The sequence below is a fragment of the Homo sapiens genome, chromosome 7 (assembly GCF_000001405.40).
Source record: "Homo sapiens chromosome 7, GRCh38.p14 Primary Assembly".
In the NCBI taxonomy this organism is placed as follows: Eukaryota; Metazoa; Chordata; class Mammalia; order Primates; family Hominidae; genus Homo; species Homo sapiens.
In genome coordinates this window covers 119,913,376-120,946,007 of record NC_000007.14, presented here as the reverse complement: position 1 = coordinate 120,946,007, position 1,032,632 = coordinate 119,913,376, and the positions used below count along the sequence as shown (strand labels likewise).

The 1,032,632-nt window shown below is 35.6% G+C and overlaps 2 protein-coding genes, 2 long non-coding RNA genes and 2 pseudogenes across 10 annotated transcripts, besides 27 other annotated features; 3 read left to right on the top strand and 3 right to left on the bottom strand.

The window, feature by feature from the left end:
• On the bottom strand, nt 43,868-89,173 carry LOC124901733 (uncharacterized). Its single transcript, XR_007060491.1, has 2 exons — nt 88,800-89,173; nt 43,868-45,286 (listed from the first exon to the last, which is right to left on the bottom strand). It is a non-coding gene; the product is annotated as an uncharacterized LOC124901733 (long non-coding RNA).
• Nucleotides 77,773-77,897: a silencer, noted in NCBI's record as "fragment chr7:120508165-120508289 (GRCh37/hg19 assembly coordinates)". NCBI's record gives its function as "represses an EF-1alpha promoter that drives an FKBP-Casp9 reporter gene in an ReSE screen in phorbol 12-myristate 13-acetate-treated (for megakaryocytic differentiation) K562 erythroleukemia cells {active_cell/tissue: K562(+PMA)}" and the evidence as "EXISTENCE:reporter gene assay evidence [ECO:0000049][PMID:32094911]".
• TSPAN12 (tetraspanin 12) lies at nt 87,673-158,688 on the top strand. 5 transcript variants are annotated; one of them, XM_005250239.4, is made up of 9 exons: nt 87,673-87,774; nt 88,020-88,188; nt 89,175-89,310; nt 105,899-105,981; nt 107,096-107,231; nt 130,205-130,279; nt 135,438-135,545; nt 139,316-139,459; nt 157,111-158,688. In XM_005250239.4, exons 3-9 carry the CDS (start codon nt 89,245-89,247, stop codon nt 157,414-157,416), a joined length of 918 nt encoding a protein of 305 aa, XP_005250296.1. In that variant the 5' UTR covers nt 87,673-87,774; nt 88,020-88,188; nt 89,175-89,244; the 3' UTR covers nt 157,417-158,688. The 5 variants fall into 5 exon arrangements, with proteins under 5 accessions (XP_005250296.1, XP_047276051.1, XP_047276052.1 ...); XM_047420095.1 differs by having other exon boundaries at nt 87,673-87,804; XM_047420096.1 differs by lacking the exon at nt 130,205-130,279.
• Nucleotides 88,210-88,509: a silencer, noted in NCBI's record as "silent region_18573". NCBI's record gives its function as "represses an Ori minimal core promoter by ATAC-STARR-seq in GM12878 lymphoblastoid cells {active_cell/tissue: GM12878}" and the evidence as "EXISTENCE:reporter gene assay evidence [ECO:0000049][PMID:35858748]".
• Nucleotides 88,702-88,921: a silencer, noted in NCBI's record as "fragment chr7:120497141-120497360 (GRCh37/hg19 assembly coordinates)". NCBI's record gives its function as "represses an EF-1alpha promoter that drives an FKBP-Casp9 reporter gene in an ReSE screen in HepG2 liver carcinoma cells {active_cell/tissue: HepG2}" and the evidence as "EXISTENCE:reporter gene assay evidence [ECO:0000049][PMID:32094911]".
• Nucleotides 139,905-139,954: a silencer, noted in NCBI's record as "silent region_18572". NCBI's record gives its function as "represses an Ori minimal core promoter by ATAC-STARR-seq in GM12878 lymphoblastoid cells {active_cell/tissue: GM12878}" and the evidence as "EXISTENCE:reporter gene assay evidence [ECO:0000049][PMID:35858748]".
• Nucleotides 153,639-153,933: an enhancer, noted in NCBI's record as "tiled region #15278; K562 Activating DNase unmatched - State 12:CtcfO". NCBI's record gives its function as "activates a minimal TATA promoter and a strong SV40 promoter by Sharpr-MPRA in K562 cells {active_cell/tissue: K562}" and the evidence as "EXISTENCE:reporter gene assay evidence [ECO:0000049][PMID:27701403]".
• Nucleotides 162,990-163,507: an enhancer, noted in NCBI's record as "NANOG hESC enhancer chr7:120422555-120423072 (GRCh37/hg19 assembly coordinates)". NCBI's record gives its function as "activates a minimal SCP1, AML or CMV promoter by ChIP-STARR-seq in naive and primed H9 embryonic stem cells {active_cell/tissue: H9 hESC(naive and primed)}" and the evidence as "EXISTENCE:reporter gene assay evidence [ECO:0000049][PMID:30033119]".
• On the bottom strand, nt 195,671-673,100 carry KCND2 (potassium voltage-gated channel subfamily D member 2). 2 transcript variants are annotated; one of them, XM_047420346.1, is made up of 7 exons: nt 672,942-673,100; nt 670,261-672,762; nt 212,943-213,105; nt 204,379-204,474; nt 203,406-203,498; nt 199,981-200,228; nt 195,671-198,327 (listed from the first exon to the last, which is right to left on the bottom strand). In XM_047420346.1, exons 2-7 carry the CDS (start codon nt 671,373-671,375, stop codon nt 198,150-198,152), a joined length of 1,893 nt encoding a protein of 630 aa, XP_047276302.1. In that variant the 5' UTR covers nt 671,376-672,762; nt 672,942-673,100; the 3' UTR covers nt 195,671-198,149. The 2 variants fall into 2 exon arrangements, with proteins under 2 accessions (XP_047276302.1, NP_036413.1); NM_012281.3 differs by lacking the exon at nt 672,942-673,100 and having other exon boundaries at nt 670,261-672,833.
• On the bottom strand, nt 273,033-273,137 carry RNU6-581P (RNA, U6 small nuclear 581, pseudogene; annotated as a pseudogene).
• Nucleotides 422,744-423,555: an enhancer, noted in NCBI's record as "OCT4-NANOG-H3K27ac hESC enhancer chr7:120162507-120163318 (GRCh37/hg19 assembly coordinates)". NCBI's record gives its function as "activates a minimal SCP1, AML or CMV promoter by ChIP-STARR-seq in naive and primed H9 embryonic stem cells {active_cell/tissue: H9 hESC(naive and primed)}" and the evidence as "EXISTENCE:reporter gene assay evidence [ECO:0000049][PMID:30033119]".
• Nucleotides 423,556-424,367: an enhancer, noted in NCBI's record as "OCT4-NANOG-H3K27ac hESC enhancer chr7:120161695-120162506 (GRCh37/hg19 assembly coordinates)". NCBI's record gives its function as "activates a minimal SCP1, AML or CMV promoter by ChIP-STARR-seq in naive and primed H9 embryonic stem cells {active_cell/tissue: H9 hESC(naive and primed)}" and the evidence as "EXISTENCE:reporter gene assay evidence [ECO:0000049][PMID:30033119]".
• Nucleotides 443,403-444,024: an enhancer, noted in NCBI's record as "OCT4-NANOG hESC enhancer chr7:120142038-120142659 (GRCh37/hg19 assembly coordinates)". NCBI's record gives its function as "activates a minimal SCP1, AML or CMV promoter by ChIP-STARR-seq in primed H9 embryonic stem cells {active_cell/tissue: H9 hESC(primed)}" and the evidence as "EXISTENCE:reporter gene assay evidence [ECO:0000049][PMID:30033119]".
• Nucleotides 549,934-549,993: an enhancer, noted in NCBI's record as "active region_26554". NCBI's record gives its function as "activates an Ori minimal core promoter by ATAC-STARR-seq in GM12878 lymphoblastoid cells {active_cell/tissue: GM12878}" and the evidence as "EXISTENCE:reporter gene assay evidence [ECO:0000049][PMID:35858748]".
• Nucleotides 550,054-550,143: an enhancer, noted in NCBI's record as "active region_26553". NCBI's record gives its function as "activates an Ori minimal core promoter by ATAC-STARR-seq in GM12878 lymphoblastoid cells {active_cell/tissue: GM12878}" and the evidence as "EXISTENCE:reporter gene assay evidence [ECO:0000049][PMID:35858748]".
• Nucleotides 579,232-579,401: an enhancer, noted in NCBI's record as "active region_26552". NCBI's record gives its function as "activates an Ori minimal core promoter by ATAC-STARR-seq in GM12878 lymphoblastoid cells {active_cell/tissue: GM12878}" and the evidence as "EXISTENCE:reporter gene assay evidence [ECO:0000049][PMID:35858748]".
• Nucleotides 630,560-630,679: an enhancer, noted in NCBI's record as "active region_26551". NCBI's record gives its function as "activates an Ori minimal core promoter by ATAC-STARR-seq in GM12878 lymphoblastoid cells {active_cell/tissue: GM12878}" and the evidence as "EXISTENCE:reporter gene assay evidence [ECO:0000049][PMID:35858748]".
• Nucleotides 672,068-672,137: an enhancer, noted in NCBI's record as "active region_26550". NCBI's record gives its function as "activates an Ori minimal core promoter by ATAC-STARR-seq in GM12878 lymphoblastoid cells {active_cell/tissue: GM12878}" and the evidence as "EXISTENCE:reporter gene assay evidence [ECO:0000049][PMID:35858748]".
• Nucleotides 672,578-672,727: a silencer, noted in NCBI's record as "silent region_18571". NCBI's record gives its function as "represses an Ori minimal core promoter by ATAC-STARR-seq in GM12878 lymphoblastoid cells {active_cell/tissue: GM12878}" and the evidence as "EXISTENCE:reporter gene assay evidence [ECO:0000049][PMID:35858748]".
• Nucleotides 673,647-673,746: a silencer, noted in NCBI's record as "silent region_18570". NCBI's record gives its function as "represses an Ori minimal core promoter by ATAC-STARR-seq in GM12878 lymphoblastoid cells {active_cell/tissue: GM12878}" and the evidence as "EXISTENCE:reporter gene assay evidence [ECO:0000049][PMID:35858748]".
• Nucleotides 688,371-689,049: an enhancer, noted in NCBI's record as "OCT4-NANOG-H3K27ac hESC enhancer chr7:119897013-119897691 (GRCh37/hg19 assembly coordinates)". NCBI's record gives its function as "activates a minimal SCP1, AML or CMV promoter by ChIP-STARR-seq in primed H9 embryonic stem cells {active_cell/tissue: H9 hESC(primed)}" and the evidence as "EXISTENCE:reporter gene assay evidence [ECO:0000049][PMID:30033119]".
• Nucleotides 689,050-689,729: an enhancer, noted in NCBI's record as "OCT4-NANOG-H3K27ac hESC enhancer chr7:119896333-119897012 (GRCh37/hg19 assembly coordinates)". NCBI's record gives its function as "activates a minimal SCP1, AML or CMV promoter by ChIP-STARR-seq in primed H9 embryonic stem cells {active_cell/tissue: H9 hESC(primed)}" and the evidence as "EXISTENCE:reporter gene assay evidence [ECO:0000049][PMID:30033119]".
• LOC105375477 (uncharacterized) lies at nt 718,890-729,448 on the top strand. Of its 2 annotated transcripts, XR_927915.1 has the most exons (3): nt 718,890-718,929; nt 719,519-719,646; nt 728,941-729,448. It is a non-coding gene; the product is annotated as an uncharacterized LOC105375477 (long non-coding RNA). The 2 variants fall into 2 exon arrangements; XR_927914.1 differs by lacking the exon at nt 728,941-729,448 and having other exon boundaries at nt 719,519-719,715.
• Nucleotides 755,451-756,066: an enhancer, noted in NCBI's record as "OCT4-NANOG hESC enhancer chr7:119829996-119830611 (GRCh37/hg19 assembly coordinates)". NCBI's record gives its function as "activates a minimal SCP1, AML or CMV promoter by ChIP-STARR-seq in naive H9 embryonic stem cells {active_cell/tissue: H9 hESC(naive)}" and the evidence as "EXISTENCE:reporter gene assay evidence [ECO:0000049][PMID:30033119]".
• Nucleotides 777,890-778,509: an enhancer, noted in NCBI's record as "NANOG-H3K27ac hESC enhancer chr7:119807553-119808172 (GRCh37/hg19 assembly coordinates)". NCBI's record gives its function as "activates a minimal SCP1, AML or CMV promoter by ChIP-STARR-seq in naive H9 embryonic stem cells {active_cell/tissue: H9 hESC(naive)}" and the evidence as "EXISTENCE:reporter gene assay evidence [ECO:0000049][PMID:30033119]".
• Nucleotides 876,313-876,514: a silencer, noted in NCBI's record as "fragment chr7:119709548-119709749 (GRCh37/hg19 assembly coordinates)". NCBI's record gives its function as "represses an EF-1alpha promoter that drives an FKBP-Casp9 reporter gene in an ReSE screen in K562 erythroleukemia cells {active_cell/tissue: K562}" and the evidence as "EXISTENCE:reporter gene assay evidence [ECO:0000049][PMID:32094911]".
• Nucleotides 884,997-885,046: an enhancer, noted in NCBI's record as "active region_26549". NCBI's record gives its function as "activates an Ori minimal core promoter by ATAC-STARR-seq in GM12878 lymphoblastoid cells {active_cell/tissue: GM12878}" and the evidence as "EXISTENCE:reporter gene assay evidence [ECO:0000049][PMID:35858748]".
• Nucleotides 930,589-931,267: an enhancer, noted in NCBI's record as "OCT4-NANOG-H3K27ac-H3K4me1 hESC enhancer chr7:119654795-119655473 (GRCh37/hg19 assembly coordinates)". NCBI's record gives its function as "activates a minimal SCP1, AML or CMV promoter by ChIP-STARR-seq in naive H9 embryonic stem cells {active_cell/tissue: H9 hESC(naive)}" and the evidence as "EXISTENCE:reporter gene assay evidence [ECO:0000049][PMID:30033119]".
• Nucleotides 931,268-931,946: an enhancer, noted in NCBI's record as "OCT4-NANOG-H3K27ac-H3K4me1 hESC enhancer chr7:119654116-119654794 (GRCh37/hg19 assembly coordinates)". NCBI's record gives its function as "activates a minimal SCP1, AML or CMV promoter by ChIP-STARR-seq in naive H9 embryonic stem cells {active_cell/tissue: H9 hESC(naive)}" and the evidence as "EXISTENCE:reporter gene assay evidence [ECO:0000049][PMID:30033119]".
• Nucleotides 936,425-936,926: an enhancer, noted in NCBI's record as "NANOG hESC enhancer chr7:119649136-119649637 (GRCh37/hg19 assembly coordinates)". NCBI's record gives its function as "activates a minimal SCP1, AML or CMV promoter by ChIP-STARR-seq in naive and primed H9 embryonic stem cells {active_cell/tissue: H9 hESC(naive and primed)}" and the evidence as "EXISTENCE:reporter gene assay evidence [ECO:0000049][PMID:30033119]".
• On the top strand, nt 939,907-940,032 carry RNU1-29P (RNA, U1 small nuclear 29, pseudogene; annotated as a pseudogene).
• Nucleotides 994,497-994,640: a silencer, noted in NCBI's record as "fragment chr7:119591422-119591565 (GRCh37/hg19 assembly coordinates)". NCBI's record gives its function as "represses an EF-1alpha promoter that drives an FKBP-Casp9 reporter gene in an ReSE screen in phorbol 12-myristate 13-acetate-treated (for megakaryocytic differentiation) K562 erythroleukemia cells {active_cell/tissue: K562(+PMA)}" and the evidence as "EXISTENCE:reporter gene assay evidence [ECO:0000049][PMID:32094911]".
• Nucleotides 1,001,119-1,001,413: a silencer, noted in NCBI's record as "tiled region #12085; HepG2 Repressive non-DNase unmatched - State 24:Quies". NCBI's record gives its function as "represses a minimal TATA promoter and a strong SV40 promoter by Sharpr-MPRA in HepG2 cells {active_cell/tissue: HepG2}" and the evidence as "EXISTENCE:reporter gene assay evidence [ECO:0000049][PMID:27701403]".

Sequence of the window (1,032,632 nt, the reverse complement as noted above, 5' to 3'; positions counted from 1 at the left end):
GGGTGTGGAATCCAAATTCAGACTCCACACAAGGTGCAGAGACCCTTTAAACAAGACAGTAAAAATTGGTCTGGTCTGGCAAAAGATGAGGGGCCCCCCAGAGAGGCAAATACAATAATATATAATAATATCCTTTAGGGATGTTCCTCGTCCTAGGACACAAAGAGGAGCAACTGTTGATGGTGAGCTCACATTGAAACATTGCAAAACACTGAAAGAAAAGAAGACGTGAATAAATTGTTGCAGATAGAATAAAAAGGAATTCTACAAATGTGAGTACTGGAAGTCATGACTGATGAAATTAACCCAGGATGTAGAACAAACAAGAAAAATAAAAATAAAAAATGTAACAATTGGAGAATCAATTTGAAATTTCCAATACCTGATTCAGAGGAGTTCCAGAAGGAGAGAATAGGAAAAAAAGTGGAGGCACACATGAGTACATATTCTAGGATGACATTTAGATGAAGTTTCTGAGTAGGTAAAAGTAATCTATGATGATAGAAATAGGAGAGTGGCCACCTCTAGGAAAAGTAGAGTGATTAACTCATCTTCGAGCCCTTGGCTGATAGGGATTGTTTCTTATGCACTGCTCTGTTACAAGCTTGCAGAAGACACTGAGTTCATATTTGTTGCATGAATAAGGAATGTAGGATTGGGTGGTTACGGGCTTTTTAATCATACCTGAGTTTGACTCCTGTCTCTGTTATTTACTCATATGACCTGAGCCAAGTTACTCAAAGTCCCTAAATTGTTTTTTCATTCATGAAATGAGAGTAAGAAAGGACACTTGCATTGTAGGATTGTGACAAGTCTCAAAGGAGACAGTGTTTAAGAGTACCTAGCGCAGTGTCCAGCACATAAATGTAATCAGGAAAAACATTATTTGTAGAATTGACAGTACAGAGATAAATGATCTGGTAAGTGCCATGCCAAGGGCACTGCAGTCGAAGCAGTCACCCCAGAGAAGGCAAATAAAGGGATGTATTGTCGTTAGAGGATTTAAAAACAATAATAAAACTGACTTTTACAGCCTGCTTTTTATTACCACCATGTGCCAGCAATTCTAAACAATGTCAGTGATGAAATATTTCTCCTGGAAAAAACATTCTGATAGTCTAAGGTCTAAACATTAGCTTCAGTTTTGGTGAAATTTTAATAAGTGAGACATTACGTAAATAGTTGATTAGAAATAAAAGACAAGATACACTTGAGTTCTTTCAGTTGTATATGATCACTTGGAGTTTTTATTTGTATTTTAAATTTAAAATAGTGAAACTGAACTGCTAGGTGTAGTATTTTTGGATTTTTTTGTTTACTAAATGCAAATTTTAGTTTAAATGTGAAACACATTACTGAATTGAATATTTTGAAAATGGAAATGTATTATTTTAGGATTGTTATTCTACTTGTTTTTTATTTAATTGCTATAACATTTTAATGTAGTGACTCATTAGTGTAACAGGCCATTGTTTCTTTCCAAAAAAATGCTTAAATCTAATTAAAAAGATTAATCATTACTTTTTTCTTCAATGCTATTAATTGTTAATTATTCACTACAAGGATGATTATATGATGAAGTTTGAGAAAAAGAAAATTTGCCTTTTCTGAATTTATTTTGTTCATTATCATTATTCATTTAATTTCATGATTATTTCTGAAAAATAATATTTTATAGAGGAGGGGCATATTAAAATTAAATGATTCAGGTGCAGGATATGCTAGGTAAGTATATTTAAATACTTCTTACAGGATAAATATATTTATACACAATGGCATAATTGTCTGTAACTATTTCCCCAGGTTTGATTTTGAAAGACTTAGGCTCTCTAGCATTCATTTTTGTGAGTCTGGTAATGTAAATATAAATTACCAAGCATCTTCTCTTTGTAACACAATATGAAAATATTTCAGTGACTATAAGGATTTTTTACACTGCTGGAAATGCTCCAGAGATTTTCCTTGTCTTCTCTCCAGTATCACACAGGTACTCTATGATACTGACAAGAAGTGGTGTTTGGAAAATTTTAGCTTTTTTCTTATTTTGATTTTTTACCTTGTCTTCAATGAATCCAAATAAGTAGAGTCTTAGGAATACTTATTTTGCTAGTAGGGTAAAAAGTATTTTTCTAAAGTAGGTTAAAGTATTCTTACCATTGAGGAAATAGAGTCTAGAAGTATGACAATATAGTGCTTTTTTACACTCTGTCCATGAATATCTTATGAGACTTACTACATTGTAGTCTACAGCCTGCATTTCCAACTAATTTGGAATTTTTCAAGGGCAGAGACCATGTTTTATTCATCTGTTGATCCACAGATCTGGCAGGTAATATGAGTTCAATAAAGATGTGATGAATTATTGAATGAACGAATGCATGAGTATTAAGCACTAGTTCATAAGATTCCAAGTTCAGAATAGAGAGGGCAACATAAAGTTGTCATGATTGTTAACCATTAAGCTCTGTGAAGAAAATGGGATTCCAATTGTCATCCAAGTAGCTGGACTGGAATGCTGAGAAGAATATTCTAAATAGAATTCTTTGAAGAATTCTCAAATACAGAAGTAGGTCAACCCCCTTCACAGTGATTTTTAATTAGGCTAACCTAAAAGGATAGGCAGAGGGAAAATGAAAGTAATATGGTAATTCATGAAGCTCTTTATTTTTTAAAAAACTCTTTGAAGTTGTAAATATTAACATAGCCTAATAAATAAGACATCTAGGGAATTTGAGAAATAATATTACTACAGTCTATTTCAGTAAATGCTTACTGAACAACAAATACCAATAATACAAAACATGACCAAGACACAGTCCCTGTTCTTGCAGAACATATAACATTTTAGGACAAATAGATGGTTCAGGAAATGATTTAAACATAATGTAATAGATGCTATGATATGGTGAAATTTTGAGGAAGGGACTAGATGATTCATCAAGAGGAATTTACATAAATTTTATTGAGATATGGTAGAGTTTTTTTAATGGATAATGACCATATTGATTTAGCAAAGGGAAAAAGTGATAGAGACCAATATAAAGATGCAATACATAAAATATCTACAGGTCAGACTTTGTAGTCATTAAATACCATGTTTTTGATTACTAACTATATGTTAATATGCGGTATGCACAGGGATGCTAATCAGAATATTTACACTGGTACAACCCTAACCAGTTGTTAAAATGTTGAGATGCTTCTAAATAGCAGCTGCTCTGAGCCACTGCAGTGTCTCATATCACCCTGTCTGCGCTGACCCTTCCTATGAGACTTTCTGGGCCTCTCATTATGTAGCTCCCATGGAGTTAAAACATGGCACCCCAGAACTTTGCATCAATAAGGCCAGCCTCTGCTATATGATTTGCTAATTATTTTGGATATCATTCCTGGATACATTATGAAGTGAAACATACATTATGTCACAACACTGTGTGACATATGATAGTACTTTTGAAAAAAAAAGGTATATGTGGATAGATAGATACATGAGACATATTTATAATTTAGGCTTCATCTACATTTTAGAAGTTAACAATAGTTATTTCTGAATGATGGTGGAATTTTAGGTGATTGTATTTTATCTACTTCTATATTTTTCAAACTTTAAAATTGTTTTATAATCAGAAATATATTGTACGCACACAAACACGAAATGAAAGCAATGGGATTGACAACCTATGTGGTGTTTTGTGTCTTGAAATTTTTTTAAGTTCTAAAAAAATTGGTCCAATATTTTGCAACTATTCTTAAAACTATTTTATTCTCAAAAGACTTTCATGCTGGGTTAATATTGCTGTCAGGGTCCAGATGGTGTCCAAGTGTCAAAATAGGAAGCCAAGTCATTAAGCAAATGAAGCATTTAGGATTCTGAGTCCTATTACCGGCCTTGGGTCAGACGCATAAAGGTCAGGGATCTGGGGGAAGCAGATACACAAATAGGAAATGAGGTTAAAAACATGTGGAGGAAAGAATTAGTTGCCAAGACAAATCCTGGAACATGGGGCAACATTCAGAATGCTAGGTTAAGGTCATCTGAGGTAGCAGAAATAGCGTAATTCAGGTTTTGGAATTAAGTAATTGTAGAGACAGGAGTCTGTTTTGGATGCCAGGTGAAGTCCTGTTTGTTGCACATAATCACCCTGGGATGATTGTGTGATGATGGCAGGAGAAGATGTTACTAAGAGGATAGCACCATCAGTGTTTTGGTATCATTTGAGTAGCTTAGTCATCTAGTTCAACATGTGAGGGTGTGTTTTCAGAACTAAATTGATGGAGTAAACAAGTAATTCTGTGTGCCATCCAGGTATAGCTTATAAGTGGATCCATGGGAACAGATAACATTGTTTGATGCCTAGGGCTTTGATTTGTAATGAAACCGAATTACAGATAGAACTGCTAACCTATAGATCAGTGGTTCTCAACCAGGAGTGATTTTGCCCTTCAGTGGATATTTGGCAATGTCTGGAGACATTTTAGTTGTCATAACTTGGGGAAGTACTACTGGCATCTTGTAAGTAGAGGCCAGAGATGCTGCCAAAATGTCTTACAATACACAGTACAGCCACCTGCAACAAATAATTATCAGGACCCAGAATGTCAATAATAATGAGATTAAGAAACTCTGCTGCAGATTGATATTATAGCTGAAGAATACTCAACATTCTTGGGTTAGTGTTCCGTGCCTATCAGTCACATTGTCATTTCCTTAATCAATGTTGGTTTGAGAAAATTGTACAGTAGAGGGCAGTGATAAACAAATTTTTGTGTTATATTATCATTTGTCCTCCATAGATTTTTTTTCCCTTTTTCTACTTCTCCAATTTCTAAAACAAAAATAATAGTAGATGCAAAACAATAAAACAAAATAATTTTGTATGTTTTAGGAAAAAACACATTTTATGCAAAGATGTATTAAAGATTTTAAAATACAAGTTCCACAGATACAGGAACCATGACTTTTTTACCTTCTTAAGGTATATCCTGAGTACTGATATCTCCGATGTTTTACTGTTTTTTTTGAAAGAAAAAAAACCAATTGTATATAAATATTGAGAAAGTAAAATATATCACCTAATACTAATGTATAGTTGATCATAGTTTTATTAGTAGCCTGTTCTAGTATTTTATTATCTTTATTTTTGTACTGCTGAGCCCAATACTCTTTACTATAATCATATGTTCTTTTGTAGTTGATTTTGTGAAAGTCAGAGGCATTTATTCTCCTTATATTAGTACTCTGTGTGCTTAAAGAACTTTTAAAGTGCATACTTAGTCTTTTTTCCAACTTATAAACTCATCAGAAAAAACAAAAAGTCAAAGGTAGTTTGATAGGCCATTTTAAAAAATTCAGTACTATTACCCTTACTCTTGGTTTATAAAAATATTATATTTATAGTAACAAATATCATGGTAAAAGACCAGTAATCTGAAATACTTATATTCTAAGTGGTCATTTAATTGTCCCCCCAATTTTATTATAAAATTAAGAATTGACAGATGATAGATATTTTTTCAGAGTAGTACATGAATGTAGTAACAAAGTAATAGTGTAAAAGAGCTTGTGGTAAAATGCAGCAGACTCCTGCCCTATTCGTCCTCATCTCCCTTCCGTTCCCTGGAGGTAATTACTATTTCTGTTTTACATTCTTCTGACAGTTGCCTTCAGAAGTCAAAATTATATGTTTATAACGTTCTTAATTTGTTAATTGTAGATGAGATACATTGCTTCTTCTATGATTTGTTATTTTATTGGTTACAATTTTAATGTTAATTATGTATGTATAATCCTACTACTAACTCTAACACAACACTAACTCCATGATTTTGAGACAGGCTCTCTTGACTCCTCCTCAGAAGATAAAGTTATTAGAGCGCCTAACTTTTGTCCTATCTTTATCTCCTCCCATTCAATTTTCTACCTCCTTTAACTATCCTTTTACATTGTCATGTTTGCTAATATGTTCTGCTCTGTAACAAGATTACCCTGGAGTCTTTATTGGGATGTCTATAGGATAACTCTAAAAGGTTAGAAATAAGTAACATTTATATCACTATGACTATATAATTTTTTTAATACTAAGGCAAAGAACCATTTCTTCTGGGGGTTTAATATTACAACTGTGGGGCAATTGAAGAAAAATGTTTTCAACACCGTTTTATGACACTCCATCACATGCTCAAAATCATGCCACTTTTTACTTTGTTTTATATTGGGACCATTAATTATTACTCATTTTCCCTCTGTTTTTGTAGTTTGTAATTTCTCTGTTTTTCTTTTGTTACATCCTCAGCTACCTTGTAATTCTCAATCATGCCATCTACTCCATTGTCTCCAAGAAAAAAAAATAAGTAATTGGTGTTGAATTTTGTCAGATGCTTTATCTAAATTTCATATATCGCATATGATTTTTCTCCTTTATTCGGATTAGGTGGTAAATTTTATTGATTGATTTTTGATGACTAAACCAATTTTGCGTTTCTGGGGGTAAACCCCACTTGGTTATACTATAGCAATACTTTTTATATACTAATGGATTTGAATTGCCAATATTTTGAGAATTTTTTGTGTCTGTGCTCATGAGGATTATTGATTATTGGCTGGTAGTTTTCTTTTCTAGTCTTTGCCTTCTCTGATTTAGGTATCAGTTATGTTGTCCTCAAGTGTGAAGGCTGTGAAGAATTAAAGATCAGGTGTTTGCTTTTAACATTGTGCTGGATAAGTTAAAAAATAACGGTGGAAAACTAAACTATTTTCTCAATGCATTCCCCAAATTTTTGTCTGACTGTGACAAAAAAAAATAATAATGTGTTGCAACCAGTAAACTTCAAACTAGATCCTATCGGTTGTAGGATTGTAGCATCAGAAAAATTCACAGCCCTACCATATCTCTTGTGTGAACACAATGCTTTTTTTTTCCATGAAAGTTTAGGACATGAAGAACAGAAATGTGGTCCTGTGAGAGGTTTTGGACAACTCAGAGACCCCAAATCTTCAAATATTTCTGAGCTTACACTGCCATAAAAATAAAAACACCTCTTTTTTTTTTTTTTTTTTTTTTTTTTTTAGAGAAGGCCAAATACAAAGTCAAACTTAAGATGAAAAGGTTAATGCACCCACATATGCAAGATTTTCTAACTTATATCAGCAAATAATAGGGAGAATGGAATTGTAAATGCATTGTGAAGATGCTCAACTAAGACAAGAGAAACAAGTTTAGGTTGGGCTGAATTTTTCCACGTGGGGGCATATGCCAGTGAATCTGGTTCTTGTAGGCTTAAGCAGTTGGAAGCAGTTCTGTTTGACTAGTTGACTAAATAAGTATTTAACGGTGGCCTGTATTTAATGGATTGAGGTGCCAAAAATTCCTTGGAGAGATGAACCCAAGACTTAGGGAGATAGGAAGCTTGGAATGAATTTATAAAATACTCTTCTTTCACCCTCCTCCTAATCACATCTGCTGAGTATGTCTGAAGACTTTCCCTTTATCAAGACACTGGGAAATGTATTTTGAGCACATCAGTAACTTTAAAAAATGTTCTAGGGGAACAACATTCTTTGTAGGCTAAGGAAGCTGGTAGAAGATGCTGCAGTTGGTATGAACTCTTTGATTGCAGCAGGGATGCTAGGATCCAAGATAGCATGGGCCAAATAGCCACATTTAACTACCGGGGCGAAGTGGGCTTAGTCCTCTTAATATCTCCATGGCCTGAGTGGTAATCTGAATGATCTGACCTTCAGTAATGTTCAGGGATTGATGGCTGAATGTTAATCAGGTTCATATAAATTAGTAGATGGACAACACACTAAGGCTGTCTTTATTCTCTCTAACCAAAAACTCGAGGTCTGGGGAGAACAGGATCTTAATTGGAACCACCATATTAGAATCTGAGACCTGAATTAGTTTATACATCTAGATTCCCTTTAATGATGGGGAGATTGATGCACTTGAAAAGGGACCTTGCATCATTGTAAGGCCATGCCATTAATTTTTTTTTCTAGCCTTCTCCAAAGACACAATTTACACTTAGGTGAAATATACCTACCTTTTCTGAGACTATTGGATACTGCTCTTAACTAATTGTTGCTTCCTGAGTACAAAGAATTCTACAGTTCACAGATGAATGTAGGTAGTTCTAGGATTCATGTGAGTAATGTAGTTTTCAAGGAACTCTGCCTCATAGTACACCTACTACTCCTCTGAACTCAGTCTTTGATAATTCATCAGTTCCTTAATGTAATGTTGAAATAGCTATTCACATACTGCGCAATTGGGAGAATCTCTGCTTTGAAACAATACTAGGAAAGGGCCAGTGGAAATTACTTTATCCTTCGAGCACTATCCAATTCTCAAGTGATAACACATTTCAGGAATACCAGAGAGATCAGTGCCACCATTAAACCTTGAAGACATCTGTCTAGTCCACACTGGACAAATCTACCATAATCTGTCTGTATGATTGTAGCAGTGTGCTACCTGGCCTTCCTGCCTCCCTCTTCCCCTTCCTCTTTACTATCCATTCTCTACATGAGTAGCACATAGTTATCCTCCTAAAAGGTATGTCAAATGACCTTTCTCCTCTCCTCACAACCCTCCAATGGTTTACCGTTTAAGTCACAGCAAAAGCCACGGTCCTTACAATGGCCCACAAGGCCCCAAATGACCTGACTTCCTGTCATCTCTCTGTTGTCATTTTCTTCTACTCCACCTCATTCACTGCACTATAGCCATGACAACCTCCTGACTCTTCCTTGAACACACCAGGCAGGTGTCTACCTAAGGACCTTTCTGTCAGCTGTTTCCTCCAGATATGTCTGCATGACTTGCTTCCTCCACTACAACTCTGTTGATATCAGTCAAATTACGTCCTTCTAAGTAAGATTTTCTCTAGCAACCCTATTTAAAATTTCAACATCCCCCCAATTCCTTGCCCAACCAAGTACTCCTGCTCTTTTCTTTATTACAGTCACTTAATGATGAGGAGACGTACTGAGAAATGAATTGTTAGGCGATTTTGTCATTGTGTGAACATCAGAATGTACTTATGCAAACATAGTTGATATAGCCTACTACACACTCAGGCTGTTCAGTATGTAGCCTATTGCTTCTATAGCATGTTACTGAACTGCATACTATAGGAAATTGTAATACAAATAACTAAGCAATAGGAATTTTTAGCTCCATTGTAACTATGAGACCACCATCGCATATGTGGTCTGTCATTGACCAAAATGCCATTATGTGGTCCATGATTTTATATATATATATATAATTTATTTGTAAGATAATAAGATTATATATGGTAAACATATTCATATATTTTATGTATAGAAAAATATACATATAAGATACAGATCTTATTTATATATAGCTATATCTTATACAACATATAAGATTAGACATATATCTTATTGATTTGTATTTTTGTCTTTTGCTCACTAGAATGTGAACTCCATGAGGACAGGGATTTTTATTTTATTAACTGTTGTACATAATTACTGAGAAGTGTATCTGGCATATATTAATAGCTCCATAATTATTTATTATGGAATAACGAGAAGCTTAGTGGTTCTGATATTTGTTCCATTGCCATTGAGCATAAGACATCTTTGCAAGAATGAAAGCAGACTTTCAAAGTTAAATTGTATGGTGATGCAAATTGCTACTATTGTTTCAGATGTGGTCTATTTATAGGAGCAAGTCAGCCCATACTCTGGGACCTGGTATGCAACTATTTATCTATGAAATGTTATTTTTTTTCTATATCCCAATAAGCCAGAACAGTGAAAAAAGGTGTCTTTCATCTAGAAGGGACAGCAGTGCACCTTTACTATCTTGCTTCCGCTCCATGCCATAGTTTAATCCCTCAGGACCTTGATCATTTCAGCGTTTTACTGGACATTACGCTGGCTCACTATATGGTAAAATAATGCTTCCAGGAGTGGATATAAAGAAGTTACAGATGTGAGTCTTTGTATATCAGACAACTTTGGTGAATTCTATCAGAGTTTCTGGCATCTGTTTATTTTTCCAAACTGCCTGAGATTTAACTGACATCACTTAGGCACAATCAGAGGGATGCCTTGTACCCTTGTCACACAGTGGGCTTCTTCCACTTTGTATCATGCAGTTCTGACCTCCAGCCTGTGCTTCATGTCTCCTACCTCCTGCTTCTGCTACATGATCACATCTATGCATGCACACCCTGCAGAAAAGTTAACACACTGTAGGGAAAATCTTTGACCACTGGAGAGTGGCAACCAATGAGTTTCTCCACCTCCCAGCCTACCCAGTGATTATCCAGAAATGTGCTCTAGATATACACTTCTTGAGGACAAGCAGTAGTACTAAAGAGTGGCCAGGTCAAAACGTCATCCTCTTATATTATCTGTGCCTTCTTCCCTCACACCCTTTTATTTTTTCACCTGTACTCTCTTGGATTTTATTGCCGAATAGTATAATTTCAAATAAGCCATAGGCTCCGTCATGGACTACTCCATCATGATTCCTGACACTTTCTTCTGCAGTAAAGTCAGATAAAAGGTGCATCATTGGGCTAGGCTGTAGCCATAAGAACTGAACAGAATGGAAGCAATGCTAATTATAAGAATTGTAGAGTGGGGCTGCTCTGCCTATGGGGTAGCCATTCTTTTGTTTCTTTACTTCTCTAGTAAATTTGCTTTCACTTAAAGAAAAGAAGAATTGTAGAGTGGGATGACCTGAGATAAGGAACTAGGCATACCAATTCATGGTTATGGTTTAATGATTTGACTAAATGATCTGGGACTTGGGAAAGGCAACGTTAGAGGATTGGTAACGAGGACTTTGGGGGAAATGATATGTATTAGACCCAATGTATGAGAATATTTGTGTCTCATATGAATGTTTACAAAAATACCTCCACAGAAAAATAGGCTTTCTTTAATCAGGTGAGCAAGATGCCCAACTCTGTGGATGTTGTCAGTTACTTTTCCTATTCAACCCTGAGGCTTGCTCAATGGACGTGTGGCAAGGGCAGAAGTTTTGCTTGAGCTCAACAGGAATTTTTCGTCATCCAGATTGACTTGGTAGCGTGATTACTATGTACCAGAAATAATAGCAACAGCAACTAATTATGCCCAGCTTGTGAATATGTTGGACATCTTCCAAGTTAGAAGGAGCAATTATATTTTCTTTAGTGGGATAAAGTCAGTTTTGATTCACTTTCCCTGCCACCATCTATGGATTGACTAAATATCTAATCACAGTCATTGTATCTGACTCAATAATTTATTTCACAGTGAAATAAATAAAGCAATGAGGTAATATTTATAGGATTCACAAGTCTTACCTTATAATAATCTCAAAAGAGTCTGCACTATGAATTGGTAGAATTTTCAAACTTAGATTTAGTGCCACTTGGGAGACACCTTATATGGTTGGTGTATTGTCTTATAGGATGCACTGTATATTTATATCTATATATTTGGAACTAGGAACCAATATATAGAACTGCTTGTCTAGTACCCAGAATGTATTGAGTCCTAGAATGTAAGAATTCAAATGAGAGTGATGTGCTTCCCAAATATTTGATTTCCAATCCTGTGATTTTGCTGGTTTAGATATAGCAATTTATAAGACCTGAATTGTTTCCTTTTTTGTTAGAGGGTGAACTTGCTTTCATTATATGAGGAATAGTGGCATTATGTTGCATTATGTTAAGTTGTTTTTGTTGATGAGTTTTCAGAAGTTTCAGTTTGATAAAGGTATGTGTTAGTGCTGAGAAGCTAATGCAGTGGGCTGTGGTGAGTATTTGTCGTATTTTTGAGCTGTTATGAAATACAGTCTCTAGGTTTGGGGAGTTCTTTATCTTACAGGAACAAAGGCCAGGTAGATTATTGCTTTCCCAGATTTCTTTAAAGCATGCCTTAATTCTTTCAGGCTGCAATAACACAACACCACAGAGTGAGTAATTTATAAACAACAGACATTTATTTCTTACAGTTCTGGAGACTAGAAAGTCCAAGACCAAAGCACTAGTAAATCCTCATAGGGTATAAAGGGCAAACCAGATCCTTTAGTCCTCTTTATAAAGGCAATAATCCCCTCATAAGGGCTTCACCCTCATGACCTAATCACCTCTTAAAGACCCCACCTCTTAATGCTATTGCACTGGGGATTTGATTTTAGTATATGAGTTTGTGAGTGGGGTGGGGCACAAACATTGAGACTATGGCACAGCATGTGACCTCAGCTCTCCCAATCAGATGGACTCACAGGAGACTGAATCAGAAACTGATGAGGAAGCTGGCATCATGAGAAATTCATTCTAAGAGTGGCAGCGTTCACATCCAGAGCAGAGCTGATGGTACAAGTTGCAATTTCCATATTTAGCAGTGATAACTGTGTGTTCAGTTCAGTGCTGTGTTTTTTTAATGTGGCTCTTGGCTGTGGAGCTTCTAAGCCTAGTTTATGAGTCCTGCTGGAGGGTTAATGAGCTTCCTGATGTCTTCTGATAAAATGTATAAACTGCCTGAATTGATTAAACATAGAATCTATTTGTTTTAACCAAAAAACTATTGAAAACAATTTTCTTTTTCATGTTATTTGATTATTCTTTCTTCAAATTCTTGAGTTCAATACATAGTTCATTTATTTTTATTCATTCTTAAGTAATTATGTATGTTTTGTTGTCATTAGTATATATTCCAAATATTCTAAAATTTTGGTTTTGACATTATTTCACTCTATGATTGCTTAACTAGAATTTTGAATTTCTAGGTAGTTGTGAAGATTTTTCTGTATATTTTTTGAATTCTAATTTTATTGCCTGTGATCAGGTAATGTGTTCTGTGCTGTTTCTATAATTTAGAGTTTATTCAGTTCTGTGGCTTAACATATGGTCAATTTTCCTAAAAGCTTAAAGTAATTTTTGGAAAGTTACTTTATATATATTTTGAGGATACTGTATTCAATGTCTACCTAAAAGTCTTACAATGTTGTTACTTGGGGCCTTTACATCCTAACTTATTTTTATCTCTTATTTAATCTATCATACTCTGAGCTAGGTATTATTGTTTTTCTGTATCTATTTTTACTTTCTGCAGCTTAGCCATTTTGAATTTTGAAGCTGTTATTTGATGCATAAAGATCTTTGAGAGAGATCTTTGTGGCTTACATTATCATTTTAAAGTATTCACTTTTTTCTTTAATGCCTTTTGCTTTGATTTCATAACTGCCTGATACTAATTTTACAAACTCAACATTTTTCATGATTAGTATTTTTTTTTTTGCCCTTTACCCTTGAGTCCTTTTATTTTTAAATATGTCTCTTGTATCTGATTGTATATTGTATCTGTATATTGTATATTGTAACTTATTTTTCAAGGTCAGTATTTTTTGCCCTTTACCTTCAATCTCCCTAGAGATCATTTTATTTTAAATATGTCTCTTGTATCTGATCGCATATTGTATATTATATCTCTATGTTGTATATTGTAACTGATTTTATAGCCAATCTAATAGATTAATGTATTAGATTTCACTTATGATATGACAATTACATTGAGATTTAGTTCTAACTTCATACCATTTTCTGTTTTTGATGTTTCATTTGTTTTCTATAATTTGCCAAGAAATAAATATTTAGAGCACAATTTCAAGAAGCATAAATTATTTAAGGATTTTTTTCTCCCTTGTCGTCAGTTGCAGCAATTACTGTTTAACATAAACTCTGTCTTTCCCTTCTAAATTAAGGACAACTCTTGCCATGAAACTTTCTTAGTGTCAAATCCCCACAATCATGTACAGTCTCCCTAGATTCCTAACTCCAGCTTTTGTTTCAGCATTTTGGACACTTTTTGTTAACGATGATATATCAAATATAATACATCATTTTCTCTTGTGAGGGTTCCTAACTAATTTCTCTTCATAGGAGAAACTGATTTCTTTCTCACTCGCATTTACAGTGCTTTCTACTTTAAAGCCAAGCAGTATAATCTGGTAGGAAAAGAGTTGATGGCAACCTCTATGTCTTCACAACTTTTAGAGCTATCTTCTCTGGCCCCCTTTTTTTAAGTTCTTTGTTCAAATGGAAAGTTCTTTTTTCATCTCTCTCTCATTCCTTTAAAACTTAGAGCTTTAAAGTCAATGTTCATTGAATTATTTAAGAAAATCTTTCAACCCCCATTAAAAACTGACCACTTGCATAAACTTACATCTAATAAAACTGACCTCCTATCTTCCCTTTCTATTCTACATTGCAAACACACACTCATGTTCAATTTGGCTTTTAGGATGGTGATTAGTATCATTAATATTAGTAGCTATTACATTCCTTTCTCAAAAGTAGGCACCAGTGTTATTCATTTTTACTGTAAACTTTTAGAGGTAGCTATGTCAATAAATGAAATTTGATGATAAATATTGAATACTATGGCCCTTTACCACAAACATGTGGTATTTTACTTTAAACTATGTGTGCATTCTCAACTGAAGAAGTAAATTATGGATGGTAACATATATTTCAAGATCAGAATCTTTAATTTATTTGATTCATCAACAGGAAAATGCAATTTCCGTATGTCTTCCAACTTGACTGTTAGCCCAGATTTAAACAAATACACACCTTCTTCTCTTTCAGTTATTTTTTTCTGCAGCTGAATTAGTCATAATTTCCTTTTTGTTGTTTCTTTTTTTTTTGCAGTCTGCAAATACATCATCAGCAATTAACCATTTACTTTCTGTTTTCTCAAAATTTATTTAAATGAGTTTACACTTTATCTACTGTTAGCACAAAATAAATCTTTAAAACTGATTAACCTTTAAGTTAAAAAGATCAGTTTTTAACTTAACGTTTTATTAGTGTATATTGTAAAAAAATACATGTTTTAAAGGCCCATCTTTGCATTGTCTTGTATAAACTAAAATATAATGTAATTTTGAAAGGGTGCTTTTGGATCATTCAAATATTAAAATATCTCTGAAGACTGATTCCTATCAAAAGTTTTTAGTTAAGTATAGTTTATTGCTTTTAATGCTATGAAAATATTAGAGATACATTTTGACTTTATCTTTAAACTTTATATATTGCCATGTCTTCAAAATATACTCAGCTTTATTTAACACTTTTGTTGGTGCAGTTGTTAGCAGCACATGCTTAGGAGTTGGACAACATAAGAGTAAATGTTTTATCCGTAACTCACTGACTGTATTTAACTGTTCCTTGCCTCAGTTTCCTCACTTCTAAGTGGGGATAGTAACAATTCCTACTTCATAGGGTTGTTGTAAAGATTAAAAGAGTAGATATATGTAAAGTTTGTAGAAGAGGGCCTGACTTTTGGAAGCATTATAATGAAGAGTGGTTAAAGTCATGGGCACTGGAGTTGGGTCTGGGTACCAGTGCCAGTTCTACCACATACATACATTTGGGAACTGGAGAGTAATTTATTTGGTCTCTTCTGTAGGCTCCTGTCTTCTCCATCTGGTAAGGATGATAATACATATTATGTGTGGTAGAGCACATAAGATGAAAGACTTAATATCTGCCATGTGGTAAGCACTCAATTAATAGTTCCCAGATATTTCCAATATATTTTAGAAAGCCTTTTAAACATTTTTTACGGCAACTAAAGAGTAAGGTTTAATGTTAAGGTGAGGAGAGGCAAGAAAATAACAAAAAGGAAAGTAGTTTATAGTCAATGGCACTTTCAGGGCAATAAAGGAATATCGCTTCCTTAAATATCAGTCTGTGGGGTAGACAGCAATAAAAATCACTTTGATTTGAATTAACACAGCACTGTTCACTTTTTTCTTACTTTAAATCCCATTTGGTCCTAATGTCCTCATTTATCCACAGAATAATTCCATTATGATTTTGATACCCAGAGCTGTGTTCTTGCAGGGTTGGCAAGTGTTTGTGTGGGAAGGCCCTCCTTCCAAAAGTAGCTTCACCAAAACAAGCCACCATTCAATGCATTGTTCCTGATAAAAATGCCTGTTATTTGGGAGTTGTCAGAAATCAGTATGTTTTGTGAATTGGTTTATTATCTCTTAACAATTAAATGAGGAGTAGGGCATAAAGTTTTAATGAGGAACAGAATGAAGAGTATCTCAAAAACTCAGTTGATTTTCTAGGCCCTGAGAAACTCAGATAGTAACAATGATTGAAAAGTGTTAGATGTACTTTTCTTTACATTTAAAACCCCAAATTAATTACTGTTTTTGTAAATACTTATATTTTGAAAACACAGTAGGAATAAAAATAATTGACCACAGTTTGAAAATTATTGTACAATTTTGCAATTTATAGGTCAAGAAATCATAACTTTAAAAGAGTTCCTGTTTCATGATGGCTAAAAATAAACTTTTGGGGAAAAAACGCACCCAAATTCAGGACTAGAGGTCAGTACAAAGAGGAACATGACTTACAGAAATTACATTAAATTAAAGTTCTATCCAAAAAAGTGAGAGGAATGACTTCTATTCAAATTTATACTATATATGTATTAGGAAGGATCTTATGGTTATGACTAATTCAGAGCCTTAGATTTCTTCTCTATAAACTGGAGCACTTGTCTGTCAAGTGTATTCTCAGTCTTCTTCTAGTACCTTGGTCAAAGCACAGCAGTCTCCATAGCATGTATTTAGGCATTTCTTTCTCAAGTTCTTTCTGCTAATTTAACACTGACCCTGTGCCATAGATGTGAGTCACTGTCATAGTAACACTTATGCTCTGAACATTGAATGTTCCTCATCTACTGTTATTGCTCTGGCCTCCTCTACTATTTTAATAATGATTTTAATATGCATTATGTATCTATTGTTTCACAATATGTTAAATCTCAATAGTTAATTTCAAGCTTAATAGCACTGTGCTAGTCAGTGTAATCCTTTTCATAGTCAATTGGAGTTGTATATAATCCCCTTCTCTTGGATGAAGTATGTGTGGGTATAAGAAAAAAAATATTAACTTTATTGAAATGTATATTGTCTGGTTAACCACAATAATGGAAGTTTTAATTTTTAGATCCTGCTCTTCTACACAAGTTTTCTTAAAAATTATCACTTATTGGGGTCATAGATTGTGGCTCTTCAATCCAGATTTACTCTACAGAACAAGCCTTATGTGGAGGGTATTATTATTTGCTTTTGTAAAAAGTAAGTTTTTTGATACTCTTATTGATTCAAGCATGAGTTTTCCTTGATAAGATGCAATTTTACCTAACAATGAAATGATTAATGGCACATAGCTTTATGAGTCAAGGTATTTGTACAAGAATGTGGAAAAGTGGTAATTTTATAACTGATTTGATCAGAGTGTCATGATTGAATTCTTTAAGGACAGGTATTTATATAAAGAATATGGTACTATCTTTAGAACAAAACATAATTTATGTTTTTTGTTTGTTTTTTAAATTCTGTAAAACAAAAACAATGAAAGATAGATTACGTAAATGAACCATGTTGGTTTTGGATTTGCAATATCATTAGATAGATACTAAATTTTAAAACCTTACTAAACAGTAATGAATGACCAAAATTAGTTCTAAATGTATATTTTAGCATAACTGTACAATAGCTACTATAAATTAATTGATTCATATAATTAATTTTATTTGCTAAAATTCCTGTTAAAATCTTTGAATACACAATAAAGTACAGCAAAACAAATTCTTTTTAAGGAATAGCTTCCTGCTTTAAAGTTGGAATCCTTAGAAGATATTATTAAACTATATATCAGTGACTCAGTTAAATTCACGGGAGATAACATTTCCCATTAAAAATTCCTGAAACAGCTCATTGGGCAAGCTATATAAGTTTATTTCTGGCAATTGCTAGTAAACTATTCTGGAAGTTCATAGAATTAAATATTGAAAATGCAATCCCTGACTGTATTTTGGATATAAATCACACCTACCAAGTTCGACTAAGAAACTAAGGTGTAGTGAGGAGTCACATTGAGCTTGTGTATATCTCTCTTGTTCTTGTAATTCACAAAATCCAGCTGTAAAATGTGAGTCTGTCATTTTATTTTCCATGATGACTCAGTGAAGACTTGGGAGGATCATGAGATCCTCAGAACAGCAGAGGGGACATTAGGCTGCGGACCAGGTGTGAAATGTAAAATCCCCTACTGTCTTAGTTTCATTTCTTTCTCCTAACTTCCTCATTGCTGTCCAGGGTTGTGGAAACTGTTTTCATCCTAGATCTGTTTTTTATTCAAAGACTTGTTTTAGGAAAAGGTTGTAAACTGATTCTGTGTGTCTAGCCTTTGGGAGACTGGCTTATCCCTACTCTGAAGTTTTTCTGTCACTAAATGATTCTTCCATTTTCTGTGGACACCAACTGAGTGTCTTCTACAATTCAGTACTATTCTAACACTACCTAGAGTTAGTGTCAGCCTCCACAGGTTTAAAGGCTCATTCCCACAAAATTGCCCTTACTTCAGATGCCAGTTGCAAGTCTTGGGTCCCCAGACTACCTGCACTTTTGTTCAACTTGGTGACAACTTGAAGGGTTCCCACATCCCTCCCCAAGATTTGATAATTCACTAGAACTCCTCAGAGAACTCAGAAAAACACTATCTATGTTTGCCATCTTAATACAATGAATGCAACTCAGGAGCAGCCAAATGGAAGAGACGCAGAGGGCAGGAAATGAGGGTTAAGTGGGGTATGGAGCTTCCATGCCCTCCTGACACCTTGATATGTTCACCAACCTGGAAACTCTCCATACCCGATTATTTAAGGTTTTTTTGTTTGTTTGTTTTTTATGCAGGTTTCATTTTGTAGGCATGACTAATTGAAGCTTTAGCCACTGATGACTGAACTCAATCTCCAGCCTCTCTTCCCTCCCAGAGGGCTGGAGGAGAGTTTAGAAAGTTCTAACTCTAACCACCTTGTTGGTTTTTCTGGTGATCAGCCCCCATCGTGAAGCAATCTAGGGACTGCTAAGTCACCTAATTAACATAACTCAGGTGGAGTTAAAAAGGTGCTTGTCATAAATAACAAAAGGTACTCCTCCTACTCAAGAAATTCCAAGCATTTTAGTAGCTCTGTGCCAGCAATCAGAGACAAACCAAATACATTTTTTTATTATACCATACCTATCCATCTCAGATCTTATTAGACCCCATAAAAAGTTTACGATGTCCTTATGAACCAGTTTAAATGAGCTCCCATTGGCCAAATTTGTGAGAGATAAATGACAAAGAAGCAAAAACTCTTTCTTAAGTATAATGTCAACCATTAACAAATGTTGAAGGAATGATGGTGTTTGAAAAAATCATCACTTGGGAGCAATCATATTAATAATCAGTTCAGACAGGAATGATTAGCTGATTCTAGAACAAGTGGGTAAAAATGTGATGAGGAACAGGATATTTATGTAGTATCAAAGTATCTCCTCCAAAATATTTATTAAATACAAGGGAAACATAGCAGTTTTACAAGTACTTGTCTAACACTGAAACCCAAGTGATTAATGTTTAACATCAACAAAAATAAGGCAAACCAATATCATGTGCCCCTAATATGATGCTCTGGAAGAACCCAACATTACTACTGTAGCATTCTACAGAAATGTAGTATTCTGTAACAATCTATAGAAAAATGTGTAACCTGAATCTAATCATAGGGGAATATCAGACAAACCCAAATTAGGGGATATTCTACAAAATAATTGACCTATAGTCTTCAAAATTGTAAGCCAAAAAAAAAAAGAGAATAATTTCAAACTAAAGGAGACCAAAGGACATGACATATGATCTTTGATTACAATGTTGACCAGATTTTTCTTTAAAAACATTATTAGAACAATTGAGAAAAAAATATAGTCTTTAAATTAGATAATATTACTGAATCATTGTTAATTTCTTGATTCTTGTATCAAACTGTAGACATGTAAGAGAATGATTTTTTTCTTAGGGATTATGCGCAGAAGTATTTGGAGCAGAGAGAATCATGGCTGTTAACTACACATTTTTTTTTGAACAATTACAGAAATTTGTTTTTATGAACAATTTTTTTCTAAACAGTTTTTTATTATCTACATATATATCAAAATGTTATCAAATATCAATAATTGGAGAATCTGCGTGAAGAATAAATGTGAAATTATTTCAAATATAACATTAGACAAGAAAAGTTTGGCTGTCCTTTTATTCAAGGCAGAGGAAATCTACTGTAGAGCTAAGGAAGCTTCAGCGTCAGAGCCCCACATTGACTTGAATCTCTTAATAAGGTTCTGGAAAGGACTCTAGTGTTGATATGGAGTGTTAGTCCTAGGGTTGCTGTAATAAATTACCAGAAACATGATGATTTAAAACAACAGAAATTTCTTCCCAGTTCAGGGGGCCAGAGGTCCGAGATCAAGAAGTCACAGAGCTGCACTCTCCCTGGAGGCTCTAGGGGAGAACACTGCCTTGCCTCTTCTGGCTTCTGGTGGCGGTAGGCATTCCTTATGTCTGTGTCACTTCGTCTTCAGATGGCCTTCTCTGAGTCTATGTCCTCTCTCATAAGGATGTTTATCTTCTCTCATAAAGACGCCTGCCTTCTCTTTTCTTAAAAGGATGCTTGTCAGTGGACTCAGGGTCCACCTCGGCAATTCAGAATGGTTTCCTCTTAAGATCCTTAACTAAATTGCATCTGCAAAGACTCTACCCAAATAAGGTCACATTTATGGGACTGGGGGCCAGGACATAGGCATATCTTTTGGGGGGCCACCTTTCAACCCACCACCACATGTGGTTTTATGATTTTTGTAAAATTTGCAATGAAATGTTTTCACTTGGTTAAAACCTCTTTCTTTCCACTTCAGCATTCTCTCTGTTACACTTATCCTTTGGTTGGGTGGCTTTGGAGTTCTGAGCAAGTTGAGGATCTGATGGGAATTCGAGTAAGACATACCTTTTATGTGAATCTAGGAAGATATATTTATGTAGTTTGTAGGGCTGGCTTCTAGGAATACTTTCGTGCCTGCTGTACTGACTCACACTGTTCTGACACAAAGGTGCAGGGTCATACCCATACCATCCTATAGATGTGTGCTATAGCAATGAGCACTGGAAGTAGATGGATCAAACAGAGGGGTCAGGGGCAGGGGAGGTTTGAGGGACACATTTTAAATAGATGAAACAAGAAGTATGTGGAAACTTCTTACAATTATGTGATGTATAAAATTATGAGCAGGCTGGTTGTGGTGGCTCACACCTGTAATCCCAGCAATTTGGGAGGTAGAGGTAAGCAGATCACTTGAGCCCAGGAGTTCAGGACCAGCTTGGGCAATATGGCAAAACCCGGTTTCTACTAAAATTACAGAAAAATTCGCCAGATGTGGTGACATGCATCTGTGGTCCCAACTACTTGGGAGGCTGAGGTGGGAGGATCACCTGAGCCCAGGAAGTCGAGGCTGCAGCGATCCGTGGATCGTGCCACTGCACTCCAGCCTGAGTGACAGGAGTGAGACCCTGCCTCAAAAAACAAAAAAGCAAAAGATTCGGTTCTCATCAATGCCTTGTCAAAAATAGTCTCCCTTATTAGCAATATACTTGCTGGTGAAATATGTAGAATTATAAATGCATAATGTATACTTTTTTCAATATGGAGATTCAGCAAAATTATATTGATCAGAATTCTTATTTGTGAGTCACCAAAGTTTTGTAGTACTATAAGCAATTAATGTAACTGTGAAGTCACACATCTTATGTTTTCAAATATATTAGATTGTATCTTAGCCTGTTTGCTGTAAAATGAACTGAAGAAGTCTGGCTGTTACAACCAAAATATGTAAATTGCTACTGACTCAGTGAAATGACCTGAAGAAATACTAGTTCAGTAAAAAAACTCTTATCAACGTCCATCAATAAGCCAATGTGTGTAGTATTAATTTACACAATTATATACCTCAGTACAGTACTGTCAGTTTAAAAATGGCTTTTTCTTTAATTTCACCTTAGTTTTCTTCTTTCCTTTTTTTTTTTTTTGAGTCAGTGAGACAGGGTCTCACCCTGTCACCCAAGCTGGAGTGCAGTGGCGTGATCATGGCTCACTGCAGCCACAATCTCCTGGGCTCAGGTGATCCTCTGGCCTCAGCCTCCCTAGTTGCTGGAACTACAGGCATACGCCACCACACCCAGCTAGCTTTTTTATTCTTAGTAGAAACAGGGTTTCACCATGTTGCCTGCATTGGTCTCAAACTCCTGGCCTCAAGCAGTCCCCCACCTTGGCCTCCCAAAGTGCTAGGATTACAGGCGTGAGCCACTGCATCCGGCTTCTTTTATTGAAAACTATTGATCTCATCAAAATTCGAGTATGATTTTCAGGAAGCATCCCAGTTGAAGCAAAACAAAAAAAGCAAGTAAACTTAAAGAAGAATGGAAGACACTTCAAAATGTCAGAAATCCTTATTATATCACAGTAAAAATTCTGATTGCCTAAATTATGAAGATAAGAAAAAGGGTTCAGGTGCCATGGTTCATGCCTGTAATTCCAACACTTTGGGAGGATGAGGCATAAGGATTGCTTGAAGCCAGGAGCTCAAGACCAGCCTGAGCAACATAGTGATACCCCGTCACAACATTTTTTTTTTTTTTTTTTTTTTAGAAATTAGCTAGAAATGGTGATGTGCACCTATAGTCCCAGCTACTCAGGAGACTGAGGCAGGAAGATGGCTTGAGCTTGAGCCCAGGAGCTCGAGGCTGCAATGAGCTATCATGGCACCACTGAACTCCAGCCTGGGCAACAGAACGAGACTTTTTCTTTTTTTTTTTTTTTTTAAGGATCAGAATATCCAAGAAACTTTGAAAAATAAAAATGTAACAACATAGAAAATTATGAAAATCGTAAATTTTTAAATAGGAAATGAAAAAATATTGATTTGAGGAATAGTGAAGAAAGATACAATTTATATGAACATAAGTAACAAACTGGTTAATGAGTATTGTCAATGTACAAGAACATTTAAGATTGGAACTATGCAAGAAAATGTCACCTGCCTTGAAATCACACAGCTCATAGATGAAATCAGAAACATGGTAGAGGTTTACTCAAGTTTTTAAACAATCCTAAACATTTATGCGATGCTAAGTAAAGAATTGTGAAGCTGCAAGATGCTTACCTATACTATTAGTACAAAAAACCCCCACAATATTGTCCATTTGAGAAAAGAATGAGTTATCTTCCTAACCTCTCAATAGAAATCAATATTACAAAATCATCCTTATATGAAAAGTACACCAAAAGCATATAGCCAAAAGCATAGCGAAAAAAGTAATTCAGAGATGGGTCAGACTAATCAGTACAAATATTAGCCCATATTTCTAGGTGTTTAAATATTTGTGTGTTTGCCACTTAAAAAAAGTAAACTTGTGGTTGCTTTTTCATTTGGAATAAATAGTGACTTTTGCATTTGTATACTTGCATTATGTTTCTTAGAGGGGACCTCAAAACTATGCATGCTTTATTCAGTGTCCACCACTACTGGTCTGAGGTATTGAATAGACACTGAAATTTGAATATGAGTAAATGTTAGTAACTCTGTTTTAACATATGCAGTTATCTTTATTTTATAGATTCAGGATTTAGTCTCTCAAAAGAGCCCCTAGCACTGTGATTTAAAAAAGCATAGTTTTTTGAATTAAAATGGTGTTCAAATATCTCAGATTCTCCTATTGTGGTTGATTATTCAAAAGATGTCTTTCTATCAAACAATTAAAAGGTACTTGTTTTTTTAAAATGAAACACCAATTGGTGAAAATTTTTTAAAAACCCTGAGTTTAAACTTTTTTTCTGAATGTGTAGGTGTGTCTGTAACCAGAAAGAGAATGACTATATGTATGTATTTCTAGGTTGTTAAAATATATATGAATTAAGCTGTTTTGAACAAGAACTGTATTTTCCAGTATAGCCTTAGGCTCACAGAAAGTAAATTTAACTTCTGGTTTGATAAGAATAGGCCACAGGCCAAGTAATAAATAAGTGGCTTAATTACCACAAGTTTTTTTTTAGGTAGCACTTTTAAATCATGCCTAATAGCAAAAATCCTGGTTGTAAAACAATAAAAATTATGGTGAGGAGGTTTTCAAACCAACCTTGCCCTACTCTGCCCTGACCCTCTTTAATTTTCACAACATTGTGAATATACTTAATGCCATTAAATTGTACATTTAAAAATGGTTAAAATGATAAACTTTAGGTTATGTATATTTTACCAGAAAAAATGCAAATGATATGTAAATATTTCATTTTCAGAAGCTTGCTAGAGTTTTTTTTCTACTTCTTTCTTTATTATTTGGAAAAAACAACAGCTTTTCATATGTCAACACCACAGATCTTGCATGATAAATGTGCTTCGTAACATAAAATCTATATTTTCCATGAATTTAAACTGTAATCCTAGGAAGGCCAGTCAAGGAACCTTAGTCTGTGGCCACCTCCTTGTTCCTTCCTCCTTGTAGCCAAGTCTTTATCCGAACTTTGACTCTGTGGTCCTATTCTTCTCAATGTTTTGTCTCCTTCACTTTTACAGCACCAAAGTTTGCTTCTGTGTTTTGTTTATTTGTTTATTTTTAAAAAAAGAAATGCAGCCTCTTTGTTGCATTCATAGTCTGAAAAAGAGAATCACATGATCATGTTTACTCTCTACCCACGACAGCTTCTCTAATCAGCAGTCATTAGAAGTTGTTGGGCCAGGTCTTCTGTGGTCAGGCATTGATCTTTACATGCCCCAATGTGGTTCGGTTGGGTTTCTGGGGGCATGTGACACAAAGCATGGCAACATGCATGCAAAAACTGGTTCTGGCTATTCCATTTAGCATTAAACGACTGCTTGGAAGGGTTAATGTAGCATTTTTTAACATTTTGCTATGGACATATGACATGCATTGACTATTTCTATCAGCCAAACTAGAATTAAAGCTATTGCTACACACACACTTAGGTAGCACACATTGTGAAATAATGCACTCAATGCAACAGTAAATCAAAATTGGTTAGGTTGGAAGGCAGAGTAGTCTATGATATTGGCTTCAGATTTCTAACCAAACTAAAGGCTTAAAGAATAGTGGCAGATTATGGCCTATTGCATATTTGTGAGATCTCATCTGTTATAATTACTGTATCTTATTCATAATATATTTCATCACCATCAATTGAAAGCATACTTTATCTAAAATGACCAGATAATATCACCGCCACCAAGATTCTGGACCACAGCCAATCTTCTGGCATTTCAGTGATCCTTGATGCAACCCAACACTACTGTGAACAGGATGTTGAAGCAGCTGTTGCAGTAAAGTAAAAGGGGGCATTTGCGATCACTGGGCAGAAGAAACACATAGCAAATTGTACCACCCAATTTTAAGTATGCAGTTATGCCTTCAACAAAACATAATCTTTGTGTTAAAAAGTTTATTGTAGCAGCTAAGGTAGTCTTGGAAATATAGTAGTCTTTTCCCAAGAAGAAGTTCTCCTTTGGCAAAACTTGATAATTTGTTAATTTATTTATGTATGTATCTGTGTTAATTGTTCAATTTGGAATTCTAGTATATGTGACTTTTCAAATCACTCTTGTTGATTGCTAAAGAAGAAAGAACTAGGGTTAGGAATAGAAAAGGGAAGTAAATAAAATAGCAAGAAAAAATACTTTAATTTGCAGTTAAGATTTGGAAAAGATAAGCCATGTTTAAAGGAAGAAAACTTAGTCCCTAGAAGTGACATGAATGAGCTTTCTCATGTACCAAAGAAGTTGATGAACACGAACTAGGGATATAAGGGCATGGATACAGGAAGGAAGGAATTGGCATGTAGATGTCAGCATGTCTACGTCATCAAATCAGAAAGACATTAAGCATTTGGATAAAGAAAAAACAAAAAGTTGGAATGTGAGATGGCAAATTTATTAAACAATAAATGATACTGACCTATTTTCTCTTCCTATCTACTAAACTAAATTCTGGCTTTATCTAGTGTATTTTTCCACCCATACTGGTTCCCAAATAATGTCCTGTCTTGCTTGATTGGTCTTTGAGGCTTTCATGATGCATATTAGAAGAAGGAATATGGGCAGAAAGAGAACAATTTGCATACTAGCAGGGTTTAAGGACTAAAACTTTCATGAAAGTTTATCAGATACAGTTTGAAGAGAGAGGCACAGAAGTTACCATATGAGAGAGAAGCTGATGAAAGAGAAAAGGAGGATTTTAAGTATTGCAGTAGATATATGTCTTCTTCATGGACTTTTAAAAGTCCATATGAACTTAAATTATTTAAAAATAGCTTTATTGGTGGTTTTGTCTGGCTGCATGGCTAAGCTGACCCTGGACCTCATGGACTCAGACTCTATAAACATTGCATTGACTTTTACCTAATCCTCAACTTGATGCAACAGCTGTGCATGCATCTTTTTGAGACTGCAGTGAAGAGAGGGAGCCTAATAGTTTCTTTTCTGCTTTGTGTAGTGAACATAAAAGTATAAAAGCTTTAATTGGTTAATTTTTTATTTCAATTACTCCATTTTATTTTTCTTCACTATACCTTTTCTCACATAGGAATTTTTAAACATATGACCTCTATAGTTAGGAAACTACTAGTATAGTTTCAAAAATTTTATTTTTCATAACTTTATACTGCCCACCTCAACTACAGTTTCCTCTCTCCTCCCACATCTGCATAGGTTTCAGATGCACAGACACATCAAACTACAAATAGCCAGACAATATGCATACACTGTTACAGCCCTTCACTATCCCAGTCACCCCCACTCCCCATCTCCATTTCTGTCTCTCTATCATACCCACACGCACACACACACACACACTCACACACTTTATTTGTTGTCACAGCTAAAAAGGTGACAGAAAGATAAATAATGCATTTTCCTTGGTCAAAGCCAAACAGTTGATGGCAATTCTTTAAGCCTCATGGTTTTAGCCATTTTGAGAAGGATCCTGCCGTTTTAAAAATAGTTAATAAAGGCCAAGATGTCCTGTAAAATGCAACTTCAATATTTCCCCAGCCTGAGGTGAGTAAATTTGATAACAGATCTAGCTAAAGTTAAAGAGCCTAGCTTCTTATGGCCATATTTATGTCTAATTGGACCTCAAATATAAAGACTTTCCATACCATAAAATGCTACAGGGGAACCACAGCATTGAATTAACATTATTAAAACCCTGCTGGAGAAGGAACTATTTGTGGGGGTGCCTGATTATGTCCAGCATAGGGTTATTTGCAGGTTGGTTCTCCAACAGCAACATTTCATATAGAGCAGCTTTCCCATTTGCTCGTTGGTCTTGCCAGAGGTAGCATAACCTGCGCAAGTTACCTGGATCTGCACCCATGTTCTATGACTGGAGTGTGTGTTTCAAAAAGATAAATATAAAGGACAGCTATAGAGTTTGTCCTTTCCATTATTCCTAAACCTAAAGTGAGCCTCTCTCAAGTTTCCTTGGGGCTTTAGATAATGGGTAGTAAAGTTTCTCCAAATTTGGTCTCTGATGTACTATGTGAACACACAATTTTCTGTCAGAAATTTCTTCTCCCTTCAATTCTTGTATGCAACTGAACCTTTCTGAGGATGAGGAGACCAATCGAAAAATACTAAAGAAACCTGTTCACTCAATTATTTGCTTTTCTACAAAAGTGAACTAGTCAACCAAGGTGAACTCTTCACTCCCTCTGACAGGAGCCCTTCTTTGCACTCCAATCCCTAATTCTCCATGGAAAGTCTCATAGAAGTTCCTATCAATAAGTTTCCCTGAGAAATGTTCCACAAGTTCAGTTCAATTTACTTTTCAGCCCACCTTTTCAAAAATACAATCTTTTGTCTCAGCCCTAATTGTAATAAAAAAATCTCTTGTAGGAAGATGATTGTCTACTTTCAGGATTAGGAACGCATGAAGGGCCGGGTGCGGTGGCTCACGCCTGTAATCCCAGCACTTTGGGAGGCCAAGGCGGGCCGATCAGATCACCTGAGGTCAAGAGTTCGAGAGCAGCCTGGCTAACCTGGTGAAACCCTGTTTCTACTAAAAATACAAAAAATTAGCTTGGCGTGATGGTGCGCATCTGTTATCCCAGCTACTCGGGAGGCTGAAGCAGGAGAATTGCTTGAACCCAGGAGGCGGAGATTGCAGTGAGTGAAGATTGCACCATTGTACTCCACCTTGGGCAACAACAGTGAAACTCCCTCTAAAAAAAAAAAAAAAAAGAAGAAGAAAAGAAAAGAAAAAAGTACATGAAGTAGCTTTAGATAGAGTTTTAGTTCTTGGTTTTCATCCTTGGACAGAGGCAGGGAACTGACTCCTATGTTGGCCTAAGGTATCATTCAGGCAGCATTATAGCTTTGGAACCTTTGGTGAGGGAGAGATAGTGTCACAAATGATTCTCTTCCTCCTTCTTGAGAGTATGTTGTTCAAACCTTCAACAGAACACTGGTAAGGTGGGAGACACCTTCATCCAGCTAAACTGGATGCATTATCTCTCATTCTTCGGTCACTCCTCCAGTGAGAGTGTGTCTGAATGGCTTTGCTTCCCAAGGCACCTCCACCTCTGCGTCACCCTTCCCATTTCCCTTCATTTCCAATTTCCTGTGGTATATGATATTTCTGAGAAGAAAAATAGATGCCACCAGGACATTCAATTATGACTTCCATACCTCCATCCAGCAGAGAGCCATGCCACTTAGAAGAACATACTGTTTTATTACATTTAATTTTGCTAGCTTATTTCACCATTTTCCACCACTTGCAACGATCTGAGACCATAACATTGTGCTTGAGTGGGGTTTGAATGTGAGGGCTAAATCTGAAGTATTGTATTTACAATATGAGCATCGTCCCTTCACAACCCGTGTTGAGGGGAATACCTCCAGGCTTCACTACTGTATTAGGATTTACGTAGCATTGAGAGACTGAGATGTTCCACAGACTCCATATACTTAAATGAGCTGCATGTTACTCAGATCTAATTTTCAGATGCTGCTAAATAAGAGACCCTTCTCTGTAATTAACGAGGTGTTAGTAAGTCACTCATTCATTCACTTACATCTATGCTATTTACACTATGTGGTTGTTGAACATAAAACAGTTACACAGTATAGAATATCTATATCAGATAACATTCCCAGCTGTCTCTTGAAGATTTATTTCCTCATATTGTATATATCATGTTCTTTTCTCAATTAAAAGATTGTTGCTAAATAGAAATAGGTAAATATAGGCTTAAAAAGTCATAAAATAAGAATTAACATTTAAAAAAATTTATTTTTAGAGAAATTAAAATTTGATGAATAAGCTCAATTTCTATAAGAAATTGCGTTTTATCACATATCCTAGATTTTGGTGTAGTTCCCTTTGAATCAATTTGCTAATGTAAAGACAGATTCATGATAATTAATTAGATCTATATTTATTTGTAATAAATGATGAAACTTTCTAGCATCATGACTGGAAATAAATAATGGATACATCTATATGCTAAGGATATTTTCTTTTATTTATCCAAGTTAATTCATTCATACATTGCTTAAGAACATTATCAGAAAAGAAACAGATTAATATATTTCTACGTACTATTTTAAATAACATCACTGTGAGAGGTCATTAACATATTTTAAAGCATGCTTTGGTAGAAAAATGTTATGTAGGACAGGATTTGATATTATCTGCTCTGTATTTTTATGGATTGAGGCCCAGGTTGGCAACGGGCCTCACATAGTCAGTTTAGGAAGGAGAGAAGGGGAGTCAAAAATTTCAGAAATCTAATGAATGTCTGTTCTTAACGGCTTCATTTCATGCTGCCTTCTCTTTTCAAGTAATGCCACTATTTTCCAAACAGGTTTATAAAACAAGTCCTTTTTTGTAGCAATGATTTGTATTTTATATAGTTTCTCCTGAAATATTAAAATTTTATGTCATTGAAATTAATACGCTTAATTTAAGTACAATTTTAAATTAATTCCCTTATTTTAAAAATGATGAGAAAACTCTGCTTGCTCTTTCCAGTTCAAAAAATATTATTTAAATGAATTAGCAAAACTTGAACCATTTTGCTACTTCTGGCAAAAGATTTATTTCCCATGTACATCAGATAATGAAAACTGAACAAATGCTAACAGCTGCCAACCTATCCATTCAACTTTCTGCTTACGTCACACAAAGCATACATTTTTAAGAGGCAGACATATGGGCCTTATATCATGTTTATGTAGACATTTGTGGATGAAATGCCAGAAAATATTCTGCCCCAAACTATAGTTACATCTTGTACCTTAGGGAAATCCATAAAAATTAATGCATCAGGTTTTTATAGAGTTAATACATTTGATTCAACTGCAATATGTTTTGTAGTTACTAGAAAACATTTTTCTTTTTCTTGGTAATGTTTACTTTTTATTGCCTTATAACTTACATACAGTGCAAATCATTGCTTTTGTGTTTCAAAAAATACACCACAATCAACTGGCCCATCATTTCTCAAAACTTGCTTATGCCCCTTTTGTCATCATCTGCCCTCTCCATACACAGCCCCTGGCATACCCAACCTATGACTGATTTGTTTTCTCTTCAGTTTTATGACATTTTCAGGATATCATAAAAATGGAATCAGACATGATACAACTTTTTGAGTCAAATTATTTTTACTTAGCAAAATGAATTTGAGATTCATTAGTGTTTTTGTGTATATCAGGAGTGTATTTATTTTAATAGCTGAGAAATATTCTACTGATGGATGTACCACAGTTTATTAACCCATTCATCAGCTGAAGGTCATATAGGTTTTTTCCAACTTTTGGCAATTATACATAAAACTTCTAGAAATATTTGGTAGAGTATTCATTTTGCAGGGGCAGGATTGCTGGGACTGGAACTGTTTGATTATATGTTAACTGTATGATTAAGTACATAAAAATCTGTCAACATGTTTTCCAAAATGGTTGTATCATTTTGTGTTCTCTCCAGCAATACATGAGAGTTCCAGTTGCTTCCATTCTGGCCAACACCTGATACTGTTATTTTAAATTTTTAGCCATGCTAAGAAGTGGACAGTATCTCATCGTGAATTTAATTGGCATTTTCCTAATGACAATGATGTTGACAACCATTCCATGAGCTTATTTGTCATCTCCATATCTTTTCAATGAAGTGTATGTCAAATCTTTGGCACTGAAAAAATAGATTACTTTTTATTATTGAGACTTGTAAGTTTTTAGTATATTTTTGATAGAAGTTATTTGTTATATATGTGTTTTGCAAATATTTTCTCCCACTTTGCAGCTTTTGTCAGTCTTTTGAGTTCTCTTTCATAGAGCAGGTAGTTTTAAATTGCATAAATTTAAATTCAACATTTTTGTCTTTATGTATAGTGCTTTGATGTCATATCTAAGAAATCTTTACCTTATCCAAGATCACAAAGGTTTTCTTCTATGTTTTCTTGTAGGTTTTACCTTTCAAGTTTTTCGATTGGCTGTCATAACTTTTTTATAAGACATGAGGAATGAGCCAAGTTTCATTTTCTTACATATTGATGTCAAGTTGTTCCAGCTCTGTTTGTTGAACGACTACCTTTTCTCCATCAATTTATTTGTCACTTTTGTAGATCTATTTTTGGGCTCTCAATTTTATTCCATTAACATATATGTCTATCCGTTCACCAATATCTCACTGTTTTGATTACTTAAATTCAGGCAATTAGTGTCTTCCAGCTGTTTGTTTTTCCAAAACTCTTTGGTGATTCTGGTTCCTTTGTCTTTCCATGTAAGTTGTAAAATCAGCTTATCAGTTTCTACAAATATAAATCTGCTGGGATTTTAATTAGAACTGCATTGAAGCTATAAAGCAGTACAAGAGAAAATTGGCATCTTGAAAATACTGAGTCTTCTAAACCATGAACATGGTATATCTCTCCATTTATTAGGGTCTTTGATTTCTGTCATCATCATTTTACTATTTTTGTCTAATGGATCTTGAACACCTTTTGTTAGAAAGTGCATTATGTTCTGTGACACTATTGTAAAGGTACTTTTAATTTTTTAAAAAATTCAATTTCCAATTGTTTGTTGATTGTATATAGACATACAATTTACTTTGTATCCTATATTCTTGCTAAACTCACTTATTAGTTATAGGAGAATTATTTTTTCTTGTGGTAGATTTTTTGGGGATTTTCTACATAGACAGTCCTATAAATCAGGCAAATAAAGACAGTTTTATTTCCTCCTTTTCAAATTACCTTAATCTTTTTTCTCATTGAAATGAATAGGACCTCCAATACAATATTTAATAGGAGTAAGATTATTCTTGCCTTGCTCCTAATATTAGAGGACAGCATTTAATTTTTCACCATTAAGAATTATATTAACTGAAGCTTTTTTGTAGGTGCCTTTGGTAAGCTTAATGAGGTTTTCTGTATTTTTAGTTTTTTTAGAATTCTTATTAATGTGGAATTTTTATCAAATATTTTTTCTGCATTGAATATGATTAACATATAGTTTTTCTTCTTCAGTCTATTTATTGATAATATGTATTCCACTGTTTGATTTTCAAATTTTGAACCAGCCTTGCTTCTTAGGTAAACCCAACTTGGTTATTAAGTATTATCACTTATTTCTATTGTTGAATACAAATTATGAGTTTTGAATATATATTCATGAGGAATATTGATTTGATGTTTTCTTTGTCATGATATCTTTAGCTAGACTTAGTGTAATAATGTTAACCTCATAAAATAAGTTGGAAAATTGTTCTCCTATTTTCTGAGAGAGCTTGCGTAGATTTGGTGTGTGTGGTTTTTTTTCCTTAAATGTTTTGTAGAATTCAGCAGTGATGCCATCTGAGCTTACAGTTTTCTTTACTGGAAGGTTTTAAACTAAAAATTCAATTTCTTCCATATATGTAGGACTATTCAGGTTATCTATTTCTTCTTGAGTGAATTTTGAAAGTTCTTTTTAAAATAATACATTTACTTCACCTAAGTTATTGCATTTATGAGCATTGCATTGTTCATAATGCTTTTTTTTTTGAGACGGAGTCTTGCTCAGTCACCCAGGCTGGAGTGCAGTGGCGCAATCTTGGCACACTGCAAGCTCCACCTCCTGGGTTCATGCCATTCTCCTGCCTCAGCCTCCCGAGTAGCTGGGACTACAGGTGCCCACCAGCACACCCGGCTAATTTCTTTTGTATTTTAGTAGAGATGGGGTTTCACCATGTTAGCCAGGATGGTCTTGATCTCCTGACCTCGTGATCCACCCGCCTCAGCCTCCCAAAGTGCTGGGATTACAGGCATGAGCCACTGCACCCAGCCCATAATGCTTCTTTATAATACGTTTTGTGTCTGTAAAATCTGTAATGATTCTTCTTTTATTGTTCTTGATATTGATAAATTGTGTGTGTGTGTGTGTGTGTATGTGTGTGTGTGTTGGTCAGTCCTACCAGAGGTTATAAATCATATTGATCTTCACAAAAACTTTGTTGGTTACATTGATTTTATTCAATTATTTTTCTGTTTATGTATTTCCACTCTATTTTTTGTATTCTTTTTCCACATACTTTGGTTTAAACTTGTTCTAATTTTAAGAGTTTTCTGAGGTTTTTGCTTAGATCCTAAATTTGCGACTTTTCTTCTTTCATAATGTATGGATTAATGCTGTAAATTTCCCTTTAAGCACAGCTGTAACAGCATCCCGCAAATTTTGATATGTTATATTTTTATGTTCAATCAATTTACAGTATTTTTTTAATTTCCCTTGTGACTTCTTTGATGTATTGGTTATTTAAAGGTGTGTTGTTTAATTTCCACATATTTGTTTTCCAGTTTAATTATTTCTGTTACTTATTTCTAGTTTAATTGTTACAGTAAGAATTGTATGATTTGCTTCTTTTTTTTTGTTTTGTTTTGTTTTTGAGATGGAGTCTCACTGTCTCCTGGGCTGAAGTGTAGTGTCACGATCCGGGCTCACTGCAAGCTCCGCCTCCCGGGTTCACGCCATTCTCCTGCCTTAGCCTCCTAAGTAGCTGGGACTTACAGGCGCCCACCACCATGCCCGGCTAATTTTTTTTTTTTTTTTTTTTTTTTTTTTTGTATTTTTAGTAGAGACGGTGTTTCACCGTGTTAGCCAGGATGGTCTTGAACTCCTGACCTCGTGATCCACCCGCCTGGGCCTCCCAAAGTGCTGGGATTACAGGTGTGAGCCACTGTGCCCAGCTGATTTTGCTTTTTTAAATCTGTTATTTTTTCACCCAGAAGATTCAATCTTTTGGGAAATGTTTTATCTGTAAAATATGAGCTTCATGTAACCTGAAACTCTGATGTTAAGTGCATACACATTTAAGTACTTAACATACACATCAGTGTATAGGTATGACCCCATTATCAGGAGGTAATGTTGCTATTTATCTCTGGTAAAATTATTTGTCAAAAGTCTACTTTGTGTTAAAGTAATATAACCATTGATCCTAGTTATATTTGTATACTTAAGGAGGGTTTTTTAATAGCATATGGATGTATGTTGTTTTTGTTTAATCCAGTCTCTGATTTTTTGTATATATACCATTATATTTAATGCATTAACTGAAATAGTTGAAATCTACCACTTTATTATTTGTTTTGCTTGTCCTCTATTTTAGAGCCTCTTTCTATTTTCTTGCCTTCTGTTGGATTATTTTACTATTGTTTGGTATTTCATTTTAATTTATACATTAGATTTTTAGGTATATTTGCATTATTTTTTACTGGTTCCTTTAGGTATTATACTATAGATACTTCCATTTTATAATATAATTAGAGTCAACATTGCACTATTTTAAGTAAAATGTAAAAGCTTTGCTACTGTATCAATCTTTTTATTTCACTCCAAGACCTTTATGCTGTAACTGTCATATATATTATGCCTACATACACAGAAAACTCCATCAAAGAATGTTATAATTTTTGCTTTCAATATTTACTATATTTTAAAGAAGTTAAGTGAAAAAAAATACTGTTTTTTTCTATTTAACCACATATTTACCATTTTTCTTACTCTTCCTTCATTCCTCAATATCCAAGTTTCTTCTGGTATCATTTCTCTTCAGCTGGAAGAATTTCATCTGGTATTCCTTTAGAACAAGTCTGCTAAATAAAATTATCAATTTTCTTTCATATGAAAATTTCTATATTTTCCCTCCTGATGGATATTTTCCTTGGATAAAGAATTTTTTGCTGACAGCTTTTTTCTTTCAGCATCTTCAAGACCTTCTTCTACTGTTTCCCAGCTTCCATGGTTTCTGAAGAGAAATTAATTGATTACTGTTTCTCTATCAAGAGAAAAGAAACAAAGGTGAAGGACTCACCACCCACCCAATTTGGATTGCTTTAGCAATTTCTGGCTCACCTCCACAATCTGTCTTGCTTTGCAGAGTCCTCAGGTAGTATTTTGTCCAGCGTTTTAAGTTGTCATCAGGAGGAGTTGCCTATACTGGGTTTTTGCAGCCACAGCAGAAGTGAAATATAGTTTCATTTTTTCTTACTGTATTCAGAAACTTCAAAGCATTTAGAATGAGGATGAATTCATTGGAATGGGAATGCTATAACAATTCACTCCAGTGGAAGCATTATAGCAAAGGTCTTTTGGAGATATGCTCCTAACAAAGTAATATATTCTATAGTGAAGGAATAGGTGGCCATTTCCTGTCTAATATCTTTGTCACCTAGAAATTATTTACCTCTGTGGCTTAGGCCAAAATTATGATTTACATCCACTTGAAACACAGTTGTCCTCATATTACATAATATAGCCTGTATATATAAAGTATTAAAATATGTCCATGCTTGCTCATTAAAAGACAAACTCTATGATAGAAATCAGAAGACTTTTAGGTAGCAAAAAACAGAATGTTAATGGCAAAGTGATCAGAGAAGCATAAAATGGAAGATGTATAATGTGTTCTTTTTTGAAGAGCAGCTGACTGACACTAAAATAAATCATCACCATGGGAGGCAGAGGTTTACCTATATGTGTATAACACAAATATGGGGTTGGGACTATGTCTTCTAAGTTATATGGTACTCCATGTCATCTAGCGTAGTGCCTTGTGCATGATGATTTCAATAATTTTTTTTCTAAATCATATGCCAATATGTGTATATATGTGTACAAACAGCAAGAACCCAAGAACTAAACAGTGTACTCTGTTATATTTTACTCCACTTTATTTCCAACATTAATAAGTCACAGATTTTTGAACTTACTTGTTATTTTTATGTCTTCCTTCCATTTTAATTCTCTGTCTCCTATTTCTGCAGACGTACAATATGTCTGGAAACAAGTGATTTATTTTATTATCTTAATTTAAATACCTTTAAAACACCTCCTGATGAGTTGATAATTTGGGGACTATTCTTTCACAATGAAAGGAAAATAAAATTAAAAGAATGATGGACAAAATAATTTATAAATGAAAAAGAGTTACAAAAAACTAAGATGCTTTGTGATATTTAGGACATGTAATACGTGTTTTGAACATAAAGTTGGTATTTAGTTATCATTAGTAGAAAATAAACTTTCCACTACATTAATATTGAACAAATATTTAAAGAGGAGAAATCAAATAATGAACTTACATGGTATACCATGTACTTAATCTGACCTTGTTTTAGACCAATTGATCATTAAGGGAAATACTGATAGGCCAACTAGCTATAGGTGAATTGACTTAGAGCTGTGGGTTCCAAGGAGCTGAAATGAATATTAGGAATTTTTATTATACAAGATAGTTATTAGGCTGATATTATTTCAAAGGATTTATTGCATAGAAATAAGTAAACATAAAATAGTTCATAAATATTTGCACATGAGAATATTTATTGAAACTTTTTAATGGTCAAAAACTATTAAAAATTTGAATGTCATTAATAGAGGAATGGGTAAACACATTTTAATTAATCCACATAACACAGTTAGTCAAAAGTGTGAATTCTGTTTATATCTATTGACCCAGAAGGATGCATGTGATGTATTATTAAAGAAAAAAAACAAATTGCATATTTATATTACTTAACTTTTGCAAAATAGTAAACAAACAAAAACTGTGTGTTGGGGGGAGTGGGGGAAAAACGAGAGAGAATATGTGTGTATGCATTTGTTGGTACAACTACATGGAAATGCAGGTTATTTCTGTTGGGTTGGGGGAAGGGTATTTAAAATGAGAGCTAGTATATCTTTTTTTCAAAATCCTCATATAAGTTTTTGCCTTTTTCAGTTGTTAAAACCAGCAGGTGATAGTGTGATAATTTATAAAACTTGAATGAAGTTAAGTTTTAAAGTTGTTGTCTGAGGAAATCTCAGTTTACTTGTCACTCTATATCTAGCTGTTCTCCCTGCAGCAAATTTTTGGTCAGTCAAGCAAAACTCCTTAGGTAATTGTCTGCCTTTGATAATTTCAAGACTTCCCTACCTAGAGGTATGCTATGAAGCAGATGTCTTCTCAAATTCTTTTTGATTCTGTGCATATACTTATATGTATATGAACATTTATTTATTCATGTTATATGAAACTATGTGGCCCAGTTTAGCCTCAGATATTTCCCCCATATAAAACTGCTTGTCTCTGTAGAACTGAGAGTGTTTTAGAAGGGAGACTTCAGTAGATGACAAATGATCAAGAAATTCCAATCTAGTAAATTTCCATGAATGCCGATATTTACAAATTGAATAGCCCTTATTCTTCATACATATACGTAGAAATACCAGAAACATATATGTGCAAATGGTGGTAGAAATAAAGAGGATGGGAGAAAACGATGAAGCTATTTGGCATTTTAAAATATTTTTTCCTAATATGGAAAACTCTATTTATAACTATTCATTTGCTTTTTTATTCTATTCTGCTCTCTCAGTTCATTTTACATAATATTTCCTTTCTGTCTCAGAATTTCTGAAGTACCCTAAGCACCCTCCTTACACAAAAAATAGGGTACATTTATAGTTAGAGTAATGAATGTCTTCTCTTTCCTTTTCTCTTATGAGAGGAATGAGAACATGAGGCACTAGAGATAATTTTTCATAACACTTTTAATTAACTTGAATGTCGAGTGAAATTGAAGCATTCTACCAGGAAAACTGAAGCAGCATTATTCCCTTTCCCATCACATCAGGTGACCATAGCTCCACAACAACAATCAAGTCTGGCATACATTTCAACCATTTGTCTTCTGAAGCTGGGTTTGGCAAGGCAAAGATCAGACCTTTGCATTTCATAAAATTCCTGGTATGGTGTCTGTATTCTATACAGCCATATTCAATAATTCAATAAATATGTTTCAGAAATACCTCCATGTAAATATTTTCTGTAAATAACCCAAGAAGATAGTAAACAAATAATTGCTACTTGAGTCCCAGCTGACAAAGAGAAAATAAAGGTATTCCCTTTTATATCTTTTGATTTTCAGGTAATCCCTCTGCTTTCCTTTAAATTTACAGGTACAAATATTCTTTTTCCTGTATGTAAATGTGGGCTTTCCATTTATAGGGAGAAATGTGGTCACTTTAATCAGCGGGAATTGAAGAATGCAGCTTAGTATATAAGAAATCAATTTAGAATGATCTGCTTATATAAATCGGTAACCCATATAACTTGATAATTTATAGGATGGTTTGATGAGAGACTGTAATCCTGTGGTACAGGTACTGGGAATTGGTTAAGAGTATGGGCATTGCAGTTGAACTCCTTGGACAGTCATCTCTGCTTACTTCATTATGAGCTAGGGATGTTGAGTTTGTTTCTCAAACTCAACTTCATCATTCTTAGATACAGTACGTATTTCATAGAATTGTGAAGAAGATTACATAAAGGGTGCTTGGAAAGTGCTTAGCACAGTGCCTGGCACACAGTCAGCGATCTATATATGTTAGCTCTTAATGCTATTATGTATGTTCAGGACCATTTCTTGCATTCACTGAACTGGAAAATTTGTACTATTTCTATATGCTTTCATTTTCTTTTTTTTTTCATTTAAATGTTATTGCTAAAATATGCTCAGGTTTTGCACTGCACATGGGTAGCTCTACATGGTGCGAATGTAGTATGCTATATCAGAAGTCAGACAACTTAAATTCTAGTTGTAGTTCTGCTGCCAACACTGGGATCTGGCACAATTCTTTTTCCTTTCCTGAGTCTTAATTTTTCAGCTTCTTTTTTATTTTTTTAAATTATACTTTAAGTTCTAGGGTACATGTGCACAACGTGCAGGTTTGTTACATAGCTATAGATGTGCCATGTTGGTTTGCTGCACCTGTCAACTCGTCACTTAACATTAGATATTTCTCCTGATGCTATCCCTCCTCCAGCCACCCACCCCAAGACAGGCCCCAGTGTATGATGTTCCCCGACCTGTGTCCAGGTGTTCTCATTGTTTAGTTCCCACCTATGAGTGAGAACATGCAGTGTTTGGTTTTCTGTCCTTGTGATAGTTTGCTCAGAATGATGGTTCCAGCTTCATCCATGTCCCTGCAAAGAACATTAACTCATCCTTTTTATGGCTTTATAGTATTCCATGGTGTGTATGTGCCACATTTTCTTAATCCAGTCTATCATTGATAGACACTTGGATTGGTTCCAAGTCTTTGCTATTGTGAGTAGTGCCGCAATAAACATACGTGTGCATGTGTCTTTATAGTAGCATGATTTATAATCCTTGGGGTATATACCCAGTAATGGGATTGCTGGGTCAAATGGTATTTCTAGTTCTAGATCCTTGAGGAATCGCGACAGTGTCTTCCACAATGGTTGAACTAGTTTACACTCCCACCAACTGTATAAAAGTGTTCCCATTTCTCCACCTCCTCTCCAGCATCTGTTGTTTCCTGACTTTTTAATGATCACCATTCTAACTGGTGTGAGATGGTATCTCATTGTGGTTTTGATTTGCATTTCTCTGATGACCAGTGCTGATGAGCATTTTTTCATGTGTCTGAGGCTGCATAAATGTCTTCTTTTGAGAAGTGTGTCTGTTCATATCCTTCGCCCACTTTTTGATGGGGTTGTTTGTTTTTTTCTTGTAAATTTTTTAAAGTTCTTTGTAGATTCTGGATATTAGCCCTTTGTCAGATGAGTAGATTGCAAAACTTTTCTCCCGTTCTGTAGGTTGCCTGTTCACTCTGATGGTAGTTTCTTTTGCTGTGCAGAGCTCTTTAGTTTAATTAGATCCCATTTGTCAATTCTGGCTTTTGTTGCCATTGCTTTTGGTGTTTTAGTCTTGAAGCCCTTGCCCATGCCTATGTCCTGAATGGTATTGCCTAGGTTTTCTTCTAGGGTTTTTATGGTTTTAGGTCTAACATTTAAGTCTTTAATCCATCTTGAATTAATTTTTGTATAAGGTATAAGGAAGGGATCCAGTTTCAGCTTTCTATATATGGATAGCCAGTTTTCCCAGCACCATTTATTAAATAGGGAATCCTTTCCCCATTTCTTCTTTTTGTCAGGATTGTCAAAGATCAGATGGTTGTAGATGTGTGTTGTTATTTCTGAGGCCTCTATTCTGTTCCATTGGTCTATATCTCTGTTTTGGTACCAGTACCATGCTGTTTTGGTTACTGTAGCCTTGTAGTATAGTTTGAACTCAGGTGGCATGATGCCTCCAGCTTTGTTCTTTTTGCTTAGGTATTGACTTGGCAATACAAGCTCTTTTTTGGTTCCATATGAAATTTAAAGTAGTTTTTTCCAATTCTGTTAAGAAATTCACTGGCAGCTTGATGGGGATGGCATTGAATCTATAAATTACCTTGGGAAGTATGGCCATTTTCATATTGATTCTCCCTATCCATGACCATGGAATATTCTTCCATTTGTTTGTGTCCTCCTTTATATCTTCGAGCAGTGGTTTGCAGTCTCCTTAAAGAGGTCATTCACATCCCTTGTAAGTTGGATTCCTAGGTATTTTATTCTCTTTGTAGCAATTCTGAATGGGGGTTTACTCATGATTTGGTTGTTTGTCTGTTATTGGTGTATAGGAATGCTTGTGATTTTTGCACATTGATTTCATATCCTGAGACTTTGCTGAAGTTGCTTATCAGCTTAAGGAGATTTTTGGGCTGAGATGATGGGGTTTTCTAAATATACAATCATGTCATCTGCAAACAGGGACAATTTGACTTCCTCTTTTCTTAATTGAATACCGTTTATTTCTTTCTCCTGCCTGATTGCCCTGGCCAGAACTTCCAACACTATGTTGAATAGCAGTGGTGACAGAGGGCATCCCTGTCTTGTGCCAGTTTTCAAAGGGAATGATTCCAGTTTTTGCCCATTCAGTATGATATTGGCTGTGGGTTTGTCATAAATAGCTCTTATTATTTTGAGATACGTTCCATCAGTACTTAGTTTATTGAAAGTTTTTAGCATGAAGGGCTGTTGAATTTTGTCAAAGGCCTTTTCTGCATCTATTGAGATAATCATGTCGTTTCTGTCATTGATTCTGTTTATGTGATGGATTACGTTTATTGATTTGCATATGTTGAACCAGACTTGCATCCCAGGGATGAAGCCTACTTGATCATGGTGGATAAGCTTTTTGATGTGCTGCTGGATTCAGTTTGCTGGTATTTTATTGAGGATTTTTGCATCGATGTTCATGAGGGATATTGGTCTAAAATTCTCTTTCTTTGTTGTGTCTCTGCCAGGCTTTGGTATCAGGATGATGCTGGCCTCATAAAATGAGTTAGGGAGGATTCCCTCTTTTTCTATTGATTGGAATAGTTTCAGAAGGAATGGTACCAGTTCCTCCTTGTACCTCTGGTAGAATTCGGCTGTGAAGCCATCTGGTCCTGGACTTTTTTTGGTTGGTAGGCTCTCAATTATTGCCTCAATTTCAGAACCTGTTTTTGGTCTATTCAGAGATTCAGCTTCTTCCTGGTTTAGTCTTGGGATGGTGTATGTGTCCAGGAATTTATCCATTTCTTCTAGATTTTCTAGTTTATTTGCATAGAGGTGTTTATAGTATTCTCTGGTGGTAGTTTGTATTTTTGTGGGATCAGTGGTGATAGCCCCTTTATCATTTTTAAATTGCATCTATTTGATTCTTCTCTCTTTTCTTCTTTATTAGTCTTGATAGCGGTCTATCAGTTTTGTTGATCTTTTCAAAAAACCAGCTCCTGGATTCATTGATTTTTTTAAAGGATTTGTCTCTATCTCCTTCAGTTCTTCTCTGATTTTAGTTATTTCTTGCCTTCTGCTGGCTTTTGAATTTATTTGCTCTTGCTTCTCTAGTTCTTTTAATTATGATGTTAGGGTGTCGATTTCAAATGTTTCCTGCTTTCTCTTGTGGGCATTTAGTGCTATAAATTTCCCTCTACACACTGCTTTAAATGTGTCCCAGAGATTGTGGGACACATTTGTGTCTTTGTTCTCATTGGTTTCAAAGAACATCTTTATTTCTGCCTTCATTTTGTTATTTACCCAGTAGTCATTCAGGAGCAGGTTGTTCAGTTTCCATGTAGTTGTGCAGTTTTGAGTGAGTTTCTTAATCCTAAGTTCTAATTTGATTGCCCTGTGGTCTGAGAGGCAGTTTGTTGTGATTTCTGTTCTTTTACATTTGCTGAGGAGTGCTTTACTTCCAAATATGTGGTCAATTTTGGAATAAGTGTGATGTGGTGCTGAGAAGAATGTATATGCTGTTGACTTGGGGTGGAGAGTTCTCTAGATGTCTATTAGGTCCTCTTGGTGCAGAGCTGAGTTCAAGTCCTGGATATCCTTGTTAACCTTCTGTCTCGTTGATCTGTCTAATATTGACATTGGGGTGTTAAAGTCTCCCATTATTATTGTGTGGGAGTCTAAGTCTCTTTGTAGGTCTCTAAGACTTGCTTTATGAATCTGGGTGCTCCTGTTTTGAGTGCATATATATTTAGGATAGTTAGCTCTTCTTGTTGAATTGATCCCTTTACCATTATATAATGGCCTTCTTTGTCTCTTTCGATCTTTGTTGGTTTAAAGTCTATTTTATCAGAGACTAGGATTGCAACCCCTGCTTTTTTTTTTGCTTTCCATTTGCTTGGTAGATCTTCCTCCATCCCTTTATTTTGAGCCTATGTGTGTTTCTGCATGTGAGGTGGGTCTCCTGAATACAGCACACTGATGGGTCTTGACTCTATCCAATTTGCCAGTCTGTGTCTTGTAATTGGGGCATTTAGCCCATTTACATTTAAGGTTAATATTGTTATGTGTGAATTTGATCCTGACATTATGATGTTAGCTGGTTATTTTGCCCATTAGTTGATGCAGTTTCTTCCTAGCATCGATGGTCTTTACAATTTGGCATGTTTTTGCAGTGGCTGGTACCGGTTTTTCCTTTCCATGTTTAGTGCTTCCTTCAGGAGCTCTTGTAAGGCAGGCCTATTGGTGGTGAGAAAATCTCTCAGCATTTGCTTGTCTGTAAAGGATTTCATTTCTCCTTCACTTAGGAAGCTTAGTTTGGTTGGATATGAAATTCTGGGTTGAAAATTCTTTTCTTTAAGAATGTTGAATATTGGCCCCCACTCTCTTCTGGCTTGTAGAGATTCTGCAAAAGATCTGCTGTTAGTCTGATGGGCTTCCCTTTGTGGGTAACTTGACCTTTTCTCTGGCCGCCCTTAACATTTTTTCCTTCATTTCAACCTTGTTGAATCTGACAATTATGTGTCTTGGGGTTACTCTTCTCGAGGAGTATCTTTGTGGTGTTCTCTGTATTTCCTGAATTTGAATGTTGGACTGCCTTGCTAGGTTGGGGAAGTTCTCCTGGGTAATATCCTGAAGAGTGTTTTCCAACTTGGTTCCATTCTCCCCGTCACTTTCAGATACACCAATCAAAAGTAGATTTGGTCTTTTTGCATAGTCCCATATTTCTTGGAGGCTTTGTTTGTTTCTTTTTACTCTTTTTTCTCTAAACTTTTCTTCTCAATTTATTTCATTCATTTGATCTTCAATCACTGATACCCTTTCTTCCGCTTGAACGAATCGGCTGCTGAAGTTTGTGCATGCGTCACGTATTTCCCATGCCATTCTCCATCAGGTCATTTAAGGTCTTCTCTACACTGTTTATTCTAGTTAGCCATTTATCTAATCTTTTTTCAAGGTTTTTAGCTTCCTTGTGATGGGTTTGAACATCCTCCTTTAGCTCAGAGAAGTTTGTTATTACCGACCTTCTGAAGGCTCCTTCTGTCAACTCGTCAAAGTCATTCTCCATCCAGCTTTGTTTCATCGCTGACGAAGAGCTGCAGTCCTTTGGAAGATAAGAGGCACTCTGGTTTTTAGAATTTTCAGCTTTTCTGCTCTTGTTTCTCCTTGTCTTTGTGGTTTTATCTACCTTTGGTCTTTGATGTCGGTGACCTACAGATGGGGTTTTGGTGTTGATGTCCTTTTTGTTGATGTTGATGGTATTCCTTTCAGGTCCCTCAGCTGCAGGTCTGTTGGAGTTTGCTGGAGGTCCACTCCAGACCCTGTTTGCCTGGGTATCACCAGCGGAGGCTGCAGAACAGCAAATATTGCAGAACAGCAAATATTGCTGCCTGATCCTTCCTCTGGAAGCTTCGTTTCAGAGGGATACCTGCCTGTATGAGGTGTCAGTCAGCCCCTACTGGGAGGGGTCTCCCAGTTAGGCTACACGGGGTCAGGAGGAGGCAGTCTGCCCATTCTCAGAGCTCAAATGCCATGCTGGGAGAACCACTGCTCTCTTCAGAGCTGTCAGACAGGGACGTTTAATTCTGCAAAAGTTTCTGCTGCCTTTTGTTCAGCTATGCCCTGCCCTCAGAGGTGGAATCAACAGAGGTAGCAGGCCTTGCTGAGCTGTGGTGTCCTCCACCCAGTTTGGGCTTCCCTGGCTGCTTTGTTTACCTACTCAAGCCTCAGCAATGGCGGACGCCCCTCCCCCTGCCAGGCTGCTGCCTCACAGGTTGATCTCAGACTGCTGTGCTAGCAGTGAGCAAGGCTCTGCCAGCATAGGACCCTCCGACTCAGACATGGGATATAATCTCCTGGTGTGCCATTTGCTTAAACCATTGGAAAAGCAGTATTTAGGTGGGAATGTCCCATTTTTCCAGGTACGGTATGTCACAGCTTCCCTTGGCTAGGAAAGGGAAATCCCCGACCCCTTGCACTTCCCAGGTGCGGTGATGCCCCCCCCGCTTTGGCTTGCCCTCCATGGGCTGCACCCACTGTCCAACCGGTCCCAATGAGATGAACCATGTACCTCAGCTGGAAATGCAGAAATCACCTGTCTTCCGTGTCAATCATGCTGGGAGCTGGAGACCGGAGCTGTTCCTATCTGGCCATCTTGGAACGGACCACCTATGCTTTCATTTCCTGTGTCCTGCAAATAAATTTAAGAAAAGTTATTTAAGACCAAAATAAGTTTAACAGATATATAGCTAATTCTCAGACTAATTACACCAAGGGAAATTGTGACCCTGAGGTAAACATAATGGAAAACACTCTTCAGAAAATACTCTTCAGAACTGCTCTGGTTCTTGGGAAGTGGCCTATTTCTATGAAATAGGCACTGCATCTAAGAATGGTGAAGCTGAGTTTAGAGAAACTAACTTATCAACATCCCTAACTCATAATGAAGTAAGCAGAGACGAGTGTCCAAGGAGTTCAACTGCAATGCCCATACTCTTAACCAATTCCCAGTACCTGTACCACAGGATTACAGTCCCTCAACAAGTCATGGCATTGAAGGAAGATAATCCAGAGAGGGCTACCCTTGCAGCTTTGGGGGCCAAAAATGCAATTCCAGGTGATTTTAACCATCTGCAAGTTCTTGAGACTGCCACTAAGAGGAGTGAGGAAATGTTTATAAAGTTTTATTTTATTTTATTTTATATTTACCTCTGGCTATAATAGCTGGTTTTTGTGAGCCAGGGGAAAATGAAGGAGAGGTACCAAGGTCATAGGAAAGAATGGAGTGAGTGAGGGGAAAACCTTATGAAGTTTATATTATTGTAAGCAGATTCACTTTTTTCTTTTAATGCACAAGATCTTAAAGAAAAAGAAGAAAAAGAACCAACACCTATTAATCAGCATTACCAAGCAGTCAGCTATGTGCTTTATGTACCTTATTTCACTTAAAACTTGCATTAATCCTACAGCGATGCTCAGTCAGGATAAGGTAGGTTATCCTGTAGAAGCCAATCTCAGTAGCTTAAAATAGAAGATTTACAGATACAGGTGATTCTCATAGGCACTTGTCCTTCACTGGTGGCACAGCCTTGCAGGTCTATATGATATCAACACATGCTTCCAAAATTGTTCGAGAAAAGAGACATTTCTGTAAAGTTTCACAATGCCAATTAATGCCTCTTTCCAGAAATGACATATTACTTCCACTTATACCTCATTGCCCAAAACAAGTTATGGCATCATGCATAAACTCAATGGGGAAGAGAATAACATTCCTTCGTTTTGGCTCAAGGCATGAGAGCCAGAAATACTGGTGAGCAGCACGATGTCTATCACAAAATGTGGCTTCCTACTTTGAAGGTGAAGAATATCAGATTGAGAGAAACATTTAACAACTTGGGCAAAATCACACTGCTCATTAATGCCATATTGGAATGCAAAGACCCCAAATTTATGTTCTTTCCATTGCATCATGTCACTTCACATATATTTTCTTTCATATTTGTATTAATGTAACACACAAAGCAGGTACATTCCCTGCTTCAATCAATGCAGAAGTGAGCATAATAGCTTATTTCATAGCCAGATAAACAGAAGTGTACCAGTTATTGTAAGAACCACTAATATTATAATTATGTACTTTGAAATGAGTCATTCTTATTCACTATTGATAGTGAGATAAGATACTTTCAATTTTGTTGTATTGGTTGTATTTTTTATTTTTTTATTTTTTTGTTTTCTAAAGGACTTTGCAGTCATGCCTCCTGAACCAACCTCTGTTGAGCACTTACAGCATAGTAAAACTCACGGCAGGCAGTTCAAAGGAAGTACCCCAATTAGGCTAAGAACATTTTCCAGAGTCAAGGAAGCCTGCACATTTAGAGCATGGTCTATGGATCAGTGAAGACAGTAGTTCAAAGGGACTAGTCAGTTTAGTAAAATAAGTACCCTGGTTACGCATTAAATTTGCCTCTGTAAATAAAGTACAGTGAGTTTCCCTTTGATCTTATGAAGATAGTTCAGTATGCTATACATAGCACAGAGATGAAAGTAGATGAGGCTGCTTAGAATGAAATACGCCACCAAGTGATATAAAGCTTTCAAACGCTTCTGAGCAGAAGCAGAAATAATCTTACAAGTAATGTCCTTGCTTTGCAATATTTTCATTGGGCATTTGGCATTAATTTCAGGTTATTTTTTATCATGAGTAAACAATGTTTGCTGCAGGAAATGTTATAAAAATGAGGTGTAAATATGATCAATGATTTATGATAGGCTGCCTCTATCTGTTTTCATTTCTTTAAAATTCTATCTATCTTTCATATTATTTCATCAAGAATCCCTTGTCAATCTCCTCTCTGGCCAAGACATTAATTTTTTTTAATTTAATAAAAATACCTCTATATCCATATATTTTCTCTTTCACTAGCTGGCTGGCATGACTTGTCTTACTATTGATAGAGGGTGGTGCATTAAAAAATGGAAAATAAGGGGAAGTATGATTACTATATTTTCTATTTCAGTGGCCCACTGCTAGCTTCTGGTAGCTTTCTTCTGATGCATATCCTTCCTCAAATGTCAAGTGTTATCCTAGTTTTGAATAAATCCAGGCCAAGGTTTTTGCTAGTAGTTAGCTTTTATTCTGGGGACTAGCATTTTAATAGAGGATTTGAATCCTAAGGAATGGATTCCTGTTGGAGGAACTTTTAACACAGATAATACGTGGAGGGTCAGAAGTAGGTGGGATAGTGTGCACCAACTGCCTCCCACTGCCATTCATTTCACCTGTTTGGAAAGCTGACCCTGGTTTAGGGATACAGATAGTATGTAAAATAATTCTTACTCCTCCTTTGTAGCAGTATAATTTTATAGTCTGTGTTAAAAGTTTATTGAAAAAAAACCCATTTTTTAAAAACCCCAAATTATTTACTTTTAGTATTTACATGATTGCATTTTCCTTTGACAAATCTTGAAAAGTACCTATTTTTTTAATTGGATCATTATCATAGCAATGTTTTCCATTTTTTGTTTAGAACTTATTTTTAATAAATTATGTTCATACTTGACAATATGCTTCCTGAGGTTTAAAATACATTTATATGTTTTTAAAATCAGGAGAAAATTATACATGGATAAATGCAGAACTATATTTCTGTATCTGCAAGCCAGATATGGTAGGCAGAATGATGGCCACCCAAGTATCCCTGTTCTAATTCCTGGCATCTGTTACCATACATGAATAAAGGGACTTTGAAGATGGGAGTTAATCTTGAGGACCTTGAGATCCAGAGATTATTCTGGATTATCCAGGTAGGCCCAATCTAATGTCATGAATCCTTCAAAGAACCTTCTGGATAAAGAGAGAATCAAGGGAAGAATGTCACAGAGATGGAAGAAGGCGCCACAATACAACACATAGAGACTGCCTCTACCAACTGAAAAAGACAAAACAATGGATCATCCCTAGAGTAGTCCTGCCGACATCTTTATTTTAAACCAGTGAGACCTGTTAGCTTTCTGACCTCCAGATTTTTAAGATGATGCATTTGTATTGTTTTAAGCCACTGAATTTGTGGTAGTTTGTTACAGCTACAACAGAAAAACAATACATGGGCCTACCACCCCAAATGTACCTGATCTTGAAAGCTAAGCTGGGTCAGGCCTGGTTAGTATTTGGATGGAAGTCCAAAAAAGGCTCTTGAGACTCAGAAAAATAATACAGATTTTGATTACGAATGGGGTTTGAACTCATGCAGCACACAATATACTGGGTATTAACTTTAACTAGAAAAAAATAAATGTGTAGGAATACAATTTAATAACAATTTGGAAAAATAAAGCTACCTACATAATTTCATTTAATGACTTTTTGTGTATAGGAGTTTTTATTCAAAATGAAAAGAGCTTTATTGATTTTTCTAATTATATGCATATCATATGAACACTGATTCACACAGAAAGAAACAAACAGAGTTTGTTTTTGACTTTCTATGTCAAAATCTTATTAAGCCATTTGAAACATTAGTATCTTGAGAGATCTGCCATTAACATTTTGATGACCTGATGGAAACTGAAAACATTCTGTTCTCATTCCCAGTTGATATTTCAGTGAGTTTAGACCACTAGATTGGTAATAATTTTCTGTCAGGATTTTGATATTATTGTTTCATTTTTCTTTTGGTTATACTGTCTCCCTTCCATGTTATAGTATTTTCTTGGATAATCTCTATGTAATGTTTCCAGATAAAATGGATACATTTTATATGGAAATAAAATGCCTGTTTGAATTTAAGTTTCAGATAAATATGTACTTTTTTTTTAGAGTAAATAGGTCTCAAATAAGTATGACATCTACTTATACAAAAAAAATCATTGTTTATTCAAAATTCAAATTTGATCATCCTGTATTTTTATTTGCTAAATCTGGCAATGTTACCAGTATGATTTGGTTACCTTAAGACTGGGAGACTAAAAGTATAGTTGGAAACTCTGAGCACATACAGGTTTGCTGATATTGACCTCTACAGTAGAGTGTGCTGCACAAATTTTTCAGAAATCCTTCACAATACAATCTTCACAACAGAATCTTTAGTCTTCTCTCTTAAGCTGGACAGATTCTTCAGAGAAGAATCTCCTAGTGGCCTACGTGGGATTCTAGAGTCAGCATTCTGAGAGCCCAGTGAGGAAAGGATGCTGGAAGACTGGGGTGGGAGCCTCTATATTTGACACTTAATTTATTAAAAATAAGTTCTAAACAAAAAATGGAAAACATTGCTATGATAATGTTTTGCTAATAGTTAGCTTTTATTCTGGGGACTAGCATTTTAATAGAGGATTTGAATCCAAAGGAATGGATTCCTGTTGGAGGAACTTTTAACACAGATAATACGTGGAGGGTCAGAAGTAGGTGGGATAGTGTGCACCAACTTACCTCTATATTTGACAGCTACCCCTTGTGGCTTTGCAGGGTACAGCCACTTTCCCAGCTGCTTTCATGGGCTGGTGTTGAGTGTCTGCAGCTTTTCCAGGCACAAGGTGCAAGCTTTCAGTAGGTCTACCATTCTGGGGTCTGGAGGACAGTGGCCCTCTTCTCACAGCTCCACTAAGAAGTGCCCCAATAGGGACTCTGTGTGGGGGCTCTGACCCCACCTTTCCCTTCTGCATTGCCCTAGCAGAGGTTCTCCATGAGGGCCCCGCCTCTGCAGCAAACTTCTGCCTGCGAATCTAGGCATTTCCATACATCTTCTGAAATCTAGGCAGGGGTTCCCGAACCCCAGTTCTTGACTTCTGTGCACTGGCAGATACAGCACCATATAGAAGCTTCCAAGGCTTGGGGCTTGCACCCTCTGAAGCCACAGCCTGAACTCTATGTTGGCCTCGTTCACCCATGGCTGGAGCTGCTGGGACATAGGGCACCAAGTCACTAGGCTGTACACAGCATAGGAATGCTGGGCCTGGCCCATGAAACCATTTTGTCCTCCTAGGCCTCTGGACCAGTGATTGGAGGGGCTGCTGTAAAGACCTCTGACATGCCCTGGAGACATTTTCTCCATTGTCTTGGGGATTAACATTCGGCTCCTCATTACTTATGCAAATTTCTGCAGCTGGCTTGAATTTCTCCTCAGCAAATAGAATTTTCTTTTCTATTACATTTTCAGGCTGCAAATTTCCAAACTTTTGTGCTCTGTTTCCCTTATAAAACTGAATGCCTTTAACAGCACCCAAGTCCCATCTTGCATGCTTTGCTGCTTAGAAATTTTTTTCCGCCAGACACCCTAAATCATCTCTCTCAAATTCAAAGTTCCACAAATCTCTAGGGCAGGGACAAAATCCCACCAGTCTCTTCGCAAAAATATAACAAGAGTCACCTTTGCTGTAGTACCCAACAAGTTCCCCATTTCCATCCAAGGCCACCTCAGCCTGGACTTTATTGTCCATATTGCTATCAGCATTTTGGGCAAAGCCATTCAACAAGTCCCTAGGAAGTTCCAAAATTTCCCACATTTTCCTTTCTTATTTTGAGCCCTCCAAACTGTTCCAGCCTCTGCTTGTTACTTAGTTCCAAAGTTGCTTCCACATTTTTGGGTATCTTTTCAGCAGCACCCCATTCTCGGTACCAATTTACTGTATTAGTTCATTTTCATGCTGCTGATAAAGACATATCTGAGACTGGGCAATTTACAAAAGAAAGAGGTTTAATGGATTTAAAGTTCCACGTGGCTGAAGAGGCCTCACAATCATGGCGGAAGATGAAAGGCATGTCTCACATGGTGGCAGACAAGAGAAGAGAGCTTGTGCAGGGAAACTCTCCTTTTTAAAACCATCAGGTCATGTGAGACATTCACTATCATAAGAACAGCACGAGAAAGACCTATCAACACCATGATTCAATTATGTCCCATCGGGTACCTCCCACAACACGTGGGATTTCAAGATGAGATTTTGGTGGGGACACAGTGAAACCATATCATATGACATCATCAAAAGTAAGACAGAAATGTCATTGGCTTGGAAGAAAATCTTAGATCCTTCCTTAGAAACGTTTCAGCCTTGATGCTGTTGATGGAACAGAGGACATTATATGCAGAACAACATGAGTATCAATGACACTGGGCCAAAAAGTGACCTAGTATAGTTAAACTTTGAGTGTAAAATACTATAGTTGACCCTTGAACAACATGAATTTGAACTACATGGGTCTACTTATTTGTGTATTTTTTAAATAAACACATTGGAAAATTTTTGGAGATTTGTAACAATTTGTAAAAAAAAAAAACATGCAAACTGTTTAGTCTAGAAATCTAGAAAATATTCAGAAAAAGTTATGTATGTCATAAATGCATCAAATACATGTAGACACAGGTCTATTTTTATCACTTACTCCCATAAAATATGCACAGCTCTATCATAAATAGTTAAAATTTATCAAAACTTACACACATCCCTTACAGATCATACATACATGGTACCATTTGCAGTCAAGAGAAATGAAAAAAAAAAAGTCAAGATGCAGTATTAAATCGTAACTTCATAAAATTAACTGTAGGCATACTGTAATGTTATAATAATTTCATAGCCATCTCCTGTTGCTATGGCAGTGATCTCCAGTTTTGGTAGTATCTGCTTAAAATGCCATGTGATGCTAATCATCTCCATGTGAGCCATTCATCTCTCCAGCAAACTGCACATCACATTAAAAAATTGTCCCTCACAGTTCTTGTGCATTTTCATCATGTTTTGTGCAATATTATAAATCTTTAATGACACCATGGGACCCATATTAAGTGCTGCTAGTGATGCTGGAAGTGCTCCCAAGAAAAAGAGAAAAGGATGACATTACAAAAAACGTTGAATTGCTTGATATGTACTTTAGATTGAGGTCTGCAGATGCCATTTCTTGCTATTTCAAGATAAACAAATCCATTGTAAGGAATATTGTAAAAAAAGGAAACAGAAATTCATAAAGTAGTCACTGCAGCTATGTCAGCAGGCACGAAAATCATGCATTTTTTGAAAAATACCTTTTTATCTTGCATTGAAAATGCAGCTCTTATGTGGGTCCAGGATTTCTATAGGAAAGGCATACCTATAGACTCTAATATGATTCGAGAAAAAGCAAAGTCATTATATGACCACTTGAAGCAAAAAGAAGGTGAAAGATCTAAAGCTGGAGAATTTAGTGCCAGCAAAGGATGGTTTGATGCTTTTAATAAAAATGTCAAGATAACAGAAGCAGCTTCTGCTGACCAAGAGGCAATACATGAGTTTCCAGACACTATTAAGAAAATGATTAAGGGGAAAATATATCTGCCTGAAGAGGTTTTAATGAAGATGAAAGTGTGCCCTAGTCTAGAAAAAAACATGTCACTAAGGACGTTTATTAGTAAGCAAGTGAAGTGAGCACCAAGATTTAAGGCAGGAACAGGCTAACTCTACTGTTTTGCACAAAGGTAGTCAAGTTTATAATCCAGACTACTTTTATATATAAAGCTGCTAACCCCTGAGCCTTGAAGGGAAAAGATAAACACCAGCTGCTAGTCTTTTGGTTGTACAACAAGAAGGCCTGGACAACAAGAACCTTTTTTTCTGGATTGGTTCCACCAATGCTTTGTCTCTGAAATCAGGAAGTACCTTGCCAGTGAGGGGGTGCTTTTAAAGTTCTTATGATATTGGACAATAACCCTGGTGACCGAGAAATCCATGAGTTAAACACTGAAGACATCAATGTGATATGCTTGTCCCCAAACACATATAATTTAGCCTTAGTCCAGATTAGAGAGTCATAAGGACCTTTAAGGCCCATTACAAGGACTATTCTATGGAAAGGATTGTCAGTGCTATGGAAGAGACCCCAATAAAGAGAACGTCTTGAACATCCGGAAGGATTACATCACTGAGGATGCCATCATCGTTACAGAAAAAGCTGTGAAAGCCATCAAGCCCCAAACCATAATTTCTTGCTGGAGGAAACTGTGTCTAGATGTTCTGCATGACTTCATAAGATTTATGACAGATCGAATTAAGGAAATCATGAAAGAGATTGTGGATATGGCCAAAAAAAAAAAAAAAAAAAGGTGAGAAGTGCAAGATTTTAAGATACAGATCCTGGAAAAATTCAAAAGCTAATAGACACCACACCATAGGAGTTAACAGAAGATGAATTGAAGGAGATAAGTGTTTCTAAACCAGTGCCAGATGACGAGGAAGAAATTGTAGAAGAAACCATGCTAGAAAACAAGACAATCTGGGAGAAGTTTCAGTGATTCAAGACAGCCTTGACTTCTTTCTAAGACATGGGCCCTTCTATGATATGGGCACTGAAACTAAAGCAAATGGTGGAAGAAGGATTGGTACCATATAGAAATATTTTTAAAGAAATGAAAAAGCAAAAAAGTCAGACAAGAATGAAAATGTATTTCCAAAAGTTATACTAAGTTTGCCTGCCTCTCCTGTTTCTTTTCCACCTCCTCCATCTCTTCTGCCTCTGCCACTCCTGTCTGTGCAAGACCAAGTCTTCCCCTTCCTTCTCACCCTACTCAATGTGAAGATGATAAGGATGGAGACCTCTTGATGATCCAGTTCCACACAGTGAATAAAAATATATGTTTTCTTCCTTATGATTTTCTTAACATTTTTTCTCTAGCTTACTGTATTGTAAGTATACATTATATAATACATATAACATACAAAATATGTGTTAATTTACTGTTCATGTTATCAGTAAGGTCTCCAGTCAACAGTAGGCTATTAGTACTTAAGGTTTTGAGGAGTCAAAAGTTATATACAGATTTTTTGACTTTGCGAGATGTTGTTCAAAGGTCAATTGTATTGGGAATGTCTTATATGGTTTATTTTCCTTTTAATGTAAATACAAGAAAGACATGTATTGGAAATCTTTGCCTAAATAAGTCTAAGGAGGCGCTTTTAGTAAGCATAAAATAAAAATACTGAGACTTAAGAGACCTTCATCTTTAAGAAGGTCATTGCATAACAGTGTCAGTTTTATTTTAACAGATGGCACTGTCAGGCCTCTGAGCCTAAGCTAAGCCATCATACCCCTGTGACCTGCACTTACACATCCAGATGGCCAGTTCCTGCCATAACTGATGACATTGCACCACAAAAGAAGTGAAAATGGCCTGTTCCTGCCTTAACTGATGACATTGTCTTGTGAAATTCCTTCTCCTGGCTCATCCTGGCTCAAAAGCTCCCCTACTGAGCACCTTGTGACCCCCACTCTGCCCACCAGAGGACAACCCCCCTTTGACTGTAATTTTCCTTTATCTACCCAAATCCTATAAAACGGCCCCACCCTTATCTCTGTTTGCTGACTCTCTTTTTGGACTCAGCCCGCCTGCACCCAGGTGATTAAAAGCTTTATTGCTCACACAAAGCCTGTTTGGTGGTCTCTTCACACGGACGCGCATGAAATTTGGTGCCATGACTCGGATTGGGGGACCTTCCTTGGGAGATCAATCCCCTGTCCTCCTGCTCTTTGCTCCGTGAGAAAGGTCCACCTACGACCTCAAGTCCTCAGACCGACCAGCCCAAGAAACATCTCACCAATTTCAAATCCAGTAAGCAGCCTCTTTTTACTCTCTTCTCCAGCCTCCCTCACTATCCCTCAGCCTCTTTCTCCTTTCAATCTTGGCACCACACTTCAATCTCTCCCTTCTCTTAATTTCAATTTCTTTCATTTTCTGGTAGAGACAAAGGAGACACATTTTATCCATGGACCTAAAACTCCGGCACTGGTCACGGACTAGGGAAGGCAGCCTTCCCTTGGTGTTTAATCATTGCAGGGATGCCTCTCTGATTATTCGCCCAGGTTTCAGAGGTGTCAGACCACGCAGGGACGCCTGCCTTGGTCTTTCACCCTTAGCAGCAAGTCCCGCTTTTCTGGGGGAGGGGCAAGTACCCCAACCCCTTCTCTCCATGTCTCTACCCCTTCTCCACCTTTCTAGGGGGCAAGAAACCCCCAACCCCTTCTCTTTCACCCTTAGTGGCAAGTCCCACTTTTCTGGGGGAGGGGCAAGTACCCCAACCTCGTATCTCTGCATCCCGATCCCTTATTTCCACACTCCAACCTCTTATATCTCTGCGCCCCGATCCCTTATTTCCGCGTCCCAACCTCTTATATCTCTTCACCCTGATCCCTTATTTCCGTGCCCTGACTTCTTATCTCTGCGCTCTGACCCCTTTCCCGCTTTTCTGAAAAGTAAGAACCCCTGAACTGCTTCCCTCTGGGTCTCTACTCTCCCTTTTCTTTAAACTTGCCTCCTTCACTATAGGCAACCTTCCACCCTCCATTCCTCCTTCTTCTCCCTTAGCCTGTGTTCTTAAGAACATAAAACCTCTTCAACTCTCACCTGACCTAAAACCTAAATGACTTATTTTCTTCTACAATGCTGCTTGACCCCAATACAAACCCGACAGTAGTTCTAAATGGCCAGAAAATGGCACTTTTGATTTCTCCATCCTACAAGACCTAAATAATTTCTGTCAAAAAATAGGCAAATGGTCTGAGGTGCCTGACATCCAGGCATTCTTTCACACATCAGTCCCTCCCTAGTCTCTGTGCCCAGTGCAACTGGTCCCAAATCTTCCTTCTTTCCCTCCTGCCTGTCCCCTCAGACCCAATGCCAAGCGTCACTGAGTCTTTCCAATCTTCCTTTTCTACAGACCCATCTGACCTCTCCCCTCCTCCCCAGACTGCTCCTCGCCAGGCAGAGCTAGGTCCCAATTCTTCCTCAGCCTCCGCTCCACCCTATAATCTTTTTATCACCTTCCCTCCTCACACCTGGTCCAGTTTACAGTTTCATTCCGTGAGTAGCCCTCCCCCACCTGCCCAGCAATTTCCTCTTAAAAAGGTGGCTGAAGCTAAAGGCATAGTCAATGTTAATGCTCCTTTTTCTTTATGAGATCTCTCCCAAATCAGAAAGCATTTAGGCTCTTTCATCAAATATGAAAAACCCAGCCCAGTTCATGGCTTGTTCGGCAGCAACCCTGAGACGCTTTACAGCCCTAGACCCTAAAAGGTCAAAAGGCCGTCTTATTCTCAATATACATTTTATTACCCAGTCCGCTCCTGACATTAAATAAAACTCCAAAAATTAAACTCCAGCCCTCAAACCCCACAACAGGACTTAATTAACCTTGCCTTCAAGGTGTACAATAATAGAGTAGAGGCAGCCAAGTAGCAACATATTTCTGAGTTGCAATTCTTTGCCTCCACTGTGAGACAAACCCCAGCCACATCTCCAGCACACAAGAATTCCAAACACCTGAACCGCAGCTGCCGAAGTTTCCTCCAGAACCTCCTCCCCCAGGAGCTTGCTACAGGTGCTGGAAATCTGGCCACTAGGCCCAGGAATGCCCACAGCCCAGGATTCCTCCTAAGCCGTGTCCCATCTGTGCAGGACCCCAATGAAAACTGGACTGTTCAACTCACCTGGCAGCCACTTCCAGAGCCCCTAGAACTCTGGCCCAAGGCTCTCTGACTGACTCCTTCCCAGATCTTCTCTGCTTAGCAACTGAAGACTGACACTGCCTGATCACCTCAGAAGCCTACAGGACCATCACAGACACTCTAAGTAACTCTCACAGTAGAAAGTAAGTCCATCCCCTTCTTAATATGGAGGCTACTCACTCCACATTACCTTATTTTCAAGGGCCTATCTCCCTTGCTTCCATAACTGTTGTGCGTATTGACGGCCAGGCTTCTAAACCTCTTAAAACTCCCCAACTCTGGTGCCAACTTAGACAATACTCTTTTAAGCACTCCTTTTTAGTTATCCCCACCTGCCCGGTTCCCTTATTAGGCCGAGACACTTTAACTAAATTATCTGCTTCCCTGACTGTTCCTAGGCTACAGCCACACCTCATTGCCGCCTTTTCCCCCAGTTCAAAGCTTCCTTCACATCCTCCCCTTGTATCTCCCCACCTTAACCCACAAGTATAAGACACCTCTACTCCCTCCTTAGCAACCGATCATGCACCCCTTACCATCCCATTAAAACCTAATCACTCTTAACCCGCTCAATGCCAATATCCCATCCCACAGCACACTTTAAAAGGATTAAAGTCTGTTATCGCTCGCCTGTTACAGCATGACCTTTTAAAGCCTATAAACTCTTCCTACCATTCCCCCATTTTACCTGTCCTAAAACCAGACAAGGCTTACAGGTTAGTTCAGAATCTGCGCCTTATCAACCAAATTGTTTTGCCTATCCACCCCATAGTGCCAAATCCGTATACTCTCCTATCCTCAATACCTCCCTCTACAACCCATTATTCTGTTCTAGATCTCAAACATGCTTTCCTTACTGCACCCTTCATCCCAGCCTCTCTTCGCTTTCACTTAGACTAACCCTGACACCCATTAGGCTCAGCAAATTACCTAGGCTGTACTGCCACAAGGCTTCGCAGATAGCCCCCATTACTTCAGTCAAGCCCAAATTTCATCCTCATCTGTTACGTATCTTGGCATAATTCTCATAAAAACACACGTGCTCTCCCTGCTGATCATGTCTGATTAATCTCCCAAACCTCAATCCCTTACAAAACAACAACTCCTTTCCTTCCTAAGCATAGTTAGTGTGGTCAGAATTGTTACACAAGAGCCAGGACAGCACCCTGTAGCCTTTCTCTCCAAACAACTTGACCTTACTGTTTTAGCCTAGCCCTCATGTCTGCATGCAGCAGCTGCCGCTGCTTTAATATTTTAGAGGCCCTAAAAATCACAAACCATGCTCAACTCACTCGCTACATTTCTCATAACTTCCAAAATCTATTTTCTTCCTCATACCTGACGCATATACTTTCTGCTCCCCGGCTCCTTCAGCTGTACTCACTCTTTGTTAAGTCCCACAATTACCATTGTTCCTGGTCCGGACTTCAATCTGGCCTCCCACATTATTCTAGATACCACACCTGACCCTTATGACTGTATCTGATCCACCTGACATTCACCCCATTTCCCCATATTTCTTTCTTTCCGGTTCTTGACCCTGATCACGCTTGATTTATTGATGGCAGTTCCACCAGGCCTAATTGCCACACAGCAGCAAAGGCAGGCTATGCTATAGTACAAGACACTAGCCTGCCTCTTAGAACCTCTCATTTCCTTTCCATCATGGAAATCTATCCTCAAGGAAATAACTTCTCAGTGTTCCATCTGCTATTCTACTACCCCTCAGGGATTATTCAGGCCCCCTCCCTTCCCTACACATCAAGCTCGAGGATTTGCCCCCACCCAGGACTGGCAAATTAGCTTTACTCAACATGGCCCGAGTCAGATAACTAAAATACCTCTTAGTCTAGGTAGACACTTTCACTGGATAGGTAGAGGCCTTTCCTACAGGGTCTGAGAAGGCCACCACAGTCTTTTCTTCCCTTCTGTCAGACATAATTCCTCAGTTTAGCCTTCCCACCTCTATACAGTCTGATAACAGACCAGCCTTTATGAGTCAAATCAGCCAAGCAGTTTTTCAGGCTCTTAGTATTCAGTGAAACCTTTATATCCCTTACGGTCCTCTGTCTTCAAGAAAAGTCGAACGGACTAAAGGTCTTTTAAAAACACACCTCACCAAGCTCAGCCACCAATTTAAAAAGGACTGGACAATACTTTTACCACTTTCCCTTCTCAGAAGTCAGACCTGTCCTCAGAATGCTACAAGGTACAGCCCATTTGAGCTCCTGTATAGACGCTCCTTTTTATTAGGCCCCAGTCTCATTCCAGACACCAGATCAACTTAGACTGTGCCCAAAAAAACTTGTCATCCCTACTATCTTCTATCTAGTCATACTCCTATTCACCGTTCTCAACTACTCATACATGCCCTGCTCTTGTTTACACTGCCAGTTTACACTGTTTCTCCAAGCCATCACAGCTGATATCTCCTGGTTCTATCCCCAAACTGCCACTCTAAACTCTTGAAGTAAATAAATGAACTTTGCTAGCAGGACTATGCTGAATCTCCTTAGGCGCTCTCTAATCAGATGTCCTAGGTCCTCCCAATTCTTAGACCTTTTATACCGGTTTTTCTCCTTCTCTTATTCCATTTAGTTTTTCAATATATACAGAACCATATCTAGGCCATCAGCAGTAATTCTACACGACAAATGTTTCTTCTAACAACCCCACAACATCACCCCTTACCACAAAATCTTCCTTCAGCTTAATCTCTCCCACTCTAGGTTCCCATGCCGCCCCTAATCCCACTCGAAGCAGCCCTGAGAAACATCGCCTATTATCTCTCCATACCACCCCCAAAAATTTTCACCATCCCAACACTTTACCACTATTTTGTTTTATTTTTCTTATTAATATAAGAAGACAGGAATGTCAGGCCTCTGAGCCCAAGCTAAGCCATCATATCCCCTGTGACCTGCAAGTACACATCCAGATGGCCGGTTCCTGCCTTAACTGATGACATTCCACCACAAAAGAAGTGAAAATGGCCTGTTCCTGCCTTAACTGATGACATAAGCTCCCCTACTGAGCACCTTGTGACCCCCACTCTGCCCACCAGAGGACAACCCCCCTTTGACTGTAATTTTCCTTTATCTACCCAAATCCTATAAAACGGCCCCACCCTTATCTCTGTTCACTGACTCTGTTTTTGGACTCAGGCCGCCTGCACCCAGGTGATTAAAAGCTTTATTGCTCACACAAAGCCTGTTTAGTGGTCTCTTCACATGGATGCGCATGAAAGGCACCTTGCTATGTTGCCCAGGTTGGCCTCAAACTACTGGGCTCATGTGATCCTCCTGCCTTTTCCTCCCAAGTTGCTGGGGCTACAGGTGCATGCCAAGGTACCTGACTCCAGTGCCATGTTTTAGTTAGCAGTATTTTTCATTTATTAATGGAACATAATTAATTCTTCATCATACAATTAAAAGGAAGTCAGGGTAAATGAAATACAGTATTGTTAATGGAACATTAAAGTTGCTGTTAAGTCTTGTAAAAATATAGTGTGTCTAATTACCCCTTCCTCAAACCTATTTGATCAAGAAATTGTTTTTATGTAACATAGTTTAATCCTTAGAACTAGTGTTCAGTGGAACTTCATTTGGGAGACACAATGTTATATAAAACATTGATTTTTGTTATTATAACATTAGGATCTCATAGTGGGTTCAAATGTCATAAGTAAATTGTTGTTGAATGGAAATGAGAACACAGATCTCATCTCTTATTATCATCCAATTTTTAAATCTATTTTCCTTGTTTCCTTTTTCAAAGAATTGCTAGTAAAGCAACAGGTAGGAACCATTCAGGAATTAAACCCATGCTGTGGAATTCTATGTATCAACAGGAGTTCAATAAATACAACATTTGGAGTTTCTGCTATCAGGAACAGAAATAATATAGATAAATTATATGAAAGATACCTTTTAAAAGCCATTCTAGTAAGAAACATGTGAAATATTTCATGAATTCTCCTTCATGGTAGAAACACAGTCTAAAAATAACTGATTAAAATGTGCACAGAAGGAGGAGGTAGGAAAGAACTAAGACGCATGCTTAGAGTGCAAATGAGATAATTAGTTCTTAGATGATCAGTAGTTGATAATATTTTCACTCTATTCAGACATATTCCCTATATTATAACTTTCAATATTTATAATAGAAGTACTAAGTATGAGTTTTTTGGCGGAGTTATGGGGAGCGTCCTTCATGAATTTGGAATTGAAGGAATTTAGATTGATATATACATAATGGATCAAAGCAGAGACATGCAAAGACTGTTTAGAGAGGCCAGATAGCTTCCAGGCTCACAAAACTTGACACCAATCTGGATTAATGTATTAACAGAACTTAAAAAAACTGCAAATGAGGAAAGGGATTGGACTGCAATAGAAGCATGGAAAGTTGAGAATCACAGAGACGTAAAACAGCAGTCTCATCCTGACTCCATTGTGGGTAGAAGCACTTCTGATCCAGATGCACAACTCTTTCCTGACCCTTTGGCATATATATCCTTTATGTAAAGATGAATGTTGCTAGGACTTAGGAGGCATTTATCCTTCATTCCTTCTGTGAAAGGATTCCGTAAGAGAAATAGTCCTAACTCTTAATCCTTCCCACAAGAGAGTAAATGTCTTATCTAATAAGTGAAATTTGTGAAAGAAAAATGACATTCTTTGCTCTCTCTCATATTATCTGTTTCTCTCTTCTCTCCCTCTCTCTCTCTCTCACCACCCCGTTCCGGAAAGCAGTCTCTTAGCACAGGTGGGATGCTACATGCATTTTGGTCCTCTACCGCCCTGTGGTCAGGGGCATGGTTAGGGACATAACTGGGTTTGAAGAGTTGTATCATAACAAGGTTAGTAATCTAACCTATTGAAGAAATATTTTCAAGTTCATTTAGTTGCATTGTTAAAGCTGTGTCTCTAACCTAGCCTTAATCAATAATAAAGCTGACACTTTGAGCGCCATCTGTTTAACTCCATATTTGCCTTTTAGTTGGTACCAAACTTGGCAGGGAAGGAAGGGCTGCTGTCTATTAGTGTCCTCCAAATTCTGGCAGATATATCAGATTATTTCATGCTGAGGTCATTAATTATCCAAATAATATACATAACTCCTCTTATTCTGATTCCATACTCACCAGGCAGCTTTCAGATAATAACTTGCCACTTTTTGAGGCTTGTTTATAGGAAAATTTTGTGTACATCAAAATATTTTTAAGTGCCTGTCCTCCTTAGCAGTTATATTTTTCCTTATAAATGAATACATTGGCATTTTGTTTTGATACTTTTCTTTTGTGAGTCTGGTTAATATGCATCTGCCCTTTAGAGATAGATCTATCACTTGAATGACCTTGAAATTTATGATCAAAATAGACAAAACTCCAAAAGAGTTCAGATTACAATCCAAAATGCATTTAATATTAGGAAGAGTTGTATGATTTGATTAAAGTGAGAAAAGGTAGGATTGCCTTACACTCAAATGTCTTTACCCCTAGGTGTGAATACATCTACTTATCTTAAGAACTAAGGAAAACAAAATCCAATTAAGAGATATGGCCACCTAGGTGGAAGTTATAGATTCTAACCTGACTTGAAAATTAGATAATAATGTAACTCATTTTTAATGGATATGAGCCACATGAAATGTTTCTCTTTCATTTTTGAAGTCCTATTAACAGTGTGTTATAATTTATAGGAGCTGATACGTTCCATCCATATCAGAGACAGGATCCAGTCTCATTGCTCAACTATCCTCTGATCATTGAAAAGCTGAGAAGGCAGCTCCAAAAATTATGTAGGGATATAACCCCCAAAATGTTGTGAGATGGTATGTTTCCTTTGTGGAAAAGCATTTTTTATATCTGGGGAGACTTAGAATTAATAGTAGATATGTTTAAGGCAACCACAATGTGATATTACTATTTTTACATTAATTAACATGCATGTATTTGCTATAATAAGCATCCATAATGATTAAAGACTTTGTTAGAATAACAGATCAAGCTTGTAACACCATTTTAAAATGTCTAATTGAGAGTTGATTTAGAAATGTGTATGTAGACTGAATACAATTAAGTATAAATGTGATATTTGATTATTTAAGGAAAATTAAAAGAAACCATTTAAAAGTTTTATTTATTAATTTTATAAGTATTACTTAATACTTGAGAAAGTTTATTAGATAAATGTAAGTATGTGTAGAAAGAAATTGAGTATATAAAGGTATTAATGTAGTTTAAAATGTTAAAATGAGTTTAATTAACAAGGTTTATAACTGGTTCTAGATAGTTACTAAGGGCTTCCTTTAAAGAGATTGAAAATTTGCTAGCTTTGTAAATGGAGTAATAAGGCTTTTAAAATGAACTGAAAACCATAAAAAGAAGTAATCATTTTAAATTATGACATGAATAAATTGAATAAAGAAACTAACATAATCTGTTAATAATTTTTTACGACATAAAAATTAGTCTGGTAGAAACAAAACTCTCATTTAATAGGAATCACTTTTAGCATACAGACAAATCAAGTTTCTGATGTTAAAAAATTGAGGTAGGTTTCTATATCAGACCACGGGAATTCATCAAGATAATGCTAACCCAGGATGACTGGGGAGGCAGACAACTGACCTTTAACATACCACATTCTAATAGCATTATTAGCAATTCCTTCCATTTTAGAATTAATATAATTTGTGGCCGGGTGCGGTGGCTCACACCTATAACCCCAGCACTTTGGGAGGCTGAGGCTGGTGGATCCTCTGAAGTTGGGAGTTCAAGACAAGCCTGACCAACATGGAGAAACCCTGTCTCTACTAAAAATGCAAAATTAGCCGAGCGTGGTGGCACATGCCTGTAATCCCAGCTATTTGGGAGATTGAGAAAGGAGAATCGCTTGAATCCCGGAGGCGGAGGTTGCGGTGAGTGAGATCGCGCCACTGCACTCTAGCCTGGGCAACAAGAGCGAAACTCTGTCTCAAAAACAAAAAAATTAATATAACTTGTTTATTGCCTCATTAAAATACATTATCTTTTTAATAACTGAATATTTAAAAATACAACATATCATCAAGATTAAAGCACACAAATCCCAGCACTTCGGGAGGCCGAGGCGGGTGGATCACGAGGTCAGGAGATCAAGACCACAGTGAAACCCCGTCTCTACTAAAAATACAAAAAATTAGCTGGGCGCAGTGGCAGGCGCCTGTAGTCCCAGCTACTCGGGAGGCTGAGGCAGGAGAATGGCGTGAACCCAGAAAGCGGAGCTTGCAGTGAGCCAAGATCGCGCCACTGCACTCCAGCCTCGGCTACAGAGGGAGACTCCGTCTCAAAAAAAAAAAAAAAAAAAAAAAGATTAAAGCACACACTTTAAGTGATAATCATAGGTTCTTATGATAAGCAAGTCAGTTCTACTAATAATGAAGACAGGATTGTAACTTTAATAATGTAATTTACTTAATGATTTTTTCATGAGTTTGCACTTCAAAATGGCTTTTGTCCCTTCTCCAGAATTTATTGTGATGACTGAATAGATCACTAGTTATCAGTGACAAGGGGGTTGGGGAACCAGAGAGACTTTGGTTTGAATCCCAATTCAACCTTGTACTAGATCTGAGAACTTGGGCAAGATATGTAACCTCTTACTTTTCTAATTGGGGATGATAATACTTATACTATAGGGTTGTGGTGAAGCTTAGAAGTATTATATGAAAAGAATTGTTACATAATGACCTATAAATAATAGATGTGATTCTTAATGGTAGTGTGAAAATAAGGTTGTTTGTGTTGTTAGGTGAGAAAGGGTTAGTTTCTGCAGAAGGGTCAGCATGGGTGTGTGGATGAAAGACTAGCTGCCTTGACAACATGCTGCTGCAGTGAATCATGGCTGGCAGCCAAATGGAGGCTCCAAAGACCCTTCTGCAAAGTTAGCCAATGGTCTACATAATGTAAATAATACCCTGCCAGAACTCTAAGTCATAGAGTTGGAGTTCTGGCCTCATGCAATCTCCCAGAGATTGCATACCCTACACCCCTAAGTGACACAATTGTCTATATAGATTTTGGGCTGTCTGTTTAATTCCTTAGGATCTCCTTCTTTCACTAGCCATATTTTCAAGTGTTTCCTTTTTTCATATAGCCAGTGGATGCTTGTGCCCCCCAGTCCTTATGACTATTTGAGGCAAAGCATCAGACTTTGAATCTCCTCTCTGGAAACTCTAAAAACATTATCTTCTACTTACTGTCCCAGTTGATGAAATTCTGAAAGTGACATTTTATATCAGACCCCAACTCTAAACAACATTCAAAGAATCAAATAGAATGACCTGGAAGAGAGAGAGAGAGCAAAGATCAAAGATGCTGACAAGATCTGGATGCAAAAAGGGTGAGGTTTTTTTTTTTTTGAACTATATAAATGCGGAAAGATATCTCCTGCACTTACAGCCTTACTGAAATTCACTATTTTTCAGTGAAGTCTTTGTACATCTAAACACACCTTTTAAATGGAATAACAGAGATAGAATCTAATGAATAAGAGAAGAAAACTGACACCAATTCCATGCAGTAAAAGAACACTGAAATCAAATACTTGACCATCATCCCAAATACACTTTGTAGATATCTTCTGTTTGGTGTACCAGAAGTCAAAAATTTCCAGCTGATCAACTGTTCCGTCGAACTTTTCCCAATCTGGCCTACAGTTAACTGAATCTTTTAGGGATAAAACATATGTTGATTGACTAACTTTATACTTCTTATGATGTAGATTTTGATTGAGGAAAGACTACTGGTTTTTATTATATTATTTTAAAGAAGTCAATTTTTTAAGTCCAACAATATGTTGAGAGAGTGCCTATAGGACATTGCTAGATACTAAGGAGATGAACAACGGGGCTGCCTTTGAGCAGGTTATCATCTAGTGAGGACTATACAAACAAATAACTGTGATATACAATGTACATGCTGAAAGAAGTTCACATAGGGTGTTATGGGAGCATCACTGAGGGGCACTTAATTTAGCTTGGGGCTGTAAAGAGTTTTCTTTTAGGCCTATTGTTGTAGAAATGCCACTGAGTTGTCAGTAGGAAGCTGGATTTGTGGTGCAGCAATTTTAGACTGAGTAAAGGTTATTAATGGAACTCTAGGGAATAGTCACAACTATGGAAAAAATCAAATATCTCTGAGAAGCATTTGTCACTTGTGTAAATAATGTACCATTCCTTATAATTAATTTCAGGTATACATGAATATACAATTTAAATGTAAATATTACTTAGGGTGGCTTTAGAATTAATAAAAAAAATTGATGAATTGGCTCAGGAAAATACACAGAGGAAGCAAAGTCTCAGAAGATTATAGTTTCTAATCTCAGTTGTATGGCGCCTTTGACTAATACAATATATAAAATTAGTAAAAAAAATCCAATAAATTAATAAAACATATGAAAACAATGAAAAACTAGTCATAAAATTAACATAAAAGGATCAGATGTTTCCATTTAACTTACTTTTTTAATTATGTTTTTGATATAATCAGACCTATTTAACATTTTATTGTGGTTTTCTAATTATGACAGGATATGTTTTTAGTAGTAAATTTTGAAAAGTGCAGAAAATTATGGATGAAACAATAAAATTACTTACCATATTACCTCTCTCCTGCTCTCCCCCTCCCATAGTCTCTTACCATTTTGATAGTGTCTACAATATATAGAAAACGTGTGTGTGTATGTGTGTGTGTGTGTGTGTGCGTGTCTGTGTGCGTGTGTTTTCTGGTCTGTTTTAAGTTGGGGGACATGAAAAGTATTTATCTAGCCACTATTCCTTTAGATATAGGGCAGCAGCATAGTTCAGTAAAAAGAACTCAAAACTCTTAACTAGAACTGGCCAGATCCATTTTCTAGTTATCTGAAATGAGGTAGATTTTTTAACTTCTGAGCTGGTTCAACTGGTTTAAATTTCCAGCTCTATAGTTTATTGGCATGCAACCTTGGGCAAATTTGTTTGCCATCAGGAACCTCAGTTTTCTTACCTGTCGAATGAGCTCAATAATATCTATTGCACATGGTACTTAGGAGAATTAAATGAGATAGTACATGTGAAATAAGTAAAAGTTGTTTACCGGAAAAAAATATAACAGCTGAGGTAAACAATAGCTGTGGAATGGGGCCTACTTTAGGTAAGGTCAGTGTGCATGATATCTTGAAGGAAGCTTTGAAAATTAGAAGGAAATAGTCATGAGAAGGTCAGCAGCTAGAGTATTTCAGGCAAAAAGCACAGCATATCAAAAACCCAGGGCAGAAAAGAGATTGATACAGTTGAGAAATCAAGAATAAACTAGTGAGGTTCTAGTACAGTGATTGAGGGGAAGATGTTAGAGGTATATATAGGGAAAATTTCATGCAGGGTGAACCATAGTGAGTAGTTTGCAATTTATTCTAAATACAGTGAAAAGATGCTTCACTGCTTAAGTACATACATTACCTGATTTTATTTGTATTTTATAAATATTGCTGTACTTTTTTTTATGGAGAATGAACTAATCAGAGCAGATATGGATGCAGCAAAGGCTGTGGAAGTAGTCCAGTGGTGGGGTGGCAGTTTTCTTGTCTAGGCTGGTGGCAATGGAGACAGAGAATGAAATGGATTTGAAGCATGTTTTGTAGTAGAATTGATAGAATTTTCCATTAGCGTGAACACAGTATAGAAATAAGTAAAGAAGAATCAGGGATAAAATCTAGGTTTCTGGTTGAAAGAATGGTTTGAATGAAAGGAGATGCTGTTCCTGACTTACTGAAAAGTTGTGTGATATTCTAGCCAGGAAAGCTTCATCTTGTGCACATTCAGCTTGAGATCTCCTATAGTTGGTTGGATACAGAGTCTCAAGTTCCCAGTAGAGGGATTCCAGGCTAGAGACGTGTGTTCAGGAATCATCAGGATATACAGTAAATGTATTTTAAAGCTTGGGAACTAATTGAGATTGTACAAGCGAAGGGAGAGACTGTGGAAAGTAAAGGAAGGGAAATAGCTAGAAGGGATAAAACGGCTCAGAAAATGCAGCTGCTCCCCATTCCATCATCTCCCAGTGCCCTACAGGGAGAAAGAGCTCTTGAAATTAATCCTGAGTTAATTTGGGGGAGTAGGGAGGGAACAGCAAAGACATATATGAAAGCCTTAAATAGAAGCAGCTGCTGACTCTTCTGGGTAGTAATTCGATAACTATTTAGCTTCAATTGCATAATTTTGTTGAGTACATGAAATAGTTTATAATATTCTTATGCTCAACTGTGTATACTTCTACGTCTTACCAATTTTTTAAAAAACTTCATGGGTGGATTTACAGAAGGGTATTTTCAGGTAGAATTGAAATGTTTTTAGAGTATAAAAAACTTGGATTTGCCATACGCTTCAGTTTGAGTTAGCATAATGAGCAAATACTACTATTAAAATTTAAAAGCACTATATATCTGTTAATGATGAATGATCATTTCTATTTGTTCTTTACACATTGCTGTTAAATAAAGTGAAATTATATTGGCAGTTTACATATATTATGTCTGTGATAGTGATTTTTGGTTGGTATTTATTGGAAAGCAATAATTTAATAAGCCAATGATAGTTTTAAATGGTCATTTTGTAAACTAAAAATCTTTTCTTCATTCCACTTATTTAGCCTGTAAGCTTGGGAACTTTTTTTTCTTTCTTTTTTCCTAGGCATGAAAGAGATGAAAATCTAAAACATCCCTGTTTTGGTTCACACTGAAGTTACTAAGTTAAAAAACAAGTTCAGCAAGTTTTAAAGAAAAGACCTGTTCGTTAAGTAGAAGACAAATATTTTCCTCAGTGCTGAGTGGAAAAGGGAAAGTTTCATATGACACATCAATGTTCCATCACTTCTCACCTGAAGCCCTTTTAACTCAGAGAAGAGAGAGACAACAAAGTAACTAATATGAAATGAGGAGAATTTATGTCAGCAAAACATTTTTTCTTTTCACAAAATGCGGAAAGAAGAGACAGTGCTATTTTATTCAGCACCTCTGTATTTTTTAATGTAAAATATAAACTCATGCAATTATTTTGAATATGTTTTTGACTAGGATGAAACAGTTATGGATGATAACTAAACTGAAGATGCTAAATTTAATAAGAAAACCAGGAAAGGAGGTACGTGCTTGTAGCCAGCTCCATTGTGTGTCTGTGGTGGAGATGGAGTTGGTTTTTCATCTCCTGGGCATCATTTCAGGCCTAGGTGGTGGTTGGTGCACCCAAAGGTTTTATTTACCTCCTAGAAGATGTATGATGTCTGAGCACATTAAACTGAAATGAGGCTTTGGGATGAGGCTCTAGAGCAGTGTGATTTTTCTCAACAGTGGTCTTTGTTTCAGGGGATTCAATGTGAAAGGGGAGAGTAAAGCTATTCAATGTTAGAGCTGTGAAAGGAATTATTAGTGAGAAAGGTTGATCTCTGCTAGTTGCGGTACCTTCAACCCAGATCCAAAGGAAGTTTGCCCCAGGAAACTAAATGAATAATTTACATCCAAAATTTGTACAGGAAAATTCTGGGATCCTCAGCCTCTCTGCTCATTAACTATTTAAAGAACTGCTGTGCTGGTTAGAGGAGGACAAGCTTACACATTATACATCCTTCTTCTTTTACTGAGGGAGGTGGAAAAGACCATGGAAGAAAGAAGACAAAATGCCCTGATTTGCCTACATCACCAGAGAAAAGGAGGCCAATGGAGGGAATGGAAGTTGAGTCACTATTTTTGCACCTGTGTCTGTAAAACAAACTTTAATGATGCCTAGAGACTGAATGAGATAGGCTGGGCCTTGCCAAAGAAAAGAAAGGTATGAAAAAACTTGCAGTTTAAAAACAATCAACCAACAAATAATCAAAAACCCATGGTTATTCAATAACCCGATTCATCCCTGAAAACATATTCTCTCATGCTGGTGAAACTGAAATACATATTCTATTCAAGGGTTATATTAAAACATATTTGATACCATTATGGTCCAGGCACCAACAATTTTAGGTTGGATGTTCCAAGTTATTGGAACAGATACTGGAAGACACAGGGTGTCCCAACATTAATGCTTTATTTTCTAGATAGCACAAAGATTTTGAAAGAGTGGACAGAGTAACCAGGGAGTCAGTGGACCCAGAGCAGCAGCTATTTACCAAGAATTCAGAATTCAATATTTCAAAGACTTTTATGGCCAGATCAATCCTTCCCAGATGAATATAAGCTCTAGTAAAATTAGATAGCAGTTCCCAAATGTTTTCTCCTTCTTGAAAACTTGAATCAATGGTGTGCATAGTATTTTTTATGTTTTAGTTCAATCAATGTATCTCAGCATGCATCCTGGGTAATTTATCAGGTATTTATTTTACTAAACATTAATTTTGATAGTAGAAGAGATTTTAGAGCCACTATTTTCTTTACATCTCAGATCTATAATCAAAATTGACTTACTATCAAATGGATTTTAGAGGTACATTTCAAAATGCCATTTATGTATTGAAACAACATTTTAATGTAGATATGCATTTAAAATATCTCAGGATCCTTCTACATAAATATTTGGGAAGAACTCATTTAGCATAGCCTTTCCAAGCAGTTTTAAAAAAGACAATCAAAATAGCCTATAAACTTAGCTGATAATAAATTTTTAAAAATTATTAATGAGGAAGATTGACCTTTTTTTCCATGTTGCAAACAAGTTGGAAGGAAATCCAGTTGGATGCTGATATGGTTTGGCTCTGTGTCCTCACCCAAATCTCATATCCAATTGTAATTCTCAATTTTCATCGAGGGATTTGGTGGGAGGTTCTTGGATAATGGAGGCAGATTTCCCCCTTGTTGTTCTCATGATAGTGAGTGAGTTCTTCCAAGATCTAATGGTTTAAAAGTATGTGGCACCTCCGCCTTTGCTCTTTCTCTCCCTGCCACCATGTGAAAAAGGTGCTTGCCTCCCCTTTGCCCTTCTGCCATGATTGTCAGTTTCCTGAGGACTCCCAGTCATACTTCCTGTTAAGCCTGTGGAACTATGAGTCAATTAAACCTCTTTTCTTCATAAATTACCCAATCTTAGGTAGTTCTTTATAGAAGTGTGAGAACAGACTAATACCGATGCATTGTTTCCTGAATTGATCTCATTTATCATTCTCTCCAGCATGTCCAGATGGAGCAGATGTCCCAACCATCCCAAATCAAGCGTACACATATGTTGCTTTTCAGCACCAAAGTGAAGTTTGTTTCTTCCCTCGTGCAACCCTCTTGGGGATCAAAGGCCACATTTTCCATGGGGCAGCAAGAACTTCTGATCCTGGGATATAAGACTGAATCAGTCCAACTGGATAGCCCAAAGTTTTCTTGGTTACAGAAGGAAGAGAAAAAATTGTTAGGGAACTTGAAGAATTTTCTCTTTTGGAGAATTACAGGCAGAATTTAGTCCTCTCTCATATGTTTTTTTCTCAGAGATAGGAAGATGATTTAACAAAACAACTTCCAATGCCAGATAGGTAGGTAGGTAAGTAGGTCAAGTAGCAAGATAGCTAGAGAGATAATTTTTTAAAATCAGGCTTGGACACCAATGAGTGATATGAATGCAAAACAATCTTTGTGTTCCTGATTCTCTTCCTTCCAGTCATCTCATTAACTCTTCTTTTTCTCATGCCTCCTTTCTTTATTTAAATCTCCTCTCCTTTCCTCCCTTCTCCTCCCTTACTTTCGCCTTTCCTCCACTCTCCTTTTCTTCTCTTTCTTTCCTTCTCAGTATCTGTTCTTCTCCCCACTCCTCTCTTCCTCCTTTCTCCTTTTCTTCTCCTTTCTCCCCCCCCCCCCATTTATTCTCTAAATCCAGTCACACAATGTTTCCTTAATCCCCTCTCTCCTTGATAATGTTTCAATATATATAACCATGCACAGTGTTTGAATTTGTTTGGGATAGGAGGTAAGGGTGTGTAGGAAAGATTTTATGATGTGGGTATTGTGAAAGACTTAAACCATTAAAATATTCAGCTTTCCTATAGTTAAGATCTTTAGAAAAAAGTACATAAAAGGGTACAGATTAAACTAAATTTGTCTTAGTGTTGCTAACTAATTAAACTAAGCGAATACCCATGATTTGTTTTATCATTTTTACTTGAAGAAAATTTATCAAATGGAAGATAATTACAGCAGAAGCCTAATTAGACGCTAACAGACCATACTCTTCTGTTCCGATGCATTAATGATCTCTTTTGTGTTATAATTGTTATATTCATCAGGGCGTGTTAAGTGTTTCTTTTGCAGTATTCATGTGGAGAATGCAAAGTGCAAAGTGAGGAATGTGACTCTTAAGAATGAGCCAGCTATTTGAAATGAGTTTGGTATTTCTAGTTGAATTCATCGCAGTTTCATTATCTGCATTACAAAAATTTCTAAAACATTTGACACTACTGTTAGTTTTAGCAGAAAACATGTCTTTTGAAAAATCACACCTTTCACTCAGTCTTTTCAATTGAGAATTGCAATACTTGTATGGAGTTATTATTGATTTACTGACACAGTCATTGTTTTGTGATGACTATCAAGTCATGTAAGTCATGAAATATTGTTATTTTTATTCTGCAAATGAAAGAATATAGGTTAAATGCATCGAGATTTATGGGCTTGAATCCAAGTTAACAAAGGAAATTAGTAGCTACCAATTAGCACCTGCAATGAAGGTTCAATGTACAAAATAATTATATGACTACGTATGAATGTGGATTCATAATACAATTGTATGTTTTAATCACAACTGTCTTCAAATTTGAAAAACCAAAAAAATAAAAATAAAGAAAGCAAATCTAACACTTATTAATCTAGATACACCCAGAGGAAACTTGAGTATCTGATTTTTATAACACACGGACTATTTCCAAAGCTCTCTTAGAAACAGGAGTTTGATTTTATTATTATTTTTTGACCAAACAACATATATAAACTAATATTATAAACCTAACTTTGACCCCTAAAAATTGAGATGTACTTTGTCATTTTCATAACACTGAACTACTGTTATCAATAAGATTAAAGGACATTCCCCATATTAGCACTTAGTGTTTAGATTTAAGAAAAGGCTGTAAGGTCATGGATATTTTACCTCTGAAAAAATGTCTATGATACTGTAAAATTACACAAAAAATTATCTTTCCCACCTAGAAGGGATAGAATTTTAAATATGTGATCTAATTTCTCAAAATTGAAACTATAATAATAAAATTAAATAAGTTAATAGAATGTTTGAAATGAAAAGCTCTTTATCCCTGTGGATGGAGAGCTATTAAACACTCTAGGTTTCCTGGCTCAGGAAAAACCCGATTAGAACCTTAGTTTTCTTCCCAGTTTACTGGTCATTTCGCTGACTATAGACTTGAAGTAGCTCAGATACAAAATTAGACTTGGAAATAAAATGATCTGCTAAAAGTTAAACTTTCTTGAAATATTTTCTCAGTCTTTTTTCAAAAAGTTAGCTCAATAATTCTTTAATGACCAGAAGCCACTTATCTTAGAACCTTAAGTACACAAAACATAGATGACTAAACACACACCCACACAATATTTTTACTTTAAATCCTTATGCAAAAACAGACATCACAGAATCCTTACACTAAAGCTCATTAATTTTTCAAGACTCTCATTAGAGTGTATTTCTTCTGACTTTGAGTTCTATTCTATCATCTTGGTTCTCCTGATTTTCTGTCCAAGGTAGATTATAAAATCTGTTCCTTTGCTTTTGGCAAGAAAGAGAGCAGGGGATAGGGAAGGGGAGAGCTATGTAGCTTGCAGCAAGCACACCTATGATCAGCAAAAATAATAAATCAGCAAAATCTTGAGAGTGAGGATACAAAAAATTATATTATAAATTTACTTACTAGAGAAGCTTATAAGCCACTCACGTTCATCAGCTCTGAGATTAATACTGAGAAAACAGTTTAATGTATTCACTGTTAAAATTCAGGCACATTTAGGCAAAACAAAAACAAAGTCACAAAACCATGCTAATATCCACAGGTTCATGTAGGCAGGGGCTGGGAAAATACCCCAGCTCTAGGGCTTGAGGGACATGTCAGAAAGGTCAAAGCAGACCCTGGCTTGCTTCTTGCAGGTTTTAGTGTCCAAAGTATCTAAGGAAATTCAACACTGAGAGTGTGTGTGTGTGTGTGTGTGTGTGTGTGTTGAAGGGTGGTCATAGTTGTGGGGGCAGATGGTAGACAACATTCAAAAATTGTCACTAAGCAAGTGGTAACACTATAGCGGTTTAAAGCTCCCTTCTCAACAGGTTCCTGCAAAGTAAGAAGACAACTAAATTATAGGGAGCAAGGTCTACCCTCTAGAGGGAAATATTAAGAATAGTAATGAGGCTTAGCCAAGCAGATGGAATTTGGGAAAGATTTTTGATTCCAAATAGGATTCTAAACTGCAGTGTTAGGCAGGGAAAGTAGAGGCAGGAACCCATAATTAGTGTTTGGCCGATAGTGTAGGGCAAATAGGGCAGGCAAGCCATAACTGGGAGACAAAGAGATTCTAGGAAGGCCTGGCAGCAAGTGGGCTTGTCCTTCCCGTTATACTGTCCACAGCATCAGGATTGTTTCAGGGGTTCAGCATGCAGAAGAGGGGCATCAGGAACTTAGCAAGTGTCTGCTAAGAAAGATAAGGGCTGGCATTATTAACTTAGATGAAGCAGGCATGGGCAATGTTTTTCCTTTATTTCTTCCCTTCCCTTCCCATCTCTTCCATTTCCCTTTCCCTCCCTCCCTCCCTTCCTTCCCTCTTCCTTCTTTTCTTTCTCTCTCTTTTTCTTTCTAGTTATTACTTCATCCTCTGTAGTCATTTCTTAGACCATTACAACTTTGCTCCCATTCACTTCTTTTGTACTGTTATTGGCAAATATATTTTACATGTATTATGCTTTTATACGTTATAAGCCTAACAATTTTCTCTCTTGCTCTCTCTTAGTATATAGATATAATTTTATGCAGTTGCTTTTAAATCAACTGAGAGAAGAAAAGAGAAAAATATGTATTGAAATTATCATTTAGAGTCACGCAATATTACGTTTATTGGTGCTCTTTGTGTGAATTTGAATTACTTTCTGTTATCATCTTCAGCCTGAAGAATTCCTTTTGTATTTCTTATAAGGAGGGCCTGCTAGCAACAAATTCTTTCAATTTTTTGTTTGTCTGGGAAACTCTACTTTGCCTTCATTTTTGAAAGATAGCATTACTGGATATATAATTTTTGGTTCACTATTTTTTACTTTGAGCCCTTTGAATATATTATCCCACTGTCTTCTGGCCTCTCTTGTTTCTTCAGAGAAGTCAGTTGTTAAGCCTATTGGGGTTTCCTTGTAAAGAACATGCCATTTTCCTCTTTTGACTTTCAAGATTTCCTTCATGTTTAGACATTTAGGATTTTTCTATGCTGTGTCTGTTTGTGAGTATCTTTGCACTTATCCTATGTGCTTTCTGGAAATGCACTAGGACATTCTGGACATGTATTTTATTATTTTCTAATAAATATGGGAAGTTTGCAGTCATCATGATTTCTAATATTTTTTCATCTTTCTCTCTCTCCTGTCCTCCTGGCACTTTCGTTATGTGTATGATAGTGCACTTAATGGTGTTCCAATATTTTTCTGAGGTGCTGTTAGTTTTTCTTCATTCTTTTCTCCCCTCTGTTCTTCAGCTATATAATCTCAACTGATCTACCTTAAAGTTTGCTAATTCTTTTGCCAATTCAAATCTGCTGTTGAGTCTGTCCAGTGAATTTTTCAATTTAACTTCTTGTACTTTTTTATTCCAGAATTTTGTTCTGTTTTGCAATGTTTAAATCTCTGTATAGAGATTTTCTATTTGATATGACATTGCCATCACACATTCCTTGACTTCTTTACTCATGCTTTCTTTTGACCTGTGAACATATTGATGAGGGCTACTTTGAAATGTTTTTCTGTTCGATCTAACAGCAGGTCACTGTCACAGGCAGTTTCTGTTGTCTGTTTTAGGTCTTTTATGAGTCATACTTTCTTATTTTTTGTCAGGCCTCGAAATTTTTTATTGGAAACTGCACATTTTAGATAATATATTTTTAGCAACTCTAGATATTGGTCCTCTTTTCCCCTTTGGGGCTAATTATTATTTGTTTATTTTTTTTTTTTTTTTTAGTAACTGGCCATATTATTTTTGTGAAATCTATTTTCTCCTATACTGTGAAGCCTCTGAGGTTGCTCTGTAGGGAAGCACAGCACTGTTTTTTTTTCACAGTCACCCTGGGATGACAATGGTCCTAATAGGAGGCTCTTCTATTCTTTTCCTGACTACAGTCAGCTGTTAAACTCTACTAACTAACTTGGTGCTGTGGCATGCACCTGTAGTTTCAGCTACTAAGGAGGCCAGGATTTCAAGGCCTATGAAGTGCACTATGATTGTGCCTGTGAATAAATAAAAAATAAATGAAAGTTTCCTGCTGATTGTTGTATCATTTTCAACAATGCCTCTGACATATATTCCTCTACAAATTAATCCAATCAAAATGTAGCTTCTTCAAAGGAATAGTTTCTGAGGTCAGTGTTTGATATTTGTTCTGACTGCAGAATGACTCTGCCCAGCTGTCTAAAACCCCGATTCTGTCTTCATTCATGGATCTAATGAAGGTACAGCCTAGACCATATGGTTTAGGCTGTACCTTCATTAGATTTAGGAGTGCCTTTTATCACAACCATCACTGTTTTTGAGAGCAGCCTTAGGCTCTAACTTCCTGTTTCCTGGTAAGCAGGTATATGCAAACCTACCCAGAAAGGCCAAGGAAGTTGGAAAGCTGAAGAAAGGCTGACAAATCCAGTTTCTCAGCAAGAAATATTTAATAGGGACTTATGAACCAAAGAAATGTCTCGGGCAGCTTCAAGAAGATTGATCCTGTGTCCAGCCCTCTACAAAGTTGTTTTCTTTTTTTGTTTTTTGTTTTTTGTTTTTTGACATGGAGTTTCACTCTGTCACCCAAGCTGGAGTACAGTGGCATGATCTCGGCTCACTGCAACCTCCACCTCCTGGGTTCAAGCGATTCTCCTGCCTCAGCCTCCTGAGTAGCTGGGATTACAGGCACCCGCCATCACGCCTGGCTAATTTTTGTATTTTTAGTAGAGACGGGGTTTCACCATGTTGACCAGGCTGTTCTCGAACTCCCAACCTCAAAATGATCCTCCGGCCTCGGCCTCCCCAAGTGCTGGGATTACAGGAGTGAGCCACCGCGCCCTGCCTAGAAAGTATCCTGTATATAGCAAGCTTTTAGGGAAAAGGCATGTGCAGGGGTCACACTTCAGACTTTCTTGCTGAAACTTGTGACCACTGGGGAAATTAGAAAGCATCTCTGTGAGGGGCTATCTATGCTACAAACATCGTTTAAACATTTTGCTGTAGAATACGTTGGTATACAGGAGTCAAATATCTGTCATCATGGTTGTTTAATTCAAGATGGTGTCACTCTTTCCATGCAACTGGCTGTTTTCCTATACTTGTCCATGCTTTGTTGCAAATAAAATCAGTTCCTCTGGAAAGAGATTAGAAGCTATCTGTTTTATGTCTTACTTCTACCCCCAGGCAAAATCTCTGAGACAGAGCTCTGGAGATGGGGATGAGGACAGTGGTAAACTTCTCTTAATGATACTCATACTCTAGGAGCTGAGATGAGTCAGGGAGGCAATAGCCTGAGGTCCTCTTGGCTTGCCTCTCTTAGCATGAATCCTTTGGTCAATCTCATGCACTGGGCAAGGGTGACTGGGGCAAAGGTGACTGGGCAAGGGTGACTAGGACCCAGTATTCACCCTGTACCACACTCAGGGACTGGATGAGTCTGAAAGAGGAAGAGAAAGGTGATAAGATGTCACTGGCATGACGTAAGAGAATATGGTACTGAGAAGAAAAAAAAGTATGCTTTGTTTTGTTTTTTAATTACTTCTAGTTTGTGGTAGGTATCTAAGCCACTGGATATTTATCAAAGGAGGTTGCTTTTTAAAGAAGAAATATGTTGGGGAAATGCAGCAGTTTAAGCACAGACAGTCTCAGGAATTCTCCTGCCCTCCCAAATCTTGTCTTTACACCTTCTGACATTTGTGAAACTACTTTTAAGCCCAGTGATGACAAGGCTTCTTATGAGCTTCTTATGAGATCTTTAGCCTTGCCAAAGTAGATGTAGTGTTTGCTATGTATATTTCTCTCTCAGTTAAATCTCTTTCTATAACCTATTATACTCTTAAAAATATAGTATAATTTCCTGAGTATGCAGTTTTGCTCTATGACTGTGTCACATGAGCTTCTAGGGTCAGTCTGGAAGGACACCACTACTAGTGCTCGGAACTGCTGGGCTTGGAGGGTTCAGTTCTGGGGCTGGCCCAGACTAGGAAAGATGGTCACTTATGATGGCTTGGGGGAGTCAATAAATACTGTGACTAAAGACAGGAATAAAGCTTGTTGTTAAGGCAATGGCCTAGTGTCAAATCCAAAGATCAAATGAAGGTGAAAAAGAAGCAAATAACAATGATAGAGGCAGGGAAACAAGGATTTGAAAAATATTCAAGCATGAAGAACTGGTTGCAAAAGTGCTTCGGTGTTGTGGAGTGTCTGTTTTCTTCAAGTTTGTAATGGAGTGTGGAAGTGAGGACAGTGGCTTAAAATAGATGTATATTATACAGGCTTTGAGAGTGATCATTGGATCCTCCAAGTGAATGAACTGGACCTTGGGGTAGGGCACGGTAGACATGAGGAGGTACTTTAATGCTTTTGGACAAATTTAAGTTCCTTATTGTATTAAGCCGTTCTTGCCTTGCTAAAAATAAATATCTGAGACTGCATAATTTGTAAGAAAAGAGGTTTAATTTGCTCTCAGTTCTGCAGGCTATACAGGAAGCAAAACACCAGCATCTGTTTCTGGAGCGGCCTCAGGAAGCTTACAATCATGACAGAAGCCGAAGGAGTAGTAGGCATCTCACACGGTGAAAGCAGGAGCAAGGAGGTGGGGTGGCACCACATACTTTAAAATGACCAGATCTTGTGTGAACTCAGAGCAAGAGCTCCCTTATCACCAAGGGGATGGCCCAAGCCATTCTTGAGGGATCCATCCCCATGATCCAAACACATCCTACCAGAGCCTACCTCCAACACTGGGGATTACGGTTCAACATGAGACTTAACAGAAACATACATTCAAACTATATATCACTTATATTTCCCCTGTATTTCTATATCTTTGTGCCTCACATCTATTTAGCTGCTAGGTCCTTTGAAATAGCTCTGTATTTCTTTGTAGAAATTGATATTTCTCAAAATATGTGCAATTGAGTATTAGGTCTATTCACTATTAATAAGAACTCTCTCTGTCTTTTTTTCTGTCTCTCTCTCACACACACAGGCACAAATACACACAGAGATACACAGAGATTACTTGATCGAATGTATTTAGGAAGTGCTGGGTTATACGAAGTGAAAGAAATTCCTTTCTTATAGGAGTTCTCAGAATCTCTACTACGCTAGAGTTTGCAAAAGTTCTAAGGGGCAAATATAATAGTTAGCATTTCCTAAATGCATTTGCCTATAGAATGCTCAAAAGTTTAGTGCTCCACAGAATCTTCTTTGTTAAATACTGCCAAATAATTGTCTCACTACTGTTATCCCTGTCTCAAGTTTACCCTACATATGGTTATCAGAATAATCTTCCTAATAATTGCACAACCATTTATTTCTAGGCACTTGTTTGGTGCTATCAGCTATCACAAGACTCTGGAGCCACAACACCCCGCACTGAATTTTGGCTTGACCTTTACTAACTGCATGATCTGTTTTGTTTTTCTCATATACAATATGGGCTTTTTTGAGGATTAAATTATTAATATATGTATAGCTCTTAGAATACTTTCTGGCATATAGTAAGCACTGTAACAGTGGCTTTTTTCTTTCTTTCTTTCTTTTGTTGTTGTTTTAAGTAAAAAGCACCAGAATTTCTTGCAGGGAGAGAAGTATGTGAAAGATGAGATCTCTGAGGCCTAGACTGAAAGAAGACAGTAAAACAAAAAAGATAGCTATGTTGTCTGCCTGAGAAGTTACCAGGAATTTAGAATTGGGGTGTAAACAATGAGTGAGATCAGAGAAGAGGCAGCCACTCAACATGGGAACTGCAGGGAAAGACTACAAGGAAGAAATAAGTAGGACTAGAGAATTTCTGATATTTGGTTTTGAGTTGTATACAGTGCTGCTACAGCAATACTTTCAGATTCTTTGTGACTTCACTCAAAGGCAGCTATGAACATAGACTTTTGGACAGGGAAGAAATCTTTTCTTGAAGACTGTTCACCCTTTAGAGAAAAGAACAGCATGTATGAGTTGGAAAGATGATCCATAAATGGATTCAGAACTGGAGAAAAAGTGTTTCCTCCTTCTCTCCCCATCTCTAGAATCCCCAGAGGGATTGCAAGGGGAAAACATTTTCACCCACTCCTTGTGGGAAAGAGGCTGGCCTATTCTATTTAAACCTTAAAGGGCAGTGTGACCCCAGCTAAATTTAGGCTCATAATTACATATTACTCATGACCACTTTCGGTGGTAGGTATACAGATAAGGAAACTGAGGCTTGTGGACATGAGATCATTTGCTCATAATCCCATTACTAACATTTGGTAAAGCCAGCATTTAAATCCAGGTCTGACTTCAAACTCCTGCTGTTGTTTGTTTATGTCATTTTTCTGCTCATATCAACATGTTTCAGGATTGTCATTGCCTCTGAATAAACTGCAAACTCCTCAGGACAGCCTTTAAGATCTTCCTTAATCTGGAAACCTCTAACTTTTAAAATCTTAACATTACCACTTTTAAAAGTAGGGTCTAGAGAAGTTTCTCTGGGATGGTGTTTTTTGCTTTTGAATCTTGCTTTTCTAGGGACCTAAGTTCATCTCCCTGGATCAACTTCACCGAGTGTTGGCAGAGACTGGCTAATTTGTCTTGACATGGACTGGGGTCTTTCCTTACTTGCGTGACACTTTTCATGTTTTTTGCTGACCGATTCCTGTGCCACTGAGTTTTCTTACCATTTGCTGGGATTCTGTGATATTGCCATCTGTCTTCCTGCCATAATTTCCACCTAGTGCTTGCCAACACATTCCCTTCATACTTGGTTCTGCTTGACTGCCTGAATTTACATTGCCTTTTGATGGGTCTTCACTCAAATTCCAGTCACACCCTAATTGATTGGTCTAGTTTTTAGGTTCTGGCCATCCATGCCTGTTCCCATAACTGAATAAGGCACGTTTGTAAAAACTTGGATGTCTAGCAAATGTGATAAATTCATGGGATAGTTGGGAACACTGGTCTGAATAGAAGGAAAGTTGTGGAGAAAAGGAAAAAGGGGAAATGATTTATGATGTCATTTGCATATGTGCAAGCTAGTGACAATAAAAGGAAGAAAAGATCAAGAAAGAGAGCCCACTTGAGCAACATGATTTTGGTAGCTATATTCTCAGTTTTTATGTCTCACCCGAGGAAGAGCTGTTGAGACCTAGTTAATTAAGTCAACATATGGTCAGCCTTGCAGCCCAAGCTGGCTGCTGCCATTTTTTAAGCCAAAGTGAGAACCAGCTCATCTCCATTTCGGCAGAATTGGTAAGATTCTTCTCTATGAACCAGTGACTCGTAAAACACCACCAATATAAAACTCACAACAAAATGTATAATTTAATTTCTAGCAGTCATTTTGGAAAAATATGTATGTTTCTTAAATCAAACATACTATATCCCAAGTATTTTCTCTAGTCAGTTATAGGGAATAATATTGCTGATAAAGCCAAGAAATAGATGAAAATTATAGAAATATGTATAGTCAATAAACTAACTGTATGAGTTATTTATGGGTGTCTTATGTTGCTGACATGATATATCTTCCTTTATTGCTGTGAGTAGTAATCAATCAGTTAACATTGCTTTCTACAAAAGAAAACTAACCATACAAAGATAATAGAACATAACGGCAATTGCTAGAAATAATAATTCTTTGCAGCGAAAACAAATGCATTGAGAAGAAATGCATTCTTCTAGAAGAAACCAAGGACACTAACTTTTTTTCTTTTTCATCAGTCAATCATTTCTACATTCAAACCATGAAATTTGAAATGAGAATTTACAACATCTCCAGTTTTCCATACATGGTTATTGCTAGTATACATACACACAAATAATAATCAAATGGTTGTTTTACACGTGGTAGGATGAGGACACTTGTGAGTTCGGATTAGCCAGCTAGAAATAATTTTAAAAACAAAAGATTTTATCTAGTGTCACAAACAAGTGTTTTATTTAGTACAGCATTGGAGTAAGCTGGAAGTTTTAAAACACACCAAGAAAATGAAAAGAGCAGCAGGCGAAGACAAATATCTAATATTCTTGGTAACTATTTGATTATCTTTCCCCAGTTGTATTGTGGGTGTGACAAAAAGCTGATGTAGTGGAATAACAGTATAATTCCTGAGGGATCTTTCTGAGAAAAGTAGAAATTGGCAGCTGTTTGTAAATAGACGTGTATTCCTTCCTTTTCCTTACATTTTGTTTCAAATAACTGAAAATTAAGAGAAGAGTTCTTTGTTATTGTTGTTGTTGTTGCTGTTTGAGAGAGAGAGAGAGAGAGAGAGGGTCTTGCTCTGTTGCTAAGGCTGGAGTGCAGCAATGCAATAATGACTCACTGCAGCCTCGACTTGCTGGGCTGAAGAGCTCCTCCCATCTCAGACTCTTGAGTAGCTGGGACTACAGGTGGGCACACAGCATCTGGATAATTGTTTTTATGTTTTGTAGAGATGGGATTTGCTATGTTTCCCAGGCTGGTCTCCAACTCCTGGCCCAGCCTCCCAAAGAGCTGGGGTTTCAGACATGAGCCACCAAGTCTGGACAAAAGATCTCTTATATTCTATAAATTTTGCTTTCTGAAGAGGAAGCATGCTAATGAAGTTATAAATTTTTGAGAGCCAAAATTATGGTAGAACTCTTGGTATCTCCTAGCACAGTTCTGAGTTTGTAGTAACAATTCAATAAATATTTATTAAATCTGTGGGTGAAGTGAGTCCAAATTTCTAAACTTTGCATGAAGGTCAGGTTTCAATAAAGTTTAAGAGAAAAGTTTTCTAGGATTTCATAGGAGGGTACTGATTTGGGCACTTCTTTAAAGAATTACCTGGTGTGTAAATGCAAATGACGATGCTGAAAGTAAGCTTATGGCATGGGATGGAAATGATGTGATACGAGTTTTCTCAGGGTCCTTTGCTATTGCCATGAGGTTCCTGCTTCAGTGGTTCTTTCAATAACTAAGAAACTTTGCTAAGTAGTGCCCCAAAATGGTTGGCTGAGAGCTGGGTTGTCCTAGCAGTGAACAGGAGAGAGGATGGTACTATGCCTTCCTTTCTCTATCCCTCAGTTCAAATAAAAATCTGACTGTGTTCAGTTATCTACCTTCCTCTCTTTGGCCCTGTGCTTTAGAGAAGGGCTGTCCCAGGCACAGGTAATACATCTTGATTGGTTTAAAACCTGGCCAGTCATGGTGGCTCACACCTGTAATCCTAGCACTTTGGGAGGCTGAGGTGGGTGGATCACCTTAGGACAGGAGTTTGAGACCAGCCTGGGCAACATGGTGAAACTCTGTCTCTACAAAGACAAAATTAGCACGACGTGGTGGTGCATACCTGTAGTCCCAGCTTCTCGAGAGGCTAAGGCATGAGAATCACTTGAACTCGGGAGGCAGAGGTTAAGTGAGCAGAGATGGAGCCACTACACTCAAGCCTGGGTGACAGAGTGAGACTCTGTCTCAAACAAAACAAAACAAAACAAAACAAAACAAAACAAAACAAACCAGTTATGGTAGAACCATAGTTCTTGTGAATAATTGGTAGATATATGAGTATGTGACCAGGTTCTAGCCAATCAATCAAAGGGATAATCTGCTGCAGAACTCCTGGGAGAGGTTTGCTAGATCCTAAGAGAAACTCATAGGAGAAAATACCTTCTTCCTTTGGAAGTAATGGTAACTGAAAATGATGCTTGAATTTGCACAGCCATCTTGTGACCATAAGAGGAGGTACCTGAGTATAGTATGATTACTCATTGTGTGTGTCAGGAGAGTAAGGAGGAAAAAGAACTGATTCCTTGATATCACTACTGGGCAGATGAATCGCTATTCCTGGACTCATTGTTATGTGAAACATATTTGTTTTTGTGGCTCTTTGAGTGCATTTGCTAGTTTGCATAGGGAGGCCAGATTCAACTAATACAAATGTAGGGTTTGCAATTCAATTTGAATTTCAGGTAGACATTGAATAATTTTTTAGTATATGTATGTCCAGTGCAATATTTGTCCCATGCAACATTTGGGACATGCCTATACCAAAAAATAAAAAATTGTTGTTTATCTGAAATTTAAATCTAATGAGGTGTCTTGTATTTTATCTGGCAATCCTAAGCTTACAGTAGAAAGCAGTCTACTTAATTCAGTAATGAAAGGATTTTCTCAGGTCTTATTAGGTCTGTATACTCTTTTAGAAGTGAGGTGAAAGTAGATTTACCAGTCATAGTTTAAGTACACATATTTGAATTTCAGCTTCATATTCTCGAAAACTAACTTTAAAAAGTTCGAAAATTTTCCTCTTAAGTCTTGTCCAACCAGATTTGAAATTTTATTGTAATGCAGATAAACAGTGGAAAGAATCAGACAGATCTTAGAATCTCAGCTTCTTTATTTACTACCTGTGTGGGTCTGGCAAAAATCAGCTATCTGAATTGATTTCAAGTATCTCAACATATAGTTATGAGGAATTAATAAGATAAATTGTGAGAAGCACCTATTATGTCAGACACATGTAATTTGTTCAAAACACATTAGGTGTCTATCCCATATTAATTGTAAAGTACTGGCTTAGGAGTACTTGTGAGGGTCTTGTACTAAGAAGGAATAGCAACTCATACATCCAAACTCCTGTGTTATCCTTTTTCTCTCCACAACTTTAGCAGAATGAATAGAATAAGATATGAACAAACAAGCTGCCATACGGAGTGAGGAACTTGTATTCTCTTACATATAGCTGAGTTTTACTCCTGACACTGGGACTGACATGTATGTGATTCCTTGTAAATGCTTATTTTATTACTTTTTGATGTCATTATTATTGTTATTATTATTATATAATAAGAAAGGATAGTTTTGCCTTTTCTTGGAGGGTAAGAACTTGTCTTAGTATCTTCAGCATGAGGCACAGTAGATACCACCACTGAAATGATACTTATTGGAGAACACCTGGCCACAGAATTGGGTTCCTGACTAATGGGTAGTAAATAGACCATACAATTTTCCTAATATGTTATTACATATTCAAATTTTTATGTGCATATTATGATATTTCTATCCTCCTTTTGTTCACACACACAAAAAAACAGATCTCACAGAGAAAAATATAGAACCCTCAGAATGACAGCTGCGATGTGAAGTCTTACTGTGCTTCCACAATTCTGGGAAAGAGAAGAATTGGAGAGGGAGGGAAGAACAGCTGCCTTCAAGTAGTTGAAGGGCTGTCATATGGGAGGAAGGCTTGCTCATGCCATGGACTCCAAGGGCGGAACTAAGGTTGAAGGGTAGAAGTTAAAAGGTGGTATGGTCAAGTTTAAGCAATAAAAACTGCCCATTACTGCAATGTCTCAAATGTGGTGAGGTCTCCTCTACTGAAATGTTGATTCACTGTCTCTGATGACCATTTATCAGGAATATTAGAGCAGTAACTACAGCTCTGTTTTCTTCTTAACTTGTAAAATGGGGATAATAATCCCAATTTATCGACTCACAGGAGAGGGATTTGATCCAACGAAATCTAAAGAGACCCTTTTGCTAGTTTTTAGGCAGCTGTAAAGCCCTCGTTGCAGGGTTTTCAAATTTTGCTGCAAACTAGAATTACCTTGGGAGCTTGGAAAACCCTGTGTGTCTAGGCCTCACCTGCAGAGACTCCGATTTAAGTGGTATCAGGCATGCCAGAGAATTAGGGTTGTTTCAAAGCTCTCCAAGTGATTCTCGTGTACAACAATTTCGAGAACCATTAAACTAGAGTACTAAGAGCCATTATTCTGGATTTTACTTTGGAATCTAGGTTGGACTACAGATGTGACGTTGAGCAACTACTTTATCTTGGATCTGTATTTCTTGTTTACCAGGAAGAAGAGGACATGCATACTTCTAAAGTAACTTCCTCTAGTATTTTATTACTTTAAGGCAGTTGACCCTTAAAGGTATACGAATTAAGGAAAGGGCACTTAACTACCTTCTAGGAGTAGAAGAGGATCTCTGCTTTGACACATGGGAATTGTTGGCACTCTTTTTCTCAGTTTTAATAGCAGTCATGGACTCCTTTCAATGCGGGGATGTTTATACCTCTCCGGGGAATGTATGGCACCAACAGCATTTGGATGGCTGGTTGTTTCAGCAGTCCTTTGCTTAAAATAGGCATGCACCCTAATTTGAGAAGAAACTGGCAGAGGATAAAAGTGGGTTTCTTTGCTCTTCCCCAGTATTCTAGAAGCTGCTTCATTATCAGAGTTGGAGTCATCTGATGGATAACTGGACATGTTTCTTGGTGTTTTTTTTGTGTATGGCTATACTTCTTTATACTCTTTTGGGTTGCTGTCTTACATACTGCTTAGTGACTTGCTTACCAATAATTTTCCTAGCCTAACCCAGGACAACCATGTTGTCTTTTGGTCTTGACTTTTCCATATGAGACTGCATGTCTTATTGTCACTCCAGTCATGCAGCAACTAACTCTAGACAGGCAGTCATGGACATAGGATTCCATTTTTTTTTTTTTTTTTTTTTCTGCAAGGAAATCCAAGGACTCCAGTTATTAGGTCAAAGATGTTGCTCGTATTCCAGGTAATTCATATTTGCTGGTGAAGTTTTATTTGCCATGCAGTGCCCACAAAAGTAATCCTAGAAATGAGCAGTACTGTGAGGCATAGCACAACACATCCACATTTTATGTGGAGGATATGATCCAGTGGCATTTTATTTAGTGTGAAACTTCTGTCTTCTAAAAGGGAAGATTCTTTTGGAAGGATGGTCTCCTGCTGTGTAATACTTCATGAATTTCTAGTTTAAAAAAATTAGATTTTCCAAAGATCCACTACTATGTACACATTTCAAAATAAATCACCCAGTTAACTCAAAACAATCTTATCGTGAGAAATTTTGGAAAGCTTGAGTTACTTCTAAGAGTTAAAAATGTTCTTTCCTCCTCTTCTGCATGTCAGACTGCACATGATTACTCTGATGTTTCCGTAAATGCTATTAGTGCACTATGAAAGTGGGAAAGAACTTAAAAAAAAAAAAATCCGGGAGGGCAACAAAGCAATAAGAAGGATCATAGGGCACCATGTTAATAACAAATCACAGGAGGTGGCTCCATAAAGGTTGTGAAAACTAGTTTCTCATTGCAGGAATTGGGTTGGGCCACCCCTTCACCCCCCTTCTCAAACACAAATATTATCATATAATAAAAGCCTGCTTCTCTATGCTTATAACCCAGCCTCCATTCCTTCGACGCCACCATTTTAAAGGGATTTACTGCACGGACTTCTCCCAAGTTCCTAGGCATTATCTTCTGGACCCTATCCTGCAGAGGTGAAGCGTCCCTTTGGGGACTCTCGCTGGGTGAGAGGGACAAGAAACACCCACTAGGACCCAACCCCGGCAGCCAGCGGCTCGAGCATGCGCTGAGAGTTTGTGCAGCTGGCCCTGGCTGCCGCCGCTGCCTCGTCCGGACTCGGAGAGGACTTGGGAGGGACAGCGGCGCTGGGAGGTGGCTTAGCAGAGACTTTCCAGCAACTGCTGCCCAGGACTTTTTTTTTTTTTTTTCTTTTTCCCAGGAGGCGGCGACGGCGGCGGCGGGGGGAGAGGAAGAGAAAGAAGCGTCTCCAGCTGAAGCCAATGCAGCCCTCCGGCTCTCCGCGAAGAAGTTCCCTGCCCCGATGAGCCCCCGCCGTGCGTCCCCGACTATCCCCAGGCGGGCGTGGGGCACCGGGCCCAGCGCCGACGGTAAGTGGCCACGCGTCTGTCGCCTTTCCTGCCCGCTGTCCCGCCAGCCCGCCGGCGGCTGCCCTCCGCGCTGTGTGCTAAACTACTTAAGGGCTGGCTCTGGGGCTCCCTGCCGCCGGCGCTTCCCCTCGCGCCCTGCCGGGGGCGCGCGGACGCGATGGCTGGGTCGGTGGCCGCGCTCGCTTTGTGCTCCGCGGGCGGCTTTGAGCGAGGGGTCGCGGGAGCGTCCCGGGCGGGGGAAGCGGGGTTTGAATGACTAACCCGGCGTCTGCACAGCTGCATCGGCCCTAATTCCCCGGCGCCCCCCGCCCCCCGCCCACTGTCCCAGGCTAATCCATCATTCTGGGGCCGAAAACATCATTTCTCACGTTCTCCCAGAGAAACCCTAGTAGCCGGGCGGAATCTCAACTCCGCGCTGCCCCCTCGCCCCCGCCCCCGCCCCCGCCCCGCCGCCCCAGTCCCTTGCATTCACACCCGAGCTGCGGGACGGGGTAGAGGGGTGCGGAGTTGGAGTGCCCAGGAACTGTCCTAACTAGAAGGGCGCTCATTCTCTCGGGCTTGCCGGTGGCGCCTCTGACGTGTCCGGGGTAGGGGGCAGTGTGGTTTCTCACCTTCAGGACAGTGCCGAGCACAGCTGTCCTCGAGGAGGGGCGTGGAGTGAGGGAGGTTTTCAAGAGCGTCTCATCAGAATGCACAGGGCTCCGCCGCGTGTCCCCTGAGAACGCGAGTTTACTGTGCGACTTCATTCATCCGGATAGTTGCTCTTTTCTTTTCCCAGCAGGTGTTATCTGAAGCCGGTTTGGAACTTTTGGGAGTTTAGTTACCATTATGATTTTAACAAATGATTTTTGATGAGGCGATGTCTCGAATGCACTGGGCCTCGGGACCCTCTGGACCCTGCTGAGGGCGGGTGGAGGAGGGACGGGCAGGCTGTGGGAAGCGTGATGGTGAGATGTCCCGTGTTCTCTCTCCCCCGCCCCCTGCAGATCGCTGCCGTTTTGCCCTTGGGAGTAGGATGTGGTGAAAGGATGGGGCTTCTCCCTTACGGGGCTCACAATGGCCAGAGAAGATTCCGTGAAGTGTCTGCGCTGCCTGCTCTACGCCCTCAATCTGCTCTTTTGGGTAAGTAAGTTTCACTGCACCAACAGGTGGGAACGGCTGGCTCTGGTTTTCTGCAGCCACCGGATAATGCGCCAAAGGGCATGGCTAAGCATTAATTAATTACATGGGATAACACCCTTTATTTTTCAGAGAAGTAAAATTTGACCTTCTTAAAATGCCTTTGATCTAGCTCAAGTTCCATTTGTAATTAGAACAAAGAAATCCACCCCTGGATACTACTGGCAGTAAAATTAGACTTGAAGTTAATCTAGGGATATAAATAAATGCACGTGCTTCTACTCATAGATAAGAAAATTATGACATACTACTTAGGGAACTGCTTGTTTGCGGGAATTTTAGATAATTGTGCAAGCCATAAATTGTTTCTTTACATCTCTGTCGCCTGTAAAATCTAGTTGGGCCAAGTCTTAATATATTTTTTGTGGGCGGGGACGAGGGGGAGGTGGTGGTGGAATTCACACCCAGATAACCTATCACAGAAAGGCTGAGTAGATTTGTCTAGGGGATTCCATACGGTCTGAAGGGTGATTTTTATGTAACTAATTCTAAGTTGGCAAAGTTTAAGGAATTGTGTGTATGCTTTTGGAAAATCCCATAACCATTTAAGGAAATAAAATACATAAAATGTAACAAGCTCATGGAAATCTTTATGCCCTATGAGTTAATGACTTTTTATGCTTTAAATCTTAATAAAGTATGATTAATAATCGTATTATTACTTATAAAACTTAGGAAAATGTAACAATTTAAACAGTAAATGTTGCTTCAGGAGGCTGCCATTCTTAAGCAAATTGTTCTTTCCATTTTTTTGTGTTCTATTAATAATTTTATTCAAAATTTTCTGTTACAAATTTTATTGTGCAATTTATTTATGTGGCTGACTGGCTGGCGTGCTGACTGGCTGGCATTGCCCAGCCTTTTTTTCATAGGGCTATTACATGTGGTCTCTAGAAGATGACATTTAGGTTGAACTGCACCTTATAGATGGCCCCATTTTAAAGGATAAATTAAGTCTTACTTCAGTGAGTAATCTGAAAATATCTAAAATGGCAGCATTCCTTTTCTCAACATTAAAGCATTAATTTCTCAAAATTAAAGCATTGGGTAGTTAAATTCACCATTTGGAAATGTAAAATCACAAGTTGATCTTATTGTAGTTTATACTTCTTAAAAGCTTGATTTTTAAGTGAATCATTAAATTACCTGGATCATTAAAAGTTATTAAGAGTTTAAACTCCATTTCTTTAAGATGTATGATAATTATCACTCCTGTTTACTAGTTTTTCACTTTTCTACATTGTGCTTTTTAATTATAGAATCATCACATTCCACTTCTAAAAGGAGCTTTAAAGATGGCCTGGTTGAACGTCCTTCCTTTGTGAGTGAGGAAATTAAGTGCAGATTAAGTGACTTGCCAAAGATCAGATAGTCCAATGGTGGCAGTGCCAGGAACAGAATTCAGCTTTCTTGCCCCTAGACAGTGTCTTTCACTTGACCCTTACTGAGTTTTGAACCTTAGAATTACTAAGATTGTTGTTGTTGTTGTTTAATAAAGAATAAAGCTTTGAAAAATTTGTTAATACTTTACATTGTGTGGGAAAAAAGAACCAAATCATTCAACAAAAATATCACTCCTCTTGGAAATGAAATTTGCATAAAAGCACCTATTCCTGAAACTCTTCCAGGGCTCTTTGTGTCCCCAGAGAATGTAAACGTTATTTCTTTGTTGTTACCCTGTACTTAAACCTTCTAACTTTCTATGTTTGTGTGTGGTGTGTGTGTGTGAGTGTGTTCTGGTTTATTGACTTATTTAGATTGCTTCCCTATTTCTCCAGCCCTCCTCTTCTCCCAATATCACCTACGCTTCAACAAAATAATCCAGGTTAAGCATCTTGTATACGTTTTTCTTTATTTTGTTTCATACAAAGATAGATTTACTCATACCTGTCCACAACAGATACACAATGCTATACATGTAAATTCTTGATTTTTTTGCTGTTAAATTAGTTTCTCATTTGGGTTAGAGTCATAGGAGTGGAATTGCTATGTAAAAAAGTATGTGATAACAACAACAAAAACAAAAGTAGCCAACCTATCTAACTAACATACAAAATAGCTAACGCTTCTTACTATGTTTGCCAGGCACATTTAGTGTCTGTTTCCTAGCCTGTAAAATAGGAATCATAGTTCCCTATCTTTTAGAGTTGTGAGGAGGATTAGAGTTAACATATATACAGCGCTGAGAACAGTGGCACATAATAAGTGCTATCTCTGCAATAGCAGTATTGCAGTTATTACTATAACTACTACAATGATGATGATGTTCTAGCAGATTACCAGGAGGTGGATTGCTACTATCATTATGGTACTAATCATAGTAATTGTTACTGTTATGATTAATACTGCTACTATTGCTACCACTACTGCAATTCCTTTGACCCAACAATCTTGTTCTGGGTATCTGTTCCCTAGAAATAAAAGCAGTAATTACCCCATTATATGTACAAAAATATTTGTTGCCATCTTGTTGGTAATATGGCACTTCTAAATCTTTGCCAATCTGAAACATTTAAAGTATTATCTCATTGTTACTTTATTTTGTACCTACCCTACTACCAGTGAGCAGGAGCATCATTTTATGTATATTTTTCATATACATCATTTCATTTCATATTCATTAACTATTTCATATTTATCATTTAGGTTTGCCCTATATTTTAAGTGTTAATTTCATTTATGTTATCTGTTTCTATACAATAGTTAAACAAACTTTTCTATATTCTGTGTAATATAACTTTCTTTTCTTTTCTTTTTTTTTTTTTTTTGGGACGGAGTCTCACTCTGTCACCAGGCTGCAGTCCAGTGGCGCAATCTCAGCTCACTGCAACCTCCACCTCCCGGGTTCAGGCGATTCTCCTGCCTCAGCCTCCTGAGTAGCTGGGACTACAGGTGTGCACCACCATGCCCAGCTAATTTTTGTATTTTTTAGTAGAGATGGGGTTTCATCATATTGGCCAGGCTAGTCTCGAACTCCTGACCTCATGATCCACCCACCTCGGCCTCTCAAAGTGCTGGGATTACAGGTGTGAGCCACTGTGCCCGGCCTGTAATATAATTTTCTACAGGATTTTATATGTATAAATACGAATATATTATGTATAAAAATAAATATAAATATATGTCTAAATATAAATATGTGTGTGTATATATATATATATATATATATCTGCATTTCTTGACTTGGTTAAGGTTTGTTTTTAAAAATGTTCTTTAAGATTATTTTATCCAATTAAAAATATCTGTTGAGGCTGGGTGCAGTGGCTCACACCTGTAATGCAAGCACTTTGGGAGGCCAAGGCAGGTGGTTAATGAGGTCAAGAGATTGAGACCATACTGGCCAACATGGTGAAACCCTGTCTCTACTAAAAATACAAAAATTAGCCGGGTGTCGTGGCGTGCACCTGTAATTCCAGCTGCTCAGGAGGCTGAGGTAGGAGAATCACTTGAACCTGGGAGGCAGAGGTTGCAGTTAGCAGAGATTGCCCCACTGCACTACAGGCTGGTGACAGAGTGAGACTCTGTCTCAAATTAAAAAAAAAAAAAAAAATCTGCTGGGATTTTTGTTAGAATAGTATGAAATGTATAATAGGCTAATTTTAGGGAAACTGATTTTACTTCTTCAGTGTTAAGGCAATGTTTGCAGATCCTATCATTACCAAGTCAGAAGGTGTTTTCAGCCTGTGCTGGAGACATTCCTGGCCATTGTTAACATTACTCTCATCTAGTTCTCATAATAGACCCATAAAATAGTTTTCTTTCTTAGTCTCTCTCTCTCTCTCTCTTTTTTTTAGATAAAGAAACTGGTACTCAGTAGTTCAATAACTTGCTAGTAAGTAGCAGAACAGGAATTGAAAGTCCAGTTTTGTTTTTTATCCAAGTGTAGTAGAAGTTAAATTGCTGGAAACAGTGATGGATTTATTTGCATGAGAGAAGTCAAGTAAACATCCTCAGAAGGAAGGGATTAGCTGTCCACCTGCTCATTCCAAGTTCTCTAGAACAGTGCTTCTAAAACCTCAGAGTGCATGCACACCTGGAGATCTTGTTAAAATGCAGATTTGGATTTAGTATGTTGTGCGTTCTATCTGAGAGTGCATTTCTAACAAGCTCCTCTGTGATGCCAATGTTGCTGGTCTGAGTGCCACACCCTGAGGAGCAAGGCTTTAATACTAGCTTTTAGTTCTCATGGGAATTACAAGTAGAACAAACCAGTGTGGCATATGAACCCCACTTCTTAAACCAGACTTTACATTCTGACTATGGAGAGGGAGATTGTTCCTCCCTCTGGGTCTGCAAGATTGACAACCTTGTCCCCATTACCCATGAGGTGAAAAGCTATAGGCTTTTACTCTCCACTGGCATTTTAAGTAGTCTTAGTTTTTTTAAATCTATTTTTACTATATTGGTACCTTCTTACCTTTTCTACCCCACTAGGATTTTAGGGAAAAAAAAATAAATCTTAATCACAAAAACATTGGGAACCCATTCAATTTTGTTTTCCTGTTCTGAGAGTCAAAAATCAAACTGAGAGTTTTTTTTTTAAGTTAAAAAGTATATCTTGAGTACTTTTTAAAAAATGTAAGGCATAGATGTGTTTTTAAGTGTAAGCTATAAATGCGTCTAAGAAGAAACAATCCATAGCACATTCAAGATCACACATGCTCTGCATTCTCTTTATTGTATGGATCCAGTCACCTTGATTTGCCATCTGTAGAGTGTCTTTTCCACATCATGAAGAAGCCAGATTCTAGTACTATTGTACTGGGGTCGGCACAAAAGTATTGGGCCTTCTAGGTTTGTCATGAGTATTGTGGGTCTGTGATGGGAAGGAGCACATAGGAGATGGTGTGGGTAGGTGAACTGCCTGAGGGTTCTTTTGAGACCATGATTCACCTTCTCTCCATGGTGGAGTAAGGACGTGGGTTACCTTTCCTTCAAATTTATACGCTTTTATTACTAGTAAAATTTAAATGGCATATTATTTAAAGAAATGAGAGCTTTCTACCATTTTAAAGACAGTTTCTGTAGCTTTTTGGTCATTTGTATTTCTTAGATGGTAATTTTCTATTATTGCAAATATAGATAAATATGGTTCTCCTTGAAAATTTCTGACATTGGTGAACATTTAAAATTCATCAAATATGTGTTTGTTTCTAATTTTCTAAATGTATAATATAAACTCCCATATCTCACCATTATATAAGAACCATTGTTTTTTACTTACCGTTACTAAAGATAATAGCAATAGAGAAGAACTACCCTGATTAAATATGAAAAGTAACTTATAAAAGAAAGTCTAAAAAAGTAGACAGGAAATTTAGTTTATGCTTTTGAGATATATGCGTGGCAGATGAAATGACAGGAGGCTCAATGCTCTCTTTCTTTTTCTCTGGCCATCCGTAGTGAACCTTAAGTGTTTGATCCACACAGAATCTGAAGAGTTAGATCCTTGGCAAGTAGAAGTTTGAATTCACAGGAAGGACATTTATGAATCATATTAAAATACTACATTTTAAATTGGTGTCCCCAACTTTACGCTATGAATGGTATTCAAGTATTTTTGAACTCTTCCTAAGGAATAGTGGAAAGCCCTCCAACAAATATTTGTGGTCTTTTAAAATAAATTTTCACCATAAAAAATTCCTTTAGTCAGCCGGACGCGGTGTCTCATGCCTGTAATCCCAGCACTTTGGGAGGCCCAGGCAGGTGGATCACCTGAGGTCAGGAGTTCGAGACCAGGCTGACCAAAATGGCGAAACCCTGTCTCTACTAAAAATACAAAAATAAGCTGGGTGTGGTGGCATGCATCTGTAATCCTAGCTACTGGGGGGACTGAGGCAGGAGAACTGCTTGAACCTGGGAGGGGGAGATTGCAGTGAGCCAAGATCGTGTCACTGCACTCCAGTCTGGGCAACAAAGTGAGACTCTATTTCAAAAAAAAAAAAAAATCTTTTAGTCTCAGAGCAAAGCTGATCGACCTTTTTATATATACATTGTGGCTCAGCTGAGCAAAGACTTGAGCCGCTGCATGCTTCTTAAGGAATGTTTTTTGAGAAGTACATGGAAGATTCTTCATAGCACATTCTGCTGCATACTGAGCAATAGGCTCCTCCCTCATTGACTCCACTCAGGGAATAATCCTGAGCTGGGACACTGGGGAAGTGGAGTTTACTGCAGTTAGACTGCACAGAAACTATCATGTAGAATGAGGCATTTTACTCTTCTTCTACTTATAGTGACTTTAGGGTGATCATATACTTTATCATGGCAACTAGGACAATGTGGAGACTGAAGAAAAGGGGATGTTTCTGCTAAGAATTATGCCCAAACAACAGAGGCTTATAGTGGGTCTCTTCTGGTCAGATCAGGATGCATGGTCACCCTATCTATAGGAAAACATGGTGGTCTAGAAAAACTATCGGTCAGAACAGCTCCAGGGTGATACTGATTTATTCAGCTCTAATTAATTGATGTTCATTCTGAAATGATACCCACCAGTAATCTCCAGACTGTATTTCAGCCATCATTTACATTGCCTATTCTTTCACAGCTTTAGCAAATAGTGTTACCTGTTTGCTCTCTTTCCTTCTGCCCTTCCCCTGGTAGAGGGAAGCTGAGAAGGCACAGACTCACAAAAAGGCAAAAGGGAGCAGGCCTGGCAACATGAAACACACGTGTGACTCACCTCGTGTGACCAGCCTCCAAATAATCAAGGCTTGATCTTACTTTTACATTTTAACAAATAGCAATTTAAAGGCTAAGTATGGTGGCTCATGCCTGTAACCTCAGCACTTGGGAGGCCAAGGCAGGAGGATCAGTTGAGCCCAGGAGTTCCAGGTGCAATGAGCTATGATCATGCCTAGGAGACAGAAAAAAACACCAGAAAAATTTAAATTCTTTTTTAAAAGAAGGAAAGCTTCTGGTCCAATTTTCCCATTTTCAAGATTAGCCAATAAAAATTATGAAAGTTTGAATTATTTGTCGAAGTCCTTTTCTATACAGACAAAGCTGTAACTAAGATTCAGGTCTTTTATGTTCCTCTCTTTGCTAACAGGTTTGACATGAAAAGTTTAGGTATGTGGTTTTAGACAGCTGTCATCCTTGAACAGAAATTATTTGTGTCACTGTCATCTTATGTGGGACTATATGTTACAGATGGCAGACAGTTTAAAGATAGAAAGGACTGTTTCTTGACCGTGACCTTACTATTTTATGGAAATTATAGGTACACATTTCATAATACACTTAGGAAATGCGCATACACATACAATTCTGATTCAGAAAACAACTTGATTCAAGACTTGTTTTTATATAATTAGATGCAAGCAAAAGCAGACCATGTCCTCAACACTGCAAATTTTATGTTTCCAAATATTTGTTGAAAGCTAGCACTTTCTAAGTATTTTGCAAGAGACATTGTGACAAATGTCCTGCCAAATAATATATTAAATGTATTTCTATCAAGTAACACTTTGTTTAGTTTTAAAATATCTCCTTGAGCTTCAGGTAACATGTTGCAATACTGGAGAAAGCAAAAGGAGCTATAAAACCTAGCTGCCTGTGATAACTATAATGTTCCTAATAATTTAGCCAATGTGAGTGGCATTTGAAGGATTATTTTCATAGTTACTTTGGAAAATTAGCAGAAAATAACATGTTTAGCAAGGAGTCCTGAATTCCTCACATAAGTTGTGCTTCTAGGTTTAATATCAGGTTTAGTTATTGAGTTGACCTAGTCTCGTTTTAGTTCAGTTTCTTGCTATAGGCATGCACTATATTTGTTTTTATTGTTATCATTTTCTCAAGCCCAGTGAGTAAAGCCTCACTTGTTGAGGATGAAACTGTTCTCAGACATTTAATGTTGCTGGAATCAATTCCTTGAGAAAAAGCCATTTTATTCCCAGGGTTGCTTGTTTACTATAGAGTAAGGCTTGGTGTTATTATTTATTTTGACTAATGTTCTGTGCACAGCTGCAATGTTTGGGTATACTCCTGTGAAAAAAAACATTGGGACAGAGTATAGTGCAAAGTTTTAGTTTAAAGTACTTTTGAGAACACTTTAGCCAGCTTCTAATCTGATATATAAATCTTTGACTTTGTTTTTCAGAAACCATCTTTCTTCTGGAAAACTTCCAGTGATAGAAAGCTCGGTTCTTATTAAAACATCTTCTAATTTGTTTAAAAATCTCTAACAGCTTATCTAGCAGGATGAAACCATCTCCCTTTAATTTAATTATTTTCTCATTCACTCACCTAACCTATATTAGGCACCACTACTGAGCCTGGTACTTTTCTGTGTGATGGGGAGATAGGCCATGTTCTGTGCCCTCTACTGGGATGAGATGGAGGGACAGAAACAAGAACAATAGGATAACTGCTTTATGAGGTATTTGCAAAGAGCATTAAGAGGGAAAAGATCTGTAGGTAAGGCGGGAGTTGGGAGAGAATCTTTACACTGGACTTGATGTTCAAGCTGGGCTTGAAGGAAAAGTAGATGTTGCTCAGCACATGAGAACAGGAAAGCTGGGGCAGGATGGTATTCCAGGCAGAAGGCACTGCAGGAGTGAAGATGTATAGGCACTGGGAGGTGTGCATGGTGCATTTTGGAGATGTGCAAGCAGTTTTGTTGTTTTCCATATATAGAATGTGTCTAGGAAAGAGCTGGCAGGAAGCACGGTTTAAGAAAAAGTTTAAGGGGTAGCTGAAGAGGGCCTGGTGTGCCCTGCTCAAGAGTTTAAACTTTGTTCTCTCAGAGGCAGTTGAGGGAAGACGAAATAAATGGTAGTTGAAGAAGAACCATAAAGGGTAGCTATAAGCAGAAGAACTTGATCTATGTTCTATAAAAGTAACCGAAGGGTGAATTGGAGGTGAAATCTGTGAGCTGAAGAGTTCTATTATAAAGTAATTATAGTTGGATAGCAAAAGAGGATGAAGGCCTGAACTAGCCAGTTGTGGCAGAAAAGGGGGAGGAATTCACCCGACGCCTTGCCAGAACAATTTGAAGGACTTGAGACTAATTAGATATAGAGCTGAGGAAAAGGGAGAGGTTCAGCTTCCCTGCCAAGTCTCTAGTTTACATGATTGAAGGATTGATTATACCATTTACAGGAAAAACAGTGGGAGGGACATACAGGTTTTGGAGGAATGGAGGTAAGTTTAGTGTTAGAGATGTTGAAATTGACCGTGATAGTATGATAGATAGTTATATCCCAGAGTTTCCTTTCTTGTCCATCTGGTAGACCTTCAAACAGCTGAAGATTCCATTTCTGAATTGATTTAGGAATAGTCTAATCTTTCAGACTGACTGAGAAAGATTAAGAGAAAACCCTTAAGTCTAAAGTGACTTGCAGTAATTATAGGTTATGTATATGAGAGTCTCACTCTGGTTTTTTGTTTTTTTTTTTTTTGTCATATAGCTCTTCTATGAAGTAGGACTTATTTTTATATCATTTTACAGGTGAGAAAACTGAGGCATAGGAAAGTTCAAGCTGAATGTCATATAGCTAAAAGGCAGTAGAGCTGGAATTCCTAGCTGAAATTCAAAATTCAGTGGCTTCTCATTGTCATGATGGTGAAGCTGATATACCTTGAAATGGCTTCCAAGACTCCATGCAGTCTCACCCCTGCCTGCTTTTTCCTTCTCACCATGTGCCAATTTTGCTTACCATGTCATGTTGCCTTCCCTCGTGGGGCCTTTGTTCTTTCTGACCAGAAGGTTATTTTCAACCCTCCTTTTCCTGAGTAACTTGATAATTATCCTTTAGATCTTAGCTCTCTTAGAGAAGTTCCTTTGACCCCGTGGAATGGGTCAGGCCCTCCCAAAGGAATTTGTACAGAAACTTGTACTATGTCTTCTCAGCGCTTGTTACAGTTCTGTTACATATTTATATCCCTGATAAGTTGATTAACCTGTGTCCTCTTCACTTAGTTAATTGCACCACAGAGGCAGTGTCTGTTACTGTTCATCAGTGTATCCCTAACACATAGCACAGTGCCTGGCAAAGAGTGGGTGACCAATATATGATTTTTGAATGGAAGAATGACTTCAAAGCCCAGGCTTTTAATCATCCTGCCATATAAGAAATGTCTTGGAATACACCACTTAAAAGATATACACTTTTTTTGTTGTTAAAAATGGAAGACCTATATGTAGTAACTAAACTGATAATGAATTGTACACTATGAAGAATGAAATAATGTTTTGACACGACTAAAAGCTGTGTTACTGAAAACTGGCTAAACAGCCTATAAAGCCAGTATAGAACAGAGAAACCAACAGCAGTCATTACTTTGAAGAGTGATAAAGAGAGGAGTTTTTTATAACTGTAAAATAATTTTAGATAATGAAATAAAATACCACATGATATGGTTTGGATTTGTGTCCCTGCCAAATCTCATGTTGAATGTTGGCTGAGAGGCCTGGTGTGAGGTGACTGGATCATGGGGACGGATTTCCCCCTTGCTGTTCTCATGGTAGAGAGTGAGTTCTCAAGAGATCTGGTTATTTAAAAGTGTGTAGCACCTCCCCCTTCTCTCTCTTACTCCTCCTCTGGCCAGGTAAGATGTGCCTGCTTCCCCTTCCACCATGTTTGAAAGTTTCCTGAGGCCTCCCCAGCCATGCTTCCTGTACATCCTGTGGAACCATAAGCCAATTAAACCTCTGCTCTTTATAAATTACCCAGTTTCAGGTATTACTTTATGGCAATGCTAGAATGGGCTAATACAGAAAATTGGTATCAGGAATGGAGCATTGCTATAAACATACCTGAATATGTGAAAGTGGCTTTGTAACTCAGTAACAGGCAGAAATTTGAACAGTTTGAAAGGCTCAGAAGACAGAAAGATGAGGGAAAGTTTGGAACTTTCTAGAGACTAGTTAAATTGTTGTGATAAAAATGCTGATAGTAATATTGACAAATGAAGTCCAGACTGATGTGGTCTGAGATGAAGATGAGGAACTTACTGAGAACTGGAATAAAGGTCACTCTTGCTATGCTTTAGCAAAGAGACTTGTGGCATTGTTCCCCTGCTTTAGGTATCTGTGGAACTTTGAACTTGAGAGTGATGATTTAGGGTAATCTGGCAGAACAAATTTCTAAGCAGGAAAGTGTTTAAGATTTGGCCTGGTTGATTCTAAAATGTATGGTCATATATGTAAGTAAAGAGATGTTCTAAAACTGGAACTTATATTTAGAAGGAAAGCAGATCATAAAAGTTTAGAAAATTTGCAGCTTGACCATGTGGTAGAAAAGATAAACTAATTTTCCGGAAAGGAATTCAAACTGGCTGCAGAAATTTGCATAAGCAAAGGGGAGCTGAATATTAATATTCAAGACAATGAGGAAAATGCCTCAAAGGCATTTCAGAGACCTTCATAGCAGACCCTCCCATCACAGGCCCGAAAGCCTAGGAGGAAAGAATGGTTTCATGGACTGGGCCCAGGGCCCTGCTGCCCTGCAGAACCTTGGGACACTACTCCCTATGATCCAGCTGCTTCAGCTCCAGCTGTGGCTTAAAGGGGCCCAGGTACATCTCAGGCCACTTTTCCAGAAGATGCAAGCCATTAGCCTAGGCAGCTTCCATGTGGTGTTAAGCCTGTGGGTGCACAGAGGGCAACAGTTAAGACTTGGGAGCCTCTGACTCAATTTCAGAGGATGTATGCAAATGCCTGGATATCCAGGCAAAAGTCTGCTGCAGGGACAGAGCCCTCATGGAGAATCTCTACTAGAGCAGTGCCGAAGGGAAATGTGGGGTTTGAGCCCCCACAAAGAGTCCCCACTAAGGCACTGCCTAGTGGAGCAGTGTGAAGAGGGCCACTCTCCTCCAGACCACAGAATGATAGACCCACTGACGACTTGCATCATGTGCCTGGAGAAGCTTCAGGCACTCAATGGCAGCCTGTGAAAGAAAGCAACCACAGGGACTGTACCCTGCGGAACCACAGGGATAGAGCTGCCCAAAGCCTTGGGGGCCCACCCCTTGCATCAGTTTTGCCTGGATGTGAGACATGGCGTTAAAGGAGATTATTTTGGAGCTTTAAGATTTAATGACTGCCCTGCTGGGTTTGGGACTTGCATGGGGCCTGTAGCCCCTTTGTTTTGGCCAGTTTCTTCCTTTTGGAATGGTACTGTTTAGTGAATGCCTGTACCTCCATTGTATATTGGAAGTAACTAACTGGTTTTGATTTTACAGTCTCATAGGCAGAAGGGACTTGACTTGTCTCAAGTGGGACTTTGGACTGTGGACTTTTGAGTTAATGCTGGAATCAAAGTAAGACTTTGGGGGACTGTTGGAAAGGCATGATGGTATTTTGGAATGTGAAAAGGACATGAGATTTGGGAGGGGCCAGGGGTTGAATGATATGGTTTGGATTAGTGTCCCCACCGAAATCTCATGTCGAATTGTGATCCTCAGTGTTGTGGAAGTGACCTGGTGGGAGGTGATTGGATCATGGAGACGGACTTTCCCCTTGCTGTTCTTCTGGTAGTGAGTGAGTTCTCAAGAGGTCTGGTTGTTTGAAAATGTGTAGCACCTTCCTCTGCTCTCTCTTTCTCCTGCTCTGGCCATGTAAGATGTGCCTGCTTCCCCTCCCACCATGATTGAAAGTTTCCTGAGGCCTCCCCAGCCATGTTTCCTGTACAGCCTGAGGAACCATGAGCCAACTAAACCTCTTTTCTTCATAAATTACCCAGTTTCAGGTATTTATAACAGTGTGAGAATGGACTAATACACCACATTAATAGACTTTTCTGTCCCGGAGATACTTACAAGGTTTTAAGGACCCACATATAGCCAAGTAGAGGGAGAACATGTGCCCACAGATTTCATCAAAGAGCCAACAGTCTTCTGCTAGCTCTGTGTGTTTTAATATGTTCTGCTGTCAATTAGGTATGCCAAGGCCAACAGACCAGGAGATGGCTGCCATTGAGAAGACAGTTTATTATATTCGTAAATCCCAAGACATGGAGTACACATCTCATTATGGGGGGCCAAGAGGGGAAACACTAGGGTCAGTCACAAGGCACAAAGAGAGATGGGAACTGTGGGCAAGTGCTTATACCATGGTTCCTATGGGAAGGTATAGGTGAGGCAGGTAAGTGGGTTTAGGATTGGCCAGTTTGAACAATTGGCCTTGGGGTGATTAGGGCAGGTGTGTAGTGGCCCCTAAGTGGGAGAGCCCCATAAGGGAGGTACTTAGGAGTTTGGATTCTGGATTGCATGGTTTGTATTTGAAAAGTGCACCCCTGGGAGAACATCTCCTCTTGAGGATGGAACAAGCAACGAGGGAGGCAGCAGGCCAAGGCAAGGTGACTCAGGCACATTTTTAGGTTCTCCAGAGCAGGATGTGTCTGGCATATATATGCAGAACAGATGTTAATGCATCAAAAGAAGCTAGAAACATGGCTAATTCACTGCGACTGACTCACTTATAACTTTTATGAGTTTTACAATCTGTTCACTTCTAACAGACATGAGAATAATAATAACTGGCCTAATTCTACTCTTGAATGTGGTCCCAGGGTTCTTAACCTAACTTATAGGCCATTGACTCCTTTGACAGTCTTATAATTTTCAGAATATTAAACTGTATTCTAATTTGTGGATTAAAATACAGATTAATAGTAATATTAATTAACAGTGATTAATTACTAATAGTAATTAATTACTATAATCTGAATTTTATTTCAGATCCATTATTTCAGAAAGGGTTTTTAAATGGTGATGCTCTAGAATGCGTCCTACAAATATTAGCAGAAATTCTTCTATAAAAGATTAATATAATTAATATAATATTACTATTAATCTGTATTTTAATCCACAAAACAAAATGTATTGGCTTACAAAGGAAATTAATTATATCGAAATACATTTGTATTTACAGGTCAAGAACCACTGAGCTCCCATTCACCAAAGAAAATAGTTCAGACATTTAAACTGAACCTGACTTCTGCAGGAGACCCACTGCCCATCTTTCTAAAAAGGAATTCTACATGCTGTGTAGGGTAGTGTTTTTACCCTCTGTGAAACATACCATGCCTGTTTCTCAACTTGGGAGACAGTGACTAACCCTGGCACGTCGAAGCCCAACAGCTTGAATTTGAATCCCAGCTCTTACCTCTCAGGATCTGAGAGACCTTCAGCAGGGTATTTCCCTTTTCTGTGCTTCAGGGCACTTTTTTTTTTTTTTTTTTAACAGTTTGTAATTGTCTTCTTTGTGTAATTATTGCCTGTGTTCCCCAAGAGGTTCCAAGAAGGCCTGGATCTTATTTCTCTTATTTATTGTCAGTCTCTGAATCTTGCCCAGTCCAAGGCACATAGTAATTGTTGGGTAAATATTTGTAATGAATGATGGAAGTGTGAATTCACTAGCTGATTTTCCAAGCAGATAGCCATAATTTACTGTTCAAAGCTGTAGAGCTCTACACAGTCTGTTTACCTTGGAGCTTTCATGCAGAAAGCACGTTTCATGGCCACCAGCTGAGTTAGCGCAGACTCATTTCTACCTTCTGTATATTCATTGTATCAGCATTTAAAGCTAAAGCTGTAGCAAGTAATGGTAAGTGATGTTCATTACAATGCCAGAAATTATTAAAAATCAGGGTAAGTCGAATTTCCCTACATTGTACTTAAGAAGATAAATACACATTTCAAAAAGATTTCCATCAAAATAGGAAAGACATTCAGAACTTAGGGGTTAATAATATGCAGCTTTTAGGAAAGCTTCCCAGGAAGACTTCTTCTTAATAATGAAAAAATTTAAAACATGTACCAAAGTAGAAAAACACAGTGTAATTAATCCCCAATTATTCATTACCCAGTTTCAACAATTATCAACATGCCCTTCTCTACTTCCCACCTAACTTCTACCGGTCATGGTTAATTATTAAACCATATCCCAGTCATCATTATGTTTCGGTTTTTTTCTTACAAATATAGATATCAATATATTTCATTTAAAATTACTTCAGTATATAAGTCTAGAAAATAAAGACCTTTTAAAAAATAATATATTCTCATACCTAAAATAATCAAAGTAGTTTCTTAATATTTCCAAACATTCATTCAGGGTTAAACTTTCCTCAGTTGTATCATAAATGTTTCTATGTAGTTGATTTGTTTGAATCGGGATCCAAACCAGGTCAATGTATTGCACTGGGTCATGTCTTAAATCTATTTTAACCTATAAGAGTTTCTCCTTCTCTCCTTTTTGTTTTAACTTTCCAATTTTTTTTTTCAATTCAAGAAAGCAGGTCATTTGTCCTGTAAAATTTCTCATATGCTTGATTTTGCTAATTGCTTCCCGTGGTGGCATTTAACATGTTTAAATCTATTTCATGTATTTTTGTATTGACTGATAGTGCAGGAGGATTGATTTGATTCAAGTTTGACCTTCTGGTGAAAATACTTCATAGGAATTTCTGTGTGCTTCTGACCGTACCATGTTGGGAGACACATTATGTGTAATTGTCTCTTTTTGTGACACTAGGAGTGACCAGTGTGGTCTGGATCATCTGCCTACTTTCTCTATTCTGACTTCCCACCAGCCTTTCATTTAATGCAGTGGTTCTCAGCCCTGTCTGCCTGTTAGAATCTGTGAAGTTGCTACACATTTCTGATGCCCAAGCCCTACTCCCTAGAATTAGTCCAGGATAAACCTGTGTTCAGTAATTTTTTTGAGCCTTAAATGATTCAAATGTACAGACAGGATTGAGAACCAATGACCTGATAAAATTGCAGCCATTGAGGATCTTTTTTCTAGAGATCCATTATTTGAGAAAAGGTTGTTAAATGGTGATGCTCTAGAATGCTTCCTGCAAATATTACAGAAATTCTTCCATAAAAAGTTTAATCAAGTCCTTTGTTCTTCCTTTAGTTTGTACAGGAAAAGTAGGATAAAGAGAAATGATAGATTCTTGTCAGTTTTCTGAATAATGAGTTGAGTATTCAACTTTCTACAAAGACCAGAGAATTTTGTTCATTATGAGTTTATATACTTTAGCACATATATGTGTATGAGTTTATATACTTTAGCGCTTTATGAATCAAAGGATTACATTTAATGTTATTACTATTACTATCATTTTAATGCTTAAATTATTTGAATTTTAGCCAATAGAAGTCGTTTTAAATTAACTTGTGACTTTTTTTGACAATATTTAATTGTTCAGTAATAGTATTTAATTGCTTCCTTGCCTTTAAGAATGACAATGTGTTTTAGACACATCTTATATGTTTGATAATTTATTTGTTCTGTGGCCTCCTTATCTTGTGCAGTTTCTGTCCTGAACCTGGGATCAGCCACTTAATAGTTTTGTTTTCTGTATCCCATTTGGGTGGTATTCCATTTGGTGCCTAGGACATGATTACAAAATGGAATGGCAGTTATTTATAGTAATAGTAAATTTCAAGATGCAGCAAATGGTAATTGGGAAAGATATTATGTAACAAAATCCTTAATTTTCCTATTATTAATCCTGCAGTGAATGTTACGTAAATCTTTGGTAACCGGTTTGTACTTTTTTCTCCCCAGTTAATGTCCATCAGTGTGTTGGCAGTTTCTGCTTGGATGAGGGACTACCTAAATAATGTTCTCACTTTAACTGCAGAAACGAGGTATACTTTATAATTATTGATTGAATTCTTTCTTGCTGATTTTAAGTAACTTTGCCCTCAGCTATTTATATGGTAGTGCTCTTCCTTGATCTTTTGGAAAAGTTTTTCCTGCCCATAGCAACCTTTGTCACAGACACTTGCATCCTCCAGAATTCTCCTTAAGGTGCGCCTCTGGTCCTAGCAGGGGATCAGGTGGCAGCATGTTTATACAGACATTTCTGGGTATGGTAATAGCAGTTGCCTGTCCTCCTGATTGTGCATCAGCCATGTCATAGGTGCGTGTAAAGAACCAGCATAGTTACTTTTCCCTAAGAAAATTACCGTCAGCTTCCTCTTACCTTCATATTCTTGGGTTAATGAAAACCATACACCACAATGATTTTTTTTTCTCAAATTTCAAGGGTTAATCTACTAACATCACAGGGGACAAATTACTTTTTACTCCATCATCTCTGAATGGAGATTGTATTATATGACATCTGAATTGTGGTAAGGATTAAATGAAAACCATTTTTTTCAAGTCCTTAACACAGGGAAAGTTAGCTTAATAATGGTTAATTTTTATCATTAATACTGGTTTCGGTTAATGAATTTTTCATCGTGTTCTAGCAAAAATCATTTCTACCTATTCCTTTCTTTAAATGTAGATTGATTTTCCTTTGCATAGCAGTCTTTTACATTTTGGGGGAGGATCAATTGTCAGGGAGAAGAAACGTAGTGCACATGGGATCAAAAATTAGAGAAGAGGAAGGAGATTCCTCCCAGCTGGGAAATAGCAAAGGCTCCCATGTGATTTACTTAGGCTAAGGCTTCGGAGATAATAATAGATGGACCTTTTATCAAGGTCCTGTATATTATATGTTAAATGAGTTGGGGTAGGAAAGCTACCACTTGTATTAAAAAAAACAAACACTGCAAAACCAAAAATAAAGCAACCGAGCAAATAAACATAAAAACAATAGCACAGTGATTTTGAAAATAACAATGCAGTCACTAGTTTTGAGGCATCATGATTGAAAGAATTATTAACACAAATCACAGTTGTGTCTTCTGCTATGTCTTGGGTGCATTTTGATTATATTTTCTTTCTAATACATTATTTTTCTTCTTTCAGGGTAGAGGAAGCAGTCATTTTGACTTACTTTCCTGTGGTTCATCCGGTCATGATTGCTGTTTGCTGTTTCCTTATCATTGTGGGGATGTTAGGATATTGTGGAACGGTGAAAAGAAATCTGTTGCTTCTTGCATGGGTATGATGTTATATTTTCTCTTTATTATAGTTAAAAAGATTAACCAGTAATATATTATTTTTTAATCAGTTCACAAGATTAGGGAGCAGTGATAGCAGTAACAACATCCTGTAAGAAGGGACGCTTTCGTTTCACAAGAGATTATTTGAATACACATATTTGCTGTACCGGATGAGGTATGGAAATATATATAAGCAATTTAATTATTTCACTCCAGCTACGTGTTGACATTTTCATTTGAAAGTATGAGTTCTTTCTAGTGTCCTTGTAGTTATTAGCACTCAAAAAGGCCCCTTGGGACTGGAACTGAGAAGCCATAAAGGAACTGTTTCTTTCTCTTCTATTTTTAAACAAATCCACCCTGTAAGCTCCTATGGAAATTCAGGTTGTGAGGTAGCAGACGTATGTAATGGTCCTGTCACTGCCTTTATATAGTTTAGAGAACATAAGCGAGTCTCAGTTTCTATAATCTTGGTTGTTGTTTTTTTAACTCTGAGAGTTGCACTAGGTACTTTTTAAATTAGTTTCACCATTCAAATTCTGTGACTAGTCTTTTAATTCAAAAGTAGGCAAACATTTTTAACATTAAAAAATTGAGTTGATTAAAATACTGTTTATATAGATATTTTTAGAAGAGCACTTAATGTGCAAAATATATACTAGTGGCACCAGGTAATGAGATTACTAACATATAGTTGCAGACATATAAGGCTGAAAAATTAATTCATTGAGTATACGCTTTTTTTATAGTAGGTCTCAGCCCTGGCTGTGTATTAATTTCATATAAAGAACTTAAACAATTTGAGTGGTGTGCTGGTAAGCTGGATCACTGGGCAGAAAAAAAGCTCAGATTTGTAGCATTTGGGGATTTCCGTGGGGTAAATTCTCCCAGCATGGTCAATTTTAAGTTACCAACATGAAATCACTGAATGTGGAACTGGGGACAGATGAGTACAAATTGGCTCAAGGAGCCAGCTCCCACACACTCGTGCTTGACTGGCTCCCATGCCAAGTCAATTAAAACAGAATCTTAGTGTGAAGTTGAACTAAAGCTTTGAATTTCACAGTATAACCTGTGTTAATGTATTACTTAGCTTCTTGGAGGGTAACTGTTCAGGTCGAATATTGAAAAACACAAAATGCTATAGAAAATAAAGCACACTCAGGCCGGGCAAGGTGGCTCACGCCTGTAATCCCAGCACTTTGGGAGGCCGAGGCAGGCAGATCACGAGGTCAAGAAATCAAGACCATCCTGGCTAACACGGTGAAACCCTGTCTCTACTAAAAATACAAAAAAATTAGCCGGGCATGTTGGCGGGCACCTGTAGTCCCAGCTACTCGGGAGGCTGAGGCAGGAGAATGGTGTGAACCCGGGAGGCGGAGGTTGCAGTGAGCCGAGATCACGTCACTGCACTCCAGCCTGGGCGACAGAGCAAGACTCCATCTCAAAAAAAAAAAAAATAAATAAATGAATAAAATAAACCACACTCAGAGATGGGGAAACATGCCTACTGCTTTATTTCTCTTCATATAGGTATATAGTGAAAGGGAGAATGGTGGAAATTTGGGATCTTATTTTGCAATTTTAGATATTTGGGCAATAATTTAAACATAAACAAAAGGACTTACTTTACATGAACCTTCTATAATTTGAGTAGAGTATAACATATTTCAAGTTTTAAATAAAGAGTCTCAGAATTCTTTTTTAAAACGCAGTCTTACAATGATGTCTCTCTTGCATAACCAATTAAGGTCTGACTGCCATTTCCTCCCTCCTCCCAACTTTTACTCTGCACAGTCCCTATGCAGTGGGATGCTGGAGGGAGGCAGGGCAAGTAGGGTCAGGTATTTCATGGAACCACAAAGGCTTTGGAAACACATTTTGAAAACTCTTTATGCATTCCCTTAGGCTGCTTAGATGCTAGTAATGCAAATTGACAAACAACAAAGTAATGTGGCCTGCTACTTGAAGTAGAGCAAATCTTAAACTTGTGAATGAGAGTCTAGTTTGTAATACTGGCAAGAGCATTATAATGCAAAAGTGGCAGGGATGACTGAGGTTCTAAAGGCCACTAATTTACTCATTCATTCATTCTCCAAATACTTACTGATCATGTATACCACCAATTTTTGCTATCAGACCTGTCTTTATGAGATAAGACCTCTAATAGGGTTTGCACTGGGTGCTATTGAGGCCAGAGAGGAAGAACTCTGAGCTCAGCCCGAAGGGTTCAGTGCCACCCTCTGGGAAGATGATGAGCATAGATTGATTTTGCTTTTTTCCATCTCTACTTTGCTTTTTGGATGTACTCTTTTTTACAAAGCATCTTTTTATGCATTGCTGTTCCATGTGTCCCTAGGTGACATCTACATCTTGGTTCCTCCTTCCTGTTGATTGCCTTTGGCTGTTCGTTCTCCATTCCCTTTGGGGTGCCTCTCCTCTCATGGCAGGCTTCTAGTCCTTACTCTGTCTAGACCTAACACAGCTTCCTTCTTGCTAAAGAATGATCTGTGGTCTCAACTACCATGTATCTATCACTCACAACCAATTTGCATCTGGTCTGTTTCTCAGGCTCTCCTCTCTGGCTTCCTCCCCACATCCCACTCCTCTAAATAGCTGCCTATTCCTCTCAGTTCAGATTCTACAGTCATGGGAAGTTGTCCTCTCTTTTCTGTCCTCCTCTGGGATGCCCAAGTTCAGGCTTTCCTAACTTCCTGCTCAGACAGGTGCAGAGACTCCCTATTGGGTAATGAAGTATGTACCAACACCTCAAATGTACACCAAGCCCTTCTACAATGGAGACTTGATCTGCCATTTTTTGCTTTTTTATCTACTTCATTATTCTCTGGTTCTGTATTTTCTGACCCCTGAACAAACTTTCTTGCTCCGTTCTTCTCTACATTTATTCTTGCTGTCTTCTTAGCCAGAAATTTCTTCTCAGTACTTTCATTTAAATATTACTAGCCCATGAAGACTTATCTGAAATGCTACCTCTTCAAATGATAATTATGACACTGATGATAATTGAAGTAGTTAACATTTCTTGAGTACTTACAGTGCCAGACACTGTAGAGTTTTACCTGAATTTTTTTTAAATGAAGAGTTCTTGTACATGAGTTAATCAATTTTATCCTCTCTGCTGAGTATAAAATTGGACTAAAACTTTGAATTACCCTTATTATTCACTTAATATAGATGAGGAAATGAGGCATAGAGAGATTAAGTGAGTTGCCTAAGTCTACACAGCTAGTAAAGAGAGGATCTAATATTCAGGCCATGGCAGTCTAGTTCCAATATTTGTAACAATTTTGCCATTTTACTCTATAATAGCTGATTTTTTTCCTAAGTGTTTACAAATGTGTCCTGTAATGTATAAAACATTTTCATTTTAAACCTGACGACAATTATCTGAGATAGGTAATTATTAAATGAGGTTCAGAGAGGTCAGTAATATGCCACAAGTCATTCGGCAATAAGGCTGGGAGCTTGGATTCAGACCTCGGCGTTCCTGATTGCAAAGCCCATTCTCACTGGGCCTTTACTGATGTCTCTAATAGACTTTTCCCAACTTTTGAAGCCTAGTGTATTTCTCTTATTATAAACTTCCTTTTCTTTTTAATAATCAGCCCAGACTACCAGACTACAAACAACTTCAGTAATATGAACCATTCACCTTGCTCATTGCTTTAATAAGTGTTTATTAAATCATTGAATAACAGACAGTGAATTAGAATAGTGAAAGTAGGAATGACCAGCACATCAGATTAAAGATGTTGCCTGGAAGGCAGTGATGAGAGTGAGATTTTAACAGAGGAATTTGACTGTTAGAAAAGGTTAGATTACAAGGGGAATGGCTCATGGAGGGGTGGGCGGTAAAATAGTGCAGAATGCGACATGATGTAAGGTCTTGGGCAAATATTTGCAAAGTAACTTACAGTATTTTTTGTGTGCCCTTTAACCTTTTATCCTAATTAAAAACAATTTTTTAAGGAAGTTTCTTACTTTTATTTTGGATGTAAATATTTAAACAAGCAGAATACATTCATCCAACTTGTCCATTTCCCTGTATTCAAAGTCTTGTTTTACTTTTAAGAGCTGTAAAACAGATTAGTGTGAGAAAGCTATTTTTCAAAAGACAATTGGTATCTCAGAGAGCTGCCATATCTCTTGAATGATTATATATATATAAAAAAGAGCTGGCAACTGGGCTGTTTTGCTGTTCAAGCAAAAGTAAAAATGCCATTATTCAACAGACTGATCAAGAAAAAGTAAATGAGCCTTCCTCAAAACAGGTCTTTATAACCAGCCTCCCTGCAGCCCTCATCAAAAAGCAACAGAAAACCTCTACAAGCTAAGAGGCCACCTATTGGAAAACATTTCTGAGAAACCTTGGTCATGAATTTCATCCTTCTTTTGAATGATAGATTTATAGATGTAAGTTGTTAAAGCACCCTAATTTAAGGTTCCCAAATAAAATAGAAGATGCCCAATTAAATTTGATTTCAGATAAACAATAAATAATGTTTTAGTATGAGTATATCCCATGCAATGTTTAGAATATACATATACTAAAACATTATTCATTGAAATTTAAATTTAAATGGACATAGGTATTTTTATTTGCTTTATCTGGCAAACGTACTCATTAGATTTGTTCTTAGCAAGTGTGAAACTGTCATAGAACAGAAATTTTTATGTATTTATATGAGGGGTTTAAGAATAATTAAATTCTAATTATAATGGGAAAACAAGCCAAAAATGACTAAGAAAAGAAACTGGAATATGCCATGCCTTTCACGGTAATTTCAGTAGTAGAAATTCCTTCTCCCATTAACAGAGAAAGTGAAGCTAAATTGAAATTGGTTTTAAGCCTTAGATGGTTACTTCCCAAGGCTTTAGCTGTAGACGAAATGAAATTCATTTGTTATTGCAGTTCTACCTTGCTATTAACATAGGCATTAGGAAAGCAGTGCCAGCTCAGGGGGAATGTAAACAGATTGAACAGACATGTTTATGATGTTGACAACAGCTGAATGTCACCATCAGGAGATCATCATTTGTCAGGATGTGATGCAAATATATGCTCAACTGCCAGCAAACCACAAGCAGTCAAGTGCTTGTCAGAAATTAAGTTGGATGTACCTTACGTATTTAATACAAATGAATCATTTTAAAAGGAGAAGTGCTTTTTTTTCCAATTTTATTTTTCCAGAGACTTTGAATATAACTATTGATTGTGTGCTTGCACTTTTAAAACTTTCTTTAAATATAGAGTGATTGAACCAGATCTGAATGTTTTCCTTAGTGGAAATCAAATGAAATTTTAATGGCCTTGGAGAAATTTCCCCTTGTTTTTTTTTTGTTTGTTTGTTTGTTTGTTGTTTAAAATCATAATGCAAATCAGAATATATTTAAGTAGTAATTGATTTTCTAAAAAGTCTCTGTTTAAGGCCTTCTCTTACATAGTCATGAATTTTATGATTATATAGCTAGTCATAAGTCCTTAAGTTAAAATTAACCTATTAAGTTGTATGTCTTTATTATTTTGTTTATATTTTTGGTTGATAGCCTAAACTTTATTTCTAAATGAAGATTCATCATATTATTTACCGTATGTTCAGTATCTGCCCAATATTTTACCTTTGTTTTCTCAAAATATACTCACAGCAACTCTATTAGACTAATTTTACAAATGAGGAAAAGTAGAATCCCCAAAGATACACAGCTGGTAGTTGTTAGCATTCAAATGCAGCCTGTGCTGAAAGACCATGCAGGTTTCACTACACCACAGTACTGTTATAAGGCATTTAACTAATTACTGGCATTGTTTCTAGAAGACTTTAACTATGCTTCATTTATCACTCCAAGGCATTCGGTAGTCATTTAATTTCTAAAAATATGGTCTTTTGGTATGCTTATTATAAAATGAACTTTAAAATTTCTACTGTAGTTATCATTTTTGCTTATCTTGTCAAAGAATCAAGCAGTTTCTCCTTTCCTTTTTACCTTCCTCACCTCTCATTCCTCTTTCCTTTCCTTTTGCCCTCCTTAATTGTGTATTGAGTACCCATCCATGATAGTTACTTGAGAGAACAAAGATGAAAGGGGTGAATAGAAAGAAAATTACAAAGCAAAATATAACATTAAATTTATAAATAATTGCTGTGGGAACCCAGAATCAGGAGCAAATGGAGATTTCCAGAATGTTTCACAGGGGAGTCTTTATTTGAACTGGATGTTGAAAAATACATAAGGGTTTGCCGGTGGAGACGAGGAAGGAAGAAGATTTACAGCAACATGAAGAGTGTGTATAAACACTGAGGAGTGAAGGGACAGGGTAAGCTTAGGCAAAACTTAGAAAGTCAGAGTGGCTGTGGTGTTGGTGCACAGTGAGAAGAAAATGAAGTTAAGTCCAATTGTGAAGGTCTTTATCAAAAAGTTAGATGTTATTCTTTGGGCTGTAAAGAACCAATGCGTGTTTCCAGCTTGTGATGAAATGATAATTCACATTTAAGCGGGAGACAATAGAAAGCCCTGTTAGTGATTACATTATCATCCCCAGAAGCCATGGATAAGGGTATGAACTAAGTAAGACTTAGGGACTGGAGGAAGGTGGCTGAAATCAGTAAACCTTGCTGAGGTAGAATTATGGATAAAGCATTACATGATAGTAATGTTTGTATTGCTTGACATCAGGAAATGAAAAATTATTCAGCATTTGTACTTTTTTATATAATAGAAACATATCTACTCAATACATGTACTTTATTTGACTTGTTAGCTAGAATTCTTTAGAAGTTATAATTTAAAATTTTTTATTTGTAATTATCAATAATAATTGTATATATTTATGGGGTACAATTTGATGTTTCAATGATGTATGTATACACGGTGGGATTCTTAGATGAAGCTAATTAACATATCCACTGCATCCACTTATTTTTTGTGGTGAGAACATTTAAAGTTTACTATTTTAGCAATTTTGAAATATACAACTTATCATTATTAAATATACACTTATACATCACTCTATAGTCACCATGCTATGCAATAGGTCACTAAAAGTTATTTCTACTATCTAACTGAAACTTTGTACCCATTAATCATCCTTTCACCCTCCTCCTCTTCACCCTACCAGCCTCTAGTAACCACCATTCTACTCTCTATTCCTCTGAGATCAACACTTTTTAGGTTCCACATATAACTGAGATCATGTGGTATCTGTCTTTCTGTGCTGGCTTATTTCACTTAACATAATGTCCTCCAGGTTCATCCATGTTACCACAAGTAACAGAATTTCCTTGTTTTTTTAGGGCTGTATAGTATTCTGTTGTATATATGGACTACATTTTCTTTATCCATTCATCTATTGATGGACACTTAGGTTGCTTTTATGTCTTGACTATTGTGAATAATGCTGGAATGAACATGAGAATACAGATATCTCTGTGGCATTCCTATTCATTTCGTTTGGATGTACACTCAGAAGTGAGATTGCTGGATCATATGGTAATTCAATTTATAATTTTTTGAAAACCTCCATACTGCTCTCCATAATGGCTGTACTAATTTATATTTACTCAAACAGTGTACCAGGATTTTTTTCCCCCACAGCCTTGCCAACATTTGTTATCTTTTGTCTTTTTGATAGTAAACATTCTAAGAGCTACAAGTTGATATTTCATTGTGGTTTGAATTTGTGTTTTCCTAACAGTGATGTTGAGCATTTTTTTTCATCTCTTTGTCTTCTGTTGGGTATTTGCATGTCATCTTTTAAGAAATGTCTGTTCAGGTCCTTTGCTTATTTTTTAATTGGGTTATTTACTTTCTTGCTATTGAGTTGTTTGAGTCCATTTTATGTTTTGGATATTAGTCCCTTAACAGATACATGGTTTGCAAATATTTTCTCCTAATCAATGGGTTTCACTCTTCTAATTGTTTCTTTTGCTATGCAGAAGCTTGGTAGTTTAATATTTTCTCATGTGTCTATTTCTGCTTTTTTTCTGTCTGTGACTTTGGGGTCATATTAAAAAATCATTGCTCAGATCGGTGTCCTGGAGTTCTTCTCATGCATTGTCTTCTACTAGTTTTACAGTTTCAGGTCTTACATTTAAATCTTTAAAACATTTTTGTTGTTTTTTTGCTTATGCTGTGAAATAAGAGTAATTTTATTCTTCTGCATATGGATATCCAGTTGTTCCCCTTTATTGAAGATACTTTCCATTTCCCATTGTGTGTTATTGGCATCTTTGTCAAAAAATCAATTGGCTGTAAATGTGTCAGTTTACTTCTTTCTGGGCTTTTTGTCCTTTTCCATTGGTTGATATCTGTTTTTAGGCTACTACCATGCTGTTTTGATTACTATAACTTTATAATATATTTTGAAATCAGGTAGTGTGATACCTGCAGCTTTGTTGTTTTTGCTCAGGGTTACTTTGGCTATTTGGGGAATTTGTAGTACCATAGGAATTTTAGGATTTTTTTTCCTGTTTCTGTAAAAAAATGACATTGGAGTTTTGATTGGGATTGCATTGAATTTGTAGGTCACTTTGGATAGTATGGACATTTTAACAATATTAATTCTTCTAATCCATAAACATGGGATATCTTTCTATTTGTTTGTGTCATCTTCAATTTCTTTCATCAGTATTTTATAATTTTCAGCATATCGATCTTTTAACTCCTCAGTTAAATTTACTTGTAAGTATTTTATGGCTTCTGATGCCCCATGAAAGTATGTCAGCAGATGTCTTCAAAAGTAAATGTTGTGTCAGAGACAGGGGCCAGGAAAACTGTGTGATATTCATGGCCTTAGTGTTGGGTCTTTATGAGAGGATTTTGGCTGTTCATTGGAACTTTGTCTTTCTTCAGGGTTTGAAATATGAATGATTCAAGTTTTTGTATGGTGTACTATGTCACCGTAAGCATTTTAAACCTTATTATAGATTGTTTTTAGATATATACATTTGAGATAATTTTAGTTAAATATAAGCCAAATATTTCCATATCCATTGATTTGGTGACTGTCCTGAGTTTGTGCAAAGTTCAAAGTCAGGTATTTTTCTGGCAGCACATGCTATTGAAATGTTCATTCCACCTGTGAATACTGGTCACCAATTCAGCGAATGCTTCCTTGAGGAGAGTTCAGCAATTGTGCTGTGTTTTCACTTTCTCATTTACTTCCACATGTCTCTCTACTAACTTCCTTTGGCAAACATAAACCAGAAAACATTCATTTAAAAGGAGATGACTGAGGAAACAGTATCCTAAATGTAAAGAGAGTTAAAACAAGAGGGCGGATAACGTTTGTAAAAGTTGAGAGAATTAAGTCATTTAAGCCAGTGAGGAAAGCAGCTTTTAGATGGAATATTTAGAAAAAAAAAAAAATCATGGTTAGTATTTGCTTTATGTGCAATGTCTAATGAAGTTGTTGGCTAAATAAGATTATGAATTAAAGAAAGCTTTTTCTTGAAACTATATAAATTTTAAAAACTCACATTTTTAGAATTGTAATCCATGTGTCTTTTCCTTTTTTCAGAGAAAAGGTAATAGGCTCAGGTTACATGCTCAGGCTAAGATAAATTTTCTCAGCTTAGATGACAGAAACAATAACTTAAATTGTATTTAAAATGTTTTAACACTGTAGTTGTATCACTTTGTATTTCTGTTAAGCAGCGCATTTGAATTATTCTAAAATAAGTGGTTATTCCTGAATTTTCTTTATACAGCCGTTATTTTAGTTATAAAACTTTAAACTTTAGAAACAACAAATTTCCTTAAAATAATGACATTTTAGAAACATAATCTTTAAGAAGAATATGAATACAATTCTAAAGATTTAATGAAATAACAGAATTTTATTAAATGATAGCAACTTAAAAATAATTTCTAATTAAGTAGAATATGAATCATTGCTGTGTCTTTTCCAGTAAACAAGCATTTAAAATATTTTACAGTTTCACATTCTGTATAGGGCTTGCACAGTTGAGTTGAAGCACAGACTGAGAACTTCTAATGAGACAATTAGGGTTTTTTACCTTTTATTATGAAAGTACTTTCATTCCGAAAGTTCTCTCTTTGTGTTTTTAAAGGTACTGTAAAAAAAAAAAAAAAAAAAAAAGGAGAAAGAAAAAAACACTAAGGAACAATCGTTGTCTTCTATTAAGAACATTTAACAAAGGGACCTGAGGAAGTATTTGAGCTGAGATGTGATGGAGAAGGGCAAGGGGCAGTGAGTGGTTGGTGGACAGTGGGCCAGAGGAGAAAGGCGCTTTGGAGGACCCAAAGGCTGGTGGAAGGAACAATTGTGATAACACTGGAAAGCTCACAGTGGGCTTGGAGAAGGGCACATGTATGTCTTAGGGTATATGTGTATCAGATATGTCTGAGACTTGGCTGAGTGAGCTGGTGCCAAATTGAATGTCATGCATACTCTGTGATCTGAAGTTTTGTGAGCAGAAGCACGATCTGTTCTATCTTTTGCTATGTATCCCTGGTAGGAGTGTCTATTCCCTAATCCTGGACCTTCTGCTCATTCACCTGGGAGAAATGGATACCTGGTCTTGTTACTCTTGGCTAAGTAAGGGAGAATTACGTTTTGATAACCTTTTTTAATGATAGAAGAGAGAATGGAGGACATGCTTTAATTCTGACAATATGCCTTTATTGATGAGCGAATAAAGGTACTCATGTGGGGAAGTCCATCTAATGTTTTAGATTTTTTCCAGATGTCATTATAAGTAAAATTCTATTAATCTAGATGTCTTTAGTTCAGATTTGATACTAAAAATATACTGACTAAGCTAAATTAGGCATCTAGACACTGGGTGCTGGGCTAAGGTGAGTTTAGGGAAACAAGCCAGCACAAAGAGGACCTTGCTGAGGGTTACAACATTAGTTCTTTGGAACGCTGCAGCGATTTTTCAGCCTCAGGGAAAAGACTTTTCTTAAACAACTAGTGTCAGTGGACTGTGGTAGAACTGCTTAGACAAACTTGGAGAACAAATTTTTACGAATAAACTTTTCAAGAATGTTAAAAACATTTACTTAGAGATAATGGATATGCTTTCCTCACGTCATCATTGGTTTGTTTATAAAAGCAGGTCTTTACTTTTCAACATCGTTATATTCAAATATTCATTGTAACAAAAGTGCATTTCTTTACAATTATTCTGTAATTTGTAGTTAATTCAAACTTCCTTCTATCATTTAGACTGAATTACTGATGTTTTGGCAACTTCGCTGATTTAATAATTTTATCGTTGTTTATACATCATTTTTCTTCTCTGAACATTGAGCATGACTGTGAATCAGAGTGTAACATTCACAAATAATTATGTTCTTATGCTTTTTTTCTGTGGGAATAAAAATATTTATGGTTTAGGAACAAAGTGTATGTGCATGAATATATTTATCAATGAAAAGAACAAGCTGTTTACTTGTAATACATATTTATATATGTGGATTTGTAAAATTTAAACGAAACTATTTCCTTTAATACCCTTTTTTAACAAATAGGGTTTGTGGTCATTCTGGAGAATATACAAAAATAAAGTATTTATCTTGTTTGAAAGCAAAAAAAAATGTGATTTAGAAGGAGATACTTTTGCAGACATAGAGTTATAGATAAGCTAAAAAGTTGTTGACAGCTATTATAGTACGAGTTTTCTTTCGCCTAATCTAACGTCTTTTAAAACTTCTCATTTCCTAACTTGTTGTCTTATGAAAGTGTTTTCATAAAGATGCTGACTATTGGTGGGGTGTAATGGCTCACGCCTATAATCTCAGCATTTTGGGAGGCCGAGGCAGGTGGATCACTTGTGGTCAAGAGTTCGAGACCAGCCTGGCCAACGTGGTAAAACCTCATCTCTACTAAAAATACAAAAATTAGCCGGGCATGGTGGTGCATGTCTGTAGTCCCAGCCACTTGGGAGGCTGAGGCAGGAGAATCACTTGAACCTGGGATGGGGAGGTTGCAGTGAGCCGAGATCATGCCACAGCACTGCAGCCTGGGTGAAAGAATGAGACTCTGTCTCCAAAAAAAATTTAATAAAAATAAAGATGCTGACTATAGTGAACTCATTCCCCTCTTTTGTTTGGGAAGTATCTGGACACATTTGGTTAGGTCTGAGGGAGAGGCACGATAAGGGTCAGAATCGTGTGTGGTATTATTTTGGCTGTGTTGCTTGAGATATTGCTAAGGCTCCTTCCTGTTTGCATGTTCATGTATGGGTTTTGGTAATGGGGACCCCTGTCTCACATTCTTAGGAATGGCCCAATAATCTGTATAGATACCCTCTTCAGAAACCAGTAACAGCCTGTAAATCTTTTGAGATAGGGCTGAGCTTGCACACTTTAGCTGACTTAGCTTACCAGGCAATAGACACCATGTACATGGTGACTTCTCTAGTGTGCTCCGATGTTTTATTGACTGACCCTTAATGCCTTGATGTACATCATTGACCCTGGGAACTTGTAGCCTTCTGCTAGACTGGCACATCCTGGCATAACACATTTCTCTGTCTAGTAGTTTGAACATCACATGAAGCAAACCCTTACTAATTTGAATTTCACCAACATCTTTAATAAGAAATTAGCTCAGCAATTATTAATGTAAATGAAATTGAAAAGGGGAGTAAATTAAGATACAATTTTAGAAAAAATATTCAATATTTATTCAAGTACAAGCATGCACAAAGGACCATAAATTTTTAATCTGAGCTTAAATTTCTGCATGTCCTGAGTAGTTATTGATACTGGTGGGCTTGGGACGGTCTCTAAGACAAGACTATTTCTTTAACCATTGGTCTATAGTTCTAATTTATTTTTCCTAAATCAGGCTGACCTGATTCTTTGACTTTTTTAAAAAAATTGTAGAGAGATATTGACGTGGTGAATGATTGACCTTCAGAAATTACCAAGTGTGTGTCTGCTATAGCTAAAACAGAGGCTCTGTGTGTATATGTGTTTTCAGCAGCAAGTACTCTTGAGGTTGTTAGTATTTTAGTCCCCATGGATTCTTAATAGAAGGATGGCTGTTCCATTATCTTGTACAAATATTTGGCAATGGAATTCCCTTATTTACTAACTGTAAGTAACATAATATTTTTAAACCTCCAATCACCGGGAAAGGAAAAATAAACAACTGCCATAAAGATACTTAGCACAGAAAGTTTGCAGAGTTTAGTATTTGACAGGATAGAGACTGGAGTTTATCATTTATCATTTAGTGAATGTAGGCCTTTCATCAAACTTTTTGTTTATTAAAAGTATTGGCTATGTAGCATGTAGATAGGAGTCAAAAGGCACCATGTTTTAAAAATATTAAAATGTCCAGTAAAGTGTGTTATATTTTGAAATAACTTTTAGTTGGGGGGAGATGAATCACAGGTTGTATCAATTTTACAAGATAAGCAAATCTGACTTTTGTGGTTTTAAATCATGTTGAATGTTACTCATGAAAAAACCGTCTGAGTTTTTAGTTATAAATTCAGAGAACAGTAAGTTAAAATAACTTTTATGTTGTTTATACTTTTTACTTTTCTTTCAGTGTAGCAGATTCTTATTGAGGGGGATTCTGTGATACTTGGTGAATTATCTGCTTGCTTGCACACAAAAAAAACCTTATGTAAAAGTGTTCAAGGAAAACATTACAATTCTTTTAATGTAAAAATTCTTTTGCAGTGGCATTTATATAGAAAAACAGTTTGGAAAACAATTGCCTTTTCTATTTGTGGTGAGGTAGATACAGAGTTTTTTGTTTTCTTTAGATAATGTATATCATAGAGTCCTCTCTTTGTAAAGTTGAAAGGAATGAGGGTGTTAAGTTTTACATGTAGAGAGTATATTTTCTCTAAACATGCTCTTAGTAATTGAAAGTATCTTTTCCTATGTTTTTCAACTGCTTTTACCAAGTTTAATACTTTCCAAAATATAGGCACTCAATAAATTGATTGACTTTGTTAGAGAAGATTGCTTTTTTGTCTTCATTAGATGAATAAAAGTTAGAAATGAAAATTTTAAAAAGTCAAGTTTCCCCAAAGTGAAAATCATTGGAAATATTTAATACAAAAGCAAATATTGTCTTTTTAGAAAGTTTGTTAATACCCATTATTAACAGTAAAGAAGTAAAGACGTAAAAAGAAAAAATTTACTTTTTCATTCATTGAGAGGCAATAGAATACAAACAAACAAAATTCAGACTATCATTGAATGAAATTGACAATAACAGAATTCTAGGTTCTATGATTTTGTGATTGAACTGAACGAACATGGAAAATAGTTCAACTCACACTGATTTGAGCAAACAGTATGGATAGGTTTTTGTTTTTTTTTTGAAATGGAGTCTCGCTCTATCACCAGGCTAGAGTGCAATGGTACCATCTTGGCTCACTGCAACCTCCGCCTCCCAGGTTCAATCGATTCTCCTGCCTCAGCCTCTCGAGTTGCTGGGACTATAGGGGTGTGCCATCATGCCCAGCTAATTTTTTTTTTTTTTTTGCATTTTTAGTAGAGATGGGGTTTCACCATGTTGGCCAGGATGGTCTTGATCTCTTGACCTTGTGATCTGCCCACTTTGGCCTCCCAAATGTATAGTTTTAATGGGCAATATTGCAGAAGAAATTCATATTTCAAAGCAGGGTCTAGCCTGGGTATACATTTTTTATATTTTTGTTATACCATTTCTATTTTGAATTACTGAGGATACATTTAGGGAAAGGAAGACTGTACCTGAGCAGTTAGAATATTTCCAATCTCCACTCACCTCCTTTACCTCGCATAACCCTGAAGTATAATTGCACCACTTACAATTTTCTATGTAAAACATATTTAAAGTCCTTCAGCTACCAAGACTTTTCTCTTTGGTGTCAAGGCCTCCAGAGGGCTATTGTTTGTTTTAATTTTGTTTTTACTTTTATCAGTGTGCTCCAAGCACATAATTTAGAGAGCTAATTTAGTTCCAAAAAGCTTATGATGAAACATTGCAGTCATTTATCCTGGCATTTTCCACACCCATGAGGCAATTGCTTTCAATTTTGTTTGAGCAGATTCCTTTGGAATTTACTTCCGTATCTCTAAATCATATATTTATGTAACTCTTCTTTTAGTTTTTAGTTTTGGGCACTATCCATTGGCTTCCCCTTATGGAAGATGAAGAACTGGCACCCTTTCCTGCTGTGCCTCACCCACCATACTTCCTATCTCACCTCAACCCAGACATTTCATAATTTTGGTTAGATTGGTGTTTACATGAGTGTGACCATGTAAATGCTGTTTACAGCTGGGTCTGATAAAGTACTAGGTTTACATTTTCTTTCTGGAATGATCTGTTGTTTTTCTTGAAATTCATCAATTTCTTTGTTTTGTTGTTTTGTGTATTTATGTTTAATTCAACTCTGAATTACTTCCTTCTGGTGTAAGTTTTTTCTTTATATAGTCAAATATATTGGGCATTTCATCGAATATATATATATATATATCAGAACATTCTAGACCTGCTCCAGCCTAGGCCTCCTGAAGCTATTGCTTCAGGTAGTAAAAGGATATCATGGGATATCCCTTTACTACCGTTCTGGAATTTCCTTTGCCTCCCTTTTATTTTAGACCCTCTGTTTCCTGGATTCCAAGTCATTGTCCTTCTCTGTTTAGTCTCTCATTTTAGGAAGCATGTCTTCCAGTAATTTCCGGAAAAAGCATTCATAGGAAAATTTTTAAAGCCTATATGCCTGGAAATGGCTTTATAAACCCTCATGCATTAATTCTGATGGCTGTACAATTCCAGATTGGAAATAACTTTTTTCCTCAGAATTTTGAAGACACTCGTTTGCTGTCCTTTAGAAGTCCACTGCTAATTTGGTTTGATTTGAGTCTTGAACCTTTGTAGGAAAGGTATGTAAATTTGACCTTCAATTCTGTGTTTCTAGTACTGTACTTTGTCATCTACTATACCTGCTGTCCCCAATCCTGACTCTCTATTTTAGTGTCTCCACTTCCTCAAGCATCTCTATTGGTGAAGGTAGGGTAGTCACCCTGCTGCATAGGATGAGAGAGGGGCCTGTGTTTGGGGGAGGTCTAACTTCTTCCTAAGTGGGGTTTTCAACAAGTCCTTCTCTCTTTATCCCCACCTCAGGGCTGCCAATACCTGAGTATTTTGGGGACTCCGTGATGTGAATCAGGTTTTCCCACTATTGCTTTAGCATTCAGCTTTTGGGGGACTGCTGAGGAATTTGCCACTCTGCTCTCTGCTTTGCACTTTTCCAAAATATACTTGCTGTTATCTCTTTTTCCTTTTTTCAGTTTTCCCTGGGATTATGCAGTTTTCCCTGGGATTATGCCTTTTAAAATATCCCTTTACTATTGTTTTAGTGAAGTTTCAAGGGGAAGAAGGGATAAGGGCAAGTGTTGAATCTGCTTTCTTTAGGGGGAAATCCTAGGGGGTGGTGGTATCAGGGAAGCAGATCATTTTTATAAATAAATGTTTCTTTAAGAAAAGGGCCTTCCTTGAGATTTTACTATTTTGTCTGTGTACATATAGTGATGTTAAATAACTTTAAAAGTGGGGGGAATTAATCCTCTTTGTTTCTACGAGGGGATGCATTTACCCACACATCCCCAAGGGCTTAAATAGGAAGGTGGGTGTCAAGCCCTTCCTTTCCTCCTCAGATACTTCCAGTGGACAAAGGGACTAGTAACATGTCATTCTGGTCATTCTGTGACCAACCTCAGTTTGTTTAAGATAACAGACAAATTGATTTCACTACTTTTAAAAAAGAAGTTGTGTTCCCCACCCTCCACACCCATCCTGCTTTAGTTTTGTAATAAAGATGTTTTGGAAAATACCAAAAACAGTCTCACTGGACAGGGATTTTACTAAAAGTTCATGTCATAGCCTTTGGGATTAGACACCCTTTTGTGGGGGTGACACTGATAGTCTCAGGAGGATGAGCAATTTTATACACCGTCATTCTCATCCTCTAATCCTAATTACCTCTACTCAAGAAACATATATTAAGTGTCTGCTATGTGCCAGGTAGAGTGGTAAGTATTTAAAACACACTGATACCTCTTGTTCATGTGGAGTTTGTGTTCTAGTAGAAATTATGATATGGTTAATAATGGCTACTTTTTAGGAAGTGCTTACAAGGAAGCAGCACTTTACCTTATGGAATCTTTTGCACAGCATTGCAAGGTAATTTTAACATTCTCACTTTACAAATGAAGAAACTGAGGTGTAGTGGTTTGCCCAAGACTAGCCAATGGATATGTCAAGTAGCCAAAATCTGAAGCCAGGTCTATTTTTTATTTCAAAGCCTATGTTCTTCCATTTTTACAGCTTTTTTTTTTTTTAAGTCAACAAGACAATTTCACGTACATTGTTTTATTTAATCTTCTATTACCTAAAATATGAAGGCACTCATCTTTGAACCGAAAGTTATTTATTCTCAGCTTCAGTGACTTGGTGAAAAAAATCTCTGATTGATTACATCATTTAGGGGGTGTATCCTATTATCAGAATGCTGTGTTAGATGCAATTTTTTTTCATGAATGTAGGTTTAGGAATAAAACTTATTTGTGGAAAACAAGTTTTAGTTGGTCTATAGTAGGGGAAATTAGATATTTTCAGGAACTCTGTATTGAACAATTTTTCAAAGCAAGTAAAATACTTTATAATGGAAATAATGACATTCTAATTTCCCATATAGACACACATTTATTCATTCTTCATTCATTTAAAATGTTTAGATGGTAGTAACTTGAGATGGGGAGAGTCTGCACGTTATTCCCTTTCTTTCACTTGTAAATTGTGTTAAATGTTTAAAGGCATACTGGATTATTATAGCATAATCTACAGAAAAGACACTGGTAAAAGAGAGGCAATATTTAAAATAGAAATGTGTAGGCAGAAATCAAGGGGAGTCAAATGTTAATAAGACACTCAAGGTTCAAATTAGAGAAACCCAAGGGAATACTGAAATTGGTCTTAGTTGGTAAACTACTCATTATTTCCACTGACATTCCACCCAATACCTGCTGTGTGACAGGTGCTGCTTGGGCACTGGGGATAAAATAATGTTTAAGAACAAGATCCTTGCCAGCCAGAACTGATGATCTAGCAGTGGAGGGAGCACTGTGACTTATGAGTAGGACAGCCAAGTGGTTTATAAGCCAAAGTCTCTGAGACCTGAAATACAGCAGACAAGGAAACCCCGACACACAGAGGGAGGGAGAAAAGTGAGAAAATAAAGAATAGGAGGTAAAATACTGGAAAACAGTGATGAGGAAGACACTGTGGCACACTGCAGAGAATGAAGGCTATGTACGGAAAGAGAGGACAAGTCATTATGGATGGTGTTTCACAAACTAGTACAGAATAGCATTTTTTATAACGCTTTCCATTTTCCAAAGCATTTTCCCATGTATCAAATCTACGTTGATGGCAACTGTAAAAGGGGGTTCTTTTTTTTATCTTTATCAGGCAGATAAGCAAACTGACACAAGGACAGTTAAATGGTTTGCTAAAGGTCACACAATATGTTTCAGAGCTGGTTTTGAACTTAAATCTAACTCCAAATTCAGAGCACTTTTCATCATTCCAGAAAGAAAACCCACTAGGAGAAGAGAGGGTGAGTTGCTTTGCAAACTAGACTGGTACAGACCATCTCATCAAACCATATGCATTGGGAAAGCAAGAAACATGAGGAACACTTGCTGCCACCATCAGGGGAGATACATACCTGTTCCCAGTAATGTTGAAGACAATAGGTGTCTGTGTAGTGACATTGATAGGGATGTACACTTCATATCACAACACAGCTCAGCAGGAACTGTTGTTTAATTCTGGGCTAATTTTGTTTTATTGAAATTAAGATTAGCATCATGCTTTATAGATGCTTCAAATCTAGCTCTTAAACTAAATAGCAGCTGAGTGATTCTCAGTGCAATAATCAGTATGAGAATGACTTTATCAAGGACTCAGATCTCACTACAAAAGAAAATTTAGGGGTAGATGCAGATGGTCTCTTTATCCTGTATTAAGGATGAATTTGACATTTAATGTTTTCCTTGGAATTAGAAGACTAGATGTTTCAGGCTACAGCAATAACAACAAAGAAAAGACAGCTGACCGTGAAGCTGCAACATCATTTTAAAAATATTTTATTTGAATCAAATTTTAAATTTAATTTATTCCAAGAAAGTGTTATAATGTTGGTGAAACTTGTCTTTTCAACCTCAAAGTCAAACAAATCAGTGTTCCTGAGTGTTAGTGGAATAAAGAAAAAAAATTATTTTGTATGGGATAACTGGCATCATGTGAAACCATTGGAAATCTGAAAGATACAGTCATTTTGGAGTTTTCCCAGAGTTAAGGGTGTCTAGCTCATAGGAAACTTAGCCCCTCCCCACCAATCATGGGCTACATTTGCAAACTGATTAATGACTTCAGGAGGCAGAAAATGAGAGAATATTCAAGTACGATTTAAAAGGTTATAAAACCGGTCAAGAAATTTACATGGTTATCCTCAAGGCAAAGTCAGGGCATTTCCTGTTTTCTTTATAATCATCATCCATGTCCATGTTTTATTGATAAACATATCTTGCCTTTTCAGGGATGCTTTGGTTTTCATTGTAGCCAGATATCAAATATGAAACAAATTTAGGTTAAGAATCTGAGAGAGCAAAAAATGTCTCATAGTTTAATTTTTCTCTGGAGTCTCACTGTCTCTAAGGGTCTTTTCTTATCAAAGATTAGAAAAGTGATCCAGTATGTAGTTACTGAACATTTGGTCTCTTTGTAACATAAGATACAAATATAATATTTTTTATGTCTAGAAATCTCTTAAGTAAAGCATTAAAGAAAGGTCGGATAAAAATTGGCTTGAAGTACTATGCTCACGAAATTTCTTCTAATCATACTTTTAAGGCTGAAATCTTTAAAGTAAGGCCTAGAAATAACAATACTTTGAAATGATATCTGAGTATATTAAAGCTGACCATGAGTACTGTGTATGCCAAAAATAAAAGTAGCTTACAAAATGAGAGCCCCTTAACAAAATACTACTTTATCCTTTGAACCAACACTTATTTTGAAGCTGTGTTATTGTCTGAGAGATTATGCAGTTATATATTCTTTATTTTTTATATGAAAGAAATATGAAGGAAGCAGATTAAAACTAATAGTAATGATTTATATTTTTAAATCATAGGAGGTATGTTATGGTAGTAAAAATCAGCCCCATTTTCTATATCTTATACTCCACTCCCCCTTTAATTAGCAAATATTATGAACAAAGAAACTTTAAGTTTGAATGCTAATGGCTCACAATCCTAATTCAGTCCACTTTTTCCATTTTCTTGCCTTCATTCTACTTGTGCAATCTTTTATTAGATTCATCACACCTTGCTTTTCTACAGGTCATTTTTTCACAAAATTGCCAGAATTATGTTTTTATAATGTACATTAGATCACGCCACCTGCTAATGGATTTGCATTACCCATAGAATAAAATCCAAAATCCTTTCCATGGCTCAGTATGATCTGTTTCTTGGCACATCATAACGTCTACTTGCATACCCTGTACCCCATCCCACTCTTTCTGTGTGCCAGTTACCATTGAGTTTTTAACTAGCTAGCTCACCATGTAAGGCCACATCACACTTGGTATTTCCTCTTCCTGGATTGCTTTTTTCTGAAGTCTTAACAGCATTGCTTCTTTCTTGTCTGTGCTGACTCATTTTAAAGATCACCTTTATCAAAAGACCTTCCCTGATCACCCAGTCCAAGGTAGCTCCCAGTCCTACTCACTATCATACCTTTCTGCTTTGTTTGCATTTATTCTTTTACTTAACAAATACTCGTTGAACACCTATTATGTGATGAGGAATGCAAGAATGTACCTGCCCTTAGTGGAGCTTTCAGTCCAGTGAAGGAGGATATTCACAAATCGTCACTACCTGGTACTCCCACCCTGACCTCCCACTGTAAATAGAATGGAATATTCATAATTGCAAAGAAGTTTTATTCCTGCTAAAATTAGTAGGATGATTTTCAGAGAGCTCGTTCTTTCTCATATTTTTGCTGCTTGCCTCTGTAAAATTACCACCACAACTGGGCAAGGTATGACACAGGAACACAGCTACAGTGATCCAGTCCTCTCAAATTCATTATGCACATTCTTGTGGAAGTCACATTATCTGCTGTTTGTGTTAATTTTCTTGTTTGTAAAATGAGGTAGCCTTATCTGTTTCACAGGATTCTTGAGTGAATTAATTGTGAAAGTACTTGATAAACAGCACTATCCAAAAGTTGCTGTTTTTTTCTAATCATAATAATGGTTTTCAATTCCACCCTCGGCTATGTGGGCTTCAAATAATCTACACTTTTTTTTTGAGACAGGTTCTCTCTCTGTCCCCGAGGCTGAAGTGCTGTGACATGATCATTGCTCACTACAGCCTCAATCTCCTGGGCTCAAGTGATCCTCCCACCTCAGCCTCCCAAAGTGTTAGGATTACAAACACATACCACCATGCCTGGCTAATTTTCTTTTCTTCTTCTTTTTTTCTTTTTGTAGATATGGGGTCTCATTATATTTTCCAGGCTGGTCTCGAATTCCTGGACTCAAGTGACCCTCCCACCTCCCAAAACCCAAACGTTGAGATTACAGGCCTGAGCCACCACGCTTAGCCAAATCTACATTTCTGATACTTAGATAAACATTTTTATGTTAATCAAATAAAATTAGATTTTTTATCTTCCCACAGAGCTGTTTACCCCTGACAATTTATCTGCTTTGGTGAAATACATCATTCTCCTCCATTCTAAATTCAATGAGTCTAATGCCTTGTCAATTTTCTTTTCCTGTGCCTTTTAAAATGATTCTTTTCTGCCTATTTTCAAGGCTACCATCTAAGTTCAGCTGCTCGCTTCATGCCTCCTCTTGTGCTGCCTTCTAAGGCATCTTCACCATCCCCCTCAGCCTTCCTTTTTCCAAATCATTGAGAACTTTGCCTTTATTTTATCAGTTTATAATGTCATTCCCCTATTCAGAACCTTTGAAAGATGCTACCTTAATGCCTACATGATGGATTTAAAATTCACTAGTGTATTATTTAAAGTTCACCATAATCTGGCTTCAGTGCATCTTTCACCTTTGATCTCTTCTCATTCCTCTTTCTGACCACCCCACTCCAGCTAGATGGATCTGTTTCCTGTTCCCCGATTCTTTGCTTGACTTTGCAGCTGACTCTGCACACTTGTTCATGGCTTTTATTTGCCTGGTATTCTCTCTTCTCTTCTTTGTTCCAATCCTCTTCACCTTTTGGAACACTGCATATTTCTCTATTTCATAGGAATCTTGAATTTTTATCTCCATTTCTGTTTTTGACACCATATTCAACTTTGTGTTTTTTTTTGCCTGCGCATGCCTTATCAGAATTTTGATATTCTTTTATATATCCCAAGTGCCTTCCCCATAATAGAAACTTACTATAGAAAGTGTCAACAGTAGTTGAGATTTTGTTCTATGTTGTGCTTTTTCCAAGAATGCAAAGGAAACCCCCCAACCCCCATTGCCTAGAAGAATGAGTTAAAATCTGCTCATGGTGCAGAGCATTGAACTTGTTGACTTCACCTCGTCCACTTTGAAAGGAATTAGGTCCCCTTTCTTGGAGAACTTGATTAAAGTTTATCAAACTAGAACATGTAAATTCTTATTTATCCTAATGAAACTAGTGGCATTTATAAAAGATTTTTCTCAGGAGACGGCTAATAAATTAGGGCTCACTGAGATGAATATTAAATGTTATCTGCAGATATTTCTAAATTTGCTGATAATTTCCCCATCTGCTTCTGAGGGGCTTCATGAAAACTTGCCTCTGTTTTCTTGGTCACTAGGTAAACATAATACCAAGTCTGTCTTTGAGGAGCCTATTTTATTCTGATACTATAACAGCATACTTTTCTGTTTTTCTACAGTACTTTGGAAGTTTGCTTGTCATTTTCTGTGTAGAACTGGCTTGTGGCGTTTGGACATATGAACAGGAACTTATGGTGAGTTCAAAATAGATATAATCACAATCTAAAACAACAGTTCAGCCTTTTAAATTAGATACTTGTGTTAGTTCATTTTCACTCCGCTATGAAAGAACTGCCCAAGACTGGGTAATTTGTAAATTAACTCACAGTTCAGCATGGCTGGGGAGGCCTCAGGAAACTTACAATCATGGCAGAAGGTGAAGAGGAAGCAAGACACCTTCTTCACATGGTGGGAGGAAGGAGAAGTGTTGATCGAAGGGGGAAGAGCCCCTTATAAAACCATCAGATCTCTTGGGAACTCACCCACTATCAAAAGAACAGCGTGAGGGAAACTGCCCCATGATTCAATTACCTCCACCTAGTCTGTCCCTTGATATGTGGGGATAGGGGGATTACGACTCAAGATGAGATTTGGGTGGGGACACAAAGCCTAACCATATCAATACTTTAGAGTAATTTAGGTACATGATTATTAATTTGAATGTTTATGCTACATGATAACAGTTAATAATCCCAATACTTCTGAAAACTAGCATTTTCTTTTCTGTGTCTAAAGCACATTTCCAAACCATAATTTGTAAAATTTTATTTGGTATACTCTGTATATGTCTTTAATTCCACAGGCTGCTTAAACATGGGTATCATAGACTAAATATAGTATATGTTCTAAAATAATTTTACCAATTTTGAAGTTAATAATAGAAAAGATTCACATTCACAAATGATTGGTTTGAAAATTCTTGAACACCTACATAAAGTCTTATAAAATGCTGACTGCAATAGTGAACAGATGACTAGGAAGCCTACATCTCCTGTTTGCGACAGGCAGAATCATTTTCCACCTTAAGTAAGAGGTGTATTTGAAGAGTTGCTGTGTGTTTGGCACGATCTAGAAACACTCTCACAGTTCCACACTTGGCTACTTGAAAATAGCTATTCATCATTTTTTTATCTTTTATTTCAGCAGTTGAAATGGTTGGGACAACTTTTATAGCTAGCATAAACGAGCATAACATTTCTCAGTCTTAAGATTTTTACTAGTCATGTTTGGCTTACCACTTGCACTTCACCCTTGCACTCACTGGGTATTATTACTTATTAACATTTGCTTACTTCATTGAGGGAAATTAGTGCATTTACTGCTAGTGATGTGATGTCGAACACTTTTGCATGTCTGTGAATGCTGGTTGTTTTCATGGAGGGAGGCCAGACTTTTTCCCCACAAACTTTGTAGAGTAATTCTGTTTTAGTAAAATGGTGATTTTCCATATGTAGTTCTTGGGCCATCTGCAGTAGGAGCCACCCAGGATGATTCTTAAAAATATGCGTTATTGGGCTCCAGCCCAGATGTGCTCAATCAGAATGGAGGGGAAGGCAGGGAGGAACGGGCAAGGACTGGGCATTTGCATCTGTGACAAGTTCCCTGGTGCATCTTCAACATTTTAAAGTGTAGTAAGTCTCCAGAAGAGAGAAAGATTATATTGTCTTTGTTTCAGAGCGAAGAGAGTCATTTGGCAATTGAACAGTAAAATAGAAGTCATTTCTGGTGCTGATGTAGTCTTCAAAGATTCTTTGGTGAATCTACTATTGTGCTTCGAGACTGTTTTGAATACTAAGTAGTAACCACAGACTAGTGGCTACTCTGCACACTCCAATTTACATGTCAGTGGTGCTTTGGCACACTCACACATATGTATCTCTGTGAAGACACTCATGCTTCCAATGTACAACGGCACTAAGTAAGTAGAGAGAGTTCCTGAAAAGGTGAAAAGTTAGCTCAGATTCTAACTAGTTTAATACAAAGTTAAGAGCTTTTAACAACATGAAATCTCCCATTAATATAGGAATTTGTTTGCTGTCTTTGAAAATCATATTTTCTCCCTGTCTCTGGTAACTTTATTAGGGGAGTGATAAAGTACTTGACTCCAGGGAATCGGTTTCTGTGGTTTACTGGTCAAGAGATTGTCTCTCTTATTTTTTTCTGTTTTCAAATGATAAATGTGTCTCCTTGACATTTAAGCCATAGAGAGTACATCTTATCATTAGTTCTGGATCCTGTTACCTCAGCTTTTTATTGTCTGCTGTTTGGTAATTAAAAGGGTTTTAGCAATTTGTTTACTTTCTTGTGGATTTTAAACATGGGCATTAGAGTATATATGCCATACCAATATTTGGTAAATCTTCTAAGATACAGCAAGTTCAAAATGAATTAACTTAACATGTTTGAAATGAAATGTTTTGATTTTAAAGTAATTCTAAGAAATATGAGGAAATTGAAATGAATGTATTCTTGTTTAGACACTTTCTTCTATTCTGTTAAGAGGCCATCTGCAAATAGCTCCTGAGTCCTGCAGTGCTAAATAGGTGCCCACTGCCATTCCAGTTGAGGGCACACATCACTGTTTTGCTTTCATAAATCTTTCCCATTACATCACCAGGATGGAGCAAGGGCTGTTTAAAAGTGAAGTGTAAAAGCAGTTCTTTAAAAAAAGTTTGTCAGGTTTTTTATTGCTTTTGCACTAATAGCAGTGTGAATGAAAAGTACCATTAAAGTTTATTATCTGCCAAATTTTGCAGAACCCAGCCTTTACATAGAATGGGCTTTGTGCTTTTAGCTGTTCCATGCAAGGAACCAATCAACCTGTGTGTTACTTTATGACCAGACCTCAGTATTTGTGCCAGAACCTCAATGGTCTCCTCTGTTTTCTTCCACATTTGGTCTCAGATTGATAGTGGTCACAATAAGGAAACAACCTGTATTTATTTTAGAAGGTAAAGTTTAAAAAAATTGATATATTAACTAAATCAAGTAACTTGACATCAGATAATGTGTTTTCTCATTATTTCTGGTTTTTTTTGTACTGCTCATCTTCTATTCATTATTCCTTCTCTAGATAAAATCTGTCAGTGATAAGAGTTTCAGATTGTACATTTCTAGATAATTTATTTCACTTCCATTTATTTTATGCCCAAAAGGTTATGAGATAATATTAATTTATGGTGAGTAGCTTGAACTTTGACTAGTTCCCTGAACCTTGTTGAAGGCATATGAACACAAAGTACACCCGTTTAGCCCATTATTTGGGGGAAAAAAATGTGTGCCCAAGTGTTTGGATGTTTTATTGTGTATTTCCAAGTAATCAAAAAAAAAGTTAACAAAGAAAAAAACGAAGATTTTCTGTGGTCAGGAATTTTGAAACTGCTTCTATCGATATGACTATCTTAAAAAATAAGATTTCATAATAATCCTAATCTCTAGTTCTGTTGGAGCCTTATTTGCTCATGTCTCCCTTTTTTCCTTTTTGGTTCTCTATCTTTGTGTTATTTGTTGAATGTCAAGCTTGCTTTACTAAGCCCAGTCTATATTACTTCATAGATCAGATGGGAATGTCCATCCAGTTTCCCAGAGTTGCCTTAATACTGTGTGTGTAATGAGATTTGCATTTGTATACCTCAATTTCTCATGGCCCTGCAGTAAAATCATAGCTTGATATACTGACCAGATTTCTGGCCAGTAATGACTGTTGTATTGTATTGTATTACAACAATGACTGTGGTACTGTATACCTAAAGCTCTGTCATGATTAAATACTCTGTAATAGACATGGTGCTAGGTGATTGGAGAATAGAAGCACAAAAATGCTTTACTTTAAAAACTGTTCTTTCTTTTTAAATTATTTTTAATTTTTTTATTTCAATAGGTTTTTGGGGAACAGGTGGTAGTTGATTACATTAATAAGTTCTTTAGTGGTGATTTCTGAGATTTTCGTGCATCCATCACCTGAGCAGTGTACACTGTACCCAATGTGTAGTCTTTTATCCCTCGTCCCCCTCCCATCCTTCCTCCCGAGTCCCCAAAGTCCATTGTATTATTCTTATGGCTTTGTGTCTTATAGCTTAGCTCCCACATACGAGTGAGAAAATACGATGCTTAGTTTTCCATTCCTGAGTTACTTCACTTAGAATATTGGTCTGCAATTCCATCCAGGTTGCTGTGAATGCCATTATTTTTTCCTTTTTATGGCTGAATAGTATTCCATGGTATATATATTTTCTTTTCTTTTTTTTTTTTTTGAGACCGAGTCTCGCTCTGTCACCCAGGCTGGAGTGCAGTGGCGTGATCTCGGCTCACTGCAACCTTCGCCCTCCGGGTTCACACCATTCTCCTGCCTCAGCCTCCCAAGTAGCTGGGACTACAGGCACCCGCCACTACACCGGCTAATTTTTTTTTGTATTTTTAGTAGAGACGGGGTTTCACTGTGTTAGCCAGGATGGTCTCGATCTCCTGACCTCGTGATCCGCCCGTCTTGGCCTCCCAAAGTGCTGGGATTACAGGTGTGAGCCACCATGCCCAGCTGATATATACATTTTCTTTATCCACTCATTGATTGATGGGCTTGGGCTGGTTCCACATTTTTACAATTGCGAAATGTGCTGCTATAAACATGAGTGTGCAAGTATCTTTTTCATATAATGACTTCTTTTCCTCTGGGTAGATAACTAGTAGTGGGATTGCTGGATCAAATGGTAGATCCACTTTTAGTTCTTTAAGGAATCTCCACACTGTTTTCCATAGTGGTTGTGCTAGTTTACATTCCCACCAACAGTGTAAAAGTGGAGAACTGTTCTTTCTAAAATTCTAACATACCTCTTAATTACAACTTTTGAAAAAGTGTTGATAAAATTATCCCAGAGTGAGGCTTGAGTTGAGCCAAATTCTTTCCCTTCTTAATTCTTTCCTCTTTGTTTTAGTACTATTATCTGCAGTTGCTTCAAAGAGCAACAACTTCATAGCATTTTGAAATCAAATGAAGGACATTTCTCTGCAGAGGTTATTTGTTATGTGAAAGTCTTCAGTATGTCTGTGGGATGTACAGTTAATTACTTGTTGGTGATTTCCTTGAGCATTAAAGTGATTTCTCATTTTTTTCCTTAGTACAAAATACCTCTTCATTTATCACAAAAATCTATACATTGAGATTGTCCAATAACTACATTGAATACTCTGAGCTAAATTTAGGCCATGAGCAAATATAAATTTAAAATAGTATTTGTCAATTAGAAGACATTCCGAGTATGCGTGTGTACGTGTGTGTGTGTGTGTGTGTGTGTGTGTGTGAATCTGTGTCTGTGTGTGAGCTACAGCTGTTGATATTTTGCTTTTTATCACCAGGTTCCAGTACAATGGTCAGATATGGTCACTTTGAAAGCCAGGATGACAAATTATGGATTACCTAGATATCGGTGGCTTACTCATGCTTGGAATTTTTTTCAGAGAGAGGTAAGTGCTACAATTTCTGAGGTAGAGAGAGTGAAGTAAGTGGTGCACCTTCAAACCAGATGTTTAAAGCTTTAGCTTTGGTAATTTCCTCTGTGCTGAAAAATTAAGCCTGTGATTCAGTAACCTCTGGTGCAATTATTTCTTGAAAAATATCTTAGGTAACTTCATGGCCTGCTTTTCTTCCCATGTATACCATTTCCCCTTTATTTCACATGGTTCACATATATTTAAGAACATCTGAAAAGCCATTTTGCTAAATTATTGTGAAGTTTTCTTTTTATGAGAGTTAACTTGATAAATATCCAAGTTCCAGACAAATAGATTTTTTCATGACTTTTAGAGCTCTCAATATTTTAAACATAATTTTAGTTTTAAAAAAAATGATTGTTCTCATTTGGGACTTTGAAGTCAGTATATCATTAATGGCATGATCTGTTCAGAAAGACCTTGGTTAAAATCATAGCTGTGCTGCTTGCTATTAAGTGAGCTTCTATAATTTACATAACTCCCTTAAGTCCTGGTTTTCTCACCTTTAAAATAGTGATAATAAAAATACCTCTCTCTTCAGGTTGTTAAGAAGATTAAATGATGCGATTTCATTTAGCCTATGGTTATTAACAATAACATTACAAAGTATAGGTGCGTTTAGCATTTCTTACCTAACCGCCATGTAGCACTGCACCCAACCATCTTCTCAAGTGGGGACTGTATTCAGATGTTTAAAATTTGGTGACTTGGAGTTAACCATTGATCTTGCTTCAAACCAAGCTCTTCTTCCAAGCAGTTTCCTTGTGATTGAAGTGACATTCCCAGATGGATAAGTATTTCAGTTTCCTTTAATTTATCTTAGTGCTAGGCCGCAAAGCATTTGAGAATTAGTGTCTTACGTGATAGATAGCAAGATCTCTGCTCACTTACTTTGTCCTGGATATGGGCAGAGGTTCAAGTCCAGGACAATCTCCAAATCTGGCTGTGTACAACTGTTGAGATGGTAAAAATTATCATTGTAACACAGATTTCCTGTTTATTTAAGTGCTTCCTAACTTTGTTTATTTATTGTATATTTGTGCTAAAAACAACACAAAGAGAAAATAAGCATTAGGAAATTTATAGTAAGTTATGTCAGCTACTGTCCTGAGTAGATGCTGCCCAGAGCTCGTTATTTTCTGGAATTTGTGATGTAGACAGTGATAATCCAGGTTAAAAAACAAAGTGAGTTTTTTTCTGATGGAAGCTGCACCTAGATGGACAATGTACAAGTACTGCAAATGATAGCACACTTATTTTTAGATTTGTTACATGGTAAGTTTCCTCCTCCATTATCATAAGACTATTTTATGTAAATGGAGATGGTGAAGACTTCTGAGAACCTGAGGTTTTTAAAATCCCTTATATCCCTTATATTAGTTTGCAATGACTGCTTGCGGATGGCCATCTTCTCCCTGTGTCTTCACTATGTCTTCCATATATATATTAAATATATATATATATTTAAATACCCTCTCCTAATAAGTACATCAGTCATACTGGATTAGGGCCCACCCTAATGACCTTATTTTAACTCAACAATCTCTATAAACTCTATCTCCAAATACAGTCACATTCTAAGGTACTGGGAGGTAGAATTTCAACATATGCATTTGGGTGGGGGACCCAATTCTAGAATAACCTGTATTGCAGAAAGCAACTTTATCAGGTGCCAGTCTCCTTTGCTCCTCATTCAGTGCAATTCTATGCACATACCGCAACTTAGCGGACTCTCACTTAAGCCCCAGTGACGTTTGTTTAATACGTTTTTAGAATACTAACTTTAAAAAATGTGTTTATTTATTTATTTTAACATAGTAGTTGGAGCATAGGCTTTGGAATAGACTGTGCCACACTCTGGCCTGTAACTTTAGCAAGCTACTTGACTGTCAAAGGCCTCAGTTTACTCATATGTAAAATGGATGGTATTTTCTAGAGCTTGACACATTAGCAAGAGTAGTACTATCTCACAATATGATATTAAAGTAGACAGGAAAATGACAAGGAGATGTAGACCACAGTAATATGTTGGTATGATGTTGGGCTTACTTAAAGGAGTTTTCAGAAAAAGTTTCAGAATAAATTCATTATCTTCTGTTGAAGAAGGACAATTATATACAAATGCTTTCTAAAATAAAAGTAAGTTCAGCACTGAGCATCGTATACTTATAATGAGAAAGAACATTATATACTTATATTTGAGAAAGTCATTTATGTAGAATATCTTATTTCCTGACAAAGCCATATAAATAGGCTGTTCCTTGCTGGATGGAGCTAGAGAGTTCCAAGAACTGTTCTGTCATCAACACAGAAAGGACTCATGTCATTAGCAAAGGAGACAAATGGATTTTCTTTGAGTGCAAGAATTTAAAAAGATGGACTTGGAAAGTTAACCTTTCCTTGTTTATGATTTTTATGAAGTGAAGTCTTTATACTACATATATTATTTAAGGATATTTAATGTCTTATGTAAAATATGTGACATCAAATTATTGACTAAATTTGTGATGTTTATAGTATACTCATGACTTTGAGAGCAAGTTTAAAAAGGAAAAATATATATAAAGTATTTTTTAAGTTTCTCAAAATTTCAGTATTACCCATAGCTTTCAGTAATTCGTCATTTATAATACTCTTAAGATGATTTTTTTTTCTGTTTAAAAATCAGACATTTAGGCCAGTGTAACAACGCAAAATACTTTGTGGTATTTTCATTGTTTCCTTTTGCATGAGAAGTTCGGAATTCTTCAAAGTTAATTTTAGTTAAATTTTGAAATGGTGGGGGATTGTGATATTTTATGATGCAATGTCAAACCTGGACATAGATTGATCTGTTGGACTGCATAATTTGCATAGCCAGTCACTCTTGGCAAAGTTCTCAGTGACTGCCCATAGTCCTTGTTTCTGGCTAGAGGGGAAAGAGCAACCTCCTTCTCCACTCAAGGACAGAAAATTATTCATCATAGTTAATTGTTCTGAATCTAATCTATAGAGGTCCTTAAGCAGTGTTTCCAAACCTTGATCAGAGACAGTTTTTGCTAATCTTTGGAGAAATAAGATAAAAAAGTAAAAATGTCAGTATAGTTTTTCTTAAATCCAATTTTATTCAAGCTAAAGGCACACACACCATTTCTTCTGAGATTATGGTAATAGAATATGAACATTTATTTCAAGAATCTTACTCAGTTGAATAAACACCAGTTGGCCAGACCTATGTTTATTTCTTAAAGTTTTTGGATATTTTACTAGCTAAGGAATCGATGTCTGCTAACTTTTTGTGATGTGGGCTTTGGTCAACACATGTTTTTACAAAGATTACAGAAACTTTTAATATAATATTTGAATATGTTGGGCAATAGAAAAATTTGATTAACTGGCCTTTGGTGGTTAGAGGTTTAATGATTAAAGTGTCACCTACTTGGGTTTGTTAGTGTGTATGTTCAATCTGTTGCTATGTATAGTCACTTGTAGATGAGCTTACAGTTAGGGAGTGAGTCTCAGTCATGCCTGATTTGTTTTTATGTGTTATGGGCATTATTACTCAGAATACTTCCATTATGCAATCGTTAGCCATGGTGTTCCTTTACTACATTTCTATCATCAACATAGACTGTACATATATCATTAGGTGATGACAGATATAGCTCTGGGTACAAAAATTTTAAAAAACTGATGTTTAATCTCCTATAAGTTAAGAAAATATTTTTGTGGTTTCTGAGGCTGACTAGTGATTTTTTTTGCAGTTTAAGTGCTGTGGAGTAGTATATTTCACTGACTGGTTGGAAATGACAGAGATGGACTGGCCCCCAGATTCCTGCTGTGTTAGAGAATTCCCAGGATGTTCCAAACAGGCCCACCAGGAAGATCTCAGTGACCTTTATCAAGAGGTGAGGCCATATATGGTTAATTTATTATGGATAAATGTTTTCTTAGGAATAACTTTAAAGAATCAACAATATGCCAATGAAATTTTCCTTCTCTGTCTAAATGTAAAAGGCCTTAAAATTTTTCTCTAATATGGGGAGAAGCAGAAGAAAGCTAAAAAACAATATAAAAATCTAAACATTAATCACATTTTAATAAAGGGAAGTGGGAAAGACCAGGTTTTGTAATTAATTGGATTTTGAACTGTTTTGTTTTGAATCAAGTTCCTACTGCTTGGGGATCCTTTGAAACAGACACAGGCAGAGTATGTAGCTAACACTGGATGTGCAAGAAGCAGAGGGTTTGGAGTTCCTGGACAGAATACGTATTTTAAGAGCCTCCACATAGACCACCAACACATAGAAGGGGAAAAAAAAGAACCTCTCCAAAGAAAATGCTACCATGCTACTCTCCAGCTCCCCCTGCTGGCTAATGATTAGTGATGTCAGTTTTAGTTCACTGATTAAGTTTTATGCTCAGTGGCGGTAAAGTCAATCCTCATGTGGCCAGGAAATTTACATACTTGTGTTTTCTGGGAGAATTGATCAGAATAATCAATTACTCCATTTTAGCAGAAGTTTTCCTATTCATTCATTTTTACTGATTATTTTCAGACTTTGTTAGCAGTAAAATTCTATTTTCAGATTAAAATCTAAGACTGCACTGTCCTCTACAGCAGCCAAATAGCTACGTGTGGCCATTTGAATTAAAATTAATTAAAATTAAAATATCTGTTCCTCTGTTGCACTAGCTACATCTCAAGTGCTCAACTGCCACTTGTGACTAGTGGCCCCTGTCCTGGACAATGCAGATGTAAGACATTTCTATCATCACATAAAGTTTTGTTAGGCAGTCTTTATCTAGAATGGAAATGTAAAATGTGAATCAGATAGAAAGGAAACTGCTTAGGCTAAGGGGTTGGGATCATTCCCCACATACACCTCTTGTCAAGTACCTGGTATCACAAGGCACTGCTCACACTATTCATAATATAACTCATGTATATATAGTAGGGCTATAAAGAATGAAAATTTAAAACAAAGCAACAGGATTTATAACACCTGCATTTTGATATATTTCAAGGTGGTTATCTTAGGAGGTTATGCTTTTTATTCCTAAGAATACTACCATTCAAAACATCTTTTAGACTCTCTGCCAAAGGCAGTTGTTGAGATGGGCAGTCAATTTATATTGTAAATTAATTAATTTGGATGTTGTAATTAATTAAAAGAATGCTGTACTACCTATACAAGTGATCCATTATATTCATAGATATGAGTAACTCTGGGCTGTTACTCATATCTCAGAAGACAAGAATATGTCACCATTTAAGGATATCCAAAATAAAGTGCTTTGGGCTCTGAAGGCATGCCCCAAAGGAGAGTGCCAAGTATTTTTTAGGAGTTTAAAAATTGTTATAATTTCCTAGAGCTGCCATAACAAAGTCCCACAAACTGAGTGGCTCTGACAACGTAAATTTATTGTCACAGTGTTCTGGAGGCTAACTCCAAGATTAAGGTGTCAGCAGGGTTGATTCCTTCTGAGGGCCATGAGGAGAAATCTATTTCATGCTTCTCCCCTAGCTTCTGGTGGTGTGCTGACAATTTTCCTGGTTCCTCGTCTTTTAGAAAAATCACCCTGATCTGTTTCATCTTCACATGGTGTTTTCCTTGTCTGTGTGTCTCCAAATTTTCCCATTTTATAAGAACAACAGTCATATTGGACAAGGGGCCCACTGTCCTCCAGTCGGACCTCATCTTAGTTACATCTGCAACAATCCTATGTTCCAATAAGATCACATTCTGAGGTACTAAGCTCTTTAACATACGAATTTTGGGAGGACATAATCCAACCAATCACAAGAATTATTCAAACAGTTGAATAATTCAGGCTTTTTATTTTAAAAGATGATCAGAATACTTTTTGTCATGCTCACACTGCTGAGAAGCATTATGTTTGGATGTTATTGTTTTATACATACTTTGTTTAGAAACATTTGGCTTTGAATGAAAAGGAATATACAAAATATAGTTTATTGAACAGAAAGTTGTTGTAGGTTAGTGTCTGTAGGTTCTTCAGTGATTATGGCACTGAACCTAGTTCTTTTGTTTTGGGTGAAAGCTGAATATTGGCTAGTGTCTGTAGTAGGAATCATCAACTAATAAATGCGGCAAACTCCTGCTTATTCCATAAAACGGAAAACAGTACTAATATTTCTGAGGTAGTATTACATATAAACATATTATGGATATTCAAATATACTATAACTTACTATTAGACATTAAAAGAACAGATGGCTACAGTATAGTTAGAAGTATAGATGTGTAAATTGAAACCTACCAAATTTCCTAGTGTGAATTGTCCATTTGTTAGTTTTTACTGGTAGCGAGTCAATATGGACAATTATTGGGCCACAACATTATGGTATAATTTGTATCTGCTTTAGTGATTAATACTGATGATATGATTATAACTACTATTGATCATGAGATCAACTTACCGGATCTTCCCATAAAGTCTGAATATGGACTAATTCTCTTCAGTTTTGCTTTATTTAGCTGAAGACTGTTCCACATTAAACATTTAATATAATTTTATTGTTGTAAAACTGCAATTCATCCTCACTGCTTTTCTTAGATTGTTTTCACTAATAATACTACTTTATAAAGGGATGCTTTACTTTTAGGATATCTATAATTGCTTGCTCCATGAATTTTGAAATTGAAACAAGCCATACTATTGTGCATGTGCAAGTTGATAGCCCAGATTATTTTGAAATTTGTTCATATTTTTATCTGAAGAATTTTAATAGCAAGCTGGCATTGTCAGCCATGAGATGTTCTTTAGACACAGACTTCCAGCTAAGATGGGGGCTTATTATATCAGAGTAACCTGCTTTTGCATTTTACAACTAATAACATATGCTGATATTGGTAATTATACAGTATGCAATTATATGTATAGTTGATTTACAAAAGAGGATCATTTAGTAGTTTTATGGCATAAGTACAATTAAATCCATAATTAAAAATAAGACATAATTCTACTTTGCCCTGGAGAACATATGTTTCCTAATTACGGTGTGTCCAGAGATCATTCAGTAGGAAGATGAGGGTTCCAAAAGGAGAAATAAGTGAGGAACAGCTGGAGGTATTTGGGATGTTTATTCAGAAGTTGAGAGCACTGAAGGGAGATAGTTGAGATGTGTTCAAATATTTCAAAGTTCATAATTCAGAACAGGAACTAGACTTACACGTTGTTGCTCCAAGGGCCAGAAGTTACAGGAAGGAAATTTTGAATCAATAGAAGGAAGACCTTGCTCATCAAAATCCATCCAATTGTGAGACAGGTTATCTTGTAAAATAATGAGTGTCTCATCACTAAAAATATTGAAGTCAAGGTCAGATAACCATGTCATTGGTAGTGTAGAATGGGTTTTTAAATTAAGAATGAATCCAGACTAGATGAACCGCAAGGTCTCTCTTATCTTTCATATTCTGTAAGCTCAGAGATAAAAACTGGCTTTTTTCCTGCAATCATTCTTCAGTAGTCTGAAGTCAAGGAAATAAATCATTCTCAACCATCTGGTAGCCTGCATGGTCCCTGACCCAATAATATTTTATGACGCATTTGGAAACCTGTGAAAAATGACAGCAGAAATATAGCGACAATTGCACATTTAGAAACATTCAGGAGCCTTGTTAGGTTTGGCACACAGCTCTTCAAATATCCATAATAAGCTACAAACTTGTATTAAAGTATAGGTTTAAAAATCTATAATGAAAATACCTCTGACCCTCAGTTTGGATCTATCACATTCACTCATTCAAAATGATGATACGATAACCAATATTCATTCAGAATATTTTGTGATTGCCTACTGGGTTCCATTTGCTCTTCTAAATGCTAGGGATATAGTAGAGAGTGTTGCAGACAAAAATCTCTTCTCCTATGTAATTTATATTCTAGTTACGGATACATACGTTTAACAAGAAAAAAAAACAGCAATAGAAAATAATTTCAGGTGGTGGTAAGCACTTTGAAGACTCTGAACAGGGTAATGTGCTGGAGCTTTGTTGGTGAGGGAGTTACTTAAGATAGATTGTTAGGAATAGGCCCTCTTAGGAGGTGATATGTGAACTGAGACCAGTTGACAAAAAGTAAGCACCCATGCTGGGGAACAGTGTTTTGGGCCGAGGAAACTGCAAGTATAAAGGCCCACCCTTGGGTGGTCTGGGCCCGTGATTACTGACAGCCCACTCCCCTGTTCTTTGGAATCACCTGTGTAACCACACTCTAAATGCGAGGTGTAAGACTTGGCCTTGGCAAAATATCAGACTCAGAGTTTAAGTTGGCAAAGCACAAGCCTATGGTATCTCTTGTCTTCTCTCACCTGCTGAGTTTTTCATCATATCAGTTACTGAAGTGCAGTGTCTTGACTTGATCTGGAGAAGAGAAGCATAAATAAAAGACATAAAAGACAGCAGTTAGAAAATAAGTCTTTATAGAGCTGGGACACTCAACCTCTTGCCCATGGACCAGGGCTCTTCTTGGATGGACTTCAAGGAAAAAATGATACTGCAAAAATTGTTTTCAATATTTTATATCCATTTTTTTTCCAGGAAATAAGAGCCATAGCTTTCCTCAACTCTTCTTGGGGTTCCATATGTAAGAGAATAAGAAAACACAGTTGTAAAGAATAGTTGCAGCACTTACTGTCTCAGATAGGAAACTTAGCATAAGTAGCCCCTCAAAAAGGCTGAAATGCCATTTTACTCCTCTGTGTGCTACCTCAAGAAAAATAAATGGAAGTAAACAGGCTCACAATAGGCCCTGCTTCAAATGGACTGACTCAAAATGTAAAACAAAGAGGGACAGAACGTCAACTAAAATATACCTCCAGAGACACATTTCTTTGTCTAGTAGTTAGAAGAAAGACTACTGTTCAAATATATTGGCTGCTTCTTCAGAAAAGTAGTATTCCCACAGATTTATGTAAGGGCTGGACACAGACATGTCCTCCACACTTGTGTGCCTTTGGGACACTTTTCCTTTAGACCCTCAGACTTTCTGTGTTCCATGTGTTGGGTTACAGTTTTAAATATTCTTAATAATTTCCACTTTGACAAACCCATTTATGCCTCTTTAGAAGTTTATTTATTTCTTCTCCCAATGCTAGAAAACATTGACAAATAGAGGAAATTGGGAACAACAGGGGGTGTGATTTTGAAGGGATGTGACGTTTTTCTCCGAGTCTTGGCTTACAGGAAAAAGAACCCCATGATGACAAATGTGTATGGGTTACCAGTGCTCACAGAAGGTAAACAGACTTGTAGAGGTGCTCCTACAGGTTAAAAGTGAGGGTAGCTCATGTTGCTAAAGAAAAAAAAAATCATTTAATGACACTTGTTAAAGACAAGATAAGGAGCCGGTTACAGTGATTCACGCCTGTATTCCCAACACTTTGGGAGGCTGGGGCGGGTGGATCACTTGTGGTCAGGAGTTCTAGACCAGCCCAACATGATGAAGCCCTAACTCTACTAAAAATACAAAAATTAGCTGGACGCTGTGGTGCATGTGTGTAGTCCCAGCTACTTGGGAGGCTGAGGCAGGAGAATCACTTAAACCTGGGAGGTGAAGGAGAATCACTTAAACCTGGGAGGTGAACCTAGGCGGTGAAGGTTGCAGTGAGCCTAGATTGTGCCACTGCACTCCAGCCTGGGCAACAGAGTGAGACTCTGTCTCAAAAAAAAAAAACAAAAAAAAACGATAAGGAAAACTTTATTTCAGCAGGGATTATTGGGATAGGAATAAGGCCACTGCAGTGTGGTCTTGCAGTGGGGGAGACAGATTAGGCTCAATTCAGAATACAACACGGGCAAGTGGGAATTTATAGTCAAGGAACAGGTTGGGGGTCAGAGGATGGAAAATCATTAAGAGGAAACATAGTGGTGAGGGATGGGATTCTATCAAACCTTACCTAACAAGATTCGTACTGAAGGCAGGCCAGGGTGATCAGACGTCAGCTGGACGATGGGTGGATAAGGAAGAAGCCAGTTAGATATCAAGGATGATCAAGTATGAAGAATGGGGAATCTCACCATTCTTACCAGCTTACCAAGATTCTTGCTAAAATTGGACAATGCAGAGACAAACACCAAGTCCAAACGTCAAGGTTCGGTTGAAAAAGAACTCAGTGGAGCCTGAACAGAGTTTGGTCATGGAGAGAAACTGTATCAGTGGTAAACCATGTGGGATGGGCTGTTTGAGGGTTTTATTCTCTCCGTTGAGTGTTGTATGATGTTTGAGTTCATGAATTCACACTCTGAGCCCTCATCCTGATTAGAAATACTGCTCTCACCTGTCTCCTCTATACTCTGCTGTCCTTGGCAAATGATATTTGTTTTATAACCAATATTATTTTTTCTGGGCAATATTTTAGTTCTCAACACTTTTTGTTAACACTCCTTTCCTGCTAACATCTTTGACCAATTAGAAAGATGAGCCAATACAGTATGTCTGTTTGTTTTGACTGATAGAAATAACTTTTGCTTTGTAATTTTCATATACAACATTCTATTATAATAAATATTTAATATAATAAATATATTAAATATTTATTAATATTTAATTAATAGTAATATATCATATTAATTATTAAATTATTAAATATTAATATAATTAATATATTAAAATAAATATAATAAATATTTAATATATTTATTATATATAATTTAATTAAATTATATGTATAAATTAAATTATATATATAAATAAATGAAATATAATAAATATTTAATATAATATAATAATTATATAATTAAATTATATATATTTAATTATATATTTTTATATATTTAATTATATATAAGTATATATAATAATTATATTTAATTATATATATAATTATATATAATTATATTATTACATATAATTATATAAATAATTATATTTAATTATATATATAATTATATATAATTATATATAATTAATTATATATAATTAATTAATTAAAAATAATTATATATAATTATAAAAATAATTATGTAATTAAATTATATATAAATTAAATTATATATAAATAAATTAAATATTATAATAAATATTTAATATAATAAATATATTAAAAATAAATGTTTCCTCATCACTCCTGAGCCGTAAGTGGAGATCTGACAGAGTGTTGTGGGAATAAAAGGCCATGGTTGGGAGTGGACTTGGCCTTCTGGCAAGCTCCACCTAGTTATAAGGTCAACTATTTTTTTTCCCAGACAACCCAGCTCTCTGGTTATTAGTAGGATTCTACTTCAGACCAAGTAAATTGCCACACTTGAAACAAAAAATTAGGGGCAAGTATTAAAAGAGAAGGCTAAGGCAGGGAGTGAGAAGTCATAGCTTAGACCTCCAGCTAGGTACTGGCTAGTTACACCAACATAGAAGTTGGTCAAGTCTGCATAGAACAGATTCCCCACATCAGTGGCTAAAAGAAAAGGTAGGAATTAGAAAATATTTAAGTGGGGCACCAAAAAAAGGAGGTTGATACAGAGCAGGCAATCCTTAATTGCTATTGTCTTTATGATTGAGATAACCAATGGGAACACATAGTAGTGGTAGTAACTCTTTGGGCTTCTAATCTTAAAGAATAAGTAGCTGTAAGCCACGTGCAGAAAATATTAGGGTGGCACAGGGTCGAAAAAGGGCATTCCCAGCCAAGAAATAATGGGGCAAAGTTAGAGCTGGAAGCAAGAGAGCACAGCTGGAGCACAGGGTGTGAGAAGGGCCACATTTACAGGGATACCGAAGGCAGGGATTGGATTCTGAAGACTCCTGTATGTCCTGATAATATGTGGGCATTTTTTACTGAAGTCTGCGAATAGTTGCCAAATAAAAAGGGAAACATATTCACAAATTTGAGGCATTACTATAAAAAGACGGTTTAGGACAATGTAGTCATAGGATTCTGATTTTTTAATAATGAAACTTTGTTCTCAGATAAACATCCGTAAACCCTCCTGCTCAGATAGTCAACGGTAGGCAGTTTGCAGTTTGCAGGTTCAGTGGTTATTTAGATGGAATATCCCCAAGAATTTCCATTCTCAGGGTTCTTTTATATAAAGTCAAAGATGCTCCCTCCTGTCTCTCTACTGACTTCATTATCTCCTCTGCAAGTAGCTGCTGATGAGATCTGGTTGACTGTGACTTGCGGTGGTATCTGTTTTATCATTCAAAGCCCTGCAGGATCAATTTGGGCTTGGTAGGGGGGAAGATCCCTTTTTATCTTCAGGCTTTGCTTGATCGAATCAGGACTTGAACTATTTTGCCAGTTTTGTTTCAGGTATACAAATGCATTCTTCTTTTCTTTCACTCTGTTTCTCGACATCATTCAATTGTGAGTTTCCTGTTCTCTATTCTGTCTATTCAATCAAACAATGTTTCCTTTTGGACTCTATTAGTAGAGACTTGCAAATTTTGCCCTTAAAATTTATGGATGTGAAAGCCATGATAATATTTTGACCTGAAAAAGTACCTTACGAAATAACAATTTTAGATTTAAGCTTAAACATCATGCTATTGGCATTGTAGAGAATGAGTTGAGGTGGGGAAATTAAGCTGAAGATTGGGTCTTAAGGCAGGGAAATTAAGGTAGGAAACTAACAGATAAATCATGTGATGGTAGGGGCTGGAATTCAGGTTGTGGCATTTAATATGGAGAGGAAGGAATGAATGTGAAAGATATGTCAGAGGCAGAATGAACAGGACTGGGTTATAAATTGGCTGTGGGGAGTGAACGACAGGGAAGTTGCAAGCATTCTTGACTCTGATTTGGACTCTGACAGTGAGGAAGCCATTTACTGAAGGGAGTGGTTAGAGTTGAGTAGTTCCATTTTGGAAATACTGGATTTAAGGTTCTTGTCAGGTATTCCATGTGCAGAAACCCAGGAGGCAATATGAGCTTCGGAGGCAGAACTCAGCTAGAGATATGGATTTTGTGTGTGTACTAATTAAAGAAAGTGCTAACTCAAAATACAATGGCTTGGATAAGCTGGGAGTTTATCTCTCTTTCATAGACCAATGACCTAGTCTATGCTGCCAGGCAGCTCTGCTGCACAAGTTCATCCAGGGGCCAGAATGATGAGACAACTTTGCCTTTTAAATATCTTGTCTTCCAAAGTTGGTCCTGTTTTTCTCCAGTTCCAGTCATGGAGAGAAAGAGAATGAGAAAGAGAACTCCCAATGCATGAAGGCCTACACTTAACACCACTGTTCAGATTTTATTGGCAGGAACTCACATGGCTTTGCTTAGCTGCAAGGGAGGCTGGGAAATGTGGTCAGGCTAGGAAGCTATATTCTTTTTTTTGAGATGAAATCTGGCTCTGTCGCCCAGGCTGGAGTGCAGGGGCGCCATCTCGGCTCACTGCAAGCTCCGCCTCTCAGGTTCACGCCATTCTCCTGCCTCAGCCTCCTGAGCAGCTGGGACTACAGGCGCCTGCCACCACACCTGGCTAATTTTTTTTGTATTTTTAGTAGAGACGGGGTTTCACCATGTTAGCCAGGATGGTCTCTGTCTCCTGACCTCGTGATCCGCCTGCCTCGGCCTCCCAAAGTGCTGGGATTACAGGCGTGAGCTACCGTGCCCAGCCAGAAGCTATGTTCTTATATAAACACTAATTACTGTGGATCAAGTGGAGGACAGACTGGGTGGGTGAGTGGGTGGATGGACTAAGTTTACACGGGTGTCATCAGTGTACATGAGGCAATGAAGGTATGGAGGGAAATAAGACCACACAAGGAAATGATGCAATGTATGCAGCCAGGGACAGAACTCTGTGACCTGCCAACACTTAAGGGCAGAGATACTAAAATTTTGAGATGGTGACTACATGGTAAAGAGCAAGCTGAGTGTAGAGATTTTTTTCTTCTACATCCCAATTCCCTTATCTCTACTAAGATATTAATAGTACCCACATCACTGTAATATACAAAGATAAATTGAGATACGACATGAGAAACTGTTAGTATACCACTTACCACAGTGGTAGCCGATGACAACAATAACAACAATTTTTTAAGGTATTTACTGAAGTAAGTAGAAAATTTATTGATCTATGATTAGATTTTTGACTAACTAAATTGTCCTTAGTTTTGCTTGAAATGACAGTGAAGTGTGTATTTTCTGGTTATGTGCGTTTGTGCTGCTGAAGGTAGATTTTCAGGTCAAAGTTTTTGGGACTTGGTCCAGTTTTTCACTTTGCTTGTTTTAACACCCTCTAACTTCTTATAGATGCAAATTTAAGGTGCCCAAATGGGCCCCCAAGAGAGAAAATATTTGCAGGAGGGGTTTGTGAATAAACTCTGCTCCTTCAGGCTGCTGGAACTGGCCTCACTAGTGAGCAAGAAGCCTTCCAGGTTTTCTGACTCTAGCCTCTTTGTAAATACATTTTTTTTGGTAAAAATGAAAAATGATCAGTAAATGCAGTCTTTTACATTTCGTTATTCTACCTATGTAATAGGGATATTGCGAGGGTTAAATGAGATATGAGGACCTTTCGTATATCAAGAAATAATAAGATGACTTTTTTCTACTGCATTTTCTATGCACAGATTTAGTTATCTTTCTGTTCTCCTAAGAGAGAGCTAAAGAACAGAAAGTCTTGTAGTGAATTTTATTGCTTGCTGCTTTTTTTAAAGGAAGCATTATTTCCCTGCAGAGCTTAAGATTATCAGTGGAGAACTTTTGGTCTAACCTGTTTAAATCTTGTGAGCTCATTAACTGCTGTCATTTACTTCAATTCTAGAAGAAAGAGGGTTGAAGACTGTATATTTTCATCTGATAATCAATATAGCTATTTCAAATGAGAGTTATGTTTATTTACAAAAATATTAATATTGGCATGTATTGGCACCTAGATTTTATTTACACTTTATCTTCATAAGCACATTAAAAGGCTGCCCGACTTTTTGATGTGGCCTGTGAATATTGAGTACTGAAAAGCCATGGGTGTTCTTCCAATTTTAGAAACTCATTTTGGAGATAGATCAGAGAATAATTTCAAGTGTATAATTTCCTCAAGTGAAATGAGGCATCCTGACATGGCTTCAAATAGATTCCAGGAAATGTAGGGGATTTGTGATTTTTCTCTGATAAAGGTAGTGTTATTATTTACAGCTAATAGTTGACCAGAATTTTAATATTGTAGCAAGTAAAGTAGGTTAGCCAACATGTCTTATTCATACCTTTGCATTATCTGAAGTTATTAACATGGGGCTAACCTAGCTTTATTTAGGAAGAAAACATTTTCAAGTAAAATTAATTCAGTGTTTTATTTTGAGAAAAGCAAATAAGTACACTTCAGTTCTTTCCTATTCTGAATAAAATACTCTTTATGAAATGAAATGCAGTTTTGAATTTTATCATTTGCCTCCTCTTTTTACTCTACAGAAATGTTTGTTTATGCAGCTAGATATCTATAAATAGTATAATAAATACATATAAACACATCTATGTTTTTTATCTAGACTTAATGTCTTACTTTTCAAGACAAGTTTACACTGAAAAATGTAAACCTTATGCATAATTATTTGACTGGCTCAAAATATGCTCAGGGTTATGTTCAGGTTGAATTACTTCAATAAGAGTGATTCAGAACAGACAGAAAACCCTGGAGCTATTTCAATGAAGAATTTACAGAGTGACTGAGGAGGTCAATCATCTTATACAGACAAATCTGGAAAAATACTGTCCTCTCAAGAAGAGAGCTATTCTTTGGAAAGTTGGTTCTTAAATTTAAGTACTTGTGAAAATGATTCACTGATATTCAGCATGACACCTGTGTTAGGCAATTCTTCCATTGCTAGAAATAAATACTTGAGACTGGGTAATTTATAAGAAAATAAGTTCTGCAGGCTGTACAGGAAAGGCAAGTGATAATGGTATCTGCCCCTGGGAAGGCCTCAAGGAGCTTTGACACATGGCAAAAAGCAAAGCGGCAGCAGGCACATCACATGGCCAAAGCAGGAACCGGAGAGAGAGATGGGGGGTGGTGCTACACACTTTTAAAGAAACAGATCTTGGGAGAACTCCGTTATCACCAAGAGGATGGCCATTCATGAGGAAACTACCCCCATGATCTAAACACCTCCCACCAGGCCTTACTTCCAACACTGTGGATTACATTTCAACATGAGACTTGGGTGGGGACAAATGTACTAATTATATCAACGCCTGTCTGCTGCAAGTTTCTACATGCCTAATGAGTCAGCAAAGAAACATTTAATTGCATGTACTATAGAGAAATTTGTGCTTTTACTTATATAATTACACTCTGTATCTTTTAAAATTGAATTTATTAAAGGATATAGGGCAGCATACAACAAAAATACAGTAAATTAATAATAAAATATAAACAGAATTGGAAAGTCAAAGTTAAAGGAAAGAGTAAGCAGAGGTGCTTAACATGAAGACAGACAGTTACTGTGGTTGAGTGTCCTGTTTGCCTCTCAGCTTTCTGACAGCTCAGGTGAAAAGGAGGTACAATCATCACCATAATTCTAATGTTAGGAGAGCAAACATTCTAACCTCAAAGGGAGCAAAATTCTAAATATTTTATCAAGTGGGATTTTATATCTACTACTTTATCGAGAAAAAATATCTTCAATATCATTTTTCACAAATTTTATAGAGCAGTTTCTTATGGTGTTTTCCAATACATGTCATTAAATACACCTTGGTGGAAAATAATATGCAAGGGCATAAGTTAATATATTGCAAGTTGGCATATTTTGGTGACCTGGTTTGACGGATGGACATACAGTACTGAGATGTCAACTGATTTCATTTCTTTTAGACAACTTGTAGTTGACACCTCTTTTGGAGATACTCTTGATAGAGAAGCATAAAATATATAGTTTAATGAATTCTGATGACAAATTTGAGGACTGAAGTTCTGCCTTGTTTGAGGAGTTACCTGTATGCTTTTTAAACAAAATGAGGAAATGATCACCTGATATTTTGCTATATAAATGGAGGAGTCTAACTAGGTAGGACCTTTGCTTGGAACAAAGCATACTTGCCTACCTGAGTGTGAAGATAATCTTAAGGGACCAGTGATCTGGAAGGACACCAAGTCCCAACTATGTGATGTGTCAATACAATTGCATGTCTACATTTCTGGGCAACCGAAAAAGCTGTTTTGTCATTGGAATCCAAAGTCATTTTCAATAACCTTGATTGTCTTAATATGTCATTGCATTTTATAGTTTTTTAAAGTTACAAATCAATGTCATTTTCAAAGAAACATTGACAGAATCAACACAGTCTAGAAAAGGATCAGCAGAATGATTAAGTGTACATATTTGGAAAACTTGAAAACTAGGACTATTTAGCCTAGAGAGGAGAATAATTAAAGAGAAAGGGATAATTGATTCTTCAGCTATGACTGTCTACCTTATGGAAAAGGGAAGGGTTGAGAGCAGAGTTAGAACCAGTGCATCCTTACAAAGAAGGCAGGTTCCAACAAGGGAGTGCTTGTTAAAAATTAGTGTTGTTCCGGTGTGGACAGGGCTGTCTAGTGAGGCGAGGAGTCCCTCTCATTAGAACTGCAATTTCATTCATTGTTTTTTTATTCCCCTGTGAGTCATACTTTGTTTCTTTGCATGTCTTATAACTGTTTTTCTTTAAGAGAACAGGACATTTTAAATAATATAATGTGACAGCTCTGAAAATCAGACTTTTCCACCTCTCCAGCGTTTGCTGTGTTTATTTGTCGGTTCGATGGCATTTTCTAAACTAATTCTGTAAAGGCTGTATTCTTTGTCACATGTGGTCATTGAAGTTTCTACTCAGTTAGCTTAGTGGTCAGTTAATGAATGAACAGAGATTTCCTTAGATGCCTAGAACCAGTGAGTCTCCCGGCCTTTACCAAGGGTGCACAGAGCTTCAAGGTCAGCCAGAGGAGAGATCTCAGGATTTTGCAGGTCTTTCCTGGGACTATGCACAGCCCCTGAACCTAAGCACAGCCCTATTCATGTGTGTAACTTTCGAGATCTCCACGAATATGTCAGAGCTTGTCAAGCCCCCATGTGCACAACTGTTACCAACTGCCTCAGGCAGCCTCAGAGATCAATAGTTACCTCTAACTGTCGTTGGTAACCTCCTGGGGAGGGAGGGACCGGAGGCTGTTCCCTAGTCGAGCTTCAAGTTCAGGTCAAATAAAGACATCCTCCTGAGTGGGGTCTTCCAGGCCAGACCAGCCATACAGTAGCAATCCTCCGGGAGAGGCGCCTTGAAGGAGCTGCAACCCCATTCTGCGCCCTCTGGTGGCGGCTAGGCTGCCAGTTCTCACCAGGATTGCAGGCTCTTGGCTTTCTAGTCAGCTGAGGGGAGCAGGGATGGGAATAGGGCAAATGATAATTCCATAGCACTTGCTGTTCCTAAGAGATTCAGCAGCTTTTCGTGAATAAACGCTCCTCAGATTGCCGCAAGACTTTGGTTAATTTCCAGAATTCTAGAAAAATTGAGGTTAACAGGTTTTTTACCAGTGTTTTCATTGATTATATGAGTAGAGATTCTTTGGAGGTCCTTCCCATGCCAGTTTTGCTATGTCACTCTACAAGTGCTTTTTTGCCATGTTTTTAAAAGATAATAAGTTGAATTCATGACTTCCAAGGACCCCTCCCATTCTAGAGTGTTCAGTATTAATAGGTCTCATTCCCCAGCCATCCTAGGTGATAGAATTTACTGTACCATTTTAAAAATAAATGTGATTGTTTAAGATAAACTGAAATAGACTTTAAACAGTGCCAAGATATGAAACATGATAAACTGTACTTAATTATCAACCTCTGCCTTGTTTTATTCACAGATTTGAAAAGGAAACATTACTTTTCTGGCACAGTTTCTTAGCTTAAAATGAATTAGTCTAAAGAGGTAGGAGATCTTAAGCCAATATAGATACAATTTAAGCCCCAGAGACTATTGAAAGGGTAAAAATCAAGTAATTGACTGACAGCATTTCACAGAGTTGAATCATCGGCATATATATTTATTGAATGGCTTACTTTTTTGAATAACTAATACATTGTTATTAACTATAGTCACCACGTTGTATTGTAAACCTCTTGAACTTATTCCTCCTAACTGAAATTTTGTATCCTTGAATGGTTTACCTCTAAATCTTTTTTTTTTTTGAGACAAGGTCTCCCTCTGTTGCCCAGGCTGGAGTCCAGTGGGGCGATCTCAGCTCACTGCAACCTCTGCCTCCCGGGTTCAAGCAATTCTCATGTCTCAGCCTCCCGAGTAGCTGGGATTTCAGGCATGCACCACCATGCCCAGCTAATTTTTGTATTTTTAGTAGAGACAGTGTTTCACCATGATGGCCAGACTGGTCTCAAACTCTAAACCTCAAGTGATCTGCCCGCCTTGGCCTCCCAACGTGCTGGGATTACAGGCATGAGCCCCCACACCCAGCCAGTTTGCCTCTAATTCTGAAATCTATTATAATTATTATTACTAAAATATTAATATATTCATGCTAATTATTCACTAAAAGTCCATTTTTGTACTAAGTACCGAGCACATAGGTAAGGAATCAGCTAAACATGATCCAAGGCTGTTTTATATCAATTTCTTCAAAGATAGATGTGAGAAAATAGTGCCACATTATTTGGTAATGATGTTAAATGAAGTTGCCATGCAAATTAATTTTCCAGATGTCTGAAGCCAAACCTTTTTAACTTAACAAATTTTGAGGTGACTCTTCCCGAACTATGTAAAATATTTCTCTGCTTCATCAGGAAGCTAATGATCTAATGTCTCAGGAGCAAGTAATCATTTTGGACAGTTATCTCATTGTCCTGTAAAACAGTAGCAGCCACCTTGCTCTGTGCAGAAGTACTCACTGGTGACATAATGCTGTGCTTCTGGTGTTTTCATACTCTTTCATGAAGTGTTGTGCCTCGTACTTTTCCATTAATATCTGCTAATCATAGATTTTCCATCTATTTTTAATTTGATCTTTCTACTTTCTAATCTGTGAACTGACACATCAGACAAGAGATTGTACCTACTGGGTTCTTAACATGTATGAGGCACTATTCTAAGTGTTAAAATGTGTCTGTGCATTTAATCCTCCCAACATCTCAGACAGGTAAGCACTATTATCATCTATGTTTTTAGACAAGAAAACTGAAGCACAGAGAGATTAAGTAACTTGCCCCAAATGACATAGCAGTTCATGATCTTAACCATTATACTATACCGTTGAAGTGGCATCGTTCCTCTGGGGTAATACCCAAGGTTAGTTGTCTTAGGCCAAGGAAATCAAGGATGCGAACACACAAGGAGTGAGGTTAAGAGTGGAGGTTTAATAGGCACAAGAAAGAGAAGAACTCTCTCCTGCAGAGAGGGTTCCCGAGTGGGTTTTCCGGTCCACAGCAAAATGCAATAGGTTTTAAAGATGAGCTTGAGGAGGCGGAGTCTGATTTACACAGGGCACGAAAGATTGGTCAGATCAGGTGTACCATTCGCATAGTGCATGAAAATCTGGCCACCCCCCACCCTAATCTTTTATTGTGCAGATGGTCCTCTACTTGGCTGGCACCATATTACCTGTTTCTTTACTGTATACACAAAGACAAGGGACGATGGACCCTCCATGTTGAACATACGTGGCCCCCAGGTAGCCCTTTTCTGTTGGCACAGCTGCTGGCATTCACCTGTGCAAGCTTCCAGCTTGCTTGTCTATGTCTACAGCTCAATTTTTCAGGCAGTTCTATTAATGATTTTGGAGCTGCTTTTTGTTAAAAGGGAAATTCCACCGAGGACTCTTTTACCCTCACTATCTGCCTAAATAATTTCTATCTCCTGTATCACTGTGTCATATAAAGATGCTTATTAAAACAACACATAAACCTAAGAGTGAATGAGCTCTTATAGAATACTTGAGTGGAACTCTTTGTAAAATACTTAAATTTTGGTGAGTTGTCTTTGTGATGTCTATGTTAGTTTCCCACAGAATGTATGTCTATGTCTGTGTTTGTGCAAATTTCTTGTGTTTGTATCAAATAGGTTAAGGCGGCCAGAGAAGCGACTTTACCAAACCGGTGTTAAGTATTATTAAATCGTAAACATTGTGTGCCAGATCTGGCCTAATGCCTTTTTATGTGTTTGAAGTTTCACTGAAACCCAGCCACATTCATTCATTCACTTACCATCTATGGCTGCTTTCTTGTGACAGTGGCAGGGATGAGTAGTTGCCATAGAGACCATATGGCCCACAGAGCCCAAAATATTTACTATCTGTCTCTCTAAAAAAAGAAAACAAGTTTGTCAACCCCTGCTTTAGATGTTGGGTTTTATGTCAGTGGGCCTCAATTTCAGGTTTTGAGAAAGACAAAAGAAGGGGTTGGCTCATTGGAATCAGCTGGACAGGCTTTTCAAAAGCTACACACCTCCCTCTCTCCTTCTTCTCATCAGCTTTCCCTGAGAACCACTGTCTTAAACTTTATGATCCCAGTTAGTCTGATTTCATTAACTGATACAGATTGTTTGCTTTCATTAACTATTTTTGGCCTTCTGTAACATATCTAAAGTAATGTTGACCATGTATTTCTTTTACAGGGTTGTGGGAAGAAAATGTATTCCTTTTTGAGAGGAACCAAACAACTGCAGGTGCTGAGGTTTCTGGGAATCTCCATTGGGGTGACACAAATCCTGGCCATGATTCTCACCATTACTCTGCTCTGGGCTCTGTATTATGATAGAAGGGAGCCGGGGACAGACCAAATGATGTCCTTGAAGAATGACAACTCTCAGCACCTGTCATGTCCCTCAGTAGAACTGTTGAAACCAAGCCTGTCAAGAATCTTTGAACACACATCCATGGCAAACAGCTTTAATACACACTTTGAGATGGAGGAGTTATAAAAAGAAATGTCACAGAAGAAAACCACAAACTTGTTTTACTGGACTTGTGAATTTTTGAGTACATACTATGTGTTTCAGAAATATGTAGAAATAAAAATGTTGCCATAAAATAACACCTAAGCATATACTATTCTATGCTTTAAAATGAGGATGGAAAAGTTTCATGTCATAAGTCACCACCTGGACAATAATTGATGCCCTTAAAATGCTGAAGACAGATGTCATACCCACTGTGTAGCCTGTGTATGACTTTTACTGAACACAGTTATGTTTTGAGGCAGCATGGTTTGATTAGCATTTCCGCATCCATGCAAACGAGTCACATATGGTGGGACTGGAGCCATAGTAAAGGTTGATTTACTTCTACCAACTAGTATATAAAGTACTAATTAAATGCTAACATAGGAAGTTAGAAAATACTAATAACTTTTATTACTCAGCGATCTATTCTTCTGATGCTAAATAAATTATATATCAGAAAACTTTCAATATTGGTGACTACCTAAATGTGATTTTTGCTGGTTACTAAAATATTCTTACCACTTAAAAGAGCAAGCTAACACATTGTCTTAAGCTGATCAGGGATTTTTTGTATATAAGTCTGTGTTAAATCTGTATAATTCAGTCGATTTCAGTTCTGATAATGTTAAGAATAACCATTATGAAAAGGAAAATTTGTCCTGTATAGCATCATTATTTTTAGCCTTTCCTGTTAATAAAGCTTTACTATTCTGTCCTGGGCTTATATTACACATATAACTGTTATTTAAATACTTAACCACTAATTTTGAAAATTACCAGTGTGATACATAGGAATCATTATTCAGAATGTAGTCTGGTCTTTAGGAAGTATTAATAAGAAAATTTGCACATAACTTAGTTGATTCAGAAAGGACTTGTATGCTGTTTTTCTCCCAAATGAAGACTCTTTTTGACACTAAACACTTTTTAAAAAGCTTATCTTTGCCTTCTCCAAACAAGAAGCAATAGTCTCCAAGTCAATATAAATTCTACAGAAAATAGTGTTCTTTTTCTCCAGAAAAATGCTTGTGAGAATCATTAAAACATGTGACAATTTAGAGATTCTTTGTTTTATTTCACTGATTAATATACTGTGGCAAATTACACAGATTATTAAATTTTTTTACAAGAGTATAGTATATTTATTTGAAATGGGAAAAGTGCATTTTACTGTATTTTGTGTATTTTGTTTATTTCTCAGAATATGGAAAGAAAATTAAAATGTGTCAATAAATATTTTCTAGAGAGTAATGATTTGTCTCTGCCTACTTTTTAATACATTACAAGCACTTATGCCACTTGAGAAGATTGTCAAGGGGAGAAAAACATGAGAAAGAATGATTGCATAAAGTATTAATATTGATTTCCAAACTCCGGAATGGACCTATAAGAATATGTATTTTCACTGAGAAGAGTCAAAAAGATGCCCATTTTTCACTTTTGCTTTTTACCTAAATGTTAAATAATATACTTGTTTGAGATAATATAAAAATATGCCCATTTGTGTTCATCTTTTCAATGTTTGCATATCACAGTTTTATAACTTATTAATTTTTAAGAGACTATGAGTCTCTTAGTTAATTTCAAATTCTCTTCAAATGAGTTAAGGAATATAATCCTTGAAATTGACTGCCATGTTTAAAATCTTCCATAGATTTTAATGAAAACTGAGTACATTACTTGTTCAATCAGAGCCAAAAGCATCCCTTTTAATAACTTCCTCAATACCCCAAATCCCTGTAATTTCACCTAAAATACCCACGTAACTGAGATAGCTATGTATGAGTTTTGTTTGAATTATTTGTATAATGGTCAAATTTAGCTGCTGCTTTTTTTGATATGTCTTACAGTCACAGCAAGAGCAAGCATATAATATGTTGGGCTCAGTAAAATAAAAAGTCCTCAAATTATAAAAGTTGCTTTCTACATTTTTAGACCTCAGATATTTTGATGTATTACCTGATACACTACCCTCTAGAATGGTCAACATAAATTTAGACAATCGTTTTGTATATAATACACTTGCTTAATGGGAATGAATGACATTTATAGCAGTAGCTCACAAAGCCTCTTATGGTAGCAGTGCACCTGGAATAATAAAACTGCAAGGGAGTTAAAAAAGTATATTTAATGCAGTAGAGCTGAGGGAGTTCACTATTTGGGTACATTGCAAACAAAACTGTTAACTGTTTCTTTGGGAATTTTTAAAAGCTTTCTTTGGTTAAAAAAAAAAATCACCATTTTTTAAAAGTAGAAATTTAAGAAGATTATTTTTAGACTGGTTAAAAGTCCATTCAAAGTGCCCTGGAGACTCAGAGATGGCAACAAGAGATGATGTCTGTCCTTAAACACTGTAGAATCTGGGTTAGAGACACTTGTGCTAACCACAGGAAAAATAAATAAGGGAATATGCAGTGAGTGGGGCCCTTCTTAAGAATAAGAGATGGAGTAGAGTGGAATTAAGGCAGCTATGCCAAGGAGATGGCGTTCAAGCTGGATCAGAAGGAGCAGTGGAGTCTAGCTGGCTCATGGAAAATATTCCATGAGCCATGAGTTTGAGGTTAAAAAGTATACATTATTTTGGAGTTATGACTTATGGTTCAATGTGGTTAGATCATAGAATGATTGAAGAGATGCCATGGGACAGGAAATGAATGAAATTTGAGTTTGGGTGCTTTGTTCTGTAGGCCCAAAGTAAAGTCACCGAAGCAATTTCAGAAAGAGAAATGATGAATATTTCATTAATTTAACTGGATTAGCCAAGTGAGAAAGAGGGGACCAGGAGACAGTTATACTTATTTTGCAACTCCTGGGTGGGTGGGCCACCATTGACCACAGCCTAGGTAAGTGGAGCACTTGAGAGTTGTACACACTGCAGGCCCTGGCAGGAGACTGAATAGATTGCTGTTGTTGTGGTCCTGGAGAGGGATAAGGATCCTCACCAGGACAATGGAAGTCAAAAAACAGAGTGCATAAAACAGATCACAACAGGGTGAATCCACAAAAATTGGCAGTAGCTAGACCTCAGGGAGTGTGGGACAAGAAGTAAAAGTACTGAAATTTCTGGATTTTGTGCCTGGCAAATTGGCAATGGCATTAACCTAGATGGAAGACTGGAGGGGAACGAGTATGAGAGGGTAATTAATTTGGTCTGAGACACAGAGTTGGAGATGCCTGCAGGACATGCAGATGGAGATGTCTACAGGCAGCTGTAAATTTCAGTCTGGAGCTCAGGAGAATTCACTGTCAAGCCTGAGAATTTTTATGCATTGCTTTCCCATCTCAGGAAGCCTGACAGAAAATGGGCTGGGAACCAAATCTTATATGAGGAGAATCTTAAATAGATTGCCACAGAAGCTTCCTTTTGTCTGAATTCCCTCTCCTGTGGATGAGTCAAGGGAGGTAAAGAAAGAAGAAATCACTATACTACTGAATCTTCTCTGGCAAAGAAGCTGCCCCTTTTTTAAAACACTGCCAACTGCTATGTTGCTTCACCCAACCCCCTTCCTATTGTCATCCTGAGATTTACAAGCAGATTCGTCTCCCCTGTGAACTGAGTTCTCATTTCCTCACATCCTAGAAACATATATAGGAGAATCTTTGGTATCATCTTGATCTTGAAAGCTTTTCTTTTTCTATTTTTATGTGTTAATTGCAATCACTCTTTACCTCATACTTTCAGGGGTGCGTACTAGGTACCAGGCACATGTAGGAGGTGCTTTACACTTATTTTCTCTGTTCTTCACAACTCATTTGCAATTTGCAGGCACCCCACTTTATTTTACAAATGAACAAGAGGGACTCCAAGAGACTGAATACATTTACTTAGCTAATATGTGGCAGAGCTATACTTCCACTTTCCCCATTTTGTGGCATGGTATCTTCACCAGCCTGTGGTGAAGCTCAGATGATTCTTTACCTAGAAAAGCCAAATTCTCCTACATGTAAATCAATATCACCAGGCCAAATCAAAATGATGCTCTTGTCTAACCTCATTCCTACTATTATTTCCCAAGAACAAGTATAAATTATCTAAAATATCTTGTACACACACATACACACACAGGCAAATTAAGTTCTGTTTTTTTTGAGACAGAGTCTCACACTGTCACCCAGGCTGAAGTCAGTGGTGCAACCTCGGCTCACTGCAACCCCTGCCTCCCAGGTTCAAGCGATTCTCCTGCCTCAGCCTCCCAAATGTCTGGGATTACAGCTGTGCATCACCACGCCTGGCTAATATTTTGTATTTTTAGTAGAGATGGGGTTTCACTATGTTGACCAGGCTGGCCTTGAACTCCTGACCTCATGATCCGCCCACCTCAGCCTCCCGAAGTGCTGGGATTACAGGCATGAGTCACCATGCCCAGCCCAAATTAAGTTCTTTAATCAACTTTATTGAGATTTTATATACATATATATATAAAAACATACTATATATATATACACACACACATACACACACACACACCCCTAATAAATATACCCCTTTCAAGTATATAGTTAATTAGTTTTGGCAACTATATATACTCATGTAACCACAACAACAATCGAGATCTAGAACATTTTCATCGTGTCAAAAAGTTTCCTCTTGCCCATCTGTGATAAATCCTGCATTCCCCTCTCCTAGCCCCAGGCAACACTGATCTGTTAACTATCACTCAGATTAATTCTTGTGAAACTTTATTCTTATCTTGCTGCTTCCTTACTCGAACACTTCCAGAGGTTCCTTGTTGTAAGAAAGGCAGAGCTTCCCAACTCATTCATGTATATGTTATTTATAAGACACGCTAGGATACGTGAAGCTCAGGGGCCACTGGCCACCCTAGGCCTTGCCTGGCTACCATGAGGACTACAAGGAAGCAATAGCTCAATTCAAAATTTTGGCTGCTATATTAGAGATTTCAAAATACCGTGGCTTAAACAAAATAGAAGTGAAATTTTAGCTCATAAAATGCATATGTGAGTAACCCGAACTATGGCTGCCTGAAGGTGTCTGGGACTCGGGATCCTTCTCTCTGGCTACTCTACAACGCTGAGGTGTTTGCTTTGCTCACATGGACCCAAGCAGCAGCCTACTTCCACATTTCACACAATAGGCCAGACAATGGGAAAGTTAAAGGGAAGGAAGCATACCTCTTCCCTTTAAGGACCTACTCAGAAGCACACACCACTTTCATTGACACCACACAGCTACAAGGAAGGGTCGTAAATGCTTTTTGTTCCGAACACTCATGCATCAGGTTAAACCAGGAATTTCAATAACCACACAGAAAGAATGGGTAATGAGTACTGCTGTCAACTAGCAAATCTCTGCCACACTCCTCAGTACCTGCAGAATAAAGTCTTCCACTACCTGATTATTTTTCCAAATCTATCTCCCTTAATACTTTCCCAAATATCACTAGAAACCAGCCAGCGGGACCAATCCTAGTCCACTCATTGCCTCTAACATCCCATATATCCTGTATCTCTTTGATTTTGCTCTCACCATGGTTCTTCGCTGGCATAACCTCATCTCCACAATTTCAGCTTGTACTCAACTTTGAAGTCCCAGCTCAGCAGCCACCTATTACATAAAGTTTCTCCTGACTACTCTAGTCCACAACAATTCATTCTTCTTGGAGCTCAGCATTAGTTACCATAACATCTAGTTTGATGTTTGTATTTTCAATTTATATATATATAGTCAGGCCTCTGAGCCTAAGCTAAGCCATCATATCCCCTGTGACCTGCATGTACACATCCAGATGGCCGGTTCCTGCCTTAACTGATGACATTCCACCACAAAAGAAGTGAAAATGGCCTGTTCCTGCCTTAACTGATGACATTATCTTGTGAAATTCCTTCTCCTGGCTCATCCTGGCTCAAAAGCTCCCCTGCTGAGCACCTTGTGACCCCCATTCCTGCCCGCCAGAGAAAAACCCCCTTTTTCCTTTACCTACCCAAATCCTATAAAACGGCCCCACCCCTATCTCCCTTAGCTGACTCTCTTTTCGGACTCAGCTCGCCTGTACCCAGGTGAAATAAACAGCCTTGTTGCTCACACAAAGCCTATTTGGTGGTCTCTTCACACAGACGCGCATGAAATTTGGTGCCGTGAATCGGGTCAGGGGACCTCCCTTGGGAGATCAATTCCCTGTCCTCCTGCTCTTTGCTCCATGAAAAAGATCCACCTACGACCTCGGGTCCTCAGACCCACCAACCCAAGGAACATCTCACCAATTGTAAATCGGGTAAGCAGCCTCTTCTTACTCTCTTCTCCAACTTCTGTCACTATCCCTCAACCACTTTCTCCTTTCAATCTTGGCTCCACCCTTCAATCTCTCCCTTCTCTTCATTTCAGTTCCTTTCCTTTTCTGATAGAGACAGGAGACGCATTTTATCCGTGGACCCAAAACTCCGGCGCCAGTCATGGACTCAGGAAGACAGTCTTACCTTGGTGTTTAATCACGGGGGGACGCCTGCCTGATTATTCACCCACATTTCAGAGGTGTCTGACCATGCGGGGACGCCTGCCTTGGTCCTTCACCCTTAGTGGCAAGTACCGCTTTTCTGTGGGGCAAGAATCCCCCAACCTCTTCTCTCCGTGTCTGTACCCCTTCTCCACTTTTCTAGGGGGCAAGAACCCCCCAACCCCTTCTCCTTCACCCTTAGCGGCAAGTACTGCTTTTCTAGGGGGCAAGCACCCCCCAACTCCTTCTCTCCGTGTCTCTACCCCTTCTCTGCTTTTCTGGGGGCAAGAACCCCCCAATCCTTTATTTCCAAGTCCTGACCTCTTATCTCTGTGCCCTGATTCCTTATTTCCATGCCCCGACCTCTTATCTCTGCACCCCAACCCCTTATTTCCATGCCCCAACCCCTTTCCCACTTTTCTAGGGGGCAAGAACCACCCCCCCGACCCCTTCTTTCCATGTCTCTACTCTCTCTTTTCTCTAGGCTTGCCTCCTTCACTAGGGGCAAGATTCCGCCCTCCATTCTCCCTTCTTCTCCCTTAGCCTGTGTTCTTAAAAACCTAAAACCTCCTCAACTCACACCTGACCTAAAGCCTAAATGCCTTATTTTCTCCTGCAATGCTGCTTGACCCCAATACAAACTCGACAGTGGTTCCAAATAGCCAGAAAACAGCACTTTCAATTTTTCCATCCTACAAGATCTAAATAATTCTTGTCGTAAAATGGGCAAATGGTCTGAGGTGCCTGACGTCCAGGCATTCTTTTACACATTGGTCCCTCGCTAGTCTCTGTTCCCAATGCAACTCATCCCAGATCTTCCATCTTTCCCTCCTGCCTGTCCCCTCAGTCCCAACCCTAAGTGTTGCTGAGTTTTTCTAATCTTCCTTTTCTACAGACCCACCTGACCTCTCCCCTCCTTGCCAGGCTGAGCTAAGTCCCGAATCTTCCTCAGCCTCTGCTCTTCCACCCTATAATCCTTTTATCACCTCCCCTCCTCACACTCCGTCCGGCTTACAGTTTCGTTCCTCGACTAGCCCTCCCCCACCTGCCCAGCAATTTCCTCTTAAAAAGGTGGCTGGGGCTAAAGGCATAGTGAAGGTTAATGCCCCTTTTTCTTTATCGGACCTCTCCCAAATCAGTTAGTGTTTAGACTCTTTTTCATCAAATATGAAAAACCCAGCCCAGTTCATGGCTCGTTTGGCAGCAACTGAGACGCTTTACGGCCCTAGACCCTAAAAGGTCAAAAGGCCGTCTTATTCTCAATATACATTTTATTACCCAATCCGCTCCTGACTTTAAATAAAGCTCCAAAAATTAAATTCCAGCCCTCAAACCCCACAATAGGACTTAATTAACCTCACCTTCAAGGTGTACAATAATAGAAAATGTTGCAATTCCTTGCCTCCACTATGAGACAAACCCCAGCCACATCTCCCACACACAAGAACTTCCAAACGCCTGAACCGCAGCAGCCAGGCATTCCTCCAGAACCTCCTCTCCCAGGAGCTTGCTACAAGTGTGGGAAATCTGGCCACCGGGCCAAGGAATGCCCAGAGCCCGGGATTCCTCCTAAGCCGCCTCCCATCTGTGTAGGACCCCACTGAAAATCGGACTGTTCAACTCACCTGGCAGCCACTCCCAGAGCCCCTGGAACTCTGGCCCAAGGCTCTCTGACTGACTCCTTCCCAGATCTTCTCGGTTTAGCAGCTGAAGACTGACACTGCCCGATCGCCTCGGAAGCCCCCTAGACCATCATGGACACCGAGATTCAGGTAACTCTCACAGTAGAAGGTAAGTCCGTCCCCTTCTTAATCAATATGGAAGCTACCCACTCCACATTACCTTCTTTTCAAGGGCCTGTTTCCCTTGCCTCCATAACTGTTGTAGGTACTGACAGCCAGGCTTCTAAACCTCTTAAAACTCCCCAACTCTGGTGCCAACTCAGACAATACTCTTTTAAGCACTCCTTTTTAGTTATCCCCACCTGCCCAGTTCCCTTGTTAGGCCAAGACACTTTAACTAAATTATCTGCTTCCCTGACTATTCCAGGGCTACAGCCACACCTCATTGCCGCCTTTTCCCCCAGTTCAAAACCTCCTTAACATTCTCCCCTTGTATCTCCCCACCTTAACCTACCAGGATAAGACACCTCTACTCCCTCCTTAGCGACCGATCATGCACCCCTTACCATCCCATCAAAACCTAATCACCCTAACCTCGCTCAATGCCAATATCCCATCCCACAGCACACTTTAAAAGGATTAAAGTCTGTTATCACTCACCTGTTACAGCATGGCCTTTTAAAGCCTATAAACTCTCCTTACAATTCCCCCATTTTACCTGTCCTAAAACTAGATAAGACTTACAGGTTAGTTCAGGATCTGCGCCTTATCAACCAAATTGTGTTGCCTATCCACCCCATGGTGCCAAACCCATATACTTTCCTATCCTCAATACCTCCCTCCACAATCCATTCTTCTGTTCTGGATCTCAAACATGCTTTCTTTATTATTCCTTTACACCCTTCATCCCAGCCTCTCTTCGCTTTCACTTGGACTGACCCTGACACCCATCAGGCTCAGCAAATTACCTGGGCTGTACTGCCACAAGGCTTCACAGACAGCCCCCATTACTTCAGTCAAGCCCAGATTTCTTCCTCATCTGTTACCTATCTTGGCATAATTCTCGTAAAAACACATGTGCTCTCCCTGCTGATCGTGTCCGACTAATCTCCCAAACCTCAATCCCTTCTACAAAAAAACAACTCCTTTCCTTCCTAGGCATAGTTAGTGTGGTTGGAATTCTTACACAAGAGCTGGGACCGCACCCTGTAGCGTTTCTGTCCAAACAACTTGACCTTACTGTTTTAGCCTAGTCCTCATGTCTGCGTGCAGCGGCTGCTGCTGCTTTAATACTTTCAGAGGCTCTAAAAATCACAAACTATGCTCAACTCACTCTCTACAGTTCTCATAACTTCCAAAATCTATTTTCTTCCTCATACCTGACGCATATACTTTCTGCTTCTCAGCTCCTTCAGCTATACTCACTCTTTGTTGAGCCTCCCACAATTGCCATTGTTCCTGGCACAGACGTCAGTCCGGCCTCCCACATTATTCCGGATACCACACCTAACCCTCATGACTGTATCCCTCTGATCCACCTGACATTCACTCCATTTCCCCATATTTCCTTCTTTCCTGTTCCTCACCCTGATCACATTTAGTTTATTGATGGCAGTTCCACCAGGCCTAATCGCCACTAACCAGCAAAGGCAGGCTATGCTATAGTATCTTCCACATCTGTCATTGAGGCTACTGCTCTGCCCCGCTCCACTACCTCTCAGCAAGCCGAATTAGTTGCCTTAACTCAAGCCCTCACTCTTGCAAAAGCACTACGCGTCAATATTTATACTGACTCTAAATAGGCCTTTCATATTCTGCACCACCATGCTGTTATATAAGCTGACAGAGGTTTCCTCACTAATGATGAAGTCCTCCATCATTAATGCCTCTTTAATAAAAACTCTGCTCAAGGCCGCTTTACTTCCAAAGGAAGCTGGAGTCATTCACTGCAAAGACCATCAAAAGGTGTCAGATCCCATTGCTCTAGGCAACGCTTATGCTGATAAGGTGGCTAGACAAGCAGCTAGCTTTCCAATTTCTGTCCCTCAAGGCCAGTTTTTCTCCTTCACATCAGTCCCTCCCACCTACTCCCCCGCTGAAACTTCCACCTATCAATCTCTTCCCATACAAGGCAAATGGTTCTTAGACCAAGGAAAATATCTCCTTCCAGCCTCACAGGCCCATTCTATTCTGTCGTCTTTTCCTAACCTCTTCCACGTAAGTTATAAGCCGCTAGCCCGTCTCTTAGAACCTCTCATTTCCTTTCCATCCTGGAAATCTGTCCTCAAAGAAATCACTTCTCAGTGTTCCATCTGCTATTCTACTACTCCTCAGGGATTATTCAGGCCCCCTCCCTTTCCTACACAATCAAGCTCGAGGATTTGCCCCTGCCCAGGACTGGCAAATTGACTTTACTCAACATGCCCTGAGTCAGAAAACTAAAATACCTCTTAGTCTAGGTAGACACTTTCACTGGATGGGTAGAGGCCTTTCCTACAGGGTCTGAGAAGGCCACCGTGGTTATTTCTTCCCTTCTGTTAGACATAATTGCTTGGTTTGGCCTTCCCACCTCTATACAGTCCGATAGCAGACCGGCCTTTATTAGTCAAATCAGCCAAACATTTTTTCAGGCTCTTGGTATTCAGTGAAACCTTTATATCCCTTATGGTCCTCAGTCTTCAGAAAAGGTAGAATGGACTAATGGTCTTTTAAAAACACACCTCACCAAGCTCAGCCACCAACTTAAAAAGGACTAGACAATACTTTTACCACTTTCCCTTCTCAGAATTCAGGCCTGTCCTCAGAATGCTACAATGTACAGCCCATTTGAGCTCCTGTATGGACGCTCCTTTTTATTAAGCCCCAGTCTCACCAGACCAACTTGGACTGTGCCCCCAAAAACTTGTCATCCCTACTATCTTCTGTCTAGTCATACTCCTATTCACTGTTCTCAACTACTCATACATGCCCTGCTCCTGTTTACACTGCCGGTTTACACTGTTTCTCCAAGCCATCACAGCTGATATCTCCTGGTGCTATCCCCAAACTGCCACTCTAAACTCTTAAAGTAAATAAATAATCTTTGCTGGCAGGACTATGCTGAATCTCCTTAGGCACTCTCTAATTAGATGTCCTGGGTCCTCCCAATTCTTAGACCTTTAATACCTGTTTTTCTCTTTCTCTTATTCCGTTTAGTTTTTCAATTCATACAGAACCGTATCCAGGCCATCACCAATAATTCTAAATGACAAATGTTTCTTCTAACAACCCCACAATATCACCTCTTACCACAAAATCTTCCTTCAGCTTAATCTCTCTCACTCTAAATTCCCATGCCACCCCTAATCCCGCTCAAAGCAGCCCTGAGAAACATCGCCCATTATCTCTCCATACCACCCCCAAAAATTTTCGCCATCCCAACACTTTACCACTATTTCATTTTATTTTTCTTATTAATATAAGAAGACAGGAATGTCAGGCCTCTGAGCCTAAGCTAAGCCATCATATCCCCTGTGACCTGCATGTACACATCCAGATGGCCAGTTCCTGCCTTAACTGATGACATTCCACCACGAAAGAAGTGAAAATGGCCTGTTCCTGCCTTAACTGATGACATTGTCTTGTGAAATTCCTTCTCCTGGCTCATCCTGGCTCAAAAGCTCCCCTGCTGAGCACCTTGTGACCCCCATTCCTGCCCACCAGAGAACAACCCCCCTTTTTCCTTTACCTACCCAAATCCTATAAAACAGCCCCACCCTTATCTCTGTTCACTGACTCTCTTTTCGGACTCAGCCCGCCTGCACCCAGGTGAAATAAACAGCCTTGTTGCTCACACAAAGCCTGTTTGGTGGTCTCTTCACATGGACACACATGAAATATATATATATATGTGTGTGTGTGTGTGTGTGTATATATATATATATATATATATATATATTTTTTTTTTTTTTTTTTCTGAGACAGAGTCTCACTCTGTCACCCAGGCTGGAGTGCACTGGCATTATCTTGGCTCACTGCAGCCTCTGCCCACCACCCCCGGGCTCGAGCAATCATCCCACCTCAGCCTTCTGAGTAGCTGGGACCTTAGGCGCGTGCCACCACATCAGCAAATTTTTTATATTATTGGTAGAGACAGGGTTTCACCATGTTGCCCAGGCTGGTCTCAAACTCTTGAGCCCAAGCAATCCTCCTGCCCCAGCTTTCCAAAGTGCTGGGATTACAGGCATGAGCCACCATGCCAGGCTACACAGGGGCTCACCGTGTTGCCCAGGCTGGTCTTGAACTCCTGAGCTCCAGCAATCCACCCACTTCCTTCTCCCAAAGTACTTGAGTACAGGCGTGAGCCACTGGGGCCCAGCCTTTTTTTTTTTTTTTTCTTTGCTTGTCTGTCTGGTCTTTCTTGGGAACAAACATCATGCTATTTTTTTCCCACTCAGCATTTTGCATAGGCCTAGGCAATACATCTTATGTATCAGTTGCATATCTATTCATTGTGTATATAAATTAATATATGCATGAATTATGAGACAGTTAAATGAAGTAAAAGCCATTGCCTAAAATGATTCCAACAAGGAGAAACAGCTGTAAAGGAGGCCATCTGTTCTTCTTGACTGGGACAGAGGACACTGGGTTAGCATGGGCTAAGTACTCATTTAGCTGTAAATGGTTGTAGATTGCATCTGCAGAATGCATTTAAAGCTTAGTCAAATCTTATAAATGTCTGAGTGAACTATCAGATTGTACTTTTAGTCTAACAGTATAATAGTGTCCTAGATTTATAAAATGCTTTCACACCTAACCCTAAATCCTTTAGCTTTTAAATATACAAATTTCTTTGACTGGTAGTGTACAAAGTAAAAGCTGAGTGCACATCTCTGAAAAAAAGTCCCTGGAGAGTGAGAAATTGGAGCAGATCACCACTAACTTTGCAATTTCTACACAATTCTAGAAAGTAACTTAAAAAAAAGTGGCATTCCAAAACTTCTGTTCAAGTGTACCAAACAGTGCTTTATTTACTCTTCTTATAATCTTAATGAGGTGAGTTTTTTAGCCAAGATAAAGTGCCCATGAAAAGAGATGAGAAACATGCCCCAAATTACATAGCAAGTAAGTGATATTGTTGGGATTTGAACAAGTTTTGTTAAAATTCCAAGTCTGTACTCAAATATTTTATAAGAGAGCTACAATATTAACTGATGTCCAAAATAATTCTTAATTTTATGGTTATGACGTATTGTTATTTTAATATATTTCTGCCTTTTGCTAACTAGTATTTATGAATTTTTGTGTGTATATTCAACAGTTATATTCATTTGTTTTGTGTCTGAACACATTTATTTTTGAAAAATATTATATCAAGGACAATCTAGAATTGTCATATGTTTATTTTTTATCTTATTTTATTCTAAGAATTTGGCAAGTATATATATCTCATCTTTAATTCTCTAAGATAAAAAATATCTTAAATCTATTTATCTCCATCAACATTAAGAGAAGCAAAATAGGACTTCTACTTCCAACCAAGATAAAATAACAAGGAACAGATTTACCCTCCTGCTTGAAATAAACAAACAAACAAAGAACAAACATTAACATACTTGAAACAATAATTTTTAAAATATCGGCCGTCAGGGAATAAAGGACAGTGACTTTTAATTAATTAACTAGTAACAAATGAGGTGAGTCTTATTGCTTCCCCAGCTTGTTGCTTTGAGAGAGTTTCCAGGATGTGGTGAAGGGAGGGAGAACCTAGGTACAGCCCAGGTGCATAAATAAAGAACAGCATGCATAAATAAAGAACTCCACAGATGTGGAGTTTCCTCTTTGAGTATTCGCAGGGTACTGATTAGCACATCCAAGAGGATTAGAGAAAGAACTACTGGTACCACAGAGGGCTGGGAATAGTGCCTGTTGTCACTAGCCAGACTGGAAAATGTCATAATTCACAAGGCACTGGATGGAGTACTCAGAAAAGTCCCATCTCAGTAATGGGAAATAATTAACCTTAGAATAAATGTTACTGACATCTAACAAATTATGAAAACGAGACCTTAGATTTTGTTTCCACATAATTTAACTGTATTCAGAAAAAAGCTCAAGAATATTTATAGAAATACATATATATTCAGCACCCAACAAAGAAAAAATTCACGTTTGACATCCCATCAAAGATTATCAGACCTTCCAAAAATTAGGAAAATGTGATCCATAATGAGAAGAAAATAATCAATCGAAATAGACCCATAACTGGCACAAATGTTAAAATTTGCAGACAAGAACATTAAGAAGAGTAATTATAGAGGTTTTCTATGTATTCAAAACATTAAGTAGAAATGGGAAAGATAATTTTTAAAATACTCAGACTTTTAAAAATGAAAACTACAATGTGTGACATTAAAATATGCTGGATAGAATTAAAAGCAGATTAGCCACTGCAGAAGGAAAGGTTAAGAAACTTCACTGACATAGCAACATAAATTATACAAAAGAAAAGACACAGAGAGAAAAAGGAAAACAATAAAAAGAGAATCATTGAGCTATGACAACCTCAAGTGGTCTAATATAGAAGTAATTGGAGTCTTCAAGGGAGAGGAGCATAGCAAAGATTAAAGAAAGAATGCTAGAAAACATTTCAAAATTGATATAAAAGATCCAAGAATATAAAAAGACACAAGTACACCAAGGCAAAATATAATCAATTTGCTCAAAACCAGTGATACATAGAAAGTCTTTAAAGCCTTCAGAGAAAAAAATCATGTGATATGCAGAGGAACAAACGTGGGATGACAGCCAATTTCTTGACAAAAACAGTATGCAGGATAACATCTTACACTGAAAGAAAAAAAGGTCAACCTAGAATTCTCTACTGTGTGAAAATATATTTTAAATAAAAATAATTAAAAAAACTTTTTCAGACACACAAAAACTAAAAAAAAATCACCTGCAGATCATACTACAAGAAATATTAATAGAAATCTATGGAAAATGATGGCAGTTGGAAATATGGATTTACTAAGTGGGATGAAGAGAAGTGGAAATGGTAACTAGATGTGTAAAGATATAGGACAATTTTCTTATTACATAAGGCAAGAAAAGGAAATTAAGGCCATCCAAACTGTCTGTTTTTGCAGACAGCATGATCCCCTATGTAGAAAACCCAAAGGAAACTGCAAAAGCACTACTAGAACTAATAAGTGATTTTTGGCAAGGTACAAAAATGCAAAGCCAATAAGCCGAAATAAGCTTTTATACATTATCAATAAACAACCATAAATTGAAATTATATAAAATGATACCGTTTAGACTAATATCAAAAATATAAAATAAAATGAGGTATTTCTGGGTTAAAAAAAAGACATGCAGGATCCTGCACTTGGAAAGCTATAAAACACTGTTGACAGAAATTAAGGAAGACCTAAGTAAATGGAGATATACAGCATGTCCATGAACCAAAACACTTAATATTGTTAAGATGATAATTTGCCCCAAATTGATCTTTAGGTTCAATGTAATTCCAATCAAAATCTCTGCATGTGTTTTTGTAGAAATTGACAAGCTAATTCCAAAATTCATATGAAAATGTCAAAGATCTAACATAGTAAAATAAAGAAGTGGAAAATTAAAAAAAATAAAGAAGTGGAAAATTAAAAAAAATAAAGGGATAATACTAATGAATTTCCAAACTTGTGATGCTATCAAGAATGTGATACCGGTACTGGTGTCAAGATAGATAAATGAAACAGTATAGGGGGTACAAAAATAAACTCTTACATACATGAACAACTGATTTCTGACAACTATACAAACACAATTCTTTGGTTAAACAATAATCTTTTCAACAAATAGTGCCAGAACTATTAGAAATCCACAAATAAAAAATGTTTTTTTAAAAACGACTGTAATCTACACATTACAACATGAACAAAAGTAATTGAAACAAATCACATACACAAATGTAGAACTAAAACAATAATTATTTTAGAAGAAAATGTATTAGAAAATCTTTTTGACCTCAGCTTAGGCAAACGTTTCTTAAACATGATACTAAAGCACAATCCATAAAATAAGAAATTGGTAAATAGTTTATCAAAATTTTAAAAACAGTGCTCATTAGAAGGTTCCATGAAGAAAATCTTAAAAGTCATTGACTAGAGGAAAATATTTATAAGACACATATCTGAAAAAGATCTGATTACAGATCATATCCAGAATATATGAAGAACTCTCCAACTTCAATAATACCAAAACAAATTCCAATTAAAATAGGTAAAATATTTGAAGAGACACTTCACATTGAAGATACACGAATGGAAAATAGACCTATAAAAATGCTCAGCGTCATTATTTATTAGGTAAATATAAGTTAAAACCACAATATACCACTATACACTTACTAGAAAGGCTAAAATTTAAAAGTCTGACAATACCAAGTGTTAGTGAAGTTGTGAAGAAACTGAATTCTCATATACTATTGCTATGGACATAAAATAGCCAAGCCACTTTAAAAACAGTTTGACAATTTCTTAAATTGTTTTTAATATATGCCTAAAATATTACTCAGCTAACTTATGCCTAAGTATTTACCGAAGAGAAAACAAGGTGTATTTCCATAGATGGCTTATACATAGTGTTTATGACAATTTTATTAGCAATAGCCAAAAAAATTGGCAACAACCTAAATTCCATGAACAAATGAATGGATAAAGAAATTGTGTCATATTTATATAATAGACTATTACTCAATACTAAAAGGGAGTAGACTATTGATATACGCAACAACATGGATAAATTTCGAAGTAGTTATGCTGATTGAAAAAAGTTTGGCAACAAAAAGGAATGACCCATTGTGGGAAAAATAAAAAAGAATTATACTGAGTGAAAGTAGCTAACCAATAAATAGTACATACTGCATGATTCTATTTATGTAAAACTCTAGAAAATTCAAATTAATCTATAGTAACTAAAACAGATCACTGGTTGGCTCCGGGAGGATTTGGGGGTTGATGTTTATATTCACTATTTTGATTGTAGTAGTGGTTTCGTGGGTGTATACATATGTCACAATTTATCAAATTATAGACATTAAATTTGTGCATTTTGTACGTCAATAAAGCTTTAAAAAATGGGAGACCTTATTATTATTAAAAGAAGATTTAACAAAGTAGGCCAATACGTAATGATATTTGATTAATCTACTAGGAAAGATAGAAAGCATTTATTACTTACGGACAAGAGAAAGTTCTCTCTGTTTTGTAATTCATTGTTCACAAGCTTGTCAAAGGGCAGGGTTCTTTAGGTAGAACAGTTAAAGGAAAAATAATAGATGCATTTTTCAGAATTCAGAATTAAGCTTTGGGCTATTACCTTTTATATATTATGAACTAAGTGTGGGAGAATTTAACTGCCCTGTGTTGTTAAGTTCTCCTCACAAGCATTACTTAAAAATCTCTTTCTTTCTGGAAAGTTATGTTCTGGCAAAATTTGAAGAAAATTACTGTGGTGAAGGCTGTGCTATTATTCTGCTTGAGGTTTAATATGAACCAATCTGACAATGAGATGTCTAATGATGATTCCTAATTCCATTCTATTTTCCCCTTTTAATTCAATAAATTCATCTTCTTATTTTCTCTTGCCAAATTTGAGACCAATTTAATACAATTCAGTAAGATCTGTTGAACATCTTGTATGTAGAATAAGTTGGGCTGGACAACATACAGATCAGAAGAAACATGTAAAATATAATCCTGGCCTCAAGGAAGTCACAGTTTAGTTGGAGAGACCAAGCAAATGAACGTGGAGTATTTAAGTAGTGCCCAGTACAGTTTCTGGCACAGTGATGATAATCATTAATGAATGAATTAAATTAAACAACACTGAAAAATAGTATAAGGGTAAATGCAAAAGTATGTGTTGACAGATTCGGGATTTCAGAGAAAGCAAAGCATCAAAGCAGGCTGAAGTTCTGGCAGATCACGGGAAGATCACACTTGAGATGGGGCAGATTTTGATGAGAAAAGATGATAAGGGCATTGTAGTTCATGGTAATTATAAATAAATCAAAGAGATGGACATTAGTACAGTGTGTTCACTGCAGGGAGAAGCCCATTATGACTGTCAGAGATAACAGCACATGCGTAATTTGGAGCAGAACAGAGGGCCTTATGGGAATTTTGGACTTTATTCTGAGGACATGGAGAACTACACAAGGGTTTTTTATCAGCAGAGCCATATTTTTGAATCTAGACTTGCATAGCATGCAAAAAGGCTGACAAATATACTGCAAAGCCATGGAGATCTGAATATAGAAATATAGGAAATGGGTAATTATAACTTGAAGTATTATGCTTGCAGCATGGTTGAGAAGAAAAAAATCAACTATGGAAAGTAGAAAACAATGAGATTCACAGATTATGAAAAAGAAGAAATAAAATTTGACCTCCTGATTTAAAAGTCGAAGACTCTGGAGGATACAATCCCAATGTCAGAAGAGAAAAGTGGGAGACAGACTATTGTAAAGATTTTGGTTTGGATTCAAGTTTGAGATTATCTTGGCAAAATCAGAATGATACAGGTTTTTTTTTTTTAATTTTATTTTAATTTAAGGCTCAGATTAGGGATGAGTGTTTCTAGGGTGGTGGGTTTACATCCTTGAAAACAACTGGGTTGTCTTTTGTCAACTCAGCAGTGCTCCTGTCTGTTCCCTCCTTCTCCTTTGTCTCATAGGAAAGAAGCCTGGAACGAATTCCTCAGAATTTCTTTCTTGCATAGTTTCAGGGTAGATTATTTCAAGGTGAGGCAGTTTCATGATGTTCAGAGGGTGCAGTCCTTACATCCCTTGGCAACTGTTGTCTGACTTCTCATTGGTGGCCTTACCACACCCCTGTGGGCTCTCACTGTTAGATTTCCAGCCACTTTCTGGAATAATTTGGGCTTCCTCCAGCCTTATAAATGTGTACCTTTTTTTTCTTTTCTTTTCTTTTTTTTTTGAGATGGAATCTCACTCTGTTGCCCAGGCTGGAGTGCAATGGTGCGATCTTGGCTCACTGCAACTTCCATCTCCTGGGTTCAAGCGATTCTCCTGCCTCAGCCTCCTAAGTAGCTAGGACTACAGGTATGCGCCACCATGCCCAGATAATTTTTGTATTTTTAGTAGAGACAGGGTTTCACTATGTTGGCCAGGCTGATCTAGAACTCCTGACCTCATGATCCGCCTGCCTCAAGCTCCCAAAGTGCTGGGATTACAGGTATGAGCCACCGTGCCCGGCCTAATGCGTACATTTCTAACTTCCTGTATTAAATCTCTTTCTCCTCAAAATTCCTAGACTGGAGTCCACTTTCCTCATAAATTCTAGACAAAAATATGTATCATGTAAAGAGAATATGAGCAATGGCTGACATTGGCGATGTGTGTCGGTGGGAGGGGCAATGGAGAAGAAACAGAGCCAGTAAAAGTCACAGAAAAAAAAGATCAGAAAATTAAGAAAGAAAAATGAGCACATCCTTTAAGAGAAGCCAAATGAGGTAAAACTGTGAGGCAAGAGAGGGATTTTTCAGGTAAAGGGACAAAACAGAGAAAGGGAAACTGCACACTGAGAAGGTGTAATATTTGTTAAGGTGAATGATGATTTGTACAAATTCAGCTTTAGTGTAATGGTCTTTCTTTCTTTCTTTCTTTCTTTCTTTCTTTCTTTCTTTCTTTCTTTCTTTCTTTCTTTCTTTCTTTTCTTTTTGAGACAGAGTCTTACTCTGTCAGTCAGGCTGGAGTGCAGTGGCACGATCTTGGCTCACTGCAACCTCTGCCTTCCGGGCTCAGGCAATTCTCCTGAGTAGCCTCCCAAGTAGCTGGGATTACAGGTGTGTGCCACCATGCGTGGCTAATTTTTTTTTTTTTTCATTTTTAGTAGAGGCGGGGGTTTCACCTTGTTGGCGAACCTGGTCTTGAACTCCTGACCCGAGGTAATCCCACCCTCCTCGGCCTCCCAAAGTGCTGGGATTACAGGTGTGAGCCACCACACCTGGCTTGTATTTCTACACATTTAATTCCAAGTGCAATTAGAAGGATGTTACCAAAATCCTGGACAAACATAATGTTCAGTGGGATAAGGCGATCCAGATCTTTGGAACTTGGTTATGACAAAGAGCCAGAGAGTTGCCAAAGCTCCTGCGTTAATATAGGGAATCCACAGTACTGTTTCTGCCACATGAAGCAAATTGCTTCTATGGTCTCAAGTAATAGTCTAGAGGAAAAGCATTTGCCAGATTTAATAATGGCATACTAGGTTTCCAGTAAGAAATCACATCTTGAGCAACCATGCAAGTAGCAACACTACCTGATTACATTTATGATATTGCACATAATTCTGTAAAAGCCATCTGTTTTTTTCCATAGGCCACATAGGTGATTTAAACAAGGAGGTGGCAGAAATCTTTACCCCTTAGTCTTTCAAATTTGATTGTGGCAGTAATCTCTGGAATATTGTTTGTGACTTTCTATTTTCAAAAAAGGGACTATTCCAGCCACTTTCATCTGATCTTCCTACCTTATAGCCCTTACTTCATAAAACAAGGAGCTGAAGTAGGTATACTTCCTATTGTTGAATGTACAGTTTGCATTCAGAAACTGAATAGTTAGCTAAGCACGAGGGGGTTCACAGAGCCACTCATTCAACTGTGAGATGGATTCTGATTGTTGTATTCCTTCTTCTGCATTGCAACAAAGAATTTCTGCCTTCTCAACTTTATTTAATGTAGGTCATTGGCCTCCGTAAGCCCCCACCCTGACTACTGGACCACACTGACATATAGGATCTGTGGGAATTTGTAAGCTCTGAACAAGTGCAATAATCTCTGAAGAATCTGAGTATTTCTCTTTCTCCAGTGTACAGTCACACTACTGTTACCAAACTGAACTGGGTTTCACTCACTCAGCACTTGCATAAGGCCAAACATACACATTGAAGTTTGTAACAGGTGAAAGGAGGGTGTTTATTTGCAGGGCACCAAGCAAGGGCAATCTAGCAGCTCCTGCTTAATACCTGACCTCACCGATGGCTTGCAAGCACAGGTTTTTAAAGGCAGGGGTCAATTTCAGGAAAGCTAAAGTTACAGGCAAAATTCAAAATCAATACATGTAAGTTATACAGTGGTTGGGACTAAAAAGGTGGGATATCTTGAAGCAGGTGCTTCCAGGTCATAGATAGATTGAAAGATTTTCTGATTTGCAACTAGTTAAGGAAGAAAAGCTTTGTTTAAAAATTTGGGATCAGCAGAAAGATACGTTAGGTATGGCTCATGGGTGTGACTACCTCCAAGCCCCTTAGGAAGAAACTTAGAAAGAACAGCAGTTGGAGTTCAGTCGGCAATTCCTTCTTATCTGAGGTCTACGTACCAATGGATCCATTTAGTGTGGGCCCAGGTTTCTGAAACACAACTCGGGACATATGTGAACATGTTATTCTTAGTTTCTTCAGGGAACCAAACATCTTGTGACTCTAACTTCCTTGGCTATTGTTTACAGCTACTATCACCTTTTTATTTATCAAGTTGCTCGTTTACTTCTCAGAGCTCGCTAGGTGCCTAAAATTTCTCTCAAAGCAACTCAAGATTTTCCTTTATTTCCGTGCTTGGGAGAGGCCTGGAAGGCACCTAAGTGGGGTCCTTGCTCTGTGCCTTAGAGGGAACTCAAGAGAGAAATTTTATACAAACTTCTTGTGTTAGTGTAACAGTGGGAAGTCTTGATGGTATCTGGTCCTCCTTTTATTGAAGGGACTTATGTTTGTGAAATGACTCAAGTCTGGGAACTTAGTGAGAAGTTGTGATTCTCCATTGTCTTGCTTGGAGTTAAGACTCTGTTAACAAAAATGAAAGTTCTAATTTTTTTCATATGTTATAGATGGTACAGATATCTATATTTGTTCTAGGAATACCAAAATCAATTAGCTGCTCTCAGTGGTATCTGTGGATAAAATGGTTTTGGCTGGTGCTCTAGTCTTGTTGCCCATTTTGGTAATTACCAACTGTCCCTTAAGATTGGGAATCAGAGAGGCCGTGTCAAGGGGATTATTTTCAAACACCTTCACTGATTTGAAGACACTGAACTTTTCCAGGATGTTGGTTCTTTATTTACCAATATATTTCTTAATGCATTGGTAGAGGTAGTATTCCCTGGGGATTCTTTTGGAACAGAGTTAGTGGGTGGGTGAGTGGTTAACCATAATAAGAAATATATAAATTGGTTTCTGTCTTGGATCCTGAGACAGAGTTCCTATAAGCTTTGTAAACGGGGCAGTAGGAGAATATTTTGTTCTAATATTTGGTCTTTGATCATGGCTCCTGGCACACAGCTAGTAAAACCCTTGGGATTTTGGGATTTCCAAAGATTGGAGTGATAGCTGGGAGCTCCTGGATAGCTTTAGGGTGGGGCCTGGTTGCCAGGGGAACCAACCCTGTGATCAGAGAGTTCGAATTTTCAGTCTCATCTACTCCCAACCTCCAGGCAGGGGAGCAGGGATGAAGGTTGAGATAATCACCAATGGCCAATGATTTAATCAATCCTGTCTACATTAAAGCCTTTATTTGTTCCAAGAGCTTCTGGATTGGTAACATGTTGAGGTCCCTGGAGAGTGTTCCCCAGAGAGGGCATGGAAACTCTGTGTCCCTTCCCCATACCTTGCTTAATGCGTCTTCCACCTGGCCGTTCATCTGTATCCTTTGTAATAGCCTTAATAATGAATAGATAAGTGTAAATAAAGTGTTTCACCCTGAGTTCTGTGTGCCATTCTAGCAAATTAATTAAACCCAGGGAGGCAGTTTTGGGAACACCCAATTTGTAGCCAACTATAGGTGGGCAGAAGCACAAATCATACCCTGTGGTTTCTGATTGGCATCTGAAGTGGGGATAGTCTTGTGGGACTGAGACTTTAATCTGTGGGATCTGATGCTAACTCCAGGTAGACAGCATCAGAATTTAAATGGTAGAACGCCCAGTTGGTGTCCACTACAGAACTGCTTTGTTGTGTGTGGGGAGAAGTTTCCATAAAATATGGGAACCAGAGGTGAAGTGTTCTGCAGTGTGTGAGAGTAGGAAAACAATTTGCTTTTTTTCATCACTTACATGATAAATTTACTCTAGACACATGATAAATTCACTCTAAACATATGATAAATTCACCCCAAATTCTTGTTTCTCTAAACCTTAAAATTCCTTCATCCACAATGTACCAAAGATGTACTGGCATCTCAACTTTATTTAATTTGCATACATATATGTATAGAACAAATATTAGAACACAAATGTAACAGTGTAACATACAAATTTCAGGATAATGTTTGTGTATAGAGAGGAAGAAGGGAACTAGAATCAGGGAAGCTTTGTTTGTATTTGTAATTCTTCATTTTTTAAGAAAAATTGAAATATCCAAAACATGGCAAAATATTACCATTTGTTGGATCTTAGTGGTGTGAACACAAATGTTTATTTATTCTTTTTACTTTTCAGTATTTTCAAAATATTTAATATTATAATGTTTAAAAACTGAAACAATTGAGATGAAGCTAACAGTTGTAACTAAATATGTTTGATCACATTACAAAAAAATGCTGAATATAGAAAAGGTGATTTTTACAATGAGGGCCCTTACATTAATAACCAGAATATTATAAGGAGCTCAAACTGCTCACTAGGAAAAAATGATCTAATTTAAAAATTGGCAAAAGATATAGACATTTCTCAAAAACATAGAAGTAACCAACAGATATGTGAAAACATGCTCAACATCACTAGTCATGAGAGAAATGCAAATTAAAACTACAATGAGATATCATCTCACCTCAGATAAAATGGCTTTTATCCAAAAGACAGGCAATTCAGATTCCACAGCTACCCCCTGAGATTTTCTGTGACTTTAAGATTAAAAAACAAAACTTGGCTGGGCTCAGTGGCTCACACCTATAATCCCAGCACTTTGGGAGGCCGAGGTGGGTGGATTACCTGAGGTCAGGAGTTCAAGACCAGTCTGTCCAACATGGTGAAACCCCATCTCTACTGAAAATACAAACATTAGCTGGGTGTGGTGGTGGGCACCTGTAATCCCAGCTACTCGGGAGGCTGAGGCAGGAGAATTGCTTAAACCTGGGAGACAGAGGTTGCAGTGAGCCGAGATCATGCCACTGCACTCCAGCCTGGCGACAGAGTGAGACTCCATTTCAAAACAAAACAAAACAAAACACCCCACAAAAAACAACTCATGCCAACAATTATTAAAAAGGAGAAAGAATAGCTCTTAATATTCACTTAGAAAAGTAAAATACAAGAATGGATGGGAGAGGAGGCAGAGCAAGATGGCCAAATAGAAACCTTCAGTGATTGTCCTCCCAATAAGAACAACAAATTGAACAACTACTCACACAACAAAACACCTCCATAGGAACGAAAAATCAGGTGCGCAATCACAGTGCCTGGTTTTAACCTTATAATAAAGAAAGAGGCAGTGAAGAGGTAGGAAAAACAGTCTTGAATCGCATACACCAGCCTTTCCCCATTCCCTGGCAGTGGCCGTGTGGCACACAGAGAGAATCTGTGTATTTAGGGGAGGGGTAACTCAGTGATTGTCAGATTTTGTGTTGGAACTCAGAGCTGCCCTATCACAGCAAAAAGCACACACAGGGCTGAACTCAGCTGGCACCCATGGACGGAACAGGGAGACCAGCTTTAGTGATAGGAAAATCATCCATCCCAGTTGTCTGAAGCTGAGTTCCAGCAAGGTTCATCACCACAGGCTAAAATACTCTGGGGTTCTATGTAAACTTGAAAGGTAATCTAGACCACAAGGATTGTAATTCCTGGGCAAGTCCTGGTGCTATGCTGGGCTTGAAGCTAGTGGACTTAATGTACACACAACCTACTGAGACATCAGCTGAGGTGTCCAAGAGTGCTTGCATCACTCTTCCCCCAACCCCAGGAAATGCAGCTTGCAGCTCCAGGACTGACTCCTTCTCTCTTCTTGAGGACAGGAGAAGGGAGAGTGAAGAGGACTTTGTCTTGCATCTTGAATACCAGCTCAGCCACAGTAGAGTAGGGCACTGGACAGAGTCTTGAGGCCTCCATTCCAGGCCCTACCTTCTGGAAAATATTCCCAGACACATCATGAGCCAGAAGGGAACCTGCAGTCTTAAAGGGAAGGACCTGTCCTGGCAGGATTCATCACTTGCTGACTAAAGACCCCTTGGGCCCTGAATAGTGGGCAGTGGTCACCAGGCAGTATTGACCTTGGGCCTTGGTTGTGAGTCAGAGCCAAGCTGGCTTCAGGTGTGACCCAGCACATTCCCAGCTGTGGTGGCTATGGGAAGCGACTCCTTCTGCCTGAGGAAAGGAGAGGGAAGGGTAAAGGGGACTTTGCCTTGCAGCTTGGGTACTGGCTTGGCCACAGTGGGGTAGAGCACCAAGTGGGCTCTTGGGGTCCCCTATTCCAGGCCTTGGCTCTGGAAGGCATTTCCAGACTTTCCCTGGGCCAGAAGGAAGCCCACTGCCCTGAAGGGAGAGACTCAAGACTAGCAGCATTCACCACAGCTGACTGAAGAGCCTTGGGCCTTGAGTGAACATTGGTCCAGGATCTTAGCTCCTTTCCACATGGGCCACCTCACCATGGAAGCCACATTCTTTTTATAATCTAATCCTGAAGTGCCATCCCACTACCACTGCCAGATTCAATTAGAATTGAGTCATTCAATGTAACCTGCACACAAGCAAAGGGAAATTAAACTCCATTTCTTAGAAGAAGGATTTTCAAATAATTTGTGGACATATCTTTAAAACTTTGCTTGCCCAAATTCTCAGTTTTTGCAAGAGAAACCACATAAAATAATTTTTTTTCAGCTCGTTTACATCCTGGTAAAACTGACGAAAATGGATAAAAGCTTTCCTTCTGCTTCTCATCCTTTACTGATAGTTCTTCCTATTTTCTTTGCTGCCCCCTCCTCCTCTGCATGCCTTACAATGTTGGAGGTTTCTAGCTGCTCAGGGACTCTTCTTTATGGACACTCTCACCTTACAACTTCATCCAATAGCATGCTTTGTATACCATCTCTGTTCTCATAATTCTTGTATTTCTATCTTCAGTCCTGACCTATCCTTGCAATTCCAGTTTTATATATCCAGCCTCTCTTTAACATTGTCACATAGATCACGTGAATTTAAAATGAGCCACAGCTATAACAGAACTCTAGATTCTCCCTGCTTCTCTCCCAGCTTTCTCTAAGTAAATCTACCCACTTGTTTATGTTTTGTTGTAGTTTTGTTTTGTTTTTTGAGACAGAGTCTCTCTCTGTTGCCCAGGCTGGAGTGCAGTGGTGTGGTCTTGGCTCACTGCAATCTCTGCCTCCCGTGTTCAAGCGATTCTTCAGCCTCAGCCTTCCGAGTACCTGGGACTACAGGCATGTGTCACCACGCCCAGCTAATTTTTGTATTTTTAGTAGAGATGGGGTTTCGCCATTTTGGCCAGGCTAGTCTCAAACTCCTGACCTCAGGTGATCCGCCCGCCTCGGCCTCCTAGAGTGCTGGGATTACAGGCATGAGTCACCGCGCCCGGGCTACCCACTTGTTTAAACTGTTCCTTATCTTGTTTCTAATCCCTGGACAAGTCCTGTCAACATGTCTTTCTACCAAAGAATCTACCTGAATCTACCAAACTTTCTTCTCCATGGCTGCCAGTCCAGTTCAACCTTCCTCTATTTCCCACCTAGATCACTGTAATAGCCTCCTAATAGGTTTGCTTTGTAAGTCTTCTCTGGCCCCTGTAAGTATTCTCCATTACAGCCATGGGAGCATTTTGAAAACGAAATCAGTTCAGGTCACTTCTCCACTTAAAACTCCTTATTGCTTTTTATTTCATTTAGAATAATACATCTAAACTATTTGCTCTGACTTAGAATTTTTTACATATTCTTGTTCCTGCCCATTTGTCAGCCACACTGATCTTCACCATACGTGGTACTTAGTTAAGGTAGCACAAACTTTGTGTGCATGTGTATCTACGTTTGTGTGTACCTGTGTGTTTATGTGCATGCCATGTGGATAGATGTGTTAGTATGTGTCTGGGAATGTGTCTTGAGTATATATATTTGTGTGCACGTGTGCCTGGATGTGTGTATCTGGTGTGTTCCCATGTAGACAGGGCCATCCTGATTGATAGGCAGATCAGACAGAATGGGCAGAATAGACAGCTCCCTTGCAAGTACTCATGGACCACAGATCATCTTCTCTCTTTATATTTCTCTAGAGATTCATTAAGTTTAAGTGGTCTCTTGTCGATTGCAAATATCCTGGGAGTTGCATCGTCATCTGTATCTTCCTGTGAGTATTATAATTACATTGTCTTCCTCTAGTACTTACAACAAACCAGAGATAAGAAAGAGTGAAAAGCTCTCAGAACAGGAAATTGGGAGATACTTGGGTTCTCAGAGGGTGGCTTACTGGCTGAGGTGACATCTCCTGGATTATCTTCCTGGATCACAGGAATTTCCCCTTCTCTATGGGACTGGGCAACGGTGTGGAATGAAAAAGATAGTTGTTCCTAAATTTTGCTGAATGCCTGACATGCCTGGTACAGTTCTGTGCTTCAGAGGTTTCCTGATGCTCTTTAGATTTGAGGTCATTGATCCTTTTATTTAGAACAGTGAAAAGGCAAACTTGTTTCCAGTAGACACAGTCACTCCTCGGTGAGCACAAGCAGAGGACAGCAAGGGAGCATATTCAGTGACTATTTCATGCACTGTCACACATAGCCAGCCATGGGACCCTCCAGAGAGGTGCCTGCCTGCATGTGCCTTGGAAGAAGTGGCCCACCTCCCGTCAGGGCCCCTTCCTTCTCCACCCCTCTGACTCTGCCCTCTATTTTTCAGGTTTCATTCCTTATATTTCTCTTCTCTTTCCTGCAACTTCAGCAGTTCCTTTTCTAGCTATTAGATCTTTCTTACCAACATGTGAACATACCAATTTATATCTCATAAGTTGAGAAAATAAAAAAAAAATCTACCTCTTTCACCCCAGATTTCCCTTTAGAAATCTCCCCATCTCTGAGTTGCATTTCAGAGCCTGGCAGCTCAAGAATGTTTTCTACACTTGGTGTCTCTAATCTAGTTTAGGTTTCGTGCTCAACACATCACATCAGGTGCTTTTGCTTGGTTGAATGATGACCAATTTGGTGCCAAACCTTCAAACACTATTAGTTCATATCTTACGTGTCAAATCCTCAAACACTTAGCTCAGATCTTATGAGACATTTCCTCAGCATGCAATAAATTGGCCCTTCCCTTCTTGAAATCCCTCAACAATCTCTTGGCTTCCTCCCACCTCTCTGGCCATTCTTTTTCAGACTTATTTGTGGCTCTTCCCAGATCATTCCAGGGATCCTTCTCTTATTCTACACTTTATTCCATTCCCTTGGATTTAAATTCCTCCTCTGTGCTGCTGATTCCCAAATGAATAGCTCTGGAATCCTGTTCTGTGCAGTGTTCTCTTATATCTAGCTGCTTATTTAAAGATGAAAGGGAGAAATCCCTGGAGTGGTTAAGCTTTCAGGCTTTGGAGTCAGAGTCAGAAACATAGAGTTCAATACCAATTTTGTAACGTATTTGCTGTGTGACCCTACATAAGTTATGTGACCTTTCAGTGCCTCTGTTTCTTTATTTCTAAATTGGCATATCCTTTATAGGGCTTTTCTGATAATAAATGAATTAATATATTTAAAGCACTTAAAAACTATGCTTGCCATACAGTGAACATTTAATAAGTATTTACTAATTCTTTTTTAAAAATTATTATCATTTATACCCTCTTCTTAGATGATTCATAGACATATATTCAAATCAGAACTTCTGATTATCTCAGCAAATGACACTTTCTTCTCAGCTGCTTAAATCAGAAATTGACAGCTTCCCTAGATACTTCTCACACTGATACCAATCATTATCAAGTCTTTTTTACTTTAACTCCTATTATCTCATAGACCACCCTAAATCAGCCATACCTTGACTCTCCCTTAGGTTACTGTAATGGTTTCCAAATCAGTCTTCCTTCTCCCTCTTGTGCCCTTTTCCAAACTCATTCTTCAATACATAGCAACTAGAGTGACCTTTTTAAAGCATACATTGGATCATGTTACTCCTCTGCTCAAAATTCTTCATGGTTTCCCATTGGACAGAGAACAAATTCTCATATCGTTGAGTGGAAGAGTCTGTGAGTTCATGCACGGCCTCGTCCCTGCCCACCTTCCAACCTGTAGTCAGTCCTCCCCTCACTCACAGTGGTTCAAGGCTTTCAAATGTTGCAAGACCTTTTCTACCTTGTGGATTATAATTTTGCCTCTAGAATATGCCTGGAATGTTTTCATCCCCTTTTTGGATAATTTTCACCCCTTCTTGGGGTTTTCAATAAATGACATTCCTCTAAGACAATTTTTCTGAACCTTAAATTTTAACCGAGGAATGCTCTGTTATCCCTTTTGTAATACCTCATTATTTACCATTATGGCACTTACCAAAATTTGCAATCCATGTGTTTATTTGCTTAATGATAGTCTTCCTGACTAGAAGCAAACACTGTAATGACAGGGATCATATTTGTCTTGTTAATTGTTTCATCCCAAGTGTCTGGCAGAGCATCTGGCACACAGAAGATGCTTAATCAATATTTGTTGAATTAATAAAGTGAATAAATCAGCTGGGACCAATATAAAATAGTTAATAGTCATTTCAATGATTAAATATAATTAGTCCTGTAATTAAGACATATATAAGTCACGAGATGTTTCTAAACTTTTTGTGTTTAAGTGATGAAATCTAGAATTGTGTGTTGTAGACAACTTCAATACTATTAAATTGTATTGTTAACACAATGGAAGACTATGTTAGAGGGGAAAGTACATGGACTTGCAGTCAGATCTGAATTTGAATCCTTATCTACCAGTGGTATGGCCTAGGGCAAGTTGCTTAACTTTCCTGAGCTTCTGTCCCTTTCTTAGAAAATGGTCATCCTAGCACCAGTTTATATGGTTGTTGCAGTGAATTAAAATAAAGTAAATGGCTCATGTTGGTTGCTTAATGAATAAATGTTAGCTGTCATTTGCACTGAATAAAACCTCTCTTTTGGCACTTAACTATGAAAAGAAAAGACATAGGAATCAAGAATAATTGATAAACTTTTGATCTATTTATCACATCCAATTTTTTTTTTTTTTTTTTTTTTTTTTTTTAAGATGGAGTTTCACTCTTGTTGTTGCCCAGGCTGGAGTGCAATGGTGCGATCTTGGCTCACTGCAACCTCTGCCTCCTGGATTCAAGCAATTCTCCTGCCTCAGACTCCCAAGTAGGTGGGATTACAGGTGTGCACCAGCACGCTTGGCTAATTTTTGTATTTTTAGTAGAGACGGGTTTTCATCATGTTGGCCAGGCTGGTCTTGAACTCCTGACCTCAGGTGATCCACCCACCTCAGCCTCCCAAAGTGCTGGGATTACAGGCATGAGCCACCATGCCCAGCCCATATTCAAAACTTTTATGGCCCCCAAATCATATAAAGGCCTGAAATAATAGGCAAGAGAGTAGAAAAATTTAAAACCCATGGATTTTATTAAAATCAAACAGATTGGTTCTTTTATAATTTTATTTTTAAATTTCTGATATAATCCATAAGTTCACAATCAAATAGATTGGTTCTTAACATTACGAAAGCAAATGTACATGTGCTTCCCAGATCTGGACTGTTATTTACTTGGCTGACTGTTCCCTTTTCAGTTCTCACATCTTTTCCTAGAGGCTTTTCCTTCACCACCATGTTAAGCATCCCTATACCACCATTTTGTTGCTGATCTGAGCACCCTACATGTTTTTCCCTTGAATACATCTTGCTCTGAACTTAGGTTGTTTAATTATAATTTTACCTATTTGGGGTCCAAGTCAACAAATAGACTACAAATAACACCATGGGCAGGATCTTGTTTATGTTCCATTCCCAGCACCGAGCATAGTACCTAGAGTGTACAATGTGCTCACAAAGAACATGAATAAATAGAATAGCTACATTGCCTGAGTGTCATTAAGCCCCTTTGGCATATTGTTTTAGCCATAGCTGAAGCAAAACACAAGGGTCATTCCTTTGTTTTTAGAAAATATCTTGAAATTTATGTAATTTTCAGCTGCAGGCATTATGCTGTCCATCAAGGGAACTTATAATACCTTTCTTAAGTTGTATCTCATACTGTTTAATATGTAGGATACACTTAGCATTCCCATTGTGTGAAGGGATTTTTGTCTGCTTCCTTTTGGCGTGTCCCCTGTTCTCTACATAGTATCGTATACAATGATTAACATGAACCAGAGGATATGGGCATGTGTATACACCTGCGATCTTTATAAATTATAAAACCCAAAGAAAAGGGCTTAGCCACTTGAAAAGTAGGAAGGATAATAGGGTAGAAGCTCACAGATACATTTTTGTAAAGAAGAATTTGAATTTCTTGGTGTGCTTTTTAATTTCATGAGGATACAATTGAAGAATGGTTTGCTTTTAATAAACCCACTGCCAGCTATATTTACCTTAAAGTTTAAAACAAATTTACCGAAAAAATTGATTAAATGTTATGAAAATTTATTAAGGATCTGAAAGAGCACAGATGCTTAATAAATTTTCAAATTAACAAACAAGGAGTTTTTCTTTTTTATGTGTGCATCAAAATCACTGCTATTTCTTTCTTGTAGTAGCTAATGCAGGTTCAGGCATTCTAAACCATTTAAGTTTAGGAAAAAGATAATGCCTTTAGTAATCATAAGAATGCTACTTATGATACCTCTGGAAATAATCATTTGAAAGCCTAAACACTGCTATGTTATTATTTTCTACAATTGACAAAGGAAAAAAATCAGGAGGGATAATGATTATGGCAAGAAAAAGTCTTCTTTCAGATTTCACTAAAATTCTAGTTTCCTCAGGCAGCAAAATAAATAAAACTCCACATTGCACCTGCCTTGATTTGTGTGCAGTGTGTGTGTGTGTGTGTGTGTGTGTTCATGTGTTCACCCTTTCCTTCAATGGTTTTTTTCCTGATTTTTATCTGAAACATGAAAGAGATTTGATAATAAAACATGTATGTAAACTACATGGTAATCTATGATTAAGAATATAAATGTATGTACAAGAAATTTATTATATTACTTTATGTATTTCTATTATGAGGAATGCACTGGAAGCCTCAGTTAGCTGATTTATTTGGCTTTCTATTATATTGTTTAAAAACCTTAGTTGAGATGGTGCTTTTATGATAAACTTTGAGCATTGAATATATTTTTCTCTTAGTTATGAGAAGAAATGGAGAAGTGCATCTAATGATAAATAAGCCACAGTCATTCATTAGTTCATTTGTATTTAAATCTAGACAGCAGTCAGCAATAATTACAGAAAAAACATTTCATTAGAATCAGTGATACTCAGATACAGACACTTAGGCATTTATGTCTCACCCTGTCACCCAGGCTGCAATGGCGTGATCTCGGCTCACTGAAACCTCTGCCTCCCGGGTTCAAACGATTCTCCTGCCTCAGCCTCCCAAATAGCTGGGATTACAAGTGCCCGCCACCACGGCCAGCTAATTTTTGTATTTTTAGTAGAGACGGGGTTTCACCATGTTGGCCAGGCTGGTCTCGATCTCCTGAGCTCAAATGACCTGCTCGCCTCGGCCTCCTAAAGTGCTGGGATTACAGGCGTGAGCCACCACGCCTGGCCCCTAATCTTAGTCTCTTAAGGTAAATTTATTATAATCATTTTGATATTCAGCCTAAGTTTAGGTTGAAACACCTATTATAATATAAGGATATAGATGATGAGAGAAATGTCTTGAATTAATTAATAAGATAGCCAAAGAAACTGGCATGACATTGAATTCTTCTGGTTTTCCAAACTTTGTTTCTTCCAAATGATATATGGTTTCAAGTTCTTCTAGTCACTCATAAATCCATTTCTCTCACTAATCTCTCATTAGTCGGCTCCTGCACATTTGTATGAATAAATTCATTTCATTTTAGATATTAGTAGAGCTGTCTGATACACACACACACTCACTCACACACATACACACACAAAACAGGGATGGGTTCTGAGAAACACGTCATTAGGCAATTTTGTCCTTGTGAGAACATCACAGAGTGTACATACACAAACCTGGATGGTATAGCCTACTACACACCTAGGCTTTATGGTAAAGCCTATTGCTCCTAGGCTACAAACCTGAACAGCATGTTACTGTACTGAATACTGTAGGCAATTGTAACCCAATGGTGAGTATTTGTGAATCTAAGCATAGAAAAGGTACAGTAAAAATCCAGTATTATAATCTGTTGGGACCACCCTCATATATGCAGTACATCATTGACTGAAATATTGCTATGTGGCCCATGACTGTATGTATTTGTGTTCGTATGTATGTATGCCTTGTTTTCATAGTGTAGTGTGATTTTGTATTAGGGTCTATCTGCTGTGTATTAGCAGTTTGGAAAAAACCAAAAATTATATTTTTATCCTTCTGTATGACAAATTGGGGAACTTTTATTATTTTATAATAAAATTTGTATAATTTTAGAAAATTATAATTTATCTTATAAAATCTGTTATATTAAATTTATACAATTTATCATCAGAATTTGACAATACTAAGCTATATATGACATTAATTTCCCATACATGTCTTTTAAATCATGATTGCCTCTTAATTTCTCATGTTAAGAAAGTTTTGGATACAATATTAATATTTACAATGAATAACACATTTACCATTTGAGAAGTAGAAAGGGAAAGATTGAAGTGGAAAGTAAAGAGATATTATTAATAGGCCAGTGTTATTTTGGAACATAAAACAAGCAAACGATGAAGCCCAAATAAGAAGTTTTATGGGAAGTACTTATATCCCAAGTACCATTTTAAAAGGTACATTAAATTTTCTACAGTTCTGAATAAATCAAATGTCTATGTTTACACCTTTATTGGAGGTTTTATTTTATTAGGAACAAATAAAAATTTTCAATGACCTTCAGAAAAATTTTAGAAATGTTTCTGAGGATGGATTGCAACAACAGGATTGAAAAAAATCCAATCGTATTTTTAATTATATTATATTAACTTGGAATACTGAATTATGCACTTATTTTGCCTATCTGAATCTCTCTGCACTTTATTTTGTATGTGGTATTAAATGCCAATAGGCACTTTGCTCCTATCCTCCGAAATTTTTGCCAGCAAGAATTTAGGAAGATACAAAAGATAAAGGATGAGAATTGTGGTTATTGATATTAATTCCAAAATATTTCTGTTTTATGATCAGCCTCCAGGACTTGGACTGTGCACCAACTAGATGCTGAAGGCTATAACTGCAGCCCTAATAAACAACTTTGAAAATTGTGGCAGACCTTATTAAAAAAGGGGAGCAGGAGCCACGGTAGCTCAGGCTGGTTGCCCTGGCACTCAGGGAGGTGAGGCTACACGTTAGAGGCCAACCTGGTCACCATTGGTTAAAAAAAGGGGAGCAAGTGAGATATAATAGATGCTCTAACACATAATTATCTCTGTTACTAGAAAATTAACTAAATGTGTATGCTTTACTGATATGGAGTTGTTGGAAAAATATTTGTCAATTAGGACACTAATATATTTCCTAGCCAGGTCCCATTTTATTTTAATTTACCAATAGTCAATTAGGAAGCAGTTATTATCAGAACACAACAAGATGATAAAATGGGTTGGACCAAAGAAAATGGGAAGAAAAAATGATCATCCTTGATAATGACCACAATCACCAGAGCACAGGTATGCCCAGGCCTCCCTCTGTGTCCCACCCCCATTTCTTTTAATTTATCTGTTAGCCTAGAAGAAGAAATAACATCAATAATTCTATGCAATAGAACTCTGTCATAGAAATACATAACTTAATTTAAAATTTTATATTATCTAAATTAGGAAAACCCACACTCATAATTTTTCAGTGTTAAAGTTTTCTCATCAGGAAATGTGGCTAATAATTACTGAATGGATTGATACATGTGAAGTCATTAGCACAGTGCTTGGCCTATATTTAATATCCAGTAAAGTTAACAGTCATTATTGTTATCTTTCCATGGTGGTTGTAATCATCATTATTTAGTACTCACTGTTAATCTATTGAAGAAAGTGTAAAATGAAAAGAGTGCATTAGGATTTTACTTCTGTGGGTTTACATTTTTTTTTTTTACCAGATTGATTGGCGATAAATTAATGCATGTCCAGAATGATTGCTGTGTAAAATTATGATGCACATGACATTTTTACTTTCAAAATTGTTATATCCTCTGTAATGAAATCTTCTGCCTCTCCAAGAAGGTGTCTCTGATTGGGAAATTTAACAAACCCCTCTACCCAATTCAGTGTCCACTCAGCCTTGGCTCTTTCAACTCCCTTTCACATGTCTTGGAGAAATAGCTTATTCTGTTAATTTTAGGGTTCTGTTCTTCATCTTGCAGGCATTGTAGGAGATGTCTGAGCAGTATTGGTATATGACTATTAAAAACTGGTAACAGGTTAAGAGAATTTTTGGTGCTGAAATTTGTAGCTCTAACCAAGGAATTAATTTGATCTAAATTGAACTTTAAAATTCTGGTTTTTCTTTTTTCTTTTTTTAAGACGGAGTCTCCCCCTGTCACCCAGGCTGGAATGCAGTGGCACAATCTCAGCTCATTGCAACCTCCACCTCCCGAGTTCAAGCAATTCTCCTGCCTCAGACTCCTGAGTAGCTGAGATTACAGGCATGCACCAGGACACCTGGCTATTTTTTTTTTTTCTTTTTTTAGTAGAGATGGGGTTTCACCAGTTGATGAGGCTGGTCTTGGACTCCTGACCTCAAGTGATCCACCCCCCTCAGCCTCCCAAAGTGCTAGGATTACAGGCATGAGTCACTGCGTCAGGCCAAAATTCTGTATTTTCAATTAGAGTCAAAGCCCAAGGATGTCTCTACCATCTTGTAGCCCTTGCCAATAGCCTACTCTTGTCTTCCAGGGTTCCTCCAAATCTCTCTCCAAATATTTGTTATCTACTCATTCAATACCCTTCTTCAACCATCCTCTTGCTTTGGAATTGACATGAACCAACTAGGCCCGCCTTATTGGTGAGTGCCCCTGATTACAGACTTACCTTTCTGTTGTCCCAATTACTCAGATATTTCAATAGGATTCATCAGATAATAGAATTTGAGGTGTGGTGTTCAGATTCACAGACGCATTGTGTATCAGTCCTCCTGCAAAACTATTTTAATAGCTTTCTTCACATTCTCTGAAATTATAGTTGAAAAGGTAGAGTGGATACTTGAGAAAGTTTATTTCCTTTTAACTTTAATGTAATGCATAAACATGAAGCTCTTCTTCCTTTGGGTTTTGTTTTACCTTTATTGTTTCCTGTTCTTTCTCTGGGCAGGTAGGAATTCATTTGCCCTGCCTGCCAGCCCCCATAGAGACAGAACCATTGCCTAGTGAAAGAAGATTTTAATGACGTGATGAAAATATTTTAGAAAGCACCTTGAAGATTAGTATTTTTATGTAACTTCTGTTGGAGAGATGTCTTCAGGAGACTGAAGTAGAAGAGCGACTGTCAAAATGGAAAGGTGAAGATTTGAAGTGTAAGATAATGAATAGTAGTGTAAAGAAGAGAGTTGAGATATTTTCCACTAGATAATTCCTTAAAAAGGATTTGATCTGGTTTCTTAATCTGTATTTCTCTATCACCATGTCTGGCCCATCATCTGTATTTAATAAACTGGATTATATGTAGAATGAATATTAGTTATGTAACCTAAAGGATTTCCATAGAAAAGCTAGAGAAAAAAGTAATTAGGGAAAGGCAAAGATCTGCTACAATAATAATTAATGCTTGAAGATAAAGGAGAAAAAAGGCAGGGCAGGCAGTAAAGAGAAAGATTAAAGGTATGCTATGTATTTAATATTATTTTCAACTAAAAATATTTTGTAAAATTATATTTTATAATTATCTTAAGCAAACTTGCTGTTCAAAGCTAGTAATTCCTTAGAAGTAAAAAATCAAACTCTGTAAAGAATATTTTAGTATCCTAATACAACCAGCTGAAGTAGATAAGACTTAAACCTTCGTAGGTACAATTTAAACCTTCATTAAAAAAATACTGTGTGCCTACACAATTGTGTTGAAAATTCAGATGTTTACACAGTGCAGAGTAATAACCATTCTTGTACCAGTGAGTTAATAAAACAAACACCTTAATGACACTGTAGGGAAGAGAAGATGCCTTTCTTATGAAACTCTAAGGAGTTATCAATTTACTTTCAAGAACCCTTTTTTATTCTTTTGAGCAATGTTACTGGCAGACACATTATAGCTCCCAAGAGGCTATTTCTAAGCCAACATTGTGACTAAGTTGAAGGAATAGGGAGGCATATTGAACTTTTTAATGCAAGATTGATACCTAATAAATCAAAGGCTATAAATGAAAATAATTAACAAGAAAAGATAGAGACTATCCACCAAGAGGACCATATATATCACCAGTTAAAATCAGTCTTTCTACTAAATAATTTCCTTTGTGTCTTTTTCCTTCTTCTATAAACTCTTAACATTTTCTTGCTTTTTAGCCCTTTCAAGATATTAAGAGAAACCATTAGTGGTTGCATATTAAAAATGAATGAAAATCTATGTATATGTGTATGAACAAATTTATATCTACATATACACATACATGCACACAAATGGCTAGGCAAATAAATCACCCCGCTTTCCTAGGTAGAATAAAGCCTTTGATTAAGAATTTATTTAAGTTCTGACCAAAACCATTACCCCTGAGCTTCTCTGCTTAATGCAAGTAGTGGTGTTTAAGAAGTATATAAGGTTCAGGGACTGGCTTTCCTTAATTGATACTATCTTTTCTGTTAAAGTCCCTGCCTTAATTCCCATTACTAGCAAAAGCTACTGTCTCCACCCATTCAGATGAGATTTAAGCATTACTTTCAATTGCTGTGTCCTTTGAGTTGTATGTCTCACAAGGTCCTCCAACATGTGTATTATGAGTGTGGCATATCCTAATTTTGGGAAAGGAATGAAATCTAAGAAAATAGGGCAACAGTCAACATTTTGTCCTGTTCAAGCATGCACATGTTTTATTTAAGTATTCTCCAAAGGTCTATTTTTTTCCAGCATAATGCAGATATTATGCTATCCTTTGAAATAAGATATATGAATTTCAAACAAAATTGTCAAAAACAATGACCTTAGTTACTCCATATGGTACACAGAAATAATTACATTTCACTTACAATACAGATGCACTTAACACAGTCATCAATAGTCATTCACCACCAACACGGTATATTTTTAAATCACCTAAAACATCAAAAAGTTTTTTTTCTTTTCCAAAAGCCTAATAAAATTAATAATTTTGGGTAAGTGATAAATCAAAAGAGGAGGCAGAATTGTCAATTGAAATAACCTAACTGCATTTTCTTGTATGTAATATTAAGAACATGAAAATAGAACTTCTCATTGGGAATCAAAAGACATAGTAATTCTGATTATGGTTTCCTTAGTCTACTTTTTAGAAGGTTTTCAATAAATGCCATCAGATAAGTTTCACTAGACATTGCTCTAGAAGCATAAACTGACATGAGGCAGGTGTTAATATAATTGTTAATATTTGTACTGCTGGAAAATTAGTAACTTTTTAAAAGATGTACTAGGAATGAAGCCAGTTCTTCCCAAGAGATAGTTGAGTTTATCTTACTTTCACTCAGCAAATGTTTATTAAGATCTAATATGTGCATAGCACTGTTCTAGAAACTATTCTAGAAATGGGAAGCAAGAATTTCTGGCTTTACTAGAAAATGGTTGGATTAATCCCTTTTTATGATTAAATATCATAAGCATTTAAAAATCTCATCTCTGACAGAGGGATAATTATTAGCTCTTTCCATGTACAGAAGCTAAGCTTTATTCCTTACAGTGGTGGCTTGGAATGAATAAAAACTTTGCATTTGACATTAAACTTTTTTACACTGTCATGTGCAGACATGTCTGCTGAAATATTTTAAGGGTGAAAAGTTATAAAGACTTTTCACTTAAATGTACAGAGATCAACTTTGCATCATCAAACTCCTGTTCTCCTGATTTATTGGAGAAAATTGTACCTTGCAATACACAGGAACCTTTCTGAGATAAATTTGTGCTGCCTTCCTGAATGGCGTAGAAAGCATGCTTTCATCAAATATTGCTAAATAAAGCACTCCAGTGTATCTCTACATTTCAATCCACATTAGTTATTCTCAAAATGTATTCAAGATCTAAAGCAAAATAAATAATGCATCAAGTAAGATTCTGAGATGATTGATCCTGTGATATTAGTCCCAGTCAATTCTGTTCATAAAATACATAGTGATATATCCAGTATCTGGGCTTTTCCATAAACAACAAAGACGTTAGAGATAATTTATATGGGTCAACTCCTTTTTTTCTAGTTTTCGACAAGGGGATTGATGACAAGCTACTTACAAGATAATTTTTTTTGGAAATACAAAAGTAGGAAAGTCACTTGAACTACAGTAAACAGTAGTCTTGTTGATGATGATAAACCCAATAGAGAGGTGCTATAGAAATACAAGAACAGATAATGCACTGTGTCACAGGAATACAGTGGACCAAAAAATATTACTGAAAAACATTTATGGCACAATAGTTTTGGATTAAAAAGTTACCTAAAACCTGGCCACACCAGAAGTTTTTCTACGAATGTGGCTCTTACCGTATCTATAAGGATCTGGAAAGTACAACAACAAAAAAATCCTGATTCCTGATACAACAGTTGTACAACAAATTATTGCAGTTGTAACAGTATCTAGGTGCAAAGTTAAACGATAATGAATACTGAACTATCTGAACACTTTAGATTTACTAATGAGCATCCCCATGAGAAATACTGCAGGTCTAAAAGGAGTTTATTTGCACAGCCCACCATGGAACATGAACACTCAGCTTGTTGTAAGTGCACAGAAATTACCCCTTTCTACAATTATAGTTTATCATGCCTATTCTGAAGACAACATAAGGAAACTGAGATCACTGCTTCAAAGAATTCTAGCATGCATTATGATGGTTTCCTTCAGTCAATACAAATATGTTGTGTGAGTTTTTTTTTCATATGTAATAATCTTCATCATAGCCAATGTTCATGGTTTTAACAGGAAAAAATTTTATCAAAATGTTTTCCATATTTTTTTTGTTTTGCATTCAACTGGAACATTATGTTCAACGATTTATGTTATTTATTTTATTAAAAAAGAGTTCTGATCATAAGAAGCATCAGTAGGCGGCATTTCATTGTGCTCATTCACAAAGTCAAAGGGCCACAGAATATTACTCTGTATAACAGGTCAAACTGTCTAGAAATGCCATTTGGTGGTTTTATTCACATCCTTAAGATTGGAAGCTTTGTGTTTCACTACCAACCTTCTTTCTTTGCTGCATTAATCTGCAGAATATTTATTGTTTCTTCTTTCTTCTATGTTGAGATTCTTTTCACAGCCAGGGCTCGAATTCTCTTAGACCTTATTCCAATTGTCTTACAAAGCAGAAACTCTGACAATATTTCCTCCTGAGTACTCAGGGGATTCTGGCCTATCGTCTCCTTCTGGTGTGGTTACTGGAGGTGTTGGGATGCTTATTATTGCTGTAGTCACATAAGGTTGTTCACAGTTTAGTTTAACACACTCTTCCATTTTGGCATTTAAACTGGATCGGCTGATAGAAAAAAAAATATTTAGGAAAGTAAGTTGTTTACTTAAAATGTTTTTCATACAACTGAAGAATATGTGTTGTAATGCTTATAAAAATATTTTAATTGTCTAAGGAAAGTTATTATAATTAAAAATATGAAACACCAAATCTTAATCTATGTTAAAGATGAACATAGTAATTAACATTAAATAAATTTCTAAAAGACAGTTTGACTTGGTTCCATCAAGTATTTATCAAACTAAATGTATTATAAAAAAATGTAAGAAAGAAAGAGCTTCAAGTAAGATTTGGACAGCCTGGGCTGAGCAAAGAAGTTTTATTTAAGACAGACCTCTGAGAGGTTTGAGAAACCACTATGAAAGAGCCATATCACATTGATTTCTTAATTCCTTTGACCACAGAATATTTTTATTTTCATGTCTTTTTGGGATATATAATGCCCTCAAACCTCTGAACTTAATGATGATCACATATTACAGAAATAAAAAAATTATCTATTACTATCTAACACTTCAAGCTCCCAAATGGTATTATTGGATGAATTGTATACTCTATGTGGGGAAGGGGATAAAAGGGAAATGAGAGAGAAGGATATACACAGAAGCTTGAAACTGATTATTTTATTTTCATGGAAAACATAATTAAGATGTTTATGTCCTAAGATTTTCTTGCTAGATAATTTTCCATTGTCGACTTCACTTTATAAAGGATATAAAACTGCAAAGCTAAAATATCTTGAAGATAGAAGTCTTATGGCTCCTAATTTTAATTTTCTAGTCCCAGAGACATCCAATTTATGTAAATCAACATCACCTGAATTCAGAATCTCATCCAGATTTCAACAAAGACTTCTGAATGCCAACAAAGAAGAGGACTGAATTTACAGACTCTCACTCTAACAATATATGCTGTTCAATTTGAAAACAGAATAAAATTATTTTGGCAGAAACTGATTTTTAATGACATATATTGTTTAAATGTACAACTTTTTATTTTTACACATTTGTGGTAAAAACAGTGAATAAGGAAAAGCAAAGGAAATATATCAATATGGAAGTTTTACTTAATTTGTTCATAAACTAACCAGAGGCAAACAATTTTAGTACTTCACTTATTTTTTGTATTATGTTGATTTTGTGTTTGATATGGCCAAAAATACCTTTCTGATCAAAATTATATATTGATAGAAATGACTTATGTAGGCAAAGTTTTCATTTTTACTGTTACAGACAGTGTGTTTGTATATTTTTACATGCTGTTCAATAATTTTTAGCCATGTTGATCTCAATTTCATTTGACTCTTTTAGTAGTGTCCACCATCATTTCAGACTATTGAATATATAAGAGACTCCTGAGTATAAAAGTCCTTGCCCAAATAAGAAAAGGTTGTGGAACAGAAGAGAGAAAAACACATTTGTGTGCACTCAATCATCTCTTCTTCTTTCGACTCTTTTAATACTGATATAACCACTATTTTTAACCCTTAATGGATATGCAAGCAGAACCATTTTCCTACTTGTTACGCTACCATTTTTGTCTCTTCCTGAACCATAGGAGCTAGGGATTTAGATGCCATGTAAGTGACAACATGAGTGCAGAAGACACACCCTGGGAACCAGCACAGGTGTGTAGACAACACAGATTAATCTCAGGTACCTGTTAGACAGAGGTGTTCTCTCCACACATCTGATCTGAATCGTGCTGAGTTCTTGTATACTACCTTGATGGCTTCCTGATACATTGGCATTTGGGATGCGAAAAGTTTTTTTGTGTCGTCGTGAACAGCAGGTGCTGGTGACTCCTTGTTGTGAAGACAGTGAAGGACTGTGACTTGAAGGACGATTAACAGTTGCAACTTCCATGCAGCTTTCTTCAAAGACTTGTTCGTCCACAAACTCGTGATTCTGTTCCACAGTTGTAAGTAAATGAAGAAACAGAGAAGCACATTTTTAAAAACGAAATACATAGCTTTATTTTTAAAGCTCAAATCTGCCCAAGTATAGTTAGACTTGATACAATGGTTAAATAAAACCATTTTCATAAAGATTGACATCAAAACCACTTCTTTTTGGCATTTATGTGGAACTATCTCTGTAGTTAAACCTAGAGATTGACATCTGTAGGCTGATTTAGTGTCCCTTTATAGACTAACTTTATCTTGAAATATCATTTATTTATTTAAACATAAAATCTGGAAGGTATATGATAAGGAAAAAAAAAACCTAAAAAATGCATATAGATAAAACCCACAGGGAAATTAGAAATTCCCACTGACTTTATTTTTTAAAAAGGTTGAAGTTATGGAAAATAGATTATTTTAATAGGATGCCCCAAGTTAGATTGTCTGTTATATATTAGCAAATCTTTTCACATGGGAGTGAAAACATTTCTAAATTAGAAAATGAGACCCCTAAGACACTATCCATTTCTTTATATGTTCCTCTAAAAATGCCCAGTACAGAAAAATATGACTTATTCGTTACATAAGTAAAATATAATTGTCTGCCGAATGTGTCACTCTGTGTTCGACCCAGAAGGGATTAGCATTGAACTTTTGTGGCCTTTTTTGTAATCTTCGTAATACATCACTGGCATCACTGGCTGTACTCATGATCTCTGTATGCATTTGGGGTTTTTCCGTCACTATTTCCTAACTTCCAGCCCAGTAGCAAATAGCAATAGGCATCATTTCGCATATCGTATTTTATAGAAACATGGTATCAATTTTGCTTTTAAAATGTTTGACAAAAAACCTCCTGAAATGCCTATGGAAGAATTTCACCTCAGAAATATAAAGGAAAACATTTTTGGTCTGAACTACTAGAGAATGACCTCAATTACTATTTTGTTTTTCTTTGCATGGGTGGGGATAGTCTTATAATGGAAGGCTTTGCACATACCAAATTCCACTTAACCATCTCTCATCCTAAAATATGAGTAAAACAATTGAAGCAAGACACTGGCTAATAAGAAATAGATTATGTTTTAGCTACTCGTTTTGTCATTTCTTTGCTGAGACAAGCATTTTGAAATAAATGAAATTTAACATTCTACTCTTTAAAGTCTAGAGAATAATATAATCAGACAAGACAGAATTTCAAAGAAATATTTGAAATTAATATTTCAAATATTAAATTTCAAAGAAAAAATGGTGCACAAAAGATTCACAATCTGTTTCCTTCTCTTACAATGCATGGTTTCACATACCTAAGTTATAATGCATGAGATTCTAATTTGTCTCATCAGTGATTGAAAGTGCAGGAGTCATTCTGTTATTAGTTACTACATACTTTTGTAGGTAGCATAATTTATATTAGTTGGTGTTAGTGATTTTTGATTTTAAAAAAAGCCCTCAAAAAAGGAAAATACAGGGAACAGAAAAGATAGGAATAAAAATATTTTATTTATTTATTTATTTATTGAGACAGAGTCTAGCTCTTTTTGCCCAGGCTGGAGTGCAGTGACACTATCTTAGCTCACTGCAACCTCTGCCTCCTGGGTTCAAGCAATTCTCCTGCCTCAGCCTCCCGAGTAGCTGGGAATACAGGCTCCCGCCACCATGTCTGGCTAATTTTTTTGTATTTTTAGTAGAGACGAGGTTTCACCATGTTGGTCAGGCTGGACTTGAACTCCTGACCTCAGTTGACCCGCCCACCTTGGCCTTCCAAAGTGCTGGGATTACAGACGTGAGCCACTGCGCCTGGCCAACATTTTATTATTAATGTATCATTTAACTTTCAAATTTATCCTACTAGGTTACAGACCTGTCCATATCTTTATTTAAAAATGCAAGTATAATCATGTTACTACCTTGTTTAAAACATTTAAATGATTTCCATGAACTAAAGATCAAAATTGTCCACATGGCTGCAAAGCCTAACATTATCTGGACACTGCCTTTCCCTTCAGCTCCTCTTTTGCCATGCTACACTCTCTTCTTCTGACCACTCTTAAATTATTTCACTTCCTCCTAGGCTGAGTTCTTTCCTTCTTCAGGTACTTGTATCACCTGTTAGCCCCTTCATTGCTCTGCCTAGCTAACTCCTAGTCACCCTGCAGGTCTCCACTCAAGTTCCTCCAGGAAGCCTTGCCTGACCTGTCCCCTCATGGCTCTGCCCTCTTTACTCTCTTGACTGTGGCACCGTTGTTGCTTTCCATGTTCGCTGCTCTTTTCCAGTAACAGCCCTGTCTGGGATTTTGTTTTATAAACAGAGGCTAAATGGTAGCAGAGGCCACACCTCATTTCATGGCGTTTCTTGGGTCTGGCTCACTCTTGGGCACATAATAGGCAAGTAGTAAATATTTGCTGAATGACTCTATTGGTAAATAAGTACATGAACAGGCAATACTTTGGAACTGAGAATACAAATCATGTGTCACCCGAGAGTGAGTGAGCTGACATGATCCAAATATGGTGAAGATTTTGTTCTGCTCTGTGATTATCATAGATTATGACTCCTATTTACAAACTGGTTAAGAAATTGGTAGATTTGCCAATGAGGAGGTCCAAACAAGAGCTTGTAAGTGGAGAAATACAGACTCACTCCTTAGCACCCAAGGGCATACCAGTGATTACATGAGTCATTTTTCTAATGAGAATAGTTTCTATTATCTATCTCTATTCATTATGGTTGTGAATGAAACAAATGCTTATATTCCATTGTTCTCTGTTTTTTGTTATTGCTATTGCTATTCTCTTGATCTAGATGCTAGGGACCCTCGAGCACCATTAATTTTTTTCTGTCTAATTCGCATTTTAAGAATCACAGAAAATGATATTGTGTAGGATTTACTATTGGAAGACCACTCTTCATCTGCATTAACTGACTTCTTAGACTAGAGTTAAGACAGCAGCTAAGAATAAAACATTTTAAATAAGTTTCTAAAATACTTTCCAAATTGAAATGTCATTACATCTTTCAAAGTAATTTCAAATATTGTGGGGTTTTGGTTTGTTTGTTTTTTAGCATGTTTTCCAGTAATGCAGACAGTGAAATCACACTCGGAAGCATTAAGTATGCACAAAAGCAAATGGAATTACTGTCAGAGAGCAAGGGAAGGCAGTCATGCTGTCTCCTTACCGTGGTTTTTTCCAGGCAGTGAAGCAGGTGGTGGTGCTGGGTTTCAAAGCTGGAGCCGGATTTGCTAACAAAAGCCTGCTCATCCTCTGAGGACTGTTAACAAAGAGAAGACAGAAGAGCTTTCTATTTTATTTGCAAACAACTCGAACCTCGGCTACATATTTCCACAGAGAGATCTGCTCTATTAACTGGCAACATTTTATTTTTTTCTAACTAGAAAGGAACAAATGTGCAGTTCCTGTTAAGTTGGATGATCGGCATTTACAATTTCATCAAATGAATGGTCTGGTCTTTTAGACATGCCTCCTTGAATTGAAATTTGAAATCTCTTTTACTCATTCAACTAGCAACTATGTTTGTAAGATGGGAATCTGTTATGTTTTGATGATCAAATTTAGCATAGTGCTTAGAAAATTTTGAAACCACGATCATGTGCACGTAAATAAAAGCTATTTTGTAAGTAAAGATTGGAGTCCTAAATATTAAAGGAAAATTCTGGAGTAAAAATAAATTTTCTCAAATTGTAGTTTATGCCATATGATCTTCCTAACACTGAATAGTATTCCCTCTTCGTTATGAAGTAAAACAAGACATCATGTTAGCCACCCACCCCAACCCCTGACCCAAATGAACGTTAAGGAAGATAAATTTGAAATGAAAAAGAATTAGGCATTTGAATTATTAAGCATTTTTTTTTACCTTTACCATGTTAATAAGAGACAGTGTAGAAATATTGCCCAATGATGAATAGGCATCATGATTCACTGGCAGTATTTCATAGTGAAGTTTCTAACCTTCTACAGCCAACAAGGATGTACAGGGTGAAGTTATTAAAAAAACACAAACAAACACACTTTTGTTGTTTGGATAGCCATTGTCATAATTAGCCATAATAAAATTATAGGAAAGTAGAACTAAATCAATATTAAACCAAGAAATTGAACATTAAAAAAAGAGATGTAATTGATTGTACCTGCAGCTGATTACTGAGTAAACCATTCCGTTTGCTCTGCATGTAAGCATTTGCGCTTCCGCTTTTGGCTGCCCGGATCCTGGCCAGTCTAGCTTTCTATAGGAGAAAAAATAAACATCCCATTAACATTTATAAATCGTTTCCTTAAAACAGTGAATGAACCCTTGTATAATCCTATTGTCAGCCTACATATTTTTAAAAGTAAGCCAGCTTTTCAAATGCAACTATTGAAAATTACCTCTCTACCTTTTTAAGTGCTTTATTTCAGTTAATATTTATCAGTAAAATCAATGAACTACCTTGGAGCTGGCTTATGCCTTTAAGAATTATAATTAAGTCTTTACAATAAGATCAAGTTATTTCATTATTGTTTCTTTCAATTCTGTCAAAATAAAAATAGCAGTATTACTTTACTTATATTTTCATTTATCCCGATCTGAGTAACTTAATGAAATGAAGACCGGTAGCTCAGGAAACCAGCTGCCAACTCCTTTTCGTTTAAACTAATGTCCTTAAAAAAATTAGTAACTAAGTACCAAGAACTGATTGCCTTCCTTCCTTCCTTTCTTTTTTTTTTTTTTTAAGAATCATTATTCATCTATATCTGCATCCTCCAATATAAAATTATATTTTTGCAATTATCCTTTAAATTAGCCTAGGTAGATCCCATGCCAAACAACATGGACTCTCTCTCTAAACAAACAAACAAACAAACAAACAAATAAACAAAAACAACTGTGAATTTATCTACTTTGTCTACCGGCACGGGTCCGCACGACTGTATGTGCATCTGATTTGTATTTCACTCTTGAACTGGCTGAAATGAAGAACATAGTAAGCCTATCCAGAGAGATTTAAACATTGTTTTTCATTTTTAAAGCATTTTGTGTGTGTGTGTCTGTAGAGAATATCCTTCAATGTAGAGGGTTTAGGTGGCCAGTTCAATTGTTCCTTTAAGTTACAGTTAGATCCCTAAAGTGAAAGTACTAAGGATCTGGCTGTGTAGCCAGATTTCTGATATTCCATTCTACTTTCTAACTGCTGTTGTTGACGTGCATTTAGACCGTCATGGAAACAGTCTCGTTTTCCCTTCCTGGACAGCACTATTTTGGTGACCATTCTATTTGTATTACATGTAGCTAGCAAGTGTATGTAAAACAGAGACTGGGATGGCTTAGATAAGTTTCCTGTAGGCTTATCTCACAAAACTTCTTCTTTTTCCCTTCTAAACAACCTAGAAAAATACTATCTTTAGTCTCAAGTCCTGGAATGCTCTTTTTAATAAAAATTTTAAAATTATCTAGATTTTTTAAATGAAAAATAAATATAAACATATGACACAATTTTTAATACTACAGAAGTGCATGCAAACAATTGTCTCTGACCCTGGAGCCATCCCACTCCTAGGCTTCAGAAACAATCACTGGTAATATTTCTAGAGAATCCTGTGAGAAATTTTCTGAGCATAAAAGAGCAAGTAGATATATTCACATGTATATACACATACATTTTTACTCCAGAGAATACTCTGCACACTCTTCTGCATTTAGTTGTGTTTTTTAATTACATCTCAGAACTCTTTCCGTATATGCATATAAAGATCCACCTCATTTTTAATGAATGTATAATATACCACGGTATAAACAAATAATTATTTATTTACCAGGCCAACTGCCAATTAATTTTTAAAGCATCTTTGGCAACTATAAGCAAGGCTGCCTGCTTTGAATATGATGATGAGCTTATCTACAAGACATATTTCTGAAAGCAAAATTATTCCTGGACCAAAGGGAGTGCGTGTGTGTGTGTGTGTGTGTGTGTGTGTGTGTGTTTCTTTTGTTAAGTCTTACCAAATTTCCCTCCAAAGTTATTGTACCAAGATGCCTTTCACACATATCATTTGAGAGTAGCACTGAGATGTGTGAAGCTCTCAAAATCGCATTAAGATATCATGTCTTTAACTCCACCCCTCTTCCCTTCCTTCCTAAATTTATTCTTCCTGTGTGCTGATTCCAGGTTAAAATAATATACTTTGTACAAAGACCATATTTATAAATGATGAGAAAATTAGACAAATTTCATTCTTTGTTGGAAACATAATGTTTAGATCACTCAAAATACTGACACAATAGTAGAGAATGAAATTGGAAGGTAGAAAAATTTTAACTTCAAAAGCTGGGCTGCAGTTTCAGGATTTCAGACCAGACTCAGTGAAACAGTAGCAAGTGAAAAGGACATTTGGAAACAACTCAGAATTAGCTTAATAATTCAGAAATAAGCAATTTATATATTGGTTTCCAAAAAGGGATTATTGTTGAAATTTCAGTCTTCAAGTCTCTTTAGTCTCCTGGAACATTCATTGCCTTTCTACTCCTGACTCCCAACTCCTCCCTCCCTCCCTTCATTCTCTAAGCATTCAGCAGCAGCATTGGGTAAAACTGTTTTCTTTTATTAAGAAAACATATACATTAACCAAAAATACAGTCCAGCAAAATAAAATGACATATATTTCTCATCATATAATGGAAAGCCTACATATGGTGGCAAACACTACTGCAGAAGTAGTTCTAAGCTTAGGGAAAAAGAAGTTGCTTTAGAGACAGACTATCCATTTTTGCTAAGTCATGCAGCGTGTTAGAAAAAGAACTTCCCATCTAAATTTCAATCATGGCTTTTCTTTGACCCGACTACAATTCCATAGGAGTTAATTGGTTTAATTGGTCTTGCGGAGCACCACAACAAATGCCTGTTGAATGCTAGCCTTCATGACTTGTGATTACAGCAGGTAATTGAGGGAAATTATTTTACAAAGATATTTTAGGAAATCATCTTACTTCTGAGCCACTCAGTATGACAATCTTGGCAGCACCAATTATGTAATTGGGAGGTTAAAAGAAAGCCATCTGCTGGTAAAAAGAAATGTATTCCTTTCAGTCTCTTACCCCCGACCCTTTTAGGACATACAACTTCTGGCATGGCAAAGTACCAGCAAATAATATGGAAGTTGGAGAAAAGTTTCAGTAAGTACTTTATTTTAGCTGTATGAAAAGTAGGAGACTTCTTAAATTTTAATTAAAGCAAGGTTTACATTTTCAGTGTAAAAAAAGCTTCATAGTTATTTTCAAATAATTTATTTGCCTTAAATGGTGATGGTATTTGGAAAAAAGTTGTCTGTCTCATAAACATATTCTTCCTATGCATCCCAATTCTTCATAGCTGCAGCTTTTGTCCAATCATCTAATCTTAGCAGGATTTCTCAAAGTTGGTTCCAAGGAATTCGTAAGTGTGGTAAGTAAAATCTAAATCAAACAGATGAAGCAAATGACTGGTTCTGTGGTCAAGAAAAGGCTGGGAAATGCTGAGGTGTTAAACAGGTTCCTTTGCTCCCGGGTTCCTCACACCATATGACATTGTGGATGATCACTGTGAGAAGAACAGGGATATATAATCTGCAAATTTCCTCAAACTAATTTGACATAGAAATCTTGTATTGTGAAGTACTCACAGGCTAGAATGCAGTGGAACACAATGGGTTTTATCAAGTAGATTGTTTTTTAATTACGCCAAGTGACATAAACTTTATAGTTTATGTTGTGGAACAGAGGGTGGAAGTCAATCTGAGAAGGATCTATAAGCCAAACACCACTGAGACATTGATTTCTTTAAATGGTCAGTCATTTCTAGATGAGGTATGAGGTAGATTAAAGGAAGTTATTGGGCCATCTTGTTACCAAATCACAAAATCTTTTGAAAAATAAAGGTATCCTAGGTAGCCTTAAAAGTGAGGTAATGAAGGTGTTTCTCTTTGGTAATTCCTTATTCCTCAAATGCCTGCCTCCACACTCCCTGTAACATGCATTCTGGAAATTTTGCTTACAGTTGTTTCTTTCATTTAAGGGTTAGTAAAATGCCTCAGTTTGAGGTAACATAGTAAACTTTATCACCTTTTAGAAGTTTAAGGCATTTATTGGAATCTTTTCACTTGCTAAGAAAAATAGCTGTGCTAGAAATGAGACAAGTTAGTACCAAACTACAATAAAAAGAGAAGAAAGAAGTCAGTGGCAGACAGTGCAACATTCCTAGGTCCAGAACTTGGTTAATCCTGGAGATGGCAGGGCTAAGCAGAAAAAGGGCTGGGATTTGGGTTAGTGGAAGAGGCTAAGCAATGAGAGGTCTACAAGAGGATTCCATGGTGGAAGCGGTGAGAACTGAAAGAGGATATAGGAGAGCATCCAAGACCAAATTCTTAGGTGGAATTAGGAGCTGGGTAATTTTGTTTTTAACAGTAGATAACCTAAGAGATCATTCTCAGGTTCTAGCAAGTAGTTATTTCTTGCTTTTTCATTATTCTACTTAAATAAAAATCTTTGATTTTGACATTGCTGAATGTACTAGGCAGTGGTTCTCAAAATGTGGTCTTCCAAACAGCAATATCAGCATCACCTGGGAATTTATTAGCAAAATTTCAGGTTCTAACCCAAAACTACAGAGTCTGATGATTTGGGAGTAGGGCTCAACAATCTGTTTTTTGTTTTGTTTTTTTTTTTTTTGTTTGTGTGTGTGTGTGTGTGTGTGTGTGTGTGTGTGTGTGTGTAAGCTTTCCAGATGATTCTAATGAATCTAAAGTTTGAAAACCACCCTAGCAGGGTGTGATAAATGGCAGACTACATATGGGTAGTGTCTTTCTAAGTCAATGTGAAATTTAAAAATATTACACTATACATTGGCTCATTGATTCTAAACTTCTCACTGCATTTAGAATTATCTATAGGAATATCCTAAAATATTCATAGTTCAAATAATACTAGAATTTTTTTGCCTTGGACTTTAATCACTAGGTTTGTGAGCATGAGCAAGTTATCTGTAAAATGGAAATAGTATACTTCCTTTGCAAGTTGATTGTGAATATTACAAAAAAAACAGATATAAAACACCTGGGACATTCTAGAAACTAGTGAGGGTTTTTGTTGTTGCAATTAGTATTATTAAATTATAACTATAATTACTACTATGATTATTATATGATAATTACTCACAGGTTAGCCTGTGAGTATGCAGATGATTAGGTGATGTGATCCATATATTAAAAGAGCTGCTTCAAAATGTCAACCTGCCACTTGTCATTGCATTAATCTAGCTTTATTTTGGCTAATACATTCTACTCAGTAAATACTTATAGTATAACTACGAGAATCAATAAATCTATTAAAATATAATTACCAATGGTGGGAGTAGAGGAGAGGTGTCACAGTTTAGGCCTATACCCACCAGCATGTCAGTATTTAGTTAAGACTTTATCAATGATTGATAGAAATGGGGTAAACCATGTATTCCCTGTATATGGCAGGAGTGGACAGCAAAAGTAGGAAGAGTACTTGCAAATGGAAGAAACTAGAAGAAGGAAAGTATTTCTGATAGTGATGATAGGAATTTTCTAAAATTAATATTGTGTCTATTTCATGCTTTTGCTTGGTCTTAGTGTGGCAATTGAATTAAACACCAAAAATATGGTCTAACAAACCATTTTGTAATATTACTTTTATTAGTCAGTTGGACTGACGTTTTTACTGAATTGAATGCTTGCTTGACTGAATTAGCTGGTCATTTTTGCATAACTTTAATATTTGGCACATAGCCCAGTCCCAGATAAATAAACTGTCTTAGCCTAATGGGCGTTTGTTCTGCTTTTTTTTCCCCCTAATCTCTTGGGAAGGAAAATAGAAAATATCCCCTGGTAACTTATTTAGTTCATATCCACTGTTCTTTCTTAGAAGATTATGTTCAGTTTATTGGTCACAGTCTACATACTGGACATATTATACTTGGTTATTATATTTTACTTTATTAATCCAATTTTTTCAGTAGTAAAACTCTGTAAAATTCATTGCATTATGGCAGAAACCAAAAATATAGCAAATATTTAAAGATACCAAAAAGCATTCACAAAATATACTTTTCAATTAGTGTACTTTTAGAATGTCACATTATTTACTTTTGATTTCTAAATGTATTTTAGTATTTAATATTTAGTAGACCAAAAGGCTTCTAAAATATTCTAAGGTTTTCTTTATTGATTTCTTTGTTGCAGATGACAAACTCTGAAGAAATACAAGTGTTTGGGAAATTGGTTTATCGGAAATTTAGATTTGTGCTTTCTATAGTTTTCATACAGTTGGCTCTTATACTAAAGGAGAAATGTCTAGAATGGAGATAGATGGGTGGTTGAAAGTTAAACTTTTGGTAGGATCCTGTTATTTTAGACAATGTGTGTTTGTACTCAGTAGAGGGACTGTACTGTATGGGCAGCGTCATGAGTGTGATGTTTGAAGGTCCCTGGTGGTGGGGTCAGTTGTGGCTGAAATCCCTTTACCTCTGCTTGCCAAGGGTATGTATTCCCTACATAAGACTACAACTGTCCAGAGGGTGCCTTTTTCTACTCCTCCCTATTCGTTAGATGATCAGTTCTCTATATCCATGTTGACTGGACTATTTCTAACTCTTCTCTGTAATAATTAAAGGCTAGGCATTTGTCCAAAAATGAAGGGTTCCATAAAGCAAGTAACTACAGAGCTTGAAAAAGTGATTCTTTGCTAAAGGAAGAAGATCTTTGACAGTGGGCATAAATTAGTTCTCTGGACAAATATGCTGTGTGGCCACAGTGATTAACTAGAACTTTCCAAAGACTTACTTTATGAGATTGTATACTTTACTTAAGAGGCTGACATTGTTCATATGCGTGCTTAAGATCCCGTTCTGGAATTACCTACAAAGCCAGTGAATAACTATATCAAAGTCTCTCATGATATTTTGTAGTTATAACACATCACCTAGGTTGTGCATCTACTTTAGTCATGATTATGAATGGTTTTGGATATTTTTTAAAAAATGAAACTATCCTTAAAGGACAAAGATATAATGACCATGAAGAACACTGGAAATACAGTGCCATAAGTCCAAAGGAAACTACAAAAGAGATTTCCAAGATTATTTCTAAGCAACAAGGGCCCTGCCTCTCAAGGTGACTATTTTGACAAAGATTGGGGAAGGGAAGTATGCTAACATTTACATAGCTTTTCTGAGAGGCACTTTATCATAGTGTTTGTGTATATGAACCTGGGAGCCAGAATGGCTTGGATGGAATGGTGGATCTCCAACTTAACAGGTATGTGACTTTACAATTGCTTAATTTGGGGGTACTTGAGGATTACCATCTATAAAAATGAGGATAATAATGGTAACTAACGCCAGAGTTTTTGTGAAGGTTGTATGTGTTGACTCAAGTTTAGCCTAAAGTTGCCTCCTTACATATTTTAAGTTTAGCCTAAAGGTTTCTCTATGCATAGTGAACTGTAACTTACATGGAGGAGTAAACAGACTGTAACCCACTCTTGTGCCAACCGCTGAGTTTTGGCCAATCAAAGGGGGCCAACTGTTCAAACTGTGTTCAAATAAGGCAAACGCTGAGCTATAATCAGTACAATTGTTTCTGTACCTCACTTTTGTTTTCTGTATGTCACTTTCCTTTTACTGCCTGTAAATCTTTTTCTACCATGCGGCTGTGCTGGAGTTTCTGAGCTTACTCTGGCTTCAAAGGCTGCCCAATTCATGAGTTGTTCTTTGCTCAATTAAACTTTTCAATTTAATTTGGCTAAGGTTTGTCTTTTAACATATGAATTCTTTTGTGAAAAACATTAGGCTAATGTCTGACACATATAAACCATCAGTAAACATTAAATATTGATAATATGATGTGTTTATATAAATTTACATATACTTGTATATAATCTTAATCTTATTATTTATTATTTTCCCCATTTTACAGTTGAGTGTACGCTATGCTTATTCTTAGAGGGATTAATTACCTGGCATGAAGTTCAAACAAACGGTAAGCTGCTGGGACGAGAATAAAATTCAGCTACAGATGATCAGATTACTTCTTGTGTCAACTATGTAAAATATCTGAGACACATCTTGGTGACCTTTAATAACCCTCGTCTACTGGAACCAGTTTGACCCTTGATAGATAGAGACTCAATGAATCAGATCTAGAAATCTGATTTTAATAAAATTTGCCAAGAATCTGTTTCTGATTTTGCTACTGTCATTAGTGCTGTTCGTCAAATATTTCTTATTTTCTGCTTCTGGCCCCACAGTAGAATTGTATTTTCCTGCCCACTTTGAAATTAGACATTGCTGTGTGATTTGCTTTGGTTAATGCAATAGACAAGAAAGTGACTCAAACCACTTCCAGGAGGGACATTAGGAAGCAGTGTGTGATTCATCATGCCCTTTACTCCTGCTGGAGTGACTGCAGAAGTACACTGTCAAGATGGACTCTCTATTCTCTGGACAAGTAATGGACTTGTAGCATGATTCAGAAATATTGCTTATTGTTTTAAGCCACTGAGATGTTACGTTTCTTTTTAGTGTAGAATAACCTACTCGGTCCTGATTGATGCAACTACTGACCAATCCAGAGCACTGAATAACCATTAAGAAATTTTAAAGCTCATTATAAAAAGTGGGAAGTGCTAAACCATGGTTGCACGGAGTTGAATACGCACCTTTTGTGCCCTTCGTTTGTCTGCTCGTTGATTCTGGTGGTAGATGCGACTGAAGTTGGATACAATCACCGGAACAGGTAGAGCAATGACCAAGACCCCACTCAGCGAACAGATAGAACCAAAAATCTTCCCTGCTATGGTTTTTGGCACCATGTCACCATACCTGAGTTAAAGAAAAAATATATATATATTGTTTTAAGTCACAGAAAGACATTTCTACCTGAAACTAAGAATTTTTTCCTTTAAGTCAAATGATTTTTTGGACATATCTATTTCTACTTTGTGACTATAATATATATGGCTTCAGACTTTAATGTCAGAAATTATAAATATCTGAATATAAAAATTACCTTTCAACCTTATAGAAAGTGATTCTAACATTAAGTAATCTTTTTGATTGGAAAATATTTTAAGTCAGATGATGTAATGATAGCTCTTCAATTTTTCCTTTATATGCCATGACACAGTTCTTTACATTTATTTAATACTCAATAATTCTATGCTGAAATTTAGAGTCTGGATAACACAATTTTCCACTTAGTTTTTTCAACATTCAATTGGTTATGAAATTTAAGTAGAAAAAGTAGCACATCACATTCCTTTCACCAGATGTCATCATTTAAAAAATAAACTTTTCAAGGTCCCCATTAACCTTCACTTGTGAAATCTAATGGCCATTTCTCCATAAAAATCTAACTCAATCTCTCATTTGTAGCTTATTAGTTGACTATTCTCTCCTTGAAAGACTCCTTTTATTCTTGGCTTTAGTATTAGAAAATATTCTTATTTTCCCTCCTATCTCATTGGCTACCACTTCTCCATCTTTTTTTCTGCCTCCTTTCCCCTTATCTGATTTCTAAACCTTAGAGTACTTTAGGTCTCAGTCTTCCGTCCTCTTATCTTCTCCATATAAACCCACTTCCTATGTGACTTTGTCCAATCTCATAGCTTAAAACTATCTCTATGCAGCTGATGCTCTTGATTTATATTGACAGCCATGATGTCTCTCCTGAAAATCAGATTCATATCTTGAGTGGTCTGGTCTGATTATTTCTACCCCTGGATGCCTAAGAGCCCATTAAAATTTAAATTAACCAAAATGGAACTCTCATTTCCCTAGCTTCCTCTTCCTCTCTCAAATATTTTCCCCCCACAATTCTGCCACTTATAATTAAACATAATCACCACCATGCAGTTGTTCATACCAAAATTGGAAGAGCCATCGCCTTAATTGCCAGTATCAACGTTTCATCTCTTAGCTGGTCTTGTTGTCTCTGTGCAAACCAAATTGTATCCCATTCAAGTCTCTTTATGACAATAAACCAAACCGTGGTCATTTCTTGCCAGAGCCATAGATATAGCTTCTTACCTGACTCTCCTTTCTACATTTAGCACTTTACAATTCATGCCAACATAGCAGCCAGAACTTTGGTTTTAAAAATGGAGATTGGACTACTGCTATGTTGCTTAAACCCTGACATGGACTTGAAACTGAAATAAATCCAAACTCCTCAGTTTTGCCTCCAAGGGCCTACCTCATTTAGTTCCTGCCTGTATTTTACACCACCTTTCACCAAGCTCACTGGCCTCTGGCCACACTGGCCATCTGGCCTTCTGTTTTGTGTGCAGCCCCCAGATGGTGATTATTCAGGGTGCCATTTAAATGTCTCCATCCAAGTGATTTTCTGGCCACCTAATTCACAGTAGTCTTATTCTCTTTCCTATTCATTCTCTGTAACATTTCCTCATTTGACTGTCTTCAGAGTACTTATTAACAAGTAACATTTTCTTATTTATTGATTTATTTTTTCACTCCTCATCCACCCTACTGACATTAGAATGTAAAATTGCTAAAGCAGGAGCAGTTCTACTTTGTGTTTCGTGAGCATAAGGCCAGCTCCTACTACATATTAGTTGAATGAGTACACTTTCTCTTCTTTACTGATGGAGACTTTGTCTAGAGTGCACTCCTGGGGCGGGGGACAAGGAGGAGTTCTTTCCATCTTACTATTGCCGAAGTTACCCAGCTGTGTCTGAGCTCCAACTACTCCATGCTTACTCTGGGGCTTTGGAGAGCTCAATGCTCAGAGAGTGTAGTCCTGAGAGACAGGGATCAAAGGAACTCACATACTAGAATCCATGCTCAAGGGAGTTTAGGAGGACTTGGGGTTATATTGTATCTTGAGAGGTAGCCTAGGCAATAGTCACTCTAACATTGTTTTGTGGGAAAACATATGTGTGTCAATATGGAGATGGAGAGGAATTGGCTGAAGAAAAACTGTTGAGAGAGACAGAAGGTGATACTATCTAGTGCCACATTTAGTGACCCTATTCTGAGCTCTGGTCCTTTGATTTGAAGATCCAGGTACTCATTCCTGTTGGTGTTTGTGGGTGATCAGTAGTTGAGCTAATTTAACATAGCTGAAGTTCCCACAAGGCTTTGGCACCAGAATAACAGTATTAATTTATAGTACAAAAATAATAACCTAAGAACCAGAATGCTGTGTTCATATAAAACACGATCTCCTTCTATCTGGGAAGCTAAATTATAATCTAAAGGTTATGTTAGTGAAGAAACAGTGAAAGCTAAAGGAATTTAGAAGATGATTTTCAAAAGTCTTGGGGATATTCTTACTGTAGAGGTATGTCAGTGGGATTGGAAGGTCAACTCCTTTTTATACAATGCTGTGTACATATGAGCCAAATTATGTATCTGTCACAGTTCACATTGAATGTCCAGTCATATTTTATACACAATGTTTTTCCCCTTCACACTGATTATGCAGTAAGCCCCAGAGAAGGTACATACACAGACACACACACGCACGCGCGCACACACACACACGGCTTTTAAAAAAGGGATTTGATTTTTAATAAAAACTCAATTATTTATTATGGCTAAAGAATACAAGGACTGAGTCCATGTAATTAAAATAAGCCTTTTAAAATATAAATATATAAACTAGCTAAGTGAATCCATCATATAGTTTCTCTTGCCCTTGAAAGATTTTTAAAAATCATTATTTACTGTTTACTTTTTGTATTCTAGGATCACTATGTCATAGGATAGGCAAGCTCAGCATACTTGCAATTATTAGAGAAAATTACGAAAAGTAAGGAGATACACCAGTTTATTGAAAGGCAGCAAATTCACAGTCTAGAAGGATTCATAAGGTAAAAGAGGTTGCAGATACATAAGCTTCGTGTCATAAAGCTAGGCTAATCTACACCAAATAAAATATTTATTTTTTAGCTCTACCATCTCTTTGTTTTATAATCCAACATTCCTTCACAACTGAGAAAACACAGGTGAGTATTTGCAAGGACTGGGCAGGACTGCAATGATTATGGTGAGAAGAGGAAGGGGGCACAAAGTGTTCATCAGTGGGAACATCTTCTCTCACGTTTATGCTCTTGGGTAGAGACACAGAGTTTCCCCATGTTATAGCCAGTTAGGATGGTCTCCAAGGCTCTGCTGTTGTGAGAGAAAGCAGAGGAGATGGTAAGAGAATACAAGGAAGTAGAACAGGCAGGGGTGCTAAGACAGTCCAGGCTGTCCTGCAATTTCTCATGTAAGGACAGCCTGAGCCCTTGGCTGGTTCCCATGGAACACCAGCTGCCTTCTTCCTCATACTCCTTGGTACAATTTACATTACTCTTTCTATCCTTCTCCCTGCTCCCTTTATCAGTTTAAAGTTGACTGCTGTTGATATTTGTAATATTTTAAGCATATCTCACTATTCGAATATGTTGGAGAAGAGCAAAAAATATAGTATGATTCATGTCTGTTTTTACATTACTCATTTTGTCTCTCTTCTCATTTAGTAGTGACCTGGAGAAATGGAAATGGGTAATTTTTATCTGCAACTTGTAATTGAGCACAGAATCTGCTAGGGATGGGATATATCTCACTGGCAAAACCAGCTGCTTTTCTTTGTTTAACAAAAGATCTTCTAACTAGTATTCAAACTCACAGCAAGAAGCAAAACAGCATTATACACCTCAGGAATCACATCTCTCTGAAATTCCGTGGAGGAAAGGCTTAGAATAGAAAGCTTATATTGAGAAGTGACACCGTGGTGAAATGATCATTGAAAGTTTAAGTGTTTCTAAAATACTGCCACCTTTTAATGATTATTTATATCCTAGGCAACTTGGTTTCCTGTTGGTACTTTATTATTTATATTCAATATAAAAAAATATATCTCATTTTTCCTGACTCCTTATTTGTAAATTTATGCTAAGCCCAGTAGGATTATTTATTTCATTCTTTCTGTTTTTCTTTAGAATTTTATATTATGTACTCAGTCGTTGAAAAATCATTTCCCAAAAAAAGTTACACCAAAACATGACATAATGTGGGGTTTATATTCATATATATATTTTTTCTGTATTTAATAAGATTGATTAAAAGACTACAAGAAGCCCCTAAAGCCTAAGAAAATAAAGAATGAATTCGCAAAAACATAAGAAGGAGGCTGGGTGTAATGGTTCACGGCTGTAATCCCAGCACTTTGGGAAGCAGAGGCTGGTGGATCATCTGAGTCAGGAGTTCAAGACCAGCCTGACCAACATGGAGAAACCCCATCTCTACTACAGATACAATGTTAGCCGGGTGTGGTGGCACATGCCTGCAGTCTCAGCTACTTGGGAGGCTGAGGCAGGAGAATCTCTTGAACCCAGGAGGCAGAGGTTGCAGTGAGCCGAGATGGCGCCATTGCACTCCAGCCTGGGCAACAAGAGCGAGACTCCATCTCAAAATTTTTAAAAAAAAAAAAAAAAAGAAGAAGAACGAAACAAGAGAATATATCATGAGAGAATAACTATCAAATATTTTAGATAACACAGCAACTTGAACATCGTTAATTGAAAGGAAACTTTTCCCTATACTCTTTTCTTTTCTTTTTTCTTTCTTTCTTTTTTTTTTTTTTTTGAGACGGAATCTCCCTCTGTTGCCAGGCTGGAGTGCAGTGGTGCCATCTCGGCTCACTGCAACCTCTGCCTCCTGGGTTCAAGCGATTCTCGTGCCTCAGCCTTCTGAGTAGCTGGGATTACAGGCACATGCCACCACACCCAGCTAATTTTTGTATTTTTAGTAGAGAAGGGGTTTCACCATGTTGGCCAGGATGGTCTTGATCTCCTGACTTTGTGATCCACCGTCCTCAGCCTCCCAAAGTGCTGGGATTACAAGCGTGAGCCACCGTGCCCGGCCCCCCATACTCTTTCTACTCTCCCCTGCTTCTAAGTTTTCCTTCTTTCTCCTATATTTACTATGTCAGTAGAGCCACCAGTTTCCTTCTGCTCCTTTTTCACCCTGGACATCTGCCAGACCTCATGTTTATGGCTCCCTTTCTTCCTCATATCGGTTAAAAAGGTACAACATGGAAGTGCCTTTTGCATAAAAATGTTAATTCTAAATTTGCGTACTTCCCAAAAATACTGGCTAAAATTTTATATTTTGCCAAATATTGAAGATTATTTTGGGTGGAAGACCAATTCCTCAGAAGAGATTTAAGTTTTGGCTATTAAAGATTTGTCTCAAATATTATCAAAAATTTTCATGCAAAGTTCTTGAATTCTGGCATGCACTCTACTTAATACTAAATCTCATGAAATCTGATTAATTCAGGCAGACAATGCATCCATTCATCCATCTATCCATCTTCCTATTTATCAAGTAATATTGATAGGTTGAAAATATGCATAATTTTAAAACATAATTCATTGTAAACCAAATGTTATTGACACCTTACTAAATATTTCCCTGTTTAGTATTTCTTCAGAAGTTGCATGACTAGTTCAGAAGTTGCATGATGTGGCTGTCTTTATATCTCAAATGGAGAAATATTTCCTTGAATTTTCTTACACCATCTTCAAACAATACTGTTAGCTTCCTAGTCCTATTCATATAGTTTCTATTTTTTCTCTTTTTATTTGATGGGTATAAATGTATGTTCATTTGATAGAGTACAAATGTTATATGAGGCAAATCTCCCTAGCTAATGCGTGACTTTCCATCTCTGAAAGTATGTCCCACACACACTAAAAGATAAAACAAAAGTCATGTAATTGATAAATAATCATGAAGATAGAAGAGATCCTTGTACAACAGGAAGAAAATTCTGATTTTAAAATAAACCTTGATGCTTACTGTAACTCAATCTCTCACATTATCTTTTTCATTTTTTACAAGGAAAAATTGTGAATTACTAGGTATAAGGAATAGAATGAATGAACAGATCCTGTGCAGGTGCACAGAAGTTCAGGAGCATTCTGTACATTGTATAGGGCAGTTGCTGGTTCAAAAAAATGCTGCATTTCAACTACTACAATAATTAAAAGAAACTCACATGGGACATGAATCAGTATTTGGAGTGTAAGTATTTGAAAAGCAGGTATCCTTTAAAAAGTTAGATGAAAGTAAGTAATGTGTATAATGCCCCGGTGAAAGCCGTTAGTTGATTATGTGTGTACGTCTATGTGCGTTTAAATTATTGACCTATCCACTGAATTTTTCTCTTTGACCAGAGTGTTAGTCTGAGAGGTCTAAGAAACAATTTCTTCTGACCTGGAAGCTGGATCACTTTGTAACTAGTAATTCTACCCCTTAGGGTCTGAGTATCTATGTTATTCATGGATTTTCTGCCATCAGCTTGGTATTCTAGAAGGATCACAGTTTGATGGATGATTTTTACAGTAGCTGTAATGTTTGCAAATAGCAAATGACCTTTTTTTTGAGTGTTGTTACATAACACCTGCTTGTGGTATTGAACTTGTTTGCCAGAGGGGCCCTGGTATTACTTCACAATAGGCAGATTTCTCTTTGACATTTTAAAATCGATATTTGCCTAAAAAGTTGCCTTGATTTTGTCTCCACCTCTCTTGCCTGGAGGATCAATTACTATACGATCAAAGCCCAAGAACATTTTTTTTTGGATCAGCTAATGTATGTAGTTGTTTAAAGTATTCTGCGTTATTTCTTGTTTCAGCCAAATTATGAGCTACTGTTAACTTTTAACAGTGTATTTTAAAAAAACTGTTTCCACTATTCACAGCATTAATAATCTTAATTAGCGCCCACTAAATGAAAGCGGAAGCTAGAGGATTCCACACCCTAATTAGAGATTTTTACCTCGGAGTCTATGAACTTTCAAGGAGTGCGTGGATAAATTCAAGGGAGTCAGGGAACTCCATGATACTATATGTTTTCATATGCATTTTCATGAAAAGTGTTTTCACAGGTGTTATTAAATTATCCAAAGTGTTATAGCCCAAATAATGTTTAAAACTTCTCATTTGAATACTTAAGATACTTAAGGGAGTATCGATGTTAAATATTGTCAACATAAAGAGTCTGAACTCACAATGCACGAAGGAATTGCTGAAAAATATCAGCATTATTTTACAATTGCAGAAATACCAAATACCCGCTAGGGGGCATAAAAACCTAAATGAAAGTTTGGAAACAAACCAGGTCTTTGCTGGTTTTCACAAGCTGAGAGCGAGAAAAGTATTTCCAGTAAATTGCCTGTACCGATTCCTTATCTTTTGCCTGCACACATGTAATATTTAGGCTGTATTTTGGGCATCTTATTCCTCTGGAAATAGTTGACCCCTACCCCACAAATTTCATAAATTATCTATTTTCAAGGTGTTTCCAAAAAGATGCAAAAATAATTCCGACAGCATTTTGTGTTTCTTTTACAAAGATAAGTAATTTTCTCTAATGCTAGGTATCGCTAAGGCACAATTTTAAATAAGAAACCCTTAATTAGGACCCTTAGTGTGAAAATTACATGAAATTAAAGGATTAAGATTTGTGTATAGAAAAGAAAAAATCAAGGAAAGAACTAAGATGATTTTAGCACATCTACTCAACATTCTCAACATTTATACAGTAAACCCTCAATGTGGGATTTCAGCAGGGCTTACTGACTGCGTTCTTTAGCTTGTGCTTTTTTAAAAAAACCAAATTCTTTCCTGTTTCCTATTTTTTTCCTCTTGCTTTTAGCCTATTATATGATTATGGCAAGGCTTTAAAGGTTATAAATGGAACATATGATTTTGACCTAACATTCTAATGAAGTGTTTTTTACCTAAATGAATGTCATCAGTAAAAGACTATATAGTCTCCTTTACAGAATATTTTATGTTCAAAATATGCCTTTCAGAGCCATGTTTTTAACACTTTATTCCCTCATTTTATAAAATTATGATTTTTAAAGAAGTTATGAAAATAGATGTACAACTGATTACTGAGAGGTACACATTAAAAACAAACAAAAAAACCCACTAGGGACTGGCTTTCCCAGCTGTGGAGCCACCGGAAATATTTTCCTGTGCTTTGAGTTCCTAGTCTTTGTTGCCTGGAGCTATCCTTTCACTCTCACATATCTGTGAGTCTGGTCATGTCATTCTCCTGCATAAAAGCCTTCAGTGTCTCTCCATCACCTGCAGGAAAGAGCCAAGCTCTTTAGCATGATAACCACAGCTCTTCATGACTTGGCCACCTCATCCTCCACTGTTCACCCACATACACCCCATAGTCTCACTGGAACAAATAACTTTCTATTACTGGAATGTACTACGTCTTTCCATTTCTGTATGTCTTGTAATACTGTTCTTTCCAGAATATTCCTCTTGGCACTCCTACTGCATAAATCCTTTGGGTAATTTCCAATTTCCATTGATGAAGCTCAAATGTCAATTCTTATTTAAAAACTTCCTGACAATTTTATCTCTATCCAATAAAAGTATCCACTCTCCCTTTGCTATGCCTTCAATGCTACTTGCAACTGAGAGAGTAGAATTAGATTTTTACAGGCCTATCTTCTCTTACCAGATCATGAGTTCAGTGAGGTCAAAGATCATGTCATTGTTATAAACCCAGGTCTAGCACAGACCTTGTCCAGTGCTGAGCAAATAATTGGAACCAATAAATATTTATTGCTTAAATAAATCCTTCAGGGAAAGGTCTGATGGTAAACAATACATATGGCAGGGAGTGAGGGGAGATAAAGGTCTCTTCCTCTTTTTTTCCTGAACCAGATTTCTTATTTTTCTCCAGGCCCAAAACCATGTCACCACCTCAGTTTTTCTAAATTCCTCTCCAATACTTAGACAAAATGCCCAGCATAACCTGGTTCTACACTGTTTATGCTTCCTCTTTTTATACTCAGAGAAATCCATTTTTAACCTAGATGATTTGAAATGAAAATAGAAGTGGCGAGACCTGCCACTTTTCCAGTTTCTACCTGTTTTCCATGGTCACATACTTAACAAACATGAATCTATAAATCTGGCCAGAATTTGTTGATTTTAATTTTAATTTTTTTAAGAGACAAGGTCTCACTATGTTGCCCAGACTGGAGTGCAGTGGCTGTTGACAGGTATAGTCATAGTGTACTACAGTCTAGAAATCCTGGACTCAAGGGAACCTTCAGCCTCAGCCTCCAGAGTAGCTGGGACAATAGGCATGCACCACCATGCTCAGCTTGGCCATCATTTTAAAATACAAATAACTCCAACTTGGCAGATTTTGTCCTTTTAAATATCCAACAATTCAAATAAATATAGACTCTGTTCTCTAAATCTCACCATCATCCTGTGAAGTAGCTGAGTTGTTCAATAACCATCTATTCTTCTCTTGGATGCTACTAATCTTAGATAGTGAGCACTGGCAATTATCTGAAAATTCCATCGTGTGGTAGTTATTTTTCTTAACAAGATCCTCTCTGGTTAAACCTTGTGAGTATATTGAGGGAGACATGTTTGTCTTCCAACAGAAAAAGAAAAATTAGTCCATCAAGTAAATCAAAGTCCCAGTGAATGCCTGATCACTTTGGCTTTGGGCTGATGGCACCAGCTTCCCTAAGATGCATGTTTTGGTTTTCCGTCCCAAGAGGTTTCATCTTCAACACTGTCAGGGCTACTTTCACTCTGGGGGCTTTCTTTAGTTACCTGCGGCCATTGCTTCCATCTCTTCCTGGCCTTTGAAAGGTAACTCTGTTGGATGAAACTCCCCACGGTGCATGGTTCTAGTCACCGCTGCTGCCCTGCAGGCTGTCACCCAAGGAGCCAAATCCCTTGCCACTTTGACAGTGCTGTTGATAAGCCTGTTTTCTTATAACCAGCCACCACTCTCACTTGCTGACACCCCTGGAACTGTTCATTGCTTATAATCTATTCAAAGACTCCCAAGTGCCTTTGCCAGGGGAAGACAGAGAAGCTGGTCCCCAGGTGTATGCCTGCAGTGCCAGCCTTAGGGGAGAATGTCAGTTAGGCAGCCTTAAAACAAGAAGTGCAGCTATTTAATTTGAAATTTTTTTCCCCCATCTGAGTTTACACAGCCTAAAATCCATTAGCTATTAGAGGTCTCATGGCATTTTTAAGTTGTATTTACCTATTTTATTTTTGACTGTACTTTTAAAATTACCTATGGATTATCCAGTAATGACCTAATACATATTTTATTTCTAATTCTGCCAAAGAAGGCCTGATAATTTTGCCACCTATTTATCTACTCCTTAAGTGTCACAGAAAAGAATGCACAAAATTCTAAGTGCCTGGGAGCTAAGACTTGGCTCTTTATTGTGGCAGAGAATTAGGCTCCTTTTTGGCAGCAGTAGTGTCTGACTGAGATGATGGTATTGTGAGTACAAGTTGTATCCCTCCTGGCGGGTCTGGCCATGCCCATATTACTCCTGTTCCCAAATACTTGACATGATCTGATGGCAGTTCTATGAAAGGCCTGGTGTTCTCACTCAGAAAGGCCTGGTGTTCTCACTCAACTGACCACTCCAGGTAGGGCCTGGGTTCCTCCTGTCCTGTGTTGGAAGCACAGGGCCAGCTTGGAGTTTACCATGAGAGGGTCATTTCTTACCACTCATACAGCCAGGTCATGGGCTTGCCTTGTATATTAGTCTGTTTTTATGCTGCTACTAAAGACATACCTGAGACTGGACAATTTATAAAGGAAGGAGATTTAATCGACTCACAGTTCCACCTGGCTGGAGAAGACTCACAATCATGGAGGAAGATGAAGCAAGAGCAAAGGGACATCTTACATGGCAGCTGGCAAAGGGAGAGTGACGGCCAAGTGAAAGGGGAAACCCCTTATAAAATCATCAGCTCTCTTGAGACTTATTCACTACTATGAGAACAGTATGGAGGAAACTGACCCCATAATTCAATTATCTCCTACCGGGTCCCTCCCACAACATGTGGGAATTATGGGAGCTACAATTCAAGATGAGATTTGGGTGGGGACACAGCCAAACCATATCACCTTGTTTCTCCTTATGTGTGCACCTCTCTGCTTAGTCACTAACCAGGGACTTCTTCCCTGCTAACGATTCCAAAGTTCTTTAAGTATAAATAATTTAATGTGATGATGCTTCATGTAAATAGTCACAGCTGTTTAAATATAAAAGGAGATGAGATTAGAGAAAATGTGATTTAACCTCCCAAAGACAGCCAGAGGCTTCCTCTAAAATTCTAGTGTTCAATTTAACCTAGAAAGTTTCTATATCCTTAAACAAACTTTGTTTTTGATGAGAATCCGGGAGCTTATGTTTACATTAGTTATGTTTTAGAAGAAAGATTCTATTCCAATCAAAGTGAGACAAAGTTATCTCCTAAAATTAAATGAGTATACTTTATGGATTTGTGTTTGGATTATTTTGCCTCTTCTTAGGAGATTAAAGCACCGATTGAATGGTCATTCTTTTTATTAACTATACAAACTAAGGTATATCCAGAAAAAATATATACATGAAGAGGATCTTAAAAAATTCATGACTCTACCTCTATAGTTCTACTTGGTCAGAATTCTGTATGAATATGCCCTGTGGTTGTATTCTTACTCTATGTAGTTAAGAAAAATCAACAACACACGACAAAAACAAAGATGACCCAAAAAGTACACCTGCTTAAACATAAACCAACTGAAAAGAAACTTCCATAAAAATTATTTCCATCAGGTTTCATTTTAAGGAGAAAGAGGAAACAAATCATGTGAAAATATGTTGATACTAGAAAACTATTTTTTTTAAATGCAGCATATATCCCACATTCTAAGTACATTAAATGCATACTTTCTTACTTCTCTTCGTATGCTCCTCTCTACACTTAATTTTCTGGAAGTGAGGTTGGATTGTGAGCAGAGTACCTTACTTTTAAAACAGTATTGATCGTATTCAAGGTCTAAGTAGGCAAATAAAAATCACATCAAGTGTTTACAACAGAATGGACTAAGTGAAGAAAGTTCTCATCCCATAAGATAACCCAGGAATTAGCAACAGCAGGAAGCTGCCACCAGCACGAGGCTGCAGGGTAAAGGGAGGAGGAAGTTTTTCAGTTTTAGGGCAGAGTGTCATGGAGGCTGGAACTTCAACAGTCTTTCAACGCAGAAAATTCTAGAGCCATAAAGGAGTGTGAGCAACTGCCTTACAAGATGCAAAGAAACAGCAGAAATACACTGGCTCCTTCCCCAGCCCCTCTCCAATCTCCTGCCAGTGCTTTCCACTGGCACAACTGGCAGGAAACCAGATGACAAGCCAGCTTGGGAGATGCAGTCTGCTGGCATCTGGATCACTAGTAAGAGGCATAACCAAACAGGAACCCAGGGCTTTTTCACCCAAAGCCGTGCTCTGCTTACCTTACCACAGCTCACTACAAAGATCCACCCTGGTTCCAAAACATTATGAAGCAGATGCAGAGCTGTTGTATTGCTGTTTGTCTCCAGCCCTCCCCTTAAAAGCAGAAAATTGCATTTTATCCAGATTGGAAACCCAGTAGTGAGACTGATGGGACCTTTCTGGGTAGCAGTTTCCTGTGTCATGTCACTCTGTGTTTTGAATGATCATGAGCAAATCAGACTTATTATGTTAAAAACTAAGGGTAAGATGGACCTTCTTCTAGGGTACACTCGAAGCTTTTTAGTTTCTGTGAAAACTGCATTTCAATCCACTGTAAATTGAGAACAAACTAAAGAACCAAAGTATCAGTTTTGACAGAGTGAGAAAAAAAGTGTTAGATGAGGGAACATTATAAAGATGTAAATTAGATCTGATGATTGAAAAATGTTCTACTTGTATGAAATGGGCACAAAGTGTAATGAAAGCTGGTCCCTGGGGCTTCCAAGCCTCATGGTGACTAAGTATTGGCAAGAGGCTCTTAATTAGAATAAACCATTTCAGAGTTAAATCCTTCAGCAGATCACTGAAAATGCCATCAGTAATAAATTAAAGCCATATTTTAAGGGCAGGTGAATAAATGTAAAACCAAGTTGCCTTTAAAAATGAATACTATTCCGGGTTCAACTGCTTATGAGTCTTTTTTGTTGCAGGAGCTTTTGTTTTGCTTGTTGTTTTATTTTGGCGTTTTTTTAATCATGCTAATGAAAGTCTATAGCTAAACATGTTGGAGCCTGGCTGTTAGTTATAAATTTAAATAAAGAAAAATATTCTTGTGTTTAAAGGAGATTATAAGATTGCAGATGAAGGTTTTGGCAATAAAATGGAAATGTACAATGTGTGCTTTAAATTAAAAACAAGAAAGAACATAGTGATTCCATTATAGGTGTCATTAATGTGAATAGCTAGACTACTCTTACAGAATTTGTTTGACAACTTGATGTTTCTACCACTAATAAGGGGTTATGATAATGGTTTATTTATAGTTGTAAAAGCCTATTAGCGTTTTCACTACTTCACTAATCTCTAAGAGCAGTCACTACATGATCAATGGTGGTTGAATTTCATTATGAGAAAACAAAGCTAAAACTTGAAACAGCAGAAGTACATTCCTTGAAACATTTGGTAGTGGTTTTATAAATACAAATAAAATTGTCTGGTTAGATAAAAGCACTTAAATTAGTGAACTTCCACATATAAAAGTGAAAAATAAGTTAAAGTAAATGGTAAAAGCTAAAAGCAAATAATCCTCTCAAATATATTTTTCTTTCTTCTTTCTCCCTCCCTTCTTTCCTTCCTCAAAAACGTATCTAGTTTCTATAGGGAGTTGGAAACTTTGATGCTGATCACAAATTGAACACTTGGTTCAATTTATTGAACCACCCCAAAAGGATCTTCCAGTGAAGGAAAGAAGTTAGAGCAATAAACAAATAACTGCACTCTCATTATCTCAGCTTTCTAAATATTTTGATGTATTTTGTTCTACTTTCCAGACAACCAAGGTTATTGTTTACATTCCCTGCTCTATGGGATCTAACTCCTCCTGAAAACAACTGTTAATTATCTCATTTATGTCTCTGCTATTCACCCTAAAGAGGAATGCCCCAATGGCTTACTCTCTTCAAGCCTAAGTGAATCTCTTTCTCCTCTCAATTGTTTCTAAATTATTTTTTTAAGTGCTGTAAATAATGTCTTTAGAGTGCCTGTGCTGTTCCTAATATGCCCATTTAGAGCACTCTTTTGGTAAAAGGCAAGCAAACTGGCAAACATTTTAGGCTTTGCAGAACGGCACTGCCTCTGTCACAGCTACTCGACTTTACTTTTGTCATGCAAAAACAAGCCTAGATAATCCATAAATGAACAAGAGTCAGTGTAATCCAATAAAACCTTATGGAGGGACACTGAAATTTGATTTTTATACTAATTTTGCATGTCAAGAAACATGATTTTTTTCCTAACCATTTAAATATTTAAAAGCTCTTCTAAGCCTGTAAGCAGTAGAAAAGCAGGAGATGGGCCACATTTGACCTGTGGGCCGTATGTAGTTGGCCAAAGTCTGACTTTGAAGGAACAATCATTGTGTAATCAACTCACTTTGGAAAGGTTAAGCGTTGTGCTGTTCCTTCTAGAAGAGTTTGAAACCACTCAACAAAACATTGGTACTGTAAAATGTATTTCTTCAAACATTTCATGCTTCTCGATTTTAGTAAATACATCTTTGGGGTAAGTGAAAAGAGGCATCTCTGACTATTAGCTCATCTGCCTCCTTCCTATCACTGCCTCTCTCCACCATTACTGGATGCCTGCCTTCAACAGGTGGACAGAAGATGAAAGGGAGAATGAGCTGACTGCCCTGGTTGCTGCCTACCACTTATGTAATATTGGTGCAGGGGGGAGAAGGAGAAGGTATTATGCTCCAAACACTGTGCTAAGTGTGGAAAGGCACAAATTAACAGCAGCAGTTCTTGCTGTTAGTGACCTCTAGGAGAGAGAGACAAACAGAAAATAACATTTGAGAGTAATAACTGCAATAATAGAAATGATGGTAGGATTCCTTGGGAATTGAGTGTACTTGGGAAGTACTTCCATAAGGAGGCAAGATTTGAACTGAATCTAGAGGAATAAAAAGAAGTTAGCCAAGCAGTAAATAGAAGAGATGTGGTTTTTAAGAGGCGTCCAGGCACCTCCTAGCTGCAGGATAATCTTACAAGTAGGTGGAGTAAGTTGCTGTCTATGATGATACTGAAATGGTTTGCTTTCAACTCCATGTCTCAAATGCCTACATGTATTACATAAATTCCACAGAGACTAATTCTGCCTAAGAAGTCTTTTCTTTGTCAAAGTTACAGTATCCTCTCTTATCTACTGTTTTGCTTTCCATAGTTCCAGCTACTCAATGTCAACTGTGGTTCAAAAACATTGAATGGAAAATTCCAAAAGTAAACAATTCATAAGTTTTAAGGAACGTGCACTTCTAAATAGAATGATGAAATGTCACCCTGCCCCACTTGTCCTGCCTGAGTCATGAATTAACCTTCTGTCCTGCGTATCCACACTGTATATGCTACCTGCCCAGTAGTCATTGACATTGTCTGCTCCTGACATCAAACCATTGACATCGTCATGGTTTCATGATCCAGGATCACTCGAAGCATTTGATCCTCCTTCTGATGATTGCTAGAAGGTCAATAGTAGCCTAATGCTAAGTCACAATGCCTACGTTAGTCACCTCATTTCATCTCATGATGTAGGTATTTTATCATCTCACATCATTGCTTGAGGAAGAAGAGTAGAGTATAATGAGATATTACGAGGGAGAAAAACCATGTTTGCTACAACATATAGTTATAATTTTTCTATTTCATTATTAATTACTGTCATTAATATTTTACTGTGCTCAACTTATAAATTAAACTTTATCATAGATATATATGTATAGAAAAAAAATATTGAGTTCAGTACCATCCTTGGTTTGAGGCATCCACCGGGGATCTTGGAGCATATCTCCCTCAGATAATGGGGGACTGCTGTATTCCTGAGAATTGTAGCATATTAAGACTTTGAATTCATACAGGCATCTCTTTGGGATTAAATATGTATATCAAATTATTTCTTGAAGACAGGTTTTAATTGGGAGAGACTGAAGAGCAGTCACATTTAAAGAAGGGAAAAGGGCCTAGAAATGAAGACTGGGGCACTGAAATCCAAACTTGAGGCTATTGAAAAGTTTTAGCCAGGGCTGGTTATGCCTAGAAAAAGCTTTTATTTTTCTTCTTCGTGAACTGACTTTTTTAAAAGGGGTATTTGTTTGTCTAGCAAGAGTGAAAGGAGCCAGCCATTATGCCTTAGAGACCCTGTATTGATCTTAGCAGACAAACCACTAAATAGGAGTTGACTGCTACACAATGGAGGATTAATTCTCCTTTCCGCACAAGCCTACAGTGGGCATGTCAATATGCATTTATAAACCTCCCTCTGTGTGGAGAAGAGAGCAAAGAACCTAATAAACAGATTAATGTAGGAAAGTCATAAGTGGCCATTTTTTTTCTTAAATTAAACTCTATGAAATAAAATCAGAAAAAGCAATTTTTATATAACTTTCTAATTTTATTCATTTTTTTGATTTACTGCTTATACATAGTATATTGCTAATTATTTTACAGTTTAGAAGGAATAAAATGTGGAAAAAAGTTTTTCCTTTACCTTAGTGAGGCTTTCTTATTGAAACATCCCAAAAGATTATGGAAGATTTGACACAAGAGTGAACTAGGTAATTATGAGCTTTTGCTAGCCTAGAAATATGATAATCTTAAGTGGAATTTGGCTTAGCCTTACCGAGTAAAAAAGTAAAAACTCTCTTAGCTAATTATTTGTCTGAGTGAGCGTGAACAAAAATTTCACATTAAAAAAAGAAGTAATTGTCATTTTAACTTGATTGTTTAGGTACTGATACAAGTTAAACTCCCTCATTTGTAATTAATGAAACAAGTCAAACAAGTCTACAGCTGGTTTTCAGGAAAGAGTAGAGAACTCACATGGGAAGCTGCATGTTGGCTTTAATATCAAGTCAGAAAATATTTTGAGTCCTATAAAGTGTTGTCACTCTATACCTACTCAAACATAATACCATCAATTAAAAAGGATGTAGAACTGTGGTGATGTGTTAACTTTAAGATCTTTATCTTTCTCATGATATGTGTGATGTACTGTTCAGTAGTGGGATGGCTAGGTTGAATAATTTCTCAATTTTCTTGCTCAAAAACCAACATAATTTTGCAGTAACAGTAATTCTGGGGTCCTAACATAATGACTTTGAAAATAAATGTAATGATTTTGTTTTAGCTGTGTTTGTGCCTTTATATACGGAACATCCACCCTTCAGATGTAATATCTTCTGAGAGCAGGAGCATCTCATTATCATGGAGTAATGGATGCAGATAAGAAGAACACCCAGAAGTTGTTATTAACATGAAGTAAATAGGTTAGTGTAGCAATATTTCTTATTCTTTCATAAATTGGATATTTAAAGCCTAAGTAGTATTAGAAGGGCAGGACTACCCTTGAGCAATGACTTACCTTACATGGTTACACAACTATCATATTTTTTTTTCGGAATTAATCTTAACATTTCTAAAAAGAAAAAGAAAAATCTTGGGGATGACAGAAACAGTCTTACTGTAAAAACTGTGCCAAATCCCTGCCATGTGCAAGCAGAAAGATGTGAGTCATCCAAAGTAACTGCCTTTACCAGCCAAGAGTCTCTGTAATCAACTTTGATCGGCAAAGGCTGTACTCTTTCTCTAATGAAGGTGAATGCCAAGGGAAGTCAGAGAAATGAGTGAGAGGTATACGTGGGGTATTTGGTCTACACTATCTTTAGAATGTAAGTGCTTGATTCTCAATCACTAATTTCTGATATCCCAGTATATTTAGTATTTCAACAAGTTATTCTGTGATTTAAATTTTATTTAATTAACTTGAAAAGTGTGTGTGGGTATTATATATATATATATACCCGATACAACTAAATTTCAGATTAGCAAAAGATAACAGGATCATTTGAATGGAGGGTTTATGTGGAGGCACTTGTCATATATATATGGTGTTCTGTTCTCTAATTAGGAATGGCTGCATGTTATAAAATGAAAACAAGAAAAGAAGGATGTCTTGACTCCCAAAGGATAGGAATGCTACCGTAAAGAGATTTTCTAATTTTATGTTCTATTTCATTATGCCATTGTCACCCCAGGGGAAGGTAAATGACATAAATATTAAATGTGAGCAAAGAATATGACATAGAAAGAGCAGATATCTGAATAGTGCTGATGTTTTATTATTCTAAATTAATATACACTGCTGAAAAAAGTGCAAAGATTTGTTGTTTCTGTGGAGAGATATTTGCAAACACAATATTGGCTCATTCTGCAATGCTCATTCATACAAAGTAATCTACAAATTATAGTTGAATGCTTTTTATATGTTAGTTTCATTGTGTTCTATACAACCAACTTATTTTTTACTTGCACAATCAGATAGAAGCAGTAATTTATTTTTTTTTGTCAAAACTTACTTATCTAAAGAAAGGTTTATCTCACCAACTTTAGCTGGGAAATTAAAATTTCCAATGATTGAACATCTTAGTAGCATTCTCAATGGAAGCACATAAAAAGATGTTTACTTTAGGAAGAAAATAAGCGAGCTTCTTAAGGGAGACTGAGGCACTGTAGAACTGAATTATATAGCAAATGTTTGATTTTCTTATATTAATTGTATATCGATTATCATTAGAGATTAAATAATAATTGATGTGCTCAACTGGGCACTGTAAAAGATATGGTATCCTCCAGTGAGCAAAATATTTCTTTACTCATTAGCCCTTCTTGAATAAATTATTGCAAAGAGAAAAATGTTTATCACAAAGCCAATATTATTACTGAGCTTGTTTGTATCTGCTATATCTGAATTTGCTTCTGATATTCCAGAAAAATTAAGCCAAACCAAAACAAGACTAGTATGTCAAAACAATCCAGAATTTCCAAAATCCATACCCTCACATTTAAGACTAACTCACATAACTAATATGACAGCAAATCCTCTCAATGACAGTGAGATCTACAAGTCCCAGTTGTTACTTTAGTTTGTTTCAGGAAAAATCTGATACAACTAAATTGCAGATTAGCAAAAGATAACAGGATCATTTGAGTGGCGGTTTTACGTGGAGGCACTTGTCACTATTCATGTCCACCTCTGATGTCATATTTGCCCAGATTTATGCCCTGCTTGAATTTTGCTAAGAAAAGTAGCCTACTGCTACTGATTGCTGAACACTAGAGTAGCTCTTTCCTACTGTTTCACAGTTGATGACATTTTATTTGAAGGAACATGACTGTGAGTTTTTCTCATTTGGCAAGACATGAAATCAGAAGACCTGTGGTCAAGTTCAGCTCTGTCTCCTGCTAGCCATGTGACATTGTACTCAATAATCTAGCTTATTTAAGATGGTTTCCTATGTGTGGAATGTGGAGATACGAATATTCACTTCCTACTTCCCAGTTCGTGATGGAGATTATTACACCAAAGTGTCCTATTCAGATCCAGGCAGACTCTGCTCTTGGAGGCTGAGTTGGTGCATGAAGGTTCATGGACTTCCTAGGAGCTTCTCTTATAAAGGGCTGAGCTTTAGTCCTCCTTGGCTAAACAATAAATAACATTTATTGGACACTATGCTAAGAACCTTATATGGAAAAATACATTTATAATAAGTTCGTAACCTCACAATGAGGTGGCTATTAATATTACACCTTTATTACAGGTAAGGGAAAGGAGGCTTAGCAAGGCTAAATTCTTGCAGGGATAATCACAGGAGAGGTGACAAGGGCTACGTGGGCATGACCTCACATTTTTAAAAGAGCTGATATGCAGTCTTATGATCCTATTTATAAATAAGACTACATCTACAGGTGTTGTGCATGCTTATTAATGGCAGAGCTTAAATCGTACCCAGGCATTCTGGACCTTGCAGATGAAAATAAGTCTTTCAAGAAGGAAATCGGGATAGGTTACACATTTGTTCAGAAAATTTAGGCTGAGCCATCACTTCAGAAACCTGTAGCTGATTTTTGAACTTCTAATTTAAGATTACTATTTCTTTTCGTTTCCTTCTATTTTAAAACCAAATAAAATTTATTCTCTTAGATGGACATGTTTTGCACTTTTCATTATGGACATTTGTCTGTTCTCCTTATCTATTAGTCTTTTATTCATTTGTATTCCTCTTACACTACAAAACTAAATCAAAAAGCACATTTCAGGCCAGGCGCAGTGGATCATGCCTATAATCCCAGCACTTTGGGAGGCCAAGGCAGGTGGATCACCTGAGGTCAGGAGTTCAAGATCAGCCAAGGCAACATGGTGAAACCCTGCCTCTACTGGAGAAAAAAAAAAATGGGCGTGGTAGCGGGCACCTATAATCCCAGCTACTTGGGAAGCTGAGGCAGGAGAATCACTTGAACTGGGGAGGCAGAGGTTGCAGTGAGCCAAGATCACGCCACTGCACTCCAGCCTGGGTGAAAGAGCAAGACCCCATCTCAAAAAAAAAAAAAAAAAAAAAAAAAAAAAAAAAAAAAAAATTCAGATATCCAAAATTCAAAGAAAACCCACAAAATAGAAGTTTTATGAATTAAATAGACTCTTCAGATACATGTAAGAATTAGACGTACCACGACAAAAAAAAAAAAAAAGCTTTCTTATTTCAGTGCTTTTGTGGTTCATATTGACAGAAGGTAGGACAAGGAACATCAGCTAGGACCGATCAAGTCAGCTCCTCTTCATCTTTTAAATTGGAAGGAAGCACCTGAGACATCAACTATTGAATGAAGCATAGTACTCACCTTAATTTTGCTTTAAATTATTTAGTCTTTGTTACACAATAAGCTCTTTTACTACTCACTTTAGCCTGTGTATTTTGATTTGTTCATTTATTGACTTGCCTGATTATCACCCAGTATTTAAATAAATTATGATTCTAACTATAAATATGGACTTTGGTGAACCCTTACATTAAAATAAAAAATAAACTCAATCTTACAAATCATTTTTGAACTGCTGTTGCTCAGAAACTGAAATCTCAAGGAATAGAACCAGAATATTTTATCAACTAAACCTGAACAGAACTTCTATAAATTACAAAAACTATTTAAAGCCTTTTACTTGTTCATAAAGAAATACAAATAATTAATGTCAAGTCTTCAATTACAAGAACGGGTATATCCTCATGTGATTCAATGTAGGGAGCCCTCTGGGTCCCCTTTCTAGCTTAACATTCTCCATCGCCTATTTAGTTCTACTTGTTTTCATAAGGGAATATATTATCTTTCAACGTGGGCCTCTAGAATTTCTTAAGTTTGAAAAAGTTCATCTTCATAGCTATCAGATGTTAAACTGCTTTAAGCATCTTTGTAAAGGGAATGCAAGTCATTGCAAATACAATGTTGAATTCATTGCTTTGCATATACTAATCTTTGGTTTTACTGAATAAATAATAAATATTACATAGAATGCAAAATATACACTCAGAAATTTAAATGTGTATAAGGACTGTACTGATGAAATCTGTATCTTTGAATTTTTGATCAAATGCTAAATTCAGTGTCTTTATGTGAGATATGACATCTCTCACACAATTCATAAATCTAATTTGTCATCTTTTATTTAATCATGTTTATATTATGTAACAAATGTATATAAAATATATATCATCTACATTTCGTATTTTTGTGTCATATGCATAGTTCTAATTGTAATGTAATTTAAGAAAATACACTTGTATATTTTATATCACCAAATAAATTGTGGAAGAAAAGTAGAAAATATATAAGAAACAATGTATACAGAATAAAAATGTATAATCAAGGGCATACGAATATACTGGAGCTAAATGACTAATGAAAATTATAAAAAAGATATAATAGTTCTAGTTTGGTCAAAGCATACAGACATTATCTTTGGCTTTAGTGAGCTTATCGAGAATGAATTGGGTATGAATGCATGCTTTGCCAGCCCTGGGTGCAAATTATAATGCTGCCATTGATTAGCTATGTGAGTTCCTCAACGTTTATAAGACTAGGTTTTCTCATCTGTCAAACAGACCTAAAAACTTGTTTAATTTTTTTTTATACAATCTAAGTACCAACCTTAGATTGGCTCCTTAGGCCAGGACAATTCCAAACTGTGATGGTAAATAAGATAAACTTTAGTATAATTGCTAGAACATATGCTTTCTGAACTGGGATTATGTCAGGAGAAACTGGGGAAAAAATGGAAAATGAACCCAGACTCAAAGGACAGTGAAGATATTGACCTTGTTTGATTGTCTCATTCTTCAAAACAGGCTGAAGAGTACAAGGTTCTTCTCCTGGCTAAAATATTTGCAGCTATATGATTGTATAATTCAACTTTTGTTCAATTTCAATAATGAAGTGGGGGAGAAAATATAGCTGCACTAAATTACCTGCTCCCTGCACAGATTTGAATATTTAATACCTCAATCAATGGCAAAGCAATTATAAATGTCTGCAAATAAAAATAATTCCTTGTTCCTGGTGTGCAAACATATGTATGTGCCTCCTTTGCCAGTTACAATAAAAGTTTGAAAAGCGTCTTGGGAACTACTTGTCATCCTTCATTGTCCTCATAGTGTACTGAAATCAAGTATCTTTATCTTGGTAAAATATGACTCATTACTGTGGGAGTTTGGATATAGTGTCACTAGACACAAAGCAGTAAGATGCATTAGACTGTGAATGTATACAGGGCCAGCTTCCTGGGTGTGTAAGCTCATAAAGGCCTCATGCTTGGTTTAATGGTCTGCTGTTGCTGTCTGGAAATTCTTAATTTTATCTTTGAGCTTGTGTTTTGCAAGTGAAATGCAATGGGACAATGGAGTATGGGCACAAACTCAGGAATAATGCACACCATGCATGGAAACCATTCCTTGGTGCCCCATTTGCAATTACAATGTCAAATGAGCACAGAATTCTGGAGAACCCATGGTATGTAAGAGTTCAGTAAGATTCCAAGCCAGTGCTAGGTAAGAGTGTCACATCTGCCTGGAGTAAGTGGGGGAGCTGACAGCCCTGAAAAGCCACACTTTCTTCTTGAACTAGAATTAGCTTCAAACATATAAAGAAGGTCTGGCATTCAAAGAAACATGAACAACCAAGGTACCCTTAACACATGTTTTCTTACTCCTGTTACTTTCCTTTCTTAACCAAATACTTAGCTGAAATGACGACATAGAGGAGAGGAGAAAGATAAAACAACCCTCAGCCTCTTTTTCTTTCAATCCTTCCTTGTTCACCAGCAAGCTGAAGGTAGAAAATGTTCATCTAATGTGTGCATAATTAAGAAGTGACATAAAAACAATTGAGTTAGTTCTATGCAGTGTTTCTACTGTTCTGGTAAGAACAAAATACATATGCATATCCAAGTTATGAAATAAGAATTGTGCAATTTTGGTGATTCTGCATACAAATTAAATACTCATATTTGCATTTAAAGCTGGTATTACACAACATAAAGATAAGTGGTAAAATTCATGGTAATAATTTGAAGTTTTGTTTTCTTTACTTAGAACCACAGTAAATAGCAAATAAAAATATCACAAGTCAAGAGAAAACTGTGGAAGAAAGGAAAAAAGATTTATATTTTAATAACTTTAATGGCACATTTTCCTTGCTTTTTGAACAGGAGCTCACGGTTTTATTGTGTGGTGGGCCCTGGAAATTATGCAGCCTTGGTAGCACGGACAGGGTAACATGGTGGTTAATTTCAAGGGCTTTGAATACACAGAGAATTTGATTTGATGATGTTTTGCCACTTACTTATGGCCTTAATTAACTTTTCTAAGATTCAGTTTTCTCATTATTTATTTATTTAACCAATCTGTGTATATAGAGCCTACTGGGTAAACAAAACAGGACTCTCTACCCTTATGGAGTTTACATGGTAGAGAGGAAGACAGAAATTAAACCTATAAACAAAAAAATTAGTGCATAGTTGCACATTATGATATGTGCTATGAAAAAAGACCAGCATGTCTTAAGCAGGTTGGGAGGGTATTAAATTTATTTATTTGGGGTGGTGAAATATTTTAATTCAGCTATAAAACATTAGTAGGAAAGATAATTGGGAAAAGGGTTGGGAAGGGGAAGAAATACAAATGCCTGTCTCACAAGACATCTATGAAAATTATATGATTATATGATGTGTACAAGAAACATTAATGTGGTCCTGGAAATAGTAAAAAGTGAATACATAATACATTTTATAATTACTCAAAGGCTTATGTAATAACATTTTTAGTTAGTTTGTAAGATGATATTTAGTTTTACCTTCACCATCCATCCATATTAGACATGTGTGTAAATATTTTTCTAGAAAGTTCATTATTGACAAAATCACTCATTTAATGGTATTTAGCTGACCTATTTGTACATAATACAATTACATTCTGTTAATTTTCTACTCGTTCAGCTCTTCTCATGCACACCTATCAGTTTCTAATGAGCTTACCTAGAAGGTTTGTAATTTATGGTCTGAGTATACTTGTCACCTGATTGAGTTATGTTTCATTGCATTGTATACAACAGCATTTCAAAGAAAGCTATTGAAGGTATTTCTTTTTTGTCTTCCATTTTCTTTTACTTGTCACTGATTTTAACAACTATTATGAAAATTCAAAAAGTGTCTTTCTGCTCTTTGAGTTGTCACTTTTGTTTTTCCCTTTCTGACAATCATATTATTGGTGTCTCTTGTACTTGAAAAAACCTCTTGTATCATCTTGCTTAATGAAGCTTTTTTACCTTTTTTACCTGAAAAAACCTCTTGTATCATCTTGCTTAATGAAGCTCCAGTTCTGACTGCAGGCTAGCTAGTTTCTTGCTGAAGCAGAGGAGGTACCCAGGAAAGGCTAGCAAATGGAGAATTATCTGTGGGCAAACTCTCTTAACAGGTGAAGTTGGTCATTGCTGTCACTTCGCCTACCTTATCAGTAGTTCTCCTGTAGTCTTCATTCCTTGACCACCCAGAGCCCTCAAGCTGAACTCTCAGAAACAATGTCCCTCTACTTCAGCCTTGCTTGTCATCCCTCAACAGCATCTTAAGTGATTGACCTATCATAATCTGTCATGCACCCCAACCAGAGGCAGATGTACAATGAAGTTGATAAATCGTAAGCTTAAGTGCCCCCAGGAGTCTAGCAATGTGCTCACCGTGCATATACATACTTGTTTAATTCTCCAAAGTAAGATATTACAACTACTGTAGGTTAGTATTGCTATTGTTTTTCACTTCAACTTTTGCTCCTTATTTCCCCTATGGACAGAGAGTGTTTGAGTGTTTTGGGATCTGACTAAGGGGGAAAGTTGGGTATACATTTAGCTTGAGTTTTGTGGGCGACATTTAAGTGACTCGCAGTCATTTCCATGAATAGTTATTATTGTTATAGTTGTCCTAGTGTATGAATTTTTCCAGACTGACACTTACCACCCTCCCTGCACCTGACACAAAGGTACAAATGCTAAAATTTGTATTGTTATATAAGTGTATTATAAATCACCTGGCATTGGAAGTATCTAGATTTCTTAGACTAGCCAACAGCTGGTTTGTGGAAAATTCTTCCAAACATCATATTTGTAAACTGGTAAACAAAAGGTTCAGTTCTAATTGATGTTAAACCAAAAAAGAAGTTCTCTCCTGATAGTCATAGAATTGATAAAGCAGGGTTTGCTGCATTATGCAAGTTTTATGAAATCATAAAATAGAATTGATCAGAGTTCCTATCTTTTTAGAAAATAAACCTGTAATAGTACTACACATGGTGAAAATGCTTGTGTTTTGTACCTCAACTATCAATTAGACAAAATACATTTTGACAATTAGACAAAAATAAATTTTGATCAACTATGCTAAAGATAGTTATTTTTCTATTCTCTCTATAGAAAACATTATTAATATTATTGTTACACAAAGTGGTGAGCACTAAGTATACAGCCTGAAAATGTAGGAAAAAAGTATTATAGATGTGTGTTAATTAATTCACAGAAAGTATTTTCTGGCTTTTGTGACATTTGTGCTACATTCAACCTTCTTAAAATGTGTAATTTGTTGTACTTTCTTTTCTAATTTCAAGCAAATATTCACTCTTCTATGTAATTCTGTATTCATACCTGCTATCTTTTGAATGTGTCACCTTCAACATTCAGGCCAATGTGATAGCATTAAAAGAGGAGGCCTTTAAGAGGTGATTAAGCCATGAGACCTGTTCCATTGTGAATGGGACTAAGATCCTTATAAAAGAGGCTGCATGCAGCATTTGGCTAGCTTGCCCTTCTGCCTTCTGCCATGTGAAGACACAGAATTGCTGCCCTTCAGAGGATGCAGCCTTCACCAGACAAATAAATCTGCAGGCACCTTGATATTGGGCTTCCCAGCATCCAGAACTGAGGGAAATAAATTTCTGTTCTTTACTCATTACCCAGTCTGTGATATTCTGTTGTAGCAGCACAAAATGGGTTAAAACAATCCCCTTATTTATTTATTTTTTGGTCTAAAAGAGGGTTCTTAAAATTATATAATCTTCGGTACTCACAAAAGCTGTATCCAACCCTGACTCCAAGTCTATATACCTTATTGTCAGAAAATTAGTATTATGGGGGTAACAAGCATTTTGTGTGACCTTTTGTACTGGTTTTATGTCGGGGTACTATCCTCTCCTATGTATTCATCCCAGGGTCTTCCTACAGTCTAACCCTATGAAATAGATGGTGAACTGCATGGCCCTGCGCTCTGGATGTACTGGTATCCCACAACTGGGAGTGAAATAGAAGTTAGTCAATAAAGGACCCTCTGTGGGCAGAAGAGAGACAGAAAGGAGTTCAGGGAGCTGGGGACATTAGGGGTGAAATGAGAAAAGAAAAGAGAGAGAAGGAATCAAAGGCACTGATAGAAAGGGACACATCTTATGGGCAGAGAGATAGTGAGAGGGAGAGACTTTACATCCTTTTCAATTTCCAGTTCCATAGACTCTCAGTCTTGAGATTCATGAAATGCTGTGTAACCTTATTAACACTAATGCTTTATATTTCTCATTTATTTAATTGAGTTTTGAGTGGTTCTCCATTCCTGGCAACCAGGAAAATCCCCCAAAATAATCCTTCTTGATAAATTTGCATTTTATTGGAGGACTCTGGAAAACATTAACTATGATTGATTGAATGCCCGCTCAGTTATTGAATACTTACACCATCTCTAATCTTCATAACATTCTCAGCAGGTAGCCATTATTATCGACATTTTGCAAGTGAGAAAACAGCCTTGGAGAAGGTGAGTAACTTGCTAAAGGTCACATAACTGGAAAGTGAAGCTGGATTGGAACTCAGCTAAGTCTAACTGCAAACTGTGTGTGTTCTTTCCTTTTACCATGTTGCCTGTCAATGTCTACAGCCAAATAAATTACTTTCTGCTGGTGGAATTTTATACATCATATTGAGCACATGATTTTTGAATGCAAGGACAAGAAAAAGCCATCCAGATCATCTAATTCAACCACTCGTGTTTACATTAAGATCATCAAGGTCTTAGGAAATGTAGCCCAAGATTTCAGAATAAGTGTCACAGCAGAGTTAAGCACTTGGGTCTCCTGGCTTCCTTTCATTCAATTTTACCTCTCCTGATAGCTTGAGAGAATATCAGACATAGCCTAATACTATTGTGCTTGAATTAAAAACTATTTGCTTCTGGTAAACTCACATCTAATAACTCATTTTTTATTCCAAAAGAGAACATTAATAGGCAGTATTAAAGGACTTAAAATATGAATTCTTTTTAAAAAGGGTTTACTTTTTATTCTACACGTTCATTTAAGATTTACTCTTTATATCATTTAATTCATTTTAAAACTAGAAAGATAGTAATACTTGCTATCATTTATCAAATACCTGCTATGCTCTACATGCATTATTTCTAAACCACCCACAATGTAGTAATGATATTTAGAGGGACAATAAAACTTAGATAAATGGAGTAATTTACACAGGGTTGCTCCAATGATAAAAGGCAAAACAGGATTTTTAACCCAGGTCAGGCTGACTACAAATAACAAGTATTTTACCAATTTTGTTGAAGCTTAACACGTATAAGATACAAAATGTGGTCATTTAGACATAGTTCATATTATTCCCTTGTTATTACGTGTTTCTTTTCTTACTATCTGCAAATGATTATAGCTTGCCATTGAAATCAGTGATCTGGTCAATAGCTTTTAAATATTCTTTGAACAGAAACCTTGGTACATAAATACTTAGGAGCTGTGAATTTTCCCACTGAGCAGGAATTGCCTTTGAAGAAAAGATTATTAAAAGAGAAACAACTCAGATGACCAGAGCTTTAAGATTTAAGAATCATTTCTGTATTTTAAGCTGAAGTCCAGGGATGTAGAAGATTTATTTAAGTCTGTAAGAAAAAAAAACCTGAAAATTTTACCATCCTGAATAATGTATCATCCAAAAATAAACCAGAATATTATGAAATTCTGATATTTTAGAAATGTCTCTTTCTAAAATTGCTCCTTGGCTACGTTATGGTTGATTACATTGATATTGATTTTTGTTCCTCTTAAATAAACAGATAGAGGTTATAAAGGTAATAGTCTTTATCTGGACTTTTGCACTCAAGATTCTATTAGAAGGAGAGTAGACAGGACTGGATAGTGTTTGGCCAATAGTCATTATTATGTGAGATAAAATGAATATAAATTTAGCATAGTGCTTGGCACATAGTAAAAGCTCACTACGAGTTAGCCATTGCTATTTTTATTATTGGCCATAGAAAGATGCCAGGGAAACCATCAGAAATGTGGATGACTTCCTAAAATGAACAGAGCATTTTGTCAAATGTGTCATGAGATGTCCAAGTGAGTGAGGTTCATAGTGAAATAAAGTGGTTTTATGTTGCTACAAGATGGGATTTGGTTTTCATCTGGCTTTGTGCCAGCCATGTCACAGCCCTTGTTGGTTACTGTGGAAGTCCTGTCTGACCTACTGATGTGACATCGCTGACACCACAGTGTGGCCAGTGTCACCTGCAATGTATCAGCATTTCTCCTCCTGCAGGTGCCACATACCTCTAATAAATAGCTACTTTCTCACTCTGGGGATGCATTTTGGTTTCTCCTCTTCTTGAACTTAGGGCCCCAATTCAGGTTCTAGTGCTGTGTAATAACTGTTCTTCTGAATGTTACAGCAGATGAGTGGGCTTATATCATTTTTCCACTTGTAGTTTTCAAAAAAGGGAAACTGGCAAGCCAAATGCTCTGCCAACATAGCCACATCGCTCCCAATTACTTTAACCATAAAGAGTGAAAAATACCGTTCAATATCTAGATAATTATTCTCAATAGGGTTCACAACCTTTGAAAGGCAGTTTGCCAAGGTCCTGAAAATCACCATCTGGAGGTTGATGGCAAAATGCTGACTCCTGTCATGAAGTAGCAAGATGGAAGAGCACTGACCTTGGATAATTCCCAAAGGAAATTGCTGATGAAGGGTAGGTGCAGCTATGATTTTGTTGTTAATTTAACAGGGAATTGGTTGCAGGGTATCCAGCTGATGTGCCAGTGAAAATTGGCGTGTGTGAAAATTTGACTCCTGTTCAGATACTTTCTCTCTTTGACAGCCGCCATTCAGGAGTTTCTAAACATTGCTATTTAACCCTTCAAGCACGGGACCACTGAGGACATCAAGATTACACCTTCCACATTTAAGGCTATTTTCTATTGCTTCCAGTAACATATTGAAATTCTGTAAACAGAGCAAAGATGATAAATAATCACAATGATTAATTACTACTACTTCCCAGGCAACTGATTTTTTTAACTTTTATTTTAAATTCAGGGGTACATGTGCAGGTTTGTTATATAGGTAAACCTGTGACGGGGGGGTTATTGTACAGATTATTTTGTCACTCAGGTATTATGCCTAGTACCTATTAGTTACTTTTTCTGATCTTCTCCCTCCTCCCACCCTCCACCTTTCAGTGGTCCCCTGTATGTGTTGTTCCCCTCTATGTGTCCATGTGTTCTTATCATTTAGCTCCTGCTTATAAGTGAGAACATGTGGTATTTGGAATTCCTTAGTTTGCTAAGGATAATGACCTCCAGCTCCATCCATGTTCCTGCAAAGAACATGATCTCATTCTTTTTTATGGCTGCATAGTATTCCATGGTGTATATGTACCACATATTCTTTATCCAGTCTACTATTGATGGACATTTAGGTTGATTCTATGTCTTTGCTATTGTGAATAGTGCTGCAATAAACATTCACGTGCATGTGTCTTTATGAGAGAATGATTTATATTGCTTTGGGAATATACCCAGTAATGAGATTGCTGGGTTGACTGGTAGTTCCGTTTTTAGCTCTTTGAGAAATCACCACACTGCATTCCACAATGGTTGAACGAATTTACACTCCTATCAACTGCATATAAGCATTCCTTTTTTCTGCAACCTCACAAACATCTGCTATGTTTTTGACTTTTTAGTAATAGCCATACGGAATGGTGTGGGATGGTATCTAACTGTGGTTTTGATTTGCATTTCTCCAATGATCACTGATGTTGAGTTTTTCTTATATGCTTGTTGGTCACATGTATGTCTTCTTTTAAAGTGTTCATGTCCTTTGCCCACTTTTTAATGTTTTTTTTTCTTGTAAATTTGTTTAAGTTCCTCTCAGATGCTGGATATTAGACATTTGTCAGGTACATAGTTTTTGAAAATGTTCTTTCATTCTGTGGAGTGTTTGTTTACTCTGTTGATGTTTCTCTTGCTGTACAGAAGATTAGTTCAATTAAATCTTATTTGTCAATTTTTGCTTTTGTTGCAATTGCTTTCGGCATCTTCATCATGAAATCACTGCTTTTTTCTATGTCCAGAATGGCATTGCCTACGTTGTCTTCCAGGGTTTTGAGAGTTTTGAGTTTTACATTTAAGTCTTTAATCTTTCTTGAGTTAATTTTTATATATGGTGTAAGGAGGGGTCCCACCCCCCAGTTTCAATCTTCTGCACATGGCCAGCCACTTTTCCCAACACCATTTATTAAATAAGGAGTCCTTTCCTCCTGCTTGTTTTGTCAGCTTTGTCGAAGATCAGATGGTTGTAGGTGTGTGGCTTTATTTCTGGGCTCTCCATTCTGTTTCATTGGTCTGTGTGTCTGTTTTTATACCAGTACCAAGCTGTTTTGGTTACTGTAGCCTTGTAGTACAGTTTGAATTTGGGTAGCGTGATGCCTCCAGCTTTGTTATTTTTGCTTAGGATTTCCCAGGCAACTGATTTAGAAAAGATGAGCCTCCTTTTGAATATGAGCACTTGGCTATCCTAATTTCCATTCTAAATTCACCTAGCGCCTACTTTGCTTCTTGTTCCAGTCTCCCTATCAGGCAGGAAGAGCTTTGAAGACTTTAAATATGGTGGAAATTGCTATTTACCTCCTAATAAAACTAACACCTATTTTCCTTAGTAACAGAACTAGAATTCTAATTTTTTTTTTTTTTTTTTTTTTTTTTTTTTTTTTTTAGCTAGGCATTACAGCCATTCAACTAGGTTATTAGTCCAGCTAGCTATGACCATGGGTCTAAGCTCTGGCCAGTGAAATATATGCAGAAATGTTGAAAAGAACTTTTGTGAACTTCCCTTAAAAGGGACAGGGAACTTCTTTATTTTTCCCCTTTCTATCATCTGCTACTTTGAACACAAATGTAAAAGCTGGAACTCCCGCATCCTACTTCACCCACGAGTACCAGTGCCACACCCTGAGGGTAGGAGAGTAATGACATGGAAAGAGCCTGGGGCCCTGAAGATTTTATGGAGTCATCACATCAGCTGTCTACTTCCCTTTATGTAAGAGTCAAATATACTTCTATCTTTTTAATGTTACACATCCTAAACTAAGCTTGACACAGAGCATAATGGATTCTACAGACATTTTTTAGCATTACATTTATTAGCTATTGTCTTCCCTTTCATGACTCTTTAGAAATCTATGTTCAATAAATACTTACTGAACAAATAAATCTTAACCATCAAAAAACAGCTTGTACTACACCTAGAGAACTGAAAGAATTGATTTCAACATTTGTTTATTTCATGAAGGACCTTGCCCAGCAATTAAAATTGTCTTAACTTTAATAAATTTTTCTATTTTTTAAATTCTCCAAAGTTTGATGTTGAAAGGGGCCATAATGTTTTGATGATTATTTATGTCATGGGTTGTAAGAGCATATCTAAATGGGCTATTGGCTTCAAACAAAGAAAAGACTAAGAGATAGCCTGTTTATGATGTTAAGCCTTATGTGACGTCCACAAATAGAAATGTGGCTTTGTAAATTGAGCAGGCTGTCTCTCAGTTAAGATGTGTCACACCAGCTTCAATAAGGTCTGGGGCAACTTCAGGGGAGTTAGTTGAACAAAGATAACTTTACAAGTGTTTAAACTTATATGAATTAGCCATATGAATTTTCTCCCTTTATACGGGCTCATTATTTTCAGTACATATGTTTGCTCTAAACATTGCCATTAAACAGTAACCCTCTTTTCACCATTCAATGCTCATCTACTCTACTGTTCTATTTATATCCTTTTCTTTAGAGATAAACTTTGTAAAAGATTACTCTAAACCCACTCATATTTTTTCTGATTTATTTTTTTCTTGACCAATCTATGGCATTTCCCACTGTTTTCAATATCACCCCTGAAGCTCTCTTAATTTTCAGCTTCCATGAGAGCTCTTGTCCTGATTCTTCCAACTTAGCAGCCACACCCTATTCTTAACTACTTGTATCTTTTCTTCCTCCATGCCCGAAATATTGTTTTTATTGGGGTTCTACCATGAGTTTCTTTATATCTTTTACATAAACATGTATATCAAGGGTTCACATAACATGTATTTTCTGATGACTCATAATTGTACATTCTATTACCTGAAATTGACAGTTGTATTTCTATACTCATTAACAAAAACCTACCAATCTAAGACTGAACTTACCCAAGTCAAATGTCAAACTGTTGCCTTCTCTTCCTTCAAGAGTATTCTTTCTTTGACATCACCATTTGACATTTCTCTGACATCACCATTTTCCTTCTCTATCTCTCTTTGCTATGGAAAATTCATTCATCCTTTAAGATTAATAACAAATTCCACCTCTTCTTGGAAATTCCTGACCTTCTTGGGGGATTTTTCTCTCCTGTCCTCCTACTCTTTGTCTCCATAACAACAACTTAATACTTGTGTTTAATATTTTCACCTTGTGTTGTCACTAATTTATTTGTAAAACATTCCCACTCCACTGTTAGTCACTGTTGAGCAAAGCTTCTGGTTGTTTGTCTCTGTATATTTGGGTCCTACCACAGTGACTCATACAAATAAGAAGCTCAAGAAATGCTTTGGAATAAAGGAATGAATGTTTCCTTAACCTTTGCAAATTGATCCATAATTTGGACATATTATTCATTGATTTAATAACTTTTTTTTTTTTTGAGATGGAGTCTCACTCTGTTGCCCAGGCTGGAGTGCAGTGGCGCGATCTCGGCTCACTGCAAGCTCTGCCTCCCAGATTCACACCATTCTCCTGCCTCAGCCTCCCAAGTAGCTGGGACGACAGGTACCCGCCACCACACCCGGCTAATTTTTTTGTATTTTTTAGTGGAGACAGGGTTTCACTGTGTTAGCCAGGTTGGTCTCGATCTCCTGACCTCATGATCCGCCCACCTCGGCCTCCCAAAGTGCTGGGATTACAGGCGTGAGCCACCGTGCCCGGCTGATTTAATACCATTTTCATGTGCTAGACTTTAATCATCTCCCATCTCAACAAGTCTCCTGTTTTAATAAGTTAAATTCTTATTAAATTTAAAGACTTTTTAAATATAACAGAAATACCTACATGAATTTTTGAAAAGTCACAGTGGTATGTTCTTATTTTCCCATCTTTTGAACCCAAAGAACACAGCTGATTTATTGGTGGTAAGGATGAAATACATAGCAGAATCTATTGCCAAATTCCTTTTGTGGGGTAACTGTGATCTGGAAAGCTGGTCTACCTTTTGGGTCTGACATTAGGATTTGCACTAATCTGCTCAATTAATGACACAGTCTAGTACCAGTAGGTACTCATCAAATATTTGTTGAATGATTTTGTGCATGAATAATTTCCTTCATTATTTCAACCTGAAATAGTATGTAGACTAGCTTATAGCTCATAGTAATCACAAATAGCTGAAACTGACTGACAGTGTAATGCCTGCCAGGCACTTTTTCTTACTGTTTTATATGTATCATCTCATTTAATCCTCATAACAAGCTTGTAAAGTGGACACTATTATTATTACTTATATGTAACAAATTGGGAAACTGAGCCACAAAGAGTTTTAGAACATTGTCCAGAATTTCCTTATTAGCAAGCAATTGAGCTTAAACTTAAGCCCACCACCTGGCTCCAGTATGCATGCTCTTAAGTAATTTGCTATAGATGCTCTGTGAGAGACAAAGGGTCTCCAAATGTATTAAAAGGATAAAAGGTTGAGTTCGAGACCAGCCTGGCCAACATGGCAAAACCCCATTTATACTAAAAATACAACAGTTATCTGGGCATGGTAGTACATGCCTATAATCCTAGCTACCCAGAAGGCAGAGGCAGGAGAATCACCTGAACCTGGGAGGCAGAAGTTAGAGTGAGCTGAGATTGCACCACTGCACTCCAGCCTGGGCAACAAGCCAAAAAAAAAAAAAAAAAAAAAAAGGGCAAATCTATATATCCAAATATGCTTCCCTAAAATATGAGGGTTACAGTTAATATAAATAAATTTTCCTTAACATTTTTAAAAGAAATACATATAGTGATGTGATGTTTAAAAATCTATGACCACGATTGGGTGACCAGTAAATGAAGTCTCTTTATTATTTTCTAAAATGTCCACTAATTTTATTTGACACCACTTGATACATAATGTTAAGAATATTTCTTCAATCTTAGGTCCTTCCAATTATATTTTATTGTTCAGTGGCGTGGTGCTTCCACTTTAACTCTATGTCATAGCTTTGCTAATTGTTCTTAGCATTATCTTATCATTATCCCCACAGCTTCTACTTTTTATTCTCTTGCAGTTGGTCCACTGGGGTAAACTTACTGCTTCCCTACATTTTTGCATTTTATATCCTTTCATGTTTTTATGTAATTTCTCTGAAGGATAATCTGTATATCATCACATGCATGAATTTCATATTAAAGTATACAGCAAAAAAATTATACTCTGTAAAAGCTGTTAAATCCTGTTTAGCATATCAGACTAGGGACTCTTTGTTATGAGGAATTCTGGTGTTCTTTTAAAATATCCTCAAGCTCTACTTTAGTTTCTAAAACAAATAATTATAATAAAAAAAATCTTCACATACCTAGATAAATCTAAAAGGGAATTCTTTTACCCATCTAGGAAGAAAAAACATTAAAATATTAACTTTTAAGTGGTTGGCATTTGAGAAATCAAAACTGGAAAGATACTTAGTTAAGTAATGCAAAAATTATTGGTTGCAGTATAAAAAGTTATCCTCTGATTTCTTTACCCTATAGCAATCACAGCTGAAAGGAGAAAACACATAAACCATATCTGTAATTAGAATGAAAACTCACTCATTTATTAGTGCTTAGGGAAGATTGATCCCCTCAACATGTTCTCTTCCTGGGAGAAAAATGATGACCGTTTTACTGACTCAGAGATTCAAAAGCTGTGTAAAATTGAATGTTCTCAAGTTAAAAAGAAGATAATGTCGTTATTTGCAGATATATGGAACTCTAAGTTTTAAAATATTTAATTAGATTTACTTGATGATCTAGAAGCATTTTATTTACTGACTGTTTTAATCTATTTTGTGTTGCTGTAATGGAATACCTGAGACTGAGAATTTATAAACTATAGAGGTTTATTTGGCTCCTGATGCTGAAGGCTGGGAAGTCCAAGAGCATGGTGCTGGCATCTGGTGAGGGGTTTTGTGCTTTGTCATTCTAAGGCAGAAGACAGAAGGGCAAGAAAACGCAAGAGCAAGAGAGCAAGTGGTGGCTGAAGAACTCACTTTCATAACAAGAACCTCTGACAGTAACTAATGCACTCTGGTGGTAAGGACATTAATCCATGTATGATAGCAGAACCCTCATGACTTAATCACTTCTTTTTAGGCCCCACCTCCCAACACTGTTGTATTGGATAGTAAGTTTCCAGCATATGAACTTTGGAGAACACGTTCAAACCATAGCATTGATCAAACAATACAATTTATGGTTTGGGTTTAGTTCACACAGTTTTGTAACATGGCCAAATTTAGTATGGCAGTACAACCTAAGAAGTCACAGAATACTTCCATCAAAAGAATACATGCTGGGTAGGATCTTTGAAGGACACTCCTAATTGGCCATGGGAATGACTAAAGTAATCTTGGCCCTGGCAGTCTTAGCAAAATGCTCATTTAGCCTTCAGATCAGACTGTATTTTTCTCTTGAGGAAAAAATGTATTTTAATACAGTGAAATGATTTCCTTTTACCTATTCATTACCGACCAAGTATGTTTGTCTGCAATCTTTATGGAAAATAATATAATATTGGGTTGTCCAAGAAAAGTAAAACCAGCTTTTTCTGAAAATAAATTGTAGTTTGAGTTAAGTAGCTTTATGCAATAGAAATGTTGCTTGGGATAATGACGTTTCTGGCTGGCTGCCTTGTTTGATGTTCCCAGGAGTGGTTTCCATTGAAGCTATTAAATAAAAGGATTGATGTAATATGAAACTCAAGTCAGTGGTGCCCCTTATATGAGGATTAGTTGACTCTTTGATTTATTTTGGCATTTCATTTTACACCTCTTTTTGAAATCAACTCATAGCAACTTCCATCTATAAACTACTCAGTGGTCAATCAACTTCCATCTATAAACTACTCAGTGTCCTTCTACTTTGAGATACTTTGCATTCTGATTAATCTTATATCATCACAAACTTTAGTAAAAAATAAATAAATCAATAGCTTTAAGTGCAGAGGGAACGGATTGGAAGGCTTTCTGTAGAAGAAGAAAATGAAATTTCCATTTCCGCTGTCATCATCATCACCATCATCATAATCAACAAATGTATTTATTAAGTTCACATATGCATTTGCTATTTCTTCCTTTTCTTCATTATAGTTTCACTTGAAGGCATATACATTTGAGGATTACTAAAAACACACTAATTTAAATCTAACCCAATTACTCTCCTTCTTAAAAAGCATCAGATATTATAGTAGACAACCAGCTTATGTGACAATCCACTGGCACTCCTTCACAAAATATGTCTGACATAAAGTGTGAAATTTCATAGTCTCATTGGCAGAGAAAATATAAAATATTAAACTTAGCATGTTTTCTATTGCCAAATATTTCTTATAATTAAGGACAAACATACTTTTTCTGCATTTTGTTGTTGTTTCTTAAAATTAAAGTGGGCAAGTCAGGCAGTAAACTTATGGGATACATATATAAAACAAGCCATTGAAATATCAAGCTCAGTTCAAACTAATATATATATAATATATATAAAACTAATATACATATATAACAGTTTGAACTGAGCTTTTTTTCTGTTTCGATTTTTATAAAACAAAATCATGCTACATCATGTATTTAGCATCGTGGAGTACTCAGTAATGAGATAAGAACTATACCCCTAAGGAATTTGCAAACTTTGCTGGGAAATCAAGGATCTAGTCATCAATCCAGTTTACAGTATTTGCTAAAATGTGTGTGGTAGGCAGAGGAGGTTGGCCAAGGAGGAGAAGACCAAAAGTGCTACAGTAATTCAGAAAGGAGGTCAGATTTAAACTGGAACTTGAGGTTGAGGTTAGGGAGAAATGACAGGAATATTAAACTGTATTCCAACCTGGAGCAAAGGTAGAGAAACATAATAAAACATGGCTGGATTGGTGTCACTGCACAGACAGGTAATGGGTTTAGGGAGTAGTGGTAGTCTAGGTCATACTTCTGAGTATGCCCAATGCTGACGGTCAACTTCAGCGTTAGCCAGTTTACCAGTACAGCACAAGGGCAAACACCTCAGAGTGTGGTAGGCATCATTGGGGGTAATAATGTCAACATGAAATAGAATTATGGTGGTCCTTCTAACCCCTTTTAGATGTAGTCATTTCATAATTGGAGGCAGTACAACATTATTATGAAAAAAATATCTATAGTTCCACTGGAACAGAGGCATCTTCATTTGGACTTGTCATTATACATGGCCAGGCTCGCATAGGAAGAGATGCCGGTCCTCCAACTTGGTTCTGTATTTAGCCCTTTTCAATAGAAGAAAGGATTTATAAGTCATCATTATTTATTTATGGATTGTGCCTGTCTTAATTAAACCCAGGTGCCACGCTATACAGTCTACATGCACATGACAATACTTTGTAAAGATCACCTATATCTAGATATAGGTGTCCAACATTAAAAGGGTTGTATCCTAAAATATCAAGCTGAGGTGGCTCCGCCCCACCAAAGTGTGTTGATAAGAAACAGAGCCAAACTTTTTCAGAATTCTGGGAAATGAAGACAATTATTGCAGGAAGCCAGAGACCCTACACACAAATAGGCTTAGGAAAGGAGGCATCAACATGGCTTGTCAAGCTTCAGTTCTGAGTCTAATTCCTTCAAAGCAGACAGGAAAGATCCTTTTTGTCTATTTTCTTTTAGTGGTGCAATCACAGCTGACTGCAGCCTCAACTTCTTGGGCTCAAGCATCCTCTCGCCTCAGTCTCCCCAGTAGCTGGGACTACAGGCATCCACCACCCATCTCGGCATCCCAAAGAGCTGGCATTACAGGCATGAACCACCGCACGCATCCTTCTATTTACAGATGGTTATATTTTTCATCTCCTTTCTGGCCTTTCTCTGCCATGTTGCTATTTCTGTTGCTCCAGTATAGCAGAAAGGAGAGAGGCAGATCCACTGCAGATTCAGACAGGACTATGGTCTAGCTGCTACATGCCAGTGCTGTGACTGCAACCTTTTTGTGTCTCAGTTCTTAATTCTGTAAAATAGGCTTGATAATACTTTTTTGTGAGGATTAATTGGGGTGGTGCATATAAAATAGCAAATACAGAGCTAGATCTGCAATAATCACACATTGGAAGCCAGTTAACTTCCCTGCCTCTTTCCTTTTTCCCTCTTCCTCCACTTCATCTCTCTTTCTTTTTATCCTTCCTTTCTTTGGTTCCTTCCTCTCAATTTTTTTTCATTATCCATTTAAAAATATTTTTATTTTTAAAAATAAAAATACTTCCCATTTGCTAAGTACTATGTTTGGCACTAAAAATAAATCAGTGCCTTGAGGAGGGAGAACGATCACTGTCCTCATCAGCTCACCACCTAATAAGACAGACAAACATTAATCAAAGCAGTGCATGAATAAAAGTAATGAATTATACCTGTTAAGTACGAAGCGGAAGTACGTGGTGCTCTGAGGATGAATAGTATGATTATTAATATCTTTTCCTTTTTCCCTTTCAATATATACCAACAGAAAAATAAACTATGCTAGAGTAGAACTCAGAAAATGAATAGAAAGTGCAAATGTTTATGTTTTGGTATATTAAGCTTGAAAATACATGAATGTTGGTACTCCTGTACTTTGAAATTCCTAGAATCAGGAAGTTGAATAAGGGACATCACAACCTAAATAATTCTACTTCTTGTTTCTATTTTATGCTTCATTGGCTCATCTTTTTTGTGAGTAGTTGTTTTAGTAGGATTTGGTAGGTTTACTCTTCCTTTGATTAAATGAATAATAATTCCTTTTTCCTTTGCGGGGAAAATGTACCTTGGAGTTCAAAACAGTGGGTTGTTCAGAAACTCTAAGTTCAATCACATTACAACCAATCAATAGAAAATAAAGCACCTTCTTTCATAGGAGTTTCATCTTAATGAGTAGAGCTGAGGCAGCTTCACAGTGTGAAATGCCCCACAGGGGCTGAATCCTCTCCCAGGCCCTCTGGCTTGGAGAGAATAGAGAACTCAAAGTCCCCATCGAGGTGAGCGTACTTGCTGCAAAGTGACAGGAGTCAGCAGTCCCAAACAGTAGGACACTTTCTTATTGAATAATAATTCTTTTCTTGTTAATCCTAGAAGAGATGGGTTCTTTGCAGGGGGCCTTGGAATCTAGGATGAGATTAACTTTGTATTAAAGGACTGTGCCTGGGAAACCTCTTTTTCTTATTCACCCAGTCTGCCAAGGTTGAGGAATTTGGGTCCTGTTGGTGTGTTTATCTTACATCAACATAATGTAGTTTAACATTTTCTGTCATTATAGTAAATGACTATATTATGGACAAACTTGCAGGAGAAAAATAAAAGATAACTAAAAAAAAGTTTGTATTAAGGAATTTAAAGTTAACTGGTCCCCAAGCACCACAGTCAAGGACCATCATTTTGGAAGTTGCCCTTGGTACAGATTATTCAGCCATAATGATCTTTGTTGCACTAGGAGATGGACTTCATGTAATATTGGCACGAACATGTTACATCTCTTCTCACTGCCCATCACCAAACAAATGAAAAAGCTTCCTTTGACTTCACTTCCTTTCTCAGCTACCTCCTCATTTGTCTCCCTCCCTTTACAGCACATTCCTTGAAAGAATTGTCATTGCTGATGCATCTCCTTTCATTCTCTCTCTGTTGCATTCCAGTGAGACTTTCTACCCCATGATTTCACCAAAACTGCTCCTTTAAAGGTTCTCTAAATTGCTAAATCTGAAGGTCGGTTCACAGTGCTCCTCTCCCTTGACCCAGAATTTGACACAGCTGACCACAAGGTCCTCCTTGAAACATTTTCTTTCTGCATTTGATTTTAGGACTCTGCATTCTCCTTATTTTCCTCCTACCTAACTGGTCTCTGCTTCTTAGTCTCCTTGTTGCCTCAACTTCTTTGCACTGGAGTGATTCGGCTCCCAGTATCAGCACCATTTCTCTGTGATATTCACACTCCTTCCCTTGTTGATGACATCTAGTCACTGGCTTTATAATATTTATACCTGGATGATGCCTAAATGTGTACCTCCAGGTTAGACCTCTTCCTCGGGTTCTAGACTCACATAGCCAACTGCCTATGTGTCTCCACTTGGTGTGTAGTAGGCATCTCAACAATAACATATCCACAGCTCCACTCCTAATCCTCCCCTTCATTCTGTTCCTCCCTGTCTCCCCCAGTTTACTTGAAGGTAGCACCATCTGTAAGTTGCTCAGTCCAAAAACCTCAGTCATCCTATACCTCTGTCTCTTACAGTCACTGTCCAATCTGTCAGAAAACTATGCCAGCTTAATATCTGAAATATATTTACTGTCCAATCTCTTCCCTACATTTCCTTTGGCAACACCCTGGTTCAAACCACCATCTTCTCCCCCCATGGTGATTGTAATAGCCTCCTGAGTGCTCTGCCTGCTTCTGCCTTGTCTCTCCAAGTCTAGTTTAGCCTAGTAGCCAAAGAGATCCTGTTACAGCAGATGTTAGAAATATTGTATAGCTGTTACTTCTTTGCTTCAAGCCTTCCACTGGCTTCCAATCTGGCTGTAGGTAAAAGCAGTCATTGGGATGGTCCACAAGGCCATACATTACCTGATCTGGTTAACTCCCTGGCCCACTCAGTGTTAGCACAACTCCTTGGCTGTTCCTCATAGACCCCATACATGCTACTGCTTCAGGACCTTTGCACTTGCGTGGACTTCTCTTTCCCTACTTTTAAGTATTTACTTAAATGTCATCTTCTTGGTGTAGACTTTTCTGACCACACTACTTAAAATTTCAACATCCACAGCGCTCCCTACCACTCTTTATCCTCATTCTCGTTTTCTTTTTCTTTATAGCATGCATTACCCTCTAACATACTATGCATTTTACTTTTTTATTTTGCATACATCTGTCCTCCCTCCCACCTCCCACTAGAATGTAAGATCCATAAGGGCAAAGGTTTTGTCTCTTTTATGCATTGCTGTATTCTCATGGCTTAGAATAGTGCTTAGCACATGGAAGTGGTCAATAAATATTTATCAATATGATCAATGTGATTATTAGGAATATAGCTTGTTATTTGTGACTCTAAAATGCATTCTAACTCTTGTCAATGTGTTTCTACTTCACTTCTTACACCCATCTGTTCCAGTGTCCTGCCCTTCACCAGGTGAATGGGAAGGCAAAGAAAAAGGTGTCAGTGATGCAAACAGGGTATGTCACTGGATGGTGTTATAGCTCTGGTGCCACTGCTAGCTGACCTCAGCATGTCTGTGCAAGCACGTGGTTCTCCTCTCTGCCCTGATGCCACTCGTTTGGTGATATTTGGAAATAATTAAATACTTAAGGTCAGGACCTCTTTGAGAGTTATTGGTGGATTTTCTTTCTTTATAAGAAGTATTACATAAAAAGTAATAGAACTATATTTTTGTGTATGTATGTATGTCTTTATTTTAAAAATAATAAAGCAAATTTAAAAGCCATTCTAAAGAAGGTATTTTTTTTCTGTATGCCTTATATTTGTGTCATATATTAGCCCTTCATAGACAAGTACTAGGGCACATAATTGTTTATTGAATGCTTGTCATTTAACCAATAAATAACATTTCCATTTCTTAAATAAAAAAGTGATCTTTGAAAAAAGAAAACATTTTCTAATACCAGAATCACAAAGAAAGGTTTGTGCTGTGATTTACAAGGTACAGGAGAAAAAATCAGAAATCAGAAAGGGTCCAGGAGAATTGCTGATTTGACTAGAACTTCTACACACTTCTCTCCAGCTGGCAAAATGGGTTTGAGAGACAGGCACTAGCAAATACTCTGTAAGTGTTTCAACTCCCCAATACTGATAGAGAGGAATGAGAAGCCCGTGGCTTAGCTGAAGGATGCTCTGGGGAATTCATTAATGGAGAATATTCCCTAAATTAAAAGTTGTTTAGTCTTTGCCCTCATTTCATTTGCCTCTTCAGTAGGCAGTATGACCTCTCTTTAGAAGGAGAAAAAAATGGGACTGCAAAAGGAACTGGGCTTATGCATATTCCGTGCTACAAAGAAGCACAATGTTCAAGCATGCTATCTAAGTAGTTTCAGAGAAAGGGATAGTGAAGATTTATGTCTAAATTATCATATAAATCATAATTACTAAACCAGATTATTGATCCAAAAATAAAATAAAGGACAACCTGCATTTTACATTTTATGACTAGTGGTTTGTTATGTGTATTTCAAGTAAATATTAGGTTTAAATTATGTAAATGGTGACTTTATAAACATAGTCTTTATAAACAAAAGGAAAGCAATCTATGAAATCAGATTATTGAGATGGAACCATTTTACTTTAAATATAAAATTAAATATCTATTTCAATCTATGTATTTAAGGCATCAACATTTAAAAAAATAAAATTTGTATTGCAGCATAATTTACCGTGATTCAAAACTGATGACACAAAAAGAAAACAATGCCACTATTTCCTCTTATTCTGTATTGTGCTTGTGGAATATTTTTATTTTGTGTCCTATGTTGCATTTTTCGTGTCCAGAAACTAAAAATGCAATGTGATATTGGAAGTGAATATCCAAATTCGGCCCACTACTGTGCATTTTTCTGCTCACACTCCTGTTTCTCATAAGATAAGACCCTGTACTACAGTGACACTCTGTGTGTATTATAGCCATGATAAGGCTCTCTAAAGAACTGAAGAACAGTGATGCAGAGGGGGCACCAATTGGAAGAGAGAATTGAGTATGTGGAGTCTTCTTTTGAATCCATCAGAGTTATCTCATCTGCAAAAATCTTATTTTCATTTTCAGGGTCTGGTTACTGGCATCCATGAGGTAAGGCTTCCCTTCCTCTTGCTCAGTTTTCTAAAAGGAGATCATTTTTGATACTCTTAACACTGGGAAATACAGACAAAAGTACATCTTTAGAGCAGTACAGTTACTTCTATTTTTGTAATCATAACCAGGCTTAAGTCTTGTTCTTTTAACATTTTTTTTCTTAGAGGATTATGCCATGAGATCAAGATGGAAGAATCTTGAAACAAAAACTGAGGATGATAGACATGGTAAGCGTTTTCCCTCTGCTCCATCAGACAAGACTGTGCTGAACAAGTGATCAACACTAACAAATCCGTGGCAGCTTAATTTGCTGTTCAGAAGCTTCAAGGAGATCAGGACAACAAATTATCTGTGCGATGTCAGGTCTCCAGGGCCTGGGAAGGTCCTCTCTATAGAGCAGAGTGGCAAAGGTCAGACCGTGGGTGAAGTTGGTCCTTCTCGTGTTTCTGTATCACTTGAAAACTAAGAAGGATTCTTACATTTTTAAATGGCTGATATGGGAAAATGGCATGAAATCCAAATTTCAGTGTCGATAAATGAAATTTTATTGAAACTCAGCCATGTTTGCTTGCGTCTTTTCTGATTGTTTGCTTGTTACCACAGCAGAGCTGAGTGGTTTTGACAGAGACAGTGTGGCTTACAAAAGTGAAAATATTTACTATATGGTACTTAACAGAAAAAGTTTGTAGACCCTTAGTATAGAGTATAATTTACATAACCCTTTGCTAAAGTGGACACTTCAGTTATTTGCAATTTTTTACATTAAATATAAACTAGGAATGAGTATATCTGTACATAGCTTGGCTTTAGTTTTGCAGCTTTACCTGTTAAGAAAGCCACATTCACCCATGTGTGTGACTGAATCTGAGACTCAAGAATGTGTCCACCAGGTTGCAGTGGGGATTTAGCCTCACAGTCCAAACTAGACACTGAATGCTTTTCATACTGCATATTTACCTGTCTACCCTTATTATGCAATCAAGAGTACAATTAAATTGCTGAACTTCAATAACAAAAGAGATACTTTTGAAAGAAGGGTCTGTTTTACAATGTAAATCTCAATCCCTATTTCATTAACTACAAAGATTATAATTATATATTTATGTAACATTATTATCTAAACACTTTTAGTTTATTAGTTTGATTAGTATTATGTTTTATCATTTTAAAAAAATGTATTTTGAATTGACAAATAAAAATTGCATTTGTTTATTATGTACAACATGATGGGGTTTTTTTATGTTGTTTTTCTTTTTAGATATGGGGTCCCACTATGTTCCCCAGGCTGGTCTCAGACTCCTGGGCTCATGCAACCCACTCAACTCAGCCTCCCAAAGTGCTGGGATTACAGGCATGAGCCCCAATGCTTGCCCCCAACATGATGTTTTGAAATATGTGAGCACTGTAGAGTGGTTAAATCAAGCTAATCAGCACATGCATTTCATTAGATACTTATTTAATTTTTAAAATTGTGTTAATAACATTTACCATGAGATTTATCCTTTTAACAAAATTTTTAGTGTACAATACGGTACTGTTGCCTATGTTATACAGCAGATCTCTAGAATTCATTAATCTACCATAACTGAAAGTTTATATCTGCTGAAGATCGACTTCCTATTTCTTCCTCCCCTTAACCCCCAGCAACCACTGGACACTAATGCAGTCAAACTTATAGAAGCAGAGGGTAGCACAGTGGTTGCCAAGAGTTAGGGGGAGAAGAAGAACGTGGAATCATGTAGTATTTGTCCTTCCGTGTCTGGCTTATTTCACTTAATATAATGTCTTCAAGGTTCATCCATGTTGTTGCATATGGTAGTGTTATAGTAGGTAGTCAAGCAGACATGAGCAGGGTAGGAGAGGACCCCTCCACACACAAACACACACATACTAGAAATGTCAAGTGACCATCAGGTGATTGTCAGGTGGTTGTTATGCTATCTCTCTAAAATAATAATTGTTCACAACCGGTGCCAAGGAAAGGCAGTCTTCCAATAGATAGAAACAAATGAAACTAGTGATCAGCGGTTTCCTGATAAGATCTCAGGAGCTGGGTAATGGACTCAAGCATGTGTACTAAGAGGCAAAATGGCAGAGTTTAACTGGTATATGACCTTTTTCTAGGAACACTCAACTGGTAAGGGAAGAATGCCTCAGGTGAGCATGGATACAACTCCAGTAAACACCCTGTGCTTGTAGCCCTTCCCAGGTGCTGGCAGGCCACTATGCATGTGGAATGCTTGCATCTGAGACCCCAAGTCAAAGGTCAAACCATGCACTCGAATCTCTCAAGTCCCCCACTTTGCTCTCTTCCACGTGTACTTTATTTCCTCTTGTTCTTGCTCTAATACTTTTTAATAAACTTTCGCTCCTGCTCTAAAACTTGCCTCCAACTCTGTCTTATGCCTCTCCATTGAATTCTTTCTTCTGAGGAGGCAAGAACTGAGGTCGCTGCAGAACTGTATGGATTTGCTGCTGCTAACAGTAGGATTTCCATCTTTTTAAAGGTTAAATAATATTCCATTATATGTTCGTGGGGGTGGAAAATGGTGCAGCAACTATGGAAAACATTATGGAGGTTTCTCAAAAATTTGAAACTAGAACTCCACTATGATACAGCAATCCTACTTCTGGGCATATGTATCTAAGAGTATTAAAATCAGGATCTCTAAGAGATATCTGCACTCCCATGTTCATTTCAGCATTGTTCACAATAGCCAAGATATGGAAAAAATCTAAATATCCATTTACCATTTAATCTAAATTTAGAATCCGGGTTCTTATGTGGGGTGCCAGAAACACAAACATATTCCATTTAAATATCCTTAGGTATACCCCTTAAGTATTAATGCCTTTCTTTGCCAGAGAGAAACTTTTATGACTGCATTCTGTTTAGTGTAGGCATGTGTTTGGGGAGTGGGGAGGATCTTCAGTCACTTGAATGTGCTCTGTGAGATCTAGGAATTGTGCTTCTCTTTCCTCAAAGGGACATAGATAAAGGCAGAAACAGATTTCACAGGACAACTTCTGCCCACCAGGGTTCAGGAAGAAAGAGCTTCTCTTGGCATCAGAATAGCATTGCTTTTTACTTATTCATATTAGGAGAAAGTTCTAAAATAATTTGTCTTTGTCAGAATGTTCCTCATTTTTAGATAACTTTTCTTTCTTCATTTTTAGAGAGCTTTCTCCCTTATGTAAAACAAAATATATTTTATCAGGATTCAAGTAAGGCTGTGGAGTAGAAATTTAACTGCTTTTGTGATAGCAAATATGTAGTTGACACCGCCATTCTGAAGAAAGCCAGACTCCACAGTGACAAATAGCTCATAGAGCAGGTGCTGGCTACACCTAACTTTGAATTTTCCTGTCTTCAGCTGTGAAATCGTTTATCTCAGAGTACCAAATTTTGCCACTGACACTGCAGCATCCGATATCAACATATCAACCTCCTAGTTAGTGCCACAGTGCTCTGCTTCCATTGTAATCTGATAAGAGGGAAGTGTTTGTGAGAACCTGGACAGACTCATGCGCTGGTGTATATGTTAGCCCTCAAAATTCTAATGACGCTGAAGAATCTTCAGAGACTATATGATCTTAGTGCTTAGGTAACTGTCCGGTTAATAACAACCAAATCTGGAAGGGTGATAGTTCTTGTAGTAGAAAGATGGATTCTTATCTCTCTCCTAGTCTTGTTTTAGGCATGTACAGAGTTTCCAACTTTATCAGCACTCATCTATGTTGCTACTTCTGAGCCTTGCTGTAAACCAGCAGTCCCGAAACTTTTTGGCACCAAGGACCAATTTCGTGGAAGACAATTTTTCCACAGACCAAGAATGTGATAATGGTTTGGTAATGATTCAAATGCATTAAATTTATTGTGTGTTTTATTTCTATTGGTATTACTTTGTAATATATAATGAAATAATTATACAACTCATCATAATGTAGAACCAGTGGGAGCCCTGAGCTTGTTTTTCTGAAACTAGATGGTCCTATCTGGGAGTGATGGGAGACAGTGACAGATTATCAGACATTAGATTCTCATAAGGAATGTGCAATCTGTATCCCTCACATGCACAGTTCACAATAGGGTTTGTGCTCCTATGAGATTCTAAAACCGCTGCTGACCTGACGGAAGGTGAAACTCAGGTGATATTGCGAGTGATGGGGAGTGGCTGTAAATACTGATGAAGCTTTTCTGGCTTGCCCTCTGCTCACCTCCTGCTGTGCAGCTTTGTTCCTAACAGGCCCTGGACCCACGGGTAATAGGGTAATCGAGGAGCCCTGCTGTAAACTGTTTCTAAGCATTAAGCTCTACCCCAAGGTCTACCAAATGCTACTCAAAGTAACTACCTAGAGACGCTTAAGGTCTACCCAGAGTCTATGTGTTGCCAAAAGTTGCTTGTATTACAATATCCTCTAACTTCTTAAAATGAAAACTGGTGGAAATACATTGAAAAATATAAAGCAATTTGCTACACTTATCACCAAGAAGGAAATTTACATATCTTGTTATAATATTCCAGAAGTACATGTTGTACTTTTTTCTCCTGATTAATCTTGTCTTCATTGAAAATAACTTCTAATTACGTGTACTAGATTAAGTCATGAGGCCTAAGGCACTGAAATACAATGTGCTAACTTTAACTTCATAAAATGTATTTTAGCAAACGTGAACTTGCTGTTTCTGAAGGCCCCAGGAATAACGCCACACTAGCACGTACACAGAGCTTAATCTCATGTTCAGAATTAGGCTCTGTGATGACAGAAGCTTTCCTTGTAGTCAGCCGTATCCCTTTTGCTTTCAGGTGATGATGAAGTACTCCATTTTCTTATTACAACTATTTTACTAAATAAAGGCTCTATTTGGAGATGGTCCCTATTATCCCAATGGCTCAAGTAAGAAGCCAGAGAATCATTAAAAAGAAAAGAAAAGAGAAAGAACAAGGCTGTTTCCCGCCAGCAGCAATGGAACCATCTCTGTTTACTGTGCCTTTCCTACCATTAATTCCCTTGAATTTAAGCTCTTAAGACTTCAAGTCCATGCATCTCTGAAATGCTATTTCCACTTCTCATTTCTCTTAAAGAAAAAAAAAATGAAAGAGTTTGCATTTTTGATCATCTAGACTTTATAGGTGATTCTAATCCTTTATTTTTCTATTTTTTTGGATTATAACTTACTTTTGTTGTAACTATGCTATTCTGATCTGGTCATTGAGTATACTGCTATCCTTAAATTTTCAGGCCTCTTAGTCACATTTTCTCTCTAGACACAGAATGTCATAATCATGTTTAGATATTAGAATTGTACATGCATGAAATGCCAGTTATGCTATTACTTAAATAATTTAAATATTCCTTTTGCTAAGAATATTAAAAAACAGAACTTTTCACATTGGTTTTGAGTGTCTATTTCTTGCACAGACTATAGAAATGCTACCAGCATCTTTCAAATTAGTGCTTCTATTGTGGTTTCTTTTTGCAGAAGATAAAGCTCTTCTGAGTTCTACTGACATCTTTCAACACTACACAACAGGGTCTCTAGGATACTCATCATTACTATTGCATCCTCCTGCTGACTTGTTTAATAAATGCCAACTAGTAAGATCATAGTAGACTGGAGTACCTCCTCCATCTCCATTTGTAATGACACCATTAGAAAAAGCAAATAAAAAAACCATAGGATTTCTTCATTTATTCATCAAAAATGCACAGGATGAAAGGCATGATGCTTGGTGCTTGATACGAAACTTTGCTCAGAAAAAAGTAGTATTCAACCAGTGTTTCATGAGATAAATCAATATATTGTCTAAGCCAGTCATGCCAATCCCATCTGTCTTTGGCAATGATTTGTTTAGGAATGGACAAGTAAAGATGTTTTAGCCAACAGCATAGTTGGGGAGTCTTCTAGAAGTCCCTGACACTTGGGAAGGCTGACCTTTATTCTTTGCAAGTTGTTCTATGAACATGTGATGCTTACGGCTGCTGTAGTCATTTTAACACCCTGAGTAGGAATATCACCAACAAACCAAATAATGGCAGAGCAGAAATGTGGAACAAGCATTCTTAAGTTGCTGAATCAACCATGAAACTGCCTAACTTCAGAGTTCTTGTTAAGAGAGACAACAAACAACTGTTTCTTAAAATACTTTTAACCGGCTATTGTGTTACATATAGCTAAAGCATTTCAACGAATGTGTAATAGCAACATGTTTCCCATTCAGATAATCTTGTCATTGCTTCATTTCTGAAGTATTTTTTCAGCTTTCACTGTATAATGTTGCAGTACAGAAAGACTGCACTGTCTTTCAATAATCATTAAATGGCTGATTAGTAGGACCAGTTTATATACTATTCTTGGAGAACACTGGTAATTTCTGGCTGATTCAATGGAGTTTTTCCACTTTTTGAATATGTATTTTTGTCTTATAGAAAGAATAGCACAGTTAAGGAATCTTAACACATTTTACATTCTTTTTGAATTACTAGTCCTGGCTTTTAATTTACACTGTATTCTATCAGTTAGGAAATGTGACCATTACTGAAAATGTACCTGAAAGACTACTTATTTTTATTTTAAATATCTCGATAATATAATTTATTGTGTATTAATACCCCATGTTTATTAATATCTTTAATTCTTCCATACATCCCTGAGAGAAATAACTTATGTAATGAAAACAAGCTGCACTTAGAGAAAACATAAAAATCTTGTGAAATTATATTTATGTTCCTTAACTTGTAAAAAAGAAAATGAGGGAAGTTTACTATTGCATTGATCAAATGAATAAGTTCAAGTTATGATAACTTACGTTCTCTCAGTATTCGAGAGCATGTTTTTGAAAAGAGACAATCAACTACAATTAAAGCAAATTCATATTAATTACATTTTATAGGATTTTATCATTTGCTTTTAAACAGTATCTTTCCCATTGAACTATTATCTACTTAGAGTTTAACTATGCCTTTTTGGGAGTTTCATTTAATTATCTTTAAGTTAGTATTAGCTGCTTAGTTAGCCTAATTATGTTATTAGGAAATGAAAAAAGGCCATTTTATATGGACATTCGGTAAAGGACATTTCTTTATATGGTATTAAAAATAATCCTCAATTTCTGATATAAAACCAGCATTCACATATTTCAACTGTTTTTTTCATAGTATTCTGCTGATAAGCAGGATTCTTGATATTCAACAAAGAAAATGTGAATAGTTATGATTAAAAGATGAAGATAAATTAGAAAGCCTAAAACTCACTTACATACATAAAAATTTAGTAGAAGGAAGTTTATTAACTTCCTATTGAAACCGCAATACATACTTCTTCATTTTGTGGTTGGTGAATATATATATATATGGAGAGAGAGAGAGAGAGAGAGAACTTATTTGTTACTGACACATTTTAAGTATTTCTATCAGAAATGTCACCAGATGTTGGCAAAGGTAAAAAATTGTGGTTACAGAGCACATGTGTTTAGTTGGAATGTGATTATCCTGCTGCTTCCCGTCACCTTCCCCATTCCTCCATCAAAATCATCCTTACTATCAATAATAGAATCTGTAAGCATTGCAGCTGGAAGGGATTTTAGAATCCATTTATGCCATCCCTATATCCCCCATACCCCTAGCTAGTGAAAAGGAAGTTGAGACACTGAAACATCTGTTATTTAGTAGCAGCAGAGGTCCTGGAATCCTGACCTCAGTCCAGCACTCTGAAATGAATATTCCTGGGCAATGTCAACTCTTTAGGGACTACGCATCCCAGCCAAATGCTAGTTTGAAATAAGTCTCCTTTGGGGAGTTGCTTGTTTATATGGCTTCAGATACACTACATGTGAATAAATTGTTCAAATTATGAAAACAGTTCTTGGATGTGAATTACAGGAATTCTCCTTAAAGAATGATATTATTGATAGTTCAATACCTAAACAAACATGTAAGTATTATGTTAGCATGTCACTCAGGATTTTTAAGAACATAAGGGAACTGCTCCTTCTCATTTAGTATTTGGGTATTGGATGGCTTAAATCAACTTATTTAAAACAAAAATTATCACTATTCCCTATACTTTTATTTCTTAATTTCTTTGATCAACAAATATTGGACTGCAACTTTGTGTCAGGCAGTGCTCTAAAATGAAGGGATTTTTATGGCAGTGGATAAAACAAATTCCCTTCTCCCAAAGAGCTTATATACTATTGTATTATGCTGAAAATAAGTTAATATTTACTGTAATGAAAGGCAGCAATAAGAATTTTGCTAATGAAGCAGAGTGAGTGGTTAAAGAGATGGTAGGCCAGAGGAACAATATGCATCGGGTGGCTGGAGAAGGCCTCGCTAACATGACATCTGATCAAAGATCCCATTTATGTGGCATTAGCATATGTTATCCTGCTTTACAGTTTGATTTATTCATTCACTAATATTTGTTATGCATTCTCTGTTGTAAGGAATGCTGCCTGGTTTTATTTATACGGCGATGAAACAGTTGTTGCCCTCATGGGGTTCACAGTCTGGTATCACGAATATCACATGTGCATGTAGGAATAACTAAAACAAGGCAGATAGTGATGAGTGCAGAAGAAGAGAAATACTGACAAAGGGCCAGGGAGTGAGAAGGTGGAGAGAAAGTGAAGAGAATGCTTTCTGGAATTAATCTTGTCTTCCCAGCCAGAGAGCAAAGAGGCAGGGATCATATATTTTCTATTCCAACTTCTAGCACAATGTCCTCCCCGTTTGTACCTTGTTTGGGCTATAAAAATTTCTGGTAGATGGTGACTGTTGTTTCTTATATCAGTTAATGAATGCTCTCCTTTAGATTGTCTTGTAGGTGACAACTATTCTCATGCAAATTAATCATCTCTAAAATTAAATGCAGCTTTCCCTTTTAATTCTCTTATCTATGTCTACTCAAGTCTAAACCGTCTCTGACTTTTTCCTTTACCTTATTGTATCACTAACCACGCTATGAAAAGGTGACCCTTTGTGCCTCCCATCAATCTATGCAGGTATTAGGGGCACAGAGCAATGCGTGTTTAAATGAGCAAATGAATAAATTAAAGAACCCCTTTTTGGGTACTAAATTTAGCATTATTTAATTCAGTTGTGAAATGGACTTTTCATGACTAAAGGGAACAGAGAAATGGAGAAAATTTTAGGTCAAAAAAGAAGCTTTTAAAAAGAATGTGGAACTTGGACTCCATGGTTATTTTTATTGAAGCAACAGAACCTCAACTTCCAGTGCTTGGTTAGGCAGCCATTTTTTTAAGCAGGTAAGAAATAATAATTAAAAGAGCCAAAATAATTATGTGCATAAAATATGCTGTCTATGCATTTAAATACATGCAGGATTGTCTACTTTTGTGATCCATTTCAAATCCCAATGTCTCATTTTAAAAGGAATCATGTCAGTTCCCTTTTCAGTCAAAAGATTAAACCATTTTAATTTTCTGAGGGAAGAAGCCCCCAAAGCCACATAGAATTTTTTAATTCTGCCCTAATATAAGCTGAATTCTCCAAAATGCCTGCCTCTGAGGTAAACAGAATCCATTAAAAAGTAGTTATTAAGCCCTGTGAACAGAAAACAATATTAGAAGCCTAAAAATGATAGCTTTGGGGCAACAAAACTCATTGGAAATAGCATATAGAAGCAGAAACAAAAAAGGAGAGAGATCCTTTAGTATAAAAAAAAGATTATGATGAAAAATATAACTAATTAGCATTTTCATTGTTTCTTTCAATAAAAATCTCAAGAATCTTTATGGGACAAGTAGGGTGATAAAATAAAGCCTCAGGGTAGGCTACCAGATGGAATAATATATACACAATGAAAATATATCCAAATATGGAAAGTTCACTGTTTATGTAAGCAATGTAACTGCCTCATCATGTTGTCTGTATATATTCTGTACCACATTTAGTATCTTCGAAGAGTTTAATGTTTAAGAGCAATATCAATATTTTAGAAAGTACTGTTACCTTACAAGTATAACAGTAAAGTCAAGCACAATTGGGTCAAGCTTCAGAACTCTTTATGTTGTGAATGTAAACATATACACAACTCAAGCTGAAACTGGACTTTATATTCACAATAAGCCCTCATTGATAGAGAATGTGTGTGTTTATGTGTATATATATATATATATATATATATATATATATATATATACACTCACACACCCACATTATATATAGTGTAAGTGCTATAGATACATGAACTGTAAATGTACACACATATGTATATGTGTGTGTATGTGTATATATGTGTGTGTAATGAACTTTAATGTGTATATATGTGTGTATGTGTATATATATGTGTGTAATGAACTGTAAATGTATATTTACATTTACATACATACACATTTACATTTTGTATATTTATGTGTATGTATGTATATGTAATATTTATATGTATATTTATGTGTATGTATGTAAGTATACATTTACACTTACATACATACACATATGAATGTGTATATATATGTGTGTATGTGTATATATATGTGTGTATGTGTCTATATATGTGTGTGTGCGTATATATATATATATATATATATATATATAAATAATCATACCTACGGTAGAAGAGCTCCATGGATTAATAAACATACTTTTACAGTACTGAGTCCTATATAATTGAATGCATACAGGAAATTGGGAATGCACCATGCTTATTTAGATGCTAGTATAAATGTAAGCGATGTTCTTGCTAAGGTCAGAACCCCCTAACCATCTCAGAGTTTATGTTCAAGAATCATTATGATGTTTAAATGTAACACAGTGAATGTATTCTGTTCTGATAAGGCTTATTATTTGCAGTAAATGGCTTGAAGGATCAGCCTTGGTCTCAATTCATAAAAGCCATCTATTCCACTGACAGTTCCACAAAATTGGCCCACAAATTAATGATTATGTTCTCAATAAAGGATATAGATGCAACATTGATTAAAGTATACAGACTACCGATTAGTTTCATGAACCCTAAAACAACAGTTGCTATACATGTTCTTACTGACCTAGAAATAAGCTTGAATCTCCTTTTAAAACATAAGCCTACATTAGGCACCTTAGGAATTAAATATCTTATTTATATTGCAATCTTCTCCTTCAGAAGCTAGTCTTTGAAGTAACAGCATTTTGAAAGCAAAAATGAAAGTATTAACACCACATGTAATCATCAGAGGCGAAGTCTCAAAGACTGACAGATTTCATCTGATTTATACTCTTGATGTCTTCAGAAGGAGGGGATCCTATGTTCTATCTTCTGGATATTCAGATTTCTATAATTTAAAGTAACAGTTAAATTAGCATTGAGTATTTTATATATCTATATATCTATATATCTATATATCTATATATCTATATCTATATCTATATCTATATATATATATTTGAATTCTTACCACCAATGGTCACAGAAACTCAACTTAACAGCAGATCCACCTCTATCCTCAACTATTTCACAAAGACTAGCTGGATATGGAACCTTTGGGACTCACAAATGGTCTGTTCATCACCTTATTTTATGACTCTTCTCTTGTTCTCATCATCAGTTTCTTGGTTTACTGGTTTACTCTTCCCTGGTACTGATTCATTCCAAGGTGACTGGCTACTGAAAGAACCCCGATGTAAGTCATGCAAATACTTTGCATTTCCATTTATTCACAGATTTTTTTTGGTAGCACTGTCTCTATTGCACTGTCTCTAAATTCTAGCAGGTCCTTTACTTGTGATTCTTGCCTTTATTCCATTCCAAAGACTTTGTGCTAGTCACCCTCTGCTCTTAAGTCCTGACAGGCTGATCACTGATAGAGTTCCCGAGATTAAGAATAGCAGTTTTCAAGTTACTGTGATTACACACTTGCTTGATTTTTCGTGGGTATTACCCATTGGATTTAATGAATGTTTAATCAGAACTCAAATTCACTAGTTATGATTTTATGATCTCAGGTTTCTGTCCTTCAACAACACAGCCAATTAGATCACTTCAGATAAGTCCTTTAAAAGAAAGTGCATGCTTAGTTCTTATGTAGATTGTGGCTACCCAGATGCCTTTTTTCTTTTTCCTATCCAGCATCATCAAATGGTTGTATTAGTTAGCATTTTGGTCATTACATTTCGAAACAGGCCAGAGATGCAAGGGAAAGAAATGGTGTAAGAAAACAAGCCTGGTTACCATGGCAAATAGATGTACAGTATTTCCCAGAAGAAATGTAAATCATTGATCAGGACTTTTGTTCACTTCATAACTCATCTTTGATATCTTGAAATATATCTATCTTAATATGAATCAGATTATAATAATCAATAGAAATATGAAGTTGTGGCCAATATACAATAACTACATTCTAAAATGAATAAATATAGTTTTGAGCCAGAGGAAGAAAATACGAGACAGGTTTCCAAACTATATGGATAACCAAGAAATACTAACAGTCCATACAGTTTAAAGACAGCTAGGAACTGAATTTGGTGCAATAAATTCAGTGATGCAGAGCAAGAGTATGGTGGGACTGAGTGATGTCTAAACTGCAACTAAACATGGTAAAATCCATCCAAAATGGGTTTACAGTTAATGATTAAACATTCATTTAATTGCAAAAATAAAAAGGAAGCATTTAAAAAAAAAGATTCCACCCTACCAAAAAGTTAAATAAAATTATTTCAACATTGACAAGAGATAAGAAGCTGGCTAAAATAATTAAACAACAGCCATTTGTTGAACATCTATAAATGCTAGGCTGTTCCTTGTGCTAAGAATAGAAAGAGAGGTTGGGCACGGTGGCTCACACCTGTAATCTCAACAATTTGGGAGGCTGAGGCAGGCAGATCACTTGAGGTCAGGAGTTCAAGACCAGCTTGGCCAAAATGGCCAAACCTCGTCTCTATTAAAAATGCAAAAATTAGCTGGGTGTAGTGGCGTGAGGGAGGCTGAGGCATAAGAATTGCTCCAATTCAAGAGGCGGAGGTTGCAGTGAGCTGAGGTCACACCACCGTACTCCAGCCTGGGAGACAGGGCGAGACTCTGTCTCAAAAAAAAAAAAAAAAAAAAGAATAGAAAGACAAGTAGGAAGACACTATGCTCACTTATAAACTAGTCAAGGGGACAACAGCTTTATCACTCATTATAATACTATGATAAATTAGATAATCGAGGAATAATAAAGTTTTATGCAAGCATAATAACCTGAGAGGTCATCCTATTCTTGACATCTCCAGTTCTAGCTGCCTGCACACAGGCCTGAGATAGAAATAGGTATGTATTATAGCAAGCAGGAAGTCTCTCTATAACTCATTCTTATACGTATTCCAGAGAATTGGGCATATGCTTCATATAAACATGCATTCACCATTAAGAAACAGTAGAAACTTGGCAGGGTGCAGTGGCTCACGCTGGTAATCCCAGCACTTCGGGAGGCCCAGGCAGGCAGATTTGAGGCCAGGAGTTTGAGACCAGCCTGGCCAACATGGCGAAAACCCATCTCTACTAAAAATAAAAAAAAAAAAGAGAAAAAATTAGCTGGGCATGGTGGTGCATACCTGTAATCCCAGCTACTCGAGTCACAAGAATCACTTGAACCCAGGGGGCAGAGATTACAGTGAGCTGAGATCACGCCACTGCACTCCAGCTCGGGGGACAGAGCAATACCCTGTCTCTAAAAACAAACAAACAAACAAAAAGCAGTAGAAACTCAATAAAGAATGATAAAGTTAAAAACCCAGGAAGTTAGCAAGCCGCAGTAGTATGAACAGAGTTGAACAATTTGCAGTGACTCTAAATTACTAGATAAGAAAGTTGAGTAATTTGAGAGACTTGTAAGAAAAACAGGAAAAGAAACTCATATTTTCAACAAAAGCTGCAGGTAGGTAGAAAAAGTTTTTTTTTTTTTTAACTTCTGTTGGAGGCTGGAATAAGATGAAATTTTAGTGAATAGTAATTATAAAACTACTGAAAATCAAAATAATTGCTTTCTAAAGTGATGCACGCTTAGGGCCTATTTATTTTGAATCAATTGTATTACAAAGGTATACTTTACTATTTTACTTTTTTGAGAAAAGAAGAACTCTTCCCCTCCAACACACACTCACCTGGTAGAATATAAGTAATATAAAGCAATACAAAGTTTGAGGACCTTGGCCTTATGGGCACATGTGTTTGACCATGACATTAGATGTTTGTGAAACTGCAGAACTAACTAGACATGCCAATAAATTGCCTGAAGGATGCAGCTGTATTTTAAAAATAAGAGTTGGGAAAATTTAGTATCTGGAGGGATTAGGGTGTTTATCTGAAAATATTTATCTAAGAAAATTCTCAGACTCAGAATATAGCTGTGTCTACTAATGGCTTATCCCTCAGGAAATTCTATATAGAATTTGACATGCCTAAACCTGCACTCATATATTCATTCATTCATTCATTCATTTATTCTTCTGCCAATTTACATTTATTTAATTCATACCGGACCCTCAGGATACAAAGACACGGTTTTTCAAAGACTTTAAATCCAGTGCCTTAGACTCACAGGTAAAGAGTCTGTTGCAATGCTAGTGTGATAGGGAACTAATATACACAAAGGTCTCATGGCTGTTATTGGAGCAGCGCCTAGATCAGGCTAGCCTGTGGCAGGTCATTTAAGTAAGACTATCCACAAATGTCATCTGTGTTTACTTTTGTAGGAGAAGAATGACAGTTAGGCAGGTGGCTGGGCGTAGTGGCTCATGCCTGTAATCCCTGCACTTGGGGAGGCTGAGGTGGGTGGATAACCTGAGGTGAGGAGTTCAAGACCAGCCTGGACAACATGGTGAAACCCCATCTCTACTAAAAATACAAAAATTAGCCCAGCGTGGTGACGCATGTCTGCGTCCCAGCTACTTGGGAGGCTGAGGTAGGAGAATCGCTTGAACCTGGGAGGCAGAGGTTGCAGCGAGCTGAGATCACATCACTGCACTCCAGCCTGGGTGACAGAGTGAGGCTCCTGTAGAAAAAAAAAAAAATAAATAAAAGAGGCAGGTAATGAGGGGAAGGCTGGAAAAAGGCATGAAGGAAAGATTATTCAACCTTCAAAAACTCCACGTGATTCAGGATGCCTGGACTATAGATTTGGAAAGGCAGATGATAGTGGATGCCATCACTAGGCCATGGAGGGCATTTTATGCCATACTGAAGACTTAGGATTTATTTTGTAGGCTATGAAAAACCACTGAAAAAATTATAGCAAAGGAAGGACATAATGAGATTTGCATTTTAAATTTATTCTGGCTGTAGTAAGTTTATTCTGGCTGTAGTAAGATGGGAAACCAGCAAGGAGGTTGATACAACATTTAAGTGGGAAATAATGATATGGAGAAGGAGGATGGATTTTAGATTTGCAGCACGAACATGACTTGGTAAACAAGTAACATTGGTGGATGAAAAAACTGAATGTACCAATGATAACTCCCAGGTTTCTGGTTTGGGAAACTGGTTGGGAAGCTGTATTCCAACTATCAGCATAAGAATAAAAGAAGAGAATCAGATTTTGAGGGAAGTAAAATGAATATAATTGCAAACAAGGATTTGGGAAGTTACAAAACATTCAGTTTGTGTTAACTAGAATGCTTTTGTATTGAGGGATCTGGAGCTCAAGAGAAGGATCTCATGTTAGTTTACTAGTGCTGCCATAACAAAATACCACGGACTGGATGGTTTAAACAATAGTAATTGATTTCTTACAACTCTGGAGACGAGAAGTCCAAGATCAAGGTGTTGGCAAGTTTGGTTTCTTCAGAGGCTCTTTCCTTGGCTTGCAGATGGCTGCCTTCTCGCTGTGTTCTCACGTGGTCTTTCCTCTGTGCACACACACACACATCCTTGTTGTCTCTCTGTGTGTTCAGATTTCAAGAAGTTTCAAACTTCTCTCTCTCTCTCTCTCTCTTTCTTTCTCTGTCTTTTAATATGAGACACTTCACAGATATGCATGTCAACCTTGCACAAGGGCTGTGCTAATCTTTTATGTATCCTTCCTATATTATTAGTACACGTGCTGCCAAAGAGAGCAGAAATTTCCTCTTTGTATAAGGACACCAGTCAAATGAGATGAGGCTCCTCCTTTATGGTCTCGTTTTAACTTATTAATCACCTCTTTAAAATCCCTATCTCCAAATACAGTCATATTTTAAAATACTGGGGGCTAGGGTTTCAACATATGAATTTCTAGGGAGACACAAGTCAGCCTATCACAGATCTGATCTGCTGATAGATCTGGCTCATTGACTATAGTTGTTAATTTAAAAGAGTAACAACAATGGATGGTACACCCAGGGAGACTGTGAAAACTAGGGGAACTTTTGGCTGAGAAGGAAGCAGTGAAGTGTTATTGTGGACGCAGAAAGAGGACTTAACAGAGCTATCTACTTCAGAGGGGCCACAGCAGTAGATTACTTAGGAGAAAACTGTGTTATAAAAGACAACAAAGGCATTTCAACAGGTAGGAGGGGTCAGTAGCTTTCATTACTCTAAAAATGTCACCAACATGTCTGACATATATCCATTGTACACAACATCAAAGAGTATATTGATAATTGTAGTGAGAGTGGTTTTTGGAGTAGAATTTTAGAGTTTGAGTGAATGAATCGTAGGAAGTGAAAAATTTTCCTTTATATTGGAGTGAACTTTTCCTTTATGATTTTTTTTTCTGTCAGGAAGAAAAGGAAGGAGTAACAGGAGTCAAAGAAATATTTTCTAAATAAGCAGATGTCTACATTATTGTGAAAGAATCACTGAACAGAAGTAGGTTGAACATATGATAGAACTAGGAGATAATCCATTAATGAAGGTCCCTGAGGAAGCAGAAGGAGATGAAAATAAAAGAACAGGTGAGGACAGGCTTTGAAGGAGATAAAGACTGCTCTTTGAAGACAGGAAGACCATGAGAGGCTTAGATGCAGATAAATTTACAAAAAGAAAAAGGGTGGGGATAAGTTGAGGAAGTTTTAGCAAGCATGTTTTGAGGAATGAGAAATAATCAACTAAATCATGAGTTCATTGCTGTGTGATTATTTCTTCTGCCCACTTTCAGTGGAATTGAGTGAAGAAGGAATATGTAGAATGACGCAGGTTTGAGGGTTCTAATTGGGGAAATAGATCAAGGGGCAGAAAAAACTGGCAAAACAGTGGTTGAAAGGGTGCACCATTGGATATAAGCTGTGTCTAGTTTTTAGTGGTGAATGGGTCACAGATGTGGATGTTAAAATGCTGTGGAATGATGATAAGATCTGGTATAGAGAGGAGTCTCCTATGTATGACAGTGGTGAGGAAAGGACTGGAGATGATTGAACAGCCTGGTTGCCTAGGAAGTGAGTTGGTTGCTGTTGTACAGTGAGTTGGCTTATTTAATGCGACAAATATTTACTGAGTGGCTCCTGTATCCAGAACTCAGGTAGATCATCTATGGCAGAGGTCCCCACCTCCCGGGCCGTAGACCACCATCAGTCTGTGGCCTGTTAGCAACCAGGCTACATAGCAGGGGAGGAGCAGCGGGCGTATGAGCATTACTGCCTGAGCTCCACCTCCTGTCAAATCAGATTATCCAATCAGAAACAGCATTAGATTCTCACAGTATGGCAAACCCAATTGTGAACTGTACATGCAAGGGATCTAGGTTGCATGCTCCTAATGAAAATCTAACTAGTGGAAAAACTGTCTTCCACGAAACCGGACCCTGGTGACAAAAAGGCTGGGGACCCCGATCTATGGCATTTGTGGAGAATTTTATGGCTAGCACACTTGGTAAACAAATTCAAAAGAAAACGAATCTTATCTCATTAAAAATGAACATATTTACATGCACAAACATAAGTTGGAATGGGGAAATTTATGTAGTTGGAAAATAGCTATTAAATGTAAACAAACATAATTATAGTGTAGATTAAGGACTAGCAATCTTTTCAGAGGTAATAATAACACCAATGTTGTACATTCATCCCTTTTCTTTCTTTTTTTTTTTTTTTGAGACGGAGCCTGGCTCTGTCGCCCAGGCTGGAGTGCAGTGGCCCGATCTCGGCTCACTGCAAGCTCCGCCTCCCAAGTTCATGCCATTCTCCTGGCTCAGCCTCTCGAGTAGCTGGGACTACAGGCACCCGCCACCACGCCTGGCGAATTTTTTGTATTTTTAGTAGAGACGGGGTTTCACCGTGTTAGCCAGGATGGTCTGGATCTCCTGACCTCGTGATCCACCCACCTCGGCCTCCTAAAGTGCTGGGATTACAGACATGAGCCACCGCGCCCAGCCCTATTCATCCCTTTTCAAAAGTCAGACCCTAGGAAGCTGGAGGGAGGTGGGGCATGGTTTTACAGTGAATTTCTGATTTCACTCAGGGTGATAAATCAGACTCTTGGGGAAGCGGGTGGTGGCTCTGGACAGCAGCAGGAATGGGGATCCAGTTAGCAACAAATCCATGGACCTATGACAGGCTGAAAGCCCACCCCTTCTCCATCTTTGGGAGGTTGCCAATGTCTGATTTAACACTATCCAATGAATGATCATTGAAAGTAAAAAATAACTATCAACTAGCAGAAAATATAAATGGTAAGCATTAGCACATATTTCACATGTTTATATTTGGCTCTCAGATTGACCTATAAAACAAAGTCTGGGAAATTCTATATGATCCTGAAAAAATGATACGCTGGTCTGGATGGTAGAATAAGTTGGAGAAATGTTTAAGCCAAAATGCAGTCTTACCAATGACTTTTTATTTTATTTTATTAATTTTCAGGATTTTTGGTATACAGGTGGTTTTTGGTTACATGGAAAAGTTCTTTACTGGTGATTTCTGAGATTTTAGTTCACCCCTTATCCTGAGCAGTGTACACTGTTCCCAATATGTAGCCTTTTATCCCTCACCCCCTCTAAGTTCAAGAAGACTATGGTCCTGCAGAAAGCTTTATATGTAATTAACATATCTTTATCTTTATCTTTATAGGCAGTAGACTCATCTTTTGAAACAGATTCCATTAAGAGTGAATGTGTACCCTCCCTCTAGCCTTTATTATTACTGTTTTTGCTATTACATGTGTTAGTGTATGTGAATTTAATGCTTAAAAATGTATCCCATTGGCTACTATGGCAAAAGGTTGACTCATAAGAGTTTAGCACGGGTTAAGATCTGAAAGTTTTCTCCCAGCCTCTTATCACTGGCGCAGACTTCACAATTCATGGAAGCCACCAGTGAGATGACATTGCCTCAGGCAGTTACTATTTTTATATTCTATAACTCGAGGAGCTCAGGGTTTCGGAAATCATTAAACTTTTTTTGTCCTTTTAAAGTTGGAGACAGCAATTGTAGACAGCCTTCCAGTGGGTTATCTTTTTGTGTCTCCTTACCTGTGGAGAAGCCTATTAGCTGGGATATGTAGTTAAATAGCTATATTTATATATATCCAGGGCACCAAGTCAAAAAATGTTGGCAATAATATTTCACCATTCATTATTTTTTCTTCTGATTCTATCAATTTATCTAAATTCCATTGTTTATAGTAGTCTGGCCAGTTAAAAAAATCACAGGGTTACTTCAAAAGCCAAATAAGTGTAAGCTCTATATTCCTGTTTGCATGATAATTTGGGTGAACTTGGAGAAGGACATGGGAAAAAATCAAGATATTTATTTGTACTCTATACACAATTTCACTCTTGAACAATTCATTACTTCTTGGACTTCACTTTTAAACATGTGAGATAATGACGCTAGACTATCACCATTTTTTTTCCTCTTGGAAAAAAGCAAGCTGAGCAACTCTGTTTATTAAGTCCTATTTATTTGTTTCTACTAAGGTCCATTTTGAATGTCTTAATATTTTACAATTATTATGACTTCCCTAAAAGGAAATAACTTTATCAATCCATTTATACACTGAAAGTATGAAGAATAGACTGTTAAAATTCTTCCTTAGAAGAGCTGTTTAGAAACAGGATCATCTGTAAAACATTTTTTAAAGGAACAGATCAAATTTTGTAACTGGTCCTAGATAACAAAGAAAAATGCTAATGTAGTGAAAGACAAAAATGAAATGATTTGGTAGCTCTATCATCATAAATATCAACGAGCACTGTAATTTTAATGTTGCTGAAATTGGCACTAGGACATTATTGATTTTCTGTATCATCTAATGGTTTCCTGCAAATATCTTTTATAAAAGTGCCTTATATTTCTTCTTAATAATCTTTTCTCGAGTCATATACTATCAAATCCTGCAGAGTACTATTCATTCAGCAGTAAGTTAAAGTCATTAAACATATTTCTATTAAAATTTTATTAGACCTGAACTAATATCCTGAAACTGATGCAATGTAATTTTACTATTCAACCAACCACCTTGATGTTTTATGTTAAGAAACATTTTGAAAAATCAAAAAAAATAAAGGACAATTCGGATGTATTAGAATTTTGTTTTCTGGCATTTTTAATGCAGGGATAATTATTTTAAAGGCCTGTTGTTATAAAGTCTTTCTCAGAAAACCCTTTCACTCTTTTTTTCCTCCATGCCTTCACTTGGGCAAAAGAGGTATTCTCAGCTCACGACTTAGTGAAATGTGTTTTAATTTTGTTCAATTCCCTACTGCTTTACATCTTGACACAGAAGAATTACTGCATCACACAGTGTTGGAAAGATAGGAGATAGAATATAATTACGGAACTTTATGTTACCATCGACGTGTGAAATTTTTTGAGGAAGAAAATCCATTCATTTTGATAATATAAGCACACTGGTGAAATGCGCAACCTTGTCCCAGTTTTTAATTTTTTTTCTCTAGTAAGCCATTATTTGAGAGTGCTTCAGTGAATTTTGATTTTATTTTGGAGTTACGAGATGCACATATTTTAATGTGTGCATGATTCCTCTGAGTTACTCAGGTATAATAATAAACTTTTTAATGAGATATTTAAATGTACTCTTTTTTTTCTGGCTTCTGGTTAGGGCTGTCAGAATACAATGAGTTTACTTTGGTATTACATGTTGTCTTTACCTTCTCACACCTGAGAAGAATATTTGTTTCTTGTGAGGGAAAAAAACCTGAGATCAGGGTAGAGTGACATGTCTGTCACAACCATCTCTTTGTTCTCGTTTTATTTTTACTCTCCTTCTGCAGCTCAATAAAGAGACAAGTTTGGGCATATTTTTGTCTACTGAGTAGGGACAGAAATTAGATTACTATGAGAAAGATACATTTGGTTGAAGAACTCTAATGCCTCTAAGCTAAAAAGAAAACCATGAGGGTATGTCTCTTGCTTGACAGTATTTCTTAATACCACTCTTAGGAATGGAATATGGGGCTGGGGGCTCATTAATCTCACTCAACCTGGTGCTTCCTAGATTCTTATGACATACATGCATCGACCTGATCCAGTCAGATGCCACTCCTTAGATTTTTATATACACACAGTATGGGGTTCATATTTTTCTTCTTTCTTTTATTACTGTAGTTATTGGAGATGAAGATGAGATAAAGACAACAGGATACCCCAAACCTTGATCCCTGGATGGCTGCAAGGATTTTGAGACCACTTTGAAGCTGTGTACAGAAGACTTTGTAAGTACATGTATCTACAATTTTCTGGGGAGGTACACGGTCTTTATTAGAATCTTAAATGTCTCCCAAAGTTAAGAATCTTTGTAAATCGACCACATCACTCTAACCGGCAGCCATACTATGTTTTCATTATACATTTAAAATAAGAAATCAAACCCTTTGCTATAGTAGGAGTCTTATTCCACCACGGGAAAAAGAGGCTAGACTTCAAATAAATCTGCTACTCTACACCCAAGAAGTGATTGTTGATTGAAGTTCAGCTTGTGATGTACTTCCTTCTTATGAAGTCTTTTGCAAGACTTAGAGTCTCTTTTTTCTGTTTATTTCCTTCTGTCTCTCTCTCCCTCTCCTCTTACCCTTTCTGCAATTGTTCTTTGATTCAGTGTAGATAAAAAGAATACATTTGAGAACTGAGATATATTGAATAAATTTTTACCTAAAATTTCTTTACGCTTAATTTCCTAACTATAGAGGTTTGTATTTTATTTTTTATTTTCCATTTTTGTTTGTTTTCCCTTGCATTACTTAGAGAAGATATATGAGTGGCAAGTAAAAAGAGGCAAATCAAAGCATTATCCTTTGATGGAGTTTGTTGTTCAGTGGAGGAGCCTAGTGGTTAGAAGTTAGGCTAACTGTGCTAATTTAGCCCAGCAAACTTAGGGTTGGGTCCAGAGGGCAGGCCTGAGGGATGCTCTTGCAAGAGCTTACGCGTGTCTCACAATGTGGACAAGGAAAAAAGAAATAGCAACATTCTTACTTGTATCTATGCTGAGTTCTCACTGAGTAAATACAGGGTAAAAAAAATCCTAATCTGAAGTTCTCAAGGGTGGCCTAAAGTATCATTTACATTCCGTGGCTCTATTTTTATCAAAATTGTATTATGTTCATACTAGATTATTGATTCTTTAAGTAAAACAATGGCATCTTTTACCTTATTATCTTTAGAAAGAAACTGGGTCCTGACACATAGGTATTCAAAACTGGCCAATCACATTTATCTTTCCTTTGTGGAAGGGATTTGGTATTTCTCCTTGCTGATTGTGCTCTTTCTCTTTATTCCTGCTTTTCAATACCATAGATCACAATGTTCTTTAGATCTCAAATGTCCCCTCTTCCTCTCCCTACCCAAAAGGGCATACTTAGAATCATGGCTAACAGTTTACCAGATTGATCCATGATGTAAAATATTTCATGATATAATGCTGGACAGGCATGATGCACTCACATGTAAATACTTGTCAAACCTACTTGATCTTTCAAAATAAAGTCCTTTAAATTTTTTGAAAGACTTACCTACAATAATAGTTTTCTTAATAATTATGCCCTCCCCTCCAGTACTATTTTTTGATTGATTTGAAATTTTGTCTAATCAAAAACTTAATATTTAATACATTGTTATTTGTAAAAAATATGGACCGTATTTGAAATATTATCTCTAATTACTAATGGAGCATCTGCAGATTTATACCTGATTGGGTGTGCATGTTTATGAATTACTTCCCTATTTGTTACTTGAATAATTGTGCTTGTAATAAACAGATACAGCCACAGAAAGATCCAATCTACTTTGATCATTGCAAAATTATTTGAGGAAAAAAAGATGGGTTGTGTGAGTCAATTATCGTAAAGAGAATGTAAATTAAATGACTTTAACAATTTCTTTTAGATTGGTAAAAGCAGCACAGAAAATCTCCCAATTCTCCTTCTTCCTCTTTAACTAATTTTATGTTGTTTTTATTGCTACCAGTCCACAGGCATACACAACACCCTGCCTTCATACCCTGAAGGAATGAAAGCTGTTGACATTACTTGGAAGAAAATAAAGAACTTGAATCTGTTTTTGTGCTATACAGGTATTCAACTCGGTAAAATAAAACTAGTTAATGAGGAATTAATTTAAGATACTGAAAAGTGCATTGATATATCAAGTAAATTTGTACTTGTGCAATAAATTAAGCTTAGAGGTTGCCTAAGAGAGAGGTAAATATGTCACATTCAACTTAAATATCTGGTGTATTTTAAAATTTAGACCTATAGAAAGACAAAAATAACTGCCAACTCATCAATCACCCAACTCTTAAACAAAATCAGATTATTTCAGCAATTATTCAATGGTTTTATTACGATGATACACAACAGTTATTTACTTCCACTTCAATGTCCCTTAAATATCTACTTGTTTGCACTATAACATGAGCAGCAAGAAGTCACTAGGTTTATAAACTAGAGTGTCACTGCACTTTTCTGGAAAAATAATCAGCATTTTGGGTCCCTGGGTTTTAAAATCTGGTTAAGTAAACCACATCATCGTGGATTTTGTAAAATGAAAAGCAATAAGCCAGAACAAATTGTAATTAAATACAATATGCTATATCTCTGAAGATAGTTGTACGTTTTATTTTTCTCTGGATTAGATCTGGGACTCTAAGATGTTAACTTGGTAAATATTTTTCTACTATGTGGTTTGAGCATTATAGTAAAGTTTACCTAACGCCACACATCTCGCCTACAGATTTCTCTGCTTAGAATAATTACTGAATCACTAATGTGACAGCCAAAGCATCTGGAAAGCTGTAGATGCAACATGGAATCAAAGCTTTAGGGACTGGAAGAAAATCAAGGGTTCATAAATTCTGTTTTCTCGCCAACATAATTGTCCTTGACACATGTCCTTATAATTTTACTTGTGCTTGAAAACCTATAACATAAAACTATCTCAAAATATTGGGAGCTCTATCTGTGGCCTCTGCTAGTTAGATAATCATTATCTTTTAAATGTTGATGGTAAATATGTATTTTTTGTTGTTTATATCTTCCTTTCTCCCATTCTCTTTTCCTTCCTTTCTTCTTTTCCTCCCTTCCTCCCTTCATTTCTTCTCTCCTATTAAATAAGTTATTATATGAATTATACCATAAGTATAGCAGTGTATTACATTCAAAATACCAAGATACAAATTTGGATTAGTCTGGTGAAGATTTAAGGCATATGTATAATTTTACATGTACTAATGACTATATTCAAAGCTGCTGATGGTTGGTTTATAAAGTAATTTGGCCAAGGCAGAAAAATACATAAGCAGTGTGCCAAATAAGCAAAAGCAGTTGTTTCTAAAGCCAAAGACATATATGATGAAAAGAAGGCCGAAAAACCAACCAACCAACAAAACTAAAACACAGAAACAGTGGAAACTGCCTAAGATTAACCACCCAGGATTCAAAGTGTGTGTGTGTCTGTGCACACGCGCACGCATAAACATGCAGGTATATGCCTTCACAAAAGTGTCAGTTTGGGAAAAGAGATTTGGTATTGAAAGGAAGGCCACCACTCTAGGTCATTAAAGGTCATGAAGAAATTATCTGACATGCTTAGACCTCTTTTCTCCTATGCAAATATCCTGGAACTATAATTGAATCACTGAGCACAAGTACTCTAATGTGCCTAGAATATTAACTGTGGCATATAATAATGGTGAGGAAACTAATTGGAGTTTCTTCAAAGATAGGAAAGAAACTGCAGCTGAATGTTGGGAAATATCGTGGTGCATGTTTTCACTACAATCTCTCCTGTAGAGACATTATTTTGGAATTGTATCCATGACATAGTATCAAGTAGAAACATATGTCGTATTACAGAAAAGTAATCATGTAATCATCTGTATGTAAGCACATTTTTGTGAGCATAGAGAAAAATAAGAACTATAAATATAGATTGGTTAGTACTGGTTATCTCAGGGAGATGAAGCCAGAGTAGAATGGTGGAGGTAAATTATTATTTCTTCCTTATATCTTGTATTTCTATTGTTATATCTATCCTATAATTAAATAATTTAGTAATTTTAAAAAGTGAAAGTTAAAAAATTGAAGTTTTTAAGGTTTCATTTATCATGTTTAGCAAAACCATCATAAAATTGGAAGACTATCATGAGGTGTCATCCTTTTAATTATCCCATTATTTCAAAAAACTAAAGCAGGTGGGAGGCATAAAAATCATTGTGAAAAAATCTCTGCATTTTTGTTATTTTGGTCTTTTTATTGCTGATTGCTCAACTGATCATAAACTAATCTCATCTATAACCTCTTTTGTTGTTGTTGTTGTTGTTAATCTAACCAGTTAAGTGAATTCTGGTAGTAAGATATGTAATAATATTTGTACTAAGAAAATGCTTCAAGAACGCATAAGAGGAAGAAATTAAATTACGTTCAACCTACCATGTACCGCTACATGGTACAAATGTACCCTTCCAAATGATACTATACATCAGATATTTGTCTAGAGGCACTTGTTGTGTTGCAACGGAGGTCAGGCCCAGAGGATTTGGAGAGCTGCATAGGACAGCTGAGGATCAATAAATAGTTCTAGTCATATTCCTGCTTAGGACTCTTATATACAAGGGTGAGGCTTCTGTTGAAACGTTTTCCTAGCCTGAAAGCATTCAGATGAATCAACCAATGTGCTGGCAGTCATTTAGTGAGTTCAAAAGCATTGGGATCTATTGAAAAAAATGAGCAGGTAACAGAAATCAGGACCAGGCACAGATCTTTACTCCATCCTCACTTTCCAGCTTTAAATCTTTTTCTTCGGAGCTTTTGTTTTGGTAGTTGATTTGGTGCCTAAGCCACATTTTATGCAGGTGGCTGAGTTATCTGAAGTAAGAAAGGCAAAGAGAATTTGAAGAATAATTTCATCTTTATTTAGGAACCAAAAAAACAAAGAATAAATATTCTATTTGATATGTTACTTCAGTGTGCTTCCCCTCACACATCACAAATAGCACACACATTTTATGTTCTTTGTAAAGCATGGCTATTGCAGAGACATGCAATAGAGAGATCCATTGTGTAGAATTGCATCACAAAGAATGGAATGTAATCTTATCATTGAAGTATTGTTCATTTGAGAGATATGCTGGGATAAGATATGACTTAGTTATGTAGAACTTTCTGATAATAAAAATGACAATTGTTATAATGAGATTTTTTTTACCTGATTAAAAACAATACTATTCTAAATGCTTGGAGGCATTTAGGAGAAGATTATAGTGCTTATTCAATTAAATTTTAGTAAAAATGTATGGCCACATTTTACCAGCCCTCTCTTTGGCAAACATTGTGTAGACAAGGATAAAAACTATAGGGGAGGAAAAATTTTACCTCTACTATCTTGGGATTTTTCAGCTGGGCCTAAAAATTAAACAGATCTAAGATTAACAGGTGAAAAGCACACAGATTTACTTAATATAAGTTTTGCCTGACATGGGTGCCCTCATAAGGAAATGAAGAGCCAAAGAATTGGCAAAACCTAAATACTTTTATAATAGGTTGAAAAAGGAAAGGCAATTGTACAGGGAGGATACCCTTCAGTTTAATGTCCTGCTTTCAGGAAGAAAAAGGGGAGGCTCATGGAACCCTTTGTGTACTTGCTGTTTTGTTTAAAAATACCTGTAGCTCAGTGTTATCCTAATGTCAAAATGGCATATTTTGGCTGTAGCATATTTTGCCACCCTTTAACATTCCAGGCACTATTTCAACAATGGGAAAAACTGAAAGGCCACTCACAGAGTAGGTTACCCTTAAGAGAGTCTTCATATTATTTAATTTTCTCAGAAACATGTAACAGTGCCATTCACTGAAAACCTGAGTATTTCTCACAGACCTCCTGCTCTCCTTTCTTTCTTTTTTTTTTTTGAGAAGAAGTCTAGCTCTGTCACCCAGGCTGGAGTGCGGTGGCGTGATCTTGGCTCACTGCAGCCTCCGCCTCTCAGGTTCAAGTGATTCTTGTGCCTCAGCCTCCAGAGTAGCTGGGACTACAGGTGACTATCACCATGCCTGGCTAATTTTTTGTATTTTTAGTAGAGATGAGGTTTCACCATGTTGACCAGGCTGGTCTTGAACTCCTGACTTCAGGTGATCCATCTGCTTTGGCCTCCCAAAGTGCTGGGATTACAGGTGTGAGCCACAGTGCCTGGCCTCCTTTTTTCTTTTACTGAGGTGAGTTCATCCTCTAAGCTTCAGGAACCTATGGCCATGACTAATAATCATGACTAATGATGCGTTAGAATATTTTATTATTTTAAAAAAATAACAGTTCAACTGCTTCTTGACTGTAAAGTGTTAGAGAAATAGAGGTTTTGGTCTCAGCTTCCAGGAGCAATACAGATGATCCATTTGGGTGATTAGGAGAGTCAACTCTCTATTCCATTTCCTGATTCCACATCATTATTTAGCTTGAGATATCAACCCTATTGGGTATGATGTTCACTATTCTGGTGATGGGTACTCTAAAAGCTCAGACTTCACCATGACACAGTTTATGCATGTATGAAATCTGCACTTGTTCCCCTTAACTATATAAAAATTAAAAATCAAAAATAAAAATAAATGAAAGCCTTATCTACACATCATTTGAAAAATTACCTCATTTAAGATAGGACTTAAAGAAAGTAATATTTAACACTCTTTCTCTTACCCATCTCAATTTCTAGAAAAAGACCTATTGGATGGTTTCTTTTTAAATGCTGGAGCTAGAGGGAAGCTATGCAATAGGAATATATTTCTTACAAATAAACCATTAACTGAGGCCAAGAGCACTGTATTCCTTGATTGAAACTATACAGCATGCTATAATACAACCTATTCTTCCTAAAAATCTTTAATGACTTTATACTAATCCCATTGATACTTTTGTACATAAGCAAGCCTTAATTCATATAATGATGTGCATTTGCACATTTGAATATAATGGTTTTTCAAGACCATCCTGGCTGCCCTATCCTCATCAATAATAATGGCATGGTTTATGTTTTTATAGCAAACTAAGGCTAAACAAACTTAACATAAAAGTTATTTCTATTGAAATCCAACCAAATGGAAAGAAATAGGAGGTAATAATATATAGGGAAAATAAATGATCCGTTCTTAATTGAAGATTCCTTTCCACATTCACTTTTGTTTTAGTTAGAGAAAAGACATTTTTCTTGATTAGGAAGCTTTCTTTATATAATCATTGTTTCTCTTTTGAAAATTAAAAAGAAAGAATGTATGCATTTTAGTCATAAGACTGGATGTTCACTGGTAACTGCTTTTAATTGGAAGAAAGACTTCAGAACTGACGATAGGAGTCAAAAGTTGCTTTCTTCTTGGACATCAGTTACCAAGTTTAAAATAATAGTAGAATCTGGATAATATATTTGAAAGTAGCAGTAAGTCATGCCCATGTGTTGCAGAAGGGGGAAATTATGACAACTTATTACATTTCTTGTAACAAATATATTAACCATGCCCACCCATAACATCCCACCCACACCAAACCTACAGAACCTGCATGTCGTCAGAGGTGATGAGTATTCTTACCGGTCTCTGCAGCAACTAGAAAATCTAAAAGTAATCTTTCCTGCTATATTTTCCTTAATTAAATTTGACTCTTGAACAACACAGGTTTGAACTACGTGGGTCTGCTTCTATGTCTATTTCTTTTTCAACTAAACACACTAATTACAAAAATGTATTTGTGGGATGCAAAACCCTAGTTTTCCTACAGGCAGGTTCTGCGGGATTCTGCAGGGCCGACTACAGGACTTCAGTATGTGAAGATTTTGTTATACGTGGGGTTCCTGGAACCAATGTCCCATGTATACTGAGGGATGGCTACAGTTTTATGTTTAAATATAAATGTCTCATTGGATTGTCATAAGAGGACAGTTGCAAATTTACTTAGTATTCTCTACTCCTGGTATGCAATGAACACTACATCTTAATCAAAGAAAACTTACACAATTGCAATGTAAATGTATGAGGTAACCATGCATTTGCCAGTAATTTTCCACTATTGTATATACGGAATTTAAATATGACACATAATTCCACACACAAATATTTCCTTCCAGATGGTGGCTTTGATATTGCCGTGTTTGTTAGATTAAGGACTCTAGTCAAGGAGACTGCATGGTTGTGTTGTCTGTAGCAGAATTTTGACTCACAGTAAAGGTTAATAAAGAGTTTGGAAGAGGGAGCTCTCCCCTCTTTAGTCCTATTGTGGGATGATAGCTGGGATCCATTCATCTTAGAAGTAGAATCCAAAGACGTGCCATCTATATAACTTTGCACAAGTGAAGACATGGCAGGACCAGAGGGAAACTGTGAAGTCTCTTGAGTTTGAATGATCTTCTCTGTTTCTCCTTTTCCCTCCATTGGTAGTATATTTGCTGCTTCTCCTTTTGCACTCTTGACCCCTGAATTTTAGGCACCCAGGACTTTCTTGTTTTCTAACTCTCTAATCCTAACAAAAATTTATTATTCAGTTAGTTACATACCGAGGACTGTTATGTATAAAGTTAGGAAGATTCAAATTTGTTTATATACTTTATCTCTCCTAGGTGTTTAAGTTTGAAGGAAGTTTAGTTCATCTTTTTATTTTCTCAGTACTCAACACAGTTCTGCCGGTATAGACCAATCCCACAGTGCCTAACACGCTTCATAATTGTTGAATTAATGTGGGTGTGTGGAAGAAGTACATTTTCAATTAATGCATTGTACTGACATGTAACATAGTATTTTGATGTAAGGCAGTAAGATGATTATAATAATGATTAAGAGAATGAATACCAGTCCTTGGCATGTTGGGGCTAGTTGCTGGTCAAGTGGTAACTAGCTGTTTGGAAGTAAATAACTGGGACCTTTTTCTTTCAAGGTTTGAATGTTGGTGTCTATGATGGTGCTGCTGATGTGGATAATGATTTCATTTTCATGTAGTGTCATGGAAAACAGTAATGGTGGAAAATAAAGCTCAGAAAACTGGTCTAATGAAGGGAGAATAATATTGAAAACAAACAAGTTTGGTTCTTTAAAATCATGCTAATTTTAATCACTTATGTGAACTGCTTGCCACTTATGCTTAAATCCCATGTCACTTAGTAGACATTGCGTATATCATAAACAACTGCAAAATTAAATTTATTTGATTAAAACAATGAAATAACGAATCTGTTTTCATGTTTTGGGGCTTATTCTGCATGGTGGTCTTCATCTAATCCATGAAAGAGTACAAATGCAGAGATTTTTCTAGATGTTGAAAATACAGCAGGAACAGGGGAGACTCAATTTCTCACTCGCTTGGAGCTTAAAACTATCACTATTGATAAGCCTTCCTTTCTGGAAAAAAAAATTACCTCTTGTGTGAAATATCAGGAACCCACGTGCAATTTTCTTCCTGTGAAGCTGATTAGATGTATTAATCAAATTCTGGTGGAAATTTGGATTAATTACTAGGTTAACTAGCATACAGACCAGAAGCTAAATTTATTAGCTTCTCTTAATAAATTTACTTATATATGCTAGAAAAATCCTTTAGAATGAGTTTTATTGGTCAAGAATAAATCTAGGTAATATGAATTTTCATAAATCTATTCACTATTGAAACTAGCCACAAGGCAAAGCACATGGATAAATGACATAAATTAAGAGTAAAATCTTCTCTCTCTCTTTTTTTTTTGAGATTCAGTCTCACTCTGTTGTCCAGGCTGGAGTGCAGTGATGTGATGATAACTCACTGCAGCCTCGACCTCCTGGGCTCAAGCGAATCTCACTCCTCAGCCTGCGGAGTATCTAGGATTACAGGGGCACTGCCCCGTGAATTTTTAACTTTTTTTTGGTAGAGATGGGGTCTTGCTATGTTTCTCAGGCTGGTCTTGAACTCCTGGAGTCAAGTCATCCTCTTGCCTTGGCTGAAATTACAGCTTTGCTGGGATTACAAGCATTAGCCACCTTACCTGGCCTCAACTTGCTGTTTTTGAAGGCCCTACGGATAAGGCTATTTCACACTAGCATGTACGCAAATAGTTCAATCTTTTGTGTGAACTAGACCCTGTTATAACAGAGGCCTAAGGGTAAACTCTTCTACCTAGCAAGAGCCAGCTATAGACCCAAATGAGGGCCAGTATAATAATGGCAGATAAAATCTGATATATATCTATATAGATATAGATATATAGATATCAATGCCTGTTTTCACGTCTGTTATGAGAAAGTCATCTGCTTATTTATAATAACATGGGTTCAAATTATTCTTTACTGTTTTTGACCAAATTTTTAAAAATGGTGTTTGTTTATTGGAAATGAACAATCATCCCAGAATTTGCAGTGTGAATGCAAGGAACTTAATTCCATTTCCATGCATATCTAGTTTAGTAACAATGTCTCTTCTTGACACACGGCTATAGCTGTTTATTTCTTCTACATGAATAACTCCCCCAAAACAGAATTGTTTTTTTTTACCCCCTTTAAAAGGCAAGTTCTGTTACAAAGCTATTTTCCTCTGTCTTTTTGCCAAAAAAGTTTTCTTGGGATGTGAGTTTGCTGTATTTGCATGTGTGGCCCAGAGGCCTCATACAGTCTCAGCTGGATAGGTCCCTTGGAAAGAGAAATAGCTAACATATCACATTTTATGATGAGGCTGCCAGATTGTTGTTCCCCTTTATACACCTCCTAGTCATTCTGCACGAGGGACTCCCTAGGGTGAATGTGAGAGATAAATGAGGTATTGAGGGGAATAATAATTTTGCACAAGGTGAAAGAATAAAGGAAAAGTGAAAAACATTCCTGCTTAGCCACAGGATAAGTCATATTAATTAGTCTGCATATGACACAACTCCACAAGTGGAAATGAAATTTATGAAAAGGGAACCATAAAATGGATACACCTCATAGATAAATATCACTTGAGTGTTACACTTCACAGGTTTTCCACATTGTATAAAATTACTTCATTATTCATGACCTTATTAAAACACATTATAGATACACTTGGATATGAATCTTAATCTCAGTATGCTCTGTGTACTTAGAAATAGATGGAAAGATCCGTTTTTACCATTTCCAATTTAGACATTTGCTTTACAGTGACGAATTATAAAAGGAAATAGTCTTCCATGTTTCATTGGGTAAAATACCTATGAGTCAAGTCCAGTCCACAGTAATATAAGGAAGCAGTGCTATGCATAATCTAAAAAGCACAAACACACATTTGCCTTTAGAGTATATCCTTAAGTATTTTCGGTATGTTCCACCTTCTGAATTTTGCTTGGCTTAGGATGTTAAAAAAAACTGTATTTATAAGTATATCACAACTGATGGCCAGGAACGCCAGGCCAGCCATGAAAAGGGATATGGGCTAGTATAAAACTTCTTTCAGTATTAAATACATAATATAGATAATGCATATGTCAATAAAGAGTTGATAGAATACTAAAAGTTCTCCTACTTTATTAAAATACTTGTATAAAAGAATGAACTAAATATAATTTTAAACAAATGGATACTTGTATAAAAGAATGAACTAAATATAATTTTAAACGAAAACTCAGGAAAGCTTGTAGATTGAGTGTATGCAATCAAGGCACGGCTTTTCTTCTTTAATTTTGACCTATTTGATTAGATTGACTAGAAATATAGATGTACATAATCACAATTATTATTGTAGGAAAATGATAGTGTTTGTTTTAGGATCTTTAAAATTAGAATGTAGATAAATTATTCATACTAAAGAAGGCAAATTTTTCTTCCTCTTTTCAATCATTTTTGGGTGAGGGTACAGCGCAGTAGTTTTAATTCATTGTTTTTTAAAGGTGCTTTCACAAATGTGTGAGAAAATGAGTAGGTCATGAACAATCTAGAATCAAGTTTAAAATTTGACTTGGTTTATGTACATTTTTGTAAAAATACTTGAGCATGAGAGTTTGCTGGAAAACTCAATGCTCTTTAAGAAATATGTTTTTGCTATTACTATATTCCCCTTCAACTACTGCATATAAACAACTTTATCAACAAACTAGAGTTCTATTTCTTTAAGATTTGCCTATATCAGCATTGTTTCTCTTCTGTGATGAAAGGAGTAATCACTATAGTATAATAATTATTTTTTTACCAAAGAGTAATTAGGAATGCAACCCTGAATAAGTAATGGTGTGTAAATTACTGCTGGCATCCCAAGGGTCCTGTAGCTCAAACATTCTTCTTTTCAAAAGTTTTTTCTTTGATTATTATGCCTCATTTATGCTATCAAATACAGGATTCATCCCTTTTTTATAGCTGATGCTGCCTCTTTTGGTGTAAAGTAATTGAAGTTTATTTACTTCCTGGGGGAAAAAGTAAATTAAAGAATTTTAAAAATATTCTTCCTTTAGAAAAAATTCAAACTATTTTTCTAAATATAAAAATGAATTAACATGTATAACCCTTGTGAATTTACAAAAATCCTTTCCACCAAGACAATTATAAATATGGTTGTGGATGATATTCTGTGTTTTAGGTATTTATTTTCTAGATTCATTTAATGCATTTTTGAATAGGTAATACATACACATAATATCATGTTCAAAAAGCACAGATGTGTGTAATAAGTGAATATTATATTTCATCTTCTCTGGCACCATTGTGATCATTTCTTGTGTATCCTTTTAGGGACAGCTTATTTATATAAAAAATCCATATGAATGTATGTGTGTATATCCATATCCATAGCTGTGTTTATATTTATATCTAAATATCTATATCTCCATCCACTAATGATTATGTACTCCATACACAGTTGTGCACTTTACTGTAGCACTTTACTGATTTGCTTGGCATTGTATCAGTACATATTTTGCTGTCTTATTCTTTTTAACCATTGCATATTGCTCCATTGTAATTATTTGAACATGCATTACATATACAATGCATAAAATTTATCTAATAGTTTGATAACCCAGTCCCCCCATCTTGTTGAATATTTATGTGGTTTTTAACCTTTTACTATTATAATCACTTCAGTAAATATTCTCATACATGTTACTTCACAAATGGCCAATATGTCTGCAGAATGCATTCCTAGAATTAGTAATGCTGAGTCAAAGATTCTGTAAATAATTAATTGTGATTGATGTTTCTGAATGACTTTCCATATAAATTGCAACAATTAACATGCTAGCCAGCAAGATACAAGTATCTATTACTCCTCATATTCACAAACTGTTTTATGTTGAAAATTTTATGTCTCTCCAGTTGAATACCTGTTTAGTTAAATATGACTATGAATATGTTATTTGATATGTAGAAAACATATTTTCTCATTGACAGTATCAAATATCCTGCATTCTCGGAGTCATTCTAGGAAGAAACAACCAGGAACAACTTGCTATTAAAACTGGCTGAAGAACCACGTGAGATTTCAGCCACCCCTGCTTTCCCAGTAATCAAACAATAGAAAAGGACATTATCATCATTGCAAATAATAAACATTTACACAAGAAACATTATACAGAGAACACAGAATTGAACATGTTCTGAAGGCATTTAAGTCACAATTTAAAGCTGGGTAGAGAGAAAACGCTCAAAAACATGCCTTCAACTTTCCCTGTGGGGAAACAAGCCTGCTGCTTGTTAACTTTCTCCAGGCAAAGTTAATGGCTTCCTCTTCCATATTCTCATAATGCTCTGTCTACATTGTATTTCTTCTCACTGTGTTTTGTGTATATCCAGTGGCCTCTCAGCAATCCCTCTGGACTGAGACCTCGAGATCAGGAACTCAAATTTTGTATATCCTCAGTATTTAGCATAACAATTGCCACATAGTAGGTGTGTTACTGTTGTTTGTTTTATGAATAAATGGATGCTGAACAACATCTCCTTTTTATCCCTACAATAAAACTATGATGTAAATAATATTATTGTTCCTCCTTTAAAGATGAGCCAATTGGCATATTCCAGGTCACATAGCTAGTTAGTTGCAGGGGCAGGGTCCTAAAACTTTCAGGTACCAAACACATGGTTTGGAACAAAGGAAAGACATTGCCTCTTAGGGAACAGATGAACTAATGAAGCCATCTCTCAGGTCCAATCCAGGTCAACGAGTGGCCGTTTATCAAAGTCCCAGAGTTGCTAAGATTTGGTTTCAAATCTTTTCTTTATTCCACTATCTCTGGGGGTTCTTTTCAATGAGGCAGAATTGTAAAGAGGGGCCCGATGTGGTGGCCTGCATCTATAATTCCAGCACTTTGGGAGGCCGAGAAGGGTGGATCACTTGAGCTCAGAAGTTTGAGACCAGGCTGGGTAACATAGAGAGACCCCATCTCTACCAAAAATACAAAAAAAAAAAAAAAATGTAGCCAGGCATGGTGGTGTGTGCCTGTGGGTCCCAGTTACTTGGGAGGCTGAGGTGAGAGGATTTCTTGAGCTTGGGAGGCAGAGGTTGCAGTGAGCCAAGATCATGCCTCTGCCCTCCAGTCTAGGCCTGGTTGACAGAGTGAGACCTGATCTTACACACACACACACACCACTGTTTAGTGGATCAGCTCTTCCATCCATCTCAGGTCTTGCTGTCACCAAAAATCCATCCTCAACATTCTAAAAGATTTTCTGCTAATCACTAAAAGAAAGAACATGATTAAAAAGTATAATAAAAATAAGGAAATTACAAAGTTTCTGGGATATTTAAAAGTTGTTTTTAAATGTCATCTTGATATCGCAGTTTCTTCCTCTCTTCAGATCTAATCCATGCCTAATTTCCCCTCTCCAGCAGAAAGAGCTAAAATTAGCATTGGGATGAACAAGTTTTGAAGTGATGAGCCATCCAAACACAAACCTTAGAAGGTAGCTCAAGGTTCTCCATAAAGACAGTTTGCCTCCCTTTATCCCATATGTAATCCAATTAAGATCACTCTCAGAAATATCTTTACAGTTCTCAAAGTTTCTTCTCTGGGACCACACAAGGAGAGGTGGGCTTCTAATTAGTTATATATGCTATCACAGTCTCTGCATTATGAGTTAACAATGTGTCATTTCATTGTTTATTCCTTTTTTATTGTTGGGGAACATGGACAGCTGAGACAAAAGTGCATGGGGACATCCACAGGAGAATCACTGTGTCTCTCCACCCTTCAGTTTTTCTTGTTCCTACTCTGATCCATGTCCCCTAAGATAGACTGCACTGGCCAGGCGCAGTTGCTCACACCTGTAATCCCAGCACTTTGGGAGACCAAGGCAAGTGGACCACGAATTCAGGAGATCAAGACCATCCTGGCCAACATGGTGAAACTCCATCTCTACTAAAATACAAAAAATTAGCTGGGTGTGGTGGTGCGCACCTGTAGTCCCAGCTACTCAGGAGGCTGAGGCAGGGGAATCACTTGAACCCGGGAGGCGGAGTTTGGAGTAAGCCAAGACTGTGCCACTGCACTCCAGCCTCACAACAGAGCAAGACTCCATCTCAAAAAAAAAAAGGAAAAAAAAAGATAGAGATAGACTGCACTATCTGGGATAGGAGAATTTTGGTTCATTTGGAAGGCAGAGAAGTAGTTTGCCTTACAATAAAATTAACAGATTTCCCATAGCTTCAGTTAGCTGGATTGAGGCATATTTTTAACCAAAAATAAGCAAAATCATGTGTATACTGGCAAAGTCAGAAAAGTACAGGGGGTCCATGGATATCAGATGTTTACCTTTCAGGCCAACTTAAATAAATAGAGATACTTAATTTAAGGTGGAGGTAAATGTGACTTGATTAATATTCTTTAAATGATTTATTAACTCAAATTTAAATTTAGAAAAAGGAAGATGGCCGAATAGGAACAGCTCCAGTCTACAGCCCCCAGCATGAGTGACACAGAAGATGGATGATTTCCGCATTTCCAACCGAGATACCAGGTTCATCTCACTGGGGCTTGTCGGACACTGGGTGCAGGACAGTGGGTGCAGCCCATCGAGCGTGAGCTGAAGCAGGGCAAGGCATTGCCTCACACGGGAAGTGCAAGATGTCAGGGAATTCCCTTTCCTAGCCAAGGGAAGCTGTGACAAGTGGGACCTGGAAAATAGGGTCACTCCCACCCTAATACTGCACTTTTCCAACAGTCTTAGCAAACAGCACACCAGGAGATTATATCCCGTGCATGGCTGGGAGAGTCCCACGCCCATGGAGCCTCACTCATTGCTGGCACAGCAGTCTGAGATCGAACTGCAAGGCAGCAGCCAGGCTTGGGGAGGGGCACCCACCATTGCTGAGGCTTGAGTAGGTAAACAAAGTGGCCGGGAAGCTTGAACTGGATGGAGCCCACCACAGCTCAAGGAGGCCTGCCTGCCTCTGTAGACTCCACCTCTGGGGGCAGGGCATAGCTGAACAAAAGGCAGCAGAAACCTCTGCAGGCTTAAATGTCCCTGTCTGACAGCTTTGAAGAGAGTAGTGGTTCTCCCAGCATGGAGTTTTAGAACTGAGAATGGTCAGACTGCCTCCTCAACTGGGTCCCTGACACCCAAGTAGCCTAACTGGGAGGCACCCCCCAAGTAGGGGCAGACTGACACCTCACACGGTTGGGTACCCCTCTGAGATGAAGCTTCCAGAGGAACGATCAGGTGGCAACGTTTGCTGTTCAGCAATATTTGCTGTTCTGCAGCCTCTGCTGCTGATACCCAGGCAAACAGGGTCTGGAGTGGACCTCCAGCAAACTCCAACAGACCTGCAGCTGAGGGTCCTGACTGTTAGAAGGAAAACTAACAAACAGAAAGGATATCCACACCAAAACCCCATCTGTACATCACCATCATGAAAGACCAAAGGTAGATAAAACCACAAAAACGGGGAACAAAAAGAGCAGAAAAGCTGAAAATTCTAAAAATCAGAGTGCCTGTCCTCCTCCAAAGGAACGCAGCTCCTCGCCAGCAATGGAACAAAGCTGGACAGAGAATGACTTTGACGAGTCGGGAGAAGAAGGCTTCAGACGATCAAACTTCTCCGAGCTAAAGGAGGAAGTTCGAACCCATCGCAAAGAAGCTAAAAACCTTGAAAAAAGATTAGACGAATGGCTAACTAGAATAATCAGTGTAGAGAAGTCCTTAAATGACCTGATGGAGCTGAAAACCATGGCACGAGAACTACACGACAAATGCACAGCTTCAGTAGCTGATTCGATCAACTGAAAGAAAGGGTATCAATGATTGAAGATCAAATGAATGAAATGAAGCGAGAACAGAAGTTTAGAGAAAAAAGAATAAAAAGAAATGAACAAAGCCTCCAAGAAATATGGGACTATACGAAAAGACCAAATCTACAGCTGATTGGTGTACCTGAAAGTGACGGGGAGAATGGAACCAAGTTGGAAAACACTTTGCAGGATATTATCCAGGAGAACTTCCCCAACCTAGCAAGGCAAGCCAACATTCAAATTCAGGAAATACAGAGAATGCCACAAAGATACTCCTCGAGAAGAGCAACTCCAAGACACATAATTGTCAGATTCACCAAAGTTGAAATGAAGGAAAAAATGTTAAGGGCAGCCAGAGAGAAAGGTCGGGTTATCCACAAAGGGAAGCCCATCAGACTAACAGCGGATCTCTCGGCAGAAACTCCACAAGCCAGAAGAGAGTGGGGGCCAATATTCAACATTCTTAAAGAAAAGAATTTTCAACCCAGAATTTCACATCCAGCCAAACTAAGCTTATTAAGTGAAGGAGAAATAAAATCCTTTACAGACAAGCAAATGCTGAGAGATTTTGTCACCACCAGGCCTGCCCTACAAGAGCTCCTGAAGGAAGCACTAAACATGGAAAGGAACAACTGGTACCAGCCACTGTAAAAACATGCCAAATTGTAAAGACCATCCCTACAGAATGGGAGAAAATTTTTGCAAACTACTCATTTGACAAAGGGCTAATATCCAGAATCTACAATGAACTCAAACAAATTTACAAGAAAAAAACAAACAACCCCATCAAAAAGTGGACGAAGGATATGTACAGACACTTCTCAAGAGAAGACATTTATGCAGCCAAAAGACAAATGGGATCTAATTAAACTAAAGAGCTTCTGCACAGCAAAAGAAACTACTATCAGAGTGAACAGGCAACCTACAGAATGGGAGAAAATTCTTTCTTTCTACAACTATGTACTTAAAGTTGGCATTCTTGAACTCTTCTGTTGTTTATCTTTTGAGCATTATAGTCTTACTTATTTTAGAAGATTTTTTCCCCACTGCAATGAATTTCAATTTTAACTCTAGCCATAGTACAAAAAAAAATGGCACAGGATTAAAAAATCCCATCAGTGCTAATGTGTGAGTAATGATGCATTTCTTGGATAATAACATAGACTGAAATGAAAAAAAAAAACAAGACAAAATATCTTGATTTAAATTGAGAAAGGAAGTCTTATATTGAGGTCTAGTCTGAAATTCTGCCAATAATTAGTTATCTCAATAATTCTAGCCTTACTTTTCTCAAAAATTAAATGAGAGGTTAGGATTAGTGTATCTTTAAGATCTTTTCTTCCTGTGTCAATGAGACTATGAATCTATGTGTTTTTATAATAGGTGAATTTCAATTTGCTATGCAAATACTTTACTAGTGTGATTCAATGGCTTATTAATTTTTATTTAAATTAATATCAAGTCTTCTAATAAAAATGAACTTTTGAGAAATTAGAAGACAAATTATAATGACTTTGTAGTATTGCCAAGAGACATAGTTAGGTTATAAGAAGTAGAGTAGCCATTTAGATGAAATGCTATTTCAGTTGAAGTACAAAGGTGAGTTATGTTATTAGATTGCTGTAGTTGACTAGATTCATAGTGTGCATGGAAGTCTAACTCTACATGAATTTTTGCAATTTTAATAGGCTTAAGGAAAATACCAAATCTGAAATTTAAAATCAACCAAAAGTCATTAATATGTATGGGCAATGCAAAGCTAACACAGTGACCCCAATTCCTTCACTCTTGCACAGAGGCATCCTTTTCACTTCTTTGCCTGCTCACCTCTTTTGTTTTGCCTCATCTACTCCTTTCAGGGTCCTTCTTCCATCTTTCTCCATCTTGTTGACTGTACTCTTGTTTTCTAACCTTCTTATTTGCCTTTTTACACTCCTCTTCTCTATTTCGATGTCTTTCTATTAGCATATATTCCTTCATTTTATTCTCCTTCTCTTCCACCTACTACTCCACATAATTTTCCCTCCATTTCCATGGCACCCATTAGTTTAGCCCCAATTTCTCTATTATATTTTTTCATTCATTTTCTCTCTCCTTTTTTTGACCTGCACTATCCAAACTCATTCATTCCCATCTGTGATTATCATTACCTTTCCTTAATCATCTTTTTAATTATAAATATTTATTTTGTCTCTACTATGTGCCATTAGGTTTTTCCATCTCTCTCCGTGGGGACAAAATATTAAAGAACAAAACAGATAGTTTAGGAGGACAGGAAAACCTATTTTTAGGAGGACAGAAAAACCTATTTTTATCATATTTCTTTTTAGAAGTAGAAATCTTTCATCTACTTATTCATTCTATTAAGAAAAAACTAACTAATTGCAATTGCTAATATTACTGTACTTAGACATGCCGACAAAGCAAGGCAAGACTATTGTACACATCTATGTGTAACAAGATAAATATCTATATCTATATGCATACATACTTCTATGCATATACCGTATATGTGGGAATAAAATCTGTGTATTCTAACGTTACTGCTAAATGTATTAACATTTTAGAGTAGCTTTCCATGTTCAGTGAGCATAATACTACACAGTATGCCTGCATACTTATATTCAGAGTTGAATGTTAAAACTAATGAAAACTTACGGCAAAGTTAATTTGGCAAATATTTAATGGAGAATATTAACAGTATTGTACTAAACAGTAATTAGGCAAAAGCAGTAAGCCATTCATGCAAATGAAAATAATTAGCCGTTCTTTTCTGCAGCCACATCTTGTCAATAAACTCTTGCTGTATCAACCTGACTAGAAACAAAAAGAGCCTTATTTTCAATATGGCAACAAACTAATTTAACTAGATTATGATATTAATGTGTTTTTAAAGCAAGGGGGAAGGTGAGAGGGGTCTTGGAGAGTAAGACACACAAAAGAAACAGTTTTATCAGCCATAAAATAAAGATAATGACATGAGGTTAATGGGTCTATCCCCGCCTTATCTGAAAGGCTCAGCAGCTGTGGTGTAGGTGTTTGAAAGTTCCATCCTTATAACTCCAGCCAGCCACAGAGAACTGAGTTCAAGGGCAGTCAGGGCTGCCAGGCAGCCTGTTGCTAGTGCACCAAAAGCAAACTCTATGCGCTGAAGGTTAATATGATGTTTAACTTAAGGCATATTATAATCATAGACCTTTGAATTCAAATACATTCGATCAATGAAGAGAGTACTATGCACAAAGATTAGGCTGAAAAAAACAGAAACAAAGAAACTTAAACCATACTGTAAAAACAGTTCAAGACCTGGTATTATAGAAATTATTACTTCATGATATTTCAGGTAAAAGAAATACTTTCAACCTAAAGTCTTTTTCAGTGAACTCTTTATTGCTTAGGCGAAATTGCTCACTACTCTGCATATCCGAAAAATGGATCCGAAAGTTTAAGAACAAGTGACTCTTTGAGTTGTCTTTCCATAAGTTCAAACATATCTGAGTAAACAAAACCAAGGGAGAAGATTTAAAAACCAAAGTGAGGCTTGTACTTTCACTAGTAGAAAATATACTTTCTAAATTGTTATCTTTCTAAAGGAATATGGTCTGTACCAATTCAGTACCGAATCTTTGCTGAAATGAAAGACAAAACTATTTCATTATTTTCCCCACTAGTAGGATATCTATTACTTTACAGTTTTTTAAAATAACTTATTTATTTAGAAACTAATCTTTATACTCATTTTTCTTTCTTCCCCTTCAGCAAAATTGAAGCCATTTGTCCATTCATCTAACCTTAAAGTGGAAAAACCTTTTCACTGCATGTTGCCATAGGCAAAAACCATGAAGAAGGGTGATGACAGATTTGAAAGCATACAAAGCAAATATAAGAGTTGACAGAAAAAAATCACCATAAACAAAATTGAAAGACAAATATCTAATTTTAAATAAATGATAATCAATAAAATCACTAACAGAAAAATTACTTTTTAAAAAGATGTCTTAGGGCATGATTACATCAAGGAGTTGAAACAAATCTAAGCTATTGGGAAAAGAGAAAAGAAGGAGCTATCAGTGAGGATGGAAAGGAAGGAGGCAGGCCATGGAGAAGAAGGATGTTAATGCCACAGCAATGTTGTTGCAGAGATGAATGTTTTTCAAATTTCTCTTCATTGCTCATTCAGAAACAGAGAATCACTTATTGGGCTGCGTTAAATGGGTCACATATGGTTGTGGGAAGGAAATCTTGGGACAGATTGTCATAATGTAGTGTCAGGATTGCAAAATAATTCCAGCAGACTTTAGTTTATTTCCTAGGGCCACATTTTTATCTTTCTGAAGAGAAGTGATTTTTGGTCCACAGCTGCACAAAAGACAACAAAGTCATATCTTGGTAGTGGATGCTTAAATAGTGGTATCTATTTTCTCACCTTGCTAAATATGAGGACTTCCAGTGTTTATTAAAGGAGAGGGAGACATAACTTGCTAAGTGTCCACTGAGTTCATGTCTTTATCTATATGAATGTGAAGCTATTTTGTCACTGAACACAAAACCCTATATTAGGATGCCATTTGTCACATGGTCAGCTATTGGACATAAAACACCATATTAGCATGCCACTTCTCAGTGGCCAGCCATTGGGCACAGAATCCAATATTAGTATGCCACTTGTCACGTGTCCAGGCATGGGACACAGAACCATATATTAGCATGCCAATTGTCAGTGGCCAGCCATTGGAAGCAGAACCCTAAATTAGCATGCCAATTGTCATGTGGCCAGCCATGAAACACAGAACTCTGTATTAGCATGCCACATGTTATGTGGTCAGCCATGGGACACAGCATGCTCTGTTAGCATGCCACTTGTCATGTGGCCAGCCGTGAAACACAGAACTCTGTATTAGTATGGCACATGTCATGTGGTCAGCCACTGGACACAGAACCCTATGTTAGCATGCAACTGGTCATATGGCCAGCCATGGGACACAGAACTCTATATTAGCATGCCACTAGTCATGGGCCACAGAACCCTATATTAACATGCCACTAGTCATGGGCCACAGAACCCTATATTAACATGCTACTAGTCATGGGCCACAGAACCCTATATTAACATGCCACAAGACACGTGGTCAGCCACTAGACACAGAATCACATATTAGCATGCCATTTATCAAGCGGCCGGCTTATACGCAGGCTTTTATAGCAATGAGGCTCAGGGCTACAGTTTGATTCCATCACTTTATTTAGTTGTGAGAACTCAAACTACTTCTGAACTTGTATCTGTTTTACTAAACCAATTTCCTGAGTCATTTAACAACCTATAACACATGCTGTCTGAATACATATCATTGCAGTAGGCACAGAGAGACATTAAAGGCAGATATGGGACATATAAAAAGTTTAGAGAGAGGCAGCACAGAAAAACTTCATAGGAAAAAAAAACTCCATCAACACATAAAATAGAATAACTGTGAATTCATTCAATAAATATTCATTATCTATCATGCGTGTATGAAGGTTTAGAAAGATTATCAATAAAAGTTATACCTAGTCCAGGATATATTAGGATAAGAGATAAATACTAGACACACAAATAATTTCTGTAGGAGGGCTTGATCTTAAGTAAATATATTCCTAATTAATATCAAAAGATAAAACCCGGCTTCTGACAATAGTGAGTATTTATCAGTAAATATAACCAAAAACATCATGAAATTCTTAATTGACGTTTTGTGATGTGCATATCACTATCTCTGTCGGAATGACATCAATTTCTGCCCAGGGGGAATATTTATACTAGTTGGATGCTGTCATTTGATGAGAAACAAAATCTTTGCTAATAATTTCTTTGCTATATTTCATAATGGAACAGTTTTGTATTACAGAAATTAAATATGGGCATTTCCTGGTAGTTTGTTATTTTCTAGAGGTTTGGAAATTGAGTTTTGAGTCATTTATCCCACAGTTTCCTTGGTAAAGTGAACAGGCCTATCATTTATAGCTTCTACCTTTCTAGATTTGTTAAATCTTATTTTGTAGTATAGTCTGGCTGATATTTCTGCGCCTCGGAAATGGAGCTGAGTTCTAGTATGAGACCAGAACATTTTCCAGGAGAGTTGAAAACAGGAATGCCCCTGAAATGGAGGATCTTCCATACTTAATGGTCATCTGACACTCCTACCATACTATTTTCCTCTGCATATAATATTCTGAAATTCTTGTCCTAGACTTTAAATATTATCTGAAACTCTCAATCCAGGTAAGTTGTGTCTCTGCAGAGAGTTCATTCATCTTCTTATGAATGAGAATGGGATATAATTTAGCTAAGCTTTAAATATATCATACACACACACTTTCACCAAAGTTCATTTTGAGATGGTTTATGATGAGGTAATATGAGGAAATAAACCTAGATTACTTATGTTATTCTAATAATATGCCCTGAAAAATAGCTAAAAATAATAACATATAAAAATATTATTATATTAATATAAGGATAATTATTGTAAGTATTATTTGAATTCATATATATAAAATGAATATGTCATGTAAACATCCTATTTTTGAGAGTAAGTAGCAATTTTTTTTTTCTATTTCACTCATGGTTAAAATAGTTTAGATTATTTTGTAGTGTGCTGTGTGTATATATTTTTTGACATTTTATTGCACTGTATGTATGTAATATAGACTAGGAAGAGTATTTAAAATAAATTTTCTGAAATAAGTTGTTATGATCCTTATTTATCAGTCTTTCAAGCAATGATTGATCTTTCAAAGGACTTTGGCTTCTAATATGCCTAAATGATTTACCCAAAGTCATTCATTTGTATAAATAAATAGCACGTCATTTACTTTCTTAAAATCCCTCATAAACATTCAAAATGAAACACTAAATGGTTTAAGATATAAAAATCTATTACTTTGATCAAATCACATACCTGTGGCAACAGAGCTTGCTTTTGCATTTGAGTATATATATATTTTTATGTTAATTGTTTTTAAAAACATATGGAAGTTTTCAATACCATATGATAAATTTAACTTCACAAATTAGAATATTTCTCATTCTATGTTGACATTCAGCAATTACAGCCTATCATATACAGCTATTATTACATTTTTTCTTATTATGTTAATGTCATTCATGAGATTAAAACTGCATTCCCCATGGTTAATATTCTTAGTTCCTTACTTAGGCACAAATAAATACTTATATGTGGAAAACTAAATGGCATTAGAAAAATAGCACCTTATTCTGTAAAAGATATCAGTATGTACTGATCTGAATTTGTAATTCCTTTAATTAGCAAACTTTTTTTCACACTTGTGTAAAGCTCAGTAACATTGCTTCTGGAAGGATGTTTGTGACAAATCCAATGGAATAATACACTGTGGGAGCTGGAGTATGCCATACAATGGAAGTTCTTTCCATAGAGTTGAAATCTTTATTGCAGAAATTCTGATACATGTTGTGGAAAAAAGCATGCAATTTTGGTATCACAACACATGGTTAAAGCCTTAGTTGTTTTGCTTTCTAGTCATGAAATCTTGGCAAATCACTTAACCTGTTTCAGACCCAGCTTTTTAATCTGCAATGTCTACTTCATAAAGAAATAGTTTATTTAAATGAGATAATGTTTGTGAAAATGTTTTGTAAATCCTGAAGTAGTTTATAAATATTCATTATTATTTTAAAACATTCTTCCTGCCTTAAAGCGGTGGAACATCTAACAAAGGAGGAAAAAAAACCCTTTAAACTATCTGAAACATCCTTTTTAAAAGCTTAATTATATCTACATATATATATATATTTTTTTTTATTTTTTATTTTTATTGAGACGAATTATCAATCTGTCACCCAGGCTGGAGTGCAGTCTCAGCTCACTGCAACCCCCACCTCCCGGGTTCAAGTGATTCTTGTGCCTTAACCTCCTGGGTAGATGGGGTTACAGGTGTGCGCTAGCACGCCCTGCTTTTTTTTTTTTTTTTTTTAGTAGAGAAGGAGTTTCATCATGTTGGCCAGGCTGGTCTCGAACTCCTGGAACTCCTGACCTCAGGTGATCCACCCACCTTGGCCTCCCAAAGTGCTGGAATTACAGGCGTGAGCCACCGGGCCCGGCCATAAAACTTTATGTAATAAAAACTAGTCTACATGTTGAGTGTAATGAAAAACATCTGGATACAGATTCCTCTTTGAGGTTAAGATCAATATATTTGATTCTGGGATGTATTCGTGATATAAATAGAAAAGAGTCAAAAGAACTGGTAATAGCTCTCATAAGAATACCGAGAAAATGAAACCCTATTAAAGGAGGCTTTCAACAACAAACATCCAGAAATGTTTTAATTAGATTTTTATTCAGTAATATTTTTGTTATGTGAACTTAAACTAGGCATCAAAATCCTAACAACCATAAGAACAGAGAAGTTCTTAGAGCTCTAATCTTGTTAAAGAATGACAATGACTGGTTTTTAAGGCTATGTGTTAGTAGGTGGATTTGAAAGCGCTGTGCTTTTCTTCTTTTTTTTTTATTATCTTTTTATGCTTCATAACACAGAACACTGGTTTTTCTTTCTAGGAAATTTTTTATAATTGGATTTTTAAGTATCAAATGTGCAAAAAAAAAAAAAAAAGAATATGCTTGGAAAAGTTTTAATAAGTTTCTTACTTTAAAAGGAATATCCAGTGTTTTAAAGCTCAATTCAGTGATGTAATAATGCTGCTAATAGTTCCTCTACTTCATTTCATGTCATTGCATGGATATTAAGCAGTGACACTTTGAAGTTTTATCCTTCAGCCCACTGCATCTGGGGGGCATTTCTCCTGGAGTGCTTCTCCAAGCCCAGGTGGAAGTCCAATTAAAGTCAGTGGGAGCTAGGTACCCAGAGGGAAGGAGAGGCAGGAACCTGGAGAAACTATCCATTATCAATGTGATTTACACAAGGTCACAGAGTAGTTTGGTTTCTAAAATCATACCGGGGAGGGGAAGGCTTGGCTGGAAATCTTCTTGCCTGCCTGTCTCCAGGGACACTAGAGGGGTACAGGGCCTTTTAAAATAGCCATTCCAGAAAGATCATCTCTTTGCATTTTCCCCATGTGTTCTCCTCTAGTTCAATATTACAGGATTAGCTGGGGGCTGCCAAAATGACAGTCCCTGAATGAGCTGATGCCAGATCTACACAGAGTCTAGGTAATTGGATCTGCTGGGTTAACTAAGCAGCTGGCTTAAGTGAAACTTTGAGGACTTATATCAGATTTTATTTTAATTGTCTGGATAATTTGAAAGTCTATGTTGATTGTAGAAATAGCGTTCCTCAGCTCTCTCTCGTCTTCATTCTATAGTCCTCCTGAGAGAAATGTATAGCAAAAAATGCAAATTATATCATCAACACAGTCTTCAATGAAATCTCTCCAATGGCTGGACAGTATCTTACAGAGCAAGAAGCCAAAGGAAAGACTTACACCAAAACCTACACCAAAGGAAAGACTTACACCCAAGTCTGGGTACCTAGCTCCCACTGACTTTAACCGGACTTCTATGTGGGCTTGGAGAAGCACCCCAGGAGAAAGGCCCCCCAGATACAGTGGGCTGATGAATAAAACTTCAAAGTGTCACTGCTTAATATCCATGCAATGCAATGAAATGAAATAGAGGAACTATTAGCAGCATTATTACATCACTGAATTGAGCTTTTAAATGCTGGATATTCCTTTTAAAGTAAGAAACTTACTAAAACTTTTCTGAACATTTTCTTTTTTTTTTGGACATTTGATACTTAAAAATACAATTATTAGTAGTAACCACATTCACAAAATGACTAACATAAAATTATTCCTCCTCTAAGACATTTTTGAAGAATTTGTGTTAGAACTTTAGCCTGTTCTTTACGGAAATGCACGTTGATGCAAATATAAATCCTTTAAATATACGGTACTCCATAATGTTGATAAACAAGACTTACAATGCCTCTTATGTTTATGATGTATTTTCATGCAACACAACTATTTAATGAAAGGGTTCAAGAAGCCTATTGACATTTACTTTTCTTCTTAACGTATATTTATTGAGCCCAAATATAACATTCACATTAACATCAAACACAGGTAAAATATGAAATTGCTGGAGAGAAATGATGACATATTTTAGTACTTTGGTGGTGGTGCCAACATTTCATTTAGGATATTTATATATATCATCTAAAAAGGACAATAAATTTCAGTGAAGGCTCAATCTATTACAAGACTTTTCATCAACACACACCACAGGATAGGCTAAAACCACAGAGGGAAGGAAGAAATACTGCTGAATAATCAATATTTGAAAGCATTCAATGTTATTAAAAAGATACATTTAAAATATCTATAAGTCTACAGAATGGATGTGTCAGAAGTGGTATGATGCATATGTGTATTTATGAGAGTTATAGAAACATTTTTCCTTTCCTCCTATTTTTCAGTATTAAGTTTATTAGGTAAAAAAAAAATAGAAAATGTACAATGGGATATTCGTGACACTAAGGCTTTGGTACAAATTCTACCCACGGAAAATAGAAAAATCCTTTTGTGTGAAGCTTTTGTTCATTTCCAGGCACTACACTTGCTGGCACAGAATAATTACCCACACGGCTCAAACACGTAACACGACAAGGCAGACAAACTTTTCGGCTTTAAGAATGGGCAAGTTAGATTAAACAAATTCCTTACTCTCATATGCTACTCAATATTAGCATAAAGGTTGCTTGTATTTCTCCTAAGATTGAACTGACTTTAATATTTCAGTATGATGGACAAGTATTGACATTAATCTATTAAAAAACTACTGTGCCCATGCTGTGTTAAGTGAGCAACAGAAATGGGAAGAAAGGGAACATGCAGCTTTTTTCCCAGGGGGTGGAGTTGCACTGCTCTCTGCTAGAACTGGGAGTACCATATTTTAAAATGAAGGGACAGAGGCCCATGGTTGTGAACCTCATGTCTTTTGGAGGAAACCATTTTATTCACTATAAAAGACCAGCTGTACTATTTCTTAAGCTTTGTTCTTTGTTACATAAAAATGTATCATATTGAAAGAAGTTTCCTAAGTTCCCATAGTAAAAGAGGACCTCCTGATTCTGTGCTCTTTCAGAGGTATTCTTTTTCACTTTCATTTACTGTGTGAATAAAGTCAGAAAAATTGATAGAATTTTCTATCTTCTACTGCCAAAAAGGAGACCTCTTCCCCAAATCAATGCCATCAAAGATGTTGCAGTATTTCATTCTACAGGCTTTATTCAGTAATGCCAAGGTATGTGTGCACACTAGCATTTGAAGTTCTTTCCAGTATATATGAGACACCAAAGAAAACCATTCTATAAATTTGTTTTGGAAAAATGGACTTTAAAACACTCGCAGGAGAATATCACTGAAGAGGAATTTGGTAAAGTGATAACCTGCATAATTTTGGTTTTCACTTTTAAAAGTTTCTCTCTCTCCACACAAACATACACACACACCACATATATCCCACAAGTCCCCTCTATCAACAATAGGTGTAACTTTAAGTAATCTATACATCTTTACTACTTTTAATAGTCTTTTACATTTCCATACAACCCCAACGCAGGTCTGAATACTTTCTGCATGAAAGTACTCTTTTGATTTCCAGAGAGGACTTTCCATCTTGAACTAGAGAGGGAGATGTGTAGGCCCACTCAGTATGTAAGCACTATCTACAAATGGGACTTATTATTCTCAAAATCTTAGGGAGGTAATCATTTGTCATCAAATTGAAAATCACACATATCCTTAGGGCTAATATCATATTTTTTCCAAGACACTATTTTAGGATCCACATAAAATTTCACCCTTGAGAGAACAAGCTTGAAAGTTGGTAAAGCAAATATCTGGTTATTAGGTAGAGCATCCAAATCCCTCCCCAGATGGCAGGGGAAATTTTGCTTTTTCCTAATTAGTCTTCTAGTAAATTTATTATGGAATTTGCCACATCCTTAGAAGTGCATTTGCAGTTTGTTTTAAACTTCTGACATCAAACTTGTCCATCCCTCAGTTGGCTTCTGGTTCAGTGTGCCTTACAGATACTAAATCAGTAGGAGCTCAGATGGAGTACTAATCATGGAGAGTCCATGCTGGAGACATTTTACAACTCTATTATTTTGTTTTGGGTATTGCAAAGGCAGTAAAATGGGAAATATAAAAACATCTCGTGAGCATGTAGTAAAGATCCTTTTTACCAGCACATGTCTAAGAAATTCTGCGGAAGATCCTAATCCCAAATTTACTTGTGAAACTTTTTGCTCCAACCTTTATTTTACTGCAGCCACTTTCTCGTATTCCATTTAAGCCAATATAATCTAAGACCACAATTTTAATGTAATTTTTTTTTCTGATTTTTCTTTACCATTTCCTCTATCAGTTAGGTTTGTACTTTTGCAAAATGGTTATCTTCCAGTGTTGGTTTCTTTATACTTTATTTTAGCTTTGAGGTAAGGATTCCGCTGGGTCTTCATTTTCAGATTCTCAGCAAAAGTCACACAGGAGCTAAGTTCTTCAAGCTAGGTCCTAGAACTCTATGATGTTTATCGTACTTGCCAGACTATTGATATGGATTTAAGACACTTTGAGCTGTTAAATCACCTTGAGAAATGTGAAGAACATATTTTCCAATTCTGACTTAATAAAAATTCACCATAGATGGATTTCTTTTTCACCTAAACAGTGATTAAATCAAGTTAATCTACTTATCCACATACAGAATAGGCACTGGAATGGCTAGAGAAATTGTGGCCTTAGGTTAATGCTTATATCAGAAATGGATAGAAATGAAATCTTTTTGGTTTGTATAGTATTGTTGGTGTCAATGAAAGAATTACACTGAGTTATTTCTTGCTCTTTAAGTGAACAATTGCCTTGCAATGGCTTAAAAATAAAACTTCTTTAAAGAAAAATTTGAATAATATTTTAAAATCCATTATCTATTTTAAGTCTGGTTAAATTCCTACATCTTGGCAGGACAGGAATTATCCACATATTTTGAATTCAAAGAAGTTTTGGATTTATCTAGCAAGTAAGAAGCAAAGGAGGGACTTAATCCTTAGACTTAATGCCTGGACTTTTTGTTCTCACCAGTTTCTTATTTAATTTTACTCTCCTTCAGAAATCTTGAAAAAATATTCCTAGATTCCAGATTATGAAGACTCAATTTGAAAATTCTGAAGACTTGTCAAAATTTAGCAAACTTTTTTTGGCACTTACTATGTGTTTTGGAACATCACTTCTTACTCATCTTTGGCTCAGAGTATAGGGCAAAGTGCTGGCACAGAGCAGGTACACAATGTATGCCTGTTGAATAAAATTACACGTGGACCTTGAGCCTGGATGAATTACCTTTTCTTCCCAGTTTGTCTACATAATGGAGCCACAAAGTCTGAATTTATAAGGGTCAGTTTCCCCATTCATAGTTATGCAAGTTCCTAACCTTAAAGTATCTGTCCATTTGTCAGAGGGTATATAGGCATACTGTAAAACAGTTGAAGAGCTATAATATCACTTGGTAGATTGTAGAGGAGAAAACTGCCAATTTAGGCAATCTGCAAAATGCTTATTCCTTAATATTTTTGTTTGACCTAATTAATGTTCTTTCTTAGTCATTTATTTCACAGATCTTTACAGACAGCTCTTCAGTGCATACTTTCACATCGAGATATTTTTGCTAAGATTCATCCACTTATATAGGCAAAGCAAATATGTGGGAACCCAATCTCTTCATAGTGAGAAAAGTACAGCTTCACTTGGTAATAAGAGGAATATTGGCAAGCACGGCAAAAAATTCTAGTTAATCACAAATTTTAACCACTATCTAGTTGACATGTGCCTGCTGTGCTAATTGCTTCATTACTTAATTATGCAAAAAATAATAGCATCCACAGCAAACATAGCCCATGAAGCATTATTAAAATACAAGGAAACATGCTCTAGACTCTTTAGTGCAAACATAAATATTTCATAATGAGGAAGAGCACTTATCATAATAGTAATGGGAATTTTGCAACTAGCTCAAGTTCTTCCTTTAAGTAAACCTCCATAACACCCTTACACACCATCACCTCTGCTGTCTGTGCTTATAATCGTGAATTTTGCCCTGATACCCACCCCACAAACTGAGTTTTTTTAGGTCATCATTATATGTCCCTTCTCTAACACATAAGTTTTGATCACAATATATATGTTAACTATAATAAATGAATAAGGAAATAAATAAATAAGCAAATAAATAAACCCATCAATCTACAGAATAGCTGTGGAATCAGAGGGAGGTACAGGAACCACTTTACTTGGACAGAAGATAGTAATTTCTGGAGCAGGAAGGCCACAGTTGCGTTTCAGCACTTAGCTTTAGGGCCCATAGTTCAGATTTTTATATAAATATCCCTAGCCCCAGGCAAACAAATGAATATTCATCATTTGAAATCTTCCTATTCCATTGTTTTAAATGTTTTGAAATCATTTAAGAATTGTTCTTGGAGACTTTAAGACTCATCCTCCAAATTCAATTTCATTACTTTTCTACTTTTATTTTCAAAGTCAAAGATAACATTTTATCCTGGCAATTATCTACATCATGTAGTTCTTAAATTTGGATGGTTTAAAAATTCAAAGATGTTCTTAAAGATCAAATATTCGTAATCACTGGAGACATTCCAAAGAAAGTTTTTATTGCCCTTAATAAAACTTAAAAAGAAAAATTCTCAAGTATCATAAAAGATGGAAACATTCCTTAGGATACATATGTGTTTCAGAGTATCTACTCCGAAGGAAGTAATAAACACTCACCTGATTACATGATCTTTGTTGTACTTTCAATCTTTTACATTTTAACAATCTCATTTATTCTCTTATATCTACCAAATTTGTGTAGTTCTTACAATATTCTTATTGCATCTAAAGATAGAAGGAAATGTGGTACTGTCACTGCACTGAATATTTACATGAAATTCCAACATAGTTGACAAGTTGGAGTGGCACCCACAGCCAATGTTGCAGTCCTCTCAATAGTTCCCAAGATGAAATATATTGATTCCTATCCCAGACAACTGAATGCTTAGTATTGTTATTTCATTCTTCACTTATCTGCTACATCAGTTTTTGAAATATCAATATATTTATGGATGACCTGCTACATATCAGGAACCACAATGGGCACCAGAGCTAGAGCTGTGAACAAGAGAGACAAGCTCATAAAGTAAGAAATGTAAGTGTCATGACTATTTTCAGAAGAAAAGTAAAAGTAAAAGTTATTTACTAGCAGAAGAATCTACCCTAGTTCAATGGACTGGAAAAGGACTTGCTAAGAAAATGATGTCAACTAGTAGATTTTGAAGATCGATAGAAATCAACCAAGGGAAGACAGAATATCCCAGGACAGGGGAACAGCATGATGTAGCTGAGATGTGAGGAAGAGGTGGTGTGAGGCAGAACCTTGGGAATTGCTGACATCTAGACAGCAACGCTGGGGAGCAGCCACAGGTGAGAATGGCCTGTGAGGTGAGGGGAAGACCCCTACCCTGCAAGGTGAGGAAGAGTCTTGGGAGCCTCATCAGGACTTTGGACTTTACCCTAAGACCAGTGGAATACTACTAGAGGGTTTTAGAAAGAAGAATAACATGGTTACTTTTGTAATTTTAAAATTTCACTTTGGCTGTGCAGTGGAGGATAGAAAGGAGATGGTCAAGAAAAAACATGAAAGGTTGCTTAAAAGTTTTTACAAGCATTGGGTGAGAAATGAAGGTGATAGTAGGTATGTCAATAACTAGGGCACATGCAACAGGTTTGGGGTGAACAGGGCACGGCAAGTGAGTTGAGGGAGGTCACAAGTATTACACCCAGGGTTCTCGATTGAGTATCGAGTGTATGGCGGTACCAGTTCCTGTGCTAGGAAACATGTTGAATGGAGTAGTTAAGTGGTGGTTGTATTTAGCATAAAATATGTTTGAGACATTCAAGTAGGGATGACAAGTAAGCAGTTGGTAAGCCTCCCTAGTATTGTGAAATAATACTACCCAATCATTATGTAAAATTTTTATTAATATTTTCTCAAATAAAAGTATAAATAAAATATTGGTGTCGGAAGGCATTGTAATAAGTATTATTGTTCAATACATATTTTTTGCTTGTTGAACATCCTCAAGCAGCTAAGGCTCAAAGAGTTGAAGCAAGTTTCTTGCCTCGGGTTGAAATGTGAGCCTAGAATATATGGCTCCAAATTTTATACTTTATTGATTTGATCAATATCACACTGTCTAAAATGAAAAAAGATTCTATAAATGCCTGTTAGATCATGGTGACATTAGCTAGTGATTAGAACTTTTGACTCTATCTTTATGACCATATCTTCTATATGTTTGACAAAATTTGTTTTCCATTATACTCAAAGAGCTTTAAAATATTTGCCAAATGCTGCAATTTAAAATCCTTGCTATACTACCCAACTTAAAATTGTATATATTCTCTAAACAACATAAGATCCTGGCTCTCTTTCAGGCTTATAAATTTGCTTAACCATAGTGCAAAAGTTGCCATATTGTAAGAAGTCATGAGTTATTAGTAAGTTTTCTCATTTATATAATATATGATAAATTCAGAGTAGCGAAATGGTTGAGAACGTGGGCTACGGATTTGAATTCTCTGTGTTCTAATCTTGGGCCCACAGTTTGCAAATAGTTTTGATAAAGTCACCAAACTTTCTTAATCCCAGTTTCCTCATCTGTAAAATGGGGAATATTAACAACCACAGGTTTTGGGGGGAGAGTTATATAAGATAATCTTGATAAATATGTGATTAAATTTGGCTTTCATTATGATTTGGATGGTTCAGCACGGGTTGTATTTTATTGTCAAAGTAATATGTCATGTCTTTTTCTTTCAAACGTTTATTGCTTTTTCTTGGCCATCCACTAAATGCTGGCCTTACAGTTGGTTTCCATATTTACAAATACATTGGATTCAGGTTGTGTCTCAGTATTGCAGTCCATTCTTGAAATGTGTTTTTTCTCTCCATTGGTAAAGAGCTTCTCAAAATGAACTAATCTCTTTGGGCCTACCTGCCAACTTTGCTTAAACAGAAATTTTACAACAAGTGGCATTGTTCTCCTTTAAGCAGTCCTAATAAAAGAGCAATTGGTTACAAAAGCAGTAGGGGACAAATTGACTTAGTCTCAAAAAAAAGAATGATATCTTCTGCCCTATCTCCTCTTGATTCTTACTTCCTCCAAGAAGTAAATGAGACATTTCTCTCAATATTTGAAATGGCGATAATTCAGGGCTTTACGTGTGTGATTAACAATGGTTGATCAAGCCTGTAAATGTGTTAACTGTGGAATTATTTCTGAGAATTGTTGCAGGTTTTAAAGCCTCTCCTTATGCCAAGATTGGAGATTCACCTTAACTTAATGAGAGAGAATTCTGGCCAGTATTGGGAGATTACTCATGTTTCTTTGCAAACAGACTCTAGACCACCAATGAGGTAGATGTTGGCTTGTCTAGCATGGAATCCTTCTAAGCTCAAAAGCTACCTCTGAAGGTAACAGAGCAAGATTTTAACTCCAGCTTTTCACTGTGCGATCTGGGGCAAGTACCTAACCTCCCCATGCCCATTTCCTCATCTGTTAAAACAGTAAAACAACTCATGGTGCTGTGAGGATTTAGTGGGATAATTTATGTATAGTGTCCATTACATAGAGAACAACAAATAAATCATGCTTATTATTTTTTAGTAAAATTAAACAAACAGACATGGTGTAGGAGATTTTGTCCAAGTATAAGTTTTAAAAAATCTTGTTATAAAATGGAAAGACTATCATATATCAGTAGTAAAAGATACTTTCAGTATGTACTTTTCATTCCCCAAATAACTCCAGAGAGAGCCATTTTCTTACTCTCTACATTGTGTACTTCACCTCTCTAAAAAAAGTAGTAACTGTAATTTACAGATTGTTGTCTCTGGCTTTGAAAATTCATTTCGTTAAACTACTTTCAATTTCTCAGATGCAAGGTGTTTACAAGTGCAAGACAGAAGTATTTATTTTCTGAAATTATGCCCTTGTTTCTCGCTGTTCAGCACGTGTGCATATATGCTGCTGAAATTACATACTAATGACAGCAAATTGTAGAATTATGAGATATTCTGTACCATCTTTTTTTAAATAGAAAATTAAAAGACTTTAATAGCAGATGCTGCATTATGAATATAATTTACTGGCATTGCTCTTCTCTAATCACATAGAAACCATGCTATGTCTCAGAGAGGTTACAAAAATATATAGAAATCCATTTATCTTCCCAGGAAATTGGGGTATTAGAGTAATGACAAGAACCTAAAATCGGGTTGGGAGTCCTGACATCATGAATTGAGACACTAGGCTGATGATTTCACTGTGAAGCCACAACATACTGAATACATTAATACAATGAGGACAATGCTTACCACATAGGGTATCTATCATTTTAATCATTCTCTGTTATTCCTTAGTAAGAAACTTTCAAAATGGAGTCTGTACATTTGTATAATGAAGAATATGCAATCCCCATTTCTACGTTAAATTGAAAACAATGAACTATTTGTACTTGATGCTCTTATCATAAGCTGATAAAATAAATTATGTACATATAAAATTACTTGTCCACATTTTCTATTTACAGATATAAAAGCCAATCTATGCGATGAAATATGCAGTTCAAATGACAGTTGTTCCTTTCTGTATATCATCCAGAAATGCAACTTTATAAAATAGTTAAATATGCTGTTTTAGAAAGCATTCCATCAAGTAGAATATGCAATTTTATATCTTGCCAGAGGAAAATCCCAATGTTGATTTCTCTGTTTATCCTCCTAGGAAGTGAAAAATGCTCATACAAAAGCTTGGATTTTTAATGTGATCTTTCGCATTTGCATTATCTTAAGCCTTCACAAAGTAATGAGTCCCTACAATTTTATTTTTTAAACTTATTATTTTTAATAACATTAGATACTAGCTTTGATTATTAAAATCACTGAGCCTCAAATTGAAATTGACTATCTGAATACTGGCCTACTTCATACACTATATTCATTTTTTATGAATATAGTTCATATTTTTTATGACAAGTACAATGGCATCTCAGAAAAATATTTGGATTGATAATGACTCAATAGATAAAGATGATAAGAATACTATTTATACTTGCAACAGTATTATTTTATAAGACCTTACATTCAATTTAATGCCACGTGAATGCAAGAAAATCAAAAGATTACCTTGATAAAATTTTCAGACATTTCTTAAGATAGTAGGTGTTCATTTCCTTTGCTATCAACAGTTTTGAAAGCAGTTGTTAGAAACACATTTAATCTCTTTTAAACTGCAGCTCCTTAAGGCTGATGTAATCACTAAACCAAAGATTTTCTAATTTACAGACTTATTTAGCAGATGCAGTTAGTGCGATTCTCATAACATTAACAGGCACATATACCTAATTTCAATTTCTTCTTTAAAATACTGTTGTAGTCTGCTTCTGGCAAGAATAATTTTCACATTAACATAAAAACAAATGAAAATGCAAAACTTCAACTTAGATGTTTTAAAACTCATGTGACTTATCTTAGAAAGCCAAATTGTGAAAAGCATGACTCAATACCTTTTAAGCGAGATATCACAATTCTGTCATTCTTTTAATGGTCTGGGAATTCCCTAATGATATAGGCAATAAGAAGGAGCTTTACTAGTATTTTATAGATATTTATAGATTATAGATTATAGATATTTGTATTAACTATGTTTTCCCCACAATTCCTTTATTTAAAATTAATAATAAGCTGTTATGAAATATAAAAAATCCGAACATTTTGGTATAACAGTTTCTGTACCATATATACCTGAAGGAATGGACCTGGTTGAACATAGCTGGATATTTCATAACCAAAGCAATGGAAATTGACATCTAAAATTTTAAATAGTTTGGGGGAAAAAAGGAGGCTTTTTTTCACATTGAAGAAATGCAACAGCAACTTTAACTTTTCAAATCACTGTCTATGGATTCTGCCTCACATTTCTTTCTTTAGGATACTATAGTGCCTCGGTCAATTCCAAAATTTTAATGAATTTTTACTCACCAAAGAGTGATTGCCTCAGTGTACTGAGGTCACTACTGTTTGTGTCTGGTGCATTAATATGAAACCGACTTGCTAACTACTTATCTACACTGTCTTTTGAGACCTTATTCCTTAGTGAGAGAATTGCCAAGGCTGTTTGGCCATCTTATTTATCTTCCCTAAATGTCAGCCCTGGGACTTCTTTCCTTTGGTGTGCTCACTGCTAGGCCTTTAATTACGATATCTACACCATTGACTCCCCGGTTAATAACTCCAGCCTCAATTTCTTCCCTGAACTCCAGGCTAGTATAGCCAACAGCTTACTTACCATTTTCATTTAGATGCTAAAACCACACCTCAAACTCTATATATTCAAAACCAGACCCTTAATTTCCACTTATTTGTTCCAATATAGTTCCATTTTTCTAGTTGTCCCGACTAAAAACTTTAAAAGCATCCCTTATTCCTCACCCTCTCACACACACCAAAGCCCATCCAGTAGCCTCCAAATATATCCAGAATTTGGTCAAGTCTAACCATTCCAACTGCATTACCAATGTCAGCCAATACTGCTCACACTTGAACTACTGCAACAGCCTGCTATCTAACTTGCAGCGTCCACCTTGACCCCATCGTTCAATAGGAAGAGCAATTCATTTCTAATATGTCTGATTAGTTAATTTCCACCTCACTTAAAATAAAATCAACAGTTCCTCGCATGGCTTACAACGTCTGTGTCATTTGTTTTGCATCCTTTCTTTTTTTTTCCACCCCACCCCCGAGACGGAGTCTCGCTCTGTCGCCCAGGATGGAGTGCAGTGGCACCATCTCGGCTCACTGCAAACTCCGCCTCCCGGGTTCACGCCATTCTCCTGCCTCAGCCTCTTGAGTAGCTGGGACTACAGGCGTCAGCCACCACGCCCGGCTAATTTTTTGTATTTTAGTAGAGACGGGGTTTCACCGAGTTACCAAGCATAGTCTCAATCTCCTGACCTCGTGATCCGCCTGCCTCGGCCTCCCAAAGTGGTGGGATTACAGGCGTGAGCCACTGTGCCCGGCCCCTTCTTTCTAATACTCATATACGCTGAGCAGTTTCTCGCTTCAGGGCCCTTCAACTTGTTTCTCCTGCTTTGAAAAAATTCATCCCACAGTTTTGTGCATGGTTCTTTCTTTTAGTTCCCTTAAGCCATTCATGAAATGACATCTATCTTATCAGAGCGTTCTTCCGTAAACCCCTTACCTCGTACATTTTTCTTAATAGCATTACTCATATCACTCATCATTTATGTATTGTCTTTATTCCCTGACTAGAATGTAAGTCCGAGTTCTCTAACCTTGCCTTTTCACTGTGGTTTCATCGACAGATAAAACAGTGCCTGGCACAAAGTAAGAACACAATAAAAATTTATTGAATTAATTCAGAAAAGCTGCATGAAGGGATGGTGTGGAGAATGTGGTAAATATGGATTTAATTATAGAAGTTTCCTGGGGTGCTATCCATTTATGCGGTGGCTGGAACTGGGCACTTGGGCTTAAGGAATAGGATCCTTCAATAGCCTCTAGAATTCCTAGGCACATAAGGGAAAGAACTTTCTACCCTAGGGACATAGTTAGCTCTGATTTCATTAGTGTATTCTTATTTATGACAGATATGTGCCAAGAGAAACAGCATTCTTAGTTCATTCGATTACATATTGAACCTCCTCTCAAATCTTGACTTATTCACATGGAGAAGCAATCATTGAAAAATTAGGATTACCTCAGAGGGGATTTCCTGTGAGGACAGTTATATTTGGTTGGCAGTGTTGCAGCTAACTTTGCCTCAGTGCCTGGCAATGTACATATTCCCTTGATCCCTGGACTGTGAAACACTGATTTGCTCACTTTGTGTTTTTGTTACAGTAACTAAGAGTACTGAGGTTTCACCCCAAAAGTGACCTGGCTGCTCAGAAAATAGCATGAATTTGGTTTATAGTTTAGATTTTTGCACCTTTGGCTTTCTGCTTACTGTCCTCAACTCACGAGAGGAGACTGAATCAGAATCTGCCTAAGTTATTTGAGTGTTCGCTTATTTTTTATAATGCAATTGGCATCTTAAAATCTGGTTCTCTTCTCTATATCTTTGAACATTCATTGCTATCAGTGTTTCTTAGATTAAAAACAAAAAAGCTATTATATTTCCTTAGAGCTGAAGATTCTTGGAACCAACATGTGCATTTTTTTTAAATGTCAAATTTCCTGGTCTAACAAAGTATTTAAACATTTAAAAAATTACTAATTATTGTAGATTAATTGATGCCTTAATATTAGACTCCTTAAGGCCCGCCCAGCCAAGGTGATGGTAACAGCAAATATTATATGTATGCAAATAAATGGATTTTTTTCTCCTCTTTATAATACATTAATAGATGGTTTTAATATTATATATAATCCATATATGTGTTCTATGTATTATAAATTCACCTAAAATTACATAATTATATAATTTATTTAGTTTATAGATACTTTATTATAACTGCTATATACAATTCTATAAGCATGAAATATTGATTAGACTATTTGGGCCACTGCTTTACTCCTCCTGCCTTAAACTGTAGTATAGACCAAAACATGTCATTTTAATTCAATAGAAAAGGCTAGCTCATCAGGAAGCTTATATATGTGACTGCTAGAAGGACATAGACAAATGAATTAAAGAGTAATTTTTAAAGGACTGAAATAAACTATAGTAGGTAACATTTAATAGGAACTTTACTTTCCAAAATAGGAAATTATTGGAAAATTTGATATAAATCAATACTTTGAATGGAATCATATTATTAATTGAAACTTCTTTTCATGAACTGGATGATAATAAATTAAATCACATAGCTATTGATAAAAGGAATAAACACTCCTTATATGTTTATTCCTTTTAGCAAAGAATAACATTTCTCATATGTTTATTCTCATATTCATTTTAAAAATAATTATATTGAAAGTAGAATATTAATATATGTTTATTTGCCTTTCTCTTCTTCTACATAAAAAAATTCCACAAGGCAGAGCTGTCCTTCTCTGTATTCTCACGACGAGCACAATGCTGGACACGTGACAGATGCTTAATAAGGGTTTGTGGAAATGGTGAACTTAATTTCCAGTTGCATCCAGGTTTCTGCTGTGCTAAGTACTTCTTTGAAGTAACATTGAAATACAATAGCCTCTTGGTGTATGATGGACACCATACTGTGCACAAATGGGACTGGATCTTAACCAACTGTAGATAAAAATCACAGAGAATTTCAAAGAGACCAAGACAGTGTAGTGTACATCGCAGCAATGGAAAGGAACTTAGGGATCATGAGAAAACAGGCCCGAGGATTTCTTTAGGGACTTTTTTGGAGTGAGACATTTCTTTAGCATATTATGCTTTTCAAAGTATATTTGCCATGGGCTTCATTTGGTCTTTCAAAGAACATTATGAATGGTATAGGGAAGAAACTATAATCTAATTTTTAAAAATAGGAAGAAAATCTTACAAAGAGAAAGGCAATACTTTGCCCAAGGTCATGCAGTGAATCAGATTTGCATATTGAATCTATACATCTTAATGTGCAATGCAGACTACTGTAACATTTATTTTGAAATTAATTCCAATATTCCAGAAGAGATTAGTGCCATCAATTATAGACTGATCTAGAGATGTGTCATTTTTCTTTGCTATTGTTGGACTTAAATAGTGTTGATTGACTATGACACTTATACTACAGCCACACATCCATGACCTTGTTACCAAACTCATTAATCTCAGGAATCATTTTGGTGAGTACCAACTAATTATGATCACCCTTTTATCCCACTTTTCATTAGAAATACATACTCGAAAATACAAAATGATAATGGACATACTTTTATGAATCATTGCTACATCTAAAGTGAGCATATGATATTTAAAAGAAGAGGCCATGCTACTCTTGTATGTCTTCCCCACTGGAATGCTTAAATATGATGTAGGTTTTGAATAAATACTTTTATTTTATATCTAGAACATTAACTTACTCTTCTTACAATCTGGTTTTTTATGTAGAAACAAAAATGGACCAGGCAAATTTACAAACTATGTATTTATGAAGCAATAAAAAAGAAAATTCAAGAAAAGTACATGATCGAATATTAATGCAGACCACACATTCTTAATAGTAATCTTAAATTTAAAACAAAAACTGTAATAAGTATAAATGTTCTTAGAATAATTGAAAATGGGTTCTTGTTTGGATTGTAAAATGTTCCAAAATTTAAAGTGCACTATTGTCCTTGCTTACATATTTAAAATTATGTTCTTCCCAAGTAATTTTATGAAGGTACTTTAAATTTTCACTTTTCCAATTTTCAAAGTTAGGACAAAATTTTTTATCAAGGATTTATTTTAATCAATGATAGTAAACTATAAAACCTATATCACCACTGAATTCAAAGGTTTTCAAGTTTCTTATTATTGTTCTTTTTGTCTGACATATCCAAGATTTCTTCAACCTTCTCATAAGAAAGTTATCCCATAAATTTTTCAGTCAGATTTCACAATTCAAAAAGCTTAGATACATTTATGTATGTACCTTATTTTAATATTCTTTTGAATTTCTCCATGATTTCTACTGAGTTTTCCACAAGTAAAATTCCACAAGTAATAACTCCCAAATATATAGTATGAGTTAATGGACCTTAGGACTTTTCTGTTTTAACTAAATGAATTACTCTATCTCAGATTTTAAAAGTAGGGGCAAGAAATCAATTGAAATGATTGACATTGTACATAAAACACCGCAACATATGTATGAAACCAATAATGAAGTTCTAAAATACATTATTTTGCATTTGAATTAAAGTTAAAATTATATGATAGTAGATAATATTTTTGCAAAGCTTAGAGAAAAATCCAGAGTTGTGAAAATTGGAATGGAGACTGCATGCAATGTCTTTAATGAGACCATTACATTTTTCTGTTAATGGCAGTTGCCTTGCTTTGCTATTTTACTATGTTTTTAGATTTTTTTCCTCTGCCAATTAGTTACTCTACTTCATCGGATCTAAGTGATGCAATACACTAAATCACTTAATCTTAGACATCACTTATGAGGCCTACTCCTCGGTTAATTTTATGGCAGCTATATACTATAGTCAGATGTTAATACTACAGAGTATGGGCCAAGTCTCATTCTAGTTTCCCTTCGGCAATGAATCACATAATAGGCAAAATTGCAATTAGATACTTTGAGATATACATTAGTGAGTGATTTTTCTCAGCTGTGAACTTCATAAATTTATAATCAAAATTTATGTCAATTCTTTTACAATATAATCAAAACTGCTTTGCAATGACTGCTTGCTTGCTCTACCATTGAATGTATTATGAGAAAATGTCATTTCTGTTTTTCACATTTTTATCTACTATGGAAGATACTTGATTGACTTATTTTTTATCCCTCCCACCACCATTTTTTTTTTTTTTGAGACAGGGTCTCAGTTTATCACTCAGACTGGAGTGCAGTGGTGCCATCACAGCTCACTGCAACCTTGTCCTCCTTGGGTCAAGTGATCCTCCCACCTCAGCCGCCAAATTAGCTGGGACCACAGGCGTGGGCCACCATGCTAGGCTAATTTTTGAATTTTTTTCTTGAGACAAGGTCTTATTATGTTGTCCAGGCTGGTCTTGAACTCCTGGGCTCAAAGGATCCACCTGCCTTGGTCCCTCAAATGCTGAGATTATAAGTTTGAGCCACCATGCCCAGCCCACCATGGGTTTTTAATAATTTCATGTGTTTCTGTCTAATTGCAATATTATTGGATACAAAAATAATGACAATATGTGCTAAATATCTCTCTTCCGATATAATGCAATAAATAAATTTGCTGGAGATCTGAAAAGTCTGGAGATGGCTAAATCCAGGAAAGCTGCACCATATTAATGTGTACTTTTAGTAGAAAAATCCATGAGCAAATTTATCTCGAGAGGGAAATATACTGATACTCCTGATTACTTGTTTTCAGTCTTAGTTAGAATGCGATTTAACATAACAAACGGAGGGATGTGTAAGGATGCTTTACACTGGTGTTAAATTTAAATCCTGGAAGCTTAATTGAATATACAGTTAGAAGTATAGTTAAGACCTTTTTGAACCATACATCTTTCATTTTTTTCTTTGCCATTGACAATTTTATACAGAATAACTTTCCTAAAACAAAACGGTTACTTCACAGACTCTGCTTAAAAACTTTGTCTTTGTGCATTGCTTGTCAGACAATATTTGCATCAACTAACATTTTCTAATTATTTTTTATCTAATCTAAATCTTATGATTTAGTCACACTGGCTGTATTAAGCCCTGAACATTCCTTGTACTTTGCTCCATCCACAGTTTGGCTCAAATTCTTCTACACATCTAGAATTGCTTTCCCTCCACTTCAGCCATTCACATTTTTGTAATTCTTCAGGACCTGGTTAAATTCTTATACCACAATGCTTTCTATACCTCCTCCCTCTGAACATATTTTAAAAATTATTGTTTCTATCATCCATTTTACAATTTAAATAATGTGTTTAATGTTATATTTTTAATCAAATAAATATTATTGACTATCTCTCAAATGTAAGGCATTGTGCTAAGTGCTATAGAACTTTAATACTCAAAGTTTGGTTAGAGGAACCAGGAGCATTGTTGAAAATGCACAGTCTCAGAACCTCACCTATACTGCTAAGCCAAAATCAAATCTTATGGTAGCAAGATCCCTAGGTATGAAGTTGGAAAAGCTCTGCTTTGGAGGATACAAACACAAGCAAATCATAACACTTGCCTTCATACAGCTCACCAATAGCACAGTGTTTAATAATCACAGCAGACTGAATGTAAGCGTCATAAGAGAAGTATAAACAAAGTTGTAGGGGATAGGGGATGGTGAAGGGAGGGCAGATCACAACCAAACATGATTGAACTATTAATGCCATGAAATACCATTAATAATAATACACGCTTATTTTCTGATTCAAATGCCTATATTTGGTCCAATGTTAGGCATTTATCATGACTTGTTTCCAATCTTGGCAGTGACCATGGTATACAGTAACTAGTATCTGCATTTTGCATACCAGAAAAATAGAATACCAAAAGTTAAACACTAGCCAACCAGTATCTTCTGGGTCAGGTTTTAAACCCATGTCTATTACCTTTGTTTAAACTTTTTGACATTCTTTTTGTCCAAACTTGTCTATTATATTACTATTAATATATTACATTTCCATTGAACATGTAAAATGTCTCCTAAATTTGAGTGCAAAACCTTTTAAATCTTTAAGTCTACTTTATGTTTCTTTGATTCTCCTACGAAATGGATTGAAGTCACTAAATAAATATTTCATTGATATCTGAAAATTAACAATTCCCCAGAGGAGAATTTTTTTCAAGTTTGATAGTAAAGGGCATATAGTGGCTTGGTTTAGCCACAGATGTATACAGGAAAAGGAAGGGGGTATAAAATGTTTGCATGTGCATGTGTTTGTGTGTGTGTGTGTGTGTGTGAGAGAGAGAGAGAGAGAGAGAGAGAGTGTGTGTGTGTGTGTGTGTGTGTGTAAGGAAAAGGAAGTGTTACTTTAAAGCCTGAGAGAAGATGGTAATGACGTTAGCTTAATGGTTCCATGATTCTGCTATAACTCCTTGAATATTATGTGGAGTTGCGGTATATTTTATATATTTATTTATTTGTTTGTTTACTTATTAACAGAAATTATGAGACTGTATATATATATATAACAATTTCGCATGGTTAATTAATTAATTTCATTACCTAATAATCTTAGGCAAAAAATCTTTGGATAAAAACTCCCATTCACCGGTCTGATGGAAAACCTGTCATATCTATTCTGAAACAGCAGTAGGCTCCCTCTCGTAAAAGTGAATCCTATGAATCCAAATACATTAGTCTTCATGCATCTCTGAACTTTGAAGTTGATGCCTTAATAATTAAACCCTTCTTGTAGAGTGGCTTAACATATGTTGAGTTCTTTTAAAACAAACTCAGACACATCAGCTCTAACTTGATTAAAATCCCGCATAACATCGTAATAAACCATTTGCCTAAGTAGAGGACTATTTATTTTGGGATAAGTGACATTCTCCTTTTCCATATAATCACGTACAATATATAGAGTATATTGTAAGACTTTCAAACATAACTTGGTCAGATTCTAGTGAATTAAAGAAAAAAGAAAAGAGTCTTTGAGAAACAAGGCTAGTTTCATTAAAAAAAAACCAAAACAACAACAACAAAAAAACCTTCTTTTTTATATAGTTGAATGCCATTCTTCACAGACCTATCAGGGGTACCTGGGTGCTTTCAGGAAGATGAATAAAAGAGGAATGGGGCCTATTCATACTACTCCTAGACTTTCTGCCTTCATCAGTCAATGACAGTTGTAAATGGAGACTGAAATTTGCTCCTTTAATCTTGTTTTCTTCTCACACGCGCAATGTTTCCTCTTCTTGTTACTGAGCCTCAGAATGTGTTTTTCTATTACCAACTGTCTACATGTTTTGAATTATTTGTACTTGGTGACAGCAAAGTTTACCTACTTCATTTTTTATTTAAAAAATCAGATATTTAATATCATGACTAGGTTATTTAAAAACATTTTGTAATAATCAGTAGATCTTAAATTTTTTTAAAAAATTAAAAGCTTACTTCACTGTCAGTATTGTTTAATTTTGCTCCCATGATAACTCAAATATTTATCAAAGGCTTCAGAGTGTATCGACCTGTATTTGGGGGTTCTTGGGTTAAATGCTACAGGGAGATATATCACCATGGGCACAGTGCAAAAATTGGCACCCCATCCTTCAATGTGTTTAAAGAAGCACAGATAAAAGGCTATGAAGTGGACTGGGAGAATAAGAATAGGAGAGAGAACCCAGGTGACAGGATACCATATGGTTCTTTTTTTTTTTTTTTTTTTTTTTTTTTTGAGACGGAGTCTTGCTCTGTCGCCCAGGCTGGATGGAGTGCAGTGGCGTGATCTCGGCTCACTGCAACCTCCGCCTCCTGGGTTCAAGTGATTCTCCTGCCTCAGCCTCCTGAGTAGCTGGGACCACAGGTGCGTGTCACCATGCCTGGCTAATTTTTGTATTTTTAGTAGAGATGGGGTTTCACCCTGTTGGTCAGGCTGGTCTCGAACTCCTAAACTCGTGATCCACTCGCCTCAGCCTCTCAAAGTGCTGGGATTACAAGTGTGAGCCACCATGCCCGACCCATATGGTTCTTCTTTAAGGAACCATATCATGTGACTATATTCTGGTTGTTTAGTTTCCATTGCCATTGTTAGAAATTTTATTTTATGCCTTTAAATTATATTTTCTAAGTTTGGGTGCACATAACACTATTTATTACACCAGTGGCTGGTTTTCCAGTGTCTTGAGTTCCTGCATGAACAGTAAGCTGTTTCCTTTTACCTATTCAAGTAGCATATACAAAGTTGAAATTTTGAAATGAGTTGGGGTTTGCCCAGGATCCAGACCTTTGTATACCATGGTCTTTACTTGCCTAGTATCATCACACTTATTTGGATCAAGAAATTATGACTTAGCATGTCAATTCTTCCTCTTCTTATCAATGGAGAGAATTAGCTTAATTCTTAAAATCATTTTCTAAATTCCTGGACAATAAGTTGATTACAAATTTACTCAGTGTCCCCAAGAAATTTAGCCTTTTGTATCAGGATATTTTGGTTGGAAAATGCCTGGTAGGAAGTTTTGTTCTTCTGTATGAAAACCACAAATGCTTTTACCATATTTATTTATTTTTTTGATTTAGTTTTGTTTCTTCAGTTACTCATAATATATTAACTGAACTCCTACTAAAGATATAGCAGTGAACAAGATAAACATGGTTCCCACCTTCAACATTTACTCTGAACTCCAAATTAGATTCTTGAACTGGAAGTTATGGATTGTAAATGAATGAAAGTGTCTGAGTGCTCTTAAAAGTAAGAGTTTTTTTTTTTTGCAGTTGGAATTCTGTCAATTTTTCATATGAGAGAATGAATGGTAGCATTTAAATAAAAAACTCATTATAGCAAGTTTTAAATATTACTTGAGGTTATTTACTTTTCATAATTAGTGGACTTATTTTTGTACTTACAAAATTATTCTTAAGCATCTCATCATTTGAGGTATTATAAACAATTATTTCATGTAATTGGACAGAAAATATTAATTTTAAATACAGCGTACATATTAGCTTGGTGAATAAAGCAACCACTTGAGTAGCTTATTTGCAAAACATATTCTATTCAGCCTCTTCTTTTCCACATACCATCGTGACTAGGGATGATACAAATCTTGCTTTTGTATTTTTGTTTTAGAAGTTTATAATTAGATATTCAATTTTCAAAAGATCATAAGCCAAGAATAATTATGACAATATAAAAATAAAATTAAGGCTTCCTTGCTGTTGGGCTAATGCGCTTTAAGGAACCATATCATGTGACTATATTCTGGTTGTTTCATTTCCGTTGCCATTGTTACAAATTTTATTTTATGCCTGTAAATTATATTTTCTAAGTTTGCATGCACAAAACACTATTCATTACCTCAGTGGTTGATTTTCTAGTGTCTTAAGTGTCTGCATGAACAGTGAACTGTTTCCTTTTACCTACTGAAGTAGCATAAATAGAATTAAAAATGTTGAACATTTGTGTTTCAAAGCTTATTAAAAAGTTGACCCTCATGGAAGATCTATTCATCTTAGTTGATAGGCCAGTTACTGTTAGAGTAAAAAGCTTAGTTGCATTTTTTGTTTTCTAACATGTTAATAATTTCTTTTTTCTTCTTTTCAACAGGGTCTGGCTCTGTTGCCCAGACTGGAGTGCAGTGGCACAATCTCGGCTCACTGCAGCCTCTGCCTCCCTGGCTCAGTTTCCTGAGTAGCTAGGACTACAGATGCATGCTACCATGTCCCGCTAATTTTTGTATTTTTTGTAGAGATGGAGTTTTGCCATGTTTCCCAGGCTGGTATCTAACTTAAGCACAAGTGATCCACCTGCCTTGGCCTCCCAAAGTCCTGGAATTACAGGTATGAGCCACCGTGCCCAGCCATGTTAATAATTTTCATTCTTCATTCAGTCATTCAACAAACATTTAAGATAAGTCTACTTATGTAGTACAGAGTCTCAAATATTTCCAAACATTCCTTGGGAGAGAAAGTAAATAAATAATGATTTGCAACTTCTAGAATTACTTAGGCAAGTTTTCTAAAATGTCTAATATGAATAGCCGGACCTGGTGATGCATGTCTGTGTTCCCAGCTACTCAGGAGGCTGGGGTGGATTGTTTGAGCCCAGGAGTTCAAATCTAGCCTGTGCAACACAGTAAGACCTCATCTCTAAAAAAAATAAAAATAAAAATTGAAAAAAATTTAAAAATCTCTTAGTACACTGAATATCACAATGACATACTTTGTTTATATGTTTTTAAATTGATTTGTCTAGCCTGAAATATTGCAAAGTGTTGCTGAATAAAATTAGTTTACCCTAAATTAAACAATAACTGAAAAATCCTTTAACAGTTCCGTGTAAATTAATCACTAATATGATAGAGAAAATACACACGAGCAGGAAGACAATACAAAGCCTGCACTTTTCTAAAATAATTGTATGTATTTTCTTTGTGAAACAATGGCTGTCTTTAAAAAAAAAAGAGTGTTAATTATATTAACAATTGGAAAACATCTATAAGATGTAAGACATTTATAAAGAGGCACCGTAAAGTTAGTGCAGTTGTAACTCAGTTTAGAGACTCAGTGTGAAACTATTCTTTTTGAAGAGACATTATTTTAGGATGAAGACAAATACATTAATGATCATTGGAATAAAGAATTTAGTATTCACATTATCTACAGGCATTTTAGACTCTTGGGAACACAGTCTTTGATATCTAAAATACAAATAGAAAATATTTTTGTATACAGGTGTGTAATTATGTTTTATAGGAAAGGCACTTGACTCATTTCACTTATTTGGATTCTGGTTTCATGTTAAGAAAGTACATTGGCTTATTTATTTTATTTCTTTTATTTCAACTTTTATTTTTGGTTCAGGGGGTACATGCGCAGGTTTTTTACACTAGTAAATCGTGTCACTGGGGTTTGGTGTACAAATAATTTCATAGCCCAGGTATTCGGCATAGTACTCAATAGGTAGCTTTTCGACCCTCATTCTCTTCCTACTCTCACTGTTTGAGTAGGCTCTGGTGTTTGTTGTTCCCATCTTTGTATTTACGTGTACTCAGTGTTTAGCTCCCACTTATAAGTGAGAACATGCGGTAGTTTTCTCTTCTTGCATTAATTTGCTTAGGATAATGGCCTCCAGCTGCATCCACGTTGCTGCAAAGGGCATGATTTTTTAAATAGCTGCATAATATGATTTTTTAAATAGCTGCATAGTATTCCATGGTGTACATGTACCATATTTTCTTTATCCAGTCCACTGTTGATGAGCACCTGGGTTGATTCCATGTGTTTGCTGTTGTGAATAACACTGCAATGAACATATGGGTGCATGTGTCATTTTGGTAGGATGACTTATATTCCTTTGGGTATACACCCAGTAACTGGATTGCTGGATCGAATGGTAGTTCTGTTTCAAGCTCTTTGAGAAATCTCCAAAGAGAACTGCTTTCCACAGTGACTGAACTAATTTACATTCCCACCAGCAGTGTATAAGCATTCCTGTTACTCTGCAACCTCTCCAACATCTGTTATTTTTTGACTTTAGTAATAGCCCTTCTGACTGGTGTGAAATAGAATCTCACTGTGGTTTTGATTTGCATTTCTCTAATGATTAGTGATGTTGAGCATCTTTTTCGTATGCTTGCTGGCTGTGTGTATGTCTTCTTTTGAGAAGTGTCTGTTCATGGAGTAGATTGGTTTAAACCGGTTTCATTACAAAAATCTGGGAAATATATTCATTATAATTTCACTCTAAGACATCATGCTGTCACACAAAGCCTGGCATACAACTGGTATTTTGAATGTCATCCAGAGGAATGTGATGACTAGGAGCACCTTGCTATCTCTGTTTCACATACAAAATGTTCCCAGGTGATAGCCTAAGAAACTCTGGAATATAAATTACCCATGCGGCACACCTAGAAATTTGGATGCATACATCTTGTCTTCTGAATGTGACATTTATGCTACTGATGGGGTTAATACACAATGATTAATGTGGCCACTTGGGTTAGTTAATCCATTTTGTAAATGACTGTGACCCCAATGATCAGTTGTTTGTGCTAATGTGTCTGTTGTGCTCAAATGTCTCAGAAATCAAGGAAACAGGGTGGAACTGAGAACACAGAGGGCAGAGAAGGAAGAAAACTGAATGTAACTAAGAACAGAAAGGGCTAAGATGATTATGCCTTAAGGTCTGAAGGATGCTGAATTGTCACCCATCCTGATAAATGCAAACTACATTATAACCTAACACACACACAAGGCACACTCACAAAGGCATGCACACACACATTTGGAGGAAATTTTTCACAAAATGTTTACCTTTATTTACTAAATTTCAGATGCAAAGTATATTCTATATTGTATACTCTTTTATTGAAAATATTATTGGTCCCTACAAAGTAAGAAGCTTTCACTTCACAAATTTATAATGATCTGTATCTGGGAAAAAATGTGACTAGTCTTCGTGAGTGGTTCTTAATATGAAGTACATGAATAGGTTTGAAGAGTTTGTTGAAGCCATGAAATGATTTGAGGAGATGATCAATTTCTATCAGATTCTTAAATGGTTTCATGACATTCCTTCAAGATAATAAAAGCTAAATAATATATAGTTCTGTTTATGGTTAGCCCTATATAGAATAGTGCATAGGACATGCTAAAACCTTTATATGTGTTACCTCATTTAATCCTCATAACAGCCTTTTTGAGTTGTTACAAATATATCTCAATTTTCTAGTTGAGAAAATTAATGGTCAGTGGGGTAAAATGATTTTTCCTTAGATTACATAGTTAGTAAATGGCAAATAGAATTTTAATACAGGTAATTTGACTTCAGAACTGTTTTGATTTTAAGCCTGTGAAATCCAGTAAATTAATTTGCTTCTTCCCTCTTTCCTTTCCTCTGTTCCTTTTTTCTTCCCTTCCTTCCAACAAAAATATGCGTTCATGACCTGCACTGTGTTATACACTGAAAACATAAAAGTAACTAACACTGCCCTGATACCCTTCATAGTCTAGTGAAGGATAAACAGAAGTAAAGGCTGAGGGACATTTCAAAACCACCGTTAAAAGTCAGAAAAGCAGAACCAGACACAAGTTGACCATGGAACTCCCTGAAAACGGTTCTTTTAGAAGAGTTCATGTGGTTTGACCCAGTTTCAGATCAACCATTAAGCTATAATATTAGAAAACCCAAGTCCTAGAGAAGTTTGCTACATTTTAGTTTCTCCTATTTTTTCATACAATAGCAGAGCAGTAAAGAAGGAGATTTATGGAGAATTCAATTCTGGTTAACACAGGCAGAATTTGCTAGAGAAATGCTGAACAAAACGGTGATAAAGAACATGGAGACAATCTTGGCAATTGGGAAGAAACAACAGTGCTTTAGGTGATTCTGACACTTGTCACTCTGAGGTGGGGTTGCCCCTTATCAAATAAGGATGCACCCTAGGAAAGCCAGAACAAGAGTCAGCCTCCAGGAGGACAAAGGGCATATTGCCTTGGAATGAAGAATGTTTCTTGCCATTTATTTATCCTTTAAAAGAGTAATAAAATTGACCTCATCATTAATATTATATTCCTGGGCTATATAGTGAAATCTTTATATGTGAAATTGTCTTATAATTAGACCATTTGGCCTTCAGAAACTGAGGCACTCTCAGTAGAATTTACAAAGTATTTGTCAGTTCAAATTCCATTCATAAAGGATCTTGAAGCCAGGTTCTGGTAGAGGACTGTCAGTGGTGATGTCATAACTGATCATTCTGGTAACTATTCCTTCTGTGTACAGATTTCTGAATAAAAAAAACTAAGAAGAGCAAGCATTTCCTTGAAGCATTCTGGTGTAGTTGACAGAATAGGAATTTGACTCAAGGTTCCGAGCCCTCATATTGTTACTGATGGTATGTAGTTGTGTGATCTTGGTTAAAAAACATCACTCAGGTTTTCAGGGTCTCCATTTCTTCCTCTGTAGATAAAGGCTAGTTTGGACTACCGTACATGTCTTTTCTTACGCTGAATTCTTTGAGTGTATGATGAATGGATTTAAATTGTTAGTGTATGTTGTTTGAAAAGAAAAGCTCCTGGGATAACACAGAAAGCCTAATACTAATCAAACTTTTCCACTAAGTTTTCTCCTGGGCCAAGAATGGTAAATATCTCCTTCAAGAAATTTCTTTGAAGTCTCTTGTTTTATCTTAAAAATTATGCAAATGTTGCATTTTCCTCCATAAGGTATCCTTGTTCATTTTAATACAAAGTAATGTTTTATAATTACTTAACATTAGAAAAATATCAATATAAAACATTTGTACCATACTTATCCTGTGATGCTTAATATCTCTTGGTAGACATTAGGTTAGTAAATGAAGTTTCATTCCAATGCTTATTGCATTTTAATTGGGCTTAGCTGGGGAACATATAAATATAAGTGAGAAAGGAATATGTGTGTAAGAGGAGATGGTGTTGTGAGGTGAAATTCAGGAGATTGTTGGCAAAGGAATTGAATGAAGCAGCAGAGTTCTACAATTGCAAATAAAACTAGATGAGGTGGATTTTCAGTTCCATAGACTTTATTATAGCTGAAGGGGAGCTGAGGTCAAATCTAGCAAACCTCAAAATAACTCTTCATTGGAGTTCTCTGTGCCAACTGTTTAAGGCATTGAGCTTTAAGTTTAATCTTTTAAAAATATTCCAACAAAGGCCAGGCTCTGTGGCTCATACCTGTAATCCCAGCACTTTGAGAGGCCAAGGAGGGCGGCTCACCTGAGGTCAGGAGTTCAAGACCAGCCTCGCCAACATGGCGAAACCCTGTCTCTACTGAAAATACAAAAAGTAGCTGGGCGTGGTGGCGGGCACCTGTAATCCCAGCTACTCTGGAGGCTGAGCCAGGAGAATCACTTGAACCCAGGAGGCGGAGGTTGCAGTGAGCCGAGATTGTGCCACTGCACTCTAGCCTGGAAGACAGAGCAAAACTCCATCAAAAAAAAAAAAAAAATCCAACAAAGATTAAAATGCTTTGTTAGAGAGTTGTTTATCTAAAAATCGTTTTATACATAAATAATTTGTAGACTTCAACAACAATAATAGCGAAAATTGCATAATTTCATCAAAGCAATTTCTAGAGCTTGGCAAAAAATAGTTAATATGTATATGTACTGGAATTTGAAATGTGGAATTCAACTTTGGTTAGTATATTTGCGAGGAAGTGGGAGCTACCATTTAGGCATCTTAACAATCAAGAAAATACAGAAAGGACTGTAGGACTACTCCTGAAAATGACAAAGGACCTAAGAAAAATGAAGGACCTCCCCAGCCAGAATGTCCCCACTACATCAGGGATGAGTTACATAATGGTATAATGCAGGGAACAATTCAAGGAGTAGAGATCTGTTCATCCTACAGAGGAAAAAAACAAATGCTAAATTATAACTGTTTTTAATTGTACAAATGGTTGCAACCCTCTTTTCCTTTCTTCCCCCCCAAGATGGAGTCTCGCTCTGTCTCCCAGGCTGGAGAGCAGTGGCGCAATCTCGGCCCACAGCAACCCCCGCCTCTTGGGTTCAGGTGATTCTCCTACCTCAGCCTCCCAAGTAACTGTGATTACAGGCGTGCGCCACTACACCCAGCTAATGTTTGTATTTTTAGTAGAGACCGGGGTTTTGCCATGTTGGCCAGGCTGTCTTGAACTCCTGACCTCATGTGATCTGCCTACCTTGGCCTCCCAAAAGTGCTGGGATTACAGGCATGAACCACTATGCCTGGCCACAACCCTCTTTCTTGAGGCTTTAGTTACTCAACTATCTGCAAGCAGAGAGTTACGAAAACCGATCTTTTGAGTTTCTATAGTATGCTGTTTGTCTGAATCACTGCGTAATAGCTAGTAGACATGCCCTAATCCCAGATCATACCAGAAAAAAAAAAAAAAAATTAGGCTAAACATCCAGTTTGCTACTACACAAAATACTGAATACCTCTCCCAAATTCTATGGATATCTTGTGTTTTTCCTGAATTCATACACATACTATTCTATAATGAGCAGTTCATTTGGGATTTCTTTTATTTTACAATTTAAATTTATAGCATGATTAATGAAACAAGGCCTGGGAATCACATTCAACCCTTTTCCAATTAATCAATAGCAATTTAATTATTTTACCATCTTCCTTACAGTGACTACAAAAGTAACTGTATGAGACTCACGTAATTATAGTATTCATTAATGTATCAATTTTCTTAGTACAATAAAACATTATAAGAACTAATAACAAAAATTCATTAAGTTCACAATAAGAAGTGCTTTATTGTTTTAGGAACTAAACTCCATGACTGAAAGGCACGTTCTTTAAGACCTGGAGTTTCCCTGTGTATTATGGGTATTTGGATCTTAGTGTGTGCCTGTGGAAAATAGTCTGAATATTTGATATAAACTTATAAAAGGAAAAAAGCTGTGTTTGAAAAATAATACAACAAAGTTTGTAAAACAATTATCCATGTCTCATGTGAAATGCAGTAAAACAGACATGGCTGTTTCATCTTTCAACATATTCCTTCATCATTTATTTAGTACCTAAGCAAAACAACTTATGTGCTATTTCCTTCACTGCTGAATGATTCTTAATTGCTTTATTTAATGGGAAACACTACTTTACATAAAATGAAAGTGTTGTGAGGAGACACAGCTATGGAACCAAAATACAACATTAGGTCTTTGTTTCGTGAACTATAAATTTAAGTGTGTGGGCATGGGGATTGGAAAGATGAGTTATGGTATTTTTTCAAGTATTGTTACTTGTTCAAATTCAGCCTGAGTTGTTCACCAACCCTTGATATACAAATTCAGGGCCAAATTAGCAATGATGCAATAGCTCTCTATCTGCTCATTAGTAGTAAGCAATTCACAAAAGTCATATCTTGGGTAGAGAGTGCTATTGGTTAAATGTTCTATGAGGTGGATTAGGAGAGTTGTAAGAAGTAATTATCTGCATTCATTTTGGATTAAGTGCATTTCAGAGTTTGGAGAACCCAGAATGATTGTGCTTAAACACACTTTTTCTGGTAACGGAAAATTCAGCAGAACTATTACTACAGAGTACTACCCGTGGAGTCTAAACACCATGAGCCAAAGATTTCTTCCTATGAAACATCCATTTCTCTTCTAACATCTGTTAGTGGTTTTCGTAGAGAAGCTGAGGCAAGAGCCCTGTGATGACTCCAGGGTTTTGTAACCTTTGATGATATTTTAAATATCAGTCAAAGGGAGTCTTGAAAGGTCACTTTATCAGGAGATTCACCTTGGAATGAAGTCCATTTTTCACTTCATCGTGGAGAGCAGAAAATGAAATCTTTTTATATTGGTATCTCTTAGGTTTTAGACTCTGCATCCTGATTCATGTGTTCCTTTCTAATCTCACCAATTCAATCAGGGTTTTCTGGACACAAACTAGAGTTTTAAGAACCATTTTCTTCACTCCCACTTTGACACCCTTCACCCCTACTCTAAGCAAATAAAAATCGCAAAAACCACTCACATTCTGACAGCAAAAGTTCATTTCTATGCTAACCTACACCCCCTGCAAATGTAGGGCACCAAATCACATATCTCCCATGGCTGGATCAGATTAAGACTGTACACTGCAGCAAATTACCTTTGAAAGGTCATGTCCCAACACCTGAGATTTCTTTACAGTTCAGTTTCTTAGCACAAAGTTTTGAATTTATAACAAAAGTGTTTGTGGCTTCACATTTTTAAAAAGCACAAAAAGACACTGACGAATGAAATGCGTAATAATTAAACAATATCTGCAAACTATTTTGAGTTAATTAAATAAAGCATAGAGGAACCCAAATATTTGTCATCGGGGTAGACTTGTCTATTTACCAGCTTTCATTTAATGGTGCAGTACATGACTTCAAGAGGGCTGCTGGAGGCTGTGGACACTGCATTCAGTAAGCAATTATCCTCCCTTAACAATCAAGGTAAAACTTGGATAACAAGTGATTTCTTTGGGATAGCAAGATGGGCGTTTTCAGAACTGATGTGAGAAATGGCTTTTGGTAGATGTGAGGCTGGAGTTGTTCTGAGAATAGCCAAGTGGGTGAAGAGAACAAAAGGACAGGCTGTATTTAGAATCCTGAAAATACACATTTATCTGCATTACCAAGCAATAAAAACAAGGTGAGCAGATGAGTAGTACCCTGTTAATGTTCTCCATCAGTGTGAAGGTATGCACTTTTTAAAAAGAGAGAATGTAGCTTCTTTAAAAATGATATAACTGTGAATGACAACAGAAAACTCTGCAGCTAATTAGTTTCCGCTTGAATAATGATTGCACAGTATATCTATCTCGTGTTTATTTGGGGGAAGGGAATTTATTTGTTTCCTCTAGGACCTTGTACAAGTCTGCAGACCCGCAGTACAGGCATCTCATGGAAGCTTACTGGAAAATCAGAATCTCAGGTCCTACCCCACACTGGAATCAGAATCTGCATTTTATTGAGAACCTCAAATAACTCATGTGCATACTGGAGTCAGACAAACACTAGTCCACCAGTCCAAGAGATTCTCTATTTTCCCTTCATTTTGGTATGGGGGTAAACTCAGTCACTCGCAGAAAACATGATTCTAGCACTTTGAGCTTTTCAGTTATGGAGGAGAAATATCTGGTTTCTTAAATGTTTCAACGATCATTTCATATACTTAAAATGTTTCTTAAATTCTTATTTTAAATGTTTCAGTCATGGTTCTGTAATCCTCAGGGAGCCCAAGAAGTATGGCTAGGTCACCTAAGAGGTGTTATGGAGGTCTGCCTCACCTGCTTTCATCATCTTTCCTGTAGCTTCAAGTTAAGGGCAATAAAATCGGACATCTTCTATAGTTTAGTCACGCATGCCATTGAGTATTTGGGGTTTTGTTAAGAGTAAATATAATAACATATGTGATAACACTCAGCCAGTAGCAGGCACTCAAATAGGTATGTATTACTTGTGGAATAATTACTATACTCTTTCCAAATTATCGAAAAATAGCATTGTATGTCCAAACACTCAGTATTTCTGCTTACATGAGCAGCATGTGGACTCCTTAAGTCCTAGGTGGATAATTTAATACTGTTCTTCACTTATGGTTAAAGGGTGAGTGAGAAAAGGGCTGGATTTATGAGGGCCCTGTGCTTAGAAGAGCCCCACACTTGGTTGAAAGCTCAGCTGTAGCTGTACTGAAATTTTTAAATAATTTTTTGTACAAGGGGCCCTGTATTTTCGTTTTGAAAATTACATAGCTGGGAACCTGAGTGGAAGAGATCTGGTGGTTAGGCACAGCCAGTTTCTTAAACAAAAAACAGATAGGCTGTTCTTAAGTTCTATCACTGCAAACACTATAGATGGGAGCATTTTTAAGATACAGCTTTTGTGCTACAAAATCAGCAGTGTCAAATTTCAAAAGTTCACAAAACTCAAACACAAAAGGTTTTGCAGCATAGCAATTACGGGAGAATAGTGGATGACGTCAAGACATCCACACTGTATGCATTAGCCTTCCCCAAAGATGGTTAGACCATATGAGTGGATCGGTTTCTGGCAAAGCCTCAGTAACTCTGACAGCCAAGAAATATTTAGTAAGTTTCCAAGTCTGCTCCAAAATAGTATGAATAGTTATGTAAGGGTTGACAGAGTGCTGTGCAACCCCATCCCGCCTCTCATCAGTGGAGTGAAAAATGTTGGCTAATGATTTCAGTTAATCTGTGCTCAAAGATATCATAGGGGAAATGGAAGCTTTTTAAATTATATGACCTTAGTTTGCCTCGGCTTAGTAGGCTACGGACATCAGCAAAGTCCTCAAGGCAGTGATTAGGTAGCAACTGTATTACTTTATTCTTAACTGTACAGAAAAAAAAAATCAGAACATTATGAACAGTTTTGCACTACCAGTTAACCATGTTATGAGAGATGATTAACCCGCTGAAAACCAAGGTTATATCCCAGCCTGAGTAGGGAAAAATCCCACAAAGAGACATATTTTCTTGTTTTACAGATAGCTGAGCCACATAAACCTGACTCCATAGGAGGAATACCATTTAACTGGTCAGTTACTTGGTGTGTTTTATTTTGCTTTGTTTTTGTTTGTTTGTTTTTAAGCAGACAATTTAATCATAAAAGCCAACCCAGTGTTTGGAAGGCTAGCAGATCTATCGTGCAACATCAGCCTCTCGTCTAAACTTTGAATTTTTCAACTTCAGGTGTTTTGAGGTGTTTGAGGTGTTTTGGTGCTATATTTAACCCTATATTTAACTGTCAATGATTACTATACTGTGGTTGGGTGAATAAAACCATGCCACTTCGTAGGGTTGGGCATAAAGAATAAATGATTGTGGGAAGCCCAAACAGCTAAAGTGGGACGTCAGAGGAAAACAAGACAAATGTACATTGAATATTATACTGAAGCTCAGCATTGTTCTTCTGGAAACAAAAGGTGAGAGACAAAATAATCTATTTTTCTGGGACCAGAGATGCTATAATTTAGGCTGAAGAAACTGGAAGAAGGTGCCATAACCAAGGACAGTGTAAATAGAAAATGTGGCAATACCATTACATTTTTTTCTATTTACTTGAAAATGAGGATACTGGAGTAATTTCTTCTTTGTCTATATTCCTATTTCCTAGAACTTTCAGTGGTCCTTACACATTTGCTATAAAATTATTGGTTCTAAGAACCTCTGAAAAACAAGTAAATCTAAAACAAGTAAGTCTTAAAATAATCAGGAGTCTAGTACTTTCATTTTTTCATCCTGCCATCACTAGTCTGGATTTTAATTTATAATTTTCCCATCTTTTTATAATACTGTCATTTATCCTGTTGTTGGATTACACTTGATGAGAGTATGAACTTGATTTAAATCTCTCAAATATTTATACACATATAAAGATAAACTTTTCTGGCACATAGGTCTAATTTTGTAATCTTTTGTGGCTCTATACCACCTACAGAAAAAAAAAAAACAGTCACATTCCTTAGGCTGGCATTGAAAGTACTTTTTGGCTAAAGCTTAATCTTTAAATCTTATTTCTCACATCTCTTAGATACCCTAAGCTACAGCCTAGTAGACCTACCTCACTTTTCCTGGTTAGGACTAGTGCTTTCTTAATGTCCATGTTGTTTTTCTTTCTGTTTCCTTTGTCTAAAAAATGTTCTTCCTCCATCCTGCATATTCTAATACCACTCATGCTATATCTAGAATTTACACCACAGCCCTTGTGTATCTTCCCCTACTTATTCTTTCAAGCAGTCTTTCCTCATCCTTTTTTGAAATCTCATGATCGATATCCCATTTCTGATGTTTATCAAGTTTAATTTGTGTATTAGCTACAATCATCTTATTTATTGCATTGGGAATAATCTGTATTTATTAATTTTGAATCTACCTAAAAGGGTATCACAGTGTCTTAAGCACAGAAGTCACTGAATATACATTTGATGGTGTATGTACGATGAATGAATATTTAGCTGAGATAAAGAAATAGAGATGAAAATTACTATGGTTTATGAGATAGTGGGTAGTACCAGAAAATAAAATTGAGAACCTGTAGATTTCTTACCCTACAGATCTTTTAAATAGAATGTCCATGAATATTTAATATCTTCATTAAAACTGCATTAATGGAAGACATCAGCATGGATAGCAGAGTAGGCCCTCTGAAAACCTCTCCTTCATAAAAGCAATGAGAACTCTGACCAAAATTGTCAAAATTCAATTTTTCAGAAGTCTGGAAATCACCCAAAGGCTTGCAACAATATGGGCAACATTTAGTCAAGAAAAAAAAAAACAAACCTTAATCTGCATAAGAAAAATTAGCTTTCTGGTGTTTTAACTTTACCTGTTCTCATTCTCTTCTCCCCAGTTCCCTAGGAGCCTTAAAAACCAATAGTCTTGTAACCATGATGTAAGCCAACATCCTGGCAAGACTGTAGGGTTAGTTTAACATGAAAATCAGTCACTGTAGTACAAAATATCAATTAATCCAAGATACAATAATCTACAGATTCAATGCAATCCACAGCAAAACCCAAGCTAGCTTTTACTGTTGCTGCAGAAATGGACAAGCTGATATCAAAATTCATGTAGAAATTTAAGAAACCCTGAATAGCCAAAATAATTTTGAAAATCAAGAACAAAGTTGGAGGTCTGAACATCTTTCCATTTTTAAGATTACTTCAAATCTACAGTAACCAAGACAGTGTGGTACTGGCATAAAAATTATATATTTATCTTTTATATATATTATATTACATACACATATCAATGAAATAGGATTAAAAGTTCAGAAATAAGCCCTCACATTTATAGTCAGTTGATTTTTGACACAGCTGCCAAGACAAATCAGTTAGGAAAGAACAATCTTTTCAATGACTACTGGGACAGTTGGATGCTCAAGAAAAATAATGACCCCTTCTGCGTACTATATATAAAAATTAACTCAATATAGATCAAATACCTAAATGTGACTGTTAAAATCATAAAAGTCATAGAAGAAAATATAGGTGCAACTCTGTGATATCGTATTAAACAATGATTTGTTAGATACAACACCAAAAGCACCAGCAACAGAAGAAAAAGAAAGACAAATAGGACTTCATCAAAATTAAAAGTATTGTCCTTCAAAGGACAAAGAAATGAAAAGATGGCTCAGAAAATGTTTAAATTATATATCTGATAAGAAATTTGTATTTTGAATATACAGACAACACTTACAATACAACAATATAAAAGTAATTTAAAATTGGCAGAGGATTTGAATTTATAAATCTATTAGTCAATTTTCATACTGCCACTTGAGAATGGGTAATTAATAAAGAAAAAGATGTTGAATGGACTCATAGTTCCACATGGCTGGGGAGGCCTCAAAGTCATGGTGGAAGGCAAAGGAGGAGCAAAGGCACACCTTACATGGTGGCAGAAAAGAGAGTGTGTGCAGGGGAAATGCCTTTTATAAAACCATCAGATTTCATGAGACTTATTCACTATCTTGAGAACAGCACAGAAAAAACCCGTCCCCATGATTCAATTACCTTCCACCAGGTCCCTCCTATGACATGTGGACGTTATGGGAGCTACAATTAAAGAAGAGATTTGGGTGGGGACATAGCCACACTATATCAATACAAATGGCCAATTAGCATGAAAAGATGGCCAATATCATTAGTCATAAGGACAATGAATATCAAAACCACAGTGATAGATTACTTCACATCCACTAGGATGACTATAATCAAAAAGATAGATAATAACAAGTCCTGGGGAAGATTTGTGGAAATGGAACACTCACACATTGCTGGTAGAATTGTAGAATGTTGCAGTCATTTTGGAAAACAATTTGGAAGTACCTCAAAAAGTTAAACCTTGAGTTGCCATATGGCCCATCAGTTCCACTCCTAGATAATATACTGAAGAGAATTGAAAATGTATATTCACATAAAATCTTATACATGAATGTCAAAAGCAGAATTTATCATAATAGCCCCCAATGGAAACAAATTTCTATACACTGATGAATGAATAGACAAAATGTGGTATATTCATACAATGGAACATTATTAATCTGTATCACTGAATACAATGTACTCATATATGTTATAACATGGATAAATCTTGAAAACATGCTAGGTGAAAGATTCTAGATACAAAAGGGTACAAATGTGGAATGACTGCATTTACATAAAGTGTCTAGAATAGGCAAATTCATAGAGACATAGAGTAAAGTGGTGATTGACAGGGGCTTGGGGGAGAGAGGATTGGAGAGTGACTGCTAACAAGTATGTGGTTTCTTTTTAGGGTGGTGAAGATGTTCTGGAATTAGACAGTGGTCATGGTTGTGCAACTGTTTCCAAACATTGCCAAATGTAGCATGGGGGTCAAAGTAACCCCTTTGAAAACCACTGCTGCAGACTTATATGTACTGATGTGAAAACATCTTGAAGTGGATTATTAATTAATAGTAATAATCTTAAAAGATACAGAACAATAAAAATGCACTGTTTACTTCAAAGATTGCTTTCACTTCAGGAGAGGAGAAAATTACAATTGGATAGAGTAGGAATAATCTGCAACATAATTTTCTTATATGAATAATAGGTTGTAATATTCTACTCACATCAAAGGTATACCAGAATGATTAAGAGGTTACATTTATGAATGTTTTTCTTTTTATAGTTCTTACATGAAAGATGATGCACCATAAAAAAATTTTTCTTGTTACATTCTGTACTTAACACAGTATTGAAAAATATTCAGTCTGTTTCCACAATCATTAAAGCATAATTAGATAAATAAAAATAAATCAAACTTTTGCATATTCAAGACACAGGAATGCAAGAAGCACCTGTTTCCAGTTTAACTGCCAGAGAGAACACTGAATCTAAATTGGATTCTCTAAAGAAAAGACACTACCTTAGTTTAATTAGTAATATTATTATTATTATTATTATTATTATTATTATTATTATTATTGTTATTTTTAGATGGAGTCTTGCTCTGTCACCCAGGCTGGAGTGCAGTGGTACGACCTCGGCTCACTACAACCTCCACTGCCCGCCCCGGGTTGAAGTGATTCTCCTGCCTCAGTCTCCTGAGTACCTGGGACTACTTGCCCAGCTACTTCCTTTTTTTTTTTTTTTTTTTAGTAAAGACGGGGTTTTGCCATGTTGGCCAGGCTGGTCTCGAACTCCTGACCTCAGGTAATCCACCTGCCTCAGCCTCCCAAAGTGCTAGGATTACAGGCGTGAGCCACCGTGCCCAGCCTTAGTTTAAAATTATGAAAGCAAAAAGGCCAAAAAGGTAGGACTTCCTTGCACACTCACTTACATAGTAGCAGCAATGGCTAACATTTTAGAATTTATTAAATGTGTCAAAACCCTCTATTAAATGTTTTAAATTACATTTAATTTCTAAATGATCCTACTAGCTATGGCTCAAGGAGTCATTCCCATTTTATAGCTAAGGAAACTGAGGCTTAAAAAGATTAAGGACAGACAGGCAACAAGAGGTGAGATTCAGTCCTGAATCCAGGTCTGTTTAATGACAAAACCCATATATCATACCAACTTTTCACTATTTAAAAAAAGTAGTCAGATCTTAAGAAGAACCAGTGTGGGACAAAGGGTATAATTTGGATTGCATTTCTTATTACATTGTGCAAAATTTTCAATGCCATTTTTGCCAGTAGAGATAAATCACTATGCTGAATATCTTGCAAAAATATGTTTTCACATGACAGGGACCATGGAAACTTTTAATATTGGAATTTGTGAGGCATCTGATGAAGGCTGGGATATGATGTTTGGCTCTCCCCAAGGAGTCAGGGGAGGAGGTCAAAGCCAGAAATGCTTAATAAGTGTAGGGCTAGGATTTGATCCAATGCCTATCTCATTGCTGACCTTTAGCTCTTTCTACTGCCCTATGCTACTTCTCCCTGGATTACAAAACAGTCATACATATCAAGCTCAGTGCTGGGCACCAGTCCCAGACCCCACTGCATATACAGAGCATAGTATAGATTGAACTCAAGGCCATCTCTGTTTACTGCTCAGAAAATCTAGAAGCCCAACTTACAGAAATGGTCTAGTCTGGGGCTCCAGCACATGTAGGTGCAGCCCACTTGGGGGATTTGAAAAAGTGCGATTCAGAAGGGGCACGTCTCATAGATTCTATCCAGGTCGAGAAGCTAGAAAGAACCTATGGCGTTGAGGAGCTAGAAAGAACTTATAGTTGCTTCCACATTTATTACTACTATATTTGAGCTTCATAGAAATCCATGAAATAGCAAACTATGTTCTACTATGATTTAATTTTATAAATGAAAAGATGAAGAATCAGAGATTTAAGTAACTTCTAATAGGTCACATGTCAATGAGTATAGTAAGGTAGATCTTTTCATTCCGTTTACTTGTGTTATTTAGTAGTGTTATTTCTATTATATCAGGCTCCATAAGTTGGCTACATAATATTTTTCCAGGAAATATTGTGCTGTATTAAAGCATTTCCATCTAGTTTAATAATTGAATTCCTCACACAATTTGTGTTGAGTTCCTTCTCACCTTTGTCCCAGGAGTAGAAGGGAACATTTCGATAGATTTCTAAGAATAAACATTTACTCTCACGAACTGCTTCTGTATGTGAGTCTTTATTGCTATCTTCTCTACTTTATTTCAAGAATATGTTTAAAATGTATCCACAGAAACAACTGGAGAAGAAAGTGAAAACTATGTAACAGTCTCAGCCAATGTCTTTCTGAAGTTTGGACATTCAATCCTCAAGAGATTTGAAGTAGTTATTTCTTGAGGCTGAATACATTTCTAAAGGAGATTCTCTTCACATTTCTTTTGAATATTTTAGGTTATAAATTGATACTCTATAATTTTAAGGAAAAACTCCAAATACTATAAAACATTTTAGTTTTATTGCTGTAGTTGAAAGGGGGTGTCCTAATCTGGGTTACCTGCATGAATCCCTCTCTCTGCTCAGCATCGCCATAACTGGTTTCCCAATGCTGACGTTGGGTCATAGAAAACTGGACATCATATACCTCTGTCCAGGCATATTGAATAGATGATTGCAGGAAGCCTGTGTGACTGGAGTGGAATGGCAAAGAGGAAAACAAACAAGAAAAATGTACACTAAAGCTCAGTGGTGCACTTGTGGAAAAAACAGAGGTAACAGACATTAATCTCATCACCATGAATTTCGCCACACTCTGATGATCACTGAGAATGAACATTTTTCATAATAACCCATTTAATACTCATGAATTCTCTAAAATGAGGAAATGTGATAAATGTAGAGAATGTTGAAATTTTCCCTTAATGCTATTTACATGACTTTACTATTTACATCTGCACCACAGAGGCTTGGGATGGAAGCAATCATTCTGTCAGTTGGTATGGAAGTCTGCAGCTTTTTTTCAGTTCGTAGGGAAGAGCAATAGCTAATGATGGCTGCTGCTGCAGATCCTACATTATATGCTTTTATCTTCACTAGACAGTTTTATTTTTGAAGATTTCCTTTATCCACATCTTCAAGCTGATCAAATTGCAAAAATCATTGAATGGAATTCTATATTGGCCTCACACGTGAGCAGGTGAACCTATAAATTAGCTAGGTGAGAAAGGGTTATATATTCTAAGGGATAGTGTAGTTCAGTGTGGGTAGAGAGTTTTATGCTTTTAGTTGACAATTTCAACTAAATTTCAAATTTTTGTGGGCAGAGGTAGAAAGAATTGGTCAGGGTGTCTTTGCAGTGCTAAAGGACTGTCACAGTAGTTCAAGGTCAACTCTCAAATCATTTGATGCTAGTTTAACATGTTGTAAAATATGCAACATAACATAGAGTTAGACTTCTTTAGCTGCCACCTGCACTTCCTGTAGAGAAGGCTAAATCTTGATTTGCTGTCCAGCGATTAACTCTTATAAACAATGGCCAGTTTTTACAACCATTGACCTACATGATAGAGTCAGCTGTGTCTTCAAAACTGCTTTCCTTAGCACAAAAAAAACGCCTTACTTATGCTATTCTACTTTGAATGTCCTTTCGATCTTTCTTCCACCTGTGGGATTCAGTTAAAATGTTATTTCCTCTGAACAGGCTTTTTATTAATATAAAGAATTGTTCATTGGCTCCCTTGTGTTCCCTTCCCAGTTTTTTAAGAGTTCTATCACTGCAGCATCAAGCATGTTAGTGCATTCTGGGGTAAGCATTGGTTTAGCACAATGGTCAGAAATATGAGTAAATAAAATATAGTACCAACTCCTAAGGTGTTTACAATATGGTAACTCTTATTTATATATCTAATCACCCCTCTGGAATAGCATATTAACTCCATGAAGGTATACACTGTGTTTCATTTATCTTTTTCTTCTCAGCACCTAGCATAAGGGTTTGCACAGAAAAAAATTTAAGAAATGTTTATAGTGATTATTAACTGTTATTAAAACATATTATCTGACTCATCAGATAAAGAGTGAATCCTAAGGAAAATATACAAATAAAAAACTTAAATAGTGTTGCAGTAAAATTAGGAATAAATAAAAATTAGGAATGTATAGTACATAATGGGGTATTTATATTTTTATCAGTAAAAAATTATACATGACCATTGATTTACTGATTCATTGAGTTGTTCAGTTAACAAACATTCATTGATATAATACATAAACAACAATAACATATTTCCTATATCAGCATATTATATCAAATTTTGAAAATCATGTATGAAGTTATTTAGAATTAAAAACCAAGGAAATTTATAATCAATTTCCCCAAATCTCTAATAAATAAAGGCAAATGATGTCTTACTATGAGCAATGATGCTCATCCGGTAATTAGACAAATCATTGTTTGTCCCTTTTCTTTTGAAAAATCAATTTTAAACTTACTTTCACAGTCTGTTGGCTTTCTTTTGAATGGACACTTAGTAGATTAACTGAAGTTAAAAGTTAATGAAGTTTAAGGTCCATTTGGAAATGTGGCATTCTGAAATATCTAATACTCTGTCCACAGAAGTTGGGTTTTAGTAGAACTTATTCTAGTGAGACACGTTTTAAGATTTTACACATCTAGTAACTCTAAGAGTTGATGGCACTGTGTTTAATTTTAGTATTCTAAATTTTGAAGTTGAAAGAGCAGAACTAAATTATTAATAAATTAATATTTGGATGAATTTCTTTAAGACTTACAGAGACTAAAAAAGCTTTTTGGTATCTGTCTCCTAAGTATATACAAGGGATGGATTATGGAGTGTCATTGAAAGGTTGAAGTCTGATTTCATTCCATAAATATATAGTGTATAAACCTCTGGAAACAGGCTCCATCTTCTCCCATGAAACATTTATCTTGTGATTATCCAGTATGGACTCTTACTAAGTTCTTTAAATGAAAAAATCCAGTTTCAATAGACTAAATTAAAAAAAGAAAATATGATAATCTTACTAGATGCAGGGAAAAATGTCAAAATTCACTTTCTTTCATGATAAAAACTCTCAGCAATATAGAAATAGAAGGCAATTTTCTCAACCTAGAAAAAGAATATCTACAAGAAACTTAGAGTCAACATCATAATTAACTGTGAAAGAAAAACATGTTCCTCCTGTAATCAGAAATAATGCAAAAATGTCTGCACTCACTACTCCTATTCATCATTTTACTGGAGGTCAGTAGAATGGGGCAAGGAAATAAAAAGGCATGCAGATCAAAGACAAAGAAATAAAATAGCCCGTATTCACAGATTTATGATTTTCTACATAGAAAAATGTCAAAAATCTACAAAAAAGCTATTAGAACTAATGAGTTTAACAAGGTAGCACAATGAAAATTATTAATTTTATTTTTGTATACTTGCAAGAAACACTTGGAATTTCTTTTAAAAAATATTCAAACAGCACCAAAATTACAAAATGCATAAATTTAAATGTAGCAAAATGTGCAAGATTTTTATGTTGACAAACACAAAACTCATTAATAAAAGAAACAAAAAAATACCTAAATAAATGGAGAAATATACTGAATTCGTGCACTGGAAGACTCAGTACCATTAAAATACCAACTCCCCAAGCCTGTCAAATAATTTAATACAATACTAGAAAAGATTTCAGCAGATTTTTTTTTGAGACAAATAATTTTATTCCAAAAATTAATTTAGATAGGCAAATAATCCATTTGAAGAAGAAGAGGAATGTTAGAGAATTAATTTTGAACAAGAAGAAGGTTAGAGAATTCATCTTATTTCAAGACCTATTATGAAGCTACAGTATTCAAGACACAGTAGTGCTGGCAAAACAGTAGACAAATATATCAATGGAACCAACCACGATTTAAAAATAGATCCATATATATCTGTGTAACTGATTTTCTACAAAGGTGCAAAGGCAATTTAATAAAAAATGATAATCTTTTGAACAAATAGTGCTGGAACAATTGGACATTCACATTCCAAAAAGTGATCCTCAATCTATACATCATATCATACACAAAATTTAACTCAAAATGGATCGGCTACCTAAATGTAAAACATAAAACTGTAAAACTGGTAAAACAAAACACAGACAAAAGTAACCTTGATTAGTAAAAGATTTCTTAAATGTGACAGTAAATTCATGATCAATTAACATAATAAAAACTGATGGATTATTTGCCTATCTAAATGTTCATTAAGAATTAAAACATTTATCTTTAAAAGACTGTTAAGAAAGTAACAATGCAAGCAACAGATTGGGAGAAAACATTTGCAAGAGAATATGCAATAAAGAAATGTATACAGACAATACAAATAACTTTATTCACCATAAAAACAGAACAAACAATCCAATTATTTAAAATGAGTGAAAAATCTGAAAAACTACTTGTCTAAAGTGTAAAACACAATGAAACAAACCAATGCCACCCGCCCCGCCCCCCCTGCCCCACCAAGACCTGATAATACTAAGTGGTGACAAGAGAGTGAAGCAACTGGAAAACTCCTCCATGGCTTGTGAATATGCAGAATATGGAAGCCATGGGAAAATAGTTTGGCAGTTTATTAAATGAAATATACCATTATCAAATGATCTAGCAATCCTATATAAAGAAGAGCTACATAAACCATGTTTCTTCCCTATATAAAATGATAATCTAACAATACAAATATAGAGTTGCCACTTAAGTGCATTAAACATTGAGCAGTAATATATTTCCATTATTCAATAGTAAAAGGAACTACCTTGTAGGATTAGAGCTAATATTCCCACTGATGCTACCGATTTTTTACACAAAAATAAATGATATTAAATTTTAAGTCATAAAGAATGAATTGACTTTTCCTCATTGAAACCACTTAATTGTTCAGTGGAACAATTAATTGTTCTTAGTTCTTAATTTTCATTCTTTTTAGTTTTTCTTTAGTTTTTTTTTTTAGTTTTTTTGGGTTAATGGTGTCTCTCTGAAGGAAAAGTCACATTTTTCAGGGGAGGCTAAATGCTCTTGTGGAGGCGGTTTTTAGAATCTGCAAACAAATCTCCCACTCCAGGCCCAGATAGTACTTTTGACTTAAAGAAGAGTACCCTAGGGACAGAAGGCTGATGCTGTGATACCTAAATCACAGCTGTGGCAATTTAGCACAGACTGTTTTCTAAGATAACATGTCAACTCAGGAAACAAGACTGACTAGGGCCTTAATTTCCTAAATATGTATATTACCCAAATAGCCTTCTTCTGCATACAATTTAAAACAAAGAGAATAGTGGATTTGGGGATACTCTCCCAAGATCTTTAGGATGGGAATCACTTAGGTTGTTTCACTTTCCCAAAAGATGTTTCCCACATCTTTGTTAGTCATGGTGTAATTAGAATTGTAGAGCTCTTTAAGGTTCAGAAAGTTCTGCATGCCCAAGTATGTAAGACCCTTGTAAGGGATGCACTTTAATTGGCCATTCAGAATTTCATTAAGGAAAATTAAATAATATATCTGTCCTTCCACAGCTGATAGCATTTATATCAGCTGACATTCTAGCCATATATGTCTTCGGTTATTTTTATTCCTGAGTCTTAACTGATTAGAAAGACTAATTTATTGAATCCATGAAATCTTTTATTTAAATGAAACATATAAAAAATTAAACCCATTTCTCCTCCCTATAAATTTCTTCTTGGAATATATTTTTAAAACACAGACGATTCTTTGTTTGGACTAGAAACTTTTATCTTTGACTCCTCCCTATCTTTTATCAATACCCCTCTTTGCTTCCTCTACATCCAATCAGACATCAATGCGCTCATTTCTCTCTGTCAAGTGTCTTTTGTCTAATTCATTTCCAATTCCACCAGGGCTGCCGTTCCTAGCTCAGGTCCTTATCATCTTTCATATTGATTATTGTAGTAACCTAACTGATCTCCCTTATTCCAGTCTGTACTCCACTTTGTAACCCAGGAAGAAATATAAAATAGTAATTAAGTTTAAGTGTGCCAGAAATAGATGTCCTGATTTTGAGCTTCAGTCATAGATTAGTCACTTAGTGTCTTCAAGTCTAAGTTTTCTGAGTTTCCTGTGAAATCGATATATATTCTTCAGCACAGTGCCTCGCACATAGAATTAGTAAAAATATGTTAACGAGGATTATTTATCTTTCTGTCAGATCTCAGCACAATGTAGTATAATCACATGTGCACTTGTTTTATTTTTCCATGTAGACCATGAACTTCATTGGGGTGGACACTGAATCTTACTGATTTTTTAGTATACAACAATTACCCAGGAACTAACAGTATGGTAACCGTAACAGGATGTGATAAATATTTATCAGGTACTATTAGATAGATTTTATTTACCAGACATTTGTGAATATTCTTCTCAATGCTGATCCAGATTCCTAATAATATTTATCTAGAAAGAGTGTATGCTTTGAGATCAAACACACTGAGTTCAAAATCTGTCTTTGGCATATACAATTGGTACAACTTTACGGAGATTAAGAACCTTTCTATGTCCCCTTCCTTTAACAAAAACTGGCATAACAAGCTCTACAACACACACAATTTTTAAATAACTTTAACATAAAATGTTAGTTTCACCCTTAACATATAACTCATATACAATTACACAAATTCTTAACATTTAACTCATATACAGTTACACAAACTGATCCCTCATATTTCTGGAGCAGATGCATTCCTGCTTTATTACTTTTTAAGCAGACATTGGCTGGTATCACAATTATCTATATAAGTAACAATCTGGCAGTGATGGGCCAATATTTAATTCATTTTTAAAAGCCCAAAAGTTAACATAATTATAAAAGAGTTCTTACAAAAATTGGATATATCCTTACCTACATTTTTGAGAAATACAGTGAAACTAAGTAAACAAAATAAGGGCAAAGTTGCCCTTATCAAAACAAAGATCACCTGGAAAAATTCATTTGACATCACAGTAATAAAGAGGCTGAAAACATTGGGGTCTGGTTTCATTAACACTAACAAAACGGCAAATAAAAGGTCAACATTAATGAAGTCATTCATTCATCCACTCAGAGATTTCTCCCTCATCCCTTCCCCCATTTCCCCTTCCTTCCTGCCTGCCTGCCTGCCTGCCTCCCTCCCTCCCTCCTTTCCGCTTTCCTTCCTTCTTTCTAGCTCATATTATTTGAGTGTCTTTTATGTGCTGGCTGCTATTTATAGAAAGTTTCACCTTTTGAGGAACTCACAGTGTAGCTTAAAGAAAAACTCAGTCCATCATTTTAAAGTTCAATTATTTTTACACAATGGGCCCTCAAAAATGGGATTAAAAATATCATTGAGATTGTTTGGACTTAGCTATCTGTAAGCCCAATGCAGTATTTGAGATATTAGCAATGACACGGTAATTTCTTTAAAAGTTCTGGTGTATATATATATATATATATATACACACACACACATATATATACACACACATATATATACACACACACATATACATATATATACACATATATATACATATATATACACACACACACATATATATATATATACACATATATATATATATATATATTTTTTTTTTGGTGGCACAGTCTCACTTTGTTGCCCAGGCTGGAGTGCAGTGGTGCAATCTCAGCTCACTGCAACGTCCACCTCCTGGGTTCAAGTGATTCTCATGTCTCAGCCTCCTGAGTAGCTGGGAGTACAGGTGTGTGCCACCACGCCTGGCTAATTTTTGTACATTGGTAGAGATGGGGTTTCACCATGTTGACCAGGCTGGTCTCGAACTCCTGACCTCAAGTGATTTGCCCGTCTCGGCCTCCAAAAAATGCTGGTATTACAAGCATGAGCCACCACACCCGGCCTACATATGGATTTTAGTAGAACTGAGATGGATGCATGTGATGCTTGGGATGGAAGAGACTTAGGCAACATGTCTCTGTAGAGCTAATGCTAGGTACTTATGACACATCGATTTCCATTCTCTCTCTCTCTTTTTTTTTTTTTTCTTTTGAGACGGAGTCTCAATCTTGTTGCCAAGGCTGGAGTGCAGTGGCGCGATCTCGGCTCACTGCAACCTCCGCCTCCCGGGTTTAAGCGATTCTCCTGCCTCCGCCTCCTGAGTAGCTAGGATTAGAGGCACACGCTACCATGCCCAGCTAATTTTTGTATTTTTAGTAGAAACGGGGTTTCACCATGTTGGTCAGGCTGGTCTCGAACTCCTGACTTCATGATCCACCCACCTTGGCCTCCCAAAGTGCTGGGATTACAGACGTGAGCCACAGTACCCGGCTTCCAGTCTCGTAATGAATGCTTAAGAACTTCTTTAGCTGTCTCAGTAAGTTTGGGGCAAGGAAGTAGTTGTTGTTCTACCACAGGCAAAAAACAGCTGTGGCATTTGTGATTTCCCAATGCCAATCTGTATGCTGGGTGCTATGGACTGAAGTTTGTGTTTCTACAAAATTCACACGTTGAAATAGATGAGGCTTTTGGGCAGTAATTTAGGTCAAGAGAGTGGAGCCTCCAGAGAGTTCTCTAGTCCATTCCCTACCATGTGAGGATACAGTAAGTTAGGAGTCTGCAACATGAAAGAGGGTCCTTACCAGAATTTGACCATGCTGGCATCCTGATCCTGAACTTACAGCAACAGAACTGTGAGAAATAAATGCTTGTTGCTTAAGCCACCCAGTCTATGGTAATTTGTGAAAGCAACCTGAAATGCTACAGACAAGGGGGTTCCACTATCTACCTAGGAATTAACTTAATAACTACTTGTGCGTTCAGTGTGTGCCTTTACTGTGAGAAACTTGTTCAAAGTACAGATTTCATGAAATCTACTCTTAAAACTTTATATTTGGTCAGTTGGAGATGAGATCTCTAAGTCTATTTTGAAAAGAGTTTATCAGATGATCCTGATGTTCAATGAGGTTTGGAAATCCCTGGGATCATACCTTTATGTATCAGAGTTCCAAAAGTTCTGCTCTCTGACTTACCTGGTTATGAGAGGCATAAGTCCCTGGTGAGTTACAGAGATGAGCGCCAAGCCTCTGGCAGTTTGGCAGAGGCTGTACTGGTCTGGGCAGGCCAGCAGAGGCAGCAGGACATGGTGGTCAATGGGTCATCTGAGTAGAGGTTCAGCACTGTTCTGGTAATATGTGACAAATCGTACCCTCTCTATCCTTGAGGGATAATTGGAGTGAAGGGCCAGATTTCCAGCAAAAGGATTGATTTCCTTCTAATGAAGTGGGTAAGGGATTAGAGAACTACCCTTTGCTCTCTGTGGGGCCATATTTGTACTCTAGGTGTGGACAATGGTCTGCTTACACTTTTTGCTTATTTATGCATGGTCGTTTATATATATTCTACCATCATTCCATTTCGGAGTCCAATAAAGTTATTGCCATAGAACAATCATTAATCATCATCATGGTGGGGAGCTCTCTTGCTGCCAAAATTGTTTGCATGAATTTTTCTTACCTGTCTATTAGCTCGGTTTGTAGCTAGGAGGTGGCATTCCTATCATAGTCAACTGCTTGGCTTGGTCTTAATAACAGTGGGAAGGGACAGGAAGTTTATTTTTGATAGGATTCTGTGATAATCTTCTTTTCCAATATATGCAGGGACAATGTCTGTAGACCGACCTCATCTGGTAGGGAAATTTACTTAGCTCCTTGAATGTGCATTTTGAAATCAATTCTGTTCGGTGAATCAATCAGGAGGTTGTTCTACCCTAAATCAAGTACTTCTTAGAAACAATGAAGAGATAAATTAGTATGTGATTGGATCAGCTCTCACATACTGCATCTTATTTGGGTTCCAACGTCTGCTCTGAGAAAGAATATTTGATAGGTACAAAATTTTCTTTCATTTTTGTGTTAGTGCTGAGCTAAACGAAATAGGGTTTTCATAGAATCCTTTTGAACCTATTTGATATTTGTTCTTATAGAATCAAATATTTTGCTGATATTCAAGTTGGCCATATTTGTGATCATTTTAACAAAAACTGTTTGCTTATAATGTTTGATATTTCTCTGTAAGTTTTGACAACAGATATCTCTCTATTCTCCTATAAAATATGAGCATGAAGAGTGTTTATCAGGATTATATTGTCATCCCACCAGATATTAAAATTCTTAAATATTTTCATAAAATAAATGTATTAAAAAAGAAGACTAGTGAAAATTTTGAGTAGCACTGTGAGCACTCTAAGTGTATATCTTAATTTTCTTTAGATAAAAATGAACCTAATTTTATTAGGCCAAGAAACCCTGATATTTACTAGTCTTTACAATCTGTGTAACTTGTTTCCAACCAGGTCACACGTGCAGCAAAGAGCTCTGTGAACAAAGGCTGAGGCATGCACACTGATGCATGATGAAGAAAGACGAATGTGCTTTTTTGACTTTATAAGACATTTTGTCAAAGAAAACTTTTTCAAATATTGTATAATTAATTGATAGACTGATAGAGCATTCTGGTCTATTTGCTTCTTCTTCTGTTTTGAAACAGAGTCTCCCTCTATGATCCAGGCTGGAGTGCAGTGGCATGATCTTGGCTCCCTGAAACCTCCTGGGTTCAAGCTATTCTCCTGCCTCAGCCTCCTGAGTAGCTGGGATCACCACCACGCCCGCTAATTTTTGTATCTTTAGAGATGGGGTGTCACCATATTGGACAGGCTGGTCTCGAACCCCTGGCCTCAAGTGATCTGCCACCGGCTTCCACCTCCCAAAGTGCTGGGACTACAGGCATGAGCCACTGCACCCAGCCTTATTTGCTTCTTTATGTTAGAGAAAAACAAACAAACAAACAAACAAAACATGTCTCTACTATTGCAGGATGGTGTTTTGTCAGAATTGTCGCATGTGGCTGGATCCTGCACTTGGTGACTAAACATACTAGACAGCACAATCACTTAGCGGCTGCCTCACTAAAGGCTCTCAACTACATCCACCGCCATTAAACTAAAACTGGGTGACTAGGATACCTAGCATGGCAATATTTACATTAAAGCTTTTTTCATTACATTTTAATCAGCGCCTAGAATCTCATTAAATATTGTTTATAAAGTCTTGGCAGCCACCAGTTGCTATTCTATAAAACCATTTGCACATAGTGTACATATTTTTTACTTAATGAAATAGGTTTTTGATTTGTAACATCTATTACGTCGAAGGAATTAATGTTAATAATAATGGCCAAGATTTACTGTATTTCACACATAGTGGCAAGTACCACACTTTTACTTGCTTTATCTTATTTATCCTTCTTCACAAGCTTGTGAGAAGATTGAGGAATGGGGAGGCTCAGAGACTAGCCCAATATTATATAACTAATAGGTAGTAAAAGGAGACTGAATGGACTGAATAAATTTATATTGCTTGAGAGCTCTTTAACCATAGGTTAAAAGTATAAGGTTGAGCATGGTTATGATTCTGTATGAAGCAAGGTAGTTGAGTACATGTACTTCAAATTATGGGTATAAACACATTGTATTTCTATAGTGCCTTTCACAGGACTTTCCACTGCATTACTTTATTTATCCTAACACAGTCTTGTGAGGTGAATAGGTGTAGTGGTGTTATTATCTTCTAGCCACGGAGAGGATAAACTTCTTTCTGAATCTGCAGAGCTTGGACTAGAGTAAGTCTAATTTCATGAGCAGGACACTTTCTATGAAATCATATTGCCTCTTTCTGTAGGCCAATCCACTTTTTCACTACCGATGATACTTAGTGAACACTGATTCAGAATACAGCAAACTATGAATGTACCAATATGTTATTTAAACCCCAAATCCCCAATTATCTCATAAGCATTCACCAAATTTGTAAAAACTTGTTTCATTTCTAATTCAAATTATGTAGGTTGAAATTTGAAGCATTACTTTACTGAAAGACATTGAACATGTTGGGTGATATATACTGGGAAAAAAGCTACTAATTTTTTACTTTTCCAAAGAAAATGTGTGGGAAATTGAGATGAAGCATTATCATAGTAGGAAAAATAATTAATCCAGAATAAGGTTAACACAGAAAACCTGCAGTATAGATTTTCTAGCAGCCCAAGAAAAAAAATATTCAACCATCTAAAAGATAAACACAAGACAGTTTTTCATAACTTTCTCTGATACTGAAACATAAAAAAAATTCTCTGATGAAGTTCTCATAACAAGTTATCCTAGACAAGGATCTACATAATGAATACAACTGAAACTAGATAAGAAATCCATAGCACTAAAGTGTGATTCAGTAAAAAATTCTAGAAAAGAACAAGCCAGTACAGCTATATATATATAATTTTCTGAGGGCCTGAATTGATGCTAGGATAAAATTAGAATACTCAGAATGCCTCACAAAAGATGTGGCTTTGGGACTGCATATTCTTTTGAGAATCAGATGAAAGCTCTGATTGGAACTTCTCTCTCCAAAAATACAGACACAAAATTACATTTGCAATATATTTAATGAAAGAAAATGTAAATCTGAAAATCCAGTGACATTTTCACTCCTGGAAGCGCATCCCTTACATCCAGAATTCCCCTAATAAATGAATGGATAGTTTCAATTTCTTATTAATATTATTTGCCACAATCAGACTTTGGTAAGGATTAACAGCAGGGATTTGGGGCATGCAATTTCTGGCAAGAAGCTGTATCTTTTTTATGACTGATCAAAGGGAGATGCAAACCACTGTGAAGTAGGTGAAATTAAGAGCCCTAGCCAGGCACAGTGGCTCACGCCTGTATCCCAGCACTTTGGGAATCCGAGTGAGCAGATATCTTGAGGTCAGGAGTTCGAGACCAGCGGGGCCAATATGGTGAAACCCCATCTCTACTAAAAATACAAAAATTAGGCAGGCATGGTGGCATGCACCTGTAATCCCAGCCACTCGAGAGGCTGAGGCACGATTGCTTGAACCTGGGAAACGGAGGTTGCAGTGAGCCGAGATCGAGTTCGCCGCCATTGCACTCCAGCCTGGGTGACAGGGCGAGACTCCGTCTCAAAAACAAAAACAAAAACAAAAACAAAAAAAGGAAATAACGAGCCTTTGTGAAAATTAAGGAATACAAGCAAGACTTGAACTTTAGAGCTCTGTTTCTGACTGAAAGTGCATAAAGTGGCAATAATAATAATAGTAATTCATTGAGCATTTACATGTTCCAACTCAGGTTCCCTCTCAACATTATGATGTTAGCACTACCATTAACCCCATTTTCCATAGGAATAAACTGAGACATAGTGAGGTTAGGAGACTTGCCCAAAGTCTCAGTCCAGATATGATAAATTCATTCATAGAATTCATATAGAAAGAAGATTTCTGTTCTTCACTTAAAAAAGTATGGCATTTATTTTTCCTAGAGAATAAATTACTTAAAAATAAATTGAACTCATAAAAGACAAATTTGGTATATTAAAATAGACATCAAAATAGCAAAGTTAATGATCATTAAAATTATTTTACTGCCAGCTGCCTTGTCCCAGCATTTAAGGGTTTTAGGCTCAATGAGCTGGAAAGGACTTCAATAGCGACTCTGTCTGTCTCCTTGACAAGTCTTACACTTATAATAAATGGATGCCAAGTGTTCTTGATCCTAAAGTTTAAAAAACATCTACACCTTACCAAATTCTTTAATATATTTGTGTATACTTTATTGTCTATTAAATGTGTATTTTTTGTAAGAATGGTAAAAATTAAATTTTAGGCCTAAATTTTTATTTATTCTTGTGTTTTGCATACTTATCATTCACTTCTGCTATTTATTTGACATGGTGAATCTGTCATATCCTAGTACACATTTATTCTGGTGTACTTATAATTCTACTATTCACTTATAATTCTATTATTCCTATTTATATTCACCTACTTTCTAACCTTAGAAAGATGGAGTCTATAGCTATTGCATGACTGAGTTCAGCTTTGTAAAATAATAAACGTGTGTTAGCTCCAAATTTAGGGTTACATAATATTTGTCCACTTTGACCTGTGTCCTCAGAAAAATCTTTCCGGTCTGGCTTTTTTGGTTAATGTTTTATTGCTTTCATTTATGAAAACACACATTTCCATGGTAAGGAGTAATTTTGGTTTATTCAACCTAGCACAAGAGATGATGTTCTGAAACCTCAAGACATGGCTATATGAGGCATTTATTGAGTAAAATTCTGTCAGATGGGCAGGTGGACAATTATGTCCCAAGCCTAAAGAAATCAGATAAGGAAAATTTAAAAATATACATTAGGCAATGGAATAAAATTAATTCAGTCCTCTTCCTGTTCCTGTCCTGTTCCTGTTCCTATTTTGCCATTCCTTCCTCCACCCTCTTTTAGAGTTTTCATTGTAATTGGTGACTGAACACAGTTTTCTTCACAAGCTTGTGTTCCCTTAGCCCACAGATGTCAGGAGGAGGTGGGAGTAAATGCAGCTGTGAAACAGAATCGAGTTTCATCCTCCCCAGTAAACAGCAGGGTGAATAGTGCTCTGCTTATCTTTCTACAAGCAGCTTTCCATTAGATTCTATTTCAAGATTATGGGTTCAAAGTAGGTGATCTCAGATTCTGATCCTAGATTCTTGTCTGAGCAACCCACTCAAGGAAACACACACACACACACACACACACACACACACACACACACTGCACAGTTGCCTCCCTCTATTATTCCTGGCTGCAATAAAAATCAATGATCAAGGTATATGCCCCATGAAAGGGTAAATAAAATCATTCATAGTATTTTAATTCTGGAATTTAGGATTACAAAATATCAGTTAAAATGAGATAGGAACTTTTAAACCTCACACACACCTGTTAGACTATAAAGCCAAGGGATGCCACTAATTCCTCACTTTATTTGGGTAAAGATTTAATTAAATATAATGTAAATTTGTATTACATAAATACCACAGAAACATATCCTACGAATTATATCTGTAAAAATATTCAACTGAGGAGAGAAGAGCATGCATTAAGATAAAAACAGGTAGTTTTGTCATTTACTGGGTGAAGAGAGTTCCTTTCACTGACTGACATTTTAGGCTTTACAAATGAACATGAATATAAACATATTTATAACATACTGTATAAGCAAAAGACCCCAGGATTCTAAACATAGGTTCCAGACTTCAGGTGATCTTAGGGTCTACCACAAAACCTGTAGGAGGTGCCTGTTGAATTTATGAACGCTATTATATTATTTTTTTCTATCATTTGAAACACTAAAAATTAAAGCAAAAAGAATAAATGCATCAGCACACAGTAGGGGCTGTAACACGCACCACATGCATTTATCCTAAAGGCAGTGTAATGCTTTATGAAAATGGCTCATTGTGAAGATAGAAGCTTTTATAAAACTGAAAGTGGTGGTTTTTCATCATTATATGAAGAGAACAGAGTGACTGATGTTACAAAAGAAATGTTGAAAGAGAAAGGTCATCTTATGTCTGATACATTTGATTTTTTTTCCCCAAAAGATATATCTGTTAGGAAATCTATTCGTCTGGAAAAAAAAAATCCTGTAAGTCATTAGGAGATGTGTTCCCTGGTCACTTATAACCACATGAATAAACCATTCTGACTGATCATGAAACAGATCAAGAAGAATACTATATAGCTGCCTTCCGGCTAAAATTTTGAAAAGTTATGACACCTTTCAAGAGATTAGTATTCTTGGCATCTACTTGGCAAGGTTGTAAATGGAATTTGCGAAAGATTTCTATCTCCACTTTTCCCTTCTGGAAACTCCAGCTCAATATACTTCTCTGCTGGATTTGGTATATTTTGAAGTAATATTTGTGGCCTGAATTAGAAGTCTTGGATTAGGGAAAAACATACTTGTCACAAGTCTATTAGAGCACATTTGACTAAAATTACCAAAGAAGACATGAGCATTTTGTTTGCCTCTGTGAAAAATGTTTACAGCATGCAGTCATCAAGAGTGATTTATAGAGCTAAAATAGTAAATGTATTAAAATATACTTAATATACATGTCCCTTTCTGTATTTAAAAAATAATTTAAAATCCCTATTTGGATTTCAAGTAGACATTTAAAATTAATTTAATAATAAGATTTAATATTGAATCTACTCCAAAAATTAAAGAAATCTTCTGTATTCGTTACTTTGGGGGCTTTTTATAAAGTTGTGCTTTATCCTTTAATGAAAACAAAGTGTTATTTCACTATGATAAAGATCTTGAAGGGACTTGAAAAGTAAGGGTAGTTCTAGTCTAAATGAAACTATTCAAGCAGGGCTATGAATGTGCCTTTGGCAGAGATTTATAACACCTACTTAAAATGCTACACTGGTAGGAAATGAGAAGAAGAAGAAAAAAATCCTCTGCAAGTCAGGAAACCGTTGAGAAAGCAGTGAAAATCTTAACAATAAAATGCTGCAAATCACTAATAAAGTGTCTTTGCTTATTTGACAGTCTACAAAATGTGCAAGAATACGGACTCATACAGTAAAGAAAAGGGAGAATTACTTGCTTAAAGTGACAAAAATCCTTCATTTGTGCCTGTCAATTTTTGATGCAAGATCAATTACAGAATACAGGATTCCTTTATAATAATTTTTGATAATAATGTTAACCTTATCTTACAAGTTTGATAATGAACAAAGATTTTGATGAATTTTATGTGTGACTAAATTTTTTTTTGTCATTTGACAAAAACAAGAGGAGTTCATTATTTAAATGGAGGAAATGAGAATCAAAAGACCTCAGTAAAAAATACATGAGGGTCAAACATCATTAGATAGCACTAATTTAACTTTAGGACATATGGGTGCGCTTTTCATAAGAAGGTGCAATGTTATCATCATTCTGTAGCCATCTGTACTTTATGCCTGTGTGTGTGTGTTTGTGTGTGTGTGTGTGTCTGTGTGTGAGTATACAGCTACTGTGTGTTTTATATTGTATGATACCTAAAATTTATAAAAATCTGACCACATAGTTCCTATATAGAAAAAACAATCTATAGAAATCAAGTCAAGTAGTCCGTAGCATTTTTTCTTGAGAAAGGATTATGAGAATGAGCTCAGGATTTACTGACTGAGCTGGACTGAGCCATATGACTGCTGAAGGATCAATCTTCAAAAGCTGCCAATTTTCCATGGTGAAACCTGGAGAATTTTCTCATTAATGTGGACTAAATGAATAGACAATGGTGGCTCACAGACACCAGGAAAGATCATCTAATTTCCTAGAGATGATCATTTACAGGATTAAGATTCATTATCATTGCGTTCAAATATTACTTTTGGTACAGGTCCCTGGTTCAAACAGCTGAGCACTGAGATGTGTCAGTGATCCTGTTTCTCTTTAGTGCCCTGGCCCAGATTCTTGATTCCCTTCCCTGCTTCCTGGAATTCATTCTTTACCTATTTATATGGATGACACCTGCCCTCTACTTATTTCCTACTCTCTTTTCTCCCCTTGATACCTAATGTGTGATCTCTGACCTACTTAATGTATGGTGCAAACTGATGCTCTTTTTATCTACCTGAATTCAGACCCATGCTTTCTCTACTATGTCCAAGCACCATATGTTTCTCTGCATTCTTTCCTCTATTCATTCTGTCTGCCCAAGACATGCCTAGGAAGTATGTAAGTTTGTGCACCTCCCTTTTCTCATCTGCTTAAAGAATTTCAAATCAGACCATATCAAACTCCTTTGTCAACCATGATGACTTTCTTTACCTTCACTATCTCCTGTCCCACACTCCACCCCCCATCCCCTTCTGTTTCTCTGCCTCTGTTCTTCCGTCCACATTTCCTTGAGAATCATCCAACCAAAGACATTTGTTCACAGAGGTGAGTTTTGTGATATAATATTTCCCAGGAGATTTTCTTTAAAAAAAAAAAAGTCTCTACACTCCCCTTAGGCACAAAAAGCAAGTGTTAGTAATGCCTTTATTATACTTGGTAACTCTCAAGAAGAGAGGCACACCTAAGTGTGTGTCAGGAACTACGAGATGCCTTCAGAGTTAGAAAAAGCCCTGTCTAAACTCAATCTTCTTATATGCCACCACCCCAAAGAGAGAATGATCATCCACTTGGAAAAAGTCACTCTTCTAATTAAGGCAAATATACTGAAAAAATCATGTTTCCCTATTTTTCTTCTTTTTCTACTGTTGAATTTTTTTGGTCATTTCAATGTCAATCATGATAATTAATAAGGTATTCTTCTTTTACAAACCCAATACAATTGCATATTTTATGATTTTTTTTGCTTTAACTAATATTGCATCTTTCACCCAAAGTGTGTGTGTGTGCACGCGCATGCGTGTGTGTGCGTGAGCACGTGAGTGTGCACAGTCTGCAGAATGTCACATATAGTGATATGGCAGAAAGTGGGTCCATGTATTTAGGATTGCCACTAAGGATTAGTATTGCTGTGAGTCCCATTATGCTTCTGTGAGTTCGAGGAATCTTTCTGACATGAAGATGTTCTGCAGGTAGCTAATTCCTAAATGAGCCCCTTTATAATGCTCCCCATGTACCTGTTTCAAATGCTAACCTGTTCAACTTTTTTTCACTGATAGTTTAGAATGACATTGAACATAAAATCCATTTTAGCTGCGTGAATGCTTTTCCTCTCACTGTGAAGACAGTCAGTTTGGAAAATTACAACATGAGTCACCTAAGAAATAACAGCAGGGATAGCAGCAAGGAAACTTTAAAATGCGCTGAAAGAGCCACCTGAATGTGAGACTAGAAATGATCAGTAAAAACCATGACCGAACACAATCAATAAATGACCCAGGCCTAGGGACAGTTTTAGATCTGCATGTAATGCTAAACTGCTGATACACAAGGGCAGCATATGTGTGATGACATAATTCAAAATGTAACTTATGCCCCCAAAGAGGATAGAAAGCATATTTATATTATTACAGCATGAGCTCCATATGTCTCTGTCAATTGTGCATTCCAGATGTTTACCTCAGTTTCAAGAGAATTTCTCAAGGGAATAAAAACTGATATGATTAACACCCTTTGGAATTTCACTGGATACATTAGCTACTTCCTTTTCTTCACTGAAATGGCAGTGTTGAGTCCCGTGACCTCCCTGATGTCCTGTGGTTGACACCTTCCCTGCTGAATTCTTCAGACATTAGGGTGGATGACTGATTACATTTTTGTGATTCTTTTTTTTCTTCCTCAAAGTTTAATGTCTCTCTTCTCTTTCTATATTGCTTTTTTTCACACAATTACTTTGCTACTTAAATTTTATGTGCTGAATTTTGTCCCCCCCCCCACAATTCCTATGCTGAATTCCTAACCCCTGTATCTCAGAAGGTGATTATTTGGAGATATCAAAGGACCTTGAAGGAGCTAATTAAGTGAAAATGAAGTCATTAAGGTGACCATAATTTAATATTATTGGTGTCTTTATAAGAAGAGAACATTTAGACACAGAGAGGCACAGAAGGAAGGCCATGGGAAGACACTGGGAGAAGACCGCCATCTATAAGCCAGAGAGAGACCTCACAGGCACCAACTCTGCTGACACCTTGATCTCAATTTCTCTGCATTTTCTCCAGAACTGTGAGGAAATAGATTTTCATAGTACCCAGTATATGGTACTTTCTCATGTCAGCTCTAACAAACTAATATAAAACACACACACATATACATGCTCCAAATCAACAATTTGTTGTTCAATTTCAAAAACTGACTAACATTATATCCACATTATAAAATTCATTAGGAAAAAATCAATATTTGAATAGAAATTTGGGATAGAAATGAAAATAGTCATCAAGAAGAATTAGCAAAACTGGCGATGAATGTGTCGGTGGGTCCTGCTCTGTAGGATGTGTTGGTCTGAGTGGAGATCTGAAACAATGGATAAAGAGCTACGCTGTATTCCTTATCCATGCTCCTGACAGTGACTGAGTACTTATCCACTAACCTCGTGATTACAAGTATCTATACCATCTTAACTATGAGTAAGAGACTCTGCCAGAACTACTGGTTACACTGTAAGTGTACAATATACTTTCTGTCCTTCAGGAGCTGATAGGGAAGCTGAGGAAACAAGATATGTGCACATAAAACATACACACACACACACACACACACACATACACACACACAGAGCAATGCAAACCAGATAGGATGAGAAACTAATGTCATAAGCTAAAGAAACTACAGAAAGTCCTTCTGAGAGTTCTATAGGTGTGTAGTAGCTAAAAATGAGACTGGAAAGGAAGAAAAATATATGAATGATATAAATAATAAAATACCTGCTGGGCCATAATTGGGCCCAAGGATAAAACAAAAACTGACCAAGAGATGAAGAGATGGTATCAGCGGAGAATTATTTAATTATATATCTTAGAATATATTTTTTTATAATTGTTTAAAGATTTGCTTGGGTCTATATCTTGAGGGAAAAGCCCACTTTATGGAATGGGAGGATGGAGAAAGAGGCAGAGGAGGGGTAGTCAGAGTACTTCAAAGAGACCTAAGGCCTTGCAGCAGACAAATTCTACACCAATCTAAGGTGTGGTGTGAGCAGAAAGCGGCCAATAGTAGAAAACACAGCAGGAGGTTGAAGGAAAACAACCACTAATTTAATCAACAAATGATCATTGTGTCCTTAAAACAGTTATCAGTACAGAAGGAGAGCACAGTTTGACTATAGAATATTAAGAATGAGGAGAGTATATATAATGGTCAAAAAAAAGGAGAGAAAAACTTAATTGGGAACGTTTAGATTTGCTAGAAAGGAGGAAAATGGAAGAGGTGCTAGTAGGAGAAGGGTTACTTGATTTTTAAAAAAAATCACAATGGAGAGGTCTTGGGATCTTTTAGGGACAGCGAGGAGGAAGTGATTAACACTGCTGTGGAACTGGGGCTCAGAGTGACCACAGGCCAAGGTTCTGAAAAAATCTAATGAGAAAAGACTGGAAGCAATTCCATTGAATGTTGTAGATGAAGAGTGACATAGATTACCCTTAAATATTAAAAGGACTGAAGGTTTTCTTTCTTTTTCATTTGCACCTTGTTAAATTGTTAAGATTGGCCCGGTGCGGTGGCTCACACCTGTAATCCCAGCACTTCGGGAGGCTGAGGCGGGTGGATGACTTGAGGTCAGGAGTTTGAGACCAGCCTGACCAACATGGTGAAACCCTGTCTCTATTAAAAATATGAAAAAATTAGCTGGGTTTGGTGGTGCATGTCTGTAATCCCAGCTACTTGGGCTGCTGAGGCAGGAGAATTGCATGAACGCAGGAGGTGCAGGTTGCAGTGAGCTGAGATCATACCGTTGCACTCCAGCCTGGGCACCGAGGAAGACTCCATCAAAAAAAAAAAATTATTAAGATCTACCAATTTTAGATTCCAGGCAATTAGCTTGCTGCCTGTTCACCTTCCCTAATCTTTATTTGAACATAACACTAAAGCTACAAACTACATTTTTCATCTGTAAAGAAAATAATGTAGGTGGAAGATTGCTTCTCTCCAAACAGACAGGCACTAGACTGTTGCTATCTGTGCTCATTATTGTTTTATTCTATCCCTCTTTTACTATCTAATTAGGACTTCATCAGGATTTATATCCATTCTTCAGAATGAGGTAAGACATTTGAAGACAGAATTGGATAAGGACTGTCTGTTCTAGGATATTCAATTCAATGCATACACTTACACATACTACCTACTGGGTGCAAGATACTGTCTGCTAAGAACGTCCTATGATATAAAACCATCAAACTCAGATACTAAATATTTCAATAAGGTTTCTATAGGAAAGCGAGAAACAAACTAAACTTGCTTTTAGAGAGAGGAACATTCAACTGGCTCTAAAATCTGCAGTCTGTTGACACTAGTCATATTTGGCAAATTTGTTCAGAATGTATGAATAAGCTTAGAAAACTCTGCCTAGCTGGGTATGCTTCGTTATTATATCTTCTAATAAGACTTTATATTAGACATAATTATAATCTTGAGTTCTCAGAAGTTGTAGTTTCAATTTCCACTTGAATCGACCAACCACATATATTTTATTGAAAGTTATCTCAAACAATTTTGAAAATAGGTGGCTTAAATGAATTATTGGAGTTGAAATAAAATGTAGAAACAATTTAGTCCAGTTTTCTACTGAATTTAAGAATCCATGTTCAACTATCCTTACACTAAGGTAATTTGGCCTTTTATTTTGACTCCTTTTAGGGATGGGAAACTCACTAGCTTTAGAAGTTGCTCATTGTGCCATAATAAAAGCAAGTTCATAATAAAAACAAGTTATGAAAGTTTTGGGGGCTTTTTTTTTAGATTCCAACTTCATATTACAAGGCAGAAAGTATAAGATAGTAAAGTAGCTTGTCAAGCATAAAAAATAGTTTCTTACAAGATAAAATAAAACCATATCTTTCTTATTAACAGAACACAAGTTCTAAGAAAAAGTGAATTGTAAATGTGTTCAAGAATCAAAAGAGAACATTAGACATTTGGTACAGGGGCAGGTGTTTGTAAACAATGCAGGACTGTCTGAATAATTATCACTTGAGTATGCAGTACCCTGATTCTGATTGGTGGGTTCTGCCAGTTTTCAAGTTTCCGGCCTGTCTTGCTGTCTGCTAGCTTGTGGAGCAGAAGGTGGAAGGGAAGATGGGGTGGAGGAGAGAGGAAAGTGGGGAAAAGAGGAGAGACGGTTTGCCTGTTTCCAGCACCATGTCACCTTCTCCTTTTCTTTCTCCTTTTAGGCAAACCTAAAGGGTTATGCTTTAAGAGGGCTAAGCCAAATAGGTTTAATAGCTTAGTTGGATAACGAGTTGTTCTCCCAAACACTAAAATTCCATTTAGTGTCTTTCTTACTCTATGAAAACATTTTCCCCCATTGGAAATTCCTAATGCCTGATGACAAATCTTAAAGAGTAAGAGGGTTATGCTGTGCTGATACATAAATCCTGATTGAACTAGTACAACTGATTAATATCTGTGAGCGATGGGACAGAGACTGGGATTTTCATGTGAAATGTTATGCATAGGCATCAGTATAATCAAGGGAAGTGTGAGAGATCTGAGACTAATCCTCAACCACAGACTTCTCAGTATCAGAAATGGAGCCAGGATGGCCAGCTTAGACCACTAAAGGCATTACCAGCTCTCCAACATATGCTCTATGCAGTGAATCCCCTCCATAATCCTAACAAAAGCCCAACTTTTCTTGGGCTCTACCATACTTAACAGAGAAAAATTGATTCCACAGATAATTACAGTGTGGTAAAGACTGATGTGCTTATTGTATAATGTTTTACTATTTTAAAAAATGGATCTTGATTCCAAGGTCCTTATGAAGATATATAAAAATGTAATAATGATTTTTTTTAAAAAAAAGAAACAGTGGGAGATTTTAAAGGACAATTTAATTTTTATTTATTTTATTTTATTTATTTATTTATTTATTTATTTATTTATTTATTTATTTATTTTTAGACAGAGTCTCGCCCCGTCTCCAGGCTGGAATGCAGTGGCGCGATCTTGGCTCACTGCAACCTTCGACTCCCTGGTTCAAGCAATTCTCCTGCCTCAGCCTCTTGAGTAGCTGAGATTACAGGCAAGCACCACCATGCCCAGCTAATTTTTGTATTTTTAGTAGAGGTGGGTTTCACCATGTTGGCCAGGATGGTCTTGATCTCCTGACCTCATGATCCACCCACCTCAGCCTCCCAAAGTGCTGGGATAACAGGCATGAGCCACCGTGCCCAGACCAATGTAATATTTTAAGAAAAAACTAAAAGATAAATCTGAGAATAAAGAAAAGAATAATAATAGTATAGTCAAAAAGTCACTTTTATTTTTATTTTATTGCTTAAAAGGAAAAAAAAAGGAGAGGTAAAGCAGAGGAAAATTGCCCAATTTTATCTCTATCCTCTTTCTATAGTTTATTTATGGTTTATTATGGTTAAAATATATGTTCTTCATTTAACTTAAATAACATTAGAAACATATGGACTCTGTATATTTTTGGAAAAACTTCCTTATTAAAGTGTTTGATTTGGAGTGAATATCTAGGAAAAAATTTTATTTTATAAGAAAGAAATCTATATCTTTACAAACTTTATTTCTTTATTTCTTTTTTCTTTGTGTGCGTGTGTGTGTGTGTGTGTGTGTGTGAGACAGGGTCTTGCTCTGTCACCCAGGTTGGAGTGCAGTGGCGCAATCAATCTTGGCTCAGTCTCACCCTGTCGCTCAGGCTGGAGTGCAATGGTGCAATCTTCACTCACTGCAACCTCTGCCTCTTGGATTCAAGTGATTCTCCTGCCTCAGCCTCCTGAGTAGCTGGGTTACAGGTGCACACCACCACGCCAGGTTAATGTTTTTGTATCTTTATTAGAGATGGGGTTTCACTACCTTGGCCAGGCTGGTCTTGAACTCCTGACCTCGTGATCTTCCCACCTTGGTCCCCAAAGTGCTGAGATTACAGGTGTGAACCACTGCGCCTGGCTAATTTTTGTATTTTTAGTAGACAAAGGATTTCACCATGTTCGCTAGGCTGGACAAACTTTATTTCTTAAGTGACATATCTTATTACTTTGTTGAGGACAGAATGTGATTAATTGGCTAATGGTAGACTCATGAACTCATGGGGCAACCAGAAGTGATAGGTTTTAATGTGCTAGATTAGCACTTTAAAGGCAGTATAAAATGAGTTAAATTTTAAGTTGGGGTTTCTTTGCTCTGGAAAAGGATTTTTTTGAATGAATACAATCTTAACTAAAATATATTATTATTATTTTTTTCTTGAAACAGGGTCTTGCTACATTACCCAGGATGGAGCACAGTGGCTTGATCATGGCTCACAGCAGCCTTGACCTCCCAGGCTCAATTGATCCTCCTACCTTAGCCTCCTAAGTAGCTGTGACTACAGGTACATGCTACTGCATCAGGCTAATTTTTCTTCCTTCTTCCTTCTTTTCTTCTTCCTCTTCCTCTTCCTCTCCTTCTCCTTCTCCTTCTCCTTCTTGTTCTTCTTCTTCTTCTTCTTCTCCTTCTTCTCCTTCTTCGTTTTGCCATGTTGCTCAGGCTTGTCTTGAACTCCTGGACTCAAGAGATCCTCCTGCCTCAGCTTCCCAAAGTGCTAGGATTACAGGTGTGAACTGCCATGCCTGGCCAAAAATGTATTTTTTCTTAAAAATACCAAGGTTTTGGCTGGCGCAGTGGCTCACGCCTGTAATCCCAGCACTTTGGGAAGCCAATGCAGGTGAATCACGAGGTCAGGAGATCAAGACCATCCTGGCTAACACGGTGAAATCCCATCTCTACTAAAAATACAAAAAATTAGCCGGGCGTGGTGACAGGGACCTATAGTCCCAGTTACGTGAGAGGCTGAGGCAGGAGAATTGTGTGAACCCCGGAGGCGGAGGTTGCAGTGAGCCGAGATTGCACCACTGCACTCCAGCCTGGGTGACAAAGCGAGACTCCATCTCTAAACAAAACAAAACCAAAAAAATACGGTTTGGTGTTGGTTTGTTTGCGGTTGTTGTTGTCGTTTGAGTCCAGGGAGGCAGAGTTAACTTAGTTTCTCTTACACAGGCTGATATGGTAGGCAGGCAGATCTTCATTCTTATCTTTGGAGGTATGAGAAAGTCCCTTATAGAATTGTAGAAATGATGTGTGTTCCAGGAAAGATATCTTCCACAATCAGTACATTCATAGCAAGTTATGAATAAAACTTAAGTAAATTTTAAAAAATGAAAATAATTTTCTGCAATAATTAATCACCTCTATTTCCATGAGTTCAAAGTATGAAAACTTTTGAAGCTTTTAATTCATATTGCCAGTAATATTATTATTTTTTCTTTCTTCTCAGATTTTTCATTTAGCTTTTTCTTAAAATATTAAATTGATCTTTAAATGTCCCATTATTATTATTATTATTATTTGGAGACAGAGTCTCACTCTGTTGTCCAGGCTGGAGTGCAGTGGCACAGTCTTGGCTCACTGCAACTTCAACCCCCCGGGTTCAAGCAATTCTCCTGCCTCAGCCTCCCGAGTAGCTGGGACTACAGGTGCACGCTGCCACACCTAGCAAATTTTTTGTATTTTAGTAGAGATGGAGTTTCACTGTGTTGCCCAGGCTGATCTTGAACTCCTGAGCTCAGGCAATCAGCCCGCCTTGGCCTCCCAAAGTGCTGGGATTACAGGTGTGAGCCACCGCGCCCAGCCTCTCCATTATTATTTATTTAAGAAATCATTATTACATTTTTGTATATCTTCATATTTTCACTTTACTTAAAAGAGTAAAACAGTAAGCAATAAGCACATCAGTCTTTATCAGTCTGTAATCATCTGTGGATTCTTCTCACCTTCAGATATTGGCCTAAGGATAGAGGATACAGTTTCTTGGAAGAATGAAGAAAACAGATTTAGAAGTAAATCCTTCATTCACTCATACAACTGAAAAAAAAAATAGTACTCAATTTTGGTTAGTGTGAGATTTTTAACATTCTGTTAGAGGAAGTTTAAATTTGTACTTGTTTGGCAATATGAATAAAAATACTTTAAAAATTTTCATGCTCTGTGAGCTCATGGAAATAATTAGAGATAATCAAAGGCAAATATATAGTCGTTCTACATAACATTATTTACAAAATTAAAACAATGGAATCAACCTAAATGTTTAGCAGTAGGGCAAGAGCTAATCATTTGTAAAATGGAAAATTATGTAGCATTTCAAATATGGTTTATAATTGTATGGCACTGTAAAATATTTTTGTTATAACATTAAATAAGAAATTCTACTAAATATTTAATTGCTGGTGTTAGTACTATTTGTAATATTTATTAATTCATTCAAAAATTTTTCATCTTTGCTACTACAAAATTATTTTTCAAATATTGTGTGGGTGTGTATGTGTGTGTGCATGCATAAAATCTAACTGAAAAATTGCTGAAGAAGACTATATCAAAATGGTTGTAGTGAGATAGCATGATTATTGACTTTTGGGGGGTAATTTTTTCTATATCCACAATATGCATAACACTCAAAACCAGCAATGGCATAGAGTTGTGAGAGAATCAGGATATACAACTTTGTCTACATCATGAGCTTAGTTTTGTAACACAGCAAAATTGCGAGTGTGAAAAAATAAAGTGTACATCCTGAGAATTTTTAAGAACCTTAGACATTGCTAAACTCATTTATTTTAGATATGAGAAAGCTGAGGGACAGAATTGGAAAATTCTTGCAAGGGCATGTGAAGAGTGTTCTTATCCATATAATGATACCAGAGTCACCAGCTTACTTCTGGTCAAACCAAACATAGCCAGACATTCAGGGCTAAATAAGAACGTATTCGTTTGATTTAAGCACCCAAAACTTAAGTAAGCTACTTAAGTAAGCTGTTTCTGAGCATCATATAGCCAGGTGTACAAATTTTGGGTGGCTGGAATTATTTTGTAAGGAGAATTTACGCTATAGTTAATACTGACTGTCAACTTGATTGGATTGAAGGATACAAAGTTTGTTTCTGGGTATGTCTGGGAGGGTGTTCCCAAAGGAAATTAACATTTGAGTCAGTGGACTTGGAGAGGCAGACCCACCCTCAATCTGGGTGGGAACAGCTAATCAGCTGCCAGTGTGGCTCGGATAAAAGCAAGCATAGGAACGTGGAAGGATTAGACTGGCTGAGTCTTCTGGTCTCCATCTTTCTCCCGTGCTGGATGCTTCCTGCCCTCGAACACTGGACAAGTTATTCAGTTTTTGGGCTCTAGGACTTACACCAGTGGTTTGCCAGGGGCTCTTAGGCTTTTGACCATAGACTGAAGGCTGCACTGTTGGCTTCCCTACTTTTGAGGTTTTGGGACTTGACTGGCTTCCTTGATCCTCAGCTTGCAGACGGCCTATTGTGGAACCTCACTTTGTGATCATGTGAGTCAATACTCCTTAATAAACACCCTTTCATATATACTATTATATACTAATATCTATCTATTAGATACTATTAGATACGAATATCTATCTTATCAGTTTTGTCCCTCTAGAGAACTCTAATACACACTATAAGAGTCGTTGTTTATTTTTTTAATTATATGTCTTTGTAAGTGTAAAGAATGGAATTGTCCTCACATTAAGGATCATATTTATTTATAAGTAAGAAATTTTAAAATAATTCAAAAAAGCTGTATTTTTTACATTGTTTACATAGAAAAAAATAGCTGTAAAAATAGCTGAAAACCATCATACATAGATTGCCCAAAGATCAAACAACAGCTATTTGTTTTGTTGATGTTGCAAAAGTGATTTGAAGAAAGAGAAAGGGGAGTAGGCAGAGAGAGAGAAAAAAAACCTAGAATGGTGAGTTTTAACCTTGGTGCACATTAGAATTACCTGGAAGCTATAAAAATTCCAACGCCCAGGCTGCACCTCAGTCTAACAAAAACAATCCCTGAGAGTAAGATTCAGACACTGGTATTTTTTTTTAATGCTCCAGATGATTTTGAAGTGAAGCTAAGTTTGAGAACCACCAGTCTAGAAGTTTATGATTAATTTATTTTAGTTTTTTGATATTGTGTAGAATAGCCTCTTATTAAATGTTAAGATTCTCTCCTTTTAAATCCATGTATGCTTTAGCAGATATTGTAACCAATGGCATTATTGGACATATTTACCTTTATTTTTGCTTTCATTTGTGCCTTGTCAAGTATTGCCATTGGAATTTTAAATCATCTTTCACATATGATATCCAAGGCTTGGCTGCTGACAAATATTTCTGTTCATTGCATGGTCAAAGACACTTTACAGTGGTTGAGTTCAAGCTACCATGGTCAATATACACCCAAAATACATTTAACTGGATTATAAACAACTGTCAACAATGTCATTTTGCCACATTTTAGATTAGATTCTACTGTAGAAAAATAAAATTGTATCCTTTACCTATTTAGTGAAAGAACAAGAAAAAGTCAAGGATCTTAAACCTTAACGTTTTCTAGGATTCATTCAAATTAGTTCTATTTTTTCCTCAGTCTAAAAGGATCATTAACTTAGTCTTCTTTTAAGTGTCTAATACTAGCACAGGGACAAAAGTGCAGAGACTTACTTGTTAAAATGATGTACATGTATTTTTAATACCTAATTTTAAGTTATTTAATGAATGGTATACAGAAAAGTGAAGACAGGATTTGTCACAGGATTCTAAATTTTCTTCTTTTAATTTGAGAATAACTTCTCAACTGTAATTTATTAAAGTGGGCTATTATAGAATTGGTGCTTTGATCAATGTCTGGTATCTTGCTTGACTACTTATTAAAGTTAGTACTTTGTGACTATATCTGGTATGCAAATGTCTCTTTTTCTGATAAAGACATTCACCCTTTTAGGTTTCTTGCATTTACCAAACTGTCATATTGATAGCACTAAACAACTTCTTAATGAATGAAATATCCTTCCAATTGCCAACTGAAGATCTATTTCCCAAACCCTTTTCCTTCACTTGTTATGAAAAATGTTAAATGTTCTGGACTACTAGGAGGAGCAGCCCACTTTAGTGCATAGAGATTAGGAGTCTTCAAGTAAGCTTAACGGGGGAAAATGCAAGTTGGGAAACACTTGTTTCAGGGCTAGGCCTCATTTCAGTCTGCAGTGCTATAGAAACTTCGGATGGGCTAAACTTGGAAATTTGTTTCTTTCCATATCTCTGATAGAGACTTTCAACATTTTAGTCCAACCTGAGCATTGGGAACAATACTTGCTGCTATTTTGAATATGTATTTTACAATCGCATCTGAAATCTGATTGTTAATGTCTGTGGTAATGTATAATATAAAACACAAAAAAGAAAAAAGTAAAGCATTCTAAAATTACTGACATAAAGTACTTATTTTGCTCCTATGTGCAACTTTAACTGCTATGGAAGATGAAAATACTCAAATCTTGCTGTTTTAGCGGAATTTTTAAAGGTAGAATTTCGAGAATTGTAATTGGGAAAATACCATAAAATTCCAGATTCAACACTTTATTTTGAAGGTCACATAATCTAAAAAGGATTTTTATGGTCTAACAAATATATTTTATCAAAATCAAAGAGTGTTTTATGTTAAACATGTAAATAGTTTACAAATCAAGAGAATAACAGCATTTTTAAAAAGAAAAATATCTCATGTTTGTGGGTGTGCATATGTGTGTGTTTGGAATTGTTAATCTCCCTCCTTAGATTCCATTTCAAACTATTTTATTAAACTGGTTATATAGATTATGTTCACACTCAGCTGGGCACTGTGGCTCACGCCTATAATTCTAGTACTTTGGGATGCCAAGGCGGGTGGATCACTTGAGGTCAGGACAGGAGTTAAAGACCAGCCTGGCCAATATGATGAAACCCCGTCTCTAATAAAAGTACAAAAATTAGCTGGGTGTGGCGGCTCACACCTGTAATTCCAGCTACGCAGGAGGCTGAGGTGGGAGAATCACTTGAACTTGGGAGTTGGAGGTTGCAGTGAGCCAAGATCACGCCACTGAACTCCAGCCTAGGCGACAGTGAGACTCTGTCTCAAATATATATATATATTATGTTCACACTTTCTCAAACTATTAAATGGTGATAAATCATCAAATGTCACAATAAGTAAGGCAATGTATTGCCTGACATACGCATAAGGCATTTTTATAAGTAATAAACCATAAAAAATAATCTGTGTAGAAACCATACACCTCTGCATTGTTTTTGTAAATAGTGAAAATATAGAATGCATTGCCTTTGAACTCACTCTGCAGTCCAATACTACAACCTATGTACCTACACATTCACTTCTTTCACATTAATGTAGGAAAATATTTTTTGAACAGATGGCCTTTGCACAATTTTTAAATAATCAATGGGCTGTATTTTAATTTACTTGAAAAAAAAAAAAAGCATTCATAGTTAGGATGGGAAAAGGCAAGCACTAGCTCCATCCTAGGCTTCTGACTGAACTTACATGGCAAGGATCAAGGCAATCGTTCTTTTCATTTAACCAGCTGCTACGCACATGAAAGCAAATCAGATACACAATGCTAATAAAGGAATTAGCCAGGAAAATAAAGCTGGAAAAATCCCAGTTAGCAAGCTAGGCATGTCTGCTTACTGTTGTTACACTGTCTGTCACTATTCCTAGTTTTACCATTCTAATCAGGTTTTGAAAGTAGAGATTAAATGATATTATAGAAAAGAAAGAAGAAAAAGTATTCTAGTTGAAAAATCCAATCAGGATTCCACACAATTGTGTTTAGAGTACAAATATCTGACTTTGAGGAAGACTACACTACTGGATCATATTGTTGGCAAATCCTGGTTTATTTTTAATAGTATAATTGGTTTTACTTAGCCAGATGTTTAGGTAATGTATATTGTGGAAGATGCTTCATTAAGAAAGAGTTATGCGGTTTTTAAAGAGAAGACATATGTTAAACATGCAGAGGGGCCCTAAGGAGTAATTTCTTGCTTTGATGCTTTATGTAAAATAAAAATCTAAACTTATATTGTTTCCTCTTCACGTTTTTCTAGAATAGAGCGTGAGAAGCATGGAAAGGTAAGATATCCTCAATGCAGTAACAGATTCTAGGGAAAGCAAGGTTTCTGCCTTGTCCTTCTCTCCCTCTGTTCCTTTCACGAACCCTTATTGAATCATTGCTATGTGGAAGGCACAGAGCCTAAAACTTGAGGGCATCAAATTGGAGCCAAGATTCCCTCCATAACAATTTTTGGATTTTGGTTTTAATTCATTTATTAGACTTCATAATATTTTTCTATCTTTTTCTCTCTTTAATTCATATTTTGGCTTCTCTCTACAATTCAAAACTTTAAAATTAGATCAATGGATAAGTCACAAATAAAGGCTAAATATAGTAAAGGCTGAACTAGGAACAGATGTCTGGGGACATGTAGTCTGTACACCAACCATATAGGTATCAGAATGTGTGCAGCTGTGAAGAAGTACTTACACGATCTGTTTCAGTGAAGCTCGTAGGGGTGTAGTTGTGGGAAGCTGAGGGCTACCAGGAGCCATTATAGTCACAGAAATGGTAAGACAGCGGAGACTTGAGCAGCGTGCAGGGTCTCCTCATATAGACAAAGTTGCGGAACTGTTAGTATCACAGTGGTACTTTTATTTTTCAAGCATTTATAACATTATTAACACAAGACATATTTAAGAAACACCAACTGTTTATACCGCTTTGGATATTGGACAGAAAAGGAAAGGTCACCCTTAGCTTTAAGAATAGGGCTGGTGGTGTTATGTTTGTGAGAAAAATACTGCCTGATGACTGGACTTTTAAGAAATCTGAAGATGAAGGTGACACTGTGAGAGAATCATTATAGAAATAAAACTATACTAAATAATGGAGTAGTTGAGTCCTTCACCTGAGAAGCATCTTTAATAAGAAAGGTAATATGTTATTTATACCTGGGTATAGAAGAGGATATGATGAGATTTAGGAAAAATTAATTGCCATTGAGAGAGAAACAGAAAAATGCAAAAATTACACGAAGATTATCTGAAATACACTTTTTTGTTATTAAAACATTTCTTTTTTTATTGGTTCATACTACATAGGTTCAATACATATGCAGCTATCAAGGCAAGTGTAAGCATGCTTTCTTACAGAGGATCACAAGCTGTTTTTTTTTTTTTTAACTTTTTATAGATGTAGGAGGTAAAAGTGCAGTTGTATTACGTGGATATAATGCACAGTGGTAAAATCTGGGTTGTAGCTTTCCCAGTCGCCTGAACAGTGAACATTGTCTCCAATAGGTAATATTTCATCCTTCACCCGCCTCCCATCATCCCACTTTCAGGAGTCTCCAGGGTCTGTTATTTCACTCTGTGAAATACAAATATTTTAAAAAAGGGAGAACCCCAAATATCCCTAGGGCTCAACTGTCTATTTGCAAACATCTAATTTCTTTCTATTGTGCAGATATTCCAAAATTATGTTCAAACAGAAGTTATTTACACAATGTTAAGAAGAGGAAAATCAATAAAAATAAATATTTACACAAAAAGGGACACGGACACTTCTCTGAATATCCTTAATGCGCTACCTAACACTGCTTGGAGTGCTTCAGTGTTTTTTTGTTTTGTTTTGTTTTGTTTTGAGCATCATTAGCATTTGTCAAATAAAAATCAATCTGTGTCCGAAAGATCCCCTGTCCCTATTACAGCTCCATCAACCTGTCACTGTTGTGGTCTTGTGCAAGCTGCCAGCCAATTACAAATCAACCTTAACTATCTTCTATCTTAGAATCTCAGTTTATAAACAGACTTTACAAAAGCATCTTAGAGAAATATTATACTGTGTTTTACTGGAAAGGTAATTTAAGCTAAAAATATTGTTTACTTTCTTTACTATTCTCTGACTCAGGCTTTTTTTAAGTAACACTTACTAGGTTGGAAAACATAAAGAAAGTTTTCTTTATGACAGTATTTTGTATTTATTGATCCAAAGTCAGTTTTGTTTTTTAAACAATTAATGGTTTCTCTTTGGTGATTCAGGAACATTTTGCATGTTTTCTGGGAATTTTGGTGGGGCAGGCACAGGCAGGCTTGTAAATAGGCAGAAGGCTAAAACTTCCTTTCTTCTGAGTTCTTAATGTTGACTTGTACCAATATAAAATCCTCCAAAATAAGACAAATAATTTGGGATATTAAGTTTTACTTTATGTAAGTAAGGAGACGCAATCAGGAAATAATTAGATAATTTTCAGAGGCAATGATTAACCATTAGAAATTGTATTGTTAGTAATACTCCAGTGGAAGGTATTTTGCTTTTCTTGTCATTAATCAAGGAAGTCTGAAACCAGAGCATTCAGTTATTTGTAGTCTTTGGTTACACTGTGCCGAGGAAGATGACAACTGGAAGATATGATGTGGTCACCTCAGAAATATCTTTATGTAGAAGGAATAGGCATAGTATGGGTACATTTAAAGATAAATGTACTTGTTTTTGCAAACTTCCTCCTAGATCAGTTTGAAATCATAACTATGTCCTAACATTAACATTTTATTTTTCACTCTACTCCTGTTTGTTTACCCTTTGCAAGTGCTGGGGGTGCTAGTAAATGATAGGGCGACCAGAGGTTAAAGACTGATCATTCTTTCAGCCAAAATTATTGAATATTTATTCTAAGAATTGCGAGGGGAAACAAAATTAAAAAAAAGATATGCCCCTGCCCTTATGAAATAATCAATTCCAAATACCAAATTAATAATGATCATCATCTTCACCATAGCAAACACTTATACAGCACTTTCTAAATTAACTTGTTTTATCCTCAAAGCAACCCTATGAAGTACCACCTTCATTTTATTGATAAGGGGATTGAAGACAGACAGAGGTTTAGCAATTTACTAAAGGGAACAAATCAAGGGAAGTTAGAAACCAGGCAGTCTGGCTCAGAACCCATGCACTAATCCATTTCCCAACACAAAGGCAAGGTGTTCTAATCCTGATTATTAATTGTACTTTGAAGCAATATTTCCATGGCTGGAACATTTGCCACATATTTTAAGTAACTTTTTTGGAAGTCCTGGGGTTTGATTTTAATACAACTTTGCCCTAAAGTAAGATACAAATGTACTTTGAAAGAAAATAGAATCCCTTAATTTCTCCTTCCTATATATCAATTAAATTATTTGAAGTTCAAGAAGATATTTTTTTCTTGATTGGTCTTTTATCCTAATAATGAAATTGTACATTTTGCTAAGTATAAATAGGAATCTGGTAAGTTTCATTAGTATCAGCAGTTCCAGGGTCCAATAATTTTTAACTAATCACAAAATACTTATGGAGCTTTAGGGCTGATAATTTTTTAGCTTAATATACAGCAGTCTTCATGCAACTCCACAGAATTTACTACAATATTAATCTTCAGAATTAGAAGAGAGTTTATTTGCTGTCTGTCTCACAGTCATTAAATGTAGTTCCTCTATTTATGTTGAGAAAAGGCTTATTTAAGTGTTCTTGAATTTTTTTTTTTGATGCTTTAAATTGGAAATTGCTTTGTGACAAACATTTTTCTTCTAAGGCTATTACCAAAAACACACATAAGGAAGTGCTAAATTAATCTTTTGTGCAAAAATTGGTTAAATTCAAGAATATTACATGCATCATTGATGCAAAGTATATCTAAATAGAGAGAAAGATGAAAGAATTGTGTGCCTACCTGGTTTGAGGTTATGGACTGTGATCTTATCTACAAATATCTAATTTTATTCCCTAAAGATTCGTTTTCTTTTCTGGCATGATGACACCCATGATGTTGGTGTGCAAAATTTAAAATTTGTAGCTAGCTTTGCAGGCAGAAATATAAATCTTAATAAAAAAATACAAATCTTAATGAAAATAATATACTGCATAATTATCATGTCAGGAAGCAATTATAAGCAATGTTTTATACTGGGAGGATAAAAGCATTTGCTCATTTTAGATATTTGTGTTTCTCTGAAAGCATTTACATATAAAAATAGGTGATTGCAGAAGTTTATGGGATGTCCTCACCTTGGTAGCTAAAATTCTGGAAGTACTTTACCACATTGCCCTTTGAAATAGAGATCTGCAGCTCAAGTTTCAAAATGTTGACAAATTTATGTTCATTTGGCTCCATCCTAGGCTATTTTTCTGATGACAGATACATGGATTTCAAAACAATAAAGACACACAAGGCAGTCATTTGTATTAAGTGGAGGGAGATGTTGCAACAAATATAAACAGAATACCATCCCTACTGAGATTTGGGATTACTAGGAAATTATATTAAGAATATATAATTACATATGACTGTCCACAGACTGGAAGTATGGTAATATTTATAGATTTTTAACAAAGAAAAACATTTCTACTCCCATGCAAAAACACAGCAATCATTTCAATTGTTGAAGGGAAAATAATAGTGTTAGTTTCAATGATCCTTGAACGTTGATAAGCACCACAGGAGCAGGAACATGGGGATTCTTTCATAAGAGTTTTTTTTCCTTCAAATAAATAAATCTGATAATAGATGTTCTGATGAAAAATGATTTTCCATTTCTAAAAATGCAACACAGGTTTATACACAGACAAAATGTTTGCTGTTTTTTAAAAGCATTCATTTGTAAAGCATAATCATCAACTTAACAAATGAGCCAGCAACTTAGCCCATTGTGAGAGTTTTAGGTATAAACGTAAATATATTTAAAGCTCTATCAAAATCATATGAAGAAAGATACATAACTTAAAAAGTTATTAAAAATTAACAGTGTCTTAACAAAAATAATAAATATATGGGGGATAAGATTTAGAAACCATAATAATAATATATACAATATATATATTACATATCTGTATTTCTGTCATGCCAATTTATTTAACTGTTCTGAGCCTTAGCGACCCTTACAAAAATAGTAATGGGAATTCTTGCTAAAGAGGTGACACAAGACCGGGCTCATGCCTATAATCTCAGCACTTTGGGAGGCCAAGGAGGCAGGATTGCCTGAACCCAGGGGTTGGAGATCAGCCTGGGCAATATAGCAAGACCCTGTTGTGTCCATAAAAAATAAAATCATTAGCTAGGTGTGGTGGCATGTGTCTGTAGCCCCAGGTACGTGGGAGGCTTAGGTGGGAGGATCTCTTGAACTTGGGAGGTGGAGGCTGCAACAGTGAGCCACGATTGTGCCACTGCACTACAGCCTGGGAACAGAGCCAGACCTCATCTTAAAAGGAAAAAAAAAGGCAAAATATCCATGCGCACACACACAAAAAGTGGTGACACAAATATTTTAAAAGATGTATTAATATCCAGTCTGTTTTACCTAAAGCAATTTAGAATAATGAGATCAAGGTCTCTTTTCCCTATTAATCATTTCCCTATTCCCCAATCCATGAACAACTCTGTTATTTCAGGGTAAAATATTATTAATGCCAATGTGGCAGAGTTGACATACATATGTCAGTAATAGGTAGAAAAAAATGTACAAGTCCCTGAGCAAGTGCACCATTTTTGGTACCAGAAGCTCCTTGGGGGTCGTTTCTATTTATGATAACCATCAGCTATCCCTGAAGATAGGCGTTGTGGTCTGGGAGAACTCATTATTAAGTCTCTTAAGTTTTGCTTGATAAATAGGATGACTTCTAGATTCAGGAATCAGAAAACAATTATGTAATCCTTGTGTTAGATCACTGAAAAACTGAGTAATCACTCTCACCTTGTGGGACTATTGAAAGTTAAAATATTTGTCAATGATTCATACTTGTATTTCCCAAGTCTAGAACAGCAGCAGAATCTTGCAAATTCCTTCTCAGGTATATCCTCTGCAAGGATATTCAATTATATCTTCTATCTTTCAAAGAAGGAACACTGTAGAAAGAAGTCTCATGACACTTTTTCACTGACTTAATAGATATGCACTTTATTTTAAAAACCATGGAATCTCTGTGTCCAGAGAATGGACTATGACTTCACACCCATGCAGAATTACTCTTACATCCAGAATTCCCTAAATCAACTTTGTTAGCACTTAATGGATCCTAATTCAGCTTTTCAGAGAAACCTTGTTACACAACTAGATTATGAACTAATACTTTTATCTATTGGGTGAGTATCTGATAAGGCCTTGCCATCATTCCCTTTACTAAAGATGCAGACCAAGAAGTTGGTACCATCCTAGAATGATTATTTTCCCTAACAGTTTCATTCCCTCTCTTTTCTGTTATGAATAGACTACATTACATAAGATACACAATACAATTATACTTTTTAAACAACTCCAATCTATTTTCACAGATACGGCTCTTGGGGTCCACAGCCATTAGATGCCTTGTCCAAGGTCACAGAAATACTTTGCCTAAGGTCACAGAAAAGCATGGCAGAACAGCTCTTCTCATGTGCCTTTCAGTGCTTTTCACTCCATCTTCTAATTTAATACCAGTATTTGGCAAACAGTCATGTGAAAACATCATTATCATTGTCTGTTCTGTAGCTACCTATTCCTAATATGTAGAGTTCTAGTTAAAATCTAAGAAAATCTATTAATATCATTGGAACTCAAATTGAATATGGAAAATGAGAATCCCCTTCCCTACATTACAAGTATCTACAAATGTTACTCTACATGAGTAGGTATATTCAACAGTATATTAACTAAAATAAGAAACAAAGATGCACATATTTCATGGAGAGGATACTAAAGTGTGAATTGATTGAAACATATACCAGAATCATTTGAGGTGCTCATTAAAATGTAAATTCCTCTGCCTTGAACCAGAGTACTGACTCAGAATTTCTAGGAGTGAGAACATAAATTGTATAGTTTATTATAAACTCTATATAATTATTAGGCACAGAAATTAGAGATAAGATGTTTAACGCTTATATAATTTCATAAGAATTATTAAACACAATTCTTAATATTTATCATGTTTCATATAGCACAGATTTGTTCCCTTAAATTTATATACTTTTTTTGGTAAAATGAATACAACCCACAAGCAATTCTATGTAGAAATCTCCAAAGAGTTAGGTTAATTTTTAAGGTTGTCTTATTCTATTATACTCTGTATATTAAGAATTCTATTGCAGAAGAATATGTATTTATATATTTGCTGGGTAACATCTTTATTATTCAAACAGCTCTAATCTATTGAAGCAAACTCTTAGTAACTAGTCAGTAATTCTTGGGTTACTATTGTAGTTTTCTGCAGGGAATTCTTTGACTGATGGACTGTCAAAATGTGGATAGGAAAGCTCAAATCTGGAATATGGAGTTCTGCACAAGAAGAATATCACGTTGCTGTTTCAAGCTGCTTGTAAAAGCAGCTTTATCTGTGATATTGCTTTCACAAGGAATCATTACTACAAAAATTTCAACAATATAGCATATATTAAAATTTGCCTTATTACTGATGGGTTCTAGCTTTATTATACCTTTTTCTCTTTTCTGTAATTCCATGCTTTTACAGATGTGTAAACAAAGGCTTGTGGAAAGTTATTTGTCCAAATTTATTGGTATATTATATATAGAAATGAGTTTTTCTTATTTGTTTATTCTTCTGCTGGTATATGTCTAAAAGTAAAGAAGACAAACACTTTGTCTTTAAGTTGCCTCATGTAGATAGATTATATGTAAAGAGGCAATTTCAGCATAGTTTTATAAATTTTCTGATGGGATAAGTAAAGGCTTCAAGGGGAACTTTGGGAGAAATGCCTAATTCAATCTGGTGGCTTTGAGGGAGGATTTGTATAGAAGATATCTATCTGGGCAAATGAAAGAAGAGTAGGCATTAGCCTGGTAAAGAAGTTGGCAAGATGGGGATAGGGTATTACATGGAGAGGGGCCAGTTTCTGCAAAGGCTGGAATAGGATTCTGCCTGGAGTATTTGAAATACTGTGAGGGTTCAGTTTGGCCTGAATGTTGAGATGGAAGAAAACATGAGTCAGATCATTAAGCTTTTTAAAATCATGTTGAGAATCTTGAGCTTCCATCTGTTGATGATCAAAAGACATTGAAGATATTGATTTCCATTTCAGAATGATCCCTAGGTCTGTGGAATGGATTGAGATTGAGACGGAGCAGAATTGAAAGCAGTTTGATTTGTTCTAAGACTAAAGAAAATGATAACTCAAATCTAGATGATAGCTAGGCTTCATGTATACACAAGTAGAACTGAATGGGAGTAGTGATTTATGCGGGCAATGGGGAAATGAAGGTATAGCACAGTTTCTAACATGTTGGGTAATTAAGTGAACAGTGTTGCAATCTGAGATAGAAAATACAAGAGGAAGGGTTTTATGGGCCCTTTACTACTTCAGTATTTTTTTTCTAAACTATTCTTGAACTTACAATGTGCATATTCTTTATAATAATGGAAAGGGGGAATGTTTACTTATTTGTCTAATGGTGATCAAGCTTTTCTCTTATAGATGTGTCAGAATCCTATTTTAGAAGAAACGTTAATAACATTAGAACCTCTAACTATGATAAACAAGATATGGCTTAATCAGGGTCTAAAATAAACCAAGAATATACAAATTCCATATTGCATGACATTTCTAATCCAAATTTAATTGTATTGCAGATAGATTGAAGCATTTCTTTTTCTAAATATTATTGCAGCTGCCAAATATCTTTTCAAAAAATACTTTACCTTATATAATTTATTAATGAAATATGCTCTCTTTCATTATCTTATAGTAATTTGGCATATTATCTTTGTTTAACAAAAATTCATTTCTGAACTGTGTCTGTATTTGCTTATTATTGACCTTTAGAGCCAAGTGCAGTTTCTGGTGCTATGTACATTTACTAAAATATATCTGAGTTTTATTTTATGGAATTAATCTTAGGGTTTGCAACATACTTTTTTAAATGTCTCAAATGTTGGCAAATAATTTCCCCTTAAGAGACTTTTTTGTTTGTGAATACAATTCAAGTTTATCATTTAAAAGTGAGATATCAACTTGATGCAGTCTCTTTTATACAAACATGAAGATGTGATTATTCAGAAAAAAAAATCCTTTTCTGCTTCCCTTCACTCTTATTTTTTTCACTTGGTAATAAAGTTTCTTCAAAGGAGGTCATCTTGTCACTAACTCCTGACCACCTCAAAATCATGCTTCTACATACCACAGAATAGCTTTTTACTCTTTTGCTGGAATAACTTCCTTGTTATCAACTCCCAATGTTTAGTCCTTGTCTTTCTTGAATTCTCTTTAAAGTCAATACCGTGAAACATGCCCTTGTTCTTGAATTCCTCATATAACGTTCTCATGTTTTATTATTTTTTCCTTTTGACATCTTTATCTCAGTTAATTTTGTTGTCTTATTTTCTGCTATATTTCCTTAAATGTTGGTGTTTGTACTTCAGGGAACCCCATTTCTCACTCAATATGCTCTCTGAGGAAACTTGGCCATATTCATATTTTTAACTGCTACCTCTTGTCCTCTTGCGCTTATAACTTTCAAAGAGATGTCTGCAGCCTTGATGAATATTTACAAATGCTGACTCATTAACAGATACGTTGAATCTGTCCAAATAAAGAAACTGACCATCTTTTTCCTTTCCTCATTACCAACTTCTACTCCTTCATACCCAATTTATTTCAGAAATACTGTTATCTGCTTAGACTCTCAAGTCTTCATAAGTAGTCTATCAAAATCAGATAGCGGCCGGGTGCAGTGGCGAATGCCTGTAATCCCAGCACTTTGGGAGGCCGAGGCAGGTGGATCACCTGAGGTAAGGAGTTCGCGGCCAGCCTGACTAACATGGTGAAGCCCCGTCTCTACTAAATACAAAAAAATTAGTCAGATGTGGTGGCACATGCCTGTAATCCTAGCTACTTGTGAGGCTGGGACAGCAGAATCGCTTGTACCTGGGAGGCGAAGGATGCAGTGAGCCGAGATTGTGCCATTTCACTCCAGCCTGGGCAACAAGAGCAAAACTCCATCTCAAAAAAAAAAAAAAAAAAAAAAAAAAAAAATCAGGTAGCTTAATGTTTAAGAATGTGGACTCTATAGTTGATCTTCCTGGGTTTATAGCCCAGCCTTGTAACTTTGGGCAAGTTTTTCAACCTTTCTGAATCTGTTTCCTCACCTGTAAAATACAGATGACAATAGTTATACCTCATAGGATTGGTTTGAGGATTAGTTTTGATAAAGACTTAGATCAGTGCCTAATATAGTATATGTAAATTATTATTAATAACCTTCTCCTTCTCTGCTGTCACTTGCATAGCTTATATCTAATCAATCTTCCAATTTTATTTACCATATTTTCTACTCATCTCTCCTGTCATCTGTCTTTACTTTTCCTGCTGTCCATAAGAACAAGAACATACCATCTTTTACTTCTTTATTTGCAGTGCTGAATGCAGAGTAAGCTCTCAATGCTGTTAAGTCATAAATAAATTAATGGATTAATGTCATAAAATCTGGTTCTGAAAAGGTGACTTAAAACATTTTGCAAATTACTAGACTGTTTCTATATCCTCTTGAGGTAACTGTTTCAAAAGATTGATCGTTTGATCACAAACATATTGGTATATTTGTTAATTAGTTTTACTGTTTGCAAAATCGCAGTAATGTGACAGTACTAATGGCTAACTTACAGACTAATCAACATTCAGTATAACAATTGGACATTTTGGTACCTTGGTCAAATTTTTGTAGCATTGAGCTAGTCACATACAACTTCTCTGAATTCGATTTTCTTCTCTAAAATTAGCAAACTGGATTAGAATTGTCTCGATAATCTTTTAACATTTATGATTCCAATAAATTTGAGCAATTACTCAGTGCTTAAAATGTGAGACACTGAGAGGAACACATGGTGTAGAAAATTTCAAGCAGGAGAATACTGGACTGATAACCTTGGTTTCCCTGCCTGCTGCTTCATTCGATGAGACAGGCCGGTAGACAGAATTTTATGGAAGGTAGCTCTTTAAATTGAATTCTGCAAGATTTCTCCTTTCTTAGCATTCATTTGCATCTGTTTCAAACACGAAACCTTTCTGTCCAAAAGTGCAAAAAATTTTAGCTTAAGCTGATTATCACATTAAAGTGTTGAACTTGAGCCCAAGAAGGGCTCCATAGAAACTGAATCCCTATCATTTAAGATGATATTGGCTCTTAAAAATGACAAGTTCTACATTTTACTGTCGCTTTTCCGTCTGATTATTTCATTGGAGGATTTTTTAAGGCAAAATATTTTACATCAAATTTGATTCATCATTCCACTTCAAGTAGCAAGTCTTAAATGTAGCCTTTTAAAACTACTGAATAGTTAAAATTTCTTCTGCTGATTAATATACAGCAAGCTTTTGTGTAATAAAAATGAACTGCAAAAATGATTTCTGGGACTTTGGAAAAATATTTTTCTGTGGAAACTAAGCAGTGTTTATATCAATGTTGAATTACTTATGAGTTAGTCATATTAATGCTAAATTTTAACTGAGAACGACCCAACAATTTTGGCCAACATGCTGTTTGCTTAAAATTATTATTTTATGAAAAACATTCACATTATGATTTCAGTAGAGAAATAGGAAAGTCATTCCAGTTCTACCACAGTGTATAGAAACTTGTTTTGAATACAACATGAAATCATCTATTTTACGTTAGCATTGTCCTTCATCTGAGAACTTTCTGCTCCAAAGGACGGTGGATTTCTCACAATATGTCCTTAGGAAATCAAAGTTACTATTCATTAAGGCCTTGCTTAATTTTCTCTTGGTTAAGAGAAAATCAATTCATGAACTCACATTCTGATGCAGAAGACTTATGTATCATGTTTCAAAGATCACATTTAACTAAAGCCAAACTCTAGTGTATGGCAGCTCACTGTATCATAGACTGGAATCTGCCCTGTGCTCAAAAGCATAAACTATTATATTGTAATAATTATCCAATAGAATTAGAATTTCAAACATGCTGTTTCATTTCCTCCTGAGTATAAATTGCTGTTCCCATCAGGCTATTTTCCTAATTTTTTAATTCAGAAAATATTGTTAAAACCAGATACCAAATGATCATAGAACTGCCTCTAGCATAAATCCTATCCTCTAGTTGGTGGCTAATATTCAGCCCTGAGTCTCTGCCTTTCCATTTTCTACCTGGATGATCTTCAGAAGCTTCGCTCATCTGCCTAAGCCTTTGTGTTCTCATCTGCAGAATGAGAAGAACTGACTACTCTGCAAGTGTAGTTGTTGACCACTTGGAATTGTCTGGTAGATGAAAAGTGAGATTGTGTGTGCACAATGCCTGGCAAATACAACACACTCGGCTAATTCTATCTATTATCAATGGTCGTAGTTAAATGGTTATCACCATGAAAGTCATTTGAAAAATTATTAGAAAATACAAGTTTTGCTTGTGGTAGTGGTATGATTATCATTTCATCAAAGAACACAGTTATGCAGTTAGAGCTAATCATATTCTCATAAAAGGTGCTTCAACTTCTGAGGGATGTATTAACATTTCCAATTTTTTTCAACCACTGCTTAAGTCTGCTTGTCAGTAATGCACATACATGCACGTACACATACACACACACATACACACACAGAAACACACACACACACACACACAGTACTTTGTGAACTTTGGCTACCTCACTTATCAATATTTTATATACTCAGATAATTTGTAGACCAAAGGGTCTTATAATGATGCTATGGACCATTCATCTCCTTTTATACTATTATTCCCTGTTGGATATAATAATTTCCTAGATATTCTAGTTTGCTTCTCATCAGGCTAGGTTGAGTATACACAGACAAGGAGAGTAGATATTTTAAGGAAACAGGCAACTGTTAAAAAGGAAAAAACACAGGAATTTAAGGCCCAAATTATCCCACCTATAAAGGACAAATTCATCAGCTCACCACTTGAAAAGCTCAGAGAGGGAACAGCTGACTCAATCTGTTTCACCATAGGATGTAGACCATTATTTTCAATGAAAGAATCATTCAAATGAAGATATTATAAGAAACTTTGTGGCTAATTAGTTGTTCACATACATCCTACAGATCCCATTTAGTTCTTCCTGGAATCCAGTTATGCACAGATATATAAAATTAATTCTGAGCTGAAAATAAGGTATTAATGTTCCCCTCCATTACTGCGGGTGAACAGTTAGGGTGAGGATGTGTTTGTGTGTAGAAGGAATAGGTTTCTGGAGCTTCTGATAACACCAAGAATGCTATAATTTAAGGGTGTGATGGTAGTCTCTCTCTTACTGTTGTATCCCAGTACCTATGATTGCAACGCCTCTCCTTTTGTGATTCATCAGGGCCATTTATATTCTTGCCCTTGCAGAGTTTTCTAGTTACTTTTATTTAAGCCTGAAATAAAACTTTACCTTATAAGAATCAGATCATAATTGGTTGGAGGCGTATCCTGTTGTTGATTTTCAAGCTATATGAAAACATAACCAAACATGCCATAAAAATTTGTATGACAATTTTGAAAGGTCTCTGAAAAAGTTGGAGATCCGTGAAAAAATTATTAATAATAAAGATATCAGGGGAAACATTAATAAAAATTTAAGAGGCCTGTATTGTAAATTTTCTCTGCCAGGTTGCAGAAAGTTAGCCAATTAGGACTATTGTACATTTCAAATCATATATTTCTTCAGGAGTTTGGAATTTGGTATTTAGGAACCACTATGTAAGAATTATTCTTTTTCAGTTGCTCATTACTTCTTAGAGGTCTCTACATCTGCCAGCCAAACTAGGATGACACTGGATGTTGACATTAAATTTAATTCAGATAATTTTTACTGAGCACTTATTAAGTGTTACCATTCCATGAGCTGGAATTCAGGAACAATAGAAAACAAAGTTCTGAACCTTCTAAGGAGCCTACACTGCAGATGGAGAGACCTGTAAATCAATTAACAATATAGATCTAATGTAGTAAAAAAGTTGTTGGCACAAATAGTGGGTATGTTATCAGTCATAAAAAGAAGAAAACTATAGGTGTTGACAGGTTAGGGAGAACTCCTTGGAAAAGGTGAATTTTGACTTTTTACATGAGGAGGGAAATAAATGGATATTTCAAGTGGGCCCAACAGCATGATTAAAGGCAGGGAAGTGAAACTGAAATATCAACTATATGAATTGTTTTATACCATCATTTTGTATATGATGTTAAAGATACTTATAACACTAGGTCTTATTTCTTCTATCTAATTACATATTTGAAGAGCTACTGTTCAATAAATCATAGGGAGACTGTACTTAAAAATAATCTCTTGTAAATTTCAAAATAGCAAGAAAAGATGAATTATAATGTTTGTAGCATAAAGAAAAGATAAATATTTAAGGTAAGAGACCTCCCAATTACCCTGATTTTATCTTTATGCATTATTTGAATGTATTAAACTATTACATGTACCCCCAAAATATGTACATCTGTTATGTATCAATTAAGAAATCTATCTGTATAGCTTTTTCTAAGTAACACACAAAATGTTTTGATAAGCATTTCTCATTGATTAGAGTAAGCAACATTGAGAAAAAATGAAAGACTAGCAGCCATCCTACAAAGTTCGGAGATAAAATCCTGGATTGTAAACTTCAAGAGCTGGATATTTAGAGATTCACATTGTTGGTTTATCAATATGCACTATAACATTTGTGAAACATTAGTGAATAACATTGCAAAATCTCCAACTGAAATGAAGATACTAGAGAGACAAATCTCCATCCAAGGTAACCCTGCTTTATGCAATGTTAATGCATCACAAATTCCTTAGAGTGATTTATATTTCATGTCTCTTAAAGAGGTAAATCTGTTATTAATATTGTAAGTCTAGGTCATTTGCAGGTACATATTTTTTTTCAGGTAATACTGTTTCTCTGTGCAAAAGTGTAATAAATACTCTCTCTTCACAACTTGTGTCTTAGTAGCAAGTCCTCATTCTGCCTCCCAAAAATGTAAAATGTCATAGTGAGTAAAGCACTATACCCACATATCTGATGAGATCTTAAAAGAACCTGCCAGAAAAATACTTTGAAATAGGGATAAAAGGGAAGCAAATTCCTGGCTAGTAATCTATCTATCTAAAGAGAGATCCTTAAATGTTGAAACAGTGTACACACAGTAAGACCTCTCTGCCTTCCCTGAGCTGACTTCTCCTGTGCTTCTTGAGAGAAGGCTCTTTATTGAGTTCTCTTCTCTGTAATTATGCATGCAGAATGGCTGGGTCACCTTAATCTGGTAGGAAGTCAGAGTTTCTGTGTGTTTGTACTGTGGGGTGATCAGGCCAACACTTAATACAAAGATTGTTCATTGTGAAGACTATTTATTCTCTTTGGCTCACCAGGGGAATTTATTCATTTTAGTGTTCTCTATGCCCCTCATTTCGGACGCATTGAGAGACGGAAGGGCAATAAATAGTGTTGGAGGGATTTTTTGGCATTATTTTTCACCTAATATCAATCTCTTTGAAGTAATACACAAGATGATGGCATAGAAACATTTGTATAAATAATCAGTACTCTCCAATAACTTACATGTGTCAAGAATTCAAGTTTACGTTTGATTCAAGAATTACTGAAGTACCAGTCATTTCTAATACTGTTTTTCTCAGTTTTAAACTCCTTTGTGTTTTAAACATTGAAAATTATAATTTTTAAATATAAGCAATATGGCATATTTAATGCATTTTGTTTAATTTGAATCATTTCTGTCCATCAGGGAAAATATCTCTCTGGATTTTGTTTATTTATAAGTATACTCATTTAACAACTCTGTGCTGTAGTATAGCCAGCAAATTTTCTGGCAGATCTGTTCATATTCAGGGATATTGAGCAGCTCAATTGGAAACTTAATCTGACTTAAATGTTCCCTGAAATAACTGTCATTATCTTCACATTTGATTTACACTGTGTACCTATTTAAATATGTCTTTAAATTACATCTTTGGAACCACATAAAGTCTGCTTTTACACTCAGATTTTAATCTCTACAGTTATATAAAATAAATCTTGAGCAAACAGTTGGATTTTGTAGAGAACTCACTATGCTGAATTTGCAAGAAGTTGACCTGACAGATTTTATTTTCAAGAAGTAGAAAGCTTTGTCAATCAATTGTTACTTTACATTAAGAATATTCAAAGCAAGAGCCAATTGCAGGAGCATGTCCCTGTAATCCCAGCTACTCTGGAGGCTGAGATGGGAGGATTGCTTGAGTTCAGGAGTTCAAGACTAGCCTCAGGAACACAGCCAGACCCTGTCTCAAAAACCATATTCAAAGGAGGAAAAAATATGAATATGTTTGTCTCCCCAGATTGACTATGATGGCCAATATTGTGAATTATTCACTGTTACAATCACCCCAAACCCAAATCCTCTATGAGTTTAGTTTATAAAAATTAATCTAGGTGTAGTAGGAGGCATAACAAGCCACTAGGGGTCAGCAGACACTGGGAATATGAGGCACTCTTGTCCCTGTGTGGGAATCAGAAGATAAAAGACCTGCAGATCCCTGGGTGGATGTAATAACAGAACAGAATTGTTCTTTACTATATACTTAAATTTGCATTCAGATTATAGTGAAAGCAGAGTACCATAGAGCTAAATGTGGGACCAATCAGGACTTCATAGATTTTCAATATTTCATTCTTAGATCCATTTCCTTTGAGTATGGGAGTGAAGAAAGGGGATTAGGAGAAATTGAGAAATCTCAGGTAACTGCAAAGAAGGAAAGGTGGAACCATCTGTGGAGGAATCAGCAGCTAACGGTATAATTCTATGGCTAAGTCCATAGATTTATGAGACTTTTCTCTAATCCAGAGCTTCTCAATGTATGGTCGTCAGACTACATAACAACAGCATCTCCTGGCAGTCTGTTAGAAATGTAAATTCTCGGCCAGGCGCGGTGGCTCACGCCTGTAATCCCAGCACTTTGGGAGGCCGAGGCGGGCGGATCACGAGGTCAGGAGATCGACACCATCCTGGCTAACACGGTGAAACCCCGTCTCTACTAAAAATACAAAAAATTAGCCAGTAGTGGTGGCGGGCGCCTGTAGTCCCAGCTACTCGGGAGGCTGAGGCAGGAGAATGGCATGAACCCGGGAGGCGGAGCTTGCAGTGAGCTGAGATCGCGCCACTGTACTCCAGCCTGGGCTACAGAGAGAGACTCCGTCTCAAAAAAAAAATAAATTAAAAAAAAAAAGTAAATTCTCAGCACCACGTAAACCAGAAACTCTGGGGCTGGATGCCAGCAACCTGTGGTTAGGAAGCCCTCCAGGTGATTCTGATGCAAGTTAATGTTTGAGAACCGCTGCTCTAACCTATACTTGAAATGGTGTGAAACTGGCCAGGAATAGCAGGAAGAACATCATCATATTTACACTAAAAGATATGATTGAGTAAGTTTTCTTAACTACTATGTGAGTTGCTGCCTTTTGAATCCTAAACTCCTATTTAATATTTGGTGTGTATTTGTGGCCAAGATTGGGCTTTGAATCATCTCCAGGTCAGCAGGAAAATAGGTTAACCCTAATGGGAGTAATGACAAAACACTTTTAATTCTCATGTGATGTACATTAAATATATAGGCCCTTGAGGATGTGAATTGCTTACCAAGGTCAAGAAGTCAAAGGAAGAGATGATCCCAGAACACCTCCAAGCTTTTGTCTAACTGATCTGCATAATAACTTTTTACTTGAGGGAGAGAAGGAACATTAGCAATGCCTAGTATGGAAGCCCAATTCACAACAGTTTCTGAGCCATATGATGTGGGTGTAAAAACCTGCTAGAAATCTCGTTTTCTCCTGTATATAATTCCAGTCCATAGCTTTAAAATCTCACTTCAGCCAATAAGTATTATGAGAATCATCTTCATTTCCTGAGTGATCTAATCTCTGTACTCACAGGATGACCTACAATCATCTCAACAGATGCAAGCTGTTTCTCCATTTAGAAATAGATGGAGATGATAATTTATCAACCTCATCAGCAGCTGTAGCAGCAGAAACAGTATATGAAATACACAGTATACAGAAGGTATTGCAAGATACCTTCTAGGTACAAAGCCACAAAGTCAAGGGACCTAACAAGTTAGTTGTAAAAACAAAGTGGTGCTTTAAAACAAGTACATTATTCACAATAACCAAGATTTTGGAAACAACTAAGTATACATCAGTGGATGAATGGATAAGAAAAATGTGATTATTTGTCTCTTTATCTATCTTAGATACAGCTACAGATATGGAATGTCATTTAGCCTTAATAAAAGAAAAAAATCCTGCTATTTGAAACAACATAGATGAACCTAGGAAACATTATGCTAGATGAAATAAGCCAGACACACAAAGACAAATACTGTGTGATCTCACTTAGATGTGGAATCTACAGAAGTCAAACTCATAGAAACAGGTTAGATTAGTGGTTGCCAAGATCTGAACGGGAGGAGGAAATAAAGGTATTTTGGTCAAAGAATACAGGCTTTTGGTTGTAGGAGGAACATGTTAATGATAATGTATTATATACTTGAAATCTGCTAAAAGAATAGATTTTAAGTGTCTTCACCAATGAAAAAAGTAACTATGTGAGGTGATGGATACGTTAATTAGCTTGATTGTGATAATTACATTGTATATGTATAGCAAAACATCGCATTGTGCATGTTGAATACACACAATTTTCTTTGACACTTATACCTCAATAAAGCTGGGAAAAAATTACAAATGTTTTAAAAACTATAGACAAAAGAGTGAAACATTCAAAGGAGTAGTGATGGGCTTTAGAAGATGCTACCCAAAAATATGGTGTCCTGGCATAGTGACTATTTCAAGCTGAATCAATTTAAGAAATTGCAGGTGTATGCAGGACTCCCTGACCTTCTCCTGGAGTGACCCTCGTGTGAGAGGTAACCTCCCTACACTCAGAGGGGAAGGGCACCCTTATCTCTGAAGATGCAAGGACACCAGGAGGAATCCCGATGAACAAGCCTTGCTACGTTTCTCTCAGGTTACTGCTCTTAGCTCACACTCCTTTGTTCTATCACATTTTTCCATGAGTTTTCATTTTTCATCAAACTTAGCACAAAAACACTCAGGTTTTTCTTAGGTCTTCTTTTCCTTAAGAAGGCCCCCATGTCACATAAAACTCATATCAAATACATTTGTATGCTTTTCTCTTGTTAATCTGCATTTTGTTACAGAACCCAGACAAGAAACTAGAAAGGTAGAAAGAAAATATATACTTCCTCCCCTACAGGGAGAAGTGGCAGGAAAACATAGTATTAATTTGTAAAATGTGTGAAATTTAGAAATCTGTTCTCACTATTAGTTACTCTTTCACATCCAGTAAATAAACACAATGGTTATTCTCTTAATCCAATAGAAAATAACTTTTGTAAATTCTTGTGGTACAATATGATTGAAATTTTAATATATTTGGGTCTCACTATTAATCACATATATGGGATTATAAGGAAAACTTCATACTAGGATTTGCATATTCTTATAAGATACTTTTGTTTCTCTTGGGGGAAGACATTTATTGCAATCTATTTTCTCAGATATATTCATTTGATTTCCCATTAGGTTTCCTGTATTCTTTGTCAAACTGGGATGCCTTGATGCCTGAGGGTAGAAGAGAAATGCATTGCAACAACAAGCACTAGCATTCTGTCTCCTGGTTTTTCTGATGACCTCCAGAAAGTGCTATAACTCCAGAGGCTACTAGAGGCAAAGGCTTTTGTCTCATTCATCTTCATTTCTTGAGTTCCTGAGCACAGCAAGTGGCTGGCACAAAATGAACATCCCATGAATATTAGATGGATGAATGACTAGATACACAGGTTACAGGCTGTGGCTATCATACATTGCTATACTTTTAAAAATAGGCACAGTTTGATAGCAGGAAAGTTAAGAATGCTATAAATCCGAACCTCTCATGGTTTACCTATTAAGGAATCATTTGACTTTTACAACAGTATTTTGTGACAATTTTTTTTAAGTATGAAAGCTAAGTTGGAATAAAACAAATGCAATAGTATATCTTTCTCTGCACTGAGAAAATGTGATGATTTCCATTTCATGAAAAACCCTGACTCAGAGGTACAATGTCACTACCAGGTGGAAATGCAATCTCAAATTTTCTCCACTCACTTTGAATGATTCAAAATTATATCTCCAATACCTAGGATACTGTCTGGCACAAGGAAGGTCACAATAACTATTTACCAATGACTGAACAAATATGAACAAACAAAGAAAACTTGTGAATTATATATCCATATGTTGAGCTGCTCACTATGAGGGGTTCTTAGGAAACTACTTTTAATAGAAAGAAATGGCTTATAATTGTATAGCACTTTATTTAAGTAGAGAATTTTTATATGCTTAAAATGGTGGGAATCATTTTTTTCTTAAATTGTTCAAATATTTTCAAGTAACTATTCTATTCCCTTTATTCCCCAGAGAATCTCTCTTGAAAATGGTATAAAAAGAAAGAGCTCTGCGCATTTATTTAAAATTCTAAATGAATAGAAAAAGAAAGCCATGAGGCTATATTGAACTTTAATGCCAATTGGTTGGTTCTCTACAATAAATAGTTGCAAATTCTCTTTATTCTTTACTTCTCTTTCATTGTGGACTTTCAACATAACACAATCTTCTCTTTGGAGAATGTCCACTGCTGATCCTAACACTCCAATTTGATCATTTAAAATGAGGTATTTCCATTTGAGAAGTGCTATTTCCGGCTTGCTTTTCCAACTCCATTCATGTGCTTATTTGGGAAAGTCCATATGAAAGTGACATATTACTTTGCCTCTTCCCTCAGAATTTGTTCTCTCTCAAACTGATAGGATCCACAAACATAAAGGCAAACTGTTCTTGCTCTAGAGGCAGGGAGCTATGAAGGCATGTTTTATCCTGAAATGACTCCCTGGAGACCTAGAAGAGCATGTGTGAATACAAACAGCCTGAGCCTTCTGTGGTTGACTACAAAGTGCTGGCTTGTAAAACCATTTCCTGTTTCTTCACATAAAATGGAATCAAATAACATCAAGCACTATTTAGAAAAATTTGCAGGTATATCAGCCTGCAATGATATTTGGCCAACTGAACATGATTAATTCTGCATCTTTCCTTTGACCACTTCTTGTGGGTCTCCTTATTTAAAGCAAAATATGAAATGGGGTGATGGGCAATTCCAACCATTTTATTCTGATCACTGGGCTAAGAGATAACAATCTCTGGTCAATTTCTGACTTACCGCTGAATGTTGTGCTACCTCATTTTTTTCCCCCATTGGTAAAATAGAAATAATAATTCTATTCACTGCATGCCTCACTAAGCTATCTTGAAAATACACTGTCCTTCTAGGGATATTCAAACCTTAAAAAAGAAGAGAAAATTAACTCCAGTTTTAAAACCAAAAAAAAGGCACTAGAGCAAGCAGAACCTGTAATTATTGGTTATGGCGTGGAGTGGGGGTGGCAGGGTGGTGAGATGATGAGTGCTGAACGAACCTAAAATCCCTCTATAGAGGCAGCTTCTAACTCCAGCTACATGTGAGATTGGCTCTGCACTTGGAGGAGATTGCTAAATTATCCATGCTTTGATCTATTCTTCCCAACTCTCCTTTATCTTTATGCTCTTATGACTATTTCTATTTCATTTTGTTAATACTATTAAAAAATCTGACAGTACAACAAATGATGTGGCACCTACAATAGCTGAGGTTAAGAAAAGAATTTTCTCTGAAATAAAGCATTACACAAAAAAGCATACTAAGATGATATTTTCATTACTTCATGGAGCACTTGTTCAGGCAACTCCCATTAATGCTAATGGGATCTAATCGGTGAGAGAATAAACACCTTATAACACATTACATTTAAAACTCAGCATGAACTGAAAAACAGCTATTTTACTCAGTTAGCAGGATGGATGCTTTTAGAGTAAAGGGAAAACCTGCTGTTGAGTTCACAATTTCTCTAGGTATAAAGGAAAGAAATTATTTTAAATGTTATTTGTATCTGTAACCCACTACTGTGCTCTAGCTATAATTTGCAGCAACATGTCAGTTAAGTAATAACAGATGAAACTACAGCAGTGTTAATCAACACACAAACACTGAGTGTGCAAAGACTGAAGTCTGGGCAGGAATGTGTTATTATGCTTAGAGAAAATGACTCTCTTCACCTTTCTGTTTTCTCTTGCTTTCACCTCACATTCAATTTTTCTACATCTTTCATCTATGTCCTCAATAGAAAATAGCTAATTTCTATAAATCCTTGTGACTGATCTGTAGAGCAGAAAGTAATGTTTTATTAAATCCAATAACACGATAGAGGTCCCCCTTAAAATGGCATGCTTGCTAATTTCCAACATCACTCAATTATAATACAGTTTGAATGTGTCTTCCTTTCAAAATTTCCACATCTAAATCCGATGTGCAACTTCTGCTTTCTCTTCAAAAGGGTCAGCCCTTGTTTCTCTGGCTTCTGACATCTTAATGGATGTGGGGTCAGTTTCACTCAGATACCAATCTTGTTAAGATTCAATTCCTACATCAGAGTACTTTTATTTGAATCCAAAGTCCAATAAAAAGATTACATCTAAATGCTAGAGCCAAACAGAAACAGGCATTGAAACAAAAATGGTGCCACAGAGTCAATGAGCTATGCACCTCTCTTTGGTCAGTCCCAAAGTGTATCCCTCACTTTTGTATGATGCTCAGCATCTGCCTTGTCAGCCTCTCTGGTCCATCCCTTTTTACAGTCTTCATCAGCCATGGATACGCCACCAATAACAATTCCATTTTCCTCCCTGCAACTCACTAAAATGCTATGTGTGTATCACTTCCCTTCATCAGGCTGTGGTAAGGTGATTGAATCTGATAACATACTTCCTGAGGGAAAGCTACAAGAGCCCCTGTTCTTTCATTTCTGTTGAATTCATTCATTTGACAAATATGAAATGTGCACATTGTACTGCTGGGTACTGTCGTGGAATCCTCTTTTTGCACTGAGAGCTTTTGGGAGGCAAGACCTTCCTTGTTTGATTGAGAAGAAATCAATCCCTTTGGGGATTCCAGGTTGGCCAGGTGATTACCCTGGCAGGCTGGAGGGAAGGCCATTTTTTGAGGAGGCAGGGCTTTTAGATTTTTCTAACTCATTCTGCATAGAATTGACAATGCCATTTAAACTAAAGAAGAACTCTACTTGCTTCCCTAGTAGCCGATGAAGGAAAAGAAGGAAATGGTTTCTGCAGTGGTTTTGATTGGTTCACCAGTCAGAAATAAGACTATCTTCCTGTATTTCTTCTCTTTCATCTAACACTGTGATTTAGGTCGGTTTCCACAAAAGTGAGAGAGCATGGCTGTTTTGAACACATCTCTAGATTTTTCCTATGGCTCCTGAAGTGGATCTTCATTACCCACATAAACCCATGTTCTGTTGGAAATCCTACTAGCCACTTCCTTCAGGCAATTCTCTGGAGCATTTAGTTACTGGCTAGAGAAACATTTTTTTCTTTGTAGAAATGAGAAAAACCTTTAAAGATCATATAGCCAGAACAACTGCTTCATCATAGAAATGTGCAAATGAGTTCCCAGGAGTTAAGGGCTCTTGGTCTCTGATATACAACATGTTTGTGACAGACTCTGAGGTCAGAGTCTGTCTCTGAAATACTGCCGTTTCTTTCTATCCTGAGAAAGGCTGTATCTAGAAATCTCTAAGACATACAAAGGTGAAGAAAGCTGACTGCCTCACGTTCTTAAGATATTACTCAAGTCTCAAGTCAATATTAATGCACATCAATCACGTGATGACATTCTATAGCACAGACAACACAAAGAACATGTAGGAAGCACCTGTTAGTCGTTCTGGCACTTAAAATTAAACATAGAAGAACAGCATCATTCTTAGTTGCCTAGAGTTATTTTAAGTAGAGAACATTTTTTTTAAGATGGGTAAATAATTTATTCACATCCTCAGGCTGACTGTGAAACCTATATCACCCTTGGATGTACTGGACACTTTAATAGCAACAACAGAGAGAAATTGGAGGGAACAGAGAGTTCTAATTGCTTCTATTAGGACCACAACAAACATATCTATGAGTTTCTGCTTGTCATTTTGCCAGAGCAATAGGAGAAGTGAAGATTCTTCTGCAGTGAGGGTCAAAAAGTAAATGGAGGCTCAGGGACAATATGACCTACAAAAACCGACTTTTACAGAGAGTTAAATCAGAGGCAGAACCTCTTCAGTTAACATTAGAGTAGAATGGAGAATGATTTCAGTCATTGAGCTCTTATTGAAGTTCATGATGCAAGCCCAAGGGATTTTGGTCAAGTACCTCCAAGGCTGGCTAAATTTGATTCACTCACAATTTATCTCTCTATCTTTGACTTTTTAAGATTTGTTTTTATTTAACAGAAGGAAAATTTAAATATAAGCAATTACAGAGCAATCAGGTAGATTTCTTATAATTCTACATATATTTTATACTTTATTTTTAGTTAATTGTTTTGAATCTAGTGCCAGTGTTTATAGTTTACAATTACTTAAGAATATCAGTTGTAAGACAGCTGTTAACATTTCTGATTTTGATAACATAATCTAGATCTCATGGGCATAGTGAGACAGAGGAGAAAAATTAAAATTATATTCACCGAGAATCCAAATGATGAGAGCACAATTTTTAAAGACAAGTATTTGTATTTGATATTACATTGCAGATAGCATGAAATACACATTATATCAGGTACAAATGTGTAGAGTGAATAATTTCTCTCATATGCTAAATATAACTTAAAATCTATATTGTGTTTTACATTCTTAGCCATGTAGATAATTATAATTTGTGTACTTGATGAATGATTTCTTGTCCAAGAATTTGCCAACCCAACTCTCCAAATCGTAATTTAAATATTTCCAAGGCCTTAGATCTTGTGTGAGGAGATGTTTCCCAGGAGATAGAAGAATTATAAAAAATACAAATAAAGGACATGAATGTATATGGAAGGGTATGGCAGAAGAACTTGATGGTTTCTAGTGTTGCATCTAAGATTTAGTAGTCTTTTGATTTTGGAAAAATCACTTAAATGTTTTGAGTCTTGGATTTCTAATTTCAAAAATACAAATAAGTGAGACTTCCTTCTCTTAATTCACAAGGTTATTGATAGGGCCATGAAATGATAAATGTGAGTCACTTTAAAAACTGAATATAAAATTATTTCTTTCTTATTAGAAAGTAGATCCCTTTGCTGAAATTCAAGGAAAGAACAGCATTACGCTGATGTTCCTATTCCAATTATCTCCACGTTGCCACTCCATATACACTACAGTATCAGGGTTAGAACCGTGTTCAATCAACATATATTGAGACCCATTAATACATTTGATTTTCAAAAGTAAAGAAGATCATTACTTTCCTGAATTTTGTGTCCCATGGAGGGGTAGACAGAAACCAGGTGATAACCATTTGATATTTATCTTTTCAATATAATTAGGAAAATAATTAAGCATTTACATGTATTGTGAATGTTATTTTATATTTTAGTTTTGCAGGTTTTAATTTAAGTTTCTTGAGCAATCTCTCCTTATACACCATCATTTTATTTCTTGTTTAAGCAAACTTTTTGGTATGTGATTAGCTCAGAGTTAGGAAGCTACCCATGAATTCACAAATTAATGACCTGAAGATTTAATTCAAATCGGATTTCCTCTTCTTCTTTTTTTTTTGAACAACAGTCACTGAATGAGAAGTTATACCATATTCTTCATTTATTTTCAGAATGGCATTTTCTCTATAACTCCCTCCAAATATTTTTTAAAAATTGCTTCAACACCCACAAATTCTACCTTTTTTTCTAAAGTTATGCTTGTTAGCCCCTACATCACATTTTGTAGTCTACCAACTCTCTGCTGGCTGACCTGCTATCTGCAACAAGAGATACACAGAGTATGCCTAGAATTTAAATCAGATCAATGAGAAAAATTAAATATGAAAAAAGTTTTATTTATATGACTAATTTATCACAGAGATTGTTCCAATTCTTTTCCCTGAACAACTTTCATTGCTGACCTGGGATCTATTTCATCTTCAAGAATAGAGCTTAACAGAATCAGAAAAGAAGATTTTACTCATATAATTTACATAATGAAAACCTTTCTCCAGATATTTAATCCTCATTTTGTTATTTCTGAATAAGGCATACTTTAACACTCAAATAACTCCATATAATTTGAGGCTCTCCAATCTTTTCTATGGGACCTGGCTTAGCATCAATGATATTAGACTGAGAAGACAGCTATCTGCTTTGTTTGATCTTGTACTATCTCATTCTCAGAACCTATCTACTGTAGTGGTAGGCACAAAGAATGGCTGAGATTGATGGGTGGGAAACAGAAGTAATTTCTGCACATGGTGACAGCATACATCAAGTTTCTTTTGCAAGACATTTTTCCTTTGAAATACATGTTTTAGGATTAGAATCTAAATATTTACACCTATGGTAATGTTTGTTTGAATATATAAGAGAAGAAGAGAGTGAAGGAGTTTACAGAAATGTGAAAAGATCTCTAAAGTCATTTTCAGGAGCAAGAAGGAACTACTAGTACTGAATATTCTCAGAGGTTTTCTCTAAGTAGAAGTTAACTTCATTTTTTAATAATCAGACTTGCACTTATTTCCAAGGTAAAATAAGGGAATTCTCAGCAGTCTTAGACTCAGTATCTCTTATTATCTTTTATCACTTAATTTCCCAAGAAAACCAGGTGATTTTGAACTCCCACATTAATGAATTAGCTTTTTCAGTCACTGAAGAATTAAGAAATGAGCAAAAGTCATTGAGAATGAATTTGTGGGAAAACGTGTAATGATTATCAAGGTCAGAAATTATTACCAAGATCAAAGAGCAAAATATGCCATGAGAATTTGATTGTGTTTGAACTATTGTTGCAGTTGTGGCCATGATTCATACATTTTTAAGAATCAACCAATTGCAAGGCCAAGGTCAAGAGTCCACTGCTAATTTTAGGTTAATAATAATCGCTAATGAAAATAATTCCAGAATCCTGTGATTGCATAGTGATTATTAATTTATGAATGGTTATACTTTTAAAATTCTTTCCTTAGATAATTTTCAATTTGGGATAAAATAAATATTTTAGTGATGATAGTACTTCTTATAACTCCATTTTAGGAAATAAAATCTTAGAGTACAGATGTAAATTAAATGACATCTTTGCTCAAAACTATGTACAAGATAAGATTCTATGTCTCACATAATATAATCCGAGCATGAGCCATTTATAATAATTTCTATTAATCCTCTCAGCTGTAATTACCTTTCTGTCTTGCTTCCTGCTGCTCTTAACCTATTATAATTTGCCTTAACATATAACCTCAACTCTTTTAAGAAATTTGTTTTCTACAGTATACTCCTGTCTCAATAAAAACATCTTCATTTTTTCTTGGTAGCCTGTTCAGAGAGGAATAAACATTTTCCCATTAATTCTAATGTTTTTTCTTGTCAGAACTCATAATTCAAGTTGGTCATGGAAGCAGACAGTAATCATCAGTATTTGCTTTCTCAGGAGTCATGTAGTAATTTCCATGTCTATTCTCTCACAACTTTCCAGACTAGTTGGTTAGGGCCATGGTCTATCCCAGTTATACACATAATCAAAAAATTCATAGAAGATAATAATTGCTGAAAATTTGGGTTCTTATCAGAAATGGATGAGAGTCAGTTGTGTCCAATAACAGCTACTATTCAGAAGACAGATTGGCTGAAAACAAATCTCCAAACTTTTTGCAGAGTAGGTGCCCATATGGACAATGCACTCCTTACTTAAAAAGGAAAGATAAAAGGAATAGACTAGTTTTGAAAATCAGTAGGGGTTTCAAATAAAGCACACATTGTACATACATTACAATAGTCTCTGTTTTTTAAAGCTCATAGGTTTAGACATAATTTGTACCACAGTAAGACAATGTTACATATTAGAAAAAAACAAAATTTTGGAATATAATCACCCATTCAAATTTGTATTAAAATAGTATTTTAAGTATTTAACCAGCTGAACAAGCTACTTGACTTCTCAGGAATTCATTTTTAACTACATTTTTCTTATCTGTAAAGTGCAAATGTGACAGAGAAAATCATTCTAAAATATTTTAATTTCTTCTCTTTTTTTTGTGTGTATCTCTTAAGGGGAAAGTTGTTAGTCCTAATTGGAAAATCGACACGCAGTAAGAGGATAACCAAAGAAGACAAAAACAGGCATGCTCTGCTGGGGAAAAATGAGGAAACCCTGGAGGTCATAAAACTGGAGTGAGAAGGAGACAGAAGTAGCCAGAGAGGAAGTGAAAAAAAAGGGCAAAACCATAGGGACTGATGTTGGCATATCAGAGAAAGAATCTGGAAGATAACATCGGTTAGATATATATATATATATTTTGAGGTTATGTTGCTTGGATTTTTAAAGAAATTCCACGAAACATGCAATGGAAACCACTTATCTCCTTAATAAAACCTTAGTGAATGTCTATAATACATGTCAATACTGTATGAGGGCTGTGTGTATGTGTGCATATGTAGGAGTGTGTATTATCTTTTTCTGGATGCAAAATTACCAAAATTGACTTTCCGTAAGAGTAAGTTGGGTCAAATGATCCAGTTAACAAGAATAATCCTTACCTCGCTGGACTGCTATCACAGAACTATTTATTACATTGCCTGACTGATAGCAAGTGAGCAATAAATAGTTGCTATTTGCTACATTGTAATGCAAGGAATTGTTAAAACAGACATCATTTTGGTATTCACCATCTCTTCCAAGCCATGTGCTCAGGTTTCCAAGTTGAAGCAGTGGCTATCAATAGACCATTGGAAAATGTAAGATTGTCTCCTCAATTATTTAGAAATAAAAGAATTCAATTGGTTCCCTGAGGGATCAGGCACTGAGAGGACAAATCTCATAATAAAAGGGAATCAGGTTGACATGAACTATATAGAACATGGATGAATGGTTAGGGCATTTCAATTCGAGCTACTTTAGCATTAGGTCACACTCCTTATGCTGTAGATGTGAGAGAAGTTGGGAGACTTATAAGGGTAATTTTATTATTTTACATGCAATTATGTAGGATCAATACAGTTGAAAACTTATACACTTGGAGAAGAATAAAATAAATCAATTTATTTTATAACTGATTCACCCTAATAAGGTGACATAAAAATGAGCCAGATGAATAGTGTCAAGTGTGATTGTTTCTCCCAAACCCTCTTAAAAAACTTATTCTAAATTACTTAAAAATTATTGACCACTTGAATATGCAATCAAATTACTCAATGTTTGGTAAGCACACACTGCAATACATTTGAATCTAATCCAATATATTGATATTATCATCTGAAAATTGACAGTGACAGTGTCATTAATTTTATTGCCTTTAAACTGGAGGACAAAGTCCTGATGATCTAAAGTTTCAGGTTATATTTACAGCACCATTAATTTACCCACTTGTGTTAAGCAAATACTTGACCCATGTTACTGATATCAAAGTATTTAAAAATATTTAATAAAATAGGTCGTAGAAACATTAAATCAATAAATGACTGTAAAATGGTTTATGTGTTTAATGTAAACATTCAGAACATTATAATGATTTATTCTTCATCATAAAGAAAGATGCTGAATAGAAGATTGAATATGACATAGGTTATAAACTACTTTCAAATGAATTGCCCTGGGTGTCTACAAATTTATTATTAAACATACACATATACATACAAGTTGATGATTAGTGACATAATATGGCCCATTTCTCTTTGATCCTGAGCTGAAGAATTATCACACCATGCTTATGCAATCCACTGAGACCAAGATCCTCCTCCTGCTCTCAGATTATCTGGTGCTTCCAGACATGCAGCCAAAAAGGCAGCTGGAAAATGAGTTGACCATGGTCTGTCTTGGTGGCAGCCAACTGAAGGACCTTTTGTGCTTGGAACATGCTAGTCTCAGGCATGAGCATAGAAAATCCTTCTCCAGACTTAGGATTTTGGAATTTGAACTTGTAAACTCTCTGGTCTTTCTTTCACAAGGTCCTGTTGCAGCTACTTTTAGTGTGGGTATTTGCATAGGTAGAGAAAGACTCACATTAAAGATGGAATCCACGACCTGGTCTATATGGAAAAAAAAATTTCATCTCCTTCATTATCTTAATAAATATAGTCAATCAGAGCACCTCTTTTTTTAATAAAGCTTTCCCAGTGTTGTTTCTGATTATCAGTGAGGTTTGGGAATAACTGATCTATTATATAGCAGTAGTAACTCAAAGGAGCTAGAGTTCTCTCTCTTCCATCTATTTAAGTTAAAATAAGGACAGAAATTTGGTGTCTAGGTTTAAAAACTTAATGGGAACCCAATGGGCACTTTCATGATTTTTGAATCTAATAACAGGGACTATTTTATGACTGTGTATTTTTCTACTATTTTTTCACTATATTTACAAAAGTGCTGGAGGGAAATCTGAAATAGAGCATGGGCTAGGGTGGGGAGAAGGATAAAGGAATGATATTGTTCTACGTTTTCATATCCTGAATTATTTTTAATAATATAATAATGTTCAATAAATTGAAAAGACATTTAAAAATGAATAGCCTAGTCAATCTGAAACTATCAAGTCAGTAAGTTAACATTACACTCTTACAAAATATTTTTTAGTTATATAACAGAAACTAACAAATTTGGACATTGAAAGTACTTAAAATTGTTATTTTTTTTTATAGAGAGTGAATCCTATTCAAAGAAACCAGTCAAACATGTGAACATTTATTTTGATAAATTTGATCCATTATTTTGATCGACTTATCCATTATAGCGGTTGGAAGTTGCCTGTGTAGACACAGCAATCCTTCTAGAAGGCAGCTTCCTTGGGTACCACTTCTCTTACAGTTGACCTGTTTAAGAAGTTTGGGAAATGTGAGCATCACTGCATATACAAATATTTATCTAAGATTTTGGCATCATTCAAATGTCTGAGGCTCTAATTAAGAAAAATGTAATGTCACTCCTAAATTTTGACATGTTTTAAAAACATAGTCAAAGCTAGTGTATCAACAAGGTATGATGAAAAGCTGCTCTCTATGGGTCTTCTCAAACCATCTGGATAATATTTAAGTAACTATATTGAGATATGAAACTTAAAGACATAAAATATATTGTAAATTTATAGATATATCAAGTTTATATACCCATATCAAAACAGGGAAAATCGTGGAGAGAGTCTGAAAGATATTTTAATAATTTTATATCATAAGGTAAGCTTAAATAACATTTTACTTTTTATATAACACTTGCTGCTGAACAGTGTTACAAGTACACTTTATTTAATTTGATCCTCTAGCTATTTCATTTTCTAACTCCCATCCCAACAAGATTGGGAGGTCAAGGCGGGTGGATCACTTGAGAGCCCAGCAGCTGAAGACCAGCCTAGGCAACATGTTAAGACCCCGTCACCACAAAAATACACAAAAATTAGCCAGGCATGGTGGCTAATTTTGTTGAAGAAAATTTTCTTCAAGAGTAAGCTAGCCCTTGCCTTTCCATATTTTAAGCCCTCTTCGTCTCTGGCACGGCAGGCATCATTGAGTTGTCATATTAAGATTTCAGAGTTAACTGGGATACCTAGTTATTGTAAATGCTATTTGAAGTTAACAAAGGATACAAAGTAGCAGATATGTTGGATGAGTAAGTCTAGGGAACTAATGAATCACATGAGAATAATACTGTATTGGGATTGGGATTTTTTGCTAAAAAAAAGTAGATTTATGTGCTTTTGCCACAAAAAATTGGTAACTAAGAGATTATAGATATGTTCATTTGCTAGAATATATTAATCATTTCACTATCTATATGTGTATGAAAACATCATGGTGTAACGTATATATACAATAAATTTCTTTTTTAAAATACTTAATAGCTAAAGGTTGTTCCTGTGTCTCCATTAATGGGTTCCAGTTTGTGAAATGCTTGAGTCATAACCTTGTCAATTCCAGGAGGGACGCCAGCAAGTGCCGTGGAGAGCCTCGTTTTTCAGTGTTCCTTCCGTGGCTCTGATGCCTTGTGAGCACTGTTCTGGCAGGCTCAGAGTGAGCTCCCTGTTTTTCTATCATGTGCATTGCAGACATTGATATCCTTGCAAGAAATCAGCAAACTGACCATAAGCCCCAAAGCTCTCTTCAGAGATGACTTTGATTCCATGAGTTTGAAAGCTTTTGGCAACCAAATCCAGCTGGCTGCCAGAGATGTCTCTGAACTCCCAAGGCAGTATGCAAATCAACTGAAACAAACAGTAATACTAGGATTTAATTGTTCATGAGAAAGTATAAATATGTATGCATATGCTATGTAATATCTATCTATCAATTTTCTATCTAGTTGACTTTTTGGTTATAATCAACCCTTCTTATTGTTGCTTTATTAGCTATAATATGGTTATATAGTCTATATGTGTTTATAATAACATATATAATGGATACATATTACTTATAATTTATTATATATCTCAATTTCTTGTGATTTACTTTACAAATTACAGATTTGCGGCAGCCTTGCATTGAGCAGGACTAATGAGCACCATTTTCTTTTTGGTTAGTGTTTCCTTTACTATAAAACACTGAAATAAGTTAAATAAATAAACAGGTGGGAGCCTGGGCAGTCCTCCAGCCTGTATATCCACAGCCCCTGGGAGCAGTGGAGGTGAATACAGGGCCCTTCTCACCGAGCTCATAAAGTGCATCAGTCAGGGTAAAGCCCCCTGGTCCATATCGGCCTCCTGCCCATGGGGTTTGGCTGGTCTTTATAGGGCCGAGGTTAGTCTGTGTAGAGCCCCTGGCTAGCAGGGGAAGAAGAAGGTGGCTTCTGGTCCATCTGTATAAAACATGGGGAAGAAGAACCTAATTCAGGGTGGGTCTACATCAAAAGCCCAGCTGCCAGCAGTGCCCAGTGCTGGTGGCCCCAAGAGCTCAAAACAGAGAGTGGGCTATTAGCTGGGGGCCATCCCTCAGAGGCAGAGAGACCAGGCCCTCCTGCCCCACCATGACCATGCAGCTTTTGGTGGCAATCATAGTTGTCCCAGTGGCCTGTGGTATAGGTGCAGGTAGCACCACCTGTCCAACAGCATGTGCTCACTTTGTGACTCTATGTGACATTATAAATTTTAAAATATTTCAAGCTTTTTCATTATTATCATATCTGTTACTGTAATCTGTGATCAGTGATCTTTGATGTTACTATTGTAACTGTTTTCAGGTGTCACGAATTGTGTCCCTATAAGATGGCAAACTTAATAAATGTGTATATTCTGACTGCTCTATCTATCAGCTATTCCCCTAACTCTCTCCCTCTCCTTTGCCCTCTCTGGTCCCTGAGACACAATGATATTGAAATTATTATTCAGTGTCCTCAAGTGTTCTAATAAGGTGAAGAGACACACGTCTTTCACTTTAAACCAAAAGCTAGAAATGATTCCGCTTAGTGAGAGTAGCATGTGAAAAGCTGAAATAGGCCAAAACCTAGGCCTCTTGCCCAAAACAGTCAAGTTGTGGATGCAAAGGAAAAGATCCTGAAGAAAATTAAAAGTGCTATTTTGGTGAACTCATGAATGATAATAAAGTGAAACAGCCTTACTGCTGATATGGAGAAAGTTTTAGTGGTCTGGATAAGAGATCAAACCAGCCACAACATTTCCTTAAGACAAAGCCTAATCCAGAGCAAGGCCCTAACTCTCTTTAATTCTTTGAAGCCTGAGAGAGGTGAGGAAGCTGCAGAAGACAAATTTGAAGCTAGCACAGGTTGGTTCATGAGGTTTACGGAAAGAAGCCATCTCCATGACATAAAAGTACAAGGTGAAGCAGTAAGTGCTAATATAGATGGAAGCTGCAACACGTTTTCCAGATCTTGCTAAGTTAATTGATGAAGGTAGCTACACTAAGCAACAGATTTTCTATGTAAATGAAACAACCTTCTATTAAAAGAAGATGCCATCTAGGACTTTCATAGGTAGAGAGGAGAAGTCAATGTCTAGCAGCAAGTCTTCAAAGGACAGACTGACTTTCTTGTTAGGGGATAATGCAGCTGGTGACTTCATTTGAAGCCAATGTTCATTTACCATTCTGAAAATCCTAGGGCCTTTAACAATTGTGCTAAATCCAGCCTGCCTGTGCTCTAGAAATGAAACAGCAAAATTTTGACGACAGCATATGGGTTTACAGCATGGTTTACTGAATATTTTAAGCCCAATATTGAGACAAATTGCTCAGAAAAAAAAGAAAGTTTCTTTTCTAAGTATTACTGCTTATTGACAATGGTCCTGGTCACCCAAGAGCTCTGAGAGAAATGTACAAGAAGATCACCACTGTTTTTATGCCTGCTAACGTAACATGTATCCTGCATCCCATAGATGAAGGAGTAATTTTGACTTTCAAGACTATTTAAGAAAAACATTTTGTAAAGTTATAGCTGACATAGAGAGTGATTCCACTGATGAATCTGGCAAAATCAATTGAAAACCTTCTGGAAGTATTCACCATTCTAAATGCCATTAAGCACATTCATGATTTGCAGGAGGTCAAATATTGATGTTATCAGGAATTTAAAAGAAGTTGATCTGGAAAAAATAAAAATTTAAAAAAATTAAAAAGAAAATATTGTGAATCATTATCAGATCTGACAAAAATAATTAAAAAGAAAGAAGTTTATTACATCCCTCATGGGTGACTTTGAGGAGTTCAAGACTTCAGTGGAGAAAGTAACTATAGATGTATCATGAACACCAAGAGAACTAGAATTAGAAGTGGAGCCTAATGATATGGCTGAATTGCTGCCATCCTGTGATCGAAGGATGGCATCCTTTAGTGGAGGAGGATGTGCTTTTTATTGATGAGCAAAAGAGTAGTTTCTTGAGATGGAGTCTATTCCTGGTGAAGATACTGTGAATATTGTTGCAATGACAACAAAGGCTTTAGGATATTACACAAATTTTGTTGATAAAGCAATGCAGGGTATGAGAAGATTGACTCCAATTGTAAAAGAAGTTCTACTCTTGGTAAAATACTATCAAACAACATCACACGCTATTAGGGAAATCATTAGTGAAAAGAAGTGTCAATCAGTATGAAAAATTTCATTGCTGCGTTATTCTAAGAAATTGCCACAGCCACTGAACCTTCGGGAACACCACCGTGATCAGTCAGCAACCATCAACATCAAGGCAAGACTCTCCACCAGTAAAAAGATTAAGACTCACTGACAGTCCAGATGATTGTTAACATTTTTTAGCAATATATATTTTTTTAATTAAGGTATATATATTGTTTTTGTAGACACAGTTCTACTGCACACTTAATAGACTACAATATAGTGTAAACATAGCTTTTATATGCACTGGGAAACCAAACAATTCGCGTGACTTGCTTTATTCAGATATTCACTTTATTGTGGTTGTGTGGAACTGAACGACACAGTATCTCTGAGGTAAGCCTATTATTATCTACTTCAAAAATGCTTTAAATGGATGACTAGCTTAACTAGTGGCCACATTACCTGGTGATTTCTAGCAGGAGACTGAATAAAAGACCAAAATTAGTGGCTTGCATTTCTTTTAATTATCTTGCAGCTGCCTACCCCCACAACACACATACACACACACACGAAAACAATCTAGCATTATGGACTATGCAAGGGTCTTCTGAGCATCATGGCCTATCTCCAGCTGGATGCCTTCATCCTGCTATGGATAGCACATTCATTTATTTCCTATCCTCAGTGACAAATAACACTGGGTACAATTTTAGAACGGTTGCCCCTTTTGTCAAAATATCAACGTATTGCTGTCTGAAATGATAAGAACTAGAAATTCAAATAGTCTTGTTAAAATCCCAAACATTGGGAACACAACTGTTGTGAATAGTACTTTGTGAGCAGTGCATGACAGCACAGCAGTGGGAGGCAGGCTTCTGGGAACTTCTTTCCATCAGGTATGTACTCTTAAGTATGTGACCTCTCGCTCTCTGTTTCAATTTTTTCCTTTATAAACATAAAAATTTTGTAGTTAAGTGATGTTACCTTCCAGCTCCAAACCAAAATTTCCAAGAGACCAGTGACATGTCCTCAACTAAATGTTGCCACGAAACACCTATTAAATAAGGGTCTGTAAGATAGTCTACCTATAGTTACTTTTTTTCAAAGAAACCAGAAACTGTAATGAAATGGTAGGCAGGAAAATAATAATAAATGATTTATGACTAAAAGTGTCCAAATAAGCAGAATAAACTTACGTTCTGAAGCTATGTATGTCAGATGAGAAAAGTGCACAGAATGTGTATATATTGTTATTTGTGAGAAGGAATAATGATGGAAGTAAGTCATGCTTTAACCGTAGCAGAATGAAGACATCTAAAGGATATAGAGCAGCCCATAATTCTCCAGAAGATTACTATAATAGCAAGGTTTTATTGAGATTCATCCACTTTCCCTCTTATTTATTGAGACATGTATTTCAACTATATTTGTATCAGTTACAACTCTTTAAAATCAAAGACTATACATAAAAAACAATTTTGCTGGAGTGATAGGATGACTTTCTAGAATACATTCTTCTTTAACCAGCACACTTTTCATTTAAAAATATTACTTACAAAATGTCAAAATTATTTCTTTTATCATTCCACTTGTGGTATGTGGAGTATTTTCTATAAACATTGAACAGTATTTTATAACAGACAGTACAAGAGACATCCTTAAATTTAAATAACCTTTTTTTTATTTGAGAGTAGATTTAGATTTATGGCAAAGTTGCAAAGATAACACAGAGAGTTCGTATGTACCTCTCACTCTGTTTTGCCTATTGCCAGCATCTTATATTACTATAGTATATAGGTTGTCACAATTAAGAAATTGACATTGATACATTGCTATCAACTGAAAAAACACCCTTGGTGGGACTTAGTTAATTTTCCCTAATGCAAACATTTCTGTTCCAGGATCCCACTCAGGACACCACCTTTCATTTAGGTGTCATGCATCCTTAGGTTCCTCTACACTGGGGCAGTTTCTCAGATTTTGTTTGTTTGTTTAGATGGCCTTGAGAGCCTTGAGGAATACTCATTTGGTGGTTTTAGAATGTCCCTGAGTTTGAGTTTGTCTTGTGGTTAGACTGACACCGGGTTAGGTAAGGAGGATGAACCGGGTTAGGTAAGGAGGGTTAGGTAGGTAAGGAGGTAAGTATTATTCATATTACATCATGCAATGGTACGAGCTATCAACATGACTTATCACTGAGGATGTTAACCTTGATCACATGGATAAGATAATGTTTTTCAAGCTTCTCCACTGTAAAATCAGCCCCTGCCCCTTTTCAGACTCTACTCTTGGGATTCACCAAGCACAGCCTACATTCAAGGGGCAGAAGTGAGACTTCACCTCTTTGAGGTGGGAGTATCTACACAAATTATTTAAACATGCCCTGTGTAGATTTGTACAAAAAAATTCCTAATATCCATTTTCTAAACTTTCATGAATGTTGTTAAATAAAACAGACTTTTTTCAAAATCGTTCAGTTGTGGATGACATAGTGCATCAAACACATCTGGGGGTTAGCGAAGCTTCTTGGCCTCACCATTCTCTGATGGATGGGATAACTATCAATCCTTCTTTAAACTGGTCACTTTCAAAAGGAGACAACTACTTACTCTGTGCCAGTCATTATTTAACCAAAATAATATTATGTAATTGATATTCAAGCTACTAGCTTCCATTATTATGGCTGAAAGACCACAAGGAAAAAACTGTGGAATCATTTATGTGTCAAGACGGAGGGCATCATGTACAGATCTGGGCAGGAAGAGGCAAGGTTGATCCAATTATCCAACTAATATGACCAGCAGTACTTTGCCATAAAACCCATACATTATAGAGTTATATATCCATTACATTAGTAATAAATTTATGTTAGTCCACAAACATATTATCATTTTTAAGAGCAGTACCACCATTAACAAGAGCATGTAGAGCTCTGAGCCAGATGCAGCATATTTGCTCTATTTTCTTAATCATATACCATAAAAACAGGGCACATATGAAATTTTTTTAAATGTTAGAAATCCTTAGCCTAGTGCCAGATCAATAGTATTAAAAATGCTATGAGAAACTATGGCGATGACATCTCCAAATGTTAAGATAATCTCAAAGGCTTCATGGACAAAATAAAATTTGAGCTGGCTTTTGAGGGTATTACAAGTTCGGCAAAAGGTGAGAATGTACACCATGTCTAAAGATCATAATGTAGACTCTTTTGGTTAGAAAAGTTTTCACATAACAGAGAGGTCAAAAAAATAATTGGAAAGTTGAGATGTGGAGTAGACTCTTGAAGTCCTTGAATTTAAGGTGAAATAATCTGTAAATGATTTGAGACTGAAGGTTTTGAAAGTGGGCAGTGATTTATTTAAATAGTGTATTGATATTAACCTTTGCTGATGTTAAATAATACTATTGACAAAAAAAATTAACTACAGAGAAGTAAAAGGAAGAGAGTAAAATCATTTGTCAAATTTCTATCAGAGAACTACTGTAAAATTTACTTTATATCCTTTCAGGGGAGTATGTGTGTTTACATATGCATTTATTCTTTTTAATATAATAAGACATTATGACTACATAGCGGCTTATCTTATATCTTCATTTTATATTTCCCTGTGAGCATTTGCCTCTGTCATGACTATTCATAGTTATTTTATAGCTATTTTATTTTACATATAACTCAGATAATATGCATATAGTTTTTTAATTGGGTATTTTATTCCATTTGTTTATTTTCATAACTGATTGATTTCTTCTTGCTTTTTAATATATTTGTATTTTAATGGTTTTTTGGTATCATTTCCCAACTAACTTTTAGTAATCTGGCTTATCTTTTGTTTCTGTAGTGATTTGAAGGAATACATGATCTTTTTATTTCAGTTTGGCATTTTCATTTTGTTTTTGTTGTACTAACTTGATCCTAGTTTCCTCAAATTGTATATGTCAAAACTGACTTGGTGACATATAGATTTTTATTACAAAATACAAAATTTTAGACCCAGGGTATTATAACAACTTTCATGTTATACTAGCAATTATATTAGGATATATAAAATAATTATTTATAACTATAGGCTTAACTGTTTTAAAATATGCAGTAAAAATAAACTATAGGTTTAACTGATTTTAAAGTTCATTGTCTATTCTTTAAAACTTGTTTATATGTGTATTTATTTGTTTGATTTCTCTCTAGCTATATCACATGTTCACATGTATAAATATTCACTATATTTAAAGAATGAAAACATGGATTTTATTTTTTAATTTAAAAGAAATGATGTATTTAAATTATAGAGAAAACTACAATATGATTGACATTAGAATTATTGCATACATTCAGCTAGAATCACCATTTTTGCTTCTGATTTTTAATGATAAATTTTAAAAATAGAATTTAGTCCTCCTCAACTCATACATCAGAGTTCTGTTTGACCTGTCCAATCAATGATCAGCTCAGTGAAACTCAGAGGAGAATTTGAATCTGGAGGACTGAGAGATTACACAATAATCTTTAAAGCCACAAGACTAGATAAAATCACCTAGAGAAAAAATGTAGATTAAAGAGAGAAGAGGTAAGTAGAACCACAGCATTTCTTGGAAAGAAAAAGAGAAACAAGAAATTAAACTAAAAAATATGCAAACAAATCAAACAAAATCCAGGAAACCATGGTGGCATAGAAGACAAGTATATAAAGTCTTTTGTAAAGGAGTAATTAACTGTGTTGAATAAAAGTGAAATACGAAATAAGGTGAAGTCTGAGAACTGACCGCTGGTATGAGCAGCATTGATGTTACTGGTGACCCAGAAAAGAGAACCTTCAAGAGGAGAGTGGGCTTCAAAGCCTGATGGTAAAAATATCGAGAAACAAGGTAATAGAAACAGTAATATAAATAGAAACAGTTTCTCTATAAAGGGTGGCAGCTGGAGAAGAATATTTGAGGAGGTCTTTTCTAAGATGGGGAGTGTTACAGAAAGTTTTTATGCTGATAAGAACAGGAGAAAGGTGGAATTAATGGCAAGCACAAGGACTTTAAGTGCATGGAACAGATGGGATGTAGTTTAAGTTGCTAGATTTCAATAGCTTTGGAGGCAGTTCATCTATTGAAAGAGTAATAGGGAAGTGCATGGGTAAAGGCAGGTTAGTAGATTTGGTGGTGGAAGAATTATAAACTTATAATTGAATTGCCTTTTTTAAAGGGATATAAAAATCAAGGTAATCAGCTGAGTGAATTAGGAGTGGGGAGGAGACACGATGTTGGAGGAGAGAAGGTATGAAGTAGTTGCTTCATAGTTTAGAAGTGTGAATTGACTAGAGAAATACAGTAGGATTTCTGAGCAGTGTTGAAACATAAATCTGTGGCCATAAATTTAACATCCATTGGTAAAACTGCTGGTTTTCTCCAACACTGTTCAGCTGCTCACATATAGGCTGGCAGTAAGAGGAGAAATGGATTTAACCAAAGCTGAGACTTGACAGGTGAGTTGTATACAGAAAAAACAGGCAAAGAACATGAGGGAGGACACCAGGAAGTATTATAATGATGAATCGTGTAACCTGAGCGATGTAAAAGGGCAGTAAGTGAGGTTAAATGGGGTGAGAGACAGTAAAAATAATAACAATAATAATAATAATACGGTAGTGTCAACGAATTGCAGGTACTTGTGGGATTGAATAATGGTTGATATTATTCTATTATTATTTGAATAATGGTCAAACAAAGTGAGGTAGAAATATAATAAGAGGTAGACAGTAAAATACAAAAAATAAAGTTTTGGACATGTTGCGTTTGATGATTAGTGTTGACCTAGTATAGGGAAAACCCGAGTGAATGTATGCAGTAGGATAAAAGACAAGCTCCTTAGAAGAAATGACCAAGAATCTAATAATAGTTGGAAGATATTCATGAGCTACCCGAGAATTATGAAAGAGCAGAGTGGTTAAGTTTTTAATAGATGATGTCTTTGGAAGCAATGACAATGTTAGATATATACTTCAAAGAAGGATGGTGGGTAATAATGAGAAAGCACCTGCTCTGAATAATCTGTTTCAGGAGTAGAAAAAATGGGCTTCTATAGAAGCTGAAGTAATTGAGCCTGTATTGCATAGTGGATTTAGTCCTCATCTTTCTTTTTTATTCTACATTTTTGTGTGTACATAATAGGTACATATATTTATGAGTTACATGAGATATTTTGACATAGGCATGCAATACATCATGGAGAATGGGGTATCCATCCCCTCAAGCATTTATACTTTGTGTTATAAGAATCCAATTATACTCTTAGTTATTTAAAAATGTACAATTAAGCTATTATTGACAATAGTCAATCTGTTGTGCTATGAACAGTACATCTTATTAATTATTTCTCTCTTTTATTTTTTTGAGACAAGGTCTTGCTCTATTGCTTAGGCTGGTGGAATGCAGTGGCATGATCATGGCTCACTGCAGCCTTGACCCCCTGGGGTCAAGCGATTCTCTCACCTCACACTCCTGAGTAACTGGGACCACAGGAGTGTGCCTGGCTAATTTTTAAATTTTTTTAGAGACAGAGTTTCATCCTGTTGCCCAGTGTGGTCTTGAGCTCCGCGCTCAAGTGATCCTCCTGCCTCGGCCTCGCATAATACAGGGATTACAGTCATGAGACACCATGCCTGGCCTGATCATTCCTAGGGGAACATGGATAGACTCCTTTTTGAGGCTAGTCTCTGGAATTTTAGAGTGGTGAATCTGGTTGTGGTCACACTAGAGCATAGGAGTGTACTCTACAGGTGCTGCTGTGGATTTTGTTTAGTCCAAGGAGACAGGTGTTTAAAGTGACTTTCAACTTCAGTTAACAACTGAATGCCTATGCACAAGAAAATGACTGTATTCATTAAAACTGACTATGAAATAATCCCGATGGCAGAGTGTGACTTCTCGTACTCAGGGGTCAACTAGGAAAGACACTTTTGCTGCTAGCTTGATTTGCTCTTTGGGATTTTACTGACATAGTTGAAATTTAGCCAAGGTAAGAGGGCATTTCAAACTCAACTGGAAGAAACGCAGCTGGAATGCTGCCATGAAAACTTTCTAGAAGAGGAGAACAGGGTGAAGGTGAAATGGCCCAAGCACATCTGAAATCCTGGCATCTTTTACATTCCAATATTTCAGAGTGCTCAGTTTTATTGCTGAATAAGCTCCTAGAAGACCATCTTTTTCATTTAAGCACAAACTTCAATTCTATCTAATCTCAAACCTTAATACAACTGAGATTGTGGGAACCTCAAGAGGGGTAGGCAAGAAAGGAGACAGAAAGCATGCCCTCGGCTTACTTTCCAAATAGGACAAGATGCTCCCAGAGAAACATTCACTCTTCCATTTGCTCTGTTCTACCTTCATCAGAGTTACTGGTTGTAGTGAAAGCTACCAAGAGCCAAGGAGGAAAAATATTAAGCAGAGAATTTGTCCAAATATTTTTTAAGAGACATCAATTCATAAGATATACTTTTCCAGCTTTTAATCATGTATTAGTTACTAGTAGAAAAAATAACTGTAGGAAGCAATTAGCTATATAGGTTTATAAACATGATTGTCAATTTGGAGGTCCAAAAAATCCTATAGCCTTATTCTCTTATATAAATCATAGGTCAGCACATTGAAGTTAAGAGACAGAGAAATTGAGAAAGTGGTAAATGGAACAGGTATTATCATTATGCATTACTAGGAAAGAGCTAATTCCAAAATGGGAATGAAAAATTTTGTTATACTGTAGCCATGGTTACACAGAAGGATGTAATCATTGCAGCAAAATGTGTATCATCTTTGTGTATCATTTATTTGCTTTGTGTTATCTCTACTGGGTTAGCTAATTTCTGCCCCATGTACTAAAAGTTGCTGGTTACTCTGAGTATACTAAGAACAGAGTCCTGAAAAAAGGATACTGACTCCTATCTCAATTTAGTTTACTTCTAAATGACACATAATATCTTACATCACCATAAATTAATATGTTATGCAAAGTGTACCTTTAAGTGGATTGATTTAATAACTCCAAACTAGAAGAATCTATTGCTAAGCAATCTTCTAAAATGTGTCATCAATTTGTTTTTTTAAATAATAAATCACTTTAAAAAACTCTTCTATATATGTAACAAGTTCTTTTCCTTCCCATTCTAAACGCTAAATCATTCCGCACAGCTAAGAAAATTTTAAAATTTACTTTTATATTACAATTGAGAGTCTCAATTCTATAACTGCTGTCGTTTATAAAGAAGCTTTCCTGATCCAATTTAAAGAGTAATGTTTGTATAAACTACTGTGAAAATCATTCTTTCTTCCCTGTGGGCCTGAGAGTATTGGGACAATGTTTGTCTTTGTAGCAGAGAAGTAATAAAATCACAGAAAGAAGTAACTATATATGAATTGTTGTAATAGCTTATTGTATAGTACAATAACAAAAATCAAGACTACATTTTAAAAATGTACTTATTTTATCAGTTTCCACAATTAGGTCACAGCAACTCTTTGTGATCAAAACAGATGGCTAAATATCCCTGCTCTACAAATCTGTCTGTTCCTAGGGATCTATGACTTAGCCTATTTTGCAAAGATATGTATACATTCGTCCATTTATTCATTTCATAAACATGTCCTTATACTTCCCTATATGTAGGGAAATAGAATTGAAGAGGAATTTGGGAAGAGTGAGGAGGCAGTAAAGAAAGACATTATACTTACATTTTTGCTTTCTTTAAAATGTACATGAATTTATTTATTTGTTTTTTTTAATGGCAATTAAAAAGGTATAGTTATTTTAGAAAAGTGAAAAAAATACACAAATATACAAAGAGGTAATAGAAACTATCCACAGTCCCATAATCATGAACGAGCAGCAGGATCTGACCACTTGGGCATTTAGGAAAAACAAAATCTTTACTGAGTTCTTTCTGTCTGCATTACCTACCAATGATGTGTTAAATTCACATTTCACTTGCTGGGAAGCTTTCTCATGCCCAGTTCCATACAAAGGGCTAATGTATACTTAGCAACCTCACTAGAGATGTAGTGTACCGAAAGTCAGGAGTCCTCAGGTGTCTCGCAGTTTTAAGGATGCCCTTGAGCTGAGTCCAACCAACATGCAAGAAGTTATAAACATATAACCCTGGAAATGTTTTATTGATTTCCAGGAATGAGGTCCCTAATGACCACTATACTTAGCTTGCAACATGTTTTATAGATGTTTTTATTAAAGTTGATTTAATTTCCCCCAGTTCACGTGTTCTTGCTAATTGAATCATTTCCCTCAGTTCCCAGAACACCATAAAATAGAAAATTTATTATATACTGTGTAACGATATATGTTAGGGTAAATATATTGATGTGACTCCTCCGCCAGTACATTGTGCAGATCTGATAAAGTGCCATCATAATTACTCAATGAATCTGATGTACTTCAATATATTATCATGAGCTCTATTGGTTATGAAAGTTAAAATGATCCATTGTTGTGATTATTGAATTAAAGTCAAATATTTTATGTCATTCCAGTTATAAGGAAGTCATATTACCTTATCAAAATGGATTCCAGATAGTTATTTAGTTCAGCTTATTTTCCTTCTGAAAATTAATGACATGTCAATAGAAATAGAAAGATTGAAAAAAATCAGAGTTCTCTATATTGAAAAATAGAACTGTGTCCAGTGTGAGTATCATAGCATTTAAAACTTATGTAAAACAATTATATATGTAGATAAACATTTTTCCACATTGAATAATTATCAAAACTTGGCATTTAATAATGAAATTAAATCATTCCTCCCTGCAAGGCTACATTTCTTAGTTGTTTTTATTGTTTATTGGCAACATAATATGTTAAAAAATAAATCAACAGAATATCAGGTTCCTTCTTGTGAAGTTTCTCAAAATAATTCCATCTGTCTCCTTTGGAGTGCATGGGATACTGATCATTATATTTGGAGTCTTTTGTTGGGTACAATCAGAACAAAAGAAGATCATAAGAAATTTCCTTAAGTAGGTCATTATAAGATAAAGCTTATATCCTTACTTTTTTAACTTCATGTGTAATTTTTCTTCTGTATATTAGGAGTCAAATTTAGGAGAGTTTAATGGAATTATTTTTCTCCAAAGCCACATGAATTTCCTAGTTGAGATTCATCTGAAACCCTTTGATTTAAGATCCATTTCTCCTTCTACACTCTGCTGTTTTTCTAAAATGCAAAATCAAAATAGATCAGTTGAATTATGAATCAAATCAGATTCAGAAAGTGATGTCTGGTGAATTGTACATGAAAATTCATAAAACAGAATATATAGTTCACAGTCTTATGTCAGCATACTAAAGAACCTGACCTGGGGAGAGGGCATTGGGTCAAGATAAAAGGGAGTGACTTATGTTATACTGTGGGAAAAGTTTTGGCGAGTGTGGAAAATCCCATGCTTGTAGGTGGTGATTATCACTTGTAAAGAGGGAAGGAAAGATGGAGAACAGTAACCAAACATGCTTGGCCAGAATCCACAGTACTGACACATATAACACCATTAGGTTACAATGATGTTATTAACATAAGGAAATTGAAAATATTTCTAAAGGAGAATTTGGACAGGGTTGTGTACCTAAAAACAAACATAAGAAGTCTCAGTTTGACTTCACTGAGGTGGTGTGGGTCAACTGGGCATTTATTACAGGTTTACTTCTTCCATTAATTCATTTAGTAAATGATTATTGAATGGATAAATGGCTTTACGCTAGGCACATTGTGTTCACTTGCCTTAGCAAGCAAAAGCTTGTATAAAGTTATTGTTGGAGAATTATATGAAGGATAGAGAGATTTGTGAGTCAGTTCAAATCTTGCAAAGGCATGAATTCACCAAGTCTGTGGCCACCTGGGGAAAAGACTGGGATTTCCTGCCAGCTACTTAATTGTGCCCTCAGAATTGTAAGCAGGAATTTTGAATTTATTTCACTTACACCAGCTTCTATTATGCTGATTTAAAACTACACAGCCATAGCATTCTGAATACAAGTAGGTTTTCTGAAATAAATTAAGAACATTTCCAGAAAATAAGGTAAGAATTCAGAACTATTTATAACTAGGGAGGTTCAAAGCGGGTAAGTTGCATGCCCTGGTATACTTCATGACTTAGGCTTAGAATGTAAACATCTCAATTTCCATTGTCAGCTCCAAACATTAAAGCCTCTTCTCCAAAGAATAGTTTATAATTATAATATCTAAGAATGTTCAAGTGATTGGCAACTTGAATTTGAACACAATAGCAAACAAACATTTGGGGAAAGAGTTAGTAGGCATCACAGAGCCTGGGAATTTATTTTATTTTATCTAAAACAATGATAGGAACACTGGCAGGAACCAACATGAGGCAGAAGTTATTTAGGCTAAAATATAGTTCAAGATAAACCATAATAATAACTCACTAATTCAGAATGACTAAAGATGCAAAGTCTGAATTGGGAATAAATAGAGATCTATAAGTATTAAAAGGAAATATGAGTTCCAAGTAAAACAAGAGTGTGAGGTCCTCAGAGCCAGACGTGGTGTAAAATATCTTTCCTATCCCGACGTTGAACACATTCCCAAGAAAGCAGATTTTATTAATTTTCCTTTGAGATGTTTGGTATCCTAAGTTAGCTAACCCAAACAATTTGTTGGCAAGAAAGTATCTCTTGTGAGTATTTTAAGCTTCATAGAATGTGCATTAGGGTATTGACTAATCCAAGTGTTAGAATAATTAAAAGCTAACTTAAAATTGCCAAAATGAGTGAATAAAGTATATCCTGAGCTAAAATATCAATGACCTTTATTATATTTGTTCAGATACTTAGTAATTTTCAAAATTCAGCAATTATCTTTCTGTCATTATTGTGAATTAAGATGACTCTAAGGTAAAAGCACAATAGTTACAATGGTAATTATGGAAAATGAAATTACATTTTAAACAAATAATGGCTATAGTCATATTAATACTGTCTGAAGACTAAATATCAAAGAAAAAGCCTTTAAAAATATATTTTAAAAGTTAGCATGGAATCGAAACAAAAACTTTTAAAAGCAAAGTAATAGTTATACAATTTATTTTGCTATCAGACTCTACTCCTACATTTTATTTTGCTATCAGACTCTACTCCTATCTTTAGCTCCTTACCTTATTATTCTTAGTATACATCTTTAGTTGTTCTCCTCAATTTTGGCTTTTTTTCTTTTTTTTTTGACGGAGTCTTGCTCTGTCGCCCAGTCTGGAGTGCAGTGGTGTGATCTTGGCTCACTGCAGCCTCCACCTCCCGGGTTCCGGCGATTCTTCTGCCTCAGCCTGCTGAGTAGCTGAGATTACAGGCACATCCCACCACGCCCAACTAATTTTTGTATATTAGGAGAGATGGGGTTTCACCATGTTGCACAGTCCGGTCTCCAACTCCTGATCTCAGGTGATCTGCCCAACTTGGCCTCCCAAAGTGCTGGGATTACAGGCCTGAGCCACCATGCCCAGCCTAATTTTGACCTTTTTAGACATTGCTGAATCTCTAATTTTTATATGTGAAAAAATATTGATTTTTAACAATTTTTTTCTTGAACATTCTATACTTTTTTACATTTTACTCCATATATATGTTGCTGAATATATATATATAAATAAATTTTAAAATACATATACACACATATATAACAAATTGTTATTCTTGATAGGCCAAAGACATACACACACACACACACACACACACACACACACACACACACACAGAGTGTGTGTGTGTGTATATCTGTGTATAAATATATGTGGACAATATATAATATGTATGTATTGTATATACATACTATATATGTGTATATGTGCATATATGTGTGTACGTGTGTGTGTGTGTATGTTTTTTTTTGGCTTATCGAGAATAGCAATTTTTTTCCACTTCTCACTGAGTTGTTTCAAAATGTTAAACTTGTGATATAAAAATCATGTCAACTCTAAAAAATTATATTAAACCTAAATGGATGACTTAGTCCATTTAAAAAACTACCTAAATATATATAAACTACTAAATATAAAATATTATATTAGTATTTTAAAGTTTATTATTTTAATGAAATTACTTTTTTTCTGAATTATCTGGAAATCTGTTTTATTATTAAAAACACGTGCAGAATTTTGTTTCCATGTATTTTTGCATAAAATTATTTTTGTGGAGGGAAAACTAGCACAGTTAGGCTACTAAGTGTTAATGTTAAAGCATTTAGCTTCTAGGAAATGAAGTTAGTGTCTAAACATGGATAGCGGAAACAACACAATCACAGAATGGTTTACCACTCTGAAATGGGATGGGCTCACTTTAAGAACAGGTGGTAACCTTCTACAAATATTTAAAACTGCAAAATTTGATTAACTGGAAACACTTGCCCACCTCATCTGTATCGTTCACCTACATGGGCTCTGTGTCTTCTATCTCTGGTTGCTTCAATTGCCCAGTCTAGTAAAAAATACTACAAATTGAGAATAGGAATCAAAAGACAGGTATGTCTAAGTAACGAAGGCAAAGGCATTACTGAAAATTGACAGAATGCAAGGAATCCCTTTATTATTTAGTATTTCCATAAAGTGAGCACTTTACAGAGATTCACTTTATTATTCATGAAACCAGCACTAAATTTACCACATTTCAGAAACATAGAACCTAGGACTTGGCAGTGATATGATTTGTCTAATGTCATAAAGTAGCTCTATCAAATTGGAGATTTAGAATATAAAGAATCTGAATATTCGTGACTTTTATTTACACTTTCTGGGCTATCAGGAATGATTCTCAGGATTGTTATTATAACTTTTGCTGAACAATTACTTTTCTGAGGATTTGTAACAGTGTTTGAAAGTGAACAACTTACATGGTAATCATAACAAAGCACAAGAGAGTGCTCATTTGTAAAAGAAAAGAGAGGATGTGAGAAGTCTTGTTTACCCCTCTGCTTTCTTCCAAAGGCCACTTTACATATCCCATTGATCTTTAAATATCTCTATCTTGGAAGGAGTAACTAAAGTAATTCCCTTAGCAAAAGCCTGAGGAGATTAAATCATTCACTCAGGGTCACGCCATAAGTCCTTGGTTGAGAAGTCAGTCTTTGTGCATTGTTTTCTAATACTGTACTTTGTGTCCAACTGGGTAGATTACCTTGATTTTTGAATCGTGCTTACACAAGACCTTTTCTAAAAGGCTCAAATGAAAGCTAACATACAGGACTGCAGCAGAAAATAATTTCACTTCCTGCCAACAGGATGAGGACAAAAGGGACAAATGGAGTTACAGGAGAGGGTGATTAGGAAGAGTGGTGGAGAAAACCATAAAGGGAGGCCCAGAGCTGAAGCCACAAAAAGTCAGATTGGAAGCTGAGACTAGAAAGGGTGAGTTGTTGCAAATGTGTGTGAAATGCAATTCCATATCATTATGACTTTATTTGTTCAGAGAGTAATAGAGTTGGACAGCAACCTGAGAGATCACTGGGTGCAGAGTTTGCCTTCAGGCAACTGAATAGCTGATGATACAGGATCCAGAAATGTCACAACTCCCAGTACAAAAACACAGAGTTTTCTCCCAACCTACCCAATAGATTATTTTTCTGTGTTTTGCTATAACACTACAAGTACACTTCAAGTATACGTGTGTTTATACATGTGTATGCATGTATACAAACTATATACACACTCACATATATATTATAGATGGAACATATTGAAAGAGAAAAATAGTTACATTTATAAAGTAGTTTTTATGTTCTAATATCTTTCCTATATTTTCTTCATTTGAATCTCACAACAGCACTATGAGGTAAGGGGACATATATTATTACGCTCAATTTAGAGACTGAGAAATGAACACCTCAAAATGACAGTTGACTGTATTTAAAAATTCAAGTTTATCGACACCTTTGCTGAATGTGACTTAATATGTAGACTTAAATATACTGAATATTTAATCAAAAATAATGCATTAAAATTTGAAGGCCCAAGGAAGAATAAAATATCCCATAAAATTTGATTAGGCTCACAAAATAAATCTGACACAGGTAAAAGATGCATTTTCGGAATGAGAGGCATACTTGAAAAATAAAAACATTTGTAATATAACCCTAAAATAATTTTTTTTTTAAAAATTGGACATCTTACATTGCAGTCTGAAAACAAAGTTGTTAGGTTTTATGATTCCTTGAAACTGAATATTATACATTTTAAGGTTATTTTAAATTAGAATATATTTATTTTCCTCTCACTACATTTATAGTATTTTTATGCTGTGGTGCTAAGACTATAGGTTTTGCTTTCATGTACAGCAATATGATTTTAACAGGGCTTAATCTGCAGAAAACTACTGTCCTTTAATGACTCTCTTTCTAAAGTGTACTTTACAGACAACAATTCCTACTCTATCTTGCATCCAGGGTTGGTCCTGTTACTATTTTCCACCAAGGGCATATGTACAGATTGCTTACTAAGTGAGTATACTTTCTCCATTCTCTTTTGTCTCATTAGAGACAATGCAGAGTTTGGTAGAACCACAAGATGAATGAGATCTGGGTTCTTGAATCACTACATGGAAGAAAGCCACTCACCTTGACACATCAGGTCTAAAGAAACTAATGGGTTCATCCATTAAAAATGTGGAAATTATTTGTAATAACAGCTAGGATTACCTTAGCTAATGCACACATGCAAACCTTTGTGTCTCTCGTCTGTCTGTCTCTATTTCATCTTTTCTTTCATTTACTAGCAACTTATTGTCAACTTTTGCCTCATGTCTCATAATCTGCTTACTATCACACTTCTTCACTCAGGTGTATCCATTTGCCTCTATTATATATTCTCTATTCTTCTTCAGGAGCGTCCCTGAGCTCATATACTCTTTTTATTTCTTTCCATTGCTATTTCTTTTCCTTTTATTCACCATTTCTCATGTGTATTTCCTCTAACCTGCTCAAAGTCAAGGACTCTCTTTATCTCTCTATCCCATTCAGGAAACATTTTTAAAATGAAGACTTCTATTCTCATACATATAGATACAGTGAGATAGTTTTCTCTCACTTTGTGCAGAAGTCAATGAATATCGACATATCAAAGTAAAAGGTATTCTTACGTGTAACTTTTTTTATTTTTTCTTATGTGTAACTTTTTTTATATTTAGGAGTATTTCATAAAAATAGATTATCACAAATAGAATTACTGAAATTACAATATTCTTTAAATACCTTATCCACTGCTACTTATACATAAATATTACACATAAATGGTAGACAATATCATGTAAACAAGTGCTTTCCTTTCATGATGTAAATATTTTTATCTCAGTGTTATATGGCTAGTATTACTTATTTATCATAAAGAACTATTGTTAATATATTCATTGTGAAAGTATACTCACCAAATTAATGACAGCAATCATTACTTTTGAAAAAATATTTTCTTCATGCAAATATTATGATATTTAATAATTAGGATAATTTGTAATTTATATTCATGGCTTACCTGACAAAATCATTATATGTCTTAATATTAACTTTGATTGCATAAATATTACATTAGCTTCAATCACGTAAGAATTTTAGGAACTATGTTAAATAAATATGAAGCAAATGGATCAGGCTCGAGTGTAAAAACCCCAAGTACATAAAAATAGATTTCATTTTGTTTTGAAAGTTTTGCCTATTGGAAAATATCCATTAAATTATGGTGGCTATATTAATGAAATAACACTTTCATATGAAAGAGAATTGGGGAAATATATATAATTAGTTTTCTACTGCTGACATAACAAATTATCACAAAGTCAGTGGCTTAAAAGACAATTTATTATCTCACTGTTCTCTAGGTCAGAAGCACAGGTGGGATCAGATAGTTCTTCTGCTCCTGTTCTCATAAAGCTGAAACCAAGGTGTTAGCCTGGACTCTGTGGAATTATGAGGTGTGATGCTAGAGAAGAATCTGCTCCCAAGCTCAGACAGGTTGTGGGCAGAATTTAGTTCACTGTGGTAGAGATGAGGTCCCTGTTTCCTTGCTGGCTGTCAGCTACCGGCAGCTGCTCTTCAGCTACTTAGAGGCAGGTTTTGTTTTTGTTTTTGTTTTTTGAGAAAAGTCTCACTCAGTCATCCAGGCTGGAGTGCAGTGGTGTGATCTCAGCTCACTGCAACCTCAGCCTCAGTCTCGTGGGTTCAAGCGATTCTCCTACCTCAGCCTCCAAGTAGCTATGATTACAGGTATCCACCACCAGGCCTGGCTAAGTTTTTGTTGTTGTTTTTTGTATTGTTAGTAGAGAAGGGTTTTCACCACGTTGACTAGTCTGATCTCGAACTCCTGATCCGAAGTGATCTTCCTGCCTTGGCCCCCAAAGTGCTGAAATTACAGGCGGGAACCACCACGTACTGCCAAGGCCACCATATTCTGTATCACATTGCCCCTCCATTTGCAAACCAGCAACAACATGTCTAGGCCTCCGTATGCTTCAAATCTGACATACTTTCTCTCTGTTTCCTCTCTTCTTCATAGAAAGGTCTCTGCTTTTGAAAGCTCATGTGATTATATTGGGTCTACCTGTATAAATCATGATAACATCCCTAATTTAAGCTCCCTAATCTTTTTCACGTCGGCAAAGTCCCTTTTGTCATGTAAAGGACATATCCAATATAACCACAAGTTCCGGGTATTAAAGTGAGGACATTTTGGTAAACCTATGGCAAAAAGTGATCATGTTGAAACAAACTATTGTTTCAGTTCTTCAATTGCTATTTCTTTAGCTTATATTCCACATTTCTCACCTATAGAGCAGCTATAATGAAATTTAGATTCGTTCTAACATTGCTTTTTAACTTCATATCAACGTGTTTATAAAATAAATGAATATAAACTGTACACCTAACTTTATTCTTGAATCTCATTCTAGCTGATGATTTAGTGTACTGATAATTTTAGGAAAAATCTACCAAATGAAGAATCATCATAATTTTCCAGATAATTCATGGGAGAAATTGCAAGAACTTGTTGATTTAACATCTTTTGTTTCATACCTAAGCTATTTGCTTCATTTTTTAGGTAACTTTATGTTTAAGTTGTGAATATTTACCACAATGTCTCAAATTTTTAAAAAGATTTCCATTATAAAAATTATTGTGACTTAACACTATATAGTCAGTCAAATCTCCTTTACTGGGAAAACATCTCTGGATGGAAATAATAGAATAGATTTGCCTTAGAAAAATGTATAGCAGAATAATAATACATTCTGATCATAAGATAATATGTGTAAAGGGTCTAGTACAATGCCACAAGTGTGCTTTCCTGTTCATTTTTTAATTCCCCAGACCCGATGTTCACTTTGTGTAGAGATATGGCCACAGATCCCTATTTAACAACTCTTTCTTCAGGTATGAATAACTGTATAATCTTGGGCCATGAGGATCGCAAAGAACACATTATCAACAAATATCTGAAAGTACTGTGGCCCAGAAAGGGTAACTGTAGGGAATGCAGAGAAGAAAATGCATGCTTATGTGTTCTAAGAAGACATCTGGTACATGCCAGTGTAAAATTCAAACGATGTATTACATGACAAGCACATCATGCTTTCAGGTAAGGAGAATAGTAGGAGATTGACAACTGGCATGAAATTTAGGAGGTTTTATATCAAAGTGCACTCCTAAAATGAAAACCTAATAAGTTATGCATGTATACCTATAAAATGAAGATAGATGAAAACAAATGGTTAAATTTGGCAGTAGTGGTAAAATTCAAAATAGCTCCCCTTTATTGAAGTAATGTGCTAAGCAGTTGGTCTACTAATATTTTTAATCTGCATAACAAATTTAAGAGATGGATATTAGTTTCCTTACTTTGTACACTGAGAGGTTCAGATCAATTAATTTCTCTAAGGTCACATGGCTTGTAAGTGAAAAAGATTGCATTTTAACCTAAATCCTATACTTTTTCACCATTATGTTGCACTCCTTATTGTAGCAATCGAATACTAATCACTTTTTGACATCTCACAGTTTACTGATATTAATTATTACTTGAACTTTAGCTATGTATAGTTTTTGTGAACAACAGTTACAGAAATAGTCATAGAATATAAGATTCTGACTCAACAATATACTAAGAATAAAATACTACTCATTTTATCTAAAAATGATACTGACTATATCATTAACAAAGTCTGACTCTCATCAGTTTTAACTATGATTGTCCCTCAACACAGATAAATTCACAGAAAAAAATCACTAACTATAAAATTGTGTGCAAATCCAATTTTGGTAAATGGAATTGCTTTTTAAATGTACAATGAGGTTACTTTAATAAAAGTAATTGCATAGTCAATAATTTGTAAAATGAATAATCAATTCCTAGTTTACCATTATTTTGTAAAGTAGAACTTGACATGCTGAACATAAAATTATTTTACTGGATCAAATAGTTTCCTTTGGAGAAAATAAAATTTTGACAATATATTTTAATGCTGAATTCTTTTCAGAACAACTTCAGGATGTCCACCATTTTATGTAGTTTTACACAACACTTCTCTAGAGCCTGTTCACATTAATTGTTACAGAAAGATTTCATCGTAAAACATTTCTATGCATTAAAACATGTTCCCTCTATTAAAAAGCTCAGAAGTATAATACAAAAGCCTGCATGAGTTTATGTATTTGTATTTTCATATATGTAGATATTCAATCCTGGGTCAACAGTAGATTTCCCGTTTTCTATCAAATTAAATTCAGGAAATTTTTATTAACGGAGTTTGGCCAATCCAACCCCATATGATCCACTTTCAGCACTTGGAGAGTCCGGCAGTAAATACACAGACTTTTGCCAGTAAGTCATTTCTGGATGTGAGTAACATAAAGATCTTCATTGTGAACCCCAGATTTTTCATGTCCTAGCCTATGAAGCCTCTTTCTTCAGTTCATTCGGATTTAGAAAGCCATCAGGGTGTCTTTCTGATTCTGCTGTCACTTTCTTTTATTGGAAAAGGGAGAAAAAAGTAAGACTGGACTAAGAAACAACAATCTTTCAAGAAATTGAAGCAATATCTGTATAATTATATGGACGGATACATGTAATTATATGGACAGATAATAAAAGATACATTTTAAAAAGGACACTCTCTTGGCGTGTATTTGTTTGGATACGTGTATTGTAATAAACATAATAAAATCCCAGGAAAATTATTTGCAGTGCCGAATAAAAGAATAAAACTAATTTTCTAATGCTCTTATTTTATAATAAAACATTCAGTACTTGTAATTGAAAAGGAAAAGTCTTTAATTTGGTGGAATTCATATATTCCCTTATTAAACAGTATTACTTGAAATTTGGAAGATCAAAATATGAATCCTACCAAGATATTATTTTCAAGGATCTTAGAGACTGATGGGAGATAATATAATACAGAAGACTACATCAGAAGAAAGAAAGTGCTGAGAAGAGGTATAATTAAAATGCTAAGGTGCTGGTTACATATTCTCTCATGGGTCAAATCTACCCTCCTATACTTTGTTTTGTGCTATCAGACCTTCTCCTTCTCCTTCTCTTTCTTCTTCTTCTGACTCTTGATTAGTTTTATCTCATGAAGAGAGGACTTGGCTGAAGGAAAGGGAAAGGATCTGCCATTTCAACGTTTGGCTTCCTGCTCCTATCAACCTCACCTCGGCATCACCACATGCTTGTCACCTTCACAGCATCTATTAGCTCCATAGTTCATTTTTCTCTCAATCCCAGAGGTGGAAACAAGCCCCAGCCAGCTGGGATGCCTCTTTTTTGGGGTGGTGAGTCCCAACTCTGTAGGAGTCTCTGAGTTCCTGAGGCATTAACAGGGGAACATATCCCTCCAAAGGTGTGGGTCTCAGCTCCACGGGAACCTTCTTCAGAGATTGTAGGTTCTAATACTCCCAATCTTTTCTTTCTGTTCTCCCAGTCCTAGAGGTGATATCTTCTTGCAACTACTATTTCTTCATAACCTTAGGGTTCTCCTCTTTCCCTTTAACCTTTTCACATGTATTTAAACAATTTCTAATATAAATTATCTCTTGTAATACAACTGGTGTGGATTCTGTTTTTCTGCCCGATACAGCAATAAAAACTCATGAGACAGGAATATTCCCTTCCAGATGGAGAGATCAGGGAGGGCTTCACAAAATATATGTGTTTCCACTGAGCCATGAAGGAATACTTTGATGTGAGGTGACAGTGAAGGTGAGAAAAGCAGAAGAGGAAGTGGCAGAAGCAGGAAAGCAGGAGCAAGTATAGGGAAGATGAATAGGTCAACTGGGCTGGAGGGTGGTTAACCCAATGGGAAGAGTGAGAGCAATTTATATCTGTCATTTTGGGTGTGAAAAAAATGCAAAGTATAAGCTGGAGGACCTTCATCTTATTAAATAATATTACAAAGAAAGAAAAAGTTTAAAAAATGCAACAAAATAAGAATGCATTTTAAGTAGGAATGAAATTCCTAACTTAATAACTCATTTACGGTACTACACAATCACTATCTAATTTGTTGCTATAAAACAGGGGTCCCCAATCCTTGGGCCACAGACCAGGACAGGTCTGTGACCTGTTAGGAACCAGGCCACATTAGATTCTTAGAGGAGCATGAACCCTATAGTGAACTACAGGTGAGAGGGATCTAGGTTGCATGCTTCTTATGAGAATCTAACTAATGCCTGATGATCTGAGGTGGAACAATTTCATCCTGAAACCATTCCCCACCAGCTCCTGTCCATGGAAAAATTGTCTTCCATAAAACCAGTCCCTAGTGCCAAAAAGGTTGGGGACCACTGCTATAAAAGTATACTACTTTAAAAATCAGTAAAAAAACAAACAAACCAAAAAACTTCACATGATTGTGTACTGAAATGTCCTATTTAAACACATTTTATAAATACTTATATTAGATAGGGATATAAATTAGAATTGACTACTATAATATTTGGTTTAAACCATAAGGATCTGGATATGAATTCCCTGGGCTTAGTGTGACGTGTATTTGTGGGGTGTTTGTATGCAGACATTTGCAATTTATATACTGTTTTCGAGAAACCTGAACGATGACTTCTGCCTCACAACTGATTTCCTGTATTTTTGACAGTTTTTTTAGAAAAATATTTTTGATAGTTACAAAGCATTGTAACTGTCTTTTGAGTTTTTGGTGTGGACAGGTAAGAATATGGGCAGGTCACTGGTCATGAGCAAAATTTTTAATCACCTCAGTTTTTGAATGTGAAAATCAGATTTAACTTATATAATTCAGATTTGCCACATCTTTTCCAGGAACTTATACCTTGTAAGCATTAGTAGGTGATAGATAAAAAATAAATCAGTATATCAATTGCTTAGTCCTTCTAGTATATATCCCATTGACCTCAATGGAAACTACATGTGAGCATCTAAGGGCAAAGTTTAGGACATTATTATTAATGAATTCACACTTAAGTGCTCATTAGTGGGTTTAAATTGTTAATAATAACACATTAAATGTTAGCCTGTGTGTTTTGCTAGAGTAGTGGCATGGTTTAAATCAAATTGTCTTCAAAACAATTCCTGAACTATAGAGTAGTTTTAATTTGTAGGACCTTTGGATGGATATTTTAAGTGGCTTTGTTGGTTTCTTAAAATAAATGTTTTCATATTAAATGTGAATTTTACCAGAATGACACATTCTGTTATACTTACATGTGCAAAAAACAAAAATTTGACAATTAGAAAAGTAAAAAAAAGTAAAAAACAAACAAAAAACGAAATCAACAAACCAAACTCTCAACTATTGTAACTATTTAAAATATAACAAGGTTTTTTCATATCTTTATATAGTACTCACCTACTTAAATGTATCCTTCTAAACCAAAACAACTAGTCAGTTCCAAGAAATGTAACTGGAGGATCACTTTAGTGAAATAAATCAGTCCAATAATTTGTTTTCCAAAATAGAGTATCTAAATGTGTAAAAATGTAAAAATTTTAATTTTCACATAGATACAACCTAAATCTGTATCATAAGTGGGATAGAGAATTAAAAAGTTAAATGAATTTAGATAAATCAAAAACACATTATTTCCTTGTGAGAAGAAAAATAATGATAAAATGTCAACATTGATTACGTGTATTTGTTGACTTCAAAGTCTTTTAAGGTTAAAAGCCTCCAAATGTACATGTCTGAAAACATGCTTCAGGTACATATGTCGAAACCTGCTTCAGCACGTTTGTGCAGTTATTAGAATTTTATGAGCTGATCAGGTCAATAGATTAAGATATAAAAATTGTGTTTCATCAAAAAATTGCTCCATTCATTATTCACTTCACATGTGAAGAAACCTTGAAGAAGGACAGGTGCGGGGGCTCACTCCTGTAATCCCAGCACTTTGGTAGACTGAGGCAGTGGGTGAATCACTTGAGGCCAGGAGTTCAAGACCAGCCTGGCCAACATAGCGAAAACCTGTCTCTACTAAAAATAGAAAAAATTAGCTCAGCATGGTGGTGCATGCCTCTAATCCCCCCTACTAAGGAGGCCGAGGCACAGGAATGTCTTGATCCCAGGAGCTGGAGGTTGCAGTGAGCTGAGATAGCACCACTGCAGCCTGGGAGACAGAGCAAGAATCTGTCTCCAAAAAAAAAAAAAAAGAAAAAAGAAACCTCAAAGGCATCCTAAAACTATAATTCTTAGTTAGTTTAGACAGACTCTATCTTCCCTGCCTTTATGAAAAAGGAGAAAAAATCCCTCACTAATTTGTTATAATTGATCCTAACATGCAAGTATCATCTACAAATAACTTCATCAACATTCAGAAAGGATTACCTAAATGAACCCGTCTACATATTTCTCTTCATAATGAGCCTCCACAAGACTAATGACTTATTAGTGCCATGGGCAATGAATGATTAATTATTTGATTCTAAAGTGAATTGTTAAGACTATAATTGCTACCTTTTCCTAACTCCTGAAAGTTAGGAGAAGTTGATGTGATGCTAATGTAGTCCAATAGCTTCAATGACTTTTTTTTTTGTTTACTAACAAACAAAAAAATTAAAAAACCTGACCATAATAGCTACTAAAAATGTTTTTATTTATATTTAATAAATGTTTATATGTAATAGTTAAAACAAAATAAACAACTGTACATATACTTACCACATTATTACTTATAATTCTACCAGTTCTTAATTTTTAATCTGTATTTTTCATTAATATAATTACCAATTTTTAGTGTAGCTAAAAATTGGGCACTTAAACATTGTGTTTTTTGAAATACATTAATTCTTTTGAAGGTTGGTGAGTTCTCTGCTCTCAAAAGTGAACTGAACCATGGGATTGTTGATCTTCCTAAACACAATCAACTCTCAATTATTCAGTGTCAATGAAGGGAAGCATTGGTATGAATAAATAATGCTAGTTGGTAATTCACACATTCGGGTTAGGACAAAGGCAATTTATCTCACATTGCTCCAAGAACTGAATGAAAAGGAAGCATAACTGGAGAAATTCCATTTGTGCCAGTTTTGGGAAGTGGTGTGGAGTTGGTGCTATTTTGATATAATACAAGTGGGCTGAAATTCCGTTTTGTGAGGAGCATAAATGCTCTCAATGATGCACAGCTGTATATTAGCCTAATATTTCTATATAACTCTAAATTAGTATCTTCTAAGTGTTTTCTCCTCATTAAAATCTGCGAGATAGGGATAGGTGCTATTATCCTCAAATTACAGTCAAGAAAACAATATCAAAAAGATGAAAAAGGTAAGTATTGTCCCACTGATAAAATGTGGCACAGTTAGAATCTAAAACAACATTCTTTCCCCTGCAGAAAATGACAAAGTAACAATTTACTGTATTCAAATTATGTAAAAATCATTCTGGGGATGTATACATCACCAAAGAATAAAAACAATTATTGCATGTATCTCACTACACAATTCATACATTGTACAGTTCTTTTTGGATTTGTTCATTAATTATTCATTCAGCAAATATCTGTTGAATGCCTACTGTGAGCCAGGTGCTAGAGATATCTAGTAAACAAAACCAGTCTCTGTCCTCAAGGAGATCATATTCTTAGGGACAAGACAGATAAAAAACAAATGAGCAATTTAATGTAGAGTCATATGTTAGATAGTGTTAAGTCTTTTGGGGAAAAACAAAGCATGGTAATAAGAATTCGTGTGGGTAGGGTGAGGGAAGATTTGGGAAGATCTCCTTGATAAGACGATGTTTTGAGAGGAGATGTGAAGGAAGTGAGAGTGAACCATGGAGTTCTCCAGATTCAAAAAATGCTCCAAAAAATGGAACAAACTTGTAGTGTTCATGACATGTACAAAAAATAGCAAGAGACTAGGGTGGCTGGTAAGGAGTCAGTAGTTAGAAGCTCTGAGAAGTGTGTGTGTGTGTGTGTGTGTGTGTGTGAGAGAGAGAGAGAGAGAGAGATGGGGAAAGGTGTCAAGTCATGGGAGGCCATGCAGAGTATTTTAGGATTTGGGTTTTTCTACGAAATGTGAAGCCGTAGGAAGACATGGGTATTGGATTGGCTTTGGATTTCAAAGACTCATGGGGCAGGGGAGGTGGCCAGGGGTTGGGGGTAGAAGGAGGAGGGACGAGGCTGCTGCATGGAGAATTGACAGAGGAGAAAAGCTGAAGTAGAAAAAACTGATTAGGAAGGCTAAATTCGTAATTGGTGAATGTTATGCCTGACATCTTAAACCCTTCTAAAAATCAGTATACCCACAGCTACAGTAGTCAAATAGTTTTGAATGTGGGAAATAATTTAGTGCTCCTTAGGTAGAGAATCTGTGTAATTCATAGAGAGTTATTAAAAATGATATCAAATCACCCTCCTCCTAAGAAAACTTTAGGAGACTGGCATCTAATTAAATTGTATACATTTATTAATGAATAAATGTATATAAAGTGTTTTAAAGACTTTTTAGCTAAGGTTGAGTTTGAATTTAGGTTTTAAGTTCATTAAATAGCGTTTTCCTCCACATCTTCATTGGATTGACAAGATTCTGAGAGGCAAAGTGCGACATGAATTTGAAGTCAGACTACAGGGGTTCAAAACCTTCCACTACTTCATAATTGGTAATCTTAAGCAAGTGAATTCAACATTCTGGAGTCAGTTTCTTCTTCTCTACAATTTAGCTAATAGTAGTGTCAATGCCAAGAAGTTTGTTAAACATGAACTTTAATGTATGCAGAGTGCTTAGAACAGCATCTAGTGTCTCTGACAGCTAGAATATGTTGTACTTAATATGCTATAATCAACCTATTTCACTGACAGGAGAGTCTTTAGGGTTAGGAATGACTTAAGCCTTCTCAGCAAGAATATTAGCGCTAGCGAAGCATGTACTAGGGGATTTGTGTCACATAAGGAAGTGTGAATATCAAACTTAAAATACTGAAGCACAAGAAATGACAGGGGGAAAAGGGATTGCTTCCTGTAGGGTCTTGTGGCTAGATGTCCAATGATGTAGAGAGAGTATTTGCACAACGGCTATTCCATAGCTCCATTATTTGGCAAGTGTTTGGCTAGAAGAATGAACCAAAGCTTATCCTATAATAGATGGTATCAAAACATTGATTCCTAGGTATTGTATTCCTTATTGAAGGAATTGTGGAAATTATTTTCACAACAAAAGGCAAAATCCATTTCGAGTACATGAATAGAAGTGAATTGGCAAATAATTTTGCAACGGAAAACTCTGTTTCAGTTGCATTGAAGTAAACAACACAAAACTATTGTAGCAACTTAATATCTCATGGCACAGCTCTTATTCCATGTACAAATAAAATAAATGTCAAAATCAACAACAAAATTAAGACAGCATTTGACTGTTAAAAAGCCACAGAACCGCTGTGGTGTGTTGCCAAAAGAAGTAAGAAACTTGAGCTCTGTGAAGCTAGTAAATTTAAATGGCAATTCAACCCCGGATAAGAGATTACTTTTGAATATCTATCTCTGGATAATGTAATAAAATATTTGTTAAAATGCACTTTTCATTTTAGAATTGTGTTACATGTATTGAAGATTTACAAAGATTCCAGAGCGTATATACATATATACCCCAAACCCAGTTTTCCCCATTATTAACATCTTATATTCTTATGGCACATTTGTATAATTAATGAAGCAATAGTGATAGACTATTATTAACTGAAGTCCATACTTTACTCAAATGTTTACGTTTTTTACCTAATATTATTTTTTTTGTTCCAGGATCCCATCCAGAATACCACATCACATTTAGTAGTCATCACTCCTTCAGTTCCCATTGGTTGTGAGAGTTACCTAACACTCTTACATTATAAATATAATTACAAGTAAAATCAGTTTTAAATTAATATAGTCTATATGCTGCTTTGAAAACTGTTGGCAGTAATACCTCCTTCCCATTTTGGTAGTTTATATTACTTGCATATTCACAAATACGTTTTGTTTCTAATATTGCAATCAGCACCAGTCTCTGGAAATGGTGCAGCTGAGGGCAAAGCAGTCTGTTCACCACTCCTTTCTTTAAAAAGGATGTCCAAAAAAAAAAAAAATCGTGAAAGGCAACTTCCAATCTAAAAGTGTGTATCTGGAGGATAAAAGTGGATTCATCTATTTTGCCTCAGTGACAGCATCGGTAGATGCCACAATGTTGGCAGAAAAAATATGTCATATTTGTGGCAAAATAGGCTTTCTATAATCCATAAGGATTATTTTACATATTATTCAGGCCAATTTTTAAATAAATTAACATTATGCAGTGAAGAATTAAAACAGGCCTTTTGAAACTTGAGGTATTTGCACTTTTTTCCCATTGATTTTGACTTTGGCTTCCTTTTAGAACATTAGTGAAAGGTACTAGAGCAATCATTTTGGAAGATATGATTTAATATTTAAAACACTTTATTTCTTTTCATCATAATGCGAATAAGTAGTGTGTTATAGTCAGAGGGCAGAATAAATGGGAGAATTATATCTACAGCTACCTTCCTTGAAAACATCTTTCTGGCAATCTCCTTTGAGTATGAAACCAAAATCTATCATCTCATCTGGGATGCTACAAAAAATAACAAAAGATTCAGAAAGTGTTATATACCCGTTTCTGACTGGAAATTTCAACTCCCAGATAACAGAAATATGTAACAATGATTTTTAGAAGGCAGCTTTCTAACAGAATATTAAACTCTAGACATCAGCAAAGAACATGATATTCATAATAAAAAGTGATTCTTTTTAATTATAAGAAATAATTTTTGTTCTAAAGTAACAAATTTAAAAAGAAGAAAAACACGTCCAATTCTTTCTGCTGATTGGTTTTGTTTCACAATAATACACTAATTAAAATCTTGTAAATGTGCCTTAGTTTTCACGGCAGCTAATAAAGAAAAAAAAAGCCTTTGAAATTCATTAAAATGATCAAAATGGCAATATAGACTCTTAATACCTCTTAACTCTAAAGAAGATAAGCTTATCATTAAATTAATGAAAATATAGCTTCAGAATAAACTTTCAAATATCTGGCATTTACCCTCCCAGTGAGCTTTTTTTTTATGAAATGCCATAAAAATCAACTTAAACATAGGAAATAATACAGTCACATTATGTAGAAATGTTTTTAATGGGTTGTTTAATTATCAGGTTTTAGTGTAAGCAAAGAAAATCTAAAATAACAGTGTTTTATGTTAGATAAGAATTTATTTCTTCTCACCCAAAGGCTGAAAATTCAGGAGGTGTAGGGCTACTAGGAGCCTGAGGGTATAGGAAATCCAGACATATTCTATCTTGATACTGCATAACATGTAGTCTTCTTAAGGTCACCTCATATTCTAAGATAGTTGTTGCGGCAGTAGTCATCATATTTGCATTCCAACCAAGACGAAGGAGGAAGAGCAATGGGCATGTTCACATTCCATAAGGAAAATTTATAAATTGCACATTCAAGACTTCTGCTTACATCCCATTTGCCAGAAATCTATCCCTTGGTGACACCTAACTGCAAGGAAGGCTGAAAGAGGTAGTCTTTACCCATGTAGCCATAAGTCCAGCTGAAAATCAAGGCAGTATTAGTAGTGAAGAAGAGAACAGGTAGTGAGGGTAACTAGAAGTCTCTGCCACATAGGTTAACACAGAAAAGTCAACAGATGTCTCCACTCTCCATAAATTTTGTAAAGTACTATAAATCCTATTCATAAAAGGATATGTTATATATCTAGCTTCTCCATCCTGCTATCCTTTTGAAGTCTGTGTTAGAAGAACCAGACTAAGAAAAACTCTCTTTCCTTAAAATGTTTAATATATTGATTAAAAGAGGAAGAATGTGGTCTATGATCATTTGTGTTCTACTTAAGACTGAATAACCATTTTGAATAAATGTTCAACTGAACTGACTAAATTAACTAGTTAATTTATCATAATGTCCATGTAATAAATAATATACATGTAAATGCACAGGTGTACCCTATAAAATTTAGTCAGAAATACAATCCTTGGCTCTTTCTTTTTTGTGGGCTTTCTTCAGAAAATAAATAAATAAAAGGATGACTACTAAAGACTTCAGTAAACAACATGGATAGTAATTAAATAAAAAAATTAGAGAGAACTTAACTAGAAATTCTATTGTGAAAAAAATTCTGTCTACAGATAGTTTAGCTACAACTAAGAAATCTCAATTCTGCAAAGTGTTATCTTTGTATTGCATCCGTTATATGAAAACTAGATTCTATATTTATCACTCGCTTCCTAACAAATGAATTAGGGAATTGTTCACTTTCTTTACTACAACCATTTGACAGCTTTAAATATTTTCCAGATTACTAAGTTCATCAGTACGTTTGTTTCCATGACTTCCATAGACTGAAATGAAAATAAATGTTTTGTAAGTTTGGTCTAATGAATAGGGTCTCAAAAGCTTTTTCTGTTACCTTACAGAGTTTTAGTACTATGTTTGTCTTTGCTGTGTGCTCTTTCAAATTCTTTTTGGCAAGAGATAGAGTAAAAATGCACAAAACCATGAAAGTATCTCATCTGTATGCAATCTATGGCCATAGAACAAAGAGGAGCTAATTGGTCCATAAGTGGAATCTGTGATCTCAGCATCATTTCGTATGGTGCTCTAATCTAATTAACCAGCCACTGTCTTTGGCTATATGCTGCTTAAGGATATGATTCATATTTATCTTTGTGTACCCACCATCTAGCATATTTTTGGCACTTGGATCGAACTCAATATTTATTACATGAAGTTAGAGTTCCATACTACTCACTTTTTAATATACCTACTCTCTATGTATTTCCTCTTTAAACTAGAAGAAAAAAAAATTTCAAAAATCACAGCTTGCACCTCCCTCTGGCTTTGAAAAGGAAGGTAAGATTGTGTTTTTTCCTTAAATGGTTTAAAATTAACAAACAGTTTAAAGTATTGGAAGAAAATACAATAAATACTTTTAAAATTGTTTTATTAATACAAAATAATAAAAACATTAAATTAAATAATAAATGTATTTAATTTTCTTGAAAATAAAATATATTTGAATGTCAAATGTGTTGTTTTCAAAAAGGTTAGACAGGGGATTGTATGTTATAAGAACAACTTGCACCCAGCCACATAATGGTATGTAAAATTAGACAGAAGTGAGCAGGTCAGGCCTTATGACCCTACTCTTCTCTAATAGTACTTTTTTCTTATTTATGTGTTGCACTGACTCTGAGTCCAGAATTCTTACCACTGTACAGCTATTCATAGCTTATTCTAATATCTCTCTGGGTTTAGCAAGGCCCATAGAGTAACCATCAAAGCTGGAGAGTGTGTCAGCTAAAACAGGTCCATGGGCAAGAGATCATATTAAAAGACCCCTGAAACTTAGCATTTTCAATGACATGATAAAATCTGATTTGAGCAAACACAAATACACAGGGTTTCTTTTTTGTCATTGTTATTTTATTACAAACATGCCGTTTCTCTATATTTCCTTATATTTTACTATAAAAGAATATAGCTTTGGCATAACACTAAAATAAAGAAAAACCCTTAAGTTTTGCAGTGTTTCATTTGCAACTGAATGCTTTACTATAGGAAATACAAATTCTGTTTCTCCGTCTTGTTTTTTTTCCTTCGTACTCTGCCCTGAGATTTGCTTTTGAAGATTCCTAAGATAGATGTTAAGGGGAAGAGGGAGGGAGGACTCATCTTCTATTTAGAAGGTTACAGAATGTTGTTATCTTTGGCCACCTCACGCCAGTCTTCACCTGACATACTTTTACTGAGTTTTGAAAATAAAATAATAAAAATAAAATAGTGTTTAATTACATTATTCAATGGTAGCTAGCAGAGCAGTTCTTTTATATTTCATGAGAATACATATATGTCTTTAAATACTGTCTGAGCACTTTTTAAATTTGAAAAACTGTTACCTGTAACTAAAGAAAATATTAACCAGAGTTTGGGCCCTTTATTTTTAAAAGCAAAAGTGCTTTATATTTTGTAAGTGCAACAATATTTCTAAGTGTCTTATCCAATATCCAAACACTAACAATATTTACCCACCTACTCACGTGCTAAAAAAGAGTATACCGATATTCATGAGTGATCTGGAATTCTACAAGCAGAAGCAACATTCACCAAAAACTTACCACAGGTACAAAAAAAATGCATCTGTGTATTGTAAAGATCTTTGGAAATTAGGCTTTGGCTGAACTCAAACCTTATTAATACTTTGCAGAGCTTTCCATAATTTATAGAGCCACCCTCTAATCCTTAATTCAAACATGTATACCAATATTTTTCTAATTTTAATGACAATTGTACCACATGGTCTTTAGTATGGCAGGCTGCCTAGAAACTTTCAGTAAATTACACACCAAGATGATCTACTCTTTGGATTGTCTCCAGAACAAAGACTATGATGTATAATTAAAACCAACTAACAATTAACTGCCATCAAATATAAGATGAAGGACAAGCATTGTAAATTTAGGTATTTACAATAAGAAGCAGTATAAAGGCTTTTTTTCAATGAATGATAAAAATAGATCCACATACTTGAGTTTATAATTTTAAGGTTTATGTAAAATAATAATGAAACAAAAGAAAGCTAGCATGTTCCACGCTTCACTGTGTTGAAGTAATTTTGTTAGCCTAATAAGGGACTCTCTGATAACTCAAAAATCATTCTATTTATTGCATGTTTTGAACTAAAGAATTATTTTAAGAGACATAGTAATACCACTTTGGCACCATTATTAGTTATATAAGTGAGGGTGTTGAATGAGCCAAAATTATGTTTTTGTACACTATAATATATTTGTGCATACCAAAAAGAGTTACTTAATTACTGGGATGTAGCTTTTATATTTAACACCCACTTAAGAATCAGATCTTGAAGATCTGAACTAACAAATCTCTTTCATTATTTATTCTTATATAACCTAAGGGAAAGCATAGCAAAGCAGCTATCTAATTATGACTGTTTTAGAACGATACAAGAAAGGAGCAAAAGATTTTTCAAGGCTTTTTATATATGGATGCAGAGGCGGATTTGCGGTGAAGCTAATGAAACTTCAGGGTCCCTTGCTTGAAAGGGTCCCTTCCAAAGGCCTTGAACTTTATTTTATATTCATTATTTTGTATTCTATTGCGTAAAGTGACTCCCCCCAAATTGAATAAGCCACAGGCTTCATATAAAGTAGACCTACTGACGTGTATGTATGAACATCTAGAATCTTTTTAGTTTTAAAGAGCTGGGGCTCTGGGATCGAGACGGAACTAAATATAGAGGATACTGAGGAATTATGAGCAGAATCGTGGGCAAGCTTTCATCATCTTCATAAATAAATAACGAAGGCAAAGGACACAATGCAGAAGGGTCAAGGAAAGAGAAGTGGTGGAAAAATGAAAAATAATATGAGGGAGGATGTTGCAAAGGGAGACAGAAAGTTTGGAACACTTATGTTTAAAAGAATTTGAGACTTAGAAAGTGACTGAAAAAAGTACATACAAGTCTCTGCATTTACCTCCTTGTTTCTTGGCCATGGCTTTCAACTCTCTCTCTCTCTCTCTCTCTCACTCTAGAGACTAATTTGTAATCTCAAATTTTGAAATGTAAACTCTGAAATATTAGCATGGATTACTTTCACTCTTATCTTAACCATAGCATTTAATGCCACATTTTAAATGTCATTTGTTGTTTCATAAATAAAATGGAAAACTGTAGCAAAATCACACAATATGCTTCCAACATATGAACTTCCTCTTCCACCTCCCTTGCTTTTTTCTTATTTGATCCATTTTAGGATGTTTGCAAAAGAACTACTAAAAGGCTGAAGTTCAGTAGATTATATTTACTTTAACAAGATTCTTAAATGGATGTTTCAGTCTAGACCCTAAGGCAATAGATAACAGATTAGTGGGCATTCCTTGCAAGTACTTCAAACTGGGTAAATAAAAACTGAAAAACCAGTTTCCTTTTACCTACTTCAAACATATAAAATAGCTAGGAAAGTAAATCTGAGGTACAAGATATGCAGAGATTATTTCCTGGACAGAATTGTGCTGTGAGTCTAACTGTTCCCACCAAGGAAGAAGGAAGAGCGATTCCCACTTCACCTCACATCAAGAGAGACAAGATTCAATGGTACCACTGGGAAAGCCTGTATGTGTGTCCTCTGAAGTTGGTAGATACAAATAAAATTAGAGTCCAGCACCTACTCAGGAAATCTAGTAGCAAAGAAGCTCCCTAACTGCTTTGGTGCTGGAGTTTAGCAGAGTAGCCGACGTGTGGCAATTAGCTTGCATACTCATAGTTTTGTTCAAGAAAAGAACATGCAGTCTTCTTCCACAGAGCTACCTGAAGGGGCAAGACACTGCACACCAAAGCTGGAAATGTATTGCTGAGTTCCTGGATGTTGCTGAAGGAGTAAGCAACCAACTAGACTAGAGAAACTTTCATCTAGACCAAGAGAACTATAGGTGACAGTCCCCAGTCTCTCATAAGAGAGCTTAAATACCTGCTAGACCTAGGGAAGATAGAGCCTTCTTGCCAGTCTAGTAAAAACTGTCCTACCCCTCCCCTCTGCTCTCCTCTTAATCCTTCTGCAACCCTGTTGAGGCCAGAAATCTTAGTTAACAAAAGGATGAAAGAAAGGAGTGAAAGCTTAGCATAGGGGAAGGAGAGGAGAAAGGCAATACCCTATTGTCTCTAAGCTAACAGCCAGCTTTTAGCAGGACCCAGCTTGGGAAGGAAAAAAAAAATAAATCAGGGTTTTGATATACAGAATTGGATATTATATGGGACCGAGTTTGCTACTTAAACACAGTAACAGCCATAGGCTTCCCACATTTCCAACCGTTGGCTAGAGAACTCTTTCCACTGAATAAATTTTAAAGAGGCATTAGGGACTAAAAGATGTTTTCTGATTACATCTCATTGTCCAGATGACTCAAAGAACTTGTTAAAAACACTGTATTCTTTCTACAGATTGTTTTTCTGTGTCTATGCCATGCCTAATTGATTGGAGGAAACAATATCAAAGTATATGCTTCTGAAAAACTTTAACTTAGTCAAAACATTTTTCTTCTAGTCACCCAAATGAATATTTAACGAAAATTAAATTTTAAAAATGAAGATTTTTAAAAATTTGAAACACCCAGGGGAATACAGTGCGAAATATATTATTCCCTAGAGCATGGAATGAAATTCTATAAACAAAGTAGAATTGTCAGGATTGGCTTATCGAGTTTCTTACGTTTGTGTGTCTAAGCATATCTGCAGTTCCCAGGCAAGGAACCTATCAAAGGACATGTTAAGTCTACAAGCTAAATAATTCAAGCAGATTTTTATTTTAAATATATTCTTCACTTTTACAAATAATTTCAGTTTATGTTTTTCAAAACTATAAGTATTTTCTTGTGAAGGTGATGCTCTGAAAGGGAAGAGGGCATTTATTTAAATGCTGCTTGTTGCCATTGCATTGGCAAATGTTCAGCTTTTAGACTGGGCATGGAAGAAATATGATAATAAATTGCATTGCTCAGGAACCTCAATCACAACTCATCTTTTCTGCATGCAGTTATTCTCTTCTACGATGTACAAAATCTTAAGGGACCTGTCATATAAATATTTCTAAAGATCAGTCAATACCTGCAGCATTGCCATCCATCATTGCTGAACAAGTTCTGTTTTACACAGTAATCACATAAATTGAGTTACAAGAAATTATAATTCTGTAAGAAACACTTCTTGGTCCTTGGCAAGGTCATTACTGTGCCGTGAGTCTGTTCCCCAAGATGATGTATGTCAAAGCATAAAGAGTGGTATAGCCAAGAAACAAAGAACATGGACTAACAGATTCTAGAGTAAGTAACCTTACTTAAACAAACAAAACCCTCAAAATATAGCTTTAGGGTATACATTTGATGAGTTCTTATGAAGCCTGTTAGAGTAGACATTGTATTTTTTTTTCACACAAAAAGGACAAATTCTAGCCAGAAGTCAAATATAGGATTTAACCATTATTTGTAGTACAATAGAATGGAAAGTGAATCAAAAGTAAATATTTACTCATAGACATTGGCATTATAGGTAGAATATTCTCAATAATATTTAAACCATACATTTAAATATAATTTAATTTAAATATATAATATAAATAAATATAATTTAAATCATAACTCCCAGACACATATTTAGAAAAGCAAAGTTGATCAACCAAATGAAGCAAAAATAGCAAGTTATCTAACTGGTGAAATTCTGCATTTTTTATAATGTTGTATAACTCAAACATAATTTTAATTTTGCTGTTGTTATTGTTGCTTATTGGATTGGTTGGTTTGTTCATTTCTTTTTTGCATTGACTCACCCTAGATATTTAAAGTGTTTCAACATCTTGCCCAAATAGTGGTCTTACGAAGAATTTCAAAGAAGTACAAATACCTGGGAATTTCTAAAAATTGTGACTACATTCAAGAATTTTGCGATAATGCCCCAATAGTGAGGGCATAACATCAAGTTAGATTATCCCCCAAAACACACTGTACTTTATTACATAAGAAAAGAAAAGAATAGGTACTATTAAAATATTTATGGCAATGCAAAGTACCTAAGGGACATGAACATTTACTTATGTAAAAGATGATTGGTGAAGATTATATGCTAAGCACAGTGTGTACCTATCTCTGCCTTTCCTTTCTGAAATTTTGTAAGCCACAGAATAAGTAATCACTTCCCACTTCTGGACTATGCTCTTAGTCCAAATAAAATTTTGATTCATACCAAAAATTCATATTAGAGAGAATTTCTGACCTCCTACAGTAGTTTCTAATTGAGAAAATTATTATAATGGAACACTCAGAGGAAATAAAACATTTGGGACTAAGAAAGCCCACATATATAATTTCATGAAGATGCAAATTAAAGATAGTATTGATTTAAGTTCTTTTTTTTCTCTTTTGCATCTATGGCTATTGCATTTCATTTTTTGAGCATTCACTATGTGCTGGGCACCCCATGCTAGGTGGGGACAATGGTGGTACCAAAGTTAATCACATAGAGACTGGTGCTCAAGAAATGAGTCATCTAATAGGATAAATAAGATGAAGATAAAAGTACTATAACAAAAAAACATTTTTGTGCTATATGATAGATGAAGTAGATTATTTAATCTATCATATAGCCTATGTGAAGGGCAAAGAGGCAGGCGTGGCTTCTAGGTGGGGACAGCATAAAACATTTTGGCAATGACATGTATGCTGGATCTTGAAAGTTAAGTAGGATTTGCTTTAAGGAAAGGGTGTATGTTGGAGGCACGACAGGAGCAAAGGGAATTGGAGTAGACTGAGAAAAGTATTCTAGATAAAGAAAATATGAGTAAAAGTTCCATGCTACCTATAAGAATTTCCATGATGAAAATTATTACTTGAAAATGACTTTAAGTTCTTGGGAAATACAGCTCAATGCTTCTTTTAATGTACTTTGCAGAAATCCCAAACACAGTGCACAAAATAGAAATAAAATGTCTTGTTGTTACTGATGGTGAAAATAGGAAAAAAATACGTGGTTTTCTGTCTTATTTTGGAAATTTAAATATAAAATGAAATGAATAGGCTAACACAAATGATTTATTATTTGTTTTATAATTGAGCTATTATTTATTTACAATAAAAAACCACAAATATATTTTTGAATACTCATTAATTTCCATAAGTTCATAGAAGCTGGCTTTGTAAACTTTCCCTTATCAGAGAATTCATTTAAATACAGTTCTGTATATAATGAGGTTTTCTTCCCTTTGCTTCCCCTGAATATTTAGCAGTATAGAAACTTGACAGGTTAGGCAATTAGAATATAATTTATAATACAAGAATCATGCATATGAACTGCTTCCTGCCCATAATTTAAAATGCAAGTCAAATCAAAGATTTCTTATGCTAGACCAGAAGAAAAATTTCCTATGAACGGAATATTATAATATATTAATATTTTACTTATATCTTCAAGTGATCATGCTGAAAATAGTATCTAGTGCAATTCATTTTCCCTAAACAAAATACAAAATTGTATATATCAGTCAGCTTAATTCTCACGGACAACATTTAATTCCTGTAGATAGATGCTAACATGCTCAGGTTTCCACAGTGCCTTTTATTTTATTTTATTTTACTTTTTCGTATTTGTTTTTGAGATGGAGTCTCGCTCTGTCACCCAGACTGGAATGCAGTGGCACGATCTTGGCTTACTGCAACCTCTGCCTCCTGGGTTCAAGCGATTCTCATGCCTCAGCCTCCTGAGTAGCTGGAATTACAGGTGCCTGCCACCATGCCCAGCTAATTTTTGAATTTTTAGTACAGACAGGGTTTCACCATGTTGCCCAGGCTGGTATCAAGCTCCTGAACTCAGGTGATCCATCTGCCTTGGCCTCTCAAAGTGTTGGGATTACAAGCGTGAGCCACCACGCCCAGTCGAGTGTCTTTTTTTCAGATGGAGTCTTGCTCTGTCGCCAGGCTGGAGTGCAGTGGGGCAATCTCGGCTCACTGCAACCACTGCCTCCTGGGTTCAAGTGATTCTCCTGCCTCAGCATCCTGAGTAGCTGGGAAAACAGGTGCATGCCACCACACCTAGCTAATTTTCATATTTTTAGTAGACACGGGGTTTCACCATGTTAGCCAGGATGGTCCCGATCTCTTGACTTCTTGATCCACCCGCCTCGGCCTCCCAAAGTGCTGGGATTACAGGCTGTTAGCCACTGCCCCTGGCCTTAATATACTGCTACTATTTTACTTATTAAATGATTTTCCAATAGGCCCTGGGATCTGCTGTCCGTTGTAAGGTATAGTATCCCTATTTCAATAGAAGTGTTACCTGATAGTTTTTAAAATGTTGATAAATGGATATCTCTTTTAAGTGACAGTAAATAAATCTGGTATTACAAATTGCAAAAATCATTAAGATCTTGTTGCTTCCTCTATTGTCATTCCATTAATTTATTTTTTAAATACTTTATTTTAATGCGTACTGTGTTTTGCAGAGGCTGCTAGGTGTCCTCTAATATCCACACTCCTTCCACAAAAGTAAAACACCTGAGTTTTGCCTGAGTACATATATCCATCTGAAGTGAAACTATTTTATCAGGCTGTTTTGTGTTGTGTGACCATGTGATTAATTTAGGTCAAAAAATGCAATTAGAAATGTCCTGTGTGTCAGCTTCTGGGACCCTTCCTTAAACCATACTAGTGCTCCGACCTCTGTAACTGTTTAAATTGTCTTTGCCTCTATCCTGCTGAACGGACATTGAGTGTAATGGCTGAAGCTACATTTACAAACTTGCAATATAAGAACAAAGACTAGACCTAGGATGGCCAAGTGGATGGCTGGAAGGTACATGGAATCCTCAGCACTTTATGGAGCAGAGCTATACTTGCCTCCTGAAATTAGGGAAGTATAAATCTCTATCATTTGAAAGTTCTAACTTAAATAAACATGTAAAACTAATCTTATGAAATATAACTTGCTAAAACTTATCTTGTTAAATGTTCCAAGGACTCACCTCTTCCAGAAAATCTTCCAAGACTAAGAAATAGCACGTATGCGTCCCCAAGAATATTTTATTTCCCAGTTGTGGCCATATTGACTCTCCAAGGGATTTTTAAGGGTAAGATAAATACTTAAAATGTACATCAAATGAAAGGGACATTGAAAGCTTGTCCACAGCCAATAATAATGCAATTAAAGAGCTCAGGATAGAATTGGGTGTTCTTATGTGCTTATTATTTTTATCTCTAAATGTTACCAATATCCTTTATTTTTAATTTCAGTCTAGTTAAAAAAGGAAATGATTAATTACTATTTTTATATGCTACACATAACACTTATCAGAGAAAGGATGTTATTATAGTCTCAGACATGACAGTTCTTGTAAATTATCTTTATCTTAAGAAGAACCTAGACAAACTCAAATGCCATTATCATAATCATTAAGCCAGATTAATATATTTTCATGGTATCGAATAATGAATTGTATTCAGCTCAACAGGCCATTGTAGTAGGTAGTACAGCATGAGTATACAAATTATCTGCAATTCCAACTCTTGGGAAAGCTAGAATCTTTAGTAAAGGTAAAACAAAACTAATTATAACACAAACTGGAGTATAATACTTACTACAAAGTACAACAGAGATTTGGAAAAGAGAAAGGCCACAATCAATGAGTGGAATTAAGAAAAGCTTTAAGAAGGCCGGGCACGGTGGCTCACGCCTGTAATCCCAGCACTTTGGGAGGCCGAGGCAGGTGGATCATGAGGTCAGGAGATAGAGACCATCCTGGCTAACATGGTGAAACTCCGTCTCTACTAAAAATACGAAAAAGCAGCCAGGCGTGGTGGTGGGAACCTGTAGTCCCAGCTACTCAGGAGGCTGAGGCAGGAGAATGGCGTGAAACTGGGAGGCGGAGCTTACAGTGAGCCGAGATGGCACCACTGCACTCCAGCCTCTGCAACAGAGCGAGACTCCATCTCAAAAAAAATTAAAAAATTATATATTTTTATATATATATAAAAGAAAAGCTTCAAGAAGTAGGTGGCAGTACCACATTGGTGCAACCTGGAGTCAGTTTAGAGTAGGTGGCCTTCTCATCTGACTCCAACTGTGGCCTTACCAGAACCAAGGAAGACACAAAAAGAGTATAGAGAGAGGTTACAATCTACCTAGTAAGCCTGAGGCTTAGAGATCCAATTGCTCCAAACTCATCAGGGCAACTTCTTCAGGGAGAGTGTTGCAGGTTTACAGGACAGGTTTTGCTGAGAAAGATTTCTGACTCAGAGTGGATGCTTCTACCTCCTCTTACTAAACTATTGCTTCAAATAGCCAATAGTTTTGCCCTCTTAATTTCAACAACCTTCGATAATGACTCATCTTACTTGCATTAATTCTGAATCTGCTTGTCTATAGTAATCTGTTTTTTTAATGGGATTTTTGCCCATTTCTCATGTTAGTTCAACCTCTTCCCAGCATTTGCTTACATCACATGCTTGCTACTGGTCCCCGGAATGTGGCCTGTTAAACAACCATATGATAGATACACATTTTACTTTTTCAAAGCCCAGAAAATTCTTAACCATTTTTGCTGCATTAAAGACAGAATTACTATTTGTGAGACCTCATTTTTGCCTACTAAGCTTAAGGTAGGTGGGGCAGGGCATGGGTGAGATATTTTGAACTGTTGTCTTCACCTTTCTTTTCAGTAATCTACCTCTCAATTTGGACTTTAGCCAGAATAAGTGCATGCAGCTTCCTTCACTCACTTTTAGTCTATGAAATTTAGGAAAAAGATAATCTACCAATGACAAATCTAAAATTGTAACTTTTTATATTTTCTTTTCCTTCCAGGGGATGGGGAAAAGTTAATGGCATTAAAATGCATTAGGTTGATCAGCCATTATGCTAATGCACAACCTGCATAGTTCTGGGTCAGTAACATTACAGCCCCAACTTTCTTGATTGAAAGGGACACAGTGACCTTAGCAAATTGGTTTGACAGGCTTGTTTCTTATCTCACAATGATAAAGTAAGTCTCATCAAAGAGCTAGATCATACTGAATTGGGGTAAAAAAAAAAAGTTGTCATTCTATCCTGCTTTAAAATATCCAACAGTGTGTTTCTAATACCTTTTAAAAAAGGAAATGTTTGATCTCAGTAATTTTTAAAACAGTGCAGTGCCTAAAAACAACCAGAATTACCTACTCTTATAGAATAGGCTTAAATGTTAGCTTTTATAAAATGTAAACACAGAATGTTTACAGGTTAGTATGGCTTAGGAAAAAAAATATTAAAAAAACCTTACATCTTTTAAAGATTTGATTATATTTCCAAAGCATCCAGGTTTATTATTATTAATGCACATGATTTCAGGGGAGTAGAAAGAAGCTGAATTTAAATAACTACTTGTGGCAACACAGCACCAATTATACACTCCATGGCTATTTATGTCCTCTGGTGATCAACTAGCAGTGGGAAGTAAAATTGACAACACACTGGTACAATCACAATTATGGGTCAAGCTTCAATAAGCCTGTTTAAATGATTCCATTAGGTCCTATTTGATATACTGATTTACATATATTTTGACTATTTTCAGACATGTTATCTACTTTAAAATGCTGTGATATAATCATTTTCCATAAAGATGCATTAGTCCAGAACACTGAAAAATAAAATAGTATGCCATGCACACAAATTTCTGTAGAATTTGAATTGCATTAGAATATATCTCCAGCCATACTTTAGCAGATTACAAAATCATCTGGATTTCACAGCAGGGCTATTTAATAGAGAATTTGAATATTTTTAGAATTGTTTAAAGAGGCTTTTTCTAGAAACATAAACATATTTTTAAGGTAAATAAAAACTGTGTCCATAAGACATGATATGACTTTCTATATTGATCCATGCCTAACATGTTACTATCTTTAATGTTAGTCTGACCTACACATAGCTTTTCCAGGTGATTTCTCTCTTCAGTAGAACTGCAACCCTTCTGTAATGTGATCTAAAGATTGCTATTTTTGAGTCATTTCCATGTGACAAAATGACTTTGTTTAAATTGTTTCCTTTCAAACATGGTGTCACAATATATAGAAATAAACATATGCAGTGCATACTAAAGTGTAAGGCATCATGATAAACTGTACATCAGAAAACTCATCAAAATAACTTAACACCTAGACATTACCGGTCTTGGAAGCCACCTGATTGCTGCTTCTGTACTCCATCTTCCACCTTCCCCACCAGAAGAAACAGCTATGCTAAGCTTTGCTTTACTTATTATTTTATTGCTTTAAAATATAGTTTTTACTCCATGTGCATATTTTCCTAATATATTGTTTAGGTCGTCCTATCTTTAAACTTCCTAAAAATATTATTCTGTTTGTTATCAAATGACACTTTTCATTTATTTATGACTTTACCATTTTATAAGATTTATTCAGTTGAATATAATTAGCTGTAGTTCAGCAATTTTTACTGCTTATTTAAAATTCCATTATGTAAATATTTTGTGATTTATTTACCAATTACATATTTAGATATATGCAGTTTAACACTACTGTGGATTATGCTCCTATGAATACTTTTAATCATGTCTCCTAATAGAAATGTGCAAGAGTTTCAAAAGTGGTGGTACCAGTTTCCACTCCCATGAGCAATATATGAGTGTGCATCATTTCACATCTTCAGCAACACTTGGCCTTGTTAAAATTCTGAATTTTTGCAAATCAAGCAGGTGTCATATGGAATCCTGTTATGATCTTAATTCGTATTCTTTTATTACTGATAATGTTGAGCATCATTTTATAGGTTTCTGGTGTCTGTGTTTTTCTGTGAAAAGGAAATGCCTATTTATGTCCTTTGTCAATTTTCTATTTGGTTGTTTTTTTCTTATGGATTTGCAAGAATTCTTTATGAAATTGCATATTATTTCTTCACATATCTGTTTACCCCCATTAAACTTTAAGTTCCCTGAGGGTAAAGACATTACTTTCTTCGTTGTTATATCCCCAATGATTAGTATCATAATTCAATTATACAGCTCTATATTTTGCAGATATTAGCATGTTCCTTTTACCAAAAATTCTTCTTAAACCGTTAAGAAAAGAAGGAAAATATTTATCATTGCTTTACAGGATGCTTATGGGATAATAGAGTAGGGAAGTGTGTGGGAAAAGAACAGAAACTTTAGGAGATATATATATATATGATATAGATCTATTTATCTATATATCTAATATATAGATAAGAATTATTTATACATATATTACTATGGTCTGAATGTCTGTGTCCACTCAAAATTCATATGTTGAAATTCTAAGCCCCCAAGGCATTAGTGTCACCCAAGGTGATGGTATTCAGAGGTGGAGGCTTTGGAGGTGGAGCCTTCATGAATGAGATTACAGATGACCCTTACTTACGATGACAGTACTTACAGTTTTTTGACTTTACAATGGTGGGAAGCAATATATATTCAATAGGAACCATACCTCAAGTATTCATACAACCATTCTGTTTTTCACTTTCAGAACAGTATTCAATAAATTAAATATGATCATCAATACTTGATTATAAAATAAGCTTTGTGTTAGATAACTTTGCCCAACTGTAGGCTAATGGAAGTGTTCTGAGCATATTTATGGCACGCTAGGCCAAGGTATGTTGTTGGGTAGGTTAGATGTATTAAATGCTTGTTAAGGTTATGATATTTTCAATTTATGATGGATTTATAGGAATGTAACCCCATGGTAAGCTGAGGAGCATCTGTAGTGTCCTTATAAAAGAAACTCTAGAGAGCTGCTTTGCGTTTCAGGACACAGCTAGAAGGTGCCATCTATGAACTACAAAGTGGGACTTTGCCAGACACTGAATATACTGGTGTCTTGATCTTGGGCTTCCTAACCTCCAGAACTGTGAGCGATAAATTTTTGTTGTTTATAAGCTGCCCAGCTTATGGTATTTAAAAGATAAGAGCCCAGATAGACTAAGGCATATATACATATATGTACATATGAGTATGCATGTACATACATGTATGTACTATACACACACAATATGGAAGACAATGGTTCAGTAGGAAGATTACATCAAGTTTTGGTGTGGTACTCAAAAGTTTGTCTAAAAGTGACTTCAAGAAATTCACCTACCTTAAGACTTTCTTTCTAAATAACATATTAAGTTATGGTTTTATGTTACCACAGAGAACATAGACTTGTGTGTGTGTGTTTCACTTTTTACTAGTTTCTCATTCCACAAGAATGAGTAGTGATGGGAAGTGAAGTGTTCCAAGATCCAGAGAAATCAATTACTTTCTTTTGATTGATGGCCATGAAATAGCACGGTCAGGCAAACACTGATGTCCGGTATCAGCTTATACAAGACACAAAGAAAACATTTTTTCATTTCAAAACAGGGAACTACAACCATCAGTTTGCAAGGTATAGTCAATTAAAAGTTTGATTAGATTTAAATTAAATGGTTAAAGATTTAAATTAAAAATGTTATTGTTGCATAAAATCTCTTTACATTCTAGATATCTTATTAAAACATAACAAACCACAATTGCTAGATGGTAATTATTTACATTAATTACCAAATTGCACTAATCACATAAATAGGTAGTAACACTTTCAAACTTCCCATAATCGCCTCTAAAATTTTAAATATAGGAAATGTGAATTAAGATTGAAATAAAAATGAAGAAATTGGACAGTTTTCAGAATTCATTTTTTAAAATTAGCTTTTATATCACTAACACCCACACATATTTTGCTAAGATTTAACATTATCCCTGTGCCTTTAATACTTAGATATGACTGTTTCCTGTGATTCTCTGTACAGAATTTGCTCTGTTATGTACCACAAATGTAGGCTAGTATCTTCATCAGCCTAGGTAAACATTTTAACACATATAGTTCTACTAAAGAAAATTACCTTTCGATTATGCATGATGACTACCAACTACAATATGTTATCAGTACAAGAAAAACTTTTCTATAATGCTAGAAAACCTTTCTATATGATATTATAATTCCTATAATCATACATATCCACTATTTTCGTAGGAACAACACATTAGTTCCTTGTGCATAGTAGGCACCCGATAACTACTAGTCACAAAATTAATTAATACACTTAAATTTTAGGGAATATGGACTTACCCAGCAAGACAGTTTTCTTGCTCCTCATGGTATCTTCAACTTAGTGAACCCCAACACTTGGTATGTAATACTTGTTCATGTTTCTTAAATGTGACTCAGAATCTAACTGTAAATCTATCTGATCAAAATTTTCTGCTTAATTTTGAGGATTTGGGTACAATTGAATGCTCCTATATGAGAAGCATGGGTGGCAGGATTTCTCCCCTATGTCTCAGCAACGTGAAAGCATGGTAGTAGTTCTTCAGTCACTGGATCTTTAGCAGTCACTAATCATTCACTAAATCCCATTTTTTGGTTTGAAAGGATGACCTCTGGGGGAAGTACTTTCTGCTGTGATTCCCAAAATCTCGTTATAACTTCAGCAATGAGATGACAGGTTTACTTACTTTAGCAGGAATTTTGTACCAGGTGCTGACGACTAATGCTGACAAAGGAGAGAAATATTATTTCTTGAGCTATCCATATGTGTTTTATGTAAATAATTCCTTCACCCAATCACTCCCAATCCCTTTGTGGACATTAGCACGTTTGCAATCTCCTAGGGAGTGCTTAAGGTACTGACTAGAGCCACACAGGTATGCCATGAATATCACTCTGCACCTTAAGACTTTATGTGATATGATGCTGCTGCTTAACTTGTGGTCTGCATTCTGAGTGCCTTGACTATGAGCCATGTACACCTTTGGTATTTTGGTGAAATCTATGCATTCCTTCTCTTAATAGGGTTCTAAAGTCCATATAGTAAAATATGTAAGATTACAAAAACAAAACAAAAACAAAAACAGTAATACTGAAGTTCAGCTATAAATTTATCAAGAACTAAAACTGTGATATGCTTATCAACGAATTATATAATAAGTTCTCAGAGTTGGTCTAATAACTACTGGGATCACAAAACAGTGATGAGCTTAAATGAAATTTCAAGATATTTGCAACTACTACAATACAATTGATACAATGGTATAGTTGTATAGTGATTAGCAATGGGTTTGTTGCCTAGATTCATAACTGAAAGAACGCTAAATATCAAGGAAATTTTGGGGAAAATTGTTGTAATTTAATTTCCATCCAAATTACTGATACTAACGTATTACTGAAATCCCTGATTTTTGTTGGTAATATGCTTGGCCAGATTGCTGTTCAGCCCAGGGTTGCTATGAAGACAGTCATTCTGGTCTGCCTTCCAGGGATCAGACTTCCAGGCCACTCTGAGAAAGCCTAGGCTTTGAGCTTCATTTAATGAGGACACTTCCTTTTTTTGGAGTGACAACGATGACTTGCCCCATTCTCCATTTTCTTTTTGCTGCATCTGGCTGGCCCACCTATCAGGGTAGGTGTTGGATTAAAATTTCCAAAATGTTTTCAGAAATTTTCTCTATTTATGCTAGAATTATCATGGCGGGCCCACAATAGAAATGTAAGTATTTTGCACTAATTTCTTCAAGTTTCCAAGACCCACATATTTATAAATTTAAAACTCAGATATTGCCTCTGTGTACCTTCAGGATGGGGCATGAAGTCAAGTGTTTTCTTTAACTGAATGAAATACCACTAATTCAAGATTAACACTGCTTTTGATAGGACGTGAGTGAGTGAATAATAGTAACTTAAATGAAAGCATTTTAATCTCTATGGAAATCTCTGTAAATGCAATATGAAAAAATAACTTTATAAAACATGTCTGTGTCAGCAAGTTGGAGGATCCATCAGGAACACAAGGAGATCTTTGTAATGAACACAGGATTTCTGTGAAAGTTATTCATTTAGAGCATATTATGATGACTTTTATTTCAGTTAGAAGTTGTGGCTTAACATTTATAACTCCAACAACTGAGTGAATGTGTGTTTCAAAAGAAATTCATTAATCAAAAAATATATTTTCTATTAAATGTATTAATTTTTAAATTTGTATATTGTATATGTATTACATATATCATATTAATACATTGTATATGACTTATGCATCTATCTAGTTCATACATATATCAAATTAAGAGTGTTCACTTATAGAGTTATAATAACAGACTGATCTACAGACATACAAGGCTTTTTTTATGTAAGAATTATTTCCCATGTATGCTACATGTTCTAGATGATAAGATGATATTAGTTTCACAAATATAAACTATTCTGAATGGGAACATAGTATTATTTTGGCCCATGTTTAACATACAGAATATTAACACATACACAAAAAAACTAAATTTATTTCTAGCAGAGTGGTAATTCTAATCGTGATGCTTGTTAACATTTATCTGTAATTGTCTACTTATCCTAATGATTTAACATTCTATACTCTGAAATGGTAGGAGAAAATTGGACAGGTTCCTTGGAGAAACTCATTGAATATGAGTTTATTTTTTCAAAAGTCTAGACAATATAATGTAGTTTAACTAGTAGGCTAGAAGCCCAAATTAAGTCATAATTGATGTGTCGGTTTTTCCATGTATATTACTTTCATTTAAATAAATAAGATTTTTAAATTTTTTCTTTCAAATAAAAAAAAATGAACCAAAAAGACAATTCAGGAAAGGATGTATTTTAAACCCCTAGAAAAGAATAATAAAGGGGGACACAGAATTAGTAAATAAACATGAAAGAGGTTAAATAGCCTGTGAGGGGCCACAAAAGAATTTTTGTATAGTGTTAATGTTTTGGTTACTGTTGTGGTTACGATAATATATTCACTTTGCAAAATTCATAGAGCTGTACACTTACACATTTTGCATTTTTCTTTCTATGTATCACACATCAATTAAAATTTTACTTAAAGAAAAAAATTAAATAAAAAGAATGGAGGTAACTTTTTTTCCAAATCAAGAGCACATTCGTCCTGAAGCAGAGGGATGGAAAACAAAACAAAACAAATCTATAGCACATCTTATTTTATATCACCAAATGTCATTTTAATATTTAAATAATATAATCTTTTACAAACATTTGAATGATAAAATATACTTTTAATGCTTCTATAAAAATAAAGCCATTGTTACTGTTTTCTTGGCCTTTTTACTTCATGCCTTTTATATGGGTTTTTTCATAATGAATAACTTCATTTTTTGAGACAGGGTCTCACTCTGTTGCCCAGGCTGGAGTACAGTGGTGCAATCTCAGCTCACTGCAGCCTCGACCTCCCTAGTTCAAGAGATTGTCCTGCCTCAGCTCCCCAAGTAGCTGGGACTACAAGCACCTGCCACCATGCCAAACCAGTTTTTTTTTTGTTTTGTTTTGTTTTTTTGTATAGATGGGGTTTCACCACATTGCCTAGGCTGGTCTCAAACTCCTGGGCACAAGCGATCTGCCTGCCTGGGCCTCCCAAAGTGCTAGGGTTACAGGCATGAGTCACCACACCTGGCTGTACATAACTAATTTTGAATTTGGTTTTTTACTCGTTATGTAGAATCTTTGGATATCTTCTATGTTATTTGAAAACAGCCTGAGCTGAAGTGAAGTCTAGGCAATGGGATGAGATGTAATTTCAATATTTCCTTACCTTGCCCTTTTAAGAGTATCAGGGATAGTGATGGTGATGTGTCCAAATACTAACTAGTCTTCCCACATGAATCATTATCTGCTCTGGAAGGAGAGGGATTGGGGAGACCACACATGGTCACTGCATTTGGACCTCCCACCTGGGTAGGGAGACAGAGGGAGAAGAACAAGACAAAACCTCAGAGATCTCACCCAACCTCAGGACACTATTGATCCTGATATAAAGAGGGTCCTATGAGCCTCAGCTTTACTGCAAATAGTTGATGGCATTTTATTTCATTCTATTTCCCAGAGTTTCCCTCCATCTCTCTGTGTCTGTCTCTGTGTCTCTCTTTCTCTCCCTCTTCTCAATTTCTTTTTTATTCTATCCCATTTCTTTCACTTTCTTCATTTTTCTTGTTATTCCATTTTTTAAATTGTTGTTCGTTTTATTCTATCCTAAGCTTTGGTTATTTAGCTCAGTTTCTGATATCGAGAGCTAAATTGTTGCTTGTCCTAATATTAAGGGTATCCCTCTTTTTTTAAAAAAAAATCTTTACTTAAAGAACATTATTTTTTTCTAGTAAGAGCAGTAGATCTATTTGGCAAGAAAACCAAACCTGTTGAAATTTAATTTACAGAATGCAGATGCCAGGCATTGGGGGGAGCCAGGCAGGATGGTGAGAGTGCTCCTGCACTGTGTTTTTCACATTGGCTTCCAGTAGCTTAGCATATTGATTTTACAATTTATGGCTTTCAAAGCCATTTGCAGCCTTGATCCTTCTTATAGTTCCAATTTGCTTATGTCAGTCAAGAACACTGAAATTGTTCCGTGGCAGCATGTTTCCTTTGTAGCTCTGATTTTTTAATAGTTCAATTCATTTAAATTGGGATTGAAAGCTAACATTGATTTTCCTTTTTAACATCTAGTATTCCTCAAGCTCTAGTCCCATATATTTTGGGCTTATTACACATACGTTTAAAAGGACAGCTTTGGTAGGTAGTAGTATTTTACAAATTCCCCTTGCATTGTCTCAATTACTGTAACTGACTCAGATTAAGTCCAGTGCTATTCAAACTAGGAAAAAAAAAAAAGACAATAAACAAGTCAACCAGACAGAGAAAAAGGCCTGTAATTTCTCATTTTTCAGCATGGAAATTTTAATGCATCCCCTTTGTTTTCATCTTGATGATCTACCTGGGTCTGGAGTCCATGAATGTGCATATTGGCTTTGTGATTCAAACTTTTAGGAAAGTAAACCTCTGGTCCTCTTCCCCTGTACCCTTGGTGGCTGGCTAACTAACCCCTATCTTAATTTTCAATCAATCTTCCTTACCTTACTTTTTCACCCTCACAGGAATTTGGTAGCTACAATTCCTGAGTTTTTCTAAGGTTTGGCAGCATGAATCACCTTACGTCCTCTTGGCTCCCACCCCCTGAAGGCTCAGGTTTCATTGTTTTTAGTTCTACAAAGTCAGCTACCACTCCTAGGTTGCCTCTTCAGCTTTCAAAATTTCTATATTTCTCATACATAATTTTCCATCCCATTCTCTTTGACCTCCCTGGTTTTATGTTTTCATTTATTTTATCACAATCCTTCTGGGCCTTCAGGATACAATAGAGCTAATCATATATCTTCACTTACATCAAAAATCCCTAGTATTAATTTGCATAAGGGTTGTGCCCACCAAAGATTATATATATAGCAATCAAATATATGAGGTATAGTTTTCACCATCAAATAACATATATTTAAAAGTCAGCCTGTCACATATTTTAATGTTATATATACATCAAAAACACAATAACTCTTGGGTGAGTGAATTCTAAACAGTTCAGACCTGTTCATGCATTTATTTATGCATTTAAAATATTTATCAAACACTTTCTGTATTCCAGGTGTTAGTGATACTGCAGTAAACACCACCACAAGGTCCCTTCTCTCATGTAGCTTACTTTCTTGAGAAGAGAGACAGAAAAGAGAAACAAAAAATATGTTATATGTGCAGTTTATCTAGGAAGAATAATAAATAAGACCCATTAGGAAGGGTCTGAAAGTTAATATTTTAGAAAGAATAGCTAGAGTAGGCTTTTATGATGAGGTGGTAATTGTTCTGAATTTTAAAAATGTTTTTAGCCAGTATGACTTAAAAAGCATCCTCTACTGTCATCTACATATCTAGTACATGGTTTTTGTCCATAGGCAATTCAGTAGAGTCAGGTCATCTGCGAAACACCCTGAGGTCACCTTTTGGTCTGAGCAAATCAAGGACTACACTTTTATCTTCTTTGTGAAAAACCGGGCATATGTCATTACCAGGTACCTGCAGAGTAGGAATTGTATTTCCATTCTAAACTTTGATATGTTACCATGGAGTCAACTCCTTCTTGGCATTATATGAGGGGACAATTGAGATATTCTTACTCCAGGATAATTAACTCTGGGCATTTTAAGATTTGTTATCTAGGTAAGAGTTTTACAAGTTGTAGAAATAATGTCCAGAATGCAAACTCAGTAATTTCACCATTAATATCATACTAAACTCACTCATTATTGTAACAATATGTTAATAGCTGCAAATATTACATTAAATGAGGCTGGGTGCAGTCACTCATGCCTATAAACTCAGCACATTGGGAGACTGAGGCTGGAGGATCACTTGAGCCCAGGAGTTGGAGACCAGCCTGGGCAAAATACTAAGACCCCATCTCTACTAAAAATAAAAAAAGTTAGCTGGGAGTGATGGCACCTGCCTGTAGTCTCAGCTACTCAAGAGGCTGAGGCAGGAGGATCACTTGAGTCCAGGAGTTCAAGGTTGCAGTGAAGAGTTAGCTATGATGGTTCCACTGCACTCCAACCTGGGCAATAAAGCAAGACCCTGTCTCTTAAAAAAATTACATTAAATGAAGGATTACTTCCTACTTCAGTTAAAACTAAAAATATTAACAAACAAGTTTTTAGTGTTGAATAAAATGCAAAAATTTTACTTTTAATTTTTTGCTGGATAATCTCTCAATTTACGTTTTTCTTCATTACACAAGAAATTCTTTGTGTGTGTGTGTGTGTGTGTGTGTGTGTGTGCGTGTAATATATATAAGCCTGAATCTTAAGATAGGAATGTATGTGTGTTTGTATAATTTATTTTATTAGAAAGAAAAGAGCCTCTAAAGCTATCATTTTGGTAGCTTTACTTTTAGTATTAAAACCTTGACAAGTTTCTGTAGTAAAATGAGGGGCCATAGATATAGCAGATTTCATCTCTTAGTTGGAGGTTCTGTATTATATTATATTATATAAAAATATTTGTATTATATAATAATAAATCAGAGGCCAGGAACAGAGGCTCATCCCTGTGAGTCTCAGCACTTTGGGAGGCCAAGGCAAGGGGATCCCTTGAGCCAGGACTTCAGGACCAGCCTGAGCAGCACAGTGGCACCCCATTTCTACAAAAAATAGAAAATTAGCTGGGAACAGTGTCATGCACCTGTAGTCCTATCTATAAATCCTTCCTAAATCTAAAAGTAAAAACTTATGATTAGTTGATCATAACTACTGGAAAGGAAACAGATTCATGACTCCCATGAATGTGTCCTGTACCCTCACGAGTCCTGCCCGCATTTCCTATCTCCAAGGCGGCACTGCCTTCTCACACTTAAATCTCACCTCTCCTGCTTTTTGCTGAGAGTTTCTCACTTTGCGTCTTCCAGGATCTTGCTCCTCATCAATCTCTTTTGTCTTTTATTTATCTCCAGGTTTGTTCATTCAGTCTTTCTTTGACAAGCTTTTTTTTCTCTTCAGCAGTCACACACTCAAATTTCTACAGGCTAATACTAATTTTAAAAAGCAAAGCAAAACAATCTTCTCCAGATTCTTCTTCCCACTCAGAAACCTGCTCATACCCATGCTTCTCTTTCTGGTCAAACTTCTAGAAACAATTTTATACACTCGACATGTCTAATTCTTCATCTTAATTAACCACTCTAACACAATCAGTCGTTCATTTTACTAGCTGACTGAAATTGCTTTCTTTAAGCTTAGCAGTATCTTTCTAATTTTCAACAACTGACTCCTTTACCCTATTAAACATCTCCAAAACATTTTCTTCTACTGTTTCTTTGTTCTACTGTTCCTACTCTTGGTTACTTTGACGCTTCATGTTTCTGATTTTCCTCCTCTCACTTCGATGAATCATCCCAGTCACCATTGCTGAGTTCTTTATTTCCATCTTTCTCCAAATGCAGATATTTTCAGGAATCCTTCACCAGCCTTGTTTTTTAGCTTCTGATTTCTCTTTGCAGACTATTTCAGATATTTCTATTGTTTTACCTATCACTTCCATGCAAACAACTCACAGATCTATATGTCTAGCTCTGACCTTTTAAATTGATGAGGGACCCAGATTCCCATTCAGTTGCCTATTGAGCTTTTCTTCCTGGATGTCATTCTGGCATCTCAAACTTGATATGTACAAACTCTAAATCACCATGTTTCCCTTTTTGTGTGTTTCTTTCTTCAACATTCCCTTTGTTGAAAGCCATATACCTTTCACGATCTGGTACAAATAACACATTATTTTTAAAGACTCTGATAGTGTCAGGAAGAAAGGCTAATTGAGTGTTTTTGAAGTTCAGTCCATAATCGATAAAGCATAAAACCTTTATCTGGAAAAGCCCTATAGGACATTGATTAAGAACCTATGCTTTCATGTCAGGCTTCCCTGGGTTTGATTCCCAACAATACCTTTTAGAAATTTTGTGAAGTTTCTCAAGTCCCCTCACCTTGCCAAGCCTTGGTTTTCTCACCTGCACTATGAAGATAATAATAAGGGTCATGAGTAGTCAGGGTCAATAGTAGGGTCATGAGTAATAAGTGACGCAATTAATCATAAGCAATTTATTATTGTTTTCAGAACATAGTGCTAGCAACAATTATTATTAGAAAAAAAATTCTTAAAGTGTTGTTTTAGCCTGTTTTTTTTGCTGCTATAACAGAATGCCACAGACTAGGTAATTTACAAAGTACAAACACTTATTAGGCTCACAGTTATGGAAGCTGAGAGATCCAAGAGCATGGTGCCAGCATCTGTCAAGGGTCATCCTGTGGTGGAAGGTGAGAGGAAGAAGCAAGCGCATGAGAGCTCTCTTTTTCTGAGGGGCCCACTCCCAAGATAACTAGCCCACTCCCATGATAACAGCATTAATGTTTTCATGGATTAATTACCTCCTAAAGTTTCCACTTTTCAACACTGTTTCATGAGAGAATAAGTTTCCAACACATGAAATTTGGAGGACATATTCAAACTATATCATTTCTTCTCTGGCCCCCAATATTTATGTCCTTCTCACAATGCAAAATACATTCATTCCATCCCAATAGAGCTAAAATTTTAACTGGTTCCAGTGCCAGTTCAAAAGTCCAAAATCTACAGTGTCATCTAAGTAAGATATGGGTGAGACTCAAGGAATGATTCATTCTTAGGCAAATTGCCTTCAGCTTTTGATCTATGAAGCTAAAACAAGTTATCTACTTCCAAAATAAAATGGTATGACAAGCAGCGATAAGGGCAAAAAGAAAGAGCTAACTGGTCCCAAGTATGTCTAAAACCCAACAGGAAAAACAACATTAAAGCTTACAGTTGGAAAATAATTTCCTTTGGCTCCACGTCCTACTTCCTGGATACAGTGGAGCTGGAGATGGACCCCAAAGGCCTCAGGCAACCCTGCCCCTATAGCTTTGCTGGACTCAGTCTATCCAGCAGCTCTCATAGGTTGGAGTTGCATGTTGGTGACCTCATAGCTCTGTGTTCTTGCCAGTAGCCCTGTTCCTGTAGCTCCACAGAGTTTTACCCTAATGAGAATTTTTTGAGATGGCTCTGCCATTGTAGCAGGTTTCTTCCTAAACCCCCATACTACCTGTGACATCCTTTGAAATCTAGGTGAAGTAGCTATGTCCCCATAGCTCTTGAATTCTGCATGCCTGCAGAATTAGTGCCACATGGACACCACCAAAATTTACAGCTTGTACCTTCTGAAGTAGTGGATTCAACTACACCTGGGTCCCTCTGCGTCAAAGATGAGGAAGCTAAAAAGCACTGCTTCAGAATGCAGGGAGCAGAGTTCTGAGATGGGCCTTGACAATGAGCTAATGGAGGGCACCCAGGGCTCACCCCTGAAAACCATTCCACCCTCTTAGAACTCTGGACCTGTGATAGGAGGAGTGGCCTAGAAGATCTCCAAAATGCCTTCAGTGTCTTTCTCTCACTGTCTTAATGAATAGCACCTTGATCCCTTCTATCCCTGGTACTGTCTTTAGTAAATGGTCAATAATACCTAGTATTTCCTTTTAAACAGCCTTTTCATTCTTTACATGGCCAGGCCACAAATTTTCCAAACATTTCCACTTAAATTTTATTTTAATTATAAAAATCTGCCTTTAAGTCATTCCTTTCTTCTTCATCTCATTTTATGCGGTTAAAAGTAGCCATGCAACAGCCTACATGGTTTGCTGCTTAGAAACTTCTTCCACCAGGTATCCCGGTTCATCATTCTTAAGTTCCACATTCCATAAAGCCCTCAGGCATGAACACAATTCACCCAAGTGCTTTGCTCCTGTACAACAAGGATAGCTTTTACTTCAGTTTGCAATACCGTATTCCTCATTTCCATCTGAGGCCTTCTCAGACTGGCCTTTACCAGCATTGGTATGGCGTTCTACCAGCATTGTGTTCACAACCACTTAAGTAATCTCTAAGAAGATTTAGACGTTCCTTAGTTTTCTTTTCTTTTGAATACTCAACAGAAGCATACTTGATGTTCCATTAATGGCAATCTAGGCTGTTTTAAACCCACTCCTCCAAATTCTTCTAGTCTCCACTTATAACCCAGTTCCAAAGTCTCATCCACATTTTCAAGTATTCATTATAGCAACAGCCCCACTTCTTGGTACCGATGTTCTTTCTTAGTTTATTTTCTGCTGCTATAACAGAGTATCACAGACTGGGTAACTTATAAAGAACAGAAGTTTATTTTGCTCACAGTTCTGGAGGCTGAGAAGTCCAAGAGTGTGGTGCTGGCATCTGGCAAGAGTCATCCCATGGTGGAAAACAGGAAGTGGAAGTGCATGCATGAGACAGAGAAAATAAAACCTGAACTGATCGTTTTATCAGGAATCCACTCTCCAGAGAACCCTCTCCTGCAATAACAGCATTAATCCATTCTGCATAGATTAATCCATTGAGTCTTCAGTGTGGTAAAAGAATAATTTAGCACAGATGCAGAACTCATTACATATAGTCAATATTCAATCTGCTCATTTATTTGCCATGTGAAAACTGATCTCTATTGTCAAAAATCATGGTAATCTCATCAGTTTAAACCTTAAAGTCTTTTAATGAATAAAATTCTTGATTATTGAATACAGGAGTTTCTGTTGGGGGCTGGTATCAGTATTCTTCACCCTCCTATTGCCCCCATGTAATAATGGCTTACATATTTCCTCTATATTTGAGTATTCTACTTCTCCGTTAAGAGGGGGTATTTATGCAAACCAGACAGAAAATTCATATTGAGAATTATCAGAATAAACATTTTAGAAATCTCTAGCCTACATTTTAAAATATTCCCTAAAAATAGATAATTTTTTATATTTTCACCATCTTTTTTATATCTATACCATAAAAAAACTGTTGAAAATAATAATATATATTTTGATGTTATAAGTTCATTATAAGGAATAAACATTTCTTTGCAGTTAAATACATTTCTAGTTTCTTTGTAAATCTATAAGCTCATACTTCTTTCTTTCTTTTTTTTTTTTTTTTTGACAGTCTTACTCTGTCACCCAGGCTGGAGTGCAGTGGCGCGATCTCGGCTCACTGCAGCCTCGGCCTCCTAGGTTCAAGTGATTCTTGTGCTTCAGCCACCGATAGCTGGGATTACAGGTACGTGCCACCACACCAGGCTAATTTTTTTTTTTTTTTTTTTTTTTGTGTGTGTGTATAGTTTATATATATATATATTTAGAGATGGGGTTTTGCCATGTTGGCCAGGCTGGTCTTGAACTCCCGGCCTCAAGTGATCAGCCCATCTTGGCCTCCCCAAGTGCTGAGATTACAGGCATGAGCCACCATACCAAACCATACCAAGTTTCTTATCAGTTCACAAACTCACTAAAATTAAAAAGCATTTCAAAATCAAGGTAAAGAAAACACCATTTTATTTCCATGAGTAAATAGTAAACCAGAGATTTGAAAGTTTGATAATATATCTATTTTTAAAATATTAAGCCAATTTTATTATACAAGAAAGCTGAAATTTTATAAACATTTGGTATAATTTTCACCTTAATGTCAAACATATATATATATAAATATTTTAATCAAACATGTATACTGGTAAAATTTGTGTAAGATGAAAATGATCTTCTAAATGTTTAATTGAAATATAAATATTACCTTTTTAAACTCTAAGAGTATGTTCCATATTTGAAATTTTAAAAACTCAGGAATTTATAACATATGTTTATATTTTTTTCTTAAAAACAAATCCCAAGGTAGCGGAGGACACATTGTAAGCTTCTTAGTTAAAAAGTTAGGAGATTTTGCTTTTCCTTTGTTTCTAGCTGATGAGGCTATAAGCATAATGCCTCACAACACATCTGCAACACTACAACCATGCATTTTATGTTGATATTGCCTGTAGTCAAGTGTGAGTCATGAATTTCAATACATTTATTTCAATTGTTCCCTACAGCAAAGGTGCAGAAAATACTTATTTCCCTGGTTCCTATAAAATTCAAATGAATTTTATCATTTGAACCAAGGAGAACACTCTAAGGTCCTATCCTTTGTGTAAAAATACATAATCAAGGGAAAATGTTAATGGTTTACCATATTATTAAATTAGAGAGAATCAAGTTTTCCTTCTATTTTACTTGGCTATACTTACAAAATCTTCAGGATGGTTATTTTCCCAGCTTGTCTAAGAAAGAGATAAAAGACCCTGTCCCTCTAGTCTGATAGAAAACATTATAGCTACAGGCCAGTAAAGGAATTGCTATAGAGTCAGGCATATGAATTGTTAGTAGGGCTTTTTACTTCAACTCAGTTTTTTTCTTATAGGTATAATTATATTATTCAAAAATATTTATGCAAATCTCCACCTGTTAGAGGTTTAAATCTTTAAAAAAGTTCTTCATTTTTCATACTACACTGGAAAAATCAATCTTTTTTCATGATTCATTATTTACACTGAAGGTAAGTTAATTTCCACTCTTTCTATGGGCCTTTGGAATAAAGAAAAGATGATACTAGCAGTGCTTGGTTCCAAGGAAAATGCTACTTCATTGACAAGGTTTTTTGCCTAAAAATTATCAGAACTTACTGATATCAATGGTATAGGTAGTATGACTAAGTGATAATTTATGGGTGATATAAAGTCAATTTAAATGTGTGACGTAAGTGAAAATTTATGGGCGATAAAGGACAATTTAAAAGTGTCACAAACCATATGACATTACCATATCTATTATCCTTCTAGTATACTTTAGTGCAAATGTTTTAGAACATATTTCTTATTTGGGCTAGACTTAGGGGTGATCCTAAAACCTAACAGAGTAATTACAAATCAAATAGACTTTATAAAGTGTATTTCTTGTGTATGTTTGCTCCAAATTACTCCAAATGTTTGCTCCAAATTGAATTAATGTGTAATGCATGATGAATGAATGGTTAGAATAACATTATTATTATTATCTTTATTACATTGTTAGCATTCAAATATAATGGATAGAATCCATTCAAAGAATTTTGAAGAGAAAAACACTGGTGATGAGAAATAAATTGAGAAGTTTGTGACAATAATTTTTAAAAAGAAAGCAACTCTTACCAGTTTTGACTTCAGTTTGCGTGCCTTGTAATAATTATAGATACTCATGCTGATCCTACCTTGCAAGCATGGAATACAAATATCCAACATGTGTTGCTGAACTATTTAGCTGGCTCTATCTTACTTCAGTCAACTCAAGTTCAGATAAATACTGTCCCAATTTGTGTAGCATGCTTGACTGCAGACCCTTCTCCCAGCCAACCGCCTTAGAGTGTAAGCAGTTCTATATAGTTCTCTTTCCCCCTCTTCTTTTTTTTCATCCAATTAATATTTACTATATAAATTTACTGAACCTCAAGCAAAAAAAGAGACAATTAAAAGCAAGCACCAAAAAGACAATTAAAACTATAGCCACATGAAGGTAGTATGATGAGTGCCCCCTTTGTAATTTTTTACAATAGATTTTGTAAATTATTCAGAATTTTTTCTTTAGATTAATAAACATTCATTTTTAGAGCAGCTTCAGGTTTACAGCAAAGCTAAGCAGTACAAAGAGTCCCCATAAGCCTCTTGTCTCCTCCCCATTATAATCTTCCCCACAGTGGACATCCAGTGCCGCAGTGGTATGTTTGTGACGACTGAGGAAGCTACATTTGACATATTTTTATCACGCAAAGTCCATAGTTTACATTAGCGTTTGCTTGGTGTTCTTCTCTGTCTCTTAAATTTAAATGGTAGTGCTTCATTTGAAGCTCAGAATGCCACTCTAAGCTATTCAGTGCATAGTAAGCATACAGTAAGCTAGTCAACATAGTATAAAATAACAGTGCACAGTAAGAGCATTTCTAAACAAATCCAAGCTATTCTGTCACTGCTCTTTTACATATCTGTAGCTTACCATTATGCACCAATGCTAGGCCAAAGTGAGAAATACACTGGTGTTGCAGAACAATCCAACTACTTCTAAAAAATGGTCTGTGGTGATGACTACCTAATTTACCACTCTAGTCAAGAGATGAGGCCAACCTTTCTTGCTGGCATTTGGAAAAGTTAAGGGTGGTGCAAAAGCTTAGAGTCAATTGTGATGCTCAAACCCAGCAGCTCCTCTTATAGTTTAGATATTTCTTTCTTTTCCTTTTATTGGCTGTAATTTCCTATTACCATTTTATTAGGTTGCATTGTCCTATAATATGAGTCAACACAAATCTCTTTTGGAAAGAGAGAGAGTATAATGGATATTTTGAAAGTAGGAGTAAGATGAAATTCGTGAGGTTATGGATAAAAGCAATATTTGCCACTTACCTCCCCTCTCCCTTCCCCCACACACAGGCACATACATCATATAGTGGGAAAACAACAATTTAATATGAATAAGAGGAGGTCAAGTTTAATGTCTTAATTGACTTAGAGGGCTCATAATATGAAATGACTAGTGTGGCTAGTTAGCGCCACAATGTTTACTTGGTTACTTTGCTTACTTGGTTAAACACTAGGTATCTAATTAATTGACATGTATTTGAAAGTGCCTTTCTAGGCCAATCACTGTTATTGACTCTGGAGTTATGATACTGAACAAAAACAAGGATTTCTGTTTTCAGCAGCTTATACTCTAGTAATGGCTAAGAATTGCTTACCCTGTGCCAGGCACATTGTAAGTTGGTTTATGTGTTTTAAGCCTCATAACCAGCCCATCAAATAGAGACTAATAACACAGAAGAGAAAAGGTATTGAAAGGTTGAAAGGTTTCAATATTGAGATGTTGAAAGGTTAAGTGACTTGCCTGTGGTCACACAACTAGGAAATTGTGGTAGGAGAATTTGAGCCAGGTTCATTTTTCCCTCTGTGCATGCAACCACTTACATAGCTGGGGCCTCATAGAAACTCAAAAGGGAAAACACTTACAAAGTAACTACATGTTAAAACCTAATGCATTATTTTCTAATAGAAGTCAGAAGCATTTTTAAGGATTGATTATGATGATAGGTATTTGCCTTTGAAACTTCATCTATTTCCCATCTTACCATAATCATTTTCTGGCAATTGTCAGTATGTGATTTGAAGAACAGGGAAGTGATTTAGTGGGGATGTTATAATATTCTATTTCTTCTGGCTTATTTTTAAACAAATTTAACCAAATTGGTGATCTGTGTTAAGAGTAATATTCAGAATTATATTGCCACAGCATTACACACTTTGTATATGGGCACAATTAATTTTCTATTGCTTACTATAATGCTACATGACCATATGATAATTGTTAACATGAGGCAGCTTGCAAATGAGGAGCAAAAAGGCATTCCTTCCATGCATTCTATTCATAGCTCCACCATGTTGTTATTTGACATCGCAATCAGTCATTTAAGCTCTGTGAACCTGTTTTCGTCTGTAAAACAGAGACCTACTAGCAACCTTGCTTTATACCAACAGGATTGGTGTGAACATCAGATATGGAAAATGGAAATAAAAAAAATGCCTTGATGTTTAAAAAATTACTAAAATTTTAAGTTACAAATAAAGAAAGGGATAGGGCATTTAGCCTACTACAAGGTAAGCATTTTGCAAGATTGCTATATAGATCCTTACTTAAGGGAAGATGAAATGAAGTGATGAAAAGTACAATGTGCATGGTAGTCACTCAACAAATGTTAGTTAACTTTATCATTCTCTTGATACATATACACTAGAATGTATCTGTATGTGCTTATGTTCAACGTTCAGAACTAAATTAAATAGTGAGAAATATAATTACCTCTTGGTTCTTAAGGGCATAATGTTTGAAAATGATCAACCCTCCCTTTTTTTCCTTTGCCTTTGTGAACACAAGACTTTTCTGAACAAAAAGGTCTGAAGGCAGTTAGGATTTCTTATAGCAACATTTCACATAGAGTGAAATATAAATTGCTCAGTTCTGATATATAAAAACAGGACCTTAATTGTTAAAAGTGAAGGCCTTAGCCAGGCGTGGTGCTGTGCACCTATAGTTCTACGTACTTGGGAGGGTGAGGTGGGAGGACTGCTTGAGCCCAGGAGTTCGGAGGCAACATAGCAAGACTCCATCTCTTTAAAAAAAAAATTGAAAACTTTGAGGTAAGAAGATGATGAAGATGATCATGCTTCTGCTTAGCAAAGACTAAAGTGACAATATATAGAGAAACAAATAAGCTTTACGTGTCCTGGGATCTTTCCCTGGAGAAGCTAGATGAGGGCATTCGTGCTGAGGTAATGGGATAGTATTAGATAGAGGGTGTTAGATAAATCAAAGAAACAGGAAGGGCAGAGAGTGCTCCTGCTTCTACACCTCATTAATTAATTCAGGCCTGTAATCCCAGCACTTTGGGAGGCTGAGGCAGGTGGATAACCTGAGGTCAGGAGTTTGAGACCAGGCTGGCCAACATGGTGAAACACCGTCTCTACCAAAAATGCCAAAAAAAAAAAAAAGTAAAGAAAAAGAAAATTAGCTGGGCATGGTGGCACGTGCCTGTAATCCCAGCTACATTGGAGACTAAGGCAGAGGAATTGCTTGAACCCGGGAGGCGGAGGTTGTAGTGAGCCGAGATCGCACCACTGCACTCCAGCCTGGGCCACAAGAGCAAAACTCCGTCTCAAAACAACAACAACAACAAAAAGAATAATTCTGAAAAGAAGCCACCATTCAGATGACCCCACATGCACCTTCACACAAGCTTGGCAGAGCAGAATGGCCAGGCAGTGGGATGCTTGAGCTGCCATGTGGTGTCCACAGTGCCCACTGACTTCAGAGCTATGCTGGGGAATCACCACGGAGGGCCTCACCAAAGAGAATGGGGGCAGGTGGCTTCCTAGAGAGGACAGTACTCCACATAAGCTGGGGCTGACAAAGAAGCCCAGCAAGACCACAGAGTGCCACAGGGAAGTCACAGCTGAGGTAAGTAGAGCTCCTGCAAGACGCACCATTAGATCACATTACCAATTACACCACTGCAGGTTTCAGTCAAGAATGACAACAGGACAAGCAGCAACTACCTGGATAAAGAACACTACCCTGAAGTCCTAAGTTGCTGATTCCTCCCATGACTCCTGAATCTCCCTTCTTACTACCTGGCCACAGAAACCTCCTTTCTCTCCCAGTATATCCAGTGATTTGCTTAGGGAGGGAAGCTAGGTTAGGGAAGAATATCTAACATAGTGAATATTTTTATCCATGAAAGTTGAATAATCCTGTACACTGTCACGATTATTTTCATTTTTTTAAAAAAACTTTGGATTGGATTAAAAGTTTATTTTATTTGTTTTTTTCTCATTATCCAGTGCATAGAGTACACCAGACGGAGGCCTGGTTAATTATAGACTTGACACACACACAAAAAAATTACATCGCTGCTAAGCAGGAGTTGGTGTTTGAGTGAAATTTGCTATCCTGACACAAGAATAGCTGGGGGTGGAGGAAGAGATAGTATTAGGTGGGATGATCAGAGAAGGCCTTTTTGAGAAGATGACATTTGAGCAGTGTTCTGAATGACTAGAAAGACTCAGCCAAATGATCATGGAGGAAACCCCTTCAGTCAGAGACAGTGTAGAGTCTGAGACACAAAACCGGACCGAAATCCTCTCCCATAATGATGCTTTTTGTTGCTGTCACCAGACACATTATTTCCTGTGAGAGTGACGATGAGCGCTGTGGTTAAAGCCAGTACTGCTCTGAATCTTATTCTAGGTTAGGGAAGAATATCTAACATAGTGAATATTTTTATCCATGAAAGTTATACACTGCTACACCAGCACAATCACAAGCTCCACCCTCGTCTCTCACATGCCCCGCAGAACCATGGTTTTCTCCCTCTGTGGGTGTTGCAGCTGAGCTGGACACTCCTTCCACCCTGAAAGCTGGGCTGATCTGCTGGTCCTTATGGTCCAAGCTCTCAGGGCCAGTTGTGACCAGAAAGCTCTACATTCCAGGGTCAGCCTCCAGCCATCCTTGCTATCGGTGAACTCCTATCCACTACTGTCTACATTTTGACAGGTGAATTTTATTTTAGTTTCTGTTTCAGAGTCTTTATTAACTGCTCACAATTCTTCATGGTCCCTCATTTTCTCCTGCTGTGGATTTCAGCCCCATGCTTATTTCCACGTCCATGGCTGGAGCCGTTCCTATATGTCTTCCCTAGTTCCACCACTTTGTCTTCACAAACTTACAATTATTGCCAATCCTCGATCTGCCATTGTTCATACCATTCTGTGTTCTGGTGATTCCTAAGTGTCAAGAGCCTAGTTCACTGAGTTTAGTCTGTTGCAAAGCTTGAGTGTTTCATAAGACTCCAGGTCTCCTCCATAAAGTTAAAAAAACAAAACAGCCAATCAACCAACCAACCAAATGTTAGCAAACAAACAAAAAACTGTGTGTGTGTGTGTGTGTGTGTATTTAAAGTCTCATAACAATCAGGTGAAAAATATTAACACTACTTTATAAGAACTTAGGGTTTGATAAAGTAAATTGCCCATGATAGCAAGCTGATGACAGAGATTCACTACTAGAACAATGTTATTCGGAAGCCCATGCAGTTTCCACCATAGCACAATGAGCTCTAAATCCAGGTATTCTCTTATCTGCCATTTTTCCTGTTCTGCTATTTACCCATCCCTGGGTTCACATTATTCCAGCATTTTCTTTTTAGCAAGAATCCTGCCCTGCCCCACTGCTACATATATATGTCATTTACCTGAGGTTATATTCCAACTGTACTATGTACTGTTACTGTTATTATCTCCATTTTAGAAATAAAAAGAAAAAAACAAGATTCAGGAAGATGATGTCATTTACCTGAGGTTATATTCCAACTATATATCCTCAGGTAATATTCCAACTATATAACCTTAGGTAACCCCAAACTATATAGTTGGAATATAACCTCAGGTAAATGACTTCATCTTCCAGAATCTGGTTTTTTCTTTTTATTTCTAAAATGGAGATAATAACAGTAAGAGTTAAAGTGACAGTTAACTGAGATAATCTTTGACACATAATAAATATTCTTATAGTCTAGTTGTTCTTTGAGGTTTTTTCCATTCATGATACCATCACCCCTCTAAAAATTTGTCATTGCTTTTCTTACATTTTGTTTTACTGAGTATTACCATATGGTTACAGTTTGCTCCAATACTCTATAATACTCAATATCAGAAAGTAATAAAAAGCATGTTTGATGTTGACTCTAGTACTCTGTAATTAAGGGTAGAATTCAGAATCCTGTCCAACAGGATTATTTTTCAAAGAAATAATGTAATATTGTCATCATCAGTCTCCTCATGACATAGACCCTGAGGACAGTGATTGTGAGGTGATAGTAAATTAAAGTCTTAGAGAGATTAAATAGGCTACAAGTGAAATAGGCAGTGACAGTAAAGAGCTCAAATTTCTGTCCACTCATTATTAGAATGCTACCCAAGTCAAAAAAGGTATATACCTTGCCTGCAATATCAAATGTAGGTGATTCCAGACCCATGGCATTAATATTTCCTGCATGTACTATTTTAGAGATCATTTGGAGATGTCTTTAATAAAATCTTCTTCTCCAATTACACATTTAGAGGAATGTATAATTCATATTCCAGTCAAGCAAATCATAACTTGCTGCTGTTTGCACATCTGCCACAATGAGTTACCTTTATTTTGAGGATTAATATCACATATGAAAAAATTAATGCTGTCTGCAATTCAAGGAAAGATGATGACAAAGATAATAACTTAAGTTTCCAGTTGATCCCCAAGAAGTAATAATTGAAAAGAAGTGTAATCTTTCCTAAGATATTAAAACATAGTGGTTCACTCAAGAATTTCCTTACTTACATGTTATATAATAGTTAAGTATAGTTTGCCTAGAATTTGGGGTGACAGCCCAGTAACCTGAAATTTCTATCAGCATATTAACCAACCAAGGTGTATTGCATGTTTATTCATTATTGACTTATAATATCTAATGATTTTAATATTACCCACACCCAGAGTACACATTTTTTTCTTGAGTTAAAAGGAATTGTATGGGAAGTTACTAAGCTCTATGACAACTTAGCAACTGGCTTAATTCATTCATAACTGAAACATTAATTCAATTCATAAGTGAAAATTGGGATGGGATTTACTTATATTATATATTTTAAATATAATGTCATGTAATATGAAATACATAATATTATAGCAAGTTGATTGAGTTTCCATGAGATCCATCCCTCTCTTTCCCTCCTTATATACAATAATTCCTGTTCTATGCCTTTTCTAGAATAGTTACTAATTCTTATAGAATCACCAACTCTCTAAATCTTTGGTAGTTAAAGGTCACTTAATTCCTTCCTCATTTCAATTTACTATTTTCTCTGAAAACAAAAACAAACAACAACAAAGCAGATAGTTAAAAAGTTTATGAAAATTGAATAAGGAACTCTGGGAGGAGGAGAACATCCTTTGTATGGTTAAATTAGGAAAAATGATATAATGGCACTAGATCTAGGACATAAAACATTAATCTGCATAAAGAAGACGTTGATACTAGCTCACCTAGATGAGAAGGCAAGGCACACTATGTTAAAGTGCTTGATAGCAGAGTAGAAAATGAAAGGTAGAGTCTACAAGAATAAATGCTCCAGACTTATGGACATTGCTAGTTGTCAAACATTCATTGGTGTACAACTCATTTATTTAACATTTAGAACTAAATTTTCTCTCTTTACTTTGATTAGTTACAGCGTCTAGTGGTAGGGGTGAAAGGTGCTATTCAAGCCTTGAACTTTATTAATTTGTTACTGAGTGTGTCTTGGAACATGAGACACTGTGTACCAATTTTCATATGCAAGTGTAGAATAAATATTAATCTTCTTGCAACTAAAAGGAAAGCAATTTTAGATATCATGTCTATGCTCAGTACTAAGCAAGTGAAAAAAATAAGTGAAATTATACTGTATTCCACCCCATCAGAGATAAATTACTAGCCATAATCTCAACTCTTAAGAGTAATGCTCAGCCGATATTCTTAATCTATAAAATGAAACAACACACTAAGTGTGACTTTTTTATGCTACTAATAGGAGATAAAATTTCAATGTTCTTTATGAACCAGAAGATAGTTTTTTAGTCTTGCATTTGAGTAAACTGACACTAGTATCATGCAGTTAGTCTGGTAGCTTTTTATTTAGCCTACTCGTTTCAGATTTATAATGATTTCAAACAGAAAAACACTCACAATTGGTCTAACAGGGAAGATGGGAGAAATTTGTGCTGATCTATTTCACCCCAGTTCACAGTCACAGTCCAGGGCTGCTAATTTGGTTTTCGACTCTGTCATATCCCACTAAACCTTTCTGGGGACATATCCTATGCATCTGGCAGACAAAAACAGACAGAAATGGAACTGGTTCCTGAGCTTCCAATCCTCTGCTACTGAAACAGAGCATTGACTAATGCTGATTTCTCTAACAACATTAGTCCTGTTAGACTCTCCCATATCCTTTTGTTGATGTTTCTGGCACTGGGGAGCTAAGAATGAACACACAGGACATATTTAATGCTAAAAATCCGTGCATCTACTAAAGATGTTTAAAATTCCAAGATGAAATTATATGTAACACTTCGCTGTGAGCAGAATTTAAATATGCCACTCGTGGATGAAATCATGAATTCCATTTTACTTTCAAATACACATCTTTATAAAATTATATTCAGCTAATAACTAAACCTATTCCATTACAGAGGTACGACAAAGATGAAGTGCTGAGCTTCACAAATGAGAGGATCCAATTCATCTGTTTTGTGAATTACTCATGCTTGACATTTGAAGAATTTATACCAATAAAATGCATAATGGATCAAAAGTTAGTAAGTTTTCAATTTAATTTTCAAATATAGGGACTTGAAGGCAGAGAGTGGCACTCTGAGGATGAGAGGTACTGTGTTGTGTGTGTGTGTGTGTGTGTGTATCCACACCATAACCACAAAGATCTTTCCAGAATCTGCTGTTATCTCCCAACAAATGTCATGTTTCCTAAATAAGTTCTAATATGGAAACAAGGGGGATTTCATGGTCAGCAGTATCCCTGCTTGCAGTCAGGGAATCAATGAAGAATAAGCTTGGAGCTGGGCCTATATCCTGTGCAATCGCATTATGACAGGTTTCCAGGAAATCAATCTGTCTGCTGTTTATTGCACATTTCTCAGATCACATTAAAATTCAGCCGTTAAGTTCTTCAACTCTCATTCCATACAAAACAGCAACAGTGGAACCAATTCAATGTTAAAAAATACATAAATATGTAAATAAAATCGTGGCATATAGATAGGCTTGTTGTTGCTATGGCCTTTTAAATATCCATTAAAGAATACAATTTTCTAAAAATAGCCTACAGAAAATAAGTTTCTAAATTGATGTCACTTGTATTGTTTCCAAAAGGAATATCACAAGTATAAATTTGGGAGTTTTGTGCAAATTATCTGTAGAGAGAACAATTACTACCATACTGTCTGGGGAATGCCACGGGTCTACATCATGGTTAACATAATGATGTTCAGAAGGACACCTTTTATGATGATGTTCAGAAGAAGTCATTCTCATTTTCCAACCCACTGTAGAGAAAATCACATTACAGCAGAAGGACTTAATTTGTTATTTACTTTAAAGCTGAAAATAAATTACTAATTCTTTTTCTTATTCACCTGGCTGTGCAATGAGTATGTAAAATAAAATTAAATACTTAGTTAATATTTGGAGGGATTTAAACGGGAAAACAAAGAGAAAAGTCTTTATATACAAACATTGTTTTCTATACTATATGGAATTAAAATTTTTCACATCCCAATTACTAAACCAGCTGCAAGCATTCTCCTAGAGACCAATTAGTTTATGATACACTTTTCCTTTAACAGAGGCCTAAAGCTTCCAGAGCCTACCTTCATGAATGTAACTTTGTATATATATACATATAATTGTCATTTATCAACACTAATGTTAACAGTGAACTTCGTAAGTGGCTATTAAAAATTCTCAGTAAGGCCTGATTTTTTATTACAAAAATACTACAGAAGTACCTTTATGGATTTATGTTCCAGATGGTACCACCATCTGGGAGCTAACTTTCATTGTCTAATGGTTTCTTGCTACATTTACATGTATTAGGCATCAACACCCACTTCTGGTTACAATTGTTTTCTTTCCTGTGTCAGTGCTTAGTAGAACGTGTGTTGTGTATAGCTTATTATGAAACTGAACGCAGATGACAAAAAGGAGTAAACAAACTGCAAATTTTATATAGCTAATAATAGAACATGCAGCAATAAAGCGACCTCCAATTGACCATTTTCAAACAAGAGATTGGTAGCATTTTTGCCTAACTTGATACCATATTGCATGAAATATGTATCCCAAACAGGTTGGGTCTGCCACTCTGTTCCCTTGTAAATGTAGACTTGCCAGATGGTTTTGATGAAACTTTATTTTCTTGAGAGGCTGCATTTAAAGAACACCTGATGGCCTCCAAATGCACCAGAAATTAAGCAGCTAGATTTTCTAGTAAATTGATAAAAATGTAAATAAAATGGAGTGAATACCAACCACCCCAGCACAATTCTCTTAAGGACACTGATTCTGTTCTAGTTTAGTCTTGAGAATCAAGAAACTGATGGAAAGGACAGTCTCTTTTATTCCATATATCACAACCAAGGTTTGGCTTATTTTCAGTTGAAATGTCGTCCAAGTCTAACTCTTCTTCCTCTAACCTATGTCTCTGACCTATATTATTCTCATCATATTGTCACAGTTTTCCTTTTTAATATACAGTGTTAGGCTTAGTAATGGCTCCCCGAAAGATGTTCACATCTTAATCCTGGAACCTACATTACCTTAAATGGCAAAAGTGACTTTGAAGATGTGATAAAGTTAAGGATTTTGAGGTGGAAAGAATCTTTTGGATTATTCTGGTGGGCCCAATGGAATCACGAATGTCTTTCAAAGATGGAGGCAAGAAAGACAAAGACATATGGAGATGGAATGGTGGACACAGAGGTTGAAATGACATGCTCTGGAGATGGATAAGGGGCCACAAGCCAAGAAATGTAGGTGATAGGTAGAAGTTAGAAAAGATGAGAGAGTGGATTCTCTCCTGGAACCTCCAGAAGGAATGCAGGACTCCTGTGTACCTTGGTTTTAGACGCATAAGACTCATTTCAGACTTCTGGATATCAGAATTGTAACAGAGGAAATTTGTGTTTTAAGCACTAAGTTTGGGAAACTTTGTTATAGCAGCAATAGGAAATGAATGCATATACCTTTAATGTTGGTGGGCACAAGCAGTGTTTCTCAGAATTTTGAATTATTTTGGTATAGAAATGAGCTGTAGAGAGGGGCAATTTGTTAATGAGAGAGAGAGAGTAAAGGAAGCATTGCTAAAGGAATGATCTCGAGAAGGCAAGAAAGGCTTGCAAGAAAGGCTGGGATCCAGGACATACCTGGAAGTATTGTGCTGGTTGTCCTCAGGTAGAAAAAAAGACACTTGGCTTCATTTCTTGATCTCCAACGATAAAAGAATCATTGGCTATGCTATCACTGGCTGCCAACCTATTTTAGTTTTTTTCAAATCCTGTGAACAGTATTACTCTCTATCTTTTCCTAGGTTTATTTTACTCCTTCATTGAACGTTTCTATTTTCAACAGATGCTTTTGTTTCCCCACTGGATCACTCACAGTATTCAGTCTTATCCTCTGCTAACTGTGGTATTATTGATTGCCTAATTAACATGAGCATCTTATAGAGCAGTGGTTCTCAACCAGGAGTGGTTTTTCTCCAAGAACACATTTGGGCAATGTTTGCAGACACTCTGGTTGTCTCACCTTGGGGATTGCAACTGACATCTAGAGGGTAGGGCTCAGAGATAGCTGTTAAACATCTTATAATGCATTAGACAGCCCCACACAGCAAATAATTATCTCCAAATGTCAATAGTGTTGCCACTGGCTTTGAGAAATCCTTCTCTAGTGGATCTACCCTTTTAAAACTAATATTGTATTACTCATTTCCCTCCAGGTCAAGCTTAAGGAAACAGTAGTCTCCACCCATATTTCTATTCTCTTTACTTCCCATTACTCTTTTACTATAGCAAGTTGATTCTCACTCCTATATTCTTATGCTTTTCTTTGGGGTAATTCTTTCATACTTAAGACTTTAAATACTACAAATACAAGGTGATGCTCACATCATTTAGTTTAACTTAATTTTTAAATATATTTAGCCAGCTCTACTTCTGAAGATTTTCAGACAGACAGACAGACAGGTCTATCTGACTGCTAGGCAGCTCCACTTCTTTGTTTCAAACACCTCAAACTGAACACATGCAAACTAATCTCATCAGACATCAGGTTTTCACTGAAACTCTTCTTGCGTTTGCCACTTTCTTCTTCTCTAAATCCTTCATGTCTTTGATCTTTGTTTCTTTTTTTTTCATGGTCCATTTATTGTTCTCCATCTAGTTACTTGACAAATATTCCTATTATTTAATAGGAATTCAGTTCAGGTTTCTTCATGGAAACCTTTCCTAATACCTCCAACCATTGCTGAGGGCTGAATCAGATGCCTTTTTTCTCGGTGCTTATTCTCTATGATCCTATAGCAGCCTTTGGTACACCGATTACACATTTTGCCTTATGTTATTAGCTCTTCGCTACATAGAAATGAAAATCTATGAAACTGTATAAGAACCCAAGATAAGTATCACTTGATTGTCTTGAGACAAGCGCAGTGGACTTTCCCACCATCCTTAAAAATATGACATAAATTTCCATGCCCCATTGTCTCTGTCCTTTCCTCCAAATTATTGGGGTTCAATCCTACCTACCTCTGTAAAAAAGACTTCTCCAAGTGTGGTGTGCAAAAATTTGGAATGTCCTCCATGACCTTTGCCGCTGGTGTTACTCTGATGATTATGTTATCTTACATGGCAAAAGGGGTTTTACTGTTGTAATTACAGTAGCCAGCCAGTTGACCTTAAAATAAGGAGATTATCTAGATGGATCTAATTTAATCACATGAGCCCTTTAAAAGTTGAAAATTTTCTCTGGCTGGTGGCAGAAGAAGTCAGGGATATTTGAAACACGGGGGCTCCAAGTGCTGTTGCTGGCTTTGAAGATGGACGGGAATACATGAGAAAGAAGGCAGGTGGCTTCCAGGAGCAGAAAGTGCCCCCTTGGCCGCAAGGCAGCAAGGAAACAAAGACCTCAGACCTACAGCCACAAATAACTAGATTATGTCATTAGCTTGAATGAGCATATAAGTGCATTCTTCCCCTGAGCCTCTAGATATGAGCTGAACTTAGCCAAAATTTTTGTTAGCTTTCTGAGACCCAGAACAGAAAACCCAGTCAAATCCACTCAGACTTCTGATGTAGAGGATTGTGAGATAATAACTAATTGTTGATTTTAAGCTGCTAATTTTATGTTAATTTGTTAGGCATCAATAAAGAAATGAATACACTAAGCCTGCTCCAACTATCTCCTTCACCTCAGCAAATGAACTGCCCCTAAAATTCATAGAGCTATTACGACTTCTACATATGTCTGCTTCTTCAACCATTAGCTTTTAAGCCCCCAAAGACAGATATTGTGTATTATTCACATAACATCTAAGGAACAAATAAATGAATAAGAATTTTAAAATCACGTGACATTAATTAGTCATCTTATTGTCTTGGATCTCTGGAAATGTAGGTTTTCTTTTTTTTTTTACCTTGACCAGTCAAATCAAAATATCCAACTAGCTTGCACGAACAGACTCACCGAGAGGCAAAAACCCTGACAATACAATTTGATATAGCAGTATAGTCTAAATGATAGCTAGGGGGAAACCAGGCAATCCTGTGATGTGCTTTGGGGTGGCTTGGTATATGCTCTTCTGGAAAGCAAAAGGCTCAACTGCAAGAAAAAAAAAAAAAAACAAAACTAAGAAACATTTTATTTATCCAATGTAGCCAGTCAGGGTATTCTACTATTCATCTATCCATCTGTCGATCTATCTATCTATCTATCTATCTATCTATCTATCTATCTATCAATCATCTATCTATCTTCTATCTACCTTTCAATTCTTACCCTTCAATAATAAACATGCACAGTTTTCTATATTCAAAGATTTCCCTTCTATGGTAGAAAGCCAAACCTATGGCTTTTCCAACCTGCAGCCTTTTCTAGGAATAATATAATCTGCGATGTCACCTTCAATTTTGATAAACCAAGATATAAATGGTAAAAGATGTGGCGATCAAAGATGCCTCCTTTGCTTCTTTCTGCAAATCAAATACAGTGGCTGCTAGTAAATTTCAACCTATAATTTACAACCCAAGAGTAAAGAGAAAAGACTGACAGCTGAATAATTTTGTTTTCACTATACAAATTAGGCACTTCAGTTAAAAAAATGCCACTTATGTTAGACTAAGTGACATCAAAACGTGAAAGAATCAGTGACCCAAATGTGTAGAAAAATTACACTTAACACAATGTATTACTGGCAATACTTTTCAATACCAATTAGTTTGCAAAAGTTAATGAATAAAAATTTAATGCTTGCTTATATACCTATGCATCTAACTTTAGAGATTATACATGTGAAAAATTAAAGTTCTTAAAATAACTTTAAAGAAGGAGGGTATCAGTTGCATTTACTTTGAGAGATTTAATTATTACATTCTTCCATACTATGTCATCAAAATTGAAAAAAAAAGGACATACTTCTTGTCTTGAAAAATGCAATATACTTGCCAAGGTTTAAAATTAAGTCATGGTTTAACCATCTTAGTCTGTAAGGGCGGGGGAAGAATACATCTAAAAAGTGGATACTCAAACAATCTAGAAAGTTAGATGCTACCTTCACCAATCTCTATAGAACTTCAAAAGAGAATGAATAAGCTTATGTTATACTACGCTTTGAGATGCTGTGATTTGTTACTGCAGCATGGCCTATCTTTGCTTGACATACAGATAGTAGAAAAGTAAGTTTGGATAAACAGGTATATGGAAAACAGGATTAAAGCAGAGTACAACCATGATTATTAGTATTCTGTTATTTGCTTTTTATATTCAATATTTGCACACTTCATTGAAAATATAAAAATCAACTGTAGTGGTATGATTTTTGTCTTATGGTTCTTATTTGTAAAGTTTATTTTTTCATCTCTTATGCCTTTATAGTAGTTACAGACTTGTTTTATTTCTTTTCATGGAAAGGAGTTGTAAGGCGTATGAAAAATAGGAATTATTATCACAATATAGGATAAGGTAACAAGGTAAATGATTATTTCAGCCAAGGGATAGGGCTCAGGGCAGAGATTATAGACTATTTTATTTCCTTTAATATTACACTTTAAAAATCATTTTAAAGGTTTAGGTACTCATAAATATTATTCTGTTAAAAGAGAATTATCAGAAATGGTAATATTCCTCTTGGCCAGAAACCCATCATAGTTAGGGTTTTCAATATCTGTGCTCTTTAATATGCTTACTGTTACCTGTAAATTTACTCTCAAGGCAAAGTTGAATGAAACTCAGAATCTAGAATTTGTACAAGAGAGTTGAGTGGCAAGCATTTATGTTGAACATGCTTCTTTTAAAAAAGGATGATACTCAATTTTTATTAATTTTCTCAAGTTTAATAACCTTGCCTATAAGATTCAACTTCAGATATCAAATTTTAAATAAATGTTGAAGGCCTTAACTCTTTAGACCATTGCATACCAAAAAAAAAACAAAAAAGAATCCAATTTTTGGGGAAGGATTTTATGGGACAATCACTTTGAAGTGTGCTAAGGAAATAACACTAATGAAATCATTTGTAGAGAGATACAATATGAGATACTAATACAACACTAAAGAGAGATATAATACTAAAAACCTGTTAGCACTTCTTACACATCCCATGGCATTGTAAGAGGAATTTAATTTTATAATTTTATGTTTGACATTTCTTATATCTAAGTGCCTTAATCTCCATGTATATTGATGAAAATAATTTGTTGGTTATTTTTAAAGAGGAATGAATGTAAGAATCCAACTTTCTTGAGTATATTTTAAAATTTCTTGCATTTACTAAGCATACACACTGATTTGTTAGCTCTGCAATGGAAAAATACAAGTACAGGAGTGGGAAGATTATGATTTTAGAAAGGTGACACAAGCAGAATTAAATGGGAACAGAAATCTGTTTTTTTTTAAAAAAATGAAAATAGCATTCTACATTGCAAAAATAACACAATTTCCATTAATCTACATACATATTTTTAGTCTTCTTTGAAAAAGCAGCCTGAACCTCTTAGAAAACCCTGACAGTTAGTAGAAGTCTCTGTCAATTTCAAACAGCACCTCAAGTACTTAGCAGCATCCCTAAATGTCTCAAATCATACACATGGTGAAAAAAATAACATGAATGAAAAGGAAGCTCATAAACAGAGCCATGTAGTCTCGAATAGGGCATTGGTGTAAGAATCTGTGGGTCTTCAAAATGAAACGTGGCTAGGGGATGGAGGGAAAAATATCTGAAATACCATTTGTTTTTCACTGCTTGAAGACACAGTAGTGATGGAAGAAATGTTTTCTTTTATTTGAAAAAAGAAGTAATTATAATTTGCTCTAGAAACCCTAGTGAAAAAGTGTCTGCTCTTGTGGATATTTTCCACAGAGAATCAGAGTGATCTCAGTGGCAGCTGACAAGCCACCAATGCTAATTATCTGCGATCCTGTCAATAGGTACAAATCATTGTAGGAGCTGAGCTGCAACAGAAACCTCTTTAAGCTGGGTGCTCGGGGCAAAGGTACTAATGTCAACACAGTGGCAACCAAGGAGGCAGGCATATGTTTAACAATAGGCAGCACATTGTCTTGTGAATTTTGGCATCTAGGAACATCCAAGGTACAGGGTGACAGTGGAACAAAAGGCAGACAGAGGTTTAACAATAAAGCATGAAGTAGAAACAAGGGGCACATTTTTCCTTTTTTCCAAGTAATATATCAATGCAACAAAAAAGTCTCCCTTAACTATCTGGGAAGGTATTAATTTATTCTAATGGTCTATAAGAAAGAGAACTACATTTCTTGGTTGAATTTGTACAGAAGTGTGCCAAGCCTCTTAGATCTTTTTGTCTTCCACGCGTTTCTTTTTGTTTAGATAGAAAGAAAGTGGTCAGGGGCAGGCTGAACCTCAAATTAGTGTGACTGCCTCTAGTTTCTCTTTAACTAATAGAATAAAATGAGCATCAGTATGGAGGTGCCTCCGATACCTTCACAAGCTGTTTTTATCTCTTTTCGTAACTTACCTCCCTAAACAGGTTCGAAATAAATGGATAATTGTTTCTGTGGTTTATATTCTAGATTCCAATTTTAAAATGTAAAAAAAAAAAAAAAAAAAGGCCGTGGTGGGGAAATAAATTCTCTTTAAGTTTTTAGTAACCTAAGGATGCCTTTGGGGGCTGAGAATAACACTGAAATGATGAAAAAGAAGACCTGATGCTTGAAGAGATACTTGTAATCAGGATGCAAGAAAGTGGAAAAAGAGCCATTTTTGGAGTCAGGCTGACAAGAGTTTGGATATAAGCTCCGTCTCTAGATAGATGACCTTAGGCACATTTCCTATTTTTGCCCAACTTCAGTTTATAAACTGTAATGTGGGGATAATAATTTAGAACTGTAATATTGTTGTTTGAATTAAATTACATTCCAGCTTTGAAAACTCCTAAAGAGTGTCTGGTCTATAGTACACATTTAATAACACTGTCTAAGGGGAGCTCAACCAAGTCTACCCCGAGATAACAAAAACATGCTTAGTTATGGAGGAAGTTGGTACCCTAGAATATAGCTAGGAAAAGGATTTCTCTCTTTTCAAGTTGGAGCAAGGAAAGCATTTCCTTCTCCTAGAGCTTTTATGTTGCTGCCTACATTAAATTTGAAGATGAGAATCATTAGTAGGAAAAAAATGTAAAAGGAAGAAGGCATTGAAAAAGAAACAAGTACAAGATGCACTCTCAGCTTTCTCCTTCTTCTATGTTCTCTGATATTTGGCAGACAAAAAGTGTCTTTACACTGGCATTTACTTTGGGAAGAAGAAGAAGGATTCCTGGACTGTGAGTTCACAGGGATGAGGATAGAAATACAACATCCAAATATTAGATACTGAAATTACTAGGAAAATAAATTCTAAGGCACAAAAAGAAAAAGTAAAGCCGAAAGGAGAATTTCTGTGTGTTTTTATCCTTCATTTGGGGTCTGTTCACATAACTGGTAGACGCTTATTATTCAATCATTTATTTGACGATAGTTGTGAGTATTCACTATATGCCAGGAACTTACTATTTTAGGCAATGTGGACACAGCACTAACAAAAATCCTTGCTTTCATTGATCTTACATGTTAAAGGAGGAGTTATACAAAGGGCACACAAAATAAATAAATGATATAAAAGACTAGAAAGTGATAATGTTATGGAAAAATCTAAAGCAAAGAAGTGGGATGGCAAATGTCAAGTTGTGGGCGGAGGCAGCCATTCAAATTTGAAATAGGGTGTCCAGGGAAGGGCTCACTAAAAAAGTGTAATTCAGTAAAGACTAAAGGCAGTGAGGGAACATGCTATGCAGATAATTGAGGGAAGAGCATTCCAGGCAGAGGGAACAGATAAGAACACAATAAGAGCCAAGAACAAGCGCAGTAAGGCAGGAGCACAGATCCTATGTCGGAAGAACGGCAAGGGAGCAACTGTGGCTGGAGTTCAGGGAATGAGGGGGAAGTGGTAATGGTGGAGGCAACTGAGGCCAGATTTTGTAGTGCCTGATAGGCCATATTAAGTGCTTGGGCTTGTTTTCTGGGAGAGTTTGCAGGCCATTGGAAGGTTCTGAGGTATATGCATTTCAACTTTAAATGCTTCATTTTGAGTAAACTCTTATGGAAGGATAGTAGGAGACCAGGTAGGAAGTAATAAAAATAATAATAATATATTAGATACTGATATTACTAGGAAATAATGTTTCCTAGAAATTATATGTGATTTAAGAATATAATAATTATTACTTCCTACCTGGTCTCCTACTGTCTTTCCATAATAATAATAATGCTAATAATATAATAATAATAATTATTATTTTTTGGATATAATCTGAAGGAAGAGTCAAGAGGATTTCCTGGGGGATTAGATATGATATATGAGAGAAAGAAAAGATTAAAGAATGACATTAAGGATTTTCTATGCAGGATGACTGCTCCATTCAGATTATTGATTTAAAGTTAATAACTGGATGATTCTCAAATAATTCTGGCATGTATTTTCATCCTCTCAGCCTTGGATTCTCTTTTTATATTTTCATAGCCCCTATCACATAAGATTCAAATTTTGTATTTGAGCATCCCTCAATCTAGACAGTTACTTGGGAAATCAAGGAATATGAACTGCTCATTTCCATTTTCTGTGGGTAGGTACAAGACTTGACACACAGTGTGTGGTTATGGTGGGCATGAGTTGGTAAACATTTTTATCTATTCTGACCATTTAGAATCTGAATTTATTTCTAGTTGTGACAACTCTCTCATCTATTGAGTCTTGGTTGGTATCAAAAACTGTCTTTGTAAAGGTAAAAATGTTAAATACTTGCTTCTTCAGCCTTCCTGTGTCTTAGACCCAAACCTGTGACCTGGAAGTCTCCCTACAAGGACCTACATAAAAAACATAGTATAACGAGTTAGTATATAAGATGCACGGACACTTAATATTTCCTTCTGTCTCCTGAGGTAGATACACATTCTTTATGAAATTAGTTCTGCTGCATATTTGGGGGTACATTTCTTGGCAGCTTAGGGACATGCTTGGTTTACCAAACATCTCAATTGTTTTATGTTCTTGTGATAGTGAGTTGGTTCTCATGAGATCTGATGGTTTTATAAGGGGTTCTCCTCTTTTGCTCTGAACTTCTCCTTGCTGCCACCATATCAATAAGGAAGTGTTTGCTTCCCCTTCTTCTATGATTGTAAGTTTCCAGAGGCCTCCACAACCCTTCGAAACTCTGAGTTAATTAAACCTCTTTCCATTATAAATTACCCAGTCTTGGTCATGTCTTTGTTAGCAGTGTGAGAACCAACTAACACAGTAAATTGATACCACAGAGATTGGGGCACTGCTGTAAAGATACCTGAAAATGTGGAAGCAACTTTGGACCTGGATAACAGGCAGAGGTTGGAACAGTCTGGAGGGCTCAGAAAAAGGTAAGAAAATCTGGGAAAGTCTGGAACTTCCTAGAGACTTAGAGGGCGCAGAAGACAGGAAGATGTAGGAAAGTTTGGGACTTCCTAGAGACTTGCTGAATAGCTTTGACTAAAATGCTGATTGTGACATGGACAATAAAATCCAGGCTGAGGTGATCTCAGATGAAGATGAAAAAATTATTGAGAACTGGAGTAAATGTCACTCTTGCTGTGCTTTAGCAAAGAGACTGACAGCATTTTGCACCTGCCCTAGAGATATGTGGAAATTTGAACTTGAGAGAGATGATTTAGGGTATCTGGCAGAAGGAATTTCTAAGTGGCAAAGAATTCAAGAGGGAGCAGAGCATGAAAGTTTGAAAAAATGTGCAGCCTGATGATGCAGTGGAAAAGAAAAACCCATTTTCTGGGAAGAAATTCAAGCTTGCTGAAGAAATTTACATAAGTAATGAGGAGCTGATGTTAATCACCAAGACAATGGAGAAAATGTCTCCAGGGCATGTCAGAGATATTCACAGCAGTCCCTCCCTTCACAGACCCAGAGGCCTAGGAGGAAAAAAAGGTTCCCTGGGCCAGGCCCGGGGATCCCCTAATGTGTGCAGCCTTGGGACTTAACGCCCTGTGTCCCAGCTGCTCCAGCCATGACCAAAAGGGGCGAATGTATACCTCAGGCCATTGCTCCAGAGGGTGCAAGCCCCAAGTTTTGGAAGTTTCCACATGGTGTTGGCCCTGCAGGTGCACCTGGGTCAAGAATTGAGGTTGTGGAACCTCCATCTAGATTTCAGAGGATGTAAGGAAATACCTGGATGTCCAGGCAGAAGTTTGCTGCAGGAGTGGAGCCCTCATGTAGAACCTCTGCTAAGGCAGTGTGGAAGGGAAATGTGAGGTTGCAGCCCCCACACAGAGTCCTCACTGGGGCACTGCCTAGTGGAGCTGTGAGAAGAGGGTCACAGTCCTACAGACCCTAGAATGGTAGATCCAGTGACATCTTGTACCCTGTGCCTGGAAAAGCCACAGACACTCAATGCCAGCTGTAAAAGCAACACAGTCTAAAAGGTGAAATAGCAGAGTAAGTATATTTTTACTGTGCTGCTTTATACATGTTATTATCATGCATATGATTTCAAATTTGTAGCTAGTATAATAATCAGTATAGTAATGAAATTGCATTATTATTGTGATGTTATTGGGTAGAAAATTAGCCAGGAAAACAGAAATAAATAGTTGAATTTCTCTAGTTGCTATATTGATATAAAGGTATTAATGTTGTAAAACTCAAAGATAAGTACAAATGAATTGAAGTTTAAAGTGCCAAATCAATGCCAAATAATATCAACTAAAGAACATACCTTGACAGCCATACAGATTATTCAATATTATCCAAACTGATGCCATTACTTCATAGAGATGGGTTCATGGTAGAGAAGTTAGGTAAATTGCCCAATGTCACCCACCTACCTAGTCATTACTTCTAGATAAATAGTCTTTCATTAGACCAATCATCTTAAAATATAAAGTATCATATTATTCTTGATTCAAATGAAATTTTATAGTCAAACCCATGCATGTGAGTTAGATAAAAGCTAAGTTGAAAAGGAAAACACTGAGGAGCCTGCTGACCTTCTTTATACGGTTCATGGTTTGAAGGCTTTGCATGCTGTAACTTCTGTTTTTTAGTAATAATCAACAATAATAGATAATAATAATAATTTCCCATAAGTGTACAGACCCCATGCTAAGTGCTTTTATTTTTTTAACTTTTGCTTAGGTTTAAGGGTATATGTGTAGGTTTGTTATATAGGTAAACTGCACGTCACAGGAGTTTTGTGTACAGATTATTTCATCAACCAGGTAATAAGCATAGTACTTAATAGGTAGTTTTTCCATCCTCTCCTTCCTCCCACCCTTAACCCTGAAGTACATATGTATCCATAAGTATTCAGTCTTTAGCTCCTACTATTAAGTGAGAACATGAAGTATTTGGTCTTCTGTTCCTGTATTAGTTTGCTAAGGATAATGACCTCCAACTCCATCCATGTTGCTGCAAAAAACATGATCTCATTCATTTTTTATGTCTGTGTAGTATTTCATGATGTATATGTATCACATTTTCTTCATCCAGTATACCATTGATGAGAATTCAGGTTGATTCCATGTCTTCGCTATTATGAATAGCATTGTGATGAAGATATGTGTGCAGGTGTCTTTATGGTAGAACAATTTAAATTCCTTTGGGTATATACCCAATAATGGGATTGTTGGGTTGAATGATTATTCTCTTTTAAGTTCCCTGAGAAACTGCCACACTGCCTTCCACTATAGCTGAACTAATTTACATTCTCACCAGTAGTGTGTAATCTCTCTATTCTGTTCCATTAATCTATGTGTCTGTTTTTGTACCAGTGTCATGCTGTTTTGGTTACTGTAGCCTTGTAGTATAGTTTGAAGTCACGTAACTTGATGCCTCCAGCTTTGTTCTTTTCTCTTAGAATTAACTTGGGTATTCAGGTTCTTTTTTGGTTCTACATAAATTTTAAAATTTTTTTTTTCTAAATTCTGTGAAGAATGTAATTGACAGTTTGATAAAAAAAAGTATTGAATCTATAAATTTTTTAGGGCAGTTTGGCCATTTTAACAATCCTGATTCTTCCTATCCATGAGCATCAAATATTTTCTCATTTGTTTTTGATGGCTCTGATTGCTTTCAGCAGTGTTTCATTATTCTTGCTTTAGAGATCTTTTACCTCCTTGGTTAACTGTATTCCTAGGAATTTTACTCCTTTTGCGGCTACTACAAATGGAATTGCATTCTTGATTTGGCTTTCAGTTTGGACATTGTTGCTTTATAGAAATGCTACTGATTTTTGTACACTAATTTTGTATCCTGAAACTTTGCTGAAGTGGCTTATAAAGATCTAGGAGGTTTTGGACAGAGACTATGAGGTTTTCTTGGTATAGAAACATACCATCTGATAATAGAGATAGGATGACTTTCTCTCTTACTATTTGGATGCCTTTTATTCCTAGAATGAGTTAGGGAGGAGTCCCTTTTCTCAATTTTTGGAACAGTTTCAGTAGGAATGGTACAAGCTCTTCTTTATATATCTGATAGAATTTGGCAGTGAATCCATCTGGTCCGAATTTTTTTCCGGTTGGTAAGCTTTTTATTACTGATTCAATTTTGGAACTTGTTATTGGTTTGTCCAGGGATTCAATTTGTTCCTGGTTGAATCTTGAGAGGTTGCATATTTTTAGATGTTTATCCGTTTCCTCTAGGTATTCTAGTTTATGTTCACAGAGATGTTTGTAGCAGTCACTGAGGGATTTTTGTGCTTCTGTGGGGTCAGAGGTAATCTCTCCTTTGTCATTTCTAATTGTGTTTATTTGGCTCTTCTCTCTTTTTTCTTTGTCTAGCTAGTGGTCTATCAATCATATTTATTATTTTAAATAACAAACTCCTGGGCTCATGATCTTTCCTATGGATTTTTATGTCTCAATTTCCTTCAATTCAGCTCTGATTTTTGTTACTTCCTGTCTTCTGCTAGCTTTGGGGTTAGTTTTCTTTTGTCTCTTCAGTTCTTGGTGTGATGTTAGGTTGTTAATTTGAGATCTTTTTAACTTTTTATTTATTTCTTTCTTTTGAGACGGAGTCTCGCTCTGTCACCCAGGCTGGAGTGCAGTGGCGTGATCTCAGCTCACTGCAACTTCTGCCTCCTGGGTTCATGCCATTCTCCTGCCTCAGCCTCCTGAGTAGCTGGGACTACAGGCACCCACTACCATGCCTGGCTAATTTTTATATTTTCAGTAGAGACAGGTTTCACCATGTTAGCCAGGATGGTCTCGATCTCGTGACCTCATGATCCGCCCACCTTGGCCTCCCAAAGTGCTGGGATTACAGGTGTGAGCCATTGTGCCTGGACTCTTTTTAACTTTTTGATATGAGTGTTTAGAGGTATAAAGTTCCCTTTTTACATTGCTTTAGCTGTGTCCGAGAAATTCTAGTATTAATATATTCGTTTTCATTACTTGATTTCTACCTTTATTTCATTGTTTACTACAAAGTCATTAAGGAGCAGGCTAATTTCAATGTAATTGTATGGTTTTGAGTGATTTTCTTAGTATTGATTTCTATTTTTGTTGCACTGTAGTCTGAGCATGTGTTTGGTATGAATTTGGTTTTTTGAATTTGCTAAGGATCGTTTTATGGTGGATTGTATGCACATTCGCAATGGTGGCAGTGGCAGTGCAGGATTGGGTGGGGTCACCAGCATTCCTGCACATGTTCTCACTTACCAGGTTGGTGGTACAGGGAGGATGGGACCACCAGTGTCATGAGCTGGTTCACTGTGGTGGCAGAAACACTGGAGTGAGGAGAGGGGACAGGGTCTCTGGAGTCCATATGTGTGCTCCTGCCAACAATGGTGTTATGGCTGAGTGCTCACACATCAGCTGGGGGAGGGCACTGGGTTGTGCTCATTCTGGTAGTGGTGGTATGACATGGTACATGCGCACAGTGGTGGGGGAGAAGAGGCAAGGTCTGCCTACACACATGCACCAGCAAAGCAGTTGGGGAGTGGCTTTGGATGAGTGTGTGCTGGCAAAGTGGCATGGTGCAGGCTGCAATAGAGAGATGATCAGGTGGACTGGCACACACTGTCAAGGGCTGGTCTACTGGAGCTCTCCAATGGTCAGGCATAGTCACTGGCAAAGGAGCTACGATGAGGACTCTTGAGGAGCACCCCGTTTGAGCATCTGAGGCCATGCTGCCTAGCAGGAATGGCCAGGTTGGGGCCCCAGGAGAGGCCAGCAGACAGAGGGTGCTCAGATGGTACTGGCTCCATCTCAGGGGCATGACCGCCCTGCTCTACCTAGTTCCTACAGTTACCCCATGGCTAAAGTCTCCTAGAGAACATGGTGAGCCTTGGGCGATGGGTATCACTGGCCACGCTCCACTGCTAACGTTGACACACCAAACCCTCTGTGCTCTTCACTAGCTGGAGCCTGCTCTCAGCACTGCTCTAAGCATCTCTCATCACCAACTCAAGAGTCCATGGGGGCGTCAGGGCTTCTTGCTGCCCAGATTCCAGAGGTTCATTGTGAGAGCAAGCCACTCCTCATCTATTAAATTCACTTCTTCCCCAGGAGTTGCTGGAGGCCAGGAACAGGTCCTGGTGCTCAGTAGTCCTGTGCAGGTTTCCCAGCTCCCTTCCCCTTCAGCCCAGTGTCTGTATCCTCCCTCTGTCCACTCCCAGTGCCTTCCCTCTGAAGATCTGCTTGGAATCTGCCAGTCTACCTGATGTTCCAGTCCCTCAGCATCACATGTTCCAAATGGCTGTGTCTAGTTGGCTATCTTGGCTCCGAGTGTAAGTGCCTTTTAAATATCTTATTTCACTCAATCTTTCCACCAAGTGTATGCAATGGCTGTCATTGATTATTTTACTGATGAAGATGTTAAGGAATACAGAGATTAAGTAACTTGCACAAGGATGCAGAAAGGAAGAACCAGAACATGAATCCAGAGCTACTTGATACCAAAGCCTGTGCTCTAAGTCACTACGCTTGATAGCTCTTCAATTTTAAAACTTTATGCAGTTCAATTATGTTTCCATTATATTCTCATATGTTCTATATACTTGTATTTCTTGTCTCTCATAGTCTGTAAAATAACAAGATTAAATAGGAAGAAAGTGATCAAATTTAAAAATATTTTTTCATTAAAAATGTGTTATCGATTTCTGTTGTAGTTTGAATAATTAGCCTTATAGACTATCTAAACAGTTCACAAAACAGGAAGAGTGCTAAAGTTGACTCTTGATTAATCGGTACCTATTAGCTTAGACTGTGACCTGCTGTTTGAAAATTCTTCTAAGCTGGTGAGATTTCTAGAATTTTCAGTGACACTGGAGCATAGCACATCAAGAGTTGAGAACACACGAGTTACAACAGCACCAGGATGGTGAATAAATTTCATCTCTCTTGGTCAGTGCAGATTGATTGGTAGTGATTGTGCGGCAATTGATGAGGAAAGCCTGAAATAGGCATGGAGGGGAGGTAAGATCATGTGAGACATGTGTTTTTTATTTATAAACCTTACGTCACTCATTTGCCTTTACGTCTGCGAAAACCGTAGTCATTACTTAGGAATCAGAGTTTGTCAACCTATAGCTTGAAGGTGTTTGGAAAAATTGATGTAATAAATGTATAGGGCCTAGTACAGTGCCTGTCCTATAGTATATATTCAATCAATAGTGTTTATTATTATTTGTATTGTTTTAATTGTTTATAAGAAACATCTAAATAAGCTACATGGCCTTATTGATTTCTCACTTCTTCTGCAAAGAATTATATAACAAAAATGCCTGTCACTCAAAAGCCCTACTCTGTCAACAGAGTTATTCTTAATATATATATATTTTTTAATAACTCGTGCTTCCTAGCATTTGGTGATTTACTGGACGTTAGGGTAAGTCAAGCTGTTGACCTTTTTCCTCCTATAGATTCTAACCAAATTGCAGGCAGACTCAGGGGCCATATAACAATCTAGATAAAGTATGGCTTTGTAATTGTTACATGCAGCAGTGGAAAACTCAGGGATCCAGGGATCCTACTTCAAATACCAAATGGACCACTGTGGGTAAGAGGGTAGGTGATGCTTTGCTTGAGGAAGAATCAATAGACAGAAGGAAAAAGGGAAGGATAGGAGAAGGGAAGGAAGGAGAGGGAAAATGAGTCCAGGAATTAGAGGACTGTTTTTTATTTTTGGCGCAAAGAAATTCCATTGATTCTTGTGGCATGGCCATTGGACATCAGGTTCCTTAATATCATCAATAAGTAATCGCTCCACCTGCATTTAAGGGAAGGCTGAGTAGGAGAGGCGTCAGCAACAATATTAATTCACTTTAATATTGTTCTCTCTTGGGCAGTAGATCAGTAGGTCATTTCTTTATGGAAATATGAGACAAAGGAAATTAGCTCTATCCCAAACAAGATCTAAAGCCTACTCCTTTAAATGTTTTCATAGTTATGCTGGCCAAATTGTATTTCCTTTGTCTTCTTTTAATGATTCTAAGTCAGATCATGTGGCATGGACTTTAGAATGCATGCTGCAGCTGAATACAGGGTTTCCATTGGTGTACATACATAGTTGTTTAGTGTCTTTCCCACATAAATTCATGAAGGACTTTTCTCCATTGTCTGTGAGGTCTTAGTACTCCTTCTCTGCTAGTTTTCCTGAGGCTACACCTTTCCCAACCCATCCCCTCTCCTTTTCCACTCCATCACCCCATGTAATACAAACCAGTAATTTTTTTCTTTTTTTAGACGGAGTCTCACTCTGTCACCAGGCTAGAGTGCAGTGACGCGATCTCGGCTCACTGCAACCTCACCTCCCAGGTTAAATCGATTCTCCTGCCTCAGCCTCCCGAGTAGCTGGGACTATAGGCATATGTCACCATGCCCAGCTAATATTTGTATTTTTAGTAAAGACGGGGTTTCACCATTTGGCCAGGATGGTCTCGATCTCTTGACCTCATGATCCACCCGCCTCGGCCTCAAAAAGTGCTGGGATTACAGGCGTGAGCCACTGTGCCCGGTGAAAACCAGTAAATTTTTACTGAACCCCTATTATGTACTTAGGTAGAGAATGAGTGCTACTTCAACTCCCAAATGGGATCTTCACTAGAGTTAAATGCTTCCTTCACTGGAGTCAAACACATGTATTTAAATGTGTCTTAAATAGAATCTTCAGAAGACACCATATGATGTCTTGCCTTTGGCATTCTTATCAATTTGTTCTCTTCAATATTTCATATTATAAAGAGTGATCGCAGTGATACATCTAAACCTCTGAGTTTTGCTCAATGCTTTTATTTACAGAAGGCTGCAACTGTCACTTTGTCATTAAAGATTTGTATTTGAAATGGGCTGTAGCATTATGTACTTTGATGTCATAGGTAGTCAGGCACTGTAAGTAAATTATAGAGTGAGTGGCAGGCTTAACTAAGGACTTTCTGATCTTCAACTGAAATTCTCTGGAAGGAATGATTATCTTAATGGCTTAGAAATTAAGCATTTGCTTCTATTAATGTTAATAAATCTAAGTCTTCACATCCCAGTTTACCACAATGAAATTAAACTCTTAGCTTTAAATGAAGATGTATTTTCAAATATTTAAAATGTTTCTCTCCTAATAAACCAATGTTTTATGAAAACAAACACAAATTCAGACAAACTAGGAACAGATTACTCTGTCTTACATAGATCTAAAATCTCCTTAAATGATTTTAATTCTTATCTTCAATCCGGTCAGAGAAAGGCCAGTAGGGTAATGTGGATAAGTATGGGGTTATCTGAAGATGAAATCTTTAAAGAGGAGAAAATATTTTTTTTTTTTTTTTGAGACGGAGTCTGGCTCTGTGGCCCAGGCTGGAGTGCAGTGGCGTGATCTCGGCTCACTGAAAGCTCCGCCTCCTGGGTTCACGCCATTCTCCCACCTCAGCCTCCCGAGTAGCTAGGACTACAGGCACCTGCCACCATGCCTGGCTAATTTTTTGTATTTTTAGTAGAGATGGGGTTTCACTGTGTTAGCCAGGATGGTCTCGATCTCCTGGCCTTGTGATCCGCCCACCTCGGCCTCCCAAAGTGCTGGGATTACAGGCATGAGCCACCGCGCCTGGCTGAGAAAAGATTTCTATTTCGTTGTGTGTGACTGTTTGTTTAGGTGAAAGGGAGCTGGTAGAGTTCATGTGACAGATACTGATTAATACAAGTTTAATTTAGGTTCAATTTAAATATAGGGTAGCAGAATGTCACTATATTTAAGCTGAAATATACTTTCATATTCCTAACAGTGATTCTTACATGAAATAAAAAGTCAAATAGATCCACATTTTAAAAATCAAGGTTTTTGTCTTTGGTTCCGTTTATATGATGGATTACATTTATTGATTTGAGTATGTTGAACCAGCCTTGCATCCCAGGGATGAAGCCAAATTGATCGTGGTGGATAAGCTTTTTGATGTGCTGCTGGATTCTGTTTGCCAGTATTTTATTGAGGGTTTTTGCATCAATGTTCATCAGGGATATTGGTCTAAAATTCTCTTTTTTTTTTATTGTGTCTCTGCCAGCCTTTGGTATCAGGATGATGCTGATCTCATAAAATTAGTTAGACATCCGTTTACTGGGTATATACCCAAAGGATTATAAATCATGCTGCTATAAAGACACATGCACACGTATGTTTATTGCAGCACTATTCACAATAGCAAAAACTTGGAACCAACCCAAATGTCCATCAATGATAGACTGGATTAAGAAAATGTGGCACATATACACCATGGGATACTATGCAGCCATAAAAAAGGATGAGTTCATGTCCTTTGTAGGGACATGGATGAAGCTGGAAACCATCATTCTGAGCAAGTTACCACAAGGACAGAAAACCAAACACTGCATGTTCTCATTAATGGGTGGGAATTGAACAATGAGAACACTTGGACACAGGGTGGGGAACATCACACACTGGGGCCTGTTGTGGGGTGGGGTGAGGGGGGAGGGATAGCATTAGGAGATATACCTAATGTAAATGACGAGTTAATGGGTGCAGCACACCAACATGGCACATGTATACACATGTAACCAACCTGCACGTTGTGCACATGTACCCTAGAACTTAAACTATGATAATAATTTTTTTAAAATCAAGGTTTTTTGGGTCCAGTTTCTCAATGCAATATAAATCATATTTTCAAACTAATAATTCATGAATCAAGGTGGTTATCTAATCTCAAAAATATTTAGTAAAACCTGAACTTCAAAAACTAAAATTGTTGTGTTTATTCCATGTCTGGCCAAGAGAATAAAGCATATATAGAAAAACAAATAATAAAAAATAAAAAAAAATCAGTCTTAAAAATATAATCATATCCATTTGGAAACCCAAAAGAATTTAAGATGCTTAGAAATATTCATTTGAGAATACTAATTATGTTTACAAGAATAAATAAAATGTCATATTTATAGACTGAAAATGTAAAATGTCTTAGAAATTAGAAATTCGTATTTTCATCTGTTAGGCAGTTTTGAGCTGCAGGTAAGAATACAAAAAAATAGCAATAAGCAACAAAGTTTATTATTCTCACAGACAGGACTTTCATAAGAAAAGAGGTACAGGGTTGGTTCAGATGCTTAAAAATGTATGGCCTCTGAGTCATTTCTTCTATAATTTTCTTGACCTTCTTTTCAGTTACAATATGGCTACGGAAGCTCCAAGTATTACATCTTCACACATCAATGTCTAAAATTAGGGGGAAAACTGAGCTTCTTTAACAAGTCTTTCTTTTTCTTTTTCTTTTTTTTTTCTTTTTTTTTTTCACCAGGGTACAAAATGAAAGACCTAGAAGGCATTTCTTCTAATTCCATTGGCCAGAACTAGGTTATATATCCATTCTTGCCTTTAGAGAGACTAAGAACGTGAATGTCACACAGATGGGATCTCACAAAGGAAGTGGGTGGCATGGATTCTTGTTTAGGTAACTAGTGATATCTGTCAGTAGTGTCAGTATAGTATAAGTATGGGCTTTGGGGCCAACTTCCTAAGTTTGAGTACTGGCTTATCCATTTCTTGAGTAATTATTTAACTTATTGGGCTTTTACTTTCCTCATATATAAAATGAGGATAAAACAGTTTCTCCTTCAATTCATGTCAGCTATCTTTATTATAAAATATTTGGTTATAATTTATAAAGTAAAACACTGCATTGTTTCATAACTGAATGAAAGTTTGAATCTCCTGAAGTAATTCTTTAGAAACTCCGGTCCAGCTAAATCAAGTTTTTAGAAATGCAAAATGCCATGTTAGAATTGCAAGTGAAATTATGTCAATTCCATCTTAATGATTTTTACAACTAATTATTAGCTACGTTAGACCCATAGTGAACTCCAAAGTATTTGCTCTGCCATCCGCCTTCCCCTATAACAAGAGAAACTTGAGTACAGGGTAACCTGAATTAATCTCCAGTTCATCTATGAGTATAGGGGAAATATGCACTCATTTAGTGTTCCTGAATCAGTAGTTAAAATCCTGCCATAACTTCCCATGAAAATATATATGTGAATGTATATGTTTGTATGTATGAGTGTATCAGTGTATGTGTATGTGTATGTGTGTGTGTGTGTGTGTTTATAATATGGTATAATATTGGAAATCTTCCTTTCTTTTATGCTGGAACAATTACACTCCAACACTGAAACAAAAAGAGAATAATTCAAGTAGATTCAAATGGAGAGATTAACATGGCAGGTAAGAATAAACACTGGATTGGTTGTTGATTGTTATCTACTAATAATTATTTGTTAAGGATCAACTGCAAGATGTCACAAAAGAATCATCAAATTCATCTGTGCCCTTAAGATGCATATGATTTATTTAAAGATCAAATTCAACATACATCTAAGTCACTGTAGTGCTAAACTCTATCTCTCTGAATTGCATTGAGAGAAGTTTTGAGCAGGCAGAGATTAGGGTGGACTAGCAGCACTGCAAACAAATCAAGAGGTAGGGAAGCTCAGACTGCTCCTCAGATAAAAAAGACAAAAGAGAAAAGACTCCAGGACATGGTTAAGGATGCTTGGGTGCACTGGCTAGATGGAGTGATATATGAATAAATTGGAATATTTGTTTTGATAAAGGTTAATGGATTAAACAAATATTTATTGAGTGCCTACTAGTGCCAAGCCAGTAGTATTAGGTGATAAGCATGCAAAATTTCATAATAAATGGTCCTCAAGCAGCTTGATTGAAAAGCTGTCTTGGGTTAAGAGAGGGGTAAGTAGATAAAACATTTCATACAGATTAAGTAATAGGTTCCATTCTTGGTTATTTACTGAGATTTACAAATCAAGTCCTCAAAAATAATTATATAACATACATGTTATGTTGATTTCCTTTTCCTTCATATATAATAAAAATAATAATCATGCCAGATATATTTTGAAAGAGCATAGCAGTGAAACTAGTGTGATAACTGTTGGTTTATCTTTAGTTTCTTCCAATAAAATCTCTATCATGTTAAAAATAAGATAATATACATAATGAACATTTATTTTCCATTCACTATGTGCTAAGCAGTCTTAAAAGTGTTTTAAATTAATTTATTTCAGTTTCATAACAATCTTATGAAGGAGTAATTCCAGTATTTACAATTACTCAATAAGGAAACAGGTCCAGCAACATGATGTAACTCGCTTAAGATGACAGACGTGGTAACTGGTAGACCCAATCTGTGAACAGTCTAGATTCAGAGACTGTCCTCCTAACCATTATTCTCTATTTGACTTATGAAAATTAATAGAAACACAGAATCCATGTATTCATTACTTTTGAATTTCTATGTAGTCCATCCTGAAATTTTAGAGGAACACAAAAATATTACTGTTTTTCAACAATGGCTTTTCTTATTTGTTTACTTTTTATTATAATTTACTTGTTACTTTTCTTAAAATTTACTTTTAAAATTTCACATTTCTATTAAGATGTTTTATGAATATGACTGTCATTTGTCTTCAAATTCCTATTTTCAAAGGTGAGTTTATATGAAAGAATATTGCATTTCTTGCCTTTATTTAGTGATATCGAGGATAACAAAATCAATTTTACTGTAAGTACCATGTGTGAAGAAAGATGTTCAACATCAATGCTCTAGTCTTTCAGCCTGACATTTCTTTGTGAAGTGGGCAGAAAATTAAATTGCCTGAAATTAAAGGAGAAAAGCACACACCATGAAAAGTAACATGCCCAATGACAGTTGAGGTCGTGCTTCCACTGAGGTAAGTGTTAATTTTACCATATGAATTTCATTGATGTTAATGGGAATTGTGCAATCATCCTTCTTTATGTTCTCTGAATCATTACACCTTAACATCCTCAAAGTATTAAACTTTTCCTGGCATTTCATGTTAGTTTTAGTGTATAGCATTATTATATATTTGCTTAAAAAGTTGAAATTAATGCCATTAAATATCTTTAGTTTTAAGGTTTTAAGCTGTTCTCAGCCATCCTTTGTCCCAAAAGCCAAGATTTTGAAATTCCACATCTTTACTCTTTAAAATAAGCACTTAAAATTGGAATACATTGGTCATTATTTGAGTATCCAGGGTTTTACAGCAAATATTTTTGAGGCCTATTTGAGAGCCCAGTGTACTCTGCTGGGGTTCTTAGGAAATAAGAAGATAGATCAGATATAGATGTTGATGTAAGGGCACACTGATCTGGTATAGAAGATGAGGAAAGAAAAAGACAAATCTAGCTGGTAGCTAAGTCCATATACTGACTTTATGAAAATTAGTAAAGGGTGCTTTGTACCTCAGAAACAGCTGAAAGCTAAGTACTAACAATACTAAAGATCCTATATTTCACCTCTAACTTTCCCTCTGGTGGGAGGAAGATGGTAGAGGGAGGGAGGTGTTGTCCTTCCAAAGTGAGCAAATTTCAGCACAACTCACTATGAGCAAGGAAGCACAATTTTAAGTGGAAATTATGCAATAGAAAGCACCTGACAAGAATGCCTGATATGTGGTAAGCGCTCAGTGAATAGGAATCACCTTTGCCATTCAGGAAGAAGAAATCTCTTTGAACTAGGGATCAAGGTTAACTTCATTAATGCATCATGGATAAGGGTATGAAGATGTGAGGGAGTGACATTTCATGCTAAGGAAACAGCAGGAGCAAGGAATGAAGGCAGGAAGGCAAACAAAGTTCAAGAGCAGATCTTGAAGGGGAGTAAAGCACACCACCTTGGGGTTTCAGAAGTTGATGGGAGCATTTTTGGTTGTCACAATGACTGAGAAGTGTTGTTGGCATTAACTGCACTGAAGCCAAGAAGGCTAATAATTCTGTAATTAGTGACACACAGCAAAATGTTGTCCCCCTAGAAAAGCCAAAAGCACTCCAGTTGAGAAAACCTGGAGAGAATGGCTTACTAAAGAAAGAAGAGAGAAGTGAGCTTAGGTATTGGACATCAAATGCCACGCAGAAAAAAAAAATGAGTCTTAACTGTAGGAAATGAGAAGTCTTTGAAAGTATTGGAATTGAGGAATGGCATGATCAGACTTTGAAAGTGTTGTAAATAAGGAATCATATGATTCAAGAAGATGAATTTGGCATTCATTCATAAGATGATTGGGTTGGGGGAAAACCTGCAATGAGGAGATCACTGAGGAGAGATTTATAAACCACGAGAATAAATAGTAAGGAAATTATGATAATGTCAATGTCTCCATGGAAAGAGGCTGAGACTCCAATGTCTTACCCATATTTTTATCCCTCGTAAAGCAATTACTTTATTATTATTATTATTATTATTATTATTATTATTTATTATTGTTATTTCTTGGAGATTGTTATCCAGTGAAACCTTCAAATTTTTCTGAGGGTTTGAAACCAGAAAAGGGGAGGAAACCATATCTAATATTTCAAAGCCAGAATTTATTCTTCTATCTCACTCTTTATTCTGTCACAGTAACTTTGCCTTGAGGGACAGAGTGGGAAAGCAAGTGCCACAAATGCAAGTTGAGTAGCACAGCTCATCCTGATTAGTGGAGAACACACCCCAGGTTCTCTATCAAAGTCGACACCACTCCATTTCTTAGGTTGTTCATGACTAGAAGGCACCAGCCCAGAAACACTTGAAAGTGATGGAATGAGTAAGACAAACATACACAGACAAATTCAAGCACATACCTGCATGCAAACTCTTGCACTCTATCTCCTAGAACGAAGTAAAGTGAAGTAGCCATTAGTGATTATGAGAACATATGTAGATCTTAAATTTCTTCTTTAAATTTAATTTACTTTTATTAATAGTTTAAAGTCCAAATAGCTTGAAACTAATTGTTCCTTCCTGTTTGCTTTAAAGCAAGGGCTGGAAATGATGGCCACACCATGCCAACCACACTGGCCACCTTTGTACAAAGGGCTTTGATGGCTTACATTTCACATGCTGTTGGACCTAATCACAAAACCATTTTATGTTCTGGAAAATGTTTTTGTGTGACTTCTTAGATGGGTGTCTGTAAATATCATTTTATGTGTTATGTTAAATGCACCCAGCAAATAATTTCTAACTACATAAATCATGATGTTCAATACTTTATTTATATATTGCTTCAAATATAATTTGTTATTTTCCTTTTTTTTTCAGTCTGTTGACTTTTAGGTCACCACTTACTTTTGCATGCCATTTTGTATTTTATAGAATTCTGTAAAGTCTCTACTTCTAGTTTTCTTCCTCAATTAAAGAAAAGTTATTTTATATCAGGAGTTGCAATCTCAAATTCACAAACTTAAGATAATCTGTTTCAGTGAAGACTGCCGTAAAACTAGGCAGAGCATGCCTCATTTAAAGGCATTCACAACCAATGTTCTTAACAAAAATTATCATGCTGGACACACAAAGCATATGTTCTGGCTGGATTAGACTCATGGACAGCAGCCTTGAGATTCCAGACCATAAAGCTTTTCTTCAGTTCTTTAATTGTTAATGGATAACTCCAGGTAGGGCAGTTCGTGGGGGATTCTATTTGTGAGTTGAAAATTTGGTAGTCAGTCCCCTGATTCAGGAACTTCTGAATTTCCTCTGTAGACTCTGCAAGAGTTGTAATAATATAGTTTCTGTTTCAGTAGGAAACAAGTATATGCCTGTGTCTGGTACTTTTTACTAAAAACTGTTTCTTGTTCTCAGGTCAAGTGAGCCTCCCTGGATGTCAGTTAACCAAAAAGAAAAGATAATGGGTGGAGACCAGAGAAAACTTTCTTGGATATTAGCTGGCTGCCAACTTGGTAGTAGTTCACACAGACCCACAACAATAGCCAAGGTGCTAGAAAGAAATTTACAGCCATGGGCAGAGTGTGGCATAACCATAAATTTTAAGCACATTCTTTATCTCCGATAAGCATATTCCCTAAAGCACAGTCATATTTCCCTATTAATGTTAATTCCATATCTGTCCAATTGTTTAACTCACTCAGCAATTAGTTAGTTGTCTAACTAGATACAGGAAAATCTTCTACAGGTTAACTGCATGTTACATAAAAGAGAGTTTTCTATGTCCCATTTTCTCTGAGTTGTCTGTTACATACACATTTATTTTTACAAGGCATTTATTATTTTACAACTATTATAAAGCTTATATTAATCTTTACATAATAAAAATGCAAACAAAGCCCACTCTGCCATTCATTCTCAGCATTAAAAATAATCCTGACTTTGAAAAATGAGCCTCAAAATCAAAGAGCTATTTCCAGAAGAATTAAATGAGTAAGATTGTATCCATTTGTTGCTGCCACAAATAAAGGGAATATACATATACATGCCCTACTATGTGCCATATACATGTCTCTAAAAAATTTCATACTAATTCAATTTTCACAATAACCTATAGGCTTGTTTTACTAGCATAGATGAGCAAACTATGTAACAGAAAAGTTAAATAACTTGCACAATTTAATACATCTAGAAAAGAAAAATTCAGGATGCAAATGCAGGTCTCTTTGATTCTACAGAACGGTGCTCAATTTAAACATTTATATAAAATTATCCAGTACCTCATTAACTAGTCATCTTTTCCAAAGCTAAGGAAATGGTTTATTTTTTTTTTCCATGAAATTATCAGTTGTGATGGTAATGTGAGGTGTTCTTGCATTGTTCTATTTTCATGTACCCACATCTGTGTGGGTATTAGAAGATGAATCAACAGCAAGAAGGTTCCTAACTACTGTTCAACCAACTGAAGAATTACTATAGACAGAGATAATTGATAGTCTCAAATTTTGAGTATTTCTGAAAACTGGCTTATTGAAAAATAGATTGTGATATTACAGAGATTATTTTGCAAGAATAAAATAATAGGAGATATCTTCAGAGAAGAGACATTATGGAAAGATGTAAACTAGGGATATATGAAAGCTTACCAGTTGGGGAAGGGACACTCTTCAATACATGGTGCTTGGAAAACTGGATATCCACATACAGATAAATGAAACTAGAACCTGTCTCTCACCATACATAAAAATCAACTCAAAATGGATTAAAGACTTAAAAGTAAGGTCCTAAACTATGAAACTAACAGAAGAAAATACAGAGAAAATGCTTCATGACCTTGGTCTGGAAAAAGATTCTTTGGATAAGACCTCAAAAGCACAGACTAAAAAAGCCAACATAGACAAATGGGATTACACCAAACTAAAAAGATTCTGCACAGCAAATAGAACAATCAACAAAGTACAGAGACAACCTACAGTATAGAAGAAAATATTTGCAACCTATGCATCTGACAAAGGGTTAATTTCCAGAATACATAAGGAACTCAAAAAACTCAATAGCAAAACCCTAAATAATCTGATTTTTAAAAAGCAAAATATATGAATAAACTTTTATCCAAAGAAGATATACAAATGGCCAACAGATATATTTTAAAAATCCTAATATTCAGAGAAACGCAAGTCAAGACCACAATGAAATATCATCTCACTCCAGTTAGAATGGTTATTATCATAAAGAGAAAACAAATAATAAATGCTGGTGAGAGCGTGGAGAAATAGGAACTCATATACTGTTGGTAGGAATGTAGATTAGTAAGGCATTAAGGACAACAATATGGAGGTTTCTCAAAAAATTAAAAATAGAACTGCCATATGATCCAGCAATCGTGCTCCTGGATATTTATCCAAAGGAAATGAAATCAGTATAATTTCTGATATCTGCACTGTCATGTTCATTGCAGCACTATTCACAATAGCCAAAATATGGAAACAACCAACATGTCCATCAACAGATGAAGGGATAAAGTGTAGATATACAAAATGGAACACTATTTAGACATAAAAATAATGGAATTGTGTCATTCACAGCAACAGGGATGAGCCTGCAAGACAGTATATTATGCAGAAGTCATGCACATAAAGCTAAACAATACCTCATATTCTCATTCATATGTGGGAGATAAGAAGATGAGCATATAGAAGTAGAGAGTAGAATTGTGGCTATTAGACCCTGAAGGATATGGGAGAGGAGAGGATATGGAGAGTTTGGTTAGCAGGTACAAAATTACAGCTAGATGTAAGAAATAAGTTCCAGTGTTCTACAGCACTGTAGGGTAAGTACAGTCCACAATAATTTATTGTATATTTTCAGATAACTGGAAGAGAAGATTTTGAATGTGCCCAATACAAAGAAATAATAAGTTTGAGGTGATGGGTATGCTAATTACCCATATTTGATCATTACATACCATATATATGTGTTGAAATATCACTCTGCATTCCATAAATATGTGCAATTATTTCATTTCAAATAAAAATAAAAGAAAAAGTGCTTCTGTGTTTGGATCTCAATTATTTCTCCTAACATCACTATTTCGATTAAATATTTCAGAACAAAGAGAACACTAGGTGAAGATATTCTGAGTGAAAACCAATTTAAATCCTAGTTTAATTGGTAGGCTCTAGAGCCTAAAAAAATTCTAATTTAATTAATTTCTTACAGGGAACATATAATATAAATTTAAAGAACCATAATTTCTTCTGAAAGGCAATGCAAAGCTCAGTCTCTTTCAAAATATGACTACTTTCTTAATAAAGCACAGGCTTAGTCTTCTCGTCCAAATATTTCATATAAAGAGCAAAGAATCATCAGTATAGCTATTCCACTATTGACCTTCTTAAACTAAGATTCAGCCATGCTGAACAAGATTTAAGTGCCTAGAACAGGATTCTGACATGAATAAGAAAGTTAATAAATATTTGTGAATTAAGTAATTCATGAATGTTATGGGAAAATTTGCTTAAAATAATATAACATGATTTATAACTTAAATAACTATATACACGAATTGAAAATGAAAAGAAACAAGCTGGGTCAGGTTGAATGAGCACAATAAAATCTGATTATTAATGCCACAGGAATCAAAGAAAGATATCCTGGCAGATCACTACTTTCCCCTTCCCATAATATATTTTTTCATGTGTGACATTATGATGACAAGTCATTTTAGATTTAATTAATATGCAGGAATTCTTGTAATGTACATCATATGGTTTTATTACTATGACCATGAAGCAGCCACAAAAAAGACCCACTAGTATTAGTGCCTATCAAATTATTTTCTGAAGGTGATATTTACACCCATATATCCATCTATCTATCCATCCCATATATCTATCAATCTATTTACTATTAGTTATTTCTCTAGTGTAACCATTCTACACATAATTATTGCCTTTATCTTTGGAAAATATTACTCAAATTGGCCTATATAAAATGATTCCATTTAAGGCTGAATGCAGTGAACACATTATTATCAGGAGGCTATACCAAGAGTCATACCAGCAAGTACAGGATGTTACAAGAGAGGATTGTGAAAACTGTTACATCCCCATGGCCAACTCCTGATAATACCTGGATTAAATTTTTCTCAATTACTAATACTATCTATGTTGTGAGATTCTGGGTACTAAATTAAGCACTTGATCATGCGCTGCCAAATATCTAAAATTGTTTCTTGGAGAAAAATGACAAGGCTGCCTATGAACACCTTTGTTGTGATATGGGCTGGTCCTCTCTAAAGTCTCTTCAGTTTCATAATCATTTGCCAAAAATGACAGCCACTCATCTGGTTTCCAAAGCATGTGCCTTAACTTCAATGACCAAAATAAAAGCCAAACTTTCCAGACCTTCATCATGTACTGCAACCCAGAATCTCTGCTCTCCAACATCTAATTCTTCAGGTCAGAGAAGTGGTTTTTAGGGAGCATCATCCAAGAGGCATTAATTCTCAGAGGCACTTCAAAATTTATTATTGGATAAAGGCAGATCACATTTCTTTAGGCTTTCAGAATTTGATTACACAGAGCTTCATTCTGTTGTGATGCTGATGTTTTCAGTTTTTTCAAATGGTTACTACAAGAACAAGTTTCAAATCTAGAAACATATATTCTATATCAGTCAGTATCCAGTATGGAAATAAGTGAAACATCACTATACTGTTCAGTATCATATGTATAAATACATTAGCATAGGTTTAATTAATTTTATCTGACTACCTAAACATTTATCTCTAGGGGGTTGGTTTATCATTATATTATCAATGCTAATTCTGCACTTAGTATCTTTTTTTTTTAGCTTATGGCCTTCCCCTAATTCAGACAGCAGTTAGAATGTTCTATATTGGGGCTGGGCACAGTGGCTTATGCCTGTAATCCTAGCACTTTGGGAGGCCAAGGTGGGCAGATCACCTGAGGCCAGGAGTTTGAGAGCAGCCTGGCCAACATGGTGAAACCTGTTTCTACTAAAAATACAAAAATTATCTGGGCATGGTGGCACATGCCTGTAATCCCAGCTACTCCGGAGGCTGAGGCAGGAGAATCGCTTGCATCTCGGAGGCAGAGGTTGCAGTGAGCCGAGATCGAGTCACTGCACTCCAGCCTGGGCAGCAGAGCAAGATTCTGACTGAAAAAAAAAAAAAAAAGTTGTATATTGATTGTCTCCAGTAGTGGCTGATACATTAAAATTCAACAGAAATAAAATTACCTATTAGATTTTGAGTTCAAAAATGCAAAATTACTTGGAAGAATTCATAGTTAGTAAAGAAGTTGTTTTTCCCATATTTGCTTTCTCTCCAGGGCAAAGTTCGATAGGCTGAGAAGAGGAAGAAAATGAGCAGCAAAAATGAAATGTCTAGACATTTGTGACATCACTGAGAAAGAGAGTGCTTTACTGATATCCATAGATCAAGTCTCCATACTGAAAGAGAATGACTAAAACCTTTGATGAATTGGGGCTCTCAAAGAGCAAAGTTTGACTGGGCATGTGGGCTGAGACAGCTGACAGAGTTGCCTTTAGCCTGAAGCAGTACAGCAGAAGCAAAATTTCTCCAGTGAAAAATACTCATAGAGCCAGAAGGCCTAATGTGTCCTTGGAATGAGGACAAGGAGGCTGCAGTGGCAACCTACAAGGACCAGTGACCACAGAGCAGGAAGTCTCAGTGGGTGCCAGCAGGGGTGGCTGATGACACTGAGGGCCAGATGGCCCCCCACCTGGCATTTTGTAGACAGAGTCCTGGAGGATAGTCAGTTAGGGCTGACTGAGATTGAGTTTCTGCCACTTGATGAAACCAGGGCCCAGAATACAAATTAAGTTTAGCAAGAGCAAAATACAGAAAACTGTGTTTCTTGCATACTTGAACACCTGAGCTTATGCAGAGGTTTCTCTCTGCTACAAGTTTATGAATGACATATAGGACAACTCCTATTAATCAAATATTGCATTCTAAGGATTATATTTGCATAACACAGATAATTATTTTATCTACTACTTCCTAAATCTTAACTCTCTAAACTATTATATTGTCATTGTTTTATTTACGGATTATCTTTAATTTCTTAATGATGAGTACATATTAAAGTCCATTACGAAAATATTTGTTTACTCCATGTCATACTTCACTTTTTAAATATTCTTCTTATTCTTGGCAACAAGAATGATGGCCAATATTTTTATTGGAAAGAATATATTTTTAAAATATACAGTAGCAATAATAGCTTATAAACCTCAAATGCAAAAATAAAGCTTTAAAATCTTCCCTTTTGTTACTATTTGTATCTTTAGTTTCAAACACTATAATTCTCAAATCTTTATTTATATTGAAATTGAGGATATTCAGCATTTCGGCTCTCATACTCTACTCTTAGACCAATTTCTTGACATTTTCATCTGATTAGAAAAGGTACCACATGGCTGCAAATTCTAAATTCTGGGATCTAATTCTCCTTAATATACTGCATAGTGGCTTAACAGTGCAATAAGCTCTACTAGGGGAACTGGAAAAACACATCAATTGCCCAAACACTCAAACAAACAAACATACTCCATTGGAATGGGAGAGTGAGAAAAGGCAGAGAAGATGAGCTTCATTGAGACTGGCTATATATATATATATATCCACTGGTTAGACATGCCAGAAGATATTATGGTTCTGTTCGGTGGTTCAGATCTCTTTTGATTTTTTTTCTTACTGTTAATGTAAAATCTAAGTCTTGATTGATTCTGAATTGTATAAATGCACAATTAATTTTGTAATAGGGTTATTCGTTTGTTTTAATCATCATTACAGTTTGCTTTATACTGTTTCCCTTAGAAAATGAGATGATTTTCTTATTCTGTACCTGGTTACTTTTAAATGTTAAAAAAAAATGGCTTTCTAAAACATAATGTAAACTGGAAAGAATGGAGGTAGCTTGTCTAAAATTTATTGCTTATGGCCAGGCTCAGTTGCTCACACCTGTAATGTCAGCATTTTAGGAGGCCAAGGTGAGTGGATCACTTGAGGTCAGGAGTTCAAGACCAGCCTGGCCAACTTGTTGAAACCCTGTCTCTACTAAAAATTAAAAAAAAAAAAAAAAAGCCAGGCATGGTGGTGCACGCCTACAATCCCAGTTACTCGGGAGGCTGAGGCATGAGAATCACTTGAACCCGGGAGGTGGTGGTTGCAATGAGTAGAGATGAAGCCACTGCACTCCACTCAAGCCTGGGTGGCAGAATGAGACTGTCTCAATAAATAAATAAATAAATAAATAAATAAAATTTATTGTTTGTTATTCTATATGCTAGTTTTAAAATGTGCAAGATAGGTTTTTTATATTTTCCTCCTACAGATTACATAGGAATAGTTTTCTACCATGAAAATATACCATTATTCTTTTTTTTTTCTTCAAGTCTTCCAATCCTATGAGTCTTGGATAGAAGACAATGTGTCCTCTGACATCTACTAATGGACAATGATCACAGACTAGTGCAGGTGGGAAATGCTATTTTAGGGTAATAGCTCACACCTGGAAAAGTCTATTTTTTTTTTTCCTCTAGGATCTTTTTACACAGCAGTGAAAATAAACTAATTAGGTCAAAGCACCACATTGGGACCCATGAGCTATGACGAGCTCTCTCAGTTGTGTCCCCACAAGAGGCCACTGTCCAAAGACAAGGAAGTAATAAACTCCAACCAGAATAGAAGTTCTTGATTTAACCATTTCTTCTTTCACTGCAGTTGCCACTACGTTTCACTGCAATTTAATTCATGCGAGCTTCACAGCAGAGAAAATTAGTATAGAGGGAGGAAGAAGACATGAGAAAGAAAATATCAACAAAGAAGAAGTTGGCTTTTCTAGAAACATAGCCTCTGTTCATTCTGGAGCGGAGACAGAGTGCTGACAAGCAGGGGTCAAGAGTGGATTCTTAAGCTGCTCTAGGTATCTAAGAAAACTGTACACTGCCAGCACTCAAAGAAATGGAAGTACACTAGGCATAGGCACCTCTGCTTTTATCCTTTTGATAATTTTACCCACACCACAAAGGGGACAAAAAAGTCAAAAAGCAAAATCAACAAGAACTTGAAATTTTTCCTCCCATAGATGCCTCTTGTGTTTTACTCAAACTGTCTTAGGAAGTTTGGCCTCATAACCACGCTTAGTATATACGTTGTGAGGTCTGGGAGTAAGACGGTGAATGGTATAGGACCCATTTTTACTTCTTTCACCAGTGCTTCTTAATTCAATAAAGCAAGTTTGGATTTGGCTCATTGAGGTCCCTTAACAAAATATTTTCTGACTATGATTTCCCTTACATTACACTAGGGCACTTAAAATTTTCATTCAACAGATCATTATTGATCATCTGTAACACACATGTATTGTGCTAATTGCAAGGAGGTACAAAGATTTAAGACATGCTATTCCCTCGGTAGTGAGTGAATAGTATGAGACATACTTGCTATGTACAATAAGTTAAAAATACTTGTAAATGAGAAAAATAATCCCATCATCACTCACCCTAAAACTTCTTTTATTTCATGTTTTGTCTATTTGCATAAACATTCTTGCATATTTTAAACTTGCTGTTAGACTATAAGTACTACTGCAAGTTGTTCATGATTTTAATGCTCAACTTACACTTTTCATGGCTACAAAGTATCATTATTTGACTATTATTGGATATTAGGTTTTTCTTTTGATAGGAAATATCATTTTATTCAATACTTACAGAGCATTTACTACATGCCAGGCAATAGTGCTGGTTGTCAGGGATGCGATGTATTTTTTACACCAAGGGGTAACAGTCTAAGTTCAAGACAGGCTTATAAACAAAGGATTAAAATGCAGTGAGATGTGTCTGTATGGATCTACCAGTAGATTGAAGCATATTACAGTGAGTTTCTTGTGGGCCAAAATGGCCAGATCATAGTCATCTGAAATAGTTTAACCAAACACAATGTGCTACATAACTCCTGATAATAGGAGACAGAGAGAGCTTCAGAGAAGCCTTAATATTTGAGTAGAATTCTAAAGAAAGATTTGGATTTTATACAGCAAACAGTAGAGCAGCACTGTTCCATCTTTTATCTATTTTCATACAGCTAGGGGACGTGGCACCCTCTCAGTATTAACAGTGCCTGGGGGCTGCAGTCATGCTCAACAGGGTTCTTCACCCCTGCTGGGAAATATGAAATCTCTGAGAAGAGTGAGAAGGACATGTACAATTTGAAAAAGCGTCCACACGATATGGATTATTGTACCTTTTTCAACCTCCCCAAATCTCCTTCCTGTGTGTCTGAAAAGTCACAGCAAGAGGTAGGAGAGCCACACATCCTGTGTGATTGAAGCAAGGAGGGAGACAGCAGCAGGAGCCAGAGTGTAAAAGGCCATGGAAGTCAGATGAGGAGTTGAGATTTGGCCTTGCAATTGATGGGCAACCGTGAAGGGTTTTGAAGTGGTGCAGTGAAGTGAGTCGATTTGGACCTAGAATGATAGATCTGAAAGTAAGGCAGGAGACACACTGAAAAGGAAGAGACTGCAGATGAGAGGAATAATTCTCTAGTGGACAGAGAGGGGTGTCCAAGCAAGGCAACCCCAGGGAAGTTTCCCTTTGATAAAAATTATATCCATAGAGGTGGAGGTTGCAGTGAGCCGAGATCGTGCCAGTGCAGTCCAGCCTGGGAGACAGAGTGAGACTCCATCTCAAAAAAACAAATAAACAAACAAACAAAAAACCCAAAACAAATTATACCCATAATTATCAGCAGTAGTGCCACTTGGCAAAAAGCTATGTTTTCATTTCTCTTAAAAGCTATTTTTAAGTTACGTTCAGAAAATGAGGGGTGTGTGTGTGTGTGTGTGTGTGCGTGTATTCACATACATGCAAACACATAAAAAGTATGAATAAGTATCCTGTTTTACCACATGCCTCCCCAAAACTAAGCATTATCCACACAATGCTAGACAAATACAGTACACTGATATGATGTTTTCTTAGGTTATTAAAAGCAATGAAGTGTCTGTGTCAAGAAGCACAAGAATCCCAATGTACATATACTACTATAAACACACCTGAAAACACAAGGTGTCATTCTGGGGCAATCTTTACGGAGATATTAGTACACTAGAATATGTCTTGAGGGGAGTGACCAGGATGGATATAGTAATGAAAATCTTGTCATTTGAGTACTGTTTGAAATAAACGGTGATATTTACAATGGGGGACCAAATACTCAAGGAACAAGTAATGACAATATTCAAATATTTGAAGGTTTGTCACGGTGAAAATATTCATGTTCTGATTTATTCAGAAGACATATCTAGGATACATGAGCATATATTTAATGGAGTTAAATGCAGATTCATCCAGAAGCTACTTGTTTTAGGAATTAGAACTCATCGAGTGATTTATGCTGTTGCATGAAGCGATAATCCTACTACTACTACACATATCCAAGGTTTCAGAAACAGTAGAGTATGGAAGATTATGTGCGTGGATGTGTGTGCGTGCAAATGTGAGTGTGTGTGAGAGATAGAGAAAAGAGAGGGACAGCAAGAGAAAGGGAGGAGAGGTACATAAGGGACAGTTAAGTGGGATATTTTTGATGTCTGTCAACAGATATAATTCAAATGCTGGGTTAGATAATGTAAAAGTACAAGTCCTGCTAATTCATGGTTAATATGCATCTTAGGAGTATGGGAAACAAAAAATAATACTGAGGCTAAGTAATCAAGAAGCATTCCTTTCTCCAATGGCTCTGAACAACTATCCCTTCTCATCTGACACAAGAATTGCGAGATGATCCATTCCTGAATGCTGAAAAGGCACGTGTGGAGAATTCATGTGCATTCTTAACTCACTGCTTTCAGCAAGCCCACCTTCACTAAACTCCCTGATGTCACAGAGACCATGTTTCTGTCCTCATCTAACTGAATTACCTGCAATAACTGATACTCACTACTCCCTCCTTGAAATTGCTTTTTTCTGGTCTTCCATGAAAAGGTGTTTTCCCTTTCTTTTTCCACTGGACCATAGGCTACGTTAAGGCATGGGCTGCATTTGTTTTGCTCATTTCTGTGTACCTAGAGCCTAGTATAGTACTTTAAAAAGGTAGGTATTACTAATCATTATTTGCCAGCTCATTCTCTTCCTTCTGGTTTTAAATACAGGCATTCCTCAGGCCTCTTTACCTTTTACTAATTTCTTCTTACTTGTGCTTTGACATTGATGAATCATCTTCAGGAAGATCAAAAGTTATAAACACAGATAGTCAAAATCCAAGCTGATGTTTTAAAGCTGCAGATGTTAAACATATTAGTCTCAGTAACTCTTTGGACACTTAGAAATTATTGAGAACCCAAAGAGCTTAAGGTTATGTGTGATATATTTATTGATATTTGCCACATTAGATATTTGTACAGAAATTTATTAACTCATTCATTAAAAATAATAAAAATTCCTTTACCAATTAAAATAAACGTAACACTTTTTGATAAATAATACTATCTCTGAAGAAAAAGGATAGTGGAATAGTGGTGTGGTTGTAAAGTTTTGCAAATTTAATGTGTGGCTTACAGAAGATGGCTGTATACTCATAACTGCACTGAATTTTTCTATGATATGCTGTTTTGATAATGTATGTGAATAAAACATCTCTTCATGAAAATATGTAGTTGGGAAAGGAAGTTGAATTTCAATAATTTATCAGGTAATTATAAGCATTCTTCTTTGATACTATACCAAAATTGAACAAGTGCTAGGTTCTTAAAAGTTGATTTCAACATGAAATCTATAATCAGATTTTTTTTTTTTAAGATAGGGTCTTGCTCTGTCAGTTCAGGTGATTCTCCTGCTTCAGCCTCCCGAGTAGCTAGGATTACTGGTGCATACCAGGTAATTTTTGTATTTTTAGTAGAGATGGGGTTTCACCATGTTGGCCAGGCTGGTCTCAAACTCGAGACCTTAAGTGGTGAGGTCTTATCCTTAAACATGACTATATTTGAACACAGGGCTTCTAAGGGAATTACGGTTAAATGAGGTCATAATAGTTGCGCTCTAGAGTAGAACTGGTGTCCTTATAAGAAGAAGGAGAGACACCAGGGAGGCACACGAAGAGAAAAGGCCATGTGAGGACACAGGGAGAAGTCCTAAGAAGACTGCAAGCCAAGGAGAGGGGCCTAAGAAGAAACCAAGCATGCTAGCACCTTGATCTCAAATCTCTAGCCTTCAGAACTGTGAAAAAACAAATTTCTGTTGTTTAACCCTCCCAGGCTGTTGTACTTTTTATGCAGACTCTAAGAAACTAATACAAAGAACTCTTAAGTCAGTAACACAGAACACAGAACTGTGTAATATTAAAATCTGCTGGTATAGCATTCTCTTTGAATGGATTTTTTATCCATGCATGATCATGCATAGATCATTTTGAACATATTAGTTCACTATGTTATGTGCATCTTCCAAATATTGACTTATTTGATTATACTAAATCAAAATAATATATTTTTTTAAAACGTCATTCCAATCTCATCAAGAAAGTCTCTATTAGATGTCAAGCTTATGGTGGCAGACACTAATTTTCCAACTTTCTGATTTTTACTTGAACATTTAAATTTTATCATTGGCAACAAATACTATCAGTGGTTTTCTGTGAAGTGAGAGGTTCATCTTATTCAATATTGACATGTCTGTCAAATACCCAAATCTAAATCACCATAGTTTGTCACTCACTAGTTCTTTCACACAATAATGGCACTCCATGGAAAAACTGACGAGTTCAACTCACAACCGAGACAATAACACAGGTGTTCTTCTTCTTCCTCTTCCCCTTCCCCCCTCTCCAACCCCCTCTCCCTGCCCCACTCCTCCTCCACCTCTTCCTCCTTCCTGGAGATGGTTTGCATGCAGCAAAAGCTATTTTTGTGTAACTTCCGTTTGGTCATAAGATTAAAAAGACAGGTACTCAAGGGTTGACATTTAATACAATTAGTAATTTACTTCTTTATCAAGGGCATTGTTAAGTGAACTGTTTTTTGTTTATTTATTTATTGTAAGTGATGAATACAATGACTACAACAATTGATTACTGTTTAACTGCCAATAGCTTCACCCACCACTGATTTTGCACCATCAGTAAAAAGGTCAACATCTTGGAAAGAAATAACATCTTAATAATATTATGAAAGTAGATTTGATATTGTGGACTCCCTGAAATGTCCTAGGGACCCCCTAGAGGTCTGTGTACCACACCGTGAGTTTGGCTCTTCTATACAAACCTAACATTCAAAAGATACAACACTGAACTAGTTTTCTTCTCTCTAGGACTGAGCCTCTCCCTTCTTCCCAACTTCTTGACAATTATCCCAATGCACTTATTTCCTTAGGACCCGGCAACATCTCAATTCCTTATTTTGGGGTTTTGTGATGGAAAATCAGGAGTAGCAAAGAGCAACAATTGGAGAGGTAAAAATAAAGGACCTTTAAGGCATATTTAAGGGGTATTTATGTATTTTATCACAGCCCAGAATTAAAAGAAACTAAGTTTTAAATTGATTTCAATTTTCTTTTGATTGAAAATCTATAACCATTGCTGCTCATTTGTTCAGAAAATATCTCTGAACTCGATTACTTTAATAATACCTAAATGTTATGCACTGTGCTGGTCTTGCCTTCCTCCTAGAGCCAAAGTTCACTGATTCACTTACTCTTTAGTATTGACCTTAGTATAAAGTCCAAAGTGCCTTATCATAAGTTAAAGCTTTGTAATCTGACCCTATTTAATTCTTCAGTCTTTTGCCATCTGCCACTTGCCACATCTACATCAACTTTATTAAAAAAGCAAACAAATATCCAGTGTCTTAAATATGATCTTTCTTTCAGACTGCTAGTCATGGTGTCTCTTTGAGTGAAACATTCTTCACTTGTTTCTCCTAACGCTTATTTCCTACTCTGGTCCCTAATGCTATGGTTTCACCTTAGTTAACACTTAGTCATCTTCTAACTCTGTTTCCATAGTATTCGCACCTGTTTCATTATAGCATTTATTACACCATATTGGAATTGATTGTTCCATTGCATTTGGCTCATGTTAGATCTTAAACAATAGAAGAGTAAGTATTGTTAGTAGTCATCAAATGATTAACTAAAGTAGTTATGTGTTGACTTGGTTTTTTGGAATCACAATTATAGCATTGATTTTTAAAGAATGAGTTGGCAGATGTCTTATATTTATTCCATCAAATGGAATATGGTAAATGTACTTTATGTTCAAGTGATTATAATATTCAAATTAAAATTATAGTTCTGATAATTTAACAGGAATTTTTTTACATGTATACATTTTCCTATTCCCCAAACTTTCATATAAGATGTAAACCAATTGAATCAGCTAGAGTTTGCCAGATTTACTCTATATATGTACCCTATTGTTATACACAATAGAAAGTCACAATTTTATGATCATACAGAAGGATACTATCACTACAAAAATGATAGTCTTGAACGACTTTTCATAAATGTCAAAGATGAAAAGGAGAGAGAGAGATGTAGGCATTTTTGTCAATTTAGATAAGAGTCACAGCAGCAATGGAATGAGAAATTATTCTAGTAGAAAACAAAACAAGAATCCTGATTTTTGATTTAAAAATATTGACATTTTTTTACTAGAATTAAATAATTCCTTGATACAAAGTATCTTATAAATATGGATAAACATTTTCTCATGTTTTCATATTCTTAAATTTTTATATTTGTTTCAAATATTAATTTGCTGTCAGCTTTTAATAGTCTATTCACAATTCATTGTACTTGATACCAGAGCTTTGGCACTGTTAATAGTAGTGGTTGAAATGTTGATATGCCCAGCTTTTATGGCCATTCTTCCCCTCTGCAGATGTTAATAGTCTGAAGAATGTTCTAATGTAAAGACTAAAAAACTGTTATTCCGAGGCTCATGTTAAAATTCATCAAGTTGACTGACCGGCTGAATGATATTTGAATGGTACAGTGCAGGCCACAGGGGCAAACTGTCAAGGGTCTGCTTACAAAGGGTGTAACTGAACAATGGCAGGGGATGTGAGGAAAGGGTGAGAGATATAAACTACGTGCTATATCCTAGGAATTTGGTGTCCTTTTGTGTTATAGGTTTGTATGAAATGTTGACAGATAGTGGCGTATGATCAAAACAGTAAAATAGCACTGGCTTAGGGAAAGGAAACATGAAACAAACTGTAAGGAAGACAACGAGAAACACTGGAGGATTTACTCTGAAACCACTGTCTACATCAAAGAAAGCTTGAGAAAACATGACCAACTTAAAACACCAGTCTAGGATTTTTCTGTATTCATCAGGTGCATTTGACAATGAAGACATTTCCTTTAGAGAATTTCCCCCTCACCAGGAGTAATATTAGAAATGCAAAGGAAACTTGCCAATAAAAAGTACGTTGGGCCGGGCGCGGTGGCTCATGCCTGTAATCTCAGCACTTTAGGAGGCTGAAGCGGGCGGATCACGAGGTCAGGAGATCGAGACCATCCTGGCTAACACAGTGAACCCCGTCTCTACTAAAAATTCAAAAAATTAGCCGGGCATGGTGGCAGGCGCGTGTAGTCCCAGCTACTCAGGAGGCTGAGGCAAGAGAATGGCATGAACCTGGGAGGCGGAGCTTGCAGTGAGCTGAGATTGCGCCACTGCACTCCAGCCTGGGCGACAGATTGCGCCACTGCACTCCAGCCTGGGCGACAGAGCGAGACTCCATCTCAAAAAAAAAAAAAAAAAAACAAAGAAAAACCCCACAAAAAACGTACATCGGCTTTTACAACAGTCTCCAAAGGGAGTAGTGCATTCTAAGGTGGCAGGAAGAAAATGTGGAAATGTGGTTTAAACATTTTAATTTAGCTTTGTCAGTTAAACTTTTAAGAGTCAAATCCAAATTAAATTGACCATCAAAATCTTGGAAACACAAAAATGTAATCTTTTCAAAGTTATATAAATCTGTTGGAACATGAAGAAATCCTATTTCTTTCTTCCATTTGATCTCTAATAGATGGGAATCCCTATCTTTGAGACATAAGAGAATGTTATACAAATGAAGTTTGGATAGATTTTTCTATCTTTGGGAGGTCAAAGTTTGTAAAATATATTTTAAATTTAAGGATATATTATATGTTTAAGGAATTCAGCTTAATTTTTATTTTGTTTCTTCTTTCCATTTAGTGAAGCATTATAACTACATACAAGTTTAATTATGTGATCTTCCAATTTCAGACCTAGAAGATATTTTCTTATTCATTTTTAAAAATACAATTAATTATTGATACACCTAGGATAATTGTGATATAAAGAGGGAAATTAACAGGTGCTATTTTTGTAATATTCCTTTACTTCTAAAATAAAATTAACTAGTTCTAAAAAAAAAAAATAGAGTCAAGATAGAAATGGGAAAATAACATAGGAGAAAGAGGAAAGTAGAAGAATCCAGAAATGTAAGAGGAAATTAAAACAACAACAACAAAAGAAAGGTGTAGCTGTCAAAATGATTGAGAAGGTCAATTTGCTTATTCCCCGCAAGCCAGGGGAAAACGTGCTCTAGCATGGCAACTGGGCCAGGTCTAGCACATTCATGAAGAGAGTAATGTCACTTCAACGAATGGTGCAGTCTACAACCAGAGAACAGGTCTTCGTAGCATGCTTACAGTACAGTGTTGCTGTGCTAAGAGGCAATGGGAGAATTCCAGTAGAACTGAGTTACAGAGAAAACCCTGCGAGAGACCTTCAGCTTGGAAAATGTCTATAGTAAAATAGTTGCTGAAGTACTTAGTAATAGTAGCTGGAAATTAAATGGGTGATACTGGCACTGGAGTCACCACGAAGGCAGAATTCCTGTGTTTATTACAAGTGTATCATCACTGTATGTCACATTTCTGAACATATTAATTCCTCAAATATAGTTGTTGATTAAATGACTGTTCAGAAATATTGTCGCAGGCAGGCATCACGTATCTGTGGCCTTGGCTACATAAGTGTTTGCATGTGCATGTGCATGTTATATTTTTTATATTCATTCCAATATATCTTTCCTAGGTGGCAAAATATTCTGTACTTTGGAAGTGAGTTGGCAAGCTGCATTTCTAGTAACCCAGATGGAAGGGGTGAGCCATATTACTGCATTTTTCACTCCATTATATGCTCAGTTTGCACCTGTTATATAAATATAAACATAGCAGTGAAGAGCATAAGGAGAGGAAAAAGAATATAAAAATATGCAATACAAAGTAAACGAATTATGCATGTACCCCTTTGAAAAAGAACAGGAAGAGAGAAATGATTCTGAAGTTTCACTATAAAATGAAATCAATTTGTTACCCTTTTTAGTAAACTTTTCCTTGAAATATTTTTTCAGGCCAAATCTATGGTAGAGGCAGATATTAACTGTGGAAATAAACTAGCAAAATCTGCATTGCATGAAAGCACAAACATAGCTCAATGTCAAAGCTGTGCAGACAAAAATGTCTCTTACTAATTTTCCTTAGATTAAGAGGTAGACTAAACTTGACTTCACATTTATTGTCAAGTAAGCTGTTAATTTATTTGTAACTTCATTAGTTTTTATGCTTCATATTATTTTTTCTAGTAGCTAGGTTCAAATGTCTTACAGGGGATTTGTGGACTCTGAGTATGAAGTAGAAGATGAAATCAAATCCATGCGTAGGAAGGCACTGTTTATTAATCAGGGAATACAATTCAAGAGACACTTCAAGAAACTCTACAGCTCCATATCAAATATGTCTTTTTTCCTACAAAATCTGTTCTTGGCTTCTAGAACTAGGTTTACGACCTTTAACAGAAGTGAATGTGACCAAAATATTCTACCACTTTAATTTGTGGTGATTGGTTTACATGGTAATGCTGATATCACCATCTTAATTAGTTGTTGCAAATTGTATCTGACAAACCATTAGATAACATATTCACTCTTTCCATGGAGATCTTATGCTGAACCAGATTCTATACATACTTTATCTCATGTCGTTTTAGTTCAATTCTATCAAGTGGTAAATATTATCTACATTTTGTAGATGGTAATCTTACTACAGACATTATTAGCGTGCCCAGGATCACAGACCCAACAGTGGCAGTGTTGAGACTTGAATGTCAATGATCTGATTTCAAGGCCCACTTCTTAACCACTACCCTTATATTCAAGTTTATATTAAAACAAGCATCAAATTTGTCATCAATCTAACAAAAGTGAAAATAATTTGTCAATGTCACTGTGATAGCCAGGATTTAGAGAAAATTACAAAGTAATTAGCCATTTTCTGAGTGGCCTATAGGATAATCTACCAATTTTATGTTTTTATCCCTTTAGAAGAACTAGAGACAGTACCTTATAGCTAAACCTAATGAGAAACAAAGCACATTTGTCATACAAAGGTTGTGAGGATCTCTCTATTCAAAAGTTTTATATCTGGTTTTGTTCGAGTTGGGTTAAAATGCTCTGATAGAAAATAAAGAAAACCACTAAAAGAAGCAGTTTGGCTTGGATAGAAAGCCAAATTTTAAAATGCCAGCAGTGCGTACCAGAACAAGAAGGGTTAGTAAACAAGGCAATAAAATGTATCATTCTGCTACAAGAGCCAGTAATGCAGTATGACTGTAATGGTTTCTTCCAGAGACAGAAATAATTCCTGCCTGTCAAGGAAGGTAAAAGAAGACCAGTTAGTCCAGTTTCAACTGTGTCCCATTTTAAATGGGGTAGATTCTTGCATTCAGACCATTCAGAGACACGATACACAGCTTTATGGGAGAAAACAACAATGTCCAAGCATTCATTTATTTAGCTATAAACTATGCGTCTTGATTTTAAGAGGGCAGCATGCTCTTACTTTGGGAGATAGCTGAAGATGTGGAGTGACAATTAATTTCTGACATCTCCAAAGAACTGCCTCTCCTAAATTCTTGCATGAAATCTAATGTAAAAGGAAAATCTTTTAGATAGCTTTGAACTGATGAATAAATTGTATTCACCTTCAACCCTCCCAGTGTTCTGGTCCCAAGTTAAAAGAAGGGTGAAAGATACATTTGGAGAAGGCAACGAGACTAATCAGGGAAATTTCATAATACAGGAAGGTGAAGTTTATCAATGCCCTTCTGGTTTAGGAAAGGTGGCTGGAACAGAGAAGAGTGAAGCCAGAAGTCAGACACCAAGCCCTCCCTTTGGTATCAAAACAATAAGGTAGTGAAAACTGAACAAATAAGTCTGGGAAAGCCCTGTTGTAGGCAATTTACTTCTTTCTTATCAAGGTGCAATATATGTTGATCATGAGCTGCTGAGAGAAGTCCCATATTCAGCAGGCAGTGACACTATATAGCAGCAGTTCAGAAATGTCTGAAGAGGGTCTCAATGCAGAATAAGACCTGGGACAGACTGCCTTGAAGTGTGCTCCCTGTAAACAAGGAACAACCTAAGCAGACGAAAAACGACAGTAAGATGACTTTACTCTGATATTCTATCTTGACTCCCGGAGTAGAAGAAAGTTTCCAATCTTGCAGTGTTTTAATGGGTACAAGAAAAATAGCTGTGTTGAGGGCCAGTTGGCTGCCCTTGGAGCTACCTTCACAGACAGTGGAATAACCACACTGCCTGGGCTGTGGGTGAGAAAGCCCAGAGAAAGCAGAGCGAGGTGGAGGGCAGACGGAAGAAGGTTCTGAGCCTGTTTTACAGCATCTGTGAAAGAAGAGGTAGAGTCCAGAAAACAGGATGGAAAGGATGGGGATATTATGGTTCTCCCAGTGGATAGTTTCAGCAATTGGAGCTGCTAATACAGAATATATACAAACAAGTGGGATAAAAAAGCCTCAGTAGCCACCAATGCCAGATGCCCACAGAAAAGATGAGAACCACCATTCCACTTGAGGGTGGAACTAGCGCAAACCCAGATGACAGGCCAGGAAGAGGAGGACTTCGCCAATCTCCTGAGGATAACTGTGTGGATGAAGGAAGAAGAAAAGGAAAAAACAGCTCAAAGTTGGATTTGGAATTTTAATTCATTGCAGAGTTTCTTGAGATTCTTTGGAAATGTTTTCAAGAAAAACAACAAAAAGTTTTAAATTTTAAAAGAAGCTTGAGAACTTTATGTTCTTTTCTACCAGCCAGAATGGTAAGACTCATGAGGATACTTAGACAACTTATAGAAAGCAGGTACAGATTTTGGCATATCTGCATTAGAAATTAACCATTTCAACCCTGCTACATATGTCAGGCCCAGATGAGAGGATCCACCCCTTCACTCCTTTTTTCATATTTAGCATTTCATAAACTTAATGATTTTCCTAAAGATTTTGTAAGGAAGAAGTACTGAACAACCTTCTGCCCTTCCTCCATCCTGCTGGGTCTATACTGAATTTCCCAGCTGCCATCCTTCTGGTATGGGATCTCCAACTGCCCAGCTCCCTGAAAAGTGGCCACTAGTCCACCAGCTCCGAACACTTTTCTTTCAGGGAGCAGGTGGGCCAACATTGCTAATCCATGCCAGGATTGTGGATGGAGGGGCCTTATTTTGCTATGTAGGCTGTAATTAGCCTAGCGATTCAAAGTTTGAGAGAACAGCCTGAAATGATGACTAGTATTTGTATTGCCATAACTAAAAGTGAGAATACTATATAAATCAAACTCTGGGAGTAAGTGAGACTGAGTGGCTCATGCCAGATTCTCTTCAAAAGGCATTTCCGAATGGTGGCTGAAAATTAACAATCACCTATGAATCTTTGGGAAATGCAGATGCTTAGGTGTCATCACAGAGAGTGTGATCCAACAGCACGGAAATGTTTAAAAACACTTTCACACTGCCTTTCTCATTCTGTCTTCAAAATAGCACTGCAATGAATGTGTTCATGTTTCCATTATGCAAAATAGAAACCTGAGTTTCAGAGAGTGTTGTGTGTGTGCAGGTCACTTCAGTGAAAATGCAGAAGTGTCCTGGCCACAGACACAGCTTTTTCCTGCATCATTATCTCTAGGTAAATTGCCTGACCTTTCAGAGCCACAGTTTCATCATCTCTAGAGAAGAGGTAGTTATCTACATTTAGAATTGCCATGACATTAGTGGTAACAATGCTCAATACACATAGAAAGGACAGCTGACATTGTTGCTGTTATTGATAGTTGAGCATCACCCCTCAGTCATATCTGACATTAACAGAAGTGGCAGGCACTTGACTTGCATATGCTATGATTAGGAAATATAACAATTGCAAGATAATTTCATAATTTTAACTGTATTTCAGTGACATAATCATTACCGTTATTGATGCATTTTATTTTTGATAGGATCAAATACACGTACTTGCCACATTATTAATAATCATAATTATACTTCTTACTGTAACTGTTACATATATTGTTATTATTACAGCAATATCACTCCACAGTTCAATTTGTTCTCTTACAAGTCTCTGCCGATGTCACATAGAGCTCATGATTTTATGTATGTCGAATGATTAATAATGCGGGATTCTGATGGTAATACTTTTCAGAGGTATGATTTTGCCAGCAATCATCTTCAAAATGATGTTCTATTCCCTTGGTCTTTATAATTTCTTAAAAAGTTTGAATTAATTTTTTTCCCTCTTACCTATACTCCAATAATGAAAATTTATCCAGCCTCCGTACTCATCAAGAGACAAATGACGGATTTTACTCTCTACTTGCAGATTGAGCAGATTCCTTTCATAGACACCCCTTCCCCCTACTCCTCACCCCGATGGATATGCACCCTTCTGAAACTGTTCTTGACAAGTAAGCACCCAGTACCTCTCTGCTGTACTGAGGTATGATTGTCTCCAGCAAGCTGAACTTCTACAGTACCCAGAAAACTGCTCTTTCAACACGCACCATCACCAAGCTCTTTCTTTTTTCTTTCCCTCTCTATCAAGACCTATTATCATTAATTCTGCAAATAATTGTTGAGCACCTCCACCCTACCAGGCACTGCTCTATTGAGCCTGTTCTATTGAACCACTGGTAGTGGGTCTTTTCTTTATAAATTTGTGGCTTATCTCAGTTTTCTGTAATTTTTAATCTCTGAGTAGATGTAAAAATTAGTAAAATGTCTGCTTATGAAAGTATGCTTCTTGCAGTGCAATATTAATCGTTAATAATTATACAGTAAATATTCTATGCTAAGCACTAACTAAAGGCCTTGCATAGATTAATCACATGTAGTACTCATAACAACACAAATGTACCTCACTTTTGCCAGCATTTAAAAAAAAGAAACAGGTTTAGAAACTAGGAAATTCAGAGCCATCATGGAAAAACTGAACAGCTCTTCAGTTTTTTCTTTTTTTCTTTCTTTTTTTTTTTTTGTAGAATAAACCTGATTCTCTAGTTAGTAAGATGAAGGGAGGGAAAAAAAAAGAAAGAAAAAAATAATATCTTCCTACTATTTTTTGTCAGGCAGTGAGGGGCAGTGGGAGTGAAGTTTATTTAGGCCAGCCATTTTTAGTTTCCTTAATCTGGTTCCAAAAGCCTGATTGTTAGTGGAATTTTTAGATTCTTACTATAGGTTGTGACCATTAGCTTTTTATCGTGTTTTTGGTTTTTATCTTTTTCTGTGTCCTCACAGGAGAGGATACACTGGGTTACTAGCCTGCCAGATTTTCTATATACATCATGTGTAATATGTATATATGCATATATACACACATACATGCATGTACATGTAAAATATATACACATGTACATATATGTGTGCTTTACATATATAACATCTTCCCCACATTGTGAATCAAAATGCTCTAGTGGTTTTGCACCCATTTGGAGGAGCACCAAGAGCGGTCTCATATTGGATCCTGCTGCTTGGTCAAATGGATTACAAAGAGATTCCTTAGTATACAAAAAGACTTGTAACACATTGCCAGTACAAATGAGATTGGACTATATTCTAAATATACTTAGATTTCATATAAGTCATAGACAAAGGATTTTCTTTTCTTTGACCAATTCTTTTAGTTTTATTTTTTTTAAATGCAAAAGCAATGGGAAATTCATCACCAGGCCCTTTAGCAATGCATAGCAGATGGGAATTTGAAGCTTTGAGGAATGGAGGAGGATAAAGCCGCCCCTTCCTAGTAGTAGACCTTTTATTTCAGGATAGACAGTGATCCAGGTTTAAAAATGACTTGTGGGTGATATATATAGGAAGTACAATATGTTCCAATTTGACAACAGGAACAGTACTTTTTTGGAAGAAAATATAAATGCAGAGATTTGCTCATATTCAATTATATATATATATTTTAAAAGACAGAGAGATTCAGTGGTACAGTGATATATTATTTCATCAACAGAGGATTTGGGTAAGGGTTTCCTGACTCAATATTCAGCAGAAACCAACTGTCAGTTTAGCCAAGCAAGTTATTTAACACATGATTTTTTTCCACTGAATTTCTCGCCTGCTTGAATAACTTAATGCTTTGTTCCAGCAATAGTTAAAATATCAAAACAATGTATTTGTTTGGTGGAACAATTGAGTAAATAAAAGAGTACAGCCACTCATGGAGTGGGGTACGGATGAGGGCTACATGGCATTCTCAGAGTTGAGCCTCTGATACTCTAAGCTGTTTATTTAACCTGAATGTTGCTCCTTGCTTAATTGATAGATTGGTGAATTGGAGTCAGACATGCCAGTGATTCTCAAGCCTGGCTGAATATAAACACCACCTGGGAACTAATAAAAAACACCCATGCCAGGGTCCCCACCCAGAAAATTTCACCAGTATCTCTGTGTTGGGGTCATCTGAGTAATGAGTATTTCTAAAAACCAACCCCTGCCCAAGGTGATCTTAACAAACCGCCTGGTTTGAGACCCATTGGAACAGCAGATGGCCTCTTAGGTCCAGTACAAGGCAGTTTGGTTGCTGAAAGTAGCCTATACTTGAGCCACATTTTCATTGTTTTCTTTTTTTTTGTATTTCAAAATAATTTCTTCTTATGTTTTCTTGCTTATCAGGTTAGAAAAATGTGAAAGGGGGCTTCCCAAACACTCTGTCTTGTGGAATCACAGTAGTTAACATATAAGCCCCTTTCTTCATTATCACAATGAGGATATAACCTTCTGAAAGGCATATATCCTTGTTTATATCTAGATAAATGCTTGCCCAGATCTTGGCATTAATATGATAAAGTTAAGCTTCTACTCTCTTAATAGGATTTAGAATGAAATGGAGAGATTAATATCACAACTGAGGTAGAAACCAGAATTGACCTTTTATATTAAATGAAGGACAATCTGAAGTTGTTCTGTCTTAAAACAAGTAAAATACTTGATTATCCAACAAAAAATGTTTCTTGAATCGGGCTTTTACCAAGTGGATATTTAGTGGGTTTTTTAACATGAATATTTTATCCTATTTCTAAAATAAAGGGCCATTAAAAGAAGTCTAGAATGCCTATTGTTAAATCTACACAGCAGGGCCTAGACTCCTGGTTCAAAGAAATTAAGTTTATATCCACCATAAGCCAGATCTTTTTCTCTCTTTGAACTCTTGACTCTGTGTTGTGCTGTTCCCACTGACACTGTAAATTAAAGGATAAAATGGTGCGTTTCCACTCTGCTTCCCATAATGATGTATTCTTAGCTGAGCTTAGGTGAGAAATTTGAATGTTTCAGAAAACCAGATTGCTTTCTTTCCTGCCTCGGGGACCAAACTGCCACAACACAGGATCGTATATCATTCCAAAAAATTTATACTTGCTTACAGTATTAAATTTTGTTTTAGCCTTTTATTTCTTCTCAACAGATTTTTTACAGCCACAATACTGGAGGCTGTTTCTGAAAACTGCTAATTTTTAAAAATAGACCAGTCAACCAAATTAGCAGGATGACTGAGGGAGAACTTTATTAGGCAGTGAGCAGCCGTAAGGTCTCAATAAATCTTTTCAGTCATCTGAAAAAATGAAAAGCTAGGAGAAATGAGGGGGATGGGGCATGATTAGTTCAGATTTATTCTAACAACCAGGAAAAAGCACATGTATGATTCTGTATAAGTCTCTTTGAAATTTGATTTCCACAGACTAAACTTTTTCTTGCCTGAGGGGCACAATATTTTCTGTGATAACATAGAGTTAGGAATGAGATGTCCTATCTATTTAAGAGGTATTTATTTTAAAATATTTATCAGGACTGACCTGAGCTTTTCTGATCTGTAAGCTTTCTAGGCTGGCTGCAGTAGCTCACACCTGTAATCCCAGCACTTTGGGAGACTGAGGCAGGTGGATCACTTGAGGTCAGGAGTTTTGAGACCAGCCTGGCCAACATGGTGAAGCCCCATCGCTACTAAAAATACAAAAATTAGCTGGGCATGGTGGTGCATGCCTGTAGTCCCAGCTACCTGGGAGGCTGAGGCAGGAGAACTGCTTGAGCCCTGGAGGCAGAGGTTGCAGTGAGCTGAGATTGCGCCACTGCACTCCAACCTGGGCAACAGAGCGAGACTCTGCCTCAAAGGAAAAACAAGGCTTTCTAAATACCTGCATCATGTATAACTGATTATAATTATTTTTAAAGTACTTGCTTTTTTTTTTTTTTTGCTAGTCTATGAGTCCCTCCAGAGAGAGTTTCTTTCCCTTGTATCTTGCATATGATAAGTACTTGATAAACATTCAGTCAGTTGAAATGAGGGTTGTACTTTTCTTTGAAAGCATAATTTTCCTTATTTTAAAAGATGTGGCTGTCTTCTCTGGTTGTGAGAGCAATACACTGGGTCAGGCATATAGTAGGCACTCAGTAAATGTTTACTGAATTGAACTGATTGTTTGCCATGGAATTTTATCATTGGATCAATACACACTTACTTGTTAAACCAGCTTTTATGAAAAACATATATGTAATACTATGAAAGTCAATTGCAGGAGACTAATCTTATCTGGAATGTCAAGGGAGATTGCTATGAAGAAGTGATTTTTGAGCTATGTAAAAATGATAGCTAAGGGTGGTGGCAATGGAGCTATGTGTGTGTGAGTAGGGGTGCCCTTGAAGTAGAGGCAAAAATATGTGCAAAGGCTCTGAGGCAGATATAGGTTTGGCACATTAAACAGCTGATTAAAGGCCAATGTAGCTGGAGAACGAAGTGGGGCAGAATGGTTTTAAGAAATAAACAGGTTAGTAATAATATTAGCTTTTCAAAACTCTCTCTGGCTGTTATATATGTATAAAAAAAGAGCTCTAAGAGAAGATATGGGCAGGTTACAGAGAACATTATTGATACTATTGAAGCAATGTTGGCAAGAGAAGATAGATGGCAGCTGTACTTGGGTGTCATAATGGTAGAAATGTGGAGAAACAGTTACTCAGATATCTCTGGAGGTAAAATATATCAATATGGCTTGCTAGTGGATTGGATAAAGGGCAAAAGAAACAAAGACGTTCAGAATGACTTCTCGGTTTCTGATTTTGTAAACGGATGGATGCCTGTCCCTTTCTTTAAGAATGGAACACACAAGGAAGGTAGGGGTGTAGTATTGTGTAGCTTTGGACTTAGCTGAATTTGATGTGCTTCTGAACATCTGTGACAATATCTAGAAGATAAAGAATATATTCCTCTGAATGTCAGGAGAGAACTGGACTGGAGATATAATCATGGGTCACTGGCATGAATGACAGGTTTTGGCCTAATGCCATTCATCAATTTAGTTGGTCTGGAGAAGACTACAGAATGAAAAGGAAAGGAGAGCCCAGACTGAGCCTAGAAGATCCCAACATTCAACAGAAAAGTAGAGAAAAATGGGCAAGCAAAGGCCTTGTTAAAATGGGTGCAGAGAGGTAGGAGCAGAACAAAAATTTACCTTGGTATAGAAAAAAATAAAACAGTGTTGCAAGAAGGAAGTTGTGGTAAAGTAGGCAGAATACCCAAAAACTTTTATTGGATTTAATAACTCTGGGATAAGGAGTGGATAGTGCAGATGCAGGCGGGGGTATGACAGCACCACTTTAAGAAAATTGCTTTGAAGAGCTCCCTGTAACTTTATTTGTCTCCCATATAAAATTGAAAGCTTTTACAAGAACTTCTCTTTTTTGGTGTTGTTTTTGTTTTTGTTCAGGCCAGGTCATTTTCAGAATGAAGGGAGTAATAGGGACTTGGAGTTTTGTAGAGAATAGAGCAAGCTTGAAATAATCTTTTCAGAGGGTAGGAGAGACAAAACATAGTATGATTACATGGCAATGTTGATAGTCCTGTCAAAGCTAACAAATATAAAGTAGTTATAGTGGTAGTAGTTTAATGTACATTGTTATTGTTACTAGCTAAGCTACGCTGCACTGACATAGGACAGAAAACACAGATAGTTGACTTCATTGGGGGTTGATGATTTTCTTGATTGGAAGGCCAGAACTAATGGGGCAAGGGAAATTGGGATATTGACATGTACTTATTGACATGATGATCCATGTAATCTAAGCTGGTTAAGAATTGAAAAGAAGGCAGAAGGGAAGGGTGAGAGAAGCTAATGAATCAGGAAAGGCCCATGATGGTAGTATGAAAGCACCAGATGACATGATGAAGTGGAAGAATAATTAAATGTGGATATTTCAACAATCAAACTAAGGGATGAAGAGAGGCCGATGACAATGGAATCAAGGAAAAAGTGGTGACAACAAAATGAAAGAATGATCGTATGGGTGAGGGTACTTCAAGAATCCAACTTGTGCTACAAACTAAAATGCTAAATTAGTGATTTGCGGAGATGACATGACATTTGATAAGTACTGAGCATGGCTGTGAGACTGCCTGAAATGTAGCAGAGAAGCTTATGAGAGATAAGATCAAAATGTGATACAAGGTTCTAGTAATTACTCTATCATAAGACCATTCAGTTAAACATGCACCAATAATTATGGAAGGAATTGCATTGCAGAGGAAAACTGAAATACGTATAATCAATAAATGTTAATTAAATGATCCATAATAACAAAATAGTCAAATGGGAGTAATGGTAATTGGACAATTGGTAATTACTTTTTGACAGTTGACTGAAAATTTTTTGGAACAATCTCAAATGGTTTTTGATCCAGGTGAAAAGTAGGATAATCCACTTAAACTCTTTTCAAATATAGAGTATCATAAATTTTCTGCCTCTGGAATCACACTCTCTATACAAATTAACTATTATAGTGCATCTTTTTTGTCACTGTTTGTTTTAAAGCATGGCACACTTATACCATTCTCAAAATGAAAAAAGCATCAATAATGATAAAGTGAGATGAAATTATCCATGAGTAGAAGGTTTTATTTGTATTTTCTGTTTTCTTTTTCTAGCACTAGAGACTTAGAACCTCATCATCAGACTAAACATAAGAGGAAAAAAATGAACTTCAGTTTAATAGATTAACTTATTGTACATGTTCTGAAAAAAAAAAAAGAAAATTGCCTTAGGAAATATCTGAAACATAATCAATTGGTTTAAGGACTAAAACAGTGCCATACATGCTAATGCCATAAAAGCATCTCGGAAACATTGATTCATCTAAGCCTTCCATAGAAAAAAAAAATTCCTAGTAAGCCAATGTTAATCAGCCAACAAGAAATATTTATTTAAAATATGCAGTTAGGAAGTGTCTACTAACAAGCAGTAACATAAATTTCTCTTTTCCAATCAACTACAAAATCTTTTTTTGGTGTTTTTTTATAAACTGTAGTACAATGCTGCTTTAGAATTTTAAGGACAATTTGCATGAAAAGGGATTAATTTGTTACTAAGCTATAATAAAAAATATATAATCTGGTTGTTCACATGTGTTATTCTGAAAAGTTTGAGATTATTCTTTCTCTAGATTTATGTATGTGTATACATAAGTATGTATGCATATGTACATATATTTTGAACACAAATATTGACATTATATATCAAAAATTAGAAAAATTAACCACACATTTTTTTCTAATAATATACAAAGGTAGACATAGGTGAACAAATTAACCCAGAAGAAATTATAGTTTAGTTAGTATTTGATGACTCTGCTGAAAAATAATTTTAGTTAAAAAATAATTTATCTAAATGAAATATTAATATTTGGTACTGTAGATAATCTAACCATAGTCTTCACTAATTCTTCAATGTTTTATTATGCTAAAATAGTTCCTTATAATTTCAATGGATTGCTTAGTGGATTTCTATTAATTAGCCACTATCAATTATATCAATGTTATGAATACTGAATCTTCTTTTAAATGTCTTACTTCTTAAATAAACATTCTTCATAATTACAGTATTGGGAAGGTGGTGCTAGTAGTCACAATATCTACTTAACACATATAATATCAAAATTCTACTGCAAGCAACTGCCACATTTTCATTAGTTAAGATTTCAACAAAACTAACTAAAAGCTGAGAATTTGTGTTTAACATGTGAACACAAGAACAAGTGATCTGGAGTAAAGTGATCTGCCAGTAAGGGAGTGCTGGCAAAGCTTCCTGGAAGCTGTAGACTTTAAAGGGCTGCTGCTTTAGCGTGGCCTAAAAAATCTTAAAATGGAAGCATTAGGAGTTTGGGCTGGTGTTCCAGAATAACATTCTACCAGAAAGCAAAACTGATGAAATTTCCTGAGAAAATTAACAGCTCCCAAACTGTGTGGAGAAAGCATTCTGGAATATATTTCAAACACTACAGCTTCAGTGAATGTGTAGCCTTACTAAAAGCTAGCAATACAAAAAGTCTTGATGACCGCACAGGGTGGGAAGCTCAGGGTGAGAGGAAAGTCAGCCAGACAATTATTTTCAGGCTGAAAGGAAAAAAGCAGAAACAGAAAAGGAAAACATATGGAGGAACAAGAGGACTGATGTAATACAATATATGTAATTTTTAAAGGAGTAAGAAAGGTGGAAATAATGAATTTGAGTCCAAATACAAAAGTAAAGTATTGGAAACAGATTAATTGCCAGTTTCATAAAGTATAGTGATATTCTTAAGCTCTCTGCAATACATATGAAAAGGAAATGGCACAAGACCTTTACAATGCAGGAACAGAACTGAGACTCTTAAGAGTAAGATTGAGAATAACCCAATCATAAGACAACCATTCTGAATTTTCAAGAGAGGAACCTGTGTGAAGCTTATATTAATGCAATAACTCTGAATTTATTTTGCATTTGTTTGTTTGATTTAAATGTGTAACTTCTCAGTGACTCAGTTATAAAGTTTAGCTATAATCCAATTAAGCTATTATAAATCAGTCCCTTTATTGTTTATGAGAAAATTGAACAATGCTAGGGAAGCCTTCTTTTTAAGATACTTTTGGAGCAGATGGAACAAAAGTAAAAAATAAAAGGTAGTACAATATTGTTTGAAGTGAATATATATTAATGAAAGCTTACCTATCTGACCATCTGGTTGCTAGATGGTGCTTAGCCAGGGATAAATACATCCACATATACATCTTGAAAGATGCAATTAGGTACATGAGTTGCAAAAGTCCTATCTAGGTAAACTGAGAGGAAACCCATCTAGTCAAAAGAGCTAAGACTCACAAGGCCTAGGCACTGATTACTATTTCCATAATATTAAAAAATGTACTATATTTCCAATACCCAATTTCTTCATCTGTAAAATAATAAGTAACATAGCTGACAGATTACATGATGCTCAAGAATGTACTGTGAAAGTTTTGGAGTAAAAAACAAATATTAGTTGTTATGTTCTTTCTAGTATATTTTCATATACTTTCTGCATATTGGTACTCATCCTTCCTCTTCTTACAAAGTTTTTAAATTATGTATTTCCTTATATTTCCCCCACATATACACATAGTCACTCAAAGCGTAGATCTGAGTGCCCTGATATCAGGCTCTCATTATCTATTTTCCAATTAATTTTCCTAATTTGATAGAAAACTATAGTTATAAAGGAAATATTTCTTCTTTTAAACTTTTGTATCATTGTTAAATGTGAACTGAAATGTATTGAGGCCACCAAAATCTGGATCTGAAGTAAAGTTCTAGAAAAAAAGTCATGACAAAAGAATAGGTTGAACTAGTGACCAGGTATCAAACAAAGTAAAAATGAAAAAAAAAATGACATTTCCTCATGGGGTCTATATAAATGATCTTTAAGGATAGTGGACAACTGAAAATTTAAATTAAAAAACACCACTTATGGTAGCATCTAAAAACATGAAATGTATAGAGATAAATTATTAAAACACTCAAGATTTTTACATTGAAAAAGACAAAACATTGCTGTAAGAATGTAAAGAAGACTTTTGCACATTGATTTTGAATCCTGAGACTTTGCTGAAGTTGCTTATCAGCTTAAGGAGATTTTGGGCTGAGACGATGGGGTTTTCTGAATATACAATCATGTCTTCTGTAAACAGGGACAATTTGACTTCCTCTTTTCCTAACTTGGAACCAACCCGAATGTCCATCATTGATAATCTGGATTAAGAAAATGTGGCACATATACACCATGGAATGCTATGCAGCCATAAAAAAGGATGAGTTCATGTCCTCTGTAGGGACATGGATGAAGCTGGAAACCATCATTTGGAGCAAACTATTACAAGGACAGAAAACCAGACACTACATGTTATTACTCATAGGTGGGAATTGAACAGTGAGAAGACTTGGATACAGGATGGGGAACATCACACACTAGGGCCTGTTGTGGGGTAGGGGGAGGGGGGTGGGAGAGCATTAGGAGATATACCTAATGTAAATGATGAGTTAATGGGTGCAGTACACCAATATGGCACATGTATACATATGTAACAAACCTGCACGTTGTGCTTATGTATCCTAGAACTTAAAGTATAATAAGAAAAAGAATTAAAGAAGACATAAATAAATGTAGAGATATACCATATTCGTGGATTAGACGACACACTATTATGAAGATACTACTATTGGTGATCTACATATTTAATAAAATCTCAATTAAAATTTCAACATATTTTTATAGAAATTGACAAACTGATTCTAAAATTTACATGGACCCAAAGAACCTATAATAGCCAAAAAAGAATTTTAAACAATAAGAACATAATTAGAGAAATTACATTATTTCATTTAAAGACATAACATAATGCTACATTGTAAAAATAGTGTGATGTTGTCATAAAGACAGGCATATAGACTGATGGAAAACAATACAGAGTTTGAAAATTGACCAATATACATTTGGTCAGTTGATTTTCAACAAATGGCAAATGTATGCTTAATAAAAAAAGATGATCTTTTCAACAACTGTCACTACAATAGTTGGATGTAATATCCATGTGCAAAAAGGAATAATAATAAACCTTGACTTTTTATCTCATATCACATAAAAATAACTATAAATGAAGTATAAACTTAAACATAAGAGCCAAGATCAAAAAATTATGAAAAACATAGATTTATGTGACTTTGGATAAGGTAAACACTTCCAAAATAAGATTAAAAAGCAAAAATTTTGAAACAAAAAATGATAAACTGTAGTTGATCAAAATTTTTAAATTTTGTCTTAGGAAGACTTTGTTAAGAAGATGAAAAGCAAGCCACAGATGGAGAAAATATTTGCAGAACATGTATTAGATAAAGAACAAGAACTTGTATCTAGAATACATGAAGAACTCATACAACTGAATAATTATAAGGCAAACAACCCAATCAAATAAATGGTCAAAAGATTAAACATAATTTTGACCAAAAAAAAAGTATGGCCAAAAAACATGAAAAGATGCTTACATTTTTTAATCATAAGAGAAACACACATTAAAACCACAATGAAAGATCACTACACGTCCTTTAGACTCAAAGTACAAAAGTTGACCACAGCAAATTTGGGCAAGGATGTTACAGCAACTAGACTCTCATACATTGTTGGCAGAAATGCAAAATGCGGCAAAAAATTTGGGAAAGTGGTTTGGCACCTTCTTATAGAGTTAAACATTTGTATATTATCTAGCAATCTCAAACAGATATTTTATGAAGAAAAATATGAATATGTCTACAAAAATGTTTATCAATGTTCATAGAGCCATAGTATATAACATAATAGCCAAATGATCATCAGCTAGTAAATTGATAAACAATCTGAGGTGAATATTACATTGTATCTTTTTTCATATGAAGGAATAGGGGCACACAGTGGTTAAATATCTTTTCCAAAGTTCTTTACCAAGAAAGGGATGATGCTATAAAGCCAACTAAGATCTCTCTGACACCAACGCCTTGTTCCACTATGCCACATCATTTCCCAGCAGCATTCTGTTTTCCAAATTGGAATAAATCACATATGTTTCCTTGGTCTTATTAAAATATGTAGCAATGACCCTGAGACTTACATAGAAAGAGCAGCATGTGCATTTGCTCTTAGCGTGACCTTCCAGCCTCCCTCCTTCTTAAGAAACATGTACAGAGTAATACTTGACATATCATTGTCTCTTTTTTTCTAATACCTTTTTCTCCTTAAGGTATTTTTGCGCTCATATCATGTAATTTAAATACTCCACATATTGCATATTCAAGTCACCGTGTTTGGTAGATAGTGGTCTTCAAATATGTACTATGGAATTATTTGAAGAAACAAATCTATATAATAATGTCAAGAAGGAGGGAAAAAGAGTACCCTGTCTCTGATTCTGTCCGTCAATAAGTAAGAACATTGGATTCTGTGTGTATGTGTGTGTATGTGCACATGTGTGTGTGTCTGTTGGGGGGCAGGGGAGTGTTGATCACAATGACTCCTGAGGGAACAATGGAAGTCCCATTTTGAATTGAACATTAATAGAGCATACGACAACTTCCAAAACACCATTTGCATAATTCGAGTCTTAAACTTTTTGTTGTGTATTTCTTTTTCTCAGATCATACCCTTGCTGTTCCTCCTGTCTTGAGTATATGGTCTGTGTAGGCATTCTCATCATTTCCCCTGTCTTTACATGTTATATGTTGTGGTATAGTAGTGACTTACCAATCTTTACCTCTAGCTATAATAAAATCTTGCTCCATGGCTCGAGATATATGTCTGAATTATCTCTTAGGTAGATCCCCCTGTATGTACCATTAGGACCTCAAACTTGAAAGGACAACAATTTAATCTTACTGTTCGTCTTCCTGCACTGTTCCTAACCCACATCTCATTCTGCTCCTCTTTTGTTCTCCAAAATTGATTAGTGATGATATTTTTCATTTAGTATTTCGAGCTACAAACTCAACATGTATTCTCAATTCTTCCTTCTCCTTCGCATCCCTTCAATCATCATGGGTTTATAATTATATTCCCTAAATATTTTTGGACTAGATATTTTCTCTCCATTTTACCTGACTCAGCCTTGGTACAGGCCCCCATTTCTTAAACATGTGTTGCAAGAGCAAGAGCCTCTTCGCTTGTCACCAGAATAACTTTTTGAAATTATAAATCTGATCATGATTTTCTTCCTAGAATCATTCCTTGACTCCTCTTCACCTACACAATAAAGTGCAAACTTTTCAGTAAAACATCTACATCTCTCCAGCCTCATCTTTCATCTCTTAACTCTTCATATAGTATGTTTGAGAAATGTAGAATTATTTCATATTTCTGGAAGACATGAAGGCATTTATGTTTTTATATGTTAATGTTTTTATAATATGATTACAATTTTATAAGGTTTCTATATTATATTATTATATTTTTATATTATAAAGTTTTTATACTACATAATAACTGAATATTTACATAGAAGTTATTACATACCAGACTGTTAACATGCTTTATATGCATTATAAACTTTATAGTAACCATCTGGAGTTGGTCTTAGTTTGTCCATTTTACAGGTGAAAAAACTGAGGCACAGAAAGGAGAGTATATTATCCAATACCACATAGCTGGTTAGTGATGGAACCAAAATTCAAGCATCAGTGGTCTGGATCCAAAGTCCATGTGCCTAAACACTACAGTATGCCTGCCTCTCCCTTTGGAGTCTTATTATTGCATGCATGAAGTGCTGTCACACTTTTGGGGGGTTTGTTTATAACTACACTATGAGCTCTTTCAAGATAATGTGTACTTCTTATGTATCTCTACATTCTTACTCTCTAATAAACTGTTGGCACACAATAGAGCCAATAAAACTTCTTCACCTTCCTGCTCAACAGCGACAAAAAAAACAGTATTTCCTAAGTTTTGTTCTATGTACACATCTACGCTGTGGGATGATTCACGGGAAAAACATTTCACATTCAAATGTGTTTGGGGGTTCATCTGGTCTCTGTCTTCCTCTTGGAGTTTCACAATGCACATTAATACAACCATAGCGCCATGAAGGTGTATTATAGGAAATTTTTTTTTTCATTGAGAATTTCCCAAATATATTTGAACTTCAAAATCTCACTCACGCCCTTACTGCATCCCCGAGGAATAGCTATCACATCTTATGAAACTACTGTTTTGAAGACTGTGCTCTGTGAAATTCTGATTTAAGAGATAAAGACAAAATCACATAGCCAGGCATTCAAAAGTCATCATATCCTGACTCTAAGCTAATTTTCTAGTTTTTCTACTCTATACAGATACCCTTCATATAGCCATGCTCATTCTTATCTTAAAAACGATCATTTTACTTTCTTATCCCTCTGCCTTAGCTGTGGGCATTTCTCACACTTCTTAATCCTAGAATGACTTTCCTGCCCTGTTTCCATTCTTCATTTCTCAGCTCAATTCCTAACTTTGCATTAATGTGTATCTCACCTCTCCAGTAAAGCAATCTTTTCTTGTGAACTCCTTTAGCAATTATTGCCTACACCATTAATTTTGCTATTAATCAGCTATTGCTGTGTTACATATTTCTATTGTTGACAAGAAAGGTTATTTAAATTATTAGTGTGCATGTGTTTTGCTTTTGAAAAAAAGTCATTAAATTCTATGACCTGAATTCTCCCCATGTCTACCCAGGGCAGTATTGGAAGCACACCCTAAAAGCCTGATATTTTGTTGTTCCCTCTAAACCAGCAGAAGAGATTTGCTAAAATCACAAGCTTCACTGAATATTAATGCAGTGAAAGAAAATTTCATATGATTGAGAGTTTACATCTTTTATGTTGTACAAACCAGGTTGATTTTGAGATTACTAGAAGAAAAGTGTGTATTTTAAATACACCACTTTGAATTTTATTTGAATTAATGATCCTTTTGATGGGGAAAATTTTTTTCAAGAAGTAAAAGTAAATTGTGTCCATTTTATTTAACGATTGGTAGGCCATAGTTATTCACCAGATATCATATGCCTCTCTGGCTTCCCTGGGAAAAAATAAATATATTACATTAAGATATTTGTTTGTGATGAGAACTGAATTCTAAAGTAGTTCCTTTATACCACCTTCATAAGACAAATGCACCTTCCTGAAAACACATAACTGAGAAATGAAAGCTACAAACAAATGAATTTTCCTTTTTAAAAAAATCACTAACCAATACCTACTATACCATGACAGAAACCAATAAACACTCAATGCAATTTATAGTTTCACTAGCATATGGAATTTTCCCAGGAGCTTTCCTGGTGTCTAAACCAATACCACAAAATGTATTGAATACTCCTACCTTCATTCTACACTTAATATCTGTCATGATTTTACCTTTAGAAAGACAAATTAGTCCTATGATGACAAGTAGTTCAGTAACCACCTGACAAACAAGAAGGTTTTTAAAAATATCTGTTCTCTTAATTTTGATTTTGATGTGATATCTATAGTTATAAATTTTGCAGATATAACCTTATAACTGTGTGCATGTGAATGATATCTTTTAGTGCTTATTTACCCATTTTTACTTGAAACATTTATGGAAATATACATGGAAATGTGTTATCTCTCTAACATCATGGAAAAATTATGTTGTATTTTAAACAAGTCATCAGAATAAGACATGATCTTTCACTAAGATGTGTTTTCCATAACTCTTTCTTGTTTCTAAGCTTCATTTGTATCAGTATCAATCCCCACTATTCAGTCCATCTGGACCTGTGGCACTATCAGTCACTCCTGAAGAAATGTCAGGAGAAGACATTAGAAACTCAAGTGGGATTCACCACATTAGATATCACAGTGACAGGCTTTGTAAAGTTGGCTTGAACTAGCACATGGTAAATGTTAGCTTTAAAATTGAAAATGACGAATGATGGACTGGACTTAATTTAACACAACCTTTATTACTTGCATTGGCTTTTAAAAGACTAAACCTGTACTGGACATTTTTAATTCTGGCCCCTTTGAAAAAAAATGTAGATCTTTTGCTTCCTTAAGATAATTCATAAAATATAAATGGAAGTACTTAAATCACAAATCTGACAATTTTTCTTCATTATCTTGTTAACTGCAAATAAACAACAGCATCCAGACTTTGTTAAATTCATTCCCAAAGGGATTTTCTATAGAGTCAAATGTAACTTTGGAGTGACTGAATCTACTTGTGTATGGTAATTATATTATCTATCTTTACATATATAAAATGAGGTGCCTGATTTTATCTGCAATGCCCATTATGATACAGGGCATTTGTTATTTGCTCCATCAATATTTGTGAAAGAGAAGAAAGGGAAGGAAGGAGGAGGAGCTACAAAAGACAAATTCACAAAGGTCCCCCCCCAAAAATCAGTGCTAATCAAAGAGAATCCTAGAATTTTCATCCTCTATCACACATATCAAAAATGAATCTAAGAAAGGTTAAGAGTAACATAGGTTATTACTGGCAAAGCTGGGTTTAGAACCCTAGCCTGAATCACAGGCTCATGCCCTGATAGAAGTTTGCCTTCCACGGGTATCAGGACTAACAGGAAACAAGCATTTCCCTGGCCTAATGTTATCTGTGTAGTTTTTCTTTCTTTTTTCCTGCAAATCTATGAATTTTTCTCATTTTCCTTGCTTTACAGTATTTCCTCATCTTTTAAACATGTTTAGATAATCCAACAAGCTATAAACAGCTTTTGTAAAAATAAAGAAATGTGACATTAAGAGATGTCACAAATGTAGAGATGTTCAGAATATGCTGTATTCAACCAGTAATGCTGCAAAGGTTGGAAAAAATGACATGTACTAATGAAACCTATGGCACTAATGAGAGGGTCTCGTGTCACACAGTATCATAAAATCTTCCCCAAGGTTCATTATTAAACCATGTTGATGATGTCATTTTTAGTAAATTCAGGAGTGACTCATTCCTGGCTGACAGGTAAGTACAGATACTGTTAAGTTACCTCTAAAGCCCTGTCAGTAAACTTGTCAGAAAATAAAACAGAATGTCATTATTAGTAAAACAAGAAAGCCCAAACTCTCTAGTTTTTTTGTCTTAATAAACTGAAATTTTATGTGTGGTTTCTGCTGAAATGTTAATTTCCAAGCATAGTTTTAATGAATATGCTTTACAGAAAAAAAAATCATGTTTGTATTTCACAATAAAAATTCTGAAAATGATTTTCTTCACATTAGTCTCAATGTGCAAAAATACCTTGAGATTCTTTTAAAAAAATCTTGTTATTTTAATTTTTTTTATAGGCAGAAGAAGAATTAAATTTCTATTTCACTAAACAAAAAACAGTCATTGTTTATATCTGGAAAAAACATTTTAAAATGTCACTCTGATCAATAAAATTAGACATATGTGTTGTTATATAAATGTATTTTCTTCCCCAAAATTATTTACTTGTATTTCATGTTGTTTTAATTAAATTAAAAATTTGAATGTGAAATTGTTTTCAATTATAAGTCTTACGTTAAAAAAAAAAATCACCTGGCATGGTGGCTCATGCCAGTAATCCCAGTACTTTGGGAGGCCTAGGCAGGTGGATCATTTGAGGTCAGAAGTTTGAGACCAGCCTGACCACATGATGAGACCCTGCCTCTTTTAAAAAGACCAAAAAAAAAAAAAAAAAAATTAGCCGGGCCTGGTAGCCATCGCCTGTAATTCCAGCTACCAGGAGGCTGAGGCAGGAGAATTGCTTGAACACGGGAGGCAGAGGTTGCAGTAAGCCATGATCGCACCACTTTACCCCAGCCTGGGTGACCGAGGGAGACTCTGTCTATAAAAGAAAAAAAAAAAAAACATGAATAATAGGGTGATTTGACTAAATTTCTGGGCCAATCTGTAGCTGCCATCTCTTCAGACATCTTCTTAGCTGGCAGAGGGAGAAGAGTATCCTCTTCTCTCAGTCACAAATTCTCTCTTTTAGGAACTTGGAATTGGGATTAAGATATTATAATTTGGTTTGGGTTAATCCCTGGAAGGGAGAATTTGTCAACTCTTGGGAGCTTGGGAGCTTTGGCTAAGTCATCTTTACATATGGACAATGCAGGAGAGAAAGCCAGACTGTGGAAAGCAAAAACGTTTAAAGTTCAGACACATTGTTATGTAAGTTCAGTATCTTCTGTATTTCCAGTTATGCTTCCCAAGTTTACTTATTACATACCAGTCCCATTATACATTCTTGGCTTAAAGGATTGAATATCTATTCTGTCACTCAACAGTAATAATATAAGGAGATTTTAAAAGAAGATGTTTAATCTTCATTAAGATTTTAACCTTATCTACTGCAAGCTCCCTTGGTCTAATCATCTATTCAAAATATGTAGATTATGTAAGCAAACTATGTCAAAAAGATAATATAAAATTAAATATTTGCAGGTTCATTTTAAGTCCCTGGGAACATTTTTAAAAGTACACTGGAATTTATTATCAAAGTTCTTCCTGTAAGAAACAAAATGAATCATCTTTAGAGGGAAATGAAAAATTTCACTCTCAGGTACAGAAGCATGTGACTAATACTCTGAAAATAGCAACTAGCTTGGCAATAACCAAAGAAAGAAACTACTGCAACATTAATCCACATAGTGTAACTGACTTGATACTGCCTCCTTCAATATCTTTCATATCTTAAGATAATATCCACTATCGCCTGCTTCAACTGAGAAAAAAAAGTTAAAAAAATTAAAAACAACAACACTTAGGTCAGAAAATAAATGTTTATCGTTTTCAAAAGCTGGAATGCATTCAGTTACTACAATCATTCCGTTGTACTCCCCGTTCTTTGTTTTCTTAGCATCCTTTTTTGTGGGGGAAGGGATGCACATGGGAAGCTTCCTTAATTTAAGTTCCTTTCATCTGAAGATTTCAAAAGCTTTGCTGATGGCTATTATTTACAGTAGCTGAGTAAATGGGAGCACAGAGCCAATGGGAAGCTATAACTATTCTATAAATGAAATACAAAGCATTAGAATCTTGTTAAAACAAGTCAAGATGTAAAATGTCTTAGGCATTCTGCTTCATTCTGAACTCATTTTCCGTTTGTTAAAGCAATTCACCATTTTGTCACCCTTTTCTTACATTCTTATAACAATAACAATTTTGGTTACTTATTCAGAAATATTGAGCCATCGGGCCCTAATTTTGTTTTTAGAAATTAAGCCCAGCTGATGTACTACCAATGAGGATATACTTAAAAAGAGTGGTGGGGTATGTATAACAGTATGACATGCAATTTCAATGTGCTTTAGGATATAAGTTATTCAGAGAGAAAGAAAGGATAGAAAAATAAGTCTTAGACTCAAAATTGATGGAAAACTGAATACAGGAAAGTGCTACTATAGGAAAGGGATAGAATAACAAAGCAAATCTACAACAAGATAATTTTGGACAGAAGGCTACTAAGACAACAGATGAGGAGAAGAGTTGTGTCAGAGGCAGAAATGTGTGGCTAAAGATGGGGGGAAGAGGACTGACGCCTTATAAACACAGTAATATTTCTAATAATGAAATATCTATCAAAGCTTTTGAAAGCCACAGCTCCCATACCTGGTCAATCATCAAAATCACCTAAATAGCTCATATATATGGATTCCCACTGTGTGCTCCCTAGAAATACTGATTTAGTAGAACTGGCTCAGAGTCCATAAATTTGTACAGTATTTTTAAAAGGTTTTATGGTGAATTAGAAAGTATAAATGTTTTAGATGTAACTTTCCACAATGGGCAGTACCTCAAAAGCATATCTAACTCTGGGAACAGCACATACTTCCCTAGTTCCCATTTACTAACATGAAAAAGGCAGCTTAAAATAGGAACTGAAAAAAGACAGGTTTGTCTTGAGATTAGATGTCACACTCAGGCCGTTTTTTGATGTCAGTACAGCTGCATGGTCTGTATCTTGAGATGCTACCGTGCTATCTGTCCTAGATTTTTTGCTCCCTGCTTTTCTCTCAGTTTGAACCATGGGATAGTGACACCAAATGCAGTCCAATTGGAACACTGGATCCATAGGCTGTCCTGTAATCTGTCCATATTACCAAATTTGTCTTTTACCTTCTACTCATGCTGACCTCACAAATCTAAGAGGCACAGAATCAGAGAAGTTACCAGAGTGCCCCATGGTCACTTTAGGTCTTCTTCTTCTTTTTTTTTTTTAATAGTACATGCAGTGCTCATTTAATTTGACCCTCTTTATTCACAATCAATTAACACTTAATTGCCCAAAGATTTGCTAAAGGTTATCTGAATCAAGAAGTTTTCTTGATCTCATTAGTGTTATTTATATCAATATTTTTAAAGAGTGATCTTTGCTCCAAATGAGAAACACTGGTGTCCTTGTTAGATGCACAGTCACAGACTGCATAGCCTACTGAATTAGAATCTATGTGTGCAGGAGTTAGATATCTGCATTTTAAAATGAAGTTCTGCACATAACTTCTATGCACATTAAAGTTTGAGGATTGTTGGTAAACACAGTGGTAGTTTAATTGATTAAATAATTATTTACTTTAATTGATTAAATAATTATTTACTTTATTAATTGATTTCACAAACAATTTGTTGCTTTCTAGGAGCCAGTCATTTAACAGGCTATGGGAGTATAAAGACAGTTTGAAAAAAGTGTATTACCTTCCAGTGGGAAAGACAGACAATCAATAGATACACATGGAAACGTGTTACTTTCAGTTCTGGTGATTCTGAAAAGTTGTTTGATAGCTGAGTAACTTTAGTGACATGACTTTGCTTTATTGGAGTATGGTTGTTTGCTGTTTAGTTTATAGTGAAAAAAAGTCATAAAATACATTTTTTAAAATTTTCTCCAAGGAGCCTAAAGTACTCCTCCTTATTGTAGAACCCTTTTGCATTCAGATATTTAAATATGGCATATGTGTTAATATACAAATTGTTGTGTTCAAGTGTAACCTAAAAAGTCAAAACAAAAGAGTCATGTTAATAGTCAAAATGCTTTGACCCCTATTTTTGCTGCTGTTCCGTAAGGCATTATAACATGTTTTGAAATAATATAATTGAGTTTTGGTGTTTCATGGACACAATGTCACTGAAATTTTAATTTATAAAATTAGTTAGAGGCCGGGTGCGGTGGCTCATGCCTGTAATCCCAGCACTTTGGGAGGCTAAGGCAAGAGAATCACATGAGGTCAGGAGTTTGAGACCAGCCTGGGCAACATGGTCAAACTCTGTCTCTGCTAAAAATATGAAAATTTGTCAGGCGTGGTGGCAGGCACCTGTACTTCCAGCTACTCAGGAGGCTGAGGCAGGAGAATTGCTTGAACCTGGGAGGCCAAGGTTATAGTGAGCCGAGATCACACCACTGCATTCCAGCCAGGGTGACACAAGGAGATTCTGTTTCAAATGAATAAATAAATAAATAAATAAATAAATAAATAAATAAGGTAAAAATAAAATTAGCTAGGGTTAAATTATTGGATAAATATATATGAAAATTATTACGTGAAGAATAACATTATAAAAAACAAATCTTTGAAGCATCTACACATTATTTATTGTTAACTATTTCCAAATGTTTAAGTGGAGTTTTTGGAAACATGGGAAATTTTAATACAATGATCACAATACTATATAGAGAGAAGTTAAAGGTTTTATATCAGATTACATAAATGACAGGATAGCTAACATTTTTTATTTTTAAGTAGTAAAAGTAAAACCTATATTTTCTCAAATGCAAGATGCCCTTTGTTTTTTTCCTCTAATGTTTTTTTCTCTATGTTTTTTTCTCTTATGTAATGTAAGAACCATGAATACACCATAAACTCTGATGACAGAGTCTGATCCCATGTTGTCAGGGAGACGATATAATGTGATGAATGCTATAATAGTTATCACTGAGCCAAATACGCTGTTACAACTACCAATCATTAAATATCATATTAAATATAAAATATTTAAAAATATTATGCTTCTACTATATAGTATATACAATAGCCAACACTAAAGGGAATACAAGATGAATAAAGGCCTTATGTCCTGTAAGCTGATGAGACAAAGACATACGTATTATAATTTAAGATAATGTAAAGTGGGTGTTAAGAGGAAGTACAAGCAAAGAGCGCAAAAGGTGAGATTGGCTTCAGCTGGAGTGATTTAAAAAAGGCTTTATGGAGGGGAGAGAACTGGGCAGCGTAACAAGCTGGTTGGTTTATCAGCTTCTCTTCATTTTCACCACGTCTAAGACATGGCCTCTATCCTATGACCTACTCTAACAGTTTCCCTATTGTTTTCTTGCCACCAGTTTCTCCTCTACTTTAGTCCATTAAGGGTACTTTCCTTGTACAAACATTTTGTCACTCCTTTATTGAAAAACTTTTTCTCACTTTTTGCACAAATTACTGAACTTCTTAGCAAGGTGTGGGTGACTCCACATTCAAGGTAGACACAAAACATACTTCTGACTACCACCTCATTTCATTAAAAACAAAACAAATCAAACAAAAACACCTTTTACTGTTTGCATTGTATATCTTTGCATTTTGACAAATTCCTACTTACACTAGTAGAGCTCGATCAAATACTATTTTTTCTGTAAAGCCTCCACAAACTTCCCCACTCACTCCCTCTAGAGACACTTCATTCAGGCATCTCTTGCAGCCATTTTATAGAAGTGAATCTGTTTTATGTAAACATATTCTGCACAGACACAAAGTTGAGATAATGGCCTACTGGTCTTTGTATCCTAGTCATCTAGCACAGTGCCTGGAAAATAGTAGGTGCTCAGTAAATAATTTTTTAAAAAGGTGAATGAATTAATGATCATAGAAGAGAAGCTTCATATGATTTCCAAGATAATTCTCAATATATATTTTTGCTATTTTTCATTTACAAGATGTATTAGTTCTTATTTTCTATTATCACTTCTATGAGGTCATTGTCATCTTACTGTTAAATATATATATATGTGTGTGTGTGTGTGTGTATATATGTATATACATATAAAATCTCCTAGTATTGCCATGCTATGCATTCAGAACGTAGCCAACTTTACAACCAGCTAGCTGAAATTTAATTAACTAAAACATATTTGGCTGGAAAAAGAGCAAATATATATATATATATATATATATATATATATATATATATATACACACACACACACACACACACACTTATATACACACACATATAGTTATGTATATGTACTTTTTTTCAAAATTGTACAAGTCCTTGGAAACAGCAATCAATTTTTAGGAATTTAGGAATTTGCTAACAGTAAATAATTTAAATTGTTTAACTCTATATTTACTACACAAATATATTTAAATAGGTAGAAAAGTAAAACATCTGAAATATCTTACCAATATGACAATATAGAAAAATATTTAATCATATGGGGAACAATGTTAATTATATATTGTTAAGTAAACTGTAGGTTACAAAATTCATCTAACAGAAATGCTAAATCTACAACCTGAATATACACTTCCTGTCGCTTTTTACTGGACTTTGGCCTTGATCATCAAGTAAACAGAGCAACAAAAATTATGATTCAGCTGTTAATCAATACATTTTAAAGAAATTGAAGAATATTATTAAACTTAGCAAAATGTAGAAGTGACTTATAATACTACAATTGAGAACTTTAAAGTCAATAACTTTGGGAGGCTCATCATACATGCAGAATAAAGAAACAATCCTTATGATTTCTAACTTTTTAATCCATACCTTGTAGTTGTGGCCAAAAGACCTTAACTATATCAGTGGAGTAAGTGAAAGTAGCATCAACTACCGACCAGATAAGTGGAGAATTTGTTGATATTTGTAATCATACCTACCAGGGACTGTAGAAATATTCTTGGGTATATTTTGCTTCTTACTGAAATGACATTTTCTATTTTGATGAATGAGTTTAATGGAAGACACCAAACTGAACTTGATTTGTGCTAATATTAGTTGTTTAAATGGACAATCATATTGGCTGGTCCATAGTCTCTTTCATCCTAGTGCAGGGTCAAGGTAATACTTTAGTATTTATTCTACAGTGCAGGTGTCTGTTCATAGATATAGGGCCTTCTTTCCTAGGATCGTGTAGATAAACTAAGAAAGAAAATCAGATAAGCAATGCAGGAACAACTTGGGAAGATTAACTTAAAGCAAATTGTAAATAATTAAAAATAGATAGCTTGACTTCCCAAAGCCTAGAGGGACATTTTATCAGCTTAAATACTGATAAAATAAGACAGTAAAGTCATTTAGCAAGCTTCAAGTCATTCAATAAAATAACAACAACAAAAACCCACTGGTGTCTGTTCTGTGGAAATATATGGCCATAATGTCTGTGGTATGTAAGGCAATAACTTGGAGAGTTCTTGCTTTTACCATTGTCTTTACCTAGGACCAATGGCTCACATTTCTTAAACACACAGAAATCATTCAGTTTATAACATTAGGACTCACATGTGCACACACACACACACATTTAAACCTAGGAGTACTGAAATCTTATCCTCTCTAACTGAAATGGCTCTAAGTCCCTCTGTTTTCCAACGTTAGTAGAAACTCACAAATAATAATTAATGTATCCAATTAAAATATAAACCCAGTGAAAAATTCAAGTCAGTTAACCAATCTCCTATTAAAAAAGAAACCAAAGAATAAAGTCTTAATATTAATGTCGAAATATAACAATTACAACTAACCTAAAAGAGTAGATTATTTGGAGTTGGTCAAGGCTAAATTAGGAGTGTGGCATGGACATTTAACATAAAATATGCCTTTTGACCCTGAGGATGTAAATCAGGAAACTCTAAGCTGAGACATGCCAGTCGATTCTGTGAAGTTCTACAGAGTCTCACATATTGTCCTCAATGATTAAAAGGAAAACCAACAGATCTTACAATTAATTTGACCAACACAGGATATATGTTTAGGTCAAAGGGTGAATATTGGGTTTGACATTGACCAACTTGGCTGTCTCCATGAATCAAATTAAACAAGCAATTGCCAGCAAGTGGCCATATCAGGCCCTGGACTTGTACCTATTAATCTGACTTTATTTAAAAGTTCAGCTATTAAATTTGTGTAATCTATCTATACAAAATATGGCTGAACTGTTGGAATTTTCTCTGTTGGATGTCTAAGAGAACACAAAATGTAGTCCCAGGTAAAGTCCCAGGTAAAACAGGCAGTTTACTTGCATGAGGACGAGGTAGGAGGCCCATAGGAGTCTTTTTCTGGTCACCAACACCTTGATAAAAGCAGGATCTGGTCAAAATAGCATGCAGTGAAGAGGCCAGCAACCCCAGGAGACTGTGAGGAAAGCAACCTCCAGTGTCCTCACAGCTCATTAACATAATGACACTCCCACCAGCCTCATGACAGTTTACTAATGCCATGGCAATGGGCCATGGTAACAGCCTGGAAGTTACCTTATATGATTCTGGAAACTCCCCACCATTTTCCAGAAAGTTCAAAATAATCTGCCTCTTACTTAGCATATAATTAGAAGTGGGTATAAATACACGTGCCAACAGCCCTGGCACACTGCCTATGAGTTAGTCCTGCTCCACAAGAAGCAGTACCCGTTCAATAACAATTGCTTCTCTGATCACCAGATCACCCTTGAATTATCTCCTGGTGAAGCCAAGAACTCTCCCAGGCTAGGCCCCAATTTTGTATAAAATTTGAGTGACTGTAGTAAGAGAAGGAAAACTGCAATTTCCATGTAATTGGAAAAATTACTTCTTCAATACTGTAAGCCAATGTTAATTTTCCTACCTTGAAAATGAAATAGGAATAAAACCAGAACCATCAATCTAGCTAACATTTATTTATACTGAGTTATACTGAGTTTGAAATTAAATAATAGCTATGGAAAGCTGCCCCAAATGTGTACTACATACAATGTAAAATTGTAACTAAAGAACAGGAAGTACTCTTTTAGAGTTTACCATACAATGACGATTTTGAAAAGACACAAAACAGTTATGTTATTGAAGAAACAATGTTACCTCCAATGATATACAAAACTGGGAATTTCACAGAATAAACTTCTTCATGGCTAAATATCCAGCATATAAATGTTTGGGGAGTTATCATCATAGGAGAGTTTCAATGACAGGGACTCTAAACTTGGTATCCTTAATTTGAATGGTATAGAGTGGTATAGAGTAGCATGTTTCTGACAACCAAATAGCCAGAGAAGTATGTTTTATTCCCAGAAAAATTAAAAGAAACTTATTTTTTTCTCACTCATCCAATGTACATGAACAGTCACTTGATTTAGGTGGTTTAAGTGGTTACTTGACTACAGGAAGTTCTGATAGTCACTACTGAAACAGCCTTTGCAAACATTATGACACTGAGAGAAATCTAACATGACTGATTCCATCTTACTTCTAGTCTCACAGGCTGACTACTCTCCCTTGCTTATTCCTGGGTGTAGGGCTAGCTAACCATGGGAGAAATTTAGTTTATTGTTTAGCTCTGAAGACACAATGATAATAGTCCCTCCCTAAAACTGATTTCCTCCTTGTTCTGGAGCTGAAACTGCTTTGTAAAACTAATGAAAGGCCACAAGATTAGGATTATGGGAGGGTCCTGAAGGTCTGCTAAAATATAGGCCTAGTTTCTATAATCCCTTTCTACTCAGTAACGTGGCCAGAGGTCACAAGATTCGTGAGTTCCCCAATTGCTCCTATAGGTAACATCACTATTATAGAACCTAAAAGTGGTCTTTTGAGATATTTTTCAGGCTGACCCCATCAGGACTCACGACTCAACTAGTCTTGTGGCCCCTCCAGCAAGAGGTAGACTTAGTGCAAACAGACCCTTTTCCACACCCCTATGATTGCATCCCCAGCCAATCTGCAACACCTATTTCCTAGTTTTCTACCCACCAAACTATACTTGAAAAACCCGAACTTCTGAGCCTTCAGGAAGACTGATTTGAGTAATAACTCCATCTTCTATGTGGCCAGCCTTGTATCAATTAAACTCTTTACTTCAATGATGCGGTCTCAGTGAATTGATTTTGTCTATGCAGCAGGCAGGAAGAACCCATCGGATGATTACACTACAAGCCCCTCCCATCTCTGATTATTTTTAACATAAATTCATTATGGTACATACATACTTAAAACCATAATTTACGGCCTGAAAAAGACAGTAAGTTATCTGCCTGATATAATTTATCACATTTTTCTCTCTCTTATGATATGTTTTGTGAAATAGTTAAAAAATTACTTCCAAAAATGTCATCATTTTTAAGCCTATGGTGGTTAGAGAATTTTGTCATTGGATTGCTACACACAATAGAACTGCAAATATTTTTCTCAGAATATGTTTTAGAATCTAAAAAACAAAAGTAACAGGTTTTATTCACCATGTTGCTTGATGGCATTATCTAGAGACAGTTCTGGGAGAAATTAAGAAAATCATTACATGAACCAATTTGTAACCTAAACACCAAGACAAACTGATCAGCCTGAAATCTCTAAATTTTAAATCTTCATATATTTCCATAATCAGCTAGCACAGGATGGATGGTGCTTAAATAAATCATAGTTTACCAAGGATACATGGGTATACAATGAAGAGGGAAGAAAGCACCTACAACATTGTAGACGTCACATAAAACTTTAAAACAGTTCACACACATTTCACCTGCTAAAGAACAATGAGAAGTGAATGCATTTCTAGATGACACTTACCAAAAAGTTATCTTTCCAAAGGTATCTAAGTTTAAGAGTTAAAAGTAAAGAGTTTAGAATGATTTTCCATGGATTATTAGAAAGAAGGAACTAACATTAATGGTGCTCCCGATGAGTTTGGTATTGTGCTAGGCAATATACATATTGGTACGATTTATTTCTCCCAACAAGTCTGACAGTTATCTACAATTATTCCTATTTTTAAAAATACATGTAGACTAAGATTCACAGAAATTAAATATTGTCCCAAGGTCACACAGTTTGTAAATGCCATTGGATAAAAAAACAAACTCAACGTCATTCATTCAAAAGGTCTAAATATTTTGGACAGTTTAGAAAACATAAGAAGAGACAGTGAGGCTATCAAATTTTATTAACTTTTATTTTTCACATTGTGTCAAACATCCTTATTACAATGTTTGAAGAAAAAGAGTGGAAACAATGTAATATAATAATAAGCGCATGCTATTTTAACTGATACATGTATTGTTTTAAATATATATTCTTAATGCTAGACTCTACAGTGTACACATAGTGATTGGTGGATAGTTTAGGGATAATAGTGTTCTTAAATTTTGTGATATTGGTATTTGTCACTTTTACCATCCTAAATATATTAATGTTAGATGAAAATAATTAGCCCTGTGCCTGGAAACTAACTACTTATAGCACAAACATGGCGGCAGCAAGAGATGGCTTATGGCAGTTCTGGGGGAGCAGTTCTGGATTAGCAAAAGAATCACTCCAGTAAGGAAACAAATTTGAATTCATTAACACAGGCTTGGTCGTGAAAAACGTACTTTTACATAAAATGGTCTAGAGAAAAAGTAAATATAAGGCCAAAATTATTCATAACATTCAAATAACAAATCTCAAAACTATTAGTAGGTCTAAATTTAAAGAAAAGTAAGGTTTTTATTCTTAGAAGAAGATAATAAACAAAGAACTTTTGTAAAATCAACTTTCTTCATCACAGAACTAAAAAAAAAAACAAAAAAAACTACTTTAAATTTTATATGGAATCAAAAAGAGCCTGCATAGCCAAGACAATCCTAAACAAAAAGAAAGAAGTGTGAGGCATCATGTTACCTGACTTCAAACTATACTACAAGGTTACAGTAACCAAAACGGCATGATACTGGTACCAAAAAAGATACATAGACCAATGGGACAGAACAGAGGCCTCGGAAATAACACCACACATCTACAACCATCTGATCTTCAACAAACCTGACAAAAACAAGCAATGTGGAAAAGATCTCCTATTCATTAAAGGGTGCTGGGAAAACTGGCTAGCCATATGCAGAAAATTGAAACTGGACCCCTTCCTTACATCTTATACAAAAATTAACTCAAGATGGATTAAAGACTTAAATGTAAAACCTAAAATTATAAAAACCATAGAAGAAAACCTAGGCAATATCATTCAGGATACGCACGGGCAAAGATTGCATGAATAAAACACCAAAAGCAATTGCAACAAAAGCCAAAATTGACAAATGAGATCTAATTAAACTAAAGAGCTTCTTCTCAGCAAAAGAAACTACCATCAGAGTGTACAGGCAACCGACAGAATGGGAGAAACTTTTCACAATCTAACCATCTGACAAAGGGCTAATATCCAGAATCTGCAAAAAACTTAAACAAATTTACAAGAAAAAAACAAACAACCACATCAAAAAGTGGGCAAACGATATGAACAGACACTTCTCAAAAGAAGACATTTATGTGGCCAACAAACATGAAAAAAAAGCTCATCATCACTGGTCATTAGAGAAATTCAAATCAAAACCACAGTGAGATACCATCTCACACCAGTTAGAATGGTGATCATTCAAAAGTCTGGAAACAACAGATGCTGACGAGGTTGCGGAGAAATAGGGACTCTTTCACACTGTTGGTGGGAGTATAAATTAGTTCAACCATTGTGGAAGACAGTGTGGCAATTTCTCAAGGATCTAGAACCAGAAATACCATTTGACCCAGCACTCCCCTTACTGGGTATATACCCAGAAGATTATAAATCATTCTGCTATAAAGACACATGCACACATACGTTTATTGCAGCACTATTTACAACAGCCAAGACTTGGAACCAACCCAAATTCCCATCAATGATAGACTGGATAAAGCAAGTGTGGCACATATACACCAAGGAATCTGTGCAGCCATAAGAAAGAATGAGTTCGTGTCCTTTGCACGGACATGGAAGAAGCTGGAAATCATCATCCTCAGGAAACTAACACAGGAACAGAAAACCAAACACTGCATGTTCTCACTCATTAGTGGGAGTTGAACAATGAGAGCACATGTACACAGGGAGGGGAACATCACATACCAGGGCCTGTTGGGCAGTGGAGGCAAAGGGGAAGGAGAGCTTTAGGACATATACCTAATCATGCGGGGCTTAAAACCTAGATGATGTGTAGATAGGTGCAGCAAACCACCATGGCACATATATACCTATGTAACTAACCTGCCCCATTCAGCACATGTATCCCAGAACTTAAAGTAAAATTTAAAAAAATTTAAAAGTGCAATAAAAAAACTTTCTGTTTGCCATAACCAAGTTTTTGACTAAGTATGACTTCAGACATTTGGATTCATAGGGAAGAAACATATCTTATTTATAATTCATACAAATTTTAAATTTAAATTAACCAGGGAATGACAAATTATATATCTATTATTGAGCAAGTAAAAAATGATGAACAAAGATAAACTTATTTTTTGATAAACAAAATGAAGGAAACAAAAAATCACAATTATTTATTTGGGCTATGTTACTTAGTAATGAATCTTAAACATTGAAATGCTTTAACATAACTTTTGATGGGAGAAGTATATAGCATAGGAATTGAACTGAATCCCATCTCATTCCACTTTGCAAGAATTGTGTGATTTGGCTCAATCCCCTCAGCTGTCTAAGACTTGGTTTACTTATCTGTAATATAGGGAAAATAATTAAGGTATCTCATAAGGGTACTGTGAGGATTAAACTTAGATAACATATGTAAGTGCTGACCATAAGTACTGGCATGTGGTAAATCCTCCGTAAATGATGGAAATCACCATAATCACCTTCATCGTCATTGCAAATTTTATCCCTATGAACAAAGAATATATTATTTTTGAAATTCTGATTGTGTCTTAATTATTTTTATGTTTCCATTAGTAGCTAGTACATACTATATTTATGGAACCAGGTAGTAAAAATTTTATCCTTATGAACAAAGAATATATTATTTTTGAAATTCTGATTGTGTCTTATTTATTTTCATGTTTCCATTAGTAGCTAGGACATACTATATTTATGGAACCTGGTAGTAAAAAATAGAGTATTTAATTCAAGGAATTACTAACGTGTTGATTTTCCCCTCATTAATTAATGTAAACTTAAAACATTCTAAGAGGAAATAATCATTTCTATCCATTATCCAATAAAGACCATGAACATAAGTTTATGGTGAACATAAGTTTATAGTGTCCAAACCAGCTCTCTCTCATTAATAGGTGATCAAGGGAGTTTCTTATGACTCCATTTATTGAACAGAAATTTGAGAATGTCTGGGGATCTATAAAAAGGTTTAAAAAATTATTCAACAACCCAGGATACACTTTAGTTGTTTCTATATTCATAACCATCCTTCAATGTCAATCTATGTTAAAAACTTCTTTTGCTGAAAATTATCACAAACCTAAAATAACTAAAATGGTAGAATTTAAATATAACAATACTGTAATATCAACAAAAATTAGGTTAACATGAGTAAAACTAATAAGTTAATGTAAATGATTATATACAGAATCTAAAACAAACAAACAAACAAACCAAAAACCTTAAATATATAGAAACAGAATAGAAAGGTGGGTAGTTACTAGGAGTAGGGAGAGGATGGCAGGATTGAAATGGGAAGATGGAGGTCAAAGGGAATAAAGTTGCAGATGTATAAGATAAAGAAACCTAAAAATCTAACGTATGGTATGAGGACCATAGTTAATAATATTGTACTATATACTAGAAATTTCCTAAGAGAGTGGATTTTAGGGACTTTTGCCACACACACATACACATACAACATAACTATGTAAGATGATGGATAGGTTAACTTGCTTGAGTGTAATAATCATTTCACTATGTGTATCAAAATATCATGTATATCTTAGGCATATATATAATAAAAAGAAATGTTTTAGCAACTTGAAATGTAAATAATTGCTAAATTATGGACCTTTTGGCTTCAGTAAGCCTATCCTACCAAAAGCGCTATATGAATATCATTTTCTCATCTTTTTTTTCCCCTATTTGGCAATGTACTATCTTCTTTGTGGATTAAAATCAGTTGGCCTGTGTTTAGTGGAACTGAATTATGTATGTGTTGTCTACTTCTTTTCTCTATAGTCTTAGACAATTAAAGTAGACCAGCATGGCAACAAAATGTAGATGCATCAAAATATTTATACATGCAAATGCTAAATTAGGAAATAAAATCTACCAGTTTACTATATGTATGTATGTGTGTGTATATATATATATATACATGTATATATAAATGATATAAAGTAAAGAATATAACATATTATAAAATTTTCAGTTATTATGTATAACATATAACCATTTAAGTAATCCACAGCAGGATTATATTAATTTATTTGAGATTATCAACAAAAATGTACCACTCAGTCCAAAACAGAAGTTTTGTAGAGAATACACATAGCCCATGGATGCCCACATGGGGAGCTCGGTTCTAGTTCATCTGGATTGGTTTCTCTTGCAGAACCCTCATTGAGGTGTGAGTCTGGCTCTCAATTTGCCCCCATGGATTTAAAGTTTTCCAACTGTATTTGAGATTCTCATTCCCTTTTGTTCTTTCCCTGAAAGAACCACAAATGGGTTCCACCTCCATCTCTATTATTTATTCCTCTCTCACTCCAGTCTAAGTCAGAGCCCTAGGCTTCTGGTTTGCTAAGAAGAAACTAATTCACACATATATTCATTGAGCATATAGTTGTTGGCATCTACTTTGTACAATACCCCATGCTGTTGCTGAATAGAGAGCTATGAATTAATGCAGATACTGTTGGACCCAAATATCTCCTACTAAACTTTCATTTGCATAAGCAGGTACAACTCAATGAATATAGACAACACTACATAGTTGAACTTAAAACTATGGATTTATAGTTGAACTTAAAACTTGGATTTTATTCAATTATATAAAAAAAGGTTCCTTGGGAGGAGGAGTTAATTTCTATACTATCATAAAATTTTCTACATCACCAGAAATCTAAAATAGATGCTAGATGCTCTAAACTTCCATTTATTTTTCCCAGCAAGAATTAGTAAACATTCAAACAAGAATTGACTCAATAGATCAATTTATTCTATCAGAACTTTAAAAGTATAAACACATTTACAAAAATCTGTTTTTATGGAAAAGAGACAACAGCCATTTACAAAATTGTATCAGAGTTTTGCCCTAAGAATCTTCCTTTGATTATATAAATTTATGTTGATTTGTGTTTGTTTGGAATGATGACCTAGAGACACTGTAAAATCTTCATTAGTGGTAGCAATAATATATTTTTTAAAATACTAATGTATTATCGCCAGCATCCTACTAAGAAGGGACAGGGCATTGATTCAGTTGAGATTTATTTTTCTATGATAAAACTGAAACAAAATTTCACCACTTACTTCTCAATTGTGGAAGAAAAAAAGTTAAGAGAGGATAGCCATTTAGTCCAACATTCTGCAAATCACATTTTCCCCAGTTCTGTCATTCACAAAAGAACATTTTAAATAATTATTTTCCTAACCAATTTATAAAATACAGTTTGGATTTCATGCTGCTTTCTTAATAGCTTCCATAATGAGAAGACACAGGGGTAGAGCTATGAGGAATACCATGTGCTTAAAATTTATGTAAAAGTCCCTATTTCGTTTATGAGATGACATATAGGCAATAAATATAGTCACTCCAATGTAAAAATAATGATTAAAAATACTCTTTAACTTATTTATTTTTTAAAAACAGTAATTTTAATCTTCATATTTTTGACTATGTTTTCAAGCCATCGTCTTTACCTCCTTTAACGGGCAAAACAAAGTTACATAAATTTTGATTTATACCAAAATATTTTTATGGTAATTTGGAAAACCTCATAACTAATGTGTCATTTTAAATATATATCATATGCATATTCATTCACTGTGTCACTCAGTTATTCAAACAAATATTTATTGAGAGTCTACCATGTGGCTGACACTGTTCTAGCTGCTGGGAATTTAGTGGTAATCCAAACAGATTAGAAGTGTTTGTTTTCAAGGAGCTTATATTTTAGTGGGGGAAGACAGATAAACAAAATAACAAATCAGCTACATAGTATGTTAGACAGTGATAAATATCCTGAAGAAAAATTAAGCAAGTGATGATGCTCATGATGATTTAGTTAATTTTGTTAGAGTGGTCCCATCACTGGAATAATTGCACTGAATAAAGAACTGAAGTTGGTGAGGACAGAAACATCCTTTAACTATTGTCATACTTGGAATGTTGATACCTGTTAAAATAATGTTGCACAGAATATAATTCCTTGATATTTTTCCCCTCCATTTCTTTCAAGGAAACTTCTGGAAAGTAGCTTTAACATAAAGAAGGTTAAGACAATAAAGAGGGGCTAAGAGTGATGAAATGTTTCATATAACAGTGAAATTTGTGGAACTGTCAACATTTGTGAGTAGAATACATATGTGATGAATGGTGTTTATTAGGTTAAAAAACTAAGAAAGGAAGACTGGATCTCACAAATATTTCTGGTTTTCTAAATATAAAAGAAAGGGATGTCATAATTCTAATTCTTTTGGCTTTTTAAGAAGCATTGCTAATTGAGTACCAAAGAATATTTGTAATTGTATTTACTCTTTGTTGTTGGGTCCTTTTTGGGGCCTGTTCATGGACACCTGTGGTTGTCAGACAGACAAAAAAAATGTCTGTTGAGTTCCAAGATAATCCTGTGCTCCGAAGCACCATTGAGGGGGAAGAGGCAAGAAGGGCAGAGAGGAGAAATGCATGGGCAAGATAAATGATTAACCTGGGATGCATCACTCCTACATAATTATATAAAGCAGACCACTTAAGAGTGAACCTCATAAAATGGTGTGGGAGAAAAATAAAAATAAATATGATTTTTATTATAGCAAAATGTTTCCATATCCTGAAATATTCTAGTGTGTTCTTTCAAGTTGAAATCCAAGTACAATGACTCCTGAGGTAAATAATGCACTATACAAATGCTTCTGACTTTTGTCTGCCCTATCATCAAACCTGCATTTCAATGGCTGTATCATCCTGACAGACTCCTGAGGCTAGACAGAAAAGGTGAGCCTTGCACAGAATTCTTAGGATCAATACAAAAAAGTGTCAAGCCAAAAATAATGTGTGTTCAGTCTCAGAATACAAAGAAGTCTAGATGGAATTAGTATCATCAGGTGATCACTGCACTCATTTCCAGTTGAGCCTGAAAATAACTATGGGCTGGAATGAAAAGAGCTCAATGAAGAACGGCTGGAAACCAATGCATAAGCCAACTGAGCTACAGTTGTACAGTGAAGGAGGATCCTACAAAAATACCGGTATATGGCAGAGAAAACTCTGTATATCAAGAACATTTTTCTTTCCTCAAAACCTTTAATGTTGTCTTGAACTAGACATTCATAGTTTGGCTATTTATAAAGCATTAATGAGTCTGCAAATGAAAACATCATGTCCTTTGAAACTGTATATGGTTTTATTTTTGTTTCTGTTTATCTACATAAGTTATTGGCTTTGAAGGCCAAGCGTTCAGAATAACTGAGTGACCTTTCTCTTATGGCAGATTATAAGTTAAAAGTTCTCCCTTTTCAGCATTCATCTATTTATTTGCTATGTTTTGCTTACGTTGGGGGTAAACATGGATTGGTGATGACTTGGATGATTCTAAACTCAGAAAAGTCACTTATTCGACCAACATTTACTAAGTCCCTAGTTTTTAATTTTTTGCATGGGGTACTCAGAGACATATAAGGAATTTATGCATTCAAGATATTCATCTTTACGAAATGATGGGATTTATGCTTTAAAAGTTGTGTACAAATGGGCCGGGCATGGTGGCTCATGTCTGTAATCCCAGCACTTTGAGAGGCTGAGGCAGGCAGATCACCCTGAGCTCAGGAGTTCTTGAACATGATAAAACCCCGTCTCTACCAAAAAAAAAAATAGTCGAGCGTGGTGGCATGCACCTGTAGTCCCAGCTACTTGGGAGGCTGAGGTGGGATGATTGCTTGCGTCTGAGAGGCAGAGGTTGTAGTGAACCAAGATCGTGCCACTGCACTCCAGCCTGGGCAACAGAGTGAGACCCTGTCTCAGAAAAAAAAAAAAAAAAAAAAAAAAGTTATATACAAATGCCTTTGTTTACACAAAGAAAAGTAACCAGGAGTAACCAAATAGTCTGTGAAGGTAGAAAAGACTATAAAATACAACTCGTCTTCCCGAAACTCAATCTTTTTTCCATAAGAACAGAGTTTTGCCTAGGCACAAGTTCTCCTTGTGTATGGCTGTTTCCAGCCTTCTCAGCAGCCAGGCATAGCCATGTTATTAAGTTCTGACAAGCTAAATGTAAATGGCAGTCATATGAGCTAGTTCTGGATTTTTTCCTTCAAAATAGTTGAGGGTTTTATTTTCAAACAAGGGTTCACTTAAGCTATATTTTGTTTGATATCTTCTGGGCAGGAAAATGAAAGTTCTAGAAAAATTGTGTGTATTCTGTGTAAAAGATATTTAGATCCAGTAATAAAGTGGACATAGTTATAAAGGTATGATATTTCATGTATATGCAATGTGCTGTATTATAGTGACATAATTACAGAAACTCAAGTTAACACTACAGAACATATTATTCAGGGGTAGGAGCTTAAGATGCATGCTGAGAGCATATGTGTGTCACTGGTGGAGCGCAAGGAGAAGTTTTTGCTGATGAAGCTAGTGGTAACTTGTATATTTAAATAATACCCACTTTGACAGTCTTTTGCTTCCTGTTTATATTTAATAAGAAAAGTTACAATGGATGTATAACTAATAAGTTATGTGTATAACTTCTTAGATATAACTTGCAGTCAGCCCTCTGTCCAGGTTCCACATCCATGGATTCAACCAACTATGGACAGAAAATATTTGGGGGGGAAAAAAACAATGAAAATATCGCTATAGCAATAAAAATACAAATAAGAAAACAATGCAACATAACTGTTTACATCGTATTTACCTTGCATTAGGTATAATATGTAATCTAAAGATGATTATGGGAGGATGGGGTAGTTGTATGCAGATACCATACCATATTATATCAGGGACCTGAGCACTCACAGATTTTGTTATCTGCAGGGGTCCTAGAAGCAATCTCTCCTGGATAACAAGGTTAGACTTGGGATATACACAATCCTTGTACATTTGCCAGATGTAATTTAATTAGATTGATAACTCAGATAGGTCTTGTCTCACTAATCCAGTCTTTCTCACATATAAACAAGCATGCCACTAAAATGATTATAAGGTGCACTGTGAAGTATATTTTGCCTTTTAAATAATTATACCTTATTTGACACTGCAAGAGACTGTTCCTGTAGTTAAGCTTTACACTGTATTTTTTTCTTCTGAGTTGAGATATAAAGGGATAACCCAGTTCACACACATGTGTGGGGAGGTGTATACAGACATATTTACATGTTACATGTATGTACACATTGAACGTGGATCAAATGTTGCTTATTTTGGTATATTCAACAATGTTTCACTAAAGTTAAGACCTCTTGCTCATTCTGTAATCATATGTCAACAAGTTGGTGACTTTTGACTAAACTTTAGAACATATTAGTATTAAAATTCCATATAGTGAGTGCACTATAAGGCTTCACATGCATTTAAAATTCTCCAATAGTTTAATTTCTATTTTCTAACGAAAAAGAAGAAAAACTTAATTTGAATATTATTCACATATATTGTTTCTTAAGTAATTTGTTCAAATAAATTAACGACTATAAGGTGCCAAATGGAAAATAAGACAATTTAGAGTAAATGCGGGTAGAAAGGCAACCTTTGCAGCCTAGATGCCATTGGCTGATACAGAAGTGGATAAGACAGACAGAAAATCTGGCCAATGAAAAAGAGCAAAAAGAAAGAGGAAAGGTAGTAACTTAAATAATGCATTCTGCATCCAAAGGGGATTATTGAATGAGGAGTGGTAGGATATCACTCAGAATTAATTTCAGAACAATTTGTATCATCTAAACTTTTGGATTCACTTTTAAATCATCTTCTTCATGAGAAATTTGCCTTAAAATCATGTGAGTCATTGGTGAGAACTGCAAACTTAGGTGTAGCTAACTAGTGACAGGAAAGGTAATGTCATTTAAGATTATGAGAACGTTTGATCTTGACATTGGACTCTAGTAAACATCTCCACTGAAAAATATTGACTGCTGATTTTCGAACTCTGAACAGAAGTAGAAAGATTGTGAGTAACATAATACATATCAAAACCAAAATATACTCTTAAGAACAAAGAAAGGTGATCTAAAACATAATCAAAGAGTAATCCTTGGAGTTGCTCCAAGGGATTTATTTTGAGCAAGTACCCCCAAAGTATTCACAATAGTATAGTAAAATTCTATTGTGACTGTTACTTAGTGGAAGATATTTTTAAATTAAACCTTAGCTTTTGTTAGAGTAGGAAAATATACTCAAGAAAAGATACTTAAGTTGTTTATAAACATTTTGTTAATGTTGATCATTAATTTAGCATTACAAAAAGGTAAGAAATTAACAAGAGTAATACAGCAGACATCCTGTTCTGCTCTAAAGTAAAATTTTATCAACATGTGCCAGTAAGATTTTTCAAAAATCACCATGATTACATTTATATTTGAATTCTAATAATGACAGAAACTATTAGTTCATTTATTACAAAAATGTATTAGAATTATTCTATAATGAATAGAATGTTTTTCTATGCTTGTACTCTTCTAGCAGCTTAGCGTAATTTACCATATTCTTGTTCAGAACATAGACATCTATGCCCTATAAAATTTTCATCCTTGTGCTCTTACGTGTCCTATTCAGTATCTGAATAATTAGGATCATGGCTTCATATTCAAACTTTAGACAATGAGAAGATTAAGTGGGGAGAGTTGAAGAGTATTGGATCCTCTTACTAATAGATTCTAAAAACTTGTCCTTATGTCCTTGAATTTAAAAAGAAAGGAAAACAACACTTTCTCCTGGTTGGAATATGCTTCCAAATAAGCTATATGTTTTTCAAACTCCTCAAGAAAAAATAAAAATGTGTTCAGCATAACAAATGTGATTGGATTCTGGATAGAACTATAAAGTAAATAAACCACACGAAACTACCAACTATGCTCTTATCTCTCTAAATACAAAAATGACGGATTTGACTTTTGAATTTTATCATTTTTTGAATAGTTTACTGTTAAACCTCATAAGAAATTACTTGTTTTCTCCTTTTCATTTCTTAAAATTGAGTGGGAAAAGTCATTTAAATAAAAATTGTTTTTACATACTTAAAAAGACTTTTTACTAGAAATATTCAATCAAACCAAACCTTATAGTTATGTATCACAGAACCCATTTGCTCAAAATTTTGGCATGCTTTGTTTCTTTATCATTTTAACCTCTAATTTTGACTAACTTTTCGGAGATCTTACTTCTCTCTGAGGATAATCGAATCTTCCCCAGGTATAACTGAAATTACAAATGACAGTTCTATGTATTACTCTACCCCATTAATTTATTTTTATTTGTCCATGTAATGCCAAAAAGGCTTTCTTTTGTTCCTCACATTATATCAAATTAAAAAGAAAATAAAGCATTTGGCAGAATGTAGCCAGAAATAAATTTACCATGTCTTATTTTTATTGTCTATCATATTATTACCAATAAAACTTGAAGTTGCTTCCCTTGGGCAAAAAATACTTACAGAATATAATTACCTTTTGGAAAATAAGAATTGTATTATGTGTAATATTTTGTTACCTCTTTCTTTAGCAATGCATGCTGAGAATTTTTCAAAACTTTAAATCTGTTGTAAGAAATATCTTTATTTGTTTATTTAATTTTTTTGAGACACAGTCTCACTCCATCATCCAGGCTGGAGTACAGTGGCGTGATATCAGCTCACTGCAACCTCCACCTCCTGGGTTCAAGCGATTCTCCTGCCTCAGCCTCCCAAATAGCTGGGATTACAGCTATTTTGTATTTTTAGTAGAGATGGGGTTTTACTATATTGGCGAGGCTGAGCTTGAACTCCTGTCCTCAGGTAATCCTCCCACCTCAGCCTCCCAAAGTGCTGAGATTACAGGTGTGAGCCACCAACCCCAGCCTGTAAAAAAATTTCTTTAAATCTTTGCTGGTTTTGAAAACTAAAACCATTTTGTGAATTTAAAATAATTTATTCAACCAATTCACTATTGTTAAAAAGTTACCAATGCTCTTGAGGTAAATGCATCTAAAACAATTTTTAATAACACATAAATATGAACACTTAAATTCTGCATTCCTGATTATGTATATAGGGTAGAATGCAGGCTCAGTTTGGGTTTTGGGAAACAACTTACACCTATCTTTTTTTTACGATATGGTCAATGATTTTTCTCTGAAGTGATGAACATCTATATAACAACTGGATATTTTTCTCAGAAAAATATGTAATGTCATAACATTAGTAAATGTGTAGCAATAAAATGCTAAACTATATACAAAAAAGCAAAGCCACACACAAAAAGAAATTAGGTTTATTAAATATTATCTATCTAATGATGAGTTAGGTTTAAAAAGCTATTATGTGACTCTTTCAATTGTTTTGTATTGTCTTTTATTTTTCTTACTTCCCAAAGTTATACTACTTTGGAATTTGTGCTGTATCAGAAGCCACTTCAGGTCCCCAGTTGTCAGGTTCCAGTTCATCACCTACACACTCTCTGACCTAGGACCCTACTTGCTTCAGAACAAATACAGTGCTTTATAAATGGAAACAGGAAAGGCATAAATAAATGGACAAAGACAATGACATTCTACAGCACATAGAGAGTCACATAAATGCAGTCCACCTTGGTTCTATTTCTAGTATTATTAATGATTATGTTAGTAAAGTAATTCTGGCAAGGTTTTATAATATTCCTACATAAAATATGTATGGGTATCAGTGTTCTCTTCTTTGTGCAGTAGCTGTTTCTGAAAGTTATCTAATATTGAACTAGATTTACGATACTTGCTATAACTTTATTTCCTTATAAATTCATATTTTCGTGTATTGGATATATTTATTGATTGCAATTTATTTGATATATCATATGAAAATATGTACAGGTCAGGATAGCGTAGGTTATACTGTAGTAACAAACAAACTCCAAAGCCTAGTGTCATATCATAGGAGTATCATAATTAGTATTAATAACATATCTATCTTTCATTGACATAAAGTAAATTCTGTATCTGCAAAACTCCAGGGCAGCTATTTTAAATAGTGTGTCTCAGTAATCTGAGGTGCCTTGACTTTGTGGTTCCACTATCTAGACAGGAGTCTTTCAGTTGGCCACAGCAGGCAGAGAGAGGCTGAAAAACAGGGCAGAAGTGTTTCCCTGCCCCTGCCCAGACATCAGACATATTTGCCCCAGTCACATTAGGCAGAACATTATGTAGTCTAACTCAAGATCTTTGTAAACTCTAGTTGCATTATACTCAACAAGGAGGAATAAGAATCAAATCTCTTAAAAAGAGTAATGGGCCACAGACATAAATAAGTTGAGGATGACACGTTTTAAGAATGACTTAAAGAAAGGCAAATTTGAAGTTTCTCTGTCAGTCACCCAGAGATGTTTGAGTATATTTTATTTTATTGAAATAAACTATATTTAATATGTTTTTCAAATAACTATAGTCAGCTAATAAAGAAGCTAGGGTTATGGAATTTAAAATGAAGGCCAGTTGTGACCTTAAACAGGACACACTATCTAATTTATCTGTACCACGATTCCCTCAACCAAATACTGGCAAGAAGTATTCATTAATCATTACTATTTCCCTGACATATGTTATTACATATGGATGAAAGACTTCTTCTATGCTGGTATGCCAATAACCAAAATATTATCAGTGGGATTTTCAAACTCACCTTAACTATAATATCAAGTTTGGAAATTCCATGGTACATAGAAAATACACTGTTTTACTTTCCTGGGCTATGATGTATGTTAGAATCATTTTATTCCATTCATAAGAAAGAGTTAACTTTGAAGAAAACTTATATTAAGCATTTCATATATAAAAATTTTGCATGAGTAGAGATCTGTCTGCCTTTAAATAACTATTAAAATTTTCTGGCCACTTATTTCAGTTTTATTGTATTTTCAGTTACAAATGAGTTCTTCTCTGAAACATGCATATAAATTTCCAGCATAGATTAAAGTAGAAGACATGAGCCATTTGCCACTTAGAATGTAATATTACAACTAAGATTTTATCACCCTCTCAGGCCTTAGAATAGTTCCAGTATATGAGATTCTATATTTTTTCAAAAGGTAAGAGTCCTAATAAGAAAGTAAATTATTCTTGCCAGATTTTTGAGATGTTGGCATTTTTGAATTATTACTTAATGAATTTTAAAGTTATGTTGAAAGCCGAAATCATCCCTAAAGATTTATATGACAAGGCAATCCAGTAAAGAGTCACATTTTTGTGAACCTGCTTTACACGTAGTTTTGTTGTAGTAATAATACCGATTATCTCAAATATCTTATGCACTTAACAAAAGGCTTTTCACTGTATTTAGTTACTAATTCACTTAAAATCCGATACAGTAGGTGTCACTGGGGAAAATACAGCGGCCACTAAAGAAATTCTGCAGCTTATTCCTAACTCCCACCAAATATTTCATGGAAAAAAAACTTCCACCTGAGTTTGGGTGAGTTTAATCATGGAAAATCTATAAACTTTGTGATTCCTGGTGTAAAATTTACATTTCAAATGTTCTTATCAAAATCTGCACTTCCTAAAAGAAAGCAATATCATACTTGGTTTTTCATGATTCTGCCGCTAGTATAAGTCATCTTTTCAGCCCTCAAAATATTAATCATGGCATGTGACAATCAGAAGATGAATTTTAAACCATTGCATATAGAATTACTTTTAAAATATAAATTTTAATATTTAAGATTACACACACACACAAATACACACGTATATACATACAGAAAAGAGAGTAACATTTGTTTGCCTTAAATGTTCTAGGCTTAAGTGTTTCCTGTGTTCATTCATTCATTATTCATATACTACCTTCTATGCATCATTCTCTCTCCTCTAAAAGTATACAGTCTAATTGGACAAGAACAATCAAATAAAAAGTTATGAACCAATAATTTAATTGCTTTAGTGGGGGTCACATTACATATGCAACATGAGCATACAAAAAGGGACATATAAGCTGGCTGATGCGTCACAGAAGGCATTGCTGAGGACAATGTAGCTTCTGAGATTAAGCTGAAGGGACACACAGAGGCTTTCTGGGTGGATAGACTGGGAAAGAGCATTCCAGGAAGGGAGAGCATGTGCCAACCTATGGAAATACGAAACAATTCAGCAAGTTCCCAGAATATTTGCCATTTAAAATGATAATATAAAATAATACACTGACTCCCATTCTTACAAATAAAAATAAGCTGAGAGTTCAAGAATCTAAATGTCAGGCTTGAATATGAATTTTTGTCTGTCTGACTCCTTAAACTGTTACCTTAACACTATATACTCTTTTTTTTTTCTTGGGGTGAGGGAAATGAGAAATGACAATTATTTACAAAATCAGTAAACTTAAAAATTCTGTCCTATCTAGGAAAGCATCTAACAACATACTACTCAATGATTAAATGGAATATTTTAGAAATCTGTTCAAGAAGTGAAGGAATCACATTTTTAACAATCTCACCACAAACTCTTTCTGGTTGTCAAAACTTGAGCCCACTACACTTCTAGTAGTTTGCCTTCTCTGGATGTATTTTTCACACAGTAAATGAAGGAACCAACTATAATATTCTAAGATAAATACTTGAGCTCTATATCATAACTTGCATTCAAAAATAAATCTATATCCTATATTTCTCTGATCCTTCTAAAAAATCCTCAGAAGGAGTTAAGTCAGCATTATTACTTTCAGCTTTAGAAGGACAAAATTAACTTTTATACAAGATACGTGATCTATCTAAAATCACACAGCTGATACATAGCTGAGTCAGAATTTGAACCCAATTTTTTCAGATTTCAATTTCAGCAGTTTCTTCAACACTGTATCTAATGCTAAACCAAACATCAAATTGCAATTTGAAAACATTCCAACTTCAACTTCAGGTGAAACATTAAGGGAAATTGTGTGAACTGAAGACATACATCTCTCTAGGTGAGAGAAAAAACCTGGGCTATAGATTCTTCCAATACAATATCAGAACAGCTGAGCAAATATAAAATATTTAGTGAGTTGTGTGAATGCTTTAAAGAACACAATTAACATACATAAATTTGAAAAACTCAGGATAGCTGATTTTTTAATGCTGTCAGTTTAGCATTCAGTTAGATAAAATGGATTGAGCTTAAAGTTTTTCATGATTCTTGAAAAGTAGAATTAGCTATTGAATTGAATCAAATGGATCAATGAGCTTTGGCTAAAACTAAATATCACCATTCAGTTCAATATTTCAAAGAGGGTAAGTTTAGGACTAGAGATACTAATAGAATGCAAATGTATTTTTATATTTTATAATGATATATAAATACATATCATATATATTTATTTTCACTTTATAGATTATTTAATATTTCTATTTTGTGCCTATGTATTTATATTTTATTTTATAAAAATATAAGTAAAAATATTTTAAAAACTGTAACAATAGGCAGATAGCAAGTACCAGTAAGTGAACATATTTGAGGTTTTTAAATAATTTATTCACCTAATTCAAAGAAAATCCAAAATTAGTTCTTTAAAAGTTGGCAGAAGACGTTTGCAAGGATTGACAATTGTTCTTAGCTCATAGTATAACCATGCCTTTCCTCCATCCAACAGAGCCCTTCTTATGACAACCAGAATTCATCTAAAATTCAATGGAATATCAAAATAAAAGAAATAGAATACAGATAAAAAGTCACTGGGAGTTATTTTTGATTATCTTTAATAGTTTCAAACTATTAAAGATAGTTAAAGTTATTAAACTATTAAAATAATTAAACTATTATCTTTAATAGTTTCTTGACTGGGAGATAAGCAAAGGATATTGAACATGAATTTACTTATCCTAGAACTTTATCAAGGGTGTGGCTCTGCCTACGCTTGGTTAGCACTGAATGACAGCAAATTCTGTTTTAAGCCCAATATACAACTCAGATTTCAATAAGAATGTTTGCTATGACAACTAATTTTCCTTATAGGATTATTTTCCCACTAAAGCCCTACATATCTTATTTTGATTAAATGAATACGACTTGTTTCCTTTTGTAGGTCATGCTGGCCTTAATTGGGGGCAGAAAGTAGTTATTTTATAACGTCGAGGAGTAATATCATAATCATTACAACACCCACGCAAATAGATTTAATTCATTTATAAACTTGAGCTTCGTCAGGAAAACACCATGTTAACTGGCTTTTCAAATGCCAGAGAATGGTTCATTAGCTTTAACTGTAATATTATGATGACAATTCGTGTAATAGAATGAAGAACCATATCTTTTTATCTATATAAAAATAATGCCCTCTCTGATGAATTTAGGGTTTCTGACAGTTCAGTTATCAAGCCTTGATATAAACTCATGCAGCATATTGAAAACGCATATTTCCACTGTTATGGTACATTTAAACTGACAAGAAATAGAACTGAACAATGATTCTTTGATCTAAAAAGATTCTGTATGGTATGTAATAAGCATTATGCCACCTGGTATTTACACAGAGGAGACTGAAAGGAGTCTAAATTTCCAAGTGTATCTTGATTAGAAGTGGCATGGATGGAAGTTCTTGGTGAATAACTTTTTAATACGCTGATATTTTTAATAGTATTTTGTGGGGGAAAAGGTAGCTATTTCACTTATTCCTGCAAAAATGTTTGTTCTTCTAGAAACAAGCAATATCTACACAAATCATAAATTCCATAGTTTAAGATACTTCAGGGATTTTAATTTACTGGTTGTGGATTATTTATCAAATGACAACAACAAAATAAATCAATAAATAGCAAAAACAAAACCATGTATTGTGTACCTAATATGTTCCTGGCATTATTCCAAGAGCTGGGCATGAGGCAAGAGACATCTCTGTTAAAGAAGCCCAAGTTCTCATGGAGAGAAGACTGTAAAGCAGAGATTTGACTAGCTCCTTTTCCAGGAAGGGCCAGCGACAGTGTAAACACTGAAAAGAGCCAGTGGTTTGGCCTAAATACAAGACAATTGGTGAAGCTCATCAGAAAAAAATATCAGATATACACCTTAAAAGATTACTAAAATCTAGCAGCGTGGGTGAAGGGAAAGATGCACACTCAGGCAGAAGAAACGCAATGATCCAGAAATGTCAAAGGACAAAGTGTGTTTGTGACAAGAAAAGTGCTTTAGTAATTTAGAATATGCCCTACAGGCTATGAGGCTGAAAGGAAAGGCAAAGCCACATGAAGAAGGACTTGAATTGCCCATTAAACAGTCTAAATTTTATCTGAAAATCAACGGGAAATCGTTAAAGCAAGTCTCTTAATTAAGATCAAAGTATATATTAAGACGCTTACCTGGTTGGCAACTTCAAAGATGAAACCCATGTACAGCAAGTCTGAGAGAGATACCTATATGGAGGTACTTGAAGTAATTCAACTAAGAAATATCTTAAAATTATCACAGAAAACGTAATTAACCCTAGTTCGAATCCACTTTTTCGGGGGTTGGGGGAGTGGGAGGCACCAAACTAGATTGTACAAAAAAAGTAAGCCGACTAAGAATTGTAAAATGTTTCTTTAAAATACAAAAGTTTTAACTGAGTGGTTACAAATCCATAACTTTCGGACTTGAATATCTACTATGAGGTAAAAATTGTCATAAGCATTAGAATTTTTTAAGAGTTAAAAATAGTATGAAAATCATGTGAATAAGTACCAAAAATTACATTTAATCAAAATATAATAATGTAATTCCAAGTTAAAAATAGGTTTCTTTTCAACATAGACAAAATAAGATAAAAACCTACTGGAATAGGGAATTGTAGGCCACCTTTTGAATTACTTTCAATCTGCACTTTCAAAAAATATGGTAATTATGAAAGCAACTTTTTAAAATATAAATAAGCTAGCAGTAGGATCAACTATCTTAATTGCTTATATTTCTGGATTTATTAAATAGCCCCAAATGCGATAGAATATATAATTACTATCTATATTTAATTTTCATGTAATTTCAAATCTTTTTTAAAAATTCATAATGGAAACAGATAAACTTCAAAGCTGTGTAATTTGAATGGTACTGTCTTAATTCTTCAATAGTGAGTAGGAAAAATCTGTCAGCAAATTTTCTCAAATTTAATACTCTCCTCCATACACAAAATAAATTTTTAAAGAAAAAGCCAAACAAGTTTCATTAACATGAACATTTTAATTTTGTCTATGTCTACTGGCAGGTCTATCCATGGGTCTATACATTCAAGTTATAAAGGTATTAGATATCTAAGGATTTAAGTGTTCACACTGATGATCGCTTTCTTCCCAGTGTGGAGATAGCTCTTGGATGCGTCCTAAAAGTATGGAAGGTTCCTCCTTACAACAGCACAGATATTCCAGAAGAACAATTAAGTTCATTATTATTCTCATAAATGAGGAGCAATTTAAAGCTAAGTCATTTCTAAGGAGTAGGAAAAGAGCTTTTCAGATTTGCATATGAATCACTTCTTATAGTTTCCTGCTTTCCAATGTGATATGATGAATGTACACTGGCTATTCTGGATTGTATTGTGCCAGTTTATACCAGTAAGAAATAGCAGCAGGGCCTAGGGGCAGGCTCTGTTCTCTAGCTACCAAAGAGAGAAGATTATTGTATTCTACTACCTTATTTATGGAAGAAAAATGAAGTAAATCAATACTATATTCAAAAATCTAGCCTTAGATCAGAGGAAAGCAACAAGATGAGGAAATGCCAGGATATAAATAATCCCTATAAAAATTAAATAAGTTATATCCTGAATTTAATAATGAATTACACTAGGAAGTCTTGGAGCATTGGCAATGAATAGGAACATTCTGAGAGGACTCAGGCACAAGTCACTGAAAGGTATCATTTTCCAGAGAATATTCTCGTGAAGTTAAAGGATCCCTGAGGGGAAATGAAGCTAAGGGCACAAATCCGAAGTAAAACTTTATAAAGGAAATTCAATTCACAGACTAACTTCAGTCCAAAAAGTCCAGATTCATAAAGACTTGTAGTTGAAAGGCTGGTGGCAGCTATTCCATTCTGGGGACTTAGCAGAGAGCTTTGATCCTGGAGTATTTGACAGTACTAAATTTAGCAGTCCTGTTCCTCTTTGGAAAAAGAAACCTATCAGGTAAGAAAGAAGTTCATAGTTAAACAAAAAGACGAATTTCTATTCACAGTTTTGATTATTTGTGTGAAAGTTCTAGAGTTATCATTTCAAATAAAGGAAAAGAAAGGAGATTTGTTACATAAAGGGCCTACAATTTAATAAAACAGGTAGTTCTTTATAAAAAACTGAAAATCATTACAATACAATACAAAGTTTGTTTTTCTAGGTCTGAAAACTATGAGAATGTTTTTGTCTTTAAAATCAAAAACAAAACAAAACTTGAGTTTTTAAATGTATTGAAGTAAATTATTTGCAGAGTAAATAAAATGAATTCAGATTTTTAAAAAAGCAAACTTTGCTCATTGCCCAGTGAACTAACAGCTGTAATATTAAATTTTGAAACCGTTTATGAGAGAATTCTGCATTTTTTTTTCATTTTCAGATCAACTTGATTTATACCACTTCTAGATCTATAAGAGAAGTGGAGCAGTGTCGAGGAATGGAGTTTAAAGAGAAATTCGAGTGAATGCCTTGCACACTGGAGAATCTCTAGCAAAACAGTACTTGAAGAAAGAGAGTAAATTACACTTATAAGAGTATCATCAAATTATCCTAAATCTCAAGAAAATTTCTGTCACAGATCTTATACCTTATATCTAAAACAATACCAAAGAATCAGCAATCCCACTACTGGGTAGATAACCAAAAAGAATAAAATCAGTATGTCCAACAGGTATCTGCACTCCTATGTTTGTGGCAGCATTATTGAAAATGGCAAGGATATGCAATCAACCTAAGTGTCCTCATCACATGAAGAGATAAAGAAAAGGTGGTATACACGGTTATATGTTGCTTAACACCAGGGATACGTTCTGAGAAATGTGTTGTTATGTAATTTTGCCATTGTGTGAACATTCCTGGAGTGTACTGTACATACACAAACATAGAGTTTGTAGCCTACTAGACACCTAGGCTGTATGGTATAGCCTATTGCTCCTAGGCTACAAACCTATATAGCATGTTACTCTACAGAATACTGTAGGAGTTGTAGTAGAATAGTAAGTATTTATGTCTCTAAATATAAAAAATGCAGTAAAAATAAAGCATAAAAGACAAAGTACACCTGTATAAAATATCTACCATGAATGGAACCTGCAGAACCGGAAGTTGCTCTGGGTGAATCAGTGAGTGAACATTGAGTGAATGTGAAGAAAGGGTCTTATGGAATCTTAAAATCAACTTGTTGAGAAAAATCCACAGAAGCCTCCCTCCCACTCAACTCCATGGCCTCAATCAGGAAACTTATCAATCAAATTTCCTCACAAGGGTTCTCTGCCTAGGCACTGGTTTAGATAGTCTAAGAATTCTTCCAGTCCAAGAAATACATTAACTGTGTTTTATCTTTTCTTTATAGTACTTGCCACCTTTGGAAAATGTCAGCAGATTAGCAGCTGCAAAGTATGTAAGCATGATTAAAAATAAGGCAGTGCCCCTGTGGTAGATCAGAATCTACTCAGAAATTATTTCATTTCCCTCTCTGTGGGGCCTGTCTGTGGGACATGTATATAGCAAGGCTCTGCTGAACTCAGGGATGGTCACATGACTTGCTTTGGCCAATGAAAGGTGGGCAGAGGCACATTCTGTCTACAGATAGAAGATTAAAGAGGAAGTGTACGGTGTGGCATGTTCTCTCTCCCATCAATTACGATAGAGACATGTCCCAAGACAAGGACTGCTTCAGTGGCCTGAGGTCCAAAATGAAGGCAGTAAGAAGCAGAGCTGCAACTAGGGAGAAATAAACCTCTGTTGACAGACTGGTTGTTCCCACAGCATAAGCTAACCTATCTGGAGTAATAAAATCACTCACCTTCAGCACTGTCAACACTTACCAGCTCTGTTATTTTTTTCCTTGTAAAGAAGCAAAAGAAAATTGATTCTAAATAAGAGGTATTTGTTACCTTTCCCTGTTTGGAGCTCTGGTATAATCTTTGTTTCAAAATATGAACAGTACAGATTATGAGCACATATTCTCTAACACCAAGATTTAAATCCAACTCTGTCCCTTTTCCGCTGTTATCTTGGACAAGGAACTGATTTTTCTGTGCTTTGCAGCTTCTTTTGTAAAATGAGAATAATAATAACTAATCCTTTACAGGATGTTTTGAGTGTTTACTCTCTCATGTAAAATAGAGAGTATCTGGCAATGGCAATAATATGGATGTCATTATTTACCATTAATATCACTATTATTATTTGCTATGAATGTTATTTGCCAAGGTGTCCATGGCTTCTGTAGGTAACACATGTACTTTTGTGTCTGTCTGAATTCAATACTAATCCATTAGAAAATTCTGTTGACTCTACATTCAAAATGCGTCCTGATTGCAAATAAGTCAGAAGACATCACTTATGCCCAAAACTTTGCAGTAGCTTCCCATTTATCTCAGTGTAAGAACATCAGCCAATTGTGCCCTCCAGGATCTGCATCTGGCCACGCCTCCCCTGTCCCTTTCTGATTTCCTCTCTTGCTATTCCTCCTCTGCTTACTTTATACTCCAGGGAGCTATTCTCCCTGCTCAGTTTGTCCTTAAACACTCCAGGAAATGCTTTTACTTTAGGACCATTGCTCTAGCTCAGTCCTCTGCCTGGAATGATCTTCTTTCAGGAATCCCCACTGCCAAGTTCCTCACCTTCTTCACATCTTTATCCACATGTCATCTTCATAGGAAGGCAAACAGACCATCCTTTTGTGTTGTTTTGTTTTCATTGCAAGTCTCTTCCCCATCCACCATATATACTCTGGCCCCTATGACTCACATCTACATTTGCTTTTTCATTTTTGTCACAGTACTTACCGTTTAACATAGTATGTAATGTGATATATGTATAAGTTCATGATTATCTTCTATCTGCCACAAAAATGCAAGCTTTATGAGGAAAGCGTTCTTCTTTTGTTCATTGATTCCAAGTAACTAGGTACTGCCTGGTACATAACAGGTGGTAAATAAATATTGTTGTCTGAGTGAATGAACAAACTTGAGCATACTGTGAAAGCTTCTTTTTAATAAACAAAACTGGTTAGCAGTTAACAATGCCATTATGGAAAGTTAACATCTAAGAAACAGTGCCTATTAAAAGAAATAAAGTGCCAAAATGTAAATAAAGCCCAAATGATGAAGTACACAGATAAAATGAGGGATTTCATATTCATGCAGACTCTACATCTGGATTGAGGAAGGTCAGCTATTTCAAGCTAATAAGGAAATCATGCCCTCAGAAGCCCTGAGACTGCGGCTTTGTTTAGATCTGTACTTTAATATTTAATTTCATATATTTCCTGAAGGAAACTGATTAATAATTGCAACCAGTGAAGCATGTACTTTAAAAGATTGACCCCCGCAAGCTGTTGTTTTTTGAAGATTAAAATAGTATCTTTTTTCTTATAAAACCAGTCACTGATGGGACATCTTTTTAACTTAGAGTTGAAAATAAACTGAAGCAAAATATAAGAGGTACCTAATTAACCACACGGTTTGCAGATTTCTTTTTTTAGGACAACAAAGCTGATTGTTGCACATTTTGACACTTTGAGATGATCCTAAAAAATATTAATTTGAAACTTTTATGCTTGTCAAAACTTTCTATTTAAAAAAAAAAATCTCAACCCACCAAAATTGTTAACTTTCAAACTCTAACTCATGTACATTTATCAAAGAAGGATCAAAGATAACAAAAACAACACCAAATACCATCTCTACTACAACAACCATTAACAAACTCTGGTGTGAACAAACAGTAGCTCCAGCTTAGTTTGGCAAATGAGCAGCTGCAGGTTATCCACAGAAAACCTAATCTTGAAGGACAATGAATAACTGAAATCTGATTAAGTAAAAATGTTTGAAGTAAAACACAGTGGTTTAACTTCTCCTCACTGCCATATTTAATTTAATTCTGTCCTTTATCCTACATGAAATCCTTATATGTCTTTATTACAGTCTTCTTCACATTTCAACCTTTTAATTCTTTATGGATGACAATAATTATTTCCAAGAGATTTGGCTTATAGTCAAATTTCCTATAAACATCTTCATATTATCAACCAAACTGAAAATGATAAAGGAGAATTAGTAAAAAGGAATACTCCTGCAAATTTAAATGAAATGTATGGAGAGCTTACGCACTTAGTATAGGCTAAATTTGCAAATTGTATTCTAAATAAAAATGCTCTCAAATATTTTTTAACTTACAATCAGATTTCCATTGGTAGAGAAAAGTCACTTTTAGAATGAAAAAGATGATTGGTCATTCCCATGTTTACTAAGAAGCAATTTAATCGATTTTTAAAATTTATACAAAGGATACATGGATTAGTTTTTTATTTTTTATTTTTTTTATTTTTTCAGGGTAGTAGTTGGGCTTCCATACAAAAAAATACTTAAACTGTCAAGAAATACCTTAAAACCCAAGAAACTTACATTAAAAATAAAAACTCTCCATCTTATCCTCAACTAGCAATTAGCAGTTTCACCACTAAGAAGAAAAATTATCACTGGATCCGCCAGAAGAATCTGAAGAGTAATATAAATAAAATTATTAATGGCTAAGAAATCCTCAATCTTTACATCACAGAAATTTCTTTCATTGAAGCCAGGGAGAAGTAAAAGCTGATGCTGAAATGCTTCGGATCGAATGAACCTTGACACAGTACTATAATCTGAGACCAATCACAGAGAAAAGATGAGCAGTGTGTCCAGGCATTTAGATGTGACACTCCTGGTTACGGCTTGCCGGGCTGAATTAGTATCAAATAAAACAACTATCCCAGGCCTTTTACACTCTGGCAACAAAGATCCCAAAGGAACTTAAACCTGTAAAGCAGATATTTGTCAGGAAGAATGCAGTCCTTCCCTAGTCACCTTGATAGGACAATGAAAACGAAATATTTAGCTATTATCAGCTGTGTCCTCACTGCTACTTGCTCCTTTTGAAAATGATTATAAAAGTAACTGGTCACTAGTTTCTGAAACTAATTGACACTACAAGCTGAATCTCCTGGCTTTCTTCTGAGAAGCAAACCCATAGCTATTTAGTAATGAGAATAACATTTCTAAAATTTTGCAATAAATCCCTCCTTCATTAAAAAAAAAAAGAAAAAGAAAAGATGTTAACCATAGAAGTTCTTGTTTGGAAGAGGGCCTGTTTAAATTATCTTTCTTTTTTTTTTTTAACTATGGATTTTCTGAAATTTCCCATAGAGGCACTCCCTCCTCAACACCTACTTTACGAGCCTTATTAAAACTTCAGGTTCTAGTGATGAGATATTGTAATAATGCAAATATAATAAGGGAAAAGGAATACTGTTCTCAAAATTATCTCCTGGTTCTAAACCATAGAGGCAGCTAGTCAGACCCTTTTTGTCTTTTTTTAAAGGAAACAGAAGAGTCAGCATTACTTTTTCTCAGAACACAACAGGAAAACAACCTCATACATAGATCATTTTGCTTCGCTTCATAACTGCTTCTCTTAAAACCACAGAAAATAATTAGGCAGACCTGGGTTCAAACCCTAAATTCTTCTATTTGTCTTTTGTCCTTAAACAAGTTCCTTTACTCCCATGGATTCCAGGTTTCTTGTCTGTAGCAGGTGTATGACAACCACCTTATGTAAATCTGGGAAGGATAATGTATCATAAAGACATAGCAATGGGCTTGGCACATAATATGCATGCAATAGCGGCAAACCTACACCCCCTTAGATACTGTAACTACGCCTGTGGTTACACACCAAATTTTTAAGTTTTAAAGTGCTCTCATGTATATTATCTAATTTGATTCTAGGAAGTAAAGAAGGGAGAAAGGGAGGGAGGAAGAAAGGAATGGATAGATAAGGTCAACAACTATTATCCCACTTAACAATTTAACAGATGAGGAAAAGTGACACAAAAGTTGGTATTACACCCAAGGTCACATAGTAATGACAGAGATTCGGATTTTAGAAATAATTTGGTCCAATCTGTTCTTTTAACAAATGAATAGACAATGTTCAGGTAGCTGTGAGAAAGTTAGAACGAAACTGGTGTGCTGCTTTTTAGGACAGTTGTTTTCTGACCACAGAGCATTGTTCTGTCACATGTTGGGTTCCAGCAGGAACGCGGGGAGCAGCACCATATAGAGAATCTATTCCACTGAGAACTTGGGAGAAAAAAGTTTCTTTCTTCTCTTTTCTTTTTTCTTTTCTTTTCTTTTCTTTCCTCCCTCTCTCCTTCCTTCCTTCCTTCCTCCCTCCCTCCCTTTTTTTTTTTTTTTAATGGAGTCTTGCTCTGTCACCCAAGCTGGAGTGCAGTGGCACAATCTCAGCTCACTGCAACCTCCGCCTCCCAGGTTCAAGAAATTCTCCCACCTCAGCCTCCCAAGTAGCAGCTGAGAATACAGGCATGCGCCACCACGTCCAGCTATTTTTTGTATTTTCAATAGAGACAGGGTTTCACCATGTTGGCCAAGCTGGTCTCGAACTCCTCACCTCAAGTGATATGTCTGCCTTGGACTCCCAAAGTGCTGGTGTTACAGGTGTAAGCCACTGTGCCCAGCCAAAATTTCTTTAACTCTTAGCTTAATGTTTCCTATACACACTACCCTGCTTGTATTTAGTTATCATAACTCAATGACTCTCTTCTATCAAGATAAAGCTTACTTTTCATGGGACTCTGTGATTCACCACAATGCTGTTTACTAACTGGAATCATCTCTACTATAATTAACAATTGTCTAAAATTGCTGATAAAGGGCACAGTTATCCACCCCCTCAAAGTTTTTTCTCAATCTGAACATTTTAACTAAAGTTTGTAATAATATTTTTAAATGTCTATTAAATATCTCATTTTATTCTTATGTAAATTGTACAGTTTCAACATTTTTCAGTTATATTTATGTTGTTTTAATTACTTACCTGAACATCCATTTCACTTACTTATAGAACTTTACATTAACACTATCCATAGAGCTTCTATTTAGAACATGTACATTTTGCTCGAAAATCTCATTTATCTTTTCCTGTAGGTGCATCTTTCAGTTTCCTTCTTTCCTATAACCTTAACCATGCACGTCAAAAAGTATTTAGTAATTGTACGATTGACATCTCAATATTTTCTTATTTCTGCATTCATTCCCCATAGGTCCAGCACCTCTGCCCTTACCTTAATCAGGGGCACGCAGGCTTGTTCAGGGCATTGACTAAACCATTGGCTGTAATAAACATAAATACATTTCTGCCTCTTCTGTCCTCCCTGAATAGGGACTGAAAAGAGAAAACGGAGCTCTTGCTGATACACTGACCTATGTATACATGGCCTTACAGCCTTCTTAGTTCCTCAGGTCCTGACCCAGTAAAAAACCTGCTAGATTGCTACTGTCTGACATGATCCTTGGTCTTAACTTTCTGCCTAACCTTGCATTCTTGCTGTCCATACCTACAAATGACACTTCGGCTCAGGAGACATCTCAAAAGCAGGCTTCATCAATTAGTATCCCTGAATTAGCTCGCCCGTCCCTCCCTCCCTGCCTCCCTCCCTCCCTCCCTCCCTTCCTTCCTTCTTTCCTCCCTTCCTTCCTTCCTCTCTTTGCTCCCTCCCACCCTCCATTTTCCCTTCCTTAATTTCATCTCAAAGCAAAATACGAAGAAATAAATAACAACTATGAACTTTACCTTGGCTTTCTCACATACTCACCATCTTGTTATTAATGTCTTTAAATGCATGTTTATACCTGTCTACAATATCAATTTTGTATTTTAACATTTTTCTTTTTACAATGGATAACTTTTCTATTTTGTTTCTTATAATCTTTTTGCTCCTTACAAAATCGTTTGCTGGGCCAAACTTTAGTTAGGCTTCTGAATTTTCTCCTAGGCCCATCTGTGCAATTCTTTGTCAAATACAGTTTTAGCAAATAACCCTGCTAAGTCTGACGGGCAAGAAACCCCCATCCTCAATATCTGATCATCTTTGATGTCTGATTAGGTTCCTCATCCTCTACCACTCCCCAGGTGATGTTTGATCATGCTGGCCTGTCTTCAGCAAAAATACCGTGGGGTCAGTTTAGCCAGAATCCTCCTTACCCTTGATGTTTCCTCTTAGATAATGTCTGTCCAATGACCTCTACCCCGCTCTTTTCCTATAAATTCCCAGTTGCCCATGCTGTATTGGGAGCTGAGTCCAATTTCTCTCCCCCATTGCAAAACCTTGCATTCCCTATACCTATTGCATTAATCCTAAATAAAGTATTCCCTATTGTGTTTTACCAAGTACCACTGGATATTTTATCTTCAATAATCCTCCTGTCATTGTCCCAGCTTATTATGTCCATAAATTATGCCTCCTAGTCTGTGAATGGTTTTGCTTTGAAAATTGACCTAGTATCCTTCCCACTGCTTTTCTCTGGAGTTAATAGTACCAAAAATACTTCCATTTACTAAACCAGCCTTCTTTCTGGAGAGCACTTAGGATAGTATGGTTGATGACACAGAGGGAAATGGTGGGGTTCCCCCCAGAGAACTTGGCCCTAAAACAAAGTACAAAATTGATGTCAGTGTTAAATTCATAAACCAGATACATGAAGATGAGATTAGAAATTGTGAAAGTAAGTCAACTCAAAGTGGTAGAAATATAAAATCTAAGAACAATACATTCAACAAATATTTACTGAGTATCTCTTATGTGCCAGGCACTGTTTTAGGTGCTTGGGATGCATCAGTAAACAAAACAGACAAAGGTGGAGGATTAAACAGAGTGGCAAACCAGACACTTAAAGGATGAGATTAAGCCAAGTGAGTATCTGGGCAAAAGTGTTCTAGGCAAAGGCATCTGAGTGCAGAGGCCTCTCCTGTGTTCCAGGAATAAGAAAAGCAATAAGAATGCCAGTGAGAAGGGCAGAGTGAGCAACAGAAACAGCTGGAGGAGATCTATCAGAGGAACAGAAAGATAAGGTGATGTCAGATAAGAGTGTAAGGGTAGGAGAAGATCAGGGAGGGCTAATGTTGACTACTGTAAAGAGTTTGACTTTTATTCTCTGTAAAACTGGAAGCTATCACAAGGTCCTTAGAGAGGTAACATACATGATCAAAATTAGGTATGACAGAATCACTTTGGCAGTTCAAGAGGAGCAAGGGTTGAGCAGAGACACAAGTTAGGCAACTAGTGTAATAGCAGATGAGAGATCAAAATAGCTGACCAGTGTGGAAGCAAGGAGAAGTGGTTGCTCTCTGGATACATCATTTGAAACATAATGCCATAGATTACATGAGGTATCAGAGAAAGAGCTTGGAATCAAGGATAACTGCAAGGTGTTTCTCCTGGAAATTGGAAGGATAGGGTTTCTATTCCCTAATATTGCTAAAATGTGGTTAGAGGAGATTTTATGAGGAATATCAGAAATTTAGTTTTGGGCATATGTGGTTTGAGAGATTCTTAGACATCCAAGGAGATATATATATATAGATGGGATCTTGCTCTGTCATCCAGGCTCAAGGGCCAAAGTGCAGTGACACAATAAAAGCTCATTACAACTTCTACATTGCAGGCTCAAGTCACCCTCTTTCCTCAGCCACCCGAGTAGCTATGACTACAGGCATGCACCACCATACCTGGCTAACATATTTTTGTAGAGACAAGGTCTCACAGTGTTTCCCAGGCTAGTCTTAAACTCCTGAGCTCAAGTGATCCTCCCATGTCGACCTCCCAAAGCTGAAATTACAGATGTGAGCCACGACACCCTGCCTGACTTCCAAGGGTTTATACAAGAGTCACTCTAAAAGACATTATCACTCTCTTCTCTCCTTCCCCTTTCTCCAGCTATACTCCTACCTCCCAATTAATACTTTCCTAGGGAAAATACTCTGCTTGGACCTTCCTGGTTCTGTTCACCCTGCATCCAACCTATAGAGGTGGTCAACGGAAAAACAGAAAATATATTGAAAAATTGCCAAAGATAAAATATATTTCATTGTTGAACGGATGCTAGAAGGAAGCCATAAAGTATAGCCTATGTCACAGAATTACAGACTTTTAAGAATCTTAGGCAGAATCTACAGCAACCTCTTATTTTATACTTGAGAAAGCTGAAGCCCAAGGATAAATGACTTTCAAAAGGTCAGTCATCTAGTTATTACAGAGCTCGAGCTAGAACCCAGAGCTCCTGTAAGCTGTTAGAGCATGCTGCCTCTCAGCTGATTTCCTGCTTTTGCTATAATTCATACACTGCAACATTCACATTCTATTTACATATTTTTACTTGGAAATACAATTAAATGCCAGACTTTTAGCATAGGGTCACCACTGTCCTGGCCTTGAAAACAAAACTTTGTCTTTTCCTTCCTTTCCTAATTAGATGTCTTTGGAGACCTTCAGTTAAACTCAAGATGAATACGACGGCTTATAAAATGTCAAGCAGATAGATTATTTACACCAGTAAGATAGTCTCAGATTTAAACCAGAGAAACTTTTTACTTCAAAAGCCATTTACATGAGTAGAGTTGGGCTATATAAAAATGATGACATTACAAGAGTTCCAAAAATTATTTATGGAGAGGGTAACGGACAATAAAAATTTAGAAAAACATTCTTTAAGATTTTGCAGCAGCTCTTTCTTCTACTACAGACTTAGCTGTAATTTCATATGGAAAGGCTTGCAATCAAATGAGAGATGCAATCTCGCCCAGGTAGGTAAGGTGAAATAGCTTTAATTATAACTTCCTAGCTATAGAAAATGAAAGATTATGGATTTGGTTATAATTTTTTAGCTTTCTTTCTGTATCTTCTTCAGAAAATTCTCCCAAAACCATTGATGTTTATTGGATCCACAGAAAAGGCACCAGATTCATGGGGAGCTGTAAATCCTTCTATTCAGTTCTGACAGTACAGAAATAGCCTGGACTTCTTTATGGTAATTAAATATTTAGCTTTACAATAAACTTTAAATAGAATTAGAACTTACTTTGGAACCTACTTTCAACCACGTTCTCTCATTACATTAATGAGTCAAATAGGGATTAATGGTGATTATATTTAATAGCAAATCAATATGTAAAATTTTTGAAGCTGTACATTTAAACACTCTGCCTTCGCCTTTCTGCTTTTCAAAGTTCTATCATGGCCTTCTCCTTTTCTCACAACATGCTTAACATGCAACTCACTCACCATATGATGCTGTTGCTCATTCTTCTCACCTGCCCTGAATGCTTCAAATCCCAACTCTCCATCCTCAAATAAATGGCTTTTACAAATTGCCCTTCTAAGCACAGGAAGGTGATTTATTGAAAATTTAATGTAGGCAGATAATCTACTGAGAAATTGACTTATGTTTTATTTCTAAGCTTTATCTCATTAGGAAAAAAAAAAAAGAGAGAGAGAGAGCGAGAGAGAACTTGTCCCATTTCCAAGAATGAAACAAGAAATTCTTCCTAAGGACTGAGCTCTGCTTATAAAAATGAGTGGGAAACAGATCTTTTTTGCTTCAGAACTAGAAAGGAGAATTTTTAGGTTAGAACAAGCTAAAGAGAACTTACTAAGCAGCCCCTTTTTTTCAAGGTTAAGGTTAGGCATTTCACACTTGGCTTACATGGTAATCTGTTTCCTGCCAAACTAAAGGCTTCTGTGACAGTCAAAACAGAGGTACTACTTTGGGGATTTTGTAAAAATCACCACCCTTGTATAGAGCTACATTGACAAGCCACAAGGACCAGTACTGAAAGTCTTATCATATGTGTGTGTACAGAGAAAAGATGAGTATTTGAGCTGAAATGAATTTCATTTAAACAAATATATACTATATTGCCTGCAAAAGTATTTTAAAAGAATGTAACCTGTTGCTTACAGATTATGCTCATAAATAGCACAAAGTAGAAAAAGAAAAACAAAAATGATATCAAGTCTCTGATGAAGTAAATAAGTAAAAGTCTATTTCCATTTTTGGAAGCTATGCATTTCCATCCATTGTTTTCTTATATCTAAAGTTTTAGTTTTGGTGTGTTTAAATTGAAAAGTATGTAACACTGGCGTCAAGATTAAGAAGAGCCAAATCACATATTTTTAGTGAAAATATGTTTAAAAGTGTCAATGACAGGGAAGAAAAATACCCAAAATACAACTTTGCTCTGTCCCAAATTATCTAAATCAGATGCTTAATTAAAAATTTATTTAGACTACTCAGTCTACTTTCAAAGTAAGTATTACAGAGCCACAGAGTACTGGCACAAAGGCTTAATCTTTTTACAGACTTTAAGTATATCCTGTTAAATTTGGCAGTTTTTAAAATGGATAGTCTTTCCAAAGCCTCCAGATCAAACATTGAGGCAAAATATGATGTGATAAGAGCATGGCATATGCAACAAGATGAAGAAAGGGCAGATAGAGATCAAAGATAGGCTTTGATAAACCAAATCAATATTAGGATATCACTGGAAATTTTTGGTCAGAAAAGTTATAAAACCAAAGGATAACCTTTTAAGGCTCCTTGATATCAAGACATGTACCTTTGTGCCCTTTCCCTGCAAAACCTATAAGAGCACTCGGTGATAATAAAGTTCAGTAAATTATATGTATTGAATTAATTTTTAGTGAAAATGAGCTGATGATAGTAATAATCAGCATTATTCTTAGCAGCCTAACCAGAATTTTGCATGGAGAGTTATACTGCCTCCAAAAGAAAAAGCTATATTAAATAATTTTCACACTTAGATCTTGTATTAGTCCATTCTCACACTCCTATAAAGACAAAACTGAGATTGAGTAATTTATAAAGAAAAGAGGTTTAATTGACTCACAGTTTTATTGCTGAGCAGTCCTCAGGAAACTTACAATCATGGCAGAAGAGGAAGCAGGCACGGCTTACATGGTGGCAGATGAGAGAGAGTGAGCAAGAGCAGGGAAAACTGCCTTATAAAACCCTCAGATCTCATGAGAACTCACTCACTATCACGAGAACAGCATCAGGGAACCACCCCCATGATCCAATCACCTCCCTTCTGGTCCCTCCTTCGACATGGGGATTATGGGGATTACAATTCAAAATGAAATTTGGGTGGGGACACAGAGCCCAACTATATCAGATCCCCTGCTCAAAAGCTTTTTGATGCAGAAACTTTTCCCATATTAAGTATTTTTTATTATCAAAAGAAGTTCTTACAGTCTACCTTCTTAATTTATAGTTGGTAATTCCTCTTTCGGAAAAGATAAGGGAATAACGAGGAACTACATTTACATTACCATTTATACAAAATAGATGTAACATGAGATTTTTTCAAATTGTACATGTATTAAACATTGCAAGGACACATAAGATCTTACCATATTATAAAGTCTTATCTTAAATGTTTGGAGATGTCACCCATTTTGCAACCCATATCGGTGGTGGTCCAAGTCATGCTATAATGAAAAGGTCAAAGGCCATCAGAGAGGCAAATTTATAACAATTTCCTTCCTCACATGTATTATCTTTATTACATATACAGAATAAGTTTTGTTATGAAGAGAGGAAGGGTGCCTTCTTTGGCAAGAGAATGAAGAAAAAAATTGTGCACAGAGCACAAAATCTTTCCAAAAATGGCCATTTAAAAGGTAGGCTTCATACAGAGCTCAATCTTTTTCCTTATATGAAGCACTGAACATGCTAACCTGACTTATTCCAGTTTGTAAAATACCATTAATATCAATCCAAAATAAAGCACAATAGGAAGGGTCACACTATAAAGATCAACGAATGCCACCTGTGGCCTGTAAGGGTTTCTCTTTCTCTCTATTTTAAAGTATCTGACCTATGCCACAGAACAGCTTCTGCTGTTAGAGTCAATATTAAGTTTACAATGTATGCATTTTGTGCACAATGCAATGCTAAGCAATGTAGGTAGTAAAAAAAGAAAATATTTGCATATAGTTGTGAAAACATAACTTACTTGTATGAAATATCCAGAGATTTGTACAAGATAGCATATTATCAAATACTTTACAGAAGAGTACAGCCTGCACATAGTTCGAAATTCACTGGTTACAAACCTTAGGCAAGGCTGACTTCTGCAGTAGTTGGGTTTGAAGGTAGCCTTAACAAAACAACTGCATTCACAAAGGGAAATTAGGTAGAGATTTTCGGGCAAGAGAAATTGATGAGCAAGTGCATCAGGGTAGACTTAGGTATTTTCTGTACATTAGCAGTATCAGCAATATTGCTGATATTAAGCTGATTAAAAACACAAGATTCATGTCAGGAGAAAGAAAGAAAACTGATTAGACAAAAAAAAAGGAAACCTTAAATTGAAGTCATTAAAGCACCAAAATCTGAAAAGTTTGAATTCAGTGCAAGAGACAATGATGACTGCTTATCCCATGTACCACCAACAGATCATTTTAGTTTCACATCAATCCAATGCAGATTTATGCATTGAAAATAAAAACAAAACCCCTAAATCTCTGTTAGACTTACCTATGAGTAAAAAAGGAGAGAGAAAAATAATTCTAACCACAAGGAGCATCCTAATGACAACTTCGAGAGGATTTTTCAAGGTCATCACCATCTGTACTGACACATCTTATTCACCTGTTATACACACCTTGCTAATTCCTAATAAGTATTTTTGCTCTTGTAGTTAATTTCTATCAGAATATTCTGTCTCTGTGTCAGTTTTTTCACACCATACCCATCCATCAAATTCTAGTTTATATCTCCTTTTGTTCCAGCATGTTATCAGAATCACCTCACCTCCACCATACTCCAATTTTCTGAACACCCATAATACCTTCAAAACTCACTGAAGACAATGATTATACTTGCTGTCAATTACAGACTGAACTGTGTCCCTCCAAACTTCATATGATGAAGCTGCAACCCCCGATGTGGCTGTATTGAGAGATAGGTCCTTTAAAGAGATAATTAAAGTCAAATGAAGTTATAAAGGTGGGTCCATAATCCAACAGAACTCATATCCTTATAAGAGGAGACAGAGGCACCATCAGTATACTTAGGACTGTCTGAAAGCAGAGAGGCCTCAGGAGAAACCAAACCAGCTGGTGCTTTGATCTTGGACTTCCAGCCTCCAGAACTGTGAGAAATAATTTTTTTTTTTTGTTTAAGTCATCTGGTTTGTTATGGCAGGCCTGGCAAAATAATATACTGCCTGTATTTAGTAAATAATGATCTTTTCTTCCTTCTTTGACTCTGATCCTCTGGAGTGCATGAATCAAAATTACCTAATTTCTAAAAATCTCTTACAATGCTAGGAATAGTTTATTTATTGCAATAACATAAGATTATTGCATGTAGGTATACATAAATAAACAAATAAATTCAAATTCTTATAGACGAAAGTATTCTTTAGGAAGATTTAAACTACTGATGGGATAGGAGGGTAAAAATCACTTAAAATACCAGTATAAAACAGGAAAAGCACATTGTAATGAAAATAATTTTGACTTGGGAGTCATAAAATCCTGAATTTGAATCCTGGCTCCTTCAATTAGTAACTGTATATATTGGTCTTCAGTTTCATCATTTAAAAATTTGGATAATAACATTTACTTTTCAATATTATTAGAGGTGAAAGAGGCTTAAGCACTGATTTTAATTTCTGGTGGCACTTGCTTAATAAATGTTAGTTATTTTGATGATTTTGAGTATTCACTTAGAAAAAGAATAAATTAGTGAAAAAAAATTAACCTGAAAAAGGGTGAATGTATTACAAGAGATCTGAAGGAGCTCATGAAATATGGAGGATGGGAAAATAAAGAGCTTACTATGGGAAAACAAAAGGATTGCAAAGCAGTACTGAAAAGCACAGCTCAGCCTGGAAGTCTAACTTTTTAATAATACCTATGCACATGGTCACATAGCTTGTCACTCCCGCAACCCCAGTAACGCTAACCAGCCTGGAAATAATAAGACAAGAGAGAGAAAGACTGGATTCACATGGAGCTTGCGATTAGTCTGGAGAGTATGGTAAAAGAAAAATAATAACGATATAGAGAGAATGAGAGTGCTACTAAGAATTTCTGTGAAATAGATCCTTAGTTCATCCTGGATAAAAAAATCCAAGAAGTTGCCAATAGCAAGAAATGATGAGGAAATGGAAATTGTGGTTGTTTTCATGCTCCCATTTTACTATGTTATTTCTTGACTTATCTAATATTATGGCTTCCCCAAATTCTACATGTGATTATACCCCAACAGTGGGCCAGACTGGGCCCCTTTACCCTGATTAATCACGTTTCAATTAAATCATGGTTACAGGATTTCAATTTTATGATCACATCATTTCTCACCTAACATGATATACTACTGCCGGACATATGATCATTCAAAGTATTTATTTATGATTTAGCATTCCTGTTACAATGTCTCCAGATTTTATGTTTATAAAGAACCTAACATTTGCTATTATCCTTATAGTAGCTACACTCTCAGCAGTGTAACTATAGTTTACATGATGTTAAAGGCATACCTAGGGGAGCACACATTATTTCATGACTTTGTAAAAAATGTTGTAATTATATAATCACCAGGGATAGCATTCCTTATGCTCAGGGAGTATATTACATCTCAGTAGTTTTCCATTAGAGCATTAGTCATATGGGGTTGGCATAAAAAATTAGGTGCCCTCCCTCAATTCAAGGTTAACACATAGGAATCACACAATTCATACTCCCATCGAGACTGGTTTGTCCTTTCTAATAACTTTTTCTCATCTAAATGTGTTATTTGATATTCCAGGAGCTCTTGCCTCTAAACTATAACACTTTAAATGCTCCTTACTATACAAGATTAGAGAAAACAAAGATGGATTCGATGTTCTCTATTTAGGTATAAATTAATTATGTAAATTTACTCAGGAGATAGAGGCATTATAATTTACAAAGAATTTACATGGAAGATTTAGAAGTTATATCAAGTGGAAGTTACTCAGAAATACTAAATAACAACAAATTTCGATGACGACATGGTTTCTGTTGCATGAATTTCCTCACAGAAGATACAGACAGTCCCCTAGTTATGATGGTTTGACTTATGCTTTTTCTGCTTTATGATGATGCAAATCAATATATATTCAGATATTCAGGGGAAAGCGTACTTCAAATTCTGAATTTTGATCTTTTCCCAGGCTAGTAGTATGTAGTAAAATACTCTCTCATGATGCTGGGCCAAATCATCTAACACAAAGCCTGTCTTATAATAAAGTGCTGAATATCTCATGTAATTTTCTTTTTTTCTGAGACAGAGTCTCACTCTGTCACTCAGGCTGAAGTGCAGTGGCATGATCCCAGCTCATTGCACCCCCCCACCTCCCAGGTTCAAGTGATTCTCCTGCCTCAGTCTCCAGAGTGGCTGAGACTACAGGCACACACCAGCACGCCCAGCTAATTTTTGTATTTTTAGTAGAGATGGGGTTTCACCGTATTGGCCAGGCTAGTCTTGAAGTCCTGACTTCAGGTGATCCACCCACATCTGCCTCTCAAAGCACTGGGATTATGGCATGAGCCACTGTACCTGGCCTCATTTAATTATTGAATACTCTACTGAAAGTGTTCTGGCACATTTAACACTGGCTGGGTAATTACAATGCCAGTAGATTAGGTGTAGTAGAGGTATTTTTGACTTAACAATATTTTCAACTTAAAATGGGGTTATGGAGAGGTAGCCCCATTGTAAATCAAGGAATAGCTCTATATGTATGTTAGAGAGCTTCAATGAAAAAGCAAGTGCAGGAGAGGAGGGTCATTTCTTCATAGTCTGGACAGATATAATTCAAGAAGAATGATTAAATTTACTAGCATATTGACTGGATTTCTTCATTCTTTCCCCTAAAAGTGTTTTAATGTTACTCATTTGAACATACACCTAGATACTTATCAAAGCTGAAGAATAGTATAGTTTATATAATGTATCTCATATATACAATGTTATGGGTTTTCTTTTGATAATTTTTAATTAAAGTTACTAAAGCAAAAATGTTTCTTCTTTTCTTTGCTTTTCTTTTCTTTTCTTTCTGTTTTCTTTTGGAGGCAGCGTCTCCCTCTGTTACCCAGGTGGGAGCTGAAGTGCCGCAGTGGCGCCATCATAGCTCACTGCATCCTTGAACTTCTGGCCTCAAGTGATCCTCCCACCTCACCTCCCCCTCAAGTAGTTAAGACCACAGGCCCATGCCACCATGTATGGCTTTCATAGCTTTCTCAGATAACTGTGGATAGTCTTCTTTGACAGCATACCAAATTTTGACTAGTGTCAGTTGCCAAAAGTGCAGTTACAACATGGATTCTGAAACCATAGCAATGGGCTTTCCATACTGTTACATTTTAAACCACTCCTGTAGCTTGCACTTTGAATATCTGTTTTACCATGCACAGTTTTGTAACATCCTATATTGGACATGTGTAAAATATTGGTCCTCCCAGTCATACTAATTTTTGAAATGTTGACAAGTTTCATTATATAACGCCTATATAGAAAACACATCTTCAACATCACCACCAATATTATCAAAAAAGTCCTTGAATATTGGAAAGTTGCAAAACCTGTAGTAGTGGCTGTGACAGGCTAATTTCATTTTTCATAAAATGTCTGCCAAATGCCCACATCTGAATAACCATAGTTGACATGTCAGTTGTTCTTCCAAGAAAATATGGTATTGCATTAAAAAAATGGCTGGTTCAGTTTGTCAACTGAACAAGGGCACAAGTGTTTTACTCTTGAGACAATAAGTGTACTTTCATATGAAGCAGAAGTACTCTACGTATATTTCCCATTTTGTCACACAAAATATTAAGATACTAAAATCTCAAAGGTTGAGATTTTATAAAATTAATAACTTTTGCTGCATCCACATTCTTAAGTGAAACTAGTTTGTAATTTTTAAACAATGAATATGTGGAGATGAAGAATAGAACAGTTTTGTACCACTGCTTTCAATTGTCTAAGGCACCTTTACCCACTATTGCTTTGTAGCATCACTACAAATATCAATAGAATGAAAAAGGCAAACAATGTATTAGAATATTATTTAAATAGTTTAACATTATGGATCCTTTAAAAGTATCTCAGAGACCCCCATAGGTCTATGGCCCACAGTTTGAGCATTCCTGTGCCCTTTCTTGAGCTATAGACCCATATGTTTGATGGTCTACTAGACGCCCTATAGATAGTCTTATTTCAAGAATCTTAACCGATTCTTGGTCACATTTCCTTCTTTTCCCCAAGCTCTTCTTTCATTTCCTATCTCAGACACCATTATTTTCCATGTCATTTAAGTAAAGAACCTAGGAGTCACTATTGCTTTTTCCTTTCTCTATAATCCCTTGCATCTAATTAGTCACTCAGTACAATCTCTTACATATTTTCATTTCTGCCTAACACAAAGATTGAGTTACTAAAAGCCTGCGGCATAAACAAACTTCCCTATAACTCATTTCCTTCCTTAGTCTCCTCCTCCCATTCAGTCTCCATTGTCCTACTGTAGGTAGGTTTTGAAGAAGCAAATCTAAATGGCGCAATATTCAGAGACGAAGGCTCTGTTTCACACAGCCAGGGTCTCAATTCCCACTTTCACCCCTTCCCAGATGAGTAACCTTAGCAAATTACTCAGGCTGTGTGTTATAGTTTGCCTAAAAAAAAAAAAAAAAAAAAAAAAAGTAAAAGTATTTATCTCACATTGTTACAAAAATAGAATCAGAAATTCATATACAGTATTATCTAAATGAATTTGTATAGGGTTAATACAAGCCTGAAATCTAGCACACAATTAATAAATATTACTGATTATTATTTTGTCAATTCGCTCCTGAAAATTTTCTGCCATTTCTATTGTAAATGTTATCTGACATGTCTTTCTCACTCCTAGAATATGATCTTCTTAACTTTAACTTATATTCACTTATTTCAATATCTGAAATATAGGTGATGTTTAATAATGATTATCAGTAACTAATGAGAATTTTTCTCTAAATTATCTACAAATGTAGACTGACTTAGTTTTATTACTGTTTGCATTTTTCAGTCATATTTCTCAATTTTTAAAAATCCTACCTAATTACCAGTTTAAAATACATTGTAATATTTTAACACATGTAAGCTAAATTGTATAACAAGATTACCCTGCTAACATATTGTCCCTAGGTTGGCAAAATTCTAAGCTCACTTTTTAAAACACATTTCTTCTAAGGACTCGTATAACAGTAAAAGTCTTAACCTTCCCATAAGTAGGCTTTATGAAGGATAGGGATGCTCTATAAAATTCATGAAAATATATGCAATGTTTCATGAATGTTGTGTGTGTGTGTGTGTGTGTGTGTGTGTGTGTGTGTGTATGTATGTGTGTATATATATTTGTATATATGTATGTGTGTATATGTGCATGTATTCATATATATGTATGTATTCATATATATGTATGTATATACATACATATGTATGTATTTGGGAAAAATATATATGTATGTATTTGGGAAAACTATTGCTTCCTTCGGATTTTAAAAGAAATCTTTGATATAGACAGGGTTAATGACCACTGTTACAGAAAACAGAAGAGAGGGCCCAGCCTGGTGGCTCATGCCTGTAATCCCAGCACTTTGGGAGGCTGAGGTGGGTTGATCATGAGGTCAAGAGATCGAGACCATCCTGGCCAACATGGTGAAACCCCAGTTCCACTAAAAATATAAAAATTAGGTGGGTGTGTTGGTGCACGCCTATAGTCCCAGCTACTTGGGAGGCTGAGGAGCACGAGGTCAAGAGATTGAGACCATCCTGGCCAACATGGTGAAACCCTGTCTCTACTGAAAATACAAAAATTAGCTTGGTGTGGTGGTGCATGCCCGCAGTCCCAGCTACTTGGGAGGCTGAGGCAGGAGAATTGCTTGAACCCGGGAGGCAGAGGTTTGCAGTGAGCTGAGATCGTGCCACTGCACTCCAGCCTGGTGACAGAATGAGACACTGTCTCAAAAAGAAAAAAAAAGAAAGAAAGAAAAGAAAAAAAAGAAAAAGAAAAGAAAAGAAAATAGCAGAGAATATAGTATATAGTGCCAGGAGATGGCAGGGTCCATGACAGACTGGAGGAGATATATTTTTCAGCATGGACATTTTTTGAACATGTCAAATCACACAATGAAGGCAACTGCCTACCAGGTCTACATTTATATAAACGTTGAAAATAAATTATATGAAGTCCCCAACTCTGAACCTGCATATCTGACCCCTGAACAAGAGCCAATAAATAACAACATTAAATCACACTGTCAATTTTACTGCATGCTTCTTCCTGGTGCACATTGTGTTTGTTGTCAACACTGCTGGGGACTTAGTAAGAGCCTGTAATGATTATAACCTTGCAATGTGAGAGAGAGAGAGAGAGAGAGAGTGTGTGTGTGTGTGTGTGTGTGTGTGTGTGTGTGTGTGTGTGTGTGTATGCTCTTCGATTTTTTTGAGATGATCCCATTTAAACTAATGATTAATTTTTTAAAAATTGTATGATACATAATATATAACCTGAAATAATATACTGGATATATATATATATATATATATACACACATATAAATATATAATATGATGGTATTGTCATACAGTATAAAATATAAAATATAATTTGCAATATAAAATGAAGTTTAATATATAATGCACAATACAAAATATATAATAAGCTTTCTACAACTTTGTGATTCTTCTATGGTAATAAAATAATCTACATATTTAATGTAGATAATAATTCTATAAGGTTTTAACCAAAAAAACCCACTTGATTAAGTAATTCTCTGTAAAAAATTAAAAGGCATTTATATTTCAATAACTACACTTAAAACTTTTTATAACAAACATTCAATAGAGATGTCAGTTTAAGATAGATTTTTCTTTAGACTTATTTTTGTGTTTCAGTTTATAAGTAATTTCATGTTTAAATATATCCAGTGGACCTGGTTGTCAAAATAGAAGTATGACTGGAAACACAACTTAGAAGTTGGCAATTGATTTCACTTGCTGTGGATGTTAACAATTGTTCAGTTATAGGCTATCATGGGAACAGAAATCTGTCCTTAGGTTGAAATTGACTAAGGAGCTGTGTTAGAAATAACATAGATGTGCTATAAGCAAAATATTCTGAAATCAAATGCACTGATTAAAAATTCACAGGGTTATCTTTAAATTCACTACTGAAAATAGTCATTGTACTGAAATAATACATATCAACTTTTCCATCTTTATTATGTGCTCTTGTCTGCTTTATAAAAATCAGAAAATTAAATGCAATGTATTTCCATTAGTGCACTGTTAAAGCTGTAAATTTAAAAACAAATCATAGGATATGAAAGTTAAGATCCTCTTAGTAACATTAACTTGTCCAACATTGATTATATATAATTCCTGGATTGCTGGTTAGTGTGCTAAATGTACACTTTATTATAAGGCATAAGAAATGTAGGAAAATTAATGCTGTTATGAAAACCTTAACTTTTCACTTTCTTGAGTTATGAAGGTTAAAATTTGCAATCTTAACACTGTATTAGCATAGGATTCTGCAATTTAATAAAATAAACTTGTTGAGAAAATGAACTATATTCACTCAATAAAAATGATGTCTGCTTTCCTGAATGAAACACTTATAGAATCTGAATTTAAAGGCAGCAGATAAAAACTTGAATGATTTCATAGTTTTCATAAACCCTGATACATTTACCTCACAAAGTGATATTATTATATGTCTGAAAAATCTGTAAAACATTCTTTATGTTATATAAAGTTATAAAAGTCTTATCCAATAAATAACATAGACACATTCATTTATTATATAGTATATATACATATCAAAAATAATTAATTCAATTAATTCAACTACATTGCATTCACAAAGGAACTTAAAAGATACTAAAGAGAATAAGTAGTAAAAATCATTAAGATTTCATTGTTCTTATTACATCTGCAGTGGACTAAAGTAAAAGGGTTAACAGACAGCAAAACAGTAACATAAATGAATAAGATGAATAAGAAAATTAACAAAATTAAAGATCCAAGGGGGCCAGAGTCCTTTTACATTTTGTTCAGTGACACATAAAAGATATCTGGACTATAACAGGGGCTCAAAAAACATTTGTGTAATGAATTAACTTGCATGGTATCTTCAATAACACAAAAATTCAAAAGCTCCCTTAATTGATAGTGAGATTCTCTGAGAAAGATTTAGCAGCAGGTCAAATCTGAATTATCAGCATGAATGCTATTTACTCCAGGAAAAAAAAATTCCAAAATTGAATGTGGTCTGCAATGAAAATCCATGCAAGGATATTATCAGAAACTCTAGTAATAGTAGTTCAGGACATTTTACTAATAATTTATCTCACTGGGTTAAACAACAAAGACAGGTGCATTAATTCCAGAAAGACATTGTTAAAATGCTCACATTCCCTAGGAAAGCATCCTCGTGTGTCTGTGTGTGTGTGTGTGTGTGTGTTTGTGTGTGTGTGTGTGTTTGTGTGTGTGTATAGCAGCTTAGATGTGGTGGCAATGGTGGTGGTCTCATGTCCGTCTCACTACTTCAGATGTCCATCTAATCAGCCACATAAAGGCATCAGAAAAGCATGGTGAGTCTTCCATAGTGGATGTAGAAGAGCAAAAGTTAATTTCTTTGTAGAATTAAGAAAGTGGCAATTGCAAGTAGTATAAGTTTCCCATATTTATGAGGGGTGGTAAGATATTAATGGAGTGTAATGGTATTAGTTCTGTAGTGAGCTAACTAAAATTATTCTTGGGAAGCTATACCACAGATAGATATGTAAACAAGTTCATTCATATATTCAGAAAATATTATTTGGTATATTATTATGAGCCCCCTAGGTAAGCTACTTATGTGCAAATCCTACTCTACTGCCAGTGAAATGCTGATGAGTAAGACATGACACCTACCTACTAAGGACATTATAATAAAATACAGAAATTAAGTAGCAACAGTAAAACAAATACTTTTACTATATAAATTTAGAAATACAGAATATTCTTTTTCTAAAAGTAAAGATATGAATAATCCCTAAAAACATATTCAATAATGGCTGCAGCAGCCTATCTTACAGTACAGCAGGAAACCATCATGAGGTCATAGCTTTCCTTTTGATGAGAATGTGTTTGCTCACAAAGAAGTTGTAATGTATGTTTCAATCAGACTTCATAGAGCATAGAGTAATTTGACTATGTGAATCCCTATTTGTATCAGAGAAACAATTGCTTAGCTATGTTGCATGTATAAAGGTAGTTAGTGTTCCTGTCTTAGATAAGATGATGTAGCCTTTGTCAAGATATATAGCATCTTTGTCAAGGTACATGTGCCCACCTTGGTTCTAAATTGATAGTCTTGTCAATATTTTAATATCATTTGAACAACAAAATAATCATGATAGGCTTTCATAAAAACAATCAAAAATGACTGCTTAAAGTTCTATCATGAAAGGGCTTCAAGTCAACTCAGCCTCCCCAGAAACCATGCCTCTATCAGCTTGTTTAGGGAGGAAAACTAACCAGATTCATCTATAACAATAACTATTCTGTTAAACGGTGGGTTGTAGGGCAACTAAGAGATTTATCTATGATATTTGGAATCAAAGAGATAGCATTATAGCGTATCTGATGATTCCCTGTTTATATCTGCAATGGACTGAATGTTTGTGTCTCACCATAATTCATATGTTGACATCCTAACCCCCAATGTGATGGTATTAGATGGTGCAGTCTCTGGGAGGAAATTAGTTTATGAGAGTGGAGCCCTTATAAATGAGTTTAGCGCCTTCCTGAAAGAGATCCCAGAGAGTTCCTGCTCTCTTTCCACCATGTGATGATGCACTAGGATTTAAGCAGTCTGAAACCTGGAAGAGGTCCCTCACCATGCTGGCACCCTCATCTCAGACTTCTAGCCTGCAGAACTGGGAGAAATAAATTTCTTTATAAACCACTCTGTCTACGGTTCTTTGTTATAGTAGCCTGAACAGACTACAATAATCTTTATCTGAAAAATGCAGCTTTTTTTTTTTTTTGAGACAGAGTTTCACATTTTTTGCCCAGGCTGGAGTGTGATGGTGTGATCTCTCCTCACTGCAACCTCTGCCTCCTGGGTTCAACCAATTCTCCTGCCTCAGCCTCCCAAGTAGCTGGGATTACAGGCGCACGACACCATGCCCAGATAATTTTGTGTTTTTAGTAGAGACGGGGTTTCACCATGTTGGCCAGGCTGGTCTCGAACTCCTAACCTCAGGTGATCCACCCGCCTCAGCCTCCCAAAGTGCTGGGGTTACAGGCTTGAGCTACCGCACCCGGCCTGAAAAATGTACCTCTTACTGTCAAACATGAGCGCTTCCTTCTTGAGATTACTTAGCTCCTTAATGCAGTTCTATTTAGTTTTCATTTACACATAAGTAGCATGCCCAGATGCAGAAGTTTAAGAGCTGGGTTAGAATAGGGCCTGTTTATTATCATAACTATATATACACAGTCTGAAACCTGTTCTGAATACTTAAGTAGTTAAGGGCTAAAGACCCTGCTTATAGGTATGACAACTATTTACTGGAAGACAAAAACAGAAAAGAAATAAAAAGAAAGGCATCAAAGTGACAGCCCATACAGATCACAAAAGTAAGATAACATTTTTTGAGCTTAAACCCTTTTAGAAGTAACTTATTCAAAACAGCGTGAAGATCTGGCTTAACTGTTAAGGTAAATGTTGCTCATATTACAGCTTCGAACAAAAAAAAAAGAGCCATGAGACATTGAAGGCTAGCAAACATATTTTACCCAATTTTATTGTCCTCCCATTAGACTATAATCCCTTAGAGGGAAGGAACTATGTGGGAAGTAACCTCTCACATCCTCCTCTTTTCCAGAGCAGAGAACAAAATAGCACTTAGTATGTGCTACAAAAATGACAGCTGTTATTAATAATTCTTTTCATGTCAATCAGTGGAATGTCTAAAAGAAGCTTCTGTCACATTTTTCATCAAGGCACTGTGCTACATTACCTAACAAGAAGGTCAAGACACTGGTAAAGGAAGAGCAATATAAAGGGATTTAGAGAAAGAGACAGAGAGAAGAGGAGAAAGAGAGAGAAAGAGACAGAGAGAGAGAGAGAGGAGAGAAGAGAAAATTGAAAAAGAGAAAAAGCAAAACAAATTAAAGAGACTACTAAATTTAGACATAAATATACAGTTTTCTCATTTTCTGAAAAGTTAATCGTTTATTTAAAATGTCTTTGTTTTTATTATGTCAAGAAGCACCAAAATCTGTCCTGGGCTTATGGACTTAAAGCTCCTAACCTTATCCTTGCCAAAATGAGCATTAATAGCTAATATTTTAAAATAGAAATGAATATAATTAGTAACTCATACTTCCATTTTCTTTCCCAGGACAATGACTTATCTTCCCTATTCCATGAATCTCAAATACTGTAATGGATTTTCTATGAACTCACTCAAGGCAAAAAATTTTGAGAGACACATTCAACAAAGTGAAAAGGCAACCTATAAAATGGGAGAAAATATTTGCAAATCATTACATCTAATAAGGGGTTAATATCCAGGATATATAAAGGATCCCTGCAGCTCAACAACAAAATAACACAATTAAAAAATGGCCAAAGGGTCTCAACAGATATTTCAACAAAGATATACAAATGGCCAAGAAGCATATGAAAAGATGTTCAATATCACTAATTATTAGGAAAATGCATATCAAAACCATAATGAGATATCATCTTACCTATCAGGATGGCCACTGTCAGAAAAACATAAAATAACAAGTGTTGGTGAGTATGTAGAAAAACCAGAACTCTGTTCTGTTGCTGGAAATGTGAAATGGTGCAATCATTATGGAAAATAGTATGATGCTTCCTCAAAAAAATTAAAAATAAAATTACCATATGATGTAGCAATTCAACTTCTGTGTATATATTCAAAAGGATTAAAAACAAGATCTCGAAGAGATGTTTGTGCAGTTATGTTCATAGCAGCATTATTCACCATCACCAAAATGTGAAAGCAACCCTGTGTCCATCTATGGATAAATGTATAAACAAAATGTATAAAATACTATTCAACCTTTCAAAGAAAGGAAATTTTGACACATGCTACAACAAGAATAATCCTTGAGGATTTTATACTAAGTGAAATAAGCTAGTCCACTTGTATGAGAGACCTAGTCAAATTCATAGAAACAGAAAAAGTGGAATGGTGGTTGCCAGGGAGTCGGGGAGGAGGAAACGGGATGCTGTTGCTTAATAGGTACAGAGTTTCGGTTTTGTAAGGTGACAAATTTCTAGAGGTCGGTTGCACATCAATGTGAACATATGTAACTTTAAACTGGTTAAGGTAGTAAATTTTATGCTACATAGATGTTACCACAATTTTTTTTCATCTAGACTTTCACTTTAAAAAATTACTTTTTGACAAATGTCTTAATCGTACTAGTTATGTGATGAACAGACATACCACCAGAAGAACACTATATGATCAATTACATTCAAACGGAGTTGAAGGGACCAATTAACCACTCATTTCTCAAATTTCAGTATTTTTAATCAAACAAGTTATCCTACATTTTAGGCACCTGGACTATATTGTTTTGGCTCTCTGAAGGAATTCTCTATGAATGTCTGCATAAAATTATACATTGTGGGTGTTTTGTTTTCAGATTAGAGTAAGTTCTTCTCATTTCTTTTTTAATCCTTGATCTACACTCATACTTTAAGATCAGTTCAACGCTCTTCCCCTATGAGGGCTTCTCTCTTTGACCTTGCTGACCACTTTTTCCTTTGGGCCACCATTTTGTCTTGCAAGGAACTTATTTATTGCATTTATTGTCCAATTAAGTTTATCCCAGCTGTGAGCTCCTTAAGGGTAAGGATGCTCCTTATTCATCTATGTGTCCAAAGAACTCAGTAGAGAACTAGGCAAGAAATAGAAGTTCAGTATTTATTTATGGGATGATGTTGAAGTCATGTCTTGTAAAACTGCCTTATTAAAGAATTGCAAAATAAGTTCCTCTCAGAGATCAGAACTGTGAAGACGAAAGAAAGAAAAAGCCCACACACTCCTTCTTTTTACCAAATAATATGAGCATAATTTTATTTTTCTTTGTTGACTTGAGTGCCAAGAAGCTAAATGCCAAAAGTTTGTCCTAAATAAAAGTTTACCTCTAGTGTTAGTAATCTAGTACGATTAATGTGGTACTATTGCACCATTACCCCATCCTATCTTATCCTTCAGTCGGTGCTATTGCAACATTATCTTCTTATAAACGGCCTCAAGCCTATTTTGGAAGGAAGTGGGCTATGATTAAAATATGTAAAATATGCAATATGAGGCTAAATATGAAGGTGCTGGTTTAAAGCTGTTCTCTTTAGTTGTTTTTCTTTGTTCCACGAATAATGTTTCCCACATTTCAGTAGAATCCTAAGCAGCTGTGCTCTCATTACTACAATATCTGTTCTTTTATGTGTTATCTTGTCTGGTTCAGTTCTGAGTAGGCGGTACAGTCTATTCCCCACAATTTGTTTTCTAATGTATATCCACTTGTGTGTCATATTATTATTTTTATCTTAAACTGTGGCTAAAATAAGCTATTTTTCAAAGTAATAAGAATCTAGTCCAGATCCTTTCTATGTACAATATACACACTTCGGTTGCTATAACTATGACAATAGGAAATAGGATTCCTTTCTTAACAATTTTGAACCTCATAATTTAGGAGAACTGTATATAGATCTAGATTTAAGATCATCTATGATTCCTTGGAAAAATCATCTGACTGCTTTGAACTGCATTAGCTCGAAAGTTCTTTGCAGTCGTAAAGACTTTATGGATCTATCAGTGATGTCTAGAATGATAGTTGTGGTGCTAAACCTTTTCATGGCAATAAGCATAAAGGCTCATTTGCAAGTGCACATGCATATGATTATATAGTGCTTTCCATAAACAGAAGCAACCCTGAATATCATGTGAAAATAGTGTTCCATTCTGGGTAATATAAAATAAAAAATTCGAACTGTAGAACTTAGTATTATAAATGCATTTGCTATAAACCTCTTAATTAAATGTATCACCAACATGATTTTACTTATGGCTTAAAATAACATAACTGAAAAGATAGTTTCCAAATAATAACACAACTTCTCATCCTGATATCCAAGATAGACCCTGGTCTGGTCCCACTTACCTTTGCTATCTGCATATGAGGATTTCCTTCACTAATAAAAGCCTATTTCCTCTTCAGACTAATTACATTGTTGGAATATACTACAGATTAATTCCTGCTCCATAAAAAATGTATTCCAGCCTTTTGTGACAAACCACATTGATGTGTCGTTTAAGGTCTACTCTGATAGTCCACCAAAGTGAAGCATTACCTGGCTATCTCATAGTCAGGTAGCTTAAAATGTTCTACCCATTTTCTACATTTTTTATGCCACAGAGTCCATATATAACTTCTGATTTAACATCTAGTAATGCATCAACTCTGGAATAGACTAGCTAGTTCATCCATAAGCAGGCATTCTTCTCCTTGGCACACACTGGCCCATATTTAGACTGCATTTCCCAGCCTCTTTGCATCTGGATGGCCCACAAAGTTGACTAGTCCTAGCCATCAACATGTGGCCAAAAACAGTGTGCATCCTTTTGAGACATAACTCTGAAACCTTTTTAAATCTTTTATGCATCCTCCTTCTTTGTACTTTTTGAATGGCCACATACAGAGGATTCAACAAGGATGAAAAGATTCTAGTGGATGGCAGAGCTCATAGGTGCCTCAATAACTATATGGAACAGAGCTACTTTCTCCACCCCAATAGACCACTTTCTAAGATATTCTTATAATTCTGTGATCATTTTTCACTTCTGTCATTGATCATGCAAGACTGGAAATATATCCCAATGCTTTTTCAAATCCTCTCTATAAGCAACTACAATTACTTAATAACATTCATTCAACATGAGTATTTGTTTAATAGAAAATGTGCATTGTCTTTAAATTTCCCATATTATTATATTATATGCATTCTATTATTCATAAAATACTCTAAATAATCATTTTATGCATTTAGATTCTACTCAATGATAATGCTATTATATATCCACACATTTTAAAAAGTAATACAAGAAATTAATACTTTAGTATTTACTACAAAAGCAAATGATGTCCTGATTTTCTTATGACTGTTGTACCTTATACATGTTGTAATATACAATACAAAGCCAGAAATTGAAAAAGAAAATCTTTGAGAGTCCAAAAACACATTCTCAAGTCACTGAAATAACACACAGTTGGTGTATGAATGAGTTCATGAATCATTTATCGTTGGTGATAGAAATAGAAATTGTTTACCTCAGAAGTCTATCTTTGTTACAGTACCCTGTAAATGCATTCAATATTTGAATCTCTCCTTTGTGAGAGAGAACTAGCATTCACCAAATGCTTATTCTATGCCAGGTGTTTTACATACATCATTGTACTTATCACTCACAACTCTGAGAGTTATTTATTTTTATCCCATTCCAGAGACAAAACACTTTAATGAAGAACTCAATTCATAAATGGCAGAGCCATGATTGGAGCCCACATCTAACTTACTCTTTCATGCAAATTCTCTCTAACACAAAATTTTCTCCGAAGATTTTCATCCATGTACTCTTTCATTACACCTTGTGTTTACTCTTACTTCCCTATTCTAAATATCAACACATGAGTCAAATAGATTTCATTACTTAATGATTCCTACAGTATGACAAATATAATACAGTTTTAAAAATCACATGAGATGGGATCACATTGACACACGGCCACTTCTATTGTTACTATAGTTTCTATACGATTTTCCTCCCATCCCTGTAAATCCCAGCTTTCAATCTCTGGTCGGCAGATTATATTGATCATTATCTTCACTGTTGCAACCATTTAATGATACTGCAATTAACCCCTCCTTGTTTCTCAACTATTTTATCTCCTGCCTAACTGCCACTCTCTTCAACATGACTCCTAATTTAGTTATTGGCAATTTCAATAAACACATATATGATATCCTTCCTAAAATTTGGCATCTTAATTCCTTAATCTTCTTTCCTCTAACATCTTGTCCTCCACTCTATTGCAGCCAAATAAGTCCAGGTCATTTATAGACATATCCATTACCAGTAGTGTCCATACTTCTATAATCCCTGTTTCATGCATCTATGTCTCTGATCATTATCTTCTATCTTTCTAGCTCATTTGCTCTAGTATCCCAACTCTAGCAGTCATTTGATGCCAACATGACCTTAAATCAATTGATCCCGCATATTTTTCAAGGCCCCTTAACATCTTTCATTAGGCAAAATTACAGCCCTACATAAATCTAACTCACTGTTTCTTCAACACCTGCACCTGTGCAATTAAAGATGCACAGAGAAACACACAGGTCTTAATGATCTCACTTTAAATTCAATTTGACAAATTGTTAGAGGACTCCTACAGCTGCCCACAATATAATATATTTAACCAGTCCATGTACTCTCCACTATCTTGGAGAACTATTTCACAGTTTTTCCTTTCTTCTGAACACCTCCACCCTAATGCTCTCAGTTCATGACTTTGCTTCTTTTTCCACTGATAAAATTGAAGTAACCAGGGAGAAGCTTCAGAAAGTCTCACAGCCTCATATATGTACCCACAACCAAACTCATATACTCTGTTCTCTATCAAGTTTCTTGAGATAAAAATATTCTCTCCTCAGTAAAACCTTCCCTTATGCACAAATACAATTCATTTCACCTATTTAAAACTACACATTGGAATTACTTCTTTTTCTTTGCGTCACTATTTTTTCCTTATGTAGTCATAGTAATCACCACCAGCAAAACAAAAATGTTATTCTTCTCCAATCTGAAACATAATCCTGCTTTAAACCACATTTTGCCCATTAGTTTTAATTCCAGTTGTCTTCTCCCTTTTACAACAAAATAGCTAGAGAGTGTTGACCATTGCTAGTAACACTAGTTCCATCCTCTTACAATTTGTAATCCTTTCCAATCAGGTGTTTCCTCTGATAATTACAACAAAAGCATCCTTGTCAAGATCACCAATGAACTCTGGATTGCCAAATCAAATGGCCATCTTTTCAATTCTTACCATACTTGGCTTATCAACATCAAGTCCATTGTCCTTGATATACTTTCTTTATTGGCTTCCATGACGCCACACTAATTGTTCTCTTCTAACCACGTTATTATCCCTGCCTACCTGACATTTCATTGAGATGTCAAATAGATATTTCAAAACTAGCATGCCCAAAACTGAAGTTTTCGTTTCCTTTGCCCCCTACAAACTTACTCCACTAAGATTCTTTCTCATTTCTCACATAGGTGGATGGCAATAGCATCCGCTCAGTTGATGAAACAAACATGCTGGCTTCATTTCAGATCTTTCCCTTCTCTCATATACACATCCAATTTGTTGGAAATCCTATTGTAATATCTTTACATATATGCAGAATTCCCAGTTATTTCTCAAAATTTCTATTGATACCACCCTGATACCAAGTCACAGTTATCACTTACGTGGATTACTATATTCCTTTCTAAACTGGTTTTCTTTCTTCTATGTGCAAACTGTTTTTGAACCCAGTAGGTACAGTGATCCTTGTGTAATGTAAGTCTCTCTTCTGCTCTAAATCCCCTACTAGTTCTTCATCTCAGTGTAAAAGTCAAGTGATTACAAGCACCTGTGAAACACTACAGTGAATATGATTAGGCTCCACTCCCTTTCTGACCTAATGGCTCCCTCATTCACTTACCTTTAGCCACCTGTCCTCTTTATTATACAGTGAACATACCAGATATACACATGCTTTGAAGGCTTGCACTGCCACTAGTCCTTAAGAGTGTTGTCCTCCAGATATCTGCTTAGATATTCCCCTAAACTTCAAGTCTTTGCTCAGATGCCACTTTCTCACTGAGGCCAATTTTGACCACCTAATTTAAAAATGCAACCTGATCCCCTTCCCTTCCCTCTGCTCTGTGTTTTCAACAGCACTGACCACTCTCTACTATCTCAATAATTTGTGTGTGTGTGCACATGTCTATGTGCGCACGTGTGTGGGTTTCCCTAATGTAACCCAAGTGCCTAGAATAGTCCCGGACAGTTGGTAGATGTTCAGAAAATATTTTCTATATAAAATAGTGAAGCATAAGCTTGCTCAAACTTATATCCTACTCACCTGGACACACACGCAGACACACACACACACACACACACACACACACACACACAGCCTTCTAAAGAGAATTGGAAATCTGTCCTCACTAATTGAAATATGACAGCCTACATCTAAAGGATAATTAATAATTATGTATATAGGATAATAAGCTCTCAAATTTGTGAGGAACCTTAAAGGTGGTATAATCCAACAATGCATGCAATATTTATATTTCTTCTATGTGTTTTTTTTCATATTGCTTTTCTAGTCTGTGCTTGAATACTGCAGTAATGGGGGACATTTTACATGGTTTGCAATGAGAAAATTGAAAGCCAATGTTATATACTGTTGCCTAAGATTACACAGCTATTAAAGATAGTAGCAAGGGGCCGGGCGCTGTGGCTCACACCTGTAATCCCAGCACTTTGGGAGGCTGAGGCAGGCGGATCACGAGGTCAGATTGAGACCATCCTAGCTAACACGGTGAAGCCCTGTCTCTACTAAAAATACAAAAAAAAAAAAAATAATAATTAGCCAGGTGTGGTGGCAGGTGCCTATAGTCCCAGCTACTCAGGAGGCTGAGGCAGGAGAATGGCGTGAACTCGGGAGGTGGAGCTTGCAGTGAGCTGAGATCCATGCCACTGCACTCCAGCCTGGGCACCAGAGTGAGACTCTGTCTCAAAAAAAAAAGATAGTAGCAAGGTTAGAATGTGACACCAGGTCTCTTTTCTAGTAGACTAGTGTTCTTTACTACACCCAACTCTCTGTAGAAAATTATGAGTGCATATAAATATATGTTTGCCAAATAAACCAAATAACTATTTTATTAACTGACAATTTAAAACAATTATACAACTAAAATAAATTTAAAAACATATCAAATGTCTATAAATGTAGACAACCTTCAAAACATTTAAAACATAATTTAAAATTTAAAATTATTTTGTAAGTTTTCTCATTATAAGAAAAATTTCGGTTGATAAAATCATATCCCCAAGAAATACTAGGCCTATAGAAAACAAAAAATAATAAAAAAGAACGTGGTAGAATATTCTATAGTTAACTTCAAAATACCATTTCAATATGCTTTAAAAAATCTATCTTCACATTAAATAGTTGAAGAATGGAAGCAAAAACATACGATATTTAGATAAAAAACAAAGCCCTTAAAAAAGAATGAAAGCAAAAATGTACAACATTTAGATAAAAAACAAAGCCCAAAATAAGTCAGGGAAAGATTGGCTATATAACTTAGAAAAGTCACTGTACTTTCTATTATCTAGTGAGAAGTAAGAGATACTGGATACAAACAAAACCCAAACACTATGTCTGAATTGTAAAGGTTTTTCATATTTTAGTTGTTTTGAACTTGTGATTAGCGTACCACACTAAGACACAAATGAATTTAAAAAGTGATAAAATGACATGAGACAATGAAATATTCATAATTATGATGCCTAATGACAGCACAGCAATCAGGAATAACAAACATCTAAGTACCCATTAACTCCTCAAATTTCTAAAGATCTTCATATCAGAGCTCTCCTGTGTAAAGATGTTATATTTAATGGATAAAAGGACAATTTTTATCACTGTGAAACTCTGAAATGTAAAACAGCTTGACTTTTTTGATGCACCATGTCAGCATATTATGTTCAAACAGACTTTTTTCTGGGCAGCTCAATAAAAACTTTTAAAACTTCAAAAGAATACAGTGTCTTAGGATCATTTCTCAGAAGAAAGTTCTTGATACAATGTCAGAAAATATATAAAGTTTGTTTCCAAAACAATAATCACACCTCATTACAACTTTTGTAAACGAATAATCAGTTATTATCTTTCTTCCTTTTGCTCTTTCTAGACTTGTGCTTATTTTTCATTATATGCACATGTTATTTGCAGGTGTTGGCTTACCTGCATCTTTATACACATACACCTATTAGTTTCTTGATCTAGAAAGTTAAAGTTACAGATATATGACTTTAGAATGGGAAGAGAATTTACTGTAGTCTATTACAATCTCCTGGTTTTGATAATGGAGAAATAGAAGTGAAAGTCTTAAAAATACCTACTCATTAACAGAACCCAGGTCTCCTGCCCCTAGTGGCAATGTTCTAATATTCCACACTGCTCCACTATATACTCTCTGAGCTGACAGAGGCTCACTAAACAAAATCTTTGCTAGGCCCTGATGTTTTTACATACATCTTAGGTTTGATAATCTTTGCTTGAATAGGAGATTTAAAAATGACTTCAACTTCAATTGCCAAAATTACTACCTGCATGGCAATTCTTTCACAATATACTGAATGTGTTAAATTACCTATTTGCAAAGACTAAATAAATAAAAAGAATCTTATTTGGTTTTCTAGGTGGTGAAAAACAATATTATCCAGTTCCTCTTGTTTCAAAATTAAATCGTATACTTTTTTTAAAGGAATGACTTTCACCTTGTAGCATGACAAGCTCTCGAAATTGTGAGAAACCTTAAAGTTACATACGTGGAGAGGCTTCTATTATTTTTCTTTGTTTTACTTGTCATATGAATTTTCCAAGAAAAAAAAAGCCAAACAAAAGTTAACTAAATTTTTTGTATAGTCAATCTTCCCTTTCAGGTGGAGATAGAGAGCTTAAGTTGTAAACAAAGCCATGATGGAGAGAAACTAATTTATTAGACCAGTTTTTTAAAATTTAATTTTAGTGTTTTAGGGTTCAAGAGAGTGGCCTCCTAGAGATCCTTCTAAAAACACTGATTTGGGCTTTTCCTTTAATCTTCCACTTATTTGAGGATTTTAACACACATCCTAGCTGATATGTATGCACCCTTATGTCTGTACACATAAAAGTGATTTTTTTTTCTCATCTCTTTTGGGCTTCTACCATTAGAAAAACTGATTTTATTTTCAGAAAGATAATCAGCAAAGAACTGGAATAATGCTATCTCTACATGGAGAAGGACTTTACTGGCTTCATTAAAACTTAAAATCCAAATGGTTTATGTAATTATTTATCCATTTATAAAATAAATACTATAGCTACTATCTACATCCCTATACTAATAAAGTAATAAATGCTAATAAAATTCAACTCTATAATATACGGAACCTGGCTTCAAAAAACAATGTCTTCATAAGGAAGAAGTTACACATGCAATCACAAGATGGACCGTGTCAAGAGACTTGGAAAAAGCCCACTCTAAAACATATATGACCCTAAAAAGAAAAATAAAAAGAGAAGTTGGCATTTTCAAATTGGATGACAATATGAACAATCTTCAGAAAATCCCAAATTTAAGAGATTGGGACTGCGAAAGCGGGGTAATTATTAACAGAACCAAGGATGCTCAGATTTGAAAATGTCTATAGACATAATCTGATTTAGCTATCAACATTGCCCTTAAATAAATTCTACAATATTCTTGAGCAGTGCGTTTGGTTACTTCCGACTAATTCCTGTGATGAAAATTTTTTTAAAAGAAAAAATATATAACTATATGTTTATCCCACCTTAAAAAATAATGGTTAGCCAAAAAAATTAGGAATTATGGTTTTGAGTTTTTGCATTAGAATGTTTTTACTCCTTATGCAATATTATTTGTGATATTGCTTATTTGTTCTTTCCTAAGTTTGATTAAGTATTTGAGCATACTAGAAAAAAAATATTTAAAAGAACCTAGTAATTAATCTGTGTTTCTAGTGTAAAAAGTTTGGTGAAGTTTTACTTGTAAATGGCAATCGCCATACTATTGCTGCCAGGGAAGAAAAGGAAGAAATATTTTTTCTTTAAAAAAGCCAGCCGGGCGCGGTGGCTCACGCCTGTAATCCCAACACTTTGGGAGGACGAGGCAGGTGGATCACAAGGTCAGGAGACTGAGACCATCCTGGCTAACACGGTGAAACCCCATCTCTACTAAAAATACAAAAAATTAGCCAGGCGTGGTGGGGGGCGCCTGTAGTCCCAGCTACCCAGGAGGCTGAGGCAGGAGAATGGCGTGAACCCGGAGGTGGCGCTTGCAGTGAGCCAAGATCGCACCACTGCACTCCAGCCTGGGCGACAGAGCGAGACTCTGTCTAATAAATAAATAAATAAATAAATAAATAAATAAATAAGTAAGTAAGTAAATAAATAAATAAATAAATAAAGCAAGCCATGGACAAACCAAGGCCTGCTATCAGGTTCATTTATATGGTTCCTATCCTTCTTTTTTTTTTTTTTTTTTTTTGATAGAGTCTTGCTCTGTCGCCCAGGCTGGAGTGCAGTGGCATATTCTCACTGCAACCTCTGCCTCCTGGGTTCAAGTGATTCTTCTGCCTCAGCTTCCAGAGTAGCTAGGACTACAGGCATGCACTACCACGCCCAGCTAATTTTTGTATTTTTAGTAGAGACGGGGTTTCACCATGTTGCAGTCTGGTCTCAAACTCCTCACCTCAGGTAATTCACCCACCTTGGCCTCCCAAAGTGCTGGGATTACAGGTGTGAGCCATCACGCCCAGCCAGGATTACTTTTTAAACTCAATTTTATTCTCCTAGCCTTTTCCTCTTCAGTGGGGATGCGAGTAAGACTTGACAGACTTAACATGGTCAAGCTGTACTCTTCATGGTGTCATCTCCACATCCGGTGCTTGTCCTATCCATGTTGGAGAATGGATTACTGAACCATGACATTATTCTATTCTAGAAGAAGGAACTGGCAAAAGGAAAAAATGCTAACTTTTCTCTGTTTACTGTAATACAATTTAAATCCTATGCCTGAATTGCTTACATATTAAGAAGACTCATTATATTTTACCACAGTGTGTCCTGGGGGTGATGCAAATAAACTGTTTCTACTGCTGAACACAGTAACCCTACTAGAATGTTAAGATGAGGTGAAATATATATCACCTTGGCACTACTGAAAACCATGTGACCTCTGTGGAGCCTTGGCATACCATCTATGATGCTTAGACTGTTAGAACAAACACCCATATACGGAAAGTGTGGTTTTACAGAGTGTTACTAAGTGGTTTGTCTGCAGGTTCTGAGAAAGTAATTTTTATTTCTGACCTTGACTGAAATAGGTATCTTTCAAGTCAGGGACAGTTAATTATCAACTCTAGTAAGGACATATTCATTACTGCAGAAACATAGAGGATCTATCCCAAATAAATGAGAATTATTAGAAAAATAAAGCAATTCTAAGTTATAAGACTGAAATTTTTGGAAAATCCATCATTTTGTTAAAGAGATGTTAATGTCCCTGTAACCATCATCGAGTTGTGTTAGTTCTAGCCTTTCTAATACGTACATAAGTAAAATCACTCTTCGAAATGGCAACCCAAACATCTCAACACTTCTATTTGATAGTTGAATATTCTATTTAGGCTAAACAGCCATAACTATTTTACTCCTCTTAATGTTCATTTGACATGGATTCAAGACCCCTGTTACCCTTTTTAAGCACACTCAGGTTTTCTTATGTTCCTCTTACAGAGCTGTCCATTGAAACAGAAAACAAAAATAAAACTGGCTTAAAAATCATAAACAAAGGTATTACCTCAAGAACCCAATTTCTATTTCTGCCTTTATACTATAGCATACAAAATTCTGATTATAATTTATTCACAGAAAATCAAAATGATTATATACACATGACATGTTAAAATATATTTTTAAAAAATGTAGTCACATATTGTTAAGATCTAAAGTGCCGAAAGATGTTTGAAAAATATTTTGGAAACCAGCCCTGAAAGATTATCTACAAACCCATGCCACAGTGTAATACTGAGCAACCATAATTTATTTTGATGAATGCTAATAGATAACTCTATTGAACCCAGAACCAAAGTGTTGCTATGAATGGAAGTGGCTAGCTAAAATATCTGTTTTGATCAAAATAATAGTATAATAATAATAAAATCAATAAATTTTAGAGTGTCAAATTTTATGCAATCAGCACACTGTATTCTGGAAATTATTATATTAAAATCATTTCCACAAATTTTTATTGAATTTTTCTTACGCTTTGAACTGTGTCATTACAGCAAAAATCCGAAAGTGCTTTATCATAAACAGGGTTTGCTGGTTTGAGTAAGGTTTGTGCTGTTTTTGAACAAATGGAGTTGAATTTCTTAGAATCTGTCCATGTTATATTTTCTATTTCTTCTGGTAATTGATAGTAACAACCTGAAAGATGGCTAACCTGAGTGTAAAGAGAAACTAACCCTGGGTGAGATGAGGCCAAGTAGCAAAAACTCATTTGAACATAATTACATCAATTAATCTCTAGTATGATAACCCATATATTTGTAAGCCCTTTGCAATTCGAAAACAGTATTTCATTTGTTCCTTACAATAAGTCTGTGAAGAAGATAAGGAATAACTTGAACCCCCTTTATAAATAACTCGTTCCTACTAAGCCTCAATTTTCTTAACACACCAAATAACATGATAACTAAGTGACTGAAACAGAATGAGATCCAGATCTCTGTTCTCCAGACTCATATTCTTCCAATCATCAGACAATGCTGTATGGAATGTCATGAAGACAAATTCTAGAAGATACCATAGACTCTTAAGACTACTCACAACAGCTCTGGATGGGCAGATGGATCTAAATAATTTTAAACTGTATGTAAGGTGAAATGATTTTGAATGGGTTAAATAAGTCTATTATCTTGGATAAGAGTTTGCTTAATTTAAAAGGCTTGTCTAGGTCTCTTTTTGCTTGTTATAAAATAATTTAAATATAAACCTTTATATAAATTGTTGACTCTCTGGGCTGTATAAGCAAAAGTAGGTCACTGATTAATCTAATTTTTGTTTTTATAAAAAGAAGAGAAAAATGTTAAGCAATCAAGTAACAATGAGCTTTTATAATTTGTTTCTCTTTTGTACAATAACCCATATGGTCCTCTAGAGCAGGTTTCTGTCCAAAGTTTTATGAAAGCCTCCTTTAAAAGAAGCTCCAAATTGGAATGCCAGAGTGCTAAACATTCAGCGAAGCATTTAAGAAAGCGTACAGGCTATAAAGGCTTCAATAGCCATTCATTTATACTAAAAACACTGCTTGATTAAATGAAAATCTAACTGCATTTGGGTTTCTTACATTTAATAAAGAACATTCTAAGAGATGTCAACCACATCTACCTACTTTTTGTTACTTGACATAATTAGTCCTTTCAAACTTGGTTTGTAAATGTATCACTGATTTTAAAACATGAATAAAATATACATGGCATATTGCCTTGGTACTCACATTTGGAAATACTGCAATAGGAATTCATAATAGACTGAAAGTTATGAACATTTTAAAATGATTCCAAAAGTGTATATTTGCCTTTATCTAGTCTTTTAAGGTGTAATAATTGTTATCATTATTGTAATTTGGTAAGAAGAATTCAAGAGCTGTTTCAGAAGCTAATTTGCTTAACTTACATTCTACTAATGCCATTGTAATAGGTATTGGAGATAATTAATGATATCAATTTCAATTGAATGAGGTTGCAGGGGAGAACAGATACTGATATTTTTAAAGCCAACCGAAAGTCTAGGGAAGAGGAAAATGTAGAAGAAGGCTTTTACAACATCCCCTTCTCCAAAGAGGTGGTGATAATGGAGTGAATAAATTGAAAGTCGAACAGGAGAATAAAATACAAATAAAATTTTTAAAAGAGAAACAGAAAAGGAGAGTGGGGAGCCTATGACTAGAAATAATGGGATAAAATGAAGGTATTTTAAAGTCTTAGGATATGACACAATATGCAGCAAACATCAGGGTGATTTTTGAGAGTTCTTTGGAGATTTTCACTTGAAATTTCAAGTTAGCCACAAAGTAATTCATTATGATGACATTTTTCCTTTAATATGACAACTTTTCATATATTGTTCTAGAAGATAAATTAAAAGTATAGATATTAGTTTATAATCACTGTTAATTTCTTCACTTACTTGTGGGGTTATGAAAACTAACACAAACAAAATCAATCATCTCATCGTTTCTGCTAATATGGTATATGCCAGCAAAATTTACTTTTCTCATACCTCCCTCAAACATAATGCATGCACAAGTTCTTTTCTCTCTCTCTCACTCTTTGTCTTTTTTCCTTTTTTTGTAATTAAAATGCATCTCTGGGATCCCAGGATAAGGATAAAATAATTTTAAAAACTACCTAGGTAAAAATGTACAAACATCAAAATTAAAAAGAATTTGTTTTTCAAAAAAAAGAGATAAGGAAGAAAGGAAAAGCAAAGGGCCTTTACCTTGATCCTTTTCTGTTACAAATTAAAATCACAAAGATAATTAATTTTAACCAAAAGTTATTAATTTGCTTCAAAATGATTTTCTTTTTCTTTCTTTTAATTTAAGTTCTGGGCAACATGACTATCTTTCTAATTATGAGAGTGAAAAAGGAATGGAACATATGGTTAAAATACAAGTTTGGAAAAACATATTCTCAAATGTTTTATACTATTATGACTGATTAACTTTCAGAATGTAATATATCAAAACCTAAGAAAATAATAGTTTTGAAATCTTACACAATGATTAAGAAAGAACAAAGAATCACACAAAAACTATTTTCTTTAAAACATTTTCAACTTCATTTTCTTTTATTTCAATCTTCAGTTGGAAATATTTTTCTTCCTCATTTTAATTTCATTTAGATGTTTTTGTGGATCTTACATAACTAACAACATTGATAGTTTGTAAGGTATTTTTAAAGTCCTTATTGAGGTCTTGAAAGCACCATGCATTTTTAGAAACAGTGGCATTAAAAAATAATAAAATAGCCAAACATCTACGTATATTAATTGCTCTGCACCTTCAAGATTATTCTATAATTTTTCATTCTAAAATGGTACCCATCCATTGCCTTTGATAGACTAATGGATATAAGTACCACAGCTTCTGGTGCTTTTTCTTATTTCTGAAGCTTTTGTTTGAGTTTGATGAAAAGGACTATATTGAGAAGAGTAATGTTAGCTAACTTTTTTTTTTTTTTTTTTTTTTTTTTGAGACAGAGTTTTGCTCTTGTCACCCAGGCTGGAGTGCAGTGGCACAATCTCAGCTCACTGAAACCTCCACCTCCCAGGTTCAAGCGATTCTCCTACCTCAGCCTCCCAAGTAGCTGGGATTACAGGTGCCTGCCACCATGCCCATCTAATTTTTTGTATTTTTAGTAGAGACAGGGTTTTGCCATGTTGGGCAGGCTGGTCTTAAACTCCTGACCTCAGGTGATTCACCTGCTTCAGCCTCCCAAAGTGCTGGGATTACAGGCGTGAGCCACCACGCCCAGCCTACTTTTTTTATTATGCGCCAGGCACTTGAGTATTTAAGATAGATTAGTTCATTTTTTTTCCTCACTACGTTCACCTACAGTAGGTATTTTACTACCTTCATTTTAGAGAGGAAGAAACTGACAGAAAAAAAGTTTAAGAAGCTTACCTAAGGTTCACATATCTAGTGAATGGGGAGCTGAGTTTTCAACCCAGGTAGTGTCAATCTAGACATTGGATTGATTATTCTATACATCCTCTATAGACCTTTTTTTTATTTACAGCAAAACAAAGCAAACTAACAAATGACAAACACTTCTCAGTGGTGAACATCCTATTAAAAGAGCATTCTATTAATAATCTACAGATGCAAAATTGTAATGTATGCTACTTTTAAAGTCATGAATAATTAAACAACATGAGTCCTGGACAAATTTGCAGCACAATCAGCAAGCATTCTCCACATTTGTCTAAATTAAGAAATTCACTGCACTCTTTAAAACTCTTAATCATATGGATAATAGCAGAAAGTACTTCCTTCACTGCCTAGACTAACTCAACTATTTGGTACCTAAAATATCCAATTTAAGGGTAGTTTGAAAGAATTTTATCAAATCACCGCAAATTCTGGAGCTAAGAATAGTTCCCTCATTGTCAAAAAAATCTTGAGGAAGCAAGTGTCAGTTCAGAAAAGACAAAATGACCAGAAAAAGATATATTAGCCCTCATTTTATTGAACAAAATTCCTCAATTTTCAACTAGGAAAAGCAACAGTTTTTTTCCTTCAAAATGTATTAAATTTATCATTTTAATAAAAATAGCATCAGAATAAACATTTGGGAGATTTAACTTAATTTTCAGGTGGCAAGGAAAATTCATATTAAGGTCCTGATTCAGAAGGTATGAGTGGGTATAAAAAAATACTAAGCTACATATTGGGAGGCCAAGGCGAGTGGATCACTTGAGGTCAGGAGTTTGAGACCAGCCTGGCCAACATGGTAAAACCCTGTCTCTACTAAAAATACAAAAAATTAGCTGGGCATGGTGGTGGGCACCTGTAATCCCAGCTACTCGGGAGGCTGAGATAGGAGAATCACTTGAATCCAGGAGGCGGAGGTTGCAGTGACCCAAGATTATGCCATTGCACTCCAGCCTGGGCAAGAAGAGTGAAACTCCATCTCCAAAAAAAAAAAAAAAAAGACTAAGCTAGTTATATTTTAATTATCTTTCAGTTTCATCTTTCCACAAAATGTTATTTTATTTCCATGACAGTAGATTGCAGTAGCTGCCCATTATCTAGATTAAGAGAATTTAAAACTGAATTAAGACAGGGCAAATAAGTAACCAATTGAACAATTCATAGCAAGATATTTTTATGGTATTTCCCAAATGACTTTAGAGAGATAAAAACATGATTTGTTAAATAATACTGAAAGTTGAGTTTCATCATTATTAAATATATGTTTATTGAAATATCATCTGCTAACTTGCATAATTTACACAATCAAGAATATATAACTAAGACAATTTCTAATGTACATTTAAAATCTACGTTTCTTATACATGAGCTCAGAAAATGATTTCCCTATTTTGAAGATAAGAAGAAAATGTAAAGATGAAAGATAAGTTACCTGTAGATCAGAAATTTATCACCATATTTTGATAAGTTTTTCCTCCCTTTCTTTGGTGTTAATATACATTTTATGTACTAATTCACTCACTCATTCATTATTTAAGATAAAATGCTTTCTCTTGAGATTGTAACACATCATCATCATCTATTCATAGTATAGTCCTTAAGCATGCTTACATGGGAAAGAGATTATCCTGGTTAAACTGTCAACTTTGATATTTACTAGCTGAATGGCATTGGAAAGTTACTTTAACTCTGTAACTGCCAGAATCCTCATCTATAAAATGAGGATAATAAAATGTAATCTCTAAAGAACTTTTATGCTAACCCCAACTGTTTTTCTCTAAAAACTAGATGAGATAATTCACAGAGCCTAGCACAAAGTTAATATCCAATAAATACTATCAAGTATCAAGTAAAAAATTAATAATGAATTTGCCTACCTAAACACTCTGGAACTCTTTCAATAACAATACCTCATAAGAGCTCTGTATGGAACTAAGCAATGGAAACTCTATCAATAAAGACTGAGCTATTGAACAATACCACCACCAGGTCCAGTTGGGAATGCCATGACATTGTATCATGAAATACAAGGGCTGTAGCAGGCAGAATAATGACAGGAAGTAACTGAGAGAAATTAAGATAAAGTTCTCCATAGGTGATTATGTGCTGTAGAGCTTGATAGGTGCTCATTGTGATCTGAGACAATATTGAATCTGCAGATTTAGGGACATAGTTGCTATGGCATGTTCTCAAACTCAACTAAGGAAGAAAAGGCTCAGCAGAACATGGAACATCTTATAGAATAAATATTTTCAAAAAGTTTTACATGTAACTCAGTTAAAAAATAAATCCCAAGAACTTTTAAGTGACCAAGAACAGTTTGCTTTTAAAAGAAGGTTATATTTAAAACTTTCTAAAAAAAAAAAGGCAACTTCTGCAGTGAGAGTGATTAGACAATATGCACTATAATGTACTTCCTTTCAAAGATCTGAGTTTGCATATTTTCCATCCCTTCCTGATGAAACAGAGTTGAATAAATACAAGGAAGGCTATAAATGTGTCAAATAGCATATTATGCACCTCATATTAGAACTATTTCCTATAGTGTTATTAATTCATAAATTTCTTTAGTTGCTGCAATTCAGGATTGGTTCTAGCAAGGTTTTGTCTATAGTGTTGAAATAATGAATACTCCTATTTACAGTTTGGAAGAATCACTCTTCATATAGGTAGGAAGGAGGTGGAATTCTAAATGTTAACTGGTCTCTATTAAGTAATGTTTAAGATAAATGTGGAGATAAAAACATTTACAAACACATTCTGAATTTAGTAATAATTAAGTTTCCTCCTAAGTTTGTGTGTGAAAACTTATGTTGGCACATCTACATCTGAAAGGTTTAATGTACATCCTGTGTTATACCATCTGCAGTCTCTAAAGACCTTTTATGCTAATAGGTCACCATGGGTAACTATACTCAAACTCACACTCTTAATTCTAGAATGTAAATTGCCAGAAAAGAAATAGAGTCCATGTTTAAAATCTTTTCTCTTGTTGATCCTAAAGTTAAGTAATATAGTAAGCTTTGTAGATTGCATAGTTTATTACAACGTGTAAGAAAGACTTATTGTCAACAAAAAGTAACATTCAAATCTAAAAAAATGGCATTTTTCCTCATCACTTAACAATTGTAAATAAATATTTATTGATGTATTTGATTTTTTAAATCCTAGCCCTACCAGATCTATTAGACATGAAGGCAACAGATCACATTTGTTTTGTTCTGCACTTATTAGATAGTTCAGTACATTATTCATTCACCTATCAGTGCTTACTGAACAATCCCCAAGGTCTAGACACTGTTAGCAGTAAAGGTTATGCTGCTGTAAACAAGGCAGACCATATTGCTGCTTTCCTGCAGTTTACTTTCCTGTAGGCAAGACAAAAGATAAAGACAAACAAATACAAATATTTATATTTCCATACATATTTGCAGAACATGTGGAAGAAAAATATTAATATTTATTTTGATCATTTTGTATCCATATTCTCATATAATCTGAATATAATTATCTGCACAACTTTCTTGAAGTGTTCTTCTAATTCTCTATTTTGAAGACAAGATAGAATATATTTTCCCTTCAACAATGAGCTACCAATTAGTCTTGATTTTACTTTATAAATATGCATGAATGTTTACACACATCTATGCATATTGTTGTAATCGAAAAAGTCACTTAAAAATAGATTATTATGAATATTATTGTAATCACTTTTCTATTTTTGTAATTAAGCCAGAAATGTCTGCCTGTTTGTTTACCAGCTGTCAATGAACAAAGTTAAAACGAGTGTCATTTCTCTACTCTCTGTCATAAAGTAATAAAACATTTATTAATAAACTGTATTAAAAAGGTTACATTGAATTTATCAGAGTGCTCTTTCTAGGCAGCCCAAAGGAAGAGTAGGCAACATCTGCATAGGTACATTCGTCATTAGTCCTCCCCAATCAAGTGCATATTTAATATACAAACTGTTCTATATTTACTCAATATAAGTATTTACATTTCTATACAATGATATTTTAATAATACATTAACTTCAGTAAACAAAATGATCCCCAAAATACTTTCATTTATAAATGTTTATGTGAGCCCAACCACTTCTCATTTATCAAGCTCATGTCTTTAAAAAATCAATTTGTACAATTAAGAAAAACTTTGAAAACCAGTGTACCTAATTTCACTGGTAATTGAACTATTATTCTCCTGCTTTCCCTTTGATGTCAGCTTTCTTCTCCTGCTGTGAATACAGGGTTCCTTTAGGACCCAAGTTTGACCCCACATAGCAGTACCCATCAATGCCACCTCAGTGATCATAAACTCCAAAAATCTCAACTCAAACCAACACCACTTTTTTTAAATGGCTGGTTCTATTTTTAAAATATTATCAGTTTTTCTTCCAAGTTATTATTTTCACCTATTAATTAAAACCATTGTGCTACATCAAAAAGCTTATCCACCATGATCAAGTGGGCTTCATCCCTGGGATGCAAGGCTGGTTCAATATACGCAAATCAATAAATGTAATCCAGCATATAAACAGAGCCAAAGACAAAAACCACATGATTATCTCAATAGATGCAGAAAAGGCCTTTGACAAAATTCAACAACTCTTCATGCTAAAAACTCTCAATAAATTAGGTATTGATGGGACATATTTCAAAATAATAAGAGCTATCTATGACAAACCAACAGCCAATATCATACTGAATGGGCAAAAACTGGAAGCATTCCCTTTGAAAACTGGCACAAGACAGGGATGCCCTCTCTCACCACTCCTATTCAACATAGTGTTGGAAGTTCTGGCCAGGGCAATTAGGCAGGAGAAGGAAATAAAGGGTATTCAATTAGGAAAAGAGGAAGTCAAATTGTCCCTGTTTGCAGATGACATGATTGTATATCTAGAAAACCCCATTCTCTTAGCCCAAAATCTCCTTAAGCTGATAAGCAACTTCAGCAAACTCTCAGGATACAAAATCAATGTGCAAAAATCACAAGCATTCTTATACACCAACAACAGACAAACGGAGAGCCAAATCATGAGTGAACTCCCATTCACAATTGCTTCAAAGAGAATAAAATACCTAGGAATCCAACTTACAAGGGATGTGAAGGACCTCTTCAAGGAGAACTACAAACCACTGCTCAAGGAAATAAAAGAGGATACAAACAAATGGAAGAACATTCCATGCTCATGGGTAGGAAGAATCAATATCGTGAAAATGGCCATACTGCCCAAGGTAATTTACAGATTCAATGCCATCCCCATCAAGCTACCAATGCCTTTCTTCACAGAATTGGAAAAAACTACTTTAAAGTTCATATGGAACCAAAAAAGAGCCCTCATTGCCAAGTCAATCCTAAGCCAAAAGAACAAAGCTGGAGGCATCACACTACCTGACTTCAAATTATACTACAAGGCTACAGTAACCAAAACAGCATGGTACTGGTACCAAAACAGAGTTATAGATCAATGGAACAGAACAGAGCCCTCAGAAATAACACCGCTTATCTACAACTATCTGATCTTTGACAAACCTGAGAAAAACAAGCAATGGGGAAAGGATTCCCTATTTAATAAATGGTGCTGGGAAAACTGGCTAGCCTTATGTAGAAAGCTGAAACTGGATCCCTTCCTTACACCTTATACAAAAATCAATTCAAGATGGATTAAAGACTTAAACGTTAGACCTAAAACCATAAAAACCCTAGAAGAAAACCTAGGCATTACCATTCAGGACATAGGCATGGGCAAGGACTTCATGTCTAAAACACCAAAAGCAATGGCAACAAAAGCCAAAATTGACAAATGGGATCTAATTAAACTAAAGAGCTTCTGCACAGCAAAAGAAACTCCCATCAGAGTGAACAGGCAACCTACAAAATGGGAGAAAATTTTTGCAACCTACTCATCTGACAAAGGGCTAATATCCAGAATCTACAATGAACTCAAACAAATTTACAAGAAAAAAACAAACAACCCTATCAAAAAGTGGGTGAAGGACATGAACAGACACTTCTCAAAAGAAGACATTTATGCACCCAAAAAACACAGGAAAAAATGCTCACCATCACTGGCCATCAGAGAAATGCAAATCAAAACCACAATGAGATACCATCTCACACCAGTTAGAATGGCAATCATTAAAAAGTCAGGAAACAACAGGTGCTGGAGAGGATGTGGAGAAATAGGAACACTTTTACACTGTTGGTGGGACTGTAAACTAGTTCAACCATTGTGGAAGTCAGTGTGGCCATTCCTCAGGGATCTAGAACTAGAAATACCATTTGACCCAGCCATCCCATTACTGGGTATATACCCAAAGGACTATAAATCATGCTGCTATAAAGACACATGCACACGTATGTTTATTGCAGCATTATTCACAATAGCAAAGACTTGGAACCAACCCAAATGTCCAACAATGATAGACTGGATTAAGAAAATGTGGCACATATACACCATGGAATACTATGCAGCCATAAAAAATGATGAGTTCATGTCCTTTGTAGGGACATGGATGAAATTGGAAATCATCATTCTCAGTAAACTATCGCAAGGACAAAAAACCAAACACCACATATTCTCACTCATAGGTGGGAATTGAACAATGAGATCACATGGACACAGGAAGGGGAACATCACACTCTGGGGACTGTTGTGGGGTGGGGGGAGTGGGGAGGGATAGCAGTGGGAGATACACCTAATGCTAGATGACGAGTTAGTGGGTGCAGCACACCAGCTTGGCACATGTATACGTATGTAACTAACCTGCACGTTGTGCTCATGTACCCTAAAACTTAAAGTATAATAATAAAAAAATAAATAAATAAAACCATTGTGCTAATCCAAACTAACACAGGAACAGAAAACCAAACACCGCATGTTCTCACTCATAAGTGGGAGTTGAATAATGAGAACACAGGGCACAGGTAGGAGAACATCACACACCAGGGCCTGTCGGGGGTGGGAGGTAAGGAAAGGGAGAGTATTAGGGCAAATACCTAATGCATGCGAGGCTTGAAACCTAGATGATGGGTTGATAGGTGCAGCAAACCACCATAGCACATGTATACCTATGTAACAAACCTGCTCGTTCTGCACATGTATCCCAGAACTTAAAAACAAAACATCATTGTGCTGATCAATGACTTTGTTTTAAAACTATTTATTTTATACTATAAATCAGAAAATTATAATTAAAGCATTCATTTTAGTAATATCTAGAATCTAATTTAAAATTTTCAATTTAATGGCACTAGATAAAAAACAAAGAATTGATTGATCTAACCCTTAAACACCGTGTATTCAGACAGATTTTCTGTTATCAAAAGACAAAGTTACTGAGTTTTACTCAAGACATAGAAAATGCTAATAACTAGCTAACACAGAGGAGTGCCATCTTTCATTCTTAACCGGAGTTAACACCCAGAGAACAGGATATGGAGACTTTTTAGATGTTAGACAATGCCAGTGACAAAATTAAAATAAATATTTCCTTTGTAAATGAAAAAAATCTGAAATATGCATAACATCTCATTATGCAAGCTACACAAAATTGTAGAATCACAACCATAAGTTACATTAGAAATAACTAGAAATAATTTTGTTTGCTTTATGAACTGTATTCCTTAAAACACCATAAACTTTAACTTATGCTATACCTGTCAATGATGTTTAGCAGAAAGAGCAGTAGACAAAGAAAGGGAGTTAGGTTTTGTTTTTATCCTGTCACTGAGGATGTTCTACCTATGTGAAGCAATTTATATCCGTGAGTCTCAGTTTCCCCATCTGCAAAGTAATATAGAACAAGTGGCTGCTGATTTACATTATATTTCTAAATGTTATATGCCTATTAAATCCAAGCAGCTTATATTTGACATAGAAAAGTGCTATGAACTAGGACATCTTATTTCCTCCATTGATTTTAATTATGCTTTTTTTTAAAAAAAGGTTTTTTACTGACATATCAATATTTAATTTACTTGATATTAAATTTTCTTTATTTTCTAAATTTAAAGGTATTTGTGATTTTTTACTTTGTTTTTAATACACATAATTTAATGCCTATGAATCATTAACTTGTTCTCTCTACTTGCAATATCCTTATCATTTTTTGTAGATATTTCTGTGGGAATTTCCTACTCATATTTTCTCATTAATATTAACATCATCTTCTCTGAGCTTCCATACTGCACTTGGAACATATTTTATGTATTTTAGCATCTTCCGAATGTTATACGGAGTATTCAACAAATGCTTATTGAGAAATGATTAACTGTGATTAGGTTGGTGAGGACAGAAAGATACCCAAAATTTGGTTTCTTTTATAAAAGACTTAATCATGAAATATGGAACAGCAAGCGTGTTGGACATAAAAAGAACATTAGGCAGTATATGTAAAGAAAAGGACTCCAGAGCAAAGTCAATAAATGGAAGAAAAAGTGTTGCTTGTGTGTATATTCCATGCTAGGCACAATGCAATGTACTTTCACCTTTGTAATCTCTAATATGAGATATTTTAAAAGTATAAACACATTTTTATAGTTTCAGTAACAAGAAAAAAAATAATATTCAAATATAAGTGGACAATAAATTTTTAAATAAAGTATATTGATATCCAAAAATATAAAGCCCTTAGACAAATTATGTTAAAAATCTGTAACTTTCTAACAAATAAATAATCCTGGGCCAGGAGCAGTGGCTCATGCCTATAACACTGAAGCTTTGGGAGGCTGAGGCAGGAGGATTGCTTAAGGTCAGGAGTTCAAGACATGCCTAAACAATGTAACAACACAAAAACAAAACAAAACAAAATAAAATCCAAAGATGAATACAGAAAAAACATAGATAGATGTAACTGTATATGAGAATGTAGTAAATCTGCACTTGTCACAAGTTATTATGATTATTAGTTTACTTCTTAGTATTTCCTACTAAATTAAAATAGTGGAGGGCTGAGGCTGTGTTCTTTACTGATATATATACAATGCCTACATAGCAAAAATCTACAAAAATATCTTGAATGGATTAATTTACAAATGCATACATACAGGAAAAAAAGGTTAGCATTTAATGCTGGGAAGGTACTATGAATTGGGCACTGTCAAACACTCACTTCTGACCTAGATTCGAAACTTGGAAACAAAAGCCCACTGAAAAATTCTTCACTCATTCATAAGCTATTTCCTTGCAGGAAGCTTACATTTCCACAGACGCTTTAACCTTAATATACCCCCAGTGAACTTATCTTCTCCAATAAACTTGCTCTTCCTGCATTTTTGTATTTTGATTAATGGTTCTACCCCTGACTCTATCAGCCAGGTTAGCGACAGAGCAATCACCTCCCTTCCTCTAAATCCTATTTCCACTTAGACTCTTAGTTCTTTGCTTTTGCTTTCTAAATGTGTCTCTCTTCTTTACTACATCTTCACTCTCATTTTCTTCCTTTGAAACCACTACAATAAACTTTTAATTGACTTTCCTGCTTTCAATGTCAACCCTGCTTCAATCAATTTTCCAAAGTGCAGCTACATTGTTACTTCTTGTCTTGAAATTCCTTAGTGATCCCCTGTCTTTGACAGGATAAAGTGAAAGTCCTTTTGTAGAGTGGAAAGGCCTTTTCCCTAATTTGCCACCTTCATCTCTTCACCCTGGCTGCACTGTAAGCTTCGCACACTGAACCACTTGCCATTCCTTAGACATACCAAATTCTCACACTTACAGGTTTCACATCTGCTAGTCCCTGGGTGCCCATTCCAATCTTAGACAATGGTAGGGTCACATCCATTATACTAGGCTAGACCAAAGTGACACTTCTTATAGAAGTTAATCTTTCCTTAACTCTCCTTTGCAGATATAATAATTTGCTTTGTAACACCCCTGTACTTCTATACAATCCATTATTATACTTATATTACTATATTACGTGCCTGTCTTCCCTACACAATTTCTGTGTATCTCCAGTGTCTGGCACATACTCCCAATTCAAATTTTTTTCAATGTTTGTTATTGTACAAGTGGTACCAACTGACAAGCGCAAGATGAAACAGGACCACTCAGGTAAACTGAGTGACTCAATATATTTTAATTTCAGTATTTATTTAAATCAAATTAATAACAATCTTGCACTTTTGCATTTTCATAGGCCTAAACTAATATACGTTCTCTACCATTCAATGCTAACCAACTAAACTCTGCATGTTAAAGAAGAACAAAAAACAAAAAACTGCATGGCTTTAAAAGCAGCATGATACTAATTAGAATATATAGATTAAAAACATAAAATATAATATTGATTATATGGCTTCTACTATGTTAAATGGATGGCAAAATGTTTATATTAAGAATGGAAAAAATACCATAATTACATTAAATTGTATCTTTAGTTTCTTGACACAACTTATCTTCTTGGCTATCTAATTATCTTAACAATATTTTTGAAATGATTCCGAAATGTTTGAAATTACTGTGTTGTTTCAATGGCTTAAATGAAGAAGAGGTAAAAACATGGTATGTTTTAGATATATCGGCAAGAGTGTTATTTATTTTGACCTGCCTTTAGAAGCAGAAAAAGAACTTGCTTCTGGGTTACTGTATCCAATTCTCCTTCCTTTTCATAACCAATATGTCTAAAAGATTATCTACTGTATGAATAAATTTCAATTCCCAGAGCCTGTGCCTAATGTTAATAAGAATGTCTATTCTAATATAGAAAGTATATGTGATAGAAGAGTAAATGCAAGGTATGTGTCCCATTTTTTACTTGATATTTGTTTGAAAATGTGTAATTTTTTCTACTTGTCTATTAAAAATAAAAAGTACCTCCATAGCTATGCCCTTGTTACTCCACAATGATTCTGGAGGGATGCCTGAGATTATTTTAGAAGGCTTTAGAGGAAATAAGAAAAAAACCAAATAGCAAACTTAGAGTTCATTCAGGAAGAAAGATAATAGAGTCATCTCTATTAGCTAGCTTAATGGGAAGGAAACGCAGCTTAGAAAATATAAAATTAAACGCTCTGATGCTTCCATGTAGTAAAACTATGATAGGGAAGGAGAGGAGTGAGAAGTAATAGGTGAAAGGAAAACTGAGCAAATCTGTTGAATTGTAGTGATGATAATAGAACAAAATTATAAGTGAATATTTTAAACTACAAATCATCTTTACAATATTTGAAGTTTACCATAAGGTTAGTTTGTTTAATCTTCCTATTGCTATGTTTAATCTTCCTATTCACCCAACAAGTGAATGATGTTCTATTTGTTTCTAAATGTTTAATGCATTGTTCCAAAGATCAGTACAAACATGTGAAAAGCCATCTTCTGAATCTGATATGCTAGTATTCAATATGAACTTCATTTGTTTATATTGGTAAAAAGTATTTCGTTCCTGGTATTTCTTCATAACATGAGACCTGGAAGTTAATCCTGAAGCACTAAAATGTTAAACACACCACTGAAGAAAAAACTTTCTCATCAGATTTTATTTGGTTCTCAATCTCTGGATTTAGAACACCATGGAGTTATTTCAAGGAATTTTCCAGGCCAAATGAACAAGTAACAATGCTATCAAAGCAAATAAATATGTTGCCAAACACATAAGTGTTGTGACTGATGTTATAATTTATTAAAGTATTATAAAAGTATTGATTCAGCACAGTTTTGGTCATTATGAGTGCCCCAATTCACAGAGAATGCTATTCACCTTTCATATAGAATCAATGAGAGTATTTGACATTATTTCTGAAAGAGCCTAGGATTATGATCTAGACTTAGTGATATAAATCAAATTTTATATGTAATCATTCTTTGACTTTGCTTCCTATGGCATCACTATGTAATTTGTACAGTTTACACTTTACTATTTGTAGTCAACCCAACACCCACTCTGACTCTTAGGTCCACTCAATATAATTTTGTTTTCTCTTGTGCATTCTAACTCTAGTGTTGATACTAATTTTAGATGTGAGAACTGAAGCCACTTGCATTTTCCAGGTCTCAGCAATAAAGAATAAAAATTAGACAAGATTTACTCTAAAATTCTTTTCAAATCTAACATTTCATAACCCTCTGACATCTCTGACATCAACCCTCACACCTTAGAGAACATGGTGGCAAATACACAGCAGGTGCTTAATGAATGCTTGTTTAATTAATATGGCAGAGCCTTTACTACTTTATCTATCTAGGCTGACTGCAGGAAGATTGTGTATCTTAAAGTTTTTCACAAAACTAATTGTTGGAACATCTCAGAATTCTCTCCAACTGATTGATTTGAAATCATTGGCTTTATATTCTTCCCATAAAACTGTGGGGTTTTACGGCTTTATAGACAATAATGAGTACACTTAATTACACATGCACAGAAGCAATAATCTCTAAAGACAATTTAATTTCTGAAGCCATGTACTGCAATCTCAGCCATATCATAGAGTTACACAAATCAAATGCGGATGAAGTATAAGGATGAAAACCAATTTGTTGTACTTTGCAGTATTCTAAACCTATCCTTAAATTTTGGGTAACTAGTAACTAATAAGGTATATTAGAACTAAATAATGTAATAGGTACTTTTAATTAGAATGAGATGTTGTTGGTAAAAGATACATAATTCACACTGAATACAGAAAAATGCATTCCTTTTTTGGAGAAAAATGTAAAAATTAAATGTAATAATTAAAGACACAATTAATAATTAAAGACACAATTGACATGAGTTAGGTATGATACATATATATACATAGTGGTTGAAATATTGTAAAGGTTAATGAAATATTAATACAAAAATTACCTAATTTACAATTAATGCATATGTTAGAGAATTTGATGCCATCATTTTGATGTTTTTTTCAGAATATTTACAACTCATAATAAAAGCAGGTCAAAGTGTTCCTAACAGTTTATTGAAGAAGTTTGATATATATAATACTTCTGTTCAATAAAGTGTTGAATATATAAATGATTCATAAAAATTATCTGCAATTAGGGCCCGGCGTGGTGGCTCACACCTGTAATCCCAGCACTTTGGGAGGCCAAGGTGGGTGGATCACGAGGTCAGGAGATCAAGACCATCCTGGCTGACAGGGTGAAACCTAGTCTCTACTAAAAATACAAAAAATCAGCTGGGCATCGTTGAATGCGCCTATAGTCCCAGCTACTCTGGAGGCTGGGGCAGGAAAATCGCTTGAACCCGGGAGGCAGAGGTTGCTGTGAGCTGAGATTGCACCACTACACTCCAGCCTGGTGATGAAGTGAGACCTCGTCCCAAAAAAAAAAAAAATTATCTGCAATTAGGATGTCACAATCTGATTTTTTTTCCTTCACATAAAGTACAATAATTCAGTACAACAAAAAAAAGATATCATTCTTGGTCAAATGAAAAAATTTACACATGGACACTTCTAGTACACCTGTTTTAAAGGCTTAGTTTAGTCTTTTTTCATCGTAATCAGAATAAGTGGCCAATATGTCAACACAAATTGCAAATAAACTAATAAAAATGCAAACCTAAAATTTACATGAGTGGCTTTGGCTAACACTTAATAAATCCATTGGAATAAAAAGGAAACATTTATACCAAACTTTTACACATAGAAACAGTAACTTCCTACACGTGTGATGCTGAAAGCTTCAAAAGTCTAGGAGAAATGAGTTATTTCACAAATGAGTTTTGATTTAAATGTAAGTTCAAGGTAGTTATGAAAAACATTAGGGGAAATTGGAAAGACCTTGTTAAAATAATTGAGCTTACAGAAGCAGTGATAAGAATGTAAATCTGAAAATTGCCTCTGCATCACATAGCTAGCTAAATATTCTGAGAAGTAGAATCATTCTTCTTTCTCTCAAAGCAAAATTGGAGTTTTAATAGGCGCAAAGAAAAGTAGTACAGAAAGCAGAAGCACCTGGATTTCCAACTCTTGACAGAAATGTTAAGGCAAATGTAAAAGAGTATAGTTTTTTCTTTTAGGTTTCTAAAATGGAAGATAAACGCCAAATTTTAGTTTTTTATGATCTATTACGAACCATGAATGTATTTAGTTTTTTGGAATAAACAAATATTTCCACCTTTTCCTACTTTGAGCACCATCAATGAATGTTTAAGGTATGTATGAATTTGTTTTTGTATACTTTCCTTCTTTATGTTTCAATGTGTGCCTCCTCCCTCCAGAAATCTGGAATTCTGATACATCCACAAACACCTTTGGAAATGTTACCTAAAGATTCAATCACCTTCAATTTTCATCAGTTTTCAATGGATCAAATTTTTAGTCCATCTCACTATGTCTTAAAAATCTCAAATATTACACACACACACACACACACACACACACACACACACACACACACACACACACTGCTTATGGAAAAACCACAAAACATTTCGTGTCTCACTGCTTGACTTTCCCTACATTGACAACAATGATTTATGACTATGAAATTTACAGTATGCTGATAGAGGGGAACTATTTCAAGTGACTGACTTTCTGGGGGCTTTAGGGACTATCCCATAAGGGTGGCACCAGAATTTGTTGAAAATTTCATAGGCACTACGTGTGTTATTTTCTGTATCTGGCAAAATAATCGACACCGAGATTCACTGGAGAAGTATACAATGTAGGTGTCATTCTGATCCTTAGCCCTTTGCTTTCCTGTGGAAAATTCAAGGTTTACATTGTTTCCGGTTCCACTGTGTTACCCTAAAGATACCCTTAGGGCTTAACCGCCTAGAGACACTGAGAAGCATCCATGCTATGTAGAAAAAGGATTTTTCAGATTCAAGTTTAGTAAATATGAAGTCAAGTACTGTTTCCCACAGATGCACAAATTCCCACAGAAAACTCTTGGGTCTGTTCAAACTCTCCCTTTGTGGTTGAGAGTTAAGCCTGTCAATGAATGGTGGTGGGGAACGTGGAAGACAGCAGGAACCCTAATGAAATGCTCAGAGAGATTCGATTCTTTCAAGCTTGCATGGATCTGAAATAAATCATATTAATAGATGCTTTTTTTTCCCTTTACAAAGCAATTTAAGTTGAACTAAGCTGTAATCAGTTGGTAAATTGATAATTTACTTCCATATATCTTTCAACAATTGTACTTTTTATATCTTCCATAGATGTGTGTGTATGTGTGCATGTGTGTGCTGTGCATGCTTTCTTTTAAAAAAAAAAGTTTCAGTGGTGATAACATGCATTATTTCAGTAAAGAAAGAGCTCTGTGACTTAAGCTTGCAAGGTATAACAGCTAATGAGGAGATGAAATTTAACATACTAAATTTTTTTAAATAACATTTTGTATACTTTCATATTCAATGTGGATTCATCCACATCTATGTAGAGACTACTATAGATTTCAAGTTACATAACCTTTATCTTGACAATGGACTACCATTATTCACTGCTTTGCATTGTAATATTATACTATAGAGACAACAAATTTGTAATCATTCAGGCAACCTTTATGTTGTATACAGATCCATCGCTTATACGGGCCCTGACATATATTAGCTGTATGAATGACCAGTTAAGCCTCTAAAGTCTGTTTATCTGTGCATAAAATATGATTTATAATTTATTCTTTATGGTAACATGGTATAAACACAATAAAATGTATGAAATGCCAAATTATTACTAAGCACTAATTTGATTACACATTTATTCTCCCACACTGTCCATACATTATCAATTTTACTAATTAGTCTTTTAACCTAGAGTTAGGGAAAAAAAGAGAACCATATTATCTTTTCTCTTTGCCTTAATCTAACCAAAAAAATGCATTTTTTTTTTTTTTTGAGATGGAGTCTTGCTCTGTCACCCAGGCTGGGGTGCAGTGGTGCGATCTCGGCTCACTGCAAGCTCCACCTCCCGGGTTCAATGCATTTTGAAAATAAACATATTTCCTATACATTTTGTACAAAAGTAATTTCAAAAAGAAATAAATTCACTGAATCTGAATATTTCTCTTTCCTCCTGTATTTGTTGATTTTTTAAACCCTAGTATAGGACTCTTTTTGAAGCAAGTAGAAGCTCAAATGATGTTGGCTTTTTTTTTTTTGTATTTACACTGAAGAAATAAAAGTGTCCTTACTGTATTTGTTGATTTTTTAAACCCTAGTATAGAACTCTTTTTGAAGCAAGTAGAAGCTCAGATGATGTTGGCTTTTTTTTCTTTTTTGTATTTATACTGAAGAAATAAAAGTGTCCTTACAAAGGTTTAAAATAGAGGTTTAAATTCCCAGGATTACTTATTATTCAACTTCCTGGACAGGGATGTATAAACTGTTGGCTTATGTCTTACAGTAGAATATCACAGGATTCTAAAAATATTGCATGTTTCCAAAGAAGGATACTGTTCTTTAAATCTACAAAAAAAAAAAAAAAAATCCCAGGAGACATCTTGAGCAGAGTTTTCTAAAGAAGAGCAATGCTTCAGTATTCTACCAGCAGAGACAGAACTAGAAGTAATTTGGAAACTACCAACAAGGCAGCCTATGGCACTCAACACAGCCCCAGCTGCTACTACTTCAAGGCGTCATTCCATCCTTGCCATTCAGATCTTTCTGCTACTAACTGAAAGGAAAGAGGGAGACATGGAAAATCGGGTTTAAGTCAACTATAACTATGCTTTCTATGTTTAAAATTATCACAATGTAGTTTTAAAATTTTAATAATATTTCTTTTCACAAAAAAATTGAATAACAAAGGCTTTCCTTCCCAAAATGTCTTTACCTTTATAATGAAACAAGCTGCCTATTATCTATTTAATTGTCATGCATACATTTATATACATATACAATAGAAATATTTTATCTATTATGATAATAAGATGAACAACTATCTTTATCAATCAATTTGTTTAAGATAAATTTCCCAGTCAGTATTAGCAACCTAAATTTCCATACCACAAGCATCTCTTATCTAAATATGTTTCAATACAACTTTTATGGCAAGCCAGATAAAGAAAATTTCATGAGATCACAAAGAAAAATGAAAGTGTGAAATAGAGCAGACAATGTTTGGCCCCATGGGCGCCATGGGGTTAATAAAGTTCCAAGTGGATCAACAGACTCCCTACGTAAATCCACATCATCGGATTCCTGCAATGGAAAAGCACTCACAGTGGTTAAACTGTCACATTAGAGATGCTTCTAGAATGGGTAATGCTGTCAGAGCTAGAAGTCAGATCTGCAACAAATGTTGGGAAGGATGTCATCAGTCTTTTTTTTAAAAAAAGTCACAAGTTTTCCTTTTTGATCTTAAAATAGTTGGTGAACAGTAGGCCAACTACCCATTAATCCACCTGTATCTCCAAATCCAACTTATTTTGTGGCTATTATTTCTAGGACTACCAATATCTATGTATCTGAGTGTTACCTTCTGTAATGTCATGGATGATAATGCCTCTTTATGCTCACTCACTCAAGGCTAAGCTAGAACTATTACTGAAGGAGTTAGGCCGTGAACAACACCTGGGAAAAATAGTGAAGAATTCAAGTAATTCTTTGAGGCTGAATGTATGAATTTTTGTCGCCATAGCCATGAATGTCAATTTAGAAAGATCAAAATCTGAATCAAATATCCTTTCCAGATATCTTCTACAAATCACTCGCTAGCTGCATGAACTCAGTAAATACTTTCCAATTCTGAGTCAGTTTGCTTTTCTTATAAAATGTGGCTAAAAATTACCTGTTGTATATCGTTTGACCCAGCAATCGCATTACTGGGTATATACTCAAAGGAATATAAATCTTTCTGTTATAAAAACACATGTATGTGCATGTTCATTGCAACACTACTCACAATAATAAAGACATAAAATCAACCTAAATGCCCATCAATAATGACACACTGGATAAAGAGAATGTGGTGCATATACACCATGGAATACTACGCGGTCATTTAAAAAAAAATACCTAAGGGCCAGGCACAGTGGCTCATGCCTGTAATCCCAGCATTTTGGGAGGCCGAAGTGGGCAGATCATCTGAGGTCAGGAGTTTGAGACCAGGCTGACCAACATGGAGAAAGTCCCCCATCTCTATTAAAAATACAAAATTAGCCAGGCATGATGTTGCATGCCTGTTATCCCAGCTACTCATGAGGCTGAGGCAGGAGAATTGTTTGAACCCAGGAGGTGGAGGTTGTGGTGAGCCGAGATTGTGCCATTGCACTCCAGTCTAGGGAACAAGAGCTAAACTCCATCTCAAAATATAAAAGAAAAAAATTGAGACCATGTCCTTTGCAGGGACATGGATGGAGCTAGAGGCCATTATCCTTAGCAAACTAACACAGGAACAGAAAACAAATACAGCATGTTCTCACTTATAAGTGGAAGCTAAATGATGAGAAAACATGGACACATAGAGGGAAACACCACACACTGGGGCCTTTTGGAGGGTAGAGGGTGGGGGAGGAAGATCAGAAAAAATAACTAATGAGTACTAGGCTTAATACCTGGATGATGAAACAATCTGTGCAAGAAACCCCCATGACATAAGTATACCTATGTAACAAACCAGCACACGTACCCCTGAACTTAAAATAGAAGTTAAAAAAGGAGAAAATCCATTCAGAATAGTTACTGTAATGTTGTGGTTAATAAATATTAGTCATTGCTTTTATTAAAAGGAGGCATTTTGCAAACTCTGGGCTCACTCCCAGTCTTCCTCAGATTAATGCTATTTCCTCAATGTCCTATTCTATCCCAATTGCCTCTATAATTAAAATTCTTACTATCATTGTAATGAAAAGTGTTGGCAAATGTTTAAACTATTTCTATTCTTCTTTTCTGATTTTTATAACAAAGGCAATTTGGATAATTATTTACAAAACTGTGCAAAATACCTCCTTTAAAATAGCATTTTTATTAAGATGCCACAAAAATTCTGCTTATGTCAGCAAAAATCCTTAAAGAGCACAGTTTTGCTAATAGGAAGATGCAGCATATGTCTACACTCTGTTAATCAGGAACCTAAATATAGAAAAGGAAACAAACCGTATATGTCATGAAAATGAGAACACAATCTAAGATATTTGCCAACTTAACAAAATATAAACTGTAATATATACTTCACTATTATATATACACACATATACATGTATATACATACATACATGTATGCATACATAAAAATACAAGCAATATATGTAATACAGAGTTTTCTTTTCTTTCTTTCTTTTTTTTTTTTTTTTGGACAGAGTCTCCCTCTGTTGCCCAGGCTGGAGTGCAGTGGGGCAATCTCAGCTCACTGCAACCTCCAACTCCCAGGTACAAGTGATTCCTGTGCCTCAGCTTCCTGAGTGGCTGGGATTACAGGCATGCACCACCACGCCAAGTTAATTTTGTATTTTTAGTACAGATGGGGTTTCACCATGTTGGCCAGGCTGGTCTCAAACTCCTGGCCTCAAGTGATCTGCCTGCCTCAGCCTCCCAAAGTGCTGGGATGAGCCACCACGTGAGCCACCACAACCGTGAGCCACCACGACCAGTCTATATAGCTTTCTATAATCCACATTAGTTTTTCTTTAATCACATTAAACACAATTATATTTACCAAATTGATTCTATAGTATGAAATAAAGGCACAGAAACAGACTCAATCTTCTGAATATATTATTCTGCATGTTGTGAGCCAGACATTTATATAAGTATTTTGCAAATTATAGTTGACAGATGCCAATTATCTTAATAAAAGAAAAAAAATTCTTTTAAAGAAAAATATAATGGAGGATAAATCAAGTTAAATTGTTCTTCATTGTCGTTAGATTCTGTAAATAACATATGGTGTGCTACTAACTGAAATATAATTACCAGTTGTATGATTGTATTTGTTCATATTATCCTATAATTTTTGCAATTTTAGACTAACACAAGTAACTTAGTTTTTAATAGAACATTTATCCTTTATTTACATATTTTTAAAGCATTTCATTATAAAATTAACATTGTGTGTTACTAACGTGATTCTATCTTTTCCTCCGTCCCATCCCCTCTCTCAGGAGTACAGTGATAGTGCCATCAGTGCTATCATAGGGACATGTCTGAGGTGTTCTGCAAGCATGGAAGTAAAGTACTCAGTGTTCCCTCTTGAGGGAGTCAGGAAAGGAATCAAAGAAGAAGTAAAAACTGAGATTTGGAGACACAGTAAAAACCTGTGAAGTACACAAGATTTCAAAGAGTAAAAGCTAGAAGGAACAGTGTGTGTAAAGGCAAATCATTATGACAGACTTTGGCCCATGAAAAGAAATTCCCTGTGACTGGTTTGTAGACAATGAAGGATCATGTATGCCAAAATTTAAAGTTTCAGTTTTATTGTATACAGAGAGTTTTTAGGGACTAGTTTTTAACTAGACAGTGACAAGATCAGAGATTGGATTAGAAGGGTTAAGTGAATCTGAAGAGAGAAGTCCATAACATAAGATATCTGAAGATAGAAGTCCATAAGATAGAAGTAAATAACACCACCTTATAAGGTGATATTGGGGATTATATGAGTTAATATTTGTGAGATACTTAGAACACAGCTGGCATATAATGATCTGTGTCAGAATTATATATATGTGTGTGTGTGTGTGTCTGTGGGGGGTGTGTTTTCAACTAAATTAAATATATATACATACATATGTGTGTGTGTGTGTGTGTGTGTGTGTGTATATATATATATATATATATATGTTTTCTATTATATTTAAACTATTTACCAGAGAAACTCATTCTCATGCACATTGCTTTCTTTTATTCTAGAGATACATCCAGTCACACACAAAATATTAAGTATGCCTTCTGTAAATACTCTTATTTTCAGTATGGTGCGTCACCTCTGTTCTCTTCCTTCAAAGGTTTTCTTGGATTTTCCCAAAGAATAAACATCTTAACTTTTGCCAGAATCTGCGAAGAGCGATTGCGTGGATGCAGAGGTGAGTCAGTGGGATCGCAAGGTCTAGCTCTTCCCTATAACGACCTTTAAGTCATTACCCACTCATGTCTTCCAAAATACCAAATATCTCCACTTATTGAGCCTTTGGTGTCCTGTTTTGTGTTCCTTGTAAAAAGCACTTAGGTCTTCTTGGCTTTTCTAATCCACTGAGTCATTTGCCACTGCCCATATATTTCCCAGGCCATTTCTTAAAAATCTTATAATAAACATTCATTTGCTGTTATCTTCTGTCCCTAAGTCTCTTTTTCCTTGTAGGTTTGTACAGTTCAAAATTCATTTGCTTTTAGTTTAATAAGAAACTCAGAAAGGGGGTAGAGATGTGTTCAAGTTAATTTGTTAAACAAGAATCCTTTATTTGCTTTATTCAGGTGAAGAAACTAAGTCTCAGAGAAGTTAAACAACTTATCATTTACACAGCTGATAATTGGCCATGGACAAAATTTATTTTAGATATACCCACCTACAAGGCAGTTTTCTCCTGTCCCACACTTATTTGAACAAGACCAATATGACTTTTTAATGAGAAAACCAAAATGATTATATCCAGGGCATGTATCTCTAATCAGTAACAACTGAAAACAACATTTGAGTCAACAAATTGTATGGACCAATATAATTCAAGGCAATTGTTTGTGATAATAAAGAAACAAGTACAATGCCTAGGCCACTTGAAACCTTAACTCTGTGATTTTATCTCTATTTGAGTTTTTCTTCACTTACTGTTAAAAATAATTGTAAAATCCGGCTAAGTTCTCAAAAGACAAACTGAAAGAGCTCTCATGCTGATAACAGTAAGAATGGTAATGTATCATCTCGGCATGGCACTGCTTGGAACTATTTCAGTAAACAGGATAAAGCTATGTTAGACTAGAAAAACCAGGGCCCTCCTATGACCTTTATAGGAGCCATACAGTGATTATGAGAAGCATGGCCATAAAACTACCTTTATAATCATAAAAGGTTTTGCGTCATTTGAAGCTGCACTATGGATATGGCTAAGAGAGATTTTTTTTCTCTCTCTCCCTCTTTAGTAAAGCCCTTCAGTAAGTGGTATTTCAGTAAAAAGTACACGAAAGAGTTCTGGGTTTGAGATAGTCTCATTTCAGCAGCTGCAATGTCAAATTTATAATTGTCCACATAAACAATTCAAATATATCTGTTTACTCTACATGTACTCATGGAACAAAAAAAGGCTTGTATCATAAAATTCTAAAACCCACAAGCTTTAGTTCTTCTGTCACATCTCAGTGGGTTTAATATCCTTCTGCCATATTATTTACGACTTCACAAAAAAGCAGTTATTTCCTATTATCTGTTCAATAAATATGTAGAGAAATGCAGGCTGCAGAGATACAATTTGTTAATGAAATAGCCCAGAGAATATTCACGGTGTCTAGTCTCAGAAGCTTGTGCAGCAACTATTAAAGCTTGCTTCAGTTCTAAAGAGTAATTCCAATTTTACACGTTGATATGTTCCACTCAGATGGCTGAGGCATGCTTTCTGAATAGAATATGCAACATGAGTAATGCATGCTGTGATACAACATACATCTGACCACACAGGCACATCTAAACACTTTACTTGTTGAACACTGTTCTATTACTGAGAAGACGGTCTCATTTCAGAAATGAGATGGATATGGAACTTCCAGTTCTTGGAATTATTTTCAAGAAGAGAAAGGCATCTTGCTTGCTGTAGTTCTTAACCAATTTTCACAACACTGTGAATACACTATGTTCAAAATATTTTGTACAAGTTTCAGAAAACCTGTAAGCTAGTCACAGGTAGGTATATCACTGTCCCCAAATTTGTATACTTTTACCACCTTGTAAAACAGCATCAAAAAAGCTCTCATTTGCTATTTTCTAAAAAATTTCACTTTATGCTGAAAATTCCCCTCACTGAAAAAATAAATAAATACTAGAAAAATACTAGTTATTATTCCCCTTATTTGATGTGAAGGTTTTTTTTTCTCTACATAAAAATGAAGTTAAACAAAGGGGTTTGTGTCTATTAGATAGAAAAAAATGACATCAGAGTTTGGAAAAAAATTGTAGATTGGGGAAAATATTATATTAGACATGAAAATCTACTTGTAATCTAACACAGCATAAATTTTAAAAGCAAACGTATGAATAAACTTTTACATTAATCAAAACCTTAGAGTGACCTAAGGCTATTTAGGCCTGAATAATCTTTCTTTTTTACAATTTAAAATGCAGTTTAATTTCCTCAAAGAATAAATATCTTATCTTTTGCCAGAGTCAGGGCAGAAGAGCTGCTTGGGTTCACAATCTGTATGACAGACCATAGTCCAATACTCTGTGGATAGTCACTATATCTGTGTTTCACTAATTTTGATACTGAATATCATTTATGAACTAATAATATTCTCTTGAATTTTAAAAAAAATATTCAATTGTATTAAATGCAGTTAGAGAATGCTCAAGAGAAATATGATAACGGTATAGAAGTCAATATTTGAAAAAGCTCTATATACACACATAAACATGGAGTTTCATAGAGAAAGTTTTTGAGGAATATGATAATTATTAGTCGATTTTGAATATGGCTTTATAAAATTAGAGATATTTTTGCAAACATATCTTTTTTTATAATGGTAAGAAGAAATATCACTAATTATTTATATTAAACTATTTGCATAATCAGTGTGACCAGAATCATTTTTGGGGTATTCCAACTTGTTTTGTTTCACTGCCATCTAAACTTTGCTGTTTTGTCTATTTTTTAAAAAATTAAAGCTTCATTTAATTCATTATTGAATTGTTTTAAACAAAGTACCACAAGGAGCTCAAAACAAAGTCTAAACCATTGTTCAAAAATATCAGTTTTAAAGAAAAAAATCAAGGTTGAGTTTGAGAAAGAAATAAAGTTGATTACTAATAAATAAAGAGAAATATGGTCATAAAAGATCTAAAAACTTTGTATGGCTATGTCTAATTAAGTGCTGTTTTACGGAGGAGGTGGGATTGAGATATATACCACAATGTCAAGGCAATATAGGATTTCTGATGATAAGGTAAGAGACACAAAATTCTTGGTGGAGGATCCAGCTAGAGAAAGTCTTGAATGCAGGAAACAGTCACAGCTACAACTGACTGTATGTCCACTCTATGCTAGCCATTTTACCTATGTTATCTGAACAAATTTTCAAACAATTCTACTGTAAAGCCATTTATCCCCACTTGAAGATTAGTACCATTCTCATAGATGTTAGGAAACTTGCCAAAGGTGAAGCCAGGTAAGTCTGAGGAGTCTCATACACTGCATTGTCACAAGGGTTTGGACCCTTAAAATGGATTCAAAATCAGCATGTTGAGAACTTGCTCACCAAATCAAAGTTCAGTCAGCAATAATGAAGTCTGTTGCTAAGAGTTTATAAATACTGTAATTCTACATAATACCTCTGGGAAAACCTGGCCTATGCTTGGGACAGACACATTTGGATTCAATTTGCAGAGAAGTACCACTTAAAGCTTGAAATCCAGGAAGAAATACTTGGGAGGGTTGGGAAAAGAAAGGAATCTGTAGACCCTTGCAAAGCCACTGAGGATTTTGAATAGGAAAATGTAAAATGCAAATAGCAATGTGCTTTGAAAGACACATTTAAAAGATGTGTTTGAGAATAAGGGAAACTGAATGGGAAGCAAAAGTAAACAGACAAAACAAGTAAGGCTTTATCATTGCTTCATTAAGACTTACGGGAAAAAATCCCTCATTGTCTCTCGGTTGAAGATATGTCACCTACTTAATTTTATTGCAGGTTGTCTCCTTTTTTACTTTACCTTACATCTAGCCATCTCTTCATGGAGACTTCAGGTGAGATAAAATGTCATAGCAACATAGCTAGGCCCACAAGAAAAAAGTAAAATATGAATTTATGTCTGGTTAAACTTGGGCACATTTTCAACAGAACAGTTTGAACCTACAGCCTCATAATTTTCATGCTCTTGAAAAAGACACTTGTAAAATTATTTTCTTGCTACTTTGCAAAGCTCTGGCTCAGAAAATTACTACCCTTTTGATGTGAAGGCTGATATAACTAATTATAGCTAGGAAGACACAATTCTTCCTTTAATAATAAAGAAATAGCAATCTTTCACCTAGAATAGAACAGTGTCTGGATTTGAAGCATGAAAGATTAAATCAGTAAGCTTTGAAATTCTATTATATTCAGAGAGACAATGTCTCCAAGGACAATAATATTGACAATAGAAGAAGGTTTCTTCAAGAGCATTTCAACGTATTAGCAGACTCGGTGCAGTGAAAACAATGCCGAGCTGGAGATGAAGAGACAAGTATTCCTATCGCCTGCCCAGGCTCTCTTAGGAATCACCAGAATACTTAGGTCAAATTAGGCGACTTCTCTAATTTAACAACAGTGCAATGGCTAGTTTCAACCACCAATTCGCAAAGAAGAAAGGAGGAACAGAAAGGGAGGAATAGAGAGAGAAGTAAAGATGTAGAAAGAGATTGTGAAAAAGAGGAAAGAAGAGAAATATGGAAGGAGAAAGAGAGAGAGTTGCTAATTTGTATTTCAGTGCTTTTTAACCTTAACTGGCATCAGAATAAGCTGGAGTACACGTTAAAACGAAGATTGATGAGCCCCACCCACCATTTTTGATGCAGTCTATCTGGTGTGGGGCATGTTAGTAAGCATTTCTAACAAGTTCCCAGGTGATTGATGCCAATGCTGCCGGCATGGAGGCCACACATTGAGGATTGTGTTATAGGTCTCCATCAATATGCAGTCTCACCAAGAAAAATCTTATGTAATTCAGTTTGGTCTTTACATTGTTAAGAAAATTGTCTCAGAAACCATCTTTCCAAAGGTCATTACATATTCTGTGTGCTGTATATTCTTTAGTTTCAAAATACCGAACTTCCCCTTCCTATATATTTGTTAGAATCATTATTAGGTATATGTTTGCAATGATTAAATAGATGTGCTCTCTACTTCTTCACATATAAGACATGCTAAAAAAGAACAAAATCCAAAAGCCCTGGGGAGCAGTGACATTTATGCTGATGTGGTAGTGACAGATTGGCCCTGAAGATCTTATCCTACCATACTAACAGGCATTCTCGTTCATTGCTGGTACAAGTATAATTTGGTCTAGTTGTTTCAGAATAATTTTTGACACTCTCTGTCAAAAGCTTCAATAATGCAACTAAAGGCACCATTGCAAGCACAATTAATAACAACAGTAATTGAGCACTAACTCTATGCTGGTCACGTGGCTAAATGTTGTACATGTGTTATGATATTTAACACTCCCCACAGCCAGAAGAGAAGGAAAAAGATCCCACTGTGCTTTTTGTTGGTCAGTTCAATATTTTCCTGTTATTCACTTGTGCTGTCATTATTTTAAAGGATACATTGACAAACAGAAGAAAGATATGTATACACATTCAGAATGAGAGTAGAGAGATACATTCTCTCTTTCACCCACATAAGGATGATTAGGAGAGCAAAGATTTAATTTGTCTTCTGCTGCTCTGGATGAACATTCTTGAGAATAGTTTTAAATGTTGGAATGTCCAAAGAGAGCATGAAGTTGGGAAATGCACTTCCCCAAATCCTGCTGAAGTAAAAATTTTGTCTTTGGCAGAATATTGAGGATAAACTAACTTATTTTCTAAATATTACTTTGGAGGCTAAACATGATTTAAGATGATACTTTAGGAGAAAGCATATATGCTATACAGTTTTTCAAAGACAGGTATTTAATGATTTTATCTTTAACTTCTTAGATCTCTTCTTTCAAAAAAGAGAAATAATAGCTCTGTCTGAAAATACATTTCTGTACTTCTATGGCCAAAGATAGCCAATTTGTTGTTTCATAATATGTAGACACAGACCACTTTCACAATTATAGGTAACTTTGGTTGTGTATCTCTAGAAACAAAACTCATAATCTACTCTTTCTCAAATTCTGCAGTGTCTCTCTTCATAAAGTAATTATTTCACCTTTCTTTTCTGTAATCTATGGAAATGTTACTGACAAGACAGTTTTTCTAGTCATTTTGACTTGTAATATCCATCTCTCACCTTTTTTTTTATAACAACTGTCTGCCAAACAAAGTAAAATTTATTAGCAATAGAACTTTGAATTGTATAATGTAGTACAGGTAACAAAGTGAAGTGTAAAGGATAGGGATGAAACTGAGGTTCTAATATTTTGCTTTTAGTTCCATCTCTGTCTCTAAATGTTGTGTGACCTTGTAGAGATCATTTCACATTTATATATTTCATTTTGTCCATATATAAAATGAGAGCATTAGACAGGTAATCTCTAAAATCTACTCAAGTTCACTGAATTAGTGATTCATTCTGAAAATCTGGCTTTGGTCCTAAGATAGGTACAGGTTGAAAGGTAGTCCAGATAAGACCACTGAAAAATTCCTCTTTCAGAAATATGTTTTTAAATACAGTTTGTACACAAGTCCTAACAAGAAGAATTTTATATTGTGACACAAATGAAATAAATAAGTTGTTTGTATATCACTCTTTTAAATTCCAACATTTTAACCATATATAAAACATCGTTCAGACACCCTTTTAATAGTGTGTTTAATGTGTTATTTAATAATACTGGCCAGGCACAGTGGCTTATGCCTGTAATCGCAGCACTCTGGGAGGCCAAGGCAGGAGGATGGCTTTAGCTCAAGAGTTTGAGGCTAGTGTGGGCAACATGGCAAACTACCACCTCCCCGTCCCCGTCAAAAAATACAGAGAAATTAGCCAGGCCTGGTGGTGCACACCGCTAGTCTCCAGTATTTGGAAGGCTGAGGTCCAAGGATCGCCTGAGCCTCAGAGGCGTACGTTGCAGTGAGCTGAGATCACAACACTGCACTCCAGCCTGGGCAAAAGAGTGAGACTGTCTCAAACAACAACAACAAACAAACAAAAAATCTTAAAGTGCATAGTTCATGCAAATAATTCACTTATTCTATAAAAGTAATAATGTAACTAGATAAGTAATTACATAACTGGTTTGAACTTTTAGGGAGTCTTCACTACTGATATTGATTATTGTGGATGAATTAACTAGGTAAAGATCTTTATATCATATGATGTACATGTAAATATATAATGTAGATGATAGGATCTCACAGTAACATGTTAAAATATTAATGTGTCTGTAGCTTGGTGTTCCATTTTCTAACAAGTAAACTAAAAATATAGAAATGAAACATATAATGCAGGGATATTGAAATCATACATATGATTCCAGAAAACACGCATTTTGGAAAAAAGTTATCATATGGTTACCTCTTTCAATTCTCTATGTTCTCTTAGGAAGGTATTATAGGGGTGATGCACAAAACGATGTCAGGAAAAGTATTTTTTCATTCTTGTTAATTATTTTAAGGAAGATTTAACTTATATTTTCTGTTTGAATCTTAGCTCACACAAATGCCTCCTTTAAGCTCACAACTCAAGCACAATTCTTAAGTTGAAAAAGTTCAAATATCATTGAAATAATAAAATTTTCGTATATTTTGTGGAAGTTACAATATATTATTCCTCAAAAGAAACTAGGCTGCCATGCAACCAGGCCCAACAATGTGGCAATATTCATAGTATTTATTTATAAAAAAGTATGCAATTCCAGAATTAAATAAATCTGCAGGAATCTAGCATTTTATTAAGACTGAAAAAAAAACCCTGCAAACCTTTAAGGCCTGTTAAAGATTTTAGATGGCGACTTATCAAAAACATAACTTTGAGAAATATGGCAGGAGAAATTCGACATTTACCTGATAACAAATTCTACTTCATTTGTTTACTGAGGGGAAAATGCCAGTGGTTACAGAATATGTATGTTTATTGCTCAAAAGCAGATGCTAATATCTGCTAAGCAGATTTCCCATGATCTTGCCTAGAAGTGAAAGAGTGGCATAGACTATGTAAAATGAAGATAACTATAGTAATATTACCTACCTCAGAATCTTGTTGTAGCAATTGAATTAGATAATTTTTGTAGAACATTTAAAACAACATTTGGCCCATAGGTAATATTATAGACATTTTAGTTATTATTTGTTATTTGTTATTGTTTTATTGTTGTATATAATTCATCAAGAAAAATGGAGATATTTCTACAGATTCTTATTTGGCTGTCCAGGTGTGTATTACAACTTTGCATTATAACTTTTGAAGCCCTGAGGACTTTTACCTTTGTGGGCCCCTTTCCCCCTTAAGCAATTAAAAATCATACTTTACAACTGTATTGGGGCAAAAATGAGCATATTAATACTAAATAATAATTTCTTGACCTAAAAGTTCAGTTTTTCCTTCTTGTTTTAAATGTAAGAAAACTATTTTCATGAATCCTTTAAAAGTAATACGGGCCACAGACACTGTGCCTAGTGTGTCTTAGGGCAAAGTTGGCCTATAAAAATCAGAATCTTAGGGAAGATGGAGAATATGGAAGAGAAGAGATGTTAAGTGTCTAGATGATCATAAAAACTTTCACTCTAATTACAGTTACTTTACATTTTGTTAGATTAATGAGAATATTTTATAATGCATCAATCGCTATAAAAATAACTTAATCAAGAATATAATTTTAGATCTGTTCACTACTCAGTGTTTTTTCCTCTGAATAATATCCATGTTCACTATATATTTTAAACACAAACAATATGCTTCAGATAATTTTGAAATGAAAACAATATACACCAGTATTCTTAAAATAGGAATCAAAATGCTCTTTATTTTCTAAGGTTTTCTGCCAAGACAGCAATCAGAATGCAAATCCAGAGCTTAAAGATATTAATATAAATGTATAATCCATTCCTATGGACATACTAGTTAGTTCCTTCATGTATTTGCTGCAAAGAGTTCATCTAGGGTTTTGACTTCCCCTGAACACCTGTATTTTCTGGACACAACACAGTGGAAGCATAAAATTATAATATCTCACTAATATGAATTGGTCAATTCCAAATTAAGTCAATCTAATGGAGTGAATCTCTTCCAAACTGTTCTGAAAAAATTGTGTCCCTTACCAGGTATTTTATACAGCCTGGTGTCATTGTCCCACTCAATGTCACCAACCTCTTTTGCAATAGTTCTTCCTTAAAGTTAACTTTGCTAAAACCTAGGACATATCCTTAAAAATTTCTTCATGTTTATTGGCAGAGCTCTGGCTATATATACTATAAATAGTAATAATATATGCCAAAATAATCATCTATTTCTACAACAAGGCAGAAAAGTCATTCTATTTCAACATTACTCTTCAAAGAAAACCTTACTATTGGGAACTTAATACTTCATATTTTCTGTCAAAAACCTCTGGATCAGCCACTTTGCAAGTAGGCCTGGCTATATTCAGGCTTGGAAAAAAATAATTTTATGTGGAAACTACCAAGAAATCTTTTCAATGACGAGTATCACAGGACTTTGCCTCTTTTCCTTTCTTCTTTCTACTCTGTGGAACGCAGATGTTATATGTGGAGCTCGATTAGCCACCTTGATCATAAGGTGAAAATCATGTTTCATTTGGCAGAGAACTTGATGAAAGAAGCCTCTGTCTCTGATGAAGAAATAACCAAAGCAGCTCTAGAATATCAATTTTATTTGAGAAATAAAGAAATGTCTCTTGTTTAAATAATTTTTAGTTTTAGGTTTTCTATTACTCATAGCTGAACCTAACTCTAAACTATATAGATGTTATGCTTGGAAATGAGCGACTATTATTAAAAGAACAAGGTAGTGAAAACTTTAGACATCCAGGAGAACTTTCACACACAAGTCATACCACACACACACACACTCACACAAAAGAATGGTGAAAATCTGGTAACAATAAGTCTCACTTCCTATTAAACTGTTAACTCACTGATCGTGACTCATTTATGTTAGTGAATGGCATCTGTCTACTTATTTCTTTTACCAGACAGTAAAAAGTGGTAGTAAGAAAATAATAATAACAAGCAAGACTAAATGATATACTTTACTATTAAGCAGTGAATCCATTCTCAATTTTTTTTTTTAGACAGAGTTTCGCTCTTATTGCCCAGGCTGGAGTGCTGTGGCACAATCTCAGCTCACTGCCACCTCTGCCTCCCAGGTTCAAGTGATTCTCCTGCCTCAGTTTCTTGAGTAGCTGAGATTACAGGCATCTGCCACTGCCCCCTGCTAATTTTTTGTACTTTTAGTAGAGACGGGGTTTCACCCATGTTGGCCAGGCTGGTCTCGAACTCCTGACCTCAGGTGATCCACCCACCTCGGCCTTCCAAAGTGCTGGGATTAAAGGTGTGAGCCACCGCGCCAGGCCTCCATTCTCAATTTCTTTACTTACAGTTGTGATTCAGCAAGAACCAACGCAATAACAGGTAAAGCGTAAGACTTCGCTACACTTTCTAATAGTAGTGCTCAAATATTACTAATTTGCATGAGTAGAAGAAAAATGGATTTTAATTCTCTGTGTAGTTTTTCCAAGATTAGGCTTTGACGGCAACATTTCTTACTTTGGTCTAACATCTATTGTTTTGAATTCAGTTAAGAAGACACTAAAATAAATGTTTAAATCAATGTTCTTATCATAGAAAACTTTTTGTGACTGGTTCTCAACACTTATTTTTAGAGATTATTAGCAGGAACACCAGAAATGTATGGCTGCATAAAGAAGCACTTCCAATCATCCATCATCCAAATAACACTGATATTCAATTTAAAATCATGAACACATCAATCACCAAACACCTGGACTGAAAAGTACAGTTGGTCAAAAATTTTAGTCACTAGACTGGTATAGTTCACATTTCTGGTTCTTCTCAATGTGAAAATCTACTATAGTTTTCAATACCATCATAACACAGTAACATAACTGGGATGTTCCAGCTAAATGAGTTCCCCTTTTGGTGACTGTTTACCATAAAATTAGCTAAGGAGAGGATGCGCCCTAGAGAAGTCTGTAATACCCGTGTGTAGAGAGACTCTTTTTTGATGTGTATGTCTGTGTAAGTTAATATCTCAATTATGCATCTTTAGAAATACAAAACTTAACTAGTCACTCTGTTAAGATGTAGTAACAAGAGTGGATCTATCCAACATAGCAGCTATTAGCCACATAGAACCATTTAAATTAAGATAAGTAATATTAAACAATATTACAAATTCAATTCCTCAATCACCCTAGCCACATTCCAGATGTTGAATAGCCACATGTATTTAGTGGCTACTGTACTGAACTGAACAAATGTAGACCATTTCCATCATCACAGAAAGTTCTACTGGACAGTGCTAAACTAAATTTTCAGGCATTAACACAGTTTGAAAGAGTACTAATTTAAAAATGCAAAGTTAATATTATTTACAATGACTTTTACTCAACAGAACAAACATAAAATCCAAAACAGTTCTCCAAAATATTTCAATTAGAGCACAAGAGGCTTGAAAATTCATGAGAAATCACAGCCATTTGTGAACAGAAGTGCATTTAACAAGTTAAATATAACAGAAGTTTATATGAGTAGAAATGTTTAAAACTTAAGTTTCTGAAAAATAATAATGATGCAGAGAAATTATTTTTAAATAATCTAAAAATAAAACTGCCATTCCATCTAGCAATCCCACTCTGGGTATCTGCTCAGAGGAAAAATAGGTCATTGTATCAACAAGATATCTGCACTCTTGTATTAACTGTGGCGCTATTCACCAAAACAAAGATATGAAATCAACCTAAGTGTTCATTGATGGATCACATACAGAAAATGTGGTATAGGTACACAATGAAATACTATTCAGCCATAAAAAGAATGAAATGATGTCTTCTGCAACAACATAGATGTAAGTGGAGGTCATTATTTTAAATAAAACAACTCAGACACAGAAAGACAAATACCAATGTTCTCACTTATATGTGGGAACTAAGTAATGTGTACATGTGGACATAGAGAGTGGCATGATAGACATTAGAGATGTCTATCTCATTGGACAGACATTTGGACAGATGGATAGACATTTGGAAGAGCTGGGGGGGAAGTGAATAATAATAAATCATTTAATAGATACAATGTACGTGATGTGGGTAATGGATACATATAAGTGCCCAGATTTCATTGCTACCCAATATATCCGTGTAACAAAATCACACTTGTACCTATAAAATTATACAAATAAACAACAAAATAAAAACAGATTTAAAGCAATATCATAAAAATATGTCAAATTAAAGCTTTAGCTAATAAAAAGAGTTGTGTTTATCATGCCTCCTTTTCATGTCAAAGCTACAATTCTTAAAAAAACATTGCTTAAAAATTCTTAGAAAATAATTGCTAAATGGATAAGAAGCATAGTGTTTTCAGCATTCTAATTGTTTATTCTTTGATTTTTAAATTGATATCTTAATTACAGATCTGGCTGTGTTTTATTCTACCCTAGCCAACATATCCAATGACTATTTCAAATGCCTGATGCTTAATTTCTCTAAATATTGGAAAACTGGTTCTCTTAGCAACTATGTATAATACAGTACTGCATTTAAAGTGATCTTTCCAATTGCTGTAATGAGTACCACTCAGAGAATGAGAATGACTATAAAGAATTCATTATTAGACCATTTTACTATGAACTAAAAAGGCTTTCTTAAGTAAACAATTACCATTCCCATATGATCATACTATTGGCACATATTGAATTCTGGTTTATAAAAATGTAATATAATGTGAAGCTAATTATTAGAACTAAGTCTTTCTCAGGAGAATTAATTGAAATAGAAAATTCATTTTTGAGAGATTAAATTGAAATAGGTATTTCCTCTCTCCATGGTCCTAGGAATTAAACTTAATGAGATCCAGTACTTAGAAACTTTGTGAAATTTTGTAGGACAAAAGTCACAATTAGAAGTATAACCTCAAACACTCCAGTTGGAAAAGCATGATATGTAAAACATAGCTTTCCAAAGTTGGAAGAAATGTCAACCCGAAATACAACACTTAAAATTTTTACATATCACACATAACTGAAATCCTGACCCTGCCAAAAGGAGACTGAATGACTATATATAAGTTTCCCAGCAGTAGAAAGAGATATGCCAAACTTTTCAATATGTGAAAAACATATTTAAATATGTAATACTATACATTAGAAAGTGTTCACATTTTTGTAGATTATACTTGAGTATTCAGTGTTTACCTCAAATATTCCCATGTACCTTTGTTGTGGGACTCCAGTCCAATTGTTTGTGAATTATTCCTTGGGAAATAATTAATAGTGACTGAATTTTGGAATGTCCCAACCCAAGATGGTAAGACTGTAGATAGAGGGGTGTTTAACAGCAGGGATTCTGGGGTCAGACTGACTGCATTTGAATCTCAGCTTCCCCTACACTTGCACCTCGAGTTTGCATTATCTCATCTGCAAAATAGTGAGAAAAATTTCACTTAATTCATAAAGTTTCTGTAAGGCATAAATTAGAGGATCCAGGTAAAAATCTTAGTAGAATTACTAGTAAATTAACACATAATAACAGGTATTTGTATATTATGGCTAAAAATATTCTCCTTATCCCTTTGATTTGCCATTCTCTCAATCTGGAATATTCTTCCCACTCTTTATTCCCATTCCTCTTGATAGCTCATATTCAACCTCAAATGCTTCATTCAGAATCTACCATTAGCAAGCCTTCTGTGAAACTCCTCACGAGATTTGGTTTCCCTCCCCAAGCACCATAATTTCCTGACATAAGTTTTATTACCTTACTCTTTGCACTGTAATGTAGAATGTGTGTGGGTGTGTTTGTGTGTGTGTGTGTGTCTGTGTGTGTGTGTGTGTGTGTGTGTGTGTGTGTGTGTGTGTGTGTTACTCTATGACATATTTTTTCAGGGCAGAAAATATGCCTCATTAATCGTTGTATCATTAACACTTAGAAAGAACATGGCCCAGTGTAGGCACTCAAATATTTGCTGAATAAATGAAAGAAGAGATCTTGATATTTTCTAATAACTACTGAAACAGAACATTACAATAATCTTGCAGCCAAAGCTGAACTAAACTGGTGTTTTATTGAATTTGCTTCCCTGGCATCAATACGAATTCTTACTGCTACATATTGAAAATCATTATCTACAAGTCAAGATAATTCCCCTTTATAAATAAAATACTGTGTATTTTCATCAAAACCAACATAAAACTCAGCAAAAAAATGTATTCAATGCCCAGAGTATCAGAACAAATGAAGTTAGATACACGTCCTGACCTTCAAGAGTTTCTAACCTAGGCAAGAGTAAAAGATAATTAAAGATACATTGCAAACATATTTTACTGGCATACACACATATGTATGTGTACATATGTGTGTATGTATATACATGTGTATATATGTATATGTGTGTATGTACATATCTTTATATAGATAGATGAAACATAAACAAGGTAAACATACAATAAGATGAATAAGTGTTTGGCTAATAAGAATATGTTTCTTCAAATCTATGTCACATTAATGATTTTTAAAAATTCTTTCATTGTAGGAATGGTTTTTAATCAAGACCTAATTAATGTTCAGTAAATTCTGAAACCATTCTAAGGTGCTTGGTAGAACCTATATGTATGTTCTCTCTAAACTTTCAGTTAGATAAAAATGTCTTTATAAATATGTAAATGTATTTCATAATCATAACTTTTTATATTATACGGCATTAATCAGATCTAGTGATTTTATAAATGAGATAATATAATAAATACAATTAATTATAGGAGAAAAATGATTACAGTTGTTAAAAATAGTGTTTAGCCATTTAACAAGGGTAAGCTGAAATGAATTTCATACTCGATAAATATATTCGTTATTGCTGACATGACCAATAAGCAATCCAGGTAAGAGTCTACAACTGTTTGTATTCAATATAAACTCAATTTCTAAAGTAGTAACATAATCAGTCCTTTCTGCTATAATGAATGTATATTTTAACCAGTCATGTATTATTTCAATGATGCTTGGACAACTTCAAACATCCAAAACATCTTAGAGGATTATTTCCTTCTGTACTAAGATGAAATAAACAAGCCTCCATGATCTACCCACCTTTTCACTAAATTATTTTAGAATGGTTGTATTGAGAATTGCTTTTTTATGTTGAGTGACTTCAATTAGAAATCTTAAACTTTGCAAATCACAAACGAATGCAAGAGTAGAATGTTATGGTGGTCTCTAAATATACTTCAAGAGCAGAGAATTTAGTTTTGTCATTGCTGGTTGTAACATACTTTGAACCAAGCTTTTTTAAACAGCATTTCTACATCTAGACTCACAGTTGACATTACAACTACTAATTATTTGACAAATATAAATAATTGTTGACCCTATGTGCTTCTACAGATAATGCACATGTTTGGGAGACAGAACTAACATCAATCATTTCTGAGTCACATTTTTTTCACTGTAAAATAAAGGTAACACGTTGTAGATTAATATATAATCAAAGACAATATATGTTAAGCAGAGCTGAGTATGGTGCAGACTCAGGGTAATTACTCATTAAGTGAGAGCTTCTGTGATAACGATGATAATAATGATGATTGCATTTCATCCTTTCAAATGAATCTGGTCAAACAAAAAGAAACAGGAAAGCCATATGTGTCTGACCCTTTTCCTCTGTCCATCCCAGTTGTCTTAATAGGCTTCATCAATAATGAGCCTCCTGGAAAGTGAAGGGAAAAATCATCAGAAAGCTGAATTATCCTCAGCCTCTGGTCAAGCAGAACCAGAACAGCACATGGGTGCCAGAACAATTCAATTAGAATTTGTTATAGAGTCTTCCTTCTCTTCTCCTTCCCTTCTGGGTTTTAAATGTCTGGTTGCACTGGGCAAATGCTTTCAGGTACAATGATCTGGACAAACACTTCCACTCATGAAGTTTCCTTTATAGCTTTTCCAGAAGAATATTGTCCATTGTGTATTCTGTTTAATTTTTGTAATCCAATTAAACAGACTAATGGAGACATTTGAGCCATGTAGCTAGGTAGCACACAAACAATACATTTTTATTAGTTCATGGAATGAAATTTACAAGAATTTCTTAAAAATATGGTAGAGTTTATTCTCAACTATGAATCAACAGTATAAAGAAAGGAGAGAACAGAAAGGTTTTATAGCATTTCAAATAAAAGTAAAAGACCTGATATTTTACCACATGACCCATACGAGTCAATGCACTTAGAATCTACTCAGAGATACAGAGTTGGTGTCATGGTAGGTCATGATTCCAATGTACTCTCTTCCAGTCAGATCAGCTTCAGAGGACTTGAAATTAAGGCAATAAGGAGGTCAAGAAATCACATTATACAACAAAAGTTTGAATGACTTAGGGAAGATAACCCCAGCAAAAAAAGCCTAAGGAGGAACATAATAGTTTTCTCCAAGTATCACCCTGGAAAGGATGTGAAAATGAAAACAATTTCAGTTTAACCTCTTAATACCTAATTTGAATAAATGGGTAATGTAGAAGGTGTACATTTCAGCTCAATTTTTTAAAACTTGATAAAAATTTGAGCTGTGCTGCAAAGAAATGGGTTGCCTTAAAATTCCAATTACACAGAATCTTTGAAAAGTTCATAGAAGGCCATATAAATGTAGAAAATACAGTAGAAAGAGAAACTTTAAATGGGTAGAAGATTGAACAGGGAAAAGTTTTCTCCAAGGAAACTTTTAATTTCAAGATCCTGTGATTCTCTGAAGAAAAAGAACTACCCACTTGAAGAATCTCACTTACAAGTCTATATCTGTGAAACATGTCACTAAATTTAAGTAAATATGATAGAATATAATGACTTGCCACTAAGGTGAAACAAAAGGTATTTGGATAATATTGCAAATGAATTAATATCAGTTAGGACAAAGACAGCATGGGCACTTAAAAAAATAAAAAGTAATATTTAAATCATTGCTTTCTTATCAGAGAAATGTGTCAAAATACAAATAGGACATTTACAGTGGTTAAATATTCATTTACTATATTTCAATATAATTATCTACAAAATGACAGATTTATATTACAAAAAATATGTAATACCAATGGTAATATTGCATTATTTATTATTTTGTGTTGCACATTATTCAAACTACAACAGAGATGGGGGATCTTAAACTGTTTGGGAAAAATACTGATTATGTTTTAGCAAAGAAATAAGAGACAGAAAAACAACAGGTATAGAAATCAGCTGAAAATTTAGTTTACATGTATCCTGGACATTTGCTAGGACAGGTTTAAAAGAAGGAAAGGAGGATTTGGCAGAAGGAAAATCAGGTTCAAATGTCATTGCAATTTCTATGTTCCTTGAGCTCTAATTTGACTACAAAAATTGATGGTTGACTTTTATTCTTTTCAACTCAAGAAAACAATTGGTCATTTCAGAGCCTTAAACAGGACCTCACAAATTTTCTATCATAAAAACATAAACATGTTTTTTAACTGCATCCAGGCTCTGTAGAATCAGCCAATGTGAAGAGTCAGGATTTAAAGTCACAGGTCTTTGGTTCAAAATCCCAGATCTGCACATAACTTAATCCCTTATATCTTTCTTCATAGTGTCATGTATATTCTATAGCACATAGAAACAGCACACTGGGTTAACTGAAATCTGGATTCTGTGTTTACCTGCTATGCTTTGTATATGACCGTGCATTTGTTGTTCTGTGTTTCTGGACATCATATTTGTTTGTTTCTGCTAAACAATTGTGTTCAAGTTGTTAAATTCTATTCAACACCTAATATACACCAATTTTTCAGATTATTAATAAATAATAATCTTAATGATGGCAAAAGATAGTTACAGAGTACAGTACTACAGACATAAAGTAATGCCATGTCAAATATCACAGATTTTTGGGGAGCTCAAGTGTTAAGACCATAAAATAAAGTTCAAATACCATCTAAGACAATCTGTTCCATCTTCCTGCTAAAATTATATTTCCATCTTCATAAATGAATCAAATTTCTATGCATAAAGATAATTTTTTCATTTTTATTTCATTTACACCAGTATTTATTGAGCACTTATGATGGGCAAATCACATAGATAAAATACAAATACATGAGCAAATATAATTTATAAATGGATTACTTGTGCCACAATGATTACTTTCAAATCCATTCATAGCAGAATTTATTAAGATTCAAAAAGTGACAACTGATTTCAGATTTTTGTTCAGTCAATATTCAAAAGATATGAGTGCCAAATAAATCTACTTACTGTGCCCAGAATACACTCTTCATTTTTCTGCCACTGAGATTTTGCTTATGTCAGGTAAGAAAATTTTCTTCTATCCCCAACCTACGGATAACAGCACTAATTGGTCATGGCACCCATTACTGGTGACCCTGTATATGCCTGAGAATTCTTCTCATTAGCCACATCAGGAAGCATCCAAATTTTAATAAAGTTGGCATGCAAGAAAAAAAAGCATATATATATATTTCCATATATGTGTAGCTCTTAATGTACAGGATATTGAATAATATGCCAGCTAGACAATATTCTATGTCTAATGGTAGGGGTTCCATTAGATTTGGAAATATTCTCCATATGGCTATTGCTTCCACTGATTGTCCAGAAAAGCCAAGGGTATAATATTTCCTGATGACATATAGCTGGAAATTATTGTTTGAAATTCATAAGAATGGTCTGGGACAGATATGTATAACTACGAGCCAATAGCATAGAGATGAGAAAAATAGCACAGAAATATAGGGGATTTCTTTCAATGGTGAAAGAGCATAAATAAGTATTTGGAAAAGAGTTTTGCAGAGGAATGAATCAGCATATCAAAAAGGTCTCAAAATTCTAAGTTTATTTCATGTATAATTATTTTAATGTATATTGACCTGAGGACTTTGCTTCTATGGGAACTTTATTTCTGTATGTAGGTAGTTGTATGTCAGAGGATATGTGGTTGAAGAAGTGGCTAGAAAGGGTTATGAGTGATATAAATTTCTAAAATTGAATGGACCTTTAAACTCTACAGTAAAAATAAAAAAAATCTTTATTCAGCATCCATGATCGGCAAAGCAATGTTCTAGGCATTGTTAAAAAATCTGTGGGGGAGATTTTAACTAAAGTGTGAAGCTCTTTGAAGAGAGAACTTTGTCAGCACGCATATTGAGGCAGCTTAAAACACAACAAGGCCCCAGATAGAGCATTATAAAATTATGAAATATTTATTTTCTTATTTGGTGCCTAGGGATACTACAAATAAGCAAAAACACAATGTGAGCTTCGAAACTACTTATTAAAATTAAATCGTATGTGTATTGCTTCAGTGAAACACTTTCCTCTAAACCAACTAAAATAAAGGTGAACAAGAATCATAGACCCAATTAAAATAGATGTTGGATGAAAAGTTGGAAGCCATTTTGTTTTTAATATTCCAAATTAAAAATGCAGGTCGATGCTTCCAAGCATGGTGTGTGTGGTACTTGGCTGACGTTTATGTCTGGCCTAAGGTGAAGGGAAAGAATAGCTGCTGTTTTTGGCAAGCCCACCGATCATTTCTGCAGGACAGTAGGAGGACATGTTTATTTTGTGGCTCAAGACTCGAATCTTTGGTAGAAGTGTAAGGTAGCTCTTACTGGGATACCTGAAAAGGGACATGAGATTAAGTACATAGGTTTTTCTTTTATTTTCCCTGTTATCCTCCCAGAAATACTTCATATTTCAAAATTCAGACTTGCTTCTCAGACCATGTTCTATTGTTGTTTGTTCTTGGTTCCTTTTTATTTTAACTAAAAGTGTTTGCTTGATTTTGTTGGTTAGCCCTGGCTGTTTAAACTTAAACAAATGTTTAGTGGAGTGGCCTTATTTTATGAGATTTCCATTTTATTGCATATTTAGCTTATTTTTATTTAGCTCTCTTGCCAATGAGAATTGAAATGTGGCAAATAAGGGGGACAGTCAGCGGACAGCATGAAAACATAACACAGCTTACATACAAGGGATCGTGCCTGCTACAGAATAGGGGCCCAATAAGTGTATACTCTATTCTTTGTCCCATTGTAAGAATCAAATCATCTCTTTACCCCCCTCACTTTCTTTCTCTTTACTTTTCTTTCTCCTAGTCTCTCTCTCTCTCTCTGTGTGTGTGTGTGTGTGTGTGTGTGTGTGTGTGTGTGTGTTTGTGTCTCTGCCCTCCCACCTCTGCCTTCCTCTCTCCCCCCATATATACTCTGTTAAGGAAGAGAGGCCTTACAAGCAGTTGATAAGACTCTTCTCTATTTATCTGACTTGGGATAAACCCGCATCATCTAACTAACCTCATTTCAAACCAAGATTTCAAAACTGTCACATCAGGCCTCCTGATTTTAACTAAGTAACATTTGGGTTTGCATGAAGTTATGTTTAACCAGACTTCTGTGATCATAACTTTTGACTATAGGTTTCATCTTTTTACCAAACCTGATGTTCAAAAATCCTGTAACCACAACTAATTAGACAGCATCCTCCAATACAGGAAATGAATTTCAATTTCTGGCCATATTAATCTTCAATCAGCCTTTTGTAAGACAGTTCTCATTACACCTGGACCTCATGAGAAAAAGATTATTGTATATTTCATATATCTATCAAGAAAGAACATGAAATCATTTTGGACAAGCTAACATCCATGAAAAGCCAATTAAACATCTCAACATCAAATCAGCCATTCAGTGGATTTTTACATAAAACTCCCCTTATGCTCAATTATAATCTAAGAATCCACCAGTAATTTGTTTTCTATCTTTAGGTCCTGCACATTTGAAATCCCTTACATGTGATTAAAAATTATCTTCTTTGGAAAGTAAATCCTTTCAAATCAACTTCTGTTTATATAAAAGAAAGAAAGAGTAAAAGGAGAAAAAACATACCCAAAGACTATTCTAGTTTCATAAGATTTAGAGTGTCTTCATACTTTGTGCCGTCTTCTTTTTCGTAAGCTCCTCCTTTGTTCAGAGGCTTTTATCTAATTCCATTTTCTTTACTTTTATTACAACCAATTGGTCGATTATCTTCTGCCTCTACTAAGAAAAGCTCAGCCTACCTATCCTTGACAATGTTAGAAAATCAGTAGCTTTAAAAGCTCACAATCCTAAATTCCCAAAAGGAAGCAACTGTATTTTCTTTAGTCCAGTTGGTCTCCTAAACACTGACTAATGATTGTTATCTCTGAAACCTTATACCTTAGCACGTGATAAGATATGGCTTTTGCAATAAAGCATTGGTTTTTTACCTGTATTCAAGACTTCTGATTTTCTATCTATAATATCTAATAAATAAAATTGAAAACAAGCACTTTAGCTAGTAGATCATAGTTTTAAATGTTCTGTTGTTGTTGGGACATAGTTTCACTCTGTCACCCAGGTTGGAGTGTGGGGCGCAATCTCGGCTCACTGCAACCTCTGCCTCCCAGGTTCAAGTGATTCTCCTACTTCAGCCTCCCAAGTATCTGGGATTACAGGTGCACTCCACCATGCTTGTGTATTTTTAGTAGAGACAGTATTTCACTATGCTGGTCAGGCTGGTCTTGAACTCCTGATCTCAAGTGATCCACCCACCTCTTAAATTGCTGGGATTTTAGGTGTGAGCCACCACATCCAGACTTGAATGGTTTGCTTTAACTGTCACTCAAACTTCCAGCTGAAGTCAAAATAGGATGAAAATGATAGAAATAGGCTGAGAGGGCATTCTTCAGTGGTTCTTATATTTGATGTGAGAATTGAAAATGCTGACATCATGGTTCCCACCTGCAAAGACTATTTAAATTGCTTTAGGTGAACTCCCAGAATATTCATTTTTAATAAGTATTCCAGGTAATCCTAATCCTGATGATCCTCAGTCTATATTAAGAAACATCACTCTAGATTTACTAAACTCTATATATGAATCTCACAATCATCTGGGAGTTATGTATTTTGATAATTATGTATATTTCTTACGAAAACACCTTTATGTGTATACATATTATCACTTTGCTTTATAAAAATTTGTATATGGTATAGCCCAATCAAAAATATTTCTAAATATTTTGTGAAACTACTGGTGCAGCCACACTTCATTATGTTGTTAAATAACCTGCTTATACTGATTTTGCCCCAAATTTCTATTAGATAGTATTCTCTAAAAAACTCTTCATGAAATAAGATACTTTCTTTTCTTAAATACCTATGAAACATATACTATACTTCCTGCTTTTCTTTGTCCACCAGGAATTTCAAAGTTGATTTTATGCTCAGCAATGTTTTATTCAACATAATTTTTATTCTCCATCACTTTCTGTCACCTTTAATACTTGATGCTTGCCTAATCATTTCTGTTTATTCGACAATAAACTGTTGCAACTCCTCCTTGAAAATGCACAGAGTAAAAAAGTAATGAATGAATAAGTATATAATTTCAAAACAAGTCTGATAGAGTCATAAGATTTTTATAATTTGGTAACCCAAAATCACTAAATGTTGGATTTCTAACCTAAAAATATGTTTTGTATGGTGACTCAAAATTCCAATTTCTAAATAGGAAATTCCTTTTGATTTATGGTGTGTCATCAATCAACAACTCTTCAGTAATTATTTCCTGCCTAATTGTCTACTGATGTGATAGAGACTTACTCTAATGCAAGGCAAATATGTACTATATTTAATACTGTTATATAGTCAATAGTAATAACAATATAATAGCAATCCCTCATATAGCACCTATTTGTAATGTTATTTTGCAAAGTGAAATTTAAAATGGCTTTTCCTATCTCCCACATCCCCAAATCTTCTTAAAAATATTATCAATAGGTTATGTTTCCCAGCAAAATAAGATCGGTCATATAGCTATATATCCACATATGCATCTGTATATAATATTGATTTACACATCTGTACATTTTTGTATTGGTGTATATGTGTGTGCTTCCCAAAATGCAGATTTGAGTACACATTACACATTCACACATATTTTAGTAATATTAAAACAGTATGTACAGATCCAAAAATTGTGAATTAAATAGTGTGGAAAATAATAAAGGAAACAGAAGTAAAAGGAATGTGAGTGGTCTATAAAGTGATTTCTTAATTTATTCATAGTTTTTGCTTAATATAGTGTATTTCAGAATATATTGCCAACATTTGCTACTTGACTGAAAAAAAATCCTCCCTTTAGCTTTTTTTAAGATAAAGAAATCTTACCTTTCATTTAGATAACTATGAATGTATTTGGACTCTTTCCATAAAAATAATAAAGTTCTTTGCTAAATTGATAGGCACTTTACTTATCACTACTCTAGGACCATGCCAACCCTAAATAAAGTAAATAAAGTGTCCTATTTCCACAAAGAAGAGTCAAGAGCCATTTTCTAAACTACATTCTTTTTCTTTGTAATAGGATATTTATTGTGTTATCTTCTGAGATTTTGCATCAAATTAATACAATTTTAAATGCAAAAGCAGAAATTCCATATTAAAAAAGTAATAGCAGACAACAGATCAACATGTATACTTCTAAGTTAATTATGTTTTTCAAAACAACTGCCCTTTATTGCAAACATTAAAAAAATGCAAGGCAATCTATAAAAGATTGGAAAAATATTCATTTGAATTTCCATAATTAAGAATTTACTGAAATGGAAGTAATTTCTTTTTGACATCTATTCTTATGTCCTATTTCACAGTGATGTATCCTCTTCTGAATGTCTATGAGATGTTTTGAAATTAGTGCATTTTTTCTAACTATAGTAATGTTCTAATAAAATAGACAATATGAACAAAAAGACTTAATACTTTCTTGATTGTATATTCAGATATAATAAAGTATCTGAAAACCAATTGACTATCAACATCAATTCTCATACCTAATTTCACAAGAATAAGTAAACTAGTCTTGTGAGATATTTTCAGGTTTGATGTTTTCCATATTATTGGCTATGATATGTTCAGCCTTGAATTTAAACACATAACTGAAGACAATAAAATATTCTGCATTGTGAAAATATAAATACAGTGTTATTACCAGAGTAAATATTTTCAGGTTGAAAAAATAAAAGGAACCCAATGACAAATCATTGAGTTGGATAAAATGCAAGTTACAACTGCTACGCTTTATTTCTCAGCTCAAAAAGGTCACAGTAAAAGTAATACCAGTGGAACAATATTCTTAATTTCCTGTTATGTATTACATGAATTTATTTATCTTTGTTACTAGTTCAGTCTCTCATTAAAAATTACAAATAAAATACAAAGTCATCATCAGAGTTTTAATTATAACATGGGGAAACTTTTAGACCTGCACATACACTGCTTGGTGATGCTGCTCTGTTATGTTTTTAATATTTTGTTTAATGGTGGAAATAGGCATAAAGTAGAGAAAGAAATATAATGGGGGAACCCTCCAGTGTATTGTGCTGTAAAGAACACTGGACTTCAAATGATCTTCCAGAAATCTAGCTTAGATTCTTCCACTAACTAGACCCTATAATTTTATATAAATTTCATGACTACACTCTAACTTAGTTTCTTCAAGTATAAACTGAGACATTTCTACAAAATGATTTCTAACGAGCCTAGCAAGTCAAAATTCCATGACTCTAATACTTCTAGACTAAAGCAAAAAATCAAACATTAGGAATAGCCTGTAGGGCACATTCCTTTCTGATTCAATATTGTTTCTAATGTGCATTATTAGGTTGATCTAATTTAAGAAGAATACAAAAACACCTCATTTGATACAATCTAGACATATTTTCATAAGTTTGAATGTGCTATCTAAAACAATATGGAGAAGAATTTCATTTTTCCAAAGTGCACTAAGATGGTATAGGGTTAGACAGCCTTAATTTCTACAGCATGACGAAAGGAAACCAGCGAATGGTTGGAGTGTGCGCGCGTGTGTGTGTGTGCGTGTGCATGTGTGTGTGTGTTAGCCCCCATGAATCCTTGCTTCCTTATCAGGAAATAGGCCTCTGGAAAGAACTGGGTAAGATGCAGAGTTATCTAGAGGGCAAATGTCTTCATGGAAACAGCATGCTAAAGTGAGAGGCCACACTGAATTCCTCTAGATTCAAAAACTATTTTCACAATTTGTTCATCTGGAAAGCATACCCTTTTTTTGCATTTTTATGTTGTTAATCCAATTTTTCTTTCTCCAAACCCATGTATTTCCAATTATCCATTCATGGTTATAGTTTATTCTTCAGCATGGTGATTCTTATCAAAGCATTGCTTCTGCAAGTTTTCATCACACATCTGCTATAAACATGGTCTCAATTTAATTTGTGTTGAAAAATACATATCCTATGGCAATCTTCACAGATTTTAAGGTATGTAAGCCATTTTGTCTTTCAGGCTTATATAACTAACAAAACACCTGGAAAAGATATATATGTACCTACTGCAAAGTGACAAAAAAGGAATGAAAATCCTTTAACTAGAATTCAAAATGTGTGTAATATTCTTGAACACTAATATTACAATTGACAACTATTAAGTATGCAAATCTATATTCAAAAGAAATAATTATCTGCATCAGTTCCCAAATAATTCCATATCCACTGAGCACTAGCCTTGTCTTTTCAGCTAAAATATGGAATTCAGTTTTCATTTGAACTAGTTTTATTTGTGTTATTAGTAACAATTTACTTATGTATTAGAAAATACTCATTTTTTAGATAATCTCCTGAATAATTGGATATAAATTTTAAGCTAAGGTAAATATAAAAAACTAATGAAGGATGAAAATTTATTCATGGTAAATAATTTTAATTTGACCATTTAAAAATGTTTTAAATGTTTTAGAGCATTTGCTCCTTTTAACACAGAAATCATATCCTATCCCTACCATGCTCACAACTCTCTAATGGCTCCCCCTTTCATCTTAAATGAAATCAGAAGTCTTTATTGTGGTCTATCATATCCTACATAGTCTAGTCCTAACTACTTTTCAGATTCCATTTGCTACTAAGCCCCTTACTCTCTTTGCTTCTATTACAGGGACATTAGATAGAATTGATGAAACTTCATCCCACCTTGAAGTCTTTGTACTCCTTTTCTCTCTTCCTCTAATTCTCTTCATCCAGATAGTCAGAAAGTCATTTCATCACTTTAATCAGCCATTGGCTTAAATGCCAACCCCTTGGAAAAGCCTTGTTTGTCCCCTATGCAAAATAGCAGGCTTGTTACCCAGATGTATTTTGTTCATAGCACTCATCTCTACGTGGCATTATATCATATATTTACATTTTTATTTCTGACTCTTCCACTATTTTAGTTTTAAATAGTTCCTAAGGTGAGAAAGTTGACCTTTTGGTTACTGCTGTGGTCAATGACAGGTAGCAAGTGATCAACAAAGGTCTATTATGTTGAATTGAACTCTGTGAGCCACAGTCTGATTCCCTGAGAGTGTATGTTACTGGTGTTATTTTGGGTTTCCAAGAGCACTATTACTGATATTGTTAAAAGTGAAGAAAATGAAGAAGACGGAAGAATTAGGTCCACATAAAAGCAAAAAAGACAAGACCTTTTACTTTTAGAACAAAATCTTCCCATTCTATTTGACATTATCTCAACTGTCATCCTACTCTTTCAATGTTATTTTTTCCCATTATTAACCTCTAGGAACTCATTCCCTACTCCCCCCACACTTTTAATGATTTAGATCATTACATAATAGACTTGTCAAAATTCCCAAGGCAAAATGGATTGCGTTATGCTAGAATATATACCTACATTTATCTTTACATTTTGTAATCTGCCTTTTAATTTCTTAGAATGTTAACTTCTTCCTGATGGTGATTACATTGAGCTTTTCCTGACAGAAATTGCATCTATCTCCTATGTCATTTACAGACAATATTTCCCTATTTTAAAAAATTCTATTTTATGCATAAATGAGAAAACCTGGATGAAAAACAAGAGTTCCAGCTTGTGTTACTGGTAAGAGAGAACACCTTTCTAGTGATGAAGCATCATCAAAGTATCTGTTGACCCATGGGCTTTTTAAGCTACTCGTATTTACATAAGGAACTGGGCTTTCAAGGGAAGGTAGTATATTTCTATGTTGATTCACCTATATCATGAAGCATCTCCATATGCTTCCCAAAGGCATCCGCAATTTACCTGGACTTCACCAGAAATCAAACTGTTCAAGAAAATGGCAACTGGTAGCCATTAATTCTAGCCTTTGCAGAGTAGTTAGTTATGGATGAAAAAGTTGAGGTCTCACAGCCCTTCCCAGTCAAAAAGAGAAAAATTAAAAGGGTACATTTAGTAGATGAGAGGACAAAATGTTCAAATAACAAATGTAAATACTTTTAACATTGAACAAAGCAAAATAATTTGGCTTAAGAGTAGCAGATTATTGCTAATGTTGAGATGGCACAGCTCCATGGCTAAGGAGCTCTCCATGGCGTACAAGTGCCATCTCACACCATGATCAGCAACACATTAACATAGATATTTTCCTACATTTGAGCACCGAACTAGGTAATAACTCCCCAGAAGGTATACACTCAAACCTCAAAAGCCTTTCAATTTAGTTAGAATGTCAAGAGGTAAAACCATAAATTATATATAAAAATGACACTTACTAATATCAAGCACAATTCCAACTATAAATGACGTAGGCTTGCTTAGGGGGCTGAAAAGCCTTCATGGAGAAGGTCAACGTAAAGGCTGCCTCTCAAAGGAGAAAACTAAAGGGCAAAACATTCAAAGAGCAGTGCAAATATGCACAAAAATGGTGTTTCACCCTGGGGTTTTTTTTTTTTTTTCAATATCAGACGCTATCCCACATCATCAAATCTAGCTGCAGAAGCTAGTGGGAGAGCAATGCTTATACATACATATGTACATAAATACATACATACATGCATACGTGTGTGTGTATCCCTGCTTAGAAAACAATATAAGACATATGGAGAGTAGAAGGGAGGAAAGGGAATGAATTCATTATCACAACTTTAAAGGAAAAAATATACTTCCTTTTCAGTGAATGTTTATTTCACCATTTGTGTTCTTTCAATGAAAGAGAAGTTAAATTGCATATTTTTAATGACTCATAGGCCAACTCTTTCAGGAAATTAGGGCAAAATAACTGAATTCTTTTCCATCAGGCCAGGTAAAAGATTCACCATTGAGTAGTTTGCCGCCAAACGGCCTGAAAGTTCACTGGATGAGAATACAAGGTTGTATTATATCAGATGGGCACCATTATGATAAACCCCAGTGCTGTTTGAATAAATGCAGAGCCAGCAGTGATATTGAGGAATGTGGAATGAGTCACATCAATAGAACTAAGGGAGAAATGCACTACATTAATAGAATAAATAGCAAATGTATTCCTTCTCTTATCCCTGTATAATCAGCAGCAGTCCCGATAATTATTATAACACATTTCTAGATAATGTTTTAGGGTCTTCAGAAGAAAATGAGCATAAAAGTGAAATTTCAAAAAATATTGCTGCTATCCAATTATGTAACTATGGACAAGCCACACAATTCTTAAATGAACAAAATTATTAATTTTAAATAAATGATGGGTCACTTTTCTTCCACTAGGAATGTAGAGATCAGGTAATAAGAAATTTGAACTTTGTGACTCATTTTCAAAGATGAGTATAATTGAGAGGAATGTTCAGAAGTAAATGATGTAAATATAAAAATAAAATAAGACAGTTTATCAGTAGTCTAAAGGAAAATTAAAAATAAAAAAGAATAGCATAACAGACCCACTGAAAATTTAAAAATAGCGTTTTCTCTAGGGTACTATGTTGAAATAACACATATTAAACCTTTTCTGAAATACCTCTGTCTGGCAACCAAGTAAATGCTGAAGTACTACAGGCTGGATTAACATACATATTTTTAAATTCCACATCAAATATTGTCTCTAATTCAAGTGATGGCTAAAACAAAATGAAGACACATAAGATTTGGTTACTTGTAAGGCTAAAAGAGGAATACATACCACATTTCTCTACATTTCTTTAAAAGTTCATTTTCAACTTCCATCAACTAACATTTTCTATAAAGAACTTTACACAAATATGTCATAGTATGTCAAAATAAAAATAGATGTTACTCATATTATGGCACTTCACCAGAAAGATAAATTTTGGTACTTCCTACCTTTTAAAGAGTTTTATATTAATGCACTAGCAATAGTTATGTATAGATGTTGGCACAAGGGAAGATAATTTCACCCATTTCAGTAACAGCTGGGTAAACTTTAAGTCTCTACATAAATGATTCTGCAAGATATACTCCCATCATTACCCAAAGCTATATAATCAGAATACTGACAGGTATCAGGAGAATAGTATTTAAAAGTTTATCCTTCTCTTTAATAATATATAATTATAACATAATGTTATCGTATATCATAGATATGATCATATATATGCATATGATAAATTATTTCAAAGTATGCCATTCTAAAAAAGGAATTTCCCTGATACATCGCTATGAAAATTTAAGTGAAAACTTTTCTGCTTTTTTGTTGTTCCTTAAAATAGTAATTCACCAAACGCACAAAAATTGAAATATGGCAATTATGCTAAGTTTTCTGGCAGCAAAGATGTAACGCCACCGTATTTGTTTTAGATAAATATATAATACAAATTAAATTTTTACTTTCCCAAATTTGTTCTGAAATCAGCATATAATTTATATCGTTAAAATAATAAAATTTATCTCTAAACATAAACTTTACAGAAATGCCATGTAGCAACTTTCCCATATTGAACACTTTGATGAAAACAATTTTGTTTTAAAATTAAAGTGAGATGAACCACAAAAATAACACTCCTGAAATTCTTAAGTTTTATATTATGAGTAATATGATCCCTTCTTTTAAAGAAATTGTCTAAATGGTAATAAGACCAAGAATGCAAATATTTATATTACTTAACATAATAATAACCCTTCAATTATTTAATGTGCCACCTGGTACCACTTCTAATTTCCAGATCATGTGTATGAGGTGCAATAGTAAACTGAAGCTTGACACTGTCTAGTACATTTTTACAAAATAGTTTTTGATTATTGGTGAACACTTGGAAATTTCCTAAGTTTAGCAAGATTTGAGTACTACAATCTAAATGAAAAATAACAACTGGATGTTATTTTCCAAAGGACTTTAGGACAAAAGAGGAGTTCCAGGTTCTTTTTCTAATAAGGCAGTTAATGGCAGTAACTAGAGTTTACATTATGGAAAGGGGAGCCGGGTGGATAAAAGGGTGATTCAGGGACCTGTGAAATGCGCTCAGAAAGAAGGGATGAAATGGAGGAACAGAGCTACCTGATTACTCAATCTAAACACTTAAAAAAAATTCTGACATTATTTTTTCATTTTTTTTAAACTGTGCTTTCTATGTTTCCTACTTTAGTAGGAAATTAAGTAGCCTGAAAACTATTTTTAAAGCGTTCATTTTTCTGATAGATTAAGTAATGACTTATACAGTAAGCATAGTCAAGTTATAGTCTACTGATATATTTGATATTTCAAGGAGCAAATAAAATGGTGATACAAATACACCTTGGTTCTAAGATAGACACACTCAGTTCTTTAGATCATAAAACCAACTGAATATTGTCTAAAATACTCTAGAAGCTGCAAATGATTCTGCCAGTCCTGAATGACAAAGCTCTTGGTTATTTATTCTCATGTAGATAACGTTCATACGAGATGGAACTTTCAATAACCACTGTTTACAATCACATTTTCACTTCTATTATCACTAATTGAAGAACATTTAGCTCCATTAAAATTAATAGCCCCATAAAAAGAGCTCAGATAACTCTTGATAATCATTCAGACATAGTTGGATATTGGCTTCAACTATTATTTCCCAGAAAGTTTGCACCTTACACTTCATCCTCTAAGTATAGAACTACAGCCTAAACAATAAAGTTAGGCAATGGCTTTTATTGAATATTTTGTATTATTAAATAACTGAGTCACAAAGATGGCACCAAAAAGGCAGGGCTTATAAGAATCTGTTTCTTCAGGGTACAATACATAATACATTTTGATGAGAAATTAAAGACATTTTTCTATGAAATTCTGTTATATTATAAAGCATATGATTTGTCAAGTGTCCATATATGTTCTCATTTTGATTACATCGACATTTCCACATCTTAAAAGTATGACTGCTCTATTCCATCAGGATCATTAATTAGCTTAATTTCCTGAAAATTAAAATGTTCAAATTCAGTGAAGCTAAGTCTTTAAAGTAACTTCCACTTAGCTTCCAAGTTCTGAGAAAGCGTGTGTATTCAATGCTTCTAATCCACTTACTTACCTATGAAACATGTGAACTAAATCCACTGCATAGATTTTACTCAGGCAATATAATTCAATTTCTTAAATATTTTCAAAAATGGGTGCTTTTAAGTATTTTATTTACATAATAAAAAATTGTCACTAATGTTTAATGTTGTCTCATATTTTCCTTGAAACAAAAATAAGCTTCAAAATAAAATAAAAATTGGAAAGTCATTTCCAGAAACAAGTTTTAAAATAATGCTAACTTCTCAAGTCTAGTATAGAACTATTAGCTATATGAAATTAGAATTCTCATCAACATTCTTTTTATACCTATATTCAATCATATAGACACTATATAGCATTAAAATGATTCACTGATACCTCAAGAAACACAGCCATATATACCAAATTTTTAAAGTGTATTTCATTTTAATAGTTCTCCCTTCCTATTAAAACAGAATCTTTTTTATTCAAGTGTACTTCTAATTTGACGTCATGATGGTGATTTGCACTACCCATTTGTCCTTAATAAGGATCTCCTGCTACAAAATGACAAGACAACAAAAACAAACCTCTTTGATAAAGAATCAGCACCTACACTGCGAAGGCATTCTGCATCATCCTTATCCTTATAAACTGTCACAAATTTGCCAACAAGATAAAAAGGAAATATAAGAAGTAGAACATGGATTTTCACTAATTCATTTTTTAAATGTACCAGTAGGTCTTTAAAAAAATGAGACTAAATAAAAATCATAAATCATTGTATTTTTCTTTACCCCAATTTCTTGTTTAACCTAGCCTAAAATTCTTCATATATAAACTATTCCATTAGCTGGCCACATGACATGAGAAATTCTGTACAACACAATATGTCTAATAAAATTAAGTTGACTTTAACCACAATGTCATTTAAAGAAGCCAATTAAATTATCCAAAAACACAAAGCTTAAAGAGTAGCCTTGGGAATAACTTTTTTCTTATAGCCATTACCAAATCCTCACTAAACTGATTACCTATGCAAGAATAGTAGCACAAAGCTGAAGAAAAGGCACTCACATCACTCCCCAGCTTATCTAAGAACTCATAAAAGTAAAAAGATCTAACCATTTTATTTTATTAGATTCTCTAATATGTAAAATGCTGCTACTTTTCTGCAGTTTAACATTATTAATCATTTGCCTCCTTTCCTTTTCTCTACTACCTAAAAAAACTTAATTCTAGCCCTAAAAGTATATTAAAAACAACAGCATGAATTCAGAAATTTGTCCCTTTGGTTGCAGAACTTCATTATACCCCCAAAAAAGAATTCACAAAAAAATTCTAAAAGGAAATTAGGACCCCAAATTTTATAATACAGCCAGCCTTGGTGACCATCAATCTTACCAGATACTGCTCTATCTTCTATGTGTATTTAATGGGTGTGGACCCATTGCCTGATGGGATCTGTAGATTCTAAAAAAAAATGTGTGGATGACAGTCTTTTGCTTCTTTTTTTGAAACTATGAACCTAGAGCTTGAAATATGTTGCAAATTTAATTCCACTGCATATTGTAGAGTTGATCAGTTTCAGCTCTGATATTCTAAAAGACTGAATAACCTATCAACCATAATTAAAGTGCATACATATGAATATGTGCATATATATTATAAAATACTTTGATAATTACATCTACAATCTATGTATTACGATGTAAAATAGGAATTATGGTTCTTAGAGGAAAAATGTACACCATAAGTATCTATTCATATGAAAATAATAGTTCAAGTATACCTGGAAACTTTTCATTTAAATGCATTGAACCACTTTATAGACATTTCAATATACATTGTATATATTTGTGTCTTTATTAGGGCATAGATTTTGTTTTTCATTGTCATATTTTTATATATTAATATAAATATTGCTACTACTTTCATATATTCAGGAATTCTAAAATTTCTTTGTATCTTTATCACTTTCAGGCATCAACATTTGCCAGCAATGCCTTAATACTTCAACGTGTGTATTATACCCATTTCACAGATGAAAAGAGTTTTGCCAAACCATTTAGATAATGCTTTCCTAAACTCAGGAAAGAAAACAAATGATTTCCCCGGAGTTACCATGTAACCTCGATGGGTCCACAATCGCCTCACCCATACCCAACCTCCATCCCATTTCCCATTATGGCACCTACCCTAGTGTTGTCATGGTGACGATGGTATACCAGAAGGCTGCAGGGATGCTGGTGAACTTGCTAGCCGAAGACCCCTTCTCTGCGTAGAACATAACTGTAGCGAAGATGATGATAGCCATGGTGAGCGAGAAAAGCAAGAAGCCCAATTCTGAGGCACAACTCTTCAGTGTGTACCCCAGGATGCGCAGGCCTTGAGAGTGGCGGGAAAACTTAAAGATCCTGAAGACCCGGAAGACTCGGAGTGTGACAAAGGCTCCGCTGACGTCCTCATTGTCTGTCATCACCAGCCCAATGTAATAAGGCAGGATGGCCACCACGTCGATGATACTCATGACACTACGCACAAAACGGTAACGACTAGGCGCTGCAGCCAGGCGAAGCAAATACTCAACTGTGAAGATCATGACGCAGGCCGTGTCCAAGCAGAAGAAGGCCACAGCATACCGCTCTCCACAGGGCAGTTCTTTAATGTGACCTGGGCTTGATCCGCACGGCACTGTTTCCACCACATTCGCGATGACAGAGACGGCAATGAAAAACCCCGTGACATAGTAGAACACCAGGGCCATCGTGCTGGTGTGGGGGTTCTCGAAGGCCCTCCAGACCCTCTGCCTTGCAGTCATGGTGGGCAAGGCGCTCTCCCCAGCGGTGTCGGTATCCGCGTCGTCCTGCAGGCGCTCGGCGTTCTCTCGCCTGCGATCCTTGTACTCCTCATAACAGCAGTCGCCGATGATTTCCGGGATGAGGCCAAAGAAGGCCAGTTCTTCATCGTAAGCAGAGATGCACTCGTGGCGAGGATAGTGGAGCTTCCCAGTGCGGTAGAAATTCAGGATGTGGCGGAAGATGTCTGGGTCACGGTCAAAGAAATACTGCTGAGTTTCTGGGTGGTAGAAAAAGTCCCTCTCAGAACTGCCCAGTAGAGTGTCTGGGTAACGTTCCAGGGTGTCCTGCCACGTCTGGAAGCGGGTGCCACTCACATTCAGCACAATGAGAGCATCTTGGGTCCTTTTCCTCTCCTGCCTCGGGGGAGCCGGCATAGGCCCCGAGGCCACAGGCATCCACCCGATAGCCGCTGCCCTTGCAAAAGGCAGCCACGCTGCCACCCCCGCCGCCATGATTACTTGAAGCGGAAGGAAGAAGGGTAACGAGGCGTCTACAATGGGTCACCGAAGCAGCCAAAAGTCACCCACTTCCTCCAGTCAAGCAAAGTACTAGTGAGAAACGTGGTCCAGAGGTGTAACTCTTATTCCAAGATAGGGCTCCTGGTAAAGTCACAGTTCTCAGAAGGGCAACTTTCCCTCCAAGACAGGTATTTGGAATAATGGCAACAAAATACAACGTCCTAACAATCACCCTCAACAGAACCCAGCCAAATCTCTTCCTGCAGGTGGGCTAGGCCACCCTCTGGCACAAATAAGCACACAGGTGCAGCCGTTTCTTCAAACAGGTGTTTTTGATTTCTCCCCGGCACAGTCTGGATAATATAGGGTCAGTATGTGGAGTGTAGGATAGAGAAGACGAACGAGAGTCACCCAATAGAATTCTTTCGACGAATTAGGGAACCCTTACACCTACCCTTCTCACTCTTTCAAACCTTCCTTTCCAAGTAGCCCTTCCCGCCAAAGGAGTCTCAAAAAGGCGACCTGTTGTTGTAGCTCAGGAGATGCGGTCACAGCCGCTGCCCCACGTCTCTCTTTGGGGGTCCAGCTGCTGCTGCCTCTACTCCTCGGGCTGTATTTGCAGAGATGGAGGTGATGTGCAGTGGTTACGGTGGGGGGCGTTAATAGAGATTCTCCTCCCCCACGTCTACAAACACCCTCTGTGTCTGCCAAAAGCGTTCGCCCAATCGCCCCTTCACTCTCTTTTCAAGTTCAGCTCAGGTGCAGTGTGACAGTTACAGAGCTCAGGAGCTGGCAGCCGCCGCCGCCGTGGCGGCAGCAGCATCTGCTTCCGCGCAGAACGCGCCGCTCCCGCGGTACATACCTGGCCAAGTGCGCGCCGGGGCTTAGTTGCATAGAGACTTTCTCCTCGCCGTGCACCCGGAAAGGGAAGAGGAGAGAAAGCAGCTCGCGAGCAGCCGAATCCGATGCGCCGAGAGAGCATAAATAAAGCTCAAGCGAGCTCTTCTTTCCCTTCCCCCATCCCTCCGTGCCTCCCTCCTCCTTTTCACCTTCCAAAAGCCAGGCGCAGGCGAGCAGAGCAGCAGCAACAAGTTCAAAAGGTGCGGGGGAGGCGAGAACGGAGGGGACTCGCTCCTGCCAACTTACTGCGGGGCCACTGTCGCGGGAGCCTGGCCAGCGCGGTGCGGGGCTGCGGGGCGGCGGGGCTGCGGGGCGGCCGGGCGGGCGGCGTTGGCGCGGTGGGGCCGGGGCCGGGGCCGGCACGGGCTCTCGTCCGAGCGCGGAGGCAGAAGGCGCTCGGCAGCGCGGGGGCGCGGGAGGGCTGCTAGCTGCTTCCCCGCCAGTGGGTGGTCCTGCATCTCCCCGGGCTCCCCGCGCTGCTCTGCTAGTGCGATCAATAAATAAGGAGAAAATAAATAAATAACCGCGCGCACGCCCCGCCACGCAGGTTAGGAAAGGCGTCTCCTGCCTTTCCCTCGGCTTGACCTTTCTCCGCCCCCGCCCCCTCGGGCTCCTCTCGCTCCACCCCAGCCACCCACCAACCCCGGCGCAAAATGTCACCGAGGGAGAGCATCCAGGTGGATCTGCTGGGGAGAAAAGCGAGCCTCGGATGAACAAAGGGAAGCTTCACGTGCTGGGCTGCGGTGGTTTGGTGGAGGAGAGGAGAAAGGGGACCCGTGCCTTGCTTCTGCCTCTCGAGTCCCGGTTCAAGGCGAGCGTGGGAAAATGGGGGGAAAGAGAGCGAGAGAAGCTGGGAAGGAGGGTGAGCGGAGCGGAATGCGCAGGAATTGGTTGTCTTCTGGGGGCGACTGGAAGGCAAGACCCGCAAAGCTCCGACGCGGAATTTTTAAGTGCATTTCCTCTTTCTGTTTTTATTTATTTTCAAAACCAGATTGTTAACGTTGCAGGGATTGATATGCCATCTGTCCAACTTGCCAAAAAATCAGAGACTCTCCTCGATCGAGGTCTTGACACAACTCCTTTTCCCGTCCTTTACGAATAACAGGGATGTGGAGCCCTTTTCTAAATGTCATCGTCAAGGGGCGTGCGTCTCTGAAAGTTTGCGTCCCCTTCATCCTCTCTGCGCATCACTGCGCATATTTAAAATAGTTAAAAGAGTTAAAGGTGTTCGTATGAGGGGTTACTGAGGTAGAGAGACACAGGAAAATTGTCGCTACCAACCTTTTTGTTTTTCGCGTACCCCGCCCCCGAGTCATTAGGAATCATCCTTAAAACCAAACGTAACACATACAAGCCACTAGATGGCGTGGATGGCGAGAAGTTAAATCTGCACCTAAGGTTTGGATGCTTTAGGAAGGTGAAGGATCAAAATTAACTGGTCCAACAGAGAGTCAGATCACATAAACATCCCCAAACCCCTTCGCTGCCACCCACCTTTTTTGTGTTTATGTGACATATACTACTTAGGCTTGAGTCTGCATTTGGATAGTTGTGGGATGAGATGTGGAGAGTTTCCTTTTGAAATTCCTTTGAAAATTAAATCTAGATTACTGAATCATCATCATCATAGTAATTAAGATCTTTGGCAATAATGAGGCTTCATCTGTATTGATGAAGAATAGTAGCCTAATTTCTACCTAAAAATTACTTTTCATGGCTTGGTTTGACTGCCCTTGGTTTGTAAAATAAGTGGACTGTGTGTTGTACTTTACGGAAATTGACTTTTAAGCCCTAGAGATTACAGGCATGATGTGTCAACCTTGAAAATTTGAAATGGGATACGTCAAAGAAAATATATAAACTAAAAAATGAGTATAGAAAATAACCAGAGAATTTAAAATATCCTTATCATGTACAGGATTTTCTGTAGAGATAAAAGGGTATTTTTTGTTTGTTTATTTGTTTACAGAATAGAGATTTAAGGAATCCTGTGTCAGTAGTAATGAAGTCAGAGCTAATGCACCATTTAAGTTTGAGGACAAGGAACTGAAGACACCTGCTCTTTATCTATTTGTTTAAGTGAAAGATGCTTGTTAACCAATCTATATAGCCTGCATACCTGAAAACAAACACACAAGCATGTTACCTGGAAAATGGAAATGAGGGGCTTACTACCAATTAATATAAGAAAACCAACCCCTCGTTAGTCCAAACAGTAAGGTGGCACTATGACAGGTGCTGGGCATGGAATCCAGAGGGTGGAGCGCCATGAATATTTAATCAATGCCAATAATGGCATGCTTTCCTGTAAAGATGGGGCGAGGAACCTAAATAGAGCCTTTAAAACTGTGTGGGAAACTGAATGCTTACAAATGTAAAAGTAGGAGCTTAACTCACAAAAGCCCCAAAGAAGCAAGAACATAATATGTACAGTTTTTAAGAAGGTACTGGGATCTGCCCTCCTGCATCTTCAACAAGCTTCTTGATATAGTGGAAAGAATGTGGGCTGAGAACTTAAACACATCTAAATTCAAAATCTTGCTTAAGAAATTACTTACTGGCTTTGTTTCATTTGGCAAATTACTTCTATGATTAGAAATTATAGATAATGAAATTTAACTTTTCAGGCCTGTCGTGAAGATGAAACAGGATCATACTTCTGAACACCAGTGAAATACTTAGCACATGAAGTGTACTCAATATTGGTTCTTTTTTATTGTAATGCATAATGCTAATGCAATTCATTTTATCCAGCCCGTATTTGGAATTCCCTTAGATACTTTCCATAGTTATGTATTGCTTAATGACAGGGATACATTCTGAGAAATGTGTCTTTAGGAGATTTCATCACTGTCTGAATATCATAGAGCGTACTTACACAAACTTAGGTGGTATAGCCTACTACACACCTATGCTATATGGTACAGCCTATTGCTCCTAGACTACAAACCTGCCATCATGTTACTGTACTGAACACTGTAAGCAATTTGTAACACAGTGGCAAGTATTTGAACCTCTAAACATATATATACACAGAAAAGTTGCAGTAAAAATACAGTATAAAATATTTTTAAGAACGGTACACCTTTATTTGGCACTTCCTATGAATGGAGCTTACAGAACTGGAAGTTTCTCTGGGTGATCAGTGAGTAAGTGGTGAATGAATGTGAAGGCATAGCACATTACTGTACACTTCTGTAGACTTTATAAACACTGTATATTTAGGCTATGCTAAATTTATTTTTAAAATCTTATTTTTCCTTCAATAATAAATTAACCTTAGCTTACTATCTTTTTTTACTTTAAAAACTTCAATTTTTAACTTTTTGACTCTTTTGTAATAACACTTAGCTTGAAACACAACACATTATACAGCTGTACAAAAAAATATTTTCTTTATATCCTTATTCTGTAAGTTTTCTTCTATTTTTGTACTTTTTTTGTTTTGTTTTGTTTTGAGACAGAGTGTCGCCCAGGCTGGACTGCAGTGGTGCGATCTCAGCTCACTGCAAGCTCTGCCTCCCGGTTTCACGCCCTTCTCCTGCCACAGCCTCCCGAGTAGCTGGGACTACAAGCACCTGCCACCACGCCTGGCTAATTTTTTGTATTTTTAGTAGAGACGGGGTTTCATCGTGCTAGCAAGGATGGTCTTGATCTAGACCTTGTGATCCACCCTCCTCGGCCTCCCAAAGTGCTGGGTATTTTTGCACTTTTTAAAAACTTTTTGAATGTTTTGTTAAAAGCTAGGACACAATTACACTGGCACAGACCTACACAGGGGCAGGATTATCAGTATTACTGTTTTCCATATCCACATCTTTTCCTACTGAACGTTCTTCATTCTGTCTTCAGGGACAGTAACATGCATGGAATACCAAGGCATACCAATGCCTTCTTCTGGAATACCTCTTGAAAGAGCCTGCTTCAGGCTGTTTTACAGTTAGCTTTCTTTTATAAGTAGAAGGAGTACACTAAAAAATAATGATTAAAAGTATAGTATACTAAATATATAAACCAGTAACATCGTTTATTATCATGATCAAGTATTATATATTGTACATAATTGTATGTGCTGTACTTGTGCAAGACTGGCAGCACAGCAGCATCCTCACAGACACCTGAGTAACGCATTAGGCAAGGACATTACAATGGCTGCGCATCCCTAGGCAGTAGGAATTTTTCAACTCCCTTATAATCTTTTTGTTTTTTTCCTTTCCAACTTTTATTTTAGGTTCAAGGGGTCCATGTGCAGTTTTGTTACATGGGTAAATTGCGTGCTTTAGGGGTTTGGTGTGCAGATAATTTTGTCATGCAGGTAATCAGCATAATACTCAATAGTCCCCTCCTTCTACCCTCCACCCTCAAGTAAGCCCCGGTGTCCACTGTTTCCTTCTTCGTGTTCATATGTGCTCAATGTTTAGCTCCCACTTAGCAGGGAGAACATGTGATATTTGTTTTTCTGTTTCTATGTTAATTCACTTAGGATAGTGGTCTCCAGCTCCATCCATGTGGCTGCAAAGGACATGATTTGTTTTTTTTATTGGCTGCACAATATTCCATACTATGTATGTGCTACATTTACTTTATCTAGTCCACTGTTGATGGGCATCTAGGTTGGTGTCATGTCTTTGATATTATGAATAGTGCTGTGATGAACGTACATGTGCGAGTGTCTCTAGGGCAGAACAATTTCTATTCCTTTGGATATGTATCCAGTAATGAGATTGCTGGGTTGAATGGTAGTTCTATTTGAAATTCTTTGAGAATCTCCAGACTGCTTTCCACAGTGATCATGGCAATCAAGCAAGAGAAAGAAATAAAAGGGATCTAAATAGAAAGAGAGGAAATTAAACTACTTCTCTTTGAAAACTATATGATTTCATACCTAGAAAACCCCATAGTCTGCCCAAATGCTCCTGTCTCTGTGAACAACTTCAGCAAAGTTTCAGGATACAAAATCAATGTACAAAAGTTAGTAGCATTTCTACACATCACTAACATCCAAGCTGAGAGTCAAATCAAGAATGCAATTCCATTCACAATAGTCCATTATAATCTTATGGAACCACTGTGTATATGTGATCCATCATTGACTGAAATGTCGTTATTTGCTATATGTCTGTCTGTATTTACTCTTCCCTCCGAATTCAAAAATCCCCTTGTTCTGATATTCAGATGATAGTGATATTTTAGTCTTCATTCATGCATTGAAATGCTATGTGAAAAGTAGGCATACAAATTCTCGAAGAGCACGGTATATATCTCCCTTGCTTAGGGATTCTTATTCTTTACTCTTCTCATTTTATATACTCTGTTTGGTTGATTACAAGGAAAACAAACTCAGCAGGATCAACCTTGAATGCATCATCTCTCTCTTCCAATCATCTACTCCCTCTTTTCTCTTTTGATCAGTGAAGTCCCACAAAGAAACCTGGTGGTCATCCTGTTCTTTACTACTTGCCCCCCAGCAAACACCCAGACATAGCCAATGACCCAATAGGTCTTATATATTCCACCCTCATTACCATCTATCTATCCTTACACTGCACCTAGAGTGAATTAAAACAAACAAAAAACCTATTTTGAGATAATTATAAATTCACATGCAGTTGTGAGAAATAATAGAGATTCCTTATGTATATCACCTAGTTTTCCCCAAAGGTAACATCTTGCATATTATAGTATAGAATCACATACTGGAAATTGACATTGATACTCTGTTAGTCCAGTCAAACTACTATAAAAAATACCATAAACTCGGTGTCTTATAAACAGCAGAAATTTATTTCTTACGGTTCTGCAGGGTGGAGAATCCAAGGTAAAGGAGCCAGTAAATTCAGTGCTTGCTGAGGGCCTGTTTTATGGTTCAGCCTCTGTGGGAGGGTAGAAGCCTGCTTTCTGTAAGCACCAGTAACAAACTCAGATGGGTTTAACATGGAGCAACCCCCCTTTCCAATTTTTGTAATTTTTCCACTTCCCTGACTTTACTGAGTCTCTGCTCGCCAGCCCTGCATTCCTTCATTCTTCCTTTAAAATGCCTGGTGACCTCTGTACAAATTGATCTCCACTTTAACTAGTGTCCTTCCAGCTTTGACAGGTTTTTCTTTGACAATAGTGATATTTCATTGTGGTTTTAATTTGCATTCCTCTAATGGCTAATTTTGTTGAACATATTTTTATGCTCGTATTTGCCATCTGCATATACTCTTCAGTAAAATGTGTTACCCTTTGGCGCATTTTATTTTGATTGTTTTGTTTTACACTGTTGACTTTTGAGAGCTCCTTATATATTCTACATAATTGTCCTGTGTCGCATACGTTGTTTGCAAATACTTTCTCCTAGTCTGTAACCTGTCTTTTCATCCTTTTTACAGGGACTTTTGCAAAACAAAATTTTTTTTCATCTTGATATGCTCCAATTTAGAAATTTTTTATTTTGTGAATCATGCTATTGGTGTGAAGTCTAAGAACTCTTCCTAGTCCCAAGACTCGAAGATTTTCTCTGCTTTTTTCTAAATATTTTATAGTTTTACATTTTAAAATTAAGTTTATGATCTATTTTGAGTTAATTTTTGTATAAACAAAAAAACTTTCCTGGAGTTTTAGTAGATACTATATTAAAATTTGGAAATTGACCTTGATAATCTTTCTTTTGAGTCTTTTAATCTGGGAACATGGTATGTTTCTTCATTTATTTGTTTTTTTTTTTTTAATTATCAGCATTTTGTAACTTTCAAGATGCTATATATGTTTTTATTAGGCTTATGCCTAAATATTTTATTACCTTTGGAGCAATTATAAATAGTATTGTGTTTTTTAAAATTTCAATTTCCATATGTTCATTGTTAGCATATAGAAATGCAATTTGTTTTTGTGTATTGATCTTGTATCCTGCAATTTTGTTGTACTTCCTTATTAATGCATGAGTTTTCTATGTACACAATCATGTCAACCTGCAAATAGGGTCAGTTTTCTTTCTTTGCAATGTGTATACCGTTTATTTAGAGTGTTATGTTTTAATGAACTCATAATCATATCTCACCCCTTTCAATAGCCTTCCTTTTTTTCCTAAATTAATCCTTACAAGAGAATATAGACTGTTCAGGATCTCTACTTCCTCTACTCTGTAAACCTCATCCCATGATATTTTAACATTAACCTACTTCACAGTCTGGCTCAGCTGTTTTTAGTTTGCAGAATTTAATGTGTTTTACCTTGATCCTGGGTCTTGGTACATGCATCCTTTCCCCCAGTTATCAGCTACTCAGCTCAAGATTCACATCCTCCAGGAACCATGGACTAACCTCTTCAAAATGATGTCCAACTTATCTGCTTTGTCAGAGTCTGTAACAGCTCTGTGTCATTCTGTTTCTTAGCCACTGCACTGTAACTTCCTTGAGAGAAGGCAATGGCCTTTTAACTCTAGATCCTAAGTATTTGTTATCATGCTTGGCACATGGTAGAAATACAGTGAAGGTTTGTTGAATGAGTGAAGAAATACTCTAATTAGATAATTAATATATACCTTTTTTTCCATTAGAGATTATTAATCTAACTCTCTAAAAAAATGTTCATAAAGAATCAACCTAATTTACTACCAAGATGTTCAGTGGATAAAAAAATTTACCTTAGCAGTGAGCCTCATTTGTACGACTCTGTAAAAAGTACTTTCTCAATGTATTTACTCTAGTTAATTCTCAAAAAGGCTTTGTGAGATGTGGATTATTCCAATGATTATTTTTCCCAAAGGGAAACAAAAGCTCAAGGAGGTTAAATCGTTTTCCAGGATTATATTATACAACTAAGTGGCTGAAGCTGACTCACTGCCAGGACTTCTGACCCTAAAGTATATATTATTTTAGCTCCATAAATACATCAACAGACGTCTGCAGTAGTAAAGTCTGCATGCCAATTTGTTTTTCCCAATACTGGTGATAAATTTGCACAGATAGGTGTAAACTCTCTTACTTGTCCCCCAGGTATCTCTCTGAGGTCTTTGACAGGGCAGGAAATAAGCCTGTGCTCATAGGGAAGGAGAGCACCACATCTACTCATCCCATATTTTAACCAGTTATACCAACTTCCCAGAAGGATGGATTTAAATTTCTAGATAATCTATTTTAAATAAGATAAATTTAGTATATCTGACTACATCCTTAGAATCTCTTTCCAGATAACTCTTTTTTTGAGTCTCTATTAGATTATTTTTAACATTCTATCATCTTAATTTTAAAAGATAGTAGTTCTGAATTAAAAAAGAAATTCAATCAACATGTAAAATGAGCAAAACCTTTAGCCAGTCATTGAGTTATGTACATTAACTTTTGACTGAAGTCTAGCAGCTTCAAATTTTTATGTATTAATTTTTTCATAAAACACTATATTTGTTTATATTGTGAACTACCAAAGAAAAAACTACCAAGGAAAAATACCAAAATATTTGCTCATGAATTGTAAACATTTCATAAAAACTATGACTATGTAGAAAAAATATATAGTATATTTTTAATTTACTTTCTGGGTTCCATATTATTTTGAGTTTGGCAGAGGAGCTTTATCCTATGGTAATTTTTTTGTACTCTTTATTCATTGGAAAATATACACAGCTGTCTGTTTGTTTGTTTGTTTTTAACCTTTGTTCCCTGGGGAAACAAAATCTGATATACTAGCAAGATAAGGGGTACATATAAAAGTCACAGCATAGCTAAGGCTAGTTAAATACTTAAAACATATTTGAGTTTTCAAAAACTTCACAGTATCCCTAGGATATGGTCTTCAAGGAAAGGGCAGTGACCCTGTGTCTTTCTTTAGACTATTATTAAAAAGACAAGTTGGCAACCTGAGCTCAACTTCTTTTATCCCATGTATTAATACCGTCAAAGTCTTTTGCAAAGTCCTCTTCAAAAGATCTTCCCTTTTTCAAGTTTTAGACCTTGAAGAGTTCCTATTAAAAATAACCCATTTACAGGGACTTTATTCTTCATATACAGAAAGTCTTAAATATATTTTATGTAATGAAATGGACTAAATTCTCAAAGTTCCCACAATGCTATTCTGAGAATCTGTCACAATCTATGTGATTGGAACTCTGTTAAGACTAGCAAATTTGAAAATAGGTATACAAAATCTAACCATCATGTTACAGTCTCAATTCTGCCTCATGAGATGACTATTGTTATGAAAGAACTCAGTGGTTCTTTTAATATAAAGAATATTTGTGTTGAGAAGGTAGACCTCATATTAACTGTTCTTACCACCCAAAACAGAGGGCACAGTGAAACTTTGGAAGGTGTTGGATATGTCTATTACCTTGATTGTGGTAATGAGCCAGACTCATCAAATTGTACATATTACATCAACCATACTTTAATAAATCTGGTAAAAATTTATTTTGTACATCAACCGTACTTTAATAAATCTGGTAAAAATAATAATTTTGTTATTAAAATATTCTTGGTATCATGAATGCTGATGCACTTGTTATGCCTATGACTTAAGAATGCAGGGGGCAAATTAGAAGGAAAAAATCGGTTTCTAAATGATTATTATTGATCACTCACAATGTGCAAGGCACCAAGTTGAATAGTAGAATGACCCAAGTTTTCAAGATCAACCTGCCCTGATGGAGCTTGACATCTGGGGGAAAACAAATGAGAGAGAGAACATGGAAATCTCTTTTAATACAAAAGTAATCTTGCTTGTGAGTTTCATTTCAGAATCTGTTCCCTAAGTGTTTCATTCTCCAAGAAACTGTTTATTTGTCAGAAATGGGAGAAGAGGAAAGATAAGTAGGAACATATAAATTTGCTTCTTGGACTCATTATCATATTTATAACTTTAGGATTAATTGCTATGAAAAAATTCCAGTGCCATAAACTGAGAATTGTGACTACAAATGAGAATGAAGCAGCAAGGGTTCTGAAGAAACAAAAGTCTTATTTTTCTAAAACTGGAGAAGAGCAAATTCTTGCATATGGTACTAACAATGGCTAAGAAGATAAATTACTTCCAAATCGTTTATAGCCATTGAAAACCTGAAAGAAGTCTTACAAGGTTTTCATCATTTAAGAAGCCACATTCTGCGAGAAAACTGGCGATTAATTTGCTTGTTTACTTTCTTTAAAACCACTTGTTATGCTCTAGCAAGCCACTTTGATACACAAAGTATATTTAATTCATTATTTTTATACAACATTATGTGGTCGGCTTTAATAAATCACTCAAAGTAGTAGAGTTTAAAGAAAAGCAAAACAATAGAATACTTAAAATTATCTAAGTATTTAAAATTATTTAAGTATTTAAGTATTAAAAGAAGATCCCTTAATTACCCCACTTTTAGAAAATGATAATATGTAATTTTTTTGTTTATGACTTAGCCTGCATTTAGATTTTAATTTAAACCAAGAAAATTATTTAATAGAGGGTTATTAAGCAGGTTTTACATTGCAGCTGTTCCAGTCCCTCAGGTAAATACTCATTGAAAGAGCTTATTAAAGTTTGTTCTACTTATTTATGTTTAAATTCTTATTCTTTTTCCCTTGTGTGAAACCTTTGTGGGGGCAGAACTCCAACTGATTTTAAATAGAGTTCCGTGCAGAAAGGATCTATGGAGAGCAACAAACCTGGAATGCTTATTAAGTAATTGCCTCTGATGTTCTTTGTCTATGTGTGTCTCGTTTTCAATAACACTTTTTTGAAATATAAGTTTTTCTCTGAATAAAGACATTTGGAAAGTGTAGCTTTTTTATCCTAGCGAAGGACTGTATAGTCAAAAGGGGATAGAAAAAATAACAAATATTTTAAACATTTTAAAAATATTTTACAATAAACATATTTAAAACATGTAAAATATGAAAAAAGATGGCGGGGCGTGGTGGCTCAGGCCTGTAATCCCAGCACTTTGGGTGGCCAAGGCAGGCGGGTCACAAAGTCAAGAGATCGAAACCATCCTGGCCGACATAGGGAAACCCCCGTCTCTACTAAAAATACAAAAATTAGCCGGGCGTGGCGGCATATACCTGTAATCTCAGCTACTTGGAAGGCTGAGGCAGGAGAATCCCTTGAACCTGGGAGGCGGAGGTTGTAGTGAGCTGGGATTGCACCCCTGCATTCCAGCCTGGCGACAGAGTGAGACTCTATCTCAAAAAAAAAAAAAAAAAACAAAAAAAAAAAACCGAAAAAAGACATGGACACTGTATGATGTGAGGTGAAAATACTGTAGAAAAAGCAAGTATTGCTTGCATGGTAAAAGAAATGGCATAGTTAGAGGAGAAAGGAATTAAAAGATTCCAACACTGATCATACTTCCTCTTTGTTTATTTCTCTAACCAATTTATAGAGAAAATTTAAAAAAAAATTATTCATTTTATTACATCTATGTGCAGGAGAAATCTAAAGAAGAAGAAACTAAGAGAAAAAAAGAGACTTCTCCAACTGAAGGATGCAATAAGAAAAGTCAATGAAATGTGCATAAGATGACTTGTGAGAAAAAATGTTGCTATGCATGATGATCTGAATGTTGGGTATGGAAGGCTAAGATGAAAAAGATAAGGGACAGATGTTGAGCCCAGTGACTGGAAGAATAATTATAACAAACAGGAAGTAGAAGGAAAATGTATTTAGGGAAAAAGATGGCTATCTTTCATACTGGTGTGTTAAGATAGCTGTTGTAGTAGGCTCTAAATGCAGGAGATAGAGGAGTTTAATGAAAGACTTGAGCTTACAGTCCTAGGTCTTCTAGAAATTTGCTCTTTGATATTAAACCTTTGGAAATTAGTATCTTGTTCTACATCCTCAATTTCACTTCCAGTTCTCTTAGATGCAGTAAGCTTATCTTGGCAGGGTGGGGGTGGGGTAGTGCTTTAAACCTATGTTTGATATCAACAGCAATAATACATTTATAACCTCTCTCTCCCTAACTGAGAAATACATTCTCATCAAAATAACCAGTGGAATATTTATTTAAAGAATATAACAATATTTAAAAATTTCTGTTGTTGTATATTAGGACCATGGAGAATAGAAACAAATATGCTATATATAGTCTGTTAAATCATACATATATAAGTCAGATATATACCTGTAAATATATATCTACATCTATATTAACTTTCTAAATATACACCTACTACTGCCACTCTTCATTTATCCTCCAGTACTCTGCCAGCCACTGCTACCACTGTTTCATCCCTGTGTAGACACCCTCCTCTCCCTGCCCCAATATCCACAATTGTGCCTTGGTTCTCCCTCTGTTTGAATGCCCTCCCACCTTACTGGGCTCTGACACAACATGCTGGGGTGCCTACCAATAGTGATGCCTTCCTCGTCCTCATCCTACTTGGATTCCAGCATGTGCTGGTCTGCTCCTACTCTGGATTTTCTGCTTACCAGACTCAGCTCTAACACCCTGCGTCAGGCCACCACAGCTCAACCTACCTCCTTTCTACTTGACACCTTGACACATATTTGCATATGGTACTAACAATGGCAAAGAAGATAAATTACTTAATGATATTCAGAGTGAATTATTTAGGAAGAGAATAGGATGGAAAAGGGGATAAGATATAAATACTAAATCAAGTAGAAATAGGACTTTATGATCCTTTCAAGAGACTTTTCCCAAGTGAGTTATATTTTCCAAGTTCTGTGTAAAAGATATTCAGGAGTAATATGGGAGAGAAGGCTAAATATATTGGCTATTGCACTCCAAAGCAGAAAATCCTATGAAATATTTAAGTCTGGGAGCACTGAACACCAGCAGCTAACTTTCCAGGAATCAGAAACAGATTCTTTAGAGGATTACTTCCTGTGCAAAAAAAGCAAAAACAAAAAACAAAAACTAATATAGCAGGCCTCAGCCTGCTATCTTTAGAAAGGTAACTTGAGGCCGGGCTCAGTGGCTCACGATTGTAATCTCAGCACTTTGGAGGACCAAGGTGGGCGGATCACTTGAGGCCAGGAGTTCGAGACCAGCCCGGGCAACATGGCAAAACCCCCGTCTCTACTAACAGTACAAAAATTAGCTGGGCGTGGTGGCACATACCTGTAATCCTAGCTACTTAAGAGGCTGAGGTACGAGAATCCCTTGAAACTGGAGGCAGAGGTTGCAGTGAGCTGAGATAGTGCCACTGCATTCCAGCCTGGGTGACAGACCAAGACTCTGTCTCCTCCCCAAAAAATAAAATAAAATAAAATAAAATTAAATTAAAATATAAAATAAAATAAATTAGACTATTTAAAAGGTTGGCCGTTGGTTGACATCTGGAAACTTGATTCCCAGTCAATAGCTAACTGATAAAGGTGGTTCACTGTGCTTTGTCTGTGCAAACAATATGGCTTATACTGAACATCTACATTTCTTTTGAGAGGCAGGAATGTTAGTACATTCTAAGCAGAGGGTACCTGCATGACTAGCCTCCAGCTAGGTTTCTAATGAGCTTCACTGGGCAGAAACTTAGCACACATCACACATATTGCTGCATTTTGTTACTGGAAGAGGATACTGTGTGTGACACCTCATGGGAAGAAGAAAGCATAAGAAAATCACATGGATTCCTCCCAACACTGCACCTTTTCCCAGTGTGATCCAACTGTGTATCCTTACTACATTGCTGTAATAAATCTTTGTGGTGAGTACACCCAAATGCTGAATCCTGTGAGTCTTTCTAGGGAATCTATGAATGTGGGGGTGGTCTTGGGGACAGCCAACACATTCCTCAACTGAGTTTTTAAAACTAAGTCCAGTTTTATCAAGTTAAGATGAAATTCAGGAGAGAAAGCTGCCTGGAAATGACAGAAGACAGTATAGGATAAAGCATGGAAGTAAGAATCAACTCGATGTTGAGGAGCATGGTAGGATCCACACATAATTTGTCATTTCTGAAGCATTATGTTAAAGGAAGGCAGTGTCATAAAATATAAGCAGAAGGCAATACTCACAGGTCCTTAAGAAATATTGCTTCTTAACACTTTAGGAAGTATTCTGGCTGAGGAATAAGTAATGTTGAGATATTATCAATGGATGTTTGGTAAAATAAAAAAATAGGCTTTTATCATTAGTCATACATTTGAACAAACTTATTGGTGCTATTATTGTAAGTAATACACTGGAAATGCATTTACCATGGAGCTATCTGGTATTCTACATTTTTAGATGCTGAATCATATCAAAGTGCTTTCCAACTTAACAGTTGCAATAGACTATGACACATTTTTATCCTATTTATAAATTTTGATAATATGAGAAGAGGTAAATTCATAGGTGGTGGGTTAATTTTTTTATGTCAGGAATTTCCCGTAGGAGATAATTTCAAAGTGGTATATTAATAACCACGATTTAACATCAACCATAGAGTGCTTCTAATGTTTAAACCATAAATGTTATCACGTGACAAATTTTAAGGCACTTATAGCTAATGATTTGAATAAAATAAAATAAAAAATATTAACTTAAAAGAATATCATTTCATAAATATTTCTTTTTGTCCAAGATCTCATTTTCCTAAATGGGATGATGTTTTACATGTCTTAATAATTTTTTTAAATGCAATCCACATTATTTTATCTGAATTTATTGAGCCCAGTGATTATAAATGTTACTAATTAATAGTTTTATTAATTTTTAGGACATATATGAATCTCTGTGTGGGAAGTTTCCAAGATTTATCACAGATAAATTTATATTATAGAAATACAAAATGGCTAATAATATGGGACTCAGTGACTTTTCACTCAATAATTTTTCTCACGCTGATTTTTATTTGCCCTGACTGTTGAGTTAATGTGTCTTCTTCTCAGTCATACTTTGAATGAGCTATGCATCACAATGCAGATTAAATAATAAACATTTTTTATAGTGATGGAATTTTCCCCAGATGCCTTATGTGTTGCTTGGAAAAGATGTGCTTCATTGCAGGTCAGTAAAATGGAAAAATACATGACTGAATCTGAATCTTAGGATTTATAATGTCTGCAGGGACCTTTTCATTTAGGAGAAAACATTAAGAAAGACACAACCTACCTTGCAACCAATATTATGAATAAAGAAATCACGAGGGTAATTGCTTTAGAGAAAGTAACTTAGTACTTTTTGAATCAAAATTGCAAATATTATATGTTATTTTAAAAAGATGAAAATTCATTTTGGGGATGTTAAATCAATTCCTCTATTTCAGGTACTAGTAAAATATTAAATAAGCAAATACAGACAACTAAATAAAAAACATACACACTTAACAATGATGTTGAAGGTTAACATAAGATAACATATATTTGAAATTATACACGAATGTGAAAGTAATGTATATTAGATTTTAAGATTCTTACCGTTTTAAATACACGTTTTTGAACTTTTATGTATATTAACATTTTCATAAATTTAGATAATGTTCTGACAATTTTCACTTTGCAGAAATTTTGATTGTGTATATTTTTCAAAAGCCTTTATTATTCTTTTTTAGCCTTGATTTCTATATCTCTGTATTAGTTCATTCTAACATTGCTAGAAAGAACTACCTGAGACTCAATATTTATGAAGAAAAGAGGTTTAATTGCCTCACAGTTCTGCAGGCTTAACAGGAAGTATGCCTGGGTGGGGGGTGCTCAGGAAACTTAACAATCATGACAGAAGCCAATTGGAAGCAAGCACAACTTACCATAGCAGAGCAGGAGAGAGAGAGTGAAGGGGGAAGTGCCACACACATTTAAACCATCAGATCTCATGAGAACACACTATTAAGAGAACAGCAAGGGGGGCATCCACTTTTATGATTCAGTCACCTCCTACCAGGCCCCTCTTCATATTTGACACATGAGATTTGAGCAGGGACACAAATCCAAATCATATCATTGCACCCCGGCTCTTCCCAAATCTCATGTCCCTCTCCCATTACCAAATACAATTGTCCTTTCTCAACCGTCCCCCAGTATTAACTCATTTCAGCATTAACTCAATAGTCTACACTCCAAAGTCTCAGCTAAGACTTTGGTGCAAGGTAAGTCCCTTTCACCTATGAGCCTGTAAGGTCAAAAACAAGTTATTATAATTATTTCCAAGATACACTGGGTTTACAGGCATTGGATAAATGCCATTTTAAATGGAAGAAACTGGCCAAAATGAAGGGGCTAACAGACCCCATGCAAGTCTGAATCCCAGCTGGGCAGTCATTAAATCTTAAAGTTCCAAAATGATCTCTTTTGACTCCATGTCTCACATCCAGGGCATGATGATGCAAGGGGTGGGCTACCAAGGCCTACGGCAGCTCTTCCCCTGTGACTCTGCAGGGTACACTCCCTCCCATAGCTACTTTCAAGGGATGGCATTGAGGATCTGCAGCTTCTTCAGGTACACGATGCAAGCTGTTGGTAAATCTGCCATTCTGGGGTCTGGAAGACAATGGTCCTCTTCTCACAGCTCCACTAGGCAGTGCCCCAGTAGGGAATCTGTGTGGGGCTCCAACCCCACATTTGCCCTCTGCACTGCCCTAGTAGAGGTTTTCCATGAGGGCTCAACCCCTACAGCAGACTTTTACCTGGACATCCAGGCATTTCTATACATCCTCTGAAATCTAGGAGGAGGTTACCAAACGTTGATTCTTGCCTTCTGTGTACCTGCAGGCCCATCACCATGTGGAAGTGGCCAAGACTTGGGGCTTGCACCCTCTGAAGCCATGACCTGAGCTATACCTTGGCCCTTTTAGCTATGGCTGGAGCTGGGGTGACTGGGATGCAGGGCACCATGTCTCAAGGCTGCAAAGAATAGCAGGTCCCTGGGTCTGGCCCAAGAAACATTTTTTTTCTCCTAAGCCTTCAGACCTGTGATGGGTGGAGCTGCTGTGAAGATCTCTGAAATGCCCTAGAGACATTTTCCCCATTGTCTTTGTCATTAGCATTCAGCTCCTCTTTACTTATGCAAATTTCTGCAGCTGGCTGCTTGAATATCTCCCCAGGAAAAAATTTCTTTTTCTCCCACATGGTCTGGCTGCAAATTTTCCAAACTTTTGTCTGCCTCCCTTTTAAATGTAAGTTCTAGTTTTAGGTTATTCCTTTGTTTATGCAAAGGAGCATAGGCTTTTAGAAGCAGCCAGGTCTCATCTTGAATGCTTTGCTGCTTGGAAATTTTTTTTGCCAGATACCCTACATCATCTCTCTCAAGTTTAACATTCCACAGATCCCCAAAGCAGGGGAACAATGCTGCCAGTCTCTTTGCTAAAGCATAGCAAGAAAGACCTTTGCTCCAGTTCCCAATGTGTTCCTCATCTCCATATGAGAAGGCCTCAGCCTGAATTTCATTGTCCATATTACTATCAGCATTTTTGTCACAACCATTCAACAAGTTTCTAGTAAGTTTCAAACTTTCCCACAACTTCCTGTCTTCTTCTGAGCCCTCCAAAGTGTTCCAACCTCTGCCCATTATGCAGTTCCAAAGTAACTTCCACATTTTCAGTTATCTTTATAGCAGTACCCCACTTCTGGTACCAATTTTTGAATTTAGTCTGTTCTCACACTGCTATAAAGAACTACCTAAGACTGGGTAATTTATGAAGAAAAGAGGTTTGATTGACTCACAGTTCCACAGGCTTAACAGTAAGCATGGCTGGGAGGTGTCAGAAAACTTACAAGTGGCCAGGCGCAGTGGCTCACTCCTGTAATCCCAGCACTTTGGGAGGTCAAGGCAAGTGGATCACCTGATGTCAGGAGTTTGAGACCAGCCTGACCAACATGGAGAAACCACATCTCTGCTAAAAATACAAAAATTAGCCTGGTGTGGTGGCACATGCCTGTAATCCCAGCTACTTGGGAGGCTGAGGCAGGAGAATCACTTGAACCTGGGAAGTGGAGGTTGCGGTGAGCCGATATCATGCCATTGCACTCCAGCCTGGGCAACAAGGGTGAAAGTCTGTCTCAAAAAAAAAAAAAAAAAGAAAAGAAAAAAGAAAACTTACAAGCATAATGGAAGGCGAAGGGGAAGCAAGCACATCTTACCATGGCAGAGCAGGAGAGAGAGAGAGAAAGAGAGAAAGTGAGAGAGAGAGAGAGAGCACAAAGGGGGAAGTATCACACACTTTTAAACCATCAGATCTCATGAGAACTCACTATCACAAGAACAGCAAGGGTGAAATCTACCCCCACGATCCAATCATCTCCCACCATACCCCTCCTTCAATTTGACATGAGATTTGGACAGGGACACAAATCCAAACCATATCCATCTCTCATTATAAATTCACTGTTTTATGTACCAAGTCCATACTTTGGGCCGAGGTCTGTCTAAGCACTCATAATACAAAAGCCAACTAAACAGAGTAAGCTTGACTGTCCTGGAGGTCACATTCACATTATAAGGAAATGTTCTATTAATGCAAGATGTACCGCTTACGAATAATTTCATTTACTTTGTTCAGAATACTGTTGCCTTTTAACCACTTCAATACTATATGCCCCAAAACTACAAGTCATTTTCTTTTGTTCATTGTTCCATAATGTGGGTGGAAAGTCACATTATACACACATTGGTGAGGAAGTCATGTGATAAATGCACCTAACTAACAATTGGTAGCAGTTTTCAGGTGGGAGCTTGGGCAGGACTTAGGGCTCAAAGCCTCACCTCCTTTCCATGCAGATCTCTCCATGTGGTTTGGGCTTCCTCACAGTGTGATGGCTGAGTTCCAAGGGCACCTATCCAGAGCAAGAGCTAGACAGAAACTGTGTTGCTTAGATGACTAATTTTGGCTGTCACATAGTGTCACTATCAGTTTATTATTGCTTCAACAGGCCCATTCAAGGTCAAAGCGAGGGGAGTTCAATACTACCCTATAATGGCAGAGTGGCAAGATGCTAGAAGATGATGTGAAACTGGAAATATTATTGCAGTTGTTTCTGAAAAGTACAATCTATTACAACTGTAATGTATGGGAAAATATTACCATATTTCTGAGGTATAAGTTTTTGTAATGTTTATAAAATAATGAATGAACAGATACTAAAGATTTGAACTTTTTCAAAAAACCCCAGGCCTTATAGCACAAAAATGGTCTTTATGGAGGAGGTGCAGTTACAGCAACACATCAGGACTCATTACTCACATACTTATTCATAAACCATGGGATTGTATTAGTCTGTTTTTACACTAGTGTAAAGAACTTCCCTGAGACTGGGTAATTTATAAAGGAAAGAGGTTTAATTGACTTACAGTTCCACATGACCAGGGAGGCCTCAGGAAATTTACAATCATGGCAGAAGGGGAAGCAGGCATCTTCTTCACAAGGCGGCAGGGGAGAGAAGAGAGGGGAAATCACCACTTATAAAACCATCAGATCTGGTGAGAACTCACTATCATGAGAACAGCATGGAGGGAACTGCACCCATGATCTAATCACCTTCCACCAGGTCCATCCCTCAACACATGGGGATTATGGGGATAACAATTTGAGATGAGATTTGGGTGGGGACACAGAGCCAAACCATATCAGGTAAAATCAAGTATAAACCTCCATTCCTGTGTTCCATTTTAGTCATTGAAAGGATGTGGTTGCTTAAATGTAGTAAAACTCTATATGAGTAATGGTTTACTATTAGTAGAAATGGTAACTTGAATAAACTGGCCTGAAAGATAGACATTATAATAAAAGTTCACAGTTAGAATAAATATGAAAGGATATATATTAATACATTTGACTGTAAGAGTCAACACTAACACTTATGGGTGGGATTTTAAACTAGGTTTATCTTTTACACATAGACATGAGTAAAGATGCATACATCCATAAAAATCAAATAGTGATCCTGTGTTATACCAAAAATATCATTTGTCAATGTCTTATCACTGGAAGATAACATTATCTAGATTGTAGTTGAGTTAGAATCAATTATTTTTCCTTTCACCATACATTTATTGAGTGTTTATGATCAAGGGAATGTTTGTCACAGATTGTCAGATATGGCAGGGATCCTACCTCTAAGGCTCCTATAATATGGTAAAGGTAGCAAAAAATTAAGAATGGAACATATGAGCAATATATCACAGGAACACGGAGAAGAAAAAATGAATTCTGACCTAGGTGAGAAGATAAATACTTTCATCCGTTGAGATTGAGTGTTAGGATAATAATGAGAGGAACCATTTTTAGATAATAAAGTGGGAAATTTGGAGTGAGGGAAAAATGTCATTCCTTTCAAAAATAACAGTGTGGCCATTGGATCTATGATAAAAGGGTAAAAGAAGAATTTGAATTTGGATTTCTTCTGTGTTAAGGCAATTAAAATTTAGTAGTTACCCTTGTAAGTAAAGGTAAACTATTTGTAACAAGGTATAAAGTTACTCTCAAATCTATTAATTTTTCCTCATTCCTATTCTACTATGAACCCTCTTAGCTTTCTAAAATTGGCCTTCCTGCAACAGTTTCTTTTTCCTCCTGGATAAAGTCTGCAGTGCACAGTGATATTTTGGAAATTAAAGATTAAAGAAAAAGTTTTACTTCACTCCGCTTAATCTTTGTTTAAGAGCTCATCATCGCTTGGAGCATAAAGTTACAATATTATCTGCTATGGCCCCACTTAATTTTTTGCAACTGTGCACCTCCCTCCTCTTCCCCACAACCCCAAAACCACCATTAACGTACACATGCTGTAATATAGTCATGTCACAACACTGCAGATTTTAGTCTTGTTTTTGGTTGTTGTCATTGTTTGTTTGTTTCTTACTTCTTTGCACACATTGTGGCTGATTTCCTCTCATTTTAATGCCATTCCTCTCCTTTCTCTATCTGGCAACTTCTTATTCATATATATCCTACTCTTTACATTGTGTGCTTCCTCCCATGGAACCTTATATTTGTATAATCATATTTATCATATTTTACATTATGCAAGAATGAAATAGTATTTGTCTTTGCACCTCACATGACAGACAGAATAGGTGCTTTCTTCTGACCCTAAGTACAGTACTTTTTACTGCTTCATGCCACATTACCTCTTAAAAACAGGAAAACAGGGGAAGCATTTATCAAGTGACTACACATAATTTAAAACAAGCCAAGTTATAAAAAGGTAATAAAACATCATTTTAAAAAAAAACTTTGACTCTATCCATCATTTTAAAGCCACGTTTATAGGCATAGATATTAATGAGAGAATGTGGAATTAACTGAATGACCTAAATGGCACTATAAAAATAATTTACTAGTATAAGTTTAACACAAACATTCATTGCTTATATGTGGATTTCTGCTTCACAATTAACTAAGTTACTTGGAATTCAGGATGGTGAATGGTAATGCTATCTTTTCCAAATTTATTAGACTTGTATGAAACTCTCTGTCTTCAACACTTTGGTGGCATTACTCCTACCCATGAATAGAATATTGTTAGTGAATTTCCACTTATAGTAAAAAAATGTATTTTAGGAAAGAAAAATATAATTTGACTTCAAGTCACAAACTGCAGAGTGTCTAGACTCTACATAGATATATTCTCTCATCAATTTCTGTTTATAAAATATACTTGTCATTGAATTTTTATGTTTAGGCAGACTCTTACAATCTTTAGGCGGATTACATTAAGCTATTGAGCCCATTCAAATGTATGTCAATAGGGATATATTCAGCTATATACAATTTTACACTCATTTGAGCAAAATAGAAAAATCTGCAGAAAGCATACAACACATAAAACTGTAATGTTGGAGCTTGAAAAATTGAACAAGTGGATAATATAAGCAGTCATTAATGTACATTTAAAAAATCTTTAATAAAAACTACTATGACTAATCCTCAACTTACCAAAGGTTTTTGAATGAGATGTATAAAAAATACAGCAGATTGTAAACCACCCAGTCCAACAAAATCTTTTTAATATGTGTATTATTCAACTGGGAGCCACAGATAATCTAGATAATGCATTGAACAGTGGAAGTAATCAGCACCTCACAACATACTGTTTTCATTTTTATGGGGTAAAAACCTGGATGCACTGTGCTTTAGTCCTCAAATCATTTTCTGATGGGATATCAGTAAAACTGGCCTGAGTTTTTGACTTATATAACAATGTGCAAACACTTCTAATAAGAGCAAATGTAATCATTAAAAAACTATTATGATGACTTTAATTGATGGAAACAAAGTAAATGTTTTATATGCAAATAGTAATTATATGTCTTTTCTAGTCTAACCTATATTGCCATAGTCACTGACTTGTAATTAGTTCAATGCTTATGGACCCAGCAAAGGTGGTAATTTCTGGAAACAGAAAGGAGAAAGGGCAAATATTTGGAAGCAACTGAAATTCAAACATTTTTCATAAAATATCTCCATAAATCTCTATAAATTCCCATGAAAATATTTTTCAGGTTGGATACAGTCTAACTGTGGGACATTTACAGAGTTCTAATAACTTCTGTGTTTCTTTTCATATTCAAACAGGTTAATTTCATTTCATATACAGTAGAATGCAAGAATACCATGAACAGAGTATCTCTTCTAAATATAAACTTTAATAGCAGAACATTTATTTCTGAAGGAAACATGACAGCAGGAATGCGACAAAGACATGGGTTTTCTCCTCTGCTAAGTCTAATACTTGTATTTTGAGGTATCTTGGTATGTTGGTAGAGAGATGGGTTGTTTGAAAATGGGACTATGAAAACCAGCTTATCTTCAGCGCTGGCCTAAGTAGATGTCACGCCCACAGAACATGAAAGGATGTGATTGTAAAAGATATTGGTCTATAGAATTATTTCCTTGTAATAGCTTTATCTGGTTTTGCTATCAGAGTAATGCTGCCCGCATAAAATAAGGTTGGAACTGGTTCCTCTTCCTCTATTTTCAGGAAGAGATCTACTAGTGTATTATTATTTCTTCCTTAAATGTTTGACAAAATTCACCAATGAAGCCATCTTGGTATGGAGTTTTTTCTGTGGGAGGAAGTATTTAATTACAAATTCATTACAAATTATGTGTAAAGCTATTACCTTCTATTTAATATATATAAAATTATATGGACCAGTCATGGTGGCTCATGCCTGTAATCCCAGCACTTTGGGAGGCCGAGGTGGGCAGATCACTTGAGGTCAGGAGTTGGAGACCCGACTGGCCAACATGGTGAAACCTTGTCTCTACTAACAATATAAAAATTAGCCAGGTGTGGTGGCAGGCTATAATCCCTGCTACTTGGGAGACTGAGGCAGGATAATTGCTTGAATCTGGGAGGCGGAGATTGCAGTGAGCAGATATCATACCACTGCACTCCAGCCTGGGAGACAAAGTGAGACTCCATCTCAAAAAAAAAAAAAAAAAAGAAAGAAAAGCAATTGTATGGTATTTCACTTATATGAAATAGAAAGTGTTCATATCTATTGGTAATGAAATAATATTTGTCCATCAGGCAATTTGTCTATAATCTTCAAAGTTTCAAACAGTTATTGGGGATAAATTTGCTTATACTTATTTCACCCAATATGAGCAGAATCTGTAGTGATCTTCTGTCTATAATTCTTAATATTAAAAATGTGCCATCTCTTTTTATTTTGACAATTATAGCTACAGGTTTATAAATTGTACGGATTTTTCAATTTTGAGGGCTTTTTATCACCCTTCTCCACTGTGTACTCATTTGCATCTTCATTGATTTCTGCTATTTACTATTTTTTTTCTTTGCTTAGGTTAGGTTTAATTTTCTTTGTAAAGAATCTTATTAAGGCAAATGATCAGATTTCTTATTTTATGCATTTCTTATTTTTAAATGTAAGTGTATGTAACATACATTTTCTTATAGCGAATGCATTAGTTGCATCCCAGCTTCAGCTGCAAAATTTAATTTTGTTATATTAAATTTTCTGTTTGAGTTTACTTTTTCCTGAATTTCTCTTTACCCTACATGATATTTAGGGTAATATTTACCCTACATGATGTTTGTTAATTTCCAAAATTTGGCAATTCTCCAAGTAACTTTATTATTGATTTATTGATTAATTCCATTTTGGTTAGAGAATATACATTGCACGGCTAGGGTTCTTTAAAATTCATTATGATTTATGTTGTTAAATAGAATATGGATTATTTTGGTGAATTTTCCATGTGTAATTCAAAGAATTTGTATTCTGCTATGCTTTGGTGGAATGTACTATAGATACCAATTAAGACAATTTGAGTGATAGTTTTTTACTTTTTTCAGATCAGCTATATTCTTACTGATTTATCTGTACTTTATCCATTACTGAAGAGAGGGTGGTGAAATCTCAAAGTATAATTTTAATTTGTTTATTTCTCCTCAGTTATGTCCCTTTTTGCTTATGTATTTTGGAACTCACTTATTTGGTACATACACAACTGGGATTATATTGTCATCTTGATTGATTGATCTCTTGGTCATTATGAAATATCACTATTTCTGTTAACACTTTTGTTCTAAATTATATTTTGCCTGATATTAATATAGTGTTTCCAACATTTTATGTTAGCATTTGCATACTTTATATTTTTATTTTTCATTTAACTTATTTGTATCTTTCTATTTAAAATGCATTTTTTTCAGAGGCATTAGTTGAGATTGCTTTTTAAATGCAGTCTGAAAATCTCTGCCCTTTAACTGGAATTTTCAAACCATTAACATTTAATGTAACTTTGAATGTTTAGGTATAAATATACCATCTTGCTCTTTGTTTTCATTTTTTTCTAACTAGCATTTGTCTACTTTATCTCTTTCCCTACATTATTTTTTCATGACTTTAGTATTTTTCAAATATAATTTTATTTACACTATTGTTTTTAAAGGTCAATCTGTGTTTTATTTTAAAGTTATTTTTAACATTCAACTTTATTTTCATTATCAACTTATTATCTATAAATTTTTTTGTTAATACTGTTTAAGAGTGTAAGACATACATCTTTACCTAATTACAGTATGCCTTGAAATATTGTATCACTTCTCATATATGATACTTAAGCACCATACTTCCATTTTTACCCTCCTGTTTTCATGCAACTTTTGTCACAATGTTTGTTTCTACTTAAGTGACATGATCTTCAACGTATGCTTTTGGGCCTTTTAAAGGAATTAGAAATAATGAAAACTATTTTTGTTTACTCACATATTTATTATTTTAACAGTCTTTATTTCTTTCAGGAAATACAACTTTCTGTCTGTTATCATTTTCTTCCCACCCAAGGAACTTCCTTTAACAGTTCTTGTGATGTTTGTCTGTCAATGACACATCCATTTAGCTTTTATCAAAATTTTTTTTACTTCACATTTATTTTTGAAGTAATTTTTTATTATATACAGTATTCAATGTACACATTCCTGTTTGCCTATAAAGTTGACTTTAATTCTTTTTCAATTTGTAAGACTTTTATTTTGCCAGGCTTTTACTTTTAGTACTCTAAAGCTATTCCATTGTCTTTTGGCTTGCATAGTTTGTTTAAGATGTCTGTGATTATTTTTATTTTTCATATAGGGTTCACTGTACATAATGATTTAGTAATTTTTTTCTGGCCTCTTGTAAGAATTTCTGTTTATCTTTGGTTTTAGAAATTTAATTTTGCTGTGGTGTGTATGTGTGTGTGCCCTGCCTAGGGCTCATTGAGCTTTTGGATCTGTGGGTTTACTAATTATTTTAGCATAGTTAGAAGAATTTTTACTATTATGTCTTTACATACTTTCCTGCCAACTCTTCTTCCTAAGAATATATTTGTATATATGATAGACAACTTGATATTTTCCTATGGGCCACTAAAACTGTGTTCCTTTTTCATTCTTTATTACTCTGTTTCATTTTGGATAGTTTCTATTGCTGCCTTTAAGATTATTGATTTTTTTGTAATATCTGATTTGCTATTAAATCCTATCTCGTTATTGTATATTTCACATTAAAAAATTCCATTAGGCATTTCTTATATTTTCCATTTATTTTTCTCAATAGGTTCACGTTTTTATTTAAGTATTTTAACACATTTGTAATAAATTTTTTAACATCTTTGTCTTTTAGTACCACCATCTTTGATACTTCTGGGCCTTTTTCTATTGGCTGTTATTTTTCTTTTGGTTATGGGTCACATTTTCTTGCTTCTTTCCTTTAAAGTATATTTTGATTGTATGCTGTAGACTGTGAGTGTTTTATAGTTGTATTTCTAGATTTTGCTGTATCTTTAAAGAATGTCAGTTTTAACTTTTTATGTATTTAAATTATTTGCAGACTCTTTGATCCCTTTGAAGTCTGTATTTACTCATTGCTCATGCATGGCTAGCATAGGCTTTGTTCTAGGGAGCGCTCAGCACTACTACTAAGGCACTGATCCTCTGGCTACTTTGCTGAATGCCCTGCCTGGTCTTAACCAAAATGTTTATGAAATGTTGGTGGTAAAGTGGAAGCAATTAGGCACTGTATTAATTTTTTATTCCTGAATAACAAATTGCCACTAATTTAGCACTTAACATAATATTTATTTATTATACCATAGTCTGCTGGTCAGAAGGTCAGCACAGTGTGATCATGTTTTCTGCTCAGGGTATCACAAAGCTGAAATCAAGTCATTGGCTAGGCTACATTCTTGCCTGGAGGCTCTGGGAAAAATCTACTTCTAACCTCATTCCTGTTGGTAGAATGCAGTTCCTTGACATATATAAGGCTGATAAACCCATATTACTGATTGTGAGCCAGTGCTGTCTCGATTCTTATAAGCCAATTATTTTCCTTGTCGTGCAGTCCTCTCCATCTTGGAACAAGCAGTAGGGCATGAAGTCTCTCTCATATTTTTCATGCTTTTTGTGAATTATATTTCTGTGACCAGTTAGATAAAACTCTCTGCTTTAAAGAGCTTTCTTGAATAAGTTAGACCCACCTGGGTAAACTAACTTTCTTAAAGTCCACTGTGCCGCATAATACAATGATGGACTATAATCCATCATGTACACGGTTCTGTGGATTATGTTCACCCCAGAATGGAGAAATTTCAAGGCCATCTTAGAATTCTACCTACCACAGCACTAAAGTGTGAATTTTTTGTTTTTGTTTTTTTAAGTGGAAAAGATTAAAAGTTGTATCATGAGAATGTATATAGTGTGTGTATCTCTTTTGGAGCAGTAGGAGATGATGGAAACATTGAGGCCACTGATCTGACTAAAGCGTGATTTATCTTTCTTGAAAATACTAAGAAAAATGGGATTGAATTTATGAAATATCTTGAAAGTCAGGCAAGGACTTCTGGCCTTGATGTAATTGTTAATAAAAAGTTCAAAAAGCTGGGCACGGCAGCTCACACCTGTAATATCAGCACTTTGGGAGGCCAATGGGGGAGTATTTCTTGAGCTCAGGAGTTTGAGGCCAGCCTGGGCAACATAGTGAGACACCATCTCATTTTGTTTTAAATTAAAAAATAAAAAGTTCAAAAGCAGGGACAAGGTATGATAACAGATTTGTTTTATGAACATTAGTCTGAAGACAGGATAAATTGGAGAAGAAAAATCTGGGGCTTTAGTACCAGAGATCACTTATCATTTTTTTGCCTTTTAGTGAATTCACTGACATTTACAGAACAAAGGGAATTTTAAGTCATTTCCATAACATGTAAAATATCTCAGCCTTAGTATTATATAAACATATGATTTAGATTTTTTCCCACTATTTAGTAGAGTGTTTTCTTCTTGTTCTGTGGTTTAATGTTCTACTAAAATGTTTCCATTGAAGAGCAGTGGTAGCAACCTTGAGCAAGTTATCTAGTCCCTGCCATTTCCACATTTCCGTGACTGTTAAATGGGCTAAAGGGGGTGGCTTCCAGAAAGGTCTAACACAGAGCCTGACACTTAAATGACCTCAAGACTATATTGCTTCAGACTTTTGATATACTCTCTCAAATATTATTGAGCATCGGCTACATGACAGAGAGCATTCTATGCAGTGAAGGTGCAGCAGTGAACAAAATAAAGTTGCTGACTTCATGGAATACATAGTCTTCTGTGATGAGAAAATAAACAGGTAAATAAATACATAAATATAAATACAAAAAGTATGGATAAATTCTATGAAGACAATGAAGAAAGAATGGAGAAAGTGGAGACAGACCCACAGATACAGACACACACACACACACACACACACACACACACACACGAGAGAGAGAGTGATTTTTAGCTAGGGAGGTCAGGGTGGACCCCTCCAGTAATGTGCCCTTCAAGCAGAGAACTTAAAGAAGTAAGAGAAAAGTAAATGTGAATATTTGGAAACAGAGTGTTCCAGGAAGATAAGAGAAAATTCTAAAGCCAAGAGAAAAGGGCCTCATTAGCATTTTTAAGCAAGAACAGGGAGACCAGCATGCTTGGAAATGAGTAAGAAAGGAACAGAATGATATGGGATAAAGACAAATTGGTAAGAGAGACAGGTTCAGATTAACAGGGTGTTGTGGCCATACAAATACTTAGACTTTTACCCTGAATATTCTGGGGAAACACTGGTCAGTAGAGAGGAGGCATTATATGATAAACTCACATGCTGGATATCAGGTTCAATTATATATATATATATATTCCCCCTTGAAGTTACCATTGAGAAACACAGGTGTCTGATAACATTGAAGTATTAGTTTTAGAGATGTGGTGGGATTTTTATGGTTTTGCGTTTTTTTGCACTACCATTAAATGCTTATGTTACATAAATGCTTATGTTTCTCCATCTCCCTCATGCTTCTGGATTACAGTTATCTTTATGGGAATGTGACCTGTGCAAATTGTATCATTCTGGTTTAATGCTCTGCAGTAACTGTCTTTAAATCCTTAATTATTACATTGTGATTTGATGTTTTGTAAGTGAAATATGATGGGTAAATGGTTCATGTGAATGACCAGAAGATATGCACAGGAGAAATAAAAATGTTTTATACTTTAGTGCCTTTTTCTGTTTTTCTGAATAAGAGCCCCATATTTTCATTTTGCACTGGGGCCCATCAATTATGTAGCTGGTCTTGCTTATTTAACCTTAGTTCCCAGCTTTTCTTCCTTATATGGATGAAGGATCAGATGAGGGCATTTTATTAAATACTATAATGGACACAAAGGAATAATTGCTCCATTCAGGTATTTTTGGGGAATAAAATTTTACACTCTCCCATCAAATATTTAAGTAGAATAAACACTTGGGCTACAGAGAAAAAGAAGGTAAGACTTCACTTCTGGGCAATTTACACCTACAAAAGGGCTCAGCTCTTTATTGACCTTGTATCCTACTAATTCTTTTTGCAAGGTATGGGACTGTAAACATCTTAAATAATCATGACTTATTAATTATCTTTTGAATATGTATTTTTGCTGAGTCCTCTTCTAAACACTTTGAGAGTGAGCATTAACTCATTTCAGCAATAACTTTATGAAGTAGGTATTGGTAGAATTCCCATTAAATAGATGAAGAAATAATTAAACAGATAGATTAAAATACATTTCCAAGATTATACAACCAGAAATTAGTGGCAAAGCCATAAAATAAAATGGTGCCAGGCCAGAACCTATACCCTAAATCTTATTCTGCACTAAACAATAACACAGCTAGCAAAACAGTTCCATGGGAGTTTAGGAGAGAAAGTTGTTTTCTGTGCTGACCTTAGAAGCAAAAGTCAGTCCTCGCCAGACACAATTATGAAAGAATAGAGGCAAGGAAACATTGTTATTCATCATTTTAATGACATATATGTATAACTTAGAAGCTGAAAAGAAACTTAGTTGTTACCTAGTGCAAGTCACTCTTTAAAATTAAGAACATGGGACACAAACAATAATTGATTCTAAAAAGTTAACACAGCTAATTAGAGAGAAGTTTGGGAATAAAACTGTTTCCTGATTTCTGCTCCACAGCAGTTACTCAAAACCTCCTACTTTGCACACATACTGGACAGATTGTTCTATTATGTGCTATTTGCACAAGTCTCAGTCTTCTCCAACAGTGCTGTTCATCATTCTGAGGGCAGGAACTGCAGAATATTGACTACAGTTCCCAGAACAAAGATAAATTATACCTACCAGATGACCAAGGATGTTATCTTGTAGTGTTTGCTCTTTTGTTGTGTTATATTTAAGAAATCAACAAGTACGGTACATTAATTTCAATTAATGAAATGTAAGAAATTTCATTTCATAAAATTTTGAGTATATAGCATAAGCTGTGATCTATTCCAGGTGACAGAAATACAAAGGTGAATTGTATATGATAATTCAAAACAGAGTTACTGGAACACATCATCCTGCCTTGCTATTTGATGGCTTTGCTTAGAATGCCCTCTCCAATAATATCTGTAATAATTTCAACTGCTTTAACCTCTCAGAACCCTTCCTTTACCCCAGAGCTGAGGTGGATGGAGCTTAAAATTATGTTCTTTCTATACCCCATCTGCCTTGTTCCCACCTCCATTGTAGCACTTAGCATACCATATTGTGTCCTGTTTATAAAAGCTTACCACTCCTGCTAGGCTTGAACATTGGGAGGTCACTCGCAAATTTTCATATTTAAATTTGCATCCTCATCCAAACACAACTGAACCCAAGCAAAATAACTGATACATAATAGTTACAGAATATGCATGCATTGAATGAATTAAGCAATGTTAAATAAATATTAATATGTTTTGATCTCAATAGATAAATGAACTTAAAAATTTGGGAAAAGTGCTTTTCAAAAACCATTGAATTAAACTGATAATGTAATAATAAAGTACTGACTGTTTACTTGGTTCTTGTTTCTTCTCCTTCCTTTTAAGATTATCAATAAATCGTGAGACTTGTGTAGATTAAATCAATAAAAGCAGATTTTACCTTAATTTGAGGTTGAAACAGTTCCAACACTCATTTCTGAATGGATCATTGAGTGCATGGAATGTATCATTTGGATAATCTAACACAAATTTATTGAAATGGCTTCATGTCTACTGAGCTGGAATTTAAATGGCATGCGGATGAACCAGAATAGAGACACCAAGTAAGCAGAGAAAGTGGAAATCCTGAGACATTATTTAAAGGAAGAAATGGTGAAATTGATTGGCAGGTTGGATAAGGCAAAATAATGTAGGAGACAGGAAATGGACTAGTGTCTAACCTCAGCAATCAGAAGAGTGATAGACCATTAAGGAACAGGAAAAGATACATACCCTGGGAAGAAAGACAAGTTTATATATGGACATGCTTATTTTGATATAGCAGCTGATCATTCATATACATACATACACATTTGATTTCTCCAGAAAACCCACTAAAACAATAAAAGGATACATTTACTAAGATATAGATTCACAAGATCAGAAAAAAAGGAAAGGAAACCTTGCCAACACAATTTTCGAAACTGAATTGCAGAAATACAAGTGTTAAGTTAACTAGCATTCCTGTTAAAAGTAAAATTTAAACCAGCAATAGGGAATACCAAGAAACAATCAAGTTTATATCACATAATCCCCAAAACTCTTGTCACTTACAGGTTTTTCTGAAAATGAGAGAGATTTGAAATCAGGAGAATTATTTTAAGGCTGTTTCACAAGCAGTCAGGTTCCTAGTTCACTCTCAACTTATTGCAGCTGGGTGACTTCCCCTGCCAGACACCAAGAGCAGAGCAGAAGAGCAGGTAAATCAGAACATGCTCTGTTTTTTTCTCTGTGTTTCACATACAAGCTATATTTTTCCTTCTGCGTCTGGCTTATTGCATGTAGAGTGTCCTCCAGGTCCATCTATATTGTGGCAAATGGTAGGATCATCTTTTTAAGGCTGAATATTTGTGTGTGTGTGTGTGTGTGTGTGTGTGTGTGTGTGTGTGTGTGTGTATGCAGTTGTCCCTCAGTATCCATGGAGAATTGGATCCAGCATGCCTGCAGATGCCAAAATCCAAGGATGCTCAAGTCCCCTACATAAAATGGCATAGTATTTGCATATAATCTTCACATATCCTTGGTCTTCAGTGTAGCTACATCACTTGGATAGAAAACTTAAAGGTTTAAACTACAGTGGTTTTCTAAATAATAAATTGCCCAATTTAAATATTTACTTCCTGTAGTAATCATATTGAAGCTTTAATTCCTTGTTAAATGAGAAGCACAGTGACAAATATTCATCTCTTTCAATAGCCCCCCAAAATTTTAAACAGTACCTCCTTTAAAGTGGTAATTGTTGAAAATTACTGAAATATATTAGAAAGTTAAAATTCTTTAATGATAATTTCAAAATTAGATTTTATCATGATGCTACATTAGTTTTTTTGGATATATGATTTTATTTTACTACTGTTATAGTAGATATATTATTAAAGTGTAATTGTTTTTAAGTGTTCAAAATAAAAGAACCCAAATTTAACTTTCAATTTTTATGGGAAAAAAATAGAAAGAGAAAGAGTTATGTTGGGGGCAAAGCCTCCAGTTTCCCTCTCCAGTCTATAGGTGTTTATCAGTTAGGCCATGCTATACATTTTATGTTCATTCTGATTTTTAACATAATGTTATATAATGAGAATTATTCCATGTTATGATATATTTAGAAAAACAAGATGAACAATTTATTAGTTTTTAATAATAGAAGAGATAAAACTTATTTGAGAATTGTATCCAGGTACAGTGACTACTAATCAGAACTTGATTACATTTTTCAACATACAATATTAATGCATAAAAATAAAATGAAATACTTAATTTGGAATGGCATGTAAAGCATAGGAGATGGGAGAGTGACCTGTTTTGTATCTTAGGCTCCACTGCTTGCTAATTGTACCTAAGTCAATCAACAAAAAATCAGATTTTAGACTCCAGGAGCCAAGATGGCCGAATAGGAACAGCTCCAGTCTACAGCTCCCAGTGTGAGCGAGGCAGAAGATGGGTGATTTCTGCATTTCCAACTGAGGTACTGGGTTCATCTCACTGGGGTGTGCCAGACAGTGGGTGCAGGACAGTGGGTACAGCGCACCATGCACAAGCCGAAGCAGGGCAAGGCATCACCTCACCTGGGAAGCACAAGGGGTCAGGGAATTCCCTTTCCTAGTCAAAGAAAGGGGTGACAGATGGCACCTGGAAAATCAGGTCACTCCCACCCTAATACTGTGCTTTCCCAATGGGCTTAAAAAATGGCACACCAGGAGATTATATCCCACACGTGGCTCAGAGGGTCCTATGCCCACGGAGTCTCGCTCATTGCTAGCACAGCAGTCTGAGATCAAACTGCAAGGCAGCAGCGAGGCTGGGGGAGGGGCGCCCGCCATTGCCCAGGCTTGAGTAGGTAAACAAAGCAGCCCGGAAGCTTGAACTGGGTGGAGCCCACCACAGCTCAAGGAGGCCTGCCTGCCTCTGTAGGCTCCACGTCTGGGGGCAGGGCACAGACAAATAAAAAGACAGTAGTAACCTCTGCAGACTTAAGTGTCCCTGTCTGACAGCTTTGAAGAGAGTAGTGGTTCTCCCAGCACACAGCTTGAGATCTGAGAATGGGTAGACTGCCTCCTCAAGTGGGTCCCTGACCCCCGAGTAGCCGAACTGGGAGGCACCCCCCAGTAGGGGCGGATTGACACCTCACACGGCCGGGTACTCCTCTGAGACAAAACTTCCAGAGGAACAATCAGGCAGCAGCATTTGCGGTTCACCAATATCTGCTGTTCTGCAGCCACTGCTGCTGATACCCAGGCAAACAGGGTCTAGAGTGGACCGCTAGCAAACTCCAACAGACCTGCAGCTGAGAGTCCTGTCTGTTAGAAGGAAAACTAACAAACAGGAAGGACATCCACACCAAAAATCCATCTGTACATCACCATCGTCAAAGACCAAAGGTAGATAAAATCACAAAGATGGGGAAAAAACAGAGCAGAAAAACTGGAAACTCTAAAAATCAGAGCACCTCTCCTCCTCCAAAGGAACGCAGCTCCTGACCAGCAACGGAACAAAGCTGGACGGAGAATGACTTTGATGAGTTGAGAGAAGAAGGCTTCAGACGATCAAACGACTCTGAGCTACATGAGGAAGTTCGAACCAATGGCAAAGAAGTTAAAAGCTTTGAAAAAAAAATTAGACAAATGGATAACTAGAATAACCAATGCAGAGAAGTCCTTAAAGTACCTGATGGAGCTGAAAACCAAGGCACGAGAAATATGTGACGGATGCAGAAGCCTCAGTAGTCGACGCGATCAACTGAAAGAAAGGGTATCAGTGATGGAAGGCGAAATGAATGAAATGAAGTGAGAAGAGAAGTTTAGAGAAAAAAGAATAAAAAGAAATGAACAAAGCCTCCAAGAAATATGGGACTATGTGAAAAGACCAAATCTACGTCTGATTGGTGTACCTGAAAGTGACGGGGAGATTGGAACCAAGTTGGAAAACACCCTGCAGGGTATTATCCAGGAGAACTTCCCCAGTCTAGCAAGGCAGGCCAACATTCAAATTCAGGAAATACAGAGAATGCCACAAAGATACTCCTCGAGAAGAGCAACTCCAAGACACATAATTGTCAGATTCACCAAAGTTGAAATGAAGGAAAAAATGTTAAGGGCAGCCAGAGAGAAAGGTCGGGTTACCCACAAAGGGAAGCCCATCAGACTAATAGCTGATCTCTCAGCAGAAACTCTACAAACCAGAAGAGAATGGGGGCCAATATTCAACATTCTTAAAGAAAAGTATTTTCAACCCAGAATTTCATATCCAGCCAAACTAAGCTTCATAAGTGAAGGAGAAATAAAATCCTTTACAGACAAGCAAATGCTGAGAGATTTTGTCACCACCAGGCCTGCCCTACAAGAGCTCCTGAAGGAAGCACTAAACATGGAAAGGAACAACTGGTACCAGCCACTGCAAAAACATGCCAAATTGTAAAGACCATCAAGGCTAGGAAGAAACTGCATCAACTAACGAGCAAAATAGCCAGCTGACATCATACTGACAAGATCAAATTCACACATAACGATATTAACTTTGAATGTAAATGGGCTAAATGCTCCAATTAAAAGACACAGACTGGCAAATTGGACAAAGAGTCAAGACCCATCAGTGTGCTGTATTCAGGAAACCCATCTCACGTGCAGAGACACAGATAGGCTCAAAATAAAGGGATGGAGGAAGATCTACCAAGCAAATGGAAAACAGAAAAAGGCAGAAGTTGCAATCCTAGTCTCTGATAAAACAGACTTTAAACCAACAAAGATCAAAAGAGACAAAGAAGGCCATTACATAGTGGTAAAGGGATCAATTCAACAAGAAGAGCTAACTATCCTAAATATATATGCACCCAATACAGGAGCACCCAGATCATAAAGCAAGTCCTTAGAGACCTACAAAGAGACTTAGACTCCCACACAATAATAATGGGAGACTTTAACACCCCACTGTCAACATTAGACAGATCAAGGAGGCAGAAAGTTAACAAGAATACCCAGGAATTGAACTCAGCTCTGCACCAAGTGCAACTAATAGACATCTACAGAACTCTCCACCCCAAATCAACAGAATATACATTATTTTCAGCACCACACCACACCTATTCCGAAATTGACCACGTAGTTGGAAGTAAAGCACTCCTCAGCAAATGTAAAAGAACAGAAATTATAACAAACTGTCTCTCAGACCACAGTGCAATCAAACTAGAACTCAGGATTAAGAAACTCACTCAAAACTGCTCAACTACATGGAAACTGAACAACCTGCTCCTGAATGACTACTGGGTACATAACGAAATGAAGGCAGAAATCAAGATGTTCTTTGAAACCAATGAGAACAAAGACACAACATACCCGAATCTCTGGGACACATTCAAAGCAGTGTGCAGAGGGAAATTTATAGCACTAAATGCCCACAAGAGAAAGCAGGAAAGATCTGAAATTGACACCCTAACATCACAACTAAAAGAACTAGAAAAGCAAGAGCAAACACATTCAAAAGCTAGCAGAAGGCAAGAAATAACTAAGATCAGAGCAGAACTGAAGGAAATAGAGACACAAAAAACCCTTCAAAAAATTAATGAATCCAGGAGCTGGTTTTTTGAAAAGATCAACAAAATAGATAGACCGCTAGCAAGACTAATAAAGAAGAAAAGAGAGAAGAATCAAATAGACTCAATAAAAAATGACAAAGGGGATATCACCACCGATCCCACAGAAATACAAACTACCATCAGAGAATACTATAAACACCTCTACGCAAATAAACTAGAAAATCTAGAAGAAATGGATAAATTCCTCGACACATACATCCTCCCAAGACTAAACCAGGAAGAAGTTGAATCTCTGAATAGAACAATAACAGGCTCTGAAATTGAGGCAATAATCAATAGCTTACCAACCAAAAAAAGTCCAGGACCATATGGATTCACAGCCGAATTCTACCAGAGGTACAAGGAGGAGCTGGTACCATTCCTTCTGAAACTATTCCAATCAATAGAAAAAGAGGGAATCCTCCCTAACTCATTTTATGAGGCCAGCATCATCCTGATACCAAAGCCGGGCAGAGACACAACCAAAAAAAGAGAATTTTAGACCAATATCCTTCATGAACATTGATGCAAAAATCCTCAATAAAATACTGGCAAACCAAATCCAGCAGCACATCAAAAAGCTTATCCACCATGATCAAGTGGGCTTCATCCCTGGGATGCAAGGCTGGTTCAACATACGCAAATCAATAAATGTAATCCAGCATACAAACAGAACCAAAGACAAAAACCACATGATTATCTCAATAGATGCAGAAAAGGCCTTTGACAAAATTCGACAACCCTTCATGCTAAAAACTCTCAAGAAATTAGGTATTGATGGGACGTATCTCAAAATAATAAGAGCTATCTATGACAGACCCACAGCCAATATCATACTGAATGGGCAAAAACTGGAAGCATTCCCTTTGAAAATGGGCACAAGACAGGGATGCCCTCTCTCACCACTCCTATTCAACATAGTGTTGGAAGTTCTGGCCAGGGCAATCAGGCAGGAGAAGGAAATAAAGTGTATTCAATTAGGAAAAGAGAAAGTCAAATCGTCCCTGTTTGCAGATGACATGACTGTATATCTAGAAAACCCCATCATCTCAGCCCAAAATCTCCTTAAGGTGATAAGCAACTTCAGCAAGGTCTCAGGATACAAAATCAATGTACAAAAATCACAACCATTCTTATACACCAATAACAGACAAACAGAGAGCCAAATCATGAGTGAACTCCCATTCACAATTGCTTCAAAGAGAATAAAATACCTAGGAATCCAACTTACAAGGGATGTGAAGGACCTCTTCAGGGAGAACTACAAACCACTGCTCAAGGAAATAAAAGAGGATACAAACAAATGGAAGAACATTCCACGCTCATGGGTAGGAAGAATCAATATGGTGAAAATGGCCATACTGCCCAAGGTAATTTATAGATTCAATGCCATCCCCATCAAGCTACCAATGACTTTCTTCACAGAATTGGAAAAAACTACTTTAAAGTTCATATGGAACCAAAAAAAGAGCCCGCATTGCCAAGTCAATCCTAAGGCAAAAGAACAAAGCTGGAGGCATCACACTACCTGACTTCAAACTATACTACAAGGCTACAGTAACCAAAACAGCATGGTACTGGTACCAAAACAGAGATATAGACTAATGGAACAGAGCAGAGCCCTCAGAAATAATGCTGCATATCTACAACTATCTGATCTTTGACAAACCTGAGAAAAACAAGCAATGGGGAAAGGATTCCCTATTTAATAAATGGTGCTGGGAAAACTGGCTAGCCATATGTAGAAAGCTGAAACTGGATCCCTTCCTTACACCTTATACAAAAATTAATTGAAGATGGATTAAAGACTTAAATATTAGACCTAAAACCATACAATCCCTAGAAGAAAACCTAGGCAATACCATTCAGGACATAGGCCTGGGCAAGGACTTCATGTCTAAAACACCAAAAGCAATGGCAACAAAAGCCAAAATTGACAAATGGGATCTAATTAAACTAAAGAGCTTCTGCACAGCAAAAGAAACTCCCATCAGAGTGAACAGGCAACCTACAAAATGGGAGAAAATTTTTGCAGTCTACTCATCTGACAAAGGGCTATCATCCAGAATCTACAATGAACTCAAACAAATTTACAAGAAAAAAACAAACAACCCCATCAACAAGTGGGCGAAGGATATGAACAGACACTTCTCAAAAGACGACATTATGCAGCCGAAAGACACATGAGAAAATGCTCATCATCACTAGCCATCAGAGAAATGCAAATCAAAACCACAATGAGATACCATCTCACACCAGTTAGAATGACAATCATTAAAAAGTCAGGAAACAACAGGTGCTGGAGAGGATGTGGAGAGATAGGAAGACTTTTACACTGTTGGTGGGACTGTAAACTAGTTCAACCATTGTGGAAGTCAGTGTGGGATTCCTCAGTGATCTGGAACTAGAAATACCATTTGACCCAGCCATCCCATTACTGGATATATACCCAAAGGATTATAAATCATGCTGCTATAAAGACACATGCACACGTATGTGTATTGTGGCACTATTCACAATAGCAAAGACTTGGAACCAACCCAAATGTCCAGCAACGATAGACTGGATTAAGAAAATGTGGCACATATACACCATGGAATACTATGCAGCCATAAAAAATGATGAGTTCATGTCCTTTGTAGGGACATGGATGAAACTGGAAACCATCATTCTCAGTAAACTATCACAAGGACAAAAAACCAAACACCACATGTTCTCACTCATAGGTGGGAATTGAACAATGAGATCACATGGACACAGGAAGGGGAACATCACACTCTGGGGACTGTTGTGGGGTGGGGGGAGGGGGAGGGATAGCATTAGGAGATATACCTAATGTTAAATGAGTTAATGGGTGCAGCACACCAACATGGCACATGTATACATATGTAGCAAACCTGCACTTTGTGCATATGTACCCTAAAACTTAAAGTATAATAATAATAAAATTAAAAATAAAAGTAAAAATAAAAAAATTTAAAAAATTTTAAAAATCAGATTTTAAATGGTTACATGTTTACTGATCACGTGTAGATGCCATATTTTATATAGCCAATTCCATATTGATGAATATTTAGATTGATTCTAATTTGTCAATATTAAAACAAATGTGAAAAATCATTGCATATAAACACGGCACTAACCTGCAATTTTGTTCATTTATTCCTGAGACACTATTTCTGCTGCTCTTCCTGTTTACGCAGTTTTTTACATAGGGGCAAATATGGAAAGACAGTGATTCATAATGAAAAGAAAATGGCAAATCAAAGAGATCAAGGTTGAAATTCTCACTCTTTCTAGGTGTTTCAATATGGTAAATGTAGATCTTATTTCTTAAAATAATAATGTAAGCAACTCATAACTTTATACGTAATTCTGTCACTCCTCCCACCAGAGGTTCCTGTATATATACATGTGAGGACACAACATGTCAAGAGTTTCTGGGAAGTGTGGTATCTGATAAAACCAGGTGATTCAATGGTGATGTGCCTCCTATTGTACCCTCTTTGCTATAAAGTGGTTCCTTAGTTCAAGAATTCAATGATTATATTCAGTCTATGTCAGTGGATCAAATGTTTTCTAAGCTCAAAAGGCAAACTTATGTTTAAGATATATATCATTTCCATTCAAAATTAACTATTGCCTTTTTCAGGGTAAAAGGAGTCTAATGTAATCAATGTGCCACCAAATGGCTTTTTATTTTATTTTATTTTATTTTTTTATTTTTATTTTTTTGGTAGACACCATATCCAGATTTAGTGTTGGTCTCTGTGGCAAGCAACTTATATGTTTAGCAACAGGAGTAATGGAATCAGCTTTATGGAGTGGGCAGTCATGCAGCTGTCACCATGAGTATCTTTCATCCTTACCACCATGGTTCTTTGTTAATTTATTATGTCTAGGTTAGACAGTGACAGAGACTGGCTGATCATGTCAGATTACTAGTCAGGTAATTCTGCCTTCCTAGTTGTTTAGTGCCCCTTCTGTAGCAGATACTCTGGTGAGAGTAAATAAGCAAAACAAAGAACCTCGCCCTTTGTGCCAACTTCAATGTCTGCAACATGCCTCTTCCCTAGACCTCCTTATCATTTATCTTCAAATTTTTCTCTTTCCAGGCCTGAGACCAATTAGCCAAGCCAGTTGTCACTGTATGTATTTTTATATGTTTTTCCTTGGGCCATTTATCATTCCATACAAAGTGCTGACTAAGCATACCACCTGAAGCTTTGCCTATTCAGAGACTCCTCCTTACTTCTGTCTTTCGATGGGGCTAGAATATAACAGCAGACTATTTTTAGCCTGCATTCTTGTACTGAGAAAACCTATCTATGCACAAAGCTTGTTCTTTTTCCTCTTTTGTCACCTGGTGATTTGAGACTTTACTCCACCTCATGTGGCCATAGGTGAGATGGGAAAGAGAGATGTCAGTGCAACAGTGGTAAATGACATGGGGATCTGGGCAACATGCTTACGCCATTATCTTGTGCCTCTGTCCCTGGTTTTTCCCAGTCCTAGATGAACACATTCATCTTACAAAGAGTGGCTGCTGGCCTTGCAATCATGATTTGGTGGATCTGGCTAACCCAGCTCAAGATGGATGGGTAATTCTGGGCAGCATGGTCATTTACTGTCCTACAGCCAACAGCTTTATCTTTGCCAGACTCCAGCAGAATGCTAGGACCTGTTCTGAGAATGGTTTATAATTTTCTATGGCAGATGGACTCACTTTGCTCCAGAATTGTAAGGATCTATGTTGTGATTTTCCTACTGAGGTTTGACATAGAGTCCACACTGTATGATTCTCTAACATCTGAGAATCTGCTGAGATATGTGACACAAGATTCTGGGCCACTTGTACCAGAACCTGAACCTGCCTGGGTCCTACACAAAGCTGGCAGTTTTCATGTTTATTATTGAACAAATTGGAGCAGTATTCCCAAGCTTAGAAAATACTGTCTCCAGAAACTCAGAGGCCAACCAGGAAAACACTTCCCTCTTAATGATGGAAGGGATAAAAATTCAACAAATTTATTTAATGTGGAAGGCATGTTCTGGACTACTAGTTCCCCAAAACTTCACTTAACATGCTGAGGATTCCAAATCTTCACTGGGTTTAAGTTCCACCCTATAAAATCACATGCATTTTTTTCAACCAAGGCCTGTAATATACTTGCACCTCCTTGCTCAGTCTTATTAAAATTTTATGATTGATATATTGAGACAATAGAATGACCAAGACGCCTAAGTCTCTTTGGACTATATTACGACAAAAGACCAAGATCAGAAGTAGTACAATTGTCTTATCCAGTTGAATTTCAACTGCTTCTGGACATATTTTATAATAGGGCTGGAAAAATGATTTTGTATATTATAATTTTTAAATCATAAAGACTACTTTGTAATTGAGTCTGTGTTAATCTGTTTAAGCTAAGGCATCGCAGCTGGCAGGGAAGCTACAGTGGAGGTACCACTTAGTGAAGTTTGCAGTATCCACTGTCATCTCCAGCATCCATCTGGAGGAGGGATTTTTTTTTTTTAAGTTTACAAGGGAAGTCCAGTGAATTTTATGGGGCTATCAAATGTACTACCACCTCGTACAGTCTTTAGGAGTGACTCTAATCTCTGCCATTTCCCTGAGATACAGTTTTTAATTTACTCTTAGATTGGAGGAGCAGAGACAGTTTCAGTGGCTTTCATTTGGCTTTCCTAATTATAATGAATCTTAATGCATAGGCAAGGAACCAATGTAGGGGTTCTGAGAGCTACTAAGTATGTCTATTCCAAATAAATATCTAGGAAAGAAGGTCATAACTACATTCCCCTTACTAACTGAAAGACCGTGATGATGCTTCAGGCCTCCGATTAGCAATGCTAAGGCCCTGTATCCAATAATTCTTCATATGTTTAGGTAGTATGCTTCTTTTCAGCGTATGGTTACCCAAATAAATGTATGTAGGGAGAGTCATTTCTGTATTTGATGTGGCGTTGCAGAGTTATTCCTTTTTAAGGACCTGGCATCTGCTTCTGTCCGCAGGGTAAGGGTATGGAAATAGGCTCAGGTATATACACTCAACAACAGATCATGACTTTTATTGAGACAATGGGCTTTGATATCATGGTTATCCTCTTCCTCTCTCTCTCACTCTCTCTCTCTCTCTCTTCCCCCAGTTTTATTTTTCCCCTGAGACAGGGTCTCACTCTCTTGCCCAGGCTGGAATGCAGTGGTGGGATCATGGCTTACTGCAGCCTCCACCTCCCAGGCTCAGATGATCCTCCCATCTCAGCCTCCCAAGTAACTGGGACTACAGGCATGCACCACCACACCTGGCTTTTTTTTTGTGTGTGTAGACAGGTTTTTGCCATGTTGCCCAGGCTGGACCTCAACTTCTGCACTCAAGCAATCCACCTGCCTTAGCCCCTCCAAAGTGCTGGGATTACAGGCGTGAGCCACTGCACTCAGGTTCTTTCTCTTTTGATTGTATAAATCAAACAATAACCTCATTGGCTATCCAACCTTCTTGACCTGAGGGACACTATGCTCTATTAACCACATATATGCTTGTTTGTAGTAAGGCCTTCTTGTCTTCTACTTCAACCTTGTCTCTCATTAGGATAATTATAACTCTACTTGCTTCTAATAGTCAAATGCTTCCACCTGGCTTCTTTTATTGGGGGAAAGTGGGTGTGCAATCCCCATTGTTTCTATGAATATAAAAGTATCTACTATTATCAACCCTGTTGATAGTAGCCATTAAAGTATACAGTGATGACAGTGTTCCCTTCTCTAGTACATTCTGTACCATACTGCGCAATGAGATGTCCTTCAAGTTTTTCTGCAAAACAAAGGTAACTAATGGGTTTTTCAGTCTTTTTTTTTTTTTTTTTTTTTTTTTGAGACGGAGTCTCGCTCTGTCGCCCAGGCTGGAGTGCAGTGGCGGGATCTCGGCTCACTGCAAGCTCCGCCTCCCGGGTTCACGCCATTCTCCTGCCTCAGCCTCCCGAGTAGCTGGGACTACAGGCGCCCGCCACTACGCCCGGCTAATTTTTTGTATTTTTAGTAGAGACGGGGTTTCACCGTTTTAGCCGGGATGGTCTCGATCTCCTGACCTCGTGATCCGCCCGCCTCGGCCTCCCAAAGTGCTGGGATTACAGGCGTGAGCCACCGCGCCCGGCCTTTTTCAGTCTTATGTAGTATATCCACTCTAGCACAGCTACTTCTTCAAGGACTTTGGTCCTTTCTTTCGGCGTCTGCCATAGGCATTTCTACTTAACTTAATGGGAGCCATTACTTTCTCCATGCTTCCAAAAATAGTATGTTAGTATTGTTCCCTGAGATCCTTGCCAGAATGTTATATTCTGTATTACAGGACAATGTTTGCATATAATAACCTCTTCCTTATTCAGCCTCATGTTTCAGCACCCTTGATCCAGCACATTTAGAATAGAGACTCATATACTATCTGGAACATAATGGCTATGGGTCCAGCCTCTCTTTTGAAATGTAGTCCCTGCCCTACCTTAGCATGCCCAGAACTTTCCTGGGCATGTTGTGATTTCGTTCTAGTAATTGGTGATCGGTCATGTGGGTTGATCCTAAAGGGTACACATGTTAAAAGGCACTGGCTTCTGCCATAGCTTTCATCAAGAATATATGTCTATCCTCTAACAATAAGAAGTTGGCCACTCTTGCAGGCCCAGAAGAGTTCAGTGAATTCTGGAGCTTCAAGATTCTGAGTGCACCAAAACAGGTGTCCCCATGCCAATTCTCAATAACTCACTCTTTCCCAACCAGTGCTTGGCATAGGGGCACTGAAAGCAGGTTAAGAATAAGCCTTCCTTGAACTTCACTACTCATATAATTAGGTCCTGGCCTTATTCATTAGAGTTATCTGCCCTGTATTCCCTCCCCGGAACTCTGCTACTCTTTATAATTAAGTCGTGGGCTTCTTTCTTAGGATTTTTCTGCCCTCTGGCTGCAGAAGATAAGTCTTTTTTTATGCTACCAAGGAAACTTCTCCTTCCACACTTACTTAGGTGATTAATCACCTACTGTTTATTGTCTTCTTCCAGTCCATAAATGGCATTCAGCAAGAGTTAACAGGATACCATTGTTCTTATAATATGTACTTCCAAGAAACCTTTTAAAAACCCAAATATCAAACCTCCTACTGCATACCTATCTTACCTCTGTTCACTACTTGTACAATTTAACACATGCCTCACAACAGTCTGTAACCAATGGAGTCTTATTTTGCACTCGGGTGTGAGGTAGTCCAGTTCCAAAATCCTATTTTAGAGGCTGATTCCTTGGTCCATGCCTCGTACCAACAGTTTTATGGTGGTTAGCCTCGGAAACAAATTTTGAGGCAGAGATTTGCAGGCTGAAAATTTATTCAAGCTGCCCTCAGGGTCAACATCTGTGGAGAATTAAAGGAAGCTGGCTTGGACAGAGGAAAGAATTGAAAGTGATGTAGCTGCACCAAAAGTCTCAGTTGCTCCTATGGGAGCTCTAGAGATGGAACAATGTTTTAGAATTGCTCCAATTTGAGGCAAGGACATCAGGTGTTTATATTTCCACATCAATTAGTCATTGGATGCATGCTGACTTCCAGGAGGGAGATGTGACCTTGGATAAAGATATTCTTTTTAGCTGAGAATTATTTCCTGAGAAGAGCCATCAGCGGCCAATAATCCCAGCGGCCAGAGGAGTGCTGTCTAGTAGGGAAATCTAGGTAGCATTTTCTATTACTCCAGTAAATATTACCTACACTTTAAGTGGGAGTAACACAATATAAATAAGTTCTGTATTATGTATCTTGTCAAATATTTCTAGTATATATTGCTAGTCTTAGTATATAATGTCACAGGCAACATGTGAAGCACCATTATATATGAATTTATATATGTACATATATGTCTATAAAAAATTAGATGGGTCTTATGTGTTTATATTTTCCGAATAGCCTGGAAATATTACATATATATCATATATATAATATGTAATTATATAGATGATGATGACAAGTTATATCTATAAATCATTAGAATAATTTTATAGAAATCTAATTATGGTTCTTGTTATTATAATAAAAACTGATATTGAAAATGCAAAAAATGAACTTAACAAAGACATGCTACATTATTTGTAGGTCTCAGTACAAGAAAAAAGGCAGAAATAATTCATGGTAGCCAAGGACTTGAAGAGAATAGAATTTTACAAATACTTTGGAGAAAAGGGAGCACAAGATATAAGAAAAGGACATTAATAAATAAAAAGACTGGTAAGTTAATGATTGTTCCGAAGGGTCTGAACTATTGAGCTCATTTTTAAAAATTTATACTGGAAAGAAATAAGGGAATTGAAAGCTTTGGGTTATTTTGCAATAATCATTGCAGACACTGGAAAATTGCTTATAAAATAAACAGAAGGTGTGATGAACATCTTACACAAAAAATGGGAGTTAACCTAAATGCAAATATTAATAGCTAGTCTTTTGTTTCTCTCTCTTTCTCTCTTTCAGTTTTAAACATTTATAAATTGATAGTCTCTACTTCTCATCTCCTCATTATTTTGATTTTGATTTTGATTCTTAGGGTGCTTCTTTTTAACAGTGATTTCTATTCTTCTGAGTTGGAGGCTACAGCTGTTCTCATCAGACAAATGACTTCTTTCCCTGGTAGGCAACCTAGTAGCTGATGCTCCCACTACAAAATTGTCAGAGATCCTCTCTTTCTCAGATATCCTGTGTCTGCCCAATTCTAAAGCTACCTTCAGGCAAAAGTTAAAGGCAAATATAACTCTAAGCACTCTACAATCAAGATATAATATGTATGTAAACAAAATAATCTTGATCTAGTCATTTTCTATCCGGTAATTTTATCTGTTTTTAAGACAACTAAATTTTATAGAGTAAACACCATCTCTGTAATAGTTCAGTCTATTTTTTCCACTCTGGATTTATAATTAAAGTAAAACTTCACCTGAGAAAAAGATGAAACAGTCATACTCTTCTCAACTAATATTCTCAGGTTCCAAAAATAAATTATTTCAGTGTCTCCTATCTCCCCCATAAGATGGTAACTACTGATGTTGAGTCTCAATGAGATGTGTTTCCACAAGATCTATTTTTAAATTATTTTAAATCTATTTTTATTATAAAATGTAACAGAAAAATTTTAAATTCATGACCATTCATATTTGCTCCCTCTCACCTGCCCAATAAATACCCATGAGCATTTTCCTTTGCCAGACTAACTCCTGGGTCATTTTTCTGCATATCACAATAAAGAGTAACAAGCAGATATTGTGACGTCAGAAAGGCTAGCACAATATACACGGGAGTAAACAGAGAGTGTCTGGCAAGTGTTAGCTACAGGAAAAGCAAAGGTGTTATGGTCTGAATTGTGTTCCCCCCAAAATCCATACGTTGAAGTTCCAACTCCCAGTACCTTAAAATATGACCATATTTGGAGATAGGGCCTCAAAGCATGAGATGAAGTTAAAGTGAGGTCATTGAGGGGTCACCATAATTCATTATGACTGGTGTCCCTTTAGGAAGAGGAGATTAGGACACAGACACACACAGAGGGAAGACCATGGGAAGACACAGAGGGAAGATGGCCATGGAAAAGCTAGAGAGAGAGAGTTCTCAGAAGAAGTAACTCTGCCAACACCTTGATCTCAGATTTCTAGCCTCCAAAGGTGGGAAAAAAATTAGTTTCTATTATTTATGCCACCTACTGTTTGGTACTTTGTTATGGCAGACTTAGTAAACAAATACAGAAGGAAAAATTCAAGATGGCCTCTTGTAGGTTGTGATCTGTGGGGTAGCTTAGGGGAGCCTAGAGGAGGAAGGACTGAAATGTTAGAAGCAGCTGTCTTGTGGTGTACAGTTCAGGATTGAGGAAGAATGAAGACTGTAAAGCAGTTTAATGGGTATTAGATATGTAAACCTTGTTGGATTTTGTTGTTCTTGAGAAGAGGCTCAGTAAAAATTTACTTTTAAATTATTTTTGTATATCAAATAATAAATGTTGTTTTAGCTAGTACTGAGATTTTAAAAACCACCAAGCTGCTTAATTTAAGGTATCACTAAGGTGTGCCATTCAGTGCCTATTTATGTGGCAAAATCTTTAAATATATTACCTTTTATCATTACAAAGAAAGGAATGTATTCTTATTCCTAGGCCAATAGATGTGAAATGACTTGTCCAAGTTTACCAAAAAATTAAGCACCAGTGCTGAAATTTAACCTAGATCAATCTTACTGTAATAATTGAATTCTTTCTAGGTTATACCATGCAGTTTCTCAAAACTATTTCAAGGACATGTTGGAAGGAACTGGAGGTTGCAGTTGACTCTGTTGTAGCCTTGCCAGCATACGTTTTCTGGACTGAAAGCACCTGTCTCTCACTTTCTGTGAGTGTTAGTGGGAACAGTTGCAGTTATATTCTTTTTAGAATTGACCTAAATAAAAGGGAGACATTTTGCTTCAGTGTAGGATGACTCTAAACATTCCTGAGCTAGAACTCCCTATGGGAGGAGACAGAGGCTAGATTTTATCTGCATGTACATCTTCATAAGCTTCTTCCCTTCTATTTGTCTCACTTGCTTTTATGTTTCACCTAAGCACAGTACCTTAATAAGTGGCTAGCACAAGAATCCCCATTCAGGGCAAAGCTTCTAGGAAATCTGACCTACAACTGGATTATAGTAACTAGCTAAATAACAATATGACTAAAGCTTATTATGGGTAAATATTTGATGATAAACAACAAGAAGGAAGAAAGCCTCTGTCATTTGATGAGTAGTTAAGTGTGCATTAAATCACAAAGAAATGATAGTTGAAGGGAGATAACCTAGAAAAAAATTGTTTATTGGGATCTACAGTGTTATGAAGGTAATTAAATGCATTTTAGCACAGATCTGTGCAGTTTTTGACAGTGTACATTGTGTGGTACACAAATGTCACAGGCTTTTTATGTGTCAGGACAATTTTTGGTTGCAAGTGACCGAACCTCAATTCAAATAAACTTAGTCCAAAAGAGAATTTATTGGTCTTTTTGTCTGCGAATTTGAGGGCAAGGTTTATTGTAGACATAGTTGGACCTAGGATATCTCAACTACTTATTCTATCTCTTGACTTTGTTTGGCTTTATTCTACACACATTTGATATAAAGATGCCTGTGTAAAGGTAACTTTTCTAATGCTCAGGAAAGGTTCTAATGGGTTTTGGCTATATCATTTGTTAGTTTTTAAATATGTACTGTGTCCATGGTATCTGGTGTTTTCATTGAACAACCTGAGTACTGTGTCTATCATTGTGATAGGAAGGGGTGGATATATAACTGAGAGTATAACTGTGGCTGCATAGAGTAGGGAGAAGTTCCCAGTAAAGCCACAAAGACATAATATTTATTAGGCAGACGAAAATAGTTCTACAATAGTCTACTAGTGATAATATTAGTGACACATGAAAAAGGTAGTGAGGTCCAATTTGTTTGGAAAATGCAAAATTAATCAAATTAGGATACACTTATAATTGTATATCTCTTACGTTATTTAAAATGATAATGGAAATTTTGAATTTCCATGATGGATATATATCATACTTTATTTTACTAAAGTTATTTGACCTTGGGATCTATTTTTCATGAAGTATTTCATGGAATCCCATCAGACTTGGGTTCAAAGTCAGATGCCTCTACTATGTAACTTAGGAAAATTAGTTAAATTCTCTGGGACTCAGTTTCTTCAGCTATAAAACAGGAATAACTAAATGCTCTTAACAAATTTATTATGAGGATTAAAATAAAATGTATTAAAGATGCCTGGTTCTATGAAAGCAGTTTGTGTTGGGCCAAATGATATCAATTCAGAGACCACTGCATGCCTCTCCAAAGTATTAAATTGTTTTCTGAAAATGGGATTAAAGTACTTTTATAGTTTCGTTTGTTTGTTTTTTAGCAAGCTGATGAAAGGTAAATTTGGTGTTGATGAGGAATAATTTATGGGTTGGGTATAAGTTGAATTGGATTTGAGATGGCAAGGAAAAAAGGAGCCAGAGATATGAAGGACAGTTGGGAGGTTATTGTAATAAATTGTGAATTGATGGACACCTGAACCAAGGGAACATAAGGCAATAATGTATAACTATTAAGAAAAAACCATAAAAAAGATTAGAAGACTTTCAGAATGACCCAATTCAGCAGTTTACCATGAGAATTTTATTTTCCAAATAGTCTATTTAATTGAATAATGATGGGGGCTAAAAGTTGTGCAAGGTGTCCTCCTTTCCTCTAGGTTAATAAAATAATATACTGTGAAATACAATAAAATTGTAAAAACTTAGTCATCATCAGTAAAATCTTCCTTCATATACAGTTATTCATTTTACACTTTTCATACTTCTGTTAATAGAGTGTGATGTAAAATAGGGCTTTTACATTACATGTTGAACAGTTCAGAATAGTCCTGTTTTAATATATGGACTTAGGTAAAATGTCACATGCAGTAATGATCACACTTGAGACAATATTACAAAATTAATTAACCTGCTTTAAAATGTTTTAGCAGAATGATAACCATACAAAAAGTGAAGATTCCTCAAATATGAAAATACATTTCGAGGATTAGAGGTAGAAATTGAGAAAAAAGAAATTGGATTTAATATCTGAAGAACATTCCTATTGATTTATTTAATAGACTTAATAGAGATAAAAATTTACCTATATTCATATGTTATAAAATATACTAGAAATAAATTCAGAAAATTATCTTATTTATTGACAGATTTAAAAAACATTATAAAGTATAATAGGAATTAACTAATTTTCTTCAATTCATTAATAAGAAAGAATAAAAATAAAGGGAAATACCTCTGAATTCCAGAACACAACTGCTTCCAATTAGTTTTTAAAATTACTGCTTTCTTAGGTAACATATTTTTGGTTGCAAAAAAAAGGAAAACAAAACCTTGAGCTAACAAGCAATGTCAAAGAATCAAAGGAAGAAGTATCAAAAATCAAAGGCTTCAGAATGAGCAGAAAGCTGGACAATTCTGTAGTTTGTGAAGTTACACTATAAAGGTGACTCAGCTTCCAGGTTTAACCTGCTGTACCAATCAATTTTTTTATTTGGGGAGGTAATAAAATTGGCCCAACTTGGGTTAGATGTCAACCTTAATTCAATCATCTATGACCAAGAACTGGGGTCTTGTCATAAAGGGATCTATCTTCTCATAGAAGAGACACTGTGCAGATTCCCCATAGGCATTAATAACTAGGACATTTGTTAAACCAACGACGCAAGAACTTCATCTTTAAACAAAATTAGCACCGAAAAAAATATACCTGAATATACTATCCTTAAAAAAAATCCTGATCTTTGCTTGAGCCCAGGGGTTCGAGGTTGCGGTGAGCTATGATTGCACCACTGCGCTCCAGCCTGGGTGACAGAGTGAGACCCTGTCTCTTAAAAACAAACAAACAAACAAAAACTCGATCTTAACCCTCTCTGTGTTTTCCTAGGTAAACTTGATAGACTAAATTTATTTACTGAGGAATCACTTTGAGCAGTCTCTGTTTGGAAAAAGAAAGAAGATGTAGCACAATGTTTTGTACTAAAATCTTGCTGTTTTTGTTGACTTGTTACTGGAACTATTTTTTTTAATGTTTAAATGTAATCTTACATAAAATCCCAGTTTAAACAACCAATAAAAACGGAGTTGCTTTGATGGATATAGGGAGGGATGGCGCTGAATTCATATTTGCTTTGAGTCTCTACTTGCTCCTTATAGTGGCCCCTGAAGTTTCTTTTCAGAGACCCATATCAATGCAGAATACGATCTGAAAATCACTAGCATATTAGAAAAAAGATAAAAACATAAGATTTGGGATCAGAGTTTTATAAAATGATGACTCTGGTACATACTAACTCTAAAACAGGTTAAATCACTTAAATTCTGCAAACCTTCATTTCTTCAGCTGAAAACTATAGATAATACTGATGGCATCTAACTCACAAGGTTGATGTATTAAATAAGTCACCTGAAGTAAACCATGCAATGCTGTACACTGTTAATTGATGCTGTAATTAGGATCTATTACCCCACCCTCTGAGGAAATAGTTCCTTTAAGAGCCAGTTCCTTTAAGAGCCTGTCTGGTCCCCCAGAGACCACATGCTTAATGATTTCAACAGTCCCCTCTTTGAAATAATTATGTTCACCTCCAAGGATATATTAATCAGTGACAACCTATGTATTAACAAAACACCTGCTATTCAATTATTTTTACATCATATAGCTTACTCCAAATATGTTGGTGGTTATTTATCTTGTTCTGTGGTCTTAGAAGAGTGTGAAGAGTGAACATAAGCAGAGAGAATGTACATTAAGTCACTGATTTGACAACATCTAGGAGCCAGCACAAGCCAGTGTGAGTAGCAGACTCAGTCTCCCTTTAGTGCCAAGCAGAAGATTACTCATGGAGATAGAGTAGAGCACCTGGGAGAAATGGATTCTGAGGAAACAGGAGTATCGCCTTGATATTATTCCCTTGAGTGTGATTATAAACCATGAAATGAGTGACAGACAAAAACTGCTTAAGTTGAGGCATATATTTTCACTGTATTTTGGATGCTGCTACTCTGACAATGTATTTTAAGCCCAGTATTCTTTCTTCTTTTTTTGTTCTTTTTTTTTTCTTTAAATTCTCATTCACTTGTGTGAAAGCTGCTCTTCTCAAGACTGAAGCTTTTCTGTAGTAATGTCTGCTTAGATTTGAATCTACTAGGGCCTTGGCACATACAGCTAGAATGCTCTATTTTTAAAGATATATTGTGTCTGTTAATACAAAGGTCATGATGTAGATTTTTGCACTTAGAATCAGCATGAGAATGTGGAACTGTTCCTTGCAGATCTTGGCTCCATCAGCAAATAAATTAAAATAAACTGGAGGCTTGAAATAGAAATAATCCTCCTTCCAAGTGTTTCATTTAGAGAATGACATCCTGTTTTCTCCAGAATATCATGGGTAATTCTGCATATGAATGAATTTGGGAATAGAAAAAGCCCAGCAAATGAAACACACAAAATGACTTTTAGAATTTTAGGCTTCAGTAATAAAAATAAGTGATGATGGTTTTCTCTTTAAAGTGTGAAGGGTAAAAGGAAACCCAAAACTTAGTTACATAAAGTTTTAGAGTATTATAACTATTTGTGAAAGCAAACAATAAGTTAAATTCTACCTGTAAGAGAATATAGTATATATTTAAGACAATTTTGACACAATTCGGCTGTCACAGAAGTCAGACCAGCTTTCTGATTACAGTCACAAGTGACTGGACCTAAACATCACTCACGTGGAAAACTCTGATTAGCCTCTCAATGGAGCCTGACAGGGCTTTAACTCATGTTCAAAGTAACTGTTGTCAATGTCACAAAAAAGCCTTAGTTTGCTAATAAAACCCTATTAGTAAAAAAAGAAATACAAAAAGTACAGGAATATATATTAAATCGAAAAATAAATTTTCGGTCATCTTAAATATAGATCCCTTCCATTATGTCACTGCTAAAATTGACCCAGTAGCTGCAGCAATTTTGGCCCATGCGTATCCCTAGTGCCCTTATGTTGAATTTTACTACTATTTAAAATGAAGCAAGAGCTTAGTTACATTGCTGTCTTTGGTAAATAAAAAAGCAGGAAGAATCTCCAATATCTTTATATTGCCTGGAATAAAATAATTTTTTTAGACTTAGCATCCTTTCAGGAAACTTTATGAGAGTTCACAATGGAAATATCATGGCAATTTTTGTATCAGGATGATGAGGATGATGATGATAAATGAACAAATCTGTAACATCCACACGTTTATGTGAAATTAATGTCAGATACTGACCAGATGATCCTCAAACTTTTTCCTTTTCTTGGGCACTGTGAAAATATGTTTTGTAACCCTTTTGATTACCCGGGGTCATATGACTTATTCCCACCAATGAATTCTGAGCACAAGTGATATGTCGCTTCTGATGTGAGGCAGTTAAGAGCTGTGCTTCAATTTATTTCCCCGTTCTTTTGACTGGGTGTCACCATTTTGAATTTGAAGCCATGTATTACAGATGGCCAAGCTTCAGTCATCCTGTGTCTCTGAATGACTGCACAAATTTTAACCTTTTCTTCCTACTTTTGGGGACTATTTGTTTTTTGACATAAATGAATAATAAACATTTACATTGCTACTCCTTTAAGGTTTGAGGGTTATTACATAGCCAACTTACCCACTATGACTTGTACCTCCTCATACTTGATAATAAAAAATAGAAGTAACTGTGATACAAAAATAAGAAAGACAGGGTAAAGGCAGGAACCAGCAAATGCTGGCAACTGACTATAACATTAGTTGTTTTAGAAGCTATCATAACTATACCAGGGAAAAGAAGAACCTGATGAGTTCTGGTAATATCAGTTACATGTGACAGATTGTACTGGGTCCAACAGTTAATAAGCATTGGTTGTCACAAACAGTGACCAAATAGAAAAAAATAAATGTTTACATATTATGATCAATGTGTTTCTTTAGCCAATGTCTTAAAAAAGGAGAACTGATAGTGAAGATACAAGTCCTCATCGCCTAGGACATTAATTTTCTCAATGATATTAATTGTCATAACATACTGATGAGGGATGCATACATTTTTAATGATACTGGCAGAACAGGTCAACATATCATGATTTTGGGGCACTGGATTTTGTAATGCTTGTAAAACAAGATTTTGAATCAATGCTATACATTTGGGGACTCAAAGTAGGTTTCCAAAATTAAAAAACATGAATGCTCTAAAAAACTAATTAACAAATTAATTAACTTAACAAATATTTGTTTATTTATTGAGCACTTATTGTCAGACCCTGTTTGGGATCTGAAAGTGGTACCTACATTACATTTTAATAAGTTTAACTATTAAAATGAATCTCAGCCTGATGGCAAGTGTTTTGCATCTTCAAAGGAAAGTAATCCTAATGCTAAATCCTGATCAAGAATCAATGGATGGAGCCAGGTGCGGTGGCTCATGCCTATAATCCCAACACTTTGGGAGGCCGAGGCAGGTGGATCACTTGAGGCAGGGAGTTTGAGACCAGCCTGACCAACATGGAGAAACCCTGTCTCTACTAAAAGTACAAATTATCCAGGCGTGGTGGAACATGCCTGTAATCCCAGCTACTCGGGAGGCTGAGGCAGGAGAATCACTTGAACCCAGGAGCGGAGGTTACGGTGAGCCAAGATCACGCCATTGCACTCCAGCCTAGGCAACAAGAGCGAAACTCCATCTCAAAAAAAAAAGAATCAATGAATGATCTTGACAAGTTTGATTTGTTACCCTTTTAGCTTCACTTCTAGTAATATATTGCAGACCTCCTATAAAGTATTCCTCAATTAAAGTTTTCTAATACATAAAATTTGTAGATAATGCTTAAATATTTAAAAAAATTTGGACTTCAATATTTTGTTCATTTGATCTGCTCTTATGCCAAATCCATGGAGATCTGGCAACATGACTCCATATTTTTTTGCAATTCTGCCTTCTAACAAGTACTAAGTTAAAATAAACATAGCATTCTTTGTTCATGCTGTATCAAGCAGATTGTACTCAGGTACCAAAATTATTCATGATTAAACCTCTGATTGGTAGATTGTAGCTATACTCAATTGGCATATCCTCCAAGAGAGATTACTTGAAACAGTATAAGATTTAAGTGCAAAATTATACAGGCTGCTTTCCTAAATTTGAGTTATCTACATTAGCTTGTTTTAATTTCAGCTCTTGCAATACAGCACTTCTCCTGAGGCAGGGGGCCAAGAAGCTACATCTGAGATGTTGCAAAGACTCCTGATGCAATTACTGTTTGGATAAATGCTACATTACTTCATTTGTGTACTTTAAGTAAACTGGGTCTATTCAGTGTTCTATGAGTCTTCTTTCTAATTTCTAACCCAGGACAAATTGAAATTCAGTCAGTCCTTGTGTAAGGCACAGGATTTATATTTAATGTATCAAACAAAGTAAAAAATATGTATGTATCTATTTCTTTCTGGAAAACAATTATGGGCATTAACAAACCCATGTATAACTGTATGCTACTTTCCCAATTAAAATATTCCCAAAGGTTCTCCCTTTCTTGATGGTGATTAGCCGTGAAATAAAAGGATAACTTGTCCTCACTAACCCCTAGCTCATAAATGACTGTGGAAAATGTGGTCTACGATGTTTGTACTACTAACTAAACTTAATCCACCTTCTTCCTTCCCTTACTCCCTCTCCCTCTTTTTCTATCTTACCTTCTCTTCCACATTTGTCTCTCTCAACCAGTCTTTCTTTTGTTTTTTTCTATCCGTCTCTCTATGCAAGCCACCAGCAATAGGGATTTTAGATGTATTTTTATCACAGGCAAATTATATTAGAGATTGATTACTGCTTTTTATATAAATTACTGGTAAATGCTTATTATTAGTATGATTTTAGACAGAGTCTTCTTCTGTCCAGGCTGGAGTGCAGTGGTGCGATCTCAGCTCACTGCAACCTCCGCCTCCCAGGTTCAAGCGATTCTTCTGCCTCAGCATCCCCAGTAGCTGTGACTACAGGCGCGCACTACCATGCCCAGCTAAATTTTGTATTTTTAGTAGAGACGGGGTTTCACTATTTTGGCCAGGATGGTCTCAATCTCTTGACCTCGTGATCCGCCGGCCTCAGCCTCCAAAAGTGCTGGGATTACAGGCGTGAGCCACCGTGCCCAGCGGTAAATGCTAATTATTGGTTGGATTTCACTTTGCAGAGAAATTATAGTTCTATAAGACAGGAGAGTCTGTTTCAATCACAGTTTACACATAATCTTCTGAGTTAATTTTATAACTTAAATTATTCCTGCATCAACACAGGATTTGAGTTAATTTCAGCTTCAATATTTGCAATAATAAAATGTAAGATATGTAAAGGGGAGAGAATATTATATAAAAATTCCAGTGTAATATGGCTTCAATATCAATATACCCTGTTTCCCAGATGTAAAACTAAAAAAAAAAAATCATTCAATGATGAAAGCAAGTATATATCTTTTTGTTAACAGAGGAAAAAGAATTTTGCTTCTATTCAATTATAGAAGTATGATATTTTATGTAAAGAACATACATCTGCAATCTCTTTATACCTATTTCCTATACTGAGCTGCATGAGTATTGAAATATAATCCAGAAAAACGTCAGGATGTTAAAATAATATGGTTCAGGTATGAAGGTGAAAATAGGAGTACCATTTAGGAAAAGGTAGGACAATTGATGCTTATTACTTTTTAAAAATTTTTTGAAATACTGATTGTTTTAGTTTTTGGTCAATAGCTGTATACAGTAATAATCTCTCAAAATCAATATCTTGGTTAATACTTATATTCTGAGTGATTTTTGTATTTTATTTGGTTTTCTTTTTAATAATAACCCTATCAAGCAAAACAGCTATTAGCCCCTTTGTAAAAATGAAGAAGCTGAGGCACAGTCACATAACTTGCCCAGTCACCCAGCCAAGAAGGGGTAGAGCTAGAGTTTAATACCAGTCTGGCTCCAGCCCTATTTCCCCAGATTCTTGTGTTATAATGAATCATTAGGATCTAGGCAAGTACATGTCCTGGTTATTGTTTGATGAGTGATCCCTGTGATTTTACAGAGGCAAAGAAAATGAAGTCATAAAATCGGGAACCTGCATTTGCTTCCAGGAATTGTCAACATCCTTTAACCTGAAGAACTGTTTCAAAGGGACGTGTGGAGTTGGCCAGAACTATCCTTAAGCAGTACTTTATATTTATCCAGATAATTAGCTGAAACCTTCAATTTTCATGTCATAGATTTAATAGATAATTTAGTCTTTAAAATTCTAAAGCTAGTGTTAGACATTAGCTAGTTTAATTGAGATAGAAATTAATTAAGCTGACTAACTTAGGGCTGCCATAAAATGTTAGCTATAAAGAGTTCTGCCCCCACTCCCAGGTTATTGAATAAATTATCTTACATAGTCCTTTCTAAGACTGTAGTCAAAATTATTATGTGAAGTTTTATAAGCAATAATACTAGGCTATTTTTCCGTTATTCATTTTCTTGTCAAGCAATTACTTTTAACTGATTTTTAAACAATTTTTAATCAGTGGACTCCAGAAAAGAAATGGTTTTAGTTTTCTCCAATCATAACCTTTTACCATGTTGGTGAATTTCCTTTTTTTTTTTTTTCTTCATTCCTAAATGACCACTTTGGAAAATCCTTAGATTTTAATTTCTTTCAATTTTTATAAATTTCAATTGGGTCTAGTCTTTTGAAAAATTCCAATTCCATATTCAGTTGAAAGCTTTGTGACCTCTTCCTTTTCCATCCAAAGTTGTTTAAACTTGTACTCATATGACCCGGAATACAGATAAGTCATCCTCTGGGATAATTAAATGTCTTCACTACTTTCCTCTTGTAGGAATGGGAGAGGACTTTTCACTAACACGGGTCACCTGACAACATACTTCGTGGCAGGACTGCAAATTTTGAGCCTCGTGTGTGCTTGTTATGGAGAACCTTGGGGGCCTCCAACTGCACAGTTCACTCTCTTTGGAGGTTTTCTGTGCAGGACTTCTTCATTTTGCACATCACCATCCCCACTACCACAGTGCCCTATACTTTACCCACAGGAATCTTACAAATGGGGATACATTAGTCAGGGTTCTCCAGAGGGACAGAACCAATAGGATATGTACATATGAAGGGGAGTTCATTAAGGTGTGTTGACTCACGCCATCACAAGGTGAAGTCCCATAATAGGCTATCTTCAAGCTGAGGAGCAGGGAAGCCAGTGCAAGTGCCAAAACCTCAAAAGTAGGGACGCCAACAGTGCAGCCTTCAGTCTGTGGTCTGAGAGTTGGTGGCTAACCACTGGTACAAGTCCAAGAGCCCAAAAGCTGAAGAACTCGGAGTCTGATGTTTGAGGGCAGGAAGCCTCTAGCACGGGGAAAAGATGAAGGCTGGAAGACTCGGCAAGTCAAATCCTTCCACGTTCTTCTGCCTGCTTTATTCTAGCGGCAATGGCAACTGATCAGTTGGTGCCTACACAGATTGAGACTGGGTCTGTCTCTCCCAGTCCACTGACTCAAATGTTAATCTTTGGCAGCACTCTCACAGACACACCCAGGAACAATATTTTGCATTCTTCAATCCAATCGAGTTGATACTCAATATGAACCATCACAGGGGATATTGCAGCCAATTCCATAGATGCTTCTCTGATCTACTGTTTTTCTCTGAGTCCCTTCAGCCTTTGCTTAAATGAATGTAGGAGGCAAAGTGCAATTTACTATATAAAAAAGTGTGAAATAAGACGCTAGTCTCTCTTTCCTATAAGACTACGCCCTGCCCCCAATCCCTTTGAGTAGTTCCCCTGGATTCATTTTATTTGCCTTGAAGGAAGCCCCTTTATTTGACTCGAGTTTGGAAAGGTAAAGAGCTTTATTCCTCCCTTCCTTGGTTAACAGTTTACCACAGTTTTGCCCATACATGGCTTATTGAGGGAGAAGAGAGGAGGGAGGACGAGATTCTGGTAGTAGTTTGAGTTTAGTCATGTCCTAGTAAATTCCACAGGACATGTTAGCCTCCCCTCTCTGCATTTGCTTTAACCAATTGATTGATATTTGATACATTTTCTTTAACCACATATTAGCTCCAGACCCGCTTACCAGGTAAGGTCCAATCTGACATCTTTTTATATTTTTATATACATATAACTAAATTATAATCCTTTAAATATTATTGGGAAGATGTTGGTCAAAGGATACAAAATTTATTTGACAGGGGAAGCAAATTGAAAGAGGTCTGTGGTACATTATGGTGACTATAGTTAACAACAATGTAGTGTATCTTCAAAATTGCCAAAAGAGTAGATTTTAAGAGTTCTCACCACGAAAAAATAAGTTTGTGAGGTAATACATATGTTAATTAGCTTGATTTAGCCATTCCACAATGTGTACATATACCAAAACATTATGATGTACCCCATAAATATATACAATTTTTTATTTGTCAATTAAAAAATGAGCATTATTGGGTCATGCAGTTATACATTCTATTTTTAATTTAACATAAGTGTTTTCTACATAACGGAATATTATTCTAAACTGATATAAATATACGATTTTATGATGTGGATACATCAAAAAATAATTAATCTATCACATATTTGTTGTACCCTAACATAATTTCAGTTTTCTTGCCACTGTAAGGATGGTAAGAATGAAAATTATGTACTTAAATTTTTGTGCACATATTTAACTACTCTCTTATAAACAGTTATTGTAGTGGAATTACTGGCTGAAATAATTTTTATCTTTGAAATTTTCATTATGTATATCATGGAACTGCCCTTCAGAAATGTGCCATTTTATATTCTTATCAGCATGTGTGAAGTTGCCCATTTTACTGCTCAGGAATACGTAACATATTTCTGAAAAGTATTTTCCAAGTAGAAAGCAAAATAATGTAAAATTTTAATTTTAATTTACTTGATTAAAAGTAATTTAAATACTAACAATAGATCAATTACTCTTTATAGTTTGTATCTTGCGAATTATGTCTTTATTCCATTGATCATTTTCCTAATTTATGGTAAACTTTTGTGTTTTACATGATTTTGGTATGCTCACTTAATATCATGAGTATGAGAGTTTTTCAGTTTTTTTCTACGTGCTGACATACATTACAGATTATGGAAACCATTTTGAAATTCTAAAAGAAGTCACTTATAATTGATTCAGATTTGCACCATTTTTAGATTACTTTTTTGAAACAGTTTTTCCTAGGTGTTCCAGATTTATTGATCAATTAAAGCTTTTCTTCTTTTGTTATACATGTTACTCATAATCTCTTAAAGGGTTCATGTGTGTTATATACTTAAATTGTATTAATATAGAATTATAAGAAGCTTTCTAAAATTATTTTACAGCTTCTCCATATTTCTTTTATTCATTAAAAACGTTACTGAAACTGGATATTTGTGTCTTTTTTTCAAATGACAATTGTTGAACAGTTGTTAATATGGCTGTTTTGGAGTTTTTGTATTTTTTTCTTTTTTCAACTGTTATTTTAGGTTCCAGGGTTACATGTGCATGTTTGTTACATGGGTAAATTGCATGTCACTAGGTTTTGGTGTACAAATAATTTCATCAACCACGTAGTGGGCCTAGTACCCTGTAGGTAGTTTTTCCACCCTCCCCCTCCTTCCACCCTCTCCCCTTAAATAGGCCCCAATGTCTCTTGTTCGTATCTTTATGTCCATGTGTACTCAATGTTTGACTCCCACTTATAAGTGAGAACATGCGGTATTTGGTCTTCTGTTCCTGCATTAATTCGCTTAGCATAATAGCTTACAGTTCCATCCATGTTGCTGCAAAGGACACAATGTCATTGTTTTTTATGGCTGTGTAGTATTCCGTGGTGTATATGTACCACATTTTCTTTATCTGTTCTACCATTGATGGGCATTTAGGTTGATTTTTTTTTCTTTTCTATTGTGAATAGCATTGTGATGAAGATACATATGCAGGTGTCTTTGTGGTAGAATAATTTACATTCCTTTGGGTATATACTTCATATTGGAAATGTTGGGTTGAATAATAGCTCTGCTTTAAGTTTCTTTGAGAAATCTCCAGACTGTTTTCCACAGTGGCTAAACTAATTTGCATCCCCACCAGAAGTGTATAAGTGTTCCCCTTCCTCTGCCACCTCACCACCATCTGTTTTTTTTTTATGTTTTTATCATAGCCATTCTTACTGGTGTGAGATGTTATCTCATTGTGGCTATAATTTGCATTTCAATAATAATTAGTGATTTGAGCAATTTACATATGCTTGTTGGCCATGTGTGTCTCTTATTTTGAGAAGTGTCTGTTCATATCCTTTGCCCACTTTTTAATGGGGTTCTTTGTTGCTTGCTTGTTGATTTAAGTTCCTTGTAGATTCTGTATATCAGACCTTTTTCAGATGCATAGTTTGTGAATATTTTCTCCCATTCTGCATGTTACTTGTTTACTCTTTTGATGGTTTCTTTTGCTGTACAGAAGCTCTTTAGTTTAATTTGGCCCCACTTGTTTATTTTTATCTTTGTTGCAATTGGTTTTGGAGATTTCCTCATGAAATCTTTGCCAAAGCCTATGTCCAGAATGGTCAGATGGTTGTAGGTGTGTGACTTTATTTCTGGGTTTTCTAACCTGTTCCATTGGTCTATGTGTCTATTTTTGTAACAGTACCATGCTCTTTTGGTTACTGAAGCCCTGTAGTATAGTTTGAAATTGGGTAGTGTGATGCTTCAGGCCTTGTTCTTTTTGCTTAGAATCACCTTGGCTATTCAGGCTTTTTATTTGTTCCATATGAATTTTAGAATTTTTTTCTAATTCCATGAGAAATGTCATTGATAGTTTGGTAGGATTAGCACTGAATCTGTAAGTTACTTTCGGTAGTATACCTATTTTTTTTCCTTTATTTCTTTAAAAAAAAAAGATACATGTACAGAACGTGCAGGTTTGTTACATAGGTATACGTGTGCCATGTTGGTTTGCTGCACCTATTATTTACCCATCCTCTAAGTTCTCTCCCCTCACCCCCCACATGTCAACAGGCCTTGGTGTGTGTTGTTCCCTTCACTGTGTCCATGTGTTCTCAATGTTCAACTCCCACTAATGAGTGAGAACATGTGGTGTTTGGTTTTCTGTTCCTGTGCTAGTTTGCTAAGGATGATGGCTTCCAGCTTCATCCATGTCCTTGCAAAGGACATGATCTCATTCCTTTTTATGGCTGCATAGTATTCCATAGTGTATATGTACCACATTTTCTTTATCCAGTCTATCATTGATGGGCATTTGAGTTGGTTCCATGTCTTTGCTACTGTAAATAGTGCTGCAGTAAGCATATGTGTGCATGTGTCTTTATAGTAGAATGATTTATATTCCTTTGGGTCTATACCCAGTAATGGGATTGCTGGGTCAAATGGTATTTCTGGTTCTAGATCCTTGAGGAATCACCACACTGTCTTCCACAATGGTTGAACTGATTTGCATTCCCACCAACAGTGTCAAAATGTTCCTGTTTCTCCACAGGCTTGCCAGCATCTATTGTTTCCAGACTTTTTTTTTTCTTTTTTTTTTTGAGAGGGGGTCTTGCTCTGTTGCCCAGTCTGGAGTGCAGTGACACAATCTGGGCTCACTGCAAGCTCCGCCTCCCAGGTTCAGGCCATTTTCCTGCCTCAGCCTCCTGAGTAGCTGGGACTACAGGCGCCCACCACCATGCCTGGTTAATTTTTTGTATTTTTAGTAGAGACGGGGTTTCACTGTGTTAGCCAGGATGGTCTGGATCTCCTGACCTCATGATCCACCCGCCTCAGCCTCCCAAACTGCTGGGATCACAGGCATGAGCCACTGCACCTGGCCTGTTTCCTGACTTTTTAATAATGGCCGTTCTGACTGGCATGAGATTGTATCTCACTGTGGTTTTGGTTTGCATTTGATGATCAGCGATGTTGAGCTTTTCTTCACATGTTTGTTGGCCATGTAAATATCTTCTATTGAGAAGTGTCTGTTCATATACTTTGCCCACTTTTTGATGAGGTTGTTTGTTTTTTTCTTTTAAATATGTTTAAGTCCCTTATAAATTCTGGATATTAGACCTTTGTCAGATGGGTAGATGGCAAAAATGTTCTCCCATTCTGTAGATTGCCAGTTCACGCTGATGATAGTTTCTTTTGCTGTGCTGAACCTCTTTAGTTTAAATATATCCTATTTGTCAATTTTGGCTTTTGTTGCAATTGCTTTTGGAGTTTTTGTCATGAGGACTTTGTCCATGCGTATGTCCTGAATGGTATTGCCTAGGTTTTCTTCTAGGGTTTTTATGGTTTGGGGTTTTATATTTAAGTCTTTAATCCATCTTGAATTAATTTTTGTATAAGGTGTAAGGAAGGGGTCCAGTTTCAATTTTCTGCATATGGCTAGCCAGTTTTCCCAGCACTCTTTACTGAATAGGAGATCATTTCCCCATTGCTTGTTTTTGCCAGGTTTGTCAAAGATCAGATGGTTGTAGATGTGTGGTGTTATTTCTGAGGTCTCTGTTCTGCTCCATTGTTCTATATGTCTGTTTTAGTATCAGTACCATGTTGTTTTGGTTACTGTAGCCTTGTTGTATAGTTTGAAGTCAAGTAGTGTGATGCCTCCAGCTTTGTTTTTTTTTGTTGTTGTTTTTTTGTTTTTTTTTTGCTTAGGATTGTCTTGGCTATATGGGGTCTTCTTTGAATCCATATGAAATTTAAAATAGTTTTTCCAATTATGTGGAGAATGTCAATGGTAGTTTGATGGTAATGGCATTGAATCTATAAATTACTTTGAGCAGTACAGCCATTTTCACAATATTGATTCTTCCTATCCATGAGGATAGAATGTTTTTCCATTTGTTTGTGTCCTCTCTTGTTTCCTTGAGCAGTGGTTTGTCATTCTCCTTGAAGAATTTCTTCACATCCCTTGTTAGCTCTATTCCTAGGTATTTTATTCTCTTTGTAGCAATTGTGAAAGGGAGTTCATTCATGATTTGGCTCTCTGCTTGCATATTGGTGTAAAGGAATGCTTGTGATTTCTGCACATTGATTCTGCATCCTGAGACTTTGCTGAAGTTGCTTATCATTTCAAGAAGTTTTTTGGCTGAGATGATGGGGTTTTCTAAATATAAAATCGTGTCTTCTGCAAACACAGACAACTTGACTTCCTCTCTTCCTATTTGAGTACACTTTATTTCTTTCTTTTGCCTGATTGCCCCGGCCAGAACTTCCAATACCATGTTGAATAGGAGTGTCAAGAGAGGGCATTCTTCTCTTGTACTAGTTTTCAAAGGGAATGCTTCCAGCTGTTGCCCATTCAATATGATATTGGCTGTGGGTTTGTCATAAATAGCTGCTATTATTTTGAGATATGTTCCATCAATACCTAGTTTGTTGAGAGTTTTTAACATGAAGAGATGTTGGGTTTTTTAACAGCCTTTTCTGCATCTATTGAGATAATAATGTGGTTTTGTCTTTGATTCTGTTTATGTGATGGATTATGTTTGTTGATTTGCATATGTTGAACCAGCCTTGCATCCTAGGGATGAAGCTAACTTGATCGTGGTGGATAAGTTTTTTGATGTGCTGCTGGATTTGTTTTGCCAGTATTTTATTGAGGATTTTCACATTGATATTCATCAGAGACACTGGCCTGAAATTTTCTTTCTTTTGTTGTGTGTATTCCGGGTTTTGGTATCAGATGATGCTGGCTTCATAAAATGAGTTAGGGAGAAGTCCCTCCTATTCAGTTGTTTGGAATAGTTTCAGAAGGAATGGTACCAGCTCTTCTTTGTATTTCTGGTAGAATTCAGTTGTGGATCCATCTGGTCCTGGGCTTTTTTTGGTTGATAGGCTATTAATTACTGCCTCAATATCAGAGCTTGTTATTGTTCTACTCAGGATTCAACTTCTTCCTGGTTTATGCAGGGTATATACATCCAGGAATCTATCCATTTCTTCTAGATTTTCTACTTTATTTGTGTAGAGGTTATTGCATAGATTATTCTCTGATGGTAGTTTGTATTTCCGTGGGGTCATTGGTGATATCCCCTTTATCATTTTTTATTGTGTCTATTTGATTTTTCTTTCTCTTCATCTTTATTAGTTTGGCTAGCAGTCTATCTGTTTTGTTAATTTTTTCAAAAAACCAGCTCCTGGATTCATTGACTACTTGGAGGGTTTTTTGTGTCTCTGTCTCCTTCAGTTCTTCTCTGCTCTTAGTTATTTCTTGTCTTCTGCTAACTTTTGGATTACTTTGCTCTTGCCTCTCTAGCTCTTTTAATTGTAATGTTAGAGTGACAATTTGATATCTTTCTAGCTTTCTGATGTGGGCATTTAGTTCTATAAATTTCCTTCTTAACACTGCTTTAGCTGTGTCCCAGAGATTCTGGTAAGTAGTCTCTTTGTTCTCCCTGGTTTCAAAGAACTTTTTGATTTCTGCCTTAATTTCATTATTTACCCAGGAGTCATTCAGGAGCAGGTTGTTCAATTTCTATGAAATCGTGTGGTTTTGAGTGAGTTTCTTAGTCCCGAGTTCTGATTTGATTGCACTGTGGTCTGAGAGACTCTTTGTTATGATTTCAGTTATTTTGCATTTGCTGAGGAGTGTGTTACTTCCAATTATGTGGTCAATTTTATAGTAAGTGCCATTTGGCACTGAGAGGAATATATATTCTGTTGATTTGGGGTAGAGAGTTCTGTAGATGTCTACTAGATCCACTTGATCCAGAGCTGAGTTCAAGTCCTGAATATCTTTGTTAATTTTCTGTCTCGTTGTTCTGTCTAATATTGACAGTGGGGTGTTAAAGGCTCCCACTACGATTGTATGGAAGTCTAACTCTCTTTGTAGGTCTCTAATAACTTGTTTTATGCATCTGGGTGCTCCTGTATTGGGTGCATATATATTCAGAATAGTTAACACTTCTTGTTGAATTGTTCTCTTTACCATTTTGTAACGCCCTTCTTTGTCTTTTTTGATCTTTGTTGTTTTAAAGTCTGTTTGTCAGAGACTAGGATTGCACCCCCATTTGTTTGGTAAATTTTCCTCCATCCCTTTATTTTGAGCCAATGTGTCTTTGTATGTATGATGGATCTCCTGAATATAGCACACCAATGGGTCTTGACTCCTTATCCAATTTGCTAGTCTGTGTCTTTTAATTGGGGCATTTAGCCCATTTATATTTAAGATTAGTATTGTTATGTGTGAATTTGATCCTGTCATCATGATGCTATTTGGTTATTTTGCACTCTGGTTGATGCAGTTTCTTCTTAGTGTCATTGGTCTTTATATTCTGGTGTGTTTTTGCAGTGGCTGGTCCTGGCTTTTCCTTTCCATATTTAGTGCTTCTTTCAGGAGCTATTGCAGGGCAGGCCTGGTGGTAACAAAATCCCTCAGAATTTGCTTGTCTGTAAAGGATTTTATTTTTCCTTCACTTATGAAGCTTAGTTTGGCTAGATATGAAATTCCGGGTTGAAAATTCTTTCCTTTAGGAATGTTTAATATTGCCCCCCCATCTCTTCTGGCTTGTAGAATTTTTGCTGAGATGTCCGCTATTAGTCTGATGGGCTTCCCTTTGTAGGTGACCCAGCCTTTCTCTCTGGCTGCCCTTAACAGTTTTTCCTTCATTTCGATCTTGGAGAATCTGATAATTATGTGTCTTGGGGCTGATCTTCTCATGGAATATCTTAATGGTGTTCTCTGTATTTCCTGGCTGGGGAAGTTCTTCTGGATAATATCCTGAAGTATGTTTTCCAGCTTGTTTTCATTCTCCCCGTCTCTAGTCCCCAGGAAGGCTGGGACCAGGCCAGCCTTTGTTCTCTTGCCCCCTGCTGTGCTGGAGGGGTCAAGGTATTCTCCTCTGCTGGCAACAACACTCTGGCGGGGAGGTAAGGGGATCATGAAGGAATCCTTGCTGCAGGGTGCCATGGACAAGTGTGCACCACCAAGTGTGGTAGGGTGTCCACAGGCAAGTGTGCACTGGTGCAGTGGTCGGGGAGGGTGGCAGGCAAGAGTGCAGCAGCTTGTTTTATTTTTAGAAAATTTGTTAAGAGGCTGGGTGTGGTGGCTCACACCTGCAATCCCAGCACTTTGGGATGCCGAGGCGGGCGGATCACCTGAGGTATGGAGTTCAGACTAGCCTGGCCAATATGATGAAACCCTGTCTCTACTAAAAAATTCAAAAAATTAATTGGGCGTGGTGGAACATACTTGTAATCCCAGCTACTAGGGAGGATGGTGCAGGAGAATCTCTTGAACCCAGGAGGCAGAGGTTGCAGTAAGCCGAGATCATGCCATTGCACTCCAGCCTGGGCGACAGAGTGAGACTCCATCTCAAAAAAAAAAGAAAGAAAACTCATTAAGAAATTAATTTGGCTAATCTGTGATGTATAAAATATTAGGTTTTAGGATTTGGGATATAATTTATTCTTAGGATATATAAAAATAAGTTCTTGTTTTTGGAGTAATACATATATTTGAAAATGCTTATTTTATTTATACATTATTTTTGGGTATATATGTATGTTTTTGTGTTTTATTTATCAAATGCTGAGTAGTTTCTTTGGTTTTATATAACCATGATTTATGCATTCAAAAGAGCTCATCTTCAAAATTGCTTAAATATTTTGCTTTAACTGCAAATTTAAAATTACTGTATATATTTTCTATTTGCATTTGCTTAAATATATCTTCCCATCCATTTATTATAAATTTCTGTTACATATATATTAATGGCATCTTTTGTATATATTTTCTAACCAAGTCAATATGTTTAATATTAAATTTTACATATAATTAAATTGTTATCCAATAATATTAAATGCTCAATTTAACATTAAATGTTATATGATGTGATTAAAATTAGTGTTTTATATCTGTAATACTGTTTTATGTTTACTTTCTTATAGACATCGGAGGCTGTCATGAATTTTTCCCTTTGTAAATAACCCGATTCTTTTCCTTGCCAATAAGTCCTGAGCATTTAAAAAAAAAAAAAATCTTTGTAGTTCAAAGTGTTTGCTGGTATCTATTCATATTCATTTTCTTCCATCATATTCATATTATTCTTCTTCCTAAGCACAGTAAGTTTCTTCAAACCACTTTCACAGATTTTATTTTTCCCTTTATATTTTCCTCTTTTAATATTTTTAGAAAAATTTATTGATTATAATTTGCTTTTGTTTATGTTTTAATCATCAAGCTCCTAAGAAATATCTGTAATTATTTACTTAAAAGATTTTTGTCATATCTATCCTCTCGTGCATCATTTTATTTTATTTAATCTTGTTTATCTTCTTTATGATGGAGAAATCCAGAAATTTTTCTTCATGTCATTGATTAAAATGTCTACGGATTCAAGTAAAACTTCTGTTTTTTACTATCTCCAATGTGGATTTCAGATGTTGTGCAAATAAAATAGAATATTATGTGTGGACATGTATGTGTATACATTTTCAAAGGAAAGGATATTTTTATCTACTTGCCAACATGTAACTGTATATTTCAATACTAGTCCAGATAAAATATCATTACCCAATTTTATATTGATATAAACTTGAATCTTGGTGTTTGTGGCAGACAATAAGGAAAGAGAATTATATTTCCCTTTTAATAGCTAGTTGACCATAGCAAGATTTTGCTTCTAAAACACCATTTTCTCTCTAAGGCTTTTATGAATATTTAGTAAAAGTCAAAACACTCAGAATTAAAGATAAAATTTGAAACTATTGCCAAATTTTCAGCAGGATTGACATCTCATACAATTAACATAAGAATTGCAATCTGGAACTAATGAAGACTTCTGTCACTACCAAAAACCTGATTGTTGGCCAGACGTCATACTGATTGCTAGCCAGACGTCATATAAAACTGGAGCCTGCCTGGCCTTCTGTTACTTTAATGTTGTACAGTAGCAGTATGCATATGTCCTGTACAATATCTTTTTTCTTACACTGTTTGAGATACACCAGGGGGACAATACACAAGAATATTAGAACCCAAACAGCAAACCAAATTTTTCATACAGAGGTTCCTAGAAAGGCACTGTACTGCTGCCTCCACCAGAAGTGTCCAAAATGTGGTGAGGGTACTTTAAAGGGCAGAATGGAAGAAGTACAATATAGATGTGATAGATGGGTAGAATCTTTCCTGGGGCTTTTAACAATTAAGATGATAAAACCATGTAGGCAGCATTGAGGATGTTATTTTATGTAGGACAAAAGGGCAGACATCAAACACATTTAAAATAAGTATCTTACTTTAATTGCTTAGTAAAATAAGGGAAAGTGATAGTTTAGCCCTGAATTATACAATTGAAATTGGAATTTCATTTACCAAGAACAATTTCCTTTTCGCTCTTATTCTTCAAACATCAAAATACTGTATATAAAGATAAATCAATAATTGATCTGTGAGTCACCTAACTTAACTGATAGATGTTCCCGACCATTTAATCCAAATCTATGACCCTTGGACCAATAAATCATGATGTTTTACATTGTTCACAGCTATTTTCTCATACAAGTAAAGCAAAATAATATAAAATATAATGTAATAGTTGTACCTAAATATTTTAACTCTCATTTAAAATAAGAGATGACCTTTGCAGAATATCCTTAAGGGGGAAAAAAGTAAGACATTTGGAGAAATACCAAACAATCTAATGCATCTACAGTTTAAAGAAAAAAAAGAGTTGCTTCTTTTCATACCCTTTTAAACAAACAACACATATTGATTCTGGAGGTACTGTGCCTGCATATTTAGAAGTCAAACAATTTTGAGTCATCTTTAAATAAAATATGATTTTATACTTGTATTTTATTGCTTAGGTTACAAAATTATAATTAGATACTTTCAGAGTAATATTTTAGGAAAATAATTTTAGGTCTTTAAACCTAGACATAAAACTAAGGTAGTTACCAATGGAAAGTTTTGTTCTTCAAATTCTTTCCTCTAAATATATTGTATTAATGATATATACTATTGTATGAGTTGTATTTCAATTATTGGATTCAATTGCATTCCAAAGTCTTATGTTATATTAATTCAGTTGTATTAGTACAAATGTACTGCATATAAATATATTCTATACATTATATATTAATTGTAAAATTAATATAGATTTAATATTCTAGCCAGTATCTATTTTTTGAAATGCAGTTTATACTTTCTAAACCACACATAATATATTTAACATTAATAAAACACCTTTTGACTTTTGAGTCCCTCTGCTGAAATTTCCTGGGTTTAATAAATGGCCCATAAATGTTTGAAGAAGAAATGTGAGGTATGATCAGTTACCTTCTAGGGAAGGAGAATAGACTTTCAGATACTTAGCAGTGGGGTAAGAAAATATGAGTTCAGCCTGTCTTAATCCTACTTCTATGGCTAGTGAGGAAGACTTTCTCACAAGGACCCTTAAAGTGGTTGTTAAACTGGGGGCATGTGTGTTTATACTTTGCCTTCTTAATTTAATAATATTTCTGCACAGTTATATATATATTTAAATTCAATAAAATAAATATTGATAATTAAAATGAAGGTGAGGTTGCCAGTTTTAATAAAAATAAAGCAACTTTTTCATTATGATGATCTAAAATGGCTGTTTTAAATAATCAATTGGACTGATCTCATTACTAATAATTCTAAATTTAGGAATCCAATAATTTTAAAAATCTCATGATATTACGATATTGATGTGATAGTATTTAGTACTTAAGAAGCACAAATAAAGAACAAAGAAGGTTTGGAGATGATTCTAGGAATCTTTATTATGATGCTTGCAAAGGCCTTCTAAAGGCATAAAGATTAATGAAGTTGAGATGAGAGCACATGAGTATAGTTGGACATATTTTTCACCAAATTTACATAAAATGTTTTCTTTGATGGGTATTTTTGAGCAAAATCTCAGTCTTCATTATGGTTAACCTTTCTTTTCACTTTCTCTACTTAGTAACACATACATCAGAGAACTGAAAATGCTCATATCTACAAAGAGGAGAATAGCATATTAAACCTATATAAGGGGTCTGTGAAGATTATATTTTGCGGTGAGAATTCTAGATATTATCTGTTTCTTCAGTGCCATTAGAAGAGAACATTTTGCCTCCCTGCAAGGACAAAAAATTAAAAATGTTTATTGTACAAATATAATTTTATCGTCATGTATCCTATGATATTTTCTGTAGTTTTCCAGCTGTACTTTAAATTATTTCATTTTTATTGAAGATAATTTCTAAAAATCATCAATAATGCAAACTTTTAAACTTATATAAAATTAAAAGTAATTAAAAGTATAATGCATGAAAAAACATCCAGATTATAGGGTGACATAGAAAACCTGAATTATTTTGAACTGCCTATTATAAAGATGTGGGATGGATGTGTCATCCCTTTTTATCCTCCTAAAGTATTCCAGAGACTAGAGTACTGGGTCCAAAGTAAATCTAACAGGAATGGTTTTATAGATTGTGAACTTGAGGTCTAACAGTGTCAAGACAGAAGGTCATAGAACAAATCAATGGATCAGAAAGGACAGGAACTTGGAAATTTCTCTTACTCTCACTATTACTCAGTAAAAAGATGTGTAAAAATGAAGTTAAATGGTGAAAATTAACTTGTGAGTTAAGATTGTGCAGATGGCCAATATAGACAATATTTTGGACATGTATTTCTGTCTTCTTTTTAATTTGGCAGTTTCTTCTTATTGTATATTTATGTGTAGTTTCTATTTGATAAGTTTCCCCTTTCCTCAGTTACTTAGTCTTAGGTTCATAGATATCTTTCAGGTAGATTTATGAAACAAAAATAGGCAGAGCCAATTACAATGAAACAGGAAAACAGGCTAATAAGCAGAAATTGATACCATATTTATTGCCATTTAAATGGAATTTTTGATATTTTATGTATTAAAGATAAATAATACATTGATATGTGCTAAGTAATTACATATTTTTACTTAATTTCTAGTATATTATGGATCCTTTACTAAACAGATTTTTTTGTAACCACCTTTGTTTTTGTGTGTTTGGTTTATAAATTTTATTTCCTAATACGCTTATAAAATTTTAACTTTGAGACTGCAAAAATGTGGGAAGTAATTGAGACTCCAGACCTTCTTGCAAAGATATTCCTGTTTCTGAATAGCATATTGCACCCCTTTGCCCTGAAGTTTCTGGATACACTCAGAGAAAGTTTAGTTTACAATCTGCCTACTCTGTGATGAAGACTACCCTGATAACAGTGAGAAAACATTCTAACGGCATCAGAACGCTCTCAGACTTAACAACAATACGGGGTCTTAGAAGACAGTAGAGTAACGACTTCAAATCCCTGAAGGCATTTAATTTTCAACCTTGAAAAGTAAACTGATAAGTAAAATTGACAATAAAATATAATAAACAAATTCAACTTAAAATAGTATTTTAGAAGTACACTATCAATATGGAGAAAAAAAACATAGTTTGCATAAAAAATTGAACCCAAAGAACAGAGTAGAAAAAGAACAGATGGATTCCATTTAATGCCTACCGTTGACTAAAAGGCATTATGGAAGGGATCTTCTGTTTTTGTAAAGATTATAAAGAGATATATAATGCAATAAGAAATGACTACTGAGGCAGGAAAACTATAGCCTAAAATCCAGCTAACTCAGCATATTTAATGACATTTATATAGAAAGCAGGCTGATTTGGAGGGAGAAGTAAACAGATCTTGTGGAATGCCCTGAGTGAGATATTGGATGGAAAATTAAGTGAGGTCAAAGCTGAAATAAAAAGCATATTTGTATACATAAATTTCAGCCTGTGCATTTGGACACTTTTGAGAAGTGTAAACCTCTTCTCCCTCTCACTGACGTGGAGGCTGGTGTGCTTATGTTTCCCAGAGTTAGCAGGGTCACATTGCTCTTTCTGTGCTACTTATCTGTATCCCTGCAAGGATAGGTTTTATGCTGAGTGGCTTTGAGGTTCATGCCTTTGCGTGTATTCATCAGTTGAATTAGGACTGTGTTGCTCTGTAGCCCACTTTTCTTGATGGCCTCTGAGGAGGGAGACCATTCCCCAAAGGTGAATAGAGAGATATCTATACTTGGCCAAATTCACTCAGTGAGAAAATGCAATATGACATTTTTAAACATGCAAGGAATCACAAAACAGTATGTCTCTTGTAACTCCTTTTTTTTGGGGAAATACTGGGGACTGTGCCGAGGAAGAAACTTAAAAAAAGGAATGGCATCCGTGAAACAAGAGATTCCCAAAGGTGAGTCGTGAAGTTAATTCGCAGTATTAACAGCTGTACAGTCAAAGTTAGAATAGAAAGATCAGGGGCTATGAAAGTGGCATCCAATGGGGAAAAAGGTACCTGATATGCCTGGGCATTTAGAACGATGATTGTGCCTTGACAGACATGCTGGAGCATATTTAAAAAATACCCAAGGAGACATAGATAACCCAAATGAGTAACAATTTCAGAGAAACTTTTACAATAGAAACCTAATCCTAATATATTACATAAATGATAACGTAATCATCCAACAATTTCAATATTGCTAAGATGAGTAGGTTAAGAGGTTTGGACTATAGGGTAGAGTAGAAGATTCAAAAGTGCTAAATCACTCATAACAGGATATAAACAAATGCTCTGAAAATTGTATCAGAAAGTGTTTACTCCAGGAAGTAAGACTGGTGGTAGGGAATTTGGGGAAAGGACATTACTATTTTTGACATTTGTCTTTTAACATTAAGTAATGTTTTAAAATATGTACTTTATTTTTAAAAACTAAAAATAAGCTGGGCACGGTGGCTCACGCCTGTAATCCCAGCACTTTGGGAGGCCAAGGTGGGTGGATCATGAGGTCAAGAGATCGAGACCATCCTGGCCAACATAATGAAACACCGTCTCTACTAAAAAAAAAGAAAAGAAAAAAATACAAAAATTAGCTGGGTGTGGTGGCGTGCACCTGTAGTCCCAGCTACTTGGCAGGCTGAGGCTGAAGAATTGCTTGAACCTGTGAGGCAGAGGTTGCAGTGAGCCGAGATTGCGCCACTGCACTCCAGCCTGGCAACAGAGTGAGATTCCATCTCAAAAAAAAATAATAAAATAAATATAAATAAAAATAATTTTTGAAATAATCTACATATTTTGAGGATCTGGTTAGTTTATATTGCTTTCTTATACATTTTATTCTTCTAATAACACAATTATTAGCCCACAGAGTTTCATAAGACATATCTTCTTATCTACATTTTTTCAGGTAGGAGTTTGTATCTAGGAGATGTTAAATAACTTGCCTAGTCACATTTTTTAAGTGGTGTAGGGAGTAGAATCTGAGATTTTTCTGGTTCAGTGTTCTATTTATATACATTGCTGTTAATTACGATTTTGGTTGCGAGTTTAATACACTTTCTACACAAGGATTTATTTTACTGGGAATGTCTAAATGCAATGTTTTATCTTCTTTGAGGAAATACTTGTATAATGTGATATGTCAAAACAGATGAAAAAATTTACTCACTCAGTAATTCCTATTTAAATTGTCAAAAACACTGGGGCTCTTGAGTGGATCTAATCAAGCTGGATGAATTTATAAGTAGGTTTATATCAATGTTCAACTGCTGACAACATAATATTGTTTGTTTAAACATTGAATTGTAGGAAAAATGTGTTTTATGGCAAGTTAGAAAACAAAAGAAAATGAGCTGTCCCTGTGGAGATCTGCACTGTGTACAAGAACAGTTCTTGCTTGTCCTGTACTGTTAACATCAAGGATACTCTAAGCACCTGTGAGACATGATCTCAACCATGCTCATAGCTCCTAGGACTCAGCTCACAGGATTCAAATAAGCTGTGGGAACAAGTGGCCTTAACAAAAGATAATTTAGGCTCTCAGGTCATACATCCAATTGTGTCACAATCCTTTCATTCAAGCTTGATTACAGTGATAAATTATGGGTGCAAAGCTGATGGACGCTGCATAAATATAATAGGTGAATTTTATATATATATAAAATTTTTTTCTGTGTTGGAGTTATGAGTTTTATTTCCTCTGGCCTAGTGAAAAAAAAACAGTTTTACTGCCTACAGAAAGAATGTGTTGTAAAAGACACCCATCTAAACAGATGACTTCAACATAAACATAAAAAACAAAAAGTGTATGTATGTATATATGTGTGGTTGTGGGATTAATTACCAATCCTCGTTCACTAAAGATATTGGGGATCTTTTCTACCTTGGTCCTGTCTAGAACTCTTTTTTTCTTTATTTTGAAAATTTGTTAATTTTCTCCTACTAAGACAGTTACAAATCAGTTCACATTTTTTTCAGGTAGATCTTTGGATAAAAGTAATATCATCATTGCAAAGAATTCTGGTTTTATAAAATTATTTAAACTTCAGTTATTAATATGCAAAAATGCCATTGACTTCTTTTAAATAGCTTTGATTTTCCAATTTTTATTGTCATTGAGATTTTGGAGTTGATGGAGACATGACTCCTATTGTGTCCAAATATTTTTGCTAATAACTTCTCTTTTACTGAGATGGGATACTCTCACAGTTATTTTTATCAAATTGTAAATTCTATTCTTATTTTGCTACTTTGGCCAGTGTTCTGTCAAGGGGTAGCAGCTGTGAGTAAAAATTATGGAGTATAGTTGTTTAGACATCTCATCACATTTATAAGTTTTGTGTATACATAAGAGGAAAAGACAGTGACATAGTTCCTACATTTTCTTTGAATATTTTGTCAAAAATTTTATTAAGACTTTTTGCTAGTCAGTTTTTCTATATGTCTCCTTTAAAAAATATTTTGTTTTACACATATTTGAGCACTGAGAGTATGCTGAATTGAATACTTTGAGTTGGCTATATAGGAGGCCCCAAGGAAGTGAGGCAATAGACAATAAACCCATAAACCAATAGAAAAGAACATTGTGACTGGAAGTCATGATTTTAACAATTTTGAGGAAATGCAATATTTTAAAGATTCTTCTAAATTATTAAAGCACATTTATTTTCAGTAGCACTGTGGAAGCAAATAATTCCTTCCTTGTTCATTGACCTTTGCATTAGTTTCTTAGGGATATATCGGAAGAAAGTTTTCTACAAAGTACCACAAACTTGGTGGCTTAAATCAAGAGAAATGTATTCTCTCATTACTCTGGGTGCTACTATAATTTATTCTGAAGAAGAATCCTTCCTTTCCTCTTTTTAGCTTCTGGTGGTTGCTGGCAGTCCCTGGCATTCCTTGGCTTCCTTGGCTTATAGCTGTATCATTCCAATTTCAGCCTTTGTTTTCACATATCCTTCTTCCCTCTGTGTGTGTCTGTCTTCACAGGTCTTTGTTTTTTTCTGGTTTTTGTTTGTTTGTCTGTTTTTGAGACAGGGTCTCATTTTGTCACCCAGGCTAGAGAGCAGTGGCAGAGTCATGGGTCACTGCAGCCTCAACCTCCTGGACTCAAGCAATCCTCCCACCTATACCTTCTGAGTAGCTGGGACTACAGGTGCACGCCACCATGTCTGGATAGTTTTTAAAATTTTTGTAGAGATAGGGTCTCACTATGCTGCCCAAGCTGGTCTCAAACTCCTGGTCTCAAGTGACCCTCCTATCTTGGCCTCCCAAGGTGCTGGGATTATTTGTGTAAGCCACTGCACCTGACTGTCACAGGCCTTTTTATAAGGACAGCAGCCATAATACAGGGCCAACCATGAGCCAATATGGCCTGGTCTTAACTAAGGATATCTTCAACCACTCCATTTCCAAATAAGATCACATTTATACAACTTTATTTGAGGCTTAAACATTCATAATTTTAATATGTTTTTATTTAAAAGTCAGTACTAAATAGATAATTTCTTTTAGTAGAAATTAGTGTTTGTTAGACTATATAAAGAGCTTTGCAATCAGATAGATGTGTTAAAATTCCTTCCTTCCCTTTTGACCTTGAGCCAGTTAGTGATCCACTGATTTTTTGTAAAATCCAGTTGCTAATTATCTCAGGTAAATTCAGATGAGCTGACTGATTCAAACCCAAGAAATCGCTGGTAGATGTCATCTCCTCCCTCTTTATATCTGTATTGTTAAAGGAAGAGAGACTCTAAGAAACATACCCAGAGACAAGTGATTCTTTTCTCAAGCTAGGGAAGATAATGCAACATTATAAAGTCATTTGGACTGATTTTCTTTTCTATTCATATTTTCTACGAGGGAAATAATTTGTAAATAAATTCTTTGTCTTCAGAGTAGGATAATAAATGCCATGCATAAAAGGCTTGTTCTCCTAAGCATTGGCCTAAGAAGAAGTTGTCAGGATTTGGATATATCTCCCCATTACTGATACATTGACCTCATCCTTCAGGGATGACTCAAATATCAATAATGTAGTTAATATTCATTTTTTATTTGTCTGGACTGAAGAATTGTTATGATCTGAAAGGGGATTTTTAAGGAAACTGCAAGTGATTTACTGATGGATGACTTACTATTGCTTACTGATATCCTTAATGTCCCACTGGGCTATATTTCCTCTGACTTGGGCCAGTTGCTACCTCATCCACTTTCTTTCTTTCTTTCTTTCTTTTTTTTTGAACATGACCAGACCAAAATACCTCTGTTAATCTATTCAGCCCCCATCATGCCTGCACTGATGAGGATTATCTGTCTAGATCCTCATTCTCACAGTTAAACCAGACGCAACTTGGCTTTTTATAAAGATGCTATGTAGTTTAATTTAACACCTGGAGTTGACCATACTCTTTTCTCTTAATTCCTGGTAACGTAGAATAATACTTAGCAAGAAAATTTTGGTCCCTTTATCATATTTTCAGAAATCCCAAGAACAGAAAATGCTAAATTATCCAATAGATCTGTACTTTTAAAAATATCTCTATATGACTTTTTAAATAATGACTTCAGAGTAGAAAACTTTCTTCAATATTACTATGTTTAAAAAATTTCTATAAAATTGATTTTATTCCTTGAACTCTGTCAAATGTCTGCTAAGATATATTAGCATCTATATATTTTATATTAGCATCTATGTATTAGATGTTTTCATTGCCACCTGGGGCAATGTAAAGGGAGTATAGAGAGGCAAGGGGTATAAATATATCTTTTAAGTCCTCTACTGTGGTGACGGTGGTCTATAATACATGACAATTTAGAAAATATTAAATTCATTTTATTAAACTCTGATCATTTTTGCAAATGTTTGTATACATATTGGTATAGTTTGGATATTTGTCCCTGCCCAAAACTCATGCTGAATTGTAATCCCAAATGCTGGAGGAGGTAGGGCCTGGTGGGATGTTTTATTAGTCCATTCTCACATTGCTATAAAGAACTACCAGAGACTGGGTAATTTATAAAGAAAAGAGGTTTAATTGGCTTATGGTTCTGCAGGCAGTACAGGAAGCATGGCTGGGGAGGCCTCAGGAAACTAACAATCATGGTGGAAGTCAAAGAGGAAGGAGGGGCATATTACATGCCCAAGGCAGTAGGAAAAGAGTAAAGAGGGAGGTGCTACAAACTTTTAAACAACCAGACCTCATGAAAACTCACTCACTATCATGAGAACAGCAAGGAGAAATCCACCCCCATGATCCAATCACCTCCCACCAGGCCCCTCGTTCAACATTGGGAATTGCAATTCAACATGAGATTTGGGTGTGAACACAAATCCAAACCATATCATTCTAACCCTGGCCCCTCCCAAATCTCTTGTTCTTCTCACATTGCAAAATACAATAATCCCTTGTCAATAGTCCCCCATTCTTAACTCATTTCAGCCTTAACTCAGAAGTCAACAGTCCAAAATCTCATCTGAGACAAGTCCTTTCTACCTAAGAGTCTGTAAAATCAAAAACAAGTTAGTTACTTCCAAGATACAATCAGGGTACCAGCATTGGGTAAATACACTCATTCCAAAAGGAAGAAACCAGATCTCACAAAGTGGCTTCAGGTCTCATGCAAATCGGAAACCCAGCATAGAAGTCATTAAATATTAAAGCTCCGAAATAATCTCTTTTGACTCCATGTCTCACATCCAGGCCACACTGAGGCAAGGGGCAGACTCTAAGGCCTTGGGCATCTCTTTGCTCACACATATGAACATATGCCATTAGCAGCAGCCAGAGCTATATCTTGAATGCTTTGCTCTTTAGAAATTTATCCCACTAGATACCATAAATCATCTCTCTCTCAAGTTCAAAGCTCCACAGATCTCTAGGGCAGAGGCACAATGCCTCCAACCTTTTTGCTAATGAATAACAAAAGTGACCTTTGCTCCAGTTCCCAATAAGTTCCTCATCTCTATCTGAGGCCTCCTCAGTCTGTACTTTATTGTCCATGTCACTATCAGCATTTTGGTCACAACCATTCAACAACTCTTTATGAAGTTCCAAAATTTCCCTCATCTTCCTGTCTTCTTCTGAGTCCTCCAAATTGTTCCAGTCTCTGTCCATTACCCAGTTCCAAAGCTGCTTCCACATTTTCACGTATCTTTATAGGAATGCCTTACTTCCCAGTACTAATTTTCTGTATTAGTCTACTCTCACACTGCTCTAAAGAAATATCTGAAACTGGCTAATTTGTAAAGAAAAGAGTTTTAATTAGCTCACAGTTCCACAGGCTGTACAGGAATCATGGCTGGGGAGACCTCAGGAAACTTACAATCATGACAGAAGGTGAAGAGGAAGGAGGCGAGTCTTACATGGCCAGAGCAGGAAGAAAAGAGTGAGGGAGGAGGTGTTACACATTTCTAAACAACCAGACCTTGTGAGAACTCACTCGCTATCATGAGAATAATGAGGGGGAAATCTGCCCCCATGATCCTATCACCTCCGACCAGGTCCCTCATCCAACATTGGGAATTACAATTCAGCATATTTGGGCTGGGACACAAATCCAAACCATATCTGTGGCGTTTGTATCATAGGAGCAGATCCCTCATGGCTTGGTGCTGTCTTCACAATAGTGAGTGAGTTCTTATGAGATCTGGTAATTTAAAAGTGTGTGGCAATCCCCCGCCACCACATTTTCTCTCTTGCTTGTTCCTGCTTTTGCCGTGTGACTTGTTTGCTCCCCCTTCATCCTCTTCCATGATTGTAAGCTTTCTGAGGCATCCCTAGAGGCTGAGCAAATGCCAACACCAAGTTTCCTATAAATCCTGCAGAACCATGAGCCAATTAAACCTCTTTTCTATATACATTACCCAGTCTCAGATATTTCTTTATAGTAATGCAAGAAGGGCCTAATATACGTGTAAAATAAAGAAACTATCAGCTAGGATATTCGATTTACCAAAATATATAATCAAATAACTGTGGATACAACTTTCATTGTTTACATGAAATATAGGTGTTATGGTTTAAATATTCAGTCTCTATTTTTTTTGAAAGGGAGACCCTCAATTTTTTTTGTATTTTGCTACTTATGTTTAGCAGACTTCATTTACAATTTTGCGTATTAATGAGCAGATTAAATATAACCTTTTAGAAAACATCATGCCCTAGTCATGTCGTAGGTACAACATTTTCATATGATACTTTCAGTAATAAAATCCCTGAAAATCATCAAAACACAACTCCCTTTGCATACTATGCTGAAATTGTTTGGCTATGGTGATGTTCCAATATATGTATAAAATATAATAATATTACTACTTCAGTAGCATCTTAGGTGTGTTCAGTAAAAAAAAAGAAAGGGAAACACTTCTGTATGCTTGGGAAGAAATTTCAGCAGCAAAAGGACTCTTTAGAATATTTAAAATAAAACATGTGAACCCATCACTCAAAGTCATGAAGTGATAGGATGTTCTTCTTTAGGCAATCAGCTATTCATGGGAAGAAAAATTTGTCATTTACAGCTTTATGGTTTTGTTTTACAATTAAAGGAGTAAACTATAACCATTGATTAGTAAACTATAGGCTCCTATATAATTTTCTAAATATAAAATATGTTCTTTTCTATAAATATTAGAAACGCATTCTAGTAAAGAGAATTTAATGTGAACTGATCAAGTGAGAAGAAGTTGCATACATTTAAAAAAATCATGTAGTCTCATTTTTGTTATAAATCTTGTTTTTGTAGCCCATGTGTTATTTTCTTAATTACTTTTCTTTACCTAGCCATTGAAGATAAATAATTGGAAAACAGCAGCAGAACATCTATTATGACTTGGTATCAGTTTATTATTGAATTATTTCTATGAACTACTGCTGATATTTTTGTCACTCCACACTTTCATGTGTTGAAAACCTAATCATTAATTTGATGGTATTAACAGGTGGGGACTGTAAGGGGTGAATAGTTGATGAAGGTGGAGGTCTCATGAATGAAATTCATGCCATTATAAATGATGCCCCAAAGAGCTGCCTTGCTGCTTCCACCATGTGAGGACCTAGGGAGAAGTTACTATCTATGAGAAGGCAGGCCCTCCCTGGACACCAAATCTGCTGGCATTTGGATCTTATGCTTCTCAGCCTCCAGAACTGTGAGAAATAAACTTCCGTTATTTAGAAGCTACCGAGTCTACGGTACTTTGTTGTAGTAGACTGAATGGAGGCAGACGAGTACAACTGTCCTTGATAAAGATATTTGATTAAAAAGGTGAAGTTTATATAATTATCATTATGAATATACTTTCATGTAATATATTTTAGAAAATTAACAAAAATTTGGCATCTTTATTCTTTAATCAGATTATACCACTTGAATGCACTATATATGACTGATTCTCTGACTTTTCAAACACTAATGCCAATCATTTTTAACTACTTGATATAAGAAAGTGTTTATAGAGAAGGATGCTTTTGCAATTTGTTTAACTTCTAATAAGATAATACAGTGAATATTACTTCCATCACTTATATAAAAGTTTGTTAAAAATACAAAAGCAAAGTGTTTAATATTGGGAGGAGCTTAGTAGAAATAAAGGATTTATCTTAGCTGGTTTGTTTCTTTCCATTAGACTACATTTTGTAGTCTTTTATATTGTTCATTTTCCTTTGCCTGCCATGAAGATAAGGGACATGTGATGGAATGATTAATTGCAGGAATTATTGTATCTTGGCTCTTGACTCTATTTTATCTATTTTATCTTGGCTCTAGTATGATTGCTATATTTGTTTTCTGAAATGTAAATTATCTTTTAATTATCCAACCATTTATATGTACAAAATCTCCTTTTATGTTTTTAAAAATTATAGTTAGGCCAGGTACAGTGGCTCATGCCTGTAATCCCAGCACTTTGGGAGGTAGAGGTGGGCAGATCACGAGGTCAAGAGATGGAGACTGTCCTGGCCAACATGGTGAAACCTTGTCTCTACTAAAAATAAAAAACAAATTAGCCAGGCATGGTGGCACTTGCCTGTAGTCCCAGCTACTTGGGAGGCTAAGGCAGGAGAATTGCTTGAACCCAGGAGGCAGAGGTTGCAGTGAGCCAAGACTGTGCCACTGCACTCCAGCCTGGGTGACAGAGTGAGCCTCTGTCTCAAAATAAATAAATAAATAAATAAATAAATAAATAAATAAATAATAAAAGTTAAGATTTCTCATTAAAGCTTACCCTAATCCCAAGTAGTAACCAAAGTTATCCCTTTAGTTATCTTTCTAGAAGGTATCTTCTGGTGCCTTTATACTAGTGTTTCTTTATTGTAGATTCTGAGGTATGGATTCAAATACTTTAAATGTCGGTATATCCTTCCAAATTGCCTTCAGAGTGACTATAACATTATATATAAAGCATTCATTTATTCATTAATTTATTCAACCACATATGTGGTGTAACACTCAAGAAGATATATATTCTTGAATATATATATATATATATATAGAGAGAGAGAGAGAGAGAGAGAGAATATATATCTCAGGAATATATAACATCAAGACTGTAGTAATAGTGTAGGTATAAATAAATAGATCAAAGCCAAGAAAAGAACCACTAGGAATAGACCTACACATACATGGTCAGTTGATTTTATTCTCGAGAATATATATCTAATTGAGTGCTACAATAAGTATAACATCTTTTTGCGTTCCCAGACATATGCTTCTGTATCCTTTTCTCTGTCCTAGGAGGATCACCTACTTAACCACATGAATGGGCACCTTTAATCTCTGGCTTCCAATTGAGTTCAACCTCAGAGCCCTGACAAAAGAGCAGAGGAAGAAAGGAAACTAAAATTAAGGCTCCTCTTCTGTTTGGTTTCCTTGAGCTAGATGTATCCCAAGAAATACGCAGCTCCTCTTTTCTTCCAGGTTCCAGTAATCACCTTACTCCTCTTAATTCTTTGGCTAAGAGCCTCAGTGTTGTTAGCCCCAGGGTGCAAAAATACCCCTTGTGATTTCCCTCTCCTGATCCCACCTGGTATGTTTGTCCTTCACTAAGCATTCCTTGAATTATCCTGCATTGAGTGTGTCATCCCTCTCCTGCTTGGCCCTAACTGACCCAAGAGCATTTTAATTGCTAAACTCAACTTTAGCTGCTGGGAATACAGGAGGGAAAAACACAACAAAACAGTAACTGCTCCCACAAAGAAAAGCTCAAAGCCAGATGGCTTCACTGGTGAATTCTAGCAAATATTTTAAAAAGAAAAACAGAAACTATGAATATACTTTTAACAAAAAAAGCTTTATAAAAAGAGATATTTTAAAACAACAATGATATATTTAGCTTACAAATCTATGAGTAGACAAGTTGTGCTCACTCTGATGGGTGATATTTTTTGTTCTTGCCTAAGCTCATGCAGGCATTTGCAGTCAGGTGCTTGTTGGCCAAAGCTAGGCTGGTACAGGATGCACTCAGCTGGGTAAGACTGTCTTTTCTCCATGTGATCTTTCAATCCCAAGCAGGGCACCTGGGCTTGTTTGCATGACAACCAGGCAGAATGAAGAAGCATGCAAGCTTGCCTTGTATGTCAGCTTGGAAATGGCATATCATTGATTATGCCATATTCCACTGGTCAAAGAAAGTTGTACCTGCCAGAGGCTCTCAATGGGAGGAATTATAAAGTCATATTGCAAAGGTAAAGTAAGGCTATGGATGAAATCTGTTACAATTATCTAAATTCAATCTATACCTAGTTGTAAATCAACACAGAAATCTTTACCTGTGAAAATGGCCCAACACTTTTACTTTTTTCTTAAGCTTTTAGGAGTCTTTAAATATGTTTTGCATACAAGTTATTTGTCAGACCTATGCCTTGGGGATATTTTCTCTTAATCTGCAGTTTGCTCATTTATTTTCTTAATGGTTTATTTTGATGAGCACACAATTTTAATTTTGATGAAGTTGTATTTATCATTTTTATATTTTTTTGTAATATCTGAGATATCTTTGCATACTGCAAGATTGCAAAAATAATCTTTACATATTCTGCTAAAAAAATATTTTCTATTTTTTCATTTAGGTCTATGATGATCTTCAAATTACTTTTTGTTATACTATGAGGTAGTACTTGAGGTTCATTTATTTCCCATATAGTTATCTGACTATTTCAGCACCATCTGCTGAAAAGACTTTCCCATCACATTGCTTTGAATCTTGTCAAAAATTAATTGACCGCGTATGCGTGGATCTTTTTCTAGTCATTCTTTTTTTGTCACTGATCTATTTGTTTATACCTACGCTATTACCACAGTCTTGGTTTTATAGTAATTCTTGAGATCAGATAATATAAATCCTCCAAGTTTGTTCCTCTTTTTCAAGACTGTTTCAGCTATTCTGTGTCTGTTGAATTTTCATGTACATTTTATAAACTGCTTGTCCATTTCTACGAAAAATGATTGCTGAGTTCTGATTAAAGGGGTATTGAATCTAAATAACTCTACGTTAAAGAGGCAAACAACTACTTTAAAAATGAGCAGAATGCTTGAAAAAAATACTTCACAAAATTTATACGTGAATGGACTTAAGCCTGTGAAATGGGGCTCAATATTATTAGGCATCTGGGAAATTTAAGTTAAAACTATGATGAAGTACTACTTTACACCAAAAAGAACTGCTAAGATCAAAACAAATGACAACAGGAAATGGGGGCAAGCGTGGAACAGCTGGGATTCTCTTTTTGGCAGTTTCCTAAAAACTAAACTTTCATCCTTCCTGTGGTACAGCATTGCCACTCTTCAGTAATCCCTCAGGAGAAATGAAGGCATCGGCCTCCAAAAAGAGCTGTATTCTAATGTTTATGGTAGCTTTATTCACAGTTACCTAAAACTAGAAATAACCCAAATGATCTTAACAGGAGAATGGATGTACAATTTGCAATCTACACATACAATTGAATACTACTCAACAAAATGAAAAGGATTAATAAATTATTGATCCATGTAACAACATGAGTAAATCTCAAAAAAAGTTGAGTAAAAGAAGTCAGACAGAAAAGAGTGTATGTATACCCTATGATTTTCAAGTATACGAAGTTCAAGAGCAGGAAAAACAAACCAAAGGTGATAGAAATATGACCAGTGGTCTCAGTTAGGGTGGGAAAGTTTGGCAGAAAAGTCTATGAAGAAATTCTCTGGAGTGAAGGAAATATGATATATCTTAATTTGGGTGCTAGTCACACAAGTGTATACATTTGTCAAAACTCTTTGAACTGTGTACAGACAATCTATAATTTCACTACATATAAGGTATAATTCAATAATAACAATGATAAAATATGACAAAACCAAAACAAATTATTCTTGAAGAATGTAAAGACTGCAGTTGTGCCTGTATGTACTGCTCTAGTCCTCCTTTAACTTTACTGCAGGACAAGGCAGAATAGGAGGAGCCTATTTGCCTCATTTGCCAGTTTTTGGAAAAATTTCTTCCTTTCGCTGAAGTGTAATGACAAATAATTTCACTTCAACAATCAGTATTAATCATAAAGTCACGTTATCTGAACCACCTACCAACACTTCTGCTTATTTTTACAATGCCTTTCAGTTCTGACAATAGCCTGTGGTATTTCTAACCTTTAATTCCTTGAAAACTCTTTGTTCAATGGTGGAAATATTGCTCCTGTATAAAGTAATACCTGTAAACCAACATGACTCAGAATCATGAGAACATAAGGCAACAATCCGTGTAAAATCACTACAGTTAAATAGGAGAGATGTAACTCCTACTTCCATACTTGGTTATACTGATCCATGAATTTTGATTTAAGAGAAGCAGCACCATGTATTTATTGGCACTCCTAATGTGTAGTGTATATTGTAGGACAGTGCTCTAATATCACAAGGTGTTATTTCCTGTAAAGCAATATTTCTCCATTCCATAATGTTAGTTACTTCTGGATGGTGGTAGACATGGCAAAAGACCAAAAAATCTTCAGCCAATTGCCTTATTTTTTTTTAAACAAGGAGTATTTTGGTCAGAGTAATGTTCTATGGAGCCCTATACTAGAACGTAAGATAGTAAGAATCCCATAGATAATTCAGTTGACAAGAAGAGTAAACAGAGGAGGAGAATCTAAATTCAGAGTAAAAACTTATTCTGTTGATAAGAAATTGTTGCCTCTGAAGATGAGAGGCACCTGTATAATCTTTGTGTCACCAGTTGGCTTGCTGGTTGCTCTGGGTATGGTACTACATTTGAACCACAGAGGTGGTTGCTAATGTGAAAGCACTGGATGCTTAGTAGTAGAGGTTCCTAATTAAACCTTGTTGAGGATTCTATGTTAAAGTAAAAGTACAAATGATTAACTCTGTTACCATGGCTATTTGTTCAAAAACTTATTAACACCAGTGTGTCTGAAAAAAAATTGGCAAATTGACATAAATTGGGCTATTTTGTCTGTGTGATTACTGAAAGAATCATTCAGGAAAGAATCTGATGATTTGTGTATGAGGCATACATTTCTTGCAATGTGGATCTATTAATAGGTAATATAGCCCACAGCCCTGGATCTCCTAGAAAATCCACTGAAATGACAGAAACCTATCATTTTATTATGGAGCAAAAGGGGCTTACTGCCTGATGTGCTAGAAGCCAATATAATGACACCAGGTTTTTGAAAAAAAAAAAAGAAGAAGAAGCTTTATATTCAAAGTCGACTCTCAAGGAGATGTAAATCAAGCTCAAATCTGTCTCCCCATGCTGGCTTCAATGCAGTCTTTTTATTAGAAATGGTTCAGGGGATGGATTCTGAGATTAGTAGGTGATTGGTAGAAGGAAAGGGGAGGTCTGGAAAGTCCTTGGACATGTGCAGTTCATGGTAACTCATGGGTTGCATGTGCAAATTCAGGGGGAGTTAGCGTGAAACACGTGGTGGAAATTCAGACTGTGACGTCAGTAAGCTCCTTCTGCACAAACTCCAGTCAGCCATCTTAGTTCCTACCAATTTCAGCCAGTTGTTTTTCATCTCACAAGCAGAGGGCATTTCGGCATTGCAGCAAGTTGTTTCTTTTCTTATGTGCTATCCTGTAAACTCAAGAATGTTTGTTAGTTACCAGGTTCTTACTCTTTGAGATACAGTTTCAATATTAGCTTTTTAGGACCTTGCTTCTTTTCTTATATGCTATTCTATAAATCCAAGAATGTAGTCATTGGTTTAACTCTTTAGGCCACAGTTTCGATTTCATGAGATTTATGTCCCATAACTGACACCCACGTGCCATACTAAGACATTTGAATATCTTCTGTGTCTTACTTTTGAGAACATATTAGCATTACATCATCGAAATAGTGTGTAATTTTGATGTTCAGTGGCTATGCTAATGTGATTAAGAACTCTTTGGATTTTGGATGACTACATGGTAAAGAGCAGAGGCATTTATGTAAATTATAGATAAGAAGGAGATGGCTTATTGCTGTCACTACTTGGTAAAAGCCAACTGTTTCTAGTATTCTCTTTATTGGAATACAAATAATTTGCTAGATCAGTAGATGCATAACAGGGTCCAGCAGTTATATAATTTACTCAAGTTAAAAGGCCACATTTACATTAGCAGCTCTCTTTAGTATGAGCCAAACAGTCAATCTAAAGGGGAATGTGACAGCATCACCCTGGAATTTTCCACTAGGATGAAATGTTCTTTTAGATTTACTATTTTGAGCAGTGGTGGGAGAGCCAAGACTTCTACTTGCCTTCTCATACAAACCTAGCTCCAGATATTCAGAGATGTTGAATGAATTTATTCCAAATACACACTAAAGAATTGGAGAAATAATCAAAATACTAAGGGCCAGCTGAGTCATGTATGAGCAGCAATCTAGCCAAAATTCAGTTGATCAATGATGCTCCCTCCCACCTTGGTTAGGAGATGGATAAGAAGTTCACACATGATGGATGAACTCCAAATGTCCTTGTCCTCTATGTATCTGGGTTCCTTTAGCTAAATTTGTACTCAGGTAGGGTCCAACCAAGGAAACAAAAGATAGGCTTATTACAGTATTTAAAACATAAATAATGTAATACATGGAATTTGTTAAATAGGTGGTGGAATATCTGAGAATCCACATACTGTAACGAATGATGAGAAAAATCCAGCTTCTTGCTATTGCTGTTACCATCCATCAGCATGGATGGACAAAGGAAGGAAGCAGATTTGCTAGAAGCCAAGCATCATAGAGTCAACTAGAAGAAGCTGAAATCACAGCAGACCTGTCTTGTGAAAGCTGGGGATGTGGACAAGATGACAGTCATTGAAGTACTCTGTGTGAAAAACAGAGAATGTGTAAACTAAATATTCTGGCTTGTCCCTCCCACCTTCCAAATTGCCTCTAGTTCCTCTTGTTAACTGAGCTAAATGGCAAGCCAACTTGCAGAGCCTGGAAATAAAGCTTGTAGGACTCATACCCACTGCAATGCAGTACAGAGCAGGAAATAGGTGAGAAATAGATCTAAGCTCAAATAGACCAACGAATGGCACGTTATACCAAAGGTTCTGATAATCCACTGCTGAGAAATAAGCCATACCAAAACTAAGTATCTTAAAACAATGACAATTTATATTTTGTTCATGAAGAGGCAAAAATGTACAGGGCTCTGCTATACTCAGTGTCAGCTACAGTGATCTGGAATTATCTGACATTTTGCTTACTCACTTGTCTGGTGCTTGATGCTGGTCATCTCCTGGGACCTAGCTGAGGCTGTGCTTGGAACAGCTCTATTGGCCTTTCCATGTGGCTGCTTGGCATACTCACAGTATGGTGTCTTGATTCCAAGGGTGAATATCCTGTGAGGAATAGTTTGTGAGCTGTTACTTCTGACATAGTCACAGGCCCGTCTGAATTTCAAGGAGAGAGACCATAGCCCTACACCTCTTGGTGGAAGAGTGTCAAAATCATATTATAAGAGGACATGTGAGATGGAATATATTGGTTTGGACATCCTCAGAAAGTATACCTGACATACCAAGAAATTTGCAGAATTCCACTTCTTTTAGTTCAGGCAACTGCTTGAGTATATTATTATCCAACTAACAAACTCCAAAATTATATTATATCACACAGCTTTTTGAATTCTGAATCCCTGATAAGTGTGTCCAAATTGTTGAACTTAGCCTTCTGCTCTGTCATCTTAGAATCTATCCCCACATATTCCTCAGGTTGTTCCCAGTATAAATTCTCAAAATTTTGAGATTTGAGTTTGTACTTTTGTGGGTTTAAATCTGTTATTTATTTATTTATGAGACAGAGCCTTGCTCTGTCTCCCAGGCTGAAGTGCAATGGCACAGTCATGGCTCACTGCAGCCTCTACTTCCCAGGCTCAAGTGATTCTCCCTACTCAGCCTCCTGAGTAGCTTGGGACCACAGTCATGCACTACCATGCCTGGCTAATTTATTTTTATTTTTTTGTGGAAATGGGGTCTTCCTGTATTGCCCAGGCTGGTCTCAAACTCCTGGGCTCAAGTGATCCTCCCGACTTGAACTCTCAAAGCATTGGGATTACAGGCATGAGCCACCATGCCCAGACTGGGTTTAAATTTATTTTGTTCCTTTGAGACATCCTAGACTCTAACCTTACAAGACTTGAGGGTGTTTTGAAATAAGTAATGAAAAAATTTGCTTTCCTTTGCCAATAAAGTGCCTTAGTGACATTATCACAAGAACTTCAAGGAAGATATCAAAAGCCTCAAAAAATAGGAGATATTTTTATCTTTCCAAGGAAGGTCTTGATTCCTCTATTATGTCTTCCGTTAAATGAACAGGCCCCCCTTTTTCCAAACATGAGTCTAGTCAAGGCTTTGAATTCAGCTATTGGTATAGTTTGGTAATTATAGATTAAATATTATGGCTATAATTGATAACTTTACTGTAGTAAGATAAATTTCTCATATCCTGGTTAGATTTTGTGCTGGGAATTTTTGAAATTCAAGTTTATAGTTCATTCTCTAAAATTTTTGACCTGTTTAGAAACAATCCACCAAGACTTTCTTGTATTACTCATTATCGTATATTTTATTATGATGTCTTACTGGTCCTTCAAAATCTTGCCTTCAATAAACTTTTCAGCCTAGGTGATCAAAGATTATTATTGCATATAATCTAAACATGTAATAGAGATCAGATTGTAGAAAGCACTGAAAACCATTATTGTTATTATTAATGTTATTATTTATCCCTTTTTATGAGACAGGCAGGGATATCTTAGTGAGTTTTTAACAAAAGAGTGAATAATCTGAATTAATTTTTAATAGTCTTATTCTAGATGCTCTGCCAAGAGTAGATTGTAGGAACAAACACAAAAGCAGGGAGGCCAGTATGTACTCTATTGAAATGATACATTTGTACCAAACTACAGTGAAAATGGACAAATTTTGAAGGTGAAGCCAATAGGATTAGCTGAGTAATTGCAGATGAGATGCGACAGAAAGGAGCCAAGAAGGAAAATAATGTTACTATTTACCAATATTGGGAAGAAGGGATGCTTAGCAGGTCATTAAATGGTGGGGATGGGGCTGGGTATCAAGAGTTCCACTTTAGATATAAATTTGGGGTGTTCATCAGACATTAAAATTTAGATGTCAAAGAAGTTGTTAGATATTTGAGCTAGAGTTCAGGGAGAGGCTAGATGTAAAGTTTAGGAATTGACAGCATATAAGTGCTATCAATTCATTTCATGTATTGAAGAAATTACATGTGATCACCAAAGAAGTCATTACAGACAGAGAAATCCAGAACATAAATGTAAGAGCACTACAATATTTACAGCTGCTAGCCTGAGAACAATTAATTGAAATATTAAAAGGGTGCAAGCCATGGTATCAAAGGAAAATTGGGATACATTTTATGAAGTCCTAAACAAGGAAAGTAGGTCTTGCCAGGAGAATGGAATAATCAAAATGACAAATGGGACAGATAAAGGAAATGTGCAGATGTGGGCTGAGAAACGACCATTGGCTGTGACAACATAGCATTCATTGGTCATATTAAAAAGACCAGTTTCCATGGAGTAGAAGCAGTGAAGAACTGACTGTATCAGGTTCAACAGCGAAATACAGAAAGTGAGCACAGACAACATAGTCAGAGTTTCAGTGGGTATTGGAAATGTTAAAGTCATTTGTTTATTTGAAATTCAATTTCTATCTTATAGTAACTATTATTATTAAATTGGTGCAAAAGTAATTGTGGTTTTTGCCATTAAACCACAATTACTTTTGTACCAACCTTAATATTTCTATTTTATATCAATTCCATTCTGTGTCTATTTTATAATAATTAATTTATTATTAATTAACTACCATCTGTGAAAGATAAAGTTGTGGCACTATAAACCTCAATCCAATTTGTTCCTCCCTAAATATTTAGGAAATATTTTTATCTGGTTACCTTGTAACACTTACATTTCTGCAACTACACTTACTGTAGTCTGCAACTATAATTCTCCTGGTTTCAAATCTTAATGTCATATTTATATGACTTCAGTAAATACCACCAGCCCTTCTAAATGGCTTCTCCACTTCTCAATTATATGTTTTGACTCTCTTTTGGTTAGCAAAGTTTAAATAAGTAGTTTTTGATTTTAAAAAAAAAGGCTCATGAAGGTGTCTTTGAGTTTTTTCATATTTGAAAACATCTTTCTTTTTTTATATTTGAGTGAAAATTAGGTTGAATATAATTTTCTTGGTAATGATATTGCCTCAATACTTTTAACATTTTACTGAACAGTTTCTGATTTTGTGAATGTCTTAGTCCAGCCCGATTTTCTCTTTTCAGGTGACTTTCTTTTTCTATCTAGATGAAGTATACTTTAAAAATATTTGACCTTTTTAACAGTCAGCATGTAACTCAAAGTTGATTTTATCTTTTAACTCATTTTGCTATAATTGGCATATTTTAATCTACTGATGCCAGTTTTCATTACAGGAAATTTTGCTGTATCATTTCTCTGAATACATTTTTCAGGTTCAGTTGATGCATTCTCCATTTTAGGAAGCTTCTGTTGGATCATCAGTCTCTTTGTACCTATTATCTCATTCTTATCACTTTAATCTCTTTGTCCTTTACCTCAGTGTTTAAAGTAACAGTACAGATTTCAGCAATGACTAATCTTCTTTGCTATTTATAATTTATTTCATTAGATAAGCTGTAGTATTGTTTCAGTTTGTAATATACTTCCTTTCCTCTGCAATCTTTTTCACCATCATTATTAAACAAGCAGCATATGTATGTATGTGTGTGTTCATGAGATTTTTAATACTGGGGTAGTTTTCTGTGTATTTGTATTAGAGATTTTTTTTCACTTTTCTACCAATTTGATTTCCTAGTGTTTTCTTCATTAAGATTTTCATTTTTTTCTTTGATAAAAAGAAAAAGCAAAAACAGGTTAAATTTCTTGTCTAAGAAAATCAGTACATAGATGAACGTTAGATCCTAAGTATTTTCTTTTTTCCTAGTCTAGGTAGGTATTATTCTATTCTATTATGTTCTTATCTGAACTTGGGTCATTCAAATTGTAGAAACTTCCTCAAATTGCCAGGTGCAGTGGCTTACACCTGTAATCCCAGCACTTTGGGAGGCCGAGGTGGGCGGATCACCTGAGGTCAGGAGTTTGAAACCAGCCTGACCAACATGGTGAAACCCCGTCTCTCCTAAAAATACAAAAATTACCTGGCCATGGTGGTGCTTGTCTGTAGTCCCAGCTACTCTGGAGGCTGAGGCAGGAGAATCACTTGAACGCAGGAGGTGGAGGTTGCAGTGAGCCGAGATTGTGCCATTGCACTTCAGCCTGGGCAACAGAGTGGGACTCCGTCTCAAAAAAGAAAACAAAAAACAAAAAAAAGAAACTTCCTCAAGTTTTGCCATTTTAGACTGTGAAAAATAACTACATAGGCTGGCTATTAGGCCTTATAGTCAGTAGGCTGCCATCCTTTTTTAGATGCATTTGTGATGCATCTCTATTTGAGTTAGTTTCTTCCTTCTTTCTGGCCTGGTCTTGCTACTTTGTTTCAGAAGTCAAAGTGGTTATAAGTCATAGACAATAAATTAAAACAGGGGTCATCTACACTGTGGTATTTTCTTACATATTTTGACAAATGAATGGTTAATGTGCCTGGTATCCTTTCAGTGCCGTTGCTACACTGCTTCTCTTAGGGCTACTTCAAGAGTATATGGATGGAAGGTAGATGTGGAGAGCAGGAATGAGGACAGGGCATGGAGTGAGAGAAACTTACTCTTTAGGGCCCCTAGCTTGGCTGGGCCTCTGCAGAAAAAAATATCTTTTCTGTAAACAAGAGTTCCAGCAATGTTTTCCTGATCAGTCTTTCTGTCACCCATTCAAGTAGAAACTATGTGATCCTTAGTCACGATCTCTTTCTAGGCCAGCTTCCACTTTTTCAGACTTTCCCTCCTGTCAAATGTCATTGCAGTGGCTGCGGAGATTTTTTATTTTTATTTTTTATTTTTTTTTCATTTTTGGCTGACTAAGTAAGTTTTGAGTTGAAAATAAATATTTTTAGTTTAGTTTTTTTTTTTTTTTTTTGAGACAGAGTCTTGCTGTGTCACTCAGGCTGGAGTGCAGTGGTGCCATCTCAGCTCACTGCAACCTCCACCTCCCATGCTTCAGCAATTCTGTCTCAACCTCCAGTGCAGCTGGGACTACAGGTTCCCACCACCACATCTAGCTAATTTTTGTATTTTTACAAAATTTTTTTTTGTATTTGTATTTTACAAAAATTTTGAGTTTCACCATATTGGCCTGGCTGGTCTTGAAATCTTGACCTCAAGTGATCTGCCTGCCTCGGCCTCCCAAAATGCTGGGATTATAGGCATGAGCCACCACGCCCAGCCCATATTTTTAGTTTTGAGTTTAGATGAGATGACTTCTTTTATGTTTGCTTTTGCCAGGAGCCAAATTTACTGCTTATCTAGAACCACTGTAGCCTCTTCAAAATTTCCACTCTCATATGCTCACACCTTGGTGTGGACTAAAGTCTTAGTTTCCAGAACTTAGGACCCCTGTTGACTTTTGCCCCAGGTAAAAAAATTAATGGCATTTATTAAACAGATCTTGTTTTAGTTTATGTTTGTTTGTTTGTTTTCCTCTTTTTGGTGATTTTCTTCTATGAGGCAAGTAATGCTTTTAAAAGTATGTTCCTGGTGGTAATTCAAGACTATTTGTGCTGTAGTAGGGGAGACCTTTTCCTGTCCCCGATAGCCTTCAGGAATCAGAAGTCTCTTAGCATTCAATATTTATTGCTCATATTTAAACTCGTTTTCCAAATATGTGTAAAATTAATCAGCATCTATATATCTGAGAGAAACAAACATCTAATCATACTTCTGATTCCCTTAGCTATCTTCTGTCAAATTGGTCAAAAAGAGAGTCTGTCACTTTCTTACCACCAGTCTTTACTTCCCCCACTGATTTTGTCTGGCAACTTATTTCTAGATTTGTTATATTTTCCCATTTATACATATCTATACTTAACATTTAGCTTTACAGATTTATTCATTCATTTTTTTCCCTGCAACCTTATTCTCTCTCTTGAATTAAATTTTCTTCTCACTGAAGTGTATACTCTAGGAATTTTTTCATTAAACTTTTAGATGATATACTCTGAGAAGTTTCATGTTTGAATTAGTTGTGCTTCAGCCTCGTCCTTGCTTAGCTACAGAATCTGTTTTTTCTCCTTTGAAAATGTTCATTGTTTCCTGTATTCTATTGTTGATGAGAAATCTGAAATAAGTTTGATTGTGGTTTATTCTAAATCTTTTTTTTTTGTCTGAAAGATTTGTTATTTTTGTTTGTTGATCCTCTAATTTTACTACACATATTTATTTTTAAATAATTATTTTATTTTTTCCTGCTTACCACTTAGAGGCTCTTTCAATTTGTATATGCACATCTTTCCTTGGCTTTGGAGTATTCTCTTTTCTTTTTCTTTTTTGAGATGGAGTTTTGCTCTTGTTGCGCAGGCTGGAGTGCAATGGCTCAATCTCGGCTCACCGCAACCTCTGCCTCCCAGGTTCAAGCGGTTCTTCTGCCTCAACCTCTCAAGTTGCTGGGATTACAGGTGCCCGCCACTCCACTCAGCTAATCTTTTGTGTTTTTAGTAGAGACAAGGTTTTGCCATGTTGGCCAGGCTGGTCTCGAACTCCTGACCTCAGGTGATCCACCCACCTCGGCCTCCCAAAGTGCTGGGATTACAGGCATGAGCCACCGTGTGCAGCCTCTCTTGTCTTTCTTTAAAGACAACCTATCCCCCACTTTCTTTTCTCCTTCCTTTTCCATTAGAAGGACTGGGAAAATCTGCCTTCATTTTCTATTTCCCTTATCTTTCTTAACCACATTTTTCACAATTAATCCCTTTGTGATGCATTCTGGAAAGACTTCGTGGCTGCATTTTCTAGAAAAGTAATATGCTATTTAGCTCTATTCTTTTAAGAAAATAAATCCAACATAACTACCATTTTATACAATATTTCAACAACCATTACAAAAATTTTACCTATGTCTATGTATTTTTTCTTTTATGGATTTTTTATGAACTTTAATCTTGATGATTATATTGTTTATACTTAATTTAAACTTGAATTCCACAGGTTACTTTTATATCAGATTTTAAAATTCGGAGCACTTATTCTTAAAAACAAAATTTATGTAAGCCCCTGGAGAGGCAAAGTAAATGCATGCAAACTTTCTGCCTTTGCTCAGGAAGTTAGAAGCAACCATATAATGAAGAATATAATGAAAAGCAGTGCAGGGAAGTTATGACATAGAGTTAGCATAAAAACTCCAAATTGAAACTTTAGGATTATAATATGGAGGACTGGATTTAAGTCTTCGTTCATGTTAGACCTTTATATTTCATGCAATTGTAATTACTTTGGTTTGTTGCTCTAAGTTTTTTATGTTACTGGCTTTATTCATATTCTTGTTGAATTTTTGATGTGCCTTCTTTTTTGTATTTGACATTTTCTGTTAGACATTCTTCTGTGTCTGTTCACATAGTTTGTTTAGAAGGTGCTGCAGGTTACTAATGGTTATACTTGGCCTATCATTTGTGGAGGAAGGAGGTGGCCAGAGGGCTGGAGGGAAAAGACCTGCAGGTAACTTATGGCTGGGGTCTTCCTAATCCTCTTGGAAATGACTAGCCACTTGAGACACTGCTTTGATGAGTTATTTGTAGGTGCATCTGTGCAGAAGAAAAATGATCCCAAATGGAAGCTTGATGATGCAGAAAGGAATGAAGAGTGTGGCATAATGAAAAATACCTGAGGAGAGTTAAAAAAAAAAACACCGTTTTTATATTTGAAACCAAAAAATAATTAACTATGATGTGTGAGTTTGAAAACAAGTGAAGTATTAAAATTTATGCTAACAATAGCATGAAGTTGAGAAAGGAGGTAAGTGGATATAAACTTTTGTAAGGTCCTCATGTTGTTTAAGTGGTAAAAGTATTTATTTAAGGCAGGCTATAAGCAGCTAGAGCTGCATATTTTCATGTCTGCATTAAAAACTAAGCACTAAAAGAATAATATAGAAAGGTATAAATAATACATGAACAAAGGAGGTCAAACAAAATAGTAAATGATATTTCATTATTCAAGGGAATAGTAGAAAAGAAGAATAAAGAAATAAATAATACATGGAACAATTTGAAAATAAATAGAAAAATGGTAGATTTAAATCTATATATAGGTGATTAAAGTAAACATAAGAGAAATAAACGGTTAAATGACAAAGGTCATCAGAAAGGATAAGATAATGAAAGGCCAGTCATTTTCTCTTTACAAAAGTCATACTTTAGATGAGAAAGTAGATAGATTGAAAGAAGGCAATTAAAAAAAATCTTATGTCATGAAAATATAAAAATACTAACCAAAAGAAGTCTGAGGTAACTATGGTAATATTAAAACTCCAAGATTTAATGTAGGAAATATTATTAAAGGCAAGAAAAGACATTTAGTTTGTTTGTTTGGTTGGTTGGTTTTTGGTTTTTTTGAAATGGAGTCTTGCTCTGTTGCCCAGGTTGGAGTGCAGTGGCGTGATCTCAGCTCACTGCAACCTCCACTTCCCGGGTTCAAGCGATTCTCCTGCCTCAGCCTCCTGAGCAGCTGGAATTACAGGCATGCAACACTACGCCCAGCTAATTTTTTTATTTTTAGTAAAGATCGGGCTTCACCATATTGGCCAGGCAGGTCTCAAACTCCTGACCTCGTGATCCACCCACCTTGGCCTCCCAGAAAAGACATTTTTAAGTAGATAAAACTGTCCTTATAAACCATAAGGCTCTGACTTGACTGGTATGAAATCTATGTATGTAACACAATTGCACTTGTACCCCATAAATTTATACACATAAAAATAAATAAAATAAGTTAAAAATATAAATAAACATGGAGGCATACACATATTAAATTTATATGTAGCTACTAACATTGCTTCAAAATGCAAAAAGTCAAAATTTAACGACATAAGAAGGAAAATAGAAAAATTTAAAATCATATTTGAAATTTGAACAGAAATCTTAGCAACAGTTAAACAAAGCTGACACAAAACCATAAAGGATATATCATATTTAAATAACACAATTAACCAACTTTTCCTATTTGACATTTATAGAATGCTATGCCAAGAATGGCAGAATGCATATCATTCGTGAGTAAAAAAGGGACACTTCTCAAAATTAACTATATGCTAACCACTTAAGCAAGTGTAAACAAATTTTAAAGTATTGAAATAATAATTGAGATTTTTCTGATCAAAGTGGAATTAAACTGTAAAGCAACACTAAAATATATTTTTTTAATCCCCAAATGCTTGGAAATTAAGCACACACTTCAAAACAACCCATGGGTCAAACAAAACTCACAATAAAATTATAATATACTTTGAACTGAGTAAAAATAATACAACTTATCAAAACTTATCAGATACAGAAAAAGAAGAGGATATAGAGACATTTATAGCTTTAAATGCCTATATTGGAGCAGGGGAAGGATGAAGCAGTCAAGAAGTTACACGTTGAAGTGTTATCAAATATCTTATGTTTGAGAGTCTCATTCTGCATACAGGAAGGTAATTCTCTTAGCAAGAATCATAATTTCATTGATAATTTATACATTATCCATTGTCACAGTGATTCTAAAATTCTTAAGATGAAAACATAAACAGAAATTAGTCACTTTAATAATAAGCACATAAGTACTGTATATAACATAAGTATATAAAAAATTAATTTTCTCAGTGAAGATTATTTAACTATTACTTTTCAGCACCAAATTAAACCTTTTATACTCTGCTCTTATTCTGTTGTTTGGATTCTGCAAATTGCATTGACTGCACTTCACTGTGGGCTGGCTTCACAGTAAGTCAGACAGTAGACATTAGAGAAAGCATGGAAAGTAGGAGTTGTGGAGCAGTGATTCATTAAAGCTGATGTACTACAATCATGTGTTTTATTCAATAGGAGTAATACATTAATTATAACTAAATATTTTTAAAAGATTATTTCTTTTTAATATGATATAACATTATAGAAAACTAGAAATAAAATATAATAAATATAACAAAGTCCATGACCTTCAGATTAGAAACCTATGAAATGATGCCTAGCAGAGGAACCTATTCTGTTTTAACATTATGAAAAAGGGTAAACATAATACTTTGTATCCACAGTAAGGGGAAATTTACTACAATGATTAACAGGCATCAGAACACACACACACACACACACACACACACACACACACATACACGCCAAAACAAGGATTTAGGAAGAGCAAAACTATAGGCTGGGTTTTTGTTGTAGCTTTGGCATCCCTGAATATGTAAAAATGACTTCATTGCTCCATGGCTATTTTTCCATCCTATTACCACCTGTACCAACTGGTTTATTCTCTGCTCTAATATCTTTTCTTTCCAGTTTTATAGCAGTATTTATATTTTCTCATTTTTTTTTTCAAAACTTAATTGAAAGATAGTACATTATGCCTCTCTAGCGTTTATCAATATTATGACTTTTTGGCTTTTGAATATATTGGTAACTACTCTTTATGTTTTCTATATTTAAATTACTAAGAAAATAATATTAATATTTCCTTTTACCCTTATTTTATTATTTCAATCCATAATAGAAGCAACAATCAGTTTGGGATCAGGTATTAACATTGTTTAAATCCACGGTGGCTGGGGTATTGGTTATTTTTGGCATAGCTATTGGGGAGTACAATTTTAGACTTCAAGATGCATAATATTTAACAAACAGTTGATTGGAATATTTTCTATTTTGCTTCCATACTGATAATAGTGTCTCTTAAAGAAGATACATGAATATCTGGATCAACATATTTTGTTGTTTTTGTAAAAGATACACATTACTGGATTCCACCCTAGATCCGTTTGATTTTGGTTTCTGTGATTAGAATTGGGAAACATGCATTTCGACTATTTTTCCGGGAATATCTAAATACCACAATAATTGAGAAACTCACCAAAATGCAAGTCTAGACCTTCTTGAGTGTCATGTATTTCATCTATTCTTCTATATATTCCAAAGTTTATCCCAATAAAAGACTGTGTGTGAGTTGGGGGTAAAACTGTATCCTTGCTACTACAGACTCTTTAAGGCTTGAAGTATAGACACAAATTGTCGATTGATTTCAAAATACTAGTTTTTCTTTCTGGGAAAACTAGATTTTAAAATATTGTGTTTGCAGCAAAAATAAACATTTGTGCTACTTTTTAGAAAATCCACATCTGAGATCGATGCACAGAGATTTGGTCTGCAGTTTGGACATTTTCTCAAGCAGCCCAAGAAAAAGCACTGTTTTATATTCATTTTGTCCTCAAAGTGCTGATAAAGTAGGCTTTAATTCAAACTTGCTTCTAAAAGGCAGACCCTGGCCTGGACACAGATGTGTTTATTTTATGGTACCTAGAATCGTTGAAGACTGCTATGTTTCTGTAAGCTTAGCCTTGAAGTGAAAAAGAGAAAACTATACTGAGACAGTCACCTTCAGCACCTCTAACTTTAATAACAGAGGAAAGAGTATCAATAGCTGTGAGATCCTTGTCATTCCACTGATCAGAAAAATCCTTCCTTGCATAGTCAAAGGAGAGCCAGAAATATTTTTCCCAGAAATCCCCAAAAGGAAGAAGTTTCCATCATAATAACTCAAATAATTTGAGAAGAAAGTTATCCAGAGCACAACCCTCCAAGATGTCTACTTGGATGACATACTTCCTTTAAACTTCCTTTCACTTAACTATACTTAAATATTATTTTTTGACCATGTAAAAAGATGTTGTTGAAGATATTGTTCACTGTGTTTCATTGTCTTCTGTTAACACACAGAGAGAAGTTCACGCTGATCTTAGTTCCAGAAATAGCTATATTTTTTCTAAGCTGCTTCTAACTCAATTATTTGTTTAAAGTGTAACTCACTTCCTTGAAACACAGTCTTTTTTTTTTTTTTTTTTTTGAGACGGAGTCTCACTCTGTCACCCAGGCTGTGGTGCAGTGGTGCAATCTTGGCTCACTGCAACCTCCACCTCCCGGGTTCATGTGATTCTCCTGCCTCAGCCTCCTGAGTAGCTGGGATTACAGGTGCCCGCCACCACACCCATCTAATTTTTGTATTTTTAGTAGAGAGGGGGTTTCACCATGTTGGCCAGGCTGATCTTGAACTCCTGACCTCAGATGATCCACCCACCTGGGCCTCCCAAAGTGCTGGGATTACAGGCATGAGCCACCGTGGCTGGCCCCTATTCCTGTTTCTTAATCTTGGAGAATGGTGTAAGCAACCAAAAATGTGGTATTATTTTTCTTTGCTTCCTTCTCGTTCATCATGTTCCAAGTACAATCTATCACTATATTTTATAAATTCAACTTCTTTAATATCTTTCTATTCCCACTAAAACAGCCTTAGTTGTTTGGATTACTACAACAGCATCCCAATGTAGGTCATTGCCTCCTATCTTGTTCTACTCCAGGTAGCATATTTTGAATAATTTATCATAATATTTGGATAGTAGATTGAAATTGGGTATGTATGTGTTTGTCTCACAGATTGGACTACAAACTCTGAGAAAGTAGGTTCTGTCTCAGGAACAATAGGATTAACATAATTATTTTTCTGTCTGCATGTTAGACATTTGCAAACTCATTGTAATTTTTATGTCAATTCTACTAGTAGTAGAAAATCTCAATGATTATTTCAAGTCATAGCGTCTCCGTGAATGTATTCCATTTTGCATATTTTGGATCTTAGCTCTAATTTTCTCATGTACTCAATTATTTCTCTTGTAGGTATTTCAAGTACAAATCACTTTTGGAATTAAGAAAGATAGAAACAAATTAAATAATATAAACTAATTCAGTAGAGAAACCTGGGCTGGCAGACAACTTGTGATGTCCTTGGGGACGATCAGTTTCCTGTAAATTACATTTGAAGAAATATTAATCTTGCTCAGTGCATGTCTGTGAGGTTTTGTGTCTTTTTATACCTGTAACCTCAGAAATAGCATGCTTCAGTCCACCTCCACTATGAATACTAAAGTATTAATATGTCTACCTATAGAATACTATTTTATTTCATGGTTCACATACTCTATGGATGTGACTTTTTAAATAGTATTAGTAAATGCCATAACTGTCTTTGACCTCATCCTCTTTAAGAGACATTTCTTAAAGCACTGCTGAGAGGCATAATATTAAAAACAATATTAGAAAAATCTACTGCAGATCAGCTTACAGAATATTAAAAATATGTGAAGTTTTTCAATTCTGTAACCCACTGAATTATCTGGAGCTATTTCTGAGGCTGTTGTGAGGGGGAAAGGAGCAGATGATTGGTTGGATGGATATTCCCCACCTTTCTTGGGTTTCTGCTTCAGCCATAGCACCCTGCTCTGGGGATCTGTGGAAGGCAGATCTATGTAATTGTTAGCAGAATTTTCATTTAATGAAGTATTTCTCCCACTCTGCTTCCCAACAGAAATCTCATTGACTGTAGCCTTTATTATTTTCATCTCTTTCCCCAAGCCCTTATTTAAAGTATGCTAGTGTTTTAGTTATCATGATTAGGCCTCAGTTTTTATCTAGATTTTATCAGGATTAATCACTCTGTTCAAAGATAGATTAGTCATCTACCTGCAGAAGAGCCAGAACCTCAATATATAGTAATTATTTTTGAAAGTTACAGGTTATTCCTGTTTCACCAGTTTATACATGCTGATTGTAATTGGATTAGATTAAAACAAAGTTACAGAGAGGGAACGTTACATACAAAAGTGCTTGAAAAAACATGAAAATGAAAATTTTTAATAGTCAACTCTAATTCAATCTGTGTAGCAGATCAATCTGGAACTAGAAAAGTATAAATTGTACCCTAAGTACTTCTGATTCACTTAATCAGAAAAACTTCAAGAAGCAAATATCTCAGTATAAATTGCACTAGAGAACAGTTGTTACCAAACAGCTGGCACAATATCTAAAAAGAGTTATTCTCATTAACAAGATTTTCAATATCTACATTTTAAAACAAATGCACTTAATCTTACTCTGCATGATCACTACTACTCCATTAACTAATTTAGAAGATAAAATGTAAGAACCAGTGTTTCCTAGATGAAGCAGAACACTTCCAGAATGATGGAAAATATTCCAGTCCACTGAGTATAAAATTAGATTGTTGAATGACTGTGGCTGGCTCAGATTCTGAGGTCATGATGACTCTTCCTTATGCTAAGCAGATGAAATGTCAGAATAAAATCATAGCCTGGCTTTAGTTATGAATCTTAAATTAGGTGAGATAAAAAAACCTTTTGAAGTGTCATGTAGTATGATTTAAGTTTGTAGCTCCTTATTCTTATCCAGGGTACTGGAAATCTTATTATATACCATGAAGACAAGTTGCTAGCTAAGCTGACTTTAAATGAGCTTGTATTCACCCTTTGGGACCAGTGAAGTATCTTCTGAATACAGTTAGTTTACAATCATAAACTTGCTCTTGGATTCATATCTTGTTTTACTTTCATTGTTAATATTGTCATTGGTAGGCAGGAAACTACACAAAGCCCAATACATCATTTTGTACATAATTAAACAATTTTATTTCCTCTCCTCTATTTCACTCAACGGTAAAACACATTTAATTTTTGAGGAGGAATTCAAGAATTGATGAGTCATGAATTCAAATTTACTAAGTATTTCGTAAATTTAAAATAAAAAATTTAAACTGTGTTATCTTTGTATTTTTGATACTTGATTGTATTGTATTCTAACTCCCTAATTTCAGAAATGCTGGCTTGGAAGGGGTTCAATGTGTCAACACCAGTACACTTTGCTTAAATTTAGGCACTCTATATAAGGCAAGAGCCCATAAATTTTTTACTCAAGGTTACCACCATTACATGCTTAGCATATTTGAATTATTACTATTATTATTATCATAGATTCTTTAGTATGCTATTTCCTAGATTATAGCCCAGTGACATCATGTGTTGTTCAGTAAAACTTGGAATATTAGTACTTTTAGTAATATGGAACTTGGATCTATTTTCCCTTTTCCATGTCAAAATTTTGAGATGGATGTTTCCTGCAGAACTAATAACTTCAGAAGTCAAATTATGCACAGCACTCTTTGCATTTTTCTCTTCTATAAACTGCTAGAATATAAAAACCAGGAGTCTTCACTGACATAACTTTATATGTTATGTTCATCATTGTCTCATTTCCCTGTCTTTATCTCCCTCTCATAATATTCTATCCCTTTAAGCTGATGGAAACATATATATTTCTTCATATAAATACACATACACAGACGTACACATGCACACACATAAGCATTTTGTTTACAATCATTAATAAAACTTGCACCAAATTTGTGAGGCTCTGCTACTGCCCAGTTCTGAGTAATGAATTTATTTCATCACTCTTGGGTTCTATTTATACTGTTAACTTTGCATTATATATAGAGAGGTCAAGTCCGTTCTGGTCTTTGAATTAATTTTCAAGTTAATAGAATATTAAGCATGATATCCAACTTCACTTTTACATATCCAATTTTCCAACCCCCTCATATCTGATGAATTAATTTTAACCATTTTCTCCTATAGAAATTTAAATGTGTCTTTAGGTATTCCCTTCATGCCAATAGTTTAAATTGATTGCTTCTGTGAGTTTTTAAGGAACCTGATCAATGCTTCCATGTGACATCTTTTGAAGGTCTTTCCAGAATTTTAATGGATACCTTGATTCCAGTCAAATGTGATCCAACATTCTATCTTAGGCTTAAGGAAGATTGATGATATTTGATTATAGTATTCTGTGGGACCAAATTCTTGAAGGAATATAAAACTAGAATACTTAAGATCATAGTAACTGCTTTAAAATAAGTTCGGTTTATGTTAGATATGAAAAGAAGTAGAAAATAATAATGAATCAATAACTGTCAATTTTAATGTTTGTGTCTTTTCAAAAGTCATACATTAAAATTCAATGACTAATGTGATGGTATTATGGGGACGGATTAGTGCCTTTATAGAAGAGGCCCCAGAGAGCTGCCTTGCCAATTCTTCCATGTGTGTACACAGTGAGAGGGTGCCATCTATGAACCAAGAAGGCGGCCCTCAGCAGACTCCAAATTTGCCAGTGCCTTGATTGTCGACTTCTCAACCTCCAGAATTCTGAGAAATAAATTTCTGCTGTTTATAATCCACCCAGATTATGGTATTTAGCTATAGCAACCTTACTGAACTGAGACAATAACTCTAAAAATATTACCTTTATTTTCTAGACCATTAGTTTCTACAACCTGATTGTACAAAAAAAAATTTACCAAGGTTAGTTCTTAATAATGGTGTCTGGATCACAACATTCCTGAAACAGAATCTCTAGGGGTCTATTTTCTAAGAAGATTCCTAGATGATACTTACATAACTATTTTTTTTTTGGTTTTGTTTTGTTTTATAAAAAGGGACAAGGTATCACTGGCTAAGAATTTTATACTTAAAAGCATTTAATTACACTTCAGGATTTATTTATTACAGGTAAAGAGCTTGGAAATAATTACACCATCCTTACAACAGTAAAAGCTGGAAAAGCTGAAAACCAGTAATTTCTGGGTCCTATCAGAGAACTGAAGTTACAGAACCCCAAATCTGTAGAGAGAGGTGCATACAGAGAGATAGCAATGAAGAATGGCTTACTTGGAATAGGAGGCCCTGGGGCTATAAACTTGTTATTTAAAGAGTAATTTTGATGAATTGTCGAGTCTGGACTATTGATGAACTGTCGAGTGTGAGAGTGAGAAAGACCTCAGAACCACAGCATGGGCACTGCAAGATTTTCGGGGATATTACCTCCAAGAATACCACTGGTTTCTCACAGTGAAGATCCAATGATGATCTCATGGCTCTGTTAGGGAGAGAAGAGTAATCATTGTGCAATATTCCCAGAAACTTGATCATAATAAAGGCAAGTTTCCCAAGGGAAAAGACTTTGACAGAACACAGTTCTAAATCTAATACTAGTTTTATTTCAACTAAGAAGGAAGAAAGATAAAACAGCATTCTGGAACTCTGTGTCTGGAAAAAGAAGTAGACAGCAGAAAAAAATAAAAAGTTAAACCATTGGAAAAACACTTGTGAAAGTCACAGCTCTGGAAAGCAGGCCGGGAACAGCTTGGTCGGGGAGACCCTAAACCAGTGGCACTGGAGGAATTACAGACACACATACAGAAATACAGAGGTGTGAAGTGCGAAATCAGGGGTCTCACAGCCTTCAGAGCTGACAGCCCCTAACAGAGATTTACCCACATGTTTATTAACAGCAAACCAGTCATTAGCACTGTTTCTATAGATATTAAATTAACTAAAAGTATCCCTTATGGGAAACAAAGGGATGGGCCGAATTAAATGAATAGGTTGGGCTAGTTAACCGCAGGAGGAACATGTCCTTAAGGCATAAATCGATCATGCTATTGTTTGTGGCTTAAGAATGCCTTTAAGCGGTTTTCCGCCCTGGGAGGGCCAGGTGTTCCTTGCCCTCATTCCCGTAAACCCACAAGCTTCCAGCTTGGGCGTTAGGGCCGTTATGAACACGTCACAGTGTTGCAGAGATTTTGTTTATGGCCAGTCTTGGGGCCAGTTTATGGCCGGATTTTGGGGGGCTTGCTCCCAACACAGGCCACTAAAATAATCAGATTTAATTAGAAGATTAGAGAATGTTCACCCTCTACAAACATTACTAACATAACAGAGTGAAAAACGAAGAAAGAAAATAAAGTAGAAAAGAATATACAAGACCTTTGTGATGATTTCAAAAGTGTAAAAATGTGTAATTAGAATGACAGAAGATAAATTGAAAGGAACTGAAGAAATATTTGAAATTATAACAACTGAGACAGAGACCAAAACACAGATTCAAGAAACTAGACAAATCCAAACAGAATAACTACTGAGAAAAAACAAGCTGCAGCTACACATTTTATATTTAAGCTGCAGAAAACCAAAGATAAAGAGAAATCTTGAAACAATCCAGAAGGAAAAAAGGTCACCTTACCTACTGATGAACAAATATAAGAATTACAGTAGATGACTCATTAGAAACCATGGAAGAAAGAATAGAGTGGTGAAAAATACTTAAATATACTTTAATGTAAATATATTTAGAGTATTTTAAAAAATTTACATCCATTAAAATTATTCTTCAAATGTAAAAAAAGACATAATTTTTTTTCATGTATTGAGTGTTCATTTTCAACCAGATCTTCCCTGCAAAAAAATTTAGTAGATATTCTATAGGCAGAAAGAAAAGAATGTAAGCCACAAACTTGGATCAAGCAGAGAGAAAGAATAGTAAGAAAAAATAAAAGATCAATTATATTTATTGATCTTAAAAGTAACTGCTTTCTTAAAGTAATAATATTAACAAAGTTTTGGGAATTATACAGATAAGTAAAATGAATAACATTGATATAGTTTGGATCTTTGTCCCCTCCAACTCTCATGTTGAAATGTTATTTCCACTGCTGGAAGTGGAGCCTGATGGAAGGTGTTTGGCTCATGGGGGCAGGTCTCTTATGAATGACTTGGTACCCTCTTCATGGCAATGAGTGAACTGTTATTCTGTGAGTTCATGAAAGATTTGGTTGATTAAAAGTGAGTGGCACCTCCTCACCTCTCTCTTGATCTCTTTCTCACCATGTGAAGCACCTGCACCCCCTTTACTTTCTACCATGAGTGGAAGCTTCCTGAGGTCCTCTCAAAGGCAGATGCTGTTGCCATGCTTCTTGTATAGCCCATAGAACTATGAACTAGTTAAACTTCTTTTCTTTGTTAATTACCCAGTCTCAGGTATTCCTTTTTGGCAATGGAACAGACTAATACAAACAGCAATGTCAGAAGGAACAAGAGGGAACAATTGAGAATTCTCTATTACAGTATATCTGTGCTACATTTAAAATGATATATGATTTGAAGATAGATTTAGAATGTGTGTCAAAACTCTACAGCAACAAATAATTTTTGAAAGGCAAAATAGCTGATGTGCTTAGAGAGATCTTATAAAATGCTAAATTAAAAAAAAAACAACAGAAAAGGCAGATAAGGAGAAAGAAAAGGGAAAAAAGAAACAAATGTGACCAATAGACAACAAATACTGTATGTATTAATCCAACTATAATAATTACTCTAAATGTTAGTGGTCTAAATACACCAATTAAAAGACAGATTACTAGAGTTGATAAAAAATCAAGATCCAACATGTATTTCCTGAAACTAACTCACTTTAGATTCAGGGACACAGATATATGGGTAACAAAGGGATAGAGAAAGATACACCACATAATACTAGTCAAAATAAAGCTAGTTCAGCTATATTTTATTCAGTCAAAGCAGACTTATGAACAAGAAAGATTACTGAGCATTTCATAATGATAAATTGTTTAATCACTTAAGATGAACATTTTAAATGTGTATGAACCAAATAAAAGAGCATCAAGGCACATGAAGAAAAACTGATAGAATTACAAGGAAAATACGTGTTTACTATTTCAGTTGGAGGCATTGATAACACTTATTCAGTAATTGATGGATCAAGCAGAAAGAAAATCAGTAGTATACAGTTGACCTTAACAGCACTATAGATACATTTGATATAATTGACATGTATAGACCGCTCCATCCAACAAACCTTCCAGTGCCCTGATTTTGCAGGAGTTCCCAATCTGCAAAACTGTGAGAAATAAATTTTTCTATTGTTCATAAACTATGCACTCTGTGATACTTTGTTATAGCAGCCCAAATAGACCAAGACAGGAATTGGTACCAGATGTGGGGCGTTACTAAAACAAATACCTAAAAAATGTGGAAGTGGCTTCAGAACTGGGTAATGTGTAGAGGCTGGAAGAGTTTGGGGATGCATGCTCAAAAAAACTGCATTCTGATAAGGGCTCAGAAGAAAATGAGAGCTATAGACAGAGTCTTAATCTTCTTAGAGATGACTTAAGTGGTCATGATCTGATGTTGGTAGAAATAACAGTAAAGGTCATTCTTACGAGGTTTCGGATGGAAATGAGGCACATCTTATTGGAAACCAGAAGAAAGGCCATCTTTGTTATAAAGTAACAAAGAACTTGGCTGCATTGTGTCTATGACCTACTTCCTGCCTTGCGGAAGGCAGAACTTGTGAGTGACAAACTAAGATATTTTGCAGAAGTATATAAAAAAGTGTTGAAGGTGATGCATGGCTTCTCCCCTTGAAATAAAACCTTTCTTCTACTTGAAATAAAACCAAGAAATAAACAAATTAAAGATGAAATTTATAATCAAGAGGAAAGCAGAACTAAAATATTTGGAAAATTCTCAGCCTGGCCATGTAAAGTATAAAAATCCTAATTCTGGTAAAAAAAAAAAAAAAAAAAAAAAAGAAAAATGCCAAGGGTGTGGATAAGTGAACAATTTGATAGGGAGATTATTATGATAGAAGAAAGCTAGATATTATTCATCAGAACAATGGAAGAATGACCCTGAAGGCATTTTAGAAATATTTGAGGCTGCCACTACCATCATGGGCCCAGAATGCCAGGGCCTTGATAGGAGAGGTTTCAGGGGAGGGGCCTAGGGCACACTTTGGATGTCGAGGCTTGCAGCCCAGCTCGGCTCCAAGTTTCTGCCCTTCACATTTCAGCACTGTGCTCCTTGGCCACCTCAGCTGTAGCTCAAATGCACCCAGCTGCAGCTCAGACCACCACACCAGAGGTACAATCTTTAATCCTTGCAGCATCCACATAGTGCTAACTCTGAAGGTGCACAGAGCATCCAAGCTGTGGAGGCATGGTTGCCTCCCCCTCGATTTTAAAGGATGCATAGGAGAGCCTTGGTGTCTAGGCAAAGAACCACCACACGGGTTGGGCCACTGTAGAGAGAATCTTCACTAAGACAATGCTGAATAGAACTGTGGGGTTGAGGCAACCCCCAAAACCCCAGGACGGTAGAGCCACCAGTGTGCAATGCCAGACTGGGAGAGCCATAGGCACTGGACTCCAACTTGTTAGCTGCTGTGTGAGTTGCATGCAGCAAAGCCATGGACACGGGGCTTCCCAGGGCTTTGAGGCCCCAACTCTGTTCAGAAAGCAGGACATCAAGTCAAAGAAGATTTTCAATCCTCAAGATTTAATGTCTACTTTGTTGTGTGTTGAACTTACTTGTGGCCTGTTACCCATTTCTTTTTGCTTATTTCTCCCTTTTGGAACAGAAATGTCTATCCTATGCCTGGGCCACCATTGTATTTTGGAAACAATAACTTGTTTGATTGTACACATTCGTAGCTGGAGAGAAATTTGCTTAGTATAAATTGTACCTTTAGTCTCACCCATATCTGATTTAGATGAGATGCTGGGCTTAGACTGTTGAGTTCATGCTGGAACAAATGAAGACTTTGGGGGTTATTGGGATGGAATAAATATGTTTTGTATGTGAGAAGGATACAAATTTTGGGGAGCCAAAGGAGAAATGCTATGGTTTTATTGTTTGTGTCCTCTTCGAAACTGAAACCCCAATGCAGCATTACTGAAGAAGTGAGGCCTTGCAGGCAATTGAGCCGTGGATGTTCTGCCTACAGGAATGGAATTAGCAACCTTATAAAAAGGCTGAATGGAAACTAGCTAGGCTCTTCTTGCCCTTCTGCTTTCCACCATGTGAGGACACTGCCTTTAAGGCACCATCTTAAAGCGGAGTGCAGCTCTCACCACACACTGAACCTGCTGGTGCCTTGATCTTGGACTTCTCAGCTTCTAGAACCGCAAGATATAAATTTCTGTTATTTATCATGTAGGGCAGTTTAATGTTTTCCCTGAATATTTGATCATTTGAGTTTACAAAAGAAACAGAACAGATTAACAGGTAAAAGGCATACACAGTTATTAATGTGCATACACATGAATGGAAGCCATACAAAATAAGAAAACGCAGAGAAAGGGCCAGATGGTTGATGTTTTTATACTGTCTTGAGGTTACAGAAAGAATAGGGGCTTGGAGCAAGGCAAGACAAGTTATGAAAGGGAGCAAGAAAGAAAGGCATAGAGCAGAGGTCTTGCTGTGCAGATAAAACCTCACAGATAGAAACTCTCAGAAAGAATACAGGGTAGCCTGTGGGATAAGTTTCTCTGTTAGACTTTCAAAGGTGTCGGACTCTCAGTTAATCTTTCCTAGATCCAAGAAGGGTCCTCAAAGAAAGCCAGTTTGCATCTGCTATTTATCTCACTTTATTTCCTCTACAGATGCAAATCTCCCTCTCAGAAGAGTAGCTTTTTAGGGCTGTTTTTGTGTTTGCAGTCCCTCTAAATAGCCGTCTCAAAATATGTCAAAAATATGTATTTTGGGATGAAACATTTTTGGTTTTCTTCAATAAATTACCCAGTTTGTGGTATTTTACAATACCAGCACAAAGGGACCAAGACAATAGGTTTATTCTACCAAAATATATACAATGGGGTCTTTATGTGGAAATGTACACATATTTGATTAAATAAAGATATAAACAAATGAAGAGATATTTTATGTTCATAGATTGGAGGCCTGGTGCCAGTTATTCCCAAGTTGATCTATGGACTCAATGCAATACCAGCCAAAATACCTGCAAAATATAGATATTGACAAATCAATTCTAAAATTTATATTGAAAAGCAAGCATTCTAAAAAGCACTAGAGAAAGAGAAACAGTTCTTCCTAGAACATAGTTGGACAACTCACAGTAATTGATTCTAAGACTTACCCTTAAGCGGCAGTATTCAACATAGCATGGTATTGACGAAAGAATACTACTGTTGAAATAACTCGGTGCTTTCCTTTTTAACAAACAGTGCTGAAGCAATTGGACATTCATCATAAACAACCAACCAAGCAAACAAACAAACAAAAAATATAGACACAGACCTCACATCTCCCCTACTTAAATGTAAAATGCTGTATTTAATACTGTAAATATTCTAAAAGAAAATATAGGAGAAAATTCAGGTGACCTTGGGTGATGAATTTTTTAAAACAACCATAAGGACAATCCATTAAAGAAGGAATAGATAAGTTGAACTTTATTAAAATTCAAAACTTTCGCTGTTTGAAGGACACTTTCACAAGATAAAAAAGACAAGTCACAGACTGGGAGATATATTTGAGAATCATGTATCTCATAAAGGAACTGCATCCAAAATATACAAAGCATCTTAATCTCAAAATAAGAAAATGAACAACCCAATTTAAAAATGAGCAAAAGATCTGAAAATATACTTCACCAGGAAGATATACAAGTGGAAAATAAGCATATGAAAAGTTCAACCCTTGTGATACTGTAAAATACATATATTTAGTTTTCAGCCCCATTTCCTTGCATATAAAGCCTAAAATACTGAGAATATCAAGTATAAGTTTACTGGTGGCTGACAGCTTCTAGGTAGCTACAGGATAAGGGTTGGTCCCCATTTTCTCCTCCCATTCTCCAGAGAGGGTAAAGGAGCTGAAGGTTAAGTTATCACCAATGTCCAATGTTTTAATCAATCATAGCTACATAATGATGTCTCCATAAAACCCCCAAAGGGTAGAGTTTGGAGAGCTTTGCAATAGCTGAATACATGGAGGTTCCTGTAGGATGGCATACCTGGGGAGGGCAGGAAGCTTTGTTACCTTTCCCATACTTTATCCTAAGTATTTCTTCATCTATATAATCCATCTGTAAAATCCATTATAATAATCCAGTAAGCATAAGTACGTGCTTCCCTAAGTTCTGTGAGCCACTCTAGTAAACTAACCAAACCCAAGGAGGGGTTTGTAGGATCCCCACTTTATAGCTAGTTGGTCAGAAGCACAGGTAAAACAACCTAGGACTGTGGTTAGCACCATAAGTAGGGGCAGGCTTGAGGACTGATCTCGCATCTTGTGACATTTGACACTATGTCAAGGTAGATAGCATCAGAACTGAATTGAATTAGAAGAGACTCAGATGGTGTTCACTGCGGAATTGATTGCTTGTTGATGAGGAGAATTCCCCACACATGTGGTCACAGAAGTCTTCTGTGTTGATCGCTGTGCTGTGAAAGCACAGGAAAAACAATTTGTGTTTTTTCTACAAACAATCCCATTTGTCACTAGGTAGTTGCAAATCAAGACAGCAAGGAAATGTCATTCCATACCTATTAAAATGGCTAAAATAATAAAAACCTGTCTCCACCAATAGTGAGCAAGAATGCTGAACAACAAGAATGCTCATTGCTGATGGACATGCAAAAAAGCACAGACATATTGGAAGGTGGTTTGACAGTTGTTCATAAAGCTAGGCATTGGGTTACCATGTGATCTTACCAATTGAATGCCTATGTATTTACCAGACTGAATTAGAAATATAGGTCCCCACAAAAACCTTCACATAGATGTTAATAGCATCCTTGTTCATAATCGCCAAACCTGGAAGCAACCAAGATATACTTCAGTAGGTGAATAGGTAACCAAACTGTAGAACAATCATACAATGAAATACTATTTACCAGTAAAAGAAAATAAGCTAGCCAGATATGCAGAAACATGGAAGAAACTTAAATGAATTTTGCTTAAAGAAATAAGTCAGTCTGAAAAGGCTACATAGTTCAGGCTTTTGTTTATATGATGTCTTAGATCATTCAGTCTCCTATAATAAAATACTGTAAACTGGGTGGTTTATAAACAACCGAAATTTATTTTTCACAGTTTGAGAGGCTGGCACGTTCAAGACCAAGTGCCAGCAGATTCAGTGTCTGCTGAGGACCCACTTCCTGATTCATTGATGGCTGTCTTTTTTTGCATTGTCCTTATATGGTGGAAGAAGAGTGGAATCTCTCTGTGGTCTCTTTTATAAGGTCACTAATCTCATTTATGAGGGTGGATGACCTAATCAGCTTCCAAAGTTCCCATCTTTTAATACCATCAACTTGGGGGTTAGTATTTCAACAATAGAATTTTAAGAGAACACAAATATTCAGACCAAATCATATGACATAGTGAAAAAGCAAAAATAAACATGGTAAAAAAGATCACTGCTAGCCAGGGTTTGCAGGGAGAGAGAGTTGAATATGTAAACCACACGGGATTGTTTAGGGCTTTAAAACTGCTGTATATGATACTGTAATTGAGGACACATGGCACTATAATTTGTTGAAACCCATGCATTATATAGCATAGAGTGGACCTTAATGTATGAAAATGACAAATGAATATTTATGTAGTTGGGAGATCCCAGGATAGAATGCAGACAATGAAAAAAATCTGATGTTATTGCATATGTATAGAATAATCTTACCTAATGGAGTCAGGGGAAAATGGTGCTGACCTAAGTCACTTTGGAAATGATGGAGATAGTCAGATTAAAAGGTACAATATATAAGCATTATAGTCTAGTTAACAAAGTTGTTTCCAGTAAGACTATTGGCTAACAAGTCTGAAACCGCTAGATCTGTATACCAGAATTGAAAAATGGATGGTGAATGAGAAGAGTTTTCTCAATGTTAGAGTGGAAGTTTACAATAAACAGTAAGCCTGGGATGATCCATGTGGTAAGTGATTTGACTTACGGGCATCATTATGAACTCATATCTAGCTTAATGCAGGCACGGATCCACAAATAGAGTAGTAGTATTATTATTTTGAGACGGAGTCTCACTCTGTCGCCCAGGCTGGAGTGCAGGGGCACGATCTCGGCTTACTGAAACCTCCGCCTCTTGGGTTCAAGCGATTTTCCTGCCTCAGCCTCTCTAGTAGCTGGGACTACAGGCACGTGCCACCACGCCTGCCTAATTTGTTGTATTTTTAGTAGAGACGGGGTTTCACCGTGTTAGCCAGGATGGTCTAGATCTCCTGACCTCGTGATCTGCCCGCCTCGGCCTCCCAAAGTGCTGGGATTACAGACGTGAACCACCGTGCCCATCCCAAATAGAGTACTATGTATAGATACGTGCATGTACACAGGTTAGTGTATATATGTACATGTATCCTCTTGTCTGTAAGCTAAGAGAGTATAGAAGTAATGGCATCTCAGCAGCAATGCACTATGATGACACACACTACTTAGAAACGAAGATTCAAGATCTTGAATTTTCGTTTCTAATGGCATGTGCAATTAAAAAAAATTAAACAGGTCTCTTTGGAGAAACATTACTTTTAATAGCAAAAGCCACAATTACACCAACGTAATTTGGTGTACACAACACAAAATTACACAATTTTACACCAACGTAATAGCTAGTTCTAGGACTACGGCAGGAAATATGCAAGATAGTCTTGATATATCTTATAGTGACTAAATGTAATAAAATACTAAAAAAAAAAAAAATACAATTCTGGAAGTATGTTGAAGAGATACCATAGTCAAATGTAAGAGATTTTATTAGTTAAAACTGAAAAATTCAATCAACAAAATAAAGTTGTATTGGATCAAAACTTAGAGTATAAGATAAATATCCATGAGTCCATACCGATGTAAATAATTAAATAAATAAATAAAAGGAGACAAAAAACAAATCTCCCTTGCAGAAGAATTCCAATTACTTAATGTAGACAGTGCCCTAAAGGAGGTTAATCTTCACTTCCCTCTCCTGAAACATGGTCTGTACATTGTGACTTTCTTCAGAAGAGCACAGGTATGAAATGAGAAAAACAGTTCCTTGGAGAAACCTGAATTCTGCAAAATACCTGACCAGTATACTTAAAATTGTCAAGATCATCAAAAACTAGGCAAGTCTGAGAAAATTTCACTGCCAAGAAGAGCCATAAGGGACTAGCCAACAAAACAAATGTGATATTCTGGATGGAAACCAGGAACAGAAAAATAACATAGGTAAAAACTAAAAACATCTTAATAAAGAATGAACTTTTAGTTCATAAGAATGGATCAATACTGTTTCATTAATTGTGATAAATGTATGATACTAGCTTAAGATGTTAGTAACATAGGAAATGGGATAGAGCATATGAAAACTATCTTCACTACACAACTTTTCTGTAAATCTAAATATTTTGAATTTTTTAAAATTAACAAAAGTAGTTTGGAATTATGTAATTGTTCTACTTCTCAATTCAATGTTAACCTCATTTTTGATTAACAAATTTATTACTTTTTAATTATCTTGAAATGTATAATTATTTTGATGTTTGCTCGCTACCATTTAGTTAAGGGTCCTTCTTTGAGACTTTACTGGTAGATTTAGAAATGTTAAGCACCCCCATATTTATTTTATTAAAAATTATGTCTAAATTTGAAATTCAATTTTTTTAAAAAAGTGGGCATTCATAACTGAGAACTTGATTTATCTCAGAGATTGTCCTTAGAAATTACACTTTAATATCTTTCTTCTAGAGGAAACCAGACTGAAGATTCAATAAGTAAGATACCCTGTCTGGATAACACAGCTAGTTAGTAGCAGAGCTTAGATTACAATAAAGATCTCTGAATTTACAGTTCTGTGTTTCTTTCACTTCACAACATTGCTAATTTTCTTTCTTTATCTTTGGTCCTGCTCCTCCAGGTGTAGGTATAAATTAAGATAATTCCTCCAATTGTATTCTGGCATAACTGGAAATAAATTAGAATGAAATCTGAATAATCTAAATGTCATTCTAAAACATTTAAAGATATGGAATATTTCTTGAAATATACTGCATTTTAAAATGTTTAGAAATTAATTTTTTCAGACATCTCACACCTTTTTGAAAAGAAAATATATATGCATTTCATTTTTATGGCATCTTCTTTTTATAGTAAATCATTGCAGTACAGGCTTGATATTTTTATCTGTGAAATATTACAGGTGATTTTAACCAAAGGATGGCCCATATGTAGCACCTGTACTGACCTAATCGACAGTTACGGCTCATTTGTAAGTTTTATAACCTAAGGGTTTAATATTTCACTGCAAGGACTCTAATATGCTTTGGCATAAGAAAAATCTATGGAGGAGTCAGATGAGTTTTTATAGATTATTAAGTAAATAACACTCATTTAAAATAATATGCATTTCAGTACCAGGAGATTATGTAAAGTTAGAGATCCCTTTAAAAAAATGCTTAAATTGCTGTCATGTTTATCATTTTTAGTAATAGTTCTGTTTTGTAAGAAGTTAAAAATTGCATACTGTAAATTGTTGTTGAGCATATTTGCTTAAGAAAAAGAATGTTGAGACCATTTAACCTCTATTGCCTCATCAGTGTCTCCACTTCTTTTAAATTACATTCATTATTATAATAAACATTTCATACAAAATATTCAATGGGTGACAAATTATTGCTTTTATAAGTAGCATAATATAACAAAGCATTTAATTTTGAATGTTGTTTTTCTAGTTACTTATACTGCCTCTGGCAATTTCATCAACACATTCTACCTTTTATTATTTATATCATGTACATAATGCTATTTATGAGAAATAGAACTTTTTTCAAGTATATTCACTTTAGGGCATGATTTAGAATACTCCTATTAGGGTAATGTCAAGCAACTCTCATGTTATTAAGTGGCCCTTCCTGACAAAACGTTTTAAAATATTTCTCTGCCTAACCACAGCACATTGACCTACTTAGCACTGTATTACACAGCACATTACCTACTTAGCACTGTATTCTACAGAATAATTTGTGTGGGTCACAAATTATTCTGTAGAAGCAGTTGCTCCAAATTGATGCAGATTTGTTTTTCAGACAATCTTTATATTTTCTTTGAAATAGTATCTCCATCAGTGCATAGTCTGGGAATAATTCCATTTGATTTTTTAAAAATCCAAGCATATGCAAAACATATGATGTTTTTGTGATGTTGTATGCAAAAGATATGATGTTTTCTGAGAAATTAGAAGGCAGATTTTGGAAGGAATTCTTTCTCAGTGAGGCAGGAAGACAGGGATGATGAAAGAGACTACAGGATAAGCAGTCTTACAGTTGCTTGTCTCGGTTGTCTAGAAGAAAGCAAAGACTACGGAAATTCACTTGTAAAGAAAGTTGCTGCTACCTGGAACATGGCATTTATGGAAAGCTCCATCCAACAGTAGCAGACCACCCATTATTCTCAAGCTCGCATGAAACATTCACCATGACTGACCACATTCTAGGCCATAAAACACAGCTTAATAAATTTTAAATAATATAAATTATACAAGGGATGTTCTCATAACACAATGAAATTAAATTAGAAGTCAATAACAGAAAAATAGCTAGGAAATTCCCACATATTTCATGATTAAACAACCTGAATAAAGGAGGCGATCTTGTCATTTTCATGAAACTGGAGGACATTATGAAATAAGCCTGACATAGAGATAAGCTAGACACAGAAAAATATTACATAATCTTGCTTATATGTGGAATAAAAAAGTCAAATGTATAGAGATAGAGAATAAAACATATAAATACGATTCTTACATGTAGAAATATATATAAATATTTGTATACACCTGGGTAATCATAGGCGGGTACATTTTTTGCCCTATGAGTCTAGAGAGCCTAGCAGTGACCCTCAACATCAACAAGCATACATAGCAGCCAGATTTTGGGTTTTGATACCATTCTGCAGTAAAGGGACCCAGATTTATTTGGAGAAATGGCTGATTCTAGGATTGTGACAGGAAATACACAAAATTAGCCTGGAATATCTTGTAGTGCCAGAAAATAAGAAAGTGCAATTTTTTTTTTTTTTTTTTTAGTTTACTTCTTCTTCTAAAAAAAGTGGGATACATGTACAGAACATGCAGGTTTGTTACGTAGGTATATGTGTGCCATGGTGGTTTGCTGCACCTATTGACCCATCCTGTAAGTTCCCTCCCCTCACCCTGCCACTTCCCAGCAGGCCCTGGTGTATGTTGCTCCCTGTCTGTGTCCATGCATTCTCAGTGTTCAACTCCCACTTATGAGTGAGAACATGTGATGTCTGGTTTTCTGTTCCTGTGTTAGTTTGCTGAGGATGATGGCTTCCAGCTTCATCCATGTCCCCTGCAAAGGACATGATCTCATTCTTTTTTATGACTGCATAGTAATCCATGGTGTATATCTGCTACATTTTCTTTATCTAGTCTATCACTGATGGACATTTGGGCTGGTTCCATGTTTTTGCTATTGTAAATAGTGCTGCAGTAAACATATAGGTGCATATGTCTTTACAGTAGAATGATTTATATCCCTTTGGGTATATACCCAGTAATGGGATTGCTGAGTCAAATGATATTTCTGGTTCTAGATCCTTGAGGAATCACCATACTGTCTTCCACGATGGTTGAACTAACTTACATCTCACCAACTGTATAAAGGCGTTCCTATTTCTCCACAGCCTTGCCAGCATCTATTGTTTTCTGACATTTTAATAATCGCCATTCTGACTGGCATGAGATGGTATCTCATTTTGGTTTTGATTTGCATTTCTCTAATAACCAGTGATGTTAAGCCCTAGAAGAAGACCTAGGCAATACCATTCGGGACATAGGCATGGAAAAAGACTTCATGACAAAAATGCCAAAAGCACTTGCAACAAAAGCCAAAATTGACAAATGGGATCTAATTAAACTAAAGAGCTTCTGCATAGCAAAAGAGACTATCATCAGAGTGAACAGATAACCTACAGAATGGGAGAAAATTTTTGCAATCTATCTGACAAAGGTCTAATATCCAGAATTTACAAGGAACTTAAACATATTTACAAGAAAAAAACAACCCCTTCAAAAAGTGGGCAAAGGAACAGACCCTTGTCAGAAAAAGACATTTACTTGGCCAGCAAACATATGAAAAAAAGCTAAACATTGTTATTGCTGGTGGTCAAAGGGACATAGGAGCTACCTGAAAGCCCCTCCAATGGCTGAAAGTCTCCCCCAATCTGAAACCATTTGAACCACAAAATAAATGTATTAGTATTGGATTATAAACTCAAGCTTTAAAGTAAATATCTGTGAGTCTACACTGATATAGATATCAGTGATTTTGATATAAATCAGTGATATCTATATCTAAAAGTAAATATTATAATATTTCAATGTAAATTATTATAATATAATATAATATTATGTATATTTAGATATAGATACCACTGATTTATAATATTGTATTATAAATATAGATATATCAGTGATTTATCTAAATCAGTATAGACTCATGGATATTTATACCTTGATATAATAGGTATACTTGATATAGTTATCAGTGATTTAGATTTAGATATCATTTATATAGATAAATCATGGTTATTTACTTTATACCTTGAGTAAATGAAACAAGGAGAGTAAATGAATGAATCATTTATCTATATCAATAAGATGGAAGAGACACTCTCCTTTGCAGAACAATTTCAAATAATTTATATAAATAATCCATCTTCAAGTGGGATACGGGGGCATAAATCCCTACTCGTTAGGTGTAGTCTGCACATAACGGCTTCCATACAGAAAGCATAGTATGGGAAGTAGATAAAAACTTTATGAGAGATAAACTTGACAAATACTACTTCAGATAGATGATCATGGTCAATGTCAGCAGTAGATAAATCATGTTGTCAGTATGTACTCTTGGTATGATGAGAAGATAATGACATTTTGTTTCTGTAATCTTCCTCTGCTAAATCCATAACCCTATGCTAACCATGAGGAAACATGAGATAAATTTCAGTAGAGGGACTTACCTAGTAATCCTCCAAACATTTAAGGTAGCAAAAATAAGGAGAGTAAAAATCTATCACAGCAAGGAGGAGTCATGACAACTAAATGTAGTGTGTTATCCTATATGGGATCCTGAAGCAGAAAAGTAAATTAGATTAAAAAAAAAATACTGACTAAAGCACAGACCTTAGTTAATAATAATGTATCAGCATTGGTTCATTAACCATAAACAATCACCATAAGAGGTCAATAATAGGGAAAACTTGGTGAGAAGATATATGGAAACTTTATGGATAACTTTTAAAATTTTTCATTAAATCTAAAATAATTAAAAACTCAAGCCTGTTTAAAAAATATAATCTGAAGATATTCAGGTAGAAATACAGAAGTAAATAAGTGAAAAAGTGCCTTTCTTATTCTCAAATTAGAAGTTAATAGACAAGGTCTAGAATTAGAAAGTTATGTGTATTGTGAATGTTAAATTAAAGATATAAAAGGAATGAAAGAATGAAAAACCTTCCAAAATCTCAGATAAAATACACATACAAAATTATTACAGAAAAGCAGACTAGATTTGAATATTTATAAATAGAATAAAAACAAAAGCAGAGCATAAAAATGATAGTAAGACCAAATATATTTGTTCTATCAATAAATACAACTGTAATTTCATAAGTGCATTTTTAATGAGTAAAAGCTGCTTATTTCAATTTTATGGTTTTTAAAAAGGGATATAACTATAAATGGTCTGAAGAATTTGAAAATAAAATTAATGGCAAAAATACCAAAAAGATGAAGAACCTTGGTCATAATGTCAGAGTCAGACTGTTCTGAATTAAATTTAAATGGCATTAAATACCCAAGAAATGGATAGTTTATAATGATAAAATTTCCATCTGCAATAAAATAGGCAACAATTTTGGCTATTCATACACTGAATAATAGCTTCAGTATTTATAAGGCAAGAATTTTATAAATTTTAGAGTATTAAAAAATTTTAATTGAATATTTCAATAACATCTTAACAAATCTTATTTTTAGATAAACATCTTAATTATACCTTATCATATTTTGGTTATTTGTATTTCACTTTTGTATTATAAATTCCACATATACAATTATGAATTATATATATCCTGAAAACATATATTTTCTTTAAGGTGCTAGGATGGCATATTCTCCAAAGGAAAAAACAAAACAACAACGAAAACCTCTCATGTTGCATCTCTTCAAAAAAACTTAATGTATTACAAATATTTGCAGACAAATTTTGCATCTGAAAAAGAATAATAAATACTTTGAAATCTCTTTTAAATTATATGTCAAATACAAAATCAAAGTGTAAAACTGCATATTAAATTTGAATGGAATAGATAACCTTTGAGAAAAATAAAAATTCCCAAACTGACCTCAGAGGAGATAGAAAAGTTTAAAGACTTTTGATTCATAGAAGAAATAAATTTGACAAAGATAGACTACTCATAAATGACCAGGTCTAAACATTTTAATTGATATTTTATGAATATAAAAGTATATAAATGTAAAGAAAATATACAAGAAATGCCATGCAGTCATAAACCAGCTTAAGAAATAAAATATTAGTTGTAGAGGTTCATAGAATGTGTGGGAAAATGAGAGTAAAAGGTTTAAGACTCTAATTTGGGAAAATAGCAATACTCTCTGGGATTTCCATGACCACATATAAAGAAATCATAGACATATTTAGTTTTTGAGACCAAACTGGTGGAATATCCCAGCTTGGCAACATATGTGATGGTGACCTTACCTTGGTAATTTAAATTCATGAATGGCTTCCAGGGAAGAATGAGTTGTTGACTTGCTCTTGAAATACAGGTGAAGTACCACAGGATGGAGGGCCTCATATGAGTGAGTTTAAAGTTACTGAGATAGGAGATAATGAGTGGGAAGGTCATAGAGGGTAGAATGGCAAGCCCAACAATTAACTTGTAAATGTCAAGGAATTTGTTCATATCTTCTAAGTTGTCAAATGTGTGAGTATAATGCATTTATAGCAGTTCCTTACTCTCTTTCTAATGGCTGCAGGATTTACAGTAATATCCCCTTTTTCATTCCTGATATTAGTGATATGTCTTCTTTTTTTCTTAGTATTTCTAGAGTTTGTCAATTTTAGCAATATTTTGAAGAAAAAGAATCTGTTTTGCTGATTGTCTGTATTGTTTTTTCTTTTTAATTACATTGATTTTCTGTTTTCTTGTGTATTATTTCCTTGCTTCTGCTTACTTCCTTTTTCTAGTATTTTGAGGTAGACATTTAGGTTATTGATTTGAAACTTTTTCTTATTTAGTTTTTGTAAAATAAATTTTAATGTGTATATTTAAGGTAAACAACATAATGTTATGATATATATATAGTAAATGGTTACAATAGTAAAACAAATTAACATATTCATCACCTGAAATAGTTACCCATTTTTCCCCTATGGAAAGAACACTCATAATCTACTAATTTAGCAAACATCCTGAATACAATACACTATTATTAACTATAATTCTTGTGTTGTACATTAGGTCTTTAGACTTACTCATCATAAATATGTTCTACTTTGAATTCTTTGAAGTGCATCTCCACATCTGCTTCTTCCTAAACCACCCCTGGTAACCACTGTTTTATTCTCTATCACTGTATATTCAACTTTTAAAAAAAATATTTCACATATAGGTGAGATCATGCAATACTTTTCTTTCTGTGTCTGGTTTATTTCATTTACTGTAATGTCCTCCAGTTTTATCCATGTTGTGGCAAATGACAGTATCTGCTTCTTTTTTAAGGCTAAATAATATTCTATTGTGTCTGTGTACATGTATATGTATATATATGTTTGTATATATAATATTTCATCATATACATATATATATGAATATTATTTAGCCCTTAAAATTAAGGCATATATATCACAGTCTTATTCATTTATCTGTTGATGGACACTTAGGTTGTTTTCATACTCTGGCTATTGTGAATAATGCTGCAGTGAACATGAGAATATAGATGTCTTTATAAGGTGATGATTTCATTTCCCTTGGATATATACCCAGAAGAGGAATTGCTGGCTCATTTCTAATGTAGACATTTAGTGCTATAAATTTTCCTCTCAGAACTGCCTAAGCAGTGTCTCACAGATTTGGATGTGTTTTGGTTGGATTTTTATTCATTCAATTATTGAGTAAAACTTTCTAGAGATTTCGTTTTTTAAAAGTGTGTTGTTTAATTCCATTGTATTTAGAAATTTTCTCCTTGACTTTTGATTATTGAGTCCTAGTTTAATTCCATTTTGATAAGATAACATACTGTGTATGATTTCAATTACTTTTAATATAGTGGTTTTTTTTCTATAGGTATGAATATACAGAAACCAAAATAAAATCACAGTATTACTTATAATTGTTCCAAAAAAGTAAATATTTAAGTAGACACAAGAAAATCTGTACAGGGTCTATGTATCTAAAATTACAAAATGCTGATGAAAGAAATCAAAGACATGAATAAATGGAGTCATGTAACCTTCATGGATTCAAAGATTCAACATAATAAAGATATCTCTTTTCCCCAAACTGGTCTTTAGGTTTAATGCAATTTCTGTGGAAACCCCTGCAGTCTGTTTTTAATATACAGAGTTGCTTCTTCTAACATATATACAAAAAGGGCATAGACCCTAAAATAGACCAAACAATCATTACAAGGTAGAATAAAATGGAAGAAATCATTCTATCTTAAGTTAACTTTTACTATATAGCTATAGTCATCAAGATTATTGCCAGGGAGTAGACACATAGATCAATGGAACAGAAAATGGAACCAGAGGCCAGTGCGGTGACTCATGCCTGTAATCCCTGTACTTTGGGAGGCCGAAGCAGGTGGATCATGAGGTCAAGAGATCAAGACCATCCTGGCCAACACAGTGAAACCCCGTCTCTACTAAAAATACAAAAATTAGCTGGGCATGGTGGCGCCTACCTGTAGTCCCAGCTACTTGGGAGGCTGAAGCAGGAGAATTGCTTGAACCCGGGAAGTAGAGGTTTCAGTGAGCCAAGATTGCACCATTGCACTCCAGCCTGGGCAACAGAGCGAGACTCCATCTCAAAAAAAAAAAAAAAAAGAAGAAGAAGAAAATAGAACCAAAAATAGACCCACACCAATATGCCCAATTGATTATTGAAAAAGGAGCAAAAGCATTTCAATGGAGGAAGAACGTTCTTTCTAGAAATGGTACTGAAGGAATTGGATATCAATAGGGAAAAATGACAATAAAATAAAATGACCTGAATTTAAATTTCACACCTTATGCAAAAGTTAACTCAAATGGGATTACAGACTAAATGTAAAACGTAAAGCTATCAAATTAACAGGAATAAAATCTTTGGGATTTTATTCCCAAATAAAGATTTAGAGAAAATTTTTATTTCTAAATAGAGATTTAGAAAAAATCTTCAGGATTGAGGTCTAGAAAAAAAGTCCTTGGACTTGAAACCAAAAGCATAATTCATAAAAAGTTGAATTTATTAAATTAGACATATTCAAAATTAAAATGGCTTGCTTTGTGAAAGGCCATGTGAAGAAGACTAAAAGAAAAGATGCAGACTAAGAGAAAATATTTGCAAGTCTCATACCTGCAAAGTATTGGCATCTAGGCTAGATAAAGAATTTTCAAAATATAACAAATAACAATTTAATTCAAAAATGAACAAAAATATTAGCAGAAATTTCACCAAAGAAGATATGCAGATCCAAATAAATACATGAAAAGATGTTCGATATCATTATCCGTTAGGAAAATTCAAGTTAAAATCAAAACGAGACATCACATACACCTTTCAGAATGACTAAAATATAAAATAGTGGCAATGCCAAATGCTGGTGAGAATACAGAGAAATTGGCTCACTCATGCATTTGTAGTGGGCGTGAAGAGTAATGCAGGTACTCTGGAAAACTGTTTCATGATTTCTATTAATAAACTAAACTAAACATAGTACTACTACATAACCCAGTAATTTCAGTTCTGGGCATTTATCCCAGAGAAATGAAAACTTATGTTCACATAACAAACTGTACCTGAATGTTCATAAGAGGTTTACTTGCAACAATCAAAAGTTTAATCACCTCAGATTTTCTACAGGCGATAAATGTGGCATATGCATATCATGGAACACTACTCAGCAATAAAAAGGAACGAACTATTGATACACAAAACAGCATGGGTGAATTTCCAGGAAATTATGATATGTAAAAATTAAGAAAAACCATCCCCAAATGTATTACAGGCATACTTCATTTAATTTCACCTTAGTTGTGTTTCACAGATATTGCATTTTTTACAGTTTGAACGTTTGTGGCAACCTTGCGTTGAATAAGTCTGTCAGTACCATTTTTTCCGGTCGCATGTGCTCACTTCCTGTCTGTGTGATAGAGTTTGGTAATTCTCCCAATATTTCAAACTTTTTCATTACTATATCTGTTACAGTGATCCGTGATTAGTGACCTTTGATGTTACTATTGTAATTGCTTTTTGGTGCCATAAACTACACTAATATAAGATGTTAAACTACTGATAAATGTGGTGTGCATTCTGACTCCTCTGCCTATCAGCTGTTCTTCCATCTCTCCCTGTTCTCAGGCCATCCTATCCTCTAAGACACAATAATAATAATATAATTAGGCCAACTAATAACACCACAATGGCTTCTATGTGTTCAAATGAAAGGAAGAGTTGAACATCTCTCACTTGAAAACAAAAGCTAGAAATGATTAAGCTTAATGAGGAAAGCTTGTTGGCAGCCAAAATAGGCCAAAAGCTAGACTTTTTGTGCCAAACAGTAGGCCAAAATGTGAATACAAAGAAAATGTTCTTGAATGAGATTAGAAGTGCTATTCAAAAGTGAACAAATGTCTGATAAGAAAGTGAAACAGCCTTATTGCTGGTATGAAGAAAGATTAGGTAGTCTAGATATATCAAACCTGCTACACACATTCCCTTAAGCCAAAACAATGCAAGAGCAAGGCTCTAACACATGCTTTCATTCTGTAAAGACTGTTGAGAGGAGAAGAAGCTGCAGAAGAAAAGTCGGAAGTTACCAGAGGTTGGTTCATGAGGTTTAAGGAAAGAATTATCTCCGTAACATAAAAGTGCAAAGTGAAACAGCAAGTGCTGATGGAATAGCTGCAGCAACTTATTTAGAAGATATAGCTAAGATCATTAATGATGGTAGCTACACTAAACAACAGATTTCCCATGTAAATGAATCAGACTACTGTTGGAAGAAGACATCATCCATCAGGACTCTCATAGCTGGAGAGGAGAAGTCAATGCTTGGCTTCAAAGCGTCAAAGCACAGCTGAATCTCTTGTTAAGAGCTAACACAGTTGGTGACTTTAAGTTAAAGCCAATGCTCATATATCATTCTGAAAATCCTAAGGCCTTTAAGAATTATGCTAAATCTACTCTGCCTGTGCTCTATAAATGTAACAAAAAAGCCTGGAAGACAGCACATCTGTTTACAGCATGGGTTTACTGAATATGATAAGCTCACTGTTGAGAACTACTGCTCAGAAAAAAGATTCTTTCTAAAATATTACTGCTCATTGACAATGTACCTGGTCACCCAATAACTTTGATGATGATGTACAAGAAGAATAATATTGTTTTCATGCCTGCTAAAGTATCTATTCTGCAGACCATGAATCAAGAAATAATTTCAACTTTCAAGTGTTATTATGAAATAGATTTTTTATGACTATAGCTGCCATAAATAGTGACTCCTCTGATGGAACTTGGCAAAATTTTGTGGGCAAGTTTTACCACGTTAGATGTCATCAAGACCATTCACGATCCATGAAAGAAGGTTAACAAGTCAACTTTAACAGGAATTTGGAAGAAGTTGATTTTAACTTTCATGGGTGACTTTGTGTGGTTCATTATTTCAGTGGAGGAAGCAACTACAGCTATCATGGAAATAGCAAGAGAGGTAGAATTGGAAGTGGAGGTTGAAGATGTGACTGAATTGCTGCAATCTCATGATAAAACTTGAATAGATGAGGAGTTGCTTTTTATAGATCAGCAAAGTGAGTGGTTTCTTGATATGGAATTTACTCCTGGTGAAGGTGCTGTGAAGATTTTTGAAATGACAACAAACAGTTTAGAACATTACAATGGTTTATAATGATATATACATAGTTGATAAAACAGTGGCAAGTTTTGAGAATATTGACTCCAATTTTGAAAGAAGTTCTACTGTGAGTAAAAGGCTGTCAAACAGAATCACATGCCAAAGAGAAATTTTCTTGAAAGGAAGAGTCAATTGATAAAGCAAACTTCATTGCTGTCTTAAGAAATTGTTACAGCCACACAAACATTCAGTAACCACCAACCTGATCAGTCAGCAGCCATAAATATAAAGACAAAACTCTCCACCACCGAAGAGACTACAACTTGCTGAAGGCTCAGATAATGGTTAGCATTATGTAGCAATAAAGTATTTTTAATTAAGGTGTATACATTGTTTTTTAGACATAATGCTATTACACACATAACAGATTACAGTGTTAGGTAAACATAACTTTTATAGGCATTAGGAAACCAAGAATTTCATGTGACTTGCTTTATAATGGTATCTGCTTTATTGTAGTAGTCTGAAACCAAACCCCACAATGTCTCTGAGATATGTCTGTACAACATGACTGTATTTTATAACATTTTTGATATGACAGAATTTTAAAAATGGAGGACAGAGTAGTGGTTACTGGGAATTAGAGAGATGGAAAATGTGGCAGGAGGAAGATAGGTAATGGATAAAAGCAGAAGGAATGTTAAGGTTAGAACTGTTCATTATTTTGACTGTAGCAGCGGACTCAGGTGAAAAGGTTGTATAGAACTTAATATATGTACACATACTCCAGATGAAACTGGAGAAATCTGAGTAAGTGGATTTTATCAATATCAATATCCTGGTTGTCATATCATACTATAGTTTTCCAATTTACCATCAGGGAAATGGAGGAATTGTGAAAGATATTTTGTATACTATTACCTGCAATTGGCATGTAAAGTTACAATGACTCAACTAAAAAAAATGAAAAAGGCAGAAAAATGATATCCTGGGACACAAATTATGTAAAAAATATAATAATGTCATGTTTTTGATAAGACTGCTCAATATTATATAATTTAATTTTTCCTAAATTTCCATGTAAATTTCCTATGATCCAATAGAACACTAAAAACTATTTTTGGTTTCAGAAACATGGAAACAAAAATTCTATTCAGTAAATAAACTTCAGTAAAAGAAGAGAACTCACTAGAGCTCACTAAAGTTGAATATAAAATAGATTCTGAAATTACAATATGTTAAAAATGTTTTGTTGGTGAATTGATTGATAGAATGGAAAGTCTAGAGAGAAATATACTCTTGAACTTAATGTATTTTATCAGCTGAAAAAAAAATTATTCAGTGAATGATTTTGGGACAACAGGATTATCAGTGTAAAAAGCAAAGCTGAGACCTCTTCTACTATTTTATCTACCTCAAATTTCTGAATTGATCTAAAATTAAGAATGATAAATTAAATCATAAAAGTTCCACAAATATAGGATGATTTTCTAATAATGCTGGAATGAATAAACATGACACAATATTTAGGTATCATAAAAGTAAGAATAAGGTTAAATAAATTTAAAATACCTGCATGAAGACAAAAATATGTAAACATAAATGACAAAGAGAGGTGGGAAAATATTTGCAATTCATATCACATAAATAGGGCTAGATTCTCTGTTAAATAAATATGAAAAATGCATAATATAGATACATTAGCTCAATACAAATGCACAAAAAATATGAACAGTCAATTTAATTAAGTCAGTTTTAATAGTTTCAAACATATAAAACTGATCTCACTCATAATTTTAAAAATTATATTAAAATTATATGATGCCATTTTTCATAGCTTGGTTAGGCACTAACCAAATTTATATGTCATAATCTTAGAGGGAGTGGAAAGATAGGCAATGTCTAACCTGATGCTTGGAGTTCAACTATAATGCAGTTAGAAATATTTATCAAAATTAGTATTTCACTTACCCTCTGATATAGCAATATAGCAATTGTGTTACTTGAAATAATATATGATATTTGACAATATCTAAATATGACACAGCTATACATAGTTGTGTATATGTATGTCTACAATTGTAGCTGTTAAGAATAAACTGCACATATATTTATACATAAATTTCAAAATATAATGCTAATTAAATAAATCAATGTACAGAATATTGTATATAGTGAACTCTTTTTGGCTGTATAAAATATATATGTGCATAAATGTAATACATGTTGTATGCTTATATATGTCTCCAATATCTTGAAGAGTATCTTCAAAAGCACTGCCAAGAACTGTCAACAGTAGTTGTCCCTGGGAGAAAAAGGAGAAGTCAGGGGCAGGGGTAAGGTAGAGTTTGTTTTTCCATATTGCATGTAGTGCCAATGGAAAAATAAATAAAATTTAATTCAAATATAAAAAAGAATAATAAATATTAATTGCTATCATTTGTACTTATATATTATTTACTTTCAGATAAAGTATTACTGGTTTACTTTGCTTGTCTCTTAGTAAAAGCAAAGTATATTTTTTAAATGTTCCTTAATTTATATTCTGTGAGAAATAATATCTTTGAACTACCTTTGACCTGTTTGTTCTTTTCCTATTTTCATACTAGCAGATTTAAATAAATGTCATATGATTATGTAACTCTGAGTTTAGATGGCCTCTTTATGTTCTTTTAAAAATTATCTATAAACATTTAGAAAATATAGCTAGAATTATTTCCAAAAGTAGCATTGTAATTTCCTGGACTCATTTACCTTTTGAACTTGCTTTCCAGAGGACATTCCTATTCATTATCATTAGCAAAAATCAATTTATTGAACTCATTTCTCTAACAAAATAATTTCCCTTTCTCTACCCGTTTATATTTAGAAAATCCTTTCTCAAATGTGCCTCTCTCTCCACCCTTAAATAATGCCTTGGATATCTTTAATTAATTTTTCGTCATATATATATATTTTTCGTCATATATATATATATATATATATATATATATATATATATAACTTTGACTACAAAGTTATTTTTTTAATCCTTATTTTGATCCTTACTGGATTCAGAGGGAATGGCATCACATGCCATTTCTAAACAACTTCTGTGTCACTTGTTAGTCATCTAAAAGTTCAAGATTGTATGACGATATCGGCTCAAAAGTAAGAAAACAATTTCTTTGTTCTATTTGAAGGTTTTCTGTTTCCCTTTATACCTGAAGGAAGATTTAGTTATGTAGGCATAATTATCACCAATTCACATTTTTTTAATGCAAAGAAATGCCAAAGCCATTGCACATGGAAAAAATACTTGATAAAGTAGATTTTACTGAAATTATGATAAAGTAGACCTTACTGAAATTAAAAATTTCTGTTTTGCAAAAGACAATGTCAAGAGAATGAGAAGACAAGCCTCAGAATGAGAAGAAACATTTGTAAAAGATACATCTAATAAAGCAGTTTTATCCAAAATATATAATACAAAGATCTCTTGAGACTCAACATTAAGGAAGCAAACAACCAGAATAAAAAATGAGCTCCAGATACTAACAGCCACCTCATCAAAGACAATACACAGATAACAAATTACCATATGAAAATGTGGTCTCTATCATATGTCATCATGGAAATTCAAATTAAAGCCACAGTGAGATACCACTACACACCTATAAGAATAGCCAAAATCCAGAATACAGACAACACCATACGCTAATGAGGATTAGGAGCAACAGGAACTCGTATTCATGCTGGTGGGAATGCAGCAAGGTAAGTTTCTTTGGAAAACAGTATAGCAGTTTCTTACAAAACTAGAAATACTCTTACCATGCGACCAATTAATCACAGTTCTTGGCAACTACCCAAAGGAGTTAACACAGGTCCTATATGTATACAGGTCTTTGTGTGAGGCTTATGTCCATACAAAAATCTGTACACATATGTTTATAGCAGCATTATTCGCAATTGCCAGCACTTGGAAGCAACCCAGATTTCCTTCAGGAGGTGAATGAATAAACTGGTATATCCAGACAATGGAATATTATTCAGCACTAAAAAGAAATGAGCTATCAAGATATGAAAAGAATCTTAAATGCATAATACCAAGTGAAATAAGCCAATCTGAAAAGGCTACATACTGTATGATTTCAAATATATAACATTTTGGGAAAGGCAAAACTCTGGAGACAGGGAAAAGATTGGTGGTTGCCAAGGGTTGAGTGAATGAGGAGAGAGAAGAATAGACCGAGCAAAGAGTATCTTCAGGGCAGTAAGGATATACTGTATGATACTATAATGGTGGGTACATGTCATTCATTTTTCCAAGCCCTTAAAAGGTGCAATAATAATGAACCCTATGTATGATGAACTTCAGGTAAGTATGATATGTCAACATGGTTTCATCAATTGTAGCAAATGTATTACTCTGTTGGGGGATGTTAATAATGAGGGAGACTATGTATGTGTAAAAGTGAGGGTTGTATGGGAAATCTCTGTATCTTCCCCTCAATTTTTCTGTGAACCCAAAACTGCTCCAAGAAACAAACTTATAAAAGTTCTTTGGAGGCATTTTCAAAAAGATGTTTGATCTTCTCTTTCCTTCTCTTTTTTAAATGGGCTGTCACCCTCATTGTATTTACATTTCATCACTTCTATGGAATGTATTTGCCTTTTCTATGTATTTACCATAAAGTAAGTGATGTCTTGAATATTCTTTTTGACTTCATTGAAATACTAGCATGGTGGCTATTGGAGGATTAGTTTATCTTTCTCATTATGAAGTATAGTCTTTTCCTTCTTAATATAGTTCCTTGTTAATTTAATAATTTCAATGTTATTGGTTTGGGGAAATACAGCTATGTTTATGTATAAACTATAAATGTGAATATTAAAATTTAATTTTTGAATTCTAGTGTTCTTTCAAAGGCATCAATTGCTAGTCTTGAATTTTTGAAGGTATTAGAATGAAGACAATGTACAAAGCTTTATTTCAAAAAATCTATTTCGGCTATGCTGTAAAATATTGATACTATAAGAATATAAACTTAAGAAGATGAACTTAAGGACCTTGTCAGAGTTGATGCAGTGTACTCTTTGCAGGCAGACCATTTTCTCTTCCTTGGAAAGTAGCATGGGCATATTTTCCAATATCCCTTGTAGTTCAGTTAGAAGCCATATGACTTTCTGGATAATGGAATGTGAACTGCAGTGACATAAGCCAACTTCAGCCTTGAAACCTAAAATCATTTTATGCAATGTTTCATCTCTGTCTTCATCTCCTAGGAACATTTCCCTCTCTGGATACATGTGTTTCAGATCACAAAGCCATAGATGAGAGGAGTCTCTCTTTCTAAATCACTTTTTGAAGAACACCTACTCAAGAGAGTCACCTGACCCCGTTGGAATATAAGATGTGTGGGAAATCTACCTTATTGCATTAAACTACTCAGATTTTTGTGTGGTTGGTTAAACAGTATTAATTACTATAACTAATGCAAGGATAAAATAAGCATCTATCTACTGTTCCTTGAACGATATAAACTATATATATATAGATAGATAGATATAGATATCCTTAAATTTTAGTACCTTAATCTTTAAGCACTTCTCCCAAGATGCCCCTTGCTGCCATCTCCTTGTGTTTTGAAAACTGTGTCTCACAAGTGAAGAAATAATGGAGAAATAATGTATTTGTTAGAAGAATCATTTCAATATATCTTGGATCATTCCTAACCTTATGAGATAAATGGTATATCTGCACAAGTATGACCAGTATTAGCATAAACACTGGACTTTCTGGGAGCAACTTGAAAGGTAAGTCAGAACTGAGTATGTGACAATACAACAAGACACAATTTGTTGAGGAAATTGCAGGAGCAAAAGAAGAAAGATCAAATAGCTTAAAGTTTAAAGGAAGTATACTTTATGAACACACAGGTCCTGGAAAGACAATTTAGATAGCAGATTATAGCAATTTTATGAATAGCCTTGAATGTTTGAATATGGAGTCAAAACAGGCAGTGGGAAACCAGTATGCTTTTGAATAAGTTAGTTGGTTGCATGATCAGAGCTGGACTTGGAAAAATCAATCTATCAATAAGATGTGGAATTATAGCAGGAGAGAGTAGAAACGTGTAGACAAGTGGGGGTGTTACTGAAACTGCTTATGAGTTAATAAGGGAGCTGGAAATTAAGGAATATTTTAGTGTAGTATTGTGGAGGTAAAATGCATAGTGTTGGGCAACTGAGTGGCTATGGAAGGCATTAAATGTAGGAAAGTCAAAGATTATTTAGTTTTTGAGTCTAAAATGGACAGATTACCAAATTTATTTTAAAAAGATTAGAAAGAAAATGACAAATTCATTTTAAATAATATTGACTTCCATAAAGATGAATCAAAATGAAGTATGAATCCAATATGAGAACAATTTTCCAATATTATTCATGCATCAAATATTTTTAAATGATGATTATTATAAGAACAAAATACCTAAAATGTTTATTTACTATATTATTTGGACTATACCGTGTGAAATATATGTATCATAAAAATATTCATGGTAAATTTATATGAGCAGGGCAGACATTTCCATGTTGTCAGCAAGTCAAGTTTTATTTCAGTCTTCCTGGGTACATAGGAAGTCTACATTAGTTTAGCTGCTTTGACAGTCTGGGTTGTTCTTACTCTGTTCTGGCCTGGTCATAAATATCCCCCCCACAATAATCCATGATCTTTATTTCCTTCATGGTGTCCTTGGAGGACCCATGTTAATGATGGCAGCACTGCAAAAGGGAAGGAAGCTGAGCTGCCTGGTGAATGCTTGGAAGAGAGCTACCAAGGACTGCGCAGAACCCTAATTAGACTACGACATGAACTTTGGTGGAACTCCCCTGTTGTCCCAGTTACTCAGGAGGCTGAGGCAGGAGAATCACTTGAACCCAGGAGGCGGAGGTTAAAGTGAGCTGAGATCGCACCACTGCACTCCAGCCTGGGTGACAGAGCAAGACTCCGTCCCAAAAAAAAAGTCTTTTTTTTTTTTTGACAGATGAGATTTCACAGTTTTCATCACAGTCTGTATCTTAACTAATATAAAAGTGGCTCTTTGAAGTGGGGACTTGTCTTAGCATAATCCAAAGGTACGTGACATTGACTTAACAGATTACATCAAATGAGAAAAGTGATATTGAAGATTTTTAACAATCATAATTCATCTTTGCCATGGCAAAAATCATCACCTGCAATAATAGAGAAAAAAAACATGTTCCTGTCAGGTCAGCCAGCCTAGGGGATAAGACTAGAAAACAGGACTTAGAATACCAGAACTTATTATTGTGTGTTGGCTCTATGGGATGGACTTAGAAAACGTATCACATGTGGTAGGTTAACACGTGAATAACCCAGCCAGTTTGTAATCAGTGATAAAGGGATAATGGGTTTTTGGGGGGTTAAAAAGCCACTGTTTCAAACTCCAAAGAATGAAAACGAAAGTTCTGATAAAATATCTCAGTTGAATAAGGAGAGAGAGAAAGAGAGAGAGAGAGATAACTTTGGGTGTAGTTAGTGATGAATGCAATGATGAAGAACATGTAGAAATGGAGCCTACTGAATTTGTAAAGGTATTTTATTATTAAAGAAACCATAAAGCTGGGCTAAAAACACCTTCAACTTTTGGAATCATTAGTCCTCTAGTTTTCCATGAGCAGGAGGGTTTAAAGGCAGTACAAGTCCAAAGGATGGTGTGCTCCAAAATATTGATTTCACATTTGGCCAAGGAGAATGACAGATAAGGCAGAACTTCCCAGAGGGTAGAGCAAACAATAAACAGAATGGCAAACAATGAACAGAAAATTCCACCCAGATAAAACATGCAGGGCCCTAATAAATGTTGCTCATTTTAATTGTTGCAACCCAACAAATGGGCTTTTGTTAAGAACCTGAGTTTTAATTATAGTAAATTTGACATGATTCACTGAAGTTCGGAAAGGGAAAGTAATTTCAAAACTGAATAAAAAGATAGGATGCACATTATTATTGTTATACCTCTATAATATGTACTCTAACAGAGCCTTTATTGTTATTACAAAATGTACCATCTGCTCTCTTTCACAATAATGTGAAGCTGTTGACACATAAACACACACAAATGCACACACACACACACAAATACTCATATACATTTTTCTAAGATATAGCTGCATATATACATGTTGAGAATTGGAACCTATATATGTACACATAAATATATTTATCTCTTCTGTATAAAGTAACATTGGAATATTTTGTTGATTTTCCATAGGCAGTAATAGGAATAAAAAACAAACTATTTTTGCTATTAAATATGACTTCTGGAAACAATGGTGGTGATTGCATAGGAATGAGGTGGAGATTTCCTAGTGAAATGGAAGTGCACAAACATAGGATCCCTATTACATACGAGATACTCTGCTTTGTGTTAAATACTTTTACTCATACATGATAACTAATGAATTAATACTATTATTTACATTTAAATGAGAGAATGGAGACAAAATGTCTCTTTTGCATTGCACAATTAAGTAACAAAGTGAGATATTGTATAAGTGAAAGAGGTACTTAATTTCCTCAATATAAAGATAACACAGAAATAAAACCACCTGCAGAAAAACCAGATTACTCTAATGGATTCAGAAGTTATTTTTAGGGATCATTTTACAAGAAAGAGTTTAAAGTATTATATTTTACTCTCATCAGCAACATTTTTGTTGCCTGAAATTTAGATCAAAATACTGCATATTAGCTACCAGCACATTCAATTTCTATTTATTTGTTTGTAATATTTGTGGGTACATAGCAGGTATATATATTTATAAGGTACATGAGATATTTTGATATAGGCATACAATGCATAATAATAACATCATGGTAAATAGAGTATCCATCACTGCAAACCTTTATCCTTTCTTTGTGTTATACACAATCCAATTATATTCTTTTTGTTATTCTAAAATGTATAATAAATTTGTGTTGACTGTACTCACTCTGTTGTGCCATAAAATAATAGATTTTATTCATTCTAGCTAACTATATTTTTGAATGCACTAGCCATCCTTACTTTCTTCCCACCCCCACTACCCTTCCCAGCCTCTGGTAATTATCATTCTATATCTTCTTGAGTTCACTTGTTTTAATTTTTTTAGCTCTCACAAATAAGTTAGAACATGCAAAATTTGTCTTTCTGTGTCTGGCTTATTTCACTTAAAATAATAACTTCCAGTTACATCCATGTTGTTGCAAATGACAAGATTTCATTCTTTTTTATGGCAGGATGGTTCTCTATTGTGTATATATACCACATTTTCTTTATCAGTTCATCTGTTGATGGACACTTAGGTTGATTCCAAATCTTGACTATTGTGCTATTGCTAGTAGTGCTTCAGTAAACACGTGAATGCAGCTGTCTCTTCAATATAGTGATTTTCTTTCTTTACCTAACAGTGAGATTGCTGGATCATATGGCAGCTCTATTTTCAGTTTATTGAGGAACCTTCAAACTGTTCTCCATAGTGGTTCTACTAATTTACATTTCCACCAATAATGTACAAGGGTTCCCTTTCCTCCACATCCTTGCCAGCATTCATTACTGCCTGTTTCTTGTATAAAAGTTATTTTAAATGGGGTGAGATATCAAAAGTATTGCAATGATGTTAAGCCCTTTTCATATGCCTGTTTACCATTTACATGTCTTCTTTTGAGAAATGTCTGTTCAGATCCTTTGCCCATTTTAAAATGGGATTATTAGATTTTTTCCTATTTAGTTGTTTGAGCTCTTTATATATTCTGCTTATAAATCCCATGTCAGATACATAGTTTTCAAATATCTTCTCCCATTCTGTGAATTGTTTCTTCGTTGTGCCGATTGTTTCTTATGCTGTGCAGAAGCTTTTTGACTTCATATGATCCTGTTTGTTATTTTTTGCTTTGGTTGCCTGTGCTTATGGGGTGTTACTCAAGAAATCATTGCTCAGTCCAATGTCCTGGGGAATTAACCAATGTTTTCTTGTAGTAGTTTCATAGGTTGAGGTCTTAGATTTACATTCGTAATCCATTTTGATTTGGTATTTGTATATGGTGTGAGATAGCAGTCTTGTTTCATTCTTTTGTATATGACTATTCAGTTTTCACAGCACCATTTATTGAAGAGACTCTTTCCCTTAATATATGTTATTGCAACCTTTGTAGAAAATAAGTATACTGTAGATGTTTGGATTTATTTCTGGGTTCTGTATTCTGTTCTATTGATCTCTCTCTGTTTTTATGCCAGTATCATGCTGCTTTGGTTACTATATCTCTGTAGTATAATTTGAAGTCAAATAATGCAATTTCTCATTTTGTTCTTTTTGCTCAGGATGGCTTTGGCTATTACAGGTCTTTTGCAGTTCTACATAAATTTTAAGATTGATTTTGCTATTTCTGTGAAAAATATCATTGGTATTTTGATAGGGCTTGCATTGAATCTGTCGATTGCTTTAGGTAGTATGAACATTTTAACAATATTCATTATTCCAATCCATAAACATAGACTATCTTCCCAGTTTTTTGTGTCCTCTTCATTTTATTTCATCAGTATTTTATCGTTTCCATGGTAGAGATTTTTCACTTCTTTGATTAATTCCTACATATTTTTCTGCATAGGTATCGTAAATGGGATTACATTTTTAAGTTTTCTTTTCAGATCGTTTGTTGGCATATAGAAATTCTACTGATTGTTTAATGTTGATTTTGTACCCTGCAACTTTCCTGAATTTATTGATCAGTTCTCATAGTTTTTTGGTGGAGTGTTATGGCTTTTCCAAATATAAGATTATACACTCTGCAAACAATAATTTGACTTATTTTCTATCCAATTTAGATGCCCTTTATTTCTTCCTCTTGTCTGGTTGCTCTAGCTAGGACTTCGGTACTATGTTAAATAACAGTGGTGAGAATCGGCATCATTGTCTTTTTCAAGATCTTAGAGGAAAGGCTTTCAGTTTTTTTCTATTCAGTATGATACTAGCTGTGAATCTGTCATATATGGCTTTCATTGTGTTAAGGTATGTTCTTTATAGTTTTTTGAAGGTTTTTAAAACTCATCAAATGATGTTGAATTTTATCAAATGCTTTTTTAGCATCAACTGAAATGATCACATGGTTTTTTACCTTAATTCTGTTGATATAAGGTATGACATTGATTGAGTTGCATGTGTTCAACTGTCCTTGCATCCCTGGGAAAGACCCACTTGGTCATGTTGACTTATCTTTTTATTGTGTTACTGAATTTGGTTGTTAGTATTTATTGAGGATAGTCATCAGGGACATTTGCCTGTAGTTTTCTTTTTTTGATGTGTCTTTATTTGGCTTTGGTATTAGTGTAATACTGGCCTTGTAGCATGAGTTTGGAAGTATTACCTCCTCCTCTATTTTATTCAGAATAGTTTGAGTAGGATTGCTGTTTTTTTTTTATTATTATTATTGTTTGGTAAAGTACAGCAGTGATACCACTGAGTCTTGAATTTTTCTTCACTGGGAGGCTTTTTATTATGACTTTTATCTCATTATTTGTAAGTGATCTCTTCAGGTTTTGCTTTCGTCATGTCTCAATCTTACTAGGTTGTATGTGCTTAGGAATTTACTCATTTCTTGTAGGTTTTCCAATTTATTGGGCATATGCTTGCTCATAGTAGCCTGTAATAATCTTTTGAATTTTTGCAGTATACAGTTGCAATGTCCCCTTTTTCATCTCTGAGTTTATTTATTTGGGTGTTCTCTCTTTTTTTCTTAATCTAGGTAAATTTTGTTAATTTTATTTATCTTTTCAAAAATCTTTTTTTGTTTCATTTACCTTTTGTAATTTTTTTCATTTCAATTTCATGTATCTCTGCTCTCACTTTCATTATTTCTTTTCTTCTACTAATTTGGGGTTTGGTTTGATCTTTCTTTTCTAGTTCTTGAATATAGATTGTAAGGTTACTTATTTGAAGTTCTTCTACGTTTAATGTAGGTGCTTATTGGTACAAACTTTGATTTTAGTATTGCCTTCACTTTATGCCATAGGTTTTGGTATGTTGTGATTCCATTTTCATTTGTTTCAAGAATTTTTAAATTTTCTTAATTTCTTCATTGACCCACTGGTCTTCCAGGAGCATATTGTTTAATTTCCATATGTTTGACTAATTTTCAAAATTCCTCTTGCTATTGATTTCCAGTTTTATTCTTTAGTGGTAAGAGAAGACACTTGATATAATTTAAATTTTTGAATGTTTTAGGAATTTTGAATATTTTGTGGCCTAATATATGGTCTATCCTTGAGAATAATCCATGTGCTGAGAAAAAGAATGCATATTCTTCAACCATTAGACAAAATATTCTGTAAATATCTATTAAGTCCATTTGGTCTATAGTGTGATTAAGACTGATGTTTCTTTGTTGTTTTTCTGTCTGGAAGACCTGTCCAAAGCTGAAAGTGGGTGTTAAAGTCTCCAGCTACTACTCTATTGAGGTCTGTCTCTCTCACTTCAGCTTTATTAAATTTGCCTTATATGTCTGGGTGCTCCATTGTTGGGTGCATATATATTTACAATAGTTTTATTCTCTTGCTGAATTGATCTTTTTGTTATGTAATAAACTTTTTTTGTCTTTTCTTAAAGTTTTTGCCTTGAAATCTATTTTGTCTGACATAGGTATAACTACTCCTGTCCTTTTTTCATTTCCTCTTACATGGTGTCTCTTTTGTTATTCCTTTATTTTCAGTCTATTTGAGTCTATAGGTGAATTGTATTTCCTATAGACAACAGATATTTGGTCTTGTTTTTAAATCTATTAAGCTACTCTATGTCTTTTGATCAGAAAGTTTAGTCCATTTACATTCAGTGTTATTATTGATAAATAAGGACGTACTCTTTACTCTTGCCATTTTGTTATTTGTATTCTGTGTGTGTGTGTTTGTGTGTGTGGGTGTGTGTGTTTGTGGTATTCTCTGCCTTCTTTCCTTCCTTCCTGTATTTTTTTAGTGAGGGTGATTTTCTCTGGTGTATCTTTTAATTTCTTGCTCTTTATCTTTTGTGGGTTTTTTTCTTTTGAGGTTACCATGATGCCTGCAAATACTATCTTATAACCCATTATTTAAACTGATTACAATTTAATACTGACAGCACAAACCAACAAACAAAGAGAAAACTAATAAAACTCTACACTTTAACTTCTTCCCCCTGCTTTTTAACTTTTCATTGTTTCTATCTACATCTTATTATACTTTGTCTTGAAAAAGTGTAATTATTTCTTATTGGTTTGTCTGTTAGTCCTTCTGCTGAAGATATAGTTTATACACTATAAGTACAGTGTTATAATATTCTGTTTTTTTCCATACTTACATTTACTAGTGAGTTTTGTACCTTCAGATGATTTTTTTACTGCTAATTAATATGCTTGTCTTTCCGATTGAAAAATCTCCCTTTAGCATTTCCTGTGGGACAGATCTGGTGTTAATGAAATCTCTCAGTTTTTGTTTAGAAATGTCTTTATTTCTCCTTCATTTTGAAGGATATTTTCACTAGATACACTATTCTACGATAAGGTTTTTTTTTTTTTTCTTCAGCACTTTAAATAAATCCTGTCATTCTCTCCTGGCCTGTAATGTTTCCACTGAGAAGTCTGCTGCCAGATGTATTGAAGCTCCCTTATACGTTATTTGTTTCTTTTCTCTGGCTGCTGTTAGGGTCCTTTTTCTTATCATTGACTTTTGGCAATTTATTAAATGTCTTAAGGTAGCCTTCTGTGGATTAAATCTGCTTGGTGTCCTACAACCTTACTGTACTTGACTATTGATATCTTTCTCTAGGTTTGGGAAGTTCTCTGTTATTATCTGTTTGAATAAACTTTCTATCATGATCTGTCTCTCTGCCTCCTCTTTAGGGTCAATAATTCTGGGATTTGTGCTTTGAGACTATTGTGCCCTTTTGAGGCTATCTTGTAGGGGTGTTTTATTCTTTTTTATTCCTTTTTGTTCATCTCCTCTCACTGTGGATTTTCAAATAACCTATTTTCAAGCTCACTAATTCTGTTTTCCTGCTTGATCAGTTCTGCTGTTTAGTGTCTCTGGTGCATTCTTCAATATTTCAGTTGCATTTTTTAGCTCCAGCATTTTTGTTTGATTCTTTTTAAATTATTTCAACCTCTTTGTTAAATTTATCTGATAGCATTCTTAATTCATTCTGTGTTATCTTGGATTTCATTGAGCTTCCTCAAAACAGCAATTTTTAATTCTCTGTCTGAAAGGCCACATATTTCTGTCTCTCTGGGATTTGTCCTTGGTGCCTTATTTACTTCCCTTGGTGAGGTCATGTTTTCCTGGATGGTCTTGATGCTTATGGATGTTTATCATTGCCTGGGTATTGAAGAGTTGGGTATTACTTGTAGTCTTCACAATCTGAGCTTGTGTATACCTGTCATTGTTAAGAAGACTTTCCAAGTATTTGAATGGACTTGGGTATTGTGATCTAAGTCCTTGGTCACTGCAGGCACATCTGCTTTAGGGGGCACCTGAAGCCTAGTAATGTTGTGGCTCTTGCAGACTCATAGCAGTACTACCTTGGTGGTCTTATGTAAGATCCGGGAGTATTCCTTGGGTTACCAGGCAGAGACTCTTGTTTTCTTCCCTTACTTCCAAACAAAATGGACTCTCTCTTTCTATGCTGAGCTGTCTGAAGCTGAGTGAGGGAAGACACAAGCTCCCATGTGGCCACTACCACTGGGACTAAAATGAGTCATTCCCAAGGCCAGAATAGCCCTGGGTTTTGCCCAGGGCCTGCAGTGACCTCTGCCTGGCTATCGGCTATGTTTACTCAAGGCACAAGGGCTCTACAATCAGCACGTGGCAAATCCAGCCAGGCTTGTGTCCTTCCTCTTAGGAAAACTAGTCCCCCTTGGCACCAGGCAGGTCCCAGAGATTCCATCCCGGAGTTAAGTCCTGGATTGGGAACCTGAGGAATCTATCTGGTGCTCTATTCTACTGCAGTTGAGCTGGCATCCAAGGCACAAAATGAAGTCCTTCCCACTTTTCCCTCCCCTTTCCTCAAGTAGGGAAGTCTCTCCCCATGGTCACCTTGGCCCCAGTCCCATGGCAAGTACTGCCTGGCTACTGCCAACATTCACTCAAGGCCCAAGGGCTCTTCAGTCAGCTTGTGGTGAATGCTGCAAGTCTTCAATCTCCCCCTTCAGTGAAGTGGGCTTCCCTCTGGCCAAGGGCAGGTCCAGAAATGCTATTCAGAAGCGAAGGCCTGGAATCAGGGACACTAGGAATCTGCTTGGTACTTAATGCTACTGTGGCCGACTTGGTACATGAGCTGCAAGACAAAATCCTTTCCTTTTCCTTTCCTCAAGCATTAGGAGTTTCTCCCCAGTCACCCCAGCTGGAAATTTCCTGGGTCACACCTGAAGCCAGCATGGCTCTGAGTCTTACTCACTAAAGCCCACAGTGAGTACTGCCTGGCTACCACTGCTGATTATTCAGGGCCCAAGAGCTCTTTATTCTGCAGGTGATTAATTCTTTCAGGACTGGGTCCTTCCATTCAAGGTAGTGGTTTCTTTTCTGGCCAACGGTGTGTTAGAAACATCACCTGGAAGTTAGGTCCTGGAACGGGACCCTCAGAACTCTGCCTGGTGCCCTATTTTACTGTGACTGAGCTGAAAGCCAAGTTACAAGACAAAGTTGTCTTTACTCTCCCCTCTTCTCTCCTCAAGCAGAGGGAAGGTGTCCTCCCCAGAGTTGTGAGCTGTGCTACTGGGAGTTGGGGGAAGGGTGACACAAGCACTCCCTTGGCTGCCCCAGCTGGTGTCTCACTAGGTCACATGCACCTCAAGTCCACTGGCTCTGAACCCAGCAGAGCACCAGCACCTGCCCAGAAATTGCAGTCCTTGTGGCCTAGATGGCCTTTCAAGTGTATTTAGGACCCCAGAACCCCTTAATTTGTGGTGGCAGGGCTTGCTGAAACTCAGGTCTGATTGCTGGGATGGATGACTTGCTTCTAGATAAATCTGGTCTAAATGCTTCTTGCATGGGCACTAGCTGAGTTCTGCCTCATTTTGCTTTCCACTGTGACAGGGCAGCACTGAGTTCCAATGCAAAGTCCCAAAATTACTGCACTCTCCTTTCCCCAAGTGCACAGATTTTCTCTCCTGTCACATGGTTGCTGTCAGTAAATGTGGGATGGGTTGTGTAAGCAATTCAGGGCTGTCTTTCTTACCTTCTTCTGTGCTTCTTTCTTTAATTTGATGTAAATACCAGGTACTGTGATTGCTTATCTGATTTTTGGTTCTTAAGAAGGTGGGTTTTTGTGTGTGTGTGTGTGTGTGTATAGTTGTTCAATATGGTGTTCCTGTTGGGGCGATGATTGTTGGAAGCCTCTATTTGGCCATCCTGCTCTGCCATGTCCACCCAGCACATTCATTTTTGAAATAAATTTCTTTGAGGATCATTGAAAGTGTGATTTAGTGTATCGTATTTCATTTTGTTTGGAAAGATGCTGAAGCATATAGCTGATTGTAGTAGCTTTATAAATCCTGCAATTACCAAGCTAAAATCTGAATATTAGAAAATTATCAAAGGGCTCTTTTATAGATAATGACTAATTTTGTGAATGATTTTATAATTCATTGGTCTAGATTCTTTCAAACATTGCTTACTAAAATATCTCTAGATAAATTATGGGTGTGTGGCTTTAATGGGAATATTATCGTATGTGCAATTAGAACAGCAGTTCCCAACCTTTTTGGCACCAGGAACTCATTTCCTGGAAGACACTTTTTCCATGGAAGGATGGTGCAGCGGGGGGTGGATAATTTCGGGAATAAAACTGTTACACCTCAGATCATCAGGCATTAGAGTCTCTTAAGAAACTGGCAGCCTAGATTCCCCGCATGTGCAGTTCACAATAGGGTTCAGGAATCTGTGAGAATCTAATGTCCTTGCTGATCTGACTTGGGCGCAGTTCAGGCGGAAATGCTCACTTGCCTGCTGCTCACCTCCTGCTGTGCATCCTGCTTCCTAACAAGCCATGGACCGCTACCAATCCCTGGCCCCGGGATTAGGGACCCCTGATTTAGATGTTATTTTTGGTCGGGCGTGGTGGCTCACTCCTGTAATCCCAGCACTTTGGGAGGCCAAGGCGGGCGGATCTCTAGGCCAGGAGATGGAGACATCCTGGCTAACGCGGTGAAACCCCATCTCTACTTAAAATACAAAAAAGGAGCCGGGCGTGGTGGGGGCGCCTGTAGTCCCAGCTACTCCGGAGGCTGAAAGAGGAGAATAGCTTGAGCCTGGGAGGCGAAGGTTGCAGTGAGCCGAGATTGTGCCGTTGCACTCCAGCCTGGGCGACAGAGGGAGACCCCATCGCAAAAAAAAAAAAAAAAACCAACTTATTTTTAAAAATTAGCTCAACCACTGATTGAATTCTACATCTTGCTTTTGCTGTCAAGAATCTAAAGTGATATCTGAGACACATAACATACACTTATTTGGTAAAATGGTACTTACAAAAAGATTTATATATCTATATCAATACAGCCTAGAATACAGGGCAGCAGTATAAATACAAACTTGTAAAAGAATGACCATTTAGATAGACTATAAATACAGTAATGTTGTTAATATTTTAAAAATATAGTAGAAAAGAATAATCATAACTTTGTTTTCAAAACATTTTAATGTTAAAATCAATGCATTGCTTACAGTAAAAGACAAAATGTAATTAAATGTACTAAAAAATTTTAGAACAGTGGTAAGTTTTGAGTTAAAGATAAACCTCCAAGGTTTTTTTTTTCTAGATTTTTGTGTACTGTACTACCATGGCCCACTGCATAATGCAGTGCTCTGATTTTTCTAAAAGTGGTACAGTATATCTCTTATGAATAACATTTAATATGTTATATTCTTTGTGTTAAAAATATTACAGCCCAAAGATTTTCAGTTTAAGAAATGTAAAGGTAAAATTGATTGACAAAGAAATGAAAAGCCAAACTATTATCTTATATATTTGCTTTTATATTATTTCAAATAAACTACCAATTTCATACATTTTACTAAAATTACTTAATATTCTGACACCTCTAAGTTTAGAAGAAATCTCTAAATTTTTGGTAGTTATGGTATTCTTTATAATATGTCTACATGTCTCTAACAATACATCGCTCAGATTTCTTTGTATATTATTTAATTTTTTTGTTTATAATGACTTTGTTTAAAAGCCAGGTTTCTAAATTGAGAAGATAACTATAAAGATTAAGTAGTTAAAGTTATGCATCAAATTATTTACAAATTCAAACATATAATTAGAACACCTGAGAATACTTAATACAGCTTGAATGTAACTTGAGATTATGCTTTAATTTAATATAAATTTTAGATTCAACCAAAAACCATCTAAGAACTACATGCATGCTTCTAAAACTGCATTAATCTTGTTTGCAGATAATTCTATTTATGTTAAAAGAACTGCCTACAAAATTACTTGCAATTATTTTTATAACAGTAAATATTGTCAGGAAATGTGCTTTTAAAAAATGTCAAAAATAAAAGTGAGAACTCTGCTAATAGTGCTATAGAAGTAAATTAGTGTTTGTGCTTGAATATAACTCATCAGGTTTTGCTATGATAGTGCTACATAACAAAAAAATCTGAAACTCAGTGTGTTACAGAAACTAACATTTATTAATTGCTCATAGATCTATGCATTTATTACTTCTTTTCTACCTCACTATACTGTGATTTGCTAAGATTCTATATGCTAAATTCAGCTAAGACCTGCCTAAGGCTGAGTGCTAAGATTGAAACTATTCCACATTTCTCCTCATTCTGAGACACAGACTAAAGGATCACCTCTCATCTTGGACATGGAGTTTTCATGAAAGAGGAAAGAACACAAGAGGTAAACAGAAACACACACCACCTATTACTGTTTCTGCTTACAACTAGCACATATTACTTCAGCTCAGGGGACATCTGTCTTCTTTCAGGAATTCATTAGGAATATTTCTACCCCCAAGGTATTTCAAGTTGCAGTTTTATCCAATTCTATTCCATTATTAAAAATGGGTTGAAAATTTTGAAGTCTACAGTAATAGTCTAATTGCTGAGCCCTACATATCTCCAATGTCAGTGTCACATATTTCAGGTTTTGTTGTGGCAGCATCCCACCTCTGTCACCAATTTCCATAATAGTTTGATTTTGTTATAATTCTACATAGTGTTCAATCCCCAAACTCTTTGGCTTACAATACCTTGAATTTATTTCTTGCTTCCAGTGTTTAAAGATTTGCTGTAGTTCTTCAGAACTCTATTGTAAGCCTGCTAGAACTTGGTGAACTTGGATGTAGGATGCAAGTTGGGTACAGGACAGCTCCACATGTCCCCTCACTTTGGAAACCAAGACAAAGGAGAGTATCTTATATAAGACTTGTTCTCTTGGTAAAAGAAAGAAATCTAGGTGAAAGAAAACTTGGTAAAAGAAAGAAAACTGATTATGTCTCTGAGAATCTCTGCATAGTACAGACAAACTCTGCTGTCCATATTCCCCTGTCAAAATTAGTTACCCAGCTAAGGCAAAAGTCAGGGAAAAGGTAGACTGTTTTTCTCCACACTAAACCATGGCAAGAATGGGAAAGAAAGGACCATGAATAAATTCATACAACCTACACACTGACTAAACTAGATAAATACCCCTGCATTTTTCATGCTGTTGACATTAGTCTAACTTATTTGAAAAATCAGTACTATTACAATAATTTCACTAAACTAGATAAAACCATTATCATGTTAACTCATTGTGGCTTTGTGTTTTGCAAATTTAATACTATCATCTTGTACACAAATCATGTATTTTAAATATATGGTTTTCAATCTCCATATAATAAAATGATGCAAAGAAGCTTGATATTTCTAAAAATAATGGCTGAGGCATCTCTTATTAAATAATAATTATAATTATAGTGATAAATACTTAAAGAGTATCATAATATTCAAATCAGGTAAGTGTTTTTAACAAAATTGTTTGTTTCACTAATCAATTTCTCCAACTATATATTATCTTGTGTTGGAAGATAAAATTGCTAATATATTCAGTTCTTTAAAGGTTTGTAACAGTGATGGCTTGAGGATTTTTACTTGCTTGTTAGTTATTAATGTACACATAAACTCACTGAAAAATGAAGCTGTGTTTGCCTACATGCTTAATGCCATTCTGCCTATATTTTTATCACCAGGAAAGAATGTGTGCAATAATTGCAATCCTTATACTTCAGCTTTTGCAAGCATCTAGCAAAGTTATGAATAAAAAATATTCTACAGTAATTTTGAAACAAATCTGTGGTCAAGCAGTTAGACCTACCTATATGTATATTTTACTTTTAAACTTATTTGAATATGAAAGATATCTTAGTCTGTTTGTGCTGCTATAACAAAATGCTTAAGACTGCTGGATAATTCATAAAAAACTTTTTTTTTTTTTCACTGATCTGGAGGCTGGGAAGAGTAAGATAAAGGCACCAACAGGCTTGCTTTTCTGGTAAAGACTGTTCTCTACTTCCAAAATTGTGTCTTGTTGCTGCATTTTCCAGAGGGGAGAAATGCTGTGTCTTCATATGGAGGAAGGCAGAAGAGCAAGGGAGCTGAAGGCTGCATGAAGCCACTTTTATAAGGACCTTAATCTCATTTATGAGGGAAGAGCCCTCATGACTTAATCACTTCTTAAAGGCCCACTTCTTAATAATATCACATTGATCATTATGTTTCAATACCTGAATTTTGGAAAAAACACTTTCAAACTATAGCAACAGGTTATTAATTGCTTTACATCAATATTTTATTAAAGTACGTTATAAACTAAATTTGATGTACATATTAGAAATTAAAATCTTTGTTCAAAACATGTATTAAGCAAGCACAATAGGATGAAGACTATGTATGTATGTATATATGTGTATATATATATGTAGTATTCAAATATATGTTATATTTTAAACTTATGCCAATCTTAATAATTTTGAAATTACATCAAATGTTTTTGTACCTTTTACTAAGTCTTAACCATTTGCTTAGGGAATAGCCAGTGGTCCTCCAAAATGCATCTTCTCTTTCTTATGCTAACATGGCTAGATTATATTTCCAACTTCTGTTGTATCACAATGTCTCCATATGACAAAGTGATTGTCAGTAAAATGTGAGCAGAAGTAATATTTCCCATTTCTGTGTTTATTCCTAAAAATGGTAGCCTTACACTTTCTAATGATAGAATAGTTAGAACACAGAAGTGATTCAGCTTTGATTGCTGAAACAATAAGAATGCTTTATGGGCTGTGACTGAAACATGATGGAGGAAATCTAAGTATCTGAATGTCCATATAGAACAGGGTTGTCCTGTAAACATTAACTATTAACCTACAACTATTACATGAAAATGAAATAAATATCTCTGTTCTTTTAAGCACTAAATTATGGGGATTTTCTGTTAGCATCAGTGAACCCGTGAAGCCTGAATATCTGAGACAGGACTCAGTTAATTTAGAAAGTTTATTTTTTCAAGGTTGAGGACGTGTGCCCACGACACAGACTCAAGAGTTCCTGACCACATGTGCCCAAGGTGGTCAGGGCACAGCTTGGTCTTATACACTTTAGGGAGACAGGAGACATCAATCAATATATGTAAGATGTACATTGGTTCTGTCCAGAAAAGCGCAACAACTCAAAGCAGGGAAGGGACATCCAGATCACAGGTAGGTGAGAGACAGTTACATTCTTTTGAGTTTCTGACTAGCCTTTCCAAAGTAGGCAATTAGATAATGCATTTATCTCAGTGAGCAGAGGGATGACTTTGAATAAAATGGGAGGCAGGTTTGCCCTAAGCAGTTGCAAGCTTGACTTTCCCTTTTAGCTTAGTGATTTTGAGGCCCCAAGATTTATTTTTCTTTCACAAAGCCAAGGCATAGTAATTTTTATATTACATTCCTAAACAGCACATGCATAGTCATTAGAACAGAATCCTGTCGTCTAATGTGAAATCTCTATTCACTTTTTCATCACGTGGGTTAGTCAATAATACCTTGTTGATCATGGGAAGGATAGATCTCATCTTACATTATTTTGCACAACTCATGCCTCCGTTCCCCAACCCCAGGTACCAATATGAAAAAGACCACTGCTAAGGTATGCGTATGTAAAAACATAAGTCAGTTTTGAAATAATTCATTTAAAGATAAAACGCATCATTCCAATCTTCACCTTCATTTTTACTTTATCTTTTCATGAGGAGGTCCTTCAAAAATAAAATGTAGTTGAAAATGTACTGGAAAACAAATGATATTTAACATATTTGAGAGCTTTATACACAAAGCCTGAAAATTCATTTTGCTAGAAATTATAAAAGATTAAAGATTTCACTTTTCTATGTCTTAAATATTTATCTTGAGATGTAATAAGATACTGTATCATTTTTCAAAACTATAGTGACTATTTAAGCTACAGAGAAGACCATTATCTAATACGAAATAATCTATCTAGTATATTATGCATATAGTGAATTCTATTTTCCAATTTAAGCCTCGAAGGACAACTACAAGGAGCAGAGTCATAGGCATTGACATAAAAGCATAAGAATAAATACATATTTCTGTACAAAATGAATTTGAAATTTATTTTCACTTTCATTTAAATATAGATCAAATAAAGTCATTTTAGTGTGTAATTTTGCTGACTCCAATTTTTATTTTCTCATCCAGGCATATAACAATATAAAAGCAAAGTTAATTCTTAAGCAATTGCTCATTAACTTCAACTTGATGTAATAATAAGAATTCCCCAGAGGAACTATCATCACTGATGGCTTATGTGTCCATAGTTTGGGTTCCCCCAAGTGTAGTACTGAGAAGCACAAGTAAGGAAGTGGGAAAGGTGGGACAAAGAAAAGCCGATAAATAATGTATGAATGAACTGATTGCTCCTGAAGTCAGCTGAAGCTAAATCCTGCTGGGATCTTGGTGCCCTCTGGAAATATCATGGAACAGACCCCAGGATAGTTTTATCAGAGGTCAGGTTTTTCTACTAACTCTCTTAGTGAATTGTTGAGGGTCACTCCCCGTGGGTGGCAACTCCACGACACTACAGCCATTGCATCTGGCAATAGGGAGTAAGCTCACTTGGCACTGGGCAAAGATCTTATGCAGAAAAGGGGCTGGGCGCAGTGGCTCATGCCTGTAATCCCAGCACTTTGGGAGGTCGAGGCAGGCAGATGACCAGAGGTCAGGAGTTCAAGACCAGCCTGTCCAACATGGTAAAACCCCATCTCTGCTAAAAATACAAAAAAAAAAATTAACCATACATTGTGTCAGGCACCTGCAATCCCAGCTACTCCAGAGGCTGAGGCAGGAGAATCGCTTGAACCCAGGAGGTGGAGGTTGCAGTGAGCCGAGATCACGCCATTGCACACCATCCTGGGCGATAGAGAGAGGCTCTGTCTCAAATATATATATATGTGTGTGTGTATATATATATGTGTGTATATATGTGTGTGTATATATATGTGTGTATATATTTGTGTATATATGTGTATATATGTGTGTATATATGTGTATATATGTGCGTATATATGTATATATGTATGTATATATGTGTGTGTATATATATGTGTGTATATATATGTGTGTGTATATGTGTGTGTGTGTGTGTGTGTGTGTGTATATATATATATATATCTTAGGCAGAAAATGGAGACAGATGCAGAACTTTGAGCTAAGAATGGTGGAAACTGTTTGTAGGCACCCATAAACTCAGGTGGCCCTAGCAAATGTTCTGGTTCATCAATAGCACACTCTATTATATATCTATTATACTTTAATTGTTCATTCAGTCACCCCATATTTATGAAACACTTTTTATTAGGAAAGATCAGTTCTAAATGCTTTGAAAATAGCAATCACCAAAATAAAATCCATACTCTTGTGGAAATTTTAGTCTAGTGGGAGAGACAGAGATTAAAATAAATCAAATAATTATGTAAATAATAGAGATAATAAAATTGTCTACATCCTCCCACCCTCACCCCAAGCACTGAAGAGTGACAAGCAGCAGGTTTTGGTTCTTGATAAGTCAGTTTTTATAGATACCTGTAAGAAATGAAATGGACTGCCTCTTGAATTAATAATTGGACTCTTATGCATCAACTCTGTGTTCAAGTCTGGTTCAATTTTTGCTTTGACATCACCTGCACGTTTGAGAAGAAAGAAAAGCCCAGAAGTTGCAGAGTTTAGGAAAATAATGAACGAGGAAGTAACAGTGAAAGAATGTTCTCTTGGTGCAGGTCTCCAAGGCATAAGTAAGTCTTGAGCTAAGGAAAGACAAAATCCATGAACTAAAAGTGAGATTTAAATTTTAAATTGAACTATACTGTACTCATATTTTAATATCTGAAAGCAACACATAATTCCTGATATAAAATTTGTTTCTGCAGCTGAAAGTGATGGCTTCTGTATTAGGAGTCATTCAGGGAGGAAGAAAAAAGGAAATTAAACAGTTTAAGGACAGTGTTTGGATAAAAATATGGATATTTCTTAATTGTACTCTTTCTAGGTTGGTACATTTAATCAGATATTTAAATAGTTTTAAATAATGTATACCATTTACAGTATTAACAATATAATACAAAATATTAATGTATACCATTTACAGTATTAACAATACAATAAGTACCTAAAATAACTCTAATGAAATATTTACAGGACTTTATTAAAAAAGTAAATCATAATAAATAGTATTAAATGATATTAAACTCAAAAAACAAATGGAAAGATATACTTAAATTTATTTTTATGGTACAAATTATTAGTATGTTAATTATCCCCAATTAGTTTTTTAATTTTTGAAATTGAAATTAAAACACTGTATTTCCTCTACTTTTTAAAATTTTTACTCAAAAAATATAATCCAGGTAGATTAAAGGACTAAATGTAAAAAGGAAAACTTATAGAATAAAATAGTACAGGGAAACTTTAGTCACATAACAAGTAAGGGATGACTTTTTAATGAAAGATGTAAAAACTACAAAGCCTATAAAAATCAGACTGGTGAAACTGACATTAAAATTTAAAATGTTTAGTCAAGAAAACATACGAGCAAGCTGAAATGAAAACAAGATACTGCGAGAACACAATTTTCATATACTCATATCACTATTTGTATACACCTACAGCATCTTCACCTGATTTTATGCCTTAAAGATCAGTTTTTTCTTGTTCCTATGTAAAACCAAACTTCCCGCTTGTGCACTAAATTTTGCCCCTCCTTTCCACCAAAGAACTTGCTCTAGTAATTCTTCCCTGTGATAAAAGAAAAACTTTAGCCAAATTAAATTTAAAAGAGTTTAATGGAGCAATAAAGGATTCTTGAATTGGGCAGCCCCCAGAATCACAGCAGATTCACGGAGACTCCAGGAGTGCCTCATGGTCAGAAAAAAATTATAGACAAAAAAGATAAAGTGACGTACAGGAATCGGAAGTGAGGTGTAGAAACAGTGAGATTGGCTACAGCTCGGCGTTTGCCTTATTTGAATGCAGTTTGAACACTTGGCAGTCTATGAGTGGTTGAAGCATGGCCGCTGGGATTGGCTAACACTCAGCTGTTGTTACAGTACATAGTATTAAGTTAGGTTTTCAATTTTGTCTGACTATTAAGCTAGCTTACAGTTCATCCACAAGGACTCTAATACAAAAGTATGAAGTCCTTCTCAGACCATATGTAGTTTGCTTTAACAATTCCCCCCTTTTGGTCATTTTCTCAAATTTGAGAGATTGACCAAAACCTTAGTCATTAATGTTATGATCACTATCATAAATGTACTTATATGTTTGTGAAACCCACTGGGAAACAGTGGAGCAGCATATTTTGCAAGGAGGGAATAAAGGCTGAGTAGAGAGGGTAGTACCTCCTTATGCGGGAACATCCTGTTTACAGGAGAAAAACAAAACCTTGTCTGTTCTAGGATCTATGCTTTTTCTTAAAGCCTTAGTTTGATTATGTCACATTTAGCACGAGTGACTCCATTATAGTTTGGTTTGATTCGTTGGGGCCTAGGGCATGAACTTAGTCCAAAATAATGGCCTCCCAAAATTCTGTTTTTAAAAAAATTCCCCCCTTATGGCTAGCTTCCCACCTAGGTGAGAGTATGACCAAAACTTAGGTCCTTAATGCCACTCTCAGTTACCATCATTTTAGGTTTCTGGTCTCAGTGTGTCATTCATAGGTTACGGTGTCCTCATGATCACACATTTCTTTCAGCTTTTGTCATTCCAGTTGAAGAGAGACCATATGATGTTCTAGAAATGAGTGCATGCAAACATTTAAAATCTTTGAGAGAATATAGTGCACCAGGGAGACTACTATGGCTTGCTTCTTACCCAGCGTCCAGATAAACCAAACCACCAAAAATTAAGTAGATTAAAGAATGACTAGATGAAGAGTCTGCCCATGTGACTAAGTGGTTTTTTTTCATTAATCCCCTACAATTGAATTTTTATAATCTACATTTGATGTATTTATCCATAGGCCACAAGTGCCAGCAGCTGCACAGGTACTTTTCTGTTTAGCCAATTTTATTATTTCATATAACTTTCACAAGAGAATTTAAAGTCTGTTGTGTAACAATAGCCTTTAAAGTACAATTTGCTGTAGAGCCTATTATGAGGGAGACATTTCTAATTAATGCCTCTTTTATTCTAAACCATGGAAAAAGGACCTAACAAATGATGTCCTTCTAAAAGAATGAAGGCCTCTTGGCAATATTCTCTGTAATCTATGATGTGGGTTAAGAGGAGTTTTGACTGATTATGAGGCAATGTATTTACCACTAAAGTTTCTCACCTACATTGGGCCTTTATCTTTTATCTATTAAAGTCTAAGTTCATTCATGTATAAAGCTGGCTGCAAAATTCTTCACAAAAGTATACCATGTAAGTGCACATAATGGACCCCCTTTTCATTTCTATTGTTTGTAGAGGCATAAACAAGGAAAAACATATTCAAAGATATGAGTCTCGTGATAGTAGAAGTATTGATCTGTGATCTTGGGGAAAGCTGTTTACATTGAGGATGCCATCTTCTTCTGCGGAGAAATTTTTCTGGTTAGTTTTACCTTAAGGGTTCCAATGGGTGTACAGTTCCAGGAGTGTGGAGGGACCCTTCTCAGTTGTGAGATTATGAACCTAAGGTTCAAGGCTCCAAAGTTAAGTTTTGCTGCAGTGTGGATGGCCAGGATAGTCTATCTCTGATGTTCTCAGAAGATCCAGTCTTCAGGTTCTAGATTGTGAAGGGATTGTCCTCAGTGAACCATAAGAAGCTTTTTATTTACCTGGTGAATATATACTGTAGCATAATAATTTACTGTTATAACACCAGCCCTCTTGCATTGGAAAGCTTTTATACAAACAGAAAACATGCAATAAAAGTGACAATTGAATGAAATCCCTTTATAAATGTTTAAATGGCCCATCAGGTAGCCAAATGTACCTGAAGATTTGATTGTCTTTCCAGTAATATGTAACCAAACATTGGTTTTAAACTATTTCTGCAATTTATAAATCATCACATCTATATATTCAATTTGGATTATTTTATCTTTTCCATGACGAGTCATGGAATGCAGAACATTTAATAACAAAAGCTTTAAGGACTCAGGAAAGCTAAGGTGGCTGTCCTGGTTTCTTATGAGTCCATGCTTAACATTGGACTTAGGTCTTCTTGAATACCAGTTGTTTCTCCAATTTAGGTGCATAGCACTGATAACTAATAACTTACCACAGGTAATTTGAATTAGCCCATGAAGTTCATTCAAATTGTATATTTAAACCATTTTAGTATTGGCTGATTTAGCATGATAGTCTAGAGCCCGATTTAGCCAAAATGATAACTCAAAATTTTTAAAAGAAGAAACGTTATTCTGATAGAGAGGACTCAGGTTTCCAAAGAAGACCCAGTGAAGATAGCATGAGGCCAGCTGACTCTGTCTCCTTTCTTTCCCTTCCCCCATTTTTTCTTTTGTAGTTTACTTAAAATGTAAACAAAAACCTTTCATTATCTTTTAATATTACATAAAAATCATTTTTAAAAGAGAAAACTAAATTTTATATTTCCATTAGTGTATGTTTAATGTTAAAGATTGTTTTTAATAACATTTTATAAATCCCATTTAGTTTTAATTAGTTTGACCATAAGGTAAGTTTTTTATTAATCTTTTATAACCCTTTACAATTTTTTTTCTCAGAGAAGAACAGTGTTCTAAGAAAACTCTGTTGTGCTTTTATTCCAATGTCCAATTTATGGAAAAAACTGAATAATGCTATTTTAACTTTAGTCAATATGTTCACACATAGAATCTCTTACAATTAAGTATAAACTTTCCACAACTTGTTCAAACCTTTTGCTTTATTTAATTTAAAACAATTATTTAACCCTCTAACCTAGGCGAAGATTTACATTCCCATACTTTCTTATAATCTCTTACAAAAATCAATTTCATTCTACTTACACACCTTGCATGTGAACTCATTTCTTCAGTAGTCTCAATTACATATTACAATGTTAACTCATAACGACTTTTATTTTTGGTGAAAACCTTGTTAAGTAAGGGATTTTAGTTATGTACTAGGTGTGGAGCCTAAGACCCAGACAGAAATGCAGATAAGGCCTGACTTTCCAGTGTGTAACTCCACGTGTCCCAGGCCTTACCTAGATGGAAAGCAGGCAGGCTGTACAGTTAAGAGCCATAATGGCATTTTATGAAGCATTTAGGAGGCCTAAACACCTTTAAATTGTACAACATTTCTGGCATAAATTCCTTTTCATAATTCTTTCATGACTTACACAGACCATGTATGACATGTTTAGACTTTCTGACTTAACCTAAACATCCCTCTTTTTAAATAACCAGTCATTTTACTTTAGGACAAGAATTTACCATAAAACATCCTTTCTTACACAAAATCTCTTTACTTTATCACCTTCTTTGCATAGCTAGGGGGCACAGCTAATTTCTTATATCCCCAGGCCTTATTTAGAATTTAATGTTTCCATTTTTTAATTATTATTATAGTTTAAGTTCCAGGGTATATGTGCACAACGTGCAGGTTTGATACAAAGGTATACATGCACCATGTTGGTATGCTGCACCCATCAACTCATCATTTACATTAGGTATTTCTCCTAATGCTATCTCTCCCCCAACCCCCCACCCCACAACAGGCCCCAGTGTGTGATGTTCCCCACCCTGTGTCCAAGTGATCTCATTATTCAATTCCCACCTATGAGTGAGAACATGTGGTGTTTGGTTTTCTGTCCTTGTGATAGTTTGTTGAGAATGATGGTTTCCAGCTTCATCCATGTCCCTGCAAAGTATATGAATTCATCCTTTTTATGGCTGTATAGTATTCCATGGTATATATGTGCCACATTTTCTTAATCTACTCTATCACTGATGGACATTTGGGTTGGTTCCAAGTTTTTGCTATTGTGAATAGTGCCTCAATAAACATATGTGTGCATGTGTCTTTAGAGTAGCAGGATTTATAATCCTTTGGGTATATACCCAGTAATGGGATTGCTGGGTGAAATGGTAATTCTAGTTCTAGATCCTTGAGGAATCGCCACACTGTGTTCCACAATGGTTGAAGTAATTTACACTCCCACCAACAGTGTAAAAGTGTTCCGATTTCTCCACATCCTGTCCAGCATCTGTTGTTTCTTGACTTTTTAATAATTGCCATTCTAAGTGGTGTGAGATGGTATCTCATTGTGGTTTTGATTTGCATTTCTCTGATGACCAGTGATGATGAGCATTTTTTCATGTGTCTGTTGGCTGCATAGATGTCTTCTTTTGAGAAGTGTCTGTTCATATCCTTTGGCCACTTTTTGATGGGGTTGTTCATTTTTTTCTTGTAAATTTGTTTAAGTTCTTTGTAGATTCTGGATATTAGTCCTTTTTCAGATAGGTAGATTGCAAAAATTTCTCCCATTCTGTAGGTTGCCTGTTCACTCTGCTGATAGTTTCTTTTGCCATGCAGAAGCTCTTTAGTTTTGCTGGATCCCATTTGTCTATTTTGGCTTTTGTTGCCATTGCTTTTGGTGTTTTAGTCATGAAGTCCTTGCCCATGCCTGTGTCCTGAATGGTATTGCCTAGGTTTTCTTCTAGGGTTTTTATGGTTTTAGGTCTAACATTTAAGCCTTTTATCTGTCTTGAATTAATTTTTGCGTAAGATGTAAGGGAGGTATCCAGTTTCAGCTTTCTACACCAAAATAAATTGAACAATTTTCAAAAGTCAAAGTAGTTTATGACCTTAAAGCATTTAGCAAGCCTAATATCTGACCTGCACAATTTTAACAAATGCCTTTATTTCATCAATCATCTTTAAAGCTGTTTTTATTTTCCAAAGATTACTAAAGCTACATGAACTAAAAGGCATTACCGTTTTCATTTTGATTTTAAAATATTTGATTTAAGCACTTATTTTTGTTTAAGCTAATTAATTAGAGCTCTTTTACATAAACAGTACACACAGTACATATATAATTACACAGACAAAGATTACTACAGTAGTTGTAAGATTTTTTATTTGTCAGTTTTTAAATTTCTTAATTGGTTATTTGCTTTATGTTGGAGTGCTTGAAAGAACAGGACCAGGAAAGGGGTTTCTAGTGCCTCCTGTTTTTCCCAGGGAGTCCAGCCTGTGAGAGCTTGAATATCTACTTTTAATTAAACTGACTTTTAACCATAGCACTTTTTAATAAAGTCCTTTTGAAACTTTTTTTTACCCCAATTTTAGCCAGGCCAAATGGCTGATATTTCTGGCTATTGAACTTTTACCAAAGGTAACTTCCAGGTGTTCAGAGAAAGAAAAATTTAAGATAGCCTGTGGAGGAAAAGAGACTAGACAAGGACATGCAGATATTAAACCAGAAAGGACTTACTTCCTAAGCAGGGAATTGAACTCAGACTACCAGTGTGAAAAGGCAGAAACCTTATCTATTGAGTTGTAGCATGGGGCAATCTCTACTACCCTTCTCAGAAGGAGTCTAGAGTACTTAATTTTGAGGTTAAAAAGGATTTTAACTACTCAAGATAATTTTTATAGCTATTACATAAACGCTAAAATTCCTGCTCCCTGAAAGGCAGAGACCAAAAGAACTGCCACGTGGTTACAAGGTCAAGCTCCAAGGGACATAAAACAAGATGGAGACCCCATCCAGTTTTTTGTGTTTGTTTGTTTCAGGGACCTGAAGCAAAGTTTGTTATTGACCTGCTTATTGGGCCGTCTTGAGCAGCAAGCTTATGGGGTCCTAAGTTCATGTTTTTTCCTAAAGTACCCCTCAACACAGAAAAATGAATTCACAGCACAAATACATCAGTTTCATACTGGCCTCAGAATTCTTTTTGGCATTAATCAGAACTTTACAGAAGAGACAAACAGTCATTTTTACCATTCATTCAACCGTTTGCACAGAGAGACCAAAGCCAGTAATCTGACTGGTAAGAAATTCTTACCCTTTTGCCAGCATGCCAGGCTTCTGGGTTCCCTTTCCCTGAGTGACCTCAGTGACTCAGCTTGCCACACCATCGCGCTGGGGGCCAAGCTGCATTATAAAGGAACATTACCTTTTTACGTTCTGGCAAGAGCAAAATACATGTAATAAAGCTTAGACATTAGCCACTTTGCTTAGCACCCAAAACCAAGCTGGCAAAGCTTAAATTTGCCCTCAGATGGGCCCCATCATCTTTAATCCAACCTTCGACTAGAAGTTTCAGTATGTGGTCTCTGATCAAGGTGGTTGCCTTGAGTAACAGAAAAGATAAAAAATGGAAAGGAGAGATAAAAGCATGGGAGGCCAGAGAAAGATTTATCCATTGCAGTGACACTGAAAAGTTCAGGCAGCTGTGGCTGCTGTCATGAAGGAATCTTTTCCCAACAGTCCCATCAGCTCTCAAGTTTCCCTTTTTTGAGGGGGAAGGAAAACACTCCCCATGCCCCACAAACCTGTACATGCCTAATTTTGTCATCCACAGCCATCAGCAAAGGATGCAAGGCATATTATTCCAAAGAGAATAGCAGTTGACATCACGTAGTGCCAAATCCATTCTTAGCCAAAAGCAGGTTTACCAACAGCCCTCATTTTTAAATGTACTTCAATGCATTGTTATTCATTCGGAATGTTCCACTGTAAGTTATCTTTAGTAAGATCTCACCATTTCTGCAAGACTTAGCTGCCTCCCAGGCCTAATGTATAAGCCAGAAGGAACTCAGTTTTCCAGCAATTAAAGATTCCATTTTTACCTAAATTATTGGCTTTACTCTCAGGTTATATTGATTAACTTAGCCAATGATGTTTCCTACCTAAGTGCACAAGGAAAATGAAACAAAGGGGTAGAACACAAAATCTCTGTGAATTTTAAAAAGCCATATTTTATAACCTCTGCAATATTACTGCTTACTACCAGTTCCTTTCTGACCTATTCAGATGTAGGAGGCCCCTAACTGGATCCAAGCCAGTTAATCAAATCCATTCCTAGACCCAGTCCAGTTTCTATCATGACTCCAAACCCAGTTTGGGTCAGAAATTTGCTCAAAGAAACTCAAAGGGCTCAAAACATAAATCCCTGGAGCTCCAAAATCTGAGAGGGAGCTTTCCCGCAATCCCCAGCCACTCAGAGATCAGTGTACACAAGTGGATCCTGCAGGTACCTTTCATGTTCACTGAGCACTCCTGGGGGTTGCTAGAAGCTCCACTTTGGATCCTACTTCTGAAACCATCTGATAAAAGAAAAATTTTAGCCAAGTAAATTTAAAATAATTTAATTTAGCAATGAAGGATTTGCAAATCAGGCAGCCCTCAGAATCACAGCAGATTCACAGAGACTACAGGGGTGCCTTGTAGTCAGAACAAATTTATAGACTAAGAAGGTAAAGTGACATATAGGAATCAGAAGTGAGGTACAGAAACAGCAAGATTGATTACAGCTTGGTGTTTGCCTTATTTGAACACAGTCTGAACAGTCCGCAGTCTATAAGTAGTCAAAGTATGGGCACTGTGATTAGCCAACACTCAGCTATTGTTACAGTTCATAATATTAAGTTAGGTTTTCAATTTTGTCTGACTATTAAGCTGGATTACAGTTCATCCACAAGTACTCAAATACATAAGTATGGAGTCATTCTCAGGCCATATTTAGTTTGCTTTAACACCTGTTTCATCTATACATCCTATTTTCTCTACTGGATCATTTTCATTTGCTTTGATGTGTGCTGTATTTTTCCTATTCTATATATAAAATAAAATATAAAATTTATCTTGAACCTGTTTTCTGCATTGTCTTGCTCCCATGTTGTAGCAAAAACCTTTGAATGACTTTTCTATCCTCACCCGCTCTCCTCTCAACCTCTCTTAAGCCAATCCACTTAGACTTTTGCCCCACAGACACAATGTCCATGACTTCAGTGTTTTTCAATCATCATCATATTTGACGCAATAATACCATTTGTCACTGTTGGTTGTGCTCTTTGCCTTCATTCATGTTCTTTAACTTTTCCTGATTTTCGTGACTCCTCTCTATAGCCTCTAAAACTCCCCATTTTACTCTGACTTCATATGAATGGTCTTTCTTTACCTTGAAAAGTCCATGGCCGGGCGCGGTGGCTCACACCTGTAATCCCAGCACTTTGGGAGGCCGACGCGGGCGGATCATGAGGTCAGGAGATCGAGACCATCCTGGCTAACACAGTGAAACCCCACCTCTACTAAAAATACAAAAAAATAGCCAGGCGTGGTGGCGGGCGCCTGTAGTCCCAGCTACTCGGGAGGCTGAGACAGGAGAATGACGTGAACCCGGGAGGCAGAGCTTGCAGTGAGCTGATATCATGCCACTGCACTCCACTCCAGCCTGGGTGACCGAGTGAGACTCTGTCTCAAAAAAAAAAAAAAGAAAAGTCCATAAGGCTGTCAATGCCCCACCACAGACATCAACTCTTAATACCATGTTCTTCATTTATTACTACACAAGTCATCACTGTTTTGTCTCTCCAAAACACCAGGCATGTTTCTGCCTAAAAGCCTTTGTTCCATATGGGAACATATATAACAGACAAAATAATTGATGTTATTGTTACATGAAAAGCTTCTACTATATATTTTCATTTAATTAATTATGAACCAAATGAAAACTATCAAGTACAATACTAGAAAATGCATAAAAATATGGATACATATGTCACAATAGACCGAGAACTATGAAAATACTAAAAGAAAATCTAGAGAAAACGCTTCTGGACATTGGTCTAGGCAAATAATTCGTGACTAGGATCTCAAAGCAAAGAAACAAAAACAAAAATAGACAAATAGGACTTACTTAAACTAAAAAGCTTCTTTACAGCAAAATAAATAATCAACAGAGTAAAGAGAAGACCTGCAGAATGGGAGAAAATATTTGTAAACTATTCATCTTATAGGGGAATAATATCCAGAATATAATATACAAGGATATCAAACAATAACATTAAAAACACAAATAGCCCCATTAAAAAGTGGGCAAAAAACATGAATAGGCATTTTTCAAAAGACATACAAATAACCAATAAGCATATGAAAAATGCTGTAGATAATTATTAGAGAAATATGAATAAGAACCATCATGAGATATCATCTTACCCCAGTCAGAATGACTATTATTACAAGTCAAAAAATAACAGATGTTGGCAAGGATGTGGAGAAAAAGAAATGCTTATACACTGTTAGTGGGAATGTAAATTAGTACAACCTCTATGGAAAATACTAGGGAAATTTCTCAAAGAACTAACAATAGAACCACCATTCAATCCAGTAATCCCACTTCTGGATATCTGTCCAAAGAAAAGAGAAATCATTATGTCAGAAAGATACCTGCACACATATATTTATTACAGCATTATTCATAACAGCAAAGATATAGAATCAACCTAAGTGTCTATCAACAGGCGACTGGATAAAGAAAATTTCTCATATATATGCATGTATATAGATCTCTTAACTGTGTATGAATTCTTTCTCAGCACATACTTTGACTACCATGTCAGTACTAATCAATTAGCACTATTACATAGGTGCTTTTATGTACTTCGTGCATTACTGCTAGTCCCCATGTATATATATGTATATACACACAATGGAATACTATTTAGCCTTTAAAAAGAAGGCAATTGTGTCTTCTGCAGCAACATGGGTGAACTAGAGGCCCTTAAGTGAGACAACTCAGAAATAGAAAGTCCAATACCATATGGTCTCATTTATGAATGAGAGCTAAATAATGTGTATATATGAACATAGAATGTGGAATAATAAACACTGAAGACTCAGAATGGTGGGAGGATGGAAATGAGGTGAGGAATGAGACATTACTTAATGGGTACAATGTATGTTATTTGGATGATGGCTACACTAAAATCCCAGACTTGACCATTATGCAATATATCCATGCAAAAAAACTGCACCTGTATCCCTTAAATTTATGCAAATAAAACATAATTTTTGAATAAATGATTTCTATGTATTTTTATACTTTCCAAAATTTCTTATTATTAATTTCTAGTCTTATTCCATGCATTAAAAATATGCTTAGTTTTACCCCATAAATATATATGCCTACTACATACAATTGGGGGAACCAGCCCCCAATATTTTAACTTAGGTCCTTTCTATTTTCCCTAAGTGTTGGCCGGTCTGAGAAATACAGAGAAAGGGTACAAAGAGAGAAATTCTACAGCTGGGCCTCCAGGGGTGACATTACATATTGGTAGGACCGTGATGATGACCCTGAGCCGCAAAACCAGCAAGTTTTTATTAGGGATTTTAAAAGGGCAGAGGGTGTACGAGCAGGGAGTAGGTCACAAAGATCACATGCTTCCAAGGGCGAGAAAGATCACAAGGTGGAGGCAAAATTAGAATTACTGATGAGGGTCTATGTCCTGCTGTGCATCTATTGTCTTGATAAACATCTTAACAGGAAACAGGTCTGATGAGAGCAGAGAACCGGTCTGACTAGAATTTACCAGGCTGGAATTTCCCAATCCTAGTAAGCCCGAGGGTACTGCAGGAGACCAGGGAGTATTTCAGGCCTTATCTCAACCACGTAAGACAGACACTCCCAGAGCGGCCGTTTATGGACCTCCCCCAAGTAATGCATTCCTTCCCCGGGGTATTAATTATTAATATTCCTTGCTGGGAAAAGAATTCAGTGATATCTCTCCTACTCACACGTCCTTTTATAGGCTCTCTGCAAGAAGAAAAATATGGCTCTATTCTGCCCAACCCACAGACAGTCAGACCTTATGGTTATCTTCCCTTATTCCCTGAAAATCACTGTTATTCTATTCCTTTTTAAGGTGCACTGATTTCATATTGTTCAAACACACATGTTTTACAATCAATTTGTACAATACTGATCCTGAGGTGACATACATTCTCAGCTTACAAAGATAACGGGATTAAGATATTAAAGTAAAATCAGACATAAGAAATTATAAGAGTATTATTAGGGAAGTGATAAATGTCCATGAAACCTTCACAATTTATGTTCAGAGATTGCAGTAAAGACAGGCATAAGAAATTATAAAAGTATTAATTTTGGGAACTGATAAATGTCCATGAAATCTTCACAATTTATGTTCTTCTGCTGCAGCTTCACTCTGTCCCTCCATCTGGGGTCCCTGACTTCCCGCAACGGACACCCAAAAGATAAAAAAGAAAAGGAAAAAAAAATCATAAATAAGCAGTAAGTATATGTACAAATGGACTGCTAGTGGCAGTGTAATTCTTACAATCTTTAGAGTTATTTAATAATTTAAATCAAGAGCCTCACATTTTTATTAATATTCTTTAAACAATAATTCCTCATTAAATGATATATGTTAAGGAAATAAATATGTGAATTTTTCAAACACGCATTTCTTCACTTTGTTATTGTTTATTTTAATCAAATGTTGGACAGTTTAATTCAGTTAATTGTTAATTTTTAAATTAATAGTAATAAAAAGTCTATTTAGCAGCTCTCTAAATAGTGTTTTGAAGAATATTGGGTGTTTCACAATATGAAGTAAAAACACAGCATACATGTATGACTATGTGTATGTGCATGTGTTTGTGTATGTGTGTATACCACAATAAAGAAATATATTTAAGGGCCAATTATTATTATCTTCAAGTAGTGGTATTGGTTAGAGTTTATCTTAAAATGCGTTCTTTATCTTTTGCTATATTTTAAACATTTTATAATATGAATATTATTGGGTCTCATAATTTCATAATTAACATTTTATAAAGTAATCTGTGCACTTTCATGTTTTTAATGTTGTGTTAGAAACATGATATAGGTTGTTCTGAACTTCAATTAAAACTAAAAGGAGAGACCTGGCATGGTGGGTCACACTTGTAATCCCTGCATTTTGGGAGGCTGAGGTGGGAGGATTGCTTGTGCCCAGGAGTTTGAGACTAACCTGTGCAACATAGATCCAGTCTCTACAAACTAAACAATTAAAAAAAAAAAAACCTCAAAAGCTAAAAGGAGAGAATCAAAGCAAAAAGCAACCTCATCTAGGTCAGTAGATTTGCTTATTTTAAATCTTTTGGAGATCTTATATCAAAAAGTTTTAGAGTAACAGTATCTTTTATTAATATTTGTTACATACAGCATATTAATATTAGCATTATTACATGGTTTGCTCAAGGTCATGAACTCATTTATTTATTTAAAAGTGCTTATTGAGCCATTAGTTCATGCTCAATATTGTTTTACATGCCAAGAATACAACAGTGAACAAGACAGATCCAGTCTGTGTGTCATGGAACTGCAACACTGATGGGCCCTGGATTCAAGCCCAACTTATTTGACTACAAGCTCATGGTCTTTCACTACACTAAACTGAGTCTTTAAAGTAAGCATTTTCTTGTAAATCTAATCTGAAGCTTTATATTTTTCCTTGTAGGTTTTCATTTGTCCTTGTATAAAGTGATTGATCCACTTAGCAAAAATAGCTCAGAATTTATATTCTTTGTAAATAATTCAATTAAAATCTAAATAGTGTGAATGAAATATTTCTCTTCTAGGTGTCAGTTTGCTGGTGGCCACCTGCTTAGACTGTACCTAGAAAGCTGCCAAACAAATATATTCTTTCCACTTGGTAATAGAAAACACTTTTCAGGCCATTACCTTCTGCAATGCATTTCATCTAGGCATTGATTTTAATGAAATAATAATGCACTTGGCACCAGAATATCATCTACCATCCAAAGATCTCCAAGTATATAACAAACATCAATTAAGTAGCACAATAGTTCTGTAAGAGAGAACACCATTATCACAATACTGGAATTGAATAGAACGTAGAACAGGGGAAATAATGATGGAAACCCATTTTGAACTAATCAGAAGGGTGTAGGTTGCTAAGTTTACTATGATCAGTTCAATACCTTAGTGAAAGAAGTAGTAAATGTTTTGCGGAATGGATAGGGACTGTTTTGAAAAGAAGAAAACTAAAATCCTGAAACTGAGATGTAACATTTCACCCCCTCACTTAATTTAGTATATAAATACCCTATGATAATTGGTTAAAAATTAGGCTTGGTTGGCAATTTAAGAAAACTGGAATGACTATGTTTAAAGTAACAAGAAAGCCTCTAATGCAAAAGTAGATTTGCTTATTTTAAATCTTTTGGAGATCTTATATGAAAAGGTTTTAGAGTAATAGTATATTTTATTAATATTTGTGACATATAGCATATTAATATTAGCATTATTACATGGTTTACTCAAGGTCATGAACTCATTTATTTAAAAGTACTTATTGAGCCATTAGTTCATGCTCAGTATTGTTTTATATGCTAAGAATACAACAGTGAAAGATGTCTGTACTAAACATAGAGGTTACTAGTTGAAAGACATACACAAATCAATTAATAAAAAATTATGACTATTGAAAAAGACTCAATATTTATAATAACCCAAGGTAAATTATGAGATATTTGCTTATGAAACATGACATGTTTCAAAATCCGATCTATCGAGCAAAGTATACATTGTCACCAAAGGAGGTTACTTATCAATAAATGAAAAAATAAAATTGAGGTATTGTAGTTCAATAACAATTTTCTGTGTTATATTAGGCTCTAATTACTGGATTAAAAATCACTTAATCATTTTCAACTTGACATGGTAACATTCGATCCTTCGGTATCCAAGTCAATTATATTCCTTATCTCAAATAGAGAGGGTCAAATAAAGAACTTCAGTACATTATCTGCATCCAGTGAATGTATTTATAAGAAAAGATGTCTCATTTTGTTTATCATGAAGCTTTGCTGTACTTAACTAATTTTAATAGTTGCTGCATTTTGTATACTTCCACTATTTGAAAGATTTCGAACATTTGACTGATTTGCAATTGGTAATACTTTTCAAAGGTAAAGCTGTGAAAAGACATGAGAGTTAAGAGGCTTATGTTTTGCTCAGGTAATATACTACATTTACATTCTGACAGCTCTCATAATTTGGAAAAATATATTGTGTTTATATGAAAGCTGGTTTTAGAATTACTTCAATCCTTTTAAGCACAAGTAGATGAAAAATGCTGAATGAAGATGAGATTGGTCATTAAGCCATGGAATATGCAGAGGATGTTCTAATGCATTTCTGCATTTGGATTATGTCATCCATAAAAAATAGTTTCACAGTTATTTTGATTGCCTTTTCAAAAATACTTGACAGCTGCATGCTCTGTTAATATATGAGTTCTTGGGGAATGTGAATGTTTGCTCAGTTATAATGTAATAAAGTTAAGATCATCCTATTAAAAATTAATTTAAATAACTGGGAATTCTAAACTGTTTAATATGTCAACCTAATCTTCCAAAAAGAGAACTGTTAATGTTTTAAAATGTTGCTCATAAAGCTGGAAAAGCAAGTTGTTTTTTACTTAAAAGTTAAATTTCTTAACATTCATACAATTACTATCTTTTTGAAATATTTCTCCTAAAACTTTATCTCACCTATATTCATTCTTATTTAATTATTTTTAATTTACCTAAAACATTTCACATACAGACGTATTATTTTAGGTGATATATGTGCACTCTTCCATGTTCTTTCACCATTCTTCTTGCCTTGAATAGTGAAAGCCAGCATGATCTTGGAAGTCCAGTGCTGAAGATGAAGAATTACTGTTAGTCTGAGACTCCACGTAACTATTTGAATCTGGAAACCCTCTCTTCACTCTTACCCCACAAGTATACATAAATGCATCTTTTCTCATTGACCTATAATATCTTCCCCAGGGAAGGGATAGAGGGATTGTCTCTTAATTAAGAAATACATATATATATATATATATATATATATATATATATATATATAGCTCAAGTCTTGACATTTTGATAAACATATAAAAATACACGTACATATTTTTTTCATCCTAACATCTTGCTAAACGTATGTTATATCTGTATTTTTGTTATGGCAGCTTAGCTCACCCTGACTCATAAAGAATCTTGCAATTTTCATTCGACACTTATGAAACATTCTTTTTGTTGTGCAGGTAAACACAGCTTTGTAGACTTTAATATGATTTACTTACTTATTGATTAAACTGCTTTGATAAGATCAAAAATTAATTATATGTTGATTTCTGCTTCACAGCTAGAAATATTTTGAATTTGTGCAAGAAAAACTCTAAGTACTAGTAATAGAATTCATAACTATAAAATCTTTTATTTTTATGAAGAATTCTTTTAAAGCACCCCTTTTTGGTTGAAGTGACTTACTACTCTCAATATTTCAAATATGAAATCAAATTCTTACACTACTTCTCAATAAACCTTAAAATACTGATTCCAAGTGAAAATCTAATTTGGAGCTGAAATTTTCTCTTTTCTACTTCAAAATGTTTTATGTAATTATGCTAGACTTTAGTGCTTTCTTCTGAAGCAAGTTTTCAAAAGTTTATCTCATAAAATTTTAAACATTTTAAAAAATGTAAAACCTATTATAAGACACAGCACTGTATGTTATTAAAATTTCTTTGTACCTAATTGGAAGATTATTAATACTGGTCACAATTCTAATGTTACAAAAATTTCCCAAGATATTTGTAGGAGCTCTGATTTATCAAGCAGTATACATTATGCCGTGGACATTCAAGGTCAAGGTCTCTGGCAGCCTTTGGTCTAGAGCTCTCTATATGAAGGAGTCCTAAGTGTTTTCACTATATAAGCTGAGGCAAATTACTTCCTGTTTCACTCTCTTTCTTTTTGTATGGATGAACCAAAAGAAAAAAGTTCACAAAAAATCTTGATAGGGATCTCCTGTCAAAAAGTTAGTTTATAAAGGTCCAATTTCCTGCAAAAAGAGTTTTAACATCATTTAGCGTGTGATAAAATTTAAACATTGGAAATAAGCCTCTCTATGAAGTAAATTCTATTATTTTTCTCTTAATTCAATTGTTACTTGTTTGTTTAGTGTAACGTCTTATAACTCATTTAAGCCTGCTTTCATGGTATACAAGTAAGTCAGCAATTTCTTCTCTTTGCTTGAACTGGAATTAGGATCAAAGTGTCTTGGTGCCTATCGATATGTCCCAGGGTCTAGAAGCTATTTTTTTATTCAGGAAAGATAGCTACAAGCATCTCAGAAGAGGAGTGAAGGCAGTGTGTGTTCTCATAATCTGTTCATGGAATCAACCATCCATTATCAAATACATGTCAAAAACCCTGAGTCAAGTGCTATCTCAAGTTGAAACTGCCTCTGAACTCTTAAAAATATATCTTCATACAACATTCATGCATATACACATACAAATGACTAAAAATGCTCAGATATGAAGTTTATTAGCAGGTATTTTAAATACAATAATGTTGAGAATTTTCTTTAAACTCTTGCCTCTTTTGTATGTATTAAAAATAAAGAATAAAAAACAACATAGTATAACGATTTACTATTAGATTCAGAAATAGAATAAAAATGTGAGGAGATATTGCTTACATATTATGTGTTGCCACAGTCATTGAAACCATGTGAACTAAGTTGTATTTTTCGGAAGCAGGTTCGGATTCTACTTCCAAGTGGCGGACTGAGCACACACATTTATCTCTTCTTCCCATCTAATTTCAACTTAATGTCATTGAATTAGCAGAAAATACATTTATTTTAAAATAAATAATAGCAATAAAACAGGAAATAATAAAGTTAACAAATACTGATACAAATGTGTACTTTCTAAAAGATAAAAAACAGATGAGATCATATTTGGGGAAAAAGAAATTGAAACAACAAGCAAAAAAAGGCATAAAATAAAACTGTTGCATAGGTGAGAACAGACTTTGCCATATAAGCTGCTGAGGAACTCCAAGTTTAGAATCAACAAAGAGTGAGCTGTAGCAAGACTATATCAGTACTTAATTGAAGAACTGCTTGAGAAATAAATCAACCACTCATGGCTATAGGAGTGGGTGGATAGCTATGATTTCCTCTAGATAAACTCCTAAAATCAAAGCAGTGGGTACTTGGGAACTTCTTTCACAGTTATTGGGATCAGAGAGAGAAACAGAGCAGCAAAGCTTAATATAAAACTAGATTTTCACAATAAATATAGAGGAGTAATAAGAAGAAAGAATTCAGCTCCACTTAAGATTGAAACATACTACAATGTTCATACCCCAAGTAGAGCTGTTCTGTGTTTGGTCATTATGGGGCTTTACATCTGGCTCCCTGTTCTCATAACAAGAAGGAAAATTGGCCAGTCAGCCAAAGTGATACATTTAAAAGTATTATTAGAAGAATAATTGCACCAGTGTTTTTGCATGACCATTTGTACTTCTGGGTATCTGCTCTGAAGAAACACCTGGACATGTGCACAGGTATAAATGACATGGATATTGATTTTAATTTTTAGAATGGAGAAAATAGAAACAGTACAAATGCTTATCAATAAGACACTGAGAAATTGAGAAGTAAAAATAAAATCCTAAGCTCCCCAACAAACTGAATAGATGTTGTCTTGGCCAAGGGGACCCCAGGGAAACTTTAAACCCTGAGTTCTCAGCCATGATGGGATGGGAGGTTGGACATGCCTTGTTATAACCCCTCCAGTTTGTGACTTAGACAAAACTGATCAGCATTAACCTTAAAATAGTGAACATAAGACTGACAGAACAGACTCGTTGTGGCAATAAGGCACCAAATTATAAAGACCTAAGGTCATATTTGCCAAAGTTTTAGTTATGCACCCCTACACTTAAAGAATAAACTCTTGTTCTAACTGCCACAAGATCTTTTCTTTTTCTCTAGCAGCCAAATAAGCACTAGCCTCCAGATAAGCAATATTAAAGCAATTGCAGCTCACTGACAACCAGACACTGACTAACTAGATCCCCTGTTCTACAAACCATAACTACAGCTTTGACTGGACAAAAGACTGATTTAAGCAACTTTTGACTGATAAGGGACCACCAACCATGGACTAGCTTTGGCCAGTTTACAGGGGCTGTGCACTGATTGACTTCCAGTCTCTACTTCACCTTAGATGTATAAGGCCTAATTGTAATGCACTTAAATCTTATATCTCCACCCCAAAGAAAACCTGGGTCATATGTAACATACATGTTTATTCAGTATGCATACATTAAGACTACCTCATAAATGAATAGGTATGTGTATCTAATCTCACTGGGCATAGATCTCAGATTCTCCTTTTTTCTCTGAAGTACCTGCTTTTAGTTTTAGCTAGAGGCTGCAGATTGTAACACTTCATAAGAAATAAAGCTCTGCTTTCTAAGTTTATAAAGCTTGTGATTTTTCAGTTAACACCAATAAAAAAGTATAATATATTCATACAAATCGATATTGTGTTGTCATTAAAAGTCATGTTGCATGAACATGCAAATCAGAACACTGAAAGTATTCTCTATCTTGATTGGAGTGTTGGTTTGACATTCATCAAACTGTGGTCTGTATATTTTACTGTAACTATACCTCAATAAAAATAAAATGCTGTATAAAGAAATAATAATTACTGACATGAAAATGTCTTCACTGCTGTTAGAAAGTAGCAAGTTTCAGAACACCAATGCCTATAAAACAATCCAATTTAAAACAGAAACTGATTTTGTGAAATATAAATTTGGTGATAGTCCTTATTCCCTGGCATACAGTTCCTAAAACTCTTGGAATCTTCAGAAAGATAACAGCATTTTCTTATGCTAATAAAATCCCTGGTGGCTGGGGGCTCCCAGATAGCTTCAGGATGGAGACTGGGGGCTGGAAAAAACAAGGTAGGATTAAAGGATCAGAAATTTCACCTCCACCACCCCACCTAACTTCCAGGGAGAAGAAAGACGGCCGAAGGTTAAGTTGATCACTGCTGGCCAAAGATTTAATTAGTCAAGCTTCCACAATTTTGTTTTAAACTGTGTTCTAGGAGCTTCTAGATAGCTGAATAGGTGGAGGTTCCTGGAGGATGGCAAGCCTTGAGAGGCCATGGAAACTTCACACTGTTTGCCATATACCCAACATTATGCATCTTTTTCAACTGGCCATTTATCTGTATCCTTTGTAATATCCCTTATAATAAGCCAGCAAACATAGTGTTTCCCTGAGTTCTGCAAGCTGCTCTAGCAAATTAATCAAATCCAAGGAAAGGGTCATAGGAATCCTGATTCACAACTGGTCAGTCAGAAGCACAAATCATAACCCATGCTTTTGACTAGCATCTGATGTGGGGGCCAGTCTTTCAAGACTGAATCCTCAACCTTTGGGATCTGACACTATCTCCAGGTAGATAGTGTTGGGATAGAATTGAATTAGAGGACAGCCTGCTGGTGTCCACTGCAGAATTGCTTACTTGTTGTGTGGGGAAAAACTTCACACATTTGGTGTCAGAGGCATTCTGTGCTATATTGAGTGACTGTGAAAACAGAGAAAGAAAAATAAAACACACTTTTTTTCTCATATCTCTGTAAGCAAACATATTTTCATGCAATTCTACGCATAAAGAAGTATGTTTGTTTATGCATATAGGTGTGTGCATTTATAAGGGTGGTTATATTTTTAACTCACACTGAATTCAGATTGTTGTTGTCAGGGGTTATGTCTCAGAAGGGATTAAAACTTTGAAGGAGTTTTGAAAGAGAGAACTTTTCTTCTGAGTAAATACACTTCATTACTGTTTGGACTTCTCATGTGCATTTACTTATTAGGAATTTCTAAAATCGATAATGGCAACAATAATCAGTAACCACAAGGTGAAAGCAGTATTGAAATAGGAACTTTCTTCAATATTTTCTATGTGATAACTGATATTCACATCTCAGAGACATGTATCGAAAATCAACCCTCCAAACTAGGATGCGCCTTCACAACATGAATTCATATTGCTATTAATCTACAAATATGATAAGAAACAATGGGAGATAAATGATCATTTTTATTTCATCCTGCTGGATACTTCATTCATGAAATGCATGCTAGGAAATGAACAAAAGCAGGAAGTAACATGTACGAAGATGCTATAAAAACCTAAATATTGAGACTTGAATATCGTACAGCAGATTCCAGAAAATGTCTCTGGAGCTGCTTTCACTGTATATATTATTTAATATTTTACTCTCTGATCCACCCCAGTTACAAGGCATGTGCACATTCCCATTATTGTAATTTGGATGCCATTTTCAGGCCCAGGAGATTTATTGGGCAGCAAACAGAACAAAGTGCCTCCAACACTTAAAGCTTACAGGAAAACCATCATGAATTTTGTTGGGATGCCTAAAGCCATAGAAATAGGATACTTGAGGCAAAAATATTTCATATATTTTTAGAGTTTAACAGAAATGGGAATGCTTACAATGGCTAAGTAGGAGCAAATCAGTACTAAGAGTGCATATCTAGATCTATATCTAGATCCAACTATCTATCTATATGCTAAAGTGCTAAAGATGAGCAAACAAATTTGAAATTTTGCCTATCCCAGTAAGCCAGAGGAGATGACTATTCTGATATGAGTACTTAGAGTGATTAGTTAATCACTGATTCTCACACATGGCTGCTCATTAGAATCCTCTGTGTGCTTTCAAAGAACCGTCAATGCCTGGGCCCCATTCCCAGAGAATATGGTTTAATTGGCATTGTGTGTGACCTGAGAAGCAGGAATATTAAAAGACTCTTAAGTGATACTAATATGCAGTACATTTTAGTAACCAATAATTAACAAATCATTCCCAAGTTGAAATATACTCAATTAGCAAGCAACCTTTTTTCAGCAGAAACCAATGAAATAAAAGTCACTTACGTATAGTTGACAAAATATTGCTTTAGAAGTGTTTTATGTATTTCATATTACGGACTAGATGTTTGTTACATAGATATATAATTTAATAGATGAATTGTTAAAACGCGAGTGCAGGGAACCATGTTTTCATGCTGTTTAACTGAATGATTTGCTAAAGAAGCTATAGTCCTTAAGAAGAATGAAGACCATCACTCTCAATCAATGGGTTTTTCTCCTTCTATCTTAGTTCTTTGGTAGTAGCTACTCTGGCACAAAGATACACGACGGGTACGTGAGCTGAAACAGAGAATGTGGATTTTTAGGCTCTGCTTCCAGATAGACCAGCTTGGATCCTATATTGTGACTGAGCCATGCAAATAAGAAAGGAGAATGTCTGCGGAATGTCTATGTAACCTCACATTCACATTAACCTGCAGATATGAGAGATTTTTCATTATCTTTGCAGAGTTCTAGATGTTTGGCCCTTCTTCTGAGAAGTGCTATTAAGAAACAGTCCTCTGTCTCCAGAAAGCAGTCAACAATGAGGGGACATGCAGACAAGCATGTCTGATGACCAAGTTCTCTAAATATTTTCTACCAGAGAGAGGGGCTGATTCCCATTTTGGAGCCAGAATGAAGCCTAGTCTTGCCTATTCTCCAGTCAGCATCACTATGTGCCCAACCATAAAGATTTATATCCATGATGGAAGAACTAAACTCACAGGGGTAAAGATAATCTCATCCTGTCAAAGCCAAGTGCAGATAAGCTGATTATCACGGAGCGTTTGAAACAAGAGAAACTAGAAAATAGAACACTAAACATCTCTTATTATCAGCAAGTGTGCACGGCAGCTGCTGGTAATCACCAATCACAACAAGCAGATCAACAGAAAAAAGAAAAATATTGTGGATGCACCCAAATTCTAAATCTTGGCATCTAACTGAATTTAGCACAGAGGATCAGTGTGAATTCAAATATATGTGAATCACAGTAATCATGCGAAGTGCTAAATCACACGTTGCATGATTTATCCAAGATATTGAAAACATTGTATTCAGGGTACCCCAAGTTCTACCAGGCTTTTTAGGGTCAAACTTCTAAAGAGTCACATTACACATACCTCCCCACACACACTTATAATCTGTCCCAACAATCTACTATGTTTCAGCAGCATATAGCAATGATTATATTAAATAAAAACCAAACATTTGGCTGTGTGAATCAAAGTTACTGCCAAGAACTTTTATAAAAATTGATTAAATAAAAAGTCAATTCAAAAAACTGCACTTGTATATGTGTAAGTGTATACATGCACACACACAGAAATATCCAATTAGAAAATTTAATATTTCATATTTATTAAACCTACCAATAGGCCCAATCTCACGGAGATTATTAAACAATTAAGATAGGTTAGGCCAGGCGTGTTGGCTCACGCCTGTAATCCCATCACTTTGGAAGGCTGAGGCAGGCAGATCAGGAGGTCAGGAGTTCGAGACCAGCCTGACCAACATGGTGAAACCCCGTCTCTACTAAACATACAAAAATTAGCCAGGCGTGGTGGCACGTCCCTGTAATCCCAGCTACCAGGGGGCTGAAGCAAGAGAATCATTTTAACCCGGGAAGTGAAGGTTGCAGTGAGCTGACACCGCACCACTGCACTCCAGCCTGGAGAGCAGAGTGAGATTCTGTCTCAAAAAAAAAAAAAAAAAAAAAAAAAGCCATGTATGGTGGTGTGCACCTCTGGTCCCAGCTACTTGGGAGGCTGAGGCAGGAGGATCGCTGGAACCCAGGAGGTCAAGGCTATGGTGAGCTGTGGTCACACCACTGCACTCCAGCCTGGCTGACAGAGTGAAGCGCTGTTTCCAAAAAAACAAAAAACAAAACACACAAACAAAAAATTAAAATAGGTTTAACACAGAGAAAAGTAAGCACAATAAAAATAGCATATGATGTGTAAGATATTACATGTTATAGGATGTCAGAAGGGACATTTGAATTGGAAATCTTCAGAGAAGGTATCTTGAAGTAGGCAGTCATAAAATGCATGATGAAAGATGACAGATTTGGATAGCTGGAAAAGAAATGTGGGATGATTGAAATTTGAAATTTCCAGGGAGAAGCAATAGCATATGCAAAGAATGGAGAAAATAGTATATTTGATGTATGGAAATAAGAGTTAGAAGGGCAAGATAGAGTAATTCATCACTCAACTTGACAGAATTATTGACAGTGTAACAAAACTTTTGTTGGAAGACTTCCTTGAGGGGTTGAAGCTCATCTTGGGCAGTGACAATTTAGCAGCAAGTGCTAGATCTTGGAGTCCCCACATGAGGACTGCTGGAAGGAGATCGTGGTAATATTGTTGAATTATATTCAAGGCAAAGTGTTGGGGTGTACCAGCTTGTTTCCTTCTTTTCCAGGGGAAGTGAGCTGTGCTTACATTGCCCTTTCATTGTTTCCTGCTGGGCCCAGGAGCAAGGTTTGTGTCTTCTCCCCAAAACTGCATGTTTTTTTTGTGTTGTAAAATGCTACCAACCAATAATGTTGACTTGCCCTAGGGAGACCAGAGCCTGTGACAGCACCAAGTCCATGGAAACTACCCAGGCCATTGCTGATGAGAGGAAAACCCAGTTTTCTGACTGAGTGATACTTTGTTCCCAAGGATTTTTTAAGTTTGGAAATTACTGTGAATGATGATGATGATGATGATAATGATAATAATGAAATATGCCTGTATGCTGCCAAAGAGTGAAAAGTTGATTTGCAGTTTGGAAACAAAAGCCAGTTAAGAAGGTTAGAAATGAGCAAGCACTATAGGCATCTGTTTTACAAAGATGAATGAGACATGTTGCTTACTATCATTACTTATCATCAAGGCCTCACAATCCTTTCCCGGACACACTGGCTCATGTCTGCAATCCCAGCATTTTGGAAGGCCAAGGCAGGAGTTTGACGTCAGTCCAGGAAATTTAGTGAGACTCTATCTCTAACAAACAAACAAAAAAAGACCTTACAAACCATTAAAATTAATTTAGATGCTTATAGCATCAAGTCTAAGAACTCTTTTCCTAAACCTCAATTCCTCAAATTTTCTGGTATGTTTTATCTAAAATTTCATTGTGTTTTGTATTTGACTTTAAGTTAATATCCATTTTGACTTAATTTTTTATGTGTGCGATTTAGAATGCTTTTTTTTCTGTCATAGGATGTTCAATTGCTGCAGTATCATTTGTTGAATTGCTTTTGACCCTTATCAAAAATCAGTTGTACATATTTACACATCTATTCTGGTTCTCTATTCTGTTCCACTGGTCTATGTGTCTATCCCTCTGCCAATATCATGCTGTCTTGATAACATAGCTATATAGCAAACCTTTGTATTAGGTCAAGTGATTCTTCCCACTACATTTTTTCTATGGAAAAACATTGCTATTCCAGGGCCCATAACTTTTAATATAAATTTTAGAATAAGGCTGTCTATATCTACAAAAGTCTTCCTGGAATTATGCCAGAAATTCCATTCATTCTATATGTCAATTTAAGAAGAATTTTCTTTTTTTCTATATTAAGTTTTCTAATTCATGAATAGGGTATGTCTCTGCATCCATTTAGGCCACATTTGATTTATTTCACCGCTAAGTGGAAAAAAGCCGGTCCCAAAATGTTACATACTAAATAATTCTATTTATATTCTGGAAATGAAAAAAAAAAAAGAAATGGAGAACAGATTAGTGGTTACTAGTTGTTAAATACAGAGCAGGATTGGAGGCTGAGGAAATCAGCCATTGGATGTGGTTATAAGTGGCAATCTGAGGAAAGCTTGTGGTAATGGAACTGTTCTCTATTTTGACTGTGGTGGTGGACATACAACCTACACATGCTGAAATTGCATGGAACTAAGCACACATGCACACACACACAGAGTGAAAGTAAATCTGGGTAGATGTGGCTAAGATTGGTAGGTTTTATCCATGTCAACATCATGGTTTTGATATTAGGCTATAGTCTTTTCAAGATGTTACCATAGGCAGAAATTGATAAGAGGCACATGGATCTCTGCCTTATTTCTCACCTTTGTGTATGAATCTACAATGATTTCAAACTAAAAGATTTACTTAAAAGGAAGTAAAACACAATGTGATAAGTGCTAAGGTAAAAGGAAAAACAAGTTGTGATGGAAGCACATAGTGGAATTATAAAATCTAGACTGGTAAGCCAAGAGATTGAGTAGAAATTAGCCAATTGACAAAAAGGTTAAAAAAAAAAGCCCCCCAAAAAAGACCAACTTTTGCAAACAAAATATCCTAGAACATGCTATTTCTATTTTAAGCAATTTAAGATGTTTTTCAAGTAAGAAAAAAAGAAATCTTACTAGAGTGAAAGTTAGTAGCCAATTTCTGAAGGAATATGTAATGACATTAATGTTTGTGAATGTAAACCATAAAGCTATGTGAGCTCTTCAAAATATGTATCTATAGACATTAAAATCATATAATGTCAATGTAGTGAATATCACTGATAAAGCTAAAATTGGAGGCACAGACAACATAAATAGCTACAAAAATCCAAGTGAAATTGAAGACAGAGCGTTTGCCACAAAATAGTAACTGGACAAATATTTGTTGAATGTAAAAGACAGTGGCAGTAGAGAGGGTAAGGAGCCTTAAATATCCATTAGATATAGATGATGACAAACAAAGTAATCAAGATGACTCCCAGATTTCTTCTAGGGAAAACTCAGGAACAGATAACTCCAGGGTTACAGCTTAATTGTACCATCAATTTCCATATAAACATAAACAGATGTTAGCTTCTAGCCATCTTCCTTCTTTCTCTTTCTCTTTTCTCCAAAGAGATATTATAGTTCACCTTCTGTTATAAAAAAAATTGAGTGGACAGTGAAGATTACTAAGGGACAAGACAAGCAATTTCAATTCTTTTCCCTTATTTTTGTTTCAAACTATGTTACATCCTTCAACCACAGCATGGTTGTATTGTGCCTTTTGATTTCACTTTGGAGAGAAGTGTACATTATGTGTTTTGTCCCAAATGTTCAAATACGGTCACACTAGAAATAAAAATTATAATGTTTGTCTAAACTATATAAGGAGTGATCCTCAAAGATTTGCAATATCTTTGAAGCTGCCTATAGGTGGCAAAAACACTAATTTTAACTTCAAGATAACACACTGTATTTATTTTATTACATCCATGCAGTGGTGAAAATGGAAATTATTGACTCAGCAGACCTGACCTAATGTGCATTTAATCACTGAATTGATATTAATTTATTTCCTTAGGCATGAGCCAGGAGATCCCAGGACAGCACTTATTAGACGTCTCTCACACTCCTAATTCAATGATTTTGATGCATCTTAGAGAACTTTTAGACTGAAATATTTGGTTTTTATGACAGATATGTTTGTATGGAGCAAATAAAAGTCAGTCAGTTTAAACCATGAAGTAATAGGTTGACTTTTGGAATGATAAAAGACTTAGATTATTCTTTCCTCATTGTCTGCATTATCATTAATAGATAATTTAAAATTATGCATTCAAATATTAATTCTAGCCACCTTTCAAGTGTGTGCAGAAACTTTTGATTACTTCGAAAAGTCATCTAGATTTGATTTCTCAAAGTACCTTGCTACCTTGTCCATCATATCTAGAGGAAATTTTCTATTTTGTCAAACACACACACACACACACACACACACACACACACACACACCCGAATGTCTAGAATCTAGAAGCTAAACATCATGAATTTCTTTCTTTGTTTCTGTTTATGAAATTTGTAGCTGGCAATGAAATGCATGAGATTAGATATTACATAAAATTATAATTCAGAAGAAAAATATATATACTATATTAAAAATAATAGAAGGCTTATGCTGACAGGAACATATTTATGGATGTATTTAAACAGTGAAACTATGTCTACTTTAACTCGACAAAACTGAGGGATTGTTATCTAACGCATTAGAAATTTTGATTGATTTTGCCCTTTTTCTTAATAGACTTTTACAGTAGTAGACAAAGGAAGAAATAAAGTACCCAGATAATCGATCTGTATCATATTGGAAAGGTCAAAATAGAATGGTACATTACTACTGTCAGAAATATATAAAACATTAACATTCCTGTACCAAAGTCTCATCACATAAATCGTATTGGGGACTGATGAAGACACAGTATCTGTCCATTCTCATGACCAAAATAGCTATTAAACTGGAAATAGAACTGCATAAATCTAATCTTAGGAGAGATGCTGACTGAAGAAAATACACTGAATTCATTCTTTGTTTTTATGGGATCTTGTGTTCTCACTCAAGCAATCGTGTAAGTACTCAGATGATTTCCTGCAAGAAACACTCAAATCAACATATATGTACCCATGACTTACAAAATAACATCTTTGTTAGAAACAGACCAAGGCATGAAGAAAAACCAAATAATAATAAATTTAATAGATTATATATAGAACATAAAAATAAATAAGAGCAACTAAGAATTACATTTTGCTTATGGTTAAATTGATGCTGTATAGGAACTTGAAGGAAATTTGTACATATATGTGAAGAGCTTCACATTTAATTTATTAAAGTATTTTTGAACATTCCTTATATCTATGATAGCTATGTAATTGTGTTATTTATAAATAATTGTGAAAAGTGTTTCTTATTAAATTGTATATTAACAAAAAGTAAAGTTTGTATTTTATTTTGTGGGATTCAAAAAATTGCAGTGTGTGCACAAGTTGTGTATACATTTGAACACATACCAAATCATGAGTTGTATTCATTATTTAATATGCTAATGGGATAAAACTTGTTGCTTAACAGGGCATTTTTAACAGAGAGATGAATTCTAAGAAGCATTACAAATTTGAGTCACTTCTTAGCTTTGAAGAGAACTTGTGTTCTTCTTCTGCCTCCTGGCAGTTCAGCTTAAGTTGAAATTTTTGTAGCAAACCTCTTATCACAACTCCTACATCTGAGGGAAGTCAGTAATGATACTTGCACTGGAGCCTTCATTGTGATTTTAAAATACCCTTACTTTGGGGGAAAAATCCACATTATATATTACACACAGCATAATTGCCAAAACCAAAATATTTATGGGAATGAACTTTCAGGTAAGTTTTTATATTGGAAAAAAATATTATATTGTAAACCTGACATTAAAAATCAAATGTAAATCAATAAATATTTGCATGTGCATTAAGTACAACATAGCTTGTTTTAAAATACGTAGCTAATAAATAATAGCAAACACTCCCAAGGAGTTTATAATCCAGCATAAACTGATTATAAAATAAAATAAAATGAATACATATAATGCAGATAATAAAAGTTAAAATGCCATAAATACTACAAAAGACATTTAAAAATGCAGTGAGGAAGATTAGAGAAAAAATAGATTAATATGGATAAAATACCAGGAAGAGCTTCATGGAGGGAGTGATAGAGTTTAACAAGCAGAAATTTCAGAGGGAAAAACTTGGGGTGGATACTTCAAATAAGGAAATAAAAGAAGAAGCGAGCAAAAAGGGGAGGTGTGGAGTGTATGGAGAAGTTTTGAGCAATAGCGGTTTATTAGAAAGAAAATAGCTTACGTACCTAAAGAAGTACTGGGATATGCAGGCTGAAAATATGATGGGCATATTGCAAATAACCTGAACGTCAAGTTGAATAGGTTAAATCTAATCTTAGGGGAGGCTGAGGCACGAGAATCACTTGAATCCGGGAGGGAGAGGTTGCAGTGAGCCGAGATTGCGCCACTGCACTCCAACCTGGCAGCAGAGTGAGACTACATCTCAAAAAAAAAAAAAAAAAAAAAAAAAAAGGTTAGATTTCACTTAAAAGGAAAGACAGCAACAGAAAGTTTTTTTAGTAAGTATATGAGCAAGAAAGTTTAATTTTGTGTATTAGGGTTCTCCAGAGAAACAGAACCAATAGGATCTATTTAGATGTAGATCTAGATGTATGGATTTATTGTAGAAATTGGCTCGTGAATTTATGGAAGTCGAGAAGTCCCATTGTCTGCAGTCTTCAACCTGGAGAACCAGGAAACCTGGCAGCATAATTCAGGCTGAGCTGAAGGGCTGAGAACCTAGGGCAAGGCGTGGCAATGGTGTAAGTCCTGAGTACAAAGTCTAAGAACCAGGAGCACTGGTGTGTGAGGGCAGAAGAAGATGGATGTCACAGCTGAAATAGAGTGAATTTGTCCTTTCTCTGTATTTTTGTTCTATTCTGACCTTCACTGGATTGGATGATGTCAATTCACTTGGATGAAAATGATCTTCTATACTTAGTGTACTGATTCAAATCCTAATGTCTTTCAGAAACACCTTCACAGACACAACTAGAAAGACTATCTGGGCATTTCTTAGCCCAGTCGGGATGGCATACAAAGTCAATCATCACATTTTGAAAAGTATACAGAATGAATCATGTGAGCCACCTTTCCAACTCATTTATTTTTCAAAGGTCTTTATGTGGATTAAAAAATAATCCTATCATTCAGTGGCACTAACTCCTAAATTTGAGACCATCATTTTAGTTTATACAAGCACCTTACTTAAATTTATTTTTAGTTTGGTATATTGTTTGACACTCATATAGGAAGAAAAAAATGTTTTCAAAATGGTCAAAAGAATAAAGTGTATAGAGATTATTAAATTAATTTGAAGAGTGTTATAATTCTCTAATCAAGTAAAATTAAGTGTGAAATAGGATAGGGTAGTGGTAATGAATATAAAGAATTACATTTAAGGAAAAAAGAGAAATGATCATAGTTAATCCTAGTGTTTTGATCTGTAGGACATAAAAGAATGGAGAATAAGCGAATTGTATACAAATGGTAAGAGAAAGCAGCTTGAGGTGAGTGGGGCCACTGGTGTTGAGAAACGTGTTGAATTTCACCTGTGAAAGACAGTTGAAGTTAGGCAGAATAAAGTCACAGTCATGGGAGAGGATCTCTGGGAAGAGATAATAGCTGGAAGCGAGGTTGGCAATTATCAACAGCACAGACATGATTAAAACAATGGAACGAAATATCAACAAAAGAATAAAGATTATAAAGATAAGACAAATAGAAGGATAATTTGGGAAGACCCTGTTTAAATGAAAGGAGGAAGGCAAAATACACAAAGTAGTTACAATAAAGAACAAAGATATTTGGAATGATGATGGTAATTCAGGCAATATTGCTGCTCACGAAGATGGAAATTATAGTAGGCCATTTAACTTCTACTATGTGCTAATAATCACTGTGCTAGTTGCATTTAATGCTTTTCAGATTTAGTCTTCAGAACATAACTGTGATGTCTGTATTATTTATTTATCCATTATTTTTAAATATAAAAAAGTGATGCTCAGAGAGATTTTTTTTTAAAAAAAGGGGGCAGCCCTAGGATTTTTTAAACTTGAGATTCCTAGATGTTAACCTTAATAAATATTTCCTCAGATATTAAAAAATCAAGAAAAGAGATCAATTCAAGAAGGGTGAAATCTACTTTGGCTATTAAACAATCTGTCAACTGTAGGTAAAGGATATAGGCTTTCTGATTTTATGAATTAGATAGGCAATGAAAGAAATAAAAGTGGGGCAAAGACTTTTGTTTCTAACTAAGATGTAGTAACAGAGACAGAATTATCCACTCGATCGGGAAAAAATAAAAATCAGAAAAAAATACATGAAATAATGGTTTTCACTATGTCAGACACCAGGCAATGAAGGATAGTGATGCTTGAGATGTAGAAAATAAATAAGGTAAGCCCCTTTACTGCCCAGGCTATTTCCTGGAGATAATTTACAGGCCATAGTGCAGGGAGAAGAAACTCAGGAAGAGTCCTGTGCACTGCAATGGAGCTGAGATTTCAGGGCCGGGGGAAAGGAGGCTGGAGTTCACGGGGCGGAGAACTGGATGGGAGAGGACTTCACAGAATGCAAGGACCATGGAACCGCAGGGTGTCAGCCTTGAGTCTTCAGCTAAATGCCCAGTACATGAATGTGAAAAAATGACTTGAGGCCAGCACAGAACTCTCCAAAAGGATTGGTTGAAATAAATTCTAAGATTCACAGAGGGGCAGGGATATTTCTCATTCCTTTATTAAACAGGGTGGAATTTCTTCTATATGTTAATTACTATGGTGGTTCACATATATCCACATATTTCTTTTCTTTCTTTTTTTTTTTTTTTTTGAGATGGAGTTTCACTCTTGTTGCCCAGGCTGGAGTGCAATGGTGCGATCTTGTCTGATTGCAACCTCTGCCTCCCAGGTTCAAGCGATTCTCCTGCCTCAGCCTCCCTAGTAGCTGGGATTACAGGGGCCTGCCACCACGCCCGGCTAATTTTGTATTTTTAGTAGGGACGGGGTTTCTCCATGTTGGTCAGGCTGGTCTTGAACTCCCGACCTCAGGTGATCTGCCCGCCTTGGCCTCCCAAATTGCTGGGATTACAGGCATGAGCCACCGTGCCCGGCCATATATATCCACATATTTCTTGATGTTCCTCTTCCCAGGAAGGAGACTTTAATTCACAACCTCTTGAGTATGTGATTAGACTTAATGAGTCACTTCTAACAAATAAAGTATAGAAAAATAAAGATGCTTAACTTCACAGTAGATAAAACAGGCAGATACCACTTTAACCCAAGTGGTCAGGGGTTAATACCACTAGCAATGTCATTTTGATGCCTGTACAATTTGATGTGAGGTGATGTGATGTGATGATGTGATGTGATGTGATGTGATGTGATGTGATGTGATGTCGTGATGTGATGTCATGATGTGATGAGAAAGGCACTGTACCTTTATGATATTTTTCTCCAAAATCCATAGCCTCAATCTATTCATGAAAAAACATCAGGTAAACTCACACTGTGGAGCATTCTACAAAATGCCTGAGCAGTACTGTTTAGAAGTGTCAAGGTCCTGTGAAACAAGGAAAGACTAAGAAACTGGCAGAGATTGGAGGAGATTAAGCAGATGTGGCAAATAATACTCTGGACTGCTACTGGAACAGAACAAAGGAAATTGATGGTCACATGAATTCCAAATAAGGATTTTAGTTTGGCTAACAAAAAGAGGAGAAGGAGAATAAAGGAAGAAAGAAATAGGTAACCTGAATAGTTGCATATATAATAACAAATTATATTAAATGTAAAACATCCCAGAATAAATAAAACTTAAGGACCAGATGTCCTCACTGGTGAATTCTAGCAAGCACTTAAGGAGGATATAACATCTGTTCCACACAATCCCTTCCAGAAAATTGAAAAGGAGAAAATACTTCCCAACGAATTCTACAAGGCTAGTGTTACCCCAATATCAAAATCAGTACAACAATAAAACAAACAGAAATCCTAAAAGATATTACAAAGAAATGTAATTACTGACCAACATTTATATAACAAAATTTTAGCAAAGCAAATAGAAATACATATAGAAAGGATAACCCACATTACTAAATGGAATATCTTCCAGGAATTCCATTATTCAAACATTGAAAAATCAGTCAATATCTTTTCCTATATTAGACTACAGAGGACTAACCACAGAATCATCTCAAAAATGAATAAAATTATTTGACAATGTTTAAAATTCATTTCTAATTTTATAAAAAAAACTGTCAGCAAACATAGAAAATAACTTCCTCAACCTGATAAAATTATCTACAATTTATCTAGAATTAAATTTGTCTAGAGAAACAAAAATCTCTAGAAAGAAACAGAAGAAACCAAAGGTGTAGCTCAGTCTTTTTATAAATGATTCTGGAAAGTAACATGCCATCACTTCTACCACATTTTATTATTTCGAAGCTATCTCAGCCTACACTGAGGATAATGAATTTAAGATTCTCTTCTTGTAGGGAGAATCATGTAAATATTTATCCACATATTTTGAAAACCACAACTGCTAACCCTCTGGGCACAAATTATTTAATTCCACATTAACACACACACACACATGCACACACACAGGCACACACATGCACACATTAAATCGTACACTTAAATACATTCGTTTTATTATTTATCAAATTTAATAAAAATGTTTTTTAAGTAGCAAAAGGCAGAGGGATAAGAAACAAATTAAGACACGGAAACAATACTAATAAAGACATTTTTTACAAAGTGGCAACATGAGCAGTGTCATATGATGATGAAAGTTTACAGAATTTGAAGACAGAGAAATTCCTTTTGGAATTGTTGAAAACTTGATCAGTATATGTCATAGGGAATTTCTTTCAGAAAAGAAAAAGTTGAAAATATCCTCAGGTTAAAGCCAGCAATTAGTAATATATACCTTCCCTATTTGTTCAAATGGTTTGTTTTTTTTCCAGATCTTACTGTTTCCTTAATATTTAATTTCATTACCACCTCTTAAAATGTTTGATTTTAAAATAGCAGGTAGAAATAATATAACTTAACTTCTTAAATGACATGAAACTAATTAACTTTGAATAGGTATTTCCCATAATTCAACTTAGAAGAGTGAAAAAGGTGTAAAGTTCATATTAGAGCATCTATACTCTTCAATAAATGTGATTTTCAGTTCTAGAAAATGCAAATCAGATAAAATCTACCTTACAAGATTTACCAGTCTATATAAATAAATATATTGCACTATTAACTTCTCATGTTTGTCAGTGATGTCTTTCAGCCAAAATAGTTAATTGGATATCATAATTAAACATTAAGATAATTAATAATATGGCCAAATATGTTCATTTGTTGTTTAGTTTACATTTAGTGATTAAAGACAAACTTTACAAAGTATTCAGAGGATTTTGCAGATTAGTTCATTACAAACTACTAATGAAAACTATTTTCTGATGGGATTTGGGGATTTCGGAAGAGGCTCTTTTCTTATATTGGCAAAAACTGAATCACCTTACTAAATTTCAATTCACAGTTAAAAATTGCTTTTAGCCAGATCATCCCCATTCAATTATGTATGCTATACAAATGATTTTTACTAAATTATGTTATAACAATGATATAAATAATTTCATTTATTTTCTCAAGATTTTACCCACTCATTGTCATCTCTTTTCTGCCTGTGCTTTCACCAGCAATCTTTTGTCACATTCAGTGACTTTTTCATTCATCTTTTTATTTGATCTTTTGCAGCAACCGACATAGTAGACTATTTTCTTCAGCAGTCTGCTTACCTACTGAATATATGTCAATTCTGTTTTTAAAAACAAGCAAACATATTTGTAGTTGTTTTTCTCTTCCCTCTAAACAGTAGCTACTTTAGAATTATGTCTTGAGCTCACTTCTGTTTTCGATCTGTGGTCTCCTTAGGTTACTTTATCCATTTATCCTCATGAATACTAAATACACACCTCCTTTTTTTCTGGTATATTAGGTTTCATATCTTCCCCCGCCCCCGCCCCCACCCTGCCCGGCCCCGGTCTGGCTCCTTGGCCAGGCTGGAATGCAGTGGCGCGATCTCGGCTCACTGCAACCTCCGCCTCCCGGGTTCAAGCGATTCTTCTGCCTCAGCCTCCCGAGTAGCTGGAATTACAGGTGACCGCCACTACGCCCGGCTAATTTTTGTATTTTTAGTGGAGACGGGGTTTCACCATGTTGGCTAGGCTGGTCTTGACCTCCTGACTTCATGATCCGCCAGTCTCGGCCTCCCAAAGTGCTGGAATTACAGGCGTGAGCCTGGCCAAGTTTCCTACGTTTATTACAACTCTCTTAATTTGGATAACTTTGTGCAAGTCAAATGCATTATTGTTCAAGCTAAAATTCTAGACTCCCCCTCCAAACCTGTTTTCTATCCTGTCTTATTTCAGTTAATGACAGCTCCATTTCATTAATTTTCTAATACTGTCATCCTTACTACTGGTATTTCATTTCACTCTTGCATTATCTAAACTATTGAGAATGTGCTCTCCTCACATGATAATTCTATTGTGGTTAACGTTTCTTCAATATATAAAAACTAAAAGATTATTAGGATAATCACCAAGGTTTTCCATTCCCATGATTAGTTATTTTTAGATTTCAAGACATAAAAATGCATTAATTAAAAAAAAATTACACATGGGTCATATTTTCACATGAAGCTTAACTAAAGTGTTCATTATTATGCCAAGTTCCATTCCCTTTCTGTTTCTCTGGGGCAAAAGTTGTTTTGAGTTTGCTATACACTTTTTCTTTTTATGTAGTTTTTAATACAAATAAAAATATTGCTTGGCACTTCCTGATTTTTCACTCAATGTTATGAGTTTGAGATATATATTTGTTTACCTATGGAAGGTTTTAGTTTCTCAACAGCTTTTCAACTTACAGCTCATTTTCCTTCTCTGTTTCCCAGTAAATGGCATATTTTGATTGTTTCTAATATTCATCCACTACAAATAGCATTGCAAGGGATGTTTTCAAATGTCTCCTTGCGAACATAAGTCAAATATAGTCTAGGGTATATACTTAGAAGAGAAACTAATGCGCCAGGAGGTATATACATTCCCCATTTAATTAGATATTCCCACTGCTGTCCAAATTGGCTGTTACTAGCAGTGTTTGTGAACCACTTTTGCTTTGCATCCTTCTTAATTATTGATACTCTCCTGTGGTTTTTTTCTTTCACTTTTGCTCATCTCATGGGTTAACTAGATTATTCTGTAATGATTTTAAAATTATTAAAAATAAATCTAATTATGTTACTCTCTTACTTATAACAATTTGATAACATTGCATTACTTCCAGTTTAAAATAAAACAATAGAACAAAACACAACAATAAATTAAAATACTTTTACTATCTGGGCCCAAGTGGTTCCTTCTCAATTCAAAACACAACTTTTTTTTTTTTTTAAATACTTTAAGTTCTGGGATACATGTACAGAACATGCAGGTTTGTTACACAGGTATACATGTGCCATGTTGGTTTGCTGCACCCATCAACCCATCATCTACATTAGGTATTTCTCCTAATGCTATCCCTCCCCTAGCCCCTTAGCCCCTGACAGGCCCCGGTGTGTAATGTTCATTTTATAAACACAAAACAACTCATCTCTTTCTCAAACATGTTGTGTCCTTCTCATTTCTCTGTTCTTATATACTTTTTCTCCTTTCACAAGACCAATCTTGAAGACTTCCGGGAAAGCTTAAATAAGGCAATATCGGTAAAGTCTTTAATAATCAAAGTCATAATTTGTCACACAGCATTCTCAATAAATTAATTTAATGATTATTCTCTATTTGGGGTTTATATGTCAAGTTCTATCTCACTACTTAACTTCTATGTGCATTTAGCCTTTGCTACCACAACTTGTGAAACATAATTCTATTATTAGAATAATCACAGTTTTTGCCATATGTATTTACATGTCTGTCTTCACCCATAATCCCTGAGTACCTATCCTTCTTATTCTTTTTAGTAATATTGATGCTATATATAGTGCTGGGTTCTTTGTAGGAGCTACATCTCTAGCCAATTTTAAATAAATTAGTTTGAATAAGCTACAATAATATCCACTTTGATTTTTTCTGCCTAAAATTATTGGTAATGTGGCTTATAAGAGCAAGGATTTATTTAAATGCTCTTTTATATGAAGTGAGGAGGATTGAAGACAATGTTCTGTCTCTTTAAAAAAAGTCTTTTCTATTCTCATTTCCTTCTCAACTCTTCAAAAAGGTGATTTCAGCTCTCCAACAAAATATGCCCTGAAAATAATAAGCCTGGAACATGTGCAAATAAAGTCTGTGAAATGTAAGTGCTCCAGTTTTCCACTTGCAGTCAAGCTGACAGTCAGACTTCAATGGTCAATAGGAGCTGCGGCAGAAGTGGTCTTATTTGACTACAGTAGAATTTTCTTTGCCTGTCAAAAGCAGTCCAGACCCTTCTTGAGTCGTCATATCAGGATTATTACAGAATAGAGTCCAGACTCAAGAATGCTAAATCAAATCATGAAGTACAAGAAGCACTCAGCTGGGGAATGGATTAAGTATCCTGGATTTTGCTGTATGTAAATTAGTACCTGGAAACCAAGTCAGCAACAAGAAAGCAGTCATGAACACGGAGAGGAGTATCGTGTTTTTAATAGAGAGTAACTAAATGCATTCTTATTGTGTTCTTTCGTACTTTTTTCAAGTTTTAGAAAGTACCTATTTGGCACCTAAATACTTCTGAAATATAATGTATAATGCAATGTAGTTCTTTCCTGAATTAATACTCCATTACTTACATAAAAAATACCCTGGAAGTTGAGCCTAGAGACCTCTCCTGAGAGTAAGGTGATGGGAATCTCTTGCTTAAAACCAGTGATGAAGAAGGGAGTATAAATCCTATGAATTTAATTGAAGTGAGACAAACCACAGGCTTCAGAAGTACCGGTTAAAACAAGTGAGAACCAAAAGGGATGAAACAAATTAGAACCACAGATTAAAAAAAAAAAAAAAGATCTTAGCAACAAAATCAACATCTTGCACCTATTGCTGTATTTTAAAACCTCCTATCTTACCTGAGAGGTTATCTTTTGACTTACTTAAATGTGTCTTTTTAAAGCTCTGAAAACATATAGCATAAGAAGAAAGAAGTAACAATTTTAGGTCAGGCGCGCACGCCTGTAATCCCAGCACTTTGGGAGGCCGAGGCGGGCGGATCATGAGGTCAGGAGATGGAGACCATCCTGGCTAACACAATGAAACCCAGTCTCTACTAAAAATACCAAAAAAAAAAAAAAAGAAAAGAAAGAAAAAAAAATTAGCCAGGCATGGTGGCGGGCACCTGTAGTCCCAGCTACTTGGAAGGCTGAGGCAGGAGAATGGCGTGAACCCGGGAGGCGGAGCTTACAGTGAGCCGAGATTGCGCCACTGCACTGCAGCCTGGGCGACAGAGTGAGACTCCGTCTCAAAAAAAAAAAAAAAAGAAGAAGAAGAAGAAGAAGTAGCAATTGTATTTATTACTCTTTCCTCACATTTTATATTTATACAAGTAGAATAATTTTGGCTTATATGTACTATTCACAGAGTTTTAAGACCTCAAATGTCTTGATTAGCTAACTCCTGTTAAATCTTATTTAGGTTATGAATTTCTGACTTAAAAAACAAATAAAAATAGAACAAAAAATAACCATAGAAAAATAGAAAACTAAATTTGTGAAACTTTGCTGAAATAAATAGTGTCTGGATGTTATATTAGAAATAAATAATAAACAACAGTTCTGGATCAGATAAGTTTGACAAAACATGATGAGAAAGAGTATTAAGTTAGGGCATGGATCAGCACTACTTGCAGTATGTGAATAAGCATTTCAAATATCATAAAAAGTCATTTGGAGTCAAAGTTCTAAAAATACTGACCTCAGAAACATTTACTGTAAGTGTGTCTCCCATGTGAGCATTCTGAAGAATACATATTGGGAAATGGTACCTTATGATGTATTAAGGATTAAAGTATAGTCTACATTCTTGGAACAAGTTATATTAATGTGAAAGAGTTAGATGTGAAAGATGGTAAGTATTGGAATGCTGTTAAAATTTTGATGAGGTCTAAGTCAAAGCTTCTCATGTTTTTCCAATGTATGGGTAGATAGTCATGATCAACTATCTTATTTCTCTTAAAAAATTGTGAATCCTGATGTTTATAAAAGGAAAGAGAGAAACGAATATAATAACTTTAAATTTCTATTACTTTTTTGCACCACTGATGAAAACTTTTGCAACATACATTTAAATTCCATTTTAAAGCATAAATCTGGTCAGACATGCTCTGATTCCTTATATGAAGTTAACTTCTAGTAGTACACTACATAGTTAAATCTCTTTGGTGTCTTAGTAGCTCAAATCTCTTGCAAAGATCTAGGATTTTAAAAATAATTTCCCTACTTTGACTCTGAAGAAATACAGTAATTTCAAGATATTAGTGGTTTTTTGTTTTGTTTTAATTTTTTATATATATATTTTTATTATACTTTAAGTTTTAGGATACATGTGCACAACATGCAGGTTTGTTACATATGTATACATGTGCCATGTTGGTGTGCTGCACCCATTAACTCATCATTTACGTTAGGTATATCTCCTAATGCTATCCCTCCCCACTACCCCCACCGCAAAACAGGCCCCAGTGTGTGATGTTCCCCTTCCTGTGTCCAAGTGTTCTCATTGTTCAATTCCCACCTATGAGTGAGAAAAGGCAGTGTTTGGTTTTTTGTCCTTGTGATAGTTTGCTGAGAATGATGGTTTCCAGCTTCATCCATGTCCCTACAAAGGACATGAACTCATCATTTTTTATGGCTGCACAGTATTCCATGGTGTATATGTACCACGTTTTCTTAATCCACTCTCTCATTGTTGGACATTTGGGTTGGTTCCAAGTCTTTGCTATTGTGAATAGTGCCTCAATAAACATATGTACGCATGTGTCTTTATAGCAGCATGATTTATAAAGTAAAGATATGTTGTTAAAAATTAATATAGACAATTATTAATATAGGATAAAAATAACACTAATATTATTCTTTGGGTTATATTTGATATATACCCAAATATATATATTTGGGTATATATTTGGTATAATCCTTTGGTATATAACCAAAGGATTATATTAGTGTTATTTTTATCCTCAAATATATTTCAAATTAATTAAAAATAGGCCCTAAATCCTCCACCATCTTTGATATTTCTTTAAGAATTATAGTTGTCTATATTAATTTTTAACAATGTATCTTTATTTTGAAGTAATTTTTGAATTCCCACCTCACAATGATTTGACAAGAAAGAATGCCAAAATGACAAGAGATGCTTCATAAAAAATAGAAAAATAAATTTTTTAATTCCTGTCCAAGCTTCTGGTTTCAATGTCATGGAAAAGAGATACTGCTTCCCACCTCATCTGTGAAAAAAAAATCTTAACAAATTAACAAGGATGTCACGGAATACAACCACAAAATTCATCTGCAATGAAAGTAGGATAAATTTGCAAAAGTGACCCACGGTATTAGAATACATAAGTCAGAAGAATAAATGAGAAATAACTTAGCAAAGAAAAAGATGTCATAACTAATTGCCTTTAAGTTGGGATGCAGCTGAAGAAGTAGGGGTGTAGTGACAGACCCAGAGAGCCTTTGGAAAGACATGGAAACAGACACATCAGGTACTGTGACAGCGTGAGTATTGGCACAAAAAACGGGGCTTGATGAAAAGTTAGTTAAAAAAAAAAAAAAAGGGAGGGGGAGTCTATATTAGTCCCTCAGATCTTCTACCCAATGTAGGTATACAGCAGGGAAGTGTATTTTGTGTATTAGGGACCTTAGGAAAAGTGGAAGTTAAGGAGAAGGTGCTATTCTGAGTATACAGTTCAATAATTCCCAGTTTGCATTATACAAAAATGAGACTACCCAGCCCTTTTGCCTATGTAGATCCTAAACAACAGCAGACAGATTTATATTTACCACCCAAATAGGAGACTTGACTGCCTTCCAGTAAATTCAATCCACATAGAACTTTCAATTTTTAGGGCCTTGTTTGTAAGTTTAAATGGGCTGCCAACATTTAAAAATGAATGACATAAATAAAGCAAACAAATAGAAAAAAATGGAGACAATAATAGGAGAAGAAATATACTAGTAATATCTTCAGAGAAAATGGAGAGGATATGACAACTATTAAACAGTGCTTAAAAATGATTCAGAGAAAAAAGTCAAAAATTCAAAAATAATATTTATGGAAATAGTAAAATCATTTGTAGAAATGTCAAATCTTACCTTTCAAGAAAAAGAAATGGAAGACAAGATGATGCTCAATAGGAGAAAATAAAAAAGAAAAAGTAATTGAAGAAGTCAAAACCTGGATAAAACAGAACTTCAGCAAAAAAAAAAAAAAAAGAAAAGTGAAAATAGAGGAAAGGAAATTCTTAAAATGATAATTAAAAAAAAAGTCTCAGAAGTGTAGGTATGAATTTCCAGGATTCAAAGAGCTACATGCTTGGTTCAGGAAATGAGAAATAAACTTATGAAAATATATTATCATGGAATTTTACAGCATAGAAAGTAAAGAGATGTTACTAAAATAAGTCCTAAAACTAATATTATTCTCTGCCTTGACACCTGGTAAATTGGGAGTGCCTCTAATGGTCTCACTGCAAATGTTCCCCAACCACCACTTTGCTCCTACAGATAAGGTCAGCTTCGTGATACTACAAATCCTGCCTCCCACAGCTTCTAACCGTTCACCCTGTTCCTGAGTGCAAACCACTACAGTGTCCACCTCCCTGAACTGTAGGTACATGTAACTAATAAAACGCTGTTGATCTTATCTCTCCAGTGTAGGATATTATGTTTTAAACATCTCCCATAACTCAGAGTGACAGTCCTCCCTCATTAACAGGGTGATTAGGAGACAATTAAAACACTAAAGTTTTTCAAATAACAAATAAGTTTTCTAAATACAAAGGATGGTAGATCAGAATAATATCAGTTTCTTAAATGCAATAGAAACAAGAATATTAGAAAATATTTTCAAAATTTAGAAGAAAAATGTATTTGCAATCTAAAATTATTTATTCATTCAAACTAATAAATATCAGAGTAGAATAAAGTATTTTTAGTTTCAAAGTATAGAAAGTATAGAAAATTTGACTGTCATGTACTTTTTTTACAGAAGCCCTTTGAAAATGGTTTCTATCAAAACAAGAGAAGTCAAGACAGAAGCAGAACTGTCATCCAGGGAACAGAACACACAACACAGTAGAGATTCAAAAGAAAGAGACAGAAAGAAAGAGATGAAAGAAGAAAAAGAAAGAAAGAAAGAAAGGAAGAAAAAGAAAGAGAAAGAAAGAAAGAAAGAAAGGAGGGGCAGAGAGAAAGAAAGAAACAAAAAAAGAAAGAAAAGAAAAGAAAAAAGAAAGGAAAAGAAAAGAAAGAAGGAAGGAGGGAAGGAAGAGAAAAAGCAAGATCACAGCAAAATGGAGTATCTGTGTGATGGTTGTATCGCAGGTCTGAAGTGCACAAAGATGCTATTTTAGTAGAAAGTCAGATGTCACAAGTAGTCTTGAGAGTGGAAACATGAAGCATGCTTAAAAATGAGATGAAAGCTTTGGCAATATGGGAAATTTTAAAATGAGGCATTTTACAGAATTTCTGGAGTTTGTGTGGTGATTTATTTGTAAGTTCAAAGAAAATCAAATCAAATGGGGAGGGATAGGAATTTTTAACTCTTTTCAAGGTTTAAGAAACTTTAAGTTTTAAAGGAAGGAAATGTAATCAGAGTAGACTTCTTGGCTCAGCAGTGAGGAATATTTGAAAAATCATCACGGAAATACTAAATGATTTTAAGTAAAAATTTAGGCATAATTATATTGAGTGGAAACTGAAAGGTATAAATTAGCCAAAGAATAATACTATCTTATAGTAAGAAGTTTAAATTGATTATGTAATATATAATAGTATATTCATATTATTTGGATCTATGGAGAAAATCACCAAATGAAATAGTTAAATATTAAATGTGTTTGCCTTTGAGGTCATAAAGAGACAAGAAACACTTTGGAAAATATATGCATTTCAGAAATAGTTGACTTTTAAACAAGTTTTATCATATATATTTGTTAAATATGAATTTTAAAAGCAATCTGGATTATATTTCTGATTATTGAAAATATGTTCCGTAGTCACATTCACTAATAACTTAGTGTTTTCCACTATTTTTTCTGATAAAATTATTTGTAATTGCTTACACCATGACAATTTTCACAATATTAATTCTAAATTTTTGGATGTTTTTTATTTTGCTTCATTTCAGTACTTCAGTTTATTCCCCTCCATCTCACATGGTAAGTTAATTAGAATCTTAAGAATCATTATGTTTTTCTCATTAACAGTACTCTTTTGAGATTAAATTATGTTGAAAATAAAATGATTCTTGAGTTCTAATTTATCTCTACTTTATGGCAATTGGGAACTTAATTTATCTAATGAGATTCAGCCTAAATCTCTAAGATATGGGTTGTGATGGCTGCCTAATAATTTTTTTGAATATTGTGTTTCTAAAAATTCTAGTTATAACTAGAGATATATAAAATATGTTTGATGATTCATTAATGTTCGATAGAAGATTTAAAGTTAAAAAGATATTCTTATCAAAAGCCTTTTAAATGTCTAGTATTTCGTTTTGAGTCTAAATAAAATGATATAATAAATAATCGTTATTAGAATTGAGTTTGTGTTTCTAAATTTGGAACCTAGTTTGCATCCAGTCTGATATTCACACATTTTCTGTTTTACTTAGTCAAAAATAATCTGGATATCAAATATGCTTTTACTTATCCAAAAAAAATTTACATATGGAAGGACATGTATACTGCTGTTCAGTTTTAAAGTTATAGTCACATACAGATACATATATAGGTATTTTTGTGATTGTGGCTAAATTTAATGCTTGCAGTTTTGCACTGTAATTAAGAAATGAGGTCTCTATATAGCAGCCCCTATAGGGAAAACTGTTGGTGAGGATATAAATTATGGCAAACTCCAGAGAGCTGAACCCAAGGAGAATAATGTGGGTAGCTAAGCAGCTGTACTAAGGGTTATATAATAGAACTGCATGTCTGTGGCCTCTCCAGCATAATGAACATCTCAAAAACAAATCCCTGAATTAACATCTCATTTTATGCACAAATTTCATTTTCAGATTATTTAGATTATTTTTAGCTTAGATAAATCTAAAACATTTTATGAATTAGAACTAACAATTTAGTAGTAAACATTGGATTTGAATGATAGTACAATTCTCATTGATTTGAGATTAATATTGGCTAAGCTAAATGGATTGCGTTTATCATTAATACTGATAGAATAGACTCTAGACAAATATTTGGATCCAAGAAGGACCTCTAGTCATATAATTAGAAAAAGTAAATAAATATCAGAGTAAATAATTAAGAATATTTGTTTCAGACTTATTTTACCTTTGAAACAAGATGAATGTTTTAAAAAATTCTGAGGAGCACAGCAGCTGGAAGACAAAAATAACTTACGGAGAAATTTGAAAAAAGTCATATGGACATACCAATAGCCCACCTACAACTTAAGGCATAAAATATTTGTCTGAGATACTTGAGATATAATTTCATTTAAATATTTTAAAGTAAATATTGTAAGATTTATAGCAAGTGTCAATAGAACTTAAATGTACATCAAACCTTTCCAAACAGCAAATTAAGAACAAACACAGGCCAGGCACGGTGGCTCATGCCTGTAATCCCAGCACTTTGGGAGGCCGAGGCTGGCAAATCACCTGAGGTCAGGAGTTCAAGACCAGCCTGGCCAACATTGTGAAACCCATCTCTACTAAAAATACAACAAATTAGCCGGGTGTGGTGGTGTATGCCTGTAATCCCAGCTACTGGGGAGGCTAAGACAGGAGAATTGCTTGAACCCCCGAGGCAGAGTGAGCCGAGATTTCATCTCTGCACTCCAGCCTGGGCGACAGAGTGAGACTCCAACTCAAAAACAAAACAAACAAAACAAAACAAAAACAACAACAACAAAAAATCATACAACTGAACAGTATAGGTATAGCAAGTAACACTAACATGATGCATACATTTTCTTGATGTTTCAAATTATCCCATTTTAAACTTTTATTTTAAGTTCAAGGTTACACGTGGAGGTTTGTTCCATAGGTAAATTTGTGTCGTGGGGGTTTGTTGTACTTATTGTTTCATCACCCAGGTATTAAGCCTAGTACCCATTAGTTATTTTTTCTGATCCTCTCCAATTTATCCAAAGATCCATAGGACCTAATGAACTAATTTTAGGAGATTCTGTAATATGTGTGTCAATTTTCATCATTTCAAATAAGGTATCTAGGCACACATACTTGGTTTTACAAACGTCTATGTACATTTTTCTTAAAACCTGGAAGTAATATGAATTCTAATTTCTGATTTCTCCTTGTTTTGTTTCATCAACTTAAGATTATTAAACTGTAACAAGCTACAGTACAAAATAATTAACACATTGCTGTAACAGATGAAAATAATGTGTACAGGAAAGGCAGGTGATATAAAACTGACAGCTGAAAGCTGAAGTTTACACAATCATCTTAAACCTAGCAATTACAAATTTTAAAAAAACTGGTAAGTGATACCCCCTTTATGATATTGCATATATATTTCTGTATTTATGAGCTAATTTAATAACAAAACTTTTATACTTTTCTCTTAGGACATGATGGTGTCCGAGTTTAGTGAAGATTTAGAAGAAAGTTTTTGATTAAATGAAATTAAACAAAATATTTAGTTAAAAAGGCACACAATTTAATACTTAACCAAAAAAATAAAGATGAAAAATTGAGGGCACAATTCAGGTAATTTACTGATACTTCTTTTTAAGATGTTTATACATATTTATTTTGCTTTTTAAATAATTTTAATTGACACATAATTGATGCACATACTTAAGGGGTACAGCGTATTTCAATACATGTATACAACATGCAATGAGCAAATCAGAGTAATTAGAATATCCGTTACTTCAAATATTTATTGTTTCATCATGTTGCAAACATTCAACAAAATCCTCTCTTCTTGCTATTTTAAAATACACAATACATTGTCATTATTTATAATCACCATATAATACAACAGAACATTAGAATGCATTTCTCCTATCTAGCTGTACTTTTGTATATGTTAACCAACTTTGACTATCCCCTCTCCCCGCCACCTATCCTCACTTTTAGTAACTATTATTCTACAATCTACCTCTATGATATTAATTTTTTTAGCTTCCACATTTGAATGGGAACATGAGGTATTTACCTTTCTGCACCTTGCTTATTTCACTTAGCATATAATGTCTTCCAAGCTCATCCATGTGGCCACAAATGACAGAATTTCGTTCTTTTGTTTTGGCCAAATAGTATTCAATTGTGTATATATACCACATTTAAAAGATAAATCTATTAATGGAGACTCAGGTTGATTCTATATCTTGGCTATTGTCAACAATGCTACAGTAAACATGAGAGTGCAGATATCTCTTTGACATGCAGATTTTTTTATATGAATCCAGTAGTGGGATTCCTGGAACACATGGTAACTCTATGTTTAGCCTTTTGAAGTGTGGACACTTTTTTGAAAAGTGTGGACACTGTTTTGTGTAATGGCTGGACTCATTCATATTCTTACCAACAGTGTATAAAAGTTCCCCTTTCTCTGCCTCCTCACCAGCATTTATTATTTCTTGATAATAACCATAGCATAAGATAATATCACATTGTGATTTTGATTTGCAATTCCATGATGATTAATGATGTTGAACATTTTTTCATATACCTGTTGGTCATTTGTATGTCATCTTTAGAGAGATATCTTTTCAGCTTATTTGCCCATTTTTAATTGGATTGTGTATTTGTTTACTGTTAGGTTGTTTGAGTTCCTTGTACGTTGAATTTTATATATGATGAAAGATAGGAATCTGTTTTTTTAATATATGTATATCCAGTTTTTCCAGCACACTTTCTTGAAGAGAATGTCCCTTCCCCAATGAATGTTCTTGGATTTTTGTCAAGTATCAATTAGCTGTATGTATGTAGATTTATTTATTTATTTGCTATTCTCTTTCTTTGGTGTATGTGTCTGATTTATGCCACCAAGTTGCTGTTTTGATTACTATAACTTTGTAGTGTATTTTGAAGTCCGGTAGTGTGATGACTCTAGCTTTATTCTTTTTGCTCAGGGTTGTTTGCCTAGTCAGAGTCTTTTATGGCTCCATACAAATTTCATAATTTCTTTGAAGAATGTCATTGGTATTTTCCTGGGGATTCAATTGAACCTATAGATTACTTCTGGTAATATGGTCATTTTCATAATATTAGCTCTTCCCATCCATGAACATAGGATTCTTTTAATTTGTTTGTATCCTTTTAAATTTCTTTCATCTGTATTTTTTAGTTTTCATAGCAGAGCTCTTGTACCTCTTTAGTTGAATTTATTCCTGGGCATGTTATTTTATTGTTGAAATTATTATAAGTGAGATTGCTTTCTTGATTTCTTTTTTGATAGATTATTGTTGGTGTAAGGAAGCACTACTAATTTCTGTGTGTTCATTATGTATCCAGCAACTTTAAAAACTTCAGTTATCAGTTCTAAGAGTTTTTGGAGGAGTCTTTCAGTTTTTCTAAATATAAGTTTATGTTGTCTGCAAAGAGGGAGAATTTTACTTTCCAATTTGGATAGCCATTGCTTATTTCTCTCATCTAATTGTGCTAGCTAGGATTTTCAGTACTATGTTGATTAAAAGTGGGCACCCTTGTCTTATTCCATATCTTAGACAAGAAGCTTTCAAGATTTTTCCATTTAGTATGATGTTGGTTGTGAGTTTGTTATATGTGGGCTTCATGTTGAGGTTCATTCCTTCTATATCTAACTTTTTGACAGTTTTTATGAAAGAGTATTGAATTTGAATTTTATCAAATGCTTTTTCTGCATCTACTGAGATGATCATACTTTTCCTTCATTCTGTTGATGTGATGTGTTTTATTTATTGATTTTCATGTTGAATCATCCTTGCATCCCTGGGATAAATTCCATCTGTCCATGATAAATGACCTTGTAAATGTGCTATTAGATTCATTTTGCTAGGGTTTTCTTGAAAATATTTGCATCCATGTTCATCAGAGACATTGAAGTATAATTTTCATCTTTTTGTTGTATCATTTTCTGGTTTTGTTATCAGGGTAATACTGGTCTTGTAGAATTAATTCATAAGAATTTTCTACTTTTAAATTTACTGGAAAATTTTGAGAGGAATTGGTATTAATTCTTTAAATGTTTGGTTAAGTTTAGCGCTGAAGCAACTAGGTCCTAGGCTTTTCTTTGATGGAAGGATTTTTGTTAAAAACTCAATCTCATTACTTGTAATTGGTTTAGTCCAGTTTTCTACTTCTTCTTGGTTCAATCTTGTTAGGTTGTACGTGTCGAAACATTTATCCATTTCAACTGGATTTTCTAATTTGTAGGTGTATAGTTGTAATAGTCATGATAGTCTCTAATGACTATTTGTATTTCTGTGGTATTATACATAATGTCTGCTTTTCTATTTCTGATTTTATTTATTTTGGTCTTCTTTTGTTTTCTGGTTAATGTAGCTAAGTGTTCATTGATTTTGTTTCTCTTTTCAAAAAATTTATTTTGCCTACCTTCTACCTTTTTTTAAAAATTTAATTTGTTCTTACTTTTCTAATTCCTTGAGATGCATCGTTGTCTATTTGAAATCTTTATACATTTTTGATGTTGACATTGATTGCTATTAACTTTCCCCTTAATTCTCCCTTTGTTGTATCCCTAGTTTTGGCATGTTGCATTTCTATTCCATGTTTTAAGAAATTGTTTGATTTCTTCTTAATTTTTTATTGATTTATTCATCGTTTAGTAGCATGTTTTTTAATGTGCACATATTTGTGCAATTTCAAAAGTTCCTCTTACTATTAATATCTAGTTTTATTCCATTGTGGTCAGAAAAAATACTTCATACTATTTTAATTCTTTTAAATTTGTTGAGACTTGTTTTGTGGCTTAACATGTGGTCTGTCCTGGTGAATATGCTGATGAGAAGCTTATATATTTTGCAGTTGTTGGGTGAAATGTCCTGTAATGTCTATTAGGTCCATTTAGTCTAAAGTGTAGTTTAAATCTAATGTTTTTTTGTTGATCATCTGTCTGAATGATATGTCCAGTGCTGAAAGTGAAATGTTGACATCCCAAACTATTACTATATTGGAGTCTATCTCTCCCTTTAGAGGTAATATTTGCTTTATATATCTGTGTGCTCTGTTATTGGATGCATATATATTTAGACATGTTATATACTCTTACTGAATTAATACCTTTATCATTATATAAGGACCTTATTTGTCTCTCTTTACAGATTTTGACTTAAAGATTGTTTTATCGGATATAAATGTAGCCTCACTTGTTGGCTTTTGGTTTCCATTTGCATGGAGTACATTTTCTATTTCTTCATATTCAGTCTATATAACTTCACAGGAAAAGTGAGTTTCTTGTAGGCAGCATATAATTGAGTGTTTTTTTTCCATTCTTCAAGTCTATGTATTATAAGTGCTGAATTTAATACATTTAATTCAAGGTTATTATTGATAGGTAAGGACTTAGTCCTGTAATTTTGTTCATTGTACTCTGGTCATTTTTTTATATTTTGTGTTTCTTTCTTCCTCTTACTGTTTATCACTGCAATTTGGTGGTTTTCTATAGTGATAATTTAGAATTCTTTTCTCTTTCTTCTTTTTGAATTTGCTATATTAGTGAATTTCATAATTTTGTGTGTTTTCATGATAATGATTATCATCTTTCACTTCTAGATACAGGAGTCCCTTGAGCATTATTTTGTAAGATCAGCATTGTAATGATGAATTCCCTCAGGTTTTGCTTGTATAGGAAAAACTTTATTTCTCTCTCATTTCTGAAGAATAGCTTTGCTAGGACTCTTGGCTGGCAAGTTTTTTTTCCCCAGTGCTTTGAATATATCATTCCATTCTCTTCCTTTGCAACGTTTCTGCAGAAAACCTGCTGTTAGTCTAATAGAGATTCCCTTTTATGTGCCTTGATACTCTTGCTATTTTTATAATTTTTTTTGGCTTTTACTTTTGACATTTGACTATAACATGTTTTAGAGAGGACCTTTATGGGGTCTTATAAACTTTCTGTACCTGGATGCTCATATCTCACTCTAGACTTGGGACATTTTCAGCTATTATTTTACTAAGCAGATTTGCAATGCCTCGTTCATTCCTTCTCTTTGTCTAGCTCTCATCAAATGAACATTTGTTCTTTTAACGGTTTCCTGTAAGACCTGTAGGTTTTCCTCACTCTTTTTTATTCTTACATTTTTTTCTTTGAGTAATTTCAAATTACTGATCATCAAATTCGGAGAGCCTTTCTTCTGCTTGGTCAAGTCTGCTATTGTAGCTGCCTACTGTATTTTTCTATTTCATTCATTGAATTCTTCAGCTGCAAGATTTCCATTTATTTTTTAAATAATTTATAGTTTTTTTGAATTTGTGTTCATATCATAGTTTTTCTTTCCTGAATTTCATTGACTTGTCCATCTGTATTGTTATTGAACCTCACAAAGTTGCATTAAGACAATTATTTTAATTTATTTTCTGAAAGTTCATTGATTCTATTTTCATTGGGATCTGTTACTAAGGAGTTATTTTATTCCTTTGATGGCACCACATTTCCTTTATTTTTTATTTTTCTCATGTTTCTTTGTCAATGTCTGTGCATCTGGTAGAGCAATTATGGCTTCAAAACTTTCTTGAGTGTTCTTTGTAGAGAAAGACTTTCATTTGCATTTGGGTTTTAGTATGCTGCTTGTGAAGGGTATGATAAGCATTTCTGGATAGGTGCAGTAGTGTGGTCTCTGTGCAGCTTTTGCAGCTGCATTCAATCTCACCAATGACTTCAGGTGCCTCAGTGGCCTATGCTGTGGAAGTTTGTGGGAGCATCAGTGGCGGTATAAGTTGTTAATGTCCTCAGTGTCAAGGGTTTTTTGTGTCCTTCTATTTCCACTTTTCAAATTGAGAGTATCCTTCTCAAGTCTGACATAGCCTGTAAGCAGCTGCAGTAGCACTGGGTTCCAGGCACAGGTGCTTGGAGTGGCTGTGGGGCCACAGTCATAGGCTAAGGGGCTTGCAAACCTATTGTGGCACCTTGGTCTTTGGCTGATGATTCACTCTCTGTGGCTTGGTAGGGTGTAGATTGACCACAGAGCCAGAATCTGTGACTCTGAGGCACCAATTAGCAGTTTCGACTCAGGGTGTCAGGTTCTAGCTGTGATTCTACCCAAGGGGTTAAATCTGACTAAACAGGGCTCAGAAAACCCATTTTAATAGGGTACAGTAGCAAGTTGGATCTCAGGGAATGAAGCACTGTGTAGTATTGACTGTATACTCTGGGATGGTAGAATTCAATGGTATCCCAGAGTCTGTGAGGCCAGTTGCAGCAGCAGCAAGAAACACAGAATGGCAGAGTACAGCCATCATTTGGACCCTGCAGCAAGGTAGAGAATAGCTCAGTGATGGCTCCATTCCACAGGGAGGGAGGTATCTTAGCAGCTCATGCTTAAGGGGGCTAGTCCAGCTCCAGGCAAGCAGGGTACTAGAGATGTTTCGCCTGTATGATGAAATGTGGCAGCTGAGCCACTGCTCTATTTTTATGGGACATGGGGTACTACATCAGCTTAGCTCTGGGATGTTTAGCTTCTCAGCTCAGCCAGAGTTCCACTTCTTCAGAGGGCAATGAGCTTAAGCTCATGTCTGTGAGCTGGATAGACATATTTATGCACAGTGCAAATACCATTTTCCTGAGATCCAGGTGGCTCTTCTCCTTAGGTTCTGGGGCATGTGATTGCTCTTGGCAGCCAAAGGAACATTTTCCGGCATATAGGGCCCTGCTTCAACACAGGCACCTTGGAGACATAACTGCTCTGACAGCTAAGGTAATATTTCTTAGGAGAGATGGTACCACTTCAGCTGTAGGCACAGGGAACAAGGGGATAAGTGGTTGGAGTGGTTCTACTTCAATTTGGTTCCACAAGGAAGGATATAACATCTGCTTGCAGCTTGGCTTTGGGATGTTAGCCCACCAGACCGGTGTGGCCCACTGGCAACTTAGTCTCATTAATGAAGGGCAGCAATGACTGCTTGCCCCCAGTGTAAGACACACTCTGGTAGTTCTAATTCCAAGATGATATAGGACAGCAGTCATGTGGCCACTGGGGTGGGGAACAGTGTAAGCTCCTTCTCTGGAAGAGCACAGCTACCTTAATTCTGGGTAGCTCCCTTAGCTGGGCTTAGTGACTGTAAGAACTATATGGGACCCCAGTGGTGAGGTGAGATCTGTACATGTCTGTATTGGTTCTTTTTCATGGACCAATATGCTAATAAAGACATATCTGAAACTAGGCAATTTATAAATGAAAGAGGTTTATTGAACTTACAAATCCACATGGCTGGGGAGGCCTCACAATCATGGCAGAAGGCAAGGAGGAGCAGGTCACATCTTACATGGATGGCAGCAGGCAAAGAGCTTGTGCAGGGCAACTCCCATTTTTAAAACCATCAGATCTTGTGAGACCCATTCACTATCATGAGAACAGCACTGGGAAGACCCGCCCCCATAATTCAATCATCTCCCACTGAGTCCCTCCCAAAATGGGTGGGAATTATGGGAGCTACAAGATGAGATTAGGGTGGGGACACAGAGCCAAAACATATCATTCCACCCCGGCCCCTCCCAAATCTCATATCTTCACATTTCAAAACCAATCATGTCTTCCCAACAGTCCTCCAAAGTCTGAACTCACTTCAGCATTAACTCAAAAGTCTACAGTCCAAAGTCTCATCTGAGACAAGGCAAGTCCCCCCTGCCTATGAGCCTGTAAACTAAAGCAATTTAGTTACTTCCTAGATACAATGAGGGTACAGGCTTTGGGTAAATACAGCCATTCCAAATGGGAGCAACTGGCCAAAAGAAAGGGGCTACAGGCCCCATGCAAGTACAAAATCCAATGGGGCAGTCAAACCTTAAAACTCCAAAATTATCTCTTTTCACTCCATGTCTCATATCCAGTTCATGTCAATGGAAGTAGTGAGTTCTTGTGGTCTTGGACAGCTCTGCTCCTGTGGCTTTGCAGGGTACAGCTGAATTCCTGGCTGCTTTCATGGGCTGGCATTACATGTCTGCAGCTTTTCTAGGTGCACAGTTCAAGCTGTCAGTGAATCTACCACTCTGGGATCTGGAGGATGGTGGCCTTCTTCTCACAGCTCCACTAGGTGGTGCCCCAGCAGGGACTCTGTGTGGGAGCTCCAACCCCACATTTCCCTTCTGCACTGTTCTAATAGATGTTCTTCATGAGAGCCCCACCCCTGCAGTAAACTTCTGCCTGGACATCCAGGCATTTCCATACATTCTCTGAAATCTAGATGGAGGTTCCCAAACCCAATTTTGGACTTTTGTGCACCTGCAGGCTCAACACCACATGAAAGCTGCCAAAGTTTGGGGCTCGCACCCTCTGAAGCCATGGCGCGAGCACTACATTGGCCCATTTTAGCTGGGGCACAGAACACCAAGTCCCTAGGCTGGACATAGCATGGGGACTCTGGGCCCAGCCACAAAACCACTTTTCCTCCTAGGCCTCCTAGGCCTCTAGGCTTGTGAAGGGAGGGCCTGATGTGAAGATCTCCAACATACCCTCGAGACATTTTTTTCCATTTTCTTGGAGATTAACATTCAGCTCCTCATTACTTATGAAAATTTCTGCTGCTGGCTTGAATTTCTCCTCAGAATACGAGATTTTCTTTTCTATCACATTGTCAGGCTGCAAATTTTCTGAACTTTTATGCTCTGCTTCCCTTAAAAACCTGAACACCTTTAACAGCACCCAGTCACCTCTTGAATACTTTGCTGCTTAGAAATTTCTTCTGCCAGATATCCTAACAATCTCTCTCAAGTTCAAAGTTCCACAAATCTCTAGAGCAGGGGCAAAATGCTGCCAGTGTCTTTGCTAAAACATAATAGTCACCTCTGCTCCAGTTTCCAACAATTTCCTCATCTCCATCTGAGGCCACCTCAGCCTGGATTTCATTGTCCATATCATTATTAGCATTTTGGTCAAAGTGATTCAACAAGTCTCTAGGGAGTTCTAAACTTTCCCACATTTTCCCGTCTTCTTCTGAGCCCTCTAAACTGTTCCAATCTCTGCTTGTTACCCAGTACCAAAGTCACTGCCATATTTTCAGGTATCTTTTCAGCAGCACCCCACTCTACTGGTACCAGTTTACTGTATTTGTCTGTTTTCATGCTGCTGATAAAGACATACCCAAGACTGGGCAATTTACAAAAGAAAAAGGTTTATTGGGCTTACAGTTCCACATGGCTGGGGAGGCCTCACAACCATGGCAGAAGGCAAGGAGGAGCAAGTCACATCTTACATGGATGGCAGCAGGCAAAGAGATCTTGTGCAGCACAACACCCATTTTTTAAACCATCAGATCTTGTGAGACCCATTCACTATCATGAGAACAGCATGGGAAAGACACATCCTCATAATTTAGTCATTTCTCACTGGGTCCCTTCCACAATATGTGGGAATGATGGGAGTTACAAGATGAGATTTGGGTGGAGACACAGAGCCAAACCTTATCAATGTCTAAGGTGTTGAAAAGAGTTGTTGCGATCTTCTTTCTTACCTCCATGCTGTGGGGAAAATTTCCTCCTGGCTCCCAGCTAATCTCAATTGGGGGATGGGATGGTGGAAGCCTGGGATTTTTTTCTATTCTTTATGTGGCTATCCTGGATTTCTGTGCTCAACAGGGTTTCTGTTACTCCTCTTATGCACTCCGGCCCTCTCTCTCAGTTATTTTCATTAATATGTATTTGTTTAGTCATTGCTCTGGTTGACTTTGTGAGGGGGACAAGGTCAAGGGTCTGTTGGTCAGCCATTTTGCTGATGTTACTCTTCTGATTGATGCTTATCTTTGGAAACTGATAAAACTATCTAAAATTTATGGCTGTTTATATTGATCTTCTATTTTTTACTGGGGTATAGTGAGGCTTTAGAAAGTGAATCTTGACCTGCACATGTGTATGACTATGACTAACAGATGCCTTGGCCCTACCTTGAACAAACTGAGCTCACATCTTATTTCTAAAATTATATAACTAAATTAGTTCTCTCCTTTGGCTCATGCCCTTTTTGGCTTTCATTTCAATGCAGGAAGATGCTACTTTTGCTTCCTGAAGAGAGGAACACAATACATTGGTTTGTCCTTTTGCAGCATCAATTACTATCACTCAGAAAACAGGAGAGATGAAAATGACGGAACACATTAAAGTAGCAAATTGACACATACTGGCATCGTTACACTCTATCTGACTCTACACATTTATCATGAATTTAAGTATTAAATTTCTGTAGATGGGAAATTGTCTGTAAAATAAAAATGTCATGTATTATTTTTCCATGAATAGCGATGGGGTTTATTCATGGCTTCAAGAGATATAGTCTACAGAGTTTCTGCAAACTGAATAATAAAGGGAAATAGTAAGTAACAGAACATCTAAGCATGTTATGTTTCATGGAGTTACCTTGTTCATTTCAGACAAAGAGCCTGTAGGAGTAGATTTGTGGAGCTAGAGATGGCAGGTCCCTGATGGAAAGTCTGACTGTCTCCAGACAGGCAAGATTTTGAGCCCAGTGATTTTCTCCTGCTCATGAGATTAGTTTGTTTTATAATCTGCTGCTGCCGAACAAACTTTAACACTACTTATAGAAAGAAACTGGTGAGATGCTGAAAGGAAGAGAGAGAAAAACTTGTATTATGAATTAATGCAAGTGGAAGATAATAAAAACACCCCAAACCTAACAGATATCTTAAAGAAAATCTTACCAGACTTACTGATGTTCTTGAAATGTGTACAAACACTTCTATTTTTCTAAAACTAGAATAAAAAATTCAATTGTACAACTATTAAAATTTACTATAAGCTAAATTACTTTGTATTGTGCATCACTAATTTAATATGCACTCAACTAAAAGTCTATGTTGGTAATAGAATGCATAGAACAAGTAGAGTGAAAGATCAAACCTGTCCTATTTCTTAGTGATTCACATTACAATTTTGTTTGAGAACTAAACATGGAAGATTTTTATTTCTAAAAAATACTAACATCTCAGACCCCAAAGTGAACTTAAGTATATTTGAATAAAACTTTTAATTTCTCAAGTGAGGTAATCGTAGCCCATGAGGATGATGGACTTGCTCAATGGCATAAAATGAAACATTAATATCAACCATTATATTCTTACCTTCCACTCTGTTTGATTATATCACGTTTTCCATGTCTGTGTGAAACTGAGGGAATATCCAATTAGATGTCAAGCTGATAATACTGGCTATAGGTACTTTGAAATATTGTGGAAATTTTTATATTTAATTTTATTTGTATATGTGATACAAGATTCACATTAAGTTTTTCCAAAGCACACAGAAATCAGTTCTTTTTAAAATGGATATTCCTATTCTCATCCTAGTGATCTTGCTTACATAAAATGTTTGGGTGAGGAAGATAAAAAAGCCACCCATTTCAAATAGTACAGTAGGGAGTTGGGGTGATAAATAGCTTTTCAAAGACATGATAACAGATGCCATTAAAAGGCACAAGCTGTTAAATCTAGAGTCTCATATGTGCTTTGTTCTTGATTTCTAAATTTATCCCAGGTTGTTTTCAGAACTTAAAACACAGTCATGGGAGGCTGGTGATTAGAGAAACTATTTGAAGTTTCACAATCAGAGCAGCTGGTCAGAGATGACAGAAGATGATGCTGAATTGTATGAAGCAAATGCAAAAGAGTGATTGGGGAATGTTTTGGCAAGTAATAAAAGAAAACATCAGAGACTTTTAGCCAGTGTCAAATAGCATTTAAGTTATATATGTTTTTCAGACCCAATGTATCAATTGGTCTTCTTTCTTCTAAGTCATAAGGCCATATGCTTATTTGAGAATTATAGAAAGGAATTGTATTAGTCTGTTCTCATACCACTATAAAGAACTACCTGAGACTGGGTAATTCTGAAGAAAAGAGGTTTAATTGACTCACAGTTCCACAGGCTGTACAGGAGGCATGGCTGGGAGGCCTCAGGAAACTTATGATCATGGTGGAAAGTGAAGGGGAAGCAATCATGTCTTAACACAGTACAGCAGGAGAGATACAGGGAAGGGGGAAGTGTTACACACTTTTAAACAACCAGATCTCGTGAGAACCCACTCACTATCTTCAGAAGAGCAGGGGGGAAATTTGCCCTCATGATCCAATCACCTCCTACTAGGTCCCTCCCCCAACATTGGGAATTACAATTCAACAAGAGATTTGGGTGGGGACACAAAGCCACACCATATCAGGAATAAAATTTTGATTTAGAAAACAAGCATACAAGTAACACACAAAATGATTACTGAAATGATAGGTTACAAATTCTAAGGCATAATATCATCATCTCTCACCTAAACTACTATAATCAGACTCTATCTGGTCTCTCTGAAAAAATCTCCCTCCCTTAGTATTTATTATTTTAAAAAAGTTTTATTACTTTTATTTTGTATCAAGGAAAGAACAGAACATGATATCTACCCCTTAACACATTTTTAAATGTACAATCTGTTACTGTAATTATAGGTACAATGTTTTACAGAAAATCTCCAGAATTTAATAATCTTGGATAACTGACACTTTATACTCACCAAATAGTAACTCCACAGTTCTTCTTTCCCCAAGTCCCTGGTAACCACCATTCTACCCTCTTCTGAGTGTTTGACTATTTTATACACCTCACATAAGTAATATCATGCACTGTTTGTCCTTTGAACGGCTATTTCATGTAGTATAAGGTTCTCCAGGTTCATCCATGTTACACATGGCAAGATTTCCTTTTTTTAAAGACTGATTAATATTCCATTGTATGAATGTGCCATATTGTTTGTACCTATTCACCTGTTGATGGACAATTAGATCTTGACTATAGTGAATAGTGCTATAATGAACACCAGAGTGCAGGTACCTCATTGAGACATTGGTTTTAATCCTTTTAGATATGTGCCACTGGATCATATGGTGTTGCTAGGAAACTCCTTAGTGTCTCCATAAGTTTTGCACAGCAGTAGCATCATTTTGTATTCCCACTCACAGTTTGTAAGGGTTCCAATTTTACCACATCGTCACCAGCAGTTGTTATCCTGTATACTCATACAGGCATGTGCACACACACACACACACACACACACACACACACACAGATATAATATACATAGCTCTTATAATATATATATAGCTTATTAAATATATAGCTTGTATTTTATACATTTATATAATATATATATAAAATAGTCATCTTAACAGGTGTAAGGTGATATCTCATTGTGGTTTTGGTTTGCATTTTCCTAGTGATTAGTGATGTTGAGTATCTTTTTATGTACTCGTTGGCTATTTGTATATTATCTTTGTAAAAAATGTCTCTTCAAGTTCTTTGCCGTTTTAAAATTAGGTTATTTGTTTCATTGACTGTTTCTATTTACTTCTTTATTTATTATTTTTGTTATTTGAGTTGTAGGAGTTTCTTCTTTATTTTGGAGATTAATTCCTTATCAAATATATGGTTTGCAAATATTTTCTCCAATTTTGTAGGTTGTCTTTTCATTCCATAATTGTTTCTTTTCTATGCAGAGGTTTTTTTTTAAGTTTGATTAGGACAGAAATAAACAAAATGAAGAATAAAAAATAGAAAATAATCAAAGAAACAAAATATAAAATTGAAATATAATAAATTGATAAGTAATGAGCTAGATTAAGTAAAAAAGAGAAAACTCGAATAAATAAAATAGGAAGTGAAAGAGAAAACATTGCCACTCATCCACAGAATTGAAAAAGAATCCTACAAGGCTACTATGAACAATTATATGGCAAAAAATTAGATAATCTAGATGAAATAACTTCTTAGAAACACACAACCTTCCAAGATGAAATTATAAAGAAATAGAAAATCTGACTGTACCCATAACTAGCAAGAATATTAAATGAGTAATTGAAAACCTCCCAACAAAGGAAAGTCCAGGGCCAGTTGCCTTCACTGGTGATGAACATTTAAAGAAGTAATGCCAATCCTTCTTAATTTCTTCCCCCCAAAATTAGGTGAATAGGACACTTTCACATTCATTTTATGAGTAGCATGCTGCAGTTTATTCTTTATAGAGAATTTACATTGACCATTTCTGATGTAATGTGATGACCATCTCATCACATTCTTATATCCCAAATCCCCCAAGGCTTTTAATGACATTTGGAATAATGTTCCAACCCTTCACCTTAGCTTGAATGAATCTACATGATTTCAATCCTGATTATTTCTCTGAAATCAGTCCCTGCTTCTGTGCCAGGCTTAGAATACAATGGACTTCTTGCTCTTTATCAAATATGACAATTATTAATTCATTTCAAGAACTTTGCTCTTAATGTTTCCTTCACTTGTGTGTTCTTCATCCAGACATTTCTATGGTTTGTTCTCAAATTTTGTTCAAATTTTTGTTTAAATGTCACCTTCTAGCTCCTCTATCTTAAACGGTAGTTATGGTGGCTCTCTCTCCTTATCTTACTCAATTTTTCTTCATAGCATATGTCATTACTTGCCATTTTGTTATGCATTTATTTGTTTGATTTACTCATTATCTCTTTTGTGCAATTGAATGTAAACTCCATTAGATCAGAATCTTGTCTATTTTGTTCATTTTGTACATCCAATGCCTAAAGCACACAATAACACTCAATAAATATCCCATTAAGTAATACTGAATAAATGTATCTTTGTATAGTACAATATTATTGTCAGATTATTTTAAATGATTTAAAGTACAGTAATTAGGGCTTAGTTTATCCAAATACACCAGGATCTTTGAAGAGGAGGAAATTTTTATTTTATATCCCATAGTATCATGACAATATACTTATGATTCAGTCTATATCTCTTGCATTGGATGTGGCTTTGATCTATTAATAGTAATATCTGCTTTCAATATCTTCTCTTGGACTATTACTTAACTAATCTTGGTATTCTATTTTCAATGACAAAATATAAATTTCCCAGACTTTGTTGTGGAAAATAATACATTTCCAGGTGTCAGGAAAGTCCTGGAGAGAAGTAAAAGACAAATCCAATGACTGCTATAGAACTTCAATGCTTCATTTGCAATCATAACTTTCCCTAGGATTCCACACTTGACTCACAAGCAAGGACATTTTCATACACATAACAAATATAAGCTAGTTGTACAAAGAGACTAGAAAATTGTTTTTGTGAATTAGGTGCTTGAACAAATCTTAACCACTTTATTTTTAACCATTTATTGCTCTATGAAACTGACACCCCAGCCTAGAAAGGGGAACTGGGAGTGGAGAAGTGTGTGAATGCATGTGAAAGAGGCAGTTCCAGAAGGAACCAAAGCAGGGAGTGAAGTGTGGGGGCCACAGGCCTCTTAGCGTATACCATACACTCCGAGCGAAGTGTGGGATCAACCGGGACTAATGGCGAATGCCTTCCAGGGCTACTGCATATGGCTTAGGGAGGCACCTCACAATTTAGTGATCGTGGTGGCCCGGGTTTGGGGCTCATGCAAACCCTCCATTAAAGCTAAGTGGTGTCTGAAAACTCCCGCGGAGGAGGTGGACTAATTGGTCTGAAGCAAAAGTGAGAGTGAATGTGTTGTGCTGTAACAGGGAGGACATGGGAGGGAAGTCATCAAAACCCATCCCATTAGAATGTATGTTAAAGAACTTTATGAAAGGTTAAAGGCGGGATTATGGGATCAAGTTGATCCCCCAGAGGTTGAGAACTCTCTGTGAAATAGAATGGCCCTCTTTTCGTATTGAATGGCCGGCCAAAGGAACAATAGATAGGGAAACAATTGATCATGTATTTAAGGTGGTGACTTGGGTCGGGGTACAGCCAGAGCACCCAGACCAATTTCCTTATATTGACTCATGGCTAAATATAGTCCAAACTCAGCCTGTGTGGCTGTAGCCCTGCTTAGCAGCTTATTGCAAAACACTCATGTCCTGAGCTGAGCCTACAGTGAAAGAAAAATCAGCTTCGCTGTCAGCCACCAAAACAAAGGGAAAGCCACAGGAAAAACCACTTTTGCAGGAACTGCCAGAAGAGATAGAAATTCTTCCTCCATATATCTCAATCTACCCCCCTTTACTGAGGCCAATGGCCCCCAAGGAGTCAGATTCAGATGGTGACATGCCCTGAGTCCCACCCCAAAAGGAAAGATTGGAGCCCCAAGAGGTTAAGAGGGAAAGTCAAGATGATCAAGCGGGCTGCCTCTAAACTGGTCATGCCCAGGCTATGCAAATGCCTCTCAGGGAGGTGCAGGGACCCATGTATTATGATGAACAGGGTCAAGTCCAAGGGGGGCAATGGACCTTCTTCTACCAGCCTTTTCTGACCACTGATCTCCTAAACTGGAAACATTATATTCCCTCCTACATGGAGAAGCCCCAGGCCCTCATAGATCTAATGCAGTCCATCTTCCTGACACACAATCCAACTTGGCCAGGTTGCAAGCAGCTCCTCCTGACACTGTTTAATACTGAGGAGCACCAAAGGGTTACCCAGGCAGAAACCAGTGGGTTACCTCCACTGGCTAGAAACCAATGCACCAGAAGGCACATTTAATGTCCAGACATATGCTCAAGGTCAGTTCCCAGAAACAGATCCTCACTGGGACCCGAATAATGCAACCCAGTTTCAGCACCTGCAGAGGTACTGAGAAGCACTGCTGCAAGGGCTGAGGGAAGGTGGAAAAAAGTCAATCAATATAGGAAAGATCTCAGAAGTGCTTCAGGGAATCTATGTGAGCCCTAGCCAGTTTTATGAGAGACTCTGAGGCGTTCCAACCTTACACTCCGTTTGAGCCTTAGGCCGCTGAAAATCAGTGCATGGTGAATATGGCATTTGTAGGACAAGCCCAGGGGGACATCAGGTGGAAGCTGCAAAAGCTAGAGGATTTTGCAGGTATGATTGCCACCCAGCTTTTAGAAGTGGCCTCCAAGGTGTACGTTAACCACAACCAGGAGGCTAAAAGGGAGGCTGAGCGGAGGCTCAGGAAAAAGGCTGATCTGCTAGTGGCAGCCCTCACAGAAAGGGAAACTAGCATCACAAGGGATGCAGATGCAGATGCCGATGCAGAAAGGGCCAGGTTGGACAGAGACCTGAAAGTCACTCAAGGCTAGGTAGGGATCAACGTGCACAAGGCAAAAAGAAGGGACACTGGAAAAACTAGTGTCCACAGAGCAGTGAAGAAAATGGCCAGGGCTGTGAAATGAAAAGGCCACCAGTCAAAGTCTTGCTGCACCCTGAGGGAGTCAGACACTGACTTTATTGGGCTGGTGGAGACTGAAGAATATGAAGACTAGGCCAGACTAGGCTCCATCTCCTTAGGCCCCCAGGAGCCCATGGTCACAGTGGAAATAGGGGACCAACTAATGGACTTTATGGTAGACACCAGGGCTGAACACTCGGTAGTAACCTGGCCCATAGGGCCACTATCCAAAAAACATATGACTGTTGTTGGGGCCACTGGGGTCCCAGAGAAGAGGCCATTTTGTCAGCCAAGGAGGTGTGTCATAGGAGGACAAAAAATCCAGCATGAGTTCCAAACCTCCCAAATTGCCCAGTCCCCCTGCTGGGAAGAGACCTACTCCAAAAACTGCAAGCGCTGATTGCTTTTGGGCCACAAGGGGATATGACTTTAAAACTGACTTACCCAAAGGCCATGGTATTAACTCTTACCATCCCACAGACTGAGGAATGGAGACTATACACAAAAGAGTCACCAGAACTGGGAATAAATGAACTGCATGAGCTATTTTATAGGATTCCTGGAGTATAGGCTGAAGATAACCCACCTGGGCTGCCTGAAAATCAAGCGTCAGTGGTAGTAGAGTTAAAACCAGGGGCAACTCCAGTTCCGCTTCACCAATACCCACTTTTCCAAGAAGACATATGGGACATTCACAAACACTTAGAATGGCTCTTCAAACATGGAATCTTAGTCAAATGCCAGTCACCCTGGAACACTCCACTCTTGCTGGTACAGAAACCATCTGGTGAATATAGACCGGTGCAGGACTTACGCGCTATAACCAGGCTACTGTAACCATCTACCCAGTGGTACCAAACTCATATACTTTAATGGGATTTATTCCAGCAAGTGCTACCTGGTTTACTTACTTAGATCTGAAAGATGCATTTTTCTGTCTTCACCTAGCACCAGTTAGCCCATCTTTTCATTTCACTGGGTGATTCACAGTTCACCTAGACAAGACTCCCACGAGGGTTCAAAAACTCTCTCACAATCTTTGAAGAAGCACTGGCTTCAGACCTCAAGGCCTACACCCTGCCAAATTATAACTGTGCCTTGCTGGAATATATAGATGACCTTCTTCTGGCAGTCCCAACCCAAAAGGACTGCTTCCAAGGAACCCAAGACCTACTGTACCTTCTGTGGAAAGCTGGATATAAGGTGTTCAGGAAAAAGGCTCAAATCTAAGAAAAGTCCAGTATTTAGGCTTCATAGTAAGCCAAAGAGAACGCTGGCTCAGCCTTGAACAAAAGCAGGCTGTTTGTGTGCTTCCAACTCCAACCACCTGGTGTCAAATAAGAATTCTTGGGAGCAGCAGGGTTCTGCTGTATCTGGATCCCAAATTTTGCAGTAATGGCCAAGCCCTTACCTGAAGCCACAAAGCAGGGGGAAAGGGAGCCCCTCCTCTGGGAGGCTGACCAGGAGAGGACATTCAAGCAAATCAAGGAAGGCTTAACTCAGTCCCCAGCCTTAGGACTGCCAGATATAACTAAGCCTTTTTTTTCTATATATCCGTGAATGAAAAGGAATGGCTATACGGGTCCTGACTCAAGTCATGGGATCATGGCATCGCCAGTGGCATACTCATCCAAGCAGCTAGACACCATAGCACTAGGGTGGCCTCCTTGCCTCAGGGCACTAACTGACTTTGCCCTATTGGCACAAGAAGCTGACGAACTGACTGTAGGGCAACAACTGACCATCTGGGTACCGCACTTGGTTATAACATTAATGGACCAGAGAGGGCATCATTGGTTATCAAATCCAAGGATGACCCAGTAACAGGGTCTCCTATGTGAAAATCCTTATATAACTCTGGAAACGGTAAATACCCTTAACCCAGCCACCTTGCTCCTGATAGAGTTGGGAGCCCCCCTTCATGACTGTGTGGAAACAGTAGACAAGGTGTTCTCAAGCCAGGGAGACCTTACAGACCAAACCCTCAGAGAACCAGGTGTTGAATACTTCACAGATGGGAGCTGTTTTATACTGGGTGGGGTCCGCTGAGCTGGGTATATGGTGGTAACATTGGACTCAGTAGTGGAGGTTCAGCCTCTGCCTACAGAGGCAGAGCTAATAGCCCTGACATGAGCTCTTTTGCTGGCAAAAGACAAAAAGATCAATGTTTATACAGACTCCAAATATGCTTTTGCCATGTTGCATGTTCTTGGGGCTATATATAAAGAAAGAGGACCCTTAACTGCTAGGGACAAAGAAATAAAACACAAAGAAGAAATTCTGCAGCTCTTAGACGCTGTATGGGCCCCAGAGAAAGTGGCCATTATGCACTGCAGGAGTCACCAAAAGGCAGGAAAACTAGAGACTATGGGAAACAGAAAGGCAGACAGGGAGGCCAAATGGGCAACAATGACTACACTGCATTTTAAGAAAGAAACCCTAGATATGCCTCTCCTCCCAGATCCCTCCCTCCCAGAGGTCTCAAGTTATTCTTCAAATGAGAAGGCCTGGTTTGCCTGAGAATCTGGAAAGTACATTGAAGGAGAATGGTGGAAATTCTCCAATGGGGGACTAGCTATCCCTGAAATGGGAGTTTCAAGTTTGTAAGACAATTCCATTAAGGAACTCATATGGGGAAAATGGCACTAGAAATGCTACTATGTGCCATGGCTCACTGCCATCACCCAAGACATTTGTAAACAATGTCTAACTTGTGCCCAGAACAACCCAAGACAAGGGCCCACTTGGCCCCCCGGGAATTCAGGAAATGGGGGCCACACCCTGTGAAAACCTACTTGCAGATTTCACAAGATGCCCCAAATGAGGGGCTACCAGTACATGCTGGTGCTCGTCTGCAACTTCTCGGGATGGGTCGAAGCTTTCCCCACTAGAACAGAGAGAGCATGAGAAGTGACTAAAGTATTGTTAAGATACATTATCCCCAGATTTGGACTGCCCCTAACTCTAGGGTCAGACAATGGTCTGGCATTTGTAGCTGAAATAGTTCAAGAACTAACACGGCTGTTAAAAATAAAATGAAAATTACACAGCCTACCGGCTGCAGAGCTCAGGAAAGGTGAAGCACATGAACTGGACACTCAAACAGCTACTGAAAAAATATTGTCAAGAAACTCATCTAAGATGGGATCAGATCCTGCCCATGGTCCTCCTCTGAGTCTGATGCACCCCCAACAAACAAACTGGGTATTCTACCTAAGAGACCTTGTTCAGCCAGCCACCCCCTATCATAGGTCAAATTAAGGGTGATCTCTGTGAACTAGGGAAATTGACCTTAAGGAGACAAATGCAGGCTTTAGGGATAGTCATGCAAGAAATCCATGGCTGAGTACGGGAAAGAATGCCCATAAGCCTAACAGAACCAGCGAACCCATTTAAACCTGGAGACTGTTTGGGTTAAGCAATGGAATCCAACCACTTTGGGACCCATATGGGATGGGCTCCATACTATAATCTTGTCCACTCCCACTGCTGTTAAAGTTGCAGGAATTGTGCCTTGGATTTACCACAGTTGACTGAAACCGGAAGCTCGAGACAAATGGACCAGCCATTGGGACCCAAACCATCCCCCAGGTTGATCCTGTGTTGAGACTGAGTCGCCAGTGGAGACAACAACAGCCCTGCTCTAGTCACCCTGGAAGCTGACTAGTCTATGCATGGCCAAAGCTTGAGTCATCATCAGGGAAGTAAATGTGGCTAGAAATATTGAGCCTAGTAATTTTCCTTGTAACACTAGTTGTTTTACTATTGTCCTGTTGCTTTGCTCAACCCCCTCCTCTGGGTAAACACCTCTTTTGTGCCTGCTGGGTATGAGTATGCTACTCTTTACCTTATTATTGCTGGTCCCCTTATCTATGTTAAACGGAGAACTCTAAGAGGTATGCACTCATACTACATGGTCAGGAAGCACTATAAACCAGAACTCTATTATACCATACTTATTGTGAGTGTATTGGAACCCACCTAGGAAATTGTACTCACAACCAGACCACCTACTCAATTTGTGACCCAGGAAATAACCAGCCTTATGTGTGTTATGACCCTAGATTCTTACCTGGGACGTGGTTCGAAATCTGTGACGGGTCAGAAGAGGGAGCCCTTTTAAACGAAAACAAGGTACCCCCCTTTCCACAAAGGAACCATATCCTTGTACTTAAATATTTGCCAGGCAACGTTCAGAGACTCAACCTTTCCTGTAGGAACTTGTTGTAAAAGTGTTAGAACTCCCCCGGCTTGCTCCACCTGGGACTGCGCAACATGGGCTACTAAATAAAGGCAGGTCATGTTTACCCAAATACCAGCAGACCCAGACTGTAAAGCAAATGCTTGCAGTCTTGTAAATTTCACCATCTTAAAGCCAAACATACAGATACAGACTACAGGAATAGAAGCACCAATAGGATACTCCTATTTAACCAAAAATCAAGAGGGAAAAACTGTCTTTAAAAATGTTATTTTTACATATCATGAAGAAAATCCAGACCTGTTCAACAATTCAGAGTTTTCAAGTCATTCTATGAGCATATCAACCAGAAGTTTCCTGAGCCCCCTCCTTTGGCCGGAAATCTGTTTGCCCAACTAGCTGAAAACACAGCTAGCAGTTTACAGGACTCCTCATGCTATGTTTGCGTAAGAACCAACATGGGGGATCAATGGCCATGGAAAGCAAGACAGCTAATGCCCCAAGATAACTTCACTCTGTCTCCTCTCCTGAACCAACGCGCACGAGCTCGAGTGTCTGGCTCTTAAAAACCTCTATTATCAGAAGATTCTGCATTGCTCACTGGGGAAAACCCTTTACAGACCCAGCAGGAGAATTAACTTGCCTAGGACACCAATATTACAATGAAATGCTAGGAAAAACTTCATGGCAGGGCAAAAATAATTCCACATCACCTCATCCCAGCCCCTTCTCCTGTTTCCCTTCTTTAAACCACTCTTGGTACCAACTTGAAGCTCCAAATACCTGGCAGGCACCCTCTGGCCTCTACTGGATCTATGGGCCAAGCGAATATCAGCAACTGCCAGCAAAATGGACAGTGGTTTGTGTACTAAGGACAATTAGACTGTCCTTCTTTCCAATCCCTCTAAAGCAAGGAGGAGCCTTAGGGTACCCTGTCTACGATGAAACTAAAAAGAGAGATAAAAGGAGTAAAACCACAGGGAATTGGAAGGATGACAAATGGCCCCCTGAAAGAATAATCCAATATTATGGACCAGCCACTTGGGGGGAAGATGGAATGTATGGCCGCACCCCTATTTACATGTTCAACCACATCATAGAGTTACAGGCAGTGCTTGAAATCATTACTAATGACACTGCAAGGACCTTAAATCTAATCGTCCAGCAAGCCACAAAAATGAGAAATGCTATTTATCAAAATAGACTGGCCTTAGATTACCTCCTAGCCCAGAAGGGAGGGGTATGCAGGAAGTTCAATCTAACTAATTGCTGCCTAGAAATTTATGACAATGGGAAGTCATCGAAGATATAACTGCCAAAATCCAAAAATTAGCCCATGTTCGAGTCCAGACTTGGAAAGGATGGTCTCCTGATTCTCTCTTTTGAGGCTGGTTCTCATCCCTTGGAGGATTTAAAACTCTAATAAGAATAGTTCTGGCCATACTAGGAAGTTGCTTAATACTCCCTTGCCTCTTACCCCTCCTTGTTAAACACATTCAATCGACCACAGAGGCTTGTGTAACCAGGCAAACTACCACTCAACTAATGGCTCTAACTAAATATCAACCTTTGCCAAATGAAGAAAATCTACCATTACATGAAGAATTAATTAATAGTGATGCTTTCTATTAAACCTCATTTGTAAAAAGCATCAAAGCGGGGAATGAAGCAGAAGTTAAAAGAGAAAAACAAGTTTTTCCTGTACTTGGCTGAATCACTCCAAGGCCAGCAATAGGCAGGGCCCTGGCCGAGACATGATAACGCTATCCAGGAAGACAGAGTCCACAGGAATGAGTCCCAGAGACTTTCCTAACACGCCATCAGAGCAAGGACAAGAAAAACAAATTCCTTTACTATCTCCTCATCCCTCTACTGTTTCTCAATTTCCCAAGTTTTGTAAATTCCTGTTTTTCCTTCAATGCAGCTGCAAGGTCACAAGCTATGCTTGGGTTACGAAACCCGTCACAGTCTGATTAATTGACTTTGTTCTGCTTCTGTAAGCTTGCTTGCCTGCCCCACGAGTTTTGCACCATTAAGTTCCCACCGCGCCATTCAAACCAGCCAACCCCCTTTCAGAAGTGTGTATAAAAGTCAAGTGTATCTTTGTTCAGGGCTCAGCCTTTGGATGTTAATCTGCTGGGCCAGTGACCACTTAATAAAATATTCCTGTTTCACCCATTGGTCTCTACGTTTCTCTGATTCCCGCAACAACATCTATATATACATACAACTACATACAACTGTTTTATATATATACACACATTATATATACACACACAACTGTTATATATACTTCGAGACATAAATATGCATACATACATAGCCACACATTTATCTGCCATTTCCTCTCTTTACTTATTTTACCTTAGATTGTTTTTTCCATACCTGCACACATAAATCTACTTTAGTCCTACTAATTAGTAAATAACAACGTATTGCATGGGATTGTCTTAATGTATTCAGCAAGTCTATTGATTTTAGGTTGTTTCCAATGTCGCTACTGAAAACAATCCAACAGCAAGTATTTATATATAAGTCTTCTTCTGCATATGGGTCAGTATAAACTTTAGCATACTTATTAGTAATTCACTGCTTACAAATTCATAAGAACTTCTGCATATATGTTTCTAATCTTTAGCTTTTAAAAAATCAGTTATTTCCTAATGTCTTTTAAGAGATGTAATTATTTGATTGCTTTCAACTTATAAAAGAGAAGGCTTTAAACTTCTTGTTAATACTCACACTTAACCTTGAGTGGACATCACTCTACTTCTATTTATTGCACTGAAACAAGAGGAAATTTTAGATAACAATGTCATGTCTATATCGTGACTGTTCTTTTTTTACAGTTGTAACAGAGTTCTTTATAAGAGCATACAATGATCTGTTTTCAAGGATAAAGCTGTTCTTTTCTGAGAATAAACTCCCAGATTTCAATGTAAATATTATTATATAAGAGAATGGGAAATATGTTTTTAGAATTTTTTTTATAGTTCTGGAGAACTGTCATTCAAATTCCCCTGAGTCATTCCAAAACTTGCTGAATTTATGATCTGAGGAGTTCTTCAAATTTCAGCATTTCTTACCAGATTCTTTTTACTGTAAGTATAAGATCAACTGAGACTTTTGTCTGTCTTCTACTCCTGGGTTCTTGCTCTTTGATTTTGTATCCCCTAGGGGACTAATTTCCTCTTCTTTACACTGAGATTATGCTCCTTTGCTGCCCTTAATCTACCCTGTTTGCACTTTCTTCTTCCTTTAAAAAATATCTACTCTTTTTGGTAATGATTTTATAATATAATTTTTATTTTGTGGAATTTTTTGATGTTACCAGGGACTTACTATGTGCCAGAGACTTATGATAAATAGCAGAGTGATTTGTTCCTATATTAATTTAGGTAGGAGAAAATGTAGACTTAGTGAAGTTGAAGATCTTTGTCCAGTGTCCACATGGCCTCTCTTTTAACCACAAATCTCAACCCACTGATGACCAAGTGCCATGCATTAACAATGAGTGATAAGAGAGAAGACTGCTGGGTTCAATTCCAGAGGTTGTTAGAGGCAAACCTCTCACTTTATTTCTCAAAGTTGTACTACATAGATGACTACAACATTTCATAAAGATTTTCTGTTTGGGGAGCCAGGAACCCCTCTTGGTTTTCAAGCCCAGATGGCCATAGTAAATTGTCTATGATTCACAGCAAAGAAACTAATCCTGTATATAGAACCTACACAGGAACAAGATGTGCTCCACTTGTTAGTCTCCATTCTGACTTGATGAGTTAGCTTTTGGAAAAATGTAATTTATGAAGTAGATATATTTCATGAACTAAAATAACTATGTGTTAGGTATGGTATGCAAATTAAGCATATATATCCATATATATCCTATATAAATATGGAGTGATATGTAGATATAAACATAAGCATAGACACGCACAAAAAAGACATAGTACGGAACAGTGGTTGAAAGCTTGGCTTCTGAGTCAGACTGCATTCTGTGACAATTTTCTTCACTTACAAATTAATTTTATTTTCATCTTCAGTGCATTTAAAGGCAGAACAAAACAACCCTGCTCCCCATTCCCCTGCAAAAAAGAAAAAAAAAAGGAAAAGAAAAAAGAAAAAAAATCTTTGTTTTTGTTTTTGAGATGGGAGTCTCACTCTGTCACTCAGGCTGGAGTGCAGTGGCCTGATCTTAGCTCACTGCAACCTCTGTCTCCCATGTTTAAGCAATTCTCTGTCTCAGCCTCCTGAGTACCTGAGATTACAGGCACCTGCCACCATGCCTGACTACTTTTTGTATTTTTAGTAGAGATGGGGTTTCACCATCTTGGCCAGGCTGGTCTTGAATTCCTGACCTCATGATCCACCCACCTTGGCCCACCAAAGTGCTGGGATTACAGGCAAGAGCCACGGTGCCCATCAGAAAAAAAAAAAAAAAAAAAAAATATATATATATATATATGTATATATGTATACATATATGTGTGTATATATATGTATATTTGAAGCCTAATAGTGTGCATTCAAATCAGAGCCCTATTACATATTAGGAATATCATCTTCTATTGCATTTATTTGTTCCTCACTTCTTAATCTGTAAAGTGGGAATAAAATTCCATTTAACTCAGATACTTGTGAGGAATGAATAAGAGTGTAACTCAGAACATTACCTGGTATGTATAAGAACTGAATAACTGTAGAAGTGTTAGATATTCTTGTTCAGTCTGTTCAGAAACCTAGAAACAGAAAGGGTTCTATTTATTGAGGACTTTTTGGGATCAGCATCTGGTTCATAAAAGCACGGCTTACTAATTCAGTATAGGTGCTTTCTCTCAGCTTGAATATGAATGAACATACGAAGGCTTAAACTAAAGTCCTTTGACAATGTTAACTCCAGAATTCCAATAGCAAATGAGACAACTACTTACAAAACAAAAACAAAATAAAAAAGAAAGATATGTGATTTAAATATAGTTATCAGTTGAAAACAAAGAATAAACATCAGCAGAAATAGGCTACATGAATGAAAAACTAAGTAAGGCACTGTTTCTGCAAGGTAGTGAAGATCAACCTAAAGTCAAATGAAGTTTTATGTGTTTGTTCAATGTCATCAATACTCTACCCTCTTAAATGTTATATCCCGCAGAAGCAGTAATAAGAGTTCCAAGTGGAACCCACTGAGTAGTTATTGCTGGAAATAAATTTAATCTGATAAGAATGTGATAATCAGAAATGTCCTCATAGCTTATCTGATATTGACTAAGTGATCACCATGGGGCTCCAGTTAACTATCACTGATTGGAATTCATAGTAAGCCCCAATAAATCTTTGACTATTTCCAGCAGTGTAATCAAGATAATTTTTTTAAATTTACATATTTATAGCTTGAAAATTGTAAGGACATTATATACTTTTACAAAGAAATGACACATCTAATACCTGTAATTAAATACTTTTAGCATTTTCTCATCATTAAAATTTTAAAAATATAACTTCTGGAAATTTATCATTCCAGGTAAAATTCTTGTTCTAAAATAATTAAATTTTGGAATAGCTTTGATGTTAGCTATTTTATATTTTACCATTTTAAAACGAAAACAATTTAAGCAAACTAGCAGCAGATCAATGTATTTTCATTGTAAAAAAGCAAATAGTCGAAAACTAAACAAGTATACATGATGCAAGGAAAAGCCCTACTTTAATTATCTAATCTTATACCAATTGGTAACAATAATAAAAAATTTGATATGAGTATGTCTATGCATTTGTATGTGTACATACATAGACACAAACATATATAATTTTTTGTAACATGTGGGATGAAATATATTAATACTTATGCATAATTTTCAAATCACTTTTTGTTTTTGCTTTTTTAAACTCTGTCCTCCTAGAACATTATTTTAGAACTCTTAGCTTTTGGAAAGACTTAATGATTTTGTAATTTTTACAAATGAATGCATCACACATGGTTTAACCATTCCCTAATCAGTGGATATTTATATTATGAGTAAAATGTAGCCATTATAAACAGTGTTTCAGTGAACATTCACACACCCACATAAATAGGTTAAATATTTCTGTAAAAATCAACTTAGATAAAATATCACTCTAATATCAATGTTAACTGAATATTAAGAATAATTTTTAAAAATAATCTAATAGGTGTATAGTTTTAATTTTTTTGGTTTGAATTGATTGTCACAAAAAAATTGCTGGTTTTCTTGAACATCTTTTTCTGTTTGTTGGCAAACTGTAGTTTGTTTCATAGTTTTTTAAATCAAGTATTTGTACCTTTCTTTTGTCCATTATTCTACTGATTAATTTACTCTATTTATTTTAGGAGGTTATTATATACTAAACTGTTGCCCTTTATATATGTTGTACATTTTTTCCCTAAAATATTGCTTGTCTATTAACTGTATTTATGACATTTTTAATATAAAAGATCTTTATTATTATGTAGGGTAATCTGTTGACTTTTTTTGTTGATAGCTTCTGAAATATTATTTGACTGGCTTTTCTAGCTAAAATCAAGTTGTGTGTCAGGAGCTCTGGATGAAATAATTCAACTCAGAGAGTGCTTTTATAAAGCAACTACAAATTAGTGAGTGGAATTATAATTTTTGTAACACTGATATTATATCAAAGGTATATCACACAACTAGGAAAAATATGTAGACTGGAAGGTGTGTTGTCACTGATCAGATATTGCCATTTGATGATATGTCTATGCAAATCTCACAACAGCTTGGCTCTGCTTAGCCATATTAGAATAATGATATGTTTTCTTTCATTTAAATGAATTAATGTTTGATATGTTAATTGCCAGAACTACAACAAAGCCACATTAAAAGAACATCTCAGTGTATTCTTTTTAGAGATAGCAACTTATAAAATATTGAATGGTAATAACCAGACAGAATTTATTCATATTTCTGTCTAATCTTTCATATGTTGTGCAAATTCTAAATCTATACATTATATAGAAAACAAAAATAAGTTCAGTGATGACAAATAAACATAAGGTGCTATCAATATATGTGTTCCTGTTCTTTAATTTAATATGTTGTTAATATTTACTTGGTGATAATCTTATGGGGGGTGGGGGGTGGGTCCTTGCTCCCAGAGCTCCCAAGATGGTGGCAGGCCACTTCCAAAATGGCAGCGGGCTGCTTCAAAGATGGTCGCAAGCCTTGTGTTCTCTGACCTGGGGTTCTTGGCCTCACGGATTCCAAAGAATGGAATCTTGGGCCATGCGGTGAGTGTTATAGCTCTATTAGAAGCCGTGGGTCACAGAAGAGAACCATGGAACCCAGTGACTAGTGTTCAGCTCAATTAGGGCAAACCCGGGCACTTAGCTGTGCAGGAACAATGGCGAGCCTTTAGCCAGATCAGGAGCAGCAATGGGCGCCTTGCTGGATCGGGAGCACAGCAGACACCCTGCCGGATCTGGAGGGATGGAAGGCAGTGGCGGGTCTCCGATGGCGGCAAACAGCAGTGGTGGATGGCAGTGAAAGCTCAGCTGGAGCCATAACAAACACGGACCAGAATGGACTGCAGTTGCAAGATTTAATAGAGTGAAAACAGAGCTCCCATACATACAAAGGGAGGGGATCCAAAGAGGGTAGCGTTGCCTGCTGGAATGCCTGGGTTTATATCCTGATCATTGGCCCTCACGCTGTGCTCTCAGGCAATAGATGATTGGCTATTTCTTTACCTCCTGTTTTTGCCTAATTAGCATTGTAGTGAGCTCTCTTTCCTACCTGATTGGTCGGGTATGAGGTAAGTTGCAAGCCCCCTGCTTAAAGGTGGATGCTGTCAACTTCCCGGCTAGGCTTAGGGATTCTTAGTCGGCCTAGGAAATCCAACTAGTCCTGTCTCTCAATAACAGGGAAGATATGAACTATATTCTTTGATAATTTGAAAATAGAGAAAACTGAGCTCAAATCCAGGTTATCTTATTCAAGATCTATATTTTTATTTGTTTTCTTTTGTTTTTCCATTGTGCAACAAAATAAGTCAAGTTAAAGGTCTTTTCATAAATTACTAAAATAATTTGATCATTGATTCAATCAAAGCAAAAAATCATGTCAAAGTTGAATAGTCAAGGAATTTTTCACTCAAGGCTATTTCAATAGGGGAGGGAGATGAGAACTAAGTCTGATCTCAACTCCGCTGAAGTAGAAGGCTATAGGGTTTTCAAAGGTTGGAAGGAGCTAGAAGAAATTTATTATAGGATATGATACAACATTGGCCATCTGTGTATACTAATTGGCTTCATACAAAGCAAAGTAAACTTCTCATAACTTTATGACAGAAGGTAGTTTTACAACTTTTAGCAAGACTTCTACGGAAGTTATGCTCTTCTTCTCCCATAAAAATTGGGGGATACGTACTATCTTCTTTCATGAGTACATTTCAAAGAGTGGTTCTCAGGTCTGTGAGAAAGATATTTCTGGGTTGTAAAACTGGCAAGAAGCTTTTAAAGAAAGATTTACATCTCAAAGAGGCAGAGAAAAAACTTACACTTGCAAGTTTCCTGAAGTAAATGCTATAAATAAAGGAAGGTCAGGAGCCTATAATCAAGAAAAAGACAAGTTTACTCAAGCTGAAGAGGAAATTTAAGGCCATTTTGATCAATTCCAATTGAACATCTAATAGTCAAAGCAGATCTTCCAAATGGAGCTCCCTGTAATCTCACATGAGATTTTCCAACCCCTTGTGAGAGTTTTTTAAATATCAGCTACATTTAGAGATGTTAAATGCACATTGAATTTCAGTAATTGAAAGAGTATAGAGTTTTTTTAGATTGAGTGAGTGTATTTGCTAGAATGTGTCTTTCACAGAGTGTGGAACTGAAAAGTTTTTTTAAAAAGGTAATGTATCCTAAATGAAGGTTCTTCAATTTTAAAACTGTGCAAGCTCTGCCATTTGTGTATACTTAAACAAAAGGTGGCTGTGGTATTGTACTTTTAATAATCTTATGCACTCAAGCCTATCTTTTTCCTTCACAATTGCTTTTCAGCCAAGTAAAATTCTTCGATTTTATTTTGAGCTTTTTTACTGCCACAGATGCTAAAATCTAACTTCCTGTACTTTTTCACTAGATTGAAATTTATATTGATGGTGTTGGAATGGTAATTTTTCATTGATTATGGATGATTTAATAAATAGTAAATTATTGAAATATATCCTCAATAGTAAATTTAGTATTCACTAGCAAATGTCTAAGAGATGCCATATCAAAAATAATGTGTTGGAAATGACACCTCTCCAGGGCATTGCTTAAAAATATACTGAAAAGTTCACAACATTCATTGCAGCAATTACCATAATGATTGTGCCTTTAAATGTGTCTTTACTTTTAAATCTTTGGGCAATTAGCTTTAACAATGCCAACATATTTTCAATTATCAAGCACCACCACATTTTTCTAAGCTATTATAAAATTCTAGTACCTTACAGTGAAAAATATATTAATACATTAAATTAGAAAGAAAGAACAATAAGTGGATATATTCATATCCTGTAATACAAAAGATAGAAATTGTCAAGGGGATGAAACAACTATTTTAATTTTACTTAATGTTTGTTTATAGCTATTTTAATTTCATGACATTATATGATGTCTATGGAAAAGTTTTAACGAGACGTGCTTCCAATATTAATGACAGGCAAAGAGCAAAATTGCTGTCTTATTTTATTAAGATGTCACTGTGTCACATTCTCTGTAACTGGAATATATTTTTCAAAGTTCTAGTTCTTACATAACAAAGTAAAACTTGTCTCCTTACTTCTGGCTTAGAGTTTACCTGCATGTAACTTGAATATATTTTTCAAAGTTGCAGTCCTTACATAACAAAGTAAAACTTGCCGCCTTACTTCTGACTTAGAGTTTACCTGCCTGAGTGAAATATTGGTCAGGGTGAGTTGGAGGCTGTGGTAGTTAAAAGAGCATGGTCTGATTATCAATTGAATGCATGATTTTGACTTTTTTGTATGTTATTGTATAACTCACTGAGCTAACTCAAACAACAAGAAAAGATATTTTGTCACTTCATAACTGGAGTATTGCAATTTAACTTAATTGCAAATAAATTAGCAACTGAGATAAACATACAGTAAACAGTAAGAATATCCCACATGTTAAGCAAAGTAAAAATAGGTATACGTAGAATATAAACAGAATATTGTTCTCTTATTTCATTGGGGGAACTGGCTCTTCATTCATTCTTTAAAACAAACATTTTCTATTTAATTCTAAGACTCATCTTTATCTCCTTTTTTAATATCTTGGCGATATTAATACCATATTTGACATAGGAAGAAGGACATAGCTGTCAACTGATATGTATATAATTATAATACAAGCAAGAACACAAAACTCCTATACTTTGTTGGCAACACTCTGGAGAAGTAAACAGATTTTTTTATAAAGGTTCAAAAAGAGAAATAAAATCAAATATAAGAAAAAAGTCACAATTCACAATGGCATCCAATATAGAGTAGATGGTAAGGAGGAAGTGAAGAGAAAGAGAAAGAAGGAGAGGGAACACACAAAATTAGGTGATTCAATTTTATATACATGCACTTTGTTTAAGTTATATGTGAGTAATTTTGAAGGGTCCACTTAAGTTTTGTTGCTATTTTAGAATTAACTTTAGTATACATAATGAGAATATGTGTTACTTTCCTGTAATTAACAGTATGTTGCAAAGTGATAGAAAACTTTGTTCATTAGCACAAAGCTCAATAATATAAAACAGCATCTGGCCAGTAGTTGCTAATGCAGTACCTCACAACTATACATAAATTAATGTGTTAAGCATAAAAAACAATAGAAATTCAAAATGCCCTCAAAATTGAGGACTTACAGTAAATCAAATATAAAACTTTGAATGAATTTCCAGTAGTTATAAATTTGATAGACAGTGCTTTTATAATTTTGAATTGCGATTTATAAATACAATGAGAGAATAAACAGACAAATCAATGGAAAGTACAGCAGACCCAACTTGATGATATATTGAAGTTCTTCGTGCCCTCAAAGGGCCCCTAAAGTCATCCCCACCCCTTCTCTGGTCTTATTCTCTGTATGACCTGTTCAATATTACTATTGATTAGAGTTTCCTATTGTAAGATTCAAGATGAATGAACTATATCTGTTTTTTTGATAAGCATGTTTTTGAGATTTTTTTCACGTTGATTCATAATAGGTATATTAGTCTGTTTTTATGCTGCTAATAAAGATACACCTGAGACTGGGAAGAAAAAGAGGTTTAATTAGACTTACAGTTCCACATCGCTGGGGAGGCCTCAGAATCATGGTGGGAGGCAAAAGACACTTCTCACATGGTGGGAGCAAGAGAGAAAAAGGAAGAAGTAAAAGTGGAAACCCCTGATATACCCATCAGATCTTGTGAGACTCATTCACTATGATGAGAACAGTACAGGAAAGACCAGTCCCCATGATTCAATTACCTCCTGCTGGTTCCCTCCCACAACATGTGGGAATTCTTGGAGATACAATTCGAGTTGAGAATGGGGTGGGGAAAGAGCCAAACCACATCGTTCCACCCCTGATCCCTCCAAATCACATGTCCTCACATGTCAAAACCAATTATGCTGTCCCAACAGTCCCCCAAAGTCTTAACTCATTTCAGCATTAACTCAAAAGTTCATGGTCCAAAGTCTCATCTGAGACAAGGCAAGTCTCTTCTGCCTGTGAGCCTGTAAAATCAAAAGCAAGCTAGTTACTTCCTAGATACAATGAGATTACAGGTATTGGGTAAATACAGCCATTCCAAATAGGAGAAATTCGCCAAAACAAAGGGGCTATAGGGCCCATGCAAGTCTGAAATCCAATGGGGTGGTCAAATTTTAAAGCTCCAAAATGATCTCCTTTGACTCCAGGTCTCAAATCCAGGTCACGGTGATGCAAGAGGTGGGTTCCCACAGTCTGGGGTAGGTCTGCCTCTGTGGCTTTGCAGAGTATAGCCTCCCTCTGGCCTTGAGTGTCTGTGGCTTTTCCAAGTGCACAGTGCATGCTGTTGGTGGATCTACCATTCTGGGGTCTGGAGGATGGTGACCCTCTTCTCACAGCTCCACTAGGCAGGGCCCCAGTAGGGACTCTGTGTAGGGGCTCCAACCCCCCATTTCCCTTCCACACTGCCCTAGCAGCGTTTCTCCATGAGGACCTCACCCCTGCAGCAAACTTTTTCTTGGGCATCCAGGTATTTCTATACATCGTCTGAAATCTAGGCCAAGGTTACCAAACCTAAATTCTTGACTTCTGTGCACCTGAGGCTCAGCACCACATGGAAGCTGCAAAGGCTTGGGGCTTCCACCCTCTGAAGCCACACCCTGAACTGTACATTGGCCCTTTTCGACTATGGCTGGAGCAGCTGGGATGCAGGGCATCAAGTCCCCAGGCTGCACACAGCATGGGGACCCTGAGCCTGGCCCACGAAACCACTTTTTCCTCCTGGGCCCTCAGGCCTTTGATGGGAGGGGCTGCTGTGAAGGTCTCTGACATGACCTGGAGGCATTTTACCCATGGTCTTGGGGATTAACATTAGGGTCCTTACTACTTATGCAAATTTCTGAAACAGGCTTGAATTTATCCTCAGAAAATGTGTTTTTCTTTTCTATTGAATAGTCAGGCTACAAATTTTCCAAACTTTTATGCTCTGCTTTTCTTATAAAACTGAATGCCTTTAACGGCACCCAGGTCACCTCTTGAATGCATTGCTGCTTAGAAATTTCTTCCACAAAATATCCTAAATTATCTTTCTCAAGTTCAAAGTTCTACAAATCATGAGGGCAGGTGCAAAATATCACCAGTCTCTTTGCTAAAACACAACAAGAGTCACCTTTACTCCAGTTCCCAACAACTTCCCCACCTTAATCTGAGACCACCACAGTCTGGACCTTATTGTCCATATTTCTATCAGCATTTTGATAGAAATGCTGATTCAACATTCAACAAGTCTTTAGGAGGTTCCAAACTTTCCCACATTTTCCTGTCTTCTTCTGAGCTCTCTAAACTGTTCCAACTTCAGCCTGTTTCCCAGTTCCAAATCCACTTCCACATTTTCTGGTATCTTCTCAGCAATGCCCCACTCTACTAGTACCAATTTACTGTATTAGCCTGTTTTCATGCTGCTGATAAAGACATACCTGAGACTGGGAAGAAAAAGAGTTTTAATTGGACTTGCAGTTCCACATGGCTGAGGAGGCCTCAGAATCATGGCATGAGGTAAAAGGCACTTCTTATATGGCAGCAGCAAGAGAAAATGAGGAAGAAGCAAAAGTGGAAAACCCTGATAAACCTGTCAGATCTCGTGAGACTCATTCACTATCACAATAACAGCACAGGAAAGACTGGCTTCCTTGATTCAACTACCTTCCCCTGGGTCCCTCCCACAACACGTGGGAATTCTGGGAGATACAACTGAAGTTCAGGTTTTGGTGCGGACACATCCAAACCATAACAATTGGGTAGTATTTTCCTGTTATTGCTTATTAGTATTCTATTCTTTGATTTGAATTTTTTAATTTTTTTCACACATTGCTGGACATTTGAACTGTTTTTAGTTGTCAGGTCCCATAAAAATGGTACTATACATTCTTATGAGTTTTTAGGTGGACAAGCTTTTATAAATACCTAGACTTGAAATCACTTATCATTTAATAAGTGTATGGTTTAATTTATTTAAAAAATCTGCTAGACTATTTTCTAGAATCATTATATCTTTGTGTATTTTCACAAACATTGTGTGAATTTTCTAGTTTTTTCACATCTCTGGCAATCCTTTAAATTTTTGGTCTTTTAATTTTAGCAATTCTCACTAATGTAAAGTAGTATCCTTTGTTCCATCATGTGTGTTAATCTGACTTTCCCTGATTATTAGTGATGGTAAGTGTCTTTTCATGTATTTACAGAATATTTGCCTATCTTCTTTTGTGAAATGACTTTTTAAATCTTTTCTCACTTTTAAGACTTGCTTGTTTATCTTATTATTGAGTTATAGATGCTCTATATATTTTAAACATGTCTCCTTGAAAGATGTGTTTCCATTGTCTTTTTACTTCTATAGAGTCTAGTTAAAAGTTAGTGTTTTTGCATGGTTGTTCCACTTCATGTAATACTTTTTAATACTAAAAAGTATTGATTACTGATGCAGGGATTTGTGATGCTTCATCCATTTACTAGTTGATAGACATCTGGGTTGTTTTTGATTTATGCCAATTATGAATAAAGCTGCTACGAATACTCATGGAGAAATCTCTATGTGAACATGACATACTTTCAAATTTTTCTTATAGTAGTGTTCTGGTTCTATGTAGTAAGTATCATGTTGGACTTATAAGAAAAGTACTACATTGGCAGTAACATTTTACATTCCCACCAGCAATGAAAGAGATTTTCAATTATTTCAAATTATTGCCAATACTTGGTGATATGGTTTGGCTGTGTCTATACCCAAATCTCATCTTGAATTGTAGCTCCCACAATTTCCATGTGATGTGGTTAGGCTCTGTGTCCCCACCCAAATCTCATCTTGTAGCTCCCATAATTCCCACCTGTTGTGGGAGGGACTTGGTGGTAGATGATTAAATCATGGGGGTGAGTCTTTCCCATGCTGCTCACATGATAGTGAATGGGTCTCACCATATCTGATGGTTTTAAAAACGGGAGTTTCTCTGCACAAGCCCTGTCTTTGCCTGCTGCCATCCACATTAGATGTGACTTGCTCCTCCTTGCCTTCTGCCATGATTGTGAGGCCTCCCCAGCCATATGGAACTGTAAGTCCATTAAACCTCTTTCTTTTGTAAATTGCCCAGTCTTGAGTATGTCTTTATCAGCAGTGTGAAAATGGACTAATGTGGTAAATTGGTACCAGTATAGTGGGGTGCTGCTGAAAATATACCCAAAAATGTGGAAGCAAATTTGGAACTGGGTAACAGGCAGAGGTTGGAACAGTTTGGAGGACTCAGAAGAAGACAAGAAAATGTGGAAAATTTTGGAATTTCTTTGAGACTTGTTGAATGGCTTTGACCAAAATGCTGATAGTGATATGGACAATGAAGTCCAGGCTGAGGTTCTCTCAGATAGAAATGAGGCACTTGTTGGAAACTGCAGCAAAGGTGACTCTTGTTATGTATTAGCAAAGAGACTGGTGGCATTTTGCCCATGCCCCAGAGATTTGTGGAACTTCGAACTTGAGAGAGATGATTTAGGATTTAGATTATCTGGTGGAAGAAATTTCTAAGCAGCAAAGCATTCAAGAGGTGACTTGGGTGCTATTAAAGGCACTCAGTTTGGTAAAGAAAACAGAGCATAAAAGTTTGAAAAATTTGCAGCGTGACAATGTGATAGAAAAGAAAAACCCATTTTCTAAGGAGAAATTCAAGCTGGGTGCATAAATTTGCATAAGTAAGGAGGAGCTGAATATTAATTCACAAGACAATGGGGTAAATTTCTCCAGGGCATATCAGAGGTCTTCATGGCAACCACTTCCATCACAGGCATGGAGGTTTGGGAGAAAAAAAAATGGTTTTGTGAGCCAGGTCCAGGGTCCATCTGCTGTATGCTGTCTAGGGACTTGGTGCCCTGCATCCCAGTCATTCCAGCTGTGACTAAAAGGGGCCAAGGTACAGCATGGGCTGTTGCTTCACAGGGTGCAAGGTTCAAGCCTTGGCAGCTTCCACATGGTGTTGAGCCTGTTGGTGCACAGAAGTCAAGAATTTAGGTTTGAGAACCTTGGCCTATATTTCAGAAGATGTATGGATACTCCTGGATGCCGAGGCAAAAGTTTGCTGCAGGGGCGGGGCTCTCATGAAGAACCCCTGCTAGGGCAGTGTGGAAGGGAAATGTAGGGTTGGAGCCCCCATAAAGAGTTCCCACTAGGGCACTATCAAATGAAGCTGTGAGAAGAGGGCCACTGTCCTCCAGACCCCAGAATGGTAGATCCACCAACAGCTTGCACTATGCACCTGGAAAATCTCCAGACACTCAAGGCAAGCCTATGAAAACAGCCGGGAGGGAGATTGTACCATGCAAAGCCATAGAGACAGAGCTGCCCAAGACTAGGAGAACCTACCTGTTGCATCAGTGTGACATGGATGTTAGACATGGAGTCAAAGGAGATCATTTTGGAGCTTTAAGATCAGACTTGCATGAGGCCTGTATCCCCTTTGTTTGGGCCAATTTCTCTCATTTGGAATGGCTGTCTACCCAATGCCTATACCCCCATTGTATCTAGAAAGTAACTAATTTGCTTTTGATTTCACAGGCTCATAGGCAGAAGGGATTTTCCTTGTTTTAGATGAGTCTTTGGACTGTGGACTTTTGAGTTAATACTGAAATTAGTTGAGAATTTGGGGGACTGTTGAGAAGGCATGATTGCTCTTGAGATGTGAAGATATGAGATTTGGGAGGGGCCAGGGGTTGAATGATATGGCTTGGCTCTTTGTTTCCATTCAAATCTCATATTGTAGCTCCCATAATTCCCACCTGAGTGAGGTACCCAGCGGAAGATGATTGAATCATGGGGGTGGGTCTTTCTCATGCTGTTCTGGTGTTAGTGAATGGTTATTGCAAGTTATAATGGTTTTAAAACAGGAGTTTCTCTGCCCAAGCCATCTCTTTGCCTTTTGCCATCCATGTAAGGTATGACTTGCTCCTCCTTGCCTTCTGCCATGATTGTGAGGTTTCCCCAGCCATGTGGAACTGTAGGTCAATTAAACCTCATTATTTTGTAAATTGCCCAGGTCCTGGGTATGTCTTTATCAGCAGCATGAAAACGGACTGATACACCACATGTCATGGGAGGGACACAGTGTAAGGTAATTGAATCATGGGGCTGGGTCTTCCCATGCTGTTCTCATGATAGTGAATAAGTCTCATGAGATCTGATGGTTTTATAAAGAGGAGTTCCCCTGCACACGCTCTCTCAACTGCCACCATTCATGTAAGACTTGACTTTACTCCTCCTTGTGTTCCTCCATGATTGTAAGACCTCCCCAGCCATGTGAAACTGTGAATCCATTAAACATCTTTTCCTTGATAAATTACCTGGTCTTGGGTATGTCTTTATTAGCGATGTGAGAATAGATGAATATAGTAAATTGGAACCTGAATAGTGGGCGATGCTCAAAAAATACCTGAAAATGTGGAAGCAACTTTGGAACTGGGTAACAGGCACAGGTTGGGAAAGTTAGGAGTGTCAGAAGAAGACAGAAAAATGTGATAAAGTTTGGAACTGCCTAGAGACTTGTTGTGAATGGCTTTGACCAAAATGCTGATAATGATATGGACAATGAAATCCAAGCTGTGGTGGTCTCAGATGGAGATGAGGCACTTGTTGGGAACTGGAGTAAAGATTACTCTTGCTATGTTTTAGCAAAGAGACTGGTGACATTTTACTTCTGCACTAAAAACTTGTGGAACTTTGAACTTGAAATATATGATCTAGGGTGTCTGGCAGAACAAATGTCTAAGCAGCAAAGCATTCAAAAGGTGACTTGGGTGACATCAAAGGCATTTCATTTTAAAAGGGAAACAGCATATAATATCGGGAAATTTGCAGCCTGACAGTGTGATAGAAAAGAAAAAAAACAAATTTTCTGAGGAGAAATTCAAGCCAGCTAAGGATATTTGCCTAAGTAACAAGGAGCCAAACAGTTGCCAAGACAATGGGGAAAATGTCTCCAGAGGACGTCAAAGACCTTTGTGGCAGCCCATCCCATCACAGATCCAGAGGCCTAGAAGGAAAAAATGGTTTTGTGGACCAGGCACAGGACACCCCTGCTTTATGCAGGACTTGGTGACCTGCTTTCCAGCCTCTCTTGCTATGACTATAAGGGCCAATGTACATCTCAGGCTGTGGCTTCTGAGGGTGCAAGCCCGAAGCCTTGGAAACTTCCACATGGTATTGAGCTTGCAGGTGCCCAGAAATTAAGAATTGAGGTTTTGGAATCTCTGCCTAGATTTCAGAGATGCTTAGAAAAAAAACTTGAAACTAGATACTGTGAGTTCTTTAGCTGTGCTATTCTTTTTGAAAATTGTTTTGGTTATTCTAGGTTTTGGTATATCCTTCTTTTTTTTTTCTTAGATGGAGTCCACTCTGTCGCCCAGGCTGGAGTGCAGTGGCACCATCTCAGCTCACTGCAAGCTCCGCCTCCTGGTTGACTCCATTCTCCTGCCTCAGCCTCCCGAGTAGCAGGGACTACAGGCGCCTGCCACCACGCCTGGCTAATTTTTTATATTTTTTTAGTAGAGATGGGGTTTCACCATGTTAGCCAGGATGGTCTCTATCTCCTGACCTCCTGATCCACCTGCCTCAGCCTCCCAAAGTGCTGGGATTACAGGCGTGAGCCACCACGCCCTGCCATGTCCTTCTATAGTTAAAAATCAATCTTTCAATTTGTTAGAAATTGCCTGATGAGATTTAAAAAAAAATGTGTTACATCTTTAATTGGAATGCTATTTTAAGTAGTGTTGTCTCTTCTGCTTTCTTTCTTTCTTTCCTTCTCTCTCTTTCTTTTATTCTTTTGTTTTCTTTATTTTATTCATCTGTTTTAATTTGTGGGTTATGTATCTCTATATCTTATAACCTAACAACACAAGTATTTATTTTGCTGCTCAAAATAAATCTCTATGGCTTATAATCTAATAACACAAGAATTTATTTTGTTTCTCAAACTTCTGAGCTTTAGTTGTCAGGAACTTTTTCAAATTGTCTTCCTTGTTCTTTCTACAAGACCTCATTCTTTCTACAAGATCTCCTTTTTTTCAAATTGTCTTTGTTGTTCTTTCTACAAGACCTCATTCTTTTCTGAGCATTTTCTTAATTTCTGGCATCATAAGTTTTTTGTAAGTGAATCATATTTTTCTGCTTTATCCCTATTATTAACCAAACTATCCTACTTTCTTTTGCTGAAGAATGATGTTAAGAAATCACAATCTAGGCACTAGGTATATTCCTTGCTACTAGGGGTCATTGCTTCTGTATCCTGCAAATGGACCAAGCTAAGATTCTTATCTGTCTCTCTCACCCAAAGTGTCACCTTGAGAATTCTTTAATCTTTTTTCTTTACCTGCACATCCTTTTGTTCTGTTTTATAAAAGACAAAAGAATGTATGTATTTTTCCTATCAAAAGAGGAGATTGTCATGTTTTGGAATCTAGTATACTTGGTTTATTTGTGATTTCAGCTCTCTGAGATAAATATTTGTGGATTATGTGTTTTTCTCATTATTGAGGAGGAGAACAATATTCTATTTTGCTATATATTTCCCAAGTTAGCAGCCAAAATTTGGAAAATTTGTAGCCTTTATTTTAAAAAAAATTGTTTTACCCATCCCTCTTCATCTGGAAATCTAATAATTGTTATGTTTTTCTGTCTGATGTTGTCCCATAGATCGAGCCTCTGTTTTTTTCCTCATAATTTTTCTCTCTGTGTTTCTGTTTGAATATTTTATATTTGCCTTTAAGTTCACTAATCGTTTAGAAATGACCTTTACAGTATCTAACTTACTGTTAAGGTCCTACAGCTAATTTTTCATTTGAGATATAGTACTTTTCACCTTAAATTATATCTTGATTTCTTTTAAAATTTTTTATTTGTTCTCTTATCATGTTTACATTTTACCTTAAATCCTTGAACATATTTATACTAGTTATTCTGATGTCCTCATAATTCTAATACCTCTGCCATTTCTGAGTCTGTTTATATTGATTATGTTTATTCAAGTGACATCATCTACTGTGTCTTTGTCTATTTTTCCTTTTTGAACACCAGAAATAATAATGTTGGTGAGTGTTTGAATTTTATCATCAATTTGTAAAAAGTGTTGGCATTTTTTTTCATAGGTTGTTACTTTCATCTGTAAGTAACAACAGATGAGCTTAGTGATTTTGAGTCTTATTTTTCAGGTTCATTAAGGTGATACTCAACCACAGACACTGGGACATGTCAAAGATTTCTTGAGCTCTTTATTTGTCTATATCCCATTTCTTCCATATTTTGATCCACAAATTCTATCTACTTCAGCTTCCCCAACTTCTTTCTTGGTTTTATTACTTCAATGAGAACACTATGCTCTGCTTAAATTCCTCCTCCTTTGTGATGCAGTCCAGCAACTGCCTCAAAGCACAAAGTCTGGACAACTGATGTGCCTTTACATTTCCCTTTCCTCTCTTTCATAGCTCATAGCCCAGTCCTGCTTTTCATTGAATATCTGAGAATTGTTCAGTTTTATAGTTCTTCATTTCCCGTGTCAGTTATTCCATTATGGATGAAGTTGAGGTCCTTATAGCTTTTTTGAAAACTGGTCCCTTTTGCTATTAGTGATTACATAGTATAAATTGAAAGGAGAAATACATTTTCTCTATACTTCTTTTCTATCTGTATATTAAGGAAGACTTGTACAGTTCCTTGTCAGATGGGATGTCTTTCTTATGAAATTATGTTATAATGTATATTTATGTTTTATATAGACATATACATTCAATACCTGAAACAAAGTGATCCTCTTATGTTCTACTAGTTTAAGAGTGAATTAGGTACTTTTTTCTGGATGGATAAATAAGAATCCTTGTTTTTCAAAACTAATTCAATATGGCAAAAGATTACCATATTTTGCTTATATAAACAGATATTTTAAAAGTACCTCATAAAAACTACATTCAACTTTTTTCTTCACATGCAAGGTAATGCCCAATTACCTTGAGCAAAGGTTGAGGAAATGCAAATATTTTAATATGAGTAAAGCATTTTTATTTACTATTTTAAATATAACTGTAAACAGTTTCTTTCCTGCTCCATACTCTTAATAGGTTTTAATCTTTTATTCTAGCTTATCTCAGACTAAGAATCGTATAATTAAAGAAAAGTTTCTAATAAGAACCTACATCTCTATTACCCTGTGAGTGCTAACTACTCCCTCTCATAATTCTCAGCATCATGCCAGGTATATTGTCTGGAGTGCCAAGTCTAGGGTATAATTTCTACCCCAAGGTTCTAACCCACCTTTCCCAAAATGAGGTCTTGTCAAACAAAACACTTCCACTTAGCAAAAAAAAAACTTCCACAAAAAATTCCTAGTTTTTAAAGGATTTGAGATTAAATGAATAATAATAAAAGATAATATTTTAAGAAGTAATGTTGATTTCTTAATATTGAATAAACTGTGATATAGAAATACTCATTATTTATGCAAATCAATTATTTTGAATCATGAAAGGAAGCAGCTTTGTCATGACAGAAACCTATTACCGGTGCAGAGTGTCCGGGTTTTTGGTGCTTTGATTAAAGAACTGGACAAAATGCACAAAGAAAGCAAGAAAAGAATAAAGCAACAAAAGCAGAGATTTACTGAAAATGAAAGCACATTTCACAGGGTGGCAACAGGCCTGAGCAGGCGGCTCAAGGACCTAGTTACAGAATTTTCTGGGGTTTGAATACCCTCTAGAGGTTTCCCATTGGTTACTTGGTGTATACCATATGTAAATGAAGTACTGTCTTGTGATCAGTCTGATTGGTTGCAGAAAGTGACCAATCAGAGGCTAAAGTAAAGTTACAAAGTTATACTTCTATGCAAATAAAGACTTGGCCCATGAACAGCCCTGATTGGTTGCAGGAAGAAACCAATCAGAGGTACTTTCAGTTTTTCATCTGTCACACAGAAAAGGAGGAGAGGTTGCAAACGGAGTAGCCTGTGGTGCTTTTGTTACTTGGGCATGGAAATTTGGGGTTTTCCTTTTGATTTAGTTCTAGGAAGTCAGCCTGAATTGGCCTTAGGTTCCCTGACTCCGGACCCTATTCTCTTGCCTCAAAAGTGTCTCTGTTTCTTTCTTGATTTAACGGGTAGGGTTTTTTGTTTGGTTTGTTTGTTGTTTTCCCTTTAGACCTTTGATGAAGGCATACCCCAGCGCTAAAAGCAAGAAGTTACAGAATTGCTAATGTTATTGGGATGCATGTCTCTGGGAGTAATTTTTATTCAGTAAGCAAGTGTGAAGCATTAGTGCTGCTGGAGGCAAATGGGCCTCAGTCTATATCCAGAGTGCTCTCTAGTGCAGAAATGCAAAAGCATTAGAAAGACTGAAAAATGGTGATTAATTGAAATTACATTCTCCTCATCTTTGCCTAAATATCCCAGGGCCTGAATATTAGAGAGAACAAGAGTGTGGGATAGACTGTGAGGAAAGAAGCACTCTCAACTGTTACCTTTGGAAAGATGAGCTGCTACAACTTTTCTGGAAAGTTTCTGGCCTATCATTTAGCTCAGAAAGAGTAACTTTTTGGAAAATATTTTATGATAAACAGTAAATAGTTATATATGTGTGTATATATATATACACACACACAGTGATATTGATCATAAGATTGATTGTAGTGACAAAGCCACAGTTAAAAAACTTGGTTTTGAAATATTATATAACAATTAAAATAACTATCTAGAGTTCTCTTTCATCTCTCTATATCTCTATTCAGTTGTCTATCTGTATATCAATTCATCGTCTATTTATCCATCTATTAAAATAGGAGAGAAATATTCATACCATGGAGTTAATTTAAAAATAAGTTTCAGGCCGGATGCAGTAGCTCACACCTGTAATCCCATACTTTGGGAGGCAGAAGCAGGCGGATCACCTAAGGTTGGGAGTTCAAGACCAGCCTGACCAACATGGAGAAACCCCAATTCTACTAAAAATACAAAATTAGCCGGCATGGTGGCACATGCCTGTAATCCCAGCTACTTGGGAGGCTGAGGCAGGAGAAGTGCTAGAACTCGGGAGGCGGAGGTTGCAGTGAGCTGAGATTGTGCCATTGCACTCCAGCCTGGGCAACAAAAACAAACAAAAAAAGTTTCAAAATTATACACTTAATATAACTAGATTTATGCTCCTTTCCTTCCAAAAGAAACCTCATAATAATGACAATACCCCAGGATGTATAATTATTTTTTATGTGCATAAAAAATAAAATAATATTAGTATATAGATATGATATAGTTTCAAATTGCATCATGTGGAGATTCATAAAAAATGTTTTAGAATATTAAAACTTGGAGAAATGTTTACTTATAGTTTTAATTGATTTTCTGCCATGGTTTTTCAATTTTGAATACTATAACACTGCTGATTAAGAGTTATGAAAGTTACCTATAAGTAATTGCCTTAATGAATACTTGCCAAAATATGTTATTTGCTCTCCTGAACTTAGGTGTTATAGATTGATTTCACAATTAAAAATAAAGAATTTTCTTTTTCTCAGTTCTGCTAAAGTTTTTTATTAATATGAGTGCATTTCAAGTTCATATAATTAAATACATTGTGTTTTATATAAAATAAATACAGGTGTATGTATACCTGTAACATGAAACTACATACAATGAGTTGAATTGGGATTAAGAATCAAATCTAATAGAAAATTACTTAATTCAATAGAGCTGGATTATAGGCATGAACCAGCATGCCCAGCTAAAATCTTAATTAAATAAATAAAATCCTTACTCCTTTGATATGAATAATGTTAATAGGTAATAAAGACAATATTAACAGAATTTTAAGACTGTACTAACCATCTAGAAGGAGTCATATATTAAGTACATAAAAGTATGCGTTGAATAAAATTGTCTTGCATAGAAGGTTGTAATATTTGGAAATGATAGTATAAAAGAATATCGGAGTACATATTATTGCTTTAAAGATCTTGGGCAAAATTTCTGCCTGAACAGATTATGTAAAAATGGCAGAATTGAACTGCATCAAACTATCATTTTCTTTCAGTATTCAAATAAATGAACATTAAAAATAAAATCCTTGAAAAATCGCTGCCAAGTAATGATTCTAGAAACTGGAAAAGCTGCCAAGAGTATTGGCATTCAGTACTCTTATTGAAGCTTGTAAGCCCAAGAGGTCATAGGATGGGCAAATAGAAGCCAGAAATTCTTAATATGAGCCTCAAACATGAAGAAAAAATTCTGAAGCAGTATCTTTACCATACACTTATTAAAACTGGTGAGTTCTGGAAAGTGCTGCCCACATGAAAGGGGTGGAGAAGCTTAAGGTGCATTGAATTTTTGTTCTTGATTATTTCTTCCCTTCACTGTAAGAGAAGCATACAAGTCTTCCAATTGGCATTTGCAGCACTTTCATGGGTAGCATGTGAATTTCTTCTCCAATATTAGGCCCAAAGGTGTGACTTGCTGGGGTTAATAAAATAGGAGTAAAAGCAACAGTATCCAAATTCTAAGCAGCTTCATGCAGCATTGCATGCGTCTACTAATTTGCTCTAATAGAAGTGTGAATTTCAAATTACATAATAAATTGAGAATCTAATCTGTAGCAGAAAAGTAATAACAGGTACTCATGTCTAATATATTTATTCATTCTTTCATTCAAAAATCATTAATTAAGAAGTTACAATGCACTAGTTTCTATGGCAGCTATTGAGGACACAGTGTGAGGGCATTTAACATCATTGCAGAAACCGAAGCAGAGCTCAGGTATTCTAACAAAGACTACACACTGCTCATCCAAGTATCTCCTTTCCTGTCATGCTTTCAGGCTACCAAAATGTGGCTGGCAGAAAAAATCACTAGTTTTAAACAGTAATGAGGCAGGGAAGATAAGCAATACAGACATGATAAGAACATGGTCAAGACTGTCAAAGACAGAAGAAAAGATCTTGACAAAGCTATCCAACAACAAAAACAAAAAAGTGAAAAGAAATGGAAAGGTAGCTCTGCAAACTAACCTATGAAAATAAAAGCAAGGATTATCCCATGAACAATGTAGATTGGTATGACGCTGACACAGAACAAATGACTTAAAGTATTGTAATATTATTTTTAATTTAAGAAAACAATATCTATAAGACATAATGTAAAAGAAAAAAAGAAGGAAAATGTAGCTTGCAGACCTAACTAATTAGATCAAGGACCAAAAGAACCTCTGAGAAAATAAGAAAATTAGTTCAACATAGCAAGAAACAGAGTAAACAAGGCAGAAATAATGCAATCACATAGACTCTTTATGATCATTTATATTATAGAGAAACATTACAGAAATTCAGGTGGGAGGGAATAATTATTTTTGTCATCAAATGGTGGAAAAAACCTTACAGGAAGGGAAGCCAGTCGGCATAGCCTCAAATTTCTATCTATCATCATTTAAATGCTCGCAAACACATCAATGATGATTGGAAAGCTCTAAATAATGGAAAGTGTAACTTAAGAACATTACACTCAATTTACATGTTTTCCAAGCATAAAATAAACTAACAGGCTGTGTAGTAAAAGAACTCAGGTATGACAACACAGAAGCTATCCATGATATATCTACTTAAAGACAAATTTTAATCAATTAGAAAATAAGCTAAGTAAAGAATTCAAGAAGAGAAAAGCATCCATCCATATCTGAATCAATTTAAAACAAAGCTAGTATAAATATCTACCTAACACATCAAAAATGTCATGTTAAAATGTTACAGCAATAAATTTACTAACAAAAAATTTAAAAAGGAGAGGAGAATTTAGGAGACATTTAACAATGCTAGTGACTTAGTAAAATGATGATTTGTAATTTAAAGCAAAGTTAAAAATTATGTAAGGATTCCATCCTTAATATGTTTCATAGTTGCTTTTCTTAGCCTTATTCTGATCTTTTGAGATAATGTTTGGGTGTGAAAACTTTTAAACAAAACACGTCTACAATCTTTCGTGTTAACTTCACTTTACTTTTTGATGTTAGATTAAAGACTAAAAAGTTTCCTTAACATAACTTAGGAATTTTGAACTATTTTGATAAAAATATAAATAGATAAATATATGTGTATCATTTGATTGATATGTATGCATAGGATATACCAGGGATGATATTGTTAATAATTAACCATGGAATATTAGTAGGTTAATACAACAATGTATGAAAAGAATTACATGTCATTAACAAGAGGGATTTATTTAAGGTATGTAACAGTGGTTCAACATACAAAAATCAAATAATGTAATCGACCATATGAACAAGATTACAAATAAATCCGTATGATCATAAAACACTTCACAAAATAAATATCTAGGAGTACATACTTATGTAAATAAAGGAATCAAGTTGGCTTCATTCCTGGGATGCAAGTTTGGTTCAACATATGCAAATCATTAATTGTGATTCATCGCATAAACAGAACTAAAGACAAAAACCACATGATTATTTCAATAGATGTAGAAAAGGCCTTTGATAAAATTCAACACTCATTCATGTTAAAGACTTTCTATAAGCTAGGTATTGAAGGAACACGCCTCAAAATAATAAGAGCCATATATGACAAACCCACAGCTAATATCATACTGAATGGGCAAAAGGTGAAACCATTCCTCTTGAAAACCAGCACACGACAAGGATGCCCTCTCTCATCACTCCTATTCAACATACTATTGGAAGCTCTGGCCAGGGCAATCAGGCAAGAGAAAGAAATAAAGGATATTCAAATAGGAAAAGAAGTCAAATTATCTTTATTTGCAGATGACATGATCCTATAGCTAGAAAACCCCATTGTCTCAGCCCAAAAGCTTCTTAAACTGATAAGCAACTTCAGCAAAGTCTCAGGATATAAAATCCATGTGCAAAAATTGCTAGCATTCCTATACACCAACAACAGGCAAGCAAAAAGCTGAATCATGAATGAACTCCCATTCACAATTGCTGCAAAGAAAATAAAATACCTAGGAATACAGCTAACAAGGGAAGTAAATGACCCCTTCAAGGAGAACTACAAACCACTGCTCAAAGAAATCAGAAAGGACACAAACAAATGGAGAAACATTTCATGCTCATGGGTAGGAAGAATTAATATCATGAAAATGGCCATATTGTACAAAGTAATTTATAGATGCTATCTATAATTTATAGATGTTATCCCCATTAAGCTACCATTGACATTCTTCACAGAATTAGAAAAAACTATTTTAAAGTTCATATAGAACCACAAAAGGGCCGGACTAGCCAAATCCTAAACAAAAAGAACAAAGGAGGCATCACATTACCCATCTTCAAACTATACAAGGCTACAGTAACCAAAACAGCATGGTACTGGTACAAAAACAGACACATCGACCAATGGAAGAGAATAGAGAACTCAGAAACAAGACTGCACATCTATAACCAACTGATTTCCAACCAACCTGACAAAAACAAGCAATGGAGGAAAGGACTCCCTATTTAATAAATGGTGCTGGGAAGGCTGGCTAGCCATATGCAGAATATTGAAATTGGCTGGACCTCTTCCTTAAGCCATATACAAAAATTAACTCAAGATGGATTAAATAGTTAAAAGTAAAACCCCAAACTATAAAAATACTAGAGGAGGATCTAAGCAATATCATTCAGGACATAGGCACAGGCAAAGATTTCATAACAAAAATGCCAAAAGCAATTGCAACAAAAGCCAAAATTGACAAACGGGATCTAATTAAACTGAAGAGCTTCTGCACAGCCAAAGAAACTATCATCAGAGTGAACAGACAACCTACAGAATGGAAGACAATTTTTGCAATCTATCCATCTGACAAATGTCTAATATCTAGAGTCTATAAGGAACTTAAACAAATTTACAAGAAAAAAACATTAAAAAGTGGGCAAAGGATATGAACAGACACCTCTCAAAAGAAGACATACATGAGGCAAAAAAAATATGAAAAAAATGTCAACATTGATCATTACAGAAATGCAAATCAAAACCACAGTGAGATACCACCTCATGCCAGTCAGAATGGCTGTCATTAAAAAGTCAAAAAACAACAGATGCTGGTGTGGTTGTAGAGAAAAAAAGAATGCTTTTACACTGTTGGTGGGAGGGTAAATTAGTTCAACCATTGTGGAAGACAGTGCGGTGATTCCTCAAAGATCTAGGGGTGGAAATACCATTTGACCCAGCAATCCTATACTGGGTATATACACAAAGGAATATATGTTATTCAATTATAAAGATACCTGCATGTGTACGTCCATTGCAGCACCGTTCACAATAGCAAAAACATGGAATCAACCTAAGTGCCCATCAGTGATAGACTGGATAAATAAAATGTTTTACATATACACCATGTAATACTAAGCAGACACAAAAAGGAACGAGATCATTTCCTTTGCAGAGACATGGATAAAGCTGGAAGCCATTATACTTAACAAACTAATGCAAGAACAGAAAACCAAACACCACATGTTCTCACTTATAAATGGGAGCTATATAATGAGAACATATTGGACACATGGGGGTGGGGAACAACACACATTGGGCACCAGTGGGAAGGGTTGGGGAAGGGAGAGCATCAGGAAAAATAGCTAATGGATACTGGGCTTAATACATAGGTGATGGGATGATCTGTGCAACAAACCACCATGGCACATGTTTACCTATGTAACTACCCTGCACATGCACCTCTGAACTAAAAATAAAAGTTGAAGGAAACAAATATAAAAAGAATAGAAAAATATCTGCAGGAAACTTTCAAATAATTTGTGTCCATACTATGCCCTTTAGTAGTTGGAGCAGAGCTCCCTATTCCTTAAGTGTAGGCTATCCATAGTGACTTTCTTCCAAGGATTATAGTACAAAAAGGGGTAAATCAGTAATTTCGTGGAGAAACCCAGCAAACACTACCTCAGCAAAGTTATCAACATCAACATTAATTGTGGTAATTAATGTTGATAGTATATGTTCTTAATATGATTCATGAAAAATGGCACTTATTCTCTGTGACTTCCTTGCAAAAACATAACCCTAGCATAATCATGAGAAACACATTGCACAATTCCCAATAAAAAATATACGATATACAAAATATTTGACCAGCATTTTTCAAAGCTGTCAAGGTTATTAAAAGCAAAGAAAACTGGAGAAATTGTTATAGCCAAGAGGAGCCTAAGGGGACATGGCACTTAAATGTAATGTGGTAACCTAGATGGGACCCTGGAACAGAAAAAGAACATTAGCTAAAAGCTAAAGACACCTGAATAAAGTCCAGGGTTGAGTTAATAATACTGTATTAATATTCATTTATTAAACATAACAAAAGTATTATAGTAATGTAGGACATTAATAGTAGGGGACACTGAATGTGAGGTATATGGGAAATCTCTGTGCTATTTTCACAATATTTCTGTAAATCCAAAACTGTTCTAAGCAATAAAGTCTATTTAAAGGAAATTAATGATGAGCAGAGCTAGGTGGTGGTTTTGGGGGAATGCATCTCCATTATTGCTTTGATAAGAGAATTTAAACTTAATATAAAAATAATAGTGTTTAAAAAGTGAAAAAATTTCAAAAATTGTAGATAATTTCATGATATTGGGTGCATCTGTTTCTACTGAGTCTGTTTTACATTACTATAATTTATTTTTTGTTGTAGTATATAAAACATTTAAGTATGTTTTATATTGCTCTATTTTATCAATGGCTACACAATAAGAAATCATTTTTGAAAAAGGCATGATGTACTTACAGAAGTGCATTATTTCTTTCTCTCATTTGTGCAATATTGACTGAATATCTTCTTTGATATCTTTAGATCTAGATGTTGAGAATTTAAATTACAAGAAAACAAAAAAAAAATCCAAAAGAGGATAATGAAAAGAAAATTATTGCCCTTTTGTGACAAACCTACCAGACTTCTCATTATACATCCATCTAACCCTTTTTAAAGTTAATCATAATCTTACCTATAACTTTATTATCTAAAATTATAAAAATTAGATTTAGCAAGTTTCTTTATAATACAATAGAGTTTACCTAATATATGCATACATATTCCTACACACACACACACATGCTAGGGTTTCTGAAGGTTCAGATAACCCAGCCTTTGTATGTAACTACGTTGACATATTCTCTTCAAATTTTCTATTCTTCCAAAACAATCTATCTGCTTAAACTCTAAATCAACTTTAGTGTTACTAGTAATAACTTTAAGTCTTCATGTTATCAGGTATTTTCAAATATTGGCATTACTTTTGTCTAATCATTAGTCTGATGTATAGAAGTGCTGGGCCTTTTGTAACTGAGAATATTTCTAATGGCATATAATTCATACTTAAGGCAGTGCTCTTTTAAGTAAAAGAGTGTATTATATAATGTAGGTTGATTAAAAAGATATGGTTTCTGTGAAAGGCTGTCTTGTCTTAGGTATTTTCCAGTTCATAAATCAGCCTGTTTGTGATCAAAGTTGTTTCTATTTATAGAAAGAAATGGACTCAAGTTTCATAAATCTTGCACTGGGGTGTGATGCATAAAAATACAGAAAATAAAAATGTGCTTCAGCAGGGAGAGACCTATACGCAGACCTCTAGCCAAGAAATAAGAAACTGTTAAAAATGTTCTTTTTGTCATTCTTCACTTAGACATGATTGCACGGAACTTATAATTTTCTCTCTCACACTCACGAGCACACACATACACAAGCTGTTATGGACTTAATGTTATAGACTGATCCTGCTCCCCCAAATTCTTATGTTGAAGTCCTCACACCCATATGTGATGATGTTTGCAGGTGGAACCTTTGGGAGATAATTAGGTTTAAATGAGGTCATGAGAATGAGGCCCTTATGATGGGATTAGTGCCCTCATAAGAAGAGGAAGAGAGGTAAGAGTTCTCTCTCTTTCTGCCAAGTATGTGCACGGTGAGAAGGGTTGCCTTCAAGCCTAAAAAGTGCTCAGAATGAAAACCACCTTCCCGGGACCTTGATTTCAGACTTCCCAGCCTCCCTAACTGTAAGAAATAATTTTCTATGTTTTAAGCTACCCAGTTTATGGTACTTTGTTATAATAGCTTGAGTTGACACACACCCCCATCAAAGTTTAACATTTTCTTGTAGTCCAGAAACATACAGAATTAATGAATCTTGTGGATTAAAATACTATCCCACCATTCAACTAAGATACCTATAAATAGATGCAAAATGACACAATTCCACCATTGTAAAAATCAGGAAATTATAATGTCGCAATCTTGTAGTATGCTCCCATGCCCAAGGCCTCAGCGATGTTACTGTGAAGAACTTACCAAGCTTCCCTTCATTATGCAGTATATTGTCCTTTAACTTCTCTCAATTTCTTCCTTTCCTACTTCCTCTCTTTCTCCCTCTCTTTCTCTGTCTCTTTCAATCTGGTTATACAGAGTTGCCTGGGAAATAGTAGGAAGATGCTTTCAATTTTTCTCACAGCCTATCCAATGAGTCAAAGAATCAGTCTGATGACATGAAAGCTAAGCAGCCAAACATATTTTGGCTGTTCGCTGATTTTTTTTCTTCCAGGCAACCTATTGACCTTTCAGTACTTACAATTTTTCACATGCATTCAAAGGTGGTGATTCTCAGGAGAAAAAAAAAGTTATGGAGTGCAAGAGAAATGTGTGAGTGTGTTGTGGGGGCTGCTGACAACGGCATTTTAAATACTACAATGTACAGTTCCCACAAATAAAGCACTAGAAAGAAGTAGCAGAGAGTGGGGGAAAAGGAGTTTATGCTTGTTTTGAAAAATCTTTCCTCATGTCAGAGCTACAGGTAATCTAATAGTAGGTTCACAAGGAATGTTGCCACGTTAGAAGAAAGATGTTCAAAGTAAGAATTTGAGGGAATTTATGGATTACACTTGGAGCTCTAGGTGATAAATGGTTCTTTAAATGTAAATCGAAAAGGAAAATGTGCAAGAGGACAGACAGCAAATTAATGATAGTAAAATAGTTGTTTATTATTATTATCATTATCCTTATTACAACAACAGCAGCAGCAACCACTAAAATTAACTACATATTGCTCAATTCCAGTTACTGTTTTCAGGACTTTGCACGTATCATATTATTGAATTCTCAAAAAAACTATGAAGCATTTGCTATTACTAGCCTAATTTTACAGATTAGGAAACAGAGATGTAGGATGTTAAACTAATTATTCAAGGTCACACAGCCTGTAAACAGTAGCATTTGAAACATTAACACAGTATATAAGGCTCAAAATTTGTTGCAGAGATCTTGAACTGCAGCCTCTTCCTAGATGATTAATAGTATGATTTTTAATGAAAAAACAATAGAATTTAAGTAACATTTTTTATTAGGAATTATACAACATTGCTGTGTGTGATTTGAATATAGACTATATTCTAATTCTAACCTTCAGTATCACAGTAATTCTCTATTCTTTTCTAAAGCTAAGCTCCTCTATTCCCTTTCACAATATATTATTTTAAAAGGTTCTAAAAATCACCTAAATCTTTACAATCCTAGATCTTGATTTATTTTATTTTTAAATATGGAACAGTTAATGAGCTTCCTATCCTCTGAGATTTATCTAACTTGAAATCTAAGAATGCCACAACCTTTCTGGAAGTGTTTCTAATAGATTAGCAATTAATTTAATTAAATGAGCTCATTTTTATTTTTAATGAAGTTGTTACTGTAGTAGTCATTTTCTGAGTATTGTACTTCAGGTATCTAAATATAGTTCTTCCATTTGCCTAAATAATACCTTGTGTAAATTAAAACAATACCTCTTTATTTCAATGCTTAATCTTCTCTCATTCACAAAGATGCCAGTAAATAGTTCTTTGGGTCTTTCCAACATTCAGAAACTGCCACAATGTTTTCAGAGAAAAACAATCATTACATAGTTGTATTATTTTAAGTAAAAATAGAATAGTTAAACAGGGATGTGGTAGATCACCATGACTGCTACTTTATTTTCCAATATTGAAATATTGACTTTAATGATAACTCTAACAACAAAAAGAAGCATTGGAAAGCAGCCAGGATATTAATTTACATGTTCTCTATATAAATGTTATAAAAAAGTTGAAGGAAAGGAGAAAAGCATGCCTTAAATTAAAAAAATAATTAAAAATAGGAGGAAGGGAAAAAGTAGGGGTGTAAAGTAAAAAGTGACAAAAATGTTTTTGTAACTTGAAAATGTTAAGCTAATACTAATTTAACTTACATGCTTTATCTGGGAAGAGGTGATTTCTATAAAGGAGAAGAAATTAAGCAAATCTGAGTTAGAATGGACAGTGAGACTGTCAGGATATATATATATGTATGTATGATATTGTGTGTGTATTATATATATACATAGCCATATCAATAAAACATATAATCATGTGGAACACTAACAAACTTAGTAATGCATGCTAATACATAGGGAAAAACTCAGTATGAAGAGAATCCAGAAGATAGAGTTTGAAATAAAAAAGCAGGTTAAAGAACAGAGTAATATGCTCATCCTAAACCAAAGAAAAGTTTCGTAACAGGTCTAGGCATTTTCTAGGGATACAACATGAATTGGTGATTCAAATGATGGAAACAAGGTGAATTTCCTCTGTTTGTTAAATGAGGTAGACAATAGACAGTGATTAAAGTATTAACTTTTGCAGAGACACCGGAAGCTGAGAAATCATGTTGAAAGTGGGACTGGGGATGGAGAACTGATTTAATTTAGTTTCCTCAGCTTCATATTTTTTAGGGGACGAAGAGAGAGGGGATATCTTTCAAGAAAAGGCACTGATACCTAAAAAAAAGTTTCATGGTCCTTTAAATCTTTTAGAGGAAATATATTTTCTAGCACTTGTTACACAAAGAAAAACAGTTTAGTGAACTGTACACTGTTTGGAAAATTCATATGTTGTATTCAGTGTTTTTGATGATGTAAGATTGGGTCACAGCAAAAATATGCAATTTTACATTCCCTGAATATTTTCCTAGATTACAAATACAAAATACTACACTGAAATATTACCAATATTTCATTTACCTTCAAATATGAAGACAACACTTGTAAAAAAAGGAAATATTTGTAATTAAATCTTGAAACAATAAATAAAAATCTTTATGAAATAGAAAAGTAAAGATCTCCAAACAAAAATACTCAAAAACTAAGAGAGAGAGAAAAAAGAAAGAAAATACAGATAACCTTCAAGGATTAGAGTATCTAATAGATACATGGGAATCATAGTCTACCTCTCATTAGGAAAATAAATATATTTTGATTTACCTGAAAGTACACAAATTCTGAGTAGATGAGTCTCTAAGGCTATATTTCAGAAAGAAAATTTTAAAAACCCACAGAAGACAGTACAGTTGGCCCTCTGGATCGATGGATTCCACGTACTCAGATTCAACCAAGGTGGACTGAAAATATTTTTAAAAACCCACACAATAAAAATTTAAAAAATTTTTTAAAAACCCACACAATAAAAAATATTTATTTGTTCATAAATAACTTTATGAGAATTATGGGAATTGTGCATAGGTTATATGCAAATAATGAACTATTTTAAATAAATTATTTCCCTATTCACTGATTTGGGAATCAATGGGGGTCCTTGAACCTATTTTGCATGAATTCCTAGAGACAACTGTAATGAGTTACAAGGAGAACAGGTACACAAGTAAATAAGTATTTTGATAAGTCATATAACAATATGGATATCATGGTTATATTTGAAAGCTAATTAGCATATTTCAATTTGATATTTAAAAGCAACTTTAAATTAAAATGTTAGATGTTGATAATATAGAAATTAGCAAAGAGGAAGTTGACAATTTTAAAGAAATATTCTAATTTACTGAAAATATACATATGTAGTTCTTTTTTATTGAAATTAATGGAAAAAATCCTGAAAGTATATATAGAACCATAAAAGTATATGAACTCTCTCATTCAAACTCGTAAAGTAAGAAAAACGAAAATGAAAGAAATTCAATCAGTGTAAGAGAAGTCAAAGAAGGAAAATGAAGGAAGCATTAATGGAAAATATAAAACACAGAATGCCACATTTAAAGTGAATTCATATAAATCAGTAATTTTGATAAATAGAAATAGATTAAACACTCCTTTGAAAAGCACAGATTCCTTTGAAACCTAATAAGTAATTCCGAATAAATCAGCAATCATGAAAAATATAAACATACATACTCTTTAATATGCAGAGGCTCATTTGAATTGAAACAACTTTCTTAGAAAAAGGTAGAGCAGATACGTATTTAAATAAATATGGAAAAATTAAATGGGAAGTCAGAATTTAGAGACACTACGTATAACCAACTTTTTCAAAGGAGTTTTTCTATAACATAGAGGAAAGACAGTAGCTGGTGGAAAAAAGTAGGAATAAAAACAGATTTTTTTAAAGAAGGAGAAACAGCAGCATTCTGTGCACATGGATATGATCCAGTGAAAAGTGAAAATACAGGCGCTTGGAGAACCACTACAGCAATATTTAACATAGACAACAAGACATGCCTACAGTTTATGAATCAAAATATGGTGTTTTGATATAATAATTAAATGAAGAAAACAACCCTTAGAAGAGATATGGGAATGAGGAGGCATGGGTTAACACATGTGTTCTAATTCATGATGGTGAATCAACAATACTCTAAAAAGTTAATTATAGTAAATAAACTCAAAACCCTTAAAGATAGATGTAATAGTAAATATCAGAAGAGCTAAAACAAATGTTTACCACTAGTTACCTTTGTGAGTGAGAAGATGAAGACTTTTATTTTAAATTTATATTATTCTGGGCTATTTGAAAATTATTACAATGTGGATGTATTTTTTTAAAAAAACACTTTCATATAACAAATATGAAATAAGCTTTATGAACAAACAATGTGAAGTAAACAAATATGAAACAAACTTTGAAGTAACAAATTATGCTACATCTTCCAATGGAACATAAAGATGCAATTACATAGAACAAAAATAATCTACACGTTAACAATGAAAGATTTTCCAATATATTATTATGTGAAAAAATACAGTTACAGAAAAATATGTATTAAATTCTGAATGTATGCATTCGGGTATATTGGGGAGGGGAAAAGAAAATCTCTTTGTTAGCTGAATATTTTAAAAACCATGAACATGCATTACTCATATAATTATCATATTCTTAACTAATACATTTTAATAACTAATAAGAATTCTAGATGTCAAAGGTTTCTGAGAAGTGTTTGATCATAATATAGTGATATATACCAACTGGGAGGATAAAAATCTTTCTCTTTTAATGCTGGAAGAAAGTCATGGAGCCTCCATTAACATATCAATTTGATCACTTTTATTGCTATTAATTACTGACCATTGATGCATAAGTATCTACCTACTTTTATTTAGAATTGCTACAGAGATGAGGACAGTAGTTCAGATCTTACCTTCCTGCACTGACTCCCTTGTACAGTATTTACTACAACCTTGAATCTGCACACGTGAATTATGAGAATAACTTCAATCATTTAATCAGACCATTATATATGCGTAAATTCTATTTGTTGTCAAAATAAGGAAACTGTCCTACATTGTTATTTATCCTAGAATAAATGATATTGACAATGGAGTATTATGTCCTCCTCTTGTATGCTTTTAGAAACATTAATTTATTTGGGTATATAAAACAAAATAAGATCTATTTATTTAGTTGTATTAACATAACTGTAGAGTGGGGAAGAAGGGAAGATTTAGGTGTTATAGCTCAAATCAGATCTTTTTTGTGCCTTAACCTCAAATGTCCGTGGGAAATACCTAATTGTCTAATCATAAAGAAGAAAAACTATATGTTTGAGAATAATCAAAGGCTTCCAATTTAAAATGACAGAATTGCCTCCTAGAGGAATGAGAACCAACACAGGGAAAAAACTTGATATATCAGTCAACACATTGTGAACAAATATCATATTTCATCAAATCCTTCTCTTGTTTGTTATAATTCTTTTGAGTCTTTTCCTTTTTGATTCTTTTAGACTTGTTTTTATGTTTCTATATTGTCAGATGGTCTTCTCGTTTAACATGTACTGATTCTAACAAATAGAATTAGCTAATGTTATAAAATCTGTTGTTAATAATGACTTAAACATAAATTATAGTATTTCACAATACAAATAATTGGCATTTATCTCTGTTTTCTGATTGTAAGTTTTGTATTACAAGCAATTCAACATTATATTGGGGGCCTACTGTGTGCCAGGAACTGTCCTAGAGAATTGGACTATATCTGTGAACAAAATAGAATTAGATTCTTTTCCCCCCCAAACAAATTCTGAAAACATTATGAACTGTGTTAGAAACTGAATTGAATAGAGAAACATATATTTGCTCCTTTTCACTCCAATGTTTTTAATATTCTTAGAAAACTTATGGATATTATGAATTCATAGATACAAATGCAAATCCAGATGAAAACTGTGACCTGCATGCTGGGATTGCAGAGTACCAGGCTGTATTGGGAATTAGAAGCCTGGCAGATGATGGATGGTGACAGCATTGTTTCACTTAATGAAGTGGCTATTGAAGCTTAAAGGAGGAAAGATGACAAAAGGGAACTGAGCACTTCTGTCTGTGGAAGAAGAAAAAGCTTTATATTATACTAAGGAGAACTGTACTCACTACTTCTTTTTGAACTTCATTAATCTTTTCTGAGAAAATCTATCTCATTGTCAAGCAGCTTGATGGCCACTTTGGGAAAATGCCTTGCTTCTTCATAATGGAACCACTGCCTTCATTATCCTGAGGCTCCAGTGATATTCCACCTTCACAGAACTAATAAGAGCAGCAATGCTCTGGAGAAGTCAGTGTGAAGATGCCAAATGGTACCGTTGAGACAACATTTTGCCTCCTGGGGCAATTTTTCTTTATTAATTTGTTACTGAGAACAGCAACACATAGAAGAGCCAAATGATGTTGCTGAGAATTTTTATGCAGAGACATTTATATTTGAGTACAAGAAAGAGAAGCTTTTGAAGTTCTAGTGAATCTTTTCTGTAGCCTGATCTTAAGGTTTAATAGTGCAAACTTTCACTGAAGGCAAAACAAAATGTCACAACAAAAATATATATCTATGAAAATCCACACTTCTAAAAGCAGACATTTTCCAGTGCCAATCCCCAAAGCTTTCCACAGTCCTTATTTATATCTATTTTTATACAAAGAAAGCAGAAGAAAAACAAATGCAAATTACCTAAGACTCCTTCCTTTTGAAAATATTCAAAGTAAAAAATATGAAACAAACTTTCAAGTAACAAATTATGCTACATCTTCCAATGGAACATAAAGACGCAATTACATAGAACAAAAATAATCTACACATGTTAACAATGAAAGATGTTCCAATGTATTATTATGTGAAAAAATACAGTTACAGAAAAATATGTATTAAATTCTGAATGTATGCCTTTGGGTATATTGGGGAGGGGAAAAGAAAATCTCTTTGTTAGCTGAATATTTTAAAAACCATGAAGATGCATTACTCATATAATTATCATATTCTTAACTAATACATTTTAATAACTAATAAGAATTCTTTGAATATTACAATATAGACTTTTATTAGCAGAAAAATCATTTTTCATATAAGAATATCTAAGTAATTAGGAAGTATTTTTAAAATGAATAACTCATTATTAATCATTGCTTTTCTTTTAAAAACCATTGGGCAGACAGCTTTTGTTTTTAATGTGTAGTCAATTAAATCATTTTGGTGCTCTAACATAGCTCAGCTGTATCATACTTTGCTTTCACAATGCCTTGATGTTTTGTCTTTGATATGACTGTTTTTTCTTTTAAATCACAGGTACTTATTTTCAGCCTTGTTTTCCTCCATCGGTTCCTGCATCTGTGCAGGGTGGAACTGGCTGTGTATCAGTTCCAACCCATTAATGATAGGGATCACAGACTAAAAAAAAATAGCCTAGAATGCCAATGGCTGTGTGGAGAAGGCAGAAAATGAGGACAATGTCTGCTGCTGGCCTAATACTTTGCCTTAAAAATGTAGTGTTGTGTTCTTGGGGGTTATTATTCTTCAATGGTTCAGAAGAGAATTTAGAAAACTGGAGTTAGCAGTTTTCTTTTATTATCTTTACTTAAGCTTGTACCTAGAATAGGCCAAAATGGAAACACTGCTCACATCTGACTATGAATGTGAACATTCAGAATAAACAAGTAGAATATTACAAATGAGAAAATAAAAGGGGCTTTTAAAAAGTGTTAGCCATATTTTTTTTTCAAACATTCTTTGAGATATAACTGGCAGCCAGACTAATCCAGGATCCAGTATTTTGGCTAACCACACAAGGGGAACATAAATTATTAATTGCAGAATTTCAATTACACATTTATTTGAATCCAATATTCCTTTGCTTTTATGGTTTATTAAATCAGCATAAAACTACAACTTAACCACACTATTAAACACATAGATTCAGGTACTTAAACAGATCTAAGATGAGAATTAGACAGAAGTAACTTATAAAGGTTTCTTCTTTCATATCATTTTTTCCTTAACATATTATTATCAACAATTTTTCTAAATGGAGGTTTCCACTTTCAGCACTGACATGTAAAAATCCTGGAAGTTGTTACCTGTGTCCTTATGACAAGAAAATACTGAACAAATGCAAAATCAATGACTCTTGTTAGATGTGGCAGAGAAAGGAGTTTCCACAGGCAAATGTTGAATGTCACAGCTGAGAACCGTTTACTGAGAACAAACACTACTGGAACCGTAGAGTAGTAAGTACACTTAAATGCTAATTTTAATAAATTGTTTGAAGCTGAATTGCTGGACTGAGATTGAGAATTTCCTAAGAGGGCATGTAGATATAAGAGTGCCCCAACAATTTCCTGGGTTTTGCTTCCAAGAATCCAACCACATTCTCGTGGTAAAAATCCAAGAAATATCACTCTGTGGCTTGGGCAGGGGCAGGAGAACAGTAATATTGTGGAAATGTCTTGGTCATTCATTCTCCATAACAAAGGACTGTTTTCCAGGGGGAAAGATTGAACAAAGCTTTGTTCCAAAGCAGTGGGGGACTGGCATTCCTCTCACTCCTGCCCACTGCAGTTTTTCTGTTCTTTCTGAGGAAGTAGGGAACTATATAAGAATTAACACATGTAAATGTCATAGAAGAGAAACAAGAGTCAATAAAAAACTGAGAAACCTTCAACATCAATATCAACTGACAGAGCTGCACCAAGACTTAGCTACTTCCTCCGAAGTGTCATAACTGCTTCACCCTACCCAGCAAGTGCCTTCACATTCCCTGTATTATTCAGGGTTCTGCAGAGGTACAGAGCCAATAAGATATATGTTTCATGCGTGTCTGTGTGAAGAGACCACCAAACAGGCTTTGTGTGAGCAACAAGGCTGTTTATTTCACCTGGGTGCAGGCAGGCTGAGTCCGAAAAGAGAGTCAGCGCAGGGAGATAGGGGTGGGGCCGTTTTATAGGATTTGGGTAGGTAAAGGAAAATTACAGTCAAAGGGGGTTGTTCTCTGGTGGTCAGGGTTGGGGATCACAAGGTGCTCAGTGGGGGAGCTTTTTCAGCCAGGATGAGCCAGGAAAAGGAATTTTACAAGGTAATGTCATCACTTAAGGCAAGGACCGGCCATTTTCACTTATTTTGTGGTGGAATGTCATCAGTTAAGGCAGGAAGAATCACTTCCTTTGTGATTCTTCAGTTGTTTCAGGCCATCTGGGCGTATACATGCAGGTCACAGAGGATGCGATGGCTTAGCTTGGGCTCAGAGGCCTGACATTCCTGTCTTCTTATATTAATAAGAAAAATAACATAAAGTAGTATGGAAGCGTTGAGGCAGTGAAGAAAAAAAATTTTTTTGCGGGGGGTGGTATGGAGAGAGAATGGGTGATGTTTCTCAGGGCTGCTTCGAGCGGGATTAGGGGCAGCGTGGGAACCTAGAGTGGGAGAGATTAAGCTGAAGGAAGATTTTGTGGTAAGGGGTGATATTGTGGGGTTGTTAGAAGAAACATTTGTCGTATAGAATTATTGGTGATGGCCTGAATACGGTTTTGTATGAATTGAAAAACTAAACGGAATAAGAGAAGGAGTAAAACAGGTATTAAAGGACTAAGAATTGGGAGGACTTAGGGCATCTAATTAGAGAGTGCTTAAGGAGATTCAGCATAGTCCTGCCAGCAAAGATTATTTACTTTAAGAGTTAAGAGTGGCGGTTTGGGGATAGCACTAGGAGATATCAGCTGTGATGGCTTGGAGAAACAGTGTAAACTGGCAGTGTAAACAAGAGCAGGGCATGTATGAGTAGCTGAGAATGGTGAATAGGAGTATGATTAGACAGAAAATAGTAGGGATGACAAGTTTTTTGGGGCACAGTCTAAGTTGGTCTGGTGTCTGGAATGAGACTGGGGCCTAATAAAAAGGAGCGTCGATACAGGAGCTCAAATGGGCAGTACTTTGTAGCATTCTAAGGACAGGCCTGAATTCTGAGAGGGGAAAGTGGTAAAAGTATTGTCTAGTCTTTTTAAGTTGGTGGCTGAGCTTGGTGAGGTGTGTTTTTAAAAGACTTTTAGTCTGTTCTACCTTTCCTGAAGACTGAGGACTGTAAGGGATATAAAGGTTTCACTGAATACCAAGAGCCTGAAAAACTGCTTAGCCAATTTGACTAATAAAGGCCAGTCTGCTATCGGACTGTATAGAGGTGGGAAGGCTAAACCAAGGAATTATGTCTGACAGAAGGGAAGAAATGAGAGTGGTGGCCTTCTTAGACCTTGTGGGAAAGGCTTCTACTTACCCAGTGAAAGTGTCTACCTAGACCAAGAGGTATTTTAGTTTCCTGACTCAGGGCATGCTGAGTAAAGTCAATTTGCTAGTCCTGGGCGGGGGCAAATCTCTGAGCTTGATGTATAGGGAAGGGAGGGGGCCTGAATAATCCTTGAGAAGTAGTAGAATAGCAGATGGAACACTGAGAAGTTATTTCCTTGAGGATAGATTCCTACGATGGAAAGGAAATGAGAGGTTCTAAGAGACAGGCCAGTGGCTTGTACTACAGCATAGCCTGCCTTTGCTGGTGTGTGGCAATTAGGCCTGGTGGAACTGCCATCAATAAACTAAGTGTGATCAGGGTAAGGAACAGGAAAGAAGGAAATATGGGGAAATGGGGTGAATGTCAGGTGGATCAGAGAGATACAGTCATGGAGGTTAGGTGTGGTATCAGGAATAATGTGGGAGGCTGGATTGAAGTCTGGGCCAGGAACAATGGTGCTTGTGGGAGACTTAACAAAGTGAGTACAGCTGAAGGAGCTGGGGAGCAGAAAGTATGTGTCAGGTGAGAGGAAGAAAATAGATTTTGGAAGTTATGAGAACTGTAGAGAGTGAGTTGAGCATAGTTTGTGATTTTAAGGGCCTTTAAAATTATTAGGGCGGTGGCGGCCGCCGCACGCAGACTTGAGGGCTAGGCAAAACAGTAAGGCCTAGTTGTTTGGATAAAAAGGCTACAGGAAGCGTTCCTGGTTCTTGTGTAAGAATTCTGACTGCACAGCCCTGCACTTCGGCTGTGGGTAATGAAAAGGGTTGGGATCAGTCAGGGAGAGCTAGGCTGGGGGCAGTCTCTAAAGCTATCTTCAAGGAATGGAAAGAGGAGTGGGGAAAGGATTTAGGATCTATGGGGTCAGCTAGGTTTCCTTTTGTAAGTTTATATAATAGTTTTGTTAGGATGGCAAAACCAGGTATCTATCTAAAGTCGAAAGTATCTAACCATGCCTAGGAAGGAAAGGAGTTGTTTTATAGAATGTGCTGGGGTTTGAGAGATCAGTCAGACACGATTGGCAGGGAGAGCGCGTGTGTTTTTATGAGAATTATGCCGAGATAGGTAACAGATGAGGAAGAAATTTGGGCTTGATTGAAGTAATGGGGGCTGTCTGTGAAGCTTTGCGGTAGTACAGCCCGGGTAATTTGCTGAGCCTGATGGGTGTCAGGGTCAGTCCAAGTGAAAGCGAATACAGGTTGGGATGAAGGGTGCAAGGGAATAGTAAAGAAAGCATGTTTGAGATCTAGAACAGAATAATGGATTGTGGAGGGAGGTATTGAGGATAGGAGAGTATATGGTTTGGCACCATGGGGTAGATAGGCAAAACAATCTGGTTGATAAGGCGCAGATCCTGAACTAACCTGTAAGCCTTGTCTGGTTTTAGGACAGGTGAAATGGGGGAATTGTAAGGGGAGTTTATAGGCTTTAAAAGGCCATGCTGTAGCAGGTGAGTGATAACAGGCTTTAATCCTTTTAAAGCATGCTGTGGAATGGGATATTGGCATTGAGTGGGGAAAGGGTGATTAGATTTTACTGAGATGGTAAGGGGTGCATGATCGGTCACCAAGGAGGGAGTAGAGGTATCCTATACTTGTGGGCTAAGGTGGGGAGATACAAGGGGAGGATGTGAAGGAGGCTTTGAACTGGGGGAAAAGGTGGCAATGAGGTGTGGCTGTAGTCCAGGAATAGTCAGGAAGCAGATAATTTAGTTAAAGTGTCTCAGCCTAATAAGGGAACTGGGCAGGTGGGGATAACTAAAAAGGAGTGCTTAAAAGAGCATTGTCTGAGTTGGCACCAGAGTTGGGGAGTTTTAAGAGGTTTAGAAGCCTGGCCATCAGTACCTACAACAGTTATGGAGGCAAGGGAAACAGGCCTTTGAAAATAAGGTAATGTGGAGTGGGTAGCCTCTGTATTGATTAAGAAGGGGACGGACTTACTTTCCACTGTGAGAATTACCTAGAGCTTCTGTGATGGTCCTGTAGGCTTCTGAGGTCATCAGGCAGCGTCAGTCTTCAGCTGCTAAGCCGAGAAGATCTGGGAAGGAGTCAGAGAGCCTTGGGCCGAGTTCCAGGGGCTCTGGGAGTGGCTGCCAGGCGAGTTGGACAGTCCAATTTCCAATGGGGTCCTGCATGATGGGACATGACTTAGGAGGAATCCTGGTCTGTGGGCATTCCTTGGCCTGGTGGCCAGATTTCTGGCACTTGTAGCAAGCTCCTGGTTGGGGGGTGGTTCTGGAGGAACACCTGGCTGCTGCGGTTCAGGCATTTGGAAGTTCTTGTGTGCTGGAGATGTGGCTGGGGTTTGTCTCACAGTGGAGGCAAGGAATTGCAACTCAAAAATATGTTGCTACTTGGCTGCCTCTACTCTATTATTGTACACCTTGAAGCCGAGGTTAAGTCCTGTTGTGGGGTTTAAGGGCCAGAATTTAATTTTTGGAGTTTTATTTAATGTCAGGAGCTGATTGGGTAATAAAATGTATATTGAGAATAAGATGGCCTTTTGACTTTTTAGGATCTAGGGCTGTAAAGTGTCTCAGGGTTGCTGCCGAATGAGCCATTAACTGGGCTGGGTTTTTCATATTTGATGAAAGAGCCTAAATGCTAACTGATTTGGGAGAGGTCGGATAAAGAAAAAGGAGTATTAACCTTGACTATGACTTTAGCTCCAGCCACCTTTTTAAGAGAAAATTGCTGGGCAGGTGGGGGAAGGCTAGTCATGGAACTAAACTGTAAGCCAGACTGGGTGTGAGGAGGGGAGGTGATAAAAGGATTATAGGGTGGAGGAGTGGAGGCTGAGGAAGAATTGGGACTTCCTCCCCTTCTGGCCTGGTGAGGAGGGGAGAGGTCAGATAGGTCTGTAGAAAAGGAAGATTAGAAAGACTCAGTGACACTTGGGGTTGGGACTGGGGAGAGGCAGGAGGGAAGGAAGATTTGGGATGAGTTGCATTAGGAACAGAGACTAGGGAGGGACCGATGTGTAAAATAATGCCTGGACGTCAGGCACCTCAGACCGTTTGCCCCTTTTACAACAAGAATTATTTAGATCTTGTAGGATGGAAAAATCGAAAGTGTCGTTTTCTGGCTATTTGGAACCACTGTTGAGTTTGTGTTGGGGTGGAGTGGCATTGTAGAAGAAAATAAGGCATTTAGGTTTTAGGTCAGGTGTGAGTTGAAGAGGTTTTAAGTTCTTGAGAACACAGGCTAAGGGAGAAGGAGGAGGAATGGAGGGTGGAAGGTTGCCTATAGTGAAGGAGGCAAGTTTAAAGAGAAAGGTAGAGACATGGAGAAGGGGGTGGGGAGCAGCCCTGGGCTGCAAGGTGGGTAAGCGGCCAAAGCAGGCATCCCTGCAATTGACTTGCCACCCCTCAATGATTAAACACCAAGAGAAGGCTGCCTTCCTGAGTCCATGACAGGTGCCGGAGTTTTGGGTCCACGAATAAAATGTGTCCCCTTTGTCTATACCAGAAAATGAAAGGTATTGAAATTAAGAGAAGGGAGAGATTGAGGCGTGGCTCCAAGATTGAAAGGAGAAAGAGTTTGAGGGATAGTGAGGGAGGTTGGGGAAAAGAGTAAAAAGAGGCCGCTTACCGGATTTCATATTGGTGAGATGTTCCTTGGGCTGGTCACTCTGAGGACCTGAGGTCGTAGGTGGATCTTTCTCACGGAGCAAAGAGCAGGAGGACAGGGGATTGATCTCCCAAGGGAGGTCCCCCGATCCGAGTCACGGCACCAAATTTCATGCACATCTGTGTGAAGAGACCACCAAACAGGCTTTGTGTGAGCAACAAGGCTGTTTATTTCACCTGGGTGCAGGCGGGCTGAGTCCGAAAAGAGAGTCAGCACAGGGAGATAGGGGTGGGGCCATTTTATAGGATTTGGGTAGGTAAAGGAAAATTACAGTCAAAGGGGTTGTTCTCTGGCTGGCAGGGGTGGCGGTCACAGGGTGCTCAGTGGGGGAGGTTTTTCAGCCAGGATGAGCCAGGAAAAGGAATTTTACAAGGTAATGTCATCACTTAAGGCAAGGACCGGCCATTTTCACTTCTTTTGTGGTGGAATGTCATCAGTTAAGGCAGGAACAGGCCATTTTCAATTCTTTCATGATTCTTCAGTTACTTCAGGCCAATTGGGTGTATACATGCCAGGTCACAGGGGATGCGATGGCTTAGCTTGGGCTCAGAGGCCTGACAATATATGTATATAAAATGGCGCTGATTAGGGAGAATGGCTGACATGATTACAAGGCAAAGTTCCATAACAGGCTGTCTGAAAGCTTGGGAAAGAAACAAGCCAGTAGCATGGCTCAGTCCAAGTCTGAAAGCCTCAAAACCAGGGAAGCTGACAGCATAACAGTCTGAGGCCAAGTGCCCAAGAGCATTTGGGAGGCTGCTGGTGCAAATTACAGAGTTCAAAGGCCAAAGAACCTGAAGTCTGCTGTTCAAGGACACAAGGAGAGGAGTCAAGCATCTGGCACAGGAAGAGAAAGAGAGTGAGAGAATCAGCAAGCTGCTTATTCCTATTTCTGCCTGCTTTGTTCTAGCTGTGTGGGCAGCCGATTGCGTATGGTGCCCACCCACACTGATAGTGGGCCTTTTTCTCCCACTTTATTGACTTGTATGTCCATCTCCTCTGGCAACCCATGTATACAGACACACCCAGAAAAATACTTTAGCAGCCATATAGGCATCTCCCAATTCAGTCAAATTGACACCTAATATTAACTATCACACTCTGCTCCCAGCCTCTCTTCCCATTTAGGGGAAGGTCTTTCCACATTGAAACTAGCCTATGAAGTCTGCAAATGGTGACTACTCCATCAAATGCACATACATCGATATAAGATAACAAGAAATATGAAAAACCAAGAAGACATAATACCACCACAAAAACGTAGAGGCTGATCCCAAACAAGCCTATAAACTTCCTGACAAAGAATATAAAGTAATTATTTTAAGGAAGATCAGCAAACTCCAGGAAAATACAGAGAAACAATTTATTGAAATCAGAAAAAGGATAAGTGATTTGAAATGAGAAATTTAGCAGTTAAAATTATTTTTTTTACATTATAAAATTATAATATAATTAAATGATTAATATTTTGAATTATTTAATTATTTGATTCTATGACTATCTTTATCATTAAATAATTTCACATTATTAAAAATCAAGTAGAAAATTTTAGAGCCTAAAAACATAATGAATGGAAAAAAAAGTTAATACAGAACGTTAACAGCAAATCAAGTAGAAGAATCTGTGAACTTGAAGTAATGTAAATATACTGAGAAAGAAGAAAAAAGAAAACAAAATAAATAAGAAAGTTTATGAGATTTATGGAACAGCATCAAAAAAGGAAAACCCAAATCATAGAAACTTTATGAAGAGAAATGGGGGAAAAAGTGGCAGAAATTTTATTCAAATAAATAATAGCAGAAAACTTTGCAAATTTGGGGAAAGATATAAAAATCCAGATACAAAGGCTGAATGTCCCAATCAGATTCAATCCAAACAATCTACATCAAGACATTATAATCAAACTGTCAAAAATCAAAGAGAGGACACTGAGAGCAGCAAAGGAAGCAAATCACATATCAGGGAGTTTCAGTAGTTTTAGCAGGGGAGTTTTTATCAGATATAGACCAGGAGAAAGTGGAATCATATATTCAAAATGCTGAAGGAAAACAATTGTGAACCAAGAATACCATACCTGGCAAAGCTATCCTTTAGAAATAAAGAAGAGATAGATTTCTCAAGCAAACAAAAACTGAGTGAGTTCATCATCACCAGATCTGTCTTACAAAAAATGTTAAAAGTAGTACATCAAGGTGAGATTAAAAGATGCTAATTAGTAACAAAAAAAAATGAAAGTATAAAACTCACTGGTAAAAATAATTTCACAACCATATTAAGAATACTCTGATACTATCATGATGGTGTGTAAATTACTTCTATAGTATGAAGGTTAAAAGACAAAACTACTAAATAATAGCTGCAATAATTTGTTAGGGGATACACAATATAAAAATATTTAAATTTTGATATAAAAACTATAAAAATGTATGTGGGTGGAGTAGATATGTAGAGTTATTTTATGCAATCAAAATTAAGTTTGTTATCAGCTTAAAATAGCTTCTATATAATATATAAAATGTTTTGCATTATGCCTCATGGTAACCATGGTAACCACAAATAAAAAAGCTATAGTAGATACACAAAAGATAAAAAGGAGGAAATCTAGGGCATATGACTAGAGAATATTATCTAATCACAAAGGAATATAGCAAGAAAGAAAAAGGACAAAGGATCTATAAAACAACCAGAATACAATGAGCAAAATGGCATTAGTGAGCCCTTACCTATCAATATATTACCTAGAAGATAAACAGATTAAATTCTGCAACCACGAAACATACAGTGGCTAAATAGATATTTTTAAAAAATCAATTATGTGGTGCATATAAGAGAATCATTTTACTTTTTAAGGACACAAATACAGTAAAGTGAAAGAATGAAAAAATATATTCCATTCAAATGAAAGCCAAAAGACAGCAAGGGTAGCTAACTTTTATTTAAGTAAAAATCTGTAAAACAAGACAAAAAGGATCATTATATAATGATAAAGGGATCAATTTATCAAGAAGATGTAGCAATTATAAACATATATGCACCACCAATCAAAACACCTAAACATATAAAGCAAATATTAATAAATCTGAAGAAAGAGATAGATTGCAATATAATAATAGTAGGGGACATCAACATCCCACTTTCAACAATGAACAGATAATCCAGACAGAAAATCAATAGCAAAACATTGAACTTGAACTATAAACTATACTTTAGACCAAATGGACCAAAGAAACATATACAAAGCAGTCCATCCAATAGGAACAGAATACACATTCTGGTTTAGAATCATATCACATGTTAGGCACAGGCACAGAACAAGTCTTAACAAATTGAAGAGAATTGAAATAACATGAAGAATTTTTTTCTGACCACAGTGATATGAATAAAATGGTATAAAAGGAGAAATTCTGGGAAATTCACAATATGTGAAAATTAAACAACATGGTTCTGAACAACAAATGGGTCAAAAAAATTAAAAGAGAAATTATAAACATCTTGAGACAAGCAAAAATAGAAAAACAACATATGAAAACTTAAGGGATGCAGCAAAAGTGGTTCTAAGAGTGAAGTTAGACCTACATGAAACATATAAACACCTGCATGAAAACAGAAGAAATATATCAAAGAAATAACCAAACACATATGTACCTGGCAGGGGAGATACCATGATCATGAAGGTGGTTTTCCCAGGGTGAAGCTTATCCATTGTACTCCGGATATGCTGACCCCTGTGATTTCCCCAGATGTAGGAAACTCAACTACAGTCTAAAACTAGTACCTCAATTACCCATGTATCCATACACTTGAAACTATACCCATTAAACACTAACTCCCTGGCCGGGCACGGTGGCTCCTGCCTGTAATCCCAGCACTTTGGGAGGCCCAGGCGGGCAGATTACGAGGTCAGGAGATCGAGACCATAAAAAAAATAAACAAAATTGGTCAACCTTTAGCAAGACTAACTTTAAAAAAAATGAGAGAAGACTCAAATACATAAAATTATAAATGAAAAAGGAGACATTACAACTGATACGACAGAAATATAAATAATCATAAGAGGGTGCTAGGAGCACTTGTACACTAACAGATTGGATAATCTAAAAGAAATGAATAAATACCCAGACACATACAACCTATCAACACTGAATAATGAAGAAATGGAAAATCAGAATAGATCAATAATAAGTAGGGAGATTTAATAAATAATTAGAAGTCTCCCATCAAAGAAAAACTTAAGACTTATTCACTGTGATCAAGTGGGATTTATCCCTGGGATGCAAAAATGATTCAACATAAGCAAATACATAAATGTGATATGCCATATTAACAGAATGTAAAACAAAAGACCCACATGATCACCTAATAGATGCAGAAAAGGCATTTGACAAAATTCAACATCCTTTCATGATAAAAACTATCAACCAATTAGGTATGGAAGGAAGGTATCTCAGTACAGAAATGCCATACATGACAAGTTCTTACCTTATATGATACATAACAGTTAAAAGTTAAAAACTTTTCCCCTAATGTCAAAAACAAGATAATGCCCACTCCAGCAGTTTTCATTTAACATAATATTAGATGCCTGAGTTAAAGCAATTAGACAATAAAAAGAGAAAAATAGACATCAAAATCAGAAAGGAAGAAGTTAACTTGTCTCTTCAAATGATTTTTTTTTTTTTTTTTTTTTTTTTAGACAAAGTCTAGCTCTGTCACCCAGGCTGGAGTGCAGTGGTGCAATCTTAGCTCGCTGCAACTTTTGCCTCCCGAGTTCAAGTGATTCTCCTGCCTCAGCCTCCCCAAGTAGCTGGAATTACAGGCATGCTCCACCACGCTCTAATTTTTGTATTTTTAGTATACAAGGGGTTTCCCCATGTTTTCCAGGCTGGTCTTGGACTCCTGACCTCAGGTGATCTACCTGCCTTGGCCTCCCAAAGTGTTGGGGTTATAGGTGTGAGCCACTGCACCTGGGCAGATGATATCCTATATAACAAAAACCCTAAAGACTCCACCAAAAATATTAGAACTAATAAATTCAGTAAGGTGTCAGGATATAAAATCAACATATACAAATTAATAGCATTTCTATAAAGTATTAACTATCCAAAAATGAATTCAAGAATGCAATTGCATTTATAATAGCTATGAAACAATAAAATATTTGGAAATAAATTTAACCAAGGAGGTGAAAGCTCTGCACATTAAACACTACAAAACAATGATGAAAGTAACTGAAGAAGATACAAATAAATGGGAATATATGTTAAGTTCAGGCATTAAATTCATATTGCTAAAATGCCCACACTCAACAAAGCTGTCTACAGATTCAGTGCAATCCCTAATGAATTACCAGGGATATTTTTCATAAAAGTAGAATAAAACAATTCTAAAATTCATATGGCACCACATACACACCACGACATCCAAATAGCTAAAGCAATATTGAGCCAAAAAAAAAAAAAAAAAAGCAAAACCAGAGGCATGACATTACCCAATTTCAAAATCTACTACAAAGCTCTAATGACCAAACTTGCATGATACTGGCATAAGAACAGACACATCAATCAATGGATCAGAATAGAGAGCTCAGAAGTAAATACATGGATTTATAGGGCAACTGATTTTCAGCAAAGGCACAAAGAACATACAGTGAGGAAAAAGCAGCCTCTCAATTAAGTGATGTTGTGAAAACTGGATATCTCCATGCAGGACAATGGCATTGAACCCATATCTTTTGTCATATACAAAAATCAACTCAAAATGGATTAAAGACTTAAATGAAAGGCCTAAAACTGTAGAATTACTAGAAAAGAACATAGGGGAAAAGCTCCATGACATTGGTCTAAGCATGATTTTTAGATGTGACTCTGAATGCACAGGCATCCAAAGCAAAAATAGACAAATGGTGTTACATCAAAAACTTCTGCACGGTAAAGGAAACAATCAACAGAGTGAAGGGACAACCTACAAAATGAGATAATTTATTTGCAAACCACAATCTGACAAGTGGTTAATATTCAAAATATATAAGTAACTTAATCAACTTACTAGTAAGAAAACAAATAATCCAATTTTTAAAAAGGACAAAGGACCTAAATAGACATTTCTTAAAAGAAGATATACTAATAGCCAACAGGTATATGAAAATTATTTGACATGACTAAGTATTTGAGAAATGCAAATTAAAATCACAATGAGATATTACCTCACACCTGTTAGGATGGCTATTATCAAAAAGACAAAAGGTAAGTATTAAAAAGGATATAGAGAAAAGAGAACCCCTGTACGCTGTTCTTGGGAATGTAAATTAGCATAATCATTATGGAAAATGGTATTGAGATTCCCCCCAAATTAAAAAATAGAACTACCATATAGTCTAGGAATCCTACTCCTGGGTTTATATCCACAGTATGATGATATGTCAAATAGATATTTGCACTCCAATGTTCATTGCAACAATAGCCAAGATATAAAATGAACTTCAATGCCTCTCAACAAATGATGAGATGAAGAAAATGTGATATGTATTCATGAAGGAATGCTAGTAGTGAGTAGTAATTTAAAAGAAAATACTATCATTTGTGATGACATGGATGAACTTGGTGGAAATTATTTTAAGTGAAACAAGCCAGGAACAGAAAGAGAAATACCACAATTTCTCACTTATATGTAGAATCTATAAAAATCAAACTCATAGAAACAAAGAGTGTAATGGTGGGCACAAGAAACTGGGAGGTGTGGTGACTGGGAAGATATTCAAAAGTCACAAAATTCCAGCTAAATAGAACTAATAAATTCAACACATCTATTGTACATCATGGTGGCTAAAGTTAGAAGCAATACATTACATACTTAAAAGTGAGTAAGAAAGTAGATTTTTAATTATTCTTACCACAAGAAAGGTAGAAGTATGTGAGGTAATACATACATTAAATATCTTTGTATACAACACAAATATATACAATTTTAAGAACGTTTTAAAAATAAAAAAGACAGATATAACACAGATGTTAAAATTGTCATTAAGGGAATTGAAAATAACTATTTATAATGTTAAGGGACAACAAAAAAGTGGACAACATTCATAAACATATGGGTAATGTGTAAGAATCAATAGAAAATGCTAAAAATCAAAAACGCCATTCACAAATGAAGATGGTCAGAGTGGATAATAAAAACAATGCGCAACTATATGTTGTTTATAAGAACCTCACTTTAAAAGTGAAGTTACTTTAGGTTAGAAGTAAAGGTATAGGGCTGGGCATGGTGGCTCACACCTGTAATCCCAGCATTTTGGGAGGCTGAGGCTAGCAGATCACTTGAGGCCAGGAGGTCGATACCAGTCTGGCCAACACGGAGAAACCTACCTCTAATACAAACACAAAAATTAGCCAGCCATGGTGGTGTGCGGCTGTAATCCCAGCTACTCAGGAGACTGAGGCACTTGAACACAGGAGGCGGAGGTTGCCATGAGCTGAGATTGCGGCACTGCACTCCAGCGTGGTCAATAGAGCGAGACTCTGTCTCAAAAAAAAAAAAAAAAAAAAAAAGAGAAGGAGTAAAGGTATGGAAAAATATATGCCATACTAGCCATATTAACTATATTAGTTCATTCTCATGCTGCTAATAAAGACATACCCAAGACTATAAAGGAAAGACATTACAAGAAAAAAACAAAAACAAAAATGACAGACCAGTATCTCTCATAGACACAAAAAGTATTTGGCAAAGTATTAGCAAATTGAAACTAACAGTGAGTGAATGAAATTTATTTCAGGTGTGGTTCCACAATTAAAAAATTAATCAGTGCACCCTACAACATGAACAAACTAGAGAAGAAAAACGATAAGATCATATCAATTGATTCAGAAAGAACATATAAAAAAGTTCAACACTCATTCATGACAAAAACTCTCAGCAAACTAAGAATACAGGAAAACATCCTGCACTTGATAGGTAATATCTGTGGAAAAATCTATAACTAACATTGTCCATAATGTTGAAAAAGTGGATACTTTCCCCTAAAATGGAGAACAAGGCAAGAATGTCTTTTTTCACCACTCTTATTCAGCATTGTATTCGAAGTCCTAGCTAGTGTGAGAAGTCAAGTAAAATAATCAAAAGGTATAAGAGAAAAGGAAAAAATAAAGCTGTCTTTGTTCAGAGACGACAATCAAAGATGATATGATTGTCTATGTAGAAAATCCCAAAGAATCAATGGAAAAAGACCACCTGAAAATAACAAGTAATTATTGCAACATTACAGGATACAAAGTTAATTTGAAAAATCAAATTTTGTTCCTATATATCAGCAATAAACACTTAGAATTTGAAATTAACAACGTAATACCATTAGGATCTATATGTGGAAAACTACAAAATACCAATATAAAAAACAATGAAACTCCAAATAAATGAGGAGATATTCTGTGTTTCTGTACTGGTAGATTCATTACAGTTAAGATGTCAATTCTTCCCAGCTTGATGTGTAGATTCAGTGCAATCTCAGTCAAAATGTCAGCACTAAGAAAATGACTCTAAAATCTATATGAAAAAGCAAAGAACCTAGAATAGCCAACACAGTATTGAAGATGAAAAATAAAGGTGGAGAGCAGATGCTACTCAATTTTAAGAAATATTATATGTCTGCAATAATTAAGAGAGTATGGTATTGGTGAACGTACAGAGAGAAGGCATGAGGAGACGGCTGGAGTTATTGATAGACTGTATTAGAGAACTCAAAAATAGATTCACATATACAATCAAATAGTATTTGACAACAGGGCAATAAAAATTAAATGGAGAAAGGCTAATCATTTCAAGAAATGGTGCTGAAATAATGGAACATCAATATGCAAAATAGTGAAGATAGACAGAGACCTTACCCCTTACAGAAATATTAACCGAAATGGATCTTAGGCCAAAATGTAAGATACAAAACTATAACTTTTTGAAAAAAGCATAGGAGAAAATCTATGTGAACTTGGCTGTGGTGATGAATTTTTAAGTACAACACTGACAGTACAATCCCTAAAAGTAAAACAGAAATAATGTTTGACATTATTAAACATAAAATTTCTCCTCTGGGAAACACATTAAGAGAATGAAAAGACAAGGCGCAGGTTGGTAGAACATATTTGCAAAACACATATCTGAGGAAGTACTTGTATCAAAAATAGACAAAATACCCTTAATACTCAACAATAAATAAACAACCCAGTTGAAAATTGTCACAAAAAATGAAAAGACACCTCATCATAGAAAATATACAGATAGCAAATAAGCATATGAAAAGATTTTCAACATGGTTTGTCATTAGGGAATTGCAAATTAATAGAACAGTAAGATATCTCTACACACCATTTAGAATGGTTAAACTCCAGAATAAATTGACAGTATCAACTGCTGGTGAGAATGCAGAGCAACAGAAATTCTCATTCACTGCTGGTGGGAATGCAAAATGACATGGTTTCTTTGAAAGACAGTTTGGCAGTCTTTAAAAAAAAATAACATAGTCTTTTCATACATTCCAGTCATCATGCTCATAGGTATTTACCCAACTGGTTAAAAAAGAAAAAAAACATATTACCCATAACGTACATGAATGTCCATAGCAGCTTTATTCATAATTGCTAAATATTTGAAGCAACCAAGATTTCCTTTAATGTATTTGATAATGGATAATGGATAAACCAACTGTGGCACATATAAAATGAAATATTATTTATCAATAAAAACTTATTCTTGATGAAGTAGAAAAACAATGAGTTATCAAGCCAAGACGAAATGATGACTAATCTTAAATGCATAATGCTATGTGAAAAAGGCCAGTCTGACAAAGCGACATACTTTACAAGTCCAATTATATGATGTTTTGGAAAAGGCAAATTCTAAAGATGGCCAACAAATCAGCGGTTAACGGGGCTTGTGTTGGGGCATACTGCATAGGCTAAGCACAAAGATTTTTAGTGTAGTAAAATTATTCTCTATAATACTGTAATGGTGAGTACAAGGCACTAAGCGTTTGTCAAAACCTGTAAGCCTGTACAACAAAAAGAATACATCTTAATTTATGCAATTAAAAATATTTATAGGCTGGGCACAGTGGCTCACGCCTGTAATCCCAGCACTTTAGGAGGCTGAGATGGGTGGATCACTTGAGGTCAGGAGTTCAAGACCAGCCTGGCCAACATGGTGAAACACCATCTCTACTAAAAAATGCAAAAATTAGCTGGGCATAGTGGCGCATGCTTGTAATTCCAGCTACTTGGGAGGCTGAGGTGGGAGGATTGGTTGAATCTGGGAGGTGGAGGTTGCAGTGAGCTGAGATCGTGCCACTGCACTCCAGCTTGGGTGACAGAGCCAGACTCTGTCTCAAAAAAAAAAAAAAAAAAAAAAAAAAAAATGGAATTTCAGGATGGAAGACAAAATGTGACAAATGAATCTAAATTTATTACAAATGTATGAAACAAATCTGTTTTTGTATGCCTGAGGCTATCATTTGTTTTACCTTCTGTCCTGAAGATAGTTTTGGTCATTCCACAATTTTAGATGAATTGGAATTTCTCAGCACCATCTTCTAATTTTCAATATCATACTAAGCATTGTATTATCAACCTAATTATCTCTGATAGGTGATCTTTGATTATTGAATGTCATAAATATCTTATTTGGCTTCTGAATTTTTAGCCATTATATATAGTTAATATTACTGATAATATCTGGAATTATCAATTTATGTTTTTGATTAATACTGGAACATTTTTATATTATTTCAATTGTTGCCTCCTTTTCACAGTGTCTATTTTCTTTTTCTGGACTCTAATAATTTTCAAAGTGATTTTTTTTCTTCTATCTTTGTAGTCACTTGGTCACTTAACTTTTATTTCATATTTTAAGTCCCTGTCTCTATCTCCTCTATTCTGAGTAGATACTGCAGCTGTGTTTAACTTACTGTTTAAAATATAAGTTTTTAAATTTGGAATTATAAACACACAGAAACATATACATACATGTATGCACATGATTTATTTAACATTATGTATTATTTTTGGTCATGCCATATCTGAAATCTTTGAATGTTTTCATCTCTTTTTGTGGTTTCTGGTCACTCATTCATAGAATATTGATTCTTGTGTTTTCTAATTTTTGTATGAACTCATTTTATTGAGTTTGATATTTGAGTTGAAAATTCTGAGGGCTTGAATTAAGAATGCTTTCATAAAGAGAGGACTTTCATCTGCTCTGTTGAGAGCCATTTTAGCTTCTTTGAATCATCCCTTCCCTATATTCCTTTGAGCAAAGGCTTAGTCTCTTTAATATTTCAGTGATGTAGGCTTTCCCCACCAGGTTAACCTTGCCTTTTATTTCTGATCTTGCTTTCTTTGCACTGCTTCTTGCTACTTGTACTGATGCCACCTCCTGAATTCAGTGTCTTCTTTCCTTTCCTGTCTTTTGTTGTTGTTGTTTTAATTTCATTGCTTTCTATTAAGTACAGGTATGTACTAAAATATATATTTTGTATAATATAAAAGTATGCCTCCCAAGATATCTAGCCCACCAATGAAATGGTAAAATTTCTTAACCAAATTTTATGAAGATTTTTAGAACTTAATAATACAATTATACATGCACATGATTTTGTGTTCTGCATGCAACCAATTTAACAGTACAAGAAAGACTAGAGGAAGATTCAGGGAAAGATACATGGAACAAAAAGATGTATTCTCTGTTATGCCCTTTCTACTCCAAACCCTTAATGATAGTGAATGAAATATAATAGAAAAATTTATTTTTATAATTATTTGAATATGTTAGGAATTAGAAATATTCAGATATTTCTAACATATTTCCCAGAAATATAAGTTTTACTTAATTTTTATTATATATCTGTAAGGTAGGTATTATTATTATTATGATTTTGAGACAGAGTCTCACTCTGTTGCCAGGCTGGAGTGCAGTGGCGCGATCTCTGCTCACTGCAACCTCCGCTTCCCAGGTTCAAGCGATTCTCCTGCCTTGGCCTCCTGAGTAGCTGGGACTACAGATGCATGCCACCACGCCCAGCTAATTTTTGTATTTTTAGTAGAGTGGGGTTTCACCATGTTGGCCAGGATGGTCTCAATCTCTTGACCTTGTGATGCACCCACCTCAGCCTCCCAAAGTGCTTGGATTATAGGCATGAGCCACCGTACCCCGCCTAAGGTAGGTACTATTAATATTTATTGTTACTCTATGTATTATAGTTTAAGATACTGAGGCCAAGAGTAGTTATCAAATTTAGTTAGCCTATGTCTAGATGTCATGCTTTTACACCTCACTGTATTTGAAAACATTAAGCATTCTGGTGGTGTGGTGGCAGAAAGGAAAGAGCAAACGATCATAGTTTAAAAGCAAAAAATGGTAATCAAGATTTTGAATTCTGAAGGGTATTGGAGGCTTCAAGTAATTAATGTAAGATAGTGGACTAAAGTCAAGGCTACTGCTTGAAGTCTAGAACTGGAGTGAACCCCTGTTCCTTTATGAATATAAAATATATATATATATATATATATATATATATATATATATAGTTTGAAAAGGAGGCATGACCACAATACTGGAGACATATTTTTCAATATGAAATAGTGTCTATCAAATAAAACTTGAAAGTGGAGGCAGCTCATGGTGCACAAGATAAAGGAGGAACTAATTTATCACACAGAGGTGCATGCTAAGTCTGGGCATAGATTGTATGCAGTATAAACTATGTTTCATGGAAAAGGAATCCTTTACCTATAATTCTTAACAAACTTCAGGGAAGGTAGATAGAGCTTCCTTGTTACAATAATGACCTTGTTAGGAAACGAGCTTTACAGAGCAGATAATTTCATCAGTCTGATTTAAAACGAGATTACTCAAACATACCCTCCCACCCTGCCTTTTTAAGCTACTAAGAAGGAAGAAATGAGTCAACGATAATCAGATTCATCTTTAAAAAAAATCATGGTTTGAGTCTAATGCTTATAGCAAGCAATAGGTCAAGGAAGCCAGGAGACAGCAGCTGTACACACTCAACTAGAATATAAACTAAATAAATCATTTGTTTTTATAGGGGATAAAAAGTAATATCTTTCTCTCACCTCTTGAAGGGTTCATGGCTGACATCCCTGTACCAAAAGACATTAATAAGGGAAAAGCATAATGAGTTTATTTATCTAAAGTTTTATGTTATATAGGAGATTTTAGAAATGAAGGTACAAACGACCCAGGGAAATCTGTGCGTTTTTGTGCTAAATCTGATGAAAGAAGTGGATAGTTGCGAAGAAAGATGATTGGACAAAAAGGAGTATAATCTAATGGTAATAAACTGGGGCATGGGAGAAGAACTCAGCAAGGCCTGTTGGTTCAGATTCTTCTGTGTATCTGTATGACATTTCTTCTCCCCATGTATGGGGCAGAATGACTGTTACATGACAGTCTTATGACCTACTGTCAGGTGAAGTAGACCAGAGAATCCTTTTATGGATGGCTCTCACAGAGAAAGATGGGAGAAGGTCAGACAATGACTTTCAAGGTGCCTTATTTGGGGGTAACATGTCCTAAAACTGTCATTTTATAACTAACTTTCTCAATATCATCCTAGGTAAAATGCTTTAAAATTAGATGTTAGGAACTTCACATGTAGATAGGATGTAGAAGAATGAAGAAAATCTTTACATCTATGCTGATCACAAGAATATACCAGGCAAAAATATAAATAAAAATGTTGTATTGCCTAAAAAGGAAGAGTGGATACAAAAAAGCTTTGGTTAAATTAATTTCAGGGAGAAATAAGAAATTTATATCTGGTGGCAGCTTCCATTTCTGAAGAAGTGTGTCTGGCTTGTTATATATCAAATAGAAGAGCACCCTTACTAAGATAGTGAAGATGCTCAGGTAAAGGGAGAAACCAACGAAGACTGTAATGGAATTATGGTTTGGCAGGAAATGAAAGAGTGCCAAATGTAAAAACAATCCACTCATACAAGGGACAGTAAAGCAGAGAGAAATTGCAAGGCAATGTAAGATCTTGCTAGAGTTGAATCCATGTATCCACCGAAAATATTAGAATGTTGCAGCTCACTGATTTCTCAGCTTAAATACTGACGAAGTCATGAAGCTATTGAGGGCACAGGAATTTGGAAGCTAGTCTAATCACATGTAAACTCAATGTATTTGTAGCTCTAGAGCACCTGCTCTTCTTTCTTCTTTTAAATTTTACTTTATTTTATTTTAAGTTCCAGGATACGTGTACAGGAGGTGCAGTTTGTTATAGGTAAATGTGTGCCATGTTGGTTTGCTACACCTATCAATCCACAACCTAGGTACTAAGCCTCACACATATTAGCTACTTATCCTGATGCTCTTTCTCCTTCTTCTCCCACCAACAGGCCCCAGTGTGTGTTGTTCCTCTCCCTGTGTCCATGTGTTCTCATTGTTCACCTCCTAATTATAAGTGAGAACATGCAGTATTTGGTTTTCTGTTCCTGCGTTAGTTTTCTAAGGATAATGGCTTCCAGCTCCATCTATGTTCCTGCAAAGTAAATCACCTCATTCTTTTTTAGGGCTGCATAGTATTCCACGGTGTATATGTACAACATTTTCTTTAGCCAGTGGGCATTTGTGTTGATTCCACGTCTTTGCTATTATGAATAGGGCTGCAATGAACATACATGTGCATCTATCTTTACAGTGGAATGGTTTATATTTCTTTGGATATATACACCCAGTAATGAGATTGCTGGGTCAAATTGAAAGACCTGGTTCTAGGTCTTCAAGGAATCACCACACTGTCTTCCACAATTAAACTAAAGAGCTGCTGCACAGCAAAATAAACTATCATCAGAGTGAACAGACTACCTACAGAATGGGATAAAATTTTTGCAATCTATTTATCTGACAAAGGTATAATATCCAGAATCTACAAGGAACTTAAACAAATTTACAAGAAAAAAAAAATCATTAAAAATTGGGCAAAGGACATGAACAGACAGTTCTCAAAAGAAGACATACATGAGGCCAAGAAACATGAAAAACAGCTCAACGTCATTGATCATTAGAGAAATGCAAATCAAAACCACAATGAGATACCATCTCATGCAAGTCAGAATGGCGATTATTAAAAAGTCAAAAAACAACAGATGCTGGTAAGGTTATGGAGAAATAGAAATGCTTTTACACTGTTGGTAGGAATCTAAATTAGTTCGCCTGTTTAATACAATAAAAAGGCTGAATTGGTCCTTCTGTCTAATTACTGTAGAGAGTAAAGGTTTTTCAATCTTGGAGAAATAATAGAACAAACCAAAAATAAGTATAATTCCTTATATTTTATAACTAACACCCAAAATAAAAATTATTAAAATATGCTAAGAAGCATGAAAATTAAAACTTTTATTAACAGAAAGCACTGACAATAGAAACAGACTCATAGATGAACCTTAATTATTATGAGGTTATCAGGATTTACAGACAAGGATTATAATGCATCTATTATAAATATGTAAAATAATTTAGAGGAAAGGGAGAATAATTGGTGAAGATAAGGGAGTTTCAGGAGAAGAATAGAAATTTTAAGTAAGAAATAAGTAGAAATTTAGAAATTAAAAAATTGTCTTTAACAACATATTTAACACGAAAAAAGTTAGTACCATTTAACAAAATGTAATTGAGTTCCAAGAGGAAAGAATAGAGAAGATGGGGTCAAAAAACTGTTGGATAATAATAGCTATATATGTTTTAAATTCGAGGAAAAACATTATCACAATATCTAAGAAGCTCAATATATCTACTGTGTAATAAAATACAAAATAAAAAACACCCAAGCACATCATACCACCTAGCTGAAAATTAAAGATAAATGCATTCAGAGAAATTTTTTAAAAATAACAAAGGGGAACAATAATGATGATAATGAGTATTTTCTCAGTAGAAACAATAGAAGCCACTATAAAATGCAATATGTTTTAAAATGCTAAAAGGAGGAGGCCAAATAGAATTAACTGAAAACTGTATATTCAGTGAAAATATCCTTTAAAAATATGTTTTATTTATCAAAAGACCCATTAAATAAGCAAATAAGGAAATGGGAAGTCACAGAATTGGAAGAAAATATTTTATGCATGTTGATAATATTAATAATTATGCATGTTTACAATGAATGAAAAGATCATATACATATGAAAAATTGTTTTCTGCAATGTAAATAATTCCACCATATATGATCCAACAAATGCATTCCTAGGTACTTATTAAAGTAAAATGAAAACATATGTTGTTATAAAGACTTGTATAGGAACTTTATAGCCTACTTGATTGTGGTGGTTAAGCTTTTTGATGTACTGTTGGATTTGGTTTGCCAGTATTTTGTTGAGTATTTTAACATCAATGTTCATCAAGGATATTGACTTGAAGATTTTTATTGTTGTTGTGTTTCTGCCAGGTTTTGGAATCTGGATGATGCTGGCCTCATATAATGAGTTAGGGAGGAGGCCCTCCTCTTCAGTTTTTTGGAATAGTTTCTGCAGGAATGGTACCAGCTCTTCTTTTAACATCTGGTAGAATTCAGCCATGAATCCATCTGTTCCTGGGCTTTTTTTGGTTGGTAGGCTATTTATTACTGACTCAATTTCAGAGCTTGTTATTTCAGGGAAACAATTTCTTCCTGGTTCAGTCTTGAGAGGGTGCATGTGTCCAGGAATTTATCCATTTCTTCTAAATTTTCTAGTTTATGTGCATAGAAGTGTTCATAATATTCTCTGATGGTTGTTTGTATTTCTGAGGTCAGTGATAATATCCCCCTTATCATTCCTGATTGTGTTTATTTGGATTTTCTCTCTTTTCTTCTTTATTTGTCTAGCTAGTGGTCTATTTTATTAATTTTTTCAAAAAAAAAAAAACAGCTCTTGGATTTGTTGATCTTTTGAATGGTTTTTCATGTCTCAATCTCCTTTAGCTCAGCTCTAATTTTGGTTACTTCTTATCCTCTGCTAGCTTTGGGATTTGTTTGCTCTTGCTTCTCTAATTTTTTAGTTGTGATTTTAAGTTGTTAACACGAGGTACTTCTATTTTTTGATTTGGGCATTTAGTGCTATATATTTCCCTCTTAACACTGCCTTAGCTGTGTCCCAGAGATTCTGGTATGTTATATCTTTGTTCTCATGAGTTTCAAAGAATTTCTTGATATCTGCCTTAACTTCATTATTTACCAAAAAGTCATTCAGGGCAAATTATTCAATTTCCATGTAATTGTATGGTTTTGAGTGAATTTCTTAAGCTTGATTTCTAATTTGATTGCACTATGATCTAAGAGAGTGTTTGTTAAGATGTCAGTTTTTGCATTTGCTGTGGAGTGTTTTACTTCCGATTATGTGATCGATTTTAGAGTATGTACCATGTGGCAAAGAGAACAATGTATGTTCTGTTGTTTTTATGTGGAGAATTCTGTAGATATCTATCAGGGCCACTTCATCCAGTGCTAAGTTCAGGTCCTGAATATCTTTGTGAATTTTCTATCTAGATTATCTCTCTAATATTGTCATTCAGGTGTTAAAAGTCTCCCCGTATTATTGTGTGGGTATTTAGGCATCTTTGAACATCTCTAAGAACTTGCTTTATGAATCCGAGTTATGAGCTCCTGTGTTGGGTACATATATATTTAGGATAGTTAGATCTTGTTGAATTGAACCCTTTACCATTATGTAATGCTGTTGTGGGAAGTCAGGGACCCCAAACGGAGGGACTGGCTGAAGCCATGGCAGAAGAACAAGGATTGTGAAGATTTCATGGACATTTATTAGTTCCCCAAATTAATACTTTTATAATTTCTTATGCCTGTCTTTACTGCAATCTCTAAACATAAATTGTAAAGATTTCATGGACACTTATCACTTCCCCGATTATTAGGAAGAGGAAATTCCCGCCTAATAAATTTTGGTCAGGCCGGTTTATCTCAAACCCTGTCTCCTGATAAGATGTTATCAATGACAATGGTGCCGGAAGCTTCTTTAGCAATTTTAATTTCACCCTGGTCCTGTGGTCCTGTGATCTCGCTCTGCCTCCACTTGCCTTGTGATATTCTATTACCTTGTAAAGTACTTGAAGTACTTGATGTCTGTGACCCACACCTATTCACACACTCCCTCCCCTTTTGAAACTCCCTAATGAAAACTTGCTGTTTTTTGCAGCTTGTGGGGCATCACGGAACCTACCGACATGTGATGTCTCCCCCAGACGCCCAGCTTTAAAATTTCCCTCTTTTGTACTCTGTCCCTTTATTTCTCAAGTTGGCCGACGCTTAAGGAAAATAGAAAAGAACCCACATGAATATCGGGGCAGATTCCCCAATATAATGCCGTTCTTTGCCTTCATTGATCTTTGTTGGTTTGAAGTCTGTTTTTTGTCAGAAACTTGGACTACAACCCCTGCTTTTTTCTGTTTTCCATTTGCTTGGTAAATGTTCCTCCATTCCTTTATTTTGAGCCTATGTGTGCCATTACATGTGAGATGGACATCTTGAAGACAGTATACCAATGGGTCTTGGTTCTTTATCCAGCTTACCAGTCCGTGTTTTTTAATTGGGGCATTTAATCCATTTGTATTCAAGGTTAGTATTGATATGTGTGGATTTGATCCTGTCATCATAATATTAGCTGGTTCTTTTGCAGACTTGTTTATGTGGTTGCTTTATAGTGATACTGGTCTGTGTACTTCAGTGTGTTTTTGCAGTGGTTCATAACAGTCTTTCCTTTTCATACTTAGTGCCTCTTTCAGGAGCTGTCATAAGGTAGGTCTGGTGGTAACAAATTCTTCAGCATTTGCTTATCTGAGAAGGATCATATTTCTCCTTTGCTTAGGAAGCTTAGGTGGCCAGATATGAAATTCTGTTGTGGAATTTATTTTCCTTAAGAATGTTGAATATTGGCCCCCAATCTCTTCTCACATGTAGGGTTTCTGCTGAGAGGTCCACTGTTAGTCTGATGGGCCTCCTTTTGTAGCTGTCATGACCTTTCTTCCTGGCTGCTCTTAATATATTTTTTTAAATTTCAACCTTGGAGAATGTGATTATTCTTAATAACCCTGAACTAGAAACTGAAAAGTTCAACTACAAGACTGGATAAATGAGCTCTGGTTTATGCATAAAATGGAACACTAATTGATAAACAATTGTTCTAAGAAATAATATGGATAAATATCAATAATGGTTTACTAACTGATTCTACTTATATGAAATTCTGAAATATATCACTAATCTATTAGGAAAGAATCAGAACTGTAGTGCCTCTCAGAAGAAGGCATTGATTGAAAAGTGAAACAAGGTAACTTTCTGAGGTAATGGAAAGGAAGGTTCTATACCTTGTTTGTGGTATTGGTTACACGTTTACTTAAAATTTTCTGAACATATTGAGGTGTAACTATTAAAATTTATGCATTTCAACATACACAAATATTCTTTCAATAAAAAATAAATGGGATTAGTTTAAACAAGATAACTGTAAGGTAATTATGCCTATGGAAACACATGCAGAATAAGTACATTATTAGGAAATTAAGCACGTGTTTAAAAATAATAAATCGTAACCAAAAAGTATTATAATGAGAATACCAGAGAGTTTAATATTTGAAAATTGTTAATAAAATTCACATGAGATAAAAGCCATATTGTTATCTTAAGAAATGCAGATAATTTATATATGTAAGCATTTTTACGTACATTATTATAATTCATAATCTTTTTATCCTAGTAGGAATATAATTCAATGTTATTAATGTAATGAAGGAAGCCTATCAAAATCCTCTAGCAAACATCATAATTAACATGTAAACTTAATTTTACTATCAACACATCACAGTATTTATTAATGTTTTACTAGAAGGCCCTGCCAGTGTAACAGAGAAATATGTGCAATAATAGTTGAAAAGTAAGAAGAACACGCTGTTTTATTTCTTTTCTGATTCTTTGACTAGAAAAAGACCAGATATTTTAGGGGGCATTTTTACTCTTGTGGGTAAAAAAAATTAAAAACCTTCTGTGATAATTTTTGGTTTGCTCCAGCAGGAAAATCTGAAATACATGAGGCTGAAAAAACCTCGAGAAATTCACTGTCATATAGTTCCTCAGATTCTGAGCTCCCTTAACTGATCTGCCTTCTTTTCACCCCTCAGAGTCTTATGTTTGTATTATACATAATTTTCTGGGTTTTTAGTTGCACATTGGGAGAAAATTGTATAGAGAAAATTATGTTTATTTTCCCAGTAGTAGAACTCTGTGATCTTATATTTTAATGTGCATATTTAAAGTTATATTTTTATAATATATTCAAATTTATTTTGATTTTCCACCTTCTTCAAGTATACCAATAGTTTAGCCAATTTAATTTCTTTCTTAAATCATCCTTTCCTGATTATGCTTGTCACAAGTACATAGCATTTTTAAAACTTTTATTTTAGGCTCAGGAGTACATGTATAGGTTTGTTATATAGGTAAATTTTGTGTAGTGAGCATTGGTATACAGATTATTTGATTACCCAGGTAGTGAGCATAGTATCCAATAGGTAGTTTTTTGATCCTTACCTTCCTCCTACCCTCCAACCTCAAGTAGACCCGTGGTCTGTTGTTCCCTTCTTTGTCTTCAGCTGTACTCAAGGTTTAGCTCCCATTTGTAACTGAGAGTATATGGATTTGGTTTTCTGTTCCTCTGTTGGTTTTCTTAGGATAATGACCTCCAGCTCCATACTTGTTGCTGCAAAGAATATGATCTCATTCATCTTTATTGCTTGCATAGTATTACACTGTATAGATGTGCTACATTTTATGTATCCAGTCTACCACTGATGGACATTTAGGTTGATTCCATGTGTTTGCTATTGTAAATGGTGCTAAGATGAACATATGCATGTATGTGGCTTTATGATAGAATGATTTATATTTTGGGGGGTATAAACCAATAATGAGATTACTGGGTTGAATGGTAGTTCTAAATTTTTTGAGAGTTCTCCAAACTGCTTTCTACAGTGGCTGAACTAATTTACATTGTCATCAGCAGTGTGCAAGCATTCTCTTTTCACCACAACCTCACCAACATATGCTATTTTTTGACATTTTAGTAATAGCCAGTTTTATTGGTTTGAGATGGTATGCTATTGTGTTTTTGATTTGCATTTAACTGATGATTAGTGAGGCTGAGCATTTTTTCATATGCTTATTGGCCACACGTATGTCTTTCTTTGAAAAGTGTCTGTTCATGTCCTTTGTCCACTTTTTAATGGGAGTGTTTGCTTTCTGCTTGTTAATTTGCTTTATAGATGCTGAATATTAGCTTTTTATCAGATAAATAGTTTGCAGACATTTTCTCCAGTCCTGTAGGTTGTCTGTTTACTCTGTTGACTGTTTTGCTGTGCAGAATGAGTTTAATTAGATTCCACTTGTCTTTTTTTGGTTTTGTTGCATTTGCTTTTGGAGACTTCATCACAAAATCTTTGACAGGTCCTATCTTCAGAATGTTATTTCTGTGGTTATCTTTCAGGATTTTTATAGGTTTAGGTTTTACGTTTAAGTTTTTAATCCACCTTGAGCTGATTTTTGTATATGGCATAAGAAAGGGATCCAGTTTTAATATTGTGGATCTGGATAGATAGTTATCCCAGCACCATTTATTGAATAGAGTGTCCTTCCTCGTTGCTTTTTATTGTTGATTGTGTCAAAGATGGGATGGTTTTAGGAGTGTGCCATTATTTCTGAGCTCTGTTTTCTGTTCCATTAGTCTAATTGTCTCTTTTTGTACCATTATCATGCTGTTTTGGTTACTGCAGCTGCGTAGTATAGTTTGAAGTTGGGTAATACGATGCCTCCAGGTTTGTTCTTTTTTTGCTTAGGATTGCCTTGGCCATTTGAGCTCTTTTTTTACATTCTATGAATTTTAAGTAGCTTTTTTCTAACTCTGTGAATAGTTTCATTGGTAGTTTGATAGATATAACATTGAATCTATAAATTGCTTTGAGTGGTGTGGCCATTTTAACAATAGTAATTCTTCCTATTCATGGACATGGAATGTTTTGAGTTATCTCTGGTTTCTTTGAGCAGCATTTTGTAATTCTCATTTAAAGGTCTTTCTCCTCTTTGGTTAGCTGTATTCCTAAGTATTCTCTTTTTTTGTGGCTATTGTGAATGGGATTATGTTCCTGTTTTGGCTCACAGCTTGGATGTTGTCTTTGTATATGGAAGCTACTGATTTTTGTACATTGACTTTGTATCCTGATCTTTGCTGATGTTGTTTATCAGGTCAAGGAGCTTTTGAGCCAAGACTATGGTGTTGTGTAGGTACAGGATGATGTGGAAATAGGGATAGCTGGACTTCCTCTCTTTCTATCTGGATGCCTTTTATTTCTTTCTCTTGCCAGATTACTCTAGCTAGGACTTCCAATATTATGTTGAATATAAGTGGTAAGGTAGAGGCATCCTTATCTTGCTCCAGTTTTCAGGGGGAATGTTTCCAGATTTTACCCAGTTAGTATGATGTTGGCAATGAGTTTTTTTTTTTAATAGCTAGCTCTTATTATTTTGAAGTATGTTTCTTTGATGCCTGGTTTGTTGAGGGTTTTTAACATGAAGGGATATTGAATTTTACCCAAAGCCTTTTCTGCATCTATTGAGATTATATCGTTTTTGGTTTTAGTTCTGTTTATGTGTGAATCACATTTATTGATTTGTGAAAGTTTAATGAACCTTGAACCCCAGGGATAAAGCCTATTTGATCATATTGGATAAGCTTTTTGATGTGCTGCTAGATTCAGTTTGCTAGCATTTTGTTGAGGATTTTTGGATGCATGTTCATCAAGGGTATTGGCCTGAAGCATTTTTTGTTTTTGTTATGTCTCTGGAAGATTTTGGTATCAAGGTGGTGCTGGCTTCATAAAATGAGTTTGGGAATCCTTCCTCCTCAAGTTGTTAGAATAGTTTCAGTAAGAATGGTACCAGCTCTTTGTTATATACTTGGTAGAGTTTGTATGTGAATCTCTCTGTTCTTGGCCTTTTTCTGGTTTCTGGGCTTTTATTACTGATTTAATTTTGGAACTTCTTATTGGTCTATTCAGGGATTCAATCTCTTTCTTGTGCAATCTTGGGAGGTTGCATTTTTCCAGGAATTTATTCATTTCTTTTAGGTTTTCTAGCCAGTATGCCTAGAGGTATTCATAGTACTCTCTGAAGGTTTATTTTTTGTGTTTTTGTGAGATCTGTGGTAACATCCCTTTTGCCATTGCTTGTTGTGTTTATTTTGGGTCTTCTGTCATTTATTCTTTTAGTCTACCTAGTGGTCTCTCTATCTTATTAATTTTTTCAAAGAACTTGCTTTTGGATTCATTGATCTCTTGTGTGGGTTTTCACATCTCAATTTCCTTCTGTTCTGCTCTAAATGTGGTTACTTCTTGTCTTCTGCTAGCTTTGGAGTTGGTTTCCCCTTGTTTCTCTAGTTGCAATGTTAGGTTGCTAATTTGAGATCTTTCTTTCGGATGTGGGTGTTTAGTGCCGTAAACTTCCCTCTTAACACTGCTTTGGCTGTGTCTCAGAAATTCTGGTATATTTTATCTTTTTCTTATTAGTTTCAAATAACTTTGATTTCTGACTTAATTTCAGTATTTTCACAGAAGTCATTCAAGAGCAGGTTGTTTAATGTCTATGTAATTGGCTATGAGTGATTTTCTTAGCATTGATTTCTATTTTTATTGCACTGTGGTACATGAGTGTGGTTGGTATGATTTCATTTTTTTTTTAATTTGCTGAGCACTTTTTATGCCTGAATGTGTGGTCAATTTTAGAGTATGTGCCATGTGCAGATTAGAAGAATATATATTCTATTTTGGGGTGGAGTGTTCTATAGATGTCTGTTAGGTTCATTAGGTCAAGTATTGAGTTAAAATCCCAAATATCTTTGTTAGTTTTCTGCCTCAATGATATAATACTGTCAGTGTGGTGTTGAATTCTCCTACTATTATTGTGTGGTTATCTAAGTCTTTTTGTAGGTCTCTAAGAACTTGTTTTATAATCTGGGTTTTCCTGTGTTGGGTGCAGATATATTTAGAATAGTTAGGTCTTCTTGTTGAATTGAGCCTTTTAACTCTTATGCAATGCCCTTCTTTGTCTTTTTTCATCTGTGTTGATTTAAAATCTCTTTTGTCTGAAAACAGAATAGCAACTTCTGCTTTTTTTCTGTTTTCTCTTTGCTTGGTAGATTTTTCCCTGTCCCTTTACTTGGAGCCTATGGGTGTCACTGCATGTGAGATGGATCTCTTGAAGACAGCATGCTGTTGGGTTTTGCTTCTTTATTCAACCTGCCACACTTTGCCTTTTAATTGGGGAATTGGGGGAATTTGGCCTATTTGCATTCAAGGTTAGTGTTAATATGTATGGATTTGATCCTGTCATCATATTGTTAGCTAGTTATTATGCAGACTTGTTTGTGTGATTGCTTTACAGTGTCACTGCTCTATGTATGTAAGTGGGCTTTTGTAGTTGCCAGTAACAGTCTTTCTATATTTTTCACCCCCTTCAGGACCTCTTGTAAGACAGGTCTGGTGGCAATGAATGCCTTTGGCCTTAGCTTGTCTGAAAAGTATCTTATTTCTCCTTTGCTTATGAAGTTTAGTTTGGTTGGATGTAAAACTTTTTTGTTGAAAGTTCTTTTCTTTAAGAGTGCTGAATATATGCCCCCAATCTCTTCTGGCTTGTAGGGTTTCCACTGGTGGGTCTCCTGTTAGCTTGATGGGGTTCTCTTTGTAGGTGGCCTGCCCTTTCTCTTGAGCTGCCTTTAACTGGGAGAATCTGATGACTATGTGTCTTGGGAATTATCTTCTCGTGTAGTATTTCAGAGGTTGTCTGCACTTCCTGAATTAGAATGTTGACCTCTCTAGTGAGTGAGGAGTGAGTGAGGAGAAATTTTCATGGACAAAATCCTGAAATATGTTTTCCAATTTGCTTGATTTCTCTCCCTCTCTTTCAAGGAAGCCAATGTGTCATAGATTTGGTCTCTTTACATGATCCCATATTTCTCAGGTTTGTTTGTTCCCTCCGTCCCTCCCTCTTTCTTTCCTTCCTTCCTTCCTTCCTTCCTTCCTTCCTTCCTTCCTTCCATCCTTCCTTCCTCTGTTTGACTTACTTCAGAGAGCCAGTTTTGAGCTCTGAGATTCTTTCCTCGGCTTGGTTAATTCTGCTATTCATACTAGTTATTGCATTGTGAAATTCTCGTAGTGTGCTTTTTTAGCTCTATCAGATCCGGTTGGCTCTTTCTTATAATTGCAATTTCATGTATAGCTCTTGCATCATTTTATTGTAATCCTTAGATTCCCTTCATTGGGTTTTGACTTTCCCCTCAATGTTGACCATCTTTATTCCTATCTATATTCTGAATTCTATTTCTGTCATTTCAGCCTGGTTAATAACTATTGCTAGGGAACTAGTGGGATTGTTTGAAGGTAAGAAGACATTCCAGGTTTTTGAGTTGCCAGAGTTCTTGTGCTGGTGCTTTCTTATCTTTGTGGGTTGATGTTCCTTCAATCCAAAGTTGCTGTCCTTTGGATTGGTTTTCTTTTTTTTCCCCCCTCTTTGATGTCCTTAGGGGTTCAATTAGAGTATATGGTGAGTTCAGTCAACCAACTTTATTTCTGTAAGATTTTAGGGGGCCAAGGATCAACTCAGGACTCTTGGGCTGTGTTCTCTAACTATGGGGGCCTGATATTGGGTTCCCAGATTTGTTCTCTGCCACCTCAAGTTTAGGAACCTGCTGTACTGGAAATGTTCCTGGACTGCTGGTCACAACACTCTGATGGGTGGTGCCAAGGAAGGTGCTTTGTTTTGTGGTAGCAGCAGGGTCCATGACTGTTTGCTTTTGCCATCAGTAATGGCAGTGTGGCAGGGTGCGCCATCCTTAGTTGTGGCAGGGCACTGGCAGGGACAGGGGTGCCAGCCTCTTTGTGGGTGTCACTGCAGTCATGGTGGCAGCATGGTGTGGGGACACAGGAGGGCCCACAAGCAACTTTATGTGTACATTCGCACCGGCGGTGTTGTCTGCATGGGAGAGAGGTCCTGGTGGGCATGGGGCTAGCACCTTCTGTGCTCACATTCACAGGGGCAGCAGTGGCCATGCAAGGTAAGGAGTGTGGCCACTGGTTTCTGTGCATAGATTCATGCCAGTGGTAGTGTCAGTGCCAGAGGGGTGGTGGGGGCATACTGGCAGGTGTGGAGGATGGAAGTCTTCATGCACGAGAACATGCCAGCATCCACGGATGCTGGGTGCCGGGTAGGGATGCTGGTCTCCTTGTGGACCTTTTCTTTGTCAGTGGTGGTGTGGTGAGAGCAGGTGGGGTACACTCACACTGACAGCAGTGGCATGGTGGGGTGCAGGTGTACATATGCACTGGTGGGGAAAGGGAGGTGAGGTCAGCCCATGCACAGACACACAGGTAAGGTAATATGGGGTTTTGCTTTGGCGAGTGCATGCTGGCAAAGTGGCATGGGGGATGCTGTGGTGGGTGCAAAGAGCCTGGTGCATGTTGGAGGGGACTGCTCTGCTGGAGCTCTCCAATGGTCAGGCACTTCCATCACACAGGAGTTACGGTGGTTGCCCACAGGAGGCAGCACAGCTGGACATCCGAACCTGCATTGCAAGCAGGTGCAGACAGACTGGGGCCCTTGGAGAGGCCAGAAGACAAACGTGCTCTCAGGTTGGACCAGCCCCATCTCATGGGTGAGATTGCCCTACACTGTTCAGGTCTGATAGTTCCAGTAACACTAAAATCTTTTAGGGGATCAAAATGAGCCTTGTGGGATGGGCATCCCTGTCCATGCTCCTCTACAGATGCTCCTGCACCAAACCCCCTGCTCCACAGTGGCTGATTTCTGACCCTACTCCCTCTCTAAGCAGCTCTCCCTGACAATTCAATATCCTTTGGGGTCATGGTGCCAAGATTCCAGAGGTCCAAGGTGACAGTGGGTTGCTCTTTGCCTGCTCAACTCACCCCTTCTCCAGGACTTGTTGGGGTCTAGGAATGAGTCCTCGTGCACAGTAGCCCATGCAGGGTTCCCTGCTTCCTCCCTACTCCTAGGCCCAGCATCTGTGTCTTCTTTCCATCCACTCTCAATGTCTTCCCTCCAAAGATCTTCTTGGTGTGTGCCAGTCTTCCCAACATCCACAGTTTTTATTTTATAAATTTCTTACTAAAGTATTACATTCATACAGAGAAGTACATAAATTAGATGCCTAAATAAATCTTAGCAAAATGAATACACCAATGATCAAGAGACAGAACATTATCAGTGCCCAAATGTCCCTCATGCATCTTTTCAGTAACAACTTCTGTTCCTAAAGTAAACACTGCCCTGAATTTGAACATAGTATATAAATTTTGCATTTTGTGGAATGTTATGTGAGTATAAATACATAGCAGATAGTTGTTAATGCCTGACTTCTTTCATTCTAACTTACGTTCCTGAGATTTACTCATGGTGTTAGGTGTAGTTTTAATTCATTCATTTTCACTGTTGCTTAGTGTTCCACTACATAAATACCTCACACTATTTCAATAATTCAACTAGAGTTGGACATTTGAATTGTTTCCATCTGGAGCTGTTAAAATAGTGGTGTTATCAATCATTTTGTACATTTTGCAGCACATTTTTGTGTTTTATATTTAGGAGTATAATTATTGGGATATATGTTAAACAAACTTTCTACCTTTGTATATACTACCTAACAATTTTCCAAAGTAGTTGTACCAATTTACATTTTTACCACTGTTGTATGAGAGTTCAAGTTGCTCTATATTCTAGCAAAATTTTAAATTGCCTTTCATTTTTACTGTAACTATTCTGGTGAATGTATAATGATATCACACTTCGGTTTTAATGCAGTGTTGCTTTTTCTTAATGACTAATAAAGCGCAATTTTAAACTACATTATTTAAAAAATAATGCATTACTTAGAACTACTTATTGTAATTTATTGGTATGTTCCAGTGATTTTTCTGGGGAACCATACCTTCTTGCTTTCCATTTCTTTTTTTTTTTTTTTTTTTTTTTTTTTTGAGACGGAGTCTCGCTCTGTCGCCCAGGCCGGACTGCGGACTGCAGTGGCGCAATCTCGGCTCACTGCAAGCTCCGCTTCCCGGGTTCACGCCATTCTCCTGCCTCAGCCTCCCGAGTAGCTGGGACTACAGGCGCCCGCCACCGCGCCCGGCTAATTTTTTGTATTTTTAGTAGAGACGGGGTTTCACCTTGTTAGCCAGGATGGTCTCGATCTCCTGACCTCATGATCCACCCGCCTCGGCCTCCCAAAGTGCTGGGATTACAGGCGTGAGCCACCGCGCCCGGCCTCCATTTCTTTTAGTTTTCTTTTTCCTTCACCATGAACTTCATTATTTAAGAAGTCTTGCAGAGATTTTTTAGGTAATCCCTTCTAGTTTTTGTATCTGAAAATATATTATTTACATTTGATTTATGTTTTAATTACCTTAGAGTTTTACATTTCCAGTACAATAACAATAGTATTCTAGAGCTTTGTGATATTTGTGGATGGTACTTAAGATGATAACAATGATTATGATGATAATGATGAAGATCATGAAGTGGAGGTATTTATTTTTGTTGGATTTAGTGACCACTACCCTACTTAATCACTCGTGTCATGCTCCACCAATGACTGATTCTGAAAAATTTCCCATTATTGTCTCTACTTTGTATATCACATTTGTCCTATTTATTGTTTTCTTTCCTTCTGGAAATCATACTCGATTTATATGGAGACTCTAATTCTACATTCCTTGTTTTTAATGCATTTATGTCTTTTATCCAATGAATGCTTTTTTTTTTTTTTTTCAGGAGAACTTCCCCAGTATTCCAGACTATTTGGTGGACTCATTGATATCTCTATTATAGTATCTAATCTATTTAAATCTAGACTTTTTATTCTCTTCCCCCAGTTCTCATGTAGTTTTCTCTAAATCACTAAATGGCAAATATAATACTATATAGTTTCAAGTCAAAACCTTGGAATCATTTTGAGTCTTTTCATTTTCTCAGATCACGGGTTCAACACATTAGGAAACACTATCAAGTATATATTCAGTATCTAATTACTTCTCCGCACTACCACCACTTCCGGAATTTTTTGCCTGCATAATTACACTAAATTTCTAACAAGTATCCTTGATTTCATATGAAATATTCCCCTTTCCCTATGCTAATATTCCTTACTTTGAAATGTACTGTGCATGATTTTAATATAGCCACTCTAGCTTTTTCTGGATTCATGTTTTCATGGTATTCCCTTTTCCATCCTTTTACTTCTTACCTACCTATGTCTTTAAAGTGTGCTTCTTGTAGATGGAATAATGCTGGGTGTTTCCTTTTTTTTTTTTCTTTTTCTTTTCTTTTTTTTTTTTTTGGGACGGAGTCTCGCTCTTTTGCCCAGGCTGGAGTGCACTGGCGTGATCTTGGCTCACTGCAACCTCTGCTCCCAGGTTCAAGCGATTCTCCTGCCTCAGCCACCTGAGTAGCTGGGACTACAGGCATGCACCACCATGCCCAGCTAATGTTTTTGTATTTTTAGTAGAGACAAGGTTTCACCATGTTGGCCAAGATGGTCTCGATCTCCCGACCTCATGATCCGCCTGCCTTGGCCTCTCAAAGTGCTGGGATTACAGGAGTGAGCCACCGCACCCAGCCTAATTTCTACCTTCTAATTGGAGTGTTTTGGCCCTTTAAATTAAGTTAGATTATTGATATAGTAGAGTTTAAGTCTACTGTCTGGCTACTTGTTCTCTGTTTTTCTTAAAGGCTATTTCTTTTTACTTTTTATTTTCTCTTTTGGATTTCAATGTTTTTCCTTTTCACCTCTAGAATTGTTTTACTAGATCAGGCTTTTATTTTTGTTCTTGTTGTTTGCTTACTTTTTTCTAGAAGTTGCTCTACAGTTTATATTGTGAATCATTAGCCATTTGAATAATATGATATGATTTTTCACATAATATTAAAAACCTTACAATATTATAAAATTATTTCCCCTTCTCATCCCTTGTGCTATTGTTGTTATAGTTTTACTTCTGCCTAAATATCTTAAAATAGATTTTTTATTATTGCTTTAAATAGAAAAAAAGTACTGTACATGTATTCATCTATATTTACCACTTCTTGTGCTCTTTATTAATGTGTATTAATCCAAATTACGAATGGGTATATTCCTTGTACATTTAAATTCATATGGTATTGCTATGATACATTTTAAAGTTAACTATTCTATGTATTTTTCCAAGGTAAACAATTGTCCTTTCCTTTATTTTGTGACATCTTTCTCAGAGTAGACTTTAAATAATTAATCTGTTTTACTGTTTTGTATTTCTTGTTTATATAATTTAATTTTTTATATTTTGGATATTTGTCTATTTTGTATATAACTAAGCTTTTTCCCTGTTATGTTTTCTCTTCTCCATTTTGCTTCTAACTTTATTTTGATTTCTTTTGCTGTTATTTTATTTTTCTTCTAAGTGTTCCTAATTATTTGAGCTGAAATGAATCTCCTTTGCTTATCTTGTAATTTAATCTTGACTACCAAGGTGATTCCTTACTTTATTTTTTAAATTTTCTTTACTTGGTTCACTGAACCTTTTCTTCTTAATTGTCTTCCTGTTTATTATTCACTTATGCAATGAGTAAAATTTTCATTTTGTGATGTGTCTTAATGTCATCCAGTGCTTATTTAAGGATATTTAATTATGTTGATGTTTTATATTTTTCTCTACTTTATTGAGAGTTAGAGGGAAACTTTTTTTATCACCTGTAATGTTTTGATTATCAACTATTTTCTTCCTCAAGTAGCATTTTATAGTATTGCCTATTCTTACTGTTTTTATTATTTTGAAATGTCTAATATTTTTCTGAAAAACAGTAATAAGTATTTATATGGAAGAAATATTAAGAAATTTGGGCAGCTTTTTAAGTTTCTTAAATCAATTTTATGGTTTTCTTTTGGTACAAGTAGCCCTGTTTCTTTAATGAACTACATATTTTTATGAGAGAGGGAATATTGTGTTTTCTAATTTTTCACTTATGTAGAACTTTTAAATGACCTCCTTTACTTTGTTTTCCTCTTCATCACTGAGACACCAAGTGTTGCCTCTCTCTTCAAACAAGTGTCTCTCACTCCTAGAGGCATAGTCTTCTTTTGACTTCACTTCTTCCCTTAAAAAATATATATATAATATATATTAAAATATATTATATATATTAAGATATATTTAAAAATATATTAAAATATATTATATATATAATATAATATTTTATATATAATATATATATTATAAATGTTATATACAATATATGTTATATATAATATATTATATATTATATATATTATTATATATAATATATAATAATATAATAATATAATATATAATATATATTATATAATATATAATATATAATATAATATATATTATATATTATATAATATATAATATATGATATATGATATATTATATATAATATATCATATATTATATATAATATATATAATATATATTATATATATTAAAATATATATAATATATATTAAAATATATATTATATATATTAAAATATATATAATATATATTTTAATATATATATTATATATATATTAAAATATATATTATATATTTTAATATATATATATAATATATATATTAAAATATATATTATATATATTAAAATATATATATATTCCTTAAAACTAATGCTCTTATTCATGCTAATGCAGGATTCAGAAGTTTGTTTTTTTTCTCCTATTCAGGATAGAACTTTATTTTACAGGAGTAGTTCTCATCAGTACTTGTCACCACTTGGCTGCCATTACCATCTCTTGTGTTTCCCCACAATCCCCTCTCAATGTTGTTACTGAGCTGGAGCTCATCTATGGTTTTGGATATTTACTTCACTGCAGAGTTTTAAATTTAACTTCATGCTATTCTTGTAGGTGTGTGCCATGTGTGGGTTTTGTTGTTGTTGTTGTTGTTGTTGTTTCTTTCATTGATTGATATGGTCTACATTTTTGTGTAGAGTTTAAACTTTAGGTGGGCATTATGAAAAAACTGTGTAAGTATAGTGGTTAAACTGTAATGGATAATGCTCAATGACCTTTTCAAAGGCTTTCTTAAAAGGTTAAGTAAATTTTATGCTTAATTTTTTCTGATAGGTATTCTGTAAAGCCAAAAACAATCAGTACGATATGGTTTCTTAATATTTCTAATACTTGTTAGGTATACCAATTTTATTCATAAAGATAAATGTCATTAATATTTTGAGTTTCTTTTGAGTTTCTTGAATCATTTGTAAGACCCAGAAACACATTTTTAATCAATCTGCTCACTGTCCTTGTAGTTAATTCTGTTCATATTCTGTTCTCACAGATTGTATTAGTTTCTATTGCTGCCATAATAAATTTATACAAGCTTAGCCATTTAAAATAATAAATTTAATATCTCACAGTTTGGTAGGCTCCAGGTTGGATCAAGTTGTTTCTTTATTCTGGATTTCACTAGGCCAAAATTATACTGTTGTTCAGCTTGGCCATTGTCAGGAGGATCCGGGAAGAACCATTTTTCAAACTCATTCACACTGTTGGTAGAGGCTACTTCTTTGAGCTTGTAGTACTGAGATTCTCCTTCCCTTGCTGGCTATCATCTGAGGACTGTGTTTAGTTTCTTGAGGCCTATTTTTGGTCAATGAGCCTGGGTCCCTGTATTTCAGAGCAGCAATCATGCATCAAATCCTTCTCATGTTTGTTTGGAACTTTGTGACATCTGCTGCTATGTCTCCTGCTTTCAGCTGGAGGAAGTTCTCTGCTTTTAAGGGCTCATGGCATTAGCTCATGTGTTTCACTTGGATAAACCAGAGTACTCTCCCCACAAATACACCTGTGTCTGCAAATTCCCTTTTGCCATGCAGCATAACATTCACAGGTTCCAGAAGATATGTTTGGTTGACCTCATAAATAATTTACTTTCAGGCTGCCCATTTAGAGAAACATCTCCCCAGTTTCATTGTGGAATTTCTTGAAATACTTTTTTCCTAGTTTAAAAAAAATTTAGCTTGTCTCTCTTTTTTCATTTATGAGCAGTGTATTTGAAAATTTAGCTTCAATAATTATTTAATTCCTTCTTTGTACATGAAAAATGTGTTTTTTCAATGATTTTACTATCTCATGTAATTTTCTCATCAGTCTTTTTTTCACCTATCATGTTTTATTTTACACCTAATCACCTCTAATCACACTCTATATTTGTATATTGTGTTATAGTTCACAGGTGCTTAAAATATACAACCTAATTTAATCTTTGTGATGTAAATAATTATGCCCTTTTCTGCTAAACAATATTGGAAATTCAGAGAACTTCAGTCTTACCTCAAATCACATTGTTTTAAAAAAAAATACAGCTGAGGCTTAAACCCATGTTTCCTTATGTCAAATTCTTTCATCTTTACATTAATTCGTACTGACCATGAATGTTTCAAGTCTTTGTTCACTTAAGCTGTATTTCTGTTTTTTTCATAAAACCTTTTTTGTGCATGTCAGATTTTATGAAAACTCTGATATTCTGTATATATTAATATTTTACTAAAATTTCAAACGGTTTATGTAATTTATGTTATTTAATGAATGTGCCCGTATTTTATCACCACTCTCTTTTCTAAAATTAAGTATATTGGATGCAGATGCAGTTATTTGCATTTCTAATATGATGCACATTAGTCAAAATGAGATATTATAATTTCCACACATTGAACAATGGAGTTTTGTATCAAGTTGGTTTATTAGCTATTTATTGACTACCTATTTGTTAAGTCTTATGCTAAAAGCTAGGAGTATCAAAGATGAGAAAAACATAATCACTGCCTTCAAATATTATCTTTCAAGAAACAGGTCATCAAATTCTACCCACATTTTTCCAATAACAGAAAAAAAAGAACAGCTAACATTTTATTCTGTTAGAGGGTCTCAATATGAAAAAAAAATTCAATCAAGATGTTATAACAAAAATAATGAAATCAATGTTCCTTGTAAAATATTGATGCAAAAACCATAAGCAAAATACAGCATAATAAAATTAAACCAAGTTTGATATACCATGATGCTGTAAAGATAATAATAAGAATACAAGGTTGCTTTACAACAAATGAAATCCATCAGAAACAAAAATATATTCTACACGTGCTTTTCTCTCCTTCCACTTCCCAGTAACAATTTTCTCACTTCCTTTGAACTCTATCAGCAGCATCCTCAAGTCCAGATTTCTACAAACCATCTGTTCAAGGCAGTTCAGACATTCTTAATCATGCTCCTGGACTTTTTATCTGCCACCATCTTCTGCATGGTTCCAAAGCCACATCTATATTTTAAGTATTAAGGTAGCAATCTCACTTTTTGGTATCAAAATAGTTTTCTGTTGCTGCCTGATAAATTACTGAAACTGTAGTGGTTGAAAACACTACACAGTTACTATTTCACTGATTCAGAGTCTAATGTCAGTACTCAGCATAGCTGAATCCTCTGCTCACGGGTCTTCAACTGAAGGCCACACTTTCTCATTATGGCCTCTTTTTTTTCTAACCAGCAATGAATTTCTGGTAAGTCAGCCAGTGAAACAAAGACTGTCTCAAGGTCACAGAATCATGGGAGTGATCTTTAGTCATCACTACTATATTCTCTTGGTTAAAAGCAAGTCACAGGTTTTACCATACTAAAGAGGAGAGAGTTTCACAATACTAGGATACAGGAATCATTGGGGATCATTTTACAGCATGACTGCCACACCTTCTAAATCCAATTTTCTGAGATTTTCAAACTTGAATGGGTGTGTTGAATTTTATCAAAGGCTTAGTGTATACATCAACTGTATCTATCTTATAATTTTTCTTATTAAGTGGGTAAAAAATATAAATAATTTCCTGACATGAAATAAACTTACCATCCTAAGATAAACCTGACTTGATGAAGATGTATTACATATTTATAGAATTTAGGGTTTTATCTGGAATTTTCATTGAGGCTTTTTGAACTACATCCTTCAGAATTATTTTTCTTATAATATCTTTCAGGACATTAATAACACATTTATGCTAGCTTTGTAAAATTAAGTCAGGTTATATTCCTTTTTTCTGTATTTTAAAAATTGTGTAGGATTGATATTGATTCTGCTTTTAATTGTTACTACAATTGACTACTGAAGTTAATAATTAAAATATTTTCAACTTATGATAGGTTTATCCAGACATAACCTAATCTATCCAGGAGCAGCTGCAATTTGTCTAAATTTGTTTTACATTTTCTATATAGTTACTAATTTTTTCATCTGTTGATCAATTAGTTATTGAGGAAGGACTGGTAAAATTTTCAATATTATTATAAATTTTTATTAGTTCTGTCAATTTATGTTTTCTGAACTTTGGCGTTGTTTTAATAGATGTCATATCTTCCTATTAAATTGATCTTTCTATTATTATATAATGTTCATCTTTATCTCTTATGATACAGTTTGCTTTGAAATTTACTATGTCTCTGATAGGCTTTGGCTGTGTGTTCCCCACGAAATCTCATTTGGAATTGTAATCCCATAATCCCTACATGTGGAAGGTGGGACCTGGTAGGTGATTGTATCATGGGGGCCGTTCCCCCTGCTGTTCTCCTGATAGTCAGTGAGTTCTCAAGAAATCTGACGGTTTTATGTTTTTGACAGCTGCTCTTTCACATGCTCTCTCTCACCTGCCACCACGTAAGACGTGGCTGCTTTCCCTTCCACCATGATTGTAAGTTTCCGTAGGCCTCCCAGCCATGCAGAACTATGAGTCAATTAAACCTCTTTTCTTTAAAAATTAGCCGGTTTCAGGCAGTTCTTTATAGCAGTGTAAGAAAGCACTAATACAGTCTCTAATATTAAAATAGGAACACCAGGTTTTTTTATGCTTGCAAGTTGCTAGGAATTTCTTTTTCTATTCAATTATTTTCAACATGTGTGTGTATTTTTATTTAACATTCATATTGTAAACACAACATATAGTTTATGTTGTGTTTGCTAAATAAATATTTATTTAATTTTAGAGTTATTTTTTTGATTTGCTAGATTTAACTCTACCATCTTGCTAATAGTTTTCAATTTTCCATTCTATTTTGTTTCTTTGTTCTTTCTTTTCTGCCTTTTTGGGGGCTTATCAAAAGTTTCTAGAGTTCCATTTTGTTTCCTCTATAACCTCCTTAGCTGCCACCACATTTTATATCATTTTTAGTTGCTTTAGGGCTTATAATATGTCTGCTTATCTTCTCAGAGTCTGTTTGTGACCAGCTTTTCAAACTTCACACTTTGCACCTGACATTTCACTCTTCTCTCTCCTCAAATTAATAATATTTCCCACTTCTAGTTTCCATTTCCTGCTTCTCACTTCCCAGGTTACCGATATAATATATTAGTATATTATATTCTCTCATTCTATTTTCAGGCTCCACATCCTTTGTGTGACTGTCATATATTTTTAAGTTTCATATATATCTTGAATACCATTCTTACTGAATAATTATTTTTGCTTTAAGTAGTTGATTTTGTTTTAAGAAAATTATAAGGCTAAAAACGTGTATTTTATTGTAATTACTTATTTATTTATTATTTTTGATGTTCTTCATTCTTTCCTGTAGAAGTGATTTTCCATCTGGTTTCAGTTGTCTTCAACCTCAAGGGGACCCATTCAGATTAATTTTGGTGTACTACTTGAGTTTGCAATGAATAATCTCAGTTTATGTTATTTGAATATTTGTTTAGACTGTCACTTTTAAAAGACGTTTACCCCTGATACATAATATTGAGATTATAGATTTTCTTTTTTATTTCAGCTGTTCAAGATTTTATTACATTGTCTTATCATGGAAAGTCAACTCTGGCTTCCTTTATCCATGACTGCTTAAAATTTGTTTATTCATATTTGGTGTCCAGTTGTATGACTCCAATGTGCCTAAGTTTGATTATTTCTATGTATTTATCTTGCTTGGACAAGTAAATCAGTAATATTCACCAAATTTTGGAGGTGTTGGGCCACTATGTTTTGAAACAATTTTCTAACTTTGTTTTAATATGGCACTCCAATAACATGTAGGACAGACAATTTGATATTGTCTCATAAGTTACTGAAGCACTGTTAATTTGCATTTTTCTCCTTTCTTTTCTTCAATTTGATAATTGATATGTCTCCTAGTTCTTTGATTTTCTTTTGCCATTTCAGTCTATTATTAACCTCATTCCATGAATTTTATTACTAATATACTACCTTTCAGTTCTATAATTTTCTATCTATTCTTTTTGCATAATTTTCATTACTTTGCAGAAATTCTCTACCTTTTCACTCATGAATAATTTATTTTTGTTTATTTTACCATATTTTATATAATTATTGAAATATGCATATAGTATACACTTAAGTCAGTCTTCTCTCATCTGGTTCATCTTAGGATCAAGGTCTATTTCCTATTTTAAATTTTCTTAATTACAAATCATAGTTTTATGCTTCTTCATAAGTCTATTAATTTTTGATGGAACGTTTGACATTTTGGATAATACATTGTAGAGGCACTGTGTTTTCTTATTTTCTTGTAAATCATTTTAATTCTGAGTATAGCAGGCAGTTTACATACTGGATTATCAGTTTGAACTTGTGTAATTTTGTTTCTTTACCTGTTTTCCAAGCTCCTTTACCTTTATTGGATTCAAGTCCTTCTGAATTTTGTCAGAGTTTAGTTTTAGGTCTTGTTAAAGCAAGTGTGGCCTATATGATTTCTGCATTCTCAGCTCAGTGGGATAATTATGTTCTGCTTGGATTCCATTTCTCTGTGTCACAATCTACAAATTGTCTCCAGTCATGGAATTTTGATTGTGGGGATCACCTCATTATCATTAGTGTCTATTCTTTCAGGGATCACAGTCTCACACTGCCTATTGTCCATTTTTGGAAAACTAATTTTATCACACATTTTGTGCAATATTATGTTTGTTTATGTTGGATACACTAGTTTTTTTCTTCCTAGCTAAAGCAGAATTTAGTTCATCTTTTATAACTAATATTTATTACTCAATAAATCAATTATTACTATTTTCAGCAATTATGACTTATTTATGTCAACATTATCATTGACATAAACACCTTTGTAAAATTAGGCAGAAATTATTATATTAATAATCACTATTATTATCACTTTTATGCCACAGCATATCAGGAATCACAGTAAAACAGAAAATATTTTTCAGAATCCTGGTAAAGTCTGTGTTTATTCTAAGGACTGATATCTACTCCTTTGACCTACTTCTTAAAATGATCCCAAACCTTAGAACAGAGAGAGTAAGTTAGGTTAAATGGCAATTAATTGGTGGTGTCTTCTAGAGTGCTGTGTTGAGGGGGTCACTGAGGAAACATCCAGTATTATGAGAAGAGTTCATAAATCATTAGTAATGTGGGCCCAAGGGATTATGTCATACACTGCATATTTTTATAATTATTGCATTGGTCATTTACATAAATTATGGAATCAAAATTCTCAATCATGCAAAAAATATTTTAGATCTATTTTTAGCAGGATACTGTATACCACTTTATTACTGGATATCTCAAACCAATTGTAGGGTACATAATTCTGCCCAGAATTATAAACATCAACAATAAAAGACTGAAAGAATGATCACTCTTAGGAATAAAAAGGCATATCAAGCAACATTAAATATAAAGTTATACCAGGGCTTTTTGGTTCTGACTAAAGACTTGTCACTGTGCAACAAAGCCTATGTACATTGTCAGAATCTTTTTTTTTCATCTTTTGAGTGAATCCTGGTAAAGTGAATTTATGTTGCCACTTATCAACTGGTTGATATATAGACTATTGGGAATATGTTCAACTCCCAGGAGCTTGATGAAATGACTCAAGGAGTAGAAAATTCTAAATAGTTTCACAAGTTGCCTATCATACTTGTTTGACCATTGGAGCCAGTTTACCAATAAGTCTAGCAATGTACAATAAGAATATCCTGTGTTTGTACAGCTCTATGTCATTTAAAATGCATTGTTACATACTAACATATTTTACTTCATATTGACCCTGAAAGTAAGTTGGTCAAAAATTATTATTCTCCCTTTAGAACTGAGAAGTTAAGTATAGTTCATAGCTGAGATTTCAGAGTCAAAATGCAATGGTGTTTCCTTTCTACGTGACTATCTCTTTAATGTAGCAAATATTTCCTTGGATTGACACAGGAAAGAATTTCTCTGCTGCTCTGGTTTCTTCACCACTGAACTTTAATTTAGCAGATAAGTGCTTCCAGTTCTTTCTGTGTGTTCAAATGTCTACTTGAATGACACACTCATGGTCCTACTTTGGTATATTGCAAGGAATGTTGACTGCCTTGTGTTTATTGATGCAATGTCTGAAAAGTGCTCTGGCTAAAAAGTTCAACGTAAATGCAAAATATTATTAGTATTATGATTGTGTAAATATTCAATGGTTAATATCCCTTTTAAACATTCTTTCTCCCTCATGAAGCAGCTATTATTTATAGCCTGTATGATATTTAAATAGCAGCTATTTTCCCTGGCTTTGCATTGCAGGGAACAATCCTGTCCATACAAATAATTGTGGTATGTTAGAAAATATAATTCTGGTTTTAGGATTAGAAAAAAAAGGTATTCCACAATTTCTTGCACAATAGTTGGAACTCTGTGATGATGTGATCTGAAGGTAGTTTTAATATATACATTTTTCATTACTTAAATTAAAAAAACTAAAGTTGTAAATAGATTAATGACACGTTTATCTCACTTAAAAAGACAAGCTTCCCTTACATGCGCATACTTCAGAGTACTTAGAAGCTAAAATGTAAAAATTTTCTTTATTAACTAAATTAAATTACCAAGACTGCAATTAGAAGCATTTTGTTACTGTGATTATTATGTAAATTGTATTGATAAAATTGAATTTTCTTTTAGAATATTATAGAGCAGATCTACTAATTTGTTTTCTTCTGTTATTAAATATCTATAATGTCTCCCTTCGAATTCCCAGCATAGTTTAACTATGAACACTAATATAGTCAGTTATTTGAGGGAGGGAAGTAGAAAGTTTTGGGGGCATACATATTTTTGTTAAAATCTCAGCTTTGCCACTCTCTACCATCTTAACCTGAAGCAAGTGATTTAATCTCTCTGAACCTGTTTCATGATTTGCATTAAATAAAAAATAATATTTTCATTTAAGAGTTTCAATTGTGTGTGAAAATATACAATATACATAAAGTACCTCTCATATAATAAGCAGAACTATAGATATTATAAGGTTTGCTACTGCTGACTAGTTGTATGACCTTTGAGAAACAAGAAACAGGATTATGTTTTCTGTTTCAATTTCCTAACTATTCAATAAAAACTGAAATGCCACCTGCCTCTTTTCTGCCTTGAAAGAATGAAAAAATGCAGACAGTAGTTGCTGGCTTGATGCCCAAACCATTCTCTTTAATTCGTCAGGGAGTTTACAACCACAATATGAAAAAATGAAAAATTATTTTTAACTCTTTGAAAGTACAGTGCTCTAATACAATGAATATATCACTATACCCCCATTCTCCCTACCTTTTAACTGTAAGTAGCTTTTAATCATGCAAACCGCGCTCTGGAGGATGTATATAATGCATATTCATAGCACATATCCATACACATGGACACATTCTGTATGTTATTTTTCTTGAATTTTCAAAGCAGCTAATATTCATGGGGAATCATTTGATGAATGCAAACATTATTATTATTTATAATATATAAATAATATAATATATAAATAATATATTATAATTTATTTATAATATTTATTATTATTTATAATAATAATTTTTTGAGATGGGGTCTCGCTCTGTCACTCAGGCTGGAGTGCAGTGGCAAAATCTCAGTTCACTGCAACCTTGATCTCCCGTGTTCAAGCGATTCTACTGCCTCAGCCTCCTGAGTAGCTGGGACTACAGTTGCATGCCCCCATATCAGGCTAAGTTCTGTATGTTTAGTAGAGAATGGTTTCACTATGTTGGCCAGGCAGGTCTTGAACTCCTGACCTCAAGTGACCCACCCACTTCAGCCTGCCAAAGTGCTGGGATTACAGGTGTGAGCCACTGTGCCCAGCCTGCAAACATTATTTTTATATCTGTTATTAAAAAAAAATTTCTGCTAGCTAAAAATTAATAAAGAGCAAGGAAAATGCCTAGAATCTGCAATATAATAAATATTTCATGTAAGTGTATGTTGTCTCATGTTCCCAAGCAGTATTGTGTTATCCAGGAGACAGAAAGAAAAAAAAAATTTACAGTGCAGCCTTGAGGCGTGAATACCTTTTTTACTACACAAATGGGAAATCCACGTGTTTAACATAACCTACTCTTATTCTAGGTGGGGAACAATTTGAACTCAGTTTTTCTTTAGATGTTTAAACTTTTTTCATATATGACAGATTATTTTAAGAGAGGTTAATGAGATGCAGTGATTATAGCTATTTTCCTTTTAAAATCACTTCTTTATGAAACATTTGCAGCTACTTGCCCATATTTTAAACATTTCAATATTATAATTTCGGACATGAGTTGAAAAAAAAGTATTAATGTACTATCTTTAACTCAATTATAATTCCTCATACGAATACATTTTTTATAGCTATCAATCTTGGCAACCAATTATTTGTCATTTTTATCCTATATGTGACCATTAATTACATGCTTATATTTAATTTTTATTATTTGTAAAATGCATTTAAATTACCATGTATTTCTACAATACACTTAATATTTGTGCACTAAGACTTTGAAAGCTATTCAATGTAAATTTTTTATTCATTTATCACTTAATATTTATTTTGATTTATTTAATTCTTTTTTATTTAATTCTTATGAAAAATTTGTGATTATAAAATGGTAACTGATTATTGTATACATCCTGATAATATATACATTTACAAGAAAGATATAAAAACATTTATGAAACTTAATATTCCATACATGTAAAATTTATTTTAGTATTTTTCTTCAAAATATTGCAATTATTGAAATAATCTGTGTATTAGTCCATTCTCACACAGCTGTAAATACAAACCTGAGACTCGGTAATTTGTTAAGAAAAGAGGTTTAATTGGCTTATACATGTGTTGGCTGTAGAAGCTTGTTTCCGGGGAGTCCTCAGGAAACTTATGATCATGGCAGAAGGCCAAGGGGAAGCAGCCACAGTCTTCACATGGCCGGCAGAAGAGAGAGAGAGAGAGCAAAGTGGGGAGTGCTACACACTTTGAACCAACTAGATCTCATGAGAACTCTATCATGAGACAGCACTAGGGGGATGGTGCTAAACCATTAGAAACCACTTCCACGATTTAATCACCTCCCACCAGGCCCCTTCTCCAACCCTGGATATTTCAATTAAATATGAGACTTGGGTGGGGACACAGAGCCAAACTGTATCAATATGCCATTCATTTAAAGAGAAAAATATATATTAAAAATGTAAATCCTCCCATAGTTTGCTTCCTCAACATGATCTTCTTCTTCAGAAGAGCCTCTCTCTCTCTATATATATATGTGTGTGTGTTTATATATATATATATTTTTTGAGACTGAGTGTCACTCTGTCGCCCGGGCTGGAGTGCAGTGGCGCGATCTCGGCTCACTGCAACCTCCACCTCCCGGGTTCAAGCAATTCTCCTGCCTCAGCCTCTGAGTAGCTGGGATTACAGGCATGTGCCACTATGCCTGGCTAATTTTTGTATTTTTAATAGAGGCGGGGTTTCACCGTGTTGGTCTGACTGGTCTCGAACTCCTGACCTCGTGATCCATCTGTCTCAGCCTCCTGAGGTGCTGGGATTACAGATGTGAGCCACTGCGCCTGGCCTAAACAAATATTTTAACCATAAATAAGATATATACCTTATTCTATAAATCATTATTTTTGCTAAAATAATATAGATTTACCTCATTCATTTTAATAGTTGAATTGCATTTTATAATACAGATACACTACAGTTAATTTGGCCAATAACTGTTTTTACTTGTTTGCTCTTACAAAAATGATGCACGATTTCAATGGCTATTTCTAAATGTATGAACGTCTTTGCAATCTAAAAATTGTAAGCGTTTTTGTCACATGCCCTCCAAAAATACTATAGCAATTTTAAATATTAGATATTATCAGACAATGATTTTTTTCCTAAACTTACAGTGGAAATCATATTTTACTTTTGCTTTACTTCACTTGACATGGCTATTAGTTAGACTTACTATGTTTGCCTGGGTCAGCCATTTTCATTCCCATTTAATTTGCTCCTTATTTACCATGTCTTAATTTCTATAGATATCTTTGTTCTCCTTGTTTAATCATAATAGTACTTTATATATAATGAATATTAATTTAACTTCATATTTATTGAAATTTTTTCCCTCTATTCCTTATTTAAATTCATTAAATGCTATTTTTTTGCCATATGGAAGCTAAATTTCATATAGTCAAATCTATTAATTACTTCAGTTAAGTTTCTCCCCTTCCTATTACACTTAGCAAATACTCTTTCCAAACTTCTGTTAGCATTTTCCAATATTTATTAAGCTCTTTAAAAATATTCCAGTTATAAAATATTTACATTCTTAACGTTAGCACCAGAAAATAACAAATACCATTTTCTTCTACCTAAGAGAAATAATAGCATATGTAAGGTTAAAACTCTGTATTTCTCTTAAACCACACTGGCTTAATTTTGATATAATTATATCATAGTTACGGTTTGTTAATTATAAATTCATTTATTACAAACGTAGAATCCAGGAACCACATTTATGTCCTGATGGGTAAGAAAAAATGAAACATTTTCAGAAATGTATACTGAGCACCTATTGTAAGTATATTAGGGTTCTCCAGAGAAACAGGGTGAGTTGGCCAACTAGAGACCCAGGAGAGCTGATGGGGTAGTTCCTCTCCAAAGGCTGGCAGTCTTGACCCAAGAAGAGCCAATATTTCAATTTGAAGGCAGGAAAGACCAATTGTTCCAGTTAAAGGGCAGTCAAGCAAGAGAAATTCTCTCTCACTCAGAGGAGGGTTAGCTTTTGTGATTTGTTCAGGCCTTCAACTGATTGAAGGAAGCTCACCTGCATTAAGGAGGACAAGCTGCTTTACTCAGTGTACTAACTCAGAAGTTGATCTCAGCCAAAAACACCCTGGCAGAACACAGAATAATGTCTGACTAAATATCTGGAAATCCTGTGGCCTAGTAAAGTTGACCCATAAAATTAATCATGACAGTAAGCCAGGTGCTCTTCCTGATGACAGTCACAAAGCAGAGAACAAAACAAAGCTCTACCACCCAGGGACCTCAGATGACAGCCTATGAGGGGTGTGTGTGCATTTGTGTGTTTATGGGGGAGAGATATATGATAAACACATAAGCAAATACTCAACATAATCTGTCTCTCTCTTTCCTTACCCTCCCTTTTTCTCTGTTTCTGTCTCTCTCTCTCTTTCCCCCTCTCCTCCTCTTTCTCTAATAGGGCAGAAACATTTCAGCACATATGTTCATACATTACATTTAAGGAGTGAGTCATGAAATTATCTGTGGCAGCAGAGTTTCTGATATGGGAAATAGAAAGTTCAAATGCCCTGTGTTTGGGAGTATGGCTGTTGAAACAGTCCACAAAGGAAGCAGTTTAGAGGAGGCAGATGAAAAAAAGGCATTGCCAAAAGCTAGTCTCTGGAAGAATAGGACTCAGAAATAACAATGAATTGGCCTAAGAAGCTATGTGGCAGAAGTAAGATCTGGACTCAGTGGAATGCAGAATAACCGTGTTAGTATGATGGCTTTGTTGACTCAGTGGAATGCAGACTGATCATTTTAGTATGATGGATTTCAAACATTATTTTGGCTTCATCAAAAACATGTAGGCTGTGCACAAAGCCTCATGGCATTAAACACCAAGAGATCTTTTAGTTTCAGCTGGACATTAGCTGAAACCAGAAGTTTCTAAGACTATATTATAGGCCACATTTAGTTCCAGTCTACATAGGTGGATCTAGATTAACAATTATAACATGCTCTTCTTTTTCAGTGAGTTTCCTTTGTAGTTGTCCACATGATACACGATACATGGAACTAAGATTCAGTGATGGGAGCTACCTTGACTTAAAAATCTTATGCCTCACAAAAGCCAAATATTTTCTTTAAACCCCTAAATGCTTCTCTGGAAGGGGCATACTTAGTTACAAGAGTCCCTACAAGTCAGTCACTGCATGAAGAGAATCCCAAATCATAATGTTTTCCTCAGGTAGATTCATTTACATATGCTTCTTCCCATCTATTCAGATAAAATTTACCAATCATAGATTTTTTTAAAGTGTTGTGTAATAATTTTGTTCACAATATTATCCTTATATTGTTACAACAAGAATAGAATTAGTCAGTTAATGAAGGCCAAATTCTCATACCATTCTCACAGAGACAAGTAGAATATAAGATCTTATTAAAATCTAAAACAACAAGCAAAAGTGGCTTCCATATCTAGCCATGATAGTATTAATTGGAAGCATATTGATCTTTCTGTCTTACACAACTGTAATAAATAAGGCAAAATTTTTATTCATTGAATAGGAGTCTTTGAATCTTTAAAAAAGACATAAAAAGCAAAATGAGATCCCTGTTTAACCAAATATATGCTTGTGGCCTATGTCAAGTTCTTGGGAAATAAAAGCAGAGTATGTGTTGGGGGAACCAAAAAATGTAGATAAGCAAAACAGGATGGCAGTCTTACTGAGTTGAAAAAGCAGAGATTAAGGGTCAGGGCAGTTGAAGAGCTGGAGTCTGTGACAAAGCATACTAAAATTAGAAACTGTTCATCTAAAGCAGACTTGAAACTCCAGAACTGCCATGCCAGAAGATGAAAGACCAAGAATAGATAAATATAAATGGCTATCTTTTTTCTTTTATTAATTTCTGTTAAAAAAATGAATTTGTATCTATAATCATAATACATATATAAATATATCAATAGTACCATAGATTCATGAAAATGAATTATATTTTTGAAATAATCTTATTTTGCATAATATAGTCAAATGGCAGGCAAATATCACTTATAAATATAGAAGCCAAATTTCTTTTTTTATATATATATATTTTTATTATACTTTAAGTTCTAGGGTACATGTGCACAACGTGCAGATTTGTTACATATGTATACATGTGCCATGTTGGTGTGCTGCACCCATTAACTCGTCATTTACATTAGGTATATCTCCTAATGCTATCCCTCCCCACTCCCTCCACCCCACAACAGGCCTCGGTGTGTGATGTTCCCCTTCCTGTGTCCAAGTGTTCTCATTGTTCAATTTCTAATCAATATTAGCAAATTTAATCCAGCAATATATAAAAAGGACAATATATCATGATCAAGTGAATTATTCCAGGGATGTAAAGGCTCTTTTCCTTTTTTTTCATTTGAAAATAGTGCACACACCATTAACAGGATAATAAATCATAAGAAGTAAAAAATAAAAATTAAAAGTTCGGTTCAAAACATTAGAAACAACATTTGAAAAACTTCTAACACATATCCATAATAAAAACTCTCAACTCTGTACTAATAGGGAACTTCATCCATCTAATAAAAGATATTTACAAAAAAGCTCAGATAATATACAATTATAGAAAGTTATTATGTCATAAGTTATATGGTGAAATACTGAACAACTTCCTTCATAGGCTGAGTTCAAGGGAAGAATGACTCTTCTAGTCAACATTTTATTGAATGCATTTGGTGAAATATTAAAACTGTCTATCAAAAAACAGAAAATAAGGCAATGTTATTCGCTCTCTTTTATTCAAAACATCTATTTAACATTATATTCAAATAAAAAATAGTAAAATAACATTAATTTGAATAAACAAGTAAATTATCAACATATGTTGATGATCTCATTACTTTTTTAGAAATTATACTAATCCATATAAAACTATCAGCACTAATAAGTGAGTTTAGTTAGGTTGATAGACTCAAGCAAGTATACAAATATATATTGTATGTTTATATACAATAGAAAACAATTAGAAAATAAAATTAATAAATCAATTCCATTTATAACATTGTCAAAAGTTTTATAAATAGATTTGAAAACCATTGAAATTCTGAAATCTGAAATCATTAAATGTGAAAAATATTGAAATTTCAAAATATTACAATAAAATCCTAAATAAATACTTACCATTCTAATATATTAAGATAGTAATGATAATGTATCATTTTCCTACATTTTGATTTATATATTCAATGTGAACTCAGACAAAAAGTCCATAAAATTTTTTGATGGAAATTAACAAACTCATTCTATAAGTATTTGAAAACATAAATGATCTAGAATAGGAATCAACATCTTTCTAATAACAGTACCTTGAGTTCTGTCACCAACAAACTAACGATCTGTTTTTTCAACTATATACTGCTAGTTTTCTTGTTAACAATCATGACCTAAGAAGTTCAAATAACATTGCAGTGAGAAATATGTAAATGTGTTATAGACAAGAAAAAGAAACAAACAACTAAAAACAACAACAAAACCCACTTATTTTCTAGATTAGATCTATGACATTAGCATGAGAAGGCAAAAAAGCTTTCAATAGTTTATCTAATAGAGTAAGAAAGTGGTTTGCCTAGCTTCATTGTCTTTATCTCAGGTTTTTTTTCCTACTAATTATGCAATTCAAATTAATGGCATGATTTGACAGTGTAAGATATTAAATAAATCTATCTTTATCCTCCTCTTTTTAAAGATATCCATTTTTATAGCAACACTAATGCTGTCACATAGCTTTCTTTTCACAAAATTCTGAGGAGATTCATTGGAATTCTTACTCAGAAAATTTTTGGAATTCAAGAATTTGGAAATTCTATTCCATGAAACCCTATTGATATAAAAATTATACTAAAAGTAATAGGGCAGATATCAACCTATTAGAAAATTGGAACTTTAGTGCAAAAGCAAAAAAAAAAAAGGCTGAGATACTCAGCGACATGCAAATACTAATCCTTAAACTGAACATAAGGTCGCAGAATGAGGTACTGATAGAATGAATATACTTATTCTGATCTGAACTACTTTGGTGATATAGCAATCACAGGTTCTTAAAAATTGCTGAACCATTCAAAAAAATCTAATCCCATTTTTAGAATTAGATTTATAGATTTTTATGTGCATGAATCATCTTTGAAATTTCTGTGATTGCCCATGGAATATCTTTGCATATATCACAAAGTTTCCCTAAGATGATTCACTATCAGAAGAAACTGATTGTTCCAGAAGTGTATTATACATCCCTAAATAAACAAATCCATGTTATTTGGTGCTGACATTATAAATAGCAGATATTTCTTATAATGTAGCCAAATTTTGGAATGTTTCTGATCTAAGTCACTCTATAAACATGCTTTCTTTTTTATGAAACTGCTTAAATTGAACTAAGAAATTACCCATAATCATGGACCATATGTTAATGCTACAATCAAAATTGCAATTACCCTCCCTGCTACATACACACACTTATACACACACACAGAAACTAACTCAGTGTGTAAAACTACAGTCATCCCTTAATATCCTTGGGGGATTCATTCCAGGGCCTCCAGTGGATGCTGAAATCCATAGGTGCTCAAGTCCCTGATTTAAAATGGTGTTAGTATTTGCATATAACCTACATAAATCATCTTATATACTTTAAATTATCTCTAGATTACTTACAATGAGTAACACAATGCAAATGCTATGTAAATAGTTGTTACAGTATATTGTTTAGGGAATAATGACAAGAAATAAAAGTCTGTACACGTTCAGTACAGATACATCCATCCATTTGTTTTCCCCTGAAAATTTTCTATCTGCAGTTGGTTGAATACACACATGTGAAATCTAGTGTATTAAATACAGTTGACTGACTGTATTTACATTTCTTTATTCAAATTGATAAAAGCTTACTTTTAGATCCCACAGTTATTTAACTATTAAGGATTTATTCTGGTGCTGCTAACATTCATATTGTGTTACCTAACATGCTATAGTTCACAATTCTAGTTATGTAAGAAATAATGTAGATTATTCATATTTTGCAGATCATGTAACAAATTAAGTAATAAATCTGAATCTCCTTTGTAGAAGACGCCTCTCATTTTACTGCTTAGAAAGTTACACTTAGAAATCTGGCATGACAGCTAAATTCATAGAGTGTGTTATTAGTAGAATCATGATTCCCAGTGCCTTGCTTATTATATACTACATGAAATAGCAGGGTAGGCCCTGAAATCACCCTTGAGTGTGTATCAGGAGAAAGTTTAGCTTATAATAACCTGGAGTCTTAAAAGAATTAAACATTTTAATGAAAGTATTTCTAATACTAGTACATTAAATAAAAAAATACACTCTTTAAAGTAGCATGATATAGGAAATAAATGGTGTACTTTATCTAAAAAAGAGTGGATATTTTTATTTTTAGCAATACAGAATGTGAATAATCTAGGTATAGTTTTTTCTCCTCAAGAATGACAGATAAGCTAAGCATACAGAGAACAAAACTGATTACTCAAAGTTTAGTCACACTTAAATTACACAAAGAGCTGAATTCTGACTGCATGTATTCATGGATGTTAAAATAAGTGAGAAGATGTGGCAAGAATTCTTTAAAGGCTTTTGTGTTCCTTATGGAGTCACCATTTTTTTTTTAAATTGCCCATAGTGAGGGTCCTACTTCTGTGAATGCTAGATACAATACCTTCGTGAACAAACAAAAAAAAAATATCCATCATAGCTAGGGAAAACAGCAGATTTTTAAAAAAATCATGGACTCTATGTAGTATCATTTTAGGAATATAAATCATCTTTTCCCTCATGATTTAAACACACCAGTATCAAATAGCCTTATGGTTGTTCCTTTGAATAGATAGGCTTACTTATTTTTATCTTTTGCCTATACCAAAAGTATGCCATCCATTTACTTTGAGCATAGTTTATCATTACATATATATATAAGAAAATCAATAATGACTAATATTATGAGCTTTTAATATGTGCTATGCCTAGGGCTCAGTATTTGACATATATTACCTCATTCAATGCACCCAACAAAACTGTGAAGCAGATACTATTTTTAACACAAGTTAACAATCTAAAAAGTGAGGCCTTGAGGGACTTAGTAAGGTGTATAAGGCCATAAAGCTAATACGTGTTGGAACCAGTGCTTGAATGCATACCAACTGGATCAAAGTTAAGATTTAAATCATTATGCTATGTTATATGTGAATATATTGATCATTTACTTAAACAATTTTTTATGAATCAGTGATACTCCCATGCAAAACACATAACTAATAAATGATCTGTATCAGTAAGAATTAAGTTTGGCTGCATACAAGGGTAAGTCTAAATTAGTGGTGGCTAAAACAATTTTCTGTGTTATATAAGACCAAATCTAGGCCTTGCAGGGATGATGTGTTGCCCTGCATTGTCCAGAATTAAGTAAATTCAATTTTTTCCTTCATCATTCCTAGATCATACCGTTTGTCCTCATTGTCCACAATGGCTAGATGTCAGCCATTACTTCCGCATTTTTAGAAAGTGAATGATAAGATCCCCTCTTCATTTTCTGTCCTAGAGGTTGTAATTTCGCATTCTCATACATCTTTTTGAAGCCATCCTCACAGGGCTAACAAGAATTCTGGACAGAAATATAGCTATATTTAAGCATTAATCAGGCTGCACTCTGATCTACTTCCTTCTAACTAACAGGTAGCACTAGATACTGATCATTTGCATCTTCATGGCCCCTATAGATAGGAATTCTGATATTAGAACTATAAAGCTTGTGTTTAAGAATTAATTTGCATCCTGATTGTTCTTATAGTTAAGATCTCTGATGTTAAAATCATAAGACTTTTTTTTAAAGGATCACCATTTTTCAGATTGTGAATGCCAGCAGAACAGCTGACCCCAAACAGCTTGAAGACCCCCACAACAGAACTGAATCAGCATGAAAATGCAGTTTCTCCACCTCTCTGTTCCATGACTTCACCCTGCACTCTTCCACCAATCAATGGTCTCCACACTTTGGTCGACACCAAAACGCTTAAGAACCCAACCCTAGCCCCAAATTCCTTGGGGAGACAGATTTGAGGAGTCCTCTTACCTCTTCATTTGGCAGCCTTAAAATTAAAACTCTTTCTTTGCTTCAACTTAGTGTCTCAGTATATTGACTTGCAGTGCATTGGACAACAAACCTATCATAGTTATATTATTGGCTGCAATTTAGTCTATGTTCACATCTATCTAAAAGGAATAGTGGAAAATATAGTGTTAATTTTGAGTGGGTATAAAACTGATAAAAATTAAAGGCTCTATTAATGTAGAAGGAAAAACGATCTATTAAGGAACAAAATATCTAGTTTCGGTCACACAAATGAACACATAGATGAATAAAGAAAGAAATAAAAACACTATGTTTGCCAGAATCCAGACTAAAAATAAATATTAAATTAACTATAGCAAAATAATTTTTAGAGAAATCATGAAACCAGACTTTTAACTTTCAAGCATTGAAAATACTTGTTTTTGTTTTTGTAAAATAAATGACAGGCAAATGTACTTCCTCACCCTTCTTAGAAAAGAAAAGTTAACAAAAATAGAATTAGACAGTGTATGTAATAAAGGAATTAAATGTTCTTCAAGGTAAAATGGTTATGTTCACAAGGTCTGAATCAATTTCAGACTATCACAGGTTGGGTATACCAGAAGCAGCTGTTGAGATGAAGTTTAAAGCACAAGATGTTTATTATGAATCAACACACCTTAAAGGAAGGGAGAGGAAGCAGAATTGGACAGAGAGTGAAATCAAGTCAAGCTATGATGCAAAATTGTCAAAACTCTGGCCAACAGGATAAAATATCTGGAAAAAGGATTGCCTGTCAGAGTTGCCTAATAGTGATGGAAATGGCTAGGCCTCTCTAGTTCACCTCACCTCAGTCTCTAGATGTGGTCAGCTATGGAAAGGTGTGACTTGGGCAAGGCCAGTCTTGCAGTTGAGGTGCTGATTACAAATATGTACTATTTTCCCTACTTCTGTCTCTAGGCCACTGGTAACTGGTCCATGTGACTAATTCAGACAGATCATTTGAATGCTGAATTATTACATGTCATTTCTAGGCTGGAACAATACATTGCTTATGCCAGATGCCCCAGAGCTTCTTTCTTCTAACATAGTAACCAGCAACATAAGAGATAGTGGTTGTTCAATCTATCTGGGTATCTGAAAGACAGACAATAATCATCAAAGCTCTTCTGCTGATCCATGTTAGACATACAAATTACATACATCATTTGGATTAGAGGTTTATTTGCTACCAAAATATAACTCAGTGAATCCTGATAGAAATCCTCATGGTTTTTTGTTTGTGTGTTTTGTTTTGTTTTGATCATGGAATCTTTACACTTAGATGGGCGAATTCACATACACACACAAAAGGTTGTGCCCAGATAGAAGGCTATGCCCTTTTATGTATGTGTCTTATAAGCAGTATATAGTTAAAAAAATCTAGCCTGATATATATTTAAGCCAAACCTAATCTGATACAAGTATCTAAGAAGGTTATGAGGCCAGTGTGTGCAATTCTGAGTGTACAAGATATTGTACAAAGTTCAGTTAATCGAAGATTTAATTCATGTCAGAGAATGTTTCTAAGAGGAAAAAGAAAATACATTGACAGAACAAATGTACAAAAAATATCCAGTATCTATTGCAGAGTACATAACAGTTGAAATCTGAAGAAACATTTTCCTTATAGGCATAGGTAATATTGTTATAAAGGGAGGTTGAAGTTAATGGGTGATATGAGAAATTAAACCTGGATGGGGAACTAGTATAAGCCTATCAAACCTGCCATTCCAAGTCTATTAGCCAGGTTCTGAGAAGAGAGAGAGAGAGGTTTGTTTCACCTCATTTAAATTTCTGTCATGTATATTGCCTATACCATTCTCTTGTCAAGTAAGCTATGCTGTTTCATGAGCTTTCATATTGTCTTCAAATGTTATTTATAACATGTACTCATTTATTTTTATTGTGCTTATCTCTTTTCTCTAAACAGACTTAGCCATTTATAACCTAATTCTCTATCAGTTATATTTCTAAATTATCCCATACTATGTAATACAGAACCTAGTAATATATTAGAAAAATTAGTTTTGAAAGTCAATGTTTTTCTACATTCCAATACTGGCTCCACTTTTTACTCTCTCTGTGATTGGAAGTTCTCTATTCATGTTACAAAATTGTGTAGATAAAAGTTTATAATATAAAAGAGATTGTGCTTTTTCCAGATGCCCTAACAAATAGAAAAGTACAAATAAACTTTACATTGTTCACCTCAACCTAATAACATATCAATAAAAGCATGCATTATTTTTATCAATATAACTGAAAGGCATTATACATAAATATTCAAAAAATACAAACATTTGATTCTAGTGTTTATTTTACCACCAACTTGGAATATACTTGTGAAAGTCAGTTAAATTCTGAATTTTCATTTTGTATCTGAAAGTGACAGAAAATAACATTTTAAGTTTGCATTTTATCATATACTTTCCCATTTATTCCTCAGAATAAAGCAGAAATAAATATTACTACCTTTATTTTAAAGATGAAATCAAAGGCCTCAGAGGTTAATAACTTGCCTGTAATAAGTGAGGAACATGGAATTTAAGTTCAAGCTAAGTCTCCTATATCTGTAGTCTCTAAATTAAATTGTTCTATTCAATTATAAAATCAATAGGTGTAAATATGACATAAATTGGGAAATAAAGAATAGCTATTAAAACTACAATGTTGACAATACCTTTATTACTTAACCTTTCTCTTTGAGGTGAGGCTTAATTGAAACTTATAACACCACCAAGGAAACAGTTACCATATAAAATAAAATTAGCTAACATTTTGGTATGGACCACTTTAAAGAAGCTAACACAACTTAAAAGTAACATAAAATAAAACACATTAATTTCAGTTATTTGTAATGGGCTAAGTGAAGTAAGATAAGGAGAAAAATATGTGATTGGGAGTTAAAATAAGTAGTAGTATGAATATTTCCAGTTAGGGTAAATTCTGTGTTCCAGAATCTTGAAATATTTTATCAAATGTGAATTTCTGTATTGAAGAATTGCCGACATTTGGGCACAGAGTAAGAACTGAGGCCATATCTTCCATTAGGTCTACCAATATTTTTACATGTACCTTTGATTTCGGAATATATAGAAAAATAAAAAAAAACCTTTTTTTCCTTTAGCATATAAAAAAATCTCAAACGCATTCCTTGTATTTTTTAAAATTAAACCTTTAAACTACATGTTTAGTTTAGTGTAGGGCCAGAGGGAAATTTCCTCTCTGCCTACTGAAGGTTTGCTGAAGCTGAACTGACAAAAGGCAGATTAATAGGAGAAAAAGACAAACCAAATTTATTTAATACACATAAGCATGTGGGAATCTCAGGAAAATAATTACCTAATAACTTAATGAGATCTAGATGCTTATATATCCATCTTTATAAGGGAAGGGAAAATGAGGGGTTACAGGAGTCGATTATTTTCAGATGGAATTGAATGAACCCAAAGAACAATAGCCTGGGACAAAGTGTCTCTGAGTTCTATGGGAGGTGGTGGTAAAGGGTGGAACTTCACTGTGAACAAAGGTTGTCCTATGCTTCAGATAAGTCTTCCAGGCAACCACTCAGAGCTACCCTCAGAAGAATTAGTGTAAATTCTTTCTGTGCATGGTGATGTCTCCCAGTCTCTCCTCTTTTCTAATGGTTAAACTTTCCTGGTTATTTGATGAGATACCTGGGGAAGGGGTTTTAAGACGCTAGCATTTCTTTTGGAATGAAGCTTCTCTAGCCAGTTAAGAAAACTCCAGAGCAAATCCTTTCCAGCACTTTGGGAAAGAAAGAAGATCAGAGATACAGGGTGCTGGGGAAAGGTTGTAGAGAGACCTTGGTTTTGGGGCTTATTTCAGATGCCTTTCAATTTTCTTTAATCAAAGGCACTCAGAAAGCCAAAGCATCATATTTTGGGGCATTGTTTTATGAGCCCAACATTAATTAACATAATTTAGTACAAACACAATAACCAATCATTATACATTTAAGCAATCAACTACTAGTGTCAGCTTTTCTAGTTAATATATCTTTAAGCGAATATGAACCATCAGTTGTTGAATTTAACTGTCATATAAGGTGTACATAGTAATTAGTAAAAGTGTTTTCCTACTTTTATAGATCAAGAATCTGAGGCCCTGGAAAATTAAGTTATTTTCCCTAGAACAAATATCTAGTCAAGATTTTAATTATATGGCAATTGAGGTATTTTTTCATTACACAACAGCATTGTCTCCTTTTGCAGAACATTTCTATTTTTCAGTTTTTTTAGTAGAAATTATATCATTCTAAATACAACCTATTTCACTGGGGGCTGTAATTTACATAAATACCATTTTAAATGATATCAAAGTGCACCATATCAGTTAAGAATATGCATTTTTTTGAGTCAGATAGATATAAGATTAAATTCCAGTTTTAATACAGCACAAGGTATGTGATCCTGGGCTAGTTATTTAGTTATTTGCCTTACTTCCAAATTTTTATTGTGATAAAACATATTAACATGAAATTTACCATTTTAACCATACGACAATATACAGTTCTGTGGCATTAAGTACATTCAGATTGTTATACAACTATCCCCACCATTTACCTCTAGAACTTTTTCATCTTGTCCAATTGAAACTCTAACATTAGTAATATGATGTATAATATTATGATGAAGACTAAATGAATCAGAGTCTGCTAAATATACCCTATGCTTATTTCATTTAGTCTCCACAGCAATATGATGACATACATGGTTTTACTAATGTCAGAGTTTTACTTGAAGAAGAGGAAGATGACGTTATTAAATAGGTGGGTCAAATAAGAAAATAAATGAGTGATGGCAAACAAAAACTCAAATATAGCAATGTATACATTGAAAGTATACGTATTCCACTAGAAGACAACAATTTTTATATTTGAATAACAAGAAAACCAAAATGGAACCATACACATACATACAAATCATAAGCTTTAAATATAATGGAAAAAATATTAGATTAAAAAGATCTGAAAATAAAATACCAAATGCTCAATTATAGTATCAGACTGTAACATGTTGAAACTTGCTAGCAGATAGAGCAAGTATTAAAAAGTCAGTAATTATATAGAATATTTAACAACAAAATTCAAAAACAAGACATAGTTTACATATCTAGAATGCTGAAACTAACAACTCTGAATATGCCTTTTACAAGTACACAGAAACACTTACCAAAATGGTCCTTTTTCTGGGAAATAAAATGAGTCTCAAATTATTGAAATGACTTGAATAATTTCACAAGATTCTATAAACAGCTGAATTACAATGAATTTGTATCAACAGTATTGAAAGAACTTCCTCAAATCAATAAGCAAAACAGACAAATACAAAACCCAAATAGAAAAATCGGCAAAGCAAACACTTCACAAATAAACGTAAAAGAAAGATATTCAGCATTATTGGTAATCAAGATATTGCAATTAAAATATTTTATATCATCACATACCATTGTAACTAAGAAACTGAAAAATAGAAATACTATGTCTTGATTTGAAAATGGAGCAGCTGGATCTCTCATATGCGGAGTTGGCCGGGTAGATTGGTATAACCACTTTAGGAAACTGTGTGCCACTTATTTTACTTACTGTAGCTAAACATATGCATACATGTAATGTACATAATTTGCATGAAAATGAATGAAGCATGATTCATTTCCCTGTGCCCTAAAATGTGCAACTTGTTTGGCAGTGTTTCCATCTTACTTTGTCAAAGTGAAAACATTGTTTTTAGGTAATGTAATAAACATATTTATTTAAAACTTGTTTTTGAACATGTTGTTTTTGAGAAGATTTTAAAAGTGAAAAACATGTTTTTACCTGGTGTAAACAAGAGGTTTACACTGGAAAGAAAGCTTGAGGAAGCAGTAATAAGGCTCTATGCAATGATCCCTCGCTCCTAAAACCCCCCAGGCCCTTAGTAAAGGTTTTAACACTAGCCTGGTCAGTCATACTGTCACTGAGAATCAAGCACCAAACATTAATTTCTCTATGTGTCTCATGAAGAATCAGATATTCTGCAAATGGTAAAATGCTAACTGTAAATCTATTTCAATGTCCTTTTCAGTCAGGAAAAAGAAAATATTGGTAGTGGGGTTCAGTATTATTTCTGTTGTGATTCAAAGGTATCTGTGATTCAAAGGCAGTGAGAGGATGACCACTCCTGATGATGTAGTGTCTCAAATTCTGTTCCTTCTCGTTCTTAACTCTCTTCCTCAGGTTGTTGAATGAAAATAAATGTGAATATTGCACTAAATGAGTATGTGCTTGTCATCAGTGATATCTTTTTATGTTCCCTGCCTTTTGATTTGCTAAACCTAAACCTAGAAACCCGGTGAGAGGTGACAGCGTGCTGGAAGTCCTCAGAGCCCTCGCTTGCTCTCGGCACCTCCTCTGCCTGGGCTCCCACTTTGGCGGCATTTGAGGAGCCCTTCAGCCCACCACTGCACTGTGGGAGCCCCTTTCTGGGCTGGCAAGGCTGGAGCCCACTCCCTCAGCTTGCAGGGAGGTGTGGAAGGAGAGGCGCGAGCGGGAACCGGGGCTGCGTGAGGCCCTTGCGGGCCAGCTGGAGTTCCGGGTGGGCGGGGGCTTGGCGCGTCCCGCACTCGGAGCAGCCGACCAGCCCTGCTGGCCCCGGGCAATGAGGGACTTAGCACCCAGGCCAGTGGCTGCAGAGAGTTTAGTGGGTCCCCCAGCAGTGCCAGCCCACCGGCGCTGCGCTCGATTTCTCACCGAGCCTTAGCTGCCTTCCCGCGGGGCAGGGCTCGGGACCTGCAGCCCGCCATGCCTGAGCCTCCCACCCACTCCATGGGCTCCTGTGCGGCCCGAGCCTCCCCGACGAGCACCACCCCCTGCTCCAAGGCGCCCAGTCCCATCGACCACCCAAGGGCTGAGGAGTGCGAGCGCACAGCGCGGGACTGGCAGGCAGCTCCACCTGCACCCCCAGTGTGGGATCCACTAGGTGAAGCCAGCTGGGCTCCTGAGTCTGGTGGGGACGTGGAGAGTCTTTATGTCTAGCTCAGGGATTGTAAATATACCAATCAGCACCCTGTGTTTAGCTCAAGGTTTGTGAGTGCACCAATCGACACTCTGTATCTAGCTGCTCTGGTGGGGCCTTGGAGAACCTTTATGTCTAGCTCAGGGATTGTAAATACACCAATCAGCACCCTGTGTTTAGCTCAAGGTTTGTGAGTGCACCAATGGACACTGTATCTAGCTGCTCTGGTGGGGCCTTGGAGAACCTTTATGTCTAGCTCAGGGATTGTAAATACACCAATTGGCACTCTGTATCTAGCTCAAGGTTTGTAAACACACCAATCAGCACCCTGTGTCTAGCTCAGGGTTTGTGAGTGCACCAATCGACACTCTGTATCTAGCTGCTCTGGTGGGGCCTTGGAGAACCTTTGTGTCCATACTCTGTATCTAACTATCTGATGGGGACATGGAGAACCTATGTATCTAGCTCAGGGATTGTAAACGCACCAGTCAGCGCCCTGTCAAAACAGGCCACTGGGCTCTACCAATCAGCAGGACGTGGGTGGGGCCAGATAAGAGAATAAACGCAGGCTGCGGGAGCCAGCATTGGCAACCCGCTCGGGTCCCCTTCCACACTGTGGAAGCTTTGTTCTTTCGCTTTTTACAATAAATCTTGCTACTGCTCACTCTTTGGGTCCACGCTGCTTTTATGAGCTGTAACACTCACGGCGAAGATCTGCAGCTTCACTCCTGAGCCCAGCGAGACCACGAGCCCACCGGGAGGAACGAACAACTCCAGAGGCTCTGCCTTAAGACCTATAACACTCACCGCGAAGATGTGCAGCTTCGCTCCTGAGCCCAGTGAGACCACGAGCCCACCGGGAGGAACGAACAACTCCAGACGCTCTACCTTAAGAGCTGTAACACTCACCGCGAAGGTCTGCAGCTTCGCTCCTGAGCCAGCGAGACCACGAACCCACCAGAAGGAAGAAACTCCGAACACATCTGAACATCAGAAGGAACAAACTCCAGACGCGCCACCTTAAGAGCTGTAACACTCACCGCGAGGGTCCGCGGCTGCATTCTTGAAGTCAGTGAGACCAAGAACCCACCAATTCCGGACACACCGGCACAGTGTTGACAGACAGGAAGGTAGGACAGGAAATGTAGCTGAAATATAAGAACTTAACTGTCTACCAAATGATTACTTATGTGATCGTAATTCTATGAGTTGTCTACCTGGGATAAAGGATGATGAGGATGGGTTTCTGGCAGCTAGGACAATTATTTGAAAGAAAACATCAAAAGCAAAAGAAGTCCCCAAAACAAAAGTCTTAGGAATGAGAGCATACGTTAGGGCAAATCTATAAATTTCAAGGAAAGGATTCTGCCATGAGTCAGGAAAATTCAAAGTTCCATGACTCCTACTTAATATTTAAAAGAAGACGATACTGGTTTTCTAACAGATCAAGAAGTAAAACTAGAGGTGATGGATATAATTAAAAATTAAATCAATAGTCATGCACAAAAATAATATCAGGTCTCTACTGAGGTATGTATTCAAACAATGGAAACATTGATGGCCAGGGCCTAACGAAGCCATTAATAATCATAACAGTAGCCACTGAATTAATAACCACATTGGAACGATGGAATGGATATAGTAGTCACAACCAGAAAGGTATAAAGGACCTCTGTGTGTAGAAGAAACAGAACAAATTAAAAAGACAGCAATGAGAACTATACTAAGAAACAAAACTAAGTTACATAGCATTATAGCTCCTATAGAAAAAAATTGAGGAATTGATAGATGCCTTCTGAATGACTGAGAATATGGCACAGGGTAAATATTATGCAGTTAAAATTAAATATAAAAAATATACGTTTATTCATACACACAGATATGTATGTGTGTGTGTGCACATACGTGTTCAGCCATTGTCTGTGAAGAAACATAAAGAGGGTGGCCTGCCCCTCCTCTTGGGAGTTATGTCCCAAGGAGACCTGAAGCCTCTGTCAGCCTGAGAACACAAGTTGTGGTAGTCAGAGACCCCAGTTGGGAGGCTCCACATAGTGATGAGGAATGAGATTGGGGTCCCGCTTAAAAAAGCAGTCTGGCCACATTTTGTGGGGTCATTGTGCTGTTCTAGGGTACCGCTTCCACCACCTGGTCGGCTTCGCCTCTCCAAAGCCCCAAGGCTGGAGCTGCTAAGTCACTCAAACAGCAAATATGGTGGCTCGCTCCTTCCTCTGGGAGTTTCATCTCAGGGAGTTTTCAAATCTCTGTAGGTCACAGAACATCCACAGGAGTGGCTAAAGGCCCTGACTGGGAAGCTAAATGATGAAAACACATGGACACATAGACAGTAACAACACACAATGAGACCTTTTGGAGGGTTGAGGGTGGAGGGTGGAAAGAAGGAGAGGATCAGGAAAAATAACTAATGGGTACTAGGCTTAATACCTGGGTGATGAAATAATCTGTACAGCAAACCCCCATGACACAAGTATACCTATGTAACAAACCAGCACATGTACCCCTAAGCTTAAAATAAAATTAACTAAAATGAATATAATGGCAAAAAAAGAAATGTAGAGAAAAATATCTTGAAATTCGCAATGGATAGCTGCATTTCTAAAAGCAAAATAAGTGTGTTACCGATAGATAGTATAAAATAATATTTAGATATAATAAAAATGATAAATAACATAGTGGACAAAAGAGGGAGTGAAAACAAGAAAATGCCCTAACTGAAAAAACTTTATGCCACTAACACAAAAACACTGCTATGATTCAGATAATCTGAAAAAACAATGTAAAAGTCCTGGCAGAGAAACCAAGGATTGTAGATTGTAACCAAAACCCAGATTAAAAAAACAGCGAGAACAAAACAAAAACACAAAGTAGAAAAAAAAAATGCAGTGCACTATAGAGTTCAGGACTGGAACCGATCTAAATAAACCCTCAGATTAGGAAATATATGACCTATATACCTGGGAGTCTCAGATTTTGGTCACATCAGATGACAATTCTGTCTATACAACCACATCTGTTACATATAATTCCTAAAGTGATAAAGAAGAAAATCAAACAATAATATATTGAATAGACATACAAGTAATAATAATTCTAGAGCAAGCAAGTCATTGAGAATAAAAATAAAACATAAAAATGAGACTTCCTGAAAAGCAGTAACTAGGAAATGGAACAATGGAGACAATTTTTAGTATAGTCGTTAAGAAACTATAACATTGTAAAAAGCACCAATTTATGAATGCGTAATAGGAATGAATACTATTTGAAGAAAAAAAACTCAGGAAAATTGGAAACAAACACAATTTAACAGAGCTCATAAAAGAGATAAAACTAAGTGAAATCTTGAAATACTTTACATTGACCAAATTGTAAATACTTGTCAATATAACATTACAGGAGGATTAGAAGGTATAACAATAATACAATATCTTTTAGACTAAAACCTTATTAGGCAAATAATATTTCCATGTAACTCTCCATTGGGCCAGTCTTCCAATCTCTATTGGAAGAATAGAGATTTATTGTCGATGTTAGGAATTTAAATGGAAAATGTCACTAAAATTGCAGGGCTGCTTCACAGCAAAAAATAACACATGAGATTTTAAACAGCCCCTAAAAATGCATGTTAATAATTTAATATAGAGTTTGCATTACTAGTAACATAGGAAAGTCTTCCCCACTTGGCCTTCACAAAGAAAGGGGCCTTTAACACAGTTACTAGGTTACCTTATAGTCTGGTAATAGCAAACAATCTATATAGAATTTAAATCAGACTTCAAAGGAAGAAATAATAGTAGAATATTTTATTGATAATATCATGATCAAGGCAGAAAATAAGAAATAGTTAAGAAAAAAAGCTAATAATTGCCAGCCTACAAAATAGAGAGGATAATGTATACTACAAATATCGGCAAAATTGACAGAAAATGTAATTACATTCTTAAGATCAAGCCTTAGGAAGTTAATTTACAACTGCAAAGATAGTGAGAGAACTTGGGAGATTTATTTAACTCCAGAGGTATGTGCTTCCATTTCAAGGCAAAATGAAGGCAAGACCTAGAAGGCATCTCTAGATCTTAAAACTGCATATGCTAAGGTTTTCTCTTGCTCTTTGTGAGATGTATTTACAGTCCCCAAAATTAGAGTGAGAACCCAGGATCCTTTCCATCCTATCTTTCCAACGTTTCCAAAACCAAAGGTTTTGCTTTCTCCTTCTGGGAAGGGAATGGGAGGCAGACCTCTTTCTCCTATAAATAAGCAGATAAAATTCATTTTCCTCTGTTCAATGCCTATGTTGCAGACTTTGTATAAGATATTTGACTTGGTTTTCAGTAAGTCACCCCAGGGATAAGAATAGGGATATAAGAAAACACATTTTTATTATTTGCTTTTTTAAATTGAATAAACATAGATTCTGTCTCTGATACCTACAGAGTACCCTATGTGTATATTCAAGCTAAAATTAATAAAGATGAATTTTAAAAATGTAACAAGAACTCTTACCACATTCTAAATGAAGATAAAATTGCTTAAGTATAGTGGACATGTCCTCAGAAGCAGGGATGCACTACCTAGTATATAATAATTATTTCAAATCCACTTCAAAGGAATTAATAATTCGGAGGTCAGCATTTGATGAAAGTGGAGGTCTCCAGTCAGATCTACGGATTTATTTCAAAGCTATGGTAATTCAGATCTGGGCAGAAATAATGTCAGGTAGAAGTAACATGTACCCTCTAACTACAAAGAAAATGGTAGAAAAGAGGGATAGACTACTAAAAACAGATATACAGAGAAAAATAGTTTCAAAATAATTAATGGAAAACTGATATAAGAACTGTGAGATTTCAAGTGAATAAGAAAATATAAAAGAGATAAATTTACCTTCTACAATATATTCAAGTGATTATTATTATAATAATATATATTCAAGTGAATAAGAATATATAAAAAAAGATAAATTTACCTTCTACAGTATTATTATTCCCCACTTTTCTCCTAGAAAAGATCCACCTTAAAAATTAGGAAAAGTAGGCATAATTCTAAATATATGTATAAATTGTGGAAAAAGACAAAAATTATATGTGATATCTGGGGAGGTAATAGCCAGAGAAGTCCCTGAATAAGCTGAGTAAGCTGAGTAGCTGTAGAAAAACAGATCATGCCATGGAAAATATAGTATTAATACTAAAGCCATTCTACCCTGTTGTAAGAACACATTATGAAAATATTTGATTAATGCATTCAATTATGAAGCTCATAACTCATGCTTTGCTCAAGACTACCATAATATTCCTCTACTCTTTTATCTATTTTAAGGCCAAGAATATTTATGATATTTGTTTCAAATCTTCAAATAATGACTATGTAATATTAAAAAGAGCCGCCTCAACAAAAATAGATGATAGAGTTCTAGAAAACTTTGGCATATGTTAGGAGCAAGCTATTACTTTATGAAACCTGAGAATAACACTATAGATTTTGAGGAGGCATGTCAGATATTACCCTTAGAAGTAAATGTTACAGAAAGCAAACTTGGTATAGCCTAGATGTACAGTTCACTAATGAATAATTAGAAAAGATGTAATTACTTGACTGTATTTCACTCATCAGATATAAACTTGCAAATTTATTTAACAGATGAACAACAAAACCAAACTTAGGCTGGTCAATTGTAGGGGATTCAGCATCAAGAAGGAGCAGAATACCCAATACATCAAGAAAATGGCAATAATAATATAACTCTCAAAACTATGGGCAATCTGAACTAAACTGATACTTGAGCTAAAATTATCCAAATTATATAACCTGGCCCATGTAAAAGCACTTTTTAAAAATCAGAAATATTTTGAATATTATAACATCCTTCCAGACTCTGCACAACATATGACTTATAGGTACACTTTTTAAGAAGCACTGGTATAATTACTGTACAAGGTACATCTCTGCATCCATGGAAATCCAGGAAATGCAACTATTATGAAAACTATGTAGATAATATATGTACAACAGAAATTTATTACTCATAAATTATTAAGAAAGGCATACTAAACTTTTAAATAGTGACCAAGATATGGAATCATGATGTGGACATGTGAGAATCAAGAAAATATAGATGAAACTTCCCAGAAATGGCTTGTGAATCTCATGATTTGTATATGAATCTAAAAAGAAATTCTCCTCCTCCATCCAAATAAATCTGTGTTGAAAGTGTTTTCATTCTACCTTACCAAATTGTAAACATGTTTTTAAGAAATAGTATAAACATATTTCTGTAAAGCTTGTGTTTGAACATGTTGTTTTGAGAAAAGTTTTAAAAAATTAAAAACAAGTTTTTACCATAAAATAAGTAATGTAAACAAGATGATTGCTTTGGAAAGAAATTTTGGAATAGCGCTGAACATTGATAAAGTTTGTGCTTAGACACTTGGCTGCTCAAAGTGCAAGTTTTAGCATTAAGGCCCATCCAACCAAACTGTCATTGATCATCACTTATGGAGCATTCCTGATGAAGAATACTGAAAAACTTTTTCAGACTGAGGCAACATATCATTAGGATACTTCAACCTCTTTCTGCAAGTCATAGAAAGAATATCTTGCTAACAGAGGTCACACTTCTTGACATAGCAGTGGCTCAAGCAGTGGCAGACTGTTTCTGACAAGATAGTAGGCCCCTATAGCGTTTTTCTCTTTCCACTGGCTCAAAACCTACTTGGCTGGTTGAAGAAAAATAAATGTCAATATTGTTCTCATTAAGTATCTGCATGTGTGTTGGATTGATCATTTTTCTTGGCCTTAGTATCTTATCATTTAGCATCCCAAACCTGAGAGTATTACTTTTAACTTTGAGTCATTTATAAGAACCCAGTAATTCTTCTAGCTATGTGCCGAATATAAATACATATCCACTAGCATATATGCTAATAGCAGCAATTTTCTTAATAGCTGAAGATTGGGTGCAATTCAGATATTCATCACTAGGAGAATGGATTATTACAGTGTGGTATATTTTAGATCATGCAATACTAGAGAACAATGCAACGAAACAAATTGAACATGTTTTTATGACTGATGTGGTTTGGCTCTGAGCCCCCACCCAATCTCATCTTGAATGGTAATCCCTGTGCATTGGAGGAGGGGCCTGGTGGGAGGAGACTGAATTGGGGGCAGACTTTCCCCTTGTTGTTCTTGTGATAGTGAGGGAGTTTTATTGAGATCTGTTTTTTTTTTTTTTTAATGTGTGTGGCACTCCCCATTTTTTTCTCTCTCTTTCTTGCTGCCATGAGAAGATAAGCTTTGCTTCCCCTTCGCTTCCCACCATGATCATAAGTTTCCTGAGGCCTCCCAGTGATGCTTCCTGTGAAGTCTGGAGAACTGTGAGTCAGTTAAACCTCTTTTCTTCATAAATAACCCAGTCTCAGGTAGTTCTTTATCGCCGTGTGAAAACAGACTAATACAGAGACTGAAATTCACAAAAGTAGTGTTGACTGAAAGAAGCCAGACACAAGTGTATATCATGTATGGTTGTCTATATATAAACTTCAAAAACAAGCAAAAATAATTTACAGCATTACAGGTCAAAATAGTAGTTACTGTTGGAGTGGTGAGTCAATAGAGGGGGCATGATGAATTGCTAGTTGGATTCTGTTTGTTAATCTTCATGTGAGTTAAATGGTTTTCATTTTGTAAAAGAAATATAAATTTTCATGAATATTATGTTTGCACATGCACATGTGCATAAAACACATAACTTTAATAAAGGAATTGCTCAAATAAATACTGATATACACCATTAAAGCAACTGTGCCTTTTGCTATTTCAATTGACATTTACTGAAGAGAGACATACTTTATCATAGTGATATATATTACTTCCCATTTTATTTTAGTAATTTAAAATTGTCAAATAACCAATCTGTGAAAAGTCAAGTGACTTTTATGTAGGAAAATTTAACCCATTTTGTTTTCACCTATTTTAATGTTTATTATTTACTTAATTCTATTTTTTTATGACAGGGCTGGAAATTCTATTAAGGAAATGGCTGCGTCTTTTTAAAATCACAGTGGCTAGTAAAATCCCTGGCATAGAGTAAACATTCAAAATATTTGTCAACTTTTATCCTGTTGTGGAGCTTAATATTTGTTGTGAATAGATTAATGAAAGACAATTTCATTCGGGGCTGAGCTGGGAGGACCACTTGAGCCTGGAGATCTAGGCTGCAGTGAGCTACGATTGTGTCACTGCACTACAGCCTGGGTGACAGAGCGAGACAATGTCTCAAGAAAAAAAAAAAAGATAATTTCATAAATGGGTAACAATTAAATGAGCATTGAAGAGCAAGGATAAATGTCTAATTTGGGAAGTAAAAACAGGTTTCATGTAGGAAATAATACTGGAGCTAGATGTTAAGTCAGAAGCATCAACATTTGAATTTATTTTTTCAATAATTGTATAAATGTTAAATTAACACTTAATTTTTCTGCACTTATGTTTTCTAATCAAGAGCTTAATTTAATTACTAGCTTCCTTTAATGACGATGAAGTCTTATTTTTCAAGAAATATCAGACCAGAAGTTAGATATTTAAAGTAACTATTTTCCAAGTTAGGTTTTGTTAAGGGTCATATTTCACTTTCACAATATGAAAATATAACATTTCCATTATTAAGCATATAGTTAGAATTAATCTTAGAGCTCAATTTTTTTTTGTCTTCTATCCACCGGATTATAATTTTTTGCTATGACCATTTTCTCCTAATAAGGTACTGAAAATCTGTCTCCTCCATCTATTTTAAACCTAGGATATGTCTTTTAAATAATTTCCATTGTTTATCTTCTCAAACTCTAATTTGAAATTATATTTAAGTAAAATATTGTTTATTTATAAATTATTTTTATGAAATAATACTCAAAAATGTATTTTACATAAGAACACCTCTTAACTTTTAAATCTCACTTTTCACTTATCTTTCTACATATAAGCCTATTTATTTTCCAGAGGTAGGGTGACTAAAGAGACCCAGCAAGAAATAATTCTAAGAATCCATCTTTATTTCCTAGTCGAGACTTATTCTTCCATTCTATTCAGAATTCCAGGGTTTATTATCTGGCAACCTCATATTTGCTATTACATATATCTTTGATGGGATCTCTAGGTGACCATTAAAGGGAATCAACAGCAAATATTTACTCCTAGACACAACACAGATTTTAGCTCTTTTCAAATTTTATAGCTCATAACAGCTTGGTGTGTGTGGCTTTTTATACCATTACTTTCAAAAGGAATGGCATCTAGACCCAAGGTAGATAAAACAAGTGCTGAAAGGCAGACAAAAAAACAAATTAAGGCTGATCACCAGATTTAGAAATTTACTTTGAAATAAATGGCAGAAACTACTTATGAAAACATTATATCTATATATCTATATCTCTCTATTCTAACTTCTCTGAGAGAAGTAATTAAAAAATCTTAATTAAGAATGAAAAGTCATATATATATGCACATATATACCTATATAAATGATAGATAGGAGCAGTATCTGCAAATTAAAATATTAAATAATAATTTTTTACTTCCATTGTTTTACATATCTAATTAATACTTCCAAATACTCCTTACCTATTATTTTTCTAAAGTTTAAGGGAGGAGTTGTTCAAGTACTGTAGCAGATTCATTTTATCTGCCACTCCAGACCTGTTTCATCACATCAGACCAAGGGGCCTAAACTCCTTGTCTATTTTATTGGCCAGAGCTGCTGTCACACAGACTTACATCACTTCTGGGGTCCTAGATCCCTATTGCACTGACTTTATATCCTTCTATTGCTGATTGTCTCAGCTGTACCTGGAGGCAAGGGATAGGCTGTGGTTTAATCTCAGTCACACATTCTGCAACTCCAGCAACCCAGTTCTGATCCAACTGGGTCCACTAAGTTTGCAGCTTCCTCAGCAATTACATGACACCACTGAATACTACAACATCAGCACAGAAGGAATAATATTTTGAGGAGCAGACTTGGCCATAAGGTTACAGGATATTGGAAAGAGCTATCCTATAAAGCATTCACCTTTTTTCTCTTTGATGGACCACTAGCAAGAAAGTGTTTACTTATAGCCTCTGCAGAGATATCTCATGTGTCTGAGCAACCAGAGAAAATCTTTGGCAAATTGTGCAAGATACTTTCATGAATTTGTTTTTGCTCCATTTCTTCCTCACTTGCTTATTTATTTTACACAAGATTTCCCTAAATTGAAGTCTCATGCATTAACAGTATGCTCATGTAAGCTTTAGCTCCAGGCTTTATTTCCAACTTTACCAGAAAGGGGGAAAAATCTACCAGCTAGTGGAAAAAAGCACAGAAAAAAGCCTATTAGCTAGTTAAAAGAGAAAAAAAATGCAAACAAGGATATCTGCTCCTGACGAAGTGAAGTATTACGGATGGAATTTACAATCCTGACTGAAACAACAAAAAATACGGGCGTAAACACATGAAATCAAGGTTTTCAGACATTGTCCATTAGGCAATGCAAAATAATGATTTTTGAAAAGAGGGAAACAACAATTTACAGCAATTTGTAATTTGTGTCAAATATTTAATAAATAAGAAGACACACATGTATTTTAAAAATAAAAGAGGAGTAAGCATCATTAAACTTATTCTGAAGATACCATATACCTAATACTAACTCACAAAGATATTACAAATGAAGAGGAAAATTATGGACTAGTATCTATCATGAATATAGAAAAATTCTATCAAAATATTTAAAACATTAATTTTACAGTATATAAAAATAATTGTAGACCATGACAGAAATTTCTTCCAAGAACATAAAAAGAGTTTTAAATTAAAAAGTAAACCTATCTAACTACCAGATACACAGAATAAAGATGAAAAGCTATATAATCATTTAATAAATGAAGCAAAATCACTTGAAAAAATTCAACATCAGTTTAGGTTAAAATATTCAGAAAATTAAGTATAGAAGAAAATATACTATAACTATTGAAGACAATTAAAAATGTTATTTGGAATTTATACAAATAAAATTATACTTAATGATAAAATAATAAATATTTCCCTCTAATCTCAAGAACAGGAGAAAGACATCTGTTTTTTGCCATTTCTATTCAACATTTTACTGAAGGTCCTAGCCTTTACAGCAGTGGACAATTGCAGATGACATAATTGCTTTCATAGAAAACCTTAAGTGACCTAAAGAAGAACTACTCTAAATGAATAATAAGTAAATATAACAAAGTTTTAGATTAGGTAAATTCTTATATAGTAGCATGAACAATTTGAAAATAAAAAAGTAATTCATCGTAGCTCCAGAAAATAAGTTTAGGAATAAATTGGAGTAAAACTACTATGCTGAATGATACAAAGCCCTGTGGAGAGAAATTAAGTGTTATTGGGAATATTTTCATATTTATGGATTGGAAGATTTAAGATGCCATTTCTCCCAAATTGATCTATAAAAAGTCTCAGGCATTATAACACTAGGTTTGTTTTAAGAAATTGATATTCCCCCATTAAAATATGGAAATGCAGAGGACTTAGAAAGTTCAAATCCAGCTTTATAAAGAAGAACAAATTTGAAGGACTTGCACTACTAGACATCAAGAATTATTATACATTTAGCATAATGAGTGTGTTACTTACATGAGATCGACAAATAGATCAATGGAAGAAAAAGACCAGAAATAGACCTACACTTATACAATCATTTGATTTTCAATAAATAAATCAAAACAATTCAAATGGAAAAGGAAAGGTCTTTTACAAATTGTTTTGAATTACTGTGGTCCATATGTTTAAAAATAAATACATATTTAATTATAAAATTATACATTTACATACAGTTGTAAGTAAAAAAAAGTAGAGAGATCCTATGAACACTTTAACCAGTTTTTGCATTGGTAACATCTTTTACAACTATAGTACACGGTCACAATTAGTATATTGGCATTGATATGGTCAAAATACGGAACATTCACATCCGCACAAGGTTTCCTTATGCTGCCCTTACGGCCACACTTCCAACCCCTCCAACCCCCACTCTATCTCCAGTCCAGCCACCATTCTAGTAGGTTATTATGGCATTGCTGTTTTAATTTGCAATCCTAGAAGAAAAATGATATCTTCTTTGATGATGTATCTGTTTAGACATTTTGCCCATTTTTAAATTGGATTGTTTGTTTCTCATTGTTGAGTTTGGAGGTCTTTGTATGTTTTTGATGCCAGGCCTTTATCACCTATGTGTTTTGCAAAGATTTTCTTGCAGTCTGTGGCTTGTCTTTTCAATCTCTTACTACTGTCTTTTGCAGAACAAAAATTTTTTAAATTTTAATGAAGCCTAACATCAATTTTTCCTTTCATGGATAGTGTTTCTGGTGTTATATCTAAAAAGTTATCACCAAACACATTGTCGCCGAGATTTGCTCCTATGTCACCTTGCAGAGGTTTTTGTGGTTTTCATTTTTATATTTAGGTCTATTGTGTATTTGAGCTCATTTTTATGAGACATATAAGATATATATATATATTCATTTTGCTGTACATAGATAAGCATTTTTACAGTTTAGAATCTTGTTTAGAATCAGTTTGTCAATATCTATAGTGTAACTTGCTGGAATTTGGACTGAAATGGCATTGAATCCATTAATTATGCCTGAAAGAATCAACACCATAATCATAATTAGTGTTCCAATCTATGGATCCAGCATATTTCTCCAGTTGCTTTGGTCTAGTCTCTTTTTACTCTGCTGCCTGGCTGCTGTGGTATCTCTCAATGAGGGAAGGCCATAGGGGAAGGGGTGGCTGGGGAGGAGGGGAGGTTCAGATCTAGCAGGAAAAGAGAGTACTTCCTATGGTTGCTTGTTGGTAATAGGTTCTGATTTTCCTTGATGGTGATACAATACTGCTTGTTGTCAGATGACTTTCGTTGGGTAAGAGGAAAGAATAAGGCAATCTGTACTGCCTGCTCTTCCTAGGCTGGGAACTGGGAAATGCCAGACCTAGTCTTCCCCTTCTATTAGTGGAGACACATACAACATCCTAGCACTGTGTTCTTTCTTCAGTCTTGGTATTCCAAACCACTTTGCCTTTCCCTTACCACCTTGCAGAGTTCTTTTGGTTACTTCTTGCATTATTCACAGGTTTTATATCGTACTTAAAGGGGAGGAACAGGGAGAAATGAATCTATGACGTCTTAGCTGGACCTGAATTCAGCATCTTAACTTTTGGCGAAAAGCCTGATAGTTTCTTATAATCTTAGCATACCTCTTCTTGACAATTTCAGTTTCTGATATTTGCTCAGGGGAATAAAAATTTTAAAAAACGTGAAAAAACAAAGCTGATTTATTCATAATTGCTTCATTCCAAACCGGAAACAGCAGAAAGTCATTCAGTGTGGAAATAGATTTTTAAAAATCTGCTGCATATTCATACAATGGAATACTATTACGCAATAAAAAAGAATAAAATATTTAGGCAGCAACAAATATTAATTTCAAAAATATTATGTTGAATGAAAAACCATTATATAGAATAACACATAATGTTTACCATAATGTTTATTTCTATTTTTCTCAGTTTCTGGAAAAAGCAAAATTGATTTATGGTAGAGAAAATTCAAAAGAATCATCATTGTTCTTGGGGTGGTGAGAATGTGTATTGACTTTGAAAGAGCAAGAGGGAAATTTCTCAGGCGATGGTAACATTTTACATTTTGTTAAATGTTTGGATTTCACAGGTGAATGCATTGGCCAGAATATCTGAGACATCTACAATTAAGATCTGTGCATTCAGTTGTGTATAAAATTTACCTAAGCAGTTTACAAATATTAAACATTAGTTGATAATATGCATGCTTAAATATTTGGAAGAAAGTATATGGGTATCAACAACTTAATTTGAAATACACAATAAGGTATATTGACTGATCATTACAGAAATGGAAAGGTGGAAAGATGTATAATATGTATAAAAATTTAATTGTCAAATCTAAAAAGTGAGTGTTTAATTATCAGCACAAAATTCTCAAAATGTCTTCAAACTTCTTCATGCTTGTTAAATTTTAATAATAAAATACTGAAAGAATGGCAGAATGCTTGCTTCCCTTTGATATGTACTAAAAATGTCTAATGTCTTTATTTGGGATATTCAGCTCTTTGTTCTAAGGATCTAATTTACCCTGTGCATCTCTTTCATGATGGATAACTACTAGTTTTTTTAGGGCGGAGAAAATCATGTATGTTAAGTATGACATCTGCTTAATGAGTAACATCTGCACCAATAAGTATGACGCACTGTACATGATATGCTCTATCTTGTAGTATTAAACTTTTTTTCTGATTACATCTTCCCAGATGTTTGTAGTTTAACTGTATCTTACTCAGAGGGGTACACTTTTAACTAGCATTTTCTGAATACAAACCTCAAGGTATTCATATTATACAACCAATTTTAGCACAAGGGATGACTGCTGGGATAAATTAGGGACAATAGAGAGGTTATTACATCATATCATGGAACAAAACCCTAGCAAGCATGCAAACTCTGTACTTGGGTTAACATTGCAGCAGATTACACAGCTGTACTCAAAATTGAAACTTTTAACATGTATTTATATCGATAATTATAACTAATGCAAACAGAGAGGTAAAGTAATTGAAACAAACAAACAAAAGAAACACAGTACTACCTCTGGCAAGACATCACAAAATAGTTTACAGTTTATTCAATGAAATTTATTCAAGTTGTTATAACTCAGTGGCAATACTATTTTAGAAAATACATTTTTATATCTTCTCTTTTCTTTGGTTAAAAATAGCTTTCACTGACAAATAGAAATTTTGGGGTTTGTTTTCTTCCTAAGTCAAGTTCTGCATTATGAAATATTCTATTAAATATTGATGGGTATTAAGAAACAGGTACTACTTTTACAATATTTAAAATATTGGGATTATATTTCCATGAGTTTTGGTAACTTTTCAACAGCTAGGAGTCTTGGCACCAGAAAAATAATTAGCATCACCCAGATGTAGCTCTATCAACTATTAGACTATTCTGTAGCAATATTTTTTTCTAAAAATTTTGAGCAGATAATTGGAAATTAAAATCAGGCATTAAGAGAATAACAGTTTTTATTTCAAAGCTATTTGCTACCCTTCTGCCTTCTACCCTCTGCATTTTACATACTTATAAATCTGAAATGAAAGCATTTTCTTTGGTTAAAACCATATTCTCTTTTAAAAGCAACATTTTGGAGTTTTATGAGAGTAATTAAAATTGAGAAGCTCGATGATATCCAAACCTGAACTGTTTTGAAAAATATAAATGATGTACTTAATATGTGTAATTGCTAATTTATATTTCTTGTTCTAAAACTGGTTATTAAACAATCATGCAGAAACAAAATATAATTGACGTCTTTTAGGATGAGTTATTTTTTCAAACAATTTAAAAGTATGGTTATAGTTATAGACCAACATGTAAGCAATTATGAGATTTATGAATCTACTGACAATTCTCTAGCTTCAACTCATTTATATGTTGATGAAGCTTACTAATGTTTTGGAACAATCAAACTGATAGTTATATTACTTAAAGGAAACAACTTATTACTAAACAGATTTTATACTATCATTAATTCTTAATCACTTGAAATGACAACTGAATATTTTTAGTCCCTAAAAATATAACCAAAGCTATTATGTTATTTTAGATAGGATACAGAAGTAATCTAAGGATTCATTTCCGAAATACTGCCATCTTGTGGTATTCTTCACAGAACATCTAACAGTCATTTATGATACGGACTTTGGGTAAAAACAAGAAGGGTACTCTAATGACATAAATAGACCCAAATGAATACCGTGGAAACCTAGAGAGTGAAAATAATCTTTATCTTAAGAACTATGAAAGATCCCCTTAGTATTCATCTGGATGAGGAGTTCCAATACAATATTTTATAAGCAAAAAGAGATAATTTATCTTATTTGTCTATACATTTCTTAATAGAAAATAATTCAAGGAGAAAGTGAATCAATACTAATTTTCTCTCTGGAGAGAAAATACTGTTTTGTCTCAATCCAATTCATTTCAATACAACTACTCACTGAGCATTTTTAATAGAAGGTTTACACATTATTTGGCAACAAACACAGGGCTGTGACTACTCTTTGATTTCCTTTTGGGTCTTTATGACCCAGGTCTCATTTGTGTTATGACTTGTATTATAAAGTTCCAGGGGTTGTGCCTTATTTTTACACCGTTGAGTTGTTTGGCGCTCAGGGTCATCTGAATTATCCTCACTCTCTTCAGCGACAGAATACAGACCTGCAACAGATATGGAAATACACCTCTTAGCTTATAATCTATTTTTTTCACTGAAATGTAATTATTTAATTGTTTACTTATTCACTAGTTTGACCCCTAATTTAGTGCAACTCTTTCCAAAAGCAAAATTTACCACCAATAAAGATGGATAAAGGATATTTGACATGATTTGAAGATCACTTCAAAAATTCTTTAGAAGTTATTGGCAAAACTGCAATCTTCATTTGGATCTATAATCTCTGTTATATTAACTCATTAAGTCAAATGATCAATCATGCTATTTTATGGTTTTATTTTTAGGGGTTCATTAGTTACACAAACATTAAATAAAGATAATGAAGCTATTATAAAACTTAGGGAAAGAGTAGTTTCATGGTCCTTTGCACTGAAAGGTTGCCTAGATCTCTAGTAATGCACCAAAAGCATTTGATAAATTGTGAACATGAGAACAATGTCTGTAAACACTTTCAAGATCAGCTTAGGCGTCCTCTGGTAACTGAAGCAGAAGGAAGCATTTTCAAAGTGATGCCAGAGCAAAATGCCCTTAAGCTTTGAGTATTGAAGCAGTTTTCACACAATAAAAGAAAAACTCCTTATGAGGCAACTTTGCCCTTGCTCTCAAGACACTCTTATTTTCTGCAGCAGAAATTAATGTGAATACTATCAATGAACCCAACCTTGTAATAAGCTTTGCTTATATCTTTGGCAAATGTTTTGTGTTTCTCTGCATCCTGGTCCAAAAATTTCAAGTGCTTTTACTTTCCATGATGAGATATTAACTATAGAGAAACTTCAGTATTTTCCTTCAGGACTGAATCCCTCACCCCGTGGCATAATCAAGAATATTGCTGCCCTTCCTCTTTAAGTCTTTAAATACTCAATTTCAAATTCAAAGTAATCAATTTTAATAGGAGGAAAAAGCATAATGGTTTTGAATAAGTACCAGTGCTGATATGGCAAGACTAAAATAATCTATTTTATTTCATGTATGAGTGATATCTCCATAAATGCCCATTATTGTTAATAATTTAGTTCAAGATACCATTTGAATGTAATCTACAACATGAAAGAAAAATAATTTTTATACATTAAAAACTCCAGGATGATTAGAAATGCCAAAATGAAAAGAATCTTGGCAAATATGCCACCTAAAAGCATAATTATTTTTCAAATAGATAGTAAAACCGATATGCATATGACATTAAATATATAACTCATGCACATGGTATTAAATACATAGGTGAAAAGACACCTTATTATATTATAGTGCTCTTCAATACAAGTTCTCATTGCACCTAAAAACTTTCTATACTAATTATATTACCATAAAAAATTACAGATTGACTTAAATGCCCAATACTTCCAGTAAGCATGACGATTTTAAAGTAATTTAAATCTCTCAGTGCAATTCTTTTTGAAATATATGTATATATTAACTATTCGATATTTGAACACATGTCGCCATAAGTTCTTAAAAATATGTATTTATATGCATAAACAAGCATGTTTTATAGAAGAGAAGTGCTTCTGAATGTAAAACCAAGAAGACACTTAAAACCATATGTATTTGACTAAAGCTTAAGAAGGACTGAAATATGCTCTTAAATTATTAGACTGTATTTATTATTTTTTTAGACATAATGAAAATTTTTTGCTGAATTCTATCCTTGTCACTTGTTTGTGACAAGTTGTGTTTATTCCTGATTTATTTAAATATTGAGCCTGTCTTTCTTTGCCAAGGGATTTCTAGATTTTAGCTTATATATTTTTCATCCTTTTCTTTATCCCAATCTTTGCCTGAAACAGCATTTTTCAAATTTTGCATTTTTCCTTAAGTACAAACCTTTTTTATACTGCTTATTTTTAGCATTTTTTGTATTTTAATATCATTCAAATGGCAAACACTATGTTGCTTCAAATGAAAAAAAATTATCATGTAAACAATTTGCTATATATTATTAATATTTTATATATTTAACATTGTTAATGACAAGCTATTGGTTTGATAATGCTTTCCTATAAGCAAGGAAGGAGCTTTTGCATGTTCTAATTATAAGAAAAATGCTATTAATTCCATTGATAACTATTAATATGATTCAAATGTTAACATAAATGTTATGTGTTGTATAGCATCGATTATGTTGAACAGACATAAATTCACTTAGTCATTAATCTAAAACAACTATCAGTGAATATTAATCATTATATAGTGGATAAGAGTAGCTAATATAATTAGGCATATGATAGAATTAAGTTATTTTCTAATACCCTTTACTGCCTTGTATAACTTAGTAATAAATCTAACAAACAAGCAAACTAAGTTGAATTTTTCAAGATTTAATCAAACTGGACATAATCATTATTGTTACATTTCTGTTATTCTAGCTAATTTAAATTTCCTTTTGTCCCCCTCATTTTTTTTAATTAGTCTAGACAACGGCCTAGATATATTAACATTACAATAATTCTGCAAATTAATCTATATGGCATGTTTTTACCTTTATCTTCCCAATAGGAATGAAAGAATAATATGTGTGTGTGTGTGTGTGTGTGTGTGTGTGTGTGTGTGTGTGTGTGTGTTGAGTTTCTGTTTATAAGGTATCTGGATGATACCTTATAAACATTATTCTTTTAATGAGGTTCTATAAAAATCAAAATACAGGAACCAATATATGACATAATTTGCATTGGAGAAAATGAAATCAATAATGTGGGAGTTAAAACTGAGAAAATGCCCTAGAATGACAAGTCAAAGTATAACAAAAGAAAAGATGATAAGAAATCTAAAACATGTGTGTAGTAAATATCATAAGTAATTAGAACTTTACAGAATAAATATCTTTAATTTTTGCCCCTTCAAACGAGTTTTCCTGAGTATACATTTCCTGTCTCTTGATGACATCTTGGGCTTATTCTTAAGTTGTCTATTCACGTACACTAATAAGAATGATATCCCTCTAATAATCAAAATTCACTTTGTAATTTAAAACGTTCACTGCAGTCTGAACCATCAGTTCGATCACATACATATCCAACTCAATGCTTAGTGCCTTACTTTATCTGAGAGACTTGATTTGTTGTCAGATATATCAGCACTAGGAAAGAGAATCAATTTCTCCTTTCGTTCTTTACTTTTCTCTTCTCTTCTCTCAGCTTACATATTATTTTGCTCTTTTTCATTTGCCAAGGAAAAAGAAAGGTAAAAGGAGATATAAAAACTACATATGTTTTGCTTTTTGATATGCATTCCAATTTTAACTTTCTTGTGGAACATAGGTGTGGTTTCTTCCAGAGGCTCTGTAGGAGCTCCCCCATTGAAGACTGCCCTGATATGAACAATCTTCCTGGTTGAGACTGCTTACTAAGCACTACCTCTAGATCTCACTCTCCACAGTATCTATCACAATCTCTAGCTGTGGGGGGACCCTTTCCCTGGTGATGAGCCTTTCAACATGGAGCCCTGATAAGAGAGCCCAAGTACAGCTACTTTCTTTGACATACACACAGTCCTTTGTCCAGTATGTATTCTTGCCATTCCAAAAGGAGGAAAAGTGGCTCCATCTTTGGCCCCCTTCACCCGCAGTATTACACAGTCTTCCAGGAGTACATGATAGGCTCTCTCAAGAATGTACTCACCACACTTTTTCCCATGGCAACTCTGCAGTGGCCTTATGAGCCACAGACAGATGCCTGAAATTTTGTGGGCATCCTCAAAATCCATTACAATTTTTGTGCACTCAGCATGAGTTGGCTTGGGAAGGAAACACTTATTTCTTTATTCAAGGCAAGGATATGGGAAAGAAAAGAAGAAAGAAAAAATAAAGGAAGAAAGAAAGAAAGCTCCCAAACTTAGTAAATATTCCTATTTAATATGTGAAATTGAATCTAATTAATGAGAAAAAAATGTTTTGAGGGTTTAATAATGCCTAGTACTAATTGTCTAGGGTAGTATTTTAAACTTTATGTTGGTACCTCACATCTAAATGGTATTTGCCATTTTATAAAGTACAATCACATTCATGGACTCCTGTAGGTGTCACAAAAAATAATAATAAACTGGTAGAGAAGACATTTTTTATTCCAGTTTTACAAGCTAGGAAAATGAGTATCACAAAAAAGTGATTTAAAACTGCTGAAAAGCTATTAAGTCAGAAGTCAGGTCTTCTTTAATTTTGTTTTTTGTTTGTTTTTATCCCTTCTGACTTTTATATTTATTTATTTATTTATTTTGAGACAGAGGTTTTGTCTTGTTGCCCAGGCTGGAGTGCAATGGCGCGATCTGAGCTCACTGCAAACTCCGCCTCCCAGGTTCAAGCAATTCTCCTGCCTCAGCCTCCTGAGTAGCTGAGATTACAGACATGTGCCACCATGCCTGGCTAATTTTGTATTTTTAGGAGAGATGAGGTTTCTCCATGTTGGTCAGGCTGGTCTCAGACTCCAGATCTCAGGTGATCAGCCTGCCTCAGCCTCTCACAGTGCTGGGATTACAGGAGTGAGCCATCATGCCTGGCCCCTTCCAACTTTTATTTTAAGTTTAGGGGCTACATGTGCAGTTTTGTTACATGAGTAAATTGTGTGTCACTGGGGTTTAGTGCAGAGACTATTTCATCACCCATGTAAGAAGCATAGTACCTGATAGGTAGTTTTTCAATCCTCATGCTCCTCTCACCCTCCACCCCCAAATAGACCCCCTTATCTATTGTTCTCAACTTTGAATCCAAATGTATTGGATGTTTCACTCCCACTTATAAATGAGAACATGTGGTATTTTGTTGTCTGCTCCTGTCTTATTTGGCTTAGGATAATGGCCTTCAGCTGCATCCTTGTTGGTGCGAATAACATAATTTTGTTCATTTTTATGGCTGCATAGCAATCCATGGGGCATATGTACGACATTTTTCTTATCTAATCCACAGTTGATGAGCATCTTGGTTGATACCCTGTTTTCACTGTGGTGAACAGTGCTGCAATAAGCATACTATGCATGCCTGTATCTTTGTGGTAGAATGATTTATATTCTTTTGGATATACACCCAGTAATGATATTACTGGGTCGAAAGTTAGTTCTGTTTTAAATTCTTTGAGAAATCTCCAAACTGCTTTCCACAGTGGCTGAACTAATTTACATTCCCTCCAGCAGTGTATAAACATTCTGTTTCTCTCCACAACCTTGCAAGCAACTGTTATTTTTTTGACTTTTTAATAATAGCCATATTGACTAGTGTGAGTTGGTACCTTATTGTGGTTTTGATTTGCATTTCTCTAATGACTGGTGATGTTGAGCATTTTTTCCTATGCTTGTTAGTCATGTGTAAATCTTCTTTTGAAAAGTGTCTGTTCATGTATTTTTTTCCACTTTTTATTGGGGTTGTTTGTTTTTCACATATTGCTTTGTTTGTTTCCTATTGATTCTTGATATTAGAACTTTGTTAGATGCTATTGCTTATAATTCCCTGTATTAGTCCATTTTTACACTGCCAATAAAGACATACCCGAGACTGGGCAATTTACAAAAGAAAGAGGTGTAATGGACTTACTGTTCCACATGGCTGGGGAGGCCACTCAATCATGGTGGAAGGTGAAAGCCATATCTCTCATGGTGGCAGACAAGAGAAGAAGAGCTTGTGCAGGGAAACTCCCCTTTTTAAAGCCATCATATCTTGTGAGACTTATTCACTATCATGAGAACAGCATGGGAAAGACCTGCCCCCATGATTTGATTACCTCCCACTGGGTCCCTCCCACAACACGTGGGCATTTAAGATGAGATTTGGGTGGACACAGCCAAAGCATATAATCCCACCCCTGGCCCCTTCCAAATCTCATGTCCTCACATTTTAAAACCAATCATGCCTTCCCAACAGTCCCCCATAATCTTAACTCATTTCAGCATTAACGCAAAAGTCCACAGTCTAAAGTCTTATCCAAGACAAGGCAAGTATCTTCTACCTATGAGCCTGTGAAATCAAAAGCAAGTTAGTTACTTCCTAGATACAATGGGGATACAGGCATTGGGTAAATATGGCCATTTCAAATGGGAGAAATTGGCCATAACAAAGAGGCTACAGGCCCCATGCAAATTCAAAATCCAGTGGGGGAAGTCAAATCTTAAAGCTTCAAAATGATCTCCTTTGATTCCGTATCTCATATCCAGGTCACGCTGATGCAAGAGGTGGGCTCCCATGGCCCTGGGGAGATATGCCCCTTGGATTTGCAGGATATAGCCCCCTCCTGGCTGCTTTCATGGGCTGGTGTAGAGTGTCTGTGGTTTTTCCAGGTACATGGTGCAAGCTGTTGGTGGATCTACTATTCTGGGGTTTGGAGGACAGTGGCTCTCTTCTCACAGCTCCACTAGGCAATGCCCCAGTAGGAACTCTGTGTGGGGGCCCCAACCCCACATTTCCCTTCTGCACTGCCCTAGCAGATGTCCTCCATGAGGGCCCTCCCACTGCTGATAAAGATACCCCAAGACTGGGCAATTTATAAAAGAAAGAGGCTTAATGGACTTACAGTTCCATGTGGCTGGGGAAGCCTCACAAATTTCTGCCTGGACATCCAGGTGTTTCCATACATTCTTTTAAATCTAGGTGGAGGTTCTCAAACCTCAATTCTTGACTTCTGTGCACCTGCAGGCCCAACATCATTTGGAAGCTGCTAAGGCTTGGGCCTGGCACCTTCTGAATCCACAGCCCAAGCTCTATATTGGCCCCTTTCAGCCATGGCTGGAGCAGCTGAGACACAGGGCACCAAGTCTGTAGGCTGCACACAGCACAGGGACCTTGGGCCCAGCCTACAAAACAAAACCTGGGTCTCTGGGCTTGTGATGGGAGGGGATGCCATGAAGACCTCTGACATGCCCTGGAGACATTTTCCCCATTGTCTTGGGGATTGACATTCAACTCCTTGTTACTTATTCAAATTTCTGCAGCCAGCTTGAATTTCTCATCAGAAAATGGGATTTTCTTTTCCATCACATTGTCAGGCTACACATTTTTTGAACTTTTATGTTCTACTTCCCTTTCGAAACTAAATGCCTTTAGCAGCACCCAAGTCACCTCTTAAATGCTTTGCTGCTTAGAAATTTCTTCCACCAGATACCCTAAATCATTTCTCTCAAGTTGAAATTTCCACAAATCTCTAGGAAAGAGGCAAAATGCCACCAGTCTCTTTGATAAAACATAACAAGATTCACCTTTGCTATAGTTCCCAACAAGTTTCTTATCTCCATCTGAGCACCTCAGCCTGGATTTCATTGTCCATATTATATTAGCATTTTGGTTAAAGCTATTTAACAAGTCTCTAGGGAGTTCCAAACTTTCCCTCTTTTTTTATCGTCTTCTGAGCCCTCCCAACTGTTCCAGCCTCTGCCTGTTACCCAGTTCCAAAGTTGCTTCCACATTTTCAGGTATCTTTCCAGCAGCACCTGACTTCTGGTTCCAGTTTACTGTATTAGTCCATTTTCACACTGCTGATAAAGACGTACCCAAGATTGGGCAATTTATAAAAGAAAGAGGTTTAATGGACTTACAGTTCCATGTGGCTGGGGGGGCCTCACAATCATGGTGGAAGGAGAAAAGCACATCTCTCATGGTGGCAGACAGGAGAAGGAGAGCTTGTATGGGTAAACTCCTCTTTTTAAAACCATCAGATCTTATGAGACTTATTCACTATCACAAGAACAGCATGGGAAAGACCTGCCCCCATGATTCAATTACCTCTCACTGGGTCCCTCCCACAACACGTGGGAATTCAAGATGAGATTTGGGTGGGGACACAGTCAAATTGTATCATTCTCCTTCAATCAGAAGTAATCATGAAAGTGATTCATACAAATATAGAATAATCAGTTATGTTGTTCATCTCTGAATTTTGAACTTACATACTAAAATGGGTATTCTAACTTTATGCCATGGGATCATATATAATGTTAAAGGCACAGAAGAATAACAGCAATATATTACCATGCCCATATTAATACCCATATCAATAAATAAGAGATTTGAGATAGCTTCATGTATTATGCAAGAAAAGTTTTCCTCGCTTCAATGAAATATATTCATTTGACTGAAAATTTTGAAGCAACTGGTTAATTCTCTACTTTTCTTGTCATGTTAACATGTGTACATGTGTGTGTACAGAGGGATAGATAATTATTTTGTTAATATTATTTTGAAACCATATTTTATTCATGTATCAAAAACACTTGAAAATCATCTTTATTTCAGGCAATAAATATTGTAAATAGTCAACCTGTCATTCAGAAGTAGAACCTGGTTCTTGTGGTTAAGTAAATCTCACTCCATTTAAAATAAATCAAGATACATTTTTTATTTCTTTTAATGTAATTAAATGGAGTGAGATATAATTATATTAAAAGTAAATGTTATAAATAATAATTCTACTCTATTTTAAATTCTCAAATAACTGATAAAATGTATTCAGAACAAAGCAGAAGTTCAGTTTCATTGTGTATCATATCTAATGAATATCACCTTGAAGGTGTATTAGTGTGTCATGTATTTTTAGATATTTCTCAACATGAAGTTTTATATAACTGTCTACAAATAGCTAATTTTACTGGGAGCTATAGAATTTATTAAATATTAGATAAGTAAATATTTGGAAAAAATATCTACTTTGTAGTAGAGAAAAAAAATTAAATATGCTCTGCTTACTCTGGTCATTTATGTTTTCCCCCTCCTAAAGTTAAAGAACAGCTCCAGCCAATTAACATACATATATGTGTTCATTCACTAGATAGGTTTTATGTGTTTTTATGTTTTAGCACATAGACATAGTAACTAGTAATCCATAATTCTTGACTTCTTCCCTAATAGGTTTCTGAATCAGTTGCCAGAGTAGGACTCTTACTTTCACCCTTCTTACCACTTACAGCCTTACCAGATGGCCTGGCTGACAGCAACAACTGTGCTTTTATCTCATAAACAGCATGATGTCTAAGGTGCAACCAAATAAGATAAGGTTCTTAGAACACATTGTGTGGGAGTGAGTCTCAGTGAAACTTATAATCATAAAATGATACAATTTCTGTTTTTGTATGTGTGCATGTTTGTGTGCATATGTATGTGATAGAAAATGCAGAGGAAGTGCTTAAAATACAAAAATCAAATTTACATTCTTCCAGCTTTTCCAGAGAAGGCAAGTATCTAAAACAAGCAAGTCATTTAAATTCTCTGGATTTATCACCCCAGAATTCTGTATACTTTCAAACCATTCCTTATTTAACTTAAGCCCCAGGGATTAGAAGCCTGCCAAAAAGCACTATATTTCTGGCACATGGACCTAGGATAATTCCCCAAATGTAGAATGCATTTCAAGTTGTTTATTGTAAACACGAAGATATCAAAGCTCGATTCACTGTAAAACAAATTGAAATCCAGTGCGCTTGAAGGTAAGCACTGTAGTTTCTGCTGTAGCAGTCGACTGGTTGGAGCGAACAAAATTATAATGAGCATATCAGAAACAGTAGATTCTTCCTCTTTTCTATTGGCCATCAACAGCACCTATTCAGCAGAGCCTTCTGTTCTAGTGAAAAGGTCAATCATTTCCATTTATTGAATATTCAAATATTCATTACCATAAGTCCTTTCTGAAAGTTAAAGAAAGATGAATATAGATATAGTCTTCCCTCAGAACTCATTCTAGGTAATAAGGAGAGAGCAACACATTATTGTGACTTTTACAATGTCATAGAGAGTTAATATATTCATTATATATTTTGCGGAGCTTTAGCTTGTGGTCATTTACTATTGAAATGATGGGTTAGATCATAGGTAAATGAGCATATTTCTGGAAAATTTTTTAATACATTGCTCCTTAGAAGTCTCAGTGACTACAGAGATTAATCACCAACAAAGCAACGAAACACACACCAAATCATTTTTTCACTGTTTTAATGCTTTGTTAGTTGTATCTCTCTAGTTCCTGGTGAGAGTACATCCAATTCACACAAGCTAGGTTAATAACAAGATTCACTTTCTTACTTACCTAAGAAGTGTAGACGTTATAGTGTTTCAAGGTAGAGCTGATTCTTTGCTCAAGTAATACTTGTGGTCATTTTTTTAAAATTTGTACTAATTTATGGGGTACATGTGAAATTTTGTTACATCCATATGATGCATGGTGATCAAGTCAGGGTACTTAGGGTATCTGTCACCTGAGCACAATACATTTTTGTTAACTGCAGTCACCTTACTTTGTTATACATCATTGAATTTATTCCTTTTATCTAACTGTATGTTTGTATTTTTAACACACTTCTCTTCCTCATTCTCCCCACTCACCCTTCCAGTCTCTGGTCTTTAGCTTTCTACTCTCTAACTCCATGTGATCAAAGTTTTTAGCTCCCACATATAAATGAGAACATGCAACATTTGTCTTTTCGTGCCTGGCTTATTTCACTTAATATAATGACCTCTGGTGTGGTCGGGCGTAGTGGCTCACGCCTGTAATCCCAACACTTTGGGAGGCTGAGGCGGGTGGATCACCTGAGGTGGGGAGTTCGAGACCAGCCTGACCAACATGAAGAAACGCCATCTCTACTGAAAATACAAAATTAGCTGGGCGTGGTGGTGCATGCCTGTAATCCCAGTTACTCGGGAGTCTGAGGCAGGAGAATTGCTTGAACCTGGGAGGCAGAGGTTGTGGTGAGCTGAGATCGCGCCATTGCACTCCAGCCTGGGCAATAAGAGTAAAACTCCGTCTTAAAAAACCAAAACAAAACAACATAATGACCTCTAGTCTCATGCATTTTGCTGCAAATGACATAACTGGAATTGGTTTTCCTGATCTCCTAACATTTCTCTTCGATTGATTTTATTCTCAGATTCTACAAGATAGCCTCCATTTTATATCCTTTAGTGTATCCAGTAAAACAAAACAACAAAAAACCTTTCTTTTCTTTTCTGGAGGCTTTGAGAAATGTTTTTGGATTCGTTTTGATTGGAACAATTTAGGCCACATGTCCTTCTGAATCTTTCTCTAGCCAAAAGCTAAAGTCATGTTGGCCCAGGCTTGCATTGATGGCCCACCCCTGGAGCCTCTTCCCTTTAACCACATAGACTGAAAGTGGGAGAGAAAGACACATAAACCATCAAATGAAAATTAGGTATTTTCATTATAAGAAAGTAGATACTGGGTAGTTAACTATTGGGTAGAAAACCTGTATGTACAATTGTAATAATAAAAGTAAAGAATCACTTTAAACCCACACTTTTTGGCTGACCACATTAGCATATACCCTCCTATATATAAAACTGAAACTTCATTCCAAAAGGATTTATAATAATCACATCCAGCTTCAAATCCAGGCTGTATGGGTAATATTCAACCGATGTGTAAATCTTCAATATCTGATAACTTACACTTAAATTATATATTTATTCAGATATGAAATGTCATAGCCAAAAGGTTAAAAAAAAGAATAACTTTTAGATAACTTTGAGAGAAGACATTGAAAAGCATCACATTATTGTTATTAATTCATAGCACGTATATCCTAGAATATAGAAGAGAAGGGACTTTCTATGTAGCAATGAACTAAGTTTTATTTCAGTGCCGCTGTTATTTTGTTTTGTATTTTATATCACCTGCACTCTCCTATTTGTGTTTGCCAATCTTGAACATATTTGAGATAAAAATATAGAAGGGACCTGGTGCAGTGGCTCACACCTGGAATCCTAGCATTTGTGAGGCCGAAGTGGGTGTATTGCTTGAGCTCAAGAATTCAAGATCAGCCTGGGTAGCATGGTAAAACCCTCTCTCTACAAATAATACAAAAATTATTTGGGCCTGGCAGTGTGTAACTGTAGTGCCAGTTACTCAGAAGGCTGAGGTGGGAGAATCACTTTAGCCTGAGAAGTGGAGGTTGCAGTGAGCCATGATTGTGCCATTGCACTCTAGCAGGATTGACAGGGTGAGAACTTTTCTCAAAAAAAAATAAATAAATAATAATAATAATAAAATTAAAAATGCAGGTCTTCCATTATGCAAAGTGCAATCTTTAGCAGTGGATACCTTATAAGCACTGTGGAGGTGGGCAGATAAAGAGTAGCCTAAGGATTTTTCAGTATAGATATTTTGTAGGCAACAAATATGACTTCATTCAGCATTTGTCAAAAATGCTTTTAACAACTTTTAAAAGTTGTTCTTTATAATTTTCCTAGTCTATTTGTGTTTATTTATATTCAAAATCTGTTAAGCAGCGCTGGAGAACTTGCCTTCTTGTGCTTACTCCTTGGGCCAAATTTTGTCTTAAAAGTTCTCTCTCTGATCAACAGGCCTCTGTGCTCTGTTTATCTCCTTAGGATTCAGGTCCTAAGTGGATTTGCTTAGCCACTGTCTCTTAGAGAATTCAAGAAAATAACTTGACAGGGAAGGCACTAACTGTATCCTTCCCACAAAGTGAAGCAGAGAATTTATGATAGGAAGTACATTAAATAAGCACAAAAAATCAGCTTTTTATTTCATAATCATGTAATTTCCCGTGGCTTGTCCTATAATAAAATTAGCTTGGTTGCCAGTATTGTTCTTCTCCAACCCCACCAGTTTCCAGGTTAGCTGAATTAAAATAATCTTGAATTAAAGAATATAGGAAGAAAAAGAACTCTTCTTGTTTTATTTTCTCTAGACTTTAGGAAAGGTTATTTTCTTAGCTCTGTTCATGTAGAAAACTGAATTTGAGGCAAGAATTAAGATGACATTATTTAATTGTAGAAGTGCAAGTCCAAAACTGTAAGAATGATGAAAAAGAGGGGGAAGGCAAAAGAAGCAAAATTACTCTCCTCCAACACTGCCCCCACCCCTTTTTCCTGTGAATTACTTTTTATGCTTCAACAAGATGATTTCAAAAACAAAATTTTTTCCTTTTTTTTTTTTTAGACAGAATCTTGCTTTGTCTCCCAGGCTGGAGTGTAATTGTGCAATATCCGCTCACCGCAACCTCTGCCTCCTGGGTTCAAGCGATTCTACTGCCTCAGCCTCCCGAGTAGCTAGGATTACAGGTGCCCACCACCATGCCCGGCTAATTTTTTTTTTTTTGTATTTTTAGTACAGACGGGGTTTCAGCATGTTGGCCAGGCTGGTCTCGAACTCTGCCCTCCTCGGCCTCCCAAGGTGCTGGGATAACAGGGGTAAGCCACCGTACCTGGCCTAAAAATGAAATTTTTTCTAAGGTCATTTTATAGAAGATTCATTTTTTACATATATAGTTATTTTAATTGTTACTTATGATGAGTCTATACATGAAGTCTATATTTAACAAATCAAAAATTATTTTAATGGTGATAATGACAAGAATAAACAGTTCATTTTTAGAAAGAACAGCTTAATAATAACTTATACGTTTAAAATGCAAAGGCTAGAAGATGGCTCAGAATGGTCTTTTATTTCATTTTTGATTTGGTTATCATCAGTGCTACCTTAGGTGGTCCTTTCCTTGCTTTCTCAATGCTTTATGCTATTTTATTTCTTTTAGTTCTGCTTCCTCCATTGATGAGGGGAGTTGCAAGAATCTGTGGTCACTTTAATATTTATCTTTCACAATCTCAAACTAAAATACTGTAAGAAATCCTTTGATTTAGAAATATTAACTGCCTCTTAAAACATTACTCCTGTATTCTGTTCTGTTTAAATATGTTTTTTTCTGACTTATGAACACTCTTATAATTGCCCTTTGGATTATTTCAGATTTTTGCAAGACTGTTTTAATAGTTTGTTACAGATGATGGTTTATAGGGGTAGTGACAGTGTAGACGGTTTATAGGGGTAGTGACAGTGTAGAGGAAAACAAGTTGAAAATTTAAGATTGATTTCAGGTGTAGAATTGATAGGACTACATAACAAAATAGGCAATTTAAAGGAATAAAGAACAAATTATTAATTTAACCATGGGTAATAGTACTTTGTGTAATTTCCTATGGTTAATCTAACTTACACACACATACACACACACACACACACACACACACTGTTTGAACCATTATTCAAATTCTTGATTCTAAAATGTCCAGGATAAATTAATATAGCTTTGAGTATTTTATATTTATTAATATTATCCTACAATATCACAATGATTTATTAACATTTTGAAATTTATTAAAAACTGAATGTTGTTTTAGATGTTTCAGAGGATGACGTTATCTAGTTTGACCAAAAAAATCATGTATTAGAGGATAATCATAAACCTCTAAATTAATACTTGTAAGGAAGTTATATGATTTGCTTCTCTAAATAGTTAACTTTAAAAAATTTCTCAATAATATTTTCAATCTATACAACCTCTATTGTATAATCTACATTTTGTTGCTTCTTATAAAATTGGTGTCCAAAGTAAATTCTTGAGTATATTATTACTAGTATAAGGAAAGATAGTAACTGTATGCATTCATATTTATAGAAATTCTTGTACTTTTGTGTTACTTTCCCTCCAATAGATATTCCTCTTTTATTGGGATCATCATTTATTTGTCTTATTATAACTTCTAGACACATTACATGATAACTCTAGTAATAGCAGGGTTTTTATCTATATTTTTCTGTTAAATGAGAACACTTCCAGCATTTTCTTAGTTTTTGCTATAATCCCACTCTACCTCATGACAACTCTTAGGTGAGCTTTGCATAAACAATATGGCTCCCCAAAGCACAAACTACAATTTTGAAGAACATTATTCAAATAAATTTCCTATCATTCAAATGCAAGCATTTGAAATAATTCTAAATATTATCTCTCAGAAATAGTCCCTGCTATTTCTTAGTCTCACTTCCCAAGTGTAGTTTGGCCAATGTTTCCAAAGCATTTAACACAACAGATTCTGTATCTGATGATGCCAGAACCATAGAGCAATTTGTCTAGAAGCCCAAACCATTTCAGGCCACACAGATCCTTCAGATTACTGTCTGGGAAGGAAAGAAAAAAATAAAGGAGGAGAATGGAGGATATAAACCACCCAAGTATGGTAATTTATGTGATAGAGAGGAGTATGTTTACAGACTCCCTAAGATATATTTTGAGATGTGTTGAAGGAACACAGTTTGGCTGAGGGGATTGAAGGAATAGTAGTAGAGGAAATGGAATTATTTATGAGATCACAGAAAGTGGTTGTTCATTTACAAAGCCCAACAACCTAAGGCAAATAATACGAAATCTCAGATGTAATAATAATGAGGCATTTGAATGGAACAAGAGAAATGTCTGGTGACTAATTTACAGAAATATAAACTTCAACTTTATCAAAATCATCAGAAGTTGTTGAAATCATCACTTATGAGATACACATAATTCATTGGGAGAAGATTCTTTCTATGTGTGAAGGCACCTAGACAGAGAAAAGGTTGAATTGATTTTATGCTTAGGAATATTATTTTTGTTGTTTAAAAATGACATGATTAGTGAATTTCTATGGAAATCATGAGAGAATTGCAAATAGGTATTGACAAAATCTTTATACTATTTAATTTCATGTATTTGTGAATTTTGTTATTTTTAACCGATGTATGCCAAGCTCCTATTTTTGTTTACTCTATAATAATAAAGATATTTTTCTTTTATTATTTAAAAGAAGAAGATGCTTAAATGGAGAGAAGTAATATGTTCAAGGTGCTATTGCACCAGTAACATTTTTAAGATCATGGAACAAGATGTACAAATAACAGAAAATACCTTGATAATTTTCTGAGGTTTAAAAGACAATGGGAACATTTGAATCCAAATCAAGTGTGATACAATTTTAATTGAAGAAAGATATCAAATGCAAAACAATTAGAATTACTGCACAATTAAATTTTTCTTTCAGTGTTTATTTTTGTACTCCATATAATGGCAATGGTGAATCCATTTTTTTGAAGCTTAAATTTACACAATTTGGTGAACATCTTTAGGTTAAAACAAAAGAAGAAACAAAAAATACATACGGTATGGAATATTTATTTAGACAGAGAAAATATATCATAATCATAAATTTCAAGAAGCTGACACAACATAATAAAATACAGAAAAACAAGAAAATATATTATGTGACATACTCTACAATAATTTTCTGTATTTTTCTATTATTTTATTGTCTTTTAGGTAATATTTTATAATAATATTTCTATAGAGAAAATTGTAAGCCTTTTTTTCATCTTCCATTGGTTGTTCAAAAGTTGTTTTATTATTGATAACTTTTAAAAATGTCATTCATCTTCAAACTTATTTTATTATGTACTGATTTATTTATTTTTAGAGAAGAGTCTCATTCTATTACCCAAGCTGGAGTACGGCAGCCCAGTGATAATTTACTGCAGCATCAACCTCTCCTGGGCTCCAGTGATCCTCCCACTTCAGCCTCCTGAATAGCTGGGATCACAGATGTGCACCAGTATGCCTGACTTTTTTTTTTTTTTAATTATTATTTAGGGACAGGGTCTATCTCTATTGCTAAGGCTGGTCTTGAATTCCTGGCCTCAAGCAATCTTTAAACTTGCTGTTAATGAACTGGTGACATAAACATCTGTTTATAATGGTGTGACAGATTTACTCTGCCATCTTAAACAACTAAAAATAGCAGAAAAACATATGAAAGAAGAGTTTTCAGACACTCAAAATCAGGTAGTAAAAATAAATCCTGAAAGTAGAAAAGTGTATGAGGTTAGCTCTGAAGTATACCCAGTACATTACTTGGAGAGAATGTTTAGCCTCAGCAAAGGAAGCCTCCTGAGGTGTGGAGACAATTAAGAATTGGGGAGAACATGGTGGCAAGAAGAATAGTGAAGAGAAAAAATATACAAAGAGAACTTGGATTGATTCTTTTGCTGAATACTGAGCAACGTATACTTGTAAATACAAAACACAACAAAAACACCTAAGTTTAAGTCAGGCACTCCCACAAACAGCAGAACAAAATTTCAAAAGCTCAGTAAGGCTTGAAATAGAGTAGAAAAACCTCCTATTATACTCCAAATCCTGACACGTATATAGAAGCATTCTGCCATGGTAATGAGGCTGATTTATGCCCAATCCAAATGTCCCTGGGATTTTAAACATAACAGTGGTTAAAAATATACATAGAAATGATCAGGTTGTTTTCAAGTAAATTAAATGTATCACAGAAAAATGTAAAAAATACTTAAAGAAATACTAGCTTTATTCACATACCTAGCATCTAACTATGTAGTTTAAAATGTATAATGTTCAATCATCAAACATGCAAAGAAGTAGAAAAATTATGCCTAATTGGGATGCAAATCAGCACATAATCCTAGACCTAGAAATAATACAGAAAATAGAATTATTTGACAAGGAAATTATACCAGATATTTAAAAAGAATTAAATATTAAAGAAGGTATAGAAAAGAATTAGAATGTCAAGGAAACACCTGGAAGCACAAAAAATGACATACCAAACATGGATAAAAATATAATGTTAGAGAATTTTTTAAAACCCTGAATGGTATTTACAGCAATTTATATATTGCCTACGAATAGAAAGAATTCAAAATGAAGCAAGGAAAAAAAGATAGAACAAATGGAACTGTGTTCTATCAATGTACAGTAGGTCAATATCAAGCACTTTTAATGTTTTTGCGATTCAAATCTCAGAAAGAGAAGTTCAGGGAGTGGGGGCAGTGGAAATCTACAATAACAAATGATGGCAAATAATTTTCTTTTTTTTAACTTTTCTTTATTTTTAAACTTTTAAGTTCAGGAGTACAAGTGCAGATTTGTTATATAGGTAAACGTGTCATGGAGGGGGGTGGTTGTACAGATTAGTTCATCACTCAGGTATTAAGCCTAGTACCCACTAGTTTTCCTGATCCTCCCCCTCCTCCCACTCTTTACCCTCCAAAGTCCCCAGAGTGTGTTGTTCCCTTCTGTGTTTCCAGCCATCGTGGAAGATAGTGTGGTGATTCCTCAAAGACCTAAAGGGTCTTTAGGTCTAAAGACCGAAATACCATTCAACTCAGCAATTCCATTATTGGGTATATACCCAAAGGAATACAAATCATTCTCTTATAAAGGCACATGAACATGTATGTTTATTGCAACACTGTTCACAATAGCCAAGACATGGAATCAACCCAAATGCCCATCAATGATAGACTGAAAAAATAATTTTCAAAATTTGATAAAAACTCTAAACCCACAGAACCAAAAACTTCAATAAACACCAAACACAAGAAACATGACAAAAATCCCAAGAACATTAGATTAAGACAACTTAAAACTAATGATAGAAATAAATCTTAAAAAAAGAAGACGCAAATTTTTAAAAAACAGGTAAGAAAGAGACATTATATAGAATAAGAGATACATTCAAAAGAACAAAGAATGATGATGGAAATATTTTTGGAAATGATGAGTCATAATGCTCTAGAGCAACATCCTTATAATTCTGAAAGAAAAATGCCAGTGTAGAATGTTATACTCAGTATAGCATCTTCCCAACAAATAACAACTGAAAAAAAAATCATTACCAACAAACCAGCTTTCTGAGGAAAATTATAGGAATTGCTTCAGGTCAAAAAAAATTATACTAGATTAAAATCTAGATCTACATAAAAATGAAGATAACCGACTATAATGAATATATGAGTAAATATAACCTAACCGAGGAGGTAAAAGACCCCCACAAGGAAATCTACAAAACACTGTTGAAAGAAATCAGCCAACAAAAACAAATGGAAACACATCTTATGCTCATGGATGATTAGAATCAATATTGTGAAAATGACCATACTGCCAAAAGCAATCTACAAATTTAATGCAATTCCCATCAAAATACCACCATCATTCTTCACAGAACTGGTAAAAACAATCCTAAATTTTATATGGAACAAAAAAAGAGCCCAAATTGCCAAAGCAAGAATAAGCAAAAAGAACAAATCTGGAGGCATTACATTACCTGATTTCAAACAATACTATAAGACCATAGTCACTAAAACAGCATGGTACTGGCATAAAAATAGGCACATAGAACAATGGAACAGATTAGAGAACCCAGAAATAAACCCTAATAGTTACAGCCAACTGAATCTTCGACAAGGCAAACGAAAACATAAAGTGGGAAAAGGACACCCTATTCAACAAATGGTGTTGGAATAATTGGCAAGCCCCATGTAGAAGAATAAAACTGTATCCTTATCTCTCACCTTATAAAAAAATCACCTCAAGAAGGATCAGAATTTAAATCTAAGACCTGAAATTATAAAAATTCTAGAAGATTACATTGAAAAAATCCTTGTGGACATTGGATTAGTCAAGGATTTCATAACCAAGAGCCCAAAAGCAAATGCAATAAAAACCCATGATAAATAGCTGGGACTTAACTAAAGAGCTTTTGCATGGCAAAAAGAACAGTCAGCAGAGTAAACAGACAAGCCACAGAGTGGGAGAAAATCTTCATAATCTCTACATCTTACAAAGGACTAATATCCAGAATCTACAATGAATTCAAACAAATTAGCAAGAAAAAAACAAACAAACAATTCCATCCAAAAGTGGGCTAAGGACACGAATAGACAATTCTCAAATTTTCATGTTTGGCCAACAAACATGAAAAAATGCTAATGATCAGGGAAGTGCAAATCAAAACCACAATGCAAAACCACTTTACTGTTGCAAGAATGGCCATAGTTAAAAAAATTTAAAAAAATAGATGTTGGCATAGATGCAGTGAACAGGGAACAATTCTGCACTGCTGGTGGGAATGTAAACTAGTCCAACCACTATGGAAAACAGTGTGAAAATTCCTTAAAGAACTAAAGTAGAACTACCATTTGATCCAGCAGTCCCACTACTGGGTATCTACCCAGAGGAAAACAAGTCACTATACATAAAGGGTACTTGTACACACATGTTTATAGCAGCAAAATTTGCAATTGCAAAAATGTGGAACCAACCCAAATGCCCATCAATCAACACATGGATAAAGAAACTGTGGTATAGATACACAATGGAATACTACTCACCCATAAAAACAAATGAATTAATGGTATTCTCCGCAACCTGGATGAGATTGGAGTCTACTATTCTAAGTGAAGTAACTCAGAAATGGAAAACCAAATAGTATGTTCTCATTCAGAAGTGGGAGCTCAGCTATGAGGATGCAAAGGCATAAGAATGACACAATGGATTTTTGGGGCTCATGGGAAATGGGTTAGAAGGGGTTGAGGGGTAAAAGACTACAAACTGGGTACAGTGTATACTGCTTAGGTGATGGATGCACTGAAATCTCACATATCACCACTAAATAACTTATGTAACCAAATACCACCAGATCCCCAATAACCTATGGAAATAAAAAACAATTAAAAGAAACGCTCCATATCATAAAAATAATTATAAATACGAATATGCTCATCAGTATTATTTATAAATCATAGTAAAAACGGAAAAAAAACTTTTTTTTATTATACCTTAAGTTCTGGGTTACATGTGCAGAATGTGCAGTTTTATTATATAGGTATACACTTGCCTTGGTGGTTTGCTGCACCCATCAACCTGTCACCTACATTAGGCATTTCTCCTAATGTTATCCCTCCCCTAGCCTCCCAACCCCCAACAGGCACTGGTGTGTGATGTTCCCCTCCCTGTGTCCATGTGTTCTCATTGTTCAACTCCCACTTATGAGTGAGAACATGTGGTGTTTAGTTTTCTGATCTTGTGATAGTTTGCTGAGAATGATGGTTTCCAGCTTCATCCATGTCCCTGCAAAGGACATGAACTCATCCTTTTTTATGGCTGCATAGTATTCCATGGTGTATATGTGCTAAATTTTCTGTCTAGTTGATCTGTCTAATATTGACAGTGGGGTGTTAAAACCTCCCACTATTATTGTGTGGGAGTATAAGTCTCTTTGTAGGTCTCTAAGAACTTGCTTTATGAATCTGAGTGCTCTTGTATTGGGTGCCTATATATTTAGGATAGTTAGCTCTTCTTGCTGGATTGATCCCTTTACCATTATGTATTGCTCTTTTTTGTCTTTTTTGATCTTTGTTGGTTGAAAGTCTGAAAAAACCTCAATTTTTAACAATAAGAAGATAACTTATTACCCATTAAATCTAAACTGTATAGAGACATGGAAAAGTATATATAAATTTAAAACAAAGAACAGAAAATTGTAGTTGTAATATTATAAGTTTTTTAAAATGTAAAAGTGCATATGAATTAAAAAGCAGTAAGTTAAAAAAATACCAGCATAGAAGATTTAAATTCAAACATATCAATACTTAGAGATAGTAAATGGTTTAAACACTCAGATTAAAAGGCAGGGACTGTCAGTTTGGATTAAAAGAATTTTAAAAACAACAATAAAAGATGCACAGCCATATCCTGTCTACAAATAAAGTATCTTTTTTTTTCCCTGTAGAAAGTGCCAACCAGTTTTAAAGTAAAAGAATGGAAAATATTATACCATGCTAATTGTAATTGAAATAAAAGTTTGGCTACATACAAGGTAAATTCGCGATCAAGAAATGGAGATAACAAAGCTCATTTTGGCTGGGCGTGGTGGCTCACGCCTGTAATCTCAGCACTTTGGGAGGCCAAGGCCGGCAGATAATGAGGTCAGGAGTTCAAGACCAGCCTGGCCAACGTAGTGAAACCTCTTCTCTATTAAAAATACAGAAAATTAGCCAGTTGTAGTGGTGGGTGCCTGTAATCCCAGGTACTCAGGAG

Coding starts and splice junctions, on each gene's coding strand:
- KCND2 (XM_047420346.1), bottom strand. CDS start 671,375: ATGGCGGCGGGGGTGGCAGCGTGGCTGCCTTTTGCAAGGGCAGCGGCT. Junction 200,229..203,405: donor ACTGCCTGGAAAAAACCACG/GTAAGGAGACAG, acceptor ACTGTGGAACAG/AATCACGAGTTTGTGGACGA. Junction 198,328..199,980: donor AGAACACCTCTGTCTAACAG/GTACCTGAGATT, acceptor TTTTTCTATCAG/CCGATCCAGTTTAAATGCCA.
- TSPAN12 (XM_005250239.4), top strand. CDS start 89,245: ATGGCCAGAGAAGATTCCGTGAAGTGTCTGCGCTGCCTGCTCTACGCC. Junction 107,232..130,204: donor ATCTGTTGCTTCTTGCATGG/GTATGATGTTAT, acceptor GTTTTTCTACAG/TACTTTGGAAGTTTGCTTGT. Junction 130,280..135,437: donor CATATGAACAGGAACTTATG/GTGAGTTCAAAA, acceptor TTTTATCACCAG/GTTCCAGTACAATGGTCAGA.